Source organism: Canis lupus, chromosome 22 (genome assembly GCF_003254725.2).
Source record: "Canis lupus dingo isolate Sandy chromosome 22, ASM325472v2, whole genome shotgun sequence".
In the NCBI taxonomy this organism is placed as follows: domain Eukaryota; kingdom Metazoa; phylum Chordata; class Mammalia; order Carnivora; family Canidae; genus Canis; species Canis lupus.
In genome coordinates this window covers 47,926,854-49,034,305 of record NC_064264.1, presented here as the reverse complement: position 1 = coordinate 49,034,305, position 1,107,452 = coordinate 47,926,854, and the positions used below count along the sequence as shown (strand labels likewise).

At 42.5% G+C, this 1,107,452-nt stretch overlaps 6 protein-coding genes and 7 long non-coding RNA genes across 32 annotated transcripts; 8 read left to right on the top strand and 5 right to left on the bottom strand.

Moving 5' to 3' along the window:
• The first annotated feature begins 49,821 nt into the window (after positions 1-49,821).
• On the top strand, positions 49,822-100,084 carry SLC15A1 (solute carrier family 15 member 1). Its single transcript, XM_025441208.3, has 23 exons — positions 49,822-49,948; positions 66,957-66,973; positions 67,410-67,491; positions 67,590-67,731; positions 68,587-68,706; positions 70,196-70,295; positions 70,527-70,617; positions 72,631-72,714; positions 75,386-75,468; positions 78,115-78,201; positions 78,748-78,837; positions 81,157-81,201; positions 81,353-81,385; positions 81,471-81,559; positions 82,268-82,349; positions 84,132-84,251; positions 85,320-85,466; positions 86,496-86,545; positions 95,787-95,894; positions 96,010-96,121; positions 96,661-96,804; positions 97,904-98,011; positions 99,160-100,084. Exons 1-23 carry the CDS (start codon positions 49,945-49,947, stop codon positions 99,346-99,348), a joined length of 2,127 nt encoding a protein of 708 aa, XP_025296993.1. The 5' UTR covers positions 49,822-49,944; the 3' UTR covers positions 99,349-100,084.
• An 80,232-nt stretch (positions 100,085-180,316) lies between these two features.
• Positions 180,317-301,022, top strand: STK24 (serine/threonine kinase 24). 3 transcript variants are annotated; one of them, XM_025441285.3, is made up of 11 exons: positions 180,317-180,777; positions 229,867-230,097; positions 265,889-265,945; positions 276,570-276,678; positions 276,975-277,132; positions 286,909-287,094; positions 289,550-289,695; positions 291,551-291,680; positions 293,169-293,237; positions 295,944-296,080; positions 299,961-301,022. In XM_025441285.3, the coding sequence occupies exons 1-11, from the start codon at positions 180,736-180,738 to the stop codon at positions 299,995-299,997; spliced, it is 1,302 nt and encodes a 433-aa protein (XP_025297070.1). In that variant the 5' UTR covers positions 180,317-180,735; the 3' UTR covers positions 299,998-301,022. The 3 variants fall into 3 exon arrangements, with proteins under 3 accessions (XP_025297070.1, XP_035560257.1, XP_025297069.1); XM_035704364.1 differs by lacking the exon at positions 180,317-180,777 and adding an exon at positions 182,583-182,699; XM_025441284.1 differs by lacking the exon at positions 180,317-180,777 and adding an exon at positions 228,295-228,387.
• LOC112656063 (60S acidic ribosomal protein P2-like) lies at positions 203,760-208,884 on the bottom strand. Its single transcript, XM_049099415.1, has one exon. The coding sequence runs from the start codon at positions 204,157-204,159 to the stop codon at positions 203,812-203,814; it is 348 nt and encodes a 115-aa protein (XP_048955372.1). The 5' UTR covers positions 204,160-208,884; the 3' UTR covers positions 203,760-203,811.
• A 4,197-nt stretch (positions 301,023-305,219) lies between the features above and the next one.
• FARP1 (FERM, ARH/RhoGEF and pleckstrin domain protein 1) lies at positions 305,220-593,994 on the bottom strand. Of its 8 annotated transcripts, none has more exons than XM_049099408.1 (28): positions 593,942-593,994; positions 590,691-590,761; positions 527,203-527,397; positions 404,480-404,584; positions 386,311-386,353; positions 383,645-383,723; positions 376,972-377,069; positions 374,497-374,611; positions 373,465-373,612; positions 370,728-370,823; positions 369,150-369,313; positions 368,151-368,219; positions 365,787-365,862; positions 364,440-364,698; positions 351,258-351,445; positions 349,962-350,051; positions 348,778-348,911; positions 327,652-327,733; positions 321,873-322,110; positions 318,900-319,030; positions 313,793-313,861; positions 313,488-313,577; positions 312,744-312,826; positions 312,553-312,665; positions 311,218-311,384; positions 307,602-307,709; positions 307,327-307,478; positions 305,220-305,595 (listed from the first exon to the last, which is right to left on the bottom strand). In XM_049099408.1, exons 3-28 carry the CDS (start codon positions 527,371-527,373, stop codon positions 305,514-305,516), a joined length of 3,150 nt encoding a protein of 1,049 aa, XP_048955365.1. In that variant the 5' UTR covers positions 527,374-527,397; positions 590,691-590,761; positions 593,942-593,994; the 3' UTR covers positions 305,220-305,513. The 8 variants fall into 8 exon arrangements, with proteins under 8 accessions (XP_048955365.1, XP_048955367.1, XP_048955369.1 ...); XM_049099410.1 differs by lacking the exons at positions 590,691-590,761; positions 593,942-593,994 and adding exons at positions 535,728-535,958; positions 536,476-536,586; XM_049099412.1 differs by lacking the exon at positions 590,691-590,761 and having other exon boundaries at positions 593,942-593,966.
• Positions 324,905-332,416, top strand: LOC125753365 (uncharacterized). Its single transcript, XR_007405016.1, has 3 exons — positions 324,905-325,059; positions 327,198-329,539; positions 330,678-332,416. It is a non-coding gene; the product is annotated as an uncharacterized LOC125753365 (long non-coding RNA).
• On the top strand, positions 592,469-678,789 carry LOC112656075 (uncharacterized). Of its 4 annotated transcripts, XR_007405020.1 has the most exons (8): positions 592,469-592,605; positions 594,090-594,300; positions 609,104-609,222; positions 613,852-614,024; positions 615,185-615,264; positions 632,802-632,852; positions 654,303-654,497; positions 658,439-659,323. It is a non-coding gene; the product is annotated as an uncharacterized LOC112656075 (long non-coding RNA). The 4 variants fall into 4 exon arrangements; XR_007405019.1 differs by lacking the exons at positions 592,469-592,605; positions 658,439-659,323 and adding an exon at positions 678,609-678,789 and having other exon boundaries at positions 592,616-594,300; XR_007405017.1 differs by lacking the exon at positions 592,469-592,605 and having other exon boundaries at positions 592,616-594,300.
• Positions 622,646-629,548, top strand: LOC125753366 (uncharacterized). Of its 3 annotated transcripts, none has more exons than XR_007405023.1 (3): positions 622,653-624,127; positions 626,662-626,816; positions 627,170-629,548. It is a non-coding gene; the product is annotated as an uncharacterized LOC125753366 (long non-coding RNA). The 3 variants fall into 3 exon arrangements; XR_007405022.1 differs by having other exon boundaries at positions 622,656-624,127; positions 628,396-629,548; XR_007405021.1 differs by having other exon boundaries at positions 622,646-624,127; positions 626,662-629,548.
• Positions 624,130-626,026, top strand: LOC112656100 (uncharacterized). Its single transcript, XR_003134116.2, has 2 exons — positions 624,130-624,381; positions 625,713-626,026. It is a non-coding gene; the product is annotated as an uncharacterized LOC112656100 (long non-coding RNA).
• A 19,810-nt stretch (positions 678,790-698,599) lies between the features above and the next one.
• Positions 698,600-755,060, bottom strand: IPO5 (importin 5). 4 transcript variants are annotated; one of them, XM_025440973.3, is made up of 29 exons: positions 754,984-755,060; positions 754,510-754,589; positions 744,815-744,925; positions 739,020-739,113; positions 732,264-732,344; positions 729,665-729,857; positions 726,783-726,885; positions 725,580-725,676; positions 725,265-725,369; positions 723,158-723,280; positions 722,949-723,069; positions 720,758-720,845; positions 718,777-718,883; positions 714,916-715,040; positions 714,735-714,824; positions 714,440-714,613; positions 711,942-712,160; positions 710,852-710,935; positions 709,361-709,493; positions 709,152-709,273; positions 706,506-706,602; positions 705,156-705,328; positions 704,072-704,183; positions 703,930-703,985; positions 702,798-702,920; positions 701,810-702,029; positions 700,863-701,091; positions 699,352-699,493; positions 698,600-698,744 (listed from the first exon to the last, which is right to left on the bottom strand). In XM_025440973.3, exons 4-29 carry the CDS (start codon positions 739,107-739,109, stop codon positions 698,658-698,660), a joined length of 3,294 nt encoding a protein of 1,097 aa, XP_025296758.1. In that variant the 5' UTR covers positions 739,110-739,113; positions 744,815-744,925; positions 754,510-754,589; positions 754,984-755,060; the 3' UTR covers positions 698,600-698,657. The 4 variants fall into 4 exon arrangements, with proteins under 4 accessions (XP_025296758.1, XP_035560254.1, XP_025296762.1 ...); XM_035704361.2 differs by having other exon boundaries at positions 744,815-744,922; positions 754,984-755,021; XM_025440977.3 differs by lacking the exon at positions 739,020-739,113 and having other exon boundaries at positions 754,984-755,059.
• Positions 755,061-827,400: 72,340 nt separating this feature from the next.
• LOC118351902 (uncharacterized) lies at positions 827,401-834,267 on the bottom strand. Its single transcript, XR_004808102.2, has 3 exons — positions 833,912-834,267; positions 829,163-829,263; positions 827,401-828,864 (listed from the first exon to the last, which is right to left on the bottom strand). It is a non-coding gene; the product is annotated as an uncharacterized LOC118351902 (long non-coding RNA).
• Positions 834,268-882,087: 47,820 nt separating this feature from the next.
• Positions 882,088-935,725, top strand: LOC112656052 (uncharacterized). Of its 3 annotated transcripts, none has more exons than XR_007405007.1 (5): positions 882,088-882,246; positions 884,616-884,728; positions 899,830-900,034; positions 902,153-902,331; positions 934,547-935,725. It is a non-coding gene; the product is annotated as an uncharacterized LOC112656052 (long non-coding RNA). The 3 variants fall into 3 exon arrangements; XR_004808101.2 differs by lacking the exon at positions 934,547-935,725 and adding an exon at positions 902,781-903,061; XR_003134066.3 differs by lacking the exon at positions 902,153-902,331 and having other exon boundaries at positions 934,547-935,550.
• A 65,185-nt stretch (positions 935,726-1,000,910) lies between these two features.
• On the top strand, positions 1,000,911-1,057,683 carry LOC118351900 (uncharacterized). Its single transcript, XR_004808100.2, has 3 exons — positions 1,000,911-1,001,223; positions 1,053,190-1,053,252; positions 1,057,404-1,057,683. It is a non-coding gene; the product is annotated as an uncharacterized LOC118351900 (long non-coding RNA).
• A 12,055-nt stretch (positions 1,057,684-1,069,738) lies between these two features.
• Positions 1,069,739-1,105,044, bottom strand: RAP2A (RAP2A, member of RAS oncogene family). The gene is made up of 2 exons (XM_025441092.3): positions 1,104,639-1,105,044; positions 1,069,739-1,073,593 (listed from the first exon to the last, which is right to left on the bottom strand). The coding sequence occupies exons 1-2, from the start codon at positions 1,104,950-1,104,952 to the stop codon at positions 1,073,356-1,073,358; spliced, it is 552 nt and encodes a 183-aa protein (XP_025296877.1). The 5' UTR covers positions 1,104,953-1,105,044; the 3' UTR covers positions 1,069,739-1,073,355.
• Between the last annotated feature and the right edge of the window lie 2,408 nt (positions 1,105,045-1,107,452).

Here is a 1,107,452-nt window from a genome sequence, read left to right as displayed (position 1 = left end):
GGCTCCCGGTGCATGGAGCCTGCTTCTCCCTCTGCCTGTGTCTCTGCGCCCCCCTCTCTCTCTCTGTGACTATCATAAATAAATAAATTAATTAATTAAAAAAAAAGAACCATGTGAATGTTTACATATTCTTAAAATAATTTTTTAATTCTTAAAAATTAAAAGCCAAATGAAATGAATGAACATAATTATATATCAAATTGGTGACAGAAGCACAAGGAAATACTTCAAATGACTTTAAGATAGAGAAATTTCACTGTGTATTCCTAGTGGATTATACCCAAAGACAAAAATAGGGACAACAAATAAATGATTGGCTAATAAACAAGAACCATTTTCAGTAATTGTTCTGTTTGTGGAAGTGGTATACTGTTTTGGTGAAATTGGATTGTTATTCTGAGACTCTTCTATATTTATTACTGGAGAAAGTAAGTGAGTAATTATATTGATATCTTTGGGAACCAAGTTTTTGGCATGAGAGGAAAGTTGCATCTTTAAGACCAAAGAGACTACATTAAAACTCTTTCATTCAAATTTGATGTGGAAATGCCAACTTGAATTCATGATATATTTATCTTAAATCCACACTTACATGCTTATTTCCTAGCTTGGTTTACAGAAAAGTCCTAAAAACAATGGCCAAGCCAGTAGCTAGTGAGCACCCCTAAGTCCCAAACTGTGGTCTCTAAATACCTTTCCTACCAGAAGGATCCAGAACTCCCCAAAGAATGGCTGGTTCCAGATTTAGGACATAAATAGTCCAAGATGAGTCTGGAGCATCTTTTCATATCAGACGTCCAGGGACTGGCAAAAACACCTGGGGCTCCGTCAAAAGACTTTAAAGAAGCTCCTTCAAGCTAGTAGCTAGACATGGAGTGAATATCAACATGGATAATAGCAATGGATTGGAAATATATAATTAAATTCATGAGCTCAGGATGATACTAGAAAATTTTTAAAAAGGAAAACTAGTAACTATTGAAGGAGTTAATATCACCAGAGAAAAACAAAAATATGCCTTGTGCCTTGTGATGGAAGTGCACACCCCACCTGTGATGGAGTCTTACCAAAAACTCTAATGCGAATCTGATGAAGTCCCTAAATCTACCAACTCCCCAGGAAATACAGGGCACAGAGGAACATGTTAAATGATACCAAAGGAAATGCAGTCAGTAAAATCCATTTCTGTGGAAAGCTTTTAGGACAGACAACCTGGTTTCTACAGTAAATTCTAAGAAAAAGATGGAGAGAAGACCTGTGTATTAAAAGAGATTCAGTGTTCTCTTGATATGGGATATCTACTATAAAAAATACATAGACTTTTCCTATTCCTTCCTCTAAATACAACCAAAAATCTTGGATGTCAAATACCTTTCAGAAAAGAGGAACATAAGACTCTGAAAGCAGACCATCTAAGGACCTTGGGACTCAAAGAATGATACAGTGTTAAGTTCCCCAATTTTGTATTGCCTCCTATAGCTCATATTTGGAGACAAAACAGCAACATGGAAAAACCTATAGGCAGAGACAAAAAAAGACCAACACCACTTCACACCCATTATGATGGCTATTAAGCCACTACCCCCAAAAATGTTGGTGAAGATGTGAAGAAATTGGAACCTACTTGCATTGCTGATGGGAATGTGAAATTGTGCAGCTGCTGTGGAAAATAGTACAGTGGTTCCCCAAAAATTAAACATAAAATTACCATGTAATCCGGTAATCTCACTTTTTGAGATACCCCCAAAAGAATTGAACGTAGGGACTTGGAACAGATGTTTGTACATCCATGGCCATGGCAGCATTGTTCACAACAGCCAGAAGGTGGAAGCAACTCAAGTATCCATTGATGGATGAATGAATGAACAAAATGTGATGTGCATATACAACAGAATATTATTCAGCCTTAAAAAGGAAGGAAATCTGACACATGCTACAGCATGGATGAACCTTAAGGACATTGTGTTCAGTGAAATAAGCCAGACACAAGAGGACAGATACTGTAAGATCCCACTTAAATGAAGTATCTAGAGTGGTCAAATTCTAGAGACAGAACATAGACTGGGGGTTGCCAGGGGCTGGGGGAAGGAGAAAGGGGAGTAGTGTCTAACTGGTACTGAGTCATTTGGGTAAGATGAAGAAGATGTTGTTGAGATGGATGCTGGTGATGGCTGCACAACGATGTGAATGAACTTAATGCCACAGAACTGTTTTTAAATAGTTAAACATTTTTTAAACGGTTGAAATATAACTTCCATGTTATGCATAATCAACCACAATTTAAAAAGAAAAATGGCAGAAGCTTGCTGCCTAGCCAAAGATAGAAAAAAAGGGAAGCCTACCAAGACAAAAATTTTTAAGCGATCATTTATTTAGAGAGCGCACATGCACACATGAGCCAGGGGGAGGGGCAGAGAGAGAGGGAGAGAGAGAAGCTCAAGCTGAGTCTGCACTGGGAGAGGAGCTTGATCTCATGACCTGAGCCGAAATCAAGACTCAAACTGAGCCACAGGTGCCCCTACCAAGACCAATTTTTTACAACACTAGTGGCTCTACTCCAGCCAACACCATAGAAAAAACTGCAGCCTCTCCCACACTCAACCAGCAATGGCGGAACAGGAAGCCGAGGCTCAACACCCTCGCTGGGTTGGCATTGGAAAAGGCCTGAAAGGAGCCAGGACTTTCTTCAGGGCTGGCCTAGCGACAATGCCACCCCTGGAATGCCCGTGGGCACCAGTAGGAGCCTAGACTTGATAGCAAAAGCATGATCCATAAAAGGACAAATTGATGAATTGAAGCTCATCAAAAGTAAAAACTTTTGCTCTGAGAGAATTCCATTAAAGAAGATAAAAATACAGATTGGAAGAAAATATTTGCAAACCAGTATAGCTGACAAAGGACTAAATCTAGAATATATAAAGTACACTCAGAACTCAAAAGTTAAAACAAAACAAAACAAATCCAATGAGGACATGGGCAAGAGACTTGAAACATTTCCCTGGAGAGGATTTGCAGGTGGCAAATAAGCCCATGAAACGATGGTCAGCAATATTAGCTGTTAGGGTAACGCAAATCAGAGCCACAGTGAGAAAGTACTACACACCTGTCAGAATGACTAAAGTCAAGCATAGTGACACCACCAGGTAGGTGCTGGTGAGCATGTGGAGAAACTGGATCTCTCATAAATTGCCGCTGGGAAAGGAAAACGATGCTACCGTTCTGCCAAAACAGCTTAAAAAGCCAAGTGTGTAACCACCTTCTGATTCAGAAATTGCACTCTTAGATGTTTGTCCCAGAGAAAGGAAGCCTTACATTTACACAAAAGCCTGTGCACAAATGTTTATAGCAGTTTTATATGATAGCCCCAAACTGGAAACGACATGGATACTCTTTACCAGGCAGATGGGTAACTGGGTGGTGGTGCACCCAGGCATCCAGGCCGAGGAGTGCCAAGCAGGGACACGGAACCAGGTGCTGACACACCCGACGGGTGACCTGTGACTCTCGAGAATTATGCTGAGTGAAAAGAGCCAGTTCTAAAGTTGCATGCGATATGATTGCATTTATTCCATTTATTCTGGAAATGACAAAATTATAGAAATGGAGAACAAGCAGATTAGTGGTTGCCAGGGATTAAAGGGGCGGGACGGGAGGGGAAGGGCCAGTGTGAGGAGTCTCCAAGGCTGCTTGCTGCCTGCCCCGTCCTGTCTCCTGCCAGCCATGCACTCCCTCTGCCGGAATGGGCTGTGTTGTCTTTACTGGGATCGTCTGAGCCAAGACCACAGCTATATCAGCAGAGTGCATGTGGCACTCAAGCTCGCCCTCAAAGTGACCAGGCTCTGCTTAGAGTCTTGGAGACAAGTGCCCATCACATGTTGCAGTGAAGCTTGACCCCACTCTAAGCAAACTGGTCTCACAGTGGTAGGAAAATGATGAAGTTACCATCCCCCAACTCAATCTTTGATCTTCCTCTATGCACAGGGACTGCATGCACATCCCCATTCACTCATCTGACTTAACCTCATGTGACAAGTCTGGAGGCACAGAGTTTGGAGGGCACATTTGTCATTTCCTTTGCACTTGGGTAGTTTGCAATGGCATCAGTGCAATCTGACCTAGCAAGTTTCTGGGTATTGCAGGCCTTGGGATGGAGCCTGAGAACCTGCCCTGTTACCAGCCACACAATCCCCCTGGCCAAAGTGTCCATCACTTCACATTGCTTTTTTTTTTTTTTAATTCCTGAGAGACACAGAAACGCAGAGACATAGGCAGAGGGAGAAGCAGGCTCCCTTGGGGAGCCCCATGTGGGATTCAATCCCAGGACCCCAGGATCACGACCTGAGCCGAAAGCAGACACCCAACCACTGAGCCACCCAGGTGCCCCACTTCCCATTCCTTTTTAGCAACTGATGGGAGCAAAGGCTAGACCGTTAGAACTTTAATACTGTGTGTTGCTCAGTGTTCACGGGAAACCACGGCCTCTCTGTTACTTGGTGTGGTGGGCTGAATGATAGCCCCCAAGGGGGACACTGTCCTGAATCGCCCGGTGGGCCAGTGTAGCCAGCAGTCCTTAGAAGAGGCGCGCAGTGGGAGTGAGAGAAGGAAGGTGTCAGGATGGCAGCTGCAGATACGGGGTTAATGCCCTTGTGAGACGGAGGAAAGGCCCAGGCCAAGGGATGTGGACAGCCTCTAGAAGCTGCAAAGGACAAAGAAACGAATTCTGTCCTGGACACTCTGGAAGGAAGCCTGCCAACATCTTCACGTTAGCCCAGTGAAACCGATTTTGGTTTCTGAGTGTGAGATCATAAATCCATGTTGTTTTCAGTCTCTAAACTCGCGGTGAATGGTTACAGCAGCAATGGGAAACTAATAAACCTGGTATTGTTTTAACCAGCGAATTACATGAGTCCCACCTCCAGAGACAGTGACGTTCCATAAAGCCACCTTCTCTTCCTGGGGACGCCAGTTTGCTCTGGGTGGGGCTGTCCTTGCTGACATCCGAATGGACTGCTGTGTCTCAAACGGCCCCATCTCCTCTGTCCAGGGATGTCATCCCAGTAGACGGATGATAACTGTTTTTAGGAAATTTTCACACAGGCCTGAACCACAGAATCAGTGCAGCCCCCATGGTTTGGACATGACACCTCATTTGGGCAGGGACCATTCACCCTCCCTCATACGGACCTCCCCTCTAACCTCCAGCTGGACTCCAGGGCACTTTTTATTCCCATTTGCAAGGAGAACAGCTTCACCTAGTAGAGAATCCAAACGGCACAGAAGTATATAAAGACAAAACTGCCGGGATGCCTGGTGCTCAGTCTGCCTTTGGCTCAGGTCATGATCCCAGACCCTGGGATAGAATCCCACGTCAGGCTCCTTGCTCAGCAGGGAGCCTGCTTCTCCCTCTCTCTCTGCCTGCCGCTGCCCCTGCTTGTGGTGCATGCTTGCTCTCTCTTTTTCTCTCTCTCTCACAAATAAAATCTTTAAAAACAAAACTGCTGCAATTCACCCAATAAAAGCAGCCTCCTCTGCGGGTCTTTCCCTACACGTGGCCATGTAGATCGCCGTGTGTGACTCGACGTTAACGGGAGCTGCTCGTTGATGTTATTTGCTAACCCGTTTCCATCTCCCACGTCTGGGAAAGCCTCTGAAGCACTCCGTCTAAGTCTAAATCTTAAGGAGAAAACCCTGCACCACCTAAATCATGTTCCAGTGCGCCAGTCCACAACAACCGTTTGGATCGTCTACTTCTGTGAAACTTCTGGGTTTAGAAGCAGCATTGAGAAAAACAAATCCAGGACCCCTGGGTGGCTCAGTGGTTGACTGTCTGTCTGCCTTTGGCTCAAGGTGTGATCCCAGGGTCCTGGGATCAAGTTCCGCATCCGGCTCCCCGCAGGGAGCCTGCTTCTCCCTCTGCCTGTGTCTCTGCCTCTCTCTCTCTCTATGTCTCTCATGAATAAATAAGTAAAATCTTTTAAAAAAAGAAAAAAACCCAATCCTTCATTTCCTCAGCATGTATGTGTGGGGCGCCTACTTTGCCAGGCGCTGTTTTCAACTCTAAGGATGGAAACAGGGTTCCTTCCACCCAGTGGAGCGTGTGTTCTAGAGAAGAGAGACAAAGGACAACCAGACAAACACTTCCTGTGCTTGATGGGGCCGCAGGTGTGAAATAAAGCAGGGTCCAGGGAGAAGGGGGCGCCGAGGCTGGGGGTGACTGTTCAGCCTGTGGTGGCTGGCAGAGTCCTCTCTGCCCAAGGGATATTTGAGAGACCCGAGTGAGAGGCAAGCCTTGAGGGGACGGAGGGACACGGGGCGTTTGGGACGGGAGGAGCAGCTATTCACGGGAGGAGCCGCAGAGGGGCCCTGGGGCTGCAGCAGGATGAGCCATGAGGAAGGAGGGCATGAGGCAGGCGACAAGAGTGGGGCCCCGTTGGCCTCAGGAAGACTATGTTTTATGCTAAAATAGGAAGCATTTGGGAGGCTTTAGACATATACTCGATATGACCAGACTTAGGTTTTGTGCAGATCAGTTTGGCTGTTCTGTGGAGAAGAGGTCGTTGAAAACAGGTGGACCCTTAGAAGGCTGGGGCCTTGACCTAGGGAGACCTCACCTCCCTCAGGTGGCATGACTGGGTGGAAACAGGGCAGGAGATGAGAACGGAGTGGATTCTGAGGACACAGGGAATAGGGAGCTGACAGTGCTTGCTGACAGATCTAATTAGGGTTGAGAGAGGAAGAGAGGCTCCAAGGGGTCTCCAGAGTGTTAGGCCTCGACCGTTGAGTGACCGGGGGGTCGAGTGGGAAGCCTGTGTAGCCCCAGCAGGAGGGGTTCTGCTGTGGACACATTCAGTGTGAGAAGTGTTTATAAGTGATGTGCCCAGGGACACCGTTGGCCATAGCATTTGAATTCAGGAGAGAGTCCTGGCAGAGAAGACACCATGGAGAAGACATCATGGCCTAGATGACAACGCCAGGGGAGGCCAGATAAGACCATCTAGCTGGGTGAGTGGAGACGAAGAAGCAGCCCAAAGACTGAGCCTGGGGGCCCTCCAGTGTTAGGAGGTCACAGAAAGGGGACTGAATGACAACAAAGACTGTGAAGGGGCCGCCAGGGTCCTAGGAGGACCAAGAGAGTGGAATCCCAACAGCCAAAGTGCATAAAGTATCCAAGAAGGAGGGTGCAATTGGCAGGAGTCCAGTGGGAATAAAGCACAGCTCAAGACTTGGCCATCGCACTTGGCAAAGTGGAGGTGACTGCACCTTGATGGAGGGGTATGGACCACCTGATTGGAGTAGATTCAAGAAAGGGTGGAGGAAAGAAATGGGGGAGAGTATGTATGAGCACTCACTGCGTGTTTTGCATCAAGGGAGGCGGAGAAATCGGATAATAGCTAACAACACCAGATGTAGGGCCCAAGGAGGCTTTGTGGGGGGCTTTAGTGGCACAATAACAACCTAAGAGATAGGAAGGAAAGGTGTTAAGGTTTTAGAGATGTCTATGATGTTCTATGATGTCATTTTTGCACATATATCTCTAGCTCTGAAGGATAAAATCTTAGGAAGGTATCCCCGGGTCAAAGGGAACCTACATCTTTAAATTCAGGCAACGTCACCAAATTTCTCTCCAAAAAACAACTCCAGGGCAAGGGCAATCTTGTTATTTTGTCTCCTTTAAAACTTAGCCTCTTTCTCGGATTGTGGTGATATTTGAAAGTTCTTCTAACAGATGTTCCAATTTCAATTCACTTTGGACTTACAGCCTGGTAGAGCTTGATGGTGTTTTTCACACTTAAGCAAATAGGAAAAGACAAGGAAATGAAGCCACTAGAGGTGAATTTTGTCTAAATCCAGCTCTTTGGCCCTGGGCCAGTGATTTACCTTTCCTTTGCCTTAATTTTCTTCATCTGTAAAATGGGGGTGGTAATAGGTCCCAACATGTTGGGTGGTCCTGAGGATTGCATGAGTTAAGTGCTTTACCACTGACTGGCTCCAGGAAAGTGGATCCATTAAGCGGATTCTTATTACAGTGCTTCTCGGAGCCTTTTTTTTTTTTTTTAAGATTTTATTCATTTATTCATGAGAGACACACAGAGAGAGGCAGAGACACAGGCAGAGGGAGAAGCAGGCTCCATGCAGGGAGCCCGACGCGGGACCCGATCCCGGGTCTCCAGGATCACACCCGGGGCTGAAGGCAGCACTAAACCGCTGAGCTGCCCTCTCAGAGCCTTTTTAATGAAGTTTGCTTCCAAGATAGGTCTCTACTGTGGAGCATTTCCCCAAACTGATAGAGGCACTCCCAGAACCAGTGTCCCACAGAACACACTCTGGTGACTGATCCTTTAGACTGCACTCGACCTGTCCACTGTCCTGCTTTCTCTCTTTCTTTCTGTGGCTCTGATAGGCTTGTGGTCACCTCCTTCACATGGGCAGCTGTCTGCTGCTGCTCTTGGCAGATGCAGGGGAGCAGGACACACAGTGACTAAAGAGGGGGAGCCCCGCCCCAGATCAGCCACACCTGTGCTCTTGATGTTTGAGGCAGCTTGACACGGGTCTGATGTCCAGCAAGGGTCTGGGGCCTGTCATATGGCACAGACATTGAGCAAGAGGCTGGCACCAAAGTCTGGAGCTTGCTCTTCTTTGTCTGCATGTGACTTGAGCAAATTCATTTTTTATTCTCTGTACCTCCCTCTGCAGGGGCACAGCCACACCACCAGGGGTAAAGCCATCCAGTCCAGGGGTGAAGCCACACCACCCCCACACCAGGGGGAAGTGATATGCACATTCAAGGGAGACCATCCAGGCGGAGAAGGAACACTTTCCTCTTGTTTGGAGGCAGTAAGAACAATGGTTACAATAGTTCCTTGAAGTCAGTGTCAATTAAGAGTTTGCTGGAATGTGGACCCACTGGTTAGGATGGGGTGGTGGCACCTATAGGTATGCTCTTGGTAATCACTGGGAATTTACCTAGTGTATCAGTCAGGGTTCTCTGGAGAAACAGAAATAATAGTGTGTGTGTGTGTGTGTGTGTGTGATGTATGTATATATGTATATATTTATACATACATATACATAAAGATATACATACATATAGATACGAGTATAGCTATATAAGATTTATTTTAAGGAACTGGCTTGCACAATTATGGAAGCTGGCAAGTCCCAAGATCAGCAAGGTGAGTTGGCAAGCAAGAGACCTCGGAGAGCCAATGGGGTAGCTCTATTCTAAATGTCAGTAGGCTCAAGACCCAGAAAGAACCAGTATTTCATTTTGAGTTCAAAAGCAGGAAAAAGCTGATGTCCCAGTTCAAAACACTGTCAGACAGGAAGAATTCTCTTTTATTCAGGGGAGGGTCTGCCTTTTGTATGATTCAGGCCTTCAGCTGATTAGATGAGGCCCACCCACATTAAGGAAAGCAACTTGCTTTACTGAGTCTATTGATTTAAATGGTTGATTTTTTAAAAAGATTTTTATTTATTTTAGAGAGTGTGAGCACTAGTGAGGGAAAGGGCAGAGGGAGAGAGAGAGGGAGAGAGAAAATCCCAGACTCCCCACTGAGCTGGGAGCCTGACTTGGGGCTCGATCTTACAACACTGAGATCATGATCTGAGCTGAACCAAGAATTGGATGCTTAACCGACAGCCACCCAGGCACCCGATTTAAATGTTAATCTTACTAAAAAAAAAAAGAGAGAAAAAAAAAAAAAAAAACGCCCTCACAGACACACCCAGGATAATGTTTAGCCAAATATCTGGGCACCCTATGGTCCAGTCAAGTTAATAGATAGAATCATCCATCACGCCTATGATTTGTAAAGGGAGCCATGATAAAAAATGAAAGAATTAAAACTAAAAAAGCAGCTTGTTAAACCTTAAAAATCAGAGCAACATCACCCCAAATCAAGACCTAAATCCACCATTCCAGACATTGAAGTCACCAGATGCAAGAGAAGTTGAGAAAGAGCTTCTTTCTTTGAACCTAAGACATGGATCTGAGAGCTCTGAAAGGTGCCCTGGTCGAGGAGGATGTATCACTCAGTGAGGAGGCCTAGAGACCGTCATGGACAGACGTTGTTTCCAGTGAGACTTTGGCTTTGCCCATCAGCTTTGCCCATCAGCTCAGGGGCCGGACAGGACTCATGTCTCGTTGCATAAGCTGGCGATTCGCTCAGTTGCTAGCCGCAGCCTCTCCTCACTGAGCTCCTCCCACGGGGCAGCACTTGTCAGACATTGTTATTCTTAATCTTCATAAACAACCCAATTAGGTGAGAGGTGGTTTCATATGATGAAACCAAACCTCAGAGAAATGGAGGAAATTTTCCAAAGGTCACATGGTAGGTGGTGGAGCTGGGATTCTAGTTGAGATGTGTCTGACTCGGGAGCATGGTCAGCTGCTAGCTCAAGAAGCGTAGGTCTGCCTGGCAGCCTGGATGCCCAGGGCCACCCTCTGCAGAGCCCATTGCCCAAGCCAGGAGATGGAGGGTAAGCATAGGAGCTAAATTGTGCCCACTCCTCAAACTCAGATGTTTAAGTCCTAACCTCTAGTATTTCAGAATGTGACCTTATTTGGAGATAGGATCTTTACAGAGGTGATGAAGTCAAAATAAGATCATTAGGTGGGCCTTGATCCAGTATTATGGATTACAAGGATACAAGGATATCCTTGTAAGTAGAGGTTAGGACACAGATGTGTGTCAAGGGAAGACCATATGCCGGCATGGGAAGAAGACGGCCATCTACCAGCCACGGAGGGAGGCCTCAGAAGAAACCAACTCTCTATCTCAAGCTTCCCACCTCCAGAAGTTTAAGTCTCCGTGGTACCGTGTTGTCCAAGTCCTAGGAAACTAGCTCAGCAAGCTTCCCAACAATGAGGGAAGAAAGCAGAGGTCTCCCCAGCCATGTGGAGAGACTCAGGACACTCAGTAAAACAAGAGTTTGAACAACTGTCACCAAACCAGGACAAATGAGGACAGCATGTCTTTGAAGGAACTAGCCCTTGCTTTGAAACCAAGATTGAGAAACACTCATCGTCACCATTAGCTTTGGCAGGCTTGTGTGACTGGTTCTTAGGACATGCTTCCTAGGAGGGGATGAACAGTACTGTGGCCATGTCTCCTTGTCACCTACTCTCCACCCCTCTAGATAGATGATGAGTGACCAGAAGTAGGAGGCAATATGCCTCTCCTGTCACCAGCCCTGACAAGTGGTCACAAAGAGCCATCCTCAAGCCCCACTACTCAACTTGGCTGTAAAGAAGCACTGAATATGGAGTTTGAAAAATTAAGATCTAGTTCAAGTGGAGCAAGCATTGAATCACATCATCTCTGGAAATCAGCCCCATCTCCTGCAAATGAGAAAAACTTCTCCTTTTCTCTCAAATAAAATCATTCATTATTATCAGAAAATAAAATCATCTAAGCAACATAAAGTAGTGGAAGTTAAGAAAGGGAGGGAGGAGATGGTTATATATTATACTATGTGATACGGACAGAAGCCCAGATTGAGCTCTGAGCATCCTGGTAGCCAAGAGTAAAGTGGAACACTTTCAAAAATAGGAAAAAGTAAAATAATAATAATAATAATAATAATAGGAAAAAGAAAACTGTAAACTGTACTGTTTCACTTACCATACTCTTTTAAAGTAAATATTACACAATATTTAAAATGATTGTTTTATTCCAACGTGCAGATTCCAAACATGAATAGAATCCACAGAACAAAAAAGAACAAAAAAAAAAAAAAAAAGAATCCACAGAACAGAATTCTGAGTTTAGAACTCAAAATGTCCTGCATTTCTAGACATTTTAGACTTTCTAGAGTCATTGAGCTTAGAGCAGATTAATTTATCCCTGTGGCCTCTTCCCAATCACAACCTCATGTTCTAGATGAATCCAGTAAATGTTTTTTTTCCTCTCCTTCTGTCTTTATAAAACTAGTATCTATACTTTTTTCTAGCTGTGAGAGCAAAACCTGCTCCTAGTAGAAATGTATGAAATACTGAAAAATATAAATGAGAATTAAAATATTGATTGTCCTCCCTGTCCCGTGCCTTCCAGATAACTGCCACCAAACATTTCAATTGACCTCATTCCAGTATTTTCTCTGTGTCTTTTGACTTTCTCGGTGCCTCTTGACTCACGAGCTTTGGGTTGCCTTTACCTTAGAAGGTTTTGCACCGGATAAACACCGTGTAGGAGCCTCTAGAATTACCAGCCTGTCAACCTCTCCTGGACTTGGAGCTCATCACCTTTAAAGGAAAAGTGAGCAGCCTGTTCCTGGTGCTGGCCTCGCCCCTTCCCACCTGTGGGAGCCTCAGAGCAGCAGCTGCCTCCACGGGGCTGAGGTGTGGACATCTCATCGTGGGCGCCCGACGTGACCAGTTCCCACTGCAAAACGGTTCTGTCCTGCAAATTCTCAGCAACCTTGGTCTCATGGGAAACCTAGTCCCAAGCTACCATACATTTCCTTGCCCCACATTCCTGTCTCCTTGGGTGAAATTACCCTGAAAAAAAAAAAGTCCACTGCACCATTCTGAACTCTCTTGCCCCTTCTTGTTTATATTACCGAGGTGTAAGTGACACAGAACATTGTATCTGTGTCAGGTGCACAATACAGTGGTTCAATATCTTACAGATGGTGAAATGATCACCATAGTTAAGTCTAGTTACCATCCATCCTCATTTGTCTCTTATTTCACTGTTTGAAATTCCTAATGCATACAAATTAACACACATCATTTGAAAATCCCACTCCAGGGGTGCCGGGGTGGCTCAGTCGGTTAGGTGTCTGCCTTTGGCTCAGGTCGTGATGATCTCAGGGTCCTGGGGTGGAGCCCCACGTCATGGTCTCTGCTCAGCAGAGAGCCCGCTTCTCCCTCTCCCTCTGCCTGCTGCTCCCGCTGTCTGGGCTCTCTTTTTCTGTCAAATAAATAAATAAAATATTTTAAAAAGGAAAGAAAATCCCTCTCCAGGATGATCAGCCAGTTTGTGAGAATGATGTTGACCTGTGATTCTCCTCCCGAGTGTCATTCTAACTCACCAGGGGGGTGAGGACTGATTCCAGGGAGTAAGAGAAGTCATTTTAGAACTGAATATGGGAAAGATTTCGTCTGTGGCTCCACGGGGAGGACTGCGTGGATGCTCGGTCCCTGGGACATGGTGGTGCCAGTGGTCCTGCCTGCTTGGCCCCGGTGTCTGCGTCGTCCCCCTCTGTGTGGAGCCTGGGGTCCACCTCCTCCCCTAGTCTCTATTGAGGGCAACCTTCCTTTAGTTTCTGCTGGAAAGAGTGAGACTGGGTACCCAGTTGCCCGTTCTGGGTCACCATGCACTGCCCTGGGGTTGCTGTCTGGGCCTCTCAGAGACTGTTGCACAGACATGAAGCCTCTCCCTCAGCCTGGTGATGGTGGGGGTGGCCAGGATACGGGTCACAGGTCCCTTCATTCTCCACAGCACCAGCAAGGCTGTACCTATCCAGGAAAGGAGCAGAGGGTGTGATGGGCAAAGGCCTGTAGACCTAGTGAAAGCACCCAAGAATCTAGGCCTGTCTTGTCCTATGGACCCTCTTGGGAAGGTACCCCACTTCTGACCATGCTCCTGGGACCCAAGTCTACTCCCCTTGAGCAGAGACGAGCCCTATTGGGACACCTGGGCAGCTCAGTGGTTGAGTATCTGCCTTAGGCTCGGGTAGTGATTCCAGGGTCCTGGCGTTGAGTCCCGCATCAGGCTCCCCACAGGAAGCGTGCTTCTCCCTCTGCCTGTGTCTCTGCTCTCTCTCTCTCTCTGTGTCTCTCATGAATAAATAAATAAATAAAATCTTTAAGAAAAGAAAGAAAAGAAAAGAAATGAGCCTTTTTGCGAAGCTCCTCAGAGATGCTCCTAACCACAATGCTCTTCTGCCAAGTCAGAGCTACCATTGAGGGGTGCTTTGGGCTCAAGGCACAAGTTAGCATAGCTCCACCCTTGCTCTAGTCGAGTCCTCCCGTACCTTTCATGTTGCCAAATCCCATGGCCAATCCTCAGTCCTCACCTTGCCTGGCCACCAGCAGCTTGGAGTACAATGGCCACATCTTGACTCACCATCTTCACTTGGCTTCCAGGACAACCTGTTGCCTCTTGATCCTTTCTCTTCAAGTGCCTTTGTTGCTTTTCTGCTTCTTTTCGGGCCACCCTAGCACTCAGCACATCACCTTGCTTGCCCCCTTGGTGACCTTGACCGATCTCTCTGCTCACCAGGTGAAGATTTCCATCATTTATTCCATGGTGTCCACGTTTGTGTCTCCAGTGCAGCCTCCTCCAATCTCCAGACTCTGCCCACTCATCAACTTGAAAGCTCCTGTTGGAAATGGAGAAATTGGAGAATCTGAAATTCAATATGTGTCAAGTCAGAGTGCTCCTCACCAGAAGTCTTTCTTACCCAGTTGATGGCACTGCCATGGAAAAGTGAGGTGTGTGTAAGGAAATGGAGCTTTATGAACATTACAGTATCCTCACTTTCCCAGGGCTGGGGAGAGTCTCTTAAAAGCTAATCAACTTTCTAGAGGGCTTTGGAGTCATGCCACTCTGTGGATTCAAATGCCAGCTTTGCCACTACTAACGATGTGACTTTGGGCAGGTGACTCATGCCCTCCAGGCCTGCCAGCCTCAAGGATTGTGGCAAAGATCCAGTGATGCACGAGCACGTAATAGGCCCTTAGGTTGAAAGATCCCTTTCCATTCTGTCCCTGCACTGCCCTGAAATATCTGGGAAACCTATGGAACTCCTTTGTCCACACTGTGGTCTGGTGAGCTTTTCACAGGTGCTTCAGCCCACCCTGACCTTGCAGGGCTCTGCACCTTTGCTCATGGGTGACATTGGCCACAGCTCCCTTTGCAGGCCAGCCTTCCATAATGAGGGTACTGGTTAGCTGTTGCCTGCCCTGCGGCATGGCCCACAGCCTGCTAAGCAGAGGCAGCACCCACATCAGGGTCTGTGCTTCTTATTAGCAACTCATTCGTTCAACTCACCTTGCACTGAGCTGGAACCAATGAAATAATGAAAGGACAGGTAAAGGGGGGAAGCTAACTGGAATTTAGTGCTTGCTTGCAGCAGGCACTGCTCCAGTGCTCTCGTTAGCCCCACTTCACAGATGAGGGCCCTGAGAGCAGGAGGGGATGCCTACTTGATGCAGGGCCACATCACTAGGAAATGGCAGGGCTCGTATTTGAAGCTCTGCGCTTGGCTCCGGAGTCCACGCTTGTCACCATTGTGCTATTCGGACCGAACCAAAGCCTCCCCTAATGATCCTCTGGGCCCCAGGCCCATGTTACGCTTAGGCAGGTGGTACAGAGAGGGGGCCAGAAAGGAATTCGGCATAAAGGCAAAGACATCTTTTCCTTTGGAGCCTTTGGTTTTCATACACTTGACTTTGATCCATTTATTCGTAACCTTTCTATGATGGAGAATTTCAAGCATATCCAAAGGAGACAAAGTGGTACAACGCTCCCCCACCATGAATCCGACCCCTAGCTTCAGCAATGGTCAACCATGGCCAGTTTTCCCTTCTCATCCACTTCCCTGCCTGTGTCATCTATCTTTTCATTAAGTAGGTTCTATGCTCAACATGGGGCTTGAACTCATGACCCCGAAATCAACAGCCATATGCTCCACCGACTGAGCCAGCCAGGTTCCCATCCCCTTCTGTGTCATTTAGAAGCACATCCCAGACACTATCTCATTTCTTCTCCAGACACTGCAGGATGTATCTCTAAAAGATAAATCATTATCATACCTTAGCATTAACAAGTATCCCTTAATATCATCAAATATGATATTAAGTCACATCAGTCAATGTTTATTTCCAATTGTCTCATTAATGTCATACTTCTAAAACAATGATTTCTTTCATAATTACCCACATTTTGAGAAGCAGAGGTTGCTTTAGAGCCTTTTTATTGAGAGGTTTCCGCTCCACCTTTTAGTTTCCTGAAATCTAGTTGTTGGTGAAAGTGGGCCGTTTGTCCTGTGGCGTTTCCTGCTGGATTTTGCAAAATGTAGCTCTGAAGTCTCCTGTAACGTGTTCTTCTGTCCTTTGTACTGCCTGTCAATGGGTCGTCAGATCTAGAGGCTTGATGAGACTTGCAATTGGATTTTCTTTCTTTCTTTCTTTTTTTTTTTTTTGCAAGACTGTTTCATAGGTGGTTGTGTATCGCTCCATCCAGAGGCAGGTTAAGTCTCGTAGGGCTGTTACGATGCTCGATTCCGTTAATTAGTTTGGAGGTTGCTCAACTGTGATGCTCTGTCTTCATTGACCAGCTGTGATTCTTCTGAGAAAAACTTGCCCTCATCTGCCACTTGGGTAGCACTCAGTATAGTTGATGTAGGAAAAGAGGGCTGAATACTGAACTCTCTTCCTTTAATTACCAGCTTTCAAAATAATGACTTAGTTCACTTGCATCCTCCTACAATGGCCATTCTATTTTTCTTCTGGGGGGTATTATGAATGCAGTGGAGTTCAACAATGTATCACACTGCAATAATTATTCTTGTTGTCCACATGGGCCCCTCTTGGCCAGTGGTGGTTTCTTCTGGCTGCTCCTGGGCCCTGTTTTCATGACTCCCAAGTCTTTAATAACTTCCTTGCTACTTGACATCATATGTCCCAGACTCATCTGGGACATCCCAGAATCAGCCCATTCTCCTGTTTTTTTTTGTTTTTGTTTTTGTTTTTGTTTTTGTTTTTGTTTTGGTTAGAAATTTACAAGCCAGGGGCACCTGAGTGGCTCAGTTGGTTAAGCATCTACCTTTGGCTCAGGTCATGATCTAGGGTCCTGGGATCCAGGCTCACACTGGGTTCTTCACTCAGTGGCCAGTCTGCTTCTCCCTCTTCCTCTCCCTCTGTGATCTCTCTCACTCTCTCTTTCAAATAAATAAATAAAATCTTTTTTAAAATGATAGAATTAGGGCATTTGGGTGGCTCAGTGATTGAGCGTCTGCCTTTGGCTCAGGTCGTGATCCCGGGGTCCTGGGATCGTGTTCTGCATCGGGCTCCCTGCATGGAGCCTGCTTCTCCCTCTGTCTGTGTCTCTGCCTCTCTCTGTCTCTATTAATAAAATCTTTTTTTTAAAAAAAGGATAGAATTAGTATATCACTAATTACCTACTTGCTTTATTCCACATCATTATATATTTGACAACCTCAGAATAACAATACCCACACTGTTGCAAAAACAAAAAACACAACTGAATAATTCCAAGTGTTGAAAACCATGTAAAACCATTTCTACAGTTATTTTGTCCTTAGGGTCCACCCAGCCTGGGAAGTCCAGTCAGATTAGTGTGCATTAAGTCACTTAGAATTGTTAAGGTCACCCATATCATTTTGTTTTCAGTTTGGAGAAACCGTTCGTTTCAAATTTGATTTTGTTTACAACTTGGTGAAAGATTCACGTCACACAGAAAGACATGGAAGATACTCAAATGTGTATTGAGAGGTGAGGAAGCCAGCCTGAGAAGTCAGTATACGGTGTCACTCCAACTCCATGACATTCTGGAAAAGGCAAATCTATGCTGATAATAAAAGAGTGGTGATCATGGGGTTAAGGTTGGGAAGGGAATGAACAGGTGGAGTGCAGAGAATTGTTTAGGGTGGCGAGACTGTTCTGGATGACACATTTGTCAAACCCCTAGAACCTACATCACCAGGACCGAGTCCTAATGTCACCTCTGGACTTTGGATGATAATGACATTGGCTCAGAGTGGTGTGACAAGTGTCCCACTCCAGTGCAGGATGTCCCCAGTGGGGGAGGCTGAGCCCGTGTGGGATGGGGAGGAATTATGTGTGAACTCTCTACTTTCCCCTCAATTTTGCTGTGAGCCTAAAACTACTCTATTTTTAGTTTTTCAATTAAGATGGTTCCAAAATCAAATATATAAGCAAAAAGGTACATTTAAAGAAGTTTAGCTTCATGCTAGTACCTTCTTTTCTTTCCTGTTCCTTAAGGAAAATCAATCTTAAGTGTTTTGGAGAATCCTTCTTTTTTTTTCAGTATCACACACACACACACACACACACACACACACACACCCCTCTCCTCTGCTACCTTGGGTAGTGGCAGCATGCTACCCTCACTTGGATGGTAAGGGCACTCTCTCTGGAGATTCCCCTATAGAGCTGTATATGTAACTTTCTATTCCAAGAGTTTCCGTTACTCATTATGCACAGTAGTTTATCCGACGGCTGAAATACTGTCTTGTTTTTCTTTCAGAGCAGTAAAAGCTAATAGTGCATTTCCAAATCCATGGCATCCAATTACGCAGTGGCCTTTCACAGATGGACCTCTTTGCTTGCTCCGTCTGTGGCTTTCCATCCCACTGGCTCCTCATCCCGGGCAGGGGCTGAAACGGTGTCTCTCGAGTTAACATTGGACTTCTGCCATCCTCCCAATGTGCACTGAGTCATTGGCTGCTCATCCAATTCCATTTAAAGCCCTCAAACACTCCTAGGTCCTGCAGATAACGGGAGCAAAGTTCCCTCATAAAGAAAGGGACACATTCTGCTGATTTAGATGAACGTTAACTCTCTTGCCTCTCGGGAGGCTCTGTTGCTGAGCCAGAGGGAACAGCACTTGTCCCACCTATCAGGTTCGCGCTCCTCCTTTTTGTGGAGCACCTGTGGTTGGATAACCGGGGTCCCCTCCCTGTCACTCCCACTGCAGTCATGCCACACAAACAGGGTCCCTTTCAGGGTGCAAATGCCACCGCACCCAGCCTTTTGCGGGGAGCAGCTGCTGCTGCATGTGGCTATTGTCAAGACAAGTGGATCTGTAACTTAGTATCTTTAAAAGGACCTATCAGAATCAGCTTTGGGGCCATCTTCTCTGGGCTTGGTGGCATGCATGTTTTCAGACTGAGAGATTTTGAAAGGGGCTTTTGAGCAAAGGAACTTGGACTCAAGAGGGCCTTTGAAAGTCCTCTAATCCGATAGTTCTCAATTGGGAATGATTTTGCTCTTGGGACATTTGGCAGTGTTTGGAGATTTTTTTTTTTTTATCGTTACACAGTAGGAGGGAGATGCTATTGGAATCTCATGGGTGGAGGCCAGGGCTGTTGCTAAGGGCCTGTGATACCTGGGACAGCCCCTCAACAGAGTTACCGGGCTCAGAATAACTGTGGTGCCACGGTTAGAGGCCTTGATCGAAGTCCTTGTTGGTGAGGTTGTGATCTGCAGAGCAGCGGCCCAGAGTAGATGGGTACATGGAGCTTGTTAGAGGGTCAAGGCCCCCATCCCCAACCTCCTGAACCAGAATCTGCATTTCATCAAGACCCCGGGTGCTTCATCATCCATTAAGGTTCAAGAACCACTTCTTCAAGTGATTCTCAGTCTTCAACCCAATGTCAAGAGGGGCCTGATGGCAAAAGTCAAATTTCCCACCAAATGTAGTACTCACCAGAAGCTCTAAAATAGCCAGCTCTTCAAGCTGGCTATTAACATCTTCAAGATACTTATTTTAAGGAATGATTTAGCCTAATCATTGTTTTTAATCTGGAGATCAGAAGATTCCACAAACCCCTCAGGGGCATGTCCCAGTGTTTTAAAGTTCCCCTAAAGCTCTTGATGGGAGCATTTGGGGCTCAGTTACAGAGGGGGCGGCTTCGAAACTCTCCACCCACCCCCAGGCCTAGCTATTTCCTGAGCATCAGAATAACCTTCCTAGAAAACAAGCTTCACAGGAGCAGACATGGGGGCTCATTCTCTTTCGGTTTCTCCCAGGGCTGAGCACAGTGCCTGGCAACCAGTGAAGTCTCACGTGTTGGATTAATGGAACCAGAGAAGTGGGGAGCAGGAGGGAGTGAGGAGGGGGAAGGAAGAGAGGAAGGAAGGGAGGAAGGAAGGAAAAGAGGGAGGAGGGAGGAAGGGGGAGAGAGGGAGGGAAGGAGGAGGAAGAAAGGAGGAATGAATGAAGGCAGGCAGGCCGCTGGTCCGTCCACAAGGCGCTCAGGGTGCAGACGGATTGGACTTCGAGGTGCAGAACAGGCTGGAAGCCAGGGAAGTTTCTCCCAGGGCCCCGGGGAATGGAGACGGCGAGCTGACAGCCTGGGCAGCCCCACTCAGGCCTTGGCCACCTCTCAACGCTCTTCCATCTCCAGGTCATCAGCCTGAAGCCTTCTGCTCCCCGCGCCCTCACCCCACCACCAGCCCTGTGGGCGGGAGCCCAAGGGCCAGCGCGGCGGGATGCCCGGCGCCGCGATTAGGCCACGGTGCTGCTGAGGCACCTGCCCCAGGTGTTTCACGCTTATCTTGTTCTGTGCCACTTGGCGGCGAGCGGCCTACCAGGGAAGGAGGCTCAAAGGGTACAGCGATTTGCTGGCAGAGCAGGACCAAACTCCAAGTCCTCTGTGCCAAGTACCGGCGACAAACAGCGGCCCGTGGGCGGCCCACGAGATAAGGCAAGAAGGGACAGCCCTTTTCTCCTTTGCAGGAAGCCTGCAGTATGTTTACCCAATTTCTTTATATTTACCATCGTCCCAAAAAATAATTTCAGGAGAGCGTAAGGTGGAAAGTGGCAGAATGGGAAGCGCATAGGCTAGAGGCAAGACAGGGGCGTAGCCAAAACTCTCTGTAATCAAAGACCCTATGGGGCTGCCCACAGGAGGCCCACACCTTTGCTGGTTAGTTGCCAGCGGAAACGAAAGTCCGTGTTCGATAGCTCAGTAAAACAGCTGCTGAAGGAGAACACAAGTGGTCCTGAAACCAAGGAAGGACAGGAGCTTCTCCTTGGGGCCCCTGAAGATGGCCAGCCCAACCACAAGCTTCCCGTGGACCATGCGCCTCAAAAAGCCAAGGGCCGCAGGTCAGAGGGCAGTTGGGTAGAAGCAGGTCTACCAGGGGCATCAGCACGCAGTCCAGCTCCAGTCCCTGCAGGGCCGCTTCATTCCGGGGGTACACCTTAATTACCAAACCCACCTCCAGATATGGCCACCACCTGCCACCTGCCTCCCAGCACCAGGCTCTTGAGCCTAAAGGCCGAGACTCTGAGTCTCCCAACTACCAAGAACAGCTCTTCATCAAGTGTCCATCTTCCCAGAGGCTCCAGTATCCTCCTTTCACTGGTAGCCCAGTAAAAGCTTTGGCAGGACTACAGACCCTCAGAGACATTGAACGTGTGGCTCTGGATATGAGCTCCTTTGACTTTAAGTCATTCTATTCAAGCGACACCATGGCGGGGAAGCTATGAGATATGCCTTAGCACTAGTGTAACTAATGGGATGAGTTTGTACCTTGTGGGGTAATTTGGGGAAGCAGGATGCTCTGATCCAGGCCAGGGAAACCAATCCATTCCCTTCTGGCATTTCTTCCTTTTTGCCAGCCTCTCACAAAGCAATCAAGGAAATTAGGAGAAGCAAATAACTGGGGTCATCATGAGACTGAACCACCCACACTGGAGCAGTCACAAGCTGACCATAGGATTGCATCAGCAATTAACTCAAGTTTTCTTAACTCCTTACACTAAGTGCACTGGCCACCTGTCATGTGCCACACCCTGTGCTTGTTTTGAGGACCCTCTCATGGCAATACTGTGTTATCAGTGTCTGAACCAGAACTGTGTTACACAGCACCAGGGACAGTTGGGCCAACTTAACAAAGACAGACATTTCAAAGTAGGGGAGGGTATTTCAGGAGGCAGGAGCAGCCTGTACAGTTAGAAGGATCTAGAAAACATGGCTGTGTTTGGGAAACTTCTCACATGGAGTGTGAGGTGACAAGAACCAGTGCTGGACACAAACCTGACATTGGAGAGTAAGGATCTTACGTGCCACATTGGAGTTTGGAATTTATACTGTGGCCAGTGAGCAGCCCCAGAAGGCTTTGTTAGAGTGGTGGATGGGGAAGAGGGAGATGTGACCAGCTCTGAGGTCTGAAAAATAACTTGAGTGGCTGAGCAGAGGCAGGATCTTGGAGAAGCTGGATCCATCGTGATATTTAAGTCCTCTTACTTGAGTCATTTCGTGGAATGGTTTAGTTGTAATAAATAGCCCAAAAAAGATATTGTGGTCATTCAAAAAAGTAAAACACTTCCTATTCGAGTGTTTGTTATTTTCAGACTAACTGATCCCTCCATGTGCCTTTTAGGTTTCTAGAGATCACTTGCCCTGTAAGCTCAATATCCCCACTTCGTGATTGAAATTGAAATCTAGGGGTGCCTGGCTGCCTCAGTCAGTGGCATGTATGACTCTTGATCTCACGTTTGTGTGTTCAAGCCCCACCTTGGGTGTAGAGGTTGCTTAAAGTCTTAAAAAAAAGAAATTGAAGTCTAAAGCCTAAGTTTTCTATTTGAGATATTTTATGTTCCTCCAATATTAGGTCTTGAACCAAGCCCCCAAAATGCTACAGCAAATGAAACACATCTGTAAGTATCAGGACAGAGTTTCGAAGCTTGGTAAAATGGAATTGGAGGCTACAAATTGCAGTATTTACTGGGTCTCTGGACCAAGTGATTCTATCTTAAAAGCAAGAGGACTCTATCCCAACTATCTTAATTAAGAGTCTATTCAGACTTTCTATTTCTTCCTGAATGAGTTTCAGTATATGTCTTTCTAGGATTTGTCCTTTTCATTTATATTATCAATTATTAAGTTAGATTATCAAATAGTTGGCATATAACTGCTCATATGATTTCCTTTTAATCCTATTAATTTCTGCAAGGTCATTAGTGGTGCTCGGTCTTTTTTCTTGATGTTAGTACTTTTTTTTAATTTAAAGATTTTATTTATTTATTTATGAGAGATACACAGAGAGAGACACAGGCAGAGACACAGGCAGAGGGAGAAGCAGGCTCCGGGCAGGGAACTTGACTTGGGACTCAAACCCGGGTCTCCAGGATCACGCCTTGGGCTAAAGGCAGTGCTAAACCGCTGAGCCACCCGGGCTGCCCTGACGTTAGTACTTTGAATTTCTCTTTGTCCCTCTCTCCCTCTCTCCCTCCATCAGCTAAAGATTTGTCCATTTTGTTGCTCTTTTCAAAGAACCAACTTTTGGTTTCATTGATTTACTTTATTGTTTTTCTATTTCTTATTTCATTCCCCTCCCCCACTCTAGTCTTTACTAATTTCTCCCTTCTCCTTGCTTTGGATTCAGTTTGCTCTTCTATTTCTAGTTTCTTAAGGTAGAAGTTTAAGTTATTGATTTGAGATATTTTCACCTTTTTAATGCAGAAATTCACAGCTATACATTTCTCTCCAAGAAATGCTCTAGCTGTGTCCCATGAAGTTTAGTACATTGTGTTTCCATGTGCTCTCAAGTATTCTGCTTTGGTTAAGTGGAGTGTTATTTAGATATCAACTAGGTCCAGTCAGTTGATAGTGTTGTTGCAATGTTCTATGTCTTCAGTAACTTTCTTCTATACATGATGGAGAGTGGGATATTGAGGTTTTCAGCAATATTTGTTGAATTATCTATTTTATTCAATTTTATTAGTTTTTCCTTCATATATTTTGAAATTCTGTTATACATGTGTAAACATTTGTGTTTCTGATATATTGATCTTTTTATCATAACAAAATATCCCTACTTCTAATAATGTTTTATTTTGTCTGATAATTATATGGCCACTCCATATTTCTTATTTTTTTCATTTTCCATGGCATATATTTATTCCATTATTTTCTTTTATACCTATTTATAATTTTAATCTAAAATATGTCTTTTTTTTAAGTAGGCTCCACACCCAACATGGAGGCCAACATGGGGTTGAACTCATGACCCTGAGACTAAGACCTGAGCTGAGACCAAGAGTCAGACACTTAACTAACAAAACCACCCAGGCACTCCTAAAATGTGCCTCTTCTAAACAACATAGCAGGATCTTGCTTTTTTATTCAATTTGATAATCTCTGGCCTAGTTAGTCAAATCCCATTAACATGATTATTGATGTGTTGGATTTCCATCTGCTTTTACTATTTGTTTTCTGTATATCTCATATTCTTTTTTTGTTCCTCTTTCCACCCTTTGTTGCTTTCTTTTGTGTTCATGCAACAGAAAAAAATCAATACCATCAAAAAAAAAGAATAAGAAACTTCTGTGTGTATTAATTTCTGTGTGAAAGATAATGACTTGGAAAATTTTACCTAAAAAAATCAAGGTGCAGAATGGTGTGTGTAGGGGCCCCTGGGTGGCTCAGTCAGTTAAGTGTCCAACTCTTGATTTTGGCTCATGATCTCAGGGTTGTGAGATTGAGCCCTGTGTTGGGCTCTGCACTTAGCATGGAGTCTGAGATTCTCTCCTTCTCTCTCTGCCCATCCCCGTGCTTGCACACTGTCTGTCTCTGAAATAAATAAATAAATAAATAAAATCTTTAAGAATGGTGTGTATAGTATACTACCATTTGCATATGTTCTACCACTTAGATATATGTACCTAAATTATCTCTGGAAGACAATTTGGGTACTGGGAGAAGAAGTGGGCAGCTGAGGAATAGGAGTGGGAGGAAGAGTTTATATTCTCTTATACTCTTTTGAATTTTAATATTTATTTTTATTTATTTTCTATTTTTTTGAATTTTAATATTTAAAAGGAAATTTTGGATAGTGCCTTCTAACTTACAATGATGAACATTTAATGAGTACTCATAACACACAGTCATTTATTAATTAATTGAGTCTTCACGATAGTTTTTTTTAAAAGATTTTATTTATTTATTTGAGAGAGAGAGAGAGAGAGCAAGAGAAGGGCACACAAGCAGGGGCAGAGAGAGAAGGAGAAGCGGACTACCTCACAGAGCAGGGAGCCCAATGTGGGGCTCCATCCCCAAACCCTAGGATCATGATCTGAGCTGAAAGCAGATGCTTAACCAATTGAGCCACCCAGGCACTCCAAGTCTTCACAATAATTCTAAGGCATAAGTTTAATTTATTTTAAACTTTTAATTAATTTATTTATTTAAGTTATCTCTACACCAAATATGGGGCTTGAAGTCACAACCCAAAGATCAAGAATCACACATGAGCCAGCCAGGCGCCTGGCATGAGTTTATTTTAAGCCCCATTTTACAGATGAGGAAATGGAGATACAGAAACCCTCACAAAGTGGGGTTTACAAGATCTGAAAGCCAGTAAGTGGTAAAAATGTTTCTAGAGCCCAGGGTCTGAAGATCTCATTTGATAGGTGGTGCTTTGCATGGTTTCCTCTTCTTCATGTGCCACGCTAAACACAAAAAGTCACTCATTTTTGTGCAAAACCTGTCAATCTTATGTGACTGTAAATTCTACAAGAGGAAGAGCTCATTTTCAATGTGATTCATACCATGGATGTTCAGTAAATATTTCTGAACAAAAGAACTAAACCTTCTCAGAGTATATTTTATACAGGGGGGTATAAAATCTGTATTTTCTCGAGTCTCCTTGAAAAAGTCATAAAATGCATTTCAAAAGTTAGAGACAAAAAAAAGTTAGAGACACTCTAGCGTAGTTTAAAAGTCAGAAAGTTTAAGTTACATGTTCTGACAGCTGTGAGCACACAACCTTCTTGTCATTGGAAGACATAGCTTGTGTAGAAGCAACTCAGTCACACTCATACATGTGTGATGTACTAAATACCATCCAGTCCTTCCTGCTCCCATCCTCTTGTCCTAGCTTTATGCTCAGAGGCTTCTCACCTGCCTACGCCCATCTTTTCCCCCGTTCCCTGCCCCAGAGTTCAAACATCACAGAGATTATCTAGTAAAATACAGTTAACTATCCTTCATGATTTTGACACACATTTTCCCACTTAAGCATCTCTAAAATCAGGAGGCCTCATATAGCCAATGAAAAGAAAGCCTTGGGTCCTAGCTGAACTGTAGTGTATTTCTCAGTGATCCATGCAGTCTCTTGCAATTGTTGGCATCTTAGATTTGATGAAATGCAGTTGGCAAAAAGATAGGCAGAGGTTCAACTCCTCTGAGAGCTGGTGCTGAGCTAAATATAGATTCTTGGGTTTCCAGAGTCATTCTACCAATAATAATGATTAAAAACAGTAGCTATAGGGGCACCTGTCTGGCTCAGTCAGAAAAACATGCAACTCTTGACTTCAGGGTTGTGAGATCAAGCCCCATGTGGGGTGTAGAGATTACTTAAATAATTAAACTTTAAAAATAACAATGACAACAACAACAACAACAACAAAACAAAACAAAAAACTCAGTAGCTATAGTTGAGGAGGGGAAGATAGCAGTGGAGTAGGAGGCTCACTTCATCTCATGAATGAATATACTTAGATAACTATCATATCATCCTAAATACCCCAGAAATCAATCTGAAGACTGGCAGAAAAAACTCAACAATTAAAGGCAAAAAAGAGGCCACATGGAAGAAGGTAGGAGGAAGAAGGGCAAGAGATAGACTAACACACAGAGGAGCCCACCCAGAGAAGAAGAATCCTCAGAGCAATTGGCTTGGAAAGTGAGAGCATCTGAATTTCATGAGTTCTTGCAAGCAGTGGAGCTTAAAGCCTGGAGTTTTTAAGGTCAGCATGTTCGGCTCTGGGAGAGCTCAGAGGACACTGGGGCTGCTCTTGGAGAAAATGCAGGGCAAACAGCCTGCAGACACACAGCATAGAAACAGTGATCTGATAAGTGCCTGGGACACACAGTGGGGAGGTTTGTTGCTCATTTCGGAGCATATCTCAGAGAGGTAGTGTTCATGGAGAGACCTCCTCCAGGAACAAAGGAAAGAGCCAATGCCATTTCCCTCTCTTCCCCTCAGCATAAACACAGAGCCACTTTGAAACCAGTGCAGCACCAATGCTCTCTGCTTAACTTGCTTACACCAAGCCCCACCCTCCACTAAGCTCCAGAAGAACTGCCCTTCCCAGCAGTCGCAGTGTGGTGAGCCCCTCCCCCAGAAGACCAAGCCAAAATTCTGATAACACTGCATTTTCTGACCTGGGAATCTGGAGAGGCCTTGGTTCTGGTGGTGGCAGTGATGGATGCATTTCACAAGCAGACCAGAGCATACCTAGTTAAAACTCACCACTTTCAGGCCAGGAACCAAGCACAAAGAGAGCTTCTGCAAATGACCGGCATGAAGGATAAAGTGGCCAGAACACACCAGCAGAGCACACACAGTACATATTTGAGACACTCCCAGAAGCATCAGGCCCTTAGGAATGAGAGACTGCACTGCAGGGCACTATAGGAGTTCTTCATAAAGCCATTGCCCTCAAAAAAAAAAAAAAAAAAAAAAAAAAAAGCCATTGCCCTCAAGAACAGGAGACATTGCTGACTTTCCTAACATAGAGAAACAGGCCCAGAGACTAAAACAAAATGGGAAGATAGAGGAATTTGTCTCAAATAAAAGAGCAAGACAGGACGACAGCCAGAGATCTAAGTGAAACAGATCTAAGTAACATGTCTGATAGAGAATTTAAAGCAATGATCATAAGGATACTCAATGGATTTGAGAAAAGAGTGGAGGATACGAGTAAGACATATCATATAGATAAGGACATATCATATAGATAAGACATAACATAGAGATAAGGAATAACATTGCAGAGATAAAGAGCTCAATAAATGAAATGAGAAACGCACTTGATGGAAAGAACAGGCTAGCAGAAACAGAGGAATGAATTAATGACCTACAAGACAGAGTAATGGAAAGTAATCAAGCTGAACAAAAAATATAAAAAGAATTATGCAAAAAGGAATAGGCTTAGGAAAACCAGTGACTCCATTAAACATAACATTCACACTGTAGGAGTCCCAGAAGAAGAAGAAGAAGAGAGAAACAGGGGCAGAAAACATATTTGAAGAAATAACAACTGAAAACCTCCTGAATCTGGAGAAGGAAACAGATATCCAGATCCAGGAGATACAGAGAACCCCCACCAAAATCAACAAAACGGATCCATACCAAGACATATTGTAATTAAGTTGGCAAAATATAAGGGCTTCTGTGTGGCTCAGTCAGTTGGATGTCAACTCTTGATTTTCACTTGGATCACAGTCTTATGGTTGTGGGACAAGCTCCATGTCAGCATGGAGCCTGCTTGGGATTCTCTCACACTGTCTCTCTCTCAAAATGAATGAATGAATGAATGAATGAATAAATAAATAAATAAAATGTATTGGCAAAATATACTGGTAAAGAAAAAATACCAAAAGCAGCAAGACAAAAGAAGACAGTAACATACAAGGGAAAACCCATAGAGGTTGCAGGGTATTTTTCAGTAGAAACTGGCAGAAGGTAGTGGAATGATATATTCAAAGTGCTGAATCAGAAAAATTTGCTGCCAAGAATACTCTTTCCAGCAAGACTATCACTCATAATAGAAAGGGAGATAAGGAGTTTCTCAGAAAACAAAACAAAAAACTAAAGGAATTCATGACCACTAAAGCAGCCCTGCAAGAAATATTAAAGGGAACTCTTTGAATGGAAAAGAGAAACCAAAAGTGATAGTATAAAGGTAGGAAACAAAAAAATCAGTAAAAATAAATATTTCTGTAAAAAATAAGTCAAGGAACTCACAAGATATAAAAGGATATAAAATATGACATTTACCTAAAGTGTGGGAGATAGAGGTGTGATGAATAGTTCAAATTTAAAAGACCATCAACTTAATATAGTCTGCTATATGCAGGAGAGGTTATATACAAACCCAATGGTAACCATGTATCAAGAACCACGAATAAATATGCAAATAATAAAGAGAAACAATTTCAAATATATCACTAAAGAAAATTAGCAAATCATGAAAGAGAGAGAGACAAGAAAGGATCAGAGAAAATCTTCAGAAACAACCACAAAGCAAGCAATAAAATGACAATAAATACATATGTATTAATAATTATTTTGAATGTAATGGTATAAGTGGTCCAATCAAGAGCCATGGGATGACAAATGGATAAAAAGCCAAGACCCATTTATATACTGCCTACGAGAAACTCATTGAAGACTTGACCTGTAGATTGAAAGTGAGGGGATGGAGAAATATCTATCATACAAATGGATGTCAAAAGAAAGCCAGCGTAGCAATACTTATATTGGACAAAATGAACTTTAAAACAAAACTGTAACAAGAGACAAAGGACACTATATAATAATAAAGAAGATAATCCAAAAAGAAGATATAACAATTGCAAATACTTATGCATCCAACATGGGAGCACCCAAATATATAAAATGGTTAATAACAAACATAAAAGAACTAATCAATATTAATACAGTAATAGTAGGGGACTTTAACAACCCACTTACATCAATGGACAGCTAATCTAAGCAGAAAATCAACAAGGAAATAGTGACTTCTAATGACACACATTGGACCAGGTGGATTTAACTGATATATTCAGGACATTCCATCCTAAAACAGCAGAATGCACATTCTTTTGAAGGTCACAAAGAACATTCTCCAGAAAAGGTTACATATTAGCCACAAAACAAATCTCAACAAATTCAAGAAGTATCAAAATATATACCATGCATCTTTTCTGACCACGATGCTATGAAACTAGAAGTTAACCACAAGAAAAAAATCTGGGAAGACCACAAATACATGGAAATTAAATAATATGATACTGTTATTTAAATAACAATGGATGAGCTAACCAGGAAATAAAAAGAATTAAAAAGTACATAGAAACAAATGAAAGTGAAAACATAATGGTTCAAAACTTTTGGGATGCAGCAAAAGCAGTTCTAAGAGGGAAGTTTTGCAATACAGGCCTACTTCAAGAAGCAAGAAAAATTTCAAATAAGCAACCTAACCTTATACCTCAAGGAGCTAGGGGAAAAAATGAACAAAATCTAAAACCAGCAGAAGGAAGGAGATAATAAAGATTAGAATAGAAATAAATGGTATAGAAACTAAAAACAAACAAACAAAAAAACCACAATAAGATAGATCTGTGAAACCAGGAGCTTGTTCTTTGAAAAAAATCAATAAAATTGATAAACCACTAGCCAGATTTCCCAAGAAAGAAAATAAATGACCAAATAAAATCACAAAGGACAGAAAAGAAATAACAATGAACACCACAATATCCAAACAATTATAAGAGAATATTAGAAAAAACAAATGGCCACTACTTAGAAGAAACAGATAAATTCCTAGAAACATATTACCTACCAAACTTGAAACAAGAAGAAATAGAAAATTTGAATAAATGGATTACCAGCAAAGGAATTGAATCAGTAATCAAAAAACTACTGCCCCCCCCCCCAAAAAAAAAATTAGGACCAGATGGCTTCACAGGTGAATTCTGCCAAACATTTGAAAAAGAGGTAATACCTATTCTTCCCAAAATATTTCAAAATTAGAAAGGGAAGGAAAAGTTCCAAATTCATTCTATGGAGCCGGTATCACCCTGATATCAAAACCAGGTAAAGACACCATGAAAAAAGAAAACTACAGGCCAATATCTCTGATAAACATAGATGCAAAATCCCTCAACAAAATACTGGCAAACTAAATCCAACAACACATTTTAAAAAATCATTCGCCATGATCAAGTGGGATTTATTCCTGGGATGCAAGAGTGGTTCAATATTTGCAAATCAATTTATACATTATTACAATAAGAGAAATGATAAGAACCATATGATCATTTCAATAGATTCAGAAAGATCATTTGATAAAGTACAACATCCATTCATGATAAAAACCCTCAACAAAGTAGGTTTAGAGGGAACACACCTCAACGTGGTAAAGGCTGTATATGAAAAACTCACAGCCGACATCATTCTCAATGGGTGAAAGCTGAGAACCCTTCCCTAGGGTCAAGAATAAGACAAGGATGTCCACTCTCACCCCTTTTATTCAACATAGCAGTAGAAGTCCTAGCCCACAGCAATCAGACAACAAAAAGAAATAAAATGCATCCAAATCAGTAAAGAAGTAAAACTTTCACTGTTTGCAATGACATGATTCTATAGATAGAAAACCTGAAAGATTCCACCAGGAAACAACTAGAACTGATGGATGAATTTGGTAAACTAACAGGATATAAAATCAATCTACAGAAAATGTTGCATTTCTATACACCACTAATGAAGCAGAAGGAAGAGAAATTAAGAAAATAATTTCATTTACAATCGGACCAAAACTAATAAGATACCTAGGAATAAACCTGACCAAAGAGATGAAAGATCTGTACGAAAACCATAAAACACTGATGAAAGAAATTGAAGATGACACAAAGAAATGGAAAGACACTTCATGCTCATGGATTAGAAGAACAAATATTGTTAAAATGTCTATAGTACCCAAAGCAATCTACACATTTAGTGCAGTCCCTATCAAAATACCAACAACGGTTTTTACAGAACTAGAATAATTGTAAAATTTGTATGGAACCACAAAAGACTCCAAATAGCCAAAACAATCTTGAAAGAGCCGAGCAAAGCTGGTGGCATCACAATCCCAGACTTCAAGTTGTATTACAAAGCTGTAGTAATCAAAACAGCATGGTACTGGCACACAAACACACCCAGAAACAGACACATAGAAAATCCAGAAATTTACCTACAATTATATGGTCAGTTAATCTTTGACCAAGCAGGAAAGAATATCCAATAGGATAAAGTTAGTCTCTTCAACAAGTGGTATTGGGAAAACCAGAGAGGGGGTGTGTGTGGGATGGGTGGAACAGGTGATGGGGATTAAGGGGTGCACTTGTGATAAGCACGTCATGATTAAAATAAAACATACACTCATACATACATACATACATACATACATACATACATAAAGTAGCTAAGCTCCAAACAATACATATGCATGACCAACAGGCCCATGAAAAGGCTAGTATCACCAATTATTAGAGAAATGCAAATCAAAACCACCATCAGATATTATCTCACACCTGTCAAATTGGCTAGTATCAAAAAGACAAGAAATAACAAGTACTGGAGAGGATGTGGAGAAAGGAAACCCTCATGCATTGGCGGGAATGTAAGTTGGTGCACCCACCATGGAAAACAGTATGGAAATCCCTAAAAAAAATTAAGAATAGAACTACCACATGACCCAGCTCTTCCATTTCTGGGTATTCACCCAAAGAAAATGAAAACACATTCCAAAAGACATATTCATGTTCATTCCAGCATTATCTGCAGTAAAGATCTGGAAACAACCTAAGTGTCCAATGATAGATGAACAGATAAAGAAGATGTGATATATCTACAATGGAATATTATTCAGCCATAAAAAAGAATGTACTCTTGACCATGTGTGACAACATGGATCGACTCTGAGGATGTTATGCTATGTGAAATATGTCAGACAAAGAAAGACAAATATTGTATGATCTCACTCATATGTGGAATCTAAAAAAAGCCCAAAAAAATGAACAAGCAAAAGCTCATAGATACAAAGAACAGACCAGTGGTTACTAGAAGGGAAGAGGATTGAGGGGTGGGCAGAATGAAGGAAGGGGGTCAACGGTATGGTGGTGGATGGTAACTAGACATGTGGTGGTGATCACTTTGTAGTGTATGCAGATGCCGAGTTATAAAGCTGTATAAAGCAGATGCATCTATAAAGCAGATGCCTGAAATTTATATAGATATAGGTATACAGCCCTCGAGTGCCATGCACTGAACAGAGACTACCTCTCCTCTACAATAACCCAGAAAGATAAATTCCCTGTGTACACACAGAAAAAACAGGGAGTTAGAGATACCAAGTAACTAGGCCTGACTTACATGGTTCCCTCCCAGCCTAGTGTGTGGTCCATCTGCCTTTCACTTATTTAAAAACATGCTCCTGGGATGCCTGGGTGGCTCAGTGGTTGAGCATCTGCTTTCTGCTCAGGGCGTGATCCTGGAGTCCAGGGATCGAGTCCTGCATCCAGCTCCTTGTGGGGAGACTGCTACTCCCTCTGCCTATATCTCTGCCTCTCTCTGTGTGTCTCTCATGAATAAATAAATAAAACCTTTAAATAAATAAATAAGTGCTCCTGAGGCTGAAGTGTACACATGGATTCCTCCTGAAGGATCCCATCCGTGGACTCCCTTCCTCAATCTGACTCATATTATTACAGCAACGATAACCAATGATTAGTTTGCCAACTATCCTGTTACCAGCCTGAGAGCCGAATCTGAGGGCACACATAACTGTGGTTGTGTGCTTTGCACAAACCATTATAAAATACTATACGGGCTGCATCTTCAATGCAAGTGGAGAGTAGCAGGTTGGTGGATCAGCGGGTGAGATGGGGGTAAGAATGAAGCAGGCAGATGGCAGCAGAGCTGCACCTGGGCTACAGAGGGAGTCCTTCTCAGGTGACCAGATGTGCGCCTGTGCCTGGTGGCCCAGTGGCCAGTGGTCCGTGACCCATAAAATGCTACACAGGCTGTTCTTGTCAGTAGGTGCTTAGAGCAATCTTGGCAACAGATCCTCTAAACTAGCAATGACATTGACTATAATCCTTAAGCTTATGACATTTTTTTTCAATTTCAATATATTTGGCTCATTACGTTCTTACATTGCTGGGGAGAAAAGAGTTCTGGGAAGGCAACTTGACGTGTGTATGGAGGACCTAAAATTGCTTTCATACCTTTCAACCAAGAAATTCCAAGTTCTAGGAACTTATGCCAGAGAAACCATTGGAGAGACACACAGATATTTCTGTACTAGAATGTTTATTGTCATGTTGTTAAAATAACCTCAAACAAGAAACCAATCTAAAGCCCCACCTCCAAGGGCACCTGGGTGGCTCAGTGGTTGAGCATCTGCCTTTGGCTCAGGTAGTGATCCCAGGGTCCTGGGATCGAGTCCTGCATCAGGCTCCCCACAGGGAGCCTGCTTCTCCCTCTGCCTATGTCTCTGCCTCTCTCTCTTTGTCTCTCCTGAATAAATAAATAAAATCTTTAAAAAAATAAAATAAGGCCCCACCCCCAAAAAGACTAACTTAATTATGGTAGCTATTTATACCGAAATACACATGTTAATATCATTTCAAGGTGACTTAGTGACATGGAAAAATGTTCATAAGGCTGAGTGAAAATAGGTTAGGAAACATGTATGATGTTATTCAGTGTTGCTAAATTTATTAATTTATGTATAAGAAAAAGTTTGCAAAGAAGTGCAATAAAATGTTAACACTAGCTATCTCTAGATTTTTCCATATACTCTTCAGAATTTTCCAAAAAAAAATTGTAGTGAAAATATATTACTTTTACATTCAGGAAAAAATAAAAGCTACCTAGAAAACAATTGCCCATTTGATTTTGGCGATAATGTGGGAGTGACTTTATCTTCAGGAAGGATGTTAGCTCTTCTCAGTTACTAGGTTTATAGGAACAGTTGATGTGATTCAAAAGAGAATTTCCCAGTGTGCTTACTGTGGAAAGCAAACACGCCTGACTAAACAGGCTGGCGTAGGGAGAGTTAATGCAGATCTAATCTCTGCGGACCCAATCCATTCTCACTGACAGCAACACACTGGGATCTTAGGATACAGTCTCCCAGACGATAGGAAATTATTTGGTTTGTGTTATGGATAAGACAACTTCCGTGTGGAGAACTGCTTTTTATCTCTGGACACATCAGTTCAATAATCAGCAGTAAACATATTCTTTGAGTTTCTGGTCCACTGTGTCTTGTTGCTTGCGTGCAGGATATTCAGAGTAGAATCCCTCAAGTAATAGAATACTCTAATGTTTGTTCCAGAAAACCTTGTTTTCAGAGATCAATAAACACATTAAGTTAATGGAAGCTGTTTTTCTTGCTAGTCACAGACTCTTGAATTGAAAGTATGCTTTATGGTTTTATATTGCCCCCACAGAAGTGAACAATTCATCTTGCTAGAAGAATATTTTGGGGGGGAACATTGTTCCCATGAACCTTTGGGAACTATAAATGAATGGCACGTCTTCACCAAGAGATAACTGGGACATCATGGCAAAAGAACCAGTGGTGAGCTCTGAATATATTAAGAAATAAAATTGAGACTAAAACCAATGAGAGGAAAAACTGACAGATCAGAATGCAAATGTTGTAAGCCTTGAGAAGCTAGACAGGACACAACCAATAAAACTCATCAGGAGTAGAAGGCAAGGTTGTGGAGAGTAAGTAAGCTTCTTTTTAATGATCCTTACCTATTGCAACTCAAATGGGACAGTCTGCTGAGTAGTGACTTACATTTGACAGCATTTTACAGAGCACTTCCATATACAGTATCTCAGTGAAACTTCTCTGTGACTCGATGAAGTAGGTGATATCACAGTCTTACAGATGAGGAATCATACGTCAAGAGTGATGTGACTTACCTAGGTCATGCAGCTGTTGCTCGAGGAAGCTGGAACCAGACCTAGGTTTGCGGATCTGCTTATCCCATCTCTTTGAGAACTCTTCAAAACCATTTACACAGATTTAATGCCGTAGCACTATTCATAGCAGTGAGCCAGAACTGAAGTAAGTTCAAACTCAGCTCCTGTATGAACAAAGTCACTACCCCCCAAGTATAGGCCAATGACTTGCCCTGAAAAATCCTCTATTCTGAGGGGACACCTGAGTGCCTCAGTGGTTGAGGGTCTGCTTTCAGCTCAGGTTATGATCTCAGGGTCCTGGGATTGAGCCTCACATCAGGCTCCCTGCTCCGTGCTGAGTCTACTTCTCCCTCTCTCTCCCCTCCCCACTGCTCCTGCTCTCTCTCACAAATAAATAAATAAACTCTTGTCATTATCTGCATCCTATTAAGTGACCAAAACTGAGATGTCCAATCAGATGTCTCTGACTCCAGATCTTGAGGGACTTTCAGTATGTTACTCACAGTGATGTTAGTAAAGGTGGGGTCCAGTAGAGTATGAAAGAACTTAAACTGAACCTCAGCCTTTAAACATTGGTTAATACTCCGTGAAAGCAAATAAAACCAGAGCTGGCTTGACAGGCACACGACCTGTGCAGTCACCGAGGGCTCTGAGCTCAGAAGGGCCCTGTACTTCATTTATTGCTCTGCTGTCACCATCTTGAAATTCTGAATAATTTTATCTTTGCCCTGTGTTTTCTAAGTGAAGTTTGTTGGGACACCGGAGCATGTGCATGAGCAGGGGAGAGGCACCCATATGCATTGTCTGCCGCATTCCTTGCTGTCTGTTAGCATAGTGTTCCCGATACCCCAAGAGCACAGGATCCGGTGGACTCGGGATGTATGGGAGTCCAGCGAGACCCACAGTGAGCACAAGATAAGAGTTATGTCTCTAAGTAAGCAGGGCTGCTGAGAGCCCCAAGAGGCCCCACTTCCCACTCCAAAGAGAAGGTACTTCCAACACAGAAAGAAGGCAGTAGTGTTCTAAGAAACATAACCAAGGAACCCCATCACTTCCTCCCTTAGATACGTGTTAATTCCTTGTGTTAGCCGGTAACTTATACTGAAGATGAGGACATAGAAGGAAAAAGAAAAATAGACCTACCCACAGTTCCTCATCCTTCTAGCCCTCCTTCCTCATTAGGAAGCAAAAGCTGAAAATATTGGAACATCCATGTCAAGAAGTGAAGTGAAAACAATCGAGTTAGTGTCATGCAGCGCCTGCACTGCTCTGGTGAGAACAAAGCAGATAAACATTTATGAGCTATGAAATGCAAATTATATAATTTTGATGATTTGGTTATGAATTAAATGTGCTTATATTTGCTGACATCACATAATATAAAGATGAACAATAAAATTCATGCTAGTAATTCATTTTTTTCTTAAAATCACATTAATTTAGCAAATAAACAGTATTATGAGTCAAGAGAGGCCCTGTGGGAGAAGGAAAAGGTTACATGGCTCAGGACCTTCTATAGGACTTTTATCCTGCTTTTTGAACAAGGGGCACTGCCCTTTTATTTTGCACCAAGTCCTGCACATTATGTGGTCAGCCTGAGTATAATAGGCACACATATAGACATACTCACCAGTGTGTAAATATATTTTCTGAGGAACAAGCTCTCTGATACATTAACACTGTAAACATTCTGAGGTCTGGAAATTTCAGTAGTTTCTAGAATTTCTGAGAAATACTAGCTCCCAGTCCTCATCAATTCAGCTCAATTTCACAGCGACATAATATTACTCCTAAAATGACCTTTTCTTGCCACTGACATCCCAGTTGTGTGTTCTACCAATGACTTCACCCAAAGGAAGTGGGGGAATTACAGGGGACTTAGAGGAAAAAAAATAGATACGTAGGTGTGGTAGGTTGAGTAATGGCTTCCCCAAAGATAGATCCTAATCCCTGGAGCTTGTAAATGTTAATTGTACGGAAACAAGATCTTGGCAGATGTGATTAAGATGGACTTGGTCTACCAAGAGAAGCCTTCAATGCAATCACCTGTATCCTTCGGAAAGGGAGGCAGAGGGAGATTGAGGATCTACAGAAAATGCAAAGGCCATGGGAAGACCAAGAGGCAGGGATTGGAGTGTTGTGCTCACCAGCCAAGGAACACTGGCAGCCACCAGAGTTAGAAGAGAGAAGGGAGCCTCCAGGAGTGTGGATCTGATGACGCTTTGGTTTCAGACTAATGGTCTCCAGATCTGTGAGAGATGACATCCCTGTTGCTTTAAGCGCCAAATTTGTGATCATTAAGTTACTCCTTCAAAACAAAAACAGAGAAAAACAAAGAAGACAAAAACCTTGCTCTTAAAGGTAGAAAATTAAGACTTTCATAGCAATTTCTCACATATAGAAGAGTTAAAGGAAATTATTTAAAGACCTGAAGGAGATTGAAAAATCCAGTTAACGACAGCCTTGCCTCCTCCCTTCCTGTCCACAAAATCCATGAACCACAGTCAGCAGAACAGGAGAACTGAAACACAGTTTCACGTTGTCATAGTAAGCTATCCTTGATAGCTTATCATCACAAAGGAAAGCTTCAGATCATTTGCTGAAATACATTGATCTTTTGGAAAGACATTTTTCTGAAGAACCCATTTTCATAAATGTGTTTCATACACAACTTTGTGATTATATAACTACATATATAATTTTGTGACTTATATAATAACTAGAAAGAAACGTGTATTATGAACCTTGTAACAAAATAGCACTTCCTATCACATTACTCATTTACAACCTTACTTCTGCTAAACTTGCTTCCTTCTGTGACTGCAGTTTTCTCTCTGCTTGGTACAGAGATTTGCACCTTAGGAAAGCTGATTCATCCTGCAATTGTGAGTGCTTAGTATGCTTGTTATGCTCATACCATTCACCCTGTGTTCTCCTTTTTCAAGAAATAAATTTACGCAATATAGTCTGAGCAAATATTAGAGAACAATACTGAGTGTAGTAGGTTTTTATAGATAACTGTAGAATTTAATATGTCAGCCCTCAGTTCTTTAGGAAGAATTGCTCTATAAATTGATGTAGATTCAGCTTGTCAATGGAGGTGCATTCAGAGTCTTCCTATGTTGCCATCTCGGACCATAAACCAGTTGTAAAATTTCATTATGAATAATCAATTTTATATCATTTGGAAGATAAGATAGAAAATGATACAGGAAAACATATGGTCTTAAGATAATCTGATGTAAAAATTATGTTATTGATATTGATAATGGCATGCTTGCCAGTTAGTTCCCTCCTCCCACCCACCCCGCTCCCCTCTCTGTTTTAGCTGACCCCAAAATTAATATGTAAATACAGAAGACCAAAATAATCTTAGAAATGAAGAACAAAGTTGGAGGATATGCACTACCAGATTTCAAAACTTATTGTAAAGCTACAGTAATCAAGAGAATGTGGCATTAGCATTAAGAATAGAAATATAGATCAATGGGATAGAAGAGAAAGTCCAGAAATAAACCCTTATACTTATGAGCAACTACTTTTTGACAAAGGTTCCAGAGTAGTTCAATTAGGGAAAGAATAATCTTTTCAACATATGGTGAAGAGACAATTGGATATCCATCTGCAAAAAATAAACTTTGACTTTTATCCCACACCATACACTGAAATTAACTAAAATATGGATCAAGGACCTAAATGTAAGAACTATATAAAACTTTTAGAAGAAAACATGATAGCAAATTTTGGGATCTTGGGAAAGGTTCAGAATAACTATAAATGGCTATGACAACAAAAGTATGATCCATTAAAAAAGTTGATAAATTAATTTTATTGAAACTTAAAACGTTTGCATATCAAAAGACACCACTAAGAGAATTAAAAGACAAACAATATACTGGGGAGAAATATTTGCAAATCATGTTTCTAATAAAGGTCTTGTGTTCAGAATACATAAAGACTCTTTAGAACTCAACAAGACCAACATCCAATTTAAAAGTGGGCAGAGGTTGGAATAGACATTTCCCCAAAGAAGATATAAAAATGGCTATTAGACACAGAAAAGTGTACAATACTATTGGTCATTGAGAGAATGCAGATTAAACTCCCACGCACATACTCCTAAAGTGAAACCTATCTATCATCCCTCCTGATCAGTGATGTGCTGGCAAATATTTAAAAATTGCCTCTCCAGGCGGAAAAACAGCCCTGATTAGTAGCATTGGCCAATTTCCTTGGCATAAAGACTCCCATCTTGGCTGACATCAGACCACCTACCTGAGTGTCAAGGTGGGATTGGGAAGAGATGTGCACATTTGGCTCTCTTGAGTCAGGGTGAGACTTTGCTCCCAGTGTACCACTGCTCCTTACTCACACGCCACAACTGCCATCACCAGCCTCTCCGTTCAGAGGAAAGACCCACTGAGAACATTGATTTACCTGCCCAACTGCAGGGAAACTCTGGCCAGCTGCCTAGAAAACTCTACATATTCCTTCATTCTTTAAAGGAACAAATAAAGAAGGTTCACCGAATTTAGGAAGAATTCAGCAACTTAGAAGATCCTAGATGAGCAAATGGAACCCTAATAGGGACCTGAGATGATTAGGGATGAGAAAGGGATTTTATTATGAAATATCAATTTCAGTTTATATCCTCAGAGAGAGTCAAGGAGATATTCCATCTTTAAATAAATCAACAAAGAGCTCTTAGAAACTAAAAACTAAAAATATCTTTTTGCTAAATAAAAATTCAAATGATGAAAAATAAAGAAATCTCCCATTATGCCAAGAGTCAGAAAATGTGATAGAAAAGAGAGGATCAAGAGGCCAACATCTGACAGTTTTTGAGAAAAGGAAAAACAACCCAGTGGAAGAGAGGAAATAATGTAAAACAAAGTAGAAGAAAGTTTCCCAGAGCTCAACATGCCTCCAAATTAAAAATACTCAAGAAAATGAAAGATGGAAGACCTGCATCTTTACACATTCTCATGAGCAGCGTAAAAAAACTAAAGTTTCCACATGGGGAAAAAAAAAAACAACAGTGGAAAAACAGACTGATATCAAATTCACCAGCAACACTGATGCTATAAGACAAGAGGCAATATCTTCATAATTCTGAGAGCAATTGGATTCCAAAGGAGAATTTTATTCAAATATCAGAACAAAATAAAGGTGTTTTCAGGCACACAGAAAATGTGTTGTCAAGCACTCTTTCTGATGATATCCTCCAAGGGAAAGAGAGAAGGACGGAGGGATGGCTTCTCCCTCTCCCTCTGCTTGTGATCTCTCTGTCAAATAAATAAATAAAATTTTTTTTTAAAAAAATGAATCTTCTGGAAGAAAGTGCATTCCATGTAATAGATAACATGATAGAAGTGTTGGGTAATTTCAGAATAAGGTGAAAGTGTATATTTACTCTGTCAGAAAAAAAATCAATGCAATTATTTTTAAAAAGTGATACAACAGTTATGTAAAGCAAACTATATGTTCCTCAAATGGGACAATTCGCATTAGAAAAGAAATCTATTTGACACTGACTTTTGGAACGTTCTCCTTGGCATGGCACGGGAGTGTAACGTTGGAACCACTGAGTAAATGGAATCAGAAAACCTGCCAAGATGTAATCAGATTTTCTTATTTGTATCTGCAGTGAGCACTTGTGATTCTAATAAGGTAATGCTGTTTATTGGATTTTGATTTATGTAATCAACCTGTAGGCCATTCACAGAAGACTATATTACAGAACAGAATGTATATATTATCAGGCTGGACTACATAAAAGTAAAATTACAGCAGTCAGATTTGAGGATATGAAAGAAGAGAGATCACGTTTATTTATTTTTTTTTTGAGAGATCACGTTTAAAAAAAGAAAGAAAGAAAAGAAAGAAAGGAAGGAAGGAAGGAAGGAAAGAAGGAAGGAAGGAAGGAAGGAAGGAAGGAAGGAAGGAAGGAAGGAAGGAAGAAAGAAGAAAGAAAGAAAGAAAAGAAAAAAAGAAAGAAAGAAAGAAAGAAAGAGAAAGAAAGAAAGAAAGAAAGAAAGAAAGAAAGAAAGAAAGAAAGAAAGAAAGAAAGAGAAAGAAAAGAAAGAAAGAGGAGTTGTGCCTGGGTGGCTCAGTCAGTTAAGCATATGCTTAACTCTTATATAACTCTTGGTTTTGGCTCAGGTCATGATCTCAGTGTCCTGAGATCAAGCCCTGCATCTGGCTCCGCACTCAGCATGGATTCTGCTGTCCCTCTCCCTCCCCCTCTGCTCCACCCCCTGCTCCCACGTTCTCTCTCTCTCTTAAATAAATAAATAAAATCTTTTTTTTTTTTTTAAAGAAAGGAGTACAAAGAGACCTAATACCCTACCCTGTAAGTAAGGAAATGCTATCTAAGACAAATAAATAATTACAGATATTACTTAATATTGTTGAGGTAACCAACTGAAGAACTAAAAAAAAATTTTAAAGCTATCTGAAATTGAGAAGAGGAGGAGGAGGGAGATATGATAAGAGGGGTGTTATAAGTGAGCTAAATTCTCATTTTTCATGCTAGGGAGTCTATAAATATAATTTAGAGTTAATATATCATGAAATAGACATATAATCATATTATTTAGAATTATGGAGGTTAACTTCCAAAAAAACAAAACTTAAATGACTTAAAACTTAAATGAAAGAAGCCAGTTACAAAGGACCGCACCGTATATGATTCTGTTTAGATCGAATATCCAGAATAAGCAAATTCAAAGTGACAGGAAGTTGGGGATCCCTGGGTGGCTCGGCAGTTCAGCGCCTGCCTTTGGCCCGGGGCGTGATCCTAGAGACCCGGGATCGAGTCCCACGTCGGGCTCCCTGCGTGGAGCCTGCTTCTCCCTCTGCCTGTGTCTCTGCCTCTATCTCTCTCTCTATATGTCTATCATGAATAACTAAGTAAAATCTTAAAAAAGAAAAAGTGACAGGAAGTGGGCTGGTGATTGCTGAGGACTGGGGGAAGGATAGGAGAATTGAAGAATGACTGTTCATATATACAGGAGTTCTTTTGGGGCTAATGAAAATGTCCTAAGATTGATTGTGACAACAGTCACACAACTCTGAATATGCGAAAAACCAATGAAGTGCACTCTTTAGAATTGTATGGTATGTAAATTACATCTCAGTAGAACTGTTATTTTTTTTTTAAATCTTGGATACTATGGAAAACATTATGGAGGTTCTCCAAAAAGTTAAAAATAGAATTACTATATAATTCAGCATTTTCACTTCTGGGTATAGTTCCAAAGGAATTGAAAACCATATATTTGCACACCTATGTTCATTACAGCATTATTCACGATAGGTAAGAGATGGAAGCAACCTAAGTGTCCTTTTATAGATAAATGGAGAAAGAAAATATGGTACATCCATGCAAAAGAATATTATTGAACCTTAAAAAGAATCAAGTCCTGTCATATGCTAAAACATGGATGAAACTTGAGGATGCTGAGTGAAATAAGCAAGTCACAAAAAGACAAATATTGTTTGAATTCACTTATTTGAAGTACTTAGCGTAATCAGATCCATAGAATCAGGAAGCAGAATAGAATGGGGGTTACCAGGGGCTGAGGAGGGGGAAAAAGAGAATTGTTCAATGAGTATAGTGTTTCAGTTTTACAAAATGAAAAAGTTCTGAAAGTCCATTACACAACAGGTACAGATAGTTAACACTACTGCACTGTACACTTAAAAAGGATTAAGATGGTAAATTTTATGTTATGTGTTTTTTAACACAATTAAGAAAAGTTGGCGGACTCGACTGGAGTTAGGAGCACAGACTTTGCCTTTTCATTGTAAGCTGTTCTGTACTGTTTGATGGGTTTTGCTTTATTTTATTTCTAAAAAATTTTTAATTAAAACTAAAATAATAATACCAAAAGAAGTTGGACATAGATTTTGTCTTATCTCCTGAAATATTTTAATTATCGTACTTGAGCCTACAGCAATTATAGACACTGTTTCATATCTTGAAGTACACTGCTAACAAGCTCACGTGTCTGGGGGTTACCTGCCCTACATGGCAAAGCAATGAGAGCGTAGCCTCACCAATTATTCGCGAATAAATTTCATATACATTTCTAATATATATATTTTAGTCACACAGGTGAAACATTTGGATATACATTTTATTTATTGAAGTCATTTACAAATGCTGAGTCCAATTTTATGTTGATGGTACAAAAAATTATTCCATGTAAGTTTGCATGATTTTATATCCAATATAAAATTATTCTTTCTATAGGAGGCCATTTTTTTACAGATCTTTTTTTGACCTAATTTGATTTTCACTGATTTTTTTCCACTAACACCCTTTTTTCTTTTCCAGGACCCCACATTGCATTTAGTTGTCATATGTCTTCAATTTCCTCTGATCTATGACGGTTCCTCCATTCTTCCTTGTTTTTCACAACTTTTATATTTTTTCAAGCATTCAGGTCAGTTATTATGTAGTATTTTGCTCAGTTTGGGTTTGTCAGATGTTTTCTTGTGACAAAGTTATGCATTTTTTGCAAGAAATCAACAGAAGTGATGTGCCCTTCTCAGTACATTGTAGCATGGGTATGTGATGTTGACGTGTCTTATTCTTGGTGATGTTGACTCTGATCTCTTGATCAAGGTGGTATCTGTTGGGTTTCTCCATTACGAAGTTACTATTTTTCCCTTTGTAATAAATATCTTAGGGAGACATTTCAAGACTGGATGCAATATCCTTGGATTGCTCATCCTTATTGCCTGTTAATTTCTTAACATTCCCAAGTGGTTTGTTGGGTGGCTAGGTATTGATTCTCAATAACTAAGGATCTAATTTATAAATATCCATAATATTTAAATATTTAAATATTTTCCAGTTTACACTTTACTTCTTTCCTAGTGAGATTTAATACTCTTTCTAACCATGCAAAGAAGGTTAATGAAGTGTATGGGTCATCCTCATTTGAAGGCTTATATACACTTAGGACTTTTATACATATAGGATGGTCAATGCTCAGGAATTTTTTACATATTTACTTGCTTTTTCTTTTGTTTGTTTCATGCATTCATTATGAATTTGAGGAATGGATTTGAGGCTACCCAAATATGCTTCTTTATCTTCTTTGCCATACTAATTCCCTCTAAGAAAATATTAGCTCATGCTAGCAGGATTCAGTTAAATGTGTTACCCCCTTTGCCTAATATTAAGAAATGATCTGGGCTTCTGAATCACCATGGCATTAAGCTGATATTCTAGCCTTCTCACTGCCCCTGGTATACAGCAAAATGCCCTCCACCTGCACAAACATGTCCATGTCCAAATCCCCAGAATCTCAGTGAATATGTTATCTTGAACGGCAGAAAGGACTTTGCAGGTGTGACTAAGTGAAGCACCTCGAGATGGGAAGATTTTCCTGGCGCAGTGTATAATCACAAGATCTTGGTAAAATGAAGGCAAGAGGGTCAGAATCAGAGAATGACATGTGATGAGAGAAGCAGAGATGAAGGAGAAAAAGAGTTGAAGGTGCCATGCTGCTGGCTTTGAGGATAGAAGAGGGGCCCCACACTTGACGGGATGAGCACTGGGTGTTATTCTGTATGTTGACAAATTGAACACCAATAAAAAAATAAATTTATTTAAAAAAAAAAAGGAAGAGGGGCCCCACAGCAAGGAATGCAGGTAACCCCTAGAAGCTGGGACAGGCAAGAAGATAGATTCTACTCTACAGCCTTCAGAAGAAACTCAGCTTTGCCAGCACCTGGATTTTAGCCACATATGATGATCCTTTTTGGATTTCTGACCCCCAAAACTATAATAAATTTGTGAGGTTTTTTTTTTAAAGATTGAGTCATTTATCTGAGAGAGAGAAAGGGAGGGAGGAGTGGGAGAAGGAGTGATGTGTTACATAAATACCTGAATTTTTATTTATTTTTTAAATGTCTTTATTTTTTAAGATTTTATTTATTTACCTGAGAGAGAGAGAACATGAGCAGTGGGGAGGCAGAGAAGGAAGCAGACTCCCGATGAGCAGGGACCCTCCTCCACGATGTGGGGCTCTATCCCAAGACCCTCAGGATTGTGACTTGAGCTGAAGGCAGACACTTAACTGACTGAACCCTCCAGGTGCCCCTAGAATACATCTTTTGAACACTTTCTGAAGTGGTGACATTACAGATAATGAAAAGCTTCCAGCATCAGATGTGCCCATCTGCTGGGCACATGGAATGCTTTTCCATTCTCTTCTAAGTGCCTAAGGAAGATAAACTTTATTTGAGAATGACAAATATATTATCTAATTATGTCATTTGCACTCATAACATAAGAGGTGAAGAATCATTTCATGGCCTTTATCGCCCCCTAAAAAAGTGATATGTTTTTATATCAAAAATAATTTGATTTTTTTTTGTTGACTTCCTTCTTAATTTGAAGGAAGACAGTTGAGTGCCTCTTGGGTCATGGCAGAGATAAGACTGTTCTACCTTCTAGGTAAGTCTCCGCATTTTCTCTCTGTGCTCAGCTACCCAAGAGTACCAGTGTTGGGTTTTACATCATCTTCCCAGGCTATGCCTGTGTCCCTATGTCCTATAACTTTCCACTCAGCAGCTGGTAAACCAGGCTGTGTAGTGAGGATGAAGGAGGAAGCCAAGGAGAAACTAGGACATGGACCACACCTTGGCCACTCCACCCAATGTCATGGGGCAAGCCATTCTTGTGCAGAGGAGGTGGCTCATGTGGTATCATCTCCTACATGCTGGGAAAGAACTATTGCTTCTAAAAACTTCTTCCCTTCTTTCAATTTCACAATTAGAGTTTCCTTTGTTTTGTTTATATAGGTGGCTCTCCCCCTACTCTGTTAAAATGCAGACATTCCAAGAAAAAGTAACACTAAGGCTTATCAGGCATTTATTTCAGAGTGTGGGTAAGTTACCAGCTTCCTTCCTGAGAGTAGATTTTGAGGGAGAGAGAGAATATGAAGACCTCTACAGCTAAGGAACAGGAAGCATATGTGGGAGGAAGATAAAAAGAGCAGGCTGTTCATAGAGAATCAACATTCCATAGATTATCCTAAAATGGACCTTTTGTTCAAATATAATGATCTGTTCATTCTTTATCCTTCATCATCTGTAAATCTGAACACTGCCTTCACCACCGCCATGACCACTTTCTCCCTCATCTTCACATTCCCTAACTAACCACCTTCCCTTCCCCTACCCCCTGGTAAAGATATAACCCAGTAACTGCCAACACAGATGTCCATACTCGCACTACAGTTTGGGGAATGAAGGTGCCCGCCTTGCTCTACAGAAACCAGGTTGAAGAAATCTTTCAAAGGTTTTCATTAACATTAAAGTATATTAAATATGCTTAAAATTGTATGTTAATACATGAAAACGTATGTAAAGATGTTTTAAAATATTAAAAATAAGTAACACCATTTCACACTCACTAGGATGGCTATAATCAGAAAGACAAATAATCACCAGTGTTGGTGAAAATGTGGAGAAATTCGAACTCTAATACCCTAATTGTGGGGTTGTAAAATGGCGCAGCTGTTTTGGAAAACAGTCTTGCGATTCCTTAGATGATTGAATATAGAGTTACTGTATGGCCCAGCAGTTCCACTCTGAGGTATGTACCAAAAAGAAATGAAAATATAGGTTCACACAAAAGTTCATACGCAAATTTTCATAGCAGCAAAAAATTCACAATTGCAAAAAAGTGAAAAAATCCCAAATGTCCATCAAGTGATGAGTGGATAAACAAAATGTGGTCTACCCATACAATGGAAAACATTCAGGACTCGCTACAACATGGATGAATCTTGAGAATATTATGCTGAGTCAAAGAAGCCAGACACAAAGGACCACGTGTTGAATGAGTCATTTATATGAAACATCCCAAATAGGCAAGTCCATAGAAGCAGACAGCAGAGTAGTAATTGCCTAAGATTGGGAGAGGAGGGTGACTGTGACTGGGTTTCTTTTCAGGGATGGTGAAATGTTCTAAAATTTGTGCTGATGGCTTCCCCACTTTGTGAATATACTAAAAATGATTTAATTATACACTTTCAATGAGTGAATTGTATGGTATGTGAATTATATCTCAATAAAACTGTAACATGACCACAGAGGCTAGAATCTCTGCATGCACCATATTGAGGAATTCACAAACTATTTTAATTCCCTCTGGAACTTAGCCAACCCAGAGATGCTGGGCCCTCGCTTTCTCCCCCCACAGTACTCCAAGGTTCTAGAGAATCCCATCAACCCAGGTGGCTCTAACCCAGGGGCCTATGACCACCTCTACCCTTACCAGCAAATATCGTGGACTGCTGGTATTACAGCTGTTGCTGAAGATCATCTTGTAAAGTTTTTATCAAAAAGAAAAATTTGTATTTAGAGTGGATACATGGTATAAACGACATATATATTTTTTAATGTGGTAAGAGATTGATCCACGTCATTGTAAGACTGAGTCTGTTGGTCACATAGCAGCTATTTGTTGAGAATTTACTAAGCGCCAGACACTGTGCTTGTAGTGGGGGACACAGATGACAAGAAGGCAACATGAGCATTTGTGATAGGATTCAGATCATAAATAATTACCTTCCAGCAGTGACAGTAAAATCTCTCTTCCCCACAATAAGCCCAATATCACAATCAGCCTCTACTTTGGAAGAAGCTTTGTGAAGAAAATGAACTCAGTTTTAGAGGAGAAATCTCTGTGACAAGAGAGGAAAATAAAACCCAGCAAGAGAAGGCAACCTGCTCAAGGTCACGCAGGTGATGCCATCGAGCCAGCAGCTCTCTCAAATCAGCTGTGAGGTTCTTGAAACCTTGGGAGTGTACCCCTCCCTGACCCACAGAAGATGCTCAGAGAACATTCTATGTCGTCTAGGCCTTTCTCTCAAATTACTACACGAGTCCACCTCCAGACTCTGCACTAAGATGTCGCTCCCGCAGTAGGTTGTACGTAGTGGTGATATATAAACAATGACCGAAGGATTCAACAAACAGGTGGAAGAAATAGCAGGTACCTCACCACTACTAAAAAGTCACCTGCACACGCGCACACAAACACATACACACGCACGCACACCCGAGTTCCTGATTTGGTAGATCAGGGATGGGGCCTAAGAATTTGCATTTGTCAGAAGTTCCAGGTGATGCTGACGCTGCTGGTCTGGGGACCCCACTCCGAGAAGCACTAACTAGCCTAGAACAAGAGTGGCTTTACAGTGGCTCAGGATTCCAGGCGTCATGAGCTCAACAGAAATACCACTCCGCAGAGAAAGCTGTGGTGGAGATAAACCATCGCAGGCTTCATCTTTCCACCCGAGGCTTACTTATCTGCTGGCAGGATAAGGACTATGAGCATGCTTCCAGCTCTCAGAGGGAGCATTCCTCCCTCCATCCGGGCAGCACTGCTCTTCTGGATGCAGCCCCTTTACCTACAGCCCCCAGGCCTCCAGTTAACATCAGCTGCAGCCCCCTGTGTATCCATTCGGCCATCACCCGAAGACCTTTGTCATCCTCCAGCCAGAGGCGGGGAAGAAAGCCCAAGAAGGGTGGGGTCCAGCTGCCTCTGGGGGAGAGCTGCCTTTGGCTAGAGGGTTTCTCCCTGCGCCCCAGTCTTCTAGCCAGCAGGGGGGTGGCAGGTCGGGGTCAGGCATTGCTAAGATTCAAAAGACCATTGAGACAGAGGAGTGGGGGGACGAGATGGGGCGTATGCGCAACCGAATATCAAACTGTCCCCAAAAGGAAGGAAATTCTGACATGGGCTCCTGCGGGGATGGATCTTGCAGCTGTTACAACGAGGGAAAGAAGCCAGACACGGGGGACAACCACTGCGAGCTTGCAGCTATATGGGTACTTAGATACTTAGGAGCCTTCAAATTCGTGGAGACAGAAAGAAGGGTGGTTGCCAGGGGCCCGGGGAGGGAATGGGCACAGAGATTCGGTTTGGAAGGAGACGGAGTCCTGGGATGGGTGGTGGCGGCGGCTCCACGAGCTTAATGCCGTTCAGTGTTCTTAATGGTCGGAATGTACATTTCATGTTGCTTTACCATATTTAATTCTATTTAAAAAATAGAAACTGCCCTCATGTTAACGTTCCTCTCAGTATTTGCAAAGCACAACCGCGCTTCCCTCTTCCAAGTCAGCCGAGGAAACAGAAAAATGATCTGGAGATTTATTCTAGAGTCTTCCAGAAGTGCTTTGGCTGGTTCACCCTCCAGGTAAAGCCCCACAAACACGCGTGTGCACCCAGAACTACCGACCAGGGTTCACCCAGTTCTGCTTTCTCGCTCAGAAGGGGCGGTTTTCCCAGCCCCGTGGTTTCCAGAGCGGGTCCTGGGGTCCCACCCGGCCCTGCTGAGCCGCACACCCCGCGAGGCCCGGCAGCCTCGGCCGCCAGGTGCGCTCCCCGTCGGGGCGTCCGTGCCCAGGCCCCGGCCGATGCTCCTGTCCCCGGCGCCGGCTCCCGAGGGCCCGGGGCGGGCCAGGGGGGCCCCGGAGCTGGCCCCGCGCTGGGGCTCAAGGGGCGCCCGCCTCCGCTCGCTGGCGTTCGGCCGCCGGGAGGGTGGAGCCCCGCCGCCCCGCCTGCACACCTCCAGCTGCACAGGTGGCTGGGCAGGGCCTGGAAACCAAGTCATAAGAGCGACACCTTAAAAAAAAAGGTCCTCTCTCCCGGACTGCCCGCTCGCCAGTCGCAGGGAGCCCTCGGAGCCGCCACCATGGGTAGGTCGCGTGGCCGGGGGCGCGCGGGGGCGCGGGGCGAGGGCAGCCGGGGGCAGGGGGCAGGGGGCGGGGGGCGGGGGGCGAGGGCAGCCGGGGGCGCGCGGGGGGCGAGGGCAGCCGGGGGCGCGCGGGGGGCGAGGGCAGCCGGGGGCGCAGGGGCGGGGGGCGGGGGGCGAGGGCAGCCGGGGGCGCAGGGGCGGGGGGCGGGGGGCGAGGGCAGCCGGGGGCAAGGGGCAGGGGGCGGGGGGCGGGGGGCGAGGGCAGTCGGGGGCGCGCGGCCAGCGGACCTGCGCGCGGAGCCAGGCGGGAGGCGACCTGGGTCCGAGAACCGCGTCCCGGCCCCGGGGCAAGTCGCCGGCCGCGATGCCGTCCCTGCGCGGAGGCGGGGAGCCGCGGGGCGCGCAGGCTCGGGGGTGGCGGGAACCAGCGCCTCCGGCTGGGGATCCTGGGTCCGCGTGTTCGCGGGCGGGAGCTGGGAATGGGCTTGAGCCGGAGGGGCGGTGGTGCCGGCGATGGCAGGGCCCCGAACCTCCATCCAGCCGGACGGGGAGGCGCGCGGCGGCGGGGGGCGGGGGGCAGCCCGGGTGAGCCCGCAGCCCCGGCCCTGCTGGTCACCCTGCCAGCTGCGCTCGGACCTCACGGGGAGGCGCCCGCCGAGGGTAGCTGGGCCTCCCCAGGCGTGGGGTGTCCGCAGGACGTCTAGGAGAGAACTGTCCTGCCGGCCGCGGCGTAGGCCCCTGCGGGATGAGAGCAGAGCCCATCCCAGCCCTCTTCTCCCCTAAAGATGGGGAAGCCGGGGCTCCCTGCTGGCGCAGCGGTTTGGCCCAGGGCGCGATCCTGGAGTCCCGGGATCGAGTCCCGCGTCGGGCTCCCTGCATGGAGCCTGCTTCTCCCTCTGCCTGTGTCTCTGCCTCTCTCTGTCTCTCTGTCTCTGTGTCTATCATAAATAAATACATAAATCTTAAAAAAAAAAAAAAAAAAAAAAAGGATGGGAAGGCAGGTGACTCCGAGCAAAGCAAAGTCACGGCATGGATGAGCCCAGGCAGGCACAACGTGGCCCCATAGCTGAGAGAAGCGGCCTGACTTTGACCTGCCTTCAGTTCTCTTCCTGTCTTTTTTTTTTTTTTTAAATATATATATATTTTTTTTATTTATTCACGAGAGACAGAGAGACAGAGAGAGAGAGGCAGAGACACAGGCAGAGGGAGAAGCAGGCTCCATGCACCGGGAGCCCGACGTGGGATCCGATCCCGGGTCTCCAGGATCGCGCCCTGGGCCAAAGGCAGGCGCCAAACCGCTGCGCCACCCAGGGATCCCTCTTCCTGTCTACCTCTTGCTACCGCTATGGATTTGCCTCAGTAAATTAAACTTTGGGCTTTGTCTTCCTCAGCCCTTAGACGTATTGGTAACAGCCTCAGCGGTTGTATCGGGGTGTGTACGAGTGTGAGACCTGGTGTGCAGCCCTGCAACAAGCTCTCCCCATGTCTCACTGGACCACCCTGTGTTGTGATTCCAAAGCAACAGTATTGAGGGGTTCACACTTGGGACCTCTTACCGTGGCCACCTGTGCCTTTTCCTGAAAGATGCTACTGTCTCCCGCAGAGGTGCAGGCTGTCAGCACGTGTGCTCCACAGCCAAACTCCTGGGCTGGAGTTCTGGATCCTACCTCACACATCATTTGCTTGTCACTCCGTGTGACTTCCCTGGGAGGTGCTCTGAGTATTTATTTGATCTTTAGATACCAAATGCCTGAGTAACGTCTGTGCCAAGTTTGGACTTTCCTAAAGTATTTCCAATCAGGCCAGCTGTCAGCTGCCTGATTATTGGTGAATGAACACAGTTAGCTTCTGAAATATAATCCTAAATGAATAGATTCTTTCAAGTTTGCAAATCAGTCCTTCAGTGGTGGCTGTTTTTTTGTTTCTTTGTTTGTTTGTTTGTTCTGGTAACTGAGATTGGCTTAGCATGTGAGTAGCAATATAGCCACACACCAGTTTTATGTTTATTCCAGTCCTATGTTTTAATATCTAAGTTTAGGTAGTAAGTAGAACAAATGATTTTTAAGAGGTTTTTAAATAAAAGGTAGCAGTGTCTTCTCTTGAGAACAGATCTCTGGCACTCAGATGGTTTCAGAATTGCTTCAGGTCCCTCATGACTGAAAAAGGGACACCCAGGATCCTTGGTGAGCACGTCAGGGGGTAAGGAAACCAGGCAGCAGGTCTTAGAGACAGATTTGCTTCGAGCTGATTTTGTCCAATGTGAATTTGAAACTAATTTTCACACCAGGTTCTTTTCCTGGCCCTGAGAATGGGGAGCAGGAGTTGGGATGGAATCGGAAAGTGATGGATGCAACGAGAATCAAAATTATACCATTTATTGGACTCAGTGACACAGCAACACGAATCCACAAGAATAAAGTGGATGAAACGTCGCTGTGGGCATGACGATGTATAGCTAAGCCTGGCAGCTGTATTCAGTTAGAATCATGAACAGAAAACCCTTTGCTTTAAAGATGGATTGGCAAGCTTTTCCTGGATAGGGCCAGATAGTAAATATTTTCAGCTTTCTGAGGTAGCATAGCCTCTGAGGCCACACTCAACTCTGCCTTTGTGGTGCAAAATATATAAACAAATGGGCAGAGCTGTGTTCCAATAAAACTTTATTTATGGGCACGGAAATCTGAATTTCATGGAATTTTCGTGTGTCACAAAATAGTTTTTAAAAATTGTTTTTCAGCCACTTAAAAACATGGAGCCATCCTTTTTTTTTTTTTTTTAAGAGTTTATTTATTTATTCATGAGAGACACAGAGAGAAAGAAGCAGAGGGAGAGGCAGGCTCTGTGCAAGGAGCCTGATGCAGGAGTTGATCCTGGGACTCCAGGATCACGCCCTGGGCTGAAGGCAGGCACTAAACCCCTGAGCCACCCAGGGATCCCCCATGGAAGCCATCCTTAACAGGTGAGCCACAGAAAAACAGGTGGTGGGCCGGATTTGGCCCATGAACTATCCTTTGCCCACTCTTACATTAAAGTCTGGTGGTGCTTATCAGAGTCAAGGATAGAGAGAAGGCCGCCTTCCCAAGAGCTGTCTTATGGGGCCAGGTTTCCTAAGGGCAGAGAACCTTTCAGGGGAGAACTTTGTGGGGCTAGGGATGCTTTGGCTGAAGACTTCAAATATTCATTCTTTCTCTCTTCACCCCATTTCCCTCCCTCACCCAGAGCTAAGCAAGAGTCTGCACTAATGTTGCTGTTCTTACAAATTATTTTCCATACTATGGTCCTGGAAAACCCTAGATGCTGCCCTGTCATTTGCCACACACTTAACTTTGAAAATGAAGTATGAAGAGACTTCAGGATCTATGAAGCAAGCTCCTGCCCCCCTTTGCCAGAGCCTCCAGGTTGTTTTGAAAGATAGTTGATTATATTCTTTGATGAAGGATAGTTGATTATAATCCTGTCCTCCCACCTCTCAGCCTCCCACTGGCCTTGTGGGATTCTGGTGAGTTTTTCCAGTCGGCTTCTTGCCTGAGCATAACATGATGGACTGGTTTTGAAGGCACCCCAACCCTGCCACTTAAAAGTTCTTCTACATCCTTGCTTCTTTCTAGAAGTTCTCCGGTAAACCAAAGAACAGTGCTGAAGTCCCAGGGAACCCTGTAGGGGCTGTAAGTGTACCCTGTAGAGGCTAGAAGCTGAAGTTGCTACTGAGGCAGACCTTGGGCATCTGACCCATGGGAGAATCGTCTGCCTCTCAGCGACTCTCAGGCTGACATGTGTAGGTGGTGATCTTCAGGCTTTAGGATCCATCGGGATCACCCAAGTGATGGTTTATTCCAACACATTGCTGGGCCCTGCACCCTAGAATCTCTGCTTCAAGTGGGTCTGGGGCAGCTCTAAGGATTAGCATTTACACAAGTTCCCACATCCTGCTGCTGCTGGTCCCAAGACCCCACGTGGAGAACCACTGCTCTGTATCACTCTAAATGACAGGCTCTTTTTTTTTAATTAAGATTGATTTTATTTATTTATTTATTTATTTATTTATTTATTTATTTAAGAAAGAGAACATGAGCAGTGGGAGGGGCAGAGGGAGAAGCAGACTCCCCCTCAGCCAGGAGCCCAACATGGGGCTTGATCACAGGACCCCAGGATCATGACCTGAGCCAAAGGCAGACACTTAACCAACTGAACCACCCATGTGCCCCTGATAGGCTTTTTTTCGTGACCCACACCCATGCCCAAATATTGCTACTGTCCCCCCTAGATGAGATGGTGACAATAAGATCAAGCGCCACCTGACTGCTGACTTGTCCATGATGACCAACTTTGCAGTAAATTAGTAGCTAGAATTTAAAAATTAGCTTGCACCGGCTAAGAATATAGGGTAGGAAAGAGCGGGAGTAATGAAGCCATGTGGCCCAGCTGTGGCTGGTGCAGAGAGCGGGGCGGTGGTGAGCCTAAATGATGGATGGATGCAGGTATTTATTTACCATCTGTCTTGAAGAAACTCCTATTCTCAGGGCGAGGCAGAAACACAAGCCCATAAACATTTTTCCACAGTGAGGGATAGTTGCGGTAAATAAATTATCATGAGGCCAGAGAAAGCGACAGCTTTCTGGTGTCTTGTCAAAGCTGGAGGATTGCTGTCTTAATGCTAAATTTTTGCCTGGTCCTTCACACCTCTCCTGGAATTATTCCAGGTTTGATGTACTTGGTCTTTGTCTGTTGTTTGATATGCTGCCCTTTGAGTTACCAAAGAACAGGAAGCCCACTGCGGCTGGTTCACTAGTGAGAGGGACAGCCGCCTGTTGTCCAGGGTAGGGCTGTGCACGACAGGAGCCGTAGTGGGACCAGGGGCGTGGAGCACCCTGCCAGCCATGCTCACGCCTCTCCAGGCAGCAGCAGCTCTGGGATGCAACTGGATCTCAATCTGATTCCTAGCGGGAGAGAGAGTGGGTAGGTGTCCCAGGTGCACTGATTAAAGGGTATCAAAACAAGGGAGGACTCTGAGGAAGCTTCCACATTCTTCTGTGATGATGGTGAAAGAATAAGAGCAGTATTATCTGGAAATGAATGAGAACCACTGACTCAGAATCCTGGGGTTGCAACATAAGGAACCCAGGAACCTCTGTTTTGTAACTTCGTCTCTTGGTTTCAGAGCCCAGGAAGTTATCACTTTGGAAGGCCGATGGGCTCATCTCAAGGGGCTGCTGTGAAGGGGGCCGTGTCCGACAGGCCAGGCCAGGCCTCTGCTCGCTGCCTAGCTTCAGAACCAGTGCAGCTACCATCTGCAGGCGGTGTAGTAAAAGCACAGTCTCAGCAGTAGAAAGTGGCAATACCAGGAGGAACAGAGAGCATCTACCACAAACTTTCTGGAGAAGGAGGAAGGCCTAGTTCCTCCAAGATTGGCCACTGGCCAGGGCCTCCTGAAAGGAACCTGTCGTTGGAGAGAGGGTTTAGAGCATCCAGTTGTTGTGGGGGGCCGTGTGACACTGACCATGAACCCAAAGGAAAATTTGGTTTAAGGATCGGATATAAGACTGGAAAATTCATAAAATGTACTCACATAAGGAGACACGTTGAAAGCTCACAGGTTAAGCATTTGAAACTTATACAGTCTCTCTCAAGAGGCAAGATTTTATTGTAAGTTCTATCAGGGCACATCAGAAAGTACTCTTGAGATGTTCTTGGAAGAACAGACCTAAACGTGTCAGCTCCCATGGTGGACTAGTTTCCTGCCGCTGCCATAACGAAAGTATCACAAACCAGATCGTTTAAAGCAGCAGAAATGGATTCTCACAGTTCTGGAGGCTGGAAGTCATAAATCAGGGTGTCTGCAGAGCCATGTGCTCTCTGAGGGCTGTAGAAGAGAATCTGTCCCATGCCTTTCTCTTAGCTTTTGGTGTTGCCAGCAATCCCTGGTGTGTGGGGGTTAGGGATCCACTCTACTCCAACGTGACCTCATTACATCTACAAAGATCTCATTTTTAAATAAGGTCAGAATCTGAGATTCTAGGAAGGACGTGAGTTTCAGGGGACACTATTCGACCCAGTATACGTGATAATAGAAAATGTTCTCTCTGAAAGATGTATGTCACTTATATATGACTTTAGGCAGCACGTATTCTTGGTGTGTAAAGAAGAGGCCGCTGTGGCCTGTATCTTCACCTGAGATGCTACCCGCGACAACTAGTCTCTTCCCCCAGCAAGTTGGATGGATTTTCTGGGTATAGCACGAGTCAGTTCTAAACAGCATCTATTTAATAACAGAATTGGTATGTAGGGAACACCCTCACTGCCATAGAATATTAGTGAATCAGAAATGCTCATAGTGATGTCGTAGACATTTACCTCAAATTAATTCTAAAAATTATGTTCATACCCTATTGATACTGTATTAGGTATTGTACTGTACTATGGAGTTCCCAGGCAGTCTTAATGAACAGTGTGATAAATTTTTCTTTCTTTATAACTGCTCCTATGCGTGCTCACCTTAAAATTATAATATGGGAAAAAATAAGTCACTTCTCTATAGAAGTGTTAGGTGATATCTAACAAGATTTAAAATACACATATTTGGGGGCACCTGGGTGACTCAGTCGGTTAAGTGTCTGACTCTCGATTTTGGCTCAGGTCATGATCTTGGTCGTGAGATGAAGCCCGAGTGGGGTTCCGAGCTCAATGGGCAGTCTGCTTCTCTAGCTTCCTTTTCCCCTCCCCCTACTCGCTTGCAAGTGTGTACTCTCTCTCTAAAATAAATAAGTCTTTAAAATATACATCTTTGACCACTCCAGAAATTTCTTAGAGATATTCTCATGATAGGAATGAAGCATGCATAGCCTAAATATCAGTTGGGAAAAAAAATCTGCTTTCTGTAGATCACTTTGTAGCCTAACTTCACACTTAACCATGATCATCAGCATTTCTTCCAATTACATTTTAACATCTAAGAGCAAAAAAAAAAAAAAAATATATATATATATATATATTTGGTTCTAAAGTTTAGGATTTCAAAAATAATAATAATAAATAAATGTTAGAGTCTCTAGTTTTTTTTTTTTTCTTTAAGATTGTTTTTATTTATTCATGAGAGACACAGAAAGAGAGGCAGAGACAAAGGCAGGAGAGCCCGATGCGGGACTCGATCCCAGGACTCTGGAATCACGACCTGAACCAAAGGCAGATGTTCAACCACTGAGCCACCCAGGTGCCCCTAGGGCTTCTAACTTAATTGCCTCCCAAACAAACCTCCAAAAGACCAGGAGGTTTTAATTTGGTGACACTTGTGCGCCTCTGGCATTGTTTTCGCCTTCTGACCATATACAGTGTCTTAGGGCTGATGCTACAGACTTGTCCCTGTTGCCTGTTCGCCGTGGGCAGCGTGCTGCTCTTCCCGGGGCTCTCCCCTCTTGCTTCTTCCCAGAGCCCGCTCCGCTCCGCTCCGGAGGGTCCGTCCCTGTCTAATCTCTGGCCTGCGAATAGATCCGTTTACTGACTCTCAGCAGTAGAGCGTTTAAAGCAAGCCTCGCTCTTAGTTCAGAACGAAGGCTGTTCTTCCAGAATAAAAGAACGCCCACATGTCGATAAAGGACATAACTGGGAGACCAAGGGTCACCTTTCTGACTCCCAGGAACTTCTCTCACCTGAGTGATTGATCCTGCCCACGCCTAAGGCAGAACTTAGGCCTGGCCCTTTCTGTTTTGCATTAACAGCTTACTACATATTAACTGGTCTGCACCCTCTGGCCTGGCCGCAACTTTCCCTACAATTGAGAAGTAAATAATCGCTGAGCATATCCGAAGGCAGGTGGCTCCCCCAGGGCCTGGAGAGATCGTTTCTTTCTGGAGGCGAATGGAAATGACCTGTCAGTGATTCACGTCTGTAGTTATGAAAATTAGATGCTAAAAGTCATGGGGTTATTTATAAAACCATCAGAGGAGGCCACTATGGGCCTCTTAAGCTGATGATTTTAGACCAGCATTGTAGAAATCTTTTTAAAAGCTAGAAGGATGTCTGTAACCTACAGCAGTTGGTCAGACAACTAGCAAAGCTCTCTGCCTGTTGTGGGTTTGTTTCCACCCAGCCACAAATGCAGGTGCTGAAGTCCGAACCCTGAGACCTCAGAGCATGGACCTTATGTGGAGGTAGGGCCTCCACAGCTGTAATTAGTTCCGATGATGTCATCCTGGAGGAAGGGGGCCCCCAACCCAATATGACTGGTGTCCTTATACGAGGGGGACATGCGAACACGGGCACACGCACAAGAACACCGTGCGAGGACGGAAGCAGAGGTCTGGGTGATGCTCTCACGAGCCGAGGAACGTCTATGATGGCCAGTGACCCCCAGAAGCTGGGGGAGGCTGGCCAGATTCCCCCTCGCAGCCTCAGAAGGAGCCGACCTGGCTGACACCTGGGGCTCGGATCCCGCTCGGATCCCGACTGCGGGGGCCGGGGGGGATGCGTTGCTGTTGTTTTAAGCTGCTCCGTCTGTGGTGCATGGTTTCTGCAGCCCCGGCAAACTAGCGCACGGATGGAGAGCTGCCTCCCCCGTTCCTGACCGGGGGGTGTCCAGGCGAAGGGAGGCGGTGGCCAAGTCACGGCTGTCAGACGCACACAGCACAGCACAAGGGCAAGGCCTGGCTGCCGGGCGGTCAAAGGTCCACGGCTGTGTGTCCCTCACGCAGGCAGAGAAAGCAGACCAGCCCCGGGAGCCGGCTCCCAGCGGCCCCTGCCGCACCCCAAAGGGGGGACACGGCTGTGAGACACCCGGTGCCGAGGAGCCAGACTCCAGCTAAGAGATTTTATACTCCGTGTCCGTCTTCTCCCCAGCTGGGCTCACGCCTTTGGCCTGGATGGTTACAGGGTCGCCTGCGCTCCCAGACTGAGCTGGTCCCTGCCGTGGCACCAGGCCAAAGTCACTTAATAAAACCTCTACTGTCCCATTAGTCCAGCTTCCCTGTATTTCTAAAGTGGCTTCATGTAATTAGGGTTTAGTTGACATTCCTGGTTCTCAAGGAATGGATAACTCATTTGCCTTTCGCAGGGGTAACTTGATTAAACTGGCATTCTGAAAATCATACATCAGTATGTTCTGTTTATATAGCTGTTTGCTGATGGATCAAAGGAAAAATAGATTGTCCCTCAGTGAGGAAGAAAACATTTGTGGAAAAGAGGCTTTTTCTATTAAAAAAAAAAAAAAAACAATAGAAGGATGGGCAGGGCACTGGTCATAGATGTGTAGGCAGTACCCTGTGTGAAGGCCCCCGCAAGAGGGCCCGTGGGGCTGGAATGTGGCCCGTGCTCCATTGCCAAGCAGTGCATCCACCCAGGGACATTTTTTCTTGTTGGAACGGAGCTGCCATCCACCAGTCAAGCCATGCTTCCCGGGGCAGCATCCGGCTTAAATTATCACAATTCTCGAATGTGCACAGAAGTGCCATATGGACCTGCAGGGGGTCTGAGGGTGAGAAATGTGGCAAAAGAGCCAAGTAAGAAAAACAATTATCAAGTAGGGCAAGAAATAGCCTCAAGAAGAACCACTCCAGAAACAAGGGCCTGGATTACAGACCATAAAACTTGTTCTAGAGCTAACCTGACTGCTGTCCCGGAATAGCCCCTTTAAGAAGAGTGCCTTTCACTTCTTAATCAAAGTTGATTGATTTGGGGGGGGGGCGGGGAATCAAACCAAGTGTGCTGCACAAAGCACTCAGCTGCTACCTCTCCTCCCATGCCTCCTGTCACCTTGCCTCAGGTCAGCCATAGTTCTGCTGGGTGCATATCCTGCTGGGCTCTTTTGAAGTGGCATACACTTTATTTCCTCACTGAAATTGGGGGTGGGGGGGGAATCATATGATATGTGAGGCTCTATAACATGTTTTCAGAAGTCAGAACAACGTGTCCTGTCAAGGCAGTTATAAAAAGACTAAAGAAATCTAGTGGCGCCTGGGTGGTTCAGTCGGTGAAGCGTCTGCCTTCGGCTCAGGTCATGATTCTAGAGTCCTGGGATCAAGCCCCACATCAGCTCCCTCCTCTGGGGGTGTCTGCTTCTCCCTCTGCCTGCAGCTCTGCCTGCTTGTGCTCTCTCTCTCTGTGTCAAATAAATAAATAAAATCTTAAAAAAAAAAAGACTAAAGAAATCTAAAAGGAGAAGAGAGTATCTGGGAGGCCAAGGGGAGAGGTGAGGCACTAACTACCCTAATGGTGCTGGTGGGGTGCTGAACCTAGTGTGCTGAGGGAATTAGAAGTCATGTGGCTTGACCACCGGCGTGGAGGAAGAGCGAAGTCAGGTCCTGGAGGGCTTCTTTGCACTGTGCTGAGTGGCAGGTCTGACCTTTCAGGTAGCAGAGAGCCAGGCAGGTTCGAGAGCCATCCTGAATCACTGCATCTGGGAAGCTCAGGTCCACTTGGGTAGATGGGAGACAGGGAAGGTTGAGACATGGCATCTGCTTGTCACAGTCATCCTAGTGAACAATGAACAGAGCCTGAATCACATCATAGGAGCTGATCACCTAGCCTGGAGCTGCCACCTAGGATACACGCCTTCACACCAGACCCTTTCCTTGACTGCTCCCCACGGTTGCTCTGGAGCGAGGAGGGACTCCCAAACTGTAGAACTTCAGTCCCAGGAGGGCTTGATCACACGCACAGACATATGCATATGTACAACTCCGCTTACATGGGGAGTTTCTGACTTGGTAGGTTTGGGATGGACCTGAGAATGTGCATTTCTGATGGGTTCCCAGGTGCTGTGCAGCTACGCCAGAGACCACACTTTGCAAACCACTGCAGTGGAGGATTACACATGATCCTTAAGCCCCTACAGCTACACACATGCAGCACACTCTAGTGCTGCCCATTTGAAAAGCAGCTTAATTAAAAATCAATGCTTGCCACTGTAGCTCATGTTCAAGATTGGCGTTTCCCGGCCCACAGCTTGCTAATCCCTGTGGCCTAATTTCCCAAGATGATGTCATATGGACCTTCTTCTTTTGGTGAGTGTGAATAGCCCTGGAGAGACTGCCTGTTTCTTTGAGGGCCCTTCTCAACCCTACCAGGGTTCCTCATCACACATTCTTGCCCATATTTTAATCTTAAATCAGCCTGTTCCAAACATCTGTCTGCACTCCCCAGCTGTCTTCATGGGATGCAGCGAATAGCAAACTTCATTGCATTCCTGTAGATTTGATCTTATTAACCAACTTGCAAAGATGGTGTTAGCATTTCTAGGTGAAGGAATTGGCGGTCCAGAAGTTAAGTGCTTTGGATCTTTAAAGCCCCGTGTTTAGGAAGGATGTCCCCAAGTGGAGGCTCAACCTCTTGCTCCCCAAGGCTCATACCCTCCCACCTAAAAGAATCCAGGGTTGATCAACTTAACTTGTTATGAAACCATTTTCAGACCGCCTCGTTCCTTGTAGCAGGCCTGGAAGGCAGCACCCTCACTCTACAGATGGCTAAGGAAGAGTACCTGCAGAAAGTAGCAGAGCAAGTGCAGATCCTGTTTAAAAGGCATGGGATTGGGGCAGCCCCAGTGGCCCAATGGTTTAGCGCCGCCTTTGGCCCAGGGCCTGATCCTGGAGACCCAGGATCAAGTCCCACAACTGGCTCCCTGCATGGAGCCTGCTTCTCTCATGAATAAATAAATAAAATCTTTAAAAAAAAAAAAAAAAGGCATGGGATTGGACTCCTGAACCCCCAGGTGGAAAATGTAGCTAAAAGGGAAAATTATAAAAAAGAGCACTTTGCTGGCATATAAAAGTTGCTGGAGGTTTGAGTCTTAGTTCTATATGAAGAGTGAGTGATTTAGCGATAAAAACCTTCATTTATAGAGCTTGAGGCAAATCCTGCTTGTGTCCTATCGCCGATATCACACACTGCCACAAACTAAGCAACTTAATATGACACAAACTTTTTAATCTCACTGTTCTGGAGGTCAGAAGTCGCATGAGTCTCACTGAGCTAAAATCAAGGTGTCAGCAGGACCGTGTTCCTTCTGGAGGTTGTAGGGGAGAATCCAGTTCCTTGTCTTTTCCAGCTTCTAGAGACTGCTATATTCCTTGGTTCGTGCTGGCTTTCTACAAAGTACCGTCACTCCAGCCTCTACTTCCTTCTTCACATCTCTTCCTTTGACTCTTTTAAGGGCCCATGTGACTACATTGGGGCCACCAGGTAATCCAGGATAAACTCCCCATCTCATGATCTTTAACTTAGTCTGCAGAACACCCCCTACCCCACCATGGAAGGTAACATGTCCACAAGCTCCAGGGGTTAGGACACAGACTTCGTGGGGACCACTGTTCTGCCTACCACGCCACACAGGAGTATCATTCCTAAAACATCATGCAACACAGAGCTCACTCCCTCATTTTCACTCTTGGTCATGGTAGGAGGCAGTTTTCTTTCTGCCTAAAGGTAAGAGCTGCTCAAACAGCAGCAGATTCTTCATTCCTTCCCACTTCCCCAGTCCAAGTTCTAGAAATGCACTCTTCACACCCATCACCATGCTGATTTAAAAAAAAAAAATCACCCATCACCATTTTTTTAAAAAAGATTTTATTTATTTATTCATGAGAAACAGAGAGACAGAGACATAGGCAGAGGGAGAAGCAGGCTCCATGCAGGGAGCCCAACGTGGGACTCGATCCCAGGACTCCGGGATCATGCCCCAAGCTGAAGGCAGACGCTCAACCTGAGTCACCCAGGCATCCCAAGAATACTTAATTTCTAGGTAATGAACCATTACAGTTAGAATTTCCATCCCTAAATGGTTCAAAATATGGAATGTGCTTTGTTAAATGGTAGGAAATACCTTAATGAAGAAATTTCATTAAGGAATGGGAAATTATTAATAGAGTGTCTTTCTTGGTTTTTCCCACTATCCTTCCAAGTCAGTAATCATCAAAACTTATTTTTTTTAAAGATTTTATTTATTTATTCATGATAGTCACAGAGAGAGAGAGAGAGAGAGAGGCAGAGACACAGGCAGAGGGAGAAGCAGGCTCCATGCACCGGGAGCCCGACGTGGGATCCGATCCCGGGTCTCCAGGATCGCGCCCTGGGCCAAAGGCAGGCGCCAAACCGCTGCGCCACCCAGGGATCCCCGAAACTTATAATGTACACTTATTTTATTAATTTCTTTAACCAAAAGAAAGACAAAAGCACTGCTAGGCCTAGAATAACAATAGGAGCCAGTGTTGACTCTGCGCCCGGTACTGGCATGCCTGATTCTAAGCCGCTTTATTTACTCCTATCAGTAGTTATATCCAAGTGACCCACAGATGATGCGAGAACCGTGGACCACTCAAATATGCTGATTAGATTTACTGTCGGGATACAGTCATGTAAGGCTCAACATACACACCACTTCTGACCTGAGCTTTCTCATAGAGTGATCCTGTTAATACATGTGAGATAAGAAATGCTGACTAATATACATCCACCAAATAGCTCTGAATTCTGCAACAGAAGAGGTTAGCAACCTCTGCCCCGCAATAATAAAAATTGCTCTTTGGAATGCACGCCTTTCAGAAAATAACAAGCCTCCTGGGTGATGACTGGGTACTAAATCTCAGATTTTCACCTGGGTGAGTTTAAGGACTTCATTTTCCATTACATAGTTCTGAGAATGGTGGTGGTTGTAATAAGATCAAAGCTCTTTTTTTTGTAACCTAGTTTATGTTTAAAGTAAACAAAATCTTTCCCATTGTGATTTGGCAAACAATAGGTGCTGAATAGTATTTTTCAAAAAAATTATAGGTGTGGGGCACCTGGGTGACTCAGCTGATTAAATGTCCGACTCTTGGTTTCGGCTCAGGTCATGATCTCATGGGTCATGGGATCGAGCCCTGCGGCTGGGCTGTATGCTCAGCAAGGAGTCTGCTTGAGATTCTCTCTCCCTCTGCGCCTCCCCCTACTATCTCTCCCTCTTTCTCTCACTCTCTCGTTAAAATGAATGAATAAATCTTTAAAAAAAAATTATAGGTGCTACGCTGGCCAGATGAAATCTTTCCTTGCAAACCCAAATCCTGAGAAACCATGTGGAAGGAACAGTTGCAAGGAATCTCTGGGCTTTTTCTGCTGGACTTGGGTGTTTATACCTCCCTCCTGCTTCCCTGTAAAGGCCTATAGCAAGGATGAGTCTGAGCCCTGGGCAGGCGGTGCTCAGCTTGCTTTTGTCTGGTCTTTGGGAGACACTGGTGAGACCCCATTATCTGAAGTGAAAGTAGGCAGAGCATCGTATGGCCTTGCTGTTTCCTCTAGCAGACAGGGCACCCCCGCAATGAAACAGGGCCTCAAATATTGCCAAGGTTGTTTGTGTGCAGTTCTTCAAAAGCATGTGTTTCTGATGGGGTCTTTTATTGCACTGGAGAGTTGGCATTCTCCAGTCTGGCAGTGAAAGCTGGCTTGTGGGCTGTACCAGTCACGGTCCCATCTGGACACAGATGGCACATTCAGAATAGGAGTGGTTATTCACACACACACACACACACACACACACATGCACACACAATTGAGAAAAGGCTGAGGGGTGGGGGCAGGGAGCCATAAATAACAATGCAGGTGCCCAGAAGAGTGGCCTCAGTGACCACCTATAGGAGGTGGTACAAAACTGTGACCAAAGTCTGGACGGAGAGTTGTGTGAGAGGAGGGCCTACTTCAGAGAAGCAGCGACTGTCCCTTGAGGACACAGCAGTCTGAGATGACATTTTGGGAAGGAGGCACAGAAAGGAATCCCCTGACCCTGTGGTCTCCTAGCAGGACTCCCCACAGGCTAAACCATGTGGCGGGGGGATGGAGAAGACAGACAGACAGCGATGAGATGCAGGTGGGGCAGCCTCACGGGCAGGAGGAGGCTAGAGCCTGGCGGGCAGAGCCAGGATCTGAACACTGGACTTGATGACGATACGACTGGTCCTTTGAATACGTGTTCATTCAACAAACATTTGACTCCAGCTTGTGAAAAGCACTATGTGAGGTGCCAAGGATTCTGAGGTAGCAGCGTCTTCCCTGAGCGACACACCAGGCCTGGGATGGGGCTTCGCACATACAACTCTTACAACAGGCCTGTAAGGGGCATAGCGCTGTCTTCCTCCGACAGGTGGGCTGTCCAGAGGGAAGCTGGGCTCACCCACGGCCACAGCTGGAAAGCAACCAGTGATTCCATCACACATCTGCCCCGGTGCCCACATCTTTCACACGTTGACCCTCAAAGCATCCCCTTCCCACAGGGAAGTCTAACTGGGGAGAAAACCAGGCTATTAGTGTTGAAGAATCTCTTTCCAGAACTTTATAGATGGCAAGAGTGGGGACTGAGGCCGTGAGAGGCCAGAAGAGGTTCCTTCCCGCCTTAGGACAAGGCCTAAAATAGCACCACTGCTCTTAAGTGGGCAAAAGTGAGAGCTTGTGGTGTGAGGCCGGGGGCCATGCTGAGCCGGGGAAGTGCCAATGCCCACAGCACAGTGTGACCAGAGTCAGGAAGCGAGGCCCCGGCCCACGAGGGGCTGGGGGGTGGGGGCCTCGACCATCACCTGGGTCTGGGCCAAGAGCCGAGTTCCTCAGGCTGAGTCGTGATTTTTGTCTATGTGGCCTGGGCTCAGGGTTTGCACATAATGAGAATATGAGGCATCAGGTCCGCTTCTGTGTTTGCTTCCTGCTCCAGACAGCGGGCAAGCTCGGGGGCCAGGGAAGCAATAAAACCCCCTCAAGGAGATCAGTCAGACACGTGGACATCACAGCCTGGGGTGGGGGGAGGTCGGGGGTGGGGGTGGTCCCTGAACCAGCGGGGACATCACTGTGGGACTTGGGAGAAGTGCAGACTCCATGGGCCACCCCAGACCCTCAGAGTCAGCAGCTGTGGGCATGGGGTTGGGTCACCTGCTCCCACAAGCCCTGCGGTGATTCTGAGGCACAATGAAGTTTGAGGACCATTGTGTGGGGTCACTGATTTGTAATAGAGGCAGGGAATATTCAAGGTCCCCCAAAACAAAGGATTCTAAGATCTGGTCGGTGGCAGGGGTGAGGGGAGATGATACCCCATGGAAAGGGCACAGCATGTGACAGGCACTCGTAACTACAGGGCAGCACCTTGGTGCTGTGCCACAAGGTGTTAGGACTTGAGACAGGGTATGGGTCAGCTCTCGTCAAAATTCAGGGGAGACCAGAGCTGGGGCTGGGCCACCGGGCCTGAAGGGTACACCTAAGACCTAGAAGGCCGAGTGTAGGGCACTTGGTTTGCGCTGGCTCACTTGGCCTCTCGCCTTTCTTCTTGCTCTCCTAATTCCCTCTTCTGACAATAAGGCCCTGCTAGGGGGTAGGCACTGGAAAAGATGCTGGGGTTGGGGAGATGGATACCCCTAGAAGGGAGTCAAACATACGAACCGTTGCTCTCTGGGAGCACAGGGGGCAGATGCAGCTCTGTGAGAGTCATGCCACGGCAAGATTTCTGACAGGTGTAGGAAGGGGCAGGGGCAATTCCTGACACAGGAGTCATCGTCTTGTGCATTCGGGACTCCGGGCGGGTCCCCAGTGTGCTCTGCAAACTGACAGGAGGGAATCCCAGGGGTCCTCTCTGCGCGGGGAAGGGGCTGGAAGGAAGGTCCTGACGGGAAGGGCAATGGGAGCTGAATCCTCACCGGCCTTAGGCACCGGGAAGCATTTTATGCTCCCACCACCGAGTCCTCTCCAAACCCCCTGACCTCCTGAGACCGTAAAGGGCATGCAAAGATGTTTGGATTTCGTCCCGAGGGCAATGAGCAGGCTTCGGAGTGTTTTAAGGAGAAAATGCTTCTGGCACCATTCTCGGAGCCTCTGACTCTCGATTCTGACCACAATGAGAATTGCCTGAGGGGTGAACTGGAAGAAAATCTGATGCCAGGCCCCACTCGCCAGAAAGGGCTGGACCGGTCTGGACGGCACATCTCACTGCCCTGGAAAGTCAGAGGGTCTGAGTGTGGGCTCAGCAAGAAGTATTCTAATTACTTGACTTTAATGGTGGCCTTTTGGTTTTCTTTCAGGCATGTCCAAGTCATATGTGAGTATCCGGTTTTTTCCTTCTCTACCTAGCTTCATGTTGCAAACTTCGCTCTGTTCTGCTCCTAAATGTTCACAGCTGTGCTTCCCTCACTCCATAAATGCCTGTCATACATGCGATTCAGTGCAGGGACAGTCCCGAGTCTCGGTGTGGCACTTCTTCTCTTTAGGGCATACACGCTGTGTCTAGTCCTCCAATGAACAGTAAAACCAGATGCTTTATTTCATTGTTGTCACTCTGGGAGGAGTGTAAGGGAAGAAAAATGTTGAATATTCTAGATTTTTCTAGAATCTAGAATTTCAGACTGACTTCTGGATGGTCAGTCACTGACAAGTTACTAAATATGCACCAGCTACTTCTCATGCCGTTAGCACTCACTTGTGACACTGCACCAGCAGGGAGCATGTTTCAATCCTACACTGTTTCCTTTCGTCAGGGTTGCTTTGGTTACCCCTTGAGCATCTTCTTCATCGTGGTCAATGAGTTCTGTGAAAGATTTTCCTACTATGGAATGAGAGGTAACGATTTTCACCCTCCTCCCCTTGAGTCAAAAGCCTGAGTTTCCACAGCTCCTAACTTTGTCTCCCCTCCCACTCCCCTTGCCCTCCACGAAAAGCACTCCTGATTCTGTACTTCAGACGGTTCATCGGGTGGGACGATAATCTGTCCACGGCCATCTACCACACGTTTGTGGCTCTGTGCTACCTGACGCCGATCCTCGGCGCACTGATCGCAGACTCCTGGCTGGGAAAGTTCAAGTGAGTATGTACAGTGTCCTTGTTAAGAAATAAGACCAAAAGTAATCGTAAGCTTTGTGGTTGGAGATGATGGATGGTGGGAACAACGAATCAAGGCACAAAAAAGCCTTAGGAGAGCCCGCTAGGCCCTGTTTCTGCTCTGAGCATCCCATTCCCAGAGTCTAACACAGTGCCTGGCATTGAGCAGTGGGAATGCAGGCAGCACGGGTAAGTTTTTTTCCTCCTTCAAACAGTGATAACATCTTTGTCTCCTCTTGAAATAGTAGCAGGAGTACCATCTATCATTAATCACTGAAAGGCTCACATTGCTCGCTGGACAGAGAGGACATGGGGGCACTCACCCACTTCTAAGGAACAGCTCCAAGAGTGTACCCAATAGACGGTTTTCAAGAAGTCCTAGGACTTAATGATCAAGGAAGTGGAGGCTCTTCTCGGCCAAATTCACTGACTATCCCAAAAGAATTCAATATAATTCAACCATAACCAATGGCCCACTCCTGGCCAAATATTGGTTACCAGGCACAAGATAAGTCTCTCTCACTGTTCAATGATAGATGTTCTCACTTCGGTAGTTAGGTAGAAGAAAACATTGAGTTTTTCAAGTAGGTCAAAGGTGAAACAGAGCTCCCCACCCACCACCAACTCCAGCCAATATTGCCCCACACTCGCTGGCTGGACGACAAACCCTCCAGCAGGCTACCTTTCCAAGAGTTAACAGCTTTACCCAAGTTTGAGGAACAAGCATACAGATGACTAGGCTCTTGCATCTTGAAGCAGGAGGCCTTTCTGTGGGAGAGGAGGAAGTGGACGGCTCTTATGCAACTAACTTGGATTCTCTTAACCCTTTCAACACAGGACAATCGTGTCACTCTCCATTGTCTACACAATTGGACAGGCGGTCACTGCAGTAAGCTCAATTAATGACCTCACAGACTATAACAAAGATGGAACTCCTGACAATCTGTCCGTGCATGTGTGAGTAGACGCTAACTGCTGCCCTCCCCACCCCCACCCCCAACACACACACACTGGTTGTTTCCTTGGTGCTCAAATGGCTCATCTTTTCCCTTGAACTTCACCATAAGTGTAAGGAGCCCTTTCCTCCCAACTAAAATTGTTTAGTTGACTAAGAGTTGGGGCTTTGTATGTCACCATCCCCACAGTTCTCTGGAGTCACTGCTCACCTAATGGCTTGCCGTTTTGGGTACATCTCAGCATGAGGCATGGTCAGCACACAGAATGGGGTATTAATCTTGATCTTCCCTAGAGGGACATAGCTCCCAGGACCTTGGTCCCTGATTGTGCCAGGTTTCCTCAAGACTCTGTATCTATGGTTGTCTTCTTGTACCATGCTCCTGCTTATTTTTCAGTAATTGGGCTTCATAAATATTTGTTCCAGCCCTGTGTTTTGAGTCCTTGATGGCAAGCACAATTGACATGCTCCTCTGTGAGATTAATTTCCCATCACTGCAGTCTGACCCAGTAGACAACTTACAACAATTCTTTTTGTTTCCTGTGCTTGGGCCTCAGTTCCCCAATCTATGAGTAAACCCATCTTATGAGTTGGGGAAAATAATCATTGAAATCCAAATTAGTTGCTGCAATTCCTGCAATCTATGAGTAAACCCATCTTATGAGTTGGGGAAAATAATCATTGAAATCCAAATTAGTTGCTGCAATTCCTGCATTTCTGGTTTGTTAGTCAATCAGATTGCTGTTTAGACCAGGTCCCTCTCAGCAAATCCTGCAGTGCCCACAGGGCCTTGGGTTGGTGGAAGGAAGTGGCTGCATGCCCAAGGTCAGCAGCTCAGACTTCCATGTCTGATTCCCAGCTACCCATGGAGGAGCCATGAGGCCCGGGTAGCTCACCTTCCCCGTGCCTCTGGATTCTCTTCTACAATATCATTTAAGAACAGGGATATTGGAGCCAGGCTAAGTGGGTTCAAATGCTGACTGTGCCCTGTACTGGTTGTGTGACCTTGAGTAAGTGTCTTAACTTTTGCAGGTAGGTCCCATTTTTACTAAAGTCTATCTTGTGTGGGACTAGACTACCACCTCGTGCCTGGGTCTGAGTAGTACATGGCAAGTGTAGAAGTACTCCAGTGAGAAGTACTCAAGAAAGTTTAGCTACTTGGTTTGTTTCATGGAGTTAATATTATAGCATACCTACAACTCTCACAAGAGCACAGGGAATATCACATCCAATTGGCCGTGTTTTGTGGTCATTTAAAATGCTTGGAGTGGCAGCGCTGAGCACAAGTGCTATTAAGAGGCAAACAGGGGGCACCTGGGTGGCTCAGGCAGTTAAGCATCTGACTCTTGATCCCAGCTCAAGTCTCCCTCTCAGGGTTGTGAATTCCAGCCCCACGTTAGGCTCTACACGAGGCATGGAGCCTACTAAAAAAAAAAAAAAAGAAAAAAAAAGAATCTCACATTACTGCAATAACCCCTCTCCTTTCCCTAGGGCACTGTCCATGATTGGCCTGGCCCTGATAGCTCTGGGAACTGGAGGAATAAAGCCCTGTGTGTCTGCATTTGGTGGAGACCAGTTTGAAGAGGGCCAGGTAAGATCATGTACCTTCTCAGAAATTACATAAATGAACTGTAAACAACCAGGAATCACGTTCCACACACACAAAGTCTATTCTCCATTTGATTCTTTTCAAGGACATTTGAAAGCAGGACACTGACTGACCTTTTGGTTAAGTTAGAAGTGAAAGCAGATCATCAGCTACATTTTATCACTTGAATGCATAACCGAAGTCATATTGTAAACTTCTTCCTTTTTATTACAGGAAAAACAAAGAAACAGATTCTTTTCCATCTTTTATTTGGCCATTAATGCTGGAAGCTTGATTTCCACTATTGTCACTCCCATGCTCAGAGGTAAAACATATCTGAAGGGGATTTTTGTTTTCCTCTTTTTAATTATGGAGAGAAATTCAGATGGAAAGTTTAAGTTCTTGTTTTGTTCTCATGTTCATTTTGTCCTGCTATACTTCCGTTGTTGGATACATGTTACATACTTGGAAATCCAGATGAGCTTCTTGTCTTTTCTAATCTTTTTTGACCCTCCCCCCTTATCCCAAAGACCACTGAAGAATGGAAAACGTCCTCAGCATAGCAATGGATTTCTCTAAATTTATTGTTAATGCAAAGTCTTCATTCACGGTAAAGGATAAGACAAGAGGTGCTATTTGGAAACCACACCTGGATAGGTCCTAGTTGACATTTTTGCTTTCAAGCTTTGCTCCCCAGTGATGTTCAGGGAGTTAGGAATGGGCGAGGCTTTACCCTTTGCATTCCTCTCCTCTCAGCTATTTCTAAAAGAACCGCCCAGGAAAGAAAATGAGACAGCAGCTATCAACAGCTTGCAGATTTTTGTGTTCACTGACACTTCACTGAGAGTTTGTGAGTTTCCCACGTAGAAGGGAATATTCCAAGACAGATTAGACCAACCAGCACCAGGGCGGTCACGCTGCAAAGTAGATTAAATGATGAAAGAAAATATTTTGTGGGGATTTATGTATCTCTGCATGGAATAGTAGCGTGAAGATGACACTTAAACCCCATTCCAACTTGTTTCATATAAACATTTAATAGCCTTCATTCTTTTCCCTCCCCTACCCCTGCCTCCATTTCTACTAGAATATGTACTATGCAAGTTTGAATTGCAAAATGTGTTAAAAAGGGCAATTTTTAAGGCAAAATTGTGGCTCTCACACAAATATGAAGTGAGCATGTGCCATGATTTTACATGACTTATTAATGATGAGGAAACTGGAATACAGCCATAATCAGTTAAATTAAAGATTTGACTGATAGAGATTGACATTCTTCACAGAGGGAAGAGTCCTTTTGCATTCCATGAACTGGAATCATTTGTACAGCTTTGAATGAGAAACATTTGCATAACTATCAACTTAGTACGAGTTAACTTCTTTCTCTACAGAACTATGAAATAGCTATTCAAAGACAAAGTCAAGCCCCTTCCCGATCATATTATTCTCGGAGGCTCCATTCCATTGAATTTCCAATAATCTATTGCTCCTTCCAAAATCTGAAGTTTTCTCCTTTACCAATCCTAGGATTTCAGAGCTAGAAAAGATCTGCAGTCAGGGGTTAGCAAACTATGGCCAATAGGCCAAATCCAGAAATCTGGACAAGACCATCCATTTGTGTGTTGTCTATGGCTGCTTTCATCTTAGAAAATCAGGGTTGGGTAGTTGGGACAGAGACTGAATCATCCACAAAGCCTAAAATATTTACTATCTGGTTTATTGACCCCTTCCCTGGACCATCTAATTGCTTTCTAATTAGCATGAATTTGGGAAGCCTGGATGGCTCAGTGGTTGAGCATCTGTCTGCCTTCGGTGCAGGGTGTGATCCCCGGGTCCTGGGATCGAATCCCCACCTTGGGCTCCCCGCAGGGAGCCTGCTTCTCCCTCTGCCTCTGTCTCTGCCTCTCTCTGTGTGTCTCTCATGAATAAATAAATAAAACCTTAAAAAAAATAATTACCATGAATTCAGGAACGCACAATGTTGATATCCAAGGGTACTTTTGAGTTTATTTACTGAGTCCCTGATCTTAAGTTATTGTATCCAGGTCATTTTTATCTCCCTAACTAAGAAAATCCACAGAAGGGTTCCCACTGATTTTGGCTTGTCTAGTAACAGACCCCTATTTAGGAACTAAGATTAGAAACTGTGTTCATCACCTGCTCTTTCTACTATGAAGCTGCTTGACTCAGCTGGCAATGAAATCACTAAGGCACATGGATAAGTCTAGAACATTAAGTGAAAACAATATATAATAACCAGTTGAGGATTTTTAAAAATGATAACCATCTAAGCATTACCAACACCATAATGAATTTTAATCTTGTCATTTCTCTTCAGTTCACGAATGTGGAATTTACAGTCAGAAAGCTTGTTACCCACTGGCATTTGGGGTTCCTGCTGCTCTCATGGCCGTATCTCTGAGTAAGTAGAAATCAGTTGAATTAATATAATCCTATGATCAGGTGAAACCCTCACATTATTACAACCAATTTTTAAAAGCTCATGGAATAAGTTGTAATAATAATTCCCATGCTCTGAGAATCAGAGTTGGTATATTGCTTCAGAGGAAAGAAGGTGAAAAAAGGGTTTATGGGAAACAAGATCTATTGAGCTGGACATTGAAAGTTTGATACTATTTAGGAGACTAAGATGAAAGTGACAGGATCTGTTAGACAAGGTGACCCCATGGCCAGAAGCTTTTGTGCTTACTCATATGTGCTCATCTCTAGCTTGCCGGAACACATGGCGACCGGGGTCAGCTGCCGTTCAAATACTTCCAATGAGTATCTAGATTTCCATAATGTATCATCTTCAAATGTTCCTATTAGAGGGGTGCCCAGGAGGCTCAGTTGGTTAAGCATCTGCCTTCAGCTCAGGTCATGATCTCAGGGTGCTGAGATCAAGTCCTGTGGGGGGCTCTGTGCTCAGTGGGGAGTCTGCTTGAGATTTTCTCTCTCCCTCTACGCCTCCTCCCTTACCCCTGCCCCACACTCATATGCTCTTCAAATAAATAAACAAACTAACTACGATTATGCTTTTTTCTTATGGAGGAATTGAGAACAGGCCAAATCCTATGCATCAACACTGTTTCTAGAAGTTTCTATTGGCAACAATCTTGTGCTCAAATTAGGCTTAAGTTAATCAGAAGCTTAAAGATTAAAATATTAGTTGGCGGGCAGCCCCGGTGGCGCAGCGGTTTGGTGCAGCACCTTGATCCTGGAGACCCAGGATCAAGTCCCATGTCGGGCTCCATGTGTGGAGCCTGCTTCTCCCTCTGCCTGTGTCTCTGCCTCTCTCTCTGTTTCTATGAATAAATAAATAAAATCTTTAAAAAAAAATTAGTTGGCAAAGAAGAGTAGACTCAATCTATAGGGCATCTTTGCCTTCCACATCTGGATTGAGGAAGAAACATTAGGTGAGGGTACAAATGAACTTCTCTTTCTTCAGCTATAAAACAGGCACATACTTGGAGTTATGCTTGAGTTGGCACTTATCAAAATCTCAGGCCCTCAAAATGAGGAAAACAAGCAGCACTCCATCAATCCATCAGTCCATCAGTGCTTTTAAATTTTTTTTTAGACTTTTTAAAAAATTTATTCGTGAGAGACACAGAGAGAGAGAGAGAGAGAGAGAGAGAGGCAGAGACAGAGGCAGAGGGAGAAGCAGGCTCCATGCAGGGAGCCTGATGCGGGACTCGATCCTGGTTCTCCAGGATCAGGCCCTGGGCTGAAGGAGCGCTAAACCGCTGAGCCACCCGGGCTGCCCGTCCATCAGTGCTTTTAAATTATTAAATTGTGCGAGTAGATAATCAGAAATCCTAGTATAAGTATTGTGTTTTCAGGGTCTCCTGCAGGAATGCATTTTTCTAAGCTATTTTTGCAATATGTCTTTTCTAGTTGCACCTGAGTGGTTGGTCAGTTTAGCATCTGTCCCTTGATTTTGGCTCAGGTCATGATCTCAGAGCTGTGAGATTGAGCCTCAAATTGGAGCCTGCCCAGCATGAAGCCTGCTCAAGATTTTATCTCTCCCTCTGCCCCTCCCCTCTCCAGCTCTTACTCTCTCTCTCTTTTTTAAAAAAAAATTTTTATTTATTTATTTATGATAGACATAGAGAGAGAGAGAAGCAGAGACACAGGCAGAGGGAGAAGCAGGTTCCATGCCGGGAGCCCGACGTGGGACTCGGTCCTGGGACTCCAGGATCACACCCTGGGCCAAAGGCAGGCGCTGAACTGCTGAGCCACCCAGGGATCCCCTCTTACTCTCTCTGTTACAAAGAAAAAACAAAAACCTTCTCTAAGAAGATCCATGGAAGAATTATCTCGTTGTAAAATGCTTTTTTTTTTTTTAAGATTTTATTTGTTTTAGAGAGGTGGAGGGAGAGAAGGGACAGAGGGGAAGGGAGAGGGACAAGCATACTCAGCACTGGGCTCAGAGCTCGATGTAGGGCTCCATCTCATGACCCTGAGATCATGACCTGAGCTGAAATCAAGAGTCGGACATTTAACAGACTGAGCCCCCAGGCGCCCCTGAAATGCTTTTACTTTTATAAAACTGTAGCTGCAGAGGCAAATAACCCCAACTGTGTTTCTGTACCATGAATTTAACCACATATGATTAAGAAAAAGCTTTAACAAATTAGTTCCTTTTTTTTCTGAATATTTATAAAGAAAGAAGAAACTTTTCTGCCATTGCCACCAGGAAATCAAAGCCATGATTTCTGTCTTTATGGAATTATGCACTGATCCATTATGCAAAAGCATCTATCCCTTTGTCTCCCTTTACTGAGGGTAGACTGTGTGGGTAGATAGCTTCACTGAGTGTCTGTGAGCTGCCCCGAGGTGTGGGGAGTAGTAATAGGCTTCAGTGTTTGTATACGAGAACATGAGTGTAACATCTGTAACATCGCTCAGAAGCTCCAGTGATCGTTAGGATCAAAAGCACTTTCTACATGGGGAGATAGGTCAGCAAGCCCATTATGTGGGTAATCTCAGTGTTTCCAAAACAAGCTGATAACTCAAATAAAAGCACATCTTCTAGGTCACAGGTGTTTCTGCCAAACGCCTTGTTAACGCATCTTCTTTTGCCTTCCCAGTTGTATTTGTCATTGGCAGTGGAATGTACAAGAAGTTTCAGCCCCAGGGTAATGTCATGGGTAAAGTTGTCAAGTGCATTGGTGTAAGTATTTTGGTAGCCCCCTCTCTCCATGCCATTGAGTCATTCCAGAACCCTCTATCTCCTTTAAAGTAAAATGCAATGGAGCGTTGACTTTTCTTTCAATGTCTTTATTAGTGTTCTTAGCTGTTTCAGGAAACTGCAGTTTCTTGTAAAACTCACCAGATGGAAAGGAACACAAACAGAACTTGAGCAGGGAGGGATAGAAAGGGCTCTTGAACTGTTCATTAGATCAGCAAAGAAAGGCAAAGCAGAACAACTTTAAAGCTATCTGACCAGCAGTCCATGGCTGATGTTGGTCAGGAGGCCATGAAGCAAAAGGAGAGAGACGTGGTTCAGTACCCTGTCAAGGGTCTGAAGTGTGGAAAGTGTCAGCCATGAAAATTTCAGGAATTAAGGCTAAGAAAATAATAGTTTAAAAAAGGAACATGCAAGGGGCACCTGAGTGGCTCAGTTGGTTAAGCATCTGCCTTGGGCTCAGGTCATGATCCAGGGTCCTGGGATCGAGCCCTACATTGGGCTTCCTGCTCAGTGGGGAGTCTGCTTCTCCCTCTGCCCTTTCCCTTTGCTCATGATCTCTCTCTCTCTCTCTCTCAAATAAATAAAATTTTAAAATAAATAAATAAATAAATAAATAAATAAATAAAATGAACATGCAAAATGAACAGAGATTCACATATGAAGATTATCAACCATATTTATAGCAGCAAGAATTCACAACACTACCAAGTTTCTGGAAACAGAAGAATGGTGCTTGACTTATGGTACATCCGGCCGTGCTCTGCAGCCATCCGAAGCCTTGTTTTCAAAGACTATTTGGTGACAGCAGCATGCAGGATGTGGTTTCTTCCCTATGAATCTATGTGCTATATGTGCATGCAGGCATATTTAAAGGCAGGAAATAAATGTTGATTGTAGGAAATCTTTCAAAAAAGGAATCAAATAACCTTCTGCCCTATAAAGCCCCCATTTTTTAAATGGATGTAGATATTGCATAATTGGGGGAAATGTGTCACTTATTTATTTTTTAAAAACCACATGTGTGGATGAAAAGACAGCCTTAAAACAATTTTAGTCCTTTGCTTTCCCTTTACTTGGCTTTATTGCATTAAATTATACATGTGTACTTCACTTTGTGAAATAAACGCTTCCTCGTGGTCATAAAACTTCCCTCCTAAAAAAAAAAAAAAAAAACTTCCCTCCTTCTGTACTGTCCCCTAAAATGAGAACAATTCCCACTATGAATGTTTTTTTCTAAGCTAAAAGGGGAGCTTACCAATTCTCTCTCCAAGACCTTCCTTAACAAGCACTTGACAACTTAGTTTAAACTCCAAAAGAATGACATGAAGCTATTAAGAGTCTCAAGAACGGGACTTTCTGGTATCCTAAAATTGGCCCTTACCTTTGAGTCTCTGCCTTGTACTCACACGTGTGTCCCCAGGCCACCAGTACCATCGCCTTCTCTTGCTGCAATGTCACCGCACTTCCAGTGAACATGCACCATGCAGCATGGTAGCCACTAGCCACACGCGACTGTCAAACGTTTGAAATGTGGCAAAGGCAACTGGGAACAAAATTTTAAATTGGATGGATTTCATTCAAATTAATTTAAGTCACATAACTTCTTATGAACGTGTTTCTGTATAGTGGGTTCTCTTAAATTTTAAAACTGGTACTCAGCTCAGTGAGTGGAAAACTTTTAGTACCTTTGGGACAACTTAGGTATGTCAATTTACTTTTCCAAACTTAAGTTTTATAAGAAGGAAATGCAGTCAAATATTTCTGATAAAAATTGAGCATCCAAATTGTAAAAGTGTAAAAGTGTAAAATATACCCTGGATTTTGAAGACCTGGCATGAAAAAAGAATGGAGAAATTCGCATCAGTTTTAACATTTAATATTAATAACTTTACATAATTATTTAATTACTGATTTACATTTAATGTTAATTTATTACATATTAAGATCATATTTGGGGCTTATGGAGTTAAATAACATACTTAAAATTAATTTCACCTATCTACCTGTTACTTTTTTTTACTTATGTATATTTTTATTTTAATTCTGGTATTTTTTTTAAGATTTTATTTATTTGAGAGAGAGAGAGAAAAAGCAAGAGAGAGGGAGCACGAGCAGGGAGAGGGGCGGAGGGAGAGGAGGAAGAGGGAGAAGCAGGCTCCCCGCTGAGCGGGGAGCCCGCTGAGGGGCTCCGTCCCAGGGCCCTGGGATCACGACTTGAGCCAAAGGCAAACGCTTAACTGACTGAGCCACCCAGATGATCCTAATTCTGGTATAGTTAATGTACCCATGTTATACCAGTTTCAGGTCTATCCCTATTACGTTTAATATGGCTACCAAAAAACTTAAATCACAAGTGGCACACATTATATTTCCATTGAACACTCCTCTCCAGAGGGCCTGGAGAGTAAAGTAGTAACGGTATGACTTTGTTTACCCCACTCCAAGGCTCATCATTAGAGATTAGAAATAAATGCAGGTTATGCCTCTTAGCATCATCATTATACTAGTATATACAATTTTGTACCCATCTTCTCTTAGTTTTCCTTTAAAGGCAGTTTTCCTGAAATGTATTTCCCTGAGAAAGTGGTCGGTTCTGTTTTGAAATTTGATTTTTCTTCTTTCCTTCAGTTTGCCCTCAAAAATAGGTTTAGGCACCGGAGTAAGCAGTTTCCCAAGAGGGAGCACTGGCTGGACTGGGCTAAAGAGAAATACGATGTAAGTGGGTCATTATCGCTGCAGTGGTCCCGGGGTCTTCCTCCAGAAGGAGAGCATCCATGGTCGAAATTAGGCTGTAGGACTCCAGCTACATGGACAAAATTATTGGTTGCATCCTTATAAATTCAATTAGTGTTTTAACCAAGACTATGCAAGAGTATTTTTTAATATTGAGAAGAACTTGATAAACAATGGGTAGAATTTATCTGGAAACCATATTATCTTTTCATAGTCTTTTGTTTGGCATAATCTGCCATTAATTATATGTGGTTGTGATCACATAACTAATTTGAAAACAGAAGAGCTGGTTGGTGGTGGGGTTTACATTTACTAGAAGTACATTTAAACTCTAGTAAAATGCCTCCTAAGCATTTTGAATGGCTGAAATTTTGAGTTTTCCAAAGAAATCTGGGGTATTCTTTGGAACAATTAGTCATCTCCCAGCTTGGTTGTGGGTGCAAGTATGTCTACACAAAAACAGCATTGCTGATAGCTATAAGTGACCCAGGTCGTGGCTGATTTGTCCTTCTCCTACTTTATCCACAGGAGCGGCTCATCTCTCAAATTAAGATGGTCACAAAAGTGATGTTCTTGTACATCCCACTCCCAATGTTCTGGGCCCTGTTTGACCAGCAGGTAGTGTGAAGCTGTGTTTCTATACAAATTTCTGTCTTTAACAGATATTCTATGGGCACTACCATGAATGGGGTGGTACCTAGTATTTAGCTCCTAAAAACATTCTCCAGTGGTTTCTTTTTTCTCTGTTTATTTATTAAGTGTTAGATCACAGTGAATTTCCTTTTTAAAAAGATTTGAGAGGGCAGCCTCGGTGGCTCAGTGGTTTAGCGCCTGCCTTCCGCCCAGGGCATGATCCTGGAGACCCAGGATTGAGTCCCACATCGGGCTCCCTGCACAGAGCCTGCTTCTCTCTCTGCCTGTGTCTCTGCCTCTGTATGTGTGTGTGTGTGTGTGTGTGTCTCATGAATAAATAAATAAATAATCTTTAAAAAAAAGATTTGAGAGAAAGAGAGAAGAGTGCACACATGCAGAAGTTGGAGGATGGGGAGAGGGAGAGGGAGAAAGAGAATTGTAAGCAGACTCCCTGCTGAGCACGGAGCTGTCCTGGTACTCCATCTCATGACCCGAGATCATCGCATGAGATCTCATCCCATGAGATCATGACCTGAGCCCAAATCATGAATCAGACACTTAACCCACTGAGCCATCCAGGCACCCCACACTGAATTTCTTTAAAAAAAAAAAAAAAGACTCTAGATGGTTCTATCCACATTTCTGTTGCAAAACAATGAGGAAAATTAGGTGTGGGTAAGTAAAGGAGACTTTGGAAAGATTTGATCGAAGTATCTAGGACTCTTATCAGGGGCATCTGGGTGGCTCAGTTGGTTAAGCATCTGCCTTTAGCTCAGGTCATGATCTCAGGGTCCTGGGATCAAGCCCTGCTTTGGGCTCCTGGCTCCTCCTTCGCCCTCTCCTTTTGCCCCTTTCCCCTACTTATGCTCTCTCACTCACTCTCTCCCTCTTTCAAGTAAATAAATAAAATCTTTTATTATTATTATTATCTAGGACTCCTACCAGTCAATCTGAGAATAAAGAGTTTTTCTGATACAGTATGCTCAGAGGATATATAATATTGCCTTTTATGGGATCCATAGAATATTGAAGCTGAGAGGCGCTTGATACCTCTTACTCTAAAATGGAATACTTAAACTAGAAGCACCATCCAGGGATGTAAAATGACTGCTCAAGTCATTCTGACCAGAGCAAGGAAGTAGAACCCAGACTGCTGCCTTGTCGCCCTGCTCTTGCTCCCACTGCTGTAGGAATTTTTCAGATTTGAGTTAAACAACTCACTGCATGATACTCAGCAAAGTAATAAGATATTGTTTCTTTTAGAAACTGGAGCTTTAAAAAACTTTACAAATGGCAGATGGTTTTATTGTGTAGGCAGGATCATTATAAGGGCAAAACATCTCTTAGAAAAAATTTGAGTGAACACATTAATCTCTTTATTTGTAAGTACGGGATTTAGATTAGCATCTTAAACACAGGAACACAGTTTTGCATGTTGAATAGGAACCAGCTCTTGGAATCAGACTTGCACCAGAAATACACTCATCACGTTTTAGCTGTTGTGGCTAGGGGGATTCCATAACCCTTCTGGAAGGGAAATCCTCCCTAGTAAGCCTGTGGGGATCCTGGCTGGCTCAGTAGGTAGAGCATGTGGCTCTTGATCTTGGGGTCATAAGTGCGAGCCCCAGGTTGAGTGCAGAGATTTAAAGAAAAAAAAACAAAGAATTCAAGCAGTGATATATTTCCTGACTTTCCATGATGCCTTCTAAACAGAGTGACTAGGTTATGTTGAAAACTTTATGTGTTCAGTCCTCCATGGAAATAATCATGTATATTTTTACAGTCCTGAGTCGTCTTTATACAAAACAGATCAAACTTAACTGGGCTGCCCAGGTTTAAATCCATCGCTTTCTTGATGGCTTTCCACTTCAGGACAGCCCAGACTGTCAAAAATGGTCCTTAAATAATAATGATGTTCTTGAAGCTGTGATGCCAGTGAACATAGTATATATTCCGTGTGCATAGCTGCCCCACTTTGCAGATGATGCCATGCATTCCAACAGGCCTCACACACGCATCTTTGTCCTTCCTAGGATAGCTGTGTCTCAGAGTGGTGCTCTGTAGGTTCTTCTCTTGGGGTAGGAGAACTATATGTTGTGTTGATTTGTACAGCAGAAATGCAAGTTGTTTGGTTTTACCCAGTATTACAGTGGAGCTGGGAGATAACTTGGGATGTTGAAAAAAACATTTAAATCCCAGAACATTTCAGACTTCATTCCTGATCTGGAAAAGACTCAACCCTGTCTTGCAAAATGTTTAAAACTCATGTTCCCAAATGACACAGCAAACGTATTTGTTTTTAAGGGCTCCAGGTGGACACTGCAAGCAACAGCTATGAGTGGGAAAATTGTAAGTTTGGGGATATCAAGCTTCTCCACCTCCCTGGTCACTATTCCTTTGCTCTAATCCCCTGCCCCCCTTTCCCCTTCCCTGTCATGACATTCCTCCAGCTGATCATCTATGGGAACTTATCAGTGACACTTTCCCCCTCTCTTTTTAGGGACTTCTTGAAGTTCAGCCAGATCAGATGCAGGTAGGAACAAATACTTAAGTTGCTTTCTGAGTTCAAAGGCACCTTTGAGACAAGAGCTAATGGTTCGTTCCCACTTCACCCGTAGACTGTGAATGCCATCTTGATTGTCGTCATGGTCCCCATCATGGATGCCGTGGTGTACCCTCTGATTGCAAAATGTGGCTTCAATTTCACGTAGGTGACTGGCAGGTTTGGGTTAGGCTCTCTGAGTCCTAGGGCTTTGCTAACACTGCGTTCCCTACAGCTTTTGGTGCCTCAATGGAAAGAATATCTTCCCTCCCACCACACCACCTATGTAATGGGGTTTTAAAAGAATTATTTTTGAATTAGAAGCCTATGCGCTGATGTTTCTGGAAATTTTCCCTTCAAATAAAAGTACTATTAATGGCAACCTGAAAAGCTTCTAATTAAAGCTTTTCATATATGTAGATGATAGAAACATTAACTATCATCCAATGTATCACCGGAGCTATAGTTTCTAGAAATTAAATGTAAAAATGCAGATAAGAGGGATCCCTGGGTGGCTCAGCAGTTGAGTGTCTGCCTTTGGCCCAGGGCGTGATCCCGGAATCCCAGGATCGAGTCCCACATTGGGCTCCCTGCATGGAGCCTGCTTCTCCCTCTGTCTGTGTCTCTGCCTCTCTCTCTCTCTTTCTGTGTCTGTTATGAATAAATAAATAAAATCTTTTTTAAAAATGCAGATAAGAAGCTGCATTACTTTTATCCTTCTTAGTCTTAATGATAAATAAGAGAGCGAGACATTTTCAATGGATGTTTTTGTAGAGAAGTTAGTTTTGTTTGGGCAGATGGTGGGCAGGGAGTGTTATCATTAGCTCGCTTGTGTGAAGCTGGCTGAGAGCCACTCTTCAACTTGTCTCCCAGCTCCTTGAAGAGGATGACAGTTGGAATGTTCCTGGCTTCCATGGCCTTCGTGATGGCGGCGATTGTTCAGCTGGAAATTGATGTGAGTTGTCCTCTGGATCCCCAGTGGCCTTTCCTGCGGGTCGGGTGGAACATCCAGAGAAGTCTTTTTCCAGGACTGCGGGGAGGCTTTGGTGTCTGCCCACAGACTGTGGGCGTCAGGGCCGACGTGGATGTGCCATGGGGGCAAGGTGGTCCCTATCAGGCAGCACGCACTGTGGGTGCTCATCACCAGGAAGAGGGCGGCCTGGAGGAGGGGGCCAGTGGGTGGGTGCAAGCAGCAGGGAGGTGGATGGCAGTCACACGGGGAGTTCCTGTTGACCCCGCTTTTACAATGGGAGCGGGAGTTCATAGAACTTGCTCTTTCGCCATCTGAACTCCTGGGAAGCCTGGTGAGAAGTCCATCAGTCACAAACAAGCAGCACTTGGAAAATGTGTCAGTTGTCTTTGGGAAGATGCCTTTGTAGCCTAATGTTTCTAGTGATGTCGGTTCCCAGGCCAGTCCTTGTAGATGCGGGACCCACAGTGGCACCCCCACCCCGGACTCCTAGCGCCCTCAGTCTGAGGCCAGGCTAGGGACGGGTGGGTGCTTGTCATGTGTAAGACCGGCAGGAAGCACCGTCCTCCCGCCCCTCTCCCCTCCTCCTGTCTCTGTGTGTGTCTTTCTCTTTGTCTTTCTCTGTTTCTGTCTTTAGCTCTCCCTCCCTCCTTCTCTCTCTTTTTTAATTTCTCTTTTTAAATGTTCAATTGTGATAAAATAGACATAACAAAAAGTTACCATCCTACACATTTCCAAGCGTGCCTTTCAGTAGCGTTAAATACGTTCACGTTGTTGCGTAACCCGTCTCCAGAACACTTTTCATCTTGCAAAACTAAAACTCAGTGGCCCTTGGAAAACAGCTCCCCATTTCCCCTCCCCGCAGCTCCTGGCTATCCCCCTTCTACTTTCTGTGTCTATGGGTTTGTCTACTCCAAGTACCTCATGTCAGTGGATTCGTACAGTATCGGTGCTTTGTGATTGGCTTATTTCACCAAGCGTAATGTCCCCGAGGTTCATCCGTGTTGTAGCAGGTGTCAGAAAATCTCCTTTTTTAAAGTGGAACCATAGTCTGGTGTTGGATGAACCACATTTTGTTTGTCCATCTGTAAATGGACATTTGGGTTGCTTTCATGTTTTGCCTACTGTGAATAGTGCTCCTGTGAATATGAGTACAGCCACTTGCTCCTGAACATAGCTAGCTTTGTGCAAAATGAATTGTGGAACTAGGACAGACTTCTAGAATAAAATAGAATGGATTGCTTCAGGGACACTGGGATATGAGTGAGAACACTAGGAAAAAAGGCAGAAACCCTGAAGAAACCGTGTGGAGGCAAGAGGCACAGAGCAGTTGTGAAAGGATGTTTAGGGCACCAGTCAGGGCTGTGCTCTAGGCTCCCAGAGTTATAGGGGATGATGCTGGCCTCGCAGGAGAGCAGATCTCATGTGCCACAAGACCAACTTGGTTTGGGTTGTGTTTACTCTGACTCCCTCAGATAGGAGGTTTCATAACCAAGCATCCTTTGATCTGGAGGTGTTAAGAGCAGGAGCAGCCTTTTTGTGACTACTTTGTGATTCCATGTTCTGTGCCAACATCATTTCCTATGGGTGCCATGAGGCAAGTGATGGAGGTTCTGGGTGGGGAGCGGGGGGCAGGGAATTGGCATCTCAGCCAGGGCAGCTTTCCATGGCTGGAGGGCTGGGATGGTGGCATTGCAGTGCCAGGGCCACGCTTATCTTCAGTATGCATAGAAGGCATCACCACCAATTTTCTTTTATTTTGCTCAGAAAACTCTTCCAGTCTTCCCCAAACAAAATGAAGTCCAAATCAAAGTACTGAATATAGGAAATGGTGCCATGAATGTATCTTTTCCTGGAACGGTGGTGACAGTTAGCCAAATGAGTCAAGTAAGTAGAAGGAAATGCAACTTTCCTTTTTTTATCTTCTGACCTGAGTCATATTAGGATTTGAAGAAACTGATCTATTTAATCTTTATTTAATTCCTACAACAAGCCTAGAACTGAAATGTCTTAGTATCTTAGTCTCATTTTGGCATCACTCTAGACCAGTGTGCCTCAAACTTTAATATGCATGTGAATCACTGGGGGGAGCTTGTAAAATGCAGATTCTGAATTAGAAGGTCTGAAATTCTGCTTTTTTTAACATGCTCTCTCTCAGGTGACAGTTGCCACTGTTGGTGAGTGGAACCACACTTTAAACAGCAAGGATCTGTCAGTGGTTCTCTACCAGGGGCTATTTTGTCCCCTTAGGGACATCTGGCAATTTCTGGAGACATTTTTCATTGTCACTACTCAGAGCATGCAATTGGCATTTCATATGTAGGAAGCCAGGGTTGCTGACACATGGTCCCATCACAAAGACTTATCTGGCCCCAAATGTCAGCAGTGCTAAGGTTGCAAAACCCTAATCTGGATGGCCACTGGTCTGAACTAGAGGCTCCCAAACTTGAGTCCACATTAGAATCACCTGGAGAGCTCTGATAATTCTGATACCTCAGAGATTTTGCTTTAATTGGTCTCATTCCTGTTCAGCCACGGTTAAGAACTACTCCCTTAGATCTTACCAAACTGATGACCTTGAAGACAAAAGAAAATCTGACTGGTACTTGGAGCAGCCCAGTACTGATTTTCCTCAGGGTTATTACTTCATCCCTAGTACTATACTTTGCCCAGTGGCAGAAATTATTTCCAGAATGTTTATTTTCATAAAACAAAATGGAAAGTAAAATGCTATGCGAAAAGTATAATTCTTGTATAACACTAAACAACTTCATGACAGAATCTGTAAGGGTGAGTGGGGGGCCAAGACAAACCAATGTCACTCCCACAAGGCATTTTTTGGTCTGTATGACTGTGAACTGGGGGTGTCAAATAATATGCCATGATAATGTTTAGTTACACTGTGCAGAACAAGAATCCAGGGTATTAACTATAACTCCTTTTCTCTCATTACAGTCAGATGGATTTATGACTTTTGATGTAGACAAACTGACAAGTATAAACATTTCTTCCACTGGATCACCAGTCATTCCAGTGACTTATAACTTTGAGCAGGGCCATCGCCATACCCTTCTAGTATGGGCCCCCAATAATTACCGAGTGGTAAGTAGTTGGACACCTACAGCTGATTCTTTACTAATTGTGGTGTTAGAGACACAGCCTCTTAGGGGTGTGACTTTGTTTTACCCCATGTGGTATTACATAAGATAATCTTCAAGCTCTTCCTTCTTCAAGGATATGAGTCATTTGACTCTCAATAAAACTTTGACTGGAGGATAGGAATGGTTAATATTATTTTTTTAAAAATATTTTAAATGCTTAGGGGATACCTGGGTGGCTCAGTCAATTAAAGCATCTGACTCTTGATTTCAGCTCAAGTACTGATCTCAGGGTGATGAGATTGAGCCCCACCTCAGGCTCTGTGCTGGGCATGCAGCATTCTTAAAATTCTTTCTCTGCCCTTCACCTTCACCCTAAAAAAAAAAAAAAAAAAAAAAAAAGAAGAAGAACTGTTGGGCATGGGATGGGGTATGTATGAGTATACACAAGTCACACAAATACATATGTGCATTCTTAGCAACTTTTTGAGATAAAATTTTAAATACATCTATAATTGTGTTGGTTAAAAAATTTGCACTGAGTAATTGGAAATTTAAAACAGTCTTTGAAAAAATATAAAAATATATTAGGTAAAAGCAATAAAAACACATGCAAAATACTTCATGACAAAATATCAGCATCTAGATATGCCATTCATTATATTAAGAAACTATGAAGGTATAGCTGACCTAAGTGGAGGAGTTGTGAGTATTCTGTAAGGTGACCTTCTATAAAACTGCAATATGGAATTAAGATTTCTTGGTCATGTGTTTTATTAGGGCACTCTTGAGTTACTCATTCTAAATTCTTAAACAGTAGTATTCTGTGGAACCACTAGAAAGCAATCATCAAAAATTGTTGAGGCTCATGTCAACCTCAAGGAAAAACCAGGGTGAAGGATGGAGACCTGCAAATGTAATCTTATGCCCTGACTCTTAGGATAAATATCAATATTATTCTCCTTCTCAAAGGCTAAAATGGTAATCTAAATTTATTCTAGTGGATTTGATTTGAAAATACTTTCTTTCTCAGGTAAAGGATGGCCTTAACCAGAAGCCAGAAAAAGGAGAAAATGGAATCAGGTATGTGTTTTTCTTTAAAATCTAAGTTTTGGGATCCCTGGGTGGTGCAGCGGTTTAGCGCCTGCCTTTGGCCCAGGGCGCGATCCTGGAGACCCGGGATCGAATCCCACATCGGGCTCCCGGTGCATGGAGCCTGCTTCTCCCTCTGCCTATGTCTCTGCCTCTCTCTCTCTCTCTCTCTCTCTCTCTCTCTCTCTGTGTGACCATCATAAATAAATAAAAATTTTTTTAAAAAATCTAAGTTTTATCAGCTTCTCGTGGAAGTAATGCACTCCCATAGTAAAGTTCAACTATAATAAGACTATAAAATGAGAGTATAGAAATTTATCCCAAGAATATAAAGCTGGTTCAATATTTTGAAAAATCAATCAATATAATCTATCATCTTAATAGATGGATCTGCATATCGATGGATGCAGAAAAAGCATTTGATGAAATTCAGTGTCCATTCATGATTTAAAAAAAAAAAACAGCAAACTAGTAATTGAAGGGAACTTTCTTACTCTGAAAAAGGACATCTAAAAAACCCAAACTACCATTGTACTCAATGGTGAAAGTCTCAATGCTCTTCCCAATAAGTTCATCCACACCCTCCACTCCTATTCAACATCTTTCTGGATGCTAGTGCAATGAGACTAGAAAAAGAAAAAAGCATCTTGATTATAAAGGAAGAAAATAGGGCAGCCCGGGTGGCTCAGTGGTGAGGCACTGCCTTCAGCCCAGGGTGTGATCCTGGAGACCCGGGATTGAGTCCCACGTCGGGCAGCCTGCTTCTTCCTCTGCCTGTCTCTCTCTCTCTCTCTCTCTCTCTCTCTCTCTCTCTCTCTGTGTGTGTGTGTGTGTCTCATGAATGAATAAATAAAATCTTTAAAAGAAAAAAGGAAAAAATAAAAACTATTCCTACTTCAGATGACATAAGTATCTGCATAGAATGTCCCAAAGACTCTACCAAAAAACTTCATGGAATCAATAAGTGAATTTAAAAATGAGTGTAGAAATGTTACAAAGCATACGGTTGGCAACAAAGATCATGTTTCTATATACCAGCAATGAATGATTGGAAACTGAAATTTTTAAACTCTGCAATAGCTCAAAAAAAGATAAAATACTAGGTACAAATCTAGTAAAAACATGTATGAAGATTTGAGAAGTAAAACTACAAAGGGCTTATGAAAGAAATTAGTGATGAGTGAAATAAATGGAGAGACATGATGGGTGCATTGATCAGGAGACTTAATATAATGACAAGTCAATTCTTCCCAAAACTGACCCATAGGGTTAATGCAGTTACTATTAAGATCACAGCATTTTTTTTTTATTTTTCCAGTTTTATTGAGGTATAAGTGACAAAATCAAATACATTTAAAGCATACAATATGATTTGATATATGTATACATGAGATGTTTACCACAATCAAGTTAACACAATCACCATACAGTTACCTTTTCTGTATGTGTAATAAGAATGCTTAAGACCTAATCACTTAGCACATTTGAAGTATACAATATAGTATGAATTATAGTTACCATGCTCTACATTAGAACCTCAGAACTTATTTATTGTGGAACTGAAAGTTTATAGCTTTAACACAACTTCCTGTTTCTCATCCTCCAATCCCTGGTAACCACCATTCTACTGTTTCTATGAGTTCCAATGATTTTTAGGTTCTGCATATATGTGATACCATGTAGTATTTGTCTTTCTCTGGCTTATTGCACTTAATGTTTCTAGTTTCATCCATGTGGCCATAATTGCAGGGTGGCCTTCTTTTTAATGTCTAAATAATATTTCATTTTAATACATACGTATAGACATATAGGCATAGGTGAGTTAGATTTCATCTAAACTAAAAAGATTTGTTCTGTAAATCTCACTGTTAAGAGAATGAAAAGGTAAGCTACATAGTGGTATAAAATATTTACAAAAACAAAAAACAAAAAACAAACAAACAAAAAAAAACCCAAAACAACAACAACAAAAAACAAAACAAGGGATCCCTGGGTGGCGCAGCGGTTTGGCACCTGCCTTTGGCCCAGGGCATGATCCTGGAGATCCGGGATCGAATTCCGCATCAGGCTCCCGGTGCATGGAGCCTGCTTCTCCCTCTGCCTGTGTCTCTGCCTCTCTCTCTCTCTCTCTCTCTCTCTCTGTGACTATCATAAATAAATTTAAAAAATTAAAAAAAAATTTACAAATCACATATCTAAGTATTTGTATCCAGAATATATAAAGTACTCTGCCAAAACACAATAATAAGAAAATAACCCAGTTTAAAAACAGCAAAGGATTGTGACATTTCACCAAAGAAGATATACAAATGGCAAATAAGCACATGAAAATATACTCAACACTATCGGCCATTAAAAAATAGAAATTAGGGGCGCCTGGGTGGCTCAGTGGTTAGGCACCTGCCTTCAGCCCAGGGCCTGATCCTGGAGACCTGGGATCGAGTCCCATATCGGGCTCCCCACGGGGAGCCTGCTTCTTCCTCTGCCTGTGTCTCTGCCTCTCTCTGTGTCTCTCATGAATAAATAAAATCTTTAAAAAATAAAATAAATAAAATAAATAAAAAATAGAAATTAGGGATGCCTGGGTGTTTCAGTGGTTGAGCGTCTGCTTTTGGCTCAGGGCATGATCCCGGAGGCCCGGGATCGAGTCCCACATTGGGCTCCCTGCATGGAGCCTGCTTTTCCCTCTGCCTGTGTCTCTGCCTCTCTCTCTCTCTGTCTCTCATGAATAAATAAATAAAATTTTTTTAAAATAAAATTAAAAATAGAGATTAAAACCACAGTGATTTGCATGACATACCTATTAGATGGCTATAATAAATTTTTTAAACTGACAATGCCAACAAATGCTGGTGAGAAGGCAGGGCAACCGGAATTCCCATGCTTTGTCTAGTGGGAGTGCAAAATGGCACAGTCACTCTGAAAAACAGAGGGGCAGTTTCTTATAAAGTGAAATGTATACTTACCATACAACCTAGCCATCCCACTCAGATATTTATCCTAGAGAAATGCAAACTTGTGTTCATACAAAAATCTAAACGTAAATGTACATAGAAACTCTATTCATGGGGGATCCCTGGGTGGCTCAGCGGTTTAGTGCCTGCCTTCAGTCTGGGGCGTGATCCTGGGGTCCCAGGATCCAGTCCCACTTTGGGCTCCCTGCATGGAGCCTGCTTCTCCCTCTACCTGTGTCTCTGCCTCTCTCTCTCTCTCTCTCTCTCTCTCTCTCTGTGTCTCTCATGAATAAATAAATAAAATCTTTTAAAAAAACTCTATTCATGATCACCAAAGATTGGAAGTCACTCAAATGATCTTTAGTGGGTGATGGATAAACAGACAATAGACTATATAGTACATCCATACAACAGAATATTACTCAGAAAAAAAGAAACTATTGCTTTACAATAATATAAATGAATTTCAAATGTATTATGTTATGAAAAAAGCCAGTCTCAGAAAGTTACATATGTACTGTATAATTCCACTTACCTGGCATTCTGGAAGTGGCCAAAAAAAGATAAGGATGTGGGAACAGATTGGTGGTTACCTTGGGTAAGGCATGGAGGAGAAGTTTGGCTATGGGTCAGCATGAGGGAGATGTGGGGGCGAATAGAACTAGTCTGTATCCTGGTTGTGATGGTGTTTCTCTGAAACCAGACATGTGTTAAAACTCATGGAACCGTACACCAAAAAGCCAATTTACTGTAAATACACTTTTTAAGTAAGATTGAAAAATATGAACAAGTTGGGGGAGAAATAAGTGTAGGGCTCCTATTAACCTCAACTCTTATTGCCAATCTTTGTGTGGCCACTCATTAACCATTTCAGATTTTAGCTTTTACAGTGTTAATATTTGTAATATTTATCTTTGTGTGTATTCCCTGTGCTAGGCTAATTCTAAAAATGATTAATAAACAGGATTTACAGGTTGACTATAAAAATATTAGTCACAATGTAATAAAAGTCTGAAAGGGAAGGAAATGTAATTTTATATCCTTAAAAAATGTCCACAAATGGAAATGTTCTGAATGTCAAAATTAATTGGAATATCCTATTATATACCCTGAATTGTTCAGTGGCACCATTGTCTTTATTTATTTTTAAATTTTATTTATTTATTAGAGACACAGAAACAGAGAGAGAGAGAGGCAGAGGGAGAAGCAGGCTCCATGCAGGGAACCCAGCATGGGACTCGATCCCCGGTCTCCAGGATCACGCCCCGAGCCGAAGGCAGCACTAAACGGCTAAGCCACCAGGGCTACCCATACCATTGTCTTTAAACCAAGGTTTTCTTGCACAGCTTTTGTGTTTTCCTGTAACTCACTTGGCCTCTTGTTGACCAAAGCATGAGCTTTTAACTCCAGGGTGATCCAGAGAATGAATCCAGGGAATTCACCTTCCTCTTTGAGAACCAACTCTTCAGCATCCTCTTTGATATAACCAGGGCATTTGCTCTGTAGTCCTGTGATGCTACTGTCCTCCTAGAATTTTCACTATTTGTCCTTTCTTTCTTGAATTCTATGGCATCTTCCTCGGACACCTTTCTTGTTTGGCTGCAGACTTGTGCTCAAATATCTGATCAGAAAAGCGTGAGGTAAATTGCAAGTCCTTGCTTGCCTGAAAATGGTTGTCTATTCTCATAGTTGGTTATAGGTTGTCTGCCATTTTCTTCCCACAATTCTGGAGGCTCGTCCCTATTGACATCCAGGCCTTGTTCTCTCTCTCTCTCTCTCTTTCTCTCTCTCTCTCTCTCTCTCTCTCTCACACACACACACACACACACACACAGCATCTGCCACTCTTTGTAGTTGATTTAATTTTCCTTTCACCAAGCTTTGGGTATTTTCTTTCTCCTTGGTATTCTCACATCTCTCTGTAGTATAACTACATATGGGTAGTAACCAGCAGTAGGAGCTTTTGATTTTTGGTTCCATCTCATTTTCTTTGTTCTCTTCTGTATGAGTTTGCGAAGACTGCCATCACAAAGAACCACAGGCTGGAAGACTTAAGCAACAGAAAATTATTTCATCATAGTTCTAAAGGCTAGAAGTCCAACAGCAAAGCATTGGCTGGGTTAGTTTTCTCTGAGGCCTCTCCCCTTGGCTTAGAGATGCCCATCTTCTCTCTATGTCTTCACATGGCCTTTCTTCTGTGTGTGTCCTAATCTTCTCATAAGGACACCAATGGGGTGCCTGGGTGGCTCAGTCAGTTAAGCATCTGCTTTCGGCTCAGGTCATGATCCCAGGGTCCTGGGATCAAGCCCCACATCCTCAGCAAGGAGCCTGCTTCTCCCTCTCCCCACCCTCTGATCATGCTCTCTCCCTCTCTCTCTTTCTCTCTCATAAATAAATCAAATCTTAAAAAAAAAAAAATGACACCAGTGATCTTGGATCCATCATGACCTCATTTTACCCTGTCTCCAAAAACAGTCACATTCTGAGGTCCTGAGGGTTAGGACTTCCAACATATGAATTAGGGGTAGGGGGATAGACACAATTTAGCCCATAATATCTTCCTGTCTTCTGGATTGTTCCTCTGTCCTGCACACATGCACATACACACAACTGTCCCAGCAGATCTGGAAAGAAATCCTCTGATGATGGTCACCTGGCCCTTTCCTGATCTTTGTGTCTGAGTCTGAGTTAGAAGTGCATCTGGGATGTCCTTTGTGGCTCAGAACCATCATTTTGGTTTCTTCAGAAATGTCTCCTCACTTTAGAAACTTCGAACAATTTAATTCATGGTATCCTTTCTTGTTCTGGTGCTATGCTAAAGCTTCATTCTTCTTTAAATTGTCTTTGTTGAGGAGTATCTGGGTAGCTCAGTTGGTTAAGGGTCTGCCTTCAGTTCAGGTATCAGTAAGTTGCAAGACTTACATGACCTCCTTCAACAAAGCCCTTTAAAATAAAATGACAGGGAAACCTGGGTGGCTCAGTGAGTTGAGTGTTCGACTTGATTTCAGCTCAGGTCATGATCTCACAGATGTGAGATTGAGACCTGCAACCAGCTTAGTGCTGAGTATAGGGCTTGCTCAAGATTCTCCTCCTCTCTGCCCCTCCCCCCATCTTGTGCATGCTTGCACACGCATGCACACTCTCCCTCTCTCTAAAAAAAATGAAAATAGTGAGAATACTTGGGTCAAAAATTGGTTGAGAATATGATATTGATCTTTCTCATGAATTTTTTATCATTATGGATGGCTACATATGTATATGCTTACAATGTTCTTGAGCATGTTTTTAAACAATATATTATTGTACTGTATATGTTCTGTAATTTTATATTATAAAATATATTATGTTATAAAATATCATTTTAATATTTATCTATATTATGTATCCCTTATCCACTCACTTAAACCACTATACAATATTCCATTGCATGCATATACCACAATTTATTTATCCGTTCTTTTCTTCAAGGAAATTTAGGTTGCTGCCATTTTTCCAAACAGTGCCCCAGTTCACATTCATAAATGGGTTTTTTTGTCCACACGTATGAAATTTCTCTAGAGAGGTGGCCTTTAAAACTTTTATCACATCCAATAAAAATATTTTGATATTTTATACTATATTCATAATGCATAAATATAGTATCTGTTATAAATTATATATAATTATTATATATAATTATATATGCACAAATTAATATGTGCATATAAATCATTTGAAATAGATTAAGAGAATGAGAAAAGTTAAAAAAACAATATTTTACAAGTATTTTTATTCATTAGTGATACAAAAAGCATTAATGTAGATGATATGATTATATATGCTTCATTAGTTTCTAATAAGCTCAATTTAAGATTTAGAAAAATCTCTGCATAGGCTTGGTTTTAAGTTCAGTTTATATCAGTCCTTGGTTTTCATGACTGTCTTACTGAAAGAGATACTTTGAGGAGGGAATATGGGCAGTGCATAACTGACCATAGTAGATTTTTAAAAATTTCTTCACTTCAAGATAGTTATTGAAATGAAGGGTTTATTGAAATTATTGTGGTGCTGGGACAACTGGATGCCTACATACAAAAGACTGAAGTTGTACCCTACCTGATACCATACACAAAAATATACACAGTGGATCACATATCTAAATATAACTAAAACAATAAAATTTATTTTAAAAAATAGGAGTAAATCTTTGTGACCTTGGGTTAGATAGTAGTGTCTTGGTTATGAAGCCAAAAGAACAAGCAACAAAAGGAAAAAATAGTCACTTGGGCTTCATCATACGGAAAGCTTTGGTGCTATAAGCGATATCATCAAGACAGTAAAAAGGGGATACCTGGCTCAGTTAGTTAAGCATCTGTCTTTGGCTCAGGTTATGATCCCAGAGTCCTGGGATCAAGCCCCATGTCAGGCTCCCTGCTCACGGGAAGTCTGCTTCTCCCTCTCCTCTTTGCTTATGCTCTCTCTCTCTCTCTCTCTCAAATAAATAAATAAAATCTTTTAAAAAGACAGCCCATAGAATGAGAGAAAATATTTGCAAATTATATATCTAAGAGATTCCGAATACATAAAGAACTCTTACAGCTCAGGAGTAAAAAGACAACCCAATTTTTTAAATGGGCAAAGTATTTAAAGAGACAGTTCTCCAAAGAAAATATAGAAACAGCTAAAAACCAAGGAAGGAGGCACAGCATTGTTAATTATTGGGAAAAGGCAAATCAAAACCACAATGAGATACCAGCCCACACCACTAGGCTCTAACCAAAAACCAAAACAAAAGTAACCAAAAAATAGACCATAACAAGTGTTAGTGATGATGTGGATGAATCAGAAGACTTTGACGCTGCTGGTGGGAATGTAGAATGATAAAATGATGCAGACACTTTGAAAAACTGTTCCTCAAAAGGTTAAACATAGTTACCATATGAGCCAGTCATTTCACCCAAAGTTGTCCACCCAACTATTAGGCTCCTGTTGACCTGCGTCAGGGTTCCCTTTTCTGTAGTAAGCACCTATCAAACTACACCAAGTCAAATGCCCCAGGACTCCAGGGCCTGAGCTTAATTCAGAGAAATGTTCTCCCAGTAATTAGAATTTGGCCAATATTTCTTGTTGCCACAAAGCTGGTGAAATTTGGCCACACAGGTTAAATGGTTCTCTGCAGTACTTGGATATATGATCTTATTACTTCCCATTCTTTAAATTGGATAATCTGCAGAAAGCTTTCCTCACCTCTCTCGTGGAAGGAAGAAATCAATTAGTCTTATTCGGAGCAGCACCCTTCTATAGCCTGGAGTGTCAGGGTCTTCTATAGTCTGAAACTTTTAAGGAAGGGATCTAATCACCTGCCCATACTGTCGCTATCTATATGGCCTTTTGAAGGAAAGCAATTCAATTGGCTCCATGTGAAGCTTACAAATAGGGGAGTTTTCAGCAACTGGAGGAAGCCATGGGAGCTAGCACCAAGTCCTGTGGGTGCTACACTCCTATCTGTATTCTAATGTGATGCCAGTCACCATCACTCCAGGTCCTGCAGACACAGACTTCCCTGCCTGAGGCGAGCTCCCCAAAAGTGTCTCTGGTTGCTGGATTGGCCCTCTTCTTCCTCTCCACTCTTTGGGCTAGGGGTAAAGGACAGAACATGGCCTTCCATCCCCAACCCCAGAAAGAAGCCCAGATGGAGACTGTTAGGGTACTAAGCAACTTCAACTTTTGGTCCTTCACTGCTTTAGTTCTGAAGCTCCTGAGCAAGGAACACAAAGCTCTGCCTTCTTGAAGGGGAGACCAGCTCCTATTTCAATCCATGCTAATATCCCAACATACCATTGCAATAGCTCATAATTACAAAGGACTCAAAACAGCTCAAGGCAGAAGACTGTGGCCAGTTCTTCTGGGTGTGTTCTCATGAGTGAGTGAACAAGGGCAAACCTAGGGTGGCTTCCTTCTGCCTTTATAAGTCTAGAAATCTGGGATCCCTGGGTGGCGCAGCGGTTTAGTGCTTGCCTTTGGTCCAGGGCACGATCCTGGAGACCCGGGATCGAATCCCGCGTCAGGTTCCCTATATGGAGCCTGCTTCTCCCTCTGCCTCTCTCTCTCTCTCTCTCTCTGTGTGTGTGACTATCATGAATAAATAAATAAAATTTTAAAAAAAAGTCTAGAAATCTTCTATAAACATCTTAAATTCCTTACAAAAGAAACCATAGCCCAAGTTCAGGTGCACATGCTATGACCTAAAGCAAAGTATCCCATAGTCCAGTCACAAAATCGATGGTTTTCTGTTTCAGATTTATAAATAGTCTTAATGAGAGCCTCAACATCACCATGGGCGACAAAGTTTATGTGAATGTCACCAGTCACAATGCCAGCGAGTATCAGTTCTTTTCTTTGGGCACGTAAGTACTCATCCTGGACACTGTGCTCCAAAGTTCAAGGATTTCAAGTCTTTTTCTATACATTGAAGCTGTTAATACCAGGAAGATTCACCTATATTATTCTTTCTTTCCACAGAAAAAACATTACAATAAGTTCAACACAACAGATCTCACAAAATTGTACAAAAGTTCTCCAATCATCCAACCTTGAATTTGGTAGTGCATATACCTATGTAATCGGAACGCAGGTCAGTAGGTCATTCTATTGGATCAGAAGTTCTACTCAAACACTTAGGACCTGGTAATGACTTAACTGGGGTAGTGTTAGTATCTGTGTTTTAAATGGGCTTAGAATTCATTTGCCACTAATTCCTTAACTTATCATTGACCTAAGTTGGCTGTTATTTTTAGAATAAAAATAAACAAGACTGACTGACTCTGACTTAAAAGTTCACATTGACCTGTGTTTGATGCTTCTCCATAGACTATTTACATGGACTTACGAACTTTTAGTTCAAAGAGATGGCAAGGTTTTAAACAAACCTGACTTCCAAACTACTCTCTGATTTAAGAGGAAAATGCTAGTGAACAGATTTTCAAATTCCACCAAGGCCATTTCATCATGAGGATAAAATGCACAATTGCATATTGTCACTTAAATTGTGTACTTACTTGACAAATCCTTTGACGTGATCCTACAAGTCCAAACTCCATTTGCCTATTTGAGCAATTTTTATTCTAGAAGCAATCTCCATTTTAACTTCTCACTTTTGCCTTTGTGGTTTAGAGCACTGGCTGCCCTGAATTGCATATGTTTGAAGATATTTCACCCAACACAGTTAACATGGCTCTGCAGATCCCGCAGTACTTCCTCATCACCTGCGGCGAGGTGGTTTTCTCTGTCACAGGACTGGAGTTCTCATATTCTCAGGTCTCTTGGTCATTGTTTCTATCAACCCCTCCTCCATACCCCTACCTTCAAAAAAATGGTGCTGGGACTTAACTTCAATAAATTATGTATTTATAGTTTAGAAGAGTCTAGAAAGCATTATGATATCTTCCACCAAACAAGGTTTTTGAGATCCCCAAGTTGTGTCTTTATCGAATAATAATATGACTCTGTTTAGCATCTTGGGTGCATGTATCATATGACTCTGCATTCCCACATCATATGCTAGAGATTTAGAGTCCTAAGTGAGAAAAACTGTATTAATGACCATGACCAGAGTCATGATAGGCAGCAGATTCTATATTCTGAAACAACTAAATGATACCAACTGTTCATAATAGTGCTCATTTCTGGGTAATGTCCTCATAATCATTAAGGCTCAGTTGAGATCTCTCCATAGCTATGAGTAAACAACACTACTCAAGTCCTAGCTTTTAAAAGTTAAAAGATATTATTGCTTTCAACTGTTAAAGATGAGACTAATGAGGCAAATTTTGCTGGTACCTGAATTAGAGCTTAGTTTCTCAATTATTTTATCAAAATAGAGTTAAGGGCACTGTGGCCCTACAATGCCTAGCACCTTCAAGTCTTGCAGTAAAAATCATAAATATGTTAGACAATCCCTTTCTGTGATGACCTCACAGTCTAATAAAATGACTGTAATCATAGGTTACAAGAGAGGTTTGGTGACGTGGCAGGGAAGCTCACAGAAGATCGAGCTTCTGACCCAGAGAGTAGCCTCCATTTAGGGGAAAGAGAATGGGATGGATGGCTTTACTTGGAAACTCTTCTATAGAAATAGAATTGGTTCATCTAGAGATTTGTCCACCTAACTCAGGACAACAACTTTCTAAGTATGTGGAGAGTGGGAGACAAAGGATTCTTGTATGTTCATGCATGAGTGGTTGGGGTGTCTTGTTATCCAAAAGATAATCCTTTTTATATTTGATCCAACCTGACTGTCAATGTGCATTTTTTTTTTTTTGGGTGGACTGCCCAATTAAATGAATTGGTAAGTTGTGTTCTGCAGCTCCACAGTTCCAAATTAGATTGGGTTGACTTTGCTTTTTGACTTCTTCAGGCCCCCTCCAACATGAAGTCGGTGCTTCAGGCGGGATGGCTGCTGACAGTGGCTGTTGGCAACATCATTGTGCTCATTGTGGCAGGAGCAGGCCAGTTCAGTGAACAGGTACGAGGTGGGGAAAGAAAGTGTCCCATCTGCCTTATATGTCGGTGGTGGTTATGATGATGCTCCCTAGCCACCTAGGGAGATGGATGGGTCATTTACATGGTCATCTAGGCTAATGGCTGGATAAAACCAGCCAGAGAGAGTGCTGATCAAATGGTCTTTTGGCCAGCTGTGTGCCTATTCTTCATATTTCTACTTGGGGTTATACAGTTGGAAAATGACAACCAAAATACTCAGATTGGTTTCACATAACTAGACCTTAATGTGGTTTACTATCAAAGGAAAGATGTGGGCAGCCCGGTGGCACAGCGGTTTAGCATTGCCGTCAGCCCAGGGCATGATCCTGGAGACCCGGGATCGAGTCCCACGTCAGGCTCCCTGCATAGAGCCTGCTTCTCCCTCTGCCTGTGCCTCTGTCTCTGTCTCTCTCTCTCTCTCTCTATGTGTCTCCCATGAATAAATAAATAAAATCTTTTAAAAAAAAAAAAAAGAAAGATCTTTCTGAGTTTCATTGAATGTAGCTTAATGGCCCCAAGCCAGACACGTTTTCCAGAAGGTTTCATAATACCTAAAGTTAGAGCCATTCTAAGGTGGTTATAATTTTTCTAGCTAACATAAAATGAGGGCTTCTCTGATACTGAAACTCTCTCCTTCAGCACTTCAGCATATGTGTCTCCCTTACCCTATCTATGTCTCCACTTTCCCCTCTGCATCTCATCAGCACGTGTGCTCCTGTTGTGTGCTCGTAACCTCAAGATTAACCAAGGGATGATGTGGGGGTCTTAGGACAGTTCAGCACATTATTTTTCCCTCAAGAGTACTGTGTGCTGTTCTGTTGGTTCTCATCCTTCTAGAGGCCTGCTATGTCCCTTAACATGGGTTTTTTCAGAGATTTTCTCTCATCTTCCCAAAGTCTTGGTTTCTGCATTTCTGTGCTGTTGGAAAAAAAATGTTATCTTTATACTCGAGTATTCAAGAAAAGCTGGCCATTCTATATCTATGGTAGTAGCCTACCAATTTTCCAACATAGTTTAATCGTAAAGTACCTACTACCTAGACATAGCAAGAAAACATACTCACAATGCAGACATTATCATAACCTGTATTGTTTTGTTTTTTTTCTTGCTCCAACTCTGATTCCTTCAAAGTGGGCTGAATACATCCTATTTGCGGCATTGCTTCTGGTTGTCTGTGTAATATTTGCCATCATGGCCCGGTTTTACACTTACGTCAATCCAGCAGAGATTGAAGCTCAGTTTGACGACGATGAGAAAAAGAACCTGGAAAAGATGAATGTATATTCCACGGTAACTCCGGTCTCACAGACACAGATGTGAATATCAGGAAGCAAGTGGAGGATGGACTGGGTCCAGGACTTCTGTCCCCTGATGGCAGGACACTCTGATGGAAAAGACTTCCAAATTGTGAATCAGAAAGCTCTTTTCTAAGCAGCCAGCAATGAACCTAAAACTCTGGAAGAAGTCTTTTTTTTTTTTTAAAGAAAAGTCATATTTAAGGCATGCACATACACAAACACACATACATATACATACACACTCATTTTTACAACAATATATCCATACCTTCCCCTTAACTCCTTTTCTACCACATAAATGGAATTATTTTAGACTAACATCGTTTTTCTGAAAGGGTGGCAAAGTGCCATATGGTTTACACTCTAACACTCTGAAAACACCATTAAATGAGGCAAGAGCCAATGTGAAAAGTGAATTTACATGCTTTAGAATGGCATGTAATAAGCACCAGCTAGTATTAACTGATAACTTTACCTTTTGTTTGTTTTGTTTTTTTCCATTTCCTACCTCTTTTAAATTTTGTGTGACTCAAAAGACCACTCAGGTAAAGGCCAGTAATGATTTTTGGGGTTTCAATGGTATGAAATACATTCCTGTTTTTAAGAATAAGTGTCTGTGTGTTTTGAGGGTAGGATAAGAAATCCTTAACCTGTATCCCGATTCTAAAAGTTATGTACACTCAATAAAATGTCATCAGAAGTTGATAAAGTATGAACAAAAGCAATGCGCACATACAATAAATTCCAGGAACATGAAATATCGAGGTTTGTTTCTTCCTGGGGTCCTTTTTTCCCCTTGGATATAGATACCTATGCTTCTCTTTTATTGCTGGGTTTTCCTTGTGCATATTTATGTGCCATCTTGAAGTGTTTTTTCTCAAAACAACCATTTTTTTCTGCTTGCAAAAAATTCTTATAAAATATTGTAAATACTTCATGCTTGATTCATCCTATAGGTATTTATCTCAAGTATCAGACCCAGAGTAGTTCTATTTTGTCACTCCTACAAAATCCAGCAACAGTTCTCAAACTTGTATACAGCTCTAGATGTTGGAACTTGCTTCTGTAATTGATTAGGAGGAAGGGCCCATGGTGGACTTCCAAGATGCTTCATGCACAAGCTCATCATCACATTGTGGAGACTGAATGAAGGGGAGGCTCAAAACAATGTAGTCTCCAACCTTGCTGAAGACCTTTCCTACCTTTAGGATCAAGCCCTGACTCTCCACTGAGGCCCCTGAGGCTTTTTGAGTACACATCTTTCTCTCTGCTCACACAGATCCAACCAACACTGACTCTCCTCTGGAATGCATCAAGTTCTCATTTCCAAGTCAGAAGAAAAATCAAGTCCTGACACACATATTCCCTACCTGCCCTTTGCCCACTCACTCTGCCTGGCTGGGTCCTCTTCATCTTCAGGCTTCAGGCCACTTCCCTGGGGAGTTTCCCATCCCCCAGCCTGGCTGTCTTCCCTGGTTGCTGTCTCACACCCCATGGCCTGGTGTGTTCTTACTGTCCAGCTTTGCCTACACTGAAAGCTCTGTGTTTGTGTCTTGTTCTCTGGCACATGGTGGGCCTCGACATGTTACACGAACACTTTAAACCTCAGGCTAGGAGGCACATGATAGAAGACCAGAATGAGCCTAATGAATCAAGTCCAGCATGCAAGAGTAGCTACAAGAAACTACTAATTTTGCCTGTCCGATCACTCTGCCATTTGACTTACTTATTGTGCCTCTGACGGGGCAAACTAGCAGCTACTGTGATGAGCCGTTGGTGGTCATTATCTGCTCCTGCCAATAACTGAAAGAGAACTAATCCAAAATCCTCTAAAGATATTCTAGTCCTACCTGCCCTTACAGCTGCTGGGTAACACTGGGCATGTCTCCATCTTTTCAGTTTCATTTCTCCAACAAAGCAGAGAATACCACACAATCTGAGGTTTTAAAAATCCTTTGTTTTAGGGTGGCTGGCACACAATAGGCTCCCAAATATTTGAATGAACTCCCTGCTTTACTCTGATATTAACACTGTAGTATGCTTTGTGTATGAATGGAAATAATTCCTACATGATCTTTGTTGGCCTTGGAAAGACATGAGGAGAGCATAAAGACAAACAGGTGCACTGTGCTGATCAGGGCTGAGTTTTTAGAGTCATCCTCCCTCTAGCTATTATTTGACTACTTCTTCCAAATCTAATCAAGACTGACAGGGGTCAGCAGGGGTGTTCTAGATGTAAGACATTGGACAGTAGCAAATGTCATGGGGAGGGGATGCCAGAGGGGAGACAGGTGGCTGAATCAATAACCTGGGGTCTTTTGAGCTCTCAGGTTTTCAGGTTTTATGAAAGCATGTTTTCATGCTCTAAGTTCCGGGCTTATCAATGTACAACCAAAATAGTACACTGACTTGGTCACTGACTGACTGTTAAATACATGGGTCGAGCATGGGTTGGGGAGAGCACCTGGAATGGAAATGCTGGCATTGGAAACAGTAGGACTTACTTCATCACTTATACAGATTCCTATACCCCACCCCCCACCGCTATCTAAAAGTGGGGTGTGAGTGCTCTTATGAGACTTCTGTTAGCCCAAATGGTGGGAAGCCAAGAAGCAATTAGCATTAATTTATATGAAAAAATTCTAGCGCTCCTCGACCCCCAAAAATTACCTTTCCTACACTTTTCTGATACCTACAGACACATCTTGCTAACAGGGACACAATATAAATGGAAATAAAGCCCAGATGCTCACAGGGACAGTTCAAAGCTCTGGTAGCTGGATGCTGTGAAGCTGAGTATGGTCCTCAGGGAAGGAGCTTAGGCTGCGTGGCTCTTGCTGCTTGGGGTGCTTGTGGCCTCTGTAACAGCTCACTGCAAAACCAACACTGAATGTTATTTTTGCTTTTCACCTTTTTTTTTTTTTGTAAGAGTGAAAATCCTCTTTGGATTTCTGTCTGCTAGCAAAAACAGCTACTAATGTAGGTCTTCTTTTTTTGTTGTTTTTTTAAAATATTTTATTTATTTATTCATGAGAGAGAGGCAGAGACACAGGCAGAGGGAGAAGCAGGCTCCATGCAGGGAGCCCGACGTGGGACTCGATCCTGGGTCTCCAGGATCACGCCCTGGGCTGAAGGCAGTGCTAAACCACTGAGCCACCCAGGCTGCCCTAATGTAGGTCTTCTATACAAGTCAAGTGGTATAATGCAACCTTTCAGAAAGCAGAGAATACCTGTACCTAAAAGCCAAACTATTTTGAGAAATTTTTATAATATATATGAATCTTTTTCATATTGGCCTATTCTTGTTCTGTTTCCATATTTCTCTTGCTATTTTTTTAATAAAAATTTTGTGGATGTTCTTTCTTTAGGGGTACTAAAATATATATCTTACAGTCTATTTTAGACCTTATACAATTACTTTACTAAATGTATGTCCAAGTTTGGTTTTTGCTGACCACTTTGCATAAATTTTGTCATACCTGATGGAGGATTTTTTGCAGGCTCATTTTTTTATATGGCAAACGATAGTAGTCAACATTTATTGGACACTATGTATAGAGCATTAAGCATGCTATCACGTGAAGTTTATAAGCATTAATCCTTGCAACAGCCCTATAATATAGATTACTGTTCTTATTCCCATTCCACAGAAGAGAAAACAGCCACAGAGAAACCAAGTAGTCTGCCTACAGTCACATCCATAGTCTGGCTCCAGAGCCCAGATGGCCAGCCACTCCACAAACTTGCCTCTCACTGCCAACGTTTCATGGACAGTTTGGATTAACTCCATTTAATTCTTATGATAATACCAAAGAAGGTCTTATTTCCCCCATTTCACAGATGAGAAAACTGAGGAATAGCCAGTTTAAGTTACTTGCCCCAGGGTATATACCCAGTAGAGGTAGGATTGGGGAGCTGAGTCAGGGTTTGAAGCAAAGTAAGTGGGAACAGAAGGATCCGCCTCTTAACCACTGGGTTATTCTGTCTCCATTCACGTAGCAAAGTGCAAACACGTGATGGTGAGGGCATTGTGAAGGGGGACCCAGAAAGCCTCAGAGATGCAGCAGTTCCCTTGAATCCCAGGATGGACAGCCCAGGGCTGGGCTAGATGGTCAGGAGAGGCCATATGTTCGGATGAGGCCAAGTGTTGCTTGTTCTGTATCTCAGGCCCAAAAAGATGAGTTAATTCTTGAAGGAAATGACATTGAACTTGTATTGAACTCAGCTGCTTTGATCCAGCAAGCCACAACTGTTAAAAACAAGAATATCAGAAAATTTTTGGATGGTATCTATGTTTTTGAAAAAGGAACAATTCAGCAGGCTCATGAATAAGATTTGAATTATCCAGCTACAGAAACAGCAAGATGCCAGATGATTTTTCAGACTTAATTTGTGATATTTTAAAGATGCAATAAAAGCTATGCTGATTTGGAAATAAAAAAAAAAAAAAAGAGAGAGGCCATAGGTAGGGAGGAGAGAGCCTTAAACAGAAAAAATTAAACACATTGCCATCTTAGAAGGAGCCAGTGCCTCCGCTAAGGACCTTGTGATTTTTTTTTTTAAGATTTTATTTATTTATTCATGAGAGACACAGAGACAGAGGCAGAGACACAGGCAGAGGGAGAAGCAGGCTCCCTGCAGGAAGCCCGACGTGGGACTCGATCCAGGGACTCCAGGATCACACCCTGGGCCAAAGGCAGGTGCTAAACAGCTCAGCCACCCAGGGATCCCTCTTGTGATGTTCTGAAAACAATGGAAACCTCTCCTGGGGATCTGAGTTTTGTGTGCCGCACTTGCCAGTAGGATTCCCAGCAGTGGCCCCTCTGGGTGTGATTAGCTCTGAAGGAGGCATGCAGGGGCCAGGGTCTTCCCGTGCGGGGGGCGGGAGCGGGGGCAGAGGCAGGAGCCACAGGGGTGGTGGCCGGTCCTGGACAGGTCTGGAGAGAAAAGGAAACAAGAAAGTCACAGCAGGTAGAGGATGGCGGAGGATGTGCAAGCTGTCCTGTTTTGTTTTTTTTTAAATTGTGGAAACACTTGCCATTTAGCCATTTTTAAATGTACGGTTCAGTGGCATGAGGAGCACTCACGTTGCTCAAGCAAATCTTCACACTCACTAAATAGTAACTCCTCAATGCCCGGTCCTCCCAGAGGCCTCCAGAAAAATAAAAAGTAATTCTCTTTCCACCTGCCTTCATCCTATGATATGCGAGGGCCTGGCCTGCAGGCTTTCTAGAGATAGACCCAGGCACGCGCAGCATCGGGGGCGTCTGCCTCTCACCTGATCAAAGGCAGTAAAGAGGGATCCCTGGGTGGCGCAGCGGTTTGGCGCCTGCCTTTGGGCCAGGGCGCGATCCTGGAGACCCAGGATCGAGTCCCACGTGGGGCTCCCGGTGCATGGAGCCTGCTTCTCCCTCTGCCTGTGTCTCTGCCTCTCTCTCTCTCTGTGACTATCATAAATAAATTTTTTTAAAAAAAAGCAGTAAAGAGGGGCGAGGGTGCCCGGGCCTGGGGCTCTGAGGTCCGTCTGCAAGGACACAGCCCCACTCCATCCCGCAGCGTGACCGGAATGGCCTTCAGTCTTGCTTTCTTTCCCTCGTCCTGCTAACCTCTGGCCAGTCAGAGCCAGTGGAGTTTTTACTTGACGGAGCATCTGGCTGGGCCCTGGGATAAAGAGCCAAGCACTTCTCGGAGCTGACGGTTCCGGAGGCAGGTGCGAGCACTTTCAGGGAGCCTGGTAGTCAGGGGACCGGCCCGGGCAGCAAGCCTTCGTGCCTGGGGACGGTCCTGTCCTCGGACTTTCCCTCAACGGTCTCCACTTCGTGAAGCTCCTCACCCATACTCTGCCCCCCTCGCCACAGAAGAGAGAGAAGGGAGGTTCAGGCCACCTGCCCCAAAGCTCGGTTTGACCACGTTCCCTGCCTTGCCGTCACCAGCAAAGGATGCCAAGACCCCTTCCCTACACCCTACTTTGGGGCAGAGATGGCATTGCCAGCTGCCCCCTGCTGTTCAGCTCGGATTTTAGTCACTGGTAAGACTATACCCTTTGCTGAGTCCTTAGACTTACTGGTTCTTGGGAGGAATTCTTATTATGTCCCACTCAGCTGCCAAAAGTCACACCCATGTGTGTCCAATAAGTATTAAGGACCTACAGGAGGTATCCTGGGAGCAAGTGAGCCCTCGGGATGGAGGTAGTGTCCTCGTAAGAAGAGGAAGCATGAGGTGAGGCCTCTCTCCTCTCCTTCCCTCCCCTCCCTTCCTCTCTGCACCCCAAGCAAAAAGGTAGCTGTCAGGGCACCTGCGTGGTTCAGTCAGTTAAGCATCTGCCTTCAGCTCAGGTCATGACCTCAGGGTCCTGGTATCGAGCCCTGAGTCGAGCTCCTTGCTCAGTGGGGAATCTGCTTCTCCCTCTTCCCCTCTTGCTCTCCTACTCTCTCAAATAAATACATAAAATCTAAAAAAAAAAAAAAAAAAAAAAAAGGCTTTCTGTAAGCCAGGAAGAGTAGCCTCACCCAAAGCCAACCCTGATGGAATCTTAATCCTGGATTCCTAGCCTCCAAAGCTGTGAAAAAATGATTTCTGTTGCCTAAGCCACCAGGTGTGCAATATTGGTAACGGCAGCTCCTACCGACTAATTCAGGGACTCATTGTCCCTGTTTGTCAGGGGCCATCCTGGGAATATCCACACAAGACTTATGAGACTGTATGGAAAGTGCTTGGGCTTCAAACAGTGTGTGGCATATAGTAAGTGCTCTATAAATGCTAGTGATTATTATTTTATCCCTTCAGCAACTATCTTTAGTTGCACACCTGCTCCGTGCCAACCATGCGCTAATATACTGGCGGTACAAAATAGGCCAAAGATAAACTTGCGAAGTTGACAAGCCTTTACTGGGTACCTGCACCAAATCAAAGGGGTCTAGTTGTGACTGGGATCATAGTGGAGGCCGTGTCAGAATAGGAGGACAAAGTCAGGCAAGGTTAGTCTCTGGGGGAGTGGCCCATAGGCACTTCTCTCAGTTGTCCCCCAGCCAAAGCCACCAAACCAAGAAGTCACCTCCATCGCTTCCTGTTCCTAACAAATGGGAGCCTAAGAAGATTGGCACCACCTGGGCCTGGTCAAGTGTCCACAGGTGTTTTGCCCAAAGGCTTTGGCTAAGCCCAGCTGCCAGAATTTCCTTTTGATAAAGCCAAATCAGGACACAAAGTTTGTCTGGAATTCCCGAGCATGGCCACAAGATGGCGGACAAGAACGTGCTTGGCGATTTGTGGCGCCAACAAAAGGCTTTTGTGCATGTCAGAAATGCTTATTATGAATTTCTCATGCATTCATATCAGAAGGCCTCATCAGATACAGAGTGTTTATTTCTAGAAGCTTCTTTCTTGGGACTGGCGTTAATGGACTTCCATTCTGTCTGGGACTCAGGTATAAATTCCAGTTGGGCCCGCTGTTCCTCAGGATGGCAGGAGGCATTATGAGGAAGCAACTGGGGTTTTGTGAATCAGGGAAAAAACTCAGTTATTGAGCTTTTCCTTCATGCCCAACTTTGCATTATTGTACATATTTCCTCTTCACTCATTTATTCATTCAACAAATATTTATTAAGCTTGTACTGTTTTCCAAGCACTGATATAAGCCAGATAAGTAAATATATAACATAATGGCAGATGTTGATAAGTGCTATGAAGTAAGGGGACACAGACTGGTGAAGGCTGGTATTTTAAATGGAGTGGCCAAGGAGGGCCTGCCTCTCTGAGGAGGTGACATTTGAGCAGAGACCTGAATGGAATATGGAAGCAAGTCTGTCAAACGTCTAGCAAAAGAACATGCCAGAAGGGGCCCTAACATGAGCATGTCCTGAGATGGGAATATGGTTGGTGTGTTTGAGAACAGCAAAGAGGTCCCCGTGTCTGGAGTGTGGTGAGCAAGGGACGAGGGAGGGGTGACCCAGATTGGTCATGTGGGCCTTGTGGGCCACCCTGGGGACATAGGCCTATGTCAGGAAGCCGTCAGAACAGTAGTTTCTCAATACTGGCTGCCTTTTAGAATCATCTGAGAATTAAACCTTTTTTTTTTTTAAGATTTATTTATTCATGAGAGACACAGAGAGAGAGAGAGAGAGAGACAGGCAGAGGGAGAAGCAGGCTCCATGCAGGAAGCCCAACGTGGGACTCGATCCCCCGTCTCCAGGATCAGGCCCTGGGCTGAAGATGGCGCTAAATCACTGAGCCACCTGGGCTGCCCTCAGTTTTAAGTTTCTATGTGAACTTCCTACTGTAGAGAAGGAGAACGCCATTCCCACCAGCTACAAATGCACACTCGAGGGGAGGACGATGTCTCCATCCTCCTGGCACAGCCATGTTGTGATTTCGGTTAAAGCAATGATCACTGTTACAGGATTGTGCTCATGTGAATGGGATTTTCATATAAGCCACACCAGAGGCTGTGATTCATTTTCCCTTCCATCCCCCATACCATAGTTTGTTCACCCTGGGGTTAATCATTCCTTTCCAAATTTGCTTATTTTCCTGCAGGTTGTTTCCAAATTCAACCTCTCTCGGCTTAGTAAGCCTCCTCTCAATATGACCAAATACACTACCTGTCCTACCAGTTTCATCATCTTCAAGGGTTTCTTCTAGAACCTCCTGAAGGCTTTGTTAAACAAGAAAACACAGGCCCAAGACAGGGTCACTTGCCCCCAGGACAGCAAACCAAGACTTAAATGCTATTTTAACCTCTGCAGGAGTGGAATTTGAAGCCAATTAATCTGCAATTTTCTGGTTAGTGCCTGTGAGCTGATCTGTGCCTGGGCCCCTCTGCCATCCCCCAAAAGATGAGGGATCAGACCTCATCTGCATGATCAGACCCCCTTCCCTTCCTGCAAAGGAAGTCCACCTTGCCAAAAACAATCATTTCCTTTCCTGAGCTAATAACTTCTTGCCGCCCTCCCTTTCCTATACAAACCTTCCATTTTGTATGCCCCCTTGGGGCACCCCACCCCCTCTTACTGCCTTATTCTGAATCACTTCAAGCCAATTAGATCTTCAAATTTACTCAGTTAAATTTTGGTGTTTTTTTTTTTTTAAACAGATTCCAACCTGGAGGCCAACAAGATCCTTTAAAAAAAAAACTCTTAAAATCCCCATCACCTCTTGACTTTGTTACCTCCCCTAGAGTGTATTTCATGCCCTCTTCTCCCTTACTTATTCCAGTTTTTGGTAGGGGACATTTCTACAGTTGATTCCTGAGAAATGGACATGGGGAACAAATTTTTCTAGGGTTTTGCATGTCTGAGAGGTTTTTATTCTAGCCTCCCATTTGCTTTACATTGGGCCAGGTGTAGAGTTCCACTTGGGAGTTTTTTTCCCCAGGAATTCTAAGACCATCCTCATCGTCTCTAAGCTTTTCAGTGTCACTTTTGAAAAGTCCAACCCATTCTGATTATTATCTTTCGGAGGAAAACTTTTTTTCTCTAGAGGCTTGTAGGATTTTCTCTTGGTTTCTGGGAGTTTGAATTTCATGGTGACATATGTTGGTGTGAGTTATTTTTTTAAAAATTTAATTCCAGTTAGTTAACATACCATGTTATATTGGTTTCAGGTGTACAAGACAGTGAGCGATTCAACGCTTCTATACATTACTCAGTACTCATCTTGACAAATGCATTCCTTAATCCCCATCACCTAGTTCAGCCATCTGCCCAGGTGTGGGTCTATATTTTATCTGTTGTGCTATATGTTTTGTGGGCCCTTCCGATCAAGGAACTCCTCTCCTTTGATTTGGGGACATTTTCATGAATTTTTTAAAAAGTCCTCAGGTCCTGGGTTGGCTCAGTTGGTTAAGCGTCTGCCTTTGGTTCAGGCCATGATCTCGGGGTCTTTGGGATTGAGCCCCACGTCAGGCTTCCTGCTCTGTGGGAGTCTGTTTCCCCCTCTCCCTCTGTCCCTCCTCCCCACTCCTCAGCCCCCACGCCCCCCCACTAGTGCTCCCTCTTTCTCTTTCTCTCAAATAAGATCTTTTAAAAAAATGTTGTAAAGATTTTATTTATTTATTCATGAAAGACACAGAGGCAGGCAGAGACACAGGCTCCATGCTGGGAGCCTGATGAGGGACTTGATCCTGGGTCTCCAGGATCACGCCCCAGTCTGAAGGTGGCGCTAAACCGCTAAGCCACCAGGGCTGCCCCCGCCCCCCCCCCCCCCGCCTTTTTTTTTTTTTTGCCCTGGGCCAAAGGCAGGCACTCAACCGCTGAGCCACCCAGGCGTCCCTTAAAAATTTTTTAATTAAAAAATAAAAATAAAAAATAAAATAATTTTCCCTCCATTTCCTCTGCTCTCTTTAGAACTCCTATTATTTAGATATTCCTCCTCTTTGACCAGACCCAAATTGGTTTATCCTTTCTCTCCTTTTTTTGCTTGTTTTATGTTTGAGAAATCCTCGATTTATTTTCCAGACTCTCATGTATTTTTCTTTTTTTTTTCATGTATTTTTCTTAAATTTCTGTCATCATGTCTTTAATCCAAAGAGTCTAATTACCTGATTCATTATTTATGATCACATCCAGCTTGTATTTCATGATGGCTGCTCTTCTCTCCTAACTTCTAGACTACCACTATGGGTATTTTGAAGTCTTCTTCCCCTGTATTGTCTCTATTTCCTCTCAGCTGCTTTTTTTCTGAGTTGCTTGTTTCTTAGTCTGTTCGTCAAATGGCACATTTCCTCAAATATCTTATGATTCTTGGCTGTCTGCTCAGATTTAAGAGGAGAGGTCTAAAGAGCTGGTTGGGAGCTCTGTGCACAAGACCATGGTCTACATATAGGTAGATCTGGATGAACCATTTTATTGCAGAAACCCAGAAGGTGGCATCCTTAGATTTTTTTTTTTTCCCTTTCAGCTGATCCAGACCAGAGTGTGGAAGTGCAAAGAGGAGGAGGGAGGAGGAAGAGGAGGAGCTTACGTTCAGTGTGTAAACCTTCCTTCATGCCCCCCTGTTGTTTGTTATCTAGCACCTTATCCCCAGGTGCTAGATATTCCGGGTGTCTCCTGAGCCTGTAACCCTTGGTTTTACCCTCGGCAGAGATAAAGCTGCCACTGAGGTAGTGGGGCAGAAGCACCCAGGGGTGCAGGAGAAGGAGGGCTTAATGATCAAAATCTGACCTGATTGATGCCCCACCTTCACTCCTACTTCCTAAGGTACTACGGCTGCTGATTCCTCAGAGCTGTGTGTACGTATGCGTGCAATCTTAGTTGTCCTGTAGCTTCCCTGCTACTGGCTTTGGATCCAGCTTTCTGAAGACGGCTAAGTTACCATTCATCTATCTGCTGTTCAGCTTCCAAAATTGTCAATATTGTCTTCTCTCCAATTCTTGTGAGTTTATACACTTAAAAATATATATTTCACCATCTTTACTGTCATTTAGTGAGTGTAAGGAGGGAGTAGATATAAATATTTGTATTCAGTCCTGTCTCTATCCAGAAGTCCTAATTGCAGCCTTCTTTGTCATGAATATGTTTTCTGTCTCTACTCTTTCCAACAGTCTGTCCCCAGTGCTCAGGAAAGCTGCCCGCTCCCCCAGGTGTGTTTCCCTGACCTGTTTTTCCCAAACCCAAAGCCGTGTCTGCCAGACCCTCAGGGGCCGGCTTGCCATGAGCTCTCCTTCCATGGGACTTCCAGCCATGGGACTTCCTGCCATGAGCAAGTTCGCAGTGTCCACTCAGGACAGACCTGATGGGCTGAAACCCCAGGGATCTGGGAAGAGTGGAAGTGTTCCCATCGACATCCTGACACTGAGAATCAGGCAGCTTCAAATTCTGGTCTGGCCATCTTGCATCTGAAAAAGCTGTTTTCTGATTTGTTTTGTTTTTAATTTTTTTCCATCTGCTTAGTCATTTAGAAACAAGAAAAACAAGAAACAAAACAAAACAAAACAAAACCCTGGTGGTGCAATTGCCTTCAGCTGCAAGTAACAGAAACCCCAACCTAAACCAACTTAGGTAATGTGGACATAGTTAGGCTTCCATGATTGGAAGTCTGAGATGGGCCAGCCTTCAGGGCTCATTGACCCAGCTGTTCTATGATGTCATGAGTGCCCAAGTTTTTTCATTTTGTTTCCCATCTACATTATTCTTGTCTCATTATGAAACTAGTTCATCTTATGGTTAGAGGAAGGCTATGCCAGTAGCAGATCTTCCACTGTCATGGTCAATGTGAGTGCACATGCATGAGAGGGAGGGAAAGGGAAGGCAGGGGGGCAAAAGAAAGAGACTTTACCCCCAAATTCCTTTCCTTCATGATTGTGTGGACATATGTCACATGCCACATGTTAACAGGGAATGCCATGCACAGTGGGCTCTGGTCTGGGAGATGGGGAAGTCAGTCAGGAGACCAGAACAGGGCAAAGAAAATGAATGCCTTAAAACTGGAGTGGTGGCTGGGATGCCTGGCTGGCTCAGTCAGTAGAGCATGTGACTCTTGATCTCAGGATTGGGAGTTCAAGCCCTAATGTGGGTATAGAGATTACTTCCAAATAAAATAAAATCTTGGGGTGCCTGGGTGGCTCAGTCAGTTAAGTATCTGAATTTTTAAAAAAAGATTTTATTTATTCATGAGACAGACAGAGAGAGAGGTAGAGACATAGGCAGAGAGAAAAGCAGGCTCCTTGCAGGGAGGCTGATGCAGGATTGGATCCCGGGACCCTAGGATCACACCCTGGGCCAAAGGCAAGTGTTCAATTGCTGAACCACCTAGGCGTCCCAGCATCTGACTCTTGATCTCAGCTCAGGTCTTGCTCTCAGGGTCATGAGTTCAAGCCCCATGTTGGGCTTCACTTAAAAAGTAAAAAAAAATAAAATCTTAAAAAAAAAAAATAAATAAACATTGGACTGGTAGCAATGGGACCAGGACGGAAAGAAGAGTTTTGGGGTGGATAGTGTTTGAGGTAATTGGGAAATCAAGTAGGAGAGCAACTTGAAGAAAATGAACCCAGAAGGAGGACTAGTGAAGGATCCCAGGGGGCATGAGAGCCTGGAGGGAGAGAAAAACCCACTTGAGGCACCATATCAGTTGGGCCCTGTTGTGGGTTGAGCTTACTTTCCAGAAACATGTTGAAATCCTAACACCTTTGTACCTTTGTACTCGTACAAATGCTAACCATTTGTACCAATATGACTGGTGTCCATATAAGAAGAGACAGAGACACACAGAGATGTGCCGTGCAGTCCTGTGACGGGGGAGCGGGGATTGGAGCAATGCATCTGCAAGCCAAGGACTGATGGCAAAACCAGAAGCTGAGAGAAATGCCTGGAGGAGTCTCTCTAGAGCCTCCAGAGCGGTCACGGCCCTATGGGCAGCCAACATCTTGATTTTACAGTACTAAACTCCAGATTCTTTTTTTTTTTTTTTTAAATGAGTTTTTTTTTAATTTTTATTTATTTATGATAGTCACACAGAGAGAGAGAGAGAGAGAGAGGCGGAGACACAGGCAGAGAGAGAAGCAGGCTCCATGCACCAGGAGCCCGATATGGGATTCGATCCCGGGTCTCCAGGATCGCGCCCTGGGCCAAAGGCAGGCGCCAAACCACTGCGCCACCCAGGGATCCCTAAACTCCAGATTCTAAGAGAACAAATTTCTGTTCTTTTCAGCAGCTGTCATGAATATTTGTTACAGCGGCCCTAGGGAACTAGCACAGGCCCCTGCAAAAAACAGATGGCACACTCAAACAGGGAAGATAAGAAGGGTCTCTAGGAACCATAGCAGGTGCGGGTAAAGCTGGTGGACCCAACATAGCACCATTAAGCACCTGAGTCTAGTAAAAACCTCACCAGTGTCAGACTTCAGGAGCAAGAGAAGGAGCCATCTCTGAAAGCTAGAGAGAGCACGCAGCTGTAGGAGTTGCAGCCAACCGAGGCAATCTGGAAGGGGGAATTCTGGACTTCCTTCTCCTTGTACCTTTCCTTGGCTGAACCCAACCAGAAGCCAGAGCATGGGAGATGTTGATACTGTTCCTATAGACCAGCGCCCTGCTACAGAGAGCAGAGAAGAGATGGGTGGAGACCGGACCTGGAAGGGCCTGTGGAAAATATCCCTGGAAGAAACAGGAAATGTGGTTTCAGCTAGAATGTTCTTAGCCAGTCCATATGCTTGAAGCTTTTTTCAAAGGTAAGGTGTCTCAGAACGAGAGCCAACGAGCGTGACAACAGGTATGTTAGCCACATTTCCATGTGTCTATTTATGCAGGATTCTTCAGATTACAACAGTGCTGGTTCTCTAAACTATCAAAAGACTGGGAGGAGGGACTCTGAGGCAAAGAGAGGATTGAAACCAGAGCTCTCACGAGGGCTGACTTTGATGTTAGTGCCTCTCTCCCACCTGGTCTCCATAACTCATCAGCCACATTTCTTCCGAAGAAATGTGCTCATCAGGTTTTCTCAGCCCTGTTAACCAGCTGATGGTAATTTGCTTCTTGGTTTCCCCAGTTGGAATGGGTCTTAGGGAGCCATGAGAATAGGGTGGGTGTGGTTTGGGGGCTGAGAGACCAGTGCCTCAGACCCCACCTGGCTGTCCAAGTGACCCACCTGGCCTTGCCTGGGTTTTGTTCCTTCCCCTGGAAAAGGTTAGTACTATGCCACCAGTAGCTTGTTCTTAAGAACTCAGGACTCTGGGCAGCCCCGGTGGCACAGCGGTTTAGCACCGCCTGCAGCCCAGGGCGTGATCCTGGAGACCCTGGATCGAGTCCCATGTCAGGCTTTCTGCGTGGAGCCTGCTTCTCCCTCTGCCTGTATCTCTGCCTCTCTCTGTGTGTGTTTCTATGAATAAATAAATAAAATCTTAAAAAAAAAAAACCTCAGGACTCCTTTACATTTCAGATTTAGGCTAGTAAGTTGTTATGGAAATCATTCAGGCACTGTATTACGTTATAAAAGGCAGAACTTTTAATATCTAAATGAAATAATAAGAATTGAAAAATATACCTTAGAATAAAGCAAATAACCAAAACCCATTTAAAAACTAGATTGTTGTGCCTTCAATCAGTTTAAATCTATGAACCAAACATTTCCAAGGACAGAGGACTCAGAATTATCATAATGGTTCTGATACAGAACCAAACCATCCATTACTATCTCTTCTTGCATAAGCAGAGCTTTCATCCTCATTAAATTGTAAAAATGATGAAGCAGTGGCTTCCATGAGAAATGTAAAATGTTTTCAATTAAAAGATACTTTTAGGGAGAGGATTTTATTTATAGATATCATTACCATATTAGTCAAATTAATGTATCCATGTCAGATAGGTACCCAATAAATCATATTTCCATATTATAAGAATTATTTTGAGCTTCCTCGCCATACAGATTTGCACATATGGAAATGGCTAGAACTGGGATTTTTCTGACCATCTGAGATGAAAGATCACTGCTACAAAAAAGAAATAATTATAATAACAATCACTACCATATCTTGAGTTCTTCCCATGCTTGACCCACATGCATGAATTCATTTAATCTGCAGGAAAGCCCTACGGGGTGTGTTCTATTTTAATGACAGGCCATGTTTTGGCTACTATGCTTTCATCCTAAGGTTTAAGAGCATTTTCTTTTCATTCAGATTTAAATTTAAATCTAAATGAAAACAATTTAAACATTTAAAAACAAATCCAAGATTTGATTTTAAGAAGTCCTGTAGTTCAAGTGTAAATTGATAAAGACCTGGATTACAAGATTGACCATGAGAACACGGAAAAGAGAAATGCTCGCCAGTGAAGCTACAGAGGCTCTTGAAATTTGTGAAATTAACATGCTCCATATAAAATATACGTTTTTTGTTTGATTGATTGACTTTGAGAATTCAATCTAGTTTAATTCTAGGGGGTAACATGGACAAATAAACATGCAGGAATAGCAGGAAAACTCTAACCAAAAGGAGCATTGAGGGAAGGACTCCTCCATGAAGTGATGCAAACTGGGGTCAGAAATTTTATCCCACCTCCTAACAAGTTAGCTTCCCACAGGTTCATGATATAGTAGAAACCATGAGACACGTAACTAAAGCGAAGTGTCAGCAATATCAACATTATCAAGGGTGGGTTTCTAAGCCCTAATTCCCACAGGTGACACAAAGAGGGCCAGGTGGGTTGTATGACAGAGGAGAAGCCCTGGACTTAGGCAACCCAGATGTTTTATAATGCACAGAAGAATGCCTGCCCTTTGCTTCCAGGAAACATCATCTCTGTCTTCCAAGGCTGCTTGCTATACATATATCCTAAAACATAGCCCAGAACAAAGGCATCTTCAGCTCAAAAGATGTGCAAAAACGCAAGAAACCCAGAGACAGTTGTCTCCGAACAGATAGCACAACATATTATGGAAACTTTATAATTAAAACAGGGACAATGGGCCATGAAAAGACAAACAAATGGAATAAAATATAAAGATTAAAATGGACCCAAATTACATGGGAATTCAGAATTTGATGAAGCTGTCATATCAAATAATTGGGAGAAAGCATGGACTTTCAACAAATGGTGATAAGAAAATAAGGTCATTATCTGGGAAAAAATTCAGTTGGCTCCATATGTCACAATGTACTCAGAATAAGTTCCAGATGAAGCAAAGATTTAAATACTTAAAAAATGAAACTAGGTGGAATTGATGGTGCAACATTGCATCAAAATAATAATTATATACCATACCTCTGGGAAACAGTGGAAGGACTTAGCTTTATCTGCAATTTTCTGGGTTGTTTTAAAGGGTTAATAAATGTAGAAGGAATTATAGACATTGCATTTTGAACCATCATTGTAATGATTGACTAAAGCTAAAATTATCAGATGCTTAAACCATTGGATAAAAGTGTGAGGAGTGTGATGGTTACTTGTATGCGTCAATTAATCTTATAGATAAGATTACCATTCAAATCTGTAGACTTTGACTAAAGCAGACTGTCCTCCATAATGAGCCTCATCCAACCAGTTGAAGATCATAAGAGAAAAAGTCTGAAGTTCTCCAAAGAAGTGGGAATTCTGTCTTCAGCCTTCCACCCTGCCAATTTTAGACTCGATTACCTCCATTTTGTTTGAGCCAACTTCTTAAAATTAAATCTCCCCTCCCCTGCCCCATACATAGAGATGTACATCCTATCAGTTTTATTTCTTTAGAGAACCCTGACAAACACAACGAATTACAGGCTATTTACATATCTCAAAGTATATTCCCATGATTAACCTTTTTTTTTTAATTTTATTTTTTTCATGAGAGACAGAGAGAGAGAGAGAGAGAGAGGCAGAGACACAGGCAGAGGGAGGAGCAGGCTCCAGGCAGGGAGCCTGATGTGGGACTCGATCCAGGGTCTCCAGGATCACGCCCTGGGCCGAAGACAGGCACTAAACTGCTGAGCCATCAGGGATCCCAATTTTTTTTTTTTAAGATTTTATTTATTTATTCACAAGAAACACACACAGAGAGGCAGAGATTTAGGTAGAGAGAGAAGCAGGCTCCATGCAGGGAGCCCGATGCGGGACTCAATCCCAGGACTCCAGGATCACACCCTGGGCCAAAGGCAGGCGCCAAATCACTGAGCTACCCAGGCGTCCCACCATGATTAACTTATTAATTGCAACAGGAAAAAGGGGAACTTTGTAGTGGAGATAACCTGGAGGGTACTACTTTACCTGAGTGATATCAATAACGGGATGAGCAACATCACATGCCCCCTGATGTGATGCACTGAGGACGATCCAGTATTACTGATATAGAAGCCCTGCCAAAAATGAACCACCTGATTCTAATCAAGAGGAAAGCTTATTGTAAGCATGGAGAAACAATCACATCTAAAATGGAGAAACATCGTACAAAGCAAATGAGCTGTACTCTTTAAAACAAAATGTCAATGTCATTGAAGACCAAAAGAAGGAAAAGGAGAAGAAGAAAAGGAGGAGCTGGCCTTGAATAAAGGAAAGTAAAGAAAGACATGACACCTAAATGTGATATACAATCCTGGATTAGATCCTGAGCCAGGAAAATTTGCTTATAAAGCATATTACTGGACAAATGGCTAGATAATAGAATCAAATTATGAAATCCCCTGACTTGGACTAATGGTACTGTAGTTAGGTAAGAGAACGTCTTTGCGATGTTCTTATGAGATGATTTGAGATACTTTGAGTGAGAGAGAGGGAGGGAGGGAGGAGACGAAGGGAGAGAAAGGAGAGAATGAGATCAAGAAAGCAGTGAGTAAAAATGACTAAGATCAGTGAACTCAGGTGAAGGGTATATAGAGTTTCTTGTACTTTATTGTAGTCTTATAACTTCCCTGATGTCTGAGGGTTTTATTCAGAATAAAAAGTTAAAATTTAAAAAAGAAAACATAGCATTGGAAATGGTTTTTAAAGATTTTATTTATTTATTTGAGAGAGAGAGAGAGAGAGAATGAGAGTAGAGAGAGGGAGGGGCAAAAGGAGAGAGAGAATCTCAAGCAGATTCTATGCTGAGTGTGGAGCCCAACATGGAGCTTGAGCTCACAACCCTGAGATCATGACCTGAGCCAAAATCACGAGTTGGATGCTCAATATTCTGAGCCACCCAGGAGCCCCAAGCATTGAAAATGTTTTTTTTTTTTTTAGTTATTTATGATAGTCACAGAGAGAGAGAGAGAGAGGCAGAGACATAGGCAGAGGGAGGAGCAGGCTCCATGCACCGGGAGCCCGACGTGGGATTCGATCCCGGGTCTCCAGGATCGCGCCTTGGGCCAAAGGCAGGCACTAAACCACTGTGCCACCCAGGGATCCCCTGGAAATGTTTAAATCAAATATTAACAAGCATGCTTTGGAAAGACAAATGTGGAAGAATTTCCAATTCATGTGATTATATGGCACATTTTTTTGGACATCTCCACTGTTTTAGACTTATGATCATGATGAAGTGAGATATTGCTTGCCCTCCCCCATTATCTGGTATGATTCCTCCTGGGTCCTCACTCCCTATTAACTTGTAAAATCAGTACCCTTTCAAAGCCAGGTATTATTTGGCTTGGTACAAGAGCTGCTTTTTGTTTTGTTTTTTTTTAATGTCTGTGCCTATGACATATTTTTCTTTCTTTACCTATTTATTCCAAAGATTTCTTAAATTCCAGTTTATTTCCTCTTAATGCTCTGATCAAACACATTTCTATATTTAATAGTGTGGCAGCTGTGACACTGTTATGGGGCTTCAGCTCAGGTCAGGCCAGGAGCAGAACCAGCCCGCGCTGGACAGTTGATGCTCAGCAGGAGGGGGCATGCAGTGGAGTCTCGGGTTAGGCTCTGGGAGATGGAACCTGGCAATGAGCAGTAGGGGTGCAGCTACAAGCTTGGAGTTTCAAGAGCAGGCTATCCCAGTCCTGGAGAAACCAAGGCTTTTGGACAAAAGAACTCAGTCAGAGTGGGGACAAGATGGGAGTTCAGGTGCTAAAATGCTCATACCAAACTGGGTGTTGTTCTCAAAAAAGAAATGCAAACATCCCTTTCCTAAGAAGGAAGAGGGGTCAGTATAGGGAGATCCATGTTATCACATACAAGCTCTTGAGCTCACAACTCCTTGAGCTGTTTTGGTTACCTTTAATTTTTGCTTTCACTGTCCTTCATTCACCACCCACCCCGACCCATAGAGCAGTCATTCAGAACTGTGTAGATTCAGCTTAAAGGGGGCTCATCTGTGACTACAGGCGCATTGAATGTTTGTTTTATTTTATTTTTAAAGATTTTATTTGTTTGAAAGAGAGAAACAGACTGAGAGCACAACTAGGGTGGAGGGGCAGAGGGAGAAGCAGACTCCCCATCAAGCAGGGATTCCCCACGCGGGGCTCAATCCCAGGACCATGAGATCATGACCTGAACCCAAGGCAAAGACTCAACCAACTGAGCCACCCTGGTGCCCCTAGAAGTCAATTTTTAATTGAACATTTCAATATACAGGTGATTTCTTTTGTGATCACTAAACCACTTTATGATATTGGTCACTCGCTGTCACCTGAACTCAGTAGGGAAGTGAGATTTTTTTGGGCTTAGCCTCGCAAGGGCAAGGACCGACATTGCAAATGTTGTCGCTAGGGGGTCTCCCAATCAGATGGGGCGGCCACCAAATGTGAAGTGACCCAATCAGATGGAGGCCAGGGGGCAAGGGCAATGAAAGAATTCACCCAAGGCAGAACAAAGGAGATCAAACTTTGTTGTCTACACCACAAGGGAGTATGGGCAGGACAGCAACAGAGAGAGGTTATCTGCTCCAAGGTGGTGGTAGGGGGGGGGCAGTTGTATTTAAGGGGGAAGGTGAAGAGGGAAGGGATCCTAAGAAATTTTCACTATTTGGTACCTGGGTCCCGGTGTAAGAAACCCATTTGTTAGCCAGGGCTTATGGATATTTTGAGGTGGGTCATCTAATGGACCTGTTTGTATTCAGCCAGAGGTTGAAGGCGGTTCCCGGGAGCCTTCCTACCTTACTCAGATAATGGTATCCAAGCTGGTTGCCTAAAAGTGGCCTCTATAGTCTCCACGTTATGAAGCTTCTCTTCCCCTCCAGTGGCAAGTGACAAAGGTGAAGCTTTATCTATTCTTTATTTAACTTAAAGACTGATCAGTGGTAATAATGCAAGTTCATTGAAGCAATCTTGCAAACTAAGACCTGTGCCATGCTCTCAAACATGCTTCCTGAGAGTTTTTTATTATACATCGATGTTTGTTCATATTGAAAGTAAGTACTCTGATATAAGGATAAATGCAAACAGCATTCCTTATATCACTGGCATTGCTACACTGATCAGAGTTCATGGTAACCTAGGTGCTCGGGTAGGGGTGGAGTGGGAAGGCATGCCCGAAAAGACAAAGAAGTTGGCTCCCTGACCTTGCACAGGCACACCTGGCTGCGCAGCTGCATCATGGATTTGGGCCAAAAGCTGAGCCCACAACTAAGCGTCCTTGCAGCCTTATCTGCTACCAGGTATTTTTCTAGAAAGGTTTCCTGGTCTTTCTGCTGGACGTGTTTTGGGAAAGTTGAGGCCACCGTCTAGGCCCTTCCACCAATTTAGTAGTCTTTAAGTTTTAGCAAGCAGCTTTAGCCCGAATGAGGAATTCACTAAACCTTTTTTTTATCTCTAGATCATGCATTGTTTCCTAGAAAGACTCAGAACCCAGCCGTCTTGCACAACCTCCCCTCCCCTGCCCCCAGGCACCAATACGCCACCGCTGGCACCACTGGGTCTGCACACAATCCAGTGTTATATAGACCACGGTGCTTCCCCTTTACTGATTAACTGCCCTAAAATTCCTTTAAAAATCATCGGGTCAGGCGGAAACCTCAGAGTTGGTTTTTGGACAAGAGTCTGCCTTTTCGCCCAGGTGGCCGCCTCCTGAATAAAGCTCATATTCCTTTCCAACCAAAGCCTGTCGCTTGGGGTGCCTGGGTGGCTCAGTGGTTGAGCAGCTGCCTTCGGCTCAGGGCGTGATCCCAGGGCCCCGGGATCGAGTCCCACATGGGGCTCCCCGCACGGAGCCTGCTTCTCCCTCGGCCTGTGTCTCTGTGTCTCTCATCAATAAATTAAAAAACAAAACTCATCCCTTGAGTATTGGCTTTACCAGGGACAGGCAGCCAAGCCGGGGTTCCCGGTAGCAAGGTGAGGAACAACAGGGTTCAGACCCCAAGCCAGGCGACACAGCTGGGCTCAGTCCTCTGGGGGCATGCAGGGCGCGGACCCCACAGCCTGACCCTTTGCTCTCGCGGGAGGGACGGGCAGGGGCACAGTCTGTCCTGTGTCCCCGCGACGCGGGAGCAACACCCGACACAAAGCTGGCCACCCATCCATTGTCGTTGAAGAGGCGGACGAGCCGACAAAGGAAGGCGCAGGAGGCTGTAGCAGGATCAGGTCTTACCTAGGATCAGATCCGCAGTTATCTGCCCTGAGGACGTTAGGTCAGGACCTGTCTGGAGGCAGAGGGTTTGACCTGATGGTTTAATTAAGATATTTTTCAACCTCTGAGGGCTTTGCTAAAACCCGTGGTAGGTGCCTGGGCTCCTAGGGAATGTCTCAGAAACTGAATTCGTGTGTGTGTGCACGTGTGTGTGATATGTGTGTGTGTGTGTGCGTGGTGTGTGGTGTGTGTGTGTATGTGCGTGTGGTGTGTGTGCATGTGGTGTACATGTGGTGTGCGTGGTATGTGTCTGGTGTGTGTGTGCGTGTGTGCATAGTGTGTGTGTGGTATGTGCATAGTGTGTGTATGTGCATGGTGTGTGTGGGGTGTGTGTGTGTGTGCGTGGTGTGTGTGTAGGGGGTGTGCATGTGTGGTGTGTGTGCGCGTGTGTGTGATGGGGGTGTGGTACGTGTGTGGTGTGTGCGTGGTGTGTGGTGTGCGTGGTGTGTGGTGCGTGCGTGTGTGTAGTGCGTGTGGGGGTGTATGGGGTGTGTGTGGGTGTGTGTGTGGTGTGTGTGGTGTGGGGGGGTGGGAGGTGGTATGTGTGTGTGATGTGTGTGGTGTGTGTGTGTGATGTGTGTGTGTGGTGTGAGGGTGTGTGGTGTGTGTGTGGGGTGTGTGTGATGTGTGTGTGGGGTGTGGGTGTGTGTGGTGTGTGTGTGGGGTGTGATGTGTGTGGTGTGTGGGGTGTGGGGGTGTGTGGTGTGTGTGTGGGGTGTGATGTGTGTGGTGTGTGTGTGTGATGTGTGATGTGTGTGTGGGGTGTGGGGGTGTGTGGTGTGTGTGTGGGGTGTGATGTGGGTGTGTGTGGTGTGTGGGGTGTGTGTGATGTGTGTGTGGGGTGTGGGGGTGTGTGGTGTGTGTGTGGGGTGTGATGTGGGTGTGTGTGGTGTGTGGGGTGTGTGTGATGTGTGTGTGGGGTGTGGGGGTGTGTGTGATGTGTGTGTGGGGTGTGGGGGTGTGTGGTGTGTGTGTGGGGTGTGATGTGGGTGTGTGTGGTGTGTGGGGTGTGTGTGATGTGTGTGTGGGGTGTGGGGGTGTGTGGTGTGTGTGTGGGGTGTGGGGGTGTGTGGTGTGTGTGTGGGGTGTGATGTGTGTGATGTGTGTGGTGTGTGGGGTGTGGGGGTGTGTGGTGCGGGAGCTCCGCGTGCCCGCAGCCCCGCCGGGCTCTTCAGTTGCGGGCGGAAGGGCTCGGACTCCCCACCTGACTCCTTTTTGCTCTTATTTGTCCGATATCGAAACCTTATCTTGTGCGTCAAGATCAGAGATGACAACGTGAGCGTGTAAGCGGGAGGGGGCAGGGAGGGGGTGGGCTGTGTGGGGAGAAGAAAAGGGGTGGCCGGGAGGGTGTCTGCAGCCAGGAATGCGGAGCCCTGTTCCCCGGGTGGTGCTGGCGGCCCCGGGAAGACAAAACTCATGTGAACGGGGCCTGGCCCACCCCGCCATCCCCGCCTTGATGGCTACAGGGTTCTGGCTCAGTCCCCTGCACCAGCTCCGACTCCCTGACTCCTGACTTTGGGGGGGGGGGGCTTTGTCGGGGCAAATATAAATTAAAAATAAGAAGCTTAATTCTCCCAGCTGGAAGGAAGGGGAAGAAAACTCCCCCACCTTGCCCTGCTCTGTCAGAAGTCCTTTCTCCATCCTTCTCAAATGCTCATAAATCTTTTTTATTGGCCACACAAGCCACTTGCCAGTCTGACAACTCAGGATTGTGTCCTTAGAGACCTGGGGGTCATCTCTCCATGTATCACCATGGAGGAAGGGAACACCCCACCTCCCAGTGTCCCCAGGGGGAGATGCACCTAAATTTCACCTGACTCCACATTGTGAAACTTGCCTAACGTAAAGGATTTATCCACTTAGCTCCCTAAGAGAGACGCTTTCTGCCTTTGCAACCCTTCTAGCTGGTTGCCTGAGATGCTCATCACATTCTGGTTTAATGTTGTTCAGTAACAGGGACGCCTGGGTGGTTCAGCGTTTGAGCGTCTGCCTTCAGCTCAGGGCGTGATCCTGGGGTCCCAGGATCGAGCCCCGTGTCGGGCTCCCTTCATGGAGCCTGCTTCTACCTCTGCCTCTCTCTCTCTCTCTCTCTCTGTGTCTCTCATGAATGGATAAATAAAATCTTTTTTAAAAAGTGTTGTTCAGTAATAAACCTGTTTTCTTTCTCATCTACCTTTGTGGGGAGGTTTGGGGGGTTGGGAGTCAATTTTTTTTTCTTTTTTTAAAATTTTTATTTATTTATGATAGTCACTCAAAGAGAGAGAGAGAGAGGCAGAGACACAGGCAGAGGGAGAAGCAGGCTCCATGCACCGGGAGCCCGACGTGGGATTCGATCCCGGGTCTCCAGGATCGCGCCCTGGGCCAAAGTCAGGCGCCAAACCGCTGCACCACCCAGGGATCCCTCAATTTTGTTTTTAATTCTATTCCCCACACTTTGTCCAACATGATTTTCACATCAAGGACACATGGGGACACACAAAATCCTGTCTATTGACGCAGCAAGCAGGGTCCTGACCAGCCCTCGAGAGGTGACTTCTCTCCTAGATTCCCAGCCACTGTTTTTCCCCCTTGTGGGCTTTTAACTGTGGGCAGAATGTACTCCATGAACCTCAGAATTTTGAACCCTAAGCTATGGGGACAGAATTTCCTAAGTGACCTGAGAGAGCTGCCGATACTCCATATGGACCAATTCCATCTCCAACCCCAGAGGTCAGGGAAAAATCCAGCATGGTGACAGTCCTCTGAATTACATCACTCCAGGATGGCATCACATTCCTGTTCACTCCTGGTTTGGGGCCCTGCCCTGGGGTGTGGCTGTCCTCTCAACAATTAGAGCGGCCCTCCCGCAGCGCAGGACATAATTACCTGCTTCAAGATACTCCTCTCTGGGATTGCCGTGGATCTTTTCTCTGAATCACACCCCAGAACTTGCATAAACTGGAGCTGCATTATCTTTAACCAGCATCTTCTTTAGAGACGCAGAGTCATCTGGGAAGGCTCTGCAGCTATACTCACACCTCGATCGGTTCGCTTTTTGCAGGCGTCCACCAAGGTCCCCCACTTTAAGATGGAGTTTTAGAAGGAGAAGTTGAGGGCTGAGGAAAGAATGATTAAGGAAGAAGTTATTTTAGGGCTGGGCATGTAAGCAGAGTGCATCAGCAGAGAGAGGCATCTCGGGACATGTACGGAGGGCTCAGAAGCCAGCCTGCAGTACGAGTTGGTTCTAGAGGCGGTCAGACCACCCTGCCTCTGCACCCAGATCAGCGAGCTAGACAACAACCACTTGAGCAGTTGGGCAAAAAATGGCCACGACCTGACAAAGAGCTGCAAGCTTCCCTGATTTTGGACCCGGTTTCAACTTAGCGTCGATCAGAGAAAACCAAATATGTAGCCTAATCCATCACCTAGGACACCCTGATTGTAGTTAGCCCACCTCCTGCCTCCCCGGGCCAGCAGCCTCCAATCAGGGCGCCCCTGGGGCCTTCCCCTTCCCTCTGTGAAGCCCTCCCAGGGATCCTCTGCTTGCTTCCCAGTCTCTGCCAAACCCAAGTGATGGTGTCCAACTCCCTTGTTCCAGCATCTCTGAATAAGTAGCCTCTGCTTTTCTCATTTGGTTGGTCTTCATTTATTTCCACAGAGGGAAGAGCATGTTCTCTTGTCTCGGAAGAGACAAGGTGCGGTCCAGGTTGGCGGATGGGTGGGGGAGTGACAGGGCGATGTCCTCCCCTCCTGCCAAGGTGAGTCTGTATGACATGTCCAGGGGGCCAGGGATGATTTTTTGGGATGGAGCAGAGTTAGTGGTCACCCCAGGTAGAGGTGTATAAAAGATGTCACGCCACGTACCAGCATGAAGCATGAAAGCCCTCATCCTTCCAGAATCTCTGCATTGCGTTACATCACACAGGTTTCACAATGTGGAGTCGGGTGAAATTTAGGTGCATTACCTGTCACCTCATCCCAGCCCTCCCTCCCTAAGGAGGAGAGGATCAGATAGGAGCCTGGGGTGGTTTTCACATACTCTAGATACACCTCCCCCTCACGACATTCCTGTTACTCCAGCATCAGACCTGGGGGGATCATTTTGGAGCTTCATGGGAAGTGACCCTCTGGCCTGTCTCCTTTGGGAAGCAAACCGAAGTCCCACCAGAGGTCATATGGGCAGAGCTGTCGGCAGTGTGGCAAGTGGCAGCATGGACTGGAAGTAGGGAGAAACCACCATGGGACACCCTAACAGAATCAGCAGGACTCTGCTTGACACCCCCTTTGGGTAATCTGATGACTGGTGAGAGGGATGATCGGGTACAAAACACAGGCAGCCTCTTCTCTCCCACCCGAACCTCCACCTTCGGAGGAAGACCGAGTCAGCTTCCCAACAGAAACAGTGACTCAGACCCCGCAGGATAGAGTTTCATGCACTTTCTCCAGCGCTTCCTTCATGAGATGGAATAACTTTCCATGAAAATATTCAGAGGAGGTGGCCCTTGCCTTCGTCCTTTATGCTAAAGTCTTCAGGAAAAGCCTTCTATGTCATTAAAAGTGATTCGCCCACATTTTGAGAATAACTCAGCCGTGTGGGATGTTCCGGGGATTATAAAGAAACATACAAGACCAGGCCCCCAAATGTCTGTACCTCTCAGACATTAGATTGGACCAGACGTCCTGGCTAACTCCAGTATTGTTCTTCTTTTGTTTGTTTTTGTTGCTGTCCACAAAAGTCCTGTAGGCCTTACAGAATTAAGGCCCCGGGTGAAAAGAAAGACATCCACAAAACAAGGCCAACAAGCATCTATGTGGCTGAAACCACTGTGCACCAGGGATGTTTCGATTTCATCTTGTCATCAAAATGTAGCCAAAAATGGATAGAGGGCTGTCCCGGTTGGCTGGTGACAGCAGTAATGTCTGCTTGGTCTGAGAACGTTCTCAAAACGACCCCCGTGTGAATACTTAACCTGGCGAATGCACTGAATTCCACTTTGTGGACCTTTTTTTGACTTAGGAGAAACGCTTTCCAAGCTCCCTCCGAGGAGACGTGTGGAGCATTATCATCAAACTCCCCGTCTCTCTCATTCTGTTCCAAGCCCCTTTTAGTACAAGTACAATGTGGAAGCTATTATGGGCCTGGGGAGACTTTCTCAGCCTCGCTCATTTGTAACTGTCTGTCACCACACTGGGGTTCTTTCACTTGCTGTTCCATTCGTGCACTAACGCATCTTCGGGCTTCCTATCTATCACTGCACCGTATTTTAGCCAATATGGTTTGCAGTGGAATTAAAACTCCACCAGGAAGAAAATATGCATGAGAGACGACACTAAAGCATGCACGTCAGTGGAGAGAGCTAAGCATCCAGATCCTGGGGTTCTGTTAGAGGCTCTCGGGCGAGGGGTGAGCCTCCCCTGACCCCGATACCAGAGCCTCTGGGGCCCGAGTCAGTCTAATGATGCTAGCATGCTCCCAAAAGGACAATTTACCAGCTGAAGGGCAGTTAGCTGAAAAAAAAAAATATATATATATGTATATATATATTTATATATATATTTTTTTATTGTGATGAAGCAGTGTGCAGCATTTTCTTAAGAAAAAATGGTAGCTCCTAGGCTAGGTTGCATTCTTTCCTCATTTAAGGTGGGGTGTCCTCATTCGGTCTGGAAATGTCAAGGAGAGCCTGAGTGATTAATGGAAGAGCTCAGGAGAGGCTCAGGGCTCTGCCAGCATTTCCCTGTATCTACAGGGAGACAGTTAACCACTCGTGACCTCAGCTTTGCCCTGTTGCTTGCTCTTAATCATTTTGCAGAAGAATACCTTGCTATTTCCAGGCGAATGAAGGTGATGCTTCTGGGGTTGAGGCAGAACCAGCAAGATACAAAGCAGTGGCCAGTTCTAGATCAATCCAAGAGAGAGCTGAACGCTAATTGTCTACCCTGCACAAAAGCCATCGACGTCAGAGTTTTCTACCAAAATGCTTTCTCAAGATCAATTTCTTACATCACTAAACATCATGTGAGAAATTCTTTTGAGGTTTCCCACAGCAACAAGTATGTGTCCATACATGGATACTTTGACATGGCTCTGCTAGAGTTCCTTCCTGGGACTCTGGGCTCCTCTGCCTCAGCCCCACTCAGGAGCACAGCACACCCCTGTTCTCCTAACTCTGCCTTCAATTTTACTTCTTCCCCTATGGGCATAAGGCAATGCTTGCCTCTCTGCTGCCCTTGCACCCAAAGCATAAAGCATGCGGAATATCACGTCCTTCTGCTCGAGGATCAGTTTTGATGGTGGTATCCCCATTCATCAGTGTCACAATCGCTAACTATGTAGTCCCCCGGACCTTGTCTGCCACTATTTATAAGACTTTCTCGGTGTTTGAGCTCTGCACTTCTCCTTGGATTTTGATATCACTGTGACTACTAGCACATAGGACTTTCTTAGCCACAGAACATCCCCATGCAGCCTTGGGTATCACCTGACCCAATACATCGGAGTTCCTAAACTCCTGGTCCTCATCTGCCCAACATCATTGCCTCCTATGCCTCCCCCTGGGGCTTCTGGCCTCAGCGTGACCAAGGGGAAGAGGAGCTCCTGGGCCAGTCAAGGCATGCAGTGGAATTAAAACTCCATCAGGAGGGGCACCTAGATGGCTCAGTGGTTGAGCCCACTTTCAGCCCAGGGCCTGATCCTGGAGACCTGGGATCGAGTCCTGCATCGGGCTCCCCATAGGGAGCCTGCTTCTCCCTCTGCCTGTCTCTGCCTCTCTCTGTGTGTCTCTCGTGAATGAACAGATAAAAATCTTAAAAAAGAAAACAAAACAAAACTCCATCAGGAAGTTGCCTCAGAGCTATTGTTGGAATCTCTAAGAGTGGCCTCACAAAGCCAGACAATCATGACAACTGTCTCTCTAGCTCAGTGGTTCTCAAAGTGTGGTCCTTGGATCAGCAGCAGCAGTAACCAAGGAGTTCCAAATGCACAGCTGTACTCAATCAGACTCTGGGCATGAGGCCACAAACGGGTGCTATCACAAGCCCTGCAGGTGATTCTGATGCACACAGGTCAAGTGGGCAGGGGGTAGGTGAGGGTGTTTCAGGGAAGACTACTAGGACATATTATGCCCTTTACACACCACCTTGTGATTCAGACAGTCACCTGGAGGGTTCATAGCCCTTGGCTGGCCCACTGGGCTGACAGGCCATGCAAGACCTTAGCCTCAGATTCCTGGACTGCTTCAGGAAGTCATCCCAGATACCTAGATAACCAAGGACAACAGGCCAAGATTTCCTGAAATGAGCTCCATGCAGACAAAGGGGATACAGCCCAGGCTGCCTTGCGTCACCACCACTTCCCAGCGCCCCCACCCTGGCTGGAAGGCTAGTGTCCAGGAAATGGACAGTGTTGTAGTGGCCCCAGAGGATCACCCGAGGCAGACTGTGGCTGAGCAAAGTTGACCTGAAAAATCCAGGATTGGCGGTTAAGTCCCCAATTTTGAATTTTAGGCATCCAGTAATCACTGACGAGGAACACGTTGCCTTGACCTTAAAAAAAAAAGAAATAGCGTGAGCACTCCAAGACCTCTGGGAAGATGTAGGTTAAAATAAATTTCTGTGTCAAGTGAATAATTAAGTATTTTACATTTATCACCTTAGGTACCAAGCATAGTACTGGGAATTTCTTGGCTGATCCTTGGAACAACTGTGAAAAACATATATTGCTAGAGAGATGTCAGGCATGGAGAGAATTGTGCTGGTGTCTGAACACTTGGGTTTGGGTCTCGGTTCTGCCACTGATGACAAACAGTGTGAAATAGAGGAGAAGTGGTGCTGGATTCCTGGGTCTTTTCGGATCGATATGTGAGAAAATGCCTAACAGGTGCTCAAGAAATAAGTTTGTGTTATAAATGGCTACTCCCATTTTACATATAAGGAATGCAAAGTTTGGAGAGAGTCTCAATGCTGGCTGCACAGTGGAATCACCCGCAGGGCTTTTAAAAAACCCAGTGATCCGCAAGCACAGCCAGCATAGCAGGCAGACTGAAGCCAGTGGGTGAAGTGAGTTGCCCGAAGCCCTGCAGCCGGCAGGTGGCAGGCCCAGGCCTAGAGCCCAGGGCTGCTGATACAGTCCACACCTTGAGTCACAGGGCAGATGTGGCGTGAGGATGCTGGCTTCTGCTGGGCTTCCCTGTGACAACACTTAATGTGTCACAGGAGGGCTGGTATTTTGCTCGCAGAGCCAGTTTGGAGTCTGTCTTAGGCGGTGCTGATCTCAGAGAAAACGACCCTTTGGCAACAGAGTGGACAAGAGCATAGAGACGAGGTAAAGGTTTCCTTCGGATTAAAGGGAATTACTCTGCCACTAGGGAAAAAGCCAAAACAAAATAGCTGCCTCGCGTCAGGTAGAGCTGTAAGCTTCCCAAAGCACGGTCACACTTACTTCCCAGCTCTGTTACTTCCCAGCTGAACGTCTTTGGGCAACTTACTTAACCTCTCTGTCTCTCATTTTCCTCATCTGAAAAACTGGGATGATAACTGTACCTATCCCAGCGTTTTTCTGTGATGATTGGAGGAGATGATACAGGTAAAGTGCTGAGAACAGGGACAGCATGATGTCAGCACATAATTGAATTTGGGGTTCACAAAAACCTGAGACTCAGCATCCTACCCCGAGTTCATGGCTGGTAGTGCAGAACCAGCATCCAACCCAAGTGTTCTAAGTCTGGATCTAAGGTTCCTCTCCTTCTATAGCTGCCCGGGGCAGGACCTGTCTTCATCAGGGCTGCCTGCCCACACCCCTGTGTCCAGGTCCTTCTCCATCCAACTCCTCCTTCCTCCTTTTTATTTATATTTTTAAAAAGATTTTTTATATTTATTCATGAGAAGCACACAGAGAGAGAGAGAGATAGGCAGAGGGAGGGAGCCTGATGCGGGACTCGATCCCAGGACCCCATGATCACACTCTGAGCTGAAGGCAGATGCTCAACCACTGAGCAACCCCCATACCCCTATTTACATGTTTAAAATTTTGTATCTGTTTTATTTGTTTCTGTGTTTATGTATCTTATTTTTCTTATTTTACGAAAAAAAAAATAAAATAGTTTACTTCTCACTGTAAAGGCAAAATGACAGCAGCAAAAAGCATGAGGTAAGAAAGATCCACCAATGACCCCACAAATCTGATGCAGCTCCTTGCTACACGGTTCTGTCCTAAGCTTACCGTCCTTTCCACCATGGTGCTCACTCTTTAGAGTCCATAAGAACCCCAAGGAAACTTGGTTCATGGTCAGGTTCCTGGATTCTAGCCTCCAAGGTCGTGATTCAGCAGAACTAGGACCAGACCCCCAGGTACTTGTGACAGCGTGGGCTCTGAGAAACATTTTTGTGGCGTCATGCATATTCCTATGCGATTTCATGGAGAGCCTTCACCACAAGCACCCCTCCCTGGCTTCACAGTTATCACGTGTCCCTCAGGGCTTCCAGCAGCCTTCAGGTGTGCGTGTCACAGTACAGGTTGTATTTTCCTCCCAACACAGCTCAGTCTTTGTTGCATTGAGCTCAGATTAAGCACCTGCTGGAAGGAATGTGACATTCAGTCATTTACCTCTGCTAGAACCTGTATACTGACTCCCTTCAAGCTGTCCAGGCAGGTCTGGGTGTGATTAAGCCAAGTAGGGAATCCAGACAAGAGAAGCAGACCCAGAATCTGAGCAGGCTCTATCCACCCGGCAAAGTCAAAGTCTGGAGCAGGAGGTCTGAAACTATAGAAGTTCCAGAAGCTGGTGGTCGGAGCAGCTGGAAGAAGGCCTAAACTACCAGCAGAGGGACCAGGGGGAGCCCGGGACCGGGGCTCAGAATGTCTCAGAATGTCAGGGGGCATTTCGCCGCACAACCCAGAGAGAGAATACCTCACCTGGTCCCTGCTCGGTTAACCACTCTCGCCTTGCCAACTGCTCACAAGATGCCACCGAGTTCTACATTAGAAAAACCTCTCCTGCCTACTGACCTGCTCAGGTTCACCCATCTGTTTCAGTCCTCTGGATGTAAAAGCCTCTCCTTTTTCCTTGCTTTTCCTTTTGTCTTGGTTCATTAATAAGATTATGTGCTCAGCTGAACTGATGGGTATGCAAAATCCTTCCATGGAAGAGGAAGAGCCAAATGACCTGGCGGTACACAGGCTTTATTTTCTATCTTCCCTACACTATGCTGTCAACCACTAGGGACTGACAAGGGCCTTGGTGTCAGGCTTTGTGCCAATCTGTGCACAGAGAACCACTCAGCTGAAAGGCATTCTTAATACCCTAAGACTGAAGGACTTGCCCCAGAAGCAAGATGACCACTTCTCTGGTTGCCATGAGCAAAGCCAGAGGCCTCCAGCTGTTTCCCGAAGTCCCAGCACTGCTGCTCCTGCAGTTCAGACTCTCCCAAGGGTGAGTGGGCGGGACTCAAAATCAAATTCTTCATTTATTAATTTGCAACAAAAGCAGTCATGTCTTCATTTTATCTGGTCAACTGAAAAGCAAGACCTCAAAAACAAACAAAAATAACAAAATACACCGAGGTCAGAGTTATATAGTAAGTACAAAATTAAAGTGAAAGAAGCCAGCTGGTAGGGCTCCTGGCTGGTTCAATCGGAAGACACGTGACTCTTGACCTCAGGGTGGGGAGTTTGAGCTCCACGTTGGGTGTACAGTTTACTAAAAAAAAAAAAAAAAAAAAAAAAAAAATGCCAGCCAGATGGTGTAAGAAGCACTTTCACCAAGCAGCGGTCAGGTAATCAGTTCTCTTTCTCGGTTTTCGAGACATGGACATTATTTTATCCAGGCCGTGAGCCCTTTCTTCTCTGATCCCATGGTCTCTGCTTCCTCTTCATCTTTCCTTTCTCTGAGAGACAAGCCAGCTCTCAAGAGTGAACTCATGGAACGGTGGTGTCCTCGCAGTCCTTTGGGTGGGGTTTATGCCAATTTTCGTTGCACTTCCTCATTATGGCTTGATTGTTTTATGAGCATTTCTGATAGCTTCTCTCAGCTGTTTTCCACTCACCTAGTGCCAGACCTGCCTGCATGCCCTCCGGGGCCATTGAGTTCACAGGGTCAAGGAAGGGAGATTTTGAAGGGGCAGGGCTGTGCTGCCCAGCTTGAGAAACTGGTTTTGCAGGAAGCTCGCCTCGGTGAGAAACAGGTGTTCGAGAAAGAGCGACTGGCATGAAGAAGCAGGAATGTATGTCACAGGCACTTTAATTGGGCAAGGTCCAGCTCCTTGTGCCCACCGGGGAGCAGACTCCAGCGAGGTCAGTCTTCATCTGGGGAAAGGTTCAGGAAAGGTTTCTGGGAGCTGATGATGTCACTTGGGTGAAACTGCAGGACTTGCTCATGACCCTTTGCTTACTTCCTGTGCCCTTTGCAAATGACAGCCTGCCACAGGGGACTAGGGCCAGAAGCTCACATCCTATCTTCACTTCTCTTACCCCTAAATCACAGTGTCTTAACCTCAGCGTTGACATTTTGGAGCTGGATCATTCTTTCCTGTGGGGAGCTGTCCTGTGCATTGTTTATGACAACTCAGAATGTCTCCAGATGTTGATAAATATCCCTTGGGCTGGGACGGGAGGGGCCAGCCACCCCTGGCTGAGAACCACAGATGTAAAAGCTACCCTGTGCTTTCAGAATCACAGAGCAGAGGCTGGGCAGGGAGAGCAGCTGACACTAACTGCATCTAATGTCAGGGGATTGCAGAGAGAGAGAATGAGATTGGAATGAGGGAAGTGTTGGAATAAGTGGGTATCTCCTCAAAACAGAAGGCTCAGATGCTCCCTTGCTGCTACATCTCAAAAACATGTTTATGCAGCAAATTGTTTAAGTACACTCTGTGCAGAAATGTTCCCAACTGTAGATTCTGGCCAATTTCAGAGACCCACCATGAAGGCTCCCATATCTATTACATTTACCCACTCAGACTCAAAATAATCAGAATTTCAAAAATATTTTAAAAAATAGAATAAGATTCTGCTTTTTAAAGGATGCCTGAATGGCTCAGTCTGTTAACCATCTGCCTTTAGCTCAGGTCATGATCCCAGCGTCCTGGGATTGAGCCCCATGTCAGGCTCCCTGCTCAGTGGGGAGCCCACTTCTCTCTCCCCCACCTCTCCTTCTGCTGCTCCCCTTGCTTGTACGTGCTTTCTCTCTCTGTATCAAATAGATTAAAAAAATTTTTTAAAGACTTTACTTTTTTATTTTTTTAAAGATAGATAGATAGATTGATTGATTTATGATAGAGAGAGAGAGAGAGGCAGAGACACAGGAGGAGGGAGGAGCAGGCTCCATGCCGGGAGCCTGACGCGGGACTTGATCCCGGGACTCCAGGATCGCGCCCTGGGCCAAAGGCAGGCGCCAAACCACTGAGCCACCCAGGGATCCCCCAGACTTTACTTTTTTAAAGTCCTCACAGAAAAGTTCTCAAAGCCAGAAGTTACCACCAGCATCTTAGGAAGAATTACGGTTGTTGTTGGCATTGCATAAACAACATTGAGGTTAATTTAAAGAAAAGAAAAATTCTACTCTTATGACTTCTCCCAAATCCCACAGCTTTCATATTTTCATTTTTCTTCTAATCTTTTTTAAAATATTTATTTATTTATTTATTTATTTTAGAGATACAGATAGAAAGGACAAGTGGGAGGGGCAGAGGGACAGGGAGAGAGAACCTCAGGCAGACTCTGCACAGACCCTGAGATCATGACCTGAACTGCAACCAAGAGAAGGACACTTACTGGACCATGCCACCCAGACACCTCTTTTCTAATATTTAACCACACAAATACATGCTTTTGTTAAACTGAGTGGGAAGTTGAGTAGACCCAACTTCAAATTCTCAATGCCCCCTTCTATTGAACATTCATGGGATATGCACATGAGTCGTTCTTTTCATATCTGAAGATATTTTGAAAGAAAGTGTGCACAAATGTATATATGTTTCAACCATTAATTCAGCTGTGGCATAATATTTAGTAAAAGGTGTCTGGGAAGACCATTTCAGGCTTGATTACCCAGATGTGTCCTCATCATTCTACTTAATGATAGGACTTTAAGCAAGAAGTGACCTTCTGGAATCATCCAGGGTTCTCATTTTACAGGTAAGTTGTCACCCCAATATATTGACTGTTCTGCCAAGATAACATAAGGAGTAAATGACAAGGCAGGTAAGAATTCCTGATTCCCTGACCAACGTTGATGACTTGTTACCACATCCTCTCCCTTACTGCATGCCCATGAAAGTTTACTGAGGGAAGGACAAGTCAGAATGAACAATGATATTGTAATGTCTAATGAGATTATACAACTGATTTTCACAGAGGGGTTCTTTTAATGTTTTTTTTTTTTAAGATTTTATTTTATTTATTCATGAGAGACACAGAGAGAGAGAGAGGCAGAGACACAGGCAGAGGGAGGAACAGGCTTCATGCAGGAGCCCAATGTGGGACTCGATCCTCGGTCCCCAGGATCACTCCCTGGGCTGAAGGCAGGCACTAAACCGCTGAGCCACCCAGGGATCCCCTTCACAGAGAGTTTTAATTCAGTTTCTCAAACTGCAAGGATTAGGGTTCCAAGTCTATATGACATTTGTTAGAAATTGTCCAAGACCAAAAGTTAAAAAATATGGGCTTAATCTGGTCTCTACCATTTGTGAGGGCTAACGCCCTAGCTGAATTGCTTTACTTCTCTGAGCCTTGGCTTCTTAATTTGAAAAATGTCAGTAATAAGTCCTATCGAGTACATAATAAGAATCTAAAAAGCATTTTATCCTGTGAACCAATAATCTCCCACTTCAGGATTTCTGTCATTTAAGAAAAATTCTGGCACATAGAAATAGCACTCTGTGATCTCCCACCACCACCCTTTTGTAGTTACTGTTGGTTGAACATGCCATGTGAGAGTGCTGTCGTGCTAGCTGACTCATGTAATCGTCTCTGATCTTCATGACAAATCAGAGAGATGGGTATTGCAGTGTTTATTAAACAAATGAGGAAATGGAAGGCCAGAGGGGAGAAATTCTTTGCCCCAAATCACACAGGTGGTGAGTGGTTAAGACTGGAAGTCAAAGTCATGCCTGCCTCTTTTGCTGCCCATTTCCTTTCTACCATGGCTTGTTAGTCTCTGTAACGATAAACAGTACCCAATAACAGTGATTGATTTAAAAATTATAGAATGGAATTTTTTTCCACCATTAAAATATTGGTTTTTTTTAAGGTTTTTAATCATTTAAAAATATTTTATTTATTTGACGGGACGCCTGAGTAGCTCAGCAGTTGACTGTCTGCCTTTGGCTCAGGGTGTGATCCTCAGACCCGGGATCAAGTCCCACACTGGGCTCCCTAAGGGGAGCCTGCTTCTCCCTCTGCCTATGTCTCTCTCTTTCTGTGTGTCTTTCATGAATAAATAAATAAATCTTTTTTTATAAATAAATCTTTTTAAAAAAATATTTTATTATTTGAGAGAGAGAGAATGAGAAGGTGAAGAGGCAGAAGGAGGGGGACAAGCAGACTCTCTGCTGAGTGGAGAGCCCAACTCAAGGCATGATCCTATGACCCTGGGATCACGACCTGAGCTGTAGTGGGACATTTAACTGACTGCATCACTCAGGTGCCCCCAAGGTTTTTAATCACTTTTAATAAAAATGTTTAGTAGACTCTTCTACATAATAGAGTTAGGGAGGGACTGGGGTAGAAGGAAAGGTTGTCCATGCCCAGCACCTGGATGAGGAGAGAGCAGATAGGCTTGGGTGGAGGAGTTGGCAGCAGGGATGGGCATCAGACTCCCTTGTATGATAAGGCATTCACAAAGACACCAGGCCAGTGGATCGAAGATCAGAGTGAGCATAAAGTCCATGAGAACTGAGTATAAACTTGCCAGAAGATGGGTTGTTAGGATTTAGGTTTGGCTTCTTTAGCAGAGAAACATTTATTTAACTGGATGGAAGTCTGATTTTCTTGCAAAGAAACCCAGGTATGTTATCTGGAACTGCCAGAACCAGAAACCCAGCTTCCTTCTATTCTGTGGTTGTGCCATCCTAGACACGGCTTCCATCTCATAGGCCAAGATGACTGTTCTGGTTCCCATATTCTAATCAAGCAGTATGAGGGGAAGGGATGCCTGGGGGTCTCATTGGTTGAGAGTCGGCCTTTCTGCCTTCAGCTCTGGGCGTGATCCTGGAGACCCAGGATCGAGTCCCCCATCAGGCTCCCTGCATGGAGCCTGCTTCTCCCTCTTCCTGTGTCTCTGCCTCTCTGTGTGTGTCTCTCATGAATAATAAATAAATCTTGAAGAAAAAAGAAAGTATGAGGGTGGAAGAAAAGGAAACACTCTCTTTTAGGACCACAATCTAGAAGTCACAGGCATTAGTTTAACACATACCCTATTGGCTAGAATGTGGTCTCAATGCCTCATCAAATGCAAGGGAGTCTGGGAAATGTAGTCTTTAGAAGAGCCACCAAAGCCAAATTGATAATCCCATTTATATCAAATTAGGAGAGAATGGATATTAACGGACAGTTAACACAGAAGGCTAAGGAAAGGCAAACAAGAGAAGGGTTGTTATCCCTTTACCATCTGTAGAGACTGTGAAGGAAGCCACAATCATGAAAACAAAAAACGTCCAGAACCAATTTTACACTGCTCTAACTTTCCTTGAAGTTCTCATTGAAATTGCTTCGATTTTCTCCCATCACCAAATGCTTCAGTGACATCGAAGAAGTCCTACCTTATATGTGTTTTTGTTGGAAAATACTCCCTTCTGTGACTGATCCGGACAGGATAAGGCCTTTTTATTACTTTCAGTTTAAGAACCAGGACACAAATTTGCATACAAAGTCAAATTACAACTTTGATTCTTAAAGTCACAGGAATAAAGTTTTTGGGGAAAAAACAGCAATATGTGAGTGCTTTTTTTTTTTTTTTTGGTGTTAAGATTATAAATTTTTTCACTTTTTAAAAAAGATTTTTATTTATTCATGAGAGACACAGATTGAGAGAGAGAGAGAGAGAGAGAGGCAGAGACACAGGCAGAGGGAGAAGCAGGCTCCATGCAGGGAGCCCGACCGTGGGACTCGATACCGGGTCTCCAAGATCAGGCCCTGGGCCGAAGGTGGCATTAAACCGCTGAGCTACCTGGGCTGCCCACTTTTTTGTTTTTAGAGAGAAAGCAGGAGCATGTTTGAGGGTACCTGGGGGCAGAGCAAGAGGGAGAACCTTAAGCAGGCTCCACGCCCAGGGCAGGGCTCAATCCGACCTGAGATCTTAACCTCAGCTGAAATCAAGAGTCAGATGTTTAACTGAGCCACCCAGGTATCCCATGAGTTTTTCCACTTTTTTTTAAATTTTTTAAAAAGATTTTATTTATTTATTCATGAGAGACACAGAGAGAGAGGCAGAGACACAGGCAGAGGGAGAAGCAAGCTCCATGCAGGGAGCCTAATGTAGGACTCGATCCTGGGACTCCCGGAATCTCGCCCTAAGCCAAAGGCAGACGCTCAGCCACTGAGCTACCCAAGCATCCCCTTTTCACTTTTTAAAAAATTGTTTTGCAGCTGGACTATGTTAAAATAGCATTGGGACTACCTGAGTCCTTCCTTTCTTTCTTTCTTTCTTTCTTTCTTTCTTTCTTTCTTTCTTTCTTTCTTTCTTTCTTTCTTTCAAAAATTGTTTTGCAGCTATCTTCAGGGATCCCTGGGTGGCTCAGCGGCTTGGCACCTGCCTTTGGCCCAGGGCATGATCCTGGAGTCCCAGGATCGAGTCCCACATCGGGCTCCCTACATGGAACCTGCTTCTCCCTCTGCCTGTGTCTCTGCCTCTCTCTCACTCTATGTCTCATGAATAAATAAATAAAATCTTAAAAAAAAATAAAGTATCTTCAATGAGCATCTTGTGAGTTTTATATTCAGAAAAAAATTTAAATATTTATTTATAAACCACTGTCTTCCTGTCAATTCTTACGTAAAACAAATGAATACAGTATACGTGAAGTTGCTTTGAAAACTATAAGGAAAATTAGAAAGCAAAGTTTTTAGTATGTGTCATAACCGGTTATTTTTCAGGGAAAAGACACCAGCAATGCAGTGGATTCAGGTGCTACCAATTCTTCTACCAAGGCAGATCAGTTGTGTTTCGAAAGATATCTTTTCTTTTTTTTTTTTTTGAAAGATATCTTTTCTATATTAAAGTTCATTAGCATACTACCTCATATTTACTGAGCACTTACTATCTACTAGTCAGAAATTTTTCACACATGAAGGAAGTTCTATCGTTATCTCCTTTTTTTCTTTTTTTTTTTTTTTTTATTTTTTAAATTTTTTTTTAATTTTTTTTTTTATTTTATGATAGTCACAGAGAGAGAGAGAGAGGCAGAGACACAGGCAGAGGGAGAAGCAGGCTCCACGCACCGGGAGCCCGACGTGGGATTCGATCCCGGGTCTCCAGGATCGCGCCCCGGGCCAAAGGCAAGCGCCAAACCGCTGCGCCACCCAGGGATCCCTATCTCCTTTTTTTCAAACCGAGAAACTGAGGCTTCTGGTGATGAGGTAACTAGACTAAGATAACACAGTAAGTGATCTAATCTATAATTTTCAGAAAAATATTACTTATCAAAATTAATCTGTCTAAATAGACTAATTACCAGTAAAGAAATAGAGGAAGTAAAGAGCTGTCTTCAAACATACCCCAAGTTCCAGGGCACCTGGCTGGCTGGATGGGTACAGCATGTGGCTCTTGATCTCAGGGTGGTAAGTTCAAGCCCCATGTGTATGTACTGATTGCTTATATAAACTTTAAAAAAAATCTTTAAAAAAAAAAAAAAAAGGAATGCCTAGGTGGCTCAGAGGTTTGGCGCCTGCCTTCGGCCCAGGGCATGATCCTGGAGACCTGGGATCGAGTCCTGCATGGGGCCCCCTGCATGGAGCCTGCTTCTGTGTCTCTGCCTCTCTATCTCTCTCATGAATAAATAAATAAAGTCTTTTTAAAAAAATATTTAAAAAACCCACCCCAAGTCCAGATTTGACTGGACTATCCACCTTTAAAGATCAGGTAGGGGAACCTGGGTGGCTGAGTGGTTGAGCGTCAGGGCATGATCCCAGGGTCCTGGGATCGAGTCCCACATCGGGCTTCCTGCAGGGAGCCTGCTTCTCCCTCTGCCTGTGTCTCTGCCTCTCTCTCTCTGTGTCTCTCATGAATAAATAAATAAATAAAAGAAGAAAGAAGAAAAAGAAAGAAAGAAAGAAAAGAAAGAAAGAAAGAAAGAAAGAAAGAAAGAAAGAAAGAAAGAAAGAAAGAAAGAACGGACTCAGGTAGTCCCAATGCTATTTTAACATAGTCCAGAGCATGGAAATAGAAGGAAAACTGCCAAGCTGATTTTATGAAACAAGTGTTCTATTGATCCCAGTCCTTGATAAAGATGGACTAAGAAAGAAAACTACAGGCCAATTTCATTTATGAATAACAATCTAGAAATCTTAAATAAAACATTAGCAAACAGAAACCGACAGCACATTAATGGTAATGCATCATGTAGCTGGACTTTGATGCCAGTTGTGTCTTATTTCACCTCTTAGCTACCATACCCACTAAATAAAAACACACTGATTTTTTTTTTTTTAATGTAGGCTCCATGGCCAACGTAGGGCTTGAACTCACGACCTTGACAATAAGAGTCGCATGCTCTACTAACTGAGCTAGCCAGGTGCTCCAAAATACACTCAATTTTTAAAACTGTGTTAAATACATACAGAAATGTATACAATTGGTAGATTTTCACAAATTGGATATACCCATGCAGTAGCACTCATGTCAAGAAACAGAACATTATCAGAATCCCATAAGCCCTTTCATGTCCTTCACACTTGACCCCTCAAAGGTATCTACCATCTTGATTCTTAGTACCATAGGTCTACTGTGCTTATTTTTGAACTTTGTTTAAATGAACTCATTCAGTATGTATTCTTTTGTGTCTAGCTTCTTTTGCCTGACATTATGTTGGTGAGATTCACCTATATTATTGTATGTGGTTAAAGTTGATTCATTCTCATTGAATATAGTAAATATGCCATAATTTCTTTGTCCATTCTACAGTGGATGGAGAATTGGAGAACTTCCGATTAAGAACTATTCCAGTAGTGCTGCTATGAATATTCTTATACATGTCTTTTGTCAAACATGTGTATGCATTTATTTTGGACATCTACCTAAGGACTATAACTGGTGGGTCCCAAGGTATATGTTTGGTGGATATTACCAATTTTTCAAAGTGATTGTACCAATTTACACTCCCAACAGCAGTGTATGAACATTCTGGTTATTCCATATCCTGACTAATCCTCAGTATATTTTGGTCTTTTTCTAGGTTAGCCATTGTGTTGAGCATGTAAGTGTCACATTATAGCTTTAATAGCCCTCATGATGTCTAATGAGAATCTTATGTGTATTGATAATTCTTGAAATTACACTTAAATTTGTCAGCCCACTTTAATTTTATCTCATATTCCATCAGTAAACAGATTCACGTGTTAAAATTGAATGTGGGGGGCAGCTCAGGTGGCTCAGCAGTTTAACGCCGCCTTTGGCCCAGGGCTTGATCCTAGAGACCCAGGATGGAGTCCCACATTGGGCTCCCTGCATGGAGCCTGCTTCTCCCTCTGCCTGTGTCTTTGCCTCTCTCTCTGTGTCTCTCGTGAACAAATGAATAAAATCTTTTTTTAAAAAAATTGAATATGGCGGATACCTTTTGCATCTTCTGTAACCTGGCACTTAAAGAGCTCTCATACCCATAATCCAGTCTCAGAGTGGGGTGTGTGATTAAAGAAAAGAGTCCATCAAATAAAAAATTAATTTCAGGGGCACCTGGGTGATTCAGTTGGTTGATCATGACCTTTGGCTCAGGTCACGATCACTGGGTCCCTGCTCAGTGGGAAGTCTGCTTCTCCCTTTTCTTCTACCCTCCCCCTGTTTATGCTCACTCTCTCTCAAATAAATAAATAAAATCTTTAAAAATATTAATTTCAAAATAGTTTGAGTTCTTGTAATATAATTCTCAGACATCATGAGAAAAATGCATAGACTGCAGCAATGCCTCTTTAAACCTTTTCTCCTCTTATCTAGGCTTCACAAAAATTGGTGCACTAGCAGTTTCCAAGAAGCATTCAAAAGGAGAATTATAAAATAATTTTTAGGGGGAAAGTTTTCTCTTTCATCACCCAAAATCCAAATTTTATATAAGACCAATAAAAATATTGTCCAAAACATCATGCAAAGGGACGCCTGGGTGGCTCAGCAATTGAGCGTCTGCCTTGGGCTGAGTGCATGATCTCTAAGTCCCAGGATCAAGTCCCACATCAGGCTCCTTTCATGGAGCCTGCTTCTCCCTCTGCCTGTGTCTCTGCCTCCCTTTCTCTCTGTCTGTCATGAATAAATAAATAAAATCTTTTTAAAAAATCATGCAAAAACCCCACACAAAGTCTTCTGCTTCTGACTTGACACCTTGCTGAAAGTCCTTGCCAGAGCAAGAAGACAAGACCTAGAAATACAGAGTGTACACATTGGAAAGAGATCCAGATAGTTTCTAGGCACCGATGAGATGATGATGGTCTACATAGCAAATCCCGAGGGATTGACAAAAAGCCTCCTAGATATAACTAGTGGGTTTAACAGGTTGTGGAATACATAAAAATCAATCCTATTCCTACATACCAGCAATAAAACATGTACTGAAATTAACCCACTACCTACAGTAGCTTACTCAAAATGAAACAATTACGTATAAACCATTAAATATGTATAAAATCTGTATGCTGAAAACTACAAAACTTTAATGCTAAAAACAATGAAAGAATTAATGAATTCAACAAAGTAAAGATGTCAGTTCTTCCTAGTTGATCTACAGATTTAACATAATTCTAATCAAAACTGCAGGATTTTTTTTTTGTAGATATAGACGAGCTGCTTTTTTTTTTTTTTTTTTTTTAAGATTTTATTTATTCATGAGAGACAGAGAGAGAGAGAGGCAGAGACACAGGCAGAGCGAGAAGCAGGCTCCATGCAGGGAGCCTGATGTGGGGCTTGATCCCAGGACTCCAGATTCACGCCGTGGGCCAAAGGCAGGCACTAAACCACTGAGCCACCCAGGGATCCCTGATGAGCTGCTTCTTAAATGTATATGGAGAGGCAAAGAAACTAGAATACTCAAAATGTTTTGAAAAAAGAAAAAAATTCATAGGGATCCTATTTCTCCATTTTAAAACTTATTCTAAAGTGACAGTAATTAAGACAGTGTGGTATGGCAAGGGATAGGCATTCTGATCAATGGAACAGAATAGAGAGGCCAGAAATAAACCCAGATGAATATGGCCAATTGATTTTGGATAAATATGCAAAAGGCAAGACAATGGAGAAAGGAAAACGTTTTTTTATAAGTTGTATTGGAGCAACTGAATACCAACACACACAAAATGAGCCTGTCCTATTCTCACATCTTCTAGAAAAATGAAGTCAAAATGCACCATGGAGCACCCGGAGGGGCTCAGTTGGTTAAGCGTCTGCCTTCAGCTTAGGCCTTGATCCCAGGGTCCTGGGATAGAGCCCAATATCAGGCTCCCTGCTAAGTGGGGAGCCTGCTTCTCCTTCTCCTTCTGCCCCGACCCCCTGCTCATGCTCTTTCTTTCACTGTACTCTCTCTCTCTCAAATAAATAATTTTTTTAAAGGACCATAGATCTAAGTGTAAAATAATGTATCCAGGAGAAAATCTTCATGAACTTGGGTATAAACACTGTTCTTGGGCAGGATGCCCAAAGCATGATCAATAAAAGAAAAAAATGATTAATTAGACTTCATCAAAATTATGCAATTTTGTGTAATGCACACCAAATTTTGATCTGAAAGATACTAAGAGAACGAAAAGATAAGTGACACAATGAGACAAAATAGTTTCAAATCACATATCTGACAGAGGACTTACGCATGTAGTATCTGAAGAATTCTCTAAACCGAACAGTAAGAAAACAACCTAATTTAAAAATGGGCAAACGGCTTGAACAGATACTTTGCTAAAAAGGGATCATCAGCAAATAGGCACGTGAAAATATGTTTAGTATCATAACCAATAGGGAAATGCAAATTGAAACCACAATGAGATACTCTTAAACACCTATTAAAATGACTGAAATAAAAACAAATACTGTCAACACCAATTGCTGGGGAGGATGGAAAGCAATTTTGCTGGTGGGAATGCAAGATAATGTAGCCACTCTAGAAAATATTTTGCAGCTCCCTATAAAGTCAAACATACAACCCAGAAACCCCACTCCACTGTATTCGCCATTATATTCACACAAAAACCTATACATGAATGTTTATACAGTTCTATTCATACTTGCCAAAAACTGGAAACCACCTTCAATGGGTAAATGGATAAACCAACTGTGGTATATCCTGTATAATAGACTACTACTAAGCAGTTGAAAGGCACGAGCAGGGGTATCAGGGGGTTCAGTCGGTTAACTGTCTGCCTTTGGTTCAGGTCATGATCCCAGGCTCCTGGGATGGAGTCCCACATCCCATCATCATTAGCATGACCATCCAGCTCTGTGCTCAGTGGGGAGTCTGCTTGTTCCACTTCCTCTGCCCCTCCTCCTTCTCATGCTCTTTATCTTTGTCTTTCTCAATTAAGTAAATAAAATCTTTTTTTTTAGGATTTTATTTATTTATTCATGAAAGATACAGAGGAGAGAAAGAGGCAGGGACACAGGCAGAGGGAGAAGCAGGTTCCATGCAGGGAGCCTGATGTGGGACTCGATCCTGGGACACCAGGATCATGCCCCTGGGCCGAAGGCAGGCACTAAACCACTGAGCCACCCAGGGACTCCCAGTAAATAAAATCTTTTTTTAAAAAAAAGAAAGAAAGGAACAAACTGATGTTACAGCCACACCTTGGATGAATCTCATTAAGCTCATAAAGGCATTATGCTGCACTAAGGCAATCTCAAAAGGTTACATACTGTATGATTCCCTTTATAAAATATTCTTGAAAAGAAAAAACTATATATAGAGAGAACATATCAGTGGTTTCTAGAGGAACTGTTCTACAAACAGGTAGCCCCAAGGTGTTTTTTGGGGTGATGGCACTGCTCTGTATCCTGATTGTGGTGGTGGTTCCATGAATCTATCTATACATGCATAGATGTGTACACTAAAAAGTCTATTGTACTTTAAAAAAGAAAATTATATTTTGCATGGCAAAAAGCATCATAAGCACATTCAAAAGACAAATGTCATAGAAAATATATCCATATGACTCATACCACAGAGTACTGCTGTCCTTAATGTATAAAAATCTCTTCAATGTCAATAACAAGGCCAAAACACTCCCTGAAAGAACAAATAATATGAACAAACAGTTAACATTTAAAAGAAACATAAATGCCTTAAAATATAAATAGGGGTGCTTGGGTGCTCATTGGTTAGGCGTCTGACTCTTGATTTCTACTCAGGTCATGATTACGGGATCAAGAGATTGAGCCCCGCGTCAGTAGGGAGTCTGCTTCATTCTCTCTCCTACCACCAACCCTCCCCTCCGCTCATGCTCTTTCTCTCTAAAATAAATAAATCTTTAAAAAAATAAAATGTGAATAGACAGTTCCCCTTATACATAAGCAAAATGCACATTAAAGCTACAGTAATCTACTACTGTTTATCTATGAGATTGGCAAAAATCTCGAAGTTCGACAACACAAACTGTTGACCAAGCACGCTCATTCACTACTGGGGAATGAATATTAATGGATATTAGAAGATTTGGCACAATCTATCAAATATTTTCTCTGACTCAGGCATATTTATGCTATATGTGCAAAATGAGGTACATTCAAGGTTATTCCTTGCAGCATTTTTTGTAATAGTCAAAGAATGGAAACTATCCAAATTTTGTCACTAGGGAACAGGCTAAATAAATCATGGAATATATCCATTCATTGAACTACTCTGCAGCTATAAAAAAGAATGAGAGAACTTTCCATGCTCTGATAATGGATGATTTCCAGCATTATTATTGTTAAGGGAAAAAAAGCAAGGTGCAGAATGGTGTATGCAGAGTGCAGTTCTCTGTAGAAGAGGCAAGGAGTATAAGCATTGACATTGGTACTCGTATCACACAAAGAAACTCTGGAAAAATAAGCAAGAAAATAAAAGTGGCTTTTGGTGGGAAAGGGACGAGAGGGACAGGATGATGGAGAATAAAAGTAGAAACACACTGTTCATTGTCTTACTGTATACTTAATTTTTGAGCCATTTATATAAAATACTTGGACAAAAAAAATGTTCTCAAATAAAGAAGATACGTTTTCAGCGATCAATCATCCATCAGTTCCATGGGACACAGAAGAGGCGGAAGAGGATGGGAAGGATGAAACAGGAAACCAGAAGAAACACTTGCGTTGCACACAGCTTAAAATGCAGAAGGAAGTAGAGCTGGTGAAACCCTGGGTTTGTCAGAGAAATGGGAGCCAAGGAGTAAGGGAGTGGAAGGAAGAAACACTGTTATGGCTGTGGAAGACTTGAATTTAAGTCCTCTTTAAGCTAAATGGAGGAGCTAGGGGTAAGTGTTTTAAGTTCTCCAAGCGTGTTTTCTCTTCTGTAAGATGGAAATAACAAAAGTGATCTCACAAGTTTAAATAAGGTAAAGGCTGAATGAAAGAAAAATGTGAAAGCGCCTTGGAACAGGGACAGGGCTGTGTGCACATCAGGAAACAAGAGATATTGGTGGAGGACATGGAGAAAGGGGAACCCTCTTGCACTGCTGGTGGGAATGCAAGCTGGTGCAGCTACTCTGGAGAACAGTATGGAGGTTCCTCAAAAGTTTAAAAATAGAGCTACCCTATGACTCAGCAATTGCACTACCATGTATTTATCCAAAGGATACAAAAATAGTGAATTAAAGGGGCACCTGCACCCCAACGTTTATAGCAGCAATGTCCACAATAGTCAGACTATGGAAAGAGCCCAGATGTCTATCGACAGATGAATGGATAAAGAAAAGGTGGTATATATGTATGCAATGGAATACTACTCAGCCACTAAAAAAATGAAGTCTTACCATTTGCAATGACATGGATAGAGCTAGAGGGCATTACGCTAAGCAAAATAAGTCAGAAAAAGACAAATACCGTATGATTAAACTCGTATGTGGAATTCAAGAAACAAGAAGATGAACATAGGAGAAGAGAAGGAAAAATAAAATAGATAAAAACAGAGAGGGAGGCAAATCATAAGAGACTCTTAACTCTAGGAAACAAACTGAAGGTTGCTGAAGGGGAGGAAGGAAGGGGTATAGGGGGATGGGGAAGAGGGGTTGTGGGGGGAAGGGAGTAACTGGGGGATGGACACTAAGGAGGGCACATGATGTAATGAGCCCTGGGTGTTAGATGCAACTGATGAATCACTAAATTCTATCTCTGAAACTAATAATATTCTATATGTTAACTAAGTTGAATTTAAATAAAATGTTTTTTTTTTTTAAAGAAAAGGAACAGGCAGCTCGGGTAGCTCAGTGGTTTAGCACCGCCTTCAGCCCAGGGCCTGATCCTGGATCCTGGAGACCTGTGATTGAGTCCCACGTCGGGCTCCTTGCATGAAGCCTGCTTCGCCCTCTGCTTATGCCGCTGCTCTATCTCTCGTGAATAAATAAATAAAATATTTTAAAAAAGAAAATAAAAAAAGAAAAGGAAAACAGAAGAGCATCCTACATCTTTCTGATGCCTCTTTTCTCTGGAGACCTGGAGCCTTGCACCAAGGAAGCCGGAAAGAGCAGGCCTGGAAAGGTTGGATCTGCCTGGGAGGATGGGGAGACAGGGATGGAGAGGCACAGTCACAATCTCTGTCCCCACCATAGGCTGGGGGGAGAAGAAGAGGTCAGCCTGTTACAAAGGACTCTATCTCCAGATGAATTCCTCCTGAGTTTACTCATTTGGTCTCCTCACGGCCGACCATGTGAGGGAGCTTCTGCATCCTGAGAGCAAGGGCAAGCCATTGTTGGGGGCTTTAAGTAGGGTGGGGAGAGCACAGTGCTCAAACCTGTTGTGGGCAGAGAGTGGGCAAGAGGGTCACAGGAAGGCAAGTCTCAGGGCCAGGACGGTGTTGCCCCTGTCAGAGGCAACATTCCAGGGGAGAGAGGACGGTGGCCAGAACTGATGAGAAGGACAGAAGGACAGGGATAGAGCTGAGAGACACTGATGTGGGGAACCAGGAGGGCATCAAAGATACACACAGCTGGCTGTCAGGTACAGCAGTGGACACAGACCTTACTTGGTGACCACAGATAGGGAGGATACTGCCAAGCTCCTTTCCCATCTGAGCAGAGGTGACTGGGCATTTTAAAGGGAGAAGGAGGAAGGAGGGAGGGGAACAGAGGTTCTAAAACAGTCAGGGACATGAGAAATTGCAAAAAACAGGAAGGCAGGGTTGGTCCCTGTGAAACCATCTAGGTTTGCTGACTGGAGCTCATGGGAGTTAGGTTCCTGCCCTCCGACAGAGGTCAGGAGTCAGGGGCCCCGCTGTGGGGTGTTGGCTGGGCCAGTCAGTTCTCTGGGTGGGCTTGGGTTTTCTCAGGCAGGCACAGAATTCTGGTGAGAAGGGAGGTTCAGGTCATCCAAAGGACATGGCCATGAGCTGTGAGTGTTTGTGCAAGTCTTCAGAGGCCACGATTGAGGCCTAGTCTAGAGAGGGCTCATGGGAGGCTGGCCAGGGTTTGGTCAAGGAGAGAATCCCTATCAAGAATTTGGTAAGTGTCTGATGGTCGATTGTGGGCCAGGTAGGAAGAAGCAATGAGGGTGATGACTCCTGGTTTTGCTTGTGGGTGAGATTTTGTTCAGAGACAGAGAAAGTGGAATGAAACCAAGATTCATAAAGAAAAGATGGTGGTCAGTTCTGGCCATGGTGAACCTTAGTGCCTAGAGAGTGCAAGTGGTGAATATTAGGGTCCGGACTTAGCAGAGGTGCCAGGGCTAGAGACATCTACCTTCAAATACTCCCTGAGGGTGTGTGAGCCAGGGCCAGGCAGTAGATGCAGAACAGTAGAGAAGGCCCCAAGACAGAACCCTCGAGACTATCAAGTAACCTCCCAAATCCCACCTGGGGTTAGGAAAGTAGGTGCGATCATTCCCATCTGTCAGAGAACCACACTGGATTAGAGACTGAGGGTGTGACCAAAGTCATCCAGTTACTCCAGAATCATAGCCCTTAATGAATTATTGATCCATTAATTATTTATTAATTAATCCCACCGAATGCATTTTTGCTCTCAAATATTTCAGGAAATGAAATGACTAGACAATTGTGTATTTTCTCTTTATGGATTTTGATTATTTTAATATTTTTAAAAAAATTTACCCACAAAAAACAATTTGCCCACAAGGAGATAAAGACAACCAAAAAATAGGAAAAAAGGAGGTGTCTGGCTCAGTGATCCTGGGGTCCTGGGATTGAATCCTGCATCAAGCTCCCCACAGGGAGCCTGCTTCTCCCTCTGCCTGTGTCTCTGCCTCTCTGTGTCTCTCATGAATAAATAAATAAATAATTTTTTAAAATAAAAAAATTTAAAAATAGGAAAAGAGGTAGAAACAGCCACGTGCTCAACCAGGTCTAATAAATACTTTACTTCATTACGTGCAATATCTTAAACACGCTCTCTTTTTCTCAGTGACATTAACCCAACCAAAGCCATCTGTAATCTCTGCAAGGTCATGAGGTGTCAGAGCATACACCCAAGGGAGGAAAGATCTGAAACTTCTCAACGTCCACTAAAATCAGCACCCCAGCTCCATATGCCCGTCAAAGTGTTCCCGAAGTGGATATGGACACAAAAGCTGGAATAATTAGCTTTTCTTACCACATCTTCATCGTCGTTACCTCTTATGTCTAGAAACATACTTGATAGATCCAGAGAGATAATTAGCTCACCAGTGCCTTTCTCTTGGCCTTCACCTGCTAAAGTACTTTTTATTTTTAAAAATTTTTAAAGAATATTTTATTTATTTATTCATGAGAGACAAAGAGAGAGAGAGAGACACAGGCAGAGGGAGAAGCAGGCTCCATGCAGGGAGCCCGACATGGGACTTGATCCCGGCACTTGGGGATCATGCCCAGGGCTGAAGGCAGGCGCTCAACTGCTGAGCCACCCAGGCATCCCCTAAAGTACTTTTTAAAAATGGTTTTGCCATTTACTATTTTAAACTCATGATATGCTGCATTTAAAATAAATTTGCATTATCAATCAGCTCAGTTAGTTCAACACTGTTTTATTCCATGACGGACAACAATTCAACCATGAATATGAGGAAAACCTTAGTGATGTCCTTCATTTAACCTACATTGTTACTCACTCAGATTCAGAGTTATACATAAGTGCCTATCTTTAGGAAATTTGATTTCTAAGAACTAGGCTGTTTAATCCCACTCTGCCTATGGGAAAGCGTCTTCCCCAGAGGACAGGATTGAATAGAATCCCTCCTACCTTCAAATTCTTATCCTTCCTGGGGCCTCAAATATGACCTTATTTGGAAATAGGGTCTTTGCAAAGTAATTAGTTAAGATGATGTCATACTCATATTCACTAGGATGGCTATTGTGGAGAAAATACAAGCCAGCAAGTTGGTGAGGAAGTGGAAAAATGGGAACCCTTGTGCATTGCTGGTGGGAATGTAAAATGGTATAGCCACTGTGGCAAACAGTTTGGCAGTTCCTCAAAAATTACACATAGAATCACCATGTGATTCAGCAATTCTGACTCTATACACTTAGAAGAATTGAAAGCAGGAACTCAAACAGTTACTTGTGCACTGATATGCATAGCAGCATTGTTCATAATCACCAAAGAATGGAAATAACCCAAATACCCATTATCAGATGAATGGATAAACAAAAATGCAGTGTACACATTACAATGGAATATTATTCAGCCTTAAAAAGATTGAGAGTCTGACACGTGCTATGACATGGATGAACCTTGATGATGTGCTATGGTGTAATAAGACAGCACAAAAAGATAAATGTTGTATGACTCCACTTATCGGAAGTACCTAGGAATAGACAAATTCATAGAGACAGAAAGTAGAACAATGGTCACCAGGAGTTGAGAGGAGGAAACCTGGGGAGTTATTACTTAACTGATTCAGAGTTTCAGTTTGGGATGATGAAAACATTCTGGAAACGGATGTTGGAGATGATTGTACAACAATGCAAATGTACTTAATGCTACTGAGTTGTATATTTAAAAGTGTGGCTGGTGTCCTAGAAAAGAGAAGAGACTGGAGGGGAGAAGTCCTCATGAAGATAAGATGGGCATGGCAGCCACATCTCCACGAGCTGACGGCCTCCAAGGATGGATGGCAAGCATCAGACACTGGGGATGAGAGAAAGGATCCTCCCCCAGAGTCTTCAGGGTGAACATGGCCCTGCTGACACCATGAATTTGGATTTCTAGCCTCCAAAACTGTGAGAGAATCAATTTTTGTTGTTTTAAGCCATCCAGATTGTGGTACTTTGTTACATCAGCCCTGGGGGACTAACACAGCATATTTCAGATAGTTAAATATAAAAAAAGAAGCCTTTGATTTGGGAGGTTGGGGAAGGACAGGAAGGGAGGGACTCAAGGGGACACTTAGAAAACTATTTTCCATCAGCTCATCTTAAAAAAACCACCTACGTTTGAATCTTGTCTGATGAAATCTCATTGTCTATTTACTGCTTATCACATGTACAGTAAACCCTATCTGAATGGTATTCCTACTTTACAGGAATTCAGGTGTTAAAAAAATGATAATATTTTTTAAAAATGACAATATATGCATGATGGAATACTATATTTTAGGTGTTTAATATATGGAAAGGTATTTACGAAATATACTAAAGTTCAGAGAAAAGGTTACAAAGCAACCTGACCCGAAACTTGAAGACACATGTATGTCAGTGCATTAACAGTGCCTATTTTCTCAGGAATGTTTCCAAAATTTTTTGCAGGGGAGCCTGAGTGGCGCGGTTTGGTTAAGGGACCAACTCTTGATTTCACCTCAGGTCATAATCTCAGAGTCATAAGTTTGAGCCCCACGCACTCAGCACAGAGCCTGCTTGGGATTCTCTCGCTCTCTCTCTCTCTCTCTCTCCTACCCCTACCTCCTGCCCTTTCTCTCTAAAAGAAATGAATAAATCTTTTTTTTTTTTTAAGATTGTATTTATTTATTCATGAGAGACACACAGAGAGAGGCAGAGACACAGGCAGAGGGAGAAGCAGGCTCCATGCAGGGAGCCCAGTGTGGGACTTAATCCTGGGACTCCAGGATCACGCCCTGGTCCGAAGGCACACACTCAACCACTGAGCCACCCAGGCATGAGTTACTTTAGTGATCAGAAAAAAAATCAGGGATCCCTGGGTGGCGCAGCGGTTTGGCGCCTGCCTTTGGCCCAGGGCGCAATCCGGGAGACCCAGGATCGAGTCCCACATCGGGCTCCCAGTGCATGGAGCCCGCTTCTCCCTCTGCCTGTGTCTCTGCCTCTCTCTCTCTCTCTCTGTGACTATCATAAATAAATAAATAAATAAAAATTAAAAAAAAAAGAAAAAATCAATGTTATTACAAACATTTAACATTCAAAGTCAAATAACTGAATTGATGGGTTGAAGTTAGCGTCTTCAAGCCAGGGGTCCAAGAGCATGCTGCTGTCCATGAACCCAAGCCCTTGATAGCTGGTTGACATTCCTGCCCTCCCCACTCAGTGATCTGGAGAGGAGGTTATCACAGGAGTGATCTGGAGAGTATAGTCCTCCCAAGTTCCCCAGTTATCCTTGGGCTCAGAGCTTTGGAAGCAATGAGGCTCTGAGTTTTTCTCCCACAAGAATGATGTTTCCATGTTTAGAGACATTCTCTACATATTTGATTTTTTTCTCACTGAGAATAACAGTTTAGTTATCTAAACAGTTTAGTTTATATTGACAAATATTTATTTTACCTGGCACTGTGCTAAGTGTTGTGGTGGGGGGAGGAGAAGGGGGAGGCGTCAGGAGGGGGTAGTTTTGTGATCAGAACTGTGAGATCTAGAATCCAACCGACTGGGATTTGAATCCTGACTCTCTAATGTCCTCACACTGTGAAATGGGCAAATTACTTTTAACTGCTTCTTCCATATGCAAAATGGAGATAATACACTTAATCGAATCTAAGGTGCTTTGATTAGAGGCACCCGTTATTTACTCCTAAGAAAGACAAATGTTACCAATTAAACTTCAACATGTTGCCAGGAACAGTAGCCCTGTACAGTGTATGAATTGGTCACACCAGCCAGTCCTGGCTCTGAAATTTCTTTCACCTATGCCAGAAACCTAGCAATATCTTCTGCCTCCTATCACATCGTCTGGCATGTGATGGGCAGTGCCTTTGTGCAGCTGGGCAGCCCCGGTGGCTCAGTGGTTTGGCGCCTCCTTCAGCCTGGGGTGTGATCCTGGAGACCCCGGATCGAGTCCCCCGTCAGGCTCCCTGCATGGAGCCGGCTTCTCCTTCTGCCTGTGTCTCTGCCTCTCTCTCTCTCTCTGTCATGAATAAATAAATAAATAATATTAAAAAAAAATAGCGAAAACCGATTAAGTTTAACAAAACAAAACAAAAAGAACACAGCTTCATTTACCTGGAAGGGAGTCTCATGGCCTTACATCCGTGAAGCCCTTGGTCACAGCTTTGCAGGAAAATATAGAAGTGCTATCACTTCTCTACCAGCACATTTCCAGTTCTATTTCAATGATTTTTGGGCTCACATAGTCCCAACAATGCACATAACGCAGTTGAAGTCCCGACTGTAACAGCGATGAGCAGGTCTGGGTCCATAGGAGCAAAGACAGCTACTTATTGGCTGCTGTCTTGCCAATAGTGATTGTAGAACTCCACCAATTGTAAGGTGCATCAGGATTCTGAGATGTTAGTGAAAGAGTAAAAATGTTTAATATGTTAGAATTAATGAAATCGGTGGTACTGCCTTCTTGGAAGGTTGTGATAGTTACACACATGATTATGACACAATACCAGCCATTCTATAGGGCATAGGTTTTGAAACTTAGATCTAAAATGGGCTTCAAAAGAACTAATACCTGTGATTGTTAAGTAAGTGGAACCCTGGGGCCTTCCTTTCCTTTCCACATCTGCTCTGTTTCCTTCATCCCACCACTTAGCAAGCACATACTGACACTGCATAATTGATGCTGTGCAAAGGGCTCTCCAGGCTCGTGGGCAGCATTCAACAAAACCAAATTCAGCGAGCTGTGGCATGAAAGTGGTTGCAGGCCCTAAGCATTGCTCATGTTAGGTGGAACAGGAAGGTGATCAGGACGTCAAAAGAATAGCTGAAAAAGAAGCAGCTTTTGGAGAAAGTGGAAAAGCCTGAGGCCTTAAAGATGAAGGGAAAAGTAAAAATTGGGGGCACCTGGCTTTCTCAGTCAGTGGAGCATGCAGCTCTTAATCTTGGGGTTATGGGTTCAAGCCCCACATTGGGTTAGAGATCATTTAAAAATAAAAGAAGGAAGGAAGGAAAGAAGAGAAAGAAAGAGAAGGAAGGAAGGAAGGAAGGAAGGAAGGAAGGAAGGAAGGAAGGAAGGAAGGAAGGAAGGAAGGAAGGAAGGAGGAAGGAAGGAAGGAAGGAAGGAAGGAAGAAAGAAAGAAAGAAAAGAAAGAAAGAAAGAAAGAAAGAAAGAAAGAAAGAAAGAAAGAAAGAAAGAAGGAAGGAAGGAAGGAAGGAAGGAAGGAAGGAAGGAAGAAAGAAAGAAAGAAAGAAAGAAAGAAAGAAAGAAGAAAGAAAGAAAGAAAGAAAGAATCCTTGAATAAGGAATGAGAACTAATTTCTGGTCCTTGCTTCTCCAAGTTCTTGCTTCTCCAAGTCAGACATTTCCTTTTCCATGTCTCCCTTCTAAGCATTATAAGAACATCAGGGTCCTTCATGTCCATTTCATGAGGTGACCTGAGGGAGACTTGACTTCTGGCAGGTCCATGGTGCATTCCCTCCCTTCCTTCTGTATTTATTTCCTATACTTATTAATTGTTGTATAATATGTTCTCAGTACAATGGAATTATTGACAGGGATGTCTGTTTTTTTTTTTAAGATTTATTTATTTATTTATTTATTTATTTATTTTTTAAAGATTATTTATCTGAGAGTGCACATGCACAAGGGGGTGGGTGGTGGAGGGAGAGAATCTCAAGCTGAGCACAGAGCCCAATGTGGAGCTCAATCCCATGGCCCATGAGATCATGACCTGAGCCCAAACCAAGAGCTGGCCACTCAACCAACTGAGCCACTCAGCGCCCCCGAGAGAGATGTCTGTTAAGCAATATTGCTTTCATCATAGCCAGGGAGGAACTTGATAACTTACAAATGAAGAATTCCTTAGCATTTGGGAAAGAAACAAAAAAAAAAAAAAAAAAGAAAAGAAAAGAAATTCTATATCAACAACAAAAATATCTTTGTTAGGCAGGCTATAGTAAAAGAAACACAAAAACACCAAATAAGGAGAATGAGTTTGTGGGGTTTTTTTCCCCTATAAATAGACTTTTGGTTAAAGGGGCAAAAGAAAAAAAAAGGGGGGGGCAAAAGACTTGAACTTTCCATTAAAATAATACTTTAAAAGCTGTTAATAATAATAAAAATGTTGTTTTTAGACCAGAGTGACACTTACATATATATACAGTATATAAAATTTGTATTTTGTAATAAATGCATGTATTTATTGCTTAAAGGTCTAAAAATAAGAATAAAAGCATAAACATGGCCAAACATAGCAGCAATGAGTGACATAAAGGTCTAGAATTCTGCCAGAAGCCCCTTTCCAATAAAAGCAGAGTCTCTGATAAATTCAAAACTTGCCTTGGTGATAAATCCATCTCCCAGATACTGAGCAACTGGAAAAAAATAATCAATCCCAGTGAAAGTCTGGGAACTTTGGAGGACAGTGACTCTGTCAGTAAAGAGGGAATGCTGGGTGCTCATGTAGGTTTTTAGGGTAAATAGGTCAGAGATCCTGGCTGGTTCAAGCTTAACCCCAAAGGAGAAGTGAGTTGAAGATTCAGGATCAGGCCACAGCACCCACAAATGGGGAAAGCTTGGGGCTTCACGAGGATATGAACCAGGACCTAATCTCTCAGGCACAAGGCTTTTCTGGTTTGTTTCCCTGGACTGCATGGTTCCCATCTGCTCTGTGAGGTTTTTCCAAACACCAAGGATTAGGGTGTAAGTGAGGTTCTCTGAGGGGTATTTCCCAAGGGCTGGGGAATGGGGAGTTCAGGAGTGTAAATTAGACCTCAGAGCTTGTTCTGCCTCAAGCAAAGGAGCTGGACTTCTGTATTTGCTCCAATCAGTTGATGATTATAGCCTAGGTGGGGTGCAGCAGGAGCCAGGAGCTCATGCAGTTAGAATAGAAACTCCCAGGGGCTCCAGACTCTCTAGATGGATGGTGTGGCTCCAGCGCCCAAGGGCACTCCTCAGGTCATTACTTGCAGAGGCTGGCAATAGGCATGCACAACACTGGTAAAAGGAACGCAAGGGGGTCTGGGCAGGGCGACAGCTGTGTCTGCTGTAGTCTTTCTGCTTTCTTCCATGTGCCTGCTTTGTTCTCTCTCTCTCTCTCTCTCTCTCTCTCTGCAAATCAGCTTTTCTCTGCCATCTACATGGGTTTGGGCCAAGTATGGCTGCTCCAGGCTCTGTTTCCTCTCACTTCCTGTGCAAGTGCCTGGAAGAGACCAATAGTCTCTGCATCCCTGTTCCATCTCCCCATGACAGAGACTCTCTGGGCTTAAATTGAACCAGGTGTCTCCACCTTAGTCCAACTAACTGTTGTCAAAGAGCCAGGGATGGTCCATAGGTCAACCACTGAGTGCAGGGTTTTAACCTGTGTATGTGTGTCTGTAATGTTGGGGTGGACAGATTAACAAGTTCTCGGGAAAAAGCCCAGGATGGACCTGGTCAACTCCATTTTGATCCCTTGGTCTGGGCTCACTCAATTACACACCCTAGATTTTAGGAAAGCAGATGTCAAAAATATCCAGAGTGAAGAAATATATCTGACTTCAAGGCCAGAGGCCCTAAAAGCTTAGTTGGCTCAAGAGGGCTGGGGACTTAACAAAAGCAAAATTCTGAACAAGCAATTACAAATGATGCTCTTTTTTGAGGAAGAAATGGGACAATATCTAAAAGAAGTAAGGTGGTATATGGGTGACACCAACACGGACAGGCTCTACACGATTATGTACAACACAGAAAACTGTATGTAGAGCCAAGTCAATGAAAGTTATAGAACTAAAGTAACTGGTAGAAGGAATTCAGAGAACGAAATATTCAGGAGCTTTAAAAAATAGATATGATTGAAACAGGATTAACAAAGAGAGAGCTCACTGCTTGAGACTGGGGTGAAAGGATAAATGACCAGCGTGAAAACACAGGTCTTTTCAAGACGGGTTGTTTGAGTGGAGAAAGCAAGTTTGAAACAGATAGCCGTGGCATCATTGGTAAATATAGAATTAGGCTGGTATGCATGCAGTTAAAGAAAATGAGAGCCATTTGGGTATTGAATTTATGGGTACTTTCTTCTTCTTTTTCCCTCTATTTTGTAAACTATAAACTTCCATGGTTTATATAACAGGAATACACTTAAGAGAGAAAAAAGTAGAACTACTTAATTTCAATCTAGTTTTTTCTTTTTTTTCTTTTTAATAAGAAATTTTTCAAATGGAATGGGAAGAGCACAGTCCTCAAGAGGGTACAAAGGCCTGGATACAAGTGGAATTCTGTTCTCTGACTTCATGTTAGTCCAATCTTATAGTATGGATCCTTTGGTTCCCACCTTCTCTTGGTTAGAGTTGTGTTCGTACGAGTGACACCCTTCTCATTCCATGTATCTGTGCTCCAGGATCTTGTGGCTGAGTAGGATTTCATTGGATAATTATGCCACATTTAAAAAATATATTTTTATTTATTTATTTTTGAGAGACAGAGAGTGAGAGCAAGAGCAAGCACAAGCATGAGCAGAGGGAAGAGCATGCGGAGAAGCAGACTCCCCGCTGAGCAGGGAACCCAACATGAGGCTCAATCCCAGGACCCTGAGACCATGACCTGAGCCATAGGTAGACACTTAACTGAATGAGCCATCCAGGTGCCCAAATATGACACCTTTTGTTTATCCATTCTCCTAATGATGGACCAGCTTTTGCATTTTTTCTATTTTTTGGCTATTGTATATAAAGCTGCTATGAGCATTCTTACTTTTCATTTGTTTTTGTTTTGTTTTGTTTTGTTTTTTGAGAGAGCAAGTGGTGGAGGAGGGGCAGAGGGAGAGGGAGAAGAGAATCTCAGATTTTGTTCAAACTGTGGAGCCTGATGCAGGGCTCGATCTTGTGACCCCAACATCATGACCTGAGCCAAAATCAAGAGTTGGATGCTTAATGGACTCAGCCCACCTAGGCACTCTATCTGTGGTCATTCTTATTAAAAAAGAGGAAAAAAATAGCAGTTGTATGGGATACTTTTGTCCCACTGTCCCCTCCTCCCTGCCCACCTCTTTCTCCAGCCATTGCTTCAGCCATTGCTATGAGCAGGTGTGATTTGGCACCACCTCGCCCCAGCTGCCCTGCATATGGGGACTTCTCTAGCATGCAGTGTGGCACTCAAGTGTGTGGAAGATGACATGGGTGGAGAAACCTCTCCCTTCTATCTGTGGGTAGACAGTTCTGAGGCATGTTCTACGTAGCTCCTCAGGAGGCCCCCAGGTGCCCACAGTGGTGACAGTCATTGTATTGGCTCTTCCTCTCCCAAGAACTCTGCCCAGCCACTCATTCCTGCTCCCTGGGATCAGACCCCAGCTTCTGTCCATACAGAAGCCCAGGCCCTGCACTGGGGAGGAAGGCATCACAAGACAGCAGCTTCAGCATTTTACCTATAACTGTACGGGCAAAGAGCAGAGGTGAAAACTAAAAGCGTTCGAGGCTTAACTACATTGCAGTGCTCTCTAACTCAGAGACAGGCGAGTTTCTTCTCACTCTCCATCTGTCTCTCTCATCACCTATAAGATGAGAGAGATGCATTTCAATTTCAGAAGCATTGAGAAATAAGAGATCATGCATCTTCTGTGCAAGCCTATGGGGTGGTTGCAGGTCGTTTCCTTTGTGTCTGCCTCACTCACGCTTGTGACTTTCCAGGGCGGAGATGGAGTCTGATGTAAACACGTAAAGACATAGCAGGTGCTCAGCAAACATTTGTGAATAAGTGAATGATGGACAGCAGGGAAAAGGGAAGCTGAGAACGTTGAAGTCAGTTTTGGAAGATTTCCGAGAGGCAGATACTCAGTAAAAAACTTGAAGAGGAAAAAAACAAAACAAAAACAAAAACAAAACAAAACAAAACAAACAAACAAAAAAAGACTTGAAGAGGAAAGGCAATCAGATTGAACCCCCAGGAGCCTGAGCAAATCAATGAGGATGTGTGAGGAGGACGGTTTCCCCTGAAGCTGCCCCTTCACTAGAAGGTGACAGACAAGAGTCTAATAGCCTCAGCAGAACATAATGCTGTTGCCACTGTCCCCTTCCCAGCATTTCAGAGAAAAATGGACTCAAAAAAGATTATTTTAATAAGCCCGCTTCCTAAACTAGCTTATAGCAACTTTTCTGTAATTTCTCCCGGTTCTGCTTCTGTAATCCACGAAGCCAATTCTTATCTCAATTCCAGGTGACACTACTTCCTAGATAATGTACTTGGATTTTACAGATTAAGATGTTTACTGTGGATGAACAGAATACTAACTAGATCAAGAATGTCACACTAATTAAGGACAGAGCCATTTGCAAATATAAAGATACAGATAGTATAAGACATCCAAAGGATGGCCTCAGTACATGTGTCTCAGTGTCTCATTGGAGAATCTTGTTTGGGCCCCAAGTAGGCCCCCAAGAAGGCTGCAAATGCTTGTGTAAGAAACCAGAGAAGGCTTGTAGCTATGGAGACTAGTTTAGGAAAATGAGCAGGTATTTCCCCCTTCTCTTCATTAAGGAAATTGGAGCTGGATTTGCTTTAGGGGAGTTTAGACTGGGCAAAAAAATAGTCTACTATCCTCATCCCATGTATAGGACAACGCAGGGACTTCTGTTCATTGGGATGAAAGAAATCTTCATTGGAGAGCATTATATGTTTAGCAGGTAAAGGCTGAGTTGTTTCTATGGTTGATGTTTCAAGTGGAGGCTTAACCTTTCTAGCCCTTCCAGAAAACTATAGATAATAGATATTAGGCTTGTGTGCTTAGGTAACAGACTAGTTTGGGGACCAACCGGATTTATTGGTTCAGGAATCTCACCACCTCTGACATCCTGCGGTACAATAGGGAGCCACTGGAGGCTTTGAAGCAGAGGAGTGGCATGATCCAACTTTTAACTGTATTATTCTGTTGAAAATAGATCAAAGGATCATGGGTGGAAGTGGGAAAACCAACCGAGAGGCCATTGCAGTCATTCAAGACAGAAGTCATGGTGACTTGGAGCAGTGTGGGGGTATGGTAGAGGTTGTGAGGAGGTGTCAGATTCCAGTTATATTTGGAGGGAGAGTCTAATGGATTTGCTAATAATCAGATATAGGATGGGAGAGTAAGAGTGAAGTCAAAGGCGTCTCTGGGGTTTTTGACTTGCACAACTGGCAAAATGGCTCTGGCATTTACTGAGATGGGAAAGGCAGAGAGAAGCAGGGTTTGGAGGGGGAGCTAGAGCTGTTTTAGACAATTTAAGTTTGAGATGCGTATCAGATATTATAGACGTTCAGTAAGCATTTGGATATGCTCCAGACTCCAGGATGAACTTTGTTGGAGATAATTCATTTGAGTGTCATCAATGCTGAATATTGATCTTTCCAAACATTACAATACAGCTATAATGGGAGGAAGGTGGGAGGAAAAAGTGTATGTGTGCACGGAGGAGGGGTATATGAGGAGCGGAATCTTTATGCTGTTATAGCAGGAACTCAGTGGTAGATAGCTAGCTAATGGGAAAAAAATCAAGAAAGAGCTGTATAAGCATCATAAGAAGCAATCATCCCTATTACTTCTGCTCAATAGCTCTACATTTTTCTCCCTCATCTTTTTTTTTTTTTTCCCTCATCTTTTTTAAGGAGGAGTATTTTTAAAAAGATTTTTATTTATTTATTTGAGAGAGAGAGAGAGAGAGCCAGTATGAGCAGGGCAAGGGGCAGAAGGAGAGGGAGAAGCAGACTCCCCACTGAGCAGGGAGCCCAACATGGGGGGGCTCAATCCCAGGACGCTTCGATCATGACCTGAGCTGAGGCAGACGCTTAACTGACTGTCACCCAAGCACCCTTAGGAGGAGTATTTTTAAGAGTTCATTTTTATTTCCTTTTTTTAATCACTTTTTTCTACCACATGGAGGCATTGAACTCATGTGGTTTTTTTACAGTAATCTCTACACCCAAGGTGGGACTTGAACTCACAACCCAGAGCCAGCCAGCACCTCCATTTTAATTTCTTTTTTTTTTTCTAAAGATTTTATTCATTTATTTATGAGAGACACAGAGAGAGGCAGAGACACAGGCAGAGGGAGAAGCAGGCTCCATGAAGGGAGCTGGATGTGGGTCTTGATCCCGGGTCTCCAGGACCACGCCGTGGGCCGAAGGCAGGCGCTAAACCGCTGAGCCACCCAGGCGTCCCTCCATTTTAATTTCTTTAACAGCTTTCTCGAGATCTGATTCACCAACTATACAATTCACCCATTTAAAATGTACAATTCAGTACCTTTTAGTATATTCACAGAGTTGTGCAACCATCGCTAAAAGCAATTGTAGAAGCTTCTTATATGCCAGAAAGAAATCCTGCACCCCTTAGCTGTCAACCCTCAATCTCCTGTCCCTCTCCCCTAGGTTAGGCAAGCAATAATCTACTTTATGTCTCTATGGACTGGCCTATTCTGAATATTTCACATAAGTAGAATCTTACGGTATGTTGTTCACTTTGCTGGTTTGAGGTTTTTTGACTCTCCTCTTCCTTTCTCCCATGTTCTGTCTTTTCAAGCCCTCCCTACCCCCACCACCAAGCTTTGGGTTCTTTGGTCCCGACTTTACAGAAGCCTCTGTCATCACTCTTGAATTCAGTTGTCCTTAGAAAACCCTGCCCTTCTTTGGCCTTCCCTGATAAGAAGACAGACACTTCCCTACAACCCCACCCTTGACTGTCATTCAGTGCTGTAAATGAATCAGAAACGTTCCAGAGTATCTTGGACTGTGCTACCTGACAGCAGGGCTGCCTGATGATGTCAGCCAATATTCCAGGCAGCCTAATTAGAGTTTACCAGCAGTACCCCTTTACCTTGGAAATTATAAGGGGTAGAAAGCTTTTGAGGGGAATCTATGTTTCAGTGCATATTTTGGATTGGATTCCACAGCCCTATGAAATATTTCTATCCCAAATTCCTCTTTTATACTTAAACAAGTCAAAGGGGGCAGCCAGGGTCGCTCAGTGGTTTGGTGCCGCCTTCAGCCCAGGGTGTGATCCTGGAGACCTAGGATGGAGATCCACGTCAGGCTCCCTGCATGGAGCCTGCTTCTCCCTCTGCCTGTGTCTCTGCCTCTCTCTCTCTCTCCGTCTATCATGAATAAATAAATAAAATCTTTTTTTTTTAAGTGAAAGGAATATTTTTAAAATTGAATTTTATAGACTTGACAACAATGCTTTTGCTTTTAAAGCTCCATGGGGGTGTCTGGATGGTTGAATCAGTTAAATGTCTGCCTTCAGCTCAGGTCATGATCTCAGGGTCCTGGGATCGAGCCCCACATTGGGATCCCTGCTCAGCTGAAAGTCTGCTTCTCCCTCTCCCTCTGCTCCCCACCTCCTTCCTGCTCTCTCTCTCTCTCTCAAATAAATAAATTTATTTTAATTTAAAAATCTCCATGGGTTACCTGTGACAACAAACCTTTTCCCACACTGGTATTTGACTGGGGAATTGAAACAGAGTGCTGAACCTGTTTGCAATATAAGTGGGTATATCAGAGGATATTCTCTGGATTTGTTCAAGTGTCCATCATGTCCAGAATACGGTCTTCCTCATAAAAAATAAAATAAAATTAGAAAGAGTTTTATTTTCCGTGCATCCAAAGGGGTTTCTCTCAAGCTTTCAGAGCATAATTTATGGCATTTTGCAAAGAAAAGCACTTCTTCAATACTTGAGGGCTTTTTATATGCATTTATTATGTGAATTAATGAACTACAGGAACTGAGAAATAGTTCCATTTACAATGCAAATATAACATTCGAACCAAAAGAAGGGACAAAATTAAATAAAACATTTCTTGATTAAAGGTATTTCAAAACACTAAAGCTGTCAAATATTTTTTGTGTTAAAAGAGATACAATAAAGATGTAAATTAGACAAAGGACAAGAGTATCTTGAATCTCAGCAAATAAAAGGAAAAGTATACAGAATATACTTTATTCTAAGGAAAATAGGAGGCTATTGAAAGGCTTTTAGTACATAAGTGACATGATTTGGTTTGCTGTGGGGAGAATCCATTGGAAGGGGCCAGAGTAGAATCAGGGAGCCCCGATGGGGAAATTACACTGGTTTGGAGAGATGCTTCTCAAGCTTCCATGTACATGCAAATCACCAGGGGTTCTTAGTGAATCTCCGGGTGAATATGATGCTCCTGATGATCATGGGCCACACTTGAGTAGCAAGGTTCAGAGTAGGGCAGTAATAGCACTGATGGAAAAAATGGATGGATAACCAAGGAATTTAGAGGACAGGTTTATAGGACTAGCTGATTAATCAGGAGGAGATGGAAGGGTCAAGGATGAGTCTCATGTATTTGGGCAAGTGGCTTTGTGTGGTTTAATTATTTGGTGTTAAGAACACTGGAAGAGGACCAAGTCTATGGGGGCAGATCTTGACCTTGGAAAACAAACAAATGGAGATGGCAGGATTTACAAGTCTTGAGCTCAAAAGAGAAGGCTAGAGATATAACTTTGGGAGTCATCAGGATACCCAGACAGTATAATGGACCCAAAGGAGTAAAGAGGAGTAAGGATGAGGAGGCCTGGAGTTTCTAGTATTTAAAGGTTTGGTGAAGTACACTGAGCCTGTTGGGAAGAGGAAGACAGAGAACCCTAAAAGGTGAGAGGAAACCAGGAGTGTGTGATACAGATGCCAATAGAAGAAAACGCTGCAAGGAGGCAGCATAGTCAACCACACCAGCTGCATTTTATTTTTTATTTAATTTAATTTATTTTTTAAAAGATTTTATTTATTCATGAGAGACAGGGAAAGAGAGAGAGAGAGAGAGAGAGAGAGAGAGAGGCAGAGACACAGGCGGAGGGAGAAGCAGGCTCCATGCAGGGAGCCTGATGTGGGACTCGATCCTGGGACTCCAGGATCACGCATTGGGCCGAAGGCAGGCGCTAAACCGCTGAGCCACCCAGGGATCCCCAGCTGCATTTTATTTTATGAAAAATAAAAGACTGCAAATTGCCCATGAGCTACAAATGCCTCCCTAGGTCACTGGTGAATTTAGCGCAGTCTGCAGAGTTGAGGGGGTACATCAGATTGGAGGGATCTGAGAGGGGAGAATAAAGCAAGGAAAGAAGACACACTTTCATCAAGGTTGTGGAGGGAAAGAGATGGTTGGAATGGTAGCAGGGCAATGTGTGGTAATGAGGGAATCTTGTCTTTTATCCTTCAAAATAGAAAAGACAAACATGTTTAAATGTTGATGGGAAAGACCGAGTCAAAAGGGGAGACCAAAGATCTAGAAATGGTGGGGACGCAGAAGCAGCATGAGGTCCTTGAAAATAGAGGGGGGTTGGAGGAAATGGATTTAGATGCAAGGAAGGACCTGTGCTTTTGCATTGTATTGCCTTGTATTGTAGCAAGAAGAGAGGATCAGGGCCAAAGTTAATAGGTTTGTAGACGTGGAGGTGAGATATTAGACATCTCTCATCCCATAGGTCCTGTTCTTGGCAAAGCAGGAGAGAGGGCCAACTGCTAAGAGCAATAGGGCAGAAGTAGGGTGCTGGGCTGTAAGGATAATGGAAAGGATGACCATCCAGGGGATCTTCCAGCTGAAGACCTAAACGAGACAGGTGATCTTACATCTACAGCTGGTCTGCCCCAGTGTTATTTCCAACAGGTGCTCAGATTCTCAGGTATAAGAAAGCAGGTGGGCATTTGGTCCATCAAGGGTTGGCAATTTGCTGAGTCAATGTGTAAGAAAAGTCCAAACAGAAGTAGAGTTTGGTTAAAGCTAGTGAAAAGAAAGTTATCTAGGCGATAGTGTCTGGCACCTAGTAGGTTTACAAGAATTGTATTCATTATTACAGGAGAAGAGAGTTCCCAGCCTCCCCGCAGCCCTCCCCCCTCCTACAAGACCACCGCCACTTACATTTTCCCCGCAAGATATTTGTACAAAATATGGAGATGCTTTTGGAAGTAGGTGTGATATTTATTTTATATAGTTATGTATATATAGTTATATATAGTTATATATAGTTTATATAGTTATAGTTTTCAGTTATTTTATGTGTCCCCACTGCATTATTATCTAGGTGAGAATGTAGAGTCTCAGAAATTAGGTTCTTTGTTCAGTTGTTCAGCTTACCACTGGAATAACATTTGGTGTAGCTAATTCTGAGTTTCAACAAATGATACCACTTAAGGAAAGTAATCATCTGATGAGCCACAGTATGTAATTTATTATAATCATAATAATTTTTTAAGATTCCTTATTGAGAAAATCACATTTTTCTAAATATAGTGGCACTTAAGGTCTATTTTCCCTTTAAAGTGGTTTATTACTGTTACTAGTCTGTAAGGCTTGCATTTGGTCTGCTAGCTGAAAATTAAAAGTTTCTACGGAAGAAGTAGATTTCAACACAAAGGTCCCATTAGGAATAAGTAGTGACAAAATCAGAAACATGTTTCAGTATAAAGAATTAGGAAGTTGGACAAATAATGCTGCTTCTTTTAAGAATGAGTTTCTTCATCTGTAAAGCTAGGAAATTAGAAAATATGATTCCCAACAGAGTCTATGATTGTACTATCCAAATGGTAGCAACTACCCACATGTGGTTACTTAAATTTAAATTCATTAAATTAAATAAAAATTCAGCTTCTTGGTCACACTTGCCACACTTCAAGTATTCAATAGCCATATGCAGCTAGTAGCTACTCTACTAGACAGAATGGATATAGAACATTTTCATCACTGCAGAAAGTTCTCTTGGACAATTCTGGTCTATAATTCCAGTTTTAGTACAGTTGCAATACAGGGAAAATGTTAAGATGCTTCCATAAGTCATCATGTTGTAATTTTGCACTTAATCATAGTAGACAACATTTTTAGAATATACCTACATCTCACCAGGCCCAATGGATCAGGGGTAAACTAAGGAAAGGTGCACTTAGTGCAATGAAATATTCTCCAGGTAATGGAGAGAAAATACATTCTAGATCTCTCTAGGCTTCCTTCCCTCCCTGCCCTTCTTCCTTCCTTTCCCATATTGTTTAGTAAGTGCCAAGACTTGAGCCGGCTATTGGGTATTGAGAGATAATTGAATCTGTCCTTTGATCAGGGAGAAAAATAGTTGCTGACAACTCAATGTATTTGGTAAGAAATATGATAGAATAATCTTTGGGGTTCTCTGGAAGTCCATGGGAAGAGTACCTAACCCTAATTGAAGAGGCAAGGGAAAGCTTTCCAGGAAAGGTGATACTGAAGATTGGTGGTAAAAGATATGTATGAGTTACAATGGTTCCCAGGCATAAATATTTTGGTTTGCCATTAATTATGACCCTGTTGAAATGCAACAATTGAAAGAAAGAGCAATTTGAACAAAATAAGAAATAGTTCATGAAATTATTAGCATTACAAACTCTGTGGTATGCATCATTTGCAAAGTCACTGTCAAAATGTGAGAATGGTTCTTTTTATCCATTCTGAAGGGTTACTTGCCTCAGTCTTTTTAGTTGCTTCTGCCTTTGACTGAAAAGAACTGTGAGCTGCTTCTGCTAATGTGGTCCTATATCCCTCCTCAACTGTATTTCTCAAGACTACCACCATTTCAAAAAATGTTGCTTCTCAAATCTCTTAGTTTCTCAGAGCAAAATCTTTGGAGTTATTCTTGATTGTTCTATTTTCCCTCACATTTCACATCTCTTCCTTCAGATTCCATTGATCTTTGTCTTCAAAATATATTTAGAATTCTATCCCTTTCCCTAGGTCCCCTAATACCTCTGTGGTCCAAGCCACCATCTCTTCCTGAGTAGAGAAGAGCAAGAGATTTCTCATGGTCTTTTTCTAAGGTTGTCTTTTTACTATCAATTCTCCACACAGGGGACACCCGGGTGGCTCAGGGGTTTGGCGCCTGCCTTCGGCTCAGGGCATGATCCCGGAGACCCGGGATCGAGTCCCACATCAGGCTCCCTGCATGGAGCCTGCTTCTCTCTCTCTCCCTCTCCCTCTGCCTGTGTCTCTGCCTCTCTCTCTCTGTATCTCTCATGAATAAACAAATAAAATCTTTAAAAAAAAAATTCTCCACACAGCAGCCAGAGTAAAACATTTAGAATTTGTCAGATCACATCATGCCTCTGTTCAAATTCTCCAAAGTTTCCCATTTCAGAAAGATAAAGTTGAAAGTCCTCATCATGAACCACAAGTCCTACATGATCTGCTCCAAGCTGCTTCATCCCTTACCGTTCTCTTGCCCACTGAGACTGCTCCAGCCACACTGCTTCCCTTGCTACTTCAGGGATGATCCAACCATACTCAGTCTTCTTGGAACTGCTCAGGTTGGAAAAACACACGGATCATTTCCTCACTTCCTTTGGGTGACTGTAAAAATGTCCCCAAACACAGAGGCTTTCCTTGTCTCTCCTATCTAAAATAGCTCACTCTGAGGGTGTCTGGCTGGCCCAGTTGGTAGAACATGTGACTCTTGATCTCAGGATTGTAAATTTGAGCTAGTGTTGGGTGTGGAGATTACTTTAAAATAGAATCTTTAAAACTGCTCACTCTGTACAACCATCTCCACGATCATTCTTTATCCTTACTCTGCTTTGTTTTTCTTCAATGTACTTATCACCACTTGATGTGTTATATACTTGTTTGTTTACTAGAGTATAAACTCTATGAGAGCATGGATTTTGTCATGCTTACTGCAATACCTCAGCCCCTTGATCAGAGTCTGACTGAGGCATGTGCAGTTCATAACTGTTAATAAGTGAATAAAATTCACATTTTATCTATAATTATATGACCTCCATAGACTGTGAGTTCCTAATGATATGATTACATATTATTTCCAGCCACCAGCTCACTACCTAGAAGGTAAACTCACTATAAATGAAGTTCCTTAAATACACCTCCCTCATGTTGAAACTATAGGACCATAGACCCAAAGTGAATCTTAAGAGGTACTCTGGCTTATAGCCATGCCTTCAGGAGATGAATACTTATTCTATTTTGAAAGGCCACCTGGGAAGAAGAATCCATTGTTTTCTCTGTTTAACAACTTTAGTTCCAGGACATTCTTTCTTAAAACAAATCTAAACCCCATTTGCTTTTATTCTGGGATTAGAAGAATTTTCATAATAAACCTGGTCAGTTATATGTCAGTTATATCTCAATTTTAAACAAAAACAACTGGTCAGTATTTCTTTGTTCTTCTTTTTCTCTCTTTTGTTTCCTTTTTCATGAGGAATCTATGATCATTGTAGAAAAGAAAAGAAAAAAATTATCCATACTATAGTGCTCAAAGATAACCTATATAAATAGCCTTTCATATTTACATGTGTGTATACACATATGTTATAAATATTTTATTGACATATATGTGGGAAAAAGTACACAGATCAAACCCAGCTTGACAAATAATTCAAAGTATAACACTAGTGTAACCACAATTCAGGTCAAGAAATAGCCCCCTCATTCCCACAGCTAATTATTATTCCTTTTATCCTCTCAAATTGAACCACTTTGGATGTCTATCACTGTAGAATAGTTTCATTTGTTTTTAAATTTCACATAAGTGGAATCATACAGTACTCCATACATGCAATGTTCTTTTAATCTGCCTTCTTTTATTCAATTTCATGTTTTGAGCTTCAGTTTGTACACACACTGTACAAACACTGTTTGTGTTTGATCAGCTCTTAAACTCATCAAATTTTTAAGAATTTCAATTATAATTTTTATGTCTAGGATTTTCATTTGATTCCTTTTTTATATATTAATTTATTTCTATTTGTTTATTTATTTATTTTTTTTTTTAGAGAGAAACAGAGAGCATGTGCATGCAAGTGGGATGGGGAAGAGCAGAAGGAGAGGGAAAGAGAATGTTAAGCAGGCTCCATGCCCAGCACTGAGACTGATGTGGGCCTCTATCTCAGGGCCCTGAGATCATGACCTGAGCCAAAAATCAAGAGTCAGATGCTTAACCTACTGAGCCACCCAGGCGCCCCCATTTGATTTTTTTTTATAATTGCCATTTTTTTTCTGGAAAATTCTCAATCTTGTCATTTAATTTCTTGAATATATCAGTCATGTTTATTTTAAAGTTCCTTCTGATTACTTAGATCTCCTATGATCATGTTTCTATCATATAATTTTTCTTTTGGTCTTCCATCCTGTCTTGCCTTCCTGTATGCCTGGTTATATTTTGTAAGTTCTATTTCACTATGCCTGATTGTTTTTTATTGAGCACCATACATTGCTTATGAAAAAAATGTTCAGATGGTTTGAGACTCTAGATGATGGTATCTTCCTCCAGAAAGGATTAAGGTTTACTTCTGGCATAGCACAAGGCTAGGACAGATTGTCTTAATCTAATTTATTGAGCTGATTTGAAGCTAGACTTACTCCTTGAGACTTAGTCTATTTATTTTTTATTTTTTTAAAGTAGGCTCCATGCCCATTTGGAGCCCAATGCAGGGCTTGAACTTACGACCCTGAGATCAAGACCTGAGCTGAGATCAAGAGTCACACACTTAACTGACTGAGCTACCCAGGAGCCCTGAAAGTTAGTCTATTTCTGATTCACCTTCATTTTTAGTATTATAGTGCTTTGTGTTCCCAATCAAAAGTCTGGGTTATTTGTCAGAACTTCTCTTCCTTAGCACTGAAATCCCAACTTTGCTTACCTGGGCCTATGTAAGCACCAACCCTCTGTTTCATTCTTTTGCCACTCAATGGACTCTTTCAAATTAGCAATTACCTCAAGGAGGAGAGCAGCTCCCCATGCCAAGTCCACCTCTTGTGGCTTCCCTCTCTTCTGGATCTTGGCTCCACAAATTTCCTTGCTAACTCTCTGATAACTTCAAACACACATTTTAAAAAATTTATTAATTTGTCTATTAATTTATCTACCTTATCTGGCAATATTCTGAAATAATCTAGGTCAGAATTCAGCCATTGCCAGAAGCAGAATTTTACATATACTATAATGAAATATATTATTGCAATATACATGCATTCCTATAACTTGCTTTTCTCACTTACCCTTATGTGAACCATGAATATCTTTAATAAGTATGTTATTATTAATTTACACAATAATTAAGATGGTACTTAGAAGTTATACAATCCTATGAGTGAATCATAATCTTTTAGCCAAACCCTTATAATTGAATACTACAACTGCTTTTATTTTTTCTTTGTTATAAACAGCAATATGATGCTCATCTTCATATTACCTTTCTAAGTAGTTGTACTTATTTCTTCAGTATACCACCTTGAAATAAAAATATAATAGAAAAAAGTATGAATGTTTTAAGGTTTTTGTTACATTACTAAAGTTCCCTCTAAGAAATTTATACCAACTTACATTTCCACCAGCAATGTGTAAGCCCATTTCCTTATATTTTTAAGCACTTTCTGAATAATAGAATTCTAATTTTTAAACTTACCTGTTTCTGACATGCATAAGCAAATTATTATGTGATTCATCCATAGCTCCATATCAGAAACACTCTTGGGATCACAAGGAAAAAAACTAAACTTGGATCCTGATCTTAAGGAGTTCATGATTCTTCATAGGTTTTTTTTTTTTTTTTAATGATTTTATTTTTAAGTAATCTCTATACCCAGTGTGGGCTTGAACTCACAACCTCAAGATCAAGCGTTGCATGCTCCACCAACTGAGCCAGCCAGGTGCCCTTTTTCACAATTTTCATTGTAAAGGTCCATTGGTAATGTTCCCAGAAAGCCTGAATCTTCCATATAGAAACTTGCTTCCTTGTGTTCTCACCAATTATATTATGTATTTTGGACCCTGCCTTATCTTTAATTACAATTATATACTAAAGACTTATTTACAATACATGGTCCTTGGTCTCTTTCTGTCAGCTCTATGTGTCCACATAGTGTGACCACATTGTATTTTTCCTCCTTTGTGTACTTCCTAAACTTGTCCTGCTTGAGCTCTATTCAGTGGTCTGACCACTCACCCAACTTACCAAGGTCACTCATCTAGATCAGGGTTCAACAAACTACTGGGCAGGGTGCCAATCTGGCTTACCAGCTGTGTTGGTAAGCAAAGTTTCCGCTCTGCTCACTTGAATGCATATTGTCTGTGACTACTTTGTTGATACAGCGGTGACGTTGAGTAGCTGTGATAGAGATCACGTGTTCCACAAACCTAAAATATTGACTCTCCTGCCCTTCCTGGGAAAACTTTGCCAGTCCCTGATCCTTACAACTCTATAAGATCCTGAACTTAATAAGAAAGGTTTCTCCACTGCCCAAGTAAGCAGCTACTCTGAATAAACCTCCAATCCCCCAACACCAGTGGGCATAGGGCCCAGCCTGCTCAGGATGACTTTATTTAGAGTACCACCACTCACAGAAAAACTGTCCTCTGTCTCAGGATTCTGATGGGATGATTTTGTCCCTCCCACTGCTCCAGCTAATCAGAATCCTCCCTATGAATTCTGTCAGACATATCCTGAGTATGCTCCCTTTTACCTGGGCTCCTAAGCCAATGAGATGACGGAGGCCTAAGGCTGACATAATCATCCTGCTCTCCTAGAAAAGAGCCTATTTGGCAGGTAATGCAAGCAGGAGCCAATGAACCCAAATATCAAGATACACAGAGTCCTAATTACCTTCTTTGAATCCCCAAATTGAGTTGCCAGTAGCTAGCTTCACCTTTTACAATTTTACTTTTTAAACTTGACATGACTAGCTTATAAATACTGGATTTCCCAGTTAAACGAGAGAGAAATTACTCTTTTTGTTTAAGTTCATTTTAACTGGGTTTCTGTTGTGTGAAACCAACAGAGTCCAGACAAATATAAAACTGGATCCAGGAATGGAAGGTGCAAATGAAAAATTGTCATGGGTAAGACAAATTGGAAGGCAGTGGGAATTCTTTTTTTGTTTGTTTTTAAAAATATTTTAGGGATCCCTGGGTGGCTCAGCGGTTTAGTGCCTGCCCTTGGCCCAGGGTGCGATCCTGGAGTCCCGGGATCGAGTCCCACGTCGGGCTCCCGGCATGGAGCCTGCTTCTCCCTCTGCCTGTGTTTCTGCCTCTTTCTCTCTCTCTCTCTGTCTGTCATAAATAAATAAATAAATAAATAAATAAATAAATAAATAAATAAATAAATCTTTAAAAAATATTTTATTTATTTATTCATGAGAGACACACAGATAGAGGCAGAGGGAAAAGCAGGCTCCTATGGGGAGCCGGATCCAGGGCTTGATCCTGGGACCCCAGGATCACACCCTGAGCTGAAGGCAGACGCTCAACCACTAAGCTACCCAGGCGTCCTGGCAGTGGGAGTTCGTGTACTGGTGAAGCTGGTGACCCCTACCTGATTGATGCTTGATTTGAAGCTGGCTGAATTACTACTTCTTTGTACTTAGGACAGGGATCATTTGTAGACCTTGGACATTATAGGTACTGAGGGTGAATATTCATGACATCCACATCTCCACAAAGAAGCCTAATGTTTATAAGGCACACCAGTCTGAACAGAAGAGGATGCTCCCAGCCAAAGGACACTGGCCTGGGGTTCTGGATATCTTGGCACTGCCCAATTGTCGGGGATCATGACATGAACTTTTGCCATAGTGGCGTGCCACAGCCCAACACTCAGGAGGCTCTTGGTATAAAAAGTCCAGAAAATGCAATGAAAAGGGTCAGATTCAAGGAACCTAACTCAACAGGTTTGTGGCTTTCGTCTCCTATTCAGTTTTCAAGGGAATTATATCATTAGGGCAAACACAACCTGTGATTAAATTTGCTAAAATCATGGTTCCCAAACTCTGTCCCAAGGTGCCCTGAGTACTGCAGAGCACTCACAGGGGTACCACAGGATAGTTTACATTTTCTAGAAATACAGCAGTATTAAGCATCTGTCGGCCACCACACTGACAGGTGGTCCACAGTTTCAACATTAGATCATGCCACATTCTTTTCAATGATGTCATATATCAGCAGAGCAACTGCTTATATTTTGGCAGCTGCTATGATAAAAAATCAATGTGTAACAAGAATTGAAGAATTGAAGAAATATGTCCAATCTCATTCTAAGGCTTGATAAGTTGTACAGTGTCCAACAGGAACCTATGCATGTAACTTAGCGTATAACTGTGATTACTTAAAAATTAAATTAATAATTTTCTTGTTTTTGATTAAAAAATTTTTTTAAGAGAGAGAGAGCACAAGCAGGAAGGGAAAGAGGAGGAGAGAGAATCTTAGGCTCCATACTCAACATGGAGCCCAACTCAGTCAGGGCTTGATCTGATGACCCTGAGATCATGACCTGAGTTGAAATCAAGAGTTGGATGCTTAACTGACTGAGCCACCCAGACACCCCTAGACTATTTTCTAATTTGCAGTGTTATTTTTTCAAAGGGCTACTAAGTTATTCAGACAGAAATAATTAAGTTGCTTGTACCTAGCTTCTTAGTTAATTGGACTGTTAGGTATTTCTTTTGGCTCAGAATTGCTATGGAAAGTCACTGAGATACTAAAGGTGCTGGGAAGGAGAAAGTTTAGTATTTCTGTGCTTAAGATCATCCCCAGGACTTCAAATCCTCACCAGTAGGTGGGCTGCTAAACCAGTACACCCTCCAGAAGGGTCAGCCTCCACATGCTCCTCTCCAGTATGGCTGCAGAAGGCCACAGAATATGGAGAACCTTTCAAAGAACAGAGGCAAGTACTGTCCCAGTGGCTAACTCAGGCCCTCTCATCAAACCGCCTCACTTTCCAGGAAGGCATCATGTATATCATGGACTGATGATGACACCTGCTTGTTTCCCCCCACCTTCTTTTCAGATGAGAATTTTTAAGTTATCAGAATTTTTTTCCCACATTAAACACAATAAGGGTGTTAACCTTTACAGCAGGTTGCTGACCTGGGAAAAGCTTACATCCAGACTTGACAAAGAGGAATACATATTATCAAGCCTCCACTTGAACTTGCCTTGCTTTGGAGAAGGGATAAGTACATGAATGGTTATGCACGGGCTGGCTGTATTATGTTGGGGAGGGGGGTGCACCAACAAATTATAAATGGAAAAAGAGAACGTGTGTACATGCGTGTGTGTGTGTCGGTGTATGTGAGCATGCACACATGCTGGGCAGCCAAGGGGGTGGAATGTATCAATCTGAACTAGACTGTTCCATCCTTGTGTCTTCTCGCCCTCTGGTCACAAGAACGTACATACACAAATTTGAATCCCTCTGCTAGCTTTGGTATATGACATTGGCTAAGATGAAGTTACTCTCTTCTCTCTGGGATTACAAAGACATGTAGAGAGATTCTTAACGCCTCACCTAGAAAGCCCACATGAGGTGAGGGTAAGTAGAGGCTAGCAGGGAAGGCAGGAAGAGGAAGGCAGAGTTCTGATTTTATCACTGAACACACCCTTCTGGACTTATCCAAGCTTCATTCAGGAAGCTTGGATTTCCATCACTGAGCTAAAATTTCCCTTTTGTGGTTGTAAAGATTTGAGCTAGGTTTCCATCACTTGTTGTTCAAAGACCATGGACTAATAGTATCACGTAACATAGTTTCATAGGAAAACAAATAAAACTGAGCTGTAAAATCAAGGTATGAAACTTCATGCTTATCTTTTTTTCAGGTGAAACTTTGATGATAGGGTTGTGTGAGGTCAGTATTTTCTTTTTTTTTTAAAGACTATTTATTCATGTGAGACACACACACACACACACACACAGAGAGAGAGAGAGAGAGAGAGAGAGAGGCAGAGACACAGGCAGAGGGAGAAGCAGGCTCCATGCAGGGAGCCCGATGCGCGACTTGATGCGGGACTCGATTCCGGGACTCCAGGATCACGCTCCCGGCCAAAGGCAGGCGCTAAACCCCTGAGCCACCCAGGGATCCCTGAGGTCCGTATTTTAATGAGGATTCTGAGCATAGGTGGTTGTGTGCCTTCTGGAACCAAAGTCTGCAACTCACAGGCACATTTTACCTTTGTGTGGTTGGTTATACAATGTTCCTTAAGCATGTAATTCCCTAGATCTCCTTGAAGGGAAAATTGAAATCACTTTCTACAATTTGTCTTCCTTGTCAGAAAACAGGGCCAAGGGCTTTTAAGAAGTAGAGCTACAGTTCTGAGACTGTGGGATGGATGACATCACCCTTCTGGAGATGATTTCATTTATGCCCTTTCTGGATAGGTCTGAAAGCAAAGCCAGCCTCGGGAGGGAGGGAAATCTACACACACAGCTCCATGAGTCTTTGTGTACTGAAGCCTTTATGAGCTGATTGGCAGGGTCAAGTGGCCACTATTCAGAGGATGACAAGCTCTGTTAATTGGCTTTTTGCCAGGCAAAATTGCATATGAGAATTTTTCTAGTGAGCCTGTTCTAACACACCCTCCTGAACAGCCCACGCTTCCCTGGTGGGAGCCCCTAGTACTACCCTGCCAGGAATGTATTACAAAAGGCCCCTGCCTGGTGCAGTCTCAGCCCTCCTCCTCCCTGCCACCCCCCCTCCCTGCCCCCCATCCTGGTAAATTGCACATCCAAGTACAGTGATACTCAGAGGCAGGGGAGACACTAGAGAGAAAGAAAGACTTTATTAAAGTATAACCTTTTGGCTGAAATGAGTATTTATTACTTTTTAAGTACTCCCTGGAAAATACTCTGAACTCTTTTCTGGCAGATTCCACCACGTATTTCACGTAATTTCTCCTAATTGGAAATGGTTTACCAAGTGACTACAAGCTTCTGTTCCCTACTTCTCCCCTCTGATGTCCATTGGTCAGAGACGAATTCTAGTTGCTACATGAGAAAAAGTTTAGGGACTATGCCCACGGAAATATAAAGCCAGGCCTATTAGCATAAATGTGAAATGTGAAGTGTGTAGAGTGGTCCACAGGCCTTGGGAGAGGAGAAAGGAAGCTCTCACTTGTGGAGCTGAGCCTGCAGGAACCAGATAAAGCAGGTCCCCAGAACTGCCTGCACAGTGAAATGGGTGAGTTAAGGGCTTACTGGTGCCCCACCCCCCATTCCTATGTTGAAATCTTGACCCTCAGCTTGTGACTGCTGTTGCAGACAGGGTCTATAAAGAGGTAATTAAATGAAAATGAAGCCGTTAGGGTGAGCCCTAATCAAATATGGCAGAGGGATCCCTGGGTGGCGCAGCAGTTTGGCGCCTGCCTTTGGCCCAGGGCGCGATCCTGGAGACCCAGGATCGAATCCCACGTCGGGCTCCCGGTGCATGGAGCCTGCTTCTCCCTCTGCCTGTGTCTCTGCCTCTCTCTCTTTCTCTCTCTGTGACTATCATAAATAAATAAAAATTAAAAAAAAAAATGAGGGATCCCTGGGTGGCGCAGCGGTTTGGCGCCTGCCTTTGGCCCAGGGCGTGATCCTGGAGACCCGGGATCGAATCCCACATCAGGCTCCCGGTGCATGGAGCCTGCTTCTCCCTCTGCCTATGTCTCTGCCTCTCTCTCCTTCTCTCTCTGTGACTATCATAAATAAATAAAAATTAAAAAAAAAAATATGGCAGATGTCCTAAAAAGAAATCAGGGCACACATGTATGTACACGCAGGGAAGATGATGTCCAGGTACAGGGAGAAGACGGCCATCCGCAAGCCAAGGAGAGAGGCCTTGGAAGAATCAACCTTGCCAACACCTTGATCTCGGACTTCCAGCTGCCGTCGTGGTGAAGAAATAAGTTTCTGTTAAGCCACCCAGCCCATGGTACTTCATGGCAGGCCTGGCAGACAAATGCAGGGTACTGTGGTACCGTCAGTCGCTGTGAGAGCTTGCTCTCTGAGCTCAATACCCACAGAATGAAACTTCCTTTGCACCAATGTAGCCGGATCTCTTCCTGGGGCTCTAGCGTATATTTTCTTGCTGTCATGTCATCCAACTGGCATGACTAGCCATGCTTCTTGATACCAATCTTAATAATCTGTCTTCCTCTTTTGTGTCTTCACCTGCTGAACATGTGTGGAAATTTGTCAAGCCTTCTGTTAGTTACTTATCCAAGCTACTCATATTTCTCCCTTTAAAGTTCACCATCTAAGTCCCTTTCTTTAATCTGTAAATTTAAATTGCTAATGTGCTACTTGTCTAGCTGCTCTTTAGAAAGTGGCATTTGGGGGTGTTTATCTTTTCAACTCAGAAGGAGAAGTGAAGGGACTGATTGTTGAATTCTTGTTTTCGGCTGCGCTCTTTGAGCTCTGCTGAGACTACTTACTGGCTTAGGGGGAGTCAATAACCAAGGGCTCTGTATTTTGAACGGCTCTATATAGGGGCATGGAAATGTCCTTTGTGGTCCTGAATATGTGTCAGAGCACAATTCATTGCCCAATTGTTATCCTTAAGTCAACACAAAAGACAAAGAGGGCCAGGGGATGAAAATAATTCCATGGGTTAGTAAGTATCTCCATGGAGACCAGCAAATGCATAATCTCTATGGAGACCCTCAAAATCTCTCCTTCTGAAATTACAATAGTATATGATCTCTTGTAATTATATGTTGAGGGTGGAGAGGAAGTGACAAGAGGAAGAGGATGAAAGGATAATCCTCTTCTTTCCTTAGTGGAAATTCAAGCTGTTCCAACTCTAAATTTAATTAATCATGTTACTGTAAGATTCTGACATTAGGATTCTGGGAGATTGTTTCTCTAGGATGGGATAAGAGGCACCTGAGGAGTGCCAGTGTTTATGGGCTCAACACTGACCCAGATGTCTGACATGTAGTTGGCATTCGAAGAATGTGTTAATGGATGAGTGGAGGCAATAAGCAATTGGGCAGGATCTTATCCTGGGCCCAGGCTGTGTCAATCATCTGCTCTGCTGAAACAAAGAGACAGAGGGCCACTGCCCCGGGAATACTAGGTAATGTCTGTATATGACCGAGTGAAACCAGGAACTCCTATTCTGCTCCTTCTTCTCTTGCAAGGAGAATTGTGCTCAGTGGTATAAATATGGTCAAAGAAGGAAATGAAGTTCGGTCACTGTGAGGCAATAAATAGGGAAAATAATAGAGAAAAATGAACAGGGAAAGAGACCAGCTAATGAATGCAAGTCACTATTTCCAGATAAAGTTGCATCCCATTATAATCTACATGTTCTTGGCCTGAAAAGATTCTGGATATGAAGTGGAATTCTGGTTATTTTTTTTTTTAAGATTTATTTATTCATGAGAGACACAGAGAGAGGGAGAAGACATAGAGACGTAGAGACCATAGGCAGAGGGAGAAGCAGGCTCCCTTTGGGGAGCCTCATATGGGGCTTGATCCCTGGGATCACGACCTGAGCCAAAGGCAGACACTCAACCATTGAGCCACCCAGGTGCCCCTCTGGTTACTTTTTATAGGAGATTTTTTATGGTCCAAGGCCAGCCTCTCCCACTCCCCTGGCTTATTAGTTGGAAATAAGTTCATGCAATGTGGGCCCCATGAGTTTCCAAGGGTAATGCCTTACATCAGTGCCCAAACATTTCTGCCCACTTGTCTTGTTTCTTCCTCCTTATCTTGCTGCCGTGTTACTGCCCTGACGGCTAACCCTAAAGAGTTTTATTATTTTTTAAATTTTTTTCCTAGAGAGTTTTAGCATGATGATCTCTATTGGTTGATTACAGACTGAAAAAAAAAATCATCTTTAATTCCAGGAATGGCCACTGCTAAATCTTGATATATATATACTTCCAGGTTTTGCTCTGGTTATGCATATACATACATTATATAAACATGCAAATTATATAGTTAAATATAACTTCATATATATGAAGTGGCTTGAGGTCAGGCTACATACATTTGTTTTGCACAGTGTTTTCTTCCTTCACAATGTGTAGTGAAAATCCTTTTCCGTGTTACTAAATATTGTAATACATCATCATTTTTAATGACTACGTAGTACTCACTGTATAAATACACTATCATTTACTTAACAAGCTGTTAAGTTTTTAATCTGTTCCTGGTTTTCCCACAATTAGGGCTATCTCCGAAGGGCTTCTTTTTTTGTATACATTCTTGAGAGCTTCTTCGTTGTGACCTTAGCAGACCTTGCTGCAAGCAGACTTTCTGGGTTGAAGATTATGAACATTTTAAAGATTCATACTCTTGCTTGCTTTGCTGTTCATCTCTTTATGTACCCATTTCTTAGGGACACAACCCTGCACACGAGATGGTGAGCTCTGAGGTATCAGGGTTCATGCTTTTCTTAACTTTGTGTTTGTCACATTCTCTTCACAGCGCTTGGGGGAGGCAGGGCTTCACGACTGAGTGAAGATACTGTGCCAGCGTCGGTCCATAAAGGTATCTGAAGGCATCCGGGACTTTGAAGAAAAACACTGCACATTTCCAAAGGGGAAAAGGGGACTAATTTTAGCACCCCACTCCTCATCTGATCTTGGGCACCAGAGCGAACAGAAATTCTCAGGATACAGGGACAACTCAGGGTTTAAACGCCCCTTACCTCGCTGGAGGACTCTCAGAGTTTCCTCCAATTGTCTATGATCTCTGGGGGGCTCACCTTCTGGATGGCCAACCTCGTGCAGCAGTGGTGCAACCCGGGCCTTCACGCTCTTGAAGGAACGTCTGCTCCCAACAACCCGAGGGGCAGCAGCTCAGGGGCTGCCAGTGTCCCTGTGAAGTCAAACACATTCTGGAGCTTCTTTCCTTTGTAGTTGGGAGTCGAGGCGACTAAGAAAGTGGAGGCAGTACCGGTGCCCGGAGGCGACCTGGCGCTTTAGCGGGCGGCCGAGAGGCGAGGGAGGGCCGGGATAAGTCTAGACACGGTTTCCTTCGATTGTCTCGCCTTCCTCCTTGCCCAGCACCCCCCACCCCACCCCAGTTTTTCCTTTCTTTTGGGTGGACGCTCCCGCCAGGGTCTGGAGCCCGGGGATGGTGGGGTTCAGCCCCTAGCGCCCAGGTAAGTTCCGGCGCCTCGCATTCCCAGTGGGGCGGGTTCCAGGCGGCCAAGCCCTGGGCGTTCACAGCCCGACCCCTCCCTCCCGCTTCCTCCCGGGGTCGGCGGTAACCTCGCCCGCGCGCCGCAGCAGCTCCGCCCCGGTGGTCTGGAGCCCGCCCCAGACCGAGGCCCCCGCCGGGTACTGCCCCCCCCCGAGGTCTCCCTGCCCCAGGCTCTGCCCTTGGGGGGTCGCCCGGACCCCAAGTCCCCGGGCAGGATGGAGTGGGGAGTCCGTGGGGTCCGGGAGGAAGATGGGGGAGCGCCCTCGGCGCCCGGGCCCCTGCGCGCCCACCCGGGCGGGGAGGTGGGGGAGGGGTGGGGGTGGGGGAGGGGTGGGGGTGGAGGGGCTGGGCAGGCGGCCGAGCCCCAGCGCCGGCTCGGTCCCCGGGGCGGAGGCCCCTGCCCGCGCTCGGGCGGCCCCGGGAGGCGCTGCGACCCCCGCCGGGCCCCCCGCGCCCCGCGCCCCGCGCCCGCGGCGGTGCAGGCAGCTGCGGCCTAGGGCGCCGGGCGGCCGCCAGCCTCCTCCCCCTCCCGGAAGCGCGGGGCGGGGTCCCCGGCCGGGCCGCGGGGGCGGGGGCGGGCGCGGGGGCCGGGCCGGGGCGGGGCGGGGCGCGCGGGGCTCGGCGCTCGCGGCTCGGCGGGCTGTGCGCGCCCACTCCCGCTCCCGCTCCAGGCGGCCAGCGCGCGGCCCAGGCCCCCGGCTCCAGGCCCCCGGCTCCAGGTCCCCGGCTCCCGGCTGCAGCCGAGCGGCGGCGGCGGCGGCGGCGGCGGCTCGCGGCGGGTCCCCGCGCTCCTCGCAGCTCCTCCCCGCGCCCCTCGCAGCTCCTCCCGGCGCCGTGCATGGCGGCGCGGCCCTTCGCCGGCCTCTGAGCCCGCCGCCCGGCCCGGGACCCGCCGGGGCTGGGGTGGCCGCAGACTCGGGCCGGCCCCGCGCAAGCCGGACTCGGGCTCGCCGGCCGCCCCCGCCGCCCCGGCCGCCCCGTCCCAGGAAGTGGCCGTCCCGACCGCCATGGCTCACTCCCCGGTGCAGTCGGGCCTGCCGGGCATGCAGGTAGGCAGAGCCGGGCCGCGAGGCGGGAGGGTGCGCGCGCCGGGGCCGAGGCGGGCAACTTGGCGGTGGAAACACGGCCCCCACCCGCGCCTTCCGGGGTCGCGCCGGCCTCGAGCGCGGGGCCGGGCCGGGCCGGGCCGGGGCCTGGAGGCGCCGCGGTGGTCCGGCTGCGCTGGGGGGAGCCTCCTGGGCGCCGCGCCCCGCCCCGCCCGCCCGCCGCCGCCGCCGCCTGGGCGCCGCAGGCCCCGCCGGGTCCGCGGGAGAAGCGACGGGGCCGGTGCCCCCGGAGGCCGGGCCGCGGCCTGGGCCCTGCGTGCGGGCGGGCGGCGCAGTCGGGGGGCTGGCGGGGAGCCCCGGGCGCGGCCCGCTGGCGGGGGCGGGGGCGGGGGGCGGGGCGTCCAGGTGCCCCCGCCGGCCCCGCTCGCGGCCCCGCTCCCGCCGCCGCCGCCGGGAAGGCGCGAGCCCAGACCCCCGGGCACGAGGACCCCGGGACGGCCCAGCCCCCGCGGGCCCCAGACGACCCGAGCCCCCGAGTCCCGCCCAGCGAGCCTGCCCGCCCCACTCCGCGGCCTCCGGGCCGGCCGGGGACTTCTTTTGGGAGGAGGGGAAAGTTCAAAGGAACGTGCTGGCCTTCAAGTTCTGTTCGCCTTTGGGGACGGTTTTTTTTTTTTTTTTTTTTTAAGCCCTTTGGAAAACAAAACCACTGGGCACTGGGCTCTGCTTAAGCTGTCATATTTGTAAGCGCATAAATGGTGGCAAAATAATCAGGGTTAAAGATCTCACGATACAATTAGACTCTGTCTTTAAAGTTTTGCTGTCCCAGTTTAGTTTAGCGAGTGAACATAAAGAGCCTTAAAAAAAAAAAGAAAAAGCCAACCGCGGTATCCAAGTGGATTATTTGTTATTTTACGGACATCAGCGGGCCGCTTTTCTTTTCTCTTCTTTTCTCTTTTTTTTTTTTTTTTTTTTTTTTTGACTTCTTCCCTTTGCTCTTTAGGACTGAGAAGTGCAGTGTTTGGACCTGGCATCTCAGGGGCTGAGACGTGAATCTGCCCTCTTCCTAGGCAGATCATATCTCCCCCCCTTTTTACAAAATTTTTTAATAATTTATTTATTCATGAGAGAGAGAGAGAGGCAGAGACATAGGCAGAGGGAGAAGCAGGCTCCATGCAGGGAGCCCCATGTGGGACTCGATCCTGGGACTCCAGGATCACGCCCTGGGCCAAAGGCAGACGCTCAACCACTGAGCCACCCGGGGATCCCCATTACCCTCCCTACCCCTTTAACCGTAAAAAGAAAGCTGGATTTCATTATTCAGGTTTGAAATCTAGAAAAGTAGGAACACAAAGCTGCCAGAATTTAAACAGGTTTTTTTTTTTTCTTTTTTTTTTTTTTAAGGAGTAACAAAGTTCGTATCTTAAGAGTGTACTTGAAGAAAACTGTCCTCGAGCTTTTAAACTCCACAGACATTTAAAATCTAAGCTTCTGCAGACTGCTAGGTAAAAATTAGATGTGGTTTCTCGGTATTTCCTAAAGTTCGTGCTTCACTTTGGTTTGAATCAAGAGGCAGGAAGGCAGGGTGAACTGGGTGAAGAATTAGTCCTGACCAGTAGAGCAAGAAGGACCTCTCGAGTTAACTTTTTTTTTTTTTTCATCAGTATTTCCTTTAGACTGACTTTTCCTGTGTTAATCAGGTTGTAATCTAGTACAGATGCCTCACTTAGAGTTTGTGGTGGAGGTATCAGGCCTTTGTGGAAAGCGAGTCAATTTGAAGAGGCACTTTAAAGCCCTGCTGGCTGGTGCCCTGAAGTCAGTATCAGATGGTTACCCGGTGGGGTCTGTTCTCAACATTTTTTTTGTCCTCACTTTTTTTTTGCTGTTGTTGTTGTCAAAAGAGTGGGCCAAAGTCTTGGGAAGAGAAGGTAAGTTTCTGTTTCAAGGGAACTGTTTCTGTTTGGTTGAGAGCACCAGATTTTCAGCTGTCACCGTGTTGGGCGTGTGTGCAAAAGGTGGCTTTGACCACTCCTGTACTTAAACGCATCTACAGACTGTGTAATTGTTTTTAATGTGCCATTTGGGGAAGAACATTCCTTTCCTCTCCCTTCTCCCAAAAAGAAAAACAAGCATATTTATTTTTCTACTTTGAATTAGCAGTTGCTACTGCCCCAGGAAGCTTTCCTCAGAGTCGTTGTGGATTAAACGAAAGGCACACCTGCTTTCGACTGTTCTCTAGGATAAAACAAGAGAGAAGCGCTAACCCTTCTGTATCCTGTCCTGATACCTCTCCCCCCTCGTCCTCCCCCTTTTCCCATCTCTCATCTTCTGAACGGGGTTTATAAGGAATTGGATTAAAAAATTCAGGAAGAGTGGATTCAGACAGCTTGAATTTAAGTATCAAAGATACTTGAAGTAAACCTGCAAGGACATTTTAGTATAAACACTATTTTTTGTTGTCTTGCAAATCATTTTTATCTCTAGATTTTTATTGGTGCCTCTGGAGGCATAGGTGTTAATTATGCCATCTTCTAGATGTGGAAGCCAGCAGAGACTAATTGAAACTGACCAAGGAGAGAGTGTGAGCTGGCAAGTGTGATATGAAACCAGAACTTTCCTGTCTCCCAGTCTATACTTCTACTCATCATGCTGTACTGTTGCTTTATTATTGACTTTGCACACGTTAAAGGTTTTTTTTTTTTTTTTTTTTCATTCCAGTTTGGGTTTGCTGAAGAAATACGAGAAATTAGGAATATGAAATTATTCAGCCAGGAACTGTTATTGAACACTTATGGCCCGTCCTAGGTGAGGGGTTGAGGACTACATCCAAATGAGTTAATATTTGTGATGAATGTTTAAAGGAGGTTGCCAGGGGTTCTTTCCCTTTTTACCTCCCACATCCCAGTTTCCTATTAGCATGGGGAGAAAATAAAAAAAATCACAAACTGAATGTAGTAACTACAAATAGACATAAAGAAGTTAGGTTGGTTTGTGGATGTATGTACTCCCTGTCCTTGAACATTTGTTGTTTCAATCAGTTTAATTCAGATTTGAAGAAAAGTAAGCTTCATTTGGTGGTAGGAATACTGGCCAGCTTTCAGTTTGTGTAAGTAAGTTGTAACTTAGATTTTGGTTTCTAAGTTTCTTACCGATTTTTATCAGTCATGTCTAAGCTTCAAGCTTTTTTGGTATGTGACCCATGTAAGGAGTATATTTTACATCAAGATATGAAACCAAAGTTTTGGGAGACAGCCTTCATCCTTACTACTTGTGATGTCTTGCCATTGTGTGATGCAGTTTATTAAAAAAAAAAAAAAGGAGATAATTACAACACTAAATTTATTTTCATAGCTGATTGGTTTGCCCCGAGTTTGAAAAATACTGAATATGGTGTGTCACATGTGTTGGAGAGCAGAGTTAACTTAGCACGTTTTGAGGATGTTGTTAATTTAGGATATTTTCCTATTTGAAAGTACAGACGGTTTACAGGAATAGCTGGAGAGTTTAGTTTCTACTTGGTAACGTCATCCTGGCGCCCCCCCCCCCCATTGTTGTAGTTGGTTGGAGAGAAACCTTTGCTGAGAATGCTCCTTTAAGTTGGGGTAGCGGGAAGGACATTGAACAGTTTGGACCTGTTGGGAGCTTTCCTCAAGTGCTCCTGGTTACCCTGGGTGTGCACTGGAAATCTGGGAAATGAAGGCAAACAGAAGGACAGCTGCATTTAATTGTGGCTTCAGTGCTCTTGCATTTTTTTTTTTTTTTCTAGTTAGTGTGACATTTGCATAGTTTTCCCCCGTTTCCATGGAAGAGGCCTCTGCTGGTTCAGCCTCTTGCCATCTGCACTGTTGGGGAAAGGCTGGTATGTTACAGTGTGTGGACAGTCAGGGTGTTTGTGAGATTGGGGTTCTGAGGGCACCTCGAGGGAAACACTAGAGTGTGGAATGTGGGTGAGGGTCTCAGAACATTGGATGGGACGGGGAGCTCACATTCACACAACACGTTTTCACTGCAGAGTGTGGTGCCAGGACCTGTGAGAGGGCTGGCGGAGAACCTCCTCTGGCCTTGTGCTCAGGAAGTCAGCAGCCCGCCCGGGAGCCCATCTGGGTGGTCTGCCCACAAAGGTTCCAATGGCTGGAGTGCACAGCAGACAGAGGTGTGGGGTTGGCAAGCGGGTTTAGCATCCCAGAGCTGGAGAGGCAGGGGGGTCTGGGGAAGGGGGTCTGCACTTTGGCTGCTGGGGAGGGTGCTGTGTGTCGTGAGCTTCAGGAATCCTGCTTCCCTGCTGCAGGTAGGAGGAGTTGGATTCTGGGGGCATGCTGGCTGCCACTTGGAAGGCAGTGAGAGGAACCTCAGGCTGGGGAGAGTCGGTGCGCACCAGACTGGTTGGAGGTTCAGGTGTCAGCAGGATAATCAAGGTGGACTTTTTTTTTAAAGACTTTATTTTTAAGTAATTTCTACCCAGCGTGGGGCTCCAGCTCAACCCCAAGATCGAGAGTTGCATGCTCCACTGACTGAGCCAGCCCCAGGCCCCCCTCAAAGTAGACTTTTTATAGCAAGATTGATTTCAAACCTTGGTAATTGGAACTCTCTGTTAACATTTAATAGTATTTTTTATTTATTTTTTTATTTATTTATGATAGTCACAGAGAGAGAAAGAGAGAGAGGCAGAGACATAGGCAGAGGGAGAAGCAGGCTCCATGCACTGGAAGCCCGATGTGGGATTCGATCCCGGGTCTCCAGGATCGCGCCCTGGGCCAAAGGCAGGCGCTAAACCGCTGCGCCACCCAGGGATCCCTAATAGTATTTTTTTTACAGTCTCCCATCACCCCTGCTTTTGACCCTTTTTGCTATTCTATGCTAAGAGTAATAAGGAAAATAAAGGCATGGTGTACTTTTAGTTGCCTAACTGTGTCTTTTAAATATCCATTTTAGTATTTCATATTCCCTCTTTTCCTCTGTCACCAAAATTTAACTATGTTAATAATTTGTTCGGCTTAAAAACAGATTTGGGAGGGGGGCAGTATTGTAAGAAGATCTTTAAAAATTAAAAATATAACATGGAGGAGTCTAGGATATTTTGGTTGTAATCTCAGGTATGGGAACATTCCTGGCAGTATTTCAGGTAGAGCCAAATGACCTTCCAGTAGAAATTGGTCAGGTTAGATTTTTCTCAGCTGCTGACATAGCAGTGTCCCCTCAGAGTAGTTAAGGGCAAGTGGCAGCCATCCTTGCCTTCTTGTTCCTGTATGTAATACAACTTTTGTGTTCTTGGCGCTGTTGTAATGCGCAGAGCTGAGCTTGCTTACTGGATGCGGGTTGACATTGCCTTACAGTTGAATGGTATTTCTAGGACCTTGGTACAAGATGTAGTGTAGGGAGGGAGGGAGGAACTGAAGAAATGAGCCTTTTGGCACTTGCTGCTTCTTTCTAGAGTATTTTTACAGACTCTCTGAGGCCAGGGTCAAGGAGCCAGAGGATCTCTTGAGAAACATGCCACTTGGCCCTCTCTGGGTGCCATTTCCCAGTGATTCAGAGCTGCCTGTTTGGGAATCCTGTACCTGCAGGAAACAGACCACACCCAACACAACCCTTTTGTGGCTTTTTTTATGCTTTAGTTCAACACTGTTATCATTAATAGAACCTCGCAGCAGGAGTGAGTGCAGGAAGTAGAGGTTGCACTCTGTTACCCTTCTGTGGCTGTTGAGGGTCAGCTGCTGTCCTTGGACCCGTCAATTCCCATAATTCATGTTTTTTCGGTACAGTGTTTAAAACTCCTAGTGCTGGGGACCCCTGGATGGCTCAGCGGTTTAGTGCCTGGCTTCGGCCCAGTGCATGGTCCTGTAGTCCCGGGATCGAGGTCCACATCAGGCTCCCTGCGTGGAGCCTGCTTCTCCCTCTGCCTGTGTCTCTGCCTCTCTCTCTCTGTCTCTCATGAATAAATAAATAAAATCTTAAAAAACAAATTAAACTCCTAGTGCCAGGTGCTTTGAGAAAAAGAAAAACATGGCCAATATAACACCTGGCTCCTGGAGTGAGTATGGAGTCTCCTAATCCTAAATGGCTCCCTGGTTTCCAAGGTTCAGATTAATAAAAAATAAAACAAGTGGTACCTTTGCTTGCCACAAAGTATACAAACAGCCCAGATTGTGGATTACAAAGGCACCATTTTGTGCATACCCCTGGGAACAGCATTGTTGACTTTAGAGACCTTCCATTATGTTTTCTTGAGGGTTGTTATGTTTTCTTGAGGGTTCATGGTCAGTACAAGGAACCTTATCTGTGCAGCGCTCATTGGTATCTGAATAAATTGTGGGAACATTTCGAGTTTTATGTTAATGGTTACGAAATATGTAGTGGGTGTTTATCTTCCTATTATTTTAAGCTTCTTCCTATTTTTAAAAATATTTTTAGGCCCTGAGATTTGAAAGGACCATATAGGTCCAGATTCTTTGTTTTACTTTTAATTATTTAGGATTTTTGTTTAGTTTTTATTTAAACGTTGTTTTTATTTAAACACATGATTTAAAGAGTCATATGGCCTTGTAAGGTTTGTTTGGAAGGATAGCAGTGACTTGCCCTTTGCCTCTTATGTCCTCCCCAAAGGCAGCTCCTTTGGTCTCTCTAAGCTGATTGTTGTTATTTCCACTTTGTTTTTGAAGAAAATTTAAAAATGGCTACCTTTTTTTTTTTTTTTTTTTCCCTAGTTTGAGGCATTATTTGTGGACTTTGGACTCTGAAGATGGGGATTTAGTTCTTGCCTCCTTTAGGCACATGGATCTCTCTTCTCTCTCCCCAGTAGAGTTGCATTGTAACTTTGGTTAGATTAGGGTGACTAAAACCAGTATGCCTAGCCCACCCTTTAGCAAACCCGGATTACTTTTCAAATTTTTTCTGAAAAAATTAAAAAAAAAATTAATTATTGGGGCGCCTGGGTGGCTCAGTGGTTGAGTGTCTGCCTTTGGCTCAGGGTGTGATCCCGGGGTCTGAAATCGAGTCCCACATTGGGCTCCTGCGGAGAGCCTGCTTTTCCCTCTGCCTGTGTCTCTGCCTCTCTCTGTGTGTCTCTCATGAATAAATAAATAAAATGTTTAAAAAAATTAATGTAATTGTTGGAGCACCTGGGTGGCTCAGTTAAGCATCTGCCTTCAGCTCATGTCATGATCTCTGGTCCTGGGATTGAGCCCTGTATTGGGCTCCCTGCTCAGTGGGGAGTATGCTTCTCCCTCTCTCTCTGCTGCTCCTCTGCTTGTGCTCTCTGGTGCGCGCTCTCTCTCTGTGTCAAATAAATAAATAAAATCTTAAAAAAAATAATGTAATTGTCTTAGTTTGGGCTGCATAACAACATACCATACATAGACTGGGGGCTTAAACAATAAACATTTATTTCTCACAGTTCTGGAGCCTGGGAAGTCCAAGATCAAGGCTCTGGAAGATTCTGTGCCTGCTGAGGATACTCTTTCTGGGTCGTGGATGGTCTGCTTCTGGCTGTGTCTTCACCTGGCAGAGGGGTGAGGGAGTACTCTCTAGGCTCTCTAAGGGCACTTGTCCCTATCCTGATGGCTCCACCTTCATGATCTAATCACCCCAAAGGCCTCATCTCCTAATACTATCCCTTAGGGGACTGGGTCTCAACATACAAATTTTGGGAGGACCTGGACATTCAGGCTGTATACGGCAATATTTATAGCTTATTCAACCACAAATTCGCCCAAACTGTTGAAACCTTTTTGGAAGTTCAGGTAGAAGCAGACAGGCTATCCACATCACCTTTCTGGAGAAGTCTTCCTGCGAGCCTTCTGACCTGCTCCTGTGTGAACTGATAGTCTTCCTTATTTGGTGCTCTGCTCACAGCCTCTGTCATCTTTTGCCCTCATCTGTGGGATTCCTTGTGCTGCTCTGGCCCACCTGTTTTCATATTTCCCATCATTGTCTGGGTTCACACTGTTATGTTGGTGGAATATATCTTGCAGCGCCTTCCTATGAATAAGGTACACGGGTGATAGATTTTTTGAGGTCTTGATATCTGAAAACTTTCTCTTCTTTTCCTCTTGATTAATATTTTGGCATGGGATATAGTTACCAGGTGGAACTTATTTTCCTCTAGGGTTTTGAAGGCATTTCTCCACTGCGTTTTAGCTTTCATTGTCGCCGTTGAAGACTGCCGCACCAGCACTGGATTCTGTGTGCATGAGCTGTTTTGTTCTTCCTTAACCTAGTAGGATATGATTTTTTTTAGTGATCTCTGTTTTCACAATGACATGTCTTGATGCAGGTCTGTTGTTGGTGATAGGTACTCAGCTCTTTTGATCAGGCGGCTGAGGTCTTTTGTATGTTCATTCTTATGTTATTATTTGGATGTCAGACCTTCTATTGAGGACTGGTCCTCAAATAGTTTTACGCTTTTAAATCTATTTTCGATTTTTTTTGGTCATTTTTTACTTGGCTTTCTGGAAGACTGGCCCAGTTTTTTTATTCCAGCTCTTCTAATGAGTATTTCTGCCCTTATTTTTTAAATTCTAAGAGCTCTTTTTGGTTCTCTGAATGTTCTTTTATTGTTTCAGTTGAAATATTTGCTCTTAACTCCCTGGGCATGTTAATTACAGTTATGTTCACTTCCTTCAGAATAGATTCCCTTCCTCCCAGGCCCTGACTCCCCTTTTGCTGGTCATGGTCTCTGTTTCTAATGGTAGAGGCCACCCTCGAATGTCAGCTCGTATTTTAGAGTGGGGGACAACCAAGCTGTTTGGAACTCTGGACCCTTGAAGGGAGCTTTTTAAACCTCCGTGATACCAGGTGCTTCTACCAGATGGGGGAGAGAGGAATGGCTGATGGCCATTTCTTGCAGCTTCTTATACATTTCCCCTCCTGGAGTGGCCCCTGAGCTGCTCTGGTCTGGACCACTTACTGTCCACAGCTGGTGTTCCCTGGCACTGAGCCGCCTCCCTTCTGTGGCCCGAAGCCTCATGCCCACGCTGGATGGAGGACCGTGTGTGGGCGCCGCATCTCGTGCAGCTTGGTTCCCTCTGTCTTGTGTGCCACCACCCTCCTCCGCTGTGTCTGCTGCCCCCTCCAGAAACCCTCAGCCTCCTCTCCACGGACTGTGCTTTCGGGAGTTTCCTTGATAGGGAAGGTGATCTGGGTGTCTGATCACCTTGTTAATTGACTTTCAATTCTTACTTTAGATGCTGCTAGTTTCCTGGGTTGTGGGGGTTCAGCGCTGCGCGTGGGCTTGGTCCTCTGCTTCCTCCATCTCCAGCTAAGCAGGTTTCCTTTCTTCTGTATTTCTTCCCACTTCTGGAATTTCATTGCTTCTGGTCTCCTCTCTCCTCCTGGTCGGCAGAGGTGTAACCTTTTAAGAGAACTCTCTTTATTATGGTTTTGGTGGGATTTCAGGATTGTCCAGAGTAGATGCTTCTGCTCAGTATGCTTTCTACCAGGAAGTCCCTCTCTTCCGTCGTTACCAGTGAATGAGTGGAACGAGTACAATTTCAATTCCAAGGTCAGGACTTTCCAGTGCCCTAGCATGGTGGACTCCTGAGGCCCAGGCCCCCTCAGGAGATTGTACCTTCTCTTTTCTCTTCATGAGTCAGTGGCAATGTAAATACATGCCTGTTTTTCCATATCTCTAACAGTGACCTCCACTTCCCTAACTTGAGCTGAGAACCTACTTTTCTCCATTCTGTGTTTCATTTTCTAGTCTCAGGATTGTGTTGGCACAGAATCATTTCCTGGAGCCTCATACAATCTCTTTGGAGAAATGCTTTCTTCAGTTGATGGATGTTTTGGGGGCCCGGCCCATGGTCTGGAATTGAGTGTGTGCTTCTCCGGAGGGTGGGGGTAGCGTCGGTCATGGCCACAGGTTCTATGAGGTCAGCATAGGACTTGGGTGCACATGCTCAGCAGATGTTGAATAGCTTGCCAGGGTGTTGGGGTGGACATGTGGCGAAACTAATTCGCCATGTGTTAGGGGATTGCACACGGGGGACTGAGGACCATGGAATGGGTTTCTCTGCACGTCCCGTGCCATGCACAGCCTTGGTGCGTGGCCCAGCGCTGCTCTGTAAATACTCGGCGTTTCTGAACAGGTGCATATCTGAAGAAGTAAGGCTGCTTTTTGGGATATATTACCTTAAAATGATTTCCTGTTTCAGAACAAAGTACCACTGAGGGGGACGCTTGATGGGATGAGCACTGGGAGTTACGATATATGTTGGCAAGTTGAACTCCAATTAAAAACAACAACAAAAAACAAAGTACTTTTTTGGGTTGAAATGGACAGTGATAAATCATCCAGTGAAAATGAAAAGTAATCCAGAACTTGGGGGACTGGGCTTTGGTTAGCAGTTCTTTTAGGCATTGTTTTATAGGATAACTTTAAAGTTATGTGCAATGTGGTTACAGTTGTTAAATTGCTACCTGGACTCCTGAGAACTGACACCCACTTGGAGACAGGTATTGTTTGAACATTCCACAAGCTTCCTTGTATTTGATGCATTTTAATTGTACCAAACCTTTCCTGAGAGGTACTTAGAAAAGAAAAAGATTATGTTAGTGCAAAGAGGTATTCACTTCCTCAGTGGTTCCTCATGATAGGTGGGTTTACCTTTTCCTTCTCCTCTGTGTTACCAGAATAGGTAAGTGGAAGAAGTAAATGGGCCTTTGGCTTTGCTGTATTGCTCAGTTGAGAAAATAAATATTTGGTATTGCTCTTGGCAGAAGGAAGCTTTGAAGGGGTAGGACAAACTTTTATTGCCTTCTCCCCAAGGGCAAGGCTCTGGTGGGCTGCCTCTGCCCTTGGGCAGTCCTCAAGGCCTCTGCCGCTGGGTGGGAGGGCTCTTATCCCGAATTTACGGATGAGAAAATGGAGGTTTAGGAAGCTTCAGCGAGGCCCCTCAGCTAGTAAACAGCCCCTTTGGGGTTAGGGCCCTGACCTCTGATGTCAGTACACCAGAATGTGTCCCAGTGACCTTTTCAGATCCTGCCCTTGCCCTGTGGGGCTCCTGGGCCCTGAGGGTCCTACTACTCACAGCCGTTATGAAACCAGTCCAGGCCTGGTACAAGATGGCATTTCAGGCACTTTTATTCCTGCCCCCCCTTTTTTTTTTTTCGACTTTTAAAGATTTTTGTTCCTGCTCTGGTATTATTTTTAAGTGGTTTCCTAGAAATTAGGATTGTGGCTATGGGGGGGTGGGGAGGGTGGGGGGTGATACTGGGGCATTCAGATGTTTCCTCAGTCCCTCTACTGAGCCCTTAGGCCCTCCCCTAGGTTGGGATTGGGGCCTTGGCTGGCCTCTGTTTATTGCCTTCTAGTTGTTGCCCAGATGAGCTGAAAAAAGTATCTGTAATCAAACCAGTGGTTTTTAAGTTTTAGCATTTCTCATCATCTGAAGAGCTTGATGAAGTGTAGGGTGCTAGGCTATTGGTCTAGGATGGAAACAAGTTTTTCTTTTTTTTTTTTAATTTTTTATTTATTTATGATAGTCACAGAGAGAGAGAGGCAGAGACACCAGCAGAGGGAGAGGGAGAAGCAGGCTCCATGCACCGGGAGCCCGATGTGGGATTCGATCCCGGGTCTCCAGGATCGAGCCCTGGGCCAAAGGCAGGCGCCAAACCGCTGCGCCACCCAGGGATCCCGGAAACAAGTTTTTCAAGTGCGTGGCTGTCTCAGGGACCACAATTTGAAAACCATTAAACTGGAGAATTAAAAATCCTTACGTTCCTATTGCCTTTCACCTGGGGGCATCCCATAGCGAAGCCCATTTGAAAGCTCAATTGAAAATCAGTGCTGGGGTGCCTGGCTGGCCCAGTCAGTAGAGCATGCAACTCTTTTTTTGGGGGGGTGGGGGGTGGATTTCACCAGTTCAAATTGTAGTTTTTATTATTTATTTTATTTTATTTTTAAAAAAGATTTTATTTATTCATGAGACACACACACACACACACACACACACACACACACACACACAGAGGCAGAGACACAGGTAGAGGGAGAAGCAGGCTCCATGCAGGGAGCCTGACGCCGGACTCCATCCTGGGTTTCCAGGATCACGCCCTGGGCCGAAGGTGGCGCTAAACCACTGAGCCACCGGGCTGCCCTATTTATTTTATCTTTATTTAAATTCAAATTAGTTAACATATAGTGTAGTATTGGTTTCAAGAGTAGAATTTGTAGAAGTTAGTGATCCATCACTTTAGTACAGTACCCAGTGCTCATTACCTCATGTGCCCTCCTTAATGTCCATCATCCAGTTACCCAATCCCTCCACCCTCCTCCCCTCCAGTGACACTCAGTTTGTTCCCTATATTTAAAAAAATCTCTTATGGTTTGTCTCCCTCTCTGTTTTTATCTTAATTTTTTTCCCTTCCTTTTCCCCGTGTTCATGTGTTCTGTTTCTTAAATTCCACACGAGTGAATTCATTTGGTATTTGTCATTCTCTGGTTTATTTCACTTAGCATAATACTGTAGCTCCATCTGCATTGTTGCAAATGACCAGATTTCATTCTTTTTGGTGGCTGAATAATACTTCATGTGTGTATATACCACATCTTTTTTTTTTTTTTTTTAAAGATTTTTTATTTACTTATTCATGACAGAGAAGAGGCAGAGAGAGGCAGGGGAGAAGCAGGCTCCATGCAGGGAGCCCCATGTGGGACTCGATCCCAGGTCTCCAGGATCACACCCCGGGCTGAAGGCGGCGCTAAACCTCTGAGCCACCTGGGCTGCCCTGTATACCACATCTCTATCCATTTATTAGTTAATGGACATTTTGGTTCTTTCCATAATTTGGCTATTGTTGATAGTTGAGAGCATGTGACGCTTGATCTCGGGGTTCTGAGTTCAAGCCCCACATTGGGTATAGAGGTGGCTAGAAAGAAAATCTTGGGCAGCCCCTGTGTCCCAGCGGTTTGGCGCCACCTTCAGCCTGGGGTGTGATCCTGGAGACCTGGAATCGAGAACCACATCAGGCTCCCTGCATGGAGCCAGCTTCTCCCTCTGCCTGTGTCTCTGCCTCTCTCTCTCTCTCTGTCATGAATAAATAAATAAAATCTTAAAAAAAAAAAAAAGAAAATCTTAAAGAAAAATAAGACAAGTCTTGCAACTTATGACTTGTATTTCAGAAGACTGACTTTGGAACTGCTCTGGTCTAACTTTGGGAATTGAATAGGCTTCTGTGAGACTTGTTAGAGTCTTTACTGTTCTATTTTAAAAAAGATTTTATTTATTTGAGAGAGAAAGCATGCACAAACAGTGGGAGCTGCAGAAGGAGAGGGGGAAGCAAACTCCCCACTGAGCAGGGAACCTGATGTGGGGCTTGAGTCCAGGCCCCCGAGATCAGGGCCCAAGTTGAAGACAGATGTGTAACTGACTGAGCCACCCATGCACCCTAAGCTTTTACTATTTTAGCATATATTATAAACCTGTTGAGGAATAGAGGAAGATGCGTGTTCTATATCTTTTTGACATCAGAAGCTTTTGCAAGGACTGCATCTCTCAGAACTAGCATTCCATGGTTCTTTTGGAAAACACTGAACCAGAACAGAAGTCCTGAACTTGATGATCTTCCACAGGGTTGTGAAGATAACTTCTTTTAACTGTTGTTTTTATCAAGTCATTCCCTGCTCGAGAACCTTTGGCTGCTTCCTGACCAAACACCTTTTACTACTTTTTAGTCCTTCTCCCTCGCCAGTTCACTGCTCCTTCTGCCTCTGCAAACCTGCTCACCTGGCAGGATATCCTCTGGTTCCTTTGCCTGGTAAGCCCTGGTGAGCTGTTATTTATGTCATGTTGCCTTCTTTTTTCTTAATTGGATTGAAGGGAAGACCTGCACTGTCCAGCCAGCTCCCTGAGAGTGTGGGGGACACAGGTCCCCATAATGAGCACCTGCTGGGAAGGGAGGGAAGGGACAGTTAGGAAATGAATGAGCAAAACTGACTTTATTTTCTTGCAGTTGCTCTGTTTAATACTTAAGAGGTACATATATCTTGGAACTGGGAAAAATATTCCAGAGCAGTATACTTTTTATTTTTAATTTTAAAAAATTTATTTATTTATTTATTTGACAGAAGGAGAAGCAGGCTCCCCGCTGAGCAGGGAGCCCCATGTGGGCTCCATCCCAGGACTCTGGGATCATGACCTGAGCTGAAGGCAGATGCTTAACTGACTGAGCCACCCAGGCACCCCTCCAGTAGATTTTTTTAATGTCTGGGATGTCAGAGGTTTTATGCTTTTATGTATAAATAGTTGATTTGACTTTTAATTCAAAAAAATGATGTGTATTTCTGTAAATACAGTGTTTTATTAGAATGTACTGTGATTTGTTAGATAATTGGTCTTACCAGCTTTGCATATTTGGAGGGTGGTTTTTGGGGGGAAGGGAGAGGTTTTGATTTTTTTTTTTGAAGTGCTTTGTAGTTTTTCTGAGGTTTTATGACATTTTCCAGTATAAGGGTGAACATGATATTAAGCATATTTAGGAGATGGACTGGTTCGGGAAGAGTAGTTGTAAGGTTTGGGTTCCTCTCTTTTGTTTGTCAACTGAAGGATTTGAAGTCTATCTAAAAATAGACTTTGTGTCATTCAGAGAGCTTCCCTCTATATTGTCTGCTTCAAGAAACAATGAGGCGCTGATGTGAAGTGAAACTGGGTGCATTTCCTGGCCAATTGGAATTTACGCAGGCTGCTTGTACTTGGCCCCAAGTGGGTGGGGGTGTGGCCTGAGGGGCAGCTTGATGATGGGGGAGGTCTCAGGTCACACTCCCAAATGGGGCTAGTGGTCTTGTAGCTCCAGCAGCCCCGGGGTGTGACTGAATATCGGGGGATGGAATTTCATTTCCGCTTAGGTTCCGCAAGAGATCCTATAGTTTAAAACAGTTTTGTTTTGAAAAGCAGTTCTGCCAAGATCTACTTGATGCCTCCCTACTGGATGGGTTACTGTGTATGTGAAGTAAATGGTTTCTCAGCACATAAATATAAGTATAAATATAAATGTGTGTTATGTTTACCTATGTGTGGGCATATCTGTTAATTTATCTTTTTTTCATTGTGATCTATCAGTAAATAGTATTTAAAAAGCTTGTTTTGTAACACTCTAGGTCAGAAGTAGGTTTTCCTCTTTGTAGCTCCCAAAAGAACAAAGTTTCTATTTTCTTTTTAGTCACAAAAGGCACAGACCCCTCAACATCCTGAAAAAGAGAGTGAAAAGTTACTTAAAATGATAAAATATTGATGACTCACTAAATTCTACTCCTGAAACCAGTATCACACTATATGTTAACTCGCTTGGCTTTAAACAAAAATTTGGAGGAAAAAAAGGTGTAAAAAAATATTTTAAACCCTTTTAAATGGTAATATTTTCAACATTTTTTAAAAAAATATTTATTATTTGAGAGAGAGTGAGAGAGCACAAGCAGGGAGGGGAGAGGCAGAGGGAGGAGCAGGTTTCCTGCTGAACAGAGAACCCAGTTCTGGACTGGATCCCAGTACCCTGGGATCATGACCTGAGCCAAAGGCAGACGCTTAACTGAGTGAGCCACCCAGGTGCTCCCTCAGCATTTTTATACATGGTTTGTTGCACATATCATTGCTTAGTATGTTAGCCATAGCGATCAAGACTGGTCTGAAATTCTGCGAAAATGATTCTTCCCTGTGTCCTTTTGTGTCAGGGTGGTGATAATTCTGTTCATTTCTGTTGGGGAATCTGGTCTTAAGACTCTTTGAAAACCAGTGGAAGGGCCTTCATTTGCTTATGTTCTTCGGTGTCAGAACCCCACCTCCTACTCTGGCCATGCGACCTGTGTGTATTCTACTAAAAGTAAAGTGAAGTGGAGGATTGAAGATGGGCACAGAAATGGGAACCCCCTACTGGGAAAACACTTTCCTGTCCCCCATTAAGTTATTTTTAAAGCAAAAGCATTTATGTTCCTACTACTTGCGTGTAACTATTTATTTTGCTTATTTTCCAGTTGTTTCTGTATGTACATAGCTTTAAGAAATTGCAGTCCTACATAGATGCTTATTTTATATTGTTTTCCATTCGGACGTGGATCATATAAATATTGTCCCCCATTTCCACATGATTGTGTTTTTAACATCTTAACTGATTTACCCTTGCCTCCTTCACATAAGGCATGCGTCTTCCTTGGGACATGGAGCTGTAGCCAGAAGCACTGTCCTGTTTGGTTCTGCTGGTTAGAGTAACCTTCCCACTTTCTTTTGCCTTTGGAGAAAGAAACAGTTGTTCATCATTCCTCCTCCTCCTCCAAAGGTATTATTGGATTGCACTGTTATTGTTACTGAGTTTCTGTGGTTAATTGCTTTGCTTACATCGATAAGCTAGACCACTCACCCAGTGGGATTGCAAATGCATGCTGGGCTCCTCGTTGCTTGCTGAATTGTATCCCAATCAGAGGACACTGCATGTGGACTGGGGCCTGCAAAGACTGTGTGCACATGTGTGTGAGAATGTGCGCACATGTGTGTATGTGCTGGTGTGAACAGTAAGTCAACAGCAACTCTAGCCTGTGAAGCAAAGTGTAGGGACCCGAGGAGGATGAACAGCAGGAAATCAGCCTGGCTGAGTTGTATTCTTAATTAGTTGTTCTTCTGATGCATACTTTATATATGTGATAAGTATTCTAGTTTTAAAATAGCCTTTGTATCATGTGTGGTTCTCTTCAATGTTTTGCTTTGATGCAAAGTTGTAGTAGGTGATCGGTAAACTGGCAGGACTCTGAGGGGTGCAGATATCGTGAGCTAAGATTCCTGCTCTGAATGAACATTCAGTCCCGAATAGGACCATGCATGCAAGGTGCACATGTGAGCGAGGGCCTGCTGGCAGTGGTGGGGCCAGTGTTGAAGTCAGGATGCCTAGCCAGCTGCATAGCGTGGCCTGTGGGGCTGGAGCAGCCAGGTGAGTCTGTTAGCACTAAGACTGTGACTCACCCCACAGCACTTCACATTGTCCTGCTAGGCGGTTTCAGATCAGTTTAGATCTTTCCTCCAAAGGAGTTAGGAAAAACTTGTTTTTTTTGTTTTTGTTTTTTAAGAGACTTGGGGGTTTTGGAACTTTGGTGAAGGGACATGGACCTGTACCACTGCTCTTCTACTATACTTGTGTTTTTAATGAATAGAAAAATTTGAGAAATACAAGGCAGTGATAGAATTTAGCATTACTGAATTCTGCTGGAACCTCTTGGTACACAGGAGGCAGTACATACCAAGGGGTAGCACTCTGAAAGTCGATAAAGTGATGCATGAGCTCTGTTCTAGAAGATATATTTTTAAAATATTTATTTATTTGAGAGAATGAGTGAGGTATGAGCTGGGGGAGAGGCAGAGGGAGAAGCAGGCTCCCCACTGAGTAGGGAGCCTGATGTGGGACCCTGGGAAGGCAGACTCTTAGCTGACTGAGCCACCAGGCGCCCCCTAGAAGGTTTTTTAAGGGGAGAAAGAATCTAGACGGAGTGTTCAAAAGCATAAGAGTTTTTAAATAGCATCAAGTGTTTGGAAAAGTGCTAGGAATTCAGTTTTGTTCGACTTGAAAGGGAAAGGAAAGAGGACAAGAGATAGGAGTTGAAGAGTCAGGGATCAGGTCATAAAGGACCATGCTGAGGGGTGTGGGCGGCACCCTATGAGGTGAAGCAGAATTCCTAGGAAAGTTTGCAGCTGCAGCCTGAGACCACTTTCGGATTTTAACAGTTTGGCTGGTCTCTAGGCTAGGAGATGGGAGGACTGGACTGAGGTATCAGTGCTGGGTGGGGATACGGGGAGAGATTCCTGAGGGAGCAGTAGGTGGAATGGGCTGGATTTGGTGGGGGTGGAATGGAGGAAGAGAGGAGTCTGGGGGGCCCTCTAGGGTTCTGGCTTGGGTGTGTGGATGAATGGAGGGGCCACTGATCTGCATAGGCGATCAGCCTGTGGAGGTGAGATCTATTTCAGGTCTGTATCTGGAGGTCTGTATCTATTTCAGATACATGGAGTGTAGGTGGAGAAAAGGAATAGGTGGTTTCGTATCTGGGTCTGGAGCTCGGGGGAAAGGTCCAGATGAGGGACTGAAGCTGCGACTTTAAAAAAAAAAATTATGTTTTTAAGGTTTCATTTATTTATGTGAGAGAGAGAGAGAGAGAGAGAGAGAGAGAGAGGAAACGAGTGGGAGGGCAGGGGAAGGGCAGAGGAAGAGGGAGAAGCAGGCTCCCCGCTGAGCAAGGGGCCTGACATGGGATCCCAGGATCCTGGGATCATGACCTGAGCCAGAGGCAGACACTTAACCAGCTGAGCCACTCAGGATTCCCTGAAGCTGTGACTTATTAATTAGGTCATCGGTGGTTAGCAGTACCGTGTGAGCAATTGAAGAGGGTGTTGAAAAGCTAGGAGGCTGTGTCTGATCTCACAGGCTCCTGGATGCTCCACCTACTTGCTCTTCCCAGTGAGTGCTTCTGCTCTGAACTCTGCAGTCCCAGCATCAGGGTGTTGCCCCCCCAAGGCCCAGGGTGGATGGATGTGTGTTAGTCCATTGCCAGTGGGCATAGTTCACGCGAGCTGGTGATTGCTTTGAAGTCCAGAGCAGCGTGTAGTTTCTTAGGCAGAGGACAAACCTTTTGACAAAAGTTTTATTAAACTAAATCCTATGCCAGAGCTCCCTAGTACCTAGTACTCAAAATGTGCTTAATTTTGACCCTAAGTCTCTTTCATGGTGGTTGGTTCAATGCATGTGACTCCTGAAGTGGGTCAGAAAGCAATCCAGTGAGCTGGATAGCAGAATTTAACAAGGATGTTTAAACACTTAGTCTTTGGTTACACCTGCAAAAATCAAAGTGGAAGCCTCTAGATTAACTAAACCAAATGAACTTTAGTTTTAGCCAGAGGGATGAAGCGGAGGTCCCTACGGGGGCTTCTTACTCCACTTGGTTCAACCTGGGAGGAAGTCGGGAGGAATCAAAGTGTGTCAGGGGGTGTATTGGGTGATTGTGTTGTTGGAATCATTTTCTTCAATACACGTACAATTTACGCATGCTAAAACGCCAGTTTCTGGCAAGAATTGGATCTTGGGATTGTATCTAGTTGGTTTACTTTTAGTTAATCTCTTAAGAGGCATGATGTTTTCAATAACTTGGGAGTCTGGAGAGGACAATTCATAAAACTTGATGGGGTAAATCAGAACTCCTCAGTTTTATTACTCTTTTAGCCAGAGCTGAGTTTAATTAAAGTGAAATGGCTCATTTTGCAGTTCTGTAAAGAGCAGTGGGCGTTAAGTGTTTTGGGGGGAAGCATGGGCCCTTTGGGGACAGTACCTGGAACAGTGAAGATACTCATGTTCACAGTGCAACTGAGCAGAGGATACACAGATTTTCCCATATACTCTCTGCTCCCCTCCCACTGTCAGTATCCTGCACCAGATTATATGGGTTATGACTGGTGAATCTGCACTGATGCATCATTATCACCCAGGGTTCATTGTCCATGTTATGGTTCACCCCTGTGGCACATTCTGTAGGTTTTAACAACAACGTAATGACATGTATCCACCCTTACAGTGTGTAGAATAGTTTCACTGCCCTGAAAATCAGTGAGGATATTTTAAGAACACAATCTTTTTGGTTCTACTGGAATGTTTTTTATCTGTACACTGTTTCCCCCTCATCAGTTCTTTTACTTTCTGACTTGACCAGAGTAGTTTCTCTGCATGTAGAGGAGCCTGGGTTGCCCTTGGCCTCTGTCATCATGAACACTGTGTGCCTTTGGGGTTCTCAAGGTGCGTGCATTCAAAATTACCTTGAGAGGTTAGCAGCTCTTGGCAGCCATCGTGGAACTGGACGAGAGAAGATTCTAACAGGACAGTTCCCCGTAGTTCCTTGCTGGTTCTCTGCCCCCTCTGGTTGTTTTTGCAGCTGTTCAAGTTAAAAAACATGTATCAACTCCAATAATAGGGGTACCTAGTAACTTCTTCTCTAAGCAGATCTCCATTTTTATTTCAGCTCCCTAAAATTTCCCTCATCCCATCCTTTCCCAGCTGGGGCAGGTGGAAGCTCTCAGCCCAGGGATGAAATAGGTGCTCTTGGGCTTTGCAGGTGTTTTGCTTCTGAGCCTCTCCCAACTCCACCTATGTCCTCACCCCTGCATGTCCTGAGGCCCTGCCAAGCTGCCCCTACACTGTTGACCTGTCCTTAGCGACTCACATGTTTCTGACCTCAGTTTGGTCCTTAGGGTCTAAACCCCTTTCCATAACCCAGTTCCTGTGGAAGGCTGTTGGGAAATGTAAAGAGGGAAAAATTAATTCTGCGTGGTTTCCCCCTCCCCAAACTAAAGATCCCTTTTTAAAAAATTGAGCTATTACAAATTTTAATTTATTTAAAATATTATAGAAGTAATACATGATTAACTGCAAAAAAACCCAAACCAAATCAAACTCAGTACAGAATTGTATGGCTTTATCCCCAGGGGTAGCTACTGTTGAGGGTAAGGATTCTGTGGCTGCCTTAATTGCAAGGGATTTTTCACTCTTCTACATTAGAATTGAAGGGGAAGGCTGGGAATTCCATTTATTTTTTTTCTTCCTTATCATGGCAGTTCCATCGGAAATGTCACTAGTTTCTGACCAAGACCCCTTAAGCAGTCTGGTTTCTGCCAGCACTTAAGTGCTTTTCATACTCCTGATGAGACATGATACTCATTCGTCAACAGGGATTTATTGGATGTCTTCTATGTTTGAAACACCATCTAGCCCAGAGGCTGGGGAAGTAGATGAGCTGTGCCTGTAATGCGCTAACACGGCCCATTGTCCAGCAGACATTCCGGCATGCACAGCAAATGCTGGGAATACAGGGTGATACTAATCAAAGTGGGTGAAAAGAAGGAAGCCTTCCTGGAGGAGGTGGCACTTGAGCATATGTCTGAGTAGTTCTTTAAGGTACTGCTGGGTAAAGAGCATTCCAGGAAGATGGGGTCTTTTCATAGAATTGGCTGTAGTTTGGGATAACTGGTATAGATGAGTTAGATTAATGTTTTTCATTCTTCCCTACTTGAGAAAATGAGAATGTAAAGGTTTTGGAAAGATTTCACTTTGGATGTGGTATATGTACACAATGGAATATTACTCAGCCATTAGAAACGACAAATACCCACCATTTGCTTCGATGTGGATGGAACTGGAGGGTATTATGCTGAGTGAAATAAGTCAGTCGGAGAAGGACAAACATTATATGGTCTCATTCATTTAGGGAATATAAATAATAGTGAAAGGGAATAGAGGGGAAGGGAGAAGAAATGGGTGGGAAATATCAGAAAGGGAGACAGAACATGAGAGACTCCTAACTCTGGGAAACGAACTAGGGGTGGTGGAAGGGGAGGTGGGTGGGGGGTGGGGGTGACTGGGTGACGGGCACTGAGGGGGGCACTTGATGGTATGAGCACTGGGTGTTATTCTATATGTTGGCAAATTGAACACCAATAAAAAATAAAAGAAAGATTTCACTTTGGAGTAGGGTAAAAGCACTAAAAAAGAAAGATGAAGTCTGGGGGTTTCAAGTCAGGTGATACTTCCTTAATGGATTGGATAATCCAGATTATCCAGAAGTGGCCTAAAGTGGCTTTGGTGGCTTCTCACTTTATTTCTGATTTGCTTGATGAACAGATAGCAAGAAGAGATTGGAAACCTAGGTAGGTCTTGATTTCTATAGGCCGGTCCCAGTATATTACACAGTATACATTTTTTTTTTGTTTTTTTTTTTGTTTTTTTTTTTTTTCACAGTATACATTTTTAAAAGTTGCACTTAGTCTTCATTCCTGATTCAGAAGGGTGTTTTTTGTTTTTGTGTTTGTTTTTAGTTGGGCTTCATACACAGTGAAGCACAGAAGGCTATTTAGATGGTTTCACTTTATTTTGCATACTTAGAGTTGGGCGTTTGGAACTAAGCAAAAATACCATGCAAATGAGTGTTTTTACCTTTGGGCCAAGAGCTTTGGGCTGCTTTCACCTGGGAGAAGGCTGGCTGTGTCCATGAGCTTTCCCAGGAGGCCAGTATGTGAGGAAGCACCAGTGGGTTTCAGTGATGGTTACCTGTACTTGAAGAGACACTAGTATGGGAAGGAGCCAGACCCTATTTAATAGAAGGCATTAGAAACAAGGAAGCTTTCACCTTCTCTGAGGAGTCCCCTCAGTTGGCAGTGACCATCAGCATTAGTGATGTGTCATTACTTAGGGTGAAAACCCCTTTGTGGATGGTGGAGGTTGGCTGCTGAGGGGGAACCTGCGGCATTAGAGCTATAGCTCTAATGGAATGTATCAGTGAGCTGAATGAGTGAGATTCCTGTAGAAAAGTCAGGATTGTTCAAGAGTTGTAAGATGTCACTTCCTACCCTGTGAGGTTAGTTGGGTTTAGCAGGGAAGAGTGGGTGGCATTAGGCTAATACAGGAAGTTGATAGTCTTAGTTTGTGATTAGCTGAAGATATTTCACATGGTTGAAGTGAAGAAAACCCTTTGTATGTCACGGGGTGTGTTGTCTATACTGTCTCAGGGTGGTGTTGCCAGTGGAATTGCATTAGCCCAGTTGCAGAGGTCCCTGCTTCGTGACCACTGTGGTGCCAACTGGGGCTAAGGATGGGGGCTTCTTTGTTCATCATTACTTAGGTCTTCCCTGAGAGATCCAGATGTGTCTTGAAGGTCATATAGTAGATCGAATAGTTGACTAAGTAGACTAAATAGATGATTAATTTTTCGTAGAGAAAGATGTGGTGTGAGGGGGAGGAGTGGCATGTGTACATGGCTGGTGTGTGATTTGAGGATAAACCCTTGGGACAGGTCAGCTCCTTGACACTTGCAAGATTTATCTTCCCATATCCAGCCATTAGTTGAAATTTACTACGTGCCAGTCATCTGTGTTTCAACTACTACTGCATGTAATTTGAACATTTGTGACTCAGAAGAAAAACACAACTAAGACTTCAGGTCAAACTACGATGGGAACATGAGAACATTGGTTATATACCAGTTTTTTTTTTTTCCACATAAAGGGTTTTATTTGCCAGTGGGTGGGCAGGACCCTAATCAAATAAGCCGAATCCCATGTCGTCGTCTGACTCCTCGGACTCCTCTTTCTTCTCGTCTTTCTTTTCCTCCACTGCGGCTGGGGCAGCACCAGCAGCAGGAGCTGCAGACCCTGGGGCGGCAGACACGGCCGCAGCCCCACCAGCAGGCACACCGGCCAACTTGCCAATACCCTGAGCCATCACGTCCTCGATGTTTTTCCCGTTGAGCTCGCTGATGACCTTGTTGAGCCGGTCATCATCTGCCTTGATGCCCACGCTGTCCGGGATCTTCTTGACATCCTTGGCGCTGGGGGAGGTGTTGCCCCCGAGGGTGGCCAGCAGGTAGGAGGCGACGTAGCGCATCTCTGCGGCAGCGAAGCCTCACGCGTGCGACCTCGGTGGCGTCAGGGATGGAAAAAAAGCTATATACCAGTTTTAAAATTTTTTCATGTATTATTCTCAGGAAAACTATAGTATGTATGCGTTTGTCTCTTTTGCAGGTGAGTAAACCTAGGCCTATAGAAACAAGTAACTAGTAAGAAATGGAGATGGATTTGAAGCCACATGCATCTGGCCGTGGGTGCCATATTTTTCATGCTATGCCAGGTTCTCTAGTGGATTTGCCTACTGGACTGCAGAGTTGGGGTTTTCAGTTGAATTCTCCAGGAAGAAATTGGTGATCCAGCTCCGTAAATGGCATCATCTACTCAGAGGGCTTAGCAGCAGATTGTTCTGTATGGAGAATAATTACATACAGAATTGGGATGGATTTATTGGAGTATTTGATTGGATAGGTGATTGAGGCTGTGATATTGAGATATAGAAAAGGTTACTTGTATGTGTTAATGCATTTTTTTCAGTTTGCTCAGTTGGTCAGAAGGAGTTGGTAATAAGGCCAAGGTTTCTGGGTTGATAGCTGAATACATCTAGGGGCCTTGTAGAGAAAACAATGAATTGCAATTAAAGGTTACACCTCCTCCTCTTGCCTCCCCCACTGCCGTGGCCTACCTGTGCAGGAATCAGTGAAGAGGTGTCTCAGTACAAATACTGGGAAAACAACACACAGTACTCTGTTTAATATAAAACATTGTTTTTCAAAGGTGTAGAAAGAAGGGGAGCTGAGATGTTAGAGGGCCTCAGAGATCAAGGTGGGAATAACTCTAAAAGTGTTTAAGTGGCAATGTGAAGAGTTAATGTGTTATGTCCGTTTCCAGTTGAGGAAAATCCATCTTATGGCTTTTTTGAGCCTGCTGCTTGATTTTCTCTCTTGACACCATTTTGGAAGTGAGAAATAGGAACCTGACTTTCTGTGATGGAGGGTGTGCCATCCTCATTTGTAGAATTAGAGATAGGAAGCCCCGTTGTGGGTGATAATTAGGGAAAGGAGCAACCAGCCTGCTTATCTTTGGGTTGGTTGAAAGGAGGCCAAGGAGAGGGACAGCAGGTAGTCAGGGTGAGGCCTTTGCTGTCCGCGAGCCCTTGAGTTGGCCACTGAACAGAAGAAAGCCTCTGTTTGCCATATTCTTGGTAAAATTGTCTCCTTATGACAATATCATCCCTAGTTCAAGCTTTTTGACAGGTCTGATAATTTTCATCATTAAAAGAAAGTAGAACCAAAAATATCAAGAAGTCTTTTTGTAAAATGAATTACTCCAGGGTTTGGCTTTTGTAACGTTTAGTGGAAAGAAGGTCAGTAGGCCATCTGTTTGGGCCATCTGAGATCTTCGGCATATCTGGTGGGAGACCCCAGTGTTGTGGGACAAGGTGATCAGTGCAGACCCGCCCTTTATCATGTGTCCGTTTTGAAAGGGGCATCATACTCATCACCTGGGCCCTGCCACCGAAGTTTTCTTGCCATACCTTGTTGTCTGAAAGTGAGGATCCATATGTAATTAAACATGCTGTCCTTTAAACTGAACGATTGGTATATTGAAACTATTTCTCTCATTTTTCAGTGAAATCTAGAATGACAAAGATTTTTTAAGGGTATTAAATAACATCTATATCTTTAGAAATTCCTATGATTTTCCAATTTATTTAAGCTTTGGTGTTTCTTTTTTAGCTTCAGAAGAAAAATTTAAATGGGCTTAAAAAATAAACGCAAATATAGCAGAATTTTTTTCCCAGATGATTTATCTTTTTTATCTTTTTTTTATTTATCTTTTTTAGTATTTTGCTTTTGTTTATTGGTTTTTCTTACAGAGAGAATTGTTTAACAGAAATGCAGTAGTTACAGTGTTGTATAATACAATTCAGGATGTTTACTCTATTATAGAAGCACATTTGCTGTTTTTAGCTTCTTGATTATTGTCCACATTGATTTAGGGTAATGGATTAGAGATGTCTGAAAACTGACCTTTTGCAACCAGAATGGTTTGAGCCAAGAATTTGGGACCACAAACTTAAAATCTTCCTGAAGTGTGAAGTCTAGCCTTTAAAAAAAAACAAAAAAAAACAAAAAAACCTTTCAGCGTATGCATGTGTTTATATGTGTTCATTAAAAATGAGAGTCTTAAAGTCTTAATAGCACTGCTTTTTCTTAGTATAAATTTGTAAAATAAGCTCATTGGTAACAATTGGGGTTATGTAGAAAACCATCGATAAATCCATAAATAACCACTTGTTAATATTTTGGTGTACACCCTTCTGAAGCTGTTTCCTGTGAATGTGTGTTACCCACTTGCCCCTTCCACACACAACAAAAATGGAGCCCTTGTAACATGTACTACTACTCAGTAATGTGCTTTTTCCTGTTAAACGTTGGAATATTTCTCCATGTCAGTAAATCATCATTATTTTGAGTCGCTGCTTGGTATTTCATTGTATGGCTGCAGAATAATTCCTGAAACTGATCCTACATTGATTGATACCTGGTTAGACAGTTTGCAACTTAAAAAAAAAAAAAAAAAAAAAAAAAAAAAGAATGCCAGTGACCCTGAATCTCTCCACTTACCTAGTTATTCCTTAGGATACACTAGAAGTGGGACTTATTTCCTTCCTTTCGTTTTTAGGTACTGTTCATGTATGTATTTGGAGTCTTTGCTGCTTCCTGAGCTAGCTGCTTCTCTGATCACTTGTATCTTTTTTAGTCCTTCATTTTCAGATGATGTTTGTTCTCCCTCTCCTTGTTTGTGGCAGTTTTTCTGCTTTTAACGTGATGTTTATTTGGGTGATGGCTTTTATTACCTTCAACTGTGGTGACTAGTTTTTTTTTTCTTTGAGAATAAAAAATTAGGGTGTCCTGATTTTATTTAGTTTCTTTTTAAAAAATTTAACTTAATTTTAAATTCCAGTTAGTTAACATACAGTGTTAGATTGGTTTAAGTGATTCTGCACTTCCATATGTCACCCCTTCAGCTTCTTTGAGTTAAGAGCAGTATTTGTAACTTTTCCTCCTCTTCCTTAGGAAGTTCTCTCTAAGGATGAGATGGCATTTTCCTTCTGCCCTTTGCTTGTTGTATTGTTTTGTTCCACTGCCTTTTCCTTTAGTAGAATTTCTGCATGGGTGCCTTCGCCTCAGGAGGCACCTCCAAAGGGCGAGTTCTGTCCGGACCTGTGGTCTGTGGTCAGGTGCAGGGATGCAAGAGCTGCCGTGGAGCACCTGCCATCTCAGGTCTGCCTGGCCAGGGGCGTGCTCCTTCTTGCCTTCACTTGTTCCTCCTTGGGATGACTTGATCCCCAGATTCCCACAGCAGCTGCCTTGGGTCAGCAGTACAAAGCTGGCTTATCTTCCTGGTTAGGTTAGTGGGGATGACCCTGGTCAGCTGGACCTCCTGCACAGGGTGGGGCCCAGCACCCCAGAATCCTGCCTAACAGCCTCAGCCTCTGCCATTCCTAGAAAATAGCTTCTCTCATTTTCAGAGAAGCTGCTTCTTGCCCAGGGCCTAGCCAGTTGAGGATTGGGTCTCTGCTTTTCCTGCAGCTTGGCTCAGGTGTCACTGTATTTGGCAGGCAGTCTTTAGGGCTGTGGCTGTTTCCTAATTTGATTGTAGATGGACTTTTCTTCTCATTTCATTCTTTTATTACCTTCAGTGTAGATTGGAGGAGGAGGAGGGAGGGCATAAATGTGCCTTTCATTTGCCTTTTGTCTCTGGGAATCTTCTTGCAGTTACTAAGCCCGGCTTCCATCTGCATGATCGACTGCGACTTAGCGCCCGAGTATTCACTCTTGGCCAGTCTGCCTCATGTGCTGTTCTCCTTGAGCATAGGACCAAGAAGGACTCGGAGAACGAAGCTTTTTTTTTTTTTTAATTTAATTTAATTTTATTTATTTATGATAGGCACACAGTGAGAGAGAGAGAGGCAGAGACACAGGCAGAGGGAGAAGCAGGCTCCATGCACCGGGAGCCCGATGTGGGACTCGATCCCGGGTCTCCAGGATCGCGCCCTGGGCCAAAGGCAGGCGCTAAACCACTGCGCCACCCAGGGATCCCCGGGAAAGAAGCTTTTGTAGTGCATGTGGTTTATCTGGAATAGATAGATGCACAGGTGACTGAGTCTACCAGATACCCAGTAGTAAATGGTTCATTGTTTTGTTGAAATCCTTTAAAGATGTGTCTGTTAGGTTAAGCTTCCTTCCACAGTGCGTACTGATGACTTTCCCTTTCTTGCTGGTGGGAGGTCAAGGTGTGTCACCATCATTGGCCAAGGCTGTGATGTTCGCCGGCTTCTCCCGGCCCAGCCCAACCCCACTTGTCACCCAGTATGTGACAGGAGCATGACAGCTTCCTTACAGAGGGGACCTTCCTTATGCAGGGGACCTTCCTTATGGAGGTCCCCCCCCCCCAATTTGGAGAATTGAATACTGAAAAGAGGATAATTTTAAGGAGAAACTTATCATTGGTGCAGGGGCTGGAATCTTTTTGTGTCAGAAGCAGATCCTTTTTTGGGCATCCTCTTTATTATTTTAGCAGGGTATTTTCAGACTTCACCCCAGGGGGGATGGCTGGCATTTCCTGGCACATTTGGGAGGTGCGAAAGTCAGTGGTGTCCTTGGGCACTGCCTTGGGAATGGAGGAGTGGTGGCTTTCTGCATGTTCCTCCCTTCCACTGCCACCAGAGCCACTCCGGGGCCTTGCCCGCCTTTGCCCCAGCTGCTACTTCTCATCTGCTGTGGGTCAGGGCCCTTTCTTAGAGTGTGTGTTGATAGTGGACCAGAATGTTCTGAGAGCCTGAGGTCCCCTCCTGTGCAGAGCAGTGCCTGCGAATCCAGGGCTTAGGATTCGTGACCGTTAGTTCTGTTCTTGGAGGCCTTTTTGTGCTTGGAAGCAGAAGGCTTCCTGCTTCCGGAGGGTTGAGGTTTCAAAAATCTGACCTCTGAATCAAAGTTGAGTTACTATACTGGGACGATTGTGTGAGCTTCCTTTAAATCCATGGCACTTCACACTGCAGTTCAGCCTGTGGTTGTGTGGGGGGGTGGGGGTTGGGGGGCAACTTTATTGCATTATTCATTTGATTTGCCCTTCAATTGTTTAGTTCTCTTTTTTGGGAACGCAGCAGCTCTGTAAGTATCCTTTGAGTTGGGAAGGGTTTCACTGAGGCCGTAATCTTTGGGAGGGTAGCAGGACTGGCTGTTTCTTCTTACTCAGCCCAGGAGCAGAGCCTGGAGGCCATCTCCCCTCTTCCTTTTACCTTGCTGGCATTTCAGGTGAGTTGGCTCTCCCTGACACATGGGTGTTTGCCCTCCTCAGACAGGATTTGATACACAGTGGTGCTGGGGACATGAGCCTGGAAACCTGGGTATTTATTAATCTCAGGCGGTGTGAGATTTGATGTGTCTGTTTCCTAATTGGAAATAGGTGAACTATTTTGTATGCTGTTTCTGGGGTCTCAAGTCATCTGTATGAGGGGTGTGAGGGATTACTGTGTTCTAGTTGAATTGAGCCCAGGATCTGTGAGGTCGGCTCGGTTGTAGTTACCATCAGTAAAACACAGGGCTGAGAGGAAGTTGGAACCAACCCACTTACTGATAGAGACGGTTTTTTGAATGTGCAAAGGATAAATGTGGTGTTTTTGTCAGACTCGTTGCACTAACCTAATAGACAAGAGGGAGTTGGCTGGAATGATCCTTGCTCAGCAGTATTTATTTTGATTCACACACCTTCCCAAAGGTTGCTCATTTAAGTTCCCACTTATAATACTTGAAAATAGCTGACATAACCAGTCTACACTGGAGTTGGAGGAATGTGGTGCCAGAAATTATGACATCCTGAGAGTTGATTACCGTGTCCAGAAAATAATGGAGTTTTGTGAACACCTCAGTCTTCAAGGTGTGGGGTAAATGGCCTACGATTAGAGGAAATTAAATGATTTAATCTTTACCTCCTCCAAAAGATTCAGAAACCACAACACAAAGGTTAGGTGAATTGTCCAAGATCATTAAGCAAATATGTGGTGGAGGCAAGATTTGAACCAGTTTGTCTCAAAAGCCTACACCCTTAACCACTCCACTTCACACTTATACCATGAGGAAGTGTATTTTATTTCTCTGTTTAATGACAGATACTGGTTATTACTTAAACTGGGGATGGTAGGACATACATATGTGAAGTGTAAACAGTGTGGGATATGGTAAGCAATATGTTTTTACTCCTGCATTATTTTTGCTACAATACTGGTTGAGAAAATAAAACCTTGCATTTCAAAGCAAGCTTAGTGTAGTTCTCTTCCTTAATAATTATGATCTGTTGAAACGTCCTCTTCTGGAGTTCTGTTCAGTAGGCAGACAAAATGGCGCAGAACACAAGTGAGTCCAAGCTTACCGCTTTGCTTGCTGTGCTTAATCCTCTTGGGACAGTATCTGGTATGTTTATTAAATGGGCTGCTTCTAAGTTAAAAATAAATCTTCCCTGAAAGAAGTTAAGAATTTATTTTAAATTAGAATGTGATTTCACTGAGCCTTCACCTTTTTTGAATCTGATACTAAAATCATGCTCGTCTCTACTCACAACCCCAGAAATTTTCATAATGCCACAATGAAAACCTAAGAAAACCACTTTTTCTTTTGAAACTCTGAATGGAGACCAACACTGCTCTTCATAAATAGTTGGTCAGGACACATTGAGAGGCGTTGGGAGTCACTTTTGGGTGGTGTGAAGCTTCATGGATACACTTGCCTTGTGGTCCGCCCTGGCCTTAGTGTTTGGGGGCAGATGGGCTGGAAGAGTGGTCAGGGAGGTGAAGTTTTGGCGAATCAGAACGCTACGTGAACACATTTTTGGTTTGTTTTCACCCCCAAAATCACTCATTCTCTGGACATTATAGCTCTCCCTATATGCCAGGTTTTCAGTGAGGTGATGAGGTAAGAGGAACTGAGTGAAGTCTTTGTCCTTGTAGACCTCACAGGCATTTGGCGGACACAGATAGACGAATACAAGTATGCAGTGTATTTGAAACGGTTTTATGGTATATTTTACATGCTACAAAAGGTACTCCCTTGGGTGTGTAATTCAGTGATAATTTTAAGAACTTTACCAAGAGGTGCAGACCTCACTGTGAATTTAGAACATGTACATACCCGCAGTGGGATGCCTCTGTTTCCGCTAGCCCCCCGGCCCCCTGGTTTCCATCACGTTGCCTTTTCTGGACACTTCATATAAATGAATTCAGTCTGTGGTGTCTTGTGACTGTTTCCTTTCACTTAACATGTTTTTGAGGTTCGTGATGTGGCATGAGTCCATAGCGTGGTCCCTTTCATTGCCAAATAGTATCCCATTCTATGGCTGGGCCTCATTTTGTCTGTCCATCACCAGCTGACCAACATCCACGCTGTTTCCAGTGTCTGGCTATTACGAATAATACTGCTATGAACATTCGCATGTGTGTCTTTGTGCAAACTCCTGGGGTTCCAGTCCTCTTGGGAGTGGAGCTGCTGGGGCATATGGTGGTCTAATGTTTTAAGTTTTGGAGAAACTGCCAAACTCCTTTCTGAAGTGGCTGCGTCATTTTATCTCCCTCTAGCAATTTACTGCAGGAAGGGGCAATGCAGTTTTAATAGATTTAATAGATTGATCACTACTTCCAGTTTGATGTTCATACTGTTCCGTCAATATGGCAGAATGGAGAAAAGCAATCTGACAACAACAGAAATTGTTATGTTACTTACCCTCTGGAGGCATTTCAGGCTCTTAGCCGTCTTAACCCACCCGTCCAGGAGGTGTGTGCATCATGATTAGAGTGAACAGGATGGAAATTGAGAACAGTGTGCCGAGTGGACCTGAGGATGAGTTAATAGAAACTTGTCCTTTCTGTTCTGTTTGGTGGATGTCAGGGCCTGTGGGAATATAACTGTGTCAGCGTTAGTTCTGAAAGCCTTCCTTTCAGTCATCCCCCAGCCCCGGACCGCTGCATCTCCTCACTTGATTTTCCTTCTGGTAGAGTCCAGAAGCCGAGACAGCCTTCGGGTACCTGTCCTGTGGTTTTCTTCTGTAACGAGGATGTTTTTTCTGCCTCACTTTGGACTAGAAGGAAGGGTGGGCAGGGGCTGCGTGGGAGCTGAGGTGGCAGGCTGGGCCCCTCCTGGAGCACAGGGAATATTGCTGTCACGTGTGAGTGTGTGTGTGTAAGACACAGGATAGGAGGAGGAGGAGGAGGACGGTCCAGAGAGAGGGCGGAACATGAATAAAATGAGCTAACATCTCTCTGGAGCTGAAGGTCAACTTGAGGTGCATGCAGATAAAGCGACAAAGGGATGACAAATGTCACCTGAGCAAATGCTTTGTGTTAGGGCCCAACACTTTTTCTTTTGTTAAAACCTGGTGGCTGGTGTGGTCCTCAGGAAGGAGATTCTGGAAGTGACGAGAATCTGTGGAGTCCCTGTGGATTTGTGACACTGATGACGGGTGACAGAACACAAGTGTCCGCTGTGATGCCAGCAGGCAGGACGCAGGCCGCCAGTGAAATCTGCAGGGTGGGGTCTGCTGGCGCCGAAACCTGAGCAGAACCTTGAACCAGGTAGTGGAGGGATGATAATGCGGGCTCACACAGCTGGGTGCCCAGGCCCTTGGCACTGGTGAACTCACTTTGCCTCCCACCACCTTCAGTGCAGGTGCTTTGATTGTCCTCCTTGACAGAAGAGGAAACTGAGGTCCCCAGCACCTCGGTAGCTTGTCCAGGGTCCATCATCAGAGCTGAGATCTGATCCAGGCAGTCGGGCTCCATGCAGGGTCTGTTAACCACTGTCAGGGTGAGAGGCGGTGGCACTGTACCCAAACGAGGACCAGAAATAATATTGCTCCTTCTTGCTTCCTGTTTAATATTCCCACCAGGGAGCGCAGAGCTTCCCTCTTGAAAGCCACTGACTGTCTCAGCAGTGAGCAGCAAGCCAGAAGCGAGCCACTGTCTCATAGCTGGTGAGGCCAAGTCTGCTGGCTCTTTAATCTCGTAGGGCCTGTGGCTTTAGCCTCCAGGCCTCCAGGCTCTACATTGCTTTACCCATTTGATTCATGCAGTGGACATTTACAGAGGGTCTCCTACATGCCAGGTACTGGGCTGTCTAACCTGCGCTCCTTCAGGGCAGTGGGGGAGGCTGATGTAAGCAAGGCTTTGTTCAAGGCAGACCAGAGAGAGTGTTTGAAGATGAGTGGTTCTTCCCCTTTCTAGACAGGTGGACCTGAGGGGACTGGCTGACTGGAACCCTGCCCTAGGGGGCCCGGGCCCAAAGAGATTTCCATCACTAGCACTAACTATAAAAATAAATATCCTCGGGGCACCTGAGTAGCTCAGTGGTTGAGCATTTGTCTGTGGCTCAGGGCCTGATCCCATGGTCCCAGGATGGAGTCCAGAGTCCCGAGTCCAGCATCGGGCTCCCTGCAGGGAGCCTACTCCTCCCTCTGCCTGTGTCTCTGCCTCTTTTCCTGTGTCTCATGAATAAATAAATAAAATCTTAAAAAAAATTTCCTTAACAGGTAGCCTGTCCATTTGAGATGGAGTTTTAGGGGTCACAGTGTAGAGTAATAGAACTTTGGCTTTAGAGCTGAACACCACCCCTTCTGGCTCTGTGTCCCCGGGTGAGTAACATAGACTTTTTGCGCTCTGTTTTCTCACCTGTAGAAGTATTTTCTTCTGAGGGTTGGGTGAGCTGATGAGGAGACTGGTCCTTTCTCTTTGGGAAGTTGGAGGACCGGTGTTGGGGCATGGCAGTGAGGATGAGGGGGAAGGAGTATGCTTCTAGGTTCTGTTGAGGGATGCACGACACTGATTTCTGAAGTCATGGACAGCTCCTGTCCTGTGCTGGGAGCTGGTACTGGGTTCCTTTCACTGGGACCAGGCAGTGGGCAGCCTAACCAGTATGGTGGGCAGTAGACCAGGGCTAATGTATTAGCCCTGGGTGGTCTAGTGTGGGGGTGGCCCATTTTTGTCAGCTCATGAGCTAAGATGGTTTTTCCATTTGTAAAGAGTTGTTTAAAGAAAGAGGGAAAAGAAGAATTCGCAGCAGAGACTATTTGGCCCACAAAGCTGGGGTGTTGACTGCTCCCAGAAAAGGTGTGCTGCCCCTGCTCTAGCACACCACCGTGGAGGCTTTAACCCACCCAAGCATCATACAGGACAGCTGACTTGATAGTCGGAGCAGCTGGACTTCTGAGAAATGTGAGATGCCAACACTGCGTGCATGCGCTCTTGTCCTTGCCACCCCTCCTAGGGATAGAAAAAGACCTTGTGATATCTTTGGTCTCCCTGGTGGGCAAGGTGCATGTATTCCCACTTAGGCCAAATCAACCTTGCTCATTGCCTTGGCATTTTTATTTCATCTGTTTTCTCCTTAATGCCTCTAAAAGCTGAGAATTTTCAGGTAAAGGAAATGTGATTATTGATTGAATTATAATTATACCGAAACTATTGGGTCTAATTTTTAGACTAGTCTGAGTTCCCTGATGCTCGTGACTGCAAGCTTATACAAAATACAGGCAAGGTGAGTTCACCTGTGGGGAATTGGGGGTGGCATCAGATTGCACTCCTTCTGCTGATTGTAGCATTCCACTGTGATAACCCAAGGGCACACCTTGCCAGGTTCCTCTCAGCCAGGCATCCTGCCAAGCTTGCAGCTTGCAAGCACTTTCTCACACGGAGGATGACCCTGGATGCACACATAGTGGGGTTTAAACCCCTGACTAGCTGCGGGGGACCGCGTGCATGTGACTCACCTTTAGCGCCCAAGTGCCCTCAGCTGTGTCGTGAGGATCGTATTCTCTCTCTCCTGGGGTGGTGTTGAGGTCTGGAAAGGCCTGGTTAGGAAGACCGCTTAGCACAGAGCCTTCGTGTGGAGGAGGTTTGGAAGTGGGAGTGGCTGGTATTTGTCAGTGCTTATTATAGTAGGGTACAGTCAGAATCTTTGCCACGGCCTGTTTGTGTTGGTTTTAATGAAGGAGGTGCCCACATTCATTTCTCAATGAGCTGTACAATTTATTTGGAATGCTTTGTGTGTTTTTCATCAAGTGCTTGCCCAATAGCACTGGCCGGATTTCAGTCTGCCTCGGTGTCTGGGCCTGCTCATCATCCCAGAGAAACCCCAGGCCTTCATCTGTCAGCAGGGAGCCTTTCATGGAAGAAAAGTGGACCCAGCAACCCCTAGGGGAGGGGGCGGTCAGAGGTTTGCTCTGTGGGGCACAGAAGCTCAGTTGGCTGGGGGACCAGAAGCTCAGTTGGCTGGGGGACCCGCACTAAGATTTGTGACTGTGGGTAAGCTGGAGCCGCAGGCCCCTGTGTCCTCGCCTCCTGCTGCTGTCATTCCCCTGTGCTCCATGGGGCTTGTGGGTGAGCCTTGGACACTAGGCAAGCAGTCAGAGCCTTCAAACATTTTGCTCAGTCTGCACTGAGAAAGAGCTTAAAACCAGTGAGGGTTCTTCCAGCCTGGACCCTCTGCCTCCCTGGCACAGGGGTCTGAACCTGCTCTCCCTCCCTCTCTGGAGTGGCTTCTCTTGAGCTCTGAGCTCACAGAGCTTCAGACCATGGTTCCTAAGGTAGTGGACACGTGTGTGTGTCTGGGGATTTATCAGATACTGAGGCCAAAACAGTAGATTCAACCAGGTGGAGCGGTCATTTTTTCTTATGGTTTTTTTTTTTTCAACTTGTATTTGTGTTTTTAAAATGTACTCAGGCGGTGTCTACCTTAAATAAACATTTAGTTAAAGATGAGTAGACACTAGTACGAGGATTCCTGAAATCTCCTGATGGTATGTAGATCTACACGTCAATATTCATGGGGTTTAACATCTCTTTTTCTCAATTTTCTTTGTGCCAAATGCCGTAGAATGTTTACTCTGTTTCTTCTCGGTTGTAGGGCTGGGCTGTTGCAGGGTTGAAGTGAAGCGTGCAGTATGGGGGAAATGCGTTTACCATGCCAGATTGTGAGGTAGTGGCTTTGGAATGGCTTCGGAGGGCTCAGGTGGGGAAAGCCAGGGCTACCACTGGGAGGAGGAAGTGCTCTGTTCCTGGACCTGGGCTCTGAGTGTCTTCTCCTGGGCTGGTGGTGAGTGGATTTATTGTAATGTGGAAGGAGTAGGTTTCTGCAAAACCCACAACCTAGGCCTCCAGTTACAAAATGGTCTATCAGTTAGCTAGGAATGAGACTTTCTTTTAAGGACTGGAAAAATCTGTCCATTCTTTGAGCTGATTGAAACCATTTGCTATTTAAAAGTCTTTGTGTGGTAAAGAAAGGTTTTTATTTTGGAGACCTTAAATTAGCCAGTCCATACACAAAACACCCTTTGGGGCTAGAGGCTGAGATGAGCTAGTTACTAGGAGGCCAAAGTCAGTGGAGGCTGGGAGGGAATGGGGTGAAGACTGAAAAGCTGAGCCTTGGGAAGATGCCACAGCCCTGAGGACATCCCTTGTCACTGATGGGATTCCTTACCAGGTGGAGAAAAGCAGGTGAGCAGGAGAAAAGGTCCTCCAGGTGTTCCTGCTGAATCTGTAATGTCCTGCTGTGCTTGGAGCCATCTCATGGACCAGACCACTGGTTCTCAACCTCAGCTGCACGGTGGATCCTCCTGGGGAGCTTGAAATAATAATTGGGATTTCATGGTCCAAAATGATTCTGGTGGGCAGCCCCTGTGAGGAGTCACTCCCCACATACAGCAGGGAAGGCTGCCCTGTAGGCCGCTGCCTGTGACTCCCGGGGGTGGCACAGCAGGTGGAGCTGCTGGTCATCATCGCACCGTTCCCCATAGCTTCTCCCGGACCCGTGTGCTGGTTGGTGTGTGGCTTTTGCTCACTTCTGAAGGAGGCTGAGGCCGTCTTGGAGATGGCACACTTCACTGTGTGTCTGCTCCTTCCGGCCACAACTCATCACTCTGTTTGCGCTTTGAGGGGTGCAGGCTGGCCAAGTAGGAAACCGTTCTGCAAACTTGTCCCTCCCCAAGAGGAGCCCTGGTGTCCTGAATCGGCGTTTGGTGTGAAACCAAAGTCCTGACCTTGGACTTTGTTGCTGAGTCAAAACGAGGAGCTCAGGGTTCCCCTGTTCTGTTTGGGTCATAATGTGTCTAGGGTTGGCTACAGGGGAAGCCCCAGCGATCTGATTGGGGGAGATGTGCTAAATTGTGATGATTCAGTTCCCTGAAAGCAGGACATCCTTCCCAGAAGTATGAGAGGGGCTTTCCAGGCAAGGGAGGAGGCCGGGGTGCACCGCAAGCTTTCTTTGCTGCGTCCACTCCCAGAATTGAGGGGGTTTCAACATGGCAAAGGTTTCTGGTTGTAGGATTCCTGGGAAAATACTCAAGAAAAAATGTTCGGCTTTTCTGGAGTGTTCTGAGGGGATGGTTTTGAAGTGGGAGAGCTAGGTTCTTATCTCTTGAAGCTGAAGAATGAATCTCACAGACAGAGGAGAGTGAGTAAAGCGATAGAAGTTTATTAAGCAAGGATACAGAGAAAGCTCTCAGGAGTGAGACGGATCCTGACAGAGTCGCCAACGTGGGCCTCCTCCATGGACAGTCTTTATTTAGAACTGACCAGGGAGCTTGTGGCCTTATTAGTCTTGTGGCATTACTTGGTTTGAGTAAGGACTAGTGATAACATCTTTAATGGCTTACTTCTTTGGGGTCTGGTTATTTTTTGTTGGTCACAGATGGCTGTCATAAAAAAAAAAAAAAAAATCTTTTCCACCCATACCCAGGGCAGGGTGGTCTTGTTTGTTTCCTTATCTCTGATTTCCTTACATCTCAGCATTTTTGGGATTTTGTTTTGTGAGCCTGATTCCATGGCCCCCTACCTGTCTCTCCCTGCCTAGCCTTGCCTGTCCCTAATGCAGTTTATAGACATTATTGTGGCTTTGTATGTATATATTCCATTTAAGGGGCAGCTTTTTTTTTTTTTTTTTTTTTTTTTTTCCCCGCATGGGGAGACATGGGAGTGATCCCAATAAAGAGTGAGCTTTAAACTTGTTAGAATGGGAGAAAACCTTATAGGGTAATAGTCTTGATTAGACAAATTCCCCCATCTTACTTTGTAGAATGCCTCTTGAAATGTAACAGATTAATTTGATGAGACAGGTGTTCAGGCCATTTTATTTGCTGGTAATTACCTATAAGATGTTTTATTTATGAGAATAATAATTTGTACTAAGAAATAAGAATATGAGGCACCTCGGTGGCTCAGAGGGCTAAGCAGCTGACTTGATTTCAGCTCAGGTCATGATCTCAGGGGCCTGGGATGGAGCTCCACATTCAGTGCAGAGTCTGTAAGATTCTTTCTCTCCCCCTCTCTCTGCTGCTCCCCATCTCTTTAAAATAAATAAATACGTCTTAAAAAAATAGGAGCATAAAGTTAAGCCATACTTGAGAATGACAGTAGTCTTTAAATCTCTCTTTGGGACCATGTTGCATCGTGTTATAAATGGTATGTTTTCAGTAAGTGTTTTGGCCAGTGTTTCAGTGATTTCTAAAAATGTCTCCCAAACTGAGTGCTATTTTAAAGATGACCTCACTTGTGCTTAGATGTGCTTGCTGAAGTCCATGCCAGCTCTAGCAAAGGTAACAAGTCAACCACTGGTGCGCCTTACTTTTTCCCTCTCACTTAGGCTAATTTGATCCTCTGACACCCCTGTGAGGTAAATAAATACTTAAAGCATCATTGTTCTGTCTTACTGAGAAGTTAAGGACTTGCTCAAAGTCATGCAGTAGTGTTGCTGCAGGAGGACAATTCGGGTTTTTTGATTCTTCATTTTTTGTTTTCGTATTTTGCTGTTGGAGCTTGGGAGGCGAGGATGGACCTGCTCAAAAAAAAAATTTTTTTTTTTTTTAAGTAGGCTCCATGCCCAATGTGGAGCCCAACATGGGGCTTGAACAGCATGACCCTGATGAGATCAGCACCTGAGCGGAGATCAAGAGTCGGAAGCTTAACTAGCTGTGACCTGCTTGAACTTTGGAAGCAAGTGGCCATGTGTTCCAGTTTAGGGCGTGTCGCATACCTGTGTCATTGGACTGATCACACAACTGCTGCAAATGGGAAGGGATCCCTCCTTCAGAGTGGGCACTCTGTCATTTTTCTTAGGGCTTCATTCTGCCCAAGACACATCCAAGACCAGAGAGTTTCACAGCCTCCAACTGCAGCTTTCCACTAACTTGTGAAATGAGGAAGGCCACGAGTTCTGGGACTCTGGCTCCTCTACGGGTGTCAGAATGTAGCTTTCTCCTCTGTTCCAACCTTCAGCTTGTTTTGCAAAAGATAAAATCATCAGTTCAAGTTTTCTGCTTAGGAATTTTTAGTGGGATGTGTCTTTCACAAACTGTCTAAAACTATGGGTGTTAAGATTTATTTATTTATTTTAGAGAAAGAAAGCATGCGAGTGGGGATGGGGGAGTTGGGGGGTGAGGAGAGAATCCCAAGTGGACTCCTCCTGAGCTCAGAGCCCGACATGGGTCTTGATCCCACAACCCTAAGACCATGACCTGAGCTGAAACTGAGTTGGATGCTCAACTGACTGAGCCACCTAGGTGTTTTAGGGACACCTAAATGTGGGAACCACACGAGCCCCTTGGCAAGTTGCTTGGGCGTGTTGTGTCATGTGCCCCCCCTTCCCACAATACCTTTGCATCTTTCCTTCTTTGCTATCTCATTCTTCTTTTCCATTTATTTATTTATTTTTAAGATTTTATTTATTCATGAGAGAGAGAGAGAGAGAGGCAGAGACACAGGTAGAGGGAGAAGCAGGCTCTCCCAGGGGAGCCCAATGTGGGACGCGATCCTGGGACCACAGAATCATGCCCTGAGTTGAAGGTAGATTCTCAGCCTGAGCCACCCAGGCCTCTCCTCCTCTTCCATTTAAAGTTGCTTGTGCTCCTCTAACTTTGAATCTCTTCTGAGACTGCCTGTGGAGCCAAGCCTGCTTTCCATGTCTGGTTTATGGGGTAGAATAGCCACTGTTACAGGAAACTGAAGGTCTTCAGAAAGTTTTCATTGTTGATAGTTCCTAGCATTGTTTCTTAGGCCTCAGAGCCATTCATTCATTTATTTATTTATTTATTTATTTATTTTTTTATTAAGGATTTTATTTATTCATGAGAGACACAGAGAGAGAGAGGCAGAGACACAGGCAGAGGGAGAAGCAGGCTCCATGCAAGGAGCCCGACGTGGGACTCGATCCTGGGACTCCAGGATCACGCCCTGAGCCAAAGGCAGGCGCCAAACTGCTGAGCCACCCAGGGATCCCCAAAAGAGCATATCTGATGTTCTCTCCAGTTTTTTTTTTTTTTTTCTAAGATTTTATTTATTTATTTATGAGAGACACAGAGAGAGAGAGAGTGTGAGAGAGAGGCAGAGACGCAGGCAGAGGGAGAAGCAGGCTCCATACAGGGAGCCAACGTGGGACTTGATCCTCCCATCTCTGGGATCCGTCTCTGGGCCAAAGGCGGTGCTAAACTGCTGAGCCACTGGGGCTCCTCAGAGCCTTTTAATTTGAGGTGGGGATGTTCTGTCTGTGGCTCAGTGCTCTCTCTGGAAGCTTCATGCTGGAACACCACTCAGGTGGCCTGGCCCTCTGGCTCCCTCATTGGTGGTTCATTGACCTCCACCACTGGTGGCCTCTACCACACGTGGCCTCCAGAGGGCTGGCGTCCACAGCCCTTAGCAGATGTTTCCTTCTCTCTTTCTGACGATGCTCTCTTAGGCCTCCTAGAATTTCCCTTATCCCTTTCCTAAAGGAAGAAAGGCCTCCTTATTTTAGTTAATTTTAGGAGAGTGCAGTGGACTGTGCACTGGTTTTTGCATTAGGTGATTTTGGGCTTTATTTCTGTCTCCAGTTCAAGTGAAAAAGGCTTTTAAGAAACTGCGCAATCATGACCAAGCATTGTCAGAAAGGGCAGCTAAGTATTAACACCAAAAATAACTACAACAAAAGCAGTTTTCCTTATGCTCTTTTATCTTTTCAGCATCCTAGAAAGTGTACTATTAGCCCATTTTACAGATGTGGAAACAGACTTGAGTGGTTCAGTAACTTCTTGGTGATTTGGTAGAGCAGAGAGCTGAACACATGTGTTTGGACCCAAGTGCTCAGGGTCCCCTAGAAACCATAGTTTGGCAGGTAACCTAAGCAATGAGAAGGACAATATTGAATAACTGCTCAGTAGTTTATTTTGGGTCTTCTCTCTCCAGATCTTACATAGCCACTGCCCCAAATGAGAGACTGTGCAAAATCAGAGCAGAGCAGCAGCTGGGTGCACCCTGGGTCTCTTTTTAGGCCATGCCTACATTTTCCTGGCCTCCTCTCTGTCATGCTCTGGATTTGGGATGGGTTTTTGTTCTCGATTGTTTGAATATGTCTGTGACTGCTTTCTAAGGAAGTTTGGATCTTGTCTTGCTGCTTACTCCTTTGCTGGGTTAGGTTGGTGAGATGATAAGATACATTCTTTAGTGGTTGATCAGAATCTTGAGGGGGGGGAAAGGAAACAACCTGTAAAATGTTAATATACTTTTCCACCCACTGCGTAAAAAAAATGTGCTCTGGGAACTAGGAGACTGGAGCCGCTGCCTTTGCTCAAGGGAGTGGTCAGGTTTGTGTAGCATGAAGCAGTAAATGGGGATTTCCCACCTAGAGCCTTGGAATAATGGTGGCCTCTTCAGGTTCCAGAAGAAAGAAGGTGTCTAGAAGGACACAAAGTTGAGGTTGGGCGCCTTTTTTCCCCCCTCAATATTTTAAGAATTTTTTTAAAAAAATATTTTATTTATTTATTCATGAGACACACACAGAGGGGCAGAGACCCAGGCAGAGGGAGAAGCAGGCTCCATGCAGGGAGCCCAATGCAGGACTTGATCCCAGCAACCCAGGATCACGACCTGAACCAAAGGCAGATGCTCAACCACTGAGCCACCCAGGAGTCCCAATTGTAGGAATTTTTACTAAGTTTATTCTTAAATAGTTTAAGACTTGCCAGAACTTGCAACAAACAACACTGTGTCGCTCCCATGTACCCTTCCCCTAGCTCTCCCCAGTGACAGTATCTCACACTGTATAAGCCAGGAAATGGATGTTGGCACAATGCTGTTAACTCACATGCAGGCCTAATTCATCAGTTTTTGCATGTACTTTTATTTGGTGGGGAGTTCTGTGAAATTTTATCATAGTCGGGATGCAGGACTGTCCCATCGCCACAGAGAATCTGCCTGTCACCTCTTACCTGGCATCCCTTCCCCCAGCAACCCCGCAGCTGTTCTCCATCACTCTTAATTCTGTCACTTTAAGAATGTTCTATAAATGGAATCATACTCTGTGCAACCCTTGGTGTAGACAGTGTTGAGAAAGGTGGGTGATGGGAGGGTCAGTGGCAGAGGTGTCAGAAGTGGGATTAGGAAGGAGCCCTGGGGTTTAGATTCACAGTGAGTGGGACTTCAGTCTCCAGTTGATGCATTGTCGCCAGCTGTTCTGAGCAATGAAGGAAAACCACGAGCTTTGAGGAAGCTGCCATCTGCCCCCAGGGTTTAGGTAGGTCGGCAGTGGGTCAGTTGGAGGCGCAGCTGCTGTGGAGTCAGGCGGGGGACCAAACAGACATTTCAGAAGAATGATGGGCACAGTTTGCAGGTTGGGATAGGAGAGGAATTAGGGTGCTGGAATTTGCAGCTTTGGAAACGGGAGACAGTAACCTTAGTAGCATCGGAGCATAGGGTGGGAGAGTCAGGCAGATGTGGAAGGATAAGGAATGGTGAGCATCTGGGGCAGAGGTGTGTTGGTGGTGGGACTGTGCCTGGCTGGCACATAGGTTCCAGCTGTGTACCTGTCCACTGTATTGGTGGTGGCTGCGGGGAGGGGGGTGATGGTAGGGAGGGATTCTGAGGCCAAGCTCAGCTCCAGGAGGACAGATCTGTGATGCATTGGTAGATGCTAGCCTGATTCAGAGGTGGGGATGGGGCACACTTGCCACTGACTCCTTCTCATCCATCATTTTCTCCGTTGCTGCAGGGACAGTCATGTGATCAGTAGCAAGTGTTAGAACATATCAAACTTGGCTCCTTCTTCTTCTCAGAGAGAAACAAAGCGCAAAGCTTGGCTTTAACCCAGAGCGGTGTAGTACGGCGTGGCTATGCAAGTGGTACATCTGAAGCCAAGGAGCTTTGAAAGTTGATTAGTAATGCCAAGTGCATTTTTCATTGCCAGAAACGATCCAAAGAAAACAGTAATAGCTATTCAGGTTTAAAAATATAAAATACTTGTCATCATAGAACTATTTTAATGAATTCTCTCAAGGGATTATGAAATACGATGAATTGTTGCAGAAGCTGGAGCTCCAGAAGGACATGGCTGAGTATTGGAGTAGGGAGCAGAATGCTGCACACCTGGATTTTCCTTCCAAAGGGATCCTGAAGGTGCAGGCCAGCCTGCCCTTGCTGTGCCATGTTGCATCGTGACACTACTCCTGCTGTGTGCATGTCTGTTCATTTCCTGTGGCCGGGGCTTCTAGGACATCCCAGGTTTTAGGGTAGCTGGTCACCTAAAACTTCCATATCTTAATCAGTGAGAAACTTCTTTGCAGCTGTTAGTTCTGGATTCACCTGGGCAACTTTTCTTGGCTTTAAGCTCTTCGTACAGTCCTTGAGCCCCGAAGGTTTTCCAGGCTTGTGGGGTCGGAGTTTGGGAGCTTTTTCAGAGTCCAGACGTGTGCCCCACCCTTGCATCTGAGGGAATGCATCTTCCACTTAGATTGGTCAGTTCTTAGGGATCCCTGCCTTAATATGATTAGGTATAACAGATGCGCTGGTTTCCCTGGATCTTGTAATTAAAAATAAAGAAGACAAGGTGTGAGTGCATAGGAAGGTCCAGAATGTAGCCAAGGTTTAATGAGCCAGACAGCCTGGTGGTGGTAGGAGGAAAGGGTGATGAACATGAGAATAAAGCAACCAGAAATGGATCCAGGTGTCATTTCCTGGACTGTTTCTGGACATAGAACAGTGGCGATGTGACCAGAGAAGCACCGCAGCGTTGGAGGGCCTTCGGGGCGGACAGTGGGCTATGCAAGTGTTACATGGCACCATACACAGGCATTCGGGCCTGCTCCTTAGTGCTTTTCTCTGGAGACACCATTATTTCTGTTGTTCTCTATCCCCTTGACCCTTCTGTCGGAGGAGAGATTTCTAGATGTCAAGTAGCTTATGGGGTCATATCGTTTAGTAAACACATAAGTGAAATTCCTGGCTCTTCCATCATGAGAAGCCACCTCTTCCTCCTTTGCCTCAGAACGAGGATCTCTCTGGGTCAGCTGTGTGGATGGACATTTGCACTGGGTGCACTGGATCAGCATTTCCAAGTGAGGAGTCTAGCACCCGAAGGGCTGGATGTTTATGTGTAGGCAGCACCCCATCCTGGGCTACCGGCCCCCTCAGCCTTGTTGATCCAGGGAAGGCAGATGATGGTGGGAGGGTGCTGACCTTCCCCTGCCTCAGAGGAGGCTGAGCCACTGTGTGTCCTGACTCCTGCCTGGGATCTGGCCGGGGCTCCAGCAGTGGGGCCCTGCTGCCCATGAGGCAGGAGGGATAGGTGGAGTGAGACGCCGCAGGCCCTTCTCATCCGGGATGATGACCAGTGCTTTAGTTCAACATAAACCTTTCCTTTTCTTTTTTCTTTGTTTTTTGAGGTGGGGGAGGGGAGAGGGAGAGAGACTTTGTAAGCAGGTTCCACACCCAACGCAGAGCCCAACATGGGGCTTGATCCCACAACCCTGAGATTGAGACCTGAGCTGAAATCAAGATCAGACACTTTACCAACTGTGCCACCCAGGCGCCCCAGCATAAACTGAAATTCCTCAGGATGGTTGCAGAATGGCACCTGTTGTACCAGGAGATCTACTCTGCTCATGGAATAGATTCTGGCAGCAGAATGCTGAAGTTCCTTTCTGAACTTCAGGTCATGATTGGCACTGATTTTCTTATGGCTGTGGGGCTATACGGTGTGACAATGAATTGCCAAAGGGCCAGGGACTCTGCTTGTTTAGTCCCCCACTGTCAGCGCATCAGCAGATGTCTCCCTTGGCACCAGGGACCATGTGTAGCCGGGTTTGCAGCTGCTAACATAGTGGCAAATAGTGACGTACCACACTCAAGCAGATGTGATACAGAGCAGCTGCCGCCAACCTGATGGGTACAGACTTCAGGAAGGAGCTTTGGGGAAGATGGGCAAAGCAGTAGTGTGAACAGCTGTGTCTTTGGTCAGGCCAAAGGAAAATCGGGCAGTTTAGTAAAATGAAATGCTCCTCCAGAGTGTAGAACGTCCATCTGCACCTGTCCCCTCTCCCACAAGTTGGACACGTTTCTCCTGCAGTGATGTGTGTGTTGAATTTGTCTCCTATTCTTGCATAACATGTCCCCAGAACTTTGTGGCCTGAAAGAGTGATGATGGAGTATTTCTCAGGATTTCTGGGGGTTGCCTGGGAGCTTTTCCCGCAGGCCTTGCTTGGGCTTCTTTATGCACCTGTGGTCAGTTGGAGAATTGTTGGCTGTCTGCAGTTGACCTCAGAGATGTGGCTCGTGTCTGGCTCCTCTCCATGTGACCTCTCCAGTAGGCTAGCCCAGGCCTAGTTTTGTGCTGATGGACACATTCCAAGAGGTCAGAGGCAGATGCTGCTGGGAGTCTTAAGGTGTAACCTTGGAAATAGCACAACATCACAGGAAATCCCAAGGCAAGCCCTGATTCAGGCCACCTCTTGGTGGGAGCAAAGGGCATAGTGGCTTTGGGGTGTGGACATAGGGGGATGGAGTTGTTACTATAATAATCTGCCAGCTTGCCTCTGTCCTAGAGAATCTGTGTCCCTTACACCTGCAGGATATACTCATCTCCTGTTTTTGCCCTGCTCCCCTGGCACAGCATCAGCCTTGAAATCTGTGCTCTGCCTGCCTCAGGCAAGGATGGCCAAGGTGGGGCCACCAGGTTGCAGCTCCTTAAGTCTGGCTTCTCTTGATTCAGAGGGCTGTGAATTGAAAAGACAGTGTCCCGACACCATGCTCGTTCTAGGCACAATTGTGGTGTCAGTTGGTGGTGGTGAATAACCAACCCACCCAAACCTGGTGGTTTAAGACAACAGATTTACTAAATCTCATGATTCTGTGGATGACCAGGCAGTTTGGCCTTTGCTGGGTGCTGTCAAGTGGTTGCAGTGAGCTATTGGTAGTACTGAGGCTGGATGAGCTGGGGTGCTTGCAGACCCCGAGTGGGTCCCTCCCACACACGTTTATTCCCAGCCTCACCAACCAGCCCTTTGGGGTCTGAGTTTAGAAGTCCCCACATTTCTGTTGGCCAGACCATTGTCAAGACCTGCGCAGATTCAGGGGATGGGGACATAGACTCTTGGAAGGAGGGCCAGTCACCTTGCAAAGCGGTATGGTCATAGAGAGATGTGATTAATTGACAGGTCTCTTGGTAGCAAGCTCCCACGCTATTCTCTCCAATATTGTAGGAGTTAGGATACATTTTTGTTGGCTTCGTTTTCTATTCTTAAAAAGGAAATGCCATAGTTTTTCTTAGTATGGGGGGTGGGACAGTTAACAGAGAGGTGTCAGGTTAGATAACCTAAAACAAGCTATGCCTTGGTGGCATGTCAGCTTGTCAAGGCTGCTTTGCTTCTCTCCCCAGCTCTCCTGAGCTGTGGTTCTCAAAGTGTGGTCTCTGGACCAGTGGCGTCTGCATTACTTGGGTGCTCTCTGATTCTTGGGCCGCACCCCACCTTTACTGAACCAGAAATTCTGAGGGTGGGGTCAGGCAGTCTGTGCTCTAACAAGCCTGCCAGGTGGTTCTGATGCCCCTAAGACTTGAGAGTTACTGTTCCTGCATATTCCAAACGGCCCTTCCTACTGCTTCCTTACACCTGCAAGCTGGAGATGGTACCATCCTCACTCCCCCTTTCCCGGGCTCTCTGTCCCTCTGATATTCTTCGTAATACGTAGTCTGGATGGTGTTTGTGTCAGTGTAAGGTTGGGGCTTTCTTACTGCTCAGGGACACTTATTGGCCATCGGTCATTGTGCTCAGGGACATGGGTATCGAAGTGAGTAAGACACAGTCCCCGAGTTCCCTCAGCTTTTAGTGAGTGAGATTGTGTGCTCTAGGAGAATGGCCAGTTCAGGGAAATGACAGATGCAGTTCATGTAGGTTGAGCTTGAGATGTCCACATAGAAATATATATTTAGCAAGTAATTGATCTTAGGAGTTAAAATTCAAAAAAAAAAAAATAGAATTCAAAAAGCAGGGCTGGAGTTAGCAATTTGAAAGTTACCATGTACATGATGATTTAAAACCGTTTTTCCTCAAAGGTGGCTATTCATCAGAATCAATTGGAGTCTTTATTTTTAAAGATTTTATTTATTTAGTTAGAGTGAGAGAACACGAGCAGGGGGAGGGAGAAGCAGACTCCCCACTGAGCAAGGAGCCCAATGTGGGGCTCTGTCCCAGGACCCTGAGATCATGACCTGAGCCACCCAGGTGCCCCTATTTGGGGTGTCTAACAATATGGATTATGCACCCCTGCCCCATGTATGACAGAGAGTGATTTGGGATCTCCCACATGTTCCAGGTGATTCTGAGCAGCTAGGTTTGGGGAACACAATCCCAAACAATGAAAACTGTTTGAGGAGAATAAGTAGAGAATGGGTGGGCAGCCAGCATGGAGCCCCCAGGGGCATGCCTGTGATGCAGCCGCCAGGGTGGAGTCTGTGCAGGAAGATCCTCTGGGACTGGGGGGATGGGGAGTAGACAAGTGGGAGAGCAGGGTTTAGATGCCAGGACTGGAAAGTTACCAGAGGGAGGGCTTCTTGGAGGAGGATCAGATTAGGCACTGCAGCGGTGGCCTCAGCTGGAGCCAGACTGTGGCGGTGACCAGCGAGGGGCGGGGCGCCTGGCTGGTCTCGGTGACTTGCAGGGAACTCTCAAGGAAGGAAGGAGAGCGTGAAGGAGAGAGGTGACCAGGGAAGCCCAGTGTTTCTGTTTTTCTCAATGGGAGAAAACTGAGCAGGCTGCCAGGAGTGGTGGGTCTGTAGAGAGGGCTGAATGGAAGAGCCTCTGGTGTAGGGGGCTGATGCTGCTGAAGCTGTATCCAGGGGACAGAAGGATGGATTCAAAAGCTCAGCGCTCAGGACTGGCCTTGAAGAAGAGGAGGGCCACCCCCCCTCATCCTGGAGGGATGGAGGTGAGGGAAGGGGTTTGGAGATGGGAGTTTCTAGCTGCTGAATGTGGACGTCTCTCTCGTGTCCCTTTTTCCTGGCAACCCCGGGATGCACTCCTTGCTTACTTTGTTCATTTTAAATGATGGGGTTAGTGTAGTCTCAAAAACAGGGCCTCTGGGGTCTGTGAGACCACCCATGACTTAGTGTGTGCGTGTGTTGCTGGGGTGTGCTATTTCCGCGGGGTTCACGCTGCAGCACAGCAGCACCTCCGCGTTGGCAGTGGGCGGGCTGGGTTTCAGCACTTCTCTGGAGGCACTGCTTGGAACTCCATGTGTTTCACCTTGAAAGCAAGTTAATGGCTCGTGCCTGGTTAGCCCCTAGGGCTCACCTAGCTAATGGTGCTGCTGACCTTGCTGTAATTCTCTCTCGATCCCCTCATCACTCCCCCTCCCAGAGACCCCCTCCCCCCACCATGCCTGTTATACTCTCTCCCTTTTCAGCCCTCCTCCTTCCCCATCTTCCTTCCTTCTCCATGTTTCAGTTTCTTAGAAGGACTGGTAGACATGGAGGGTGGGCCTGGCATCCTCTTGTTCATGAGCAGCATTTTTGAGGGGAGGTGTGTGAGGTGGTGGCTCCCAGGGTCCTGTCTTACTCTGTGAGGTTTCAAGTGGTGCCAGCAGTATTTGTGCCGAGCTAGGCAGTGTCCCCAAGTCTTCTTGCCGAATGTCAGTTTCGCCCCTCAGTTTGTGACTGACACCCCCCGGGGATGACAGGCTGCTGCCTGTTGAGAGAACTCAGCTGCTCACACACCTTTCTGGTCTGGGAGCTGTGAGGATGGTGTTGGAGTCCCTATGTCTGGACCCCTTGGAGATGTACACTGTGTGTATGTGGTTCACCTAATTAGCTAGTGATTGAGAGCTTTCAGAAGCTTTTCCAAGGGCATGATGTTTACAAGACAAAAGAAAACGGGTTCTTATTGTTTCCCAGGATTGGGTTAAAATGTTGAGGCCAAGGTAGTAGCCAAAGGTGAAGATGCATAGGACTGCATTTGCTGGACTTTAAACATGGCCTGTTACGAAATGATTGAGTACTAGTTAACTAGTTACAGTATATGCCTACCTAAACTTAGAAAATTTGTCGGGGAGGGGGAACAAAGGGAGAGAGTGGAATATTTGCTTAACAAGAGTGTTTTTCAATAAATTCATATATCCTAACACTTTGTCTTGGTTTTTACTTAATTATGCAAATACTGGAGCCTTTCCCAGTTTTTATAATCAGGGTTATTGTCCTTGCTTGCATACTTGCTGTGTTTCATAGAGGTGAGGCTTAGAAATCCCTGTGTCCTAAGTGTGAGGAGCTGTGGTCACAACCAGCCTGACCCTCAGATGAAGAAAATGGATCGGTTCTTGGAAGACTGTGTTCTGTGTATTTTTAAGTATGCGGGAAAATCTGTCCCTGTCTTGTGAGTTACTGAGGTCTCTTCTTTTCCTTTTCTCCTACAGAACCTGAAAGCAGATCCAGAAGAGCTTTTTACAAAACTGGAGAAAATTGGAAAGGGCTCATTTGGTGAAGTGTTCAAGGGCATTGACCTTCGGACTCAGAAAGTGGTTGCCATAAAAATCATTGACCTGGAAGAAGCTGAAGATGAGATAGAGGACATTCAGCAAGAAATCACAGTGCTGAGTCAGTGTGACAGTCCCTACGTAACCAAATATTATGGCTCCTATCTGAAGGTAAGGCTTGATAGTAAGAATGTGGTTTTCCATGGTGTAGTACTTGACCGAGTCAGCAGGGCGTGGAGAGGATGTCAGTAGCACAGCAGGCTGTCGGAGGAGGGAGAAATGTTCCTTTGATTCCAAAGGCACCTGGCTCTGATAGTCTTATCTTCAATGTCACCTATAGAAATATCTTTTGGTTAAAATGTTTGTTGAAGTTCCTTTCCAAGAAAAAAGCACGTCTGATTGGAACTTGGTCATCAGAGACACATTTCTTATGAAGGTATTACAACAACAACTGTGAACTTACCTAACCTTAGCATGGTTTTTTGTAAAACCTTGTGCCGACCTGAGAATCTTAGCCTTTTGATATTTTCAGTTATCAAATGTAGTTTAATTTAATGTTAAAAAAAAACCTGCTGGAACTGATAATGGTGCTTAGTGAACTAGTTTATCTACATTTGACTTTGAAGAATTCTAGGTAAGTAAACAGTGACTCGAGTTACAATACAACACCACAAATTGTCCTGGATTTCATCTGATTCTGTGAGTAGGATAAAAGAGCACAGCAAATGGTTTTCCAGTCCATAATGGGACCATTTTAGATGCTGTAGGGCACTCTAGTCACACCACTAAGAGAGCGGAAGTCTGTCCCTTGTGTTCATGTCCTTTGACATATGCCTGTTTTACTGACCTTAGCAATATAGTATCTTCCAAGGTGGTGTTTTGGAAATGTTAAAAATCAGTGGACAAAAATTCTAAAATGACTCTTGTGGAAACGAAAACTTCATAGGTAGAAAGTATTGCTTCCTGAGAGAGGCAGTAGTAAGCCTAGAGAACAGACGATGTGGCTTCTCCTATCTGGGGTTTATCCTCTAAATTCTTCTGTTGTAGCTTGCACTCTCTTCTGTCATCAGAAGGGACAGTGCAGGCTTTGATTTTGTGGAAATATGATAATATGTAAGCGGAAGGATGGACATTTTGAGAGCCATCGATTCACTTAAAATGAATATTTAAAGAAATAAAAATTGAGTGGTAAACCGATCTTTTTTTGGCACTAGGACATAGGTTCAAATGGCAAAGGATGGCAATCTGTCATGGGTCCAACACAGCATTTTGAAATGGGAAGAATACATTTTGGAGTCATGATGTCTTAGACTTGATTCTTGCTTGTCTTGGCATGTGGCTTTGAGCAAGTTTGTTTGTTTTTTAAGAAATTTCCCCACTTCCTCATTTGTAAAATGGAAAATTATGGTGTATATCTCACTGTTGCAAAGATTAAATGGTATCAAGTATGTAAAAATAGCTGGTATGTAGTAGGTACTTAATAAGTGTTAATTTCCTTCCTTAATTGAATGTATTCATACCCCATCTCTGAAATTACCTTGCAGTGAAGGACGTAATCACTGAGGTCAAAGCAAGGAGGAAGAAGTGCGCCAGAGATAACAATGGATGTTGTGGTGGGGTGCATCCATTTTGGGTTTTGACAGGGCAGAAAGGGAAGCACTGTATGTATTGATTCTTCTGGTCCAAGAGAACACGTGTGACTTCCATACGGGAAAGCAAAGGTCTTCCTGATGTTAAATTTCTATTGAGGAGAAAACAAACAGCCTAAGAAACTCGACTTGAACTCTGTCTGCTATATCACTTAACATCCATTGTGAAATGACTTTGACAGTAGTTTTCTAGTAAACTCAGAGTTGCTTTTCACATGGTATGTTGATGTATTTTAATACCAACTATGGTACCTTTGGCAAAGAAGGGTGGAAGATTCTCACAAATTTCTGGTGATTTATACCAGCTAATAGTTAACTATGGAAATAAAGGATCAATGGTTCAGAAGTATCTTTTCAACCCAATTCTCCAGCAAAATTTTTATTGCATGCTGGAACAGATTGCTTTCTTGTGGCCAAACATGGTCTTGACTATTCATATTTAGAGATTTCCATCTGGTATGTCATGTTCTTGCCTGAGTCACTAATTCTAGAACATATATTCCAAGTCAACCTAACCTTGATCTAGAGTTGTCCAGTAAATTTATTTGGTTAGCATAATGTCAGGTGCTAGAATACCCGCCCCCCCCACCCCCAATTTATAATAGCTCACATATGATACAAGCTTATTTCTTGCTTGCTGGTAGTCCTGATTTCTGGGAAATTTTCCTCCAGAGAGTGACTGGGGAACCCTAGTTCCTTCGGTCTTGTTCTTCCTTCCACCTTCTATTCATGGCTGTATTCGTGTGCCTTTAAGTCACCGTGAGAGCCTGTGAGAAGTGTCCACACCCCCAGGCCTAGATGCAGAACACAATATTTCTGCCCACATTCCCCTGGCCAGTCCTTGGTCGTATCACCACACTTGACTCTGGAGAGGCTGAGAAAAACGTCCCATCATGTGCCTCATGGAACAGGCAATGGGCTGGGTGCTCAGTGAGCTGTCCCTTTCCAGAAGTTTTGATAAGTTTGTCTAGAACGTTCTATGTTTTACTGGGCAGATTGTCTTTTAGAGACTATAACCGCCTCAAGAATGCCAAAAATAGTATCACTGTTGTGAAAATTTGACTTCTTAAACCATGCTAAAGTTGATTCTGTTTAATTTGCTTAAAAACCAGGAACTTCTCTTCTTAAACGATATTAGCTGTTAGAAGGTGATCAGGAAAGAATCCAGACCTGTGACTCTATCTGCTGGTTCTTGTATGACAGTTTCATGAAGTGATGAGCCAGAGGCTCTTTTATCATCTTGGTAGGCATGAAGTTTAAGTTTATATAATCCTCTTGGGTAAGATATAAAATAAATTGACACATGATGGGTCAATGGGTCTTCGACACGAAGTTGAAAATTACTGTGCTTTGTGTGGTTTTTGTTGCCTTTGTGAAAACTCCCCCCATAGCATTCAGAGGTAATATTCTTAGTTCTTTAAGGGGTGATGGGAGAGAGGAGCCTTCATTTTCACCTGATGTTAAGGGCTTTCACATACCAAGATTGGGCAAAGAAGACATAAGCAGAAACTGGTTTCTTCCTACCAGGTTAACACTTAAAGGTCTCCTTTGTGTCGGTTTCAAACAGCTGGTGTAGAAAAAGGGAATTAAGCACAATAGGTAAGTAGTGGTCTGAATATATCGAATGTTACTGAAGATGAGGAGAGTGGAGTTTTTTTTACTGTGTGGCTGTGATCAGATCCCAGAACTGCAGTGTAGCAAGTTTTCCCCTCAGCGATTGAAAACAAAAACAAGGTCACTTGAAGGGAGGAGAGGGAATAATTCAGCAGTGAGAACTTATGGTTCTGTTGATGAATCTGAAGCCTGAATGGGTTATAAAGGTTACCATGTACGAGAAAAAGAACTGCATTTGTTGTAGTTCAGGTGTTTAATGTTTGGGAAATTAAACCAGTGAGACTGTTTAATTAACCAGAAGCCTCTGAGTCCCAACCATAAACCGCTGGAATTTCCTGTCACAAAAATACCATCCAAAAGGTCATAATGAAACTCTGTGTGTGCGTGCTTGCATGTGCGTGCTTGCACAGGGGCTGGTTTGGGTGGTGTGCAGGAGGGGAGAGAGAGAATTTTTTGGTTTTTTAGTTAGGCACTAAAGACCTAGTAAGATCATAACAGAGATATGATGTTATGTAGCATTCTAAGCCTGTTTTCTTTTTGTGCAGCATTCACAAGTGCTCCTCATCCTCTTTAGCTCTACAAATCTCTTATGTGTTTTTTTTTTTGTTTTTTTTTTCCTTTTCCTGGAGATAGGCGGATTATTAGGATCTTCACTTTGAGATTCACAGAGTCAAAGCCAGGATTTTGGTCTTGGATCTTAGTGTAGGCACGTAACCGTTTGTGCGTTCTGTAGGCTGCCAAGTTCCTCAGGGAAAAAATGTAGAAACATAAACTTAACTTTGCAGGATTGTTGATCAAAATTGAGAACGTAAAGTGCCTGGCATGTAGGAGATCTTTAGCAAATTATAATTATTATTTTTTTAATACAAGATATCTGTGCCAAATGACTCAATTAGTTTCTTTTTTTTAAAGATTTATGTATTTTTTAGAAAGAACACGGTGGGGGAGGGGCAGCAGGAGAGAGACTCAAGCAGACTCCCCCACTGAACACAGGACCCTCCAGGGATGGGGTGGGGATGGTACTCAATCTCATGATCCTGAGATCTTGACCTGAGCCAAATCAAGAGTCAGGTGCTTAACCAACTGAGCCACCCAGGTGCCTCACAAAATTCATGTCTTAAAAACAGATTATTAGCACACTAAAAATTAGGTTTATCACTTTCTTTTATAATAAATTAGTTAGTACTTTCAAATATCAAGCCAGCTTAACCAAAGCAAATCAAGTGCAAAGCAAAAAAATCCAGGAAGCAGAAAAGCTGTGTTTATCTTAGTTGTTTTTGTTGTAGTACTGATACTAAGGAAACATATCCATGGAGTGAATAGTGGATTCAGATCCCCAACTTAAGACTAAGTTTTTCTTCAGTTCCTAAAAGTTTTCAGGGTAGTTTTACTCATCAGATTCACTAGAAAACTCATAGGGAAAAGTCTCCTAATGAGTTTCAGAGAATTAAGTGCCCTATTTAAATACAAATTAGTCTGGGAAAAGGGTTGTCTGTGTTGTATACATGTATACTTTTTAATAGTTTTTAAAATTATTTTGACTTCTGATGTCTTTTTTCCTTCTTTCTCCAAAGGGAAGATAGTTTCTGATGAAATTGAAAAACCATTTTGCCCTTAGGAAAAGAAGTAAAAGAAAAACATATAAGTGGCTAGCATCTTTGTGAATGAGGCTGCTGGGTGCGTTACCCTTCACCCACTTTCCTTATACTTCTTGTCCTGCTATGACTAGTGATAGCCTTTCCCTTGATTTTCAGAAGAAGCTGAGTTTGGACAATATAATCTGCATGTTTTCTGCTTTATCTCCAGAAAAAAAAAACCCAAAACAAACCAAAACTACAGTCTCTTGCTTCCCCATATTGTATTACATCTCATGATCTATCTCAGAAACAAAATGTGAGTATTGTGACATGATAATAAACGTATCTGTTGGGACACGTCTGAGTTTATCTTCACTCATGCTTCTTCCTCAACTGCCTGTGCCATGGTAGCTCCTGCTTTTGTATTGACCTGGTTTCAGACATAGTAAGGACTATTAGGTGGTTTATTAGTTTTGGGAAGCATTTCAGTTCATGTACATGCATGGTATGTGTATGTAAACTCTCCTGGGCCTCAGGAATACTTACACAAGCACAAGGGTTCCTTCTCGCTCATGTCTTTCTTAGGCCTGAAGGCAGAGAGTCCCAGCATTTTCTCACTAATAGAGAAAATATGGTACTGTTGGTAGAGTACCTGAACGATGATTTGCAGATTAATTGGATTCGAATCAATAAGGCAGATTTAAAGGGCCAGAGAGGAAAGTCAGGACTCTCTTCTTAGGAAGGAGTCCCTATGCAGGATGGGACTTTCTGTGGCTGTAACAGGGAAGAGCCTGTGCTCTTGCGGCCCTGCCCAGCCACCTACATGTGGTAATTGTGTGTCTCCGTACCTTCTGCCAGCTGCCCTGTATTGTACCCTCCCACACTGAAGCTACCTGTGGCCACGTCTGGAGATATTTTTAGTTGTCACTAAAGGGGTTGGTGCTCCTGGTATGTAGAAGTGGGTGGAGATCAGGGATGCCCTGCAGAGCACAGGACAGCCCCCACGACAAAGACTCACCCAGCCTGAGCATCCCTCATGCTGTGCCCTGGAACGAACACTGTGATCTTTTTGTCCTAGAATACAGGTAGAAGGAACGGTATTTCTAGGGCTGGAATTGAGACTCTTGGAAATATCTCTAGGGGTATTTTGGACAATCCTCATAGACCATGAGTATGTCCATGTGATTTCTGTGGCCAGACCAAATGTGAGCTTTTTTTGTGAGCATCATGAGCAGGATGTGTCCAGATTCGGGACAGTGATTTTACACTGGCTTTGTGTATGCTAGGCTAGACTGAGAAATGCCACACGGTGTTCTGGGGACAGTGGTATCCAAAAGATGCTTTTCTGGGTGACTTTTGTTCTGATATGAGATAGGACAAAGGCAATAGGATTTCTCAGAACATTATATGCCAAATAAGCATGTTCATAGACCTAAATATTGTCTATGACCCTTTCTAGTCTTGGGTCCATTATAAACTCTGCTTTTTTAGGCAAAGCTCTGGAGAGCAGTGCTGGTCTAGTTTCCCTGGGGATGCCATTCACCAAATGAGAGGGAACATTCCCTCACGGGTGAATGTCTTCATGGGAAGCGTGATTCTTCTTTGGGCACTTTGGGCTTACTACAAAGTAGATACCCCAAGGTATTATTTCATACCTGGACGAGTGCTGTATAACTGGAGGCCCTCATCCCCTTAATATTTTGTATGTTTTCTTGACAACCAAATTTAAAAATTAATGTTAATAAATGAAAAAGCGAGTGAAATACTGATACCTTGCCCCCCCCCCCCCTTTTTGTGTAAGGTGTTTATTTTTTAATTCCTTTGGTCACTGCCTTTTTTTCCCCCCCCCCTAGATTTTATTTATTCATGAGAGACGCACAGAAAGAGAGAGAGAGAGAGAGAGAGTGAGGCAGACACACAGGCAAAGGGAGAAGCAGGCTCCATGCAGGGAGTCTGATGTGGGACTCAATCCCGGGGCTCCAGGAGCATGCCCTGGGTGGAAGGCAGGCACTAAACTGCTGAGCCACCCAGGGATCCCCTGGTCACTGCCATTTTTACACATGGTACATCATTCTTAGTCTTAAAGATCTTCCACTCCAGCCTCTCCGATTTTTGGGCTAACTGCCTAATCAATAAAATGGCCTATTTCATTACGTTAAAGCAAGCTTTTTTTTTTTTTTTTTTTTGCATTTCCACCTTTTCCATTTATGGACATCAGGTGAGGAGAGTGGAGGGTTTTTTCCCTCCTGTTTTTTGGTTTGTGGCACCACCGTCATTGATCTTTGTAAGACCCTGGTTTGTTTTCATCAGCTTTATTATATTTCCTCCTTCATCCCCACTGCCTTTTTCTTTTGTAGCATAGGTTTTGATATGTCTTCGGACATGTGTGTCCTCAGTAGATACAATATTTTGTGTACTGTGCATGAGTTTATTTTTCCCTATCACATACTTATTTTTCAAAATTTGTACACAGTAAAATTAACTTTTTTGCATGTATAGTTCTTATAGTTCTGTGCATCTTAACACACGTATGGATTTTTTTTTAAGATTTTAAAAATTTTATTTATTTATTTATTTATTTATTTATTTATTTATTTATTTATTTATTTATGATAGTCACACAGAGAGAGAGAGAGAGAGAGAGAGAGAGAGAGGCAGAGACACAGGCAGAGGAAGAAGCAGGCTCCATGCACCGGGAGCCCGACGTGGGATTTGATCCCGGGTCTCCAGGATCGCGCCCCGGGCCAAAGGCAGGCGCTAAACCACTGCGCCACCCAGGGATCCCAAGGTTTTTATTTATATGAGAGCACAAGCCAGGGCAGAGGGAGAGGGAGAAGCAGACTTCCCACTGAGCAGGGAGCCTAACATGGGGCTCAGTCCCAAGACCCCAAGACCATAACCTGAGCTGAAGGCAGACGCCTAACAGACTGAGCCACCCAGGCACCCTCACGTATGGATTCTTACAACCACCACTGCACTCGAGGACACTGAACAATCCCAGCATGGCAAAGAATTCCCAGTTCATCCCCCACCTCACCCCTCTGGCATCCATTCATCTGTTTTGTTGCTCATGGGGTTTTGCATGTTCCCAAAGTATCCTCTAAATGAAGTCACACACCTTTATTACTTCTTTCAGTTAGCATAGTGTATTTGGGATTCACTCACATTTGTGTGTGTATCAGTTATTTGTGCCTTTTTATTGTTGAGAGGTTTACCATTGCCATAATGTACCATATTGACCTATCGAAGGGCAGTTGGGTAGTTTCCAGATTTTGACCATTATGAGTAATGTTGCTATAAACATTCTCGTACAGTGTTTGTATGCACGTGAGCTTTCATTTCTCCAGGATAAATACTGGAAGTAGGATTGCTGAGTCATATGGTTAACTGTATGTTTGATTTTCCACAGTGGCCGTGCCTTTTTACGTTGGCATTGTCAGCATTTTTTATGTCAGCCATTTTTATAGGTGTTTAATGGTATCTCGTTGTGGTTTTATTTGCATTTCTCCAGTGAGTTAGGATTTTGAGTATCTTTTCATATGATGCTTATTATCCTCATCAGCCCTCTGGACTGGGATACTTTTGGTTAATACCACCATGTCATTCCAAATAGCTTTACCACCTTACAATCCGAGTTTGATTTTTCTCTCCCTTTTTTCTTTTTAAAAACAGCTTTAAGGAGATAGAATTTACATGCTGTACAGTTTGTCCATTTAGAATGCACTCTCTCCAGTGGATTCTGGTGTATTCCCAGGATTGTGCAGCCATCACCATCATGAAATTTAGAACATTGTTATTACTCCAGAAAGAAACCTATACCCATGATCGGTCATTCTGCATTTCCTCCCAACTTTCCCAACCCTAGGCAACCACCGATTTACCTTCTACCTCTATAGATTTGCCTGTTCTGGGAACTTTATAGAAACCGAATCCTATGATATATGACCTTTTATAACTGGCTTCTTTGATTTAGCATAATTTTTTCAAAGTTCATTATGTAGCATGTGTTGATACTTTTCATGACAGTCCATTGTAGGTATATGCCACATACAGATTTCTGTTTTTTAGTGTTTGATATGTATAGTTTGGTTATTGATTTTTTTTAAAAAATATTTTTATTTATTTATTTGACAGAGGATGAGATAGCACAAGCAGGGGGAGCAACAGGCAGAGGGAAAGGGAGAGGAAAGAGCAGACTCCCCGTTGAGCAGGGAGCCTGATGCAGAACCCCAGGATCATGACCTAGGCCAAAGGCAGACACTTAACCAACTGAGCCACCCAGGTGCCTCTAGGTTATTGACTTTTTAAAGTCCATTTTAGAAATCACAAGTATCTTCTCTGACTCTATTGCATTTTTTTTTAATTTTTAAATTTTATTTATTTATTCATGAGAGACACAGAGGCAGAGACATAGGCAGAGGGAGGAGAAGCAGGCTCCATGCAGGAGCCCAATGTGGGACTTGATCTCAGAACTTCCTGAGCCGAAGGTAGATGCTCAACTGCTGAGCCACCCAGGTGTCTCTCTATTGCATTTTTAACTGAGAGGTATTCTTTGTTGAAAGAAATCTTTAATTCTAATGTGGTTCACTATGTCAGTTTTTCATCTTCTGGTTTGTGTTTTTGGGATCCTATTTAAGGAATCCACTAGTTCCCTAAGGTTATTACAATTTTTTTTTCCTCTTAACCTTATATATTTGCTTTTTTATTAGATCTTTAATCTGTCTGGTATATAGTGGAAACAGGGATTTTATTTTTCTCCGTGTAGTGGGATAGATTACTAGTTTATAAGTGATCTGTTCTTTACCCACTCAGGTATGATACTATAGCACATGAAAGTCTTCTGTATCTCTAGGCCTGTTTCTGGATTTTCAGTTTTTTTTTTTTTTTTTTTTTTTTTTTTTTGTGATGCCTCTATCATTCGTGTTGTATGTGTGTGATTGATTGTTAGCTTGGCTTAAATCTTAATGTAAGGAACGGTTAACCCTCTTCACCTCTCTCACAAAGAAAAGCTTTGTTGCATGGGTTCTTTGAAGATCTTTACAATACATGGTTTAGAATGAATTTGTACATGTTCTGTTTAAGATCCTACTGAGATTTAAAAATTTATTTTTGAGGAGAATTAACATTTCAAGCCAAACAGAAATGCTTTGTCTTTTCTTTTGGGTTGTCTTACGTGGGCTTTAATAAAGTTAAATTTTCTGCCATAAAAGACCTTGTGGATATATTTTATTTTTTTGCTTTTATTGCTATTTTGTCTGATACATTTTTGGATTGCTTAGTTAAGGGTATTGTGATGATTTTTTTCACATTGTTTTTGGCAATCTTGCCAAATTCTTGTTAGTTTTCTGCACATATGCTCACATCTATAAATAATGATAGTCTTCTGTCTTCCTTTCCACCCTCATTAGCATCTTACATCTTAGGTTTTGGCGTGACCTCTAGTACTATGTTGATTACATAGTGATAGGAACGTTATACCTGTCTTATTCTGGAGCTTAAAGAAAATACAGCTTACATTTTTCTGTAATAGGTGTGGTATTTGATAGAGTTCTGGTGTGTAGATTTTTCTTTTTTAAATAAGGAAGTCACCTCTATTCCTAATTGGAGGGCTTTTTAAAAACAAAGTAACAAACCAGAGCACTTGTCTCCCCCCCCCCCCCCCCCCCCCCCCGTAGTTTTAAAGACAGTTATGTGATTTTTCTCTTTCAGTCGTGGTGTAAATAGATGGCAGTTGACTAGATCTGAGGTGTACTCTTCCTGACTTCTGAGAAAGAAAATTGGCTTTACAGAGTAAGGAAGATCTTCTCTAGCTGCTGTAACGAAGAAGACCAGAGGGTTGGCATCATGAGCTGAGAACCCATAGGATCTGCTTCTGAGACACTGTCACTTTGGCCTGTAGTTTTGCATAATGCTCCCTGATGGAACAGAGAAGATAGAACCTGACCTTGCCTGGAACAGCAGGCTGCCTCAGGGGCCCCAGCAGTACTTCCTTCTCAGCCTAGTATGTCCATCCTCGCCATGGCTTAGGAACAGTGCCGAGATGGAGTTTAGCCAACTGCTCAATTGATTACAGAGTGATTTACTCAAACCTCTGCGGCTACTCTGCATCGTGGCTCCTAAACCTTCTGTGGGCTCCTGGTGTAGAGGAATAACCTGGCTCAAGGCAACTGAACTGAAAACACTGCACTACTTGTGTGTTGAATTTGGGAAGATGTTTCCAGGTTGTACAAAGTTCTGTATTTGAAACTGGCAAGGAGGCGTGGCTTGTGGGGGCAGTACCTTGATGGAGTGATCTCTTTTGGAATTGTTCAGGTGGTATCTGGAAGGTCTGGGTGATCATTGTTTCTGTGTATGCACCTCGGAGTTGTTTCTCTCTTTGCTGAGGACTAAGACACACTTGGGAGTATTTTCGGTGGCAGTAAGAGGAGAGAGAGGATGGATCCTTGGTAGTTTGGAACTGCCCTGGTGAGCCACATGGTTCTTTATATTTTTTGAATTTACTGTGATACTAAGTATTCTTCATCAGTTGGTTTTACATTCCACTTTGGTACTTCCTCTGCATGTTGGGCTAGGGTAGGTTTGTGAGATACTGTGGCTCCAGCTTGGTGTGGAATGGAGGCTTAGGGATTGGGAAATACCTGCAGGTGCTAGAGAAGGGACCTAGTCAGTAAAAGAATGCCTTTACCCATCACCTTTCTCTTCTTTTCTGGCCTTGCTGACCCCAAGCCCTAGAGATCTGGAGTCCTGCCCTGAACGGAACCAGCAAGGTGTAGTCACCTAAACTTGGACCAGTGTCCTCATCTGCCAAATAAATTCCTTTCAGTCTCTGATTTGGCTTAGCTTGCCAATTAATAAGTCTCTTCTCAGAGAATGAAAGAGAGAGAAAACACACATGCATATGGTGGGGGGTGAGAGTGGAGAACCCCAGGCAGGCTTCTTACTCCATGTGGAGCCTGACTCTGGCCCTATCTCACAACCCTGAGATCATGACCTGAACTGAGGTTAAGAGTCTGATGCTTAACCCACTGCATCACCGAGGCACCCCTAATAAGCAATTCTTATGCATAATCAGATAAATTAGAAACATGGATTATCAGAGCAGGAAGGGATTTTGCAGGCTCCTGGCACACTCTTTATTTTCTGGATTAGAAAACCAAGGTACGGATGAGCTGAGTGATTTCCTTTTCTCCCAGTATCACAGTTGAGCTGGGTTCAGGGCCACAGGCTGCTGGTTCCTTGTCCACTGTTAGCTTCCCTGCACCTGGCTGTTGTCCTGTCAATACTTCTTTGCCCTTTTCCTCCTTGGATTCCCTCTGTCTGGTGTCTCATCAGTACTTTAGCCCATTTTGCAGGAGCTGAGCCATTCAGTCCTGAGGATCGGGGTCCTCACTGTTGCCTAGTTAGGCACCCACCCTTTTCTCTGCCTGGATTGTGATCCTGCAGGGCTGTGATGTGATGGCATCACCTAGAGAGCTTAAAAACTCCTGAGGCCTGGCTGCACCTGCAGATTCTGATTTCTTTGTTCTCAACTCTTGCCTTGTTGGTGGGAGTTTTAGAAGTTCCCCAGGTGATTCTAACGTGAGGTCACGCGTGAAAGTCGTTAATCTGTAGGATCACCTTGAGGAGAAAGAGCATCATCAGAGAGCAACACACAGAGGGTAATTACCACTAAGGATGTTTTCAGTGTTGAAGAAAATACAAACTCAGAGGTTTAAACAAGAAGGGGTGTGTGTTTCCTAACAGCAAAAATTCCAGAAGAAGGGTAGCTCCAGCTCGTGGTCACCAGTGTCCAAATTCTTTTTTTTTTTTTTTTTTTTCATATTGCGGTCCTCAGGGTCTTAGCTTGGCCTTTGGGCAGATAAAGGGCCACTGTTTTCTGGAAGAGTGTTCGTTGGGTACAGGAAACCTTTCTCAGAAAGCCTCCCCAGGCCACGTCCTGACATACTTCATTCATCATATCTGAGTCGAAGGCTGATGCCTCCTTAATCAGCCCCTGGCTGGAGGGAGGGGCCACCTCATTGGCTCCCACCAAATAGTTTTACTTCTTCCTTTTTTTTTTAAAAGTTTACTTATTTTTATTTTTATTTTTAGTAATCTCTACAGCCAGCATGGGGCTTGAACTCACAACCCTGAGGTCAAGAGTCAGTCTCATGGTCCTCGCACTGAGCCAGCCAGGAACCCTTAGGATTTACTTCTTGAGCTGGAGAAGAGTGGGTTTCCCTCTGAGTCATAAAGTCAGAGGAGGGAGAAGGGGGAAGTGTTGGTTGAATATATCAACTAACAGCCTCTGAAAAGGAGTTCTATTAGGTCCTGCCCTCAACATGCCCATTTGGGGAGCTTTCTGCCTTCACTGTTTTGGGAAATCTGGCATTTGCTTACCCGTAAGAACTCCCTTCGCAGGTGGCAAAGGTTGAGATTCTACTGGAAGCTTGATCAAATTAGCCAGACACGGGACCTGCAGGTGGCTGGCCCTAGGTCATCTTTTCACAACACCTGCCTTGAATCTGAGGCAGAGTTATCATTTTCAGATGTCCTAGTGCTGAATTTTTATTTAGTGCCACCTAATTTCTTGGGTGGTTTAACAAAAGAAATTCTTGTTGGTGTTGACTTTAAAAGTAAAATAGCCAGTTACTTTTCCAGTAAATTGGATTTATTTGTGGATAGCAGAGGAATTGCAACTAGGGACTAGCAAGCTATAGCAAAAGCCATAGTCAAGTTCAGAGAACAAAAGAGAGGAAGGCTCTTTTATTTTTGTTAATTTTTTATTTATTATAGCATGTGTATGAAAGAGTGAGCGAGCACATGCAGAGGGAGAGGGAGAAGCAGACTCTCTGATGAGCAGAGAGCCTGACGTGGGGCTCCATCCCAGGATTATGACCTGAGCTGAAGGCAGATGCTTAACTGACTGAGCCACCGAGAAAGGCTCTTTTATAGAGGAAAGGGGATGCTGGGCAGGGCTGTTATAACCACAAAGTCCATTGGAGTGAATGGGAATTGGAAGTGTAGTGGCTTCTCATTGAGTGAGCTGTGACTGTCTCTTCTTGGCTGGGATGTTGCTGGAGGGAGAAGATTCCTCTTGCTGGAGTGGTAAAGTATAGGCTTCTTTCTGTAAAGGGCTGCAAAGAGTGGTGGGGTGTGAGAGCTGCTCCCTTCCCCTTCCGGCCTCCCAAGTCCATTGTAAATGAGGGTTCCTTTATTCAATTTCACACCTTAAATGATTTATTCATCCTTCAGTGCATAGATGAGCATCATCTCTGTAGCTCATGTATGTTGAATGAATGAGTGAATGAATTTGAATTTGTTTTGGTAGCTATGGCCTACTTTTACATAGATCTGGAAGCCTAGCCAATACCTAAAAAGTCTTTCCTATGTGGCTAGTAATTGGACTCCTTTGCAATAATGGGGACCTGCTTCAGCTGCCAGAGTTGGCCGTCACATGAGCTATGCAGGGCAGCCCTGTCTCTCCTGCTCATTTACTTATACTCAGTCTCTGCCAGAAATCCTATTTTGGTTTTGTGGTCCTGTAGCTTTCTTTCTTAGCACCTCCTTGCTTGTTCCTCACCTGTGGATGATTCTGTGGTTGCCCATGAAAGTCTGGCAGCGTTTGCGTTCCTTCTCCTATGGCCATTCCCGTTGCTTATAGCAGCCTGTCTTTATTTGCCGGGGATAAGTTCTAAGACCCCCAGTGGATGCCTCAAACTGCAGATTGTACCAAGCTCTACATGTACTATATTTTCTCTTAAGCCTACATATGTGATAAAGTTGAATTTATAAATTAAGCACAGTAAGAGATTAACAATAATGATTGTAGTAATAACAATAAAAAACAGAACAATTACAATAATATTAATAACAGTTATGTGAATGTGGTCTCTCTCTCTCAAAATATCTTTCTATACTTACCCTTTTGGTGATGATGTGAGATATAAAATGCCTACGTGATGAGATGAAGTGAGGTGCATGACATAGTCATTGACCTTTTGGATCATTCATTGGGAGGAAGATCATTTGCTTCCGGACTGTGGGTTTAGTGCAGGGAACTGAAACTGCTAAAAGCAAAACCATGGGTAAGCAGGGAATTGCTGTCTTAGCAGACTCACTTTCCAGAGAGCCGAGGTCTTCCTGATAACTTGCCTTTGTTTCCTCTTCACCCGAACATTCTAGGGCAGGTCCTTTGTGTAGCATTGCTTTTGTTCTAACATCTGAGATCCTTTGGGCTCTGAAGGATTGAGTGATGGGGGAGTTAGTTCCTGGTCCTTTGGGGCAGGGGACAAGCGGTTTAGATGCTTGCCTTTTGAGAACCTACCAGACCAAAAGGTTTTATTGGTATGTTTTTTAAGAGTCCTTTTGTCCCTTTTCTGATGATTCATCTTTAGAGAAGCAAATTAATTTGTAGGTGAATTTTCTCTGTCCCTTTTTTTTCTTTTTTTTTCTCTGTCCCTTTTAACTGGATATCTACAACATGTATTTGGAGGGAAAAACACATACTTGAATCAAAATTTTAAAACACAGAAACATTTTCCCTCAAAACTCTTTATGAGTATATTGTTTTTTTCCTTTCTTTGTATGCTCAATGCACAGATAACTGTAAACAGAATATTCTGATTTCTATTTATTTGCATTGTTGCAGTGGTGAGGATCAAATATCTTAAGGCATTTCTTTGAAGGAAAGGATTTTTTAAAGAAAATTTTGAGGTGATATACAGTAAAACATATGCAAATAGCTTTGCTAGCTGTGCAATTAGTGGGGAAGTATGATTTGGCATTGGGCAGCTATTGGCTTATTGCAGATTGACTTGCTGAAAACAATTTATATAACCTGTTAAGTAGACCAAGCATTGTGAGACACTGGAAAAGGTGCTTAGTTTACTGAATTTTTGTGATTTTTGGTTGACTTGGTATGAGATTGGTTTTCCAATTTTATGCTTTGGACTTTTCCCTGTCATTATAACTGAAATTGGTAGAGATAGGTCAATGGCAAGGTTGACTATAGACCAGTGCTTATGGAAGCTCATCACCTACATTTCTTGTTTATATGCAAGTCTTCTCTTGCTTCTAGCCAAGGCTGGTATAGGGTGGCACATGGATTTTGCAGTCATTATTGCTCATGGATCTTAAACAGGCCTGATGATGTGGAGTTGGCTCGTGTTCAGTAGCATGAAGACTTCTTGCCTTTTCTCTTGTTCCTTTGATGGAGCTTTATTTCTGGACACTTTTCTGAAAGTTGAGATCCATTCAGAGGCAGACAGACTTGTTCCTAGAGGAAAGGGGGCATAAATATGCCAAATGCAAAACCACAATGATTTCTTTGATTGCAGGGACCTTTGGGCCAGCTTGCAGTAAGAACTTGCCTTTAGAAGATCCTTTGGTTCCCATCAGTGTCTCCCTCTCCTCAAAGGGATGGCAACCCGATGGACAGTGGGCACATGACCCTGGCATCGACAGACTTCCACGGAGGTAAGCTGTTCTGTCAGTGCTGCCCAGACAGACAGGCACCTTCCTCATCAGTCCCGAGCCCTCCTCCATCCACACCTTGTACACACGTGGTCAGAGGACCTGAGGCTTTTTCTCTTGCTTCCTCAGGTGACACATGGCCCTTCTTGCACAGGGATTAGAGATGAATGGAGTGAGAGACAACTGTGGCAGTTTTCTCCTGGTCGAGGACAGGAATTTCCAAGTTGGTGGTCTTGAACTCACGGTCAATCCTTTATGACTTTATGTCTGTATCTCACTGTATATTGGGCTGAACTCTAGTCACTGTGAGCAACTGTTGCTATTTGGGAACAAGCCACACAGTCTGTCCCTTCTTGCATCTATTAGGGGAGATACTGTTGATGGAGTTGCTGGTAACCGCTGTGGTGGATACCCTGGCCAGATTCTGGTTCAAGCGTGTGTGATTTCAGAGACCAAGCTTGGAACTTTCTCGAAGGTATTGCTCCAAGTCTTAACCTTAGGAGGGCATGCATGGTGCAGCAGACATTTACCTTTCCTTAGAAAGTGGATTGTAACACCAGATAAGTGTGATTGTCTTTGGCAGAGATTCTGCTTCCTCCTGCCATATTGTTTTATTCTTAAAGGGTTAGATATATCAGAATAAATCAGTGTGTTTCTTAGCATATTTCTGTTGTTGTTTTAATTATTTTCTGTCTTCAATTAAGAGCTTTAGTTGCAGGATTGAAATGAGAAATCTTAACTTCTTGAGAAAAACTGCTGGGAGCGGAGTTTCACTTTTACTGTTTGAATATAAAACTCTGAAGGCTTCCCTATGGTTATTGCAATTGATTTTAGCCCCAGTGTGATCTTCTAACCTTCTCAATAGACCTCCCATTTCCCTTTTTGACAGAAACAAGGAGAAGATCGTGTTTGAGCGTGGCAGGACTTGCTGGCCATTGCAGATGTTAAGAAGTCACACTGGTTCTTGCGGGGCTGTGCTCTGTAGATGAGCATAAGAGGTGCTGTGCAGAATGGCTGCGTATTTGCTGCCTCTTAGCTGTGGTCAGTGAGAGTCCTCACAGTTGACCTGCGAGGTGACCTTACTGAACATTTCCTTTATGACAACTTTTATACATTTTTAAGAAAGGAAGAAACTTCAGTGATAAGCTTTTGGTTTTTTATTCTAACCTCTTAAGGTCACCTTTAGGTCTATTACAAGGATTTCCTTTGTAAGCTCCTGGCACATTCAGGAGCTGTGCTCTTGTAAGGTGCTGGCCGGTGTGGAATGTATTAGTAAGATTATCTCCTGGCTCTTACGTGTTCTTATACTTTTAAGGTCCTCACTATTGTGTTTACCTTCTAAGAGGCTCATAAAGCCATCTGCAATCCCTTGCTCTTTCTCTTACGGACTGTGTGAACAAAGCAGCAGCTTTAATGAACAGTAGCAATGCAAACAGTGAACTTCCATGTGATAGCAGGAGGTTATGAGCTCAAGGTTATTAAATGAATTCAATTCTAGCTTCACTGCTTGGTTTAATAACGTACCAAGGTTGATATTACATTTTCTGATTTTAATCAAGTTTCTGCCTCCATTTTTATATTGGAGAAATGTTCTAATCCAATGCTGGCTGCACCACCAGTGTACAGAGTCTTGTCCATCTTGTTTCAGAAAGCACTGTCTTCGGAGAAAGACAATGATCATATGGTTTCACTCATATGCGGAGTATAAGAAATAGTGCAGAGGACCATAAGGGAAGGAGGGGGAACTGAATGGGAACAAATCAGAGAAGGAAATAAACCATGAGACACCCTTAATCATAGGAAACAAACTAAGGGTCGCTGGAGGGGGGTGGGGTAACTGGGTCATGGACATTAAGGAGGCCATGTGATGGGATGAGCACTGGGTGGTACATGTGTCTGAGGAATTATTGAAAACTGCATTTGAAACTAATGATGTACTGTATGTTGGCTAATTGAATTTAAATTAAAAAAAATAAAAAGCACAGTCTTGGTAAATTGAAATCCCTTACTTGGCAGTTGGGTTTAGCCTGCAGTCCCCAGAGCACATTTAAGAAGTGTCACTGTACCATACTGAAAAACATTTATGGCAGATATTTCCAGTTTGTTCAGTGTGACATGTGTGAGCCCTTTGTACTGGGATCTGGAGCGTCTTTCCCCACAGGTAATCAATCCTCACAGGCGCTTATTTTGTAAACATTGTTAATGGGACTTCACGGATATGGAGAAAGTGCTTGGGATAACCAGTGCCACCCTTTTTCTCCAAGAGTATGTTACACCCAGTTGAAATCATTTTCTGTGTTTGCCTCTGAAGTTCATACTGTCCCTTGATCCTAAGGCCTGGTTATTGGGCTCCCAAGGCCTAAGTTTGGGTTCCTTTCTTCCTCCCGCTGCTGTAATCGGCTCCTGTGCTTGCTGAACCCTGCTGCTCTGCCTTGGTCCCTGTCCCTGGAGCTTGTCTGGTATAGTGAGGGGAAGAGAGACATAGCCAGGCAGGTGTCATCCTGAGGAAGTACTCTGATGGTGGGGCCCAAGGTTGTGCTCAGAGGACACGGCGGTACCCATCTGGGACAGGAGGGGGAGGTTAGGGTGAGGGCAGGGTGGGATGTGGTGCATGGCCTCCAAGATCCGTTTCTTGGAGTTTATGTGGCCCTGATTTAGGACTGGAGCGCCAAGGCTTTGGAGAGCCTGAGAGAAGCCCTGAGGCAGAGGGTGAGAAGGTGCGGGAGATCTAGGAGGGGGGATAGCAGGGAAATTTCTTAATAAAGGTGCTGAACTGAAGGAGGGAGAAAGGAAAGTGACCTGGAGCTTTGGGCCCTAGAAAGGAAGCGTCATCATACTGTGACTGCTCTGCTGTGCTTGTCGCCCTGGGGGGAACTACTACACATGAGTGTTGTGCAGGGTCAGGCAACTGGAATGTGAATCAGGTTTGATCACACCAGTCAGTTCTATACGTGCACCCAATTTCCAGGTAGCATGGTTTTCTGTTCCCAAATTGGAGAAAAAATAAAAGAGAACTTCAGGTGACAAATGAAAGTTTGACAGTCCCTCCTTGCCTCTCTTGGCTCTTGCCAGTGCTCTGCTTGCCCCTGGCTGGCTGAGGGTGAGGAGGGGTTATCAGGGCATGCGAGGACGGAGCTGGGGGTTGCAGAGCTCCCTTGGAGACCTTGCTGGCCAGCCCCAGTTCCATTCCTGAAACCTGAACTGTTTTTATTCATTTGGTTAATTAATTAGAGACTCAACGCATTTCAAAGCACAGATAGGAAGTGTGAATAATGCTATATAAATAATCGGAACCCTCTGTTGTAGTTTCCCTTTCTTTTTTTTTTTTTTTTCCTTGTCTTCTGGTTTCAGAGTTTAAGCAGTAACTGAGTAACTGGAATGACCAAATTGGTTCCAGAAAGCCTGTCTGTTGGCTAACCTGCCATGGATATGCATGTTTTACTCATCATGTATAGTAGGGAAAGGTGTGGGCACTTGAGGACACGGAGATGTGAAGCTTTCCAAGTCTAGATGTGTGACTAAAAATGCAAGTAAGCCATTGTTCTCATGAGTATCCCAAATAACGAAATTTGCCACCTGTAGCTCTCACACTGTATCTTGTTATGTTGGGCCGCTCCAACCTTTGTCTATATGCTGGACCTATTATTTGTGAGTGCATAATTGGGCTTCATGGGGTGGCAGGGGTGGGATGGGTGGGCAGGGAGTGGGGTGAGGTGTGAGAAGAGGCAGGTGTTGCATGACGCCCAGACCTCAATCAGCTGCCAGGGTGGGTCCCTGTGTTGGGGCATGGAGTGCAACTGAGTGTGCCATAGGAGTGACCCCCACCCCCTGGTCTGGGGAGCATCACTGTTTCCTGATCTTGGATGGGAATTTCTACCATCTGTCCACAGTTCTTTACCTTGGCTGCTATTAGTGGTTGGCTCGCTTTTCTGGTTTGTTCTGTGCATACTCCTCTAGCCTAGGCTTTTCACCCCTGCTCAAGCTTTGGTGTCTGGCCTGGGCCTTCCACTTACAGAAGTGTTGACCAGACGAGTCTCCCGGTATGTTCCATGGGAACTTCACAGTCGACGTGCCCAGAGCAGTGGATTTTTCTCTCCAATGAGCTGGGTCTCCGTGAATGAGGAGTTCCCATGAGGAAGGGATTGATTAGAAGGAGTTTGTTTAAAGCAGATAGAGTAACTTAAAGCAGGAATGTACAGATGCCTCCTCCCACCCCTCAAATAGGGTTTGGGGACCGTGAATGATTCGACTTAAATTTCCAAAGTACAGGATCCCCCTAGGGCCCACACTGAAGACGCCTTAGACATGTGGCCAGTGCTTTATAAGGGTGAACGTGTCAAGAACATTAGGCCTTCATTTGAAGCTGTGTTTTCCCTTCCCCCTCCCCTCTTTGCCACCTTCTTCTTCCTATCCCTCCCCCTCTTCTTTCCTTTTCGTTTCTTCTTGAGAGCGAGAGACAGAGTGAGGGGCGGCAGATGGAGATAGGGAATCTCAAGCAGACTCCACGCCGAGTGTGGAGCCTGACTTGGGGCTCAGTCGCACAACCCTGAGATCATGACCTGAGCTGAAATTGAGGGTCAGATGCTTGGCCAGCTGAGCCGCCCAGGCGCCTCTGAAGCTGTGTTTTCCAAGGAACCATGTTGAAGGCCCACATGAAATCCCCAGTGGTCTCTAGGAGACAGAGCTACCAGGATATGTCTCACCAGTGTCTGCCTGGGGTTGCCTGAGGCCCTCCTTTGTCACATTGCCCCTGGGGTGCCTCTAGGACTTTGAAGATGGAAGAACACAGTGGGTGGCTATTTGGAGGAAGGGTGCTGTGGACAGGGGAGCCATGAGCAGCTGGCCTGGCAGGTAAAGAATGCTTCTATTGGGACTTGCTTGCTTCCCTGGCCTGTGCCAGAATCTGGTTGAGGAACCTGGAATATGCTGGTTGCTTCTAGAAATGCCTGACCCAACATTATTACACTCAGCCTGAGTAAATTAAAACTTGGAAGAGAGAGTCAAATGTGTGCCAGGAAATGGTATGATTTATCCATTTTATCATTTTGCGATTCCTCTGTGTTGTTTTCTTAGATTTTTGGCTTATTATTTTAAACACAGTTGATTTCAGAGTTACTTCCAAATAAGTATCTGTCCTGGTTCCATGCTTCTTACTTCTCTTTTTGCTATTTGTTGGCTTCAGTTAATCTCCTTCACTCTCTAAAGAAAATGGGTTTGGGGATCATGATTCCGTTTAAGTACATGAATATAATAAGGAGAGTCTCTGAAAAAAAGGAGGAAATTGATGCATATGGTCAGATGCACAACTCTTTAAAGACCTGATTTGAATGGCAGTTTCCCAGATGTTGGCAAATTGGATTTGTTATGTTGTGGAGGAGGACACACAGTGTTCTTGAGAAAGGGCTGGATTGTTGATCCCAACCCCGAGGACACAGTGGTGCTGGTCCAGGCGGAGCCCGTCCTGGGATGCAGATGGTGTGAGTCTGCTGGAGCTAGAGTTGTTTTAGGTGTTGTTTCTGGGTTTCTTGTCCCACAGAGAACTGGCTCAGTGGCCTCTTCTACAGGAACCAGTAGCGCTGGGGCAGCTTTTCCCTTGCACGGTAGCAGCCTGCCCTCCCTCTGCCACGTAGTCAGAAGGAGGCTTGGAAATCTTACATTCTGAGAGGATGTGAGCTCCCCTTCTTAGGAGCATGCTTGTTGCCCACTCTCCACCCCAACTCCCCATCCCCCAAAGCAGAAACGATGTTCCCCGGCCCTCTGCCCATGGTTCAGCCAAAGGGGGCCCAGCCAAAGGGGCCCTGGGCAGGACAGCAGGGCCCCTCCCCTTTGGTGTGCAGCACACGGTGGAGGAGGCCTCCACGGCCGACCGCTGTGCCATTTGGAAGGCATTCGACGCATTCGCCCATTGGCCTAGAACAGCTGCAGCTCCCTGGAGAGGGCGCAGCACATCTGTTTTCTCTGAGAGTAATTTTCAGTATGCAAGTATCTTTCCTTGCGTTTCTGGTGCATAGAGACACGGTACGTTGAGTCCATGGTATCAGATTCCAGGGTGACCCTGGGCAAAAACAAGACTTTTCTTCTGCGTGGATTGAACAAATCTGAAAGGAAATCTTGCTTTCAAATCACGAGGGAATACATTTCATTTTGCAATCAGTCACGAGGGGAAAAGTTGTAGGCTCAGTGCCAAGGATAATATAAAAGATGTGCTTTGAAATAGTCCTGAGGATGGGGACTGGATCCCTTTCTCTCTCCCGAACACACTGTCCTAGTGTAATTGAAGAAAGTCCCCGAAGACATTTGGCAGCTCCATTTTATGTTTTTCTATCCAGAAAGTTGAATGAATTAAAATTCCAATTAGGCTAAATATTTTATTTCACCAAAAAGAAACTCAACTCTGTTTTTTTGGCTAATGTTACCTATAAATTAAAATAAGTATTAATTGTATTTCCCGTTCTGTCTGTCTCAACATACATGTTCTGCATATTTCAACTTCCATCTGGAGTATCTAAACACAGCTGAGGTATTTAGATAAAGTAATTATGCCATATGCTTTCTTTTCGGAAACATGTATTTCTGAGTAAATTCCTAAAAAATGGTATGATATATGCTATCACAGATCATATTTAGATTATGTAAAGAGGGGCTGCGTGGTATGTAATTAAAGGGAAGACTCATTCCCAGGGAAGTAAGTATACTCTTTCCTCGTTCAGTAGTTCATGTAGCACAGGATGACTTTCAGGCATTTGAGTAAACAAAGACATCTGCTTCAAAATAAGGAAGTTGGGCTGTAAGAACCAGTCTTTGCATCCTGTCCGGGAGGAACATGTTCGCCAGGTGCCAGCCAGAGCATCAAGGCTGGCTGCCTTCTAGGAGTCTGTGATCAAGCTGCGTGGATTTTCATACACTGTCGGGTCTTCCTCAGTGGGGCAGAAACAGAGCTGGGGTGGGTGGTGCTTCACGCCGTGGTGGGATGTGGGGTGGAAAGCACGAGACTGTGCCCCAAGCTGCACCCTCTCGGGCCTGACCTCTCAACCCCAGCTGCTGGGTGAGGGAGCCTGGGGTTTGCACATCTGATCCAAGTGCAGCCTGACTGTTTGCAGTAGCTCATCAGTTACAAACAGTATAAATTGAGAACACGTGCATGTATCTGGCTGTTCACTCTGGAATAGAACTGTGCAAAAAAGACCAATTAGTGAAGCAGCCAGAAGGTTGGAAGGAAGAGAGCAGAGGGTGCAGATAGCAGAAAGGTTTCCTTAGTATAATCAAGCACTGGTTTTGCATATTGCATATTGCATGCAGAGTCCTAGACTTCAGAAACCTTTAGGTTAACCTCCATGAGTAGCAGTAAAAATATAAATAAGAATTTGTTCCCATACATTTAAAATACAACATTTGTTTTTTGTGAATCTAGTCATTCCATAAATTGTCTTCTAACACTAAAGACACTTCTTTAAAAATTTGCAAAATACAGTTTTTACTCTTTCTCAGCTGTATTTACCTTCTGATTTGGTCTTGTCTCTTTGGGCTGGGTCTTTCTCAAAGAATTAATACTAAGTCTTTAATAGTAGTAATCACTTATTTTGATTTTTTTGAGATGGATATTTCTGACATATGACATGTAATGACCACTAAGATTTTTACCTAGCAGAAGGATCATTTTTTTTTTTATTTATTTTTTATTTTTTAATTTTTTTTATTTATTTATGATAGGCACACAGTGAGAGAGAGAGAGGCAGAGACACAGGCAGAGGGAGAAGCAGGCTCCATGCACCGGGAGCCCGACGTGGGACTCGATCCCGGGTCTCCAGGATCGCGCCCCGGGCCAAAGGCAGGCGCCAAACCGCTGCGCCACCCAGGGATCCCAGAAGGATCATTTTGTAGTTACTAGAAATGTTTCCTTTGCAGCAGGAATTCATTCATAGCAAGATTAAGGCATAGAACTTGTTCAACATAGCAGTTTATGGTTCTTGACAGTGGTGTTGGCTTTTTTATTAGGATAGATGCGAGGGAGGACAGATCCTTCTCTTTTATCTCCCAGGGCATTTTTTTCATGCTCTTCTTTTCTCTGACTTAGAATATTTGTGATTTTACTTCCTTGATTACTTTATGTCTTTTAAGTATAAACAGAGTGGTTTTATTCCTCTGGTAATCTATGAGCACTCACCATGGAAATTTCCCATTAACAAATTTGGTATCAAGTTATGTCAGCTCTGTGTCGATGGTGATGGTACTCTGCGGGGAGACTTACCTATTACCTACTAAAACACCCCTGTGTGTGTGTGTGTGTGTGCACGCGCATTCATGCATACACACACACAGTTATAAGACAGCCCTTTTGGAAAGAGACAATCCTGTGACATAAGCCCTAAGATAGCATTTCAGGGACTGTCCAGTGTTATTTCCAGTTTACTTGGAATTCTTAAACTGGGCATGATGGAGTGTGGGGCATGTGAATCCCTCAGATGCAGGCAAATATTTTGTAAATTGATGTATCTTCCCAGTAGCCAGATTAGAATTCACAGGTTCATAAAAGGAAACCAGTTAAACATTATGGACAGTGACATTAGAAGTGTTATGGGTCCCTTTAGAAATTGCTGAGAGTGTGTGACATCATGACAGCGGTAATGTTTGGGCTCTGATTCAGTCGGAATATTGAATATCTACGTAGGATCCCCCGCTGCTCCCTTTCATTCCCCGCAAGGAGCCTGCTTCTCCCTCTGCCTAGATTTCTACCTCTCTCTGTATGTCTCTCATGAATGAATGAATGAATGAATAAATAAATAACATTTTAAAAAAGTGTTACCTTTATACTGTAGTCTACTAAGTGTGCAATAACAGCACTGTGTCTGAAAAAGAGCAGGAGTTGCTGAAACAGAACAGAAAATGCTGGTCACATCTATTTGATCTTCATCTAGTTTTTTGGACCCACTTCCTCCTTATTTCTCTCTCTCCAGGTTCTTTTAGGCTAAGAATTGAAAACTCTGAACTTGTAGATGTGTCAACAACCCCACGAGGTCAATGCAAGCAAGGAATTGTCTCTTTTTTCTCTGTCAAGGTGCATACTTTAATTTAAAAATATTGCTGATAAATGCTAACCATCATCTGAGCTTTCAGCAAGCCCTGGTGCTTTTGCTTGTAGAGGGTCTTGCCTTTATGTTGATGGCTGCTGACTGATCAGGGTGGTGGTTGCTGCACACTGGGGTGGCAGTGGTGGTTTCTTAACACTGAAGTTTGCTGCATTGATTGACTCTTCCTTTCACGAGCAGTTTCTCTGTAGCATGCCATGCTGTTTGATAGTGTTTTACCCAGTTGGAGCCAGTCCTCTCAAACCTTGCCACTGCTTTATTAAGCGCATGTCATATTCTCAGTCCTTTGCTCTCATTTTGTCAGTCTTCACAGCATCTTCACCAGGAGTAGATCCCATGTCAAGAAACTATATTCTTTGCTCATCCATGAAAAGCAGCTCCTCATCCATTAAATCATGGGATCTCAGCAATTCAGTAGACCCATCTTTAGACTCCACCACATCTAGTTCTCTTGCTGTTTCCACCACATCTACCGTGACTTTCTCCCCTGAAATCTTGAATCCCTCAGTGTCATCCATGAGGGTCGGAGTCAACTTTTTCCAAACTCTTGTTTATGTTTATAATTTTGACCTTTTCCCATGAATCAGGAATGTTCTTAGTGGCATCTAAGAACGTCTAGACTGGTGAATCCTTTCCAGAAGGTTTTCTATTTTTTAAAGATTTTATTTATTTATTCATGAGAGACACAAAGAAAAAGGCAGAAGCATAGAGGGAGAAGCAGGTTCCCCGTGGGAAGCCTGATATGGGACTCAATCCTAGGACCCTGGGATCACAACCTGAGTCGAAGGCGGACACTCAACCATTGAGCCACCCAGGTACCCTCTAGAAGATTTTCAATTTACTTTCCCCACATCTATCAGAAGAGTCACTACCAAGGCAGCTTCAGCCTTATGAAATGTATTAAATCATGACTTGAAAGTCAGAATGACTCTTTGTTCCATGGGCTGCAGAGTGGATGTTAACACAACATGAAAACACTATGAATCTCATTGCACATCTCCACCAGAGCTCTTGGGTGACCTGGTGCATCATCAGTGAGCAATAATATTTTAAAAGGAATCTTTTGTTGGGAGGAGTACGCCTTGGCAGTGGGGTTAAAATATTAAATAAACCATATTGTAAACAGTTGTGCTATATCTCAGGCTTGATGGTTTCACATAGAGAGGACAGGCAGGGTAGATTTGGCATTGACTTCTCCTCTCTAGCTGCAAGGGTCCAGTGTGGCATCTTCTTCCAGGAGAAGGCTGGATTTGGATTAAATTGAAAATCTGTTGTTTAGTGTAGCCACCCTCATTAATGATCTCAGCAAAATGTTGGGAGAACTTGATGCCGCTTCTACATCAGTACTTGCCGCTAGATCTTGTATTTTTATTTATGGAGACGACATCTTTATCCTCATGATTTTTTCCTTTGATCTAAGGATTTGGTCCAATAATTTTTAGTTGATTTTTTTGTGTGTGTGCTGTTTCCATCACAACCTTATTTTTAGTTGATTTTTGTGTAGAGAGGCCTTTCTCCCACTTGTGCCCAGGACTAGAAGAATATCTTTGCATCAGATCCTTGCTTTTGTCCTCCTCTTAGGGCCTGGAAGAGGAAAGCCTGGATTCTCTTTCCTCTTCCCCTGTCCTCATCAGGGTGACCCCGTCATCCTTCCGGTAGATCATCCTTCCCGTAAATGTGGTAAATGGCTCCCCTTCCACCATGGGGCCAGAGATCACTTCAGGTGAGCAGGGAGGGGAGTGCTGATGGTGGAATGTGAGGGGGAGAGGCTGAGGTTCCAGCAGGTTCTGCACCTTTCTTAGAGCATGGGCCAGCTATGGGAAGGTTGTGAGGACTGGTGGAAATAATACGTGTCAGACATCTAGTATGGTGCCTGACACACAAAAGACACATAGCAGTGGTGCTCCTCCAGTCCTGCTCTAGCCAGGCATGTCACAGGCTTTCCGTGCTGTAGTCCACTCCCTGTGCATCTGTCCTGTGACGTCTCATGGCTCTTTCTTATTCCCTCTAAGAACACTTCTTCCTGCTGGTCCCTGCGCTCCCCTTCAATCTGGCCAACCTTTTCAGACAATGTTGAGAGCTGTTTACTAAAATTCTATTTTTTCTGTTTTTCCAATGTAAGGCCTTTTTCCCTGTTGAAGCAAATTCAAGATGCTGTGCCTGAGTTGGATGTGTTTAAAAACACAGAGAAGGGTGAAGGGGATTTCTTGAGAGAGTCCACATAGTTCCCCGGACACTTCCCTGTACCAAGTTGGGTTGGTTTTCATAAGGATCATCTGGGGGCACTGGAGTCTAGAGGCCCCCCACACCACGTGTGATAATCGACCCAAGGGATTTTCCTATGATTATAGGATTGTCTTACTAACTAAAGTATGTACTGGGTAGCTTGCCTGGGTTCTGAGTGTCCTTCAGTTAAAAATTAGGCAGCGTTATCACTTGTGGGGAAGAATAAATATCCTTCTCTTTTTGACGTGGGACACTGTAAATTTGAGTGAGAAAGGACAAGTTCATAGGAGAAGGTTTATGAATGCATACAGATTAAATGATTGAAGGTAGAGGCTTATTGACCTGACTTCGTAGAACAGGTGAGGCTGGGGAGAGCAGTAGATTTATTTAGGAGAGACAAATGAGTGTTTAGAAGAACAAACAGGAGCTAAGAAAGTTTGTGATAATGTTTCTCTGCAGATATGAGTGGTCTTTACCCTTTTTCAGGACCATAGGTGGGGTTTATGGTAGGCTAATTCCCCTCTTTGCTCCTGAGAGTAGACCCATTGCAAAGAGGGTTTTTTTTTTGGCAGCCTCATTTCTCTGAAATTGCTGCCTTAGTCAGATGAGAGAAACCTGGGAAGATTGCTTTCTGCATCTGTTGGATCTCAGATGCCTTCAGTTTAGAATAGTCTTCAACTCCAGAGCTCTGAGGGGGTCCCTACACACCCCTTTGCACCGACCAGTGAGCCTCTCTCTGTTGGTCTCAGCCTCTGTCCTCCCCTCCAGAACCACATTTCCAGCTGCTGCTCCGTCGTCGTGTCTCCCAGAATTTCCCATCAGTGATGCAGGAGCGTAGAGAGCCATCTCTGCTTCCCTTTGCCATCCACCTCATTGTCCTCTCCCTGACATTCTCATTTGCATTCACAGAGCACTCATTTATGGAGGCTCAGAACAGAGGAACATCTTTGGTTGGGCTCTTGGCAAACCACCATCAGCGCCTTCTAGACTTCTAGAATGTCTGTGTTTTGTCCTAACCTTTGGCTTTGATTTTCTGATTGATCTTCTTACTCTCCATCTCTCCCCATTTATTCTACCATGTAGGTTGTTGCTGGTTATTTATTATCTGTCTAAAAGTTTTGGTGATTTTGCCATCATTTATTAAAGTGAGTTGAAACTCCATCAGCTGGCATTTAAGGATGTCGGCCTCATTCCAGGCTGCTTTAGTGGAACACGCTGGCTGTTGTTTCCTTCTTCCCTATCTGTGTCTGACAAACACCTGTGCTGTCCCCCTGCCTCGATGTCATCTGTCACTGTCCTTCAGAGCAGCTCAGGTGCCCTTTCTCTCCTGGAGTCCATCAGAGCCTTGTCTTTGTTCAGAGCAGACAGGCCTCTTCCAAAACCTCATGGCATCTCGTGTCTCTCGTGGTACCACCGTAGGCTGTCTGTATGAGGTTAGTTGCCCATTTGTCTATTACAAAAGTTCCTTAAAGTCAGGGCTCAGGTCTAACTCATTTTATGTCCCCTCGGTGACACCGAGTGCATGGTATGGTGGGTCTATGTCACTTAAGAACTGCTAGCTAGCATCTCTGAGGAGGGGAACAGTTACATGAGCTCTTTGAGGTCAGGAGCCATGTTCTGTACCTTGAGTACAATTGGAAGGTGCCATGAATGTCAGGGAGGCACCCTGACCGAAAAGCAAGGTAGGGCTTGGACTCAGGCCAGTTTCACAGCCTCGCCGTGGGTGTGGTTCAAGCAGGGGTACTCTGAAGTTAGTGTGGTAATAATAGCTAAAATGTGTGGGCACAGATTGCACCAGGCACACCCTTCTGAGACAGATGCACAGATGAGGAAACTGTGGCTCACAGTGGCTGAGGGACGGCACTCAGAGTCATAATGCTGGTAAGGATCAGAGGCAGGATTCAGACCCACACTCGACATTCTGTGCTCATGCATCTTAGCAAAAAGGTGCCTTTGCTTTAGGAACTATATTCTCTCTCTATTTTTAAGATTGATTTATTTTAAAGTGCGCATGTATGTGTGGGGTGGGGAGGGGCAGAGGGAGAGAATCCTCAAGCAGACTCCCCACTGAGCGCAGAGCCCAATGCAGGCCTCCATCCCAGGACCCTGAGATCATGACCTGAACCAAAAATCAAGAGTCAGATGCTCAATTGACCTAGCGACCCCGGCACCCCCCACCCGTCCTCAAAAAACAAAAACAAAAAACAACCCATATTCTTGAGTCTCTGACTCTGAAGTGTTTTAATAAAACCCGTTGTGTTGTTACTTCTTGGGTGCTCAGCCTTTGTTATGCTTATGGATCTGGAGGCCTCTGAATGCAGTGCAGATGCAGAGCAGAATTTCACTATTTTAGAAATCTACTGTAAAAATCTCATTTGCCTAGTTGTGACCTTTACCTGGATGCCTGTGAAGCCCCCTATGGCTTTCAACGTGGGTAGTACTGAGTGTGGGACCAGCTTGCTCACCCATCCCAGGCTCTTGTCAGTATTTGCTAAGTGGATTCCTTTGACCTAGAAGGTCAACTTCCAGGAACTCCCCAAAATGACAACATTGAGGTTGTTCCTTGACTTTTGGCTCATAACAGCAAAAGACTGGGAGTGGCTCAGTGTTGTCAGTATGGCATGGGTTCATTAAGCTTAAAAAAAAGAGGAATTTCTTTATGAACAAAAACAATGCTCTAAGGAGAAGCAAAGTAGAGAGCAGTGCATAGAATGTTACCATCTGCATAAAAGGGGAAAAAAGAGCTTATAGGTATTTGCATAAAATATATCCCTGAGGTTGTACCAGATGTGTTGGTAATTTGGGGATGGAGGCTGGTTGGGGGGGTGGGGGGCAAGGGTGAGGGAAAGTTTTCAACGTATACATTTTGGTACTTTTCAAATTTTGAATCATAAATTTATTAAATAAAGGAACTGTTTTTCTTTCACTTATGAGAAAATTGTATCATAAGATTGTTTATGATTTATGCTTTTTGAAGTGATTTTTAAAAAAATGAAGTTATTCTGATTAAAATCATTCTTGTTTTAAGAACTCTTCTGATTTATTTTTCTCAGAGTGCCCCACTAAGTCATGACTGGGAAGGTTTTATGAGGAACGTGATTCTACATCTGGGCAATGATACTGCTTGGTCACTTGGTCATCGAGGACAGGTCAAATGTGCCTCTTGAGTCAGACCGTCCTCAGACATTCTTGCCTTGTGGCTTGTAGAGCTATATATATATATATATATATATATATATATATATATATATATATATATATTTTTTTTTTTTTTTTTTTGTTCTACTGTGGAATGTGTATGAATCATTGTTGCAGATTTTATTTATTTTGCTCAGCCACTCCCATGCAGAGAAATACTATTTAGTCTTGTTAATTGGGCTGTTTTGGTTTTACCAGGTTATTTTAAGGCATTTGTGGGTGATGTTGATAAAGCTAATAGCACTTCGTGTGTGTTTAGTACCTTGAACTTTGCAAAGTGCTTTCACGTTCGTTATCTCATTATATTGTCAGTTAAACTGTGAAGTTTAGAAACGGAGATTATTACCATCTTTTTATGGATGAGGGATTTGAGGCTTTAGATATCTTGCAGGCAGTAAGTGACAACTGTCTAGCTGGAGGTTTCAGAGTGTGAGGTGGCTCTGCTAAGAAGGAGGAGAGAATTAGCGGTCAGCACTGGTGGTCCAGTAGGGCTTGAAGCTTATGGACATTGGCCATGTAGTTCAGGGGTGTTCAGTGGGGGTGATTCTGGCCCCCAGAAGACATCGGTGATGTCTGGAGACATTTGTGGTGATCAGGACTGGGGCTGTGTTACTGACAGCTGGTGGAAAGAGGGCAGGGATACTGCCCAGTAACGTCTGATGCAAGGGCAGCCCCTGCAACAGAGGTTCCCCCGGCCTCAGACGTCAGCGGAGCCCAGGATGAGAAAGCCCCATGCAGTGCGAAGGCAGTGCTCTGCCTGCGGCCCTCCAAGCCTGTCCTACGCTTTCCCCAGCTCATTGATGAACTCTCTTTTTGAACAATTACTTGAGAATCGGTGGTGGTGGAACTTATTTGGAATCTTGACTGGTTTAGGCCAGTTTAAGAGACCTGCTCTGCCTTGTGTAGTGTGTGCGTCCTGCTTTGGAGGTGTGATGCCACCTGCAGGTGTGCTTCCTGACGACGCTCCTCCAGATCCAACCAAGCCTTGCTCTGTTCCTGGTTTTCATAATATCCGCAGCATCTCTGTCCTCATCGTGTTGGGAGGGAGGCGGAGTTTATTCCTTGCACCCTTCCCTTTTGGTGGGAAAGGGAAACCAGCTGGGGGTTATAGTTTGGTGATTCTGGCCAGCAGAGGGACGAGCAAAGCAGAACGCAGAGCTTTCAGGGCTCCTCGGGACCACGGGGGAAGAGTCAGCCTGTAGAAAGGGAGAGAATGAGTGAGCACAGTCAGGACTGGCTGCAGAGGAAAATGAGTGTCCAAGGGAAGGTGGCAGATGGAGTGATGACTGGGGGTCACTGGTGGGAACGGGGTAGGGTGGACAGAGAATACTGTCGGCGGGCTGTTCATGGACAGAGGATGAGACCGACCTCTTTCCCTTAAAAGTTTGGGCCTGGTGGACCGAGCAGGGAGGTGGAAACGTTGGCCACCGGTCCTCAGGGGAGCTGCCCTGTGAGCCGGGACCCCCACCAGGCAGGGCGACCGGGACATCTTGTGACAGAGGAGCCCTCTGCCTCCTTTCCCTGGGGCTCCCTGTCAGTAGATGGCGATGCCCATGTTCCTCTGAGTGAAGGCAAGTCTGGAAGTCGCCTTGACCTCCCTGTGCACCCCAGGCCCTGTCCCTTCTGCCTCCCCAGCGTCTCCTGATGACACTGCAGCCACTCCACCTGTCCTCCCTGGGCCACTGCAGAAGCCTTTAACTACACTCTGGCTCCTTCTCCACATACACCCAGGGCTTATTCCAAAGTGGGTATCTGCTCTGCTGCCCTTCAGTGACTTGTAGGGCAAGTCTGAAATGTTTGGTGCAGGCTACAAGATAGACCTCTCTGTGTCGCACAGAGGTCACTGTCTATCGGGGCCCCCTGCCCTCCAGGTGCCTTCCCTCTGTGAGGTCCTCAGTGTGTCCCCCATCCCCCATAGCTTCACTTCTGTTGGCCAATCTGCACGTGTCTGCCTTGTCCCTTCCCGCTGCTTCTCCCCCAGCCCCAGTGCCAACTCCTCATTTGGGCTCATCTTTTTTTTTTTTTTTTTTCATTTGGGCTTATCTCGAAAGACACTTGGTTCTAACTCTGAGGTCTGGTGGGTGCCTGATATACCCTCTCCTAGCACCCACTCGTGACAGTTACAGTTTGTCACACAGTTGTTGGAGGTCTGTCTTGGGCTCTAGAAGGCGAGCCCCGTGCAGAAAAGGCAGGTGTGCAGCCCCGTGCAGAAAAACCCTGCTTATTGCTGGCTTCTGAGAGAGCTATCCCCTGGCCCCCTGACCCCCCTGCCCCTGGAGCCATTGGAGATGATGGCAGAGTGTGCAGGTGCAGAGGAGCCCTTGACCCCACTGCCTGGGCCGCCTCCCCGTGGCTGGAGCGAGTGGCACATGGAGAAGCAAGTTCAGCTGAGAGGTGTCAACCAGCAGAGCCCTTTCCCGATTCGTGGTGTCAGTGGATTGGAGGGAAAGCGCATTAGTTGTAGACCTCGCCACGATATTGAAGAGATGTGACCTAATGCTGCTTCCTCAGGGCCCTCAGATCCGGTGGACCTTGTGTTCAGACAGCCTTCAGACCCCAGCACGTCTGCTGCCAGGAACAAGCTGGATAAAAGTGGAGGCAGGGCTGGTCTTTCACTCTCTCCTCCTTAAGGAGGTGAGGACTTTATACAACAGAACGGTGGGGTTTTAGCCTTTCAGCTGGGGAGCAGGTCCCTGGCCCTTTGTGCTGCTGTTGCTCAAATGCCTCCAGGTAATAGGACTGCAAGGGAAAATGGGACACTTTGTCCCCCTTTAGGGCTCCCTGAAAGGAGAAAAGTAGCATGTTTAGGGGGTTATTTTTCCATTTCCTTGGTAGGTAGTTAACTGCTGGGCTAACCTGGCAGGGATTTAGGAGCATGGAGCTTTGGAATGGCAGACGGATGAGGTGTGGTCACTCATGTCCTGTTGTTGTGGGAAGCAGTGTGGTAAATCACCATCAGCACAGTACTTTCTTGGGGAGTCTGTTTCCAGCTAGCCAAAGATGGGGGGGATGTGAGGGGAACCCCACCCCCCCACCCCAGAGATCCCTTCACACCCATGAAGTGAAAGGGGTCGGAGCTGGGTCAGAAGCAGCACCATGAAAAAGGGAATGGGAACAGAAATGTAAAGTTTCAAGTTACTTTATAGAGGAAGAATTTAGATTGCCCATGTTGTCCAAAATGCTGGTGGTCGTTCTCTGGAATAATTTATTTCTGTCAGACAAGATGCTTTGGAATGCCTGGAAGGAGCAACACAAACACTTCTCCAGGAGCAGGGGCTGGGAAGTATACCTGGCAGTGGACTCATTTGCAAAATGGAGAGAGGATCAGAAAATAGTCTTTCTGGTAGGAAATTCTCTTGAAACCAGAACACTAGGTGGTGATGGCACCTGTTCAGAGCAGGTGTCCATGACTGGGTTGTGTCTGAGTGAGCAAAATGTATGTATGTAGAAGGTGGATCCCAAACACATCATTTCAGGCTTCTGTGCTCTTTCCAGTCTCTGCTGAAGTTGTCTTCACCATCCTAGTAGCCAGGGGCATTTAAAAGCTCAAGAAAGTGTTCTATATACAGTAAAACTTGGACTATTTAGAATATCATAGAATTGACTCCAGATGTCAGAATTTATTTTACATTTTACAAGGAATTTATTAATTTATTTTACAAATGTGGTGCATGTATCACTGCTTCCTTGAAGCCAATATATGATCCACACGGTTTACCCTTCCCTGGCTACAGCACGCTGTAATTGACATTTACTGAGCTTAACCATGCTGGGCACTGCCCCTTGACACTTCTTTTGCTGCTGGTGAGAGACAAGTGAATCTAAAATGAAAATCAGACCAATTACTTATTTGCTAAAGTAAGTTTGAACAGGTGTGGGGAGGGAGGAAGGTGAGGGTTTTCATGACTTCTGCTAACGTGAAAAGGCCTGAGAAACTGCCACACGGTTCCAGAAGAGCAGGCAAGTCAGTGTCTGCGATGTGGGAGAGCCAGGATCATGGAGGGGCTGCTCTATGGGGGCTCGGTTCCACCTTGAAGGTCCCAGAGAGCTCTTTTGATGCATGCAACAGCTACCATAAAGGATTGAGTTAATAAGGAAGCCTGCTGATGCCAGTGCACCCATGCATACCTCCCAGGTAGTGAACCAGAACCCCGCCAAGGTGTGGTGGGTTGCCCACCCTCAGTATCACTCACAGCTTCCTTGCCACCAATGCCATGACAGGTGTCCACATCACTAGTGGCTGATCTTGCCTGCTTGCTGTGGGTCAGTCACTTAATTAGGTCAGAAGCTTGGAGAGGAAATAACTACCTGAATCCCTCAGGTTAGAAGGAGGAGGGGTCAGGATACCAGCCCTGGTCTGTCTGGCTCATCCATGAGCCCAGGTGCTCCTGACTACCTCAAGGGTGCTCCCTCTCCGAGCGCAATATGGAGATCCAAGAGTTTGCTTGTGGGTTTTCAGGGGAGTATCACTTTGGGATTTGTGTTTAAAAAAAGAACTCTGGAAGTCATGGGGGCTGAATGGCTTCAGGAGAGACAAAAGGAAAAGACACAGAGTGATCACTGGTGAGGACACAGTCACAAGACTTGGGCTGGGACCTGTTGGCTGCCTTTCTGTGAAAAAAAGGGGGTGGATGAAAGGCTGCACTACTGCCCCTGTGTCCCTCTGCTCCCCAGGAGCATCACCTTCCCTCAGCTCAGAGGCTGAGTGCTGCAGGCAGAAGGGCAGTGACCTGCTCTCCTGGATGTGCACTCTGGGTGCATCCTTACTGACACCCAGGGTGGGACACAGGTGACTGCCACTGGCCCCGATGGGCTTTGGGGACTGGTTCTCACACCCAGCTGTTCCTGGGGATCACTGACTTAAGTTGTTTAAAAGGGGAAGCCCCCTCATCCCCACCCCACTCCCCTCTTCAGAGATTCTGGTTCAGCAGGTCCAGAACATGCTGCCTACCTGAGTCTGATGCAGGCTGGCACAAACCGCAGAAGCCCCTAATGATGTAGTGAGGGCTTTTCCTCCATGGGACTCACTTGCACAAGTTCTTTTTGCTCTTAACATATTTGTAAAAATTTCCAGTTCCAAAATAACAGTGAAAACCTTGAGATTATTTAAATTTTTTTCTGGTTTTTAAAAAATAATTTCCCTTTTTTGTTTCTATAGGACACCAAATTGTGGATAATAATGGAATACCTTGGTGGAGGCTCCGCATTAGATCTAGTAAGTATCACAACCGATGCCTAAATGCACATTAAAGTTCTCCTCGGTAAATCTTGGTTGTGAAGGTAATTGTTTTTATCTATGTCTGTTTCTGTCGTCACTTGCATGAGAAAAGGACCAAACTATACCTTAGAGTATCTATTTCTGCTTCTAATAATATTTATTATTATATAATAGTCTTTTTATTCTTTTAAAAGATTTTATTTATTAGAGAAAGAAAGCATGTGTGAGTAGGGGCAGGGGCAGAGGGAGAGAATCTCCAGCAGACCCCCGCCGAGCGTGGAGCATGACTCTGGGATCCATCTCACAACCCTGACATCGTGACCTGAGCCAAAACCAAGAGTTGGACGCTCAACCAACTGAGCCGCCAGGTGCCCCTAGTTCTGCTTTTGAAATCAGTTTTTTGCTGTTTCCTGGGAAGCTGGTAAATCCGTTCATAGAAGCTGTGAAGGATTCTCCCTATCATTCTCTTCCTTAAGAACAGTTTGTTAGCTTGTCTTCCAAAATTTGTTTCAACTTTTTTGGAGCTGAGATACCATCCTTATTTCCTGTTTCAGATAGTAGCCTAGCTTCCAAAACATGTGTGTAACATTTTCATTTATAACTAATTAGAATCGGGATTTTTAAAACTTACTTGATTTCAGGAGTAAGACTGTCAGGCAGAGTGTAATGATTGCAGAACGGTGTCCCCGTCAGAGCTGTGGTCAGGCAGGCAGGCGAGCACAGTTCTGTTTCTGGGATGCATGTGCAGAGGCCTTGATGGTGGAGCCAGATCCATGCCTGTGGTCTTGTCTCCTATCTGGCCTGGACCTACTGTGCCATTAGTCATTAGTGTGTGCCAGCCACATGCAAGATAGTGGAGACTAGCAATAGGTTGACCTCAGAGTCCAGTCTGCAACTTGCTGCCCTTGGTAAAACATGGCCACATGTTGGCCTCTGACCAGGTGCTTACAAATAACCAGTGAACATAAGGCTTGTGTAAGTTGTCCTAGAAACAGTATATGCAGAACAAATTTTTAAAAACTCCCACAGTTGTTTAGCACTTGTTATCTTGTCCCCACTGCGGGTTTAAATGCAATGAATTCAGTATAGTATACTCAGCACTCTTTTCCCACCTGTCCTGTAGTTTCTAGAACAGGCCTCGTCTGTCATATTGTTAGAAGGTGGGTCCTGCCTGGTAGAGATCGTTGTCAGGATGATGGGCCAGCAGTTTTCACTGCTCTCAGAGTGGATGCTGAAAGAAGCCCGTGTGTCTTAGTGGTTATAGTTTTACACAGATCTTATCCACTAAGAGAAGTGCCCTGTGGTTAAAAGGAGATTTCTTTTCACACTGGGAGTAGCAGTTAGGTTTTTGGGTAGGTGAACCTCTAAAACTTTATTCATCTCTAAAAGTATTATGTACCCAATCTTAAAATATCACATCAAGTTATAAACCATAAAAGCAATTGGTCAAAGTAGTGTTCAAAAGGAAATTTCAAGAAAAAATTATTTTTATTTTTTTATTTTTAAAGATTTTAGTTATTTATTCATAGAGACACACACACACACAGAGGGGGGGAGAGAGAGAGAGAGAGAGAGAGAGAGGCAGAGACACAGGCAGAGGGAGAAGCAGGCTCCATGCAGGGAGCCCGACGTGGGATTCGATCCCAGGTCTCCAGGATCACACCCTGGGCTGCAGGCGGCGCTAAACCGCTGTGCCACCGGGGCTGCCCTCAAGAAAAAATTTAATACCATATCAACAATTATATTAAAATGAGAACAGCCAGATAAATATCATGACTTGCTTTGCATCTTTTCCATAAATAAACACATGACACAAAGAGCTTTTCATTTTTGATTCTTTTGGGAAATACTGCAAGAACATAGAAAATGATCTCATTTTGTGTAATTAGATTTACTGTTATCCTGGGCACATCTCCTCAGTGGCACGCATGAAATTGTTTGCAGGGACTCTCTCCTTCAACACTAGGCCCTTCAGAGAAGCACTCTAGTCTCTCAATGCTCTGGTTTATTCATTGTTAATGCCACAGTAATTTATTTAGTAGTAACTGTCTTTGGAGCTTTGAAGTCTGTGAAATTGTAGACATTATAATTAGAAAGAGGTGTAGAACTCTCCACTTAAAAAATCTCCTATTGTAACAGTCCCCAGCAGACAGCCATCTATCCTTCCACATTAATGGTGCTGCTGCTAAGAACCAAGCATCCTTTTTTATTTTTTATTTAAAGATTTTATTTATTTATTCATAAGAGACACACACACAGAGAGGCAGAGACACAGGCAGAGGGAGAAGTAGGCTCCCTGTGAGGAGCCCAATGGGAGACTCAATCTCAGGACCCCAGGATCACGCCCTGAGCTGAAGGCAGACACTCAACCACTGAGTTACCCTGGTGCCCCGCAAGAATCCTTTTTTAGACATCCCTAATCATCTCATTTTAATTGATGAGCAAACGGAGACCCACAGAGGTTGGGCATCCCAGCTAGTGGATAGGGCTGGACCTTGGACCTTGTGCCCAGCTGTAGAGCCTGTGGCTCACCCTGGTCCTACACTGTCCTTTCCATTCCTCTGATGTTGTTGTATCTTTCTTTGTATCCCCTTGCTGTTGGCCTGTCCGCAAGCTGCAAAGACAAGGACACATTAATAATAGGAGACAAGAATTATTTTTGAATGTTGAAATCAGTTAGGATTATTTTGAGAGAGTCAGTTGTTTATAAAAGATTTTAAGAATGAGAATATTATTGCATATAAAAATTTGGGTACCATGTAGCTGAATATATCGATTTGGGGCATTTCTCTGAAAAATTAACTTTGCTTTTATTAAATGTCTTTCTGGTAAGAGGTATAGCGCTAATATGTGTGTATGTGACTTTGGAGGAGCCCCACACATCTGGGCATGTGGAGGGAAAGGACCAGGTATGCTTTGTTTAAGGGGAGGGCTGTGCCATCCCTCAGAGCATGTAGATTTCACATGCTCTTTCTTCATCTTTTACTCTCTAGATTCATTTTTTCCTCTTTATGCCCTCAGTAACTGACATAGTCAGCTTGGGCCGCCATAGCAGATTACCATGGACTGGGGGCTTAAACAACATTTATTTCTCACAGTTCTGGAGGTTGGGAAGCCAAAGGTCAAGGCACGGGCAGATGGGGTGTCTTTTGAGCCCCACTTCCTGGCTAACAGGTGGTGTCTTGTATTTTTGTATGAGCAATCTCCCTGGCCTCGACTTGATGAGGGCACTAATCCTGTTCATGAGGATTCCATACATATAATTCTCATCACGGTCCAGAGGCTCTGCCTTCCTAAAGCCATGACACTTGGTGGTAGGTTTTTAACATTTGAATTTTGAATGGTGGGGTGGGCATGACATTCAGTCCCTAACAGGATGCAAACTAAGGCGCCAGTCTAGTCTGACAGACAGCTGTCTCTATAAGCCCTCCCTGTTCTTAGCCATTAGTGTGTTGAAGTATGGAGTGCAGATTTTGTTTTTTTGCCTTTTCACTCTGCATTGTGGTTACCAAGTCTTTTTACTTAGGCTCTCAGACAGTGGTTGAATTCCTTGCATTGAATAGTAATGACACCATAGCCTAGACAGGAAGATGACACTTCCTAGACAGGAAGAGACAGGAAGATGGCCACTCTCTTTCAGCTGAGATTGCCTTTTGACCAGGTCTGGTAGTTAATTTTGGGGGGCTGGCTTTTAATTCTGGAATTGAGGTTCTAACTGGAGGCTGGCTCCAGGTTAGGATGTGGGACAAAGATAGAATTTCCTGGATATTCCCTGGTGGGAAGCAGGGTGTTTTGGATGTTGGTGGGGAGCTGTCTGGGTGTGGGAGAGCTTCCTCAGGTCCATGCCACTGAGCCCTCTGAAGTACCAGTGGTGTCAACTGTCGGAACTTGAGAGAACTGCAAACCTGATCCTCTTTTGCTATTTCATACATTTGGAGGTGGCCTGAGAGAGGAAAGGGACTTTGCCCCAGGGTATAGATGGTTGGCTTCAAGATCAGGTTGAGAATCCTCTCTTGCAGCATGGCATATAAGTCTTGGGCTCCCTGGATAAGACAAACTGAAGGACACAATTGAAAGGTTTCATAACTCCAACTTTGGAATTAACACGGGTTGACTCCGGTGAATTCCTGAGAGGCTGTCCCACGCATGAACTTACAGCCCTGTTGCCTGGGTGTGGGCCTCTCTCTATCTGGTGGAAGATAAACTAATGCTGTTGGAGAGTATGTGTCACTTGGAACTTTCTTTTCCTCTTTCCTGGTGTTGCATCCTTTTAATGTAACTGATACCTTTTACCTGCTATTTGAGCAGCAAAAGATAGTATCTGGCATGAAGAATAGTATTAGACACAATACAGCCTAGTTTTTTGTTTTTTTTTTTTTAAGATTTTATTTATTTATTCATGAGAGACAGAGAGAGGCAGAGACACAGGCAAGGGAGGAGAAACAGGCTCCATGCTGGGAGCCTGATGTGGGACCCGATCCCGTGACTCCAAGATCACGCGCTGAGCCACCCAGGCATCCTAATTTTTTTCTTTTTTTTAAAGTTTATTTATTTTTGCTTAGTAATCTTTATACCCAACATGAGACTCGAACTCATGACCCCACGACCAAGAGTCTTTCGCATGCTCTTCAACTGAACCATCCAGGCATCCCCCAATATAGCTTAGTTATTAAGAGCCACAAATGATTAGAGTAAAACTGGCATATATTTTGTTTAGAATGCGCACGTGTGTTCAATCTGTTGATTTTTTTTAATTGGAAAGTTAATGAATACGTGAAATAAAATGTTTGTAGGATCCCCATAGAAGCCCTAGAAGGTGCTGTGAGGAGATGCTGGATTCCAGTTTGAAAACCACGTGTATAAATAATTTCTCAAGTTCTATCTGCTTCTAAGGTGCCATGACTTAGGCACGTAATAGGTATCATGCAGTTGAAGACTTGATGACTTAAAACATGGTAGATTTTAGGTGAATTCATTTTTCATTCAGAAACTATTTGTTGTGTGCTGCATATCAGGCGCTGTTCTAGCCCCTGGAAGTTACTGCAGTGAACAAGGCAGAAGGAAATCCCATTGGCATGGAGCGTAGTTCTGGTGAGAGAAGACAGTCCATTAAATTGTATGTCAGAAAGTGCTACAAGGGGAAGAAAGCCAGCTGGGGTGGATTGGGAGGATTGGAGTGAGGATTAGCAGCAGCCAGCCAGAGTCAGAAAGATTTGTAGTGACTGGGTCAGCATGTACTGCAGGACAGTGTCGAGGATGAAGGATGGCCTTGGAATCTAGCTAAGAAGGAGCTGTGAGTGCTCCATGAAGTGGTCACTCATTCAGAGATGTTTGACAAACTTAAAAATGAATATGCAGCATGATTTAAAACAATGAGATGGCACATTCATTAATGTTAGGCCAAGCTGCTATTGCAGTGCCTCCTGCACGCCCCACCCCCAAATGTCTCACACAGAAGAGAGTGTTGAATGTCATAGAGAGAAGTAGTTGACCCTGGAACAACACGGTTTCAACTGCACGCATTCACTTATGCTGCTTTTTTTTTCCTATATGAGGCAGTATGTAAATGGATTTTCTCTTCCTTATGATTTTATTAATACCATTTTATTTTGTAAGAATACAGTATATGATACATGTAACCTACAAAATGTATGTTAAGAGACTATTTATGTAGTGGTAAGCCTTCCCAGGCAACAGCAGGCTGTTAGTAGTTAGATTTTTGGGAAGTTGTAGATGGATTTTCAACTACGCAGGGGGCTGGCACCCTTCACCTGACATGACATTGTTCATGGGTCAACTCTGTTTCTGTCCCACGTTCGGGGGGAGGGTCACATGGTCATCAGAGCCCTGCTCTGGAGGGTGGCTCTGTCAACTCTCACCTTTGGTTTCCCATGGGCTTCAGTTAGTGTTGCCAAGGCCAAGGCCAAGGCAGGGGCTGTCACCTCTGTGCATAGTCCATGAGCAAGAATTAGTCACATGGCCAAGCCTGCTACTGTAGATGCTGGCCTGTGTGGACTCTTGTTGGGAGGCAGTGTGCATGGCTAGTAAGTCTCTGTTACAGAGGAGGGAGGGAGAGAGATAATTGTAAGTCACCCAGAGATGAGAGGCAGTCTAAATTATTTTTCCTGGGAGTCTTTTATAAAAATGAAAAGTCTACATCTACCTCTTAATGTTAGAGACCACCATATTTATACTGCTTAGAAATGTTAATGGTGGAGGATGCTAATATAGGACTCTGAGAACTTAGTTGGGTGTTCCCCACCAGTGAGGAAGTCTGGTGTAGAGAACACCCGAATACCTTTGATAGTGACTTCTGACACCATGGGGGATCTCCTCTGACTCTTTCTCCCTTTACCCCACTGTCCCTTCCATGGCATATAAATCATTGGCGAGTGGTGGTGAGGTCAGATTTTAAAGGGCATAACCATACATATATTAATCAAAGAGCCAGCTCTTAATGATCCAGGGGAAAGTTTTAAAATTATTTTCCCTGCTCTTCTCATTTCCCCTTGGTGGTGACACCAGGCGGCTTTGCTGTTTCTTTCCGGAGACTTGATAACAGAAGGGTGGAGGTGGTTAAATCCAAGTCTAGCCAAATGTTCCTGATTACCCGGTTGGGTAGAAAGCTGCTGGAGGAGGAAATGGAGACTGTACTCTGTGGTAGGATCTGGAACAACTGGATTCTCCTTCTGTATTCTGGTGTGAATAGGAGCACACACCAGCAGCCCTGCCCTCCTTCCTCTGCTCTCCTGGGGTATCAGAAAAATGCCTTTCCTCTTGAGTATTAAATTGTCTCTGTCCTGTGAACATTCAAAAACTGATGTGGAGAAGACAGACAAGTCAGGATTTTCGGATTGTGTTCTTTGGAACAGTAGTTTTTTTGTTTTATTTAAATTCAACTTGCCAACATATAGTATAACACCCAGTGCTCATCCCATCTAGCGTCCTCCTTAGTGCCCCTCACCCAGCTACTCCAACTCCCCGCCCACCTCCCCTTCCGCAATCCTTTGTTTCCCAGAGTTAAGAGTCTCTCATGGGGGGGAAAAAGAGTATCTCATGGTTTGTCTCCCTCTCTCATTTTTCTAAGTTCCCCTCCTTTCCCCTATAATCCCTTTCACTATTTCTTATATTCCACGTGTGAGTGAAACCATATGATGATTATCCTTCTCTGGTTGACTTACTTCACTCAGCATAATACCCTCCAGTTCCATCCATGTGAAAGCAAATGGTGGGTATTTATCCTTTCTAATGGCTGAGTAATATTCCATTGTGTACATAGACCACAGCTTCTTTATCCATTCATCTTTCGATGGACACCGAGGCTCCTTCCACAGTTTGGCTATTGTGGCCATTGCTGCTGTAAACACTGGGGTGCAGGTGTCCCCACGTTTCACTGCATCTGTATCTTTGGGGTAAATCCCCAGCAGTGCAATTGCTGGGTCGTAGGGCAGGTCTATTTTGAACTCTTTGAGGAACCTCCACACAGTTTTCCAGAGTGGCTGCACCAGTTCACATTCCCACCAACAGTGTAAGAGGGTTCCCTTTTCTCCGCATCCTCTCCAACATTTGTTGTTTCCTGCCTTGTTAATTTTCCCCATTCTCACTGGTGTGAGGTGGGATCTCATTGTGGTTTTGATTTGTATTTCCCTGACGGCAAGTGATGTGGAGCATTTCCACATGTGCTTCTGGCCATGTCTATGTCTTCCTCTGTGAGATCTCTGCTCATGTCTTCTGCCCATTTCATGATTGGATTGTTTGTTTCTTGGATGTTGAGTTTGATAATGGAACAGTAGTTTTGATGTATGTTGCTTGGAAAGAATACCCTCGGTCAGATAATTTTGGGAAAAATTAGGTTCTGTGGAATAGTGTGTGCAAATGGCTGCCTTCATCTGAGGTAATCTTTCAGTATCTTTTTTTTCTTAAAGATTTTTTATTTATTCATTTTAGAGAGAGAGCACGTGAGAGCTGGAGCTGGGGGGAAGGGCAGAGGGAGAGGGAGAGGCAGATTCCCTGCTGAGCAGGGAGCCTTATGCCGTGGGGCTCTATCATGACCTGAGCTGAAGGCAGACGCTTGGGTGACCGAGGCAGCCAGGTGCCCCTGGACACTATCTTAATTAGAAGTTGGAATCCCTCGTGGCAGGCTCCTGACCCAAGGTGGTGACCATCTGAGCCTCTGGTGTGCGGTAGGACCAGAGAGCCCAGCGCGTTGTCTCGCCCCGGTATTCTGCTCGGGTGCCTGCTGGGGGACAGCCCGGTCCCAGTGTGCTGCTGCCTGGCGCCAGGGTCCCGGCGAGGCCCGCACGTTAGGAGGAGCGGCCAGCTCTGAGGAGCCCCTGCCCGCCCCACCGTCCCGCCTGCACGCACGTCAGAGCAAGTCGGGCCTGCGAGCGACGGCGGCACGGCTCCCGGGAGGCTCCAGAAAGCAGCGCCAGGCACAGGTCCAGTTGTGACAAAGTGACAGGGGGACCCTCGCCTGCCGCCCGCCTCGGGCCCCATTAAACAGCTGTTCTGTTGCCACCGTCCCGGCGAAGGCCCTGAGACACACGAGTAGGCCTGTCTGTCCAGGACGGTGTCCGTGTGTCAGTCAGGACGCTACTGTGGAAAGACTCCTAGTTCTCATCCCTTTTGGTTCAAAGCACATCTTTCTCTTCTCTCTTTCTTGAGGGAAGCCGCAAAGTTCCTGCCAATTTTGTTTTTTGAGTCGGTCGACGCGCGCCGTAACCTGAGTCTCAGGAGCGTGGCATAGCGACCCGGCGAGCCCGCGTGGTGCTGTGCGCGCCGCAAGGTCGCTGCCGCCTGCCCCGCCCAGCTCTCACGGCGCTGCTGCTGGATTCTCCGCGGGGGCTTTCGTCCTCACGTTCCTTCTGTGACTGCAAATCCGTGCCTCCCACTCCCCTTCACCCATTTGCCCGGCCCCGCCCTCCTCTGGCAACCACTGGTTTGTTCTCTGTTTACAGGTGTGATTCTCTAAAGCTCCTCTGTCTTGGTAAAAGTTACTCAGGGAGGGGCGTCCGGGTGGCACAGTTGCTTGAGCATCTGATGTGTGGTTTAGGCTCAGGTCGTGATTTTCAGGGTTGTGGGATCGAGCCCCGGGTCAGGCTCAGTGCGGAGTCTGCTGCAGATTCTCCCTCTACTCCTCCTGCTTGGGCTCCCTTGCTCTCTTTCTCTCTCTCTCTAAAATAAATAAATATCAAAAACAAAAAGTTATTTGGAACGTCATAGGGTTGTGGCTTCCTTTGAAGGAAGTGTGAGAATTTGGGTAATGATGGCATTCACAATCGGATCGAAAAACAGAACACCGAGGATAGTCCTATGGATGAAAAAATGAGTGTAAATCATGAGAATTCTGGCCTTCTCTCTGACGGCGTCATTATTAGTCCTTTAGGCAGGTTTTGCTGATTTGTGTCATTATTAGTTGTGGTTGAATTCTGTGCCCTGCAGCAATGGTGGACTATTAAACAGGTCCGAGCTGAGCTCTAGAACCTTATTTTTCCATTTTAAAAGGGAGGACGGGACACCTGGGTGGCTCAGCGGTTGAGCCTCTCTGCCTTCAGCCCAGGGCATGATCCTTGGGGTCCCAGGATTGGGTGCCACTTCGGGCTCCCTGCATGGAGCCTGCTTCTCCCTCTGCCTGTGTCTCTGCCTCTCTCTCTCTCTTTCTTTGTTTTTCTCTTTCTCTTTCTCTGTGTATCTCTCATGAATAAATAAATAAATTCTTTTAAAAAAAATTAAAGAAGGGATAGATGCACTTGACATTTCTTTCTTACATCTTTGTACAATTATGATCTTAAGACGTCAGTATTCTTTTGAGTTTCTCACAAGTAAGGGTTTTTAAAGGCCATTCTATATTATTGGGGCAATGTAATATTCTCATGTGACAAAAAAAATCTCCTATAATAAGGGCTTAATCCCCTATCACCCATCTCCCCCCAGGTCTTAAAATTCAGATTTGAAAAGATCTGGGGGAGGGGTGGCCTCAGAAGGCAGTCGGCCCCCAGGCCTGTCTTGTTGACCATGGGTGTGGTGGTGACCATGGTGTGGGGAGGACAGTGCCATGCCGCTGTGTGCCCTTCCAGCTGCTCTGTGCCCTCCCCCCCTGCTGTGTGCCTTTCCAGCTGCTCTGTGCCCTTCCAGCTGCTCTGTGCCCTCCCTCCTGCTGTGTGCCTTTCCAGCTGTTATGTGCCTTTCCAGCTGCTCTGTGCCCTCCCCCCTGCTGTGTGCCTTTCCACCTGCTCGGTGCCCTTCCAGCTGCTGTGTGCCCTGCCAGCTGCCTGGTGCCCTACCACCTGCCCTGTGCTCTTCCAGCTGCCGGGTGCCCTTCCAGCAAGGACTGCGAGCTGCCGGGCTCAGGTGGTGTAGGCACGGTGGGCTGCGCACAGGCTCTCTCACTGGCCCAGTTTGCTTTATTCGGCAAAATCTTTTTCTCCGCTGCTTTCTTTACTTTTTTGAGGGGTGAAGGGAGGAGTCCTTTCAATATGTTTTAATTGTTTAGACAAAATATCTGTTTTGGACTGAAGAAGTTTTTAGACTTGAATCTTGTCCATTTAACATATGCCTTGTTCTGTCATCTGAAACTACTTCTAAGATGATCATTTAACTTTAATCATTCTTTTCTTATTAGTTAGAACCTGGCCCTTTAGATGAAACTCAGATTGCTACTATATTAAGAGAAATACTGAAAGGACTTGATTATTTGCATTCAGAGAAGAAAATTCACAGAGATATCAAAGGTAAGAAAAGATCTTTTATTCCTTTGAAATCCTAAGGCGGGTGGGATTATGTTGTAGAGTTAAATATGTACCGGTCTCCTCGTTGGAGGTTGTTCTGTGTGTATTTGAGGGGTGCCTTTGACATGCCTGGGGCAGGGGTGGCTTTGAGGAGGATCTCCCCAAAACCGTACCTTTAGTGCCTGCTCTTGTTGAGCACAGGATGTCCTTGGCGAGAGAACGTGTGCATTCCTGACGTGGTAACGGACAGAGCAGCACAGCACATAATATCAGGAGGCATCTTGGGTTTTATTTTGCAGCTGCCAATGTTCTGCTCTCTGAACACGGAGAGGTGAAGCTGGCTGATTTTGGGGTGGCGGGCCAACTGACAGATACCCAGATAAAAAGGAATACCTTCGTGGGCACCCCCTTCTGGATGGCACCCGAAGTCATTAAACAGTCTGCCTATGACTCAAAGGTAAGGGCCGCCTCTTCACATTCGCTGGCTCTAGAGAGTCATCCTCGTCTGTGCTTTAGCCTCGCAGCTTTTCCAGGTGGAGTGAAGCAAGTTCCTTGAAGTAGGACATAAAGGTAGTTCCCTCAGACCTTGATTAAAAACAGGTTTTATCTCTCTCTCTCTCCTACATTTCATGTCCTTTATTTTTATTTTTATTTTTTTTAAATTTTTATTTATTTATGATAGAGAGAGAGAGAGAGAGAGAGGCAGAGACACAGGCAGAGGGAGAAGCAGGCTCCATGCACCGGGAGCCCGACGTGGGACTCGATCCCGGGTCTCCAGGATCGCGCCCTGGGCCAAAGGCAGGCGCTAAACCGCTGCGCCACCCAGGGATCCCTTTTATTTTTATTTTTAAAAGATTTTATTTATTCATTTGAGATCGAGAGCATGAGCTGAGAAGCAGACTCCCCACTGAGCATGGAATCCGTGTGGGGCTCCATCCCAGGACCCCGGGATCATGACCTGAACCAAAGGCAGACCCTTAACTGACTGAGCCACCCCACACCCCTCATGTCCTTTATTTATTCAGCCCACAGTTACAAAGTTTTTCGGTTAAACACTGTGTGCTTAATGGTGGTGGGGAACACTTGAGAAGGAGCACGTTGGAAGGTGGGGTGTGGAGGAACTCTGAGCCATATTTAAGGCACAGGCAGAGAAAGAGGTCCTACAAAAGAAATGGAGACCTCACAAAAATATAAGACCAGAAACTGCATTGCTACATATTCTTTCTTGTTATTTTTAACTCTCAGTTAGGATTGTTATTCCTAATGTAAGGCAAACCATAATTCCTTTTATCTACCTTTTTATCTGTTATCAGTTGTAACCCCTCAGTTTTTTCCTGGGTTCTATTTTCCCTGGTGCCTTCAACTAACTTTCTTTTCTCTTTTCTTCTTTCCTTTTCTTCTTCTTTTTTTTCTTTTTTCTTTTTTTCCTTTTCTTCTTTTTTCCTTTTTTCTTCTTTCCTTTTCTTTTTTCCATCTTTCCTGATTGATTGATTGATTTAAAGAGAATGTGAGAGGGGAGTGGGGTGAGGAAAGGGAGAGAGAATCCTCAAGCTGACTTCCAGCTGAGCACAGAGCCTGATGTAGGGCTCCATCTCACGACCCTGAGATCCTGACCTGAGCTAAAAGCAAGTGTCAGACACTTAACTGAGTGAACCACCCAGGCGTCCTCTTCAACTTTCTTAAACTTCTTATAGACTAAAAAACTTAGGGACCTTGCCTTGAGAATCTCTGATTTAACCCCCCTCTCCTCCCAGCTGCTCATTCTCAGATTGTACACAAAGTAATTTTCACATGGTTCACAGAGAATTGTCTCTTCTGACCCAACAGTTTCTAGGTGAACAAATATTTAACTCACATACATTTGTGGGCTGGTCATTGTTTCCTCTTTTTAAATGAGGATCTTCTCAATATACAGTAGACTTCCCACCTTGTTCAGCACAGCCCACAGAACACACAGTAACCTTTCCTCCAGCCTTCAGGGCACCATCATGAGCCAGCTGTTTGAAGGGCCTATGTAGTACCAGAGTTGCAGGTGGACCTGGTGTTAGTATGGTAGAGACGGGCTTGGCTCTCTTTTGGGTTGTAGTCGTGGCCGTCACTGCCATAGACATCCCGGTGGCCTTGGTAGCCAAGGCCACTGTTGAGTTTTCAGCCCCCAGGGTGACAGAGCGGTGTCATTGTGCCTAGTGCTTGTTAGCATTTCGCCCTGTGGGAGGGATCACCTCCAGAGTAGTCTCTGCAGCCACTACTGCTGCTGGGGTCATAATCATTTTAGGACTTGACAGGAACGTCTGTGTTCAGTTCTTTCTCTTTATTCTAGGCTGAGGCCCATTTATCAAAGTTCATAGAACTGGATTTTGATGGGCACTAGAATCCAAATTGTTCAACTCCTCTGATTACCCTACACTTATTACTTTCTTCCCTTCCTGGTACATGAGCTGATCAATCACAGTGCTTGTGAATCAGGATTCAGATCTTCTATTTTCAGGATTAAGCACCCATCACTGCTCACTTGATGGGTTATAAGGACTCCTCTGAAGTGTCCTCCTTGCCCAGACCTTCCCCTTCCTGTCTCTCTCCTTCAGTCCACTCTGGATGTGTGTTCAAGATTTGGCCCCTAGCTCTTGTCAAGAACAGAACACTCAAACCCTATCTGTAGGTGTTGCAGTATTCTTCTTAGGTAGATTTAAAGTCTCCAGCTTGAGGGGTACACACTTGGTTGGGAGCTTGAAAAGGTATGCCACTCTTTTCACTAGTGTTTGTACCTCTTACTCTGGCCTGTGTCAGAAGCTAAATCTTTTATTTGGGTCATGCCCAACACCTCTTCACTGAAAATCATATGCAAATATCATGTTTATGTCAAGTTTGCTTCCCAGATTTGTTGATCCCCAGGAGGCATGGGAAGTACAGATAAGGCTGATGTCAGTGTTTGAGTCTGGGGCCTTGAGGATAATGTGACATTCCTTCTCTCCCATTAGGTGTGGCTCTGGGCTAGTAGCTTTTGTCATGATCAGTACCTGACAAAGGAACTTTTTTCTGCATTTGCTTTGTAGATATCCTTCTAGTGACTGCCCCCATTCTCAGAGGCTTGTCTGACAGGGTAGTTGATGCTCATTTTGGTTACTCTGGTCTCAGGATATACAAACTTATTTGGCTTCTTTCCAATTGCCCCTTCCACTCTTTTCCTAAGGTGTCCATCCAGATGTTTTCCCCAGTGGTCTTTGCATTCCACTAAGGAGCTCACAGCCCCAGGGTGGCAGGATTGTGTTAGCATTGTTAGGACCCCATGCTCCCATCATATTTTGTTTTAGTACACTCACTGATTTTTCAAAGGACGGTCAGGTTGGGGTAAAGCTAGAATGCACCTGCCTCACTGGTTTCTTCATCTTACTGAACCTAAAGGGAGTGTAAACCTTAGTTTTATGTACATCTAGAACCTTGTTTAACATAATGGCCTCTTGAGCCAGTATCTTTGACCCTTTGTCATTTGTCTAGACTCCTGAGATGTCCTGAACATGTTTGCACATATAGGGCATCTTACATTGATCTCAGTTCTTAATCTAAATACAGCCTTTCTAGATCATGATTGCCCATGTCCTAATAGCCTTCATTATTACTATTATTTTTAAGGTGAAGTAGGATAGCTTGGTTTAAGAAGTCCTGAGACTTTGAAGATGGTGCCAAGAGAGATAACTCTGCTTTCCCACAAAGCAGCCTCCACTTTCCACACTTTAGCAGGGTCTTGGACTGAAGAATGTGTTAATCTTTTCTTCCCCCCTCCTCTTTCTTTGTAAGGTTATTATGATGGTATGTTAGCAAATGGACTGGACTTGTATAAAAACATTGTCCCTGTTTGATGTCTCTTTCTTTGTATTCATTCATTTGGTTATTGCTGTAGTTGTGCCCAGTGCTAAATAATTTACATCTTTAAAGAGGGAATGAGTCTAGTACTGAGCAGGGAGTGCAGGGGAGCTGAGTGAGGAATGTCAGAGCCAGCTGGGGAGGGCTTCACAGACATAGGGCTTTTCAGCCCCCGCAGAGACGAGGGAGGGATGGATGCTCAGACCCAAGTCTGATGTGGGAATGGAGTGACATTTGTATTTGGATTGTAGATTGTGGTGAAGAACATAGCAGATGAGGCTGGAGAAATTGACTTGGCCTGTTAAGTGAAATATCCTGCAGACACTGAGAAGCCTGTGTCAGGATTCTTTTGTAAATAACTTTTCCCTTTTTTGGTCTCAAAAGCAGTACATAGTCTTTAATCTGGAAAATGCTGGAAAAAATGAGATAAAAAAAGAAAAACATCTGTAGACCTACCATCCCAGCACAAGCTAAGTTATTTTGGTGTCCAGTCATCTCTGAAATAACTGTTTGCAGTCTAACCATGGTGAAGAATAGAAGTAGGTGATATGTTGATGGAAAAAAAATAAAATTATTAAAGAAAGATAAGTAAAGACCAGCAGTATGAGCCTGTCAGTTTTTGGAATCTGCGTGGTTAGCCTGTCCACTGTGGCATGTGACTGGCCCTCTCTGTTCCTGGGGCCGAGCCCACTGGTGTCCCCACCCAGTCCCTGTGAAGGATCAGGAATTACCCACAGAGCCTGCTATGAGTGATAAACCCTGGAGGTGGGGGCAGGATGTGAGTAGGAAAAACATGCAGCTAGGAGACTAATGGTAGGCTTTATTTCAGCACGTAGTAATGATTGGGACTTTTCTGATCAACCATGTATTGTTATTTAATGCTAAAATGTTTTTTTCCCTCTGCTGCCTATAAATGTGTACTGTATTAAGTACTATATTTAATTAAGTATATAGTTTCTATCAAATCCATTTTGAGCTGTGTTTTGACTTGTTATAACTGATTTGGGATTCTTGTTTCTTTTTTTTTTTTTTTTTTTTTTTTTAAAGAAAAGATTTTCTTTTATTAGCTATCTGTAACACTTCCATCTGGATCACTACAGCTTAAAATAGATCACTACCCCTTCCCAGTTATTTAGTATTTAAAGCAGTGGATGAAATCCATACACTAATTCAGAAAAGTTCACATCACCATCAGTTCAGAACAATTGATTTACCAAGCTTATATATTTAAAAAGAAGCATCAGAAGTTAAACATAACAAATAAGATTTTTTTTTTTTTTTTGTCACCATTAAATGTCTGAATTTTAGACAAGATTCTTGTATTGGTGGCTCATGTCCATTGGTTCATTCAACTTTAACACTGGTCTCATCCCCAGTATGTTTTCCAGAACTTTATGGTGAAGGTAGTAACCTTCACCATGAAGCCTCATGAGCTTTCCTAATTCTAACCTGGGCTGCTTTAGCATTTTTACTTTTCTGACAAAGACATCATAGAGTGGATAAGTAGACTGACCAGCCTTTTCTGCATCTTTTTTGATGCTGTTCAGAATCAATTTATTGACCGCTTCTTTGAAGTCATTTGTCTGCATATCTTGTGCTATAATTTTCATCATCATTTTCCAAATTTGGCAGACCTGTTGGTGATGAGCATAAAAGGTCTTCCAAATCTGTTGTAGTAAAACCAGATAGACAAAGCAAATAACCATTGGTAAGTCTTGACATCTTCCATCATGGTCTGCCATGTTTTGACCATGGAGCACATTTTGTCACAGGTAGTTATATCTGTTACCATGGGAATTAGGTAGTTTTTATCCTGAACGTCCTCAGTAATAGGCTTGAATTTTCTAAATGCACCTTCATCATTCTGCAGATCAGCAAGGCTCACTTCAAAAATGACCCTGGAGGAATCAGATGTGAGTTTGATTCCTTGAATTCTTATCACTAGTATTTTTCCAGTATTTCTTCTGTTGAACATAGCTGGTGTTTTCACATCATACCAATCTTTCTTAGAAAATGAATCAACCACTTCTTGGCTCCCTTTTTGCCACCTTTCCTAAGGCACTTGTTCTTCCCAACAAATTTGGAAGCTGCTCAGGGAGCCAAAAGGCAGGATTCTTGGTTTTTTTTTTTTCCCCTCCTCTTCCTCTTGATTATAGAGCATTGACTCTGGTTCCTTTTAAAATATTTTCTGCACGTAGATTTTTTTTTTTTTACACCACTTACATTGTGTTGTATCTGCAGACTTATAGCCAGCTAGCTTTTACTTAATAGGATATTGCAAGGATCTAGAATGTTGTCTATTAGTAGCAACCCCACCCCCATTGAGAAGAATTCCTGATCATCAGTACCAGAGAACTCTGTGTTATTACTAGGAGCATGCTACTAGAACTGTCTATGTAGGGGAAAAAAAGTCTGTTCGTAGATGTACACCTGCCCTTACAACTTTTGCCTTGGGCCTATGTTGAAAATCACTGCTTGTTTTCTCTTAATACCTAATCTCATGAGGGTGCCTGGGTGGCTTAGTCACTTAAGCATCTACCTTTGGCTCAGGTCATGATCTCAGGGTCCTGGGATTGAACCCCACGTCCAGTTCCCTGCTCAGTCCCCACTGTTTCTCCCTCTGCCACCTACCCCCCGGTTGTCCTCTCACTCTCTATCTCAAATAAATAAATAAATAAATAAATAAATAAATATTTTTTTTATAATTCTAATTTCATGGTTTTCCCAGATGGCAGTAAAACCAGTCTCTTCTTATACCTCAATTTTAGTTGCTTTGGAAAATGACTGCCCTTCCCCCACATAACTTTTATTTTAAAACCTAGACATGTGTTCTCATCTGATGCTGTATTTTGTAAATACAGAAATAGATAAATTCTGTTATATTCATGATTCTCTATGAACATCATTGTTAAGTATGTGGTATTTCAGTAAATGTGTTAGAGCAACTAAATCATTCTTCTAAGGTTTAGTGGAAGTAATGCTGCAATGGAATAGTTTTGGCAGGATTCACCATTTTCTAAATCTAAAATTATTTATTTAGGATAGATTTCTAGAAGTGAAATTCGTTGGTTTTAACAAGCTTGGATGTTTTTATGGCTTTTGATACATAATGCCAAATTGCATCCATCAAGTTTTCCACATTAATCAGCAGGATGGAGATGTCTAGAGAGGGAGTCTTCAGGCAGGAAGATACTTAGGAGCCCCCAGAGAAGCCCCAGGGAGAGAAGATAACTCTGAACTCAGCCAGGGGCTGGAGAGACAGAGGGGGTGGGGCCAGGTGTCAAGAGGCCAGGAGCTGTACACCTGGCCCTGGCTGACATAGGAGGATCCAAAGAGGAAGTCAAGAGCTGATGTGACACACAGGCTCTTGGCTTGGCTGCCTGGTGGGATGACACATGTTTTGCCATGACAAGGCTGTACTGGTCGATCCTCTCAAGGGAAGCAGGAGGGCGATGCCTGTGCCTTTTCTCTGAAGTCCTTGGCCATGTCTTGCATGTGGTATTGGGAGAACTACTTCCTCGGTTGGCCATTGGCCCACACTGGCATGTGGAAGCAGGTGCCAGGTCCTTGAAATCTTGTGACTATCTACTTATTGTCCAGCCTGAAGCCTGATCAACAGCCCTTGGAGCTCTGAGGAAAATGAGTATGTGCACATCTCTTTGCTGCCAGCAAAGACCATCATTGGCCTGGCTTTCTAATTACGGAGTTTTTAAGTGGTTGTAGGGTGCTTGGAGGTCAAGAGGTTGTCCATTAGGGGTCAGTGGGACTAAAGCCCTATGTAGGTATGGCTGAGAGGCAGATTAGTGCTAAGTAGCTGGGTTGGTAAAGAGCAGCAGTTCTCATGAGGTGTCCAGGAAGGCTGGAGAAGGACAGCTGGAAGGGAGGGAACCTGTTGTGTAAAGAGCTGTTGGCACACAAGGGCTGTGTGTTCCTCTGTTCTTCTATCCCTCCCTCCCTCTCTGTCCCTGCACTCTTGTCTGCATCCTCCTGCTGCTGCCGGCATGCCCCAGTGATCCACCTTCCTCCTCCTGGGGGCAGGGACTGTGTGATTGGTCACGTTTTTGCAAATTTGCTAAGGTAATACAAGGTAATACAAGGTAATCTGAGCGAAAGGAGAGTCCAAGCTGCCAAGGAAAGGAAAATGGGAGCATGATTCCTGATGCTGGTTCTTCTAGTCTCATCCCTTTCATGCAGAGAATTGAAAACAAGACTTGCTGACAGACCCATCTTCACTGAAAACCAAAGAAATAGAGCGTGTGATAGGCACCGACCCCGCGGGCTGCCGGGTGGGGGCACCGCAGTGAGGGTCTCTCCCGCTCACTAGGGTGTGAGAACACAGCAGGTTTCAGAGGTCGGAAATGTCTAGGTCCTGCCATAACCTGAACAGTGTCACAGGCTTTCCATTTCTTTGCCGTGGAGCTAATGTGAGGGATCAAGTAGGTTCTGACTTTCAGTAGGCTTCCAGAGCACAGTGACAGAGCAGAACGGGGTGCTAGGCGGGGTTCAGCAGTAGCAGAGGCCACCCTGCACCCATCCCCTGCTTTGCCAGCCTTTTGGTCCTGCTCTGTTTTTACACCTTCCATCTCCTTTGCTGGGGGCTGGTAGCAACTGCCGAGAAAGCCTCCTTACCTAGTTTCTCAAAGACCATCTGCTTTTCTCACTTGCCTCCCATGGTCAAGGGGTTCATAGCCCACTCCTCCCAGCTGACCCACTGTGGCTGCAACGTGTATGGGGCAGGAGTAGGCTTGGGCAGCTGGACCCCACATGTGTCCCTTGCTTCCTGCCAGCAGTGAATCTAGTCAAGCCTCTAGATTGAACTAACCTGTCGTTTGATAGGAAATACAGGAGTTTGACAAACATACTGACTCCAGGAAAAAAAAAAAAACAGACAAATCCCAAATTTGGGGCCTTTTTCTTCCTCAGGATAATGGCAGTAGGGAGATTGGGGAGCAGACCGTTGTTGGTTGAGAGAACCTTAGGTGGCCTAGCAACACATCACAACATACGGGCTTCATGAGGATCCTGATTCCAGTAAACCAACCATGACAATACTTTTTTGAAGAGTTTTGAAAATTAAACTATTACAACATGTTAAATTATTACTAATTTTGGGGCACCTGGGTGGCTCATGGTTGAATGTCTATCTTTGGCTCAGGTTGTGATCCCAGGGTCCTGGGTTCGAGTCCCACATCAGGCTCCTCTCAAGGAGCCTGCTTCTCCTTCTGCCTATGTCTCTGCCTTTCTCTCTGTGTCTCTCATGAATAAATAAATAAAATCTCTTAAAAATATTATTAATTTTAAAATTATTATTAATTTTAATATTATTAATTTTAGGTATTCCTAGGTAGGAAAAAATCTTTACAAACTGAAGTACTCAGGAAAAATGTCACATGTTGTCTTTGATTAACTTTTAAATACACTATAGCAAAAAATAGATAAAGCCCATATGGCAAATTATTAATAATCATTAACTTCATGTTAATTCTATTAGTAGACTCCACTGTTAATATTCTATTAATGTTCTCACTCCTGTGTGCTTGAACATTTTTGTAAGAAACCCCATTTTAAGTTCTGGGCTCTCTGTAAGCATCTTGCTCAACCACCCTGGTATTACTCCTATTTTACAGATGAGGGAACTAGGCTCACAGGTTAGATTTTTTTTTTTTTTTTTTTAAGATTTTACTTATTTATTTTAGAGAGCATGTGAGAGAGAACGGGGGGTCAGGGGAGGGGCAGAGGGAGAGGGAGAGAGACTCTTAAGTAGTCTCCATGCTATGTCTCCATGCTATGCCTGACATGGGGCTTGATCTCACGACCCTGAGACCACGGCCTGAGCTGAAACCAAGAGCTAGATAGGTAACCAACTGAGCCATCCAGTAACCCCGGTTAGGTATTTTGTCTAATGTCATGAGGCTTTGGTTGTAGAACTGGCATCTAAACCCAAATGTCTGAGACCAGCGTGCCTGACCTCAACCCACAGCCATGCTTCATCATCAGCTAACTTGATGGGATGAGGTGCAAACATCCCCTGTCCCTCAGACATGTCCTGTCTGCTCACCTCTGGTCACCTGTCCCATCGCTCCAGGGATTGAGATTAACATGGAAGGCCTCATACTTCCAGCATTAAATGGAAGACGAATGATTGTAAAAGCCACCTTTGGCACAGGGCTAGAAGATGATTTTATACTAAATTTTCTCCTTTGTGTTGCCTATTTGGAAATTATACCAAAGCCTTATCTTTTTTGTTTTCACTTAAAAATAATTATCTTTTACAAAGCTTTAGAAGTACATTGAGATTTTTTTTTTCTTCCCTAAGTGTATATATTGGAATTTATTTCTTCTTGTATCTCTAAAAATACTTTGTTGTTGCAGGCGGACATCTGGTCCCTGGGCATAACAGCTATCGAGCTTGCAAAGGGGGAGCCCCCTCACTCCGAGCTGCACCCCATGAAGGTTTTATTCCTCATTCCAAAGAATAACCCCCCCACGCTGGAAGGAACCTACAGCAAACCCCTCAAGGAATTTGTTGAAGCCTGTTTGAATAAGGAGCCAAGCTTTGTGAGTCATGCGTCCTTAGGGTGGGCATCTCTTTGTGTGTGGGCAGTTGATCTAGATACATCTTACTGGGATTTCTTGAATCAGTCTGGTCATAGTCACCATTGTCTTCATGATTTCATTTATTTTTTTTTTTTTAATGGATATGATGGATTTGAGTTTTAAGATTTTGAGACCTAGAGAACACATGTGCATGCATGCATACAAATAGGGAGAGCGGCAGGGAGAGGGAGAAGCAGACTCCCTGCTGAGCAGGGAGCCCGACATGGGGCTCTATCGTAGGACCCTGAGATCATGACCTGAGCCGAAGGCAGATGCTTAACTGAGCCACCCAGGTGCCCTGAAGATATTTTTACTATTTATCTTTTAAGAAACAGAAGTCTACTTATTTTCTTTCAGATGATTTCTAGCATCTCATACCTCATTGAGCTTTTGAAGACTGTTCTCCTTAATATTACATGTGGAATCATAAATTTTTAATATTTATAGTGAAAGGTCAGTCTATCTTTAGACGCTTTCAGTAATCGCAAAGCCTGGCTAGAAAAATAATGGCTAAATGTGTCTTCAAAGTAGATGTTTTCAATTTTTTCTTGGCTTGTGTTAAGAAAAGACAAAAAATATAAATGAACCACGCACCTTGCCCCCTTACCCCTTCCTTTTTATTCTTTTTTTTGTGTGTGTGTAATTGACTTTGGCAGAGCCATGTGGCAGTAGCTCTTGATAGCTATAGCCGAATTTTCTCTCTGAATTAGGACATATCTTTGAAAGTTATCTTTGTAATGTGGTGTTATGTATAACACCATATGTCGTTGGTTTGTTTCTAAATCTTCTAGCAACGTTGGCTACAGGCCAAGCTGAATCCCCTTTTTAATGAACTCTTAGCTAAAAATGGGTGACTAATTCTACAAGAACACCATGGTTTTCTAATATGATGTCAGTTTTGGTAAAAGAATGAAATGGAGGAATGCAGCATTTTTTATGAACCTCTGGGAAACGTAGCCTGAGATCACCAAGTCAGCGTTATTTTATTTTATTTTATTTTATTTATTTTATTTATTTTATTTATTTTATTTTATTTTATTATTATTTTTTTATTTTTTTATTTTTTAAAGATTTTATTTATTTATTCATGAGGGACACAGAGAGAGGCAGAACCAGGCTCCCTAAGGGGAGCCTGATGGGGGACTCGATCCCAGGACCTTGGGATCACACCCTGAGCTGAGGGGAGACGCTCAGCCATTGAGCCACCCAGAGGTCCCAAGTCAGCGTGTTACTGATACACGAGACATCAGGTTGTGTAGGCTGTTGTTCTGACCTGTCCATGATGTCCTGAACTTTCTATTGTGATGTGAGTTCCTAGGCACAGTGTGGCAGGACCCAGGAAGATCCACCCACATGTGTACACATCTTCCCATTAAACATAGATTTCTATCATCAGCATACTTGCCCAGTGCACACATCTCTACCCCTACCTTGACCCCAAGCACACTGAGGAAAAGGATGAGAAGCTGGGAATTTGAGCACTTCTAAGACACTTGGAGTTTCACAGGGAGTGAGACACAACCTGAGGTGACCCAGGATTTCTATGTGTTTGAATCTGAGAAACGTGCCTGGCTCTTGTGAGTAAAGCTTTAGTAATTCAGAGTAAATGGGAACTTAGTCACACTGGTGTACTTTGTGTGTTCTTGTTGTTGTCTGCTCTCATTCGGTCTCTTTGGGAGGCATGCTCCTTGTAATTGGACTTGCCATCCTCAAGGGTAAAGCAGTTGCCAACTCTGGAGTATGCTCTGTGACTGTGGCCACGGTGAGCCCAGGACCTGGGTGAGGTCCTCACCCCAATCCCAAGGAAAGTGCCAGACCAGGGAAATGAGCATTTCTAAATTGGGGAAGGTGATGAGTAAGAGCCTTTGGGTACTCTTTCAGCATCAGCTTCTTTCTAGTTTCCTCTAGATGTATCCCAATTAACATTTATCTTATTATTTCGGGGGGATGGAGCCAAACATTAATATAGAAAGTTAACGAGGTAACTCAGAACATATATTTTCTCTCTCCTCAGCATTTGTAATATAAAATGTTTTGTAAAAACCAGGAGGTATATTCTAGCTGTCTTGAATGATCTCTAAAATTCTGACACACATTTTCTGTGTCAGTGCACTTTTCTAGGGAAAGATTTTTTGGTCTCGTTGGATGGTTACCTGTAGTGTGTTAAGACCACATTAGATACCAGATGTCATGCCCACACACTCTACCTGGATTCCCACCCGTGGATGCTGGATGACTGCTGTTTGAATCATGTTTTTTGTTAGGGAAATAGACTTCGAAGCAGAACTCGATCTTTACGTTTTAGCATGTGTTAACGTTTTGAGGTTACAATCTGTCCTTTGGGGGTAGAATCAGGTAGGACGCAGGGAACTTCATCTCCTGCTTTCTCTGTTTTGTCTGGTGCTTTGTTCCCCAGAGACCCACTGCTAAGGAGTTACTGAAGCACAAGTTTATAATACGCAATGCAAAGAAAACATCCTACTTGACTGAGCTCATCGACAGGTACAAGAGATGGAAGGCTGAGCAGAGCCATGAAGACTCTGGCTCCGAAGACTCAGACACGTAAGTCTGCTCTTCCTGGGTGCGCAGGCTGCGAGTGACTTAGGCCTGTGAGCAGACAGGATGCCCGGGAGTCCTGTGCATGGGTGATGTTCGAGTTCGTTCTTATTGGGTTGGGGTTTTTGGTTATTTGTTCATTTCTTTGTTAATTTGTTTTTAGATAATCCAGTTTGGTGGTGATTCTTGTGTCAGTATGGGACAATTGGGGAGCCTTTTAGCCTATTTTTGTTGCTCGTGGAATCTCCAAGAAAAATCTGTGTGATGGAACCATGCATAATGAACTAGACCTGGTCTCCTTTTCCTTTTCCTGCTCTTAAAGTAGCAGATGAAAGTGCATTAAATACATTATTTTAAAGATATAAATGTATGTTTTTGCAATTATCTGTTGTGCTGTAGTCTATGCTAGGGTTGTAAAAGCTCCATACTGGAAGTTACTTATTAAAAACTAGTATCAAGCATCTTGGAATTCCATTAGTTAAAGAGATAGATGAGGTCTCAGAGCTGTTTTGGTGTTTTGGGTGGAGGAAGCTAGATCACCTGCTCTGACATGAAGGGAGGAGACATTAGCATGGTGTCATGAACAGAAATGTTCTGATCTTTAGCACCTCTTCTGTCCTTCCTCACACCTGGCCAAGAAGTCCAAGTTGACTACCAGCCCAGGTCCAAACACCAGGCTGGTTGAATCAGAATTTCTGGGGGTGAGGCCTATATTTTTAGGGTCCCCAGGTGACTCCATTGTAGAGCCAAGAGTGAGAACCACTGGCTCTGGACATTGTGAGATCATGATGTTGACAGATTAGGGTGGTAGCAATGGGGATGAAGAGATGAACAGGCAGTGTGAACGTGGTCCTGGACTTGAGTAAAGGAAGTAGAGGCCATGTAGGCTTCAGCATTGTGGTGGGTGCCATTGAGACGGTGATGCTGGAGAAGAAGCTGGTCAGGGTGGGGAGGAGGCCAAGGCACAGGAAGCTCATTTTGGTGTGGGACATGTTTGAGTTGCTGACAGGACACCCAAGATGCTGTGTCCAGTGTCGAGTGGCATGGATGTTTGGAGTTCAGGTGAGGTATGGGGGCAGCTGTCATGGATCTCAGGTCATTGGAGCCATAAGTATTTACCATGTACCTAGAGTGTATCTGCAGTGTGTGAAGGCTCAGATGCTGAAGGCTGAATGCTAGGAAATGCCAGTGTAGAGGATGAACCTGTGGATGACTGGGGTCGGGGGCGATGAGGGTGCAGAAACTCTGGAGGGTAGGGTGATGAGCAGGAACATGGAGGCTCAGGGTTCGAGCAGGAGATGGACTGAGCAGGAACTCCCTTGTCCAGTGGTGTGCCCGGGATCAGTGGCATTGCTCATGGCATTTGCAAGGACAGAGTCGGTTTTGGGAGTGATGGGAAGGTAAGAAAATGGAGGCAGTAAGTGTAGGTGACACACCCAGGAAATAAGACTGGGAGATGGCTGTAGCTCAAGGGCCCAGTGTGTTGAGGGAGCAAAAGAGATGCATGTTGGAATGTTGATGGGGAGGAGAGGTGACATCCGAGAGAGGGGGTTGTCAGTGCAGCGGAGGATTGTCTTGCAGGAGAGATGCCTGTCTTCACTGGAGGAGGTGGGATGCAGGCTGTGGATGCAGCTGGCATTGTGGGAGGTTGGGAGCCTTGCTGTGATGGTCTCTCTTCTCTGAGGCGGGAGGCAGGGTCCTCTGAACACCTGGGAGACACTGGGGGTGGGTTATGGGTGGGAGTCGAGATGGGAGGTAGGTGTGGAGTGTGGGGGTGACCGGGCGGGGCTGCAGAGTGGGGTCGCCTGGGGCACAGAGCTGTGCACTTGCTCATGGAGTTCTCCTGGATGTCTCTACAAAGGGAAACGGATACGGACAACCAGGCATCTGGGGGCAGCGACTCTGGGGACTGGATCTTCACTATCCGAGAGAAAGATCCAAAGAGTCTTGAGAATGGAGCGCTTCAGCCTTCGGACTTAGAAAGAAATAAGGTAACATTGGCTGGTGCTACAGCGACTAACCCCTGTTGTCAGTCAGCGGGGTCCCCTAGTCCCTTCTGTGTGGAGCCGTTGGTGGGTGGGGCTTCCGCGTGGCAACCTGCTGTGGCATTTCACTGGCTGAGACAGATATGAGATTTGTCGTCTGACGACCCAGAGAGTGAGGTCTGAGAATTGGCCTCAGGTCTGTTCCACAGGGCTGCTTCCTGCTCCGCAGAGCCTGCTGTGTCCTCCCCGCCCAGGGAGCTGGGGTCTGGGTGGAGGGGCAGGTCTCACCTGTGAAGTGACATTCAGACTCTGTTCTGTATATTGGGGTGACTCATAAAAGGTACCAGAATTTTGGGATTAAGTTTTTGTTTAAGGATCTTAAAAACAAATATAGTGCTTTGGTACTTATATGGAGCTGTCTTTTGATAAATTGGTTTTATGTCTATTTAAGTTTATGAAGAACTATTTTAGAGTTGCTTTACTTTTTTTATTTATTTTTATTTTTTGTATATGTTTTTATCGGAGTTCGATTTGCCGACATATATAGTGTAACACCCAGTGCTCATCCCATCAAGTTCCCCCCTCAGTGCCTGTCACCCAATCACCCCATCCCCCGCCCACCTCCCCTTCCACCACCCCTTGTTCGTTTCCCAGAGTTAGGGGTCTCTCATGTTCTGTCTCCCTCTCTGATATTTCCCACTCATTTTCTCTACATTCCCCTATAATCCCTTTCACTGTTTTATATTCCCTGTGTGAGTGAAACCATATAATGTTTGTCCTTCTCCAATTGACTTACTTCACGCAGCATAATACCCTCCAGTTCATCCACGTTGAAGTACATGGTGGGTATTGTCCTTTTTACACAGTGGTGTAGTTTCTCTGAGGCAGTGTGGACTATTCCTGTCCCCTGTTGCTCCTACAAGTCTTGCTTTGATGACAGGTGGGAGTCATTACAGAGATTGCAAAAGTAGAAAATAGGTTCCTGCCCTCTGACAGACACTTGGAACAGCCAGCTTCGGTCTGATTTCCATTTCCAGAGGTTCAGTACTTAGGTCCTGCTGCACAGATCGCACAGTGACGTGATTCAGTGTCACTTGCATCCACACAAATGCCACTTACAGGACTTCTTTCGAGCCTTTCCTGTGGAATCCAGGCGCTGGTCCACCCAGCTACGTTAGTTTTACATTTCACTGCAAATGAAGCATTGCAGTCTAGTGAAAGGTCACAAGACAGTCCCATTCCGTTATCGTAGCAAATGGGTGCCTGGATGGCTCAGTCAGTGGATCATCAGCTCTTGATCTTGGGGTTATGAGTTCAAGCTCCACACTGGGTGTAGAGGTTACTTTAAAAAAAAAAAATCTTAAAAAAAAAGATATCACAGCAAACAGAACATTTCAGACTTTATGCTAACGTGGTGCATGTCTGAAGTTTTCTGAATTCTTGCAATGTGAATATTAAGTCCTTACTTCTAATTACTTTTTTTTCTTCCCTAAGGTGAAAGACATCCCAAAGAGGCCTTTCTCTCAGTGTTTATCTACAATTATTTCTCCTCTGTTTGCAGAGGTAAGATACCCAATTGACTCTGGGGGACGGGGCATGACCGGGACACAGTTGGGGGCAGAGTCCTCTTTCTGTGACACGTCGCCAGTAGAATTTGGGAGGTTAGACAGGCTGGCATGAGTAGGCGGAGAGTCACATTGTGGCCCCGTGAGGCCGGCTGAGATGGGGTGCTCGCCTCCCGGCGTCCTCCTGCTCTCCCGGCGCTGTCTTCTGCCCAGTGCCTCCCAGGAAACGTCATTGCGTCGCCTCCTTGAATGTACTGGCCCAGCCCAAGTCCATATGCCACCAGGGTGATTTTTAGCTTCAGTTGTAGCACTTTCTACAAAATTTGTTTGGGTGCAGCCTGATTGCTTGCCCTCGGACAAATCTATGGCAATGTAAAAAGTAGAATTTTATTTTAAAGGAGAAATCAGATTCCCTGGAGACTTCATTTGTCCCATTGTGTCTCCGTATTTCACTGTAACCCCAGGGAAGTCCCCTTACCAGCAGGGCCAGGGAGTTCCCAGGTCAGCAGCCCAGGTCACTTCCTCCGTCAGGGACTGATTTCACCCATGTACTGGCCCCCCGGTCCTTCTCAGGGGAGCCCTCCCTGCCTCCGGTAGATACCAGTAGGCATACTGCATTTTGAGATGTTTTCAAGAATCAATTTCATGAGAATGAAGACTGTTCTTCATCTGGTTAGTAGGTGATTCGAAAAGAAGTGGGAGATACCCCTTTCTGTTTTTTTTTTTTTTTTTTCCCCTCCGAGTTCTCCTCTGGCTCAGGCTGCCTTTAAGGTGAATTCAGAATGGGTCACACTGGTACCTTCTGTGTGGGGTTCGGAGCTCTCTAGGGGAGAGGCTGTATTGAGGCATCTTCCTGTGGAGGTCTGTGGTCCCTGGTGGAGGTGCCGGACACCCAGGCTTGCTCCCCCTCGCCCCATGAGGCCCGAACCTCAGTCACATGGTGTCATCTCGTTGGCAGGGCCCCTGCCCTGTGTCTGCCCCCCTAAGCTGGCCAGCTGGCCGAAGGGCCCCACCTTCTCTGCTGGCAGATGGGGGCCCGGCTGCTGGGGCCGAGCTGGAGCTTGGGGGGTGGAGTTGAAACTGAACGTGCAGGTTCCTGAAGGAAAACTAAATGATAGAGGCAAGTAGAGGCCGCTCTGGGTTGCTCTCTGGCTTTGCCCTTGGCTGATTTTTCTGGGAACCTGAGCTCTTCCTCTCATGTCCAGAAGACACCATCTTGATCTTTATTATGTTTGGGAGAAGTGAGAAATGGTCCTTCAGGTTTACTAGATGCTCCCTTGCTTCCTGTGATCCTGGCCCTCCGCTAGGATCAGTGGGCACTTAGGGAAAATGACATAGATAATTCTTATTTGTCTGAAGCCTTGTGTTTTTTTATTGGGCGTATGAAGAAACCATGCTGAATGCATTATTTAGAATTAATGAATTGATCCTCGAGGTAATACCGCTTTGATTTTTTTAGCTAAGCTAAAGGTAAACTCACAGGTGTCTTTCCTTATGTGTTTCTATCAATAGTACTCAGTAGCCACATGTGTGAAGTTTTCAGTGTATATCATTTTATATAATTCTGATAAAAACTCAATAATGAAGGGTCATTATCCCTGTGTTTACAAATAGGGATATCCCCTGGCATCAGAGTGTGCGTGTGGGTGGCTCCCTCTCGTCAGGAGCCCACCCAGCAGCAGCTTTGGGCAGGGGGACTTTGGGGGGGTCACAGGACAGGGCACGCAGGGGAGGAGGGAAGGCAGAGGTTACACGCTCAGGACCTGTAAATACTGTTCTATTTAGTTGTTGGGCGATCGGGAGTTCTAGATGGACACAGGCGGCCACCTCCAGGTCCACTGCGTCACAGTCTGTGACGAGGAGGATAGGAATGGACGCCAGGTTCTGCTCATCTTCCGTGTGTCCCTTTAGCAGGGAGAGAAGGGAGCAGCATGGTCAGGGTGGGGCTGATGCCTTGAGTCATGTGTTCACCACACTGAAAAGCTAAAGCTAAATGTGAAGGATTTCTTAAAGGTGACATAGAGGAGGGGGCTCCTGTTCTGGGAGGCTTGGTTGGGTGTCTGCTACCTGTTGACTGAATGAATGGCTCTCCTTGTCATGTGGCATCTTCTGGTCGCATCCCTCCCAGAGAGGGACTTCGAGCCATCATCCTTACCTGAGGCGGTGCCCAAGACACCATTTTAAGTTCTCACAGGGGCAGAGGGGTCAAGAGGGATGCTGGATTCCCAGAATTTAGGGCTGCTGCTTGCTTGCAAGGCCAAGAATATTTTGACCACACCCTGGACCAAAAAGACCATTTGCTGGAATCTTAAGGAGCCACTTGTTGTCGTTAGGAGCTAAGGCGTAGGTGGCCCAGAGTGCAGCTTCATCGTGGAAACTAGGGCTGAGTGACTGTGAAATTGTCTTTCTGGTTGTAGAGTAAGGTGGAGGTGGAAAAAGAGGGGACAGGTGCCACGAGATCTTGAAAAGCTGCATAGGCGGCTAGTTGTGTTTGAAGGTAGTGAGCGAGGTGTAACGGGTGCCCTCTCTGTGCAGTGTTCTCACAAAGCCGTCCGTCGGAAGGAGTCAGGTGGCCCACAGCGCAGTCGAAGCTGCGCCAGGGCTCGGGCCCGGGGTGGCACTTAGAGCCCGCACATGGCATCGCTCCTTCAAGTGCTCATTGGTTCCCATGGGTCATGCTCTTCTGCATGCTTGTGTCCTCCAGCTGAAGGAGAAAAGCCAGGCGTGTGGAGGAAACATGGGGTCCATAGAAGAACTGCGAGGGGCCATCTACCTGGCGGAAGAGGCCTGCCCCGGGATCTCGGACACCATGGTGGCCCAGCTCGTCCAGCGGCTGCAGAGGTAACTGCCCCTAGTGGCCTGCGGGTTGGGGCCGCGCGGTGTGTGTCCCCGGCTTTCTTAGTCCTTCCAAGGAACAGCCTCTCAGTCCTCCTTGTTCCTGGTCCCTTGTTATCTTCCCGGCACATGAAGCAGAATCAAGTTAGAGAAGACTTTAGTTCTAGGTTCTAGAAATCGCTGCAGGAATGACAGGATCCTGGACACCAGTGGGGAGGGCCACAGACTCTGTGCTTGTAGCTCTTGCCATGGAACTAGCCAGTGACCTGAAGACACCTGTCTGCTCTTCATGATGCAGCCTGACTACCAGCCAGTGACCTGTTTGTAACTCTGTGTGGTTTTCTACCTTCAGAATTGCGTCCAGAAGGCCAGAAGTCAGGGCTTAGTGAGTTAGGACACGGGCAGGTTCTGTTCCTCATGTGGCTGTGGCAGTTCTCACCTCTGCTTCATGTCAGGAGCCTTGTCTGACAGCAGTGGCTCTGTCTGTGCCAGCCTGCAGGGGCTCCATGTCCCGCCGGTAGCTCTGACTTGAGAAGGAAGTTGGGGGGCCATCTGGCCTTCCCCAACCCACTCTCAGGCTTGTTCTAGGAGTCTCCTTGTGGGGGTCACGCTGACCACCCCTTTCACATAAGGGCAGTCATTTGAGGGTGTTAGAGTGGAGGTGTGCTGTGACACAAGCTCTGTTCCACAGCCCCAGAACTGCCTCACCTCCCAAAAAGCCAGCCGTTTCATTGCTTTGAAAGTCACCTTCCAGGTGAATTGTCAAAGTCCCTTCCAAAGGGCAGCTGGGCCTTGATGAGTGTAAGGAGCATTTCAGATCTTTCTAGAGACACTGACTTGACAACGTACGAAGAAGTGAGGGGTGTGTGTGTTGGGTTGCTTTTGCCCCTTGGAAGTGATGGTCCAACGGGCTGCCCTCTAGCCCATGAAGAGTCCTAATAACATGGGACGTGGGGGCAAGCCTAGTTGTGACAGTTAGGTTTGTCCTCCTCACCTCAGGCTCCTTTGTTAACACTGTCCCAACTTTCCAACTTGCTCCCAAGTGCAGGCGGCTGGACAGTAAAGCCTGTCTTCTTGGCTGCCTTTGGTTTTGAGGCAAGTGAAAGAATCCGCTATACTTTTTGGGTTTACCCCCGAACCCCATTGATTCTAACAAATCACAGGCATAAAAGAAAAAAAGAATCCCAAGTCCCCGGATGCCCACTCATGCACAGTTGTTACGAAGTTCGTGTGTATCCACCCAGGGTCCGTGTGTGCGGTGCCGTTTCTATCGCAGCACCGTCAGAGCGCTCGCTGCCTCGTCCCGGGGCACACCCTGGTTATCCGGGAGGCCTGCCTCTGGTCACTTAGCGACAACCTCACTGTGCGGTGTTCTCCTTTCTCCGAGCAGCTCGGGAGTCCCTTCACTCCTCGTTCTCTTGCATGTATTTCCGGGTAGAGAGAGCCTCTGAGCCGCACGGAGCTCAACCGCACACTGGCGGTGCTGCGATTCCCTTGTTTGGGGTTTGGGCCTCCGCTTTCCTGGTGCCACTTTCAGGACTGACCACCCTGTCCCGAGTGGCCGGAGTTGGTCAGCGACGCGCATCCCTGACTCGATTTCCCCGCAGCCCGGGGCAGAGGGCATGGCCTGTGAGTGCCCCCTGCTCCCGCCCTTTTGCTGCCGACCCGGCTGGTCTGTACCCACGCTACCTGGCAGCCTGCGTGAGCCACACACACGGTTCAAGGTTTTCTAGTTCCCTCCTGACAAAGTAGTGAAAAAGGAGCAAGTGACACTAGCCTTCATAATATGTTTAAGCCACCGTATCCCAGGGCTTTCTTCAGCGTGTCCTCCGTGTAGACAGTTGTCAGTGGGGACTTTATCGTACGTGGTAGTACCACGTCTTCGTGATGGGAAGGGACCAGGCGCCTCCAGTGCGAGCTGGAGCACACAGTGCAGGCGCAGCCGTCGCTGCCCACCGCTGCCCACGGCACGTTTCACGGTGTGCTTCCAGTGGCGCGGGGGGAGACGCCAGGTCCACATTCTTTCCTCTCCTCGTCTCCAGACGCTTCTGTTTTGTTTCTCTTCCCTTTGTGATGTGCAGACACTCCCTCCCCTGCAGCCAGCAGAGGATCGGCTCCTGGGTCCTTATCGGGTCCCTGTGTTCACCCCTGGGAGGCTCCCTGGCCCTTCCCACGTGCTCTCCACCCAGCCGCCACCAGACCACAGCGGCCACTGCCACCGCGTCCTACCCGTTTGGTGCCAAAAGGCAGAACTTCACTGAAGCGGTCACCTAAGAGAAAATAAGAACCGACTTTTGTCGAAAGCATTTCAGAGACGTGTAGATCTTAATTTGAATTAATGTGTGGATCCTCATGTGCAGCATCTGCGCCTCCCGCGGCTTTAGGCATCTCTCTTCCTTGGAAAAGGAGTCTTCGGATCTGTGGGCTAAAGCCTGCTTTTTTTTCAGGAGGCTCGGTAGTCATTTATTCTCTGGGAGAGTGCCAAGTATTTTAAATGCCTTAAAAGAGCTGCCATAGGTGGGAATGTTTGAGATTGCTCCCATTTAAACGTCCTCAGCTGTCTCCTGTGACGTGGGGTCAGTTTTAAGGTGACTGAGAGGATGCTGGCCATCAGGGGACCCCCAACCCTATTTTATATTCTGGAGTAAGGCAGTACTGCAGTTAGTGGAAACCAGAGGAAAGTGCCCATGATGCCGCCCCCACCCCCACCCACTGCAGCCCAGTTAGTATTACCATCCGGGTCAGTTCACTGGCTTCCACTGTATATAAATCATAAATTTACCCAACCTGAGATCATGAACCTGAGTCGAAATCAAGTCAGATGCTCAACCAACTGTGCCACCCAGGAGCCCCTATATAATGACAATTTTTAATCTGTTTCTCATTTGGTTTGCTTAATCTGTGTAACCCTGTCTGCTGTGTTTGGACATCAAAGTTACCTAATTTTCACAATTACAAAAACCCCTCAGGGACAGCTTTGTGCAAAAATACATTGCTCTTTCTTTGGACATTTCTGAAACAGTTCTAGGGAGTGGATCACTTGAATGAGCAGCAGTATTTTTGTGGCAGTAAGGGTTTCCTGTGCTGATACAGCTATGTGTGCGCCCTAGAACCTCAGTGTCATCAGGTATTACTGATTCTGTGACTTTTGAAAGTGGACTATAGGGCAGCCCCGGTGGCTCAGTGGTTTAGCGCCGCCTTCAGCCCAGGGCGTGATCCTGGAGACCCGGGATTGAGTCCCATGTCAGTCTCCCTGCGTGGAGCCTGCTTCTCCCTCTGCCTGTGTCTCTGCCTCTTTCTGTGTGTCTCATGAATTAAAAAAAAAAAAAAAAAAAAAAAAGATTAAAAGTGGACTCTTTCACTTTTGTGATGCTGGCAAAAAGATGCTTTCTGTGCATCTTTTTTCCTCCCTGGAGACCACTCTCCCACTTGTTATATACTTCTAGTTCTTCCACGGACTGAATTTAACCTATGAAAAGTGGCATCAAAATCATTTTTCTTAGTTTTAATTAATTATTTGTATAATAATTAACTGATTGATATTTGCTCCACTTATTTTTTATTTTTTAGTATGTATGTATGTATGTATTTATTTATTTATAGATTTAATTTATTTATTCATAGATGCAGAGAGAAAGGGGCAGAGACACAGACAGAGGGAGAAGCAGGCTCCACACAGGAAGCCCGATGTGGGACTCGATCCTGGGTCTTCAGGATCACATCCCAGGCTGCAGGCGGCGCCAAACCGCTGCGCCACTGGGGCTGCCCTCCACTTATTTTTTATGACTCGAGACTGGTAAACCAGGATTTTGCTGGTGGTTTGACTTTCTGCATGGGGGTTACAGAAATGACACTCACTTCCGTTTCTCTCTTTTCTTTCCCCCAGATATTCTCTAAGTGGCGGAGGAACTTCATCCCACTGAAATTCCTTTGGCATTTGAGTTTTTTTTTCTTTTTTTCTTCTTCATCCTCTTCCTCTGAAAAAGTCAACGAGAGCCTTTGCTGACGCCGCTGCAGTGGTGTGCCATCTGGGGGCCACCCCCTCCCCGGCTGCGGGTGCCCACTGTCCGGGGGCGCACAGGCCCTTCCTCATCGGCCTCCGCCAGAAGGAGCCGCTCGGTGCGGCGGGGAGGGTCAGCTCCTGCAAGCGATCATTTTATTTTCTTGTTCTTGTTTTTTATTTGTAGCCATTGTGCACATATCAAGAAAAGTGTCTTTAAAAACAAAAACAAACCCTGAAATGTATATTTGGGATCATGACAAGGCAACTGAAGAAATGAAATCTCAGGTACCCTGCTGTAAGTGGATGACTCCCCCTCCGTGGGAGACGGAGAATCGCTCTGGTGGGTCAGTGTACAGATTTGTATATAGTGTCATTTTTACGGAACCCCTTTCGGCGTGCATAAGGAATCACTGTGTACAAATTGGCCAAGTGCTTCTGTAGATAATGTCAGTGGAGTAAATATTTGACAGGCCATAACTTGAGTCTCTTGCCTTGCCTTTATTACATGTAAATTTTGAATTCTGTGATCAGTGATTTGGGTTTTATTTTGTATCTGCAGGGTTTGCCATTAATAATAATTACTGCCCCTCTTATGGAACACTCCTCTTTATACCTCCACAGATGCAGACTCCCCTCTTGTTTGCCCAATGACCCTTTTGGTACACGTAGAGATGATTTCCTTTCATTTGATGGTACTGTTTCTTAGTGTTTTAAATTGGAACATATCTTGCCTCATGAAGCTTTAAATTATTATTTTAAGTTTCTCCCTGATAAAGTGCTCTCGTCTTAACATTTGTTTGAAATTGTGCCACTGCCAATCCTACGCCAGCTCTGCCGTCCTTCCCAGTATGATTTTCTCTTGCTCCTTGGAGTGAGACCCGCATATCATCTTGCCCACCTAAAAATGTCTGAATGCTTACACAAATAAATTTTATAACACACTCATTTTGCTTACTCTCCTTGAAACATGACTCTTCAGAGGGCAAGTGTACCTGTGAGTGTGTGTGTGTGTGTGAGAGAGAGAGAGAGAGAGAGAGGGAGGGAGGGAGGGAGGGAGAAGGTGAGACACTTCACTTCCAGAAAGAAGTGCCCACACTGAAAACGCTGAGCGTTCAATCCAGCTCCCTCTGCTACTTTGAAAAAAGTTGGTCACTGAGAAAATATGGCCGGATATTGATTTGTAAAATTGCACGTTCTTTCCAAGGACCTTGATTGAGAGTGGTTTTGTTTCCTTAATCTAGGCACCCAGGTTTGTTCTTTGTCAGCCAGGAGGGTCTGTGTTTTTCTTGGCTTGTGGCAAGGCCTTGCTTGTGCAGGTGGGAGGCAGGATGAATCACTTCTGGGTCTGTGGGGTGAGAAAGAGAGTTTCTGAAGCTGTTCTTGACTAAGTACACGTGGCATTATTTTATATTTGTTGATGTGAATCATTGTCCTCTCGGAGGGGAAGACAAAGGATTTTTTAAAGATTTTTTTATTTATGAGAGACACAGGCAGAGGGAGAAGCAGGCTCCATGTAGGGATCCTGACATGAAATAAGATCCTGGGACTCCAGGATCACGCCCTGGGCGGCAGGGTACTCAACCACTGAGCCGCGCAGGTGTCCCAAGACAAAGGATTTTTGGAAGAAGGAGGGGACTGGGTCAACTTCGGGATGGAAGGTCTCCTCTCTGCCGCCCCAGTGGCCTGGGTTACGGGGAGAGGATAGAGGCATAGAGCCGGAGAGGTTTGAGTGTGTGCTCATTGTTTCAATTTGTTCATTGAGTGTAGTTTTGAAAAGTCTAAAATGGTCATGATTTTTTTTTTTAATTAGAAGCTGAATTATTAATTTCTGTAAAGGGTACATTTTGATTAGGGGAAATAGAACTGAATTGCTGGTTTTTATTGTGTGTGTTCTTTTGCAGCAGGAACATTAACTTGGATGATGGAACTGGAGAATGTTTCATGTGTCTACTGAGTGTTTTGTGAGAGAGTGATCTGTTTCCCTGCGTGAGATGCAAGTCCAAGGTCAGTTTTGTTCATTGCAGGAGAATCACTCAAGGAAATGACGCAGCATTCTCCGGGGGTGCCGCGTGTCTGCTCTTAGCCAGCCAGCAGAGGCAGTGGCTTTCTCCGAGGTCTGCACTTGTGCATATGGGTGGGGGCGCCAAGATGACGTGCTGGAGCCAGTCTCCCATGCGAGGGACCCTCATGCTGCTGGGGAAACTGGGTTCTAGTTAAGCCTGTGTTGGTGCGAGGGTTAGCACGCAGGGTTCGGGGACCAGACTGTCAGCGCAGCGCCGTCTCCCAGGTAGCGCAGCAGATTCTTCTTCTAGAGCTTACTCGAGCATCTTCTGTGGATGAAGCTCCCTGGAGAAGATGTGGTTTGAGTCCGTTTTCAAAGTGGATCTCTTCCCCCATCTCTTCTGGCCTGCTGCTTTCTGTAGACACGCAAATCGAGGTCTGGTTTCTCGGGGCACCAGGAAGCTGTGTCCCCTTCAGGGGCTACTTATCAAGCCAGGGAGGCTGGTCGTGGTGTAGACACTTCGAGTCTTTGTCAGACCCCGTACTGGCGCAGACATCAACTCTGCCGCCTGGGAGCCAGACCTGGGAACCCGGCATCTGGAATGGATTTGCTGGCGCTTGGAAGCCTCTCCATGCCAACCCCCCTCAGCTACAGCTGATGTGCTCACTAGATGGCGGTGGTGCACCTGGCATGGGAGATGCTTTCGGGGAGCACAGCTGCGGCCTTGTGGAAACAGGCAGTGGGCTGTGTCTGGCTGGCTTTTCATGCCTCCTAGAAATCATGTTTCCTGTGTCCCAGCTGGGTGCGCTAAGTGAGGAGGCCACCAGTGTGCTTTGGATGCCTTGGCCCATCAGTTGGCCTCATGACTGTCTTGATATCACCAAATGCCACACACCTTCTGCATCCCCAGTTTCTGTGTGTCTAGTTTGGTTCCTCATGTAGCATTTTGTACCTTTCTTTTGGCAAAATGTGGCTCATTTATAAGTGTCCTTATATTTCCTTAAATATGGCTTTTATAGTTCTGCTATAAAAGATGGCAGTAAATGGGGAGAGTAGTGCAAGGCGTGTTCATTAGTATAGGATCTGTGTCGTGCAGGGGTCGGTAGAGTTCACAGAAAACTATTTTTGTAATTCTGTCTCTTGTATAGAGGGAAGAGGCTGGAACCCCTCACCCCCCTGTTAAAATCCTAATCCTCCAGTGTGATGGTATTTGGAGGTGGGACCTGTGGGAGGTGATTAGGTCGGGAGAGTGGAGTGCCCGTGACGGAGTTAGTGGCGAAGAGAGGCCCCCGAGACCCTCCTCCCTCCCACCTGTGAGGATACAGTGTGAAGACTGCTGGTGGGGAACCAGGAGGGCTCTCGCCAGATCCCACAGCTGCCGGCATCCTGGATCTTGCACTTGCCCGCCTCGATACATTTGGTATAGTGGCCCAAATGGACTAAGAACCAGGGTGTCTCTGAAACTCCCCATGTGTCCTTGGCAGTGGTCTATGTTGCCTGTGTGATTGGCACTTTGGAGTCACCAGGGATCCCAGAGGGCTAATAGAGCAGCACCCACAGGATCATGGAAACGGTTTGGAATTGCTCAGAGACACGGGGTGCAAGCACCTCATCCCCCAGCCTTGTAGAATTCCAGTGACCGGTGATTTGTAGGGGGAGAATTTTTCTCATCCTACCTCTGGGACAGAACAGCTAGTCTCCAGGGGTCCAGGGGCCCCGTTTCACCAAAGAAGCCGAAGGGAGCCCCCCTGCCCTCTTTTATCACTTAGGTTCTCGTCCTTCTATAGCCACTGACGTGTTCCCAGCAGGGTTCTGCTCCCCCACAAGCACCAGCTGCTTGTTCATCGAGCAGTGAGTCACCTGCTCTCACACCTGCCCCGTGTGACGGGTGACCCGCCACATCCTCCCCAGGGCAGCTCTGGTCCTGCCACCCACCCACCTTGGACGAAAATAAGGACCAGACAAGGTTGGTGATGTTTTGCCTTAAGACTTCAATATGCTGGATTGTGGCGTGAGGTATTTTTATTCCCTTTTGTTAGTACTTCCACCCACCTGGTACACAGCGTAAGGCAAACGACGCACACATCTCGAGTCCCTCGCCCCTACTGCGTTGACATTTCCATGTACACCAGTCCCAGCTCCGCAGCGTCGGGCCGGCCAGCGGTGCTTGCGGTACAGGCACTGGGAGGGCCGGGCCCCCTCTGGACCGTGGTAGAAAGGGGTGAAGAATACCAGGGAATAGCAGCCCCCCGATCTCCACAGAGAACAGGCAGGCGGATTTTGACTAGTGGGCCCCAGCAGGTGCTGGAGCCCTGTTCCCTGTGTAGTCCGACTGTGGACGATGCACAAGGTCATCCTGTTGCTACCCCATGCCTGGGGGGGCCGGAGGGAAGGATGAGTATAAAAAGGAGAAAAGAATGTTCTTGAAGACAGGCACAATATATACTACTACTGAATGTGCAGCTCCAAACCACAGTTGCAGGATATAGGTATGATCGTGGGGACCAGGGGACCGCGCACCTTACATCACAGTGCCTCCCACAGCCACTGGAAGCTCCCAAAACACCCTCCGTCACGTAACATATCACAAATGGCCCTGATCACGGACATACAGGTTCTCATGCTTGTGAAACAGACAGCAAACACCACAGCTGAGCATCTTCCCATCGTACACACCACTCCTAGGACAGCGAGAGCACAGACACCGCGCTGGATTTCTGCTGCTCGGAACAGAACACCACCCGCTACGGTCTGTAAAGAGTAATCACTGGAACAATTTGGTCAACTTGTGCCAAGAACAGCGTTTCACTGGAGCGTAAAACCCCAGAGGGGAATGTACGTCGTGTGCTGCAAATTGCTTATTAATCAAAGAAGTAAATCCTACTAACTTGCTATTATTATAAAAGTAGAAAGATTGAAAAAACGAAATCTGAAAATGATCTCATTTAAGACTGTGCCATGTGTATCACAAACATTGGAAAATCCTTTTTTTGTTGTTTTAAAATGCACCAGCCTATAAATCAAAATAAGTTTCTTTAAGAAAAAGAAGAGCACTTGCCCTGTCTTTTGGTTGAACGGATGTGGTTGTACTGCTTTTAAGGTGCAGTTGTAGAAGAGAAAAACGGTCATTTGGCACTATATTAATGACAACGTTTTAATACTGGCACAAGCTAGAAACAGCCCACCGGGAGAATGACAGACGAAGAGCCACCAGCATCAGAGGTGGGAGCGCTGTTCCGTTCAGATGACACATTAACAGCTCGAAAAGACAAGGTTAAAAACGGTTTTGTGGAGACAGAGGAGAGTGGCTGTAAAACCATGTTTCTGTTTTCCAGACAGGTGTTAATTTTACTAGGCTTCATTAATACACAGGAGAGGAAGCATCTCCCAGGAAAGCAGCCACCGCTGAGCCAATCAACAAACGTGTCCCGCCGTCAATATACATGAGACTCTTTGTGACTCAGAATGTGGGCGCGGGAGGCCGAGCTGGTCGCGCTGCGGATCACCTCCATCCACCTAAGACCAGAGAATGAGAGGATAGTCAAGGGCCACTTCCTACAAACCTACACAGGTTTTTTTTTTTGTAACAGCTCCACGATACTCAACAGTACCTCATCACTTACAAAAACAGCGTGATGCACTAGTGGCTGCTTTTGTAATGCGCCCTATTTTAGCAGGAGAGTTCTCGAATGAACTCTTCGTACCCCAGTAAACAAAAACAAGGCTAAGCGTTCCTCTCAGTGTTTCTGAGGAAGAGTTTGAGAACCACTGGCCTGGGTGCTCCTTCGGTAGAGCAGGGGAAGCGTCCCGGATGGAGGCGTCTTGCCTGGGTGATGCCGCAGCATGCTCCGTGTAAAGCAGGGGCGGGGGGTGGTTTCTTGCTCCCCTGCTCTCCCTCCTAATCTCTGCGGGGCGGCGACGTGCAGCTCATTTTATACATGTGAGTATTTGCAGTATTTCGGTGGTTCTCAGAAGCCCCAGTGGACGATGTCTGCAGATGTTTTTGGTCGTCACAACGGAGGGGGTCGGGGTGCTGCTGCACATCCACTAATGCACAGGACGGGGCTCCCCCCTCCCCCCACGGAATCATGTGGTCTCACAGGTCGCAGTGCGGAGGGTGAGAAAGCCAAGCTTCCTGCCTCCAAGGAACTAGCAGGGCTTTTTAAAAGAAATTCTCTAATCACGGGTCTTTTAGGATCTTGCCATCATAAGGCTCAAGGGTCCTTGCTACAGCAGCAGGAGCCTAGCTCTTGGAATCGGCCCCGGCTCAAATTTGAGAAGTTATCCCCTGGGCTCACTTTCCAAGCAGTGTATCTTAGGAAGTGCTGCTTGGGGGAGGCTTTGACCTGGGCTTTCCACCACCGTGCCGTTGCCACCCAACCACCATTCGTGGTGGGGTGCAGGCCCGACCCTGCGGGCCTCACGGCATTCGTGGGTAGTGAAGGAACACACTCCCATCCTACGGACAGCAGGCCCGGAGAGCCAATCCTCCCTAGTGGGCTGGTGACCACTGCTCTGGGCTGGTCTGTGGCCTGCAGACCCCCTGCCGCCAAAGATGGTGGTTTAACAGTGATGCCAGCTACAGGCTCCCAGTTCCTGGGGGCCCGCATTTCTACTGTAAATTGCAAGAACACTCGGTCAGATTTTACTTTGAAGATCACAGCTCCCGGGCCTCATTCTAGCACACAGGAAATCTTAAAAGGTAATCCTGAGAAGCACTAGGATCTGTTCCCTTCCTCGGGTGGGCTTCTGGCCTCGCACAGCTGGGCATATTCCAGCTAAATCATCCAGAGACGGGGGCGCCTGGGGGGACTCAGTGGGTTGAGTGTCTGCCTTCGGCTCAGGTCATGATCCCAGGGTCCTAGGATCGAGCCCCGCGTGGGGCTCCCTGCTTCTCCCCCTAGCCCTCCCCTGCTTGTGACCTCTCTCTGTCATGTTCTAATAAAAGCACACTTGTTAGAGATTTAAAAGCACATCGTGTGTGTACACAGACTCGGCACTACAGGTTAAGGACTGATGTCATTCAACGGGTGACGGGTTAGCTGCTTTTGCTTCTCAGAACACAGGTGGATACGGGGGTCAGGCCGAGAGGACAGCCTGCCCCGTAAAGGTCAAGGCCACTTTGGAAGGAGTGCCCAGGCCTACGGATGGCAGTGAGTGGCCACTCCCAGAAGAGCCTGGTCCTCCAGGCTCACTTGGGAGGAAGGCGTGGCCGTCTCCCGCCAGGTCCTGGGCGGACGGCATTACCTTTCAAACGTGTATTCGCTTTCAGCCCTGAAGTAGTACACGTGGGACTTGAAATGCAGCTTGAATACGTAGTCTTTGTGGATGTCCTCGGACTCCGAGGGGATGGTGAGCGAGTAGCCGAGCAGAGGCAGGCTGGCCAGGGGGTGATTGTCCTGGGCGGAGCGACAGAAAGCGGCTTGGCGGGGCTGGCCCTGAGCCTCGGGCGAAGTGCCCACGCGGGTCCAGGCAGCGCCCAGGCGCCCCCCCCCCCCGGACCCCGGCCGCGCAGCACTGACCTGGTGAGACTTGTAGAAGAAGAGACAGAAGTTCGTGAACACCACCCACAGCTTCTGCCACCCGTTGCTGTTCTTGAATTTCCGCAGCAGATTCCCAGACAGCTGATTCTGCAAGACAAGTCTGCCCGTGAGGGGCGCGGGCGGGGGGCACGGCTCGGGGGCTCCCTGCATCGGCCCGAGGGAGAGGGCCCGGCTCCTGGGGGTGCGCCCTCCGGGCCGGAGGGGTCCTCGTCTCCCCGTCGCCACCTCAGCTGCCGGGTGGCCCGGGTGGCCCCGGTGGGAGTGCGGCGCACATCCGGCCTCATCCACCGCACCTGCGGTCCGGCCCACAGTGCTGCGTCTCCTCCACGCCCCGATTTCTGGTCCCAGACGGTGACCCCGGAGAGGCTCCAGGCCCCCGAGCGCCATCTAGTGGCCAGGACGCGGGCCGCCGCGGGATGCTCCGGCCTGGCCCCGGGGCTCCTGGGACTCCCCGCAGAGGAACAGGCGTCCCCCCCCCCCCACGGGCGTCCTGCTTGAACCCCTAGCTCGGGGGAGCGCCCAGGCGGCACGTCCTGAGCGCTAGGGTGGGACCCCGAGAAGGCCCGTCCGCATCGCTGACCAACCTCGTTACCAGGGAGACCGGAAGAGGCAGGAAACGACGATGGTGACAGCCCCACAACTTGGCGGTCACACGGGCAAACTACTACCGTATATAATTAAGAATCTGCCTGAGTCGCTTTATCCTATCCCTTGGTCTACTTCCAGGAAGCATTCCGTTCCCTGCGTGAGTGAGGTCCCGATGGCGGGGGAGCAGGAGGCGGACGGCCCCTGCCCTGGAGACGCGGCGAACAGGCGGGCCAGGCACAGCGTCCCCCTCCCCCAGGCGACCCCTGTATCAGGCGACCCCCCCCCCCCGTGTGCCACCCACCCTCGGGCAGAAAGGGACAGGACGACGGGTGCTCTGAGTGCCAGGCAGGCGAGGGCAGTGTCCAGGGTCGGGGGCCTCCCACACGGTTACGAGTCCGTGAAGGCGCGGAGGGGAAGCTCCCCATCCCGGTCCCCGGGGCCCCGAGAGCCGCCGACGGCTCCACACCGCGCTGGGCACAGCGACCCAGTCCGGGCGGCCTCACAGGAAGGCTCGCGCCCGCGCCCGCCCCACCGCCCGAAGCTCGGAGTGGCCTGCTCTTTGGACTGCTCTTTCCTTGCCTCCCCCGTCCCAGCAGGCGCCGGGGTCCCCCTGCGCTCCAGCACCCACTCCCGTTGGCTTCACTCGGGGACAGCTCCGTCCCCTTCCCAGGTCTCAGGGCCCCGAAGCCCTGCCGCCTCTCTTTGGGCACGTTCTCAAGAGGCGAAACCCACTGGGCAAAGGCTTAGGTCTGTGTCCAGCACGGGCCAGTCCTGCTGCCCTGACGGGCCACCACCGGGCTCGCTCCCCTGCACGGCGGCCTCCTCTCCTGGAGGCAGGCCTCTGTGCTCTGCCCTCTTCCCGGCTCCCATCGCTGCTCAGTCTTTATTCTGGATCAGACTACGTCCCCCCTCCCAGCCTGCCCCAAGATATGTTCAGATCCAAAGCCCAGGTACCTGGGATTAGCAGAAGTCAAAGATGAGATCCTGTTGGAGTAGGGTGGCCCTAAGGCACAACCAGTGTCCTGTTAGGAGGACACCTGAACACAGACACACAGGGATCCCTCCAAGGGGTGGACGCAGAGATTGGGGCGATATGTCTCTAAGGCAAGAAACACCAAAGAGCAGCGGCAAACATGGGAAGTGAGGGGTGGGGGGTCGGGGTGGAAGGGGTGGGACGGTGTCATGGCAGCCCAGGAAAGGCACAGACACCCCACTGCTGTGCCTTCCCCTGGTCCTCACCTGGATCCAGACTACCCGCCTCTCCCCAGGCCTCTGGCACCAGCCCCTCTGGTGTAAAACACAGGAAGGCTCCACAGGCCCTCCCAGCACTGGACCCCTGCTCCCCACATCTAATGTGGGCCTCCCCCGACCTCGTGCTCTCAGCTGGCCCACAACCTTTGGGTCGCACCCAGCTCATCCTCACATCCCCAATCCTCCTCTCCACCCGCAGGAGATAACCAGGGGAAGAGGGTCTATGTGGGGGGCTCAGGGGCAGCGGAGTCGGTGGGGAGGGGCTGCCTCCCTCTCTCCCTCACCCAGTGGGACCAGAGGGCCTGGGAGAAGGGGGATGGCCCATGCCTGGCACCCAAAGGCAGCCCACCACAGACACCAGACCAACACCATGTGCCCAAGGAAGGGGACCTGGCAAGGGCGGGGTCACCAGCTGGGGGATGGACAGCTAGTTCCTCGGGTATTTGACCTGCATTATTGCTTCCTTACACCCGCGGGCCGGGCACTCGCTGCCCTGCTCCAAGGGGCTGGAGCCTTCCGGGACGGGCTCCGCAGGCCAAGCGGCAGAGTTGGGCTCTGAACAACCAGAGCTGGGCTGGCTTGTGGCCGGCCCTGCACACTCACCTGGCCCTGCACACTCACCTGACGCTGTAGACAAAGGACTGCCGCTGGGAGTCCCCGCAGGAGCTGGTCCTGCAGTGTCAGGGCCCCTAGGGCCTACCTGACTTAGGGCTTTGCGGCATTCTCGAATGGCCTAAGTGCTTCCAGGGCTAGCTTACCGACCTCCCATGCTTTGGCGGCCCTAACCACGTGCCGCAACAGTCAGTACAGAGTGAAGCAAAGAGCACTTCTCCCTCAGTGACGCCCTTCCTCAGGCTTCATCGGACCAGCTGGACAGGCCAGGCCTGATCGGGGGGTCCCTGCCAACCAGACGGCCACTGGTCCTTTCCTACTTCCTCCATCTGGAAAGATTTGCCCCCGTGTCTCAGAGAAATCTCTAGTTCTAAAGTGTGAAAGGAGGAAGGATGCTGAGTACAGAGGGCTGGGCAGAAGGACAGAGCCTGTCCCTGTGGGGTAGGAGGGAGGGGACAGTCATTGCTGGCCGACAGGGAGGCCTGGTGCAGCCGGGGGAGCCCTAGGCAGTGCGCCTGCACCTCTCATATGTGCTCATGAGATGTTTTCAGAAACAGGCATGGGCTTTAGGTCACCGCGTGGCAGGCAAGCAGTAAAAGCCACACTGTGGAACCCCAAAGGTCACTTCCAGAGACCAATCTCAGGCAACCCCCACGGACTGGCCATTGACAGACGCTTGGCACGTTCCCAACACCACTGTTTCAAAAAGCAAACCAGTCGCCATCCCTGGCTCACAGTCTCCAGTGACATGTTCTGGGCCCATGTAGGAATTCAGAAGTTTTCAGAGTTTAAGAAGATAACCCAGCGCCTCTGCTGGATGTCATCCAGGAGGCCCCACCTGGGGCAGCAGAGTCCAGCAGAGTCCAGATCGCGCAGCAGAGTCCAGCACGATCGTGTGGCAGAGACCCAGGAGTTCCTCTGTGAACCACAGGTGACACGACCCCAGCCAGGCCCAGCTTCCCCGTGCCCCTGCCCTGCCACCTACCCCGGCACCTGGGTCCTGCTCGAGGTCACAGCTACCTGCCACCTGCAGCTCTCGCCCGCCCGCACAGTGGCCAGTGTCCACACGCCTGTACGCACAGGATACCCTCTGCCCCACGGCCAGCTCCCGGCCAGGAGAGATCACGGTCCCGGTGGCACGTACCTCCACGGCGACGCTGAAGTCCACCATGGAGACGCTGGTGTTGCGGTGCCAACACACGTGCACCATGGTATTGCCGCGGTGCGGGGCCTGGCGCTCCAGCGAGGTGCGTGAGGCGCTCAGGTCGTCCTCCGACTCCTGGTCCGCCACCGTGGCCTCATCTGGGGATTCTGCATGATGTGGCAAAAGGTGGTACTTTGGGTCTTTGCCTGCCGGGAAAAGGACCCCTTCCCAGACCCTCCCACGTGCCAAATGGGCCAGGATGGCAGGGGGCACCCACTTGGGCAGCCCCGTGCACCCCCCAAGCGGGAAGTCACACTAGCAGCCATCTCCTTGTCAGGGTCTGACCCCGGGTGGGGGGCATGTCCCGCCAGCCCCTCTGCCCGGGAGCCCCAAACACACCTGGGCACTGGGACCTGCGGTGCTCTCCCAGCACGGACGGCCTTCGTTCCTCTCCCTACTGCTGGCACACTACGTGACAAGTGGCGACGCTGGTCCCTGCTCTCTCACACTCTTCTAAGGGGTGTTTTACTTTTATGGAGTGCAAGTTCCTTGATTTTTAGTTTTATTAACACAAATGTCTATCCACAATGGCCAAACTCTGGAAAGAGCCCAGATGTCTACTGATTGATGAACGGATAAAGAAGATGTGGACTGTTACTCAGCCATCAAAAAGAATGGAATCTTTCCATGTGCAATGACGTGGATGAACCCAGGGGGTATTATGCTCAAGTGAAAGAAGTCAGAGAAAGACAAATACCATATGACCTCACTCATATGTGGAATTCAAGAAACAAAAGAGATGAACATAGGGGAAGGGAGAAAAAAGAGGGAGACAAAACATATGAGAACTGGGATGGGGGAGGTGGCAGGCGTGGGCTCGATAAGGGATGGGCACTCAGGAGGGCGCTGGAGATTAGCACTGGGTGTCGTATCTAAGTGATGAAACACTGAATTCTACTCCTGAAACCAATATTGTACTATATGTTAACTAGAATTTAAATAAAAATTTGCAAGAAAAAAGCACATGAGGATAAAAGGACACATCAAATTGATAACAGAATCTATATTAAAGTGCTTGGATTATAGGGACTTCTTTTTTCTATTTTGTAAACTTCCACGGACATGATTTTGTATATATGTAATAAAGATTCAGAAATAAAAAAAATAAACACAAATGTCAACCACAGATATGGGGTGTCCCCGGTAGGGTGACTTTTACATGCCACGGGCTGTCCTCCCTCCGTAAGCCAGAGCTGTCCCGCCCCGCCACGGCTGACTCCTGGAGGTGACGCGCCTGTGCCGCACCAGGAAGGATCCTTCCCACCCAACACTTACTGTTGTCAGGGGGGCTGCTGGCAAGGAACTCGGGAGTGGGGCCGCTACTTTTCTCTGCCAAATCAATGGCCATTTGTATATCCTCAACCCACTTTTCCATCTCGGACCTAGAGCTGAAGACACGGACGGCAGGTTTTCAGATCACAGCAGGGAAAAGGGTGGACAGGTGAGAGGTCGGGCGTCCGCGTTACCTGGCCGCCACGATGATGGACTGCCGCTGGCCCCGGAGGGTCAGGCAGTGGGGCACGCCCCACTCATCCTCGCTTTCCTCGATCTGTGGGACGAGTGTGCATAACGTTACTGCCAAGGAGCAAGTGAGACACAAACATTTTTCAAACATTCACTACACTGGCCACGGCTCAGAAGAGCCACGTAGAAAAATCACAATCAGAAAGCTGAAAGAAGGTCAAAATGCGCTGGATTTTTTTTTTTCTTTTTGGCAGAGCCTGTAAACTTTCCTCTATCCAGTGACTGAGGAGACAGTGAGTCTAAGCCAGGGAAGAAGATCCCATGCAGACTGGCATCCTGCCTGCAGTCACAGAGACCTGCCCACTGGGGAGGCATGTCTTTGGGGGCCGACAGGTGGCTCCTCGCTCTGGGGATGGGTCCTACCTCTCCCTGTGGAAGGTGACAACTGTCTTTCAGGGGTCCTGGGGGCCAGGCATGGAGCAGTGAGAGGCAAACTCCTACCTCATGCCACATCAGCTTGCTTCCTCACTTGATTTTAGAAGGAAGTTACCCGTACATCTCCTGCACGGGAAGAGCAGTGTCCCGAGCCCCTCTCGGGGTGCCCGGGCAGGGCCGAAGGTGCCTGGTAACGACCTTTCTTCTCTTTCCTCAATGTCACAGACTCCTGCTCCCTTTAGCCTGGTGTGCCAACTGCTGGCTGCCCACAGGGAGGGCCCCCCGACCTGGTGCCCACGGCGCATACTCACGGTCATGCCGTAGAGCGGGAGCTGCCCGTGGACTTTAAACTGATTCGAGGCCGTCAGCCCCCTGCTCGTGTACAGCAAGACGTCGTTGAACTAGAGGAGCAAGGACAAGCGTGGGTGAGATGGACAGGCGCCAGGGACACGACGGGTGCAGAAAGTGTGTATTTAGAATCCCGCACGGCTGCTCATCCATCGATCGCAGCATCTCCAGGCTGAGCCACTCGGGCCGCTCCTCCTGCCCTCCGGGTGCCCTGTGTGACCCCACCGGTCACACCTCACAGGACAGACCGACAGCTCCCAGCACTCACCAGGAAAAACATGCGCTGCTGGAGCCCCTTGCCGGAGAGCTTGCTGAGGCTGCCCAGGCGGATGAACTCCTGCGGAGGAAGGAGACCGGAGCTTGGTGGCGGGTGCAGGCCTGGGGCACCCTGGAGATGCCAGCGGCCTTGTGCCAGGCTCCCTCTCGGGGTGAGAACCACAGCCTTCCTGGTTAGCGTCCCCTGAACACTGTGCTCAGCCGCCTCTCAGCTCCTGTCCCTCCCAGGAAGCCGGCGGGGACTCTGAGGACTCTGGTCACCTGTGCTCGGGCCTGGACAGCGTGCCTGGGGCTCCAAGGCCCTGCCGGTTTCCGCTGCCAGGGAGTGGCAGGACCATGGCCACAGACAGGGTGGCTGCAGGGCCCTGGGATGGGACAAGCCTGTAGTGGGGTACTGGGGATCCAGGGACGCTCCCTGATGCACAGCTCCGGTTCCAGAAACAAGTAACTGCTCTAGGACAAAGCAAGAAGCCAACATGTCTAATTCCTCCTCCCAGATAAGCAAACTACCGAGGGCACGGGGCATTCAGGGAATTAACAAAAAACAAAACAAAAACAACTGGGATGCCTGGGCGGCTCAGTGTTGAGCATCTGCCTTAAGCTCAGGGCGTGATCCCGGGGTCCTGGGATAGACGGGCTCCCCGTAGGGAGCCTGCTTCTCCCTCTGCCCACGTCTCTGCCGCTCTGTGTCTCTCATGAATAAATACAATCTTTAAAATAAACAAAATTTAAAAACCCCCACAAAACTATCATTTTTAAAAATTGTGGTAAAATACACATAAAAATGACCATTTGTAGGGATCCCTGGGTGGCTCAGCAGTTTAGCACCGCCTTTGGCCCAGGGCGTGATCCTGGAGACCCAGGACCAAGTCCCATGTCAGGCTCCCTGCATGGAGCCTGCTTCTCCCTCTGCCTGTGTCTCTGCCTCTCTCTTTGTGTCTCTCATGAATAAATAAAATCTCTTAAAAAAAAAAAAAAAAAGACCATTTGTGACCTTTAGTGTATTCAGAGAGTGTATGCATTTCGAACTAGCTAGGTCTGGAGATTTTCATCACCGGAAAGGAAACCCCGTGCCCATTCAACGGTCACTCCCCACACTCCCCTTTCCCTAAGCACCTGGCCCCCACCAATCTGTTTTCTCTATGGATTTGCCCATTCCGGATATTTCCAATAAATCGAGTCTTGTCGAATGTGACCTTTTGTGTCTGGCTTCAGGTTTCATCCACAGCGTGGTATGTATTGGAACTCCCTTCCTTCCCGGGGCTGTTTCACTGTATGGATACAGCACAGTGTGAAAACCCACTCATCTGAGGGTGGACACTTGGGCTTTTCCCCTACTGGCTACTGTGGACAGTGTTCCTATGGACATTCACATTCAAGTTTTTGTTTGAACACTTGTTTTCTGTTCTTCTGGGTATATACAGAGGAGGGCAATTGCTGGGTCCTATGGAAGTTCTATGGTTGACTTATTAAGGAACCACCAAACTTCTCCATCATGCTGCTTCTGAAACAAGGCTGCAAGTTCATTAACATTTTTCACATTCCTCCCGTAGAGGTGGGGTCTCTCTCTCTCTCTGTTTCCTGTGGATGGGGGTGCACGGTGACTGATTTGACCAGTGGAGTGTGGAACTGACACTACAGGACTTCCAAGACTAGGTCACAAAACCACATGTAGCCTCCACTTTGTCCCTGGGAACATGTGCTCTTGGAACCCTGAGTGGCACACAGCAGCAAGACCACCCCGGACCCAGGGCCAGCCTCCAGATGTCCCGGCCAGATATCAGTCTTGGACCCTCCAGGCCACGCATCTGGGACTCCTGTCAATGCCACAGGGAGCAGAAGAATCACCCAGCTGAACCCTGCCCCATTCCTGAATTGCACAACATGACCTATACTGACAAGCTGTTGTCAGCTACCAAGTGTCGTAGTTTGCTACGTTATCAACAGACTTCTAGAAGAGCCGCCACAAGGTTTTTCTGTGCTTGTGGCAGCTACTGAGCCAAGGACTCAGCAATTCACTTGATTTTATAGACTTTTGCACAGCCTGACTCAACTCTTTGTCTTCTTATGATATGTGGAGCAAAGACTGTTGTCTGCTGGCAATCTCACAGACATGTTTTGGGAACCAACAAAGGAACATACAGTGAATCCTATGCAGGACCTCAGGATGGATGCTATCAGACCTCAACTATGCAATCCGAGGAGATGATGTCCCAGAAGACATCACTGCCAGGCAGCCGAGGATGGGACCGGGACTCTACCCTGCTGCGCTCACCTGGCACAGCTAGAACACATGCGTTTTCTAACAAATCTGAGGGAGCTCAGAACTGCTCTCTGTGGGGGAGATGAGGTGCCCTGAGCCACACACTGCAAGAACACAAGGGAGCACTGCCTGTGTTCTGGGGGGGCTTCCGAGGCAGGGAACGGAAGGGCTGTGGACGCAATCATCAATGTGTGAGGCTGGAGATGAACACATCTCGTGCCTAGATTTTGCTTTTAAAACCACAGAAGAGGGGCAGGGAAGGCCCCTAATATCCTAAGAGCAAGCTGCTTCCTTCTGGGGGGAATCTAGCCCACACCTCTTGAGTTTTAACCTAAAGAACCTCACCCACCTCCAGTCCTGCTTCCTTTCTGAATGTGCTCCTATAACAGGAAGGCCAGCCCAGGAAAAGCTCGCCCTCAGTCACACAGTCCTCAGGATCAACAGGGTGAGGGGGGCTGATGCAGGCCAAAGTGTGCAGTGGCCTCTATGCCTCAGGGAGAAATCCTGGCCTCCAGGATGTGATACTATCTCAGACTGACCCGGGCAGGGAAGGTGAGCAGGATCAGGCCATGCCAGGAATTAACACTGCATGTAGCTGAGTGGGCAGCTCCAAAATTATCTGCTTACCTTTCAATCTCAATTTTTAAAATTTCTATATTTCGTCCTACCCATTAGGTTATTTGATGATTTAATTAATGATCATCAATTAGCTTTGGCATATGGAATACCCCATCATAGGACCCGTTCCTCTTAGGGCCGTGATTCCCTCCTTCCCATTTTATTCAGGGTTGGCTTGAGGCTGGTTGATGAACAAAAGAAGATGGATATAAAGTAGTTAGTAAGCAGCACCCCAATTCCTACTTCACTTTTGTAAGTAATAATGACCTCTTTTTATTTAGCACATGGTTTGTGCCTGACATCTGCTGGATGCTTATATTAGCTCCATACATGAGTCCTGTAAGGTCAGTATTTTCATCCTCATTTTTCAGATAAAGAAACGAAGGAGCAACATGATCTAGACATTTGCCCAAGATCAGTGAGTGGCATAACCCATATTTAGCTAACTGCCTTCCACAATGTTGTGCTATGAGTCACTGACATTATAGTAAGCCGAGACTTAATCCCTTTCAAAGAACTATAGGTGGGGGAAGGAGAAAAAATGTCACATTTGTTGTGTTATTTTTATACATTAAATCTCGTTTGATCCTTATGGCCTACAAGGGAGAACATACGATGCCCATGTTACAGAAAGAACTTTCTGGTTGGTCAAACACCCAGCTCCGGTGCAGCCAGAACCTGAACCTAGGGCCTCCTGCTCCAATCTGCTCCTCTTTTTGTAGCATCATGGGAACCTTTCCTCAAAATAAGAAATTCTTTACAGATGGTCTGTTTGCCACGTAGCGTAAAAGGCTACACATTTTAGGATATCCAAAGTTAGGAGAAAATCACATTGACGCTGCCGGCCTTTACCAAGGTCTCCATGTGGAAGGGTAAACGTGGTTATTGTGTGCTGAGGCTTGTCAGAACCTTCTCACCAGCGAAGCTGAAGCAAGCCCCAGCTCTTCATTTCCACCCAGCATTTACCACATACACCTCTTCTGACAATCTTTTGCAATTAGTTTTTCTGTCAGTCTTGTCATCAGGCTCCCTGTCAGAAAGACCCAAATCTAGGAGAGGTTCCTTTGTCTTCCCTATGTTACAGGCTTTTAAAAGTTTCCAGGGCAGCTGCCTGGTGGATAAGACAGAAAGCCCCTAGTATACCAGTCACAGCACCTGTCTGAAGATTAGGAGATGTAAGGGTAGATAGCTCAGATCATGATCTCGAGGTCATGAGGTCGAGCCCCGTGTTGGGCTGTGTGCTCAGTGAGGAGTCTCCTTGAGATCCTCTTTCTCTCCCTCTGCCCCCCTCCCTGTTCACGAGTGTGTGTATATGTTCTCTCTTGCTTGCTCTCTCTCAAAAAACAAAAACAAATAACAAAAAAAAAACCAGTAACGCAGATATGCAGAAGACCAAAGATGCTAAAATTTGAGCCTGGCTGACATATACTTTGAAATGGGGGGTGGGTGGGGGACTCTAGGGGCAAAAATCTCATAGAGAAAGTTGATGTATTGTATCGCCTAATATTTTTGATCTCTGGACAATGATTGCTTCCAAGGAAAAGAGCTGAAAGCAGCAGGCCACCGTGTGTTTTCACATTCCCCCCTGCCCTGGAAGACGCGTGTGTGTGCGCAGCGAGGCCCTGCTTCACCGTGAGTGACATACATTTCTGAAGCACAGGGTAGGTGAAGGTTAACAGCTTAAGTGAATGTGCATCTCTCCTGGAACCACGTTCTGGCTAAGACGTTCTTTTAATTCTAAGTTAATATCATATTATATATAGAAAATTGCATCCTTCAAATTTTTTTTTCATATTTACATGGGAATTTATGTACTTTTGGGCACTCATCTTCCTCTGCCTTTATATCATCATTTTACCAAACTGTTTTAAAAAAAAATTGGCTTCCTTTCCTTGGCTTCCATTTTCATTTACCCAACTTAAAAAATAAAATAAGCTATCTCAAATGCTCCCAGAACACGGGAGGGAAACAGCAAATTAGCAAATCAACTGGTAAGGAGAAAAAGTAGAATAGAAGGTCAAAGGCTTGCTTTATCTCCTAACAAAATTTTTGACTCATGCTGTCATGTTCAAGGCATCTTCCCAGTTGCCTCGCAGCTGGAAGGAAGCCACATCCCTTAGGAAGAAGGGGTCTTAAACGGGAGCGTCCATATTCAAAAGGTTCAAATTTAAGTCACTTAAACATCGCCTTTCTGGTTTGGCCTCCAGCAGCTGCTTACCCTTCCTGGAATCACAAGATTGTCGATGCCAATCAAGTCTTTCTTGAGTTCATGCAGCTTCTGGAAATTCTCCATCTTGATCATCGTACCGTGAAGCTGTGCCACCATCTCAGTAATCTCTGCCAGAGCAGCTAACGAGGAGAACAGATGCAGAAACTTGCAGCATGAATGGCAGACAAGGGTCTTTCCCCCCCTCCAGGGTCATATCCTCCAGTAGCTAAATTGAGTTAGGAGCCATCCTCCTAGGGAAAACACTGCTATTCCTAAATAAAAATTTCTCACAAAAATTTGCAGTATATGGGGATCCCTGGGTGGCTCAGCGGTTTAGCGCCTGCCTTTGGCCCAGGGCGCGATCCTGGAGACCCGGGATCGAATCCCACATCGGGCTCCCAGCATGGAGCCTGCTTCTCCCTCCCTCCTGTGTCTCTGTCTCTGCCTCTCTCTCTCTCTGTGTGTCTATCATAAATAAATAAATAAATAAATAAATAAATAAATAAACAAACAAACAAACAAACAAGCAAACAAACTTTTAAAAAAATTTGCAGTATGTATTTCTTTGCTTTTCTTGACTTTCCCAAAACCATTTGGAAAATGTAAATGGCCGCTTCCGTAGCTACGTGGTGGACAGCTGTCCTTCAGCTAGAATCCACTTGTAGGGAAATAAGCAGCAGGGGACCTGGAATTTTGTCCCTGGAGCAGAGGTTCCTACCCACTTCCTGTTACCTGGAAAGAACAGAGCATAGGGAGGCCACAGAAAAATCTGGGGCAAAGGAGGGATCCTTCTGTGGGAGGGTCTCGTTGATCGTGTGATACTTTGGGGCACCTGACATTCCAGCCTAGCCCAGTTCTTCCTTCTGCAGAAATCATACTGTTTACCAAGATGACTACAAAGAATAACTGCAAAAGGCAACTTTATTCTGCAGGATGGGCACATCTCCCCTACACTGTACAAATCTGATATGGAAAAAGACCTGATGCCCAATTAGTACAAGTTTAGGTGACATGTAAATCCACAGCAGCTGAGCATCTAGGTATTTTCATCAGGAAATATTTGTCAACTGGGATGCCTGGGTGGCACAGCTGATTAAGTGTCTGACTTGTGGTTTTGGCTCAGGTCGTGATCCCAGGATCCTGGGGTTGAGCCCCATAATGGGCTCCCTGCTCAGCGGGGAGTCTGCTTCTCCCTCTCCCTCTGCCCACTCATGTGTGTTCTCTCTCAAATAATAAAAAAAAAATATATATATATATACACACATATATATATAAGATTTGTCTACATATCCTAGATACCAAAGGAGTGATTTTTCTGCAAAAAGCTCAAGTTCATCCCACTTCCCTCCTTAAAACCCTCCCTGTCTTCTCTTTGTTCTTCCTTATAGTCTTGTAGGTTTATGAGACCCCACGGGATCTGGTCTCTGCTTACTTTGCTAATCTCCTTTCTACTGCTCTATGTGTTCTACACAGAACTAATACTTTCTGGAATGTTCCATAGTCTCTGTCCCCTTTGGACCTCTGTATGTGCTGTTCCTATCTCTATACTCCATACCCTCCCCTCATCCAGGAAAACTCCTATATTTTATGTTAGATCTAAACTAAAAACAACTTTTCCCTCAGAAAGCTCCCTCCAAGCCCAGAAGGCTGGGTCAGGTCACAGGTCAATCACTGCCCAGGTGTCCTGCCCTCTGTATCTACTAGTGGGTCCTATGAGTGGGGGCTATATCCGTGTCATTCTGTCTCATACGCTTGGTACATAAGCAGGTCCTCAATGCATACCTATTGCACGAGTGACTGGCCGGGGCCCAGATCATGAAAAGTTTCGACTATAATCTGAGGGAATCAGGTGTCATCCAGGTTTTAAGCAAATAAGTAAGAGGTGCATTTAGAAAAAGAGGACACAGATGGGAGGTGTTTATAGTACTTTAGGAGAGGGGCACCTGGGTGGCTCAGTGGTTGAGCATTTGCCTTCAGCTCAGGGCATGATCCTGGAGTCCTGGGATCAAGTCCCGCATCAGGATCCCCACACTGAGCCTGCTTCTTGCTCTGCCTATGTCTCTGCCATTCTCTCTCATGAATAAATAAATAAAATCTTTTTTTTTTTTTAAAAAGATACTTACTGTTGTTGTAGTTGTTGGTTGTTAAATGAGTAAATGTGTTAATATTAGTAAGATACCTGGCACAGTACCTGATCTGTTGCTGAGTGAACAGCAGTGGGTAATATCATCATGAAAATAGGACAGGATGGTCAAGAACATGGGTTCTTGCTCCAAGCCTATATATGGGTTTAGGCTCCAAGTTATTTGCCTTCCAGCTGTGTGACTCTGGGAATACTTCTCAACCTCTTTGGTCTCAGCAGCCCCTATATGCAAAATGAGCTCTCCCTTGCCTTATAGGCCAGTCATGAATATTAGGAATCAACAGAGGTCAAGTGCTTCTTAAGGTGACGGGCACATTACAAACGCCCAGCAGCAATTAGCAGCAGTACTTACTCGAGGCCATTTTCCGTAGCCAGTCCAAGAAGGGAGTGATGAGTTTTAACTGTGTAGGTAGAGGAATGCTTCCTGGAGGGGGCTGATTCTTTTTTCTTTTTCTTTTTTTAAGTTTTTATTTATTTATTCATGAGAGAGAGAGACAGAGACAGAGACACGGGCAGAGAGAGAAGCAGCTCCATGCAGGGAGCCCAACGTGGGACTCGATCCCGGGTCTCCAGGATCACGCCCTGGTCTGAAGGCAGTGCCAAACCGCTGAGCCACCCGTGCTGCCCGGAGGGGGCTGATTCTAAGGCTGATTCCACCCAAGATCGAAGGAGAGGAGAGGTCTAATGACCCTCATCACTTCCGTTATGGAAAGACCAAGAGTTAACAGAAGACATGTGACCAGATGCTAAAAAGAACGGAGCCTGCCCCATGTGCCGCCGAGCACCTGGGACCCAGGTCTCAGCCCACCCGCCCCGCCAGGCCCCGGCCCCCGGCTCACCCCGGCAGTCCCTGAAGTCCGGGTGGCTGGGCGGGTGGTGCTTGCACAGCCGCTCTAGGACCTGCTTGTAGTGCATGAGCCGGTGCAGCGGGCGCAGCAAGAAGGTGTTGAGCGGCAGGTAGCACACCTTCTGCAGCTCGAAGTCTCTGCACAAGTTCTCCAGCCGCCGCGAGCTCCTGATGCCCGTCTCCAGCGCCTCCAGAGCCTCGCTGTGCTTCCACAGGTGGGCCGCCAGTTGCTGGGCGGGGAGAGGGGGCGAAAGACAAGCGCACCTGCGTTCTACCCAGTCTGACTCTCCGAAACGAAGATCGCCTTGGCTTTATGGCTTCATTTCATTCTATTTCCTAGTTTCCCATTTCACTCTTTATTTCAGAATTTTAATTAGGTTCTTGGGATGAAAGCAAAAAGCTCTATTAAAGCATTAAGCAGCTGAAAATACTTAGGGTTTTGGAGCAGGACGTGTATGTATAATATTAGAGGTGAGACTGGCAAACTGAGGGGGTACAGATAAGCAGGAGCTCCTTCAGGGGGCCTGTGGTCATCTTCTAACTGTCGCCAGATGACAAATAAGTAGACCCGTTCAGTAAATGTCATACAGTTACCACTGTGCATCTGTTTAACTCACCCCTTTTGCTTATCAGTAAATATCCGCCTTGAGCTACTGACTCTGCTCCAACCCAGAGCGCTGGGTGAGAATTACGCACGGACCCTCCTCTACTGGGGTCTGACAAAGATGCTTCACTTGACCAACCTTTCTTCAGGTTCCTGAACCTTCTCCTTGATCTGTGAACTTCCTTATTGAAAGACAGTTTTAGTAAAAGCCCTACTAAGTCAACCTAACCAGAACTGGATGTCTGGTCACCCTTGACATTGGGTTCCTCATCTCTCATCATCCCCAGATGATGTCAGATCACCCTGTCTTCAGCAAAGAAGGCTGTCAGGCTGGTTTGGCCAGAGCTTGACTTACCCCTGATGTTTCCTGGTCATATGTTTTCACCCTCTGACCCTGCCCCCTTGGCTAGAAATCCCCGCTGTCTGCGCTGTATTCAGAGTTGAGACCAGTCTCTCCCCCACTGAAAACCCCACCGCAGTGGACCTGCAGACCTACCTCAGTCACAATGGCCCTGAATAAAGTCTGCTTTACCCAAGCCATTGAATATTCCTTTCCTGTCACAGCTCATGGTGGAGACTGGTGAGGATAAAGCGCTTACAAGCAAAGCATTAAAGGAAGAATTCATTCTTGGTGGCAGGTGGGGAAGAATGGCAAGTGAAGGACATTTCCAGACAGATAAAGGTGATAAGATGGGCACAAGGACATCTAGGATGAGAGAACAGCAGTTGTCCTCAAGAGTTACTTCCCAGGGGTGGGCTAGCTATTACCCCCACATCTGCATTTCCATGCTCTGCAAAGGCTTCATAAAGAGCCAGTAAGTCCAGGTGGAAATCCCACACTGGGGTCACCCTGTGGTTCTCTAACCTCAGGATGGGTGCCAGTTATTCGGGACAGAAAAACCAAGAGAACATTCCAGGTTCCCTCATTTTTTTAATCCTTTACCAAGTCCTTACAATTCTACCTCCTAAAAATATCAAATCTTTTCCTTTCTCTGCATAGTCACTGCCCTGGTTCTGCCTTGTGCTGTCTACAACTGTGGTGGTGTCTCTATTGGAGCCTCTGCCTCCACGCTTTACCCCTCCACATCTAAGCCACTGACACGAATCAGCGATGGAGCACAGCTCGTGGCCTCATGGGTGGAACACAACAAGAGCTCACCCCATCTTGGGACAACCTCCAGAGTCTTCGTCAGGGCACACAGGGCCCTTAGGATATAATCCTCCTACCCCTTCATCATGCTTCTTGCCACTCATCTCAGGGCCACCCACTGAACAACCTGCACTTGAACGGGTCAGGCTCTTGCACTCAGAGCCTCTGCACACAACACTCCCCTGTTTGCTATCACATTGCAGTCCCTTACTTGATTTTAAGAGGGCACATCTGTCATATTCCTAGATCTTCAGGGCCTGATACACACAGCAGATACTCAGTAAATGTCTGTTCCCTGCATGCATTAATGAGTAAATGAGGGGCACCTGGCTGGCTCAGTAGACAGAGCAGGCGACTCTTGGTCTCAGGATTGTGAGTTGGAGCTCCATGTTGGGAGCAGAATGTATGAACCCATGCATGCACCCAGCCAAGGCAGGAGTCTTGCAAGAACCTGAGTGCCTGGAGAGGCCAGTTCATGGCCACTGGAGCACAAAGTGGAATGTGAAAGATTGCAGGAAGGACCCAGAAAGATCCAAGGCTAGAACATGAAAGTCTCCATCAGCTTTTGGGTTTGGATTGCAATGTCCCATCCAGGGAGACACAGGAGGGTTTTGAGCCTAGGCAGCCTAGCTGTAATATAAATGGTGACTGGGAGCTAAGCTTGTGGGGAGGTGGGGAGGCAGCAGAAAGCTGGTCGAGTCATCCAGGAGAGAGCAAACTGAGAACCAGAAGGAGGAATGTGATAGGAGGTTAAGGAGAGGGAGGCAGGAGTTGTACACATGAGGAGACAGCCTGTGTGAAGGCGGATCTCTTTTGTGTGATTCTGAAGTGCCTTTGTGCACCTGGGCAGGCAGGTGTTTCCAGGTGAAAGTTCAAAGTGTGAGCTGGTGATCACAATTTGGGTATGCGACTTTCGGATGGGGGTGGCAGCCCCTGGCCTAGCTGCCTCATGGGTCATGGTGACAAGTGGAGGCTCTGGGAACCAACAGTTCTGCTGCAGCTGCTGACACCACCCCTGCTGAGCCCCTGCAAATGCAGGCCAAAGCACAGGGGTTTGGGGGGTGAGGGGCAGGAAGGACACTGCAAGCTACAGATCACTCTAAGCATTTTGGACAAAAGTGCTAATCCAGGCTCCTGTATCTCTAGAACCTTTAGCGGCCCTCCCTTCATACTTCACAAAAATTCTTTAAACCCAACTGTAACCACGACAAGAAAAAGCAACCCAAACAAATTCTAAAAAAGGCTACCAGTGGCTGTCTGAGCCTCCCCACCTATTTTTATTTTGCTTGCACAGAGCTCCATGCTATAAATGCTCATGGCATCCGCACACTAACTCACATGCCAGCACAGCCAATGAAGCCGACTCAACACGAAAATGCCAACTCACCAGACATGGGAGAAAGAACTGCTAGGAGCATAAACCAGGTATGTTTTAGGAGGTCTCAGGTGCGAGGTGGACACAGAGGAGCCTGGATGCCCACGGCATGTCAGCTCTCTGTGGGTGAGCAACAAAGGACAGCTGGCAAACAGAACACCTCTGGGGACTGTCCCCAAGGGGGCAGGGAACAGGCTGGCAGGTCTCCAACTGCTGGCCCTGGAGGCCATGGTGGAGGCCATGGTGGAGTTTAAGCCTCCTTAAAGGGAGTGAGTGCAGGTGGCAGCCCCCCTGGGCAGGGTCGTACAGTGGACCCTTGAACAACGCCGGGGTTAGGGGCACTAACTCCCCCACGCAGTTAAAAATCGACATTTAACTTTGCCTTCAAACCTAACATTTAATAATAGGCTGCAGTTGACTAGAAGCCTTCTGGTTAACAGCGAGAGCTGATTAGTGCACAGTGTTATATTTATCATCACAAGGAAGAGAATGTACATTTACAGTACCCTGCTGTATTTACAGAAAAAACTGCGTAGAAGTGTCCCCGTGCCACTCAAACCCGTGTTGTTCGAGGGTCAGCTGCCATCTCAGATGAAGGGAGCCCAGAGAGACAAGGGAAAAAGCCCAACTGGGGCCACAAAACAGGCAGAACTTGGGCAAAAGAGGTTCCTATGAGGGAAAGAACTGGAAAAGTGTAACAGTAAGGAAGACATGTTATAAAAGAAAGAATTCTCTTAAAGTGAGGAAGTCAGTCTCAAGAGGCTGCACTCTGTGGGATTCCAACTCAGTGACATTCTGGACAAGGCAGAACTATGGAGACAGGAAGAGATCAGTGGTGAGGGGAGGGGGAAATAGGTAGAGGACGCAGGGTTTTTAGGGCAGTGAAACTGTCCTGTGTCATCCTGTCGTCCTGTCGTGGCAGGTACGGGACATCCTGCACTTGGCAAAGCCCCACAGGATGCACCACTCCAAGGGTGAAGCCTAATGCAAATTACGGATTTAGGGAAGAACAGTGTGCATCAGTAGTAACAAATATACCACAGCCATGCAAGATGTTAGTACTAGGGGTCACTGTGCATGCACATGTGTAGGTGGGCAGGATATGGGACCTCTGTGTGAGCTTTCTGCTCCGTTTTTCTGTAAACTTGAAATTGCTTTAAAGAATAAAATATATTGGGATGCCTGGATGGCAGTGGTTGAGTGTCTGCCTTTGGCTCAGGGCATGCTCCCAAGGTCCTGGGATCGAGTCCTGCATCGGGCTCCCTGCATGGAGCCTGCTTCTCCCTCTACCTGTGTCTCTGCCTCTCTCTCTGTCTCTCATGAATAAATAAACAAAATCTTTAAAGATAATAATAATAATATATATTAATAAAATAACTATGGAAAGTGCAAAGATGTCTTACTGTTACATCTGAGTTTTATGCATCAGCCTGACTTAGGGCATTAAAAATACCACAGCTGTAGAACATTTTAGAGAATTCCTTGCTTCTATTGCATAGGACTCTGCAATCCCACTAGCCTCCATGGCCTCTCTCTTCTCTTGCCCAGAGAGGAGTGTTGTTTTTTGAACACGGAGAAAAAGTGAGCAATAGCTCAGGGCCTCTTAAATAAGATCTTGATCTTTAAGAGAAATAGGAAATCTCTTGAGTAGCTTTAAAGCCTATCTTTTCTGTGTCCCCCCTCCTAACCCCCCCACTGTCACATTGTCCTACCTCATGAGATAGATCATTCTAAAGGGGGAAAATTAAGCACCAGACAACTTAGCAAAGTTCTTGGAATTAATTCAAACTCCAACAGTAACTTTTATTGTACAAATGTCTTAGACGTTGTAGGTGTTCAGCTAAACCTAGATGGACAGCTGGCTGGCGGGCTGGTTGGTTTAGAAATGGTGGCAGTATGAGCAACCAGCCCTCCTTAGGGGCTGCTCTTAGTTCTCAGTTAAGGTTACTAGAGAGGCTTAGGGGATGCAGGCAGATGGCTTTAAAATGCAAATATAGATGTATTTGTATGCAAAGGGTAAACTGTGTGAATTAAAACATCCTCTGTTAAAGGGATTAATAGCTGAAAGTGAAAATGTGAAAATGCAAATTTCAGATGTAAGAGATGGGGCAGATATCAAAAATGAAGTAGAATATTGGTTCAATATGTATTGACTCTTTGGGTATAATTTCATTCTGTTTCGGCGCAGACCCGGCTCCCTCGTTAGAAATCCTCTTGCCTGCTACCGTGACGTCAAGTCATAGGATTGATGGAATTCCTACATGGCTCAGAATCCAGTATGTTTGTCACACTTACAAGAAGCCAAAAACAACTGACGAAAAGTGAAGCGTTCAGTCAACCAATGTTTTTTCTACATATTTTTAAAAATGAGTTCTGAGTGATTTATTCACAGAAAATACCTGTTGTTTCGATTATAACATAGAGCTTTCAAAGAGAAAGTACTAAGAGTGCTTCCCCTCCCCACACCCCAAGTGACTGCATTTTTCTTTTATGTTTCCAAATAAGATGATCTTGAAAGAGGGATTTACCCTGTTATCTGTAGATCATCAAATCAGCTCCTGTGTGCTTATGGACTGCGGTTACAGACCTTCGGCAGCCCCGCCATTATCCCCCCCTCCCCCGGGCATCCCAGAGCAGCTCACCTTCATACCCTGAATGTTCTTCAGCAGGACATCTCCGATTCTTTGGTAATCTCCTCTGATGTGGGCATTTGAGCGGCCTTCCCTGAGAACAGAGGCAAAGGGGTTGGAAACAAAAGCCTAAGCAGTGGACGCATTACCAGAAACTGTCCCAAGCCCCAGAGAGCACACAACAATGACCTTTATGCCATCCTTTCCAATCCCATTATTCTGTACCTCTCCCTTCTCTGGGTGTCAGAGAATGTTAGTGCTGGAAGGAGACTTGGAAATTACCCCACTCATTCTGCAGACGGAGCAGTCCACTCGTACTTAGACGGAAGAACTATTTTGTCATTTTAATTTGGTCTCATCTTTTTTCCTCCGCCTCCACACTTGGGTGATTTGGGCGTTATTAGAACTCTTAGCCTGAAGCAGACAAAGAGCCGTGTGGAAAGCCCTTGGAAAGAGAAAAATAGGGCTGAGGAGATACAGGAGACCCACGCATGGAGGGGAGATTGGAGGGAGAAGCAGGCAGGATGGGTGTCCCAGGTACACGGAGGGTCCAGCCTCCCCACCACCACCTGCTGGGTGGTAAATGACAAAGATGTGGGCACTTTCAGCATTGTTTTGAGTATACATTTATATTTCTTATGGCTCCGGGCTGTAGCCAATGTTGATAAATCAGGGACTTAAGCAGCAGAGAGGAAAGGAAATATTGATAACAGTAGGTACTTAGCACAGTCCGCTGTGCTGAGCGCATTACAAGCACGAACTGATTTACCCCTCGGGGCAGCCTTATGATGCAGGTGCCATCTACACCACCATTAAACAGCTTTAGAAACTGAGGCACAAAAACTGTGTGGCTTGACTAACGTCAGCTATTACGAGATCGTGAGCCTGAACTTGAGTCGAGGGGCTCCAGCCTAACCCCTCCAAGCACAGCGCCAGCATATACCTGTGAATTGATGCACTGATGAGAAAAGAATATTCCAGAGACAAAACACCATTTGCAACAATGAATCTGGCTAGTATCTTCAAACCAACTGTTCAGGAAAAGCTAGAAGCCAACTTAAATGAAAGGGATGTATGAAAAAAGAAAAAAGGTAAAAACCTGGGCATGGGGCCTCACGTCGGAAGTGAGAGGTGCTCCGAATGGAACAAAACCCTGAACCCAAGTCAGGATGTGCCGTGATTCAGCCCCACGGGTGCCTTCGCTCTGTGCCTCCAGCATCCCGAGACTGACCTTCATTCTCAGCTAAAGCAGCGCTGAGCCTGTGGAGCCCTCTCGAACTGTTGACCCCACCTCCAATTCATCACGGTTGTCAGGATGGGCAGAGGAGGGCAGGAGGAATGCATGCACTTAAGGAAGTAAACCAGAAGCTAGAAAAGCCAGGGCAGATAGAAAGAGGGGCTGGCTCGTCGCCCAGCCCCTGGCTTCCTGCAATAGGCAGTCAACAGCGCTTTTCATTCCACTGGTTCTAACTAAGCAGATACTGTGGATGAAATCACGGGAGAAAGAGCACCCAGACCCACTGGGTGGTAGCTAAAGCTTCTCTGGAATAAAGGGAGAGAAAGCATCCATTATGCTCCCAGTCTGAGTTGTCAACGGCTTCTGGATGCTTTCTTTAACCTGCTCCTCCTTCCCTTCCACCCCGACACCGCACTCCTCAATCCTTCTGCTTCCTCTTAGCTGCCAAAACAAACTTTGGCAGATTGCCTTCATTACTACTCACTTCTCTTCCAATTAAGTATGGATTCTATCCCCACCACTCCCAGAAGTGCTTCTGTGAAGGAATCCCATCAACCTCGTTGTTCTGCCCCTGTGCAGCCTCTCGGGGTGCCTGAAGCGTGGGGCGCTCTGCTCTCTAGCCTTGGGACGCCTTTCTCTCCAGGCTCCCAGATTCCCCTCAAGGTGAGTTCTCAGTCCTCATGGCCACCTCCTCCTGCTGCAGCCACTCCTAAGAGGTGTGTGTTCTTTGGGAATGCACGGGTCACCCTGTTCTCTCTCCACTTCCTATTTCTTCCTGTGTAATTCCTCGATTCCCCAGGGTCTTGATTCACGATGTCACATCTGTACCCAAACGATGCTTGTAGCTACCGACCCAGGGATTGTCTTTCTCATACCACTCAGAAGGTTCTCCACCAATGACCCTGCAAGTATCTCAAATTCAAGAGGTTCCAGAGTTAATTATCTTCTTGCCCCAACCCAATCCTCCTCCTATATTAATCCCCTTGTTGATAAAACTGTTCTGCCCCATGCTCGAACCCCAAGATAGGAACCGCAGGTATATCCTCCTTTGTCTCCCATATCCACACCCACTGGATCAAATTCTCCCCAAAATGGGGTCCATGGAGAATTTTAAGCAACGGACTTAAACCCAGGCCCTGCTTTAGAGACTGTCCTCGGTCCAAGGCTAATCACTGCCTAGTAATCTGCTCCATCGACTGCAGGGTTGAGGCATCTCTGGATTTCTAGCATATGGTTATTAATCCAGTCTCTACTGAGAAGTTGGTCATTTGGCCACCCTGTAGATCCTGATGTGTGCCTGATTTTAGCGCATTTACTGATTGTTCTTCTCCTCGTATACTTGGAGCAGAAAGGAGCTCCACCTGAAAAGGAGGCTTTTTGCTTAATAGAACTACTCACCCCCTGCGCCTTTGCCATCACATGACGCTCCTGTAGGAGCTGGAAAGCTCTTCTGCCCTTACCCCACTGCCCCCCAACACCTGAACAAAAAGGAAGACCCAGATACTGAGCTAGAATGTCCTGATTTTGACTAAATGCCATACGTTCATAAAAGGAGGCAAGACACAATTGCAATTTGATTCGTGGGTATGTAGATATTACTTGGAACTTATGTAAGTGATCCCAAACCTCTCAAATGGGCATGCCCTTTGACCACGCAGCTAAGCAAGGTCTTTACTTAGTTTGAAGGACATAATTTTGATATTTTAACAGAGTCCTGTGGATTGGGTGGGCAAGGGAAGAAATGGGGTGGGGGCGTCCTCTGGCTTAATATTAATAACAAGCAATTTCCTCCTTCTCACAGATAACACCCTAGCCCAGGGGAAAATGAAGTGCTGGAAACGGACACTAGGGGAGGGGCGGAGCACCATGTGGAAGCCAAACTTCATTGACTTCACTTCCTTTCTTCTTCTGCCAACTGTTTCTTAAAAGAAAATGTACTCATGTTGAAGCCCCAAAGTCAAGGGGACGTTTTCCTGCACTGGCTTGCTAGCTGAGCCCTGCTTCTCTGTCTTTGGCATCTTGCATTTTAGAAACAGCTCTAGGTTCCTACCATCAGTGCCCTGTGCCGTGGGGGTGGGGAAGTGGGGTTGGGGGTGGGGAGACCGTGATGTGGATAAATTCAAACAGGGCCAATTCTAGGTGGTGTGGGGAAAGCAGGCTGGGGCCCAGGAAGTCAATGCAACCAGGTCAGGCAGCTCTGCCCGCCTTCTGTACCCTCCCCTCTGCAGCGCACATGGCCAGTCCCAGCCCCACACGGTTCCAGAATGGGGAGTCAGTCCATGGGAAGAGGACAAAACCCGAAACTCCTGCTGCTGCCTATAGAAACATTGTTCTGTTTTTCCTTCCTGTACATGTTAATACCCCCAAATCTGCAAGTTCAAAGTCTCTGCTTTATTATGAAGAACTAAAAGGTCATTTTATTATTAAGAACATGAAAAAAGTAATTATAACTCTTCCAGAACATCCTCCGGATGTTAACCTCACAAGAAAAGGGTCCTTGTTTAGAAGACAGGGCCACATATTTGTTGTCTGTGTAATTACCGCGCAGCAACAAAGCTGAAAATTCTTTTGACAATTCCACTCTTGAAACCCATGGACTCAGAAGCCTCCTGGATGCAAAATTCTGACCCATGCACCATGATTAACGTACTCTCTAGAGCAACTACGTGTTAGCTCAGCATAGGGGCCGAACACACGCACACACACCATGAATCTCCAAGTCTTCCCGACCCTCTGTAAACACTTCATTCACCATTATGTGAGCTGGTCACTAATTTGGCAGCCGGCAGCCCAAGAAGAGGAAGAAAAGGTTATTAGGACCAGTTCCCTGGGGGAGCGCCACTGACCAACAGCAAGGCTGTCTACAAGGGGCAGAGGAGCCCCGGCACCGGAGGGCTTTGACTCTAGCCACCAGGGAATCCACAACACTGGCTGTAGGAGCAGGTGGGCAAGGCCAACGGGAGAAATCACCACTCTGCTTCCCCCTTCACAGCCCCAGCGTCAACCTAAAATCTACGTGGAGCCCTAAAACAGCATACAGCATGTCCACGACCTCACTGGTGATACAGTCCCCCACTTGAGTATTTTCTGAGAAAAGGACATCAGGCCTGGCTTTAGTCAAGTGTCAGAGGAGATTCCTTACCATGAATGAAGGTAGTGACCGATCCACTGGGCTTTTCAAGTAGCCCACTATTAATCCAAGCATGTTCCCTAAGCACTCAGCCCTCCCCTTCTCCTTGCAACACGGGAAGCATCGTCTCAGAAGGACAAAGCTCACTGTAGCTTGGAGCTGGAGTGTGGCCCGGCCACTGGGCTCTGTGTCTGGGTGCTCCCTGACCCCGGGAGATGGACCCAACTTTGTGAGCCTCATTTTTAGGCTGCATTTGCAAATCAAACATCATATCCTTGCTCTTACTAGTCTCTGTGTTTCCATGATTTTAAAAAGGAAAGAGTCTATATTCACATGTATCTGTGCATCTATGTATAAGTAGAAAGATAATGTGTAAATAAGTAAATGAATAAAGATATTCTATTACTGTGTGGCTGAAGGGGGGTTGCTGGGTTAAAAAAAAACAATTTATCCAGAATAGATTATATTTATTCTATAGCGAATACTTAGATGTTTATATATATTTATAGTACATATTTGTATATTATACATAATACGTAGAACATCTAAAAAATATTAGCCATATGTAATCTATGTAGATTTCAATATTCGTTGGTGGATTTCATTGTCCTTTGAGATTCCCTGGAGAGGAAAATCCAATTAATTCGAATTTTAATTCACATCCCCTGTTGTGAGAAAGACATCTGTGTAAGAGGCGTCCTTACTGGGCTTAGGGCTTTCGGGTTTCCCTTTGGTGGCTACAGGTAAGGGATTTACCCTTTGGACCAGCATTGTCCGAAGGCAGACACGCTCTGGCAGTGTCATGCTCATCAGTCACAATACTGGGATGCTTAAAGCTCTGGCTTTTCTTCTGAGGTTTAGCACCAGGTCCCATTTATTAAGAGAAGCAAAAGTTACAACCCCACTCACAGGCAGGCTTTATAACACCCAGAGGAGACCTGACACTGTTACCTGGGTTCAGTCCTATTACTGAACCACATGTGAAAATGCAACAGGACAGAAAAGCTGTTTTAAACTCATCAGTGACCTGGAGAGGGCTCTCTCTCAGTGTCTTCCAGCAGAAACTCACCTGTGGTTCAGACAATTGGAAAAATTGTTTTCACTTTCCTAGGAAAGCAGCCTACTCTCAAAGCACAGTGGGCTATACAGCTAGGAACATGGCAGATAAGCCAGGAAACTAGTTCCCACATATGATGGAGAACATTTCATTTTACTCATGCGTTAAAAGGAAACAGTCACCAACGTCCCTGGAACCCCAGGTGGACAGTGGAGAGCTAGCTGGGACAGAATATAAATGAAATCAGTGTCCTTGTGGTATCTTTCTTGGCTTTGAAACAAACATGTAATTTTTAACTTTGAATACATTTATAAAAATAAGTATACAAGTGATCCTCCTGCATAGTATATGGGTAAACCCCACACATCCTTTTTTTTCATTGTTTATGCTAATTTTTCTTCCACTGTTTCTGCTTCCAAGTGGTTTTCTAGGTAGGCCACATTGCCTTGTCTCCAATGAGTTTTACTGCTGTTTACTTGGAGAGCAATGATTTTTTAAACCCTTTTTCCATGATCTTATTTTTTATTTTTTAGATTTTATTTATTTATTCATGAGAGAGGCAGAAACATAGAGGGAGAAGCAGGCTCCATGCAGGGAGTCCGATGCAGAACTCGATCCCAGGACCCCAGGATCACAACCCGAGCAAAAGGCAGACGCTCAACCACTGAGCCACCCCGATGTCCATGGTCTTATTTTTTAAACCAATGAAAAATCTTTGAATAAATGCTCTTGCATACAAGAAGCAACCCTGATGCCGGTGAAGCAGGGCATGTGTGGCTCACAGAATCTCCCTGAGTTGTGCTTTTTGACAGCTAACCTCAAAGATTCCGAATTCCAGGAATTTAGATGGGAAAGCACATGTCATTCAGTGCTGGGACATTCAGTCATGATGGGAAAGGAAGCCCACATTCTTCTGCCTTCTACTCCAGAGCTCCTTTCGCTCTAAAGCCTCGAGAACCATGCTCTTCAGTACAGTATCCCCATATGGCTATTTAAGTTTTAAGTCTACTTAAAATGAAATTTAAAAATTCATTTCCTCAGTCATACTAGCCCTATATAAATGCTCAATGGCCACATGTAGCTAGCGGCTAGTGTTGAACAACGCAGATATAGCATATTTCCATCACTGCCAGGAGTTCTACTTGACAGCATCCCTCAAGAGAGAACAGGGAGCAGGTTTTCAGCTACCTCTCCTGCCCCCAGATTCACAGGCTCCAGGGAAAACAAGATGTTAACCCGACCATCTTGCAGAGCCTCATTTTCCAGAGGGAGGGGAAGGTGGGCATAATTCTACAGGATTGTTTTGACTGTCAAGTGAGGATATTTAAGGGAAAATGTTTTGAAAGATGTTGCAGAAATGCGAGGTGCTTTCCTGTACAAATGCCGCCAGTCTTAAAGCTATCATTACATTTAGCACCTCTGGAATATGCACAGTGATTTCTGTTCTGAGGAAAGGTCAGATGCCCATTGAGCTCTTGAACTCTCCCCAGGTGCCCCTTTCAAAACCTATCTATCAGGCTGGTCTGGCTGCCTTCTGGACACAGCAGAGTGAAGGAGGAAACCAGAATGAAGAACGGGGATTGTGCTGGTTTTGTTCACTGAACACTGGGAAGGGTGACATATCGTAGGGATGCAGTAAATATTTGTTGAATAAACGAAAGCTGATCCTGGCCAAGTCTGCTGACAGAGGGATTCGCATGCACACAGCTCAAGGCTCTGAGGTGGAGAGATGGCCCCTGCCCTCAAAGCCCTGGGCGTATCGCTGGGAAGGAAAAGGTGTGTCACATCCTTGCCTCATCCATGCATCTGTGTGCCTGTGTGTGTGTGTGGCGGGGGGGGGGGGGGGGGGGGCGGGCAGGAATGGCCTGAGAAGCATGGGCAACACAGGGTAGCAGGCAGTGACTATTTCAGATCACACTCAGGGCTGGGGTTTCCTGGGGACCAGAAGCTGTTTTCATGTTACAAGTGAACAGCAATCAGCCTGCTTCTTTGGAGTTCTTTCCCTCTAAATGTTAGGCTTAAAGCTTCTGGTGCTGAAGGCATAGTGAGAGCCAGACCAGGTGGTTTCAAAAACCAGGTGTGCCCTTAACTAGCTGTGTGACATCTATCAAGTAACTCACCCTCTCTGTGCCTCATTTCCTCACCTGTGGGGTAAGGAAATGACAATATCTACTTGATGACATTTTTGTAAAGATTAAATGACATGATATATGAACAGTGATTAAGAATCTCCAGAACAGGGATCCCTGGGTGGCACAGCGGTTTAGCGCCTGCCTTTGGCCCAGGGCATGATCCTGGAGACCCGGGATCAAATCCCACGTCGGGCTCCCAGTGCATGGAGCCTGCTTCTCCCTCTGCCTATGTCTATGTCTCTGCCTCTCTCTCTCTCTCTCTCTCTCTCTCTCTCTCTGTGTGTGTGACTATCATAAATTAAAAAAAAAAAAAAAAGAATCTCCAGAACACAGGAAACATTCAATTCACATTAACCAAAACTCTCACCAACATTGGCAAGCAACCTGTTTTTTTTTTTTTTTTTTAATGAAAGGGATAAAATAAAAGTGCTCCTTAACAGTAATATACAGAAAGAGCCTCATCTCAGACTGTAATGGTTTTAACATCTCTGTTGATCTAAACCAAGGCCAAGCAGATACCACAGGACAATGCTCTCTGCTCTCAGGTCCCACAGCTGTGCACCTACCTTGTGCCTGAATCAGCCAGCGGCAAAAAATACCACTGCTCAGGAATTCCCAGACTTCATGGGAAGTAAAGAATACAGACACAAAATAGGGTCCTTAAAAGTTCCTAGTACATCACTTACGTGTTAAAAAGAAAGCAAGCAGGGGCACCTGGGTGGCTCAGTGGTTGCATGTCTGACTTTGCTTGGTCGTGATCCCGGGTCCTGGGATCAAGTCCTGCATTGGGTTCCCCAGAGGGAGCCTGCTTCTTCCCCCTGCATATGTCTCTGCCTCTCTCTCTGTATCTCTCATGAAAAAATAAATAAAATCTTAAAAAAAAAAAAAGCAACCAAGCAAATATAAAAGCTTCCCTAAGACCCAGAGAAGAAAGCCGCAGCTAATAGTTACACCTGTTGAAGAGAATCATGCCCAACAGCCCATGTACTTTGAGAAAAGTAGTGCGTGGAGAGAGGTGTACTTTTCTTCTGCCTCTTGGTCCCTCAGCAAATAGCATGTGTGGTTTGAATCTAAGGCTCTGGCAGAAATTTCACAGGGAGAGAGCAGCAAGGCAAATGGAAAGTTAAGAGGCAGTTAGTTGAGTATGATGTGGAGAGCAGGACTCGGAAACCACGCTGCCTGGGTTCTTTTTTTTTTAAATTTTTATTTATTTATGATAGAGAAAGAGAGAGGCAGAGACACAGGCAGAGGGAGAAGCAGGCCCCATGCACTGGGAGCCTGCCGTGGGATTCGATCCTGGGTCTCCAGGATCGTGCCCTGGGCCAAAGGCAGGTGCTAAACCTCTGCGCCACCCAGGGATCCCCTGCCTGGGTTCAAATCCAGTGTTAACTCTGCAACCTGGCCAGGCTACTCATCCTACCAACCGAGGCTCAGCCCCTCTTTCTGATGCACGGCTGAAACAAGGTGTGTAAGGGCTTGAAAGCATACCTGGCAGGTCTTATTATCACTTCTGTTGTTTCTATTGCAATCCCTCGGGCGCAGAGAGGCTCTGAGGACACATGGCCAGGCTAAATTCTACAGGGGTCACCTCTGATAATATCACTATCCCTGGAGTGGCCATTTCACCATTAAAAAGTCTCTTGGTAGATTAGAAAAAAATTCAAATCCATCATATCAGATTTGAGACCTAAAGGTGATACTTCTGCAGACAAAGCCACCCCGGGCCCAGTGTTGACCAGATGCCACCATGTACTTCCTGCCACGTTTGAGAGGAGGACACACACCACAGGGTGGTGTGCAGAGCAGAAGGGGCTCTTGGGGAGCAGAGCTGACCTCCCAAAGCCAGGAGCAGAAGAAGGGATGCAGGAGTTGGGGACACAGGTGCTGGATGGGGCTCTGCGGGGTTCCTGTGTGGCCAGGGCATGCCAATGCACACTCCTTTTCTCCTCTGAAGAACAAGGAATCCATGGCAAGTGCACTCCCAGCGCCTTTCCTTGTGTTTCAACAACACAGCTGCAAAGTCACAAGCTGAAGATCAGATCAGACCTAAGTTCACGTTGTGCCGCTATTGCTTACGGGCTGTGTGAGAGGGCTCTCACCTCTCTGAGCCCCATTTTTCCCACCATACAACAGGAGTAACACCTACACCCAGGGAAGTGTTTTTCAACAAGGGCAACACGCTTTGTTTGGTAAAGGGCCAGACAGTAAATATCTTAGGCTTTGTGGCCCATACAGTCTGTGTCACTAATATTCAACTGGATAAGCAGCCATAGACAATGCGTAAGAGGATGGGCATGCCTGTGTTCCAATGAAACTTTATTAACAAGAACAGGTGGCAAACCAGATCCGGCCATAGGTCATAGTTTGCCAACCTGTTTTTGAAGATCAAAAGGGAGAAGCTGGGTGGTCATTTAAGTTTTTAACAGTAACGACAACTTTGAGTGGTACGAGGTTCCTGAAGAGTTTTGCACATAGTAAATTCTCATTAATGGTAGTTTATTGTTAATAGTAATGCCATGAACTTTGCATGTGAGTAAGACTTTATAAAAGCACTGTCCTTCCTCATTTGCCAGGCCCCCTCTGCTTTATCAAAGATTAATCCTTACCCTGGACAAAACCAAGACACTTCATGCATGTTTTGAAGGTATTTTGAGCAACTCTTGTGTCCCAGGCCCTGTGTTTGTTGTAGTAACAAGTACTATTTCTTATTCATTTTTTAGCCCAATATTGTCCAACAGATCTTTTTCTGTGATGATTTTTTTTTTTTTAAGATTTAGGGAGAGAGAGCACAAGTGCATGAGAGCAAGCGGAGGGGCAGAGGGAAAGAGAATCTCAAGCAGACTCCACGCTGAGCATGAAGCTTGACACAGGGCTCAAGCCCATGACCCTGAGATCATGACCTGAGACAAAATCAAGAGTTAGACACTTAACCGACTGAGCCACCAGGTGCCCCTAAAATGTGTTTTACAGATTTTATTTATTTGAGAGAAAGAGCATGAGCAGGGGGAGGGGTGGAGGGTGAGGAGGTAGAGAAAGAGAGAGAGGAGAATCTCTCAAACTGATTTTGCTAAGCATGGGGCTCGAGCCCACAACCCTGAGATCATGAACCGAGCTGAAACCAAGAATCGGATGTTCAACGGACTGAGCCATCCAGACGCCCTTAAAATGTGTTTTATATCTTCTATCCAATACAGCAGCCACTAGCCACATGTGGCTAATGAACCCTTGAAATGTGGCTAGTGTTACTGAGAAAAAAAATTTTTTAAAACTTTTTCTTTTTTAAGATTTTATTTATTTATTCATGAGAGACACACAGAGAGAGAGGCAGGCTCCATGCAGGGAGCCCGACGTGGGGCTTGACCTCAGGTCTCCAAGATCACACCCTGGGCCAGGCAGGTGCTCAACTACTGAGTAACCCAGGCGTCCTGAGAAAACGAATTTTTAGTTGAATGTAGATTTTTTTTTTAAATTTTTATTTATTTATGATAGTCACAGAGAGAGAGAGAGAGAGAGAGAGAGAGAGAGAGAGGCAGAGGGAGAAGCAGGCTCCATGCACCGGGAGCCCGACGTGGGATTCGATCCCGGGTCTCCAGGATCGCGCCCTGGGCCAAAGGCAGGCGCCAAACCGCTGCGCCACCCAGGGATCCCTTGAATGTAGATTTTAAATTTAAATTGCTACAAGTGGCTAGTAGCTGCCATGAGGAACAGTGTGACTTTATAGGTTTCTTTTTCTTAACATTGTTTTCCATTTGTAAACTGTCTCAAGTCTTGGAGGAAGATGAGGCACGAAAGAATTTGAAACCACAATAATAATGAGCCTTATCAAGTTGTGAAGCAATTTAAAGGCAAAAAATCATTCATTTGACCACACCAACCTCATTCCTGAGTTCCAGTCTAGACTAAATGGCACAGGACTGACTAACCAGGTGCCAAGCATGTGCATAAAGAACAGAGATGCCAGGTGGAGAGTGGTCAGTGATACAAGAAGGCTGGTAACAGTCCTGGAAGTTCAGAGATGGAGGACGGGGAGGATTAAGGCCTCTGAACTGTGCTGTTTCATAGATAGAAAAATCAGTGCAGTTAACAGGCTTTGCTGGAATAAAGACTGTCTCAGAATTTCTGACACACAGGGTTGTAACCTAGACTGGCTGCTCACCACCAGATTCATCACTGTGGAACCCTGGGAGTATTTAAAGCCCGTGAGGCTGCGGGATACAGCACACAAGAATGTTCCACAAGAAAAGGCACCGCAGATAATTTTACTCTAAAAGGAGGAAAACAGTTTTTGTTGTCCTATGGTAAGAAAGGAGACCTCCACCAGATGGGACCTCGTCTGGGAAAGGTTAGGCAATTGTGAACAAAGTTTGTGGGACAGTAATTATTATTCAGTTAAATAATTATAAGTGTCACCTGCAGTCAATTTTACAAATATTTTGATGTTGGCAAACAATATAGAAATTAAACGCTTTCCTTATGCCCATGTGGGGAGCAGCCTACAGAGGTCTACTCTAGGAGGACCAAAGCGTAGGCATCATGTAAGTTGCATGGGCAACGCCAGCCTGGGCTTTCTGTGGGCAGCGACCAGCAGCCCCTGGCGGCCTTTCAACAGTATGGGGCTGAGAGGCCAATCAGTCCTTGATGGTGCATGGCTGAGGCTGGAGGGGCCAACTCTTACAGGGGAGAGGAGGAGGGTAGATGGTGTGTGTGTGTACATGTACACACACGTATGGAATGTGGCACGTGCTCAGGCCTGGTTCAAACACCTGCATCTACTGCCAGAGCAGAGGATGCTGGGAGAAGCTGCTCCTGCTCCAGGGAGAGCTACTTTCTGAAGAGTAGAGGAAGGCCTCATCATGCCAGGGCAGGGAGCCCTCAGGAGTCCATGAAAAGGACAGTGTTCCTACCTGCCCTGCTTACAGCAAACTCAGGTGTGCAGTGAGCTCAGGAACACAGGCTGTCCAACCTTTGGGCTCCTTTCTAGCATTTCCCCAACATGGTCCCAAATCCAAATACAGGCCGGAGAAGTAATGAGTTTTAACATTGTGGGTCCCACCTCAGGAGAAAGGTATGGCATCTGGCTATACCTCCTTCTGTGACACTTAAGAAAGGTAAAAAGTCTGTTTTCACTTTCCATGGGTTGAGGAGAAAGCCCTGCTGACCTCCCAGAGCAGTGGGGCAGTTCAGGGGAGATGAAGGAGCCTCCAAGAATGAGGAACACCGTCAAAAGGGATATGTGTGCACTGTGTGGTCCGCATCCATGTGGAAAGGTAGACTATACCCCACTCTGCATCTGTAAGCAAGTGCTCAGCATACGGCTCAAGTACGATTTTGGCTTAAAGGCATATGCTTGGTTCAGCTTAACCCACCAGAGCCCCGGCTGCGAATGCTCAGGGGCAGGGGTGTGGAGGGGTGGTCAGATGGAGGGCAATCCAACCAGCACCCACACCTGCCTCCTCTGGCTCACCTGCTGCTGCCTGAGGTTCAAACGGGGGAGTCCTGGGATGCACCAGGGAAGCCCACAGAGTGACCACACGGGCAGAGTCCCTCGTGTGCAAGACACCGTTTTGAAGTCGTTTGTCTATTATGCACTGGACAACTTAGGATTTTTTTTTCTATTTTAAAAAAATGGTGGTAAAACGTAGATACAGTTGATCATCTTTGCCATCTTCTAAGTGTACAATTAGTTCAGTGGCATTAAGTACATTCGCACTGTTATGTAACCGCCATCCATTCCCACATCTCATCTTCCCCAACAGAAACTCTGTCTCTAAGGTTAGACACTAGCGCTCTATTGCCCTAACCCCGGATTCTGGCAACCACCATTTTATTTTCTGTCTCTATAAATCTGATTACTCTAGGGATCGCCCAAGTGGAATCATACAGTATAGGTCTCCTGGCTTTTTTTTTTTTTTCTAAAGATTTTATTTATTCAGGAGAGACACACAGAGAGAGGCAGAGACAGAGTTCAGAGAAGCAGGTTCCTTGAGGGGAGCCTGATGCAGGACTCGATCCCAGGACCCCGGGGATCATGCCCTGAGTCAAAGGCAGATGCTGAACCACTAAGCACCCAGGCGGCCCTGTATCCTGGCTTTTATTTCACTTAGCCGGTCTTTATACAGTTCACCTGTGCTATAACAGGTGTCACAATGTCCTTCCTTTTTTTTTTTTTCATTGTTTATTATAATTATTTATTTATTTATGGGGTTTTTTTGGTATGTTTTTTTATTGGAGTTCGATTAGCCAACATATAGCATAACACCCAGTGCTCATCCTGTCAAGTGCCCCCCTCAGTGCCCATCACCTAGTCACCAGATACCCCTGCCCACCTCCCCTTCCACTATCCTTTGTTCATTTCCCAGAGTTAGGAATCTCTCATGTTCTGTCTCCCTCTCTGGTATTTCCCACTCATTTTCTCTCCTTTCCCCTATAATCCCTTTCACTATTTTTTATATTCCCCAAATGAATGGGACCATATAATGTTCGTCCTCCGATTGACTTACTTCACTCAGCATAATACCTTCCAGTTCCATCCACGTTGAAGCAAATGGTGGGTATTTGTCATTTCTAATGGCTGAGTGATATTCCACTGTATACATAGACCACAGCTTCTTTATCCATTCATCTTTTGATGGACATCATACCTCCTTCCACAGTTTGGCTATTGTGGACATTGCTGCTATAAACACTGGGGTGCAGGTGTCTCGGTCTTTCAACACAACTGTATCTTAGGGATAAATACCCAGTAGAGCAATTACTGGGTCATAGGGTAGCTCTATTTTGAACTCTTTGAGGAACCTCCACACAGTTTTCCAGAGTGGCTGCACCAGTTCACATTCCCACCAACAGTGCAAGAGGGTTCCCTTTTCTCCGCATCCTCTCCAACATTGGTTGTTTCCTGTCTTGTTAATTTTCCCCATTCTCACTGGTGTGAGGTGGTATCTCATTGTGGTTTTGATTTGTATTTCCCTGATGGCAAGTGACGCGGAGCATTTTCTCATGTGCTTGTTGGCCATGTCTTCTTTGGTGAAATTTCTGTTCATGTCTTCTGCCCATTTCATGATTGGGTTGTTTGTTTCTTTGCTGTTGAGGGTTTTTTTTTTTTTTAAGATTTTTAAAATTTATTTATTCATGAGAGACAGAGACAGAGAGAGAGAGGCAGAGATACAGGCAGAGGGAGAAGCAGGCTCCACGCAGGGAGCCCAATGTGGGTCTCCGGGATCACGCCCCAGGCCGAAGGTGGCGCCAAACCACCAAAATCACCCGGGCTGCCCTGCTGTTGAGTTTAAAAAGTTCTTTATATGTCCTTCCTTTTTAAGGATAATAACCCGCTGTATGCTGTACCCCGTTTTGTTTATTCATTCATGTGTCAGTGGGCATTGGGCTGTTTCCAAACCTTTTTGACTATTGAGGATAATGATGCTGCGAACATGGGCATAGACGTATCTGTCTGGGTCCTTTCAATTCTCTTGAATACATGCCTAGGCATGGAACTTTTGAGTCATGTATTAATTCTATATTTAATTTTTTTAGGAATTCTGATGATTTTCTTTTATTTTATTTTTTTTAAGATTTTATTTATTTATTCATGATAGTCATACAGAGAGAGAGAGAGAGGCAGAGACACAGGCAGAGAGGGAGAAGCAGAAGCAGGCTCCATGCACCAGGAGCCCGACGTGGGATTCGATCCCAGGCCTCCAGGATCGCGCCCCAGGCCAAAGGCAGGCACCAAACCGCTGCGCGCCACCCAGGGATCCCTGATGATTTTTTTTTTAATGATGCCCAGCTTCAAAGGGCTGGTAGGATAATATTTTATTCATTTTTGTTTTATAATTGTTCACCGTGAAGCTACTATGAAGATGTTCTTCTTTGGTGGTGGTGGGGGCTGCTGCTACAAACCATTCTGATCCTCAGGCAGTCACCCCCACTCCATTTCTGCCATTGGACAGTCCTGGTGAGACAATACTGCTCCATGTGTGACATTTCTGATCACGATCTGCAGGAGTGTCCCACCCTTCACAGACAGGCTTGCTTTCTGCTCTGGATGAACACCTTCCTTGTCTCTCCACTCCATTGGGTCCAAGCCTGCTCCTGCCCCCGACCCCTGTCTCATCCTGTTCTGTGTGTGCCCAGCCATTCTCCAGACATGCTTTCCTCTGGGACCCTCCACTCCTGTGTACACATTTCCCCCCCAAATCTCTGGTGGCTTCTTCATTTTCCTTTGCTGGTTCTTACTCTGCCATAAGATACATGTTTATGGAAAGTTGCCAAACAGGTGTATTCAGTACGATTCTGTCCCTGGCTCTCCTCCCATCTCACCATTATTCCTTACAGGAGGGGATTCTTCTTGTGGATAGTTTCCAGACTCACACCACTCCACCTGGTTTCTCTCCCAAGCCAGAGACCTGTGTTTCCAATCATCAGAAGGACTCCATTTTTGACTCCTCAAAACTGATGTGCCCCAAAGCAAACTCATTTTCTTTCCATCATACTTGCTTCTTCCTGTCTTCTTTCAATTTCTTAAATTCATGAGCATCCTCCCAGGTAACCAGGATCAAAGCTCATGGGGCCTTCCCTTCTCCTTGGTCTCATGAACCCTACTTGTCTGCTCAATGACCTCCAGTCTCTACCTCTCCTAGCCAGACTTCTGCACCTCTTCCCAAATGAATCCTGCAAGTTTCTTCTAATAAATGCAGCTGAACCTTCTTGAGAATGGTGTGCACCCAGAGCCTATCCCAAGGGCCTCTCTATAGGATTCTATCCCCTGCCCCAGCTCCCAGCAATAAAAGAGTCTGTGCGGAGCAGAGTCCACTAAGGCACACTGTGTCAGAGCAGGTCTTCATCCGTCTCTGGGGAGTGAGTTGGCTAGTGTGTATTCTATGCCTGCCAGGCATTTCAGGGCTGGAATTTCAGACCCTGCTCTGAAAGCCAAAGGTTGTAAGTGGCTTTCTCTGAATGCATTTGAACAGCTGCGTAAAACATCTTGGCTCTCAAAAAGAAAAGCATTCTTCATGTTTTCACAAGTCACCAAATCTGTTTTCTCCTTGTTTTTGAGGAAATAAGGTAGCCTGAGCTTTGGCCAGGATCAGTTGGTCCATCCTCCTCTTGGGCGGGTTTCCTGAGGAAAATGCAGCATTTGGATATAGACAGGTGTGTTTACTGATCAGGGCTTCAGCCTCATGGTTCAGGAATATGTCCTGGTAATCTTTCTGCCCTAAGACTTCCCATTGCTGATGGAAGTATAGGACAACTGAATGTAGAATTGCAAAGGAGAAGCATAGTGGCTGTTACTTCAGTACCAAATTTGGGGGGGATTTTAGGTGCATGGTAGACTTTAGATTTTTTTTCCATTAACAACAGTCATTTAAAATAGTATCACTGGGGGCTATTGGTTGCACCTCTTCCCAACTGGGTGGGTCAGTTGGTTAAGCATCTGCCTTCAGCTCAGGTCATGATCTCAGGATCCTTGGATCGAGCCCCACATCGGGCTCCCTGCTCAGCGGGAAGTCTGCTTTTCCCTCCCCACCTCCAATTGTGCGGTGTCAAAATCTTAAAAACAAACAAACAAACAAACAAAACACAAAAAAACAAAACAAAAAAAACGTTCACTGAATAAAGTCTGGAGTTTAGTTGATGGTCACTTAGCCATGTGAGTTTCTTATTTCAGACAGATGTGCGTGGTACAGAAGCAGCTGACGTTGAAGGAAGGGCAGGCATGAAGAGTAATGCAGAAACTCTCCTGTCATGGCAACTTTTCTCTAAATCTAAAATTGCTTCAAAATAAAGTTAATATAAAAAATGATCAGTTCCCCATCCTTCCTTTCTGTGGATGGGGCAGGACAGTAAGCCTTTCACAAACACTGTCTCATTTAGTCCAGGCAACAGCCTTATGAGCTGGAGACCACACTGTACACGTGACAGATGAGGCATGAAGCTCTGCAAGGGCCCCGGGCAGCTAGACAGAGACACCAGGTGGTGGTGCAGCTGCAAGTGTGGACACAGCCAGGACACAGCCATCCCAATCTGCACCAGCTAGTCCAGGTACCCCTATCACAGACTGAATACACACATATATTCAGACACATATACACCTACTTCTATGTGGCCTATAGTTCAGGAACTCGGTGTGAACTCCTTCCTTAATACACCTCCCTGTGTTCCCTTCTTCTCCTTAAATATATTCACTCATGGGCTGCCTCTGCCATGCAGGTATCAATGGCCCAGATGTCCTTTGAGACAGAACTGGCTAGGGATGCCTCGGGCCCACATTGGATATGGTCCACTCATCCGCAAGAGGACCTGGCCTCCTCCCTCTGAGGCTGCAAGCCTCCAGAGGGGCAAAGCCTAACACTCGAACACTAGGCTCACTCACTCATTCGCCCACCTGTGCATGCATTTATTCACAGCTTGTAGAAGAAACAAGAGTTACAACCAAAATGCAAATCAAAGAACACAGAATCCTAGGTTTGTCAAGAGAATTAGGTATCAGTGGCTCCAGAAAAGGTCTTCATCATAGTCATCTCAAGAAGCACTTTAGAAATGCACATTTCTGGGGATGCCTGGGTGGCTAGCGGTTGGGCAACTACCTTTGGCTCAGGTCGTGATCCTGGGACCTGGGATGGAGTCCTGCATCGGGCTCCTGCGAAGAGCCTGCTTCTCCCTCTGCCTATTGTCTCTGCCTCTCTGTCTCTCATGAATAAGTAAATAAATCTTAAAAAAAAAAAAAGAAAAGAAATGCACATTCCTGAGGCTCACCCCAATGTTCTGATTCAGGAGGGCTGGATGGGGGCTGGAGATGTGTATTTTTTCAAAACTCCCCCTCCCCCATTCCAAGTGACCTTGATACACTGCCAGGTTTGGGGTTTTGCCCAATAGATAAAAACCTTCTAAAAATAGTCAACCTCTGCTCAAGAAACTCCAAGGTGGAGAAGCTCATTACCTCATAAGGCAGTCTCTCATTGCTGTTAGTGTTAGGAAATCCTTCTCTATATTTAGACACGACGTGCCCATTTGGAAATTTATGGTTTAAATTTTGTGCTCTGGTATAACGAAAATGACACTCACTCCCCTTTGTACATGACCAGCCTAAAGAGGGCCAACATATATTCTAAAATTTCTCTTCGAGGACAAAAGCCCATAGTTTCAACATATATTTTTTTTTAAATCAAGTACATTTTCTTATTATCGTATTTCAAATGTGAAACTCAGAATTGGACCTAATGTTCTGACGGAGCCCTAAGCCTTGAAGGTTTCATTTTTCATGCTCTGGCCTCTTTCATGTCTAGGACAGTCACGACAAGCGTTCTTGACCTTGGCTACACATTGGCATCAGTGGGAAGCTTTATGAATTCCTGGTGCCTACATCCTCCCTCTCAGAGATTCCAGTATTCTAGGGGTTCTGGTCAGTTATCAAGATTTTTTAAAGGTTCCAGGTGATTGGAATGAGCAGCCAATGTTGAGAGCTACGGATACAGGCACTGAGACCTCTCCATGTCATACTATTGCCTCGTACTTACACTCACTCAGCCTTTTTGCCTTGAATCCCTGCCAAGGCAAGTCTTCCTCATCATGCACTTGAGGAAATGATTAGCTGAACTTACGGCAGACTTTTACATTTATTCCTAATAAATGTCATCAATCTGGTTTGGGTCCATTGTTGCAAGGACACGCTGTGTCCTCGAGCTGCATACCAACTATCCACTCTCTCTCTCTAGCTTTGAGTTCTTTTGCATGCTTCTGGTATCGTCATGTAAAACATGAATAAAATTATAGATCTCTGAAAGAAACTCTACTAGAAATCCTTTGGGAAATAAATGATAGCAGCTGCTTTTTAGGCAATTGGATATTCCTTCACAGTTAAGGGCCAGATGCTAAAGATTTATGGTCACAGATAAATCCAAGAGCATGGCATTTAATCCTAAGTTCTCTGGGGCGGAAGGAGCTAGCTAAAGCCACCAGGCTGGGCTGCCAGGGTCCTGCTGGGGACATTTCATCTGTGTGACCTCCTCTGCATTATTTAGGTCAACTGCCATTATTTAGGTTCATCAAAGCTGCTAGAGTGACCACAGCTCAAGATGCTCTGAGCCTAATGGGAAGACTTAGAACCATAATAATGCACATCTCACTGGCCACAAAACAAACTGTGAACCAATTTCTCCCGAGTTGTAAGTTCTCTGACTCCACTATGAAAGCATCATCAAGCTTCGTAGGAATGAGGAGGCAACATAACATGTCAGAACACAACCATAAGCTTCTCAGTAAGCTCTGGGAGGTCAAATAAGAAGTTAGATTTGGTAAAATATTTTTTCTTTCTTTTTTTTTCATCTTGAAAAGAGGCATTTCTCTTACATTCACAGCACCACCCTAGAATAAGAGTCTGAAATGGGGTTTCCAATCTTTTCCCATCTCAGTCCTGGCTGCACTCCTCAACCTGGGGAGAAGCCTCTCACTTCTTTCCATGTGAATGATCCTCAAGCACACACCAAGCTGGACACCTGAGCTCGTTACTTCACAACACGGAAGGGCAGCCCCGCTAACCTGCTTCAACTGACGTGTGAATCCTCTGGTCTGGGATCACGTGGAGTGCGACCACCTCATCCATAGCACCTTCAGGCCCCCTGTCACTAAATGCCCTGAGAACACTTTAAAGCAAATTCTCACTTCCACTGAGGGATACAGTAATATAACAGCTTCCACCTCTGCCAAAAACACAAAAGCCTTTTGCTATTTTCTCCCAGAATTTTCCAAATGCATATTTAGTAGACAGTCAAATCCTCAAATGTCTATGTAGAACGGTCTTAGAAAACAAAAACAAAAACAACCCTAAGAATTTTCTGTAAAGATTCTATTTTATTTTTCTATTTTAGGGAAGGGTACACTGGATTTCGCATCCTGCAGTACACAAAGTGCTTCCCTAGTTTTTGCGCCACCCTCTTCCTCTGATTCGTGTTTATTCAGTATTAAATGGACAGACTTAATGTTCTTCTAAACCCCTCTATTCATGGACATTTGGATCACTTGCAGTCTTTTAATTCTAGTACAGCTATCTCTTGTCATATGTCATTTCACATTATAGATGTATCCTATGACCAATTTCTAGAAGTGGGATTCAAGTTACAAGTGTGTGGTACAAAGGGCCCTATGTTTTTCCAAGAACTTCTTCAACACAGTGTAATATAAGTTTGAGAGCTGCATGAGACACAGATACTTCATCAAGGACTAGAAAACAAGCATCAGTGAACTACAACCAAAACCCCCAAAGGTCCTTCCATATGCCTCTATTCTTTCAATACCTTTGTTGGCTTTCCAGAAGAACCTACCATCTTTATTTTGTGATATTCACTTAATTATGAGAAAACATGTGTTCTGAAGAATTATAAAACAAAGGGAACAAAAATCCAGGATGAGATCTAAATACACACAGAATTGAATGGAAAACCATTTCAAGGTTGGCTTCGCTGAAGTCAGTTTCTTGCCTATATCTTTGGTCATGACAGTTGCTTAGAACGAACAACATAAAAACAACATTATGGGGAGAGAGGAGGGTGTGGGGACAAACCTGATTGTTAAATGTAACTGTACTCACCACAGGGCTAGTCGTTGTTCAGTTTCCTTGAGAAAACTGGTATGGAATTTGTGCAAAGGTTCAAAATTTGGGAAGATGAGACTCTTCAAGGCTTCGGGCATGGCGTCCTCTTTGCTCACTGTGCTCTGAAACCACTGGAATAAAAAGAGGACACACATAGAGTTCAGATGAATGATGGCAATTCTGCAGAAGAAATGCTGCAGCCCAGCATGCTTGGAGAACACGGGAGCATCAGGGGCTCCCAGATCCTACTGTTATTCCTCTCTCCCATTAGATGGGGCGAGAAGCACCCAGCTCATCATGATGGTTTCCCACAACCTGTTACCAGTGGATTGTCAAGGCCAGGAGAAATCTCTGAAATGGGCAGCTACTTCAAATCAAAACTTGCATTCTGGCCAACTCACTGCGTCATTCCTGATGGAGACCACTATAGTATACCCTCTGGTTTGGTCCTTTTGGAGCATCCATTTCTGCTCCTTTGTGAAAATGCTGAGCACCAAGGAAGCTGCACTGGAGAGAGAAAGCCTCTGCCTTCACATTACAGTTACTCATCCTGCTGCAGTGAGACGGGGCTATCTCACAACATTTATCGAGCACCTGGCTTGGGCTGGGGGGTGGGAGGGCAGGTGCCATGCAAGCCCCAGAGTAACAGAAGCCCCGTGATTCCTACTGACCTCCAAAGGCTAGTTCTTTCCCAGAACCCAGGGATCATAAAGATATCTGCAACGCTTTGAATTTGTTTCCAAGACTGAATAGGACTGATTAAAATACTAAAAGGTAGTCTTCTGGTAGGTTTGCTGGCATGGCTTAATTTATTATCAGGGCTAAAACAAGGCTTCTATTCACCTCTGGGGTCTTCCTCAAGCAAAAGTAGCTACATTTGATGACAGGGCAAAACACAAACTGTTCTGTCTTGGTGCAACCCAGAGAGTAAAATGTTTAGCTTTCTCCACTTCAGAAGCGTCCTTCCTTTGCACTTAAGAATCACAACAATAAAAATTTTTACAGAGCATGGGCCAAATTAAATATACTATGACCGTCTAATTTCTATAACTCAGAACCAAATCCTTTTAATTGGAGTCAGAGAACCCAGCATTTAATTAGATCCAGCTTCTCCCTGAAAGCTACATAGGAGTTGAGATAAGTTATGTAATTGAATACTTTAGGGGAAATGCTATACATACCGAAGTAATGACCTCAAGATCCTTCAGATACGTTCTTTCGGTGGTGGATACTTCCTTAGCAATGAAGTATGCCTTGTCAGTTGGGAACCTCTGCAAAATCCACAGAAGAAACAAGACGTAATAATAACCTAATAACCTTTGAGTACATCTCTCTAAGAAAGTCCTGATTAAAGTGATATGTTGCTAAATTACGATGTTTTGTTAACTGGGCTCAAGGCTAAATAAACTCTTACTTGTTCTCCTTTTTGTGTGAGGAACTAAGAGAAGAGAGTGAATTCCCATGATGAGGAAAGAGCCAGGAATGTTCCCTTCCACAGAGATCTTACCCTCAGTCAAAGGCCTCCAATGAGTATGTTGGCCACTGAGGAGGATTATTCATACAAAATTGGGCATCTGAAAATCTAACCAACTAGTAAAATATCAGAGCAATGCAATTTTCCAGGAAATAGAAGAAACAGAAATCACAGCGGCCTTTGTCCCGGGAGCTGGGGGCCGATGGGGTTGGTGTGTACAGGAAACGGAAGCTAGGGTGTTTGTGGGAATACACAAGGTGGCTGAGCTAAGGGGACAAAGTGAAAGCAGCCGGTGACAGTGCTGGGACTCAGTTCCCTGGAGCCCATTGCTTAGATGAGCAGGCGCTTCTCAGCAGTGAGCCTGCCATGGCTTTTGCTTTCTCTTTAAACAGTAAGTAAAAGGAAATCCTTGTTGCTAGCCACCTTGCTTGCTTCCATGAGAGTCTACCCGCTTCCATCTTTGGGGATATACTCAAGAGCACTGAAACCAGAGACCCAGACACCTGTCTGTCCCTGTATCCAGCGGCAGCATTCGAGACAGCCAGAGGGAGTGAGTAACTAAACTGTCCATCAACAGACAGGTGCATAAACACAAGTGTGCTCTATGCATACAACGGGATAGGATTCAGCCTTAAAAAAGAATCCCTGACCCATGCTACACCATGGATGAACCTTGAGGCCATGATGCTAAGTGAAAGTCAGACACAAAAGGACAAACACTGCAGGATTCCTTCTGTAGGAGGTTCCTAACCAGTAGAATCCAGAGACAAAAAGTAGAATGGTGGTTGCCAGGGGCTGGGGAAAGGGGATGGATGGAGATCTGTTAAATGGGGACAGTTTTGGTTTGCAACAATGACAAAGTTCTGGAGAGGGATGGTGACAATGGTTATGCAACACTGAACATACTTAATGTCCCTGAGAAATATGCTTAAAAACGGTTAAAATGGCAAATGTTATGTATACTACTGCAATTAAAAAAGAGTAACGACGCATGTCCCCACACCTTTCTCCGGCCTTCTTCCTCGTCGTCAGTGCGTGGGCATGCCTGGTCATTCAGCAGCGGGCTGACCAAGGGAGAGGACTGCTTGGTGTCAGGGCTCAGGTTGGGAGACAAGATCACGCTGGCAGGCACAGCTCCTCCTTGGGAGTTGATGGACAGCTCTGAAAGGTGAGGGCTACCAGTCAGGGAGCCTATTTGGGGATGAGAAGTATTAAAGAAAAAAAAAAGTAATTCCTTCTGGGACCAGATTGCTACTTACAATTCTCCCCCGTATCAAATCTTTAAACGTTGACTACCATTTTGCACATCGAATGTGCTTCATGATTTTCTACTTTTTCTGGGAGTTGCGGCTGCCTTCATACTAAAGATTCCATAGTATGAATGAGTCAATGGAGCCAGAGTTCTGTGATTAATGATAACGCAGAGAACTCTGCTCAGGGAATGGCTACAGGGGTTTAGAAGCATAGTGGATCCCCAAATGGGATCTCTATCTCCTTACTACTGCCTTAGCTTCTACGAATTATTCGAGAAAGATAGTGTCTATACCACCAGGAGACATGAGAGAAAGGACTAGAAAAATAGAGCTACTCTAAAAGGAAACTAAATGACTGACATACCCAGGACAGACTACACCTTGTAACAACGGGCCGCAGTCAAAGAAAGAATGAGCAGCTAACTCCCCATTCTACCAAGAACAGAAGCAAGCTTATACCTGGTGATGGCATTCCGTGTCTCTCTCACTGTTTGGGACAGAAACACTTAGCATCACATTTACATGCAAAGCTGGAGGTCATTACATTATCACAATTCCCCTTGATGAGTCAAAAAAGTGACAGGTCATTAATGATTCCTCTGCAAAGGATACATTAAATAATATGAAAACGTATCATTACCCATTATACATCAGCCAAAGGAGAGGACGTGTACGTGAAACATTTTGCCAACAGAATTCTGCGAGTCTCCAAACCTCAGCCCATTGAAGCTAACCGGAATGTTTCAAAACATACTTCCTACCTGCATGTTTTCACCTGACACATTTATAATTCTAACACAGGTTTGCTAGGACTAGCACGAGGCTAAACAAAAGTTCAAGTAGCCTGCAGTCCCATCTGTTACCATTATAAGGAAAGACGATGTGAATGCTTTATTTTCCAAAACTGCGGTTTCAGCTCATGGCTATTCCGCACACTGACAAGGATCTTGGAGAGAAAGGTGGAGTGCAGTTTTCTGGGCATACCCCATTTTCTTGACATCTATCCTCTCCCTTTGGATTCATGCATATCCACTTTGAAATTACAAGATGGGATGGCCTAGAATGGAGGGTAGTGATCTTGACACAGTATGAATGAACCAACCATGAAAAACCACCAGCCCCCACCCCGTCCCAGCTAGACCAGCTAGCTGTGTTGTCAATACATGTGGGAAAAGCTGCCGCACCCAGAACAGCAAAAAAGCAGACATCCTGCTACAGACTGTTGGTCAGAAAAATGATCATCGAAGAATGAGATTTGAAAACATGAGAAAGATTTAGAGAAGTTTGAGTTTTACATTGAAATCCTGGCATTTTTAAAAAACATCACTGAAATGAAGTCCTGGTGTTAGATAAAGACCCGTTCAACCCCACACACCACCAGACCCAGCGAAATCCGGAGAAAAAGGCCAGAAATTGCTTCACAAATGTCAATTTTATTGACACTAGTGCACAACCGAATACAATAATTTCGAAAGAATTGGAACTTGTCAAATAGAAATAGTGACAACAATTAGAACTGCAAATGTTTCAAGGTACTACACTAGTCTCTCCTTTAAAAAAAAAATCACAAAAAGGAAAGTGTCATCACTACAAATAGGAAATAGAAAAGAGAAATTCTGGCAGTCTAGAGATCAAAACATTTCATGCATTTTTTGAGTTGTCATATCAGAGCCGCTTTTTATTTGTCCACCATAATCTGGCAAACTTTGGGGCTTACCTTCAGCTCTCACACTGTGTGCGAGGTCAGGTGAGGCCATTGGAAGTGAGAGCATGCGGGGCCTTGGTTTTGCAGTGACGTGGAGCAGAAAAAAAACACTCACCTCATCAGTGAGAGTTGCAGCCAAGAATAAAAAGCAGTTAGAAGGTTGGCTTGTAGGAGAAGTGGGGGGATGGGGTGAGAAACAGTACCAATGAGGCCCTGGACGGCATCCAGCAGCAGATAAAAAACCACCTGCCCCACCGTGAGGGAGAAAATGTGGGTGGCCACCATCAAGCACAAACACTTCCACCCTCCAAAGGTCAAAAGCCATTGGCCTAGGTGAAATCCCTCTGGGGACATTTCTATTAGTAGACTGAAAAGAAGAGAAAACGACCAGGGTTTCCAGGAGACATCTGTCCTGCCAAGAAGGCAGGGCATATTCAAAGAAAATAGCCGTCTAGAAGAATCCACACTGGACCCCATCAGAGACAGGATTCAGAAAATGGGACACTGACAGTGAACTTGATGACAACCCACGTTCCCAGTTGGAGGAAATGACAGCCCCAGGTCAGCCACAGGTTGCTGGGTGACAACCTGCTCATTCACTCACGTAGCCCAAAGATGTGGGTGATCAGCAACTTCACAGGTAGGACACACAGACTTGGAGAATGACCCAAATTAGGGTCGCCAATTTTAGCTACGTCAGCTAGCTTTGTGTCTACTCCTAGGGCCTAAGAAGGGAAGGCTGATGGGTGTATTTAATAACAGAACCAACAAATCAATAAATCCCAAGCAGCCTGGTCTAATATCTGTCCACTACTCTACAGAAGGGGATGGTCCAAACTCTTCAAGTTTGCTCATTTGAGCTGCTTCCATGGAGAATAGCCCTCCTCTCCCCTTGCAAGACAAACTACTTGAGACTTTGAAAATTTATAGGTGACATGGTCCAAAAAAACCTGTGTAGCTCATTTACCATTCAGCAATCAATGAGATATGTTGATGAGGGTTGTCAGTAGAATTTGGCAGCTTGATGAGAAATTAAAATGCTCTTTTGATTCTGAGCCAAAGTGCTGTGACAACTGTCTCTACAAAGTGGTGTCTATCCTTGGGCAGGTGTGAAGAACTGGGTCTTAAAATCAGTGCCTAAGGTTACAGTTAGTAGAATGACATGTAACCAGTTTTCACTGAAGTAGTCCATTCTACAAACAAACAAGCATGGTTGCTCTGTAAGATAGGAGCCCATTTATTATCTACATAGCCTTATCAAGCCTGTTCAAATCATGCAGCTCTGGTCACCTGCTTTGAAGGCACAGCCCCAAGTAATGAGGAAGCTAACTCAGTAAGCTCATTAATGCCTGCTTTTTTTGTTTTGTTTTTTTTAACCATTTTTCCCCCTCTGTGACAAACTGACACAAAGTAATTTCTTCCAGCAGTGGGCTCTAGGTAAATAATTTATGGGGACCTTTTGAGAAAGCACCTAGATATTAAGGCAATAGGTGGAAAGAAGTTTAAATATAGAGTAGAAAAAGATCAGTTAGACTCCGAAAGTCTGGAAGAGTCTGATTCTTTTAAAAATTATTTTTTCCTATTTCCAGAAATTGCCCTACATTTTGTTAAGGTATTCAGTATTCAGTAACTCTCAAATTCTTCACCTCTTCCAAATGGTTTCATGCCCCCCACGATAGCCGCCTCCCCTTCCCTGCCATTAACCCATATCAAGAGGGCTGAGTTTATGTCACCCCCATGGACTGGAAATGCCATCACGAATACTGCTCTCAAGAGAGGCATTTCTGGTAATTACTTTTAAAAATCCTTTTACATGTACACATTCTCATGACAAACAATTATGGAACTTCAAATTAGCACGGCTATATTTATGGATTCAATTTATCACCTCACTGAAAAATTGGCTTGGCTTGTCGGTATTTTTAATGTAAAATACATTCATAATTCTTCTCTCCTGGCTGCTCTGGGAAAGCTCTACAGCATCACCCAGACTACAATATCGCCTGACCAGCCCTTGTCAGAGATACGTAAACAGCAGGAACATGGTTTATGACCAGCCAGCCAAACTCCATGCTTTTCTTCCCCCTTTTTGGGATTGGGCACGGCTGCACCATAACCTCCTCTGATTGTACTAAGGCTTAAGGACAAATGCACACGAGCCTGGGAAAAGAGAACTTTCTACTCTATTTTCCAAGCAATAGAAAATGGCATTTCGAATACTTAATTGTACCTGTCCTGTATTTTAAATTGGTCAATACATTGGTAATCTGAGTTTTAATTAGCTAAGTTATTTTTCCTGCTAAGTGCTTAGAAAACCTGATCATCATTTTAAAAATAGTAATCCATAGCAGGTTTGTTATATATTTAGATGCTGATTGCTTTCTCAATTCCTCTTTCCAAAATTTTAGTAAGTACAATTTAAACAGTGTGCTGATTCTTCAGTATCCCCTGCTAAAGAACGTTACCTGGCAAGCTTTTAGATGCCACTCATCTATCACGATTTGTCTCCTGGTATTTGGTTCTAAAATATAGATTTTATCTCTACATACCCAGAATATGTTCCAAAGGCACATGTAGGAAATTCATTACAAGATGTAGGTTTTCATGGATCTTTAAAAAGGCTCTTTTTAAATCCATCATCTCCCTCTAAAAAAGAATACAGTAAATTCTCCCTGGAGATTGTCTGTATTTGAAAGGCAGTTATCAAAAGTCAGTATCGAGTGGAAAATGGGTAATCTCTTGAATGGACAGGATTCACTCTAGTGTGATATCTCAGTTGGGTCCCACCCCAATGGAGTATGTGTAGAGGGTAATGTGTATATGTGCTTCTTATTCTCAGAACAAAGTCCTTCAAACAAGGTTTTACAAGCAGTTAAGTATCCACTTTTGGTGTTCATCATCCAGCAACTCAAAGAGCAACCACAATGCAACTTTCAGAAAAATAAAAGAGAGAAATGGTACCAATGGCGCAAAGAGAGTGGATGTTCTTGTGTGCTCTTACTCATGGGGAAAAGAGAAAGGAGAATTTCCCTTTGTTCATATATGGTGGTGGTGGCAGCAGTGGTGGCAGTGTTTGGGTTGGGGGGACATGGTGCTTCGTACCAATGAAAAAATACCATCTTGTACTCAGGACAAAGCTTCAGCCATCAGTGGAAAAGAACAGTTACAATTGACAGTATTTTTACAGCAAGATACCTGTTAGGACAAGTAAAAGCCTCTTCAGTTTAGATTAACAAAGAGATATTAATATCGTGCATACACTGTTACAAGAGTTTGGCCTTCCATGCTGAAAGAATCACCAAGCTCATTGTTACTGGGAGAAGCCAGCACCCTTCCCCGGTGGTATAAATCCATGCTTAATTGAGATGCTGCACTCTTAGGCCATGGAGAGAAGATGAAACCAGACAGTATCTGTGAGAGCTTACATTTTGGGGACACATCAAAACTAATAATGGCTTATTGGCCATGAGTAGCCAACTAGGCAGAGCTGGGCGGGGTCTTCTTTACATTTCCAACGTCCTCCTCCCACACAACTAAATTCTCTTATATATACTAACTATGGAAAGTGCTCTACTCCTATTTGAATTGATGCTCCCAACCAACACATGAAGCCAATCCTTTGGTTAGTTGTCTGAGTTCCCCTATGTAAGCTCCTGCCACAGATACGCTCTGTTTCCATGAGACCTCTCCCCTCAATTACAGTGATCCTGCTCACTTCCAAAGACCTCCTTACCCCCATGCACACACCATACAAAGTGTAGGCTTCCTAGAAGATGAAATCCAAAAAGTTAAGCCCTCCATTTGCTTTCTCTTCCCCACCCTCAGGAAATAGGGTAACACCCCAGCATGTCTCCATGTTAAAGCTTGCTGTTTCATGAACAGGATCACTGTATTCTAGAGGAAACAGGTATTCCAAGTACAAACTGGTATTCAGCAGTGTTAAAAAAAAAAAAAAAAAAAAGACATCAGACAGTGCTCCAACAATGCACGGAACAGAAGGTACACCATGCTCTGAGGATAAAGACAGAACATCAGGGGTGGGGGAGGGAGCTTTTTTTCTCCTAGATAGGTACATGCTGACAAACAGTGCATACAATGGAACAACAGAAAAATGTTTTCTCAAATTTATTGAACAAATGACAAAAATGAGAATGAAGTCCCCAGCCTTTTCTAAATTTTAAAATTTGGTGTATTAGATGTTTTTAATAAAATATTTTATCTACAGTATTAAATATACACACAGAAAGAACAGAAGGGAACTGGATTAATAATACAGCCCAAGCTTGTGAAATTTGGTTAGTTAGGTTTTCGCGGGAACTTTCCAGGTAGAAAGGGGGTGAGCGCGAGGGGCTGGATCCATCGGGAATTTAGGTGTGTGTGTGTGGAGAGAAGAGCAGGTATGTGGTCTTCACTAAAGAAGGCTTATCTTTGGTCTTTCTGTACATCACTAAAGGCAGAGTGACAAATTCTTGCTTTCTTATGAAGGAACTTTGAGGCCCAGGAAGAAGGAGCTGTTAGCCTAATTTCATGAGGCAGAAAGCCTGTCCGTGAGTCATGAAATGCCAGTCACACCCTTGAGGACTCCAAAATGAACCTGTCCTTGTATCTTATTTGAAAGCCAGGTAACAACCCAAATTCCTAAGAAAGCAGAGCACTGCCTGCAGACTCCCTGTACCACTACCACGTCCACCTCTTACTCAAAAGGAGAATGAGTGAATCACTGGTGCTTTTTACTAAATGTGCATGCACACAGCGTCCTCACTCTGTCCTCTGGTGCCCCTGATTTGTCCCACATTTGGCAATGATTTGTAGTTACCCTTCAATATCCTGAGCCCGCTGTGCCCGCCCCGGCAGCCAACTCACCTATCTTCCAGTGCTCTCCCCATGATGGCATGAAGAGCACAGACTTGCAGTTAACCTCTTCAACTGGCTCTCAGCTACACCTGAAGATCAGCCATCTCATGTAAACGGCTGATTATTAATTCTCCCTGCTTTAGATCTATAAAGCCACCCCAGGACATTCTAGAGTAACCCAATCTAGAACCCACACAAAGACACAAAGGAGCTGCCTTCCCCTGGGAGCTACACTCAAATACCAGAGGCCAAGACGCTGAGGGCTGTTCCCAGGTAAAGCAGAGGTGTCTGATTTCAGTCTATCCGGAAATGATCCTCAACAGATCAGTCTATTCAATTCTGAAAGCTTTCAGGAAAAGAAGATTTTCTACTTCATTCCCAGCTTCCACCAAGAGATGTTTAATTGCTTCCACTGGAAAAGAAGAAAAAGTTCTCATGCTAGAAGTGTCATTTATGGTTTTTGGAATGATGTACTTTTTTTAGGCGGGGGTCAAAGCAAGACTCCCCACCCACCACCTCCCAAACATTTGTATGGCATACAGGAGCAGTGGTAACTTCTGTTCACAGGGGAATTACTTGGAAATCTCTAGGTTATCCAAGGAAACAATAAGGAGCCCTGTTCAAGGATGGCCAACCAAGGGGCAACCAGATACCCACAACACAAGGCCAAATCATCATGGAGTTTGTTTTTTCTTTTCATTATTATTATTTTTTTTTAATAAGAAGAGAACTGCTATATTAAGTGGCACGCTTAGCTTGATCTAAAAGACATGGCTTCATTTTAAAAACCAGCAAGTGGTATTAGAGGTATGCATAAATGTACGCTGCAGACCCCATTGCCTTGTATTGTTTTCACTCAACTAAATGGAGGGAGGCGGAATTAAACTAGCAAGGAAAAACCGGTGCCGGTAAATTCTCTAATGTCACCTGAGTCGTTTGTTCATCATTTACTGCTCTAGAAGTTTATGACTAGTACTTCTCTTTCCATATTGCCCTCACGGATGTGGTGAATGTGGCTGAGTGTGCAACGCATCAGAGAGCTACCAGCAGGGGATTATTCTGAAACATTCACTTCTTTCAGGTTCAGAAGAAACTCACTCTATTTCGAGGATGGCAAAGAAAGATTCTTTTGCAGTTTGATTTATAAAATTCGCAATAAAATAGGCCCATCCCATGAAACTACAGGAAGGCCAGCCAGCCTCAGAGTGAAGAACCTCGTAACTAATCAGAGAAGGAGGGTTTACAGCCTACCAGAGGGAAGATCCAGAAAACAGAGCCTTTTTTAGGAATGCAATTCTGAGGGCTCTTTAAATTCTTGCTGATAAAAGTAAGGGCTGAGGCAAAGAGTGATTAAAATAGAATAAGTTCAAAATAAACCCAATGATGAAGAGGGCCCCCAAATTTCTTAATTTAAGGCTGGGCAAATCACTGGCTAATGACAACAACTGCACCAAACTTATTCTGTGCTGAATAGAGAATAACATTTTAAGTGGAAAAAGTTGATGGAAAGCATGGAACACTGATTATAAACATGAAAAAAGAAGCTGTACGCATATGCACAAGTTTTAACAAAATTTAAAATGACAATTTAATCTTATTCATTTTTCCTTTTTTTAGATACTGCTTCACAACACAATCAAAAGGATTCCAGGGCTAATATGCAAGTTGGGTTTCTGATTCAACAGAGGACAGACTGGGTTCTGTATACTTGGTGCAAATTTCAAGAGGCTCAGGCTATATATTTGAGTTTTGTGGGCCCGCTTTTTTTTTTTTTTTTTTTCTTTTAAAGAACTGCTGGGTTTGAATCTTCAAAGAAGTTCTTGGGAATAAAATCAGAATTATTCACATATTAAAGGCAGGCCACGTGGCACAATTTGGAGCTAAATCTGTGAGAAATCCCCAAATATGAGTCACATATGTGGGGAAGAATCTGGCTCACAGACTTCCTTTAATTAAATTCCTGTCTAATAAAATATCGTCAATGGCATACAGATGTCTGTCAAAGGAGCGGTGCAGTAAGTTCCAGAACTCATTAAATGCACTTTTTCATGCTAAAAGAATTTCTTGCATTTTATTTTGCCCTGAACAAACAGCAACAAAAATCAACCACAAAGGGGGCTACAATTTGCATACTTTGAAATACCGTCTAACAAAAGATATTAATGCAAGGTGGCCTGGTGGCTGGAAGATGTGCTTCTAATAGAAGGTTTGTCTTCTATCCAAGGCCTCAAGGTACTGTATTTCATAGAGCAGCTATTACCCGAAGATCTGGGCTCTTTACTGATTCAGGAGACTCTACACTAGCTATTGTCTTCGACAAAGAGATGACAGGTCTTGGGAAACCCTCTGGAAACTGGAATGAATTCACAGGTTACCTATTCTTCACAGCCAACCCCACTGCTGGTCTTGCTGCACACTCTTGGTACAACTTTGTGACCATGCATGTCCTTCTCTGCTACATAGTAAGGCAGGTAAAGACATGGGGAACCAGAGTCTCACTAAAGGCTGGGAGGCTGTGGGCTTTCCCTGACCTCTGCACAGTCAGAGAACATGTCTCCTTTGTGATCTGGCTGCACCGGGCTCAAAGAATGCTTAAATTTACTCCCCCACTCATGCTTAGAATATTAGTACAGGGCAAGCTCCACCAGAGGCAATTAGTGAATATTCTCAGCACTTTAGGCTATGTGGCTTATGAACAAACCATACCCCTTCTCTGTTAAGCACCATTAATCACATCAGGATTGCTGCTTTCATAAATACTGGCCCAGAAGCAGAAATTGAATCACTTGGCTGGTACAAAACCAACCAGAGAAAAAAACTGATGAGCAACCCTAAAAGGGGAGAGTTTGTCAATACAGAACTGAGTACACTACCATTGATCAGCTGTTTTTAGAATACTTCAGATTAAAAAAAATCACTCCTTTAAGTAAAAAGCAAAACAAAATAATTACTGGAGCATGTTTTGCTTTGGAGATTTACATTTACTGATTCACATTGTATGCTGGGTAAGGGAATACCCATTGCTCATTCACACTTCATCAGACTGCTGTGTCATTAGAGGTAAAAAGAAAACTCATTTGAACAAATCACCTTCACAAATAGACCACAGGATTCCAAATGTGATTCTGCTTAACTCACACTGGACTCAATTTTTATACAGCAAATCGACATCTTTTTCTAAGTCCAAAACAGAAATATGCAAGGACATGTTATAAGTGCAAAAATCCCACGACAGAAAAAGCAGTTCTTCCTACGTATTATGGACTGTAACTGCCTAAGTCTACATGATCGCTGGTCTCCACATTTGATTTTAATTATTAATCTGAACAAGATTCTCCAAAATTAAAGTACTTAATCAAAAACGTCCTATTGCACCAAGATGTCACACAGACCAAAGCTGAAGGGCTAGGGGCCAGGGTTCTAGCTTTATCATGCAGTAGCTGTATGGACTTCAACAGAACAAGGCTTGTCATCCATAAAATGAAGGTTTCCCCTAGATGATCTCTAAGGTCCCTTCTAATTTTAAAAATTCTGTGACTCTGTTAAATATATTACTCTAAGGCAAGACATCAACACACTGCTTCATTGAACATCTTTCAAACTACCCAATAATCAGTTTGATTCATCAATCATGCACTGAATCAAATGATTAGGAAAATAAAACAACAACAAAAAAAGGTTGTATAGAAATGGATTACGTGTTAGTGTCTTCAAAATCAACTTGTCAACACTCATGTGGACAGATAATCATTTGTGAGCCACAAGGTCAGTCAGTACGGCTGTTATATATGGCTGCCAAATTCTCCCCTGCTTCCTCCCCACACATTACTCTTCCCTTGTGATCATGTCACACGGATAAATTTAATAAGGCTGTTGGCAAGGTGGCATGCCAGGATGGATCATCGTTAAAACTCTTTTCAATAATCTGATAGTTATGATCTAAAATTTTGGTTCTACAATTCATTTTTTAAAAAAGTACTAAAGACTGAAAAGTATCAAAGAACAGGAATTAACAAAAGTACTTCATTTGTGATGCTTTCCTTACTCTGCAAGCAAGCCAGAAATTTAGCTATCAGTTTCAGATATACCACTAGATGCTAGAAGGCAACTGTGTCAGGCTGAGGAGTGACCCTGGATGCCCAGCAGAACCATCCGGGGAACCCAAGTGGCACCCCCAGATGAATTAGATAAAAATGTCTAGGGCCAGGGCCCAGGCATCACTGATTTTTTAAAAATGTCTCAGGTGACTCCCTTGCACAGCTGGGGCCGAGAAACAAGCGGGTTAAAACAAGACTCTTTGATTTCAGATGCAGGAATGCTGAGTGAAAGGCACTGGCAGAGGTGGGCCAGTTAAGAAATCAAACCTCTCACTACTTACACCTTTTTCCTGCACACAGAAACATCTGGAAGCCATTGTTCCAAAGAGAAGACACTGTTCACACACGTGTGAACACTAAGAATGAAAATAACAACCAAACTAGGGGCAGCAATACTGGGATCTTTCTCTAGGCTGCGTGTGGTTCAGAGGCAGCCCTTTGGTTTGCCAGCCTGGGAACAACAGTGCCTATTGCGAGGTCTTATTTTACCCCCCATCATCACTCAACAGTATTTCTGAGTTTCAATTAGAAATTCTGACAGCCAGAGCTATAGCTTCTTAAAACATAGCTAACAATTTGACCGACTGATGCAAATCCGAACCAAACCAGTAATCCCTCGTAAATTACAGTTCCACCTGACATCCTTTACATCATTTCCTAAGAAGTCTGGAAAGAAGAAAGACTATTCTTCCCATTAAAATGCTCATTATTCTTGACTAAGATTTCACCAACACTTAATCTCAACCAGCAATCAACTTACAAATGGTCTTGAATTATGTCAATCCCTCACTTTATGAGGCTCCAAAAAAGCAGCACCTCCTCTTAAAGGGGGAAAACGTAAAACCAACACCTTTCCTGGGATCTCACTGCTACGTCAGTCCAAACATTCAGTCAATAGGAGCGTGATCTGCATACAAACTCAACACACACAGAAGATTTCCACGTAAATACAACACACTATACACATGATCAGATTCAGAATTACGTATTTCTTCCTCACCTTCAACCAGAAAGATGAACAGGCTCATGGTAACTTGTCATTACATCTTACTATTTATCTTGTCCACGTTTTTTATTTTTGTTTTTGTTTTTTTTGTTTTTTGGAAAGCAAGCCCACTGTGTGAAGTTTCATTTTTCTTAAAGATCTTAGAGCCAGCCATACCCTATCCAAACACATCTGTCCAAAACTTCCCCTAGTAAATGTTGACTAAAGATTAATGAGTCGCTAGAACAGATCATCTCCACTGAAACACAAGACTCAGGACTCTAGGTTCCCAACACTTGAAGCCGGCCCTCCTACTCATCCTCCTCTTCCTCCTCACTCACATGCAGGCCACCCAAGTGTTTCTGACTTCTCAGCATGGAAGGGGAGCTCAGCACTGCTGGGTTGCCAAACGTGAGCGGCTGGCTCAAAGAGGCCACCATCTCGGAGTCTGAATCACTGGATTCAGTCCCGCTGCTGGTGGAGCCCTCCGTCACTTGCAGGGGTGCTCGCTGGTCTGCCAAGTCGCTGGCACACCCTGACCGCAGGGGGGGGATCTTTGAGGTCGGAGCCCCGAGAGGTGCACCATTAGCCAGCACTCTACCTTCGGATGCAGCCAGGCTGCCCAGTCTCCCCTTTCCACGGCCATCAAGCCCATCCAATGGCTCTGGGGTTGAACTTACTTGGCTGAGGATGAGCGGGTCTGTCTCTGACTTATTGTACCTACTGGGGAGACTCCGTAAGTATGGCCTTTGGAGGACCGGGGAAGGGCTCTCAGGAGGACCCGGAGGACCCTGGCTTGGGAGAGTCTCTTCTCTCATACTTTCCTCTCGTGGGTCATGCCCGTTTTCAGAAACATAGCCTTGAGACCCAGTCCTGTCCCAGCTCCTATTTGGACTCGACCGTCTGCTCCTGGGAGACAGTGGGGTGCCGGGGGTACTGTGGCCGTCTGAGGCCCTGAACAGCTCATCTATCAGGGAGCTATGTCTGGGGAGTCTGGGGCTCCCGCTCATATCGAAGGTTAGGTCTGCAGAATCGCCGTCGAGGAACTCTCTGGAGGGAGGCCGGGACGACTTCACGGAGCGGGGGGATGCCCTGAGCCTAGCCTCCGCCTGCCTCTCCTCCCGGGAGAGCAGATAAACCCCACTGGTCAAATCACCCTCATAGTTGTCATTTGTTTGGGACCGTGACTGGGACGCTTGCTCCCTGAGCAGGTCGGATTCGCTATCTACGTCACTGCAGTCAATGAAAGGAATGGAAGTGCTGCTGCCTCTGGCAGCCCTGGATGCTGGACCTGTGCTCGGCTGCGGGGGCTGAGCTTTACTCTGCGGACTCCTGTCCTCGGCGGCGGCGGCGGCGGCGGCGGCGGCGGCCCCGTCCTCCTCCTCCTCTTCGGCGGGCGCCCGCGGGGCTCCGGCCGCCTTCCCGCCGCCCGCGGGGCTCCGGGGCGGCGCGGGGCTCGGGCGCTCTTCAGGGGCGGCGGGCGCGGCTCCTGGGGCGGCGCCCGCGGGCTCGGGGGCTGCTCCGGGGGGAGGGCTGGCTCGCTGCTGCGCCTGCGCGGGCGAGAGAGGGGGGTGGTCACCGCGGGCCCCAGGCGGGGAGCGCAGAGCCGACTCAGGGGCTCCTCTCGGACCCCTGCGGAAGCTCCCGGCCACGTAGCCGCTGCTCTCGGCGATCCGCACCGCCACGCGGCTAATCAGCAGTCACCCCCGAGTGCATGTGGTCAGCATCCAGAAGGTTCTCCGGGGGGGGGGGGGGGGGGCTCTCCTGCAGCCCAGGTGGGGCGCTGCGTCTGCTCCCTGGGGCCTGCAGGCCCCTAGGGGGTTGCCAACGTTTCTTAGAGTCCTTGCAACCCCGCAGGGGGCTGCCCAAGAAAGGGTGGGCAGGGAGAGGTGGAAAACACATCGTGGACTGGAACCCTCCCCCCACCCCCCCAACCCCACCCCCCAAGGCGAGTTAACACGGATTTCAGACAAAAGACAAAAGCTTCTTTGTACTTCTCGGGGAAGAGCAGACAGGTTAGGCACTCTCTTTGGAAGCACAAAGGGACTCTGCTTCATGTCCTTCCCCAACAAAGTTGGTATTCTCTCATGGAGAAAACCCCGAAAACACATCCAGAAAATGAGCTCTCACCAACCTCAGGGCAAGAGTGATAATGTCTCTGGTTGCCAGCTGCGGTCACTGCCCTGTAACATGAGTCCTGGGAACTCACCACCCAGTCTGGTGCCAACAAAGGGTTCTGACCTTGGCCGTGAATGGGAGCTACACCCATCAGGTGCAAAGGAGGGCCTGGTGTCTTCACACAACCACCCCCGTGTAGGGGGAGGGTAGACTCCGCTCTATTGGCTCTCTGGGTGGTTCCACTCCTAAGCTGAGTTCAGGCCAACAGAGCAAACTTCATGGCAAACGCATGGGACAGAGGACATGAAGTCAGCTAAAAAAGGACCCACTCTGGGGCTCATGGAGCATAGGCTGGGGTGCTCAAAGCCAGGGCATATAGCTATATTCTCCTCTACAAAAAGAACCCCAAAGATGAAGGGCAAATAGCTCAGAAGCATACTATGAAACCCAGTACTTAGCAGAGAAAGTTTGGTAACAACCCTCCCCCGACAATTATAATAGTTGATCAGCATTTACTGACTTGTTTTGGCACTTCTGAATTCGGCTCTGTAGGCGGTGTAGCCAGGCTTCTGATGGACTGAATCTTGCTGTGTTTCCTGGAAGAAATCACAGAAGATAGCCAAAGTTAGGTAAGCTGCTGTTATTGTTTTTTTAAATGAAAAATAACAGCCTTATGCACTTCCTCAATATGAAGGCATCTCAAGTAGTGTGTATGGCTGCTCCATGAAGAGAGAGTCATTCTCTTTATACTACTTGTAGGGTTCAGGGGTTACTTAAATTCTGAAAAAATTCTCTGCAAGCCCCTAGTCCTGTTCAATGGTACAAGTGGTCAGGAGCTCCAGCCACTGTTCACTATCTTTCTAGTTCTGGAAAAGTCCCTGGGAGGGAGAGGTGGCTGGGCCCAAGGATAACACTGAATTGCAAGTTCTGGTCTGACAATACAGTATCAATTCATGTATTGTGGGTGATGATTTCCTAGATCAATTCTAGAATAGACGCAATCCCTACTCATCAGCTAACTCTTTCATAGTGGTGAGTTCAGAGAAGATCTGCCCCCATGAATGAATTTACAGTCCCAGTAGCAGAAGGAAAATTGTATTTCATGCCACTAGCACCTCTCCATCTTTTGCCTGACTTTACGGTGTCCTCCTCTTCCTCAGTGAACAAGCATTAGAAACTTTTCAGGTACTCAAACAAAACCATATAAATACAGAGAAATTACATGCGAATGTACATTCATTCAGCTTTTCTTCCAAATACTCCAAACAGACAAGGATGGTCACAACCAGAAGTTCATTTCAGCAAAAGCAAAACAAAACACCGAGTACTCTGAATGTTTATCACCAGAGAATCAGATACATAAAATGTAATACTTTCACAATATCCTAAAATACCAACACCAATCCCCAAATCAGGGTAGGGTTTATTTTTATTTTTTTTAAAGGACTTTTTTTTTTTTTTAAGATTTTATTTATTTATTCATGAGACACAGAGAAAGAGAGAGAGAGAGAGAGAGAGGCAGAGTTCTCCGGAGAAGCGGGCTCCACGCAGGGAGCCCGATGTGGGACTCGATCTCGGGTCTCCAGGATCACGCCCTGGGCTGGAGGTAGCAGTTGAGCCAACCAGGCTGCCCCAGGGTAGGGTTTAAAACGCAAGATGCAGAATTATGTACGGTGAGCTACTAGTTAAATGAAAAAGCACACCCCGGAGAAATCCTGCACATTTTCTTCAGATGCATAAATATGCACAACAGAAGTAACATGAAGCTGGCAGTTGTTGCCTCTGGGAGAGGAGAGGGAAATAGCAAAGACGGTTGTTGGTTGGGGGGGGGGGGGGTAGCTACATCTGTCACAAGTATTTACACACAGAAAAGGGGAAAATAACTCAGAAACAAAAAAAAATGTGGATGTTTGTTGTGTTCTCTGTGTTATATTGTATTTTTAGGATGTATTAAAATGTAAAAAAGAAAAATGTTGGAAAGAAAAAATCCACATGCACTAAACAGCCTGTAATGCACCATCACATCATGATCTGTTTACCCTTTTATCTTTGTCCCTAGATTCTCTGCTTCTCCCTTTGGGGCAACAGAGCCATGGTCAGGGCAGGGGGCTTTGGACCCGGTTGACCAGGGGCCACTTGCTAGCTCTGAGATGCTAGTAATTTAATCTCTTTGAGCTGCAGTGTCTCATCTTTTAAAAAAGCGAATAGCAGAAGGTTGCCTGGATGGCTCGGTGGGTTAAGCGTCTGACTCTTGAGTTCAGCTTAGGTCATGATCTCAGGGTCCTGGAATGAGGCTGTATGTTCAGTGGGGAGTCTGCTTCTCTCCCTCTCCCCGGCCCCCACTTGTGGTCTCTCTCTCTCTCTCAAATAAATGCATAAAAATCTTAAAAAAAAAAAAAAAAAGCAATAGGAGAGCACCAACCTCATGGAGCTGGTATGAAGACTCTGAGTTAATGTATGCAGAGTGTGTGGAAACATGGCGAGAGCTATAAGCATTCACTAACGACAGTAATAAATCCTGCTGCTTCTCATCCAAACTGTATTTAATTAAAAGTTTATAGAAATACTTTCGATTCAAATCCCAAAATACTTAAGGACTCACAGAAGACGATATTTTTACTTTTACAGTGCTTTATCCTCGCTGCCATCTCCTACTCCTCTTCCTCCTCACCTGGCCCTCCAGGTCAGTTCACATGTCACTTCACCCTTGAGGACATACCCCAGCCCTCCAATGTTTCTGTTCATTAAACTGATCCAGTTTTACTATGAGGCACTAGATTGGTAACTCACCAACCCTGGGTGAAGAGAGATTAAGCAAGAATGCACTGTCACCCGGAGAGAATGACTCTTGTCACATCAGAAGGAGTATCGAAATTTCTCTTACCTTTCAAACTGTACTTTCTTATGTCCTCCTTCTTTCACGTAGTCGAGAACCTGCTTCTGAGTCCGACCGCTAAAAGGGAGAAGATGAGAGGGAAGAGAAGACAGCAAGGCATTCTCATTTAAACACAAGACATCCCATTCTTTACCTCCCCCTCTCCTTCCATGACTGGGAGATTTGTGGGCTTTCTCAGCAAGCCAGGAATAAGAGCAGCTCTAAGAGAAACTCTGTGTGTCCATTTCATCTCTTGGTATTTCCCTTCTAAAACAGCAAGTGTTCAAATGACTAAACCACTTAATAATTCTGTGTTTACTTATTAAGCAACCATTGGGAGAGTCTGTATGCTTCGAGGAGGCAGGGATAATTCTGTTCGCTGTGAATCCCCAGCACCTAGACTAGGCCTTGATATGCAGAAGACACTCAAATGTTTGCTAAAAGAAGAAGTGAGGGGTGCCTGGGTGGCTCAGATGGTTAAGCATCTGCTTTCAGCTCAGGTCATGATCTCCAGGTCCTGTGATGGAGTCCCACATAGGGCCCCCTGCTCAGCAGAGAGTCTGCTTCTCCCTCTCCTTCTGCCCCTATGTGTACTCTCTCTCTCAAATGAATAAAAAAATCTTAAAAAAAAAAAAAAAGTGAGACAGTGAACTAATGATGTGCAAATCTATGCAGCATTCTCGGAGGCTACACCAAATGTTAATGAGACACTTGCTTCTACAGAGAAGGAAAATCTTTTCTGGATTAGAGAGTCCTGTCAGGAGTATGTTGTGGCCAGGTGGACTGGACTGTCTCTTGGCTGATGTTAGTTCAAACACAAGCGAGGGGTTGCCAGGAGCCTCCCAGACTGATCACGCCATCACCCCAGCAGCCAGAGCTCCTGGAAGTTGGCTTTCCTCTTATCAGCCCACTGTACCATGCAGGAGTGATCACAGGCAGCAGGAAACAGCTGGTCTCAGGACAAATGTTCCCATGGCAAACTGCAGGGGTGTGACATGGAATCCTTACCTGAACCGAAACGATGACCCTCGACTAAAGAGAACAGGCTTTGGCTTTGGTTTGGGCTCTTCGAAAAGTCTAAAAAAGGCATGATGTTCAACACAGATTTTCCAGAAGGACTTGCAAAAATCCCGACTGGCCATCAGAAATTCCAAGGTGTCCTGGTATGAGCTCTAAAAAGAGAAAATACCACTTTGTGGTTTTTTTCCCCCCATTACCCATGGACACTGGGCAAAACAATGTGAAAGGGGACAGAAAATAAATATGTCCAATAAAATTTCAGTTGTGTATTTTATTATCTAGCAGGACCATAAATTCACCTATTTAGTAAAATACAGTTGTTGCTAATGATAAAATACAGTCACCACTCAACCATTCCCTCCCTCCCCCAGAATTCCTTAAAGGAACTAAAGAAAACAGGAATACTTAGAAGTCAGAACACTTCTTTTGACAGAATTCATAAACAGATTTTGTGTATGTGGCCTACATTTCCTTCTTTAAAAAAAAATCCAAATACTACAATCCCTTTTTTACCTCCTGAAAATAACTGAAACATACTTCTATGTTCTCCCTGAAGGTTCATGCCAACTTTGCATATTGGTCTCAGTCTTTTCTCTGTTGAGCAACATATGGCTCAAGCCTCCAGGTGGCCCCAGGGACCATATAAGAAATGAACATTTCTTTTGGTGGAGCATGAAGTGTCACACTCAAGTCTGAAAAAAATCATGTCCGTTGATTCTGGAAAGCCGAGAGTGTCATTTTCCTATTCCCCGACCGAATGCTCTCAATGTCAGTGGCCATATTTTATAAACAGGACTCCCCACAGTCCTGAATGTTCCTAGCCATTCCAACTATTTTGCGGGCTCTCACAGCTCTGGGCAGTCCCAACTTACAAACAAGTGTGCCGCAATTCTATGTTGGTAAGTAGCCTTCTGGAACTCAAAAAGCATTTTCCCACAGAAAAACAACTTCTAGTGGGTGGCTGCTTCCCAGGTCTGGCCATAAAAGCTGATTTAATGTGTTCTGTGGCTGAACGATAAGCCTAGATGGCCATTTGTCATCTTTCATTCCATGGTAAAGAAACGATCTTCAAGTTCTGCTTGGAGACATCAGGATCTATCATCCATGTCCTCCACTGCCATTTCCAGCAGGGGAAGGAGATGCTCCTTCTTTCCCTGACCTGGTCCTGGGGTGAGTGACATCTTCGAGGAGTTCTGCAGGAAGTGGGTGGTGCTATCGGAGGTTTAGGGACAAGAGTAGGGACATGAAAACTGGGGCCAGCTGGAGGCCCATGTGGGCAAGGGTATGCCCCGGATCTGGTGGATGCTGAGTGGGGTCTTGAGGAGGTGACCTGGAGGCTGGAGCCCTAGCAACTCATGGGTCAGGCTGTCTACCCAAAGGGGCTCTGTTCACCCAGGTGACAACATGGCTATTGAGCATCTGGGTACGCCTCTGGTACAGACCCTCAGACACCTGCACAGTGCTGGCCGCAGTTCCAGCCTGTGCCCTAGCAGAGCCCCTCCACTCCCCAGGGTCACTGGGTGGTCTGGTCTGGTCTCCAGCCTCCCCACCCCCCAATCCACTTACGTTCGCATCCGGGCGGAGCTTGATGAGAAAGCGCTTCCTCTTGAAGCTCAGCTTCCGCACTTTGGCCCAATTGAAGGCGTTGATCTTAGTGAAACCCTGAGAAAGGTATCAGCCAGTGAGTCAGGAAATGCTTAATAAGCAACATGGGGTTTTGGTCTGCCTTGCGTATGGGGACCTGCCATTGGAATGCTCGAGAAGAACGCCTTCTGCTAGAGAATTCTCAGGATTTGCTGCTGCTGTGGCTGATGCCTGTTTCTGGAGCATTATTTTTCACTAATTATATGATTTGGCATTCAAACGAAGTTTGCCTCCAGGGAAAGGAGCAGCTGGCCAAGGGAAGGATAAACCAAAAGATTAAAAAAAAAAAAAAAAAACAATAAAAACCATGACAACCAGCACAATAATTAGTGACCATCACTTCCAGAGTACCAAGCACTCCATCAGGACTTTACAGGCCTTATCTTATCAAACCTTATACAAAACTCAGTGAGATGAGTTTATTATCTTTCTCTTACAGATGTGGAGACTGCTGCATGGGTAGATTTTAACGTGCCCAAAATCACACAGTTCATGTGGTAGAATGAGAATCCCGAGATTCCCTTAACCAGCAGCTAATTGTTAATCTCCGTAAATGCAACCCGCAGGTTAGCAATCAACCCCCACTGCGCACACTGGTCTGGCTCCCATGCCCAGCAGGATGCCAACTACATCCAAGAAGGATGGGGAGGGGAGGCCTGGCCTGTGGTGTGTCTTCTAGACCAGAGAACAGTCTCAGGAAAGGACACATCTTCATCTTTGAAAGACAGGTGTGGAGAGACAGGGTGATGGAGAAGCAAGAGGAAGCTGCCAGTTACTAGCTCCCATCTGTCCTGTCATCTCAACTAAAATTAGAATTCCTCCGGAGTCTGCTCGAACACCAGAACCGTTTATTTAAATTGGTAGGAATGAAACAATTAGGCACTGGCAAGAAGATTAATTCCAAGATACAGCCTCTGTACATGATTAAATAACTGAGCAATTCTCGATATTTAGATTGTATCACATATAATCAAAGCAAATTAATTCAATTCTAAGGCACTTCTTTTTCCCCCCTTTATGATTTTTAGAAATGTCTAAAGCTTCCGATTTTAAAAATTTCAGGGTAGGACCGAAAACTCTATCTGGCTCATGGTCATTTTACTCATCAAATACTCCTTAGGTTATTTCAGCAGGTCAAACACTGTGAAGAGCGGTCACCGCCTCCAATACCATCCTGCTTTCAAACCTTCCCTTCTTACTTTCCCACATGAAACCCAACCTTGACTCCTCTTGGGACAGGATTCTGTGATAATTCACATCCGTCGTAAACATCTGATACTGGAGCAGAGAAGCACTGGGACTATTTTGGTAAAACAGGAAGGGGGAGACAGAACCAAACCTGGCAGAGCTTAAAAAAGTATTTTAGATTATGTACATATTTACACCTTCAAAACTGGTGAAAATGACCCTATTTAAAAGGCAGGCACTTTCTCGGTATCCCTTTGAACCAAAGCACAATGAAATCAGAGAGGGAGACAAACCATAAGAGAGTCTTAATCATAGGGAACAAACTGAGGGTTGCTGGGGGAGTGGGGGTGGGTGACGGGGTAACTGGGTGAGAGGCATGAAAGGAGGGCACATGCCATGATGAACACTGAGTTTATATACAACTGGTCACTTAGCTCTACCTCTGAAACTAACAATACACTATATGTTACCTGACTAAATTTAAATTAAAAAAAAAATGATAAAAAAGAAAAGATATCAAAGCACAGATGACTTGCTTTTGTTTAAAAGAAAAACACTGAGGAAGCTTTTGGGGGGGTGATGAATATGTTCAGGGTCTTGATTTTATTGATGGCTTCAGGACATATACATATATATATACACATATATATGAACTAAGGAAAATGGATACTTTAAATTTTACTCTACGGTCCACAATACCTCAACAAAGCTGCTAAGAGATAAAAAGCAGCACTGATCAAGAGAACAGTACAATAGCAGTGTGATCAAGAGAGAACACATTTCAGAGTACAGAAAATTATGTCTTTAAGTAAAACACAGGTTAGGATTCAAATGCAATGTTTTGCTACAGACTTACGATAGCATCTGGCTTTTAGGAGTTTATAAAACCGCTCAATCTTAAAAAATACAAGTTACATTTTTAAGTTATGTATAGCTGAAGTCACAAACCAGCTGACTCAGGGAAAACCTAAATTAGGTTTAAAAATCCCTAAATTTGGTAAAAAAAAACAAAAACAAAAACAAAAAAAAAACCAAAAAAACAACTAAAAATCTCAATAGGTTAAAAAAAAAGGCCGGGGGCGGGGGGAGGGAGGAAATGACATGGGTATCACGTGCCAGTATGAAGAAAGTGTTTATTTTGGGGGATCTGAAATCCTGATTTTACCATCCTGTGTTCTGAGCACAGGTCCACTGATAAAGATTTCTGTGATCCTACAGAGTCAATAAACACAAGCGAATCTTGAATTGTGCATTCTCCCAACCAGAGCAAGGGCAAATGAACTAGAATCTGGACGCTCAGGGCCTGGAGAGAATTAGAAACCCTGAGATGAGGTTATAGTCTTTCCCCTGTTCACCTAAAATTAACTATAGAGGTCTTCACCTGGCCCACCCAACACGGAATCAGAGCTGAAGGGCCAACTCTGATCTTTCCGTCACCAAGAGAACGGAGTTGTGTTCTACACGCTCTTACCTGAAACACTAGAATTCCCGTGTTGGCAACAGCCAGGTTGATCTTGGTGCCTTCCCTGTCCTTAGCTGGGTGCAACCGGATCCCATACATCTCCAGCCTACGGGCAATCTCCAGAAGTTGGAAATCTGATTCTGCTGGTGTTTGTCCACTGACAAAACAAAAAATTAAAGAGAAAGGCCAGGAGATTTGAATTCCCTGTGTCTATTAATTCGAGATTAAGCAACTTCTCTTGGGAAATAAAAAGGCATTTCATCACAAACAATGGAGCTATCTGATCAGATGACACCCAACCTCCTATTCATTATCACCAAAAGTCTAGCAACGAGGACAAAAGCCCTATTGCCTGTGTAACACAAAACCCTAAAAGTCTAGCTCACATTTGCCCAGTTTTTTTGGAATCTCAAAGAGTTCCCTTTAAGGTCACATAAAAGCAAAACACCACTGTGTTAAAACACGTTTTTAGTCACTTACAATGGGCCTACACTTGGAAGCAAGGTTCAAGGCAACACTGGCATACTATCATCAAAGCTCAAGTACCCTCCTTAAACAAAGCAACAAAACAACAGGCACAGAGCATCTTTTGAAAGATTATTTTAGTGATCACAAAAAACAAAACAAACAACAACAACAAAAAAAACCCAAAACAAAAAACCACCCAAATGGAGAAGATACAAAGACTCTAGATTTTTGTAACATTCCTACTTGGCCCCTAGCTGACCATATCACTTTCTAGATTTCCTGTTAATTGATCTTATACACTTTCTTTAATTCCATAGCACGGTGTCCTACACCCCAGGCCTACTCCAGTAGGACAGGAAATCAAGAAGGACCATGGAGCTCTGGTCCTAAGTGGATAACCGGGGTCTGAAGAATCCAAGGTGAATAACAACACTCCCATGAACCTCTGTGGTCTTCTCTCTCACCCTTTGCATGTTTCGTCCCAATAGCTACTGGGCGTGTGTGTGTACACCCACCTACGCTTGAAGGACAGAAACACCCCAAAGGGAACATGAGGCGCCCAGTGGGACTTACATGTGGTTGTGGTGAAACTCCACGATTTTGTCTTCTAGAGCATCTTGCTGAGGTATGTACTTGTTTTTTGCTAAATGCTCTCTGTCTGATGCTTCATCAAAATCCCCAATCTCGGCTACCAAGAAACAGAAGAAGAAAACCCAGCCACAAATGATTAATACTTCATAATCTATTACATTCCCCATGGAACATTCCCCAGCTAGCAAACCAGAAGGCAGCAGACAAGGTGATCCCAGCCTTGTGTATCGTCAGGGCTGGATGTCAGAAGACATCCTGTGAGGACATATTTAACAACTGTACCAACATGAAAGGATGGTTCCCCCTCTTTGTCATCTCTACCAGCTGGAAATAAAACTTCAGCGTCCATCTATCTTCATCCATCCATGTTCCTTCCTCCCCACCCAACCAGGAGTACTTCTGTTCTAGGCAGTGAATTCTAGACATGTGGATTATGACCTTATGACTTCTAAAGAAGTCCCAGAATTTCAAATTTTACAATATTAACTTTTGAAACTCTTGTATATAATAATTATTAGTGCAAACCCCAAATGCTTTCTCATGTAGAGAAAAGCCGATAGTAAATAGGCATAAATATACATGATGTAATTTGGTAACATAAAACAAAGTTTATTAAGTTTCTTAAAGTCCTAGAGTCAGCAATGACTGGCCAGGCTGCAGATTCTTATTTATTTTTCATCTACGAGGACTAGGAGGTATATTTTTCTCACGTAACCTCTACAGAGTCCCCAAATTGCTGTGATCTGGAAATCTAAAGGACAGACCTTTAAAGTAATAATTGTGCCTTAACAACACAAGCTCTGGCTCAGTTTATACCAATTTAATACCCCTGGGACAGCATGTCTTTTTCTTTGAATCATATGGTCTGTGTAACAAGCTTAATAAAAAGTAGCCTAATGACCAGAGCCCAGCTGTTTTGAGTAAAAGCTAGTGAACAGTTGCTAAGAAACCTACCTTTCATTTTGTCCTGTGAAGCAGCTTGTCACACTTTGGGCAATGCACCTCCAGTAATCATGCAGGATATGGCCTATATGTTCCTCTAAATCACACCCACTGAGAATATTTGCTCTGCACAAAACAGTGCCAACTCATCTGGCTCCAGCTGGGCCAGTGGAAGAATCAATCATTTTCTAGCCTCCTGCTGCTATGACAAATCAATAATATTACTTCCTAAGTCTAGTAGATCTGCAGTAAGGCCCATATATAAAAGAGAAGATAAGCATGGGCTCAAGGAATACCTCATCATATTAGGTTAAGTCATTTATTAACCACTAGGAGTGACGCTTTCTGCAAACTGTTGGAAATCTTGTTACCTGGGCAGTTATTCAAATAGGCTGATTATAGGAGTCTACTCTAGATACAAGAAAAGTTTTTATTTGTTTTTTTAAGATTTTATTTATTTATTTATTTACTTACTTACTTACTATTTATGAGAGAGAGAGAGAGAAAGAGAGAGAGAGGCAGGGACATAGGCAGAGGGAGAAGCAGGCTCCCTATGGGGAGCCCAATGCGAGACTCGATTCTAAGACTCTGGGATCACGACCTGAGCCGAAGACAGATGCTCAACCACTGAGCCAGCCAGGCGTCCCAAGAGCAATTTTTAAATGACAGGACAGCACAGTTTGTTTTATACTAGTGCTAATGTGTATATTCCATTTCAAGTAACTTCTACCTTAGCAAAGATGGAAAAAAGAAAATGCCCAGCTGAGTTATCAGTAAGCCTTAGAATGAGCACTCCTAGATTAAGAAAGTTAAAATATCCAGTTTCAAGCATCACTAGGACTCAGTACAGCTTCATGTGTCTTGGTGTTTACTGAACTCTATAGAATAGAATACAGAAAGTGCCATCGTTGATGGTTTTATGTCTTAAGGCTAATGTGCCACATTCAATAATGGGTATTAAGTCCAAGAAAAAAAAAAGTCCAAGAACCCAGAACAGAACAAATTTAATTTACCTGGACATCATCTGTCCAAGCTTCTCCTCTAAGTCAACTGAGATTATCAACAATTGCATACTAGTCCTTGAAAAGAGGGGCACCTGGGTGGTATAGTCAGCTGAGCATCCAACTCTTGGTTTTGGTTCAGGTCATGACCTCATGGGTTGTACAACTGAGCCCCACGTTAAGCTCTGTGCTGAGCAAGGAGTCTGCTTGAGATTCTCTCTCTCCCTCTTCCTTTGTCCCTCCCCCCTTCTCTCTCTCTCAAATAGATCTTTAGAAAAGAAAAATAAAAGTAGACACTGAACACAGAATTCACAGGCCAATATTGGGTAGGGGTGGTGGTGGTAGGTAGACCTATTGCGTTTGAGGAGTACTGTCTTCAATCCATTGGCACTCAAGCTAACAGCAAAATAACACAAAGATATAATTACTGTGTTCAATAGATGTGGTTATTCCCCAAAAATCAGATCACGGTTATCTCCAACAGGACCTCAAAAGAGAAACGGACAGAACTTACACTGTACGATGTGTGAGATCAAGAGAGCCGCGCTCGTGTCGTTGCAGGTCAGCCTGCCTTGAGCCAGGTCCTGCTTCACCTGCAGAGCAAACAGGTACCTGCGAACACAAATACAGAGACCAGCGTCACAGACCTACAGTCAAGAGTCCTGCAAAGAGGGCAGGAGGTGTGGGGTCAAAGTCAGGCTCACTTCTGACAACCTGTCCACACTGTGAGGAACTAGAGAAAGGTACACAGACCAAGGAAAACAAAGTCTGCACCGGCCAGTATGAACTCCCAGTGCTACCAACCTCGAGGTCAACATGCACCGGTTGCCAGAAGGACCCAGAAACATGCTCTAAAACCTTTTCACGCAATGAGTAATACATTTTATTCTACGCTCCATCTTTCCATTTAAAAATCTAAGACTAGAGGCACGTGGGTGGCTCAGTTGGTTAACCATCTGCCTTTGGCACAGATCATGATCCTGGGGTCCTGAGATCAAGCCCCAAGCCAGGCTCCCTGCTCAGCAGGGAGTTTGCTGGTCCCTCTCCTCCTCCTGCTCCCCCTGCTTGTGCTCACACTCTCAAATAAATAAATAAAATCTTAAAGAAAAAATAAAAATCTAAGACTATATTTTTAGTCTCTCTATATATAACTTTTGCAGGGTGTAACTAACATTTACATTTCTTTTCACAGATCAAATATACAAAAAATAACTTTAGGGCTCAGATAATAACAGTAGTTTATTAAGGCTAGGGAGAGCTTTTTTGCCAAGGGAATTGGAGAGATGAGATTATCTTTGTGGTATAATATTCACTTAGGTTCTTCCAAAAGCCTCAGTTACCAGATCTGTAAAAAATTAATTTTAAAGCTATTTTTATATTGCAGAATAAAGCAAGTAAACATTTTTGGTGAAAGAGAAAAGAGGCATTTATAAGTCAAAGAAATTAAATAAAAACAGTGCAATGTAAGAATGGGTTTAAAAAAAAAATCAATATGAACTCCTACATTTTTAGAAAGATATTTGCTGGGATGCCTGGGTAGCTCAGCAGTTAAATGCGTGTGCCATTCGGCTCAGGGCGTGATCCTGGAGTCCCAGGATCGAGCCCCACATCGTGCTCCCTGCATGGAGCCTGCTTCTCCCTCTGCCTCTCTCTCTCTCTGTGTGTGTCTCTAATAAATAAATAAAATATTAAAGAAAAAAAAAAAGAAAGAAATAGGGGCAGCCCAGGTGGCTCAGCAGTTTAGCGCTGCCTTCAGCCCAGGGTCTGATCCTGGAGACCTGGGATCAAGTCCCATGTCAGGGTCCCTGCATGGAGCCTGCTTCTCCCTCTGCTTGTGTCTCTGCCTCTCTCTCTCTGTCACTCATGAATAAATAAATAAAATCTTTTAAAAAAAATAAAAAAAAAAGAAATATAAATGGATTGTATTTAAAAGGCAAAAGAGAGGCACAAGGATGGCTCAGTCAACTGAGCTTGGTTTCAGGTCAGGTTATAGTTATAGTCTCAGGGTCCTGGGATCTAGCCCCACATAGGGGAGTGGTCCACACTCAGCGGGGAGTCTGCTTGAGATTTATCTCCCTCCCTCCCTCTGCCCCTACCCCCCCTCATTTCTGTCCATCTCTCAAATAAATAAATAATCATTTTTTTTTAAAGGCAAAAGAGACATCTCAAGGAGGTGTCTACCGCTCAATGCTGTAGCAACTTGAGTATCAACAAGAATAATTAAAGTGAATCCAAAAAAAAATTTAAAAAAAATTAAAGTGAATCCAAACACATGGAATTAATGAAAATTCATGAGTCCATTTCAGTATTCAAACGAAAAGCAGGAGGGATGCCTGCCTGGATGGCTCAGTGGCTGAGCATCTGCCTTTGGCTTAGGGTGTGATCCTGGGTCCTAGGATAGAGTTCCACAATGGGAAGCCTGCTTCTCCCTCTGCCTAGGTTTCTGTGTCTTTGTGTGTCTCGTGAATAAATAAATAAAATCTTTAAAAACAAAAGAAACAAAGAGAAAGCGGGGAAAACTGAATGCATCACCCTTGGAGGAGACTATTAAAGCAATTCTTGATAACCTGGGGCAAAAAATTGAGCATAGACTCTGCCTCTCCAATAGGAGAGGCATTTCAGGATATCCAGAAAACCCAAGTAGATGAGGCAAAGTTCCTTACAGCTAGTAACTAATAACAGCAAGAATCCTCATTCTACAACCTCTAAAGAGATTAGACTCTGGCAAAGACTGTTAACTGGTGTAAAAACCATTCAGGAGACAAGCGTCTAAATATAGACAAAGTAATGGGACTTGGCTCCGCAGTGGCATCATTGGAACATCACCACCCTAATTCAGTGATGAATATTAGCATCATTAATGAAATGGGAAGCACACAACATCAGTACTGATGGATTCTAGCCCAAAATGTTCAACTTATATCCATCAAGTCTATAGAATTACCTTCCAGTGTTTTTTTTTTTTTTGAAAGATGACAGAGGAGAGATGACGGAGCTAAATGACACCATGAGGAAGCAATCTGACAAGATTGGGAGGTGGGATATTTTATAGTAAAGCCAGTCCAGTTTCTTCAACCAGGTGGGATCATGAAGGAAGAAAAAGGAGGAACTCTGCTAGATTAAAATGAGGTCTCAAGGATATAACCAAGTGCAACTGTGGTCCTACAGCAAATCTCCTTCTAGATGAGCAGATACAAATGATGTTTATCGGACAGACAGGGAAATCTGAGTATGGCCAAGGTGAAATGAAAAGTATATATGGATGCATAGAGAAAAATCAAAGGATAGCACCCTAATGTATTACCTAATGGTCACCCCTGGGCCACAGGAATACAGTATTTTACTTTCTTATTCTTGCTTATCTGTATGTTCTAACTTTCTACCGTGTGCATCTGTTCTTTTTGTAATAATGAAAGGTTACTTTTAATTTTTAAAAAGGGGGCCTTTTAATAAGATCAACCACAGAGGTTTCAATAAAAATTAAGTGAAGTAACCCATGGAAAGCTCAGTGACTAAACAAAAATATTCAATAAATGTTAGCAATTTTTCTCTTATAAATGAAAAACTAGGAATGCCTAGCTGGCTCAGTCAGTAGAGCATGTGACTCTTGATCTCAGGATCATGACTTTAAGCCCCACTTTGGGGGGGCAGGTAGACTTAGTAAAATTTTTAAAAAGAGAAAAGAAAAATGAATCCCCTTTAAATTACTTAGGAAATTCCATTAAGAACTAAAAAACTAGAGACAATTTTGTAACCAGTTCTCTCCAAAAAAACCCAAAATGAAAAATACCCCCAGATCCACCAGTTGATAACATTTAACCTTTACCCAGCACACCCTCCCCCCACCCCTGACATTTATTCTTACTCTCACGATCTGTGTCTCTGGGAAGTCAAAGGGAAGAAAAGCAGAGAATATAAAAGAACCAAAACATCAACATACAGGTTTCCAAAGGAAGAGGCAGCACAAATCATCTTTCTCGTTTAGGCAGAGGTGACGATTTTTTGAACCTAATACTTCTCAGCCCCATGGCCTTGAATCCTCTATCTGGTTAATTTTTAAAATAAGCAGAAGGCATAAAAGCATTACATTCTGAATTTTTTACCATCCACCAGTTCAAACTCGAGGTCTGTGTTTGCGGGGAAATGTTCAGGGACGGATGAATGGTCGGAGTCTGACAGGCTTTGGGGACTTTGGTGATGGTCTCATGTGGACTCCAAGGCACCATTGGCTTCTGGAAGCTCCTACATTTAGGCATTTTGAAGACTGCAGGATGAACGTGTCACTCCCTCCTCCTGCTGAGTCTTCCTCTTCTGAGGCCCTTGTAATATGAGAATGACCTTCCTGGGTCCTGTTGACTTCTTAACGACAGCTGTAAATCGCACAAGCTAGCTGCAGTGCTAACTTTAGAGATACATCAACACCCTTCACACTCTACACTGCAGTGATCCCAATGAAATCCACAGGAGCTAAAGGCTAGGTTGAACTCAGCAGGCACGAAATAAAATTAAACTGGCAAATGATGAAAATGCAAAGTGTTCCAAACAGAGCGGGTCCTTGGCAGAAGGGTGCACGTCTGGAGAAGGGGATGATGGTGGCAGGGCCAATCAAGAGGGCTTCTGGCTTCCGGAGACAGCAAGTGTTGCAAATCACACCAATCTGATGCCTTGCTTTAAACGTGTCTATTTTATTTCATTTGGGAGGTCTTGATCTTTCTTTCCTTATTCGAGGGAAAGTAATTGACAATTTCTATGCCAGCCTAAGGAGACCCTTGAGCAGGCCCTTGAAGATTCAGCAGCAACTTTTGACAGATCTCCCCATCTCTGAGAAGAACACAGCCAAGGAGAAACTGGATCCAACTGAAGACAGGACGCCCAGAGCAAAGCGTGCTGAAACTCGTCAGCTCTGCAAGAGTGGCTTGGAACTCTGCAATAAGAAAACCTGGTAACTTCCCTAAAGATCCCTCCCCATCACTGTTTCAAACCCACATCTACTTTTCTCTTTCTAGAGGCCTCGGCCCTGGTGGCAACAGGATACAGTGTCCCCAAAACATAAGGTTCAATAAATAGAAAGGAATTAGCAGCGAAGTGTGATTTAATCTTCTATCTATATAAATGGGAAGCTGAAACCTATTCCTAAGGCCCCAAGAATTAACTGCAAAACTGGAGTTACTCAGAGTCTGCTAACCCGCAGGCCCACCTCCATAGCCACGTTGTCCCTACATCACTCGCCTAAAGTGCCGTCCATACAGTTTCTCCCAAGCCCTCCCTCATTCCCTAGCTGCTACAGAAAAGTGCCTGGTATCTCAACGGTCACCTCATTAAATTTCTGCTTACACAGGAATCTGAGAATGAGGGAGGCAACACACTGGATCTGGAAGGTCCCCTTCCCACTATACCTTGTGACAAAGTCAAAAGCAATGGAGAGCTTCTAAATTTCATATTGATTTTATTCACCCTTGTGTCAAATGGATCCTCTCCTTGAAAAAGGCTTTCAAGATGTCACTTAACACTGGGAGCCAGAAAACAAAGACGACAACACCCCAAAGCTGCCACATCCAGCCGAGCCTGTGTCACTGGAGAATTTATCAGGTCAGACAGAGTAGTTGGCAACATACCAGGGGCACTTGGGTAATGGGCACAAGGTGTATGGAATTTTATAACAAAAACCAGTATGGCAGGAAACTACAAACCTCTAGGGATAATGATTCACAAACACTGAAAAGGTGCAAAACTCAAAGCAAAGTAGAATGGGAAGGGGGAAAACCAAGGATTTCTGCCACCAACTTCCTAAGCAGCAGAAAGGTCCAGTGACATGCAGCTGGATTCGCCTTTAGATCTACGTCAGTATGCCAAGCTTTGAGCAATGTGCATTCCAACAAGAGACTGAGACACGGTAGCTCCAGCAATGACACCACAGGAAGACTCTACTGTCGTTGACTCGTCTAATGTGTGTTGGCTGTAAGCAGCCCAGCTGCCTCTCCTCTTTGTGAACTGTTCAAGGGTCAACGGTATCTGAGCATTGGGAGCCTGTTCGTGTGAGTGCTGTCCAACTGTTCCTTCTACCTAGAAAGCTCTTCCTCCGAAAAGGATGGACAGATTCTCACTGTTTCCTCAGAGACACTCCAGACTAACCCATCTAAAGTCATCACCTGGTCAACTTCTCTCATATCCTCCTCAATTAGCATCATCTGATATTTTTTCTTGTTTATTTAATCATTTTGTCCACTTCCATAAGAGTCAGGCTTGTCTTCACCACTGTACTCCCAGGGCCTGGAACAATGCTTGCACACAGTGTCCACCTTGAAAGTAGTGCTGACAGAATGTCTTCATCCCTTTGCCAAATGATGGTCAACCACCCAAGATACTGTGCTCTGTACCAAGAGGGAGGAGAAGGATGGGATAGGCCTTGTCTGACCAGCTACAGCTTGAAAGCCATATGTGGTAAGACTTTGGCTGGTCAGATTGGTAGGTCACTCATAAGGACACTCTTAAAAAGGAGACATTTTGTCTTCATGCGTTGCCACTAGGCTCTGTTCTCCTTTAGCATACCATGTGCGTCATGTAAGTTAGAAAGTGATGGTGATGATGTTTATCATTCATAGCATTCCTATTGGCTCCAGCCACCTTATGTATATCACCACCTTCTCCTCAAACCACCCTGGCTGAGCAACCAGTACAGTCACAATGACAAGGGAATCAGCAGAGACACAGAGGGAACACGTGAATAGGCTATCACACAGGGATCAAAGGCAGGCCCACCTCCATGGTCACACTTCTCTGACTTGGCCAACGTTCAAAGAAACTGATCACTAGCTCACATCCACCCACCCATGGCAGCAATAAAAAAGAAACAGAGTTCACATTTTGGTTTCACAGAGTTTGACTTCCCCAAACCATCCTGTGAAGGAATGGAGAGAAGGAGGAGACATAGGACAGTAAGAGGTTCTGAGACTGCTTCACTTCACAGCGTGGCTTTCAAGAAAACCAGGTTCTGAGGAAAATGTGGTACTTTCTTTCTTGCCATGTTTGTAAGTGTAGCTGGGGGCAAAGGGTTACACTGGGAAGCAGAGTGCAGATGCTGGTCAGTTTAGTACTGTGCCAATGTTTCATCAGTCAACTGAGAACATAAACTTTCTCTTGTCCTTGGCACCCCATGGCAATAAATACCCAGTTTCCAAACCACTAACCTTGTGAGCTCTTCTTGGAGTTGTGTGTGGTCAGGTGGAAAGAATTTCACCACAAACTTAACAACAACATGCTTTGGCCCTAAAAGGGGAGGGGGGGGGGGAAGAAAAAGCAGTAAAGCATTTATTGATTTCAAATGCAATTAAAAAAAAGACCTCAGAGGATAGATTCTACAGCAACTAAGGAGTCTCATTCCAAGCTGCCAAGAGTACATCTGCTGACGTCCAGGTCACTGAAAAGGTGGTTGAGTTGAGTTACTCATTTATACTTCCCTGTTGCAGAGACACAGATGCCTGTTATGAAATAATGCTTTGGCAAGGGTATTTCAGGTGATTCAACTTTTTCTCTTAAAGACTGTACCCAGAGCATAAAAACAGGCAGTTGTCTTCAAAAATCTATCAAATTGGCCATTGTTATTTCAGATAACTTGAGGGAAAACTGAACATGTCAATCAGTTTATACGATTTTTATATTTTAAACCATCCACAAGGTACAGCTGTTAATGTGTTCATCAAATATGTATGAGCACCTATGTGCCAGGTGCTCCCCTGAGCTCTGGAGAGAAAACAAACAAGACATGGCCCAGCCCCTGGCAGCAAGCCAGAACCTTTATAAACCATCATACAGATGAGTTCAGGCAAAATTGGGAAGCAGATCTAGGATGGGTGGACAGGGAGAGGATCAAGGAGATGGGTAACTTTTCTTTTCAGAATGAAAACAAAACATCAGGGACGCCTGGGTGGCTCAGTGGTTAAAGTGTCTGCCTTCTGCTCAGGGCGTGATCCTGTGGAGTCCCGGATGAGTCCCCCCATGAGGCTCCCTGCAGGGAGCCTGCTTCTCCCTCTGCCTGTGTCTCTGCCTCTCTCTCCCTCTGTGTGTCTCTCATGAATAAATAAATAAAATCTTTAAAAAAAAGAAAATAAAACATCAAATAGATTATAATTTGTAACCTAGATCAGAGCTTGTTTTATGTATCAACATACACACACACACACACACACTCAATACCAGAGCAGTTTTACAGGTTCTGCCATTTAAGAATGACAGCAATGAGTTTGTTCTATGAAATGGAAGGCACCATAATGAAATCCAAATTTTAACAGCAGTTACATAAAAGCAGAAAGTATCTTTTGCTCTAACTTACACTGTCACAAAAAATATTCTATTATCAAACAACAGAAGATGAAGATGTAGGCAATATATATAAAATCAGGAGGAAAAACAAGGCAGAGAAATATTAAAGCCCAGAGATGCTGGGCGCCTCTTCCTTGACCATGTTAGCAATTAACAGAACCCCTCACCTGTCAAGACTGGATCATCAAGTAACAACAGCAAAATGGGGAAGACAGGAAAGCCAGCCTCTCTCCTCTCTGTGAGGAATCCCAGGAAGCTACTCAGATCTTTATAAAAACTGAAGCTAGGAAGATGCTACCCCTCAATGTAAAAGGACAGTTTTGTCTCACAGGCAACTAGTCACAGCAAACGGAGAAGAAGCCCCCCTCGGTGTGGATCCAACGACAGACACCTCTTCTGTCTGCATTTGGCAATGCGCTCAAAGACACCTTTCCACACTCAGGATTTCCCAGGACTTACTGCAGGGACCCACGTCATCATCCTGGACCCTTCCTACCGCCCCCCATCAGGCCTGGGGGCTTGGCTCAGCAATGCGTCCCCCACCTCCCCCATGCCCAGCTGCTGGCCAGCCTCCCCGGGGAATATTAAAAAAACAATGGTGGTTTTTCAACATCAATAATTGCTTAATTTAAATGACAGAAGAGCAACATCAATTTCAAATGCAGAAGGGCCCGAACAGACACCGTGTGCCTATTTATTACACCCACATAAATTGCTAGAAGTGGCCCAGTGGGGTTTCTTAGACAGACTTAAAACGATCATGGCAAGGCGTGGTGCTTCCTGTTCAACTAATGGAATGCGATTTTGTTACTATCCTCAGACTCTTGCCCATGCTGTGGCCGCAGTGAGAGAGCCCTGGGGATGACTTGTTTGACTCTGAACTTGACCTCAAAGTAGAAGGCAGGATGGGGAGGAGGGGGTTGGGGGGATAGTCCTGGTCTGAGGTGAGTAGAGAGAGAGAAAGCAAGCCTTCTTTCTTACTCCCCTCAATCTTCTCCAGCACACAGCGTAAATGCAAGCCAGGCTCCCTTCACTTCTCTTGCCATTCAGGAACACACACACACACACACACACACACACTTTGGGGCACCTCATTTTTTCCACGCAGCACTTGCACTCTGATTTTCCAGGCTTTGAAGAAGCAGGACAGAACACCTAACACCAATCTTTTGAATACATGGCTCCACCTTCCCCTTCAAAAGTGACAGTAACAAACACCGGCACGGACAAGACAAGCTCAATTAGTCTGGGGATTAACATCATGCTCTAGTTGTTAAAAGGAGATTTGATTTTCTAAGCAAGGTTTTGAGTACCAAGTTATTAAATATTAAAATTGCAGAAGAGACATTTTAATAGCACACAGATTAGTGGATAATGACAGGAAATCATGGGGTAAAAAAAAAAAAAAAAAAAAGAAAGAAAGGAATCTGTATCACCAGTGCTGGATGCCACAGGGCACATGACATCTAGAAGAGGAAAAAGTCTGGCTTTATATTTCACATCACTGTTAAATGTGCGTGAGGGCTATACTTACTTCTAATCTGCTTGACAATAGGTTTTAAGAGATCCAGCCACACCTAGAAAACACAAAAGAAAACACAGATTGAGACAAATTCTCAATGAAAGAGCACAAGTAAATGAGACTTGACTGGGAGCTGTTTAAAATAAAAATATTTTTGAATATTTGAGGCCATCTGTTTCTATTTTCTGCAGGATGGTGTATCTTCCATCATGTACCGCTTTCACGGTACAGATCCAAACTTCCTGATAATATCCCTGAGCTTCAAAGTTAAAGTCTCTCCCAGACTCAAATGGTTAACTAAGAGTTTTTCTACTCTTGTTTGCACTTCTCTTTCACGGTTAGCTATTCAGCAAATACTGATGCACGACCACATGGTCTGGCTACAAGCAGAGTGAAATATGCACGCTCCTTAATGAAACAAAATACATGTGTGTCTACACATTTACAGAAGAGCACATCTTTGAGGGATATGGAAATGGAAGGAATATGTAGAGACCATCACCTCTGCACCAGGCACCACCCACAAGCTTTTGACCTCCCAAATCCGGGCCAGAAGGATTCTCGTTGCTCAGAAGAGTAACCAGAGACCTGAAGGGGGCCAATGATCTGTCTAGACTGGCAGAGCCAGGACAGAAACCAGGTCTGTCCAGCGTCAAAGTCCAGACTCTTCAAACACAGGCAGTTTAAGAGGCAAAGATTAAGAGAGAGGGCAACCAGTTGCCCTCCTGGATAAAGCATGACTTAGCCATATTATTCCATTTCACACATTGCTTTTCTCTCAATTCCTTTTGAATTTGTGGTCATCTGGAAAGGGTTCTATGGAAACTCCTATTTGCACATCTGACAAAGACAAGGTTACTGTGTTTAATGTAAAGAGGGTTTTATAAGCAGATAGGAAATACAGAACACTTCCAAACTATGCAAAGAGGAACAGGTAACTGAGAGAAAAAGTAACAATGGTTAATGGACAAAATGGTCAAATTCTGGGGCAATCTGCACTACAGATGTAAGTCTGAAATATTAAATACCACTTCCACCCACCAAACGTTCACTAGTAGGATGATATGTACATGCACATTCCTATTTTATAATACCCAAATTTAGCAAGGGTGCCAGGCAATGTGTAGTGTCTTAACTATCACTGGAAAGATGAATCAGTATGTTCCTGGAGACTACTAAGGGAATAATTATCTAAACCCTTAAAAAAAAAAAAGGAACCCCACTCCTACACATACTCTTTCATCAGGAATGAAACTCTGGTAAATTATGCATTTATGTACACAAAGATTTACATGATGTGTTTCACATCCTAATCACATGCTGTGATTAGCATTCCTAATGGTGGAAAAATTTTTATAAGAACATTAAATAAATAAGTAATCTATAGGGCACATTACCACACAGGCATTAAAAATTATGTTCTTGCTGAATATTTACATCCATAAGAAAATGTGTTCAAGAGGTTGGAAGATGGGTGATTTCCGGTCTTTTGCTTTACTCCATTATCCAAATTAGCTTAAGTAAGCACTAAGCATTCTCATAATGAAAACACCAAAAATGTTAAGCCTCTACTTATTCAGGTTACTCTTTCCCCATTCACCTTTTCAAAGCAATAAGGTTTCATAATGAAATTCTCATTATTGTATTTCCCATCCCCTACTGCTGTTTTCCTCTAAGAGAAAAACAAACAAGGGTGTTAGGGGCATCTGGCTGGCACAGTTGGAGGAACATAGGACTCCTGATCTCAGGATGGTGAGTTCTCAGAATGGTGGGCTCGAGCCCGAGGTTGCATGTAGAGATTACTTACTTAAATAAACTTAAAAAAAAATAACGGCATTAGTTGACTTAGGATCATCTCCACTGTGATAATCATAAACCTCAACATTCAAAAAGGAGAATGCAGTCATTCATAACTGCAATCATCATTTGCGAGATCTATTATTTCCTTTGTAAGATTCTTAACAGATGGGTAAGGCGGCAAATGTTTTTCCATGGGATAAGAAACTGAGATCCAGAGAATCCGGGTGCAGAACTGGAACTTAAATCCTGTTCTTAAATTTTTAAAATTCATTTAACAACAAAAATCACTGTGTTTCTATGCTAGGCTCTGGGAATCCAGTGATGAGAAAAACTTATCATGATCCCTGCTTCATGGAGCTGATGGTCTAGTGAGGAAGAGACGAGGACCAAAAACCCTTTCTGACACAAACAGAATGAAGGGAGGCACAGAGGACTCCTAAGGGCTGGGGCAGAGAGGTCTGACCCAGGCATGGGGGTAAGAGGCTCCTGAGACCTGATGTGAACACTATATTGTTCAAGGAATGGGTCCCTGAGGATGATGGTGTGTGGAGATCTGAAGGGGAAGAGAAGACGAACACACAGGTAAAACCTTTGTCCAGATGCTGGAGGTGCATGGGGAGCGCTACAGCTGCAGAACCAGGCTGGTGGGTCGGAAGGGGTCAGGCTCCCCCGAGGCCATGCTGAGATTCTCCATCCTTTTCCTCAGAGCAATATAAAGTTGGATATAAGCACAGGGCTGATACGATTAGATGTGCACTTTAAAAAGATTAATCTGGCACTGTGAGAACGGACAGAGGAGCCAGAGCAGATGCAGGCTGACCTGTGGCAATTGTTCCAGGTGAGAGAGAATGTGATTTTGGACCAGGGGAGCAGAAGCAGAGTTGAGGCAAAGTGGGTGGACTGAAGAAAATTTCAAGAGGTAAAATCGAAAGGGATTTATTGATGGATTGGATATGGTGGCCAAGGGTGTGTGTGTGGAGACAATGACCAAAATCACAGCAGGATTTCTGCCGAGGGCCCCTGGATAGATACTGGCACCAGTCACAAAGACAGGAGTTCTTTGTGAAGAACTGAAGAACTGAAGAAGAGGCCAGGATGGAGGTTCTAGACACTGATTTTACAAGGTGCCCTTGGATTTCATGAGTAAGAGACAGTATGGCAATGATGGGGCACACTTGTTCAGAGCTCAGAAGTGAAGCCTGGGCAGGACATCCCACATCAGAAGTCGCCTCCAACTCTGACCCCACAGAAGGTAAGACGGCCTCATCGAGTCCAGAGGATGAAATGCACGAGCATAGATGGTGCCCTCCGCCATGGAACAGCCAGGTGGAAGTAGACAAGGACAGAAGGAAAAAAAGGAGAGTTGGATCACAGAAGCCATGGGAGGACAGTGTTTCCAGGATGAATTATAGCAAAAACTGTTGAAAGGTCAAATAAGATGAGAACTGAAATACTGGCTTCTCAGTTGGCTCAGTGGTGGGGCAGAAAGTGGTGCGTGCTGAAGAGGCAGGAAGGATGCTCAGCTTTTCCAAGAAGTTTGGCTGTGAAGCAGGCAGCAAGAGAACAGGGCAATGGGGGTAAGGAATCACATAAGGGCATTGTTTAATTGCTTGCTTTTATTTTTATTTCTTTTTTTTCTAAGAGTAATCTCCACACCCAAGATAGGGCTCAAACTCAACAACGCTGAGATCAAAGTCACATGCTCTACTGACCGAGCTGGCCAAGAACCCCTACTTGTTCATTTTTCATAGGATACTGGGTACATCTAGGGATGCCTGGGTGGCTCAGTGGTTGAGCATCTGCCTTTGGCTCAGGGCGTGATCACGGGGTTCCATGATCACGGGGTTCTGGGATCTCTGCAGGGAGCCTGCTTCTTCCTCTGCCTATGTTTCTGCCTGTCATGAATAAATAAATAGAATCTTAAAAAAAGAAAAAAAAAAGAAAAAGAAAAGAAACTAGGTGCATCCAAAAAGCAGGACTGCAAATATGACCAAGAAGGGTTAGTAACCAAAGTCCTAAGGGATGTGAGAAGATAGCCCTAAAACCCAGGGCCATGGCCCAAAATAGAAGGAAGAGCTGTTCCACTGAGGGAGACAGAAAGGCCAACCACACGTGTGAGTTTACAGTTCTGGGTCGGGAAGATAGGGAAGTTCCTTGTTGCTGCCTCTGCTTCTCCTATAAAATCAGAGGGAGGCAGGACAGACACAGGTAGAAAGAATCTAAAGTCGTCGCGTTGCCTGGGACAGCACGTTACCTGGAGAACCCTAGTGGGAGCACTGTGAAGGGAGCACTCACGAGCCTGCAGGCCTGTGCTGGTCCGGCCACCACAGCCTCGGGGAACCCTCTCTGGGAACCATCACCATCGCCAGTTCTGCCACAGAAGCTGCCTCAACTTCCGCAAACCGCTCGGGACAAAACAACCGCACTCTGGCAACGTAGTTGCCAATTTTATGAATTGTTATAAAACATCTCTCGTCTGTTTTTAGCATTTCTGTGGAAAGCATCAAATACAAGCACCAATTGGAGCCAATTGAGCATGTGGTTTTAGAACAAGTAGGTCCGGGAACATCAGACGGGCCTGAATTCGCCTGTTTGGTACGGCTCTGCTGTAACCACGCTAGTAACCATCCATCACGTCACAGCCAACCCGGCCGGAGAACTCAGGGCCTCTGAGAACCTGAGTTACCAGGTTACAGTGGTATATGCAGGGCTCAGAGAAAAGAGCTGCACATGCAGAACTTCAGCCACTATATAAACAGATGAGCTAGAAGGAGCAAGAAGAGAAATAAGGTTGCTGCTTGACTGGAGATAAGCACTGAAGTTTTGCTCTATAGGAAAGGCCATCGAGAAGCATCTGAAGACAATGAGATCACCGTAGAAAGATCACTTGTTCACTCAACCTAGGCAGAACAGAAACAAGTTCCAGACAAATTAAAAAGGCGATAAAAGCACCATCATCTTTCCTTCCCTGCCAATGGATCTCTAGAGGGTCACAACTGTAAAGATCTATCTCTCACCCTACCACCCACCCCTTCGCCCAAGCCACACATCCCTGCTCTCTCCAAAACCATGCTGCTGGTCTCCAGGGCACACCTACACGCCCACGTTACTGGACTATAAAGGGATTTGGTTAAAACGAATGGATTTCCAGAAATGTCACTCCAGTCAGTAAAACTCATTCATCAGAGAACTTCCCTGCTAGTAAGAGGTTGCTGGGGCTGCCATGTCAAACCACCACAGACTAGGTGGCTTGGACAACATGCTCTTATTTCCTCACAGCTCTGGAGGCTCATGGGGTCATGGGCTTGGTTTCTCCCTGAGGCCTCCTCGACTTGCAAATGGCTGCCTCCTGGCCATGTTCTCCTGACCCTGCCTCTGTGCACACACCCCCAGCGTCTCTCAGGTAGCTGCAAATTCCCACTTTGTGAAGTGATAACCGTCAGTAGGATTAGGGCCTACTCTCACTTAACTTAATCACCTCTTTTAAAGGCTGTGTCCATAGGATGCCTGGGTGGCTCAGTGGTTGAGCGTCTGCCTTTGGCTCAGGGTCTGATCCCGGACGCCCAGGATGGAGTCCCACATCGGGTTCCCTGCATGGAGCCTGCTTCTCCTCCCTCTGCCTGTGTCTCTCATGAATAAATAAAATCTTTAAAAAAGGAAATAAAGGTTGTGTCCTCAAGTGTGGTCTTATTCTGAGGTACGGGGTGGTAGAGCTTCAACATACAAATTTTGGGGAGACACAAGTCAGCCCCTTAAGTCTACCTTCCACAATTTGGTTTCAACCCAGCTTTCCAGCCTCGCCTTCTTCCCATTTGCCTACATTTCTGTCAGGCTTCCTATTTTCCTCCAATTTTCTATTAATGTTAGTGTTAGGAGAAACACTTTAATGCTTAGGTGTGAAAGGTAAGGCAGGCTGAACCATCATTCCCAAAGTGGTTTCTCTTCTTTCTCTAAACATCTTCAGTCTCTGTTATTTTGGTAAGTAACATTTTAGGGAGATTTTGTAGGCAACTAAAATATTTGAGGTATTTTTGGAAAGATTCTTACTAAAAGAGACTCAGTGACTTGATATCACAACAGGGCACTGAGAATAGACTATTTCTTGAGCATGTCCTGTGTTGCCAGGCACTAGACAGGTGCTTTTGTGTTTTGTTTTGTTTTAGATTTTTAAAGATTTGAGGAAGAGAATGAACAGGGGTAGGCAGAGGGAGAGGAAGAAGCAGATGCCCTGCTGAGCACAGAGTCTGACCTGGGACTCAATCTCAGGACCTGAGGTGAAGGCAGACGTTTAACAGACTGAGCCACCCAGGCACCCCTAGAAAGGTGCTTTATACAGTCTCATTAAATGCTCCTGACGATGTGTTCATTTTACACAGGAAGGAAGCCAACCTCAGAAAGCTTTTTTAAGCTGCCCAAGGTCACACAGCTGGGCTTCAACATCATGTCCATGTAACCCCAAACCTGTGCTTTTTCTGCAACATAATATGCTGTTCCTCTAAAAGCAAACACACTCAACAAAAACTCCTCTTCAGGGATCCCTGGGTGGCGCAGTGGTTTGGCGCCTGCCTTTGGCCCAGGGCGCGATCCTGGAGACGCGGGATCGAGTCCCACGTCGGGCTCCCGGTGCATGGAGCCTGCTTCTCCCTCTGCCTGTGTCTCTGCCTCTCTCTCTCTGTGTGACTATCATTCATACATACATACATACATACATACATACATACATACATACATACATAAATAAATAAATAAATATCTTTAAAAAACTCCTCTTCAGGTTTAAAAACCAAAACTGCATACAACAAAAATATTTTCAACAACTATAACCCATAGAAGAACCAGACAAAATGTTACAGAAAATTATCTAGTGTCTAGAATTCATTGCAACCAAGTAGTCTTTCTGCAAGCTGACTTCTATAAGAAATGACTTTACTTTGAATTTTTGTTTATAATAGTTTCTTTAAGTGTAATTTTCCTATTAAGGGTTTTCTTTTTAAACCTATTAGACATTTTTTATTCTGGTCAAAATAGATTAACAGCACCTAGACTTATCTTCTTATATGAAAAAACAAAACAAAACAGAAAACATACTTTAGCCCCAACAGATCTGAAGGCTCAGGAGAGACAAGAAAATAGACTCAGGATCCCTATACTTGCCCTAGCCTTCTGCCTTAGGCTTTAGGTTTTAGGCCATAGTATAGAAGGAAGAAGCTGGCAAAATCCATGAGTTGAAAAGGTAGGACTGAGAGTTCACAGGGCAATACCAGAGAATAGAAAGCTCCATCTGGGAAGAGTATTTGGCAGAGTACAGAAAGTTCCTTTTGAGAGTAATCAACTGAATTCTGATCAATATTAGCTTATAAGAGGGATCCCTGGGTGGCGCAGCGGTTTGGCGCCTGCCTTTGGCCCAGGGCGCGATCCTGGAGACCCGGGATCGAATCCCACGTCGGGCTCCCGGTGCATGGTGCCTGCTTCTCCCTCTGCCTATGTCTCTGCCTCTCTCTCTCTCTCTCTGTGTGACTATCATAAATAAATAAAAAAAGTTAATTAAAAAATTAAAAATGTATTAAAAAAATATTAGCTTATAAGAAAAGTACCCAAGACTAGGGAGGAAAAAAACAAACAAAAACCAAAACAAAACAATGAAAGGACTTAAGGTACCAGGGCCTCATGCTCACAGTGTCAGGATTATTACTAATTCTCACCAGCCAGACCAGATGGCCTCGTGATTCTGGGGCACTGAATAAAGTACTAAAGAGTCATCCCTTTAGCAATAAGGAATAATTAACCCTGTACTATACACTACACCAGTCCCAACAAATAGGTCTTAAAATCCAGATGTGAAAGGACTAAATGGTTTCCAAATAACTTAATTGCATCCCAGAACACTCAATAAAAATTTATAGGAACATAAAAGTATTCAGCATTCAACAAGGTAAAATTCCAAATCTGATATTCAATAAAGAAAATCACCAAACATATAAGGAAGCAGGCAAATAGGAGCCATAATCAGACAAACAACAACAACAACAATAACAACAAAAACAACCACACAACTATCAAATCTGACATGGAACACAGATATTAGAATTTAGTGGAGATGGACATAAAGACAATTATTACAACTGCATTCTCTATGTTCAAAGTTGACATACAGAATTTATAAAAAGGACTCAGATGAAACCTCTAGAGACAAAAGCCACATTGTATTGAGATCAAAACAAAAAATATTGAACGAGATTAAAATCAGATTAGACGCTGCACAAGAAATACTAATGAACTTAAAGATGTAGCAATATTAAGAATTTAAAATGAAACAGAAAGGTATTACCAAGAAATTGACAGAGCATCAGAGAACTGTAGAACAACTTTGGGCAGCCTAACATGCATGGAATTGGAGCCACAAAGGAGAGGAGATGGCAGGGGAGGGGTAAAAAAAAAAACAGATAAAAGATTAAAAGAAATAATGGCTGAAATTTTTCCAAAATGAAGACTATAAACCCCACAGATCCAAAAAGCTCAAAAAACTCCAAGTATAAGAAATGTGAAGAGGGCAGCCTGGGTGGCTCAGCAGTTTAGCTCCTGCCTTCGGCCTGGGGCGTGATCCTGGAGACCCAGGATCGAGTCCCATGTCGGGCTCCCTGCATGGAGCCTGCTTCTCCCTCTGCTTGTCTCTCTGACTGTCTCTTTCTCTCTCTGTGTGTCTCTCATGAATAAGTAAATAAAATCTTAAAAAAAAAAAAAAAAGAAATGTGAAGAAAGGGCACCCAGGTGGCTCAGTCGGTTAGCTGTCTGCCTTCAGCTCAGGTCATGATCCCAGGGCCCTGGAATTGAGCCCCACATTGGGCTCCCTGCTCAGGAGGGAGTCTACTTCTCCCTCTGCTCCTGCTCTCACTCTCGAACTCTCTCTCTCAAAAAAAAAAATAATTAATTAATTAATTAAAAATCTTGTAAAAAATGTGAAGAGAACAGCATGGAAGCACATCATAATCAAATTGCTCAAAGACTGCAATAAAATTTTTTTTTAATTTTTATTTATTTATGATAGTCACAGAGAGAGAGAGAGAGAGAGAGAGGCGCAGAGACACTGGCAGAGGGAGAAGCAGGCTCCATGCACCGGGAACCCGATGTGGGATTCGATCCCGGGTCTCCAGGATTGCGCCCTGGGCCAAAGGCAGGCGCCAAACCGCTGCACCACCCAGGGATCCCTCAAAGACCGCAATAAAGAGGCAATCTTAAAATCAGCCACAGAGACAAAGATTATGTACAAAGGAACAAAGATAAACTGGACAGCAGATTTCTCGTCAGAAACAATGCCAGTGGGAATACAATGGAGGAAGATTTTTAATATCCTTAAAGGAATAAAACTCCTACTAGAATTTTACACCCAGCAAAAATGTCTTTCAAAAAGGAAGGCAAACAGGGGCGCCTGGGTGGCTCATTCAGTTAAGTGTCTGACTCTTGATTTCAGCTCAGGTCATGATCTCAGGGTCATGAGATCAAGCCCAGCATCAGGCTCTGCACTCAGCAGGGAATCTGTAGGAGATTCTCTCCCTTTCCCTTTGCCTGTCCCATTCACTCACTGTAAAATATAATTTATTTCAATTTTTCTGTAAATCTAATGCTTTTTTTTTTAAGTCTATAAATGGGGTGCCTGGGTGGCTCAGTCGGTTAAGCATCTGCCTTCAGCTTAGGTCATGATCCCAGGGTCCTGGGATCAAGCCCCTCACCAGGCTCCCTGCTCAGCAGGAAGCCTGCTTCTCCCTCTCCCTCTGCTCCTCCCCTGCTCAGGTTCTCTTTCTGCCTAATAAATGAAAAAAAAAATTTTAAAAAAGTCTAGCAATTGAAAAACAAAACAAAACAAAACAAAACAACCCCACGTATATTCCCAGCATAAGAAATGGAAGATCACCCATTGTTTTATCTTTTCCAGTGATCCATCCTCCTCCCAGGCTCTCCGCTCAAGGAGAGCTTCACATCCTCTTGAGAACTGTGCCATTAACACAGCCACTGTTGTATCCAATGCCAGTGCTGCTCTGCATGGTGACAAAGGCACTCCACAATCTCACTTCTGCTGGATTCCCAAACTTTTGTCTGCCTGTGGCTCTGCAACAGTCTTCATCCTTTACACCCAGCATGTTCCACAGAGAGTCCTTCCTGGTCTTAGATGCCCTCAGATCCCCAAGGAGAAGCAAGGTCAGGAGGCTGTTACTAAGCATACATGAAGGAGGTCTGTCCAACCCCGGTGAGGCTGGGAAACCACCAGCAAGGGATATAGCCATGGTTTCTGTGGCTTCAAGCCCCTAGAAAGCATGCCTGCTGCTATAGACTACACTGCGTCCCTCTAAAATTCCTATGTTGAAACCCTAACCCCCCCAACAATGTGACTGTACCTGGAGATGGGGTCTTTTAAAGGTAATTAAGGTTTAATAAAGTCATAAAAGTGGGGCCCTGATCCAATAGGGACCTGGCCTTAAGAAAAGATCTGTCTCTCTGCCATGTCACCGTGAGAAGGGAACCATCTGCCAGCCAGAAATACAGTCCTCACCCGAGTCTGACCATGGTGGCTCCCTAATCTCAGACTTCCAGCCCCCAATACTGTTAGACATAACTGTTTGTTGTTCAAGCCACCCAGTCTGTGGTATTTTGTTAGGGCAGCTTGACCGAAGACACCTACTGACAGCAAACTTTTCTCTTGGCATAAAGAAGGATCAAACTGAACGAAAAGAGGCCAATCTTCTTCCTGAGTTTTATCAGCATTTATTAGAAATTGGAATTGTCGTATCAGATAGGTTAAGTGATGTAATTTTAGTAAAGACTGGTGGGCCAGCTTCACTGGTTTCTGAGCTGAAACACAAGCACAAAACGCCATGGATACCCGAGTGCCTACTATGCACAGGAATCCTGCTGGGCTCATCACTGTAAAGTCTCTGAATTACTCTTTGTGACCATCCTATAAAATCATGATTTACTAATCTCATTTTCCAGATAATGTACAGAATCTACCCAGCTGCTAGAGGATGAAGCAAATGTTTAAAGAGAGATTTACAGGGCACCAGGGTGGCTCAGTGGTTGAGTATCTCCCTTCGGCTCAGGTCATGATCCTGGGGTACTGGAATAGAGTCCCACATCAGGCTCCCCACAGGGAGCATGTGTTTCCTTCTGCCTATGTCTCTGCCTCTCTGTGTCTCTTGTGAATAAATAAATGAATAAAATCTTTAAAAAATAAAAATAAAGAGATTTACAAACCACAATGCAGGCTTTTCCCAGCATCCTTGACTGGCTGCTGAGATCTATCTTACACACCTCTCTCCCCTACTAGGTTCACAGGGCTCTGAGAGGGGCCAGTGTGAGGAAAGGCAGTCAAGTGTAGCAAGCAGCTTTGCACTGGCTGAGACAAGCTTGTGTGTAAATTCTGGTTATAAACCTGGTTGTAAGCATTGAGCAAGTTACCTCTCTGAATCTGCTCCCTGTAAAATGCACATGATAAAATACCAATCTCACAAAAATACTATAAAGCAAGAGATTGGCAAACTAAGGTCCATGGGCCGAATTCTGACTACCATGTCCTTTTGTACAGCCTGAATGCAAAGATCGGCTTTTACACTTTTAGGTGGTTGAAAAATAAAGATCGATGTACTGTATTTCACAACGTGAGAATTGCGAGATTCAGAAATCCATGCCCCTTGATAAAGTTTTACCAGGGTACAACCATGCACATCCATTTACATATTGTCTGTGGCTGCTTTTGTGCCACGAAGGCAGTGTTGGGTGGTTGCCACAGACACAGTACAGCTTTTAAAGCCTAACACCTTTACCTTCTCACTGTGTATGCCCACCTCTCCTTCGAAGAACAAATGAGATGCAATATGGTGTGTAGCAGAGCCCAGGGCACACAGAAGCTCCGGGACAGTCAGGTCTGTGAGTTCACCCCCATGGCAACTTTCTGGCCTTTCACCAGCCTCCCTGGACTCTAGCTACCAATTAGCTGGCATAGTAAGTACAGAGTCTTGATTCCCAGGATCCCTAGTGTTTCTGCCATGGAAAGACCAATCAATAAAATAGCTGATGAAAACACTTGTCTGCTCCTGTGGGGCAATCTCGTGGGAAAGCTGTCTAGACTCAAGGACGAAGGGAGAGCCAAACTCGCATGTGAACACAGCAATCTATTGCCATTCTATTAAGTGGCAAGCCACGGGACACGTCTCATTATGGGTAGAACATAATTGATTACCAATTATCACCAGTTTACATCCCATCTTGAGAAACACATCTTAGACCATGAAAGCACTCCTTTTCCCCTTAGTGTTTTTCAAACCCTTCCTGAGCAGCAAGCTCTGACAAGGGCTCTTCATGCAATGGAACCCATGAGCCAAGGGACATAAAGTTAAGCTGTGACATGAGCCGCCTGCAAAGGCCCTCAACTCAGATGCCAGGCCCTTGGGGGGCCTCAGTTTCACATGTAACACACACAGGTAGACACATGGGCAAAGCCAGCTGCGATGGCCCACATTTAGACATGTGGAGACCCACCATGCTTCCTCTTGCTTTGGCAGGTGAGGAAGCAGCCTCCCAAATGAAGCTGGTAAAGGTACTAATCACCTTGCATCAAAAAACTATGCTGGGCAGCCCCAGTGGCTCAGCAGTTTAGCACCTGCCTTCGGCCCAGGGCATGATCCTGGAGACCCAGGATCGAGTCCCACGTCAGGTTCCCTGCATGGTGCCTGCTTCTCCCTCTGCCTCTCTCTCTCTCTCTTGCTCTCTGTCATGAATAAATAAAATCTTAAAAAAAAAAAACAAAAAACTATGCTGATGGCACACTCGTGTTCATGGCAGATTGTTCCCAACCACCGTGTCCCAGTGGATGGACAAAGCATGGCACATTCCTACAACAGAGTATCACTGAGCCTTAAAAAGGCTACACTGTGGATGCATCTTGACATGATGCTCAGTGAAATATGTCACAAAAAGACAAAGGCTATGTGAGTCCACTTAGAGTCATTTCAAGTAGCCCAACTTCTAGAAACAGAAAGTAGAATGGTGGCTGCCAGAGACTGGGAGGGGGGAAATGAGGAGTTGTATAAGGGGCATGGGATTTCAGTTTTTTAAAGATGAAAACCTGGGGCACCTGGGTGGCTCAGTGGTTGAGCATCTGCCTTTGGCTTGGGTCATGGTCCTAGGATCAAGCCCTACACTGGGCTCCCTGCTCAATAGGGAGTCTTCTTATTCCTCTCTCTCTGCCTGCTGTTCCGCCCTCCCCCCCCCCCCCGCTTGTGCATGCACTCTCTGTCAAATGAAGAAATAAAATCTTTTAAAAAATAAAATAAAAAATAAAGATGAAAACAAGAGTCCAGAGAATTCTGGAATTCACACAAATCTAAATTCTCAACTTTACTAAGCACAGAGGTGAAAATCCAGCCAGAGTTTACTGTTCTCATAGGTGAGAGGTTCTTCCCCAGTTCAACAAAATCAAGACTCATCCTTGACTCTTCCAAAATAGAGTCTGTCAGGCAGCCTTCGGGCATTTTTTGGTCATTATTTCTACTCCTCCGAGCAGAAATTACTGCACTGCATTTTGGGGATAAACTCTTTAAAGACTGTATTTATTTGAGGGAGAACAAGAAGGAGAAGCAGGCTCCCCACTGAGCAGGGAGCCCGATGCGGGGCTTGATTCCAGGGCCCCGGAATCATGACCTGAGCCAAAGGCAGATGCCTAACCAAATGAGCTACAGAGATGTCCCTGGGGGTAAACCTTTATTGATGTTTTATACACATACAGTGCACACGGGATGAGCATACAATTCACTGAATTTTTACATGCCGATTGCATGCATAGACCTGGCACCCAGATCAACAAACAGAATTGGGCCAAAGGCCCCAGAAGCCCTCCTTGTACCTTTCCCCAGGCACCTCTCCTGCCTCATCTAACATCACCGATCGGTTCTGTTGAAACAACTTATTTTTTTTTAGACATTATGAAATTTGCTCTCAGGTTGGGATTTCCTAATTGACAGAGAACAAAATATGTAAATACGGCCAGAATGGAAGGGTAACGGAGAACACAAACCTGCGTTTAGACAGAACTGAACCTGAATCACGGCTACCCCTTTTCCTCGCCGTGCACCTTTGTGAAAATGACTTCGCCTCTGGGCCTTTCACTTTCCTCAACAGATAAAAAGAGTACGATGGGTTTTTCTGTAATGAGCGAAATACTGTAGGTAAAACTAATACGATGTCTTGCCCAGAGTTATTCCTCTTCACAGAAGGTGTTGGCAAGCTACGGTTTCCTGTATTACAAATAAAGTTTTATTGGAACGAAGCTACATCTATTCATTTGCGTAATGTCCATGACTGCTCCTGCACCACAAGAGTAGACTTGGGCAGCTGCAGCAGAGACCCCGTGGCCTGCAAAGCCTTTGTGTAGTATTTATCAGCTGACCTTTTATAAAGCGTACTGATCCCTGTTTTAGAACATGGGCCGCCTTAGCTGTCGTGTCCACAAGCAACCAGAACAGTCTGGCACATGGTAAGCACTCATGTGGCATGTGGTGGGTTTTCTGTATTTTGCGGCTGACCACATTCCTAAAGGGTATTATAAGAAGGTACCGAGATCATAAAAATCCAGGCTGATAAAACTTGGAAGAAACCAGCATTGGAGGATCAAGAGATATGTAAATTCTAGAAGGGCACTGAACATGGGGTCAGAAGAACATGGTTAGAATCCCAACTCCAGCATTGGCTATATGGCTGACCCAGATATGGAACAGTCCTGAGAATCTCAGGCCCCTCACCACTACTAATTTATCATTTAAAAAGGCAACTCCAGCTCTTTCAGAACAGGGCAAGAGTGGAATCAGGGAAGCCATTAGGCCTTTGCCGTAATTCAGGCAAAGTTGTTAGAAATGAGATAATGTATCTTCCAGTGTTCTGAGAATCGTTATTTCGACATAAAATAAATTTATGAAACAATGTTCCACAGAACTTGCTACATTGTATTGTAATTATTTGTCTCTCTTACCAGGCTGTGTACTTTTTTTTCCCTAAGCTGCTCACTTCTAATGAATGGAAACCATAACCACTTCTCATGGTCACTTTATATCACGAGGCTTCTATTGTATAAAAGTTGATGACGGAGACCGGAGACCGTGTAGGCACAAAATAATTGTTGGATGAACAGAATGTAGAGTTAGATTTGGCCCACCTGTGGTCATTTGCCACATCAGAAAAAGGAATGGGAGTCAGGGAGGTTTAGATTTAACTTAAGCATGAGGAAATGCTGAAGAGTATTTGGAGACAGAAAAAAGCTGAGAGGGGGATCCCTGGGGTGGCTCAGCAGTTTAGCGCCTGCCTTTGGCCCAGGGGACGATCCTGGAGTCCCGGGATCGAGTCCTGCGTCGGGCTCCTGGCGTGGAGCCTGCTTCTCCCTCCTCCTGTGTCTGTCTGTCAGTCTGTCTCTCTCTCTGTCTATCCCAAATAAATAAGAAAGAAAAGGAAAGGAAAGGAAAGGAAAGGAAAGGAAAGGAAAGGAAAGGAAAGGAAAGGAAAGGAAAGGAAAGGAAGGAAGAAAGGAAGGAAGGAAGAAAGGAAGAAAGAAAAGCTGAGAAAACAATATTCACACCCACTTTTAGGTATGTGACAGATTTGCTCATTCACCACCTACCCACTCACCTCCTGTCTACACCTTTCTTGCAACACTCTCTTCCCTTGCTCTGTGATATGTCCCTCCCCTGGTTTTCCTCCTCCCCATCTGCATCTCCTCTGAGGGCTCTTCCTTCTCTGGTGCTCCAGGCTACCTTCCTTTCCATGGTCTACCCTCTCATCCAGTTTCAGAGCTTCGATTAATATTTAAAATAATCCTGGTGGGGTGGCTCAATGGGTTAGACATCCAACTCTTGATTTCAGCTCAGGTCATCTCCCCACTTACGCCCTCACTCACTCTCTTCAAATAAATAAATAGAACCTTTAAAATAATTTTTTTTTTTTTTTTTTTTTAATTTTTATTTATTCATGATAGGCACACAGTGAGAGAGAGAGAGGCAGAGACACAGGCAGAGGGAGAAGCAGGCTCCATGCACCGGGAGCCTGACATGGGATTCGATCCCGGATCTCCAGGATCGCGCCCTGGGCCAAAGGCAGGCGCCAAACCGCTGCGCCACCCAGGGATCCCAAAATAATTTTTTTAAATAAAATAATCCTGGGTTTTGTTAAGCCTACATTTCTGCTCAGATAGCTTTCCTGTGCTCCAGGAGATACACCTACTGGTACTACCTACTGGACGTCTCCACCAGGGTGTCCACTGATGCCTGAGTCCTCACGTCTGGGGTGGAACTCATTGTCTTTATCTCTTCACACACAAGGCCTTTCTGAGACTTTCATCTCCAGTGATTGATGCCACTATCCTCCCCCAGGTGGCAAAGCTGGAAAACCCAGCCGCTCGGAGCCTGCTTCCCCTCACAAGCCTATCCATTCAATCATAGCCCCAACCACTTCTCTCCCAAAGCCTCTTAAATTCACCCACCTCCTTCCAGCTCTCCACCTTGTTCTTCCTTAATTCCTTCCAACACTGTCTCCAGCCTGAAATATGGCAAACTCCTAAGGGCTTTCCTGACTCTCGTCTTGTCCTATATTCCAGTCTGGTATAGTCCTCTTTCTAAACCATAAATCAGATCATAACATGTTCCCTTTAAAATACATGGACAGCTTCCCAAACACATTAGCTTGGTACAGAGCTGTGCCATCTAACATGATAGCCACTGGCTACACATGTCCACTGAGCTCTGGAACATGGGTAGCATGAATCAAGAAGGGCTGTGTCATTTAAATAAAATTGCAGATTCGAAGACGCAGCATGAAAAAATGAAATAGCTTATCCCTAGTTTTTGATATTTTTTTTTAGATTTTTTTTTTTTATTTGAGAGAGAGAGAGCACAAACAAGGGGAAGGGGTAAAGGGAGAAGCAGACTGGCCACTGAGCAAGGAGCCCAAGTGGGACTCAATTCCAGAACCCTAGGGTCATGACCTGAGCCAAAGACAGATGCTTAACTGATGGAGCCACCCAGGTGCCCCATAATTTTTGACATTGATTACATGTTGAAATGATGTTTTCGGACATATCAAATTAAGTTAAATGTGCTTTTAAGTTAATTTCACTTTTTTTTAACATAACTGTTAGAAAATATGAAATTACATATGTGGCTCATATTCTATTCCTACTGGATGGTAACTGTATAAAAAGTTCTTTGAGATGTGGCTCCCTGCCTACCTTCCAGCTTCCTCTTTCTCACCTCCTTCACCTGAGCCCTTCCCCTTTACCTCTCAACTCCTGCCTTATATGCAGGTTCCTAAAGGTTGCTTTCTGCTCTATAAACGTGAGACTCCCTTCACTGGAACATTCTATTAGGTCAACTCCTACTGACCTCATGGGACTCAGTTTTGCAGTACCTGGGAAGGATTCCCATAACACCAATGTTTTTTGCTGCCCCCAGTCCCCCAGGGCCCAATGCCCCATGGCACCAGGGGGGCATTTGTCACATGTCCTGTGCTGGTCACTGACTAAGCTTGACACCCCACTGTATGTTCCCTGTATCTTATAGTTATTGGGTCCCCAGCACAGTGGCTGACAAAGGTTCTAGGTACTTTGTGTACTGAATGTTAGAATAAATAGAAACACAATCAATGTATCGTCTCAAAGAGTGTCTAAAGACTCCAGATACAGCCTGAAGAAAGTGCCATTAGCCAAAAGACAAAAGGAACAATAAGCTATGTTCTAACTTTTGGGTTCAAATGGGTGAAACCTTTGTAAAGAACAACATGACATATTCTTCAAACTTTACAATGATCAAAAGCCATGGGTTAGGCAACTCCAAGCCTTTGGATCTCAAGTACTAAAACGCTTGAGCACAGGCTTGTCTAGTATGCTTGCCGTAGCTTCATTTGTTGTAAAAGAAAAGGCTGGGAACCTAAATATCCTATGATTTAGAACAGATGTTATAAATTATGGCATGTCCATTCAGCAGAATGGCATGAAGCTGAAAAAAAAAGAAGTGGGTTCTATGCATGGAAAGGGAAAAGATCCTCACAATACATTAACAGAAGTGGTGGGGAAGATATAGGATGTTGTATATTGCTTCCCCACATTCACGTGTTTCAAAAATATGTGTTTGTATACACACAGACACAGACTTTTATCAGAAGGATACAGAGGCAGCTGGTAACGGTAGTTCCTGGAGGGAGAAGTGAGGGAAAGGGTCAGAGGGAGCCAGTCTTCACCGAGTATTCTCTTTGAACCTGCTAATCCTATGTGCGTAATACTTTCCAAAAAGATTAACAAGGGCTTTCTAGGTGGTTTTCTTCTGTTTTAGGGCATTCATTTCCCATCACTTACCGTGATCTTTTTGTGGTCAGGAAACTCGAGGCCAAAATAATCCCCTTCCACGAGGTTGAGGTGGTTGCAAACCGCATCCAGCAATACTTTCCCCGGAGCTCTTTGCTGTGAACAGAAACAACAGGAGTTACCCCCTCTGGCGCAGGCAGAGATGAAAACAAGCCATGGCTCCACCCTGGGAAGCGTCTTCATTCCCGAATCTTCCAGCCCTTCTCAGTGTGCCCACCTCCATGAACACTGACCAGACTCCCGGCTGCACACCTTGGAGGCATTTCCAGGCTGTATTCACACTTAGATGCTAATTCTCTGCCAGTTCCCCCCTACCCCTTCCCAGGCACCACCCCACCCCTTTTTAAAAAATATTTTTTAGAGTGCTTTTAGATTTACAGAAAATTGAAGACAAAGAACAGAGAGTTCCCATGTACCCCTTCCCACCATACACACAGTACCCCTTATTATTAATCTTGCATTGATGCATTTGTTACAATTGCTGAGCCAACACGGACATGTCATCATCACCCAGAGCCTACAGTTTACATCAGGGTTCACGCTGCACTGTACAGCTCTAAACATCTTGACGAATCTATAATATCATGTACTCACCGTTATAGGGTCACAGAGGATAGTTTCACCATCCTAAGATTCCACTGTGTGCCACCCATTCAACCCTCATCCCCCTACCTCCCGCACCCTCAATTCCTGACTACCACTGGTCTTTCTGCGGTCTCCAGTGTTTTGTCTCTTCCAAAATGCTGTATAGTTGCAATCATATGGCATGTAGCCTTTTCAGATTGGTTTCTTTTGCTCAGTGGTATGCATTTAGGTCTCCAGATGCCTTTTGTGGCTTCTTAGTTTATTTTTTTATTGCTGAATAATATTCCCTTGTATGAATGTACTACAGTTTATTTATCCCTTCATCTACTGAAAGATGTCTTGGTTACCATTCAAATTTTGGCAATTAAGAATAAAGCTGCTACAAATATTTGTGTGCAGGTTTTGTGGGAACATAAGTTTTCAACTCATGATTTTGTGGCCTTTTTGTTGCAGAGGAACCTCTGGCCCTGTTCCTTGGCAGGGAGAATTTACGGCTTTCTTCCCCAGGTTCTCCTAGCACTTTGTGTAAACTCTCATCCATACCACACCTACACTGAATAAAGGCTGTATTTTATTAATCTTTGTATCTGCAGTGCCTAAAGACCAATTTGGAAGTGAATGAACAAAGAATAAAATTTACTCATTCCACCATATTATAAATAGTTAAGTACACCACAAGCCTGTCTCTCCACTTAAATTCTGGGCTACTTATCTCCACCTTTATGTTCTTATTGTCTAGCAAAGCACTTGGCCGTCAATCAAATGCCTGCAGAAATCAATACTCTACATGCATTTTCTTTATATTGAATCTGCGGGGAAAGGAAACCGGCTATAGAAGAACCCAATGTCTACCCTAAACACTAAGAATCATATGCCTTGGTTTCTCTTCACTGTCTGGTGGATTCCTAATGACCCCACTAGTCAAGTGGATCCAATTCCACCACACGGATCAAACACTGGAAGAAAAGATTTCAAAACAAAGTCATTTCCAGTTACTGCTGTTATGCTTTTACCTTCCCTCTGGGAAGAGCAGAGCATTCTAGGAACCAATTAGTAACCCAGGAGACTAACTGAGGGTAAGAACTACAGCCTAACGAGTTCATAGAGGGGCATGTTCACTAGCCTGGCCCAGGACGACCTGAGGAGCTGTCAAAGATGCTTCAGTGTCCAGGGATTAAGCATTTTTTTCTGTAAACAGATGCCACAAAAAACAAAAAACAAAACAACAACAAAAAAAACCAGATGCCACTTTATCCCATATTCCTCATCACTAAAATCCAGAAGATAATCACAGCTATCTGAAGGCATACAATATTCTCTATGGATATTGTGTGGATAATCCCAACCTCACCAAGCTCTTTCAGTGCCTGGTTCAAGGGTCACTGGTAGAATCATCCCACGGGCACTGTGTCAGAACTAATGAGAAAAATTGTAATGTGTAATTAAGAAGGGAAAGGGGCACCTGGGTGGCTCAGGCAGTTGAGCATCTGCCTTTGGCTTGGTCATGATCTCCAGGTCCTAGGACAGAGGCCCATGTCGGGTTTCCTGCTTAGCGGGGCATCTGCTTCCCTCTCTCCCTCTGCCCACCCCCACTGCTTGTTCTCTCTCTCTCAAATAAATAAAATCTTAAAAAATAAAAGGAAAATATTTCGTTCCCATTCTCTAAAGGAAATCATCCCTGCTTTACTTCCTATAGTGGATTTACTCAGTCAGCAACATCATTCCTCAACACTAGTCTGATGAATTTTTTGGAACTTCACAAAGTAATTTTGTTCAAATTCACATCACAGTGTATGTTAACCAACTAGAATTTTTTTTTTTAATTTTTATTTATTTATGATAGTTACAGAGAGAGAGAGAGGCAGAGACACAGGCAGAGGGAGAAGCAGGCTCCATGCACCGGGAGCCCGACGTGGGATTCGATCCCGGGTCTCCAGGATCGCGCCCCGGGCCAAAGGCAGGCGCCAAACCGCTGCGCCACCCAGGGATCCCCCAACTAGAATTTGAATTCAACACACACACACACACAGCAATCACATCATGGAAGGGAGAATGGATGGTGGTGTTGGTTGCACAACATTGTGAGTGAATTGTACACTTCATGGCTAAACTGGGAAATTTTAGGTTATACATATTTTGTCACAATGAAAAAATGTAGAAGGAAAAAGAAACAAGAAAAAGTAATGGGGACGGGGTTCACATCTACAAATAGCCAGAGAAGGTGATACACAATAGAATCTGTTTCAACTTTTTTAAGAACCAGCAAATGAGTTCTTCTAAGAAACTGGAACTTAGGAAAATATTGAGGGGTAAGACTAGCTGGGGTAAGAGTGGCCATGGCCCAATCACATGGGGAGAGTGAGTGAACACCCATGTGTGTGAGCTCAACACTCGCTAAGATTTCTTGTTTCAAAAAGTGCTTTTACGTGTTAGGCATGAAAGGAACATTGTTGGAGCAACCACAAAGTTTGCACTTGGGGCAGGCTTTGCACTAGTAGCCAGTGATGAGGTTCAAAAAAGTTATAAATCCACCAGCCCTGTTGCTAAAACCAATCTAGAAATAAGTCAGTGAAGTATGAATGGGGGAAGGAGGTATATCCAACAGCAGGGAGAAAGTGAGCAGAGCACAAAGCAGAGACCCTAAGAAGACTGACCTGTAAAGGTTTTTTCTCAAAGTGGGGCTCACTTTAAAGATACACACACATTTCTACTGAATGTTGCAAAAGCTACCAAACACGAGGAAAGGAAACCAAGTGATTTGCAGGGCATTTGCAAACCAACATGTTAGAGGGATACCTGGGTGGCTCAGCAGATGAGCATCTGCCTTCAGCTCACATCTGGCTCCCTGCAGAGAACCTGCCTCTCCCTCTGCCTATGTCTCTGCCTCTCTCGGTCTCTCATGAATAAATAATATTAAAAAAAAAAACCTACATGTTATAAAGTTTAATATGAAAAGGATCTTATGACAAATGAACTTTTAAATTATTACCAAGTATTAGTACTGGGGCTGAGGAAACTGACCTTAAGACTCCCATAGCCTCGGCAGCCCAGGTGGCTCAGTGGTTTAGCACCACCTTCAGCCCAGGGCCTGATCCTGGAGACCCGGGATCGAGTCCCATGTCAGGCTCCCTGTGTGGAGCCTGCTTCACCCTCTGCCTGTCCCTGCCTCTCTCTCTCAAACTCTTAAAAAAAAGACTCCCATAGCCTCAAAGAAACGGTCAGTCTGGACGTCCCCATATTCAGCCAGTCTTGATTAAAAAATTTTTTTTAAGATTTTATTTATTTATGCATGAGAGACATAGAGAGAGAGACAGAGACAGACACAGGCAGAGGGAGAAGCTGGCTCCACGCAGGGAACCTGACGTGGGACTCGATCCTGGGTCTCCAGGATCACGCCCTGGGCTGAAGGCGGCGCTAAACCGCTGAGCCACCCGGGCTGCCCAAGTCTTGATTAAAATTAACTCTGTGCCTTACAGAAAAGACACTGAATAGTAGTTATATGTTTTATTCTGGAGAACAAATCAGCAATTAGTGAAACTATATAATCATATATCACTTTTTCTTATTGGCTACTTTTAATGATGCTCCTCTAAAACGCATCTGAATTTTAGCCTAGCTCACAAGTTAGTTGGCTGATTTCAAATTGGGGGGCCCTGTTGATTTTCTGGTCACAGAATCCTATAAAATTATCTTTTAGAAGGAGGTTTTGCATTCTTGGGGAATGTCTGGCCACTCAGTACTGAATAACAAGCAGTATGAACATTCAAATGTGGTCTTAAGCTATTAAAAATTGTCAAAGTTGCTTTCATTTACTGTACCTTTAAAATATCTCTATGCCTCAGGTTATTTCTATTACATAAAGTTTTATGTGGGAATTTTTTTTCTCTTTCAAAAGAACAGATAATTCTTTCTGGGGTGGGGGTAGATTTTTCTCCCTCTCCTTAATTCCTCAAAGCATCTGAACAAATGATGTCCCCTACTTGGTACAAGCTAAGGTTCTAACCTTTCAAAAGCAATCTAGTAGACACGAATCTATAAAGATAACGTTTGCCCTGGTTTAAAAAATTTGCATCTGCTGAGGTTTCAGAAAGCTGTTTCTGGAAGTGTTTTGTTTCCTTCCTCCACCCCCCCCCCCTTTTAGGATTAACGTTACCATGACAACCAGGGCATGCTCTTATCCAGCAGAGAATGGCTTGTCTCAAAGGCCTTGGTCTCCTTTTTCTTACCTTTAATGCCTATCAGAATATTATTCAAAGTTCTATAACTCACTAACCTTCAACAAGTCTAATCCTAGGGCATTAGAATACTGTAGGTTCTCTCACGGACCTTTGCTACTTTTTGCCTAGGATGTACTAACTCTGCCAGCTTTACAAGCCTGCCTGTGGTATAGACAGCAAGCGAGTAGCCACATGCAGGCACTGGGCTAGGTGCTGAAGAAATAAATCAATACAAGTATCTCTTAAGTCAAGGCTACAGCCAAGTAATCAGATAAACTAGAATGTTATGGTAAGTGCTATGTCAGAGAGAGCTCTCTAGTGTCTCCTCCTGTAAGAACACTAATCCTTCTCAATCAGGGTTTCATTTGACTTTAATTACTTCCTTACTCCAAATATGGCCACAATGAAAGTTAAGGTTTCAATATATGAATTGAGGGCAGGGGAGCACAATTTAGTCCAGAGGACATGGAGTCATGACAGGCCCAGAGACATTATCATCTATCTTCCAGTATCAACATAAAAATTAAAACCACGATTGCAAAGTGGTTAGCAAAGGCCTGGCACAGAAGAACAAGTTCTCTATTATTGCTGCTTCTACTGTGAAGGGAAAAATGTTAATTTATAGAATTGATGTCAGGGGAATGAGTTGACATTGAGAAGGAAGATCCATTTTCCAACCATCGAGGCAGTCCTCTGCAATGTTATGGGATAGAAAACCTGGCTGCCACATCGGCGTGCTACATGGAGATGTCTCCAAGGGCAGAGGCCATCCCAGGATCCCTGCTGGAGGTGACTCAGAGAGCAGCACTTCTGAATTTTGTGCCCGTCAATCTTAATAAGATTATAATAAGCTTAATAATAATAATTATCATATATAATGTAATATATAATAAGTTTAATAAGCGTCAAGTGTTGATTCTGGAGGAATGGGGTGAGGCCTGAGAATCTGCATTTCCAAAGGGTCCCAGGGCGGTGGCTGCTGGTACAAAAACTCCGCTTTGAGTAGCAAGGTACCAGTCACATCGATCAGTTGTTCCTGAATGACATGTGGATCCTTGAAATGCAGGGATAGCTGGCTGGCTTTATGGTCGCTCTGATTTCTGTTTGAGGCGAACATCAAGCTAGAGGCTTAACTGTAGCAAAAAAAAAAAAAAAAAAAAAAAAAAGCCAAACCTACGTTTATGAGCTTGTGTCCCTCAAAAAGATGTGAAGCCCTAACTCCCAGTACCTGCAAATGTGACCTTATTTGGAAGCAGGGTCTTCAAGATGTAGTCAAGTAAAGATTAAAGATGAGGCCAATACATTGGCCCTAAATCAATATGGCTGATTCCTTATAAGATGGTGTGGAGACGGAGACACTGGGAGAAGGCCACACGATGTCAGGGGCAAGGACTGGAGTGATGTGACTATTATCCAGGGACTACCAAGGATGAATGAACAGCCTCCCACTGGAAGGTGGAAGAAGCCAAGAAGGATTTACCAGTCTTGGAGGGAGCATGGCCCTGATGACACCCTGATTTTGGATTTGTAGGCTACAGAACTGTGAGAGATTACATTTGTTGTTTTAAGCCATTTGTTGTTTTGTGGTACTTTGTTATAGCAGCTATAGCAAATTCATACCCATCTCTTAGCCACATGGGGGCAGAGACAATGCAGTCACATCCAGAATAGTCCCTTTCGAAGAAATGAGATTACAAGGAACTAACAAGCCAATAAGCAATTTGGAATAACATAGAAACTCTGGCCTTCAAAATTTCCCTAATTTGACCAAATAAATACACTCAGCAAGTTATATACTAATTACAGAAGGTAATTTATCTTTCCTGCTGTTAAAAGATATTCTCCTTTTTACAGCTATTGCTCTAGATGTGAAAGGTGTTCTAGAATTAAAATCCTTTTTAAGAAATATTCTCTTTTGAGACCCTTCCACCTGTGAGATTGGAGAGGCAGGAATCAGCCTTGAATGCACACAACTCACACACATTCCCAACACCCCAGCGATCCCTCCAGGGCTCCACCTTCCCAGCCCCTCTGCACACCGACAGGAGCTGCCAATGGGGCAGAAGTTCAAGGAGAGTACAATTTCAGAAATTCCACAGGAACCCACCTAACTGTCCATAAATGCATGTTTCTCTTAGAAAATATAGCACAAGGCCACTGCCAGACAGAGCTTAATATAAACGATGAAAAGAATGTCAGTCTGTGGCTAAATATGGCCAACTGAATACATGCATCTCCACTACACCCAGAAACCCTGCTTAAAAAAAATTGTAAAGGATAAAGGAAAAAGAGGACTAGATTCACAGAAAACCAAGAAAATGAGACAAGAGACAGCAGGTGAGAAATTCCCCCTAATTGAAGAAGAGGACAGGTGAGAATGCTGAAATCTAATCTCAGAGCAGAGGTGAGAGAGTCTACAGTAGGGAAGCAGCCACCTTACACAGAACCTCCCCCAAAAGGTCAGAAATGGGAGATGCCAGGCACTTCTGATGATGCAGACTACAGGAAAACACTTGTTTTGCTTTATTTTTAAAAAGATTTTATTTATTCATGAGAGAGAGATAGGCAGAGACATAGGTAGAGGGAGAAGCAGGCTCCTCATTAGGGAGCCCGACGCAGGACTCAATTCCAGGACCCCAGGATCACACCCTGAGCTGAAGACAGATGCTCAACCACTGAGCCACCCAGGTATTCTGAAAACACTCGTTAAGTATGTACCCCCATATAGCTTGGAGTTCATAATTAAAAAAAAAAAAAGGAAAAAACAAAAACAAAAACAAAAAACCTAAACAAATCCAGAGGGTTATATAAAAAGAAATATTTGTACAAAAAAAAATATTTGTACAGCAATTAAGAGCTCCTTGCAATTAAAAAAAATACCACAAAAATAAAAATTTCACTGGAAGGGATTAAAGGTACAGGTGAAAACTCCTAGAAAAAAGACATCCTGACCAAGAGATGGCAATGAGACGAGGGTGCAGGGCATTTACGGGCTCAAGAGTCCCAATGTCTGACCAATGTGACTTCTAGAGAGACCTAAGAGCAAAGGAGATTATACAAGCGCAATGCAAGGAAATCTGCAGAGTGGTGGAGTGTAACTTTCTAAGTTGCAAAGGGCCAGAGAGGACCTCACAGAATGAATGAGTACAATCCATTTCAAGGCTAATGTCTGGGTAATTTTGGAACCCAAAGAAATAGAAGATTCTAAATGTTATAGGAGGAAAAAGAAGGGCTGGTGACTCACAATCAGGGCATTAGACTGCTTGATAGCACAGAACAGAGTCCCTAACATTTTCCCTTCCAGGAGGTCAATAATAATGGCTGGTGGCTTGCCAAAGTCAACAAAGACACTAGAGGCAGATGAGACTGGCCAGGGCTCACCCTGGGGACTTATGGATCCCTTCAGCTGCTGACCTGCGGCTCTGCTAGGCTACCTGCCCTGGGGCACTCTGCGCTGGGGGGACATGGGGGAGCCACAGACTTGCCAAGATCACACTCTTGCTGCGGAGCTGGGATTCAAACCCAGTTCAGAGAATCTGCTCCTAATCTCTGAGTTCCAGTATCTCCATTTTCCCTCTTCTTTTCAAGACCTCTACCTGCAATTTTGATGACTCAAATTGTTCTGGAGAAAACTTTCAAAGGAAAGAGGCTGATGCTTTACAAGAGCTATAATGAGAGGCACCAAAGTGGGTTGGTATGCCACATAATATGACACAGGATGAGCAAAATAAGGCACAGCCCCTGCAAGCTAGGGTGAGTGTGACATAAGCCAACCACGGTCTTCCACCACAAAGGCAGGACTCCTTAGGGAACACAGACATGAGACAACTGAAATGTGGGAGACGGTTCTCATGCTGTTTCTCCAAGCCTTTGGGTGATGTAGAGAGGCAGTGTGATGTCATTATTAGGAATATAAACTCTGGGGACACTTGGGTGGCTCAGTTGATTAAGCCTCTGACTCTTGGTTTTGGCTCAGGTCATGATCTCAAGGTTGTGAGCTTGAGCCTGCACTGGGCTCTGCACCCACTGGATAGTCTGCGTGAGATTCTCTGCCTCTCCCTCTGCCACCCTCTGCTGCCCTCCTCCCCGACCTTAAAGAAATTTTTTTTTCTTTAAGGAATACAAACTCAGGACACCTGGGTGGCTCAGTTCAGCGTCTCCCTTCAGCTCAGGTCATGATCCCAGAGTCCTGGCACCTAGCCCCACCTAGGGCTCCCAGCTCAGTGGAGAGTCTGCTTCTCCCTCTGCCCTTCCACTCTGCTCATTCATTCTTTCTCTCTCTCTCTCTCTCTCTCATTCTAACAAATAAATAAAATCTTAAGAAAAAAATTAATGATAGAATACAAACTCTGAAGACATCTGCCTTCTTGCAAATCCCCTATCTCCTCTCCATGGCAGTGTGACCTTGGGCCAGTTACTCTTTGGGCCTCATCTACCCCTTCCGTAGAATGAGCATCATGGCCAAACCACTTCTTTAGGGTTGTGGTGAGGATTGCACGATCTACTGTACTCCGAGCTCTTAAGACCATATCCAACACTCGACCAGGTAATCCGTGTGATGATGGATAGGGGAGGGACAAAAAGGACTCCAAGCCCAGCAGGAAATCGGTGGTGGCCTCATCGGCAGACACTGTGATCACTGCTGCCACCGCGAGATACCAACCAGGGCAGGAGCAGGGACGATAACTTCAGACCCGAAGTCTGGGCACCAGGACAAGGCCCTCATTCTGGGAGGATGCAGCTAAATGTTTCGGCCTGTCCAGCTACTCGCTGCGGCTCCAGGGGTGGCCACGCCGTCTGCGAACACACTGCGCCCCTTGTTCCAGCCGCACTGAGCCCCAGTGATCAGAGCACTCGTTAAACACACTTCAGATTGGATTTCAGAGCCCCGACTCCAGGCCAAGAGGAGAATGGGGGCTTTCAGCTGCTGGGCTGTAATTCTGGCTACATTATAACCACAGTGACATTAAGACAGAAGTCACTCCCCTGCCTGGGCTCCGAGACTGCACGTGCGCATGCACAGCGGAGGCTTTCCACGGCTCCCCGCAAACCCCCCCATGCAGTGAGCAAAACAGGAAAAATGTGAAGATGTGCTCATGCCCTAGTGCTGAGTTTCTCTGCTCTTGACCCTGAGCAATTCATTATCCTTGGATCCCTTTCAGAAGTAATGCATAAAAAATTCCAAAGTTTATCGAAATAAGACAATCTTGACTTTAAAAAAATATCCCTTAGTCAGGGAATAAAATATCACGCCAATAATGAGTAGGGCAAGGACAACCCAGATCACGACTGCTCCGGAAAAGCACTAGATCCTTCCCAAAGAAAAATGCTTTCATTTTCCTTATGTCTATTTAGTTTGGGGTTTATCTCCTTGGGCTCCGTGATCTAATTAAACATCAACACTGCATTCAGTGCATGGAGCCTGAACTTTCTGAAAATACACCTGATATCGTGGACTTACTCCAAAATTATTACTCCAAAGTAAGATGAAAAGTAAATATTTTATTGAATTTAGCTTAACATTCTAACAGAAGGGTGAAGACTTTGTAAAAAGTACCAAGTATCATGTGATTCCCATTTCTCCTCTCTCTTCTCGTGCAGGCAGATTTTTTCCTACCATGCTTTTTAAACACGGCTTTTCCCTGCAAGAACCAATCTCCAAGGTTCTTAGACACCCTCAGGAACACTAAATGAATGAATAAATTATTTTAAATGTTTACAGACACTTTCAACAACACATTTTTCACGTTTTTCAGTTAGTCAGTAGGGAAAATGGGAACGTTTTCTTATCCTGAAAAAGGACTTTCGAATTATTTCTTATGCATAAAGCTTTTGAATTAAGAATATGTAAGTTTTGGGGACAATTTAAGAATTCTCAGCTCTGGAGTCCCCAGGAAACCTCCCAAATAAATACTATTTACTTTTCATTCCTTTTCAAGTACTTTACAGGTTTAATATCCTATTAAAGCACATAAGAAGATTGAGAGTGCAAGTGAGCCTCGGCCCCAGATTTGCATATCTGCAATGACGTCAGATTCTTAATCTGAGTTAGTACAACTGATCCTTGAAAAACTTCGGTTTGAATTTCATGAGTCACTTACATGTAGATTCTTCTCATTAAATACCTATCATACTGTAATGGTGTTTTCTTAGTAACTCTTTCCCTCTAGCTTACTTTATCCTAAGAATACAGTATATAATGCACATAACATATAAAGTATGTGTCAATCAACTGTTATCTGTAGGGCTTCTGGATCAACAGTAGGCTGGTCAGGTTTTGGGGAAGTCAAAAGTTATACACAGATTTTCAACTAGACAGAAAGAAAGGGCTAGTGCCCTTAACCCCTGCATTGTTCAAGGGTCAACTGTACTTCTCCTCCTTCGAAAAACTGGAAAGCTCAGATTAATGTAAGCACAGAGGCTCCAGACACGGTGAAAAGAAACTTACAAGTATATAACAAGGGTAACAAAAAGCATCCAACATAAAGAAGATATGGTCTATGTATACAATGGAATATTACTCAGCCATTAGAAACGACAAATACTCACTATTTGCTTTGACGTGGAGGGACCTGGAGGGTATTACGCTGAGTGAAATAAGTCAATCAGAGAAGGACAAACATTATATGGTCTCATCCATTTGGGGAAAAAATAGTGGAAGGGAATAATGGGGGAAGGAGAGAAAATGAGTGGGAAATATCAGAGAGGGTGACAGAACATGAGAGACTCCTAAATCTGGGAAACGAACAAAGGGTGGTGGAAAGGGAGGTGGGCAGGGGGTTGAGGTGACTGGGTGATGGGCACTGAGGGGGGCACTTGATGGGATGAGCACTGGGTGTTATGCTATATGTTGGCAAATTGAACTCCAATAAAAAGAAACAAACAAACAAACAAAAAGGCAGCAACAGAGACCAAAAGTAGACAAAGGGTAGAATGGTGTTTTGCTGGGGGTGGAACAGGGGTGGAGAGTTATTGTTTCAGGGGTACAGAGTCCAGTGTGAAAAGATGAACAAAATTCTGGTGATGGATGGTGGTGATGGTTACACAACAATGTGAATGTACTTCAATGCCACTGAACTGTATGCTTAAAATGCTTAAGATGGTAAATTTTATGTTAGCTGTATATTATAATGGGAAAATATCCAAAAGGACTGATTATCTACTATAGGAATTAGCGAATGGGGGTGGAGAAAAAGTCAAGGGCTATATGGAGTATTTTCATTGTAAACAAAGCATACGTTATAAAGAAAGACAGACACCAAAACTGTGCCTCATTTCCAATGGGCGAAGCTCTTACTACTAGGTATAAAAATGTGTGAGATTACATTTGGGAGCAGGATAGAATGGAGGAGTGGGGAGGCGAGGCGCACTGGACAGAGGTTCCAGAGTCGTTAAGATAGGACTTTGATGCCTGGCTTGTCACTTACTAGCTATATGACCCAGACAAGTTACATGGCCTGCCTGAGCATTGATTTTTCCATCTGAGAAATAGAACAATGATACCCCATAATGAGGTGGGTCTGAGAATTCCATGAGGTTAACACATAAAATGCTGGCTTCATTTGTAGTTGAAGGCTTTCCAAGTTTTTCCACCTTTTTCTATCTATGAAAACTTCCTTGAGTAGCTTTAAGACTTATTACATTTTAACCACTATAAAATAAAACATTATATTCCAGAATCTTCTGAGGAGGGGTTGAAGAATGAGATAATGGGAATAAGGGGCAGGGGTGGACAAGTCTGTATGATTCACAAACTAGAAAACCCTAGAAAGCAAGAAAACCCTTGCTAGAGAGAAAGACAAAGTCTAAATGCGTAGACTATAGGCTTAGGAAAAAGCTCATAGGTAAGTATACACAGCAAAAGTATACAGAGCATTTCCAAAAATATGGATAGTCCATGAGAAAGACTGAAAGTGTGAATTAAACAGTTTTCCTTTAAGTTATCAGGCAACAAGCTCCTTGGGTATTATTAAAACCAGTGCTGGCTAGCTGGTTTATATCACATTCTTTTGGTTCTTACAAACCTAGTACAAAGAAATAAGGATCGAGTCAGGAGCTATTTCTAGGAGCTAATTCCAGGTTCATCTGGAAAATCAGGTTCACCTGGAAACTTGACACCAGTCACAGCCTCTAAACCATACATATCTAGAGTGTGCATGCACAAAGAGTTCGAAGAAGTATCCCTCCAACAATTCTGATTTGTGCACACATCCACAGTTCTTCATGACACTCAAAACTTGGAAACCACACAGCTTACCTTTTATGACATTCTTTTCAAAGTCACTTGTTTCAATACCTTGATGAAATTTTTTTTTTCAGCTTCCTTGTGTTTCTTTGCTGCATTTGACCTCTGTACTTAGAATTACCATTTGGCTGACTACATAAACAGTTCCCAAATAGTTTCTCAGGTCAGTTCTAACAGGAAAAGCCATGTTGTACTAAATCATGTGTCATTCCTCCTCAAAACTCAGAATCAGAATCTTTACAATGGAAAAACAAGGCCTCGGGGAGATCTGCTCTTCCCCTGTCATGTGTGAGGCCATATCCAAGCATCCTCCCTCTTCCTCACTCCAGTCTAGCCACACAGGCCTGTTTGCAGATCTCAGCCTATATCATCAGGACTAACTGGCCATGTAGTGTCTCTGCCTTAATCTTCACCTGCTTTTATGAGGAAACGAGATAACAGGAAATAAAAGGAGGGGCTGTGTTTTTTCAAATCTTGTTCAGAGAATATACCACCATGTGGGCTGTTGTTACTGATGGAGAGCTCCAAAGTGTCCAGGCCTTCTGTTCCTTTTTGAACTGGATCCCTAGTTTACTCTTAAGTGATCATTTCAAAATGTGGTAAAGAGGATGACTTGGATTCAGCCCAACCTGTTGTTAAATCGTACAGATTTTCAGTTTGGGGCTCACTTCAAGCCCCATGTAAAACCTTATTTTCAAGTAGGCCATCCTAGTAATTGGCATTTTAGGGATACTTCATTTTTTATGTAGTGTTACCACAGCTCAGAGTGAGTGGCAGGGGAATGAAAGGCAAGTCTAAGATGTAATAAGAAGCACAGGTAGAGAGTACATCTTTGAAATAAAATCCTGCCCAGTAGCATGGGCAGCCAACAGCGGCTGAGTATCAGCAATGAGAGAAAAGCCACATTTGAAGATGTTTCCAGAAACAGATGTTTCTGGAAAGAGCAAAAGCAAGCAATAATAACTGCCTTTAAAAAAAAAAAAAAACAATCCTCTAGGGGACGCCTGGATAGCTCAGTGGTTTAGTACCTGCCTTCTGCCCAGGGCGTGATCCTGGGGCCCCGGGATCGAGTCCCACATCAGGCTCCCTGCATGGAGCCTGCTTCTCCCTCTGCCTCTGTCTCTGCCTGTTCCTCTCCTTGTCCCCCCCCCCCCCTCTGTGTCTCTCATGAATAAAATCTTAGAAAAAAAAATCCTCTGTGACCTAATAGCACTCAAAATGTTCATCTGCAGCAGCTACATACACATGGATGCACAAACCAAAACCATCGTGTTACCCTGGATCCAGAATCTGGGTTGTTCACGGTGACCATATTCTGTGGATAGTGTGCACTCGTGAAATGCACTTTGTCCCAATTTTTAAGTGTTTACATGAGGGCTACAAAACATGAATTAAAATACAGGAGGGGGGGCAGCCTCAGTGGCTCAGCGGTTTAGTGCCACCTTCAGCCCGGGGTGTGATCCTGGAGACCGGGGATCAAGTCCCACATCGGGCTCCCTGCATGGAGCCTGCTTCTCCCCCTGCCTGTGTCTCTGCTTCTGTGTGTGTGTGTGTGTGTGTGTGTGTGTGTCATGAATAAATAAATCTTTAAAAAATAAAATAAAATACAGGAGGGCAAGAAGCACATTTTTGAAACAGACTGTCACCTGTTGAAAATTAAGTATACCTTGATAAAGGAAATAGAGTTTACAGGTTTGCCCAGAAATTGGATAGTTAGACTCGACTCTGGAGGAGAGAGGCAGGGAAAAGATCTGGTTATTAAACTTTATATTGGCCATTCAGTGTCTAATTTCTTCATCATGCACGACGGCCTTCTCAACAGCCCTGCCATCAAAGCCCCGCACAATGTGGGTATAAGCCGGTGCTCTCTTTTATAAAACCCCTGTGAAAATTAAGAATTGGTCTGTCCTCGTTAATGGCAAGATTAGCCCAAACTGCACTGAAGCAGGAGAGAAGATTCCAGAATACACAGGCTTGTAAAAAAAAAAAAAAAAAAAAAGGCCAGGACCAAAATCATAGCAATAGGAAGTAGGATAGTGAGGTGGGGGCGGTGAGGGGGTGCTGGTGGGAGCAGTGGGGTTAATGGGCACAGAGTTTCACTTCTGCAGGATGAAAACGTTCTGGAGATCTGTTTTACAACAACGTGAATATACTTACCACCACTGCACTGCAGACTTAAAAATGGGTGAGAGCGAAGTTTTATATGTTTTTAACCATTTAAAAAAAAGAAAAAGCAAAGAGGACCAAATCTCTAGGTCTGAGCCTGTGAAAAAGAATCTTTCCTTGACACTAGCTACCACAGGCCAGGCTGGTTTATTAATTTCATGGAACAAAAAACACAAAGCAGCGGGGCGCCTGGGTGGCTCAGTGGTTGAGCATCTGCTTTTGGCTCAGGTCATGATCCCAAGGTCCTGGATCTGCCTAGGTCTCTGCCTCTCTCTGTCTCTCCTGAAGAAATAAATAAAAATCTTAAAAAAAAAAAAAGAAAATACAAAGCAGAAACAAAGCACGACAGACCGGTAACACATGCACGCACACGTTCTTCTGTTGGGGCTTCATTCATTACTGAGTAGACGGAGCCATTGGTGACTTTATATTTGATTTTCATACTCATTTTTCAAAGCAGTCACCTCCCGATGGACGGCTCAATGGAAAAATTTCAAAAGCATTTATTATATCATTAGCCGCTCCTTTTTAACTGCGTGTGCCTGCGAGCCACACAGGCAAACCCAGGAAGGGCAGCGATACAGCAAGCTCTGTTTTCTCTGCTGAAATACCCTGTGGCTGTTTCAAGGCATTAGGAACACAGTCTGGCTTTCAGAGCCTGGTGGTTTCAGGGTTTATTTTTTTTCCTTTCTTCTTCTTTTTTTTTTTTTTAAACATGAGCCATAACTTTAATGAACAGCTGCATTTTGCTAACTCCTCCACCACAAATTCTTTCTATAGGACAGTTCCATCAAGACCACATTAGAAAAGCTACAAATATTAAGATAAATATTCTTGGGAAATCTTCTGAGTAGGTGTTCCAGAAGGGGAAGGTGTTCCAGTTAATCATTGCCTTTTGACACACATGTGTAATTCTGAATTAAGGAACTGAGTTTGAGGTTGTAGGTGCAAGATGGATTAGCAAGATACGCAGGGCCTCATATTTCTCCTGCATTTCAGTATGTAACCCTCCACCCAGAAGTCAGCAGCAGTTCACCAATGAAGAAGCTGGAAGCGTGCTGATAAGACTGCTTACCCCTGCAACCACCAGCCCAGTCTAAATGTCATCAGTAAGCCTCTAATTTTAGGAACAAGGCAAAGAGACCGGAGTACCAGGAACAGCACATAAGAGAGCGCCAGCAACAAAGGTCAACAGTTTTATTAGTTGAATTGGTAGGAAGTTGAATGGAAAGATGGATCCAGTGATGCCGTCAACTAATTATATATATAGCCCTAGGAGTACTGTTTTCAGTACTCAGGGGAAGACAGTTGTTGAAACATAAGAAAGAAATAATTTCTCCCATTTCAGCATCAAATGTATAAAAACTCAGTACCACTGGTACAACAGACTAAGTGTGTGTGTGTCCTCCCAAAAGTTGCATGCTGGAACCTAATCCCCAATGTGATGATGCTGTTTGGAGGCAGGGCCTTTGGAAGATGATTAGGTCAAGAAAGTGGAGCCCTCATGAATGGGATTAGTGCCCTTATGAGAAGAGATTCCCATGAGCTATCTCATCCCTCCTCCTATGTGGGGACACAGCAAGATGACAATGACAGCCCTCTATGAATCAGCACTGGGTTCCTGCCAGATGCTGTATCTGCTGGCACCTTGATCTTAGACTCTTCCATCCTCCAGAACTGTAAGAAATAAATTTCTGTTGTTTATAAGCCACCCAGTATACGGTATTCTGTTATAGCAGTTCCAACTGACTAACATGTCTTATGACTATTCTAAAGCAATTTTACATTCAAAAAGAGAAAAATAGGAAGGGAGCTCTACCCATGTTATTGGGATATCCAAACCCCCACAAAGAGTACATTTGTTACTCTCTTTCTGCAGAGAGCTAACTGCTCCCACCATAGGGAGGGATTTGGGAAGAGGGGGAAGGGAAGATCTAGCAGGTAGGAGAAAGAGGAACCAGCCAAGAAAATCTCACATCAGAACAAGTTCATTAAATCTAGTTGTTCACTTCTTGTGTATGGCACTGGGACCACACAAAGGACAAGCACTGTGGATGCAACAAACTCCAAGCTCAAGAGCAGTTGTTGCTGTGGCTAATAATGGAGAATGGTTTTCAGTTTGGTCAGTAGAAACAGGATGAGGGATGCCTGGGTGGCTCAGTTAGGTGAAGGGTCTGCCTTTGGCGCAGGTCATGATCCCAGGGTCCTGGGATCGAGCCTCGCATTGGGCTTCCTGCTCAGTGGGGAGTCTGCTTCTCCCTCTCCCTCTGCCCTTCCTCCCTGCTCATGTGTTCACTCTTGCAGTCTCTCTCAAATAAATACCTTAAAAAAAAAAAAAAAAGGAAAGAAACAGGACCAGGCTCGGCCCCAAAGACTCAGGATCCACAGAAAATTGTAAGAAAGGAGAGTTTTAGGGACGCCTGGGTGGCTCAGCAGTTGAGCATTTTGCCTTCGGCTCAAGGTGTGATCCTGGGGTCCTAGGGTCAAGTCCCACATTGGGATCCCTGTGAGGAGCTTGATTCTCCCTCTGCCTATGTCTCTGCCTCTCTGTCTCTCTTATGAGTAAATAAATGAAATCTTTTTAAAAAAAGAGTTTTAGCTCTAAGAGGGAATGGACACACTAAAATAAAAATATTCAACAGTATAACTGTTTGTCTTGGAAAGAAATGAGTTACCACTTCCAACAGGGTCTAAATATAAATGGAATAATTGAGAAGATGCTGGCTTTGGGGAGAAGGTTCCTTTTCCTGCCTCATGGTGCTTTCTTCTCCCCACATCCCACAAGTTCATCCTTCTCCTGCTTTACCTTCTAGCTCTCTTCTTACTTCCTGGGCAGGTCCGTGGTTAGATCATTTTTAAAAGAAAATTAACAGTTCTAAAACATGAGGCAGGATGTTCTGTACCTAGAGAAGCTCTCAGGTGCCATCAAATACTAAGATACTGTGATCCAGCTGGGAAATGGAAAATCCCTTGAAGCAACATGTTACAAATAACTTAGAAGGAATAAAAAAAGACCTACAAATTATTGATGTACATGCATGTGTGGGTTTCTAGGTACATGCCCACATATTATTTGCACAACACAATTTACAGGTGGCCTAGTGATCTGTATCTTGCATACATAAAAATTTATCTTGTGGGAGACAAGTGGTTTCCTACCACCACCAGTACTGGCTGGCTGTCCAGGGACAGCACTGCGCTGATTTGTTAACCAGCTTCCAGGACCCGGATCTTTCCATGCCTTCTTGCACACACAATCTCCTCTCCCCCAAATAAAACAATGTTACCAGTACTATTTAAAGAATACCTGGAGACCTTCTCCACTTTATGCCGGGGCAGGGGTGGGGTGGGGGGATTCTACAACAGGTTAAGACCATTTAAATTGGCAAAGTGACAGAATTGAAAACATGTTAATAAAGAGACCGCTGAACAAAAACCCTCAAGATTAATAGGATTAGTCACAAAGAAGAAGGGGGAAACCCACAGTTGGGGATTTGTCATAAACTGGATCCAATTCTGGCCCAGAGAGAAAGGAAAGGAAACTATCAAATGAATTGTTTTTATGAAAAAAAAAATAAATGTCTTCTCTCTTTCTCCACTGAAGAATAATGTAGTGCAATTAATCACAGTCATTTTTACCAACACCGAAAAGGTGCTCTAAGTTTCTAGTTTGATGAACTCCTCAAGGCATTGCACCCAATGTCAAGTGTTTTGGGTGCTCACAAATGCCGTTACTGAATATAGTGGGGTAACCTGCAATTCTATAGTGCATGTTAGGCTGAACCCAAGCTATGTGCCCTGCATACAACATACTGTTACCAGCTTCCTACTAAGCAGGTAGATGTTACTCTTTAGAAGTATTTTACTGTGTCAGAGATAAATACTGCATATATACTGCACAGGGCCTCAGAGTCGGGGAGAGGGGCAGGAGGGAGTTGTTGCTAAATGAATAGTTTCAGTTTTGCAAGATGAAAATATTCTAGAGACTGGCTGTGCAACAATGTGAATACACTTACTACTACATGACCTTCAAAAATGGTTCAGATGGTAAATTTTATGTGTATTATACCGCAATTTCAAAAATTTTAGAGTGTGTTATGAGAAAGACAATACCAAATGTCAGAGAGGATGTAGAGCACCCAGCACTGCTAAAGGTGTGCTGGCACCACTCTGAAAAACTGTAGGGATTGCTAAACTGAATATATGTATAGACTTAGCGATCCCATAAACATGCGATGGAAACTCACCCAAAGACATGTGACAACCCCGTTGGAAACAATCCAAATATCCATTATTGGTAGAATGAATAAATTGTGGTGTTCATCCCAGCAATGAAAATGCATCCACTACTGCCACAGTAATACCACGGATGAAGGTCTCAACATAATGCTGAGTCAAAGAACTTGCAGGGAAGAATATAGATCTGATTCCACTGATCATGAACTCATTTGTCATACTCATCTATGGTCTTAAAAATCAGTACAGTAGGGCACCTGGGTGGCTCAGTGCTTGAGCATCTGCCTTTGGTTCAGGTTGTGATCATGGGGTCCTGGGATGGAGTTCCATATTGCGCTGCTGGTAGGGAGCCTGCTTCTCCCTCTGCCTGTGTCTCTGGCTCTCTCTCTCTCTCTGTGTGTCTCTCATGAGTCAATAAATACAATCTTTAAAAAAAATCAGGACAGTAGCTATCCTTGGAGAGAGGTGATAACTGGTGTGGGGAGTCGTCTCCAGGGGTTGAGAATCCTCTATTATCGATCTGGGTGATGGATACTACGGCATATTCATTTCATGTAATCGTATGTATTCATTCACATTCATTGCGATTTGGGCATGTTTCTGTATGATAATTATACTCTAAAAATGTTTTTTTACAAGTTATTGTTATAACTTGATAGACTTCATTGACTTTCATGATTGACCTAACTCTATGTTCCTGAAATCTGACAAACATCCAAGTCCTGAATTATTAGTCCTCGAGCCAGGTTTTGACATTAACGAGGACAGTTTTGACAGCAGTCTGCCACTCTGCAGACAAACTGCCTGTGTGAGGCACATACTGTAGATTTCCATAGGCCTGCTGACTCTGCCTGCATGCTCCCCCCAACAAGGCAGCCCCTCCCTTCCTTCCAGGGATGGGTCTGCAGGCGAGGAAGAAAACCTAAGCAAGGGATCCCTGGGTGGTGCAGCAGATTAGCGCCTGCCTTTGGCCCAGGGCGCGATCTTGGAGACCCAGGATCGAATCCCATGTCGGGCTCCCGGTGCATGGAGCCCACTTCTCCCTCTGCCTATGTCTCTGCCTCTCTCTCTCTCTCTCTCTCTCTCTCTCTGTGACTATCATTAATTAATTAATTAATTGATTGATTTAAAAAAAGAAAAAGAAAACCTAAGGAAGCAGCCCATGCTCAGTGGGTTTCTGCCAGGATGGCTCCTAGGTGGGGGCAGAGAGCAAGAAATGGGCTAGAAAGGAGCTGCTCATTCTGTGTCATGTTATGGAAAGTCCACCTCCTGGTAAAAGGCACTCTGAAAAGAACCACCCTCCAGTACTGACCTTCTGAAGTATAACTTTCTTGGCAAGCAAAAATAATAAAAATCATGCACTTCAAGGATTTCTAGTACTAAAAGAAACCCCATAACATGATGAGATTTCAAGGTGGTGGCTTATTATCCCATAACAATTTCCACTGTGTAGAGAGCAATCATTCATTTTTTTATTTTCATAAAACTTCCCTACAAATTACTGACTCATCACGCTGGGAAATCCTCATTATCTCCCAATGGTTGACAACAAAGTGCCCTGAATTGCTTTCACTGGTATCTACTTCATATTCTCCATCCAATTTGGCTAAGAAATTTCAATTACCTTGTTAATGCCTCAAAAAAGTGTCAGGCATGGCCAATACAGAGAACCTCCCCAAGAGGTACACAGTGTCCTCCCCAAGAGAGAGGAAGGCAGCCGAGAGTCCTGGGGGTCAAGAGGTGAGCAAGTCTTCATTGGATGGCAAAAAGCAGAAACATAGCATCCTGAGGCCCCTCAGGATGGGACTCGCCCATCAGGGCCTGGCACTTCCAGGGGGTCCTGACCCAAAGGGGAAAAGGAATGAGTTTGGGAGGGTTGGCTGTGAAGATACAGGCCATGGTAGATGCTCAGAAACACATATCAGGTTTTGCCAACAATTTTTTTTTTTTAAGATTTATTTACTAATGAGACACAGAGAGAGAAAGAGGCAGAGATATAGGTAGAGAAGCAGGCTCCCTGCGGGGCGGGGGGGGGGGGGGGGGGGGAGGGGGGGGAGGGGGAGCCCAACGCAGGACTTGATCCCGGGATCATGTTCTGAGCCAAAGGCAGATGCTCAACCACTGAGCCACTCAGGTGTCCCTGCCCAACAAATTTTGACCACAGAAAACAGACCAGTGAGGGCTTCACATTTTCTTCCGATGATTTAAAAAAAAAAAAAACAAAAACTTTTTTTCTTTTGAAGTTTTTAAGAAAAGAACTCTATAAAGGCAACATATCAAACAAGTAGACTCTTTCCAGAAAATGTCAAATCATTCCATCAAGCTATTCAGATTGGATGAACAAATCGTGAATTTCAGCTTCATAACAATTTATAGACAGTCATAAATAAATGTGAACAGTCTGACTACCAAGGTTACCCGCTACAAAATAAATCTTTATAAGGAGCAGCAAGAACTGTACTCTCCTTGTCCCTGTTGCCAAAACACACAAGGTGGATTAGATGTGGCAAGATTTCCTCATGAAAATGGGATTTCCTTCATGAAAGACTGGTGATAAAGTATGAGAGCAACTTGGCTTTATTATTTTTTTTTCTTTCCAAGCCACAAATTAAAAAGAAAACCAAGAGCCACCTGGAATTGAGAAAAACATCTTCAAAATTAGCATGACACAAAAATTCAAATTTATAAGTGAAATAAGTTGAAGTATTGTTTTAACCCTTAAATCACAGACCTTAAGAGCAAATTTTCCTACTACATTGGCTGTATCAATCAAGTAACACAACAGATTTATGTACAACTTTTCAGACATATTCAGCTGTGATGCAGCTCAGAATGTATATTAGTTATAAAAACAAAGATGACTAAATTCTATTTTGGATCTTCAGTATTTAATTGCTCTGAAGTTAACTTCCTTAAAGGCTGGGGAAAAAAAAAAAACATAACTGTTGACAGTTATGTGATCAAAAGACACAATTACAGAGCTGTGCAAATATTCTCTAAAATATTCTAGAAAAGGAGGGTTTTTTTTTAAATTTTCTCTCTAAAGACAATAAAATTAACTATAAATGGTAAAAATTTAAGTTTCTCTGTTCTAAACAGCAAAATAAACTAGTTTTAATTTTTTTTATTTGAAGATCTGGTTTTCTAATTTCCTTGAGAAGTAAAAAATTAATAACCAAAGATCTGCCAGTTAGAAAAACCTTTTAAAAATGGCCTTTAAAGGCAGCCCCGGTGGCTTAGTGGTTTAGTGCCGCCATCAGCCCTGGGGTGTGATCCTGGAGACCCGGGATGGAGTCCCACATCGGGCTCCCTGCCTAAAGCCTGCTTCTCCCTCTGCCTGTGTCTCTGCCTCTCTCTCTCTGTGTCTCTCATGAATGAATGAATAAAATATTTTTTTAAATGGCCTTTAAAATGGAGCATTCCAGAAAGAACAGATAAACATAAATCAAAACAATTACGTAATACTTCCATGTGTTAAGAAGAAGCCAGAAAATATTTAATAGGCATAAATTCAATATATTTATTGTTGATATAATAATAATGGAAGTCTCAAATGGAGAAAAAAAGCCTATCTTAAATAACCACATCCCAAAGCCAGCAGCACACTCAGCAAGATAAAGAAAAACTCATTATGAACCAATAAGTTTCTCATTATGGAGGCTATTTGGACCACATTTTAAATAAAGTCTAGTGGCCTTTCTTATTCCACTACCTGGGCAGAGTAGTTTACCCATACTAATGAGAATTGCAATGACGAATCTAAAGCCCTTTATGATATAGATTTAGGGCGACTGCTTCCAAATACCAACCAAAAATCAACCCCTTCTCAAGGTATTAAAAGAATATGTTGATCATGTTGTTGATTATAAGCAACACACGCTTTCACCACAAATTATCACAAATGAAATAAACACACCCAATTCTGGTATAGCAATTCTGTGTGTTGCTAACATTGATGTGTGTGTTACGTATGATGTGTATGCATGTGTTTTCAATTGGTGGGGTATGGCTGCCTCTCGCGCAAGATGGCCACTATGATAAATAAAATTTTAAAGTCGTAAATTCCAGAGTACTAGAAATTCCTCAGCTGAGCTAGGATGCTTGGGTGACTTCCCTCAGTCACTGTCTTCTTCCTCGTTCCTCACGAGTTTTCTTCTGTTCCCAGTAAGGAACAACCAAGCCACATCCTGCTCTTGGCCACACAACATTCAGAGAGAACCACATTTGGCTAAGGAGCATAGACAACTAAGGAGAAAGGTAGGACAGTCAGTCCCATGGCTGTTGCCAAATGGGGTGGAGAACAGCCCAAATCCCAAGGTTCAAAGGCCATGGGGGCAGGGTCAGAGGCAGGCTGGCATTCATTCTGGAAGTCACTATGTGTCACCGAGGATTCTGCACATTGGCAGTATTTTTCATCAAGTGCCTCTCAGGGGTTGCTGACCATCTGCTCCACACTGTGACAGGAAGTTTCCAAACCCTGTCTAATCCCCCCTTTACAGAAACCCCACCAGGAAAGACTACAGAAGAAACTCAGGGTAAGGTAAGTAGTCTGCCCCAGGTCACACAGCTCCTAAGAGTATATCTAAGATTTAAGTTTGGGTTTGCCTGACTCCAAAGCCTTGCCTGGGTAGGTGGAGAAGTCTCATTCCCTCCGGGAAAGAATTACATCAGACATTCTTCTAGGCCATAAGACTTCCAAAGAGTAATGCTTAAACAAGGTATGGTTTTAATAACTGAGATATGAAGGTTATTTGAGGCAAAGAAAGTTCCCTTAACTGATTTCTTAGGAGGGCCAACGATTACTCATGGTTAATTTTTCTAGTCTTCTCTCTCCACCTTCTGCATTAACATACCTCTTTCCCACAAAAGTGTCATGATCTTTTCCCCCTGGAATTTCATCTGAGTATTTGCTGCTCCAGCCATACCTCCAAAAGCCCATCTGTTCCCTAAAGAGCAAGTCTGCAAAAACCTTGGAGGAATCGGGTGGTGACTTTTGTTCTTGTCCTAAAGCTGCTTTCCATTCTTAAAACCTTTTTTCAGACCCAACCATTTCTAAGTGTAAGTTTAACATACAATTTAGGTTAATGGTTTGACATGTAACTCAGGTTTGCTTTTATTGTCTGCACTCACGAGGGCTTGTTTGTTTGTTTTTGTATTTTATTTATTTATTCATGAGAGACACAGAGAGAGGCAAAGACACAGGCAGAAGGAGAAGCAGGCTCCATGCAGGGAGCCTGATGCGGAACTTGACCCCAGGACCCCAGGATCAGGACCTGAGCCAAAGGCAGCTGTTCAACTGCTGAGCCACCCAGGTGCCCCTGCACTGATGAGTTTTAATAAGTTAAGCCAAGGGTCAAGGGCTGACAGGAGTGTGCTTCTTGATGACTCTGCAGACAGAAATAGGATCTTCAGCTTCAAGACACAGGGGAAGCAAGCCAACAAGTGTGAAATGATAAAAAAAAAAAAAAAAAGAAGAAGGGGGTCTTCTATTTCACGAGGTCTGTAGTGACAAGTCGGCTTTCCAGACCAGCAGGACTGGAGGGTTTGTCTGAAGCAGCCCAAGAGCCGCATGCACATTGGCACATCCCAGCTTTCAACCTTTTGAAAGGAGCCAGTGAGAGGTCACATTCCTCTTACATAATTCAAAGGGCTGCAAGTCCTCAGGCCACAGACATTGAGAGACACCTGCGGGGGGTCCCTACACATTCCCAAATTGGAGATGCCTCTCAGGGAGTCAGTGTCAGCTCCACTTTTGCATTTAGATTCCCAGACCTTGTACAGGGACGCAGAGGAGACAGAAAACAAACCTGAGCACTCCACAGAGCATTAGTGCTTCTGAAAATGGCCATAGTTCTGGTAGCTCCTATCAGCCTGCAGAGTTGATGGCTTTTTAGAAAAGGGGACAAGAAGCACTGTGCCCACATTTCTTAGACAGTCACTGCTGCAGAAGTTCTGAGTACAAAGCCCCTTTAAGACCGATGCATTCACAAGTCCAATTGCAGCAAATCCTGAGGTTTATCTAACCACCTAAGGTGACACCAGGCGAGCAGCTGAGTCTGCTCAGTCTTACCCACCTCAAGAAACTGCCTCAGCAATCCCGGGAGTTGTAGTGCCACAGCTGCCAGGCAAGCCAGAAGTGAAAGGAGAAGAGGTTATCTGTTTTCTCCTTTTCATTTCATTCTCAATCTTCTGCAGAGGATTCTAAAAATTCAGGCTCGCAGGGCTTAGGACAGGCACAGGTGTGGGTCCCAAGTGCTGATGGGTGAGCTGTGCAAAACTACAATCATACAAACATCTGGCAGCAAGAGGGATGCATCTGTATTGTTCGGGGGCCGGGGCCCTGACAGGAGTCCTGAGCACACCTGTGCCAATCAGAGAGCCTCTTCGGGAATCTGGAAACGCAACGGGGAGCATGATTGTACCTCCCCTTGTGGTGGGGCTTGTGATTCTAGGCTCGTGTCTGAAAAGGGGCATCTTCCACCTTCGGGGAGGCCTGGAGAAGCCAGGAATACAGATTTATAGGTGGGCAGAATAAGGCAGGCCCCTGAGGGAAAGTTTGGGTAAGGTCACTGTCCTCAGCTGCAGTCCCACCCTGGTGTCTGAGAATCTACTTCCATTTCCTGTCTATATCGTCTTGCTAGAGTCCTTCCAGGTATAGCCTATGCCACCCAAAAGTAACTCAGAAATAACTGTTTTTTCCAACATATTTCAAGGACAGAATGTCTTTTTTTTTTTAAATTTTTTCAGTGAATAGGTATCCAGATATCAAAAATAAAGACAAGGCCTGGATGTCTACTAAAAATATTCTAGCATATTTTTGTCCTTGAGTGCATTATGTCAACTAAAATAAGCCAGGCAGAGAAAGACAAATCCTACGCAGTATCACTTACATATGGAGTCTTTCTTAAAGAGTCTAACTCCTAGAAACAGAGTAGGAAAGTGGTTATCAGGGGTGGGGATGCAGTGGGGAGTAAGTGGGTAAGGAGAGGTTAGTAAAGGAGTATAAAGTATTAACTTTCAGTTAGAAGATAAATAAGGCCGGGATGCCTGGGTGGCTCAGCAGTTGAGCATCTGCCTTTGGCTCAGGTTGTGATCTGGGGTCCTGGGATTGAGTCCTTGCAGGGAGCCTGCTTCTCCCTCTGCCTAAGTCTCTGCCTCTCTCTGTATGTCTCTCATGAATAAATAAAATCTTACAAAAAAAAAAAAAAAGAATAAATAATGCCTAAAGATCTCACATATATGGTAACTACAGTTAACACTGCATTGTGTAAAACTGAAATTTGTTAAAGGAGTAGGAAATATTCTCATACACACAGAGATAAATATGGAAGGCAATTACAGTATTCAGTATGTGGGGGGGGGGGGGATTCTTTCATAATATATACATACACAAATCACCACAACGGACACTTTCAAAATCCTTTGATCTTATATGCTGACTATGCCTCAAAAAACCTGAAATTTTAAAAATATTCTAGAACAAAGGATTATAACAAGTTATCTGAGAAAAATAAATAATTTGATCCTGCCAACTTGTATTTGAGATTTTTTTTTTTGATTGCTCTATTGTGGACTTATATATAAATTTATGGGGCAAAACTAGAGAACTACAGGAGAACTGTAAATTCATTTCTGATTTTCCAGAACAGACCATATTTCTCTCTCCCAAGTATTTTGCTAATTGTTAAAAAGTGAACTCCAAAGGGTGTGAGATGTATACATCTGAAGACATATGAATTTAATCTATTACACAATTGCTTAAATGAAACACACATTCCAGAGAAAAAAGCAAAAGGCGGAAGGCAAGCAATGGCCGCCTGGTCACCTGCTGCCTGAGGTGGAGGGGGGCAGGGGGCTGTCAAGGAGCACGGCAGGCTTCTAGCCTCCAGAACTTGTATTTTTAAGCCGTCCAGTGGCCAGAAACAGAACAGTCACCTTTATAGCTGAAAGCAGTCTTAAACATAAAGGAGGGGAATTTTGTCTCAAGAGCAAATTTTCACTCACAAGTACATGTGCGGAGTGGATGCATCCAGTTCTAAGCAATGATGCAGACCATTAAGAAAGAAGTTTTGTTATTAAATCTCTCTTGCTCTCTGGCAGATTTTCCTTTATGCTTAGCTTTGGCCAAAATAAGAAAGAGCCCACCTTTCTGAAGGTGATGGTGGAATGAAGGAGTGGGGACCAGAAGCAGACAGAAGCTTCCCCGCACTGGATGTAGCTGTGCAGCCTCTACCCACTGAAAAGCAAGCAGCTTGTTTTCTGCACCACAGAGCTCCTGCTGCAAAGGCTATAACATTGGGGGTATTTTTAGAATCAGCCTTACAGGTTCTCCTTCCTAGGCTTACCCATCTAGCAAGAACATGTAACATAAATAGGATAGAAAGAACACTTCTATTTGCTTTCCATCTGGTTGCTTCCGAGCTAGAGTTGATTCTTGACAATGAACCTCCTGATCGCACATGCTCAAATGTCAGGCCTAATTTTATCTCTGCCTACATCACATCTGCGGCCACCACAACGCCACCTGAGGGAACAAGACCCATTCCACCTCCATCTCCCACAACATGATCATTGGGTAAAAATTACAAACATGCTTGAAATGTGGTCTTTTGGAATTCATCCGGTCATCACTGAAATCTCAGCTGTGCTAACAGATAGCTTTGGCACTGTAACAGTCACTAAAAGGGGCTTGCATGGGAAAAGCAGCAAGGATGAGCTTCCACTGGCTGCACCCTTCACGGTGATGCTCTTGGGCGGGAAGCTCCTTGGGTTGAGACAGCACAGCACCAGGAGCCTCAGACCCCCTCACCAGGGGCAGGGGGTCAAGTACCCTGTGTGGGAGCTCTGTGACCTTGGGAAGTTGTCAATCCCATCTACGCCTTCAGTTCTCATGGTAAAACTGGGGATGAAAGGAGCACCCACATAGCAGGACAAGATCCTCAGGAAGATTAAATAGAGACTCACATCAAGGAGCTATAGTTAGGTGTTGCTGCTCATCACCGGTGTCATGGCTGTTCATTTAGAAAGTCCATCTGTGGTTCGCCGGGTGGCTCAGGAGTTGAGCGTCTGCCTTCGGCTCAGGGCATGATCCTGGGGTCCGTGGATCAAATTCCCCATTGGGCTCCCTGTGGGGAGCCTACTTCTCCCCTCTGTCTCTACCTCTGTGTCTCTCAGGAATAAATAAACAAAATCTTAAAAAACAAAAAGGAAAAGAAAAAAAGAAAGTCCCTCTGCTTCAGGAGCAAGCAGCACGGCAGCCAGAGGCCAGGTAGAAGAGGCTACGGGAATGTGGGAGAGCTGGTCCAGCCAAGGGGGAAGGCCCTTCTAGGCAGGAATCCACAATGCCAGAATGAAACCACAGCAAAGCCTTGTCCTACAAAATAGATTAAAAAAAAAAAAAAAAAGATCCAGGGCCTGAAGGCCTCTAGGCCCCTGGACACAGAAATACCAAGGTCACCCCAGAGGACTGCACAACCCCACATGGGAGACTGTGAGGATGGAGCAGAGAAGATTCTGCATCTCTTGCGTTGCTCCAAGAGCAATCGAGCCAGTGGCTAGGGACCCTTGCCAGGCTCTGGGTTCCCGGTTCTCTGGGGGGCGGGGGGGTGCTGTTGTGGGGCCTCTGTCTCCGCCCAACGGCTCACTCTGTCACAATTTATCCACCCACACGGGATCTCTATCTAATTCACATGGTGCGCCAGACAGCCTCACCCTCCTGATGCAGGGAGGACACAAATACTGAATGAGAGCCCAGACTCCAGTCACACCCTGCCACAAACAGGAGTTCGATCCCAGCCAGAGAGAGTCCACGCAATCGCACTGACATGGTCTGCTGTCACAGCCGCCTCCACACTCCCCAGGCCCATGGCCTGAGATGGCATTTATTTTTATAGTTGGAAAGGGCTGGCTGGTGAGTCCGATCTGTAGGAGGGAGAGGCCCGACTTTGCTGAATATCTGAAACTGTTTAAGATTGCTAATGACGAGAAGATGCTGAAAAATACAAAGCTCTACAAGTGACTTTATTTGAGGATCATAATTATGACTCAGACTTGAAACTGAAATCAGCTTGATGTGTCTTACTCCCCGACTGCTCATCTGCTGAATCGGAACTCACAAAACCATCAGTGCCTTCATTCTCTTGATTGTAGGACCACAGACCTTAAGAATAACGCTTCTATCCTTGCTTCTCCACCACGTCATGAGACGAAGGAAGGAAAAGAGAGCAGGCAGTTATTACTGAGCACTTGTACCGATGCCTGTGTTCATCTTGGCCTGCCAAACACAGACGGATTCTTCTAGAACATGCGGTCCTTTTATACAAGGCCACATTCTCACATTTATCCCTTGAACTTCTTCCAGAGTGGAGAAGGATTAGGCATAGGTGAGTATCTCGAGCTGTGAAGGTCACAGACTTAAATGCACAAGAACTTGACCTTGCATTACTCATACTAATAGGAGGTATTTGCTGCAAACATCTCGTTAATTTGCAATCAATTGTTATTGTGCAACCGTCTGAAGCAGTCTGAAGCAGTCCACGGGGGTCCACAGGGGTCCCTGGGAGAGCCCCATCTGCTGCTCTGCCCTTGGGGCTGGCTCTCTACATCCCTTCCCATCACCCTGGGCCTTTTGCAGACTTCCTGCTCCAACTGGGGGGCGGGGAGGGGGGAGGGCAGACCATCTGCTGCCTCTGATCAGAGTCCCTGGGAAAATAAAGTTTCTCTCAACAACAACACACACACACAAATATGTAAACTTAGCCTGCTGCTCTCTCTTCTCTAATCTGATCACGTTCCTTCCAGAGGTGGCCCGGCCACCCCAAGAAATGCCACCCTCTATTTGAGATTTCATTAAAGCAAACCCTGCTGTCACATCAAACTACATAGGATTCCAAGCACAGACTTTTTTTTTCTTTCATTTTGTTTGAGCGGTCTTGAAATTATAAAACAATACTTTGGAGAGCGAAATACTATTCAGCCAGCATGGTCTCTTACCTCATTTGATTTGTAAATTAATGTGAATGGGAGGGGAAAAAAACACCCTGGCATTTATTGAGCACCTACTGAATGCTGCAAATTGTACCAGATACCTAACATATATTTCCTTGTTTAATCCTAATAAGATTCTGAGAGGCAGGGATTATTTGGGGGAAATTTTAATTATTATGAGGTCATGTCAGAAGCATTAGAATAAATCGCTTACTTGAAAACGTTAAGTAAAGTAGTACATTTTGGTGCCTAGCAAAGCACCAGGTATATAGTATGCTCTCGGATCAACATCCATCCATCCATCCATCCATCCATCCATCCTTCTACTTTCTTGGCAAGGAGCACAGGATTTATTCTAATGCCTCCAAATCACACTCTAAAGGCTAGAGCTAGGGCTCAGCTCATGTCTTCTTGCTCCCACCTGACACGATTGGGACCCACACACACGTCCTTCTCACCAACACAGGCTCTCAGACCAGGTTAGTCCATTGTACACATAAGGACATGGGGGCTTGGGGAGGCTCGGTAACTTGCCCAAGGCTGGGGGGCCAACAGGTGAAGGAGTAGCCATGAGGTGAACCCCCCACTCCACTCCCTTCCCCCAAACAATCTGAAGTACCATCTTTATCTTTAAGGATTTTATTTATTTATTCATGAGAGACCCAGAGTGATAGAGGCAGAGACACAGGCAGAGGGAAAAGCAGGCTCTCTCCAGGGAACCCAATGTGGGACTCAATCCCAGGACCCCAGGATCACAACCGGAGCTCAGACGCTCAACCACTGACCTACCCAGGTGCCCCATCTTTGTTTAGACTGTGGTGACTTTCAGGGTCATTTTTCTCAAGTACATTCTTCTCTAAAAGTGAAATATTACAGGAGCTTTGGTGGGGAGGGGGTGAGCAAACTATAAGCAGAGAGAAAAGGCAGGTGGATTAGCCTTGGAAGCTGCTGTGACAAAGTAACAGAAATTCGGGAGGGGGGGGGGCTTCAAACAGAAACGTGTTGTCACACAGCTTAGGAGGCCTGGAGTCTGAAATCAAGGTGTCAGTAGGTTGGTCTCTGAGACAGGAGACTCTGAGGGAGAATCTCTTCCATGCTTCTCCTCCCACTGGTCCCTCTCCACTTCTGGTGGTAGCTGGAAACTCTTGCTTCCCAGCTTGTAGACGCATCATCCCTCCGATCTGTGCCTCTGTCCTCCCAGGGCAGTCTCCTCCCTGGGTCTCTCCCCTTCTTATATGGTCACTGGATCAAGGGCCTGCATTGCTCCTTCTGGTGGGGAGCACAATGCAACCATTAACACCTTGTCTTCCTGAGCAGCCATGGAAAATCCTGCCCCTTCCTCCTGCTGCCCCCCTTTACCCAAATTACATTCATGGATGAAGTCCATGACAAGACTGGAGATATGTCAAGTGAGCTAGTGACACTGGCTGAGAAAGGAGGCAGAGAGCGCCCTGTGCGGGTCAAACTGGAGTTCGCACAAGAATGAAGGTCAATAGCACTCAGCTCTGTTCTGTGTCAAAAGCTATTCTTTTCCTCTTATGCAAGAGATGCTTGTTTTTTCAAATTTTTTTCTTATAAGTAATATCCCTGTCTTCTATCTCCATCCTCCTTGAAAGAAAAAGAAAAAAAAAAGAAGAAGAAGAAGAAGAAGAAGAAGAGGAAAAACCCACCCTACCACAGCTGGGTGTACTTATTATTCCAGCATTCTGGCAACCTCTTTTCATATGAAAAGCAGTATTCCAAAATTTATTCACATATCATCAAAATTAGAACTAAAATGCTATAAGAAAACTACTTTTCTCTATCTCAAATGTTGACAACTTGGAAAGCAAATGTGAACCTTGCCAACATAGCAAAGACCATCTTAAAAACAGTGGTAATGGGGCACCTGGGTGGTTCAGTTGGTTAAGTGTCTGACTCGATCCCGGCTCAGTCATGATCTCAGAGTAATGGGATCGAGCACCCTGTCAGGCTCTGCACTTAGCAGGAGTCTGCTTGAGATTCTCCCTCTCCCCCCTAATGTCCCTACCCCCCTCCCTCTGCAAGCGCTCTTTCAAATAAATAAATAAACCTTCGGAAAAAAACAAAAACTGGTGCTTAATTTGCAATCAAGGCAAAGCCATAATTATGGTAGGCCAGTCCTGTTCATCAAAGTTTATTTTTTAAAGAACAAGTTTTCTCTGGTTGAGAGGTACACTCAAGGGCTCTTAAAAATTTCTCCAGAAAGAGAAGATTTTTTTTTTAAAAGATTTTATTTATTTATTCATGAGAGACACAGAGAGAGAGAGAGAGGCAGAGACACAGGCAGAGGGAGAAGCAGGCTCCATGCAGGGAGCCCGATGTGGGACTTGATCCCAGGACTCCAGGATCACACCCTGGGCTGAAGGCAGGCACTAAACTGCTGAGCCACCCAGGGATCCCCAAGAGAAGATTTTTAAAGTAGAAAATAGGATCACCCAACACGGAGAATGCATTTAAAAAGCCATGTCACAAACACAGACCTGATTTGCTGTCCATTTTCCTTGCTCTCAGCTGGCAGGAAAAGGTTGAAGGAGCCTGTCCCAGAACTAAAAGAGGCTACATATTTTCAAAGCTGAAATTCTCTACCCGAACGGAAAAGGAAATGAGGTGGCAGTGGGGGTTTGGGCTCTGCTGGTACTCTGGCAATCCCAATGCTTTCGGAGAAAGTCACTCCTGTGCTGTGACCTTAATTAGGCCTTGACCTTTTGGGGTTCCGGTTTCTGGGTCTGTAAAGTAAGGATGACACACCACCCCCCCCTTGTAGGTTTGTTGTAAAGGTTAAACCAGCACACGTGAAAGGTACATTGTGGGGCACCAGGCCCACAGCGAAGTTCAATGAATGGTGGTGTTGTTCCTGATTTGTGTTAATGCCTCTGCTGTTTGTATAAATGCCACTGATATTAAGAAGCCAGAACCTAAGGCCAGTCCATTGCTGAGCTTCTGGACTCCCTCCTCCATCACAAATGGAACTGGTTTTACTCCTGGAGAACCCTGACAATTCCTAGGAGTGCCACCCCATGCCCCTTTATGTCTCTTTCTTGGGTCATCAGGAGGAGCAATGCGCTGACCTGTGTCCCCAAGGACGACTGGGACTCCCTTTGCCAATGGGGTGGAGTAGGAAGCAGTGTAAATAAACTGAGATTCTTCTCTAAAGGGAAATGTGAAACAAAATCTCAATGAACAGTCTGAGTGTACTTAAAAAAATACTGTATTTCTTGGCAGATAAAGTTTCTGTTGGGAACAAATGTACATTGTGATCTGTCTCACCACCTCCAGGTAAGCTGCTGGTCTCTTCACACATTCCCTATAGGTCAGGTTTCTTCCCAGCGTCTAAAATCTACAAAGTTTTCCTCCTGGTAGCTAATAACTACCCCACCTCGACAAGTCAGATTAGAACTTTCAGGATACAGAACCTATGCAATTAGTAATTTTTTAAATGGCATCAAGAATAGCTTCAAATTTCCCAATACAATGTGCTCTGACATACGTGCAGCTTATTTTTTAAGTAGTCATCAAATAGACTCCAAGAACACTGCTCACCTTGCTCATTCTGGCCGTGTTAGGACTACAGGATGGTGTTGCATCATCGTGAATGCCAAATTACTGATATTCAGACTTATTCTAGTCTATAGCTATAATCCTTAGAAGGAGGGTGTTGTTTTTTGTTTTTGTTTTTTTAGCTAGTGGGCTGTTGGAAATGCTACTAACTGGGCAATCCCTGAAGAGGCACAGAGGCGACTTGCCTCTTCGTAATAAACCCAGTATTCCAGGATCCAGGCTGTCAGTCTAGATGCTGTGGAAATCAGGGCTGCTGTCACCCCAAGAGAGGAAACCCAGGAATTGGGGTGGGTGGAGGGGTGGTGCTAGCATGCTGCATTCTGGAGCTAACATTCTCTATTTCTGGCCTCCAGCATAATTATCTTACATTTAAGCCTACTAAGGAAAACTACTTAATCTATTAAGTGAAACAAGAAAAGTTACATAGAAGGTATATAAAGAATGTTTTAATTTGCATAAAAACCATACATAAATTCATATAAATCCAGAAAGAGATCTGAAAGATGATAATATACCAAGGTTTAAGGGGACAGATTCTCAAGACTAGAATTATGGGTGATGAATAGGTTTTTCTCCTTGTTTGCTGACTTTATTCTCTAATTATGGTGCAGTAAATAGGAATGACTTCATTGGAAGAGAAAAGCAACACAAGTTTTCATCCACTGTTTGGATTCAAGTTGGCCTGTTCTAGATATGGGGCTGCCCATGCAAGCTACGTTCCCCATCACTTCTCACAACAGAACCTGGCTGTGACTTCTGTCTTCCTTTCAACTTTTCGCAGTACCCACCAAACATGAGAAACCCCTTGCTTTAATTTACACTCTGGTTCTTGAAGCATTTGCCTCTTGCCTCCCTGCTTGTCATCACTGGCCCCTTGGCTCCATATCGCTTCTCTCTAGTCCAGGTGCCCAAGAGAAACAGTGTGAGGCACAAATGAAATTTACATTTTCTTAATAGCAGGAAAACAAACGGATGAAATTAATCTTAACTTTTTATCTAATCCCATATACTCCAAATATATCTTAACATATAATCAATACGTTAAAATTAAGTTATCTTAATTTTGGGGGTTTGGGGATGTTAAGTCTTTGAAATTGAGGGTGTATGTTATGCTAACAGCCTATCTCAGGACTGGCCACATTTCAAGTGCTCAGTAGCCACATGTGGCTGGTGGGATTATATTGCACAGTGGGGTTCTTCTAGCCTTTAAGTCTGTTTTCTCTTTATTTTCCACTCTTCCTTCATGATTCATCCAATACACCAGCTAAGTGGGGATGGGATTTGTCAGTCTCTCCAAGTCATAGTTCTCAACTACCAAATCAACAAAGCACATCCTTATAATGTGGTTTGGTAGTTGTAACATAGCCTGAATGGGCACCAGATGGGTAGTGGTCTTGAAATCTATTTGATGACTAAATATTTACCCACTACATGATGAATGCAGGTATGACCATCGTGGTCCTCAAAGTCTTCACACAGTCCTTTGGGAAAAGCCACCTAAACAAAGCCAATAGGATACATACTACACGCAAGGAAAGCACATGTTGGAAACCCCAGAGGGAGAACACATTACAATGAATTCTGTGGGTTTTAGAGCCTGGGAAACCTTCAGAGATGAGTCCAACCAAGGCAAAAGAGAGAGGGTGGTCCGAGCAACAAGAAGATAGCACAAAGGCTGAGAAGCATAAACTTGCAGTCTTCCCGAAAAACATGCATACAAGTATGCAAAAAAAAAAAAAAAAGGAAGTCAGGCTGGTGTAAATGATCTTGTTCGACCTGCTGAGCAATTTGAACCTTATCCTGTGAGCAATGAAAAAATAACTGAGTAGTGTTTTTGCAAGAGCCTGATATTATCAAATTTGGGATCTATTAGCTCTGGCAGAGGGTAGGGTAATGGGAGTGTGTGGCAAAAAAAAAGGGGAGGGGGGAGATGGAAATGATTCCAGTTAGCTGCTGTAAAGAGCTCAACAGAGTGCCATCACAGAGGCAGGAGAGGAACCTGACGTGAGCACAACGCCTTGGGACATGGTAGGCCCTCAAAGACGACAGGGTGCAGATGAAGGGACACTAGTGTTAAATCCTTCCACATGTGTCTGGTGGAAATCTCACAGATGAGAGGCCCATGGCGTTAGAACTAGAGTCAGGACAAAACCTCAAAGACACCCACACCATTGAGCATCTAGGGTTGGAAGAGCCAATCAAGAAGGCAGAGGAAGACGAGGTAGAGGAGGAGGGAAGGCCAGGAGACGCTGACAGACCCAGGGCAAGGGATGTGTTTCAGGGGGGAAAGGACATTTCTCATTAGAAATTAGTTCACAGGGGCACCTGGGTGGCTCAGAGGTTGAGTGTCTGCCTCTGGTTCAGGTCGACATCCCAGGGTTCTGGGATCAAGTCACGCATCGGGCTTCCAGCGGGGAGCCTATTTCTCCCTCTGCCTATGTTTCTGCCTCTCTATGTCTCTCATGAACAAATAAAATCTTAAAAAAAAAAATTACTTCTACAGATTCTTTCCATCCATAACATGACCCACATGTGGTATTCAAATTCAATCTCTGCCAAGTTTTGCAAAGCTCCCAATATCATCCAAAAATCAATTATTTATTAAAGCCCAAACTACCTTTTGAGGAAAAAGATCAAAGTGTATAAGTAAAGATTGAAACATTTGCCTTTCCAGCTTTCTGATATGAACCACATCTTGAAATGAAGAATTAACCATAGAATAAAAACAACAAAACACAGGTTAGTCATTTAGGGATGACTAGCCCGTCTGTCCTTTGTAAAGTCTGTCGACATCAACCAGCCATGTCACAACATTAGCCTTGTAGCTTCTCCGACCTTTGTACTGTTCCTTCTTCTGGAACACAGGCATAGTGGAGAAGGGTCCAGAGGTCCAGGAATGAAGCAGTATGTGGCCCAAACCCACTATTTAGTAAATGTTGGCTTCTTCTCTTTTCCCATCACAGCATTTGGTTTCATTCCCAAAGAGTGGTATAGTATAAAAGGCAGGGCTTTTGGAGCAAGAAAGACCTAAGTTTGGAATATAAGCGTTCCACCTTTTTTTTTTTTTTTTTTTTAAGATTTTATTTATTTATTCATGAGAGACACAGAGAAAGAGAGAGGTAGAGACACAGGCAGAGGAAGAAGCAGGCTCCATGCAGGAAGCCTGATGTGGGATTTGATCCCGGGTCTCCAGGATCAGGCCCTGGGCCGAAGGCGGTGCTAAACTGCTGAGCCACTGGGGCTGCCCAGCCTTCCACTTTCTAATTGCATTCCAGCAAGTGATGGAAAACTCCTCCATTTTGTTCCCTGTAAAGTAACACAGGTGAAGCTTCTAGCATGCGAGATGCCACCAAAGTAGAGAACCTGTTCTTCCTCATCCTCCTCCTTCCTAAGTTAGAGAACTGCAGGGGGTCAAGTTCCTCCTCCTTTCTCACATTTCTGAGAGTACAAAGCTTTGCACAGTTTGGTTAAATAACACCAGTCTCCTGGCAACACAATTCACCTTTCAGTGATCACAGTACATTTCATGGTGAATAACTCACCACTAGGTGTTCAGGCCACAAAGCTCTCCATGAAGAACAGATGTGCATGGTGATCACTGACGAGTCACACCACTGCTCTCCCAGTCTCCAAGCCATGGATCACTCACTGCATGTTCACTACTCTGTTCCTGCAGACACCACAGCCTGCAGCCATGTGGCCATCTCGTGTCCCAGAGGTAAACCCATGTAACATTTCACATACGTGGACAAATGAAAGAGGGAACTGGCCAACAAAAATGAACATGCAGCAAAGAAGGGAAAAGGCACGAAGGGAAATGCAAACCGAAGGTAAATGGAGTCAGAGAATTAAGAGCCAAGCACAGAATATCAGCATTGCCCACATTTGAGGGACTCTGGGATGTGTAGCCAGAGAAAAGCAGTAAAGGCAAATTTATCACCATAAATGCAGAATGTGGCTGTGAACAAAGGATAAAGGTATCCTAGAGGAGGGGAGGCCACAAAGGGCTTCCCAGCAAAGGAAATTCTCAGAGATATTTCGTGGCATTGAAAACACACAAAGGAGAAAATGTTAGAAGTGGATCCAGACTTCAACAGGACGAAAAGTGACCAAGGCAGAGAAAAACACTCCCTCTGTGTCACAAATTACATTGATAATTACTGTTCAAACAGCTTGTGATGAGTTTTAGTGAAACATTCGCAAATGTTTTTGAGGTTTTAAATTATGGGGTATTACATAAATACTACTTTTACTATTTTCTCCATTTCCCTATGCATATGTTTTTAATGTTTTGAAGAAAAATTTTTAAAGGTCAGGGAAGAATGATAATTTTAAAATTCTGGCTCTGCCTCACTGTGTGACTTTGGTGGAGTTATTCTACCTATTATAACCCAAGTTTGCTCTTCTGTGAAATGGGGATATAATCAACTTCCATCCAGGCCATGGAGAAGGTCAGAATGAGGTGTTTTCATGTTCAAAGCAACTGGCACTCTGCCAGGCTCGTGGTCATTCCCCATATGGTGGCCAATACCAAGATTATACTTCCCCCCTATAAAGACAAATAATCCCAACAATATTGGTGGATGAAGAACGGTTTTATCCTAGGGGGAAAAAAAGACATTTAAAAATTCTTACATAGCAACTGCCTTCATTAATTACAAAGAACAGTGAACTTGTTTCTCTTGCTAAACATGCCTAATCACTATCACTACACAAGATAAAGAATACATCGACCACAGAGAGGCAACGTTTAAAGAAGCTGAGACCAAATTAGAGAAAGTTTCTTTGTGGCACATGTTCTATTTTTGAAGGTTACACTGAAAGATAAGAATACTGTGTTCTAACTAGCAGACCGAAACACAAACCCGTTGACCTGCTATCCCATGAATTTACAGCCAAGCCAGTTGAGGTCATGACTTTTTAGTGCCTGGATGACAGGCAGGAAGGGGTAAACACTGAAAAGTAAATGCAGGCTTTTGACCTGCAAGATGAAGGTCAGCATCACAAACCATTTCTCAGGTGATCACTTTGGCTGGCAAAAGCCATTTATTTATTTATTTATTTATTTATTTATTTATTTATTTATTTTTAAAGATTTCATTTGTTTATTCATGAGAGACATAGAGAGAGGCAGAGACATAGGCAGAGGGATAAGCAGGTTCCCTGCAGGAAGCCCGATGCAGGACTTGATCCCAAGACCCTGCGATCACTCCCTGAGCCAAAGGCAGATGCTCAACCACTGAGCCACCCAGGTGTCCCAAGGGTGATTCCATTTAAAATCATGATGCCCATGGGCCTGAGAGCAGCTTGCACCACCACCTATCACAAACCTACCACATAGGGCTAGCTTCTTGGTTTCTAGGTCTTGGGGCTTCGGCCCTCTATTATCCTGTAGGCTCCTTACCAACAGCCCAGAGCTGTCTCAGGCAAGAACTGTGTCATTCTTCTGGACCCATCACACAGCAAAGCACATGTGTGTTGCCCGAAGGAAAGAAGGAAGGAAGGAAGGAAACCAAGCCATATAAGTTGCTTCAAAAGCTTTTTTACAATCTCTGACTTTTAAAAATAAGTACTCTGGCTACCTGATCCTTAGACAAAAATCATAATCAAAAGGAAAACTTCTGGTGAATATGGGTAAAAAACGAGAGGCTTTAATGTGGCAGCTAGAAAGTCCTATCTCATTATTTGTAACGTCGCTGGATTCCATGATCAAATCCAAGATAGAAAGAGAAACTTCTGAAAATGGGGTTAGGCTCTACTAGTTGCACACCAAGATGAAGCTACTGGTGGGGGTGGTGGGAGTGTAAACTCTGTTTTCACCAGCCTTAAATCAACTTTCAGCAGCCTTGCTAATAATGACAGCATTTCCCAAAATAAACACGAGACTATGGTTAGGTACAGGGTTTTCAAAACACCAGGGGGAAAGGAGACTCTCAATTAAATTCAGACCACCACCATGGTCAAATAATGAGTGCATTCTGATGACTAGAACTTTCTAATTAAAGGGGCATACATTAACTTTGAGGTCTTTCAATCCACTAGTTAAATATAGTCCAGACACTTTGAATTTCCTAATCGTTGTCTGCTATTCTTCACATGTCTGTCCTTCAGCTCTTAACCTTCAGAGTCCTTCTAACCCTGGGAGTCAATAGGATTTCACTCCTTTTACACAGATAGAGGTTACTAATTTGGGCTAAAGATTTTCCTGTGCATATAAATGTATGTTCTGTATAAAAAACTAGGAGTTCCTTTACATTAAATATTTCAGAACATGAAATGATGATTATACATACAAGGTCTACTTACTGAAGCCGTGGGAGCAAGTTCAGAATAGGACTTTGCTTAGAAGCTCCAACTGTTAACCACATCATTCACAGGCACGTTTCCCTAAACCACAATTAACATAATGGGGTCCAAGTCCATACCATATAAATCTTTCTGTAGGTACTCAATCTCTCCCCCTGTACAAGCCCCAAACAAAACCCAATCAAAGTAAAAATTGAACAGTTTCACTGAAGTGCAATTTACATCCTATAAAATTCAATCATTGTAAGTATTCAACTCAATGACCTTCAGTACATTTGTAGGACTGTGCAAACACCACAACAATACAGTTTTAAAACCGCTCCACTTCCCCTGAACGTCCCCTCAAGCCAGTCTGCAGTTGATTCCTACTTCCCCTTGCAGCCCCAAACAACCATCAGCTTTCCCACACCTATAAGCTCACTTTATCTAAATAAAAGCGACACCTAGCCATTTGTAGCTGGCTTCCTTCACTTATTAGCTAATGTTTTCTGAGGGTCATCCACATTGTACAGATTCCATCAAGGTAAATTTCATTGATTTTTCAGTGAAGGGCTAGCCTTTCCAATCAAGAGCCAGTTATCCAAAGAACATATCCAAGGGAAATCAAAAATCCCACCCCGGCCAACTGGTCACCTGCAGATGTGGAGCCTATGACCACAGGACCACACTGGCACCTGAAACCTCTTCTCTCATTTACCAAAGAGGGGTATTTCAGTCACCTTGACTTCAAGGCTGCAAGTCAGATCACTCCTGCCTCCACCTCCATCCTGAGGGATCAATAAGAGCCAGTTATATGGCTCCCTTGTTCTCTCAGTGATTCGGGATGTGCCCTCATAACTGACAACTGTTCAATTTCCACCCTCGTGAGATCTTCAAGTTCCTCCTTACTCTTCGTCTTACCTTTTGTCTGTCTAGAGAACTGAGTTACAGGGGAAAAACATATGTTTGCCTGAGCACATCCATAAAGGATGAGGTTTGGCCAACCAGACTGCCTGTGTTCGGGGAGAGGTATAGGTCATGGAAGGCAAAAATGACTATCGTGGCCATTCGTGACTTGAGTGGTTAAAAAAAAAACTGTGTGGGGTGGGGGAAATGCAGCAAGAGCATTCTTAGAAGTGAAGGGATAAGCATGAGATGCTTGGCCCTCACAGTAGGGAGGTGGGAGACATGAATTTCTTAAAGTGCACTTGCTTGGGTATTGTGGAGGTGTGATCACAGCTTTCCATCCAACACTAAGGTATAGCTAGCTGACTTTGTGCCAGAATGTGGCAGCTGAACCCAAAGCACAGAAAGTTCCTTCTTGTCCTCCTCTTTCTCACCAGGGGAGCTCAGGGTAGGTACAGAGAGAGTCTGTATATGGAGTCAGAATTGAGGTGTGTCTACAGTAAGTAGTTCTTAAACGAAACTGGCTTCCTTGGGAAAAATAATGTTTTTCTGTGACTCAGTGGCTATAGCCAGGCTGATGTGTGTTATTTGTGAAATCTCATCACCCTGATTAATGAGGTTGCTCTGGGCACCCTTCCTGCCCTGGCCCCGGCTTTTCACTCAGAGGACAGTTTTCAGTTTCTGCTTTTTAAAGAGGGCCAAGCCATATGCCACTGAGTACATGTGCACTTAAATAAACAATGAAAACATTTGCTCCTTAAGGCAGCAAGTTAGAGCATTCCTCTGTGTGTTTTTAATGTACCATCATTTCTTGGCTTGTTCCCCACCCCACAAAGGCCTTCTGAAAGGTTTATACAGTCACGTTGTTTTATTTTATTTTAAAGACTCTTCTTCAGTCATTAGCCCCTAGGAAGATTAAATGATATGCTATAGTCTAGAAAACTCGAAGCTTTCAACAAGAATCCAAGTCCCAGGAATGTACTGGAAATTGGAAAAGTAAACAAATGCCGAGTTTCTAAGTCATTGCCAGGAAAATTCTAAATAAGAGAATAAAATGAGCCACACATCTTTAACGCGGCTCAGAAAACCGACACTCTCCCATCCAAGGTGACTTCAGGCTTCTCATGCTAGCCCGCAGGCCCGTACAATAGAAGCTCTGTTTCCTTGGACCAGGCCCATCAGACTTTTCCCAGAAGCCAGCTCTTGCATCTCTTCACCAAGAGAACTTCCAGAGGGTAAATGAGTTCTGAAAGGGACATACAAACCAGAGAGCAAGAAAACCCCGCAAGGCCTAGAGAGAGAAAGTGTGTTGAGAAGGCCGGGAGCTAGTCACCACAGCTCCTCCAGCATCCTCCACATGGAAGCTTCTCCACCTTGGCACTGTTGACATTTTGGGGGCTAATTCCTTGTTGTGGGAGCCCTCCTGTGTATGGTGGTTGGTCAGCAGCTTCTCTGGCCTATACTTGCTGGATGCCATTAGAAGACAGCCAGCATAATCTGCAGACATTGGCAGATGGTCCCCTGGTCCATACCAACTACAGAATCGATTTCAGGGCTGGAAAGACTCAGGAGATCTTCTAGGCCAAGGCCCATCATTTAGGAGGAGTTCAACAGAGGCCTTTAAAGAGTAACTCTCTAAGGTTACTGAACAGCCTACTTAGTGGCAACAGAGAGGTCAAAAACAATGGTATCCAAGCAGGCCAACACATTTGGAGAAGTCTTTTTTCAAAGACTATTTAGAGCATCATACATATTTCAAAACTATTACTTGGCAAATAAAACAGTATTAGTAATGCGGTGTGGTCCTGTGGTCCTACTTTTTTTCTTTTTTAAAGCACACAGCGAACAGGGGAGAATGGCCCCACTTGGACAAGCAGGAAAGTGGCTTTCCCCAGCTACTGAGGATAACAGATCTGCCAAGGCCAACAGGCAGAAAAAGCAAAACTAGTTTACATTTATAGAATATATTTTGCAGATATTTATAAAATTACTATTTTATTGAAGATAAAATTTCCCCTGGAAACCAAGCCTTTCAAAAAGTAATGCACACAAACCCTGGGTGCTCTACTAGGAGGGACCTCACGCATCTGTCCATCTCCCTTCAAAGAACAGCCATCCATAGAGGGGCCTATAAAAATAAGATAATGATGTGGTTTGCATGATTACTACCAAATCCGGAGAGATACAGGGTCCATACATCTGACAGTGGTCCAGGACCCTAAGGAAATGTTCCCAGTGATTGCCAAGTGGCTTAAGGGAAAGCCTGAGCAGTATGGTAGCATGGACCATGCTCTCCTTACTCAGGCACTTGCTAACTGAAGACCTGTTTCCTCTTGGTCTTGATTAAATAAGTATTTTAACATGGATACAGAGGTCTCAGGGTAAGGGTGTGGTCAAAACCTGAGTTTGGTTGGGTTTGGTATACTCTAGGGACCTAGAAGGAGTTTAATCAATAAATTCTTAGAAGATTATTTAGGGTAACATTAGACACTATCCAAAGGTGACATCAGAGCAAAAGAGCAATTTTCAGCGTTCCTGGAACATTTCAGTCCCAAATGATCAGCACTGTAGACAAAACAGCAGATAATCTGCGAAGCAGGAAACAAGAAAAAAGGGATCAACAAAGAACTACTTGCAAGTAGTAAAGAACTAGAATCAAATGCACTCATCATTAAAGCAGCAGTGATCGGCACACCTTTTCTGTACACACGCTCGTGCTTTACAGCCATACCCGCTCCAAACAACTTTGTGTTACTATTTTCTTCAACTCTCAAACAGTATTAAAGAATTACATCTCTTGCTAAGGCTATTCACAGAAAGGAGAGGGGGGAAAAAAAAGCAGGATAGTCAAAGAGTTCTTATAATTTGTGAATTCAGATTTCCAAGCTGATTATGGGAGTTAAAACTTAAAGGCAGTTTTTTGGGGCCCAAAATCTTATCTCTATGAATATTTTTCTTTCTTTAGCAATCATGCCATCTTCAAGGAAAAGAGCCACAAAGCTCAAAGCTTAGGAGTCTCTTGTAGAAGAGGCAAAGAAAAAAATCATTTGAATGCATGATGTCAAAGTCCTCGCTGCGGATGGGCAGCCCTATTTTCATGCACTTCACCTGCTGGGATCCACCATTTAAATGGAGCCAGCCAGAGCATGCTTTTATGTCTCTTGGCTAATTCTCAGCGCCAGACAAGGCTGGTGTGAAGAGAAAAGGCTGCTTTAAGCAAAGGTCAATACTAATAGGATACTGCAAGCAGAGAAAAATAGGCACCAAAATTTTATAGCAATGGTCAACTATGCAAGGTAGAATTTCTTTGCCTTTTTTTTTTCTTTTAACTTTTTTTGGGTTCAATTAAAAAAAAAGCAAGAGGAATAGGTATTACTTTCTTAGGCAGAATTAAAATCAATTTTTAAAAAATAAAATACAGGGGTGCCTGGGTGGCTCAGTCTGCTAAGCATCAGCCTTAAGCTCAGGTCATGATCTCCAGGTCCTGAGATCGAGTCCCATGTGGGGTTCCCTGCTCAGCGGAGAGTCTGCTTCTTCCTCTGACCCTCCCTCCCTGCTTGTGCTCTCTTGCTGTCAGATAAATAAAATCTTTTAAAAAATAATAAAATTAAGTTAAATATAACCGGTATTTTCTGAAGCTGTGAATTGTGGTGGTGGCTGAAATGCCCAGACCTGCTCATGGCACCCCCAACCAAACCCACGCTTTCCCATTCCATCCCTTCAGCCAGATGGCATCCAAGCAGGACGCCTCTGCGTTTGGCAACCCACTCCACTTACAACGTGCTAGTCTCATTGAGCAAAGTCTGAAAACTCTGATATAAGCACACAGCTTACTGTGTGACCAAATCAGTCCCTAATGCCTGCTCACTATTGTAGTTCCTCCAGATTTCAGCATCATAGCCAGACACGGCACAGCCATTCATTAGCAGGTGGGACCCCCCCTCACCTGCAGCCCTGCATTATTACACACCCCACGGTGCTCTAATCACAGAACGCTCCTTTCGTATGCTCCACGCTCCTAAAAGGCAGGGGCTGCGCTTAACTCCTCTGTACAGCGCTCAATTCCCAAACACAGAGGATGAGGACAAGACTCCGCGTCAAAGATCCACAGCATTGACACAGGAAAAAAAAAAAAAAAAAGACAAGCAGTTTGCCATATTCCTGGGAACAGCTGGCAGAACCAACCCAAATAATTGAAAACCAGGGGCAAGCAGAAGGAATTAAGCTGATTGCTGTATCCTAACGAGATCTTTCATACAAGATGCAAAGAGAACAGGAGGCACAGTTCCGGAAGAGGCCCTCCTTACTGCTTTAGGAACTGCGTTTGCTAAGCTAGCAGTTAAATTTGACAAACATCTCCCAAGCCCCATCTCTGTGCCGGTATGTGCACAGCCCCCCCAGTGCAGTCCCTGTACTGCAAGATGTCTAAACATGAGCCACAGCTTCTTGACCTTTCCTTGGTAAAATGGGTAAAGCGTGGTCTCTTTTGAAATGCCAGTATGACGGCTAAAAATGAAGGTTTAAACAAAATGCCTTGTATATGACAGGTACTCAGAAATGTAGGCCACAGAGTAACCCAGCTCTGGGGCTGGGGGGCATTTCCATCATAGTCCTGGATGACCTTACACATACAAATCCTGGATCATCCTTTTTCGTACTTAGCACCCTATTTTGTGTGGTTCACTTCATTCTCTACCTCTCTGCCCGTTCTCATCAGAAATGTCAAGGTCAAAATGCAAATGCATAGGACAGGATGATGGCAAACAAGACACAGGAGAACAGATAATTTAGAAATGAACTGGCTTCTGATCTACTTTGAAGCCATAGAAAAAAGACAAAATTCATTCAAGACCTATCTTTAACTCCTAGATACTACTGACAACTTCAAAGAAACATAAAACAACATTTAATACTCTTACTTCCCCTGAGGGTAGGGGTTCTGCAGGACCCTTCTGAGAATTTGATGAAAGAAAGAGGCTTTCTTCTCCCAAATATTACATACATCCCGAAATTCTGCTTACGTTTCAGACTATTCAGAAACACAAATCCCCACCCTGAGCCCCTCCCCACAGCAGTAATAAGAGAATCAGCCAGACCTTCTTGTGATTAAAATAAGGCACACGCTGACTTTTAAAAATTATTGTACACACAGCTGGCTGCAGTCCCAACAATTCTCTTGCTCTAGGTTGTGTTAAAATTCCGAAGAACAAAATAGCATGAAGCAAGCCTCGGAAGTTTGTGAAGTCCAAAATGCCTGCTGCTTCACCAAATAATCAAGCCATTACTTCATCCTCTATTGCACACCTGCAATATAATTGCTTCACGAAACCAGGCTCACAGATGGCTTTGAGAGAGGTAAGTCCACATAATAAAAGTTCACAGATAGCTTGGCTATTTGGACAAGGTTTTGGAATTACGGAGATGCTGCCCAGGGCAAACACATCATCTCATTAGCTCCAGTTGATTAGCGGAGCTGCACTTTGCAGTGGAAACCTGACATCCTGTCCTTCTTGGGGGGGGGGGTTACTGTGCCATGCACCCCAAGGGCAACCAGACTGTATTCTAAACAATAAATAAAGCACAGCGTCCCACATGCTGACTTGAAGAGTACAGTCTACGGGAAAATGACAATCATTTGCTGTTATTTAAGGATCCAAATCAGCAATAATCCCAAACCACTTTGTATTTGTAAAATGGTTTATGGCTTCCAAGCACTGTAACATGGCTCAGAATCTCAGAAGGCGGGTATTACTACTGCCAATGCACTCATTGATGAACAAATGCTTTTTGAGCATAGACTGGGCTGGGTGTGGAGAAGTGAAGAGGGGTGGTCCCTGTCTTCCAGCAGCCATGAAAACGAAGAATGCCAAGTCAGCCCCAGGGAGGAAGAGGGTTTTCTCAAGGAAAAGGGCATTGAACTAGAATCTCAGTAATTTTGTGCAGAAAAGTGGGAAGGGAAGAGGCTGGGGAAACAGCAGTGAAGTCAGAAAGAAGAGCCTGTGCAAATACAAAGGCAGAGTCAGAAAAATGGGCAGGATCTCCTGGCTGGATGTGCCTGGCGTCTGGGGAGTAATGGGGGCTGAGGCTGGCAAGAGAGATGGGCCAGCCCAAGATGGCCTGCTGTGGATAACGAGCTTTTATAGAGAAGGGAGTAGAAGACGACAACTCAAACAACAATGATGCAGAGCTTTAAAAAAATATTATCAACCCAGCAAGTTGATATTAGGTCTTTACCCAAAGGACACAAAAATACAGATCCAAAGGGGCACATGTACCCAGATTTTTTTTTTAAGATTTTTACTTTATTCATGAGAGACACACACAGAGAGGCAGAGACATAGGCATAGGGAGCCTGATGCGGGACTTGATCCCAGGTCCCCAGGATCACGCCCTGAGCCAAAGGCAGATAACCAACCACTGTGCCTCCCAGGTGCCCCTGTAGCCGGATGTTTATAGCAGTATTATCAACAACAGCCAAACTCTGGAAAGAGCCCAAATGTCCACTGACAGATAACTGGATTAAGATGTGATGTATATATGCACTGGAATAGCAGCCATCAAAAAAGAATGAAACCTTGCCATTTGCAATGACATGGATGGAGCTGGAGTGTGTTGTACTAAGTGGAGTTAGTCAGAGAAAGCCAAAAACCATAGGATCTCACGCATATGTGGAATTTAAGAAAGAAAACAAATATATGGGAGGGGGAAAAGAAAAAAAGGAGAGAGGGAAACAAACCATAAGACAATCTTCAGGACAGAGAACAAACTAAGGGTTGATAGAGCGAGGTGGCCGGGGAGGGGGGTATGGGCTAAACGGAAGATGGGCATTAAGGAAGACATTTGTTGTAATGAGCACTGGGTGTTAGATGTAAGTGATGAATCACTAAATTCTACTCCTGAAAACAATTATTACACTGTATGTTAACTAGAACTTAAATAAAAATTTGAAAAAAAAAAATAAAGAATTCCCATTAAAAAAAAAGTGTATCAGTGCTTGAGTCCCATCCCCCAATATTCTGATTCAATGAGTCGGATATGGGAACTGGGCATCAGTGTTCTTTTTAAAAAGCTCGCCAGGTGAGATTATTGTGCCCTTGGCATGGACAAGCACTGGGCTAGAGGTCAAGCAGCCACCAGGTCATCCACATTCAGGGCTCTTTCCTGGGCTTTGAATAAGAACAATTATTTCCACATAATTTTGCATATCAATTTTAAGAACAAAAAAAAAAAAGAATGAGGAGAAAAGGGTCTCAGATCAACACATAACGCACACAGCCTTATCTTTCAGGTACAGCTCTTCACTAGAACAGAGAATTCTAGCAATGGTTCTTTGCTATGATATGCAAATTGATATGCAAAGTAACCTAATTACTGCAGATACTAACAAATCCAAAGTGACCTTGATTTCTGGATTATATGTTTAGACTGGGTAGGAAAAAAAAGTCTCAAAATTTCCTTATTACATAGTGAGCCCCTGATGCTTTGCTGGACAAGATCAACAAGTCAAGTAGGCTTCCTAACTGACTCTGCCAGCACGCTGTGTGTGGGTGGGGGTGAGGGGGTGTCCTGAGTGATTACACTTATCTGAAGAGTTTCAATGCATTCAAAGGTCATCTTACTGACAAATCTCGAGTTTATAAGCAGAACAGGTGAAGCAGAGGTAGTGACCCAGCAAACTTCCAGAAATCTAAATGGCTGGTACTCCCCCAGGTCACAAAGGTCAGGAGACCTGGGTCACAACTACTGTCCCTTCGACCTCCCCATGTCCCACAAGGACACCACTGACGGAGTTGCCTTCTCTCTTGTAACGCAGCGCTCTCTCAGCCATCATGAATCAACCAGACTCGGCAATAGAATCAAAACCAATTTATGATTCCTGCCCCATAATTTAACACCACTTTAAAAAGAACCACTCACGGGGACTACTTTGAAAGAGTACCAATTTATACTGAGCAAGAAGCCTAAAACACTGATTCCATTCATTTAAACCAACAATATAGCCTTTTAGGTAAGTAGAAGTTGATTTACAAAAAATGTCTAGGGACATAAATTTGGGTTAAAGAATGAAATGCTTTTCACTCCTGCCAGAAGAGAAAGAAAAAATAAGGGGGAAAAAAACCCTCATCTTAAAACAGGCTTTGGTACTAACCTTTGAACATAACATCACAAATTAACCATCATGCCAAGGGCCAGGTTTGTGCCTATTTCATTATGACTTCCCCTACATCTCACACAGAGAGTTGTGTGAGCCTTCACCTCACTGGCTGTATTTTTTTAACATTATATTTATTTATTTGGGAAGGGGTGGGCAGAGCGAGAGAAAGAGAATCTCCACTAGACTCTACACTGAGTGCAGAGCCCGACATCGGGCTCGATCTTACAACCCTAAGATGGTGACCTGAACCAAAATCAAGAGTTGAACACTTAACCGACTATGCCACCCAGGAGAGCCCATTTCTGATTTTTTTTTTTTTTAAGATTTCATTTATTTTTATTTGAGAAAGAAAGAGAGCACACCGTAGAGGGAGGAGCAGAGGGAGAGGGAGAAGCAGACTCCCAGCTGAGCGGGGAGCCCCATGCAGGGCTCAATCCTAGGACCTTGAGATCATGACATAAGCCGAAGGCAGATGCTTCACTGACTGAGCCATAGAGGCACCCCTGTTTCTGTTTTCTTAATTAAGTAACAGGACATCTAGGAAAACTCAACTGCATGGCATGAGACCAATAAAGTATATAAAAAATATTGTAACTGTATTTACCAATATGTGATCATCATCACCAACACTGGGTGCATCATGAGTGACAGGTGACTCTGGTCATCTGGTCATCTGCCCTTTCAGTCAGGGGCTCCGAAAGTCTGTTGCTTTCCTGGTGCTGGTGACCAGCATCAGGTAAGCAACCTGGAGCTGTCTTCCCAGTGTCCCCACCACCACCACTGCCGAGGGAGGGCCTGGCAGTCACACGAGGGTTGAGGGAGGCAACCCTGCAGCCAAATGATGCCACGGGACACAAGCATCTATTCTGTCCTTTTCAGGAAAGGAGAGAGATGATCCGCTTGTTGAGAATGATCAAATCTGGGGAAAAGAGCTCAAGGCTACAGACATTTCATAAGATGGATCTCTATCTGTATTCTTTACAAACTAAATAGGTTTATAAAGTGCAAACCTGTCTTGAAGGATCATCACATTTACCTCACAGTCCAAACCCATCTGGAAACCTGGTCATGAACAAAAGACCTGCAGACTCAACCGTGATGATGAGCAGAAAGATCTGGATGCACAAAATGGTCATGTTAGTGAAGCCACACATTATGGCCCCTTGGCCATGGGGACAGGGCTGCACAGACTCTCTGTGGCCGGAGAACCTTCTCCACCGGCTCAGGCTATGCTCTGCCTTCCTCCAGGCCTTTTCCTGGGCCTGTTTGTACTCCCAACAGATCCCGGGATCACTTCAGCACAGGCCCTTGATAAGCTGTGAACTCAGAGAAATTCCAACTACTTCTCCTGACGACATTTCACCTTGTGTGGAATGCCTCCCCTGTGCTGCCTGGAGCCTCTTCCAAACCTGTCTGTGATGAACTGCATTACACCCGAAAAATGTGCCAGGGGCTCCGGGGACCACCTGAGGCACATCACTCGGCCCCTCAGAGAAGGGTCCCATGTCTTCAGTGGTCTTGATCTGGAAGTCACCATACCTTCCAGCAGGTAGCCCGTGGTCACCTCCTCTGAAGTATAACCACAGGCCTCCTGGGGTGTCTGGCAGCAGGGAGGTGAGGCAGCTCTGCTATGAGGGGAATGTCACCCACTCCCGAGCACCCCCAACCCAGACCTGCTCTCACAGGCCTCGTCGACTTAGTCAATATTTGTCCAGCCTGCCTGGCCTAAGCAAAAGCATGATAACCAACCCCCTGCCTGCTCTTCACACAGAAAAGAAAACAACTGACTCCATTTAAACTTAAGTGATAAGACAATAATATGGTGGCAACCCACAATCAAGTTAAGGAAAGATCCTTCCATCTGGTTAGCCTTTATTTTTTTTTAAGATTTATTCATGTAGGGATGCCTGGGTAGCTCAGCCAGTTAAGCATCGGCCTTTGGCTCAGGTCATGATCTCAGGGTCCTGGGATCCAGCCCCGCATTGGGCTCCACGCATGGTGCAGAGTCCACTTGAGATTCCCTCTCTCCCTCTGCCTCACCGCCCATCCCCATGCTCTCTTTCTCTCTCTCAAATATTTTTTAAAAATTAAGAAATAAAAATCAATTATTCACAGCATATAAGGCAGAGCAAAGTGGCTGTGGGGACACTTCGAGAGCCACACACTGCAGGGCACACACTGTACTTTGTTAAGGAGCAGGAAATGTCAACAGAGAAGGCGTGATAGGCAGGAGGATTATATTTTGCTTCCTACTCTAGGAAAAGCCTTTTCAGCGTCCACCCACCCAAGTTTGTTTGCTCTCCCTCCAGAGGTTCTCATCCAGAACACAGACGCTATTGTTCACCACCCCCAACCAACAGCTCTCCTCAAACAAGGCTTTGTCTCCAGGCCTTGGGAGACGATCCTTCTCCGAGCAAATGCTGCCACATAATTGGGCCAAAGTGTGTCTCCCTGGTGGTGTTCATGCAGATCCTGGGAGTGGTGGCAGGGTCACCTAGCACTGAACAGGTGAGACTTGGAATCAGGGACAGTCGCCCCCACAGAAGGAGAAGGCAGATGGTGGTTAAAGGGGACTCGCCTTGAGGTGGGAGCATGGGTCACAGCCCGTCGGAGGCCCAGGGACGCTGCTCAGCATGGGGACTCGGGATGCTGCTGAGCGCAAAGCAACCTCTGAATGGCGTGGAGAGCATCCCTGGGGGCAACTTGCCCGTCGTGACCGTTACTCTGCGAGCCTGGGATCCACCCACATGGGCCACCCTAAGTGTGACATACAGCGCAACCACAGAACCCTCTAGGTGACGGACAGCTAAGGCCAACTTCATCGACCCCTCATAATCTCGAAAATTGGGCAACCGTAAGATTTACTTCTAACTTTCAGAGATGTATGACCTTCCAAATTCCAAATTCTTCTGGCATAGAACAAAGAAACAAGAGAGAAGAATCAGAGGCTCATGTCGTTCTCACGCACACTGGTCTTTCCCTTCTCACAACCAGCAACTCCACTTTGCTGGCTGCACAGGCGGCCCCCCTTGAGTCATCCGTGACTCCTTTTTCTCTCACACCCCAAATCCAATCAGCTCTGTCTTCAAAACCTATCTGGGGGATGCAAAGCTGAGTGCCACCACCAGCTTCTGGGATGACCACAGCAGTAGTGGCCTCCTCACCCAGCCACTGTAGTCCACTCAACTCCGCAGTAGGGATGGTGCTTGTACGGGGCCGAGTCAGATATGTCACTTGGAATAAAATCTAAACTCCTCCTTCTGGCCTACCAGACCCCTTGTTAATTCTCTGGGCACCTCACTCATTTCCTCTCTCACTCATTCTATTCCAGCTACTATGGCTACCCTGCCGTTCTCAAACACATCAAATACTCTCTCACCTCAGGGCCTTTGCACATCCTCCTCCCTCCTGCTGAAACAACGTTCATCCCAAAATGTAGACTTGCTACTTCACTTCCCATTGGCCTCTAACCATCACATGATCAGAGCTTCCTTAACACATTTATATAAAATAGGAGCACAAAACATATGCCACACCCATACTCTTTTGTGTTTCTGCTTTGCATTTAGTACCACTTGGCATATATTTGGTTCTATTTTTTTCTACTGGAATGTAAGTTCCATGGGGGCATGAGGGCTGTGTCCACTTGATTCACTGCTCTATCCCCAGGGCCCATCTACCACATAGAAGGTGTTCAATCCATTTATCTGTGGGTTTTTTGTGTTTTTTTTTTTAATATTTAGGTTGGTCTTTTACAAAGCTGAATTCTCTCAAAATGAAATTCATGTGATGTAAACATCATGAGAAAGACTCAAGTTATGGGCCATAAAAAATCACAACCTAATTTATATAAAGCAAATGAATTTAGGACAATATAGTTCTTCATATTCCACTCTGGATTAAAAATCAGATTCACTTAATTGCTCACTAATTCTTTCTCTGCAGCACTCCCTTGTGTTGCATTAAGGAGAGGTTGCATCTGCCCCACTGAGCTGCTCTGATCAGAGGTGGGACTCTAGCTCCCCCTCAGTGGTAATATAATGAGGGGATCCCCCAAAAGGTTTGGAATAAAACCTTGATTGCCCTCTCCCACTTAAAAAAAAAAAAAAAAAAAACAGAAATGCCCACCATATACATCTGTATCAGAGAGCTCTATGGTGAAGTGAAAATGAAATGTGTATGCAGGTGTGTGTGTGACAAATACCTCACTTCTGTGTCAAGAACTTTATTCAACATGGGGCACCTGGCTGGCTCAGAATGGAGCATGTGACTCTTGATCTTGGGGTCATGAGTCCAAGACCCACGTTTGATATCGAGCTTACTTTTAAAAAAAAGTCGTTTATTCAGCAAACACTGACTGTCCTTCTCCTCTGTCACAAATAAGTAAGCTGTGTGCTTCTCCAGGCCACCTCCCAAACTCAGTCATCCCAGGAGGCTGTACATACCCCACACCCCACAGAGACAGAAGACTTGTCCCTCAGGGTCACCTGTCACATACCCAGGACCTTGCTTGGAGAGCCTCAAACACTGCAGAGGCTCCAGTCAATGTCTGCTGAGTGAATGAAGATGCCAGAGCAGACCAGAGCTTCGGATGGCAGATGACCTGGCCCCAGTAACCCTCTGGTTGAGTGGGCATCATGGCACACTGGCTATCATGCAGGACATGGTTGTTCTTACTTTTTAAAGAAAGTTGACAGGATAGCTAAGTGTTTCCCATTGATTTCCAGGACAAAAGTATGCATTTCATTGACAGTTCCTGTGCTCTTTCTGCACAGGCTCATTTTAATTCCATCTCATCGGGTCCCTTCAGTAATAGATGTTGACAGTCCCAGATGCCAGGCCCTGGCAAGAGCATCTGCTTATCCTCTCAGGATTAAACTAAACGACTTAGCCTCCAGGACAGTGGGTCTTTCTCTAAAGTTTTGCAGAAGAAAGAGCATACAGCGTGGTCTGGGCCAAGAGCCCCATGAAAATCCCTGTGCTCTCAGCATCTATTTATCTGGACAGTCACTTACTTGAGAGCTGGGATCTTGCTCATTTTAGGTTGTCCCCGGTGCCTCACACAAGACCCATGTGCAGTAAAAGCTCAATAAAAGCTCGAAGAAAGTGCCTGGATATGAAGTACATACCCCTAGAGAACATACAAGGTTTGTACTCAGTAGGGATGAGATAGTTTTCCATTTTATGGGTAACCTCTCAGAATTTCCTATGTTAAAAAAAAAAAAAAAAGAATTTCCTTTGTTGGGCTTAATTTAATTTCAATACTTTGCATGAGCCAAAGTAACATGAAAGTCACTTCTTTCTTTGGAGAAAGAAAGAAGGGACTAGATTTACTTGCCCACACATACAGATATCAGGCCAAGCATGGGGTTCCCCTCTGCCACTAGCTTCAAGCACCTCCCTCGATTACTGGCATAGGACTAACATGGCAGGAAAGTGTGTTCTAATGGTCCAAGGAATCAATTCCAGTGGTGGCTGTCAGCTGATACTGAATATTTGAGTACATGGGATGACAAACATTAACGAATTATAAAATAGAATACTCCATCGAGTCAAATTGTTCATCATCAGAAAAGTAGCACTTAGGGGAGCAGCTCCTCCAGCACCTAGAAATAGAATTCATAACATATGACATTCCCAATTAAGACATCTGGGAACTTGATAAAAATAAATAATTATGTAACAGAAAACAAGCAGTGACAATTTAGAATCAGGAAATTTAAATGCCATGGAGGCCAATATCCCACTGAATAAAGAAACCTCAGTCATCAGATCTCGGACACACTTGTGGAAACCAGGTGTTACTACCTCCACCTAAGCAGTGTTTCCATCTGCAGGCACTTCTCACCTCTAGATTTACCAAGCACCTGTTATACATATGTCCTAGGTCATGCTACAGTCTAAGGACAAAATGGTAGAAGACATCATTTCTGTGTCCAAGGGTCTCAGAACCTATTAGACAGGAAAATAATAAAAACCACACAGGTGAGATGGCCGGTGATGGGGCACAGAGAGGCTATGGGAATGCAAAAGAGAAATAGCGCACATAAGGAATCAGGAAAGGATCACAAAAAGTGACAGTGCTTGAGCTCCATACTGAAGTTTGCCCAAGAAACAAGGGACCAGGGCACTCCCAAAGCAGCATAGACACGAAGACAAGGAAGCATGAGGAGCATGAGGCATCTGTAAGCCTATCAGCAGGTCCCAGTTGATTCTTGAAGAGCCTTGAAAATAGGTTAAGGAGTGAGTTTGGATCTTGTTCCCAAAATGAAGGGACACCACTGAGGAATGACATGCTCAGCTATGCATAAACGTAGCTAGCATCCTGCTCATCATTGTTGATTATGCTTCTCACGAGGTTGAATGTCAGTCCTCTCCTACAAAGCTTAAGCTCCAGTAGGGCAAGGTTTGAGTTTCTCCTGTTCACCGGGTTCCCACTATTGAGTAAAGTGCCTGGGACAGAGCAGGTATTGAATAGACAATGAATGAATGAATGAATGAATGAATGAATGAACGAACGAACGAACGAACGAACGATTGACTGAACCCATCTGTCAGTGGGCTTGGGCGAGTAGGCTAAAAGGGGGCATCCTAAGGGAGGGGGAAAGACCAGCCAGACACAGGATTCCTTTAAGTCTGCCTCTCAGGTGTGGTCTGGGAAGCTAAGAAGGGACAGTGAGGACAGTGATTTTTAAGAACTCTAAGGATGAGGTGATAGGGATAAGATTCTGAGCTTGGAGAATCTGGTATCTAAGGAGCAGCAAAGGGGAGCTGTCAGATGATACAGGAGTCCGCTTATGCATAGAAAGAGATGTGGCCAGAAATAAACACAGGTGGCCATGAGAAGGCCACTGATGGGACCACGAGGCCACAAGTGAGGGGCTTCAATCCAGAGGCTGTGAAAACTGGATTGGTTTTGTATCACATCACGACTTCCTTTGAGTTAACTATTAATACCACCAACAAGATCTACAACTGATCTTCCTGAGCTATTTGCTCTGAGCATTTCATTTTCAGCTCTGAGGACTGCTAATAGCTGAAGCATGAACTAGATTACCTCCACAAAGGAAGACTGCAGTTTAAATGCCGGCTCTTGGTTTAAAAAGCAGTTGAGAACAAATATGCCTAACAAAATTATCCCGACGTCAGATGTAAAAAGGACTGATGATCATTCTTTTCATTACAACCAGGATCCACTTAGGTCTTGAGTTTCTGCGAGAACAAGGGAGCAGATTATAGGAAAGATAATGAGCGTGTTTTAATGTCTAGCACGCACCTGGCTTGCTCAGACTGCGAGTGACATCACTAAGCAGCCCTGCATCTTCCCAGAGCCTCTTTGAGATGAAGAAAAAGCACTCAGAAAATTCTCAATGAAATCAAATGAATAGCCGATCCAGCAGAAAGAGAAACGTAGCTATCAAAAGAGGCTGGGATTCATGACCAGGAAATCTAAATTGATCTGCTGTGTTCCAGTTTTGTTAACTCCCGACAAGTAAGAGAATCTTCAGATTTGGGGGGTGGAGGAGGAGAATCTCTTCCATATTAGAACAAATTCAGGAAAACTTAAAATGCATACATGGTGCATTTTCTTCCCTTCTGAATTAGTAATGGCTTTGGTAAGTCTGATAAGGGGAAATGCACACAGTCACAATCTGGATTACTCACTCTATTGAATGGAGTAATGTCAATGAGAACATTAGCATGATTTTAGGTGCTAAAATACTAACACTAGCCTATTTTAGAAAAGTAGTGACATGGAAGCAGCTTTCAAAAGCTTTCATTCTGAAATCAGATCGTAAGACAGGACACAGACCCCCAATGTGGCTTTCAGGTCCAGGGGAGCTCGTCTCTGCTCTAGAAATGAAATGTTCTCATCTGCCCAACAGGGGACCAGTACTTCTGAGCATTAGTGATACGTGAGGCCTTCGCTCAAGGGGAGTCGACTGTCAGCGGCTGGCAATGAAAGACAGATTCCTGCACCTGGGTTTAATCTCATGCTTTCTCAAATTACCCTCAGGCATGTGAGCGCCTCTGAATATTAAAAATTAACTTTCTCAACTCATTATGAGCCCAAACTTCACTTGCAAATATAACCGGGAAAAGACATGGAGGGAGGGAGGGAGTCAGCAATCCAGTTAAGTACCTGGGATTGGTCATTCTGCAAAGTCTGGGGAGTCCCTCACTCACTTAGGAGAATACTAAAGGCAATCGTCCTGTTCAGTCAACCAGTTATTGACATCGTAAAGAGTTATTAGTATTTTTACCAAGTATCCTTGTGTCTGCAGGAGCCAGCTAACCCACCTGGTTTGGGAGGCTCAATTTCTAGCTCTGAGGTTGGTGTGAACATTTCTCATGGAGTGAGCTTCACTGCCTAGGTGCTAAGAGGTAATGGCAGGGCTGGAGAAGGGCATAGATAGGAAAAATTATCATATAGGTATCATCTCTGACTTTTTAAAAACACTTGTACATAGAGGGGAGGTAGTGGCAGTGGTTATTCCAAGTGCTAACAGTTTTCTTCAATGATAGGAATGTTCTAGACATATCTACACTGTCAAATATGGCAGCCACTAGCCAAATGTGGCAATTAAGGAATAGTTAGTTCAATTGCATTTAAATGTAAATAGTCACATGGGGCTGGTAGTTACCACACTGTACAACATATACTTAGAAGACACAACCTAAGGGTGCCTGAGTGGCTCAGTAGGTTAAGGTCTGCCTTTGGCTCAGGACATGATCCCAGGGTTCTGGGATAGAGCCCCAAGTTGTGGGGAGCCTGCTTCTCCCTCTCCTTCTCTCCTTTCCCACTGCTTGGGCTCTCTTGATCACACACACTTTGTCTCTCAAATAAATAATAAAATCTTTAAGAAAAAAAAAAGACACAATGCGATGTCTGGGTGGCTCAGTGGTTGAGCGCCTGCCTTCAGCCGAGGGCATGATCCTGGAGTCCTGGAATGGGGTCCCACGTCGGGCTCCCTGCAGGGAGCCTGCTTCTCCCTCTGCCTGTGTTTCTGCCTCTGTGTCTTTCATCAATAAATAAAATAAAATCTTTAAAAAAAAAGAAAAAAAGGACACAACCTAACTTTTGTCAGCTGCTGATCCAAATACAAAATGCTAACCTTGAAAATGTTAGGATTTGTTTTTAGGATTATTAAGGAGAGCGAACAGCCTCAGCTGTAGTCAGCAAAAATGCATGTGTGAGGTAGTTTGTCGCTAACTCATCAATCTTCATCTTCAGAGATAGACAGAAAAACCATACTGAGCAAGTTTTCAGTTAAAGGTTATAGCAATTATCTAAAAACACAAATCTTTAGTTTTTATTTTCCCAAAGAATACCTAGAAAAATAGCTGATGAAACCAGAATGTTTTTCAAAACCCTTTTTTTTAAGATTAAAAAAAAAAAAACACCAAAAAAAAACTTTAGTCCCATGACCAATCTCAGACTTGGCTATTCTCATGCCAAATGACTTGGACTCTGCCCAGGTTGGTGGCCTAGTGTCCTACCATCTTACCTCGCTACAAGGTCTTCTGGGTGATTCCACTACCACCACAGTACACTCTGTTGGTTCCTTAGGCACTACCGGGTGTGACATTTTCCAGAAAGAATGCTTACTGTATCCTGTTCTGAAGAGCTTGAGGATAGGTCAAAACCCCATCTACTTTTAGACTTTCTTGATATCATTTTGCATTGATGGGTTCCTCTCAAACTTCTCTCTGGTTTTCTCCTCATTAAAAAGATGTCCTCATTTTCCTTATGAAAATTTCAAACTAAGTAAAATTACAGGAAAGCCACTTTTTCCCCCACCAAAGCACATACACAGATTACAGCATTTATGTAGAATTATCCTGTTTAATCAAGCCAAAAATGATCCTTTTAAAGTACTGAAAGAGAAATTCTCTCAAGTGCACACAAAGTTCCTCATTACAGAGAAATATGCATAATACCTCGGGTGTACTTATCACCATAATTATTTTAGTGAAATGCATATCCTAAGATAGTAGGTACAATGACATCTTATATTTACAGCAATGTCAAAGAATAAAGCACTCAACAATTTTCTAGAACTTCCCTTTTAAGATCAAATCTCTTTTAATCCTCTTGATAGAAGCCATTTCTAAGTATATTTATAATTCCTTGGGTTCTTAAACAGGAGGACTGAATTTTTTAAGTTTTTTATTGAACATCCCTCAAAGCCAGAACATCAGCTATCAATTCTCATAGCCTGTTGCCCAGTCTCCTGGTTTATAGTTTCCAATTTTCCATGTACTAGGAGCAATAATTAAGCCTGTGTGGGTTAACTGAGTTAATCATGCTCTGAGTGAGGAACCAAAGAGCAAAGTACATAGCTGTTGGCAAAGGATTTCTGCCAAGCGAAGCATTCAGAGGTTCTCTTCCCACCCCACGCTCCCCAGCATCCCTAGCTACGTTAAAATTTTCCACGTGACAAGGAAGCTTAAGAGGTCAGAAGCAGTCTCCAAATAACACCTCAAGTCCAAATTTCAATTAATATAAAATTAACCAGTTAATTTACCATTTGCCAGAATTAGGTTTACTCTAGTAGATAATTCTAGCAATAATATCAGAGCTGCATAGCTAATCAATAACTTAGCGATGCCTCAGCCGTAAGTTTTCTAACACCAAAATCTTGTCATCTTTCATGGTGACCGCATAGCAAACTTTCTGTCTGCAGGTAGCACCATGTTGTTTTTCCTGCTGAGATTAGCTAGTGCTTAAAGCACTTGGGGGATGCTTTTAGGGACTTTCTTGTGCTTCTTTATAGGAAGGTGGGGAGACAAGGAGTGTGGATTGTGTGTAGGGCAACACAGAAATACAAGTCGGAGGGCACACAAGTGCATGACACAGAGAACAGTAATGCCTAGACCATGGATGCCACTCAATAGTTGCTCCTCTGAAACCTGTCTAAACAAAAGATTTATTATCAACTATTAGCAAGAAATGTAAAGGTTCTCTTGCTTCTGTTTTTATTAATTATCAAAAAATTTTAGGGCGGTTTACATGGAGTCTTTTAGAAATCTACTCGTTAGCTCTATTTTTACTTTTCTTTATGGGACCCCAGCCATCTCTGGGCTATGAATAAAGTACAACGGGCTATGAGGAGTGGGTCAATAGCACCCAAGCAGGAATAGTGTGCTCTCCTAAAAAGAAAAGTATGGAGTTGGTGAAATTGAGCAATGAATGAGCAAGTTTGAGGAATAAAGTCCAGATCGATTTTCTGTAAAAATTCCCTAATTTATCAAACCTGGGGTTTAAGGAACCATATATAAACAGAAAGCACCCGAGGTCCAGGCTTGGTAATTAACTTGTTTCTCTTGCTCATTCACCAAACACAGTCACCGAGTGCAGGCTGCATGCTCCATGTCCCGCCGGGGACTGCTCGGCTTTGCTCGGAGAACACAGACACAGCGGTGCAAGAGGGACTGGGGGCATGCAGGAAGGCCATCGGACCCCCTTGAAGGATCGGGGACTTCCTGCAATAAGAGGCATCTCAGCAACACAAGGAGTGAGCATCCAGGGGTCATGCCACGTGTGCGCCAAGGCCCCGGAAATGGCAGGTTAGTCCATTTAGGGTGCCCACTGTGGTAGATCTGGGGCCAGGGTGGGGGAGGGAGCAGAGGAGAAGCTTGAGGGACAACTGATCCTAAGAGCCCCTGAAACATAAGGAGTCTGTTTTCTTGGCAAAGCCATCGACAGTGGTCTAGGTTAAAATTAACAGAAGTGGGGGTAGGACAGGAGACAGAAGAGGAAGTTCAGGCAAGATGACTGAGAGATGGGTGTGGCTGGGCATTGGGGACACTAATGTGACAGTGGTTCTATCCTGTAGGAAAGGAGCCAGGGCAAAGGGAGAGGCCCAGAATATACCTGAGAGAGGCACTCCAGGCATTAGAGCAGGCATCTGAGGAATGGGGGGTAAGGCGTGAGATAGGGGGCAGAGTATAGGGCACGGCAAGATGAAGAATTTTCTAGAAGAACCCTAGCTCTACCCCCAGAGTCACAGCCTTTGGACTGTGTCCTTTCTTAAGATTATTCATTCCTACCCAAACCCCTATGAGTGCTATAGCCAATGCAGGGGTTGGTTCATGTCACCCATGGGAAGAGAGGCCCCTAACACAGGACATCTGTCACCTGCTTCCCAGCTCAGCCAAATCTCTTCTCAAGCTGTGAAGAAGCTTCACGGACCTGCTCTGTCTACTGAGTAGCTACTAACCACATTGGCCTTTTGCGATTTAATTAAAATGAAGTAAGATTAGAAATTCAGTTCCTGGGGTGCCTGGGTGGCTCAGTGGTTGAGCGTTTGCCTTTGGCTCGGGTCATGATCCCAGGGTCCTGGGATGGAGTACCGCATCGGGCTCCCCACAGGGAGCCTGCTTCTCCCTCTGCCTACATATTCTCTGCCTCTGTGTGTCTCTCACAAATGAATAAATAAGACCTTAAAAAAAAAATTCAGTTCCTCAGATCCAAGAACTACATTCTAAGTGGCTACCACAAGTGACAGACACCAAACATTTCCTTTATCACAGAGGTTTAGGATAGAACTGTGTGGAATTTGCTTCAAGTAGCATATGCAAGAGGTGAAGAAATTTTTTATTAACGAAAAGGTAGAAATTCACTCCATCATAGATTAAAGTTCTCAGTGAAGAGGGGCACCTGGCTGGCTTAGCTCAGTAGAGCCTGCGACTCTGGATCACAGGGTCTTGAGTTCAAGCCAAATGTTGAGCCTAGAGTTTATTTTTAAAAAAACAAGAACAATAAAAAAGGTAAAGCGCTCAGGGAAGAGGATCAATGTGGAAAACAAAAACACTATTTTGACATTCTCTTGAATACATAAAATAGTCAAAGAGCTATAATTGAAACGATAAATTTCAAGTGTTGGCACGGTTTGTTAGAATATTTTTCTATTGTATGTATATAAACTTAATATTTATTTATTATGCTGTCAGTGTGGATAAATAATATGAAAATAGTAAGAAAAACATTGCAGCCTCATCAGAGTAGGGTCAAAAAGGCTTCAGTATTTTTCATATTTCATGTTTTTAAATTTATGACATTTTCCAGGAAACCAAGGGCAGAAAACCATAATCAATGAACTGCTGAAAGGAGCATTTAGGAACTGATCCTGTGGGCCTTCTATACAAGTTTACTGATAAATATTAGTAGTTATGCCAACAAGTGAAAGTTCAATGTTCAAATACCAGCGTAGGGAGGGTAAGGACAGTGTTGGAATAAAGCTCTGGATCCTTGGGGAAGCGCTCACATGTGCACATGTGCACACACACCAGTGACCAGTCCCAGGCCCAGGCCATGCCCATCAAAATGCATGGGGGATAGATAGTAGGGCAAGGGCTTATATATTTTTAAGGGCTCCCATGAAGTCACTAATATGAAGACAGTTGGAAAGAACTATTATGAATTAGACCAACCATTTTTTTTTAAACGATTTTATTTGAGAGAGAGCAACATAGCATAAGCAGGGGGAAGAGCAGAGGGAGAGAGAGAGAGAATCATGAGCAGACTCTATGCTAAGCACAATGTAGGGCTCGATCCCAGGACTGCTAGACCATAACTTGAGCTGAAAACAAAGAGTTGGACGATTAACTGACTAAACCACCCAGACACCCCTAAACCAACCTTTTCCATAGTCTCTATGCTCACAATTAAGATGTCCTTAGGGGACTCACGGGAGAAAACACAATCCTTTTTAATATTCACAATATTTTCCTTAAGCTCAATTTAAAGCATCCTATTATCCACCAAGGCACTGGATTTAACCCTGACTGTAGGCTAGAATCACTTGGAAGGCTCTTTAGAAAAATACTAATGTCCAGGCCCTCTCCAACCTACCGAATTAGAATTTCCACTAGAACTCAGGCATGTGTGTTTCATAAGATTCCTAGGTGATTCTAGAAGGCAGCCACAATTGAGAACCTTTGCGCTAAATGAAACCGATGCCTTATTTCTTGGGATATTCAAATAGCAGTCATGTACCCAAAATATAAGCCCCAGGAGATCAGACTAAATCCACTACATCTGTCTCAAGTTTCATCCCAAAGGTGCACCCAGGAGGTGCTCACAGCAGGTCTTCCCTTAACTGCCAGTACCCACCCCCGCCCCACAGTATAAGCCCAGGAATCAGCACTCAAAAATTGCTTGAACAAATGGGAGCAATTTATGTGGTTATGGAAATCTTTCTATAAATGAGTGAATTTAATTTTTTTTTTTTTAGATTTGAGAGAGAGAGAGAGAGAGAGAGCGCGCATAAATGCATGGGGGGAGGGGCAGAGGGAGAGAGGATCTGAAGCAGACTCCGTGCTGAGCACGAGCCCTACATGGATCTCGATCCCAGGCCCCTGAGGTCATGACCTAAGCTAAAACCAAGAGTCAGAAGCTCAACCAACTAGGCCACAGAGGAACCCCTGATGAGTGAATTTAAATGTTTCTTTCTAGAGGAAATCCAAGAGCTCAGATACAGTCAAACTATATCCTGACCTGACAAATCAGTTTGAACACAATAAATACTTATAATGTTGAGCCTCTTCTATTATCAAGGAGCTTTTGCCAGCAAAACAAATTATCAGAAAATCTTAAAACTAAGAACCAAATAGCAAAATAACCTTCATGTAAACAGCAAGTGGGGGCTGCCCCCTTCTTCCCACGTCTCCTTCTCCCCACCCCATCCCGCAAGCTGGAAATGCACCCATGCCAGCGGTGGGGCAGTTGCGGGAACCCATTCCTCCCCCTCACACAGGATGTGAGGGGTGTCCTCACTCAGGTCTCGGGAAAGGAATGGGGGTTTGCTAAATCCTGTCCAGTTACATCATGGAGTCCAACCATTCCTTAAGCCACCACGCTCTGATTGGGAAATTCTGTCTTGGGATTCTGAGTCCTGGAACTGATTTATTTTAGTTCTTCTGTAAACCAAAATCCAACCGTAAAAACAACATAATAACATTAAAGGCAATGTGCAACAAGAAGAAACGTTAGCTCTGCTCCCTAGACCCTAGACCCTAACGCGATCATTTATAAATGTGTTTAGGTGTTGTGTTTGGTTTACTGGTACAGTATCTTCACATAGCTTTCGTAATCAAGGCTGCCATCTCATCCCATCGCCTGCTTTTCCTCACTCACTATGATGCTCTAGTAGGTGAATCAACAGCTCTATAAAACAGGCAGAGGGGAACACGGTGTCCAAGGAGGAAGTCTTGTTCTACAACGCTGCTTATAAATCCTGGACACCCCAGGCAAAATCTGCAGGCTCTGATGCTTCCAAATGTCTTTTTCTGAGACTCTGAAACATCCAATAATCTAGAAGCTGATCTCGTCCTTGGCATTTTGGGTGCTCATTCCATCAACTACATTAATAAAGGAAAGGCTGAACACAGAGATCTGGCCTCCAATTATGCTTAACGACACTGGTGACAGGCATGGAGCCATCAGCGCTGGCCAGACCTGCCATCCTGTACGGGCTCAGAACGTTACAGGGAGCTGTCACCCTCAAAGGGCAACTCCATCTGCCTCGAGGCCTTGGAAGAAGGAAGCTGACTTTGAGCGTTACATCCATCCTGTCCCCCCACCTCTGTCATTTTACATACAGATGGTACCTTTTGCAGCTTCTCCATGAAAACACTTTTCAAATGCATTAATAAATGCATGCCTGGAAGAGTGTTTTCTGTTTCTCCAGGATGTTTAAACATTATGCAACTCACTGCTCCAACCCAGAAAGTGACGGAGCGGGTGGGGGGTTAGACATTAGCCAGTCATCAGGCAAAAGCTTTATTCTCTCCTCAGGCCAAAGTGACCAGCCACCAAAGGCAACCACTCACATTTTATATGAACTAACAATCATGATAGTTTAGCTCAATCTTTTGCAGATACAAGAAGGGTGCGGGGTGGAGGGGGATTTCCTTTCCAAATGCAAAAATGTTACAAATTACTCTCCTTAGACCAGCATTTTTCCTTCCTAGAAACTTGCTACATTTTTGCCTGAGGGAACCAATTAAAGCCATTATTTTTGTTGTTGATTATTTTTGAAACATACCAAATTATCGCCAACCTCCACAATAATCACTCGTGGCCAGTCCTATTTCATTGATATCCCTAACGACACTCACACACATCCATTTTATGTGGCAGCACATCCCAGACACCATTTATTTAATGCATGAATAACCCAGTGTGTTAAGTCTACTTTAGAATGACAACCTGAGTTCACTTGCTAGTGTTTATAAAATTCTGTGGCAGGAGAGACAAAGTTAAGGCATTAACTTACTAGAGAACCACATGTAGGAAATTAAAAGGAACCACCCCTTCTGATCCCTCACTGCCGGAGAGTTTAGAGAGAGATTTGCCAGTTGAATGCAGCTGTGCATCACGAGTGACTTCACCAACCCAGCCCCAGCACAGCAAGATGAATACAGTTGCATGTGGCTGAAGTTTACTTTATAATAAAATCACGTTTCGGAGTGCCTGGGTGGCTCAGTGGTTGGGTGTCTTCTGCCTTTGGTTCAGGTCATGATCCCAGGGTCCTGGGATGGAGTCTTGCATCAGGCCCCCTACTACAGGAAGCCTGCTTCTCCCTCTGCCTATGTCCTTGCCTCTGTGTCTCTCATAAACAAATAAAATCTTAAAAAAAAAAAAAATCATGTTACTTGGAAACCAATTAGCCAAGTATCTATTATTTGACCTGAGTTAAAACCTCAAAAGAGAAATGACTGCTCATATTTATTTGATGTGCAGTTAAAATCCTAACTTTTTCTGTTTTAAAGTAAGCTCTATGCCCAATGTGGGGCTTGAATTCATGGGCCTGAGATCAGGAGTCAGATGCTCTACTGACTGAGCCAGCCAGGTGCCCCAAAATCCTAACATTTTTTTTAAAGATTTCATTTATTTATTCATATGAGAGAGAGACAGAGACAAAGACACAGGCAGAGGGAGAGGGAGAGGCAGGCTCCCCACAAGGAGCCCAATGCAGTCCTCCATCCCAGCCCCTGGGATCATGCCCTGAGCTGAAAGCAGACACCCAACTGCTGAGCCACCCAGGCGTCCCAATCCTAACTTTTTTTTTTTTTTTTTATGATAGAGAGAGAGAGAGAGAGAGAGAGAGAGAGAGAGGCAGAGACATAGGATAGGGAGAAGCAGGCTTCATGCACTGGGAGCCCGATGTGGGATTCGATCCCAGGTCTCCAGGATCGCGCCCTGGGCCAAAGGCAGGCGCCAAACCGCTGCGCCACCCAGGGATCGCCCAATCCTAACATTTTTAAGGAGGTTTTTACTTATGTGAATGGTACTAGTACCTTTATTTTGACACAGAAGATTCTGAATGGTCAAGACCAATGTAGGAGCGGATTAGTAATAATTTTGCTAGTATTTTCATGCTTAACTGAAATCCTCTCCATGGGATCATCCAGGCCCCTCTGATTTCTTATTTTCAAAGATTTTATTTATTTATTCATGAGAGACAGAGAGAGAGAGAGAGGCAAAGACACAGGCAGAGGGAGAAGCAGGCTCCATGCAGGGAGCCTGACATGGGACTCGATCCCAGGACTCCAGGATCACGTTCTGGGCCGAAGGCAGACACTAAACCGCTGAGCCACCCAGGGATCCCCCAGCCCCTCTGATTTTACGAAGAAATGGCCAAGGGAGAAGGGAGGAAGGGAGAGAGAAACAAAATCTTAAAAAGATACACTTCTATGAAAATATAATCTAAAACGAAGCAAAGATTTTCAGACAAGCTCATCTCCTATAGGTAGTGAATGAATAAGGACTGGCCCCTTGCTCTCTCACTCAGTCTCTGCTGATCAGGACAGGGAAACCCAAGGTCAGTTAAGAACCCATAAAACTCCCCATTTCAAAGAGAACCTGACCAGCCAGCACTGCATCTTTCAAAGCCAGCATGCTGGTGTGCACACCAAAAGCTCCAGGGAATCTGAGTATCTTGGGGGTATCTTGTGCCTTTTTTTTAAATCATTTTTCAGCCTTTCACATTTTTTCCCTCCAGAGATCACCCTGACAAAATAACCAAGCTTAACAGAGGATGCCATCTGAATAAAGTGTGAGGAGGGGGGAAAAAAAATCCCTGACAAAGCAGCAAATCCATGCATATATTAGTGGAGATGGTGTTCACACTGAGGGCATGGCTCCCTGGGGGAGGCCAAGGTTAGCAGCCACACTTAGCAAACTCCTTTTCTTCTTTATGTTTTTAATCCTTGACCACGCAAAACTCTAGGTTTTGCCACTTTTTAAACAAAGGCTGATTATAAAGCAGCTCAAATCTTTCACCAGCTACAGCATTTCCTTTTGTAGTAGAGAGAAGATGGGCTTTACCAGGAGACAAGGGAGGTTCAAATCCCGGCTCTACTGGTCCCTCCGCAGTTTAACCTTGAATTCCTCCCCTGGAAGTCAGAACCATCCGACTTCACAAAGCTTCGTTTGTGTGGTCTCTGACTTTCTATTTCCCTACACACAACCTGAGGATTCTATTCAACGCTAACAAACAAAACTTCTTGAACGCCTCTGGGGCCAGACACCACTGAGGGCAGGAAGCCGGGAGTCCTGGTCCTTGCACAGCTCACAAGAGCGTGGCAGTGGTTCCTCTGGCCCTACGCAAAACTCGAAGTACTTCTTTCTGGTACCTTCTCACGGCCCAGCCCCTGGCTTCTTTCTGCTCTCATGGCTCCAGTCTGTGCTCAGTAATTATCACTAATTATCTCTGAAATGTGAGCTGATATGAGCTCAAATGCAAGAGTAGCAATTGTGGCTTCTCACTGCCCCACAGAGACACCCTTAATCCAGGCCAGCACCCGGGACTCTGAACCCCAACCCCAACTCTTGGACAAGATGCTCCAAGCAGCTCCTCCCAGTTAGACAGCTGGCAAAAGTGCAACCTACTAAGTGCTCTTCTTCCCCCCTCTTCACACTTTAATATGGGGCCCCTGAGCACTTAAACAAAGATCGCTTAGGCTCCCAAACACAAAGGTCAAGACAGGAAGTGAGAAGAAAAACGAAGACTGTATTTCACTTGGTCCCCCAAGTGAAAATTTCCTCTTCTCTTTTAGCTTCAACTATTCTCTGTAACTGTTGGGCTTTTCGCGGGCGTGCAAAGAGTGGTATCTGTGGTACTTTTAAAATAATATATTTCATTGGTGTAAGACAAGCTAGACTCAGCAGTGAGGCAAGTGTCCAGGAGATTGGCTTGTCAACACTAAGGGAGCCTCTGGCAAATGCCACCAAATGCTTCCCTCCTTGCTCTCTACCTGTATTTGCAAAACTTTAGTCACTGGTGTTACTGTTTGGAGAATGTCCAGGCCTATTTTGTAAAGCATTGTGTCCCTAACAACCAGTCCTGCATCTAAACCACAGCTGACTCTCAAATATTTATGAACGAAAGAAGTAGGTAGGTCCTCCACTTCCTTGAGTAATTGTAAGAAGGCTGGTTTCAACTCTTCTGTCATCCTGACCTGTGAAACTGTGATGCCAACACAAGTATGTACTAATATTCAGAGAGAGCGAGCTCCAACAACCGTGATCTGCCTTTTCCTACTTCATGCTTTTGGATTCAAAGGACAACAGAGTGAAACCCTGGGGGAAATTATGGATCATAATTATGTGAAGAGAGTAGCTTTCTGGATTCGTACATTGGCCTTCCAATCTCGGGCCACCGCTTGGCTGGGTCCTCACACTATCACTACACACAGTCTCAAAGGAGTGATTCACTAAATTTAAAAAAAGGAAGAAAAAGAAAAATTAACACACGCACACTCAGTTTCAGCTTCTGAGCCACCTCAATTCTCAGACTAAGAAAACTGCTCTCATCACATAAGAAAGTTGGCTACATAACAGATATAAACCATGACAATATTCACATTTTCTCCTTACTGTTAAGAAACCCATAGGCCCAAGGTGGAGACACTTGCCCCCAGGGCAGCAAACCCAGTCTTAATTGCAGTTTCAACCTCTCCAGAAACAGAATTTTAAGCCAGTCAATTTGAAATTTTCTGGTCAACACCAAAGAGATAATCTGTCACGCGGGCCCTCTCTGTCCCCTAAAAAAAGAGGAGTTAACCGAGGCAATTAGACGCCCCCCCTCCCCCCCCTTCCCACAAAAGGAAGGTGATCTTGCCTAGAACAATCCTTTTCTTTTGCTAGTAACTGCCTTGACCCATCTTCCTTCCTGCAAAAACCTGTTTTGCATGACTCCTTGGAGCATCCCTCTACGTGCTCGATGGGATGCTGCCCGATTCATGAATCGATTAAATAAAGCCAATTACATCTTCAAATTTACTCGGTTGAATTTTAAGATTCCCCAGTAGGCTTAGTTAGGCCATTATGAAGCTGGTATCTGTGAACTCATCAGTTTCACATCTCTACAGCTGTTAATCACAGAGGAACTCTCAAGATCCCACGCACTGCCCAACATCTAGGAGAGGAGTGAACATTTAACAAAATGGATTTTTCCAAGAAAAACATACTGAGACTTTATAAATTACTAATAGTTTAAAAATCAAGACCCAACCAAGCCCGTGGACACACACATTTAAAACCAGATGTGCCACCTAGTATTGCCCACATAAAGAATTTAGGACAGCCCTCAAGAGCTTTTGAAAATAAGAGCACTGGATGTTATGCTATAATGCTGGCAAACTGAACTCCAATTTAAAAAAAATTTTTAAATTAAAAAATTAAAAAAAGAACAAAACACATTTTGCCAGATTTATTGGCCATGTGTTATTGAAGATACACTAACAGCTCAGTCTCCACAGAGAACTGTGATAGACCCTGACCAATCGGGAAGGGGTAATGATGGTTTATTACACGTCTTCCTACTGGTCAAATGTGAAATCTACTATTGAACACTGACTCTAAGTTTACCTACGAGTAAGGATTAAAATCACCTGTTCTCAAAGCTTCTCCACTGGATGCAGTATGGCTGGACTTGGTGGTTAAAAGTCTTAAATAACCACTGGTTTTTATTCTTACCTAAAACCAGATTCTTAACAAACCCTCCACCTAGTCACTATGTTCCAAATAACCAAGGTGAAAAAAAAAACTGTTAGCTAAATTTTCTCCTGACTATTCCCTTAACAAACAGCAACAAGGCAAAGAATCAAGCAGTCACTGGACACATCACATTGGCCCATGAGAAGGACAAGATTCCTGCCTCTGAGGGAGGAACTTGTCCCAAGAATTGTCCCAAGAATTTAACATTAAAATTGGATTTCATGGTATGTTAGTTGCAGAAATATTCTTACTTTTTGGAGATGCACTCTAGAGTATTGAAGAGCTAACTAAAGCTTTGTGAAAACTTGTCAGCTGTACACTCGTCTTTTGTGAGGTTTTTTGCATGTATGTTATATGCCTCAATTAAAAGTTTATTTTAAAAGAAGAGTGAAAAAATAAATAAAAGAAGAGTGAAAGATGTCAATGGTTCAACAGGGGAGCCTGGGTGGTTCAGTTGGTTGAATATCCAACTCGGTTTCAGCTCAGGTCATGATCTCATGGTTGTGGAATCGAGCCCCATATCAGGCTGTGCACTCAGTGTGGAGTTGGCATGAGATTCTTTCTCTCTGCCCCTCCCCCTGCTGTCCTCCCCCTAAAATAAATATGTAAAACCTTTTTAAAAATAAATAAAAGGTTCAACAAATAGGTATGATGGAAAATGGATAGATGGAATTCAGGCAAACATTAATTGCTGAATAAAAGGAATGGGTATATAAGGGTCATGTTTCTGTAGGGTAGTTGGTTTTTGTTTTTTTTTTGTTTTTTTTTTTTTTTAGATTTATTTGACAGAGAAAAAAAAGCACAAGCAGAGGTAGCAACAGAGGGAGTGGGAGAAGCAAACTCTCCTCCAAGCAGGGAGCCCAACCATGGGCTTGATCCCAGGACCCTAAGTTCATGACCTGAGCTGATGGCAGACACTCAACTGACTGAGCCACCCAGGAGCCCCTGTAGGTTTTTAATTCTTATAGGAAAATCTAATTGGATTCCCTATGTATTCACACAAATAGTTTAAGCAAATACAGGAAGAGCCCTCATGCACAGCCAGGTCTCTAACCAGAGGTAGTGTAAGCCTGTTGTGAGAGAAGAAGACAGGAATGCCCCTAAAGGACCATGAATTATCTAAGCTCAAAAGGGCTTAAAACAACCTCCACCTCTTGAAGTGCAAGGACAGAAATGAGATTTGTTTGAATTACACAGAAGCTGGAAACAGGAGAAAAATGGGTAAGAGAAAGAAGAGTAACTGAAGGAGCTGTGACAACCAAGAGGAAAAGATGCACATCACCCAAATCAAGACAATGGTAACAGTCTCCAGAGAAGGAAAGAGCGTGATCCCCAAGAATATATAAGTGACACACATGTGTCTCCATTCATCATGGTTTTACAAAAGTAGAATTCTTTCTGGAGGAGAACACCTGTATCTGAGCCTTTGGACTCTTGATTTGAATCCCAGTCCTGACTCTCCTAGACTTCCGAGACAAATCCCTTTTGAACCTCAACCACCAAAAGCAGAGATGGGTATCTGCTCCATGTATGCTGGAGCTGAAGCTGTGAAGAGGACCCAGGCAATGCTCGGCTTGACAGACAGGAACAACTGGAATCTTCTTGAGGGGGTACCCAGGGCAACATCCGAACTTTGTAAGTGCTGGTGGCTTTTAAATTCAAGCTTATTTTCCTCTTATATTGAAAGACTCCATTAGGACTTTATTGTTTACATCTGGGTTACCCATGTAACTATGTCCCTGTTCACCAGTTAATTAAAGAGTAAAAACAAAAAGTAGCTCAATACATTCACCTGCAAAGATCATCATTAAGAACTGCAAGTGAGAGGGCGCTTGGGTGGTTCAATCAGTTGAGCATCAGACTCTTGATTTAGGCTAAGGTCATGATCTCAGGGTCCCGGGATTGAGCCCCATGTCAGGGCTCCTCGTTCAGCAGGGAGTCAGCTGGAGATTTACTCTCTCTCTCCCTCTGCCCCTTCCCCACCCCCCTCTCTCTCCAACAGATTAATTAATTTAAAAAGAAAAATAATTCCAAGTGAAGAACATTCACTTCTATGGGGTTGATTCAGACAAAGTAAGGACAGCGTATGTTACCATAATTTTAATATTACAACAAAGCCAATAAACTAGCAAAATTTATTAGATACTATGGATCCACAATAATGCTATACACAGGGTCCCTTAAATCAATTCTGAGGAGGGGTAAGCAGAACCTGTGTCAACTAGACTTGCTTTGGGGTTGGCAAACATTTCTTGTAAAGAGCCAGACAGTACCTATATTATGGTCCACAATCCACATGGTCTCATTGTAACCACTCAGCTCTATTGCTGCAGCATGAGAAGCTGCCATGAACATGTCAACAATGGGCTCGGGTGTGTTCTAATAAAACTTTATTGATGGCACTGAGATGTAAATTTCATGTCATTTTCACATGTCATGAAATACTACCCTTCTTACTTTTCAATCATTTAAAAATGCAAATGAAATATAATTTGTTTTATAAGATGAAAAAGTTCTGGCAACTGGTTGCCCACAATATGAATATAATTAACACTGCTGAGCTATATGCTTAAAAATGGTTAACATAGTACATTTTACGGTATATATATTTTGCTCTAATTAAAAACTGTTAGGTCAAAAAATAAAAAAAAAAAAGACCATTCCTGGCTGGTAGGACTATGAGCTGATATAATCTCCTGGTATTACTCAGAAATAGGATGTGAAATGTACTACTGCTTATCAACCCAACATGACTAGAAACCTGACATCAGAAATCACTAGATAGCAGTTTCCATCCCAGGCCACAGTGAAGCAGAAAGTCCTGCAGTCTTCTGTGTGAAGGCACAGACATTGCTTGGATTCCTGTCATATTTCTGCAGCCTCATCTGAGGGCTTGTGAACAGAGCAGCCTGTCCCTCTGGGCTGTGAGTCTACTGAACTGGAATCCTCCCCTGCAGAGGAAAACTGGATTTGAGTAGGGGACCCACACATTGCCTCAGCAGCCATCCACAAGGCCCTTTAGGATGATGCACATCCAAATGTCCTGGCATGCAGAAGGGGCTGGCCAAAGCAGAGGGCTCAGGGGGAAAGCCAAGTACAGATGTGACCCAAAAAGTTTGGGGGCCACGAGCCTAGGCTCTGAAAGCATTTACGTCACCATCAAAGGAAACATGGCTTGCATTTCCAAACCCCACGCTTCCCATGTCCACACCAATAACCAGATGGAGATAGAGATGCCAAGTTTTTCTCAAATCAGTGACTGTGACCCAGAAAGACAAATCCCAAGGACAACTGCAGCCGGCTGGGCCTGTGATGCCACAAAACCAAACGATCAGGTCAGAATGTGTGGGGTTCGTTAAGAAAAAATAGTGGCTCTTGCTGCAAAATTGGTCTGTGGCTAAAATTCGTTTACACAAAAACATTTTTTCTTCCCATGATGTTAATTTGTTGAATGCCTACATAAAATATTAGCCCTCTTCTCCATGCCTTTAACTCCATCCTTTTATAGTTTTCAATGATGGGTTTTATTAATACTCAAAGAGCATCTTGGGGTGGTTTTTATTCATTAATCTACATGTAATATCTGGAAGTTCTGGAAACTGGTTTGAAATCTGGGACTTACAGAAAATTTTCCAAAGGTAGCGGTTCCAAACAGTGACTCATGACAAACCTAAAACCCTCCCTTTGCCACCAACCAAGCAAATGAGTAAGCTCTGTTAATGACCGAGCTTCATGAATAGGAACTGTGATTAATTTGATGTGGACAGTGTGCTGGACCCTGGTGCCTTATCTACATTTCCTTCAAAGGACAAAGTTGGTATTTTTATTCCCATTTTGCAGAGAAGGACAATGCGGCCCAGAGAACAAACTTGCCCAAAACCACACAGCTAGTAAGTGGTTGGACTGGGACTGGAGCCCAGATCTTTGACACCAAAATTGATGCTTCGCCCCCCTCCCTCTCTCTTTCACTGCCTTTCAGATAGATTAAACAGAAAATCAAATAATGTGAAAACCACTGTTAACGTGAGCTGGAAAACGATTTTAAGCAGCAACCTCCTGGTAACTCATTCTCACTAGGTCTCTCGCTCCTTATCTATAAAGGAATGAGTTGGCACAAATGGCATCTATTAATTTCATGCCTTTGACACCAATTTTTCCCCCATTAGCCAGTCATGCTAGGAAAAATGGAAAAAAGCACTTAAAAGTCATTTAGCTGTTTTTAGTTTATTTTTCCTGTCACACAGAATGATCGACATCACTCCTGGGAATCAAGGGATTATTCTGGCAGGGCAGAGAACTTTATAAGCCGTCACAGAGAAAATCAACTAGTGCACCATTTGATGTTCAGCTTCACACAGAGACTTACTGACATCATCTACCTCTGCCATAAGACTGACTTCTGAGATGGCATTCCCACCCCCCACAGGATCCAGGGCCTCAAGCAGAAGCCCAGTACACATTTGTTGTTGAAAATACAGTGGAAATAATCACCTTTACAATGCAGCAGTAGGAGCTGGGTGTAGCCCAGAGAAGCACGATTAAAACCCCCTAACTTTAGGTACCTGAACAGCTCAATAGGAATATATATTCACCAGGAGGAATGTGTGTGCCATGTTGTAACCAACACCACTAATATGGAAAGACTGAATTCTATTGTCCAACACCACCTGGACGCACCCAGGGATTCAAAACACCACACATTCAGATACGTTCAATGATACCACTTTTCCTATGCTTAGCCCCCTGCATACTTTGCCAAGTGTCTTCAATTCAGCTGAAGAAAATGTTAAGAAAATCATAAGGAAGATACATATACAATACATACCATCTTTATCTAAAAAACAAAAACAAATGTAACACAAATGAGTTAATCCACAGTTCCTCGAACGCTGGTCAAGGGTCACCTGTCCCTTAAGGTGAGGTTCAATAACAAATCACATCTTAGATCAAGAGATGGCACGACTTCCCAAATGAGATGATGTCCCAGCAAGGTTTTGAGGGGGAACAGCTTTCCAAGTGGGGGTAGGGAAGAGGGGAGAGCATGAAAAAAGCATTCCAGAAGGAGAACACAGTATATACAAAGGTGCTACCTTAGCACACTGAGTAATGTGTTCGGGGAACCAGAGATGGACTACTTTTACTGGAGCGAAAACTTGAGGGAAAGATGGATGCTCCCTAAGTCACCTGTGGGAAATGAGGCAGGTATTTATAGTTTCATTTCATTGATTAGGAAACCAGAACAGAGGCAGGCAGACCAAGGCCTCTGTGGGAATTGGGCTAATGCCTGCCTTATACTCCACTGGCCCTCCCCATTCCAGGGCTTAGGGCTCCATGAATGGTACCTTACTCAAGTATTTTCCCCAAGGTCACTAGTGAATCAATGACTAAGTTAGAATCAAGGATATGCCAATGCTTAGAACAAAAGTCACTTTATTTCCAAACTAGGTAGAGATAACCAGTGAAGTTAGGGAAAAGACCTAAAAAGAAATGATGGGTAAAGGACAACCACTAGAGGAATGTCACAGTATAAAAGGTTCAGATTCATAAACATGAGATCAATTCTAAGAAGATAAATATCACATAATGCTTCAGGATGTTTTAGATGATGGATGTGCCATGATTCACTCAATCCCATGCGGCCGCCTAGTCCAGGCAGCTTGATTTTTGCACATAGACTGAGCCATTCCTTAGAAGAAATCCCTTCAAAGAGCAATCACTAGTCAAAAACGCATAAGGTTATGTACTTTTATAGGAGATCATAAGATTTTTTTCTCTATATTGCTCAATATTTTATGACTTTTGAATGGGCATAGATTTTTTGAAAACTGAGAATAGCTTTTAAAACAGAGTCAAGTACAAAGAAAGGTAAAAGAGTATATCCACCACTCAGAAATGACAACACTTTGTCACATTTGGTTCAGGGTTTGTTTGTTTTTTAATAAGTAGAAATAAAACCTCATAAGTAAAACTATTCCCATTCTATCTTCCTATTTGTGTGTTTTTCCAATATGTTTTATATACACACATGCACACACCCCTACAGAAATATAGAGAGCTCTTTGTAGGTATGATTTTTAAAAATGAATTAAACCATTCTCATCATTCAAAAATTATGTTCTTGAGATCTATGTTGATTTACATAACCACAGTTTACTCCTTAAATTCTGGCACACTGCTGGTTTAAATACACCATTCTCTATATATCCAACTCGTTTATGGATATTTAAGTTGTTTCCAATTCTACTCCTGAAGATCAATTTCAGTAATAACTACCCTTATATTTATCTTCCTGAGAGATAGACAGAAATTCTCTCTAGATGTGAACACTGTAAACAAGAATAATGTTGAAGAATGTTGAAGGCTCTGTATTAGGGAAGTCACATGGTTACACTGTCTGCGACACCTGGAACACCTCTTGTTAGGAATGTCACAACCTATACTATACCATGATAATACCTGCTGCTCCAAAAAAATACCCACTACCTACCTCCTCCTCAACCTAATGAACAGTAATCATATGATTATGGTAACTTCACTTGGGTCTTACAGATTATTGGCTGTATTCTCCTCTGTCCCAATTTTACTTGAAAAAATATTCTAATTAAAATTCACATGCAACTAACACGAACAGCTATCACATTGCCATTTTAGCACATTACTTCAATCCTGGCCATGCCACCAGGTTACCCCCAGTGAATACAAAACGCACAGATTCCATGAACGCTATGCCTGGATTGACCAATTCCCATTAAAACTCAAATTCAATCTCTTCATTTTAACTGGAGCTTTTTGCTAGTCCTCTCAACAAGCCTCGTTTTCCATGATCTTAAATGGAAAAAACACTTGATCACCTCACCCAACACAAGAGGGAAGTCACAATCATCAGCTGCCCTCCGGCTGCCTAAGTGGCCCTAAAATAAGCCAAGTGCATCTTGCATTACACGTCTGGAGCCGGGAGGAAGACGAACAGCTGGCAAGTAAGAATAATGCGGTACTAACCTATAGGAAGCACAACCAGCACAAAAGAGGGCTGCTGAAATCATCCACCCAGACCAATTCAAACCGCGTGCTGCTTTTTCCTTCTTCCACTCCCCCCACCACAAGCATGTTATATATTGGTAAGACAGCATCTTCATTACAAGCTAAACTCCCTTGCCACATACAATTTTCCATGGTCCTCAGCCCATTCAAAACAAAAAAAGCTCCCCAGGCCGGAAGTACACAGTCATGCAGATTTATGGACGCTGATTTAACTCTGCAAGGAAGGAATGCCACCGGGTCAAAGAAGGGAGGTGGTGAAGAAGAGGGCGTGGAACTAAAGGTTGCATCCATGGCAGGTAGAGACAGGCACTAGGGTTTCTTTCTGAAAGGCAGGAATTCCATCACTGCACCCTACCCCAGGATGGACCAGTTCATAGCAACTCCCCATCACTGCAGCCACCCGAGGGGACGGCTAGCACCTCCCCCTGGGACCCTGAGCAATGCATCCTCTCTCCCCTGGGGCTTCCCCTAGAAAACAAAGGTATGAGACCGCACATGTCCCCTTAGCAACACAATACCTTAGGGTGGGGATCTCAGAATCCCATCCTCCCCAGCAACTGCCAACATCTGTCCATCCCTAATTCCAAGAAGCCCTCCTAAAATGCACGCCCCCCCCCCCCCCGCCTCCCCGCAACAGTGCAGGAATTAAATGCAGACATAAGCCTCCAATCAATCATGCAGATCTCTCCAGAGCCTTCTCCTGTAGCCTGTGTAGAACTGATTAATATTGCGGGCCTTGACTCTCTCCAGCCGGCAGGGCTCTGGGATGGTGCCTGGCCCTTTGCATCCTGTCTGTGGCCTCATTTAACACTCCTCTTGGCCGGATAAATCTGGCAAGCGGCAGATGAGAAGTCACTTCCAAACACTGGTCAGCTTCTTGGCAGAACAGGGGGATTGAAACAGGAACATAGTTCCGTGTTAGAACCCCCTGCCTTGGGAGAACATGAAAAACCAACTCCAGCTAAAGCAGGGGGATTCTGAGAATAATTCTAAAAAGGCAGGTGGAGAAGGAAGGCATCCAGACAGTGTTAGTAAGACAAGCACTTGTAGGTGAGTTTGAGGTTTACTGGCATTGTTTTGCTTTCACGGGTCCAGAATTGAGCTGGGCTGAGGCCCAGACCTCTAGGTACCATAACTTTGACCTTTCCAATGTTTGCATGGTTTATCTGGGATGCAGGAAATACTTGCAGTGGCTGAACCCATAAAGATGCAGGTGGCTATAATGCCTGAGTCTTGTGTTTTTTAATGGAAGAAGCTGAAAGAGAGCAAAGAAACATTTCAAATGAAGCAATGTTTCACCGATCAACCAGTACTAGGGGACTTCCAACGTGATTAACAGTATCTTAAAAAAGAAGACCAGCTTTATACATTTCAGACACCAGATGAGCAATGAGTGACCAAAGACACAAAAGTAAGAATGTATTATACCTTCCTGTGGGGTCCAGAACCACTGGGGTCAGCCAATGTCCAAAGTCACAAATAATCTATTCAGTCAACTAAACTTAGAAGCACAAAAATCCTCAGAGGCCGAAGAGACCAACAATTAAAAGTAGAGTGCTCCCTCCCTACAGCAGGCAGGCACTCAGAATGTAAGAGAATCATGAAGTAAAAATTGTGTTAAAGAAGCTGAGTGCTGTTTTTTTGTTTTTTTAATTGCATTTCCCCAATATAAAGACTGGTCATTCTAAACTTTTCCTTGGAACCGACTTTTCATTAGGACACACAGGAGTTTACTAGTGTAGCCCAGAGGGCTAAAAGTAGGAAAGAGCCTGAAGGATTATTCCAATTCCCCTGTTTTATGAACATTCAAACTGAAGTTCAAAGGCAACTGGCCCCAGGTCGCACAGCAATTCCCAACATACACACCCCTCTTCGAGGTATTATTAAACACCCCATTTCTATGGCCCCCCGGACTATTTCCCAGACTCCTCCCCCCTCTCCATCCAACCAAAATCTTTGGCCTGAAGCTTAAGCCAAGCTCCACATGACTCACACCAACAACTCTTTCCCCTCTGAAGTGCGTAAGAGATCAAGTTTCCAAGAAACCATCTTGTTATTGGAATTTTAAATGCTGCCATTTTTATAATCAAACACTGTGAAACTTGCTGAAGAGGGCTGTCTGAACTGCCAGAAGCCAACAGGCCTCGATGACACAAAGCTCCAGTCTCTCTGGCCACATCTAGGGCAGCCCAACACTGGGGGGGCAGGTGGGTACCGAGAGAGGCTACATGGAAGCCCCTCACCAACCAAATTCTAAGACTAATTATAGACCAGCAGATGTGTACTGATCCAAAAAAAAAAAAAAAAAAAAAAGAAAGAAACCAGAAATGAACATTTTAAATTCTTGAATTAATTACCAAATAAAATCACATAAATATACATGAATAATCCTACCAGGTGGCAATATTCCTGGGCTGCTTCTATGGAATTTGTCACTTCATCATGAGGGCAAGAAAGGAGGTGTCGGCAGACGGTTTGGTGACGGACTCTGGCTTTCTTCTTTGCTTACCGTCTTTGCAAACACTCTGATTTTTCTACTTAAACCTGTACTCCTGGAAGCTTTACCTTCTCAGGTTGAATGACGATGCTCAGCAGTCTTATGCACTATCTAGATGTATTGACCCATCCTTCACACAAAACCATACGGGTTGGTGATCTTCACAACTATTATTAGAGTTTTCAGAGGAAAAAGCATATCGAGACAGAGGCATTCATAGCCTGAGCTTATCAAGTCCTACTAATCAGGTAAATACCGAGTAAAATGTCAGATTCTTATACAGCGCACATTTTAGCCTGGATATCTTCCAAGCCACAGATCAATTGAAGTTGCTTTTTTCTTTCAATTTTGTGTGTGTTTGGGGGGGGGGGGGCAGAATGAGAGAGAGAGAGTTTTAAACAGGCTCCATGCTGGGCACACAACCCACTATGGGGCTCAGTATCACAACCTTGAAATCATGACCTGAGCCAAAATCAATAATCCGATGTTCAACCAACTGAGCCACTCACGTGCCCTTGGAGTTCTTCTTCAAGAAGGATTTGAACAGATACATAAAGAACAAGAAGGCAGAAGGAGAGAATAAGGTAATGAAAATCCAAAATGAGAAGGAAAATATGTGTTTTTAATTTGACATTGATTAGACTGTGTCAAGAAGAAAAATGAACAGGGACGCCTGGGTGGCTCAGCAGTTGAGTGCCTGCCTTCGGCTCAGGGCCTGATCCTAGAGACCAGGGATCGAGTCCCACATCAGGCTTCCTGCATGGAGCCTGCTTCTCTCTCTGCCTATGTCTCTGCCTCTCTCTCTGTGTGTGTCTCTCATGAATAAAGAAGAAGAAAGAAAAAAGAAGAAGAAGAAGAAAAACGAACAAATCCCATCACACTCTCCCCCTTCGGAAAATCCTACCATATCCAAAAGCTTCCAGAACACATTTCTATCCTATCAGATTACCGACACAGTCAAGGCTGGGGGCTGTCTAAATACACAGATGATTCTATCTCTAAAAAAACTTGAGGAAGTTAAGAACATATACTGTCTTTTCTAATCAAAAGTGATGTTGAAGAATTTTTTATATGTATTTTCAGTTGACAATGGGATAGTGATGGTGTTAAAAAAAATATCCGTATTTCAAGTGATACACACGAAAAACATTTACAACAGGACACCGGGTGGCTCAGTGGGTTAAGTGTTGGACTCAGCTCAGGTCATGATCTCATGGGTTTTGAGATTGAGCCCCACCTCTTCTCTGTGCTTAGCAGAGACCTCTCTCTCTCTCTCTCCTCCCTTCTCCTCCCAGCTCACAAGCATTCACTCTCTCATGCTGTAACATAATTTAAAAAAATAAAAATGTTTACAGTTAAAAACAAAAGTTTCCATCAGAAAGCAAAACGTTCCAGAACCTGATGAGAGATGCCAACCTATACATTTTTTTAATCATTCTTTTTTATTCTATTTCCTTTTTATTTTATTTATTTATTCATGAGAGACCCAGAGAGAGGCAGAGACACAAGCAGAGGGAGAAGCAGGCTCCCTGCGGGGAGCCTGATAGGGGACTTGATCCCAGGACCCCAGGATCATAGCCAGAGGCAAAAACAGACGCTCAAACACTGAACCACCCAGGTTCCCCGGTCATATTTCCTTTTTTGAAAAATGTGTGGTAGAATTACAAACAATGTACCATTTTTAAGGGTACAGTTTGGGGGATTAAGCTCATTCTCATTGTTATGCAACCATTATCACCATCCATCTCCAGAACTTTTTTCCATCTTGCAAACTAGCACCTGTGCACCCATTAAACACCAATTCCCCATTCCCCTTCCCTCTAATTCCTGGCAACCACCACTTTCTGTTCTGTTCTGTCTCTACCACGCATACAATTTGCAGAGCTCCCTTGGTCAAACTCAGAATTAATAACAAAATACCAAGAAACCTCCCTCAGATTCCAAATATTGATTTATTAAAATACAGTATAACATATGTATCTAAACTGCAACAAAAATAGTTAGCAAGATCTTAATACTTACATCGAATTCTGTGTACACATAAATTATCATGTAAGTGAATTTATGGTTTTATCATCATCACTTTCATGCAATCGTTCAATGGACTTTTATTTTAGCTCTGTAAGAGCACTCACTAGAAATGAAACGGCTGGGTCAAAGCTAGCACATTTTTAAGATTTTTGACCAGTTGCCAAATTGCCCACCATAAAGGTTGTTGCTTTAACTTTTAGTGATGCTTCTCAGATTCAAGTAGATTGCTCTGGATTTGGGGGATGGGGAGGGAGAGTAGTCGATAAACAATGACACAGTTCCCACTAAATGTCTGTACTACCTACCCAGCCTTTCCTTGAAGTTATAAGAGACCATTTCCACGGGATCTCTGCCTGCCTGACAAAGGGTATAAGAAATCTACAAAGGTCATGAATGGTCATGAGCAAGGAATCAGATTTTCTGAAGCATTTTTTTTCCCCATCAAAACAGCTGAAGATAGAACCCTGAAAGAAATCTGCTGCATAGGACTATAAAACACACAATAAACAAAATACAGACTTCTCTCTCATTACTAATATTTTTCAAAAACCAATCCATGAAAGCAAATTCAATTAAAAAGAGTATAGTTTCATAATATTTTACATTATCAGCAAATCAGTGTATTTTGTGATTACACAAGCAACCATTTTGCATGTACAAGAAAAACTGCAAAACCAACATCTTCCTACGTTTTAATAGAGCCTATTAATGGAGCTTCCTCAGGGTGGCCAAAAGGAGCCTAAAAAGAGCTCTTTGCACTAATTTCCCCCAATACAACTCAAAATCTCATTTCTCAAATGAAGCTAAATTCTCTGGTGTTAGAAATTCATCATTTTAAAAATTTCTCCTAGAAATAAAATTTTCTTCCTTTGCTTCTCAAAGCAAAACCTTTGATTTTAAAAAAGAGGGAGAGGGAAGGAAGGAAAGAGAGAGAGAATGAGGGAGAGAGAGAATGCCAAAAAAGAAACTTTGTACTGAATCCAGCTTTTTTTTTTTTGCCCCAGCTGCAGCCAAGCCAGCAACGCTTCCCCATGAAGTGGTTCCTGAAAATTGCCTGGTTACTTTTCCCATCTCCCCACTACCATCGGTTATATGAACATATGTTTTCATTTATAGCATTATGGATAGTCTCTAGACAGTCTGTTGAAAAGAAATTAATCCCAGCAGTGACTAAGATCCTGAATTCTCAGCAATTTCTTATGAATTCACGGTAAGGCTATTTATGCTGAGGCTGAAGCTGAATGTGTAAACAGCTGACCAGGGCTAAACTATTGTGCATTAGGCTTCTCTGGCTTAAACCTCATTCTGCATTTAGAGCAACACAGGCAGAAAAATACTTTTCTTATTAATACATTCAATACAAACGCAAGAGACAAAATTCCTATGATAGCTTCGTGTCCGTATCAGAGAGCCAATGTCTCCTTTTTACTGAGCACCTACTATGTGCCAAAAATTGCCTACCTTCAAGGGTGCAATCTAGGTCACTTTGCAGGCACTGCTGCCAACTCAAAAGACCTACTTGTTGTAAACAGAGACTCACCATAGGTAAGTAGTTTGTTCAGAATCCTAGTTACAAGAGTAGAACTAAGGTGTGAACGCTCATCTCTCACTCCAAACCCAAAATGCTAAGACAACACAAACACCAAGGATGCACACATTTAGTGTTTCATTACAAGACGGCTGTTTGGGGATGGGGAGGAGGGCCCAGTGCTTTTCAGGGATGCTCACACATTACCAATGCCACCCTCCTATCAGCACTTTGCCCAGAGGCTGAGAGTTTCCCAGAACCAGAGGGAGGCTGAGGTGGTCTCAGAACATAAAAAACTGGATGATCATGTGGACAACAGAGGCCGTTATTGCCAAAGATGTTCAGAACCATCTGATAAGCCCCGTTTTGGGTTACGAAAAAGGAGACAAAAGCACAGATCAATTTGTTCCAAATCCCACTTCCAAAGTGTGCATGCATCCTCTCACCCACACACGCCGAGGGACTCTGCACTCAAACCCAGGAATTCTGCCTCCACCCAGTACTGTACCTGTTAGCCCAAACCAAAACACCACATGGCCCAGTTTACACAATAATGTGCTGTGAACAGACCAGGATGCTCCTGATACTCATGTGGAAAAGGGGAAGAACAACACGGAGGTTTAGAAGTAAGCTTGACACGTCCTTGTGGTGTGACCTTGGGCCCCAGCAGCAGCAGCCACAGGTCATTATCAATACATCGGCTCAGGGATCCCCGGGTGGCCCAGCGGTTTGGTGCCTGCCTTTGGCCCAGGGTGTGATCCTGGAGTCCCGGGATCAAGTCCCACATCGGGCTTCCTGCATGGAGCCTGCTTCTCCCTCTACCCCTCTGTCTCTCTCATGAATAAATAAATAAAATCTTTAAAAAAAAATACATCATCTCAAAAAATAAATAGATAGATAGACAGACAGACAGACAGATAGATAGATAGGCAGGCTCATTTAATCCTCATAACCACATGGGAGAGGGATCCTATCAGCCTCATTTTATGCATGGCAACCCTCAGGTCCCAGCTGAAAAGTGGCAGCAACAGGATTCGAACCCAGTTTTTGCCTAGCATCAAAATCCTGATATCACTGATAAGCCACAACGCTGCCAAGCCAGAGCAGAATATCTGACTCAGAGGGTGGCTACAGTCATTTCCTGAGACAGATGCAAGAAGTACTCTGCAGCAGCACCCAGACAACAGCTACTGTGCTCTCATCACCCTTCATCGTCATCGTCATCACCATCTACAGCAGCAGCAGGGCAGCAAGGCCAAGGCTACTGCCAATAAACACGTCACAATATTCTTTCATGCTTCAAATTATTTTCATCTCCCCAAGCACCCTATCAAAGTTTAGAAGCTTCACATTTTTCCCTGAACTTGGCTTGAAAATCACTTTTGTTGCAGCCTAAATCAACATGCAGCTATTAATCCATCACACTCTGCACGTAACCACGTCAGTGCCAACCTTTGGAATTCTACCTACTTGGAACTGAGGAGCTGGTTTTATTTTGATAAAAGCTACTCTGAAATTTTGGGTCTCTGCTTGCCAAAATCAAGTCGAAAAAATGTTGGTGTCAAACAATTTGGAAGTGTTCTAAAACTAATACTCGGAGAATCAGGGGCAGTTGTCTTTTCCTCTGAAGTATAAATTACCACCAAGGCTCCCGGAGATATGGACTTGCCTATGGCAGGGAGCGGGGCGGGGGGGTAAAAGCAAATTTTATTTATTTTTTAATTTTTTAAATTTATTTATGGTAGTCACACAGAGAGAGAAAGAGAGAGGCAGAGACATAGGCAGAGGGAGAAGCAGGCTCCATGCACCGGGAGCCCGACGTGGGATTCGATCCCGGGTCTCCAGGATAGAGCCCTGGGCCAAAGGCAGGCGCCAAACCGCTGCGCCACCCAGGGTTCCCACAAATTTTCTTTAAAGACCAACACCAGATGCTTCCTTTAACACTGACTGACACACAATTTCAGGCCCCTGGAAGGCTTGGTATGAAAGATACAAGTTTTAAGTGTGTTGCAAAGTATAAAGTACAGAGATGACTATTTTTCTGAGGGCAGCCAGTGACAGCAGAAGTTAAGAGCATTCAGTCATACCCAAGGGGTAAGGCTTGCATGACAGCTCTCTTGCCCATTTGTGGGGTACCACTGGCTTGTCTTTGGGTTCATGTCAGAGTAATAGCAAAATCATCGCTCTGTGTGAGTGTGTGTGTGTGTGTGTGTGTGTGTGTGCGCGCGCGCGCTGGGGCGGGGTAGGGTAAACCTTCAACTACCAAAACCCAGACCCAACCCTTTGGAAAATACCATCTTTGGATAAATAAAAATTCAGGTAATAAAATCTTATATTAAGTCTACTAAAGACCATGTGGTTATCAACCAGATAAGGACCACACTGCAAGTCTAAAGTTACTGAATGGTAACCACATGCCCTTTTAGCCTTGTGATTCTACACCAAATGATCAAGAAGTTGGGATAGACCAAAATGATGTTTCAGAAACTATTTTTGAAAAATGCATCTGACCATATTGTCACTCTAAACTCTATTATACATACATTTAAAAATATACACAATTAACTATCAGGCTATCACACAATCTAGTATCTTTTCTTGGTTGATGAGGGAGCTTATCAGAGCACAAAATGTAATGTGTGAATAAACTACCTCCTGTAGTTTATCCCACTACTCCCCAGGAGGGACTTTCCATTAAACTGAAGAAAACCATCTCCGAGATCTCTTGATTAAAACCTTGAGAGTGTCCTGTGTCCTCGTTGACAAAATCTTGGACAAGCAGGAAAGAGAGGTCCTGGCCCCATTTTGACCACCATTAGCTAAATGACCTTGGTCAGAACATTTATCTGTTTGAGGCTCACTTTTCTCATTTTGTAAAGGGGATATGGGGATGGTCTCCCAGTTTTAAATGTCATCCAAATTCACTTTCCAAAAATACATTTTCATATTATCTACTTTCTTTTAGGATTACTCAAATACACATATATGCATCTTAATCATAAATTAGAAACTTAGTTTTATAAGAACAGTTTTTAATTCATTTAATCCATAAACATGCATTAATTCCCTGTTATGTGCCAAGCACTGCGCTTGACACTAGGAACAGACCAAAGGCCACACAATTCTCTCCTCTCAGTTAAGTGGAAAGACAGGCACTGAACAAGTTACGGACCAAACACGCTATTGTTTAGAGTTACACACATGTGTGCCAAAGTATAAAGAGAAACAAGGGAATGATTAACACAAAATTCAGGCCGTGATTACTTCTGTGGGGAGGGAGGGTGAGCAATGAGGAAGGGGCTTGTACTGGGAATATTATGGTTTTTAACTTGGATGTTTGTGTTCTTATTTGTTAAACTATACTTACACATTTTATAGTCTCTTTTGCAAATATGCCATACCTTAAAATCTCAAGTTTCAACAGATTATGTAAGAAATAAATCATGTACAAACCCAAAAGACTGCCATTGCAAAACATTTCTTTAGAATCCAAAGCATTCAAAACATACACAGATTCAGATTTTAGCATAAGAGCTTTGATGTGATTGGAGGGGGCAAGTTAAAGAACAATATTTCAGTTTTTGTTTTAAGCCTCCTTTTCAAAGTACAGAAGTTTTTCCAATTAAGTCAATGAACAGCCCCAATTGGGCGTGTTTGGGAACCATTGATCAATCTCATAAATAAATTTACGCTAGTGTATTATTTAATATACACAAGTCCCACACTTTTCTCAAATGCATCTCTCTACCTGAAGCTCGAGAGCTTGAAATATCATAAACAATAAAAATTAGGTTTCCAAAAAAGTCAACAGCCTCAACCTCGCTTAATTTTGAAGACTTCCAAAAGACAGGGAAAGGAGCTGTCACACATCACATATGTAAATTGAAAGGACAGAGGTGGTTAACCAGAGTGTTCATTTCCCAGTGGAATTTCCTTTTTTAAAAACCACCACTGGCAACTGTCACTAAGAAACAGTATTGCTTCAGGTTTTCCTTTGGTCTTTTTTATTCTATAATGTTCAAAGACAGGTATAAACACAAGGCCCCTGTGATCTTTCTTTCACAGACATTTGTCTGGTTACTATTCTGCCTCCCCAAGACGCAGCCCTATGTAGCATCAATCATTTCCATAGCCAAAGAATTTATGTGTCATCAGAGGACCAGAATTTGGATGGAGAATGTGGGAGGGAATTGTAAGATCTTTTCTACTAAAATATCACTGTCACCATAAGGAAAAAGTAAGATGGACTCAACTGGAAGTTATTCTGAATGCTACAACCCTTGAGCAAAAATGAAGAATTCTTCCTTAAATAAAGGGGTCAGAGACTGACCCTGGTAAAAGGGGCTTTGTATTATAAATGTTTAAGTCTTACCATATCAAGTAAAAGAAGGACCACAACAACAAAACTATCATTTTCCCCAAAAGTCCCTGAAAGATTAACAGGGAACAATTATGCTTGTCTATTTCCAAAGGCAGAGTTGTATCATGAAAATTCACCCACACATCACCTGATCTGTGTCACTTGTGTATAACTTACCCAAAAATTCCTATTATTTCTCTGCTTAGTGTTACATGAAATAGTGTAACACACACACAAAAAAAAAACAATTATAGCTTAACTTGGGCATTCTTATAAACTGAATCACAGCTGATGCTCATTATTCACTATAATCTGTTCTGTAAAATTGCTGTTTATTTAGCAAATACTGCTCCTAGGAGAAAAACAGGGTTAGGTTCCTACGAGTATCTGGTCACAGCATTTTCATCAACCTATTAATCCAACCCATAATTTCATTCAATGTGTTTCTATTTAAAGACACTTTATTTCACATCTATCGTCAGTTAATTAACATGGACCTCACAGCTAACAGCCCTGTAACTCATGCCTGAATGAAGCTCATGTGACACACGTATTTCTCTCTGTAAGGCACTTCCCAGAGTTCTTGTACCTGAGAACACCAGAGAGCACTCCAGCTCACACCTGGGGGCCATGTGAAACTGTGAAATCACCAATAAAAAGCACAAAAACATGCAAAAGGTGATACTACAGAGACCATGAGGAGGACAGCTGTTTACAACGATAGCTGAAACCAGAGGACAGTGCCCCTCATTCAGCCTTCACTGCAAACACATACAGTGGGTAACTCAAAATTCTCACCATGGCTCTGCGCCATGTCTGTGAATGATCTCAGAGCAACGCAAGTAGTGATTTGGGGTTGGTTACAAATAAAGTTGAGGGGGTACAAGAATTTGCAAATACCAGAACCTGCAAATAAGGAAGATCAGCTGTAGTTCAACAAATCATAATGACTCAGCACGTCACAATTTTAACAAATTAATACCTAAAAATGTTTCTGAAGTTTTGTTATAATTTTAAAAAACATATCAAGTATTTCTTTTCCGGACATTATTCCATCTTATGATGGAACAGCCTAATACTTCTGTGGCCATAACACAACATTTCCTTGCACGAGCCACCTATCCTAAGGCTGTTCACACTGTCAGCTAGGCAGACATTGTGTCACTCCTCCAACCATCCTTCTCCTGGCATCCACTATGGAATCTTCTTCCACCCAAATATAGCATAAAGAGCTCAAAACTCACAAAATGTTCCAAACACAGAGAACTGTGTTTCCTCTAGGTATATAATCTGCGCTTCGCCCAAGCTAGAAATAGATGTGTAACTGACACATTTCCCCCATTAAAATGGTTATGTCTTGGGTTGGGGTAGGGTGTGCCCATCTGCCTATCTGGAGAAAATGATCCACGGAAACGGCCTCTGTGATACCAAAGGTGTTGAGGGCTTTGGCCATTATGTGACGTTCCCTTTGTAAGGCCCGGTGGAAAGGTGCGATTCTGGTCTCAGGGTGAGAAACCTAGGAGTCTTCCCGCGAATTGGTTCATTCTTGGCATACAAATCATGGACTAAGTACACAATGTGGGTCGCTCTTCACGATGATTGCTGGAAAGCAAAGGGCCACACTGGTGGCTCACCTTTGGGACTAAGCAGCTTCACTTGGTGAACTGGCCTCCTCCCTGGATCCAGTTTATATCTTGCCCTCGTTCACCCTTTGACTTTTTGGTTTTTAACTTACTTCCATTTTACACTCTCTACACTCTTTTGTAACTACCTCCAATCCTTTGTAAGGCTGGGGGAGCAGGTATAACAATCTGACCTCCTAACTTCCTCCAGAGAGGGTCTCTCTGCTGCTTTTGGTTCCAACAGAATTCCGCACTTACTTTTCCCTGCCATCACCCCTCATTAGTTCAAACTGCTGCTGTTGGCCATGCATCCTCCCAGGATGCTCTACCCTGCAGGACTGTGGGTAGTGACAACCCACACCAGCATAAGTGACCTGGCTTGGTCATGTCAGGCCCCCTGTGACCTTCTGAAAGAACAGTTGAGGAAATCATGTGTGGGAACCAAAGTGGGCCGCACCTTGTCAGCTGGGTGTGTGGAAGACTGCATACCAGGAATAAGCCACACACCTGGAGTGGGACACCATGGGCAGATGGCAGGCATACTCATCCAGGTGTGCAAAAGAAAGGCTGTCCCCTTGAAGAAGGCAGGTGCCCAGGACACAAGGAGCCCGGTTCTCCACACTATGTAGAGTACGGGCAGGCAGGATACTTGGGTTCAGTGAACAGCTGGATTCCTTAACCTAATTAACAATTAATGTTCCATTTCAGTGCTCTGGTCTAGGAAAACAATGACAAAGCCTCTATTGACTAAAGTGCTGTGTTCCTTAAGTGATGTCATTCTGTTTGTTTACAGTTCAAGTACCTGGTTAAAATTAAACTTTTCTAAATACCCCCTGTTTCCGTATGTGTGACTAAGGACTTTGAGCTTTTAAAATTATCCCCAAAGACAACAGAGCATACAGGAACATATACAAATCCCACCTGACTTTTGAGAATTTGCTAACAGAATCATAGTCACTTTTCCTAGACAAAAACAAAAAAACAAAACAAAACAAAATTTAAGTTACAAGAATCAGAAGATGGTTAAGTTTATTTTCCTGATCTGCCCATGATAATTAAGAATTTGTTTCTAAAGTTATAAGAACAAGACACATCTCTATTTTTTTGTTGTTTCAAAATTGCTACTGCCAGGTAATCATGTCATACCTTTGTAATTACAAAACAAAAGTTTGGTTGTTTTTTTTTTTTTTAAAGAACTGCTCTGTTAGCCCCAAAAGATTTCTCAAGAATTAATACTGGCATAAACATCTGCTATTCTCACTAGCTCAGGCCTAACCATCCACCTTACTCGGGGAAGGAAAGCTGGAAGAGACTTTTTAAAAGAAAGCTTTGAGTTGACACAAGTAGAAACTGTCCCATATGTCACTCTAATCATCGGTTTCAATTAAAGCATTTGCTTCCTATTACTGAGGTATTAGGACTCTGTCATATATAAAACATTGACTATAGAAGCTGAAAATTTGTTTTTGCATCCAAACAAACTTCTGAAAGCATCCTATAAAATGTTTATCAAGAAAGTAGTAAGACAAACAGGAATTAAAATAGATATGGGGGCAACTAGGTGGCTCCATCAGTTGAGTAAATGACTCCTGATCTCAGCTCAGGTCATAATTTCAGGGTCCTGAGATCAAGCCCCAAGTTGGGCTCCATGTTCAGTGGGAGTCTGCTGGAGATTCTCTCCCCCAGTTCCTCTCCCACACCCCCTCCTCACACTCTCTCAAATAAAATCATTAAAAAAAAAAAAACCTAGATACTTGGTTTTATTAGTCTAAAAACCTTTATAATTAATAATCCATTATTTGAATTCAAAAACATGAAGAAAAAAATTACCGTGGAGTACTCAGAGCACGGTAGTATACTAAATGAGGTGTTCCTTTTAAATTTAAAACCTTTCAAGAGCTGAACTACAGCAATTCCAATCAACATTTTGAAAGCTAATGAATCTAATTAAGAGACCACACGGGAAAGAAATGGTTTTTAACTTCAGCACTAAGCAATAAACCAAATTCCTCTCTTTGGTCTAATTTATGTCAGGGGAAAAGAAGTGAATCTTCCCCTAGCATCAAACACCACATAGCAGAATGGTCTTCTTGGCTCCCCTCCAAGTGGTACCCAATCTGGGAGCACTCGGCTCCCAGGAGCAAGCAGGGCATCTTCGCTAACCTGGGAGCACATCTCCATCTATGCCCACCCAGCAGAAAAAGAAAGTACTTACCACCAAAAGGTGTTCACATCCTATTTTAATATAATGCTAGCCATTGCCAAGCATTTTCTTCACATGAAGTAATGAAACAGAACTTTGAGTCTTAACTCAGTAGAGCGTAAGCAGCTCTTCAGCGAAAGCTGCTGCCTAACTCTTCAAATCCAATTTATGGAGGAAACTGAGCCTTTTGTCCAGGAGTGATAAATGCAGTCCTCTCCAAACTCTTCAATTACGTGCAAATGGTGGTGAAGTGCTTAGGCCACAAAATGATCCAAGTGGATCAGGTACTCAGGGGATGGAAAGATAGAGTATCCATGGAAGGGAACAGAGCAAATGTTACTTCTCTTAAAAGGGCATTTGCTGGGAAAGCCATACTGCCAACAATCAATCAGCACAAAGTTGGGGCTGACTGTATTTTCATCACAAATGTTGTACCCAATTCTATTCCGCCTTAAAATTGTGCAAAATTCTCTGGTATTTATGTGAACATACTTAATTAACAAAAGATCTCCCTAAAATTTTAATCAACTTCTAATCGGCCCAAAGGATCATCATCATTGATATTCAAGAGCTTGTTTGAGGTGGATGGAAAAAGACTCTAGAAAGAAGATGCAGGGTTGGGAGACTGACTCACTTCTTTTGTAATCCTTTCCTAATAGGACTATAAGTTTCAAGTACTTTAAAGAAGTTTTTTAGGGATGCCTGGGTGGCTCAGTGGTAGAGCATCTGCCTTTGGCTCAGGGCATGATACCAGGGTCTTGGGCTCAAGTCTCATATTGGGCTCCCCAAAGGGAGCCTGCCTCTCCCCTCTGCGTAGGTCTCTGCCTCTCTGTGCATGTCTCTCATGAATAAATAAAATCTTAAAAAAGAAAAAGGAAGTTGTTTAAAATTACACTAAAATCCAACACGTGTGCAGGGGTAAAAACATAAGACACTTCTAAAGTAGCCAACACTGAAATCAGTTTTAGGTTGTTTTCATTACAAAAATAACTGATGGTCAACACTGAGGCCTTTTATCAAGCTAGGGGAAAAAAGAATTACCTAAAAGGCCAAAGCAAGTTGTATGGATTCTTCTTTCTCAATAGAATACAACAACAAAGTAGCTGATTCTTCATCCTACAGAATTTGCCAATACCACCCTCCAGATGACAGCAGTCAAAACTCAAAGTTCTGCCCACAGAAAATACCCTTTAAAAGTAGATCTAGGGGGCACCTGGGTGGCTCAGTGGGTTAAGTCTGCCTTCCGCTCAAGTCATGATCCCACCCCACTCTCCGCTCAGTGAGGAGTCTGCTTCTCCCTCTCCATGTTCTCATTCTAACTCTTTATTTAAAAAAAAAAAAAAATGTAGAAGCTTTGATTTCACGAAATTCATAGATACACTATTGAAAATTCGAATCTCTAAAATCTATGTAATTAAAGACATTAGTCTTTCACAAGGTTTCATACATCAATATAAAATATTCTTAAGTGGTGTTTTTATGTTCTTATTTTTAGATCTTTGGAACAAAGAAGATATGCCCATATTGAATAGGAAGAAAATCTATTTTCTAGAATATATATACATATGTATATATAGCAGCATATGCACTCACTGAACTTATATTCACTAAGTCCAGATTTTTAAGAATCTTCTTTAATATTAAAAATGACTCCCCCAGAAAGGTTTCCTATTCAGCTAGTGAATGTATACTATTATTCCAGACAAAAGCATTTAGAAAGCCAGTTTCAATGTGGATAGTAGACACTAATTTTCTCTGTTGCCTTAGGGGAGGGAAGAACATTCAAAATATTTATATATTAAAGAAATATGTGTCTTTGAGAGATCCTGCACATAACATTCAGGGTGGTCCATGCAAAAACAGGTCCTGTTGAATACAAAAAGACTTAAAGCAGAGCCTGTCAAAGCAAGATGCATGGCTATGGTGCTCACATAAAACAGAAACATAAACAAGCTGTATGGCAAAGAACAAAACAGAGGTTTGTATTTTAGGCCAGCCGTATGGAATATGTCCCCACCCAAAGAGGTTTCCCTCCTCTTTACATGGAGTCCAAGCCATCAAACAGAACATGCTGGCGAGTAGGGCCTCACTCATCGAAACTGCTCAACATCTCTTCACGAGGCATTTCTTCCAAGGGTCCTTCGGGCCCAGGCCAGCACATGGCATGCACCTCTGGAAGTGGAAGCACACACACTGGACACCTTCCTGCCTACACACACGCTGAGCCCCTGGAACTCTGCTCACACTGTGCATAGCTTTTTGTAAAACTTCACCTGGGGCTTATCTGTGGCAGAAACCCATCCTAATCCCCAAACTCCACCCAGCTCTTCAGATTGCCAGATGCTACCTTCCCACCATGCTCATGAATTTCCCTTATCTCACCCTCTGGTCATTTATACTTGTCCACGTTTTTATACTATAACTGTTCATCCACTGTCTGCATACACACTGGATCAGAATCCTCAGTAGGGCAGAGATAGCTGGTCTTCTACTTTCTTCCTACCGATTCATCCTCTAGAATCCTGTCATACGGTCTACAACAGTAGATTAATCTCCAGTGACTCACAATATGTCAAGGGAGACAACGCAGTGCCTGATTTTAAGGGAATACTGGGTTTCCAGATTATATACCACATTCTTTACATTCCACCCTTCCCCCAACACCTTTTCCTATCTCCCCCATCCTAAAATTTTCATCATAAACAAACAGGTAACAAACTGGAAAAAACTTTACAAAAGCAACTCTCACACTCTGGGGTAATATCTACCAACATGGTGATTTTGTGTTTAATTAAGATTATCATTCTTTATTGAACCACAGGTAATTTCATCACACAGTGAGAGTTTCATAGCCACAGGCTCACCTCCATTGAACAACTCAGATTTTCCTCCAATCCTTCTTACCAAATGACTTCTTTCCTTTTTACCCAGCTCTAACATTTTCATTTTCCACCAAAAGACCCAGAGTGTCCACTAACAAAAGATTTTGTACAATTACTCATAATTTTGTTAACATGTCAGCCCTAGAAATGCATGGAGGTTCCCTTTTTATTTCCTTGCCCCCCGCCCCCCCCCCCCCCCCCCATAAGTCCTATACCTTCATCCTCCTCTCAAACAGCTCCAAGAAGGGGCAGCACAACCATGTTTGGACAAACAAGAACCATCCACCACTTTCTCTGGCCAGGCCTCAGAACACCACCCAAGCAGTTGCCATGGAGGCTGATTTATGCCAAAGCTTAAGGCAGCTTGAGCTTGGCTCGTCTCTGGCTGACCCTTCTCTGGCTGATGCTTCCTCCCAATAAGGTGTCCTGTCCAGTGAGACTTCGGGCTCACCCTCTGGAATGGAGCCAGCAGCCTCGAGCTTGCCCTTCTCTTCTTATCCCTCCTGGAAGAGCTCTAGCCTAGCACAGACTAGCACCACCGTGCGCCCAGGACTCCAGATGGACATCTAGTTTGGAGCTGCAATCCGCCACCCTCCTTCCTCCTCGACATTTCTCCTAACTCAAAACCATCTTGTGCTCCTCTTGCATCATCTCCCCGAGCTGCTCCTCTCTAGCCTACCACCAGCCATCCGGCGGCCCAGCCAAGCATGAGAGGCCTGCTCTGTACCCCCTGCACCCCCAGCTCACCCTAGCCCCTTTGCTAGTTCTTGCTGTACCCCACTCCAGCTCGGACTCCAGCAGGAATTTCCCAACATCGGTTCCTAACCTTGACCTCTACCCTTTCCACTCTGGAGGATCAGTCCTTTAGCTCTGATTAGATCTCCTCTCCTGAACTACTTAGTTATCCTGTGGCACAGAAGCCACTTAAAATAACTGAAAATGCTAGACAGAACATAAAAATCTTTGTCAATGCACTGCTGCCATCAAATATGGACACTCAGGTCGGAGAGCTTGAACTGCAAGTAATAAATGGGCTACAACAGAGACAACTCTTGCCCTGGGAAGCTTTGCTAAACTTGGGGGAATAGGGCCTCTGGTTTTTATGATGGGGATAAAGGGAAGCAACACCCGAGGGCCTGGCCAGAGCAGGAGTCAAACAGGAGCCACATGCCCATGCTTGGCACATATGTCCAAGGACTTGGACAAGGACTTGGGGTCCTTCCTTAACATGGTAAATCTGTTACTGAATCCTGGGGTTAATGATTTTCCCACAGCCACAGGAAGGCATCAAAAATATGCGGAAAACAGTCTGAAGATATATCAGTCCATAAGGAAGTACGATCCTCTGTGAGGATTAAAATGTAAGATCTAGTCCGGACCACCAATCCAGCATTCCCAGACAGGAAGTTGGAGTCCCTCCCACTCCAAAAATAACAAAGGCAAAACATGCTTTCTCTATTACCTGCTTCGCAATCCAGGTATTATTTGAGAAATGCACATAGGAAATGTTGGCAACATTTATGCATTTCCTGTTCCAGTTTTATTTGGTCTTTGACTAGATAGGACTAGATTTATGACCCTAAATGGTTTTCTTTTTTTAAGGTTTTATTCCAGAGAGAGCGCACGAGCAGGAGGAGGGGCAGAGGGAGAGAGAGAAGCAGACTCCCCTGCTGAGCAGGGAGCCCAAAGTGGAACTCGATCCCGGGACCCTGGGATCATGACCTGAGCAGAAGGCAGACGCTTATGCATGAGCCACCCAGGTGCCCTGGCCCTACGTGGTTTTAATTAAATCTTGTCTGGAAGCAATTTTTCTCCTAAAGTCTTCATACAGGTGACACTAGAAGAAGTCCTGACATCTTAGCGAAGTCAGTTTTTCCTGGCTACAAATTAAGATTTTTGAAGGAAAAAAAATATGCCATTGGGTTGAGGGTTATGATTCAACAAACTCTTACCATGTTTTGTTCTTCAGTCATACAGTGAGTTCATTAACAATTTTTTTAAAGACTTTTGTGAAGCCAGTTACAAAAGGCCCCATATTATATGATGCCATTTATATGAAATGTGCCAGAACAGGCAACCTATAGAGCTGAAAGCTGGTTAGTGGTGGCCAGAGGAGGGGAGAAGGGTGTAGGCAGTGACTGCTCATAAGTGTGGGGTTTCTTTTCAGGGGGGGAGGACAGATATGCTCAGAAATTCAGGATGGCCACACAACTCTGTAAATATGCTGAGACCCACGGAATCCTATATACTTCAGGTGAACCGTACGGCCTGTGAGTTATAGGAGATTAAGCGGTTTTAAACATGGGCCTGGCAGTGACCAAGGGCTTGAGGAAGGGAAGGGGCGCCGTTCCAGGAACACAGTTGCCCCGTGCAAGATAAAGCGCCACTGGAGCCCGGCTGCACAACAATGTGAACACACTCAACTGTGCACTTATAAGTGATGAAGATGGTAAATCTGCGTGGTATGGCGTTTTCTTCCCCCCTTTCCTTTTGCTACAATTGGAAATTTCAAAAATTAATTTTAGAGGAGAAGAGGGTGCCTGGAAAAACAGCACCCATTTCAAAGTGGCTGTCACCTGTTCTGTCTCCCGCCAGGACACGGACACAGCATCCGGGTGGGTGGAGGCGGCTTCCCCCCACCTTTCTCCAGCACCCCTCTGGCTCCCTTTACCACCTCCCCCGGAGTTCCTTCACACTAGAATTACACTAGGTGTAATCCAAAGGTCATACACAAATTCCTTCAGTGCAATCTCTCCTCAGATGGTATCTTCTCAGGTCATGGGAGGCTTATTTGAGGACTTATTTCCATGAGAATGTTGTACTGGATTCCATGGGATGGACAACCTGGGCAGTATGAGGAGGCTCTTGTGCCTGTCCCTGTGCCTCTGGGTGGGGGAGGGTACTCCACAGAGAGGACCACAGAAAGTTCTCGTAAAATCGATGCCGAAATTGGGGCACATGAAATTCTGAGCAGCTATGCAACAAGGCTGCATAAGCCTGAAGGTAGAGGGTGAGGATAGGGACCCCGGGCCCTATCCTTACATCAACACTGGGGGTTACAGCTCTAATGCAGTAATTCTGGAGGAGACACAACCCAGCCCATAGCATATATATAAGGGTAAACTACCAACTATGGGTTTTGTGTCACATGGTAATCACAAAAATAGTCCAGTCTATGGCCATACATGAGACAACTTTAAACACCTGGTCTAATTCAGAATTTATTTACTCAGATTTCTAACAACATTTGTGTCTTATGTTCCAAAGAATGGATTAAAAGTTGCAAATTAAAAGCTTGAAAATACATGCTTCTTGGTCCAAAACATAGAAGAGTGACAAGACGGAATAACTACCATCTCTCAGGAATATTTTTTTAAAAACTGACCCATCCACTTGAAAGTAAGAGCAGTATAATTCTGTTTTGGTTTTGTTTTTTGTTGTTGTTGTTGTTGTTGTTGTTGTTTGGTTCAGCATGTGTTTAGGTACCTGCTATAGTTGAACTGGGGACCCCAATATTCCTGTGAAGCCCTAACCCCCAAGACCTCAGCATCAGGCCTTATTTGGAAACAGGGTCATTACAGATGAAAGCAGTTAAGATGAGGTTCTCCAGGAGTAGGATCGGCCCCTCATCCAGTAGGACTGGAGTCCTTACAAAAATGGGGAATTTGAACACAGGAGCACACACAGGGTACTGCTGGGCTTCTGCTGCCATTAGCCAAGAACAATCAGAAGGTGGAGACTGGCCTAGAGGTGTCCTTCCCCAGAGCCTTCAGGGGAGTGAGGCACTGCTCACATCCTGATCTCGGACTTCCAGCCTCCGGAATGGTTTGCAGGTACTTAAACTGCCCAAGAGATTGAATGCCAGGCTTTACTGAAAAAAAGTAATACTCTCAAGTGGAAACTGTTCGTTTGGACTTGGATGGTATGATGGTGACTTTCATGTGTCAACTTGACTGGGCCATGGGGTGCCCAGGTATTTGGTCAAACTTTTCAAACATTCCTATGTGTAGGTGAAGGTGTTTTAGTAGACTGCTCTCCCCAGTGTGGATGGGCCTCATCCAATCAGTTGAAGGTGGGAGGAGCGCTTTCCCCCAAGAAAGAGGAAATTCTGTGAGCCTGACTGCCTTTCCACTGGCACAGGAAGCTTTTTTCCCTGCCATCAGACTCAAACTGAAGCACTGGCATTTCCAGGGTATCAAGCCTACTGCCTTCAGATTAGAACTTACACCATCAGCTCTCCCGACGCTCATGCCTCCAGACTTAGACTAGAGCTATGCCTTAGCCCTCCTGGGTCTCCAGCGTGCCAATTCACCCCAAGGACCTTGGGTCTTGCCAGCCTCCATAATCATGTGAGCCAATTCCTTATAATAAATCTTTCTATATGCACATGTAATATATACGTCCTGTTCTTTTTTTTTTAAGATTTTATTTATTTATTCATGAGAGACACACGGAGAGAGGCAGAAGCAGAGGAAGAAGCAGGCTCCATGCAGGGAGCCCATTGTGGGACTCAATCCCAGGACCGGGATCACACCCTGAGCCAAAGGCAAACAATCACTGAGCCACCCAGGTGTCCCCATCCTACTGGTTCCATTTCTCTGGAGAACCTGACCAACCCAGACAGATCTGGCAACTTACTCAGTGTCCTCATCTATACAATGGGGATACCACTGTCTGTCTTGAAAGTTGTGTGTATAAGAGACAAAGTAGGCCAAGAGCTAACACGTTTCCAGGCTTGGTCAATGGGAACCGGCGGGGAGCTGCCACTGCCGCCACCACCGCCACCATCAAACCCAGGTACTGGCAGGGACCCACTTGCACAGAAGCAAAAGCCATCTTCTAAAAAACCCAAATGGTTATAAATACATTTATTAGCATAAAACAGAGACAACCCAAGAGAAAGAATTACAGAAGCTCCAGACACTGAAAATAGACATTAGAAATCCTAAAAACCCAAGGTGTGACAAATCACTACAAATGACAACTTGAAAGACCATTTTGACAGAAATGTTAAGATATCAAAAAAAAAAAAAAAAAAGATGTGAAAGTATGAACAGATGAATTCCAATACTGTTAGGAATCAGGTACTTCAGTACCTTAAGCATAAAGAGAACTTCCTTCTCAGTCACTCTACACACCTGTAAGAATACAACAGGTGTGCACCGTATCAGAGTCCACTCCGGCGAACTTTCTACCATTTCCTTGTTGCTGCTATTCCAAAGAAAGGATGAATTTCACTTTCCAGAATACTCCAGGCCAGCCTCCTGGAAAAAAAAAACCTACCACTGAAGACTGCTAACAATACGAGATGTAATGCCAAAGTGATCTTCGTTGCTGCCTTGCTCAACTGGCAAGGATACAGAGACCCAAAACAGGGAGGATGGGGACCCAACCTGCAGCCAGAGCCGCCGGCGGAACTGGGTCAGCAGCAGGACAGCCCTTGTCTGCACACGGAGGGAGGTCGAAGAAGGAGGGGAGGAGGGAGCACCAGAGTCCGAACCCAGCCATTGACCCCACCCGCGAGGGGGTCAGGCACAGAAACTGCTGAGTGCCCAGGTACCTGCCGTGTCATCCCCCACCCCCATTTCAACATGGAAGATCCAATCTCTAAAATTCTTGGTATTCACCACCCTGGGATATTCTTAAAAACCAAAGAGTTTAATTAATTAATGGCTTTAAAACGACACTCAGAACCCTGGGCTTAAAATGTTCTGTATCCTCCCAGGAGTAACTACAGAAGACTGGTAGTCAAGTGGTTAAATTCCATGCCTGGCTCTGCCCAATAATAGGGTGCTTCCTCTGCCCCTCCCTCCCCACCCCCAGATGGGGAGATGCCACTATCTCCCCCAGAGATGCAGACCATCCAACTAGACACAATGCCTTCAGACTCAGCACCGCCAACCTCAGCCCTGGAGTACATGGTGTGCCATCACTCCTGTTCCTCGGGTCAGGGGCAGCGCTCTGGCAGGACAGGGACACAAAGGAGGTGGTGGCGTCTTCCACCTTCACTCAAGACAGCCTTCTCTTCCAAGGACTTCCTTTGTTAGAGAAAATGGGAAAGGAGCCCATATCCCAGAAAAGTGAAAAAGAAGAAAGGTTCAAGAAAAACAACTCATTTGGAGTCCATTGCAGCAAAGGATATTTCTCGGGCAATTGACAAAGAATATGCTCAGCTCATAAAGAAGAGCAGAGGCAACACGGGAGGGCTGGGTGCACAGGTCAGTACAGACAACGTCTGCCAGGAATCGAAGTTAGCAGACACAGAAGAAACTGGTTTTGTGGGTCCCTTGGCCTCTGCAGTGGGGGTTGCTGCTGTCTTGAAAGGCAGAGGAGGAAGGGCCAGCAGACAGGTGGGTAGAGGGGACCTGGGCCCACATTCTGGGGTGGGCACCGATAGGTCTGCTGCTGAAAGCGACATGAACACATTTTCCTCTGAAGAAATGAGCAGAAGACCTTGTGGATGCAGAAAACCAAAGATCAAACCAGAATGAGGAGCCCCCTGGTCTGTCTCTTTCTCAGGCAGTGAAGCAAGTACATGTTCTAACTTCTCTTTCCTTCCACACATCCCTCAAGAAACATTCTTTGGGATGCCCACATGGAGTTGGAATTTCACTCATCATGTATAACTCAAAATAAAACTACTTGTTATTTTTAAGGAGCTACGCCAAGTAATTAGTGCTTACATTTTTATATACGGCACAGAATGAGTGCATCTATGTGTATATACACGCACGCTTTTGTAAGAGTGTTTTCATTATCCTGATGATTACTGGGCGTAAATAAAAAATATTATCAGATGCGTTCCTCTGCTTCACCTATTACAGACCCAACACTTATCTTTCCCCCAGCCCCCATGAGTGCTCATAGGGCCGGCACGATCATAAATGTCCAGTAAGACACTTTAGTGCAAATAAATGCATATCTATTCATTCTCCCTCTCTCATCAGAATGTGGTGAGAGGACCAGGATACCTGAGGGGAGGAGAGCGTGGGAGACTACAGCAGCTCTTAAGTCAAAAAGGGCTTTCTCAATATACCATCTACCTCCTGGCTCCAAAGTTTAGCCATAGCTTTGCAATTACTAATGGAATTTCAGGAAATAGAGGATTAACGTAGCAACTTCAATTTCTCTGAGTATCTACAGCATCCTTGGTCAATCATTTTACTGACCCTGAAAGTGGTGCTTTATTAAAAATTTGTAACATGGGAGTAGCCCTGGTGGCTTAGCAGTTTACTGCCGCTTTCGGCCTGGGGCATGGTCCTGGGGACCTGGGATCAAGTCCCACGTCGGGCTCCCTGCATGGAGCCTGCTTCTCCCTCTGCCTGTGTCTCTGCCTCTCTCTGTCTCTCATGAATAAATAAATAAAATCTTTTTAAAAATGTGTAACATGGTGAATTATGACAGATACAAATGGATTAGGCCATATGTGTCCCAGTAACTAGCCAGCCTGGGACGTGGAGACAGTCAAATTAGGTTGAGGCTGGTGTGCATTTCTGGCAGCAAACTGAATGAATGAATGACTAGGTAGGTATTACTCATCTCTTCCCTCATGGTCTCGGCTTCCTATATAACTGAAGGCTATATAAATAGTTTGCCAAATGTTTTCCTCATGTTTTATTTTTACATTTAGAGCTAGAGTTTTAATCCTCCTCAAAGATTTTTCCTGTATCTGGTAGAAGATGAAAAATCTAAATTTTTCTTTCAAACCAATAGCTAAGCAGGCCAGCACCATCTATTAAGCAAACCATTCTTTTCCCACCCAGTTTGAGCGTGCTTTTCCCACATATCATTTCCCACAAGTACTCAGACTCTTGATTCTATTTCTGCACTAGTACCTGCTATTTTAATTACAGTGGTTCTAAGAGTCTAACGTCTGAGAGAGCAAGGCCATTTTACGTATTTCAAAAAAAGTCTTGGTGATTTTCACACACTTATTCTCTCACAGGAACTTAAAAATCACCTTGCCTCTTACTCTATCCTCCCAAGAAATCATAGTGCTCTAATGGGAATAAGACAAACGTGTCAATTCCCATGGAGAGATCTAATATTTGAGGATACAGTCTCCCCACCCCGGAGTCCAGTATATTCCTTCACCACTTGGATCTTGCTTCTAAAAGTTCTTCCGTAAAGTTTTACATTGTTCTTCCGTTCCCTCCTAGTAAAATATCTAAGTAGTTTTCACTCTCGGTCACAATTTTGAACTTTGCCCCATTTCTAAGTGGTTATTCCAAGGACGGAAAAAAAAAAAAGGCCACTAGTTTCTATGTATTTCTTTTTTTTCAGTCATCCAAATTCACTTAAAAACCGAAGATAATTTTTTTAAGGACATCTGAATTAAGTGTATGATGATGTCCTTTGGAAATAATTTCCCAGTTTCTTACTGTTCTCAGAAGTTACAGCCATTAAGATTAAGCTTATTAGAAAGTAGACATGTCGTAACTTACTCTTAGAAGTTAAAACCTTCAAAACACTATGAAACAGTGAGAAGACAATCATGCGTTTTGATTTTAATGGGAACTGTTTTAGTATTTCACCATGCAATTGAATGTTGTTGGATTTTGGTAATCAGTCTTCATTTTCGATTTCTAGCTCTTTCATTCAGATATTAAAAATCATATCTAAAAACAACTACGATACATTTTTAACATCTAGTCACTTTTTTTTTTTCTTTTAGTATTTTAAGATATCCTAATCTCAAACTATTCTTGAATTCATGGAATAAACCTAAGTCATGCTGACATTTGAAAAAATACCACACATGGTATTAATTTGTAAATTTAATTGTGTTTTACTCATACAATTGTTGTAGTCATAGTAAAATTGACCTATACTTTCCTTTTCCATATCACTTATATTAGGTTTTGAGGCTATATCATATAATAGTATGTATTATATTTTTATATTTTAGAAAGTATCTATTCTTTCTAGACTGGCTATAAAACTATCTAGACCTGGGGTTTTTTGTTTGTTTGTTTGTTTGTTTGTTTTTAAACAGATGAGCTTAGTAACTGACAACCTAGTTGCAAATTCAAACTTTTCCTGATTGGGGAAGAAATCCTCATAGGTAGGTATACATATACACACCAAGGGATGGTAACTTTCTCACCTTTCCCATATCAGAAAAGGAAATATGAAGGGAGTCCTTGTGATAGCTGGGGCCTCCCTGAAATATGCAGGAAATTGAGAGCAAAATCCAAGTTAACTCCAGACACTGGAGCACAAGCAGAAGATACCAAATGAGTTAATACCCTAACAAGTCAGAATTGCATGTCAGTCCTTATCAACAACTTGAATTTTTAAAGGAAGTAAAAATATTCCTTAGCAATTTAAAACTTCTCCATTGAATTGAGTGGTGAGGGAGTCCCAAAGTTTTCAGTTTCTTCCCCCTAAGAGATCAACTTCTTTACATATACAGAGCCTTCCTACAAGACTTCTAACAACAATTAAAACACCATTACCTTGTAGTGGTTCCTTACAAAGGGACCCTGGCTGGCCTGGCTCAGTACCCTTCACTCACGCCTTTCCTGGGGTGAATTTATATCTGTCAGATGGGTGACTTTGGGGGAAGAAGCTGGGTGTGCCAGTGACTGAGTAGGGAGTCTGATTCGGGGCACAGATACCAGCATGGCCAGCCAGCAAGAAGCCTGGTGTATATCACTCATTGGCCTAACACTGTGGCCATCCATGGGTAGCATGCTTCTTTCTCAGCTGGCTCTGAACTCAGGAGAAAAAGAGCTTACTTATTACTCATCCTTCTTAAGGCTAAACCATCCCTTTATTTCAACAAGGAACTCTAATGTAAATATAAAATGGGCTGAATGGGATACTTTGCCAGTATCCTCAACCATCTATAGCTTGCGAAGAAAAGCCTACACACTAGGCCAGAGTTAAATCCAAGGCAGCACTACTCATTTAGAAGTACAAAACCTGGGACGCCTGGGTGGCTCAGTAGGTTAAGCATCTGCCTTAGGTTCAGGTCATGTTCCCAGGGTCCTGGGATGGAGCCCCATGGCTGGCTCTCTGCTCAGTGGGGAGCCTGCTTCTCCCTGCTGCTCTGCCTACTTGTGCACAGTAGGCTGAATGAGTAGGCTCATGCAAATGCTCCCTGTCAAATCAATAAAATCTTAAAAAAAAAAAAAAAGACACAAAACCTGCAGGCATGGGACATAGGGGGACAGGCAAGCCTCCAAAGAGAAGCCCATAAACATGTGGACCTCCTACATAACAACAAACACCATGAAAGGCCTTCATGGGGTCCTCACTTAACCTTCTGTGGACAGGAAAGCTATTATAGACTTTTTGGGAAAATCAGGCAATACTATCAAAAACATCACTCCAAAGTTTCAAAGTCCTGAATTCTCAATAGGCATACATCCAAAATGTAAGATCTTTCCATGCCTTAAGTGAGTCACATTAGTGCCAATTTATGAAATCTACCCTCATAGCATAGAAATCTGAAAACTATTTTTTTAAAGATTTTATTTATGTATTCATGAGACACACACAGAGAGAGGCAGAGACACAGGCAGAGGGAGAAGCAGGCTCCTTATGGGGAGCCAGATTCGGGACTTAATCCCAGGACCCTGGGATCACGCCCCGAGCTGAAGGCAGATACTCAACCACTGAGCCACCCGGGTGCCCCCTGAATACTATCTCTGATGAACATTCTTTTCCCTACAAACCCTAGCAGTTCTCCTCCAAAGTAACAGTAAATAAAATCTGAAGTTCCTGCACTTCAAACCGTGGTTTGTAATCAAAAAGAAAAAAAAAAAAAAAGACTTAACTGAGCAAGCAAAACTGAATGAAAACATCAGGCCCCCAAAGATTCATGGAGTCACTGGTTAAGCAAAAAAGGCAAATTTCATAGAGGGGAAGAATATACTCCAGTCCCTTTATGAATCCTAAGACTGCAACAGAAATAGGTTACAAAATAGTATCTAAATGGGAAGATCTACAGGTTGCCCTATTAACTGCTTTATTGCTCTCTTCTTTTCCCCTGACTGCCAGTATAGTTTGCTCAGGGTTCTACTCTCCTGGCGTCACCTTCCTATGCTTCCCTGGCTCAGATCTTAAGAACGCATTCTGTCTTCTATCCAAGTAGCAGCCTGGCCCAGGGAGCATCGTATGGTGTTCTGTGCTCCCAAGCCCATCCCGGTGAACAGCTAAACCACTCCCTGCAGGTCAGCTAGAGATAATTTCTCTGTGTGCACCCCCTACCCCCTGAGCGTCCTCCTCTTTGCCAGTCCCTCCACCCCTTACTCGATTTCCCAAGATGGAGAGAATGAGGAACACCCAATCCACACATCTCATTTTATAGAAAGGTATTGGAGAAGACAGAGTGGTTGCCTGGCTCACAATTATTCATGTCCGTGCTATTTGGCCATGGGGAGCTGCCACAGACTTTTCGACAGCCCCCTTCTTTACTTACGCTAGGCACAGCCTCATCCTGTGGCTTACAACCCAAAGACAACTGCCTGGCAATAGCAGAAAATATCAGTATCTTTGCCTAGTTGATTTTTGACAGTTTTGTGCATTTTTCCCAATTTTCTAAAATGAACACAGATTACTTTAGACGTATTAAGGAGCTTCAAAAGGTTTTAGAGTTAATCTGTGTTTAAAGATCAAAAGTTTTGTGCTCACTAAATCCCAGAACCTGTTCAAAGACGCAAAAGCCTCTAATGCTCAAAATTATCATGTTAACAAGCAATTATTAAGATCAACTAATAAGGTATCTTTGTGGATAAGGACAATATTTTCAAGATGTCCCAATCTCTTGGCAGGGGGAGGGGCAGATGGGGTGGTATTCAGGTCTTTAAGTAAAGAAGCAAGGACTCATTAACCCCACAGCCCCTTGGCTCCTAGGCATGATCAGTGACTATGACCAATAAGTAACCTGCTGAAAAACATTAGACTATCACAACTTGGCTTTCACAGAATGCTTTCTTTCTGAATAATTCTTAAAACTCTCATAAACTAGAATTACATATTCTATCACCTTTTTCCATTTCTCTAACCTGTAACAGGCAACACAGCAGAGATAAAGGGAGCCTTATAACTGCAGTGAGATATCCCAAGTTCCACATCCTTCTACCAGTGTGCAGACATCTCCCTCCTGGTTTTCATTAATGTCCTGTGACCTTATTCCTCTAACAAAAACTCTTGAGATTATGCTATCATGTCCTGTCACTGCCATAAATTAATATTTGACATTGTCACTCAGAGGCCTCAAGCTGTGAATAAAATTTAAGTAAAGAGGATTTCATACCAGGAAAATTTGCCTGAATGCTATACTTTGGGGACACAACTTAAAATTTGTAAAAAAAAAAAAAAAAAAAATCTGGTCCACAGGTTTCCAAATGCTACAACACAAGCAGAATAAGTAGTTTTTGTTTTGTTTTGTTTTGTTTTACTTGTTTGATGTTCATGGTCAGAAGAATCTCTGCAAAGGAGGAGAAAATGTGAGCAGAAGGACAAAGAATAGAAAATTTATCATTTGCAGGGAATTAATTAGAATAAGGTCCAAATCGTATGTCTTGGCAGCTCTCCGCTTGGAATGTCATACATTACTCAAAAACAATATTTAATTGCAGATCTGTGTGCCAAGTTCGGCAAGGAGATACCACTTGGCTTGCTTACTTGAAGACAGGTTTTATGCAATATTAAAAGAGAAAATTAAAAGATTAAAAGTTTGTGAGAATCTTATTCAACTGGTCAATTCACATAGAAATTGCTAAAAAGTAAAGAACACTTGGCATCTTTGAATGTTAACATCTTTGGTAACTTTAGGATCATTTTTGAAATTGCGTCTTCACAAAGCGTTCTCAATCATAGGATAACCCAAGACCCAGCCAACACCACACCTGGAGGTGAAGTGAACCTTAGGGAGAAGTGATTTGCCAAAGGTTCCCCAAGTAGATCAATAGGCAAAAAAAAAAAAAGGTCTAGTGGCTATTTACTCCTGGTATGTGCAGGAAACCCGCAACTGCCAGTGAAGGTCACTGAGAACCCAGACCCAGCCTTAAAGGAATTTAACATCTCTGTGGGAGGCAAGAGCCATAAAATAATAACTAATGACACATAATCAAGCGATAAACGCCAACACCAAACGATGCTGTGAATGTTAGCGAAACTTCAAAGTCACCTTGGATGTTTTCAAAGTATCTCCTATCAGTCATCTACAGAGTGGAGGTCACATACTCAGGAGCTAGTATTTTAACTTATGTTTAACAAATCTGTTCCTACCTCCAAACCTTTTCCCCCATGGTTGATCCTATTTCCATAGCCCAAGCCCCAGCTGCTACCCTGTGAGGAGTCACCTGAAACGCAGTGGAAATGAAGGACCAGCCTGTTTATCTTTAGAGCTGAAATCAGCTGTGGCTGTTTTAACTAGTTTCCTTTTTTGTTAATTGTGGTTAAAAAAAAATCCATATAGTGATACTTTTTTTTTTTTTTTTTAAGATTTGACAGAGAGACAGAGAAAGCAGAAGCAGGGGGAGAGGCAGAGGGAGAAGCACTCCCCACTGAGCAGGGACCCTGATGTGACTGGATGCCAGGACCCTGGGATCAATGACCTGAGTTGAAGGCAGATGTTTAACTGACTGAGCTACCCAGGTGCCCCAGCAATACTTCCCATCTTAATGCTCCTTAAGTGTATATAGTTCACTAGTGTTACATATATTCATGTAGATCTCCAGAATTTTTTCCAGTTTACAAAACTGGAACTACATTCTGCTAAAACAGCTCCCTATTTCCCTTCCCAAGCCTCTGGCAACCACTGTTCTACTTTCTGTTTCTATGAATTGGACTACTCTTGGTATCTCATGTAAGTTGGACTCATGCAGTATCTGTCTCTTTGTAGCTTATTTCACTTAACATCCTCAAGGTTCATTCATCCACATTACAGCATGTGACAGCATTTCCTTCCTTTAAGGCTAAGTCTATTCCATAGTATGTATATTCTACATGTCAGCCACTCATCCAACACACATTTGGGTTGCTTCTACCTCCTGGTTACTGTGAAAAATGCTATAATGAACCTAGTACACCAATAGCTCTTCAAGATTCGGTTTTCAATTTCTTTTTAAATATATACCTAGAGTTAGCACTGCTAGATCGTAGGGTAATTCCAGAGGAACTGCTGTATTTTCCATCGTGGCTGCCATTTTACATTCTCACCAACAGGGCACAAAGGTTTCACTTTCTCCATATTCTCACCCAGTATTTGTTAGATTCTGGTTTTTTGATAGCAGCATCCTCATGGGTGGGAAGGGATATCTCACGGTGAATCCGATTTGCATTTCCTGAATGGTCAGTGATGTGTGGCATAACCATTTAAAGATTGAGAGAATACTGGGAAAGCAATAAAGGCTTGTGTTTTCAACCTGGACCAAGACATCAAAGGAACTATTTTCACCAGAATCAGTGAATGGACAGACGTGAGAAACACAAGAGGATGATGTGGGGAGGTGCTCCTCAAGAACTCTCAAGCTAGCACTCTCCCATTACAGATTCATGGAAAAATGCTGGGGGAGGAAGGAAAATTATTCAAAACCAACCTACTCCTGTGGTTCGCTTGATTGAAACAGCCAAGATTCCTCATCTAATGCAGTTGCCCATACCACAGGTCTCATTTCAAATATGCAGATGTGTGATTTAAGAGGAACCTTGGGTGCTACGAGTCTCCTCCACTTACTAGGAAAAGGTCCTATCCTACACAGTGCTCCAAAGGAACCAGAGCAGAAAAGTGGTGCATAAATTGCAAAGCTAGGAGTCACGGCACCAAATGGCCCAACCATTTCTCAAATGATACTTCATAAGGAAGCTGAACAAGGAAGAGTCGCTGTACTATACGTAGGCACTGAATGAGATCTCAACAAAACTCACATGTGAGTCCTAATCCCCAGCACCATATTTGGAAATAGGGTCTTTGCAGATGATCAAGTTAGAATGCCTAGGGCCCTAAATCAGCAGGGGAGAAACAGAGACACACTGAGAGAATACCAAGCAAAGATGAAGACAGAGACACATTTACAAGCCAAAGAACACCAAAGATCATAAGCAAATCACAAGAAGCTAGGGGAGGGCCCGAGAGAGATTTCTCCCTCAGAGCCGCAGAAGAAACCCAGTCCTGCCAACATCTGGATCTCAGTCGGTTTCCAGAATGGGGAGAGGATACATTTCTGTCATTGAAGCTGCCCTGTCTGCGGTCCCAGGTTGTGGCAGGCCTAGCAAACTAGAACACATTCTGTTTCAACAAGGGTCAGACTGAGTCGTTACGTGGCTGAGGAGCCCAGGAAACAAGACTACCTCTAATGGGTCACCTCGATGTCACAGCAGTTAGTGCGGCCAGCAGGCCTCACTGACACCACAGATGGCCTGGAGGGATCATGTGGGTCCACGGCACCCAGAAAAAGAACTTCAGTCCAGTACCTTGTGTACCACCCAGCAAAGACCAAAAACAAAACCAACTCCCCAGGCCCCTTTGTCAAGCATTTTAGAAGCCAGACAGAGGGCAAAAATAATTTTGGAAGCTAAGCAATGTAGCTCATACCCACATAAAACCTCTCTCAAACAGCCCTGGGTTGGCAGGGCGCCGAACGGCTGCTGGCAGTGTCTGGTTGAACCAGTTTTCTGGAGAAAATTAGAGTTTTCTTTTCTAAGACTGCCATGTACCTCTTAGGAGGTTCAAAAGAGAAGGCAGTGGTGAGCACTAATGGAAAAGCCCACCTTACAAAAATCGCCCTGGGGATGGAAAGGAAGGGGGAGGGGGGAAGAAAAAGACAGACTAGCTTTGTTATCAGCAAGTTCACGGTTAGCAAACACTAAGACTTCGCCTGGAATGAGGGTTTCCTCTTTGTTTTTTTAAAAGATTTTATTTCTTTATTCATGAGAGACACAGAGAAAGAGGCAGAGACACAGGCAGAGGGAGAAAGAAGCAGGCTCCCTGCTGGGAGCCCCATGTGGGATCCCGGGTCTCCAGGATCACACCCTGGGCCAAAGGGATATGCTCAACCACTGAGCCACTCAGGTGTCCTGGGTTTCCTCTTTAGAGGGGAATAATGGGCAAGAGCTTAAACCAGGAGCAGTCTGGGCAGGGCAGGGGCCCAGACACTTCATCATGCGGTCAGCAAACAGGGACACTAGTTATCCCGATGACATCTACCTAGATGCAGGCAGCTGTTAAATACAACCGAACCCCAGCTAACGAAGGAGAAGAAATACTTCCCAGCATCGTGTTACAAAACCAGATATCCCATGTAACAGCTCCAATAAAATACATCATCTCGGTACTTGCTGAAAGCATTAAATCAGGCCGAGGGATAATCAGATGGCTAATAGGGATATTTAAGTTGTGTTTCAACTCCTATTTGGTATACACTAGAGCCACACACAACTCTGGTTGGCTTTTTTATCTTCATCTTTTGGATTCCACTGATGAAATCACGTGCAAATTAAAGCATGTCCATGAATCACAGGATTGATATGTGAATAAAGGTATCTGTGTCGATGTCTGCCAGGTAATGCAAAGTCCAGCGGGAGATGGGACTAAGGATGGAGGGGTCACAGGGTGTAAAGAGAAACCCCTCACCCAAGGCTGAAGTGAAAGCACAAGAAAAGAAACAAGCAGAAGTTTAGAGGTATGAGCTAGAGGAAGCCACACCTGGTGGTCTTAATTTTCTGTGAGGTGGTAGGCTTGCTCAACCCCTAAGATAGCATGTCCTGGCTCTTCCCCATTCCCCCTGCTGACTGGCCAGGACAGCCTGCTGGCCATGGTGCCATCGTTTGTAGTCTTCTAGTTGGGCTCAGCAGGAGGAGACATTGATTGGAGACACGTGGCAGGAACAGAGGTGGGCTTTTCATCACCCACCTCTCTTCTCCCCTCCTTCCTTCTTGGCCCTGCTAGGGCTCTGGTGATGGCCATCACTCCTGCTGGCCAGTCCATCCTGCACGGCCACACCATGAGCGGCCTAAGAACCAATCCCTCTTGGGGCACCTGGGTGGCTCAGCGGTTGAGCATTTGCCTTCACCTCAGGGCATGATCCCGGAGTCCTGGGATCAAGTCCCACATCAGACTCCCCACACTGAGCCTGCTTCTCCTTCTGCCTATGTTTCTGCCTCTCTCTCCCAAATAAATAAAACCTAAAAAGAAAAAAAAAAAAAAAAACAGTCCATCTTCCTGCCTCTTCAAACCTAAAGATGACAGCGCCCCGTGGGGCCACAGGAGAGTACACTGCACTGGCCAGAAGGGACTAGATGACCTGCCACGGCCACACTGTACACAGCAAAGCAGTGACTAAGGGCTTGCTATCAGAGGAGCTAGAAAGCTCCAATGACCAGGTAAGATCTGAGGTGGTACATTTGCAGCAGCCACAAGCCTCTGCTATTGTATACTTTTTTCCAACATCCCTTCACTGGCTGGTGTTGCCACAAAGAAGAAAGGAGCTGTGGCTACTGCCAGCATCACAGCAATGCAAGGGACAGACACCCTAACAGAAGTCACTGGGTTCTGAACCATGAGCAGAGCATCAGTGAGGGAGAAGAGGTGGCTACAAGGGTGAAGAGCAGAGGTCATGGGAGGGACAAGATGGAGAGGCAGATCAAGTTGGATTCAAAAAGCCAATGTCACCATGGACAGAGGAGAGTAAAAAAAAAAAAAAAGTCACAGAATGCTAAAAGCATGGGCTTTCATAAAAATGTTACCAAGTATTTATTATTGAACATCTATCACATTCCAGTGTCTCCTGTACCTTCAGAGCCATCACAAATGCCTTTTACTCTTATTTCTGTTCCTAGTTTAAGGGGCATATACTCAGAATCAGGAATGGAGGAATGCTTTAGATTATAACTCTTACAATGAGTTTTTAACTGCCTTCCCCTCTACCAAAAATAAATAAATAAAAATCTTTCTATTAACTGTTCAGTGAGAACAAAGACTAGAGGGTTTTATTTTTAACAGGTGTGCTAGGGAAAAGGCATCTTGAGCCTCAGGGTGAGACAGACTTTTTTCCTTCATTCTTTTAATGTTAACTATGCATCTGTTATGGGTTGCATTGGGTTCCCCGAGACTCATATATTGGACTCCTAACCCCCAGTACTTTAGAATGGGGCTTTATTTGGAAATAGGACCTTCACGGAGCTCATCTAGTTCAAATGAGGTCATTAGGGCTGGGGTCGTCATCTTGCAGAGCTGGCATTCATATAGAAAGAGAAAATTGGAGACACTTACCCAACACAGGGGGAACGCCATGGAAACGTGGAGGCTGAGGTGGGGGCATCACATCTATAAGCCCAAGAACATGAGACCACCAGCAAACCACCAGAAGCTAGGGGAAAGCTGTGGAATGCATCCTCCCTCACAAGGATCCAACCCTGTGGACACCCTTATCATGGAATTCCAGCCTCCAAATGGAGATGGAATACACTTCTGTTGTGGAAGCCCCCAGTCTGTAGTATATGAATTGCCTGGTCCCAGCAACCCTAGGAAACTAATACAGATTTTAGGTATTTTTTCCACACTCTAATAACTCGACAAATGCTCTTTGGTCTTGCTTTTCAATGTTGTAGACATTCAGCCTTCTATCTAGGCCAAAGGTAATTGAGCATGTGTGTTCTGTTTGCAGACAGAAACAGCTTCCGATCACTGGAAGATGACCTAACAGCCTAAGGCACCTTATGCTACACCTCGTAAGTAAACTGCCTCAATGGGGCACCTGGGTGGCTCAGTGGTTGAGCATCTGCCTTTGGCTCAGGGTGTGATCCCGGGGTCCCTGCAAGGAGTCTGCTTCTCCCTCTGTGTCTATGCCCCTCTCTGTGTCTCTCATGAATAAATATATCTTAAAAAACAAAAAAAAGTAAACTGCATCAAAATTAAATGACAAGCTGAGGACTGCTCTCACCCCCTCCCTTTCTAATGACTTGGAACCAGGTCCTTTCAAGACCCCAAATTTCAAGGCTCTCCCAGCCTGGCCTTCCCTTCAGCACCGTGTGCTGAAGAGCATAGCTTCTGAATGACAAGGAAATGGAAATGCTAAAACAGAATTTTCCTAATACAAATGGAAACCAAGCAATCAACCTCCATTTGATACTTCCAGTCTGTGCAATTTACATAATCACTATGAATCTTAGAGGTTCATTTACAGAGTCACAGATTCTTCTTCATGATTAAGAATAAGGCAGTGCCAAAAAAAAAAAAAAAAAGAATAAGGCAGTGCCTTTTATTAGCAACATCAGCAACGTTCCTTTCCCGTCAATTACAGGAAGACGCGATTTCTAGTACAGCGGTTGTCATGGAAAGCCTGTGCTGGGTGATGTCCTAGTCCTCTGCGACAGAAGGAAGCCACCCAAATTGTGAACCTAAGGGCTGTACGGTCTCCCGCTCTCTAGGTGCTCCCATCCAGTGAGATGCCAAGTGTGATCCACTCTACCTCCTCGATTCCTCCTGGGCCTTCCACCAGAGTCTGTATTGGTAGACACCACAGAGACAGGACAATGACCCAAGGCCTCTGGTCACTGGGTGTTCCTCCTGCAGGCTTAGCCCTGTTCAATCCCAGCCCCCCAGCCCCGGCCACCTAAGGGCACCAATCACCAGCACGTGCCAGGAGCCAGCATGAGTGACCTGCTGGGTTATCCTCAGGGCTACCCTCAGGGCTCCTTCTGGCCCTGGACATTCTAATGATGTGCGAAAAGCAAGGCTTCAATGTAGAGATGTGCAGGGCCAGGACCCAGCTCCCCCCACTTCCCAGCTCTCTGACCTAGACCAAGCCCCTCATGGCCTGCAAGCCTCATTCATGCTCCATTCACTGCTCAGCCACAAGTGACAGAAGGACAGACTTATCGGCACAATGTTTGGCACATGGCAAGGGATTTTTAAAAGGCAGTCATTTTTATTCACTTTCTTATCACTAGCCGCACCTTGCCTTGTGTGTTCATAAACATTTACACAACTCCTATCGTGTTTTCCAGGTCACTTTCCATAAAATAACACCAGAGCCACAGATTCCACTGTGGGAATCTAGTCTAGCTTCCTGTTTATATAAGTAAGGAAAGAGAAACCCAAAAAGCAGTCACTTATAGTTGCAAAGTGTTAAAGCCTTTCGGAACTGCTCACTTACAGAAGACCCCAAATTCATCAAAATCATTCCATCCCTTTCATAGCAGTTAAAATGTCCAACTCAAATGTTCAAAGAGATGAAGACACTCTTGTAAAAAACAGCAGATAATTAAGAATAAATCAGTGTGATTTATGTTCATATTTCACATTAACATTCAAACACAAGAGTACCTCACCAGCTAAGCACTTCCTTCAAAGAACCCACAGAATCCACACCGTGAAGAGCTGTCCTGGAAGTCTTGACAGCCTGCATCTACCTTGAAAACCTTCATCCAGCTTGTGCTAGAATGCACATAAAAATTAAGCTAAAAGAACACTCCTCCATTTCAAAGCTAACGAAGTGGAGGCATAGAGAAACTACAAATACATTAAAAAAAAAAAAAAAAAGAAGTAAATGTGCTTTTCAGAAACAGAATTCAGAATTCATCACAGCTGTCCAAGTGATACTTCATGCTTACAGACCTTCCAAAGTCACCTGGGATACATCTATTTTAGGAAAAACCCTCCAAAGAAAGGTCAAATCAACTGTAAGACTCCGTAGAAAGCTATGGCGGGGGGGGGATACTTTAGGAGGGGGAATTCCACTTGACAGGAGCATACTATTTTCATTTTATCTTAAAGTGCTTTCACACTTTTCCCCCCAATTTCACCTAGCCAAAAACGCTAGCATAATCTCAATTCTGTTCAAGAACAACCCAGGAACTAAATCTTAACAGGATAAGAAAAAAAAAAAAAAGACACCTTTTAAAAAAAAATTATTTATTCATGAGAGACATGCAGAGAGAGGCAGAGGGGGAAGCAGGCTTCCCATGGGGAGCCCAATGCAGGACGTGATCCCTGGACCTGGGGATCATGCCCTGAGCTGAAGGCAGATGCTCAAGCACTGAACCACCCAGGTGTCCCAAAAAAGACAAACTTTCTTGAGAAGTGGATTCGAGTCCAGAGCTCTGCAGTGTTTTTCTGTCTGACTCCGCCTCAGCCCCACAAGGTAGGCATCCTCCACACTTAGGGAGGAGATAGGCTGAGAATGGTTATCTTACACATCCAGAGCCACGCAGCCAGGGAGTGATGAAGAAGCCAGGATCCAGTGTCCTGGATTTTCCCCTTCTAACCTCCTGTTTCCTGGAATCAGATAATTTATTATCTCCCATTAAGAGGGTGATAGGGGAGCAGCTCTCAAACTCCCTATGTTTTCTCAGCATATTGGCCCATTTTAACATCAGATACAGACATTCTCAATTACAGGTTTGGTTTTTTTTTTGTTGTTTTTTTTTTTTAATTTATTAGGTTCTGAGAGACTTTCAGGGAGAAAAGAACAAACAGCTGTATGGAATTCCTGCAATCATGTCAGAGCTACGAGCAGACTTTGATCACAGGCATCTAAATTCAAGTTGAAAGGAACGCACACAAACATTTCGGGCCAACATCTAAATTCTACTCTTGGCTTTCAAGGAGCTAGAAAGGAAGGCTAACAGTATTAGGCTGAAATGATTTATGAAGAAAAAGTTTTAATCTATTAAAATGGCCTTTAAATTTAACCTCATGAGGCCAGACCCAGACAGCACCATTGATCATTCCAGTTAAATAAAAACCAGAAAGGACTATGCAAAGCAGAGTGAACATAAAAATACTATTTCAGAAACTCTGCTAATAAGAAGAGCCAAAAGCAACAGAGATAAGGAAAGAAAGAGAGACTTATTTTTAAAACGCTGGGTGAACTGGTGAGATTTCTTCCCCTCATTCTGGTTCAAACTGCAGCTGCTTTAAGAGCTGGGCATACACAGCTCCCTTCGGTTTTAAAATGGCCAATTAAACTTTATTCAGGTCTCACCACCACCAACTCCTCCCTTCACCACACTCCCCTTCCAAGTGCATTTCATGGAGGGGGGGGAGGGGGAGGAGAGAGAAAGAGAGATATCAAGTAGTCCTGGAACCCGTCTGCCTTCTAGCATCACTCTAATCTGATCAACTGGAGGGAACAACCCACCCCACAGCCAGGGATCAGTAATTCCAGGGGAATAAGAAGCCCAACATTTCTAAGAAAGGAAGATCCATCCCCCCACACACACACACTAACCCCTGCCCCCTGCCCTGCACAAGACCTTCAGTTAAATATATATTCCATCTCTTTGGGGACAAAAAAGTAAAAGCGACTTTCAGCGGCTTAGGAAAAAAAGAAGGAAGGTAGAGGGATGAGACACATAATTCATACAAAATAAAGACCAAGAGAGAGAAAAGGAACGTGCTTTCCTAAAGACAGTTGCTCTGGGGGAGGCGTCAAGCGGAGGTCCGCAAGGAAGCACGGAGCTTTAAAACCAAACTAGTCTGACTCCTTTTTCTGAGGTCTAGCTTCTGAAGACAGCTTTAAAATTCTAGGACCATTTAAGACCTCTTGAAGAACCAAAGCACTCAGAGGACAAGCTCTCAAAGGATGTCAAGCCCAGTCCCGGTGAAAATTAGATATTGAGTTTCATTTCAAAAGGTAAGAAAATGATCTTTAATCATTTAAGAACGGACCATAAGAGGGGCACCTGGGTGGTTCAGTCGATTAAGCACCTGCCTTCAGCTCAGGTCATGATCCTGGGATCCTGGAATCAAGCCCCACAGCAGGCTCCCTGCTCAGTGGGGAGTCTGTTTCTCCCTCTGCCTCTCCCCCCATCTATGCTGACTCTCTCAAATAAATAACATCTTTTTTAAAACAAAACAAAGGATGGAGCATCAGAGACACCTAAGTAGTTCTGAGCTAACACAGGCCATTTTGCACCCTAGTAATAAAAACCTCTATGGACTCTTATTAGGACATGCCAATTATTTCTTAAAAATTTTAAAGGTCTTCTGTCTCCAACAAACGGATTTCCTACTATTAATGTGTTGTCTAGAAAATAACTGATTTCTTTCATTCTTTTCATTCTTCTATTTTCCACTGTCAACTCAATATAGGTTAGCCTTAGTTCACTGAGATTGAAGCAACACCCCCCCACACAAATTAAATACCGACATTTATCATAAATATCATATATAAATATCATATATGCTGCATAAATATCATATATAAATCACAGCACACTTGTTCACCCACACCACCTTTTTTTTTTTTAAGTACTTTGTAGGTAACAGTAACTTCTGTGTCCAATCAGGTCTGGTTGTTTTAGAGGGTTTTTGTTTTGTTTTGTTTTGTTTTTTTAAAGTTCCTTTTCCTCAAAAAGTTTACCATCTTCCTGGGCAATTAACAAATACTAGTCCAGGAAAGTTAAACAATCCATCAACAAAGATGTCAACGCAGAGTCCCAGCTTCCAAAAAAAGGGAGGAAAAAAGGCCTTTAACATCATCTTGACCAAACACCTCATTTTGCAGATAAGCAAACGGGGTCTCAGCAGGGATGTAAAGGACCTAATTAAAGAGAAAAAAAGCTCAGAGTCCGTGGTTCAAAGTCTAATTAGAGGTGCAGAAAACAAGCACTGTAAGGAGAAAGCACAAGACCCCTAGGAGGAGCCACAGGGGCCCTGGATGGTTGGTGGGGCGGTGATAAAGGTGTTGGAAGCGAAGCTGGGTGGCGTTTACAATGAGGAAAGCACCAAATAGCTCAGAGAGGAGAATGTGGTGACCTTCCCCTTGGGAGCCATTGGAAAGGTGGTGATAAGTGCGGGGAAGAGGGGATGGTATTGGGGGTCATGCAGGCGGGGCTTCAAACCCAGGCCTATCTTAAATCTGTGCAAAAAATGGGGGAAGGGATTAAAAGCTCTTCCCAGGGTGCCTGGGTGGCAGAACATTTGCCTTCGGCTCAGGTTGTGATCCCAGGGTCCTGGGATCGAGTCCCACATCGGGCTCCCCACAGGGAGCCTTCTGCCTGTGTCTCAACCTCTCGCTCTGTCTCTCTCATGAATAAATAAAATCTTTTAAAAATTAGTAAATAAAATAAAAGGTCTTCCCATGGGTGCCCTGACCTTAACAGGAGGGCAGCACAAACCACCTCTCCAGTTGGAGAGTCAGAGGACTGAACGTAGGTGTTGGCAGGCAGGCACACGCGTCAGGTGTCTGCTGGGTCCAGGCACCCCCAAGTGTAGGACTCGACAAGCAGGAACACAAGAGGCTGGCCCTGTCCATCCTACCAGCTCATTCTATACTCTGGAGTCCCAACCAAGCAGTCAACAAGAGCAGGTCTCGCATGCAATGCTAATACAGAAGGTGAACTGGCAAGGACAGGGGTGGAAAATGAGGACACCACAGCCCCAGCAGCTCAGCGGCCTAGCCCTTGAGCTGGGAGCCTCCTTCCAGCCTCCCCACACTCACAAATCCACTTCATCCTCAGGCATCTGGGAGCTATACACGCTTCTAGGGGAAGTAAGGACAAGACACAAATATACGGAAGGCACAATGACAGGACCCTCTGATAGCTATGGTTGACACGGAGCTCCTCCTGCCACAACTCTCCTCTCGCTGGGCCCCGCTGGGCATGCTTCTGGAAGGCTCCCACACCGCTGCCAGCCTGCCTGCACCCGGCCAGCCACTCCTGCCAGCTCAACACAGACCAGGTGTCTTCTCCCATGAGCAGCTTTCCCACATGTTTTTATCGGGGCTGCTCCAAAGCAGCAAAAGAAATGGCTCCCTTTTATATCCCCTGCTCTTCTCAACAATTCCTACAGTGACCTTGCTAATGAAAACACAAACTGAATAAACACTTGGAAGAGAAAACCATCTGCTTCATGCAACCAGCCCAACGTCAGTAGGAACAGTGTTTGTTTACCAGTGGGGTCAGGAAGCCAGGATATATAAAACCTTCTCAGAGATCTTAAGTGGGGGATGGCCCTCGCTGGGGCCAGAGGGGGGCAGGGAGAAGTGTCATTAACCCTTTCGGATCTGCAGGAGGCACTTCACATTAGAACCTCGGGTGGGAAGAGAAAGCTGCAGATCACAAACCACAGGGTGAGGCTTATTTGCACAGCATTTTCCACATAAAGATGATAAAATGCCATGTAAGATTTTACTATAAATACTGTGTTTGAACTTTCCACTCTGCAGAGGAAATACCTCAGCCAACTGTCCAAGTTCAAGAGCAAAGGTGGTTGTTAAAACTACCACGTAGAAGAAACTGGAGCTCACCACTGAGGCTTTCCCAAAGGTTAAACCCTTAAATAGCTCTTTAAGAAAGGCTATGAACAATAGAGATGACCATGCAGTCTACAGTTTGGTTATTTGTGGTTGCAAATGTTTAGGGAATTTGTATTTTAAATGACTCCACCTGCTTTCTACCCTAAAACAAAACTAATGAGGAGAGGCCCAGGAAATTCAATCCCCAAGGAAATACAGGGTTGGGAGAAGAATGTTCACAAAGGGAAACCGCCAGGACGGCTGGCCATGTGCCCTGCTCATCTGTGTGGTGAATGTGAGTGAGGAAGGGGAGGGAGGTCATTCTCTGGAGGTGCCCAATCAAAGGAACGATCACGTGTGGGCAAGGGCGACACTTCCATGGTCAGAAGCTCAGCCTTATGAATTCACAGCAAAACGTTGCAGAGCAAGGTTTTCCAGCAGTTATGGGCATATGTGCACCGTGCTCCCATCCTGAGTGCTAAGACTGAGTCACTGTGGCCGGCCTGATGCCTTCCAGCTGTGCGAAGGCCTGGCTGTTTCTCTTCTTAAAGAGCACAAGGTAGCAATTTAGAATCAGCTCTGTCAATAAAAATGCTGATAGCTGCCTTTTTACAGGCGGTTACAGAAAACATCTGTTACCCACTGGTTGAGAAGAAACACTCTGGCCAAACTAGAAAAGTTAAAATAGGAATGGATGAGACATGTGGAAAAAAAAAGACATTAATTCGACTTGTAAGATAAACTCATTCTAACGTGCAGTCAGTAAACAATTTAATGAGCACCTAATACATGCCAGGCACTGTGCTAGGTGCTGGATTTGAGACACTAAGGCAAGGTCCCTGTCCAGCAGAGTGGCAAAGGCACCACTCATCTTACTTGTATTAAGTGCTTAGTATGTGCCGAGTTGGTCCAAATAAAGGGTATGGAACAACTTTATTACCCTAGAAGGAGGTAGGGTTTATTATCAGCCTCATTTTACAAAGGAGAAAGGAGTCAGGAAAAAAAAAAATGGAATTTGAACCCAAGCAGTTCAGCTCCACCCTTATAATAGGTGTATAAGCAAAGAGGTCTGAGGGAGGGAAGAAAAGGCCCCAGCCACTGTCTCAAAAATTAGTGTCTGGGTAAAACCATTAGGGTCCTTAAGGGTGCATAGGAGTTTATGGGGGAGGAAAGGAAAAAAGTTCCTTCCAGACAGAGGGCTTATAAATGCAAAGCACAGACATCAGCAGTTATCAAGTAAAATGGTCTTAAAAGATGAATACATACTTCCATTCCTATTTCTTAGGGAGATCCCATACAGCTCCTAGCTAAAAAGAACAGCTAGGAACAGTCTTGCATGCTTTGGTTTAGGAAAACTGAAGAAACGCAGTCAAATATAGTTCATGCACCCAACAGCAATATTTGATCACTTCTTAATCCAAACCACACAAGGGAACACCACTTAATGCGTAGCTAGAGACTTGGGCTCAGAAGTCCTTAGCACAGTACCAACAGGAAACCCTGAAACTAAATACCTCACCAAACCAGTCTGGCAACGAAGAGAAGGCAAGGGAAAGGGGGAGGGGGTACATGTTCCAGAAGGCCTAATTCTAACAGGCTGGCAGGTGCACTCATTTATGTTTACAGTTTCAGCAGATTAGCATCAGCCTTGTTCACCAGAATACACAGACATTCCCCAAGTCGTTCCCCAAGTCCTTGAAAGACGGGAATTCCACAACAAGAAAATAAATGTACAATAAATTGGCAGTTTGAAACACAGGTATTCTGAGGTGTATCTTTCCCCGAGACACTTAATGGTAATTCACACTCTCGGAACAATATTAAGATGAATATGATTTAGTGAATCATATTGCGTAAGTGATTAAATGATGGGTTACAGACGTTTATGTCGGCTATTAAATCCCAGTCCCTCTAGCCAACAGGAATAATAGACGGATCGTCAACACTTTAAAAACAGGTTGTGTTCCCAAAGTTGTTTTTAAGTGGCTGTTTAGAATTTAGGAGTTTTTTCTTCTCCATTGACAATGTCAGATGCAGTATATAGTCCCTGAGACAGAACACAGAAAACTAAATCCAAAGTGTGCTGTGAGGTCTATGGACCCCAATCCATGTAAGGGGTACAGATTCCGGATGAAAAGTACAGTCCAAGTTCTAGAGAGCCAGAAATGCTCATCTCACCCTCCCAGCCTTGGGCCCAAGAAATTCGCATCTGCTTGTAATTGGTGCTGGATCCCTTAACTCCAGCAGGAGGAGACTGCAGAGGAGGAGGCAGGGGCTTGGAGGAAAAATAGCAGAACCATAAAGGTAAGCGGGTGAGAGTCAGGGTACAGGGCTCCCACGGATGAAAGAGGCCAAGGCTCCAGCTTCCTCCTTCTCTGGCTGGCTCCCAGACACCCCAATTCCTCCCCTAGCTGCTGGGATGGTGGACCTCTGCAATTCAAGGGCTGCCACGCTGTGGGCCTAGATCAGGGTTTTTCTACACTCCCTCAAACACAGACATCCACTTCCTCTTGACATAAAAACACGCATGCAGGTCTCTGATGGTTTTCTCAGGATTTTTCTAGCCCGTACCTTAGAGAAGTGGGGCATGCATATATATACACACACACACACACCCCAATGTGGGAGGAATACCTGTAGTGAGCTAATCAGAGCTGCATCCACAAGACCCCAATTCCATCCAGTTCAAATATATACATAGGATACATGCCTCTACAGACACATACATACTTGTATAGGAAAGTCTGTATAATTCAAGTGCTCTGCCCCCTGAGACCACTAGCAAGGCAGTGCATGCATGAACCTAAAAACTGGGACAGCTCAGAACCAGAACAGGTCAGAGCAGTGTGGTGGGGGTGGAGAGGGAGAGCGGACCCCCTTCCTGCCATCTCCCCCTGGGCACTGACCACTGGGGAGGAGATGAACCTCCCCGTGCTGAAGGCTACCCACACACTTGAGTTCACAGATATACCCCAACTTACTGGAACTTCAAATGCCTCCTGGGTGTCATCCAGCATCTGGATTTTGATGGACATGAGTTTTCCGGAAGGTGTTGGGGGCAGCTTCTGTCCATGTTCTAAGGTGCTGACCCCTGAATTTTCCGGGGCCCCCAGTCGAGATCCCGGACTTGGCTTCTGCTCTATTTCTCCCATGGTGAAAGCAGACTACACAATTATCTGCAGAAAGCAATGAGAAAGAAAGATGCATTAGAAGAGGAGACTCGGGGCACCTGGGTGGCTCAGTCAGTTGAGCATCTGCCTTCCGCTCAGGTCATGATCTCAGGGTCCTGGGATCAGGCTCCTCATTGGGCTCCCTCCTCAGCGGGGAGTCTGCTTCTCCCTCTGCCCCTCCCCCTGCTTGTGCTTTCTCTCTAAATTAAAAAAAAAAAAAGGAGGAGACTCATTTCAAGCACCTAAGGGACATCCATGGTCCCCAACAAGCCTTCCTTGAATCCAAGGATCCGCAGCTTGGTGGGCTCTTGGTCCCCTACACAGGACTCATGTGTGGGGAGGCTTCAGTGCATTCATGAAAAATAAGGTCACCTTCAACCACCAACCAACATATGCAAATAGCTGTGCATATTTTAGCATATTTTCTTTCCTAGTTTTTTTTTTTTTCTTTCCTAGTTTTATAGTCCTCTCTTATTCATACTCTGAATTCAGCTGTGTTCAACCTATTACTCAGTAAGCTAGGCACAACTTCTTGAACCTGGATGGAAGAAGACAGACAATGCCTAAGCCATACCATTAGCATCCATTAATTATCTCCTATGGACACACTAACCTACTAGGTAACACGGGTATTATAAAGATGAATAGATAAAGCACGTATGGTTACTCACAGGGTAACAATAAAGACATAAGAAAAGCAGAATTTTAGAAAAGCCCATCTGAAGAGGATCTACCCTACAGGCTGGAGAAAGATGGATGGCGGGAGCTGTGGGGACTGCGGGAGGTTGGGGGGGGGTTGTCTAGTGACAAAGCTACCGTGACAGTCTGTGCCTGAGGGGAAAAAGTGGACAGTGGTGATTGAAAGGAAAATGTGAGGCCATAAAACCCACTTTTATGGAAAAATTTACCCATTGTTGTTAACAGTAAGCGACCCAGAGGAGGATATAAAAGTATAGCAATGACTAGAAAGTTTTATATCAGGGCAGACAGGAGAACATGGGTGGGAAGATGGGAGTTTGGGGACTTTCAGGGTTTTGCAGGGGAAGCTGCAGCTGGATTTGGGTGGAGGGTTCAGAGTCCATCTCGCTGTACAAGCAAAAGCCACAATGAAAGCAAATGGCAGGGTGGTGGGGGGGGGGGGAGAGGCAAGAAAGCAAAGAGAACCACTGTGCCTAGTCAAGAGGGTGGTCATGGGCTGAATATTGTTTCCCCACAAAAAAAATTTTTAAAGATTTTGGTTGAGAGAGAAAGAAGAGAGTATGAGTTGGGGGAGAGCCAGAGGGCAAGGGAGACTCCCCACTGAGCAGGGAGCCCCGATGTGGGGCTCGATACCAGGATCCTGGGATCATGATCTGAGCCAAAGGCAGAAGCTTAACCAACTGAGCCACCCAGGCATCCCTTCACCACCACCCCAAATTCTTATATTGAAGTCCCCACCCCTAGTATCTCAGAGTGTGACTTTATCTGGAGAAAGGGTCTTAAGAGAAAGATTACATTAAAATAAGGCTATTAAGATGAGCTGTAATCCAGTCCAACTGATGTCCTTATAAGAAGGGGAAAGCTGGACACACAGAAACCAGGTATGCTGGAACAGAGGAACAGCCACGTGAGGACACAGGGAGAAGGTGACCGTCTGGCATCCCAGGAGAGAGCCCTCAGGAGAAACCAAGCCTGCGGACACCGCAGTCTGAACCTCCAGCCTCCAGAACTGTAAGGAAACACTTCTGTTGTCTCATCCCTGTCCCCAACCTGTGGTGCTTTGTTATGGCGGCCCTGCAAGAAGAGTCCATGCAGAAGATGGGAAAGAGGCACAGAAAGAACCTGGAGACTGAGAAAGTTAGACAAAGGGCACCAGAGGGGTCGCCTGTGGCATGAGGAACAGAGCTAAGCAAGGTGTCTTACGTATTTGAAATCACCCTTCAGAAGCTTTGTTCAGAAAAAATAATGCAGTTTGCAAATCTCATTTGGTAGATTCTTCTCACCTAACTCCTGGCTTGTCTTTCTCCTGAAAAGCTGGGCTGCCGGAGGTCTCCAACAAAATTCCATCTGGAAGCCCCTCCCCGCTTCCTCTCAGCACTCTCGCTGTGAGGCCAAAGGCTGGCCCTGAGGTCAGCAGAGGGGAGCCTCAATCTGGCCCTTGACTCCAACCACCCTAGCCTAAAAAGATGCACCCTTGGGGTGGATGGAGAAAGGGTCTGACGACCGCCTAGAAACACCACTTACTACATATTTCTCCACAAACTCTTCCACCAAAGCCCATGAGAGAAAATTATTCGTTTCTATACAGTCTTTCAAGGTTGGGTTCTGTAGCAAGGCAACGCTAAAGGACCAGCCTTTCTGAAAACTGCACCTCCTTTTTTTTGAATGCCCACCTGGGACTTCACAGATCTGTTATGAAAGGAGCTTTCTAATTTCTGCCCCAAATAAGCATTCTCTAAGAATCTAGTTCTAATCTGTCCGCTGTGTGATTTCTGCTTTGCTTAACTCACTGTTCATCTCGAGAGGTGCGACTGGGACCAGGCTCATCTACAGTACCGAGCACGGGGCCGTGCAGCAAGTGCCAACAGGTCATCTGCTTGTTGAGTGAATCAGATGTGGGTATACACATCTGATTAGTTATGAAATCAGTTTAAAACTACCTTCGCCAACTAAGCAAAGTTATTTCCCTGTCAGTTTTCTGCTTGATGTCTCATGGTTAAAAATAAACGCAACCTCCAGAGAAAACGGACATGGGCTCAGTGTGCCAGCCCCAGCCAACTCTGTACTTTTTCCTCATTTAATCTTGATCCCTCCCTGCCTCTCAAAGCATCCCCTGCTGCCTTCCTCCTCCTCCTCCCTGCCCTCCATCAGGATGGACAGGCCCGGCCCCCTGGCCTCCTCTGCTGAGTCAGGGAGATGTGGCTCAGATGCCCACAAGGTGGGGATGGCAGGGAGGAAGGGGCCTGGTCCCCCACATCACTCCCACCTCAAAGGTACTAGAGACCCTCCCTACAAAAGCACTTTCACCTTGTCCTGCCTGAGCAAAGGGCAAGGCCCCTCATCTCCTAAACTGAACCCGCTCTCTTCCTCAGGCCCAAGATCTCCAGATGACGATGTACTGTCAATTTTAGCACCTTGGCATTTAGAAATTAAAGTGAGTTAGTTATTAATAGATATTTAGTACCTTAAATTCCTTTCCCTCCAACTTCAAGTGATCTCATGCCTGTATTATTTCTACTTCTGGTTATGGACATTTCAACAATGTAGTCGCGTCCTTTGTTTTCCTAGCTGCATGCAGACTACTGCTGTACATGGAAACTACTGCTCAACTCAAATATAAATCTAGCTAAGATGTCTGAGTTGAGCATCCTAGGAATGTCACGGGAATATCCGAGGAACGCTGGCAAGTCAAAAATGGGTGACTAGGGTGATGCTGGGTATCAGAATCTGAGGGTCCAGGAACACAACACAGCCTCCTAGGCAAACAGGTCTGACAACCCTAAAAGCCTCCTGCTTATACAGATCAATCCAGGCTCCATTTGGACTTTGCCTCCATAACCACCTCTGACTTCCGAATTCCTTAAGGAATGATCAAAGTAAAGCAAATTAACACTTCTTTCCTTGTGGTACATTTTTACTGACACGACCATTCCAGACCTGAAAGTAAAAAGCTTCTCCTGAAACGACTTTATTCTTTGGCTGTATGAAACAGTAACTACAACAACAACAATTTTTTAACTGGCAGAGAAAAGACGAAAAAGTTAGAAGTGCCCTGTCATAGTATCCTGGCTTCAAGACTTCCTCTTGGGGGCTAACTGGGTGGCTTAGTCGGTTTAAGCATCTGCCTTCTGCTCAAGTCATGATCTCAGGGTCCCAGGATCGAGTCCTGCATTGGGCTCCCAGCTCAGCAGGGTCTACTTGCTCCTCCCCTCCCCGGACCCCTCCCTGCCCCTCCCTTCTGCTTGTGCTCTCTCTCAAATAAATGAAAAATTAAAGAAAAAAAGAAAAACAAGAGAAAGACTTCCTCCTAGAATGTACCCAAAAGCAACAAAACACACACACACACACACCTCCATCCCTGAAGAAACACATCTATACCTCTAAACCACAAACTAGGGGAAAGAATCACAATCAAGGGCAGATAGAGGAGAAGGAAAATGCTTGGAAAGGCTGCCCAAGCCTGTAGAGTCGTGCTCTCCAAACATGGAAGATACCCTGAGCAACAAAGCCAGCAGGAACTTTCTGGGAACAATGGGAATAGATGCAGAGGTTAGTACAAACAGCTTCCCTGGGTGCCCACTAAAGGTAGAGCTGATGGGGTAACAGCACAGGTAGGACACACCAGCAGGACAGTCCATCGCCAAGGCCAGGTGCAAAAGACAAGAAAGGGCACTGGGAACGCTAGCAGTCCAGCAAGCAGAGAAAAACAGAGGCTGAAAGGATTATACACACACACCCTCAGGTCACAACAGTTCCTATGAGCCTGGGATGCGGCCCTGTCTCCTGGCTCTCAGGATGCTCCTACAAATAACCAGTTCATAAAGCACTCACCAAACAACAAAGGGCCTTTACTAAAAAGCTGGAAGGAAAAAAAATATGAGGACAAAAGAATTAGAATTTCTCCAAACATATCATTCCAACTTAAACAATGAAATAATGGACTCCATAAACAAAAACATGAGAGGATTTATGAGAGGGAGGTTTGGGTGGCTCAGTCAGTTAAGCAATCTGCCTGAGGCTCAGATCATGATCCTGGGGTCCTGGGATCAAGCCCTGCACCAGGCTCCCCGATCAGCAGGGAGTCCGCTTCACCCTCTCCCTCTGCCCACCCCCACTCATTCTCTCAAATCTTTTTTTTTTTAATATTGTATTTATTCACTCATGAGAGACCCAGAGAGAGAAGCAGAGACATAGGCAGAGGAAGAAGTAGGCTCCCTGCGGAGAGTCTGTGCAGAACTCGATCCCAGGACCCGGGGATCACACCCCAAGCCAAAGACAAATGTTCAACCACTGAGCCACCCAGGCATCTCTCAAATAAATAAAATCTTAAAGAGGATTTATAAGAGTTCAGGAAAGCTGTGGGAAAAAAGGAGAAGAAAATAAAGCAGGAAGAAAGACCTCAAGAGAAAACCAGAGTATGAATAAAATCATCATTGCTATAAAATACATGTTCATTTGCCCCCAAATTCTTATGTTGAAACCAAATCCCCACTAATGGTATGTCGGGGGAATGAGGGGTATACTTTGGGACGGGATTATATGGTTGAGGGGGGCCCTCATGAGTGGGATTGGCATCTTTATGCAGAGACCCCAGAGTCCTAGCTCAGCCTCTCCACCACGTGAGGACCCGGGGTGGGGGGGAAGCCTGCAGTCTAGGAAGCAGGTGACTTTCTGTTGGACTTCCAGCCTCCAGAACCATGAGAAAGAAAGTCCTGTCATTTATAAGCCACCCAGTCCATGGTACTGTTACAGCAGCCCACAGAGAATAAGACAATCATAAAACGGAAGTGGCTAAAACGAAATACACACAGGTGAAAAGAGGAGGGTCTTGAGGGGAAAGATTGAGAAATAAGAGCAAAAAAATTTTAAACACAGTGAAAAGTGATAGCAATGGAAGACAAACAGGAGATGCAACTCATCCACAACCAGTGACCCTAAAGAAAAAAAAAAATAGAATGGGGGGTGGGAAGTTTAAAGGAAAACATTCCAGAAATAAAAGGATTCTCCATCGTAAATGAACATAGGTTCCAGAAACAACTCACACAGGATGATCAACACCAAGACACTTCCTGTATCAACCTTCAAAAATGAAGAAGGAAACAATCGGACGCCCAGGCACCAAGTTCAAAGTACAAGGGGGCAGAAGTCCAGACTCACCCACAGCAATGTTTAATGCTCAAATTGTCGAAACCATCCTCAAAGAAATAAAAGAGGAATCAAAACTTGGAATCCAAATTTTCAGTCAAGTAGAAGAGTCAAACATTTTTCTTTCAAAGATTTTGAGAGAGAGCATGTGTATGCAGGGTGGTGGTCAGAGGGAAAATTAGGCTCCCCGATGAGCAGGGAGCCGGATGCGGGCCTCAATCCCAAGATCCCAGGATCATGACCTGAGCTGAAGGCAGATGCTCAACTGACGACTGAGCCACCCAGGCACCCCTAAGAGCCAAACATGTTAAATGTTCAAGAACTCAGACTATCGTTGCCCAAGCCTTTCCAAAAGAAACTCCTGGCAGGATAAACAAGGGGTGAATGGGGTAAAACACTGGAAAAGGATTACTGGTCAACTTTAAATCCATTTACACCATAAGAGGGAGGAAGACAATAATAGCAGAATATAGTTAACTCCAGACAACTAGAAATAATGTAACTGAAAAAAAAAAAAAAAAAGGGCAGAGGACCAGCTGAGATGTTAAGCAGCATGATAAATTAACTGTTAGCACAGGTTTTAAAACGGACAAAAGAATATTTAAATCTCCAAAGACATCCACATGGTTAATAAGCACAGGGAAGGATATCCAACATTGTTAGTCCTTCTGAAATGCAAATGACATCCCTAATGAGACAGGTTTTCACACCCACGGTGCCGGGCCAGTAACAAAGTGTGTTATTTAGAGTGTGAAACAGCTGGAATTCTCCTACATTGCTGGTGGGAACATAAAAAGGTGCTGATGCTTGGGAGAACATTTTGGGAGTTTCATTAAAATTTAATCATAAATTTTAGCAAATAACCCAGCATTTGGGTTCCCCTAACTGAAGCCTAGGCATCTCCCCAAGGGACACAAAAATACATGTCCACACAAAGGAAGAGGGAACAGGTGGAAAGGAGACAAATGTCCATCACCTGGTGGTATATCCAAAAAAAATTGTAAAAAGGACTACTATTCACCAACAAGAAAAATGAAATGCTGACACATGCTACAACACGGAAGAACCTCAAAAACACTTTGCTAAGTAAAAGAAGCCAGGTGCAAAAGACTACATAGCAAATGACCCTACTTGTAGGAAATATCCAGAAAAGGCAAATCTACAAAGATGGAAAGTAATTTCCTGGGGCTCAGGAGATGGGAGTGGGCAGCAAAGGGGTCATAGGGATGGAGATTTTTTTAGGGGTGCTGGAAATGTCCTGAAACTAAGTTGTGGCAGTAGTCACACAATTCTGTAAATGTACTAAAAACCCCTGAATTGTACACTTAAAACACATCAAAGTTAGGCTATATAAATTATACCTCAATCAATAGGCTAAAAAGTATGTATGCACAATTTGTCGCGATGAGCACCATGTGATTTAGAGAACTGAATCACTATATTGCACACCTGAAACTACTACCATGCTGTATGTTACCTGGAATTAAAATAGCTTTTGAGAGAGAGAGAGAGCACAGGTGCATGGGGTTGGGGGTGCTGCAAGACAGAGGGGGAGAGAGAATCCCAAGCAGGCCCTGAGCCTGACCCAGGGCTCAATCTCATGACTCTGAGATCATGGCTTAACCAATTACATCCAGATGCCCCTAAAATAACTTTTTTTTAAGTGCGTGCACCCACACAAATATCCTTATGAACACACAGAACCTTCCTGGAAGGACAAAGACGTGACTGGTAGGAGAGCTGGCCCCTGGTGAAGGATGGGACTGAGCAGGATATTACCCATTCAGAAATAGACAATTTAAAAAAAATTCATCATCTACTAGGAGGACATATCTTAACGACCTTGATCCCATTGAGAACACGAAACCATTAAAGGAACTGAAACTGCAGTATAGAAAGGTGATCAAGAGGAACATTTGCAAAGAATTTTTTTCCTTCCAGTTTTAAGTAGAAGTCACTTAAATCAACATTACACTAGGGTCAACTAGAATTTAAAACCTTAAAAAAAAAAAACAGGACTTCTGTAAATATACATTTAAAATAAATACACACACAGACACATGTACATAAATAAATGCCACTGAAAAATTCTGAGTGAAGAAAAACTCACAGAAGACTGTTACTCACAGAAGCCCAGGATGCAGATTTTAGGAAGCTACAGGACTGGGTTCTAGAGCCCCCAAAGCACTTCCGAGCGCCCCAGGCCGAGAGGGAAGGAGCACGTATTAGCCATGTTGTGAGGCCAAAAGGAGCTACACTCAGAAGAGCAAAGGGCGAAGGGTGTGTAACCCCAGCTCTGCAGGGTAACAAAGCCACCTTGTGCTCCTCCCCGGAGCGGAGCAGGCAGGCAGGGAGGGAGGGGCTGCCCCAGGAAGGCTGGCGGCCAGCAGAACTCAGGAGCACCCAGGCCAAGTTTGTCTTTTCACAGGGACTCAGATAAGGGGTTTTGAGAAAGTTCAAAACCAGCTATCTCTCCGGATAGATTTGCTTACTTCAAAAAAACGTCTGGGAGCAAAAGAAACAACTGCAGATCATCTGTGTTGTATCAACCAGAGACTTCAAACAGGCAAGAGACTGCTGGGCCCGTTTGATCACTTGGGAGGAGACCAGGACATTAACTGTCTTGGAGCAGGGGTGCCCCGATTCTCCAGCACAGGCAGGGAGAGGACGAAACCCCCATCAACTTTCATAAACACTATCTTCATGGTCTTTTCTCTCCAACCCTAGTTAAAAAAAAAAAAAAAAAAAAGTACTAAGTGAATTAAACAGGCTAGCTTAAGTACCCCTAACAAATCTCCAGAAAGTACTTCAAGAAAAACTCAAGAGTGGAAGTTTCCTCAGGTTCATAGACATGATTTCAAAAGTCTGGTTTTAACTGGATCCCTTTTCTACTCAAAAACCTAATCTGACCGATATAGCAAGTTAAATGTGAAAATTCCTAGCCAGGCATTCCACGGCCTACCCTGATGTCTCTACTTCTGAATAAACAGTCTCCTAACCCAGCTGGCCACTGCTGTTCTATTTCTTCCTTCTCAAATAGTGCCTTTCTTCCCTGATTCCGATGTCACCTCCTCCAGAAAGCCTTCCCTGATCTACTTTTTCAAGGAAAAAAAAAAAGCCTCACTTTATTGTCTCTGAGGTTTTGCTTATTTTCGGCTTGTAACCTCACTTGTTTTCCAGGCCTTTCTCCCCTTTTCCCACCTTGCCAACTAGATGACAAGTCCAGAGGGGCTGCGTTACCTGGAAGAGTGACAGGCTCCTCCTGTCTCAGAGCAAGAGACGGCCCTGGCTGGGGGACTGTGAGAACTTCAGGCAGCGTGCACACACAGATGCACATCTCTCTTCTAGATGACCCCTCTCTTCCCTGGAAAAGGCACACAAAGCCGGCCGGCTCATGCAGGTGGTTTTTAAACCCTGGTTGTAAATGAGCAGCAACAACATCACCTGGGAGCTTGGAAGAAATGCAAATGCTGTCCCAGCACAGGTCCCCTGAACCAGAAAGGCTCAGGGTGCCCTCCGGGAGGTTCTAGAGGTTCTGATGCAGGCTCTGGCCTGAGAACCCCTGCTCTACTTCCCAGCCTCCCCGCGAGGATCAGCTAAAATAAGTAAATCCACCTGACAACAGACTGGGCGGTAACTTCACCAAGAAAACATCTGTGGACCATGTTTTGCCACGTGCACCTGACACAGTGAGAGCCTGATTTTTTTTCAAAAGCTCTTGACAAGAAATGGTGGCATTTCTTCTCCAGTCCCATTTTCACATATAGCCCAACCTTGTTCTAAAAATGATTGAATACAATACTTTCATCTGCACGTTCACGGATTTGGTAGAAGCTTCCCTGCACTGAACAGATAGGCAAAGGCAAGAAGCACGTAGAATGGAAGTGGAGGTAAAAGGTGTTGGGAAGAGGGCTTTTTTTAGCCCAGTGGGGTGGGGGGGGGGTGGACAGTCTCCCATTAGTCCCATGTCAGTGATGTCAATTTTTTTCTTTTTTTTTTTAAGATCTTATTTATTTATTCATGATAGACACGGGGGCGGGGGGTGGGTAGAGACCCAGGCAGAGGGAGAAGCAGGCTCCATGCAGGGAGCCTGACGCGGGACTGGATCCCGGGACTCCAGGATCGCGCCCTGGGCCAAAGACAGGCGCTAAACTGCTGAGCCACCCAGGGATCCCCATCTTTTTTTTTCTTTTTTAAAAATTATTTATTAATGAGAGACACACGGGGGGGGGGGGGGCGGGGGCAGAGACACAGGCAGAGAGAAGCAGGCTCCATCCAGGGAGCCCGACGTGGGACTGGATCCTGGGACTCCAGGATCATGCCCTAGGCCGAAGCAGCACCAAACCGCTGAGCCACCGGCTGCCCTCAGTGATGTCAATTTCTTGATGACTCTGAGGGTACAAAATTAAACGTTAGCTCCTCTCCATTCTGCCTCTAACACAAAGGCCAGGGAAAATAAAATGTCAGGAGAGAGCTGGTCTTCTTGAAGACAAAAACAAAACAAAAAACCCCAGCCTGCGCCCTCCCTCGGTTCCCTTACACAAGGCTGCTGAGTGTCAACTCAGAGGCTGCACTTCGTGGGCTGCTGTCGAGCTCACTCTATTTAAAGCACATCATTTTCGGGGTGCCTGGGTGGCTCAGTCCATTAAGCATCTGCCTTCAGTCTCAGGAGACCCACATTGGGCTCCATGCTCAGCTGAGAGCCCATTTCTCCCTTTCCTTGTGCTCTCTCTCTGTGTCAAATAAATAAAATCTTTAAAAATAAATAAATAAAAATAAAGCACATCATTCTCATCCACTTACTAAAGAAAGTCCTCTTCCTTTATCTCCAGATGACACTTGTCAGCCTCTCCACAAATATTTGTGGAAAACACCTAACCCCTGCCTACCCCCCCCCGCCCCGCCGTGAGGGAGCAGTGGGTTGCTTACTGAGCATCTCCGAAAATAACAGACTGTTTAGACTACTATTCGGATGTCACAATAATTGGGATCGTGACCATTCACAGGCATTTAGAAGAACCTATTATGTTTCAGCAACTACCCTCAGCCTCATAGGGGACCCAAAACCAAAACATGGCACCATATGGTTTGTCTTTATGGTATGTGTTCTCTATCAGGCAGCAGACATCAGATGCTCAGAGGTAATTGTCCAAGGCAACATGTTTACTTCTAACAACAGGTATTATGTAAATTTTAGAAGCTACAAAAGAACTCAGGAACTGAGAAAATAGGTATTCATTCTTTCATTCAATAAAAGTGTCTGCCAGGGGCACCTGGGTGGCTCAGTCAGTGAAGCGTCCAACTCTTGGTCTCAGCTCCAATCTTGATTTCAGAGTTGTGAGTTCGGTACCCATGCTGGGCTCCACGCTGAGTGTGGAGACAACTTCAAAAATAAAAATAAAAAAAAGAGTGTCTGCCCTATGCCAGGAGCTATGCCAATAGTGGGTACAAACTAACAGAGGCAAGAAAGTAGTGAAAAGAAAATGAGATGAGTAGGTGAGAGGCAGATTTCAGTGGGCCTGAAATAGGCCAAAGTGTAGGAGGTTCATCTGTGGATCAGAATGAGGCACTGTGGTTTTTAGGATGGGGAAACCATGCAGTTTTAAGAAAATATCTGACAGTGAGGTGGTGGCTCAATCAGGACACCAGTCAGAAAACAGCTGTAACACCCCACATAAGAAAGGATGGTAGTGGGGTGCCTGGCCGGCTCAGTCAGTAGAGCCTGCATGGCTCTTGATCTCGGGGTCATGACTGGAGCCCCACGTTGGGTGCAGAGATTACTTTTTTTAAAAATCTTTTGATAAAGAAGAAAGTCCATTCATGAGATCTGGTATGATCGGATAGTCATGGGTATGGAGTGAAAAGGGATCATTTGAGAAATGGAAGAAGAAGGCAGAGTGACCATTAGTAATTCAGACAGCAAATATATTACTCCATACTAATCTTTATTAAATAGACTTTATTTCTTAGAGTTTTGTATTTCTGAGAAAATACAGAGGGCTCCTCATTACCCTCTCTCTCCTCACACACAGTTCCTATTACAAACATCTGCATTAGGGTGAAAAATTTGTTACAACTGATGGAAAGGTGCTTTTTTTTTTTTTAAGATTTTATTTATTCATGAGAGACACCGAGTGAGAGGCAGGGACGTAGGCAGAGAGAGAGGCAGGCTCGCAGAAGGGAGCCTGATGTGGGACTCGATCCCACAACCCTGGGACCACAACCTGAGCTGAAGGCAGATGCTCAACCACTGAGCCACCCAGGCATCCCTGATGGACCAATTCTGACACATTATTATTAACTCGAGTCCGACTCCAGTGTACCTTGTGTGGGGTGTAACAAGTGCAAAATGTCATGCATCCACCACTATGATATCACACAGCATCACTTGTCTGCCCTAAAAATATCCTGTTCTTCACCCCACCCCCTTCTCCATCCTATCCCATGACAACCACTGATCTTCTTATCGTCTATCCTTTTACCTCTTCCAGAAAGTCCTGTGGGTAGAATCATACAGGATTCTTTCAGACTATCTTCTTTGACTAAGCAATATGCATTTGAGGTTCCTTCATGGGTTTTTTTTTTTTTTTTTCATGGCTGACAGCTCGTATCTATCAGAATAATATTGCATCGTCCGCAGGTACCACATCTTATTTATCCTTTCACCTAGTGAAGCACATCATGCTTGCTTCCAGTTCAAGGCTACTCTGAAATGCCTTTTAAGTTACAGAAATGGAGGGTATAGATGTCACCTCCGAAGGGTGCCAGCTCGGCTTGAGGTGAGAGATGAGACCAAGTCCTGCTGTTCTGTGAGCAGACACTTGGCTGCCAATTTCCAGCTCAGACAAGCCCACACCTCAGCAGGTAATGCCGCTTATCTCAGAGGTCCTACGAGATAACTCTCTTTACTTTGTGGGAAAATGACAGAACTTAACAAATAACCAAAAAGGGAGGAAGGAAGGAAGGAAGGAAGGAAGGAAGGAAGGAAGGAAGGAAGGAAGGGAGGGAGGGAGGGAGGGAGGGAGGGAGGAAGAAAGAAAGAAAGGAAGGAAGGAAGGAAGGAAGGAAGGAAGGAAGGAAGGAAGGAAGGAAGGAAGGAAGGAAGAAACGCAAAAGAAAGAAAGAAAGAAAGAAAGAAAGAAAGAAAGAAAGAAAGAAAAAAAAGAGAGAGATAGAGAAAAGAGTGCTAGGTATTTTCTTTAATAAACTACAAGGCATTAAGTTTGTTTTCAGATTAAGTTAGGATATCCTCAACAGCCTCATTATTAAATAAGGAAATTTTTAGTAAAAGACTTAACTGACATTCTATCGTCTTCTGCTAAGTTTCAGACACTCTGGAAATGATGCTTAAGAAATAAATGCCAAGGGCAGCCAGGTGGCTCAGCAGTTTAGTGCCGCCTTCAGCCCAGGGCCTGATCCTGAGGACCCGGGATCAAGTCCCGCGTCAGGCTCCCTGCTTGAAGCCTGCTTTTCCCTCTGCCTGTGTCTCTGCCTCTCTCTCTGTGTGTCTCTCATGAATAGAAAGAAAGAAAGAAAGAAAGAAAGAAAGAAAGAAAGAAAGAAGAAAGAAAGAAAGAAAGAAAGAAAGGAAGGAAGGAAGGAAGGAAGGAAGGAAGGAAGGAAGTAAGGAAGAAAGGAGGAAGAAAAGAAAAAGAAAAAGAAAAGAACAGAAAAAGAAAAAGAAAAAGAAAAGAAAAAGAAAAAGAAAGAAAAGAAAAGAAAAAGAAAAAGCAAAGTAAAAAGAAAAAGAAAAAGAAAAAGAAAAGAAAAAAGAAAAAAGAAATGCCAAGGGGCACCTGGGTGTCTCAGTGGTTGAGCATCTGCCTTTGGCCCAGTTTGTGATCCAGGGTCCTGGGATCGAGTCCCACAAGGGGCTCCCTGCATGGAGCCTACTTCTCCCTCTTCCTATGTCTCTGCCTCTCTCTGTGTCTCTCATGAGTAAATAAATAAAATCTTAAAAAAAGAAAGAAAGAAAGAAAGAAAGAAAGAAAGAAAGAAAGAAAGAAAGAAAGAAAGAAAGAAAGAAAGAAAGAAAAAGAAATAAATGCCAAGCTGTGTGCCTGAGTGGCTCAGTGGTTACATGTCTGCCTTTAGCTCAGGTCGTGTTCCCAGGGTCCTGGGATTGAGCCCTACGTCAGGCTCCCTGCTCAGCTCCCAGGTCAGGGAGTCTGCTTCTCCCTCTTGGTCTCTCTTTCTCAAATAAATAAATAAAATCTTAAAAAAAAAAAAAAAAAGCAAAGAAATGCCAAAATTTAAATGCATCCTGCATCTTGCGGAAGGAACATTCTCCTGACATCTATGCTAGAGTGAGTAACGGCATGTTTCGCACAACTTTAAGAAAAAAAGAAAGCATTTCCTAAAGCTTACCAAAGCCAATGAATCATAAATGACAAGGCTTCCCTTCAGGGTGGGAAAAGGAAAGCAATTTCTATTAAAGCCATTAAAGAATAGACTGTTAGATTTCTACTCTCACACAGTTTCAATATTATTCAAGAAGTAAACTAGGCAGTATTATCACAGACCAAATGACACAATAAAACTCAACAGAATTGCAAAGGGTATCACATCCTGAAACACTTCCCCTAGAATTAATCATTAATTAAAATAGTGAAATGTCAAGGTAAGAAAAGTAAGTAATAAAAAAGTGAAACTCCTTGTAAAAAACAGTAAGTTTAAATGTCAGCCTGGCTGATAAATAAGGTATTTAAATAATACTGTGCATTAAAAAAATAATAATTATGACTAATATTTTTTGCCTTGGACTGCAGAGGGAAAGAAAACAATCTAGATACTATCAGATTGTTCACCAATTCTAATCCTAATTTTTGACAGGCTTGAATGCATTCTAAAATTAACCTTTTCTAGATTTTAGGCTTCTCATTCAGAGACTGTAGGGGGAAAAACATATACAACTATTATTTTAATTTAGCCAACACTTCTATAGCACTTTCTAGGACAGATCATTGTTCTATGAGCTTTATAAACACTAACTTCTTTAATCCTCACAACTACCATTAGGTGGACACTATCATTGACCCCTTTTACAGATAAGAAAACTGGGACCAAGGGATTAAGTCAACTTTCCCACGGTCACCCAGTTAGTAAAGTGGCAGATGCAGAACCAGATGGCAGACAGGCTCATCTTCACCACCATCATCATTGGCCCTCCTGGGCAAGATAACCTCTAAAATTGTCACCCTCTCGAATACTCAGTGATCTCAGGACTCAGTATTTCAGATGCAATCAGCCTCCCCTGAACACCTTTTCTAGCACAGAAGTGCCAATCAAGCCACCACCAAGCTAATCACTAACACAGGCTACGAAGGATGCCAAAGGGGCAAACCCATTAAATCCTCAAAATGCTTACCGAATTATTACTAGACCTATAAAGAGTATGGCGTAATGTCTTTTTATGGTTCAAAGTTATGAATTGTTTAAATGCCTTAAAACCTCTCTCACTTCTCTGAGCAAGGATTTTTCACAAATGTCTGTTCAGGCAGTAGACAGCGCATTCACACAACACCCGTGGATTAGCCGAGTTCTTAGAACTGAAGATACTCTGAGCACAGGCCAAGGCACTGCCCTTAGAAGTGCTGCAAAACTGCATCGCTTCTGCCGGGCAAAGTCAAAGAAAGATAACCCGCAGAGAGCAAAGAGTCGGCTCCCACGGAATACACTGCTGGGTGAAAACAAACAGACATGAAAGCACACGTAGAACTTTCTGCAGCCACATGTCACGAGAGAGAAGTGGGTTTCTATTAACAGAAGTCACAACCCAGGGGACCTGGGTAGCTCAGTGGTTAAGCATCAGGGCGTCCTGGGATCGAGTCCCACATTGGGCTCCCTGCAGGGAACCCTCTTCTCCCTCTGCCAGTGTCTCTGCGTATCTCTGTGTCTCATGAATAAATACATAAAATCTTTAAAAAAAAAAAAAAAAAAAGCACTTCCTTGTGCTATGATGTCATTACTACACAACCACCATATAGACAGCTCCCTGCAGAAGAAAGGTTCCTGGGGAGAATCTGTGAAAAACTAGTGCGCCAAGAAGGGGAAAACAAGTCCTGGCAAGCTGGTAGCTGAATGGCAGGTGCTGGTCTGTCTGGCCCTCATTAGCTGGGTCTCCTTGTTCCCTACAGCCTGAAAGCAGGTACCAGCTCAGTTTCCCAGATGGGGAGCACCTGAGGCTCACTTAGTTCATAGAAGCCAGCATCCCGAAGGCACCAACATTCTATAATCCACTGGAACAAGCCATTAAAGAAATACAAACCCACCCAATAGAATAAATGAGAGCAGAAAGAACACTACCTGGACAGCAAGAAATGGCACATAAGGAACACATATTTTCCTCTAACTCCAGGTTTTCATAGAACGACTTTGCTGAAATGCAAAATTCACCTGTAACAGAAGCTCAATGGTATTATTATACATAATATATATCATATATTCTGAGATCATAAAATATAAAATCAGAAATAAAGAACAAAGTGAATCTTAACCAGTCATTTGCAAGCTTGACTACTCTGTGCCACAGTATGGCAACGGTGAAGACATTTTTCTTAAAGTCCCTAACAACAGTTTCAACATTGAAAATACAAGTAAATAGTATTCTACCAAAGTATCATTGAAAGGAAAATGGATTGTTCCCCACACCAATATAAGCAGGAAGAATGAACAGTCTTTATCTAAAGAATTCTGAAACCGAAAAGAGAATATAAAAACAAATTAAAAGTAAAAATTAAACAAAAAAAGTGTATTATCTGTTACAGAAAACATGAAAAGACCAAAAAAAAAAAAAAAAAGGAAAACTCAGAGGTGCCTGTCTCGTTCAGTAGGAGAAGCATGAGACTCTTGATCTCAGGGTCATGAGTTTGAGTCCCACACTGGGTGTACAGATTACTTAAATAAAAAGTTAAAAAAAAAAAAAAAAGAAGGAAAACTTGGAAAATAATTCTGGAATTTACATCTCCTCCAAGTCTATATATAAAAATAAGCCTGGGAAATTCTCCCAACATTTCACAGATAAATAACCTTTTTTGTTGTTTTTTTTTTGTGTGTGTGTGTGTTTTTAAAAGACTCCATTTATTTATTCATGAGAGAAAGGCAGAGACACAGGCAGAGGGAGAAGCAGGCTCTATGCAGGGAGCCCGACGTGGGACTCGATCCCGGGTCTCCAGGATCATGCCCTCGGCTGAAGGCAGATGCCCAACTGCTGAGCCACCCAAGCGTCCCTTTTTTGTTTTGTTGCAAACTCATTTTAGTTAACCCCAAGCAAAACAACATTTCAAAAGAAAAGTTATATTCAGGGCAGCCCCGGTGGCGCAGCGGTTTAGCACCACCTGCAGCCCAGGGCGTGATCCTGGAGACCCTGGATCGAGTCCCACGTCAGGCTCCCTGTATGATGCCTGCTTCTCCCTCTGCCTGTGTCTCTGCCTCTCTCTCTCTCTCTCTCTCTCTCTCTCTCTGTCTCTGTCTCTAAGAATAAATAAATAAAATCTTTAAAAAAAAAAAAAAAGAAAAGTTACATTCAAAAATTCTTAATAAAATCCTACAAAAAAAAATCCTACCTAAGTGACAAAAGCGCACGCAAGAGTATCTACTATGAGTAAGTTAAGACTTAAGCTAGGAATTCTGAGATAGACTAGACCATGGAAATAGACCATGTAATTCATTATAACCAGAAATGATAGTAGCATAGAATAACCATGAGATATCAAAAAAACACATTCAAAAACTGAACATGTTATTTTTTTGTCTAAAGATTTTATTTACTTATTTGAGAGAGAGAACATGAGCGAGGGTGGGGGAGGGCCAGAAGGAGAGAGGGGGGCAGACTCTCCACTGAGCAGGGAGCACAACATGGGGCTCAGTCCCAGGACCCCGGGATCATGACCTGAACCAAAGGCAGATGCTTAACCAACTGAGCCACTCAAGCACCCCAAAAACCAAACATACATTCTTAATATTTGTGTGTGTGTGTGTGTGTGTGTGTGTGTGTGTGTGTGTATATGTAGGCCCTGAAAAGTAACTGGTAGTAGGCACACCAAAACAGATTTTCTTTGGGGGGTAAGATTATAAATGATTTTTCTTTTCTTCTGAGAAGGTCCAAAGGTCAATATGAAATAGATACCCATCTACAGACAGTGTGGAGGGGCAGGCCCTCTCCAGGACAAATGGCAGGGAACTCTTTTTGGCCAACAAGGAAATGCAGACATACAAGCCTGTGAAGAATTTCCAGAAGAGCTGCCCAGTCATCCTTCAGAGCAGGTGACAGAGTCCCAGAAAGGATCTCATCCCTGCCAGGCATGAGAGCTGGGCAGTCAGGGTATAAAATCTATCTCAGGGCAGGGGACATGTGACTACCACCTGTAGAGCCTGCCATGAACACAGGATCCTGTGGTTGAGGAAAAGAACCACGGAGGTAAGCTCCACCTCCACTGTTCTAAGAAACCTAACATCAATTTAACGTCTTAAAGTTGTCACTATTTTGAAACAGAAAAGTAAGCTTAAATATCTGTAAGTCATTCCAATGGCCCCACATCTAAAATTCAGACATTTAGAACTTAGTGTTGGTGCACCTCAGCAAGAAGCAGGGAGCACAGAGATCCCTCCTCTCAAGCCTTTGACTCTCAGACCCAAATGTGTGTGATATGTGGCCAAGTACGTCAAATACAGTAAAGGATATTTAAATAAGTGAGAGTAAAGATGAAATGTTCAATGCAAGGTACTGCAACAAATGGGTGGCCATTTGGGAAAAAAAAATAAGTTGGACCCACACTTCCTACCAAAATAAATTTGAAATGGATAGACGATTTAAAGGCAAATAATTAAATTAAGGTAGAATTAATATACAGTGGTATATTAGTGGTATAACCAGCTTTACTGTCACCTGGCCCTTAAATTTGAATTAAATTTAAAACCTTTGATTCTCAGACATTCTCAGCTTCCAATGTCCACTTCCACCACACAGGAAGGCTACATATATTCTGTATATCATGCGCCTCATGTGGCGTCAAGCTGCCTCTGAGTGGCTATCTGACAACGGCCAACTGTATGGAGCTCCACTCCTGATCATCAGCAGGGATTTATCTATATGTGCCCCAGATAACAGAACTTCAACAGTGGTTGAAACAACAGTTTCAAAGCTAAAGGTCCTTGCATTCTCGTATTTATTATGACCATTATAAAAAATTTTACCATTCTGACATGAGCTATTTTATTTCTATTCAATTTTTAAACTGTAATTCATAATGATCTTAATCAATCCTGATAAGCAATTATGGCCAATTAGAAATCTTTTTCAAAGACTGATTTATTGGGGATCCCTGGGTGGCTCAGCGGTTTAGCACCTGCCTTCAGCCCAGGGCCTGATCCTGGAGACCCTGCGTGGTGGAGCCTGCTTCTCCCTCTGCCTGTGTCTCTGCCTCTCTCTCTCTGTATCTCATGAATTAAAAATAAAAAAAAAAAAAGACTTAAAAAAAAAAAAAAAGACTGATTTATTTATTTTAGAGAGAGCATAGGGGGAGGGGTAAGGGGACCGTGGAGCCTACTGCAGGACTGGATCTCATGACCTGAGGACCTGAGCCGAAACCGAGTTGGACGCTGAACCAACTGAGCCACCCAGGCGCCCTGGCTAACTAGCAATCTGAAGAAGACAAAGATAAATGGAGAGAAAAACCCCACTAGGGTTGAGAAGGAACCAACATGGTAGCTAAGACAGAATTCTTTAAATGAATATATAAATTTTCTGCAATACAAAAACCCACGGAGAATATTTATAGAGCATGACAGAGCAACATAAAATCCATCTAGAAAATAAGCAGGCAGTGAAACTAAAAGAATATATTAATTTTATGTAGTTCCATGATTAAAAATACACTGCTAAGGGCCAATCATCAAAATGGATAGTCATCAAGAAGAGGACTTGAGAAAGGAAGCTAGAAGCGAAGATGGCTTTATTAAGAACAAATCAGGCTGCAATCACCTCATTTCTGTTTTTGTCAGATTTTTACTTGGGGAGCTCAGGAGATCATTAGAGCCGTACAATAGCTGGAATTCAACGAGGTGTTCCAAAGAAGTATTCGTGACATGGTTGTGCATTAGGAGGAGTAAGGGCCGAGTGACAGTAAAGCTGGTTGCAACTGAACAATGTACCCAAAACGTTTTAAATAATTAAAGAACATCTCCCTAGACTATGAGTCCCAGAAAAAAGCCCAGTCCTTGTAACTTACCGGATATCTTTTGTTAGTTGCTTCAATGAAGGTTTTAATGGCATGCAAATCATATTTATGGATAATGAACCACTAACACAAAGAAATGCCAGGATATTTAATAGAAATGTACCAGCTAATATAACCTTGTATATTAATTCTACCTTAATAAAAAAAAAAGATAGGAATGCATCAAACATCCCAACATTACATGTCTTTGTAGTATGATATCTATGATACCACTGCTCTGACAGGTCTCTCTAAATAAAGAAGGCAGCTGGCTGCTTCTACTTGCGCACAGATTTTTCTTTGGGGGGGAATAAACATATGTAAGAACAGCTTGGTTTTCTAGTGACTCCACAACCATAATCAGCAGAAGATACAGTATGGCATCTTACTGTAAAAGACTGCTGGGCTCCGATCAATCAATCAATCGGTCCATCCATCCAACCATGCATCTATCCATCCATCCATACCTTGTTGCCTAGGTGAGGAACTGGAAACGCAAACACATCTCACTAACATCTATTTTGCTTCACAGAATATCCATTGAAGAATAAAGGGACAAAATGATTACCAACATGGGCAAAATTCTCTGACTTCCTCATGTTTCTGGTTGGTTTAAAACATCTGCCTATAATCAATGTTTTTCTCTTAAAATGCCAAAGGAATTTTTTGGGAGAATTTTTCCCTGGAAGTAGAATAGCAAGTAAAACTCAATGTTGTACACCTGGTGTTGATGGAAATGTGATATGACACTTCTAGAACCAATATGCATTGATACCATCAATAATGTGGACTCCCTAGAATGTGCCATTTTGGAGAATTTATCTTTGAGAAACCATCCCAATAAATAAAGAGGCATCAAACACCAAGGTGTTCTTTGTATTCTCATTTACATTCATGTCAGCTCAGGATACCCAAAGAACAGTTAATCAAATTACTTTACATCTGCTGCCTGGAATAGTGTACACTCAAAAACTATAAACATAAAGATTATGCAACATAAGAAAATCAACTTGATATACTGTTAAGGTAAAAAAAGAAAACCCACAAAAATAGGGGCACCTGGCTCAGGAGGACAAGACTCTTGATCTTGGGGTTGTAAGTTTAAGCCTCATGATGGGCAGAGTTTGCCTGCAGACATGCATGCATGCATGCATGAATGAATGAATGCAAAATTGCACTTGCACAGTGATTATGGACACCATAGATAGGGTCTCAATGTGACAGGTGAAGAATTTGATTTGTTGGAGCTGCAAGATTGTGTTTTTCTTCCTTTTAAGTCAGAGATTGGTTTTTACTGCTACATTGCAGGAGGGGAAAAAAAGAAATATTAAAAAGAAAAGAAAGGAGTACAGTCTCCTGTACTGCCTTCATAACTGAGATGAAATTCATCTTGGTATCTACGGAATATGAACTGGTTATATTCCTAATATTTACTCCCATTTGGATGAATATTTGGAACTCAAGTGTCCACTGTTACACAGTGGAAAAATTCTCCAGCCAGCCCTGGAAAGCCTGTTTTACTGCAATGAAGTTTACCAGTTGTATGAACAAGAGCTAACTACTATGTATATGGCTCCATTGCTATTGAAAAGTATATTCTGGGGACGCCTGGGTGGCTCAGTGGTTGTCTACCTTCAGCTCAGGAGTCCCGGGATCTAGTCTCACATCGGGCTCCCCCCAAGGAGCCTGCTTCTCCCTCTGCCTGTGTCTCTGTGTCTCTCATTAATAAATAAGTAAAATCCTTTAAAAAAAAAAAAAAAAAGAGAGAGAGAGAAAAGTATATTTTGTAGCCCAAGTCAAGGTCCCCCCGGTGCTCATTTCACCTGTTTCAGAGACTCCTAAGGTTGCTCTATTGGGGGTGGATGGTTGGGGTGGGGGGCAAGTAGTCAAGGAAGGGTCTATGCTGAGAACCCTGGCAGAGGATTCTGGGCTTCTGCAGGTCAAAGCTCTTGGGAGCCCTGTGAGAACACTGCAGGAACCCAGCTGTACAGCAGCATCAGAGGTTAACAGCCAGGGGCAGAACTGGGGGTTCCTATAATGCCTCCAGCAGTGCTGGGCAGGGAGCATCAGGTCGGGGCCATGCTGTGTGTGTCAAGTTTCCACTCTTAGGGAAGGGGGAACAGGAGGGCAATAGAAATCAGGAGCTGGTCTAGAGGAGGTGGCAGGAGGCCAGTGTTTGTACATTTAAAGCATTCAAATGGATACTCAGGAGTCAAGGACTACCCATGTTATGTTAAAGTTGGTCTTTAATGTGAAAAAAACAGAAAGCATATGCTATAAACTGAACTGTGAATCCCCGACCCTTCCCCCAATCAAAAAGGAATACGTTGAAGCTCTAACCCCAAATGTGACTGTCTTTGGAGATAGGGCATTAAGGAAACAATTATGGTTAAATGAGGGCACAGGGGCACCTGAGTGGCTCAGCCAGTTAAGCGTCTGCCTCCAGGTCAGGTCATGATCCCGGGGTCCTGGGATGGAGCCCAATGCGGGGCTCCTGCATTGGGCTCCCTGCTCAGTGAGAGTCTGCTTCTCCCTCTACCCTTCCCTCCTGCTTGTGACATCGCTCTCTGTGTCAAATAAATAAATAAAATCTTTTTTAAAATAAATAAATGAGGTCATAAAGGTGGGGTCCTAATCTGATAGAATTAGTGGCCTTTATAAGGAAGGGAAGAGAGGGGCACCTGGGTGGCTCAGTGGTTGAGTGTCGGCCTTTGGGTCAGGGAGTGATCCTGGGTTCTGGGATCAAGTCCCTCAGGCTCCCTACAGGGAGCCTGCTTCTCCCTCTGCCTATGTCTCTCATGAATACATAAATAAAATCTTAAAAAAGAACAGGAAGAGAGAAAATCTCCCCTCTCCACACACACTGCTACCAAGGAAAGAGCATGTGAGGACAATGAGGAGGAGGTCCTCTGCAAGCCAGGAAGAAAAGCCTCACCAGGAATCAAATTAACTGGCACCAAGATCTCGGACATTCCTGAACTGTGGGGAATACATTCGGTTGTTTTTTGGTTTTTTTTGTTTGGTTGGTTTTTAAGATTATTTATTTATTTATTCATGAGAGGCAGAGAGAAAGAGAGGCAGAGACACAGGCAGAGGGAGAAGCAGGCTCCATGCAGGGAGCCCGACATGGGACTCGATCCCAGGTCTCCAGGATCATGCCCTGGACCGAAGGCAGTGCTAAACCACTGAGCCACCTGGGCTGCCTCATTCGTGTTGTTTAAGCCACTCAAGTCTATACTATGCTGTTCTATTTATTCATGAGAGACAGAGAGATAGGCAGAGACAAGCAGTGGGAGTAGCAGGCTCCCTGCGGGGAACCTCATGTAGGACACGATCCCAGGACCCCGGGATCATGCCCTGAGCCAAAGCCAGGTGCTCGACCACTGAGCCACCCAGGCGTCTACGGTATGCTGTTCTGACACCCAGAGCTGGAACACTGTGGTTTACAGGGCTACTGGAAGTGTCATCAATTACCTGGCTGGGAAGGAAACAGACCCTGCAAATTTCCTATCAGCCAACCTTAATTTTGCTAGTAATAAGTTTGGGCAGGAGAAAACAGTACAAAATAAACATATGGAGTTAAAGACTTCAAGGTAGGATCTTCCTCGAACTTGGATTTATAGTGAAAGTATCCCTAAGAAAGAAGAGATGGAAATGTCTGAGAGAAAGGACATTTTCAACAAAAAAGAGAGAGAGAGAGAGAGAGAGAGAGAGAGAGAGAAAGGACATTTTCCTGAGTTTCATCAATCATTAAGATGGTCACAGAGGGGGCAGCCCGGGTGGCTCAATGGTTTAGCACCTGCCTTCAGCCCAGGGCCTGATCCTAGAGACCCAGGATCGAGTCCCACATCAAGCTCCCTGTATGAAGCCTGCTTCTCCCTCTGCCTGCGTCTCTGCCGTTCTCTCTCTCTGTGTCTCTCATGAATAAATAAGTAAAATAAAATAAAATAAAATAAAATAAAATAAAATAAAATAAAATAAAATAAAATAAAATAAAATAGATGGTCACAGAGGGACGACAAGGGAAGAGCATCCATTTTAAAAGTTTTGCATAGTAACTGTCCATATACCAATGCAAAATATCCTCACAGGAAGGAGACTGTTGTGAAATAGTTTTAAAAGAAAATAACACAAGAGGGGTGCCTGGCTGGCTCAGTTGACCCAGTGTGCAACTCCTGACCTCAGGGTTGCAAGTTGGAGCCCCGCATTGGGCATGGAGCCTATTAAATAAAATAAAATAAAATAAAATAAAATAAAATAAAATAAAATAATAAAATAAAATTAAATAAAATATAAAATAAAACAAAAATAAAATTAAATAAATAAAATTAAATAAATAAATAATAAAATAATACTTTTTTTGTTTTTTTGTTGTTGTTGTTTTAATTTTTTTAAATAATACATTTTTAAAGAAAATAACAAAAGAGTGGAGATCGCTTCAGTTGCCCCACTACAGACATCTGGGCATTGCTAAAGTGACAATTCTTCAATAGATGAGCTCAAAAAGAGAAAAGCTAATACATAAAGGCGATTATAGACAGGGTCAAGAAAACCAGAGACAGGGGCAAAAGGGAATGATACAGTGGTAACAGGAGAAAGAGAGAAGACAGGAGCAAATCTCAATCACTAAATACAGATACTTTTATTACTATTTTAGATATTAGATAATCTAATATCTAAAAATATTGTATCATGGGAAGACAGAGAACTTCAATGAGAAAGAAAACATAAGCTTTTAAACAAGAATCACCCAAAAGGTTTCTATTAACAGAAATCACCAACTCAGGGCACGTGGGTGGCTCAGTGGCTGAGCGTCTACCTTCGGGTGGGATCCTGGGGTCCTGGGATTGAGTCCTGCATCAGGCTCCCCACAGGGACCCTGCTTCTCCCTGTGCCTATGTCTTTGCTTGTCTCTCATGAATAAATACATAAAATCTTTTAAAAAAGAAAGAAAAGAAAAGAAAAGAAAAGAAAAGAAAAAAGAAAAGAAGAAAAGAAAGAAAAGACAAGACATCACCAACCCTGGCTGTGAATAAAATTCGAACTGAAAATAAAAATTTGAAATATATTTCTTATATCACAGGTTCAATCTTACAACCCATGAGGATCATGACCTGCATTTATTTTTTTTTAAAGACTTTACTTATTTATTCATAGAGACAGAGAGAGAGAGAGGCAGAAACACAGGCAGAGGGAGAAGCAGGCTCCATGCAGAGAGCCCGACATGGGACTCGATCCAGGGTCTCCAGGATCACGCCCTGGGCTGCAAGCGGCGCTAAACCGCTGCGCCACGGGGGCTACCCCATGACCTGCATTTAAACCAAGAGGCCAACACTTAACTGACTTGAGCTACCCAGGCTCCCCATAAACCAGTTTTTAAATTAAAAATTTAGGGACACCTGGGTGGCTCAGCGGTTAAACGCCTGCCTTCATCTCAGGGTGTGATCCTGGAGTCCCAGGATTGAGTCCCACATCAGGCTCCCTGCATGGAGCCTACTTCTCCCCTCTGCCTGTCTCTGCCTCTATGTGTCTCTCATGAATAAATAAAATCTTTTAAAAAAATTAAAAATTTAACTATACCTCACTTGAGAAGTCTCTGTAATATGCATGGCAATAATAAATAGTGTCTATACTGAATATGTATTTTATTTTCATATTACATTTGGTCGGCTAGGAAATTTCTATTCCTACAATTTACATAATCTGGTGAATTAATTTATCATTTATTCAAATCCTTTTCTGTACTGCTCATTATAATATCAGGTTTCTTAATGGAATCTTTTACTCTCACATGATTGAAAGCAGTTACTATCAACCTGTGATAATGACCAGAGTGGCAAAAAAAAAAAAAAGATTTGTGTTTACCAAAAACAAAACAACAACAACAAAACCCAATTTACGTTTCTGACAATCACAATCTTAAGCAGTCTGCCTTGGCTGCCAACCTACTTCAAACCCTTCAGAGGGCATTAGTTCATGCACTTGGCCACCCTGTCACCTAAATCTCACTCCCAGCTAAAGAGCATTCCTCCATCAGCCAGCACCCAGCAGGCCACCCAGCCTTGTCACTCCCTGGGAGCATAAAGGTAAGTGGCCATGCATCCCACAACAGGTGGAAGTGCTCTCTACTGCCCCGGGGAAGGAATGCTGAAAGCAGGTGGAAATCTGACACTCACAGTGCTGGCAAATGTCCATGGGCCACATCATTTTAGGGCCAACCTGGAGTTTTGATCTCAGAAACATCCTGGTGTGAGAAGCCAATACTTTTTCCCCACTAAAGATTAAGGCCAATGTCAGTTAAATAAATGACTCTGGGACCACATGTATAATTTGGATATCCAGGACAAGCACTCCTGTTTAATACCACAAACCACTTCGAAGGAGGACTGCTCAGGAACTCATCTCTAGGAAAGAAGGGCCTTCAAAGGGAATTAACTGTGGTCAGCGTAGCCCTCACCAACCTCATGGCCACAGTGAGGCCCATGTCGAGCCCTCAGTATACGTGGGCAGTGCACGGCATTACTATAAACCATTAAGAACCTCCCTATCACATCTCTATCTTGTAACTACATTCATTCAATTCATTCAAATTCAAGACACTTCGTTCTTACAGCAACTGCTCCGGACCCCTCCTGGGTGCTGCCAAAACAGGAAAGGTCAGCCTCACCAGAAGAGCCCACACCCTTAAGGATGACCAATAGCCAAATTCAAGTTGATAATATTGCCAACTCATGTTCAGTAGAAAAAACACTGCACCCACTAGGAGGAACTTGAGAACTTGGAGAGACTCTGTCTTCGCCACTTGAAATACCATGTTTGAACATTTTCCCCCTCAGGATTTGATGTGACTTTTCTCAAGTCACAACTCATTGTCTTAATGATTTGACTGACTCCGTAAGAATGGTCAATGTATATATTATATATCATATTTAATAGACCGATGTAACTAAAAGTAAAAAGGTGACAGACATAATTGAACAAAACTCTGATCGTGGACATTACATCAACAAGAGGAAAATGGGAATGAGAGAACTAACTATTCATTTCCCCATAAGACCTTTCAGCTAGATTATTTCAACAGCCAAATGGCTTTTGCAAATACAGTCTCCAGCTCCACATGGTAATCCATCTGACTGCCCAGATTAAAATGTTTTCAATTCAACTACAATTCTGTTACTGAATTCCTACTGAAAAGCCTTTCATAGCTCTCTATTACGTACAAAACTGAATATATGATTAACATCCAAGGTCCCTTAAGGTGACCCAAACTTACCTTTCCATACTTTTCTCTCTCTCTCTCCTCAAGACACATAGCCCCCTTTCCTTACCTCTGTCTGGATTATCCTTCTCTAAATCTCCACCTGGCAACATTTTGTTCCTTTACCAAAGATTACCTAAAATGCCACATCCTCCTCGAAATTTTTCCTGTTCTTCTCCATTGGAGAGTTCGGAACATACTGTATTTCTCTTCTGGCACTCATCATAGTATGCTTTATGTTATGGTACTATCTTTACATTTAATTGGGCTATCACATCACACTTAAGACATTCAAATATATGATGTGTTAAAAGAACACCATCACAAAAGATAAACTCATAGAAAGACATATCATTTGCACAGGAAGGAGTACAATCAACAAGAATGCAATCATTTTGGAAAGCTATATTGATTTCCAGGTCAAAAAATGATGAATGAGTGGTATAAAATAGTATGGCAATACTTCAAAAACTTAAACATAGAATTGCCATACAATCCAGCAATTCCACTTCTGGGTATATAGCCAAAAGAAGTGAAAGTAGGGCTTTCACCAGATAGTTCTATACCCAGGTTCATAGCAGCATTATTCACGATAGCCAAAAGGGAGAGGCAAACCAAACGTCTACCAACAAAGGAGGGGATAAACAAAATGCGGCATATACATGCAATGCAGTATTATTCAGCCTTGGGGCTCCTGGGTGGCTCAGTCAGTTAAGCATCTCTGGCTCATGGTTTGGGCTCAGTTCATGATCTCGGGGTCATGAGATCAAGCCCTGAATTGGGCTTCGTGCTGGGCATGGAATCTGCTTAAGATTCTCTCTCTTCCCCTAGCCCCTTCCCTGCCCTCTACTCCCCCATGCTCTCTCTCAAAAATAGTAACAATACATATATATGTTTCAGCCTTAAAAAAAGGAAATTCTAACATACAACACGGATGAACCTTAGAAGATATGATGCTAAGTGAAATAAGATACAAATGAACAAACATTGTCTGATTCCTCTTATATGAAGTATCTAGAAGAGGTAAATGCAGGGAGGCAGAAAGCAGAGTAGAAGTTGCCAGAGGGCTGGGCATGGATAACCAGGGAGTTATTGTTTATGGATGCAGAATTTCAGTAGAGGAAGATGAAAAAGTTCTGGAAATGCATGGTCCTGATGGTTGTACAACAATGTGAGTGTACTTAATGCTGCTGAAAGGTAAACTCAAAAATGGTTATAATGGTAAAGTTCATGTTATCTGTAGTTTACCAACACAACAACAACAAAAAAAAGAATGAATAAATGTCAGAGAATAAAAATCATCTGGGATGTATTAAAAGACTCCTGAAAGGAATGATATGCCAAGAATAATGTCCACCAAGAAAGGTACAATCCTATTCCAAATGCCAAGAAACTATATAACAAGGAACACAGTACTTGATTATTTTCCATCTTCTACTAGTATCCTGATCTTATGCAGCCTTACACAAAAAAGTAAGTCACCCCAGGATAAAATTCTAGATCAAAACAGCACCTGAAGAACCAGATTAACCCCAATGCCTGAACGCTTTACTTTTTTTTAAGATATTATTAAGTAATCCCTACACCCAACGTGGGGCTCAAACTCACAACCCCCAGATCAAGAGTCAATGCTCTACTGACTGAGCCAGCCAGGCACCCCTTTACTTTCTTTACTCTACTTGTGCTGTCAAGAGTTCTCTGGAGCCAGTTTGAATCAGCTCGTAAGAGCTACTATTAAATTTTGGGAAATTTTTACTGGCCAGTTATTAAAAAGGCATAATTAAAAAATAAAGTTACATTTAAATTAAAAACAAGATAATAAATATTCAAACATTATCAGTTCCTGATTTTGTGCCTACGTTTTTACTGTCATCTATAATCAAGGTGATTTTCACCCACTGCATCCATATAGTGATGATATTACGGAACAATGTTCAATGATGTCACATTGGTAGCCTGAAACTGACCATGGTGGTACTATTTACATCATGGGAATCAGCGAACACTATGAACCGGGGGGTTGTTTTGGGTTTTGCTTTTCAAGAGAAGTGTTTATTAAACTGGTTCCTCCCCATTCAAAGTACTCATCATTAAAATTACAGACCTTATAAAAAATAGTCATCAGCTTAAAGATGACCAACTATTAGCATTAGCCAAAAATGTAAAAATGAATTTTACTTCAATCAGCAAAAACAGAGTAAGTAGTGTAACTGAAATATCCCTTTAGAAAAGAGTTTCTGGGGATTCCTGGGTGTCTCAGCGGTTTAGCGCCTGCCTTTGGCCCAGGGTGTGATCCTGGGGTCCCAGGATCGAGTCCCATGTCGGGCTCCCTGCATGGACCCTGCTTCTCCCTCTGCCTGTGTCTCTGCCTCTCTCTCTCTGTGTCTCTCATAAATAAATAAAATCTTAAAAGAAAGAAAAGAAAGAAAAGAAAAGAAAAGGAAAAAGAAAAGAAAGAAAAGAAAAGAAAAGAAAAAAGAAAAGAAAAGAAAAGGAAAAGAAAGGAAAGGAAAGGAAAAGAAAAAAAGAAAAGAAAAGAAAAGAAAAAGAAAAAGAAAAAGAAGAAAAGAAAAGAAAAGAAAAGAAAAGAAAAGAAAAGAAAAGAAAAGAAAAGAAAAGAAAAAAGAAAAGAAAAGAAAAGAAAAGGAGTTTCTCACAAATTCCTGAGATTATTACTGAGATACTACAAAGGAAGCAGAGCCTGCTCCCATTTCCCAGAATCCCCACAGGCAAGAATAGAGTAGATTTGAGAAATCTGGGAAACATCATTTCATATTTTTCCCTTCAAATATGTTTTAATGCACAGTTTTTAAAAAGCAAAAAACAGGATCACACTACATATACTGCCTTAAAATTGCTTCCAGATTCTAATAGTATAAACAATGTTCTAATTATATCTTCTCCACATCTCTATTATAGCATGTAACTTTAAAATGACATATTAAAATACTTGTCAAAACTGAAGCAAGATTACGCTCAAGGTAGAAGAAGTAACAGAAACGGTACAAAAAAATAATAAAACAGTGGATGCAATGAACAAGAGTGGATGTTTTGCAATACTCCCCACATGAGCCTTGCAACCTTCAAAATATCCCACACATTAGTGTTTTTAGCAAACAGCTCAGCTTCATCCCAATATGAGTAATTATGGCCTAAGAACCCATGCAGAAGGCAGATAATAATATGCACTGTAAAAATAATCAACAGGAGTAGCTGTAGCTACTGAAAATGCATTTATGAAAATGCAGGGCCCCTTGTTCAAAAATTAAGAATTTCAAGACAGTGGCCACAGAACATTAGTCTAAGCGCAGAGCCCTTTTTGAATGTGTAGACAAGAAAATCAAAGGTAACAGATTCAGAGTTCAGAAAAAAATAGCCCTCCATCATTTGAAAAATATTAATGATAAAATGGTCTCTCTAAAAAAGGGCGCTCAAAGACTAGAAGTTTCCAAGATTACTACCATTATTCTAAGAGATTTTCAAATAGACTGATAGAACAGAAGTAGATTAGGAAAAAATTACAGAATAGGAGCCACACAACAGCAACAATAAACAGGGCAAGCTTCAGAAAACACAAAGAGACAAAGGAAACAAACTTTAAATTAATTAAAATTAATTTACTCAAAATTAAATGGAAAGAAACAAAGATACATAAATGATTACAAGAAGACATGCTAGACTTAGATGCTAGATTTGAACAGAATACAACAACTACATTTCTTGAAAAGTGAAGACTATTTGAACTATGTGCAAAAATATTAACAGATCTAATAGAAGAAAACTTTCTGATGCAAAAACACACCTGAATGTACAGATACTGTAGATACTGGTACAGAATATCCCAGGAAAGTGACCTAAAACAACCAATGCCCAGAAGGCTAATAAATAGAGCTCTAAACTCGAGGAAGAATTAAAGATGCTATAGGCATATCGATTGAGAAAAACCAGTCCTGAGTAAGAGAGAAGAAACATTAACCTGGCCTTAGCTTTCTCCTCCAGAAATACCCAATGCTGAAAATGGACAACAATGTCTGGAATTCTGAGGGCAAAAAAGTGTGACCCAAGAACTTGATATTCGGCCAAATTATCCTCAAATATAAAGGCAAGAAACAGCCACTCAAGGCAGTGAAGAACTCAGGGAATGCAGTCCCCACAAGGACTGCTTTAAATAAAACAATCCGACAGTGAGATCCTGCCAACCAAGAATGAACTAAAATGAAAAACAAAACCTCAGGAATGACAAAACCACAGTAAGAAGATGGGTGATAAGTACTAAGAGCTACAAGAAATTATGTTATTAGAGCAGAATATAAATGCTACAATCCTTTGTATTATAAAAATTTGTAATTGACAAAAGTTTGCAGCTAAGGGGAAGAGAGGTAGCATAAGATCAGTGCTAATTTCTTACAAACTACAAAAATTTCTTACAAGTTACAGTAGGTTTTTTTAGCATACATATTTTCCTTTCTGCAATAAGCATGTATTACTTTTAAATCTTTAAGAAGTCTATGTGTTTTAGAATAATCACTATTGCAGTGGAATGATGCCACTGGAAGCCTTACAGAAACATGTTGGAAATGAGCATTAGGTGAGAAAGTTAAGCCACACACAAAGATGGGTCTTTCAAGAAATTCATCTGAGAGGACAGAACACATCAATATAGGAGGAATGGTTTGGGAAAGAAATTTTCTTAACTCATTTTTGTTTTTTAAGATTAGGAAAAACTCAAATCTTGTTCACAGACGAGGAGAAACCAGTTGAAGATTAAAGAGGTATTAGGGCTCTGGTAACCCCGCTTTTGGGTATATTTCCATCTCTCACTTAAAATAGCAACTGAGGGCAGCCCTGGTGGCTCAGCAGTTTAGCACCGCCTTCAGCCGGGGGTGTGATCCTGGAGACCAGGGATCGAGACCCACATCAGACTCCCTAGGTGGAGCCTGTTTCTCCCTCTGCCTGTGTCTCTGCCTCTCTCTATCATGAATGAATAAATAAAATATTTAAAATAAATAAATTAATTAATTAATTAAAATAAAATAGCAACTCATTTTCTCCTAAGACAGATACAAACATGCCCACGTAGAGTTACTCGTAAAAAACTATGTCTTAAGGGCACCTAGGTGGCTCAGTCAGTTAAGATTCTCTTGATTTTGACTCAGGTCATGGTCTCAGGGGCTGGAGATAGAGTCCTATATTGGGCTCCCAGCTCAGCAGGGAATCTGCCAGAGGTTCTTTCTGCCCCTGCCCCCACTCATGCTCTCTCTAGCTCTCTCTCTCAAATAAATAAGTAGATCTTTAAACAACAACAAAAAAATACTATGCCTTATGTAAACTTTCATAGCAACCATATCTCACATCTCAACTCTGGCCTTGAATTCCTTAAAAAATAGAACCTCGTTGCACCTACTGTTTTTGAAAACAGCCAACAAGTGCCTCAACAAAGACTGGTTGGTTAGCAAAAAATTAATTAAATCAAGCTGCCCAACACCTGCTACAGAGAGAGCTTCAGCAAAACCCTCAACCTGAATTTAACCATGAACCACCCCCACTAGCCCAGTCAGAGGCAGAGGCATGGTTGAGGTCACAGCCTGGGTTCAAAGCATGCCTCTTATTGATTATAGCTGTGTGACTTTGGACATGCTGCTTGACTTCTGTGTGCCCCAGTTTCCTCAAATGTCGTAGTATCTACCTCTTGGTGTTTCGTTGAGAAAGGGATGTGTGTCAACCATGCTTAGAACCATCCCTGACATCTACCAGGTGCTCTGAAAGTGTGCACAATTACTATTCAAGGACAGGGAATGGCAGTCGAATAGAGACAAAGCAGAGCGCTCACGTGCCCCATAAAAGTGAGTCACTTCACAGAGCTTTCTCTAAGAACTGTCTTTGCCAAAGCTAACAACACGATGCCTCTGTCCAATGACCCACACTGGGCCCACCCCTCAAATCTCTCAGTTTGTCAGTTCTATCAAAGGGCTATTTTATTCACTTTCAAGCCTTCCAAAAACATTTGGAATCTGCACAAAAGAAATATGAAACTTGTGGGCAGCGATAAGCAGAAAGTCTAAGCTTCTGCTCCAGGGTTTTCCTTACAGCTCCCACTAGAGTTTCGGCCACAGTGCCTCATGTGTGTTTGAGAACTCCTCAAGTGTGCTGGACTCACAACCCATGAACTCCGTCAAATGCTCCAAGTCAGCAACCTTTGAGACGGTTCCAATACACACCAAAAATACATAAAGTTCATCCCACTTTAAAGCAACAGAATAGATCTCATTATTGATCATCTGCCAAATGAAGGCGGAAAGGCAATCACTGCAAAGTGTGGCTAAATTTGGTCATCTGGCCTACTACTGGGCAGCTGGCAAACAAAAGTCTTAAACGTTCTGGTCAATTTCCTTCCAGTTTGTGTATTTCTAATATCTGAAACAAACATTCTAGAGTTGGAAAAAAAGAAAGCAGCCAGGACTCCAGTGGAATCCTCCCATACCCCAGCAGTGGAGACCTTTCTGTCACCATTCTCTGAGACTACAAACTGTGGCCAATCCCTGGTTTTTGCTTAAAGAACCTCAAACAGGATGAGAGCACTTCCCCATCAGCATCAGCTTACCAGATAAGGGGGGGGGAGGGTGGGTAGCGAACACAGCACGTGGGGACAGCTGGCCTTCAGCTACCACTGTCATCACTTCTCTCTGGGTCAGGGTCCCTCTCACTAGTCTCCCACCAAACCACTCCCCAACCCCAAACCCTTGATCAAGAAAAAGAACACATGCGCCAGGCTGCAACTACTTCCTTGTCATACTGACATGTGAATGAATGGTAAGTCCTTGTGATCAGTGGGTGATTGTGTGTTACCATATCCTGGGGAGAAAGACCCAGCCAAGCCCAACAACACTGATGCTTCTGTTAATTTGCAAGGACTTAATGAGATGGGCCTGCCTCCCACTCCCACTCTGTGCCTCCATGATTGTTGGTTGGCTTTCTGAAATCCTGAAAATACTTCATAGGCCTGCATTCCACGGATGCAAACTCTTAGGATCCCAAAGACTCCAGGTTGAGAGGCAAAAAGCTAGAGTAACTGAAAATCAACATCCAAAGAAATTATACCTGGGTTGATTGAAATCCTGAAATCAACCAAATTCCTCCTTTAGGAACTTTCCTAAGTACCACCTGAAATTTAAGTAAACCATGGAACCATGCACTGACTTTTTACTTATGCCAACTGCCCATAAAAATTCCTCTCCTTCTTTGCAAGGACAGAACTCTCAGGAACAAATGACCTAATTAAACGAGATTTCTTGGCTCACAGCAATGCAGAGGCTAAAACTCGATGAAATGATGCTGAATTTGGAAGGGCCTGTATGCCAAGCTGATTTAGCCAATAGGGTTTGCTTATCTGATATGTATATCCAACTCTAGAGCTAAAAAAATGAGTGACAGCTGTCCTTAACTACTTTTATTTATGAAGCTGCCAGAATGCATATTTCCTCTTATCTCCTGCATGTTTTTCAAAACGCGATTATGTGGCAATATGAATGCATCTTTTTGGCACAATTTGTCAGCCTGCCTTGGCTACTGGGTCAGTGCCAGCGCACTACAATGGAGTGGATCTGTTGTCTCTCACTTGGGTTTTCAGAAATGTGCTAAATTATCCCATACTTTCACTGGGCTCTAAACCCTCCACCCTATCTGATTTTGCACAGATGTTCAAAGAGAAAGAAGTTTTCTTTTTCTTTAAACGAATGTCAAGGGCCTGGCAAAATCCTGTACAAAGAAATGCAAAAGTCAGCACTGTGTTGAAAAGCTGGGAATTAGCTCACTTCCTCCTTGCTCCAGCCTCTCCATTTCCCAAAAGAATAAATAAATAAATAAACATGGAAACCATCACCCTTGCCCGAGGTCTAAAAACCACCCAGAATGTAGGCAAGTTATAGGTTCACAGGTGACTTCTCTCTGCTCCTTTATGCTGAACTTTGAGGAGCTGTTAGATCTGTGGCTACCTATCTTAGGGGAGCTTTGCTAGAGGCAGCCCTGTGCTTCTCATCCTTTTGGCTGCAACCCTTGGGGAGGTGAGGTCATGGGGAAATTCCTAGGGGGTCACATAACTGCTTGGTGGCACTGGTAAAGTAGCCCGTCTGAGCCGAGGCCCATGCCCCGTGCCAACTCCCATGATGCCCTATTTTCAGAGTCTTGTTTATTTTGCCAGTTTCTCCCTCTTCCCATCGCTTCATCCCCATGGTCACCAAGACCTCCCTAAGCAGCCAAAATCTAATCAATAGCCTGGGCATCTGCTGGATTCCTGCTTGGAAATGTCTCATTTGTGGCTCATCAGAACTGGAATTCTCATACTTTTTCCCACCCCACCCAAAGGGAACAGCACAGAGCAGAAAAAGCACAGCAGGCCTTCCGAGGCCCTGAGTTGTCAGTGACATCTTCTCTTTGTTCCATCCAGAAGAGAAGTGCTAGACTGGCGGAGGCCAGCAAACCCCCACAGAGCCGGGGGAAAACAGCTGTGGTCAAGAGATTTTAAAACAAAACAAAATCCAAAAAGCAAAAAAACAAAACAAAACCTCTCAGACAGACAGAGCTTGGTTTTCTGCACGCACGTGAGAAAGACAGAAAAATGGGAGTGTGTAGACACATGCAAGGCACTCCTGTGTTTGAACAACAAACCTATCACATAATAAATCATAACAATTCTCTTAGACTGACCCACGCGTACTGGACTAAATCTGCACCCCTAGAAAATGAAAATGTCACGTAATTCTCTCATAACAATTTAGATCTGGTATTATTACTACTTCTACAGCAGATTTTTGCAGCTTGGCAAAATAAACATGATGGATAAACCACATGACTGTATCACTGCTGCCACCAAAGATCCACCAAGACGACAGCAAACACACCTTTTTTGAAAGGACAAAACAATTTCCACAAAGAGGAAAGCAGACAAGACAATCAGCTGACCCTTGGGTGATGAATGAAGAGCAGAGAGAAGTAATTGATGATGGTGCCCTAAGTGATGCTCTGAGGGGTTCCAACAAATAGGCCAATTCCTTGCCAAAGTCCCTGGGAGGCCATGCCAAAGAGGAGGGTGAAGGGCAGGGTGAAACAGAGGGTGCAGGTCAGATACAAAAAGGATGGACCTTGGGTCCTCAGGTCCCCTCCCCTACCTGCCCCAATAGCCAATTAAGAGGCTTACTGTCCAATGAAATTGAATGGAGGAGATTAGGAACTCAATGTAGCACCAGGCACAATGAGAAAGAGAGATGTGATTATGTGCTGAAAATGCAGCAAGAGATGGTGGGAATTAAGGAAAAGTCTACTTACTACCCCCATGGGACCCATTGTCCCCTTCCTCCATCCTGTTTCCAGAATACTCTTAGCTTATCCCAGGCTTATTCCAGGCAAGGCTTGAGAAATCATTGTCTGAAGAATCTGAATGAACACACAAACTGACATTTGAAGGTTTCCTCCAACAGAAAGACTGGTTGCTGCATCATCACTTTAAAGAAATATCAACAATCGACAAGCCCTGTCCACATACACAGAGATTCAAATCTGATTTTTTACTTACTCTTAATACCTGCTCTTAATAAACAGCCAAGGATCAGCAAACGTTTAAGGAAAGCTTAAAAAATGAAAGTGTGGACCAAAATGTAAAGGAAGAAAAAAGTCTTCTGAAAAATGCAGACATTAGATGGAACAGAGGAAAATGTTTTTAAATCTAGAATTAAGATCCCCAGAGAGAACATCATGTCTCAAAATATAGGGAAAGATGCTATAAAAACAGGCCAACAGCTCTTGGAAATTAATAATATGGATAACTGAAATTTTTGTTTCTATAGTTAGCTGAAAGGTTAATCTAAAAAAATTTCATAGAAAGCAGAGCAAAAAAATAAATAAATGGAAATTTAAAAAGATAACTACGGAATCTGTAAGGCCTAATCCTCAAATAATAGGAGTTACAGAAAGAATTAAAAGAAAGTATTTTTTTTTAAATTCAAGACATGTTCCAGACTGATAGACCAAGGTCTCCAAACTAAAAAGAAAAGCAAATGCCCAGAAGTAATTTTAAAAGGACTCACTGAGATATATGCCAAATATTGTGAAAATATGAAGAATTAGGTGAAGATTCTAAAACGTTTCATAGAGAAAGAAAAAGGAAATAAGTCCCATACAAAGAATCCTAGAAGACAAGGGAGCAACATCTTCAAAATTTCAAAGATCCTATTTTCAATTTTTAATTCCACATGTAGTAAAATTAGCAAGCAAATCTAAGCATAAATTAAAGGCATTTTTCCATGCCTTTAAAATTCTAAAGAAATTTAGCTTCATTGCACCTTTCTGAGAAAGCTACTGGAGTAGGCATCTATCAGAACAATGCAGTAAACTATGAAACTAGAGTATATAGAATACAGAAAAGAATGGGTCCAGGAAAGGAAAACAGTGAAGGAAAGCCTCTCAGTGATGGTTGTGTACCAGGTCTAGAGTACAACCCATTCAGAGAGGAGTCAGATGATAAGAGTGTCGCAGACATTGGGGGAAAAAAAGATGAAGAGGCTGAAATGGTTATATGGGGCAGACTGGGTGGCTCAGCGGTTTAGTGCCGCCTTCAGCCCAGGGCATGATCCTGGAGACCTGGGATCAAGTCCCACGTCGGGCTCCCTGCACGGAGCCTGCTTCTCCTCTGCCTCTGCCTGTGTCTCTGCCTCTCTCTCTCTCTGTGTGTCTCTCATAAATAAATAAAATCTTTTTAAAAAAATGGAATTGTTATATGATGTGTTCAGAGTTTGGTGAAATTAGTTGAAAGAAAACTGACGGATCTCAGGATGCCTGGTGACTCAGACGGTTAAGTGTTTACCTTCGGTTCAGGTCATGATCCCAGGGTCCTAGGATGGAGCTCTGCATCAGGCTTCCTGCTCAGCGGGAAGTCTGCTTCTCTCTCTGCCCCTACCCCTTTTCTGCTCATGAGCAATCTGTCTCCAAATAAATAAAATCTTTTTTAAAAAAATTTGGCGATCTGTTGGAATTATTTGGAAGATATTAACAATAGATACGTAGAAAATTAAGCAAGTTATTAAGAAGTAAATTATCTCCAGGTAAACAAAGTTTTTGAAGAAAGCAGTCAAAAGAAAAAAATCTGGCTCAGCAGTGAACACTCTATACAGTGATAATACTGTACATACCAAGTACTGAGTTAACCAAACACATTACTCTAACCACATTGGGAGGGGGAGGGAAGGAGTTCAGAAAGCTAAGTCATTGTCCTAGTAGGAAGTACAGAGGAGGACCTGGAACCTGTACTTCTTGAACAGCCTTCCACCTCATCATCCTGTTTTCAGAGCTTCTTTCAGCCCATGGGGTCTCCCCACACACTGTATGAGGGGATCCACCAAAATGACAAGGGAAAACATGGAAACGATGAGATAGGCTTCAGGAAACAGATTTCAGGAGGAGAAGCAAGGGGCACTCCCAGGAGAGATCCTTGATGCTGACTAGGCCAGAGATCCTACATCAGGTGCTGGAGACAGAAGGATGTCTGGGGCATCCATGGGGGACATTAAAGGGTGCTGACCAAGCCAGAAAGCAACATAGCCTAGACTGCAGCAGCTCAGAACAGTTCCAGACAAATCTCCTCGAGGAGAAAACATAGACTATCTTGGCATCTAACAAATTCAAATACTCATTAAGGGACTTAGGTAAGAGTGAGAGTTCTGAAATAAATTAGGTAAGTATATGGAAAATGAAGCAAAGAAATGCTAGATAATTATTAACTCCAGGGAAAGTAGAATTGGGCACAAAGGGGAAAAAAAAAGCCATGTTATAAACATGGGCCATATGGCCAACAGCATGGTGCAGCTGTCAATAGTCACAGCAGAATCTATTACAATAGTATGACCCCCCCAATGCTAATCTACTGGGAGTTTGGTTTTTATTCTCTTATAGCTACATGTCAATACCACTGACTGTTTTTAGAAAAAATAAAGTTGGATCCTATGTTACTCTTTAAACCAACATAAATTTTTTAAAAAAAACCATAAAGCTCTGTAAGAAAATATGAGACTTTTAAAAATGCTCTCAGATTGAAGAAGATCTCTCTAAACATAACCTAGATTCGAGACACTATAGAGGAAATGACCAATAAAGTACAGAGCCAAAAAGGAAACTACAAAGTAGGACAAAATATTTGAAATACATTTGACAAACAGCTAATTTTCTCCATATGCAAAAGAACTCCTGCGAATCAACAAGAAAAATACTGGTGACCCAAGAGAAAAATGGGCAAAGGCAGGAATAGGTAATGGAGTGATTGCCAAGAAAATCCAAATGGCTTGTCCACATTTGAAAATATGTCCAATCTCAACTATTTTTTCAAAGATTTTATTTATTTACTCATGAGAGACACAGAGAGAGAGGCGGAGACATGGGCAGAGGAAGAAGCAGGCTCCTCGCAGGCGGGACTTGATCCCCAGACCCTGGGATCACACCCTGAGCTGAAGGCAGATGCTCAACAGCTTAGCCACCCAGGCATCCCCAACCTCAAAAAGAAAAATGCCAAATGAGATGGTCTCTTTGCCCCATCTGTAAAATTGTGATCATGACAGTACCTCTAAGGGTCTCTCTCAGGATTAAACAAATTAATATTTGTTAATATTAATAATAATAATAATAATAGTTTTTAGCACATGCTAAATACTATGTAAGAGTAAAATGAATAAATGAGTATTAACTCTTGGGAAGGCAATATGGCCATATATATCTACACTGAAAAAAATATCCCTTTGACACACATCCTACTTCTAGGAATTTATATTTCAGATATACTCACAAAGAGACATCAAGGATCCTCACTGCAGCACTGTCTATAAGACCAAAATCTCTGAAACAACCTAAAGGTCTACCAACAGGATAACTTTACAGATAACTGAAGGCAGTCCTATAAAATGGTTATGATGTGCCAATAAAAAAACAAGAGCGATCTGTACATATTAATCTGGAACAATCTTCAGAGTGTATTAAGTGAAAAGAACATACAACACAACATATATAGTATATGGTATCATTTATGTTTAATGTCGATGCATGAAGTATTTCTGGATGTTATGCTCTTACATGATGAGAGATTATCACATAAAAGAGTCCTACCAGGTTTGTTTTAATGGTAAGAATCATGAATGATTCCTTCCCAAGTGTTGGAAAAGTCTCTTCTCTTACAGCGAATAAACTTTCCCCATATGACTTTATTGTCCCTATTTGCTTAACAAATCTTTTCCCCATTGCATTGTTAAAACAAACTTCAGTCTGTCAGAGTTCAGACTGCTGTGAACTCTGAATTACTGGGATTTAAAACTAAGGCATGTTGGGCTATGCGCAGAGTGGCATGCTCTGGGTACCTCTTCATAATTAAATAGTTCTAATCGGCCTTAAAACACTATTTCTCAGAAAATGTTTCATTTCCTTTAATACATAATTGCCAAATTATAGTACAATTTTACAATTTTTTAAAGATATCACAAACTCAAAAATAGGCTCAAGCAAAAGAATTTTAAATCAAACGAAACATCATAGTATTTTTAACATAAATGGTAGGATTAAGCAAAAATCCTATCATTTCACTTCGAGCAGCCCTAACTGCTGAACTTCTTGGCCTGCCAGACTGACTCTATGTCATAAATCAGAGACTCTCCTCTCACACGAAAATACACGTGAGGTCACAGAGAAGGAAGCTAGAACAACAGCGATGAAGAATGCTATAGACCTCATTCAACAATGAAGAGTACAAGCCTGTTTCACAATAAATAAAAATCTCAGCTCTCTAAAGGATTAATAATGCCACCACTGGATTCACAGTAGTAGGTGTAAATGCCTATAAAGCAAAGGCCACAGATGTGTCGCTCTGTTGTGGTATCAAATACAAATCAAGAGTCAAGAGATTCAATCAGGAAAAAATCAAGAGACCTCAACATAAACCCACCAAGAACACCCCAGACTTTCTGGCTCCTTCAGTCTCGAATTAAAATACTCTTTTTTTCCTTCTCAAAACAAGAGTCCCTGAAATGCTGCCCAGTGGGTGTCAGGTAAACAGAGTCCAGATGTTCGGTGCTCCCTCACAATGGCCAACAGAGCCTGCAAATCGACAAACATTAATGGAGGCAAAATACCTACATGCCAATTCCCTGATCCTTTTTTTCCCTCCTCTCCCCCATAATCTTCAGATACAAGGTTCACCCAAAGTAAGACTTGGCATTGGTGCCAACAGCATTGCTCAGAGTCAAGCAACCCAGCAATTTATTTAGAATTCATCGAAAGGGAGGTAGCCAGGAGGATTCAAGTCATTGGCCACTGAAGTCGGATTTTATGGTCACTAAGGAAGTTTTTCTTCCCCTAAATGAGCATTTTTCAGCTCTCAAAGCTCCAATTTGAAAGGCACCTCAGGGGGATCCCTGGGTGGCTCAGTGGTTTAGTGCCTGCCTTTGGCCCAGGGTGCGATCCCGGAGTCCCGGGATCGAGTCCCACGTCAGGCTCCCAGCATGGAGCCTGCTTCTCCCTCCTCCTGTGTCTCTGCCAATCTATGTCTATCATAAATAAATAAATCTTAAAAAAAAAATAAAAAGAAAGGCACCTCAGCCATTCATAGAACCTTTTTAAGGATTCTCTAATGTCAAAGAGACTAAATGGGCCCATGCATAGCAGGGACTGAAATGAAGTCCAGAAGCTACAGGATGGGTACTCTGGAGTAGATAAACAGTGTCCAAGGACCAGGGTGATGAATACAGTTAGACTAACTGTAGATTTGTGACTACAAATTCAAGGCTTTGGGGCACCTAGGTGGCTCAGGGGGTTGAGCATCTGTCTGCCTTCAGCTCAGGTCATGATCCTGGGGTCCTGGAATCGAGCCCCATGCTTGGTCAGGAGCCTGCTTCTCCCTCTCCTGCTGCTGTGCCCCCCCTGCTTGTGCTCAATCTATCAAATAAATAAGTGAAATATTTAAAAATTAATTAATTCAAAGCTTTTACAGATGATTTGGGCCAAACAGTGGGTGAGGTCAGTCAGCTCAGGTTTGAGACATTCAAGGTAATTTCACCAAGAAGCCCCAAAAGGGTACCTCAGTTCCCTCATTCAGTTTGATGACCACTCGTGACTGTAGGCCATAGTCTGTGCTGGGCAGTAGCTACAACAGATGTGAACAAAATAAGCCAGCATCTACAGGTTCACCAGGGAAAAGTGCTTTTTTCCCCAGCACACATCACTGAGAAGGCAAACATTTCCCCAATTCTCGCACACGCACCCCCTTGGAAATCCTGCACCACTTTGCAGCCCCCAAGCTGGCAGACAGGCAAGCCCCACAGGAGTACTAATTCCCAGAGGCATCCTTCAGAGCTAGGTGTTTCCTTTCACACTCAAGACTGTTCTGGAAACACTCTTGCTACAGTTCTATTTTCTAATGCATGAGAAAGGCTCAACATTTCTAATGAAAAGTGGTTCCCAGACCCCTTCCCCCAAATACCACTGAAGGGAAAAAAAAATCCACTGATAAAAAAGACAGGATGGGCAGAGTTCTTCTAGCCCCTGAAAGCCTTCTAAGCACATTCTGGGAAATCTCCACATGATAAATATTCCAAGGGCAAGCCGTCAGGGGACCACCCCCTCCCCACTGTGAGCTCAGCTGCATTCCTCAGAGGAAAGGTCAACAGGAAATGACCTCACCAGACCTTTCCCCTTAATCACATTAATTTAAGTATTACTGAAGCAAGACTGAGGTGGGGGAGAAATTCATAAAACACATAAAACATCTGTATAATATATTATATATCTGAAGAAAATGAAACATTAAGGAAAATGTAGATGTTGATAATGGGGGCCTGGGGGATAAAGAGTATATATAGGAACTCTGTACTTTCTCTTCCTTTTTGCTGTGAACCTCAGACTCCTCTAAAAAGCAAAGTTGGCCTTAATTAAAAAGCAAAAAAACCCAAGAAACTATAAAGCGAAAATAAAGAAGAAAGCAATCTGTGTTTTGCCAGACTACTTTACTTTTCAATTTCTACCATGACCTATTACTTTTGCAATTAAAAAGGGCACACGCACAAGAAACAAGGTTATTTTTTAATGTTTTATTAAAAAAAAAAAGACTCTGAAACACAGCCAATTCCCACGTGAAATGCATGAGGCTGGCCTTGTGATCTACTGAGGCCACCCAGGCCACCCAAGCCCTCCTGGAGGCAACCCCAGGGAGACAGAGGGAGCAGTCTGGCCCAGGCTGCAGCCCCATGATGCACATGCCCCGGCAGCAGGCCAAAAGCACCCACCTGCCAGAGGGCTGGAAAGCCTTATTTCACAGCTCCTGTATTATATGGCTTCAGTTTAAAAACCAAACTCCTTCCCACCCCCCAAACATGAGCATCCAGTTACAGAACACCAGGCTATGGTGACTCCAACATGTGGCTTTAGCCACACTTGGGTTTGTAAGTAACCCACAGTATGAACCGTGTCTGTCAGAGGCAGAGCAGCATCTTCAAAGGTGAAGCCCAGATTATGTCTTTATGACTGTGACTCAGCCCCCAAAAATTTCTTGAAGGAAAGAAAAAAATAGTATTACAATGCTGGAAAGGATGAGGAAATCCTCTGCTGGCTGATGAGACTGTCATCATGCTGTCTACACAAGTGCCTGCCACTTGAGACTAGGGAGAGGCAAGGGAGGCACTCGCCTTGGGAGCAAAATTGAAGGGAGTGCCAAGACAGCTCCCATCATTAAGAGAATCATTTTTAGCGACTCTTATTAAAAATCAAAAGTAATAAAAAAAAATATTTCACAATGAACAGCATAATGCAATTTTCAAATAAAAGACAGGACGTGACCATCACCTTGCGGGGTCCATCTGCTCTGACCCCAGTTCTGGGGGGGCTAAGATGCAGCCATACTGTGGGAAGATCCCACCCTGAGCTAAAAAGAAGAGGATGGGCTTTAGGACAATCTGATTTCACCTCCATTAGCTAGCTGTGTGACCTTGGGCACATTACCCAGTCATATACGGCTTAGTTTCCTCTTCTGTAAAATGGAGAGGATATCTTCCTCACTGAATAAATGCTCAAGTAAAAATAAACGCAAAGTGCCAAGTACAGGGCCCCAATAGGAATCCAGGGGTTCTAGGGCCTCACACCAAGTAGCTGGATTCCAAGGAGAAGCCAGAACGTGTTTCCTAGGTGCTGTTAGCTCATGCAGTAGACTTTCAAGCAATTTTCAGGGAATCAGTTGGACAGGTATGGTGATGGTCCTTACCATCACCTAAAGACAAACTTTTCTTCTTGTCCAATCCCAGTACTGAGTTGGCTGGGGGAAGACAGTGGGGGTGAGGAGGATAGAGACATGGAACAGTGCCCAGGTGCTACCCAAACAGACTGGCATGGCTAAGAGACAAAACAACCTCTGGGTGTCTCAGGGGTAGTACAGCAAAGCATGGCCATCTTTCAATAAAAGGAATCAAGCCCCCAGGACAGTTTCTTATCCCCTCCAGTCCATGCTAATTTACCTGTCAGCCTGGTGAAGCAAATGTTTCCACCCCCACCCGCCAGTCACCATCCTGCAGCCACAGGACTGTGGACCTGGTCATGCTGACTGTGGGATTCATGTATGTGACCTCAGGATCATTATTATCACTTTTCTCAGGCTCTTAAAGTCTAGAGTCTGAGTTCATCCTTATGAATTATTCTACCTTCAAAACAAAAGCATCCCACGACTTGGAGCACAAACCCCAGGCACTCTTGAACTTCACACCATAAATAAAGAACCACCTTTCTTTCCATCACCATCTCCCCAAGAAGACCACCTCTCACCCAAGTGTCATGAGCACCTATATTCCTTTGTTCTGTGCCGTGGAAACACTAGGACAAAGAAAACAACCTTCAAGTAGATGGTTTCAATAATACAGCAGGGAAAGATTTGCAATGCCTGAAGTATGTCTCACACGACTGTTCACATATGTGAACTGGCTCTGCTTCATGCGCAGAAAAATGTCTTAGGTTTTCCTCTTCTTGTGTCTCTGAAACATAGTTTACTTTTCTTTTTTCATTTTTTTTATAGATTTTATTTATTTATTCATGAGATTTTATTTATTTATTCTCTGTAGAGAGAGAGAAAGAGAGAGGCAGAGACACAGGCAGAGGGAGAAGCAGGCTCCTTGCAGGGAGCCTGACATGGGACTTGATCCCGGGACTCCAGGATCACGCCCTGGACCAAAGGCAGGTGCTAAACCATTGAGCCACCCAGGGATCCCCAGTTTTCTCTTTTTTAAAAAAAGGTTTTATTTATTTATTTGAGAGAAAGTGAGAGAATGAGTGGGGGAGAAACAGACTCCCCACTGAGCAGGGAGCCTGATGTGGGACTCATCCAAGGACACCAGAATCATGACCTGAGCCCAAGGGAGAGACTCAACCAACTGAGCCATCCCAGGTGCCCCTACTTTCCTCATTTTAAATAACAAGACTGGATAATTACAAAAGCAGTAAAAATTCAATATGGGACATTTAGATAAAGTTCAAAGGAAAAACTAGAGACCACTCATATAAGTCCTCTCTAAAGGAAAAGCATGGGTAAAACCCTTTTCTCAACACACATAAATGTTTATTTTACATAGAACTTTACACACGTGTTCATCTCAAGTAGCAAGCTAAGTGTGTAACCACAAAAGAAGAGGTAGGTGACAAGACACAAGCAGCTCAATGAGTAGCATAAGAAATAAACTCAAGAATCTCATCATCCTGCAGAAGGCCAGGAGGTGGGGGACTACATTTTACAAAGAAATGTAAGAAATTATCTGAGACAAAGTTTACCTTTTAAGGCAATTTTAAGTATCAACAAATATTTATTGAGCACCTCCTAAGCTCCCGGCACTTTGCCAGGCACCAGGAATGCAAACGTATAAAATACTTCAGTAGCAGGGGATCTCAGTAAGTGGAGACAGACTTCCTAAGCTTCTTAAGATTTTATTTACTTACTCATAAGAGACACACAGAGAGAGGCAGAGACATAGGCAGAGGAAGAAGCAGGCTCCCTGTGGGGAGCCTGATGCAGGACTCAATCCCAGGACCCTGGGATCACGACCAGAGCCAAAGGCAGATGCTCAACCACTGATCCACCCATGTACTCCAACTTCCTAAGCTTCTTCCTGGGCTCTGCCAATTATAAGCTGTATGACCTTTAGCAAGTCATTTAAACTCTCTGTGCCTCGGTTTCCTCATATACAAAATGGGGAATACAAATCTGGGCAGTAGGGATGATTAAATGAGTCAGTATATCTAAGGCACTTAGTGCTCAGCCTGAGACTCAGAAGTGCTAAGAGAACTCTAATAAGTAAAATGAGTGGTGAGGAGAGAAAACACACTATAGAAACAGGGGGTCCAGATCAGCCCCCAGAAGGAGATGGAAGCCAAGATGCCTGGGTGGCTCAGTGGTTGAGTGTCAGCCTTTGGCTCAGGGTGTGATCCCACAGTCCAGGGATCGGGTCCCACATTGGGCTGCCTCGAAGAGCCTGCATCTCCCTCTGCCTATATCTCTGCCTTTCTCTGTGTCTCTCATGAATAAATAAATAAAATCTTTAAAAAAAGCGGGGGGGGGGGCAGAAGCCTTAGGAAGGCTTCTGGAAGGAGGTGCGCAGGGACTGGGTGAAGAACTGGGTAGAAATCCCTTGCACTCCACGCTGAGGGATGATGAGCTGGTGTGGAGATGGGAAGGTGTGAGACAGGAGGGCTCCTGTGGCTGGTTTTGGGGGCAGCTCAGGGGGAGGATGGAACACAAGAGGTGAAGACAGAAAAGGAGGCCAAGACACCAGATTCCGTGCAGCCGCCTTCTTTTCAGTGACAGCAAAACAGGTAGAGTTACCTCACATCATGATCGCTTTGAACAGGAAAGCTTTCCGGACTATTCCAATTAAGTCAAAGGGTGCTGACTGATGTATTTTTAAATTACGTTTACAAGTAAGCATTTTCTAAAAATTCTACAAAGAGGCAGAGATGTAATGAGCTGATCCTTCACATATGCTCTCCAGACAGCCCTGAACTCATCACAAAGGTCTCTGAGTCCTTACAGCACACGGCAGACCTAGACTAACATAGTTCTCGCTGGGGGTACTGCTTCAAACAAGACAGAGAACAAGACAAGATGATGAATTTGGTGTTCGCTACTTCACAAAGACTGGAAAAAAAGGAAAGGAAAAAAATATAGGGACACCTGGATAGCTCAGGGGTTGAGCATCTGCCTTTGGCTCGGGGCATGATCCCAGGGTCCTGGGATGGAGTCCCTCATCGGGCTCCCTGCATGGAGCCTGCTTCTCCCTCTGCCTATGTCTAGGCCTCTGTCTCTGTATCTCTCATGAATAAATAAAATATTTTTAAAAAATTAAACATACATAGAAAATATGGGGGTGCCCGGCTAACTTAGTGAAGCAAGTGACTCTTGATCTCGGGGTTGGGAGTTCATGCCCCACGGTGGGGATAGAGATTACTGAAATCTTTTTTTTTTTTTTTTTTTAAGATTTTATTTATTAGAGACGGGGGGGGGGGGGGAGAGAGAGAGAGAGAGAGAGAGAGAGAAAGGCAGAGGGAGAAGCAGGCTCCAAGCAGGGAGCCTGACATGGGACTCGATCCTGGATCTCCGGGATCACGCCCTGGGCTAAAGGCGGAGCTAAACCGCTAAGCCACGGGGGCTGCCCTACTTAAAATCTTTTTAAAATTTTTTAAAAACATTTTTTTAAATACACATGCATCAAAAATAAAAGTGAAAGAAGCCATGACCAATACCTTTGCTAAAAACAAACTTATCTTTATCTAATGTGTTTGTCTTTGTTGATATGTTCCTGCAGTTAAGATTTAAAGCTTCATAGTTTAATAATATAAATGATACCTACCATGTCATGAGCTTCTTGTAAGTTGCCAGGCAGTCCGTTTTTATTTACAGTTGACCGCTAAACAATGCAAGAGCTGGTGGCACTGACTCCCCACATGGACAAAAATCCATGTATAATTTTTGATTCCCTAAAAACTTAACTACTAATCACCCACCACTGACTGGAAGCCTTACCAATAACATAGTCAATTATCATATATTTTATAAGTTCTATATTGTATTCCTAGAGTAAACTAGACACAAGAAAATGTTGTTAAGGGAAAAAAAAAAAAAAGGAGAGGCACCTGGATGGCTCAGTGGATTGAGTGTCTAACTCCTGATTTCAGCTCAGGTCATGATCTCAGGGTCCTGGGATTCAGCCCTGTGCAGAGGCATCCAAACCTTGTGTAGTGCCCTCCCTTGGAATCACAGCTGGCCTGTGTGACCAAAAATGCTATGGAAGTGACAGTGTATGACTTCCAAACCTAGCTCATAAAAGTCATGGCAGCGTCTACCTTGGACTCCTCAGAAGTCACTCACTCTGAGAGAAGCGAGCCGCCATCTTGTGAGGACACTCAAGCATCCTGCTCAAGGAGAGGCTACAAGGGGGTGGGGGTGGGGGCGGGGGGGAGTGTCCTTGGAAGCAGATCCTACAGATCCAGCTGACATCTTTACTGCAAATGTGCAGACAGGAACTAAGCCACCCTCAAAAACCTGACCTGCAGAAACTGTTCAAGACAATTAATATTTACTATTGGTTTAAGTTACTCAATTTAGGAGCCATTCATCATGCAGCAATAGATAATTAATACATGCCCTGAAGCCTGTGTTTTCTCCATACCTACACTGCCTTTCAGTAATTTCTATCACTGTTTTTGTGAATTATTATCACTATATATTCACGTAGAGAATGAGCAAAATAGTTACTGAAATCAAAACTATACACCCTATCAGTTCTCTGAGATAAGCGCAGCCAAGATTAACATATCTCCTTCTTGTCGGCACTATTACACTTTGGGATTTTATATACACAATTGTTCTTTTTGGTCTACACCATCACAAAACAAGCAGCTGACAGGGTTCATTTTTACAGGTGTGTTTTTGGCACGTTTTGTTTAAAAAAATAAACCACCATGCTAAGATACTGCTACATACCTATTACAATGGCTAGGCTGAAAAATGCTCATAATATCAAGAGCTGGTGAGGATTCCACTTCTGGGTATTTGCCCATGAGAATTCAAAACTATGTTCGCATCAGAATCTATGAATGAGGGCCACTTGGATAGCTCAGTCGGTTGGCCATCTGAATTTTGGTTTCAGCTCTGGTCACAATCTCAGGGTCGTGGGATCGAGCCCTGCAAAGGGTTCCACACTAGCGAGGAGTCTGCTTGAGATTCTCTCTTTCTCTGTCCCTCTGCCCCTCCCCTGCTCACACTTGCTTGCACTCTCTCTAAATAAATAAATAAAATTTTTAAAATATTTTAAAAAAGAAACCCTACCCGTGAAAGTTTATAGCATCTCTACATTTATAGACACTGTATTCATAACTCCTCCTAACTGGGAACAATCCAAATATCCTCCAGCAAGTGAATGGCTACACAAACCTGGTACGCCCATACAGTGGAATACTGTGAAAGAACCATGGAAGTGAAAGAATCATGAATGCTCCCAACAGCTTAGAAGACCCTCAAAGATGTCACACTGACTGAAAAGGTCTCAAAAGGCTACATGCTCTACGATTCCATTTATACATTGTTCTGTAAAAGACCAAGCAGCAGCAGTGACAGAGCAAAGACCAGTGTCTACAGAGGCTGGAGAAGCAAGACAGTGACTATAAAGCGGGAACAATGTGGAAATTTTTGAGCTGTTTGACATGGTTCCATGTCCTGAGTGTGGTATTATTCACACAAATCGGTGCACATGGTAAAACTCACAGAACTGTATACAGGAGGAAAAAAGTCACTTTCACTAAATCTTGATTTTTAAAAAAATAGATGCACAGGTACTTTCCTTTTGAAGCAATTTCAATTCCCTTTTCCCTTAAGAGATATATCCTTTTTTAAATCATTCTCAGGGCCAAGGGCCCTCTTGACTTCCAAATCTTAAAAAAAAAAAAAAAAAAACTGCTGATCCCAAGGACTTTTACAAGTAAGTTATTGAATCAGTGATTTGTATCTTAAGAGACTACCTTCTTTCAATTACCATTCCTTATTTTCCTCTACGGCTGAGAATGAATCCCCTGGCTCCTGCTTTTTTTTTTTTTTTTTTTAAGATTTTATTTATTTATTCATGAGAGATACACACAGAGAGAGGCAGAGACACAGGCAGACAGAGAAGCAGGTTCCATGCAGGGAGCCCAACATGTGATTCGATCCCAGGTCCCCAGGATCACACCCTGGGCTGAAGGCGGCGCTAAACCGCTGAGCCATCCGGGCTGCCCAGAAATGTCTTCTTTTGGACAAAAAAAAAAATCTATATATGATCCCCTTGAAGACAACGATGTGTGTCTGTTTGGTTCACTGATGTGAATGTCAAGAACAGTACCTACCTTCTGAAAGGGGCTCAACGGATCTTTGTTAAAAAAGTAAGATCAGTTTTACTCTTTGTAACTTGTGAAGACGTTAAGAATTTAAAGAGTTGTGATGTCCCCATGCCTATGATCTGTGATAAGATTTTCCTTTAATCTATCAAAGAGAGGCTCTTTTCTAAGGACCTGGAAGAAAAAAGGGAAGTTGGGCACATGGCCCCTAACCCGACCTCCAGGAACTAATTCTGGTGACAAGGGAGGAATTCCTTACCCATTTGTGTGAAACAAGCTCTGCCCAGCGTGGCACCCCTGCCCTACATCCTCCGCCCTCCCCGTAAGCTCTCGAAGCACTGCACTATTCCGAAAGGGATGCCAATGGAATTCAGAAACAGGCACTGCTTTAATTGGGAATATGAAAAATAGGCAAGACTTGGATGTGTTACAAATGTTTTGCTGGGGGGGAGGCGGGGATCAGGGCTGCGAAGATCTAGCACCTTCACTTCTTAAATGCTTCCGCCACAACAGAGAAAAGTCAGCAGGTAAAAATTCTCACGTTAGAAGAAAATAAAGCAGTATGCACAGCGCCCATTCTAGCCTACTGGAGGGCTCCTGGCTCTACTTTGGGTCTTTCTCAACCTCCAGATTTATAGGCCAGGTATGCTATAAACATGCCCTGAGCAAGCTCTACCCCCTTTTTTTTTCCCCACTCTGGAAGATGCATTCGACCACGAGTGAACATCCTTGTGGGGATAATATATTACAAGTGACAAATGACTTATGACACTCCTCATAAGGAATCGTTAGGTTAGAGCTGCTGCTCTTGGAGCACAGACAGCATTAATGTGATGGTGAACTTGCTAAGCTTTGCACGGCCCTGGGAGGAAGTGGGGCAGAGGCCTCGCTTTTATATTTCTGCCAGTCCCTCCCCTGCTGGTCCCTGCACCAGGAAGGTTTTATTTCCTCCCTATGTTTGCCTATCAATCCTATCCATCTGGAAAGGCTAATGGTGTCTGGGCACTATATCTCAAGTCTCCCTGGCCCCCTGCCCCAGACACACCCCCCACCAGAGGAGTGGTCCCTTTTGCAGCCTAAAAAAGAGGCCTCCTCTGGGAGGTGAGGGGGGAGGTTCACACTCCATTAGGTGATCCCACCATACTTCACCATAGAGGGAGCAATCTGAGCACTTCTCCCAGGGGGAGTGAAAGCGCTCAAATGTGTGATGAATCACTAGGATGGCTAGAGGAATCTTGGATATTAAGGCAGGAGCCATGGATGCTATACGTCCTGCCCTCCCCTACACCTCCACCACCATCACCAAACTGTCCTGACCAGCCAGTGGAAAGGGTAACCCAAAGTGTGAAAGTGATACCCTGCAAAAATAGTCAAGATACAATGAGAGACACCCCATAGGGGCCAACTCTGAATCTGGGTCTCTATGCTTGAGATCCACCTCTGCCCTTTCTGAGGTTGGTACTAAAAACTAAGAAATACCCCTATTCTGCATCCTGTGGCTCAAGATAGGCATCTGTCCCTTGCAACAAGAGACCTAGGGATGCTCGTACCATAGATTTATGTACAGATGGTTCAATACAGCAAAATACTGCAAGCAAAAAAAAAAAATTATTGGTAAAGGGTAATGTTAGTTACATTACATAGAATCACATAAGAGTAATATCACAAAGGCATTAAACATTTTCATTTCAAAGAAAACTCAATTCAGAAAACATTCAATGTGAAAGCAGAAAAAGTGGCTTCTCAGTGTACACGCATCATTCTCTCAAATTATGAAAAAGGTATGTTCGCATGCACAGGTAAAAAATACTGGAAATATACCAAATGTTGCCAAAAGTCAAATGGAAATAAACCAACTTTTAATTTTCATAATCTTTGAATGGCAGGATTACAAGGGATTTTTTACTTTGTTTTATATGTGAATACTTTCTAATCCTGTTACAGGAACATACTATGAGGAGCGCCTGGGTGGCTTAAGGGGGTTAAGCCTCCATCTCTTGATTTCAGCTCAGGTCACAATCACAGGAGTGATATCGAGCCCCACCTCCAGCGCTGCCAGGAGTCTGCTGGAGAGTCTCCCTCTCCCTCTGCCCCTCCCCCTACTCACACCTGTGCTCTCTCTCTAAAATAAATAAATCTTTAAAAAAAAAAATGCTACAAAGTGAATGTTAAACAAAAACATACTTCTTTAATTAAAGCTCAGCTCAATTGCTACTTCTTCCAATCAGGATCCACTGTCTTACTATCCTGAAACTTCCACCATTACTATAACTTTTGCAAAGTTGTTGTCATATTTTACCTTTTATTTATAATTACTCGACAATTCTCCCATCCACCCTGGATGCCATGCTCTGAGAACAAGGACTGAGCTTTATTTTTGTGGAACCAATGGTAGTTAATATATTCAACATAGATGTTTATAAATATCTGTTGACTTGATAAGCCCTTACATAAACTAGAGTAAAAATAAAACAGCACTGAATATGCAAACTACCCTGGTCAGCTGGCTACTGTGATGGTAATGGGGGAAGGGGGGCTGAGGGAGATTTTTTTAAACAACTTTTTAAAAGTTGTATCAATTAAATGGAAATAGAAATATTACTGCTCCATAGTCTGTATTTCACTCACCTGGATATTTTACATTCAATTCATTTGCTTAATATTAAAGTTATTACAAAATCATTTAACTTTTCCTTACATATATTTGTGTCTAATTTTTTTAATTTGGTAAACCTCTGGTTTATCCAAATCCTGACGTTTTCAAGTAGCTCACTCCACTAGTAACATTGGCTTCCAATAAGATCTGATGGCAGAGAACCAAAACCTCCAATAGGACTGTAAAGGAGACATCAATCTCTGATTAATAATGTCTCCTCAAAAATCCCCTAAACAGGGGCACCTGGGTAGCTCGGTGGTTGAGTATCTGCCTTCGGCCCAGGGCACGATCCCAGTGCAGGGATCGAGTCCTGCATCAGGCCCCCTGCAAGGAGCCTGCTTCTCCCTCTGCCTGTGTCTCTGCCTCTCTCTCTCTGTGTGTCTCATAAATAAATAAATAAAATCTTAAAAAAAAAATCTCCTAAGCAATATTAAGTATATGTCATTCTAGGTTGACAAAAATAGCAGGTTCTGACATCATTTTTCTTAAAGAAATGAAGTTATTCTCAAAATATTTCCTGTAATCCAAACTGCCAAATGATCCAATTCTAAACAGATGTCCTACAAGGACACCTTAAGAAGGTAAATTCATGTTGATTTAGTTGCAACACTTACACACAATATCAAATGCCTAAAGCCCTTAAAAACAGTTCATCTCTCACAGACATTTGGTAGGACCACTAAGTCACTTCCCACATAATTAATAAAGAGAAACATGTTTTCTCAGAGATAATGGTAAACATCGGAAGAAAGATAAAATCTTCCAACTAATGTATCAGCCAAGATGCTTTGGATGGCAATAAGAGAACTAGAAAGTAAGTAAAATTATTATTTAGCACATGAAGCCCAGTATTCTTTAGAATACTAAGCTTTAGGGCAGCCTGGGTGGCTCAGCGGTTTAGCGCCGCCTTCAGCCCAGGGCCCGATCCTGGAGACCCGGGATCGAGTCCCACATCGGGCTCTCTGCATGAAGCCTGCTTCTCCCTCTGCCTCTCTCTCTCTCTGTGTGTCCCTCATGAATAAATAAAATCTTAAAAAAAAAAAAAAAAAGAATACTAAGCTTCAGGTGCAGGAAGATCAATGATTCAGTGACACCCACAAGGACTCTGGTCCCATCTTTCAGCTCCATCATCCTCTTGCCTTCATCCCAAGGCTGACCACAACATAGCTGCTATGGCTCCAGGCATCACATTCAGCCTAGTCCTTGGGTCTCTTTTTAAGGGCACAGAAATATTCCCCAGAAACCCCTTCACACACATCCCAGATGTTGGAGGCTTCTGGGAAGGATCTGGCTTGATGATGAAAGGAGCCTGAAGAAGCCTAGGCTATTACTGACCTGACTGTACCAGGTGTGTGAGAGGATGAAGCTGTAGCAGCCATTAGTCATAATAGCTAATTAGGAGGCGGCAGCCTAATTAACCACTAGGCAACAAGCCCCAGTACGAAACGCAACATGCTGGGGATGGCAGGGTGGAAAGAGAGAAAGAACCTGGGTCCTTGATGATACTGTGAGCAGGGACACCAAACTGGGAGACCCTTACAATTCCTTGAGGCAAGTGAATGTCTGATGATGGCTTAAACTATCAGCCAGACATTCTACAATTTTAAGACAAACGTGCTTTTAAAGGTTCCCCTCAGGTTTCAGAGAAAGAGCACCAGTAACTTGCCCAACATCACAAACATGGACAGCAGAGCCGCCTGGTTCCGGCGCCTACACTCCCAACTCTTGCTACCTCTGATACCACCTTCTACCTCTCACATTCTCAAATGTCATGGGGTGTTCATTACACATATTTTAATTCAGATCAACCAATATTTATTTACCTTCTCTGGGCAGGAGAAACAAAAATTAGGAAAATATACTTTCTGACCAAATAATGTTTATTATCCAGTTCAGAAAATGAGGAGAAAACAGAGACAACAAGAATAACTCCTGCCAAAATAGAAGAACTAAAACCCTCTCATAACTACCTACATACACCATTCCGCCTTCTTTTTAAAATGTTCCATCTTGGGCCGCCTGGGTGGCTCAGTCAATTGGGCGTCTGACTCTTGGTTTCAGCTCAGGTCATGATCTCGGAGTCATGGGATCAAGCCCTGCATCAGGCTCCTCGCTGAGTGGTGAGTCTACTGGAGATTCTCTCTCCTCCTTCCTACCCCTGTGCCCCTCCCCTGATGCACATGTGCTTTTGCTCTCTCTCAAGTAAATAAATAAATCTTAAAAAAGAAATAAAAAAGAAATAAAATTTATATGTTACATCTTGCTTTTCCCTAGGGTTCCATTTTTGTATTGATTTCAAAAATATTTCTTTCCCATAATTCTTCTGTGTTCTAAAAAACAAATACAGCTCTGAATTTTAGAAATTTATCTGATCATAATCTTAAACCCTTGTTTCCTCAGATTTTCAAAATAAGCTGGTATTTTTTTCTCTTGCAAGTTTAAGTCTCTTCAACTAAGTTTTAGTTAGGAAAGAATAAAACTGCTCCATCACCCTCAAAGTAAATGGAAGTCAAACTCTTGAAAAGAGCAACACTAGCCTAAGCCTTACACATAAAAATGTGTTATTTTTCCAACGTTGAATAAATTCCCTGGCCTTTAATAAGCTCAATAATTAGATCATGTACAATGTTTTCCTGATAACTTTTGCTTTTCAAAAGATAGCATCAAGAAATAAAAAGGTCAAAACAGACTGGTGAAAATATTCACAATACACAGATCTAACAAAGAACTTGTATCCAGAATATATAATCTCCACAACTATAAAATAAAATGACATTAAGGATGTGTAGTTGATCATGTCAATTATCCTCAAAAGCTATGTGAAATGACCAGACAAAAAACAAGTGAAAAGACAAAAGATTTAATAGACAAAAGACGATAAACAAATAGCCAATAAGCACATGAAAAGCAACCATTAGCCATCAGGGAAATATACAATTAAACCACAATGAGACACCAGGACACATCCACCAGAATGGCTAAAATGAAAAAGACACAATTTCCAGGGTTACTGGGGATTACAGTAACTGGAATGCTCAGATGTCACTGGTAGAATGGAAAACAGTACAAACACTTGGGACTGTAGCTTCTTATAAAGTTATGCATATACTTGTTGTAAGAGCCAGAGATAAAAACAGATCTCCACACAAAGACTTGTTCACAACTGTTCAGACCGCTTCATGCATGATAGCCCAAACCAAACGACCAGAGTGGCCAAAGGTGAAGGAGTGGACGGACAGATGGTGACATGCCCAGGCCCTAAAATGCCACTGGGCAACAGAAAGACATTGGTAAGACGATGGGAGGGAGGAGTAGAGAGGGAAGAGTAGGGAGGAGGTGGGAGAAACAAGTGTAGGAGAGGAAGGGGGTCAAAGTCAAGGAGAACTTTAAAAAATGGGGAGGCACCTGGTGGCTCAGTGGTTGAGCATCTGCCTTCCGTTGAGCATCTGCCTTCGGCTCAGGTCGTGATCCTGGGGTCCTGGGATCGAGTCCTGCATCGGGCTCCCTGCGTGGAGCCTGCTTCTCCTTCTCCCTGTGTCTCTGCCTATCTCTCTCTGTGTCTCTCATGAATAAATAAATAAAATCTAAGAAAAAAAACAAAGTCAAGGAGAAAAGAAATTGTACCTTGACATAGTCAAAGGGCAGAACTCCTAAGAATCTTAAAAGCAGCCAGAAAGGCGCTGGGTGGCTCAGCTGGTTAAGCATCTGGGTCTTGATCTCAGAGTTGTGAGTTCAAGTCCCACACTGAGCTCCATGCTGGGCATAAAGCCTATTAAAAAAAAAAAAAAAAAAGGCAGCCAGAGAGAAAAGACAGACTACTCACAAAAAAACAATCAGCCTGAGCTGACACTGCAGCAGCAACAATGGAACCAGGAGACAGTCAATTAATACAACAGCAATCCAGAATTGCACACCCAGGGCATTTATCATTCCAGAACAAAGATATTTAAAGGCATACAAACACAGATGCTACCACCAACGGACATTCACTAATAAAACTTCTAGAAAATGTACGCCAGGAAGAAGGAAAATTCTCCCAGAAGCTAGCTTCTCAGAGAAGTTCTACTTTCTTCTTTGTGCTGTTAGGTCTAAGCTTGAATAGTCTCCTTAAAAAAAGATATAGTCTTTTTACAATGTTACCCAGCATTAAAGGTTAATTTTTTTAAAAGATTTTATTTATTTATTTGAGAGAGAGAGAAGGCACATGGGGGGGAGGGGAGAGAAAGAGAAAAGCAAACTCCCCACTGAGTAGGGAGCCCAATGCAGGGCTCCATCCCAGGACCCTGGGATCCAGACCTGAGCCAAAGGCAGATGCTTAACCAACAGAGCCACCCAGGCCCCCCTAAAGGTTAATTTAAATTGTTAAATTAGAATGAAACGGAAACAAAATCAAATATCAAATTTTCAAATTCCCAGAATAGCAACCTTAAAAAACTTTAAATGCTAACTGGAAAAGACATCAAAAACGAGGTTTATATATTCACTGCGAGTATTTCCCAAGGGAGTGTTATGTGCCAGGCCTATACTAGATCCTGAGTTAACAGGATGAGAACAAAAAATGAAACTCCCCATAATACTGGATTGACAAGCTTTCTTTTACAAGATACGTTTATGGGAAGCCAAAGTCTGTGTGCAGAGTGACATTACTCTTGTGGTTAAGAAATATTGTCATAATAGAGTTAAAAGCAATCTGGTTTGGCCGCTGGCTCCTTTGTTTGAAAATGTATGCATAAATATGACAATTTTACACATGAAATTAATTCAGTGCAAATGATGAATTCCCACAACACTTACTTGCCAATCTTCTCGTTTGTCTAGTATTTCCATCCCCCGTTAAAATAAGAAAACCGCCATCCCAACCTAGGGTCCCAGCCAATACTGAGCATGTATTCAATTTTAGTCATGGTGTACCTGATGGTCCCTGGCTTAGTTCACAAATATCAAAAGCTGAGAGGCACCATATTTAATATCTGTCAAGTGCTCACTTTTGCTTAGCATATCCACTGGGCAAAACATTTTTAACTGCTGAAAACCAGCACAAGGACAGCCTAAAAAAGCCAGTTTCCCACTTTAAAATCAACATTTGCCAGGGGCTTCTTGATTAAAAACAAAGGCAGCATTTGGCATAAGGAGGCTGGTGAAATCAGTACTTCGAGCAATTTGAATGGAAACCGTTGGGCTCTGATCTTTCTGGACATGTGGAAGCGGTTAACCTGGAGGAAACGGAGGCGGACGGAGAAACTCTACGCATTCAAAAGCCAGGAAAAGAAGTTGACCTACGGCTTCCCATTCCGTAGCCAGGCCCGGAGAGCCCGCCTTTCAATCACGAGCATCCAGGGATGAGGGAGAGGCAGGCACCGCAACCGAAAAGCCTACCTGGTACATACACCTGTACACCCAGGGTGGAAAGGACTCCAGCCTGCGACTATATTCGGGTATTATATGGGCCCCTCTCTTTTCTGGAGCTTCTTTAGTTACAGGGGAAGGTGCACTTCTCCAAAACACGAGGCAGTTCGCGGAGATGAGCAAGGCCTGTTACAAAGGGCTGGTTTCAAATGCCCAGGACTCAATGCTACCAAATCACTGGCTCGGGACCTACAAATCCGCAAAACTTGCCCCGCTCTCTGGGAAAGTCACAATGTCATCTTTCCTATAGAGTGTTGAGCGCACAAGAAGACCGGGCTCTTGCCTTTTCTCCAGTGGGCTCTAACCTCTTCTAGGATGGAAAAAGGTTTTGCTTCTGATGGTTGTCGCAAGCAACCTCCTTAAAAATTTCTATTGTTTTCCAAATGAATTAAACTCTGCTATGCTCAATGAGTATGAGAGGATGAATTCCACCGTTTAAAAAAACCAACCTTTTCGATACTGTATTTAATTCTTAAACTTTCCTTGGACAGTTTCTCTAATGAAATACAAAACAAAAAAACATCGGGCAGCCTGGGTGGCTCAGCGGTTTAGCCCCGCCTTCAGCCCAGAGCGTGATCCTGGAGACCTGGGATCGAGTCCCACATGGGGCTCCCTGCATGGAACCTGCTTCTCCCTCTGCCTGTGTCTCTGCCTCTCTCTCTGTGTGTCTCTTACAAACAAATAAATAAAATATTAAAAAAAAAAAAAACATCCACCCAGGTTCCCTTCGGGCTCAAAATAATTATGAAATAAGTGCAACACACCAGAAGAAAACTCTCTAGGGTAGATTTTTTAAATTTCCTTGTGGTAAATTTGGCTACAGAGTAGCATTAGTGTTCTATTATGACCCAAGGAATGAAATCACTTATACAAATTCCAGGAAGAGACTATCAATGTGAGAAGGCACATTATAAACCTAACTGCAGGATTTCCATAGGGACAAACTCCCTAAATGAACCACCACGCACCAATTCACAAGGGGTGGGCTATAGAATCTGTGACCCAATGGGGCACAACATCATCACCAACTATTTCAAGTTTCCTGCCCACATGAAAGAAACAGGAGATTCTGGGAAGGCCTGGGCTAGGGAGGCATCAACTCAGTATCTCCACCAACGCTTTGCCCGGTGAGCCAGTCACTGGCCAATAATGTCTATTTATTTTACCCAGAGGCAGATCTATTAGCCAGACATTCTAAAAACACAAACGTTTTGTTGTGCTTGGAGTAACTCCAATATTGGTGCCTTGCTGCAGAACGATGCTGCAAGAATATAAAGTGAGCCATGTGGATGCTGAACCCACATACGAAGCGCATGGTCAGAAACTGTCATACCAGAGGACCAACCCTCTGGAAAGGCTGAGGGTAAACCCCCAGCCAGCAGGCTGTGGAATGAGGGAAGAAAGCCAAAGACAGGAGAGATATCAGAAGGGCCCACCCACCCCACTGAACAATGAGGGCGATTTTTAAGGCAACTCCCTCAAAGCTCTCAGCACCAAAAAGGCCTTTCTTCCTGCACTCCAGTTTAGGGGGAGTAAGAGAAGCAAGACAATGCTAAGGGGATGTTCAGAAATGGGCTTGGCAAGTCACCACGTGCAAAACACATTAACCCTAACCCAAGGGGTCTGGCTCTGGGAAGACTGCCTGCTGGGTGGGGAGGTAGTGGCCCAGAAAAGTCCAGGCCCTGGGGGGACAGGGGAAACCGGGGAGAGCTGGCCGAGCAGGTCGAGCCTGGGAAGCTAGCAAGAAAGGCATTAACAATAATAAAATGGAACAGCCAGAGGCCACCAGGGTACTCCAGAAGGCCCCAGACAGCGCAGACCGCTCCGCTGCTCCAGAGGAGAGGCACTCAGCCCACCTCTCCAGAAGCCCATCTGATGGCAGGGGCCCCGTTCCTTTGTGAGCCCCACCTCCCTCCTTTCTGGGGTCCTGCACCGACCCCAAGGCAGCCGGGCCCCAACGACACACCAAGTCCAGAAGGATCACGGGGAACGCATCCCCCCACCCCCCCTCAAGTCACACACACACACACACACACACACTCAAGGGTCTGGCCGATCACACAGCTAAAGTTTCCGGAACTTAAATCATAAAACCACAATCAGAAGTTGCTGTCTCGAAATGCTCACCACAGAAATCTGTGTCTTTTGCTTGAAAAGAAAGAAAACAAAAAAACCAAGTTTGCTCTCCATAAAGGCAGGCGGTAAGGAGAGACCAAATCGAACTTAGGCGGAGGGTGTGTTCCTCTTTGTCACCTACCGAGGTGCTCGCGCCGCGCGTGGGCGAGCGGCTGCACCCGGCGGCGCCCTGGCACCCAAGCCGCGGCCCCTCCCCCGCCCGCGGGCCGCCCCCGGGGCCAGCACGACGGCCGGAGGCGCGGAAGAGGCGTCCCGCGCTGTCAGCGCGCCGGGTGGGCTGGGAGGCTGGGAGGCTGGAGGAAGCCGAGGGGGGAGGGCGCCCGGGCGGCGGGGGCGGCGGCGGGGGCGGGGGCGGGGGGCGCGCAGCCCGGCGGCCCGGTCCGCGGAGGTGCGCGCCGCGCGGAGGGTGCCCGGGACCCGGAGGCCCCGCGCCCCTGCTATTGTGCCGCGGCTGCCCCGAGCCCGGCGGACCCGAGCCCTACCCCAGCGCCGCCCGCCTCCGCCGCGCAGGACCCCGCGGGCACGCCCCCGTGTCCCCCGCGGCCCCCGCGGGTCGGCTCCGCGCCCCCGACGCGCGCAAGTTGCCGCCCGCCCCGCCGGCCGCGGTCATTGTTCGCCCCGCGCCTCCTACCTCCGCGGCGCCGGCTCCCGCTCCGGGCCTCCGGGCTCAGCGGCTCCGAGCGCCCGGCTGCCGAGGGCGCGGCGGCTCCGGGTGCGCGTGCGGCGGGGGCGCTCGGCTATTAATACCCGCGGGCGGCGGCGGCGGCGGCGCGGGAGCGCGAGCGGGGCTGGGGGTGGCCGGCCGAGGTCCGAGCCATCAGAGGTGGCGCGGGGCGGAGGGGAGGGCGGAGCAGGCGGGGTGGGTGGGGAGCGGGCTCAGGGTCGCCATGGCCGCCTCGACGCCGGGCCGAGAGCCGCTCGCGCGGGGAGGAGCGGCGCCAAGCGGGCGGCGGCCGCGTCCCCGCCCCGCGCCCCGCGCCCCGGCCGAGCGCCCGCAGCCCCGCGCCCCGCGCCCGCGCCCGCGCCGGACCCGCCGCCTCCGAGGCCGGCGAGCGGGAAGTGCCGGCGGTCGCGCCCCTCCCCGGGCCTGGGCCGGCCCCTCGGCGGGGGGAGCTGGGGCCGCCGGGGCCGCGGGACGGCGAGAGAGCCACAGCCCCCTCCAGCGTCCGGGTCGGCAACCTGCGCGCAGCGCGCCCCGCCCCGCCCCGCCCCGCCCCGCCCCGCCCCGCCCCGCCCCGCCCCGCCCCGCGCGGCCCGGGGGCAGGTGCGCCGGGGGTTGGGGGGGGGCCGCGGCCGGAGCGCCCCCCCCGGACCCCGCGAGCCGCCCTCGGATCGCGCCTTACTCGGTCCCGAAGCCAGAGCCCGTGTCTCCGCGCGGCGCCCCCGAACCGAGCTCGGGGAGCGCCGGGGAGCGCCGGGGAGCGCCGGGGAGCGCGCTGCGCCACGGGGACACGCCAGTCCTGCCGCCGTGAGGAGCGCGGGAGGCGAGCGCGGCACCGGCTCAGCCCGGAGGGCCGCAGGGAGGTCGGTGGCGCGGCCTCCGCCGCTCGCTGGTTGAGGTCGTGCAAGGGGGTGCGTGGGCGCCCACCCAGGGCCCTACGGGGTCGCGGTCGCGCGGGAAGCGGGTGTGAGCACCCCCCCCCAGCCACACTCGCGGCCTTCCGGCACCACCCGGGGCTGCGAGACACTTAATCTCGGAGGGGCGGCTCCCCTCCCCTCCCCGCGCCGCGGCCGGGTGTCCCCCAGCCCGGCGATCCCCAGGACGCCCCCCCCCCCACGTGCCCCACCTCCAGGAACCGGACGGAGCAAAGCCCCGGCGGGGAAAGGAAGAGGTTGGAAGCTGGTTTGCGGAATTTAATGAAGGGAGCGAGATTCAGGACCTGGGAGGCTGGGACCGCTGGGGGGGGGGGGGGGGGCGGGACACAGTCACTGTCCCCACCCTCCAGATGGGAGCTCCTGCTTCACCGTCTCCATCCCCCCTTCCTGAGCCCCCGGGGCCCCCTTTTCTCCTCCTCGCTGTAGACTTCCTACTCGGGGAGAAAGGGCGAGCGGCAGCAGGTTAGCACCCCAAGCGACCCCCTGATAGATCCCGAGCCTGTGAGGTTCCCGCCAAGTACATCAGGTCCGCAGCCCTGGTTATTTTGCGCCTCGCAGGAGTTCTCGGGCCTCAAGCCAGGTGGAGAGGTTTCAAGGGAGAGGCTATAGCTGAACCCAGAGAGGAGCAGGGCAGGGGCCCCTTGTGGCGGTGTGGGTTGACACAAGTGAGCGCATTAGAAGTACGGGGGGGGGGGGGGGGGACCTGGGGCAGCAGGTGTGAGTAGTTTCTAGAAAGGAGCAAAGAGACAAATTTTTAGTATGCGGTACTGACCTGTATTTTTTTAACGCTTGCATATTTGATGAAGGTGGAAGTGCAAAAGGGCCGTGTACACGGCCTCAGACCTGAGAAGAAACAGCAGTAAGGCAGTTTGTGGCCAAAGAGAAAAGACAGGCTCTGAGCAGTTGTGTGGCTCTGGACAAACCATAGATCAGAGGGTTTAGGCCAGTGCTTCTCTAAGTGTGGCTCTCACACCTCCAACACCTGGATCCTAAGAAATGTAAATTTTGGGGTGTCACCCCAGACCTACCTTATCGGGTTCTTCAACCTCAGAGGGCATCAGAATGGCCTGCAGGGCTAACTAGTAGATCTTCGGGCCCCATCCTCAGAGTTTCTGATCCTGTAGCTCGGGGGTGGGGCTTGAGAATTTGCATTCCCTTAGCCGGTATGCTGGGCCCACACTCAGAGAACTGCTATATTAGCATAATGGTTTGGAGTCACCTAAGATTTTTTTTTTTTAGAACTCATTGCCCTGGGGCGCCTGGGTGGCTCAGTGGTTGAGCATCTGCCTTCAGCTCAGGGTGTGATCCCGGGGTCCTGGGATCAAGTCCCACATCGCGCTCCCTGCATAGAGCCTGCTTCTCTCTCAGCCTGTGTCTCTGCCTCTCTCCCTGTCTCTCATGAATAAATAAATAAAATCTTTAAAAATAAATAAATAAACTCATTGAGCAGGGGCAGCCCGGGTGGCTCAGCGGCTTACCACCGGGCAGGGCAGGCTTACCACCTTCAGCCCAGGACATGATCCTGGAGACGCAGGATCGAGTCCCACATCGGGCTCCCTGCGTGGAGCCTGCTTCTTCCGCTGTCTCTCATGAATAAATAGAATTTAAAAAAAACAAAAACAAAAAAACAAAACCTCATTGACCAGGCTTCACCTCGGCCAAGTACATCAAGATTTATGGGGTTGGGATCCAGGCCTCAATATTTTTAAAGTTCTGCAGGTGATTCCAATGTAAAGCCAGGTTTGAGGACAATTGTTTTAAACTTTAAAGTATATGTGAATCACCTGGGGATCTTGTTAAAATGCAGATTCTGGTTTAGTAAGTTTGGGACACTATTTCTTTTTTTAAAGATTTTATTCATTCATTTGAGAGAGAGAGAGAGAGCATGAGCGGTGGGGCGGGGTGGGGGGAGGCAGGAGAGGAAGAAGCAGGCTCCTGGCTTAGCAGGACAGTCTATGAAGGGCTCTATCCCAGGACCCCGAGACCATGACCTGAGCCCAAGGCAAACGCTTAACTGATTGAGCCATCCAGTTTGGGACACTTTTTCTAACAAGTTCTCACATGCTATGTATTTTGCTAGGCCAGGGACTGCCCTGAGTGCCACACAGGCACTCTGTCATATTTCACAACTATAAACAAAAAGCCGGGGATCCCTGGGTGGCGCAGCGGTTTAGCGCCTGCCTTTGGCCCAGGGCGCGATCCTGGAGACCCGGGATCGAATCCCACGTCGGGCTCCCAGTGCATGGAGCCTGCTTCTCCCTCTGCCTATGTCTCTGCCTCTCTCTCTCTCTCTCTCTGTGTGAATATCATAAATAAATAAATAAAATTAAAAAAAAAATAAATAAACAAAAAGCCATAGAAATCAGAAAATAGAAAAGTAACATTTACCCAGTCATTCTCTTTGGAAGACACACATTTTCACCACACTATAGTGTTTCTTTCATCTTCTTTCTAGGTCTGAAATAAGGTTTGTGGTTTTTTTTTTTTTTTTTTTTTTAAGTTTTCACTTTTTTTTATTTATTTTTTATTTTTTTAATTTATGATAGTCACAGAGAGAGAGAGAGAGGCAGAGAGAGAAGCAGGCTCCATGCACCGGGAGCCCGACGTGGGATTGGATCCCGGGTCTCCAGGATCACGCCCTGGGCCAAAGGCAGGCGCCAAACCGCTGCGCCACCCAGGGATCCCAGGTTTGTGTTGTTTAGCTCTTAGCACATGTATGATCACCATATATCTGATGTTTTATAATCTTAATCTTGCCAGCATTTTTGAGGCAAGGACTTTTAAGGGAGGCCGTCTGAGAGGGTTTGCAGACCAAGGGATAGAGTTAACACAGGAGAGAGTAGAGGGCAGGCCAGGGGCGCTAGCTGGGACCGACTAGAGAACCTACCTCCACCCCCACCTAGCTTCCAGCTCTCCAGAACATTCTGTGCTTTGTACTTCATCTCATTGAAAGCACTTTTTAAATTCCTCTGCCTGTAAAGCCAGGGATACCTGGTCTGTAAAATCTGCTGCCTGGACAATGAATCCCTAAAAAACGGATGCATTCACTTGTCATTTTTTCATTTGTGCCTTACTTTCAGACCATAAAGTTTTGTAATTAATTAGATCCCCTTTTTACCCCAAGACATGGGGTTATTTAGAAATCTTTCTGAATTAAGTGGCTACACTGTTCTTAACTTTTCCCTTTTTAAATTGTAACTGTTTGTTATTACAATAAATGTGGTACATGCAGAATTAAATAAGCAGTACAGAAGGTATTAAGTAAAGCATATAAGGGACCCTTCCCTTCATTCCTGGTCCCCTTTCTCAGAGATCAGTTTCCCAGGGGTTCACAGCCCTCAGAAATGTTCTAAGCTTAGAGACACCTTGGGAGGCTCAGTCGGTTAAGCATCTGACTTCCACTCAGGTCACGATCTCAGGGACTGAGCCCCACATTGAGCCCATCATTGGGCTCTGCACTCAGTGGGAATTCTGTTTCTCTCTCTCCCTTCCCCCTGCTTGTGCACTCTCTCTCTCTCTCTCTCTCAAATAAATAAAATATTTTTTTTAAATGTTCTAAGCAGGATGCCTGCGTGGCTCAGTGGTTGCGCATCTGCGTTGGGCTCAGGGCATGATCCCCAGTCCCAGGATTGAGTCCCACATCAGACTCCCTGCGAAGGACCTGCTTCTCCCTCTGCCTGTGTCTCTCCCTGTCTGTGTATCTCTCATGAATAGATAAAATCTTTAAAAAAAAAAAATCAAATGTTCTAAGCTTTTACAAAAGCATCTCTAAATCTTTTATGCTAAAGCAATCATGTGTCACAGTGAGAAGAAACCTCTTATTCCATAGTCACCATCCTCTCTCCAGGAAACATACCACCACCACCACCGCAACCCCACCTTTCTGGGTCAGGGCACTCCGAATATCTGGATGTGAGAATAGCTGGCAGTAACATGAGAACCTACACTAGAACCCAAGTCAAGGAAGAGGGGATTTGCCCTTAGCATTTGTGGACTGCCCTGGCAGGGACTCCTAATACTCACATTCACCCTGACTGGAGGCTGGACCTAGTGAGGGCCTCACTGCTATATGGAACATGGAATATGGAATATGGAAGTGTGAGGTGATGTCACTTCCATGATTAGCCTACAAAAGACTGAATTCCATCTTGCTGGCCCTCTCTCTTCCCAGCCTTAGGTGAACCCAGCACCATATTGAGAGGTGTCCCATGAAGGACCCCTGTGCCAAGGAACAGAGGAAGCTGGTAAGGTAACCAGGCCTCAGTCAAGAACCCTTGAGACACTGAATCCTATGACAATCAGAGGAGGGAGCAAGGAGATCCTTCCCAGTCGAGCCTTGAAATGACTGCAGCATTGTGAGGAATCCAGAGCCAGAGGACCCAGTAAGGCCATGCCTAGATCCTTGACCCACAGAAAGTGTGAGATGATATACATTATTGTTCTAAGCCACTAAGCTTAGGAGTAATTGCATTATGCAGCAATGGGTAAGCAACAAACACAGAATAATATAGTAGGAGTAGTAACATTAGAAAGACACACATCCAAAGTTAATAGGAAAAATATAAATCTAACTGAGAGTAGGTGGGAAATAAGACCTTGGGGTTTTGAGCTGTATTTCATTTCATCAGAATGGAGCCCTACCCTTTCTGGAGTCCTGCCACCATGAGGCCAGCACTCACTCATCACCGCTCCCCTTTAATGGAACCAGCAGATACTGAGTTGCAGAGGAAGCAATTGCCAGGAAAAGCCATGTATAGACTCCAAGAAGGGTTCTAGAGAGGAGGACCTAATTATTTCACAGAGAAGTTTCTAGATCTAGGGGAGGAAGAGATAGCAGTGGAGGTGGCAGAAACCTCCAGAGAAAAGGTTAAGGAGAGATGGGGTTGGGGGGGAAAGTAGAGACTAGGAGCCAAGGGACTGTCCAGGCAGGACCCTTCTGGCTTAAAAGGTAGTGGCTGCCAATCTTGGTACATATTGCAAAATAACTTTTCCAAAGATGCTGCCATAACTTACTCCTCCACTGTGGTGGTTTTAAAACACGGCCACAAATTCTTTGATTCTCCTTCTTGGAGAAGTGGGGTGGTTCTATGTCTGCTCCCTTTGAATCTGGACAAGCTTGCGACTTGGTAGAGTAGAGGTGATTCAGTGTGACTCGGTCAGAAAAAGCCATGCATCTTCAAGCTTATTCTCTACATACACTTGCTCTTGGAGCCCTGAGCTGCCATGTAAGACATTGCAGCTGCCCTAACACCACTATAATCAAGAGGCCACATAGTGGTGCTCCACCGGACAGTCCCAGAGGACCCCATCTCTTACCATCTTAGCTCAGTATCAGGAAGTGAGTAAAGAAGAGAGTGGGTTCTCCAGCCCCACTGTACCTATCCCCGGGCTCAATGGCCACCCCAGCCTTTGGGTCATACCAGCTAAGGATACTGTGAAGTGGATAAGATCCATCCCCACTGTGCCCTTTCTAAATTATCCACAAAATCTATGCTAAAATGGCTATTTTATGCCATTAAACTGTGCATGGCTTGCTGTGAAGCAGTAGATGACTGGGACACCCACTAACCATGCTTGAGAATGCTTACTACTTACACCTTAGCCCACTCTTGGTATTGGCAAACTTTTATATTTGCCAATCCTTTTTTTTTTTAAGATTTTATTTATTTATTCATGAGAGACACAGAGAGAGAGAGAGAGAGGCAGAGACAGGCAGGCTCCATGCAGGGAGCCCGACGTGGGACTCAAACTCGGGTCTCCGGGATCTCGCCCTGGGCTGAGGGTGGTGCTAAACCGCTGAGCCACCCGGGCTGCCCTATATTTGCCAATCCTATAGGTAAATGGAATCTTCTTTTTTTCATTATCCATTAACATTTCTTCATCCATGAACTGACTTTATATCCTTCACTGGTTTTGCCGTTCAGTTGTCTCTTCTTGTTGACTCATATTATCTTGATTCTTTAAGGAAATTAGCCCTCTGCTATCATATACTGAATGTTCTTTTCTGTTTTTTTTTTCTTTTCTGTTTTTATATTTGTTTATGGTACTTGTTTTTGCAATAAGAAGTTTTTAATTTTGGGACTCCTGGGTACTTCAGTGGTTGAGCATCTGTCTTTGGCTCGGGGTGTGATTCCTGGGTCCTGGGATCAAGTCCTTCATTGGGCTTCCCACAGGGAACCTGCTTCTCCCTCTGCCTATGTATGCCTCTGCCTCTCTGTGTGTGTCTCTCATAAATAAATAAATAAAATCTTTTTAAAAAATCTTAATTGTTGTATTATCAGATTCATCCTTTTCAATTTTTTTCCTTTTCTTCCTCTTCTTTTTTTTTTTTTTTTTTAAGATTTATTTATTCATGAGAGACACAGAGAGAGAGAGAGGAACAGACACAGGCAGAGAGGGAGAAGCAGGCTCCATGCAGGGAGCCTGGAGTGGGACTCCATCCCAGGTCTCCAGGATCAGGCCCTGGGCTGAAGGTGGTGCCAAACTGCTGAGCCACCCGGGCTGCCCCTTCTTTTTCTTTTTAAGGAAACTCTATACCCAACATGGGCTCCAACTCATGATCCTGAGATCAAAAATTGCATGCTCTACCAACAGAACCAGCCTGGCACCCTTGTTTGCTTTTATGATTTCACATTTTTGCATTATGCTTGAAAGGGTCTTCCCTGGCTTTTTGAAAAATCACTGTATTTTCACACTTTAACCATTTATTTTTATATAATTCATCTATCTAGTATTTATTTTAGCATAAGAAATAGGACATGGAACCAACTTTTCCTTTTTTTCCAAAGGGCTAAACACCATTTGAATAATGACAATAGGGACGCCTGGGTGGCTCAGCGCTTGAGCATCTGCCTTCCTCTCAGCGCGTGATCCTGGGGTCCAGGGATCCAGTCCCACATCCGGCTCCCCACAGGGAGCCTGCTTCTCCCTCTGCCTGTGTCTCTGCCTCTCTCTCTGCAGTCTCTCATGAATAAATAAATAAAATCTTTTTTTTAAAAGAATAATGACTGTAATTAATAATAATATGGATAGGAATAACCCAGATAGTTATAATAATCCATCTCTTCTACACTTGTTTGAAATACCAATTTTATCATATAGTAGAGTCCATATTCTTTTCTACTCATCTGCCTATTCTTGTCCCAGTAGCAAAATGTTTGTGTTCATAGTTCCATAACATTTTACTATCTAAAAGAACTTATACCCCATAATTTCGATGTTTTCCTGCCTAGTTTTACAAATATCTTTTTCTGGATGAATTTTAGTATCATTTTGCCAAGTTCTGAAAAATAATCATATGCACCTTGGTAAGAATCACTTTGAAATTTTTACCTTTAACTGTAGGGGTTTTTTCTATCTATAATAGTAATAATAGCCAAAACATATGTCTATTACTACTTCAGTGAATACATTCTTTTTTTAAAGATTTTATCTACTTAGGGGAATCCGTGGGTGGCTCAGCGGTTTAGCGCCTGCCTTCGGCCCAGGGCACGATCCTGGAGTCCAGGGATCGAGTCCTGCGTCGGGCTCCCGGCATGGAGCCTGCTTCTTCCTCTGCCTGTATCTCTGTCTCTCATGAATGAATAAATAAATAAAATCTTAAAAAAACAAACAACCGCTAGCATGCTTTGTGTAACCTGCCTTTTTTTCCCTCACTACACTATAGTCTATTTTCCATTTAATGTAGACTTACACATTCTACTTTTTATACATACATAGAAGATTTATTTATTTATTTATTTATTTATTTATTTATTTATTTATTTATTTATTCATGAGAGACACACACAGAGAGAGAGGTAGAGACACAGGAGGAGGGATCCCTGGGTGGCGCAGGGGTTTGGCGCCTGCCTTTGGGCCAGGGCGCCATCCTGGAGACCCGGGATCGAATCCCACATCAGGCTCCTGGTGCATGGAGCCTGCCTCTCCCTCTGCCTATGTCTCTGCCTCTCTCCCTTTCTCTCTCTGTGACTATCATAAATAAATAAAAAATTAAACAAAATAAAATAAATAAAAAGAGACACAGGAGGAGGTAGAAGCAGGCTCCCCAAGAGCAGGGAGACTGGTAAGGAGCTTGATCCCAGGACCCTGGGATCATGATCTGACCTGAAGGCAGACGCTTAACTGACTGAGCCACCCAGGCGCCCCTCTACTTCACCTTCAAAAGGAGAAATTTAGGAGGAAACCATAGGAAGGTCACAGAGTGCAGTGATTTTGAATCTGGCCTGTGATCTTGCCTTTTGATTATCAAAAAATGAAGTGATACGTAAGGGGAAAGTATATCATTGTTGATGGTTACTTGAAGCATTTGCAAGAGAAAATTGAGAACTGAAGTAGGAATGGGGTTGGGGAGGGTATCTCTATCTATATCTACTATCTATCTATCTATCTATCTATCTATCTATCTATCATCTATCTGCTCATACCCACGTGTATACGCACAATGGAAACAGCAAAGCTCTTTGTCTTATTGATCTCATGTATGAAGGCCCATGCAAAATAACTCTGATACTTAGTAATACATGGTAGGAGTTCCATATGTATTACATAATTATTCTCTCCTTTAAATTGGATCTTCACACATTTTAAAGCAAAAATAGAAAAAAAAGTTCATTCCCCCTCCGCCACCCCAACAATTGCTGCCAAAGATCCTTAAAGCTAATGCACGCTGGAAGATTATCAAACATAAGTTAAAGGAGGCACCTGGGTAACTCAGTGGGTTAAGTATCTGACTCTTAATTTTGGTGTAGGTCATGGTCTCAGATGTGAGATCTAGCTCTGTGGTGGGCTCCACGCTCAGTGGGGAGTCTAATTGAGATTCTCTCCCTCTGCCCTTCCTCTTCACTCCCTATACACATGTGCTCTCTCTCTCTCTCTCTCAAATAAATAAAACTTAAAAGAAAAAAAAAAAAGCATAAGTTAAAGAAGAAATCATCTACTTGCCCCTACCTGGATAGGATGACAAACAATTAGCCCACATGGACACCTGCATCTCTGAGCTTTTCTGTTCCCTCAGCATAGCTAAGGGCAATTGGTCCTCTTAACCCCCAAATTATCACCAAATCTGTGGGGGGAGTTTCTAGACTAATTGGGCTTTAACATCTTTATCCTCCTGTGTGGGATCACAGCTGCTAAAATACGGTTCTTAATCCTTGAAAAGAAAGTAAATCCTAAACACAACCACACCTTTTTCCTAAGCAGTAGGATATTGCTTTTCTCAGCAAGAGCTCTGTTCTTCAGCTCATTAGTAATGGAGTTGAAGGTGGACACATGTAGCAATAAACTAGTACTTGGTTGAATTATTCCTCTGCCCTTTCATACAAATTAAGAATACAAGGGGAGGGGCGCCTGGGTGGCTCAGTCGGTTAAGCATCTGCCGTCAGCTCAGGTCATGATCTCAGGGTCCTGGATGGATCCTCAGTCTGGCTCCCTGCTCAGCAGGGAGTCAGCTTCTCCTTCTACCATGCCCCCACCACGCTCTCTCTCTTTCCCTCAAACAAATAAATAAAATATTTTTTTAAAAAAGAATACAAGGGGAAAGGAAGAATTATTTATGAAGTAATTTCTTTTTTTTAAGATTTTATTTATTTATTCATGAGAGACACAAAGAGAGAGGCAGAGATATAGGCAGAGGGAGAAGCAGACTCTCTGCAGGGAACTTGATGCAGGACTCGATCCCAGGACCCTAGGATCACCACCTGAGCCAAAAACAGATGCTCAAGCACTGAGCCACCAGGGGCCCCCGTGAAGTAATCCTCATTAAACATTCAAGCATAACTTACATAAGTATGCAATGCCTAATCACAAATTATCTCTAAATATTTGTTTTATTTTTTTTAAGATTTTATCTTATTTATTCATGAGAGACACACAGAAAGAGGCAGAAACACCCGCGGAGAGAGAAGCAGGCTCCTTGCAGGGAGCCCGATGCAGGACTCGATCCGGGGACTCAAGGATTGTGCCCTGGGCCGAAGGCAGATGCTCAACCGCTGAGCCACCCAGGAGTCCCAAAATATTTCTGTTTTAAATCTGAGTGAAGAGTAACCAAGAGAAATGGACTTAAGTGACAGTAATCTAAAGTCAATTAAGTTCTTGCAGTAAGAATTTATGCCATACCAAAAAAGAAAAATGCAAAAAGGAGAGGTAGAAAATTTTCCTCTCTTAGAATTGCTTAAACATAGAGCAGATTTGTATATTATCAATGGTTCTTCAAGACTGCTCTATAATTCAAGATAGTAAAACTTTATTTTTTTAATTTTTTAAAAGATTTTATTTTATTTATTCATAGAGACAGAGAGAGAGAGGCAGAGACACAGGCAGAGGAAGAAGCAGGCTCCACACAGAGAGCCTGACGTGGGACTCGATCCCGGGTCTCCAGGATCACGCCCCGGGCTGCAGGCAGCACTAAACCGCTGCACCACCGGGGCTGCCCAAGATAGTAAAACTTTAAAAAATGGCAAAAGATTTGAACACTTAACAAAAGAGGGTATACAAAGAACCAATGATGAAAGAGCTTTTTATTAGTCTGAAAAACATAGATTAACAACACAGTGAGATGCACTATTCATCCAACAGAATTGCTAAAATTAAAAGACGACCAACATCAAAATTTGATGAGGAGATAGAGCGACTAAAACTCATACATTGCTGATGAAAATGTAAAATGGCACAACCACTTGGGGTGGGGGGGTGGGGAGTCTGGCAGTTCTTTATAAAGTTAAACATATACGCACTGCAAAACCAAGTAATTCCACTCCTATGTATTTGCCCAAGAAAAACAAGAACATATGTCCACAAGAAGACTTGCACAAAAATGTTCACAACAGCTTTGTTCATAAAACTAAAATAAATAAATAAATAAATAAATAAATAAATAAATAAATAAATAGGAAGTGAAGGGAGCAAACAGATGCCCATCAACAGAATGGAAAAGTAGGCTATGGGATACTCATATACAATGGATTTATAATTCAGTAATGAAAAGGAATAAACTAGGGGTGCCTGGGTGGCTCAGTCAGTTAAGCATCTGCCTTCAGCTCAGGTCATGATTTCAGGGTCCTTGTATCGAGTCCTGCATCAGGTTCCCTTCTCAGTGGGGAGTCTGCTTCTCCCTCTTCCTCTCCCTCTCCCTCTGCCCCTCCCCCCTACTATGCTCACTTTCTCTCTCTCTCAAAATAAATAAAATCTTTTTTTTAAAAAAGTAAACTACTGACATTAATGAATCTCAAAAACATTTTACTGAGAAAGGAACTTCACACGTATAAAGTGTACATATTGTCCTTTTCTATTTATGTGATGTTATATGATACACAAACCAAATACACAGAGAAAAGCTGAGAATGGAGGTTGTCTCTGAAGGGCAGAAGGTGGAGATCGCCTGGTGAGGACAACATGAGAAAATCTTCTGGAGTGATTATGATGTACTGACGGAGTTTTGGGTCACGTAGATGACTTTGTGAAAACCTAGTGAGTATAGACTTTGAGATTTATGCATTTCATTATATGTAAACATTACCCCAAAAGAAATGAAACAGAGCAAATATTGAACTCTGGCAAATGCTATTCACTCTGAACTATTGAGGAGGAAGAGTACTTTTGCCATGTACCTTGAAATAGATTTTTTTTAAGGTTTTATTTATTTATTCACAGAGAGAGAGGCAGAGACATAGGCAGAGGGAGAAGCAGGCTCCCTGCAGGGAGACCAAGGAAGGACTTGATCCCAGGAGCCTGGGATCACACGCTGAGCTGAAGGCAGATGCTCAACCACTGAGCCACCCAGGCGTCTCACCTTGAAATAAATTTAAAAGGAAGGTCAGTTGATGGATGGTTAGTGAGAGAGAGAGAGATAGAGAGGTGATAAAGGAAGGAGAATAAGACGTTAATTATAGAATGTTGGTGGTGGCTAGAAACATGTTCACTATAAAAATGTTTTCATCTTGTATGCTTGAAAATTGTATCATAAAATGGTGAAGTCCACCTCTAGGTAAATACCCAAGAGAAATGAAAACATATGTTGTTTTTTTTAAGCAGGCTCCACACCCAGTGTGGAGCCCAATGCAGGATTGAACTCATAACCCTGAAGTAAAGACCTGAGCTGAGATCAAGAGTTGGATGCTTAACCGACTGAGCCACTCAGGCACCCCAAAACATATGTCCACATAAAAGCTTACACAAGTATTTATATGAGCATTATTCATAATAGCCACAAAGTGGAAACAACTGGAATGTCCATCAAATGGTGAACGGATAAACCAGATGTGACATATCTGTAATGGAAAAGTATTTGGCAGTAAGAAGGAATGAAGTCCTGACATGTGCTACGACATCCATGAACCTTGAAAACATGATGCAGGGTGAAAGAAGCCAGTCCCAACAGATCACAGATTGTAGGATTGCATTTATGTGAAAGCTCAAGGATAGGCAAATCTACAGAGATGGGAAGGTTAGAGGTTGAAGGGAAGTGGGGACTGACTCTTAAGGGGTGTGGGGTGTCTTTTTGAGGTGATGAAATGTCCCAAAGTTGATTGTGGAACTCTGAAAATATATTAACAGCCATTGCATTGGACACTTTAAATGGGTGAATTGGAGGGTGCCAAGGTGGCTCATTCTGTTAAGTGTCCAACTCTTGGTTTCTGCTCAGGTCATGATCTCAGGATCATGATCTCAGGGTTATGAGATGGAGCCCTGCCTGGAGATCTATGCTCTGCTTGGAGTCTGCTTGTGATTCTCTCTCTCCCTCTGCCCCACCCCTCTCTCTAAAATAAATAAATAGATCTTTTAAAAGATAGGTGATTAGTATGGTATCTAAAGTTTAACTCAATAAAACTGTTATAAAGAATACAAATCTAGGGATGCCTGGGTTGCTCAGTCTGCTGAACAGCCACCTCCTGATTTCAGCTCAGGTCACAGTCTCAGGGGCCTGGGATGGAGCCCTGAGTTGGGCCCCCTTCTCAGCAGGGAGTTTGCTTCTCCTCTCCCTCTGCCCCTGCTTGCTCTCTCTCTCTCTCTCTCTCTCGCGCGCGCGCTTTCTTTCTCTCTCTCTCAAATAAAACAAAATCTTTATTTTGTTTTATTTTCTTCTTTAAAAAGAAAAGAAGAAAATACTGGAAGGAACATTATTAGGATCAGTACTATTATCACACAATTAATTCCCTGATTAATTATAGATCTCTTGCTTAACATGAACAGAAAACATCTTTGTCACATATTCTAATACATATGTTTTAATACATATTTCTTAGGAAGGAATTTCTAAAGTCATGGAACATATGAACCTGGTATTAATCTTTGATTTGTCAAGCTGATTCTAACTGGAGGACTCGAATATTCTAGCAGACATTTTGGAGGTCTGTTTTTTTGTTCATTTTTCACAATTTCTAGCGACAGATGTCTTCATTCAAAGTTAGAAATGTCTGAACACACCCTGCTGGTCACCCCAGGTACCTTTGAAGTCCCAGAGGGGCAGAGAGACCCAGAAAATGAATGTGTGAAATGAGGAAGTTATTTTTTATATAGGCCACCAGTTCTCAAACTTGGGTATATATTGGAATCACTTGGGTGTCTTTAAAAAAAAAAAAAAAAAAAACACTGACACTTCTTATTCCTCCCAGAGATCCTGATGTAGTTGGTCTGGGGTGCAGTGTGGGAACAGAATTTTTTAAAGCTCCTCAGGAGATTCTAATGCTCAGTCTGGTTGCAAACCACTGACTCCAGACCTATCCCAAGCTCTGGGAGAGCCAGGTTGGAGCAGAGGCTGAGCTCAGAACCTAAATCCAAATAGTGGGATCTCACCCCCTCCAGGTGGCCCCAAGATACCAGAACCCCCAGCAAGGCTGACTGAGTGTGATGCCATCATCCTATTTTAATTTTTCAAAAGAAAACACATAACATGATTCCAAGTCCAAGTTTCCTCAGCCTGACCCCACCCCCCAGAGAGGCACCACTGCTGATGGTTTCTTCTTTATCTTCTAGGGAATCAAAACCAATTCAGATATATGCTCTTTTTCTCTTAAAAAAAAAAAAAGAAAGAAAAGAAAAGAAAATGTAGAACTTTTATGATGCTATTTTTTTTCTGGGAAAAATCTTGGAAATAATTTCATATCAATAATTACAGAGCCTCCTCAGGGACACTTGGGTGGTTCAGTCAGTTAAGTGTTGGCTCAAGTAGTGATCTCAGGGTCCTAGGATTGAGCCTTGTATGGGGCTCCCTGCTCAACAGGGAGCCTCCTTCTCCCTCTTACTCTCCCTCTGTACTCTCTCTTTCAAATAAAATAAAATCTTTTTAAAAATTGAAAATTAAATAAAGTGCTTCCTCATTTTTTTTTACATCTGGTATTCCATTATATCGATGCACCAGAAATTATTTTTATTTTATTTTTATTTTTTTAAAGATTTTATTCATCTATTTGAGAGAGCAAGAGAGACAGAGAGACAGAGTGACAGCAGGAGCAGGGGTGGGGGGCACAGAAGGAGAGGGAGAAGCAGACTCCCTGCCAAGCACAGAGCCTCATGTGATGCTCAACCTCAGGATTCTGGGGTCATAACCCCCGCAGAAGGCAGACACCTTAACCAACTGAGCCACCCAGGTGCTCCGCACCAGAAATTATTTTTAAAATTATTTATTGACAGGCATTTCCTATCCCGTATTATAGCCAGTGCTCCCATGAATCACCCTGTCTGTGCCATTTTGCACAAGCATGAATACAACCACAGGATGAATTCCTAAGATCAGAATTGCACATTTATAATATTGATGGACATTGTGAAATCGCCCTCCAGGGGGTTGTTGCAATTTACACTTAAACCAGCAATATATGAGAGTTCCTTCTTCTCCACTGCCTCACCAGAGCAAGGGGTGGGGGGGTGTCCCCCATTTAACTTTTTTGCCGGTCTAATAAATTGAAAATGATATGTCAGTGTAAGTTGGTTTGCATGTCTTTCTCCTTACTGGTGAACTTGAATGTCTTTTCCTACATTTAATATTCTTTCATAATTCCTCCCCTATGGTTGTTTACTCATATTCCTTGTGGTCCACTGGCAGCACAGAAGAAATAAAACCTCTCAGAGCCCATGGTTCCACCTGCTGTCCATACAACCCATTAAGTTAGTGATTCTCCTGGGAGGAGCAAGGAGGTGGGCGGATGGATGGACAGAAGTAGAAGCCCTTTACCTTGACAAAAGGAATTCACGCTATTTACATAGCCGAGTGGCCCTTATACATCATCATTCATTCATTCCTATAATATCCACTACAAAGCATAGCCTAAGGACGAAAGTTGAAAGAACAGAGGAATTAGGATGTGTGGCTCAAAATTACTTATAACTATAGATATCTTTCTTCCAATATCCCTGTGTTTCTTTTTTATGAGTATTGATGTGCAGTTCTACAATCATTAGCCATCATTAAACTACCATTTCATGTTCTTCACATTTTCTTGGCATTAAGCTATTCCAAACTGAGCTAATTATCCAAAATTTGAGACCATGCTTCCCCCATTTGCAACCTTTATGCTTCCAGCATTTTTCCCACAACCTAAAAGTACAAAATTTCCGATTTATGCTTCACTGTTTCCCCAAAGCCTTCTCTGACTTGAGAATTGTATGTGTGTCTATCCCTTTATTTAGTTTGGTTTCCTTTGGTGTAAATTTGAAGACCTAATAAGGACTTTCTAATGGCATCTAGTCAATCCCACAGGCTTCTTGTAGGACAGAGGATACCAATTTCTTATTTTAAAGCATTTCCAAGGAAAGACCTTTCATTTTCTCAAAAATTCTCTATTCCAGTGTTTGTGATCTAGTCATCAAAATAACTTTCCACCATCTAGTGCCTCAAAATGATCTCATTGACCATCTTAATGTAATTTGATGCTGATCACTCCTACATCTTTCTTTAGTTCTCACAAATCAGTCATTGAAGCAGATCCGCACTGTAATTAACTTGCGACTTTGATTTTTTTCAATGGTAGAAACAATTCTATATTTGTTTCCAAATTCAGTTGTGCAAAAAATATCATCTAAATAAATGTCTATTCCAAACTTCATCCCTCCAGGCAGGAAGAAACTCACCCCCAGGTGTGGAGGGATTGGGGGTGAGTAGGTGTGTGCTTCCCTCACTCCCTCATCCACACCTCTCACAGGATAAGAGTTTCAGCAGGTCAGGTAGTATCAAGGTGTTAGGGAGACTCTCTGGAGGCCACATTCCTGTCCTGGGCTATAGCTCTGCTCTCTCCATGCCCTGCTGAGGGGCAGAGGCTCTGTTGGCAAAGCTGAGGACCACAGGTGAAGCAGGGTTCCTGCCACCTATGGGATCACAGGCTCTTCTTTCCTTTTTAGCGTGAAAGAAATCCCTTCTCTTCTCTCTTTCCTTTGGAGGCACTACCTCTCTCTCTCTCCTGCTGCTACAGAAAACCCAAATATCTCGGGGCACCTTGGTGGCTCAGTGATTGAGTCTTTGGCTCGGTCATGATATTGAGCCCTGTATAAGGCTCCATGCTGGACTTGGAGCCTGCTTAAGATTCTCTCTTTCCCTCTCCCTCTGTCCCTTCCCCCTAAAACAAAACAAAAACAAAAACAAGAGTTAACAAGTGTTAGTGAGGATATGCAGAAAACGGGACCCTTGCACAATGCTTGTGGAAATGGAAACTGGCACAGCCACTTGGGAAAACAGTCTTCCATTCCTCAAAAAAATAAAAAATAGAACTACCATGTGACCCAGTGATTCCCACTCCTGGGCATAGGATACAAACTGTCAGCTATAAGATGAATAAAATTCTGGGGATCAAATGTCCAACACGGTGGCTACAGTTAACAACATTGGATTGTATACTTGCAATTTGCTAAGACAAATTCTCACCACACACAGAAGAAAGTAATTATGTGAGGTGATGGATGTGTTAACCTGATTGTGATAATCATTTCACAATGTATGGGGGTACTGAATCATCATGTCGTATATGCTAAATACATATAATTTGTATTTGTCGTGTATATCTCAATAAATCTGGGGGGTGGGAAGGTGTCAGCAAGGCTTACCTTCTCTGAAGGCTCTAGGGGAGAATCTGTTTTCTACCTTTTTTATAATCTCAAGAGGATGCTTGAGTTCCTTGCCACATTACCCCAACATCACATGTCCTTGGTCACCTTCTTCTCCCACTCTAACTCTCTTGCCTCCATTTTATAAGGACTTTAAAAAAAGAGAGAGAGAGAGAGAGATTTTATTTGTTTATTCATGAGAGACACACACACACACAGAGACAGAGACACAGGCAGAGGGAGGAAGCAGGCTCCACACAGGGAGCCTGATGTGGAACTTGATCCTAGGTGCCCCTATAAGGACCTTTGTGATTATATTGGTCCACTAGGATAATCCAGAATAATTTCCTGAGGGCAAGATCCTTAAATTAATCATGTCTGCAAAGTCCTTTTTAGTACGTGACAATATAATCACAAGTCCTAGAGATCAGGATGTGGACATCTTTGCAGAGGTGGAGGGTGCATTTTTGTATCTACCACACCCACCATCTCCTCACTTTTCCATCCACAGAAGAGAACTAGAGACAGAACGATATGACTTAGTCAAGGACTGAATATTTATTGAGCACCTACTATGCACCAACTATTCTTTTAAACACTAGGAATAGAGAATAAAACAGATAAAAATGCTTCACCTCAAGAAGCTTCTATTCTAGGGGTACCTGGGTAGCTCAGTAGTTGAGCATATGCCTTTGGCTCAGGACATGATCCTGGGGTCCTGGGATCCAGTCCCGCATCGGGCTCCCCCGCAGGGAGCCTGCTTCTCCCTCTGCCTGTGTCTCTGCCTCTCTCTGTGTCTCTCATGAATAAATAAATAAAATATTTTAAATAAAATAAAAGCTTATATTCTAGTGTTGGGGAAGACAGAATATGCATAGTATATGTGCAAAATCTGTAGTGATTGAGATGATAAAGAATTCTAAAGAGAATAAACAATAATACAGGAGGAAGGGAGTGAGTGCCTTCAGGGCTTGCAATTTTGGATAGGGTGGCCAGGAAGGCCTTATGAGAAGGGACAAATCCAGAAAAAAACAAAACAGAAGACAGTGATGGAGAACTACAAGGAATATCCATTTAGGGACACCTGGGTGGCTCAGCGGTTGAGCATCCGCCTTCAGCCCAGGGCGTGATCCTGGAGTCCTGGGATCGAGTCCCACATCAGCTCCCTGCATGGAGCCTGCTTCTCCCTCTGCCTATGTCTCTGCCTCTCTCTCTCTCTCTCTCTCTCATAAATAAATAAAATCTTTTTTAAAAAAAGAAATATCCATTTATAAGAAATATAAGAACCATCTGTATGGATATTGGGTGAGAGGGAGCAGTATAGGGAGAGGGGAAAGCCACAGAAAGTTCCTGGTATGTCTGATACTAGCAATGAAGCTGGTATGTCTGGGGCAGAAAGGCCCAGGGCTAGACTCACAGGGGTTGGGGACACAGAAGTGAAGGAAGAAGAATGAAAGAGAATGACAGGACTTTGGCTTTGACTCGGGGTGAGATGGGCAATGTTTGGAGAGTTTAAACAGAGGAGGGACACCATGTGACTCATGAAAGCAGGAGCTCTCTGGTTGTTGTATCAAGAGTTGAAAAAGGGGTGGACGCAGTAGCCCAGGCAGGAGATGATGGTGGTGTGGATCAAGGGGTAATGATACAGGTGGCAGGAAGTTGCCAGAGTTTGGCAGGGCCAAGAGGATTCACTGACAGACCAGATGTGGATGTGAGGGAGACAGGAATAGGGGGCCAAGGATGATTTAAGTTTGTTTGGCAACTGGAAGAGTGGAATTACCATTTATTGAGTTAGAGATGACTAGCGAAAAGAGGTTTGGGGAACAGATAGGTTCCGTGTTGATCATGCTGAGCTTGGGTTGTCCATTCAGTATCTAAGAGGAAATGCCAAGAGACAGCTAGATGTATGGTCTTAGGGAAGAGGTCCAGTCTAGAGTTAACAATTTAGAAATTGCTATGGATTGAATGTTCACATCATATTTTGAAACCCTAATCCCCAATGTGACAATATTTGGAGATGGGGCTCTAGATTAGGGAGGTGATTGAGGAGGACATGAGGGAGGGCCACCAGGATAGGATTCATGCCTTTGTAAGAAGGGGGGGAGAGAGAGAGAGAGAGAGAGACATCCCCCCTCCCCCGCTCTCCATATGCAGGAACCAAGGAAAGGCCATATGAGGACACAGCATGAAGGTAGCCATCGACAAGCCTGACAGTCCTCAGCAGGAAACAAATCAGCCAGCATCTCGTCCTTGGGCTTCCAGGAACCAGAATGGTGAGAAATAAATGTCTGCTGTTCAAGTTGTCCAGTCTGTTGTACTTTGTTGTGGCAGCCTGAGCTGACTTAGAAGTTAAAAGCATCTAGGTGACATTTGATGCCAAGGACCGAGGAGCTCACCAAGAGAGTGAGTGAAGCTAGACATCCAAGGACTGAGGCTGGGGACTCCCAGGACTTGCAGTCAAAATAATAAGGAATGGGTTTCTCTGCTTTTCACGCTGAGTCATCCACAGTAAGTCGTATCTCTGCCATATGGAAGGAAGAATAGATGATGTGACAGAGAGCCAATTTTGCAAACCCCAAATTGCAATGTTTGTTTATTTCTAATTTGATGCTAATTTAAGTGCCCTCAAACATGAGGCTCACCTTTGTGTGTGAGCTTGCTCAGGATGCTGTAACAAAGGACCAAAGGCTGGGGGCAGAACAAAAATTAATTTTCTCACAGTCTGGAGCCTGGAAGTCCTTAGACTCAAGGCATTGGCAGGGATGGTTTCCTCTGGGCCTCTCTCCTTCATTTGTAGGTGGCCATTTTCTTCCTGTGTCTTCACATCATCTTACCTCTGTGTGTGTCTGTGTCCAAATCTTCTCTTCTTATGAGGACACCAGTGTTACTTGATTAGGGCCCATCCTAATGACTCATTTATACCCAGTCACCTCTTTAAAAGCTCTGTCACTGGGGGATCCCTGGGTGGCTCAGCGGTTTAGTGCCTGCCTTTGCCCAGGGTGTGATCCTGGAGTCCCGGGATCGAGTCCTGCGTCGGGCTCCCGGCATGGGGCCTGCTTCTCCCTCCTCCTGTGTCTCTGCCTCTCTCTCTCTCTCTCTATGTCTATCATGAATAAATAAATAAATAAATCTTTAAAAAAATAAAAAAATAAAATAAAAGCCCTGTCACTAAATAGTTGCATTCTGAGGTACTAGGGTTTAGGACTTCAACCTACGAATTTTAGGGGGACACAACCCGATTCATAACACTGCTTCTAGAAGTAAAAGAGTTTTCCTTTAGTCTTTGTGTCTTTGTGTTCATATAACTTCTCACTTCATCTGTGACTGAAACTGAGGCACCCAGGAGCCTTCAGTGTCTAGTCCTGCCCAGTAAAGAGACCCTGTCTTCTAGGGACACTGCAGAGTCCACTTGAGTGACCACTGGCTTGGCTTGTAGTTTCTTGGGCATATTGTTCAAAGGCTAGCAAACACTAAGTGGACTGAGAAACATCAGATGAGGGTATGACCTGCAGATGTCACCTCCCAGCCTTTCCTCAGTGCCATGGTGGCAAAATCCTGCCACATTTTGGGGTTCTCATTGTGTTCACTTGCCCTGCCTTTGCAGGGGGAGCCATGTTGGGTGAATAGATAAAGACACTGCAGAAGCACTGGTCTAGTGATGAGGACCCTTAAGACAGGGGGGAGAGTTTTAGTAGCTAATAGAGCAGGTTGCTTGATCCCCTTGACCTCATCACCTCTTTGTTGGTAATTGAAGACAATAGCCTTTGTCTTTGGTGTCCCTAAACTGATTTTTTTCCTAAAGCAGAATATTTGGGACCCGGTTTGTGGAGCATAGAGGGATCAAGACACCAAAACACAGAATAGGGGCCTGTAAAATGGCGACTCTGCTTTGTGTTCAAAACTACACTTGGGATACACACAAAATACTGTATGTTAGGAAATCTGAGAAAATAGTCAAGGAGGATGACATGGGAGCAAAATGGAAATCACAAAATAAGTGGTAGAGAAATAAAACAAAATGAAATATAAAATCTGACTTCAACCTAATCTGATTCTCTAATGTACTATAACTTAAAAATTTGATATTTAAAAGAAAGTAGAAATATTCAAAATACATATCCATTAAAACCAGTAGTTCTGAAAGATTAGAACATGAATATTATTTTGTCTTCTTAAAAATATTTTTTAGGGCAGTCTGGGTGGCTCGGTGGTTTAGCGCCTGCCTTCAGCCCAGGGTGTGATCCTGGAGACGCGGGACTGAGTCCCACATCAGGCTCCCTGAATGGAGCCTGCTTCTCCCTCTGCCTGTGTCTCTGCCTCTCTCTCTCTCTCTCTCTCTCTGTCTCTCATGAATGAATAAATAAAATAAAAAAAAAGAAATTCCTGTATAAATACGTGAGTTTGTTTAAAAAAAATATATAAAAAAATTTTTTAAACAAATAATTAATTAAAAAATATATATATATATTTTAGGGATGCCTGGGTGGCTCAGTTGGTTAAGCATCTACCTTTGGCTCAGGTCATGATCCCAGGGTCCTGGGATCGAGCCCCACATCGGGCTCCCTGCTCAGCAGGTGGTGTGCTTCTCCCTCTCCTGCTCCCCCTGCTTCTGCTCTCTCTCTCTCTGTCAAATAAATAAATAAGATATTTTTTAAAAATATTTTTATATTATATTGAAAAATCTTACAATAATATATAAAGTCAAATGGGAATATATGAGAAGTAATTCAAGGTATTTATAAAAAAGATATCACATAAAAGTAAATATTGTTCAACAACACTCCCAGAACTTGTAGAGTTTATTTGTAGACCACAGAATTCATGCTGTCCAACTCACCATCATTTGCCAGAATTATGTGCTATCTATGTGCTATCTTGGTTCAGTTATGTACTGGCAGTGTAACCCTCAACATCTAACTTAATTTTTCATAGCCTTTGTTTCTGCATTTGTGGAGATGAAAATTGCTTTCTCACATGGCTTTTTGGAGGATTAAGTAAAATCATATAATTAAAGCATTCATGTAAATAAAACACCCTTCTCTTAAAAAAAAAAAAAAAAAAAAGGTGGTGGTGGGGAGTGGGGCAAAAGAAAATATTCTGCTGGGAAGTGGTGCCTGACCTGGTCATTCGTCAGTGCCTCCTTGGGGTTTTCACACTTCATGGACTGGGCTCCTAGGGATACCCTAGTGGCATGTGGCCTCCTGTCTCTCCTCGATTGAACCCATGTGTCTGGCAGACATCTGTTGGATTATTTGACCATCAGACCCCACCTCCTCCACAAATGCAATCCTAACCCATCCCATCAGGCAGCACTCAATGGGCCTGAGATGGGCACTCAATCCAAGAGGACCCTAAGTCCCTTCCCTAAGAATCTGGAGCAGAAGGGAAGAGAACCTATGTCATCTATCTCTATGGCTGTAGCACGTAAACTCAGAAACTGTTGTTGATGGATGTTTTCTACCATATGAACTAGAAAACAGAGACACTGACTTTGCAGTAGGAAAGAAGACAGACACAAATATTCAGAGGGAAGCAGAGGCAAGAGGCAGAAGGGTGTATTTGTTTCCCAGAGCTGCCATATCCAAGTGTCTTAGACTAAGATGGCTTAAAAACAACAGAAGCCTATTGTGTCATAGTTCTGGAGGTGAGAAGCTGGAAAGCAAATGTCAGCAGGGTGATGTACCCTCTGAAAGATCTAGGGAGAATCTGTTCTATGCCTTTCTCTTCGCTTCCAGTGTGTCACCGTCTTCCTGTTCCTTGGTTTGTAAAGACATCGCTCAAGTCTCTGCCTCCGTCTTCACCTGGTGTTCTTCCCTCTGTCTCTGGTCATCTCTCCTTCTCCTTGTCTTTCTTTCTTTTTTTTTTTTTTTTTTTAAGATTTATTTATTTATTCATGAGAGACACACAGAGAGAGGCAGAGACACAGGCAGAGGGAGAAGCAGGCTCCATGTAGGCAGCCAGATATGGGACTCGATCCAGGATCCCAGGATCACGCCCTGAGCCAAAGGCAGACCCTCAACTGCTGAGCCACCCAGGCGTCCCTCCTTCTCCTTTTCTTATAACGACACCAGCCATATTAGATTGGAGCCCACCCTACTCTAGGGTGACCTCCCCTTAGCTTGATTACATCTGCAAAGACCCTCTTTCCAAATAAAGTTCTGTTCACAGTTAGGTGTTCGACCAATCTTTTGCGGGACACAGTTCAGTCCAAAACAGGAATTCTGGGATGCCCGGGTGGCTCAGCGGTTGAGCATCTGCCTTCGGCCCAGGGCCTGATCCTGGAGTCCCGGGATCGAGTCCCGCTTCGGGCTCCCTGCATGGAGCCTGCTTCTCTTTGTGTCTCTGCCTCTCTCACTCTGTCTGTGTCTCTCATGAATAAATAAATAAAATCTTTAAAAAAAAAAAAAAACAGGAATTCTTGGATTCTCTACTGCCTCCACCCCTGGTTCCATTTCTAAGGCGGCTGTATCCTGGCTTTTGTATTTCTTGTAATGCCTGAGTAATAAAGCCCATTGTTACAAGAGCTAGCCAGATCTGATTTGTGCTATTTCTTGTCAGAGAGTCCTAATTAATGTGCTAGGCATGTTCCAACGCTGTGATTATTTCCTCTTTCCACACCTGAGACATGCTGCAGTTTTTACATTTTTTTTTGCTAAGTGCCAAAAGGGTGGGGGTTGGGGTTGGGGGTCAAAGAGGAAAACCATGCAACTCACAAAATGCAGATTTCTGATCCAATCACTCTTCTGAGAGTAAAGTCATCCAAAGATAGCATTTTCCAAACCATATTGTACAAAACAGGGTATCGGGAAAATGGACAACAAAGATGGTTGTATTTTAAATTTTATTTTTGTAAAGCATTGTATATGAGGAAACAAGACCTGAGAGATTTGCAATTTGCCCAGGGACCCACGGCCAAAGCACCAAATTTGTGACGGAACCGCGGCCTCTCCTTCCCACTGACCATCAAATTCAATGTGAAGTCGTGAAGACCAAACACTGCTGTAATGTTTCAGAGTATCATTTGATGAAATTGTCTGAATTTTCAACTGTCTACAGAGAGCCTTCTGGGTACCAGGTACTAAACTAAATGTTCCAGAGACAGAGACCGCCACCAGCACCTATGAAAGTACATAAATTAAAATCATTATTATCTTTAGAGAAGCAGAAAGCAGATCGTAATTCGGTCCAGGGCCCACTCCACGAGCTCTGTGCGAGAAACCAGTGAGATCCTTTCTCCCTAATTCTGCATTTCTCATGTTTTTAACAAGACCCTGTTTCCACCGTACATGAAAATTTTGCTTTTGTCCCCCGTTCTAATCTGTGCTTCTGAAATGAACATTTTAGTTTAAAACATATGCAATAACTGACTGAACAAAAAATGAAAGGGGACTGTTTTAGATTAACAAAGACTCAAGAGACAGAACAAAAGAACATGTGTGGAATTTGTGTGGATTCTGACTCCAACAAAACAAATGTAGAAAGGCTTTTTAAGACAACCAGGGGATTTTTATTATGGTCTGGGTGTTATGATTCCAAAAATTATTGTTAATTTTGGTAGGTGTGGTAAATGGCCCGTGGTTATGTAAGAAAATGTCCATAATTTTTAGAGATACATGATGAAGTATGTAGGAGTAAAATGGCATGAAATCTGAAATGTGCTTGAAAATATTACAGTGAAGCAGGAAAAGAGAAAACAAATATGACACAATCTTGGTGATGACTTGCTCCACATTTTGTTTTATAGAAATTTATTATACTATCTTTTCTACTTTTGTTTGAAACTTTTCATGGTAAATTTAGAAAATACATGTAAATAAAGTACCTATAAAGTTATCACACGAGAACCTGTCTTTATGATGTAATAAGTGCGTAAAGTCACACAGACATTTTGCATTACATAGTCTCGCAAGTGAATTCTTGGTGCTCTTGGTCATGGCAGCGTATCTTTTTTTATTTAATAAAGTTTAAAGCAAATCCCAGACATCATGTTATTTCTCGCAGGCATCCTTTCGGGATGGTTTGCTCAAAATAGGAAGGAAATAAAAAATTACTGCTTCGTGGCAGTTTCATTCTGGTGCAGGCAGTTGGGGGTGGACAGGCAGTCAAGACGGCAGTAAATATAAACATATCAAGTAGTGTTAAGTGCTAACAAGAGAAACAGGTGCAGTGAGGGCACACAGAATGATGGGGCAGGTGCAATGTTACGTGGTGGCAGTCAAGTTTTCCCTGATGCAGGTGTCAGAGCAGAGCCCTGAGCCACGTGAGGAAGCCAGTGATGGGGAGAGCCCTCCAGACAGAAGCAGCAGCATGGATTCGTGAGTCTGGGGAAATTAGCAGGGGATGGCAATGGGTGATGAGGTCAGAAAGATGCCTGGGCCAGATGAGGTAGGGCTGTGTTGGGGAGGGGTCCCCAAGTCTACTCCCAGGTTCAGTGATTCACAGGAGGACCCACAGACCCAGCATGTGGGTCCACAGCTACGATGTATTACACCGAAAGGATCCCAAGCAAAATTACCAAAGGCAAAGGTGCATGGGACAAAGTCAAGGAAGCCAGGCACAAGCTTCCAGAGTCCTCTGCCTGCAAAGTCACACAAAACATGCTTAATTTCCCCACGCAACATGTTGTGATAACACGTGTAAGGGGGTGTCCATCAGGGAAACTCATTACAGACTCAATGCCCCGGGGTTTTTATTGGGGGCCCACTACACAGTACCCTCTGCCTGACACGTATCTAAATCCCAGGCTTCCAGAAGGAAATCATGTGTTCAGCATAAACCATATCCTTTGTAGAAACAGTTTAGGCCCAGCAAGCCACTCTTACCAGTTAGTGGTGGGAACCTTCCAGAAATTTAGGTTCCCAGATGCCTACCAAGGGCTCACCCTGTAAACAGGCCCACACATGCTTGCAAGAGGTCCCTAGGTGTTTGGGGCCTGTGGGAAGGGGGAGCTTCAGAGACTCTGTGGGCCAGTAGAGGCCCAGGAAGAACCAAATGAGACAGCCACCTGCCAGGGTCCAGGGCCAGGTGCCAATGTGTCATCCCAGAAGGCCAGATGGGGCCAGTCACATTTCAGCAGTTTACCGGCAAAGGGACTAGAAAATGCTAGAAGATCACAGCAGGAAACAGCACACATCTAGAGGAACGAGCATAATTCTGGGGTCCCTTGCCCATCCTGCCACCATGAGGTCAGCTAAAATGCTTGCTATGGACCGAATTCCGCCCCCTCCCCCAGATCCATATGTTGAAGTCCTGCCCCCCAACGCGATGGTATTTGGAGGTAGGGTCTGTGGGACATAATTAGATTTGGAAGAGGACCTGAGCACAGGGCCCTCACAATAGGATAAGTGTCCTTACAAGAAGAGTTAGAGCTCTCTCTACCTCGACTGGCCCCCGTGTGAGGACACAGCAAGAAGGTGGCGGTCTCTAAGCCAGGAAGAGGGCTCTCACCAGAGCCTGAGTGTGCCAACACCCTGATCTTGGACTTGTGGCCTCCAGAACTGTGAGAAGGTGAATGGCTGTGAAGTCCCCCTCCCTATCTTCGGTACTCTGTTATGACACCCGAGCTAAGACACCACTTCGACCCCAGATGACATTAAAGGCAGGAAGAACTATTGGGACTTCATCAAGATAAGAAGCTTTTGCACAGCAAAGGATACAGTCAACAAAACTCAAAGACAACCTACAGAATGGGAGAAGATATGTGCAAATGACGTATCAGATAAAGGGCTAGTTTCCAAGATCTATAAAGAACTTCTTAAACTCAACACCAAAGAAACAAACAATCCAATCATGAAATGGGCAAAAGACATGAAGAGAAATCTCACAGAGGAAGACATAGACATGGCCAACATGCACATGAGAAAATGCTCTGCATCACTTGCCATCAGGGAAATACAAATCAAAACCACAATGAGATACCACCTCACACCAGTGAGAATGGGGAAAATTAACAAGACGGGAAACAACAAATGTTGGAGAGGAGAAAAGGGAACCCTCTTACACTGTTGGTGGGAATGTGAACTGGTGCAGCCACTCTGGAAAACTGTGTGGAGGTTCCTCAAACAGTTAAAAATATACCTGCCCTACGACCCAGCAATTGCACTGCTGGGGATTTACCCCAAAGATACAGATGCAATGAAACGCCGGGACACCTGCACCCCGATGTTTATAGCAGCAATGGCCACGATAGCCAAACTGTGGAAGGAGCCTCGGTGTCCAACGAAAGATGAATGGATAAAGAAGATGTGGTTTATGTATACAATGGAATATTACTCAGCTATTAGAAATGACAAATACCCACCATTTGCTTCAACGTGGTTGGAACTGGAGGGTATTATGCTGAGTGAAATGAGTCAATCGGAGAAGGACAAACATTATATGTTCTCATTCATTTGGGGAATATAAATAATAGTGAAAGGGAATATAAGGGAAGGGAGAAGAAATGTGTGGGAAATATCAGAAAGGGAGACAGAACGTAAAGACTGCTAACTCTGGGAAACGAACTAGGGGTGGTGGAAGGGGAGGAGGGCGGGGGGTGGGAGTGAATGGGTGACGGGCACGGGGGGTTATTCTGTATGTTAGTAAATTGAACACCAATAAAAAATAAATTAAAAAAAATAATAAAGGCAGGAAGAAAAGGGAGGAGGCCAATACTGAAGTGACATGGTTGAAAAATCTAAGCATTTATCCAAAAGAAATCAAGTAATTTAAAAGAAACCTTTCAGGGCACCTGGGTGGCTCAGTGGGTAAGCATCTGCCTTTGGCCCAGGGTATGATCCTGGAGTCCCGGGATTGAGTCCCACATCAGGATCCCCGCAGGGAGCCTGTTTCTCCCTCTGCCTGTGCCTCTGCTTCTCTCTCTGTGTCTCTCATGAGTGAATAAATTAAGTAAATACATATTAAAGCAATAAAAGATATCTTTCTTTTTACAGAAATAGTCTCTATGAAGCATATCAAAAATCTATAAAACCTAATTTTAAAAATCCCCAATTAAAAAAAGGGGGGGTGGGCGCCTGGGTGGCTCAGCAGTTGAGCATCTGCCTTCGGTCCAGGGAGTGATCCTGGAGTCCCGGGATCGAGTCCCACGTCGGGCTTCCTGCATGGAGCCTGCTTCTCCCTCTGCCTGTGTCTCTGCCTCTCTCTCTCTCTGTATCTCATGAACAAATAAATAAAATCTTTAAAAAAATTTTTTTTAAATAAATAAAAAATCCCCAATGGAAGCTTCAATTTTAGTGCTTTTAAAATGTAACATTCTATGTCAACACAGTTGTTTAGAGCACTTTCCCTAGGAAACCTTAAAATTTAATCAGAATTTTAAAAATGTTAAACAAAGAACATAAGCAGAATTTTCATGTTTCTGTATTAGATGTATTAGAAAAACATAACTGAAAACCATATGAATTTTATGGGAACTGAAAACCAAATAAACCAAAGAGTGTCTTTTGAAGTCAGTGTACAAGGTTAGAGGTGGCTTCCAAATAATTTTGTTTGGATCTTTTTAAATAATAGTGAAAGGGAATATAAGGGAAGGGAGAAGAAATGTGTGGGAAATGTCAGAAAGGGAGACAGAACATGAAGACTCCTAACTCTGGGAAACGAACTAGGGGTGGTGGAAGGGGAGGAAGGCGGGGGGTGGGGGTGAATGGGTGACGGGCACTGAGGGGGGCACTTGACGGGATGAGCACTGGGTGTTATTCTGTATGTTGGTAAATTGAACACCAATAAAAAATAAATTTATTTTTTAAAAATAAATTTATTATTAAAAAAAAAAGAAATAACATTTCTAATGCCCAGTGAAGACAAAGTAGCCAGAAATTATAGAGCCACAAAAAACTTTAGTGCTGAGTTATAGGAAAAGGGGAAGTACTTTGATTATGCTCTTGCCCCTAGAAACACTTGTTATTTCATATATATTAATTTTTCCCCCTGAAAGAGACTATTTAAACGAGAAGAGGATGACACAGTGAAGTAGAGTTTAATATTTTCCCTTTTACTACTCAGCAGAGTGGAGTGCTCACAGGGAGATCAGCTTGGTTAGTGAATTAAAGAAGCTGCATTTTGTACATCTGAAGGGTGTGCGTAAACTTGCAACCCTGTATGCATTCAACGAATACTTATGAGCACCTACCACTTGCTAGCGCTGCCGGGAGCTAGGTGTTTGGGAGGGTGAAGGTAAGATAGACTGGATCTCTCCTACCGTGGGAATGAAGTTGTTCACCTCACGAAGTGGAGCTGAATGTGGCATAGGTGGTCAGGGAGGACCTGCCCCAAGATGTGCCCATTAGGCTGAGACCCCACATTAATGCACAGGATTTAATCAAGAATGAGAAGGACAGTTTGTCTGAAGGCAGGGTCCAGAACAAAAGCATCCTGGAGCATATGCCCCTCAAAAGCCAGGGCAGCATATCAGTCAGGGTTCTTCAAAGAAACAGGACATGTATGTGTGTTAAGAAATTTGTTTCAAGGAACTGGCTTATGCGATTGTAGGGAATGACAAGAGCAGAATTTGTAGGGCAGGCAAGCAGGCTGGAAATTCTCCCGCTGGAGCTGATGCTGCAATCCTGAGACAGAATTTTTTCCTCCTTGGGGAAATTCTGATCTTTGTTAAGACCTTCAACTGATTGGTTGAGGTCCACCCAGATTATCGAGGGTAATCTCTGTTACTCTAAATCAGCCGATTAGAGATGCTGATGAAATCTACAAAATGCTTTCATGGCAACACCTAGGTCAGTAGTTAGTTGACTAACCTAGCGTAGGTTGAATAACTATAGCCTAGTCAAGTTGACACAAATAAGCAACCGTCACAGATGGGACCAACATTATAAGCAAGCCAGAGGAGCTGATCTCCATGTATACCCAGCAGGTCATAAGTGGACTGCGGTATAACCAGCCAAAATTGGGCTGGTCAAGGGCTAAGCCTAAGAGTGCTGTCCAGGTCTGGCCTTTGATCAAAGTCTTCTTTAGATTATTAGGGTTGAGGAAGCCACAGTCCTCCTATGCACTCTGTTTTTCACTGGAGGCTTTCCTTCCCCATCTGGCTGCTGCTGAAAGCAAGGCCCTCCCAGAGAACCAGACCTCAGCTGGAGCTAAACCCTAGCCGCCAACATAGAAGGACAGGGCTTTATCTTTACCTCTATTTTAACTCTGCATTTGTCCACTTGGCAAATATTTATTGAGCTCGTACAGTGTACCAGTGATGTGCTAGATACTAGGTATAAAGAGGTAAATAATAGCTTACATTCTAGCAGGGGGGGCAGATGTTTATAACAGCAGACAGGTAAATGCCTCAGATAATTTCAGATAAAGAAGTGCCAGGAGGACATGAAACAGTGAAATGTCATAGGGAGTGGCTGGGAATGGGGACAGGTATTGGTCAGGGTGGTCAGGGAGGACCTCTCTGAGGAGGCGACATTTTAATTTTATTTTTTTATTTATTAAAGCTCTTATTTATTCATTCATGAGAGACAGAGAGAGGCAGAGACATAGGCAGAGGGAGAAGCAGACTCCCTGCAGGGATCCTGATATGGGACCTCGATCCCAGAACCCTGGGATCACAATCTGAGCTAAAGGCAGACGCTAAACCACTGAGCCACCCAGGTGCCCCTAGGAGGTGACTTTTAAAAAAAAAAAAATTATTTATTTTGGTGGGGAGAGGCAGAGGGAGAAGGAAAGGGAGAGAGAGAATGTCAAGCAGACTCCCCACTGAGAGCAAAGCCCAACACAGGCTCCATCCCATGACCCTGAGATCATGACCTGAGCCAAAAGCAAGAGTAAGATGTTTAACTGACTAAGTAACCCAGGGGAGTTTTGAATAGGAGGTGAATTTTGAGCAGGGACCCAAGTGATGACAAGTTGGTACATGAAGAGCAAATATCATCCTGTTGATTCATTAAACCATTATCGAACAAAACCAAACCAAACCCTAGTGTTTGTCACATGAATTAAGCCTCTTCCTATTCTTTCTTCAGCATGAGATTCATGCATTGTATTTATGTAACAACCACATTTTCTTGTTTCCATATCTGATGCTTTGACATCCTGGGGCCTTGCTGACCCTGGATGGACAACACCTCCCTGAGCTAGCCAATTTCTAGAGAGAAAATTTGCCTGCAAGATCATCTTTTAAATGCCAACCAATCCAGAGCCCACACCCTCAACCACTTCCTCTCTTGGGCTCTCCCTCTCTATGCCCCTATTCCCGTGTCTTAATCACCCCAGAACCATATACCAGACAATCAGGGACGGATCTCCTATACCCTAGAGCCCACTGGGATTAGCAAACTAGCAAATCCTAAACCAGCCCAACATGCCTTGCCTTGTCTTTCCCAAGGAAATCACAACAGGTGGGCTCTTGCTCACATTTTCTCCAACAGACTCTGGTGCTTCCCCATGGAGCTCTGTGTGGTGTGCCGTGCCCTCTGTTTCTTCCTTCTTCCTTCTTCCTTCCTTCCTTCCTTCCTTCCTTCCTTCCTTCCTTCCTTCCTTCCTTCCTTCCTTCCTTCCTTCCTTCTTCCTTTCTTTCTTCTTTCTTTTTTCTTTCTTTTTCTTTCTTTCTTTCTTTCTTTCTTTCTTTCTTTCTTTCTTTCTTTCTTTCTTCTTTCTTTTTCTTTCTTTCTTTCTTTCTTTCTTTCTTTCTTTCTTTCTTTCTTTCTTTTTTCTTTCTTTCTTTCTTTCTTTCTTTCTTTCTTTCTTTTTTCTTTCTTTCTTTCTTTCTTTCTTTCTTTCTTTCTTTCTTTCTCTTTCTCTTTCTTTCTTTTTTAAGATTTTATTTATTTGAGAGAGAACATGAACAGTCAGGGAGAGAAGAGGGAGAGGGAGAAGCAGGCTCCTGGCTGAGCAGAGAGCCAGATCCAGGGCTCAATCCCAGGACCCTGAGATCATGACCTGAGCCAAAGGCAGACGCTTAACCAACTAAGTCACCCAGGCTCCCCATACCCCGTTTCTAAGAAAGATTGAGAAGAATAAAAATATCTTCCTTTATAACGGTCATTTCTGTGTCTGTATGTCTTATCATACCTAATTAAAACAAGTCCCAGGTACATTTTTTTTTAAGTTTACATTGATCTTCCTTAAATTTCTACCTGTTAGCCTTGGATCGGTGTCCTGAGTCGTCGTCATTATTTGAAACTCCTCGGTTCGTCCTCTCTCACTGTATGTATCCCTCTGCTCTTTGTATCATCTGCAGAGTTGCTACATGTCTCCTGTATGTTCATGTTCATCTCACATTACACCACTAGGAGAGTCAGGGGCCACATCCTGGGTGTGATATTCCCCTAGAGACCCCCTAAGTCAATGCACTGCCACTGTATAACCCAGGCTTCAGGTCACCTTATTTTATTTTATTATTATTATTTTTTTGTGATTTTACTTATTTATGAGAGACACAGAGAGAGGCAGAGACACAGGCAGAAGGTGAAGCACGCTCCTTTTTTTTTTTTTTTTTTTGGTGAAGCACGCTCCTTAAGGGAAGCCTGATGTGGGAATCGATCTCAGGACTCCAGGATCATGACTTGAGCTGAAGGCAGATGCTCAACCACTGAGCCACCCAGGTGCCCCTGGTCACCTTATTTTAACTTCTCTAAAATCTCCTTATCGCAAGCCTGATGTTTCTCCACCTACAGCACGGTAGCTGATGTTAATTGCCTGCAGAAGTTAATAACAGCATCACCTTACTTATCAATCCAGAGTCAACTTCAAAAAAAAAAAAAAAAAAAAAGGAGACAGGATGCAATTCTCCAGGACTTAGGCTTAGTTGATCTACATGGTCTTCAGTAAAAATGTTATTTTTTAAAATGCTTGGGAGAAATATTTGCCAAACAGTAACCTATAGGTTCTAACATTTCAACTTATCCCCCTTAAAAACAAAACAGGGTGCTCTTTGCTCTAAGGGACAGTCATCCCTTGTTTGCTCGGCAGAAGCTCAAACGTTGCTGATAGAATGTTCGGGAATTGGGGGATGTAGCATGGCAATGGCACTCATTCATAGCAAAGATATAATTAGTGGTGAGTCATGACATACAATTCCCAAGATGTTAAAATTAGTGGATTCTGGGCACTTATTAGTATGAAAACCATGAATTGCCCATAGTGAGGAAAATGCAGAAGGAAGAAAAATTAAAACCGAGAAATATATAATTAGAAGCAAAACTGTTTTTAAAAAGTTATCTCTATTTTTTTTCAGCCTCTACTCCCACTTCAAACACAGTGGAATATTTTAACATTTCCCATGAACGTTTCTTAAATTAGAATATGGAAAGTATTAAACTAATGCATGTTTTTATTAAAGCAATGAATGCTGCTTTTAAAATAAAATTAGTCTTTGAAAGGACCCGGGAGTTCATTTTTCTTTTTAATTTAAAGGATAGGAACTGGCTACTTTACTTTGATTTAAAAAGAAATGATTATACTCTGTCCATCCCATGCTTTTATGTGGTTTTATTGCATTTGGGGCTCTATTTTTTTTTTCTCAGCACAACAAAGAAATATCAAAAAGGATCCCAAAGCAAGAACTTTTGCATTCTTTCCATTAAAAAAAAAATTCTCAAGTTTTGGTTGCTTTTAAAAATTAACAATCTTTTCTCCTGACCCAAAACATGTGCTTTTCTCCTTGTTATTGTAAAATGAGGGGAGAGCAGACTCTGGGAGTAGCTGTTGTGTCCTCGGAAGGAAGCCAGAAGAATCACAGGTAGGATTTTGGTGCCAATAATTCACAGGAGCCCCGTGACCAGGTGGAAGGAGAAAGCACCGTTAAAGACTAACTAGGCCAACAGCATGAAGAGTACAAGCAAGAATAAAAATCCACCCCTGAAATATAAATGCTGACCTAATTTTGAGGCAGGTTGATCGTACAAATGTTGAATAATAACACCCAAGATATCACACAGTATCTATATTCAAGCGAGCCATGCTGAAAGCATTGGATGTGTTTAAGACCCAGAGAGAAAAAGATTAAATATTTAAGAACCAGATGATATTTATGTGTGCATTGATTCTGCTTCAGTTAATATGTAATGAATTGCTTTTATTTTCTTTTTAATTTTTTTTCTCTATTTATTTATGATAGTCACAGAGAGAGAGAGGCAGAGACACAGGCAGAGGGAGAAGCAGGCTCCATGCACCGGGAGCCCGACGTGGGATTCGATCCCGGGTCTCCAGGATCCCGCCCTGGGCCAAAGGCAGGTGCCAAATCACTGCGCCACCCAGGGATCCGCTTCTATTTTCTTTTAAAGATTGTATTCATTATTGGAGAAAGAGAGAGAGGGTACAAGCAAGGAGAGAGGCAGGCAAAAGGAAAGGGAGAAGGAGACTCCTGGCTGAGCGGGGAGCCCGATGCAGAACTCGATCCCGGGACCCAGGGATCACAGCCTGAGCTGAAGACAGACGCTTAACCGACTGAGCCACTCAGGTGCCCCTATGATGAATTGCTTTTAAAGGTTGGTGTGATTCGAATCAATACAGGTCCTTGTTCTAAGTGACTTAGGAGAATGGAAAAATAGAGGGCAGGTCTTTGCTGCCTCACGCACTCCATGGTATGGCAGAGGTTGTAGGGGAGGAGCAAACCATTGGGGTTGGGATGACTCTGAACAGGGAAGCAGGGGAATCATTCTCGGATGTTGTCCCTTCTGGAGTGAGGAGCAGCAGAGGGCTAGTTTACTCGTGCATTCACTCATTGAGCATTCAGTCTACCTTTCATTATGGAAGATTTCAGCCACGCAGAAGTAGAGACAATACTATAATGAACTTCCATTGGCCAACTTCAGCATTTCCAACTCTTGACCAATCTTGCTTCATTTATAACCCCCACCCCCCACCCAACACCCACCAATCCACACAATCAGGCATTGTTTCAAAGTGAATTCTAGATATCATATCATTTCATCCATAAATGTTTCAGCCTGCAGTGCATGCGTGTGTGACTATTTTTAGATATGATCACAGTACCACTACTTTCACTAATCATATTCATGTCCAAATTTCCCCAGTTGTCTCATTAATGCTTCTACATTTGGTTTGTTTGAAGCACGGTCCAAACAAGGTCTGCCCATCACATTTTGTCAACGTCTCTTAAATCTCCTTTAGTGTATAGGTTTTCCTGTGTTGTTGTTTTTACCTTTGCAATTTTTTTGTTGTTGAAGGAATCAGGTCATTTGCCTTATATAGTTTTCCACATCCTGGATTTTGCTGACAACATCCTTGTGGTATAAATATGTTCCTCTGACGCCAATATATCCTGTAACTGGTAGTTAGATTTAAAGACTTGATCCAGTTGAGTTCCATTTTTTTAAAGGAATACTTTATTTGTAGATATTGTGAACTTCCAACAGGAGGCAGATAATATCTGGTTGTCTCTTTTTATGTGGTTTGTACTCATAGATGATTCTTGCTTAAATTCCTTATTTCATTTGCAAACACTTGGACACTGGGTATTTTTAGAGGCAGTAATTAAATCATGGTTATGTATTGAAAGCAAGCTTTCATCTTTTAGACATACACACTGAAATATTTACAGATATTCCAGTTCTATCATTCCTTCTTTATTTGTAGAAGCCGAAATGTTCTAGAATGAGAAATGTCTAGAGGAATACAGGTCAGGTTGGAAAGGCAAACCAAAGGAGTCATTCTTTCCTCCTACTAGGTTTTGAAACAATTAGTTAATTCTCCAGGACTCCTTAGGACTAGTGAGTTGGGTTTTTTTAATGGCTGCAATATGGACGAAGGAATTTTAACATATCTGACGTGTGGTGTGGTCTCTTTTATCCAAAAGCTTTAGGACACAGCCACCAGAACTAATACTCAACTCTCAGAGCAACCTCTGATTAAAGAAACAAGGGTGAAGAATAATGGAGTGACAAGAAAAGGGACAGGAAGAAAGGATTTTTAAATGTGACATCAGGGACACGGGTGGCTCAGTGGTTGAGCATCTGCCTTCGGCTCAGGTCATGATCCCGGGGTCCTGGGATCAAGTCCCACATCAGGTTCCCTGAAGGGAGCCTGCTTCTTCCTCTGCCTATGTCTCTGCCTCTCTCTCTGTGTCTCCTATGAATAAATCAATAAAATCTTAAAAAAATAAAAATAAAATGTGGCATCATGAGGAAATGCATTAGGGAAAAGCAAGAGGCTTCAGAATGAGAAAATATCATGTTCACTTTCCCAAGGATCTTCTGCAGTGTGGCCGGAAGCCCAGGCAGCACGAGAAAAAGTGATGTGAACTTTGATCCCAGCTGCCACAGGCTCCCGCTGGACTGGATCTTCTCACATGAAGATCTTTCCCCCTACTTTATTCCAGTGGCCACATGTGATAAGAGAACTGAGCCCCACAGCTCCTAAGTCTCTCTGCTAAAAGGTGGGGGGGGGGGTTGCTGAGGAGGAAGGAGGTGGACCCCCATCCTGCCATTCGATGTATATAATGAGCATGAATAATAAGGCAATGGTGAATGTTCTTGGCTGATTTTCTTTATCTTTCATGATTTTATTTATTCATGAGAGACACAGAGAGAGGAGCAGAGACACAGGCAGAAGGAGAGGCAGGCTCTGCAGGGATCCTGATGCAGGACTCGAACCTGGAACCCTGGGATCACGACCTGAGCCAAAAGCAGATGCTCAATCTCTGAGCCACCCAGGTGCCCCTTGGCTGATTTTTCTATCACCAGGTACCCCAACAACTGTGATAACTCACCTGGAGCAAGTCATTAACATTCTCTCTTTCCAGCCAGGGTCACAGAACCTCTCGGCCTCCCACCCTCGGAGTCAAAGCCAGGGGGGCACCTGCTCCAGCCCAGCACCACATGCACAGCTCTTGAAACCTGTGCACCCAGGGGCCTCAAGAAGCCAGCCTAAAGGCCGCTGCAGAAAGATGAGCAGACTCTTTGTAAGGGGATAATTAATTAGTCCTGAAACCTTGTAGCAAATGGGGTACATTAATAATTCATAGGTAGCCGCTCACAACTTCCCCCTCCACCTCCTGGAAGATAGGCTTCTTGTGTTTTTAGCTTCTTGGGGGAGCCCCTAGTTCAGCAGTTATTAGGGAGAGCTGGGCAGTAGCCCTGAGCCTGGCCGTGGGAAAAGTGCAGAAATCATACATGGCCCATTGGGATTGGACTGGCCTCTTTGATCCCACAAGACAAGCAGGCAGGAAATTGAAGATTCACAAAATACCAAAATGAAGAAAATCTGAGAAAGAGGGAATTGTGGGCAACAGGGGTGTTTTTCCCTTCCCTACAGATGGTAGAGACAGAGACAGCAGAAGAACGGAAGGAAATCTAGGCCAGAAGAAGCTATGCTAATAACTAATAGCAACACCTATATTTTTATAAAGACACCTTTACCATTTCCAGAGTGCATTATCCTATTTGATCCTCAAAACATCTCCTTAGGGGAGGTATAAATTCACCTTTTTTTCAGACCTATTTGTTCACCAAAATATTTATTGTATGCAGGCACTGGATGGATTTCAGGAAATGTGGATATCAGATGCTGTGTCCCAGGGTTTAGGTGTTTTTCTTACAGTTTCTGGCTGTACAAGCCTGAGCTACACAAATAACTAAATGACGGTGGCTAAGGTTGTTGCTACTTGTGGATACACTGGTTATAAATAATGTACATGTACTCATGATCATAGCAGCGTTATTCATGGTACTCAACAAGTAGAAGCAACCCAGGTACCCACTGACAGATGAATGGATAAACACAATGTGGCCCATCCCTATAGTGGAGCATTATTCAACCTTGAAAAAGAAGGCCATCCTGTCACCTGCTACAACATGGATGAAACTTGAGGACGTTATGCTCAGTGAAATAAGCCAGTCACAAAAAGACCAATAATGTTATGATTCTACTCACACAAGAGATCTAAAGTAGTCCAGCTCATAGAGACAGAAAGTAGAATGGGGGTTGCCAAGGGCTGGGGTGTGGAGGGAGGAAGAATGGGGAGCTATCATCTAATGGGTGCAAGAGTTTCAGTTTGGGAAGCTAACTAAGTCTTGGAGATGGGCTGTAACAATGCAAATATACTTCCTACTGAACCATATGCTTAAAAACAGTTATAATCGGGATGCCCAGGCAGCTCAGTCAGTTGAGCATCCAACTCTTGATTTTGGCTCAGGTCATGATCTCAGGGATGTGAGATTGAGCCCCAAGGCCCAAGGGTCCACGGGGAGTCTGCTTGTCCCTCTCCCTCTGCTCCCCCTCCCGCCCTGCTCACTCATGGAGCAACTCACTCTCTCTCAAATAAATAAACAAACAAATAAAATCTTTAAGAATAGTTACAATAGTACATTTTATGTCTTGTGCATTTTACTATAGTTAAAACAATAATATGCACAATTCATACAACTGAGAGAAAGAGAGTTGTCTGAATGATCATACTTCGAATGATGACAGTGGGCTGGAGCTGTAACTGTTTATACTAATGTATCCTACCTGTTATCATTTATTATCAATTCTCCTAGGATCTTGAGATGCTGCAGTGGCTTCCTGAATAATCACCGTGTATCCCACCCTCATCAGCACTCTGCAGTGGTGTGGGAACCCCACAGCACCCCGATGCAATAGCCATCATGGTTGTTCACCATGGTGTACAGAGGTGGGGGACAGAAGGAGGAGAGGCCTGAAGCCAGCTGAGTCTGGCTCCAGACTCCTGGCGCTTAACCAATAAACATACTGCCTCTCTTAAAATTAAAATAACTTTAAAAAAATTATTTATTTATTCATGAGAGACATACAGAGAGAGGCAGAGACACAGGCAGAGGCTCCTTGCAGGGAGCTCGATGAGGGACCGGATCCCAGACATGGGATCCCGACCTGAGCCAAAGGCAGATGCTCAACCACTGAGCCACCCAGGCATCCCTAAAATGACTCTTTCTTTAAAAAAAGATTTATTAGCTATTTGAGAGGGTGGGAGGAGAGTGCGTATGCAGGGAGCCAGAGGGACAGAGGGAGAGGAAGAGAGAATCTCAAGCAGACTCAGCACTGATCATGGAGCCTGATGTGGGACTCAATCTCTAGACCCTGAGATTATGACCTGAGCTGGAATCAAGAGTCAGGCATTTAACCAGTGAGTCACCCAGGCACTCAAGACTAAAATAATTCTCACCTTAAGATATTAACTAATGATAGTAGTACATGAGTACTATGCATAAATAAATAAATGAACATTATTGAGTGCATGTACCCGGACTTTACTGATAGGGTGTCCACCAGAAAAATTTGGAGTCTAAAACTTATATCTGGGGCATACATATACTTAAACTAAGGCCTTGTTTAACCGGGTATCCTGTATTTCTATTTGCTACATCTAGCAGCTTTATCTCTACTAGACCATCAGACCCTCCAAAGCCAGGATCCTCACTACCTAGTGCAGTAGTTGGCATATTGCATTGGTCTTCAATAAAATTTTGCTAATTATGATCAGCAAAATATGGGATCCCTGGGTGGCTCAGCGGTTAAGCATCTGCCTTCTGCTCAGCACATGATCCTGGAGACCCTGGATCGAGTTCCACATCCAGTTCCCTGCATGGAGCCTGCTTCTCCCTCTGCCTGTGTCTCTGCTTCTCTCTCTGTGTCTCTCATGAATAAATAAATAAAATCTTAAAAAAAAAAAAAGATTGGCAAAATATTGGTCATAATTGAATCTAGGGGGCTGGATCAGCTACATAATTTACAGGGCCCAGTGCAAAATGAAAATGCAGGCCTCCTTCATAGAAATTATGAAGAATTCCCAGACAGCAATAGCAAAGCATTAAACCAAACCTGGGGTCCTCTGAACACAGAGCCCTGTGTGCACAGGTCCTACACACCCATGAAGCTGGCCCTGCAGCAGAGTGAATACACAGGGATCCATTCTACTGTTTTCTCTACTTTGGTATATTTAAAATGTTTTCCATTTATTCGGGGTGCCTAGATGGCTCAGTTGGTTGAGCATCAACTTTTGGTTTTGGCTCAGGTCATGATCTCAGGGTCATGGGATGGAGCCTTGTGTTGGACTCAGTGCTCAGGGGGGAGTCTGCTTAAGATTCTTTCTCTCCCTCTGCCCCTCTACTCTCCCACCCCACACTCGTCCGCGCATGTACCTTCTCTCTAAAATAAATAAATAAATCTTTAAAAAAAGAAATAAAATGATTTTAAAGTTTGTTGGTTGCCTAGATTTTCCTTGGTAGGCAATGGCATATAATGACGGTTCTCAAAGTGTAATCCCCAGGCTAGTGTTACCGGCATCACCGGCAAACTTGTTAAAAATGCAAATGTCTGAGTCAGCCTCAGGCCCTTCTAGATCAGAGGCTCTGGAGGGTGGGACCCAGCAGGCTGTTATATCAAGTCCTCCAGGGGCTTCTGCTGCTGCAGTTTGAAAGCTGCTGTTATATATGTTGCCCAAGGCCATACATTTAGGTATTAGCAGAACCAGGCCTCAAGCCCAGGAGTCAGGCTGTGAGCGCAAATTTTGTCCATGATTCTGTGCAATCATGGGACAGAAGGTAGAGCCAGAGAAGCAATTAGCCAGCAAAAGTCTGTGGTGTGGACTAACCTGATCTCACTCCTCACTGAACAAACCAAGCCCTTCAGCCCCCGCGGATCACTGTACAGGTATATCTGCTAAAAGGTACAACCCTGAGGGCCCGTCAACAGCCACTATCAGTGTAGACCATTTCTTTAAGACATCACTGAATCACAGCCTAGCACACGCACGGATGGTCAGAAGGATAGCTGGGTCATTCCACATCACATTAACCTTTGTTAAAATTCACTGGGCTAAACTGTGTTCCCCAAAAGATATGTCAAATTCCTATCCTCAGGGCCCAGTGAAAATGAGGTCATAGGGTGAGGCCTTAATCTAATAGGGCTGGTATCCTTGAAAGAGGAAGAAGAGACCCGGGAGAGTTCCCTTTCTCTCCAGGTGCATGCAGAGAAAAGGCCACGTGAGGACACAGCAAGAAGGTGGCCATCTGCAAGCCAGGAAAAGAGGTCTTGCCAGAAACCAACCCTGATAACACCTTGACTTTGGACCTGGAGCTCTGGAGCTGTGAGAAAATAAACTTCTGTTGCTTAAGCCATCCAGTCTGTGGTGTTTTGTTATGCTCACCCTTGCAGACATAAAAAAAAAAAAAAAAAAAAAGCCATATGAAGATGAAGGCAGAGATCCGAGCAATACATTTATGGGCACAGTCCACAGGACTAAAATCCTTTAGAGTTAGAGCCAAGCTAACAAAGTGCCAAGTCAAATATGTTATAGCCTGCTACCTTGACAAATATTCCTTTATAATAATCTGAAGGCCAGGTTCTAATAAAAGATTCTTGGACTCCCCAGAATATTCCAGACGCTTGGAGGAATAGCCAACTAACTAAAGATACCTCTGCTTGTTAAGAGCTAATTTCTCTCTGGAGAACCTAAAAATGATGATGGATAACTAGCAACAATAAGAATCAGAGGGGCCAAAGGTAGCATTACTTTACTGCTTTCCCTCCATAGAAATAAAGGCCGTGCGCTTTTCCCTGAAGTGAGGCACAGCGAAAAATTTCTAGTTTCCAATTTAACAAAGGGTTGTGAAGCCCTTTTTAAAATGGTTTAATTATTCCTCTAGGTCAGATTCCCTCTTTCAAAATAATTAGATTATGGTGATACACTGAAACTAGCTTTTTCAATAACATTTTTATTTTGTAAGTTTTAATAGAATTCAAATGTTTATTACTACCTATTTTTATAATCTAGCTCATTCACCCTATTTATTTATTTATTTATTTATTTATTTATTTATATTTTAAAAATATTTATTTATTCATGAGAGACATAGAAAGAGAGGCAGAGACACAGGCAGAGGGAGAAGCATGCAGGGAGCTCTATGTGGGATTCAATCCCCGGTCTCCAGGATCAGGCCCACCCCGGCTGCCCCTCATTCACCCAATTTAAATGAAAATGTGAGTAGGCTAATCAGTAGTTAGGGGGCCTTTTAGGAACTTTCAGTGTTTGGGGAATACTTTAACAAATATTTATATTAGAATCATTTTCTGGGGGCCCCTGGGTGGCACAGTCGGTTAAGTGTCCCAGTGTTGGTTTCGGCTCAGGTCATGATCTCAGGGTCGTGAGATCAAGCCCCATGTTGGGCTCCAGGCTCAGCACAAACTCTTCTAAAGTTTCTCCCTTTCCCTCTGCTTCTGCTCCTCCCCTTGCTCACTGGCTCTGTCTCTAAAATAAATACTTTTTAAAAAGAACCCTTTTCTGTTCAGCATATACTTATATAAATAAGTGGAGGACAGAGAAGTAAGCCAGAATTTCCTTTTACTTTGAATTAATAACCTATAGATGTTACATAAAATCTAATAATTTTGACATGCAGAATAGTGAAAGAATAAACTTCCCCAAGGAATGATATTAGAAATTTGGAACACGTCACTGGTGTTTGTTAAATATTACTTTTACTGACTGCGTTTATGTTACCTAAGTGAACTCAGTATTTGGCTTGTATTTGTTTGCATGAGTCGTGGCCTGGCTAAACCTCACCATCTTTCAGGACTGCCCGTGACACATAATAGTAGTAACTGAATGGTAGACAACTGTCCTTTAAAAAAAAAAAAAATGTTATTCAGCATGGGTCACTTCATTAGCACTGTGTATCTTTTTTTTTTTTTTTTTTCTCATTTTGCTCATTTTGCCCTGAAGGGCAAAGGATGTGCCCTGGGAAGTGACAGCTTTATGAACTATAGAGAAGAAGGAGAAATGCAACCCAATGATCGTCAACTACCCCTACTTTTAGAAAAGAAATTTCTTGGAAAGGCTGGACAGGGCCATTTTTGACCATTTGTTATAATATGAAGGATGAAAGAAGTCCAAGTGACCATTTCCCATCTTTTATATAATTTACAGGAACAGCCCTTTTGTGAGACAACACTGAAACATTTCCAAAAGAGAGACAAGGTAAGGTCATTGGCATAGTCTGAAATAAACTTAGGGAGAGGTGGGAGTGGAGTGGAGGGAGCTCTCCCCAGCAGTTTAGATGTACATTGCACATCATCTTGGTACTTTATCAGCATCCAGGATCTTGAATCTGACACTCCATCTTATATATATTAAAGCACAATCCTGTCATGTCCCACAGTTGGTCACATTGATGTTGATTAAATTTAGAAGAGACAAATAATATATAACACGGAATGCCCATTTACTAGTTTCTGATGATAACCAGAGTGATCGATCTATTTGCATCCCATTGCTCATGCCCCTGAAAAGTCATACCAACCCGGTACTCATTTCCAGGCATTTAGGTTCTCAGAAAGCCCAAATCAACAACCAGAAGGTTGCCTGGTGAGCAGAGAATTAGAGCCAAGAGCAGTGGATGTTTTTTGAGTGTGACTCCATTCACATTATGGTAAGACCCAGAGCAGATGCCTCCTGACCAGAATGCTACTGTCCTCTAGAACCAATATTTAGTAGGTTTTGAAATTCCTTTTTATCTTTTATCATGGCGCACCATCATGCCCAGAATGGACTCATATCTACTTGAGATTCAATATACTAACATGAAGTCAAGGCTTTACAGCTGTATCACATAAAGCAAAATCATATATAGTTAGTTAGTTATATTTGACTCTTCCAAATTTATCCTGGGTAATCACAGATGGAGCAGACAACTCCAAGAAGACATTAAAATGAATGCAACCTTAAATACTTAAATACTTAAGACCCAGAACTTCCGTTGATGGACTGTAATGGATCAGTTTATTCCAAGGAAGGCAAGGAGTCCTCTGATTGACAGCTTATATGTACACAGGCCAGCTCTTTTGCAAAAAGATGAAAATTGTTGGGAGAGGGGAAGGAACCAGAAATCTTGAGAAGATCAGATCAAAGGAAAGCTTAGAGACAAGAAGGGGAGATGGGCAGATATCCATATTGGAAGCAGCAGAGGTGGACACAAAAGCAGTGATAATTAGAATACATCACAGAAGGGAGACAGTGGCAATGGGGAGACCAAAAGAGGAGCCTCGACATCCAGGAACAAGGGACACACCCGACCCCTGCAAGTCCCAAACCATGTGGTACCTCTAGGACACGTCACAGGAGAAAACTTACATTGTTTTATTTGTCCTCTATGTGCTCTCATTTATTTTGTGTTTAAGCATTCTTAATAATTCTTTTAAAGATTTTATTTATTTACTCATGAGAGACAGAGAGGCAGAGACACAGGCAGAGGGAGAAGCAGGCAGGGAGCACGATGTGGGACTTGACCACAGGGACCCCAGGATCACCCCTTGAGCTGAAGGTAGACACTCAACCTCTGAGCCACCTAGGTGTCCCCCAGTGTGAATGTACTTAACAAAACCAAACTGTACACTGAGAAATGGTTAAAATGATAAATTGTTATATATATATATATATATAATTTTTTGAGAGAGACAGCAGGGAAGGGACAGGGGAGAGAGAGAGAGACTCTTAAGAAAGATCCATGCCCAGCACAGAGCCCAATGTGGGCCCATCTCGCGACCCTGAGACCATGTCCTGAGCCCAAATCCAGTCAGAGGCTCAACCAACTGAGCCACCCAGGCTCCCTATTATGTATATTTTATTCCACATTCCTAGCGATTTTACTCTTTACTTGATTACTGTTTCACATGGTAATGTTTTGTGGGTTTTTAAAAAAGATTTTATTCATTCATTCATCCATCCATTCATTCATTCGAGAAAGAGCTTGCAGATATGGGGTGGGGGGGGCGGGGGGAGCAGGGAGGAGAGAGGGACAAGCAAACTCCCTGCATGTGTGAAGCCCAATGCAGACTCGATCCCGTGACTCTGAGATCGTGACCTGAGCCGAAACCAAAGTTGGACACCCAACCAACTGAACCACCCAGGTGCCCCGTCATAGGGTAATGTTTTTTCAATAGGATAGTTTGAGTAGGACAACCTTGACAGAACTCCCCTTCACACGTCTGAAGGAAAGTTCTTGCTTGTTCCCAGAAACAAACCTTCTTTTTATGTTGTCGTCTCTTAAGCTCCTACATGTGGCAAGCAATACCCATTCTAGACCAAATGGTGACTGGCCCTGCTGCACATTCTGTCTGCTGTGAATCACCTCATAGCTCACACTGTGGGAGAAGCATCAGTGCTCGGCCCATGCCTCCTTGGCAGGAGCCATCTGTCAAAATGCTGGCCTGGCTTCCAACTGTCAGCACCTGCAACTCCACCAGGAAGCTCTCTGGCTGCAGCAACTGGCTGTGGCTGTGCGGGGCTGGAGGGACGTGTCAGCGAGGGCATGTCCCCAGAAAGCAGCCCTCCGTAGTGAAGCCAGTGGATGAATTTTCCAGCCCTCTCGCCTCTGGGTGGGATAACTGTAGTGCATCTCTGTGCTGTACTCAGCAGGCTTGCGCCCCAGTTACCCACAGTGATAACTGGTTTTAAAAAAAGTACTTTTGGGGGCGCCTGGGTGGCTCAGTTGATTAAGAGACTGACTCTTGACTTTGGCCCAGGTCATGATCTCAGGGTCTGGGATCGAGCCCCACATTGGGCTCTGCCCTCAGCGGGAAGTCTGCTTGTCCCTCTGCCCCTCCCCCTGCTTGTACTCTCTCTCTCTCTCAAATAAATAAAATCTTTAAGATAAAGAAGCTTTTTTGATTGGCTTCTTTCTCTTTCCTGCCTCACTTTGCTACTCCTTGCCCACCCAGTATTTCTTGTAACTATCTCCCAAACAAACTTCTTGCACTGATCTTTGTCTAAGGAAGGGCCTTTGACACACTCAGTCTACAACTTTCTAACAGTGACACTAGACTCCAAATGAAAATGTCTTCAGGGACGCCTGGGTGGCTCAGCGGTTGAGCGTCTGCCTTTGGCCAGGGCATGATCCCAGAGTACTGGGATCAAGTCCCGCATTGGGCTCTCTGAATGGAGCCTGCTTCTCCTCCCTCTGCCTATGTCTCCATCTCTTGTGAATAAATAAATAAAATATTAAAAAAAAAAAAGAAAATGTCTTCAAAGAGGCTGTAAAGGGCTGAATTGTGCCCACCAACACTGAGATGTTGGAGCTCTAACCCCCAGAACCTCAGAATGTAACTGTATTTGGAGATGAATTTTTAAAGAGGTAATTAAGTTAAAAGAGGTCATTGGATGGGTGGGCTCTGTTCCAATAGGACATGACTGATGTCCTGATAAGAGGAGGAAATTTTGGGATCCCTGGGTGGCGCAGTGGTTTGGCGCCTGCCTTTAGCCCAGGGCGCGATCCTGGAGACCCGGGATCGAGTCCAACGTCGGGCTCCCGGTGCATGGAGCCTGCTTCTCCCTCTGCCTGTGTCTCTGCCTCTCTCTCTCTCTCTCTCTCTCTGTGACTATCATAAATAAATAAAAATTTTTTAAAAATGTTTAAAAAAAAAAAAAGAGGAGGAAATTTTAACTTAGACATGCCCAGGCACAGAGGGAGGCCACATGTGGACACAGAAGGAAGATGGCTTTCAACAAGCCAAGAAGAGAGGACTCAGAAGAAAACAACCCTGGGATGCCTGGGTGGCTCAGTAGTTGAGTGTCTGCCTTTGGACTCTGGGATCAAGTCCCATGTCAGGCTCCCTGCATGGAGCCTGCTTCTCCCTCTGCCTGTGTCTCTGCCTCTCTCTCTCTGTGTCTCTCATGAATGGATAAATAAAATCTTTAAAAAATAAAATAAAGAAGAAACCAACCCTGCTGATCCCTTGATCTTGGACTTCGGCCTCCAGAAGTGTGAGAACATAAATTTGTGTTGTGTAAGCCACCTCGTCCGTGGTACTTTGTTATGGTGGCCCCAGCAAAGTGATACAGGAGCCTACACTTTCTAGTACCAATGCATCCCATGTTTGGACTCCTCTAGGGGTGAAAAGGTTCCTCTCCATATGGAGTGAAATATTCCTCCTAAAACTACTTTTACTTCTGCTTGTTAGAGCAACCTGGAAGAAATCGGATTTGACTCTTGTGTGAAAATGCTCAATTATTGACCTAACCAAAGAACTTTAAAGCTAGATAGTACCTGAAAAGCTGCACTAGGGAGGCTCATCAGAGGCTCACATCCTACTGTTGGTGCACAAAGACAGGAGAGTGAGACTCGTGGTTTTTATGTGAACCATCGAAGTATTGAGAGGAAGCTGCTGACACTTAACCATCTGTCTAAAAAAAAAGATAGAATTTTGGTTTCTGACCTACTGTAACCTGGTCCTTTGATAGAGTGATTGGAAGGATTAAGTTTTTTTTTTTAAGATTTTATTTATTTATTCATGAGAGACAGAGAGAGAGAGAGAGAGAGAGGCAGAGACATGGGCAGAGGGAGAAGCAGGCTCCATGCAGGGAGCCCGACGTGGGATTCGATCCCAGGAACCCGGAGTCACGCCCTGGGTTGAAGGCAGGTGCTAAACCGCTGCGCCACCCAGGGATCCCGGAAGGATTAAGTATTAAGAAGTAGTTTTTTTTTTTTTTTTTTAGTATTAAGAAGTATTGACCTTGTCCCTCACTTGGGGTTTCTCGGGAAGTCGAAGCCAAGATGGTGTTGAAGAGTGCCAGTAATGCATTGGGGGAAGGTGGGAGCCATGCCTGAGAGATAAGAGATAAGGGGGAGAAATGAGCTCTGAGGCTGGGGAAGCCTTCAGACCCCAATGCTAAGCTGACCACTGGGAAAGGAGTGGCGACCCAGCAGGACTGTGCACAGAGCTCAGAACACGCTGCAGGCTCAGAGCCTTGCCCAATCCAGCCAGGAGCTCAAAGGTTGTACATGAGACGGGTCCTGCTCTAGGCAGAAATGGCAGGGCGTCTGGCTCCCAGTGAGGTCAGTCATGGGCTGGAAGCTCACCAGGCAGAGTGGCCTCAGTCAGAAAGCTGAGCCGAGCCTACAGATGCTGTAGCTTGAGGCTCTAGTCACCTGCATTCCCTGCTGCTAGAAGGCCAGTCATCCTTGAAGGGAGATGCCGGCTGTATAGCCCGTGGCTGCCACATAGGGCCACACTCTGGGCTCTTGTGGTCCCTCCTGAAATAGGGTCTTAGAGTCTTAACATAACATTTGGGTGTGATGCAAAGGAGAGCAAGCCATTACTTGCTTCACCTGCTCTCCACACATCTGGTGATCTGGCTTGAGACTTTGTTGGATTTTCTAGGTTTCATCACTGAGACCCCACAGACCCAAGCTTCCCTCTGTCCTTTTCCTGTAGTTGATTTCAGTACCCCAGTGTAGGCATTTCATATGCTGGCCAAGACTCCTAAATCATGACCAACTGGCCCCTGATGCACATGTCATAATTTTTACTCAGAGCTGAAACCCTTTATTTTTATTTGTAAAAAAACAAGAATTTCACAAGTACTAAATCCTTTCTGTTCCAAGGTTAAGAGAGTAGGCACAGATCTTCAGTTCAGTAGAGATAGATTAGTGAGGACTTAGTAAATTATTATAAATGTGGTAGTAAATCAAGCCCTGCTCCAATCATTAGCTTGATTTTTTTATGAGCTTGATTTCAACTATAAGCTCAAAGAGAAGAAACAGTTTCTCAATCAAAAATTCTAACAAACCAAGCTTCATATAATAAATATTTAAATTCCAAATTACAAGTGAATATTCCTTAGAACTACTAAAAATAACCCCTTAGTTTATAAGAAAGCCCTTCATCATTCTTTTTTTTTTTTTTAAGATTTATTTATTTGAGAAAGAGAAATTGGGGGGAGGGACAGAGGAAGAGGGAGAGAGAGTCTTAAGCAGACTCTGCACTGAGCACAGAGCCTGACATGGGCCTTGCTCTCATGACCCTGAAATCATGACCTGAGCCAAAACCAAGAGTTGGACATTTATTCATTTGTAACACCCAGGTGCCCCAGCCCTTTGTCATCTTAACAAAGAATTTAGAAACACGATGTTAAGGTAACAAGATACATAATAAATACATATTTAACTTAGGTTTTATGGTACAGGCTTGTAAAGATTTGGTAACTTTTCCTTGTTTATTTAAAGAGACTACTGGCTGGCTGACTGCTTATCATCTCAATCTGTATCAGCTGCCCCATTCTTATAATTTTTTAAAAATTAGGGGAACCTGGCTGGCTTAGTCAGTGGAACATGTGACTTTTAGTCTTAGTGTTGTGAGTCCGAGCCCCATGTTGAATGTAGAGATTACTTAAAAATAAAAAAATTTTTTTAAAGATTTTATTTATTTGAGAGAGAGAAGACAAGTCATGGGGAATGGCAGAAGGAGAGAGAGAAGCAGACTCCCCACTGAGCAGAGAGCCCTACTCAAGGCTTGATTGATCCCAGGACCCTACTACGATCATAACCTGAGCCAAAGGCAGATGCTTAGCCAGTTGAGCTACCCAGGTGCCCTTAAAAACAAAATCTTAAAAAAAAAAAAAATTAAACTGCCAAGAGGGCCTATAGTTTCTGACTTCCATTATAATCTCTTATGAAGGAAAAAATATGGGTCTTATAATTTTGTGTCTCCACATGACCAATAACACTAGTTGGATCTCTGTTCAATGTCATCCTGGCGTTGAGCTGAAATCCATGCATTGTTTGAGCGGACTGTATCTTTATAGTTTCTGAATCGAGTGAATGATATCTGGGAAGCGGTCACTGTGAAAAGGTATATTCATTTCCTCTCATCTGCTCTTTGTTATTACCCTGGTTTACAAGGGATTTGGCAAAAGCAAACCTGATCTTTTATTTTTGTTTTAATCTCACTTATCTAACTCAATTTCATTCCCACACTTACCCTTACATATGTCATTTACTCTTTGTTGTCTAAACCTTCTCCTACTCAGTATCAGTAACTGTCTTTGAAGTGAGTTCTCTCTGCTGTTTTGTATCTTTCCACTTTTTTCTTAAGTTTCCAAAGTTCTCTGGTTAATTAATATTAAATCTTCACCCTGAATCCTCTTGGCAAGAATCAAAGTTATAAACAACTCTACAATGTTAAATAATAAATACTTAAAAGCCAGACAGCATAACATCTGGAGTCAGAAGAGCTGGTTTTGAGTTTCTACTATTTTTCATCTGGCCTAGGGCAAGTAATATAAACTCTCCAAACTTCAATTTCCACAATCATAAAATTGCAGTTATTATACCTTTTGAAGATCACATAAAATAACAGTTAATATCTGCCAAGTAATTACTAAATATCAGACTTTGATCTAAAGACTTAAAAGTATTAACTTGTTCAAGCTTTACAACCCCATGAGAGTGCTATTATTATCATCATTTTGTAGATAAAGAAAATCAGGCACATAGAAGACTTAAAGAAAGAAAACGAGTCCAAGGTCATATAGATAGGAAGTTGAAGAACTGAGATTTGAAGTGTGAGGAGGAAAACATTTCCTCTACTGTCTTATGCTCAAGCACTGGGGCCTGCAAATTAAACTAGCAACAGATAAATTAACAGTAGAAAAGGCAGACAATTTTTTCAAGATTTATTTATCTATTGGAGAGAGAGAGAGTGAGTGGGAGTGGGGGGAGAGAACCCTCAAGCAGATGTGGAGCCCAATGTGAACCTGAGCTGAAACCAAGAGCCAGGTGGACACTAAACTGACTAAGCCACCCACGTGTCCCAAGGCGTACAATTTTAAATAACTTTTACATACATGAAGGTTTACAATGAAGAATGAAAACACAAAAAAGCCGACTTAAGTGCTAGTATACAATTATAACCAAAGAAAAGAGATTTGGGTTTTGAGGAATGAAAAATCATGGGGAGGGGACTAGGAGACATTTGAAAGAACTGATGGAAGCTAACTAGTATTTTTAGTACGGTTTGTTTATGTAAGATTGTCCCGATGTCAGTTCTCTGTCCCTATTCTTGAAATACATGGGGAACGGACAGTCTTTTTAATAAATGGTGTTGGGAAAATTGGACAGCCACATGCAAAAGAATAAAACTGGATTACTTTCTTATACCATACACAACAATATAGTCACTGGATTGAAGACCTAAATGTGAGACCTGAAACCATAAACTCCTAAAATAAAATATGGCCAATAATCTCTTGGACGCTACCCTTAGCAACATATTTATAGATATATCTCCTCAGGCAAAGGAAACAAAAGCAAAATTAAACTATTGGGAATACACCAAAATGAAAAGCTTTTGCATAGCAAAGGAAATGGTCAACCAGATAAAAAGGCAACCTACTGAAAGGGAGAAGATATTTGCAAATGATAAGGTATTAATTTTCAAAATATATAAAGAATTTATACAATTCAACACACACACACACACACACACACACACACAAATAATCCAATTAAAATGGGCAGAAGCCATGAACAGACATTTCTCCTAAAAGGATATACAGATGGCCAACAGACACATGAAAAGATGCTCAATATCACTCATCCTCAGGGACATGCAAATCAAAACCAAAATGAGATATGACCTCACACCTGTCAGAATGGGTGAAATAAAAAACACAAGAAATAATAAGTGCTGGCGAGGATGTGGGGGAAAAGGAATACTCTTGCACTATTGGTGGGAATGAAAACTGGTGCAGCCACTGGAGGAAACAGTGTGGAGATTCCTTTAAAAATTAAAAATAGAATTACTGGGATGCCTGAGTGGCTCAGGGGTTGAGTGCCTGCCTTTGGTCCGGGGCATGATCCTGGAGTCTGGGGATCGAGTTCCACATTGGGCTTCCTGAATGGAGCCTGATTCTCTTTCTGCCTGTGTCTCTGCCTCTCTCTCTGTGTCTCTCATGAATAAATAAAAAAATTTTAAAAAATTACCAAGTGTCCCAGTGATTCCATTACTGGCTATATATCCAAAGAAAATGAAAACACCAATTCAAAAAGAAATATGTGCCCCTATGTATAGTGGCATTATTTACAATAGCCAAGATGTGGAAGCAGCCCAAGTGTCTATTGATAGATGAATGGACAAAAAATATACAACAGAATATTACTCGGCCATAAAAAAGAATGAGATCTTGGGGATGCTTGGGTGGCTCAGTGGTTAAACATCTGCCTTCAGCTCAGGGTGTGATCCCAGGGTCCCGCCTTGGTCTCCCTGCATGGAGCCTACTTCTCCTCCCTCTTCCTATGTCTCTGCCCCCCTCTCTCTGTCAAATAAATAAATAAATTTTTTTCTTTAAAGAAAAGAATGAGATCTTGCCATTTACAAAAACATGGATGGATCAGGAGGGCATTATGCTAAGTGAAATGAGACAGAGAAAGATAAATACCATATGATTTCTCTTACATGTGGAGTTCAAAAAATAAAACAACAGACAAACATAAAATAGACTCTTAAGTACAGAGAACAAACTGGTGGTTGCCAGAGGGGAGGTGAGTGGGAGGATGGGCAAAATAGATAAAAGGGATTAAAGGATACAAATCTCCAGCTACAAAACAGTAAGTCACCGAGACGAGAAGTAGAGCATAGGGAATGTACTCAATAATATTGCAATAACACTGTATGGTGACAGATGGTGACCATATTTACCATGGTGAGCCCCGAGAAATGTACAGAATTGCCCAATCAATATGATCTAAAGTTGAAACTAAAATAACATTGTTAATTATACCTCAGTAATAAAAGAGTTGTTCTTTTTCCTGAATGTGAAGGCTAACAGACCTACCTCCCTTCTTCCCAGGGACACATGGCCCATGACATGGATGGGACCCATGATATTCACCATCCCCCTACAATAGACATCTCTTCCATAGCTGAGACTCTGCTGTTATAAGCAATGTTGCACCAAGCCTTCCTGCTCGTGGGTCCTTTGCCACATGTGACAGTTTAGGGGGTAAATTCTCAAGGAAGAATCACTGGCTATCTGACACCCACTGCTCAAATCAACATCGAATGTTGTTGAGACTGTAAGTAAGTGAGTACAAAATATGCTTTTCAAGCTGCTCTCAGGACTAGGGGGAAATAACTGCAAGATTTGTAATCATCACCTTCTTTCTATGGAAGTAAAATCAGTGAAAAGATGGCATGTAGATGAGACTAGCAGATCTGTGGTAGAAAGGGGAATTTGAATGCTTTAGGAACTTTCTAGAATCCTGCTAGTGGCAATTTCAGGAGACCAACGTTGCAGCCACAGGAAGCCACAGACTCACCAGGGGAGGCATTGCTTGGCAAAGAAAGCCCTCTTGGTCCCAGTCAGTGCATCTGGCACACCCACTCCATCAGGCTGAGGTGGAACAATGCGTCATAGTCTGGGACCAGTTGTGAAGAACAAGACGTCAATAATTACCAGCAGGCCATTCAAGCCAGAGATAGGATCAGGGTTGCTTACTCTGGGGGAGAGGCCTTAGTAGCCATGAAAATTGCAGAGGCAGAAACTGAGGCCCAAGAAATATGGGATTTGCCAAAGTCTTAGAAGGTGTGCTTCCTGACTGCTGTTCTGGCCAACTTTCCACCATGCCACAGCCATCCCATCGTGCCTAAAAGGACACCCCTGAGTAGAGAATCGCAACTGGTGAGGTGCGTATGTGTATGTGTGCGTGCACACGTGTGCACAAGTATGAAGTGACAAGGAAGTAAGTCTTGCCACACAGAAAACTTCCTTTAGATTGAGTTAATATTTTAGTCAACACAAGGAGGTATTGGGGAGTGAATATCTGAATAATTTCCAGGCAGCTGACAGCAAGGCAGGACACTTGGATGAGGCTTTCTTACTCCCTTCCTTTAAAAATATTCTACTATTCTACTACTCCATAAGCCTATGTAGAGAAGATATGCTTAATAAATGTACATATTGGTCACCATTTAACTTATCAATACTCAGCTACTGTTGGTTTATCTGTATTAGGTGGGGCTTTCATAAGGTATTTCCGAGCCCACTTTTGAAGGGCATTTTGTTGGTGCCTTAGTTAAAATCAAGGCAACTCTGAATTGCAAGAACGAAAACTGTAAAGATATTATCTTTTCAGGAAAATTCTTGATCTGGGGGCATTAGGATTTTACGCACACAGGCAATTCACACAATTAATGACACTCATTTCTGATTCTATGGGACGTTTGTTCCTATGTGTAGGCATCTTAGTGAATACCATTCCTTGATTTCTTGGCATCTCTTAAATGTGCTGGGGACACAACACACCACTCTTGCCTGAATACAATGCAATATTTCTGGTTCGTCTCAGTGCCAAACAGCTTTGCCCATCTTCAGTGCAACAAGAGCAAAATGTTAGGTGAGGAAAGGTCGCTTTTTTTGAAATGGTCACTTTTTTCTGTTTTTATTTAATAGTTCTGGGCAAGGAACTAAATGACTTCAGACTTTCACACATGACGGCAGATTGAATATGCCTGTTAGTCTCCCAACCTCTAAGTCCTCAGTAAAAAAAAAAAAAAAAAAAAAAAAAAATTGTTCTTAACAAAAGCATAAACAATAAGAACCAAGACAATGAAAAAGGAAAAAACAAAACCAACAAAATTTTGGAAGCAGGAAAAAATGGATTAAGCAAATGGATTTGTCTGGGACCAGGAATTCTGAATTGTAAACAGCAGGCGAAAAAGCAGAAAAGCAATCCAGAATGTCCTCAGAGGCTCCTGCAGCCAACGGTCGATTCATCTAGAAGGGTGTGTGAGGAGCTAAACACAGATGATGAGCGGCTGTTTAAGAACAGTGAAGCCCGGGGTCCCTTCCCCCTCTGGCTGGCTCCTCTCTAGACTGTGGAGTGCCAGGCAGAGGGCAGATAGGGTTACAGATCACAAACAGAGATGAAGTTCACAGATACGATGTTACAAGTTCCCCCAGCCATTTCCTCCCCAGACCTGCATCTGGCTCCCCAGCCCTTGCGGGAATCATTCCACCCTACATTCAAGAGATTGTAAAGTCCTCAGAGCAATCTGACCTGCCTAAGAGACCAATGTTTTTAGAGGGGCTGGTGCCAGCTCCTAGCAAGAGCACCCACATACACAGAGCATTCAGTTAGCCTTACTGGGTCCACTATGATCAGAGAGCCAACTCAACAGCTACTGGAGGAAAGTCCTCAGTGTAGAAGAGAGGGAGCAAAATGAAGAAACAAAAAACAAAGCATCCTTAGGGAAAGAGAGACCAAAGAGAGGAGAGGAGGGAGAGGGGCTAGGCTAGCATTACAATCCCTAGACATTTACAAGAAGATACCCAATCCATGACACAAAGAAAGGATGCTATTTTTTTTAAATTACAAAACACAAAAGAGGTCCTAAAAATCAGAAGCAGAAGAGCAGAAATCAAAAACCCAATGGAAAATGTGGAAGACAAATTTGAGGGAACCTCCCAGAAAGCAAAGCAAAAGGACAAAGATGTAGAAAATAAAAATATGGAAATAGAAGTCTAGTCTAGGATTCTCAACAGTCAAGTCACGGTTATTCTGAAAAGGGAGAATGAGGAAGAAAAGAGGTAAGAAAAATCACTGAAGAAATGATCTAAGAATATTTCCCAGAACTGAAGAATCTAAGTTTTCAGAGTAGAAGCTTCTCTCCAGGAAACCAGGACAGTAGAGAAAACTAGACCCACACTAAGCTACATTATCCTGAATTTCCAGTCACTGGAGACAAGAAGATTCTAAAAACTTCCTGGAGGGAAGAGTAAGTTTACTATATGAGATGAAGGATCAGAAAGAGCAGATCTTCTCAATGGTGATGTTGGAAGTTCAAGACAATAAAGAAATGCCATCAGAATCCTAAGGGAAGATGATGTCCTACTTAGAAACTCATTCTAAGCCAACTACCAAGCTAGTCCAAGGACAGAATCAAGAATTTTTAGACCTCAAAATAATTTACCTTCATGTACCTTATTTTTTAAAAGATTTTATTTATTTATTCATAAGAGACACAGAGAGAGAAAGAAAGGCAGAGACACAGGCAGAGGGAGAAGCAGGCTCCATGCAGGGAACCTGATGTAGGACTCGATCCCAGGTCTCCAGGATCATGCCCTGGGCTAAAGGCAGCACTAAACCACTGAGTACCCAGGCTGCCTCTTTGTGTACCTTATTTAGGAAGCTATGGAAAGATGTGTTCTACCAAAGCAGTAGTTAACCAAAAAATTAAAAACATGAGGATTCCAACTAAGAGAAAAATAAAGAATTCTCAGGATGATGGTGACAAGAGGTCCTAGGTAGGCAGTTGTGCAGGCAGCCCAGAGATCAGCCAGTCTTGTCCGGAGCATGCTAGGAGGATGCTGGTGAGATTTTTTTTAAAGAAGGAAGAGAGACAGAGAGAAAGAAAAAAAGAAACCTAATGTATATGAAAATGTTGAGAGGTAATTTACACAAACTAGGGAGAGTTTGGGGATAAAACGTTGGTGAGAATATAGAAAACCCAGGATATTAAAAAAAAAAATCATAATTATCTTCAGAGAAAACAAAAAAGTTGTATAGGAAAAAAAAATAACCAGAGCACACTGCATAGCTCACCTGTCAGTGGCATTTGCGTGGCCCTGGGAATGGAACACTGGATACTGTTCTAACCAAAATTACAATATCGCTCTACGAGGGAATGGGAGCACAGCGACGTGAGGAAGAGCTCAATCATCATATTCCGTAGCAGGAAGTCAATGGTGCTACCTAATATTGAAAAAGTAAGGGATCCCTGGGTGGCGCAGCGGTTTAGCTCCTGCCTTTGGCCCAGGGCGCGATCCTGGAGACCCGGGATCGAATCCCACGTCGGGCTCCCGGTGCATGGAGCCTGCTTCTCCCTCTGCCTGTGTCTCTGCCTCTCTCTCTCTCTCTGTGTGACTATCATAAATAAATGAAAAAAAAAAAAAGAAAAAGTAAGACATAACAATGTAAATGTGCTATGTAAAGAGATGGAGGGGTGCCTAGGTGGCCCAGTTTTCTAAACATCCAACTCTGTCTCAGCGTAGATCATGATCTCAGGATTGTGGGATTGAGCCCTGCGTTGGGTTCCATCCTTAGTACAGTCAGCTTGAGATTCTCTCTCTGCCTCGTCCCCTGCAGCTTCCCCCACTCACGTGCTCTCTCTCTAAATAAATAAATAAATATTAAAAAAATAAATAGATGTAGAAAAAAATTAGTTAAATGAAATAAAAGTAGTGGGCCATGGTGAAAGAGAAGTTAGTGATAGGATTGGGGGACAACTGTCTTTTTTTTTAAGATTTATTTATTTATTTGAGAGAGAGAGAGAGAAGGCCTGTGCCATTGGGTGGGGGGGAGAGGGAGAGATAGAACCTCAAGCAGACTCCCTGCTGAGCATAGAGCCTGACGTGGGGCTTGATCTCACGACCCTGAGATCATGACCTGAGCTGAAATCAAGAGTTGTATGCTTAACCAGCCGAGGCACCCAGGTGCCCCAACTATTGTTTTTCATAACAAGCTTTGTATACTATTCAACTGAAAATTCTGTACATGCATCACTTTAATTAAAATTAAAACTAAGTACAAATAAAACGATTTAGAAAATCGAGGAGTTCACAAATAGATCAGCAAAATGGACATGCCACTCTCGTCCTTCAGGCTTCATTTCCCACAAGTTGCTTAGACTTCAGTTTGTAAACACTTCATGTCGGTATTTGCACAGCTGTCGATGTGTGAACTGCTCTGGGTTTGTGAGTCACAGGTCATGAGGCATAACATGCTAATATCGGAGGGTCTTCCACCGGAGGCTCTCAAGTACAGGGACAAGGAGGTGGGAGCCAAGGTTCATAGAACATCACTAAAGGGGGCCAGAGAATATCTATGACTGAGAGCAACTGATCAAGTTTTTCAAATGCATGACGCTAAGTGAAAACAGCCAGTCTCAAGAGGCTACAGACTGTGTGAACTCATTAATATGACATTCTAGAAAAAGTAAACTATAGGAATAGAGTACAGATCAGTGGTTTTTAAGGACCAGGAATGGGAAGGGTATGGACTTACAAAGGAACACTGGAGAATTTATGTGGATGATTAGTAGTTCTAGAACTATACAAATTGGTCAAAACTCATAGAAGTAAACACAGAGAATTTACTATATGTAAGTTATTCCTTGGTAAAATGGACTTAAAAATTTAAATAAAAATCAATTGAAAATATCAATGGGTTTATGAAGTGAGGAATAAAAATGTGGTATGTCTACAGAATGGAATATTATTCATCTGAAGGAGTACTGACACAAACTACAACACAGAAGAACCTTGAGGATACTTGTGCCATGTAATAACGCCAGACACAAAAGGCTACATATCATATGATTCAATTTATATGGAATGCCCAGAATAGACAAATTTATAGAGATAGAAAGTACTTTAGTGGTGTTCTAGGGCCATGAAGGGGAGAACGAGAAGTGATTACTAACAGGTATAGAATTTCTTTGGTGGATGTTGAAAATGTTCTAAAATTCAATACTGGTGATGGTAATGGATTTTGTGAATATTCTAATAATCACCAAGTCTTACACTTTGAAAGGATGAATCTTATGTATGTGGATTCTATCTCAATAAAGCTGTTTGAAAATACCAATGTGGAGTGTCACCGGGTGGCTCAGTTAAGCATCAGACTCTTGATTTAAGCTCAGGTCATGATTTCAGGGTTGTGGGACTGAGCTCCACAACAGGCTCTGTTGCTGGCTTTGGAACCTGCTTAAGATTATTTCTCTCATGGTGCCTGGATGGTTCAGTCGGCAAAGCATCCAACTCTTGGATTCGGCTCAGGTCATTATCCCGGGCTGTGGTATCAGACCCATGTCTGGCTCTGTGCTCAGAGCGGAGTCTGCTTGGGATTCTTTCCCTCTTCCTCTCCCTCCCCCTTTGCTCTCTCTCTCAAATAAATAAATAAAATCTTTTTTTTTTTTTTTTAAAGAGTAGGGGCGCCTGGGTGGCTCAGTGGTTGAGTGTCTGCCTTTGGCTCAAGTCATGATCCCGGGATCCTGGGATGGAGTCCCTCATCGAGCTCCCCACAGGAAGCCTGCTTCTCCCTCTGCCTCTGTCTCTGCCTCTCTCTCATGAATAAATAAATAAAACCTTAAAAAAAAAGAGTAAATTATTTGGAAGATATCTCATATTATAATTAATCATTTGCAATGTAAAACATTTAGTCAAAATATTTGACCATTAAAAACAGATCTGGAAATTTTAAAAGTTCAGATTAAGCTTTCTGTGTGAAAATAAACCCAGGCCTTCTATCAGCTAGAATACTAGGAGAGAGTTTTTTTTTAATACTGTCACAAAATCGGTGAGAAGACAGTTTTTAAATTTTATTTATTTATAAAAATATTTTTAAAAATATTTTTTAAAATATTTTTATTTATTTTTGTATATTTTTTATTGGAGTTCAATTTGCCAACATACAACACCCAGTGCTCATCCCATCAAGTGCCCCCCTCAGTGCCCATCACGCAGTCACCCCATCCCCCCAACCACCTCCCCTTCCACTACCCCTTGTTCGTTTCCCAGAGTTGGGTGTCTCTCACGTTCTGTCTCCCTCTCTGATATTTCCCACTCATTTTATCTCCTTTCCCCTTTATTCTCTTTCACTAATTTTTATATTCCCCAAATGAATGAGACCATATGTTTGTCCTTCTCCGATTGACTTACTTCACTCAGCATAATACCCTCCAGTTCCATCCACGTTGAAGCAAATGGTGGGTATTTGTCATTTCTGATGGCTGAGGAATATTCCATTGTATACAGAGACCACAGCTTCTTTATCCATTCATCTGTCGATGGACACCGAGGCTTCTTCCACAGTTTGGCTATTGTGGACATTGCTGCTAGAAACATCGGGGTGCAGGTGTCCCGGCATTTCACTGCATCAGTATCTTTGGGGTAAATCCCCAGCAGTGCAATTGCTGGGTCGTAGGGCAGATCTATTTTTAACTCTTTGAGGAACCTCCACAGAGTTTTCCAGAGTGACTCCACCAGTTCACATTCCCACCAACAGTGCAAGAGGGTTCCCCTTTCTCCACATCCTCTCCAACATTTGTGGTTTCCTGCCTTGTTAATTTTCCCCATTCTCACTGGGGTGAGGTGGTATCTCATTGTGGTTTTGATTTGTATTTCCTTGATGGCCAGTGGTGCGGAGCATTTTCTCATGTGCTTGTTGGCCATGTCTATGTCTTCCTCCAGACAGTTCTTTTAAAACAAAAAGGGGCACCTGGGTGGCTCAGTCGGTTACGTGTCTGACTCTGGCTCAGGTCATGATCTCAGGGTCCGAAGATCAAGCCTTGTGCCTGGCTTTGACTCAGCCAGGAGTCTATTTCTCCTCTGCCCCTCCCTGTGCTCATGCTCGCTCACTCTCTCAAATAAATAAATAAAATCTTTAAAAATAAATTAAAAAAACGAGAAGTACCAAAGCAATATAATTGTCCAAGGATTAATCATGTTTAGTAATATTATCAGTAGGTACCCTTTATAATTTTTCTGTATTTATATACCCAAACTCTAAAAACCATTACATTTTGTTGAATATTTCTGACTTTAGTATTTTCTCTTTTTTTTTTTTTGCCTGGTAACAACTCAAATTTTTCTTGCTTTTTATCTTATACTTTAACAATCAAGGCTGATAATTTAATTTATGGGGATTGATAAATGCTTGTATAAATCAAGATAGCATAATTAAAGAATACTTAGAGAAGAAACAAAATTTAACTCCACATTCTTTAAGAATGCTGGTCCTGGGGCACCTGGGTGGCTCAGTTAAGAGTCTGCCTTTGGCTCAGGTCATAATCCTGGGGTCCTGGGATCAAGGCTGGCGTCGTGCTCCCTACTTAGTGGGGAATCTGTTTGCCCTCTTTCTCTGCCCCTGTCCCACCCTCACTCATGCTCGTCCTCTCTCAAATAAATAAATAAGTAAATAAGTAAATAAATAAATAAATAAATAAATAAATAAATAAAATCTTCAAATAAAATACTTAAAAAGGGCAGCCCCAGTGGCGCAGCGGTTTGGTGCTGCCTGCAGGCTGGGGTGTGATCCTGGAGACCCGGGATCGAGTCCCACGTCGGGCTCCCTGCATGGAGTCTGCTTCTCCCTCTCCCTCTGCCTGTGTCTCTGCCTCTCTCTGAGTCTATGAATAAATAAATAAAATCTTTAAAAAAAAATACTTAAAAAAAGAATGCTGGTCTTTTGAAAAAGTTTAAATAATAAATTGCAACTCAGAACTTTTTTTTTTATTGCAAGTGTTTATCCAGCTCTACAAATCAATCATAATAGGCAGTCTTTTAATTTAAGATATTTTATTTTTTTAAGATTTTTTATTTTATTTATTCATAGGGATACAGAAAGAGAGAGGCAGAGACACAGGCAGAGGGAGAAGCAGGCTCCATGCATGGAGCCTGAGGTGGGACTCGATCCCGGGTCTCCAGGATCACTCTCCAGGCTGCAGGCGGCACTAAACCTCTGTGCTACCGGGGCTGCCCAATTTAAGATATTTTAAAGTTTAATTTACTAACTTCCTCCAAAAGTAGCCAAAGATACAAGAGTCTGTTTAGAAATCTCTCCATGTTCACATGGCCGAAAAACCTCTTCAGAAGAGATAAGGTAACTCTGGAGGCATTTGTAGCTGATTCCTACTACTTTGTTTTATACTGTTTCCTAACGTACTTGTTCAGAAAGAATGTCAAAGAGCTCAAACTTATGGTTTATTTAAACCTTGTTTTCAAAGCACTTCTAGAATGATTGAGTAGGAGGCATCTCCGATAATCTGGTCTTCCATAAAAGTAACAAAAACACCAGCAAAAATGGCCCAAATCAACTTTTTCAGAAGTCTGGAAAGTAACCAAAGGCTTGCAACAATCTAGAGCCTGTTTTTCAAGAAAAGTGACTGAATCTCAGGTGAGAACTATGGCATTTTAATTGCCCTATTCTACATCCCCTTTCTTTAAGGCTGCGTAGCCTTGAGACCCAACAGTTTTGCAATCAATCAATGTGGGAACAAGCAGCCTAGCAGCCACTTGAGAAAGAATGGCAGCCCTGGAGCTTCCCCAAATACCACATTTCCAGAGAATGATCACTCTGATCTGTCTGGCAGCTCCTCTGTCCCCCACACAATAACCATGGGCGCAGCAGAAGGAGAACCAACACTCAAGAGCTCAGGAACCTAATTGGCGCATCCCCAGAGGGACGAAGAGGAGGCAGACCAGGACTCATGGGATCCAGATGAGGTGCACATGTGAGCTGCACACTTCTGCAGGCCCCTGAGAGCACATTCCAGGGAGCAGACCTCATTGGGACCTCCACAAACTACTATCAAAAATAATTCAGAAAAATGAATGTGGTTAAAAGCCCAGCCAAAACCTAACTCGTAAACAAGGGAGATCAATTATCTGCAAATCAAATGTCATGGAAAAAAGTCAGGGCAAAGTTTATAAAAGTAAAAATTGCAGACCATCTGTGGACCAGAGATTGATCTTTTTTTTTTTTTTAATTTTTTTTTTAATTTTTTGTCTTTGGACATGCGGATTAGCTGACAATTATCAAGGAAGGCAGTTTGCCCTGGAGCAGATGGACATACTTATAAGGGAAGGCAATTTTAGTTGTTTATGGGTTTTCCAAGAAACCTTGTGATTTCAGCTGTGGATGAATGCAGAAAGCACCTTTGCCTTACTTATATCAGGTTGTGTTGTTTTCTTTCTTTTTTCCGAGAGAGAGAGAGTGCATGAGTGGAGAGGGGCAGAGGGAGAGGGAGAGAGAGAACCCCAAGCAGGTTCCATGCTCAGCACAGAGCACCACACAGGGCTCGATCCCACGATCCTGAGCTCATGACTTGGGCTGAAATCAAGAGTTGGACACTGCAGCAACTGAGCCACCTGGGCACCCCTGTGTTGTTTTCTTAGTTGAACTTCTGCCTTGTATGATGGTTAAGGGCATAGGCTTTGAGTCCACCAGACCAGGCTTGTCATTTCTTACTTAGGCAACACTGAACCTATGTTTCCTCATCTGAAAATATAGGTAATGATATCAACATCACCGCGTTATTGCAGGACTCAGGCAGATAATGTTTGCAACATGCTTAATACCATGTTTCCCACATCAGAGACGCTCATAAACGGTAGCCTTTATTATAAAGTATTATGGGAATAGCTCACTGTGCCAGTCGAGGTCCATTCAGGAGAAAGAAACCACACGGTAATCTCGACAGGGCGAGTTTAATAGAAGTATTAACTCTAAGAGGGGATTATCTACTGAGGGGTAGAGAGAACCCTGAAGAACACAGGAAAAGAAGGTATGGGGATGGTCACTACCCCCAGGGCTGAGTGAGAGCATCTAAAAAAGGAAGAAATCTGAAAGGGGGTGCCTTACAACCATAGCAACAAGGAACACCTTCCCAGAACTTGGGTCATAGTCTATCAGTGGTGGAGAATGATATATGAAGGGATAAAGAAGATATGATTCTCTTTCCTGGAAAATTCTTGCATTTGTACCTACACCTTAGTCAGGTCAGGATGACATAGTTTCCCTAATGCTAATTCCATGTGATATAATGAAACTCATATAGATATTTAAATAATTATAATGTCAATGTAATTCTTACACTTCAGAAGAAAAAAACTGTTAGGGCGGCCCCACTATAAATATTCAGTGAGGTAAAAAGCTGTTGTAAGATATCAGATTTTGTTCCTACAAAATTCCAATAATCAATTTTCTCTCTCTCTTTTTTTTTAAAAGATTTTATTTATTTATTTGAGAGAGAGAGTGAGAGAGAGCATGAGCGGGGACAGGGGAGAGGGAGAAGTAGGTTCTCTGCTGAGTAGGCCGCCCGACATGGTGCTCGATCCCAGGACCCTGAGATCATGATCTGAGCCAAAGATAGACAGTTAACCGACTGAGCCACCCAGGCGTCCCCATCAATCAATTTTTGTTGCCAATAACTAATTTTCTGTGTTTATGATTCTTAAAAAAAAAAACACCTTTATTTTTCTACCTCTAGTAAAGCATTTAAAAGATTTAGTAAAACAAAAACAACAAACCCCTAGGTCTTTGACAACTACTCTTGTTCAGTACTGGTTCTTAAATGTATTTTCTCTTCCTTGTGACCATGAAATAAGCAACCTGAAATTGACAGACTTTGGAATCCATTTTCTTTTCTTTCTTTCTTTCTTCTTTCTTCTTTCTTTCTTTCTTTCTTTCTTTCTTTCTTTCTTTCTTTCTTTTTCTTTCTTTCTTTTCTTTTCTTTTCTTTCTTTCTTTCTTTCTTTCTTTCTTTCTTTCTTTCTTTCTTTCTTTCTTCTTTCTTTCCCTTTCTTTTTTTTTTTTGAAGATTTTGTTTTGAAATAATCTCTATACCCAACATGAGGCTCAAACTGACAATCCTGAGATCAAGCGTTGTAAGCTCCACCCACTGAGCCAGCCAGGCGCCTGGAGAAATCATTTTTCTTATAAATCCCATTGATCAGAACAGAAGACAGAATTGTTACTCTGAGTTATTTCACACAGAAATTATTTTTTCTGGCTGCTATTTTTTTTTAAACATTCCTCTAACTGCCAATTTCATGTCTTGGAAACACTGACATTTAGTTCAGTTTTGTATGCAGGTGGGGGTGTTTGCCCAATGCCGAGTTTCTGGAAAGAGTCATTTCCACACAGTGCGCACACACGAAAGGCGCTGAAAATGCTCAGAGGTGAATGCAGTGCTGCAGAGTGGCGAGTAGCATGCTAGGTTTGGAACCAAAGGCTTTGCATTGGAACTCCAGGCTTTTGGCTTAAACATGTATGCTGCCTGGGACCAGGTAAGTAGACTATTTGAGCCTGTTTCCTTACCAATGAAATTAGGTTGGTACTTAACCATGTTTGCTGTGATAATTCAATAGACACGAAAGGTTTACTATTGAGTCAAGCATATTAGGTACTTAGTAAAACTTATGAATATCTAGATCTATTCTAGGAAATATTTGTCCAAAAAATGTAATTACTTTTGTGTTAATAGGTTAATAGGATTACTTATTCAACATCTTACCAAAATATGGGCTTCAGATTTGCCATTTTGTAGCTCATGTCCCAAGGGAATTGTGTGTGAATATGGTATTAAATTAATAGAAAAGGTGTATGCTGAATAAACCTACCCACAACTATTTTTATTCATGCTAAGCCTCCTAAGCCCAATTCAGCACAAAGACAAGAGAGTTAGAGCTATAGTTTTTGCTACTCCTTGACTGTTCACTTGCTTTTGCTCTAAGTCACCATCTGCAAAACTGTAACAGAAGCACTTTGTTTATAAGATCTCTTCTTCCTCCTCTGTTGGTTTGCTTACTTGGTCAGTAAAACACTGAGCTTCTTCCCCATACCCGGCACAGACTAGACCATGTGGATTCAAAAGTAGATAATACATAGCCTCAGGGAGCTTAGATTTTAGTGATAGAAACAGACATCTGAGGCCAATAGCACAGTACTCTTGTGGTAAGAGCCACCCTGGAGCTCTGGAGACATGGAAGAAGACAGGACTATCTTTGCCCTGAACTCTAAGAAAGGTTTCATAAATACCAAGACATTTCAGTTGTATCTTGAAGAATGAGCACAAGGAGAAAGGCATTTCAGGCAAAGAATGAAGCCTATACTTAGCTACGGGATCCTAGAGATCCTGATATTACCCAGCAATGAGAGGCTGCTCAGAGTGGTTGAAGAATAGGGTGTATGGTATGAAGGGATGAGGCTGAGGAGGCTGACTAGAGCTGGTGTGCAAAGAGCTTCGTGTGCACACCGGGGGCTACAGTCTATGCAATGAGAAGCGCTCAGAGGTTCTCCATGGGGGAGTGCAATGAGCAAATATATTTTTTTAAGATTTTATTTAATATTTATGAGAGACACAGAGGGAGAGAGAGAGAGAGAGAGAGAGGCAGAGACATAGGCAGAGGGAGAAGCAGGCTCCCTGCAGGGAGCCCAATGTGGGACTCCATCCCAGGACCCCAGGATCATGCCCTGAGCCAAAGGCAGACACTCAACTACTGAGCCACCCAGGTGTCCCCAAATGTGGGTTTTAAAAAGCTTATTCTAAACCTTCAGATAGGAAGAATTACAAATTTTGTCATAAACTGACATTTCCTATTAACTTTGAAATGCACATATTCACTTAATCAGCACATGTATAAAGATCTATAAAAATATATTTATGGTAGCATTATTTATAATGGTAAAAACCTAGAAAACAATTGATATGTTCAACAAGAGTGAACAGGTAAAAATAAAATACAGTTGGTCCTTGAACAATGCAGAGATTAGAGACATCAACACCCCCATGCAGTCAAAAATCCACGATAACTTTTGACTCCCTCAAAACTTACCAAGAGCCCACTGTTGACCAGAAGTCTTACTGGTAACATAACCAGGTGATCAACACATATCTTATATATGTTATGTACTGTGTTCTGAACACAACACCTCACTTTTGCTTAATTTTATTTGTATTTCTAGGCTACATAGTTTGTCTGCAAGTTTTTTCAAATTGTCACAAATCTCCAAAAAGTTTTCCAATATACTTGTTGAAATAAATCTATGTGTAAGTGGACCCAAGCAGTTCAAACCCATGTTGTTCAAGGGCCAACTGTAAGGACATACATAGACAATGGAATACGATGTGGCTCTTTGTTTATTTTACTTTTTAAAAAGATTTTACTTTTAAGTAATCTCTATACCCAATGTGAGGCTCAAACTTACAACCCCAAGATCAAGAGACACATGCTCTACCAACTGAGCCAGCCAGGTACCCCACTATGTGGCTCTTTAAAGAAAAAAATTACACTTCTACATTTTGGTCTGGAAGGTGGGCCCAGATATGCTAAGATTTTTTTTTTTTTAAGTTTTAGAATAGTATGGGTGGCATATTACCATTCTGTAAAAATAAAATATTAACCTTAGTTATTAACTGTTGCATTTATACATATGCCCATGTGTGCCTAAAACCTTACCGGATAGATAGAAAGGAAACCATTCTCAATGATACATTAATATTTTGTTTAATATCCATTTCTAATGTTTTCTTTTTTCAATTGGTAAAATATATTACACATATAATATTCCAAAAAAAATCTTAACTTTAAAGGAACTTCCAATCTTTGAGTGGAACATGATAGACTCTGTAGGAACAGTATCAGAATCCTAGAAACAGAGTGACTACATGGTAAGAGTGCAGCTCAGTGATATGGGTGCAGACACTGCCTGACTTCCCATCCCCAGTTCCACCATTCACTGCTAGTGAGGCCAGTTACCTCTTTACTTCATACTTGGGTTTACTCCCAGCTGCAAACAGAGATAGCCATCGTGCCTACCCTCCAGGGCTCTGTGATGAGTCCATGATAAAGCATCTGTAAAGTCTAAGAGGAGTGCCTGGCATGCAGTAAATGCTCTGAATGTTAGCTAGTGCTTTTTGCAAATAATGCTAATTGTTTTTCCTTCTCAATATTTAGTCTCTTCTTTCTTTCTTTTTTTAGATTTATTTATTTATTTATTTATTTATTTATTTATTTATTGAGAGAGAGAGAGAGATAGTTGGGAGAGGTGGAGGGAGAGAGAAACTTTAGCCGACTCCTTGCTGAGCTTGGAGCCTGACACAGGGCTCAATCTGACAACCCTGAGATTGTGACCCTAGCTGAAATCAAGAATTGGGTGCTTAACCAATTGCACCACCCAGCGGCCCCTTTGTCTCATTTCTAGTTCTTTTCATATACTCTCAGAGCTCTTGCTTTAGTTTTTCTTTGCTTTACTTAAGATTCACTTAAATGACTTCGATAAAAGTAGAGTTTATTATGAGGACACAGCTGAGTATCCAGTGTTTTACCTCCACAGAGGGGAAGGCTCTGCCAGAAAGGAGTTTCTCCCAGGATCACACCCTGAGCTGAAGGCAGAAACTCAACCACTGAACCACCCAGGTGTTCTGCTTGTTCAACATTTAAAAATAATCTCTGTAATTCACCATATCAAAAAATTAAAAGAAGCCATATGATCATCTCCAATATGCAGGAAAAACTTGACAATGTTCAACACCATTCTCAGTTTTAAAACTGAGAGAAATAGAAAGGGACTCTTATCAATCTGATAAAGAACATCTGCAAACACCTGCACCTAACATCACACTTAATGAGGAACACAGATACTTTCCCTCAGGATTAGATAGGCAAGGATGTCTGCTTTCACTACTCCTATCAAACACTGTGCTAGAGGTTGTAGCCAGTGCAATAAAGCAAGAAAAAGAAAAAAGAAGAGTTTGGAAACAAATAATTCCTTTTCTATTTGCTGATGACATAAGTGTTTATGTAAAAAATCTCAACAAATGTTATAGGTCTCCTAGAACCATAAGTGAGTATGTCAAGTTGCAGAACACACAGTCAATGCAGAAAAATCATATTTTCATGTACTAGGGTATTATTTTTCTATTGTTGCATAACAAATGGCCACAAATTTAATGGGCTGAAACAATAGAAACTTAACATCTTAAAGTTTCCATGCGTTCAGAATCTAACTGGTTAAATGCTCCAAGCTCTGCTCCAATCTCTGCTCCAAGCTCTGAGCAGGCTGAAATGAAAGTTTGAGCAGGGGCTGTAATCTCAAGTAAGGCTCAGGATCCTCTTTCAAGCTCCTTCAGGTTGTCAGCAGATTCACTTCCTTGCACAGAACCCTCAGCTCCTAGAGCCCACCCCTTTCTGGGGCAGATCACCTCATTGCTTGTTTTCTCTTTCAGGGCTTTCAGGAAAGCATCTAACTTCTCTCTTGCCTGATCTGTAGACTCTCTTTGAAAGTGCCCACCTGATCACATCAAGCTCACCTGGGACGATCTCCCTTTTGAGTAACTCAAAGTCAAGTGATTAGAATTATAATTATATCTGCAAGATGTCTTCACCTTTGCCTACTGATAGAAATGATCTGCCGGCACTCAACATGAGGGGAACATACAGAAGGTGGATGTCATAGGTTTATGTTAGAATCCTGCCTCTGTCAACTAGCAATAAACAATTGTAAATTGAGCTAAAAGACAGCTCTACTTTCAAAATCGCCAAAAATCATGAAATACCTAGGGATCCCTGGGTGGTGCAGCGGTTTGGCGTCTGCCTTTGGCCCAGGGCGCGATCCTGGAGACCCGGGATCGAATCCCACATCGGGCTCCCGGTGCATGGAGCCTGCTTCTCCCTCTGCCTATGTCTCTGCCTCTCTCTCTCTCTCTCTCTCTGTGACTATCATAAAAAAAAAAAATCTTGAAATACCTAGATAAGACTCTAACAATAAATGTGCAAGATTGCATGTCAAAAACAGCAAAACAATTAATATTGCTAAAATGGCACTTCTTTTCAAAAATTGGTCTATAGATTCAATGCAATAAAAAAAATCCTAGCAGGATGTTTTGGTTGTTGAAATTGACAAGATGGTTCTAAAATTTATATGGAAAGGCCAAGGAACAAGAATAAACATTTTTTTTAAAAGAACAAATTTAGAAGAGTCCTCTTACCTTATTTTAAGACTTGCTATATAGCTACTATTACTAAACCACTGTGGTATTGAGGAAAACATAAATACAGTGATCAGTGGAACAAAAAGTTCAGAAACAGACTCATGGATACATGGCAAATGGATTTGCAGCAAATGTGCAAAGGCAATTCAATGGAGAAAGGACAGTCTTTGCAGAATAGAGTGCTGGAAAAACTGGACATCTACACAAAAAAAATCATTTTCAACTCATACTTTGAACAACATATGAAAATTAACCCCAGGGCAGCCCGGGTGGCTCAGCGGTTTAGTGCCGTCTTCAGCCCAGGGCATGATCCTGGGGACCCAGGATGGAGTCCCATGTCAGGCTTCCTGCGTGGAGCCTGCTTCTCCCTCTGCCTGTGTCTCTGCCTCTCTCTCTCTCTCTCTGTGTGTATCCCTCATGAATAAATAAATAAAATCTTAAAAAAAAAAAAGAAAACCCCAAACTGGTCATAGATCTAAATATGAAATCTAAAATTATAAAACTTCCAGAGGAAAACATAGGAAGAAATGTTCGTGACCTTGGGTTAGGCAATGTTTTTTTTTTTTTTTTTTTTTGTATATATAACTTAAAAACAATTCATTTTAAGTTCAATAAATTGAACTTCATTCACATTAAGAATGTCTCCTCTTTCTTTCCTTTGAATTTCTTTTATTTATTTGACAGAGCACAAGCAGGGAGAACAGCAGGCAGAGGGAGAAGCAGATTCTCTGCTTAGCAGGGAGTCTGATGCAGGGCTTGATCCAAGGGCCCTGGGATCATGACCTGAGCTGAAGGCAAACCCTTAACGGACTGAGCCACCTAGGAGCTCAAGAAAGTCTCCTTTTTGAAAGACACTGTTAAGCTAACAAAAAGCAAGACACAGACTGAGAGAAAGTACTTGTAAGTAACCTAAGTAGCTTCACCAGTTATTGTAACCAGATTATATAAAGAACCCTTAAAACACACACACACAAAGAACCCTTGAAAGTGAATAATGAGAGCAACCCAATTAACAAACTGGCAAAAAGTTGTAAACAGACACTTTCCCAAAGAAGATATAAGGATGGAATATGCGCAGATAAAAAGATGCTCAACATCATTTAGCAACAGGGAAATGCAAATCAAAATCACAATGAGATGCCACTACACCATTGACATTAAACGAAATAAAACACATAACACCAAGGGCTGACAAGGATGTGAATACAAGCTCTTGTAAGTTGCTGGTGAGAATCCAAAACCGTATAGCCACTTTGGAAAAAGAGTTTGGCAGTTTCTTTAAGGTTAAACATATTCTTACCTTGTGATCCAGCAATCACTCTCCTCAGTATTTACCCAAGTGAAATGAAAACTATGTTCATACAAAAACTTTTACCCAAATCTTTAGTGGCTTTGTTTGTAATGGCCCAAAACTGGAAACAGTCCAAAGGTCCATCCACGGTGAAATGGACAAATGAACTGTGGTACATCCATAAAACAGAATATTCCTGAACAATAAAAAAGAAGAAGCTACTAATACATACAATCCCTTGAATGAATCATAAAGGCATGATGCTGAAGGTCTCTAAAGGTCACATATGGTGTGATTCCGTTTGTATGTCACTCTTGAGAAGATAAAACCATAATGGAGAACATACTAGTGGCTACAAAGGGTTAGATCTAGATGGTCAGTGTGTCTATAAATGAGCAGCATGACCGACGTTAGCAGTGATGGAACAGCTCTGTGCTCCAATTGTGGTGCCAGTTACCCAAATATGGGCCTGTGTTAAACACATGGAACTATACACTTTAAAAGTCAAATTTACTGTGTAACCATTTAAATATTACCAAGAAAATTGTTGCCTCTGATGAGCAGGATTGATTGGAGGGGGAGAGTGGGCCAGGGCACTACTGTTTTTCATTACAGGGCCATCTTGTTTTAATTTCCCCTTTAACCAATTAGCTTGCATTACTTTGATAAAAATAGAAAATGGATGTATGAGAAGCTATAGTTCCTGTGCTTAAGTTGCAGCTTCACCATGCAGTAGCTGTGTGACATTGGGCAACTATCTTAACTTCTCTGGGCTTCAATTTCATCTCAAAAAGGGGGCAGTAAAAGTAACTCCCCACCCCCCCTTTTTTTTCACAATTTTCAAATTTTTAAGTAATCTCTCTCTCTTTTTTTAAAAAAGATTTTATTCATTTATTCATGAGAGACACAGAGGCAGAAACATAGGCAGAGGGAGAAGCAGGCCCCATGCAGGAAGCCCGATGTGGGACTCGATCCTGGGACTCCGGGATCACACCCTGAGCCAAAGAGAGACGCTCAACTGCTGAGCCACCCAGGCATCCCTATTATTAAGTAATCTCCACACCCAACATGGTGCTCAAGCTTACAACCCTGAGATCAAGAGTCACATACTCTACTAAGTGACCCAAGTCACATACTGAGCCAGCCAAGTGACCCAAGAGTAACTGCCTTTTCATTAGAATTAAATATGATGAAACTCACACAGTTTTTAGAAAAAGACAGGCCACGAGTGAGCACTTAGTCAACTGGCTATTAGAAGATAATGAATTGTTACTATCCTAATTGTATTATTATAATAATAATGATTATAAATTGCTAAATATGAATGTATTAGCAAGCCAGCGTGTTATTCCTTTCAGATTCTTTCTTTCTTTATTTTTTTTTAAGGTTTTATTTATTTATTCATAAGAGTGTGCAGGTAGAGGGAGAAGCAGGCTCCACATAGGGAGCCTGACGTGGGACTTGATCCCAGGTCTCTAGGATCAGACCCTGGGCTGAAGGTGGCGCTAAACCACTGAGCCACCAGGGCTGCCCCAGATTATTATTATTTTTTTTAATTTTTATTTATTTATGATAGTCAGAGAGAGAGAGAGAGAGAGAGAGAGAGAGGCAGAGACACAGGCAGAGGGAGAAGCAGGCTCCATGCACCGGGAGCCGGACGTGGGATTCGATCCCGGGTCTCCAGGATCGCGCCCTGCGCCAAAGGCAGGCGCCAAACCGCTGCGCCACCCAGGGATCCCCAGATTATTTCTTAATTTAACTAAAGTAGCAGAATTCCTTTGATGCTTTGTAATGGCTCATTTGGGGATATATTTTTAGGTTTATATCCTGTACTTCCCAATTACAAAAGATATGAAATCTATCTTATAATCTGATGAATCACAGTCATGGTTATTTGATAACAAATACCTAAAACATTGGGCAGGTCTCCGGTGACAAGACTTATGAATGACTCTACTTCCATAAATGCCTTCTATTTCTGGTCATTTATTCCTAACAATTTTTTTTAGAGAGAGAGAGACAGTGCACATGTGAGCAGCAGGAGGGGGGCAGAGAAGGGGGGAAGAAAACCTCAAGCAGACTCCATACCCAGCTTGGAGCTGGACACGGTGGGGGGGGGGGGGCTCCATCTTATGACCCTAAGACCATGACCTGAGGCGAAATCAAGAGTCAGATGCTCAACCAACTGAGCCCCCAGGCGCCACTATTCCTAACAATTTACAACAACAGGGAAAATCTATAAAACTGTAGGTCTTTACTTACTGTTACAGTTACCCATTACACTGACTTATTCTTTAGGATAATTTTTTTTCAGAAAATAAAAAAAAATAGATCTCTATCGGTGCGATGATATTTTGTAGCCTCTTAAGAATTGCATTTTCCTGCTGACAAGGATGATGTCCATGCTGTCAAAGGGCCCATCACCTCTTTCGGAGGCCTGCTCTGCCCCCTTCCCTCCACGTACCCTCCTTGGTGGATGCCCAAAGGAGCACGGCTGACAAATAGCTCAAGCCACGGGCGCTTCTCACTCATGGAGCTGAGGAATCCTCCACGAAACCCACAGGGGACCGTGTCAGGAGAGATTGTAATTTGTGTCTGTCTCTTGCTGCTGTGAATACTTTTCCTCCTCTCTGTTCCAAGGAAGCAAGAGTCTGCCTTTCATTGCTGCAGGGGTTCATTAACGGTTTGGGGGATGCTGAGCCAAAAGCAGAAATGCCAGGCATCCAGCAGAGCGTCCCCACCCATTTTTTTTAAAGATTTTTATTTATTTATTTATTCATGAGAGAGAGAGAGAGGCAGAGGCAGAAGCAGGCTCCACGCAGGGAGCCCGACATGGGACTCGACCCTGGGACTCCAGAATCATGTCCTGGGTTGAAGGCAGGCGCTAAACCGCTGAGCCACCCAGGGATCCCCCCACCCCATTTTTGATGGGGGGTGCCCTGGGCTTTCAGAGGTGAGGAACTAGACTGAGGAAGGTTTGAGAGGGGCAGAAGCGAGAGAGAGAGAGATGCTTCGAGCTTCCCCCCAAACAGGCAAGGGTGGTAGCCGGGGTATTTCTGCATTTAGCAGATACCCCAAAGGCACCAGCCCCAAGGGGTGTGGGTGTGTGAGTGGAGGTGGAGTACGAATATGGAGAATGGGTGCAGAGCCCATGCTGCATGGGTGCAGCAGTGAGAGTCCCCGGGGTGGGCATCGCGGACAGCGTTGTGGGTTGTGGTAAGGGCCACTACTCTGGGTGCTGGCTCACCTCGGAGGACACTGCAGATGCTCTGGCACCCAGATCTGACCCCTTGTAGATGCTTTCCATCCTCTTAGATTTGAGCATTCTGACTGGTAACTCCTGGCAGGTTTCTTTAACAAGGCACTTAAAAACAAAACAAAACAAAAGCAAAGGAATTAGCTGGTAAGAAGCAAAGAACAGTGTGGCTTAGCCATACAGATTTAATAAATGTGTAATTTAAGCCTATAAGCTAAACTAATCCGTGACTTTATATTACACAGGTGTGGTCCTATTTTTACTGCCAATTCCCTCCTCTAGTGGAATTAATAGCTTTCTCACTTTCTTCTTTTTCGTTTTCGTTTTTGTTTTGAGTTAATTCAGTGGTTTATTATTTTGGTTAACTCTTTGAAGAACTAATCATTGGCTTATCTTTTCTATTTATTTAAGTCTCTAATTTGTTAAGTGCTATCCCAGTGAACAATGCTTGACTACTTTGTTTCTTTTCTAAATCTTTCAGTTGAGATCTGTTTTATACCTTCCTTTTGCCTTCTTCTTTATTTTTCTTTCTTTCTTTTTTTTTTTTTTTTTTTTTTTATTCAAGAGAGAGCTTGAACAGGGTTTGGGGGATGAGGAGCAGAGGGAGAGGGAGAAAATCTTTTTTTTTTTTTTTTTATTCATGAGAGACACACAGAGAGGCAGAGACACAGGCAGAGAGAGAAGCAGGCTCCATGAGGGGAGCCTGATGTGGGACTCGATCCCAGGACCCTGGGATCACGACCTGAGCCAAAGGCAGGTGCTTAACCATGGAGCCACCCAGGTGTCCCTGAGAGAAAGAATCTAGAGTAGGCTCCATGCCCAGTGTGGAGCCCAAGGCTCACAGCCCTGAGATCATGACCTGAGCCGAAATCAGGAGTCGGACACTTAACCAGCTGAGCCACCCATGCGCCTTCCTTTTTGCCTTCTTCTTCATATACTTATTTAGAGAAATATATTTTCTTCTAAATAACATTTTGCATTGATGAATTTTGATGGGTGGAGTTTGTGTTTGTAAAATAAGATGTTTTAACTTTTGTGGGCTTTCTCTGTAACTCTGGTGTTACTGTGGGGAGTGTTTTAAATTCTATGGGGATATTAGTTAAGGCTCTTCTGGGTACTGGATCACTTAGGTAACAGTGTAGAAGATTGGAAGGATCCTGGGGCAGCTCTTCATAGCATAGGAAGAGATGGGTGCCTGGCTGGCTCAGTCGGAGGAGCATGAGACTCTTGATCTCGGGGTTGTGAGCTCGAGCCCCACGTTGGGTGTAAAGATTACTTAAATAAATAAATAAACTTAAAAAAAAAACAAAAACAGTAAAGGAATTACTGATCAGCTAGGTCCTGGGATGCAGATGCCTGGTGGCCCAGCCAGGGCCTCGTGGGACCCAGCTAGGAAATCCAGTCGAGCCTCTGGATCTCTCTGTGGCAGGTTTCGGATCCTGGGAGAGAAAATCTGTAGACCTGGCTTGGGCCAGGTGTCCATTTCCTGGCCCAGTGGGAGGATACAACACAGAAATGACCCCTGTGGAGCCACTGTCTGAGCATCACTGGGGCTCCCAGAACAGAGAAGTGTGGTGTGGGCAGCTACCCCTGTGTACCCAGTGACTGTCACTTCCTAGCAAGGAATCTGGCCAGTAACTTCTCTCAGTTCAATTTTCTCATCTGTAAAATGAGGATCATAATAATACCAACAACTTCATAACTTATGGTGAAAATTAAGTGAGTTGATATTTGTAAACACACACAACAGTGCCTGTCACCTAACACTGTCTACATGTTTGCTGTTGTATCTCTAAGTTTATCTACATATGTCCTGTCTATTCTATTTGCTTGAAACTTCATAACCCAATACACGGTTAGTTGGAGTGCAAGAAAGATTCATATACATTTTTATTTTATTTTATTATTTTTTAAAGATTTATTAATTTTTTAAAAAAAGATTTTTATTCATTTGAGAGAGAGCGAGTGAGCAAGAGAGCACACAAGCAGGGGGAGCAGCAGAGGCAGGGGGAGAAGCAAGATCCCCACTGAGCTGGGAGCCTGACTCGGGGCTCCATCCCAGGACCCTGAGATCATGACCTAAGCTGAAGCTCAACTGACTGAGCCACCCAGGCACCCTATATACATTTTTAAAAGTTAGATTCCCTAGTTTTGTATCTAGTTCTCTGAAACCCTTTGTTATTTCTATCTGACTGGTGGTACTGTTCGTTCAGCAACATGATATTTTTACCACCTTCTTGTTTATTTGATCTGCTAAATTCTGAAAGCAGGGTGCTAGGGAATCCCAAGTTTTATTTATTTCCTCTTGGATGACTGTCATCTTTTCATTTATATATTTTGTTGTCACAAAATGTGTGGCACCTAATGAATATCGCTGTGTTGTCATTACTCACTGTGCCTTTTATCATTCTAACGTGCCAATGTTGATATTTCCTTGGCTTTTGTTTAAGTTCTATCAGAGATCATGATTTTTTTTTTTTTTCAGAGATCATGATTAAGATGCCTGCCTCTCTTCCATTTACATGGGCTTTAATTTTAGCTTACCTTTTCTCTTTTCTTTTTTTTTTTTAATTTTTATTTGTTTATGGTAGTCACACACACAGAGAGAGGCAGAGACACAGGCAGAGGGAGAAGCAGGCTCCATGCACTGGGAGCCCGACGTGGGATTCGATCCCGGGTCTCCAGGATCGTGCCCTGGGCCAAAGGCAGGCGCTAAACCGCTGCGCCACCCAGGGATCCCTCTTTTCTCTTTTCTTTAAATACGTCTTTGGACATAATCCAAATCCATCAAATCCTTGGGTTGTTTTTTTTTTTCCCCTTAATATTTATTTATTTATGGGGGGATGGGCAGAGGGAGAGAGAATCCTCAAGTGGACTCCCTGCTGAGCGGGGGGAGCCTGATGCAGGGCTCCATCCCTGGACCCTAAGACCAAGGCCTGAGCCAAAAGCGAGTCTGACACATAACAGACTGAGCCACGCAGGTGCCCTGGGTTGGGTCTTGCTTTTTTAATTCACTCAGTGACTCTTTTAAGAGATTTGGTGCACATTGTAACTGTCACATGGCACTACATTTCCACTTGGTGTGTCTTACTTTGTTGCGATGGTCTTTAGGTAACTGGCTGTCAGCTGGCCCTGCGGCCGCGTTGTCCCAGTGCTGGCTCTGTTTGGCCGTGCAGCACCCGGACGCAGAACGCACCCTGCCTCTGTACACACCCCCCCCACACTTGCACACACCCCCTAAGCTCCAGCCGCACTGCCTCACTTTCCACATCCCTGAATGCAGATTCTCTCCCCTCTGCTGGGAATTCCCGCCCCCTCTTTCTTTGCCTGGCTAACTCTTCCTTTATCCCTGAAATTTAGGGTTAAACATCCCCTGAGAAGCTTTCTCTTTCTTAGTCTGGGGCAGGTGGCCCGTCCTTGCCTTCCTATATAGTTTGAATAGAACCCCATGACACCCGCTGCCTCTTTGTCTGCTTATCCATCTTCCCCGCAAGCCTGCGAGCAGCCAGAGGGCCGGGGTGGTAAGCCTGACCTCTGAATGCCACCTCCTAGATTGGGTCTTGGCTCACAGGAGGCGCTCAATAGATGGCTGCCAAATAAATAAATGAATGAGACATCAATCTTGGTATTTATGGATTTTAAAATGGTTTGGGACACCGGGCTGGCTCAGTTGGTAGAGCATGCGACTCTTGATCTTCATGTCATGAGTTCAAGCCCTGTGTTGAGCATAGGGATTACTTAAATAAAATAAAATAAAAAATAAAATAAAATGGTTTGAAGTTTTTTTTGAGGGCTAGTGGGTGTCACTTTCTTCTTCCTTATCTTTGTTAAATCATAAATATTGTTGCTTTGAAATCTTTTTAGTTTCTTCTTAAAATACCCTGTTATTTTATGCTGTATTTTCCTTAAGACAAAAGATAATAATTTATACCATCAAACTTTCCCCATTAGTCATACTGACAAATTACTCTTCTGAGTCTACCTTTGAAATGCAAATTAAATTGTCCATTTTTAATGATCCTTGAAATGAATGATTTTAATGGTAGCCCTTTCTGTTCTTGAGGATTTACAAATGTTGTTCTTCTACTGTCAAAGCAGAACAAATTGACAGGGTAACTGACCTGGGATGGTAATGCTTGGTCCTAAATTGCTCCATAAATGTCTTCCCTGATTTTTCACTTGTAGAATTGAGGCATTCTTGTCTTGATATCTCTGAACAGCAGCTGCCTTACTCTGCTGGTTGTGGCAATTTCTAAAAAATATTGTTTAGTTGCAGAATGTAATGGTAGAGAAGATCCCATTTACAATATGACAAAGAAGAGAAACTATTCAGGAATAAATTAGGAAGATATTGCATCATAAAACCTGAAATTCCATGTGCTGCCTGGATATTTTCGAGCCTCATGGGGACCCAAAGCCTTAGTGTAAGTTCTGCTCTTGCCAGATATGCCTCCCACCCAGTGGGAAAGGCTCCCCATGCTAATCCAGAGAAGCCAGTCACATTGTCCCATGGTAATCATAATCCCCCTCTTGTCACTACAAAACAGTGCCTCCCGCTGCACCTGCTGGGTCACTCTGCTCCCAGGTGCGGCTCCTCCATGGCCCTGCATGGCGTGGTTGTCCTGCCCTAGGCTGTGAATGCATGTGACTAATGAGCCACCATCCATCTCATCCATCCAGTGCTGGTATTGTGTGGCCACCAATAAAACACTATTTAGGGCATAGAATCCTTCCTTCACCAGTGGGGTAGATAGGACATGATCAGAACAGACACGTGCAGAAACAGTATGAGAAAAGTTTTAGAGGCATCTGGGTGGCTCAGTGGTTGAGTGTCAGCTCAGGTTGTGATCCTGAGATTCTGGGTTCAAGGCCTGCATGGGGCTCCCAGCAGGGAGCCTGCTTCTCCCTCTGCCTATGTCTCTGCCTCTCTCTCTGTGTCTCTTATGAATAAATAAGTAAAATCTTAAAAAAAGAAAGAAAAAAAGAAAGAAAAGTTTTAGAATCCTCCTGAAAGACACAAAAATCAGCTTCAGCAAAAATGAAAATGTCCCCTATTCTTGGATAGGATGACTCAACATTTTAAAGATGTCTGTTCTCCTAAGCTAATTTACAAATTCAGTGCAACCTTACCCAATAAGAATACCAACAAGCTATTTTATGGTTAGACAGTGTGACTCTAGAGTTTTTATGGAAAACAGCAGAGGATAAATGCTGTGAGGGCAGATTAGCCCTGGCAGACATCAAAATGCAGGATACAGCCTTTATAATTAACAATGTGGTGCTGGCAGGTGAGTGGAGAAGTGGACCATGGGAATAAAATGAAAAGCCCAGATTAGACTCAAACATACAGGGAAATTTAGTATATGACAAACATGGCATCTCAGATCTTTGGGTCAAAATGAACTTTTTAATAAATGGTGTTGAGAGCACTGCAAGGCCACTTGGGAAAAGACAAAATTAGATTTATATTTCATTCCACACTCAAAGCAAATTCCAAATGAATCAGGACTCTGAAGGTAAAAAAATAATACCATCCAAGTACTAGCAAATAAAATGAGGTGAATTCCTCTTTAAACTTGGGGTAGGAAAGGCTTTTCTCAACTATGACAAGGTCCAGTGGCAGTAAGATTGATAAATTTGACTGCATAAAAAAATTAAGTCAAGAGATGACTGATGAAGTAGGAGAAAATAATCACAACAGATGATACTACAAAGGGCAAATATCCTTAACGCATAGAGAATCTTTTGAAAATTGAGGGACAAAGGACTAAAAGTACAATAGAAAAATAGGAAGAGGTTAAATACAAACAATTCACAAAAAGAACATAAAAATTGCCCTTAAACGAATGAAATAATGTCCAGGCTTACTCGAAATAAATCACACTATGATGCCATTTCTCCCTTACTGATTGGAACAAATTTTTAAACATGACAGTATATTCAGTTGTCAGGGTGGGGGGAAATAGTCTTTTCTACTGCGGGTGGGCACACACCCTGACATAATCCTTCTGGGGAAAAACTGGGCAGTATCTAATAATACTATATATGCACCCTTACTTTTTTTTTTAATAGGCTCCATGCCCAGTGTGGAGCCCGATGCAAGGCTTGAATTCACAATCCGGAGATTGAGACCTGAGCTGAGATCAAGAGTCAGACGCTTAGCCAACTGAGCCACCCAGATGCCCCCACACTTTTATTTTTTGACGCAGGAATTCAGCAGTTCGACCTCTAGGACTCTGCTGTAGATAGGCCTCCAACAACATGAATTCATGTTGTTGCTCATGATTTCATGAATCATATAATTATGCATTGCAGCATTGGTTATAATTGTAAAACGTTGGAAACAATGTAATTGCCTTTATGCAGGAGATTGGCTGAATAAACTATGCTAAGTTCTTATCATGGAGAACTGTACAGATCTAAGAAAGGATGGGGAAGTGCTAGCACTGTGACCTGATACGGAGTGACTTCCAGGGCATATTATGAGGTGAGAAAAGCAAAGAACAAGCGCTAATCTGTAGGATGCTGAATTTCATGTAAGGAAGAAGGGATTATAAAAATATACATGGGGACTCAGTTGGTTAAGTGACTCTTGATTTTGGCTCAGGTCATGATCTCAGGGTTATGAGATCGAGACCCGTGTTGGGCTTCACACTCAGTGGGGAGTCTACTTGAGATTATTTCCCCTGCCACTGTTCTCTCTCTCTCAAATAAATAAATAAATCTTTTTAAAAAAATGCACATGGGGCACCTGGGTGGCTCAGTTGGTTAAGCGTCTGCCTTTGGCTCAGGTCATGATCTCAGGGTCCTGGGATTCAGCCCTGCCATCAGGCTTCCTGCTCAGCAGGGAGTCTGCTTCTCCCTCTCCCTCTCCCCCTGCTTGTGCTTTCTCTCTCCGTCAAATACATAAATAAAATCTTTTTCAAAAAATGCACATGTATCTGTTCATTTGTCCAAAAGAAATAGAGTAGGAGTAAATCAGGAACTAAAGACACCAATTACCTATGAGAGAGAAGGATGAGAAAAAGGAAGAAAAGGGGGTGAATATAATCAGATATCAGGAACATAGAGAGTAACGTTTCTCTGAGTATACTTTTTGTATAGCTCTGACTCTTAGAACTACAATAGAGTTTTATATACCCTTCAAATACCTAAAATGAAACAAACACCAACAAATCAACCTTAGGTGTATCACAAAGGAACCACAGAATAGCACCAAAGAGGGTAGGCAAGAAAACAACTAACCTGGGTAGCTTTGATAACCAATATCTTTCCTGGATATCAACAGAAAGCTACATACATGCTATCGTCTTATTAGTAAATGTGTTTCTCACAGGTGTATGGATTAGCAATTCTGGAATTACTGTGGGTGTATACGAATTGAACAAATAAGTAAGGGTAGTTAAGGAAAGCCAGGTTTCTTCCCACTGGAGAAAGAAGTTTCAACCACAGGCTAGACTGAACCCCATAGCAGTGGATTCCAATCAGTATAAATTCATGATTTTAAACATATACACAGAAAGATAGATACAGAAATTCCCATGTGGCTGTGCATGTGTGGGTTAGTGTCTATACATACATGTGCTTCCTGGCTCTATTCAGAAGACCAAGAAGAAATGGCACCACATAACAGTGAGAACACCTAGCACCCCAATCTTGGTTTCTAAATACCATTCTCCAATAAAAGGAAGCAGAGATCTTTGGAGAAATGGTTAGTTCCAGGCCTGGGCAGGGAAAGTACAAGATGATCTTGGAACATCTTGTAATGTCAGAAGTAAGGAAGTGCTCACAAAAGAATGAGAGCTTGGGGATCCCTGGGTAGCGCAGCGGTTTGGTGCCTGCCTTTGGCCCAGGGCACAATCCTGGAGACCCGGGATCGAATCCCACATTGGGCTCCCTGCAGGGAGCCTGCTTCTCCCTCTGCCTGTGTCTCTGCCCCTCTCTCTCTCTCTCTGTGACTATCATGAATAAATAAAATTTATTTAAAATTAAAAAAAAAAAAAAAAGAATGAGAGCTTGTAGAAAGATCACAGACCTCAATCTGAAGGGGATCCTAATAGCCAAAGCTGCAACAATTTAATGTAGGATGAAAGCGAGAGAGAGAGAGAGGGAAAGAGAGAGAGAGAGAGAGAAACATGGATTTTAGCCTATAGAATAAAATAATACCTGCTCTTCTATATTGATAGAAATAATCAAACACATACATGGCAAGAAGGGACAGATATTCCTTACAGAAGAAGTCAAATAATAAATGTAAAAGAAATGAGCGAAGTAGAAAAATCACCACTTGCTAACACATAGTTGTTATGGACAAGAACCATTGAACAAATGACTGCTGAAATTGGTGGGAGAGAGTTTGAGGGGGAACAGGGTATCGGAATCATCTGAAATCATCTCTCCCTGGGGAAAAGGTGGTCACTTTACAGTAGAGACAGTTGGGAGACACCACCTGAACCAAATGATCAAGGTTAACATCGCCAGTGAGAAGGCATTCTGACATAGCACATCTTCGTGTCGGCTACACTGAGAAGGACACAAGAGTGGTGCTCTTGCCCCAAACCCGTAACATTATTCTAGTCACGAGAAAACAGAAGACAAACCCACACTGAGAGATACTCCACAAAACAATTGGTTAGAACTTCAAATGTGTCATGGTCATAAAAGACAAGAGAAAAACAAGAAACTGTCACAGCCCAAAGGAGACTTAGAAGAAACACCCACTATTCCACTCAGGTTGTGATCTCAGGGTCATGAGAACGAGCCTGACGTCGGGCTTTGCACTCAGTGGGGAGTCTGCTCCAGATTCTCTCCTCTGCTCCTCCCCCCACTCGTGCTTTTCTCTCTCAAATCTCAAATAAATAAGTCTTAAGAAAAAGAAAAAAAAAAAAGAACCACTAAATGTGACATGTGGAGTCCTGCATACGATGCTGGAATGGAAAAAAGTTGTTCATGGAAAAACTAGTGACATTTGAATGAGGGCCACGGTTTAGTTAATAGTATTGTTTTGGTGTAAATTGTCTGGTTTTGATCATTGCACTATGGTTATGTAAAGACTATGTGAGGCTCAGGCTCGCAGTAGGGAAAATTGGGTGGGGGGTTTATAGGAACACTGAACTATTTTTCCAACTTTTCTGCAAGTCTAAAATTAGTTCAGGGGGGATGGGTTACACAGGCGTGGGGATTCAGGAGGGCACTTATTGCAACCAGCACCATGTCATATGTGTGATCTCTAAATTCCCCACATGAAACTGATATCATGCTGTATGTTAACTAGCTGGAGTTTAATTAAAACTTGGGGAAAAAAAAAGTAGGATTGTGCTTTGGGTAGAAGAAGGTGTGAAGAAAGAAAATGCATCTTTTTTTTTGTTGAGGACTAAAAAAGGTAATTTTGTCTTAAATCGAGGCTGGTTATTTAAAGAGGAAAACCTTAGGACAAGATCTTTGGAGAAATGTGATAAAGATTTGTGAAAAAGCAATTTAAAAAATATATGGTTAACTGACTTAGATTACAATAAATATATCAATGAGTTTTAATATCAAAAATAAGCCGATGCAAAATTAGAATTTGGTTTTTCTCTCTGTTGAAAAAACATTTTCTTAGGTTATTGGTCTGCTTTTTACAAGGAATTGTAAACACATGCTTTTCTTTACCTTTCACATAATCTGCCTAGAAAAACAAAGATTCTACATTTTGTCATTATTCAGTCTTTGATTACTGAGGGGAGAAAAACAGTCTATTGTACATTAAAAGAGCTAAGATTTTTAAACAACTAGTTAACTTTCTGTATTTGCCTGTGATGCCTTTCAATGCCGCTTTGGTTAAATGGATAACTAAGTTTATCCATTATCATCATAATGATCAGTGATCCTATTTAATCAAAAGTCCAGACCACCCCCAAATCAAATTCTAAAATAAAGTCTTATGATCTCAAAGAGGATCCCTAGAACAAGTCAAAGGATTTCTTCTCCTCATAGAAAACAGAGAGTAAATAGACTTATTTGGTATGTGGAATCACATGGGAAGCATCGTCAAATAAAGGATGCTAAACCTTATGAGATTATATTTTTTTGCAAACATAGGTTATTACAATAAATGTTCTAGAAATTATATGAAATAAAATAAAATTAGTTCAGAATTAAAAGCTAAAAAATATATTTAGGAACTAGACAGATAGATAGATGAACCAGTTGGGGTTTTAAAAAGTAATGATGGAGGGGCACCTGGGTGGCTCAGTGGTTAAGCGTCTGCCTTTGGCTCAGATCGTGATCCCGGGGTCCCAGGAAAGAGACCCGCATTGGGCCCTCCTAGGTCTCTGCTTCTCTCTGTATCTCTCATGAATAAATGAATAAAATCTTTTTTTTTTTTTTAAAGTAAGAATGGAAAACTATATGTTCAGGGATCCTTTCTATAGTTGGCTGCTAGAGAAGTTTCTCTGAAGCTTTAGAACATTATAAAAACCGCAACATCCCGAAAGCAACAATGGAGAAATCCCAAAGGGTCAGGTCTGACGGGCCCTCTGAGAAGGGTACAGAATATCTTTCAGAAGTTCCCACCGGAGTGCAGGGATGCTGAGCATTTAGCCATTGGCTCTTGTCTCCCCTACTGAGACCAAGAGGGAAATTCACTCCCTCTGATTCTGGGCTGTCCTGTACCTCAGCGGGATGCTTCTCTACCCTTCACCTCCCCAGCATTGAGGAAGACCCAGGACAGGACGTGGACCGAACCACACAAGGCGATTCTGACTCGAGAGGAGCAGACCAGCACACTGCAGAAAACATCAGAGGAGGTAAGGGCTGCGATGCCAGCTCCCCAGGCCTCAGCAGAAAGAGAAGGAAATCCTATGCAGAGTCACTGTGGGAGGCAGAAATGACCCACACGGCAAGGAGTTGCTCTCTGCCACCAACCACATGAGCTTGGAAGAGGCCTCTGACTGCAGCTTTGTGAAACCCTAAGCAGAGGACCTAGCCACCCTGTGCCCAGATTCCTGCCCCCAAGAAACCGGGAGACAACAAATGAGTATTATTTTCAGCCTCCAATTTTATGTTCATTTGTTATATGGCAGCAGAAATGAAGACAATCACCTCATAGGAATGTGACTGGCCTTCAAAACTTAGAAGCAGGCCCAAGTAGCCACTGAAGCTAAATATACACCTACCCCATGATTCAACAATTCCAGGAAAAATGAGTACCACCACTAGGAGCCATGGATAAGGATGGGCGATGCATCACATCTGTGAGAATGGCTAGTGTCAGAAAGACAAGAGACCACAGTATCAGTGAGAGTATGGAGAAAAGGTAGTCTCGTGCACTGTTGAGGGGAACACAAATTGGTGCAGCCACTTTGGAAAACAGTATGGGGGTTCCTCTGAAAATTAAAAACAGAGCTGCCATGTGAACCAGCAATCCCATTTTCTTATGTTTGAAGGGAAGGAAAATGACCTTGAAGAGACGTCTCCACCCTGCCCCTCCCTCACACGTTCACAGCAGCATTATTCACAATCACCAAGGCATGGAAACACTTGAGCATCCATCTATGGATAAATGGATGAAGCAAATATGGCATGCATATGTACACACAATGGAATATTACCTGGCCATAAAAAAGAAGGAAATCTTGCTATTTATGACAATATGGATGAATGGCTCTTGAGGGTATTATGCTAAGTAAAATAGAGAAAGACATATACCGCATAATCTCACTTATGTGTGGAATTTAAAAAAAATCCAGACTCATAGAAACAGACAGTGGAATGGTGGTTGCCGGGGGCTGGAAGGTGGGGAAACTGGGAGATGTTGGTCAAAGAGGACAAACCTCCAGCTATAAATTGGTTTAAGTTCTAGGGATCTCATGTACAGCATGATGACTACAGCTAACAGTACTCTATTGTATGCATAAAAGTTCCCAAGAGAATAAATCTTAAATGTTCACACATACACAAAAATTGTAATGATCTGTGATGGATCTGTGTGATGTTCACACATACACAAAAATTGTAATGATCTGAGGTGATGGATGTGGAGGTGTTAACTACACCTATTGGGGTAATCAGTTTGCAGTGGATACTTATATCAAACCATCATGTTGTACATGTTAAACTTACACCATGTTGTGTGCCAACTGTGTCTTAATGAAACTGAGAGGAGGGACACCTGGGTGGCTCAGTGGTTGAGCGTCTGCCTTTGACTCAGGGCGTGATCCCAGAGTCCTGGGATTGAGTCCTGCATCGGGCTCCCGGCAAGAAGCCTATGTCTCTGCCCTCTGTGTCTCTCATGAAAAAATTAAAAAAAAAGATAATTAAAAAAAAGATAATTTTTAAAAAGAAGAAAAAAGAAAGCTAAAAAAAAAGAATATATAATGCAGCATTCTTCTTTTTGTCTCTTTTAAAAGTTGTAGCAAGATACACAAAACATACAATCTACCATGTTAGCCATCTTCAAGTGGCACTGAGCATGTTCCCATGGTTGTGCCATCATCACCACTATTCATCTCCAGAATTGTCTTTTTCTTCCCAAATGGAAACTCTATACCCATTACACAATAATTCCTTATTCCCCCCAACTCACAGCCCTGGCAACCACCATTCTACTTTCTAGTGCTATGAGTTTGATTATGTTGGTACCTCAGATAAGTAGAATCATACAGTATTTTTCCTTTTGCGACTGGCTTATTTCACTCAGCATAGGGTCTCCGAGATTCATCCGCTTTGGAATGTCCTTCCTTTGCATGGCTGAATAAGATTCCATTGTATGCCAATGCCACATTTCGCTTATCCATTTGTCCATCAGTAGACACTTTGGTGGTTTCCACCCTTTGGCTGTGGTGAATAATGCTGCATTGTGCTTAATCGCCTCCTAGAAGAGCCTAATCATTCATCAGTACTTGAAGAGAGAAACTGTGGCATGTTTATTCAACAGAATACCACATGTTAATAAGAAAGAATGAATTACGTAACACTATGAGCGTAGCATGGATGGAGTTTATAGACATAATGTGAAGTGAAGAAAGGAAAGCCCGACTCTTGGTTTCAGCTCAGGTGGGATTGAGCCCCAAATTGGGCTCTGTGCTCAGCAGGAGTTTGCTCAAGGTTCTCTCTCTCCCTCTCCCTCTGTCTTCCACCCCTCCCAAAATAAATAAATAAATCTTTAAAAACAAAGTAAAGCAAAAACAATGATTGAAGATGAACGTCAAAAATCAACCTTTTACAACCTTATGTAAATAATAACTAAAAATGGATCATGGATTTAAAAGGTAAGCAAGCTGGTAAGGAAAGCCCAGATTCAAAGGACACATCTCTTGATGAGAGGAGCAGGATGGAACGTGGGAGAGAATTGGTTATAGCACCACAGAAAGCTATTCACATAGGTGAATATAAGTAAATAACCTAAGTCAATATAGTCGTCCACTCAAATGCATCATATTACCAATGATCTTATGTAGTGGATGGTGCAGTATATTTTTGCAATTTTTGCATATGTATAGTGTGAGTTGGACCTCTGTATTACAGAAATAAATTAACATTAGCCATCTTCCTAAGCCTCATCTCTGTGATAGCTCCCTTTGGACCCTGGGTCAACTCTTGGATTATGTCATTCTGGATCATGCACAGCCAACATTTTCTTTTTTTTTTAAATATTTTATTTATTTATTCATAGAGACACACACAGAGAGAGAGGCAGAGATACAGGCAGAGGGAGGAGCAGGCTCCACGCAGAGAGCCTGACTGGGACTTGATCCCGGGTCTCCAGGATCACGCCCTGGGCTGCAGGTGGCGCTAAACCGCTGTGCCACCGGGGCTGCCCTTTTTTTTTTTTTTTTTTTAAAGATTTTATCTATTTATTTATAGAGACACAGAGAGAGAGGCAGAGATACAGGCAGAGGGAGAAGCAGACAGCCAACATTTTCTTTGTCCTCAAGGTGTCACATTGTCTCGGATTGGGAGGCACAATCTGGTGGGGTCTGAGATGGTGTTCCCCCGCGTTGCCCCTCATCTGCTGCTGGCTGTATGACCTTTCAGTGTTTTCCTGGTGTCGTGCCTATCTTTATTTGCCATAGCAGACCCACTCAGGTCTCCAGCTCTCATCTACCCAAATCCTCTACAGTGTTGGTTCTACAAGGGCAAAGACTTGTCTGTCTTCTATCTTCCAGGCTTGGCACAGTACAATACCTGGCAAATAGTAGTCACTGAAACAAGTATTTGCTCATTAAATAAATAAATGCTCTACCAGCCGAGTTACAGTCCGATGTAGATTTGATCCATGTGTATGACAAGGCTTTGGTCTGCATCTTTTTTTTCTCTTTGGTGATCAACTTTTTGCCAGTTACTGGTAAATTTTATCTTAAAAAGAACCCCTGAAAACCCATTCTTTTAATGCTATAATGTATTGAAGTATTGCAAGTATAAAATGTTTGATGTTTGGGATTTGATTTTTTCCCCCCAATGTTATCCTTTTACGGAGGAAGGAAAAAAAAGATTGGTATTTTTGTTGTATAAGGAATAGTGTCTAAGGCAGGTACTTCTACTCTTGACCTCAGCCCCACACACCTGTGTTCTAAAGCTATAGGAGAGAGTGGAGTTGGAATTGAAAAGAAAGATAAGGTAGAAGACACAACACATAAATCAAAGGGAGCAGGGAATGGGGTTTCATTTGATTACTTGAGGAATAAAAAGTTGGAAGTAAAACAAGACAGCAGAATGTTGTTAATTATTGAATTTGATGGTAGTCACATGGGGGTTCATTAGGATCTTCTTTTTGGGATACCTTTAAAATGTTCTATAATAAAAAATTAAAGTGCAATTAAATAATAAAAACAAAAAAACTGCCTGCCATCTTTTTTTTTTTTCTGCCATCTTTATAGATGCTCCAAGTGTTATAATCATGTAGAAGATACAACAAGAAACTCAGCTTTTAAAATACCTGGATTGGAACACCTGGCAGTCTTAGTCAGTGGAGCACGTGACTCTTGATCTCCGGGATATGAGTTCAAGCCCCATGTTGATTGTAGAGATTACATAAATAGACTTAAAAAAAAAAAAAAACAACCTGGATCAACAGACTTTCTTGCCTGAGTTTTCAATTTATCTTTGGTTATCTGCAAAACTATTATCTCCCCCGTAGGAGTAAGATGATACAAATAAAATGTACTCAAACAGGTAGTTTCCCTCAATTCCCTCCTGTATTCACAATTTTTTAAAAAAGTCTATTATTTTCCAGGCTACACTAAATGGAGCCTTTCCCCATGACTGATGTAAAGTTTTCTAAGAGAAAAATGATGACCTTTGTGTTGGTAAAAACATATGGATTATAACAGGAGAAGCAAATATTTTGCAGAATGAAGCATGTGGTGTGTGGAGTATTTTTAGCCCCCCCGAAATTCTTAGCTCAACAGAAGTATACTCTTAAGAACTAAAAGCTTTAAGATGTGAATGGCCTAGTTCAATTCCCTTAAAGTCTGAGAAATTCTTTCCATAATATCACTTCTTCAGCCTTAGGTCGGACATTAATAGTGATGAAAATTCAGTTCTTCACAAGGTACCCATTCCTCTCTGGATCTATTCTATTTACTGGTAACTTTTTCCTTCTCGAGACATTGGACTCACAGCTTTCACCTATTGCTCTAGGCCCTGCCATCGAGAACCAGGCAAAAACAAGTCCAGTCCCTATTATAGACAACGGGGATCCTCTCCCAGGATCTTGAACTCCCATGTCTTTCCTCTGTGTGACACAACCAGATTTCATGATTCAGGTGGAGGTGGGTGGGGCTGTCTTTTCCCCAGAACTCAGTAGTTTTAAGAGCTGACTACATCCTCAGAACACCACCTTCTCCCAAAACTACTCATAAGAATCAGCTGCAGTAAGGGGGTGGGCATGGGGGAGCCAGTAGGGGGCATTTATGTCAAAATTCCAGAGGAAATATAAAGCCTTAATTCCATTTAGGGGACAAAATGTTTCTTCTTATTAAGGAAATATCGAGCTTCAACAGGCACAAGAATTTGGCTTATTTTTGTAGGGATGAGATGATGAGGAAGGAGAGGAGATTGACCATTTAGGCACAAAAAAACCTTCCTGATTTCTCTGGAATCATGGTCTTTTGGGATATAGACCCATTATCTATGAAGTGTTCTTCCTGCTCCCCTAGCTGGGCATCGAGCCCTTTAGAGACAACTTGGGCATGCGGAGAATGCAGCCTTCCAGACAGGATCCAGCTGTGAGGACAGAAGACGAATATCTCTGAGGACCTACTGAGTGCAGGCTTCCAGCCACAGGCTGGCAAAATTGCATTAAACCCTGTGCACAAAAGTTGTGAGCGTGTTTCTTTCTTTCTTGGACGTTTCTAAAATGAAAATGACTTCACTGGGGATCCCTGGTGGCTCAGCAGTTTAGCGCCTCCCTTTGGCCCAGGGCATGATCCTGGAGTCCCCAGATTGAGTTCTACATCGGGCTCCCGGCATGGAGCCTGCTCCTCCCTCTGCATGTGTCTCTGCCTCTTTCTCTCTTGTCTCTCATGAATAAATAAAATCTTTAAAAAAGGGCAGCCCTGGTGGTACAGCGGTTTAGCACTGTCTGCAGCTGGGGGTGTGATCCTGGAGACCCAGGATCGAGTCCCACGTCGGGCTCCCTGCATGGAGCCTGCTTCTCCCTCTGTCTGTGTCTCTGCCTCTCTGTCTCTGTCTCTGTGTCTCTGTGAGTGGATAAAGAAAATCTTAAAAAAAAAAAGAACTGTCTTAAAAAAAATCTTTAAAAGAAATGACTTCACTGTTGTTTATGATAATGAAGAAAATACATATGATATAGAAAATTCAAAAAATACAAAGAAAGAAAAAAAGTGGTTACTTTTCTTGGCATCCTGAATAAATGGAGGTAAGAACAACCACCTCACAAGATTGTTGGGAGGGTTCAATGAGAGACTGTGTGTGAAAATTTCTAGCACATAGTAGGTCCTCAAAAGCAGGGGTGGAGGGGTGCTTGGGTGGCTCAGTTAGTTGAGTGTCCAACTCCTGATGTCAGCTCAGGTCATGGTTCTCAGGGTCGTGAGATGGAGCTCCACATCAGGCTCTGCACTCAGTGGGGAGTCTGCTTAAGATTCCCTCTCCCAGGGATCCCTGGGTGGCTCAGCGGTTTAGCACCTGCCTTTGGCCTGGGGTGTGATCCTGGAGACCCAGGATCGAGTCCCACGACGGGCTCCCTGCATGGAGCCTGCTTCTCCCTCTGCCTGTGTCTCTGTGTCTCTCATGAATAAATAAAATCTTAAAAAAAAAAAAAAAAGATTCCCTCTCCCACTACTCCTCCCCCTCCTCACTCTCATTTTCTCTTTCTCAAGTGAATAAGTAAATCCTAAAAACAAAGGAAAGCAGGGGTTGTCCTACTACAATAATGGAGCTTAAGCTCCAGGTTTCTGTAGTAGCATGAGCTCGTCTCATTTGTCCCCTTGGCCATCAATTTTTGTGAGCACTGTAAAAGTGATTTATTTTTGTTTTCTTTTATTTTTCTCAAGTGCCACCAAATCTGGAAGGTCTCCTACTAAAAAATCATAGTTACTTCCCTTCTGTAGTTGATAAATAGCACAACCACGTGTTCCATCCACCAGGAAAGGCCTGGGGAAGCGTCCGAGGCCACCGTGACTTTGCAAGGCTCAGCCGCAGCCCCAGTGATGTAGCTCATTTTAGGTTTCCCTTGAGGATTACAGGCTCGTGCAGCTCCATCTTCATTAGTGGAGACCACTCGTTCCTTCCTCAGAGCAATCAAAATGGTTGGCACCTTCCTGGGACGCAGGGCACGGCGTGGGCAGCCTGCTAAGCCGTGTGCCCCATAAATTTGAGAAGAAAGTGTTCCCTGCTTTCTCCCTTGCCTGCAGACAACAAGGAAAAACAGCCTCAGCTGTCAGCAAGTTGAATAAACAAAGTAAGGGATTATTCCTGCCTCTTTACCACCTGTGTGACTAACCTCTGAAACCAGCAACTCCTATTATTAAATCTTATTTTGGAGGAAGCTGAGGAAAATGATTGCATTTCAGTGCAGAAAAACAATCTGAGCCTGTTTTGTTAGCTTCAAAAGATTGTTTTGGTCATTAAGGACCCATGAGAGGAGAGAGTGAGACTGCACAGCTAATTATCTTCAGCCACTGGCTGCCTCTGTGGCAAGCCTGCCAGTAATGAGGCCTCGGTCTTGGGTTCGGGCCCCAAGTGCCCAAGTTAACTTTGCTCCTAACACAATTACGGAATGCATCTTGACTTCAGGCCTCTTAAAAATGCATGTCGTTTGTCCAGGAGGGCCTGAGTGAGAAAGTATGCTCATCACACAATTGGAAGAACACAGTAAAAGTAAATACCTCATTGATCTTGGGGCTTCTGTGACTTCTTAGGGATGAAAAACAGACTTAGAGGACTCTGGAGGAACTGATCGGAGAATAAAATAAGAGCACATAGTAAGTACTGTAAGTTGTGTGGAGATCTTTCAGCTTTAGTTAGAAGAGGAATATATGCTCATTAAAAATAAAGAGTTAGGGTTATATCAGTACTGGGATCTATTTCAGTAGGAATTTCTGTAGAAGGAACATACAGTATGGTATGATCCTATTTTATGAGATAACTAAAACCCCTTGCATATGTCTATGTATATATGCATGAGTGTCTTAGAATTTGTAGAGAAACACAGTGTTAACATTAGTTACTCTGGGGAGGACCTGATAGGAAGATGGACGGGGAGAAGAAGAGAAGCCAAGCCAAAACAGAAACACAGGCTACCCCCCAAAACCCAACCTACCAACCAAACAAAAAAACAAAGAAAAAGAATATGTATATGTATTAGTCTGGGTTCTTTAGAGAAACAGTATATATACATATAAATATGTATATGTATAATAGGATGTATAGACACACATATATATGTGTATACATGTGTATATTTATACATTAAAAATATAAGTATTTATATATAAATATAAGCATATATATATGTGTGTGTGTATATATATATATATATATAGAGAGAGAGAGAGAGAGAGAGAGAGAGATTATGGGAATTGACTCACAGGATTATGGAGGCCAAGCGACAATCTGCCCTCTGCACACTGGAGAAGCAGAAGAGCTGGTGGTGTGGGGCACCTGGGTCGCACAGTCGGTTAAGCATCCAATTCTTGGTTTTGGCTCAGGTCGTGATCTCAAGGTCATGAGATTGAGCCCTGTGTCAGGCTTTGTGCTCAGCACAGTCTGCTTAAGAATCCCTCTCCTGGGGATTCCCTGGGTGGCTCAGTGGTTTAGCACCTGCCTTCAGCCCAGGGCGTGATCCTGGAGTCCTGGTATCAAGTCCCACATCGGGCTCCCTGCATGGAGCCTGCTTCTCCCTATGCCTCTCTCTCTCTATCTCTCATAAATAAATAAATAAAAATCTTAAAAAAAAAAAAAAAAAAAGAATCCCTCTTCCTCTGCTTCTCCCCCTGCCATGAGTGCTCTCTCTCTCAAATAAATAAATAAATATTAAAAAAGAAAAAAAAAAGAAGAGCTGGTGGTATAATTCAGTCCAAGTCCAAAGGTCTGAGAACCAGGGGTGCCAGTGTTGGACGGGAGGAGAAGATGGACGTTCTAGTTCAAATAGAGAGCAAATTTCTCTTCTTTTGCCTTATTGTTCTATTCAGGTCCTCAGGGAAGGGGACGATGCCGTCCTGTATTGATGAGGGCAGATCTTTTTTACTCAGTCTACCAATTCAAAGGCTAATCTCTCCCCGAGACATCCTCACAGACACACCTAGAAACCATGTTCTATCTGCTGTCTGGGTGTCCCCAACCCAGTCAAACTGAAGCATCAAATTAACCAGCATAGTATAGTATGATGACAATTGCAGATTTCACTCCCTTTGGTGTAATGATATGTATTGTGTAGGAGAACTTTAAAAATTTGATTCAAGTGAAGTTCACATGACATAAAATGAGGCATTCTAACGTGAAAAGTTCAGTGACATTTAGCACATCCATGTTGTGCGTTCACACCTCTCTCTGGTTGCCACACATTTCCATCACTCCAAAATAAAGCTCTGTATCCGTTAAGCAGTTTCTCCCTATTTCTCTCTCTCCCCCAGCCACTGGCAACCACCAATCTGCATTTTGTCTCTATGGATTTACCTATTCTAAGTATTTCATATAAATGGAATTATACAATATTCGGGCGTTTGTGTCTGACTTCTTTCAGCCAGCATGTTTTTGAAATTCATCCATGTTGTAGCATGGATCAATACTTTATTTCTTTCCATGGCTAAACAATATTCCATTATTTAGGGTAATGTATTAGTGGGGTATGACTATATATCAATTGATTTATCCATTCATTCATTGATGGACATTTGCGATGTTTCTACCTTCTAGCTGGGAAGAGGGCTGCTTTGAACATGTATGTCCATGTATTTGTTTGAGTAATTGCTTTCAATTCTTTGGGGTACATACCTAGGAGTGGAATTGCTGGATCATATGGTAATTCTATGTTTAATTTGTAAGGAGCTATCCAACTGTTTTCCACAGTGGAGGAGCCATTTTGCATTCCCACCAGCAATACAGGAGGGCTCAAGAGGAAGTTTTTTAATTCAAAAAAAGAAAAAAAAGGGAAAGGCACTAGGGTAGGCATAAATTCTCAGAGCTCATTAAGGGCAGTGTTCACAGGGACACGGCAATTTCAGTGGCATGAAAATTGCCTTTGGCCTCAGACCAATCCTTTACTTACCTTCAGCCTCGGCTTCCTCATTGATGAAACTCAAAGACCATAACATTACAGGATACTTGAGTATTAAGTGAAAAAATCATGAGGGATGCCTGGGTGGCTCAGTCGGTTAAGTGTCTGCCTTCGGCTCAGGCTTTGGATCGAGCCCCATGTTGGGCTTCCTGCTGGGTGGGAAGCCTCCTTCTCCCCCTCCCTCTTGTGCTTTCTCTCTGTCAAGTAAATAAATAAAATCTTAAAAAAAATAGCCATGAGAAAGCTGGAACAGTGTAGACAAGTTTGCTGAATCTCAATGTCCTTTACAAAGAGGAGCATTCAGCGTAGTTGAAAAGGTAGTAGAAGCCACGATGGACATACAATTGATGATTCTTCCAAATGGGAGAGTTTCCGAAGAAAATGTGTCTCTGGGAAGTATAATTTCAACAAGAAGAGGGTGCCCATGGTGGGGGGCAGTATGTCATATGTTGGTAAAAAGCACAGCCTTTGAAACCAGATGGTCTTGGGTCTTCAAACTAGGTTTGCTTCAAATTAGTCAGAATTCCTTTCTTTGCAAGTGACAAAAACCCAACTCAAACAGCCCATGCGAAGAACGGGGGACTTGTGGGCTATGGCAGAGCTTCCCAAACAGGATACTGTGCGTGGGTTATAGGTGGGCGGTGGCACCCCTTCCCTCAGCCCTGGGGAGGCGGTGGGGTCTGTTAGGGCTGGTGCCTTGACATAACAACATATGAAACTGGTCACTCTGCTTTCCTTGGCATGCTTTCCCAGTGCACACCTGCTATCACATCATTACCAGTGACCTTCATGGGCTTCTATCCTCATATCCCAGTGTTGGAGAAGAAAGAAGGCTCACTCTCCCAGGCCCCGGACAGAAAAATCCCAAGAAAAGTCTGATTAGCCTGATTTGCATCATGTGTTCATGTTTCCCACCAATTCCCATGACCAGGAGACTAGGTATGTCAACTGGTCAGCTTGGGTCAAATGTTCCATCCCTTGTAGCCATAAAGATGGAATCATTTAAGAAAATGGCATCTCCCGTATCTAGGGAGGGAGGGAGAAAGAATGGCTCATCAAAAAGAGATGGACACAAAAATTTTAATGAGATTTAATTTATTAAAAGATTTTTTTTATGGTTTGTGCTTTTGATGTCATATCTAAGAACTCTTTGCCTAGCTCTAGGATCCAAAGACTTTTTCCTAAGTTGTCTTCTACAAGTGTTAGAGCTTTATATTTTGCATTTAAAGTCATGATCCATTTTTGAATTAATTTTTGTTTTCAGCGACAGTTTTAGATTGAATTTCATTTTTTTTTGTCTCTGGATGTCCAATTTTCCAGCATCTTTTGTTGAAAACACTGTCCTTCTTCCATTGAACTGATTTGTACCTTTCTTTTTAAAAATTATTTATTTATTTTTTTAAGATGTATTTATTTATTCATGAGAGACAGAGAGAGAGGGAGAGACACAGGCAGAGGGAGAAGCAGGCTCCTCGCAGGGAGCCCAGTGTGGGACTTGACCCAGAATTCTGGGATCACATCCTGAGCCAAAGGCAGATGCCCAACTGCTAAGCCACCCAGGCGTCCCTGTACCTTTCCTAAAAATTAATTGGACATATGCACTGATCTATTTTTAGCTTCTCTTTTCTCTTCCGTTGATCTATGTGCCTTTTCCTCTTTAGTACAATGCTGTCTTGGTTACTAAGACTATATACTGTCTTAATCAGGTAATATATTTCCTCCCACTGAATTCTTCTTTTTCAAAGTCGTGTTGGCTAGTGTAGTTCCTTTGCCTTTCCATATAAACTTTAGAATTGGATTATCTATATCTGCAAAAAAAATATTACTGAGATTTTTATGGGAACTATGTTGAATCTATAGACATTTTGGGGTGAATGGATATCTTTCCAATGGTGAGTCTTCCAATTCATTGGTACCTAATACCTCTCTATCTATTTAGGGGATTTTATTTCGTCCACATATTGTGATTTTCAGCATACAGATCCTATCCTGCTTTGTGCTGCCAAGACCCTTTGAAGATGGTAAAAGATAAGCTCTTGGCTGGGAAGAGTATTTGCAAATCATCTGTCCCACAAAGACCTTATGCCTGTAATATATAAAGAGCTCTCAAAACGTGACAGTAAAAGAAACCAGACAAATTAACGATTGTAAAATAGGCAAAAGATATAAATGGATGTTTCACCAAACAGGAGTATGAATGGCAAATAAGAACATGAAAAGATATTCAGGGGGTCCCTGGGTGGCTCAGAGGTTTAGCGCCTGCCTTTGGCCCAGGGCGCGATTCTGGAGTCCCTGGATCGAGTCCCGCATCGGGGTCCTGGCATGGAGCCTGTTTCTCCCTCTGCCTGTGTCTCTGCCTCTCACTCTCTCTATATCTATCATGAATAAATAAATAAAATCTTTTTTAAAAAAAAAGAAAAGATATTCAATGTCATTAGCCACCTCATATTTTAGTACACACAAGCTTTGCTCATGCACAGACATTAATAAATTGAGCATTCATGTTGACTGCTTAGTGTGGGAGAATTAGGTGTGTTCATATTGGCCACTGATGATGAAGGACAGAATTGAACAAATCCAGGGTTATGTCAAAATGGTGTGTTTTTACCATATAGAGGGGCTATTGTTTTATCCCCCTGGAGATAAATAACAAATAAATAACAATGTAAAAAGTATTCACCATCTGGTACATATATTCCTTTTCAAAAATGATTTAAGTACATAGAGCTAGCTTAACCTGTATTTTAAGGTAGCACATGCTAGTTTTCATATTTTCTAATATTTATCTTCTATGATTCCCTTAATCCTACTATGCTATTATTTTTATCATAAAACTCTCATGGCTTCTCCAACTTCTTATTTATACAACTGTATTGTACCAGGCCATAATTCTGATGGGAATAGGTACAAGCTGTGATCTAAACATTGCTCTAAAGAATGATGCTAGATATCAGACAGCAATGAATTATTTGCTGTATATTTATTAAAAGTCAAATAATTAGTTGGCATTTATCATGCACTGACAATATGGAAAGGTTTTTTTTTTTTAAGATTTTATTTATTTATTCATGAGAGACACACAGAGAGAGAGAGAGAGAGAGGCAGAGACACAGGCAGAGGGAGAAGCAGGCTCCACGCAGGGACTCAATCCCGGGTCTCCAGGATCACGCCCTGGGCTGAAGGCAGGTGCTCAACCACTGAGCCACCCAGGGATCCCCTGGAAAGGGTTTTGAAAAAAATCCTCCAATGTGGAAAATTTTCAAAATAAATTTACATAAATAGCAGTTCAGGCCTCAAGCTTTATCAAGTTTATGTTGTTAATCGGATTATTTGTCCCAACAATGGAAGAGGATCAGAAAAGATAATACAATCCAAACACAGTGACAATTTTTTTTAAAGATTTTATTTATTTATTCATGAGAGGCATGCAGAAAGAATGAGAGAGAGAGGCAGAGACACAGGCAGAGGGAGAAGCAGGCTGCATGCAGGGAGCCCGACGTGGGACTCAATCCCGGGTCTCCAGGATCACGCCCTGGGCTGAAGGCAGTGCTAAACCGCTGGGCCACCCGGGCTGCCCCACAGTGACGATTAACCCAGGATAGAACTATTCCACTTGAGAATTATCTGCTGTCCTTTTTCCCCAAGGGCTCTAATTATTCACAATAACCTGTATTTCTTGTCTACTTATGCTCTCAAAGTTGGTCTTGGAAGGATGAAAGTAGAAGTCTGACCAGCAACAGGAAATGGCAGCCAAAAGCCCCGTGTTGAGGTATTTCTAATAGAGTTGGTATGTTTTTTTCCAAAAATTTTATTCATTTATTTTGAGAGAGAGAGAGAGCACGAATGGGCGGGGTCAGAGGGAGAGGGAGAAGCAGACTCCCCACTGAGCAGGGAGCCCAACATGAGGCTTGATCCCAGAACCCTGGGATCATGACCTGAGCTGAAGGCGGGCGCTTCAGCAACTGAGCCACCCAGGTGCCCCTAGAATTGATAATTTCTTTAGAAACAGCTTCAATACAGGTTAGTATTCCTTCCCCCAAATGATGAAACTCATTGTTCTTTAACTTTCAAAGTCATGATGTTCCTCTGCTGCCCCCTCAAGGTTCTCAGATTTTTCTCTAGAAAGACAAATTTTTAAATAACCAAAAATACCACCCAAAACAGAATATAAGAATCACACGTAAACTGCTCATAATGTAAAATGATAGTCTCAGTTATTAAAAGACAGTAATATTATCTTCCACTTACTTTGTGAGGTGGCCATTTACTTCAAACTAGCATCATTCAGGATGATGAATCTTTAAGATACATAATTAAAAGATATATTTTGCATACATTTTAAAGTCAAGAGCAAAACCTTTTTTCGAACATCTGATATTCTTAGGTTGTAGGATACTCACAGTATAAATGAGTCACAAATTCCATCTTGATTAATGTCTCACTGTGTCTATCATCAACCTACCAACTCTGGTTTTGTTTTTTAAATTATTTATTTATTCATGAGAGACAGAGAGAGAGAGAGAGAGGCAGGCAGAGACACAGGCAGAGGGAGAAGCAGGCTCCATGCAAGAAGGCCTACGTTGGACTAGATCCTGAGTCTCCAGGATCACACCCCAGGCTGAATGAAGGCTGCGCTAAACCACTGAGCCACCCAGGCTGCCCTATTTTTGTTTTTGTTTTATTTTTTTAATATTTTATTTACTTATTCATGAGAGACACAGAGAGAGAGAGAGGTAGAGACACAGGCAGAGGGAGAAGCAGGCTCCCTAGGGGGAGTCCAATGCAGGGCTGGATCCCAGGACCCCGGGATCATGACCTGAGCCAAAGGCAGATGCTCAACCACTGGGCCACCCAGGCGCCCCTGAACTCTGTTTTGTACTGAGATAGAAGAGTTTTTCAGAATCGTACTAGGCATGAGGGGCCTGCGGAGGGCGGGGGAGCCAGGCAGGGGTGCAGGGGGAAGGCAGGGCCCAGGGTGCGCTCCTGACCTCGCTAAGCAATCGCAATCGCAATCGCCGCAGCCCTGCAGGGTAGGTATGCACTTCCCCATCTCCCAGCGAGCAAACTGAGGTAGGAAGCTAGCGGGTGCCAAGCACGGGTTCCAGATCCCCCACTTAATAAACAGCGTCTGTGCAATTCAAACGCCTTCCAAGCGCGCGCTTGGTCCTCCAGCAGGTCCTCCCAGGAGAAACCCGCAGTCCTTCAGTCTGACTCGGGCTCCCGCTCTCCATCCCCCCTCCCGGCGGGAGCTCGTGGAGCACCTGCTCTTCGTGGGGCCGAGGTAGGGTTCGAACCCCTCGCCCTTGGGAGGTGGGTCTCGGCGCCGAGCCCCGGGGCGCAGGTGCTGCACCACCGTAAATGCCCTTCGCGCTACCGACCGCACCTTTGAAAACAGCTAAGGTGGTCAACCTCGACGACCCGGGGGCAAGGCGGCCGGGAAGCCCTGCGGGACCCCACCAGGCTCGCCCATCCCTCGGACGCCTGCCGAGGCGGCGGCGCACACAGCCGGGGGATGCCCGCGCCCGCGCCCGCTGGGGAACGTCCAGCCTGGGTGTTGCAGCAGGTGCCAGGGGCGAGCCGGGCAGGTCCCCGACCGGGGGGGTCCGGTGCTATGGACGCGCACGTCGTTGTCCTTAGGAGGTGCGTGCTGCAATACAAGGGAACCCAGGGGTAGGATTCTGTGGCTTTGGCTAAAGAAAGATGGTTCGAGGGCAGCCCGGGTGGCGCAGCGGTTTAGCACCTGCCTTCGGCCCAGGGCGTGATCCTGGAGACCCGGGATCGAGTCCCACGTCGGGCTCCTGGTGCATGGAGCCTGCTTCTCCCTCTGCCTCTCTCTCTCTCATGAATAAATAAATAAAATCTTAAAAAGAAAGGGGTGAGGGTGGGGTGGGCATTGTGATAGGTGTGGGTCCAGGGCAGTGGGGCTCACCTGTCACCCCAACAAGGACCAGTGGGGGTTTACAGTCAAGGAACAGAGTGGGGCTCGGTGCATGGGAACCTGGGAAGAGGCGACATCAGGGGTACGTGGGGTCCCGTTGAACCCACCAGGCTGGACCCTCGAATCTGTAGGAAGGATATGTGGGAGTTGTTTGTGCTATTTCTTACGCTTCCCTATGAATTTGAAATTGTTTTGAAATAAAATTTGAAACCTCCCAAACCTGTACAGCTCTTTAGTTTCTGGTTCATGCCTACGAGCGTGTTGGCCGAGCCATACTCTTGCCAAGTTTTGTTTGTCTAACCTGACGTGACTCGGGGCAATTGCATCTCTTATCCCTGAGAACAGAACTTGCAGATCCTGTAGGGTTGCATTGGGAACCTCGGTTCAGAAAAAGTATCTCAAAGATTCGACTTCAGTCTTACCATCTACATGATCTTTGCGGTACCCTCGCAGCAATGGTGCCCGATGCTCAACTACTGAGCCACCCAGGTGCCCCACATAATCATTTTAAAAATCAACTCACAGACTTGTTTTTATTTTTTTAAAGATTTTATTTATTTATTCATGAGAGACACACAGAGAGAGAGAGAGAGAGAGAGGCAGAGACACAGGCAGAGGGAGAAGCAGACTCCATGCAGCAAGCCCAATGTGGGATTCGATCTTGGGTCCCTAGGATCATACCCTGGGCTGAAGGCAGATGCTCAATGGCTGAGCCACTCAGCCGTTCCCGAAATAAAATGAAATAAATGCTAGTAAAGATCATCATTTTATCAAAATGCATACTTGAAAATATGCTCCCTAAAGAGGGACTTTTTTTTTTTTAAACATGTTATTTATTTACTTATGAGAGACAATACAGAGAGAGGCAGAGACATAGGCAGAGAGAAGCAGGCTCCATGCCGGGAGCCCGATGTGGGACTTGATCCCAAGACTCCAGGATCATGCCCTGGGCTGAAGGCAGGCACTAAACCGCTGAGCCACCAGGGGTTCCCCTAAAGAGAGACTTTCTATGCTGATTTAGTACTAAAAAGATATTTAGCAAGATGCCACTTAGTTTAAGACAAAACAAGATTCTAAATGTGATGATCTAGTTTTAAGAATTTGATGATAACCAATACTGAACATATCAATTTAAAAAGCAAAAGATGTTTAACCTCCACCATTAAGAGATGTTATTGATAATTTCTAGCCAAAACGGTGTAACTTTTATTCGAAAAAGCCATTTAAATATTTATCGCCCTGGGAGGATACATACGAATAGATAATCTTTCCTTCTGGGGAAGGTGTTTAAAAAAATCCTTTTCAGATAATTTAGTATGTTGGAACTTTAGTATAAGTTTCCTGCAGGAACACAGACCTTGAGCAGGGCAATTTCAAAGATTTCTTTCATAGCAGAGGCATTTAGAAACCAAAAAAAAAAAAAAAAAAAAAAAAAATGGGGGTTAGAAGGTTAGATAACCACTTATCGAAAAAAAAAAACAGTAACAAAAAACCAAATGTCTGGTAAGAGTTCAGGCTGGGTTAACTAGATAGGTGGGTAGTTTCTCAGAACAGTTTGATTTTTTTAGAAATACATTTCAATTTTTTTTTTTAAGTAATCTGAATAGCCAATGTGGAACTTGAACTCACAACCCTGAGATGAAGAGTTGCACACTCTACTCACTGAGCTGGCTGGGCACCCCTCTTAGAATAGCTTTTAACCCAACCATGTCCATCAGAAAGACACATAGGCTTTTCATCAGGAATGCTAATTTTCTTCCAGAAGGTTATGAATTACACAGCAAAAATGTTCTGTTGGGACCTAGTCTGAATTTTTCTTTCAGAAGGAAAGCTGAAAGGTGCTAGCCGAGGCACAAGAGTGAAAAGAGACTTTTCCCGGAATAAGGTATAAATCTTGAATTTTAAGCCAGGTACAAGTGGCCATTTGTGTAAAAAGTTAAATAATTTTTTTAAATTAAGACACCGCAGAATTTGAGCCTTTTCTGAAAATATCCATATACGAACTAAGGAAGAGAGCAGTCCTTACTTATCCATTGCCATCTGTTTCAGAAAAGATGTCAAGGAACTTTTTATAAATAATGGAAATATTTTCCGCAAAATGTTCAGATGAGTTCTGAAGCAGAAAGCTCAGATTATCAGGTTTTCAATCTTGGTTGCTTTTGGAATGTTTGCCTGGACCGATTAGGGGCTGATCCCCAGGGCCTGGGCGGAGCTGTCACAGTAAGGCTACCCTGAATCCTCACCCCCACACCCCCCAGCGCTTTGGTTACATCCTTCCACTCAACTGTCCCCAGCGCTCTCCACCACACACAAATCAGAGGAAGCCTTTGGAGCTCCCAAGAGAAACTATTTGGAAACAATGTCATCCATTCCAGTTAGCTCAGGTAAAGGCCAGGAGGGGATGTCTGCAAAGAAAACAGGGCCAGGCAAGAAACAAAATGGTCTAGTACAACAATGTGGAGTGGGGATGAAGGGAAACGGCCCCTTATCGGCAGGTCTGAAAAGTTTTCAAGTGAGCGGGAAGCCGGTGGGGCCAGGACACCTTTCCCAGGAAATTGGGGCTGGGGATGGGAGCCAGATGGCAGGGTGGAACCGGGTCCCACTGGCCGGCTCCCAGCCTCCAGGAATGACTTCTGGGGGCTGGCCTCTGCAAGGAGCTTTGGGGTGAGTGGGATCGCTGAAGGCTGGTGTGAGGCCTTCCACTCACGGTCTCTGCTGACAGAGACCTCATGGCTTCCATCTCAGGAGAGCAAGGGGCCATCTCCATTGAGCATCAGGGAGGCCCCTTAGTATCTCCAAATGCCACCTCGGAATCCTTCCTACTGCTATTCAGGAGTCACCGCTCTTTAAACGATTAGTTATAATTTCAATCCATTTTATAATGCCTGACATCGGTGTTGCTATATTTTTACTTTTCTTTTTGACTTTTTTTTTTTTTTTAAGATTTTATTTATTCACTCATGAGAGACAGAGAGAGAGTAGCAAAGACACAGGCAGAGGGAGAAGCAGGCTCCACGCAGGGAACCTGACGTGGGACTCGATCCTGGGTCTCCAGGATCACACCCTGGGCCAAAGGCAGGCGCTAAACTGCTGAGCCACCCCCTATAAATATTTTAAAGGCCAAGTATTTAAAATGTCAGAAAACATGGCAGCTGAGGTCAAGAGTACAGGAGTTTGAGAAAACCTGGGACTGTGAAATAAAGTGGTAAAGTGGCAGCCGTGTACAGCTGGGACAGAAACACACAAAGGCTGCTGGCCCCACCAGGTTTCTACCTATGCTGACACAAGAGTTAGCTGCATCTGGGGACTGAGACCAGGTTTCTAAATGGGCTACAAGACACTTGGCACATTCTTTTCCACTGTCACCTAATTGTGACTTCATGGTAATACCCGCCCTAGGCAGGAGCCAGGGGCAGCTGTGGGGAGAGAGCGTGGAGACCCGACCAACAGGCTGCCTGGCTCCTTCACCTGCGAGGTAGCCCATTCTGGTTCCGTACCCTGGGCCACACTCTGGCGCAACCCCAGCTGTGGTGGCAAGCCTAGACTGAAAGCCTCAGCTCCAGGAGGGTTTTCCAGTGACCAGGAATGGGCATAGATGTTTTTAAGATTTATCTGTTTTAGAGAGAGAGCATGCACGGGTGTTGGAGCAGAGGGAGAGACCCCAGTCATGACGTGAGCTGACAGCAAGAGCTGGACACCAACCGAGCCACCCGGGTGCCAGGAGTGGGCACAATTTTAGTGTCTACGGTACAGTTTGCTAAATGCCCAACTCCATTTGAGGCCAGTGTTTGCACACTGCATTATTTACTATGGTATTTCTCGGATTTCTCCCAATTCTCCACTGTGCACCCTCTACTTTTCCTTGTTATGGAATTACGTGTCCCCTAACTGAAGGCTGACCATGTTTTGCTCAGCACTTGTACTGGGGTCAATTTTTGTTACATAGCTTAGTAACATTCTTGGCTGGATTCTTGTTGGTAAATCCTACTTCCATTTCCCAGAGGAAATAACTAGTTAACTAGTTGTAAAAGCAGATCCTGCCCAAATTGTCTCTTCAGACGTGTACTCAAGTAGCGACCCTGCCCTACTAGGCACTGTCCCCAGTGCTTCCACAGGTTTTGTCCATACTGCAAGCCTCATGTGGTAGGTGCTGTCGAACAGTTAAAAGGGAGCACAAAGGCAGCGGTGGATGGGCTCGCAACGGCTCAGACTAGGAAGTAGCTGCGGCTAAACCGTGTGCACGATCATTTCTACCTTAGACAAGGCAACTAAGGTACAGAGGTTAAATCTGCCCACCCATGCTGTCAACACTCATATTTTTAAACCCAGGCAGTGACTTTAATCAGGGGTCAGCAAACCACAGTGGGTTTTTTTTAAAGATTTTATTTATTCATGAGACGGGGGGGGGGGGGGGCGCGGTACAGACACAGGCAGAGGGAGAAGCAGGCTCCATGCAGGGAGCCTGATGTGGGACTCAATCCTAGGTCTCCAGATCACGCCCTGAGCGCCAAAGGCAGACGCTCAACCGCTGAGCCACCCAGGTGTCCCACAGCCAGTGTTTTTGTAGACTGATGGGACACGGCCACATCCTTTGGTTCAGAATCCTCTGTGGCTGCTCTGGCGTTAGAATGGCAAGGGAGTAGCTTTAACAGACTCCAGGGCTTGCAAAGCCTAACACATTTACTGCCCTTTAGAAAAAGTTTGCTGACCCTTGATTTTCATCACTCAGCACCATGATCTTTCTTTCAAGGTGTGCTTTAAGACCCATATTGTTGTCAGGCTGCAATTCAAAACTTACACATTTTCTACTCAACTGTCACAGAGCCTCCGGAACACAGGGAACTAATTCCTAATCCACAGCAAACACACAATCTAGATTTCCATCACAATCTGAATGCTAGTCTAGAAGACAGAAATGTATAGACCAGAAGAAAACAATGAAAGATCCAGAATTCTCAAGGAACACATTTCAGAAGTACACTCTGCTGCCTTAACTAGAACTGAGACTTGTTTTGCATAAAAATCATACATTGCACTGCTTTTGGATTCATTTTTTACAGAGTAACAAACGAGCTATAATTTCTTTTCAGAGTTAGTATCTGTCCATTCAAATGAACAAAATACATAATAGAATTAGGTCAAATACGGTCAAGTTAGTGACAGGATTATAGGGCTGTGTATAAAAAAGGGGAAAGCAGTCGGGTCCAGGATGACTTTAGTTACCCCTGCTCCTGAGCTGCAGAAGTTCAAATGTTGGAGGCCCGGGCGGCTCAGTCGGTTAAGCGTCTGCCTTCCTCATGTCATGATGCCAGGATCTTGGGATTGAACCTCACATTGGGCTCCCTGCTCAGCAGGATGCCTACTTCTCCCTCTCCCCCTGCTTGTGCTTTCTCTCTCTCAAATAAAATCTTAAAAAAAAAAAAAAAAAAGTTCAAGTGTTGGAAATAAAAATCTAGGCCTACTCCTTGCAGGTTATTCATTCTTAAACAGTGGTACTCATAACATTTGGAGTGAAGGAAATGAAAGATGGCAGGTCTTGGCCATCACTCCTTTGAAGCAAAGAGGGACACAAGGAGCAAAGTCATTTCTATGGAACAAGACAGGAACCAAAAAATTGTTTGATACAGTATTCATAGGCAGAATGAAGCCACACTAAAAACATTTAGCTATCCCCTCAGTATTTCAAATTGCTTAAAATTCCGAATAGGCAATCATTCAAGATTAGATCAAAAAATATAATGCTCACACCACTATTAAGTATGCACCCCCCCTTTATTTATTATGAGACCAGGTGCATCAAGAATGTTTATTTGCTTATGTATTTTGTGATGGTTCTGTTAGCCAAACTACAACTCCAGAGTCATGATAAAGTTGCCTCCCATTACAGAAGTGTCAAATTAGCTTTAAGACAATTTACTTTTCTTTAAATTTACAGCATTAAAAAAATACTCCAAATGGGTTTTGCTACAAATTTCTAACACTTGTGCACTTAACTTAATCCTTTGTTACAAAATACCCAGAAAATGTTAAGAGCCACACACATTATTTCCTTCCAGAAATAGCTTGGATTCATAAATATACCATTACTGGTTGACACACAAGGCCACTAGGCAACTAAATTTGGTACAAAAGGAAAAAACATGAATTTTCATCTTGTGTAGACAAAATGAGGTATTAAAAATGTTTCCCCAGATAATTCCAAAGAACTGCTAGTTCATGAACATATCACAATTAGTTAGGAGTCCTGGATTTCAGGATCATGTCACATGAGCGGCCTTCAATACCAACCTTTCCTGATGAATTCAATTTCAATGACATGTTTCTCTACATTTATCCAGAAAGGTGGATTTGTACCCTTTTATTTCTTCCTTCAGGGATCTTACCCACTCTTCACTCGTCCATTTTATGACTTTCCCATAATGTTTAATTAAACCAGAAGCTATGAGAGTCATATTCCTAAGTGGTTAGCACAGAACTCTGCAGACACTAGATTCTCCACAAGTCTGCAGCCATTCTCCAACCACACTTCCATCTCAATTCAGGCAAGTGTGCCACATTTTTAGTTTTAAGTGTAGTAATAATTTAAATTAAAAACAAAAGTGAAACTGTGATAGGCATCAGTACACAAACTGGCTTTTCAAACTCTATGTAAGAAAGCACAAAGAAGTTGTCTCGACACATTTTACTCCAACAGAAATACAGGGTATAAAGTAGCTCCAAACATTGCTCCCCACACATTACAAAACAGTTGAGGTGCCCACTGAAAGCAATGTCTATGCTGGTGAAGTCATTCAACGTTGTTCTGCCAGTTACTGAAGCTTCTCCGGGCTACCAATGTTGTGCTGAAAACTGAAAATGTATTTGAAGGTATGGTATCTGCTACCAAGTGAACCATCTTAAGATAATTCATTTTTTCTATTCCATTTCAGATTTAGTTTTAATAAAGTAATGCAAATCACTTAAAGAAAAAATCTTTAATTTTAAATTCTGATCTAATGCATAAAATTCATTTTTGTATCACGGTTAAATTTAGTACAAACTATAAAAATGTTAACACTGAAGTTTCAACAGAAATCTACTAAGACCCCTTAGAAAAATTATGTAAAGAAACAACAGCAAGTCATTTACTGGTATGAGGTTAACACACAAAGAAAAAAAATTCACACATTTTCCTGAATTTACCAGTAAATAATTTTAGGCATAATATTTATCATAAAATTAAAAGTTTGAAAGTTGTGTGTGGCTCCATATCAATTATAATTTGCAGTGAAAATACTAAGCCAAATCTTTTTTATCTACCAGAACGATCCTAATTTAAAAAAAACTATTGGTCAAAATTTGCAAGCCTTAAAAGGATACCAATCATGAAGGAATAGATATATAACTTAGCTTAAATTAAAGTGGAAAATGGTAAAAACTAGATGCTTTTAAAGTTCAAACTGCACAAGGAAAATACTGGGGGAAAAGAAAACACTCAAAGCCATAGTTACTACTCTAAAAAAATATTAGCTTATTCTTATATTAAAAACATTAAATGAATCAAAGCCAGACAGTACTGAATTTTTACACAAACTTCTTTCGTATTTCAATGTTGTTTATTGAGGAGTGAATGAGAGACTACTGCCAGACATGCCAACGACACTTCACATTCAAGGACTGGAAGCTGAAAGCTTTCCAAATTGAGTCACTGCATCAGCCTTTTGGGGAAAAACCCGAAAGTGACATCAAATATGACATCTTCATGCTTGTTTTTGTCTTCAGCTTTTTTTTTCTTTTTTCAATTTTTAGATCTACTAGTTTGTTGGGTAGAAGGCTTCTTTCTACCCTTGAGAAAGACTCACACTCCAATTAATAAAATTAACACTAGGTGTAGAGCAAATTGTTTTAACACACATCTATGCTGAATAGCTGATCTTAAAGCTGTTTTGTCTTAAATTTCATTATGTCTAATGAGAAAACTTAATTTTACTTCCCTTTCACCTTCACGTGAGTGGCTTATCACCAATAGAAAAATACTCTTCAGTGCTACCGTAGGGCTTATGGGGAACCTCTTCAGTGGTACGATAGAAATCCTTTCAAACACCACTCTGAAACCCAGTGCTTCTCTTCCCACTCTTGGAGCTTTGCAGAAGAATGGCCTAGACAACACAACTCTACCGTCCTCTTTTGCTCAAAAACAAAACAAAGAAACCTAAACAAAAGGGTAAACGTTTATTTGGAGTTAGTTTTCTGGTGGTGATATTAAGGCCCTCAGGCAGAGTTCAGGAGTTCCTGTATGGCTGCCTGCTGCTCAGGACTGAGCTGTGCTATGCACTCGGTCCACAATCCTCCAGAAGTCTAGGAAAAAACAGTTTCATAGATTTAGATTCAGTGAAATGGTCATCTGGAAGGATTTTACTAATCATCATTAGGTAGACTATAATAATGCCAAATACTTTCTTCTGAGGTAGTTTCATGATTATCATTATAAAAGCAAGACACCTGGTTCCATTTATTTAAAGTTCATTTACTCTAAGTTTTCTTCATTCAATCTGACCTGATAAAGCTACACTAGATAGAGAACACTGTCAAGTAAACAATACATTAGAATTCAGGAAGCATAAATCATTGAAAAGATTTTGGTAGCTGACGGCTTATTTACTATTAAAATCTCTTTTTTTATTTGAGTAAATGCAAAAAACCCCTAGAAGACATGTATGTGTGAGTAAGTACCAATTGCAAGGTTCAAAATGTCTCAAGTTTAGGACAAATATTTTAGTGGTAATAAAAAAAATGAGAACATATAGACAGATTTTATATTAATTTGAAACTCAGAGACAAAGAATATAAAAATGAAAACTGGTACCTATTTCTTTTTTTTTTTAATACAGGAAAAAAAAAACCATAAACACCTCCCAAAAAACTATTTTATTTCCTCTTCCCCAATTTAAGCAAAACAGCTTACCTGTACTTGACGAACTACATTAGCCAGACGTTTGGCACAAGGATCTTCATGTTTAATTGCCTCATGCATTTCTCCTTCTGCAATTATACTGAATATTTTGGGCAGATTGGTATTGTTTGGGCCAAGAACGATGGGGTGATTACTGACCAAAGAGAATAAAGCAATTATAAATGAAAATTATAAGGAGAAATCACTCAAGCACTCATACTTTCCTACATGCTTCCTCCAACATGGAATTTTGTTACAAAGTTTTTATAAGATTATTATGCATTCACTAAAATCAAATTCAGTGGGAGTAAAAACAGCTAATTTTATTTATTAGCTCTTCAGTGCTTTCCCATGTAAATTAAGAACAAAATACTTGACTCATCTTTCAGGTTTGTTTTAAGGGCCAAAAAAGAATAGAACGTTCTAAGTGCTTTATAAATAATTTGTAACTTATTTAAGGGGGAAAAAAAAGCTTTACTAAGAATAAACTTCTTAACATGTATTTTACTTACACGTGGGAAAGTGGTTTCCAAATAAATTTGAAGTTCAAAAGGATTTAGGGGCATTTCAAGAGTAATCTGGGAAATAAACTTTAAGCAAGTTTAATGGAAAGAAGCATAATAGTAAATTTAACTGGAATTCTAGTCTTTCATTAAGAAACTTTCAGAAGTCATTTCCAAGGGAGATGAGATGATCAAACAGAATGATGGAGACCTGGTGGCTTCAGAGACAGGAGCAGATAAGGAGTGTACAGTCTCCAGGATGGCTATCACATCCCTTAATGATAGTTCTCCATGGGAACACTCAAACACAACATTTGTGCAAACTTGAACTGAAACAGGCACGATGGAATACACTTGCTGGCCTATTTCTACAAATTCCAGGAGAGTAGTTGTGGCTCTTGGAGCTATTCATGAATAAAAGCAGTAATTAACAGCGACAGAGCCTAGATCTGATTAATATTTAGAACTTGGATATAGAAAAACAGATAACCAAAGAACACGCCTTTGATTTGATAGCTTCTATAGCCTCCAGGTTGTTGCAATTCTTTGATATCCTCATGAACACAAAAGAGCACTAATATTGCCAGAGCCCAAGGCCAGATTTTGATTACCAGTCTGGAATACTTTCCTTATACTGCTGATTCTTGAATCCAAAGAAAAAACCCAGAATTTAAGAGGGTCAAATAATGGCATGAACAACAAACCTACTTTAATCTTATTCTACTAATAAGTGATGTATGTCAATCATACCTCAGTAAAGCTGAAATTTCAAAAAATCTAAAGCCAAATAAAAACCAGATTAACGGGGTGGATGACAACATTAAAAGGGAACCTTCTTAAAAACATTATGTTCTATAATGCCTTATCTGTTGAATTTAATTCCATAAAAAAAGTCAAAATTAGATCTAATTGTAAGGCAGTGTTAATTGTCCTACAGTTTAAACATCTGAGGGCTGTGCACAGGAAACACTATTTTAAATAAAGAGGAAAAAAATAAGGTCTATTTGTCCCTTTTCTTACCTTTCAATCAAGTCACACAGATAATTGAAAGTCTGAACAGCTTCTTCTTTGTCTTCATGTAGTGGAAGCCAAGACAACCAATGTGGCAGGACTTCTTCAACATTTACACAGTCCGGTTTGAATTTCATAATTTTTCCTACTGCTGAGATGCAGTTCTCTGTAGCGTTGACATTTTCTTTGGTCTTAGAATCGGCAGACTGAATAACTCTTACCAGCAGTGGAAGTGCTTCTAAAATAAGCAATTGCAAGAAGGTCAGTTAAAATCTCACATTCTTATGCCAAATTTCTTTTTTTGCTTTGACTGTATCAATTATAGTGAAGAATTAGTAAGGTGTAACACATGACATGTTTTGTTCTCTTGGCTGCAGAACCAGACCTAGAGTAAAGAAAGGCAGCAGGCTGCCCCCACTCGGCCAGGAGTGCCAGCATTCTACTAAGACTACACGAAGTTGGGAGCCCCCAGATTTACAGTCCTCACCTCAGGGTATTTAAGCCTTTAAAAGCCTCTCTATATTTCTGCACTAACCGTACAGGGACCCCAGTATGTTTTCAAAGTCCTATGCTAGGGGTGCCTGAATAGAGCCCCTGTGCTGGGTGGGGAATCTGCTTCTCTCTTTCCCCTCTGTCTCTCCCCCTGCTCATGTGTGCTCTCACTCTTCCATATAGATATAATCTTAAGGGGAAAAAAAAAATCCTATGCTGCAGCTGGGGTATAATGCCCAAACCCTGAATGAACTGTACTCTGGAGGGCAGGAGTGGTGAGGCTCAGATTTCATCCAAACTTCATTTCCATTTCTATGAGAATAAAGGCCAATTCATTTGCACTATAGGTGAGAGGTTTGAAAAAGGGAAGAATACAATAAAAACAGCTATATAATATTTGGAAGTGTAGAAAAGAGAAGAAGGAAATGATAAAAGGGATGCCTATAACCAACAAATGAAAGTACCTGTACAAAAAGGACGATAGTTATCTCCACCATACTGTGCCATGACTCCCAGGCCATATGCAGCTGCTTGCCTGACTTCTGGGCTGTTGTCACATACATATTGGAGCATCGGCCTTAAGAAATATTCTGCATATTTAAATGAGGCTGGACTACAGTGTTCTATGACATCATCAAAGATGCACAATCCCCATTGTCTGTCTGGCCATGGTCTATGTGGACACTATAAAAGAGATAATCTTTTAAGCTCTGAATACTGGAGTACATTAAGAATGTAAAAAAAAAAATTCTCTCTAGACTATCAGCTTATACATGGATATTCCTGTTACAAACGATGAAAAACAACACAGTAATAATCACTTTTTGTAACAATCCTCAAATTACAACACAGATTTAATGAAGTACAAGTTTGAAAGACTTTGTATGATTTTCTAAAGAATCTCACCATGACATTACCACATACCAGAACCACCAGCAGAAGCAGCAAGATACGTATATTTCCTTTATAAAAAACGTGCTGCATTACCAAATACAATGCAAAATTAAAAGCCAAAACAAGACAAACTCCTATTGGTTGCTTTTCATGCATATTTTAAAAACTGAATACATAAGGCCATCATCCACAATAAACGACTACTGGTTGTACATAACAAGGATTTTAACTGAATCCTCTAGGTTCCACTAAAAAAAAGTAATCATTTTGTTAATTTAGCAGGACACACATAACCTCAAATAATGAAAAGTCATTTGTATGTCTCTGGAACACATTGTAATTTAATCGAACTACGGAAAAGTTAATTAGCCAACCATAAGCATATATTAAGTGAGAAAGTATCAACGGCAATGCAATAAACTTGATAAAATTAAAGATCTACTCTGAAAATTATGATTTCTAAGACCCATTTTAACCTGAAAGTGTGTTTTCAAGTGCTACACTGAAAACATCCCAGGCAACTACCTAAAATAACGGTAAAAGAAAGGCAACACTTACAATGAGGTTGACAATTAACGGAAGCAGCTGTTCAAACCATGGTAACACCTTTTCCTTGTAGCTACTGAATATTGAGTGTAAAATGTCTGACACTTTGGTCAGAATATAAACATCATTATCATCCTAAAACCAAAAACAAAACAAAAAAAACACGTAACACCCATATGTATTAAAAAGCATCTCCATTATGACCAACAGTTACATTTATTTTTTAAAAGATCTAAGAAATTTCTCATCACTTCTTCAGGGCACAGGAAAGAGTCTGGAGACCGCAGTAACCTTGATGATTGGGGGTCACGTCTCCTATCTGCTATCGGTAGATTAAAGGTGTGAGCAAATTTGTACTTATCCCAGAGTTTTCTGGAAACGTACTTAAATACTGAAGTTCTGTGTTTTTACTTTAGCATTATTTTTTGTTTTCTGAAAGAATGTTTCTAAGTTTGGAGCAGACTGGTGAAAGGATGTGGGGTCAATTACTACATTTCATCCTTGGGAGCAATGTGTGTGAGCATGTGAGCACCTCACGCAGAAATGGGATGACCTGCACATGTTAGCACGGGTCCACCAGGATGGCCACATGCCACACTCTGGGCCCTAAATACACAGGTGAATGAGGAGAAAATGGAGTAACAAGGTGAAGATGACTTACATCGACCACTCTAGGTGTAGCATTTGTAAGAAAACCTGCATTATTCTGTGGTACGGTAGAAAGACAGCTGATGTTACAAAATGATCTGGCCTTAAGTCCTAGATTGTCAACTGTGTGTGGCTCCAGTTGGTCATTTAACACCTGAGTTTGAGTTCACTTATCTTTAAAATGCTGAAGGCACCACCAAATAAAAAGTTACTGAGAGGAGTATGTAAAATACTAGGTGAACTTATAAGTGCTGTTATGTGTGAGGTACTCCAACAAAAACTCTCCCATAACATCCAAAACACAAATAAGCTAACTTCAATTACTTATTTCTCTCAATTAGTATATGCAATATATGTTAGATTCTTCTGCTGGAAAGTACTGATAATTACCATCAGAATGACAAGTCAGATAACGAACTTTCTAGAAACTTAAGCATTTAAAAATCTTCCAGATGCACGTGATCATATAAATTAGGTTCTGAAGGGAATAATTTACCTCATCTTGTAGTGACTCTTCCACCTGCTCATCATAGTCTTCATCTTGTCTTTTAACTAAAACACACCCAAATAAATGTCTTTTTAAATATTGCCAAAATGGTCAAGGATTACATTCAGAAATAAAAGTGTGGAAAACTTACCTTGCCGCAATTCTTGATTTTTAAAATGTTCTTCGAGTTTAGCTTTCAATATTCCTCCTAATTCTTCAAAATGTTCATTATTAAGGCATCCATCTCCCATGACTTCAATGCACTACAGTGAAATGAAGGAAAGCAAGCAGGCCATGGGATTTAAGTTTTAAGAGTCAAAAGTTAAATTCCATTAAGAATCACATGGAAGCATGAGAAAAATTAACATAACTCGGTACCCTGGAAGACTAATGACTAAATGAGTAGTTAATACTTGGTGTGTTGTGTTACAATGACAGTACTTCAAAAAGAATTTAAACAGCATTATTTGAAACATGTCCTGAGCGTATCTTAAATGCTGGGCATTACAATTAGGTGCTGAGGTCTCAAAGATAGAGCAGAGCATCCAGCTCCTAAGGAGCTTAATCACCACACGCATACTCTACACAAACATAGCTGGAGAAAGGCCAAGCAGCATGAGCTGGGGTGTGTGTGTGTGTGTGTGTGTGTGTGTGTGTGGCACTAAGGCCCAGCAGCATGCATTCTTTGGAAAAATAGAAGAAAACTTAACTGCAGGAGTGTAAAAGGGGACAAACACTGGTGATGAAACTTTAAAACGAACTGTGGAGCAGGTAGGCCATGGAGCTAACCAAGAATATGGGAAGTGGAGTGACAAATTATGAGCAAGTTCATGCTCAAGCAAAGGAGAATGAACTGGAAGGGAGAGAAAGGAGAGAGACTTCTGGAACAATCCAAGGGAGGTTATCTCAGCACAAAGGTAATGCAAAGAGCAGAAGGACTCAAAACAGAATAGGACAGAAACTATGTATGTGCTGGAAATGAGCCAAGATTCTGGAGCTGGATTATCAGGTAAATGATGGTGGAAACTAACCAAGAATGGACTGTAAGAGCAGCTACTCTGAAAAAAACAAACACAAAAAGGACAACACCAAAACATTAAACTAAAAAAGAATTAAACATTTCTGGTAATTAAGAATCATTTGTTATAGCACAAAAAGATTCAATTTTATTTATTTAGCAAGACTAATAAATGAACACACAACCTTATACATATTTTTAAGAGAAGAATATTTACCTTTGCAAAGGAGTGCATTATTTCCGAGAGGACATCTGAATCTGGTTCGGTGCCAATGGCCTTGATTAGAGCATCACACATAAAATGCCACATCTGTGTGAGATACTCAGGGCCACGAACTCTTGCACATTCCAAGAGAAGAGGCATGGATTCTGCTGCTGCCACTCGAACACGTTTATTGTTAAGGAAACGTGATCACTATTCTTAGATCCGCTTAGTGTAATCACTATCCTCAAAAGATCGTTCTTATCACTTTGCTTATGTAAATGTTAAAGTGCTCACTGAGCGCCAGATAACTTGTTTATCTGAGATTGCAATACAGGAGCTTATGTTAAATAGAGCGTGTGTATAAAAACAGACATCTCCCTACCCATTAAGACTTATCTCTTATCTTTTCTGTCACCTACAACACAGCAGCAAGACCGAAAGGTGAAAGGATCTGGGATCCTTAAGAGCAGGTCTCAAGATGTTCCTATCCCAAAACTTTAGGCAATATGTTTCTAATAAATGGAACCAAAGCTATGATTTTCCTGGGAAAATGAATGAGGACCTCCTCCTGTCAGAGCCTTTTCAGTTTGCAATGAAGATCAAGATGCCCTTCCCTATCTAATATCATTTATAAAATCAGGTCGGGAGATTTCCTCTAAAAAAGACTTCTTTGTCCTCTGGCATCATGGTATATTTCTGTTGGGCAAAAGTGGTCTTCTGTAAAGGATGCCACTATGGGATACTGCATGAAAAACTACAACACAGGGGCTCTGCACTCAGGCAGATCTGGGTTTAGGTCTGGGCTCAAACACTGTTGAGCTGTCCTTTATTTCTTCTTTAAATCTATGTATGAAACTGTGTATGTAAAGGCATAAAAATGTTTCTAAATGTATTAACTACTATTATCATGTTGAGAAGAGAATATTTAACATGCAGATTTATCAAGAAATGTTTCTCCCCAAAGGTAGTATCCATGTTTGAAATGTAGAGCTATGCCACAGAAAGTTATCAGTGGGTCTCTAATGTATTTAGAATGGTCTTAGTTGCTTAACATCATCAAAAGATATTTGAGAAATGTAGCAATTATATAAAAATGTAAACATTTGCTAATAAAATATCAATTCTTAAAATCTTTTAGACGTTCACAGAAAAAGCTGTTAACTAAGACAGGTAAAGTTTTCTTCTTCATGTTTTTGGCAAAAGCAAAAAAACCATGAAACTAAAGCACATGAAAAACTGAAGTTTATAATCTTATAGTTAGTGCAAAGAATAAAGGTGACACAGGCTTCGGTTAACACAAAGTCTAATACTTGAATAAGCTATAATTTAACTAATTGTTTTGTGTTCAAAGTTGTAGGATATCATCATGGAAATAAAATTTCAGTAGAGGGACCATCAGTTTGACAACCTGTTCAGTGTATTCCACAAAGCCTTCCTTCAACTCTTTAGCATAGCAAACCTGAAAACAAAATATTGGAAAGAGAAATCAAATCAAGATCCATGTTAGTTTTTAGGTATTAGTATTTAACAAATAGAATCCTAAGGACCACAGGATGCTGTACCCTGACTAGAAATACATTTAAAGCTGCATGCAGAGGGGTGCCTGGGTGGCTCAGTTGGTTAAGCAGCTACTTTTAGCTCAGGTCATGATCTTGGGATCCTAGGATCAAGCCCCATGTCGGGCTCCCTGCTCAGTGGGGAGTATGCTTCTCCCTCTGCCCCTCCTGTCAATGCCTGTAACAAGCTCTCTAGCTCTCTAATAAAATCTTTAAAAAAACCTCAAAAAACAGATATAGGGGTGCCCAGGTGGCTCAACTGGTTGTGTCCAACTCTTGATTTATTTACATTATGATCACAGGGTCCTGAGATTGAGCCCTGTGTTTGGCTCCACACTGAGCGTGGAACCTGCTGAAGATTCTCCCTCCCTCTCCCTTCTGCTCCTCCCTTCCAGCTTGTCTTCTCACTCTCAAAGAACCAAACCAAACCAAAAACTAAAAATGTAACTGTAGCCTATCTGTTCTGTCTGCAAACAGGCTGTTATTTTTATTTAAAAAAGGAAAAAAAAATCGGGATGCCTGGGTGCCTCAGTGGTTGAGTGTGTCTGCCTTTGGCTCAGGGCGTGATCCCAGGATCTGGGATCAAGTCCTGCATGGGGCTCCTTGCAGGGAGCCTGCTTTTCCCTTTGCCTGTGTCTCTGCCTCTCTCTCGGTGTCTCTCATGAATAAATAAATAAAATCTTAAAAAAAAAAAATTTTCAGGGGTGTCTGGGCAGCCCAGTCAGTTGAGCATCTAGCTCCTGGGTTTCAGTTTAAGTCATGATCTCAGGATCAAGCCCTACTTCAGGCTCCATGCTGAGTGGGAGGTCTGCTTAAGTAGTCTCCTTCTCTCCCTCTGCCCTACCCCTCACTCTCTCTTTTAAATAAATTAGTAAATCTTTTTTTTTTTTTAAGATTATACTTTTTTACTCATGAGAGACATACAGAGAGGCAGAAACATAAGCAGAAGGAGAAGCAGGCTCCCCATGAGAAGCCTGATGCAGGACTCGAGCCCAGGACCCTGGGATCAGACCCCTAGCCGAAGGTAGACGCTCAACCACTGAGCCACCCAGGTGTCCCAATAAGTAAATCTTAAAGAAAAAAAAAATCATTTCAGCAGTGAAACAGAAAAACAGAACTGTTTATTTATTTTGAGAGAGAGAGCACATGAGAATGGAGGTTGGGGGAGAGGGCAGGAGAGGGAAAGAGAGAATCACAGGCTGGCTCCATGCCCAGCACAGAGCTTGATACAGCTTGATCTCATGACCCCCACACCACCACCCGAGCTGAAACCAAGAGTCAAATGCCCAAGTGACTGAGACACCCAGGCGCCCCTGACAGTGCTGTTTTAAAAACCATTGTTTCAAAAAAAATAAAATAAAAAAATAAAAACCATTGTTTCTTTACTTTTTCCCACTACATTAAAAGATTTGATAGTTCTGAGATGTGACATAATTGCTCTCTACTTGAGAAAGATACCAGAAAAACTCAAAATGTTTATAAATTATTGTAGGTATAAATATTTATAGAATATAGTAAGTACTGATGATAAGCAAAAGTTCAAGAAATACAAGTGTAAATGACTTAGAAAACACAACGGTGCTTTATTAATACAAGATAAACTGTAAGCAATTAATTTTTATTTAGACTTATTTAACTGCTAAATTTGTAATCTGAAACCATAACTTAATTCTTTTAAAAAATATATTGTCCCTGTCTATAGGGGGGAAAAAAACTCAAAGAGAACTTACACACAAGACCCTAAATACTATAAAGAGATAATCATTGCAAACATTTTGATGTCCCTACCATGTTTATATTTTTATATAAGTGAAACCATACCAGTTTTATTTTCAGTATCATGAGCAAATTTCTGATCATTCACTCAAAAAGTAATCCTTTGTCATCGTATCTACTATACATTAAACACAAAACAGACAAAAGTCCTTGCCCTCATGTAGCTTTGTATCAGCCGTGTAATAGTCTAGGGTATCGTATTATTATCTTCCTAAGAGCAGGCATTTAAGCTGCTTCTTTTTTTTGTTGTTGTTAGAAACAGAATAGAATTAGAAATAGAAATTTATGTATATGATTTTTTTACGGTTTATTTATTTGGATAAGAGAAAGAGAGTAAGCAAGGGAAGGAGGAGAGGGAGAGAATCCTCAAGCAGACTCCCTATTGAGCATAGCAGGCTTGATCCCAGGGCCCTGAGAGTTCATGACCGAAGCTGAAATCAAAAGTTGGCTGCTTAAGTGACTGAGTGAGCACCCAAGTGCCCCACCTATATGATTTCTTTATCCAGAAGTAGAAATGTTGGGTCAAAAGGTTTCTACCTTTTACTTTTTAAAGAATATATTCTTGCTCATTAAAATAACTTCTTTAGCATCTACAGAAAAAATGCCTTGAGAAATATTTATGTATGTGTTATGGGAAGTTGTCAACTGAAATTTGGTAAACACTGTACACACTCACCAGCATCTGACAAGCAGTAGACTTTTCTTCCAATCCTGCAGTCTTAATACCAAAACTCTGCTGATCTCCAAGGTTCACAAATTCCCAACCATCATCGTCACTCATATTCTCCATGTCTTGGGCTATTAACAGAGAAGAAAACAAATTTATGTTAAAAATAGTCACAGAGATGAATTTTATGACTGCTATGTCTTCATGAAGACACCTACTATCTAAAAGGGCTACTTCAGGCTTAATCGAAGCAGTCTTCATTAAAGGCCCCATAACCACTGGAAGGTACTGCTGAAATTCTTTTCCAAGAATTTTGCACATTCTGGCCCATGCTGATATCATGTAAGAGATCTGGGGGAAGAAATTAAAATTGACTTTAAAACAATGGGTAAAAAGATATCACAGAGAAAGCCATTTCCCTATTTTATAGAAATAATGTTTCATTTTACATTCATATCTCTTTTAGACAGAAGTACATTTTCTAAGGTCATATACTTAAAAACATTCAGAAACAACAGAATCATTGTGAACCTTTACCCTGGGATACAGACAGCAGGCGAGGCAAAAGAGAAAGACCAGGACCGTGTTTTATTTTCTCTTACTTTCAAAAAGCAATATACGGTTATTCTCTAATACCTGGACCACATAAATAAAACCCACTTAATCATACCAACTCCTAGGCATTACCTTTTGAAGGTAGGAACCTATTTTATCTGTATCCTTACTGCCTAGCATTCTATGTATTAAACATTAACACCCAAGAAACAAAACATCCCTTTCTTCCAGCTATTTTAATTTTTCAAAGTGGTTGGGTTATGTTTAAGACACCTCTTCTACTACTATGTTTACACAGTCTTAATCACCTGCAAATTACCTATAGAGAATCTAGTTCTAATTTATCATCTCGATAACTGAGAAACGGATTTTTTACTTTCCAATATAACTACCTCATATTCATTCATACACATACTACCCACTCCTACTCTAAAACGAAACAGAACAAAACCAACTTTAAGTTTATGGGAAACAATTACAGCATGGCCGTATAAAGTCAAAACGTAATTCAGCAGCTATTTATGGAATGCCTGTTACACTTTAGGCATCGTAAATACTATTAGGATTATGACACACAATTTACACCCCAGGGTCATAAGGACATAGTATCAAGTCTCACACAGGATGTGAAATATGAGCAGAGGTTAGTCAGGCTGAGTGGGGGAGGGGGTCTAAGTGAAACAAATGTTTGTTCACGGCAGAAAGAAAAGCAGAGCATGTTCTAAGATTGTTAGGTTTCTGTACTTCTTTTTCAACAGGGGAGGGAAGTCATGTGGCACTGAGAAGGTTGGGAGACATCCAAACAAAGATGTCTCATAAGTTGTTGGATAAATAAATCTTGAATTCAGAGAACGACCTGGAGGTCACAGCATACAGAGGAAGACTGAAGCCACAATGTAAATGACACTGCTCAGCAGCTAAGAGGGCCTAGGACAGAACCGTAAGAGCACCAAAAAAAATTGAGAATCTTAGAGGGGGCAGCTACAGCAGGCTGACAAAAAGGTGGTATGAGAAGTGAAGGAAAACCAGTGAAGAATGTCTCTGAAACCAGGGGTTATCTCAAGAAGCCTATTAATTTCTTTGTCGAGTTCATTAACCTTGCATTAGCCACAACTCCTCAATGGATCAAGGCGAATGTGTCCAAGCTGCTTTACCTGAGGATCATCATCTTCCATATCACTGAAGTCTGTCTGGGTCTTCAATAAGAGCTGCATCACATCTGATGCATCTTGCATGAACTAGACAAAAATATTTGAGAAAATTAACACCAGTGTTACCATTACATTATCCACATGGGTCATAACTCCTCAGACAAGGGTTACACTCAAAGATGTTCATCTATATATTACACAGACTTAGTGCTCTTTCTAGAAAAATAGATTCTTCAATGAAGGTCAGGGTTAACTGCAGTGTAAAGGTATTTCTAATGACATAAAGTTTTGTTCTATGGTTTGTTATTTCCAGCAGTAAAAAGATAATCGAATTCCAGAAAGAAAATTTTAGACTGCTCTCTAGAACTATATCATTTTCATTTAACTCTGTATAGTTCTAGCAATCTCCCTTGTGTAGACAGTGTGTTTCAAAGACAGTTTGAAAGCCAGATACATAGAGTATGGAACACAAAAATGTTTTACTGGTTAGCTTCTCAGTATCCCACAGAAAACTATTTATAAGTTAATACTGATGGTTTTGGAGGAGACCAATCAGAGAGGTTCTAATGTTGACAGTTCTGAGAGTTAGAACCCGGGGTGGGGGTCAATGACAAAGAAACTTCCTTTGATTGGCTTTGACAACTCTGAGGTGCTGGCTGGAAGGAAAATATGCTGGTGAACAGTCCTTGCTAATTATTTTTCTGAAGTGTTATATGCATATAGAATTTCTATCTCGGGACACCTGATGTTTTTTGGATTAACAAGAAATCAAGTGGAACGTTTCCAAGTACATGTTTAAATGGGTGAAACTAAACATATGATCTTGAACTCCACATACCTCCCAGGAGAAAGACTGTAAATGTGGTAGGAAAGGGGGGGTGGTTTCAAGAGCATAACTGAATTAAGAAAAAACTTAATATTAACACTGATAAAATGAATTTCCATACAAAGTAGGAGTGACAGAAGAGTAAGATGATGGATAAAAACAAGTATCCAGAAAATCATTTATCAGAATTAAAGGCTCTCTAGTACCTTCAATGCCTCCACAGCCAAATTACATATAGTAAATTCAACCTTGGAATAAATTACTTACTTTTTCCTTCCCAACGGCCAGACCAATGAGGCTGATGCACTCAATAGTTTTTCCTCTGAGAAGTCTGAGTTCCTTTTGAACTGCATTCTCGACAATGTGCTTTAGTGATGGCATAAATAAGTCATAGTAGGGGACAAATTTTTCCTCTGCAGTATCTGCAACTGACGCGATAGAGGTCACAACTTGTTCCAACACTAACTTGGTGCCTTTCTGAATCAACTAGAAGGAAGACACACAAAACAAATCATGGAAATGAAGAGGCTGGAAGACATGTCCCCTGATAGTTCTCAAACACTTCTCTGAAACAGCAAGCTGAGACCACCCTTCAGCAGCCTGAGTGGAGACCACAGGTTCTGGAGCAGACTGAAGAGTCCCTGTGGAACTACTGAGAGAGGATCTCCTTGCTTCTCTGTTAACAAAGTGCTCCCTCCTCATGTTGGCCTTGTCTCAGAGCAACTAGTGCTTGAGCACAAATTAGATTCCTCTTCCAATTTCTGTATCCCCAGCTTTGTGCCTTTCTTAGTCCTTTTTCCTCGCTTACTCCCACTTAGTGCTGTCCTACCATATGTGGAGAGAACTCCCTTTACGGTCCATTCCTTTACCTTCCCTGACTCTCCCTAGAAGGTACCACTAACACCACCACTGGTGCCAGAGCTCTCCTGCACACTGTTTTACTATCTGGTGAGACCGATGAGCTCACCTTTCCCCTGCACCAGAGACCTAGTTCTCTGACCTGGCCAGTAACCGTGTACTTGCCACTGGGCTCATGTTGTCACCTGTCAATATCCCCTTGGATTCATATGAATATCTAACCCAGTGGGTATTCCAGATTTCTTTCATCCCCCTCATCAACTATAGCCACTCTCTACAGAGCTCTTCATCTTGTACTACCACTTCCACCACCTCCATAAGAGAGTAACCTACTCCCTTCTGCATCTGCTCCACATTTCAGGTCTTGACCTACCTCTCATCTCAGAGGAATGCTGTTCTTCCTTAACTACCTTCTCTTTGTACAACTCTTGCCCATACACTTTATCCTCTTCCCCAGCTGATCTTAGCAATTCCTTCTTTTAGTCTTTAAAAATCTGACATGTTGCCTATCTGGCAGAAGAGGATGCAACAGAAACTCTCTTTACACTTCAGCCCTCTACCCAAACCTACTTGTAAAGTCACATTTGATCCATATATTCCTGAATAACCAACCAACTCATATGCCTTCATCTTGGGTCTACTTCTTTCTGTCTTAAGACTAACTCGTGTTCCTTCATCATGTTCTTGGTCTGCTGTCATCTGAAATTGAGCACCCATCCCATTTCAAACCCCTTCCTTTGCCTTCTGAGACACTGTATCTTGTTCCTTTAGGACACAATTAGGTAAAGTGTGGCTTATGAACTATCACTGGTTCACAATGAATTAATGTACAAGAATTGATATTCTAGGGGCAACTGGGTGGCTCAGTTGGTTGAGCATCCGACTCTTGGGTTTTGGCTCAGGTCATGGGTCTCAAGGTCCTGGGATCAAGTCCTAAGCTGGGCTCTGCACTCAGTGGGCAGTCTGCTTGAGACTCTCCCTCTCCTTCTACCCTCCCCCCTGAAATAAATAAATCTGAAAAAAGAAAAATCAAGTATATGATGTTACAGACTGACTTTACTTATAAACAACTTGACAGTTAACTTTATGTCCATTGAATATAATCATTTTAAAAGGCTTTTGTTTGTCCTTTTTATTCATTTCATTTTTACAGCAATTTATTTTCATTGGATTTGACAGCAAACTGAATCTAAACCCTTACCTTTCTTGCCTGCATCCTCTTTCTCATACATAGCTGTACTAAACATTAATAAGCCAATTGTTTCTAGGTTGCACCTCTTATTTAAGCTTTAACTATCTGGATAGCCAGGCCTTGTCTGAAATCTAACATATTTAAAGCAAAAAGGATTTTTTTCTTATCTACTTCTGCCATCCAGGTGAAAAGAATGGTCAACATTATTTTTTTACTACTTCTTCATCTTTTTAAATTCAAACTAGCAGAAACTGTTAACTGCTTCTTGAGAAATGACTTTCAGAATCATCTTCCCCAATTTCTACTCAAGCTCTCTGAGAAATAATCTTCTGACAGTCTTGACTTAAATCTTCTCCCTTTTTGTTTATGCCTCACAATGCCATCACGCTAATTTCCTACAATCACATTATCATGATTTCTTGCAGCAGTTAAGAACAAAATGGTTCTTCCAAATTTACATAAATCAGAATTCAAAATAACTGCCTTGTTTTCAAGGCAATTCAAATACTGTTTTTACCTAACCTTTAGGCTCTATCTTCTTTCCCAATTCCAATATTGGCCTATCTCTGTTCAAGACCGAATTATTCTACTTCAAATAGCCTATCCTAACTTTCTATTCTTTATGGCCATGCTGAAAAGTTTCTTTCTCTAGGTCTTACCCATTAAATTAACCTATGTTAATTTCTAAGTAGGAGCTCAAAACCTAGTAACTTACCTCTTGAAGTTTAAGAACCATGATGGAATGCAGATGTTTCACCAAATTGTCTAAATACGGAATAAGCAGTGACTTGGGACAGTCCTCGGTGAAGTTAATAAGAGCGGCTGCGGCATGGGCCTGCACTCGTTGGTTGCCTTGATCTTCCATGGTCTGTAGCAGGGCTGCAATCACCTGGAAGATGAAAGCAGATGAGCACACATTCTGAAATGCCACATTTCAAAGCATACATATAACATACTACACGCCCTCTTCTTAAAAGTCTGACTTGAGTGTTTGAGGCCTTGTTACTTACCTTCTCATGAAATTTCTTTTGGAAACCAGGTGCAAAATCTGTAGCCATCTGTCCCACAGCATTACAGGCTGCATACCTTACTCTTGGATGCTGGAATAGGTTACTTTGTATGAGTAAAGGCAATGGGTTCCCATGTGAAACTACGGTAATAATTATTAGTCAGATATTTACTGGTACTTACAGGATCCTGAAGAAAAAGCAAAACAAAATTTACTATCTCATTTAAAATTCCTTCCATTTGCTGGTGGCATCCTTCACCAATGGCAGATAAGGCCATTAATCCTGCATGCCTGTATTTCCAGTCAGCTACAAAAAACAATTACACATGAAAGAAGAGCGATTAGCATGTCACTCTGGTAGTAAGAAGTATAAAATGAAGTTCTCTTTATTTGGAAAAGACTATCAACATATTTTTATACATTAATGAGAAAAATGGACAGAAAAGAGTGCCTGACTAGGAGTATTTCACTGGAGTGACGGTTACATCACACAAGCATTTCTATTCCAGAGGTAGTTAAAAGGCAGTATGGAAGCAAATTATTAGTATTTATACCAACTACTGGAAATAAGGTTTTCCCCGTAAGATTTACCATAAACAACAAATATCTGGATTTTGTGTCACACATTCCTATTCATTGAATAGATTCACTGATTTTCATCCATGGTCCCATTTCTTTTTTCTTTCAAGTTTATCATTTTATCTGTTTAAGCAATTTTCACACTCAACATGGAGCTTGAATTCATGACCCCAAGATCAAGAGTCGCATGCTCTACCGACTGAGTCGGCCAGGAGCCCCCGTCACATTTCTGGAAAAAGGAAAAAAGCCATGGAGGAAAGATACTGCTTTTAAAGAATTTTTATTTAGCAATATGGTAAATGAACATAGACAAACTTTACTTTAGATTAATAGAATATTAGCTAAGCAGTATTTATTTTACTGAACCTTCCTATCATTTTAATATATAATTTCCCTGACTTTCATTTCTAAACATTTAACTGTTCCCTTTAAGGTGTTTCACATAACTTGTTGCGTAAAGCAAAAGATACATCAATATAGAAAGTTAGTATCTGAGTAAAGCAATGGTTTTCAAAGTGGGGCCCAACTACCCTGGGGTTCTCTGAATCAAAACTATTCTCCTGATAATATTTTTTCACTCTCATTATGGGGATCCAGTGGAATACTCGAAGGATTACAACACATATAAAATCCCACGAGATAAGTAAAGCAGAAAAAAAATTCAGCTAAGATACTTAGAAGATATTTTTAAAAATGCATTCTTCTAACATTTTTGTTTTACAAGTCATTTTTCATGAAAAATGTTATTTCTTAAAGTGTAACAGGTTTATTATTGTTACCTTTAAGTGAGTATTTTAAGTGTTTGTTTCCATTTCTAAAGGTATACACGTTGACACAACCTACATAAACAAAAGCACTCTGGGATCTTCAGTAATTTTTAAGAGTATATAGGGGTCTCGAGAACAGAAAGTTTGAGAACTTTTACAATTTAACTATTTACTTTGGGGAGCCTAAAACCCACGTAAAGATGAACTCTGCCGGTAACTAATTCTACTAGAAAGAATTTCTTAAAAAAAAAAAAAAAAAAAAAGGAATTTCTGAAAAATTCCTAATTTTGTTAAGAATTACACCCTTATTATTATTTACAACATTTTTGATATTTTTAAATATTAAAATGTGCACAAGGTCACATTTTAAATATTTTTATATTTTTAAATATTTTTTTAACATTTTAAATATTTTTTTAAATTTTATTTATTCATAGAGACACAGCTAGAGAGAGAGGCAGAGACACAGGCAGAGGGAGAAACAGGCTCCACGCAGGGAGCCCGACGTGGGACTCGATCCTGGGTCTCCAGGATCGCGCCCCGGGCCAAAGGCAGGCGCCAAACCGCTGTGCCACCCAGGGATCCCCATTTTAAATATTTTTAATGTGTTTCAATTACTCAATAGACCATTAAGCCAGAATTTTTCAACCGAGTAATAATCATCCTAAGAAACCAGTAAATAAGATGCTCATCTTTGCACACTGAATTTACTAATCTAAAAAAGAGATACAATAAATATTTACTGATAGAGAAAAGTGTCCATATTTGGTTCAGAGAATAAAAAAAGATATGCCTATACATCTCCGGTAGACAGAGCTCCTGAAAATAAGTTCAGCAGAATGTGATGGTATGGTATGGGGATCTGGAAATAGTGTTTCTCCTTTAAATTTTGCTCTTTATTACTTAAAGGAAAACCCATAAAACTATCTTTAAAAAAAGGAAGAAAGTGGGGCACATGTTACTAGGAGCTATATATTGTTTGCTGTTGCTGAAGCACTTTGTGCACACATTAAATACATCTCTGCATTTTCTCCTCTTTCACAGATGAGGAAATTAAGGTGCAGTAGACCTGCCATAATGTTAACAGTAACATATCTTAGAGTTCATTGCCATATATGCAAAGCCTTCAGCATCCACCTAATAAACTGCAGCAGAAATTTAAAAGCCAAATTTCTACTACATGTCACAACCACATTCACAACTGATTTGAAGAATACTGTGAACTGATGGTGAAATAGTGACAGCTGGGTGACCTTGTGCAATCTTTTAATGTTTCTGGGCTACTTTCTTCATTTTAAAAATGGAAAAGCTAGATACTTTCTAGCAGCTCTGATAACTTAAGCAATCTTTAATGCTGTCTCCATCCCTCTGAGGAAAAAAAAAAAAAACCCTCAAGAAATTTAGGAGGCAAAAAAGGGGTAAGACAATTATTCAAGACCCAGATATACAATCACGTCATTAAAAAGGGATAATGGTTTTGGGCCATGCCTTTTCAAAAGAATCTTACATGGGGTAAGAATTAGGTAAATTGCATAAGGGCTTCAGTTCTCAATGGTTCACTTTCATTTGAAGCTGGTATTCTATTATTACTCCATTTTATTACTTTAAAATGCAGAACCAATGGTTTGCCCCTCAAGTGTGTCTCTTGTACAGAATGTACCCTATAGACATAAATATCCATACAAGGATCCATACAGGATTTCTGTAGAAGAGTGTATGCATTAGCATTATTTGTAATCAACAAAAACTATTAACAACTAATGGGGTATTATAGAAGGCTATGTGGTTGTTAAAAAAAAAAAAATGAGGGGGGAGCTGTTATGTGGTGATATGATTAACCCTGGGGCAAAGCTTAAGGTAAGTATGGTGTGTCCGTAAGCTATGTTCACTTTTTTTTTTTAAACTGCATATACAAAAAGAAGGTCAGAGAAAAGTCTCAGAAACGTATTAACTGGCCACCTCTAAATCTAATGGACTCTCAGTTTATACATTTCTGTATTTGAATTTTTTAAAAAAGCCAAGCACCTTAATTCTATAAATAAAAAGACAAAAATAAGGGGTGGCTGGCTGGCTCAGCTGGTGGAGCATGCGACTCTTGATCTTGGGGTTATGAGTTTGAGCTCCACAGTGAGTGCAGGTTACTTAAAAATCTTAAAAAAAAAAAAAGATAAAAATATAACACACATTTAATAATTTTTGATATTGATATAAATAAATTAAAGGTACAGATACAAATGACCAAATATTTGCTATGAAAACAGTAAGAGAAATATGGAAGTGGCTTCTCTTCTGATTATACATTTTTGAAAACAAAAAGTAGTGGATAAAGGAAGATTATAGGAATTGAATATGCTAATATTTTATAGACATGAAATAATGATGTCTTATTTAAATTAAAAGCTAGTTATTTCTGGGTAGGGAGAAAATCTATAGCTTTTCCTTGAAATTTTTTTTCCCTATGGATTGAAGACAATTCTAGAGACAGAACTGAATATCTGCAATAGTGAGGAAAAACATTCTTTAGCGTAAGACTGAATGGTTCCAAAGAGGACTAAATAGGATTTTATCAGTATAATATAAAAATTGGACTAAACACAGGATATAAAAAGGCAAAGAAAGATTAAGTCTAAGCATCTGTCAGAACTGAAGATTTAGAAAAGCACGCTACACTACTCTCTTTTGGGATATCCAGCTTACGATTTTGGAGCATCTGCATAATGTGTTCCTTGATCATCGGCAGCACCAGTTTCCCACCGAGTCCACACGCCATTCGGTCCAGGGCACTCTCACCAGCCACTGCATTGCTGCACAGAGACCAAAGAACATATTCATTATGTTCAACAGACACAATAGTGCACTGTACACACACAGATCTAAAACACGTTATCACATTAAACTACCAATTCAAGCAGTCTTCTAAACCTATGAACTTATAGGTTAAATATCCAGAGTTAAAGAAAAAGGGGAGGGCACATAACATTTCCATGATTCATTTGCCAAAGTGTAAAAAGTCCTGCTGTGTCTCCATCTTAATTTTCAAGACTTTGCTATTTCTCTCCCCACACACACCCCTCACTGGGTAACGCTTGAGCTTTAATGCTTTCAAGACTCAGAGGTAGGAGTACAATGTTTAGGAGAGCCTTGTTATCTCATTTCCTGTACATCCTTCAACTCAACGGACAGAACATAGAAAACTGAAAGCCATGCTGAGACTCTGGAGGATGACTTCCTTGCTGTGAGTTTATGTACTTTAAAGGGATGTAAACTGTGTTGCCACAAATAATGCACCAGTGAAACTTAATACCAGAGTTTTCATGGAAAACAGAAGAAAATTGGCCAGAAGGGCCTCTGCACTGTCTCTGAACTGCAAGATTAGTAATGAGTTTGTCATGTGCATCATCTCAAACTGCTGGGTTGAGGAGACTATAAAGATGAAGCTACAAATTTTCTTTAGAGAATATATTTAAACTTACTTTTGAAATAATTTAAAACCTATTTACATAAATAAATAAATAAATAAATAAATAAATAAATAAAATAAATATAAAGTAAATAAAATAATAAAATAAAATAAAACCTATTTACTCCCAGATAAGAAAATCCTGTTCATCTAGCCCAGGAAAAATAGCTTCATAAGCCATATAAATTAAGTGCCTTGAATAGGGAGCAGTACATTACAGTAACTGAACCAGGCAAAGGAAACTCAGTCTGAGCCTGGTCTTCCCTTTAGCCCTATGAGGTTATTTCCAGTGAAGGATTATTTTCATGTACTTCAAAATAGCATTCAAGCCAGAGTAGTCATTTTTAATAATGGGACTAAGTTGAAAAACACACTGTATTTTCTTTAAGTCAAATGTCTTTAATTTTACCTAATGCCTGTTTTAATAGCTTATTTCAACTACCAGTCTTTCAGAGAAATACTTTCAGTTCTCTTTAAGAAAGGGAGGTAGTTTGATTAACTGCAAAGAGTAAAAGAACAGCATGAAGTCTCAGTCTATAGATAGGCTATATAAAACCTGAGCAAATCACTCAACCCACCTGTCCTCCACTTCTAACGCTACCTGAGAATATACCTTTAGGACCACTGAAAGATCCATTAATAGAGTTCTGAAGTGCACGTCTCATACATATGTAAGAGGCCATCACTACTAGACAGTGAATTCGATTCCAGTGGATTTTCCATAGGAATCTTTATCCATGAAAGCCTAAGTCTAAACAAGTTAAACAGTAGCTCCAGTGTCACTGAACGCTACAGTATAAATCTCACCACCACTGTCCTCTCTAGCCTAAGGTTAACTTGTGTGAAATTGGGAAAACAGGGCATTTTGCAGGGAACTGTGCGGAACCAAATATTCTACATGAGGTCTATGTACGTAAAGGCATTTTTCACAATAAAGCTTTTTTATACATACTTTAAGATACTCTTACACTAAAAAAATCTTGAAAATTTAGAGTAAAATGGGGTGGAAAAAATACCTATTTTATGAAAAATAAAATATTTATAAAATCTGACACAGAAAGCCGAGTATCCCATGTTCTAAACTTAGAAGTTTAACTTTGAATTACAGAATATGGTGGGAAGAGACGGGCTCCAGGAACCCTTATACTCCAGCTGCCACCCAAGTTCGCTCCATTTCACCAAGGGAGCCTCTAATGCAGTTTCTGGGTGCATGATTACCTGTCAAAGTCATCATCTTCCAGCTCATCTGCATTCGCCCAGTCCTCATCCTCTTCAAGGTCAACCATCATTGCTAACATCTGAGGAACTTAAAGCAAATCATCATTTCATCTCTGAAGACTATGGCTTTTTTTTTTTTTTTTAATCAATATCACCATTTATTAACAAGAATTTTAAGAAGTAAAAAACAAAGTAAGATTTACCTTGCCTCTAAGAGTGAGACAGAAAAGTCTGCCTGTGCCTCCAACATCTGGTTTGTTAAGTTTTAACAAATTTATTTTAAAGATTTTATTTATTTATTAATGAGAGACACACAGAGAGAGAGAGGCAGAGACACAGGCAGAGGGAGAAGCAGGCTCCATGCAGGGAGCCTTGATGTGGGCCTTGATCCCGGGTCTCCAGGATCAGGCCCTGGGCTGAAGGCGGTGCTAAACTGCTGAGCCACTTGGGCTGCCCAATTTCAACAAATTTTTAACAAATATTTGTTGCATTTGCTTTAGATCTTGTTCTGCTTAAGAGTTAACATTAAAGAAAAGACAAACTTCCCAGATCCTACTATATTCTTTATTCACCAGAGGTGAGCACAACATAAAATCGATGCTTCTCACTCCCAAAGTGTTTTTATACTTGAACTACAGATTTTTCTGTAAACAAATATAGCACTATCTCAAGATTTAAATTTTCACACAATAAATGGTACCATACTATGTATATATCCGTAGGCAATTTGCTTCCTTTTCAACACACATGGATTTCAACTTAATTACTTCAGAATATTCTATTACATAAACACACTATTCTACTGATGGACATTTTGGTTGTTTCTAATTTTCTCCCTATTACAAAATTTGCTTTGATGAGATTCTTATCCATATACCCTTGACAAGTGTGAGTTCAGGGCATGGAATTGTTACAGGTATCTTCAATATTACTAAGAAAGACTAACTGCTCTGCATAGTGGCTGCATTAAATGTGCACTGCTCCAGGTTTGAAAGGAGACCTGTCTCATTTCACAACCATGTGTGAAGTGCCCTGAAGCTTTCTGAGTCTTCTCTGCTCCACACCTGACACCAGACTCCCCAACTGCACTGGTGTTTACTGACGCTGAGCAGGCTCATTAGCTCCTTCATTGTGGATTTCCAGTTCCTAGCCCTTGTCTGTTTCCTACAGACCTGAACTTGCTGACCGTGTGCACTGTAGCTGCTTTTGCCCAGCCTGCAGCTTGTCTTTTAATTTCACTTGTAGTGTATCTGGTCAAAAAATTGTTTTAGTATTTGCCAATTCAGCAATGTTTGTACCTATGGTTTGTAATTCAGTCTTAAAAAACTTCTTTCTACTCTTAAACTTTGTTTGTAAAACGTGTCGCTCATTTAGGTGCTAAATCAACCCTGAATTAATTTTTATAGGATATCCGAGGTTGGGATAGATTTTTGCCACAGAAATGACCTTTGGTCAATAACTGTTCTCTTAGTTTTTTAAAACATTTTATTTATTTGGTGGGGGGACATGAGAGGCAGAGGGAGAAGCAGACTCTGCTCAGCAGGGAGCTGGACATGGGGCTTGATCCCAGAATCATGACCTGAGCTATAAAGGCAGACAGACGCTTAACCAACTGAGCCACTCAGGCGCCCCAATTATTTATCTTTTAAAGTCAGCTTTGTTTCCATGTAAGCGGATCTGCTCATAGAATCCTGTTTCCTACAATCCATTTGCCTACACCTGTACCACCAACAGTTTCTAAATCTTCATAGCTGAGAAGGCAAGATCTCCACTCTGCTCACCAAAATTGACTTGGCTACTTCAGGCCATATGTTATTTTACACAAATTCTATGATCAACCTTATGACCAACATTGTCTTCGTTTATAGATCAATTTGAAGAGAAATGTTTAGTTCTTCTATTAGTCTTTCAACATGTTATCCGATTTCCCCCAAAAAAGTCTTCTATATATTTTGATATCCAGGTGTCACAAGTCATGCCTACAACTGTGGGACTTCAGAATGTCTACAGCATAGTTACCATATTGGGTCCATGCACATAAATGTGTACAGAGATAAATTTCTCCCCATTCATCTGTTTGTGAAAGACATTTTATAATATTCTCAAGAAATCTGTGAGCTTACACAATTTTCAGCAAGTTCATCCAACAATTTTTCCACATGAACAAACTATTTAAAGACCTTTGACTTACTAGTCTGTGCAACAATATTGGTATGTTTTCTTAACATAGCAGCTGCGGTCTCAGAGAGGGTCACAATTACTTCAAGGGCAAGCTGGCGTTGCATATTATTGAGGTTCGTGTCTCCACACAACTATAGAGAAAACGTATTTTATACATTTAGTAGTTTAGATTATTAACTGAAAAGGATAAACAGACATTTACTGAAATATTTAATTTACCTTTAGACTTAGCTGTAAAGTAGCTTCTAAGTGAGGACGCAAATACTTTGGAACAGTATCTGCAATCTCAACAAGGGATTTCAGGACTGAATCATCATTCTGGTAGCACGAGTCATTCACAGCCTAGAAAAAATGAAAGAGAAAAGAAAAAGGTCTAGGTTCAAGTTACTTTATAGATGTGATGTCTCACTGTCAAAACATTAAAAGGCAGACAACAGAATATTATTGAAGAATATTTTTTACTAAATAACAATTTAGCAATCTAAAGAGTGCAAATCTCACAGCCGCATATATTCCTTCCTTTTGACTAATATTAACTAGAAACATACAAAGATTTAAATCTAAGCCGGAATTATAGTAACCAGCATAGCAAACTTAAGGCTGTTAAGGAATTACTTTTCTCTGTCCCTCCAATATCCATATCCTAGTCTTTTTCAGACATGCAGTAACTACTAGACCCTATGATACATTTAAAATGTCCAATATTACTCAATTTATTTCTCTTTGACATCAAGTTAACTCACTGTGTATTTAAGTATACACTCTGTATCTTACCATTCCCTATTTCAGAGTGACAACTCCTAGAAGTTTTGGCTAACATTTTAGCTTACTCTAAATTCAGGGGAAGAAAAATCTGAGATTAGAATGTAGCAGTGGGTAACTCACAAAATTTTTTGGTAATAAACTACTAAAATGATAGAATGGACAAGTTAATGTTTGTCATTGACCTAAACTATCTTTGCAGTTTGACAGTATAGGGAGAAAAGTTTCTACTAAATCCTGCAAAATTACTGAAATATGCAGAATTCATATGGAACTTTTCAGTTTTAGCTCTTCCAAATCCTCTCTAAGCCAGTGGTTCTCAATAGGGATGCTATTTCTCCCAGGAGTTTTCTTGGTCATCACAATGACTGAGGAAGAGCAAAGGCCAGGGTTTCTAGATATCCTGCATCTGTGACACAAATGCTTCTGAGGAACTCACATGACGAGCTTATCATGCATCTCACACAGTCACAAAAGTCAGGTATTTCTAAAACAAAAACCTAATTTACAATGATCTGAACATAAAACCAAATTCACAAATTATTTTTTGTTTGTTTTTAATGTACCATGGGTTCCCCCTCACCCTCCAAGTATAAATACTGTATAAACCAAGGATGAATACATAACTTTGTTTTGTCTGGATCTTTACCATTTCTGGAAATCAAACCATCAATACTAACAGCATTTGTGGTGTTTGCCTTGTCAATAGTATCTATCAGTTCAAATGTTTAGCTACTGTGTTGCATGGGTCACTTAAAAAACACCTAGTCTATATGTCTTTCATTGAAGTCATACCATACCATATACAAGTTGAAAAGCATGCCATTTTACTGTTTATTCCTTTTTTATTTCTTCTTTGTAACAACTTAAGGCAATTTATTTTTATATTTTAAACTTGTATGTGTACATATGTATGTTACCTATGCATTTCAAAATGGAAAATACAGTTATTACAAAATTTGGGTCTAACAAGTTGCTCTAACTTACCCAATCTTATTTTACTTTCTGCTTGAGGCAGAAGGTATCCTTAAAATAATAATAACCCTGAAGTGAAATTAACCATAAACCATTTACTTTATAGTATAAACTGTTACAAGCCCTGGATTGAAGACTAAGTACTGCTGTCCAATTTGGGTTTGAGACATGCTTCAATCACTTACCAACACTGTGATCTTGGGCAAGTTTCCTAACCTCCGCTCTTTAGTTTCCCCTTATGTAAAATGGGCATTACATTTTGTAGGTTATTTGGTTGATTCCATGGCAATAACCTATGTGATTACATATTCATTAATAGCCATAAATTGCTTTTATCATTTATGTTATAGAAAGGTTTTGAAACCCTAACCTACAATTTTTAAGAGACTGAGAGTCTACGAAGGGAAAAAGATCGGAGTTCAATGGGGCTAGAGATTTGCATTTTGTTTGCTGCTGAACTCCTAGTGTCTAGTGCCAGCACACAGTAGGCAACAAATACACTGAATGCACTAGAGAACTTTGATGAGACTTTACGCTGCAGAAAACCAGTAAGGATTTAAGGATCACTTATTTTATACTGTTTTCTTACCTGTAAGAATCCAGGTAACAAGTCTGCAAAATGTTTGAATAGAGCAACGTTGTGTTCATTTGCAAGTATAAATGCAGCTGTAGCTCTGGCAGATAATGTCCTTATCTAAAGTGAAGACAGTAAAAAATGTCAAACAGGAGAAATTTTTGATGGATTCAAGTTCAAGATTTCTTACTCAAGATGAAATTTTTCATCAGTAACTAGTATTTATAAAGTATTAAAACTAAAGATAATCTCCAAGTATAGAAATTTCTTTCACAAGTTAAAGGTTATATTGAATTAGGTGTTAATATTAATGGAATTGGAATTATTTACCGATGGATGTTCCTGATCTTGCATACACTGAACTAACATCCGTTTGATAACGTCTAAATAGTGCTGCTGTTGGTTCCCAAAAATTCCAGGAAAGTTCCTAAACAAGATCCAAAATGACATTATATTTCAGTAGTGTCAGCCGGAACATCTAATGTTCTAATCTAACCTTAAACATCAGCCCGACTCAAGTGTGCATTAACCTTGAAGGCTGAACATCATCTACCCATCCTCCAAGCAATCCTCTTTTGGGGTTTGGACAAATGGCAACAAGCAGAGCAGAAAGGATTAGGCTGGAAGCAGGGGCAATCCAGGTGCGCGCACGCTACTCAGCAGCCAATTCCAGCCCTACAATTTATCCTTATCACCCTGTCTCCACAGGAAGGTGACCTGGAGTACAGGATAGGGCAAAAGCAAGTACAACGTTTCAGATGGTAGCTGCAGTAACCACACTGCCTAATAATCTGCTTGTTTAGTCAGTGATCCAGGTAGTCCAAATTCTGCTCTGCTTTAAATGTGGCTAACAATTACACTGAATACTTTTAACTAATTCTCTTCTCTGGATTACCAATATAGGTAAGATACATTTGACAACTGACGTGGAAAATGGTGTAATCTCTACCCTTATTCTCTTCTGATGCTCAAGGTAGATCGCATTTTAAAAAATATATAATCTTGAAATGTTGTAAATCCAATTATATTTTTAATGTAGAACTGTCTGATAACACGGACAAAATTTTTCTTAGTGCAGATACTCGTAATTCTAAACTTAGACCATTTGCTTATAAGTATATAGAAGTTTATTAAAATACTGTACTTTATTAAGTCTGGCTATAGAAGACCTAGAAAATAATAGGGATTCACCAGCCTTTTCTTTCTTCTTCAAGATTTCATCATTATAGTGGTTTTCTAAAAGACATATTTATATTCAGTACTGTGTTAACCTCTAAATAAAGAAGTAACTGTCTTTCGTGGAATCATACAAGACAAAGGAAAGAAAAAAATTGTAGAGAACGCTTGTGTACAAAAAAGGATTATAATATGAAATTAGAAGCTTTATGTTTTTTCAGTTTTACTTCCAACACAAATACAAAGCTCATCTAAAGTCATTATTTAAGTCTAAAAAGTCAGACTAAAACAATCAATTAAAATGTGCTTTTGCACATTCACGACAATTTTTCAGGAAAATTAGATCCATGTATGTACCAGAAAATGTGAAGGGCAGCTTCCCGCAGTCCCATATTTTGAGAGCTGACTGAATCAAAAAGGAACTTCAAACCTTCAGGCCACTGGTTGTTGCCATCCTCATCTAAAAGTAAAGAGATCCAGGCATAAAGTTTTGAAGTCAAAACTTCAAAAAATGAAGGGTGAATCTTTTCATTTCATACGCCCCAATGTATGTAATAGAAAATGTTACACGCTATGTATTTAAAAAAAAATCCTAATCAGATTAGGTCCTTTAACCATAACATGGCATTCTAATCTTGTAAAAAAACACCCATGCTTTTGGGTTATGTGCTCAGACACTGGCTATGGTTATTTCTAAGGAGTGGGATATGGAGAAAAGGCAGCACTATGACTCTATGATTGGCTAAATCTTTTATTTATACTATTGCTATTAAAAGTTTAAAAAGTAGGCATAGTTAATATTTGTTATCAAGGTCCTGAAGCCAAAACACTGTAAAAATTGCCTGCAAACTGGAGAAGATCTAGGAGTGGGAATACCAGGACCCAGAGCAGTACTCATGCTATCAAGGTGTTTATTTTTAAATAAGATTTTAAAAAACAGAATTTCTGTGGTACTTTGAAATAAAAGTGAACAACCACAAAAATCTGTACCAGTTAAATGACTTACCAATTATATTGTCACAAAGAACTTTAAGAGACATAGAAATTACAGATAAGTTATGCATGTACTTTTTAAAAAATGTCCCTCTATATTTGAACTTTTTTGAAATGACAAGTGTACATTGCCACAGCTGACATAAAAAAAAAAAAAAAAAAAAAAAAACCAACCCTAATCAGTCCCTTTAACATAAAGGTCATGCTTGGGGGTCAAGAGGGAATGAAAAATAAAAATCTATGGAGAGACCATTTTGAAACATTTTAGAAACCGTGCATTATTAAATGATTTTGAATTAGAAATGATATGTCACCTATAAAACTTTATACCTGCACATTTAAAAAAAACTTTAAAACAGATTCCCTAGGCTACTTAAAAAAATTCAAAATTAAGGGTTTCAGTGAGTTTTGAACTTATTTAAAATAAAAAATTTAACACATTTCCTACTTTTAAGAATTGGTTAATATCACTTAGCTGGGGCACCTGGGTGGCTCAGCGGTTTGGTGCCTGCCTTTGGCCCAGGGAGTGATCCTGGAGTCCTGGGATCAAGTCCCACATCAGGATCCCTGCAAGGAGCCTGCTTCTCCCTCTGCCTATGTCTCTGCCTCTCTCTGTGTCTCTCATGAATAAATAAATAAAGTCTTAAAAAAAAAATATCACTCAGCTGACTTGAACAAGAATTTTGGCAATACTGGTAGTGGAGATTAAAAAATGAGTGTCATACCCTAATACTCCACAATTACACTAGGTATTTATCCAAAGGATACAAAAGAGCTGATTTGAAGGGGTATATGCACCCTAATGTTTATAGCAGCATTATTATCAACAATAGCCAAATTATGGAAAGAGCCCAAATGTCCAGATTGATGAATGGATAAAGAAGATGTGGTAATCTTGGAATATTACTCAGCCATCAAAAAGAATGAAATCTTGCCATTTGCAATGATATGGACAGAGCTACAGTGTATCATGCTAAGTGAAGTCAGTCAGTCAGAGAAAGACAAAATACCATATGATTTCACTTATATGTGGAATTTAAGAAACAAACAGATGAACACAGGAAAAGGGAAGGATAAAAACAGAGAGGGAGGCAAACCATAGACTCTTCACTATAGAGAACAAACTGAGAGTTGCTGGAGGGGAGGTGGGCGGGGGATGGGCTAGATGGGTGATGGGCATTAAGGAGGGCACTTGCAATGAGCAATTTGGTGGGTATTATACTTAAGTGATGAGTCACTAAATTCTACTCCTGAAACCAGTATTACACTATATGTTAACCAGAATTTAAATTAAAAAAAAAAAAATTAGTGTCATGATTTATAACCAATGATATTCCCATTTAGCCTTATACTTAGTGGGGCATCCTTTTCAACCTTTAGATATACTGTATAAATGAACTGAGTTTAACATCGTATCTATTGGGGTGCCTGGGGGGGTGCAGTTTGTTAAACATCTGACTCTTGGTTTCAGCTCAGGGGTAATCTCAGGGTTGTGAAATTTTTTTTTTTTTTTTTTTTTTTTTTTTTTTTAGGGTTGTGAAATTAAACCCTGCACTGGGCTCTGTGCTCAGCATAGAGTCTGCTTAAGATTCTCTTTCCCCCCTTCCCTTGTCCCTCCTCCCTTTGCCCACGCTCTCTAAAATAAAGTTCACTGAAAAAAACATATATCTGAATCTGTCAAAAAAAGTAACAAAGCATATTCAATCACGTTAATATTTTTAATATGACCAAAGAGGGTTTTGATTATTGGTAAAATGCATTTTTAGAGATTTTCCTTTTATTTCACTGTTTAAAAATATTTTGAGGTATTTCATAAACTACACAGAATAGTGGTATAATAGCCTATGTGCATAATTTACTAATACACAAATGTAACAATAAAAGCTCCTGGAGTCCACTGATTTTTACTTCTGTTGGTAAGTTTAACCTACAAAGTAAGTTGTAAGTTACACTGTGCTTTCCAAACTTTCCTGATTAAGGGGGAAATAAAACTGACAATTTTTAAGCAAATTACAAAACTATTTCTCCACACAGATGTTCTGAAAACCAGCAGGTACATATTATGACTGTACTTCACAAACATTTTATTTTTGGCTCTAAAGGCAGAATCCATGATCACTCTCATTTTGAACAGAATAAATAGTACTCAGGTACTTGTGAATCTTTCTTTAAAAAGATGCCACTTAAAAAAAAGGGATATATTCATTTTCTTCTACAACATAATAATGAATGTATCGCATACACACCTATTAAATTCCTGGCCAACTCTGCAGCAATATCACAAATTTTTTTCCTCATGCTAGACTGGGTTTCCATTTGAATAATCATCAGTAGTTCACTCTTGATGGCAGTCTGAACATCAGAAGGAAGAGTTGGATAGACTTCATCAAATGCAGAGGACAAAAGACGTCTTAGGAGAACAGCAGCCATTTGTCTAGCCTATAAATGGATAACAAGGTTAATAACTTGGTGTCTTACAAGAGAAAAAATTGCCAACAGACTACATTCACTCCACCATTGATGGATTTTACTATTCTATTTTTACAATTCATTTCAAAAGCACTGTTAGATTTTTTTACAAAACAGGTGAAATAAATAAAACTCTCTCTAATCACATTAGCCTAGTGTACAGAAAACGCTACCCAAAAGCTATTTTTTATTCATAGCTAAGGAAAAGCCCTTGAACCCATCAGGTCACAAATCAGAAACATATCTTAGCAATGATGAACCTGCCTTTAATTTCTATTTGTAATACCTTCTTTTAAGAAAAATAAATGTTAATATAAACTGCAAACCCTAGAATGCTCCTTTCCTACTTCTCCATCTGGCTCTCTCATTCTAGTGTACCTACTAATATTACTCCCTGGACTATCTCGTTGTTTCACAGCCCTTTCATTAGCCTCTTAGATAACATGCTATCATATCCATTTATCTTTATGCTTCATTTGAGCAAACAAACATTACAAGCTCCTAATGCCTGAAAGTGCTAATCAATTTCAATGTGTATATTCTTATCCCATTTAAAACCTGTAGAATATATTTAAGTTTGGCATTTTCTGTAAAATATTCCCCTTTAGATTATCCAAAGACAAACACCATTCTGAAATTTTATCATATTAAATCAACAGGCCTTTGAAACTATTAAACCAATTTTTCGTGTTTTCTTTCATTTCTGGGCTGCAGCTCATTATCACTATAATCAGTATGGAACTGTGGCCAACAAAAAAAGAGTTAAGCCACACAAATAAAATGTGCCAATTTTTTTCTCAAGTCATTTTTCACTGAATTTTTTATTTGAATTACTTTTGGCATACAGCAAACTTTTAAAGAAATTTTAATGCTCTAGAAAGGATTCAAAATGGTTAGAATCTCTAATCTCAAGTTTACGCAATTCTCACACTTACACTAACAAGTATGAAGCCAGTCAAGATCCTGAGGCTAGTTCACAATCATCTAATTCTTAAATCAAGATTTAAAAAAGGTTCAACATAGGTTTTTAAAAAGAAAATTCGAGAGTTTTTTAGTATTATTTATTCTTAGCTTTAAAATTTGTTTCATAGCTAACTTGATTCAAATTTCAAGATTTAAAACAGCCATTACTTTATGTTTGTTCTTCATATGTGACATTCATTTTGAATTAAAGAATATATTACGAAGGTGAAGAAGCGCCTTCTGTCATCTATTTTTAAAAAGTGGGGCACTTTTATACTGTTTTCTAAGCATTGCCACAGAACATCAAATTTAAACTGAGTACAAGTCAGGTGCAATACTATATAGCAGTTTAGTGTGACTTCATTTTCATCACATTTTAATATTAGTAAAGAAGTCTTGCTTTAAAAATTCACTTAAAAAAACAACAAAAAAAAATCCCAACCAACTCTAAGGCCAATGTGGGGCTCAAACTCATGATCCCCAAGATCAAGAGTCCTATGTTCTATCAACTGAGCCAGCCAGTCTTCCTTCACTTTACAAATTCTCAATTCCATGGTTCACAGAGGTGAGACTAGATTTCTAGACTTGGGATATTTTGACATTCACTTAAGACTCTATATATAAGGATATTACTTTGGGGAAAAAAAAAAATCCACTGTTAAATGCATAGAAAAGCAGTAAGAAACAACAAATTTAAATTTGGTACAGTTATAAGGTCATTTGCTGAAAACCATGATTTATAAAGGATTCACCAAAGTGTCTCTTTATTCCTAAACATCTTTAGCACATATTCTTTGCTACCTTAGAGATTAGACAGACAATACATATTTTCTCAGAAAACATTTGGCACACATTAAAACACTGAATTAAATTTCCTCCTTCAGAATGAATTGTTTAAAGGAAGAAATTTTTTTTATAGCTACAGAAGTCACTTTAGTAAATTCTTATGTAATTATTTAAAAACCATTAACTTAAAAAAAAAAATTAACTTAAATATCCTGGACATATCAACCTGACACGGAAAAAAGAAATTTCATTCTTAATATAGGGTACTCAAAAAAACTAACTGCAAAGTATCTTTTAGCAAATCTAAGTTCAAAGTTCTGGTAACGTCTATGGCAACAGTTCTCATTACCCATGTAGACCCGTATCTAATAGCCAACTTGTTTTTTTTTTTTAAAGATTTTATTTATTTATTCATGAGATAGAGAGAGAGAGAGACAGAGAGAGAGAGGCAGAGACACAAGCAGAGGGAGAAACGGGCTCCATGCTGGGAGCCCAAAGCGGGACTCAATCCCGGGACTCCAGGAGCGCGCTCTGGGCCAAAGGCAGGCGCCAAACCGCTGAGCCACCCAGGGATCCCCTCCAACTTGTTTTTTAAGAATGTCATAATCTCAAATATTAGAGTAGTACCTCCTCAGCAGCTGTTGTATTTCTGATGGCTTGTAAGAGGAATGTGATCTTTGACTGGCCTGGGATATTCTCATAGGTTTCCTACAGGAAAAAGAAAAATGTTTAAGGTTAGAATATGTTTAAAAATGTCATCAGCACACCAGTGGAAAGAAATGAAATGAAGACTGGGAAAGATTCATGCATGAGAAATCATGCTGTTAAAATTTTCCCCTACCACAAAATACACTTCAGCTGGTTGGAAAGAAAAGATGTCCAGAGAATCACTTTCAAGCTCCCTTCTACCTTTAGCTTTAAGATTTTTCTAATGCACGCGCATTTTCCCTAACTTTGCTTCCCTAATGAACAAAACTCAAGGCCAAAAGAGGGCCAAAAAAATCTTCAATGTGACCTGAGCTACCATGCTGTAAAGTGCTCACCTAGTATCCCTTTACATCATGGAAAACTACTTATCTTGTCAACATTTTCTAGATCAGAAGATGTAGAATTGGGTTCAAGTTACCACTACTTAACAACCAACAGAAACATATCTCAAATGAAATAAATCCGAGAAAGGGAAAGAAAGTATTCACATTCCTTATGCTACTTTTTCTTTCAAGCAAGGATTATACTAAAACTTATATACATAAATAAATGAATATGGCCAGGAGAAATTTGGCCAAGAGACTTTAATATAATTCCTTTAATATCATTTTAATAATCTAGAAAACCAGGTTTTGTGACTCAGGGCACATCTTTCCTTTCCCAATAATAATGTAAAACGAGAACAAATTAGTTAACAATAAAAAATTGACACCAATTAAAAGATGGATTGTCAGGGTGGATCAAAATATAAGATCTAAATACATGCTGTCTACAAAACTAAATTGAAAAGAAGTATAGATTCATGTGCACATTTAAGAATTCTAACAATAGCAGTCTTGGACTGTGGAAAATACCTTATTCTTTGAAATATATTTGGAATTGTTTTCCCCAAGAAGACTCTTACCTTTGACCTTTGTCTGCTCTCTAAGAGTCACCACCCCTATAACCTACTTTGTTTCTCTGGATAGAAGTCCCAAGGACAACAGATGAAACACAGTGTCTCCTTGAATCCATCCATGTCTACCTTATTTTAACTTTTACTAAGTGCTCTGTGGCATCCCTGAGATATTGACAGATAAGGAAATAAAGGCTCAAAAGTTAAATGACCTGGCCAAGGTCACATACAATAAGCAACAGAAACAACTCTGGTTTTCTGAGGTCAACTGTACTTAAAATCTCCCTAGCACTGAATGCTCTTTCTGTGTTTCACTCCTGGGGTCTGTATGACTCCGCCAACCAACCAGTTCTATTTATGCAGTGCTACACGGTTTTCAAACTTCTCAAATGTATCTTAATCCTAAGAACACATGTGAGGGAAAGGAGAATTCAAAATCTCCCAATAACCTTAGGTTCCTCTCAAATACACTAGCACGCAGGAACACAACAACGCTGAAAACTGTGACAAGAATTAACAGCTGAGAATATCGGGGTACCTCGGTGGCTCAGTGGTTGAGCATCTGCCTTCGGCTCAGGTTGTGATCCTGGGGTCATGGGATCGAATCCCACATCGGGCTCCCCTGTTGGGAGCTTGCTTCTCCCTCTGCCTATGTCTCTGCCTCTCTGTGTGTTTCTCAAGAATAAATAAATAAAATCTTAAAAAAAAAAAAAAAAAGCGGAGAAGATGGTCTGAATTTCTGTACACAGAAATGAAGTAATTTTATGTAGAGATATTCTATGATTGCAAAAACAGAGATGTACCTTGATTTTTCTCACTTAATCTTTATGAATGCAACTCAAAGGCCAGTATAGCCTTTTCATTTAAACACAGTCTCTCACACTACAATAAAAATGTCTTTTTATCCTTTGTACCTAGCCTAGCCCCTGATGCACTGCAGATGTTATAACTTTTTACCATTTTACTTTCCAGTGATCTAAATCAAGTTTCAGAAAAAAAAAAATTCTTTACTGAACTATCACTCTCAGAAAACCTTGCCCAACTGGGACTAATAGCTTGACAGTTATACTATGCTAATTCTAGTAGACACTTAAAAACATTTAGGTCAAATACTAAACTCTATTCCTTAAGGAATTAGAAGTCAATGGAGAGAGAGAGTTTAGTAAGAGTGACATCTGACTCCTGAGAGAGGGTTCTCCCCATTTGTTACGTTCCACTGTGGCAATCCAGATATAGTATTACATTTACACCGTAACTTTGGTTAAGGATAATAGTTTGGCAAAAAAGAACACAGCCTTAAAACCAGGTTATCAGCCTAAATAGAGTTCCACGAAGATAGGGATGGTATCTCTTTCTCCTTGTATTCCTAGCACCTAGCATATTGGAGTGCAGCAAATACAAAGTATATACATAAAGAATATATATAAAAATATAAAGAATCTTTCTAAGAATATTCCTAGCACTAAGCCAGGCAGGTTCAGTGAATGCTGCCAATGTCATGGCAAATAGAATTTCAATTCCAGGGCAGCCCGGGTGGGGTGGCTCAGCGGTTTAGCACCGCCTTCAGCCCAGGGCGTGATCCTGGAGGCCCGGGATTGAGTCCCACGTTGGGCTCCCTGCATGGAGCCTGCTTCTCCCTCTGCCTGTGTTCTCTGCCTCTCTCTCTCTCTCCTTTCTGTGTATTCTCATGAATAAATAAATAAAAATCTTAAAAAAAAAAAAAAAAAAGAATTTCAATTCCATTTATTTCACCATGCACAATCACACAATGTAAAGCAGATTTCACCTCCCCTTTCATGTCCATAAAAAAATGCTAGTAAGCACTCATTTCACTCATTCCATAAATATTCATGGTAAGCCTACCTTGCATATGAAAAGAGGGAACAAGTTTTACCTAACTACAACTTTTACCTAGTAAACACCCTGGTTTCTCAAAAATCAAGTATATTTTTCAGTATGTTATTCTCCTCCAATTAAAACCTCATTAATGAAGTTCTATATTAAAATCAATGAAAAGGGCAGCCCCGGTGGCTTAGAGGTTCAGCACCGCCTTCAGCCCAGGGCGTGATCCTGTGAGACCCAGGATGGAGTCCCATGTCGGGCTCCCTGCATGGAGCCTGCTTCTCTGTGTCTCTGCTTCTCTCTCTCTGTCTCTAATAAATAAATAAAATCTTTAAACTCAATGAAAAAGTCAATGGAAAAAATAAGAATGCAAAATCCATGCATATGATTAATAAAATACTTAAGCTTATGTCATATAAAATGTCTTGTCATGAATGCCATGGACATTCAACTTTGTATTACCTGTCAACTGCTTATTCAATTGTTTATTCACGTTAATCATTATATTTTGAGACTTGTGGCATTGAAACAATTTTTTCAAGCATCAGAAACATTTTTTATAAAGTTAAAGAGAAAAATTCTTGAAGATTTAACAGAAATAAAATATAAAGCCCACCAAATGGTTTATACAATGGAAGTTTAAAAACTTTTAAAAGTTCTGAAGACCTTCAATGTTTTCAACAGTAAATTACAATTAGTCTTCTACTGTACTTGATTTCATGTTTGAATACAAAACAAGTCACCTTACTCAACAGTCTTGTATTTGTATCAACTAAGTATTTATGAAATTACAAAGATATTTACTGAGATTTTGTCAATTCTTGTTAAAAAAATTTCTATATTTGCTATATCAGACTTTATTTTTTTTATATATCAGACTTTAATACTCAATTTAATTTAGTTTGATTACTTATAAATAGCTCATTTCATAAGGCAAAAAAAGGGGTATTCAAGTATCATTATATGCAGCTTTTTATTTTTCAAATAATATTTTGCTTTTGTAAGCAGCTCTATTTACAGTCCAGCTTTGTGTTATAGAGAGACTAGGAAACTTCCCTTCTAACATTTACTTTTTTTGGTGTCAAATTAAGAATTTTCTATTAAAAAAAAAAGAATTTTCTATTTTATGATACTTAATTTACATATTAGTGTTTCTGAGATATACAAAGAAAGCAAAAATGTGTTACCTGAATGATAGGAATAAAGAGAATAACCATAACAGTACAGTTGATCCTTGAACAACATGGGTTTGAACTGCATGGGTTCACTTATACACGGATTTTATTTTTTATGAATACAGGACGGTATTGGAATGTATCTTCTCTACTTATGATACTTTTTTTAAAAATTTTTTTAAATTTATTTATGATAGTCACACAGAGAGAGAGAGAGGCAGAGACACAGGCAGAGGGAGAAGCAGGCTCCATGCACCAGGAGCCCGACGTGGGATTTGATCCCAGGTCTCCAGGATTGTGCCCTGGGCCAAAGGCAGGTGCTAAACCGCTGCGCCACCCAGGGATCCCTGCTTATGATACTCTTAATAACATTTTCTTCTCTTAGTTTGTTGTAAAAATATAGTATATAATACATACAACATACAAAATATGTGCTAATTGGCTGTTTATGTTCTTGGTAAGGCTTCCAGTCAACAGGAGGCTGTTACCTAAGTGTCTGGGGAGTCAAGAGGGTGGGGGCTCCTGTCCCTAACCTCTACGTGGTTCAAGGGTCAACTGTACTTTTCAATTGTTCTTTATGAGAAAATGTGCTGAATGCTGCTAACTATCCCTAAAGTGATGGAAGTGATAAAAAGATTTACAACAGGCACCAATTGGAATTCAAGCTGAACCAGACACTGGTATTTAGTTCAATAGAAGAGAGATTCCCCACTAGGCTTGACAATAGAGACTTAAGCAACTGGAGGGAAGAGGGAGAATTAAACTCGCTTACTAATTACAATGCTGTTCTGCTTTGCAACACATGGCAATTTCTATTATGGGTTGGGATTAAGAACTTATTTTGGTGAAAAATTACCCCCAGAGTTAGCAGAATGCACTAAAATGTTTTTATAGGCATCATCACATCCCTCTGATAGGAGTGCACATTGATGCAACTAATCAATGCACATTACTTCCAAGGACAAATGCTACTTTTTAAAGTATTCCACAAGCAAACCCAGCAAACCCAAGTCCGAAAAGATTGGAATGCTTGTACTCCTATATTTAAGAGGACACTGGAAATCTTAACGTCCATTCGTAAACGTGCTGGTTGAATAAATAATACATTCATATGATGGAATACTGCGTAGCTGCTTTAACAAAATCTCTTATGTGGCAACTTGAAATACTTTTGAGTGAAAAAATCCAACTTGCACAACAGTATGCATATGAGAGGCTCATTCACGTAAAAATGCAATGTATACATATGCACTTGTATTTTCAGGGACGACTCATAAGACACTTAAAAGTTATCTTCGGGGAACGGGATAAAAAAAAACTATTTTGCACTGTTTCAATTTTTACCCTGAACACATATATCCCATGTATACTACATGAATTAAAAAAATCAGTAGACTAACGGTTGTTCAACATGCTTTTTCACCCAGAACTGAACATCCAATACAGTGACTTCATCACGTATCATAAAACCACTCAGTGCAGCCAGCATATCCTAATCTATTCAAAGCAAATATTAACTTTGTGATTCTGAAGACATCTATGAAATTCAGGAGGACAAGCTCCCCCCCCCCCATATCATTAGCTACACGTAAATTTCTGCTTTGTAAAAATACCCGAACATCCTTCACCGAATCTTGTAAAGATACTCAATCACGTGGGGGCAGGGACCTCTCCATGTGGCCAAGTTGGAAGACAGGTTCTGAGAGCGCACTTCAAAAAAAAAAAAAAAAAAAAAAAAAAAAAAAACACTAGACAGCCCCTGCCCTCCCTTCTGGGCGTCTCACGCATCCCTCGCGGTCTCAACACTGACAGCGTTAACATCAGTCTTCTGAACCAAGTGGGGCTTGCTGCTACTTGGTAAACGAGCTTGCAGAGACCCCTGAAATACTGTCTCCTGAAAATAAGTCTACTCAGAGCTCCACACTTTGTGGAGGCCACAAGCCAGAGGTTTAAAAAAAAAAAAAAAAAAAAAGGAGAGAGAGAGAGATTCAGGTTAGATTTAATGACATTAAAGACTTAAACATAGGGTGGCCCTGGCCCACTTAAACAACGGAAGTCCCAGGACATCGCAGTTAGGAGACCACAAATCTCTAGAGATCAAAGCACAAGTGTCTGAAGGAAGAATAAAGTAAGGTGGAAGGTGCTTGGACAGAAACCCTCAAGGCAACTTCACAAAATTGTGGCGGGGCGGGGGGGGGGGGGGGCGGAGAAGGGAAATCCAGCTTCCGAGGTTGCGAGCTAGACCAGAGAAAGAGGACCACATGGAAGTAAGTAGGAAGGCAGGAGGGCAAGACACACGTCTCGGAGGGGGGGGGGGGGGGGGGGGGGGGAGGGGGGGAGGGAGGGAGGGAGGGAGGGAAGCAGGGTGACGGGTCAGCAGCCGCCCGGGGTCGGGGCGCCGCGGGGCCAGGCTGGGTGGAGACCCGCCAGCAGGGCGGGGGAGGCTCCCGCCGGGAGAGAGCGGGAAAGGGGCGAGGGGAGCCCGGGCCCGCCCCGCACCCCCCACCCCTCCGCGCCGCCCGCTGCCCGCCCCGGGCGGGGGTCGCGGGGGTCGCGGGGGCCGCACGTGTGCGCGAGGGGCGGCGGGCGGCCGGGGCCGGGAGGGCCCGGGGGCACGGCCGGGCGCCGCGGGCCGCCTCACACGTGGGCTGCGCGGCCGCCGCCCGGCCCGGCCTGCGCCGCCACGGCTGGGCGGCCGAGGCCCGGCGGGGCGGCGTCGGGGGAAGGGCGGCGCGCCGGCCGGGGCGCGGCGGGCTCGGTTACCTCTGCCTGTTTCCGGACCACATTGTCGGGGCTGAGCAGGTTTCCCAGGAGCAGGTAGAACTGTTGCTGCTCCGCCGCGGCCGCCGCCATTGCGCTAGGCGTGTGAGAGAGAAGGAGGGAGGGGAGACAGGAGCCGTGAGGCGCGCGGGCGGGCCGGCGGGAGGGCTGGGGGCGGGCCCAGCGCGGGGACCTGCACCAGCGGCGGCGCGGGGCTGGGGGGCGGAGGCCGGGCGGGAAAGGGCGGGGCAAAGGGGAAAGGGGAGGATGGGGCGGGGCCTCGCGACCCCTCACCCCGCCGCGGCCCCCAGCGCCGGCGCCTCATTGGCTGCAGGCGCGGGGGGCGGGGCCGAGGCCGCCTCCGCCGGGGCCGCGCCGATTGGCCACGCACCCCGCGGTGCCGTCACTGGCGAGGGGCGGCGGGCCGCCGGGCTGGTCGCGGGCGAGGCGGGGCGGGGACTGTGCCGGCCAGCTGGGGCCCGGGATGACGTCGGGAGGCCGGCGGGCGGGGCCGGCGGGCGGGCCGCGCAGAGCCGCGCCGCGGGGCGTGAGGTCCGGCCGGGGAGGTGGGGCCAGCGCCGGAGCGCGGGAGATTTCGGCGCGGCGGGCTGGCGGGCAGCCTGGTCCGCGGCGGGAGGCCTGCGCCCCCGCCCCCGCCCCAGCTCCCCAGGTCTCGGGGCCCTGGACCCCCACCCGCGGGTTCCCAGGTCAGACCCTCCGAGCTCCCTCCCGCAGGACTGTGACTCAGGCCGCCCCTTCCCCACGCCGCGCTCGCCGGTGACTCACACCTGGGGCTGGGCGGCTGGAGGGGAGCGGGGTGACTCAGCCCCGGCCTCTCCCCTCTCCCCCCCCCCCCGTCCCTCCCCAGCCCGGGGTCGTCCCGAGCTGTCCACGCAGCACACATGCCTCCATCCCCTCCCCACCCAGGATCCGAGGCTATTCCCCCGGATTCCTCGTTTTGGGGTCCCCGTTGTGTCCATGATGGGGAGAAGCCGAGAGAGAGGCAGACCCTCCCTAAAGCAACACTGGTTTGCAGGGCTGATCTAAACGTTTATCGATTGCTACCGGTACCCAGGGGCCCAGAGACCTGATTTGGCAGAGACAATACGTCCCATCTTCCTTTACTACAGAGCTGCCCAGATGCCCAAAGCTGTGTTCGGATCAAAGGGCACTTCCCTTGAGCCCCTACCGAGCTAAGGGTGATAGTAGAGAAAATAATTCTTTTTTTTTTTTTTTAATTTTTTTTTTTTATGATAGAGAGAGAGAGAGAGGCAGAGACACAGGCAGAGGGAGAAGCAGGCTCCATGCACCGGGAGCCCGACGTGGGACTCGATCCCGGGTGTCTAGGATCGCGCCCTGGGCCAAAGGCAGGCGCCAAACCGCTGCGCCACCCAGGGATCCTCTTTTTTTTTTTTTTAAACCTCAAAAGGACACTGGTAGGGAGGAGGAGGTTCCACGTTGGGTGAGATGGAGAGTACTACACTTGTGGCAACCTGTAGGGAATTTAATTTCCTGTTGACTCTCATGAAGTTCTGCTCTCTGAAGTCTGCGTAAAACATTTGCTTTTAAGTGAATGACTTTAAACCTTCGCTGTATATTAAGAATCCAGGCCACTGGGTCCAGAATCTGGGCCGAGGCCCCGGGATGGCTATGCAATTGTGATTGTCGGCCAAGATCTTTTAGAGGATTCTAACCCGATTGGTGGGGAAAACTGGCTTAGGAAGTTTGAGCTGTGGCAGTGATGATGAACTCCCTACAAGAGGTCCGCAGGCCTACCTTTGTGCAACTGATGCTTCTTAGATGTGACGCTTCGTTGTTCTGAGGACACATTATTTATTTGAAGATAGACGATATGTAGATTAGTTTGGGGTAGGTTTTTTTGTTTGTTTCTTTGTTTTTTGTTTGGTATTTATTTAGGTCAGTGGTGGTCATATCCAGATTTTGAGGAAGCTTTTCCCTCACCCAAGATGATTAAGATGTGGGGAATTTCTTATCAAAACTGTTTTATGTCTAGGTTACCAGTGAAATAAGATAAACTGCGTAGAGGCTTGCTTAGGATATGGCCTGACCTCCAGTTACTTTTTAACATCTGCGGTGGTATGTGTTTTATGGGCAATGACTCTGTAGATTACATATGTTTGTTTAATGATTATTAAATAATAGACATTCCAATGTAAGTCTACAAATATGTCAAGGAGCTTGTTTTTTGTTTTGTTTTGTTTTAAAGATTTTATTTATTCATGAGAGACAGAGCGAGAGGAGGGAGATGCAGGCTTCCTGCAAGGAGCCTGATGTGGGACTTGATCCCAGGACTCCAGGATCAGCCCTCAGCTGAAGGCAGACATTCAATCACTGACCCACCCAGGCATTCCAAGGAGCTTATTTTTTGGTGGGGCAAAGCATAAACTTATTATAACCTGAAATAATCAGGTTACAAATAAAACAAGTTAGTGGTGATATCAACTGCTAGAATTTGAAATGTCAGCCCAGCCTTATTTTTAATATTGTAAGTATCCAATCAAAGAGGAAGGAGATTTTTTTAAGAGTAATGAACAAAGAGATCCCCAAATGGGAAAAATTCCTATAAACTTGGAGTGGATATCAGCCATTTGGACAATTGAGACCGGTTTTGGTGTCCAGGAAGAAGCCCCAGTAGGAACTGCATTTTCAACAGCAGGCCTGCCAATTTGGAGAGTTCCTAATGTTCAGCTTTCTGGGAATTTATTGCCCTTAGAAACTCATTTCCCATGGAGAGAGTCTTATTTGTTTATGAGTATTGTTTCCCCATAAGAAAATACTTAGATATTGTATAATGGCAGCCCACGAGAGTATAGGTTTATTTCCCAAGGAGATTGATGGAAGGTAAAAAACCTTGAACTGGAGTTGAATGGATTTGGATATTTAATCTCTTACTACTTATGTGAACTTGAATGAGTACTTAATGTCTTTTAAGCCTCAATTTCTCATCTGTAATATGGAATAATAATGGTTATGAAGGTATAATATTAATTACAAAAGTTCTGACATTAAACTATAATTGGAAATGAAATGGAGTGGTAGAAAACTTTTAAGTTTTGCTCGCTCCTGATTAGCTGTCATTGCTTTGGATGGGTTAACGGAACAGCCAGCACCTGATACCTTTCACTTCAGCTTATTAGACCTGACACTACTTCCGGGGCATATTTGCTCAGAGCATTTACAACCCCTTGTGAAAAAGGGTGAGGTTGGGAAAATGGAAGACTGGAAGTTTTTCTCAACTGGGACATGAAATCTAGGTAGTTTAGTTTTTTGTTTTTTGTTTTTTAAGATTTATGTATTTGAGAGAGAAACAGAGATAGTAGGAAGGAGCAGTGGGAGAGAATCTTCAAGCAGACTCCCCGCTGAGCACAGAGCCTCAAGTGGGGCTCCATCTCACAAACCCTGAGATCCTGACCTGAGCCAAAACCAAGAGTCGGCACTTAACTGACAGAGCCAACCAGGTGCCCCGGTAACTTGGGATTTTTTGATGTGTGTCAGAAGGTACTGCACAGCCTTGTCATGACCTACTTATAATAATACAGGAGGCAAGACTCCTTAACGAGAGAGCACAGAATCTTGTTTAGGTACTGCTCTTGGTTTGATGGGTTCTCATGTTGATGGAAGTGGCTGGAGAAGTTAGGTTTGGAAAACCCCTGTGAAAGCTTCTCTCAATTGGAGTAGAATTTGGTCTTGTCTGTCATTTCTGGTTTATTGGATGCTGAATGTAAGTAAAACAAGATTCTCCCTAATGAACAATCTGTACATTTTTAAAAGTTGCCACAGGACTCCAAAGGAACCTCAACTACTTGTCCTGGTAATTGTAAACATGTGCTGTCTGTATCACAATTTACAATGAGGGTTAGTTTAAATAAGATGAATGAAAATATTATGTATAACTATACATATATAAGGTGATGGTATTATTTACAGGTGTTTGTATTAATAGTTAACATGGTACAATGAAAAAAAGTTGGCTTTGTTTCCTCATTTGGAAAAGGGGAACAATACTTCTTCATAGGGACATTGTAAAACTTAGGATAATATTTGTAAATGCTCATAGCATAGTGTCTGTATAGTACTCAGTAATTATCAGCTTCTATTAATTAGATGGATTTTAGGGTTAAATAAGAAATAGACAAGTAATTACTCTTAAAACTACATGTGATATAGATGTATGTATCACACTTGTGTGTGTATAAAGTGCATTTGTATATTTTCTATTAGTCACCCTCCCAATCATGCATAATTAAATAGTACGTTGACAGGTTAATGGTAGTTAATAGGCATTTGACTGATAAATAAGATTTCTAACTCTAATATTGATGCCATTTGTTGGTTAGAGAAGAATCAGCAAAAGAGCTGAGAACTGTTGAGGAAAGCTGGTTGCTGGAAATAAAATGATGAACTGTTTACATTTCTTCAGCTGCTTTTTATTAAGACTTTCAAGCCCTTGTCTGAAGCGGTCTGTTACAGTCAGAGCGTGCCAACCAGGGGCAAGTGAAATCTTCATATTCCGAAAGGGCACTGCCCACAATAGTCAGCAAATTGTTGAACACAGGCAGGGGAAATTTGAATTCGATTAGTTTCTTTTCCTCTCTCTCTGTTTCTTTCTCTCTCATAGTTTTATATATGAAATTCACTGAATGTCTGCCGGTGGTTGGATACATTTTAGGAAGAAGTAGAGTTTGGAGGCTAGGATCACAGGCTCCAAGAACCAACCAGAATGAGAGTTCAAATAATGACTTTACAATTTACATGCTGTGATCTTGCTCAAGTTAATTAAACTTTCTCAGCCTCAGTTCCCTCTTCCATGAAATGGACATAACAGAAGTATTTTCTACCATGTGTTAAAATACTTGGCGTAATGCCTAGCACAAAGTAAATGTTTAATAAATGTTAGCTGTCATTACTGATGCAGATGGATACCTCCAAGATTTCTACATTTAATTCTGATTGCCATTTACTCGTTAGGTTATTATGTTTTTATACTCCTATTATATAAGCAGTCATGTGATCATAATGTATAATAAATTGTGGTTAAGGAAAAAAAATTTAAGTTTGATGTGATCCTCATAGAGCATTTTAAGGCCATTTTCAGTGTTAAATGCTACATTTCTTTGTCCAGAGTGGTAGCCATTAGCCATTATAGCTTTTGATCACTTGAAATGTGGCTAGTCTGAAATTAGGTGTGCTTTAAGTACAAGCTATAGATTAAATTTCAGAGACTTAGTAGAAAATTAAGAATAACAATTTTGGGACACTTGACTGAGTCAGTCAGTTAAGCATCTTACTCGATTTCAGCTCAGGTTATGATCTCAGGGTTGTGAGACTGAGCCCCACGTTGGACTCCACGCTCAGAGAGGAGTCTGCTTGAGATTCTCTCTCTCCCTCTCCCTCTCTCTCTCTCTGCCTCTCCTGCTTGTGCGCTCTCTCTCTCTCTCTCTCAAGTAAATCTTAAAAAAAAAGAATAACAATTTTATGTTGATCACATGCAGAAATGTGAACTCAATGAAATAACATTGAGTTAAAGTGTTATTTATGCTCATTAATAAGTGATAATCATTAACTATATTTTTCTATTTTTACTTTTTCAAATATGAATATTAGAAACTTTAAAATTATAAATATGACTTGCATTTATGGTTCACATGCTATTTCTGTTCAACAGTACCTTTGCTAAAGAGTAAAAGAACCAACTAGCTACACACAAGTGTCCTGCATACTTTGTTAATTTAGATTTAGGAAGTGATTTGTCAACAAACAAAGTGGAAATCACTTACCTTATAGTGCTTTCTGTTACTTCCAGTTTTCTGACTTGATTCTCAGGGATTTGGAGACATGGTACAGTACTTCCTGAGCAGTGTTCCTTGCTTGGGAATTTCCTTTCCCTGCTGGTTTGACATTAAACAGATTTGTGAACCTTTAGAAAGTAGGTAGGACTTCAGATTTGAGCTTCTAGAATGAATCCTTGTAAGTCAAGAACTAGTTAAGAACTAGAAGAAGGAAGAACATCTTTTTTTTTAATGCTGATTATTTTCATTTAAATGTGGTGAATAGATTTAAAAACCATCATTTGCTGCATTTTAGCACCTGAAATAAAAATATACATAGTAAAAGAATTTAGTTTTAAGCATTTTTCCCTAGAACACAAGTAGGTTGAAAGTAAGAGGATGAAAAAAGACATACCATGCAAACAGTATCCAAAAGACAGCCAAAATGGCCATCTTGTATCAGACGAAATAGATTTTAAGATAAAATTATCTGAGACAAAGTAGGATATTTATTATGATAAAAAGATGGTCAATCGATCAGGGAGACACAACAGTTACAAACACATGTACCCAATATACATGAAGCAAAACATGACAGAATTGAAGGAAGAAGTTCAACAAAATAGTTGGAGACTTCAATCTCCACTCTTAATAATGGATAGGGGGATCCCTGGGTGGCGCAGCGGTTTAGCGCCTGCCTTTGGCCCAGGGCGAGATCCTGGAGACCCAGGATCGAATCCCACATCAGGCTCCCGGTGCATGGAGCCTGCTTCTCCCTCTGCCTATGTCTCTGCCTCTCTCTCTCTCTCTCTCTCTCTCTCTCTCTCTCTCTCTCTGTGACTATCATAAATAAATAAAAATTAAAAAAAAATAATGGATAGGACCTCTAGGCAGAAGATTAACAACAAACAGAAGACATGAAGAACATTATATATCTAGACCTAAGAGACATCTGTAGGTACTCCATCTAATAATAGCGGGATGCATATTCTTCTCAAGTGCACAGGGGCATTCTCCAGAAGAGATCACATGTTGGGCCATAAAACAAGTTTCAGTAGATTTTAAAAGACTCAAATCATACAAAGTGTGTTCTCTGTCCTCAGTAAAATGAAATTAGAAAGCAAGAACAAAAGGAAATTTGAGAAATTCACAAATAAGTGGGAATTAACCAGCATCCTTCTAAATAACAAACGGGTTAAAGGAGTCACAAGAGAAATTAGGAAATACTTTGAAATGAATTAAAACAAAACCACAAGAGACCAAAGCTTATGGATGCAGTGAAAGCAGTCCTCTTGGGATACTTTAGAGTTGCAAACGTCTTCAATAAAAAAGAAGAGAAAGCGCAAATCAATAGTGTCACCTAGTTTCTTAGAAACCAGAGAAAGGTCAAACTAAACCCAGATAAGCAGAAGAGATGATAAAACCAAGAAAGGAAATAAGTGAAATAGAGAATTAAAAAAAAAAAGAAGAGGAAAAAAGGCATTCCTTTGAAAAGATCAACAGAATTGGCAAACCTCTAGCTAGATTGACCAAGAAAAAAAAGACATAAATTACTAAAATTAAAAAGAGGAGGCATCAATATCCAATTTCAGGAACGAAATAATTACAAGGAAATGCTATGAACAATTGTATGCTACCAATTAGATAATCTGGATGAAATGGAAATCTCTTAAAAGTCACAACTACCAAAATGAATTAGAGAAGAAATAGAAAATCTGAATAGAGGGGAGCCTGGGTGACTCAGTCGGTTGTGTCCAACTCTTGGTTTCAGCTCAGGTCATGATCTTAGCGTCCTGAGATTAAGCCCCACACTCAGCTCCACGCTCAGTGGGGAGTCTACTTGACCCTCTCCCTCTCTGCTCCTCCTCCCCCACCCTGTTTGCTTGCTCACACACTTGTGCTCTTTTTCTCTCTTAAATAAATAGAATGTTAAAAAAAAAAAAAAGGAAAGGAAAGGAAAGGAAATCTGGATAGACCCATAACAAGTAGAGAGACTCAGTAATAAAAATAATTTCCCACAAAGTTCCAGGACTAGATGGCCTTATTGGGGAATTCTACCAAACATTTAAAGAAGAATTGACACCAATCCTTTCTAAGCTCTTCCAAAAACTAGAAGCAGAATGAATATTTATTCTACAAGGCCAGTTTTAACTTGATACCAAAACCAAAGACATCACAAGGACACTGCATACCAACACAAATATTGATGCAAAAATTCTCACAAAATCCTAGGAAATTGAACTCAGCAACATATAAAAGAATTATATATCATGACTAGGTGGGTTTTATCCTGGGAGTGCAAAGTTAGTATAACATAAGAATAAATCAATGTAATGCACCATATTAATGGAATAAAGTATAAAGATGACATGATTTTGCAATTGATGCAGAAAAAGCCTTTGACAGAATCCAACATGCTTTCATGATAAAAACACTCAACAAACTAGGAATAGAAGGAAACTTCCTCAAATGGATTGTCATCTATGAAAACTCCACAGCTAATATCGTACTTACTGGTGAAAAAATGAATGCTTTCTTCCTGAGATCAAGAATAAGAATGTCCATTTTCACCATTTCTATTCGACATTGTACTGGAGAATCACAGATATTATGATCTTGTATAGAGAAAATTCTGATGAATCCATTATTATTGTGTTATTAGAACAAATAAATGAATTCAGCAAGGTTGCAGGATACAAGATCACTACACAGAAAATCATGTACCATGTACTAGCAATGAACAATGCAGAAAATGAAATTAAAATCTCTGTGATAGCATCAAAAAGTAATAAAATACTCAGAACAAGTTTAACAAAATACAAGACTTGTACACTGAAAATATAAAATAGCTAAAGAAATTTAGAAAGTCTAAATAAATGGAAAGATATTCTATGTGCATGAATTAGAAGACTTAATATTAATATGGCAATACTCCCCAAATTGATCTACAGATTTAAACAATACTATCAAAATTTCAACTGCTTTTTTTCTTCAGAAAAAGCTGATCTTAAAATTCATATGAATTGTGAGAGACTACAAATAGCCAAAATAATCTCAAGCCAATAAAAGTTGAGACTCACACCTTGATTTTTTTTTTTTTAAGATTTTATTTATCCTTTCATGAGAGACACACAGAGAGAGGCAGAGACATAGGCACAGGGAGAAGCAGGCTCCATGCAGGGAGCCTGATGTGGGACTTGATCCCAGGATCACGCCCTGAGCCGAAGGCAGATGCTCAACTGCTGAGCCACCCAGGCATCCCTCACACATTGATTTTAAAACTTACTATAAAGCACAGAGATACTGGCAAAAGGATAGACACAAAGATCAATGGACTTGAATGAGGACTTCAGATATAAACCTTATATTTGTGGTCAATTGATTTTTGATGAGGGTGCTATGATGGTTGATTTTATGTTTTGGATTGGCTAGCCTGTGGCATCCAGTTGTTTGGTTAAACAGTAGATGTTTCTGTGAAGGTGTTTGTAGATGTGATTAACGTTTATTGTAAGTTGACTCTCAGTAGATTGATTACCCTCCCTAATGGGTGGGTCTCATCTAACCAATGCAAGGGCTTCATAGCAAAGGCAGGTTTCCAGAGGAAGAAGGAATTCTGCTTCAGGACATAGAAATACCTTTTGGTTTGCTCTACAAATTTCAGATTCCATACTACAAAATCAATTCTTGCCTGAATTTCCACTTGCTGTCCTGCCCTAAGGATTTCACATGCCAGCCCCCATAATCACATGAACTAGTTCCTTAAAATAGGTCTCTTTATATATATCCTATTGGTTCTTTTTTTCTGGAGAACCCCAACAAATTCAGGTGCCAAGGCCGTTCATGTGAAAGAACAGTCTTTTCAACAAATGTTGCTGGTACAATTGGATATCCACATGTATATGAATGAAACTGAACTGCTGTCTTGTACCATATGCAAATCTCAAAATGGGGCATAGACCTAAATGTAGATGCTAAAACTGTAAAATTCTTAGAAGAAAGCATAAGAATAAAACTTCATGGCCTTTGATAGGCAATGGTTTCTTAGATATGGCACCAAAACTACAAAAGATGAAAAAAAGAGAAAAGATCAATTAGACTTCATCAAAATTGAAAACTCTGTGCTTCAAAGGAAACCATCAAGAGAGTGAAAAGGCAACCCACAGAATGGGAGAGAATATTTGCAGATCTTATATCTGATAAGGGACTTGTAGCCAGAATATATATAAAAAAAACTGTTATGCTCCATAACAAAAAGACACTAGATTAAAAAATAGGCAAAACAGACATTTAGATGACCTTCCCACACAGAAGATACATGACTGCAAATGGTTAGTAAGTATGCTCAAAGATGTTCAATGGCATTATATAAATACAAATCAAAACCAATAAAAGGGTATACCACTAGGATAACTATAATAAAAAAGATAATAGCAAGTATTAATGAGGATGTAGAGAAATTGGACCCCTCAAACTAGACCCCTGTGACATTGCTGATTGGAATGTAAAATGGTGCAGTCCATTTGACAGTTTGGCAATTCTTCAAAAGTTGCACACAAAGTTACCATATAATCTAGTAATTCTCCTAAATACCTGCTCAAGAGAAATGGAAACATGTCTACACAAAAACTTGTACATGAATGTTCATAGCAACATTACTCAGAATAGTCAAAATGTGGAAACAATCCAAAATATCCATAAACTGATGAATAGACAAAATGCTGTATGTCTATTTGGCAATAAGAAGAAACAAAATACTGATACATATTGCAACATGAATGAACCTTAAAAATACTATGCTAAGTGCAAGAAGTCAGACACAAAAAGTCACATGTTTTTTGGTTCCATTTATGTGAAATGTCCAAAAGCAGCAAATCCATAGACAAAGAAAGTAGATTCATGGTTGCCAAGGGCCTGGAGGGGAGAGGGTGGAAAGTAGAGTGGCTGCTAATGGGTATGGAGTTTTTTGGGGGGTGATGAAAATGTTCTGGAATGTGATGGTGGTGATGGATATAAAACTCTGGATACACCAAACAATTGTACACTTAAAAAGTTTGAACTTTATGGTATGTGAATTGTATCTCAATAAACGTGTTATTTTAAACAATACTTTTCCTTCGCGATCTGAAGGAAATTGATTCAAACCTCAGTTACTATTTTTTCTATTTTCACACTTTTTAATACAATTCAGACTACATGGATGATAACATTCATAACCTTCAAACTTTCTGAACATTCTTAGGCCATTATTTTGGAGGAAAGAGACTGGGGAGATACTGATATGATTTAGCATCTCACAGTTTGGATACTATGATGTGCACATTTTACCTCATGCATTATGATGGTGTTCACAGTGAGATATCAATTGTGACATCAATCTACAACTCAAATTTGCATGTACTGGCAGAAGAGATTTTTAGTGGTCTGTAATTAATGAGGTAGAAATTAAAGGAACCTCATAATATAGTTCATACTCTTCAATTCCACCCACACCATGCATTGTACTGCTCTATGCCACACTTAAGTGTTACCATTTTTTTTTTAGACATTTTACTTATTCACTTATTTAGCAAATATTTATTGTGCACTTTCTCTGCAGTGGGCACTCTTTGTGGGGATTGAACAGAACTGGGTTTCCACTTTTGTGGAGCTTATCTTTTAGAAGACTCCAGGCAATAAAAAAAGTCAACTGAGTAGATTAGATAAATCTTAGGACCAGTGAAAAGAAGATAATGAGGTCAAGAGTGATTGGTTGGACCTTGGGGAAGATATCTGAGCAGAGTCTTGAAAGATGAAACCAGTTGAAGAAATAGGTGAAATTCCTATTTCCATTGGAAGACACAACGAGTGCAAAAGCCCCAAGGCGGAATGGAGTTGGGTGTATTCCAGGAGGAAGGAAGGGTACAGCCAGAGAGGAGTAAGATATGAGCGGAGGGCTGAGAGGCAAGCAGGGGCCAGATTGCCAGGGGCATTGTGATTCTTCAGGAGTATGACTTATTTTATGTGGATCCCATTTTAAGGGATATGAGCAGTTTTAACAGATCATTTAACATTTAAACAGTTACAGAAAGTTATTTTGGTGCAATATAGGAAACAGTAGGAGGGAGTGAGGAGGCTGGAAGATCATTAGGGAGGAGGTCACTGTAGTACTTCGGTCAGAGAATAAGGTGGCTTGGACTATATAGCAATTCCATAGTGTCCAGAGTAGTCTGATTGAGATAGTTTGCTTTCCAAAATAAGAGTAGGATGTAAGGTACAGAGGCAGATCCAAGTTTTGTGGGACCTGAAACTTAACACAACTTGAGGGCTCTCCAAAAGAAAAGTGAAACACTGAGCAAAAATGAGGTCCCCTCTATGTGAACAAATGGTCTGGAAGCTTAAGCTTCATGAGCTCCATGGTGAATCCTCTTCTGGAGGAAGTGAGATGGAGAAGTCAAGGCTGCCTAGGACTTGGTCAATGCCACTAAAACGAGGATGAGTTGGGGTAAGGTCTGGCGAGAAGAAACTGAGAGGTGAGTTTCATTCATGGTAAATTTGAGATGCTAAGGAGACATTCAAGTGGTGACATCCAGCAAGCAGTTGGACAGGGATGCCTGGAAGAGGACAGGGCTGGAAATACCCACTGAGGCATGTTATTCATAGCATATAAGGCTGCAGAAGTAGGTGGCATTGCCTGGCGAAGAGAGAAGAGGGTCAAGGATTCAGCCCTGAGACATCCTGGCGCTCAGAGGCTAGGCAGAGGAGGATTATAATTCATGCACAATATAAGTATAATCCTAAGAGGGAACTGATGGTGGTACATTGAACATTATTAGTCATGAGAAGGGAATTAGATCTCTAGTGGCAAGGAATTAATACCTGGGAATCCACAAATGAATGTCAAGATAGTTGGAAGAGCAAGTAGGCAGAGATGTTAAAGAAAAAGCCAGTACTATAACATTTGAAAGGATTATTTTGTATTTGTATTTTCTTGTACTTGAGGAGTAATATTTATTTTTTCTAAATTTTCTTCAGCTACTCAGCGCTCTTAACAGTCTAATCTACCTCTCTCCCTTCTCACTGAGAAACAATGCTATAACAATATGAAATTAAAATAATTATTTAAAGACATTAGTTCAAACTAATGCTGAGATGTCAGATGGTGTCCTCCTCCCAGCTCAATAGAAGTGTATATCTAATTAGCTTTCTTTATGCTAATGTTTTTGCTTGATTATCAGAGAGATAATAGTTTTTGTCCTTTTAAAGCATGAGGGAAAGGAGTAGGGGAAAAGCAGGAATGTGTTTTAAGTTCTTACTGCCATGTAAAGTAAGAATGATATTGAAACCATGTTGTAAAAAGGCTTGTGTTGCTTGGATTCAGCTGAAAGTCAAGTATTTTCTTTTAAAACAGAACTGCATATGGAAAATCTGATAAAGCACAGCTGAAAACTGGACTATTGATTGGTATTTACATCTAAACACCATCATTTATAAAGGGATTACATAATTTCTTATTCAGGTTGGATTCAGGTGAACTAAGTTGCAGGGATTTCTGTTCTTCCAGGGGCTTGGCCCGTATGTGTTGACTGTTTTAGTGGTTCTGAGCTACAGAATTAGGGCTAAGTCTCTTCTAAGGAAAGAAAATTATTCTGTTTAAAAACTAGAAGAAAATGACAAGCTGTAGAGGAAAAGTGTAAGTGTTAGGTTATAAAGTATATTAAGTCAAGGTGAGAAGATAGAAAGTGAAAGTGGTCCTATTTTTAACAGGTTGGTCAGGGGCGATCTTTCTGAAGAGGGGACATTTTAACATCTGGGAAGGGATTGCTCCATGACAATTTTCTGAGAGAGCAAAGTTATTTCAGAGATTAATATTAAAAATATTCCACAGTTGTGTATCAGTTTTGTTATTCACAATATACTAGCCAATGAGACTTCACTCCCTTTCTGTGTCTGAATGCTAACCCTCTACATTATCTCATTCAATCATTATGTTTAACCAGTGAGACTCCAACCATTTTTTCATCGAAAAAAAAAATGCATTGGGGTCAGGGGATCCTGGTTCCAGTGGGAACTCCACCGCTAACCAGCTATAATCCTGAACTTGGCCCTCAAGGCTTCTGTAGGCCTCCACTTGTTCATCTGTAAATCCAGAGCATTGGACTAGATCCCTAGGGTTATCTTCCCAGCCACTGCATTTGAGGATAATTAAGTCATTATTACACTGTGTTGAAATAGGGTGATGACTACAGAAGCCACTTAGGTTGCTCATTCTGAAACAAAAATTGCTCTGAGGTTTGAGGTCTTATATCACTACCTGCTTTTCTTGAAAGCATTTTTTTTTTCTTTTTCTTGTCATGTGCCACTTAATGTAGCTACCAACATAAAATGATGGCTGTCTCTACTCATCAGCTGCTCTCATCATTTGGTTTGCTGTGTGCTTTGGAAACCAGATAACTGTGTGCATTAGAAGGATATAAAATAGGCACAGAGGATAGAGCAGAGCATATTTCCTGTAATCCACCTCATATGGGCTTTAAGACAATTATTACTTGGCCACCCAGGTATTTTTAATTTGAGGGTTCATAACTGTGTCCCAGTTGTATAGCTCTCCCAAAATGCTTACACAATGTTGTCTCCCACTACTAGAGTTATGGGTGTTTCAGCATATATACATGTAAGTGAGTGATGGAACAATAGAGCAAAACTGATTAGAAAGGTCTAAATTAGGGGCACCTGGGTGGCTCATTGGTGGAGCATCTGCCTTTGGCTCAGGTTGTAATCCTGGGATCTGGGGATCAAGTCCCTGTACCAGGCTCCCCACAGGGAGTCTGCTTCTCCCTCTGCCTATGTCTCTGCCTCTCTCTATGTCTCTCATGAATGAATAAGTAAAATCTTTTAAAAAAATTTTTAAAAAAGGAAGGTCTAAATTAAAGTCTCTGTAATAAAGGCATTGCCATTGACAAGTCCCCTGCATCTAATAATTTTCTTTGTGATTTGGCTTTTTTTTGGGGGGGGGAGGTTATATTATTTATTTTAGAGAGAGCATGTGTGAGTGGGGGAGGGGGGCCGACAGAGGAATAGGAAGGGGAATCCTAGAACCCAAAGCTGGGGTGGAACTCATAACCCTAAGATCATGACCTGGGCTGAAACCAAAAGTCAGACGCCTAACCGACTGAGCCACCCAGGTGCCCTGGCTTTTTTTACACCTAGTTAGGGGATTAAGTTCTAGGAGAATCAGGTAAGGCAATCCATTAGGTTAGTAGGTTTTTATCACTTAGTGGTTGATTTAGTCTTCCCTGCAATGAAAATGAATTATGTTTTCCCTCCTTTACTTAACTAGTAATCTCTGAAATTAAAATAAATATACTGAGCCTCTGAGAGGACACAACCGTAAGATATTTAAATATTTTTAATATATTTAGAGGCCTAAGATAGGACCTCTAAAAATTTTAAGTAGAATTTATTTTGAGACATGAGAAATTAAGAATCAGTTCTTAAAAGTCAAACTTGAAAACCCTTAAAAGCCCTAAAGGACTTTTAAGGGCTTTCCTTCTATAGGAAAGTAGGATACAAAATCCTGGTGGATTGGACTTTGGTTAGTCAGTGAATAAATAGTGAAATGATCATGAATATCACAATTGTAGGAGAAAGTAGGACCTTTTTGTTATAAAGGTAATAATGCAATTAGCAGTGGCCAGACACAGAACAAGGTCTGATGATAGTCTTACTTGGATACTGCAAGGATCCTTGTCAGGGAGAATAGCTGTGCTCATACATGGGTCCTGGAAAGGTTTTTCCTTGGAACCACCTAAATGAAATAAAAACTCATTTTTTTTATTGTTTCAGGATAACTGCACATATAGTTAGGACAATGGTCTACGTTCTTTTGGGCAACCCTACTCAAGTGATGCTTTCTTAAGTACATGGAAGCAGTCAGCAGCTAATTTAAGACACAGTATCAAGGAACAGTGAGCAATCATGATATTTGCATTTTTTCATTCTAGCTTTCTGTCTAGTAAGTTCTCTGTCCTTTCCCTTCCTCATTGATACTACTATGGGGACTCCAGAAGGTAAAAGAGCTAAAAGGGCCTCCTGGATCTTACACAAAGAGACTTTCCCTCTAGACCCACTCAAATTGGTTCCTCGGTATGGATTAAGTTCTTAAACTTTTCATCTAAATTTGAGGTTTGGAGATTACTTACAGTAGTCAAAGCTGTTCTCTACACTGTGGTTGCTCCAGTCGTGGGATGTCATTAATCCCACAGTTCCGGCCTCATGGTCACCATGGAGACATCTGACTGCAATTATGACCCGCTGGAGGTAAGCAGTGTCATGCTGTTGGCCTGTTTCAATTTGCCCACCATATAAGCTTTATGGGCCATCTAGGCTTTCAGGAATCCTAGGCTAACCCATCTGTTCCCAAAGCCACAGAGAGGAAAGGGAGCTCTGACCTTTGAGAACTCAAAACCCATTGAGGGCTGCTTGGATTGGGCACACATGTCATCAACTTCAGCTTTGAAAATATAGGTGTAGTTTCCTTATCTGTGGATTTCAATTTTATTCTAGTAATCAACACCAAAAAAAGAAACTGATCTCTAAAATAGATAAAGATACATTTCTATGGAAACAAAAAAACCTCCCTATTAAATACGTTTTTGGCAGTTTGGTTTGTAGTTTAATTTCTTTTTTCTTTTTTCTTTTTTTTTTTTGTAGTTTAAGTTCTTAAATTATATATTCACTTACCAAGTTTGGCCTAGGTTGTCCTGGTCCTCCGTGACCTAGTTTGCTACATCTAGCATTTCATCATTCTGTTTGTTATAATTTTTATAGATAATTAAGCTTTAATTAAAACTAAACTTTTTGCTTTTCAAAATTGTTTCATAGGACATATGCAGACCCTTTTGGATGGGTCATACTTTTTATTGGTGACGTCTAAGCACTTTCAAGGTCTCTGCAAATCCTGAAATTACTTGGCTCCATTCCTTGCTTCTTTGTCCTCATTTCCATCACATGATGTTTTGGCTCATGGGCACAGGTGATGGCAGAGGGGTGTCCTCATGGCGTTTCACTCAAGGATCCTACCAAGAATCCAAAACTGGAACTTTTGCAGCTTAAGAATCAGTGATTGAATGATTATAAGCTGGTTATAAGATGTATGAAGAGCATACTAAAAATGAATTCCAGCCCTCCCTCCAACCTTTTATATATTGACAGTTGCTTTGTTTTTTGGAAGGTTCTTGCTAACCTCGGCTACCCTGGCTGAACTTTGGGCATTACAAACCTACACCAAAGACTGAATTCAGGGAAATATCTATCGATTTGTTCATTAGCAGGCACAACAAGTGGAAGAATAGCTGAGCAGGGAGCATCACGGTGGATGAAGACAGTCTAAAGGATCAGGTATGGGAAGGACTGTGGTGGATGTTTTCCATTGTGGCCCTGCTTACCTTTTATTCCACTCACTATCTAGCCACAGATGAACCAGAATGGTCTTGGGTTATCAGAAAGCTCCATGACTTGTTTTTCTTCTCCTTTTTATTTTATTTTTTTTTAAAGATTTTATTTATTTATTCACGGGAGACAGAGAGAGGCAGAGACATAGGCAGAGGGAGAAGCAGGCTCCCTGCAGGGAGCCCAATATGGGGACTTGATCCCAGGACCCTGGGACCATGTGCTGAGCCAAAGGCAGATGCTCAACCACTTAGCCACCCAGGAGTCCCATCTTCTCCTTTTTAAAGTGTAAAATTAAAAAAAAAATAAATAAAATGTAAAATTTTTAGGGGCACCTAAAGTGGTTGAGCAGCTGCCTTTGGCTCAGGGCGTGGTCCCAGGGTCCTGGGATCGAGTTCCACATTGGGCTCCCCACAGGGAGCCTGCTTCTCCCTCTGCTTTTGTCTCTGCCTCTGTCTCTCATGAATAAATAAAATCTTAAAAAAATAAAAGAAAAAACCCCTCGTATCCTCAATTCTTGACTATTCAATGAGCTCATATTGTGTTCAAGTGATCAACTGTGATGCCTTCAGCTGCCCCAGAACTGGTCATCATTTTTTACTCTTAACTCTCAAATCTTACATCTACCCACTCATAAGTGGGTACACACTTCCTTCGTTCCTACCATCAAGAGCCTTATTTTTGGGCCTGTTGAGCCTACAGACTTAAAAAAAAACTTAAAAATATTTTTGAAATGTTCACATTTAAATGAAGCAACATGATATATTATTATTGAGATGAAGGGAAAGGCCTGGAAGCAAAGGCCTTGCTTTGCCCATCCATGGCCATACCTTTCATGAACATGTGCGCACTGAGCCTCTGCTGAATTGCTTATCTTGAGATGCACATTTTCATGTTACATCATTCATTTAGGGAAACAGCTCAGCTATCCTCTCAGCTGGGGTTGAAGATGGATCACCTCATAATGTAATTCAGACAAAAACTGGGTTTATCTTTTCAGGCAATAATTTCAAAGTGTCATAGAAAATGAAGCACATTTGCCCACTGGCCCCTTCTCTGTCAGTTTTTGCACCAATATAGAGAGCCTGTTTTGCAGGACTTACCACTCCAAGGTCCCTCCTGCAAAGTGTCTCCAATATAGAGAGCCTGTTTTGCAGGACTTACCACTCCAAGGTCCCTCCTGCAAAGTGTCTCCACGATCCTCTATTCAAAAGTTCATCTCTGAAGGAAGTAGGGAGCTTTTGATGCATTTTATGGTCAGCTTCCATTCTATGAAAATCTAACGTGAGATACGAAAATTCTTTCAAACCATTGATTCATAAAACTAGGAAGAACTAGAATAAATCAAATTCATTTGATTAGGACTCATGTAATTTATATAATGGAGGATTAGGTCTCAAATAACCAACCCAGATATTAAGAGTCTAGTACACACTTAACCTTTCAAAAAGAAAATTTTCTGAGCTCAATTAGTTGAGTGTCCAACTCTTGGTTTCAGCTCAGGTTGTGATCTCATGGGTTGTGGGATTGAGCCCTGGGTGGGGCTCCTTGCTCAGTGGGGAATCTGCTTGAGATTCTTTCCCTCTGCCCCTCTACCCCATGCATGGATGTGTACATTCTCTTTCTCTCTCAAAATGAATAAATAACATCTTTTAAAAGTAAAAGATTTTATTTACTTATTTGACAGAATGAGAGAGAACACAAGCAGGGGGAGTGGCAAGAAGCACAGGGAGAGGGAGAAGCAGACTCTCCACTGAGCAGGGAACCTGACACAGGGTTCAATCCCAGGACCCTGAGATCATGACCTAGGGCAATGTCAGATGCTTAACCAACTGAGCCACCCAGGTGCCCCAAATAAATAAATATTTTAAAAAAAGATTTTTTTTCATGGGAAAAGGATCTGAGTAGACATTTTTCCAAAGAAGTTATATAAGTAGCCATTAACACATGGAAAGTTGCTCAGCATCATAAGTTATCAAAGAAATGCAGAGCAAAGCCACAATGAGATACCATTTCACTCACTAAAATAGCTATAATAAAAAAAAAGTCAATAAGAACAATGTTGGTGAGGGTGTGGAGAAATTGGAACCCTTGTTCATTGCTGGTAGGAATACAAAACAGTGCAGCCAATTTGGGAAACAGTCTGGCAGTTCCTTGAAAATCTAAATAAAGAGTTAACCATTTGACCGAGCATTTCTATTTCTAGGTATATACCCAAGAGAAATAAAAGCATATGTCCACACAAAAACTGGCATGTGAATATTCATAGCAGCATTATTTATAAAAGCCAAAGGGTGGAAACAACTAAAATGCCTAATAACTGATAAATGGATAAGCAAAATGGGGTCTATCCATACAATGGAGTATTATTTGGCAACAAAAAAGAATAGAGTACTGATCCATACCACAACAAGAATGAACTTGGTAAGGAAAGAAGACAGAAGACCACATATAATACGATTTTATTTACATGTAATATTTAGAATAGGCCAATCCATAGAGATTAGTGGTTACCTAGGGCTGGAGGAGATGGGGGTACTGGGAATGATAGCTAAAGTGTATGGGTATTTTTTGAGTTAATTAAAATATTCTAAAATGGGTTCCATTATTGTGGCACAACTATTAATATACTGAAAACCATTGAATTGTGCTATTTATTTATTTATTTAGTAGGTTCCACACCCAGCATGGAGCCCAATGCAAGGCTTGAACTCATGGCCCTTAGATCAAGCCCTGAGCTGGGATCAAGAGCCAGGGGCTGGATGCTTAACTGACAGAGCCACCCAGGTGCCCCCAATGGTGCACTTCAAGTGGGTGAATTATAGGTTATGTAAATTATATCTCTAGCTTTTCTATCTCAGTTGTTGATTATCCTGACTGCCAGAAAATACTTTCTTGTATTCAGCCTCATTGTTTTTGCTCACAGTAATCAAAACTCATTTCTTCTTGTTTTGTTTTTGGTAATGACAGAGAGAAGTTAAAAAAAAAAAACCCACAAAAAAAACTTCCTTATCTTGAATCATAATTCTAACAGGCAAAGGTTATTAAATTATCTGTTTGGGGGAACCAATTTCAGTGTCTTTAACCTTTTCTCATAGAATCTATTCTTGCACCGTTGATCACCTCTGTGATCTTCTTGCTCTTATGGCATCTTAACCTCTGGGCCTCAGGACCTTCATCTATAAAATGAGAACGTTGGACTAGATTTCAAAGAGCCCTTCCAGCTCCGAAGTTGTGTGAAGGCCAGTACCCTTTGAGAACAAATGGACATGTAAGAGATCTTCCCAAGCCATTGTAGGCATAACTAATCAGCTATGAAAAGAACCTGGAAATGCATTGAAGTAGCAATGTTTTGAAATAAGTGAACATAGGGTGAAGTGGACACAGGAAAAGACTAAGAGAACCCTTGATTTCTGCTTCTATGACTCTTGGTGAGATTTTGGAGAAATCACATGACCTTTCATGTACACTTTCTTTTATGTAAAGTGGGCATCATAAAACCTGCATACCTCGCTCTGAGACATGTTCCCATTGAATAATTAAATGAGCAAATATTGTATATGCAAAGATTTTTTTAAAAAATATTTTATTTATTTGACAGAGAGAGATAGCACAAATGGGGAGCAGCAGGCAGAGGGAGAGGGAGAAGCAGGCTCCCCTCTGAGCAGGAGCCCATGTGGGGCTCAATCCCAGGACCCCAGGATCATGACCCGAGCTAAAGGCAGACACTCCACTGACTGAGCCACTCAGGTGCCCCTGTAATGCAAACATTTTAACAATGGTTTATATTCAGTTCAAATGGTTTGTAATGCAAAGATTTTAACAATGGTTCATATTCAGACAAAAACACTATAATAATTGACAGGTTTCTTTCCTTCAAAAACACATCATCTAATTTTTTTTTTTTTTTACCTATTTCACTTAGGTCTTCTCATTTCCTCTTAAACTTAATGAATATGACATAGTAAAATTTAAAGCAAATGTGAGGGATCCCTGGGTGGCGCAGTGGTTTGGCGCCTGCCTTTGGCCCAGGGCGCGATCCTGGAGACCCGGGATCGAATCCCACGTCGGGCTCCCGGTGCATGGAGCCTGCTTCTCCCTCTGCCTGTGTCTCTGCCTCTCTCTCTCTCTCTGTGACTATCATGAATAAATAAATAAAATCTTTAAAAAAAAAAAAAAAAAAATAAAGCAAATGTGAAAATGAAAGCTTATTGAAATGATAAATGTGAAAAAAGCTAAGAACATAAAAAAGTTAAGTTTTCCTTTGAATTTGGCATTGGAAAAGCTGATGTGAATTGTAAATTTTTTTTTTTTTTAATGAAGTCACAGAGAGAGAGAGAGAGAGAGAGAGAGAGAGAAAGAGGCAGAGACACAGGCAGAGGGAGAAGCAGGCTCCATGCACCGGGAGCCCGATGTGGGATTCGATCCTGGGTCTCCAGGATCACGCCCCGGGCCAAAGGCAGGCGTCAAAACGCTACGCCACCCAGGGATCCCGAATTGTAAAAATTAAGGATATTTCTAGTTGGCCCTTCTTCTACTCCTGATTTCACTGTTAAGCTGTCTTATCTTTTTAGTCAGATCGCAGACACCAGAGGTCAAGGGACCATGTCCGATTTCTCCTTTGTAACACCTCACTGCCAATAACAATGCATGTGCCTGGTATTTACTCAGTTAAGTACTGATGTTATTTGTTGCCTGGTAATGGAAGAGGTTAAACTGGTAAATGTAAACATAAAAAGAAAAATTTTGTAGTACAGATAGTTTTTTTTTTTTTTTTTTTTTTGGTGGGCCTAATAATTTCTGAGGACCTAAAAAGCTAATGAAAAGCATCTTGGGCAATGACAAAAAGGATATTCATGAGGCCAAGAGTTAGAAACAGACATGAGAATGACAGACACAAGAGTTAACACCCTGAAATGAGTGCTGATCTTCAAAGTGGGGGGACCATATGCTTTCTTCAGTGATTGCGCCATTGCTCAAAACAGTATGGAAATTTCCATGCTGGGAATTTTTTTCAGTCAGATTGCCATGTTTAGGAGAATCGCCCTCATTACTTACACTCACGCAATGCGGTTACTTGTGTTTCTTTTTTCTTTCCTGTAAGCTTCTGAATTATCAGAGAATAGGATACTTGGTACAGGTGACATTGGCACTCTGCCAATTACTGTATAATTGGAGTTAGAGATGGGCCTACCTAAGAGGAAGGAAGATGGACATCTAGGGCTGAGATTGATGTTATTGTGGGTGCTTTCAGGGGTGTTATTGCATCCTTAAAACAACCGTTGAAGATAGGTTGTTTAAGGCACTTTGCTCAAGAATTAGGGTGCATTCAGGAACATACACGTCCTGGATCCTGGACGAGTCCAGATGGGCTGTGCAAAGTCTGAAGCTTCTGATAGATATCCCTATGGCTGGGGGTCACCTGGCACTTGGCTCACTGCTGCCTGGAAGGACCTCTGGCGACCCAGCAAAACCACCATGGCTTCTTAGGAGAGCAAGAAGTGCTAATGAGTGGCAGTAGTGGTTGCTAGCTTTGGCTGAGGTTCTGACTCACTTTCAGTGCCAGGGCTAAACGTGTTCACCTGGATAGGGCCAGGCTGTCCCAAGGCCACTCTCTTCATCCAGGAGCTAAGGACCCATGCTTTCCCTTTCTCAACCCTGCGGTTTTCTTGTGCTCCCCTAGGTTGGTCTCAGGTCTTCCTGAGCTCTTGTTTTAAGAATAAATGTCATGGGTGACCTCTTCAGAGCTTTGCTTTCTGATTTAATAAAAAAAGAAAAAGAAAAAGACAGGTTTTGGCTGTTTTAAAATTTTATTTTATTTTTTATTATTTTTTAAAGATTTTAGTTATGAGAGAGAGAGAGAGAGAGAGAGAGAGAGGCAGAGACACAGGCAGAGGGAAAAACAGGCTCCATGCAGAGCCTGATATAGGACTCAATCCTGGGTCTCCAGGATCATGCCTTGGGCTGAAGGCGGTGCCAAACCACTGAGCCACCCGGGCTGCCCTAAAATTTTGTTTTAAAAACAATTGTACTGGGGCCCCTGGGTGGCTCAGTTGGTTTAGTGTTGGACTCTTGATTTTGACTCAGGTCATGATCTCAGGGTCCTGGGATGGAACCTTGAGTTGGGCTTCATGCCGGGTGTGCAGCTTGCTTAAGATTCTCTCTCTCCCTCTCCCTCTGTCTCGCTGGCCACCCCTCTCTACAAACAAACAATCATACATGTTTAGGTCAATTGGAAAAAGTTTAATGTGGAAACGTAGAGATCATGTACTCATTAAAATGTATTATAAGACATTGTTACAGTGTAAGGCTATTTTTAGATCTAGAAGACCACACTGAGGGTCTCTGGATGGTGGAAATGTAAAAATTTTAGTTATTCTTACATGTCTATTTTTCAACGTGCAGATATTCTTTCTATATGAATAAAATATTATTTAAAAATGATTCCAGTAATATTTTTATTGTGATAAAAAACAAAATTTACATTTTTCTTTTTTTTTTAGATTATTTATTTATTTATTTTAGATAGAGAGCATGGCTCTCTAAATATCGAAGGGGAAGAGGGAAAGAGAAACTCTAAGCAGACTCTGTACTGAGTTTGGAGCCCTACACAGGGCTCTGTCTCACAACCTTGAGATTATGACCTGAGCAGATACCAAGAGTCGGACGCTTTACTGACTGAGCCACCCAGGCACTCCATTAATATGGTTTTAAATAATCAGTTTAGGAGATCAAAAGCTGTTTATTTTTCTCTATAATTCTATTACTGATCATCATTTTACCTGAGGTAATGGATGCCTTTGACTGAAAAGGGGAGCGTCATCCACACTGAGTCAGGGAAAGGAAAATAGGAAAGAGAGAAAAGACAAGCCATAGATAAAATGTTAGTATTCAGAATTTGTAAAAATTCCTACAAATGTGTCAGGAGAAGATGCACAGTAGAAAATAAGCAAAAACTTGAGCAGACACTTAATAACAGAGAAAATCCAAATGGCCAATAAATGAAACCATGCTCAACTGAAGAATATCAGGGAGATAGGTGCAAGTTTTCACTACAATAAGACACAATCATGCACCCACCAGAATGGCTAAAGTCTGCGTTTCGGGATGCAAAAAGAGCAACACAAACTCATCCCAGAGCTGATGGGACTGAAAAGTGCTACAACCTTTTGGAAAATAGTTTACTATTCTTTTATAAAGTCAAAAATAAGCATATCCCAGGACCCCGCAGTTTCTTTCCTGAGTATATGCTCTAGAAAAAAGCACACACCTGTGCACTGGGGTATAACAATGTTCATGACATCATTGCTCATAACAGCAATTTAACATTCTCCAAACTAGAAATACCCGAAAGCCCAACTGCAATAAATGGGCATAAATAAATGGGCAAATAAATTGTGGCACATTCGTTTGATGGAATACAGGGCTACAGCCACCCATGTTAAGGATGAAACCCACGAACATGATGTTTAGTGGAAAAAGCTAAGTTCAAAAGATTCCATATGATGGCTTCCATTTGTGTAAAGTTTAAGTTAGGCAAAAGATACACTATATTTTTGGGGAAGCATGGAGATAGTGAGTGTACGGCACAAATCAAGAATTCAGCACCACAGGATAAATGTGGAGGGTTATGGGTGGCGAGGAGTGTGTGGGGCAGGAGACTTCTGGAGCGAGGGTACTCTCCTATCTTTTGACTTCAGTGGTGACTACTTCAGAGTTAAAAAAATTATTTCCAAATTATTACAAATTTATGGGAAGATGTAAAGAGAGTACAGAAGGCCCTGAAGACCCTTTACCAAGCTTTCTTCTAATAGTTGCAACTTAAATAATTATAGCACAAATTGATGTTGGCACAATGTATGTAGACAGTTCTGTAGCATTCTATCACATGTGTAGTTTCCAGTGTCCACCTCTGCCAACACCATCCAGAACTGATCTGTCACCACAAAGATCTTCCTTGTTCTGTCTCTTCCTGGTCATCACCCTCTCCCTACCCTGGCCCGCCGGCCCCCGCCACCGTCCATCCCCGACAAACAAGCATCTATTTTCCTTCTGTAAAACTTCATAGTTTTTGAGAGTGTTACATAGATGGAATTGTACAATATATGATATTTTTGAGATTGGCTTTTTTTAAATCAGCATAATGCTCTTGGGATCCACCCAGATTGGTTTTATTATTAGTAGAAATAGAAATTAGAAGAACAATTATTGGTAGAAATTGTTCTTTTTTGTTGCTCTGTAATATTTCACTTTATGGATCTATCATTGTTTGGTCAGCCAGTCACCTGTTCCAGGATACTTTGGTTGTTTCTGAATTTGTGCTATTATGTATAAAATTGCTATAAACATTTGTGTACAGGCTTTTGTGGGGACATGTTTTTCCCCTCTCTCAAATAATGCTCAGGCATGCAATTGCTGGCTTGTGTGATGATCATATGTTTTAGTTTTATAGGGAACTACCAAGTGTTTTCCAAAGTGGCTGCACCATTTTACATTCCCACAGCGAAGTATGGGAATCCAGTTTCTCTGCATCCTTGCCAGCATTTGGTATTGCTGTTATTTTTAATTTGAGCTGTTTTGATAGGGCATGTAGTGATAGATCATCATGGTCCTAGTTTGCATGGTCTTTAGTGGCTGGTCATGTTGAACATCACTGGAGCAGGGCAACGTTCTTTCTTCTAACTTGGGTATTGGAGACTTTAGAATTGCATATCTCCTGGACATACAGCTCTGTGATGGCTTCATATTTCACAATGCTATAATTAATGAAAGAAGAAAGGAAGAGCAGTGAGTTTAATGTTTTGAGATATCGGTTCCCTACATCCATTTTAAAATATAGCAACCACGAATAAGGCACTGAAGTAGCCTGGCTAGTGGCAGATAGAGTAGGGAGTCGGGCGTGCTTGGGTGTGAAGCCTTATTTTCACTTGGCTGTAGCACCTACTGTGTGAAATAGGCTTCCAAAAAAAAAAAAAAAAAAAAAAAGCAAACCTCTTTCCAAAGGAGATTGACTCAGAGTAGTTCAAACACAGAAAAAACAAAAAACAAAACAAAACAAAAAAAACCATCCATGACACATAGGCATGGCATAGGAGTTTTATAGGAGTTTTATGTGCTACAAAGGGGAGTCTTCATATCAGAATAATTTGAGTGAAAACAAGAAGCCCTGAAGCGCATTTCCAGGAAGTTGGGAAGGGCTTTGAAGGAGTGGCAGTGTAAGAGTCCTTTAAAAGGCTCTTGCGGTGCAACAGAGGAGGGATGGGGCAGGAAAGTGTTACCTGTCATTATAAACACTTCGCTACTATGTCTTACTTTTTTTTTTTCTAAAGATTTTATTTATTTATTAGAGAGAGAGAGACAGGGAGATAGTGAAGGAGACAGCGAGAGAGAGAGAGAGAGAGAGAGAGAGAGAGAGAGAGAATGGAGCAGGGAGGAGAGGGAGAAGCAGGCTCCCCACTGAGCAGGGAGCCCAATGCAGGGCTCCATCCCAGGACTCTGGGATCATGACATGAGCCGAAGGCAGACGTTTAACCAACCGAGTCACCCAGGTGCCCCACTATTTCTTACTTTGATTAGAAAAGAAAAAGACAGGGACGCCGGGGTGGCTCAGCAGTTGAGTATCTGCTTTCGGCTCAGGGCATGATCCCGGGATTGAGTCTTGCATCTGGCTCCCCAGAGGGAGCCTGCTTCTGTCTCTGCCTGTGTCTCTGCCTCTCTCTGTGTGTCTCTCATGAGTAAATAAATAAAATCTTTTAAAAAAGGAAAGAAAAAGACAGAAAAGAAAGAAACTATTTGGCAGAGAATCTTGTACTTGTTTTCTAGGGCTGCCATCGCAGAGTACCACTGACAGTGCAGACTGGGTGCCTCAAATGACAGAAATGTATCATCTTATAGTTCTGGAAACTAGAAATCCAAGATCAGAAAAAGTAGAATTCCTCTATTTGAGAAAGCTGATGGAGCAAAAGAAAAGCTTCAGGAGTTACTTTTCTTAGTTATCAGGAAATTCAGGCATTCAGGGATAGTAGTTCTTTATCCCAGTTTCTTGGAATCTGCAGAGTGTGCTGCAAATGGTCGTTCCTGCTCCTGCACAGTATAATATTGTTCTCTCGATCTCTTCACCTACTATCTTTGACATAGATATTATTTACTGAAATGAAACAGCACTGTTGTAAGCACTTTCCATGTGTTAACCCTTTGACTCAACACAAAACCCAGTGAAATAGGAGCCAATATTCCCAGTTTACAGATGAGGACACAAAGGCATCAAGAAGGTGACTTTCTCCTTGTGTCAGAGCTAATTACTTTCAAGTTAGGCTGTGAACACAGGTAGTCTCTTTCCAGAGCCTGTGTTCCTACGTGCTCTGCTGTAGTATCTCTTAGATAATGAATACCACAATCGTTATAACAAGGTTTCACCTAAATGTCAGCAAGGTCCTTTTTGCAGTTTCTTGGCATATGGTATGAATCTTCTTTCCAGCTTTATTGAGATATAACTGGTATATAATGTTGGATAAGCTTAAGGTGTGCAGCTTGATGATTTGATAGACACAACATATCGTGAAGTGATTACCATAGTAAGGTTAGTTAATGGATCCATCAGCTCACATGGTTAACATTATATTTCTTGTGGTTAAAACATTTAAGATCTGCTCCTGGCAAGCTTCAAGTATACAATATGGTATTGTTAACTGTAGTCACCATGCTGTACATTATTACATCCCTGGAAGTTATTCATTTTTTTAATAAATTAATTTTTATTGGTGTTCAATTTACCAACATACAGAATAACACCCAGTGCTCATTCCGTCAAGTGTCCCCCTCAGTGCCCGTCACCCACTCACCCCCACCACCCGCCCTCCTCCCCTTCCACCACCCCTAGTTCGTTTCCCAGAGTTAGCAGTCTTTATGTTCTGTCTCCCTTTCTGATATTTTCCACACATTTCTTCTCCCTTCCCTTATATTCCCTTTCACTATTATTTATATTCCCCAAATGAATGAGAACATACACTGTTTAACCTCCTCCGATAGACTTACTTCACTCAGCATAATACCCTCCAGTTCCATCCACGTTGAAGCAAATGGTGGGTATTTGTCGTTTCTAATGGCTGAGTAATATTCCATTGTATACATAAACCACATCTTCTTTATCCATTCATCTTTCGATAGACACTGAGGCTCCTTCCACAGTTTGGCTATTGTGGACATTGCTGCTAGAAACATCGGGGTGCAGGTGTCCCGGGGTTTCATTGCATCTGAATCTTTGGGGTAAATCCCCAATAGTGCAATTGCTGGGTCATAGGGTAGCTCTATTTTTAACTCTTTGAGGAACCTCCACACAGTTTTCCAGAGTGGCTGCACCAGTTCACATTCCCACCAACAGTGCAGGAGGGTTCCCTTTTCTCCGCATCCTCTCCAACATTTGTGGTTTCCTGCCTTGTTAATTTTCCCCATTCTCACTGGTGTGAGGTGGTATCTCATTGTGGTTTTGATTTGTATTTCCCTGATGGCAAGTGATGCAGAGCATTTTCTCATGTGCATGTTGGCCATGTCTATGTCTTCCTCTGTGAGATTTCTCTTCATGTCTTTTGCCCATTTCATGATTGGATTGTTTGTTTCTTTGGTGTTGAGTTTAAGAAGTTCTTTATAGATCTTGGAAACTAGCCCTTTATCTGATACGTCATTTGCAAATATTTTCTCCCATTCTGTAGGTTGTCTTTTAGTTTTGTTGACTGTATCCTTTGCTGTACAAAAGCTTCTTATCTTGATGAAGTCCCAATAGTTCATTTTTTGCTTTTGTTTCTTTTGCCTTTGTGGATGTATCTTGCAAGAAGTTACTGTGGCTGAGTTCAAAAAGGGTGTTGCCTGTGTTCTCCTCTAGGATTTTGATGGAATCTTGTCTCACATTTAGATCTTTCATCCATTTTGAGTTTATCTTTGTGTATGGTGCAAGAGAGTGGTCTAGTTTCATTCTTCTGCATGTGGATGTCCAATTTTCCCAGCGCCATTTATTGAAGAGACTGTCTTTCTTCCAATGGATAGTCTTTCCTCCTTTATCGAATATTAGTTGACCATAAAGTTCAGGGTCCACTTCTGGGTTCTCTATTCTGTTCCATTGATCTATGTGTCTGTTTTTGTGCCAGTACCACACTGTCTTGATGACCACAGCTTTGTAGTACAACCTGAAATCTGGCATTGTGATGCCCCCAGATATGGTTTTCTTTTTTAAAATTCCCCTGGCTATTCGGGGTCTTTTCTGATTCCACACAAATCTTAAAATAATTTGTTCTAACTCTCTGAAGAAAGTCCATGGTATTTTGATAGGGATTGCATTAAACGTGTAAATTGCCCTGTGTAACATTGACATTTTCACAATATTAATTCTGCCAATCCATGAGCATGGAATATTTTTCCATCTCTTTGTGTCTTCCTCAATTTCTTTCAGAAGTGTTCTATAGTTTTTAGGGTAGAGATCCTTTACCTCTTTGGTGAGGTTTATTCCTAGGTATCTTATGCTTTTGGGTGCAATTGTAAATGGGATTGACTCCTTAATTTCTCTTTCTTCAGTCTCATTGTTAGTGTATAGAAATGCCATTGATTTCTGGGCATTGATTTTGTATCCTGCCACACTACCAAATTGCTGTATGAGTTCTAGCAATCTTGGGGTGGAGGCTTTTGGGTTTTCTATGTAGAGTATCATGTCATCGGCGAAGAGGGAGAGTTTGACTTCTTCTTTGCCAATTTGAATGCCTTTAATGTCTTTTTGTTGTCTGATTGCTGAGGCTAGGACTTCCAGTACTATGTTGAATAGCAGTGGTGAGAGTGGACATCCCTGTCTTGTTCCTGATCTTAGGGGAAAGGCTCCCAGTGCTTCCCCATTGAGAATGATATTTGCTGTGAGCTTTTCGTAGATGGCTTTTAAGATGTCGAGGAATGTTCCCTCTATCCCTACACTCTGAAGAGTTTTGATCAGGAATGGATGCTGTATTTTGTCAAATGCTTTCTCTGCATCTAATGAGAGGATCATATGGTTCTTGGTTTTTCTCTTGCTGATATGATGAATCACATGGATTGTTTTATGAGTGTTGAACCAGCCTCGTGTCCCGGGGATAAATCCTACTTGGTCATGGTGAATAATTTTCTTAATGTGCTGTTGGATCCTATTGGCTAGTATCTTGTTGAGAATTTTTGCATCCATGTTCATCAGGGATATTGGTCTGTAATTCTCCTTTTTGGTGGGGTCTTTGTCTGGTTTTGGAATTAAGGTGATGCTGGCCTCATAGAACGAATTTCGAAGTACTCCATCTCTTTCTATCTTTCCAAACAGCTTTAGGAGAATAGGTATGGTTTCTTCTTTAAACGTTTGATAGAATTCCCCTGGGAAGCCATCTGGCCCTGGACTCTTGTGTCTTGGGAGGTTTTTGATGACTGCTTCAATATCCTCCCTGGTTATTGGCCTGTTCAGGTTTTCTATTTCCTCCTGTTCCAGTTTTGGTAGTTTGTGGCTTTCCAGGAATGCGTCCATTTCTTCTAGATTGCCTAATTTATTGGCGTATAAGCTGTTCATAATATGTTTTTAAAATCGTTTGTATTTCCTTGGTGTTGGTAGTGATCTCTCCTTTCTCATTCATGATTTTATTAATTTGAGTCCTCTCTCTCTTCTTTTTAATACGGTTGGCTAATGGTTTATCTATCTTATTAATTCTTTCAAAGAACCAACTCCTGGTTCTGTTGATCTGTTCCACAGTTCTTCTGGTCTCGATTTTGTTGAGTTCTGCTCGAATTTTAATTAACTCTCTTCTTCTGCTGGGCGTAGGGTCCATCTGCTGTTTTTTCTCTAGCTTCTTTATGTGTAAGGTTAGCTTTTGTATTTGAGTTCTTTCCAGTTTTTGGATGGATGCTTGTATTGCGATGTATTTCCCCCTTAGGACTGCTTTTGCTGCATCCCAAAGATTTTGAACGGTTGTATCTTCATTCTCATTAGTTTCCATGAATCTTTTTAATTATTCCTTAATTTCCTGGTTGACCCTTTCATCTTTTAGCAGGATGGATGGTCCTTAACCTCCACGTGTTTGAGGTCCTTCCAAACTTCTTGTTGTGATTTAGTTCTAATTTCAAGGCATTATGGTCTGAGAATATGCAGGGGATGATCCCAATCTTTTGGTATCAGTTCAGACCCGATTTGTGACCCAGTATGTGGTCTATTCTGGAGAAAGTTCCATGTGCACTTGAGAAGAATGTGTATTCAGTTGAGTTTGGATGTAAAGTTCTGTAGATATCTGTGAAATCCATCTGGTCCAGTGTATCATTTAAAGCTCTCGTTTCTTTGGAGATGTTGTGCTTAGAAGACCTATTGAGGGTAGAAAGAGCTAGATTGAAGTCACCAAGTATAAGTGTATTATTATCTAAGTATTTCTTCACTTTGGTTATTAATTGGTTTAAATATTTGGCAGCTCCCACATTCGGGGCATATATATTGAGGATTGTTAAGTCCTCTTGTTGGATAAATCCTTCAAGTATGAGATAGTGTCCCTCTTCATCTCTCACTACAGTCTTCGGGGTAAATTTTAGTTTATCTGATATAAGGATGGTTACCCCTGCTTTCTTTTGAGGACCATTTGAATGGTAAATGGTTCTCCAACCTTTTATTTTCAGGTTGTAGGTGTCCTAAAATGAGTCTCTTGTAGACAGCAAATAGATGGGTCCTGCTTTTTTATCCAGTCTGAAACCCTGTGCCTTTTGATGGGGTCATTAAGCCCGTTCACGTTCAGAGTTACTATTGACAGATATGAGTTTAGTGTCATCATGATATCTATTCAGTCCTTGTTTTTGTCGATTGTTCCACTGAACTTCTTCTTAAAGGGGAATTTTAAGAGTCCCCCTTAAAATTTCTTGCAGAGCTGTTTGGAGGTCACATATTCTTTCAGTTCCTGCCTGTCTTGGAAGCTCTTTATCTCTCCTTCCATTTTGAATGAGAGCCTTGCTGGATAAAGTATTCTTGGTTGCATGTTCTTCTCATTTAGGACCCTGAATATATCCTGCCAGCCCTTTCTGGCCTGCCAGGTCTCTGTGGAGAGGTCTGCTGTTACCCTAATATTCCTCCCCATAAAAGTCAGGGATTTCTTGTCTCTTGCTGCTTTAAGGATCTTCTCTTTATCTTTGGAATTTGCAAGCTTCACTATTAAATGTCGAGGTGATGAACGGTTTTTATTGATTTTAGGGGGGATCTCTCTATTTCCTGGATCTGAATGCCTGTTTCCCTTCCCAGATTAGGAAAGTTTTCAGCTAGGATTTGTTCAAATACATATTCTGGCCCTCTGTCCCTTTCGGCGCCCTCAGGAACACCAATTAAACGTAGGTTTTTCTTCCTCAGGCCGTCGTTTATTTCCCTTAATCTGTCTTCATGGTCTTTTAAATGTCTGTCTCTTTTTTCCTCAGTTTCCCTCTTTGCCATCAACTTGTCTTCTATGTCACTCACTTGTTCTTCCACCTCGTTAACCCTCGTCGTTAGGACTTCTAGCTTGGATTGCATCTCTTTCAATTGATTTTTAATTTCTGCCTGATTGGATCTAAATTCTGCAGTCATGAAGTCTCTTGAGTCCTTTATGCTTTTTTTCTAGAGCCACCAGTAGCTGTATATTAGTGCTTCTGAATTGGCTTTCTGACATTGAATTGTAATCCAGATTTTATAACTCTGTGGGAGAGAGGACTGTTTCTGATTCTTTCTTTTTAGGTGAGGTTTTCCTTCTAGTCATTTTGCTCAGTGCAGAGTGGCCAAAAGCAAGTTGTATTGGGAAAAGGAGAAAAAGAGAGAGAGAAGGAAAGAAAAGAGAAAAAGAAAAAAGAAAAAAGGAAGAAAAAAAGGAAAAAAGAAGAAAAAGAGAAAGAAAAAGAAAGGTGAAAAAAAGGGTGGGGGAAGCAATCAGAAATCAAAAAGAAAAAAAAAAAAGAAAAAAAAACACAGGGGAGTGTCTTCTGATTCTGTGTACTTTAAGTCCCTTGACTTCCCCTGGACCTTGTCCGTCTAGCTGGTCTTCTGGGGGAGGGGCCTGTTGTGCTGATTTTCAGGTGTGAGCCTTGGGGGAGCTGCTCTGCCCCCTTCCTGGTGCAGGGCTCAGTGGGGGTTGTTCACCCCGTGAGGCTCCTGGAGGAACAACCGCAGTGGTGGGGCCAGCTCTGCAGCCCTGGAGTCAGCCCCCGCAGTAACTCCGGAGCTCTCCGTCCGCAGGGCCTGGAGGCTCCGGGGCGGGGCCGCTGATCTGCTCAGCTCCCGGGCAGGAGCGTCCTCGCTGTCCTGGGCCCTCCCGGCCTCTGCCTGTCCCGGGGGAGGCCGGATCCTGGGCTGTGTCCCGGCGCCCTGTGCTCCGGGGCCTGCGCTGTTGGATTCGCGCTCCCGTTGGCGCAGCCCCCTCCGCGGAGCCGCCGCCCGAGCCCCCCCGAGCTGCTCCCGCCCCGCAGCCCCCTCCGCGGAGCCGCCCCCGAGCCCCCCGAGCTGCTCCCGCCCCGCAGCCCCCTCCGCGGAGCCGCCCCCGAGCCCCCCCGAGCTGCTCCCGCCCCGCAGCCCCCTCCGCGGAGCCGCCCCCGAGCCCCCCGAGCTGCTCCCGCCCCGCAGCCCCCTCCGCGGAGCCGCCCCCGAGCCCCCCGAGCTGCTCCGGGTCCCGCCGTGCGCGCTGCAGCCCTTAGGGAGCTCGGCCGCGGGGTGTGGGGCTCTCCCGGGGCGCAGGTGTCTGTTAGTGTCCCCGGGAGCCTGAGGGCATCCCCGCCCTCCTGGGTCCTGCTCTAACTCCCCGCGAGCCCCTTTCCGCCCGGGAAGGTTAGTGCAGCTCCTGCTTCTCAGGACGGGGCTCTCCTGTCCTGGGGACACTCGCCCCGGCCTCAGCCCGGCTCCTCGCGGGGCCCCTCCCCCTTGGAGGCCTTTTGTTTCTTTCTTTCTTTTTTCCGTCTTCCTACCTTGATAGAAGCGCGAACTCTTCTCACTGTAGCGTTCCAGCTGTTCTCTCTTTAAATCTCAGGCCGAATTCGTAGATTTTCAGGATGATTTGAAGGTTATCTAGGTAATTTGGTGGGGACAGGTGACCTGGGGACCCTACTCTTCTGCCATCTTGCCCCTCCCTCAAGTTATTCATCTTGTAACTGGAAGTTCATATCCTTTGATTGACATCTCATTCCCTCTACCTCTCAGCCCCCTGGCACCACCTTTGTACTTTCTGTGTATTTGACTGTTAAAAATTCCACATGTAAGTGAGATCGTACAGTATTTGTCTTTCTTGAATGAGTGTTATTTATCCTTTATTCCCCTTCTAATATCCCTATTCTTCTTTTGACTTATTGTTTGCAAGGCAGACGTATTTGGGAACCACAAAGTTAAAAATGATAATATTCATCTAGAAATTGTATAAACCAGTCATGTTAGCCAGTGGTTGGCATTTTTCTGTTGCTAGATTGATAAACAGTCCCAAAGACACAATTTTCTTGAAGAGAACACACAATTTTCTTTTTTAAAAATCTTAAAATTTATTTATCTATGTTTAAATGGGGCTCCATGTCCAGTGTAGAGCCCAATACAGGGCTTGAACTCACAACTGTGAGATCAAGACCTGAGCTGAGATCAAGAGTCAGATGCTTAACTAACTGAGCACCCAGGCACCTGAAGAATATACAATTTTCAACAATGCTGCAGTATTTCACTTGATCTGAGGTGAGGCCATCTCTGGACACACACAGCAATGTGAGCACAGAGTCATCAATACGATTTGCTTCAATCTCTGAATTCTGATATAATCCTGAATTTGGGAAAAAAAATGCTGCCTCTAATTTTATCTTTGGGAAGCGAGATGTTTTTTGCAGGTCATGGCCAGACTTTGGTAGTATTGAGTCAAGATTTATTGAAAGTTAAACTGAGAATGCCTTCTGGAGACAGAGACTGTAAGGTCAGGGACTTGATCCTTCCCTACTTCCCTGTTGCTGTTTCACAAGTGCTGGTAATACACACAGATTGCCCAGGGCTGAGATAGAACAGTTTCTATTCGTGGCAGAGCAAGCAGCTTGAGCATCAGCACATTTGCTTTGGTTCTCTTTGCCTGTAAGTCCTGGGGTCAATGTGGTGTGGCTCAGATGAATATTTTCCATGCAATGGGTGTCAGATGCAGCTGAGAAGCACAGAGCATAGGGAACCCACTACTCTTTTTTTTTTTTTTTTACAAAAGGATTATATTTACTTATTTGAGAGAGAGAGAGTGGGGGGAGAAGTATGGGGGGGAGAGAATCTCAAGCAGACTTAGCACTGAGTGTGGAGCTGGATATGGCCGCTTGATACCCTGACCCTGAGATCATTACCTGAGCCAAAATCAAGAGTTGGATGCTTAACCAAGTGAGCCACTCGAGCATCCTTCCCCCCTTAAACAAATATTTTATTTATTAACTTACTATTCTTAGAGGAAGCAGCAACCAAGCCTGCTCGTTGTCCCCAGGGAGATATTACCTCATCTCTTAAGGTTAATAGCTGAATAGACCATCCTGCCCCAGAGAAAGATCAGACAATGATGAAAAAACTTTCAGTAAAGGCTGAATGTGTGCAAAGCAACTGTTTGTGGAGACTGGAAAAACTGAGAGGAAGCTCCTCTGGTAATCTGGGTAAGTGGCAGGTGGCGTTATGTAGCGGTGCCACAATTTGTGAAACTATGATAACTATGGAAGTTGGAACTATGATGTCTATGATAACTTGGAAGATGGGACACACTGCTAATAAACTTTTGGATTTGGCTAAAGAAATCACCAGGCAGGATGTTGAAGTGTCAGTTTGTTGGTCCTAAATGCATATGATAAGGTATAAGAAGACACAGATGAAGTCAAATTGCAACTATTTAGTTTGCAAGCATAATTTAGAGAAAATATAAAAGATCCAACAGCTGCTGGCCTGGAAAATAAACTCATTTATTTCCCCCACTGTCCATAGGCAATTAAAGATTCTCAAAATGAAATGAGGACTGGGGCCAAGGTCCAAATTAAGTGTGTGGCTGTAATGTCATACTCTGAAGGCAGTGCCAGATAGACTCAGTAGACAGCATTGTCCCACTACTGCCTGACTTAGGACCCCACATAGAAAGAGACTTGTCTCTCAAGGAATTATAAATGTGACTTTTGCCCCATTGAGTAGACCTGTATCAGAATCACAGGAAATCCACAACATTTTAAAGAGAATGTTGCTGGCAGAAACATTGCCAGTTTAGTCTAAAGGGGACAGAGACAGTCAAAACTGGCTCCCAACTCTCTATAGGTAGGCATCAGACTGAAAAAGCTACTCAGCTACAAAATGGGCCATTTTTGATGGAAAAGAGAATTCATTTCAGACGGCCAAGCCAAGACAGCAGGGTGTAGAACTAAGAGTCTCTGAGAGAAATGGACTGGATGCTTCTATACCCAGGGAGCAGCAATGGACCCTAATCAAGAAATATTCCCTACTTCTTGTGCCTGTATTTCAGAATGGCCATGGAACAATGACTTCGATGCCTCTCCCAATTTCTCCTCCTGATTCAGAGTATCTACTATGGTTATTCTGCTTTACTAATATTTTTGGGCTGTGTATGGGGGGGGGGGCAGAAACTTGCTTTTTAAATTGATGTAGTTATCAGACTGAGAGAAGTGCACCTGAGGATAAGTACCCAGGGAGCCTCATTTGGACCTGATACAGATGGTGAGATCTTGGTGAGGATGATGCCACAGTTGGATGAGACATGTGGAGTTCCTGGGGTGGGATGAATGTGTTTTGCATAGGGGAGGAAACTAAATAATGCATTCAGGTAGAAGATGATAGTAGCTTGGAAAAATGGGCGTAATATTTTACTGGCCTTCCCATGAAGAAGTGGGGTTTATTGTTCTGCTCTTGAATGGAGATTGGCCTCATCATGGACTTTGACTTATGTGATGCAGCGGAAGTGAGGGCATATGGCTTCCTAGCCTAGGGCCTGGGAGATATTACAGCTTCAGCTCTTGTCTTTTTGGAATGTTGCCTTATGTGAAAAGCCCAAGTTTGCCTGCTGAAGATTTATGGCTCAGCCAAGACCTAAGTGAGGACATTTTATCCCATCTGACCCGAGTAGGGCCACTGAATAACTACAGCCACATGAATGACCCTTGCAAAAAACCTGATTGGCCTAGCCTTTGAAATTACAGGCCTACAGTATCATGAATGATAGCCAGATAGTTGTTTTAAGCCATTGCATTCTGGTATAGTTTGTTACAGTCCCAAAGTAATTGATATATAAGTTCTTGATGCAAATTCACCATGGGCATAAGATCTTTCCAGAAGAGCCTTGTACTTGATACAACTACTTTGGAATACTGAAGTTGTGTCTACTAAAAGCTGGGCATATATAGCTTATTATTCAGCAGCTCTGCTCTCGGGTATACACAACAGAGATGTGCATATATATTCACCAAAAGACATGTAAAATAACGTATATTGGCAGCATCTTTGTACTCCCAAACTGGTAACATCCAAGTTCGCATCAATGGATAAATCAGTTGTGATATATTTACACAACAGAACGCTATACAGAAAGAAAATGAAAAAACTAGTTCTATAAACAAACACACGGATAAATGGATAAATCTCAAACATAATGCTAAGTGAAAAAGCTCAACCCAAAGCACATTGTATGATCAGCAGTTTAGGATATTGGAGACCTCTGTGGTGAAAGAGACAGTACTGGCTGGAAAGTGGCCCATGCAGGGCTTCTGGGGGCCAGACATGCTGTTTCTTGATATGGGTGGGAATAACAAATATGTGTTCATTTTGTGATGATTCATTGAGCTGTAAACTTATGACTTAGTGCACTTATCTGTGTGTATAATTCAGTAAGAACAGTTTCTTTTGTTTAAAAAAAAGGATCTCAGATTGATAAAGGAATTGGAGAAAGGGAGAAATTATTATTTTCTTATGTAAAACCTAGGACTTCTTGATTCATACATTTCAATGTCTTCAGGGGAGAATCTGGTTTTGTTTTGTCAAATATTCTCTGTGATAGTTATGATCACTCTTTCATGAGTGTTTTCTCTCTATATCTAAATCCTGTGTTTATCTTGAAATGTTTATCAAGTACGATTAACATCCTTTAATATAAAATCTGACCTAGAGTAATCAACAGCATTACACATCTTGTCAGGTTACTGACCACAAAGGTGAAGCAAGAATCTTTGGCATTTTTGGGGTGCAAAAGGAGGGAGAACTTGAGCTCCCGAGACGGGGAAAGATCAGGCTGGCCTCTGATTGTTCTATATCCTATGTATATATAAAGTTTATATATGTTATGCATCTCAGGAGAAGAAAACATGTTTTCCATGGATGATGTATAAAATTGTCTTGTGGCCAGTATAGAAGTACTGCGAGGAAGGAGGAAAGAGGAGGTCTAGCAACAGGCTGGGGTCTGATTATGAAACACAGGGCATATGCAAGCAAGGTTTTGCACTTTATGCAATAATTAAAAAAAATCCCTCTGTGTTTTATAAAGAAAATGAGATATCTGTGTTTAAAATGGCACAGTAGGAAAGTTTTCCGCCAGTCTCCTCTCTAAAAATATCTGAAAATAAAAATAAACAGAGAAAAAAACCCTCCATGTTTGAATAGATGAGGAGACAGCTGTAATGCTGAAGCACAAGATGTGAGATAGGATGGCCAGATTCAGGGAAGGTAAAATACGGGCTTGGGTGTCAAGAGATGGGGCACCCAGAGCACAAAGCTCCCAGAATGTTAGCAGGGCAAAACCAACTACGGTTAATTTGGAACAAAGGGAAACACACAGACCCACCATATTTGCCAGAAGCAGTTTACCCATAAGGAGGAGTAGAGCGAGACTCTATTATGAGTAGCACAGAAGCTACCAGTCTGGATTGCGGAAAAGTAGACACCAAAAAATCCAACCCCAAACAGAAAACAAATGACAACAAAACAAAAAACAAGCAAAACACCTCGCTTGCATGAAATCCTGTGTCAGAGGACCCTAACTGTAAACCAGATACTCTAGAAATTTCATCCCTCTTTTATGAAATTTCTGTAATTGGTGTAAGAGGAACTGATTATCTAACAATGACTAATACCAAACATCAGTAATCTGTAATTTGCAACCTATAACAAATTGTAACCGTATAATCATAATTATACAAGGATCCTGAAAGAAGAGTGAGGAACGAGGGCAACCAACTGGGAGACGAAAAAGTACTCATCAGAAAAGTATTACCTCAGAGTAGTTGAAGATTGTGGCCAAACATGAGCACCATTATATAACTAAAAATCACAGCGAATTCATGCTCCATTCGATGGTGTCTATTAAACAAGAGCTCAGAGAAGAAATATACAAAATTCAGGAAAAATATAGCAGGGCAACAGAAGGAGATGAAACAAACTAACAGATTTCAGAGAAGAAGAGGAAAATAAATTTTTACTATTATAGAAATAAAAGCTTCATTAAAGTAGCTCAAAGGAGCATATGGATAACACTGAGAAAAGCAAACAAAATGTAATACAAATGAGCAAACTAACGAAGGCTAGAAAGAAACTGAGAGCAATAGGAAGACAAAGCATCCTAACATAATGCATAAGTGGTTATGTAAAAAAGAGAATTGAATTCAGGAGACTGGAAAAATATTTATTAAATATTTTATTTATTTATTTGAGAGAGAGAGAAAAAATGAACAGGGGAAGGAGGAGCAGAGGGAGAGGGAGAAGCAGACTCCCTGCTGAGCAGGGAGCCTGCCGTGGGGCTCGATCCCAGGACCCCGGGGATCATGACCTGAGTGGAAGGCAGATGCTTAACCAACTGGGCCACCCAGGTGACTCTGGAAAAATATTTAAAGGTATGTTTAGAAACATTTCCAAGAGTAAAAGAGGATTTGAATATTCAGTTGTCCCAGAAAAGAAACAAACATTCCAGGTATTTATTTAGTAGTAGTAAAAGAAGACTTGACTCTGTGGTTTGAAAAGACCTGTTTATCTAAAATTATTTAACATAGACTAATCAACAGCAATACACACCCTGGTAGGGTTACTGGTCTGCAAAGATGAAGCAAGAATCTTTGGCATGTTTTGGGTGAGGGATGGGAGGACTTACGCCACCTGTAAAGGAGAAAAGATCAGAATGGCCTCTGTTCTACAGAACATTCGGTGTTAGAAGACAATGGAGCTTTGTTCACAAAAGCCCTAGAGAAAGAGTGACTCAAGCATTTTTTTCCTAGTCACAATTTTTAAGTATATAAACGACATACAAATCTTTTGAATAATCAAGAATATAGGAACTCTAGCTTCGGTGAACTTTTCTTGAAGAAACTACTATAGAACAAACCTCAGCCCAATGAAAGCTCAATGGAAAAATAGTGTGAATGTGAATCCTACTCAGAGGATTAAGACTAATACAGAACTCATGGAATGATTGAAGAGTGAAAAATACATACTATAAACTCTGACAGTGTAGAAATGATACAACTATCAAAATTTGGGAGGATGAGTAGTAAGAAGATTGGAGGTAATCTCAGTACTGTAATTGCAACGCTTGATGTTAGAGGTACAAGAAATCAGTGAAATCTAACATGTCAACACATGTAAAATATATTTAAAGAATGTAAGGATAAACAGTAAGAACAATTTTCAATTAACAAAAATAAGGCAATGGTGGCGATGTGGAAGAAAAAAGAAGTATATTTTATTATTGCTCACAATAGGAGTAACTGACACTGTCTATTAAAATTTCTTTTGAGATTTTATTTACTTATTTGAGAGAAAGAGAGAGAGAGAGAGAGCACGAGCAGGAGGGGGGGGGCAGAGGGAGAGGGATACGCAGGCTCCCCGCTGAGCAAGAAGCTCAATGTGGGGCTTGATCCCAGGACCCTGAGATCATGACCTGAGCCAAAGGCAGATGTTTAACTGACTGAGCCACCCAGGCACCCTGATTGACACTGTCTAAAAACAAATGATTGAATAAACTGTATGGAATTATAGCTATAAAGAATTCTATAACAATAATTACCTCTAGGAGTAAGAAATGAGTGTTGGGAGACGGCAGAAGGAGACATTTTTTTACTGTACACTCTTTTATATCTTTTGAATTTTGTGCTATCTTCATTTCTTAGCTAATAAAAAAAGAATAGAAAAATACAAAAAACGAGAAAAGCAAAATTATAGTTATGAATGTGCCCATTAGAACAAAAACATGACATTTTCCAACTATTAAAAAAACATACTAAAACTAAAGAAATAGCCCATAGTATAAGGGTATTTTTAAAGGCAATGAAAATATTAGTAATATAACAAAATAGGCAGACAGAACCAAGACCACACATACCGTTCATATTCATAAATGTAGGTGAGTTAGCTTCACCTAATAACAACAATAAGAAGACTCTGATTGAATGACTACACAAAACCTGACTACCTGCATCTGAAGAAAACATACCTAAAACAAAGTGAAGGAGAATATTGGGAATATAACAATGGACAATTGCATCAACCTAACATCAATTGATAAGAGATACACCTGTGTAATAAAAAGCACGAGCTATTTCTATCAAAAGGTAAGAAAACAATATATATGTAAATATTTTAGAGGCATAGCTGCCTATTTTACATTTTGGGTTTTTGTTCCAGTTGCATATATTACCCATTGTAAAGAACAAACAAATAACTTACTCTTCTTAAAAACCTTTTAAAAATATTGGGACACCTGGGTGGCTCAGCAGTTGAGCATCTCCCTTTGGCTCAGAGTGTGATCCCAGTATCCTGGATCAGTCCCACATCGGGCTCCCCATGGGGAGCCTGCTTCTCCCTCTACCTGTGTCTCTGCCCCTCTCTCTCTGTGTCTCTCATGAATAAGTAAATGAATCTTAAACAAAAATAAAATTTTTAAAAAATATTTATTTATTTGAGAGACAGGGGAAAAGTGAGAGACAGAATCTCAATCAGACCCCACATTGAGTGCAGTGCCTGATGTGGGGCTCGATCCCACAGCCCTGAGATCATGACCTGAGCTGAAACCAAGACCTAGCTGCTTAATCGACTGAGCCACCCTGCAGATAACTTATTTTATTTTATTTTATTTTATTTTATTTCATTTCATTTCATTTTATTTTATTTTATTTTTGGCTGGGTACAGTATACTTTATTGATGGTACATGACAAGGTAGGGCTCCCCAAGCCCCTCCCCTCCCTCGGGGTCTAGGATGTAAATTGGAGGTCAGGAGATTCTCAGTGTGTTGGGGGATTAAATTGGGGCAGGGACTCCCCAGCAGCTGAGGGCCTCTCTCTTCCTCTTGTTCTTGTTGGGGCTGGTGGTCCAGGAGGCTTTTACTCCTTGGAGGCCATGTGGACCTTGAGGTCCACCACCCGGTTGCTGTAGCCGAATTCATTGTCATACCAGGAAATGAGCTTGACAAAGTGGTCATTGAGGGCAATGCCAGCCCCGGCGTTGAAGGTGGAAGAGTGGGTGTCACTGTTGAAGTCACAGGAGACAACCTGGTCCTCAGTGTAGCCCAGGATGCCCTTGAGGGGGCCCTCCCATGCCTGCTTCACTACCTTCTTGATGTCGTCACATTTGGCAGCTTTCTCCAGGCGGCAGGTCAGATCCACAACTGACACATTGGGGGTGGGGACACGGAAGGCCATGCCAGTGAGCTTCCCGTTCAGCTCAGGGATGACCTTGCCCACAGCCTTGGCGGCGCCAGTGGAAGCAGGGATGATGTTCTGGGCAGCCCCTTGGCCATCACGACACAGCTTCCCAGAGGGGCCGTCCACGGTCTTCTGGGTGGCAGTGATGGCATGGGCGGTGGTCATGAGGCCCTCCACGATGCCGAAGTGGTCATGGATGACTTTGGCTAGAGGAGCCAAGCAGTTGGTGGTGCAGGAGGCATTGCTGACAATCTTGAGGGAGTTGTCATACTTCTCGTGGTTCACGCCCATCACAAACATGGGGGCATCAGCAGAAGGAGCAGAGATGATGACCCCCTTGGTCCCGCCCTTCAAGTGAGCCCCAGCCTTCTCCATGGTGGTGAAGACCCCAGTGGACTCCACAACATACTCAGCACCAGCATCACCCCATTGGATGTTGCCGGGATCTCGCTCCTGGAAGATGGAGATGGACTTCCCGTTGATGACAAGTTTCCCGTTCTCAGCCTTGACTGTGCCGTGGAATTTGCCGTGGGCAGAATCATACTGGAGCATGTACACCATGTAGTTGAGATCAATGAAGGGGTCATTGATGGCGACAATATCCACTTTGCCAGAGTTAAAAGCAGCCCTGGTGACCGACCAGGCGCCCAATACGGCCAAATCTGTTCACTCCGACCTTCACCATCGTGTCTCGGGGACGCGGCTGGCCCTGCACCAGAAGATGCGGCTGTCTGTCGAACGGGGAGGAGCAGAGAGCCAGATAACTTATTTTAAAAAGAAGATAATATTGGTAGCAGTAGGGACTATGGATTTGAGAATATATCTGAGACTTGCCATAGGAGGACTAGTTATACCTAGTTAGATGAGCTTAAATTTGAAAAGATTAATCTAGAGAATAGAGGTAGTAGTAAGAATTGGACCTTGTCCTAATATACTGTAAGATATAATTTAATAATATGGTGTTGTCTTATTTTAAACTTTACTTATTTTGTACTTTTGGATTAAGGTAAAGGAGAATTTGATAAAAGTCTAAGAATCACAAGATGCTTTTTTCCCTGCATTTCCATTATTAGGAAATAAGTATTCATGGCAGAAAACTTGAAAAATGTGCAAAAAAAGAGTTAAAGATCCCTTTAATTCTAAAACTGTAGGATAGCCAGGGTTACTATTTTGCATATGTCTCACCATTTTGCTCTCCCCTTTACATACACATACATGTTTTTTAGAAGGATCATAGTATATACAGTTTTGTGGCTTAAATAAAAATCTTTGTTATATTGTGTATATTTCTCAATGTTAGTATAAAATACTCTTCTACAACATGATGACTACATAGTATTAAAATTTTTTACTGTTGGATATTTGGAATTTTTACAACTTTTTTCACTTATAAATAACATTGGAATGAATTAACTTGATACATGCAAATATACTCACATCTCTGATTATTTCCTTATTATATAGTTCTGGAAATGGAATTGCTGGGAGAAAGGATATGCATATTTTAAATTTTGATATTTACTGCCAAATTCCCTTCCAAGAAGTTTGTCCCAATGTTATAGCTCTAGCAAAATGCTGTAGTTGTGAGAGTAGAAAAATGCAAAGACCTACTTCTATTTGAGAATTCCCTCACGTTGCATTACCATTCTTTTTCATCTTTGTAAATTTACTTGGTGACAAAAGATGCTTCATTATTATTTTAGTTTGGATATCCTCACTCACAAAAGACCTGGAATTTTTTTATACATTTATTGGTCATTTGCAACTCTTGCTTTGTTAGCTATCCATTCTCTTCAGGCTAATTTGCTTCATTTCATTATGGTGTAAAGAAATATATCTGAGTACTGAATATCAATGACCTTTGCAAGCATCAAAAAGAAATAGCTAGATTCTGTTTAATAATAATCTCAACTAGAAGGGCATAGTGTCCTAAGGAAAACTGCAGAAGTTTGCCATTCATTCAAATATTTTTTTTTTTCCTAAAGAGATTCTGAAAATAGCAAACAACAGATGTGATTCCTTTCAGTTTCCGTGGACCTAATGGAGACATCCTAAGTCATCTAGGAAAAAGAGAGGCACTAAGGAGGGTGCTGGTCTGCTCTGCACACTGTTTGTATCATGAGTGGGGGGGCCAGGTTGTCTGGATAACTAAATTCAGTCACATCGTGAAAGCAAGAAGCATTAATGCTAGAGCAGCCTTTCATACTCCCCCCATAATAATGTTTGTTGGGTGAATGAAGGCATGAGGACATGCCCCTTTCAAGGATGCAGAAAAAACAACAAAACAAAACAAAACAAAACAAAACAAAACAAAACACGTAGAGTTGCATAGATAGCCAGAGATGACTTGCAGAGAATAATGTCAAAGCAAGGAGCTTAGCAGTGACTTATTGAGTGGATTCGTGTTCTTAGCATCATTTATTCTTACTTTTTTATTATATTATTAAATTTTATTGCAAGTGTTTAATAAATTCTTGATAAATATAGATAGAATGAGTGATAAATATATCTTTCACTACAGTTCTCATAACAATATATTTGAAATTGCTCATTATTATTCTTATTTTACTGATAAAGGAATGATGGCCCTGAGGTGTTAAGAGACTTGGGAGTCAAAGTTTATACAGTTAACATGCCACAGAACCAGGCTTAGAAACTATGACTTCAAATCCAATGAGCTTTTCTTTTTTTTCTTTCTTTTTTTAAAAGATTTTATTTATTTATCCATGAGAGATGCATAGAGAGAGGCAGAGACATAGGCAGAGGGAGAAGCAGGCTCCCTGTGGGGATCCCAATGTGGGACTTGATCCCAGGGCCCCAGGATCATGACCTGAGCCAAAGGCAGATGCTCAACCACTGAGCTAGCCAGGTGTCCCAAGATAAATTTTTAAATGATAGGACAGCACAGTTTCTTTTATACTAGTGCTAATGTGTATATTCCATTTCAACTAACTTCTATCTTAGCAAAGATGGAAAAAAGAAAATGCCCTTAATACTACAATCGTTATTTCCCCCAGGTCACTTTCTTTTCCCTACTAATTATGTTAAACTCAAATTCTGCAGTCTGTTACTATTCTCTACAACCTGGGCTAAGCCTCATACTCCAGTCTTGACCTTCCAATCACCCTAGTGGATATTACGAATGCCTCTCCAAAATCCGCTCTTCTCCCTTAAGTAGCAGCAGTGGGCTGGGGAGATTATTCTTAGTTCATCGGTGTGCCTCACTGCTACAAGAATAAGTGAAGCCTCCTGACCAGGGAATGTGTTCATGAACAGGCAAGTGATCCAACTCTGGCCAAAGAGATGCAGGGAGTGTTGCTTTTAGGAAAGTTCTCTAAGATAACTAGTGACAAGCCCCTTACTTTCTCTTGTTGGATGGGAATAAGGGGGTGCATTTTCTGCCTTTTTTCACTAAATATAATATTTTTGAGATCCATCCATGTTGTTGTGTATATCAGTAGTTCATTTCTTTTTATTGCTGACTAGTATTCCATTGCATGGATGTGCTACATAATTCATTTTTTCCATTTTTATGTTGATGGGTTTTGAGAAGTTTCTAGTTTGAGGCTATTAAGAATAAGGCTACAGTGAACATTCTTGTATACATCTTTTTGTGGATATAGTTTATCTTGGGAAAATTCACAGGAGTGAGACACTGAGCATTATGCTCATTTTTAAGTTCCAGGCTACTGGGTTAAGAAAAAGTAGTAAAACTACTTAGCTTAGAAACTTTACTAGATTGTCCTGAACTCATTTTGGTTTTGTTTTGTTTTGTTTTTTCCCTTGGAGGGGAAAATTAATACTTATCAAAATATCAGAGGATGTCATTACCATGTACCTAATATGCATTCTAGGCAACTTACATCATATATTATTGCCTAACACTGTTATTTGCTAGCTGTTTGACCTTGGACAAATTGCTTAACCTCCCTGGTCTTCAGTTTCCTCATTTAGGGATTAAAAATACTACCTACTTCATCGAGTTTTTGTGAGAATTAAATACATATATAAAGTCCTTGTCACAATGCCTGACCTGTAAAGGAATTAAAAAATATTAACTATTATAATTATCATGATGTAGCATCTTACAACCCATGAGATAGGAATTCATACCATTCATACCCCATTTTTAGAAGCAATAAGCAACTTGTCCTAGTTAACAGAACCAGGAATGGGACTCAGATTTTGAATCTACTTTGGCACCAAAGCCTGAGACCATTCTTAGACTATTTCCCCCAAGGTACGTTTTTCATGGAGTACCTCATTTAAATCTTTACTGCAATCTTGTCAGATGACTTCTGTCAATATGAAAAGAACAAGAAATTGTAAAGGAAAGAAAAGAATGAACTAGAAGAAGAAAAGGGTCTGAAATAAAGTCTCAGAGAAACATGGACTACAATCTGGTTATTTATTTTTCCATATAGTAAACAATAGATACTCAGAGGACTTTTCAAGCTGCCGTAAGAATATTTGGCAAGTAAAGATAGGGTTTAAGAGGGCTTTTTGTTTTTGTTTATACTTTTCTTTTTTTTTTTATAAAGGTTTTATTTATTTACTCATGAGAGACACAGAGAGAGAGGCAGAGACACAGGCAGAGGGAGAAGTAGGTTTAATACAGGGAGCCTGATGCAGGACTCGATCCCAGGACCAGGGGATTAAGACCTGAGTCGAAGGAAGACGCTCAACCAGTGAGCCACCCAGGTGTCCCTGTTTATACTTTTCTAAAATGTAACCATATATTCCAGTTCTTTTTCTGTTTTTTTCCCCCTCTTTAGTGTTTTTGTCCCATATTATAATCAGGCAGGATTATAGATAGCACACTCAGATGAGCTTATGGAAATTTTAATAATGGGATTATTTATGAAAGTGTGGATAGAGTTGAAGAGAACCAACAAATACTGAAGGGCTGTGAGGATGGAGTGAGTAGGAAGCCATTATGGCCCCAGTACTGGAAGAGGCAAGGGAAGGTCATGGTTACTAGAATAAGAGTAAATCGTTCTATCTATAGGAAAGGTCTATCCAATGGGAGTTTTTCGGCATTTGATGGAGAGACCCAAGACGTTTCTGATAACCTGCCAGGGTAGCAGGCAGGAAAGTAAATACTCTGATCTCTTTGTGTGGAGGTCTGATTTGTGGTGGGATCACACTCTGAGTGTCACTATTTTTTTTTTTTTAAGATTTATTTCAGAGACAGAGTGCATGCAATTGCATGAGTGAACAGAGGAAATGAGGGAGAGGGAGAGAGAGAATCTCAAACAGACTCCTCACAGTGTGAGGAGCCTGATGTGGGGCTTGATCTCAGGACCTTGAGATCATGACCTGAGCTGAAATCATGAGTCAGATGCTTAACTGACTGAGCCACCCAGGTGCCCCTCTGAATGTCCCTATTACAAATAGACATTTCCATCCGCATCTTGTAGATGTGGTAATAGACTGTGGGAGCTTTATAGTAACTTGCCCAAGGTCCTAGATCTAGGAAGTAAGGGAGTTGAGATTTAGACCTGGGTTTAGCTCAGGGGTTCTTCATCACCTAGGGAAGGTTTTAAAAAATATTGAATTCTCTGCCCCATCCTCTGAGATCCTGTTATAATTGGTCTGGCTTGGTGCCCAGGAAGCATATTAAAAGCTCCCTAGGTGATTCTAATGTGCAGTGGGTGTTGGAAAACCCTGGGTTGGTTGAACTCCAATATGTTTTCATTGTAATATGAGCCACTGTGGGCACAGAACTAATGACAAAGAAATCACTGATCTGAGGGAATGCACTAATGCTAAGCAAACCATCCCCATAACAGTGAGGCAAGGTGCTGGAGGCAGTCTGGAGGAGTGAGGGGGATACCTCAGAGGAGATCAAGTTGGACATGAACTGTTAGTGTGGTTTTCCTTAGTGCCAGCCATTGCTTCAAGCACTTAAGGTATTAACTAATCGAATCCTTATCACCATCCTATGAATAGGTGCTGCTATTACTATTTATAATCAGTTCATCATCAATTAAATTAACATTTTATTAACACATTATGATCTCAGTTTTACAGATAAGGACACTAAGACAAAGAGAAATTAAGTGCCTTGCTCAAGGCCTAGCAGAGGTATAATTGGTCTTGAACCCAAGCAGTTGGACCTAGAGCCCAGCTGTGTCAACACACCATGAAGCTGAGGTGTCAGGGAGAGGAGTGGGAAGACAGAGGCAGAGAAAGTGGTATTACAGGCAGAATAGAATGGAGGAAATGGGGGCTGTTAGATGGTAGAGTGCATTTAGGGGAATCGGTGCTGGTTGGAGCTCAGGGTGTGTGCAGTGAACATGCAACCCATACCGCATTCCCAGGGTGGGGGTGCATTGTACTTGTTATTCTAAAGGCCGTCAGCAGCACTGAGAGAGTGACTTGGTCACACTGGCATTTTAGGGCGAGCCAGAGAAAGGATGGGACCAGAGCCCAGCGGGAAATGGAAGCAGGTAGGGGGAGTCACAGGTGGAGGGAGAAACAGGTTTGGGGCTGGGTTTAGAGGGTGGGGAAAGGTTGAAATAATATTGCAATAGAGATGCAGTTGAATTGAGGTCTTTGTGGTGTTCATCAAGCATGCCACAGATTATTTATGTTCATAATAAAGCATGACATTTGATAATGAATTCTTTAAATAATTAATACAAACTAGTATACTCCAGAATGGTCTCATAGCTATGGCACTCTTATTAGTTTGGGGGAGACAGACGTGGGATGATGGGCACAGTTGGGAGTTGCAGTTATAAAAAGGAAGAAGGCCAGGAGAGATATGAACATGTCAAAATCTGCAAAATATATGTCCTCTTATTAAAAAATTAGATCTATTTATGCATACACTTCAACATTTTGTATCTGTTTCATTTATCACCATTGGTGTGGAGGTCTTGAAAAAAGAGAGAAGACATTTAAACATGAAAGTTCAATTTTGGGGTGTAACTTGGTCATCCATATTTATTTTATTTTTCCATAGTCTCAAAGGGGATGAGAAACAGAAGCTCTCCCCCTCACCCTGACAGGAACAGAAAGGTGGAGTTTGAATTTGGGTGGCAGCCTGGGTGTTTATTTTTATTTATTTTTTATTTTTTTTAAGATTTATTTATTTATTTATTCATGATAGACATAGAGAGAGAGAGAGGCAGAGACACAGGCAGAGGGAGAAGCAGGCTCCATGCAGGGAGCCCGACGTGGGACTCGATTCCGGGACTCCAGGATCGCGCCCTGGGCCAAAGGCAGGTGCCAAACCGCTGAGCCACCCAGGGATCCCCCCAGCCTGGGCCTTTAGAAACACATCTCAGGATTCCTTCCTGGAGGAATGTACCTGTTTGTGGATTTAACCACCCCTCTGATCATCACAGCAGGAAGCCTGCCAAGGCCAGCTTTGGAGAGGAGGGCGGTTGGGGGGAGGATTCTGTGCTTCACAGGGTGGTCTGTTGAGAGACCCTGGCTTTTAGGAGCCCAGAGGGAGCCCCAGCAACAAAGCAAAGTCCAAACCCTGGACCAGCCCCTCTTCTGGTTTTCTGGCTTCAGGATTCTCACATAATTCTGTGAAAAATGGGAGACATCCTCTCCTAACCAGGCTCTCCAGGCTCATTTAGGGAGTGGGCTGGAGGGGACCCAAAATGATCCACTTGACTCAGAAGAAGAGAGAAATGTCAAGTTTCTCATATTTGAGGGTTGAACAGTAAATGTCTCATTTGCCACATCAAAGAGGAGGAAAACCTTTTTTGTTTGCCTGAGACTGAATGGGCGGGGGTGATGGATGGATGCAGGCTCAGAGGTTGAACTCTTAGCATAAAAAAAACGTAAGATCTGGTAGAAATGTGCCAGAGGGGAGCCAAAGGAACGTGAGGGCCCATTTGTCACATCAGCAGAAGGGGCCGTTGTGTCAGCTTGCAGGAGGCTCTGCAAACAAACGTGCCAGTTCCTAGGAAGGAACAGATCCCCCTCCTCCCCACATCCCTCCCTCAGGCACTAAGAGGATGTACCCACTGATTTGCTTTGTGGTGAAAATGTAATTAAATTTGCTTATTTATTTCTAGTCTTCACAACCAGTGAGACAAGTTTTGATGTAGGCCCCCTCGCTGAATGAAATCAATGGATTAAAGGCTTAAATCTTTATTTTGGTTTAAACTTTCTCTCAGCCCACAGGATGTCTCAGTCCTTGGATCTCATCCCAGGGACGGGGAGGAGGGTTTTTTTTTTTTTCCTTTTAAATTAATTGATCGGATGTAGGTTTAAGGACTGTGTGAACAGACCTCTTCACATAAAATGATGAAAGCGTCATTGACCCTGGCTCTGAGGCTGCTGGAGAGCGTTCACAGGAGAGAGTGCAAAGACCCAAAGCCTCAGAGACCGCATGTGGCTTCTAAGAGGCCTACTTTACCCACCAAAAGGCTGGAAAACATTTTATCTTCCTGAGTCCAAAAAAGATACCTGATTTTACCTGTTCAAGGCAAAATAATCTCATGTGGCCATAAGTATGCAAAATGACTTTACTTTTGCTCCAACTACTTGCTGTAGAGCAGCTGAGCTATTTCTTATATAGATAGAAAGGTAGAAAAATGTAGTATAAAAGGCACATGTTTCTTACCACCTGGAGCTAACATAGAGTATTTTTGTTACGCTTGCCTTTTTGTTTTTGCAAAAAATGAAATACTGCAGATATACCTTAAGTGACATTTGATCTCATGTCCCAGTCTTTTTCCCGCCACTGCTATCATAAGTTTATGATAGGTGTCCATTCAATTAATTCCTTATTTTCTTTACATATGTATATTTAAGCGTCTACAGCTACTATGTAATACTTGCTTGTGAATGGGTTATTGCTTTCAACTTACATAAATGATATTATTCATATTGATTTACATGTTCATTTTTCCACTTATCATTTTTTTCTCAAACATATCCATGCTCATGTAGATAGATCTTGTTCATTCTTTTTAATAGCTCTCAAGTGAATATACCTTATTTTATTCAATTGCCCTTCAGTGGTCTTGCCACTGAAGGCAATACTACAATGAACATCCTTACGTGTGTTTCCTTGTGTAAATGTGTGGTGGCTTCTCCATGTTATATACTGGAAATAGATCTGCCACGTTGTAGAGTATATACGTTTCAACTTTTTAAGAGCCTACCAAAGGCTCTCTATCAATTTACCCTTCTACCAGAAATATCTCAGACTGTTAAGAGCTCGTTTCTCTCCATGTACAAAAGTTAGGTAATCTGGAATCATCTAAACTCAAACTCCGTACAGTCTTTCATCATGCTCAAAACCCAAACCCTTAACAATGGCCAACCAAGCTCTACAATTAAGACCTTCCCCATCTCTCCTACGTTCTTGCTCTCATGCCTAACTGCTCATTCTGCTCTAGCTATGCTGGCTTTCCTGCTATTTCTTGACATTCCAAGTTTGTTCCTGCCTCAGACTTTTTGCACTTGCTTTTTCATCAGACTAGAATATACTTCAGTCAGATTTTCTCAGGGTTTGCTTTGTGATTTCTTTCAGATCTCTCCTAAAGTATTCCAGTAGTAGAGATGCTTCCTTGGACTACCTGCCCCTCCTCCCAATGCCACTCTGCCATTCACTTCCTTCTTACTTCATTTTATTTTTATTCATAGCACTTCTCACTACCTGACATTACAATATGTATTTTTGCTTGTTTGTTTATTGCCCCAATCGCTAAAATGTGGCCGTTGCGAGGCTTCATTTCTTTTGTTTATAATTCCATAACCACAATAGTGTCAGAATAGGAAATGTTTACTAAATGTTGAATGAATAAGCATAATGGAGAGTCAAGGCTGGAGAGATGATTTGTGGGTAGTGAAGGGATGTTAGGTATCTTTTGCTTCCCTTCCCTTGTACTGGAATATGTTTTTGGAATATGATAGTGCAGACAACATTCAGAAAGAACTGGAAAGAAGATATTGGAATATTAGAATCTGACACCTGCATGAACATTTTCTTTTTTTGAGTTAGGTTTAAGCCAAGATGTTGCCTGCCTAGCATGGTGGGGTAGCTGCTATGTTTCCGTAAACTATCCTAAATTTGTGTAAGTCACACTCGTCTCTGTTTTTATTTAAGCTATCCACAAAAGGCTTTGACAAGGAGCATCTGGGTGGCTCAGTTGCTTAAGCATCTGCCTTCAGCTCAGGTCATGATCCGGGGCTCCTGGGATCAAGTACTGTTCAGCTGGGAGCCTGCTTCTCCCTCTGCCCCTCCCCCTCTTGTGCTCTTTCTCTCTTCCTCTCTCGGATAGATCAATAAAATCTTTTTTTAAAAAAGGCTTTGATCTGGAATCCCTGGGTGGCGCAGCGGTTTGGCGCCTGCCTTTGGCCCAGGGCGCGATCCTGGAGACCCGGGATCGAATCCCACATTGGGCTCCTGGTGCATGGGGCCTGCTTCTTCCTCTGCCTGTGACTCTGCCTCTCTCTCTCTCTCTGTGACTATCATAAATAAAAAAATAAAATAAAATAAAATAAAAAAATTAAAAAAAGGCTTTGATCAATGATGAAAAGGCCAAGGAATATATATTAGTTAATAATTGCTATGTAACAAATTATCCCACAATGTAGTTATTTGACACACACGTATTATCTCACAAAATCTGTGGCTCAGGAATCTGGGAAGGCTTAGTCAGCTCCTTGGCTTCAGGATCTCTTACAGGCTGCAGGCAAAGTATTGGTCAGGGCTATTGTTATCTCAAGGCTCAAATGGGAAAGATCCCCTTTCAACCTCACTCATGTGGTTGCTGGCAGGATTCAGTTCCTCGTGGGCTGTTGGCAGGAAGCATCAGTTTCATGCTAGCTGCTGGCCAGAGGCTACCCTCAGCTCCTTGCCACTCGGGCCTCTCCAACACAGCAACTTGCTTCATTGAAACAAGCAAGCAAGCTAAGAAAACAAGAAAGAATATAAGCAAGATGGTGGTCATAGGTTTTTATAATCTCATCTTGAAATTGATATCATATCACTTTGGCATATTGTCTTTGCTAGAAGCAAGTCACTAGTTATACAAGGAGAAGGGATTGTATGAGGGAGTGAGTACCATGAAGTGGGGATCTTGGGAGCCATTTTTAAAGCTGCTTCCCCCAAAAGGATCACAAGAGAAGGGACATACAGAAAGAAGGAATGAGTGGCCGAGCCAGTAATGTTCATTCCTTTTCTTAAACTCATCCATCAGATACTCCATTCCTCTACCCTAATACCTAAGGGAATAGTATGTAAGAGAGACAAAAGATGACAGAGATATTTTTCCCATATTTTGCCCCCAGAGGAATGGAAAGGTGGGGAATACATGCTGCTGCTTATGCCGGAGCCTGCAATACGTCTGGGGACTCAGCAACACCAGGACCCAAGGCTTCCTGGTACACTTAGGCCAGACCCAAGTCCAATGGTATTTGAGAGTGGCAAGTAGGTACTGAGGAATGAGAAGTTCAAAGTGAGATGTAAGGCAGGTCATACTCTATAGTTGCTTGCCCTTTGAATTGGACTCCACCATTAATCTGCCATGTTCAGTGTCCTACTAAACAATAGATTTTAAAAATGATGCACACACAGCCCTAAATTTGCTGAGCTATTCTCATACTCAGCCGAGCTCATTTCAGAGCATTCAGACTGTACCACAATTAGCTGCTGACACTATCCTAAAATAATATAAAGCCAGGCCAGTAATTATACACTGGAAGAAACTATGTATAGAAAAGCTCATTAACTGGTGGGGTGGTGCAAGTTTCCGAAGTGGGAACATTTCAAACAGGATATAGTGCTCATATTGGTATGGGTGAAAACCCAACAAATCCTTAGCTTAATATTTAACAACATCCTACTCAGAAAGCATCAATCAGGTCTTCAGGAATTTATGGGTCCATCGAAAGGGTCAAGTTTTCTCAAGTTTCCCTGTAGGTGGCACTGTAAGAGTACTCAAGGGAACACCTATACTAAACTAAGGGGCTTAAAAATTGACCAGTCATTCATCAGGGTCACCATCACCACCACCACCAGCATCAGCACTATCATCATCTTTATTACAGTCATTTATTAGCACCATTCATTTAGGAATGAATTACATGAAGAGTAGTTTCTGATCACATTTTTCTCTATCCTCTAACCCCCAACTTCTACTCCAAGGGAGGCTAATCTCACAGGTGTATACATTTAGCTTTGGGATTCCCACTTCCAGGCTTTCTCCTATGGTGTCCCTTGGCTGGGATGTCCTGCCATGTTCCTCCCTGCCTTGTTTTGAGGGGGTGTCCTGCATGAATCACCACCATCCCACTCAGCTTCAGCGAGAGCTTCTGCCAATCACAATTTTTGTCCTGAAGCTTTGTCCTGCTTCCTTGTCACTTTCTTACCCTAGTAAAGGTTTTTGCTTCTCCCTTCTAATGGTGGAGTCTAAAATAAGTCATAGGCAACTATCTTCTGGGCTTCCTTTGGTTTACAACCGATGCCTACCCAGCTCTCCAGAGTGGAAGGTAGCTCCAGACCACCTTTGTTTATTGTCTGAGTGCAAACACCTGTCCCTTCTCTTTGTGTCACTCTCTTAACATCTCTTGTGAGCTCCCAGAATTCAGGGACTTTGTCTTATTTTTTTTGTTATCTAAAGTTGGATACAAGTTCTCAACAAATGTTTGTTGAAGGAATGAATCAAAGAAGAATATTAAGTAACCCCCCCCCCCCACATTACACTTTCTTAAAGGTAGGGGTGCAGAGAGGAAGAGAAATCTCCAATCTTTTTCTCACTGAAAAGTTTTTCCATGACTTTGGGGGATCCATGTTGTGGAAAGAAGGGAGAAGCTATGAGAAACCCTATCTTTTGAGGAAAGAGTGTTATCCTCTCTTGAGATGAGCATGTTGGATATTACCCCTCAGAAAATTTCACCCTTTGTTGACAGAACCCTGAGTTGATGGCTCCCTCTGCCCTGAGTCTTGGAGGTCAATCATGATAACTTTAAGTGACAGTGTCAATTAAATTGCTAGGGAATAGTGTAGGCCAGTATTCTGGCTGATAAGATCTGAGGATATTCTTTTTGGAGAGTTTAGCCCTCACTAAAACAAAACAATGAAGGCAAAACTCTCATTCTTGGCTCCATGTTGTTGGGTTGGTATGTGACACTCGGAACATCTACAGCCATCTTGTGGCCCAGAAAGGAGACTTTGCTTTCATGCCAGTGATATGGAAAGCCTCTTGTGTGCGTGTGTGTGTGTGTTTTAAAGATTTATTTATTTATTTATTTATTTATTTATTTATTTATTTATTCTTTCATTCATTCATTCATTCATGAGAGACAGAGAGAGAGAGAGAGAGAGAGAGAGGCAGAGACACAGGCAGAGGGAGAAGCAGGCTCCAGGCAGGAAGCCTGGTGTGGGACTCCATCCCAGGACCCTGGGATCAGGCCCTGAGCCAAAGGCAGACACTCAACCACTGAGCCACCCAGGCATCCTGGAAAGCCCCTTGCTTTTAAGGACATGGTGAAATTGAAACTCAATTTTGAAGTTTGAAACTCTGAAACTGCCTTTCTTCTGGACCTACTGTAAAATAATAAATCCCTCCTATTAACTTCTATTAACTGGGTCTACTCTTTTTCACAGCCAAGAGTATCACAACTGACCCACCTCACAACCTTCTGTAGCATTTTCCTTGAATATGCTGGATAGCTTCCCTTTGCCCTTCTAGATCCACCTTCCACCTTTCCTGCCCTGCTCTCTGCTCTGAAAGTCTGAACTATATTGACTATCTCTGTCTTCTCATCTTACCAAGAAGGGTAATAACCAGCACCTTTTTGAGTTTGCAAATTGTATGTCAACATACTGTTTTCTCCAAGTCTTTTCATTGGGTATCACATGATCTGTAGTTGCCTTTTTAATTTTGCCCAAGGCTGACTCCAAATCTGGTGGCTTATAATTTGATTCCATACGTCAGTCCAGGTCCCAACAAGACACAGGTGGCTCATTCAAATTTGGGTAACTCAGGGAAGTTTACTTACAAAGGTGTGGGCAGGGTGGTGGGCCACTGCAAGGTTAGTCAGAGTTAGTGAACCAGTGCTCTGCTTGAATCCAACTCAAGCAGATTCAAATCCAAAGTCAGTTAGAAGCTTAAATCTTCCTAGAGTGTTGTTGGATCAAACGTCACCCACACTTCCTCTCAGCCAGATTCTTCCCTTTCTTGTAAAAGGACTTCAAATTATGCTTTTTCTGGAGAGTTTCCCTGTTCTTCACTAATCACCTCCTGAGCTTTTACTTAGAGTTAGCCTACATTGTTATTAATGCTCAATATATATCAGAGTTTCTGGAGAATAGAGAACACACCTGTTACTTATAAAACCTATCATTTCTGAGTAATATCACCACGATAATATTTACCATACTTTATCATGATTATGTTCATTTGGAAAATATAGTTTTTCATTTTAAACATCTTAAGTGTACAGTTCAGTGACATTAAGTACATTCATATTGCTGTGCAACCCTCATTACTGTCCATCTCCAGAACCTTTTTTTGTCCTCCCAAACTGAAACTCTGTACCATGAAACACTGACTTTTCATTTCCACTCTCCCCCTGAGGCTCCGGGCTACTATTTTACTACTGCGTATTTTACTTTCTGTCTCTATGAATTACTATCCTAGGTACCTCATATAAGTGGAATCATACAATATTTGTCCTTTTGCATCTGGCTCATTTCACAGAGCATAATGTTCTCAAGGTTCGTCTATGTTGTAGCTTGTATCAGAATTTCCTTCCTTTAAGGCCAAATGAGGGATCCCTGGGTGGCTCAGCAGTTGAGCGTCTGCCTTTGGCCCAGGGCGTGATCCTGGAGTATCCGGATTGAGTCTTATATCGGGCTCCCTGCATGGACCCAGCTTCTCTCTCTGCCTATGTCTCTGCCTCTCTCTCTCTGTGTCTCTCATGAATAAATAAATAAAATCTTTTTTTTTTAAATAAGGCCAAATGATATCCATATATATATATATATGCCATATTTTGCTTATCTATCCATCCACTGGTGTACATTTAATTATGGTAATTTTTAAAACAATCTTCCTGGGCAGCCTGGGTGTGATCCTGGAGACCCAGGATTGAGTCCCACATTGGGCTCCCTGCATGGAGCCTGCTTCTCCCTCTGCCTTGTCTCTGCCTCTCTCTCTGTGTCTCTCATGAATAAATAAATAAAATCTTTAAAAAGAAAAAAAAAATAAAACAACCTTCCTTATTGAGGTACTACAAATATAGAGAAAAGTGAGCCGATTTGGTAAATTTGGTAAATTTTCATAAAGTGGACAGATTCACATCATCAGCACCCAGATTAAGAAACAGAACATTATTGGGGTACCTGGGTGGCTGAGTCAGTGCCCAACTCTTGATTTCAGCTCAGGTCATGATCTCAGAGTTGTGCAATGGAGCCCTGCATGGGACTCCATGCTGATCACAGAGCCTGCTTAAGATTCTCTCTCTCTCCCTCTGTCCCTCCAACCTCTGCTGGTGTGCTCTCTCTCTCTCTCTTAAAAAAAAAAAAAAAAAAAAAAAAAAAGGAAAAGGAAACAGGACATTTCAGCCTAGAAGTCCCCTTTGAGCCCCTCTTAATCACTATTGAAATGTAACCAGTGCCCTGACCTCTATCACCTTGGATTAGTTTTGCCTGTTCTGAATTATAGGAATTACAGTGTAAAGTCTTTTGTTTCTGACTTCTGTTGCTCAACAGTATATTTGTGAGAATTTTGCATGTTGTGTGTGTAGCAGGAGTTTATTCATTTTTATCACTTTGTAGTACTTCATTGCCACATGCCATTATTTGCATATCATACAATTGTATTCATTTATTCTATTGTTGATGATCTTTTGGGAGTAATTTCCACTTTTTTAGTTTGAATATGTCTACAAATACTCTGTATCTACCTTTGGGTGCATCCGTGTTTGTATTTTTCTGAATACAAACATATAAGCAAATATATGCATGCACACATGCAGGAGTGGGATTTTAGGCTCATAGGGGATGTGTAGGTTCAGCCTTAATAAATACTGACAAAGAGTTTTCCAAAGTGGTTGCACCATTTCATACTCTCATCAGCAGTGTATAGGAATTGTAATTTCTCCGTATCTCATTGACACTTAGAATTGACAGTCTTTTAAATTTTTTCCATTTAATGGGTGGGTAATCCTTCATTGTGGTTTATTTTACATTTCCTTCATGACTAACAGGGTTGAATACATTTTTATTTTTCTAATTGCTATTTTAGATATGTTCTTTTGCAATATGCTTTTTAAAGTTCATTTTTTAGCCATTTATTTAGTAGCAGGCACTTAAAAATTTTCAAAGACTTTACTTTTTAGAATGGTTATAGATTTACAGAAAATTTGAGCAGATAGAGTTCCCATCTCCCCATGCCCTATTATTAACACCTGACATCTGTGTGGTACATCTATTATAACTGATGAACCAATGTGGATAAATTATTAACTGAAGTCCATACTTTATTCAGATTTTCTCAGTTTTTAATCTAGTAATTTTTTCCCACTCCAGGGTCACATTCAAGATACTGCATTACATTTATTTGTCTTGTCTCTATAGGTGCCTCTTGGTTGTGACCAAGACTTTTTTATTTTTCATGACCTTGAGAGTTTTGAAGAGTTCTGATATTTTGTAGGATGTCCCTTTATTGGAATTTGTCTAACTTTTATAAAGTTACTCTTTTTTCTCCTCCTTTTCCAGACTGTATTTTTTGGAAGAAAGTTAAGGAATGGGGAGTTACAGAGTTAATTTTTAAACTATTGCAGGAGACACTTTCTGTGGCATCTGCCCAGCTCACATGACTCCTCGTTCCTTGGGAGCTTCTCTCCCCTAAATCCCTAAAGGTAACTTCTCCCACTTCCCCACCATTCTTTCAAACACCCTCTCTCTTAAGCAGCCATATTTGTTCTATGAAATTCGATCTCTTGGCCACAGATGTTTAGAGAAAGTTGAGTCAACATAGTCCCTTCCACGGGTGCTCGGAATTCTAGGACAAGTCAATCTCTCTGTTTGCCCAAGCTCAATACATGGCTATTAAACTAATGGCTATTTAATAACCCTTCCTTAGACTATTGATGATGCCAATAGCCTAGTTTATGCTTCCAACAATGTTGATCGCCTATCAAACATCCATCCCTCCTTCCCTCCTTTACCACATACACCTAATTTTATTTCTCAGAGACTATTTCTCCTGTGCAACCCATTGCCCCAAGAATGGAACCCCAGATCCAGCTCCCTTACAGCTGAATTGATGTAAGAACAATGCCTTCTTTCTTGTCTGTAACAGGCTCAGGAACAGGAATGTAACATAGCTAAGAACAATGGCATGTGTGAAAAATTTTATCAGGGTCTCCTGGGAGAGTTCTTCTTTGCTTTTTTGGGGTATACCTTTAAAAGAACCCTGTCTTCCTCCTGGATAGACTGGAATGTGTACTGGAACCATGGCATACATCTCCTTACCAGTCCCCAAAGGCAGGTGGAACACAGAGGAAGACAACCTGAGTATTGGGAAGATGGAACACAAGTCACTGATGCCTACCCTATGTCTAGACCAGTGCTGCTCAAAATGTAGGGTGATATATAAGCACAGAAATTGAGAGTGGTATTGAAAAGCTTTTGCAGTGATTTGACATGGCCAAGACATGTGGGTGTGCACCCAGTGGACCTGTATAGTTCTATAGACCAGTTTGAGTGCTGTCCAAAAAAGGGATGTGTTGCAAGTGATGCAAATTGTGTACAAGTCTTGTGCATTAGAACCACTGTTGATTGTTGTCCTTCACCACACAGTTTGTGAAGCACTGCTTTAGATTTAAAATTACAGTTAGTTTAGTTAGTCAGTTAATTTCTCTGTTTAGGACAATATGGATTCTGCTTTCTTCAAATCACATGCAAAAGCATCTGAACTGATACAGTAAGTGAGCCCAGTAAAAAGACAAGAATCCACATACGCATTTTCTGTAGCGTATACATGTTTTTAAGTGTTTGTGTGCACACGTGTTTGCACGTGTGGGGGTGTGTTTACCTCACTCTGATTCTGGGTAACCACTTTCCAATTTTAGTGATTGCAGAAACTGCAAGAAGAGAATAGCTTCTTTCTGGTGCCTTTGCCAGCTGCTGGCATTTTTCAGCCCTTATTTCTTTGATTTGAATGTGATGCCATCACAAAACACCTGGAAGAGATTCTAGAAGAAAAGTTCCATTCGTAGCTCTATGAGGAACTATAAAGAGAAACAAGAGTCAACTGTATGCCATACTCTGATTATGTGTTTACCTGTGTATTTCCAAATTTTCTAATATTGGGAGAACATCAATGTGATTTTTATAACTTTTTTTGTCATAACCTTTAAGGAGTTAGAATTATAAGTTATAAAAACATTATTTATAATTTACAAAAATAGAGTTTTGCCATTCTTTTTTATTTTCTAATGAACTAAGGATTATAAGGAAATTATTATTGTGTGCATAAAAATAGAATAAATGCATTTGTTAATAGATATAAAACTTACTCTTGTGACTATTCTCTTTTGATATTATTTTGATCCCAAAGGGGTGTTTTTCAGAGAACGAGATGATTTTTTTGCTTGGGAAATAACTATTTCCACTTACCATCTCAAAGATGTCCTTAAGCTAGTGATCTGAAAAAAATTACTGTGTGAAATTAAAAAGTTTGAATATTCCTGCGACTGTGATGAAGTAGGCACATCTTTTTAGCCTCGATGGAATTAAGCCATATGACAATTGATTTATAGTATTCCTTGCCACAGCCATTAAGAGCTCTGGAAGTACTCCTGGTGTTGAAGGATGAGGCAGATGGGGTGTTCTGAAGAACAACTAGAGAGTTTATTTTGGCTTCAAAGCTGGTTACTATTATAAGAGATAGAAAACTGGGCAATAGCAAGCTGCAGCAAAGGGACGGCCTCAACAGATGAGCCTGATATATTATTTTAAGAACTTTTTTCCAAAGCCAACTCATAATACCTCATTGCTTTGCATGAAGTAGAAAACACATTTTCTTTATAGGGCTTACTTTCCTTCAAAATGGAGAAAATCAATTACATTAATATGGATCTTGTAAAAGTGGTGGAGCTCTTGACTCAATGATACAATAAAACATAATACCATTGTCACATAACAATGTGGGTAGAGTCATCTCTCTATACAAGTGGCATTCCTTAACTGGCCCCCTGATTCTATTTTTAAAAAATTCAGTTGCATGATAGAGACAGCAATACTCCACCAGATATTCCATGGACTCTTCTAGTTCTCAGCCTGCTTATACTTGAGTTGGGGCCACGGGTCTACATTAAGCCAATGGACTATGAGCAAAATGGATATTGGTCACTTTTGTCCCAAGGCAGTTAAAAACAAGCTTAGGTTTCAAAATCTTCTTCCCTTTGGTGGTGACCATTTGACATGGAGGAGCCACAGATGGAAGCAGACTCTTATTAAGTCACCACATCAAGAACATCTATATTAGGCATTTTATAAATAGGAGTGGAACTCTTGCCATGATAAGGCATTGAAATTTTGGCATTTGTTGCTGTAGCATAGACTAGTGTTATGCTGACTCTTATAAGTAGTCCTCAACCATGGTATTATTGGAACTACTAACTTATTCACCACTTGTAGTGTAGAGGTAATTGCAGAAGCTGGGAGTACCTGGGGGATGTCGGCAGATGGTGTCGGCACATGGAGTACCTGGGGGATGCTCTTTGGCATTGCTTGTTGCCTCCAAACTATTATTGTGTGAGCAGAATTGTTCTAGGAACTTTGATGCTATGAACAGCAAAAAATTGATCTTAGCCCTAAATCAATTTAGGCCAAGGATGAGTAACATACACTTTCTCCCCTCAATAAACTTGCAGCCTGATTGGAGAGATACGACATCCATTGAGTATTTACAAAGTAGAGTGACGAAGAATGTTTCATAAACTTGGGGAGATGAGAATTTGTAGACTGTAACTGGGCTAGAGAAGACAGGTCACTCCCATTAACCCAATTAATAAAACAACATGTAGCCATAAGTATTCATGCATGAGTTTGCATGTTCTAGGCATAGTACTATGTGAACTTGGAGAGTGAAGAGATCATTAGGAGATTGAACTTTTTTGAAGGATAATTTCTTTTTTTTTTTATGTTCAGAATGCTTAACATTGGACTTTTATCCCAGTTTGGTGGGCAAAGATCTTCAGCCTTTGCATTTCCAGCTTGGCAATGACAGCCTTGGATTTTTTTGGAACTCTGATGTTGCATCCCCCTGATGGTGGATCTTATTATATCTCTCATTGTAATTGGCCCTGATGGCTTCTACCAGCTTAGCCAGAGCTCTTTTGTTTTCCATGATGACCTGTGAGAAGGTGACAGTGGTGCAGATTTTCCCACAGACAAGACACATCCTAGTCTGTCCTTTACCTCATAAATGAACTAGGGAACTCCCATTTTACAGCATAAGACAGGCAGGAGGACAGCTAGCTCAATGGGGTGGACATATGTGCAATCACCTTTTTATGCTCCACAAGGTGGTGACAGTATTGATACCTGCTCAAAGAAGAGGTGTGTCCATGGGGACATTCTTCATTGGCAGCTTTGTCTAGCCTGGGAACAACAGTTTTTTTTTTACTTTGTCTCTGGGCTGCACTGTGGGCCAGTGGAAGCAGCTGAACAGCTGGCTGACCTTCTCAAGGACTCTGTGAACTGGTTAACAGAAGCAGGGGTGCTTTCAGATGTTTACAGAGGTGGTTATACAACCAGTTTTGCAGGCCAACCTGGAAATGACAATTTGCTTTTGATTTGAACATTTTTAAACATTTTGATCTCATTTAAAGTTTTGGTCAAAATAATACACGTACATGTGTAAAATTAATAGGCCTTGTGGTGGGCCTGTTGCCACCCTGAATTCTGTGATGGTTTAAGTTTGTACAGGGGTTTTCCAGATTATTCTCACAGAAATAAATCTGACCCCTCAAGGATAGTCTAAATCTGTACTTTCAGATTTTAGCATATAGGACTGTTCTGAGTTCTTTTCCCATTGTAGAGATTTGTTTTTTAATTTAAAAGGCTACATCAAATCAATTTTTATCATTTTTCTGATAAAAAATGAATTTTCATATAAAGATGTATATTATCAGATCTTTTTGTCCCCTCTTGAATAAAGGTCTGATATCCATGATACTATAAAATTTATCCTCAGGTTTCTGCAAATAATTATACTAAAAGACATGTGATTTAGTCTGTGTTAGCTGTGTTAATCTCTCCTACCTGACATTAATCTACTAATGACGAGATCAAAGAGAATAAAAACTGGGGTGCTAGATTAATATTTATATGCATATTTTTAGAAAAACCTAGACCCGCTACAATTTCCATAAGAAACTATTATTCTATGATCATTTTAAGTGTCCATTATATGTCCTCTGAACAAAATCCTCTAGTTTTTATCACATTTTCTCCTGGGAAAGAGAAATGAGGCACCCCACAGTGGAATAGAAAACAGATTTGGCTTTTGGGACTTGGGAAAGTTCTGGTCAAATGCCAAGTGCTGAGCTGCAGGTTTTCAAAACTATTTATTTTCAAGCCTACAGATGTTGAAAAAAAATATTACATCCAAGCTCACGTCCTTATTTCCGACAGTGAAATAGGTCAGCTGCCCAAGTAGTGTGTAAGGAACAGCCCCCAGAGAGAGGTATTGTATACATCTCTTTTTCAGCCCAGACTCTTTTAGCTGGGTAAGAGGCTCTGCTGGGTTGACAACTCATCGTACCATTCTTTGATTACACTCTTTTAGTCTGTAATCTGACTTTGATGATTGTGGTCATAGTTATTGAAAGATTTGATTATTTTTTACCTTTGGAAATTGTAAATTAATGCAGTACAGCACCTTCATGCCTATAAAAACAATTCTTCTTCCCAAAGGGCATAGGCCTAGATCCTTTCTAATGGCATATCGGTATGGAATTCTAAATGCCTTTATTCTGACTCTAGTTCATATGGTGAAGTAGCAGAATGCACACAGTGTGGGAAGCAGCAGCAGTGAGCACAGAAGGAGGGCCAGAAAGATTTCCAGACCTGTCAGATGCCAGGTAAAAAATCGGGGGAGGAAGGTTGGTGAGCACAAGCAGAGGTAGAGGAAAAGCTTCCTTGGGCTTCTTGTCCCAAAGGGGAAAACCCATTTCATTAGGAGAACTGGTTAGTAACTGGTCTTTGTTGGATTATTTGATGTAAGTTGAATTTACCAAAGAAATGGGGATGGCACCATTTTGGAACCATTCCCATTTGTCATAAACAGTAATGGGAGGTCACTGTCGTCAGGAGTTGCCCCAACCATCAGATACTTGCAGAGGAGAACTTCCCTACTCTTCTTCTCCCTGGAGTGGAGGGGATCAGGGAGGTGGTGGTGGCAGATTCTGGAGGAAGTTCTGGGATCCCAAGAATATCTGGGACTGATTGTGAAAAGGCAAGTCCTGAGCCCTTAGAGAAGGGATTTCTGTAGACAAGCTTCTTGCCACATCTACAAAGTAAACTAAACTGCCCAGACAAGCTACAATTTGAAGTTCAATGTGTCTCTTTGGAAGTCCATTCTACAAAAATTTAACTCTTGGAGAGACAGAGCTCAAGAGACTACAGAAGACAAATCAGTGACTTGAACTAAATTGTGAGGAACTTTGGTTTTAAGGATTTATGTTTTAGAATACAATATATAATCAAAAGATAGAAGTGAAATAAGGGGAAATGTTTGCAACAAAAGAGATTGCATTAACCATAAAAGAATCTACAAACACATCAAGTACATAAGGTAGCCTAGGCTGGAATACTACATCAAACATTTTACATATTCCTGAAAATACCCAAATGTTTTTGAATGCTAGCAGGATCTTGTTCACGAATTCTTATGGCCCAAATGAAGCACAGAAAATTCTTAACCTACAAACTATAGCTCAGAAGTATCTGGAAAAGATTGTCCAATGTTATAAAGTAAAATAAAAAAAATCAAAAATAGATTTAACTGCATTATGCTTTGCATAATGGTTTAAAAATGGCCAACTGTTTTTGTTTCAGAAATGTATTCCCACTGAGTACATCAGGTAGTTCTCCAAACTAAAAAAAAAAAAAAAAAAAAAAAAAAAACAGAGAGAGAAAAGAGAGATAAGATAAAATCTGCTCGACTTTTTCTCCTAATTTTTTTCTGATTAAAATTTTTAAATTATTTAATATTAATAATCTGTTTCTTAAAAATTAAGGTGTAACTTAGGTACACTGAAGTTCTTTAGGTGTCCTGGTGGGTGTATAATGGTATTTCATCGTGCCTTTAATTTGCATTTTCCTAATAACTAACGATGTTGAACTTACCAAAAAAATTCATGATTTTAGTATTCTATTTTTATTTTTTCCATATATCTTTTCTGTGCAGCCCATATATTTACATAATTATAATCAGAGTACATCTAGAATTTTGTCTTTTTAAACAAACCATTTTTAAGTTTTTTATGGACTTCATACTTATCTTTTAAAATGGCTTCTTAATATCCCACTGAGTTTATGTAATAGGATTTATTTTGCCATTTCCTCTTGTTGAACATTAGGTTCCTCCCTATTTTCCCTCTGGCTCACCATTGTCCCGTGAGGAAGAATGTTGCCCTGGGTCATGTTTCAGTAGAACGGAAACTTACCATTTGTAGAGCAGGATGTGCTGGCCAGGTATGCTAGGTGCTTCAAATATGGCCTTTATTTTGTTCCCAGTACAACTTGCATAAGTAAGTCTTATCTCTGTTTTACAGACAAGGTATCTAAAGCTAGGCGATTATCACTTGCCACCATCACAGGCCCAGCAGGTAACAGAGCAGATTTCCAGACCAGGTAATGGCTCCCACTGATGTAGAGAAGGTTCCCAGCCCCACCTCCTGGTTCTGCTCAGAGTCTCTCCTGGCCAGCCCCCGACCTCCCTCCAGATCTCACTGTTTCAGATGGTGCGTGGTTCTGGTGTTCCAGGCTAAATGTGTTTTACTCACCTGTTTCTTTGCCTTCATTTTTTTTTTTTTTTTTTTTTACCAGCACCATGTATTGTCAAAATTACCTAGTCAGGAAGAGTTTGCAAAGTGAGTTCATATCACAGATTTCATTGAGATTACTCTATCCCTTATAATAGCATCCTTCAGGGCAGCCCGGGTGGCTCAGTGGTTTAGCGCCGTGTTCAGTCCAGGGCATGATCCTGGAGACCCAGGATCGAGTCCCACATCAGGCTCCCTGCATGGAGCCTGCTTCTCCCTCTGCCTGTGTCTCTGCCTCTCTCTCTCTCTCTCTCTCTCTCTCTATCACTCTGTGTCTCTCATGAATAAATAAAATCTTAAAAATAATAGCATCCTTCATTTGAAAGATATGAAGTTCAGACAGGTGTTCTTCCTTTTTCTAGTGAAGTGAAAAGTCCTGTCAGTCAGATTTATTTTTATTGTGGTTATGGGGGGGAGGGGGAGTGAAGAAATTTTGTCTATATTCTATTTCTATTATTTGAATGGATAGTTTCCCTTTATTAACAGTGTTGGTCAGAGGTAAAATGAAAGATACTCTGCTTTCCAATATTGTGTTTGTGGTCCATATTGATAGATGAAGTCACATTAAAGTCTTTTTTTTTTTTTTTTTTTCCATCAGCTACAGCAGCATAATAACCTCAAAATCTCAATGTCCTATAGCGATAAACATTATGAATGTACGAGTCACCTGAGACAACTTTGTTTCCTATTGCAGATTGACTGGGGTAGCTCTGTTCCATGTAGTTCTCATCCTTCTGGTATCAGCAGGCTGCTGAGGGCCTGTTGTCTTCTGGTGATGGAAGAATAGAGAACCAGCTTCCATATAGCCACAGGTCAAGTCCCTGCCAGCAGCTCTTTGGTCTAAGCAAGACACATGTCCAAAGCGAATGGCAGGGGTGGGGAGGTTCACACAATCTTTTGTGTAGAAGTTAACTTCAGAATCATGTGATGAAGGACCAGAGTGAAGGGTTACAGGATACAAGGAGGCATGAAGAGTTGGGATTGAAAACTTAATCCTGTACAGTCTTGTATCTTGAACCTTTCAGATGAGATAAATATTTGGTGTAAACTAAAATTCATAGTAGCTTGTGCCAAGTTTCAGTAAAAACTGCAGTGTAGGCTTTTTCAGTTTTGTTTCTCCAAAATAAATTGAAGAAGTATGTATTAGCAGGGTCACAGATTTTGCTCACGTTGTCCTCAGATGTCAGGGCAAATGTGATTTCTTCATTTTCTTCTTCAGCTATCCTCCTCTTCCTCCCAAACATCCCCCAAGGAGAAGTGGGGAAAAATATTGTCTTATCTAGTAAATGTAAGCAGCTTCTTTAGTATGTGCGCCTTTTACAAGAGTTGCTTGGTTTCCCTTGTAGGTATTCTATTCTCTCACCTGCCTGAGATAGTTTCTGCATGCACGGAGTATGGAGTGACTCACAGAACTTTGTTAGATGCTGGTTTCCCTGCTAGCTCTAGTTGCCACATTTGGATCTGTAATCTTGGTGGTTAATAATGTGTTCTGTTCTGGAACACCCGAGTAGCACAGTCAGTTAAGCATGACTCTTGGTTTCAGCTCAAGTCATGATCTCAGGGTTGTGCGATTGAGCCCAGCATCAGGCTCTGTGTTCAGAGGGGAGTCTGCTGGAGATTCCTCCTCTCCCCCTCCCATTCATGCTCTCTCTCTAAAATAAAAAAGTAAATCTTTTAAAAAAAATGTGTTATCTATTCTCACAGCTGCATAGAGACTAGTAGCCTGCCCGGGTGACCTGGCCTTCCCTTGGTTCTTGCTGATGTTCTAGAAACCCTTAGTTTCTACATTAGCCTCCATCTAACTCCCTGGTCAGGGAGTCAACCCCAGGTTTCTGCTGCTGGTTGCTTCTCCCCTCACCATGGCAGGATCAATGCTTCTTTCAGCTTAGCTGCAGACCCAGGAGAGCCAATGCTATAATTTAGTTTGAGTCCCAGGGGCGCCTGGGTGGCTCAGTCGGTTAAGGGTCTGACTCTTGATTTCAGCTCAGGTCATGATCTCAGGGTCATGAGATCCAGCCCTGAGTTGGGCTCTGAGCTGAAGCTGGAGCCTACTTAAGATTCTCTCTCTCTCCCTCCACCCTCCACCCCTGGGCTCATGGACATGTGCTTACTCTTTAAAAAGTCTGAGTCCAAAGGCCTGAGAACCAGGGGGATCAATGGTATAAATCCAGGTCCAAAGGCAGAAGAAGATGAGATGAGATACCCCAATCTAAGCAGTAAGACAGAGGGAAAAAAGGAGGATGTGCAAATTCCTATTTCCTTCAATCTTTGTTACATTTGGGCTCTCAATGGATTGGATGATGCCCACCTACATTGGGGAGGGCAATTTACCTTACTGAATCTGCTGATTCAAATGCTAACGTCCTCTGCAAACACAGACACATCAGCAATAATGCTTAATCTGGGTGCCCCATGGTGCAGTCAGGTTGACATAAAATGAGCCATCACAACCACACTGTGCTTTCTGATGGTCTTCACATCCCAGGCTGATGCAGGGCCACCTGTGGGGTGGCTTCTATCTAGAGTTTAAAATGACAGAAAGGGACAACCCTCCCACTTTGTCACCTCTATGGCAGTCCTCCAGGCCACCAGCATACCTTGGTGGGTGCCCTGGTTTGGGGAGGACCTCCATTCTTGCTATACTCTGGAGGGAGACAAGTCACAGCCCTGGCCATCAGTTCTAGGCAAAGACAACTGGAAACTCCATCTCGGTCCCAGTTATGTACTTCTTCTGATCCAGTTTCCCCAGAAAGACTTGTCTTTGGGATATTGTTAGGCATTTTTCCAAGCCATTCATAACATGGATCCTTTGACTATGGTTTCTAGGACTTAGGTTGAATTATGTGAATGCCAACATTGGACCATTTTTACCTTAAAAACAACAGCAATTTCCTATAGTTCAATTCATACATTAGCTAGTGGAACCCTGTGAGGAAGGGGAGGGTAAGTCTTTTTTTTTTTTTAAAGGGAAGCTTTCTTTTCTTATTTATTTATTTATTTATTTATTTATTTATTTATTTATTTATGATAGTCACAGAGAGAGAGAGAGAGAGAGAGAGGCAGAGACATAGGCAGAGGGAGAAGCAGGCTCCATGCACCGGGAGCTCGACGTAGGATTCGATCCCAGGTCTCCAGGATCGCGCCCTGGACCAAAGGCAGGCGCTAAACCGCTGCGCCACCCAGGAATCCCGGAGGGTAAGTCTAAGACTCCCCTGTTTTACCTCACATTTAGAAGGTCTGGGACACTGCTAGCAAAGAATGCTTTGCACAGGCCTAGAGGAAAATTGTCTTATGCAAAAAATTGGAAGAACTGCTGATACACGCTGGGCAGTAGCTATAGATTTTTTGCATTGACTAGAATGTCCATGAACTGCACGGCCTCTCCCTACACTGGGGCCCTGGGGTCTGTGAGTCTGAGTTTGTTGGCCTGTGGGTCTTCAGGTGAGAAAGTGGAGCTGTGGCTCCAGCTTCACCCTGGAAGTTTGGCTTCCGCTCCAGGTTGGGTGACACACTTAGGCTTTCCAAGTTTGGAGGTCATTGCAGACTACAGTGTGAAATGTGGCTGAGTGTGTGTGTGTGTGTGTGTGTGTGTGCATGCTTGTGCCCAGGTTGGGTGGATATCCAGTGATAGGCAGGCCTGAAAAGCAAAAGCTACATACCTTGGTCCTTAGGGCCTGGTGATTCGCTCTAGGCTTTTGAGGACACGCGGGCCCCGGTGCAGACCCAGTTTCAAAGATAGCTCAGGGAGGTCAGGGAGGGAAGGTAGGTCAGGGCACATCTGTCCTCACAAAAGGAGCTGAAATAGTTCTTGTCCCTACAAAGGGATGACGCAGAGAGAGAAGCAGAGCAGACATCATAGACATTTCTTTCTTTCCTCCTTTTCTTTTTTTAAGATTTTTTCTAAGAATCTTCTAATTTTTAAGTATTTTCTTAAGTTGTTTTCAAATTTGGGAATTTCTAAAAGCAACAGTGCGGTGGCTCCTTGCCATCTGATAGAGCTACTGAGGTGTTTTTGTTTGGTCTTACAATGTGCTCACCGTGTGACACAGCAGGCAGTAAAACTCCACTCAGGCCAGCTGGGGAAATGCCAGTTAGATTCTGTGGAGATTCTGAACAACAGACTGTCTTAAAAGATGTGGTGTTACGTTATAGTTTATCTGTCAGGGATAGAGACAGATTGAAGGTGTTTACAGAGTTATGAGTCGAGGGCCTGTATTTCTCTCCCCCCCCACCCCCATTCCACCTCTCTGCTGCTACTCTTTACCCTTCCCTCCTGCCCTCTTCCCCAGCTGGCTGGCCTTTGTAGATAGCATCACCTGGAGTCCCTTGACTTCCGGTTTCTAGTGGGAGATGGAGGGTGGAGAAGAGAGGAGGGGGCAAGGGTGGGAGGAGGTGGTGGTATAGAGGGTGGGAAGGGAAGCCACTTCCTTGTAGTTCCTCCTGGGTTCCTGCCATGACCTTGCCTCGTCTGTTTGTCCTGCTCACACCATCTATTTCTAGGCCCCTCTCTTTTTTTGCACCTTATCCTTTCCCTTTTATGATCTGAGTCAACACCTAAGGCTTTAACTTCGAGAACCAACCCTCACTGAGTACTTCTGAGTGAATATCAAGTGCTCTGGACCATTATTCATTAAAATAGTGAACTCTTATTCAATGTGGCAGGATTATCCTGAGGCCGGGGATTTATGATTTCTTTGGCTCTTCACAAAAAAGTAGGTAGTATTGTCCTTATTTTATAGATGAGATTCTGAGCCTCAGAGAAGTGAAATAATGCATCCCTGGGATCGGAGTCCTTTCCTGCCTCCAAAGCCTGAGCTTCTTCTCTTGTATTACGACAACTGAGTATGCCTCTTCTTTTACACCACTGAACTTGAGTTGAACTTAGCAGAACCTTTACATATTCTAAAAACAGCATAGTCTGACTTCAGGGGTTTGAACTGAAGTGGAACAAATTTTTTTGCTAACTCATTCATCAGAGACATTTGCCTTACTCTGACTTTGAGCCTCTGTTTGCTCTGTAATTCACTGTGATTCTAAAATTACCCCTGGCTCCCTCAGTGCTCTATTTTAGAGTCTGGTATCCTGACAATACGAGATTAATTTAAAAGTCAGAGCAGTAGGATTTATTCGAGAGATTTCTGCTCATAATAGAAATTAGAAGTAGGAGTAACTGTTTGCATTTTCTTCTGCCCTAAAAGAAGAAGATGCAGATAAGCCTTTTCCTGGATGTCGGGCCAGGGCCACTGTGTGCTGTAGCCGAGGGAGCTCAACCATCATTATTACTCAGTTATTGTAGCCACACTAAAGGAGCAAAAGAGAGGTGCTTAGAGTATGGAGCCTCCTTGTGGACCAAGCTTGAGTTTTGGAACCCAACTGACCTAATTTTAAAGGCTCACTGGGTGATCTTGGGCAAGGCCCATCACGTCTCAGAGCTGCTGCTTCCTCAGCTGGAACATGGAGATGATGGAGATGAGTCAACAGGATGTGTATAGTTCTCAGTGCTTAGTGATTCAGGCCCTAAAACCTTGGCCAGCTCTTGGTAGAGACTGCAAACATCACTTCGGAGGAGACTTGACTTACTACAGGGAGTGGAAGAGGGGATTGGGAACACTCCACTGGCCTCTCCCCATCCCCTACTCTGTGGAAAGCAGAGAGCTGGATGAACCTTGAGCAACTTGCATGAAGAGCATTGGACCTTGGAGACCAAGACCCTAACCCCTTGCCCCCAGAGTCAAAATTCAGAACACTCTTCCAGAAAGTTCAGGACTCTCAGCAGGGACAAGGTAATAAAGACCCTAAACTAAAATTACCAATAGGGTAGAAAGGAGTGTAACCTGTAGCAGCTGGTGGAAGCTGTCTACAGCCTTGAGTTAGTGAAGAGTCCGGGGTTCAGGTGTGTCTCTTGGTCCCTGCGGAGGCTCCCTGCATTCTAAATATCCCAACCCAGCTCTCCTGAGGGCAGAGTTGGACCTTAAAGGAAGCAGCTCAGGGGAATAACCTAAAAGAAGATTCCGTCTAGCTTGGGGGGAAGTGCCTTTGACTGAGTTTCAGCAGGAGGAGAAGGAAGCAGTCAGGACTGGTGGGAAGCCCCTCCCTTACTAGTGAGGCACAGAGATTCCTGGAGGAGGTGGAGTAGATGGGGGTAGCACTGTGGTGGACAGAAGGGGTGGGGATTGGACTTTCCCGTTGGTTAGGGGAACTGGGCTGCCAGCATTATATTTTTGTATATTAGTGGTAATGTCAGGTAGCAGTTACAAATACACAAATATGAAGCAGTTACAAATACAAATACAAATACAAATATACAGAGCCTGACACGTAGTAGGTTAAGAAATGGTAGGTGGCTATGAGTATTATTACTAAGAGATCTTGATGAGGAAAAGAGTGAGCTGTTTCAGCTAAGGAAATAAAGGAGTAGGGAGGGATGCTCTATTGAATTCTATCACCTTCGTGAGGTATCTCCAGTGGCTGTCACCCTGGGCAGGGGTGGAAATGGTCTGTGGAGTTCTCTCTATACTTTTGCCACTGGCGGCTGTCACCCTATTTCATTGCGTAGAAGCTTAGTCTTGCCCGTCTCCTCAAAGTGTAATATTTAGAGTCTTAGAATTTTGGAAGAGAACTAGAGGCTATCTACCAGTGGTTATCAAACGTTTTAAAGCATTAAAGCCTCTTTTTGAATAAAATTTTACCTTCCCCTGCTCTCTCTCTCAAATAAACAAAATCATTGAAAAAATAAAAAGGGGATACTTGGGTGGCTCAGTTGGCTGAGCATCTCATTCTTGATTTCAGCTGAGGTCATAATCTCATGGTCCTGGGATCAGGCCCTGTACTGGGCTCTGGGCTAAGTGTGGAGTCTGCTTGTCCCTCTCTTTCTGCTCCCCCCGCCTCTCATACCTGCTCGCTCTCTCTCTCAAAATCTTAAAAACATTTTATATGAAACTGGTATATAAAACAAATGAAGTAGAATTTTGCTAGTAAAATATCCCTTTAAGTTGAAATGTATTCTATAGACTCATGATAGCATCAACCAAAGAGAACTGTCAAGGTATTTTGAAAAATCCAAAAACTCCTAAATGGGGCTCTGGAAACTGGTTTCATTCTTCTATGGGATTTAGTTAGCATCCATAAAATTCAAGTCAAAGTGCAAATTGAACCTCAGAGGCACCCCATGATATTCACATGCCTCTGATCCAGCTCATCGTATTAGCTGTGGCTACGGCAGAAAACAGTTTGCACTCTGAAATGAGAGTGCATGCAGTGGGGGTTAAACTTAATGAAAGCATTTACAAAAGCATAGGCAGGGCTAGCAAGCCACACAGGATGTTGGAATCCCTTAGGGCTAGTAACAGTGGTGTGGTTACCCCAGCAGACCAGCAGCTGGGAGAAGACGGGACAGAGGGCTGCCCTAGAGAGAAGTGACCTTTGGGAGACCCCACAGAAAAGAGCAGGGGGTAAACACCCAGCCTCACACTCTGTTCTCCTCCTAGCCTCCTCCTGGGGCTGGAGGGCCCCAACCAGAAGGTAGAGGGCCAAAGAGACTAATGGGATTCCTACAAGCCAGCCTCCTAGGACAGAAGGCAGGATGGAGAGGGAAGCTAGAGGAGCCAGTGGACACCATCCAGGACATTCCTGCTCCTGTTTTTGAAGATTCCAAGAATGAAGGCTCAGAGTTTAGATGCCTTGTCCTAGATCACTAAGTTAGGGGCGATAATAAGACACAAAGTCCTCCAATTCCAGTTTAGCACTCTTTCCATGATGCTATCTTATCCCATGAGTCCAAGGACATTTCTAGGTTTAGAAGTGCTAATGTCATCCACTGGATTTTTGGATCTAGAGTTAAGGGGACAGGCTTAGTCTAGTCCAGTAATTTCCTATACTAGGGTCAAATGTGATCCACTGTTGCTGTGTAGCTCTGTGCGAGTCTAAAGACAAACCATAGCTATTTAGGGAGATAGCACAGCATGAAGCCCTTTGCTTCTGTTCCACACCAGGTCAGCTACTTTCTCAGAAAGGGCAAGAAGAATGTTAGGCAGACAACATAAGGAATGCACAGAGCATGGGTACTAATGCTGGCCCAGAAATATCCAAGAAGACTCGTGGCTATGAAAGCTGAACAGCTGCACAGAGCGGATCCCTGGTGACATCTGTACTATATTCTGCATGTGTCCCAAAGGTTCTACCCTTGGCCTGCTTCTAGAACGTTTGGTTTTAGAAGAATCACTTCTAAAAAAATGTTCTCATCAACACGGCAGAGAACAACTATTGCCTAGTACTCTTGGCTATTGTTTAGGGCATTCCATCAGTGGCATGAATCCCTTGACCACGAACTCCAAGACATTCACAGTTTGAAGTAGGTTATGCATGACTGGGCCCTTATAATTTCTTTGTCTTAGTTGGACACTGTAGACAAGCAAGCTTTGTGGTGAGGTGAACGCTATTTACTTATTGATGGTTCAGGGTGTAACAGTCAACTCACAAAGAAACCAAATGAGCCAGAGCCTTCGCAAACCCTAAGCATTGGGTATTCCCTCACCATATGTAACCATTACGTGGGTGCTCCCAACCAACTCCACCCAACTTTTCCTGGATGCGTTCCCATCCCAACTGCCAGATGTCCCCCTTCTCCATGGTTACCGCCCCTCCCTGTATTATTTGCCTGTAGTATATTCCTGTCTTGGTTGCCTACAGTTTACTGATAAGCTATTCACTCAGCCATGGTTGACCAGGTTATATAGACAGAAACTGTGCATTTTTTCTTTCATGGAATGGTTAGGCACTTGGGCAATGCTGGTATCCTAGGCAATTGAAGGGTCATTCTGACTTTCTCTCCTTTCTTCTCTTCTCTTCTGGGAAGGTAGCTTAGCTTCCTTTTCATAGTTTTTCAGATTACACAGCACCAATTTATGGTTCCGTGAGCCTGGTTCTTGTGCATGCAATTGACTCCACTCATCTGTAGCTGTGCATAGTTCTAGTAAGATGGTGCCATTCAAGGACCTTGTTTTAACCTAGGACACAATGTAACTTCCCTTATTGTCTAGGATTATAATACAGTAAGCCATTTACATTTAAATGAACTTGACCACCACACTATTCTCTGTAGAGAACAATTTGGCACTGTATAAGTAGGTCTCTGGGATATAATCCGAGAGAGTTCTGAAGGATGTCCTTACACAAAGCATTTGCATAAGCTATTCCACAGGGTCAGCCTTCAAGGACAGCATCATTCCATTCCACTGCTGCAGTCGTATCCACCATGTAGCCTATAATAAAGTCAAACAGAGTAATGGCAAAACAAAAGGCCGGCAGTGTTTCATGATCACAGTAGGACTATCAGGACAATCAGGGTCATATGTATACTGCTGTGGCTGAGGTAGGCTATTTCACCTTATATACATATGCCAGGGGAGGAAAAAGGTGACTAAGTCTGGATCCTGGCTATAAAATACACATACAGGGCAGCCCGGGTGGCTCAGCGGTTTAGCGCCGCCTTCAGCCCAGGGCCTGATCCTGGAGACCCGGGATTGAGTCCCACGTCAGGCTCCCTGCATGGAGCCTGCTTCTCCCTCTGCCTGTGTCTGTTCCTCTCTCTCTCTCTCTCTCTCTTTCTCTCTCTCTCTGTGTCTCTCATGAATAAATAAATAAAATCTTAAAAAAATACACATACATTCCCGCACTTGATTTAGAAAAACAAACCCTTAATACAATTAACACAGGGTTCTTACTGCTTCTTCAGTCACTTTTCATTGCTATCTATGACATTTAAAATCTTCTGTGATTCTGCTGAATGAATATAAATGATCCACTTTATACTGTAATTGCATCTATATTTTAAATCTTTTATTTATTTTCTTCTGCTAAAACATTTTCTTTCTCATCTCTTCCAAATTAGCAAATGTTACACAGCACATTTTTAACAGAAGTTTGGCCTATCTATTTAGTCAAGTTGTAATTTTATTAGTAGGATTAAGATTTAGGAATAGATGTTTAATCAGTATGTATTAGTCGTTTAATAATATTTTTTCTTAAAAAAGAAGATTTCCTGGCTAGTGAGAGGCCTCTCTAACCCAGCTGACTTAAAAAAAAAGCCTCTTATTTTATATCCCATTTTATTTATTTTTTATTATTTTTTTTATGATAGTTACAGAGAGAGAGAGAGGGAGGCAGAGACACAGGCAGAGGGAGAAGCAGGCTCCATGCACCGGGAGCCCGATGTGGGATTCGATCCCGGATCTCCGGGATCACGCCCTGGGCCAAAGGCAGGCGCCAAACCACTGTGCCACCCAGGGATCCCTATATCCCATTTTAGATTTACAGAAAAATTATGAAGGTGGCACATACAGTTCCCATATATTCTACTCACAATTTCCCCTATTATTAGCATCTTACATTAGTAGGATGCATTTGTTACAATTGGTAAACTGATAGTGGTATATTATGAACTAAAATCCATACTTCATTCAGATTATTTTTTTTAGGTTTTACCTAATGTCTCCCTCTCTCTTTCTCTCTTTCTGAGGGTACCATCCAGAACACCACTTACATTTAGTCATTGTGTCACCTTAGGCTTCTTTTAGCTGTGACAGGTTTTCCTTATTTTTGATGACCTTGATGGCTTTGAGGCGTACTTGTCAGATATTTTATAAAACTGAGATTCTGATCTTGTCCTCATGATTAGATGGGGGTTATAGGTTTTGAGGAAGAAGATCACAGAGGTCAAGTGTCATTCTTAAAACATCAAGGGTACATATTATCAACATAACTTAGGATTGTTGATATTGACCTTGACCACATGGCTGGGGTAGTGTTTATTGGGGATCTCTTCCATAAAGTTTCTCTTTCTCCCCCTCTTCATGCTGCATTCTTTGGAAGGAAATCATTGTGCACAGCACATACTTAAGGAGTTTTATTCTCATTTTATCTCTAAAAATTATTTGGAATTCTTCTGCATGGGAGATTTGTCTCTTGTCATCCATTCATTATTTATACCAGTATGGATTCCTAAATATTTTGGAGGGTTATACATCTCCAACATTACTGCATGGGTCAGATCTGCTTAGCTCTCTGTAACCCCCCAGTCCAAGAGCAAGAGACCTGGCTCCCACCATCAACGTACTTCGTTGTTCTATTCCTATACCCCATGCATTGTGGTTTCAGAACTGCTAGCCCATATCTCCATGTAAAAAAAGTTTTTCAACAAAAGTACAGTATTTGTTTACAGTTCCTTTTGCCTTAGACTCTACTCATTTCTAAATTTATTTAGGTAAAGACTTTTTCCTTCCACCTATTTCAGTGTGTTTTTTTTTTATACATTTATAACACAGAATCTTTTGACACCTTCCCCATTCCTTCCTAGAGTACTCTGACCACCTAAATAATGTTTAAAGTTTGTGTATGTTGAGGTTTACTCTTTGTGTTGTAAAGTTCTATAGAGTTTTGGTGAATACCAAAATATTTTTCGTAAATATAAAGTGTCATGTATCCACTGTTACAGCATCATATGGAACAGTTATACTGCCCTAAGAAATTCTCTATATTTTACCTCTTTAATTCTTCCCACTCCCTTCAAACTCTTGGAAACCACAGTTTTGTTTATGATCTCTACAATTCTGGCTTTTCTAGGATTTCATATAAATGTGATTACACTGAAAAGACCTAATGATAGTTCATTCATATAGTCATTTATTGAAGGATATTCATTACCTCCAATTTTTGGCAATAAATAAGATTGCTTAAATATTCAAGTGTGGGTTTTTTTTTTATTGGTATAAACTTTCAAGTTAGTTGTGTAAATACATAGAAGGGTCATGATGGATCTATGGTAAGACTATGTTCAGTTTTGTAAAAAATTGCCAAACTGTATTCCAAAGTGGCTTTACCATTTTGTGTTCCAAACAGCAATGAATGAAAGCTTCTATTGCTCTACAACCTCACCAGAAGGTGCTGTTGCCAGTGTTCTGGACATCAGTCATTAAAATAGATTTGTAAGGTCTGTGTTTTTTTTGTTTGGTTTGTTGTTGTTGTTGTTGTTGTTTGGCATATATAACAAGCTCTCTTAACTGTTTTCCTTTAATGCTCCTGACTTCCTCTTATGAGACTTGTGAATTAACTGACATTCTCTACTTTTCTTTTAAAACATATGGCTGCCAGAGTCTGTTCTCTGGTGAGATACTTTCTTACTCATTTGTGCCTTAAGGCCCCACCTATAGAGATTTGTGCTCACCAAGAATCAGATTTCTGTACGTGTTTATGCCAGACATATCTGTTATAGTTACATAATTTATTGAAATATATAAATTGATAAAATAGGAGGGTGAAATGAAAGCATTGTCTTTCTTTTGATGAAAACTTAATGAATGCTTTGGGAAAGACTTAAAGGCAAGTGACTAAAAAATGCTGTTGAACTGGGTGTGGGTGAGGCAACTAATGTTGAAAATTGGAAAAAAAAAAAAAAAAAGAAAATTGGGGAAAAATTACAAACATCTGCATTCAGATTTTCTACCCAGATTTTCTTTGTGTTTCTTTTTTTCTTCCAAGTTTTTATTTAAATTCTACTTAGTTAACATACAGTGTAATATTGGTTTTAAGGGTAGAATTTAGTGACTTGTCACTTACATATGTAACACCTAGTGCTCCTCACAAGTGCCCTCCTTAATGCCCATCCCCCACCCACCTCCCTCTTCTTGTGGTTCTTAAGAGTACCCAGACTAGAAAACAGATGATTTGGTTTAAAAACAAGGGAGGAAAAAAAAAGTCAAGCCATAGGCCCTAAACTCAAAGAAAAGGACTTTGATGTGAACCACAGGATTTGTAGTGTCAAGATTTTACACTAAATGATGAATAGCTTGTTTGTTGGAGAAAATGAGTTGCATCCAAATTTTGTGTGTTATTCACATGGAGAAATTATCTACCAATCAGACTCCTGCTCAGAAAAATTGAAAATATAGATGTATTTTAAAAGCAGTATTTGCACTTAGGATTTCTCCAAGCTACTACTTGGAAATAAGATTTTGTATTGGAAGATAGGATTTTTATAGTAAATAAATAAAATATTAAAAAACCCCACATTATTTATTTATTTATTTATTTATTTATTTAGAGAATACAAGTGGGGAGGGGGAGAAGGAGAAGGAGATAGAAGCCTAAGCCGACTAAGCTAAGTGTTGAGCCCCATCCGGGGCTGTGTCTCACGAGCCCGACATCATAACCTGAGTTGAAATCAAGAGTGAGACACTTCGCTGACTGAGCTACCCAGGCACCCGCTAAATGAATTTTTAAATTTGTAAGTGGGGTTCTGGGCTGAGCATAGAAATATAAATGTAAAATTTAGATGTCAGTACTTAAAGGCTAGAGCTATAGAGGAAATCTGTCCAACTGAAAACTCAAGAGTCTGGAGATCTGCAGGCATTTTTTCACTATTTGTAGGCATGACTCTATAATAGTAATAAATGTCTTTGTAATCACAAGCTTATCTGGCTGGAGTAGTGAGTTTGAGTGGCCCCTGTGAGTGAATGCTGCCTGACAGAGAGGGCTTTCCTCTTTTAGGCTGCTTTAATCTGATTTTTGGCTTTCCAGATACCAAGATCACATTGGTACATTGGCTATTCATCATTTTACCATAAAGCTACCAGAATTAACAGTAATAATCTAATCTGAGTTCTGTCATATTTGTTCAAATTTTTTAAAACCTTTCTGTATGTTCAATAATTTCCAAAGTGGGAATTTTGATTTTAGTAATCAGAAAATAAAATCAAAATAATAAATAACCTGTATAGAATTAGAAGTACTTGGCTGTGTGCAAAGTGCTTTTATAACTGCTATCTCTGGTGACCACCACAACCACCTGTCTACTCTGTGATTTTTCTGCTTTCTAATTCTTTGGTTTCCAGCTTTATAGTCTTTGTTAGTGAAACCTCGTGCTTCACTCTAGACCCCAACACTTAAAACCTGAAATAGAGAAGACTGCTTCATTCGTGCTCTAACTGAAACTCATTGTTCTTATTTCTTATCACACTTTCTTGAGGCACTGGTGAAGGTGTTTTGCAATGACCCAGAACATACCAACCACCAGGCCAGAAAAGCCGTGATAGCAATGGAATGCCTAGAAGACCACATCCCACACATTCCCTTCTCTGACGTTGATAATGGGCTGAACATACCAACCTCCACCCATGATCACATGCTCCCTGACTGCTTTCTTGCATGTATCTGCCTGAACCTCTCTATAAAACTCTAGTTGTCCATCTTGCAGGCCGAGAGGTCAGTTATTAAGGCTTGAGCCTGCCACCTCCCTTGGCTGCTGGCACCTGAAATAAATTTCTTTGTCCAAACCCCCCTCCCTTGTGTTATTGGCTTCTCTTGTGAAGATTTTGTCTGAGCTTATTCATCAACAGTGCTGGCAAACAGAGCCAGGAGCTATGCTTTCGATTTGTCCAGCCCCCCTTCTGGTTCCCTGGGGTTGGAGCTCACCTGTTCTTTTCCTGAGTTAGTGGCTGTGATAGATAGTTCTGTAACATTTTTCTCTCCATGCTCTGCTCCATGGTTATCTGGACTCTTCAAACCCAGACACCATCACCTCCAGTCCATTTCTGTCACTCTCTTCTGCTATTGACTCTTAAACAGTTATGGGTCAGAAAGTCTTTTGAAATTTAGATGAAAGCAGTGAATGGCCCCTCAGAGACATATCGTTTGGAGAGCACATAATATTTTCCATTATTTCAAGGGGTTCTCAGAGCCCGTGGAGCCCATCCACTCACTCCTGCCCTAGCCTGGAACTTCTCTAACTCTGAGATTCATTGGCTTACCTATTACTCTGAAGTCACAACTTATGGTTACAACCGTCCCTCCATGACTACCACTACACGTTTACACATTGTCATCAAGACTTCCAGACTCCTGCTCTTGGCTTTTCTATCAGTGTATCAGAACACACTGGTCTTAGTTTCCTTTCCCAAGTAGTTTAGACACAGAACGTCCTGCGCATTCAATTCCAATGTGTGGGGTGGTGGGGGTGTGGTTTCCCTTGCACCGACAATAAACAATTCTCTGACACCAGGTGAGTGTTCTACAATTCAACTCAATCCTGATACTATCCAGAGAGGTAACCAGACCCCACAGGTGAAGGGCTCAGTCCTACCACACTGCTTCCCACTTCACATGCCAATTGTCAGCCTGCACTATTACTTGTAGTTCTGACCAACAGGCTCCGGAGTGGAGGTTCCCGTGACCCCTTCTCAGGTTTGGTTGATTTGCAAGAGTGGCTCACAAAACTCAGGAAATCCTTTTACTCACCAGGTTACTAGTTTATTACAAAGGATATTGAAAGCTAGGAATCAACAGCTTGATTGAAATACACAGGGTGAGGTCCTGAACAAAGGAGCTTATCCTAGGGTCAGGCACGGAGGTTCTCGTTCTCCAACCTGGAAACTCTTGGACTGGGTTTTCATGCTGGGTTTTTATGAAGACTTTATTACAGTCATGATTGGTTAACTCATTGGCCATCGATGATTGATTCAACCTCCAACCTCTCTCCTCATCAGAAATTCAGGGGGTGGGAGTAAATGTTCTAAACTCTATTCAGGGTTGATTTTTCTTTCCTTCCTTCCCCTTTTTCTTTCTTTTCTTTCTTTCTCTTTCTTTCTTTCTTTCTTTCTTTCTTTCTTTCTTTCTTTCTTTCTTTCTCTTTCTTTCTTTCTTTCTTTCTTTCTCTTTCTTTCTTTCCTCTCTTCTTTCTTTCTTTCTTTCTTTCTTTCTTTCTTTCTTTCTTTCTTTCTTTCTTTCTTTCTTTCTTTCTTTCTTTCTTCTTTCTTTTTTTTTTTCAAATAAACTCTACACCCAACTTGGGGCTTGAACTCACAATCCTGAGATCAAGAATGGCATGCTCCGTTGACTGAGCCAGCTAGCTGTCCCCAGGGTTGATTTTCTACCAGCCCTCATCCTTAGAAGCTTCTCAAAAATCACCTCATTAACATAAACCCACTTATGGTGGTGGGAAGGGACTTGTTACGAATAACAAGATACACAATTCACTTTATGGCTCTGAAGCTTCTCAGGAACTAAGGACAGGAGACCAAATATTTCTTAAAAATGCTCCCATTGCTCAAGAAATTCCAAGGATTTTGGGATTTGTTAGGAACCTCGGACAAAGACCAGGTATATATGAGAAATATACTTTTGGTCATCTGAGTGACCTAATATATATTTCTTATAAGTCACAATAGCATACCACTGTCCAACATTTCACCTCCTTTTGCCTCACCCTCCCTTTTTGTTTTTAAAGATTTTATTTATTTATTCATGAGACAGAGAGAGAGGCAGGGACATAGGCAGAGGGAGAAGCAGGCTCCATACAAGGAGCCTGATGTGGAACTCAATCCCGGGTCTCCAAGATCACACTCTGAGCTGAAGGCAGGCACTTAACCGCTGAGCCACTCAGGCATCCTACCCCCTTCTTTTTATTCAGTTATTAGGAAAACTCTAGTCCTGTACCTAAACCACTGCTTCTCATTCTCTGTTACCCCTACACTTCCTCATCCTGCTAGGGAAAGTCAGACAACTGATAACATTTAGCCACCACAGAGTATCATCTCCAATCTCATCCACGCTTTTAAAATAACCAGCTGTGTACCTACGAACCCCTGGTCTGGGTTTTCTCTTCTTTCCCACCTCAACTATTTCAAAATGTCTTCACCATCAAGGCCCCTGTACACCCTTCTGACTCTGGTTCACAATCTTGCCCTCTGTAGGCACCGAGCACTGTTCATCTATGACGTATCTCCAGAAGCCTTCCACTCCTTTCTATTTCCAAAACATTGAAGATAACATAGAAGCATCTCAGGAGGCAGCCCCAGGGGCTCAGTGGTTTAGTCTGCCTCCAGCCCAGGGAGTGATCTTGGAGTCCCAGGATCGAGTCCTACATCGGGCTCCCTGCATGGAGCTTGCTTTTCCCTCTGCCTGTGTGTCTGCTTCCCTCCCTCTCTCTCTGTCTCTCACACATAAATAAATTTTAAAAAAAAATCTTTTTTTTATTTTTTTATTTTTTAAAGAAGCATCCCAGGGCAGTGATTTTCATAGTGAGGTTTCCTGGGCCAAGGGCATCAACATCTCCTGGAATCTTGTTAGACTCGTAATTCTCATGCCCCATCCCAGATCCATTAAATCAGAAATCCTGGGTGTGGGCTCCAGGACACTGGGTTTCAATAAGCCCTCCAAGTGATGCAGATGAATGCTAAATTACTTTGAGAACAATTGTCTTAAAATAAGAGGCAGCTTCTGCTTCCTTCTTTAGCCTTGTATCTTGCCACATTGCCAGCTCCATTTTGTTGTACCTTCTAACCATGTAGAACTGTGGTATTCATCATTGTCCAATCTGACCAAGCTTTTTCTTGGCTCTGGAGAGCTGCTACCTCAGCTTGGAAGACCCCACTGCTATTTATTCTCCATTACCTCTTGGCTCTCAACATGAAGAATTTTAGGGACTTCCCATGTCCGAAAGCTAATGTAGATGTGTGTCTTTTCATTATTGTTTTGCAATAAAGGAAAGCTACATAACAACACAGTGTGCATTTCGAGTGTCCTTCTGTGCAATTCTTGCACATTCATTTGGCTTTTGTTATGTGGATGGGTGGTCAGCTAGCTTTGTTGAAAGCAGGGGAACTTCAAGCTGAGTTAAGTAAGGAAAATTTCAGGTGACCTAGTATCCTCTGCATTTCCAGCTTATGATTTCACAGAATACGTCTCACAAATGGATCAGGCCTTCCTGGGCTAAATGGCACACTTGTGTCATTCGAATCAATTCTAAATGGAGGAAGATATCTGAAAGAAGAAATTAATTTGAGCTGTTACTCTTTGGGGTAATTTGCCCCTTTTATGAAGCCAAGCAATCAGCTAGAGCTAAGATAATTACTTCTATGTGAACACTTCACTTTGGAATGATGACTTTTCTTTTGTAGGGAACGCATTTCATCTGGCTGCACTGTAAAACCAGGTTCATCCCTTTTCAATGGTCATTCACCAGGAATTTTTAATTTGTTTAATTTAGTATTTTCTGTGCAGTTTTTTAGGCTGCTGGTGAGGTACCGTGACACCTGGATACAAAAAGAACACCCATACGTTATATAGCCGCAATGACCCATCAATTTGAGTTGAACTCACAGTTTTTCAGCTGTTCCGAACCACAATCACATGATCCTTCAACTCAAATTATCCTGTAAGAATATTTCAGAATTTTCATGATAATGTTATCTAGAAACTATAGAAATAGAAGAACCATGGGATTTCATATTTTGAAGCTTCCTAATACTTACTATGTAGCATTTTCCAATTTTTCTTAAAACATTGCTTTTATATCAAGACATGCTCCTGAATTTCTTTAAGCACAATCTCATAATTTCCTTTTATTTAAGACTAGAGCCAAGTAAATAAAGTTCAATGGGTTCTCCTTGTTCAGTTAAAGTTGTAATTGTGTGTTTAGATTTTCTACATCCTAACTACCTTTTGTCTGCTTAATCTATCAGTTCTTCAGAGATTTCTTACATTTTCAATTCCTCTCTGTAATGCTTTTATATTTGCTTCACATATATTAAGGCAAGGTCATTCAAGGACATCCAGGTGCAGAATTGTTACAACATTGGGGTGACGGTTAGGTGTTAACCAGTTTATCCTTAAGAATTCAGTTGGAGGGATGCCTGGGTGGTGCAGCGGTTTAGCGCCTGCCTTTGGCCCAGGGCACGATCCTGGAGACCCGGGATCGAATCCCACGTCGGGCTCCTGGTGCATGGGGCCTGCTTCTCCCTCTGCATATGTCTCTGCCTCTCTCTCTCTCCGTGTGTGTGACTATCATAAATAAATAAATTAAAGAAATTTAAAAAAAAAAAAAAAAGAATTCAGTTGGATACAAAGTATATTTAACTTTATATTAATGTAGTTGTATTAGTTTTGTATTGCTGTTCTGTTGCAAAAAATCATTACAAATTTAGTTGCTTAAAACAACATAACTTGATATCTTACAGTGCTGTATGTGACGAGTCTGCCCTGGTCTTGGTCTCACGGGGCTAAGACTGAAGTGTTGACAGGGCTGTATTCCTTTTTGGAGGGCCTAGCAGTGACTCTATTTTCTTGCCTTTTCTGGATTTGGAAGGACACCTCCTTCCATGGCTCACATCCACCTTTCCTCCATCTTCAAAATTAGCAATGTTACATTTTTCTGTGCGGTTCTTTCGGAGTCACATCTCTCTCTGACAGCTCCTCTTCCACTTTTCAGGTCCCCTGTGATGACATCAGGTCTACTTACATAATACAGGATAATCTCTCTATTTAAAGGGTAGATTAGCTACCTTAATTCCATTTGCAACCTATTTCTCCTCTGCCATGTAACCTAACATATTCATACATCCTGGAGATTAGGGCAGGGATATCTTTGGGGGTGGGGGGAAGGGGTCACCATTCCATTTACCACAATAGTTCTGACAGGTCTTTTTTAGTATGTGTATAGTAAATCTCTTTAGTTTTAATCATCGCAAATCTTTCTGTTGTAGGTGTGTCTCTTGAAAATGGCTTTTAGCTGGATGGATTCCTTCCTCCTCTGCTTAAATAACAGATTTCTTGTTTCATAGCTCTGAAGGCTATAAGCCCAAGATCAAGGCAGGATTGGTTTCTTCTAGGGACTATGAGAGAATCTTTTCCATGCTTCTCATCAGCTTCTGGTGGCTTTCTGCAAACCTTTGGCATGCCTTGGTCAGCAGAGGCATCATCCCGATCTCTGCCTTGATCTTCATGTGGTCTTCTCCCTGCTGTGTATATTCCTTTGTCTAAATTTCTCCTTTCTACAAGGACACCAGTCATTTTGAATTAGGATTTACTGTAATGATCTCAGTTTAGCCAAACAAATTCCATCTGCAATGATTCTATTTCCATATAAGGTCACATTCTGAGGTGTTGAGGGTTGGGACTTCAACATAGGAAATTTGGGGAGATACAATTCAATCTGTAACAACTCTCTTTCTTATTTTTGCACACTTGAAATTTGCCATGACATTAGATTTACTTATTCGTTACCCACTATTTCTCTCCTTTGCATTTTGTAGCTTACTCTTCTGTGTTCCATTTCCTTCTTCCTCAAATACACTTAATCTTGACTTATTTGGAAATGTCTTTATTATGTTCTCACTCTTTTTTTTTTTTGAATGTCCTCACTCTTAGATGGCATTTTAGTTGGGTTTAGAATTCCAGGTTGATACTTACCTTCTTTCAGTAATTTGAAGGTATCATTTCAGTGCCTTACAGTTTCTTTTGTTATCATTGTGAAGTCTGTAATCAATCTCATTGTGCTTTCTTTGTATATAATATATATATTTTTTCTTGCTAGTGGCTTTATTTTTTATTTATTTATTTTTTTGCTAGTGGCTTTAAAGATCTCTGTTGTTTGCTGCAGTTTTACTACACTATGTCCAGGTGGGGATTTCTTTTTACTCATTCTGTTTGGGATCCATTGTTGTTCTGAGTCTGCAGAGTCATGCCTTTTGTCACTTCCAGAAAAATGTCAGCCTTTGTATCCAAGAATATTGCTTTTGCACATTTTCTCTATTGTATCACAAGATTTTATTTTTTTCCTACAAATGTAAATTTTTTGATGTATAAAATACATGGAAAATGCATATAAGTGTTCAGTTTGATGAGTATTCACAAGCTGAACACCCCTGTTTCACCATCACCCTGGTCAAGAAATAGAACAGGGGCATCTGGGTGGCTCAGTTGATTAAGTGACAAACTCTTGATTTTGGCTCTGGTCATAATCTCAGGGTCATGAGATTGAGCCACATGTTGGGCTCTGTACTAAGTGTGGAGCCTATTTGGGATTCTCTCCCCCTGCCCCTCCCCCCGAGAGAGGGAGAGAGAGAGAGAGAGAGAGAGAGAGAGAGAGAAGAGAAATAGAATAATACTAGGACTTCAAATGCCTCCTCAGGCTCTTCCAGTCACTGTCTACCTTTTCCATCAAGAATAAGCATCATTTTGACTTCTATCCGTATAGATTAGTTTCCTTTTTGAGCTTTAATAAAAATGGAAATCTGTGACATATACATTTCTGTGTCTCTTTCACTCAACATTATGTTTTTGAAATTCATCCATATTATTGTATGTATTTGTTATTTATTCATTCTTGTCACAGCATATAGTATTCCATTGTATGAGTTCCAATTAGAATATTTATTAGAAACAGGTTGGACCATCATTCCCATCCTTCATGTCCTTTAAGCTCTGTTTTACATTTTCCATCTTTTTAATTCTTTGTGTTTCATGCTGTGTAAATTCCTCAGACTTCTCTTCATGTTCACTAAGTATCTACTCAGCTATATTGAATTTGATGCTTAGCTCAGCAGCTGAATTTTTGTATTTCAATGAAGTTCTTTTTTAAAAAGATTTATTTATTTATTTATTTATTTATTTATTTATTTATTTATTTTAGAGAAAAAGAGCATGTGCATGTACACTTGCAAGTGAGCATGAGTGGGGTGGGGAGCAGAGGAGGAGAGAGAAGAAGAGAAACTCAAACAGACTTTCCACTGAGTGCAGAGCTCAACCAGAGACTTGATCTCATGACCCTGAGATCATGACCTGAGCTGAAACCAAGAGTTGGATACTTACTGACTGATCCACCCAAGTGCCCCTCAGTGACAGTCTTTTTCATAATTTTGAATTGAGAGCTGATTATTCAAGGGTTTTTTACATTGGGGACAGGACTGTAGTATAATCTTTGAGGATTTCTCTTTAGAATGATTTCATGTGTTTCTGCCTGGAGTCTCAGAGGTATCATAAGGTTGGGGCTAACTTTCATATTAATTTCTGGGCTTCTGAATTATAAAGATAATATATACAGAATATATATATTGGGCTTGAGTAAGGTCCAAGCTGTGGTTCTGAATTCTCAGGTAAGATTCTTTTCCTGCTGAGTCCAATACAGAGACCGACAACCTTTGCCCAATAAACTGTTTTTTTTTCTTTTTAAAATATTTTCTTTAAATTCAATTTGCCAACTATGTGTTGGCAAACACCAACACCAGTGCTCATTCCATCAAATGCCCTCCTTACTGCCTGTCACCCAATCACTCCATCCCCTTACCCACCCCACCTCCCCTTCTGGAACCCTTTGTTTCCCAGAGTTAGGAGTCTCTCATGGTTTGTCTTCCTCTCTATTTTTTCCCCACTCAGTTTCCCTCCTTTCCCTTATAATCCCTTTCACTATTTCTTATATTCCACATATGAGTGAAATCATATGATGACTGTCTTTCTCCGATTGACTTATTTCACTCAGCATAATACCCTTCAGTTCTATCCACGTTGTAGCAAATGGTGGGTATTCGTCTTTTCTGACCGCTGAGTAATATCCCATTGTGTATATACCACATCTTCTTTATCCATTCATCTGTTGAGGGACATCATGACTCCTTTCACAGTTGGCTATTGTGGACCTTGCTGCTATGAACATTGAGGTGCAGGTGTCTTGGGTTTTTCACTGCATCTGTATCTTTGGGGTAAATCCCCAGCAGTCCAATTGGGTCGTAGGGTAGCTCTATTTTTAACTCTTTGAGGAACCTCCACACAGTTTTCCAGAGTGGCTGCACCAGTTCACATTCCCACCAATAGTGCAAGAGGGTTCCCCTTTCTCCACATCCTCTCCAACATTTGTTATTTCCTGTCTTGTTAATTTTCCCCATTCTCACTGGTGTGAGGTGGTAGCTCATTGTGGTTTTGATTTGTATTTCCCTGATGGCTAGTGATGTGGAGCATTAACTATTTGTGACTGAGGGAAGCTTACAGAATAATCCAGCCAGCATCGTCACAACTGCGTCACTGACTCTGTGACAGAAGTGGTTTAGAATCCAAGAATGAGTCACAAGACCACGGTTTCAGTGAATCTTGTTGGAGAAATAGGGTAGGAGAGAATCTGGAAATTAAACAAAGATTGGTAATGAGATATCAGAGAGGCAGAGCAATATAGGAGCAGGTAAACTGAGCAGGTGGAGTGGCCCTGGGCTAATGTTCAGTACTCTGATCTTAGTCCTTGAATTAATTAATTAATTAATTTTAGTTCTCATATTAATTTAAATTATCTTTTTGCTTAGCTTGAGCCTGCGGGTTCTTCATGGCACAGGGGTTGGCCAGTCTTATGTTCAAAATTTGGAATCATTGGGAAGTTATCTTTAGTACTGTCCTATTGCCCTGTCTGACTTTCCCCGTCCTACCTGCTGGAGCCACTCTCCTTCCTCTTCCAGTTCAAAGTCTCTAGGACCAGGTCTTCGACCCCCGCAGATGTCCCTGGGGGAGTGGATGATGACTGAAGCTCCTAAAATGAGATGGAATCATGACTGAAGAGAAGTAAAGATGCAGGGGGACATGGCTCCTCAGCTCCAGCTTATTGTTGTTAAGTGGATATGCATAGTCTGGGCTGGAAATCTGGATTTTTTTAAAAAAAGAAAACATTAAAAAATGTCAGCAACTCATTCAATTATAAAAATGTGCTGTGCTACCAAAAAATACATCTGTGGGCCATTGGTTTGCAACTGCTGCTCTGAGCTACCTTCCAGAATCTTCAAGTGCCTGAATTCCCACATTCTATGGCAGCCCCTATTTTCCCTCCAGGCATACTTGTCAAATACTATGTCTTTCCAAATTAGCAGCATTCTCAGCTCTCCACCAAGTACCACAGTCCTTGGATGGCCATATATGAACAAATTCTCACTAGTCTGCAAATGATGGATGGTTCCTCCCAAATATGTTGGACTAAATCATAGTGGGAGCCTCCTGGCAGGGGAGCCCAAGAAGCAGTATCTTATATGAATAACTGATACAGCAATGTAGGGTGTCAATGAGTGTCGGCTTTGCAGCCAGATGTTCATGCCTCCTGGCTCTCCACTTACAAGAGGAGTGATCCTGTCTAAGAGGGTTTGTCCCTCTAGACCTTAGTTTTCTTATCTTTTCTTACAGTCAGGATAATAATACCCGGCAGTGCCGTTGTGAGGCTGTTTTAATTTCTGTTTTATGCTCAAGGCTCATTTTTGTTCAGATTATGGGAATTCTGCAGTTGCAAGAGACAAGTCAAGCCCTCACTGTGTGGATTTTGTAGACATGGAAGGTTTTGGTTCAAGGGATCTGCCCAAGGTCTCAGCTGGCCAAATTGGGAATTTATTTGCAGTATTTATTTTTAATGATTATTTTTATGGCGCAATTGGCCATAATATCCCATCTTTCATCTGTGAGGCAATATGAACTAATTATTAAAGCAAGACTGTGACTCCTAAACCTATCAGATCAAAATATTGGGAACAGGGTGTGGGTACTTCCAGTCCTTTTGTTGCATGTAACAGTTACATAATCTCCTTTCTATGTAACAGTTATGTAATCTCCTTAAGCCTCAATTTGTCTTCAGGAAGCAGCAGTATCTGCTTTGCCCATTGGAGGAGTATTCTGGGTGTTAATGGTGTGACTTACTTCCCTAACTGTGAATGCAAACATGGTCTCATTTCTTTAAAGAATTAAAGCTTGACTGGCAGAAAAAAAACCCAAACAACCTTGACTGGCAGAAAGGTCAGTATCTCCTTCTCAGGAGATTGTCCCAGATTGTTCAGGAACTTGAGGGTTATGGAATCCTAAGGTGAGGAGGGGTAAGTGGTTAGGTATCAAAACTAAAGTTTAATCATTTTTTATTGCCATGGATCTTTGCTGTACATGGTCAGTGTCAGAGCCATGCTTTCCAGAAACTTTTTTTTCCTTAAAGATTTATTTATTTGAGGGGGGGGGCGGGGGCAGAGGGAGAGGCAGAGAGAATCTCAAGTAGACTCTGTACGGAGTGAGGAGCCTGATGCCAGATCATGACCTGAGCTGAAACCAAGAATCGGACATGCTTAACTGAATGAGTAGTCACTGGCCAACAAGCACATGAGAAAATGCTCTGCATCACTGGCCTCAGGGAAATACAAATGAAAACCACAATGAGATACCACCTCACACCAGTGAGAATGGGGAAAAGTAACAAGACAGGAAACAACAAATGTTGGAGAGGATGTGGAGAAAGGGGAACCCTCCTGCACTGTTGGTGGGAATGTGAGCTGGTGCAGCCACTCAGGAAAACTGTGTGGAGGTTCCTCAAAGAGTTAAAAATAGAGCTACCCTACAACCCAGCAACTGCACTGCTGGGGATTTACCCCAAAGATACAGATGCAGTGAAATGCCGGGACACCTGCACCCCGATGTTTATAGCAGCAATGGCCACAATAGCCAAACTGAAGGAGCCTCGGTGTCCATCGAAAGATGAATGGATAAAGAAGATGTGGTTTATGTATACAATGGAATATTCCTCAGCCATTAGAAACGACAAATACCCACCATTTGCCTGGACGTGGATGGAACTGGAGGGTATTATGCTGAGTGAAGTTAGTCAATCGGAAAAGGACAAACATTGTATGGTCTCATTCATTTGGGAATATAAAAATTAGTGAAAGGGAATAAAGGAAAAGGAGAGAAAATGAGTGAAAATATCAGAGAGGGAGACAAAACATGAGAGACTCCTAACTCTGGGAAATGAACAGGGGGTAGTGGAAGGGGAAGTGGGCAGGGGTATGGGGTGACTGGGTGATGGGCACTGAAGGGGTCATTTGGCGGGATGAGCACTGGGTGTTATGCTAAATGTTGGCAAATTGAACTCCAATAAAAATTTTTTTTAAAAAAAGGAAAGAGAAGTAAATCTTAAACATCTTGATGAATACAAAGAGTTTCTCACTGGTTTCTCATGAAATCAAGACAATGGAACTAACTCTTTATATTGAAAAACCAGTTAATGACTGACCTTCCTTCAGAGTATTAAAATTTAATCAGTTCACAAAGGAAACTCAAAAGGCCCAGATTATGGATATTATCACATGCTGACAGAAGCTCAATAAAATCTGTTCCACATATGACAGCAATCTTAAAAGTGTAGGTAGTGTCAACACTAATGACATGTGACACCTACCTTTCTAAACTATGGCTAAGAAAGAACAAATTTCTCTCTTTGTTAGAAGGAAGACTGAAATCTATTTTACTTGTTTATAGAACATATTAGAGGGTCGCCTGGGTGGCTCAGCGGTTGGGCTTCTGCCTTTGGGTCAGGGCATGATCCCGGGATCCGGGATTGAGTCTTGCATGAGGTGCCCTGCAAGGAGTCTGCTACTCCCTCTGCCTGTGTATCTGCCTCTCTCTGTGTCTGTTATGAATAATAAATAAATCTTAAAAAAAATGAATGAGTAGTCACTCAGGTGCCTCAGAAATTTTCCACAATTGAGGAATGGCTGCCTCCTCTGGGAAAACACAGCCCTTTGAACTCTTTAGCCTCACTTGCATTCACATGGTGGCCCTGGTCAGTGAGGACACCTGGTCTTGTACCTCCCACACTAGGGATGCTAGTGTGATGCTAAATGAGGTCTGTGCCAGTCACGTGGATTGCTGAGGTAGGCTGGCCTCTGCTTTGTTCAGGGGCTCGCAGGGACATAGGTCTTACTGCTTGGCTATTTCTACTTTTCTGGATGCAGTTTCAGGAGGCACCTGGTGAGCACCTGTAGGATTTCCTCCTCCTCCTTAGAGAGCTAAACACTTCAAATGCAGAGGGGCTGAGGCCTGCCCCTTGTGTGAACTCCAGGGCAATCTGCCTTCCACATGCTTCCCCTTACTTTAGAACCCCACTGGTGATTTCTTCCCCTAAAGTTGAAGCAGGTGACTTCTGGAACATGCTCTGACTAAGGAAAACAAAAAAACCCGATGCAAGTTAATGGGAAAAAGACAGTCTCTTCAACAGTTTGCACTGGGAAAACTGGAAAACTGGACAGCTACATGCAAGGTGATGAAATGGGACCACTTTCTTACACCATACACAAAAATAAGCTCAGAGAGGTTTAAAATGTGAGACCTGAGACCATAAAATTCCTAGAAGAAAACATAGGCAGTAATACCTTTGATATTAGCCATATAAACATTTTTCTAGATATGTCTCCTTTGGCAACGGAAACAAGAGCAAAATTAAACTACTGGGAATACATCAAAATAAAAAGCTTTTGCACAATATAGGAAGCAACCAACAAAACAAAAAGATAGCCCACTGAATGAGAGATGATATTTGCAAATGGTATCTCTGATAAGGGGTTAACATCCAAAACATACAAAGAACTTATACAACTCAACACCCAAATAACACCCCCCCAAATAACCCAGTTAAGAAATGAGCAGAAGACTTGAACAGACATTTTCCCAAAGAAGACATACAAATGGACAATAGACATGAAAAGATGCTCAATCACTCTCATCAGAGAAGTGCAAGGTAAAACCACAATGAGATATCACTTCACACCTGTCAGAATGACTAAAACAAAAAACACATGAAACAACAAGTATTGGTGAGAATATGGAGAAAAAGGAATCCTTGTACAGTGTTGATGTGAATGCAAACTGGTGGAGCCACTGTGGAAAAAAATATGGAGGTTCCTCAAAGAATTTAAAATAGAATTACGATATGATCCATTAATTCCACTAGTGGGTATTCACCCAAAGAATATGAAAACACTAATTTGGAAAGATACATGCACCCCTATGTTTATTGCAGCAGTATTTACAATAGCCAAGTTGTGGAAGCAACCCAAGTGTCCATTGTTGGATGAATGGATAAAGAAGATGTGGTGTATATATACAATGGAATATTAGCATAAAAGAGAATGAAATCTTTCCATTTGCAACAACATGGATGGACCTGGAGGGTATAATGCTAAATGAAATAAGTCAGTCAGAGAAAGACAAATACCATATAGTTTCACTCATATGTGGAATTTAAGAAACAAAACAGATGAACAAAGAAACAGAGACAAACCAAAAGCAGACTCTTTAATTGTGGAGAACAAACAGATGGTTACCAGAAGGGAGGTGAGTGGGGGATGGGTGAAATAGGTGAAGAGGATTAAGAGTACACTTACCATGATGAACACTGAGTAATGCACAGAATTGTTGAATGACTGTATTGTACACCTGAAACCAATATAACGCTGTACGTTCACTATACTGGAATGAAAAAAAACAAACAAAAAACCCCCACAAGTTAGATTTTCCTTGAGATGTCTTCATACATGTGAGCGTCGTACTGTATTACAGTCCTCTTCTTTAATTTGCATTTATGCTATAAATCAAATCTATTGTGAAATAATCCAGTGATTAAATGGATTAAGGATCAAGTGAAATAAACTGGTGGCCACATGATCTTTAGCAAAAGCCTCTAGAAGTCTGGACCTTTCAGGAAACTCAAAAGGCTTTTTTTTTTTTTTTTTTTTTTTTTTTTGGTGGATTGGGTGTAACTTTCATTTGCATATGAACTTGAGGTGCTGGCTCACCCTCCCAGTCTCTGGTAGCAGGAACTGGTTGCTGCAACTCTCAGCTGGCTTCCCCCTGAGACTTTATGACTCAGGCAATCCGAAGCTGAGATGTCGGGCTCAGCCAGAGGTCAGAGACTAGAATTGTTTTACCGGAGTCAGCTGCCCACCTGCTGGTCTTTTCCTCCTCCGTATTACTGTTTCTCTCCTGAACTGGGGCCCCTGCTAGGATCCACAGAGCCAATGGCCCCACAGTAGATGATTATAAACAAGGAGGCTTATTTTTCTTTGTTTAGAATTCTAGCAAGACCGACTAGTTTTGTTATTTTTTTTTTTTTTAACTACCGAAGCTCAGTTAAATCAAGCCCAAGGATTAAGTGAAAACATCAGCCAACAAGATCAATAAATCATTAACTTGAACAGACCTGAGAGGCCTGTTGGCTGGGTTGCTTTGCCACGTGATAGAAGGTTCAGCGACTTCTGAAGTGGAAGGAAAGTTGGTAATGATTTAACGGAGCGTGCATTCATTTATTTTCTCTGGTGCTCTGGGAGGGAAGGGCTGAGTGTGATGCTGTACCACCACCTAGTGATAAATATACGCACATCACCTACAACGTACCAATGTGCTCCAAGATGGCCAAGACGTCCTCCGGATAAAAGGATGTACTTTGATGAAACCTCAGTGCAACAAATCATATTATTCCTCACTCATGGCCTTTGATAATTACTTCCAGGATTTCTGTGTCATGGCTGAGACACAAAAAGCTTTAGGATTTTGGGGCACTTTGGCATGTTGTTGGCCTAAACTATCACTCAAATATCACTGGCAACAGGTAATTGTTAGGAAGTGTCCCTGGCTCATGCTGCTGCGGCCACTGTAGGAGCTGGCTTCTCAGTGGCTCCCCAGAGGTGACCCATGATGCGAAGATCTAGTGTCCTCCAGGATGAAATTTGACCTGTGAGAAACAGGAGATTGGAAGGAGCTGGTGGATGAGTGATTCTCCCTGTCTTCTCCCTGATGGACTGTTCTGACACGCGGGGTCCATGCTGTGTCTAAAGATATCCTCCACAACAACCATAGTTTTGGTGGTGCTGTGGCCAGCTCAGTACTACACTACCTGATTTTTGCTTTTCATCCTTTCCATTCTCTTTCCTTTTTTCCTTCCTCCTTTTGGTCTTTGGGGATTGTTTCCTTCATCAGTGTGTTCATGTCTGAATTTTGCCTCAGGCTGTTTTCTCGGGCCCTTGAGCCAAGACAGTTCACATACCCATCTTGGAACCACTTACTGGGTCCAGATATCTAGGTGTCCATTCATATATAGGGATTAAGGTGCTGTGATTGATATGTCCACCAGGAACAGATGAAAAAGAGGGTGGAGGTCCCCAGAGGAAGGAGCAGAACAATAGGAAGGAGTGCCCCTTCGATGGAAATATACCTGCCACATGCCACTTCTCCATTGGTCTTACCACCTCCCTGGTGTTCGTGAAGTGGCTAAGCAATTTTTAAGTCATTAAAGACATATTGTCCTACCTTAAGCATGAAATCCAAGTTAATGTCACCACAGAGGGACCACCTGAAATCATGCGTCTTTGATGTGATACAGTATGAGGTGAATAGAAGCACCCATGAAATAGTCTCAACAAAAATCTTTGATTTAAATCCAATCAAGCTGTTAGATGTAACTTTCAAGTTACAGGAAATATAGGAGAAAGAGGAGCAAGTTAAACAATAGCACAAAGAAAACACTTTCTCATCTAGAATGTGGAATATTCTACAAGACAACTGGCCTGGTGTATTAGTCTCCTAGGGTTATAGTAACAAAGCACCACAAACGTGATGACTGAAATGACAGAAATTTATTGCCTCACAGTAAGTACTAATCTGATTTCAGAATTTTGTTAAAACAATTTATAGCAGAACCAATTTCAATTATGCATTTTGATACAATATGTTGTAGGAAGAATATTCAACTTATGACACAGAGGAGGTGTGAAATGTGTTCTATGAATAAATTGGAAACTTGTCTGTTTGATCTGAAGACAGATTGGGACATCTATCAATAACACTAGAGAAAAATTTTTCCCTGGTGTTGTAATCAAAGTTTCCTTTCCTTTTTTTTTTAATTAATGTTTTGATTTTCTAAAATTTAAATTTTTTTAGTTAACATACAGTGCAGTATTAGTTTCTGGAGTAAATTCAGGGATTCATCACTTACATACAATACCCAGTGCTCATCACTAGTGCCCTCCTGAATACCCATCGCCCATCTAGCCCATCCCCCAGCCACCTCCCTCAAATAAAGTTTTCTAATTTATATCGCCAGGATGTGGAGGCTGTCAATTCTGACAAGTATTTAAAAATCAGTATTTAATATAGAGTTTGAATTGAAATCCTGAAATGATTATGTTTTCAAATTTTTGAGAGTCATTAGGATTATGACAGTGTTAAAAATAGATCAAGGCATAATTTAAACATGTGTTGAAGGGAGATTAAATTTACATGTAGAATATTCTCAAAGACCAAAGCATCTTTGGATCCTGGTGCATAAATCACTTAGATCTCACTTCCACAGGCCTTTTTAATTTTCCAACAATTGAAAAGAAACTCATTATTTTCTTTAACATCATGTAATTACTGTGGAGTGGAATATAGTTGAACTAATAGCCCCTCAAAAACTTTGACAACAGGTATACATAAAGTTTATGAGTCTGGAAGTCACATTTCAAGTAGTGTTAATCACGATATTTGAATAAAAACACCCAGACAATTAAGACATCATTTGGTCTGCCTTTGCTTTGGAGTGCCTTACAAGAAAACTTTTGTCACAGCTTTATCTCATTACTCATACTTGGGTTAGGTTGACACAAAACACATCAATCATTTTCCTTCTCCAGATTCTTGTAGGATAGATGCTAAAGTCTACACCAGTCTTGGTGTATTTCAGAAACAGCAACTGCATTTGTCCAACTCTTGGGTAAGTTGTGTAGATTTCCTATAGACCACTTTTCTAGTACTCCCTGTAACCTCATATAGTACCAGGTATAAAGTCACTCACTTACGTCAGAAACATTTATTGGGCACCAGTGGAGCAGAACATAATCTGAAATCTCAGGGAGCTCAGAGTTCAATGGAAAAGACAGACAAATGAACTTGCAATGGCAGCCCAGTTTCAAGAGTGTTCCACTGTATAAAACTATTGGCAAACAACTAGTGTTTGGTTTCAAGGCTTAAAACTTCTCCAAGCTTCAGTTTTGCCATCTGTAACATGGGAATAATTACCACCTCATAGAACATGGATGAACCTGTAGATTGTGATCATCCACTGTTTCTGAATTTATCTTACAGTTTGGTTACATGGAAACACTGAATCAATCAATCATTACCTATTACTGTCTTTCTGATATTTTTAAATTCTTAGTGTAGGAATTTGATTAGTTCAATGAGTCAGGTGGCCAGTTCTGCTCCATAATCTGTGGCTATTTCTGTGTAATGTGGCTGTTAGAAGCTCACCCCTATGACCTGGGGGATTAAAAGCAAATCCAAACCCTGCCTACTACACTTACATAAATATTTTGTTGTGATTAGTAGTAAAATGCAAATCACTTTATATGTTGTATTGAATTAATAGTTTATTTTTGTATTGTCAACGGCATGGCTATTATCCTGCAGGGTTCAATGAACCTTTTTGATATTAAGAAAATGTTTTTGAATTTGAAAAATCTAGACACTCCTGTTCTAGGGAAGAGGCATGAGAAGACACAACCGTTCTGGAGATGAGTTGCACAGCAATGTGAATGTGACATTACTGAACTATATACTTAAAAATAGTTAAAATGGTAAATATTATGTGTATTCTATCACTATAAAAAATCTAAAAAAAATTGAGAAAACACAGACCCCAGTAGACTCACTGAAACATTTCAAATTCAGTAAGGTTTCTTATTCAACAGCCACAGTCATTAACAAACAGGCATTAATAAATGCCATCAGTCCAAACAAAACATGGTTCCAGCAAACTATATATATATATATATATATATATATATATATATATATATATATATATTTAACTTATATCTGCAGATTAAAGAAAATAAGAACAGGAACATGCCCTTGTACATAGTATTAAACCCATAAAGAAGGAGACCACCCAAGACATTTAAAGTATAGAGTACAAGAAATTATTCGTTAGCATTGGCAGAGCATTTCCACAAGGAACAATTTTTAGAAAATTCATTCATTTTATAATTAACAATAGACACCTAACAGTTGCCAGGTACTAGGCTAGGAATGGGATACAGCAGTAAATAAGATGGTCAGGATTCCTGTCCCCATTGAATTTATACTATAGCAAAGGTGACCATTAGACCAGAAATTACCATTCCATGTTCTGGTAGCTGTGGGAACACACAGGAGAGATTCTGGGGCTTCCTGGAGGAAGTGACTCATAATCCCAGATATGGAGAATAAGTAAAAGTTGGACAAAGAGGTGGCAAAAAGAGTGATTTGGGCAGAGGGAATATGGTGCTCAGACACCTAGGCTGAGAAGGAAGATGGTGAATTCAGAGAACTGAAGGAAATCTAAAGTGTTTGGGGAGTGAGATTTGACATTAGTCTGGATGTTTTCAGGGTTGAGACCTGCAGAGTGGTTGATGTGGAACAAAAGCAAAGGATTTAGGAGGTTGGTGAGAGACGCTCTGAAGTGAAGAACCATGACATGGAAGTTGAACTGGATAGGAAGAGAGGATCCCAGAGGTGAGGAGCTGGAGAATTGACCAGTAACAAAGGATTTGTTGAAAAATGGGAAATTAAGGGCAGGTCCCAAAGACATAAAGCTGCAAAATGGGAAGCAGAACCGATTCTATTGATTCAAAAATGAGATTTGAAAGCCAACAGACCTGGCCTGAACCCTGCCCTTTATCATAAATTCAACCTCATTTTCCTTATCTGTACGAAAGGGTTATTATAATACCTATCTATTTGTAGGGTTATTACAAAGTAAACATTTTTGAATGCTTATAACCAACTTTATAAACCACTGACCTGTAGGAGCCATCAATGCATATGAAACACTAACTGCTGTCATCTCAGCTCTGTAAGGGATGGCTCAGTCCTGAGTACAGAGGGAGAATATTCTTGTAGATGGCAAGAAGGAAGGGAAGCTTCTAGTCTGCCTTTTTTATACTGTTCTTCACAGCATCCAGATAGTGCCTGCACATAGTATATGTTCAATAGAAATTTGTAATGAATTAATGACTGAATAACACATAAGTGGTTGAAATCAGTACACTTTTTTTTTTAAAGAACATTTTGGAAAAACATAGCTTAGAAATGTTAATACTCTTTGATTTAATTTATGGGATCCTATATAAATATGTCTAAATATGTAAAAAGCTTAAAGCACAAAGATGGTTATTGTAGTGCCAATGATAATACTGAAAAACTGGAAATAACTGAAATGCTTAGAAACAGGTAATAGATGACATAAGCTTTGGCAAATGTATTTTAGAGGATGCAAAATGAACACAACTAATTTATTTGTGATGCATATATACTATAATGGAAGGTGCTTAAGAAACAGTGCTAAGTGAAAAAGGCAGATTTAATTGTGGTATTATAACACAACGGAAATATATGATATTCCCTGGAGCATAAATATCTATGCATAGAAAAATGTTAGAAAATATACCAAAATATTGATGGTTAAGTTTTTCTTCTTTACTTTTCTCTTTTTCTTTTTTTGTTAGGTTCAAAATTATATAATTTCTCTGTATGAAACTGTGCAACTAGCTTCATGTAAATGAGAAACATGCTCATCAAATGAGAAAGAGGATCTGGAAAGATGTCATCTACTTTAGTGGCTGCAGCAGTGGGAAGTGTTGTTGAAGACAGAGAGGGAGAAGAAAGGGAAAAGGAAATGAGAGTGGGAAGGGAAGAAGAAAACTAGAGAAAAGGTCCAAAGGATGGTAGTGAGGATATGGAGTGTCCTTGCTTTCTGATTCTGGTGACATGCTCCTTAACACAGCCAGAAGGACAATTATATGGAGAAGATGCTGCTGTCCTGGCAGATGTCAAGAACACTGTTAGTTGCATTTCCCTCTTGGTTACGTGGTGTTGAGGTGTCAAGAGCTGGATTGGTCGTAACCCATGTGGCCATACCCCACAAGAATGTGACAGTCTTCCTTTTCCTACAAATTTCCCAATATCAACAGAATCAATAATTTCTGAATGTCCTGTATATTCTGTGTTTTGTAAATGCAAAGATCACATGGAATAGAGGATGGGAATTGAAATAGCATGGAAGGATTAAGGGATAATTTAATTTAATTTAATTATTTTATTTTACTTTTTTTAAAAAAAATTTATTTATTCATTCATGAGAGACATAGAGAGAGAGAGGCAGAGACACAGGCCGAGGGAGAAGTAAGTTCCCTGACAGGAGCCTGATGTGGGACTCAATCCTGGATCCCGGGATCACACCCTGGGCCAAAAGGCAGACACTCAACTGCTGAGCCACCTAGATGTCCCATTAAGGAATAATTTTAATTCAAGTCCTTCAAGTCACAGTTGAGAAAATTTGAGAACTGGAGAAGTAAAATGATGGTACAAGGTGACATTGAATGTTTGCAGCAAATCTGGGTTGATTCTCCATGTATACTTTTGACAAGCTGGTCCTTGTTCTGCTCTATTCTTGGATATCTGCTGGCTGACTTCTTAAAGCTACTCAGAAAGTATCTCTTCTAGGGGACCTCAAATTTGTGCTGAACCTCTGAGAGTGGTCAGAATGGAGGCTGAGTGCAAGAGCAATGCAGAAAAGGTAAAGGGCGTCTCCCTTTCCACCCTTCCAGGGGAGTCAATATTCCTTACTTTGATAATGATGATGGCGGCTAATCCTCATGGAGAATTTACTAAGTGCCAGGGTTTATTTTAAATGTTTTTATATATTAACTTCTTAATTCTCTTAACATTCTTATGAAGTAAGAGCAATTATTATCCTCACTTTTGCAGATGTGGACACTGAGACACAGAGAAGTGGGGGAAATTAAGTGGCTGAAGTCATTTTGCTAAAGGGAAACATAGTAAGAATTTGAGCCAGAGTCAGATCAAGAGTCCATGCTCCTAACTACTGCTCTATTTAAGACACACACACACACACACACACACACACACACACACACACAAATTAAGGAAGCAGTGACAGAGAGAAAGGAGAGAAAACAGAGGGGACAGAAGGATGAGAAGGAGAGGGAATTGAGAAAGAAAAGAGAGATGGAAGCTTACTAGAGATGTGTACACTGGGAAATACATGTCTGCTTGCAGAGATCAGCTGGTCTAGATAAAGCTGTTCTTTGGCCAAACTTCTTGGCAAACACATTTTTTGCAGAAAAATGACCCCAAGACTTTATACTTACAATGACTTCTTTATACCCCAAATTCTTGGTAATGTGTTATGATGTCATCAGGATTTAGGACCATTAATCCTTAAGACCAGAACCTATGACTCCTGGAAGTCTTGCCAAGACCATGGAATTGGTGGGTTTCCAATCTCTTCCTGTTCTGTGTGTTGGAGTCCAGGCAGATGGAAGAGTGGGAGTGGGTAAAAGGCATGGTAAGAGAGGGGGAGGCTTTATATTTATTGGGTTTCTTTGCAAATTCTTATGATTTATAGCCAAAAAGGTTTATTTTAAAACTTCTTGATGAATAAACAATCCTTTATAGGATGATTTTTGGTAAAATTTTCTTTACTTTTAACTTTGTTATATTTCTATTATAAATTTCATCTGGTCCCTGAAAAAGTAAGAGGCCTACATAATATTAAAAATAAAAGCTGAAAAAAAAAAAGAAAAGAGGATACACATTCAATTAACTATTTGTTTAGCTAATCTAATGTGGTAACAACAATGGCTTGACTGCTTTTTGGACATAGCTGATCTTAGAACTAACTAGTTATACCCACAATAAAGCTATGATCTGATATTCTCTTCCCCTAAACTGATTCTTTTGTTTTTTAAGTGCATAGATCAATGCTCAGAATGTACAGTGTAGCATTTTCAATCCAGACAGTCTGGTGGGAAAACTGATGGGGATTCTCAAACCATTAGTTTCTGGCTAGGATTGCCTTCTCAAAAATTTAAAATAGGTAATGTCTCTTTTATCTTGTTTGTCCTGAACTGTCAAGTTTTCTTCCCCACTTTTTATCAGAATTTGTTAGCTGCATCATTCTGAAAATTTTTTTAGCAAGTCAAACCCACCAATATATTAAAGGGATAATGTGGCATGACAAAGTGGGGTTTCTCCCGGGACTGTAATGTTGATTTCACATTTGAAGATCAATTTACCATATTAATAGAATAAAAAGAATATGGGGAATCTGTGTGTCTTCTCAATTTTGCTGTGAACCTAAAATTCCTCTTAAAAATAAGTCTATTAAAAAAAGGAATAATATCATCATCTTAATAGGTAGAGAAAAGGCATATGACAAGATGCAATTTTTATTTATGATGAAAAGCTCTCAGAAACTAGGAATTGAAGGAAATTTTTCAACCTGATAGAGGACATGATAAAAAACCTATAGTTAACGTAATGCTTAATGGTGAAAGAATGAATGCTTTCCCCCTCAGATGAGGAACGTGGCAATGAGGTCCTCTCTCACCATATTTATTCAGCATTGTATTGGAGGGTCTCTGGAGTAAAACAAGGCAAGGAAAAGAGATAAAAGGTCAACATATGGGAAAGGAAGAGATAAAATCATATTTTATTCAAACACTGGAAATTTCAGAGTTGGCAAGGATTTGGAGCAACTGAAACTCCTACATTGCTGGTGGGATGCAAAATGGTACCACCATTTGGAAAACAGGCCATTATACAAATACCAACCACATAAGCCATAATTCCATTCCTGGAAATTTAGCTAAGAAATCAAAGTTAGTGTCTGCACAAAGACTTATACACATACATTTGCAGCAGCATTATTTGTTAAAGCCTAATACTAGGGCAGCCCCAGTGGCGCAGCGGTTTAGTGCCGCCTGCAGCCCAGGGCATGATCCTGGAGACCCTGGATTGAGTCCCATGTCAAGCTCTCTGCATGGAGCCTGCTTCTCCCTCTGCCTGTGTCTCTGCCTCTCTCTCTCTATCTATGAATAAATAAATAAAATCTTAAAAAAAAGCCTAATACTAGAAATAATCCAAATATCCATGAAAAGGTGAATGGATCAACAGATGGTGGCATATCCCTATAATGGAACAGTACTTATCAATAAAGGGCAAAAAAATATTGATACCGGGAAGAATTCCAAGATCACCAGGCTGAAGGAAAAATCCAGACAGGAGTACATACTGTATGACTTCATTTTTATAGGATCTTAGAAAATGCCAACCAATCTATAATGACAGAAAGCAGGGCAGTAGTTGTCTGGAGATTAGAAGGGGAAGAGAAGACAAGAGACAGATAGATTTCCAAAGGGGCACTGTGACACTTTTGGGGATAATGAACTATTCATTATTTGATTGGGGTGATGGTTTTTGGTGTGTGCATATGCGGAAATGCATGGACTTGCACGGTCTATTGAACATACACAGGTTACGCTGTGTCAATTACATCCCAGTAGAGCTGCTATGAAATTAGCAAGCATGAAGCAGAAGGTGGAGGAAGCTATTTGGGGGCCTTCCCTGATGCTCCTGGAATTTCATCAAGTAGACTGTTACCTGCACTGCCTATATCCAAATTTGACCCTATTTTGGTGTAGGAAAAGAGCTAATTATAACCCATGTTTCCTGTTTAGGAGGCTTCTGCACATGTAATGTATTTATTTCAAATGGACCAACTGTTTCTCTGTTACCTTGCTGTTCCTGTTCCTGGTCCCCAAGAAAGAACTGGAAATAACCGTGGAGCTAAGTTCCTTGTTCCAAGTACCAGGGAATCAGGTGTGAGGCAGCTTAAAGAGCTCTTATTTTTAATCTTATTTCTCCCCAAAATGAAATATATAACCTGTGTGGATGCTTCAGAACACTGAGAATGAGCACAGATGGTAAATCAAATTTAGGGAGGAGGGATGTTCTATGTAACTCCTAAATGCCAACTTTGAAAACTAGATGGCTCCCCTAATGTATTTTAGATTGGAGTTAAAAATAGGGCTCCTTATCAGAGTTATTAAGAAAGATGACAATCATTTTTCAAACAACAGACAGTTGCATCTCTGTGGGCTCTAGCTGATGAAGAAAAGGAAAAATGCAGTGCAGACTGAATAAAGCACTTTTAGAGACCGCAATTTTCAGGTATGTTTTCTGCTTTGGGGCTAATACACACCACGTGGGGCCACCCTATTGAGCTATTTTGATAAATGGATTCAGGAATACATTATATAAACTGGACATGTATTATTTTGAAAAAGAAATAGTGTTTTTAAAAACTAATTTGAAAACGTTCTTGACACTTGGTGTTAGAGGGTTGCAGAATATGACCCCCCAAAATATGCCTGGAGGAGCTTAGGACATGCCTCCCAGAACATGCCACTCTGGTCTAGTGATTATTCTGAGCTGTAGACTCTTGATAAACAGCAGGGGGAGGCTTCAGCTCCTCTAAACAGAGCTCAGTTGTCATAGATGGGCTCTCTGGGAGTTTCCTCAACCAGGGAAGACTGACTTTTGTCACAGGAAAGCAGACTAAAGGTCCACCCCCACCCAGACAGACTTTGTCACAAACTACCATAACTCCCATCTGTTCTTCTAAAGTCCCATTTATCTTCCCTAAAAATCATTTCCTTTCCCCAAAGGGGCCTACATCCCCACCCCTTTCCGTATTAAGATTGTATTTAAGCCTGAATTCTAAGCCACCTTGAGGAGTTAATTCATTCCCCCCCCCCCCGCTCTCTCTCATACTTATATGATGTTAAGTGTTAATAAACTTCTGTTTCTTTTTCTTTTGTTAATCTGTCTTTTATTATGGAATCTCAAATAAGAACTTAGAATGGTAGAGGGAGAATTATTTTCCTCCCCCTACAGTGTGATAATACTATTAACAGCAGTAAAAGCCCAACTGACCAACCTTAACTCGGGGTGAACCCCTAAGGGTGTTTTGGAAGCAGGAGTATGGTGCTGAATTTTCTGAGGGGCCGGACATATGCATTGGTTGAAAGGTCAGAGAAATTTATGAAGAAGAAAAAAATGCCGGCTCTGGAATTAGTCGTTCTCAAAAACTCCTAGATGTGGGAATTTACCTCATTTTTCTCTTCTGTAAAATGGTTATTCAGTGAATGTTAGTTTGTCCTGCTAATGAGCAGACTTTATTCTCTTTGTGTAAGAAGGAAAATTTATATCTAATATTTCCATAGTACCTTATAGTTTGGAAAACATTTTCACATTTATAAGTGATTTGTAAGCTTTTTTTTTTTTGAAAGTAATGGATTTTCTCTTGAAATGAATCACTACATGGATGCACAAGATGCAATAAAGTATAAAAGTGGGTTTGCTCTGGTTGAATAATGGGCAAAGTTTCAACGTTTACAAAGCCCCCTCCCATTCCTACACCTTCTTTCCCTCTATATGGGGACTTCTCTATGCAGCAGTTGAAAAACCTCTGCTATTCATTTTATCATTTGATCAAATACAGGACTTAGATGGACATGGATATGATGGAGAATCTTAGAAGCCAAAGGATTCTGTGTACACTAAAATCACATATTTATTTCCTTAGGGGCTTTTTTTCCCCCCTAAAATACAGTGTAGTCTGATTGCAGGGAAGGTACTATGCTGATGGGCTAAGGGATATTTTCTTCAGCTTAGTCTGTCTGTCCACTGAGGAGTTTGCACTTCTCTGTTTCCATTTCCCTGACTCCGAAATGGTTATATTAATTAATAGCAACCTCCCTTCTGTTTTCAAGGATGCTAAGAAAGGGATCCAAGTTCATTGAATGAATCATTATGCAAAGCCAGGGAGAAATAATGAACCAATTTGGAAATGGATATGGGTAAAGAATTTTGCTTTTATCTTAGACAAACCAACATTTTCCATGATGCCAATTTTAATATAAATCTTGTCTAATGACTAATAGCCAAAAATCTTGGCTAGTGACTAATAAAATTGAGTTATTCTACTTTTTGGATTGCAAAAAAGGGCAATTGCCAGTGGAGTGGCCCACAGGGGATTCTTCTGAAGTAAATGAGCTCTTGTTTTCCAAGTAGGGGGAATAATGCTCCCCCCCTCAAGCCATGTGGGATGGTCTTCCTGGAATATGGTCTCAGCTCACACTTCCTTATCCCCTGCTCCACAGGGATGAGCAGATCTTGTACAAGCTATGATATTCAGAGCCACATGAAGCCTACAGGTTGCTATGCTATGAGAAGTAAGTTATTCGTATGGCAGGCCTTTGGTGATTTGGCCCTTGATGTCTATTCCCATTAATGGGAAGATTCAATTCAGATTTTCGGGCCTGGTTTGTTAGATTTTGACTGGGTGCTGAATCTAACTGTGAGATGGGCTACAGAGAAAACTTGTTTTCTAGTCTCTGATTGTCCAGAAGATGGATGAGTCAGTCCTACAGGTCTCAACCTCCTTCCTTCTGTTGCCTACTTTTAGTCACCAAAGAGAGAAAGAGAAGAAGCACAGAAAAGTCTGTCTGGGTTGGCAGCTCCAGCAGAAGACATGGTGCAAGAGGGAGGTGGTGGAACGTTTTGGTTTTAGAGAATTTCTGGCTTAAGCAGTGATTTCAAGTATCTAGTTTTTTTTCTACACATTTCCAATTCTTGAAAGAAAGGTAATCAGTTACTCAGCCAGGACCATGAATCCCAAACTTTCAGATTGTTATGGATCAAGAGACTTCCAAAAAAACTTTCGGGTTCAACAGAGGCTTGCTGGCCTTCTATTTAACCAAATGAGGTTAAAAAAATGACCTTTGTCTTCTGCCATTTCATTAACAAACTGACATTTAACTATCCTTACCTCTCCCCATGTGGAGAGAGGATTTAATCTACAACAAAAGGCAATCTTTTACATTTAAAATTTGGCTTTGTGAAAATACTCATTACATGATCTTTGTTTTTATTGTTGTGTCATGTAATTGTAAGAACCTTGCCACAGATCAGCACTTGGGAATGCTAGTGCCAGAGAACCCTGGAATGCTAGGGCAGAGTCCTTAGGAGTCTATTTCTTGCAGCATCAATGATCCCATTAGGGAAAACAGTTTCAAGGGCTTTGAAGTGACTAACTATGAAGTGATGGAGACTTTAGACCTTCCGTGTGTTTGGTGGTGTTCTTGGTGATTGGGCTATTAGAGATAGGAGGAAGGCAGAGGACACAATTTCCCTCCCTAATCATTGCCTAATGAGTACTGGTACAAAAGGATATTTTGTCTCTCATTCTGTTTAGTATCACTCATATGACACCTTGTTGAAGTGTCATACCTAACAAAAGAGTATCAAAGACCTCAGTAGGAAATCAGGACCACCTGTTCGGTCACTTTGAGATTATTGTATTTTGGCGGGAAAGATAGGGTCCTCCCTACCAAAGATCAGTGTCAGTGGCCAGATTGGCATCAGTAGACATGGGATTAGGGTTGCCTTCATGACAGTAATATAATTCAGTGATATAATTCAGACAGACTCAAGGTAAGGTCAGGCCATGCTGGGCAAATAGGAGGTTGGGAGGCAGCTAGGGTTGCAGGGCAAAGGCACCAGAGGTTGTGAGGGGGTTTTAGTGACCATTAAAAGAACAGTGACCTCACTGCCCAGAGAAGGAAGAAGCTTTGGAAAGCTCCATTTCCAGGATTCCTTTGGTTGGACCACAGGATCAAAGGCATTAAGAAAATAGTAAACTTTCTTCTTTAAGAGTAGTTTTAGGTTACAGAGAGATAACTCAGAAATTATGGAGTTCTCTTAAAACACATCCCTCTAATAAACATTTTCCCCTCTTAATAATATCTTGCATTGGCCTGTGCTATAGTCTGAAAGTTGGTGGCCCCTGGAATTCATATGTTGAAAACCTAATGCCCAAGGTGATGGTAGTAGGAGATAGAGCCTATAAAAGGTGAATGGTCATGAGGGGCTGAATGAAATGAGTGCCCTTATGAAAGAGGCTCCAGAGAAATCCATTCTCCTTTTGGCCATGGGAAGAGACAACCAGAAGCCAGCAACCAGAAAGGGCCCTCACTTGGCCATGGTGATACACTGATCTTAGACTTTCAGCCTCCAGAACAGTGTGCAATGATTTTCTGTTGTTTATAAACCACCCAGTCTGGGATATTTTGTTAAGCTGGAACTGACTGAGACAATGTAGTTCATTTATTACAGTTGATAAACAAGTACTTACACATTATCAATAACTAAAGTCTATAGTTTACATTAGAGTCCACTTTTTGTACTGTAGGGCTTTCTGGGTTTCAACCACTGTGTAATGAGATGTATCCATCATTAACACATCACACAGACTAATAGATTCCCTGCTCTATAAAATCCCCTGTGACTTACTGACACATTACTCACTTCCTCTCCCCTGAACTCTGGGCAACCACTGATCTTTTTACTATCTTTCTAGTTTTGTCTCTTCCAGAATGTCACGTAGTTGGAATCAGAGCTTATAAGCTTTCAGAATGACTTCTTTCATTTAGCCATATGCATTTAAGCTCCCTCCATGTTTTTCTTGCCTTGATGGCCCCTACTTTCCTTCTTTAAATTATTTTTTAACTCTGGTAAAATATATATAACATAAAGGTTACCATTTTAGTCATTTTTAAGGGTTTGCTTTAGTAGTATTAAGTACATTCACATGGCTGTGCAACCATCACCACCATCTACCTCCACTTTCTTATTTTGAAAAAAAGTTATTTTGCATTATAACTCCCTAATCCCCATTCCTCACCAGTCCCCCGAGAAACACCATTCTGCTTTCTCTCTCTGTTAATATGACTACTTTATGTGCCACATAAAGATGGAACCACAGAGTATTTGTCTTTTTGTGTAGTTCACTTAACCTGATGTCCTCAAGGTTCATCCATGTTGTAGCACATATCAGGATGTCCTTCGTTTTTAAGACTGAATAATATTCTATTGCATGTATACCACGTTTTATTTGAATGTTTAAGTATCCATGGATACTTAGGCTCTATTCTTGGGTGATCTCTATTCTTTGGCTAATGTGAAAAATGCTGCTATGAATATGCATGTGCAAATACCTCCTTAAGATCCTGATGCTGGGCCATATTGTAGTTTTATTTTGAATTAATTACTTTTTTTTTTTTTTTTTTTTTTTAGAGAGAGAGAGAGAGAGAGCATACATGTGAGAGCTTGGAGGGGAAAGAGGCAGAAGGAGAAGGAGAGACAGAATCTTAAGCAGGCTCCATGCTTAGTGCAGAGCCCAACGCAGGGCTTGATCTCATGACCCTGAGATCATGACCTGAGCCAGAATCAAGAGTTGGACTTTTCACTTGATCTTAGCCAAAAGGCCGAGAAGTGATAAGAGTTAGACTTTTAACTGACTGAACCATCCAGGCGCCCCTATTTTTAATTTTTGAACAACTACCACGCTGCTTTCCATAGTTACTGTGCCACTTTATTACACATCCTCCGGCAGTACCCAAAAGTTTCAATTTTTCCACATCTTTACAAACACTTGTTATTTTCTGTTAAAAAAATTTATTTTTAAATACTAGCCATCCTAATGGGTGTGATAGCATAATGGTACCTCATTATTGTTGATAGCTCATTTCTTTTTATCTCTTGAATAATATTTCATTGTGTATAGATGTATCATAGTTTGTTTATCCATTCACCTACTGCTTGGTTGCTTCCAAGTTTTGGTAACTATGAATAAGGCTGCTATAAACATTTGTGTGCAGGTGTTAGTATGGACATACGTTTTAAATTCATTTAGATAAATACCAAGGAGCAGGATTGCTGGAACATATGGTCAGACTATGTTTAGCTTCATAAGAACCCCCCCCCTCCAACTATCTTCCAAAGTGGCTTTGCCATTTTGCATTTCCAACAAAGATTATTTTTTGCATTCATTAGTATTGTTACCCATATCCCTTGACTGTCCTGCTCTTGGCTGATGTGTTCTGGGAGGGAAAAGCTGCAGATGGATCACTGACAACCAGCAGAATCTTATTTTTATGCTCCTTCAATATAACCTTCAATCAACTAGCCCTCTGGAGAGTGAATTTGGACTGAACTGAGGCAAAAACTGCTTGGCTTTGGGTTCTGGCCGCCAGAATTCATTTTCTATAGAGATTAAAATATATTAAGGAAATCAGAATTTGAACACTCCCCAAAATAAAACTCACAATTATGGACCAAAGGTATGAATCAGTTAAGTGCTAATATTCTTTTCTACTACACTTTCTATGCTATTAATATTTGGATATATTTCAATGTTCGTGACCTTTTGTTTCACAGAAATTTATTTATTTTTCATATTAGGGAAGGTGGTAAAGGACTCTTTCTGGAAGTTTGAGTCTGGAATTCAGAATTTAAAAATATCAGCCTCTTTGAGAATATTCAGAATTGTTTCTATAAGTAGAATTTCTAAATTAAAATGATTTATACTAGATACAATTGCAACAGAAATGAATACATAAGTGAACACCAAAAGACCTATAAGAGAGAGTTCTCAGATGACTATGTGTAATAATCCAAAATAAGCAGCAGTCCTAATGTCTGCTAATGGTAGAATGGATAAATCAGATGTGGTCTCTTCATACAATGGAATCCTATGTGGCAAAAGGGATGATGGAACTGCAAATACATAATGTAAATGGATACCATTCTGTTTTAATTACTATAGCTTCATACTATACATATCTTCCAGGACAAATCTACCCTCATTTTTCTTCTTTATGTATGAAAGTATAGAGTAGATAGTTACTATCTTAGTATATTTTATTCATTGATACTCATTCACTCTGGCCGTGTGTGTGTGTGTGTGTGTGTGTTTATGATAAACATGACTTATTTTCTGATGTTGGGGATATAAAGGAATTTAACACAAAATACCAGCTCTGGTGGACTTTATATTCCTGAGCAGAAAAGATACATTGTTATGAAGAGTAAAGAACTAACTGCTAACTGCATGTGTTAAATCACACAAAACATTGTGTGATTTTGCTTTGTTAAAGCAAAACAATGGTAAGAAAGATGTATTATAAGGCAATGACCTTTTGTCAAAGCATTAAATACAATGAGTTTGAAATAAAAACCCCTATGAACTGGAATGCGCTGGTCTGGCATCTTGGATAATGATGAATTTGAAAAATAGGTTGGGTGGAGAGTTCTAGAATTTGAGGGCTTTGTGCAATATCATTTATATTCATACGTTAATAAGGGGACCAAATTAGTAAAAGTATAAGCTGAAAAGTGGGGAATAATATTTGAGAGATGTATTGGTACTAGATTACTTAAAGTTTTTATTGTTCATTGAATTACTTTTCTTTTTTGTCCTTAAGATTTATTCATTTATTTGAGAGAGAGAGAGAGAGAGAGCGAGAGAGAGAGAGAGCACGAGTGAGTAGGGGGAGTGGTGGAGGGGAGGGAGAGAGAGAATCCTCAGGCAGACTTCCTGCTGAGCACAGAGCCTGATGGAGGGCTCCATTCTAGGACCCCGAGATCATGACCTGAGTCAAAATCAAGAGCTAACTGCTCAACCAACTGAGCCACCAGGCACCCCCACTGAATTAGTTTTCTATTAGTGCTGTAAGAGTGTCACAAACTTAGTGCCTTAAAACAACACAGATTTATTGCTTCATTGTTCTGGAGGTCAGAAGTCCAAAATGAGTCTCACTGGGCTAGCATCATAGCAGTGCTGGATCAAATTCTGGAGGGTTTAGGAGAGAATCCATTTTCTTCCCTTTTCCAGCTTCTAGAAGTTTCTCACATTTTCTGATTATGGCTCCTGACATCATCAAAGCCAGCAATGTCTTCTCACATCACTCACTCTGACACTGACTTTTTTGTCTCCCTCTTCAACATTTAATGATCCCCCTGGGATCATCCAGGATAATTTCCTTATTTTTAGGTCAGTCGATTAACAGCTTTAATTCCATCTGAAACCTTAATTCTTCCTTGCCATGTTGGTGGTTAGTTTGATGTGTCAATTTGGCCTGGGTATAGTACCTTGTTATTCAATTAAAATCCTGTTCTAGGTGTTACTTTGAAGATATTTTGTAGATGTGGTTAACATCTAGAATCAGTTGATCTTAAGGTGATTACCTTCAATAATTTTCATGGGCCTTATCCAATCAGTTGAAAGATCAGAGGCAAACAGTTTTCCCTGAAGAAGATCGGAGGCAAACAGTTTTCCCTGAAGAAGAGGAAGGAAATTCTGTGGCAAGACTGGAGTATTTCTGCCTGAGAGTTTGGATTTGCTACCCTTGAAAACTGTGTGAGCCAATTCCCTGAAATGAATTTCTCTATCTGCCAGATATAGAGATATAAAATATAATTAACATATTATATTAAAATTATACTAAGATATAATTTTAAAATATATAATTCTATCTATCTATCATCTATCTATCTATCTATCTATCTATCTATCTATCTATCTATCTATCTAAATTTATACATCCTGTATCAGGCAAAATCATGGTCCCCCAAAGAGGTGGCTATATACGTATTGTGTCACATTCAGCTACCAAATATGATTCTTTTCCTACATTTAAGGAGATACCATTGAAGAGATTTGAATGAGAGGTGATGTGGTGAAAGATTACTTTTACAATGGTGTGCATGTTATATGGAAAGAGAGACCCGAGGAAAAGACAAAAACACATGTTTAGATATGAGGTGATGTGGTTCTAGGTCAGGGTGGGTGGTCCTGGGAATGAAAAATGGTGTAAGGTTTTTCAGAGGCTTTGGAAATAAGGATGAGTAAATAGACAGTTGATTTTATATGGAGGGTGAGGGTAGGGCAGAAAAAGGATTTTGAGCCAGAGTTACACTGAAAGAGATTCAGCTAAGATACAACAACCGTGCTGGTAATTTAAATAGGTAATATTTAATATAAAGAATTGTTACCTAGGGACCCCTGGGTGACTCAGTTAAGCTCCGACTCTTGATTTGGCTCAGGTCATGGTCCCAGGGTGGTGAAATCTAACTTCGCCTGGGGCTTGTGCTGGGTTTGGAGCCTGCTTGAGATTCTCTTCCTCCTTCTCCCCCTGCCCCTTCCCACCCATCTCTCCCTCTCTAGAAAAGGAGAATTGTTAGTAAAAAGGCAGTTCACTAGATGAAATAAAGCCCTAGTTGAGTACATAGAGAGCAAGCCCAGAAAGCAGCTACTACAGCTATGAAGGAGGGAATGTGAACAAGAAAAGAACTTAGAACTTTAGAAGAGATACCTCATGCCTTTCACCAGTTTGGATCCAGTCCTATTTGGTGAGGGCATGGTAGCCACAAAACAAGCATCCTCCTGGTGACAGGGGACATGCACCGAGGGCCTGGGCAGTTGGTCTGAGGCTGCCAAGGTGAGGGCTGCAGAGAAGAAGAAAGTCCCTCCCACCTGTTTCTCAGGGACTGTCCCCCTGGCGCCTCCTGTTGGCAAACACAAACATCAAGCTAAACAGCAGAGAAGAAATGTCTCTACAAGGACCCAGTTCCAGTATTATAAAGAATGCCAAAGAAAGGTAGATCGGAGCTAAGGCAATCAAGGAAGAACCAGTACGAATATATATGCTGGTAAGAATCTTAACCAATAAGATCTTACTAAAAAAATAGTAAATAATAGAGAATACAAATGATATTTCTTTGTTCATGTGTCCTGCTTTTCGCTAAAAGGAAGTGCCAATATTGCACCACAGTAAAATCCTTGCTTCCACATACCTCTGGGGACAAAGAAGTAATGAAAACGAAAGTAGGCCAACTTTACTAAAGGAGAATTGGAACCGGAAGAAGGCAAGGTGACTAGGAGCAGGGCACTTTGTGAGTCACGGGAGAGCTGGACGCAGCTCACTGGGTAAAACGTCTTTCATTAGTTTCTACATTACTTATGTTGTTTGTATGATGGGAGGAGGGAACAAGTGTGAGTCGATTTAACAAGTGACAGGAAGAGGAAAAAGCTGGCGTGCTGGTGCCTGCTTCATGTGGCAGGGCTACTGGAGGAAAAGGCTTCTCTCTCCCTCCACCGCCTTTCCAGTTGTTGGCGATCTATCTCTCCAGATCTCCTCTTCTCCAAGTCAGATACTGGGTGGCACCTGCCGAAGACATGAGCCCCAACTCTGCGGTTTATTGTGGGGCCTCAGTCCAAACTGTTCACTTCTTCGCAACATACTTTCTATATTTGCAAAATGAGAGGTTTGAACTAGAGAGTTCTAAGAGTCTCTTGTCTTTGTAAAAGCTTTCAATAAAACCATCCACAGTCCTTCCTCCCTCATGAATGGGCTGTATGACGCACACCGCTGCCTCCTAGCATGATGCCTGGAACTGAACTCCTTCATATGGAACCAGAGTGAGTCATGTCTGCAACTCTCAGGTAAGATATTTTCAAGAACTCTTTGGAAAATGCAGCACACTTCCTGAGCATGTTGGGTTCAGCTCTGTTTAGCTTGTTTTGCCCATAATAGACACAGAAAAGGAGAACAGAGAGATAACACAGATTTGAAGATAGAGATACCAATCAGTCTCCATCATGGGGAGTACATCTTGAAGGCAGAGCCTAGACAATTTTCCTCTTCTTATTTGCAGAGTCATCCAACTCAGTGCTATGGCCATCTGTGTACTCAGAAGAGGCTGGTTGAAGTTAGTGGATTATGTATGTTTCCATTTCTGGTAGTTACATTTTTTTTTTTAAAGACTATTTAGTCTAGAAAACTTAGGTGTTTTTGGCTTGAGTCGCATAACTTTTGTAACTTGACGGAAGTCACGATAAACTCTGGATCATATCTGTTAATTTTCAGATTCTAAACTTCTGTTTTTACTCCATACGACGAAAGAGAGTAGAGTTTGAGTCACACTCACAAGTTCCACAAGCAATTTATGGAGAATGCAGAGTACCAATCTGGAAATTGTAAGAAGGAAAGTATCGGACAGGCAGATCGCAGAATGTCTACCGTGTGCATAAGCCCCCGTTGGAGGAATCCTCTGCCCACAGTCACTGATGAAAGGGAAGGCCAGTGGGCATGGTATGATTGCATCCTCACCTCCCACCCTGCTGCTCTTATGGACCAGGAATGGGAATTTGATCCAAGAACCGCCATTCAATAGGCTGGCCAACTTCCCCTCACCCCCTGCTCTGGTTGGCTACTCGTCTCTTTTGAGAACTTAGATCGAAAACAGAGAAAATTTGCTGAAACTCAAAAGTTATTATGAAAAAAGAGGAGAAACTCGTGATGGGCTGAATTCTAGGTAAAGTCAAGAGGGAGTAGTGGAAATGGTGAGTCAAGAGAAGCTGAGTGGTAGAGAAAAGACATATATGTGGAGTAAACAGAAAGAACCAGCCAGTAGGCCAGAGGTAAGCAAAATAGATACATAGAGAGCTGCTTGGAACCAAGCAGAGGTCCCAGGATTCAGAGCTTCCTCCAAAACCTGATGGCATGGTTATGTTCTATCTGCTGTAAATACTATAAAAGCATGCACTTAGCAGAATTCCAGTGTCAAATCTTGCTAAATTGCTGATATTTATGGTAACCAGATAAACGTGGTGCCTCTCTTTTTCTCCCCCTGTCTCCCTTCAATCCTAGCTGGACACTTAGTACCATCTGACTTAAAACATTTTATTATTATTTTTACTTTTCTGAAAGGAGCTCTCCTTCTCCCCCAGTTCTCAACTATTCCAGTCCTTTGACCAGCTGAGTTCCTTCTACCTTAGTAGATAGTCTCATCTTTTCAGACAATGAAGGCCCTTATTATTTTCCTGAAATTTGTCTATCTTATATATACTTACAAGGTGTATATAAAGTTTAATATATATGTTTTAATATTATAAATTTGATAATTTATAATGTATATGTATCACATATAATCCTTAACTTATGCCATGATACAATTATGTGATCACATTATCTAATCTCTTTTGTTATATATCCTTTTGAAATGTTATTCTTTATAAAATGTTTATTATATAGAGAATCATGTTAATCACTCTCTAGCTGAAGGCTGTTTCTCTAGGGTGTGGGGGGGCGGTGGACAGATGCTGGAGGGACTAGTCCACCACTCAGACAGGACATATGAATGGATAAATGAAGAGGCAGAGATGAACACCCACATTCTGAAAGCAGTGACCCAGCACTATGCTCGGTAAATGGCTTGGTAAAAAATTTCATTTTATCTCTTGAATAAGCATCAAATCCACCAGATGGGGCTCTAATATTCTTTTAGTTCAACGACAGAAAATTCCAAACATTTGCTATTATCTTTAGAGAAAGAAAATATATTTCCCGTATTAAAAGAATTTGCTTGAGATAGGGTTATGCCTTAATAAGCATTATCATTTGTTTAGTATCTTTTAATGTTATAAAGTGATTTATACAGAAAGTGGCCAATTTGCTGGAAATTGAGGCATCCACATAGTTGAATTAAATCAATTCAAGTAGTTCTGAGTTAAATTCCTTTGCAGGCCTTCTCCTAAGGAAACAAGACATATTTCACACACAAATAGATGCCTATTGCTATTGGACTGTTTTGTCTTGGAGTCACTGACGTAATTTAAAACACGAATTGTTTAAAGTTATATTAAATCATTGTGAAATTTATCACAGCTGCAGTATACTCAGCTCAATATACTGCAATATATCACAGCTGCAATATACTCACCTATTTTGATAGGTTATGCTTTAAGTGTTGGAAATTGAGATTTTTTTTTTTTCAGGGCAGGGGTGTGTGTTCTGCAAGGAAAACATTTTGCTTCTATTTTTCTGAGGTTTGTGTTTGGAAATCTGAGTCTCTTCTTGGACTCCTTTCTCCATGACTCATAACTTTTGTTCAACGTGGAAAGAATGCCAACTGAAGAGCAACATCTGAATTTTGATTGAGAGAGTGGGCGGGTCAAAATCACAGTCTTGAGGCTGAGCTGGGTTGGATTCATAATGTCACTCCGTGGAAGGGAACTGGGTTAGGATCAGAAGCCAGGCTTCAAGTGCTGCCTCAGGTCAGCCAGTCACAAAGGACCACCGCCACCACAATGGAGTTGATTGCTGACCTTCACCCAATGTGTCTGTAGGTTAACTATTTTGTCCTCCTTCCATTGGCCTCATGGGCCTGGCTGAGGGAAGGACAATCCTTCGGAGAAGGTGACAGCTGAGAGCCCAGCAGCCAACATGCACAGAAGCTGGGGGATGGGTGCACATTTGTCCTTCTTTGCTGCTAGGGCCACTAGCTGCACAGCCCCACGAGGACTCCCAGGGCAGTGAGAGCTGAGCAATGCCACATCCACAGCCCCATTTGCGCTCATCTTCTAAGAGGGAAAGTGTCATCGATTGCAAAGATTAGTGAACTTTCTTTCCACTGTTTGAATTCCAGGAAAATTTTAAGTACATTAACAGTCTAAATTGGCCCCAGTGGAGTTAGTTGCTTCCCTCCCACCCCACGTTTGTAGCTGAAACATTAAATGTATCAAATATACATGCTTATTTAAAGCATTAGATATATTTGTCCCATCTGGTGCTGTGGCCAGAGGTGGGAAGGACTTCTGAGGAGGCTACAGGGGGGAAGAACCCACAATCCCCACCCCCTACTCCCACCTTTGGAGTGGGGCTGGCTCAATCTACTGCTGGTGAGAGGCCAGCGGGGAAGACAAAAAGCAAGTTCTGGAAGGCATGATGATAACTAGTGTCAAGTGCCTCTTAGAGGCTGGAGGCTCTGTGAGAAATACCTTCCAGGGATTCTTTCTTATGTGTCTGTCATCAGAGCAAGCAGGCATCATCACCAAACCCAGTTTCCAAGTGAAGATATGACTTGCCCCAGGTCATGCCGCCATGGCAGTAGACAGGCATTTGGCACTGTTGGGCTTGTTCTGGGATATAGGAGTGTGTCCATGAGAAATGAGCCACAGAGGAGCAGCTAGCACTCAGAGATCTTCTAAGAAGGCAGACAACCTCAGGGAACTCATCAAGGTGATGAGAGAGAAAGGAATCACATTTATTGAGCACTTATCACGTACCAGACTCTGACACCTGTATAGCATAGCTCATGTGTCGTGAGGAAGGACACAGGCTTTGGGATCAGATGACCAGAGATCACATCCTGATCCAGTAATTTCCCAGGCTGACGGTTCTGGGCATGTTCCTGAAGTTTCTTGAAACCTATAAACCACAGTTTTAACGTTTACAGTGGAAATGCTTGTTTCTGTGTCACAGAACATTTCAAAAGATTAGATGAGGGGCACCTGGGTGGCTTAGTGGTTGAACATCTGCCTTTGGCTCAGGGCATGATCCCGGGGTCCTGGAATCAAGTCCTGCATTGGGCTCCCTATAGGGAGCCTGCTTCTCCCTCTGCCTGTGTCTCTGCCTCTCTCTCTGTGTCTCTCATGAGTAAATAAGTCTTTTTTTTTTTTTTTTAAAGATTAATTGACCACTTGCATGAAGTGCTTATTTTACAGGTAGGAGGGAACTGCTTCCCAAAATTATGGAGTGGGTACAAGGTGAAAAGGAATACTGACCCAGGGCCTCTCTGACTTCTGGCTCCCTGATTGCAATACCTGGTCAAGATGAGGCAAAGAGGAGGTTAGGTTGAAGGGGTGGGCTCATGTTTGTGCAGTAGCTCCACCTCTCTGGCATCACCTACCAAGGCTCTTCTCCCGCTGTTGACTCTGCTTCTTGAGCTTGCCAAGTTTGCTCCAGCCTTAGAGTGTTGGCATCGGCTCGAGTGCAAATCGTGATTCCATTGTCCTGGCTATTGCTTGACTCACTCCCTCACCCCTTTTATATGCTTGTTGAGATTTTTACCTACTCATAAGGCATCCCCTTCACAGCCTGACCATTGGTGGAATTCTCAATATACTTTTTCTTTATTCCAGATGCTCCAAGGGGGCAAGGATCCATTGTCTGTTTTCTCCCTCTCCACTAGTGTAACTTCAGTGCTCAGAATGGTGTGTGAGACTTGGTAACTAGTTAATAGACATTTGATGAATGAATGTTGAATGAGTGAGCAAATAGGGGGAAGGCTGAAGGAAGGTTAGAGAAAGACGAACCCTAAAACTGGGAGGACTTTTGAGTACTGGGTTTTGAGCCTAGGTGTTAGAATAATATAAAGCTCATTACTTAAACTGTAGTTCAAGGTGAGATTGACCCGAGGCCAGGTTGAATTTCTTCTGAGTTGTGTAATATTAAATTAGAACTTCTTACCCTCATGTGTGAGAGTCAAGGCTAGCTCCAGGTTTCAAACATCTATTTATTTATCTAGTCGGTCAACAAATATGTAGTGATACTGCTATGGTCCAGGCACATGGAAAGGGGATTGGGTTTTAGGAATACAAAGAAGAGTAAAACACTACCCTAGCCCTCATGGAGCTCACAGTCTAGTGGAAGGAACAATTACTGATCGTTATGTTAAAATTAATGAAATTAAGTGTGATGATAGAACTTATACTAGGATTGAGGTGTCTTGTGGATCACAGGCTGAGTGAGACAGGTGGATAGACCAAGCAGGCAAAAAGTGGTGCTCTGAGGAGGCCAATGGGTTGGTTTTCTTTCACTCTGATATCCTTTGAATATTTGCTCAACTGAATTTCGATGAAACAGGACAACTTTTTTCAAGGTATATGAAAGGATTTGAACTTTATTGAATAGAATAAGTGACTTGTTCCCAGTAAATAGCATGATGCCCTGCAATATTTTGTTTTAGATTTCAGCTGGCTGCAATTGCATACATATGCCAAAAATACCAAATAGAGACAGGCCGGGACTAGTAAGAAGTGTTTATTTTAATTCTCACTTAGGAACGCTGTTTAATTTGATGGGCGTGAGACAATATACACTTCATCCATTGATACATAACTGGAAACCAGACTTGACCGGCACCATGCCTACTTTTTTCTGCAGTTGTTTTAATAGGCTTTATTGATTCGGTCCTGGGCCGCAGACTGGCTGATCCATCTTACTTGCAATCTTGCCATGTCTTCCCTGAGCCTCAGTTTTTTTTTTTTGCCTGTAAAATGGGTTTCATAATTAGCTCAAAGGATCGTTAAGATAACAAAATACTGTTTGTGCCAGTTTTTATGTTTTCTTCAAAAGTTGTGGTAAAAAGCACATAACATAAAATTTGCCATTTTAACCATTTTTCAGTGTCTTCATATTGATGAAACATCTTCAGAACTTTCTTATCTTGCAAAACTGAAACTCTCTCCCCATTATACAACTCCCCATTTCTCACTCTCCCAGTCCCTGCCAATCATCATTCTGCTTTCTGTCTCTATGGATTTGATTACTTTAGGCATTTAATATTAGTGGAATCACACAGTACTTGTCTTTTTGAGACTGCTTTATTTCACTGAGTAGAATGTCCTCAAGGTTCATCCATGTTGTAGCCTGTAATAGGGCTTCCTTCCTTTTTCAGGCTAACTCATACTCCACTGGATGTATACACAAGATTTTATTTATCTATTTCTCGGTCGATGGATGTTTGGGTTGCTTCCACCTTTGGCGATTGTAAATAATGCCTCTGTGAACATGGGTATGCAAATGTCTCTTTGAGGCCCTGCTTTCAATTCCTTTGGGTGCATCCCCAAAAGCAGCATTGCTGGGTCATATGGTCATTAAATTTTTAGTTTTTTTTAGGAACTGCCATACTAGTTTCCATGGTGGTTGCATTATCGTATGTTCTCACCAGCAGGGCACAAAGGTTTCAATTTCTTCACATCCTCCCTAGCACCGACTTTAAATTTTTTTTGATAATAGCTTTTGTTTGTACCAGTTTTAGAAATCATGCTGAGTTATTAGCGTGAGACACAGAATTCCAAAAGGAGTGCAAATGTTGGTATAAAAGTATTTTATAAAAATATAAATGTAAAACATGTATTTCTATAAGTGCAATTATGTAGATAAATAATAGGGTGGATATTAAGGCAAATTGGGCTGAGTGGCCATAGTAAGCATGTTTTCAACATCATCAACTGAAAAATACTGAATACTTGTTATATACAGGAAAAGCATTATGGGATGTTGTAATCATAACAAATTAAAAAATATTAACAAATCCCAGGTTTATGTAAAAGAAATTAAACCAGTTCAAAATCACACCAAGTAATGAGCAAAAGTCTTCAATATGCTCTACACTTGAAAGGCTCCTGCCACCCTTTCAATACTCTACTTCCAAATAGTAGTCATTAAACAAAACTTTGCTCTACCCTTTTGGATACCTTCTTTTTTTTTTTTTTTCATTTAATTTTTTTAAAAATTTTTATTTATTTATGATAGTCACAGAGAGAGACAGAGGCGCAGAGACACAGGCAGAGGGAGAAGCAGGCTCCATGCACCGGGAGCCCGACGTGGGATTCAATCCCGGGTCTCCAGGGTCGCGCCCTGGGCCAAAGGCAGGTGCCAAACCGCTGCGCCACCCAGGGATCCCTCCTTTTGGATACCTTCTATGCATATATCTATATTTACATTCTTTCTTTGGGGGTAGATATTACTATGTATATTTTTCATTAAGAACTTCATTTATTTATTTAAAATATTTTCTCCCAGCTTTATTGATACATAATTGGACTATAACCCTGTGTAAGATGGATAATGCGATAATTTGGTATATGTACATATTGTGAAATGCTTACCACCTAAGGTGAGTTAACACATTGTTACCTCCCATAGTTACTATTCTATATATGTGTGTGTGTTGAGAACATTTAAGATCAAATTTCTTAACAAACTGATACTGTGTTGTTTATGGTAGTCACAGTGCTGCACATTACATTCCCAGAACTTATTTCTCTTACAACTGGAAGTTTGTACCTGTTGACTAGCATCTCCCAATTTCTGCTGCCTCTGACACCCCAGCCCTGGCAACTCTTTTTTTTTTTTTTTTTACGCTTTTCATTTTTTTTGGAAAGATCTTATTTATTTATTCATGAGAGACACACAGAGAGAGAGAGAGAGAGAGAGAGAGAGAGAGAGGAACAGACACAGGCAGAGGGAGAAGCAGGCTCCATGTAGGGAGCCTGATGTGGGCCTCGATCCCAGGTCTCCAGGATCACGCCCTGAGCTGAAGGCGGCGCTAAACTGCTGAGCCACTTGGGTTGCCCCCTGGCAACTCTTTTTTCTGAGTTTGGCTTTTTGAGATTCCACATATAAGTGAGATCATACAGTATTTATCTTTCTTTGTCTGACATATTCATTAAAATTTTTTAAATGTGAGTAGTTTATTCAACTACTTCAGTTATTTCAACTGAAACAGTTTTTTTTTTTTTTCCTAACTGTGGTGGTTGTCTGTGTTATATCCAACTTAAACTTATTCCTGCAGATGTGATTATTCATGTTAGCATTTGACTTTATATGGTTGCTGAAATCCTGCAGAGGGATTGCTCCTGCCTATGAGAAGTCATGAGTCATGCCTTGATAATGCAGAGCAGCTAGGCAGAAGGGTCCTCCAAGAGTCATTTTCAGCATCTTTTTTTTATCATGTGGTGTGGTTGGGATAGGTTCTTTCCTGGCCAAAGGTGCAGTTCTTGTTTTAGTTAAGAGTTTGGTTAAGAGTTTAAATTTTCATATATAAAAAAAAGGAAGGTTCAAATCTGGTTCTCTTTAATCTCTTTGATTCACATATTCATTCATTCATTCATTCATTCATTCATTCACAAGTGCCTGCCATGTACCAGTTTGTTGACCTGAAGATAGAGGAGAGTGGAACACAGAATTTAAATCTCTTTTCTCATAGGGCTTACATTCTAATATGGGAGACAAGCAATAAACAAAATCCAAATCCATTTTTAAACCATAAAGTACTATTTGAATGTTATTTTCTGTGTTTGATTCTGGCTTTGATGGTGGCTGCTGTCTTCCTGGTACAGCATAAAAGCAATATCCCCCACATATTCTTGATTTACCCCTTGGGTTAGCAATGCTTCATCACGCTGTGACTAAACTAGCATCTGTTGTAGTTGACTATGGCAAAAATAATCATATTACTGTTCAGTTTTCTGATATGACTAGAAAACTGATAACAAAATATCAGATTCATGATATAGTGTGTACCTTTGTAATTCTATGAGTTCTATGACATCTAAGCTGATTTCTAAAAATATGTAGCAAGGTAATACCAAATAAAAATGCATTTTTATAGCAAAAGTTGATTGAGTCTCCCTGATTAGTCATTTAACTTGGTTTCATTTAAATCAAACCTATCACGAAAAACATGAAAATTCTTTGAAAAATGTAAAATTCAATAACAGACAACGTGTTGTCAAGGATTTTAATAAAGAATCTGACTCTATTTTTTGATGTAAGACTGCTGGCAGCTTTTAAGCCTCACCCTCTCTCTTCCTCTTGTGCCTTATATTTAGGCAAGCTGATAAGAAAGTCTGCACGTTGCCTCCTTTGGCCCTGGCAGGCAGCTCAAACTTGCCCAGAGAACCTTCCTCCTTCCCCACCCCTCAACCACAATAAAACCCTCTCTCAGGCCATTTTTAGACCAGCATGGGAATCCTATTTTGCTCTCCCCAGAAAGCCTCATAATATGAGTAATAAACCTTTTCATACTCTCTTGGTGCGTGTGTGTGTGTGTGTGTGTGTGTGTGTGTCATCATCAATCTTGAAATCTGAACCAAATCTTGAGTAAGAGTCCATCTGACTCTAAAGAGTGGCCACAAGAAGAATGGCTTTCCAGAAAACATCAGGGGAAGCACCCTTCCCTTTGTGTATAGCTTTCAAACATCCATAAATATTTTGCTAAGTTGGTTTATTTAAAACAACCTTGGTGGAACAATAGTTATTAGCAACATGAGTTGGGTGTTGGCACTTGTCTTCCCAGCCCCACCCAGGTCTGGAACCAGCCCTGAACTTCCAGGGACCAGGAATCGGATGTATCTCGGTATTCTTTGTGTTTGGTTGAGCCATGGACACACACATACCTGAATCCCAGCCCTTTCTTTAGTCTTGTTGAGATGATCCAATCTATACACTGCTTCAATCTCTCTCCCGAGTCAGGAGATATCCTTTGACCTAAATCACATTTCTACTGAGGAAGGAGCTTTAACAATTTCCCCAGCTGTGCACTGCTTTCTATTGTTCCAAGCACTAACAAGATAGTTTGTTGATGGACTCATTGCCTAAGACGTGACCAGCTGTTGTAATGTCTCACCATTCAGACAAAACCTCCCAGGCACTGATGTCTTCCCCAAGCAAGCAGATTTTCCATGCTCCTTTGGTCACAGTGGGCTGGGTCTTTTGGTTATCTTATGCAAGGAATGGTCTTACAGCATTGGCAATTTCCCTAGCCTCATCTTTCTCAGGCTTGGTTTCTGTATTCATCCTTCCTATATATCCCAGCATACATGTATATCCTGCCCTCCCCTCTCTGAATGTATGCATAAACACAGGTACATTCATTCTACTTGTGTTACTTTTGTCTTAATAGGCCTTATAGTCAAGTATTTTATATATGATTTATTTATTTTTCAAAGAAGACTTTATTAATTTATTTACTTGAGAGGGGACGGTGAAACAGACTCCCCACTGAGCAGAGAGCCCGATGCAGGGCTCGATCCCAGGACCCTGAGATCACAACCTGAGCCAAAGGCAGATGCTTAACCTACTGAGCCAGCCAGGCACTCCTCCCTATGGATTTAAATTTTGTGTTTTCCTTGACTAATTTCTTATGTCATGATTCTACATTATGCTTATTTACCTAATTAGTCAGAGACTTACCAAGATTTACTTTCTAGTCATATTTGCCTCCATACACAGCTATTTATAACTATCCTGTGAGCACTCCTAAACCCTCTATTTTAGTACATACTGGTGAGACTGACCTCAGGAGGGGCATAATACATTAGAACTTCTCGAGGCCCCAAATATTCCCAAATGCCATAAAAGATGATTTAGGGTTTCATCTGTTATGTTAGATATATATTTCTGTGTAACTCAATATTATCTCATAACTTAGTAGCTTCAAGAAATAAACATTTGTTATCTTATACAGTTTCTGTTGGCCAGGTATTCAGGCCAGGTTAGCTGGGTGTTTCTGGCTTAGGGTCACTCAGGAAGTGTACTCAGAACATCGACCAGAGCAGTAGTCATCTTAAAATCTGACTATGGCTAGAGGATCCTCCTCCATTTGGCTCACTCATATGGCTATTGGCAGGAGGACTCAGTTCCTTGCCACATGGACCTCTCCCCACAGGGTTCCTGAGTGTCCTCCAGACATTACAAAGGCAGCTGACTCCCCCCGACTCCCCCCACACAGGGAATGATCCAAGAGCAAGCAAGATGGAAGCAGCTCTTTTTTATAACCTAGTCTGAGAAGTCATACACTGTCATTTTTGCAATATCCTATTTTTAAAAAGATTTTATTTACTCATGAGAGATACAGAGAGAGAGGCAGAGACATAGGCATAGGGAGAAGCAGACTCTCTGTGAGGAGCCTAATGCAGGACTTGATCCCAGCAACCCAGGATCACGACCTGAACCAAAGGCAGATGCTCAACCACTGAGCCACCCAGGCATCCCATGCAACATCCTATTGATTGCACAGGTCAGCCCTAATTGTGGTGTACTCCCACTTGCCGTGGGTGACCGTGGGTGATGGATGGTATACTGCAGGGCTCTTTACTAAACAGGCGCTGGAGATGGTGCCATCCCTAAAGGACATCTTCAGGATTCACTTGACTTCAACAAAGAACTCTGAGAAGGGAGAAAATAAGAGATAGGGGACGGCAAAGGGAAGCAAACTGATGCCGCTTGCCTTTTTCTCAGAAACCCGGCCTACTAGACCCATTTACTTTTCCATCCGGTGGGTGTCAGGATTGCAGCACTGGACTATGGCCAGCAGAGGGCAGGCTTCTGCGAGCCAGAGACTGCCTGCTAACCTCTTCAGAATAAAGGACCAGTAGAATAGTAGCATTTCTGAGTTGGAAGGAACCTGAAATAAAACATCTATTAAGACCTTCTTATTTCATAGATGATAAAACGGAGTCCCCCAGAGGAGAAAGCAGCTTGTTTAAGGACTGTCAGCCTCCAAGTGACGTAGTTGGGATTTGAACTCCTAGCTCCTTGGACATTTTTCTTTTCATTATACTAAAGTTCTTCCCTTTTAGCATTGCTTGAAAAATGACCCTTCGTATTTTAGGCAAATGGAAAGGATAATGCCTACTTCATTATTTCTCAAATTTGAGCAAAAGGACAATAAAATGTTTGAGAATTTAATTTTTGACTTAAATCCTTTTTATATTGTTTTACTGAAACCCACACCAACATAAAATTAGGATTAAAAGTCCTTCTATAAATTGCTCTTGTAAAATGATTCATTAAAATCAAATTCATATAATTAATACAAATTAAAGTTTAAAGACAAGGTGACAACATTAACTGGGTGTGGGGTATATATTGTCATTCCTTGAGTTCAGCTAAAACTGAACTGCTATTTACTACCCGAATGTGGTAATAGGGTTGCTCTGCTTATACCCCCAGGGGTTGTGTGGCTAATGGGTTTTCCCACTACCTTTTTTCCTATTCAGTGTGACAAACCTTCATTTGTATAGCGGGCCATTTTAGCATTAATTTGTTTTCATTTAGTGAAAATGCTTCATTTATGGATTAATCTCACTTCTTTTCTCATTAGCTTGGATGGGTCTACTTTTCTCCTACATAACTAATCATAAATGCAAGAACGAGCAATGAAATCTGGGGAGATAATTGGTTATAAGGTGATTACTCAGAGATTATATTTATATTAATATAAGCACTGAAATGAAAACATACTCCAAAAAAGAAAAATCAGAGAACTTGCAACTCCCTGAAAATATGAACACAAACCCTTGAGTGTCTTCATGCTGAAATTGGAGAAGACATTGAATAATGCATTTATTTTTAGTCCTGATAGTATGTTCTAGACATTATATTGCTATCAAGCATTATCTTGATTTCAAAGGAAACCAAAGGGCCATGAAAAATTTGTTCAATTGTCGATGACAACGTCTTAATTGTAGAATTAATGAGTGCACAGAGATGAACACAGTCATCATTTGCCTTCTCCAGAGACATCCAGATGGAAGGTAGGCACTGAGGACAGTACCCAAGTTGGGGTAGAAGGCTGGATCTCTAGACAGCTCAGTCATGGGCTCTATCTATTCTATTACTGGGCACTTACATTAACCTTGTGGGGTAACTGAATACCCAGTAAGATGTGGCTAAAGTCAGATGCTGTGTGTAATCTGTGCTCTAGGCACCAGGATCTGCAGCTAACAACTGACCCCTTTTGGACTAATCTACACATAAGAGTGTCCTGCCTGTCTTGCAAAACTTACTTGGCTTAAGCATATTTTTGATTGAAAAACATCAGTGCTGCTCTATTTTCTGAGACCGAGGAGCAACATTCCACAACCAGGGCCACATGTCAAGAGTGGAGTTTGTGACTAACCCTCTCAGCATTGCCCCTTCTGTTCGCAGGCACCACTTCTATGAACCAGTGGGAGGAAGCAGGAACACATTGTTCCCATTTCACTGTAGCTTGAGAAGAGAGAAAAGAGGCAAATGAGGGGTTTAGACTGAATTAATTAAGCCCAACACATTTCTGTGGAAAATTTAAAGGTGTGAATGTTTGAGAAGTTTAGATGAACATTTTAGATTCACACCCCTATCTCCACCTGTTGAAATATTTCTCCTTTTAGGCTTCTCTCCAAAGCTACTTTTCCCTGAAGACTTCCTGGATTCCCATAAAATGGGGTTCAGCCGCCCCTAATGCCCGTGGCCATTTTGTGGGAGGGAATCCTGCTTAAAACACTGCTTTGCCCAAGGTAATACATTTCCTTCAAGACATATTATCCTCAGAGAGCTTTGTAGGTGGTATGAACTGGTATGAGAGCTGGTTAGAGCCCAGAACACTCTGAATAATAGCCAAACATTTAGAGTATAATGGCTTTGCCATGGCTACTTTAGTTTTCTTAGTGAGGATCAAAACCAAAACATTTCACATGGTGGTGGGCTCATAGAAAAAGGAAAAGAATAGAGAGCTTCAACCTCAGCCTCATCATCAAGAACAGTTGAAATCCTGTTAAGGAAGCTGAAAGCATACTTTGATACGGGGAGGGAAGTTTACCTTGGCAAGAACACAGAGGATCATTGGTGGTGGGCCCTGAAATGCTGATTTTCCCTTTTGTCACTAAGGTGTTTAGCTGAGAAGGAATCTCTCCTGCCTGACCAGGTACATTCTTGGCTTGGCTTGCTTTTTGTACGGGATCCCTTCTTGGTGGGATAGCCTGTCCCCTGAGAACAGTGGAGCTCACAGCAGAAAAATCGCTGAGAGAGAAGAACATGACAAGTAGAGTGAGGATCCCAGCATGTAATCACTTAAGGACTGAGGAGAAATGAAATAGTTGCTCAGGCCACATTCCAGAGATATAAATGATTGTTACCCTTTGATTTCCCTACTCTTTCTGTCTCCTCATTTCTGATCTTACAGGACTGTGATTGGACTTGATCAAGACTCTTGACTGCAGAAGAAGTCTACGAATACGATTTAATTGTAAATCATGGCTAAAGAACTTGCCAGCAGACACTTGGCCTGCCAATGGTAGCACTGGATGTGCGGTGCTGGCTTGGGACAGGTGATGAAGGATGGGTAAGTGATTTTCTTGGGTAGAGGTAGGGAAAGGGAGGAGGGAGAAGAAGGAAGTCCCTAAATACAGGCTCACCAATTTTTCATTTTAACAATGTCTTGAACCTTTAGAACTCATGGAGTTTAACCTCCCATATGATTGATTCATTCATTCAACTAATATTTGCTAAGTGTTTACTATGTGCTGCAGGTACAATAGTGAACAAATCAGATAAAAACAAACAGCCTTGCCCGCATAGAGCTTATATCTAGTAAAGAATGACCAATAATAATAAACCTATGCACAATTAAACTATGCAATATAATAGAAAGTTATATGTGCTATGGAAAAAGTGAAATAGGGAAGGAGCAAGGGATAGTGGGGTGAATGTGAGCAGCATTGTCATTGTAAATAGGGTGGTTCTCCTGGACAAGGGGTTACATAACATTTGTTGAACACTTGTGTTGAGCAACTCACTACCTCATAAAGGAGACTTTTTCAGTTTTGGAGTGCCTTCCTATAAGTCTTTTTCACATATTGAGTTGAATCTGCTTTTCTCCAAAATGAAAAAAATGAAAGAGGTAAAAATTAATCCATAAAAAATGTAGCCAAAGAGAAAAAAAGAAACAGAGTCAATAGGACATATAAAGAATAAATAGCAATAAAGCAGATTTAAACCTATCTGTATAAATAATCACAATAAATATAAATGGTCTAAAAAAGCAGGTATTTTAGATTAGATTAAAAACAAGATCCAACTTTACACTGCTTACAATAAGCACACTATAAACATACAAGACACAAATATAATTGAACTAAGTGTGGAAAAGGATAGAGCATATTAACATTAATCAAACAGAAGCGGAAATGGCTACAATATCTGGCAAAGCAGATTTCAGAGCAAAGGAGAGAGAGAGAGCTGTCATTTCAATAATGGAAAGGGGTCAAAAAGAAGCTATGGAATAATATTCCTCATAGATGCAAAAACTCCTGACAAATTTTAACAAATAAACTCCATCAATACACAAAAGGAGATTTATCTAGGTGGAGTTGATCTGATGAATGCAAGGTTGGTATAACATTTGAAAGTCTATCAGTGTCATTCACCATATTAACAAAATAACAAAAGAAAAACCATTTAATCAGCTCAGTTGGTGCAGAAAAAGCACTTAACAAAATTCAACATTCATTCCTGATATGAGCTCCAGAAAACTAAGACTAGAAGGGAAATTTCTCAACGTGATAAAAGGCATCTATGAAAAATCTATAGCCTACATTCTTAATAGTGAAAGACTCAGTGTTTTCTTCCTAAGATCAAGAACAAGGCAAAGATGTCTGCTTTCATCACTTCTTTTTTTTTATTTTTAAGATTTTATTTATTTTATTCATGAGAAACACAGAGAGAGGCAGAGACACAGGAAGAGGGAGAAGCAGGCTCCATGCAGGGAGCCTGACATGGGACTTGATCCCGGGACTCCAGGATCATGCCCTGGGCTGAAGGCAAGTGCTAAACTGCTAAGCCACCCAGGCATCCCTGCCTTCATCACTTCTATTCAACATTATGCTGGAGGTCTAGGCAATGCAACAGGCAAGAAAAAGAAATATATGGCACCCAGACTGTGAAGGAAGAAGTAAAAATGTATTCATTTGAAGATGATATAATCACTTGTGAAGAAAATCTGCAAAAGAGCTGCTAGATTAGTTAGTGAGTTGAAGAAAGTTGCATCGTACGAGATCAATATATGAAAATTAATTGCATTTCTATGAACTAAGAATGAATAATCCAAAATTGAAATATAATACAAATAAGCATTAAAAATCTCAAATACTTAGGGATAAATCTGCTGAAAGATATGCAATGCCTGGATACTGAAAACTTTAAAACACAGTGGAGAGTGATGAAAGAAGATCTAAATAAATGTGTCTATAGGTCAGAAGATTAAGTATTTTTAAGATGTTATTTCTCCCCAAATTGTTCCATGGATTCAACATAATCTCAAACATAATCCCAGCAGGAATTTTTTTTAAAGATTTTATTTTTTATTTATTCATGATATATAGAGAGAGACAGAGAGAGAGAGAGACAGAGAGAGAGAGGCAGAAGCAGGCTCCATGCAAGGAGCCGGACGTGGGACTCTATCCCAGAACTCCAGGATGACACCCTGGGCCGAAGGCAGGTGTTGAACCGCTGAGCCACCCAGGGATCCCCCCAGCAGGAATTTTTGTAGAAATACAAAAAAGGCAACCTGAGGTGCCTGGGAGGCTCAGTGTGTTAAGTGTCTGACTCTTGATTTCAGCTCAGGTCATAATCTCAGGGTCATGAGGTCAAGCCCTGCATTGAGCTCCCTGCTGGGCCTGGAGCCTACTTAAGATCCTCTCTCTCCCTCTCCCTCTAACCCATTTGTCCACACGCACACACACTCTCTCTCTCTTAAAAAAAAAAAGAAAGAAATACACAACCTAATTTTGTAATTCTTATGGAAATGCAAGGAACCTAAAATAGGCAATGGGATTTTGACAAAGAACAAAAGTACTAGCTGATTCAAAAACTTACTACAAAATGTATAGTAATAAAGATGATATAGTATTACTATAAAGAGAGAAATATAAAAAAATATAATAGAAAATCCAGAAATAGATCTATACATATATAGACAATTGGTTTGTGATAAAATATCAAAGCTGATTCAGAGGAGAAAAGATAAGCTTCACAAGATAATACATACGTAAAATGACATTTCTTTGCTTAAAAATTAAGGAAAGTTATGTCATTATTTCTTGGAGAACTTTAGTTACCTTGGAGCAGAATTACTCTTTTAAAAAACAGCTTATTGAGTATAACTGATATACAGAAAACTTGCATATTTAATGTATACTATTTGATAAGTTTGGACATATGCACACATCTGTGATATTATCATCAGAATCAATGTACTAAACATATCCATCACCTCCAAAATTGTCCTTGTGTTCCTCCCCACCTTTTGTGGTAAGAACACTTAACATGAGATCTACCTTCTCAACCAATTTTAAGCGTACAACACTGTATTGTTAACGGTAGGCACTGTGGTAGTATGTTGTATAGCAGGTCTCTATCATTTACTCATCTTGCACAGGTGAAACTATACCTATCAGACGAGTCTCCATTTCCCTTTCTCCCCAGTCCCCGGCAACTACCCTTCTATTCTCTGCTTCTATGAGTTTGACTAGTTTAGATTCCTTATGTAAGTGAAATCAGACAGTATTTGTCCTAAGACTGGCATATTTCACTTTGCTTAGTGTCTTCCAGGTTCACCAGAATTACTTTTTTACAAGGAAAGTAACTTATGTGTGTGGCTAGTTCATAGCCATTGGCTTGGGAAGATGTTTGACAGCGCCTTTTATTTTATATTGCTTAGCAAACCAGAGAGCTGAGGGACAGGTCACATGGGGGCTGTTGGCTCCAGTGACCTCATTTGCGCATCTGGTGGTTGGCTCTGGTAATGGAGGCCACTGGGCCATGTTTGTCCAGCTTCTAGCAGGTTGATCTCAGGGTTATGCCCTTGGGGGCTATGTTCTAAAAGCAGTAAGAGAAGAGAAGCCCACATGAGCAGGCACTTTGCAAGTTTCTGCTTGTATTCTCTTGGCTAAAGCAAGTCACATGGCCAAAGCCAAATTCAAGAGATTGAAACATACAGACTCTACTACTTTATGGGAAGAGATGCAAAGAATTTGTGACCAATCTTTGGAATTGGTGGTTTAGCAGAACATACTGCTGAGGAGCAAAGCCTGGGCCAGTGCAGGTTTAGAGTTCTCATGGCCAAAGATTACATTGGGTTGAGGCTGGGATTACAGCATTGATTACTTATGACCAAGGTAGATTGAGCAAAGCTATTTAGGGAAAGTTGGGGACCATCTGTCCAGGATCCTTCTGGTCTTCTTATATTCTTGGGATTCTGTGAGCATTTGGCTTATGGATATCTGCCACTTACAGAATCATCATAACTACCCTGCTTCTGACATCTTGGGGGACTTCTCCCATCCCTCCAAGCCAGGCCATTCTGGTTCTGCTGCCCTCTGTAGCTATAGCTCTTTTCATTGGTGGGTGCTTGGCAGCTTTGATGGTAGGTCTCAAAATGAGATGCTGTTCATAACACAGGCTAAGGAGTCTATATTCAGAACATGCCCACCTTCTTGCCTGGGAGAAGGCCGATTCCTTCCCATTTGGCAGGCTCCTATAGGAGCAAAGAAAAACATCACAAATTAATATCTCAATAAATTATCCTGCGACATTTGTTTATGCATTAAATGTTGCAACTGTTTATCTTTCTTTTAAATTACTCCTGAGCTCCATAGAGCAGAGTATTTTGTCTTATAAAATTTATCATCGTGAAATTGCTTGTCGCCGCTCCTCCAGAAATGTCAGGTTTCTGAATTAGTAAAATGGAGCACCACAATAGAACAACTTCTCTTTATGAGTTATGTAGGGCTCCATCATTTGGATTAAGAAGAAATATCCATTAGCAGACACAGGTGCCTAGACAGACATTTAAAACATTAACAAAAATTCTTTTATCATATTGGAGCTTCAATTGATATTTTGAAAAAAAAAAACAAAAAAAATTCAGTTTCTAACCTTCATTTTTTTCTCTGTAAATAAACAGACAACATACTCAGAGATGCTACCATACAGACCCTTCAGAATCCAGAATAAACCCCAAATCCTCTCCTTTGTACTCTAGACGTCTAGAGAGTATATAACAAACAGGGCCACCATGAATGACTGTGAGACCCCCCTGGACCTATAGAGCTTGTCTACCCAGAGAGATCAACAATCTTTTCTAATTCTCCAGTAGCGAGAAGTGGAAACTGGGGCTGGAAAGTGAGTTTTTGAGCATGCATGAATTTATATTTGTGTGTTCAAATAGAACTGTGGTGTTTTCAGGTTCCCGCCAATGTCCATTTCTCTTCTCCTTCAGAGGGTGAACTTTGTGAGAGTTGGAACAGTGTGTCATTGAACACAGTGCCTGCAGGGTGCTCAGTGAATGAACCACCATTCAGAATACTACACTGGGCCCTGTGTGGGATTCGGGGGAGGTGCCGTGTGAATAGAGCAGCTGTCACCAACGGGTCAATGACAATCTATTGATGGATGTCAAAATCATAGCTGGCCACACACATCATCCTCATTTCCAATGTGCATCTTCAGCCTTCTTGTCAGAGACCAACCTTCCTCCTTCCCCCCCTCCCCCCTTTCCCTGCACCTCCCCAATCCCTTCCTCCATCTTTCCCCCATATCTTCCTCCTTCCTTCCATTTGTCTTCTCTCCCCTCCTCCACCACCCTGAAAGGACAATGTCAAAGCAGATCCCCATTAAGAAACTATTAGAGCCTCTTCTATTGGGGTTTATGATCCAGTGGGGGTGACTTGAGCCTGTGAGTTTCTGGCAGCGTCCAAAAATGTTAGGAAGACAGAATTTGCCAGTGCATTTCTTTTTTTTTTTTTTTTAAAGGGAAAAATCATTCTTTTTTAAAATTTTTATTTATTTATGATAGTCACAGAGAGAGAGAGAGAGAGAGAGAGAGAGAGAGAGAGGCAGAGACACAGGCAGAGGGAGAAGCAGGCTCCATGCACCGGGAGCCCGACGTGGGATTCGATCCCAGGTCTCCAGGATCGCGTCCTGGGCCAAAGGCAGGCGCCAAACCGCTGCGCCACCCAGGGATCCCTGCCAGTGCATTTCTGAAGCCTGGCCCAAGGTATTGTGTCTTAGGGCTTGTGTTACTGAACAAAACAGAATAAAAACATTAATATATACAGCTGCATAGTCTAACCTGGATCATGGCTCATGATTTAGGGGTTTGGGCAGGATATATAGAATTTTCTTATGAGCTATTGTAAAAGAGCAACTTATGTATTTTGGGTGTAGGTGTGTATGTGTGTATGTGAGAGAGGAATATGAAACATCTGTCTATTGATTTTTTAAAGTACTTCTTCTCCCATTGTGAGTAGGGCCAATGTCTTAAAGAATACTCCCTTCCCTACCCTTTTCTTTTCCCCACTTGCCTTTATTTTTTTTCTTTCTTCTCATTTCCTGTCTGCTCCATCCCTAACTCTCAATTCCATCTTTTATTGCCACTGCCTGCAAAGGCCAGAATGTGGAATGAGTTAGGGTCACGATCAGAGTGGAATATGCTGCCAGGGGTGGTGGTGGGGGGTGAAGCCCACCTATGCACTTTCCCACCTTGAGTAGGAGTAGCTTGCCCAAGGCCCCACAGCTAGGAAGTGAGAGAGGAAAGGTTGGAACTCAAGCCTGCCAAGCATAATCTCTGGAGATGGCCCGAGGTTAAGCCACCGAAAGAGTTAGCTCAACTAGCCCTTATGCAAGCCAAGAGTAGGTTTCCAGATGAACTGATGTTTCTGTTAGTGACTTCCTTCCTAGGAAAACTCAGAGCCACATTAGTACTCATGACACAAGCTTTATTCTTGAACTTTAATAAATGTGTATGTTTATTAAAATATTTGTGAGAATCAGGTCACATATAATTAAAACATACAGACCCACATGCATGTATCCTATATCCTCTTTCCTCCATCTGACTGTGTTGCATCAGGGTGCTAGATCCTTCTGATAGACAGGTAAGAAAAGCTTCTAGAGGTCTAAATAACACAGAATGACTAAGAATGAGCCAAAGCAAACTCAAATTTGGAGATTTCCCAGAGCTTTTGAAAAACATCCTAAGCATTTTAACCCAAATGCCTTGGGAGTCAAAGAGCTGGAGAGTTTATCCACATCTGAGAACCAGCTAAACTGCAGTAGGATTCCCAGAGCAGCTGGCTCTGAGGTCTCTGTATTTACTATGCGAATATTTGCAGTGAGAATTGGGAAATAATTATGAAATCAACAATTTTTAAGAGATGTGGGGTAGGATGGTCCTCTGGGCAGCATTCTGCCTGAGAGCACTTCCCTTCCTGATCGGACCTCCCCCGGGGAGGAACTAGCCTAGCAAGAAGTGCCAGAGGGAGCACCAGGGAAGGAAAAAGTTCATTGTGTGGAGTTATGCAAAGACAACAGGAACAAAAAAAAAAGGTGATGGAAATGTGCTTAGCACCAGGAGCATGGGGAACTGCTCTGCATTTACCCAAGGGCTCTGACTCCGAGAAACCACTTATTGAGATGGGAAAGAGAAAGCCTTCAGAAGAAGCTCTCTCTTGGTGATAAAAACAGAAAGGCAAACGGCAAGGCAAGGGCCTGGTTCAGAGCTGAGAAAAACTTTACAAATCCAGAACTGAGGAGGGATGGGTAGCTAAACCATGCTTATTACACCTGCATATTGTGATGAGTTGTGGTGGAGAATCTTGTGTATATAAGCAGACACAAACTTGCATGTTTATGTTGGCTCTGAAGGGAATCTGCATACAGTTTATTCATCATGTTTTGGTTCTTCTCAGTGGCTGTATTCACTCATTCATTTATTCATTCACTCATTCATTCATTCATCCATCCATTTGGTTCCTATGTTGTGCTAGACATGCTGCTGGGCACCAGATGTGTAAAGATCGCATAACACAGCACCTCTGCAAAGAAGCTCGCAGGCCAGAGAAAGAACTAGTCTTTTGATTATGCAATTATAAAGCAGTGATCAGGATATATCAAGGGCTCTATGGGAGCACAGATAATGGAGTCTGTTATGGGTTAAAATGTATGCCCCCCAATTTATATGGTGAATCTCTAACACCCAGCACCCCAGAATGTGACATTGTGTGAAGTCAAGGTCTTTAGTGAGGTCATCAAGTTAAAATGAAGTCCTTAGCATCTGTCCTCATTCAGTATGACTGGTGTCTTTTTGGAAAGGGGAACAATAAAGACACTTATGCACGCCAGGAGAACACCATGTGGAGATGGAGGCGGAGAGTGGGGCAGTGCTTCTACAAGTCAACGAATGAATAGCAGACATCGCCAGAAACCACCAGGAGCTGGGACAGGCATGGAGCAGATTCCTCCTCGCAGCCCTCACGAGGCCCCCTAACTGAGCTGTAGGGAGGAGGTCAGAGAAGGCTTCCCAGAGGAGATGATGGAATGGAATTTTAAGACTTGAAGAGCAAGCTGTCAGGTGCAGGGGGCAGGGTGGGATATGGGAATGGCATTCCAGGCAATGGAAGAGCACAGGCAGAAGCATTGGTGTGAGAAGCAGCTGGGGTGGGAGGCAGGCCATGGTGTGGCATCAACGCACAAGGACAGATGAAAGGTCTCCTGCCTCTGGAAAAGCCCTGTGGGGCCCCCAAGCCTGGGTCACTGTCCTGGTCCCCACCACAGCAGCGCCCTGGTGGTTAGGCCAGCTGCTCAGCTTCACAAAGCTGGTCCCTCACCGCCGGGAGCAGAGCTTCCTTCAGCCAGGAGGGCAGCATCAGGTTTCTGGCCTGCTCAGGTCCCATTCCTGGGTCCTGGAAGGTCAAGCTCTGCCCTGCCTGAGGTTTCTTTCTCTTCGGAGACAGCGAGTTCCTCCTTTTCATCGTGAAGCGAAAGCTCCCACATGATGTTAAGGATAGGGAATATTTAAGCATCATCGAAGGTCAGAGGAATGTTCTGATTCCTGAACATTTTTGTGTCTTTCAATTTCCTCACAATAGGAAGACAGCTAACAAAAAGGCTTTCACTCAGCCGCTGCGTTCAAGAAAACCCGGCTTAATAGGTGTGAAACGGTTCCTCCAAAGGCCACCTGCTGATCTGTGCTCTGTCCTCTCACGTGACTCTATGTGGTTTTGTCTAAATTTCCCACCTCTGATACACATTTCAAAGGATGCTGTTCTGGGAGCATATGGCCAGAAACGTACAAAGGTTTATTCTGGGTAATTAAGATTTTTTTGTTTTGTTTTAACATCAACCCACCTTTTATATAATCTTTAAAAATTCTGGTGCTCCAGAGCAGCCATCAGGCCATTCACCCCAGGGGAGCTTTAAATTGAGGACATTTGTAACCTTCTTCTCTTAGGTTTCTTTAGAATTTAAGATAAAATATTAGAGTGAAGTGATACTAAAATATAATGGCCCTTGCCTTTATATACTAGACTTAAAATTGTATTTGAATCATACATAAAGTATCCTGGTCAGGAGTAACACACATTTCTTTTGGGAATGGAAGAGCCGCCTTGTAATCTAGGTGGTCTCCTTAATTTTTGAAAAAATTATCACCCTCATGCATATATATATATATATATATATATATATATATATATATATATGTAAAGAATGCTTAAAATCTAGTACTCTGTATTTAGAATTAAATGGCCCATACAAAGGGATGCCTGGAAACAAAACAAAACAAAATGAAACAAAAAACAAAGGGACGCCTGGGTGGCTCAGCAGTTGAGTGTATGCCTTCAGAGGTTCAGGGCTCAGGGCGTGATCCTGGAGTTCTGGGATCGAGTCCCGCACTGGGCTTCCTGTGGGGAGCCTGCTTCTCTCTCTGCCTGTGTCTCTGCCTCTCTCTTTCTGTGTCTCTCATGAATAAACAAATAAAATCTTAAAAAAAAATAAATGGCCCATACAAATGCTTAATTGCAAATATTAAAGATTTACTTTTTAACTGAGAAAAGTTAAGGATGAAGCTTGTACAGCATGCCTATCTCTAATATCCCTGCAACACTCTCTGCTCCTTCTTACATTGATCAAATAACTTCTGGGTGGAGCTCAGGTGTTCAGCCTCAAAGGACAGGCTGTCACTACTGATGAGGACGTGCAAGCCTAATGGGAGAGACCAATGTACAAATATGGCAAGTGCAGAGACAGGATATAAATAAGGTGGTGGGTAGCTAAGTGGAGGGGTTGAGAAACACTGCTTGGACATCCTATTTAACCTGAGGCCTGAGAGATGGGTATAAACTTATCAAGTAAAGAAGGAAGGGATACACATTCCAAATAGAGGAAAATTCTGTGTAAGTCGGGGAAGTCATGACTTCCAATGATCATCATTCTGGGCAGTGCAGATGCTCTCTCCATGTCATGAACTTCTTCTACTAAATTGGTCATCTAGGGACGCCTGGGTGGCTCAGTGGTTGAGCATCTGCCCTTGGCTCATGTCAAGATCCTGGGGTCCTGGGATCCAGTCCAACATTGGGCTTCCTGCAGGGAGACTCTATCTCCCTCTGCCTATGTCTCTGTCTCTCTTTCTATGTCTCTCATAAATAAATAAATAAATAAATAAATAAATAAATAAATAAAATCTTTAAAAAAATGGAAAAAGGAAAGAGGTGGGAAGTTGGGATAGGTAGACACTCAGTGTGCCCAGAACATGACACGTGGGGGCAATGGCTAGGAATGAGACCAGAGAGGTCAGATGAGGTCTAGACAGGGAGAAGACTGCGCCATGAAGTTTATGGACTGCTTGTGAAACAATTTTTGGGCATCCTGGCCAGATCTGTTGTTTTGGATGTCAACCTGGCAGTACCATGGTGGAAAGATAGTGGAGAGAAAGAGGTGCAGAAACACCCAAGGATGTGGTCCAGGTGAGGCACAAGGGGGCCTGAACTGGAAGTGTAAAGGTGGAGGTGGAAGGAAGGAATGGGCAAAAGAGAAGTTTAAGGCTGGCAACCCATGAATTGGGGTGTCTGGCTGCACATGGGGGAGAGAAAGAGTCAAGATAAGACCTAGCTTGGAACATGGTACCTGCTGTGAACTGAACTGTGTTCCCTGCAAAATTATATGTTGAAATCCTAACTCCCAATGTGACTATATTTGGAAATAGGGACTTTAGAAGGTAAGGAAAAAAACGAAGTCATAAGGTGGGGCCTGGATCCAATAGGATTCCTGTTCGTCTAAGAAGAGACAAGAGAGCTAGCTTTGTTTCTCTCTCCCTCATGTGAGCACATAGTGAGGAGGCGGCTGTCTGCCAGCCAGGAAGAAAGCTCCCATCAGAAACTGACTCTGCTGGCACCTTGATCTTGGACTCCCCAGCCTCCAGAACTGTGAGAAATAGATATCTATTGTTTAGGCCACCTGGACGGCGGTATTTTGTTATGGCAGCCTGAGCTGATTGATTAAGAAGTGCCATTAACTCATATAAAGAAAGAATAAAAAAGACAGAGATTTTTGTTTTATCCATCCATCCATCCACCCATCCATCCATCTTTAGTTTGGTTTTAGACATGTCAAGTACAAAGATACTAATAAGGTAGAGAAGAAGAGATGGCCGGTAGGCAACTGGAGATATAGAATAGAACAAAGGGAAGCAGTCAGGTCAGGGAATAGTTTGAGAGTTTTCAGTATAGAAGCAGAAGCCAATAGTGAAGATTGTCTAAGGAAAGAAGGCAGAATAAATGAGAAGGTGGCCAGGAAAGGAGCTAGGGAATCCAGACACTTAAGGGCAAATAGAAGTAGCCAGAGAAAGAGTTGCAAGTGAGAGATGGTCTAGGACCTGTGTGTGTGTGTGTGTGTGTGTGTGTGTGTGTGTGTGTGTGTTTAAGGCCATTTGTCAATACTGTCATGTGCTCTAGAGGGCTCAGCTAGGCTGAAAACCAAAAACTAAAGCACTGAGCTGGCAATTAGGAGGTAATTATTAGGAGCCCTGTCAGCGCAGTGCCAGTTGCGTTGAGTTGAGAAATGCATGCAAGTTAAGAAAAATGAGGCTAGACTATGATTTTAAGATATTTGCTTATGAAATGTACAGGGGAGGTGTGGAGGTAGCTTGAGGAGGAGGCAAATGTGAGACAGTTATTTTCCTTCTATGCTTCTGAAACTCCACATTAATTCCTATTTTTATGCTAAGGAACCATGGACAGCTATAGAAACAAAATTGTACTCTTCTTTTAAGCAAATCAACCCCTTTCATTACTTTAGACTTTTGATGTCTGTTTTCCACCCAACAGGGACAAATCCCATGTCCCTTTCCCCTACAGACTCTTTATCTCATTGGCTCATTTCTGTTGATCTCCTGAAGACCACCATATTTTAACAAGGTGTCAGGATTCCCAAAATGAGGTTAGGGGTGTGCATGTGATTGTGACTATATGTGTGTGTGCTAGGGGATAGAATGTGAATATACCATATGATGCCAGAGAACTAACTCTCTTCTGTGAAGAGGATCAGATGTCATCAATGGTAGATTTTATATTATATAATGGTACCATGATAAGAAAACAAGACGAAACAAAACTTGTCCATAAAACAATTATGGCCACTCTTCTTCCCACTGCAGATTATGGTTAGAATGAAAAATGCAAAAGAAAATATTTGTGTTTTCTTTTTCCCTCTATTGCAAACTTATAAAGAGCTACTTAGATATGCTTGTGTGAATCTATCTATCTTGGAGATTGACAGTCCAGTGGGATGTGATGTAGGCCTCTGGTTTAAATTGCTTAATAGTTGAAGCGAAAGAAAATATGTATTAGAAAATTCTTCCTGGAACATCAAAATAATGCATTAATTTAGGAAAAAAGTGATTCATATGTGACCTTGTGTAATATTTGACTTTTTAAATGCCACACATAGCACTTATCTGGTTTTTAGCTTTGCTGGGAAATGGCTGTATCCAGCAAGGATAAAAGGCTTCCAGCTGGGATAACTATCCTATAATTAGTGATGCATTTTTTAAAAGGAAAACCAGAAATTATTGGAGACAGTTGATGTAAAAATCTCTACATTGCTAAAGTATGTGTGTTGGTAGCATGACAGATTTAGGCCTATTGATGCAATGTTACACACACACACACACACACACACACACACACACACCAGTTTCTCTTATCAGCATATTTGAGGAGGTCAGTTTTCTTTCTATTGATTTCAGGACAATTCACTGGAAGTCAGATCTGTTAATTTGTGTGATGTTGTTATCATGTTATAATATGAAATATATATTCAGTTTTTAGCTCCAGTTCATGACACACAGCTCCTAAAACTCTTAGAGTTTCCTGAGGATCATCTCCTGTTATAATATTTGGTCTTTATTCCAGTTTCTTACCTAAGAACTTCTAAAACTCTTGGAGTTTTCTGAGTGACAGGGTGAGAGGAGCATCTTTTGTTACATAATAAGCCCCTTTGACTATACCTGAGTTTACGCTAATGAGGTGACTGTTGGTGGGCCCCTGGATAGCTTCAGGATGGGCTCTGGTTGCCAGAGGAACCAACCAGCCTCTGGGGAAGGGGGAGGGGCTGGAGACCGAGTGAATGGACAGAGGCTGATGATGTGATCAATCACGCCTGTGTGATGAAACTCCCATACCAACCTCTAAATGACAGGGTCTGGAAAGCTGCCCAGTTGGTGCACACGCCAAAGATGCTGGGACTTGAGCTCAGCATCTAAGATGGAGGTAGTCCTGGGGGCCTGCGTTTTTAGCCTGTGGCGTCAGTGCTAACTCTGAGTAGTATTAGTTAGTAGTATTAGTTAGTAGTTAGAATTGAGTTGAACATCTGACACCCTGTTGGTGTCCAGTGGGTGGGAGAATTGGTTGGTGTGGAACTTCTGTGCCACCCCACCCCCAACGTATTTGGTGGCCAGGAGTGCTGTGAGTAAAACATCTCTGAATTTATGTCCACAATACATGATGATTTTATCAGAGTGATGTGATATGATGAGAAAAATATTAAGAATTCTCTACTTAGAGCTCAATAAATACCAGTGTTGTATCTCAGCACTGGAAGCTGAAATCATCTCCCAGATCACTAGGGCATTTTCATCTCTCTCCCTCAGTACTTCCAGAACATTCATCTCATATTTTGATTGCTGCATTTTCCATGTGATGTTGTTATTAGGAGTTTGCACGTTGGTCTCTCCACTGGACTTGGGCAGGCACGCTGGTACTTAGCACACCTGGAGAGTGGTTTACAAACCTGGCTGATACCACAATTGCTTGAGATTAAAAAAAAAAATACTGATCTATGTGTTTCTGTGTCCTCCAAGAACCAGATGCCAAAGAAGGATTAGATAGGCAAGAGATTTATTGGGGGCAGCACCTGTGAAAGAGGAGGGAGGGAAGGGCAGGAGTGTGGAGGGGTGGGGAGCATGCAGCCACAGTCCATAGCTGACACCTGTGACAGAAGAGGGGCTGGAAAGATCTCAGCAGTGTGGCCAGGCTGATGGGATGTGCCCTAGCAAATAGGCCTGCTGGAAGTGTTTATCCCACAGGAATGAGATAGAACTAGTACTCCACAGTGCGCGGCTCCTGGCTGGAGCAGTGTGTGTATGTGTGTGCTCATGTGCATCATGGAGTGGCCAGTGGCTCTGGCTTGCCTAGGCCCAAGGAGGTTACAAGGACCCGAGACCTTCCGTGCTCAAACTGGGAAAGCCCTGGCCAAATCCTGGTTAGCTGGTAACCCGAGTGTGGCCTCAGCATGAACCCAGAGTTGTACCCAAAGGGGCAGCAGGGAGTACACCACACAACTAGGATATTCTCCCCTTTGGGGGTGCATTTGGAAGAGAGCTGAGTGGCACATTTCAGAGCTGCCGCTGCCCCTTTGGTTTCTCCTGACACTAAACAGTTCTCCAGTTTTCCACACACCAAGTGAATGTCTGACAATTCAGTTCAATTCTGACTTACCTAGCTGGGGTTGGCATGATACCCCACAAGTCAAAGGGCTGAGTCCCAGCAGACTGCCTCTATGTTAGCGGCCTCAAGAGAGGTCCCCGGATAGCCATACTTCTGCCCAACTGATTGTAGATCTGGAGGTTCCCACACTTCGCCTTCAGGCTTGATGATTCACAAGAGTGACTCAAAGGGCTCAGGAAAGGCTCTACTTATGATTACAACTTTATTATAAGGATGCAGCTAAGGAACAGCCAAGTGGAAGAGATGTTCAGGCACGGTGTGGGGGGAAGGTGAAGAAGCTTCCAGGCTCTCTTCAGGAGCGCCCTCTCAGGAGCTCTCCAAACTTGAGTTTTTATCAGACTCAGTCTCCAGTCTCGTTTCCCTCCCCAGATGTTGGGGGTGAGACTGAGAGTCTCTCTCCTTTCATCAGAAGTCTGGTCTACTGGTGACCATCCCCTCCTGAATGTATCCTGAATGTATCAAGGTGCCCCAGCCTGAGTCACCTCGTTACCATAAACTCAGGTGTGGCCCAAAGAGGCTCATCAGAAAAAAGAAAAACACTCCTATCACTCAGGAATTTTCAGGGGGTTTGGGGGTCTCTGTGCCAACTGGGGCAAAGACCAAATACATACATTTGCATAATACTACACTCCCAAGCAGAGATTCTGTTTGAAGTGACCTGGGGTAGGGCCCAGACAGCTGCATTTAAAAAAAATAAGCAAACCAAACACCTGAAGGAGACCAACACATAGCCAGAGTTGAGACCCATGAGAAGCCATTCTTTAGGCGAATGAAAAGAGGAGAGGGAAAGAGACTGTTGGAGGAGGCTTGTTTAGTCAAGGAAGGCAGTGGCAAGCTAGGGCGCAGACTTGGGGGAGCAGCCTTGGGCTGGGTCTGGAGGAGTGGGTGGTTTTCGGGGTTGGCCGCCCAGCCTGGAGCCCTGCTGCTGAGGAGAAGGAGGAAGCCTGCCTGCTGGGTCGGGGCAGGCCTGGGCAGGGCAAACTGGGCCGGATAAAGAAACAGGTGCTAGGAGCTTTTATCTTTATTTCATATCCCCAAGTCTGTGGTGGTGGAGCGACCAATTTTCCCATAATCCTAGGAAGGGGAGGCACTTGGGACACTCGGCACACGCATCCTCTTCTGTCTGCCCACAGGGCTCGCATTTCAACGTCGGTCTCCAGCAGATTCACCAGGCACTGTAAGCCACACAAGAGGAAAAAGTAGAGAAACTTCTCAAGGAGGGCATTCAGTTTCACCCAGACAATATGTAAGTTCTCTTAGTTGATGCTCTACATCTCTATTAGCTTTTTTTTTTTTTTAGACTTATTTATTTGAGAGAGAGAGAGAGAGAGCAAGTTGAGGGAGGAACAGAGGGAGAGAGTGCATCTCAAGCAGACTCCCCATTGTGTGCAGAGCTCAACGTGGGGCTGGATCCCAAGACCCTGAGACCATGACCTGAACTGAAACCTAGAGTCGGAGTCGGATGCTCAACCACTGAGCCACTCAGGTGCCCCTATGTCCATATTAGGTTTTGAGGGTGGCTGTAACAAAATTCCATGTGTGCTGGGGAGGTTTAAATAGCAGAAATGTATTTCATATGGTTCTGGAGGCTGGCGGTCTGAGATCAAGATGTTGGCAGAATTAGTTCCTTCCGGGCTGTGAGAGAGACCCTGTGCAAAGCCTCTCTCCCTGGCTTGTAGGTGGCCATCCCTCCCTCCGCACAATCCACCTGTCCCTTCCCTTCACATATTCCTTCTGTGCCTGTCTGTGTCCAAACTCCCCCCTTTGTAAGGACAATGGTGTTATTGGATGAGGGACCACCTCATCTTAACTCATTATATCTGTAATGACCCTATCTCCAAATAAGATCACATTTTGAGGTCCTGGGGTTTAGGACTTTCCAACTTCTAGCTTTACCTTTAGGTGCTCATCAGAAGAACAGCCTGGTAATGGCTAGATAGCCCAACTTGCTCTGAGTTCTTTCCAGAGCTGATGCTTAAGTACATAGTTTATAGACAATAAAATAAATATTAGACAATAAATAAAATATTAAATAAAGAAAGAGTCTCTCCATAATGATCCCTTGAAGCAGCTAAGGTTGTTATTAAGACATAATATACCTAAGCATATACATTTTTAAAAAGATTTAATTTACTTATTCATGAGAGACACAAAGAGAGAGGCAGAGACATATAGACATAAGGAGAAGCAGGGTCCTTGCAAGGAGCCCAAAGCGGGATTTGATCCTGGACCAGGATCACGCCCTGAGCAGAAGGCAGATGCCACCCAGGCATCCCTAAGCATATATATTTTGTGCCTTCCTTCTAGAAAGAGCAGTAAATGGCAGAAATTTCATTTTTTTCAATGATTCCCAAGAGAGAACGAATATTTATGATCCAACCAAAGGGACTCCAAGAATAGCAAAGAGCCTGATCTCAGGCAGGCAGCAGTTTTTAAAGGGAGGTCCTGCTTTTAATATGGAGGCCCCTGCACTCTGAAAACTCACACCCTTCAATTCTGGTTATTATTTTTTTTTTTTTTGCATTATTTCAGTGATGATTACTTCCCATCCATGTATTCCTGCTGCATGGATTTTCTATTTGAAGTTCAACTTCTGGAAGTGTCTTGTAATTTCCCCTGCTTTTCTTCTACATTTTCTACATCTTATCTTTCCAGGAGACATTCCTCTCTTTAGCTCCCAGCACTGTAATTGATTTTTCAATTCATGCTATCATGTTTTTAATTTTCAGAAGCCGTTTTTGTTTGTTACTTGAATAGCACTCTGTCTTTGTTTCCTGGATGCAAACTTCCCTTATATCTGAGGTGATAAAAGCTATTTTAGAATTCTTTTTTCTCTTGAACAGTGTCTAGAGGTCTCACAATTAATAGTTTTTAGAATAGGGATTCAAACTCATGCAGTCAGACCTCACAACCTGTCCTCTTCATACTGTCCTAAAACGCCTTCATTTTAATGAACATCAGATTCTGGCCCTGCTAAGTAGGCAGATTGAATACAAACATCAATTTTTTTTTCCCTTTTAGTAATTCCAGTAAAACTAAATAAAAAGACTTAAAGAAAAACAAACTTACAGGGACAGGCAGAAAAGCATACAGGCGATTCCAACAACAAAATATCAGAAGTTGGATTTTTGTGAGAAATTAATGAGAAAATTTATGTAGAAGACTTAACACAGTGTGTGGCACCCAAGAAGTGTAGCATAAAAGTTAGATATTATTAATGTAACATAATACCTGCTTTAAAAAAAAGAAAGAATGCCTTTAAAAAGTATTTTAAATGTGTTGTATATGACTTATGAGCTTCCTTGTACCAAACCAGGTGCTTACTTCCACATGTGAATGTTAAAAAGGTGGAAAAAATTTTATCATGATATTGGCATAATAGTATAATTTGGGGTGTTGAGTTTATTTTTATTTTATGGAGAAAAATCTGATGTGTGATACATAGAGACAAGAAATACATTGGGGTATCTGGGTGGCTCAGTCAGTTAAGCATCTGCCTTTGACTCAGGTCAGGATCTCAAGGTCTTGGGATTGACTGAGTCCCACGTTGGGCTTCCTGCTCAGGGGGGAGTTTGCTTCTCCTGCCCCATCTGCTTCTCCCCCTGCTCATGCTCTTTCTCTCTCAAAAAAATAAAATCTTTTTTTAAAAGAATACATTATCAAAAAATATGAATATGTGTAATTTAATGGTGAATGGTATATTAGAACTTCATGTATCTTAGTTAAACTGGAAAACTCTTGTAGACAATACTACACTAATATGAAAACAACACAGGACTTATATGAAAGTATAATCTACCATGGTAAAAGTAAATAATTCAAGAAATATTTATTGAACATGCACAATATATTTTTAAAGAATAAGGTGCTGCTTCTAGGGGAGAATCCAAAGGTAAATTCCTGATCTATGCCTACAAGAAGCTTATTAGGGGAGAGAGATATTTACTTGTTAACTAGAAATCAAAGCACAATTAAGTAATGATTTCAACAGAAGGATAAACAACATAGGAGTTGGGCAAAAGGAATATTTAAAGCCCACCAAGGGAACTGATAAAGGATTCACTAACCAGGGGGTATTTGGGTTTGATTTTGAGGCTGGGCCAGGGCTTCCTTTGATAGAAGGAAGTACAAAAGCAAAGCCCTTGAAACAGGGTAATGTGTTGCCCATTCCAAGTCCTGTCTGGCTCTTTCTTTTTTTTTTTTTTTTTCTTTAGATTTTATTTATTCATTCATGAGCGACAGAGAGAGAGAGAGAGAGAGAGAGAGAGGCAGAGACACAGGCAGAGGGAGAAGCAGGCTCCATGCAGGGAGCCAGACATGGGACTCAATCCTGGGTCTCCAGGCTCAAGCCCTGGGCCAAAGGCAGATGCTAAACCGCTGCGCCACCCAGGGATCCCCCTGTCTGGCTTTCAATGTACTATCTATCCTCACCTCTTACTGTAGCCAGGACAGAGGCACTGTTTAAGTGTTAAGTGTACTTAAATGAGCTAATTGATTGATTTTGTTTCTCAAGTAGGCAGTAATCTTGTTGAGGATAGATATCCTGTGATAATTTTTTTATTACTCACCCCACCCCAATTAATCTCAAAGTGTTGGTACATGGCAAATTCTCTGTAAATACTGGATGAATATAGGAACTTTTTGCTGCTCAGACAATACATTTTAATGCAGGAAAATTTAGAGGACAGTAGGAAAGCAGTACATAAGGAAAATATTAGGACTAGGATTCCGACCATTTCAAAAATGTTTTCATGTGAGCTACAAATATATATCTATCTTTTCAATGAGTCTAAAGACTAATTACAAAACAAACTCTAGAGTCTTGAAAAAGTATTTTTTTTTATATAGGCAGTCGTTGCAACCCCCCCCAACAAGTTAAAAACTACTTTATTTCTGCTAAAAGTGCTCACTAAAATATTTAGAAGTTCTAAGAAAGCACCCCAGTAGATCTGAGTCACATTGGAACCTTCTATGTCCAAAAACAGAAGGACATATTGTTGCTGTTCCTTAAGCAGTGTTTTGTGTCAGAGGTCTTCATTGCATGACCCACTGGACTACTGGAAACATCCAAGCCATCTGCACAATTGCCTCTGGAGATTCCTGCCCTTGAATTGGGCTTGTTTTTATATAATAGATTTTCTGTTTATTAGTTATCTATTTTACAATTTAAAGCTTGGATTCAACAACCAAAGCATTTCACAACATATCCAGTCATTCGTCATGACTTCCAATGATCACCATTCTGGGCAACACAGACGCTTTCTCCATGCCATGAACTTCTACTAAATTGGTCACCCAGGGATGCCTGGGTGGCTCAGCAGCTGAGCGTCTGCCTTCAGCTCAGGGCGCAATCCTGGAGTCCCAGGATCGAGTCCCAAATCAGGCTTGCTGCGAGGAGCCTCCTTCTCCCTGTGCCTGTGTCTCTGCCTCTCTCTGTGTGTCTCTCATGAATAAATAAAATTTAAAAATCTTAAAAAAATTGGTCACCCAGAACCCACATTTCTGCAAGATTTCAGTGAGGATGAGAAAAGCCTAAAAGATGCGCTTCTATACCTGAAGAAATATTGAAGAAAATTCTATATATCTGAAAGCCCTTTGAGCAGAACAGATTTCAGAGCAATAATGTGAGACCTTATAAAATATAAGTCCTGGCAGACCAATTTAATCATTTTCAGGGACGTGTGGTAAGCCAAATTGAGGGAGAGGAAGCCAAGGATATAATGTGCCTTGACTTTACAAAGATCTTTGTTCTGTGCTAACAAGAATACTTGCCTAGAAATCGAAAATAAGGTAGTTCAGGGTCACACAATTTCAGGCATTTCTAAGATGAAGACACGGCTCCTTTCCTGGGCTTTTGCTTTATTTCTGCCTGGGACACCACTGGCTTCGCTTTCACAACAGGGTGGAAAGGTGAAGAGAAAGGGCTAGGCAGCCCATGTTCCTAGGGTACTTCCTTTGCACAAGAAGTAGCAGGGAGGTAGGACACACAGCAATATGTTTACATATTGCCCTTGAAGTTTGCAAAGCATATTGCATGAAAAATGGCTATAGGAGTGTGTGTGTGTGTGTGTGTGTGTGTGTGTGTGTACTGGGAAGAAAAGGTGAGGTGACCAGAAGCAGCAAAAAGACCAGAGTGTCCTTTGAATGAATTACCTTTCAATCTTTACATGCCTAATGAGCAAGGTTTCAGTACCTAGAAATGCCCTGTGCTAAGAATACTGGATTCAGCAAGGAAGTTCAAGTGTTATTCTCGCCCTGAAGGATGTTGTAGTAACTGAACTTGCTTGGTGGGAGGCCCTTTGCCTCATGCGTGGTTATGTTTGCACCAGATTCAACTGGAATGAGCTGGAGCAACCTACGTGTTGCCATCCATAGAGTGCCCATCCTAGGGAACTCAGTTGCACAGGTGTCTAATCTGTTAGCTGTGGGGGTACTTAGAACTTTAAATGTGCTGGTTGCCTATTTTGGATGATAAGTCCCCTATGGATAGGAGCAATGTTTTTCTTTCTTTTTTTTTTTTTTCCTGTCCTCATGTTCCTGATGCTTACCAGCATGGTGCCTACCAAATACTGTGAGGAGGGAAGACAGCAGGCAGGGAGGGAGGGAATGTGGTGAGTTTAAGAACCTAACGTGGACCAGCCAGTTGCAGAAGATAAATGTGGTGGAAAGAGAGGAAATTGGGAAGGTGAGAATCAGGTGTGGGCAGTAAGGCAGGAAAACTGCACAGGGGTGAGAGTAGTAAGAATAAGAACCTAATCCCCCAAAACTTTCTGCATCAGGACTGGGAGGGAGGCTGTGCTGGAGAGCAGGATAGACTGGTCCCAGTTTCTGACAATGGGGGCCCATGAAGAAATGCCTTTGTTCCTCCTCATGGTCGACAAGAAGGCCACTGTGAACCTGGTATTTGGTAGCGCCAAGTGGCCCAGTGCCATCTCTAAAATTATCTTCTGCCTCCCTCCCTGGCCACTTTATCTCTTCTTATATTTTCATAAAGGCAAAATTGGGTGAAATGAATAGCCTGGGCTGCCTTCTTTTGCGTTAGTCTTATTTCCTCCAAAACCATTATATTTCTTCTTTTATATTCTTCACAGTTCTGATAGTGTCTTACACAGAGTAGGTGCTTCAGAAACTAGCTTGAGAAACTCTCTGTACTCCTGATGGAAACTCTAGGGAGACCATCCTACTTCCTAGTTTCTTTCAGGTCAAGAGGCATCTGTAGGGCAGCTTACTGATAGATTTACTTTTGGCTCACATTTGAGTGAATTTCTGCCACTAATAGGCCAGTCCAGGAGTAAAGCACCATTTCTTAGGAAGGGACAAGGAGAGAGACAGATTTCCCCTTGGCTTAAGCTTGCTGACATGGGAGACAGAAAATGGTGTCACACAGGATGGGTCACAGCTAACCCTCTCCCATCTTGAGAGAGAACAGACTTGCATGACTTTGCAAACTCTCTCCTTCTATTTCAATGGCTGACGAAAGATAGCCTCCAACTTATTTGTACAGAGAAGAATGAGTATTTCAGAATAGGAAACGTCCTCCTGTGCACAGAGGGTAGTAATTCGGAATCCTGAAGTGCTAGATGCAATGCAGGATGTTGTTTTCAAGAAAAGTTCAATTTGATGTCTGATGTCATGACCAAATATATGCCTGTCGTTAAGTATTTTTTTGACTTTTGTCCATGAAGATGGAGAGAATGCTCTTGAAGAGAAGGAAAGAGCTTTGTACTGATGTTGCCTAGCAACCAAAACCTATTTTTTTCCAATTTGTTGTTTTAAAAAATTCTACATCATGTTAAATCAATCTGAGTTTGAGGCATACACTTCCTGATTGTATTTAATGGCTGCTGGACATACACAAGAAGGTGGAAACATTTCCTTTTGGGTATATAATTTTCTAATTGGCCTATGCGGTCTAGGAGCAACTGTCGTTATCTTGAGATATATGTACAATTTGGGCAGAAAGGGACCATTGGGACAATGCTGAGTATCTGTTCTCCCAGCAGGGATCACCTTCTTTGGTCCTGGACTGAAGGCTGAACCACCCCTCCTGACCATACCCTCTCTGGTTCTGGACCTCAATCCATGGGTGTCATGTCTTTATCAGCTCAGTCTACATTTTGTCTCTGTTTTCAGCTAATGTGTCCCTTTGATTAATAACATGGTGTGATGGTGTCTCACTGATGCTTCTGTGGTTTTATTTTTTTTATTTTTATTTTTTAAAGATTTTATTTATTTATTCATGAGAGACACAGAGAGAGAGAGAGAGACAGAGAGAGAGACAGAGAGACAGAGACACAGGCAGAGGGAGAAGCAGGCTCCATGCAGGGAGCCTGACGTGGGACTCGATCCTGGGTCTCCAGGATCAGGCCCTGGGCTGGAGGCAGCACTAAACTGCTGAGCCACCCAGGCTCCCCGCTTCTGTGGTTTTAAAGTGTGGTCCTGGATTGGTGATTCAGAAGACTTGGGTTCCCATTCTAGCTTTGCCATTGACTGGCTGGCTGTACTTGAGCAAATTGCTTGGCACCAGTTAGACTATAAACTGTGCTGTAGGAACAAATGAATCCTAACATCTCTGTGGCTTCACACCACAAAGGCTAGCTTCTTGCTTATGAAAATTCTGATGAGCATTGGGGAACTCTCCAGGGCAGCTTTCTCCCATGGGATGATTCAGAGATCCAGGTAGCTTTTACAGCATCTACAACCTCAACATAGAGGCCACCAAGGGGAAAGGGAGATAGAGGAGCACACAAACTCTTCACTATTTAACCTGGCAAGTGGCATGTCACTTCTGTCCACAGGGCATGGCCCACAACTAGTGACATGACCATAACCTAACTTCAGGAGATATTGGGAAATGTAGGAGAACGTTTGGAATATTTGGTGAGTAGGAGCCACTCTCCTCCTGTAAAGACCTAGGAGGCTATGAAGAACCACACTGCCATGATTCCAGATTAGGTATTCAATCTTCTCTAAACAGAGCTCTATTTTTAAAAGGAAGAGATTAGCATTGTCTTCACCCACTCTCTTTATTGTACTGGATTGAATATTTTCACTTTTCTTTATACCATAAAAATGATTCCCTATTTTTAGAAAAAAATCAAATTAGAAAAAAAGTATTTCTATGGGCTAAACTTTTTTCAAAACAAATTCTTCAGTTGGAAGGATTTAAGACAATTCTGATCATTTATTGTCCTAACTACTTCTTTAGCAGACAATGAAAAAAATGTACAATGTGTACAAACAACTCATTTTTCACTGAGAAAAACATCTATTTGACTTTGTGTCCAAGGATTATAATGTTATCCTTAAATTAGTGCTGAATTCTCAGAGAAGTAAGTAACTTTAAATGAAGAACAGACACAAGAAAAAGGAAATTCAAGTTTACTCACTTTTTTTAAAAGAAGATATGCCCATGAATACTTAAAAATAAATACTTTTAATTCCATCCTTATTCTCTATTTAGTGAGATTTCTGGCAGTTTGGTAAAAGGACTGTGTACACCTATTCTTTGATGATAGCCTCTCCAGCATTGAAAATAGATGAACCCAAATTCTCCATGTCAACCAGTTTTATGCAATATGTACAGTCCTTTTTGTCCTATGGACAGATGGAAACATTTCCTAAGTTCCTCTTGTGGAGGATCATTATTTAACATATTCATCCAAATCAAATGAATTCTAGACCTATTCTTCCATTTTGGATTTTTAGCAGAGCAGGTTTTAATTTAGTACATTATCTGCAGTTTTTTAAAATTCCATAAATCCCCCTTACTCTGGGATAAGGCATTTCTAATAGTAGGTTACTCTGGTTGGTGGTTTTAAAACATGGATGAAGGTTATTTGACTCACTTGCCATCAAGAGGTAAGGTATATGTCCCCATCTCTTGAATCTGGGCAGACTTGTGTTGCTCTGATCAGTAGAGTATGGCAAAAATGATGTAGTATGGCTTCTAAGGTTTGATACTAAAAGGCCATGCTACTTTTGTTTTGGTCATTGGAACACATGTTGTTGGAGTCCTGAGCTGCCACAAGCCATGTCGAGAGGCCACGTGCGGAGGTTCTAGCCAACGATCCCAGTTTAGCCAAGTTTTGGAATCATGACAGCCCAGGTACTGGACATGTAAATGAAGACCCCAAAAGATCCTATCCCCTACCCACTCAAGTCTTCTTTGTAGGGGCTCTTTAATCTCTGTGGAGCAGATGCAAATATTCCCAATTTGCCGTTTCTGAATTTCTGCCCCACAGAATCTGTGGGTATTATCAAACAGTGGTTGCCAGAAAAGTTACCATCCCTGCTGGCTTCAAATTTGGGGTATGCATTATCATGCTTTTTGTCCATTTATAAATGGAAAATATTAATACATTTAGCACAAAATCCACATATTTAAGTGGGCATTTTCTTTGACAAGGCCATATTCAAAAACAATATAATTTTATTTGATTTCTTGCTTCCCTACTGCATGAAATTCTAATACTTCAGGGCATGGATTGAATCTTTTCATCCCTGTATGCCCAGAGTCTGGTACTTAGGAGGCATTTAGCACATGTTAATTGAATGGAAAAAGAGAGATATTGACACCAATATTGACAGATGCCATAAGTTGCTAAGAAATTTTATTAATCAGAATTGCTCAGAATTTAAATTATGAGGTTGATGAGTCTACTCTAATCGTCAGTTACCAGGGGTTGGCAAACTATGGTCCATGGGCCACATCTACCCTGCCGTTTATTTTTATATAAACACAATTTTATTAGGAAACAGTCATGCTTATTCATTTACGTAGTACCTATAACTGCATTTGTGCTAGAGTGGCAGAGTTAAGCAGCTGTGACCGAGACTGGATGGCCTGCAAAGCCTAAAATATTTCGTATCAAGTCCTTTCCAGAAAAAACTTTTCCAACCCCTAAGTTAGACAACCCAAATGTTAGCCTAGTAGCTTATGAAAACACTGAGAATTAGTATAGACACCCATAGTGCTTCTCACACTTAGGTGAGCATCAGAATCCCCTGGAAAGCTTGTTGAAGTGCAGAATGCCTGGCTTCTCCCCTCCAGTGTCTGACTCGGTAGGTCCAGAGTAGGGTCTGAGCATCTGCATCTGAACAAGTTCCTGGGTGGCCTTGGTATTGCTGGTCTGGGGACCACACTTTGAGAAGCACTGGAGGAGTAGAAATAGGAATAAAGACATTTCAATTTCTATTCCTGGCTCTCTCGTGACTCTGCAGCTGGATGATCTTGAGTAAGGATCTAATTTTCTACCTGTAAAGTTAGGAGACGCGTCTAATGTAGGCCTTCCCAGCCAAGTTCCTAAGATACTGACTCCCTCAGCCCTCGGGGAGGCTGGGTGGGACCCTGAGCAACTTCTGTCATTTACCCAGAACACTTTGCAAATATTGTCATTGTCTACTTGTGCTATGGCATGTAAAACACAGAGAAGTGTTGCAACAAAGAGTTTTAAAGGTCTGTTTAGCTCTGAAATATTATGGGTTTAGATGTTTTGGTTGACAAGCACCTCCATCTCAACTATATCATCATTGTCCTCTGAACATGGCTGTTAGTGTGCACCATGCATGTGTGGCCCTTGCATTCCCTTCTTATAAATCAGATTCTAGAGATGTTTTCCTACTTAGTTGCTAACTTTTTCTCAGACTGAGATCAGGGGTCTATTAGTCTGAGAGTCTAATGCTCAAATCCATTAGAGCACATGGATTTGATGTTCATTCAATCCTTCAGCATTTTTCGGCACTCTTTTGAGTCTGGGGGCTGCCTGGGGTTTATTCCTTCTACTTTTTAATAAAACCATCCATGTTCTCCAACGGCCATGTGGCTAGAGAGTGGGGCTATCTTTCCACTGCTTCTTCCTCTTCTCAGCTCCCACAGAGAGAAAAACCAGAGACAGCTGTAAAGAGACAAGAAATCTTTTCTTCCCATCTAAAGAGTTCTCCCTGGCAGGTTGTAACTTTATAAATGTCAATTGAATGAATGAGTAAACAGATGGCCTAGTGTGGTGTCTACAAGGCAATAAACGATCAAGCATCACTGCTTACTGCTATCTATAATGCAGGCACTCTCTATGTGTGTTTGTGTGTGAATGTGTGTCTTATACATGTATATGTACATATATGCACACAAATATGAATAAATCTTTTGTTAAAGACACTGGCTGTGTTGAATCTACTTCGTAGTTATTTCCATGCCCTTCCATCCATTTTGAATACCTACTAAGCTCAAGTTTGCATAAGACATTGTACAAAGAAAAGCAAGGCACGGCTTGTTATTTTCAGTGAGCTTACAATTTGCTCCATAATTATTCTTTGAAAAACTAGCTGAGAGAGAAGGTGGGCGAAAATGCTTTACTGAGACATCATCTTTTGTTGTAGGGATTGGTTTATAGTCTCTGTCTAGTGCCTCCAAATGATCTCAAAATGGAATTACTTTGTTGCATGGTGAGCATGAGTCATCATCTAGTGAAGTGGGCACTGTGAATTCTAGAGGCAACACAGCTAGAACAAAATTTATGAAGGTAGAAAGCCAAACTTGGAAGGGAGCCTGCTTTAGAATAAGCTGAATGATCTAAGGTACACAGTGTATCTTTCTGCACTGAAAAGCTCTCTGGTTTTGTTGTGTAGATGAGTTTAAAAGGCCATTTCTAACTTTTGGTATTACGGCTTCTCTTTTGTAGGGATTTTGCACATTTGCCTGTCTGGGACTAAATGTCTGATTTGCCACCGATCTTAACCAGGCGTAATTGGTATTGAATGATTGATTTGACAAACGTTTATGGAATGCATACTATTGATGGATGCTGGTGTAGCTACAGAGATAAGTAAGATATGATTCCCATCCTCAGACTGGCAGAAGAGAGAAAAACATCATAAACACCACAATGACATAAATCCTGCAAAGATGTAGAAGGGAGTACTAACTACTTGAGTAGCTAGGGAAAACTTCATGGGAAAAAACACATTTGAGGCTTAATGTCCAAAAAGTCATAAGATGCTGTGTGTTGCATCAGAATGGCCTCCAATGCAATTAGTGACTTTCTGGATTGAGGTGAAAGCCTGGAAAATAGATGGCAAAAAAGAAATTTTTCTTTACTATAATATGACCTCATTTAAGGGAGTTGATATTTTTACTATGAAAGAAATGTATTTTTGAGTACCTTCCTGAGTGTGGATAGGCTAGGATGGGTGAAGTGGTGCCTGGGTATTATCAAGGTGGAGAGGTTTTATTGTTCTACATAGTAGAAGGCCAACATTGGGAGCCAGAAGGATTAATGTGGAAGAGTGATGAGAGGTCCAAGAAGAAGTGAGAAGCCAGTTAGATCATGGAGAGTGGGTCTCTAGGTGGCCTAAAGAGGAAAAGAATCCCTAGTGGCAAAGTGGTCTGATGACATAAGGACATGATTGTCTAGTGTTCTACCTGAAGTTGCCTGCATTATCCATTGTTGAGATGCATTGCTGAGTCTTCCGAAAGTTTCATTCAACCCAGCACGCGCACACATATGCTTTGTGTGGGTGGTGATTTTGTTGAAAATGAGCTAAGAGTTGCATTCCGTGGCTGATTCTTTGGGGTGCAAGAAGGAGAGAGAGCATGAGAAAGAGGTCAAGGAATGAGGGTTCATGGCAATTTTCTCTGAAGATTGGTGGAGAAGTGGTGGTGATCGCAGCCAATATCCATCTTTCAACTAGAAGTATAGAATTTGCTGCAAAGTACCACCTTCTCTATGCTGCTGTCTTGTGTGATGTAATAATAATTAATAATAATGTAATAATAATTACTTAGTGATATTGTATAGGATAAAATAAAAGCCTTAATTTAAAACTTGGATTCTCTGAGGCTGAGATACCAAATTAATTTGGAACACATGAACTTTTTCTATCACTTTTCACTTTATTCTGCTCATATGCATTTTGAAATAAGTGAGATGTAAATAAATGAATAAATAAGAACAATTACAAATTAGCTTCTTTTGAGATATTTACTTTGGCAGCATTGGTTAATTGTGTTGGTTATGATGTGAATTCCTCTGATCCTTGGCCAAACACACTGATTCTGTCACACATGATTTATTGCAGTTTTTGGATTAAGAAATATCTTTCACGTTGGAAATTGCTGTGTTTGGCCATGTGCTGCTTAAGTATAAATTAAGAATTTGTTTCTATCAACTCGATCAAGTGTTGGAAGAAGTCCCATAATTTGTCTTCTGGAACACAACACAAAATCTTTTTCTCTAGAGAAATAATAAGTGTTTCACCAGAACATTTACTGAGGGCTTACTATACGCACAGAACTGTTCTAGGGGCTGAAGGAAAAACAGGGTCCTGATTCTGTTCATGAGGTGGTAACCGAGAAACATACCTAATAAAATGATAATCAGCAACACGATGAATGTAAAAAGTCAAATGAATAGAAATGTTGAGTACTCACTGGTAGACTAGCAAAATGGTGACTGCAGTCAGAAAAATCTCTTAGGAGATTTGCTGTGGACTGCATTGTGAAAATATCTTTATTTTTTAGAAGTTTTATTGAGTTAGATTAGGAAAAAAAGGGATCCCTGGGTGGCGCAGCGGTTTGGCGCCTGCCTTTGGCCCAGGGCCCGATCCTGGAGACCCGGGATCGAATCCCACGTCGGGCTCCCGGTGCATGGAGCCTGCTTCTCCTTCTGCCTATGTCTCTGCCTCTCTCTCTCTCTCTCTCTCTCTGTGTGACTATCATAAATAAATAAAAATTAAAAAAAAAAAAAAAAAAAAAGATTAGGAAAAAAAATGACATGTATTTAAATTGTAAAATTTGATTTGTTTTGGCATATGCATTCACGTATGAAACCATCAAACCAAGATAATGAACCCATTCATCACCCCCCAGTTTTGCCATGCTCTTCCCTGGTTCCTCCCTCTCATGCCTTTCCACCTTTAGGTGGTCACTGATCTGCCACTGTCATTGGAGTTTGCATCTGCTAGAAATTTTTACTTGACTGCTTTTACATAGTGTAATTATTCTGAAGTTCCTCCAAGTTGTTGCATGTCTCACTAGTTCACTCTATTTTTTTAACTGTGTAATATAACCAGTTGTCTGAATATAGCACAATTTGTTTAGTCATCTGTTTCCAGTTTTTGTTTTTTACAAAAAAAAAAAAAAACCCCACATTTTGTGTGTGTCCTGGTGGAACACTGGGAGGATCTGTTTACTTTCCTCTGTGTGCCCTCCATAACCATTGATATGACTATTCTACTAGATCGGGAGGAAGGGCTGCCAATTGGGGTTTTGGGCTTTGTGGTTTTGGGCAAATTCATCTATAACATGAAGATGCTAATATTATAGGGTTAAAATGAGATTGTATGTGTGAAACTGACTGGCACATAGTGTCTAATTAATGTTATTTCTTCTGGATTAAAATAAGTGCAGCCTACAGTGAAATTAAGAAGTTTGATAATACCAAATATATGTGAGTCAATAAAGTCTCCTATACACTGCTGGTAGGTGGGTAATTTGGTGTAATCCCTTTTCACAGAAATAATAATATAATTTTTATTCTTGGAATATGATGTGGTGAAACATGTTAATAAATTTCTTCTGTATCAATACATTTTGAATTTCTGGAATAAACTCTACTAGGTCAGATGTGTTACCTAATTCCAAGCAGATATTATTTGCTAATATTTTATGAATTTTTAAGTAATATTCATACATCAGTTTGATCTGTGCTTGACTTTTTAAGTCTTTTCTGGATTTTGGTATCCATATTACTTCATTAAAACGTATTTAGAAGTTTTCCTGCCTTTCTCATGCTCTAAAAGAGTTTAAATAATGTTGGATGTATGTGTTATTTAAAGACTTCTTAGAATTCCCCTGTGAAACCACCTGAGTCCATTACTTTTTTAATGGGAAGTTGGTGAGAGAATGGTATTTGACAGTTTTTCCTATTTCTTCTATAGAAACTGATCTGTTAAGATTTACTATCTTGCCTAGAGCTGGTTTAGGTAAATGTACTTTTCTAGGAAATGATGCATTTTATCTAATTTTTCAAATTTCACCGTGCAAATTTATTTGTACATAGTTGGTCAAAAAGCTTATACAATTATTGTAATTTTCTGTAGTTATAGTTCTTACTCTTTTAAAGAAGTTTTACGTATTTGTGGTTTCTTCCACTTGTCCTGTGGTCTGTTGCTATGTAACAAACCACTTCAAATCACAGTGGCTTAAAACAACATTTATTTTTGCTTTTGGATCTACAGGTTAGCTGCAGCTCAGGTAAGCTAGACTGGACCTTAGTATCTGGGTTCCAGGTTCCAGGCTGCAGTTTGGGTTCAATTTGCTCCATGTGTTTCTCATCTTCTCTGGTCCAGTGGCTTCCTGGGACCATGCTGCCCAAGACGGATGGACCCACGGAAGCAGATGATGCCTCTTGAGTTATTCAGTGAAGTACTTGTATGCTGTCATTTAAACCTATGTTTCATCAACCAGTACAAGCCATATGGCCAAAGCCAGCACCAATGATGTAGAAGAGCTCTGCCTACTATAGTTGGTGTTACTAAAAAGTCACATGACAAAGTAAGTGGCTATATAATTCTATGATTGAGTGGGCATAAGAATGGACGACAACAATTTCTCCTACCACAGTCCATCTACTCTTTGATCTATTTTTTTTTACATGCAAAATACACTTACTCTTACAGAAGGCATGCCAAAGTCTCATCCATTTATGACATCTGGGATTTCATTTATATTCATTTTGCATTTGGTTGCTCTTGACTGAGAGAACAGTGAATTTAAAGACAATTATTTCCCCTTACTCACCTGGCATGCAGTGATGGAACAGAGACAGGTTAATTTACACAAGTATATGCATTCAGAATGGGGATGAAGAGAAGGTACATGACTGTCATTGATTCGTAGCAATACTCAAATCCTGTGGGCAATATTGCCTGGCTTCTTTACCCTGGGAGTAGAGTATTTGCCTTTATTAGCCTGCACTTTACTCCCTGGGAATGGATTCCCATTTTGTTGTTCTCTATGGCTCTTGACTCTACTCTCTGGAAAGTTCTTTCTTGATCATCATGTTCCTTAGCCACTTCTGAAGCAGAAATGAAGAACATGCTACCTCAGTCTGCTTCCTGCCAGTAGAACGTTGGAGAAAACAAACTCTTATATTTTAAATGGTTATAGAATTAAGCCTGGCTGACAGCGCTTTTGGCAATTCATTAACTTCTAAAAAGGACACAGAATACAGAAACCTACACTTATCACAATGTAATAATGCTAGTACATAATTAAAATAAAGACTGAAATGAAAAAGCCTCTATTGGTTGGAAATTTAAAAATTCCCTCTTAAAAGAACGTCTAGCTATTATATGTCAGAACCTAGGGCTTCCATTAAAGGAGTCACAGTAGATCCTTTCATTTGCATAAAACGGCTCCTAAAGTCTGTGGATATTATCTTTGCTTTTCCCAAAGTACATATAATTAATTCTGGGGAGAGAAGGATATCTGAAAAAGAAATATGAGCCTGGCTAACAACACAATAGGGATCAAATATTTAGAAAACTCATGAAGTTTTAGAGAGACTTGGATTATGGACATTTGTTCCATGTTTTTTGGTGTATAAATATTAAAAACTGCTGTATCTTCTGTTCAGAGTGCCTGCCTTATTCTCAGTGAGTGCTAATTGCCCCCAAATCCTATCTTGTTTAAAACTGTAAAAATTAAAATGGTGACCCGCTCCTCTTCTTCCACCTTTTCATCTTCATGGTCCTTTGCTTATTGTTGAATACGTATTCCTACTTGGCTCTGCCTTTGGCCACATTTCCTTCTATTTGATGGTGTAGTTTTCTCTTGCCTGGTTTCATTACAAATGGAGTGTGAATTTTTTTTCTCTCTTATTCTTCCTGTGGCTTTCCAGTGATTCCCAAGAAGATAAGAAAATATTTTGACTTTACTCTCTTTAAACTGGAAGTTCAACTTTGGAATTGTAAAGACAGATGGGCTTTATGACAACCTTTTGCAATGTACTGATGATAGTTTTGATTAACTAAGACAATTTCAAGGGCAGTATAATGACCAATATTTTGATCTTACTGAGAAAGAAAGAGGGCATTAAAATAATTATTTCTGGATGTGTTGTCTAAAAAACTATCAGATAATCTCAAAATTGCATATGGAATATCTCCAAAGAAGTTTTTCTGACATCCTTAACAATGCTTCAAATGTTCATTCCTCATGTGATTTTTAAAAGGCATTATATAAAAGGAAAATAATATAAATAACACGTGGAAGAAATTCCATGCTACTGAAGTAAACTGAAGCCAATTTAATGTGAATGAATTCTGGTTTGCCTTGTATAATCAACCTTAGATAGAACTTGAAAGTTTTATACCAGGAATGTTAATTTACACCATGAATGCTAGTTGATTAAGTGAGAAGTTTGTGGTAATTTTTTATAGAAGTTTGGGTATTAAATTTTCATCAAGAATTACTTCCTTGATTAAACTATTGTTATTAAGGAGGAAATAAGATTGGACCTGAGTCATTTTGAATCCAGGCATGTAACTCTGTAAAAACATAAACACTTCCTTTATTTGATGCTGTTCCATTAAAATAATTTTTGTGCTGGACAAAGAGAATGATATTGAAAGAGTATTTTATTTTATATATTTTTATTTTTTAAAAAAGGTTTATTTATTTATTTGAGAGAGAGACAAAGAGAGTGAACAAGTGGAGGGGCAGAGGGAGAGGGAAGCAAACAGACTCCCACTGAGCACAGAGCCTATGTGGTGCTGGATCCTAGGACCCTGAGATCAGGACCTGAGCCAAAATCAAGAGTCAGATGCTGAACCGACTGAGCCACCCAGGTACCTCAATAATTTTTATCTTAAAATATTTTGATGCTTACCTAGAGTTTTGGAGTGTAGGTTTTCAGGACTTTCTGTTTCTTATCGTTCAAAGGAGAAAAATCTTTTGCTTTTTGTGACTGATAATAAAGAGTATCACAGATTTTATTAAAATTATTCTCTGTAATTGGCCCCTGTATTTATTTCACTTGAAGATACTTCTGTTTACTGTGAGCATAAGTGCAAAACAAACATTCAAAACAATAACTGCATTGCCAAATCTTAATGTGGTAGTTTTAAACATGTATATAAATTCCTTGATACTCCTCCCTTCAAGGGATGGAGCTTAATTTTCTTCCTCTTGAGTGTAGGCTGCACTTATATTTGCTTCTAAGGAATACGATATGGTGGAAGTGATGGTATTTCGATTCCAAGTCTAGGTAAGAAAAATTATTGTGGCTTTTTTCTAGATCTCTCTTGGATCACTCACTCTCAGGGGAAGCCAGCTGCCATATTGTGAAGACACTTGTATTGTCCCATACAATGTTCATGTGACATGTTCTCCTGACAACATCAAGGAACTAACGCTTTCAATAGCCATGAGAGTGCACCGTCTTGGAAGTAGGTTCTCCAGCCCAAATTGAGTCTTGAGATGACTGCAGCCCTAGCCAATATCTTGACTGTGACTTTATGAGAGCCTTTGAGCCAGAACCATTTAGCTAAGCCACACTTGAATTCCTGATGCACAGAAACCATGCAATAATAAATGCTTATTGTTTTAAGATGGGAAGTTTTTGGATAATTTGTTACACAGCAATAGATAGCTAAAATCCTCAATGTGACCAGTTTCACTCTCTTTATAAGGACAGATTGACAAAGACTTTGCATTTATATTCCACAGAGTACAAAGTAACCAGCTTAATACCCATCGATTGTTTGCTTCCATTTCAATTTCCTGGTTCTGTTTTCGAAGATCTTGATATTCCCTATGACTCCTTAACAGTTGAATCAATACTCAAGAAAAAATAGGAAGACTTCAGTATTTTCTGGATTTAATGGAAGAAAAAGACTCTTTTTGCCATTTGAAGTGAACCTCTTGTCTAAATAGGGAATATTAGAAGCTTAAGTGTCTTTTGGCAAGAATTTCCAGAAAGGGGTGATTGAAATAAAAACTTTTTAGCTCTCCAGTTCCTAAAAATGCTAGTAAATAGAAACCAGAAATAGAAACAACGGCAATGAATCCTGCTGACTTAATCCTACAAATTACTCCATATAGATTGTAAGAGGCATGACTAGGATAACAGCTATAATTTGATAAAGCAGGCCAAAGACAGTCTCAGGATTTGACACAGTGGACATGGAAAACAAAAATTAATCCATTGCCATAAGGACACAATGGATGAGTGGTTACTCTATCCAGTGTCAGGACCTAAGGCAGCCCATTATACCTGGAGCTTCATTGGATTTATAAGCCAATTGGTATCTAAACCCATTTTCCTCCAGAAGGAGGTAGATTTTGGGTGATGAATGTTCAATGATCAATTTCTTCCATCTCATTTCCACCTTAAGACTGATTGATTACTTTCAGATACCTTATTGGGAGCTCCCCCAGAATATCTCCTCCACTTGAAACGCACCATTTAAAAAAAATTATTTATTTATTCACGCGAGACACACACAGAGAGAGAGGCAGAGACAGAGGCAGAAGGAGAAGCAGACTCCATGCAGGGAGCCTGATAAGCGACTCGATTCCGGGATTCTGGGATCATGCCCTGAGCCAAAGGCAGACACTCAACCACTGAGCCACCCAGGTGTCCCTCACACCATTTTGAATTCTACTTCAACAGTCACTAGAAGGGAGGCTTGGTCTCCCAAAGATCTATACAGATAATACCAAGTAAAATGGGTTTCCTTTAATGGCAGGTCAGAATGTATCATTTAAGAACAGTTTATTTCTCCAGAAAATTTATCGTTCTACTCTATCTCATAAAACTGGTGTGAGGGAAAAATTAGTGCAAGTAATTAGGCCTTGGAACAGGCTGTACTTAATGTGGGAGTAAATAATGAAGAAGATTTACCCCCCTCTCTTACTACTGCCTTTCAATAGCTCTATGTTGAGTCTCCCCTAGAGCTGATCTCATTGCTTCCCTAGTTGTTTAAATGCTTTATTTTCATATATTAATATATCAGAGTTTTTTGGTTAATCACAATTTTATTATTTTAGTAGGGCTGCATTTTCAGTTCTTAAAATGTTTTAATGTGGTGAAATATACATAATATGCAATTCATCGTCTTGACGGTTTTTAAGTGTACAATTCAGTAGTATTAAGTACATTCATATTGCTGTGTGGCCATCAGCACCATGCATCTCCAGAACTCTTTTAATCTTACAGAACTGATGCTCTATACCCATTAAACAATTACTCCCCATTCCCCTTCCCCCTGGTTCCTGGCGACCACCATTCTATTTTCTGTCTCTACACATTTAACTATTCTCATATAAGTGGAATTATACAGTATTTGTCATTTTGTGATTGACTTATTTCACTTTGCAAGTCCTTATTTCATCCATGTTATAGCATGTACCCAAATTTCCTTTTTTCTAAAACCTGAATAATATCCCATGGTATGTATACACTACATTTTGTTTATCTATTCATGATGGACATTTGAGTTGCTTCATGCTTTTGGCGATTGTGAATAATGTTGTTATGAACGTGGCCACACAAATAATCTCTTCAAGACCCTGCTTTCAGGTCTTTTGGGTACATCCCCAGAAGTGTAATTCCTGAATCATATTATAATTCCATTTTTTTTTTGTTTTTTTGAGGAACTTCCATTCTGTTCTTTATAGTGGCAACACCATTTTACATTCTCAGCCACAGTGCATGGGGTTCCAATTTCTCCACATCTTTGCCAACACTTGTTATTTTCTGGATTTAAAAAAAATAGTAATCTTCCATATGGTGTGAGGTGGTATCTCTTTGTGGTTCAGTTTTATTTTCACAAAGTAAAATATTGAGCCCAATCTGTCTGATGTCAAAACTTCAAGAACTCGTTAAACACAAATGTTACTCTATTCCCCACTTGACACATACTTAGAAATCTATTATAGGGAAGATGAAGTGAGGACGTATTTGGTTCCTTTGCTTCCTCCTCTCTTCTTTCTACTTTCTCCCACACTTTGTAGCTGCACTTTCCACCTCCAAGATTGAACATAGGAGAGGGAGGATTAGTGGAGAAGAGCAAAGTCTTAAACGCTCAGATCTGCTTCTGATGGTTAAGAAGGGAGCACAGGCTGCAGTGGAGGAGGGTGGCTTTCACCAAAGGTGAGAAATGAGACAGTGTTTTCCACAAGGTGGAGTGGACCCCATGGAAAGTAAGCAGGTTTTCTTTTAGTCATCTTGAAAGGGCCCCATTCTAGAGATCTGCCAGGTAGAGCTACATGATTGTAATGGAGAGAATCCTGTGGAATAGTCTGCTATAAGTAGGTGCTAAGTTATGATATTCTGCTACAAGCAGGAGGAACTCCAAGAGGCTAGTCAGGTACTGTCAATAGTAAGTTCCTATTGGAGGAATCTCAAAGTGCTCGATAAGAGCAAGCATTTGGGGATAGGCCACCCCCACGAAAATACCAGAACCAGGTTATATCAGTACTAGTCAGGTAAAGCCTTATCTGCTCCTTCCTAGGCCCTGGGATTGTTGGGCAACCATAGTTAGAGGCAGATGGTGAATGAAGAAGAAGAAATCAGAATGGAAGAAGCTCATGCTTCATCCTCCTTTTTCCATAGATAGTTTCTTCAGTCTGAGTCAAGCCTGAGCTTTGGTCGGAGGAGAAGCTTCAAACTGAGAGATTGAAACTTTGATATAAAATTGGACTGGACTTTTTAATGTATCAAAGTGGGGATGTTTGTTCATACCTGAGAGTGACTTGAACATTGTTATTTGACTAATAATTAATTATGTAGGAGTTTGCTGGAATAGCATAACTGAGTCATGGGCAGGAGCAAGTAGTTTTGCTTGCTTGCACTCTTCTGGATGCAGCTTATTCTTAGTTAAAAAACAAATAACCAGGGGCGTCAGGCCAGCTCAGTTGGTAGAGCATGTGACTCTTGACTTTCGGGTTGTGAGTTTGAGTTCTGTTGGGTATAGAGAGATTGCTTAAAAACAAAAACAAAAACAAACAAACAAACAAAAACAAACAAAAACAAAAAACCAAATAGAACAGTACCTGGCACATAGTAAGCCCTCAATGAATGTTATGTGTTTTCATTGTCACTTTCAATATTGTTGTTACCACACTTAATTCTTTCATCTGAGATCCTGTGGTGAAGAATCAGTCACGGAAATGCAGGATGGGGGAAAGGGGAGGGGCAGTCCTGAGATCCACAGAGGCTGTTTTCACAATAGTTAGAGTTACTCTATTAAGGTACAGATAAGTACCTGGTAATTCCCATTTTCCATTTGATAAAAGATCCTCAATTAATAATTAATGTGGCTTTAGTACTAATTTCCTCTTGGTTACACTGAAGTAATGAGGTGGTTCAGGTATATTACTAAAACTCTGGAGGTATGGGAGGAGCACAGTGGAGAAATGGGCAGTTGAAGTATCTCATATTTTCAAGCGCCATATGATTGTAATGTAGATTGAAATAATAAAGAAGGGCAGGGTCAGAACAAACTTTCTCAGCTTCCAGGAATCCTAGTGAAGCTGTAACATTGAGACCAGACAAATTTATGGTTGGGTTTATGAAGGGCACCTGTTCCAACCTGAATATGACTCCTATAAAGGATTTCAACCAAGTGTGCAATGGGAGAGCAGATTAAATGCCCATTAACCATCCCTTCCTGAACATTACCTAGCACTGATAATTAGCTTTTGTTGTTGCTCCTGTTAATAAGCTTTCTATTTTATTTTTTTAAAAGATTTTATTTATTTGTTTGAGAGAGAGAGAGTATGTGCAGGTGGGGGGAAGGGCAGAGGGAGAGGGACAAGCAGATATCCTGCTGAGCATGGAGCTCGATGCAGGACTCCAACTCATGACTCTGAGATCATGACCTGAGCTGAAATCAAAAGTCAGACACTTAACCAACTGAGCCACTCAGGTACCCTAATAGTCTTTTTATTTTAGAACAGTTTTAGATTTACAGGATTGTTGGATAGAAGGTACAGAGATCTCCCATATACCTGGAAGCCATTTTTCTCTATTATTAACATTATATATTTATTTAAGATTTTATTTATTTATTTATTTATTTATTTATTTATTTATTTATGAGAGACACAGAGAGAAGCAGAGACACAGGCAGACGGAAAATCAGGCTCCCTGCAGGGGAGCCCGTTGTGGGACTCCATCCCAGGACTCAGGGATCACACCCCAGGCCGAAGGCAGACGCTCAACCACTGAGCCATCCAGGTGTGCCTATATTAACATCTTAGATGAGTATATACGTTTGCTACAAATGAGCCAGTATTGATATATTATTAACTAAAATCCATACTTTATTGCTATTTCCTCCATTTTACCTTAATGTCATTTTACTGACCCAGGAGCACATCCAGGATGCTACATTACATTTAGTGGTCGTGTTTCCTTAGTTTGCTATTGATTTTGACAGTTTCTCAGACTTTCCTTGTATTTGACAACATTGACAGTTTTGAGAAACAAAAATACTTGTCAAATATATCGTAGAATGCCACTCAGTTGGGATTCATCTCATGTTTTTCTCATGTTTATACTGTGGTTCTGGATTCTGGGGAGGAAAACCACAGAAATAGGTGTTGTCATCGTCACATTATATCAAGTGTACATACAATCAACATGACCTAACTTTTGATGTTGACCTTCATCACCTGGCTGAGTAGTGTTTAACAGGTTTTTCTGCTGTAAAGTTACTCTTTTTTCCTCTGCTTTTGTGTACTGTACTCTCTGGAAAGAATTCAGTTTTTGTAATCTACATTTAATGGCTTCACCTCTTTGAGAATTGAGTTATCTGCATAAATTATTTGGAATACTTCTGCATGGGAGATTAGTTTCTTGTCCCACATTTATTTATTCAATCATTTATTTATATCAGTATGGATTCAATATTTAGTAGTTCACATTATAATGCTGATAATATTATATCAATATTATATGTTGGTTTATAATCCAATACTATATTTATATTGTTGCTCTAATTGTGCCAGCTTTGAGCACTGGGAGGTCTTTTAGTTGTCTCCTGTGTCCCTTTGGCATTCCTCCATCATTGGAAAGTTGTTGTTTATTCACTTGTTTTAGCCCTACCTTACCTTCTGGAGTAATGAGATGCTCTAGGCTCTTCCTGTATGTTTCTTGCCCCAGTTCTAGAATCAGTCATTTCTCCAATGAGCCCTGGTTCCTTTTACAGAGACGGTCCTAGAAACAATGAACTGGATGCTGGGTGTGCTTGTTGCTATTGGCATGTCTTAGTTTCTAGATCCCCTTATCTAACAGATAAATATTTCTATATGTAACCATCTGTATCTGTATTAAGCTAGATAGGAGTTTATACTGCTGTCTTCAGCTCAATCCATTATCACATGGATCAATCTAAACTTCTTCCTTTGCTTATTTGTAATCTCTCACTCTAATAATGAGAAACTTCACTCCCATCATTATCTGACATTTGCTTAATTATTAAATTACTGTGCACATGTGTAATGGTTTCAGAATTGCTAATCCATACTCTTGTGGGAAAGACCTTTATCAGCTAGATGGGCTTAGGTACAGTTTCTTTTGCCCTTTGTCTTATAGACTCTTCATTTCCAGTGTTATTTAGGCCAGCACCCTATTCTCATTCTACCTTCAGTGAAATTTTCCACATCTATAATATGGCTAGATTTTTTTTTTAGAGATTTTATTTATTTATTTATTCATTCATTCATTCATTCATTCATGGGAGACATAGAGAGAAAAGCAGATACACAGGCAGAGGGAGAGAAGCAGGCTCCCTGTGGGGTGCCTGATGCAGGGCTCCATCCTAGGACCCTGAGATCATGACCTGAACTGAAGGCAGATGCTTACCTGACTGAGCCACCCAGGTGCCCCAGTACAGCTAAATTCTTTTGTCACATTCTCCAAACCAATTTATCACAGAGTAAGGGCACAATCAAAGGTAGTTATTCTTCACACATTTTTAAGGTTGCTTGATATTCATAGTTTCACTGATTCACTTAGGCAACTGAATATTGCTAAATATTCAACAAATTGTCTTCTATTAGACAATTGCTTATTATTGGACTGTTATAAATATATCAATAACATGCTTATATATTAATCTTTGTGTATACTCATTGTTTCATTATGGGAAATTTCCAGAGATGATTAAATCTCCAAATTAAAGAACATGAATATATTTAAGGCCCATAATACTTACAGTTGCTTTCTTTTTTTTTAAATATTTGTTTATTTGAGAGAGAGAGACAGAGAAAGAGAGCACAAGCAGGGGGAGTGGGAAAGGCAAAAGTACACTCCCTACTGAGCAGGGAGCTGATGCAGGGCTTGATCCCAGGATCCTAAGATCATGACCTGACCCAAAGGCAGATGCTTAACCAACTGAGCCACTGAGGTTCCCCCTACTGCCAGAATGAAATAAGAAAACTGTAGACAAAGAATTGTAATTTATTTATTTCTTAAAAATATTTATTTATTTATTTATTTATTTATTTATTTATTTGAGAGTAAGAGAGCTCTCAAGTGCATGCATGAAGTAGGGGGAGAAGGGCAGAGGGAGATGGAGACAAAATCTCAAGAATCACTGGGCTCCATCCCATGACCCTGAGATCATGACCTGAGTTAAAATCAAGACCCAAGACACTTAACCAACGGAGCCACCCAGGCACCCTGAAAATTATAATTTAAAAATTGGGGTGCCTGGGTGGCTCAGTTGGTAAAACATCTGCCTTCAGCTCAGGTCATGATCTCAGGGTCCTGGGATTGAGTTCCACGTTGGGCTCCTCGTTCAGCCGGGAGCCTGCTTCTCCCTCTCTCTCTGCTCTACCCCACTTATGCTCTCTTTCCCTCTCTCAAATAAATAAACAAAATCTTTTTAAAAAGTTGTTTTTCAATTTGATACAAACAATATATCTTTTACTTATTGTCTAAGGATGAAAATTTTTTCATTATTTATATTTATTCATTCTTTTATAGTCTATCATGCCCCTTAATCTATTTTCCTTTTGGGTGTAAACTTTGTTTTTCAGATGTGCTCAGTTGTGTGACTGTTCAGTTGAGCTTGAGACCTCATGCTACATTTGTAGCCAATCACTGACCTCCTCCCTGGCATCAGTGATACTGAATGTTCCTGCTTAGTAAGTCTTCCCAAGAGAATTGCCTTTCTGAACACCTACTGTATAGAAGGGATTCCCTCCCCCACTATTGTTCTCTGAGAATCCAAGATACCCTTCCCTGTCTGCTAACAGACACAGGACTTAATTCCTCAGTAACTGTAATCAGCAGTGGCCTTTCTCTTTCTCTTCGAAGTGCTGTTAAAATTTGAGGATTTTCCTCATGTAAGCATCCTCCTGGAATATGGCTTCATAACTCTTTGGAAGGAGTGAGGCTTCCTATGATATTCCTATGACAAAAATGTGCCTGTGTGCACAGTCAACCTGTGCAAAGAAGGGTGCATTTTCAAGAAGAATGATCACCTTAGAAGGAATGTTTCTAAACCCAAGACTTTATAATGAATCTATCAGCTGTCAAGAGTCAAGAGACTTGTTTATATCATTCAGATCATGGAGTCTACAATTCTTAGGGTTCTTGAGGCTTTATCTTAGTGGCTTTGGTTTTTCAACGTGGGAGCCTTGAACTTTGTGGTAGACAGTGTAACAGAATTGACAGACAGACCACCAAGTGTTGGCTAGTGGTGGCAGTTGGTTTACTGCCACCCAGCAGGACAATGTTGGACAAGACACCTAACATTTGTGAGCTTCGGTAAAGATGATTGGAGGGGTAGATGAGGGAATTGGGTAGGGTGTTTTTTTAATCTCAAAAACTCTTTTGGTAGCACATCCAATCTGAACTGGTCTTATGGTCACCTATCATAGAGTTGGCAGGTATCAGATAGGCCCAGTCTAAAGACTACAACTATATTGCTAATCTTCTTCAACTCTTAAGAAAGGTCAAATCTATACTCCAGATTCCTCCCTTTTCATAAATGGACTCAGAGGTAAGGTACCAGTGGCTATGTGGCTGAAGTAGACTTTCCTCTTCAACTCTTCACGTTCTTTCTTGTTAAATTTAACAATTCTTTCTTCTTTCCTTAAAGGAAGTCATAAAAACCACTCTTATCCTCAAAGTCAAGTTATTCCTTGAACTAGAAAGTCACTCAGAATTTGGAATTGCAATGTTTTTCAAGGATTTAAATGCAAAGCAGAGTCACCCAAAGGCTACTTCATCATATTTTAATTCTGTTTCATTTAGTGCTAATTTAAAACAGAAACCTGTGGAGCAGAACAGAAGGGATGGCCCTAAAGCCAGGAGGTAAAAGCCTGGGAAAGCAGATAAGGTCCTTCTCTTCCTTCTCTTGATGAATCTCCCCCTCCCTCCCACCCACTCCACCATCCCCTTCACAATGGAGCTGGTGCCAGCTGTCTGCTCCACAGATTCAATCAAATGCACCAGCAGGATGCAGCATCTGCAGGTGTAGATGAGGGTGATAGTGAGGATGTCAGAGGGAGAGATTTATCAGTGCCCTCAAACACACAAGCTCTTCACTTGGCTCATCGGTCGCCAGTGTTTTTTTATTTTGGGTTTGCTCCCTCCACTTCAGATGCTCCAAGAACACTGAAACTTCTTGGGAATTTCGGGCATAGCTGAGAATTTTCTGGCATGAATATGAGAACTGATGAGACAGATGTATGCTTGGCTCGGTGGGGCTGCACTTACTGGCACTCCAGGGCTGATGCTGTAAGACTTGACACAAACAATCATTTCTTACAAGAAGCCAGAGTGCAGGGGATCAAACCAGGCAGAGCTCATGGTCCAAACACTCAGTGTGATGTCCAGAGGTCCTCCCAGGTAGCTTTAAGTACCAAGCAAAACACGAGGCTGGTGATACCTTTAATTTAATCTGATATGATATTTTCAAAATGAAAACCAGAAAGGCAAGAGGCGACCAAACTTCCTTGGCCAATGATGAGTGAGAAAATATCCCCAACCTGACACAAATAGGATAATGCTCTGCCCCTGCTTTTGCAGCATTCTCATTGCTCGGAAGGTCTCATTTGTTGGTAGAGATTTTAAGCTCTTGAGTCTGTGTAATTTTCAAAATTTTAATACATAGAAATGACTGAAAATGTCAGGGGACCAGGAACCAGAATTTTGACAATCCCCTCTTCATCCCCTTGGGGTCACCTGCAATCCTTGGAGAGGGAATGCTCCCACCAGCATTTTAGGATTGCTTCCTTAAGACCTGGGTCCACCAGACACATGGGGATCATGGTTACCAAGTTAGGACCAAGTGAGCTCTTTGAGGTAACACAGCATGGTTCACTGGGAATTCAGAACATCTGGAATCTCGCCAACCTCTGCTGCGAATAGGCCTATGATCCTGGAAAAGCCACATCCTCCTCCCTGGACATCTGATTCCTCATATGTAAAATATGAACTCTGAAGTTCTAATTTTGGGGAGTGTTATTTTAGGGAGGACAGTAAGATTGTTTTAAACAAGTCACAGGAGCTGTCATGGGAAGACAGGAGAAACAGGAGAAACAAACTGGATTTGTGTTCGTTTTGAAGTCGAGCCTGCAAAGAAACACATTTTATATTTGGCTTCTTTGCTCCAGAGCCTTTACCTGCAGATAAAAACAATAAATATCTTTTAGGATTGTGGTAAATATTGCAACTTGGAAACCACAAATCTGTATTCAAGGACGAAGGGGAGAGAAAACCCGGATGGAGCAGTGTTGTCATTGTAGTGAATAAAGTGCCTCAGGGCCATCACGAACTGGCCTTAGACTGAGATGCAAGGAGGTCGATACAGACATCATGCCATGAGTCTACCGCCCTCAACTATTTCCAGGTTGAGATTCTCAGGTGACAGAAAATCAGATGAGAGGTTTTAAATACTAACTACCAGGGAGGAGACTTATTCACAACCAGTGACAAAGGGTGGGCAATTTGAAAGAAAAGTGTTAATGTTGCTTGACCTTAAGTATGGTAATACCCTGTTACACAGAGCAAAGAATTATAGGACTTCTGGTAAACCCTGGGGTATGTTATGTTCTTTAAACATAAATATGCAGTAAAATCCCATTACGGTGGAGGAGCTCACAAAGGGAAAGATAGTTGTTTCCCTACGAACAGTATAAGCAGGCTTAATTACATAATCAATATTTACTACATGCTTTGTGTGTAATACACTCTGCTAGGCACAAAAGAAAATCAAAGAAAAGTAGTAAATAAAAGAAGTCCCTCTTCTGCCATTGACTCACTGTAGGACCTTCAGTGGGCAATGTATTCAACCCCTTTTTCAGTTTTCTCATCTGAAAATGAGGATAACAATGCTATCAACCTTAAAGGGTTGCTTTTATTTATAAAGCATTTGTAAGAGTACCTGGCATTATACACAGAATGCTCAATATTACTGTTTTTATTATATGGAAAAAGTAGTGGTAAGCTTCTTGGGAACTTATAAGACACTTTACATTTATCAAGTCATTGGTTTCCCATAATAACCTGGCAAAGAAGGATTTACACTTGACAGAAGGCTTACCAAAGCTGCACACTAAATGACAGGGGGCGACTTTAAATCACCTCATTGTTCTTTGCACTTTGCCAAGCTGCCTTCTGTAAAGATGTGAGAAGCAGAGCTAACACCCTCAAGAACCTTGCTATTGATGGGGATAGCCAAAAACTAAACAAGAGAGAGTGACAGGAGATAGAAGTGTCTGCTAGCTAGGCATGGAGCATTTGGGACTAACTTTAGGAAAAATGTGGACTTAGTGCTCCATTACTGGTCTGTCCTGGCACATAACCAACACTGGACAGAACTGAGGCTCTCTTTATAGTCTTCCCGCTCCAAGGCCTCTCCCCTCCGTCAACCTACCTCCAGCAACCAAATGTCCTGAGGGTCTCACAGTTTAGATGTCTGTTCCTCAGAATCTGATCCCAACAAAGAAGGCACCGGTACATTCTTACAGATGAACGTGAAAATGTATGAGATTGAGATGTTCCTCCTTCCCCACATTGTGTTCCCTACCCTACCCTCAACTCTGTTCTGTGGATGCTAGTACAGGGGACAAAGCCTGAAGACAAAGGGGTGGTGGATCATCAGGCATGAAGAAGTTGAGATGGTGGGAAATTTTGAGGAAATCAGGATGTGTTTATCGGAGCCATTTAAAAGACGTTCTATACTTTACCCATCTGGTGTGATTTTAAAGATGTAGTAAATCTGTGAAGGTCAGAAATCATTAGAATCTTAGGTAAATAAGCACCGAAAGGTCAGAGACTAACTATGTCCTTATTCACTCTTGTATTTACAGCACTGGCATAATGTCTAGTATATAGCAGGTGCTCACTTTGTCAAGTGAATAAATTATTTGTGGAACAAATCAATGCACAATGAATCAAATTACAGTGTGGCTTTTAAATTTATCCAGCCTATGGGCTCAGCGGTTTAGCGCTGCCTTCAGCCCAGGGCGTGATCCTGGAGACCTGGGATCGAGTCCCACGTCGGGCTCCCGCATGGAGCCTGCTTCTCCCTCTGCCTGTGTCTCTGCTCTCTGCCTCTCTCTCTCTCTCTCTCTCTCTCTGTGTGTCTCTCGTGAATAAATAAATAAAATCTTTAAAAAAATAAATTTATCCAGCCTAGATGAGTAGCTTGATTAGCTGGCCATGGAGGAATCATGAAATTTTTGACTTGTTATAGTCTGAAAATTAAAAAAAAAAGTGACAAGCCTTCATTCTGATCGTTACCAAAAATATCTCTTGAGTAAAGACAAGGATGATACATTGCATAAAACCTATTACTCCTCTGTTGTAGAAGGAAAATGTACTCCTCAAAGGGTGCTATCATCACATCACCCTGTAGCACCCATATTTCCTTTTTCTCATATGCATTGGAATGGCCAGCAATTAGCCCGACTTTAAATGGTACTGGCACACATGTTTCTCTAGGACCAATGCTCCTAACACAGACTTTGAAGTTCACAGAGACCCTCCTCTTTAGAGCTTGCAGACTAAGTCACAGAGCACCATGCACTTACTATCTCAGCTCTCTTCATTCCTTTGTGTGGATCTCTATTTCTATTCACTACCATCTTCCTTCTGCCTGAAGGACTCCCTTTAGCATTTCAAATTGTATGGGTCTGCTGGACAAATTCATTCAGACTTAATGAGTCTCTATTCAATGTAAGAGTCTCTGTTTAACCAGAATGTTTGAAAGGTGTTCTCCTTGGGTATAGAATCCTAGGTTAATAGAATTTGGGGGTGGGGAGGTGGGTTGGAGTATATTAATGAGGTCCCTCCAGTGGTTTTTTTTTTTTTTTGCTTGCATTGTTTTTGATGAGAAACTTTCTACCATTGGTCTCTTTGTTCATCTATCCTTAACATATCTTTTCCTCTGGTTGCTTTTAAGCTTATTTTAAACAATTTGATTAGGATGCGCCTTGTCATTTTTTAAATGTTTATTAAGCTTGGAATTCATTGAACTTTTTGAACATGTGGATTTATATCATATATCAACTTCAGAAAAATTTTGACTATTGTTTCTTATACTACATATATAGTTTTTAAGTAGGTCCATGGCCAGTATGGGGTTTGAATTCATGACTTTGAGATCAAGAGTTGCATGCTCCACTGACTGAGCCAGCCAGCTACCCCTCTTCTAATGTTTTCTTTTCTGTTATTTCCCACTTTGGAGACTTCAGTTAAGCACATATTAGGCTACTTAAAATTGTTCCACAGCTTGCTGATACTATGCTCATTTTTAAAAGTTTGGGCTGTTTTTTTTTTTTTTTCCTGTGTTCCTTTTTTGGGTAGTTTCTATTGCTACTTCTTTAAGTTTATTCATCTTTTGTTTGCAAAGTCTTGCTGTTAATCCCATCTGGCGTGTTTTTCATCTCAGAAATTGCATTTTTAATCACCAGCAGTTCAATCTTAGTCTTTTTTTTTCTGTCTTACAGAAAAGTACAGTTATAATACCTGTTCAATGTTCTTGTCAGCTAAATATATCTATGTTAGTTCTGGGTCAGTTACAAGAGACTGATTTTCTCCTCATTATGGATCATATTTTTCTACTTCTTTTCATGCCTGGTAATTCTTTACTGAACGCCAGGTATTGTGAATTTTACCTTTTTTATTCCTATCAATATTCATGAGCTTTGTTCTGGGACATAGTTACGAATGGAGCTTGGAAATAGTCTGAAACTTTCTGTCTTGCTTTTAGGGAGAGCCTAAATAGCATTTCAACAAGACAGTTCTGATTATTAGCACTATTGCCATTTTGAAGTGGAGAATCCTTTTCTTTTTGTAGGATATTTAGTGGCATCCCTACCTTTTACCCACTGGACACTAGCACCTCTCCCTCCATTAAATCGTGACAACAAAAAATATCTACAGGCTTTGCAAAGGTCTCCTGGAGGAAAAAAAATTATCCATGGTTGAGAATCACTGGAATTGGGTTAACTTTGAGCCACCACTGATAGCCAGACTCTCCTGAATCTTCTCCAGTGCCCTGTGAGGCTTTCCAATCTGGCTGGCGGGAACACAGTTTTTGCTAGCTGTGTGACTGTTGAGTACCTATTCCCTCTAATCCTTCATGGTGAGTCTTTCCCCAGGCTCAGATGGTTTCCTTACGCCTGAGTGCTGATTAGTATTCTGCTGAATACATCAGGAGACCCTCTGTGGGTCTCCAGAGTTTTCTCTCTGAGTGGCTCTCTTCTCTGCTGTTCTGTTCTGCAAATTCTAGCTGCTTGGTGTCCTTAGACTCCTAACTTAGTCTTCTCAATTTAGGGAGACTGCTGGACTCTCCTTGTAACCCCTCTCCCCAGAAATGCTTCCAAGGCAATAACTTGGGAAAATAGGTTTATCTTGCTTGTGTCCCATCTCTTGGAGATCACTGGTATCCCTTGTTGCCTGATATCCAGTGTATTGGGTTAAACTATTATTTTTATATAATTTATTCAGTTTTCTGGTTGCTTTACATTGGAGGATCAATCTAGTCACTGTATTGAAGATACAAACTTGTTGCCTATCACATTTGGCATCAGCTCCACCTCCTGCCCTGTTTGACACACCTTGCAGTTATGATTTCTTGACAAATAAGTTTAAATTTTATGTAGTCAAATCTATTGATCTTTTCTTTTGCAATTATATTCCTATAACTTTTATGTTTAAAAAGTCCTTCCCCCCCCCCCCCAAAAAAAAGTCCTTCCCAAACAAACAAAGGGCTGCAGAAGGGGAGGTGATGGGGTGACTGGGTGATGGGAATTAAGGAGGACACTGGGATGCGATGAGCACTGGGTGTTATACTATATGTTGGCAAATTGAATTTAAATTTTTAAAAAAAGAAAAAAAAGTCCTTCCTATCCAGAAACTACATAAATATTTAGCTATATTTTCTTCTAGGTTTCTCTTTTAGAGATTTAATTGAAATTCTTGTCTCCCTAATGCAGTTAGAATTTATATCAGTGAATGAAGTGCTGAAGCAAGTATTTAAATGAATCTTTACTTCCAAAAAACTTCCTGATCTCAGCCCTTTTTATGGAATAGCTCATCCTTTACCCACTGTATTTTTTAAAAATGTATTTAATAGATCTTAGGTTCTTATTCAGGAAGAGGATCTGTGTCTGGGGTATCCATTTGTTTCCCAAATCTGAGCATCCATTCTCAGGCCTAAGATATTTTTTGACTCACACATTTCAGTATACTGAACATATTCCAAAGACTCTCTGACATTTCCCACTTCCTTAGCCAGGGAGCTCCTGCGGGGAACAGGGGGTGGACCCCTGCAAGGGCCAGAAAGGAGCTATTTGCTGTCACCCTTGCTTCTCAGACACCTCACCCATGGTCATTGTCTTGTAGGCTTAATAAAACCACCTTCCTCATATAACAGCTTTTCCATACCAGCACGCACATTCTCTCTCTCTTTCTCTCTCTCTCTCTCTCTCTCTCTCTCTCTCTCTCTCGCATGCGCTCGCGCATGGTTCTATCTTGTCAGTTTATCACCCCCTCTGCCTGTCACTCTTTATCAGTTGAAGAGCCAAAGTAAGGAGAAGGTGAGAAGAGAGATTGCTGGTGCATATGCAACTGTCAAAAATCTAAATATAGGTCATATGAGTGACTAAAAATCATCTCCACAAATTCCATCTTTCCTCAGCACATTTTCTCCTATCTGTATCTCTAATTTGCTCTTTGTTTTGCTTACTTCTTTTACTTCTGTTTCCTTTCACTCCCTACCTTTCTGACCACCTCCTCCCAGCAGGCATATACAGAACTTTCCAAAGGGTCACAGGACTGTTCACACATATTCTGATTCTTATTCTTTCATGCACACGGTGAGATTGAATTCAGTCATATTCCAGTGACATGCTTTGGTGAATGAAAGATGAGCAGAAGTTTAAAAAATTAGTGTGTTATTGGCATAGGGCTGGGCAACATTCCAGAGGGTTGGGTACTCCATCAGCTTGGGTCCCAGGGTGTAGATGACTTAGAATAGACTCCTCAGACAGTAAAGAAGAACATGTCATGCAAGTCAGAGACAAATCTTAGCTTGAAGCACTGAAATGTGAAGGATGTTACCAGGGCATAATCTAGCCTAATCTGGACTGATAGATAGTATAAAGACTATTTTTAAAACAAAGCAGTGAGACATAGGGATTTGTGAATCATGTCGTTGTGTGTATACCTGCTGCACGGTATCTTTGTCATCTCCCAGGAACCTGGATGGATGGAGTGATCAAGGATGGTTCTGTCAAGGAAAATGAAGATAGCTTCCTTCTTCCTCATCCAATCAATGGAGCTGCAGGGAGCTCACAGCCCAACAAGGATAAGCTAACAGAAATGAATGTATTAAACCGGAACTGTCCTTGTACCTTGGATGCACATAGTACAGGTGTTTTTCTTAGTACAGTTGGCTAGGAAGAAAATCATAGGCTTGTTTCCTGTGGGTCAACTGTCAGTTCAGTGTTTATGATAGACACTTGGGGTTAGTATACCAGGATGTAAAGATTAGTTCTTGGCCTAGTTTCCAGTGATCTTGCAGTTTTGTACACTTCCCCAGCAGGTGTTCTTTGAAAGAGAAAAAGAAATAAAGAAATTCCAAGCAGATGCTTAATCAATAGTAAGCGCCAGCATTTCTACATCTTATCTCAGGTCAAAAGCAAGGATCAGCATATTTAATTTTGGCTTCAATTGGGCCTTTGTGATTCAGGGGGTCTTTTCCATTCTGCTTCCCTGTCTGCAGTGTTCGAACTAATAACCTTATTAGGTAAATTCTGCAGCTCATCTGGTTAAATGGTGGTCATTTCTTAATTTAATGAGTTATTTCAAGGGTTTTTCATAAAGATTTCACTGTGCCTTATTGATCCTAAAGATTATATTCTAATGCTTTTGGCTGGTTTTTGCCATCACCCCTGTCATAGCTGTGGTTAAGCTTGATGGGCACTAATTGGGTGGAAGGTCAATGTAAATTAGTTACCACGCTGAATTTGAGTCAGTTTTTAAAGAAATGTATTTTAAATGCAAACAGCAACTCAAACAATTCTTACAAAGTTCTGACAGGACTTCCATGTGGACATCCTGCTGAGCTGCTGTATTGAGTAGATAAAACTCATTTATAATTAGCATCCCTATTTGCATACAAACAGTTGATGGGCTAAAGTCCTTAAAAATTATTTGCTCTCTTACAGAGATTAAATGTGCCCCTGTAGCCTAATCAGCTGCTTGCCAGAAAACCTCTTTTCATAGGCCACTCTGAACCCTGGTCTAACCTACACAGAACTACAACAAAGACTGAATTAGTGTACTGCAAAGAAATACAATGCTATTGAATGTAGCTGGGTGTTTCTGAAATATTAAGGAAAAAATGTTGTAATCTCCTGTTTCCTCCATTTCATCCTAGGAAACCAGAGAGCAGAAATCTCAAATTGATGAAGAGGTTTCTGTCACCTATTGAATGGGTTATTTGAAATAGAGATAGAATTTGAATGGTAGAAAATTTAGAAAATAAGACTTCATACATACCCATGGGTGTGGACTGAAATCAAACAATTATGACCCCATTGCATAATTCTAGGGGCTATACTTACAGAATACAGTGTGAATGGTGCCCCAAGGAACTGAGCAACTATGATTATAAACCTAGTGGAATGAGATCTTTTATTTGCCTGTAGCTATTGGTGTGAGGGCCTGTGTTGCTCTTCCTTTTTTCTTTTCTTTTCTTTTCTTTTCTTTTCTTTTCTTTTCTTTTCTTTTCTTTTCTTTTCTTTTCTTTTCTTTTTTTCTTTTTCTTTCCTTTCCTTTCCTTTCCTTTCCTTTCCTTTCCTTTCCTTTCCTTTCCTTTCCTTTCCTTTCTTTTCTTTTCTTTTCTTTCTTTCTTTAAAAAAGATTTTATTTATTTATTTGAGAGAAAGAGAGAGAGAGAGAGAGGGAGAGAGAGAATAAGCAGGAGGAGCAGCAGAGGGAGAGGGAGAAGCAGAGTCTCTGCTGAGCAGGAAGCCCGATGTGGGACCCGGTCCCAGGACCCTGAGATCATGACCTAAGCCCAAAGCAGATACTCAACAACTGAGCCACCCAGGTGCCCCACTCTTCTATTTGACAAGATTATGTTCATCTTTCCAGATTCAGATCAAATAGTACTTTTTTTTGAGCCTTCTAGATTCTTACTGTTGGTATTAGTTATGGTTTCAGCAGGAAACAGATGCATACTCAAATTGGATAAATTGTGGAGAATTTATAAAGGGGCTATTTACAAAGGTATGAACAGGACATATGGGGGCTGCAGGGAAGACGTTGCAGGATGAAGGAACTTGTAACATCAGGGCCTGAAAGGGCAAGGGAAGAGTGTGGTCACTAGGACCTGGTGACAGTAGCTGTATGAGGGTAACCGCAAAATAAAACCTGAGACCTTCATAGTCAACACTCAGTGGCTCACTAGGGAGGAAGCCTGGAAAGCGAATTCTCAATCTCGCTTCACTTTCTGCCTTCACTCTCCCTTCATTGCTCCCACTAGCTGAACCCAACCAGAAGTCAGAGGGCAAAGGAGGCTGCCAATGCCATCCACATAGGTGGTATATAAGTGATCTATTGCTGTGTAACCAATTACACCAAAGCTTAGTAGCTTAAAATACCAAACATTGTCTTATGGTATCTGTGGAACAGGAGTCCTGGAGAGGCTGAGCTGGATTCTGGCTCAGGGTCTGTCATGAAGCTGCATTTAAGAAGTCAGCTGAGACCATGGTTTTCTGAAGGCTGGAGAAGTTGTTTCCAGGATCATGTACTCATAGGGCTGTTGGTTGGAGGCCCTAGTTCCTCACCATATGAACCTCTCCCTAAAGTTACCTGAGCATCCTGGTGACAAGTCTACTTGTTTCCCCCAGAACAGGTGATCCAAGAGAGGGAGAGAGCTGTGGAGAAACTGCAATGTTTTTATGACTTAAACATGAAAGTTGCATACCATTACTTCTGACATATATCAACCCTAATGCAATGTGGCAAAGGGTTATGCAGGAACATAAAAACCAGGGAATGGAGATCATTGGGGGCTGTCTTGGAGGCTGGCTACCTGGAACATTTGTAGGGTGTATAATGGTTGAAAGCAGACGTAGAAAGGCAGATGGAAGATGTCCAGCACATATCCAAGTAGCAATACTTCCTCTCTCCAATGACCACATAACAAATCATCCACACCTTAACTATAGCACTTATGTTGTTTTAAAATATTTTATTTATGTCTGTCTATTGGAATGTAAGCTCTTTGAAAAGGAGTACTGTGTTTTATTCTTCTTATGCCTTTGGGGTCTAACACAGTGCCAGACTCATGGTGGGTGCCCGCAAATATTTGGAGTTTTTAATAGATGGAATCTATGAGCACTTGGTTGTCTATAGTCAACAATGCATACTGTGACACCTCCATCTCATATGCTTCTCCTTCACCCCTCATGTCCCCAATGTTGCCCAATACTGTTCAAATGCCCTATGTCAGTTAGGAAACTGATCTAATATACTAATTTGTACATAAGATGCTAGTGACACTTAAATTCTGGGATATTTGTATATAACTGTTGTTGTTTTTCCAAATCAAAAAAAGGAAAGATGAGCTGGAATATTAGCAGTCCATTACTTATTAGCCCCAGGGCACTCCTGTGAGTCCTCTGGTAATACTTAGGCTCAAGTTCTATCTTTTGTGTCTACTTTGGTGTCACTTGAGTGTTACCTTCTGTACTCAAGGACTTCTTTACATAAAGCTCTCAAGGAAAGGAGGGCTGTAGCCATCCATGGGGTAGAAAGAAGTTCCGTAGGCACATAGTCCATCCTTTTAAAGCTTTGGACAATAAATACGTTACAAAAGAAAGCCAAGACTATCTAGCCCCCAAGAAAAGATTTTTTTTTCAAGAGAAGATTTCTAATGGTGGACTTTGAGGCTCTTTTTTGGTAAGGCTACAAGGGGAGATGCTTGTGGACAAGGATCTGGTACATGAATTGGTGCCTGAGCCCTTGCGCATATGGCCAGAACCACTTGAGGTGTATTTATCACAGGTCTGTGCTTAGTGGGTATGCTGGCCTATCTCTTTGGCACCACAACTACTCCTGTTGAAGATGTTCTCTGCAGAGGAGAAGCTGGGAATCATGGTTCTTAGAATCTCCTTCCCCTAAATAGTCCTGGGGTAAAATTTACCAAAGAGAGGCAAGTATGTGGGACTTGAGAAGCAGTTGTAGGCAGAGGTAGGATCCAAGCAACTTTCCAGCAAGTTCGAGGGCAGTAGTTCTAAAACTTCAGGTGCACCAGAAGCATTTGAAGTGCTTATTAGAGCACAGTTTGCTGGGCTCCACTCCCAGGGTAATTGACTCAGTAGGTCTGGGGTGTGGCCCCCAAATTCTCATTTCTAATAATCTTCCAGGTAATGTGGATGCTGCTAGTTCCCACACCATACTTAGAGAACCACAGCTTTAGACAAACAATTGTGTCACTGCTTTCTTTCCCTTGATTTTTATTATGTGTGGGAAACATAGCACTCCATCTGTTTTCCTGAGTAAACTGGACCAGTGCACTGGGCATGAGCAGAAGGGAGAGCTTTCCAGAGTGCTACTGTTTAGGACCAAAAATCAAGAAAGCCCAAATAGGCTTCTGGGACCCACGTGGCTTCAAGGTCAAAGACAAGGCCCATGCAGTCATGCTCATCTTCAGCTATCAATGAGAAAAGAATACACAGACCTCTTGCACTTGGGCTCTTCAGACCTTTGTTGTCACCCAGCTCTGCTGGACATGCCAGGGCAAGAAGGCACCTCCCACTACTAGCCCTGGAAAGCAGCCTGGGAATTGTTCTGAATCACAGCTGATGGTAGGTCCACCATATGGACCAAATATGTCATGGTGGGGACATATTTGACTAGTGGGAGGCAGCACAACAGCTGGCTTTGGAGTATGAGAAGGGAAATTGCAGGCAGCTGTTTATATTGCAGAGGAGTAAAGTGGCTTCTTTTGAACAAAGGCTGTGGTGAAGCTTGTAGTGAGGTTGAGGCCAAGAGGTAGGCCAGGAGCCCATCTACCATATTGTGCCAAGATTTCAGGGGCTGCTGGTCTCCCACAGGTTCCTTGGGCTACATCTGACAGAAATAATTGTCAGGAAAACCATGTTTGTGTGTCACTTTACAGGCTACCTGGGCCTTCATGTCTTGGTGAATTGTCACGCTCTCATTGAATCTGGAGGTGACATTTTCTGAAAAGCAGGCATATTTTACAGATAAATTGATGAAGAAGCCAAATAGCATGACCAAGGTCACAGAGTTGGTTAGTGGGAGAGCCAGGGCCACAGCCCCTGACTCTGAATTCCAAATTCTACACCAGGTGGTGGCCACCAGCCCCCTCTGGGAGCTGTGGCTCCAAGATTGGGAGGAACACAGGGAGGTAGGAGTTTGAGGGTCACCTCTTCTACCTCCAAATGGGAGACATGTGTCCTTCCTGCAGAACAAGGGCTATAGGTTGTTTGTTTTTGGTAATTTAAAATTTTGTAGTAATTATAGATTTACAGAAGTTGCAAACATAGTTCACAGAGGTCCCATGTGCTCTTCACCTGGTTCCCCTCATTGGTACCTTCTCACATACCTAACAGCATGGGATGAAAACCAGGAGAGATGACCTTTTTAAGCAATTGTTTCTCACATAAACATTTTCCAAACATTAAAAAGTAGGCATTTTCATTACCAGTTAATTTGGTATGTGCCCTTAATGTTTCAGGACACCAAATAGCATGAGATACCCCTGCTGGGGAAGGAATATTCTAGAATTCCTTTGGCAAACCGGCCCCAAATCATGTTTCAAGGTCTTCTCACCTCAAAATTGTCTTATGTCTCCTCAATATGAAAGACACCTGGGCTTTTTGGAGACATTTTATTAAAAGACAAGTTATGAGAAGGTCGGTGGATATAGCGAACTGGGCAGACCTTTCCCGAAATGTTTGTGTACTAAAGAGGGCAGGGTTTGGAGCCAGCAGATCTGAATCCGAATCCTTATAATCAGTCATGCACCAACTACTGAGATTTCTTCTAGCATCGTCTTAAAATGTTAAGTAAAATTAAAAATAATTCTTTGCATTGTAACTTTTTTTACATACATCAGTTTTACTGGAGTTTATAAACCGCTAAATCATGATGCTTTGCACTTTTTTGCATTTGCCACTATGGTTTGATGATTAGATCTGGAAACTTGTTGAAGCACAGGTAGGCTGGCTTCAAAACAGTAAAATTCAATGACTATGCAAGGCATAATCTGCCAATTTGTAGTCATTAGAGAAATTAAACTCACTGGTAAGCAAAAGCAGGTGTGTCATCCTAGCAGTAGGACATGAATGTTAATTTGGAGTCTCGTAATCAGTGTTATATTGTCCACCTTGAAACCATTTACTTATGCCTTAGGTTTGAATACTAAGAACCTGCAACATAAATGCCTTTAAAAATCTCAGATGCTTCATACTTGGTGGGTTTCAGAGCCTTCTAGGAATGACCTTATATCCCTAAGATAAGCATAGCTTTCACACTTATTATGTAGTAGATGAAAGGATCAAAAACAACTATCCCAGTCTGGAAAAAACACGCTGTGTTTTTTTTTTTTTTTTTTTTTTTTTAAGAGAGAAAAAACGACCTAGTTCAGTGTTCCAAATAAAGACAGGGATTATTCAATACAAATGCTGTAGGCGTTGTTGGATGGATGGGAGCTGTACAAAGGTGAACCCTGTGTGTATGCAGGGTGCCTTCTTTGTTCACTTAATGTTATATCGTAAGAACGTCTATGTTGTAATGTTGTATGCAGGAACAACAGTGCCAGTTAGAAGGTAGATGTGAAATGAATAAACAGGTGATAGAAAATCTACTGAAGTCAGATGTCCCCATCTAAACCAAGCTATTAATGTTTGTTTGGATTTTGCAGTGACCTTCCGTCTTTCAGGCAGGGCTCTGGGGTTCAGGGAGCACACAGAAAACATCTGTGAGTCTGTAGACAGAAACGGTAGGGGTAGGCACATCTCTTCAATCACGATTAAAGTCAGTATTGCATACAATTTCTTGACAGCATTTATTATAACCAGCCTTTTCCCCTGTTCAAAAAGGATCTTTCCAACAGGGCTAGTGTTAGTATGGCCATGTGTCAGCAGCCCAGGGTTGCGTGCTTCTGTGTTTGTGCTGGCTTTCTCTGTGCTGTTGGCAATTACTTACTACTTGATTGTCTCAACCACAATGTGATTTCCAACATAAAAATATATCATTTGTGGAAAGAAGGAATCATGATATGGAGATCTCAGGATATTCCTCTCCTTCCAATGCTAATGATCCCTAAGCAATTTCCAAAAAGATCACTTTGCTGGTTATAAAAATAATGATGCTGAAAATGGCTGATTCCCTCAAGCGTGGCTCAAAAGCCCTTCAGGCAGTTAAGTGCAACGATCCCTGGAACATCTTCCTGAAACAGGTTTACTGCCCAAAACAATTTGGTGTTTTCCAAGTGACTTTTAGGATAACCTGAGTGACATGGGATTTTACTTATTTGTTTGCTTCTTTGAGGGTGGAAGGAGCTTTCATAGCGTATGTGGTTCTTGACAGTCAGACCTAGATCTTGACAAGCAAGGATTTTCTTCTCTTTGTTTAGTGGCATTGTTATGACTTCCAAGAACTGAAATACCTTGACCTCAGTGTTTTAAGTGGGCATGGGCCTACTGCCAAGTTTGGCCAAGTGTTAGGTATTGCTCTCTGACGTACCCTGAAAACACCATCACACTCAATTACTCTATGAGTAACCTGGCCTTGCGGGATGAGTTGTAAGATGGTGGCTGGGCTGTGAAGACAATTGACCCATTATGCTTACCACTGCTGAGCTGTACTGCACAAGACGCAAAGCCCAGTTTCATTTTCCTGACCCTCTGCAAAGTATTCTATCTACATGCATTAGGCACCCAGAGAATAATATAAAATAGACTCTGATTTTTTCTGGACTTGGATCCTGTATAGACCTTGAACTCTTGGAACAGAAGCATGAAGAACATGTTATTTTTTGTGTGTGGTCTGACCACATTGTGCCCCAGAAATTATCTCCAAATATTTTTCAATATGTCGAGCAGTGATGTCTAGTCTAGAGTTACTATGTGTCTTGTATGTGTTAAGTGGCCATCCATTGCATCTTGCTGATGACCCTGGGTATTCTTTTGTACAATGATCAGAAAAGATTTACAAAGGCAAAATATGCTGGCATCTATATTTGGCATCTTTTGGGGAAATCTTCTTTTTATTGGATCATCCGTAGAGCCTTCAGTGAACTAAGACTACCTTTCACCAACTGTTCGTTACATATTTGTTTGCCACAATGTCTAGCACAATTGAGTCTGTTATACCTCTTTTTGTTGTAATCGAAAGGACCCCAGAACAAAGTCCCACCTTCAGGTTCTGGCATTGTGCCCTCAGCTCCCATGTGGGCATCAATAAGGACTCACCAGTAAAGATCACATGACATCAAGTTCGGTAGCTCAATGGGCTTCGTGGCATCGAGAGGAACTATGAGTTTTGTTTTGTTTGACTATCTTTTGTTTTTTAGCTTCTGTGTGCTTTGGAAATGCAGTGATAACCCAATTTGTGGAATAGAGACCTAGAAAACTCATCTCTAGATCACATGTTTATTTTGGGGACTGCTGGGCTCCAGCTTGCCAGATTGTTTATCTCTGGCTTTCCCTCAGAACTACCTGTAAAGCCTCAGGTAATGTGGAACATTGTGAGTCACCTGTTCTGAAGGTGGGATCCTGTTAGGACTCCACCTGTCCTGCTGAGTGAGTCCTGTCTGGATTGATGTAAATTCAACAATGTCATCACGCAGCTTGAGTTGTAATACAGGCTTTATTGGGAAAGTGGAAAACTAATATAGGCCACAGGTTGTTGAGGGAAGAGAAGGTACTAGTCTACTGATTCTCATTGTCCCAGAGAGCGATGCTAGGCTGGGGCATGGTGGGCCCTCGGTGTAGTTCTTTCTTCCAGTGGCTGGACCACACCACTCGATGGGACTCTCCTTTTTAATTTTTTTACATGGCAATTAAAAGAAAAAGTACCCACTCCAGTAGAGGATACACAGATTGCTTGGCAGTCGGCAGTCTGGATTTGGGCTGCCAGTTACAGGTAGGAGTGGTCTGGGCACATGAGCTGTCCAGTACCTAAAGAACTTGGGGCCTCTTTCTAGAGGGGGAGGGGAATCCCGTTACTTGCCCCATGGGGAGCTAAGCTTGGATGAAGCCCCTTCTGCTGATTCCAGTTATCTTATAGTCCAGGCCATCCAGAGAAAGCTCCTGGGATTACATCCAGGCAGTTCTGCCTATTGCCCTACCATGCCAAGTAGCCATGATTTAACAACTAAGAGTGGCCCATGAAGACAAGAATGACTGTGGGCCCAGTTGATTTTATCTCTTTGGTTTTATACCATTTTGTCCATAAATTCAGAAAAGGGACGGTGAAGGAGAGATAAATCATTATGTACCCTAAGAAAACTTACGATCACTGGGAATGTCATGTGATAATTTTATGTCACTGGTTCTGCAGATATTTACTGAGCAACTATGTGTGTGACACTGTGCAGTATAGCCTTGACCATACAGTCCAGCGTACTTTACAGGAATAGAACAGATATTCATGACTGGTGATAGATAATGCTGAAGTCCATGGGGTGAATCTTGGGGTAGGGATGGTAGAAGAAAAAAAAGAAATATTGTATTAGGTACAACTATTTCCTTTTCAGAGTGTAGCTTGGAAACTGCTTGTATTCACATAATGGGGAAATCCAAATGTTGGTAACAGCCATGTGCAGTGGTATGCTAGAGCTGGTCTGTATGAGCCCACGAGAGCCAACTCGGGAATTTTGAGGGCCAGTTGTTAAACACAGCCATTATACAAAATTAAATGCTCTAGACTTACAATAAAATAAGTTATACTAAAAATAAAGACAATAATACTTAAAATTTATTTCCTAAATATTTTAGTGCATTTCACGTTATGCTGTTGAGGCTATTTACATCTATTGCCTCTGTATGGTGGGGACGCTACATAATGACGTGCTACTGTGCCTCTCTCCCCAACTCTGCGTTCAGTGACAATACGGCAGTAGCTTGAAATTGGCCATTGTGCAGTCTTTACACCATGGAAATCAGCAGATGCTATCAATTAGGTTTGATTTATAGCCAAAGCTGGGAGAATTTCAGTTTAATGAACATTAAGAGTGAGAAAAATAGTTTAAAACTTAGAAAAATCACATATCAGATTTAATGAGAATACACCGATTGGGAAAAGAGTTAGGGACTGGGAAGCAACTCCATTTGTCAGTTGCGTTCAATTGCGATTATAGGTTGCTATAGGGGCAAGGGTTTGGCAAAAGTCAACGAGAGTGTTCTGTGCGAATGAATTGGCCAGAAAGGAACATAAACAGTATTATTATTTATAAATTGAATGAGATGTATCCATTATTAAAATTTACAATAAACAAATATGTGCATGTTTTTCTTGTTTGAAGAGCCAATTTACTGTCCACGTACTTACTTACTATGCATCTGCTATGATGCCACTGACTATGCCAAAACTATCATGGAAGGTGCTGGCAGCAGCAGCAAGGCTGTTCTTATAGTTTCCTCTGATTGGGCAGAGGAAGGAGATGGTCACCACTCTCACACTCCAGGGTGTCCTCTGCCCCGCTGCTCAGGGTGTGTGGAGTGCAAATGCCTTTCTTTTGCCAGTAGGATTAAAACACTTGTTTTTTAGCTGAGTGGTTATGAAACTTCCTATGAGGTCTTCACGGTCTTTCATTTCTTGTCAGCATGCTTAGTCCACTAGGGCTGCTGTAACAAAGTATCCAAACGGGGTGGCTTGAACCACAGAAATGTATCTCACAATCCCTGAGATGAGTTTGCTGCCAATCTGGGGTGTTCTTCAGCATGGTCCTGATCTCTGCCTGTCCCCCCGTGTGCCTGTCCAAGAGTCCGCATTCCCCCTGAATGGAGGGACACAGTCAGATGTGGTTGGTTGCCCACCCAAATGACCTCATCTTAACTCGGTCATATGCAATGGACGGATTTCCAAATCAGGACCCTTCTAGAGCCTTCTCAATTTAGCTCTTTCTCTGATTTTCCCTGAATCCGTCATCTCAGCTGTTAAGGAGAGATGAAAGTTTTTGCCATGGAGTCACTGGTGGGGTGAAGGTACAGAGTAACTGTGGAGTGAACAGTGTTGTGAGAGCAGATGCGAAAGGACCGTATGTACTGTAAAGCCCTCAAAACCCTCTATAATTGTTGGTTTCATTGTGTGTTCTCCACTGGCCTGTGCATGTTTCTCAAAAGCCAGGGCTATGGATTTTACTTCTGCATTCTCAGCACAGCAACTTTGTTTTAAAAAGATCCATTCAGTTAGAATTTTCCTTCTTTTACTCCTTTCCCTCCTTTTGCCACACCCTCTTACTGTCCTCAGTTTCAGAGGTCCTCTGTGTGTCACTGATTCCACCTGCTTAACCTTTTACTTACTTGTGGTCCTGCTCCTTGCATTCCCTGGAGTGTGGACTCTCTTTGTTTGGCTCAAACTATCAGAATGAGCTCTTAACCAATAACTCTGCTCCAGGTCTCTCTCCAAACCAGCCAGGTTGATGGATTCATCCTTTAAAAATACTGATTATTTTCTTCTTTGCTTAAAATCTCTCAAAACCTACCCATTTCCCACAAGATCGTATCCAGAGTCTCTAGAATATGAATACTATGCTCTCTGTGGCCTGGCCTCCGTGTTCCTAAAACCCATCTCCTGCAACCTGCTCCTATGAACTTTATGCTTCGGCACGCTGATTTGGGTAAGAAGTACCCAAGGTACCATACTATGTTATGGCTGCTTCAGAGTATACTATTTGTCTTCCTGGAATGTCCTTCTTTTCCCCTTTCTGGCAAATTCCTTTTCATCTTTTGAGACCCAGTATGAGTTTCCACTTCTTCAGATTCAACCAAGCAGAGTTGATCACTCTCTTCTTTGGAGACCAGATGAATTTGGAAACTTTCTTCTGGGACAGCATTCATTGCATGGAATTGTAGTGATTTGTTTGCATGTTTCTCTCTCAGCTAGATTGAAAAATCCAGCTTTATTCACTTTGTCAAATTAATTGCTTCATATGATGCCAGGGCCTGCAGCTCTGGAATAAATAATGAGTGAATATGAATCTGCTAATTCATTAAAAAAACAAGACCTTTAAACTTTGTGGTTTAGTTACATTATAAATATCGAGGAGTCACCTGCTGTGTGTCAGTCTTCACAGCAAACTCTAAGACCATTATTCCTCCCACTCTACGGATGAGCAAACTGAGGCATAGGTGAGTTAAATTGCCAAGTAATGCGTAAATAGTGCTTATCATGTGTGCATTGAACTCCAATCTGTTTGATTCCAAGCCTTTGCTCTTAGTCACGTCCCTCCATAATGCAATAACTGAAGATAAAAATGATAATGGGAGTAAGAGACTTTTTAGGGATAAAAGCTATAGTAACATAAGTATTTACTTAATTTATCCCTTAGGGCTTAATTTGTAATATTAACAACATTTGTTAGTCTAAAAAAAAAAGAAGTTACTTGTTTGGAAAAGCCAACTTTTAACGAAATCAAATGGAAAGTAGATTTTCTTTAGAAGTTTGAATCAAACACTCAAATCCCTCTGGAAACTTGTGACTTCCCACCAACAGCAGAGCATGATGCCACTTTGCAAGGGCTGGGTTTGCCCTGCCTTAGGGCATGAGGAACCTATTAAGGTTTTGGTTTTTTTATTTTCTATTAGGACAGGAGTAAAAGTCAAGACAAGTGCACTGTCACTCTTCTTATCCTTTGGTCTCCATTGTAGCTCTGTAAGGAGAGAAGGGCAAGGATTTTATTCCCATTTCACAGGCTAGAAAGTGAGGCTCATGAAAGTTATGTGAAGCCATGTGCCTATCCTCCACTATTTTGGCATCTACTTTCTTTCTTATCCGCATGAAAGCATTTCTTTCAGGACAGATTCCCAGAATTTCAGCAAGAAATGGAGAGCCAAGTATAAGAGGAGCTACTCCCTCTGCTTTAGAAAGGAAACCTGCCCGATTTATTTTTGGTTTGACATTCTATTGCTTGCTGTTTCCTCTCTAGTGCCTTTGTTTGCAGTGGGTCCTCAGCTTTTAGCCTGCCGGTCCATGCATGTGCCTTAAAGTTGACCCGGAGTCAGGACGTTTTGGTATTGACATTTCCTGTCTCAATTTCCTTCCCTGCTTCCTTATGATTAATGGTCAACCCTCCTCCCACCTGCATTTCTGCCTTCCAGCAAGAGATGCACTCTCCGACAAGAATTGTTTCCCTGCAGTTTTGTAACTAAAAATAACAATAATAAAAGTCTTCAATTAATCTCTCACCTCCCCAGTCTGCTTTGCAATGGTTCTCTGGGTTGTGCTCATGCGTTAGGTCAAGCAACTGGCTGGCCAGTGGAAGAACCTTTCTAAACTGCCAAGAAAAGGTGAGGTTAGCACCTCCTGAGCAGGACACCATCTCCCTGGGTCAGGATAGGCAGAGCACACAGGAGCTTAGACTTGTTTTGCTCTTTAAAAAATTGTTTCTTGAAGAATTATTGTGTGCCAAGCACTGCAGTAAGTATGTCATGTCCATCATGGCCTGTAATCCTTATAGATCAACCTGGTGAGGGAAGTCACATTATCTTCATCTTATTTTATTTATTTAATTTTTTAAAAAAGATTTTATTTATTCATGAGAGACACATACAGAGAGAGGCAGAGACATAAGCAGAGGGAGAAGCAGGCTCCCTGCAGGGAGCCCGATGTGGGACTCAATCCCAGGACCCCAGGATCACGCCCTGAGCCAAGGGCAGACGCTCAACCACTGAGCCACCCAGGTGCCCCACACCATCTTCATTTTAAAGATGATAATTGAAACACAGAGAGGTTAACTAAGCTGCCCAAAGTATACAGTTAGAGGCAGGATTTAAACCCAGGATTATCTTGGTTCGTTTTTGTGAGCCTCTCGGTTGTGTTTTAATTTTAATATTATTGCTATTATTATCAGAATTGTAAACACTCACTTGATAAACTGTTGCCAGCCTTTAGTACATGCTAGGAGAGGTGTCCAACCAAGGGAAAAAGAAACCTAAGTAAGATACAGTTTCTGCCTTCAAAGGGTTTTCAGATAAATGATGCAAGCCTACTGTCTCTCCTTTCTTAAGGAGGAGCTGTTTGAAATAAAGTCATATTCACCTTGCCCAATCTCAACATACCAAAGTTCCTTTTCTGGTTTTGACCCACCAGAAGATATTATGTACGGTTAGGCCAATAATTTTTTCCAACCATTTAAAAAAATATAATCCAGGTCTCAAATCAATGACTCCTTCATTCCTATGATGTTTTTTTTTTTTTTTAAAGTGGTAGGTGGGGTTCAGTTTTGTAACCAGCCGCACCTTTATCATACCTAACAATAGAACAATGCCAGGCCACCCCTTCTGCATGTCAGTAGGTGGCAGTCTGGCTTTGCATGCACGGTGAGCCTGGGATCAAGAGGGATTCAGAAATCCACGTGCTGTGGAAATTCCCATCACCAGCCTTTTCAGGTCTTTCTGGACTGAAAAGCAATGCATTCTCCAAACCTAAAAACATAAATGTTATGACAGAGCCATTTCCAGAAACTGCTACTTTGTCTTAAGTGAGCTAGGGGAAGAATCTCATCAGGACTCCTGTGGCCATTGTGGTGTGCAGTCAACTCCACCTCCATCTCATTTGGGGACATCGTGCCTGCTGGAGACGCTTTCAGATCTACCCACCTGGACCAGCTCCCTGAAATGGGCCTCTCCTGAATGGCGGCCTCTTCATTTTTCTTGCTCATATCAGAGAATTCAAATAGCTATGTCGTCCTGCTCTAGTAATTCTCAATCTCCCTAAGATATCATCAGTCATGATTAGATAACCATAGGACTTTAATATAACCTCACCAATTGAGACACAAATAATATTGGTATCTGTGATAGTGATGGCTGACAAGTTTACCTGTGAATTTCTTAGCAAAAAAAAAAAAAAAAAATTTGCTAAGCAAACAAGCCCTAATAATGAAATAATGGGATTCCTATTGAATTAAGGGAAGCAAAAATTACATATATATCACAGACTGCATGAATTGTACCATTGTAGAGGTCAAGTGGTATCTTGTAGAACATTCTCTTCATTGTACCAAATTCAGCATCTCTTTGGAAATTCAAGTTAATGATAGTTTCGAGTTGCTCTACTTACTAGAAAGAATAAGGGAGCCTTACCTTTGACATCCATAACCATATTATAGACTTTTAACTTGTGGCCTTCCAATTTCTTTAAATTAGTAGATTAACTAAATTAGTTTTACTTTATTTGGTGATCTAAGTAGTTTGATTAGTTTGACTAAATGAGGTTTACCCTATTCTTGAGTTTCATACAGAAATAAGGAATTGATACTATTACCTAATGACTTTCCTTGCTGTAAGGTGTTTGGTCAATTTTCTCTTTTTCCTTTCCAGGAAGCCGCTAATTGGTGAGTGCCAAATAAGACTCCTTAGGAAGCAACAGAAGCTCTTTAAATAAGCCACTGGAAGCCACTCTTCCTTCCTTTGCTGTCAGAGATGAGCACCTACATCCGGGAATTAAGCTTGAACCAGAAGGAGTCTGTCCTGTGGGCTGCTGTGATTGGAAGTGTTCCGGGGGGGGGCCCTGTCCTGAAATTCCTCCTCCATGCTACCAGGCATCTAAAATTTGGGCTTTGGACATGGCCCCGACGCACCCCAGTCTTTACAATTCCATTCATATCATGCAAGTGTTTCTGTGGGCCAATAATGAAAGCCTTAGGGCCGTCACCACTCACTTTCCAATCAAGGAAGACATGGAGAGGCTCCTTTGAGAATGTGCCAAGGGAGACGCTTTCAGATGGGAGGAGAGCTGGAGGGTGCTGGGGATAAAGGGAAGGAGCCAAGAATGACAATAATGATAACCAAAGCCCGAAGGCTCCGGCCCTGCCCCCTACCCCAACTCCAACCACCATTATTCTTCCCTTGGTTTTGTGGCCTTTCATTTCCTGAACACACCATCCTGTTTCCTGCTGTAGGGCACCCACCACAGCTATTCCTGGAATCCTCTTTCCCAAGGACTTTTCCTGCTCATTGACCTCATTATGAATGTCTCAGCTCCAATTTCACCACCTCTGAGAAGCCTTCCTTGATCACCCAACCTCAAATCATCCCTTGCTCCACAGCTACCCCAACACTCTATTGTATCACTCTGGATTACTGTCTTTCTAGTACTTACACTCTGAAACAGTCCTGTCAGCCCATATGGTTACTTGTTTGTCTTCTATCACTAAACTTCATTTTACTATGAGGCTTTTGTCTTTTACTATGGGACTCAGTTTTGGTAAATGCTGGGGCTGGTATCCTCAGCCTCTTGGAAATATCCCAGCATTGATTAAACATTCAACAAATGCTTATTTATTAAATGACTAGATGAAATAAGAAAACAAATTAAATTTTATTACCTGAAGACATGGACTTGCCTGCTGGAACCAGTAACACGAGAAGGCCAAGAACTGAGAAAAGTTACAGATTTTCCCCTCCTGCAAACTCATGAGTTAGCCTGTCACAATTCCTGTATGCTGGCAGGTGATGATAAAGGACAGGTCTTTATAAAGGACAGGTCTAAGGTAAAGGACAGTTTATTAGGTCTAAGATAAAGGACAGTTTATTAGTCACACAAATGGCAGTAGCCAGAGTATCAGCATTGGCTGTAGTTTCCTGAGCCTCAGTTTCCATAAAGATGGCAAGGTAGTATCTGCACACACAGTGGGGTACATTACAGGAGAAGAGGTCTGCGCTTAGGGATCCCAGATCTCATACAGTGGACTGTAAGCATACCTGGCCACAGACTGGAGGGAGGCACCTTCATTATACCTGACAGTTAACAAACCTGCCTTTTGCCTTTGAGGGAGATATGCTTACTTGCTTGGTTTCTTTCTTTCTTATGTTTTTAAAGATTTATTTATTTATTTATTTTAGGGCGGGTGCAGAGGGAGAGGCAGAGTGAGAGTGAGATAGAGAGAATTTAAGCAGACTCCGTGCTGAGCATGGAGCCCAATGTGTGGCCTGATCTCACGACTCTGAGATCATGACCTGCGCCAAAACCAAGAGTCGGAGGCTCAACTGGCTGCACCACCCAGGTGCCCCCCAGGGAGATACTCTTTCTTTGTTCAAGCATGTTCATTCGAGGATGCTTGATTGGATAAAACTTCTTTGAAAAGACAGTCAGTGAAGAAGGCAGTCAGAGCCTCTGCTTGCAAGATATTCAGAAATGTGGGAGATCCATGGGAAGTTGCCTCCAAATAAGGCCCATCTTCCTGGTTTATCTTTCACTAACAATCCCTTTATCATGTGTTTCCTTCTCATCCCAAGGAAAATTCGAATAATATTTGTTATCTCATACACATTCCCTTCTGTAGGGAAATAGCCTATGAATAAGTAAACCCATGCTTGCTGAGGAATTTCTATGTGGTTCCTGCTTTTGGAGCCGTGGAGCTTTCATTCTCAATCTGGGGTGCCCGTCTGTCCATGGCTTTCTGGTGGAGTGCTGAAGGGTAAAGCATGGGGTAAAAATAGAAGACTTTTATGCATTATAATTTCTACTAGAAAAAAATGGAGAAAGGCCTACTAGCTTTCTATTAAAATAAACATGGCTATATTATGCACTGGAGCAAAATATTCTCCAGGATTTTAAAGATAAAGCCATGATTTCTTTAGGCAGTACTGTTACCATCCCCTGCCCCCGAGCACAACTTTTTTCTGCCACTTTAGTGGGAAATTTTAAAAGCCCTTTTAAAGAGCAGCATATTCCAAACTATAGCCCAGGATCCCTTAGTGGACCATAAAATCAATCACGTGGGGCTTGACTGACAACTAATAATAATAATAATAATAATAATAATATACAATAGAACGGGCAATATCAGAGGGCTTCATAAATAGAAGTATAATTTCATTGAACATTTATATCAGGGTGTGTGTGTGTGTGTGTGTGTGTGCATGTGTATGTGAATGGACGGAGTTGCAGTGTTAAATGTATTTCTCTATGGGCTTCAGTTACAAAAGTTTAAAAGCTACCACTGCAGAGGATATTCTAAAGCATAGAAAACATTTTTTTAAAAAAATTTTGTTTATTTATTTGACAGAAAGAGAGAGAGCACTAGCAGGGGGAGAGACAGAGGGAGAAGCAGACTCCCCACTGAACAGGGAACCCGATGTGGGGCTCGATCTCAGGACCCTGGGATCATAACCTGAGCTGAAGGCAGATGCTTAACTGACTGAACCACCAGGTACCCTTGAAAAAAATTTGTTTTACCCATAAACATCTTAAAATCCATTAAGAGCTGAGATGTGAACAAAATTAGTGTCAGATAAGGAAGGAGCTTGGGAAGCAGGCTCTCAAATTTGCATATGATGAAACCAAGCAAATATGATGGAGGATAGAATTAAAATTCCAAATAATCTTGAAGGATTAAATTACAGAATGAGCAATGGAAATGTAACTAATCAGCACGAAGTTCTGTTTTTTTATTTGAAAAAAAAAATCCATCAAATTAGGAGGACTGCTGTTTCCAGGTGAAGGTAGTCTCGGCTCCTCTGTACCTGCATACTCAGCCGCACCTGCCGAGCTGTCTGCCAGTTGGAGAGGAGGCTTCTCGGGGAGAAAGGCATTTATAAACCTAGTAGAGGGCATCTGGAAGAAGATGACCTGCAATGCAGGACTTGTATGTGGACAAGAGGATACTAGGGGATTAAGGGAAATCACATTTATTGGTCATATATTGTATTTCAGGCAGCTTACCCAACTGTCTTTAGATATTTGGAAGGTATCAGCTGAAAAAAGAGGAGTGGGGTCTCTGTGTGGCTCCACTGCCATTGCTGATAAGAGCTGCCATTCATTGAGAGCCCACAGCACACCGGACGTTTAACAGATGCTTTACAACATTTCTTTCAACAATGTGACAACCACCACCATTTATCAAGCCCTATGTGTCAGACATAGTACAGTCTTTTACTTGACTATTTTATGTAATCCTCACAACTATCTTCTGAGGAAGGTATTAATTTTATGCCCATTTGCAAATGAGGAAAGTGGGTCTCAGAGAAGTAGTCACAGAGTTACTAAGTGATAGATTTTGGCTTAGTGTGAGGAGAAAGTCTTTAACTATTAAAACTGCCTTGAAATGGGCGTGGGTTTTTGCTTGAAGAAATGAAGTCATTGCTCTTGGGACGAATTAAGTAGGAAACACCTTCCATTGGTCAGGGATCTTTCATTGGAAGTCAATGTTCAGATATAGGAAGGTGACTCCAGGCAAGTGTGGTAGGGCAGACTTCCTGGAGGAGATGGGGATTTATCCTGGTCCTTGGAGGGAGGCTGAGAAGGTGAGAGAAGAGCAAGGATGGACCTTTAAAGGAGACTTCACAGTAGCAAAGCCAGATCTGGGCTATGTGCCTTGCACTATAGCTGAGGGACACTGAGGAGACCTGTCCGGGTAGTTTGCTCCTTCACTAACCCTTCTTTGTCTGTGTCCTTGACCCCAGTAGCCCATCTGAGCACCAGGTTGGGGTCCTGGTGCCAATTCCACATCTTGTCTCGTGGGCAGTTTTCTTTTGTTGCCAACTAAATCCTACCCTAGGTGGGGTTGCATGGAGGAGAGTTAGGCACCTACTAAAAATTGTTACCTTTTCATTTTATAGCTTATAGCTTCCCCACCCCTGTCCTCAGTGACCCATCACTTCTTTCATTGAAGACTTTGCTCAGCTTCAAACCTCCAAACCTTGTGGGTTGTCCAGTTCTCCCTTGTAGGAGATTGTTGGGTAGGTCCTTCTGGGCATCACTGATATATTGGGATCCAACAAGAGCCTTGAGAACTTTGTGGTGATCGTTTGTCTTATCTTGAACTTGTATCCTGGCTCCATGTGTTAGTTTTCGATTTTGTGTAATAAAAAAACACCAACTTAGAGACTCAAAACACCACCCATTTATAAACTTGTGGTTATGTACATTGGAAGACTGGATGGCTTAGCCAGCTTATCTGCTTAGAGTCTCTCAGGACCAAAATCAAGGTGGGGTGAATTCTCATATGGAGACTCTGGGGGAGACTCCACTTCCAGGATCACTGGGACTGATGGCAAAATGCCACCCCTTAGGATTGTAGGACGGGGGTCTCCATTTCTTTGCTGGCTGTCAGCTAGGGATCACCTTTAATTTTTAGAGGCCACCTGGATTCTGTATCATGTGACCTCCTCTGTCTTCATGCCTGCAATCCTCCTGACTTCTACCATCAGCATGAGAAAATGCTCTGCCTTTAAAGCCTCCTATGATTACCTTTGGTCCACTGGAGTAATTTCTGTTCTCATTAACTCGAAGTCGCCTGACAAATCCCTTAGGCATCACCTTAATCACATCATCATAAAGGAGATATCTCACCCTATCAAAGTAACCACCCACACTCTCAGGGGAAGGGATTATACGAAGGTGAAAGGAATGTGGGGTTATCCTAGGATGCTACCTAGCACATTGAGCAAATATTTCACTTTGCTTTATCTCACTGCCTGATTGTTACTGAGCATGGAGGAACACTGCTTCCTAACCCATCTTTCCCTTTAGGTTCTCTGTGTTATTGATTATCTTATTTTATTTTTATGCTAGCAAATCTCCTACAACTTGGACGGTGCAGTGCCTGGTTCACAGAAAATTCCTGATAGGTTTTCAGAAGTTCTACTCTGTCATATGCTGGCTCCCCAAATATCAGCAACACAGCCTGGTGATAAGACAAAGCTGCATTCATTGCTCAGTGCTGTGGTGAATACCAACCACCCTGGGAGAGCTTCAGCAGGGTATCAAAGGAGGAGAGTGAGGTCAGATTTGTTGAAAATTGGGAGATCAGTGAAAGATAGGTCTTTCCATGTGTATGTGTGTGGAGGTGTGGGATTAAGGCTCACAATTAAAGATCATGATATAATAGTCTGGACTGTTGGAAACAGTGAGGTGAAGACTTTTGATGCAAGGACTTAAATAGGCTGATGGTGCAATCAATGTTTTTTCACCTTTTTTTTTTTTTTTTTGCAATCAGTGATTTTTAATGGAAGAGTCGATGGCTCTTTAGGGAAATTCCTATAATAAACAGTCAAGGTGTTTGCCTGGGCAAGAGTGTTCTAGAATAATAATGTCATGTTAATATACAGTAAGTTCAGAGTGTGTGTGGGGGTGGGGGGGTGGGGGGGTAGGTTATTCTAGTCTTCAGTATCCAAGGTATATGGGGGAGTAGATGACTTTGGTTCTTTTTTGAAAATTTCTATAGTTCTATTTATTCTATTTTATTTTTAAAAGATTTTACTTATTTATTCATGAGAGACACAGAGAGAGAGGCAGAGACATGGGCAGAGGGAGAAGCAGGCTCTCTGTGGGGAGCCCGATGTGAGACTCGACCCTACGATCACAACCTGAGCTGAAGGCAGATGCTCAATCTGAGCCACCCAGGCATCCCCAGTTATATTTATCTTAAAATATTTTTTGTAGCTGTAAAATATATTTACACAGAAATTTTTAAGAAATGGAAAAGAAAAAAAATCATCCCAGAATTATATTTCCTGGAGTTTATATTTTGAGTATCTTTGTCCACTTTTATATTCTCCAACATTATAAGTATTTCCTAATGTCATTATATGCCCCTTAAAATACAATTTTCATGGGTATGTAATATTCTATTTTATAAATGCAACATAGCATTTTATGCTATTCCCTATTATTAGACATCTAAGCAATTATTTTATTTTTAAAATATATTTTATTTATTTATTTGAGAGAAAGAGAAAGCACACGATCAGGAAGAAGGGCAGAGGGAGAGGGAGAAGCAGACTTCCTCCTGAGCAGGGACATGGGGCTCAATCCCAGGACCCTGAGATCATGACCTGAGTCGAAAGCAGATGCTTAACTGACTGAGCCACCAAGGTGCCCCAGCAATTATTTTAAATAATGTTGGAAAGTACATCTTTATACCTTCTATGCTAGATCCCTAGGTGTTTGGGTTTTTAGTCAGAGAGCATGAAAAAATTTAGTTTTTTATACACATCACCAAATTTGTCTCTAAGAACATTATACCAACTTATATTACCCCCACAAGAGTATGAACAACCTTATGTCATTGCAATCTTTCCCACCATGAACCGTTTAACATCTTTCGGTCCATTTTATGGTAGGTGGAAACTGTCTGCATTTGTCAATATCCGATTGTTTCTTTGCCACACAAATGGCAATTTTATATCATTCAACCAAAAGTATGAACAATACAGATTAAGAGACTAGAGGGCAGCCCCGGGGCTCAGTGGTTTAGCGCCTGCCTTCAGCCCAGGGTGTGATCCTGGAGTTCCGGGATCGAGTCCTGCATCAGGTTCCTTGCATGGAGCCTGCTTCTCCCTCTGCCTCTCTCCCTCTGTCTCTCTCTCTCTCTCTCTCTGTGTCTCTCATGAATAAATAAATAAAATCTTAAAAAAAAAAAAGATTAAGGGACTAGAAAACATTTCCTGAGCCATTATGGTCCCGCTGGGTGTGGGCGAGGACCATGCATACTCAGCAAGTGATGGAGAGCGGTTACCCTTCTTGGCTTATTTCCCTAGGAAGCTGCAGTGGTTCGAAGCTGTCTCCAGTTGTGGTTGATGCCTTTGCACATTTGGGTCTGAGTTAAAATTATGCCTCCAAAGTAATATTTTTAGGAAGCTAGAAAGCAATTCATTTTAGAATCTGCCCCCTCCCGTGCCCCGTGCCCCCACCCCAAGTAAGAGAGGTTAACTCTGGTATTACTGTTCTTTTCTATGTAGGAAGCACATGCTGGAGGATCCTGGGGATTGACCATTATCAGTAAGTAGGAGGAAATTAGTTACAAACTTTAGTTTGAAAATTTCTAAGTCATTCCTCAATCCACCAAGAGTGGGTTACAGGCTGAATTTGAAGACCCAAGTGACATTTTGTTTTCCCCACACGGAGCCTGGGGTTCTCTACTGGTCTCCAGGAATGTGTTTGGAAGGCTTGGGAAGAGTGAGTAGTAGCTGTTTCTACCAGTCTGATTTGGTTTCACTCTGAGATGAATTTTTCTTGCCGCAAATTTCTCTTCCAGCTCAGCTCTCAGTGCCTTGAGCACTTTTGGCTTCTTACCAGGCTTCTGCTTTAAACACAGAGCACAATTTTGCAATTTCATCATCATTTCCTGAGGCCAAGGTGGTGCTTAGTAATGGCTTCTGTCTTAGTGCATTTGGGTGGCTATAACAAAATTCCACAGGCTAGGTGGCTTATATATATTTTTTCCACTTTCATCCTTTTGCTCTTTTTTATTATTTTATTTTATTTTATTTTAAGGATTTTATTTATTCATTCATGAGAGACACACAGAGAGAGGCAGAGATACAGGCAGAGGGAGAAGCAGGGTTCCTGTGGGGAGCCCGATGTGGGACTCAATCCCAGAACCCCAGGATCACACCCTGGGCCACAGGCAGACAGACACTCAACTGCTGAGCCACCCAGGCGTCCCTTTATTTTTTTAACTTAATTTCAATTGGCCAACGTATGGTACATCACTCATTTTAGAGTCCAGTTATTCATCAGTTCTAGGTGGCTTATAAACAACAGAAATTTCTTACAGTTCTGGAAGCTGGAAGTCTGGGATCAGGGGTGCCAGCATGGTCAGGGGAGAGTCCTCTTCATACCCACAGACTTCTTGCTGTGTCCTCACATGGTTGAAGGGGCTCAGGGCTCTCTGGTGTCTCTTCCTATTAGGGCACAAATCCCATTCACTGAGTGTGGGGGGGGCGGCAGGGGGAGGGGTGCCGGGGGAGGGGAGCTTCATGAAATAACCGCCTCTTAAAAGACCCCCACCGCCTAATTCCATTACCTTTAGGGGTTAGTTATCAACATATGAATTTGGGGCAGGAGGCACAAACATTCAGACCATAGCAGTTTCCAAAGGTTAGGGATTTGATTCTATATCTGTGTTATGGTCTCTGCCTCTGGCTGTCATCAAATGATAGCTGGTCTTGAGCTTTTTCTTTTACCTTGAGCACTGCTGAGGGCTTGCAGTTATTGATTGCAGGTAAAAATGACAATAGATATGCTGTCTTGTGGGTGGAGGCCGGTGGAAGAGAAAACCCTGTGCTCTTCCCAAAGAAACTTAGGCAGACCCAGAAGCAGCCCCTGGGCGTTGACTCACCATCCTATGATCCTGGGTTGCTGTGTCAGGGACACGTGCTACATCATGGTGCCTTCCCAGCCACCAAAGGCTTTTGCTGACCCCATCTGCCTCACACTATTTTAGGATTCAGTCCTTCTGTCAGGAATCCTTCTGCTTAAACAAATGCCTTTCTCTTCCTTTTTTTTTTTTTTTTTTTTTTCCCTCTTGGAGTCATCTGGTGCCATGCAGTGAAGCCCTGACCCTGCAAACTTGCAATTAAGTTTATTTGTGTTTCTGTAATGGGATTTGGAAATAATCTCGTATCTAGATCTTTGGGGCTTTTACTTCTTCCCCTTTCAGGCTAAAAACGGGTTTGGCAGTGGTGGGCAGTGGGTAGGCAGTATGTGTATACCAGTGCTTCCCAAATTTTGACACTTATAAGCCACCTGGGGATTTTGTGAGAAATGTAAATTCTGATCTAGTCGGCCTGGGTTGGGGCCCAAGATTTTCTATTTCTAAAAAGCTCCCAGGGGATGTCAATGCTGCTGGTGCAGGGTCTGCACTTTATGGATTTTAACTTTGCCTCAACATTAGAATTATCTGGGAAAATTTTAAAAAATACCAACGCCTAGACTCTACCCCAGACAGGATAACTCAGAATTTGTAGGAGTAGGACCCAGACATAGGTTTGTTTTTTCTTTTTCCTTTTTTTCTTTCTTTCTGTCTTTATTTTTTGGTAAGAGTTTCAGGTGACCTTATGTAGTACTAAGAGTTGACTACTGGATTTGGATTAGTGGGGCATTAGTGGCAGAAGCCAAAGTTTTATCCCATTGATACTACTTTCTTAGGATGGGATTATTCAGAAAGATGTACTTACCCTAGTTATGACATGTAATAATCATCATATTTGTCCATACTCATCAAGCTATGTTCAAGACATTTTACAAAACCATCTGTGATGACTCTTTGTTCCATGTAATATAGACTTTCAAGTGCCATTAGAAACCCTCCAAATTTTGAGCATGCATGGTTGTTTCCTATTGCACATGAATTTTGGCCACATCTTGTGCCTGGACCCAGAGTGGGCTCTCTAACCCATCTGACTTTTCTTAAGCTATTCCCTCTACCTTGAAATTTCTTACTCTACTCTCTTCTCTCACACTCCCTGTATTCCTTAGGTACAGCCATAGCCATCCCCCCAGGTCTATTTCAAATTTCAGTTCTTTTAAGAAACTTCTCCTTATGCCCAGTCCAGTCATTCTAAATCTTTGTCCTATTGCACTTTTCTTCTCTCTTGTGTAATTTATCAGTCTACTGGGTGTCAGTTATGTTTATATGTATCCTTTTCATCTTCCAGATTCTGAATTGCTGCAGGGCAAAGACCATGTCTTATTTATCTTTCTATCACTCCCAGCATGTGTTTTCACCTACGGAAACACAATACATGCTCACTGAAGTTGGAGACTTGGCCTCTGAGGGCTACGTTGGAAATAGTAATCTGTAGGAGGTAGATTATGGCCAATTCTTCGGACCTGAGGGGTTTATTCAATAAAAACCAGACTTGTTGTGTCCAGTGTGGAATAACCTTTCAGTTGATGTGACTTCAAACAATTCTAGACAATCCAAGTGAAATCTGGTTCAAAGGCAGTCTATGTCTATCTGACACTGAGAACCAGAGGAGTTTGGATTTGCCTTCCTCAGGGAAGGTTCCCCCAGCATCTCAAACTGGGAATTCTTTAACCAGAAATGACTCAGGATGGGGTGATGGTTCTTAGGATACTTTGTCCTGGAGGGAGGAAGAAAAGAGCTAATGTGTATTGATCATCAACCAGTTATTAGGCCGTTTTAGCCATATGATCTCATTTACTTCTTGATGACCCTGTGAGATGGATAGCATTATTTCTGTTTTAAAGATAAAGAAAGTGAAGTTCAGCTAGACTAGTTATCTGCCCAAGGGCACACAGCTGATGCACCACACAGTCCAGGTCCACACCCACCTCTGACTCCCAAACCTGTAATAGTTCTTTTGAAGTAGAGAATCCATATCTGGTTGTCTTCCAATCTCTAGCTGAGATTCCCTTCTCATGAGGACAAAAGATGATCCAGTCTTTCTGTTCCTGTGCCTTCTTACCCAACAGGACTGGGCTGGGCTTCTTGGAAACCTTCTTCCTCCTCCTATTCATTCTAGACTGCAAGCTCAGTGAGGTCAGGGATGGAGTATTTCGCCATTGTATTTTGCCCTCCAGGATGCATCAGAAGAGAGAAAAGGTTAACAGTGTAGAGTTTGTTGTCTGGCAATGGCTGGAGTTCTTGATCTGCCACGCGCTGATTTTATGATCTTGGCAAGTTACCTAAATCCCCTGAGCCTGGTTTCTTTGCTATAGGTTGTGGTGAACATTAAACAGAAGAAGGTCTTAGATTAGTACCTGACACATAATAGGCATTCAGTACATTCAGTACATCTTAGATGGACCAAACAGTCCCCATTAGCTGATAGCAGGTGATTCTAGACCTAAGTTCACAAACATATTTTGTACTTAATTCAACTTAACTTAGTGTGGGTCCTGTTCTCCTGAGATGATTGGAAATGCTTGATTTGAGTCTTTCATTCCCTTTCCAAGTGGGTATGTGGGTTAAGGTAACGCCACGGCATGATGGGGAGGGAGAACACCTGGTGTTCTTTATGACATATGTCCAAAGAGATAACCATTATTCACTGGGTTCCTGGTTTTTGATCTATGTGCGGGTACAGTCCCTCTCAAGGGTCTTGCTTCCTGCTGGGTGCCATATAGAGGCCAAGAGTGTGAGTCTCTTCACTCCTCTGACACCCTGCTGCCTCTCTGGGACCCTAACCAGGAGGAAAAATAGAAGATAGAAGACCCTTCCACTTGGGACCCACCAATATTCTCTCCCTCTTGTTGACTGAGTGACTCACTCAATACAAAGATGCTGACACACACGCTCGCCATCTGCCTCTCTCTTTTATCTTCCACCAGTCTGGGAGATCTGTCTAGTCTGAGAAAAAGAACATGTCCTCTCTTACCCCAAACAGGCATTTTTGTCCAAGCTTTTCTATTTCTCAAAGGGCACCTGCTTTTGGAACACAAAAGATAAAGGATTCTTTGTTATCCTCTCCTCTCCACAAAGTCACAACTTTCCTCGGAGGCAATGAGCACAGGATGACTTAATTGGGGTGCGGGTGGCAGGGATGGGGAAAGCCACAGTGGGGCTATGTGTGCAGGGGAAATGCAGGCTAATATTTGAGAAGTATCATCCTTTCAGAGCTCCACTTGGCTTCGCTCTCCTCAGCGATTCAAGTAAGACCCTAGCCTTGCACTTCGTTCTTGTGTTAGTAATATTTCGTCTTTGTTCTTTCTCTGAGCATTCTGCCTCTCTGTGTGATGAATGCTTTGTGTGCACTTGTTCCTCTCAATTTTTGATTAGACAGTAAACTCCTTAGTAATTTCCTACAGTGCCTATCCATGATCTCAGGCAGTAAATATTGCACAAAATGTTTACTAACTTAGTCACAGAGGTCCAGACATGTATACCACTGTCTGTCTTGATTTTCTTTTTATGTGTTCTCATTAGTAATAAAAAAAAGCCTCTTATAAATGTTCTTGTTATCATATGAGGTCCTTGTTATATGAAATCATTTCTATATAAATAATCTTCTTGAATTACTTGAATGGCATCTGACAAAAATCCACATAAGAAATTTCAGCCTAGGGATACCTGGGTGGCTCAGTGGTTAAGCGTCTGCCTTCGGTTCAGGGTGTGATCCCAGGATCCGGAATCTAGTCCCACATTGGGCTCCCTGCAAGGAGCCTGCTTCTCCCTCTGCCTGTAAATAAATAAATAAATCTTAAAAAAAAAAATTCACTCTATTAAAATATGAACTTTAAGTTATTGGATATATATGTATATATTTATATATAATTATATGAGATATATATGTATACATAAATTTATGTATATATCATATATAAATATATGCATGTACTTATATATAATTATATATATGTATATATATATAAATCAAATAGCCTGTTTTGAAATGTATCAACTGCAAGCTTTTTTGTCCTGAGTTGTTTGGAGCCCATGTGGGACTGCACGTGAAGCATCCTGGGGCCTCATTAAAGGTGCAGGATGGGGAAATCCACCGAGACCAAGCAAAAAGCTATTTCCCCATATTGGGCAAAACTGTACTTTTGGTTTCCAGTCCAGCATGTAAGGAACTTAGAACAAGGAAAATGCTGAACAGACTGAAAATCAATAACTCTTTTTACATCCATCAGAGAAGTGAGATTACAGGGCAGATCTTTGTCCCCAAAATTGAAGAGGGAGAGGCAGATGGAGAGAATCACAGCCTACTGGATCATGAGCCCAAAGCAGAACATTCTGCAGGAAACAGTACCTAGGGAGGAAAACCTAAATGTTAATAGATGAATTTCTGAAGGCTCAGCATGGACAAGTCTGACAGTTAAAAACTCCTGGGGATCCAGTCTTGGTGGGAGGTCCCACGCATTGACCATTCCTACAAGGATCTCTACAAGATTCTTACTGTGAAGATAAGAGTGAAAAAACCCATCTCCTATGCTTCTGGCAGGGAGAGTGTGTGTGTGGGGGAAGTACCCATTTTGAAATATACCCAGAAAATTCTGTTCTTATTAACAAGACCTGTTCTCAAGAGAAGCTCCTTTGCCAGAACCTAACCTAATGGGGTTTTGTAGTAGACCAACCAACAGGAGAAGGGAAATCCCAGTTCCCATCCTCTCTAGCATTCCTGTCTCACCTAACTGGAGAAGGGGTGGGGGTGGGGGCAGGAAACAAAAGAAAACAAAGCTGAAGAGCCTTTGTGAATGTGGGCAGCCCAGAGGCACAGGCTTACTTAAAACACTGAGACCTCATCCCAGGACTCCAGAGAATGCATCCTTCCCCCCACACCTCACCACCACAGTGACAGGGCTCCAGTATAATAACAGAGGCTTACAAAGGAGGAAACTCTGAGTCTCAGATGTTATTTAAGGAGGGCTGGACAAAATGGATCCAGCTACAGAGCTCACCCCAGAAAAGGCAGCCTGGTGGTTTGACACTTCAAAGATGAGATGAATAGGAAGGTAAGCCCAATGTGGGCCTGGGCAGTAATGTGCCAAGTTCTGGGCTGATCAAAAGCTGGCATAAGGAAATGTTGCCATCAGGCAGATATCCATCAACCAATCTCATACATTCCTGTAAAATTGTATTTATGATGAAGGATCTAAAGGAGAGTTCTGTTGTGCCATGAGAACCTATAATTGGAGGTATAGGTCTAATCAGGGACATAGAGAAGACTTTCCTCAGGAGATGCCTGGGAAAGATCTAAAGGTTGAGTGAATCTTAATGAAGTGAGGATGCTTTCCAGGCAGAGAGAACAGTATGTGTGAAGACTCTTAGATGGGAACTATGTGGTGAGTATGAGTGATGTCAGAAGCCAAGAGCCCAGTAGTCTTGGGTCTACAGGAGAGACTGTCAAGAGCCAGGATGGAGCTCATTGGAAGGTTGGAAGGAATTGTTGGTTAATACTTACAAACAGGCAATGTGTGTGTGTGTGTGTGTGTGTGTGTGTGTGTGTGTATTGTAGATGCTTTCTTGAAAGTTCTATGCAGTTTTATAAAAATATAGATCTCACATACAAAAGACATCCAGTCTAAAAATAGCATGAGAAGAAAGTAGAAGGATGGTGGGTATGTAGATGGGTTGTATAAATCATTATACACTTTAGTAGGAAATGGAATCCTTGCTGCAAAGATTTTAAAAAGATAAGGTAGGAGCTTTGCCTGGATGGAAAGAGCATGGCCTGAAATTTGGCAGAACTTAGCTCAGGTCTAGTCTTTTATCCCAGGCTTCTCTAGCCCATTTGCCTTTCAAGAGGTCAGTTTTCTTATATCCAACATTTCCTGATCTTTCCAGCTTTTGACTATGGTTAAAAAATACCAAGTTAACATGTGGGAAGTAAGTCTGTGAGAAGATGGTGTAAACATGGAAAAGGCTGTCAGTGTATTCCTTCATGGTACCCATGTCATTGCACACATGTCTGCTGAAAGTCACTATGTGGTTAGTATGAAATGCACTGTCCCTGCCCTTGGAGAGCTTGCCTCTCCCATCTGTCACGGAACAAGAATTCCTGTCCCCTCTTAGGTCCTTCTAGTTGGACTAAGAATCAAAATGACATGAAATAAACAGGAGAAAATAAAGTTTTATTTCATATAGATGCTGAATCCACAGAGATGGAAATTCTAAAGATACTCAGGCAAAATGAGGTACGTAAGTCACCCTGAATGAAGAAATCTGGGACTTCAAAGGGATGGAATGCAATTTACAGGAAGATGAAAAAGCCTCAATATTTGGTAAACAAATGTTTGCTTGGCCACTCAGAAACAATGGGACAGAGAGGACTTTGATCAAACAGGCCTTGCTAGGTCCCTGTCTACCACACCTAGTTCACAGTATAATGTAGTTATCTAGGGTGACAGCTCTCTTCCTGGAGCTGGTCCTTTATCTAAATTCTTTTTAGGCAGTTGTGGGGGAGGTAAAGAGCTTTTCCTGAATCGGCTGGGTTTTGATTGCTTTTTGACTTAAAATAATCTTCATGTCAAAGTGGCTCATCTTGGAACAGCCTGCCCTTGGCCCTTCACATCTGGCAATATCACTTAATGTGGCATCAATAGCTCTATACGATCAAGTGCAGGGACTAACATAATAAATCCAAGTTTTCTTCTTTCCTGGATCACAGAGTTCTGTGAGTAAGATCTTTAATAAACTGGGGTGGGGAAAAAAAAAAAAACTGGGGTGGGGTGGGGGTTCTGTGATATAGTAGGGGAGAGGGGAGAGGTAGCAAGTAAGCTAATTGGGTTGCAGATGGAGTGGGTGATTTGGAACCTTTTTCAGAAGAGCTGAGTTTTTTTTTTAATTTAATTTTTATTTTGAAAAGATTTTATTTATTTGAGAGAGAGAGGGTGCAAGTGCTTGCACACAAGCAGTGGTGGGGTGGGATGGGCAGAGGGAAAGGGAGAGAATCTGGCTCAGACTCTGTCCTGAGCCCAGAGTCCCACACAAGGCCTATCCCAAGACTGTAAGATCATAACCTGAGCTGAAACTAAGAGTCAGATACTTAACCTATGGAGCCACTCAGGTGCCCCAGAAGAGCTGAGTTTTGAAAGGAAGGGAAGAGAAATGATGATAAAATATGGTAATTATTATTTTTATATTTAAATTTTATTTAAATTTAATTAATTAACATATGCATGATTGATTTCAGGAGTAGAGGTCAATGACTCATCAGTTGCATATAACACCCAGTGCTCATTACATCACATGCCCTCCTTAATGTCCATCACCCAGTTACCCTGTATCCCCTCCCCCCACCCCTCAAGTGACCCTCAGTTTGTTTCCTATGACTAAAGGTCTCTTATGGCTTGACTCCCTCTCTGATTTCATCTTGTTTTATTTTTTCCTCTCTTCCCCTATGATCCTCTTTTGTTCCTTAAGTTCCACATATGAGTGAGATCATAAGACAATTGTCTTTCTCCGAGTGACTTATTGTACTCAGCGTAATAAAAATAAAATATTGTAATTAATAAGTTTTTTATTCATATAAAATATTCTATGTACAGGCATTTTTACAACAACTCCATATGTTATGTTCCCCCAAATCTTGTCTTTTGTAAAATTGTGGGTTAAGATAGGTCCTTCAAAATCAACGGCATTTTGTAACCAGAGACAGATAAAAGCAATAATAATCCGATAATACATAGGCCTTGTGAAACCTGCATGTCGGTCTATGGACCCAATATTGGTCTTTTGCAAGTTTAGAATCCTGGGATTCACACATGACTTGTTGCTAATAGTGACCAAGTTTCATCAACATTAAACATATAATCAAGGGTAAAGTTCTCTTCATCAGTTTTTCTTAACAGGGGGAAAATGTCTGCAGCTTCTTCATCTGTAATTGTAGCTTCCCCAAACAGGCTTAAAATAAATGTTGTGGTTTATGAAGTCATTAAACCAGCCACCGATTGCACTAAAGTCACTTCTATGGGATTTTAAGCTTTTGTCTTAAAATCTTCATATATTTCTAAAACTTTTTTTCTTAATGCTGAGAAAAGCTGTTCTTGACTGAGTGGGAAAAAAATGTACTCGGGGAGAAGAAGCAACTCAACTTCTGGATTATATAAACATTGTTCCTATTTCTCAATCAGATATGAGCTAATGTGTTAAAGGAATAGGTGTTCTAACAGAATAGATTGTAAATCATTTTATGAGACAAAGGCACTGGAAACTTGTTCATCCAAATAAGTGATGTTGTCTTCACAGAAGGAAAGTGGGTAGATGATATGCTTTACTGCAAGCAATGCTCAAAACTTTTGAAAATCTTCATTTCAAAATGCTTTCAGAGCCTGCTGTGGACTGAATTTTCCACCCCCCGCCACCTCTACATTTTGTACATTGAAGCCCTAAACTCCTGATGGGATTGTATTCAGAGATAGGGCTTTTAGGAGGTAATTAAGGTAAGGTAGGTCATGAGTGGGATGGTGCCCCGATCCAAAAGGATTAGTGTCCTCAGAAGAAGAGATACCAGAACTCTTTCTCTGCAAGCTAGGAACCTCACCAGAAACTGACCAGGCTGGCAGCCTGACCTCAGACTTCCAAGCTCCACAACTTGTGAGGAAATATTTTCAATTGCTTAAGCCACCAAATCTATGTTATTCTGTTATGACAGCCCTAGCTGACTAACACAGAGTCCTTCATACAGTCTTTTCAATATTGTCAGGGTAGCCAGTCTATCTGAAGAAGGCGCATTTGACTTTTAGAATCAGCCAAATGTTGTTTGAATTCAAGGCTACTACCGAATAAAAATGGGTGAGTGAACTGAATAAGAACATTTTCCAAAATAAGACAAAAAAATATAATGTAGTTCTAAGGGAAAAGCATTATTTTTGATTTGTGGCCATAGGTTGGATTTACAGAAGTAAACAAACGCAGCAGCACTGCAGTAATTATGCAGACTTCCAGAGAGTTACTTTGAAAGACGTTTGCAAAATTATTTTTTTCTCAGTTGTAAGAGAACAAAGGCATGTTAATATTTAATATAGTAGGGGCAGCCTGGGTGGCTCAGCAGTTTAGCGCCACCTTGGGTCCAGGACTTGATCCTGGAGACCCAGGATTGAGTCCCACATCGGGTTCCCTGCATGGAGCCTGCTTCTCCCTCTGCCTGTGTCTCTGCTCCCTGCCCCCCCTCCCCGTGTGTGTGTGTGTGTGTGTGTGTCTCTCATGAATAAATATCTTTAAAAAAATTTAATATAGTAAGTTCCAAAATTTGAGGGAATCCTAAGTAAATAGAAAAAATAGAAATTTGCTATCATACTGTCCTAAAAGATAATGACTGTGAAACTTTTAGATTTCATTCTGGAACCTCTAGCCCCCAAATGTCTACACATGCAGCACATACAAGCTCATATATTTGAGATCACGTTGATATGATGTTATATATTCTGTCATTTTTCCCATTTAATATGGTGTTCTGAGCATTTAACAAATAATTCAATAGACTCAAAAAATAATTAAAAGTATTTATATAGTATTCCATCATATGAATATCTCAATCATTTTTAAAAACTATCCATTGGAAGACATTAAAATTTTTTTACGTTATAGTTGAATATTACAAATATGAACATGTCCAAATGGATTTGAAACTTACATGAGGTCTTAAATTTCCCTTTAGTTAGGGAAAGCTAAGTGTGCCAGTTCTTTTCTGTGGGCAAAATTTTTAAAAATTATTTTATTTAAATTCAATTTGCCAACATATAGTCTAACATCCATTGCTCATCTCATCATGTACTCTCCTTAGTGCCTGTCACCAAGTTACCCCATCCTCCCACCCACTTCCCCTTCAGTGACCCTCAGTTTGTTTCTCAGATTGAGCCTCTCATGGTTTGTCTTCCTCTCTAATTTTTCCCCATTCAGTTTCCCCTTTCCCTATAGTACCTTTCACTATTTCTTATATTCCACATATGAATGAAGCAATATGATAATTGGCTTTCTCTGATTGACTTATTTCACTTAGCATAATGCCCTCCAGTTCCATCCACATCAAAGTAAATAGTAGGTATTCATCCTTTCTGATGGCTGAGTAGTATTCCATTGTATATATGTACCAGATCTTCTTTATCCATTCTTCTGTCAAAGGACATCATGGTTCCTTCCATAATGTGGCTATTGTGGACATTGCCGCTATGAACATCAGGGTGCAGGTGTCCTATCATTTCACTTCACCTGTATCTTTGGGGTAAATACCTGGTAGTACAATGCTGGGTCATAGAGTAGCTCTGTTTTTAACTTCTTTAGGAACCTCCACACTGTTTTCCAGAGAGGCTGCACCAGCTTGCATTCCTACCAACAGTGCAAGAGCGTTCTCAGTGGGAAAATTTTTAAAAGAAATGAGAATATAGTAGGGACAGCATCAAGAGTTTTAATCACCAGATAGACCATTAAAAAATTATTTTTAAGTCATCTCTACACCCAACGTGGGGCTCAAACTCAGAAACCCGAGATCAAGAGTCGCCTGCTCCTCTGACTGAACCAGCCAGGCGCCCCCAGCTAGACCATATTATAATTCCATTTATGTGGAATTATATCACCACAGTGGACCCTTAATCCTATAATTGGCCCAACTATTCCCAATGTACCATAAATTTAATCACAGTGGTCTAATGTCTCAGATCAATGTTTCCAACTTTTTGTAATAAACCACTTAATGCAAAATCTATAGCTCTATGAAACCTAATTATGAAGCTTTCTCCTCTTTTTAATCAGTTAATCACAAAGCTCTCTTGTATTTACACTTTAGCAAAAGAAAGACAAATGATATGCACTCTTGCATTTTCTAACACAGCTGAAGTTTTAGTTTTCATTGAAGGAACAACCACAGAATACAGGTCAGAGTTGACATGCAGTGCCTGTAATCAACTGAAAAGAAAACAAACCAACCAGAATACTGTTTTCTCATACACTCATTGTTCTTTATTGATGAGACTCTTCACAAAAAGTTCTATTTATGTGGTTTTTCTCATCCTAAGCAATTTTATGCTTCTATCATTTGGCAGATCTGGAAGAGAAGGATAAAAAAATTGAAGAGGATGTTTCCATAATCACATCCCACTCTTGGACCAATTTCTATGTTACTGGGTTGTGTGGCTGTGGGGAGGAGGACCCTAGGCCCAAGAGCTGGATCTCTCACCTGGTTTGTCCTTGGAAAATGGGACCACCATCCTCAGCAGTAGAAAGCCCTTCTTGGACAACATGATAGTTTAGCAGATGCTCTTTCAGGAAGGGAGGTTACCACAGGCCCCGCCCTTCCATCTTCCCTATTTCCTTTTCCAGTTTTGGGGAAGTAAGTCAGATGTAGACTTTATTGGCTGAGTATGGAACCTACCATGGAACTGATACCATATAGTCTAAAGAACATGAACCAGAGATACAGGACACCACCACCCTAAGGTCTCTTAGGTTTGCTATCTCATCCTTAGTTCCAGGGCTCATCCATTCTTCCCAGGACTATTTTCATAGTCTCCTGATTGGATTCCTGACTCAGGCTTTTTTTTTTTTTTTTTTTTTTTTTTTGCCCCTAGCTATCAGTTCTGTCTTTCCAAACTTTATATATTGAGTTCTTTATAGCCTGCAGAATTAAAACCCAATCTCTCAGCACGACATTTAAGGCCCTTTGAGATCTGGCTCCTCCTCCTCTAGTCTCTTCTCTAGCTCCATGGTTATCAGACCCCATGCTGTAGCAGTATTAAGATAATGGTAATACCTGAATGTGTCTTGTTGTTGAAGGTTCTACAAGTAAGACTTTGAGCAAGTTACTTAGCTTCTCTCTGTGTTGGCTCACTTTTTTTTTTTTTTTGGCTCATTTAGACATGAGGACTAAGCTAGAATCTGCCTCACAGCATTTACTGTGAGGATTAAGTGAGATAATATGCAGAACAGGCTCACAGTAAAGCCTGGCACATGGTAAGATGCTCAACACAGACTATTACTATAATTCCCTCTTCCTGGACTCCTTTCCTTCCTTTTTTGATCTCTCTGATTCCTGCTCACTTTTTAAGATGCAGATCAATGTCTCTTCCTCTGTTCAGTGTTTACCTGCCTCTGTAGAGATCACTACTTCTGTTCTGTCCTACGCTTAGAACCTACCCCTCACATTATCATTATGCCCCTTGCAGTTATTTGTTGACATACTTATCTCTGTCACAAGATTGTAAACTTGTTTGAGGGCAAGGATCATGTCTTGGTCATCTCGGTAGCTTTCACTTAGCATAGACCTTGGCACACAGTAAACCCTTACTTGACCTTTATGGAATGAATTAGGATTAGTTTTCCATGGCTGCTTAGTCCTTTCCCAGGCTGGCACCTATGTGTAAGGGTGGGTGCTGGGATCAGCTAGATTTTAGGCAGAGCCATGTGAGGTGGTCTCTGAGTGTCTGGACACTGAAAGACATGGAGAACGCATGCAGCTGACTTCTACACCCCCAGAAAGCACCTTTCAGCAAATTTCTGCATTCCAAAATCAGCATAAGAGTCACACTGCAATGTGCAAGGGAAAACAGATTCTGAGCCTGTATCTTTCACCTGACAGATGCCTGATTTACTGTCTCCAATACATCTGAGTTGATCTTGCCTTAGTAAGAATATTTTCACTGAACTTTGAAGTGAAGCTATAAGGCAGACCTGGATGTAGAGGTGGGAAAGAACATTTGTTTTGTTTTCAAATATTGCAGTTTCTTCTTCTTATTGCCAAACAAAGTTGTCCATGCAGCAGTACTGGCCCTCCATAAATCTCCTAAATAGCTCTTATTTAAAATCTGATATAATTCCAAAATGTCCATAAAGATGATTAGAATATAGCACAGGGATACCTTGCTACAGAAAAATCTATTTAAAATCAGTTCAAAGCTGATTTTGAAAAATTGCAAGAAGGGAAAATATGTAAAGTAGGAAAAATGTGCTATAAGGAAAAAAAATGTGTGAGAGACTATCACTCCCTTAGAGAGCTGTAATCAGATTCCTGAGCTCTGTTGAAAGGACGATATTGGCACTTCAACGTTTTTTAAAATGTCGTCGAATCCTGAGGCTTAAGAACAAGGTGCCAAGTAGATGATAAAGATTATTTGAGGGTCAAAAAATGGATATAGTTGATATTAGGAGACTTTAAGAAGAATCATATATAATAACTGTAAAGTCATTAAAATGGTATTAATACACTATTTTTAATTACCTGGAAAATACTAAAGAAATAATTTTAAGCCCAAAATAAAGGCAATTAGGAATTGTATATACAAAATGATCTCAAGTATGGAAAATGCATAGTAAGAAATAGAGAACTGGTCATACCCTCATGGCTCTTGCCTTTTAGTAGGTTGTAGAATAATAATACCCTTTGTCCTTCTCCTGGCTTTTATCAACTTATCAAATTAAATTAAATCAAAACATTTAGTATTAATTCTGACAATATCATCTTTGATTCATATTTAGAACTGAAGACTTGCCAGGGAACTATTTGCTCTTCTGGAATATTCCTTTGAGGGGCAGCAGAGGTCTCGGGAGTAGAGACTCAGAAACAAGTGTCAGGTAGCCCAGTCCTTCTGGAGGAATGCATTTGCAGCATTTCAGGTAAATGACTGTTGGGTCTTGGGATAGATGAGGGAAAATTTTAGTTTCCTGTTTCATGTGGGTGCCTATTTCATATCCCAACTTCCCACACACTCTATGAGACTCTTAAGGTTCGGGTCAGCTAGTGACAACTCGGGTGAGAAGGTGGGCAAGTTGTCCATGAAGGAGGAAGTTCCAGAGGGGCAGGAGTGCAGGACAAGATGGGAGCCAGTGGGACAACAGAAAGTCAACTGAGAGACAGATGGATTTGGGAGCTGATGAAAATGTATAATGGCTCCATTTGGCCTGGACTGGAGGTAGAGTGAAGGATAGTGCTCTCTGAAAGTTACCCTGAGATTTCTTGCTTGGAAGTAGGTTGTTTTTCTGTCTTCCTATTTCTCCTCCTCCTTCTTCTTCTAGAAAATGAGAAGGACTTCCTTGCTAGTATGAATTGGAGAATGGTGTCTAGATTTGAGAATGTTGATGTTGACAATGATCTGTGAGACCAGACTGAAAAGAACAATTTAGATATATCTGTATACTATCTATGCCCATCTTGCCTGGCTCCTATAGCCCCAGGCTACTACGGTCCTCACAGTGCTAGGAATGAATAGCCAAGGAGAAGATAATTTCACTCCATTTGTCAGAATCTTTATTACATTTCAACCAATCCTTGTCTTTGACTCAGGAGAATTGTGCAAAAAATATTTCCCTTCCTACAAAGTAGGATGTCCACTGAGGTCCTGGTCTGGTCAGATGATTTAGACAGGTGGTTATAGGTGCGTCTGGTCCTTGAGAATTGTGAGGACTATAGGTAAGTCGCAGATAATGTTGGAGCCCTTGTTACATCTTAGGATCTATTCTAGACAATGATAATAGTGTAGTGAATAGCAGACATACAGCTTTTGCTATAAGGAATTGGTTTGATGAAATATCACTTTGTAAAAGATGATGGGGAAAAAAGGTCATGACGTTCTTTAAGCAGAATCGCTTACAGTTGAACATCAGAGACAGGTATATAAAGGGAAAGAACATGAACCCTGGCACCAAATAGGTCAAGGTGTGTTTCTGGGTCCTGACCTCAAAAGCAATGTAATCTTGGGCAAGTCATTTGGGTCTCATTTCCCATTTTAAAATGGATTATTGCAGAAAGTCAAAATTAAACTTTTCTAGATAATACTAAATTATTTTGCAAATGTATGGCTTTCTATTGCTTCATATCTTCATGAATGCTTGGTAATGTCAGACTTCTTGGTTACTTGCCAGAAGCAAAGGTAAATCTTTGGAGGAGGACAATATCAAACACACCCTCCTTTTCCTCCACAATGTTTAATATATATTCTCAGTATGGGGCCACCTAGGTGGCTCAGTGATTGAGTGTCTGTCTTTGGCTCAGGGTGTGATCCCGGAGTCCCAGGATCGAGTCCGACATCAGGTTCCCTGCATGGAGCCTGCTTCTCCTCTCTTTCCCCCTGCCTATGTCTCTGCCTCTATGTCTCTCATGAATAAATAAATAAAATCTTAAAATATATATTCTCAGTATGAAACAAATAGATAATTTGACATTCAAGGAGATAAGAACTGACCGAAAACCCCAGAGAAACAAGAGACAAAAGTAGAATAGCTCTGTGGTGGTCCCAGCTAGTTAAAGTATCATGGACTTTAGAATAACTATGGTTAATATACTTCAAAGAGGATTGAGGAAGAAAATTCAAAATTATTTAAAAAATAACCAAGTGGAAATTGTAGAATTGAAAAATACAACTACAAGCGTAATAAATTGTAACTTAAAAATGGTTAAAATGGTTAATTTTATGTTATGTATATTTTTACCATGAAAAGGAGAAAGCAATGGATGGGTTTGGCAGAAAATTAGACATTGCTTAAGAGTTTCTTGGTGAACTGCAAGAAAAACTGGAAGAAAATATTCAGATTGAAACACTGAAAGGAACCAAAAGATAGAAAAGAGAAATCTGTGAGGTGTGGTGACCAGGTCTAACATAAAAAAAAACTGGAATCCTGGAGAGACGGGAGAGGGAATATGGTAGAAGCCAATAAGAAAAAATAGTGGCCAAGAATTTTCCAAAATTGGTGAAAGACAATACTAATTTTGGAAGGGCTGTGAACCTCAGAGGATGAATAAAAACCCCGCACCTTTGCGTATCAGACTCAAACCACTGAAACCAAAGACAAAGAGATAATTTTAAAAACACCCAGAGGAAAAAAAGGGCACATTATTTGTACCTTATCAACAGAAACATTTAAGCCATAAGACAGGGTCGCCTGGGTGGCTCAGCAGTTGAGTGTCTGCCTTCCACCCAGGGCGTGATCCTGGAGTCCTGAGATCGAGGCCCACATCGGGCTCCCTGCATGGAGCCTGCTTCTCCCTCTGCCTGTGTCTTTGCCTCTCTCTCTGTGTGTGTCTCTCATGAATAAATAAATAAAATCTTTGGATAAAAAAAGCCATAAGAGTGGAGTGGCAACTTACAGTGATGAAAGGAAATGATTGCCAACCTAGAATTCTATATTCAACAAAATATCTCTTTTTTTTGACCTTGAGATCAAGACCTGAGCTGAGATCAAGAGTAGACATTTAACCGACTGAACCACCTGGGTACCCCTCAATAAAATGTCTTTAAAAAATGAAGACAAGGTAAATATTTTTTAACAAACAAAAACGAAGATAATCTGTCATCAGTAGGAAGACAGTAGAAGATTCTAAAAGTGGTTCTTTAGATAGGAGTCTAAAAGTGGGTTTTCAGACAGGATTAAAACGATTCCAGATGAAAGCATACAAATGCACACAAAAAAATAAAGAAAAGATAAAAGGAAATATATGTGAGCAAATTGAAATGGATATTGATTGTATAAATCCAAACATAGTAACATCATGTGGCTATCGGGGGGCTCTTCCCCTGCTGGGGAGCCATATTGGCAAGAGCAAGAGCACTTCCTTCACCGCCTCTACTCCTGACTCGAGCCACCCTGGAGGCACCATTCCTCTATCTGGAGTCACCTCCTGTTCAGGTAGAGATGATCGTGCCCATCAGGAAATCGAGAGGAAGCCAGGAGCAAACTATCTGTCCCAGCCAGGCCGCCTTTCATGATTGATTCTACTGCTGCTGCTGTAGTAGCCTGGGTCCACCCTGGTGACTTCTCATCTTCTAGACCTTTGGCTTCTCTCAGATCTCCAGTTATGCTGAAAATTGATCTCCAGCTGCCTGATCTCAGTCCCTGACACCGCTTTCCTTCTCCTTCCTCTAGGAGTGACCGAGAGAGCCCTGAGGTTGTGCAACTCCAGCGGGGAATTCCGACAGTATTCTTGCAAAAGTCATTGTTGGCAAGCCCTTACATATCCTAAAGTGTTAATGGCCTGTTCTAGACTTGGGCAACCCTACAGTGGTACAGCCATTGTCCTTGAAAGTGGGAAATACTGTGAGGCCTGAAGTACAAGTCAGCTGAGAATTTTTTTTTCTCTTCTGACATTTTTTGGCTTGGACTGATGTTCTGATGTGGCCACCATCTCCTCCCTTCTTCTTGTAATAGCTTGCCTCTGGTCTTTTTGGGTCTCTAGTCAGTACCCATTCTTCTGACCAGAGTGGTAGGCAACTGACTTGCTTGGTCACTCATAGTTCCCACTGGAGATGGACATGTGACCCAGGACAGGCCAATCAGAGTTTCTTCTCTGGGATTTTCTATGCACACACTGCCAGAAAGATGTTCCATTTTTGTTGCTATGGCTTTGCTAATCTGAGGCTCTAAACCTACGACTGCCTATGGCCAAGCCCTGCCCTTGTATATACCATAAGGCATAGGAGGGACTTGAGCCAAGTGTTGGGGAGAGAGAGAGACACACAGAAGAGACAGAGACTAGAGAGAGAATAGAATGATATTATTATCTAGAATAGAATGTTATTATTATATATAAGCCTTTACAGGCCAAGTTTTGTTTCAGATAGTTTTCCTTGAGTTTCCATCTCTTGCAGAACACCTGAAAGTAGTAACATCTTGATACCACTGCATTTCTTACAAAGCACATTACTTCATAAACTCCGGAAATGTGGGGCTGCAGAGCTGGGGCAAAGTCTCTGGCAAGAGATTTTTAAATCAAGTTAAAGTAATAACACACACGAAACAACAGCCAGCACACGCACCCAGCCAGCCCCTGCCCCTGCCCGCAGCACCTGCAGAAGTAGCCTCTGCAGATGGATTACAAGCATCACCTCCAATCTGGGCTGTAATCTCCACCCTAACTTGCCCTAAGCGTCAAGGCCTGCATCCTGGCTACCCTGGGACCCGCCAAACATTTTCCGAGAGGGCGAGGCAGGACAAAACGTCTCTGGGTTTTGTTGTCAGCTCTAAAATGGATGGAGAGCTGACTGTTCCCACACTGCCGAGGGTACCGGGCTGACGCATCGGTTGCCATGGTGCCCGAGCGCACTCGGCTGGTGTTGAAATCCTTGCACCTGTACCTGTAAAATACCACTGACGGGAAGCTTATTTTCGTGATTAAGGTAGTTAGTCATGCATTAACAGCACCGGAGAGCATTCTGCTGACCTGGGATGTGACGTCTCTGCAGGTCAAATACGAGCACTTTCCTGATGCACTGGAGCAGATAGTTCAATGTCATTTAAGAGCATTTTCTGAGAAGCAGTGGGCGTTAGATCCCTGCAGGAGCAGAGAGAACGTGGAGATCTTGCCCTTTGGACAGGGAGGCCAGGCAGCAGTAGCTGAAGGGTTGGCATGGAAATACAGTGAATCATAAAGAGCACAGCTTTGCTGGTGTTTGAAAGCCACCAGTGGAGAGAGAAAATGACTTGCAGAAATTTCAGTGTTTGTTGCTGCAGTGTGGAATGCCAGGATGGTCAGGGTGGCCATCAGGCAATAGCCATCTGAGTCTCTTCCCATTCCCTATATGGTCACCCTGGTCCAGGGCCTAATTGCCAACTTTTCCTGGATATTGCAGTTGATCTTAACTGTTCTCCCTGGAATCAAGCATCTTCTTCTCTGAATTACCCTCCATCCAGGGGGCAGGTGTTATTCTATGGCTTTGCCAGGATGCTCCCGCGCTAAGGAAACATCAGTGAGTCCCTTCTGCCTTCAGCATGATATCCTGGGTTCTCCATGACTCTATGTGACATGATTTTCCAGCTTTGTCTCCTACCCCTCTACTTTGTACATTTAGGTTCATCCAGGTGAAACCAGATGTTTGCCCGCAATATCCTCCCTATATCCTTGAAAGCTGGAATCCTCCAAGGCTCAAATCGTTGGAAATGCTTTCATGGGTCCTTCCATCTTCCTCTGAGCACACATAATATATTCCTTTACCCATTCTCTTTTTGTAAGGTACTTGTCTGTTATCTTGAATATTTTTTAAGATTTTATTTATTTATTCATGAGAGACACACACAGAGAGAGAGGCAGAGACACAGGCAGAGGGAGAAGCAGGCTCCATGCAGGGAGCCCAAAGCAGGACTTGATCCCAGGACTCTAGGATCATGCCCTGGGCCGAAGGCAGTCACTAAACCACTGAGCCAACCAGGGATCCCCTGTTGTCTTGAATTAAAATTATTTCATAATTCTTTGTGAGCATGTGGAGGGCAAGACCATGCTTACTCGTCTTTGTATCATGCATACATTTCAATTTAGTTCCTTGTTTTGGGTGCTCTATCACTGTTTGGGCATAAATTGTTATAGGATAATGTTTCAAATAGGGTCTAGCCATGACTCTCACACAAATATAAAATGAATACACATCAAATATTTTGTTTAATTCATTAATTAATCAGGAAACCAGTAAGATGTCACTTCTGGTTCAAAGAAGAATTCTAAGAGGCACATATATATAGACAGAAAATAATGCAAAATGAATTTACAAAGAGATACAAAACTGGCTTGTGGAGGGGGAGGGAAGGACAGGGAATCAATGCATTTTAATGGGAATCAAAAGTCATTTGCATGTGTCTATAGACAAGAAATATTTGTGAAATCTTTTACAAACAATAGTGCTATAAAATAGCTCAAAAACAATGAAAAAGTGCAGGGATCCCATAGAATCAGAAAACTTAGAGGATGGACTTAGATAATACTGAGTTTTCTATTGCAGATACCCAGCAATCTTTTGGGTCTGCTTACAAGTTTTCACATTTTTTCCCTACCACACGTTTTACCTGAAGTGGGTCTCCAGATGTGAGGTAGCGATGCTGTCCTCATAAACAACATGGCACCTCATCTCCTCTCTGGCTTTCTTATTCTCCAGTACTTTTAGTTTCTTTACCTTAGATGGCCATTTGTTAAGGCGGTGGATAATAATAATAGTAATAATATTCTAAGCACTTTATTTGCATTTTGACCTTTGCAACAACCCTTCTATGAAGAAGATGCTAATAAGACTATTATTGTCCTCTTTAGTGACAAAACAACTTTGCTGAAGTCTACACAGCCAGTGAGTGACAGAGCTGGAATTTAAACCCAGAGTAGTTTGACTCCAGAGTCCTTGTTTATATGCAGTTTGCTGGTAAGGTCATCCAAACACCAAGGAAGAGGATGGTAACTCATGCTGTGTTAGGGCAGGCCTGGGCTATTATTATTATTATTATTATTATTATTATTATTATTACTATTATTATTATTGAGAGAGAGTGTGTGTGAATGGGGGAAGGGCAGAGAGAGAGAGAGAGAATCTTAAGCAGGCTCCATGCCCAGCACAGAGCCTAATGTAGGTCTCTATATCACCACCCTGAGATCACTCCCTGAGCTGAAATCAAGAGTCAGATGCCTAACCGATTGAACCACTCAGGAGCCCTTCTTTTATTTTTTATTTTTTTAAATTTAAATTCAATTTGCCAACATATAGTATAACACCCAGTACTCATCCCATCAAGTACCCTCCTCAGTGCCCGTCACCCAGTCACCCCATCTCCCCGCCCACCTCTCCTCTCCTTTGTTTCCCAGAGAGTAGTCCCTCTTCTTAAATAAATCTCTTATGTGCTCCAATTTGGATGCATACTGTTTAATTCTTTCAGAAATACCAGACAGATCATTTTGGTTTTAAGGCACCTCTACAGGAAGGCTTTCTCCAATCAAAATATGTTTAACATAAAAACTTCGAATTGCAGAGTCACTACACGCTACCCAACGGTTCCTACTTGATTTTTCCAGGTTATTTCCTACCCCTGCAGGTTAGAAATGCATGGTGGAAATAGTACAAAATGAGGGTGTAAGTAAGTTATCCTCATAAAGGCAACTGAGCTCATTTGTTAGTTAATTCAATCATTTAACGTATTTGGAACACTCGCTATGTGACCCCTCAAATTAGAGTTGTGAATGATGTAATTATTTGCCCTAAAACCATAGGGTTTTAACCATAGTCTCAACCATCATATCCCTTTCGGTTTCTGACAGCAAGTGCTTCGAGATTGTAATTTGATGAGGACCTGGGGAAGAAAGGACCTTGAGATGGCTCCGGGTGACATTTTGATAGTGTCCGACGCGGTCCTGATTCAGCAACGGAAGGCTCTGGGTAAGCGAGGAAACATGATAGGATCTGCTTGAGCAGCGAGCATCCAGCTGCGCACACACAGGTGGAGTCTGGACCTTTCTGCCCTGCTCTGGCTTCCACAGCCTTTGCAGTGATGTGAAGAAGCTTGGAGGAGACTCAGGGAACAGAGCCACCAACTTAACCAAAATCTTGCTTAATCATAATCAAAATGTTAAGGTTTAAAGTCAAAACTAAGAGAACTAAGATTATTCATGAATGAAGAGAGATCTTGTGGCGGCCTTCAAATCTATGAAAAGGGATCATTAGCAAAAAGATGGTGACCAACTTTTCTCAGTGCACACCGAATATGTGAAAGAACAGGTGGTGACATAAAAATTGCTGAATAGTGAATGCTGATAAATATTGATCAACGGAAGAAGTTGGGTGATGTCATCTGATGGATGCGCCTTAGAAAAGCAGATTGTACATCTACGGTGCACACGGGTGTGGCCCTGCCTGCGGGTCTGAGAGCTAATGAAATTATTCCTAAAGTTCTGGACAGACACAAATTCTATGAATCTTGCCTGGAATATTTCCTTGAGATTACAACTTGCTCTGGGCAAATATGGCCCTAATAGTAACGTGAGAACATGTTAGCTAGGTTTGTCTTTATTTTCTGGCAACTGCTTTCTCCTAAATCCATCCAAGGATACACTTCTGATATCTGATTAGTCTTTATTTTTGATGACATCAGTGAAAGCCCTGGTTCATAGACGCATACAGGTTTTCATCTGTGTCTTCTCTCTGCTATGATTCCTTCTCTTTATAGCAAGTTACTCATCTCTCCTGGGTCTCAGTTTCTTATCTGTAAAACTGAAAGATTATCTGTACCCTCAAGGGATTTTTGTGTGTGTGAAAAAGAAATCTAGTAGTGTGTATAGGGTAACTTTATAGTTCCCAGCATATTGTAATAAATAATAGAATGTTGCCAAATATTACCGTTTGCTTTATATATAATAATCATTAGAACATATTATTCCAAAAGTAATAATGCTCCTTAAGGGATCATGCTCATAATTTATATAATATTAATTATCATCCTGCTTAAAATGCAGACTGATATAGACAGCTCCTGGCTTGAAGGGCTCTTTTTTCCATAAAGGCGCAGCAGTACAAAACGCTCATGTGCACGCACACACATTCACACGCACGTGGCATATTCTCATCAGACTTATGCATGAAAGCCTGTGGGGGGGGGGCAGGGAGTCACTAATTTATTTTGGTGGTGAAGGATGGGCTCGCTAACTTCCCTTCCAGCCATCACCACACTCACTGCCACTACAGCAAGGCTAGAAAAAAAATCACAAAGGAAATGGGCAAGGGGTCTGATGTTTAGAAAGTCCTAGTAAAGAGGGAGGTGAAATGGGAAATGAAAATGCAAAGCCACGTCATCCTTTTCTCCATCCCTGATAGCTTTCTCTGTGTCTGTCTCTGAAGGTAGGGTGGTTGGCAGAATGAAATGGCAAAATACAAAGGACCAGCACCCCACACTTCACGTTTTCCAAATGAGCACTGGAAAGAAAGAAATGGACATATGGTGAATATCCTCGCATTGCATGGTGTGAGGATGTGAAGAACAGGGGCCGGAGACAGAGAGGGAGAGGGAGAGAGGGAAGGAATGGGCAGGAGCCAAAATTTGCTCTGCCTCTTGGGCTACCAGCTGTTGGGTGTCTAGAGAAGAGCAGGGGACAGCTGGAGGGATGGGCTTTGGAGGAAATGTGAATTTCTGGCTTGAGTAACACTAACGTAATTCTGCATTTATAATCCCGCTTGCCTAACAGGAACCACACTCTCAGGCTATTGGATTTCTGGAAGAACTTTTGTAGAATGAATGGCATAGCCTGAAGCTCCAATCAGTATAGTAAGTGATGCCTTTGGAATCTGTTTGCAGAGAGGCCTCCGCTCATTAGGGTGTGCACATGAAGCCTCCTTTTTCAGTTTAATTTTTATCAATAACTTCCACCCAAAGATAGCATTCTTTTGGGTGATGAGTCCTGTAATAACATCTTAGGTGGATTCCAGAACTTTCCATTGGCTAGAGGTTACTGGGACACAGAGGGTAATGAGTCCTGTGATGACAGGTTAGCTGGATTCCGTAACTCCCCGTCCACTTCAGTTACTAGAACAGCCCGATTCTGGGATTTCAGACACTCCTGTTCACTCTCAGACATCCAACCTCAAAACTGCCTTGCTTTCTTTATCTTAGTAGTGGTTAATCTGTTTGTGGTACTAACAAGATCGTTCTCAGCTCTGGCTGCAACTGGGAGCTTTTGAATTTCTCCCATTCGGAGAGAGTCAGGGTTGGGACTTGAGTGGTCATCGTTTTCCCTAACCTCCAGGTGATTCGACTGTGCAGCCAGGATGAAAACCATGGCTGGACAGCTGCTTCTCTAGGGTGGGCGGTATGTGGTGCTGGTCCACCCAGATTCCCAGGGTTATGGCAGAAAGGTGGAAGGGGAAGCGCCAAGGGTCCTTAATTAACTAGAGGTGGAGGTGGTCTTCTTAGTTGGTTGCTGCTCTTTCTGCAGCTCGCAAGCCAGTGCCTGGCCCTCTGTCCCACTGGCATCCCTTTGCTGGCTGCATTCTGGGGCACAGGTATGGGCAGGTTCTGGAGGGCTGGGCAAGATAGTGGAACCCCAGTTGTGTTCTAGAGCACCTGCTTGACTGAAGGGAAACTCTTAAAATGTATCCTGACATGCAGAACATAGGAGTACAGAAGGCACCCCAATAGCCATCCCCTCCAAATCCCCCATATCTACCCCTCCAGCTCCACTTCTCCTTTCTCCTGTTCAGGTGTCAGACCAGCCGCTGTGCTGGTTGACCAGATATCTGTATCAGAGTTCATCCAGGGAAATGGAACCAACGGGATATGTGTATGTGTGTGTATATGTATATATAGGATATAGCGTATATAATTATACTCATATATATGAATATATAAATTATATATAAATTATATGTAATTATATTCATATATGTGAATACATGAATATAATCATATATTTGCTTTATATATATATAGAAAGAGAGCATGAGACGTATTTTAAGGAACTGGCTTATGTAGAGGCTGGCAAGTCTGAGATCTGTAGGGCAGGTCAGCAGGTTGCAGAGCCAGAAAAGAGGTGATGCTGTAGTCTTGAGTCTAAAGGCAGAATTCCTTCCTGTTCAGGGATCGTCAGTCTGTTCTCTTGACACCTGCAACTGATTATGAGGCCCACCCACACTATGGGGGGTAATCTGCTTTTCTCAAAGCCAAGGGATTTATTTTATTTTTTTTTAAATTTTTATTTATTTATGACAGTCACACACACACACAGAGAGAGAGAGAGAGAGAGAGAGAGAGAGGCAGAGACACAGGCAGAGGGAGAAGCAGGCTCCATGCACCGGGAGCCTGACGTGGGATTCGATCCCGGGGCTCCAGGATCGCGCCCTGGGCTAAAGGCAGGCGCTAAACCTCTGCGCCACCCAGGGATCCCAAGCCAAGGGATTTAAATGTTAATCACATCTACACCTTCACAGCAGCATCCAGGCTGGTGCTTGTCCAAAGAGCTGGGCACCACAGTCTAGCCATGGTGACATGAAATTAACCATCACAAAATCCAACTGAGAAATAAAATATATAAGCCTCCATTCTAGGGAGGAAAAGCAGCCCCGTCTCCTCATGGGAGGAACTAGTCTAGAGATGCACCTGCTCCCTTCCTCTCTGTCTTCTCTTTTAGCTGCCTGGGGGGAGGTGATGGTGGGAGAAGCTGTGTATGCATATGACGTGCTTGTCCTTTGGCCTGGGGACTGGTCCCTACTGAGGGGATTGGCTACCATCTTGCGTAGCATGAGCCTTCATAACAGCTTTAAGGTAACAGGAAAAGCCCCACTCAGTATCTTGGTATATTCTGAATATTGCATATGATAACATAATCTCAGTACATGGTTTATTTATTTCTTATATATATCTGAAGCATCCTTAAATACTCTGTGACCTGAACTTTAGAGTGGTTCTGGGATTTGTGGGGCCGGATGCTTATGGAAAAACATCTAGAACTACAAACACAAATATAGGTCAGAGACTTAAAAAGGAAGTATATAAGAAAGAGCTTTGGAGTTCAAGCTTCTTTATTGCCTGGAATGACTTGTGTCCCCTCAAAATTCATTTGTTGTGGTCCTAACCCCCTATATGACTGTATTTAGAGATGGGGCCATTAGGAGGTAATTAAGGTTAAGTGAGATCATAAGGCAGGTTCCTAATCCAATACGACTGTTGACCTTAGAAGAAGAGGAAGATCTCTTTCTCTCAGCCCCCTTCCCCATACTTCCCCAGAACACAATGAGAAGGTAGCTGTTCGATAGCCATGGATGAGAGCTCTCACTAGTAACCAAACTGGCCAGTACCTTGATCTTAGACTTCCCAGTCTCCAAAACTGGGAAAAATAAATTTGTGATGTTAAAGGTACCCAATTTGGGTCTTTTTGCAACCCAAGTTAAGACAATTACCTTGATGGTAAGCCTGCCTTTGTTGGATAAGAATATTGCACAAACACACATACACATGTGTATATGTGTCTATGTATACACACGCATAGACGCACATAAAAATATATGTTATGGTTTATATACATATACACACATATACATACATACAGTATATATATTCATGACTTTCTTTTCAGGATATATGAGGCATTTTCTGCCTTCTTGAAAAAACATTTTTCCATTACTTTTTAATCCTTCCACTGCCATCTCATTTAACTCCCGTACCCGTGTTGGCAGATGTTAACACACCCTTATTAGAGACAAGTGTTTTGGAACAATTCATACATCCTTCCATATGGTAATGGAAAGTTTTAATTGCTTGGAGGAAGCTATTTGATCAGTCTGTTTGCCCATTTTCTTCAGAGGATAAGAGAATATTTGTTAGGCTCCTAATGCAGGCGAAAATGCAAAGCCCACGTTTAATATCCATTGGGTACAATTTATATTTTAAATATCATAATTGTAGCCTTTCCAACTCATTATTTTTTAATGTAGTTAAATATAATTCATTAGCACGGTGCTGAAAATAGCAATGACATTTGCAATACTGTGGTTGCCATGTCATCAGCAGGTTGGGAGCCCACTGTGATTTCTGTGGCTCATTTCAGTAGGACCACCGGACCGTCATGTTTTATGCCGTTTGCAGGGGGAGAGCTGGTGGGCTTCTGCTGGTGAACACAGTGGGCTCCTTGTGACCTGGGACTAGCCTGCTCAGCCCACGTGCCCATTCCACATTTGGTGCAGCAGTCAGCTCTCCCCAGTGCTAACCCTCTAAGGCTGCTCAGGGGCTGTTTAGGGGCTCACGACATCCTCTTGGCTTTATTTACCTTTGCTCACAGGATCCTGATGGTCTACAGAGACAAGAGTAACAACTCTTAAGAGAAAGAAATGGCTAGAGCTCTCATTCTGCTACATTTCAGTGTTGCACGTTTGCCTTCCTGAATAAAGATGTGGAGTGAGAGTTTTGCAAGTAGGATGCAAGGAGCAGTGTGAAGGGACAGACCGCCTATCTGTCCAGCATCCTCCCCACTTGCCTGAACCTTAGACTTCGCCTCCCTTCCTTTTTCCTCTTTTAATTTGCTCCTTCTGTGCAACCCTGTTCTTGGGCTTCTTTTCTCTGTCTTACAACACAGTTTTCTTTTTCTTCCATTTCTACCTCCATCCTTCCTTTCTCACTGCAGATCCCTCAGTATTCTTTTTCCTTCCCACTAACATCCCATCAGAGATCCTTTTGTGTTCCTCTTGTGTGTGAATACCCAGAGCCCTCAGTCCCTGACACAGTGGTTCTGCCCTGTGTGGGGCTGGTCCTCGCTGCGGGGCCCTCAGTGTACCCTGGGTCTGAATGCGGGGTCCACAGGTGTCCCGATGCTTGCCCACCAGGCACCCACTGCAGGAGCATCTCCTTCTCCTGGTCGAGACCCTTTTGTCACCAGTCTAGCCTGCAACCTCTCAGCTCGCTGGGGAGCCTGCCACTCTTCCTGAGTGTGCAGGGAGGATAAGGCCTCAGTATGGTCCCTGAGCCCACCTTGGGCATCTGGGGGTTCTGTGGCCAGGCACCTGCGGCCTTCAGAGAGCTGGAGGGAGAAAACCTTTCATTGGCAAAGTTCTTTATTGTCTTTTGTTCTCTGTTACTTTCTTTATCCCCAAAGAAAATGGAGAACTTCTTCGCACTCTGTGGATATTTCTAGTCTGTTTTTTTTTAAAGATTTTATTTATTTATTCATGAGAGACACAAAAAGGCAGAGACATAGGCAGAGGGAGAAGCAGGTTCCCTGCAGGGAGCCTGATGTGGGATTCCCGTGATCACAACCTGAGCCGAAGGTAGAGGTTCAACCACTGAGCAACCCAGGTGCCCCTCTGGTCTGGTTTTTGAGAAAACCCTCAGGGAAAAGGAAGACATATCCATTCTCACACACCCTTTGGCTCCTTGGGGGGAGCTCATTTTCTAAATTACCGATTATATAGGTTAATTCTAAAAGGAGAGACATAAGAGTGTTGGTGACATAGGACTATGGCCTATGTCCTACCCCTTATGCTTCTCCTCCTAGGTTCATTGGTGAAGTCTTCAACACCATCACCACCACCATCACCATCATCATCATCATCTTTATCACCATCATCTAGGGCCCTAGGAAAGTGTGATACTGGATCAAGGTGTGGCGGAAGGTACTAGAAATTTTTATCTGCTCTTTCTGCCCCTTTTTGGCCTTAATTTTTATTGTGTTTGTCACTGCTGCATGTTCACATTTACTGACTTTTTATAACAATAAAGAAATAGTATAATGATGACACTAAACCTTATAACAAGTTTGAGTTTTTGTGTGTTTAACACAGTGCCTAAGTCTCAATAAAAATACATAATACATGCTATGTAATAAATGCCAGCTATTAAATTTACTACTTTAAAAAAATCTTCTATTTTATTCACTTTTTTCCCATACTGATAATTTTTTTTAAAGATTTTATTTGTTTATTCATGAGAGACGCACAGAGAGAGAGAGAGGCGGAGACATAGGTCTCTGTGCATCTCTCATGAATAAATAAATTAAATATTCAAAAAATAAACAGCAAGAGGAGAAAAGGTCTTTCTGACCACTCAGAAAAGTCCTGGTCAAACTGCCAACCTGATTTACAGCTTACAACAAAAAAAACCATCCTCAAGTCTCATTGCCTCCAGTTTTACCCTTCTGTTTAATAAGATCTTTTTTTTTTTTTTTTTATTTGATGAGTAGCCCACAAAGGGAATATTGACTATTCAGAACATGGGTTTCTCCCCCTGTGAAGGGGCCCGACGGTGTATGGAGGGAGGGCAGGCGTACAGCTGGGTGTGTGGAGAAGAGGAAAACAGAGAAAACCACTGAAAATTTGCCTCAGGATAATCATATTGACGGCTCAGTTTCAATTTTCAGGATTTGAAGTGAATACACTGGACCTACCTGTAGCCTGACAAATGTCAGGGTGCTGAGACTTTACAGCCTTAGAACTCAGGACACAGCACTGGGAATCTCCATCTTTAAGTTCATGGCTCTGAGACAGGGCCATTTGCTTCTATTTAATATACATGTGTGCAATTCCTTTGTTTTTTTACTTTTTAATTTTTTAAAGTGTTTTAAAAATGTTATTTATTTATCCATGAGAGACACAGAGAGGCAGGGAGATAGGCAGAGGGAGAAGCAGGCTCCCTGAAGGGAGCCTGATGTAGGACTCGGTCCCAGACTCCTGGGATTAGCACCTGAGCCAAAGGAAGACGCTCAACCACGGAGCCACCCAGATGTCCCTTCCATACTAATAATTGACTGATTTTTCTCCCCACTGGATTTTACTTATAAAAATGGAGTAAAAAAGAGAAAATGTTTCTTATGCTCAATTCTATTTTTTCTTTGTTGTCTTCTGAGCAATTTCTCCCAAGCTACCCATGTTAATAATCATAATCCTAATAATTAATAATGAAGAACTTGGCTTTCTTTACTCTGATTTCTTCTCTTCTTGGCTCAGTTTTCAAAATAATATTGTTTCAACATAGTTCTTTGTAACATAATTCTTCTGTCTTTAGGGATAGTAATGTTTTTGAGGATATAAAAATACAGGAATTTGAATTTGAATTAGGATTTGTACAAAGTTGTGAGGCGACCCACATTTACTCAATTCAAGAAATGAACACAATGTCACAATGTCCTAATAGTTAGACATTAAAGTGGGATCTGGTGGACAGAAGCACATTTTTCCTTCTAAAAAGGCTTCTGTATTTAACAACTAATAAATGAATCAATAAAGGTAAAGGGAGTTTGAAGTTTAAAAAGGTAGTTTGAAGGTGGATATCTTTGCTGGGTGGAGCTAGGGAATGAGTCACTCAATAAATCACCACACATCCTTCTTGAATGCCTATTGTGTGTGGAGAATTGTGTGTTCTGTGTATGCTGATGAGGGGAACCCAAGAGTTCATATAGACCATGTACCAGGTACTGCACTACTTGTTCTGTGTCTCCACCTATCTTCTGGGCTCCAGAGGAACCATGGTAAATGCTTGTGAAAATCTTCCCTTAAGTGTTGTCCACAGACCCTCAATTTAGCATGGCTTTAGAAGGCCAAGCATGCCTTCTCTCTGTTAAATGGCACCTTTCACAGCTATGCCTGACACTTGACCCTCCACCATTCATCTCTCCCCATATAATCATGCATCATTTGGTTGGGCTGATACTTTGTACCTAGCAGCAGAAGCTGTATCTCTCTCTCCCCCCACCAGCCTGCTGCTGTTCCCATTGATCAGGCCCTGCATGATCTCAGCTCTGCTCTTGCAATGGCTTCTTAGCTTGTGCATCTCTGAAAGTTCATATTATCTTCTCTGTGTGGTCCCTGCTAGAGTGACCATTCATCCCAGTTTGACCAGAGTGGAGAAAGTTCTTGGGATGTTGGTTTTTGGTTTTAAAACAAAACAGTCAGTCCCGAGCAAACTGGGACAGTTGTTTGCCCTCCCCGTTACTGTCTTCTGAGTCAAAGTCTGAGGCTGGTGGAATGGATTGAGCACAGATCACATGGCCACATACATTAGCAGGGGGGATGAGAAAGGACCTAGCATTTTCCAACTTCCTCTAGTGGGAACAGGGCTTGGATTCATAAGAAGTCCTCAATGGTAGAAAGAGGATTCAGGGTCTGGGTGACAAAAGCAAATGACACTTATATCCATTCACTGTTCCTCTGTGTCCCGTCTCCCTAATTATAATGTCCTGTGCATTCTGCCTTAAAGAAAAGCTCAGATTTTACCAACTCCCCTCCTTTTGTTTTTTGTTTTTTTTGTTTTTTTTTTTTTTTAACTCCCCTCCTTTTGAAGAGCTACTCTTGCTTCCCACAAAAGAGGACGTCCAAACTCCATTGCACGGCCTATGGTGCCTCACAGTCTGACTCCAGGCCTCCATTTCCAGCCTCACTTCCATTCTTCCCCTCCTTACATTTTCCCTCCAGCTTCAGAGGCACCCCTTGCATTTCCCAAATCAATGCCCCGTATTTTCTTGCCTCCAGGGGTTTGGAATAAGCTTTTCCCTTCACCAGGACTATCCACTCCCAGTGCAGATGTTGCTCCCCTGTATCATGTTTCTGATCACTGTATCCCATAGCCGTCCAGGCCAAATGAGCTGTTTCTTTCTCTGTATGTTGATAACACTCACCATGTAGTATTGCCATTTCTAATTTACATGTCTGTCTTTCCCTTACATCAAGAGTGCTTCAAGTGGTAGATAGAGACCTTTCCTTTGAGAGATGGAGAAGAAAGCATGACAACAAGCACACTTGAAAAAATTGTAGTCATCTATATCTGAGTGAATTCCAAGAATATATGTTGTGAGGCATTAGTTATTTCCCAAATATCAGTTTCCCTACCCTTATGGTACTAACAGAACCTCAGGAATTCAATGGGTACATGGCTGCATGCTGTTTACATATATATATTTGATTTTGTGCTGGTGTGGGACTATGAACATGATGTCAGGATTTGGAGCAGCCCATCTTTGACTTTGAGATAGAAGCTGATGTTAAGGATGGCAGATTCACAAGGGAGAAAGAGCATAGATCCCCAATACTTATGGTCAATAGATCATACCTGGATTGCTCATGTTTGGACTGCTTTGTGTAAGAGAAATAAACTTCTATTTCATTTACATCATTAACTTGGATTTTATTTTCATGGCCAAAACTTAACTCAATATGAGAAAAGATGCTAGAGGTGAACTAGCCCTTTTATAGTGTGACTTGGATAGAAGTCTGATGGGCAGATGGGTGTGGGAGAGCTGAGCAGACACATAGGAGCATAGCCCTTTTGGCTATATCAGTGTGGACATGTGGCCATTTTTTGCCACAAACACTTCTCTAGATCAGCATTTTCCAATATAATTTCTTCAGATCTTTGTCCAAGGTATTAGTCATGTGATAGACTAGGAAATAGGAATGAAAAAAAAAGGACCAGAAAGCCATTTTGTTTTCCTTTTTCTGCTGTTTAGATCTGACTTTAGGATGATGATGATCAATAAGAAGCCAGAAAGATCTATCACCAAGGTCCCATATTAGGCCCCTGGAGGAAATGCCGCAAAGCAAGATGTGCTCTATGACTTTACAGAGATAAACAGACAAAAAATATACAAACAGAAGACAAAAGTAGGTGGATAGCTAGCTGGTGTACTGCTTACTCAAATCCACTTTTAAAAAAAGGATTTATTTATTTGAAAGGGGAGAGGCAGAGGGAGAGGGAGAGAGAGTCTCCAGCAGACTCTCTGCTGAGTGTAGAGCCTATCATGGGACTAAATCCCACAACCCTGACATCATGACCTGAGCCAGAATCAAGAGTTGGACATTTAACCGACTGAGCCACCCAGGCGCTCCCACGTTTTAAAATCAAATAATTAAAAGAATATTTAGAAGAGGGAGAGGCAAGGTGGCAAAATTAAAATTTAGGAAGACAATTGGGAATTGTCACCCAGTCACTTGCAGGCTGTCTCATTATGGGTAGATTAATTTATTTGAGATTTATTCTCCACCAAGAGTGGGCTACTGATACCAGCTTCTTGTGGTTGCTTTGAGAATTTGAAGACAACATGTGGGTTTTTGTTGGAATGTTTATGTCTCATGTTTATGTCTTAATTGATGCAGAATTTTGTGTATAGGGTGAGATAGACATCAAATTTTATTTTTTCCATGTGGATACCCTATTATCTCTCCATCATTTATTAAAACAAAAAGTCCTTTGGTCTGCAGTGCCATTTTTTGTCATATATCAAGTTTCCATATAAACCTGAGTCTATTTTTAGACTTTCTTTTCTCTTCCATTAGTTTGCTCATCTATCCCTGAACTGATTGTTCACTGTTTATATGTGCTTTATATGATGTCTTTATATCTGTTATGGCAGTTCTACCATTTTATTCTTCCTTATAATGGTCTTGGCTATTTACATTCTTCATCTAAATTTCAGAATCAAGATCCATAAGAAACACTGTCAAGATTTTTATCAGAATTGTATCAATTGTCTAGATGATTTTGGGAATTATTAAAAGCTTTATGGTACTAAAAAGTGGGTACATTTGGTAGGCTGAGACTAATGAAGGGTAAGAAGGAGTCAGGGTGGAAGGAAAGCCCAGGGCGTGTTTGGTACATGGAATGGTAGTTTGACTGGCAAGCAGTGGATACCAGGAAAGAGATGTGGACAGAGTCCTAGAAGGCACCTTAGTCATTAAATGTAAAGTGAATGCAGAGAGGGAAGCCTTGCACCAACTCCAGAGCCTGGACAGTGTTGTGATAGCCACCTAATGAAAAATAACTTTCCAGCCAACTTTGTAGAAGTGATAGTACAGTGGATTCACGTAAAAAGAGTTAGAGGGACCCTGGCAATTTAGCCAGATGTTGTTCAGAGCACTAAGCTGTGAAAATATTGCTCTCGGTATTCTTTGACCTGTGGCTACTAAATCCATCTGTAAACACTCTGCAGGAATATGAGCTAAGAAATGTGCATTATCTGATGATTTTCCCAGATGTGCAATTAGGTTGACCAAAAACACGCTCAGCCAGAGGCACTTACTAACTTCCAAAAGTGAAGCCAGCTGATCCTGCCTGAACCTGCTTGGTGTACTCCCAGTGGTGTCTACCTGCATCACACGTTCAGTTTTCCTGTTGCTTTGCCACCATGATTTCCAGAGTCCAGACAGCCACACAGGTCTCCTATTGTTACAAAGGACCCATTCTGGTTGAGCTTCCTGCAACGCTATTTTAAAGGCCAGGTGGGTATCAAAACATACAAACCAGTGCTTGTGGAATCACAGCATTTGTGAGCTAGACTAATGGAAAGGATCACTCATCCATCTGGCCCAGGTTTCTCCTGAGGTTGGTAAGGAATCATGCCCGAGGGAGTGAATCAGCTGCCTTTCAGTGAAATAAAACAGAACTTCTGACGGACCCATTAAACCAGCCTTCCAAAAATACCAGAATTCAAAGGTGGACACAGCTTAGACTCAAGTTGGGATGCCTGCTGCATTTAACTCTAGAGTGTCTGTTAATTGTAGAGTGTCTATAGAATTCAGTCTGGCAATAGTAGAACCGTTAGGAGCATAAACTCTAGCATTAGACTATTTATATTTAAATCATGGCATCCCTACTTGTAGCTGTGTGTGATTTTGCTAATTTATTAAACTTCCTAGAATCCCAGTGTACCATCGAGGATAGTTGAGATTATCAGATGAGATAATTCGTATTAGCACAATGCTTGGGATCTAGTTAGGGTTCAATGACCGTTGGATGAATGAATCAGACACCTGGGATCGAGAGCATTGAGAGAACACATTTTCTGGATATATTGCAACTGCAGAGACTCATGGGACATGAAACATGGAATGCAGAAATTCGCTTAACAGGTTTGTTCTCATTCAGCAAGTTACTTATTTATTCAATAAACGTATGTCTTATTTGTTTTGTTTTGATTTTTGTTGTTTGTTTTTATTTGAGTATAGTTAACACTCAATGTTACATTAGTTTCAGGTGTATAACACAGTGATTCAACAAGTTTTATACATTATGCTATGTTTGCCACAAGTACAGCTACCATCTGTCCCGATACATCACTATTACAATATCGTTGACTATATTCCTTATGCTGTGTCTTTTATTTCTGTGATGTTTGGATCTTTTATATGCTAAAGTACTGAGTTAGTCAGTGGGCATACAACCATGAATAGGGCATATGTGGGGCTTACAGTCTAATGAGGGATAAAGGCAATTCAGCCTGCTAAGTTTTATGATAGGGGAGAAAAAATATTACCTGGACTTCACTGAATCTGAGATGCTGTCATTTGTAAAATCAGTCCTTTTTATGCATCTCTAAGGGAAATAAGTTGACAATTTTAATTTTAATTGGTTGTAAGACATCAATTTTAATGGATTGATTCAGAAGTTTCATTCATTGCAATATGTAACATTTTCAGAGCTATAAAAAATGCAAAAAAAAAACCCCAAAACAAAACAAAATCAAAAAAACAAAAAACAACAACAAAAAACAAACCACCCCAGTGTCTTAGAAAAATAAATACATGGGCAACAAAGAAGCATTTGAATCCTTGTTGGAGTTTCTGTGGACCGTGGAAAGAGACAACAGATTAAGAATAGACTTGAAGACTGGAAAATGATGCATAGTCAATCATTGTCGTGGACATTTGTCTCTGTTTAACCGTCTTGCAAATAAAGCTCCATCCTAGTTGGGGAAAGGCTCCTTGGTGAGAGTTGGCTTCACCTCCCACTAGAAAAGCCAAAGGTAATCCGTGTGACTGGTAGAAACAGGCACTCAATTCTTTCCAGTGGCTTTCCCCCAATCTGGGGTCGGTTTTCCCCTTACATGTGGGCACTGTTCCTACTCTGCTGAATTCCTGTGGTGTTCTTCACAGATCCTCAGAGTTTCCTCTGTGTAGCTCTCTCCTCTCCAAATTCTGACCTGCAAACACTTGTCGTCCCAGTCTCCCTGAATTTTCAGCTCTATTTCCATGATCAAGGGAGCCCCATGGCTCTGTCTGGGTTCCCCTTCTTACACCGGGGTCTGGAATCTCTTGCAAACGCGATCAGGTCGGGCAGTACCAGGGGGTGCCTATTTTTTTTCCCATCTCTTCGAGATGATTTCCTTTGGTTTCCTTGATGTCCAGTGTCTTGAAATCCTTTGTTCCATATATTTTGTTTAGTCTTCTTATGGGAAGTTCTTGAAGTTCCTGTTCATCCATCTTAGCCAGAAGTAGAAATTTCCATTAATTTTATTTTCACTTGAAACATATAAGTGTGCATTCTTTTCACAGTCTCTTCATGTAGGACCATGAATCTTTAAATTTGATTCTATATGTTGGAGTTTCTTGTGGTTAATTAAATTCATCTTGCATGGCCGGTATTTTCTAGTTCAGATTCTTTCAAGTAGAAGCAAGAATGAAAAATACTTAGAAATCAATCTGGGTATATTAATCTTCCAGACTGAAGGATTATTCTTAGTCCACTACTCTCTCTCACCCACACCGAATTTAATAGCAAGCTCCTTTTCAACTCAGATTTTTTTGTACAGCGTTCGACTCAGAATTTATAGAAATAATTCACTGTTTCGTACCCTTTTTCTACATCTTCTATTGATTTGTTTAATATTTAATTACATTATATGATTGCAATAATGGATACATAAACAGCCTGGGAAATAAAAGCTACATATCTTGATTAATACATAATTAGCTGGTGATAGCAGTAGTGTTTATGCACACCAGGGAGAACCATAGTAGATCGGGACATTTAAGGTGTTGGGTACCAGTGGGTCTGTTTCACTCAGAGTTGAACTTGCAGAGTGGGGGTTATCTCACCAGTTGGTTAAGTGGAAGTTAAGGGAGTATCTGTACAGATCTGCGTACAGATCTGGGTGATGTTAAGTAGATAAGCAAGAGGAGTGAGTAGTTGGTACCTTAATGAGGCAAAAGGAGGTTTCAGCTGAGTGACAAAAGTGTGTGTGTGTGTGTGTGTGTGTGTGTGTGTGTATGTGTGTAAATTGTCCCTTTGGCCTTGGTACATTTGATTCCAATCTGAATTTCCATTTTTTCTTTTCTGATTTGTAAGATAGACATACAATCTTTAGCTTTTCTCTAAGACATCTTAAACCACAGACTGTTAACACTCTCTATTCCTTCAAAGTCTAAAGTGTCCATGTAGGAACACACTGGAGGAAACCCTAAATACTCTGGAAGGTGATGTCTTGCTGAGATAACCCAGTGTTAAAGGAGCTTCCATTCTTGATTTTAGTTTAGGGAAGCACACAGGAGTGGAGAAGGCCTGATTTTGACCTTTTCTTGTGTTTTCATCCTCCCTCATTCACTACCAGTTGTTATATGATGCTGGATAAGGGTTTGTTAGCATTTAGAGCTTATTGGTATTTCGGTCAGTTGAATTATTAATTAATTTATTTTTTTATAATTTCCTTAAATTCCACTTGATTTGTCTTTCAAGGAAGTTGCCAAGTTCATTCTCCTTACTTCCAGTATTTTTACCAGGTACTAGCTAGAAGCTTTGGTCCTTCCTGTCTTTTGAACAGCAAAACTGCTTATCTTGGGTGTTTAATAGGGTATCTAAAGAGGAGACTTCCTGTGAAGACAAAGAACAGGATACAGAGATAGGGATGAAGCCCATTTGGTTCTAGAGCAGCGGGAAAGTGACAAGTCCTCAGCACTAAGCCCCAAGAACCAGATCTTAGCAGAGATTTCCATCAGACTGCAGCATGAAAACAGAGGGATACTTGACCCCAAATGAAAACCATGGATATAGATAATCAGGGGTAGAGCAAAAAGCAAGATGATCTAAAGATTAATTTTCTGTCTCTCATTTGCTAAGCACTGTGGAATCTTCCTCAATTCTATTGTGATCCTGGGAAGGAGGGGACCATGATACTGAATGTCCATCAGCCTAGTGGCCTGTGGTCTGGAGTCATATTTATTTTGATTTAAAGACTAGAAAGAAATAGAGTCACATTTGAATTTTGGGGCCAGAATTCAAAACTTCTACAAGTTATACTACAAAAATATTTTGAAACTGGGTGTGAAGTGTAGTATTAAGAAACTGGGTGGAACAAAAAATCGTCTTTGGCTCTATTCTCATGATAGTTGCTAGCAAGAGTTGTGAGTGGTGGGCCAAATCTGGCCCACTACCTGTTGACAATAAAGTTTCATTGGTACACAGCCATATCCACTTGTTTGTATCAAGTCTATGACTGCTGTTGTGCCACCAAGGTAGAATGAAGTCGTTATGATAGAGATAATATGGCTCACAAAGCTTAAAATATTTACTCTCTGGTGGCTCACAGAAAAACTTTGGCAAAATCTGGTCTATACACATTAATCAAAGAATCATACAAATGGAAGTATAACGTGCTGTAAGAGAAAGGTAGATGGTATGTTAGTAAGAGCTAGTTCTTATATTGTGGTTGGTTCATCCCAAGCACTGATCTAAGTACGTCACTAATCCGTTGAGTCCTCCAAACAGTGCTGCAGAGTAGGTAACACCATGATCCCTGTTTTGCCAGTGAGGAATTTGAGGCACAGAGAAGCTACATGCCTTTCCATGGATGCATAACTAGCTAGTGCAGTACCTAGGATTCTAAACCACCCAGTCTGGCCTTGGAGTCCAGGCTCTCACCATTATGTTGTACTATCACATATACAAAGGGGATATGTAATAGGGAAGATGTAAAAATGAACTCAAGAAAGTCAGTAGGAGTTTTTCTCAGGAAGTGATGGCTTCCCATGACAAACCCATGGGTACAGGGAAGGGTGGAGGATTGGGACCATTTTTGCAATTGACTGCAAGTGGGTTGGGGCCATTGCAAGCAGGACCTTATGGGTATTTTAAGGCATTTTATTGTTATTCTTAGTGTATTGGGCAGCCACTCAAAGATTTAAATTAAAATGAACTTTACCTTTGCAGAGATCATTCTGGTTTGGAAATGGACTAGAAAGGAGAAGAGTGGACATGGAGGAGCAGTTAAGAGGATATTGTAAGGGGCACCTGGGTGGCTCAGTGGTTGAGCAGCTGCCTTTGGCTCGGGGCAGAATCCCGGGGTCCTGGGATGGAGTCCCACATCGGGCTCCCTGCGGGGAATCTGCTTCTCCCTCTGCCTATATCTCTGCCTCTCTCTCTGTCTCTCAAGAATAAATAAATCAAATCTTTTTCTTTCTCTCTTTCTTTCTTTCTTTCTTTCTTTTCTTTCTTTTTTTTTTAAAGAGAACCTTGTAGCAGTTCATGTGAGAGAAGAAGGTGGAGGCTTGGACCTCTGGTGAGGGTAGCATCAGAGAGAAGTGGGTGATGGTAAGAGATAGTTAGAAGGTAAAATCAGAAGGATTTGGGGATGGACTGACTGTGGGTTGGGTGTTGAATTTCTAGACCATAAGCTACTTGAAGGTTGGCCAGTAACTTTCACATCCCTGAAATCCCAGTGCCTGGCACATCATGGCGACTCAGTAACTATTTGGAAAGTGAGTGAATTACTATACTTCATGGTACATGTTTTTTTCTCCTCAGTTACAGGTAAATCCTTAGGATCTAGCATGTAGCTGCGTGTGTTTTTCTGGGTACTTTTCAGAATCAACAAACGCGACATCCAGGACCACAATAAATGTGGTTCATTTGCTAACTCACTCCCACAGCAGGCATGAGCGGCTCTGGCTCTGACCTCATGTGAAATAAAAGACATAGAGACGTAACAGGGCATTCATGCCTCTCAACATGCCTTCTCCAAGGGTGACTTCTGGAAGCTGCCCAGGCTAATCAGCTCCCCAGGCTCTTGCCTGACAGAAAAGCACAATATGGGGCCAGTGATTGGAAGCTTAAGGAGATGGAGATGGTGCCCCTGGCTCTGGTTATTTTCTTCCTCTCTGGAAAGGAGAGGTTCAGATATTTGAAAACAAATAAGGAAATTGAAGATCTAGCTCATCGTGATGGGGTATTTGAGTGCAAGGCTCTCAGCATAAAGGGTTTCCTTCATCATTCAGCCAAGGGCCGTGCAAATACAATTTTGGGGATGGAGGCAGTGGAGCTCAAGTGAGCAGTTTCTCTCTGCTGCAGGTCTGCTGATCTGGGCAGCCCAGGGGTTCTGTCTCCTTCACAGACTTCATCTTGCCTTCGCTTTCACATTGGCTGCTCTTCTCAGGGGAGTCAAGGATTTAGTTAATCGATTGGGCCTCTCTGGAAGGAGAGGAAATGGTCTGTCGCTACTACTGGAAGGAGTCTTCCTGCCTGTCTTGCCCTGGCCGGTTTGGGGAGACACGCATTCTGCAGCATCCGGGGCTAACCCAGTGTGCCCAGGCCGCCTCCTCCGTTTCCTGGAGTCTGTGGAAGCTGCAACCATCCAAAAGGCAAGACTATATTTTTAAAATGCCTTTGAGCTTAGTCGTGTGTGTGTGAAATTCAGAATAATGCAAACTTATTTTCCTTCATAACTAGAGGAGTAAGTAATTTGGCAGTTTTATAGAATACAGCCTGAAAATGGACCCCAGGGCAATTTATTCGATGTTTACAAGTTGCCCACTGGGTTTTTAATGAGAAAGATAGTTTTGCCTTAAATAATTGGTTCAAATGAAAAAAATGAGAGCACTCCTCTGCCAGCAACAATCTGGAGTCACTTCTGGGACTGTTACCTGGTTATTGTTATGAAGTGAAGCTCAGAATAATGACCCTTCAGACCCTATTTGCAGTAACAGACCCATTTTTTTTTTCCTGATGGGATGAGATCAGGGTGGGTTGAGGAGGCTCAGCATGAATTTTATTTTCAGAATACTTCAGGGGAAATTTCCAGCCCGGTGTGTGGGCACTTAACCACATGCCTCCTATTACCACTGATGAGATTCATGCAGCTTGGCCTCTGCACTTCTATTTACCCTTTAATTTAGCAAGTTTGCCCATCATGGAGCTATTAACAGTTGTTTTCTAAGAAAAACAACCAATACCAATGCACACTCCCTCTTGCATTTTCCTCTACCTGCAGATATATACGCATTCAGAAAACTTCTTTGTTTGATACCAAATGGCATATAAGAAACTGAATATATGAACAGACAATGGCTGGGCCATTTATGCAAATAGACTCTGACCCATAGTTTGTAGCAGCCTGCCCAGGAAATCAATCTACTATCTATACTAACGAGCCTAGGAAGCCAGGCGGCTACGAGTCAGCCTTTCAGAGGGCTTATCTCTAGGGATAATCTAGGAAGCTAAATGATAACTACGTAACAATCCATCCCAAATGGCCGGCCTCCCTAATTTTTGTCTCTGCTTCCAACTTACGACCAACCAGAGAAAACCACATATGCACCCTAACCAATCACACAGGACTCAGGGTTCTAGTTAGCCTGCCTCCAGCCTCCCCAGGCCACCAGCCTCTGATCACCCCTGGAGCCTCCCCCTTTCCTCTGTGAAGCCCTCCCATTGTCTGCCTGCCTTTGAATCTCTGCCGAACATAAGTAGTGGTGGCTGCTCATACTCAGCCTTCTCTTTTTATTAATTAATTATTGATTAATTAATTAATTTATTATTCAAGAGAGACAGAGAGAGAGAGAGAGAGAGGCAGAGACACAGGCAGAGGGAGAAGCTGGGTCCATGCAGGGAGCCCGATGCGGGACTCAATCCTGGACCCCGGGATCACGCCCTGAGCCAAAGGCAGACACTCAACCACTGAGCCACCCAGGCATCCCTAACTCTCCCTCCTTATGATGAGGTGAGGTGGTAAAATGCCTGCATGATGAGATGAAGTGAGGGGAATGTGATGCAGTGTTAAGCTACCATTGACCTTCCGACCATATGTCAGAGGGAGGATCACCTATTTGACCACAGGTCACTGAAATCATGAAAAGTGAAACGACAGAACAGAGGGAACTACTGTATTGCAAAGTATTATTATATGAAGAGGTGATCGAAGTATATGGAGACAAAAATCTAGGAAAAAGTATGATGGAGGATTGTCAAGGAGCTAATGGAAATATTTTTGGGGATGTGCTGATGCATGTGGCGTTTGTCAGGTTTTTATGACTTATTTGCTGTGATATCTTTTCTCACTCTAAATATTCACTTACATATCTAGTTTTTAATTAAACTTTTAATTTCGAGATCGTTGTAGATTCATAGGTAGTTGTGAGAAATACAGCAGAAAGATTCTGTTTCCTTGACCGATTACCCCCATGGTAACATCTTGCAAAAATTTTTTGTTGTATTGTATCAAAGCCAGGATGTGGACACTGATACGGTCCATATGTAATTTTTGTATATGCAATTTTGTGGCTTTTTCCTAAGGAGTTCCTCTTCCCCTGAGGATGGTAAGCTTTAGGTCCCACAGAATGTGGATCTGCCCCCATATCTATCATGTGCTGGACACCATTCTCAGTGTTGGGGAGACACAGAAAATGAAATAGAGTATGTCGGATGGTAATGAGCATTGTAGAGAAAAATAAAGCAAGGTAAGGGAATTGGGAATGTGGTGGACTCGACCTGCCATTTTCAGAAGGGAGGCTGAGGAAGGAAGGACTCCTAGAGAAGGTGATGTCTGGGCAGGAAGGAGGTAAAAGGGCAAGCCAACAGGATTTTGCAGGGAGAAGGAAGGGCAAAGTCCCTGAGAAGGAGGGAGAGAGAATGAGGTGAGGAGCGGTAGGGTTTGAGATTGGAGATAATGGGGGTGCAGAGGGAGCAGGCCCTTCCCCCGAAGGAAACTGGCTTTTGCTCTCAATGAGTTGGGAAGGTAGTGATAGGTTTTGAGCTGATGAATGATGAGATATGACTTACATTTCTTTTAAAATTTTATTTTAGTTCAATTAATTAACATCAAGTGTATCATTAGTTTCACAGGTAGAGTTCAGTGATTCATCAGTTGCATGTAACACCCAGTGCTCATTACATCACATGCCTGCCTTAAAAATTACTCTGGCTGAGAATACCTGGGGTGTGAGGCAAAGAAAGAAGCAGGAAGCAGGACTGGCTAGATAATGTGGTGGGGGGCAGGGTAAAATAAAAATGCAGAAATCTTATTCAGAAAGTAGGGAGGGGCACCTGGGTGACTCAGTCGGTTAAGCGTCTACCTTTGGCTCAGGTCATGATTTCCAGGGCCTGAGACTGAGCCCTGCATCAGGCTCCCCGCTCAGCAGGGAGTCTGCTTCTCCCCCTCCCTCTGCCCCTTCCCTCCAATTGTGTTTTTTTTTCCTCTCTCTCTCTTAAATAAATAAATAAATAAAATATTTTTTAAAAAAGTAGGGAAAAAAAGCATTTCCTTTCTTCTGTGGTATCCCTCTTGACCTGTTCCTGCATGGACAGGTGCTTGGGAGGGGGTAGCCAAGTACCTATTCCATGAGACAGCAAGAGAAAAAACCACCTATGAGGCTCCAGAACCCAGGTATATGCTGCTTTGTCCTGTTGGGCTTCACTTAGGAAACACAAAGTTAAGTTAAACTTATAAAGAATTCCAAGGCCACTTCCACAGAGCTGTGAACTCCAAGCATGGGGTCCCTAAGCACAGAGCCCCATGCAACTGGTCACACACCCACTCATGCAGCCAATCCTCTTCTGCTGAGCAGAGCAGACAGGATGCAAGGGCAGTAATCCGCAGGAGGGAGGGTGGTGACTTGGGCCAAGTGACAGCAAGGGACATGGGGAGAAGGGGAGAATCTGGGATATACTTTGAGGGGACAGTCAATATGCTTTTCCTATTGGATAAATATGGGGAGTGAGAGAAAGTGAAGTTGAGCCTACTCCAGAGTTTCTGGCTTGAAATCTGGATGCAAGGACATACCATCTGTGGAGAGAGGATGACTGAGTCAGGAGCTGACTTGGGGGAGAAAAATCAATACTTTGGTTTGGGATCTTTCTTTCTTTCTTTCTTTCTTTCTTTCTTTCTTTCTTTCTTTCTTTCTTTCTTTCTTTCTTCTTTCTTTCTTTCTTTCTTTCATCTCTTTCTTTCGAGAAGGAAGAGGGAGGGACAGAGAGAGGGAGAGAGAGAGAGTCCCAAGGCCTCACACAGGGTTCGATCCCATGACCTTGAGATTATGACCTGAGCCGCAATCAAAGGTTGGATGCTTAAGTGACTGAGCCACCCAGGTGCCCCCGGTTTGGGGCTCTACGAGCTTGACATGGAGAAGGTAGTTACAAATATGAAGCTGGCATTCTAGGGAGGGATGGGGGCTGGCAATATAAATTAGGAGTCATTGGTATAGAGATGGCATTGAAAACCATGAGCCTGATTAAGATTGCCTGGGACGTGCATGTAGGTTAAAAAGGGAAGTCTGAGCCCTAGGGCCCTTTAGAGCCTAGAGATACTTGAGCAAATGATCCAAACAGGGTGGAATTAAATACAGTTTAATTAATTGATATTACAAATTAAATCATGCCACAGTCACGCTTTCCTCTGAAATAGACTACTTACTGGAAGCTTGATGAAGTACAGCTTCTTTTAGAGGCACTACATGTGTGCGGGGGCCATCTGTCACGTTCAGGGCTGTCCCTCATCACTGAATAGGCCTGCTATCTGGGGGGCATGCTAGGTTTAGAAACCGGAACTCAAGTTCTGCACCTGCTGTGTTGCTGGGGCCCAAGCCAGTGGCCAGGCGCTGCCAGTCAGATGCACCTGCTGGATACTGCAGGCAGTGAGCAGTGTCAGGAGACAGTTCCTGCATCCCGGTTTTTGTGTCTGCACCTCCCCCTCTCCCAAGAGGCAGCAACACTGTAGCAGGGCTGGTGTCCTGGCTGCTGCAGGATTTGAGCTCCTGGCACAGATGAGGCACTGGGGCACCAGGGTGTGGATGTGCAGAAACCAGAGGGACTGCAGCAAGAGTGGGGCTCCCACGTCAGTTCTTGGCGTGGCTTTGGGCAGTTTGCAGGATGCTTAACCATCAGCCGAGTTCACCAGGCCTCACCCCCACAGCCATGAACACTCATTGTTTCTTTAATAAGCTCTTATTACAGAATTACTTTTTTCAATTTTTAAAAAATTTTAAAAATTTATTCATGAGAGACATACAGAGAGAGGCAGAGGGAGAAGCAGGCTCCCCTGCAGGGAGCCCGATGCAGGACACGATCCCAGGACCCTGGGATCAAGCCCTGAGCTGAAGGCAGATGCTTAACCACTGAGTCACCCAGGTGCTCCCGGAATTACTTCTGTTGCTTGCCACTAAGGACATCGACAAAGACAATATCCCTCAATCAGAATCCTCGTGATATAAATGACTTATTTGTAAAGCACTCAGTGCCCGACAAATAAGCACCATATGAGTGATTTCCCTTTTAATTAATAAATCTCATTTTGGATCTCAAGCTGCATCCTCAGGCTCTTAGATCATGCTTACATTATACTAGTGCTATATCTCTTTTTTTTTTTTTCCTTTCTTTTCTTCCCTATTCTTTTTTTTTATTTTTTTTATTTTTTTATTGGTGTTCAATTTACTAACATACAGAATAACACCCAGTGCCCGTCACCCATTCACTCCCACCCCCCGCCCTCCTCCCCTTCTACCACCCCTAGTTCGTTTCCCAGAGTTAGCAGTCTTTACGTTCTGTCTCCCTTTCTGATATTTCCCACCCATTTCTTCTCCCTTCCCTTATTTTCCCTTTCACTATTATTTATATTCCCCAAATGAATGAGAACATATAATGTTTGTCCTTCTCCGACTGACTTACTTCACTCAGCATAATACCCTCCAGTTCCATCCACGTTGAAGCAAATGGTGGGTATTTGTCATTTCTAATAGCTGAGTAACATTCCATTGTATACATAAACCACATCTTCTTTATCCATTCATCTTTCGTTGGACACCGAGGCTCCTTCCACAGTTTGGCTATAGTGGCCATTGCTGCTAGAAACATCGGGGTGCAGGTGTCCCGGCGTTTCATTGCATTTGTATCTTTGGGGTAAATCCCCAACAGTGCAATTGCTGGGTCGTAGGGCAGGTATATTTTTAACTGTTTGAGGAACCTCCACACAGTTTTCCAGAGTGGCTGCACCAGTTCACATTCCCACCAACAGTGTAAGAGGGTTCCCTTTTCTCCGCATCCTCTCCAACATTTGTTGTTTCCTGCCTTGTTAATTTTCCCCATTCTCACTGGTGTGAGGTAGTATCTCATTGTAGTTTTGATTTGTATTTCCCTGATGGCAAGTGATGCAGAGCATTTTCTCATATGCATGTTGGCCATGTCTATGTCTTCCTCTGTGAGATTTCTGTTCATGTCTTTTGCCCATTTCATGATTGGATTGTTTGTTTCTTTGGTGTTGAGTTTAATAAGTTCTTTATAGATCTTGGAAACTAGCCCTTTATCTGATATGTCATTTGCAAATATCTTCTCCCATTCTGTAGGTTGTCTTTGAGTTTTGTTGACTGTATCCTTTGCTGTGCAAAAGCTTCTTATCTTGATGAAGTCCCAATAGTTCATTTTTGCTTTTGTTTCTTTTGCCTTCGTGGATGTATCTTGCAAGAAGTTACTATGGCCGAGTTCAAAAAGGGTGTTGCCTGTGTTCTTCTCTAGGATTTTGATGGAATCTTGTCTCACATTTAGATCTTTCATCCATTTTGAGTTTATCTTTGTGTATGGTGCAAGAGAGTGGTCTAGTTTCATTCTTCTGCATGTGGATGTCCAATTTTCCCAGCACCATTTATTGAAGAGACTGTCTTTCTTCCAATGGATAGTCTTTCCTCCTTTATCGAATATTAGTTGCCCATAAAGTTCAGGGTCCACTTCTGGATTCTCTATTCTGTTCCACTGATCTATGTGTCTGTTTTTGTGCCAGTACCACACTGTCTTGATGACCACAGCTTTGTAGTACAACCTGAAATCTGGCATTGTGATGCCCCCAGATATGGTTTTCTTTTTTAAAATTCCCCTGGCTATTCGGGGTCTTTTCTGATTCCACACAAATCTTAAAATAATTTGTTCTAACTCTCTGAAGAAAGTCCATGGTATTTTGATAGGGATTGCATTAAACGTGTATATTGCCCTGGGTAACATTGACATTTTCACAATATTAATTCTGCCAATCCATGAGCATGGAATATTTTTCCATCTCTTTGTGTCTTCCTCAATTTCTTTCAGAAGTGTTCTATAGTTTTGAGGGTATAGATCCTTTACATCTTTGGTGAGGTTTATTCCTAGGTATCTTATGCTTTTGGGTGCAATTGTAAATGGGATTGACTCCTTAATTTCTCTTTCTTCAACTAGTGCTATATCTCTAAGGAGAAGTTTTGGCTTAACATGGGGTACAGTATTAGCATCACCAGAAAAATACTTCCGTCTTACAGAAGATGTAACTATAATAAGGATCTGTGCCCAAGGCTAGAGTATTAAAGGGTTGTAATGGGAAGACCTATTATTAATAAGTAATTTAATTTTAAGAACTGCTTACTTTATCCAAACTGCATTGTCTTAAAGGCTGGTTCTTCTGTCATTTGAAAATAATGAAATGCCAATCTCAGTACCAATTATGTTAAGTCAGTGACACACGTCAGAGAAGTCTGTGGGCAGCTATCAAGAAAAGCAGGCGGTAATGAGCTACCGAGGAATAAATCATTTTCTGTCCACTGTAGCCTTGTGTAAGTAAAGAAGCTTCCATGAGTGTCGTGCTGAAGAAGCTATCTGCGACAGACAGAACACTGCGCACCAGGTTGGTGTCCTGCCTCTGGCGACTACTGTGCGTGTGTGTGATTTGGCAAAGACACTTAACTTTTTGAAATGATCAGAGCAGATGACATATTTAAGCGCCTTATGTGACGATGCTTTGCATAGAGCAGTTGCTCTGTAGCTGTTTGTTTTCTTTTTCTCCCTTTCATGCCACTGGCTGTAAAACCAGGATGAGCTTCATATTACATATGTTGCAAGATTACAGCATTGATGTTACAGTTTAATGCAATCATGCATGTTTAAGCAATCTTATAATCTAGAAGGTCTTTATGATTAAAGATGACAAATGCCATTCTTTTTTTCTGGTTTGTTTTGCCATGTTTTGCATTAGGAGAATGTAGCAAGCACTTAAAGTTGCCAGAATGTTTGATAGGTCAGGAAAAAGAAAAGGTCTCACCCCCTTGTTTTGGCAGTGGAGTAGTTATGTGAAATAATGTGGAATGCAAGTCTGAAGGGTGAGGGCTTTGTGTTGGTTAAATGTCATTGAATTAACTAAAAGTGATATCCACATATAGCAAAGTAGAAAAATATAGCCTATCCGAAGGCATGATGAACTGTGAGAAACATTGGCACATTAAATGCTAGAAGTGTATTTGATTGCTCCTTAAATATGGGGAACTGTGAATTCTCCAATGATATATTAAGAGTAGCTCTCCTTTAACTTTTGCTGGACTCTGGGATAGAATCACAATCTCTGTAAAGGCAGATTAACTGTAGCATTAGCTTTTGGCTGTAATATTTCTCTGAAAGTCTCTGAGATATGGTTAATAAACTAACATAGCATTTCCTTACGGATCAAGGCTCCTACTTACAAAAAAATAGCTTGGTATGAGGGTGTTTTCTGGAAAGGAAGGAATAAAGAAAAAAAGGGGGGGGACATTACTGCAAAGTCTAGGGATAAATTTGACTTCAGGAAAGATTTGATCTAGCATCTTGTGATATTGGGGAGATGTCATCATTTCTCCACTCACTTTCTTCCTGCTGGTTCATCCCAAGTAGGATGTTTGTTGGCTGCGTGGAAGCTCAAGGTGGCCAGTATGGCTGCAGCTTTGTGAATGTGAATGTTCTCCTGCACACGCAGGAGAAGATGTAGGTAGAGGTTGGGCAGGAGGAAGAACGTACATGGTCCTGTATACCAGATTCAGAGTCTGAATTTTTTATTAAGAGCAGAGAGTTACTAAAGATTTTTAATCAAGGAAGTAACATGATGTGATGCACAGTTTTAAAAGATCAGTCTGATTGTGAATATTGCATGGTTTGGAGGAGGGTCAACTGGAAGCAAGGAGACAAGAAGCACATGTCATGACCCCTCAGGTCTCAGCAGGGGTTGGATATGGGAGGTGAGAAAAAAGAAGGAGTCAAGGGCAAGGTGCTTTATCTATGTCAGTCCTTCGTGCTCCATATTCAGAGTGTCTTTCTTGCTATTTATTTTGTCAGGGGTCCCAGAGGTATTACCCAACTATGACCACTTTTTTCATGTTAAGTTTTTCGACTTTGGCCATTCAAGAGCTCTTAACACAGTATTACAAAATGTAAGAGGGGGGAAAATGAGTGACTAATACAGGAAGCAAACATTGCTGAATTAGACCCCCCAAAGAATTCAGATCATGGAATTAGGAGAAAAACATTTTATGTACTTTTAAGATAAACAAAACTATTAAAAAGGGATTAAGACATGAGAAGGGCATGAGAAAATGCCAAAAAAAAAATATGTCTAGGCATATTTGAAAAAGAGCCAAACAGAACTCTTCGGGAAGGAAAGTAGTAGTCATTGGTATAAAAAATTTCAATAACAGGTGAAACACAGATTAAACAGAGCTGAACTGGTAGACTAGAAGAAAAAAAAAAACCTGAGGAAATGATCCTGAAAGCATTGTAAGTGGTATGGAGAGGTGGCCAGTTTACGAGAGGGTAAGAGATGAGCAAGATGAACATACATATAACAGCAATTCTGGAGAACAGAAACAATGAAGCAGAGGTGATAATACAAGGAATATGGCTGAGAATTTCCTAGAATTGGTGACAGATATGATTTCTTAGATGTAGGCAGCACAAATCCTAGTGAGCATGATAAATTAAAGTAAATCAATATGTGGGGAATTTTGATACACTGCAGAAACCAAAGGGAAAGAAAAATTAATCAGAGAGAAGCCAGGATATCTTCAAAGGAATAATATATAGCACACTTCTCAATGGCAATAATGGAAGCCAGAAACACAGAGGAATAAATCAAAGTTAACTTTAACACACAGCTAAGTTCTACCTGAACCATGGTAAAATAAAAATAATCTAGACTATCAAAAACTGGAAGGGCATACCATTAATTCAGTGGTATTTTACATAATGTACTTCTGGAAGAACTATGAAGCAAGAATGCAAAATGACACAATGAGAGACCACTTCATATCCATGAAGATGATTGCAAACAAGATAAATAATAGCCAATGTTGGTGAAGCTGTGGAGAAATTGGAACTCTCATATGCTGCTAGTGGGGATATAACGTGGTATGGCCATGTTGGCAAGTCTGGCAGTTCCTCAAAAGATTAAATGTAAAGTTGCTATAAGACCCAGGCAGTTTTACTCCTCTACCTAAGAAAACTGAAAAAATATCTCCACAGAGAAACTCATACATGAAACTTCATAGCAACATTATTTTTAATAGCCAAAATATGGAAACAACTCAATGCCCATTAACTGATGAATGGGTAAATAAAATGTGGTCTATCTGTACAATGGAATATTATTTGAGAGTATAAAGGAATGAGGTACTGATGCATATTACAGCATAGATGGACCTTGAAAACATGTGGAGTGAAGCTAGTCACATGTTGCTATTGGGGATCTTTTCTGGTTCCATATAAATTTTAGGATTATTCGTTCCAACTCTGTTAGATAAGTTGATGGTATTTTGATAGGGATTGCATTGAATGTATAGATTCCTCTAGATGACATAGACACTTTAACAGTATTTGTTCTTCCAATGCATGAGCATGGAACTCTTTTCCACAATAGTCAAACTATGGAAAAAGTCCAGATGTTTGTCCATCAACAGATGAATGGATAAAGAAGAGTAGTATACACACACACAGACACACACAGACACACACACACACACACACTGAAATACTACTCAGCCATCAAAAAAAAGAAATCTTGCCATTTGCAATGATGTGGATGGAACTAGAGGATATTATGCTAAGTGAAATAAGTCAATCAGAGAAAGACAATATCATATGATTTCACTCACATGTGGAATTTAAGAAACAAAACAGAGGATTTTGAGAGGAAAGAGAGGAAAAAATAAAACAAGACAAAATCAGAGAAGGAGACAAGCCATAAGAGGCTCTTAATCATAGGAAACAAACTGAGAGTTGCTGGAAGGGAGGGGGTGGAGGGACAGGGTAACTGGGTGATGGACATTAAGGAGGGCACGAGATGTAATGAGCACTGGGTGTTATAGAAGACTGATGAATCACTGACCTCTACCTCTGAAACCAACAAGACATTATATGTTAATTAATTGAATTTAAATAAAAAATAAAGTAATAAAAATAAATAAAAATAAAAAGTTTTCATCATTGTCTTTGTTATCATTTGATGGATAATTGGGGTCTAGAGTCTGTGCTGAAGGGGTGATGTTATTATCTCATTTAATCCTCACAACAAACCCATCATCCCCATTTCACAAGTGAGGAAACACGCTCAGAGGGGAGCTTACTTCCCTGAGTATACAAAGTTGGTGAGTGCAGGATCTCAGCTTTGAATCTAGGGAACGGAGTCCAAAGTCTCAGGCCTTCGCCACTGACTGAGACAAATCATAAATGCCTAGGTATAAACCAAACAAAGTATGTGAGGCCTAAATGAAGACAAGTACGAGACGTTACTGAAAGAAAAGAAATCTAAGCGTGGATGAAATCCTAACACTCCCGGCTGGATGGGCGAGGGGATGCTCATGACTGCGAAGACGTCATTTCTCTGTAATTGATCTTTTTTTTTTTTTTGATTTTGATAGTATATTCATGGTTTTATTAATGTGTAATTGATCTTTAAATTCAATGCAATCCCAATCAGTACCACCAAAGTTTGTTTATTTTTTTATTTTTATTTTTTATTTATTTTTTATTTTTTATTTTTTTTATTTTTTTATTTTTTATTTTTTTTACCAAAGTTTATTTAAAGAGAATTTGTTACGCTGATTCTAAAGTTCATTTGAAAGAAAAATTCAAAAGCCATAAAAAAAAGATTTACAGGGGTGGCTACTGAAGAATAAAGATTCCTGTGTGGCCCTAAACACCATGCACAGAATAATAATAATAATAATAAAAAGATAGCGTGGGGAAAGCTATTTGCCATACACAAGACAGGCAAAGAGTTATATCCTTAATAAACTGAATGCCTACACACTGATATGGAAAAGACAAACAACCTGATAGATTAGATAAAGCTACGAACAGCCAATTCACAGAAAAGGAGATATAAACAGTCAATAAAATATGAAAAGATGCTCAACTCCCTAGTAGTCAGGTAAATGGAAATCAAATGATGGAGATTTCAATTTCTGCCTATCAGATTGGCAAACATTTAGAAGATTTATAGCATCTAGTACTAGCAAAGGCGGGGGATGTGGACAAGCTCTTCATTGCTGACAGAGGTTTAAGTTGTTACAAGCGTTTTGGAAAGTAATCTAATGATGTCTGTTAACATTTAACATTTAGCAGCTTTTGACCCAGAAATTCCATCTTTGGGAGAATCTAGTCTACAGAAATCAAACCTCCAATAAGTCCCAGTATATTATCTGTATGTAATGGAGAAATAATAATCTGGAAATAATCTAAATGGTTGAATGAATCGTTCATTCATACTATTGACAATTGCTTAGCTGTTAAAAAAAAGATTGCATTATATCTGTAGGGAAATCCAAAATATTATTTTTAAATGAAATAATCTATTGAGGAATGATTGCAGTAGTTTTGTTAAGGCAAAATCCTATAACCTATATACCATGCTTTTATGTACCTTTAAATATACTTACTTATCTGTATGCATAAACATAAAGTTGTGGGAGGGTACTTATGGAACTGTTAATATTGTTTATCTCAGGATGGTAGGATTAAAGCATGGAGAGGAAGATTGTTAATTATCTTTACATAGCTCCATTGTTCTTTTTTCTTTTTTTTTTTTTAAGATTTCATTTATTTATCCATGAGAGACACACACAGAGAGAAGCAGAGACACAAGCAGAGGGAGAAGCAGGCTCCCTGCAGGGAGCCTGATGCGGGACTCGATCCCAGGACCCCGGGAGCATGACCTGAGCCAAAGGCAGACGTTCAACCACTGAGCCACCCAGATTCCCTTCGCTCCATTGTTCTTGACTTGTTACAAGCATGCATTCTTTTTGCACATAAGGAATTCTATAAAATAAATGAAAGAATAAAACCTCGCTATTTTCTCAAAATTTTCTGTGCTTCTAAAATGTATTTGATCCCATTTTTATTCTTTATTCCCTATTTATCCCCCATGTTCTTTGCAATTGTGATATTCAGCATGGCTGACTTGCCAATCATGGTGGTCTTTAAGATGGGAACCCCCGGAGTTGGTGAGGGATCAACACACATACCAGACTGTAATACATACTAGACTTCAAATGTATTGTATAAAAGCACCCTATATTCCTCTAATAAATAGGTTAGTCATTTTTGGACATTAAGCCTCAAATAAGCCCTGGAATTAATGTCACTCTCTCCAACCAGTGATTAACCAAATTCCAGATGAATCCCTAATGTGGTCCTTTGTTCATGATGTCAGAGTTACTAATCCTTTTTAGTCAGGGAAACATTTATTATGTGTTGCAAATATGGATATTACCAGCCCATCAATGGACTATTTGGTTAAGACCTAAAAGGAGGAAATCCTTTGTCTCTTAAGATGATCAAGTAGAGAGCCACTTGTGCATGGTGGGTGGGCTAGTTGGAAAAGAAACCAGGGAGATACTCAGTAAGCATTGCTCTGGAGCATGCTGGCTGGCATCTTCCTAACATTTTCTTCTCCTTTGGAAAATTTTTGTCTGGCTCAGAACCCTTGGAATTAATGATAAGTGCTCAGCTGAAGTTTCGTTTTTGCTGAGATTTTTTTTCCTCCCCATTGTGTATGATCACGGGCAATGCCTGAGCTGTGTGAGTATCAGTTGTTTCAGGAATATTTGTAGCATTGCTAAGAGTCTTGGAGAGAGTGTGCATTTCCTCGGTCAACTCTTTAAACCGTTAAAGGATTTTAAAAATTGAGGTAAAATGATCAGGAAGTAAAATTTGCCATCTTAGCTCCTTCTAAGTATATGGGTTGGTAGTGTGAAGTATATTCATATTGTTGTACAACCAACCTCCAGAACTTTTCCATCTTGCCAAATTGAAATCCTAGGTGCATTAAGCAGGAACTCCCCATACCCCCTCCCCCAGTCCCTGTCAACCACCACTCTACTCTCTAGTTTCCATGAGTTTCACTTCTCAGGTACTTCCTACAAATGGACTCATACAGCATGTGTCCTGCGTCTGGCTTATTTCACAGCATGTCATGTCCTCAAGTTTCATCCAAGTCATAGCGAGCATCAGAATTTTCCTTCCTTTTAAAGGCTGAATAATATTTCATTGTATGTCCAGGAAGAATTCGAACATCCAAAGGCTTCATTAGATATGAAATTTAGAAATCCATCGTTTTAACCCTAAAAGTGCTTATACTCTTCCTTTCTTTTATTTTCTTCCTCCCTTCCCTTCTCCTCCTTCTCTTTCTCACTTATTGAGATTGCCTACTGTATAGCTGATGGCTAAAACACATGATTGACTGAGATGGCTCACTGCCCTACTACTTCTCAGAGTTGGGGAGACATGTAATCCAAGGCAGAATGGGTCATTTGAGTAATATGTTAAAGTAACAAAGCAAGACACATTACCTAAATTGACCCTCCTTTAGGGTTTATTTCTAAAAATTCCTCAGGGCTCTTTTCTACAAAACTCTTCCTCTAGCTCATTGAAGATCAAAGTGGACTAGGAACCTGGCATTTGGTAATTTAGGATTGATTTTGGGCTTATTGTCTTAGACTGTAAATTCTGCCTCCTACAGAAAGCAGACCCTGTTCCATGGATTTTAAATAATATTTGTGGATTTCATTTTTTTTTTGTCATTTGAAAAGCATAAAGGGGAGAGACTACCGAGGCTCTGGCTAATAACATTCTAGTCTAACATTGGCAGAGATTTTCATATTCAGCAAAGATAGCAAATCCATGGTGTCACAAGACTTGCCTCTCAAGGTCAGAATGTTTAGTGAAAACTTGGGTCAAAACCTTCTCCTTTGCATTGGTGCAGGCTTGGAACTCATTTTACCTTTACTGGGCTCTTTGCTTCGTTCTTGTAGGTCCTATTAGGCTGTGTCCCTCAGGCTCTACTTCTGAGCTGATGAATGAGCAAATTTGACCCGGAAATGGATAACAGGACAGCAAGGTGGGGACCAGCTTCTGTCACATTGTGCATTTTATTTTCTATCAATAGCTATGTTATGGTGTGCAGGCTCTTGGGTTTCCTGAGGAATGGGCCATTTTGTAAACAAAACGCTGTCATTTTAAGCCATTAGAATGCATTATATGAGGCATAATGGCCAAAGGAGAGCGATCAGAGGGTTGGATGAGACACAGTGAAATCATGGGCTCTCTGGCTGCCTTGGGATTTGACTGCCATAATGAACTCAGCCTTTCTATTACCCATTGTATTAAAAAAAAAAAAATCTCCAGAGCAAGAGCATATATGTACTTTCCTTCTCAAAGCAGAGATGCATTTAGCATTTCTGGCTCCCGTTTTCTATTTCAGTGGAATCTAGTTGTTTTTGGAGTTAAATATTCTGCTCTCAGATAGTATTTTTAAATGCCACCCCCCCCCCCCCACCCATCTTTGTAAGAAAACCTTAGCTCCTTAACTTGTAAGGTGAACAGGTTTAATGGCTGAAGAAACTGGTCTCTCATGTTTTGGATTTAAGTCTGAGTACAGTGTAATTCTTTTTTTGTCAGTAGGGTAGATGGTTCTGGGCGATATCAACCCTAATACCGAATTCTGAGTGTTGGTCTCGTTTCAAGAGGAAGAAGACGCCCAGATAGGATCAGACATTCGAGGATTTCACTAGGGGACATCCAGTGTGAGAGAAAATGGAAAGAATGTTGGGAAAGGCTGGAGAGCATTGGCCTGCCATGTAAATTGGACCCCAGTGAAAAAAAGAGGGAAGGAAGATTGTGTGGAAGCATCAGACACACCCTGCAGTTTAAGGAGGGTTTATCATGACTTTAGAGAATCTTTGGGCCAAAATCAGAGGTCAGAGGGGTCCCACATCTCCCAGGATCCTGGCTGCCTAAGCATCCTCGCTGGCTCATTCCTTGGCGGGTAGCCTGATCTTCAAATTCTTTTTTTTTTTAATTTTTATTTTTATTTATTTATGATAGTCAGAGAGAGAGAGAGAGAGAGAGAGGCAGAGACACAGGCAGAGGGAGAAGCAGGCTCCATGCACCAGGAGCCTAATGTGGGATTTGATCCCGGGTCTCCAGGATCGCGCCCTGGGCCAAAGGCAGGCGCTAAACCGCTGCGCCACCCAGGGATCCCCTGATCTTCATTCTTAATTCAAGTAACGACACTAGCTTTTCCTTAAAAACTTACTTTTGTTTCAGTCTCCCTCTCTATCAGTATCTGCTACAATATTTGATAGATTGCGAACCTTGCAGCAGAGGATGGGGAAGGTCAGAACGTACAACTCCATGGTTTATATGGCAGCCAGAGAGGATATGAAAGCAGCATGTGGGCATGGGTGAAATCCACTTCTATGCCTGTCATTTCTCTCGCAGTTTCCCAGGGTTGCAGCAAGGGGAAGGAAAGTGGCATGTGTAGATTTGGAGAATGTTGGTAATTATGCCCATCACACAAGGAAGCAGGGAGCAGCCTTTGTGCAGTAAATAAACACAATCCAACATTCAATGAATCACGTTTTTGCAAAATCACATGTGTGTATGGAGGGGGTGAGGGGCAAGTTGTGTTTGAGGTTTTTGAAGCTTTTCTGTTCCCATTAGTCATTAGGTATCAGTCATCAGAAAAACCTGTTGCCTGAAAAACTTGGCATCTTTTTGAAATAGTGAATCCATGTGATGTGAATGGCATGTATAGAGGCACTCCGAGAAGGGAGAACCAGTCTATAGATTCTCCAATTGTCTTAGACTTCACTAGGGAAAAGCCAAGGCTATGCTTTTTAGACTCTGAGTTTGATCCCTGAGATCCAGCTAGTCATAGCCAGAAAGGGATGCTCCAGTAGCTTCCTGCTTCAGACATAATTTCAAAAGGCACCTCCTCTTTGTGGAGGTATCAGATGCCTACATCTTTGATGAACCTGGAAATATTTGCTGTCCTTAGTGGTCTAGGCAGTTTTTAATTTGGGAAAGTATTTCTTTCCCATCCCTGCTTCCACGATGTGACAGGCCTCTCAGGGCAGATGGTTGGAGCTGGTACCAAGCCTGCAGAGTGGGCCAGTGGGCTGAGCTCTGAGCTAAAACCCTTTTTTCAACCTGGACAAATACACCGTCCTTCCTAAATGGCATTATTGTAGTATTTTGGCTATTTGTTCTCATCACAGTGAAGACCTGAGTGAACAACATTTTCCAGCAGAACTGGCTTCTCAGAGAAGATATTTGCTGAGATCAGGTCGCAAAACAGCCATCATGTCATGGTCTCAAAATATTTCTGGGTTGTCAGGAGTTCATCCATGAGCCTGAGGTTCATGCCCAGTGGGAATTGAATCTCATAGGGAATGCCTTCTTTTTGGCAAGAAAACTATCTTACTATATAAATAAGTGTAACATAATGTTCGGCATATAATGAGCCCTCTATAAATGTTAAGTGAGTGAAGAACATAGACCGAAAGAAAACCAAAAAAATGGAAAACATTGGCAGAAATATCCTGCCTCTCAAGTTCATGCCCTCTTGGCGTTGGTTTTTATGGTGATATGTGTTGTTGGAAAATGCTGAGTTTATTTCACACAGGCTGACAATGGCCTTTTGTTGTTGTTGTTGTTTTATAACGAGAGCAGAAAGGAAGTACACAGGACATTCACAAATATTCACTGTGATATATTTTAATATACATTTTTCCATTCAGTTCTCTAAAAACAAAGCCCCATGAGTAATTATTATTAATCTTGGTTCATACATTAATCAAGGAAGATTCAGAACACAAAATAGAATCCATTCTAGGAAGTTTCAAGAGAAAATCATTTAAGGGTATTAGGTGTTTGTAGAATTAGAAGGGTTAGGCAAATGGGTCTTTAAGAACAACCCCCCCCCAGGGCAGCCCAGATGGCTCAGTGGCTTATCGTGGACTTCGGGCCAGGGTGTGATCCTGGAGACCCAGGATCGAGTCCCACGACAGGCCTCCCTGCATGGAGCCTGCTTCTCTCTCTGCCTGTGTCTCTGCCTCTCTCTGTGTGTGTCTCTCATGAATAAATAAATAAAATCTTAAAAGAAAAAAAAGACTAGCTTCTCATATATATATATATATATATATATATATATATATATATATATATATATAAACAATCCCCGAAATAATGCAGAAGTGACCATCAAGGAAGCTACTTGCTTGGAGGCTGCCCCTGGAGCTTTGGAGCTCAAGGCCATATTACCATAGCAGCAATCCAAGGATCAAGAAGTAAAAGCAGGAAGTTGCCTTCTGTTTCTGCTCTCTACACCCAAAGAGCTGGTGACTGGCTACCAGAAGGCAGAGGGCATCCACTGTCTTCACCAATGATTCCACGTAATCCTCAAACACCTGGAGAATGGGCGCTGGAGAGCTACTGCCCTAAGCCTCACTTCCCACAACCTTGCTCGCTAGCATAAAAACAACCCACGTGGCAAGAAAATGGCTTCTGCTTTACTTTGGCCTTCTAGATCTGCAGGAGGACAGCTAAATGATGGGGCTGAACATTTGGAACTCTGCCTGCAAGAGCAACCGCTAGAAGGTAATTTTAGCCTTTCCAGCCTCTGTGTTATAGGAAGGCACATTGAGAGCCAAACCATCACAGATTGCTTAGGAGGAAATTAAATCTCAGGGGAGCTAAGTAAAATTTTTGCTCAAAGTGAAAAGAGAATTATGGTTAAATGCATGGGCACTGCAATCTGATGGACCAGGGCTCAAATCTCTGCTCCAGAGCTTACTAGCTGTTTGGTATTTGACAAGACCAAATTAACTTCTCTAAAAGTTTCTGAGTCCTAGTTTATAAAGTGGGTATAATACTATCTTCCTCATGAGGTTCAAGTGAGAATTAAATATGTTTGTAAAATGCTTACCACAATGTGTGAAGTCCTACAAGGGCTTAATAAGCTGTAGACATAATTAATGAGGTCTATAATAAATAATTGACCCAGGACACTTCCCCAGGTGCATAGTCTTTGCTGTATCTCCCAGGGTAATGAAGATGTGCTAGATCAGTAAATGTTTTGAGGGCAAAATAAGTATTTATAAGGTGAATGCCTTAAAAATATTTTTAATGTTACTATGCCTCTAATGTATCTTTCCATTATGATTGATTGTAACTATGAGGTGTCAAGTCGGATTCCACCAGCCCACATCAAATTGGCCTGATTCTAAGCCCACTCTTAATTTATACATTGTAGTGTGTTGACTTGTATCCTCCTAAAAGATATACTCAAGTTCCAACCCTCAGGATCTGTGAATGTGACCGTATTGGGAAGTAGGGTCTTTATACAAGTAATCAAGTTATGACGAGTTTATACTGGAATAGAGTGGGCCCTAAATCTGATGACTGGGGTGTTTCTAAAGAAAGAAGAGGGAGATTCTTGTACATAGACACAACCAGAGGGAAGACAGAAGAGATCAAATGATGTGGCTACAAGCCAAGGCAAGGCAAGGATTGCTGGCAAGGACCAGAAGATAGGAAGAGACAAGGAAGGATTCTCCACGAGAGCCTCTGAAGGGAGTGTGCCCTTGATTTCAGAGTAGGCTCCAGAGCTGTGAGTCCACAAAGTTCTGTTGTTTTAAGCCTCCCAGTCTGTGGTCATCTGTGAAGGTAATCCTCCAAAACTAACACATCATCTGTGATGATAACCCTCTGAAACTAACGCATACGTGTACCTCATTGCATACTAAATAAATTCCCGATAAATCGTAGAGGATTATATTTCTCTAGGTCTTTGTAGCACTTTCAGGGCTATTTGACTTCCAGATTAATAGTTAATAGTGAATTGGTGGTGGCTCAAACAACTTGACATTCTCCTTTCCTCATGATCTCTCACATATCTGTCAAGAGCTCCGTAGACTATAAATAGACCATTAAACATAATTGAGGAACATAACTCTTGAAGTAATTCTGTGGTGAACTCTTTTTATAAATTGAGCACTCATTCAGTTTATGATTTGTAAATTAAGTCATAGAGTGGAAAGAGCAGTGGACAGAGGACCAGGAGGCATAGATAACCATAATCACAGACTCTTAGTTGAATACCCCACTGCATTCGAATACCATTCTAGGCATTTTTATATAACATATTTCATTTTATCCTTTGAGGTAGGAATCACAGAGCCATTCTACAAACTAAGATATAAACATTCAATGAGGCTGAGACTTTCCCAATCAAGATCACACAGCTGGTAGGTGGCAGAGGCAGCTCCTATATGCAGATTCTTGGATTCCATAGTTTTTATTTTACAGCATTTGAATTGGTGTTGGTTTATCTCTCTGGTTCCAACGTTACTTATCTGTAAGGTGAATGGGTTTGAGAAGCTTTTCTCAAACTTCCCTTCTGTGGACAGAGTTTTGAATGAAAACTCACTTTTTCTCCTGGGGCTATATGACTACTACCTTCGTAGGGATGTCTGAGGGATAAAGACCAGGGGGAGAACTAAAACAGATGATTGACCAATGAGCATTTCCAAGGACAGTGATGAAATGCTAGAGAGCTTGGAACCCAGGGCCAAGAATGAAAAGTTTAATTTGCTCAGTGCTTCTTGCCTATGCTTTCGTCTCTCTTCCTTTCTACTATTTTCCTATCATTCTCTTTCCCTGCATATATTAGCCTTACAAAGGCTATTCCATGGTTTGCCTTTCTTTCTATCACCTTTTCCTTCTTGATGTTTCGTTTATCTCTTTCCTTTTTACTCCGTTCTTACTTAGCCACTCAAAGTCTGACCTTATAGAGGTAAGTTTAGAAAGTTTGAAAAGTTTGGGTATGAAATGAACCTATGGATTGTGGCTTAACAGTGTACTGGCATGGAATAGCTTATTAAAAAGAAAATAATAACATCAGGGAAAAAATTAGAAAAAAATAATTTTTATCCTTATCCATTACTCACAACATGTATACATTAAGAAATATTCAAACAGTAATCCTGAAAACTATGTCAATATGTGTGAGCAGATGGGTTAATTTATGTATAATGTGATAATTTATAACTCAGTGACATTTTAGTGGCTGAGAAAATTTTTCTTTGATACATCTTTCCTAGAAGGAAACTCAAGTTATATATGATGCTACTATAACCTATCCTTCTTCAAACTAATGGTGGATTGATGTTGGGCTTTCACATTTACTAAGTAGGCAACACAGGATTTTCTATGTTGAATGTTCATAATTATAATCGATATTCGCTTATGTAAGGAGACCAAGAAAGTGTCTTTATAGTACATTCCTCATGTTGATACAACACACTTAGGCCATTGTTTTGATTGTATTACTACAGGAAGGAGGAAAATATGCTTTCAGACAAATTGGAGAGTTAATCTAGTACAAGGGCTATTTATGTTAATATCAATCAACAGGAGTAGAGCAATCAGACTATTGATTTCCAGTGCTGTCAACATTTGCTAATATACAATTATAAACCTGTAGACTCTGTTCTCTCTATAAAAGAATGCAAACGTCTTTAGAAGCTCCAGAGTGTTGAATGCTGGAGAATTATAATTAGAATTTTGCTCCCCCAGGAGTGAAAATACCATTCTCAGAAAGTACCATGGTTCAACTAATGCAGTGATACCCTGACTATTGATCATTACTAATCTGTTATATCATTAGTTATTCCCCTTAAATACTCTGTCTGTTCCAATTAAATTCCTTGCAAAGGCTGAACAGACAGTAGGTAATTGAAAATACCCTACTTGAAATCTCCCCTTAGAGAGAGGTCTGGCTCATTTGCCATACGCTCAGCTTCTACTGGCTGCACAAGTGTGCTCTTTATTCAAGTCCTTGAAACCACCTTGCAGCTGCTCTCTCTACCTTCACGGAATGGTGCAGTACGGTTTGTTAAAGCAGACAGCTGCATTGCCTGGGCCATTGTTAGGAAGTCCTGCCATTAGGTGAAGAGCATACCTTCACCTCATAGGTAATTGAACCTAAATAATCACACCCTTTGCCAATATTAAATGATTTAGGACTTTTTTTTAAAGTTGTTTAAGGTCAAGAGACCTATATGTTGCCCATTTAAAAGGATATTTTTCTTTTTATTTTTCTAAGTATCTTAATAAGTGCTTACTTAGCAATTTGCAATACACAGTGCAAATTATAATACAACATGTGCCAATTCCCTCATTTTGAAGGCACACGGGATTACTGTTGGCAGAGGTTATGGCATGTATAAATGATTACAAAACCATCTTGAACTCTTTATATAAAACCTCAGGAAGCCAAAATTTTTCTGCTCATCATAAATGAATTTAAGGGTAAAAAAATAATTTCAATTCTAGCTTCTTGGAAAAGCCCACATGTCAATAGTTAGTGCTTACTAATGGATTGTCAGCAGAGTGTCTCAGATGTACTATAGCAAGGATTGGAACTTTCTCTCCTATTTTTGGTTTCTATAGCCCCTAGCACAAGGTGGCTTATCATTAAATCTCTCACTGATTGTAAAGTGAGAGGGCATATCAATGGGAAGGAATGCTCTAATGGGTGGGATGTCTCAAGCACTTGAGATTAAAGACAAAATGGTAGTTATTTGAAGTGAGCACTTTTTTGCTAAGTAGCACTGATGCTTTACAGAAATATGAAGAGCAGCTAAGGGTGAGATAGAGGCACCAGAAAACCAGGTAGGAAAACCAGGGGATTTTCTTTTGGTTCCTTACAAAGAAGCTCTCATCTCCTCTAGCTGCAGGGTAAAAAAAAAAAAAAAACAACTAAGACCAAACCTAGACCTTAAGAATATGATGGCTATACTTCAAAGGCAGTCAAATGTCCAACTGGGGCAGGTCAGTTACACTAAGTTGAGAAAAACCTGGGACTTGGGCACAGAACATGGGAACATCTAGGAAGATACCTTTGAAGATTTTGACCTCTCAAGTCTTCTCCAACCTTCTGAGCCTGCAGATGTTGCTAATCTTCCCCATAAAAGTAAGCATCCTCACTCTCCATATCCACCTCCCCTGTGCTCAGGAATTAGTGTTGAGGATTCTTTCTCCCAAGGTGACATGTCCTCCTTCTTTTCCCAGGACTACCCTCCATATCTCCTCTTGGACACTAGGCCAATTAATGGTGTTAAGGAACAGCTTAGACTATCTGTTGATGTGCTGGGCTTGATAAAGGAGTAACCAGACCATACCCCAAAGGTGTGGCAAGACCTACTCAGCATATGCTGGCAGGAACCAGAGAGCATGTGGGGGATTGGATTCGGAGGGTACTGGATTAAAAGGACCAAAATATAAAACTGGGTAGGTAACTTTATTTACTTGGAGGTGCTCTCCTGAGATAAAGAATAGATGAGATCAACACTGGCAAGGACCTCAAGAAATGGCTCAAAATTGCTAGGATGGCTCCTAGAAGCATGGAAAAAGTTATAGCCCATCCCAAGTGAAGTTGAAATGCCAGAATTGTCAAAGTAGGCAGTGCCAAGATAGAATTGTCAAGGAAGAAAGGATTAAAAGGCTTAAGGAGGTGGATAATCAAGACTAGGTATTCTATTATGGTTAGATGGATGACCAGATAGTTATGTTCTACAAAAAACCTAGATGACACACCATTTACCAAAGTTACATGGGATGTGCTAATAAGAAGAGTATGAACATCGCTGAACATCCCATGGTGGCTATCTGCAGACCAGAGCTGAAAGTAAGAGAGGGTATAGTACAACTTGGTTTGACTATGGCAATGAGGATGATGGTACCCTCCAAAATAAAGGTCAGGTGTTGGCACCCCAATAAGCATGGTGCTTTGCATACTCCATCCCATTTTCTATTTTCAGAGAACCCAACCTGTAACTATAAACATCTAAGTTCTGTGCAAGTGAAATAGCAATAAAGAATAAATAAACACTAGACACATCATAATGGAATTTCAGAATATCAAAGAGAAAAAGAAAGCCTTAAAAGCCACCTAAGAAAAAAGGAGCTTACAAAAGAACAACAATTAGACTGGCAAAGATCTCGTCAGTAACAATCAATGACAGCGACAATAGAATAGCATCTTCAAGCCTGACAGAAAGTGAATATCAAATGGGAACTCAATATCCAGTTAGTCTGTCATTCAAGCTGAGAACAAAATAAAGACATTTTGAGACAAGCAAAGACAGAGAAATTTTGCCACTCTTAAGATCTGTTGAATGAACTACAAAAAAATTTGCTTCAGCAAGAAGGAAATTGAACCCATGAAAGAAGTGGGATACAAGTTTAAACAGTCATTCATAAATTATTAAATAGTAATAAATCTAAATAAGGATAGACTATTCTGTCCTCCCAGCAATTTTAGTGCGCATTACCTATGTCTATTTTGCAATGTGTTACTTAGCATAGAGGGTCTATTTATAAAATTATTTCCTCTTTGTTATATAGTAGGCTTTTATAGAGCCCTAAATATATGCAAATACTCAATTTTAAAATGCTGTTATAGTATTGGACAAGTGTTAACAAAGATGTCTGGAGGAGCAGAAAACACTAAGAATGTTTAATATTTGAAGCCTGGGAGACTGGTTCGCACACGTTCACTTCCTAATATCTACATCCAAATCCAAAGACAGGCTTCCACAGCAGGTCTCAGGAATTCTGGAATGCTTACAAAAAGTTGAAGGTGTGACTTTCAAATCTAGGAACTCTAAGGTGATACTGTATATATTGTATTGTGAGAGGGTGAAGTGTCCAATATTATCGAATACTCAGTATGAGTTATATACATTGACGTATGGTATTAGCTTTATTCTTCAATAGAACTCTATAAGGTAGGCATTATTATTACTTTTATCTTATTGATGAGGCAATAGATATTCAGAGGTTATTTTTCAGAGTCTCAGCTAGAAAGGGGAGGTAATAAGATTTGTATCTAGTTCTCTGGGGCCTCAAATCCTGTGCTCTGTCACTAGATACATCTTCCAAGACAGATAAGAAGCAGAAAATAGGAATCCACCAACACTCCAGGCACAATATATATTCACAGAGGGACTTAAAGATATAGAATTTTTTTCTCATTTTTCAACCTGTTAATTTTCAGGCTCCTCTGCTCTCTCTTTTCTCTGCTCCACCTTATATTCTGGTATTTCCCTGGAGTTTTATTCTTGGTGTGCTTCTCACCTACTTGCTCAATTTCCCAAACCTCTGTGTTTAGCCTGAATGGTCAATGGCTTACTGGATGTCCCTCAGATGTGGTTTCTTTCCTTTGTTTACCCATCACCTATTTATTAAATGTTTATTGAAAACTACTATATTCCAGTCATTGTCTTAGGTAATGAATGTCAAATGGCACACAAGACATAGCACTGCCCGGGGTCGCCTGGATGGCTCAGCGGTTGAGCGTCTGCCCTTGGCTCAGGGCGTGATCCTGGAGTCTCAGGATGGAGTCCCACATCGGGCTCCCTGCATGGAGCCTGCTTCTCCCTCTGCTGTGTCTCTGCCTCTCTCTCTGTGTCTCTCATGAATGAATAAATAAAAATTTAAAAAACAAACAAACAAACATGGCACTGCCCTATTATCTGAATAGTTTAATACATCTGAACCCACACCCCTCTTATATCTCCATCACAGTAAATGTGTGGCCATTAAATACTGACAAGTCCTATGCCCTGCCCAAACCCTATATCCCTATTTTCAGTGCCTTCTCTCATGCCCTCTTTACCGGCCAACTGAATTTCTCTCGTAGCCTCCTTAACGCTTTCACTACTTGCTTTCAACTTGGGTTCAATTCCATATGTACCAGTACATGTACGAGCATTTAACTCCTTGGCTTAGCCTCCCTGAATTGATTTTCTTTTGGTATAGGATAAGATCCATATTCCGTCACATGCCCCACAAAGCCCTATACAATGAGGTTCTTGCCTACCTCTGCAACCTTGCCCCTATCTCTCAGCCCCTGAAAACCCACTCCTGTACCCCTCAGCTCAATTCAGCGATGGCCATATCATGCTTCAGTGACCATCCTACTAGCGTGCCTTTGGTCTGGGATGATACTCCTGCTCTAGATCAATAAAACATACCAATCTTGAAATCTCAGCAAAATTATCACCCCTGTGTAAGCTTTCCTAAACTCTTTCAAGAGAATCAACCATTCTCCTTTTTGGACTCTTAAGATTATCTTACATATTTATATCATAAGTCCCTCAAAATAATAATCATAAGTCCCTCAAAACACATGTCCAAATTTCTTTCCTAAAACTCCAAACTCCTTATAGTCAGGAGTTATGTATTATTCTTTCTCACATCTCTAGGTCCTAGCACAGGGCTTGGTGCATCTCCTGTCTGTCCAACTCAATTAACACTCATTGAATAAATTGAAGGAATGACAATGTGGTTTGTAAAGTGTTAGCCACCATATCCACAATAGAACACAGGGCCCCACAGAAAGTAGCTCAGTGCTTTGCCCTTCTTGCTCATAAAAATATAAAAACACCCAAATATCTTTTGGAGTAGCTCTGCTCCTTTCTCAGTGTTGTTGGTCTACTCTGGAAACACAAAGAGCTCTTGATCAATTCCAGACTTGAAGCAAGTTCCCTTCTAAATCTATTCTAACAAATGCTGGCAGTTCCTCTTCTGAAAAACTCCTGTCTTAGACCTTCAATTTCCTTGTTGGAGCTGGATAGGGTTTTACTCCTCAACGTTAGAATTTATAATTGAAAATTCTGTTTTCTCTTAAGGTTGCCAATGCAACAGTGTCCATCTGCTTTCAAAATTCTGAAAATAGAAATAAATAATAATAGTGGGAAAAACAAATTAGTTTACTGGAAAGCATGTGGGTATTTTAAAAGTTATTACTTTGAAAACTTAGTAGGCAGAAGTATAAACTATCAACTTTGGCCTATATATGTATTTGTTTTCCTTTAAAATACTCAAGTTCATGTCCTTAGCTCCACAAATATATCTTTCTATTGTCCAAAGTCTAGGGCTTTTCTTTCTTTCTTTCTTTCTTTTTTTTTTTTAACCAGATGGCAATGTTAAAATCATTTTCAAAGTGAATATTTTAACTTTCAAAAAAAATAAAACATGAAAAGGCATGTATGAAAAATTAGGTCCATTTTATTTCGTTCACTATTTTGTTAAATTTATTTTTAGAACATTTCATCAATCTGGACATTTTTACAGATATTTTTATCAGTTCAGCCTGTTCTGTATCGCTTACCAGTCTGGTTGCTATGGTGTGACAATGATTTTTTTTTTATTCTTTTCCAAACAAAAAATAACCTTTCAATGACAATGCACTTAGATTAAAAAAAACAAAAAAAACAAAAAACAACAACACGCATCCATACTCTCTCAGGCTATTTTCAGTTATACATACCAACTGTACTTTAGCTTCAAACTCTCTTTAATCTTCAGTGTTATTAGAACAGGATTTGTGTCCTTGGGGACAGAGAATTTTTAACTGAAACCCAAACCCCACAGCACTAACAAAACATTTGTGTGATACGGCTATTGTAGGTTATTTAAAGGAATATCAGAGTCAGACCTTGGTTCATTCAAAGCAAGTTAATAAATCTTGATTAGAAGTAAGAGATAGGGAACTAGAAGGAGGCATAATGATAAAATGATACATTTATACATGCACAGTGCCAGGCACCATTCTAAGGGATTGTCTTGTAATCCTTAAGGTCCCCCGGGGTAGATGCTGTTATAAGGCTCAAAGTGCACATAAGAAAGGAAGCATAGAGAGGCTAAATAACTCAATGCCTATGGTTACATCAATCATAAGTGGGGGAGCCAGATTTTGAAGCCCAATGTTCTGACAGCAGAGTCAGTGCTGAAAGAAAGCCCTTTACTCCCAGGTATTTGAGAGCATGCAGCAGAGTTGCTGTTAGATTTCTGATTCCTATTCTCATCTTCTATTTTTTGGCCACTGTTTAGTTAACCACAGGACTCCTCCTGTTCAGTCTCTTCCCAAACCATCCATCCAGTTACCCTCCCAGTTTAGCACTTGACAGCACCCCTCTTCCATTTACAATCCAAGCCATTCCTGCCAGCTGGATTGTAAATGCTCTGAAAGCAAGGACCCTAAGGGATCGTATAAATCTGGATGCCCACAGAACTGAGTGCCAGGTGAGGCATTAGTGGGTGCTCAGTGAGGGCCCTACCTCTGAGTAGTAGATCAGTAGATCAACAAGTACACAGAGGGTCTCCCTTAGTCCTCTTCCTCTCATTCTCTTACATCCCCATGGAGTCCACAGAATGTATAAGGAATAGTCTAGAAGCAAAGCCTGGAACAAAGCTGATCCAGATTCCTCTCTCTGTCCTCCTGCCTCCCTTTGTTTGTCATGGCTGTTAGGCTTAGGGAACAAGGTGTTAGAGACCCCAGGTCTCTGGGCCAAGTCTTTCCAGTATTCCTGAAGCTTCCTTTCCAGGCTGACCTAGATAAAAACTCCTGCAATGGGATGACTTCCAGACCTTCCCTCTCCTTCTGCTTACATCACAATCAGAAGGGGGGTGGTGCATCTGGGTGGCTCAGTTGGTTAAGGGTCAGACTCTTGATCTCAGTCCAGGTCTTGATCTCAGGGTCATCTACTTAAAAAAAACAAAAAACAGAAAAACCAAATAAATAAATCACATTCTGAGAGAGAGAGACAGAGCGAGAGAGAGCGAGAGAGAGCACAACCTCATGCCCATTCTGTCTCTTGGCTTTCTATCTTCCTTATACCTGACACAGACACATGGTTCGTTTAGCCTTTAAGAGCTTCATCTTAGGTGGACTATGTACAGGCCCAGCTGCTTGCTGCTCAGAACAATGAGGTGGCTCAGCAGATAAGGCACCATGTGTGTGAGCTTAAACATGACTGCTGCTTCCCTTCTACCCCTAAATCTCCCACATGCATGTTTCTCTCCGTCTACCCAAACTAGAGAGGAAGGGGATTTCTGAGACATGGAGCTCAGTCTGGCCAAGCTGACCTGTTAAGAGGCCACCACAGCACTCCTCGCTACATAGGTGTTAGATTTCACTTGACTCAGTCTGGGCATCTTGGTTTTGAGAAGCAGATGTCCCAGAGGAAAACATATGAGCTCCAGATGTGCTCTAAAGATTTTGGAATTTGGAGTCAAAAGAACTGGCTTTCAATTTTTTGCCTGTGTCTTCTGGGAAATCATCAAAGTGTTTATCTAGTGTCCTGACTTCCCTGAGACACAGATCCCGCATCCATAAAATGAGAATAATAGCACCTGTTGGGGAAAGAGTTGGCAGACCTAAATGACATCATCTGTGTGAGGTTTTTGCTCTTTTTCTGTTGGTGTCTTTAAAATTGAAGACACTAACATAAAAACGATCCTGCTCTGCTTTGCTTTTTGATGATGGTGTGTGCTGGTACAGCATGCACCTACCTTCATAAACCATCTTTTCTTTTCAACTGGCTCATTGGCAGAAATAGGATGTTCACAAGCCTCCTTTGAGCAGAAAGTGGAAGAGAAGGTACAGGAAAAGTGTAGGTTCACTCCCAAGGCAGGTTTCAGGCCCTCTCCAGGAAAGACAGGAGACTTGGCCATGTGGGTCTTTCCATAAGGCAGCTCACAACTTGGCAGGTGGCCTCCATCAGAATGGACAAGTGTGATAGAGAGTGCCCGAGATGGAAGGCACTGTTGTTTGTAACTTCTCAAGTGTTTTCAGATAGCTGTCCACCAGAAATGAGTCACTAGGTCCAGCCCCTACTCAAGGGGAGTGCATTGCTGAGCTGCACACACAAGGAGTGTGAGGGCTGTCTAAGAAGGCTGGCTCTACCCTGTCAGACAAAATTTAGCTCTGATCTTGTTCTAGGAGTTGTAGTTCAGTATTCTTAAAATTTTTCTTCTGCTGTTATTTATTTGAGAAGCAGCAGCTTTGGCAAATGGTCACTATGTTGACTCCTATTGCCTTGCGCTCTCATCCTGAACATTGATAGCTTAATTACTTAGACAAATGAATAAACATAAGAGAGGCAGCATATCATAATGATAGAAGGTATAAGCTCTGATGCTCAAATAGTAGCTCTCCATTTATCAGATGAATTTCTGCAAGTTTCTGAGCCTCAGTTTTCTCAGCTGTAATCTGGGAATAATAATAATATTTACCTCATCATAGAGGACGATGCAAAGGGACCCATGAACCTGGCACATGGTAAGCACTCAATAAATATCAGAGATACTCTTTGTTGCTGTTGATATAGAGATACCGTATTTACTAAGTGCCAGATCTCTGGTAGATTTTAGTTTAGAACAGGAATCTAAAAATTCAGCTTTATTTTCTGTGTTATTTTTTCCCCCTGATTTCTGTATAAAATCATTTTAATTGGGGTACCTGGGTGGTTCACTTGTTGAGCCTCTGCCTTCAGCTCAGGAGTCCCAGGATCGAGTCCTGCATCGGGCTCCCTGCATGGAGCCTGCTCCTCCCTCTGCCTGTGTCTCTGCCTCTCTCTGTGTGTCTTTCATGAATAAATAAATAAAATCATTTAAAAAATCATTTAAATTTTCTTATGGAAGGAAAACCAAAAGGCCTGCTCGTTAAACTGAACACTGCTCTGGTGTTCTCCTAAGTAGCACCCAGACAGAACATTGAGAGGCTTCTCGAATGTATATTTCAGTCTTTCTTGCTTTCCTGTTGCCCTTGACATTCTGCTGCTCCCGCGATTGTAAGGTTAGAAGGATGTTTATACCCAAGAAGACGAAAGTCCTTTGCACATGGCCTTCAGCTCTCCAGAGGAAGTGTGCCTCTGAAATATAACAAATAAATAATATATAGGCAGTGTTTGGAGCAAAAGGCATAAAACTTCTGGCCTCACTCAGAGGGAACATACAGGGTTTTGCAGGGGTGGGTTATAGGCTTCTAAATGTTGAGAGAAGCATCATCTTTTATTATGAAAAGATCCTGATATTTTCTCTCATGGTCAATGGAACATAATGAATTAAAAATTTCATAGGGCTGTATAATTATGTTTTAGCATAATGGAAAAATTGAAGTCCTAATAAAATATTTTAAAACACACACAACTTCTCTGTCCTGAAAGTGCTCTAAAAATGAAGTCTATTTTAAAAAAACACAAAATCTCTTAACAAAGTAAAATGTTTATGATTATAAAGCTTGATCACAAATGACATACTAAGCATAGCGAGTTTAAGCTTCTCGCTAGATTGGTCAAACATTTGTCCCCTGCATTTAGGGGACAGGATACATAATAATCACTTACTATGTATATACCAATAATACACCTTTAACTAGGTCAAGGAAACACCATATATAAGTGCATATATAAGCAAGTGCTTCTTTATGATTAAGCTTGAGACGTGACATGAATGGTGGGAATTTCAGGAGGGGTGGCAGGCTAGTAGGGAAAAGTGCTTTTGATCTAGGAAAATTTCTATGCCTCTCAGTTAGTTAAACCCTAGAAAGAACTACCAAGGGGACACTCCTGTGGCTTAACACCCCGAGTCTGCTTAACAGACTCATGAGCTTTGCGGATCTTCCTAGGATTGATTACTTGTGATGTAACCTTGAACTATTCCTTAATATGAATTCTTGGGACCAGACATTGAGCCTTTTAACCAAGAACTGCCGATGTTATTGCTAATCCTTACAGCATTAAATATCTGCATAATTTAGGGCTCCTTGTGGCAAGCAACAGAAACCAACAGTGGTTAATTTGATCAAAAAGGGAATTTGTTAGGTTCACGGAACTATGGGAACAACTAAACACCCAGACTTCAGGACGAAAAAGAACCAAAGCAGTCTTGGGGTTTTGGGAGCAGGGAATAACAATAGTTCATCAGGGCAGCCTCAGATGTTTCTGGTCCCTGGCTCAAGGCCTATGAATGGTGGTGGTGATGGCTGGGGTATCTTATTGCCCTGGCTTGAGTCTCTTGCTTTCCTTTTGGGTACTCTGATTGGCAGAGTACTCTTGCTTTCCCACAATGGGATGGGAGGGAGGTTGTTACCAAATCAGCAAGAAGGGATGCCATGAAGGCCAAGATCCAAAGTATCTTCTATAATATTCTCTTAACTTTAAAGTTAAAGAAAGAGGTCAAATATGTTTACTTGTATACTATAGCATGTGCCTTGGTGACAACTGAGATTTGAACTCATATCAGTCTAATACTCAAGCATCTGCTCTTCCCCTCCTCCTTCCCTCTGCCAAATGCTCTCTATGCTACTGAGCATAATAGCATGAGAGATGACAACACACCCTGGAAGATCCACAGGCCTATGTTTGTAAGAACTTCTAATGTCTTCTGGCAAAAGGTATGGTTTCTATAGAAATGAGTCAATGTCACTGTGTGTGACTAGCACAGGAGGAAGTGAACAGAAAAGAAAGGGGTCTATTTTCTTAGTCTCTGGGAGCAGGAACCACTCAGTGCCTTCCCAGGGCTCCTCTCTGCTGTAGCTGTCTTTCTCTGGAAATAATAGTCCTGAATAACCTAGCTTTAGGGGGTGTCAGTAACCCATGACACCCAAGGCTAGCTAGCTAGAGATCCTGGTGTAATTCTGAATGTAAAATTAGAGATCTGGACTTATTTTAGAAGTTGGTAGTTGTGGGTTGATGGCCAAGTGCTCAAGGTTAAGCTACTTTTTTCCCCCAATAACAAGCATTGAAGATGTGAGTAGTGGCTCAGTCGATTTTTAAAATGTGCCTGGACTTACGACTCAAAAGAAAATGCTATTACATAATGAAAATGCATAGCATATACAGTTTATACAATGACAGAAATTTCTGGTTCAGAGTTCATTTAAATATGGTCATTTCTACTTAGAAGTTACTCAAAACCATTTTCCAATTATACTAATCATTTAGTCAAAAGACAGAGTTCAAGCCAGGACTTTCATATCTATTATTAGAGGAGATAACATTGGTCAGATACCTAGTGCAGTGACTAGTGTATAAAAGTTACTCAATACATGCTTATTCCATTCCCTTCGTGAAATAAAGTAAATTTTAACTAATCATTGTTCATTTACTCATATACTTAAATATTCTTACTCATTCAACATTTACAGACTACCTACCAGGGGTCAGTCATATGTCATTCTACTTCTCCAAATCCACCAGTGCTTTCTATAACCTCCTAATGCCTTGCAATTTGAAGTGTGGTCCACAGACCAGCAGTAGCAGCACCTGGAAGCTTGTTAGAACCAGAGCTCTTAGGGCCCAAACTTCCTGAATTAGAAATAGATCTCAATATAATTGTATATATGCTAAAGTTTGAGAAGCACTGACCCATTGGATCAGGTTCGTTCCTTATTGTAAAATAAAATCTTGTTCCTGACTCTTTTCCTTCAACTCCTGCCATGCCCCTCATTGGGATTTGAACTGACATTCCTCAGACACACACACAAAGTTGTTTCCTGTCTTTGGGCTTCTCCCGTGCTACTCTCTTTGCCTGGAATCTAGTTCTCCTTTTTTTGTCGTACGCTGCCTCTACTTTCTTTAAGACATGCATATCTTTTGTCCATTTATTCACTTATGCATTCATTCTAAATGTATTTATTGGGTAGCTACTATATGCCAAGCACTGTGCTCAGGCACCTTCTCTCTAAAAAAAACAAAAACAAAAACAAACAAACAAACAAAAAAACCCCACTGAGATGGGTGGCTCTCCTCTCTGCTCTCTGATATACCAAGTAGAACTTCATCATTGATGTATAATGCTATGTTGCATTTGCTGTTGACATTGACCTTAGGGGCCAAGGAGCCTGCCATAGTTCTCTTTGTTTGCTCTGCATCTGGCATACTTCCTGGTTGTCAGTGGACGCTCAGACAGTGTTTTGTTGGCTTGAACTGTTGCCCTTAGAGGAACTAGTGATTGGGCCAGGACCACAGCAGGTGATCTCTGAGCTATTCATGACCCAAAGTGAGAATGCTCTTGGCCCAGACACTCTCGCCAGCCATCTGCCAGGGGGGTGCTTCTCTCTAATTCACTTGAAGGGCCTGTCTTGGCCCATGGCAATAGTTATGTAATCCCATGCTCATCTATACACGGAACAGATCTGGTTGCTGAGAGCATCATAGGCAGGAACGACTCAGCACAGAGACTTAGGAAGATGATCACTATGGGTAGTATAAACTCGGTCTATGATCTCTTCCGCAGGCTCTTCCAGCTATCATCACATTTCCCAGGGTATCAGGGGTCTTCTTATGAATTACTGACAGAGCCAAGTTTCCTACTGGTTCCCTACCAAAGGAGAAGCATGCCTGTGGGCAGCTCCAATAGTGGTGACCAGTAAAGGGATGCCATCTTTGTTAGAGAGGTAGTTGCCAGAGGGTGATAACAGCAAGGTCTTTACTGTAATGAGCAGTGCACAATGGAGAGTCATTATAGAAGTGATAAAGAAAAATGGAGACAAATAGAATAGATAGTAAATGAGAGGTAGAAGAATCTAGTTAAAACATGGACTGTGGAGCCAGGTGGCCTGGGTCCAGAATCCTAGTTCTGCTTCTTGGAGTTGCCAGATCTTGGCCAAATTGTCAAATTCCCTATACTGCAGTCTCCCCAGCTGTAATGTGGGAATAATAATAATACCTACTTGCTGGAGATTACAACGTATTGCTCATAAAGACTTGCAATGGTGCCTCACGCACCATAAGCATTATATTGTTTAACAAATAGAAATTTTGAATTGCTCGAAAATAAAACTCGGTGCCTCATTCTCTTTCCATTAGTGTGAGCCTTCCCTCTAGTAAATGTATGAGGCTACTTCACAGTATTTCCCGGGGTGTACAATGGGAGTGTGTACATCTTTAAGCCTGAGCAAGGCTTTAAAAAAAGGAACAAAAGGGAAACAGCTGCTTTGTTTTTGAAAAGATTTGCCAAGCTCACATAGTTAAATTTAATGGCTGGGTGTTTTAAACCCTGAAGAACAATGTAATTTGTGTCATCATTGCTACAAAGGATGACTCTGGCGAGCATTTCATTTTGGTCGCCTGAAAACCAAACTTGAACAAAAGAAGTGAAAACAAACACAAATACAGTAATGGGAAAACTCTAATTAGACTTTGGGAAAAGATTGTCCGGTCCTGTCATGTCTTCACAGAGCAGAACAAAAATAACACGGGCACCTGCAAAGTTATTTTTTCTCACCAAGTATTTCCATTTCTTAAGTAATATTGTGTGATGCAGTATTTCTGATTCTAGGATGTGGGAGGGTGCTGGAGCAGAGGGCAGGAGACCAGTCTCTGAACATCCATGTGTGCTTCACCGGCAGTGCCTCTTTTAATCCTCCCAAAACTCTGTGAAGGAGATATTTCCCCCATTTTACAATTTACCACTGAGACTCAAAGAGGTTAAGTAACTTAACCAAGTTTATACAACCAATGAGTTACAGAATTGGACTCTACGTCTGCTTGACCCTTACACTCACATCTATTTCAAAAGCTGTTTTTTTTTATTTTAATGGGAACAGAGTATTTATATTCGAATCTCTTCTGTGTAGTTACCAGGAACCAGATATTAAATGATAGATAGATAGATAGATAGATAGATAGATAGATAGATGATAGATAGATAGATCTGATGTTTGATTTTTCCTCATGCAAGAGAGAGATCTTGCTTCACCACAGTCTCTGAATTTTGGTAGTAAACATAGCAGAAGATCTGATGACAATGCGAGGACCACCATGGCACACAACAGTCAACTGATGACCTCATATTGGTTTAGAAGCCATTCAATGACCATATGGTGGTACAAGATGTCCCAATGACTTGAGAAAAATTAGTATCCTTGATCAAATTCAAAGAGATGGTGATGGTTAAGGGATCTCCTCCTCCCAAAGAGATTTGGGAGCTTGTAGTACTTCTAATTGATAGAAAAACTGGGAGAGATATCTTAGAATATAGGAAAGAGCAAGGAATCTTACCTTTCCTCCTCAAGAGCACTATTCCACTATATGGCTTATCACCAAGTAGCCCAAAGATACGTGAGGGGTACGAGAGAGACTAGAGAATGTTACTTTTTGTAGTGTGGATTGTCCTTACTATTACTCTCTAGGTCAAAAAATTGCTTAGTCTAGAGACAGCAAAAAATAACTGTATTTCTCTTCTTGAAATTGAGTCAAATAGTTGTGTCTGCAAATCAATTACAGAACACTTCCCTTTAGCTGTTGTTATTGTTGATGAACATAGCATCTCTGTACCTGTATGCGTGTTTGCGCATGTGTTTAGAATGGGTTCAAGGGCATCAATGAGAGAAGACCTTAGGCCTTCACTATAGCATAATCCTTGGGTCAAATGCTATACATCCTTCTTACAGATGCCACTTCAGCACCATGCTGATGGGGTCCAAAAGACTCCTGGGATACTGAAATGTGAAATGCTCAGAGTTCAGAAAACCTGGGGCTGGTCTCAACCTAGTCCCACCTGTTCTATGATTTTGAGCAAATTATTGGAAGGAAGAGTGGATTAATATATGTAAAAATATCTTTCTAACTGAAAAAACATTATACAATTGCTTACGGCTCATCAAGAGATTGCCAATACGTATAACAGCAAATTCTGATTGGACTCTTCTCTGTCATCTCCTTTTTTCATCAGGGCTTTTATCATGCTTCTCCAAATATCTAGGAAAATGGAGAATGGTTCCTGGCTAACTCAGATCTCCCTACAGTAAATCTTCGAGGGTTGCACTTTGGTAGTTTGAATGAAATTAGTTGAATTTTCTTCACAAGTCTCTGGTGATTTAAAAAAAAGAAAAAAAAAAACAAGAAAGATGTTTGTTGGATATACTGGAGGAAAATCACACAATTATGCTGATCAGTTATCATCTGGGCTACCCTGTCCCTAATCAATCCTCCCAATTTTCACAGCAGATACTACAATCTTCTCCTTTCTCCCAACACTTCCCTACCTCCTCTTACCCATCCTCCGTAGGTGCCTACCTCTCACATTATTGAAAATAGAAGTTGTCAGACAAATCTCCTCCCCCCCACAACTTCTAAATTCCAATCCTACAAACCATCCTACACCCATCTAGTCCCTTCCTTCTTGCAATAAGTAAATCCAGTAAAAAGGTGTCCTTTCTCCAGTCTTAGTTTTGGTATCTCACTCCTGCTCACCTCCTAAGAACTTCATTATATCCATTATGCATCAGTTCTCTCACCTTCGTCCTTAACTCCCACTCTCCTTAATAGATTGTTCCCATGAGCATCCAATTGTTGAATACTGGCATCTTCCATCTTATAGCACAAACCAAATAAAATCACCCCACCAACAGAGCAATTCCTTGTAGCTGCCACTGTAGCTCTCCTGATTCTTCTAGTCAAGCTTCTTGAAAACCTTCCTTCTTTCTTGTCTCTGCTTCTGTGCTACCTGCACACCTCCCAGTGTTCTGCTATGTGGCTTCTGTTTTCAACACTCTGCTAAAACTGCTCTGGCTTGAGTCACTGATGCTCTTGGGGCTAATTTCCCTAGAATATTTGAAGCTTTTTTCTTACTTATGCTCAACAAGTTTTGAAACTTTCACTCACGTTTTGAAGCATGCTTTACCTTGTATTTTGTGACACTACACTCTTCTTAGCCAGCCCATTTCAGTATTTGAGGATCCCATCCCTCTGCCTGTCCCTCTCTTAAGCCCTTTAACACTCATCACTACCTGCCCTCTCATCTTGTCCACTCCCTTGGCCTCAATTACCATCTGAATGCTGCAACTCCCAAACTCTTATGTCTAGTCCATCTCTCTCCTTGGACCCCCAATCCTCCACATCTGCCTGGTGGTCTCTACTCAACGTACCTAAAATGACACTCAGCATCTATTTCCCGAAATTTGATCACAAACACTTCCACTGCTTTCCCATCACCCTCAAAATGAAATCAATGCTCTGTATGCTTTTCAAGAACCTTCAGGTCTTGTGGACCTACTACTTCAAGTTCGGAACTCTGATGCTGTACATTCTGGCTGTTTTAACTGCAGTGCCTCCAACCATATTCCCTCTTCCATTTCAGTGTCTCTGCCCTGGCCAGTCCTTCCACCTGCAACACTTTTCCCTAAGCTACCCTGTTCAGTTGCTAACTCCTCATCCATAGGTCTCTTCTTTATCATCCCTCTAGAAGCCAATTAGTTATGTACACCAAACTCCCCCCTGATAAACTACTTAATGTATCAAACAAAATAACTGCATTAGAGTACTACCAGCAGTTATAAACCACGTGTTCCCTGGGTCTCCTTACTAACTCCCTAATTCCTACTTCCCCACTTACAATTCTCCCTTCTAGCTTTTTGTAGCACTTATTGCCCTCTATTCCAAGTATTCTTTTATATGTATATGTCCACTAGAACTTGAACTGTTAGAGTGATGCTGGAAATTTTAAGCAATCAATACATTCTTGTTGAATCACACTGGCCTGAAATAAAATTGGGCTGAGCTCCAAAATAGTACATTATTTACATGGCTATTCTTTACTATAGTTTATTTAGCCATTCTCCTATTTTTTGAAATTTAGGATTTTGTTGTTGTTTACTATTTACATCACTAAATAATGCTGTGATGAAGATCATTGTTATTAAAGCTTATTTCTGTTGTTTCAGACTCTTTACACAGGTTTGAGTCCTAAAAGCAGAGTTATTCAGGCAAAAGGTATGATCGTTTTAAAGACATCAACATGAACCATCAGGTTGTTTTCCAAAATTGTTGCACAATGCAAATTCCCATTTTTGTGACTATTTTACAGACTGTATCTTAAACCTTTATAGAATGAATACACATCTAAAAGCGTCACCTCATTGGAAGCACTGCAAGAGCTGTCTGAGCCTATCATTGCCCTTCTCTAAGAACATCACCAGAGTGTGGAGATCTTGAGGAGCTGGAATCGTGCAGGCCTTAAAAAGAAAGTAAAAGAAAGGACATTCAAAAGGCTCTGCACAGATAGTGCAATCTACCAGCTAGGTGATTTCTAAGGGCCTACTATAAGGCCTAGGGATTTTTGAATTTTAGTCTTTGTTCATTTCCTTCTCAGTGAGCTCAACATATAATATTGATTGTTAATAATGGATGTTAAAGGTTATGATGCAATGTATAGATAAAGCAAAAAGATTTCTTTGGAGTAATTTCATTGTCACTAGAGTGGCAGTGTTTCTTGGACCAATTATAAAAAGCCAATATTTCTTTGTTGGGTCATTTGTCACCAGTCACAATACCCTCATCACTTGCAGTGTTAGAATGTTGAAAGACATAAAGGCATAATATTGATGTGGAGATACAGCTCCCCCAAGCTTGTGACTATTGATTTGGTTCTCCTGGTTCAAATGGGATGTCTCTTGTGAGTAACCATTCAGCTGATCCAACAACTAGTCATTTGCCCTGGGTGGGCTGACCTGGCTAGGCCCCACAGGCCCTTCTGTCGTGTAATGGGGGCTGCAGACTAAGTGTCTCATTGGCTTATTTGTGAGTTCCAGACTAATCATCTGCAGAAAGAGAGGAGGATGGTCAAAGAGACAGGGGAGATGGGCAAATAGACAGGGGAGGCTGGCAAGGAAGGGACAGTGGGTAGAGAGGTTATTTAGTCAGAAATAATGATGAGACAGTAAACAATGGAGAGTCAAGATGAGTGTTATCCCGGAGGAGAAGGAGAAGGCTCTGAACTATGTCAGTGGTAACAAGGTTTGAAAGAGAAGGGCTAATATGGAACCATCTAAACACAGTTTATGTCTATACTGGGCCAATTATTTTGAAATAAAATCAATTCAATTCAATAAATATTTATTCTGAGTGTCAGGACTGTGCTAAGAATATGATGAGAATATAGTCTTGCCCCTCAGAGAGCTCATCATTTCCTTGGGGAGATAAAGCATAAGCCAATCAAAATAGAATGTATTAATATATAGGCAGGGAAGTAACCAGAGGTGGGAATGTTTGCCTGTCACAGAGGGCCAGGGAAGCAGGTTTTCTCAATAGTTATTTTCTAGGTCATCAAATGGAGAAGTGGGGGAAAGCAGCTTTTTAAAGGCATAGAGAAATAATACACCATGAATCATTTGGGAACTATAAGCAGTATGGCATTGCTGAAGAGTAAAATGTACTGTGGATTATTGAGATATGAGTAGGGTAAGAGGCTGGGGAAGTTTCCCCAGATGGGCTGATAAAGCCTTGTGGAAAGCCACTTTCACCTGCATAAACCAGGAGCTGGCAAAGGACCCTAAGCAATGGACCCATGGTTGCCAGAGGCTGGGAGTGCAGGCTCTGATCAGGCACCTGGCGCTGATATTCTGGAACTGTCAGATCTCCCCTCAGAGGCTTGGGAAAGTTCCTTAGCCTGTCAAATGCTGTTTTCTCATTTTTATTTTATTTTATTTTATTTTATTTATTTATTTATTTATTTATTTATTTATTTATTTATTTATTTTCTTTTTTATGATAGTCACACACACACACACAGAGAGAGAGAGAGAGAGAGAGAGGCAGAGACACAGGCAGAGGGAGAAGCAGGCTCCATGCACCGGGAGCCCGATGTGGGATTTGATCCCGGGTCTCCAGGATCGCGCCCTGGGCCAAAGGCAGGCACCAAACCGCTGCGCCACCCAGGGATCCCATCATTTTTAAAAAGCAATGTAATACGTGTATTTGCTTCATCAAATCATTGTGAGGATTAAATGAAAAAAATGCTTGAAAATACTGTATATCACCACCATCACCACCATCATTACCATCACCATCATCGTCATCACCATCAGCATCACTGTCATCACCACCATTATCATCATCACCATCATCATCTTCATGTTTCTACTACCACTTTGGTTTCAAGGCCAAGGATGATTTTAAAGGGAGAAGGGAAAATAGGAAAGAAAATCATTTACAGATTTATTGCAATAGTCCAGATGTGAGACCATAAAGCTGGCAGGAGGCACAGTAGGGGGGCGCTGATCTGAGAAATGTGTAGGAAGCAAAATCAACTGTTGTTAATGAATGTAAAGAGAGGAGTAGAGGGTGGCCTTCATGTTTTTGGCTTAGAAGATTAGGAGAGGAGCAGCATCACCATGGTAGGTAAAGCAGAAAGAAGAGAAATTAATGTGTTTTTAAATGCCTTGTCTGAATTAATCATAATGATAACAATAGTTAACATTTTACATTTACCTTACTATGTGCCATGTACTTCACATACAATAACTCATTTATCACACCTCACAACCAATTAGAACAGGTAATATTATTATCATTCCAATTTCCCAGATGAAACCGAAGCCTAGAGAGGTCAAGTAATTTGCCTAATATGGCAGTTTTATCCCCTTGATGTTACCTGTCCTATTCCTTGCTTTTGCTGGCTACACCTTTGCAGTTTTTTCCTTTTCATTGTAGTAGGTTCTTGGGAGAGAAAGATGATAAATACCTTCAACCTGCCATTTTTTCCCTCTCAACTTCTAGGAAACAGGCAGTGACATTTTGAACACAGCCCGAATCCCCACTCTTTTCTTCTGTACTACACTTCCTCCTGGGGGCGCTCCAGGAGACTTCTGCTATTTGTGATATGGTCCTGGGGCTGCAGCAGAAAAATGTGGCTTCATTATAGATTTATATCCATGTGCTGCCAGTTAGTGCACTGATTAGAGCAAATCAATGAAATAGATGGAGGTACAGACTAGAAAGACCACACAACTAAGAAGGACCAGCACACAAGGGATGGGCAAAAGGAGTAGATTCAAGAATAAGATTGCTACAGGAGAAGCGGAAGTGAGACAGGAAATGTGGGACAGAATGAATGTGTTAAGGATACTAGCCTAAGGGAGAACTTCAAGATGAGACATTTTGTCGTCGTGACCCTACACTACAGAGATGCCAGAGTGGATTATATCAGAGGGAGAGAAGGAGAGAAAGGGAGAGAGAGAGAGAGAGAGAGAGAGAGAGAGAAAGAGAGAGAGAGAAAGAGAGCGAGAGAAAGAAAAAGGAAAAGAGAGAGGAGTCTTTTGTTGCAAGGCTAATGTTGTAGTGATTTGACCAGAAAAGTCTTCAATCTAGTGGTGGTGCAATCCAGACTCTAGTGGGCTGGAGGTACCCAGTGGTGCATGAGTAAGTGCTAAGGTCAAGAATAGGCATTTGTGGGACACCTGGGTGGCTTAGTGGTTGAGTGTCTGCCTTTGGCTCAGGTTGTGATCCTAGAGTCCTAGGATAGAGTCCTGCACCGGGCTCCCCACAGGGAGCCTGCTTCTCCTTCTGTGTCTCTGCCTCTCTCTGTGGGTCTCTCATGAATAAATAAATAAATAAATAATATATTTTTTAAAGAATAGGCGTTTGTGAGAAATTACTGATGAACTGAATAAAGTGTGGAGATTTCACTCATCATTATGATCTCTGATGTTGTCTCTAATAAGCAAGTTGTAGGAATTCTGCTTGCATTAAATGGTTTTATTAGTTATTTAATTTCATCAAGTTCATTTATTAGTTTCCCATCAGAGACAAATTCAAAGTACAAACTATTAACATATCACCGTCTCCTTGTTTTATTTCTGCTTCACTTGAGGGTCATGAAAGGCATGAGAACATATTGCAGGTTTTATGGATTTTGATCTTTAATAGTTTATAATAAGATGCAGTATCCACTGCCCCTAATGACCATAAATAAGATAATCCTAGAACTATGACAAATGTAAAGTACAGCTAGCATCTATTGCCTTCCACATTTATTTGTTGAATGAATGTGTGAACCTCATTCAGTTGCCTGTTTTCCAACAGGAACCCACAAAGAACACAGGAATAAGATTCTAAATCCAGGCCTGTGGATTATTTGAAAACCTATTCTAATGTCTAATCTTCTGATTCCATTTAGGGAGTTCCTCCCGATTTCACTTTATCATTATGTGTTCAAACCATTTTCTCCCCCAGGAGACAGCCAGTCTTCTGCCTGAGGAGTGGGTACCAGGGTACTCCTAATCCCTGTTTCTGGATTCCCAGATGGAGGCTTTCAGCCCAGCCACTCATCCCTATTCAGTCTCTCCCCTGTACGTGGTGTGCTTCCAGGCCTCACCTGTGCAGAGTGATTGTATTCTCCTCTCCACAGCAACCACTCTCAACATGATGGTCTCCTCTCCTTTGCTAAATCAGCCTTCATTTCAAGTCTTCATTTTTCATTTGCATTTTTAAAAACACCATTTTATCCCCTTGATGTTACCTGTCCTAGTCTTTGCTTTGGCTGGCTACCCCTTTGCAATTTTCCCCTCACATTGTAGTGAGTTCTTGAGAGAAAAAGATGATAAACACCTTCAACCTGCCATTTTTTCTGACTTAACTCATAAATAAAATCTGCTTCCAATCTTTGGGGGTCATGGAAAGGTTATAAATGATAGATTCTACAAAGTCTTCAGGCATGCCTGGGTGGCTTAGTCGGTTAAGCATCCAACTCTTGATTTCAGTTCAGATAATGATCTCAGGATCATGAGATTGAGCCTTGTGTCAGGGGCCATGCTCAGTGTGGAGTCTGCTTGTCCCTCCCCTCCCCCTTTCTGATACTCTTCCTACTTGCATGCAAGTGCATACATGCACTCTCTCTCTGTGTCTCTCAAATAAATAAATAAGCTTTTTTTTTTTTTTTAAGGTTCTAAGAGTCTTCATATCTTTGGGTATACAAGTCACAGGGATCCACCTGTACCAATTGCCTGATCAGTGTTTCTTTCCAAAGGAGACCTGTACCTGCCTGCTTAGGAGCTGAACTAATGATTGCTGGCAGATCTGGGGGGTGGGTGGGGAAGAAAGACTAGAATGAGGACTGCTCTTCCCCCTGTGACTGCTAGGGTCTTCAGACTAGGGGGGGTTTACACCTTGGCCCGAAGGTCCCAGCCTATGCACTCAATCACTACTGACCCATCAAGGAGGAAAAAGCCAGGCACGTCTTCCAAGTCTTCTGCTGACTGTCAATTCTCCACCACCTCAGATACCCAGGAACTGGTCTTGCATTTGTTGCTGAAGAAACTCACACTCACTGACCCAAGTAAAATAAGAAAATAACAAATCCTCTCGGTGGAATTAACAGCTTACATAGCTATTACTATACATACATACATACATACATACATACATACATAACTAGATTACGTAGATTGTATTGAGGCAGAATTAATGGAAAAACAGACTAGAGATTTGATGAAAAATGTAATGAGAAGTCTTAAGGAGATAAGAGAATGTAAAAAATTTCTGCAAACTTTTTAAAAAGCCCTACACCAAATGTCCACATTGAAGATTAGGAAGTGAACATCATGACAGTCAAATTGACCACCTGAAAGATTGAGTGCAGAGAACAGTTTGCAATACAGAGCAAAAATACAAATGAAAACCATTGATGTAAAGACAAAAGACACGGAGACACAGATAATCTAAGTTACAGAGAAAGAAAAGAGGAACAATAGAAGATAAATACAGAGCAAATAAAAATAGATAAATCCTCCCTGTGTTGAATGAAATCTTGTTTTTTCTGACTGAAAGAGTTCGATTAACACCAAGATGTATTTCTAATAATGACATATTAGATCCATCCAAGTGAATCTTCTAAAATCCAAAAAGAAAAAAGAAGTTTAGTGAACTTCCTAATGGGGGGAAAAAAAAAAGTCTGTTGCATAAGGAGAATTAGACTAGCATCAGATTTCTTTTTTGCAGCATGGGAAGTTAGAAAACAATAAAGATCACTTACAAAAGTTTGAGAGAAATGGAGGCACAGTGTCTTATTATTGAGATGTTATATGTGAAACTTCCAAATATTTAAATTAGATTCTGCTGACTGTATATGTTACCAAAATCTCCTAGACTTGCTCTTATATTGAGAAGAAATTCTTCTCAATATTCATATATATGCATATATACATATATATGTATATATATATATACCTGACATGACAAATGACAATATCGAAAGATGTCCTCTCCCTGGTAGGGACTGAATGTATTTCCCCTGAAATTCCTATGTTGAAGCTCTAAGCACCATTGTGAGGGTGTATAGAGTTGGGGACTTTGGGAGGCAATTACGGATGGATTAGATCATGAGAGTCCTACCTCATGGACCTAATAATGGAATGAATGGCCTTATAAGAAGAGGAAGTGATGTCTCTCCCCACCTTGCAGCCACGGTGAGGAAAGGCCATGTGATGACAAAGTAAGCTAAGGAAAAGCTAAGGAAAGAGCTCTTACTAGGAACTACACTGGTTGACACTTTGATCTTGGACTTTCCAGCCTCCAGAACTGTGAGAAAATATATTTCTGTTGTGTAAGCTGCTCAGTCTATGCTTTTGTTATGGTAGCCTGGGCCAACTAAGACAATACCTGATATACAATGATGGTAGTAAGGGATGAATGCCTACTGTATTTTGGGCTAATTATGATCCTCAAAATATCCTCCCGAGTGGGGAAACTAGGACAAAAAATACTGGGATCCATAGAAGTTAAATGATTTGCCTAAAATCAACAGGAAAAGGCAATTTAGAATGCCTTTATTTCCAGTGTATTTCCCACAGTGTACCTTATTTACTTTTTTTGATTTATGAAGAAATAATATACTTCTTTTTTATTTAAAAGTATCCATTAAAATAATTCAAACACCTAGGCAGAAAGTTGAATAGTTTGCTTGAGTTCTCTCACTGGATTGCCAGTGCCCAAATCTAATTATTAATCATTGAATTGAAAGGGCCAGTAGAATTGGTCTCCTAGAAGCCCCGGGTGATGGGTCTTCATTTGGAAGGAAATTTCAGGGTTTTTTTTCTTTAAAGACTCTATCCATCTATTCATGAGAGGCACACAAAGAGAGGCAGAGACATAGGCAGAGGGAGGAGTAGGCTTCCTGCAGGGAGCCCAATGTGGGACTTGGTATTAGGACTCCAGGATCATGACCCAAGCCAGATACTCAACCACTAAGCCACCCAGCTGCCAGGAAATTTCAGTTTTAAGGACAATTGAGATCACTCAATTAATCAGAATGCATTTCATTAATCAGATTAAAGTTTGTGAAGCACTTTCCATGCACTGTTAACATTTAGTTTGCACAACAGTGGATAAGCTAATAATGATCTTCATATTACAGAAGAGAAAATTCAGGCACAAAAAGGTTAAATATCTTCCCAAGATCACTTAGCTTCTCTATGACAGTATCCAGACATCAGTCCAAAGCCTTCCATGAACAAACCCATGCTCTTTCTACAGAGCTTAGGAACACCAACAGGAAGAGATAGTCTCCCTCATAGGTACAGTTGTTTGCCACAGTTGATCTCATTCTTTCCTGACCCTTGAATCAATGCCAGGCAACTGACGGTAACTGAGAACCAAGACTCTCTGATTCATAAACACCATGGTGATATAGTCACTGCACGCTTAATAAGCCTGAGTTGGTAGTGATGACTGCAGCAATAAGGCAGTCAGCTATATGCATGATATAATGTTGGGAAAAGCTTTGAATGAGGCCACAACCTCATGACATATAGGACATGAAAACCAGAGGGAAGAAACTGTTATCCGATTAACAATTGAATATACTTGACCTTTGAGGAACCAGGGTAAAAAACAAGAGGAGTAAGAAGCTCAAACAGATTAGTCCAAGCTACAACAACAACAACAAAAGAGATGAACTTTACGTGAAATACAAGCTCACGTTCAATTAGCTTAAAGGAACCAAGGTTTCAGGTGAAGAGTATGTACCAAAAAAAAAATATGAAAGCTTTCATTGAAACCATGGTTATAATATATAATACCATGAAACCATCAGGAGCTCATCAAAAGTTAATTGATTTCACCCAAAAATGTATTGACACCTAATGAGAGAGTTGGACCCTTAGTGAACATGTGAATTCAAACAATGGAGATTCAATTTAGGGAGAAATATGTGGAATCTAAGCCAAAGTTGTAGAAATTAAGGGCAAAGCATGAGTGGTGCTGTTAAAATAAGTCAGACATGGGGATGGACTCAGGAGATGATACTTCAGTGCCACAAGGTCGGGTGGTCATAGAGTCAAGCAATATATGGAGGAGGTAGAATGACTTGTTTTCAGCATAAAGGACTTTTCTCCAGAGTGAATGTTAAAAAATTGTTCTTAGAAAAGAAAAGAAAAGAAAAGAAAAGAAAAGAAAAGAAAAGAAAAGAAAAGAAAAAGAATTTAAAATAATTTTTGAGAGAGAGATGTTACCTGAATTTGTCAAAGAATGAAGAAAAAGATATTTAGCACGTGGCAAGGGTGTGAAGCTTTCTACTGACCTTTCCCTGTGAGAAAAAGGAAGCACACATCGTCAACACAGTAATCTTTGCCTCAATAGTAAGCCTATTTTGGCTGACACTAATATAATTACACTAGTTTTCTTTCAGATAATGTTTACCTGGTTATCTTTTCCCATCTGCCTGTGTTCAATCTTAATGACTTAGGTATTTCAGAGCACCTCTGTAACTGTGTCTTATAAACCCAGCCTGATCATCTTTCTCCTCATCACTAAAGACTTGGGTCTGTTAGCTTTTCGTATAGCTACTGAATTTAGAAATCAGGTTTATTTTTACCAGGTTATTTTGTGCTTTCGTTTGTGCTCCTTGTGCTGGGCTTCATTTCTTCTCTTTTGTCACCTTGTTTTAGGCTAATTATTATTTTCTCATTCTGCCTTCTTTGTCTTGTATTTTATTTTTTTAAGATTTTATTTATTTATTTGAGAGAGAATGTTTGGGGAGAGGGAGAGAGAGAATCTCAAGCTGACTCCCCACTGAGTGCAGAGCCCAATGTGGGGCTCAATCTCATGACCCCGAGATGATAACCTGAGCCAAAATCAAGAGTCGGGCTTGACTGACTGAGCCACCCATGCATCCCTTCCTTATATTTTAGTATATACACTATATTCTAAAGTCAATCAGTATTTTTATCCTCTTCTCAAAACCCAGGAAACTGTGGTGATTATCAATGCCCACCCTATATCTCATTACTTTCTATCATATTTTTTAATGCCACACAATATTTTAATTATTTAAGCCAATATTAGTGTTGGATTAACCACATTCACCGTATCCTTTGTTCCTTAATCCTTCTTTTTATCTCAGTCTCTCCATCTGGGATCATTGTGTTTTGCCTGAAAAATAGCCTCCAGAATTTTCCTTACTAACTAAATGTCACAAACTCTCTCAATTTTTGTTTTTTTTTTTTGACAATACCTCCATTGCCATCCTTCATGAGAGCTGTTGTGATTGGCTTTGACTTCCACATCAGTGTGTATTTTCTCCTAGTCCATTTTCCATCTCTATTGTTCTTGGGTTCCCATGGTCGCCATGAAGAAATGAGCCATCCAATTAACCACTAGTTCTGGGAAGGCTGCATCTTTTTTCCACAAAGGCTTTTACCATCTTCTCATGGTTATTCAGTTTTCATTTTGATGTCCCAAAGTTAGTTTCTTTATATTTATCCTGCTTCTTATTTATAGTTGCATGGATGTGCTCAACTACTGTCTCTTCAGGTATCGTTTCTACCCAGTTGTTTTTCTCTCTCCTTCTGGCACTCACCTTAGACCTCTGTTAGCCTTTCTGCTTCTGCATTCCATGACCCTTGACTCTCCTCCATGTTTCCCATCTCTTCATCTCTCTGTGCTGCCTTCTATCTTCAGCTTCAGCTACCTTCTCTATTCAGCTCTATCTTCCAATTTGCTATTCTCCCTTAGGTCATGTTTTACCTTCTTTTTCTGAGAATGAAGGTAGTTCTTTCAGAACAGAACTATATTTGGTTCTGCTAGGGTGCTGGCACAATGGCCATTCTGGGATTATCTTAAACTGCCTTTTTTTTTTTTTTTTTTTTTTTTTAAGAGAGAGTGAGAGCGTGTGCATGCAAGGCTTGGGGAGAGGAGCAAAGGGAAACAGGGAAAATCTTTTTTTTTTTTTTTTAAGATTTTATTTATTCATTCACAAGAGACACACAGAGAGAGGCAGAGACATAGGCAGAAGGGGAAACAGGTTCTCTGTAGGAAGCCTGATGTGGGACTCAATCCCAGCTCCCTGGGATCACACCCTGAACCAAAGGTAGGTGCTCAATCACTGAGTCACCCAGGCATCCCAGAGAGAGAATCTTAAGCAGGCTCCACACCCACTGCAGAGCTGATGGTGGGGAAGGGAAGGCAGATCTCACAACCCTGAGATCATGACCTGAGCTGAAATCAAGGGTTGGACGCCTAATTGACTGAGTCACCAAGGTGCCCCTACACTACACTTTTGACTTGATGTTTTTTGGACAATGTAAAGTTGTGTGAATTAGGGTTATAAACCTTGTGAAGGCCAGCATGTAGTCATAAATTTCTAGGGGAGACTTTCCTCTTTTACATAGGGACAAAGCTCCAGACAGTGTACATCCTCACTGTCCCCTGGGGAGAAGGACAGAGTGAGTTTATTTCCAGGGCATACCTTTGGAGAATAGTCTTTAAAGTCCAGGGTTTAAGGAGGGGCTTCCTGCTAAATCCCATCTTGGATAGAACCTGGTCCTTTGTTCCTCTTTTCTAGACCTTGCAAGACCTTGAACCCCAAGGCTCAAGTTCATGGGAAATATGCTCACCATGAAAATGACTGCTTTTGTTTCTGGCTGCTTGTCTTCACTTAGTTTTTAATCTGAACATTCCTTACTTTTTTTTGCCAACTTGTGGATGTAAGATAGTTTTGTTTGTTTTTATCCATCATTTTTAGTTGTTTTAAATGAAAACTGTTAAAATGGATATCTAAATCTATTGTTATTTCTTCAACACAAGAACAAGGAGAAAATAATACAGTATGGACATGGGGACTGCTGTTGCAGAAGTTTCTAGAAACCCACGAGAGTGGGCAATGGACAGAGCTAAGGCAGAGCCAACCTGGACCTCTCAGGATGACAGCTGATGCTAGGGAAGCTGCAATTCCCAGAAGAAGGCCCTGGGCAAATCTATCAACAGGTTATGAAAAAAGGTGCACTTGCTTTATGATTGACAAGTGTTTATAATATCTGCATCTAAATAAGCAGTTTATTATTTTATTCAGCAATCATTTAATAACTGCCATAGCATTCTAAGCTCTGGACACTTAGTGAATATTTAATGAATTTTCTGAATTAGCAGAACTATGGAAAAAACCAGCCAGTACATAGCCTGGTAATTAGTCACCCATGTTATGGATTTCAAGTTTTTAAAAACACAATGAAATCTAACACAATTTAAATCATACCTCAAAATGTAAGAGGGACTAAATTTGTTACAATAGTTCATGCAATCTTTTGATTTCTCATTTTCTAAAATGTGAGGGAGTATTTTCACCATCCCACAACTGAGAAATAATACTGATCCCATTACCTTTCTGCTTTAGTTAGACTCAAGCAATATTACAAACTTCCACCAACAAATGGATATTGCCATATTGTTTTTAGCAATGTTGATTGAATATTTTTGCCCAGATCCAGTGTGTTTTTGTGTTCAAATGACCTCAGAAGTGGAACTCCCAGTTTTGATGGTGAGCTCAGGAAATATTGCAAATCGCCTGTTGTTGTGAGTTTCTCAGCCAGATGTTGGATCCTAAATTTACTTACAGAGTGCCTCAGACTTTGGTGATTTCCAGGTTAAATTTAGCTGACCTGTAGGCACTGACATCTTTCTGTTCACATTTCTCCATACGTGACCTTTCCTCACGCCATCTATCTTGGGATTTTTTTTTCAAAAGTAGTAACAATGCTTTACTTTTAAAGGCCCTCCCAAATGTATCCTTCAAATGCCAGCAGCTTTTAAATGTATGGATCAGGGTGTGTGTGTGTGTGTGTGTGTGTGTGTGTGTGTGTGTTTCTTCTTTTGCTTCCTTCTCTCTTTCTCTTTTCGAATCTCTCCCTTCCTCCTCATTCCTCTCTCCTTCTTTCTTGCCTTTGTTTTACTGTCACTATGAAAAAGCTGATGACTTTTTGGATTATTCTTGGAGGCTTTCATCTTCTCTTTTTCTTCCACTGAATTTTTACTTATGCCCTCACCTCTTCAAATTCTTTATTTCTTTATACATGAGAAAATTTCTTTCTGTCTAATCTTCTTTTTTAATCCAGTAAGCCTGCAGCTATTGAGTTTACAAGATCAACTGTTTTGGCTAATCTGATTAGTGACTATAGACTGTCAGTCTTTTTAAAATTATTACTCACTTAGCTCAATTGGCCAGTTGCTTTACATTGGGTAAACGTGATCATAGAGAGGGTAGAGAAATAATTATCTGTTAACTTCATTGTTTAGTCTACAAGAACTCTTGCTTTCTGTTAATTTTTACTAGATTTGATGTGAATAGATTTTTATTTTATTTTATTTTGAGTCTTCTATTTGGATTTTCCCCCTTCTAGTCCTTTTTTTTTTTTTTACCGTGTTATTTAGACTCTAGATCTGCACTAATTTAAGTTAGATTTAAATTAATTACATTTGAAATTCGAGTCATGGGTCACACCAGCTATATTTCATATGCTCAGTAGCTACATGTATATAGCTCATGGCTCTCATACTGGATGGCGTAGATTATCAATGCCGAAAATTCTATTGGAAAGCCTAGTTCTACATTCCTCCCAGTTTTTCCTTGAACCACAGAAGACAAAGTTTTGGTGCTCATGAGGACTAAACCTTTCCCTGCGTCTTCACCCTATATTTTCTTCTCACATTGAAGGCATAATGTTCTGTCTTGTTTCTGCCTTCGTCTGAGCTGCATGGCTACCCGTTGAAGGGTGTAACACAGAGTGTACCCCACACACTGTACTTCAGCTTATAAAAGCAAGAAGTCAGAATATGATGTTGACTGAGAAGGTCTAGAAAAGAATTTCCATTTGCAAATCAGATCACTGAGCAGAGAACTGATTAGACAGTCATGATACCAAGCCTCACTGTGAGGATTCTGAAAGGTACCATATTCTTTGCTGCCCACATGTCAGTTCAGCAGCTTCTGTTCTATATGATTTGTGCTTTTCCACCATAGATCATGGTGGAATTTCAAGTACAGGGGTATGCCCTTCCTAGGGCTGCCATAACAAATTACCACAGCTAGATTACAACAATAGCAATTTATTCTCTGTTCTGGAGGACAGAAGTCTAAGATCAGGGTGATGGCAGAGCTACTCTCCTTCTGAAGGCTCTGGCGGTAGATCTTTCTTCACCTCTTCCAGTTTCTGGTGTTGCTGGCAACCCTTGGCATTCTTTGGCTTGCAGCCGCCCTGTTTATGCTTCACTCATCGTGTGGATCGTCTTCCCTCTGTGTGCCCCTGATGACAGGAACACCAGTTATTGGATTTAGGGCCCACCCTACTCCAGTATGATTTACTCTTTATTTTTTAAAAGATTTTATTTTTATTTATTTATTCATGATAGAGAGAGGGGGTGGGGGTGGGCAGAGGGAGAAGCAGGCTCCATGCAGGGAGCCAGACATGGGACTCGATCCTGGGTCTCTAGGCTCACACCCTGGGCCAAAGGCAGGTGCTAAACTGCTGAGCCACCCAGGGATCCCCAGTATGATTTACTCTTAATGTGATTACACCTATAACTAAGATCACTTCATAGGTGCTAGGAGTTAAGATTTTTTTGAAGGGCACAATTCAGTCCATAAGAGTGGAGAGGTTATGGGCTTCAGAAGGATTGTTTTTTGCCTCTTTAGGAGATCAAATAGCTGCCAATTTTTTTTTTTTTTTTGAGTGAACAATTTTTATTGAAACCCTCAAAGATTAAAGAGGACCAAATGGTGAGTTTGGGTACCATAACAGAAAATCTCACCTAACTGTACCATCATTCACAGGAATGAACAAACCCAAACACGACAAAATTCAAATTCTCATGTAATTGCTACAAGTGAATGTAAATGAACTAATCATTTTATCATAACCTTTCTTTAATCATACGAAAAAGAAGGGAATTTACATGGCATAACAAAAGATATGCAAAACTTAATGAAAACACAATTCTCTTAAATTTTTCAAACTTATTTTTATAGGATGCAGAATGCACTTGAAATGATTAAATGACGTAAGCTGACTCTTTTTTATTGCAAACTGTTTTAACATCAGCTTAACCCCCATGCATGGTATTCAAAAAGAACACAAATAGCTGCCAAATTTTAACTGACATGGACCTGAAGTAAAATATATCTTTGTCAGTCACCATGTCACTATGTGTGTGTATATGTGTGTGTACAGTGTCTATTGTACATGGAGCATACTATCAACCCAAATAAATGAAAATTATATTACTATAGGGCTTTGAAAGGGAGACTGTTTAGCTCTTTAACCAAGTCTGTGTAATAAAATCCTGGGTATAATAAGCAGGTAGGTGCTACCCTGCTCAATGCCTATCTATAAAATATTTAGGAAGATTTTCTAAACTTAATACTTCATGAAAATATCAAAGTACTTTTTTGAGAAGAGCTGGAATGAGAATTACCTTATATTTAATTAGGGATATGTGTACAGACACACACACACACATATACAACATATATGATACATACACATATGTATGTATATATAAATGTATACATCTTTGAATGTTTTGTACAGTTGGATTTTTATATAGACTTTCAGTTCTTACAAAGACTCTGAGGAAAAGCCTTAATCAGTGTGTTTGGGGAAAGGTCTTTATTGTGGTGTAGCCTAGAATACTTTCCTCTTGCATTGTCTAAGTTCCACCAATTCTCTTCTAAGGGTCCCTCAATGTCTTATTTCATGCCATTCTGTACTAGAAAGGACTTTGAAAACATTGCTATTATCTCTAGGTGATCTTGCCCTAGCTAATGCAAAAACAAAATCCATATTGAATACAGTCGTCATGCAGTATTTGCTTCCCTCCGTATGCTCTGCCAAGTGCCAGTTCTTCTTTATATACTAGTTAAGGGGATAACATTTGATTCCTTGACCTTGCAAGTTTCTCTTCAATGTGAGCACAAAGTCCTGCCTACATCGTCTCCACCAATTGCTCTATCTCTGGGGTCAGCATCCTGCAGTGATCTCATGAGAGGGGGAGGTTAAATTTCTTTTGGTTACAAGAGCCACTTCCTGCTTAGAATCTGGGCCAAATTGTATGTATAGCTTACTCTGACCAGTGTGGACTGCCAGTGTGATGTCGCTAAATGCTCTAAAATTGAGAAAGACTATCTTTCTTCACTGAGGTTGCCTGGCACATGGAAGTTCTCAGGTGTTTTTCCAGAAGCCTCTCGTGTCATCAGATTCATCATTCTGAAGCTTCTCTGTAGGAGAATTATGAGTTTATTTTCCCATAAAAGAAACCCATCGGAATCATGTTCCCACAGATAAAGAATCTCTTGGTTAGTCAAAACAGCATTCAAATCCTTTAATATTAGATTAGAAATAGAAGGGAAAGGTAAAGAGAAAAGAAATGATCCGTGCTTTTTCAACGTCAGGGGGAATGGTCACCTCTCTCTTAAAAAACAAAACGAAACAAAACTCTCAACTGTTGAGCTTGTTTTCTTTAAAGGGAGCTGACACTTACAGACCAGAATAGACTTGTTTACAATAGGTACGCAGCATTTCTTCTCACTTTCTACTCTGGGTTAAGAGGATTCTGTAGAAGGCAGTAGATAAGCAGCCTGATTTGACTTCTGGAAAGAACAGAAGCGTCACAGCTGTTGTCTTATTCAAAGTCACAGTTGACCTTCAAAAGCTAAGCTGATCAGAACTTGACCCACATGCAGGAGAATTTATGTTAATATTCCCCATCAGTAAGAGTTAGCTTCAAATTGATCTCTGACTTGACAGGAGGACCCTCTGCTAAGTGCCAGCCTCAATTAAACCTTAGTTTAGATGTTCAGGGCAGGTCACAGCTATGATAAAAGCATGAAAATCTTGGTCTCCACGGAAGCCGGGATATTAAAGGGGAGCTGCCCTCTAAGGTCTGTGTTATAGTGGCAGTTGTGATGTAAAGGAGAACCTCTACATGAAGGATAATCCACAGAAGACACAGAGTAGGGCTGCACATCCAGTCTTCTTTCCCCATTTGGGGATTTTTTTATCACCAGAGTCAAAATTGGACAATCAGAGTTTGGCTTTCCCAAAGGCATGCTTGATGTCCCGACTAACAAGACTTTGAAAGAAAGGTTTTAGTGGGCAAGTGTGATTGACAGTCATAAACATTGTGGGGTGAGAACGGAAGGAATGAGAGAGAAGCCAATTTGCTTGGGAAAAAAGGAAAAATAGTCGTGAAAAGCCTGGGTTTCAGATTAGACGGATCACTCTTCACACTCCAGCTCTATCTATGACTGCACATTATGTGTTAAATGGTGAAATAATAATATCTACTTAGTTAAAAAATTCAGGCAATTGGGTTATGAGGGGGTTGGGTTTCAAAACCCAAAATTTTGGGTTTCAAAATTTTATGAAAACCTTGCCACAGGAAGGGCAAAATCCTCTTAGAGGCCAAGGAAGATTCGCTCTCCTGTAAAGATATTTTACAGGAAAAGACAATAAGTAGATTATCCTTGTTGGGCTGATTATGGAAAGGAAAATAAGTCATTAGAAACAGCCACCAGACTCTTGACTGATTAGTCAGCTCTGGGGTGGGTGATGATTTTCCCTGGCAAGTCTTAATTCCATTAAAGCTAAGCAGAGGACTGCTTAAACATTTGATCGGTAAATCCCAATATGTTTTTGGAAGGAGGCTATGAACTGTATCACGCAGACCAGGTTTGGGACAATTTCTTTCTAGTGTAACCTCAGAGTTGTTGTGAAGACCAAGTGAGATGTTACTGGCATTGGCCGATCCATAGAAAGCGCTTGATTAATGCTCATTTTCAGGTGGTTGTTTCCAGAACAATATTCTCTCCACTCCCAACCCGATTGCACCCTAATGGGTCTGGTTAGGTGCCCTGCCTAGGAATCCCACACTAAATCACTTGATTACTTATTGGTTGCTACAGAAAGAAACCCTGGATACAGGTCCTTCGAAGCAGGGTCTCCTCAATACGTTTTTTGATGTTTTTGGATATTTAAAGGTAAATTAGAAGTCTAACTTGAGGGGTTAGAAAGTTTAACATAACAAAGGAATTGGAATTTGTTGGTTGCAGACTGGCAGCTGGAAAGTGGAAGAGGTGGTATTGGAAGAAGCAAGAGAGGCAAGCAGACAGCATAAGGCTCAGCCTAAAGGGTTTCTGTGACCAGTGAGGAACATCCTATTTTGGGAAATGGCTATCTAATTCTTAGTACAATGATGTCAAATATTGCATTTAAAATTTTTGATGGTTCTATGTTTTTCTTAGGAAAACAACCCTTTTTTGCTCATCCCATCATGTGCCCTCCTTAATGCCCATCACCTAGTTGTCCCAATCCTTTTCTGTCACTACAACTAAAGAGCTTACTCATTTACCCACAATGATCACTCCGTGGGGCGGTGGGGTGCAGCCTCCTGAACTAGTTAGCTTGATGTGTTTGGCCTCAGAGGGGTCACCCTGTAGTATGATGAGCACTTTCTAATGGAAGCACTCAGAAACATGCTTGGAGGCATGTCTAATTTGGGAAGTGGGTGTTGTGGGCTCCTGGGATGTAACCCCCTTTAATGCTGAGCTTGAATGAACCACAATTTTCCGAGACCCAGTATGAGAGAACTATGTTTTCTTTTGTTTTTTAAATAAAAGGATTCTTTTTAAAATAAAGTCAAGCAGGGAAGAAATGATTAAATGCTATTGTAAACATCCTAAATCTTCTCATTATCTCCAATTCTATTTCCTAGGGGAAATTGATGGGTATCCCTTCAAATGTTTTTTCAGCCTCTACAAAAATATTTCTATTATACATAATTCATGTATACTTTTATATACAAATGAAAGTATTTGCTTACTCTTGCAATGAGTTTTTTGGCATTCTCTCATTGATACAAAGGCAGTATAGTATCAGCAGACAACCCAGAAATTTCTTTTCCTTTGCTTTACTGGTTAACACAAGAACATGCATTTTTGTACTTCCCTTTCCTGATTAACTCAAGAGTGAAAACCAAACTTAGATTGGTAGAAAATTGAACTTCATACAATGGAAATAAAAGTGTGAACCGAGCATTTGTAAGTTCCTAGGGAGTGGGCCCAGGTTCAAAACGTGAAGCATGAGTTAGCATTCCTCAAGGAGCAGACACTGGGAAGGAGAGAGAGACTTCTAGAAAAAGGAAGCAATGGGAACAAAGCCCAGGAGGCACATGGATGTGGATCTGAATTTGGAAGAGAAATCATGAAGGTTTTAACAACCTGTGTCATTTTGAATGGATTTCACAGGGTTCACTCTTGGGTGATCTTGAACATTTCCTAGGTGATCTCAAGATGTCTTCATGTAGTGGAAGGCTCATTTAAGGTCTTGCTTAGCAGAGTTAAGTTTTCTCATTAAATTTTCTCTATTCTTCCACTCTGTCTTCAGTATGTATTATGCTGAAGGAAATGGAGAAAATGGACTCAGGGAGAATTTCAGGGAGATATTTTTCGTCTTTGTCAAGAACTCTAGGACAAATCTTCTGTTAAGAAAACTCCCAAAGGGAGATGTATAGGAGGTTGTAAATTGAAGTGAGTTACAATGCCCTCCTTTACTTTCAAAACAAGTATTGGGTTTTCACTGACCTAACAACTTTTCTCTGAAATCTTGCCTTGGGCCGAAAGCCATGGGAGAGTCTCCACTAGGCAATCTCCTTTAAGAACTGTGTCTGCTCTTTAAAATATGGTTTCACTCATGAGGAATATGAGAACAGCACATAGGATCCTAAGGGAAGGGAGGGAAAACAGAATAGGAAGAAATCAGAGAGGGAGACAAACCATGAGAGACTCTCAACTATGGGAAAGAAACTGAGGGTCACTGGAGGGGAGGGGTTTGGGGGAATGGGGCAATTGGGTGATGGGTATTATGGAAGGCACGTGATGGGATGAGCACTGGGTATTCTATGCAACAGATGAATTATTGAACTCTACATCTGAAACTAATGGTGTACTATATGTTGGCTAGTTGAATTTAAATTTAAAAAAGAAAAATAAATAAATAGAATATGCCCTCACTTGTCCCACTTCTTTTAGTGTTACTTTGTTTGGAACTATACTTTTGCTACAGTGAGGTATTTAAGGGTACTTATAAAATAAATTGGAATTTCATGAAATTACTGATAATCATTTTTTTAAGTTACAAATATGGCAGTTTCACATTGTATAATCCAAAAATTTGGAGGATTTTATTTATTTAAATCCAATTAATTAACGTATAGTGTATTATTAATTTCAGAGGTAGAGTTCAGGGATTCATCAGTAGTATATAATACCCAGTGTTCATTAGATCCCGTGCCCTCCTTAATGTCCATGAACCAGTTACTCCTTCCTCCCACCCCCTCCTCTCCAGTGACGCTTAGTTTGTTTCCTATGATTAAGAGTCTCTTATGGTTTGTCTCCCTCTCTGATTTCATCTTGTTTTATTTTTCCCTCCCTTCCCCTATGTTCCTCTGCTTTGTTTCTTAAATTCCACATATGACTGAAATCATATGATATTGTCTTTCTCTGATTGGCTAATTTCACTTAGCATTATACCCTCTATTTTCTAATCTGGTATAATCCAAATCTTTAACTACAGTGCTTCTTTTTTTTTTCCCCCTACATTTTTAAAAAATTTAAATTCAATTTGCCAACATATAGTAGAACACCCAATGCTTATTCTATCAAGGTGCCCTCCTCAGTGCCCATCACTCAGCTACCCCATCCCCTCACCCACCTCCTCTTCTGCAACCCTGTTTGTTTCCCAGAGTTACGAGTCTCTCATGGTTTGTCTCCCTCTAATTTTTCCTCACTCAGTTGCCTTCCTTTCCCTTATAATCCCTTTTACTATTTCTTATATTCCACGTATGAGTGAAACCATCTGATGATTGTCCTTCTCTGGTTGACTTACGTAATACCCTCTAGTTCCATCCACATCGAAGCAAATGGTGTGTATTTGTCCTTTCTGATGGCTGAGGAATATTCCATTGTATATATAGACCACATCTTCTTTATCCATTCATCTGTGAAAGAACAGTGTCTTTTGTTACTAAAATTGGGGTTCATCAGTACTTTGTTTCGTACTGATTTTCTCACTTTTAACTTTATGATTAGCCAAATGAATTTTTACAAACTTCATAGTAGCTCCATTGCCTTTCTTCCTTTTGATTGTTACTATATGAATTCAAACCCTCTTATCCTGTACCTTGACCTTTTGAAGTATCTTCCTACTTGGCTTCCAGGCTCCTGAAAAATTTGCCAGTTTTTCTTGTTGTCAGTGTCACCTTCCATTAGTACAATGCTTGATGAACTATCAAGTTAACACCAGCCATGAGAGACAAACCAGCTGCCTCTTCTCCCCTCTGTCCCTCTTCCTTTGACCACTGCTTACATCTTGAATTAATTCTGAGTTCATTTTTTGGTTACTTACTTCCATTTTGCTAACAAGCTTTCTTTGCCTGGTATTAGAGTTGTTTCTGTAGCAATCTTTTTCTCTTTCAGACCACAAGCTTTAAAATATGGTTTTATTTTGAAGGCAGAGAGAGCCCTTCTCGGACTTTGAAACACCTGCAGCGTCTCATATGATGATCACATATATGGCCATGAAGGCTTTGACAGCACAATCGGGGTGGCTATTCTGAGATGGTGGTAAATGGCTCCCTAGGAGTCACATAAAGAGATGGCTGTGTTTAGCTCATTCGTACACACAGAGCAGACTCTCCATGGGTACTCACAGAATTAAGTTGAATCTAAATTGAGATTTAGCCATGAAAAGTACTTCTGAAGTACTAAAATCTCCCACCTTCTAACCTGGACTTATACCCTGATCTTAACAGAAGCAGATAGATGCTGAGGACAACATCTCCACCCAGTTTAGCAAGCTTTGGAACTGCAGCAGGGTCTGTTAACAATCTGCCCAAGATTTGGGCACATCCCCTGCCTTTGGCTCCTCAGAAAAAAAGGCTTCCCTGCTGCTGTGCTGTGTAGTGGTTATCTGTCCTGCAGATATATGGTACCATTTTCTGGCTCATAGGACTGCCTATGATGACCATGTGAAGCTAAGAATTTCAGTAGAGATAGGTTTCACTGGCTTTTTCTGATGGCTGACAGGCAAGATATGAACTAGTTGGTTATATTTTCTGAGTGGTACTCTCTTCCTTCAAGATAAAGAATAAATACTGTGAATTGACCCCCTGGAATGTTCTAACTGGAACCTTTTCCTATATGGGCGTCAGCCACTTCTAGTTTAGCTTCATTGAGTGCCTCTTTCCTTTTGCTGTGCTGTGTCATGTGTAACTAGAAGACAAAAATCTTGCCAACATTTATTGGCTTTGAGAGTTTGGTGGGGTTTCTGTTACCTGGCCAGCCCCACAGGGAGCCCTTAGAACTGCTGTCAAGAGAAAATGATGAGTTTGAACCTAGGGAAGATTAAAAAATAATGAGGTCCAATTGGCTTTTGGAGAAGCTTCTTCTGTAGGAAGAGGAGTCCTGAGCAAGGCAATAGGTAAGCTTTACTGAGCAAATAAAACTGGCTGCCATTGGTCATGCAACACAAAGGGAAGCCTCTTGTCCTGCTAATGAGGTGTCAGACCAGAAGAAATGAGGGTAATGAGTGGTCCAAGGATTTGGTGAAGAGGGAAACACAGGGGGCAGATGATCCCTTTAGGAACGCACACTAACTGTAAAGTTTCCTGTGGGAAAAATAAGCAAATATTTAAAACATCAGAAAGAGGATGCCCTGGGGAATTTCAGCCTTCCTTAAATGCAGTATGTCTTGGCGTAGGTACAAAAAGAGGGTTGGACTTATTATTATCTCCCCCAAACAGGGCAATGGCAGCCCAAACCATCAACTCAGGCAGATGGTCTCATCCAAACTCTTAAATGGGGAGAACTAAAGAGATGATTTTGTTGATTTATATCTTTAAAAATCTTAAGAACAATTTTAGTTTACTGGTATTTGGAGTGAGGGGAAGAAGAAAGGGGGAAGGCAAGAAGCTAAGGATGAAAAGATTATTTTTCTGCCTCCAGTGTGGGAAAGGGCAACAATACCAAGGAAACTAGTAGGGACCGAGAAGCATATTTGGGGCGCTCCTAGGGCTGCTCCGTGGGACCAGCTGAGCTGGAGGGACCCTGAGCACAGGGGCAGCAGGAAATCCTGAACTTTGCTCGAATTAACTCTGGCCCATGGCCGGATCCTGGGAAACCCTGGTTCCCAGCCCCACACTGCAGACTTGTTGGCTCCCAGGCAAATCGGGGAGGTGGAGATGGGTTGTATCCACTTGAGGCTGGAGGAACCCAGTCTTCAACCAGCCCCTGTGGAGCTTCAGGAGCCAGTCATCCTCAATCCTGCTGAAGCTGACCCCCCCCTCCCCCCGCCCCCAGATCATCACGGAGGCTCTATAACCCTCCTGTCATCTCACCTCCACCCCTCTGTTCACAGGGTACTTGGGGTTCTTGGCTTGGAGAGTAGATCACACAGCTCCTTCGTACGCTCTGAGGGATGGCAGTTTAGGTTTTGTTTGGACTAGGCCTGAAAGCCCTCCCGTTGTCCGGAGCAGGAGAGATGGGGCTAGATGATAATGCTAAGTTCTCAGTCTCAGTACAATGCTCCCCAAGCGCTCTGGGAGGGATTCGAGCTGCTTGGCCAAACCAGTTAGGTCTGCGAGAAGATCATTTGTCATGCTTTCCAATGTGTTCAGTGTATGCTTCAAACTCAAGCCCCAGGACACCTGGGTGGCTCAGTGGTTGAGCATCTACCTTTGGCATCCCGGGGTCCTGGGATCAAGTCCCACATGGGGCTCCCTGCAGGGAGCCTGCTTCTCCGTCTGCCTGTGTCTCTGCCTCTCTCTGTGTCTCTCATGAATAAATAAATAAAATCTTTAAAACAAAACAAAACAAACAAAAAACACCTCAAGCCCTCATCCCCAGGCCCGGCTTTCTTACAGAGATTTGCACCCCTGGCTGGACCTTGGCAAGCGCAAAGGAAGATTTTCATGTGTGACCACTGAGGGCTCTGGTCAGAATTTCCAAAGCACTGGCTCTTTCCATTTGTTGGGAAAATACCCAGAGAAGTGAAGAAAGTGTGAGAGGGTAGCCGCCTGGCTCACACACGTTTCTGGGTCTGATGAGAAAATGTTCATATCGGTTTGGCCAGCCTGTGCCCAAGTGGCCAGCTCAGTCAATTTCTGTGCTCTGTTTCCTGACTTTCTGGATGGATCAAGTCATCACCTCCACTTGTTCCATGTGTTATAGCAAAGGTGCAAACCAGAAGCTCAGGGCAGGGGATGGGGATGCATTGCCTCTATTACAGTGCTAACAATTTCAAGCTCCAGCAAAGCTGAGTTTTCAATAAATGAGTTATTTTCCTCTCCTCCCTGAGGTGAGGATCAAATAGCCAATGACTTTTCTAGTGCAATGGTGATGTTTCTTCTGATAATGTTGAATGTTAAGGAAAGAGCTCATTTGCCCATCACCATGACAGCCAGCAGGTAGATAAGATTGCAGATATCAATAGATATTTCAAATGCATCGGGAGATATCCTACTTTTAAGTGCCCCCCCCTCCCCACTGAGCTTAGCACTCTGTCTTATCTTTTCTTGCTTTATTTTCTCTATAGAACAAATCACTACCTGGCATACTATATGTTTACTTAATGTAAACAAAAATTTTTGCTTCTCTCCCTCTCTTACACACACACCTGGTATGTTCATGAGGGCAAGAATTTTATTTTATTTTTGCCCATTTTGCTCCCTGCTGCATCTCTTGTACCTAGCAGAATGCTCAGCGCAGAATAAACCACTTAATAAATAATTGTTGAACGAATGAAAGTCTTGGAAGATTCCAAGACTATTCTCTGAAGTGAGAATTTTTACCTTCTCTCTCAGCCTGCATAGCTAGAAGCCAGGTCACCTGACTTGCAGTGAAGTCTTACCCTTCATAGAGCAGAGTCTGAGAGATCTGGCAAATAGCTCAGGGACACAGTGAAGCCTAAGGGTCAGAATCACTGAGAGACATTTGGCAACACTGGGCTTAGTCTTCACCTACTAAATCGATATCCTAGACATGATTCGGGAAACAGATGCAGAAAACAGCCTGAGAAATTCCGGGTACACCAGGCACAACTACCAATTGTTTTTCTTTCTCTTCCTCAAACAGTTCAAATCAGGATTTTCAGCTAAGTGAAGGAGAAGGAAAAAGAACAAAATCTCAAACAAAGCCAGTTATGGACAAATGCAATACAATTCCACAGTAAGGAAATACTTTGTGTCTCTTTAAGGGGACATTTCTTTGCAGAACGATGGCATGGGGTCTAAGCCCTTCCCTAGGTACACATATGCTTTGCACAGGAGCATATTTTCACTGGGCACCCATTCTGTCCTAAGCTCTGTGCTGTGAACAAGAGAACAAGATAGATGTATTTGCTGCCTTTTCCAAGTTTGAGTCCCATGGTAGATAGCAACTGACAACCACAGTCATGACATTACCATACAGCACATTCCCCTCTAAAAACTGAATCTATTTCAGGTGCTGGCAAACTTTATTGTAAAGGGCCAGATAGTGAATAGACACTTTGGCTTTGTCAGCCATATGGTCTCTGTCACAACTAGTCAATTCTGCCATTGTGGCATAAAAGCAGACAATATGTTAATGAATGACCACGGCAGTATCCAAATAAAACTTTATTTACAAAAGTAGATGTAAGGGTCCTGGATGGGGCATGTAGGCTGTTGTTTTCTGGATCCTGCTCATTGCTTTGTTGCCTCATAGTCAGATTCTAGAGCTATGATTCAGATAAAGCTATTGTTTTGGTTTCAAATGCAATTTGTATACAAAGATTTAGGAAAATATGGGTTGGTCAAAGAATACTGAATCCCAGTTTTAAGATGGATAAGTTCTGGGGATCCACTGTACAGCATGGTGATTATAGTAAATAACACTGTAGTATGTACTTGAATGTTGCTGAGAGAGTAGATCTTAAAAATGTTCTCACCGCAAAAAAGAGATGGTAGTTACATGAGATGATGGAGATGTCGGCCAAGGCTATGGTGGTAATCGTTTTGCAATATACAAAAATATCAAATCAACACGTTGCATACCTTAAACTTGCACAATATTATATATGTCAATTATATTGCAATAAACCTGAAATAAAATCAAGAAAATTAAATAAACTTGTTTTCGGAGTTTCTAGTTGTTGTCTTTGGGAAGGTTAATCTAATGAAAGTTACTAAAGCATTTTTTAAAAAAAGGAAATACAGGTTAAAGGCATTCACTGTTCATTTACAGCTTTTCAGCAAGCATTTCTGTCAGGATAAAGGATACAGGTTATACAGAACTTTACCTCTGTGACCATGATTGTCAAATCCGTGGTTAACCTTGGGTCCTGATGGAGATGGCTCTGTTCTGACTCCAGATGTTTTCTGCACATCATTTAGTGCAATAACCAGGGAACAGAATGACCCATTGACCCCTAGCCATGGGTTGTATTTATACCTTGAGGCTGCGTGGCTCAGCTTGCCATGATTATGGCATAAAGAGAACAAGGCTATCTTGTGTTGGTTCTTTGTTCATACGTCATTGTTCTGACATCCCCATCTCCCATGCTGGATCTCTTTCCCATTGGTGTGAGCTCTCCCTCAGCGTTGATCTATTGGTGGTCTAGTTGAGCCCTGTGTTATTTGTCTCCAAATACCCCTCTCCAGATCCACTCTCCCTCTTCTTCCACAGTTCTTCACCTTGGAAGCCTAATCCTGACTTTTATGGACTACACCAAAGCAATCTCAATCCTCTTTGCTCACTTCTGGGTCCAGCCAAAAAGCATTTCTAACAAGAAATCTGGGGAAGGAAAGAGAATGAGGATGGGGTATTTATTCTCTCAATTCTCTTCCTATAAGGTCACCTTGGGAGGGCTACATTCCTTGATTGAGGATGGGTGCTCCTCTCAAAGCAACCAAGAGCCTTGGGCCTTCCAGATGCTGTAGGCACTCCCTCTCATCTCTGCCCCAGGTCTAGAGACCTGCACAGTGCTACTGCTACTATCTCAGGTGCCTACACTCTCCCTGTGCTTCCCTTCTACTCCATCCACACCTTTGAACCTTATCACTTTATAAATACATTTTCCTGGATAATCTTCATTTGGTGGTACTATCAGTTACTGTGCAGACACTGATTGATGAAACGAATGTGTACTATTGGCTGCACCATTATGATGCCCTCTGGCAGGGAGCCCAAAGGCTATGGAGAGACTTCTAGAAGCTTCTTATAAAAGCTCCCTCCAATACAGCAGTTCTAATTGTTAAGTCATCCAAACATTGAATCCCCCTGAATACCGTGTTTTCTTACCAAGAGTAGATAAACATAAGCCTTAATTAGATGTCATGTTGATCTGCAGGGTGTGACATATGATAGCCAGTCTACAAGGGCCATGAGTATGACCATAAACCAGTCACAGGAGCTCCTACTCCTGAGGCAGAACTCACAAGCCTTAGCAATTCAACACCCCTGAATCTCAAGCCAAGCACAGTTTTCAAGCCGTTTTGTAGATTCCAAAGGAGAGGTTTCGAGAAACAACTTGCAGTTTAATTTAGCTGGAAGATCTTAGCATCAAGTTTCCCTTATAGAGGTGGTTTGTGTGGTGATTAAGGACAGATTCTGGAGCCAGCTCTGTGTTCCATCCCAGTTCTGTGTGATGTGATCTTCAGAACACACCAGTGATATGATCTTAAGCAAAATGGCTTAATGATTTTTGGTCTGTTTCCTCATTTCTAAAATAGGGGCTGATGTGAGAATTAAATTGGTTAATACTTGTAAAATATTGGGAATAGTATCTGATACATAATAAGTACAATAGGTATTAACTATTACTATTATTGAAGTCTAAACTTTTCTTACCATTTTTTTGTGTTGAAATCTGCTTGGTTATACTTGGAAGACCTCTCCCCCCCAGATGTACCCACCTTTTCTTTCTTTCTTTCTTTCTTTTTTAATTAAAGGACCATTATGTCCTTAAAGGCACAATGACCTGGTATGCTCTGCAGAAATGTTTACATTGGGTCATAATTTCCTGGTTTAATTTATCACTCAGCCAGCAAGGGTAGAATGTGCCTATCCCCACTCTGTGGTTCATCATGCTAGAGAAGGCATAAGTGAATAGGAAAAGCCCAGTACTGACCTTCATGAGAGTGGAAAAACACAGCTCAGGCTGGGAGTCAAATGTCTTCACAACGACATTGAATTTAAAATCAAGCCACTTGAGAAAATTCAGCTGTAAGCATGGCCTTCTCTCATCAACCTGAACATAGGAAGCTAGCTGCAATCAAGCTGAGACTAACTCAGACTTTTCCCATCAAGACCCTTATGTTCTCTCTATAGATTCTCTTGATACAAGAGTAAATAGACTATCACAGGTCCTTAGCACCTCTACTCTGGAAGAGTCTTCTATCAGCATGAATGGATTTTTAGTTTAAAGTGCTTAAAATCAGGAGCAAAAGACTTTTGATTACTTTTTCTATAATAAGCATGTACTGATTTTCTTTTGAGAACTAAAGATTTTTCAATTAAAAAAAAACCTCTATGGTTGCAACAGAGAGTATCCTTAGAGTCTCATGAAGCACATCATAAATAGGACACATCACAAGTGGACACTAATTGCACTCAAATAATGTGTCTAAAAACAAATGGGAAAATTCTTAAGTGTTCATGCTTTGTTTTTCAACTTTGAGAACTGGGAGCCCCAGGATGAAGGGGTAGACTTCTGAAGGTCATTCAGGCAGGCACACATAAGAAGTATGAACTTATAGAAGGAAGTTGAAGATGTCAGCAAAAGTACTTTGACCATGAATCAAACTGTAAGATCTGCAGAAAATGCAGTTAAAATTGTATGACATTTCTTCATTGCTTGGTTTGGAACACCTTGTAGAAAGTTGAAGTCAACACTTAAAATTTAACTAAACTTATCCATTCTTCTACCCTCGTTCTCTAGCAGAAGAGAAAGCCCCTCTTTCTACCGAAAGGATCAATGGAGGGTAATGCTTGATTTACCTGGATCTCCTGGATCAGTCTGAGATCTGGAAAGCAGTCTGTATATCTTCTCAATCTCTATGTCCAGAGAGCCATGCATAGTGTATTTACATAGTCATTGCAGAATAAGCTGTGATGGATAAATGGGATGAATGAAGACAATAAAATTTGGGATGAAGGAGGCACAAACCTCCAGTTACAAAACAAATAAGTCACAGAGATGAAAAGTATGGCATAGGGAATACAGTCAATAATAGTATAATAATGTTATAGGGTGACTACACTTACTGTGGTGAACATTGAGTAATGCAGTGAATGGTCAAATCACTGTGTGGGGACATCTGAAACTAATATGACATTGTATGTCAACTAAACCTCAATAATAATAATAAAAAAAGAAAGCCACTGATGTATGGAATGTGTCACAGGAATCTAGAGAAAAATCTCAAAATTTCTTGAAGTTTCATTTAAAAAATTTGAGAGTAAGGAAAGTAGTTAAGATAACTAAGAAAATGCTTTCACTATTACTTGCAATAAAGGGTATAAGAAAAGGAACACATTTTCTGTACCAAAGTGAGCTCATTTAGGACATGAAGTATTTGTGGTTCAGAGGACCATCTATGAGTCTTAGGCAGTTATAAACCTCTGGTCTCTAAAAAAAATAAAATAAAAAATAAAAATAAACCTCTGGTCTCATGGGTAAGACTGGGGATTTGGACTAGGTGATCTCCAGGTTACCTTCAAGTTCTATGATATTAAGTATAATGATTAAGGATGAAGCAGGTTAGAATTTACCAAGGTCTAACAATGGTTTAAAATGTGAGAAAGCAAATAAATAAATAGATAAATAAATAAATAATAAATAAATAAATAAATAAATAAATAAAATAAAATAAAATAAAATAAAATGTGAGAAAGCTCAGAGTACCTGGATGTCTCAGTCAGTTAACCATGAGACTCTTAATCTCAGCTCAGGTCTTGATTTCACGGTTTGAGATCAAGCCCTGCATAGGGCTTAAAAATAAAATAAAATGTGAGAATGCTTAGTAATCAGCAAGAAGGCCACTGGGTGTTGATTTATTAAAATATCTAGTTTTCTGATACCTTCTTCTACTCTACAAAATGATGTATACCATTTATGCTTAAATTAAAGTGAATTCAAATTGATTTATCTTTAGCAGATAGTTCTTGAGATTCTTGTCCAACATATCGCAAAACTTAGCTAGACATTATTCTTTTAATATCCATAGCTGGATTCTAAGAGAGATTGGGAATGACTTCTGAGAAATTTTTCAACTAGGTCAAGCCTGGTGGGTTGATTATCCTATTTACCTCCAACAGGTACACAAGATCTCTCAAATCTCTGTCAATCCTTGATTTAAGTCTCTATTTCCCACCTCTGAGCCAATGTTTCCACTGTCCAGGCTTACCACTTTGCAAACTCTATAGCTCCCTGCCAAAACCAAATGCTATCTTTTTTCTCCCCCCGGACGATTAACTTGCACAATCTTGGACCGTAATATACATTTAGAAGCCAGCAATGTTTTAGCTCCTCTTCTATCAACGTTGTCCCTCCCCCCAGGGCTAAAAAAAGTCAGAAAGATCAGTGCCAAATAATACTGAGCTTTTCATATTGATTCTCCTTCTTAAAATTAATTTCTTTACAGACTTCTGAATATTTTATTTGTCTTATGTCTGCTTTTTTTCTTCTTCTTGAGTTCCCCTCTTTGTATCTTCTCAAACACTGTAAAGACAATGGGTGTGGATTTAAGATTTGTTCTGCTATGTCTGATTTTTTTGCTTGGGCCCTAGAGATTTCTGACTTGCTAAAGGTCAGTGTGTACATTTGTAACACAAATACCCAAAATAAAAATCCCACAGTATTTGATTTTTATTCACTTTTCAAGGCAACTGTCCAAAACAGGGTAATTTAAAATATTTAAGTCTTCTTTGTGTATCCATACAGTTACTGCGCTCAGCAAAATCTACCCTAATTTGTTTTTGATGCAATACAGGAGATTCTTGACAAATTGTAATTTATGTTTTTTCAATAGTTGTAATTATAACATTTGTTGTCACAAACTCTTATTCAAAAAGGACACAGAGAGCCATAAAATGAAAACAACCAGGCTTTCATGTACTGTTTAATGCCAGTAATGTTCCAATGGACAACCTGAGACCTTGTAAGATCTTGAGCTAACATTTCAATCTACAGAGATTCAGATACAATCTATATTCACAATCTAAGATTATGTTCAGAGCTCTTTCAGATAAGGTACATTTTATGAAAAGATTTCAGTTACTGGGAATGTGTCAGCTGTCTTTGGTATTTATGGTAATATTGGTGAATCAGAATATTCAGTTTACCAGAAAACTCCATTTCTCACTCTCCTGGATAGAAAGGAGGAATGAGGTGGGGCAGGGCCCAGCAGGGAACCCTAGAGAAGCCAAACTAGCAAACTAGCTTTGAACACACCCTCTGGTCTGTTATTCCAATTTTAGCCATTTGTTTTCACTCACTTTGTCATGAACTTAGTTTTTTTCTGTGCTGCTATGAGAGTACATTTTATCTTCTAAATACGACACTTCTTTAAATTGCACACTGCTTTCTATCTTTCTATTTAAAATTTTGTTCTGTAAATTTAGTTCTCTGGGGGCAAAGCCTGGATTTTCCAGCCCTAGCCACAGGTATGCCAGGAATTACTCAAAACAACACTTAACAATTGTCCCCATTGTTCAGTTGAGATAACCAAGGTTGGTAGAGGTGAAATAATGTGGACAGAGTCAAGATCTATAGTTAGCAAGGGAGTTAATTGGAATTTGCACCAAGATCTGACGTGTCTCGAGGGCCATGCTCGATGCCTCAATAGTATAGAAAATTATTATATACAGGTACTCTCTAATTTTCATTTGATAGAATTTTCATTAACAAGAATTCAGATAACTGTGACTCGCAATTATTTTTTTAATTGAATTTCTTTTTTAAGAGAGAAAAATTACAAGAGTGGTTAACTTTATTAATAACAGTTAAAACATAAACATGTATGTATACAATTCCAGGGAATAAATAGTCTGTCATTCCCCTGAACCATATTAGGCCTAACATTCTATTCTCTAATATTACAAATATTTTACAATGACTAATATTTTTGGAGATAACCCCAAGGCTTCTAAATAATTGAAATCAATGCCAAAGCATTATTAAAACTAATTAAATAATACTAACACAGGAAAGTAGTCTTATCTATTTCATTTCATTTAAAGAATGTTTAGATTTCTTGATTTATAGAAGTCTAATTGTTCTCAGAGATGTTACTTCAAATAACATATATTTTCTGTTATTAATAAGTAAATACCTATTGTAGAATATTTAGAAAACATACAAAAACAAATTCAACAAACCAGAGATACTGTTATAATTTCTTTCTGTCATAAGTAGATACAGGAATCTACATGATTTTAACTTACAAAGTTGAGATTTTACAGTATATATATTCTTTATTCTGCTGTGATTATTTTATCATGCCATTTATAATTCTTTATTTGCAAGAATATAGATAGCCTAAGAATTTTAACGTTGGTATATTTACTTAATAGTTTTTTTTTTTGCATATTTGAGTTGTTATATATAACACATCAATTAATATATTTACTCCTGTCTATCTTTTTTTCTAGGTTAGATTCCTGGAAATAGAATTATCGAGTCAAAGGCAGAAACATTTTTGAGGTTCCTGATAGGTATTTTAAAATTACTTTCCGGTAATTTTGGAACATTTTTCACTCTAGGATCTACTTCACCAATACTGGCAATGGGTATCATCGTAGCCTGTAAAGATTCACAGCGTGGCTTCATTGCAAATTATTTGCTTTACCAGGTTTAAAAAGTGATTCTCTTTTAGTTCATGGAACATGTTTTCCTGAAGGTTCTGTTGTCTAATGTAATAACAGTGTAAATGTGGAAGCTGTTGTGCTAAGAGATAAAATAATCTCTTAATTCTAACCACCCTTTGTTTTTATATATATTTTATATATAAAATAATAATTTTCTAGATGAAAAAATATTATCTCAGAAAAGTTAAGCCATTTGCCCAAGATAACCCAGCTAGTAATTGGTATAGCTTCAACCAGGTCTGAGTCCAAAACATGTGATATTTTATTTATTTATTTTTCATCAATCACTTTAAGATCAGGCACCCATGATTCGTTGCCCCTCAACATTTCTCTACATTATTAAGAGGTTCTAATTTCTTTCCATTTATTTTCCAGATGAACTATATAATCATCTTATCAATTCCCTCAAAACTGGCATTTTGACTGATGTTGCATTGCTTTGGTTTGCTTTTTTTCCCCAATAATGAGTTAATGTTGAATTGTGTATATTTGTGTTCCTTTTTATTATAGTTATCATAGTTTTCTAATTAATTTTCTAAGGTTTCCAAATAGACAATTATGTACCTGTGGTATTTTTTTCTCCTAGTTTCTACTTCTTTTTTTTTTTCTTTCTTTTTTTTAAGGATTTAAAAAATTTATTTATTTTAGGGGGCTAGGGGCAGAGAGAGAGAATTTTAAGTAGCCTCTGAGCTGAGTGCAGAACTGATCATAGGGCTTAATCTAATGACTCTGAGATCTGAAATCATGACCTGAGCTGAAATCAAGAATCAGAGGCTTAACTACCAGAGCCACCCAGGAACCCCTTCTAATTTCTAGTTCTTATCTAACTCTTTCTTGATTCAGTGAGTAAAACTTCTAGAACCATGTTAAATATTGATGATACAGTAATTATAAGAAACATCTCTCTCTCTTTCTCTTTTTTCCTTTACCATTATGGAATTATTTCTATACTTTGCCTTCAAGTTAATGTGGATGTGTGTGTGTGTGTGTGTGTGTGTGTGAGAAACTATGGTAAAATATAGGGACATTGCAGTTAGTAGAAATCCCAACTTGACTTTAGCACCTTTATTTTTAAAAATTTTTTATTTAATTAATTTATTTGACTTTAACATTTCGACAGTTTTTGGTTTTTAGTATTTTCATGGCTAGTTTAATGGAGAACCACAAACAGGTATATTGACCTAAAAACTTGCTGCTATTGTAACTCTGAAATTGAACACATAAATTTTATAAAGATTTTCAAGAAATGGTGCAATATATTATTGCCTAATTAACTTTAAAATTCAATTCACTTCCCGAAGCATCTTAGTCTTCTGAGGTAAAATTATAATTGGCTTTTCGTAATTAAATTTATCCCACACTCCATTATTTTTCATTATACATGCTATTTCCAACTCCCACTAGAATGTATAGCTTTCCAGACCCAGACTAGAGAAAGTCAAACTTGGAGTTAATCAGAAAAAACTCCTGAACTGAAAGTCCACCATCTATCTCACTCCAGTGCCCTGGAACCCACTGATTTCTGCTGTACAACAAGAGGACTTGGTGCTGGCTGTTTTCCTACTCTGAGCTCTAACTGACATCATGGTCAAGTCTAGCTAGGGGACTATAAGGAACTGTGATTTTCTGAAGATAAAAACATATAGGCTTGTCTATTAATGGGTAATGGATAAAGAAAATGTGATGTATGTATATGTGTGTGTTTATAACATATATAATATGTAATATTATTTCATTATATATACCTATATATATAATGGAATATTATATATGTAATGGAATATTATTCAGCCATAAAAAGAATGACATCTTGCCATTTGAGACAACATGGATGGACCTTGAGAGAATTATGCTAAGTGACATAAGTCAGAGAAAGACAAATACCATATGATATCACTTATATGTGGAGTTTTTAAAACAGCAAATAAATGCAGAGAATAGATTTTTGGTTGGCAGACAGAGGCGGGGTGGGGAGGTAGATGAAATGAGTGAAGGTGGCTAAAACATACAAACTCTCAGTTATAAAATAAATAAGTCCAGTATGTAATATACAGCATTTGACTGCAGTTAACAATACCATATTACATATTTGAATGTTACGGAGATTCAATTTTGAAAGTTCTCACCATAAGAAAAAAATTTTGTAGCTATGTATGGTGATAAATGTTGACTAGTTATTGTGGCGATCCCTTTGCAATATATGCAAATATCGAATCCTTATGTTATACTCCTGAGACTAATAGAACATGATATGTCAATTATAACTCAATTAAAAAAATATAGGCTTATAGTGGTGGATATATGTCATTACACATTTGTCAAAACCCATAGAATGTGCAACATCATGGGTGAGTTCTATCGTAAACTAATGGACTCTGGATGATAATGATGTGTTAACATAGGTTCATTGATTGTAACAAATGTATTACTCTGGTGTGGGATGTTGATACCGTGGGAGATGGTGCATGCGTCGAGAGCAGGGAGTGTATGGGAGCTCTCTATACCTCTGCTTATTTTTTCTGTGAACCTATAACTGCTCTAAAATTATGTCTCTTACAAAAATGTATGAAACAGATAATGTCAATTATGTCTAAATAATAAAGAAATAAAAGAAAACACACACACAGTCCATATGGACTTAGAACTCTCAAACACTGCTCTGATGCCATGCCTGGAGTGCCCATGGACTCCAGCTCTGCCTCTAGATGTTGAATGTCTAGCATCTTCTCACAGGACATCCTCCGTGTCATGGTGTAGGATTCTGAATCCAATGAGGCTAATTTCTCCAGACAGTTCTCTACTCTTTCCTCCGTCTTGCTGCCTCTACGTCTGTTTCTTCTATTCCTACACTTTCAGTGTACTTCATTCTACCTGTAATGAGAGATCTGAGGAGGATCTTCTGTAAAATAATATGAGCTCTAAATTCTGAGGCACCTCACAAGGGTCCTATCTTCATGCATCTCATTTTAAAAAGTTCACTTGCCATCAATTGGTAATATCACTGTGCCTGAGAGTAACAAAAACCCTCATCTTTCTGGAATACTTTAAGTAGGATTATTTCAAGACCTGCCCCTTTGCTGAAAATCCAGAAAAGTATCGTATAAACATTAAGCATTGGAAAGAGTAAATAAGTGGCAGGGATCACAAGACTAACAAAGAATAGTCCCCACTATGTAGTTGATGGTATCCTTTGCTGCATCATACAGTGTGTCCTGTATGAGGATCCACAGAAATATCTGGAACAAATCTCCAGAGTTGGTTAGCTTTTAACTCAAGAACATTTTGAATCCTTTAGTTTTGTTTTCCTCTTGCCTTTGGCTGCCAGGGAACTCTGTATGAAGAGCTCAGCTTTTAGAAATTTAGGACCATCAGCGTGCATTGTGAATAATAACTGTACCCTTGTTTTTTTTTCTAATTTTTTTTTTTTTTTTTACTTTATATTCCCTTTGCTCTTCTTTCTTAGTCAACTTATGTGGTATACATTCTTGCAAGGGGGCATCTGGGTGGCTCAGTAGTTGTTGGTTCAGGTCGTGATCCCAGGGTCCTAGGATTGAGTTTCCACACAGGGCTCCCCGCAGGGAGCCTGCTTCCCCCTCTGATTATGTCTCTGCCTCTCTCTGTGTCTCTCATGAATAAATAAACAAAATCTTTAAAAAAAATATTTGAATTATTGCAAGCCCCCAAGATATTGAAGGAGAGAATACTTCTTAAAGTGACAGTTTTCAGTATGCGTGTCCCTGCCTTTGCAGATTTTTGTTTCGCCAGTTTAATTACATACTGTCTTCCCTCTGCCATTTGGTACATGCGTGGATCATATAAGGTCACGGAATGCAACACCAATGCAATGTTAGTTTAAGTCAAGCATAATTAGGAATCAAAGTTTTCAGAAAAGCATGTCATATAGTAAATTCCAGAAGCAAATGAAAAATGACTTTGGTATTTACTGTATTATTACTAACACTATTATTACTTGTGCTATTTTTTTCTTTTTCTGGTAGGAAATATATTTGAGAAAAAAAATCCAACCAAGATTTTGTCTGGAAGAAAACTTCATAACACAGTACATGAATCAGTCAGATTGTTGCTACATTCATCCTGTTTTTACTGTTTTTGTTTTAATGTGACCATGGAAACATGAAGAGCAGCTAATAAATCCTTGATGATACTCAGGCTGCATTTGATTTTACTGTCATCCCATATCTGCTGTTACTGTTGGGTTAATTACACATAATTTACCAGATGGCAAGAGTGGGCTCATGTCATATAATTTTTTATTCAGATCTGTAAGTGTATTGTATATAATAGATACTTCATATTTGTTGAATGAATGATTGTGAGAATAGATGAATGAATGGCTGAGGAGTGAAAGTAACCAGGCTCAAGCTTCAACAGGAGTATTGGCAAGCCTGTTGAAAGGAAGGGAATTCTACTGTGGGCAACTCAGAATCCACATCAGAAAACACTTGTTCAAAAGAGAACTCAACATTCTCTTAATGTTGGGGGTGCTAAGACACAGCTTTCCACTTCTAGCATTCCTGTGAAGAAATATATTTAAAGGTGAATTCTTCAGGTGCCTGGCTGGCTCAGTCCATAGAGCATGCAACTCTTGACCTTGGGGTTGTGAGTTCAAGCCCCACACTGGGTATAGGGATAATTTAAAAATAAAATCTTTTAAAAAGTTGAATCTCTGATTAGGGTCTCTGATGAGATGCCCTAAAGGTTTGTAGACACCTGAGTGTTAGCTCATGGGCTAACTGGTTTCCATCACTCTCTAAGGACTATAGGAGTGGAGGCTGAAAATGAACCAATCTCCAGGGAAGGGAAACAATTCAATATCCAAGCTCCATCTCATACATACAGGACTGGCTATATATTTGAGAAATCTAGTGGGTAAGTGCCAAGTCCCTCATTCAAAAGTATTAAGAATTGTAAGATTGTGGCAACAAATCATTAAACCAAACATGGAGTCCTTAAGTTCAAGTCCCTTTATGACTACACAGATTACAGGCACATGAAACTAGCATGGGTGTTCTTAGACTCTTACTTTTTCTAAGCAAAGAAAATTGAATAGGTCTGACACAAAAGATTGTTACTGCAATGTAGGGTCCTTGAATAGAACTTTCTGCTATGATGGAAATGGTCTCTATCTACACAGCCTAAGAGGTAGCCATTGACTACCTATGACTATTGAGGACTTAAAATATGGCAATGTGAATTGAAATTCAAGTAGTTCTACTTGTACTTTAAAGAATTGTATTTTATCTAGTTTTAATTAACATAAATTTAAATAGCTACATAGGGATGTGGCTAATGGCTGCCATATTGGACATAGAAGTTTAATGATCAACCAGCCTATACACAGTAAAGAAAATAGTTCCATATAGAAAGAATTTGTAACAATGAAAAACAAGCCATGTCTTTTCTATTAACTGTTTTGAGCAACTATATGGGCTAAGTTTGCATGTTATCCCAGTGAAAAGTGGCAGCATAGCTTCTAAACTTCTAAATAGAACAAGACATTTCTTTAAGATCCAGAACTGTGAAACTTGGAGCAGATCCCTGCCTCCAAAATTTACCAAGGAGAGAGTTTCCATGGCAACAGAGGATCCATCCAAATGTAATTAAAAGTGGGTGACTAGGGTACCTATATTGTTCGGTTCTAGCACATTTTACCTTTAATTATATTTTTCTAAGCCACTGATGTGCTGAAATGTCAGACAGTGTTTGTTCAGGACAGAGAATGATAAGTCATTGTAGGAAGAAAGTAAAGAAGACACAGTCATCTTGGAGGAGCATTAGGAATTCTGCAGATACAATAAGACAGGAAGAAAAGATGTATTCTTTGGCTGCTCTGGAATTCTTTCAAGTAGTGATGAGAAGGCTGGCCACTATTTTAGGGTTTCCCACTTCTTAGTATCACATTTCATTTTTGAGGACCCCTACCAGGCCTTACCCTCCACAGACCCTCCCTTGAGTCCCAGGGAGCATCTGCCCTGTTTCCCAAGCCAGGGTCCAGCATCCCAGGCAATCTTGCATGTGGGCGGGGGGTTTCTTTCCACCATTCCCACCTTCCCCAGGCCCTGGCCTTGGCAGCTTTGGGAAGCTCTCCCCACAGACATCAGGACAAACATTAATTACTGATTCTGGTTTAAAGTTAATGATGAAAAAAAAAAGTTAATGATGGCAGATGATATTTGCAACAACAACAAGAAAAACTATGTCACTTAAAAAATTATACAGTGAAATACTAGTTGTATGAGTGAATGAAGAAAGTGCAGAAAATTTTGAGTTTGTTTTGATTTAGTTGTAAATCACATGTTCCTGAGTGGTGAATGAAAATGCCTGGAATTGCTAAAGTGAACTAATTTATTATGAAAAGAAACAACCAGAGCAACCACCAGGTCAAAATGGTTCTCAAAAGGAAATACTGTTAATGAATTAAATAGCAATTGTCTGGATTTAGGATGTGGGGTAAATCCAGCTGCACAGGTCCATGGAAGATACTGGTGGCAATGAGACAAAAGGAAGGAGAGAGAAAAGGAAGGAAGGAACTGGGGGACTTGGACGGGGGGAGGAAGAAAATGAAACTTTAAGTTGGTTTGAGGGGACAATTGATGTCTATCTTAAATCTTTCATTGGGTTCACAGGATAAACTCCATAATTATTTATTTGTTCTCTCTTTTACCACCAGACAGCAGTACCCTGGGCCATATTTATTTTGTATTGGTCACCATAAAAGTGGTGAAAGTTGGACAATTTGAGCAGTAAGCATTATGAGCATCACTTATGTTAAAGGAAAAAGCTTTGAATTAATTCAGTGATTTTTAGCAGGAAAGGGGTGGAGTGCAATCTACAGTGGAAGGAGGCCTCTGAATTTCCAGATCAGAGGAAAGACTGGCTTTTTCTATATATACCCACACATGATTTTAGTGCATTCCTTTGGAGGTGGAGCTTATTATTCCTTTTTTTTTTTTCTTGAGACTTTCTATATGCAATAAATTTTTGCTAATGGAAGCACATTGTACCTGTGAAGGATGAAGAAGTAGGGAAAAGGCTGAGGCATTGTTTCCATTCTTTTCCTCTTAAAAAATGCCTCTATAGTCTCCTTAAATGTAGAACAGCACCCCATCCTCACTCTACTATTTTTGTCTTTTGAGACAAATGTTTTGAAGCATCTAAACCTATTCTTGTGGAATGTCTCACATTGTGGATTTGTCTGATTGCTTTCCCATGATTAGGTTCAGGATGTGTGTGGCAAGAACACCACACAGGTGACATGGGATGCTTCCCATTGTGTCACAGCAGGGACCCATGATGGGCTTCATCCCACTGTGGGTGGTGCTAAGTTTGATCACTTGGTTCAGTTGGTGTCAGCCAGATATTTCTACTATAAGGCTAACTCTTTCCCTTAACAATTAAGAAGTACTTTGTGAAATGATACAATTGACACCACATAAAAATTCCATTTCCCTGTAACATTTTTACCCAATGGTCTTAGCATTCATAGTTGATGCTTGCCTGATTCTACTTTTATGTGAAAAATTGCAAAATGATGACTTCTTGATTTTATCAGTCTTTCTGTTATTTATTAACTAATATCCTCCTTTCAAAGAGGCATCTGGGTTGGCTCAGTGGTTGAGCATCTGCTTTTGGCTCAGGGCATGGTCCTGGAGTCCTGGGATCGAGTCCCACATCAGGCTTTCCATAAGGAGCCTGCTTCAACCTTTGCCTATGTCTCTGTCTCTCTCTGTGCCTCTCATGAAAAATAAAATCTTAAAAAAAAGAATGGCTTTATTTTTAGTGACATTTTAATATATTATTATGGATTCCTGGATTCAGGTTTGTTTGTTTTTTTTACCTCAGTTTTTGTTGGATATCACATCCCTTGTCTTAGATATATTTACTAAACTAGTGACCTGTGAAACACTAGTCTTGTGAAATGTTCTGAGAAAAAAAGCATTTTCTGGTCAAATAATTTAGAGACAGAATGAATCTAACATCTTTCTTGAAGCTATATAATGTACATTAGAATATTGAAGATGCCAAGGGGTTCTATAGTAGAAAACTTGCTTAATTTTGTTTAACTGGGTGTTTCCTAAACTTGATCATGAAATCCTTTTTCCTATTTAACACAGACTTAATAATACAGATTTGGTAAAATACATTTGAGGATACACTGGCCAAGTGCCAAACCTGCCAATTAAATATTTTAATATTTCATCAATAATATAAAACAAAGACTAATTAATGATGATAACTCCATCTTTATTTGTTCAACAAACCCTGTATGCTTAAAGTAATTATTCTAGAGGTACCTGGGTGGCTCAGTCCGCTAGGCATCTGACGCTTGATCTCAGCTCTGGACTTGATCTCAGGGCTCTGAGTTCAAGCCCCACACTGGGTTCTTCGCTAGGCATGGAGACTACTTATTAAAAAAGAAAACTAATTATTCTAAAATGATTCTATGCATCAGGTCAACTCAGCATACCACTGAGGAAACAGAGGTCAAGAACAACCCTGAAGTAAAGAAAGATTTCTTTAGAAGAATATAAAAGAAATATAAAAGAAAAGATTGGTACATTGACTTTGTTCAAATTAAAGACTTCTATCAAGAGACTCCAACCAGAGTGTGAAAAGGCAAGCTTTGCATGAGGATGGTATATCAACAAATACATATCCAGAAAATATAAAGAACTACAAATATACAACATTACATTTAAACAATGGGCAAAAGACCTGAACAGATACTTCACAAAAAAAAGGATAACCAATGGCTAATAAGCATATGAATATTATCAGCCTTCAAGAAAAGCAAAGTCAAAACCACAATGACATACCACTGCACACCCACTAGAATGAGTCAAATGAAAAACACTGACAGCACTAGGTATGCGAGTGGGTGTGTGGAGTTGGTAGATGCTGTGAGGCACCGCCTGGATCCCCTTTCAATAAGGCGATTGTTGCCTCAGCTGCTGACAGTGTGGATGGATGGCCTCCACCTCCAGTCCTTCACAGACCTCCTAGGCTGCATCTTGTCCAACGTCACAGTGACTGGGTGGATGGAGGGCATAAAGGATTAGTCAACTTGACCCAACTTGGGACAATTCTGAAGGGCCATTCTAATTCCCTGCCCCTCTCCCAGGTTGTTGTTAGCCCTACATGGAAGTTCAGCTTCTCCTTCTGTCCAATCTTATTACTTTCTCCCACAGAAGTGGGAGATCCCAATGGCACTCTGTAATAAAAATTTGGCACACTAAACTCTGTCACAGAACCTGTGTCCCAGTGTAAATTGGTACAACCACTTGAGAAAACTGTCTACCAAAGCCAAACAACAAGCATACCTGGGATCTAGGAGTTCCACCCTTAGATAGTTACCTGGGGAAAAATAAGCATTGTGCCTGTCCACTAGGAGTTACATATAAGAATGTTTAAAGCAACTTTTTTTTTTTTTTTAAGATTTCATTTACTCATTCATGAGAGTCACAGAGAAGCAGAGACATAGACAGAAGGAGAAGCAGGCTTCCCATGGAAAGCCAGATGTGGGACTCAATCCCAGGACCCCAGGATCAGGATCTGAGCCAAAGGCTAATTCTCAACCACTGAGCCACCCAGGTGTCCCTGTTCAAGCAACTTTATTCATAACAGACCCAAACTAGGAGAAACCCAAATGCCCATTAACTGCAGATTGTATTAATAAAGTATGCTCATAAACAAGAACATTATACAATGGTAAGAAAGAACAAACTGCCGATATATGAACAGCAGGACTGAATTTCATAGACATAATGCTGAACAAAAGAATCTAGACACAAAAGAGTACACACTGTGTGATTTAATTATATGAAGTTCAAGAAGACAAAAATAGCCCAAGGTGAAAGAAGTCAGAACAGTAGTTGCCTCTGGGCTGTAGCACTGACTGAGAGGAACATGAAGGAGCCCTTTGGAGTGATAGAAGTGTCTTATATCTTCATGCAGTTGATGGTTACATAACTAAAAGTCCATTGAGGTATGCACACAAGTTTGGGGCATTTTACTGTGGGCATGTTATGGATCAGTTAACAAACAAACAAACAAACCTCAAACTTCAGTAAATTCTTTATTAGCCCATTGCAGAAACTGTTTTGTAGACTGGTTTGGTTAAGGTCCTATGGTAAACTGTGATATTATCATCTCCTGGGAATAGTGGGGGTGGGATGGAGTTGGTAATGAAGTAGTCCTGATTAGTGCATTGACTAGTGCCTCTGCAGCAGAAAAAACACACTTTGGGGCTTGTGGTCTGTTGGGGAAAGACAAGGACCCTCCAGGTCTCATGCTCCTAACTTAATCAAAGGGCTCTTCCCATTCAGATATTTACCACCAGATCTTATCAGCTGTTATTAATTACCAAGGCTCTCTGAGAGAAAATTTCTGTAGGGAGGAAAATAATCTCATTTCATGGGGCTGTTAGGATAGTCCATAAACCAATCAGTTAATCTGCAACCAGGTAAATGCAATGAATTGACAGTAAATCATCTGTCACCAGAGACTTAAACTGCTTTGTTCCTGAAAATTATGAACCAACTTTACAATGAAAAAAAAAGGCTTCAGATATTTACAATTCTTAAAATTAATTTTATTAATTTATCTGATCAAAAAAAAATTATCTGATCAGCGTTGACTAAGAGAGGCTAAAGAAATATCAGGTTAAAACTCAACCCTCCCAACCACTCACTGCAAATAGCAGAATTTCCTTTGAAAACTGTACTTGTATGGGACATTTGGGAAATGTATTTGGGAATCGATTTGGGCATAAAATTGGGAAATATCCCAAATGGCTATTTGGGAAATTAGTTTACTTTAATTGGGTAAATGAAATTTAACTTATGCCTATGTAATATTCAATACTTAAACACAATTAGTTCTTGCCCTTCTAATGAGCATTATAGTTGATAAGGACTTCTTATATGTCTGTGGTGTACTGGGCTTTTTTTCTAGATATAGTGGTATGGTATGATGGTAGGAGAGGAATTGAAATCAAGATAAATGGGGAAAAAAAGAGTATACACTGAAACACTTAGATTGTGGATTATAATTCTCTAAATAGGGTGATAATTTGGAATAAAATTCATAATAATATGTGGTAGGTGGCCTTTCAAGGTGGCATCCAATGATCCTTGTCTCCTGATATTCATACCTGTGTCAGTCATAGTTCTCCAAAGAAACAGACCAATAAGATGTATGTATGATGTATCTATCTTCTACTTATATAGATAAATTTATTACATGGATTGGCTCATGAGATGAGGGAGGCTGGCAAGTCTGAAGACCTGCAGTTGAGTCAGCAAGCTGGAGACCCAGCAGAGCCAATAATGCAGTGCCAGTCTGAATCTGAAGGCCTGAGAACCAGGAGAGCAAATGGTATGATTCCAGTCTGAAGACTGGCAGACTCAAGGCTTAGGAAGAGCCAATGTTTCATTCAGTTTGAGTCTGAATGCAGGAAAAAGCCAATATTATAGTTCAAAGGTGGTTAGGCAGGAAGAATTCACTTTTATCTGGAGAAGGTCAGCCTTTTTGTACGATTCAAGTCTTCAGTGGATTGGAAGAAGCCCACCTCCATTAGGGAGGGCAATCTTACTTTACTCAATTGACCAATTTAAATGTTAATCTCATCCATGGATGCCCTCACAGAAACACCCAGAATAATGTTTGACCAAATATCTGGGCACCCTATGGCCTAGTCATGGTGACACATAAAATTAATCATCCTGAGACTGTTGTGTGATGTCTTTCTTTTGAGTGTGGGATGAACACAGTGACTCGCTTTTAAATAAGCAAATTGGGTGAGGTGTATCTTCTGAGACAAACATACAAGACTGTGATTCTGTTTTGCTCATATTACTCTCTTGCTTTCACTTGCTGGCTAGGATGAAGCGAGCTGCCATGTTGTGAGCCTCCCTATGGCCAGGCCCACATAGGCAGCCTCTGCCTGACAGCCAGTGAGGAAGTAAGGGCCTTATTGTAACAGCTCTAGAGAAGCTGAATCCTGTCAATAGCCACTGAAGGATCTTAGCAATTGATCTACCTTAAGTGATGCCTTCAGGTGACTGAACGCCCAGTCCACAGCTTGACTGCAGCCTTGTGAGTGACCAGAGCCATGTCTAGACTCCTGCCCCACAGAAACTGTGAGATAATAAATGTTTCTTATTTTAAGCCACTAAGTTTTGGGGTCATTTGTTACACAGCAATAGGTAACTGACACAGAGTGTGTAAATAACTGAAAGGTAATGAATAATGAAACAAATGAAATAAATTGAGGGAAAACATATTCAAACTTAACTTTCAAAAAAGGTGTCATTGGGCACTGGTGGAGAAAAAGCTACCCCCTAAATTTCCATCTGTGTTCTACTTCCAAAAGGAGGATGGCTGTTGGGAGGACAGTCAGATTAAGCCGCCTTTGGCCCTATAGCAGGCTGCCCAGATGACACCTCCAGGATAAAGGCCAGATCCTCCCTGCTCTTCCCTTTACTCTTGAGTAAAGTGAAATGAGTCTGGAGGTAGCTCCCCGCCTGGAGTGTCCTCCTTCTGTGAGCTGCCTCCCCTTCCCCCAGTCAGTCAGGCCCTGGGGAGGATGGCCCAGGGCAGCATCGTGCTAGGTGCTGGACCAAATTCACTTTTCTTCCTTCAGTTTTTCTTGTTAGCAGAGGTGTTCTCGCCATTGCATCACAGAGGCAAGATTCAGGATTTGGATTTAGGCTTCAAGACTGATGTAGACAGAGGCCTTTGGTCAGCCTCTCCTAGGCTCCTATAGCAGATCCGAGTGTGTTGGGGTCCAGGCAGTGTACCAGAGTTCTGCACTGCAAGTTTAAAAGGAAAGCTCCAGCAAGTAATTGTCGTTCCCTCCCCCTGGTGTTTTAGGGTGTGTGTGTGTGCACGCACACGTGTGTGCATTTGTGTGTGTGTCATTGTGTGAGGGTGGTTTCACACGGGCTTGTATCTCCCTCAGGGATGACATGGTGAGGATCAAGGATAGGATTCAGGGATTCCAGGATATTTTGGATAATGTTCCCTCAATGACACCCCTAACTCATCATTTCCTGATAGAGGCCAAGGTCAAGGACACTGATGAGTCAGCATTTTTCAATGTGGTACCTGAAATAGAGTTCCTTCTGCCCTTGTCAGCTTTGCTGGTATCCCCAGACTAGCACAGCACCCCCAATGCCCACGGTTCAGGAGCCAGCCTCTCACAAATCCTATTGTTAGCCTGCATGCTTCCTTAGGAAGTAGACACACTGTGTAGCAGCGGCCCTGGAGCCCTGCTCTACTGTCATCTACCCCCATCCATCACACAGCCTCCTCAAAGTTCCCATGATGGAATAATTCAGGCTGGTCACACTGGCCTTGGGAAGAACAGACCCAGCTATAGCTTGTGCGCTGTGCCCAGGACTTTGGCTTGGCCGGGGTTACTGGATTTCTGGTATGTAAAAGAAGGGAAATAATAACATTATTTCTTTCCAGGGAGCTAATGTGTATGTGCCTTGATGTAAAGGGAAAGGCAAGAAGACAAGACCGGGACTATAGACTGAATGTTTGTGTCCCTGCAAATTCATCTGTTGAAAGCTAATCCCCAAGGAGATGGTATCAGAGGTGAGGTCTTCTGGAGGGGATTGGGGTGTGACAGTGGTGCCCCCAGGAATGGGATTGGTGCCCTTACAAAAGACAGCTCAGAGAGCTTCCTTCTCCCTTCTGCCATGTGAGGACACAGTGAGAAGTCACCAGTCAGCTGGAAGTGGGCCCTTGCCATACACCAAACCTGCCAGTCTTGATCTTGGATCCCCCAGCCACCAGAACTGTGAGGAATAAATTTTAGTTGTACTAGTTATCCAGTTTATGATATTTTGTTACAGCAGGTTGAATGGGGTAAGACAATTAGGATGTCTTTGATATCAGGGATTGTATGCATATCCTGTCTATGGATTGCAGCACCAGGCCTGATATAAGAGTCACCCTTGATGAGTAAGAGCTGAGTGAGCCAGCAATGGGTGGACACCACTCAAGAGAAAGAATTAACTGTGGGGGAAAAGAATGGATGAAAAGTTAGAACTTGGGTCTACACCTCAACTCTGCCACTTTATTAGTGTAGCCTTGGGTGATTCCTTTTTCTGGTACTTAGAGCCAGTTTCTCAATATAAACATGGAATTATTTATTTCTCTGCCTGTGTGTGTCTGCATATGTACATATGCATAGAAAGACATTTACACCAAATGTCAATGTGGTTGTTTTGGAGATTTGGAAATTGGGTGGTTTCTTCCTTTCTTCTTTGTATTTATTAATATCTGATTTTTAAAGATAAAAATGTAAACCATACCCTAAATGCTGTCAATGTAAACTTGTAATCCTATGATAAAACAATGGAGTCTTTCATACCACTAAGTCTTTGAAATGGAAAGACTTTGTAAAAAAAGTTCCCATAAACCAAATCAAGTAATCATTCCTTCAGTTTCTTTTTTCTCAATTCGTGTGTACTAAATAGGTCTTTGTGTTTAATCTGTCAAGCACATAGTCTTCTACCTTTTTCTTCACTAATAAGCCTTGGAGGAATCTGTAGAAGGTAACATGAGGACTACTGTTGTAAGGAAGTATCAAAAGAAATAACACATCACCTTACCTGTTAGAGCAGCAAATCTTTCAAAAACCTCAAAGAAAAAATAAATCAAAAGCAGGAAAAAACTAATATTTAAAAAATGTGAAGCCAGTTATCTATTTAACGAATGAAGTGTCACTATGTTTTATATATATATATATATATATATATATATATATATATATATAAAATTTTTTTTTTTTTTGAGAGAGAGAGACAGAGAGAGAGAGAGACAGAGAGAGAGAGCATGTGGTGCACACAGGGGTGGATGGGTGGAGGGCCAGAGATGGAGAGAGAGAATCTTACGCAGGCTCCACACCCACCATGGAGTCTGACTTGGGGCTCAGTCTCACAACCTTCAGATCATGGCTGAGCTGAAAGTAAGAGTTGGATACTTAGTCAACTGATCTACCCAGGCATCCCTGCTCTATTAGTATTTATATGTTAACATATATTTTGAAAATTAACAAACACGTTGTTAGCTTTTTTAGGGAGTTTGTGACCATTTTCTGTGCTTCACAGGTCCTGGGGGGCAGATGGGTTCCAAACTTGGTGGCCCTTTATTGCTCCAGCTACGCATATTTCCATTCATGGACTTCTAACAATCAAACAGTGCAACCTGCTTCAAAGTACTTGCTCAAAATACTGCTTTTCTGCAATAAAGATCTTCTCCCAATTGAAATGAGAATTCAGAGTGTCCTTGGGTGGCTCAGCGGTTTGGCGCCTGCCTTCGGCCCAGGGCATGATCCTGGAGTCTGGGATCGAGTCCCACATCATGCTTCCTGCATGGAGCCTGCTTCTCCCTCTGCCTGTGTCTCTGCCTCTCTCTCTGTGTCTCTCATGAATAAATAAATAAAATCTTAAAAAAATCAGAATTCAATAGATTTAAATACTTCAACAAATGCTTCAAATGAGATGATGAAGCTAACCAGCAGATATTTATTTATTATGCTAAAGTATAGGCACATTTTCCTTTAAATATTTGAGATTCTATCTACAGTGCCTCTGTTATATTCATTCAAATTATTCTTATATTCTAAAACAATGAAGCCTCTAAACTGATGGAATGTTGCCAGAGGATTTCAACAGAGTTTGAAGGCAACATAACCAAAAGGCATAGTTTAAATTGGCTTAGGGAATGAATGGGCTCCTTATCGGAGCAGCTGAAGGCTGTACATAATTAACAGCATCTGTCAACATTCACAGGGCCCCATATAGAACAGGCAGGCCCTCCAGCCCTCCAGAGCAGCAACCTCCAGCTTCTGGTACCTTAAAATCCACAAGACCTAAACAAAAAGACAGCCCTGACCCATCAACAGAAGGACACAGATACATTTTTAGTGATACTAGCAGGACCACAGAGCAACTGCTAATTAATATTAATTATCTAGAACAATTCTGTTCACATTGGCACTGAGACTTCAAATTAGCTATCATAAAAAACATAAAATACTATTTATGGAGATAAGTTTATATTTATAATTACTGATTTTAAAGTCTTTCTTGTGTTATTATTTTTAAGGGGTATGAACATGATTTAATAACCTCCCTTTTTATACGATGCATTCTCAATTTAATTCAGCTTGAATATTTTTCTATCATGAGTATTAAATTCATTCCATGGCAAGTTTTAGTTGTTTTCCTACATATTGAACACATTTCCCTCACAAACATGTACAAAACCAAACCGAACCAAACAAATCCACAGGAAGTTTCATTAAATAAATTTATTTGTTAAAATAATTTAACTCCAAATACAACTGTTGAATTTGCATTGAGTTATAACTACAATTCATGTTTTAATCGAAATGTCAAGGTTTAACAACTGACATTGTTACAAAACAATAAACCGTTGTTCAATTTTAAATGGTCAGTTGTATTAGAGCTCAACAATTAACTGTGAACTATAGCTCTGGGAAACCCCAAATCAATAATGATAAGTCTGTTTCCAAAACCCACTGCAGTCATTCTTGAAACCCTGATCAAGATTTAATAGATGCACAATGACACGTTAATTAAAAAAAAAAAAAAAGACCCCCATAGTCTTTAACATTTGATTGGCAAAGGAGACAAGTAAAGCTTACCAGTGCGAACACAAGGCTAGTGAGAGGAACATCTAACAAAACAAAACAACAAAAACCAACAGCAACAAACAAAATACGCACTTGCACATTCAGACATAACGCAGACAGCATTCCCACTGGAAAACTTCTGAAAACAAACAGCAGACATCCTTAGGCAATATTTCCTTATAAAGAAAAGCAAGTATCAGTAGTTTGACCACAGAAAAGTGATGGCAACTCTAAGCGCTTTGTCAAAAGCTCAGTTCTAATTCTACAAACCAAAGGAGAAAATCATCAAAGCACCTTTCAATAGTTTAAGGAAGATTTTAGGTAATGCTTTTGATCAGATGCTGGCTTGTTCGGTGTAAATCGAACAGAATGAAAGGCGTCAGTTACCATCACTATCACAGCTTAAAAAAGAACCACCCCGCCCAGCCCCCCCCACCCCAAAGCTGCTGCAACAGAAGAGAAAAAATAATTTTTAAAAAACACTGCCTTTGCTTAAAGTTAAACGAGACAAAATGAAAACAAACAGCTAAAGAAAAAGTGGGTCTTTGGATCAAACCATAACATTTTTTAAGGCATGTTAGAAAACTTTCACTTATCTAGTTGCTAGTCTGATCAGGGCATAAAATCCATCGCGACGCAAGGTCACCGACTTTTCTCTGTAGCCACTGTGACTTCGTGTGCCAACACATTTAATCCTCCTGTTCTTCAGCTTGTTATTAACATCTCAACAAACACATTCATTCAAACTGAGTTATATTCATACCAGATGAAACACCAACAGTAAAAGCACGAGAGGGTTCCCATGTTTCTGGGTATCTTTGATGCTTTGTCACCTAAACACGAAGGGCTGTGTGGAAACACTGATCAAGCAGCCAAATTGGTTCTTATTAACATCTGTACAGTAAAAGCCTGCCTACTTGTCTGACACAAACACTTCAAACGAAAATCTGAATTTGTAGATAATCTTTTTCCACCTTATGTTTTCGCCATACCTTTCGTATTATTTAACTTCTTTTTCTTGTCTGCATAGCGATCCATAATGTAAAACTGTAGTCTTTACAGATGTTTTTAATATGTCATCTTAGTTGTCATAAATTGCTGTTAAATACGGAAATCTAAAAAAAAAACTCATTCTGAGAAGTTAGAGGCTTCAAATCTCAACCGCTTCACTGACAGATTTCTATTTCTGTAGATAAAATCATACTTCTTGAATCTCTGATTTCTCTAAATGTTTTGAGTCGAATCAACTGTTACAGACAGGAACTGGTTTCAAGGAAATTGGTTAGAACTTTCTGTCCTGTAAACAAGGTGCTTCACAATTGGGGGTTATAAAAAACAAACAAACAAACAAACAAAAAACTATATTGAAGGATGCAAATATTCACAATTCAAAGATTTTTGATAATCCCGGCCTGGTGGTACCCACATACCTGTTTTCTCATCTGTGAAGGGTACTGTCCATCTTTTTTGCTATCCTCTCAGCTCAATGCCAGTTCACTAAACACTTGGGGGCTAGCAATGATTCCAAATAATGTGTAAAAAAACCACACAAATAATTTAAAAGAAAAAAAAGGCTTTTGATACACTATATTCCGCAGTACGGATTCTCAGTATAGGCAATTATCTCTGACTTGTGCCAAATTCTTAGGAACAATAAACACACATGCACACACAAACACACACACTCTTCTCTCAGGTACACACATAAGACCAGAGGTTACTTGCACAAGTGTGTGAAACCAACAAAGTGTGGGGCAAGTACGCAGATCGCAGGCTTAGTGATACTGAGTTCTGAAGGCCAAATTTATCTTCAGAGGATTAGCTCAAGATACTCTCTTCAGCACTTATAACTCTGAAGTTTGCTGAAAACCCTTCTACACTTGATTGTAAAACTTATGAATAGGTTTTTCCTGTGCCATTAGTCATGCAAATAATAAATACTTCACGGCTATGGAAACCAAAAATGTCAGAGCTTGAGCACCTTTCCAAAACAAAATATTCGCTCTAGCTTTATTTGCCACTTCAGTAATCAGGGCAAAATTGTTGTAAGAAAATCTTTATATAATTCCCCAGGAAAATTAAAGATAAAAGGGTTTTTTTGTCCCTTGCCTTCCACTCTATAATTTATGTTCTACTTTTGAGCCCAAATTATTTCACATGGTTATTCAATTTTTAGATGCCTGCAATAAAGCTCTGCTATAGCAAACTGGATTTTGAAAGGTTAGCCAAGAATCACACCACAACCATAGCCCTTAAAGGCAAGAAGGAATTTGCTGCTTTAACAAACGTAAAAATGCAAGATACTTGTACTGTCCTGTGAGGTTTCTGCAAATGGGAACATGTGGATGCAACATGGCTTCATTTTCCTTACACGATGGTACTATAGTTAACTAATCTACCAGAACGCTTCTTGTGAGTAAGGCTAGGCAATCTTCCCATTACAGTTGCTTCCTTCTTGTTCAGTAAAGTAATTAAGACCATCCCTGGTTTGTTAACAGAGGGTGGGTTTGGGGTTTTAATGCGGATCAAACCCTTGTGAGAGCTTCCATCTTCTATGGCAAAGCAGGTGATTTCACACATTCTAAAGCCAGATTGTATTCTTACACAACCTGTTCTGACTTCTGCTCTATCAAGGATTGATGCACGAGTTAGTTCTGCGTCACAAATTAGGATAACATCTACAATTAGGCATCAATTTTGAGAAACAGGGATACGTCAGCTCAGGAAAGATTCTCTCCCTGTAATGCTGTTGGCAGGTCAGCTGTTATTATCCTACTTGATGGAATACATTGGTTAGAAGCACTATCTCAAGTCCTGAAATTCAGTACTCTCATAGGAAAATATTTCTCCTTTACTTATTTTTTTTTTAAAGAAGACAAAATATTTTAACTGCAAGTGGTCATAGGGATTCTTCTGTTTTCTCGTGATTATTTTAATTTATACAATAGTTGCTTCTGTCAACTCTGTGACAATGCCATCATAAGCTTTCAAAAGGAGATCACCCTGTAGATCGATTGGCTATGCCTTAAAGTTGCAGGTGCATACAGGAGGCTGAGGACCATAGTGAAGACTGTGGTTGCTGAACCCAAACGTTACTCAGAGATATCGACTGACAATCACTGCTCAATGCTGAATGAGGGCTGCTATCTCACTGTAGATTCACAGCACACGTCCTGCAAGCTCTGTGGTCGGGCGGACGAGGTGTGTGTCGCCTATGGTACTGGGCAAGTCCCGTCCAGGACAGCCATGTGTGAATGCTATTGTATGTTACATGCAGAACAGCACGGGTCATCCTTATCAGGCTGTGCAGCATAGTTCATCTGCCTCACGATTTCTGCAAAGAGTTCATCCACCATCGTTTTGCTCTTAGCAGAAGTCTCCATAAAGGGGCAGCCCCACTCTTCCGCAAGGGCTCTGCCTTCATTGGATGACACTTCTCTCTCACTTTCCAGGTCCACTTTGTTCCCAACCAAGATGACTGGCACTTTCTCATACCTACAAGGGAGTAAACGCAACATGTGAATTGTAGAAGTGAGTGCAAAGTTCGACGGCTAAAACGTATTTCCTTTCTTTCCTTTTCTGCTAAAAATATTCTCCTTAGTTGCATGAAAAATTATTTGCTCCACTTGCCTTGACATCTACCTGAGGGCATTTAGGAGCTGCTCTTACAGTGAATCATAAATGGTTTTTCTGAAATGAGGTTAATTCATCAATTATACATCTTTTAAAATCAATTTACCTTTCCAGATATATTTGGAAAATTATTCTCAGAATTTCAGAATAAATCCTGTGAGGTGGATTAATTTAAACTTTTTTTCATTCTAGGAGATGCTTACTCAAATTTCAGTTGATGAGGTAATAGCTCTACTGAGTAAATAGTTTATAATTGTCAGCATTTTACTCTGTTCCACAAATACACACACTGGTCATGTTCAAATAGTTCCCAAGGAAAAAATAGGAGAAATCAATAGGATGGAAACTATCAAATAAAACAATTACATTCTATCCCTTTATAAAACTGTCTAGATTAGCCAGTTGAAAGACGATCATGGTTCTTTTCAGCCTGACAAGGATTAAACATTTCAATCATTAGCTTTATTGATGTTGTCTCTTCTTTTCCTTCCTAATCAGAATAGGTATGTCATAGAATGAAGGTTTGTGCCCCTGTCCTCTATGCTATATGTTGAAACCTAAGCCCCACTGGGATTTTAAGAGGTTGGGACTTTGGGAGGTGAGTAGGTTATGAAGGGGACTGGTGCCCCTTGATATATAAGAGAGATAGGTGAATACTCCCTTTCCTCTACCACTGTGTGAAGACACAGCATAAAGATGAGTCTATGAACTAAGGAAGCAGGCCCTCACCAGAAATGGAATCTGCCTGAGGCTTCATCTGGGACTTCCAGCCTCCAGAACTGAGAGAAATGAACTCCAATTATTTAAGCCACACGGTCTATGGTATTTCTGTTATACAGCCAGACAGACTAACATAAGGTGTCTGTGAGTTATGGCATTTGGAAAAGCCTCAACCAATAAGGATAACAAAAGGTATGAAAGGAAGAAAGAAAAAAGGCCCTACATCATTTTGGTACCTACAGATGATTCTCTTTACAATGCTTTCTTACCTTGTAAAAATACATGGTGCTACTCTGCATGTTTATTTACTATTTTCATTTATGTTTGTTCTATGAAATGTTGCTAATATATTTTCATAAGGCTATTAGGTTTACTTTAAACATCATTTTAAAAGCTTCTCATGATTTTATAGTATAAATCAACGTGTGTGTGTGTGTGTGTGTGTGTGTGTGCTGTCCCCTAAGCAAAATGCATCTCTAATTTATCAAAGAAGTAAACCGCAAAGTTGCACACAAGCAACAACAAATGTGACTGGACACAGCTAATCTCTTAAGACAAAACAGTCATGTGGGTCAAGACTTCACTGGGGCGAGACAGAGTCTTTATCATTCAGGAAACTGAGTAAGGGTGGGTGGTTAATATTCGTGAGAATACTTCCACAATTTTATCATTCTGTTAAAACGGGTCTTTCCTCTCATTCTAATTTGTAGAATAAATTATATTTCCAACAGAGTCTCACTTTTTTCATTGGCACTAGATCAAACTGAGAATGGTTTCAACAAGAGGGCATGCTCCAGGTGGTGTGCCACTTAGCAATCTGAAACATAAAAATTTAAAAATGTGGGGGAGATAGCAGTATCAAAGGTAAATCTAGAACTGTTACTCTGCAGGAAACGGACTTGGACAACTCCGATTTCTATCAATGACTTTTATGAATTTATGGTATACTACTCGTGCCTTCTGCTTTCTGGCCTCACCATACTGAGCGCTCTGGACATATGACACAAGAGTTTTCCCCATCTTCTAGGATTCTTACCTACCAACATTTACGTGTGCCCTGTGGCCTCTCAAAGGACAAATGGCAGCAAGATGAAGCTGCATTACAGCCACGGTGTATCAGCTGCTTTGCATACAAGCCCTCTTGACCTGCTGTGCAGAGAAGCTTGGCAGGAGCTAACACTGCCAGTCATATCAGGACAATGTCACTACCTTATTTTACTTGCAAAGATATAACTGCATTTCATTTTTCTTATGAGAGTATATATGCCACAGTGTGTTTTAGAACACTTGGTTTGGCCTGAGGTAACATAAACATTAATATAATTGAGTAAACGTATTGGTTAGATTTAATTAGGTTAAAATTAATTTCAATCTCTGTTTACAAGACTTAAAAAGGAAAGTGATTAGACATCATTTTCTATTATTAGCTAAGAAATAAACATTTTAGAGAATATTTTTAGTTTAAATACAGTATGCTTCCTATGTAAAGAAAGACTTCTTACACTTCTAATTAAAAACTACAAATATGTGGATTTTCAAAACTTGTAAAAATATTGAATCATTATATTCTGTATGATACACTGTTTGAATCAAGAATCCAAATAAATGTTACCAACAGATTCTCAAAAGGGCAACCACAACCCTGCAAACATAGGTCCTTATGTGACAGCATTTAAGAATTGTCAAATGAAGATGACAATTTAGTTAGTATCAGAGAACCTGCCCATTACATCATTGTTTGAATTGTCAGTGATCTTTGCTAAGACCAACATGCTAAAATTCGTAGAGAAATCGACTGATATCCTCAGAAGACTTTCAAAGACTGGGTAAGGTCTTCAGGAAAAAAGGTATTAGGTACGTTTCAGAAGAGCAGACAGTGAGAAATTCTGGCTCTTTCTGTTAACATTAAAATATGACACGGTAGAAAAGATTCTGAACCAGGATTCGGAGGCTCAGCTTCCAGCCCTGCCACTGAGGCTGCGAGCAAAGCATTTACTCTATTCACCTGTATTTCACTTCCTTGTCAGTAAAAAAGGAGTAAGAGTATCTGTTCCCACTTAACACATGGGTTGCTGTAAAGCTAAAGAGATCACCTAGAAGCATCCAAATACTACATAAATGCAGGGCAGTACTTCTTTCCCCTCCTGCCCACTGCTGGGAGACTGCTGCATCTCCAAGTGTCAGACACAAGAGAAGCTGATGGAGGTGAGGAGCTCCTGGACAGGCAGGCAGAACAGACTGACCCTAAGTTAAGGAATGCGCAGCCACCTGCCACCAACCAGGTTTCCCCCTTTCTCCTCCCCCCTGCCAGGCATGAGCATGAGGTTAGCAGGCAACAAGCAAAGCAGGAAAGCCTTCTCCAAATATGGGTATCTGTGGGGAAGCAAGCTCCAGGCTTTGGGTTGGGATGACAAAATGGGTCCTAGATGTAGGGGTAAGATTTGGAGAAACCAAATCCTCTTTAAGGAAAAAGGTGGGTGAGAAAGCAAAAGGAAAGAAGAAAGAAGAGGTGCCTTGTGTTGACAGAGGAGAGGAGGGCACGGGGAAACCTTCCTCCCTTGCTGTAGCAAAACGGTGTACTAAAAAAACAGACACATGACCCCAGACCCGGACTCCAGTTCCAGAACTGCTTCCAGCTTGTCTGGTGAATTTGGAAAATGAACTTAATCTCCTGGTTCTCCAGGTTCTTGAACTATTAGAGGAGCTGGACTAGAGAATTCCTAAGGTGCTCTTAAACTAAAAATCAGAACGCAGTGGGCCACCACTGATAATCAATACATAATCATTTACCGAGTGATTGCTGAGAGCTTTAGTACTGTTCTAAGCACAACCCCAACAGGCTGATCTTTACAAGGGGTGTGAAAGTATACAGGAGAACAAAAGCCAAAATGTGGGGGAAGTTGCCTCAGATCTCGTGGGGACAAGACACCAAGCAGTAGAGACTTCCAACTCTACCAGGGGAGCGGTCCCTGCCAGTGTGCGGGGGCTCAGGACCTTGGCTGCGGGATGGTTTTAGCCAAGGGAACATGGAAGGCTCTGATGAAAGCTGCCTGCACAGCTTAAATAACTAGCGATAAATGATCAATGCATCATATATACATTCATACATGTACTTAACATATAACTCTTTGAGTAAGAGCCTACTATGTGCCAGATGCTATTCTAGGCACTTAAGATACATCAACGGACGAAACAAAGATCTTTGCCCTCAAAGTGATGACAATCTAGCAGAGACAGACATCTGACACGAAGCAAATAATTACTGAAAGGTGTTAAGTGTCCCGCAGAAAGGAAAATGGGGGTCCGGGCAGGGACTGGGGGCACAAGGTGCAATTTTAAGTTAGATGATGAGGGTGGGCCTCATTGGGAAGGTGGCATGTGAGCAAGAAGGAGAGTAAGGGGAGTTTGCTGGGCAGGTGCCTGGGAAAGAACATTCCAGAAGGACATGCAGGAGACAATGTGAAAGCCAGGGGAGCATCCGGGGTGGTTCAGGGCCTGCACACGGCCTGCGGGTTCCGTCTGTAGAACCTCCCACAGCTCCTGTGGCCTGAAGCCTCGTAGTGCAGGGAACTAGCTCACTGGCAGCTAAACAGACCTTGCAAGTCTGGGTGGCAGAGTGGCCTTGGAAGACAAATGTGCCATTTATAACAGGGTCAATTACACTATCTAGGAAGACCAGGCACTTGCATAGCAGCTGATGGCAATTCCTCTCATTTCATATTCTAGATTCGTTAATAGTGTTACAAGTTGCCTTCTACTCCCCCTTGTCTAACTAACATAATTTGGGAGTGAAATTGAAGATGGATTCCAAAGCCGTTCAGTATATGTATTACTGTGAACCTGATCACGAGCAGGATACCACCCTGTCTACGTCTTAAACATCAATCAGCTGGTTTCTCCTCGACTTTAGTGTATCTTCCTTGACGTTTCCTTTAAGAGCATGACCAGGGTTATGGTGATGCAGATCAAACAACTTTAAGAGTCTGCAGACACACACGTTTTATCAACATGCATTTTCACGTTGTTTATTGCATCCACGAGCATGATTACATAACGTATTGGTAAGTTAGTTCTTTTAAGCAGCTCTGTTCAATGCACTGAATGGAACATCAAAAATATAGACTGGAGTATCACTTTGCTGTAGATTGCTGACAGGCTTCTCAGTGAGGCAGCTTTGTGAATAGTTCAACACATTTGATATTTCCAATGGTCTTTGTTTTCTCCCCTTTTTTGGTAACTTCCCTGATATGTGTATATGTGTATTTTATTTATGGTTGTGTCTAAACTTGGCCAATCACCAATATAACTTAAGAATTAAAAAATACTGATCCCCAGGCCCTACTCCAGAGCTACTGAATCTGAATCTGTGGGATCAGGACCCCCAAAGAGCCTATGAAAAAATATGTACTGTATGTGTAAGCTCTGAAGACTAATTGTGAGGTTCAGCAGGGTTTAGAAATCAAAGGCCTAATTGGTTTCATGATCTCAAATAATATTGTATTTATACAGTTCATGGTTTTCTATTGTGGCAAGTTCAGAATCAGTTCCTTCTTCCCTTCATTTCTTCACCAGTGATAAGTTGTAGACAGAAACCATTCCTGTCAGCTCCTTTAACTCCCTTTCGAGGATGTTGTATGGTAGCGTATTAAAAGAAGGTCATGCCTCACGTGAATTTTATCATGCTGCTTCTCTTCCTAGCCACTTTTTCACAAGCAGGTTGAAATACAATTCTGAGTTTAGGAATGAACATCAGAAAGATTTTTATAGGTGCCCTTATTCAACCTTCTACCCATGTTAAAAATCTCATCTACCAAGAGAGTCTCAAGGCAAAATGTCAAACCATTCGATGCTCCAATCACTTCCATGACAACCTTACCAAATGGTTCTATCTGAACATCATTAGTGATGCAGAACTCATATTTCAAACAACCCGTTCTGTCCTTTCTGTCAGTTCTGTTAAACATTAGCATTAAAAAGTCAATGTTAAAAACTTTATCCCCAACTCATGAGCTGTCATTTGTAACATCTGGGCCCTTCTCATAGGTTCTATTTCTTTTACCGTTTTGAATATAGAAATCTTTTCTTTTCTCCAAAATGAAAGTAGGTTTTCTTTCCCCTCTCCTTGGTCAGATTAAATAAGGTCAGCTGACCCTGAACAATGTGGGAAGACGGCAAATGACTGCATATAACTTTTGACTCCTCAAAAACAACTGCTAGTAGGCTTACTGTTGACTGGAAGCCTTACCAATAACATAAGCAGTTGCTTAACACATACATTGTATGTTATATATATTATATACTGAATTCTTATAATAAACTAGAAAAAGAAAATGTTAAGAAACTCATTAAAAAGAAAATACATTTACATTTACTATACTGTATTTATTGAAAAATATCTGCATATAAGTGGACCCACACAGTTCAAATCTGTGCTGGTTAAGGGTCAACCATAATACATAATGATAAAAATCTCTAGCAATATTTAAATAGGTAAAGAGGGAAATGAAAAACGTTTTAAATCCCATTTCCACGAGAATAATATATTTTGGTATCTATCCTTCCAGATTCTTTTCCTGTACGAATCTTTATAAACATAGACATAAATTCTTGTAAAAGGGGATTATACTAATTATATTCAGTGGCTTGATATTTTCACTTGATATCATGGAAATTTCTATTTCAATAAATGATATACATTCTATTAATGGCTAAGGAGTATTACATATTATAGGTTCTATATTGTAGCTGTACTATAATTTAATTATTCCTTCCCTACTGGTACATAGAAACGGTTCCCATTCCCCCCCCCACCTTTTTTTTTTTTTTTAACTAACAAACAGCAATCTGATGAACTACACCTAGAAGTGTGATTTCCATCTCAAAGGTATATTTGCGTGAGTGTGGCATGACTTTTGAACCAGAAAAATCACATTTCTAAATTAGCACACGTGTGTACACACACACACACACACACACAGTGTTAACTGACATCCCAAAATTGATACTTCAACCAATAGTGCTTAAATTAGAGTGTCTGTTTCCCCACCCTTGGGATTGATATTTTTAATCTTTCTGTAAAGTATTACAGCAGTCCTGAAGAAAAAGGATTGTTTTTGGCGAGGAGGTGACAGTTCCTACCACAGTTTGCTAGCATGAAACATCAATACTTCCAAGGATGGAAAACATGAGCTAAGTAAGGCCGCTCTCTTCCTCTAGACTGACTTGTTTTGAAGTGACTAAACATTTCATCTTAAAAGGGCATTTCTGGTAATTTAGCTTGAATAATGAAAGGAAACCACACTCCTCCACTCTGACTTTCTCTTGGTTCCAGAATGCATACTGAAGAAGACAGAGGGAAACTTATAAATGTAATATAAAAGTTAAGCAAGGAGAGTAAGGACACTAAAAAGATATTCAAAGCTATCAGAGACACTCCATTCCAATGTTAATAAAGATAATCTGCTTTCCAAGAAATTAAGAGCTGACACTGTATCAGAAGAATGGATTCCTAATAGTTTGTGAGGAACCAATGGATCATGACAATGCAACTCAGGCATTTTAAATGTATTAAAAAGCTTTTGAGGGAGAAAATATTTTTACATCTGATAAAGACACATCTGATAAACGATTATAATTCAAAACATACAAAGAAGTCTTGAAACTCAACAATAAGAAAATAACCCAATAAAAAACTAGCCCAAGACCTTAAAAGACACCTCATCAAAGAAGATATACAGATGGCAAATTAACATATGAAAAGATGTTCCAACATCCTATGTCATCAGGGAAATGCAAACTAAAACAACAATGAAATACCACTACACACCTACTAGAGTGGCCAAAGTCCGAAAACTGACACCACCACATGCTGGTGAGGATGTGAAACAACAGGAACTCTCACTCATTTCTGTTCCTGTTCCTGTTCTGTTCCCATTCTGTGGGAATGTAAGCTGTTAAAGCCATTTTGGTAGTTTCCTCCAAAACTACACATACTCTTACCATGCAATTCAGCAATCCTTGGTATTTACTAACCATAGGAGCTGAAAACTTATGTCCACACAAACACCTGCACATGGATGTTTATAGCAACTTTATCCAAAATTGCCAAAACTTGGAAGCAACCAAGATATCCTTCAGTAGGTGAATGGATAAGTAAACTGTAGTCTATCCAGAAAATGGGATTTTATTCAGCATTAAAAAGAAAGAAATGAGCTATCAAGTAATGAAAAGACAGGAGGAACCCTAAATGCAGATTATTAAGTGAAAGAAACCAATGTGAAAAGGCTATACACTGTATGATTTCTGCTGCATGGCATTCTGGAAAATGCAAAACTATGGAGACAGTTAAAAGATCAGTGGTTGCCAGGAACTGGGATGGGTAGAAGGAAAGGATAAATAGGTGGAACACAGAGTATCTTTAGAGCAGTGAAAATACTCTGTAGGATACCATAATGACAGATACAAGTTATTAAACATTGTCTAAATCCACAGAATGTACAACACTAAGAGTAAACTCTAAGGTAAGAGTGAACTCCATGGACTTTGAAAGATTATGATGTGTCAATGTAGGCTCATCAACTGTAACAAATGTATCACTTTGGTGGGAGATGTTGATAATGTGGGAGGCTATGCATGTATGGGGTCAGGGGTCATATGAGAAATCTCTATATCTCCCTCTTTTTCCTTCTCTTTTCTCTCTGCTCACTTTGCCAGGAAGATGACCATAGTTGTGAGAAGCAGGGCAAAAGGCTATTAGCCAATTTTATCTAATTAACATTTATAGAACACTCCACTCAACAAAAGCAGAATACTTTCTTGCCAAAGTGTGGGGAACATTCACTAAGATAGACCATATTTGGGCTATAAAAACTGTAACAAATATCAAAGAACTGAAATGATACAAAGTATGTTCTCAGATCACAATGGAATTAATCAGTAACAGAAAGATAGAAAATCTACAAATATTTGGAAACTGAACCATCCACTTTTAAATAATCCATGGGTCAAAGAAGACATCGCAAGGAAAGCCAGAAGAGATTTAATAGAAAGAAAATGAAAATATAACACACCAAAATTTGTGAGCCACAGTTAAAGCAGGTCACAGAGAAAAATCATAGCCCCTCTGCCAGGGCTGACATTAGCTTTCAATTGGGAACCGTGTCATACCCAAACCCTTCTATTTAGTTCTTCAGCTATATCAAACTCTTGCCCTTCATATCTAATTCAACCTTATCTCCTACAACTTTCCAAAGAGAATCTTCTGCTCTAAATTGTTTCTTTGTTCAGGGTGGTCATTTAACTGTAGTGGTCCCCACCAATGAAACTGCTGTTATTATTTTTATTACTTTTAAATTTTTTTCAAGTTTTAACTTAAATTCCAGTTAGCTAACATATAGTGTAATACTAGTCTCAGGTGTAGAGTTTAGTGATTCATCACTTTCCATCAATCGAATTCTAAATATCATTCCAAGCTCAGGTCAAATTTCATCTTTTTTTTTTTTTTTAAATAAAAATCTTCCCTTACTTTTGTAACTAATTAGTTCATTTGTCTGAACTCTTGTTTAGATTTTATACCATTAAGAATTTGGGGTGCATAGATTTTTATTAATATAGCTCTTGAGTGGGGAACGCCTGGGTGGCCCAGTGGTTGAACGTCTGCCTTCGGCTCAGGGAGTGATCCCAGGGTCCTGGGATTGAGTCTCACATCGGGATCCCTGCAGGGAGCCTGCTTCTCCCTCTGCCTGTGTTTCTGCCTCTGTGTGTCTCTCATCAATAAATAAAATCTTAAAAAATATATATAGCTCTTGAGTATCTACTAGGCATTGTTGAGGGACTGGGGATATATGACAAATGATTGGTCCTTGAAGTTTATATACAAGTTGGATAAAACACTATCAACAAATAGATGATATAACTAAAGATTGTGATGGCTGTTATGAAGAAGATGGATCCTGATCATTATGTAGTAACTTGGGCAGGCCAATATTAATTACAAGGGGTAATCAAAGAAGGCATTTCCAGGAAGAAGAAATCAAAGCACAAGCTTGAAGATTCAGAGTTGAAGCATGGGAAAAACCCAGAATTAAACATTTTAGAAGAAAATGTAAAAGATAGGCAGTGAGAAAGTGGCAGGCTTATTCACCAACAAAAAGGAGACCACCAAAAAAAAAACAAAAAACAAAAAAAAAGGAGACCACCATGGTTATATCATAAAGAGCAAGAGGGGGGCACCTGGGTGGCTCAGATGGTTAAGCATCTGACTTTGGCTCCAGTCATGAGCTCAGGGTCATGGGATGGAGCCCCGACCAGAGTTCAGCTCCCTGCTCAGCAGGCATGTCTGCTTCTCCCTCTCCCTCTGCCTGCTGCTCCCCCTGCTTGTGTGTGCACACCCTCTCTCTGCCAAATAAATAATAGTTTTTTAAAAAAAAGAGCAAGAAAAAAGAGCATGAGGGATAAAAAGGACCAATGGCCAGTATTCTAAGAACAAGAAAATACCACTGAAGGCCTTTCAGCAGGCAATTTACAAGGCACATGTGTTAAGAGATCAGTGTGGCTAACACGCAGAGAATGGATTTTAGGGGGCACGACAGTAGCAGGAAGATAGGAGACACCTGCAGTGTTCTAGGCATGAGACAACAAGGACTTGAATTGAGTTGATGGCAATGACAGTGGAAAGAAATGAAATATAAAGTATATTTGTAGTTTACACCAACGAGGCATACTAATGGACTGGTTCAAAGACACAGAGCAGGCAGTGGTTTCGACAAAAAAAAAAAAAAAAAAAAAAAAAAAAAAAGAAATTGGAAATGATTCATAGGTAAACTATTGTTTTTACAAGTATAGTTTTATCTCATGGCTAAGAACCTAAGAACCCCAAAAGGAACAACTGTTTGTCTTCTATTACCCTGTTTCTTTTTTAAGATTTAATTTATTCATGAGAGACACAGAGAGAGAGGCAGAGACACAGGAAGAGGGAGAAGCAGGCTCCCTGTGGGGAGCCCAATGTGGAACTTGATCCCAGGATTCAGGATCACAACTTGAGCTGAAGGCCAGACGCTCAACCACTGAGCCATGTAGGTGCCCCTATTACTCTGTTTTTAATACACTTTCCCTGGACCATGTTTAAAATGATCCTGGTTATCAAATCACTACTTCTTACTAAGAAGATTTTGGTTTATCATGGAATTCTTAATAGACATTAAAGACCATCTCCTCTTAGCTTCGAGCTTACAAAATGGTGATTTTCATGTGGAACTGGCTACTTTTTTTTTCCTATAAAAGTTTTATTTTTAAAATATCCTACTCAGTAGGTTATTTACTTCATGTTTACCTTAATATTATTCTGGATTTTCACCTATCCTTTATTGACAATACCTGTGAGTCTCTTTAAAGATGTATGTTGTCTCCAGACACAAATGTTTCTTTTACTATTGCAAGATAAAAATCATTTGCCATTCAAATTTTACCTTATCAAAGGTCTTCCTATATATTCTCAAATTACTACTAATAAACAGAGAATGATATTTTAGTCTTCAACTCTTACCACTTGGACATTTTATTTCTGAAAGTTTGTGGATGGTAATTATGCAACACTGTAAATGTACATTTTTTAGCTCTTTCTATATTATTAACATTCTTTAAGAATCTTAGAAAAATATATTAGGACACACACACACAAAATAACCATAAAAGGAAAGATTAATGAATTGGAATAAACTCATTAAAATTAAGAATTTATGTCATTGGGGAATCCCTGGGTGGCTTAGCGGTTTAGCACCTGCCTTCAGCCCAGGGCATGCTCCTGGAGACCCGGGATTGAGCCCCACGTTGGGCTCCCTACATGGAGCCTGCTCTTCCCTCTGCTTGTGTCTCTGCCTCTCTCTCTCTCTCTCTCTGTGTGTCTCAATAAATAAATAAAATCTTTAAAAAAAAAGAATTTATGTCATTAAAACAAACTCTTAAGCAAGTGAAAAGGTAAGCCAAAAATTGGGCAAAGGAATTTGCAATACATGTATCTAACAAAGGATTTCTATCCAGAATGTATAAAGAATTTCTACATAAGAAAACGATATAGTTTTTAAATGGACAAACACCTGTAGGTGTTTCTTATAAGAAGACACCCAAGTTATCAATAAACATGTGAAAAGGTGCTCAACATCATTATACACCAGGGAAACAAAAACTAAAACCACAACGAAGTACCACTAGAACCTTACCAGATTAGCTAAAATTCAAAAGACTGCCAAGATCAGTGGAAGAGGAAACTGGGAGAGCTACTTGGGAAAATCATTTGGCAGTACTTGCGACTGCTGAATGTATGCATTTATGACCCGATCATTCCATTCCTACATATACACACCGAAAGAAAGCATATACAAATGCAGCCAAAGCTATGTACTGAAATGTTCCCAGCAGCCTTATCATCATAGCCCCTATCTAGAAGCCACCCAAATGCCCAAGCCCAGGAGAGAGAATAAAACCATAGTGTATACATAGGAGGGGACTACTGCAGCTCAGGAGGGAGTTAACTATGGCTATAAGCAACATGGATGAATCTCACAAAGAGGATGCCGAGGGACAGAGCCAGCAGCTCAGGAGTAGATATGGCTACTGTGTGACAGTCTTTGAGTATGGAAGTGACAGGGACAGACCAGGAGGGAAACTGCTCTGTTGCATGAAATGTCCATCCTGCACCTTCATGTAGGATCTATCCAGCTGCACATCTAAGATGTATGCACTTAATTGCATAGAAGTGATACCTCAATAAAAAAAAAAATTAATTGAAACTGCAAAAACAAAAAACAAAAAACAAAAAACAAAACCCAAACAAACCCCAAACCAATCAATAAACAAGATAATTATCTAAATGGTTTCCTCACTGGGGCACCTGGGTGGCTCAGTTAAGTGCCTGCCTCTGACTCAGGTCATGATCCTGAGATCATGGGATGGAGCCCCACATTGGGCTCACAGCTCAGAGGGGAGTCTACTTCCCCCTCTCCCCTGCCCATGCTCTCTCTCAAAAAAAATCATAAAAAAAACTTAAAAAAATGATTTCCTCATTAAAATAGGAACAGAGAATAACCTTCAAGACAACCTGAGTGAGCATGCATGATGGCTATGGGGTTTAAGGCACATCAAGTGCATGAGTCAGTTGATCATTTATTACTCAGCTGAACACAGCTAATCAATTTTAAATTTCTGTCCAAGTTCTATGCTGTTTAATTTATATTCAAAATTGGCTAAAGATTGAAAGTGTAAGGAATACTAATACTAAAGTGCATGTCGCTGGAAATAAAAATGGTAATAATTTTGAACATTTTCTTCACTCTCAGATCTGTAAATTGGATCCACCTGACCAGAGTTTTTTTTAGGCTTATTAGGATACCACAGCACTTCAAATGTCTATATTAAAAAGAAAGTGATGACTACACATTTAGTTTGACTTTTTATTTATTAGAAATGGAGATTTTTCTATCCCAGTAATGTGTTCTTTGTAAGGAAGTCTTTATAACTAGAAGCCTAAAATCTTGTCACTTAAGAACCAAATGCAAAAAATTATCTGAATAAACCTTAAGTTGATTATCTTATTTTTTTTTTAAGTACCATATTCAAGATACTCAAAATAAGGCAGAAGAAAGCAGTTACTGGTCTACATTTGATACTTTAATGTGTAGCTAAATCTCAATCTGTATTTTAATATATATTTGGTCACCAAATCAAAATAGATAATTTTAAAATCTGTCAACAAGGTATGGGTCTTCCTACATAATTTAAATATTGGGCAAAATTCAAGTTGGATACATATAAGAACACTCAGCTTTCCTCTATCAAAGGAACAAATGTGTTCAGACATAAAACATGAATTTTACCTTTAGTGAGAGTTCTAATCTGAAACCTGTGTATTTAAAGACTGGTCCAACTAATTGTCCTTGAAGAGACCACACTGAGTCAACTGCTCAGGGATATGCAAGTTATCTGAACTGTTACCTACATTTGTATCAGATTAAGTTACAGAATACATCTTCTTGGCACCTATTCATTTCAGAATTTGGGGCAAAAATGTTTATGAATGAAAACTTGTATGTATCTGGTACACAGTTAAGGTTCAATTACAAATATTTCTTAAAAGCTACCTTTGATTGAAGATGACTTAAAGATGCAAGCAAAGCTAGGAAGAGCTAAAATTTTTTAAGAACTTTTAAATTATGATTAGAGAGGTATTTGTCCTGGGAGGTTGTTCTACTATTGCTGTAGGATATCAAAGTATTTCTTACTTTTCAAATTACAACACAAATAGCACCAAATAAAACTGAAAGGAAAAACAAACCTCAAAACCCAACACACTAGACTTCTAGAAAGCTTGGGTTACCAGACCAACAGAGAAATAGGATTTCTTCTCCCCAGCAATAAAGAGCTCAGGGGAAGAATACATCAGTTACACATGACATGTTGTAACTGGCTGGTTCAAGTGGCAGAAGATGGGTTGGTGATGTCTATTAAAAAGGTTTTCTCATTTGAACCAGGAGAAGTAACAGGTGACATATGGAAAATACAAAACCAAACAAATGCACAATGAAAGAGCTGGAAACTATCACCATTGGCAGAGGTTGTGGTGCCCAAGAGTAGCCAATGGAGAAGGATAGGTTACAGACAGTGTCAGGATTCAAACCCACATTGAAGTTAAAAGAAATTAGAAACAGTTATAAAGAAGTCTCTGGGAGCCAGCAAGGGAGAATAGCTAGTGAGAAGTCTTCAACAAACAGTCTTTAATAGTTGGGGATGGGGTTGGGATGAGGGGCTGTCACAGATCTAGTATAGATTACAGAGGATGGGAAGAGCAAGGATTATTGGACATGAGAAAATCTGTCCCTTTGTTTGCATTCCTGCTACAGAAACCTTTCCATTTCCAAAATAACTCATGCCTGAGCTATGCAAGTCTCCTAACTGATCCCACCTTCAATTTCTCACCTCTGTATTTTACTCTTTATGCCACTTCCACAGTAATTATATTAAAATACTACACACAGTTTTCTCCCCATCCCCCCAAACTGCTGCCTCAGAAAAATATGCAGTGGCTCTGCAATGACTAGATAAAGCTTATCCTTAGGTTAAGAGTCAAGGTCAACCACAATTTGCCCACTGGCTAAAATCTTGATGGAGTGTATCATAAGGGAGACAGAACTGGATTTGGATTTAGGGAACCTAGAAAAAGCCTGGCTCTGCTCCCTTGGATGTCAGGTGATCTTTCTGAGCCATAGGTTCCTTATTTGTGACATGGAAATATTAATGAATCTTATTATTATGCTGAGGAGAATGATGGCGATGACTTTACTAATAATAGCTAGCATCTGTAGATGGCTTAGGAGGTGCCAGACACTGCACTAAGCAGTTTACATGAATTAGCCATTAAAGTATTATGGATACTGTAAAATACTACAGAAATGCTAATTATTCTTTTCTAAGTTCTCTCAAACCATCTGTTAGTAAGTCAGTTCTAGAATCTTAATTGTGATGATAGATTTGTAAAAATGTACAAAAAACGTTATATAGCATCTTATCTCCTCTATCTCTGGCTCTCATTTGCCTGGCAAGGATGACCAAATCTACTGAAGATCATTTGATTTTAGAGAAAAAAAAAAAAAAAAGAATACTATTCCTTCTAATATCAAAGGCTGACAATTTCCCATTTTCTCCAAACAGAAGTATCTTTTCTTATTCCAGTCATCTTCCCACTCCAAACACTGCTAAGTCATTAGATATGAACCATGGCTCTGAAGCCCTAGTGAGATAATGAAAGAAAGGAGAAAACAAAAACAAAACTGTGAAGAGAGTTAGGAGTTCTGAGATAAAGTCTTGTTTCTGCTTTACACCAGCTGTGCTATGTTTGAAGTTACATCTGGGCCCTCAGGAAAACAAGGGCTAGGCTTGTTTTTAACGTCGCTCTATTGCCAACACTGGAATCAATTATTTTATAGACATTCAAAACAGAATGGGTTAATGAAATGAAGATCTTCAAGTATGACAGTTTTTGCAATGTAGACTGTAGTGGAAATATCACAGAAACAATGCAAACATACCAATGGCTGCCAGTCTGAGAAAAGCATTTTTGGATGAACCCTATTCAGAATATTTTAATCTTTTTATACCTTGCACCAGATACTGAAATACTTAATCTGATTTGTGGTGGTGGGGGGGAGGGTTGGGATCTCCAGATATTTGGGAGGAAATGGCCAAAATCCAGAATGTAATGACCTGAAGGGACCTATACTCATGAATTCAACAAACTTTCTACATGCCAGGTGCTGGATATCAAAATTGAAGCAGTTGACCACCAAACAAATACATGGAAGAAACTTTTTTTTGTTAAATTAAATGGTAGTATATGTCAAAGGGCATACATATACTTAATTTTATGCTGAAACTAAACTTTAATATGTTATAGTCTTCTTCATTTTTTTTTTTAAGAGAGGGATAGAGAAGCATACAGGGAGGTAGACAGAGAGCGAGCAGAGCCCTGATCCAGGGCTCGATCCAAGACCCTGAGATCATGACCTGAGCTGAAATCAAGAGTCAGATGCTTAACTGACTGAGCCACCCAGGAGGCCCTAATATGTTCTTAACAAAATCAAACGTGGTCTCCAAAGTGTGGGTAGGAACAGTAAAAAGACACTGGGCAGATAAATCGTGAGGGCAAATGGTAGGTGCTTACATCAAGTTGCCACCTTTTATGATTTAAGATAAATTAACTCATTTACTTATCATCTATCTCCAGTAAGTATTTTTTTTAAGATCTTCACAGAGAAATCCAAAGGATCAACAGTACTTTTGTCAAAATAATTTCTACAACAGGTACCCAAAAATGTTTTGCTGTTTCAGATAACTACTGCTGCATAAAAAACCACCCCTAAAACCTAATGGCTTAACATAATCATTTTACTGTATTTCATGATGAGATGGGTCAGGAATTCAGGCAGAGCTCAGTTGGGCAATTTTGCTCTGTGTAGCATTGACTGGGTGTTGGTTAGGGCTGGGCAGAGCGGAGGGTCAGAGATGGCTTCACTGCAGGCCTGGCATGCTGGGAGGCATGGCTACTCTCCATTGTAGCCTCAGCCCTCTTTGTGCGTTCTCCAGCAGGGTAGCTGGACTTGTCATAGGAGCTCGGGTGGAGGAAGGTGCTTACTCCTCTTAGTGACTAGGCCCAAAACCTGCTTAGCATCACTTCAGCCACACTCTGCTGGTCACAGTAGTCCCAGGCCAGCACAGACCGTAGGGGAGGGGAAACAGATCCTCTGCTCAATGGGAGCTGTGTCAAGGATCTGCAGCCATCTTTAAGCCAGCATGCTTAACAAAAATGTCATTTTTAAAAACTGCATACAAGTTCCAGTTCATCAGGATTTGCTGATCCACATTAACAAATGCAATACCAAAGAATGTTGGTTAAAGAGACAGACTCTTTATATAGACTAGATTATCACAAAAATATAGGTAAAAATGGGATGTGAATTGTGATGATTCCAGAAACAGGGAATTTGAGGTTAGAGTTGAAAATGACCATGTAATTTAATCCTGAGAGTTCTGAGATGGAAATGGGCACTGTAAATAAATGTGCCTTGCCAACAGGCAGACACATGAACTGTCCCTGGTAAACAGAGACATGTGGTCACTTTTAGAGAAAAGAGACCAGATCAAAGCACTGATACGAAATCAAAGGAATGTTAGGAGCCAATCAGTATGGCCTGCAAAGAAAAGCTTCTAGACTCATTATGTTAATAGGATGTGTTGATGAGAGCCATGGACCAAATCTCCTTCCCCCAAACAGTCCCTTCTTCCATAAATGTCCAAGTGTTTCTTTCAATCAAACCAGTTGATGTGCTCAGGATGGTCTTAGGAATAAATATTTTCTATCATCAAGGGCAGCCTTTCAAACATATGTACCTCTGGGAGGTATCCTACCATAATCAAGGTGCTGACTTGTTAGGCACAGATGTAAACATGCCACATTGGCTGCTTCTCTCAAGGTAACTGCTGCTGGTGACCACAGCATTCTTGCTGCTGCACCCACATGCATGCTGCTGGAGGGTCCTTCCCGCCCAGCACTCCATGCAGCAGCTCCATCTACTGAGACACTCTGTTCATGTCCTTCCTCAACTAAGGCACCTGGAAGCTGAACCTGAGTAATGGCCTTTTCAGAGCAAGAACAGATAGTTTATGCAAACATTACTGCTCCTCCATGCAAGTCCACTGAAAAAATGTTTTGTGTCATTAGGATTAGTCAGTATGCACGAACTGAATTAACCACTGAGAAATTACTTTCTCATTTCTTGCTCTTCAGAATAAACTAAAAAAAGTTGTCTTAATTTCCAGTTAGCTTCCAAGTATGTGTGCATACATGTATTTAACTATTGGTCTTACTGTGGGCATCCAGCCCTTCACTGTAACAACATTACTGACGGCCACAGTTTGTTTGGAGTGTTGATTCAAAAGCAGATAAAGAATAAAGAACAGTCTTGAGCATAGGTGTGGGTCATTTGGTGGAGGAGGGCATTATATTTTGGATTCTGTGGTTTTATATACACTGTATTTGGATATTTTGCTAAATGCAAAAATAAAAAAATTCTATAAAGATAAAGCTCCTTTTTTTTATTTTTTAATCTATATTAGACTATCCTTGATAATTAACTTTTATCTTTAGCCAGGAGCCCATCTATGTTCTCTGAGGACTAACTATTCTACTGTTTTTCTTTTTCTCAATTTTCCACAAATCGGTTTACTTTTCTATTGCTTTCTAAAATAACAATTCTGCCCAAACCATTCTATAACTAAATACAAACAGAAAATAAGATTTCATTTCCAGGGAGGGTCAAAATACACTAAATGTAAAAAAGTGAATATATAGTCATCAGCATTACTCTTATAGACAGATTTTTCATTTCTACAATGAGTTATAACGGATGAAAAAGTCCTCAGAAACATGGCCTAGTAAAAGCAATGTTTTTCGGTGGAAAAATATTTTGAAAACTTAGAAATCAAATTGTTTTAGAAAATGCATTTTGTTCCTCTCTCTATATACAATTAACTCAATACTGTCACATATACATTTACAGTACATTTTGGCATACCAGAACAACAGGTCCTATCTTGTACTGATTTTGCCTAACAACCTTAGCAATGTATGCAAATGAAGTGGGTTAAACCCACCAGTATTTAATGTTGACAGTGATGACTTTAATATAAAGACAGATAAAACTTTTGGAATCAGTTTATGAAAAAGTGCTGTCAACATATTTCTCTCTCTAAAGTAGCCAGCTATCTATCTGTCTATCCATCTATCTATACTGGCCATATCTATCTACCTACCTACCTAATCTAGCCATCAAGAGTGTTAAAATAATCTTCAAAATTAAATAATTAAAATTATTTATTATTTTAATTTTATTTAAATAATTAAAATTATCTTTCTCATGTAGTTTTTGGTATTCATAAAAAGGTCTATTATTATCAACTTAAAGATGTTATTTAAGAAATATTATATGTGCCATCACTTTTTATAAAGTATTCTTTATACTTAAAATATATGTACTAAAAACATTATAATTCTTTGTGAGTCACAAAAACATATTGTCACCATTTATAGCCAACATAGTGTCTAGTGTAAGGCAAAGACAAAATAACATACTGTACTAGCACTTCAGACACAGATGAGAAAGCAATTGGAAAAAATGGAAAAACACTACTAGCTTAGCTAGTTTATCTAGATATGGGGAGGCAATTGAATCTAATTCTTAAGAAATCATGTGGCAGTATACTGTTTTACAAAGTCAGATAAATGTTTGAATGAATTCCTATGTGTGTGATTTTTGGGGAAACTTTACTACTGATATTTTAGGGTTACTATGTAAATGAAACACTACATTTAGTACTAATAATTAGTATTATACCCATACTACAGATGAGGAAGTTGAGGTGCAGATGTTAACTTCTCCCTAATTACATGACTACTAAGTACTGTGACTCAGCTTTAACCAGATTAACACTTACTATCTTCATAAATAAGATCAGTGTGCACAATAAAATAAAATGCTGAATTAGAGCAATTATCATATATGCAGTATTTGTTATACTCACTAGAAACCTAAACATGGATGTATTTAGAATTTAGAACAAAACAACAAAGTTCTCTATCCCAGAACAGAGAAAAACACTCTCAAATTTCATTGACAGAAAGCTGTGAAAATACCTGATAAAGAAGAAATACTAATATGTGCTGAATTAATAATATGATATAGTATTTCCACATTTGAATTATTAATTTTTAAGGGTTGCTCCTAGGAAAGAATGAGAAATAACACTCCTACATGTCTTAAGTAAAGGTTTATGATCTTTCTCTTGGGTAATTCTATTAGGTGATACTAAGATATATATATAATTATGACCATCTTCATCTATTTTTACTGTCAAAGGGAGAACTGAATCAATATCGTCCTGGACAGATGCAACAAACCTCATAAAAAGATGACTTTCCCAAACCTCCTAAGCAACCTGTTGTCATGATGGATAATACTTGTAATTGGACATCCCGGTTTGAATCCTACTACATCTTTCTGTTTTAAGTTTTCACAAGGCAGGAGCTCCCCTGCCTTATCAGAATGAATAAAATTACACAAGAAATGAGAAATAGATCCACATATTTCTAATATGTACAACCGAGAGAAATAAACGCTTCTTCAAAAGATAGACTTCATGTTATCATTTTGTTTAGTGACTCAATGTTCTCTTTCTCTGTAACAGAGGTAACATTACTAACTCATCTTAGGAAGCATTTCACTTCTGTAGAATTTATATACGGTTGTCGGAAACTGGAAAAGCAGGAAGAAAAGATAAATGTTTCAAACTATTACAGAGATAGTTCTATTTATTTTTCTTAAGAGGACAAATATTCTAGGATAGCAGTTTTCAAATTGTGTGTAACAAGATAAATTTAGTGGATCAAGAGGAATATTTAAAAACAATGAAATAAAAAGAATAAAATAGAAAATATAATACAAGCAAAATCGCAAATTTAACTATTATTTCATGAAATTTTGGTTTTAGTTGTATATATTCATGCTGTGTGTATGTGTGTCACAATGTAAAATGTATTTCTTACTGAGGGCCATGATTAAGAAAATGTGAAAGACACTGACTACTAAGTAAATACAAGGAAGCAGACAGAGAGATGTGTTATTTTTTTCAATATTTTGTTTTTTGACAGGTGATAACAATTAAAAAACAAAAATTTTAAGATATTGATAAAAGAAATTGAAGACAAATAAAAAGATATTCTGTGCTCATGAATTGAAAGATACTGTTAAAGTATCCATACTACTCAAAGCAATCTACAGATTCAATGAGATCCGATCACAATTCCAATGGCGTTTTTTCACAGAAATAGAACAAATCTAAAATTTGTGTGGAACCACAAAAAATCCTGAATAGCCAAAGCAATTGTGAGAAAGAAAAACCAAGCTGGAGGCATCACATTTCCTGATTTTAAATATACTACAAAGCTACAATAACCAAAATAGTATGGCAATGACAAAAAAACAGACACACATCAGTGGAACAGGCTAGAAAACCCAGAAATTAACTTATGCATACATGATCAACTAATTCACAACAAAAAAGCCACTAAGACTATAAAATGGGGAAAGGACAGTCTCTTCAGTAAACAGTGCTGGAAAAATTGGACAGCCACATGCAAAAGAATGACACTGGGTCAGTATCTCCACCATACACAAAAATCAACTCAAATGGATTAAAGGCTTAAACCATAAGACTAAAAGCCATAAAACTCTCTGCAGAAAATATAACAGGCAAACTCCCTGACACTGACCTTGCAATGATTTCCTGAATGTGACACCAAAGCAAAGGTAACAAAAGCAAAAAATAAACAAGTGGGCTACATAAGACTGAAAAGCACCTACACAGCAAAGGAAAACATCAACAAAATGAAAAAGCAACCTATGAAATGGGAGAAAATCTTTTCAAATACAGATCTGATTAATATCCAAAGTATAAAAAGAACTCCTACAACTCAATAGAAATAAAACAACCCAATTAAAAAAATGGGCAGAGGTTCTGAAAAGACCTTTTCCCCAAGAGAACATACAGATGGCCAACAAATACATGAAATGGTGCTTTAAATCATCAAGGAAATGCATATCAAAACCACAATGAGATATCACCTCACACCTATTAGAATGGTAATTATCAAAATGGCAAGAAACAATAAGTATTGGCAAGGATGTGGAGAAAAGGAATCCTTGTGCACTGCTGGTGCTAATGTAAACTGGTGTAGCCACCACACAAAAACAGTATGGAGGTTCCTCAAAAAGTTAAAAGTAGAACTACATATGAGCTGGTAATTCTACTTCTGGGTATTTAACCAAAGAAAACAAAATCATTATCTTGAAGAGATATCTGTACCCCTATGTTCACTGAAGCATTATTTACAGTAGCCAAGACATGCAAACAACCTAAGTGTCCACTGATGGATGAACGGATAAAGAAAGTGTGGTATGTCTGTATACACACATATCATCACAGACGCACAGAGTATTTTTCAGCCATAAAAAAGAAGGAAATTCTGCCATTTGAGACAACATGGATAGGTCCTGAAGACATTATGCCAAGTGAAAAAAGTCAGAGAAAGACAAGTACTATATGATCTCACTTACATGTGAGATCTTAAAAAGCTGAACTCACAGATACAGAGAACAGATTAGTGGTTGACAGGATGTGTGCATGTGTATGTGAGAGAAATGGATGAAGGTAGACAAGTACAGATTTCCAGCTATAACATAAATAAGTCCAGGAGGTTTAATGTATAGCATGGTGTCTATAGTTACAATACTGTAGTGTATATCTGAAACTTGGTAAGAGAAAATTGTAAAAATTGTCATCACACACACACATACAATTGCAACTACGTACTGTCATGGATGTTAACTAATTATAGTGATCATTTTGCAATATATACACACATCAATCATTGTATTTTATGAGGAGTTACACTTCTAAATGTTTTAAGTAAAGGTTTATAATGTTTCTCTTGCATAATTTTACTAAGTGAAAAAACTTAAAAATAATACAAATTAAATGTCAATTATATCTCAATTTAAAAAAAACACAAAAATCATATTTTCCCTTAAAATACCAATTTTGATATTTTCAAACCTTAAACATATAAAGAAAATAAAAAATGTAACAAAGTGGAAACAATTTATCCAATTCTGACAGTGAATACATTTGAGCATTCTGAGTAAAAAGAGTGTATACTTTACAAGTGTACTTAATTTACACACTATAATCTATTTAAATAGCTTATTCAGATAGAGTTTTCACCAATGTGCAATATTTTCCACATTAAGTAACAAAATGCATCAGATCTTAAAGACTTTCCATGCTGCTTTGTTACTGGACTTACCAAACCATGACTTCAATACAATGTGTTGATGATGCTTGATTCAGATACCCAATAATTTTATTTTGACTCACAGGCTGAAAAAAAATTTTTTTTTCAGTTGTGACCTTTAATTTAAACTGAGCTGTATTAAAAATCAGGCTAATGTAGTTGTTTTATTACGGTTTTCCTATCAGAACGAAAGGTGAAACAGTTGGCATATTGGGCTCAATGGTTCCAAAGGGGTTTCAATCTTTTAGAAGTATAGAGTTAAATCTAGTGAAATAGTATTTAGTATATACCATGTTAAAATCTTCACAACTAGAGTTATTCTATTTTTAGATATTTTGATAACCTTTAACTTTACAAACATATTTACATTTTACTTATATACTTTTTGAAATGCAGATGTCTAAAATCATAGCATTACCATTATTGGTATTATTCTACCAAAGGGCACAGTTTGATATGGTAAAGCATAAAGGTATGCTTAAGAAACTTAACTTTTCGGGATCCCTAGGTGGCGCAGCGGTTTGGCGCCTGCCTTTGGCCTAGGGCGCGATCCTGGAGACCCAGGATCGAATCCCACATCGGGCTCCCGGTGCATGGAGCCTGCTTCTCCCTCTGCCTGTGTCTCTGCCTCTCTCTCTCTCTCTCTCTGTGACTATCATAAATAAATAAAAAATTTAAAAAAAAAAAAAAAAAAAGAAACTTAACTTTTCTCTGTCAGGCTGAGAATAATTTTTAATATAATGAACCACAACTGTGAAAGTAACAAATATAGGATGTATTTCTGCATACTGTTAAAATTTCACAACGCATTTCCTACAGAAATAATATCTCTACATTTATACTTTTGAAACTATTCTGTCTCCAAGTTTTATCTCATGTTAGAGTCTACTCCTATCCAAACTCAAATATTTTTCCAAAAAATGTATAGTACTTACAATTCTTTTTACTACTATAGGCCAGAAAAATATAAGTATACAAGAAAATAGTAAGTAAGAATAGGGAGAAACAGATAACAAGGAAAAAGTGAAAACAGAAGCAAAAAAAAAAAAAAAAAACCTAGAGTGGAATCACACCTCCTTCCCCAGGGGCTTAGGTTTGAAGGCAATGGCTAAGAAAGAAACTGTGTTAAAAATTATCCTTGATTTTAAAAAAAAAAAAAAAAAAAAAAAAAAAAAAACCTCATGAATTAAGTATGGTGCACATGCTTTTATGTAAAGTTCATTACTTAGAAATACATATAAATGTGTAATTATGCATTATAGTGTGGCACATATAATTTCCTGGTAGAATACACAGAAAACACTCAAATGTATCACTAACTGGAAAACCTTAGCAAATAAAAGGATTCCAACTTTGTTGGGTCTTCCTGTTGGTTGAGTCATCTAGAGACATTTTATCAGTTCCCTCCCCCTCCTCCTAAGTGTTTATCTAGTCAGGAACTGGCCCTACTTTTTCCTAAAGGAAAGTCGACATCATCCACTTGCCTGGCAACCGGAGTATTTCTCATTTGATGGTCAGTGGGTCACCTTCAAATCACCCATTTGTTCCTGTGGGAGAACTTCTACCCATATGCAGGGAGAGGTGGTTTGTCTGTGCGCACTAGGGTTGGTTGGCTATTTAAATTACTTTGGCCCCCTCTCCCTTAAAAAAAAAAAAAAAAAAAAGTTGTAATCATGATCCCTTGGATTATTGATTTCATTGACAAAATTATAACCAAATCTTCACTAGACAAGATTTGCAAGTCACAGGTTGCTCATTCTCTAAGGCTCATATTAAAACCCACCTCTTCCATCATGGAGCCAACTACAGACAAGTATCAACAGAATATTGGGGTCAAAGGGAGATCATCTGCTCCCTCTGCAAAGTGAACTTCAACCTTCTGATCCTGAGATGGCCAAGAGAGAACTACAATATTGTAATGTTCTGATTTTATAACGCAGCAAAAACAAGTTTCCCCCTCAGGAAGACAACACTTGGGGCTATAAGAAGTGACTCATGGCTTCTATGCTCTGCACCTTGGAGGTCCAGCTTTCAATTACAATTTTGGTTACTGGAAGTATCAAACTGAGGAAGGAGATATTTGTGGAGGAAGGAAGGGTGGAAGACTCTAGAAATTTCACTTACTTGGGACAATATTTGATGTATTCCCTGGTTTCGGCTCCATAGCACCAATATGTCGTGGGTCAAGATCTATGAGTGGCAATTGGCCACTTGCCTCTATTTTAGAGGTTTTTATGGCTACTTATTGTGAGGAGAAAAAGTACAAATGATCAGTTGGGTCACTTAAAAGTGATCATTTAAATAATATGGAAATAATGGTAATAAAAGTAAAAAAAAAAAAGTTACTAATTTGCTTTGGGGAGTGCAAATCAACCACCTCTTCTTCTTGTTCTCTTTTTCCAATCTTAAAATGCTCCACACCTTCTAGGCTATAGTAACATGTGAAGCCTCCTCTATATTTCTTACAACTCCCAATTTCTATCCTTGGCCATATTCCTTTACAATTTCTATTTTTCAATTCTCTCTCTACATATTCTACCCAGGAGGTCTCATCTACTCTCCACATCTGAACCACAGGGATGATCCTGAGTCTCTATATTCACTCGTGAAGTCACCTTTCAGGCTTTATTCAAATATTCTAATTACATCTACTGGATGATCACCATCCCCAACTTTTGTTCCCCAGCTATTCCCCCATAATCCCGCTCACTCATGTTTCAAGCGTCCAGGTTACCTTGGACCCTTCCCCCGCCCTCTCCAACTAAATTTACTTCATTCTTTACAATATTATTCACATCCATTTTTTCCTTTCTGTTTCTACAAACACCATGCTAATTCAGATAATTTAGAAACTAGATTATCACAATATCGTGTGATTATTCCCCCTAACTCTGGTCTATTGCCACTAAACCGTCTATCAGATCACCTCCATGTTACCACTTCTATACCACTTTTGCTCTTGGTCCTTCACTACAAAACCAAGTCCAAAGTCTTTTAACCTTCTGGAACTTAGCTTTACATTTCTGAGCCTTACCTCCCTCCTTTCACACTTCTCTATGATTTCCTTGTTTAGCCAATCTGGTCTATTTAATGGCCAACAAACATACTTTATGAGTTTCCCATGCCACTTCCCTCATCTGAAGACTTTACGCTCCTGATGCTTCAAGATTCTTATGAAACTTCACCCATTTCCTTATCACCCCAACTAAATACAAGTACTGTGGCAGAATGTGAGAGCTGAACAGAGGTCATCTACTCCATGTACAAAATGGATTTTGAAGAATTATCTCCCCCATCTATAAAATTCAAATGTTTGGGGAAACTGAGGCCAGGGGCAACTAGTGTTCTTTTCAAACACTAGTCTTCTTTCAACACATTTTTCATGAGTGTTTCCTCTGTGCCAGGAGCTGTGCTAGCCACACAGGACTACAGTTTAATGAGAAAGACCAATGACATGTCTATTGTCCCACAGATAGTTAAACATAGGTTAGTACCTCAAGAGTGAAGTACAGGGTGCCACTAATGTCTGAAGTATGCATGGTTCAGGGAAGGGGTGAGGCATGACATTAATCTAGTGTGGGAAGACAGGAAGGAGTTAGTTCAGCTTGGGAGAGGAAGAAGGTTTACATGAGGAGGAAATCTTTTAAGTAGGGGTGAAAGTGAGTAGTAATTAACTGCAACAGGTAAATGATTGCTACGTGTAAAAGGAAAGCCCAAACAGGTACTTGCAAAGAACAAAAAGTGAGGGGGTGCTGGAATCTAAGGGATGAAGAAGATTGCAAAAGGTGAGGCAGGAAAAGCAGAGATGGGCAGGAGCATGTGTGCCTCGGAAGGTCATATGGAAGATTTCTGGGCTTTATTCTAAGAACAACAGGACTTGGATGACATGTTCCAAGATACTTTAAGTCAGGACCATAGCTTACCCTGGGAGGAATGGGAGAAACAATTATGAAATCAGAAAAAAAAAATCTAGTTTTATTTTAGTCGAAACACATTCTGTATCCCTATCACACTTTCCTGAGTGTGTTCTCATCTGATGTCAGTTGAAAAATGAAAGCATATGAATTTATAAGTATAGCCAGTTTTAGTTGGCCCACTTGGCTTAGACAGGAGGTAGCGTATGTATATGAATGCCCCTGCACCTGTAAATACTTAAGGCACTATGGGCTTGTTCTATATTTTCTAAAAGCACAACATTCCATATAAGAACAGTCCAATAAAAAGTTCCATTTCACTGTCTGGCCATGCATTGGTGCTATACTTGAAGTTAAATCTTCAGTTTCCTCTCCTTTCCCATAAGACTCTTAATAAGGGAAAATATTTTGAGAATATACTAGCAAAATTTTTCCAAGGGTGGTTTTAACCCCTGCTGCTTTTTATTCTCATCTTGGGTACATCAAGTAATGAATTTCAAAAAGCAATCATGAGTTTATTACCTTTAAAATTATGTTTATATCAAGGATAAAATTTAAAGAAGGTAGGGTGATAAGGTTATTAATAAAACAGCTGGAATTTTAGAGGAATTTCTGTGTTCAAGGTATTGTGTTGGACATCTTGCAATAAATTATCTCAATCTTAATAAAGACTTTGAAAGGTGCATCTGTTTTATAGACAAGAAAACTGAGGCATATTATTTCCCTATGATATATACACCTTAGACCCAAACTATCCAATATGGTAGCCTGCAGCCACATATGCCTTCTGAGCGCTTGAAATATGGCTAGTCTGAATTGTGCTGTGCTATGAGTGTAAATTACACTTCAGATTTTGAAAATTTAATTAGAAAGTAGTAAGATATCTCAATTTTTGAATATTTGTTACTTGTTAAAATGACAATATTTTATACAGTGCATTAAATAAAATGCATTAACTTTATCTGCTATAATTTAAAAAATAAGCTACTAGAAATTTTTTAATTAAATGTGTGGCTCACATTACACTTGTATTGAACAATGCCACCCTAGACCAAAAGCTGGATTTTGAATTTGCCAGTTAATAAGTTCAAAGCCTGGTATAGAAGAAGAGTTCATGGATTGTTACAGATCTTGGTTTAAATCCTTCCATCAGTGACTAGTCTTGGATAAAATACCAAATCTCCCAGCACTTCACTTCTGTTGTTAGCATTATAGCATTATTAATATCCCCAAACAACTGTTCTAATAGGTAAAGCAGCTAGTGGGCAGAGGGAGGGAACAATTAGTGAATACTTCCAATAGCAACTGGTTAATTTAAAAGTTGATTCCCAAAAAGAGTAGAAAATTCACTTATATGAAAGACATGTTTTATTCTCAGTAAGTGGGAGGAATTAAATAACCAGCACATTGAATACCTGCTTTAGCACGATACATGGGATATATGCATTATATATTGTAGTGTAATACACGTAATATACACAGATCCTTTCTATGCTAAAGTTATTTAGGATATGTTATAGGCTGGGAGGCCAGACGACAAGTTAGAGTGAGGTATAAAATGTCAGACACAGAAGGGCCCAAGGGGTCCTTATGGGTACAACAGATAAATTCCAGTGAAAAGAGTTTATGAACTCTGCCTCAGTGGATCCATGGTCTTTTTACGTCAAGAACTGAAGACTAGTTAGTAAAATGACATCTGGGCAAGTAGAATTTTACTTTTTTTTTCTCTCTGGGTCGTAGTGCAAACAAATAAATAGTTCTAACCTATCAAGTTTAGACTAGCCCACTATCAGTAATCTCTGCTGAATCATAAGAAACTACAAAATCATGTGGACTAAACTATCTGAGGATATTTTGCCATATTCTGTCCCGTAGGCTTTTGTCAGGAAGTTTGCCCTTTGTATGTGACTTTATCAATGTTTGAATTACATGTATACATTTAAATGTAAAGTATGGAGCAGTTGGGGCATTTACTTTATTATTTGATGTATGTATATGGCTTAAGATTGACATGTGACAATGTATTAGTCTGCCTTATTCTGTACTGGTTTGTTTTGTTATTGTTGTTTTAGAAGTATGAGGTGGCCCATGTTAATTAAGGATTTCAGTCACTTAAAGTGACCCTTAAGTACACATTTATTAAATGTAGCACCAAAACTGTTCATTTGTTATCTACAGCAATTAACTTTATGAAAATGAGGCTGGAGATGTAAAAAGCTATCAGATTTACAGATCTTAGAACAGCAATGGAGATCATGAAAATATTCACTTTAGTCTGAAATTTAACAGAAGAAATAATACAAAATTTTAGTTTAGCTATTAAAGCGCATGTGCAATAAGTTAAAGGGGGATGGGGACAGGGCCTCTCCCTTGATCTCACACATTGCATTAAAAATCCACCTCTTGGGCAGCCCAGGTAGGCTCAGCAGTGCTGCCTTCAGCCCAGGGCCTGATCCTGGAGACCTGTGATTGAGTCCCACCTCGGGCTCTCTGCAGGGAGCCTGCTTCTCCCTCTGCCTGTGTCTCTGCATCTCTATTTCTCTTGTGAATAAATAAAATCTTAAAAAAAAAAATCCACCTCTTGTGGTGGATTTTTGAGTACCCACTGAGTACATGTGAGTTGGTCTTTGCTTTTTCAAAATTTCTAATTGACTTACAACGTAATTGTGTCTACAGTACATTTACAACTATCTTTCAGGAAATGTCTTCAAATTTAGGGCTAAAGCTAGAATTCGGTAGGAAAAAAAATCACACTAGATCAAAATTATTAATGATCAGCTAATAATAAGAATCACACAGAACAATAATGTGTAACTAATGATTAGAAAAATTTGCTAAAACTTTGAACTAAGAGATTATTACACTTCTGATGTTTGAAATTATAGAAAAATATATGCTCAGTTAATATAAAAACAATGATTTTAAACCATTTAAGCTACCAGCACTACTTTCAAAATGCACACTGTAAAAAAAAAAAAAAAAAGAGTTCTTACCAGGAAAGAACTTATTTGCATTAACTTTAAATTAGCTAATACATGAGAGTTACACCTTTGAAGATACTTGTTTTGCTTCCAGGAATGCTTTTTTCCCCCCTTCCTTTTCCTTCTGTTTTTGAGGGGGTTAAGGCAGTTGGATTAAAAAAAAAAAAAAAAAAGTTAAGCCGCATTCTTCATGTGAAGGGCATGTTTGTACTCCTATATGCTAATAACTCTCCATCTCCCTGAACTGTTACGATGTCTTCGAATAATTTAATGAAGTCTTTTAAAGTTGGGCCTTAATTGCACAGTTCATTTCTGTAAAACGCCTCAGCGCTACTCAATCTTTTAAGAGAGCAGAAAGGTCTCTCTCCTCTGGACTTGACATTTTTACCATATACGTGGGAGCGATTTTCGCTGTCAAACATCGCCTAGGTAGGTTTTGTGTTGTTGTGGTTCAATCCGGAAATGTCTCCACTGTGCACAGCTCCCCTCTTCCCAACACAAGCCTACCCAACCCTTTCCCCCACTTCAAGTTCTCAACTTTGTTTCCTTGGGGTTCTGCACAAGTGCTACTAATAATATCCACGAGACAAAGAGCTGTGTGTGCGCCGTGGGTGCACGGGATGCCCAATTTGAGTTGTGGAACAAAGCACTCAAATTTGAGATTCAAGATGATGGTGGTGGTGGTGGTGGTGATGCTGCCAAAGGAAGAAACACCGACTCCCCGGCCAGCCAGCTCCCCCCGCCCACGGCCGCCCCGAGCCCGGGACGCCAAGCCCCCCGCCCGGCCCCCGCCCGGCCCCGGCCCCGGCCCCGGCCCCCGCCCGGCCCCGGCCTCTCACCGCTTCACTCGGATGATCTGGTCCCGCATGGGCTTGATGTCCTGGAAGCTCTGCTGGTTGACGAGGCTGTAGACGAGGATGAAGCCCTGGCCGTTCTTGATGTACAGGTCCCGCATGGACGCGAACTGCTCGGTGCCCGCCGTGTCCAGGATCTCCAGCACCGACGGCGACGAGTCCACCTCGATCTCCTTGCGGTAGAAGTCCTCGATGGTGGGGTCGTATTTCTCGATGAAGGTGCCGGTCACGAACTGCACGGTCAGGGCGGATTTGCCGACCCCGCCCGAGCCCAGCACCACCACTTTGTACTCGCGCATCGTCCCTCCGCGGCCGCCGCCGCCGCCGCCGCCCGCGACATAGACCTACGCCCGCCGCGCTGCGCCCCCGGACCCTGCGCCGGCGGCCGGCCCCGCCGCCTCCCGCGGCCGCCCCCACCCCACGGCCGCCGCGGCCCCCCGGGCGCCGGCGGAGCGAGCAGCAGCCCTGGGCATGGGCCGAGCCGGGCGGCAACGCGGCCCGCGGGCTCCGGCAGGCACTGAGCACGGGCAGCGAGCGGGAGGAGCGGGAGGAGCGGGAGGAGCGGGAGGAGCCGGAGCCGCCCGAGCCGCCCGAGCCGCGGGCCCGCAGTGCCGCCCGCCCGCCCCGCCCCTCGCGCCTCCACGCCCAGCTCCCCGCCCGCCGCCGCCGCCGCCGCCGCCGCTTCCTCGGCGGCCGGAGCGCGCGCCCGAGCGGGAGCCGCAGCGCTGCCGGGGGCGGGGCCCGGCGGCAGGGGGCGGGGCCTCTCGCCGCGCAGCTCCGCCCCCGCCCCGTCGCCTAGGCGACCGGCCGCGCGCGCTCCCGGGAGCCTGCGCCGTGCGGAAGCCTCGGCCCGCGCTTAGGTAAACAACCTCCCCCGCCACCCCGCCCCACCCCGCCCGCGCGCCCCGTCCAACCCCGGGGCCTGCGCACTGAGCATGCGCGGGTCGGCGGCCGGAGCCGGGAGCCTGGTCGGCTCGAGACTCCCACGCTCGGCTTTTGAGGGGAGGCGAGATGTGAGTGGGGCCAGAGCTAAGTCTGCAGGCGGCAGCGGGAGGCGGAGAGTAAAGAGAAGAAACGGGCACGGTCCAAAGCGAGGTCTGGACAGCACCCGGTCTCTCTCAGTTCTCCTGAGAGCTTTGGCTTTATTTTGCATAAACGAAGCGAGCAGCTTTTCTTAAGGGGACGAGCACAAACACAACGAAGTGAAGCTCGGTCTTAAGCGTCAGGACCCCGAGGGACGCACAGTGGCGGCAGGGCCCCTCCTCCGGCCCCCTGCCCAGGGCGGCGCAGGCGAGTCCGCGGACGCCAGGCCCACGCCCGGGGACGGCGCCGGGGGTCCCGCCCACCGCCCCCAGCCCCGCCCCGCCCCGCTCCGGCGCCGGCCTGGTGTCGAGCTCTTCCCACGCCCTCTCAGCTGCGGGCGCCTGGAAAACCGGGAGAGCGGAGCTCGAAGCCGCGACAGAACGCCCAGGGCCACCTCATAGCAACAGCTAGCGGGGGCACCTAGCCGGAAGCCTGGAGGCCTTCCAACCAACCGGATCACGGTTCTGTAACCCATGGTACCATTCTCGGCCAATGGAGGGCCGCTTCATACCACGTGATCCCCGCCCATCAGCCAATGGGGAAAGCTCTAGTCGCGGGATCCACCGACTCGCCTCCCCTTGCGTGGCCCGGCTGGGCGTTTGCCCCTGCGCACGCTCTGCCAACCAATCGCAGGTGAGCTGACGAATGACGAGGTTTCGATGCGAGCCAATCAGGACTCGCGATTTCCTGGCCACCTCGGGCTCGGTGGTATGGAGACAGGGCAGCTAGTGGGGTCCGGGAGGGGCCGGAGCTGGAGGGGCCGGTCGCGGTGCCCTGTGCTGGCAAGGAGCAAGGTGTTTTGCAGGCGAGAGTGATGAATTCTGCGTTTAACGACGTCTCCTTGGCATGCTACCTAAACGATGGGCATGGAAGTGGTGCTGAGGGATGTGGGCGGAATCGTGGCATGAATCGAGAAAGCAGGGACTTTTGTCTTTAGGGTGAGAAATTTTCCGGTACTTAAGGAGACCTACTGCAGCAGTTGGCACGGGTCTTCCAGGCGTGCCTCCTTCCTGAGACACTTTTTTTTTTTTTAACTAGTTTTTAAACTCACCGTTCGGTCTCTAGTATCGTGTGTTACACAGTCTCATAGCCACAACGTTAAATTTAGGAGAAGTTAGATTTCCAAGTACCCCTGGATTGTCTTTTGTAATAAATGGTTATTGGATTCACTTAAACTGTGTCCTTCGCAGACTAGTCTACACCCAGCTGTTACTAAAGCACTTTTCTTGGGAATAATAAGTTTCTGCAGTTCCAGCGTTTGATCGTATACCTCTTGGCCCTTTCTCTTCCCCGCAAGGACATCTTGTAGAGAGGTTTTTGGTCTGGGTTCCTCGAAAAACCAGGTGTTTCTTTACCATCTTCCCTGTCAGTTATCAAACTACTACAAAGGTGTGCTTAGATTCAGCAGTGTTCTGTTGCTCTGTTAGTCCATTCATTATATTAGAACGGAGAACTTTTATTTGCACTATCTTGCTATAGTATAGCACATACCAAGTTTTTGCTTAAAATGATTGAGGGCAAGTGTCATGTCAAAATGTGCAATAAATATAACTCAGTCTTTGTTTCTTAATTAAATTGTTCAAGTATGAGTGGTTAATATCTGAGCCTCTGGAATCAGCAGTGAAGGCAGATTGCAAAAATAATATATATATAGGGGGATCTCTGGGTGGCGCAGCGGTTTGGCGCCTGCCTTTGGCCCAGGGCGCGATCCTGGAG

Bases quoted from the DNA above. Each gene is read 5' to 3' on its own strand.
- STK24 (XM_035704364.1), top strand. From the start codon at position 182,598: ATGGTTACCCGGTGGGGTCTGTTCTCAACATTTTTTTTGTCCTCACTT. The intron at 289,696-291,550 runs GTAAGTCTGCTC...GTCTCTACAAAG, and splicing joins GGCTCCGAAGACTCAGACAC to GGAAACGGATACGGACAACC. The intron at 291,681-293,168 runs GTAACATTGGCT...TTCTTCCCTAAG, and splicing joins CGGACTTAGAAAGAAATAAG to GTGAAAGACATCCCAAAGAG.
- LOC112656063 (XM_049099415.1), bottom strand. From the start codon at position 204,159: ATGCGCTACGTCGCCTCCTACCTGCTGGCCACCCTCGGGGGCAACACC.
- RAP2A (XM_025441092.3), bottom strand. From the start codon at position 1,104,952: ATGCGCGAGTACAAAGTGGTGGTGCTGGGCTCGGGCGGGGTCGGCAAA. The intron at 1,073,594-1,104,638 runs GTGAGAGGCCGG...ACTCCCTTGTAG, and splicing joins CAGATCATCCGAGTGAAGCG to GTATGAGAAAGTGCCAGTCA.
- FARP1 (XM_049099408.1), bottom strand. From the start codon at position 527,373: ATGGGAGAAATAGAGCAGAAGCCAAGTCCGGGATCTCGACTGGGGGCC. The intron at 404,585-527,202 runs GTAAGTTGGGGT...TTCTGTTCACAG, and splicing joins AGGAGGCATTTGAAGTTCCA to CAAAGAGCTCCGGGGAAAGT. The intron at 377,070-383,644 runs GTTAGTGGTTTG...TTGTGTTCGCAG, and splicing joins CTCCAAGAAGAGCTCACAAG to GTACCTGTTTGCTCTGCAGG.
- IPO5 (XM_025440973.3), bottom strand. From the start codon at position 739,109: ATGGCGGCGGCCGCGGCGGAGCAGCAACAGTTCTACCTGCTCCTGGGA. The intron at 726,886-729,664 runs GTGTGTATGCGA...CTTTACTTTTAG, and splicing joins GTTGGCCAGGAATTTAATAG to ATGAGGATGGCAACAACCAG. The intron at 715,041-718,776 runs GTAAGCTGGATA...TGTTTTTTGTAG, and splicing joins TATGCAGATGCTCCAAAATC to CTGACTGGAAATACAGGCAT.
- SLC15A1 (XM_025441208.3), top strand. The intron at 75,469-78,114 runs GTAAGTATTTTG...TCTTTCCTTCAG, and splicing joins AAGTTGTCAAGTGCATTGGT to TTTGCCCTCAAAAATAGGTT. The intron at 78,838-81,156 runs GTAGTGTGAAGC...TTTGTTTTTAAG, and splicing joins GGGCCCTGTTTGACCAGCAG to GGCTCCAGGTGGACACTGCA.